General features: G+C 40.9%; 35 protein-coding genes, 3 long non-coding RNA genes and 1 other non-coding gene across 81 annotated transcripts; 16 read left to right on the plus strand and 23 right to left on the minus strand.

The window, feature by feature from the left end:
• Positions 1-3756: 3756 nt before the first annotated feature.
• On the minus strand, positions 3757-3829 carry Trnak-uuu (transfer RNA lysine (anticodon UUU)). The gene has a single exon. It is a non-coding gene; the product is annotated as a tRNA-Lys (tRNA).
• A 4137-nt stretch (positions 3830-7966) lies between these two features.
• On the plus strand, positions 7967-10316 carry LOC135500854 (uncharacterized). The gene is made up of 3 exons (XR_010449523.1): positions 7967-8054; positions 9002-9058; positions 9924-10316. It is a non-coding gene; the product is annotated as an uncharacterized LOC135500854 (long non-coding RNA).
• Positions 10317-11643: 1327 nt separating this feature from the next.
• Positions 11644-98098, minus strand: LOC135482717 (uncharacterized). Its single transcript, XM_064763015.1, has 109 exons — positions 98034-98098; positions 95637-95723; positions 94969-95190; positions 90633-90656; positions 90223-90456; positions 89677-89697; positions 88179-88430; positions 87668-87892; positions 86981-86995; positions 86448-86675; positions 85868-85891; positions 85364-85591; positions 84872-84892; positions 84179-84415; positions 83863-83880; positions 83264-83494; positions 82897-82911; positions 81348-81572; positions 80831-80854; positions 80008-80235; positions 79418-79663; positions 78738-78755; positions 71284-71508; positions 70626-70646; positions 69989-70216; positions 69149-69169; positions 68414-68644; positions 67974-67997; positions 66557-66805; positions 65878-65895; positions 64997-65248; positions 64339-64563; positions 63975-63998; positions 63455-63682; positions 63066-63086; positions 62535-62765; positions 61870-61887; positions 61297-61527; positions 60777-60797; positions 60240-60464; positions 59617-59640; positions 58949-59182; positions 58446-58463; positions 57789-58013; positions 57032-57274; positions 56440-56460; positions 55907-56131; positions 55511-55531; positions 54868-55089; positions 54515-54535; positions 54072-54302; positions 53583-53603; positions 52955-53179; positions 52410-52430; positions 51329-51567; positions 50543-50693; positions 49929-50079; positions 49209-49501; positions 48768-48950; positions 47993-48227; positions 47326-47651; positions 45999-46040; positions 45466-45531; positions 44933-44974; positions 44532-44603; positions 44299-44367; positions 43931-43999; positions 43731-43799; positions 43347-43415; positions 42677-42724; positions 42477-42533; positions 41805-41873; positions 40874-40945; positions 34961-35014; positions 34386-34451; positions 34215-34280; positions 33939-33995; positions 33342-33416; positions 32684-32758; positions 32143-32217; positions 31778-31855; positions 31176-31250; positions 30285-30383; positions 29946-30026; positions 29282-29356; positions 28584-28664; positions 27739-27819; positions 27230-27304; positions 26509-26658; positions 25258-25332; positions 24653-24736; positions 24217-24306; positions 22996-23079; positions 22453-22536; positions 22082-22144; positions 21545-21610; positions 21103-21189; positions 20502-20579; positions 19950-20018; positions 19595-19675; positions 18272-18361; positions 16898-16978; positions 16423-16503; positions 15940-16011; positions 15026-15073; positions 14526-14594; positions 13899-13967; positions 13241-13369; positions 11644-12685 (listed from the first exon to the last, which is right to left on the minus strand). Exons 2-109 carry the CDS (start codon positions 95698-95700, stop codon positions 12567-12569), a joined length of 12249 nt encoding a protein of 4082 aa, XP_064619085.1. The 5' UTR covers positions 95701-95723; positions 98034-98098; the 3' UTR covers positions 11644-12566.
• Positions 98099-103131: 5033 nt separating this feature from the next.
• LOC135483721 (potassium voltage-gated channel protein Shaw-like) lies at positions 103132-110413 on the plus strand. 3 transcript variants are annotated; one of them, XR_010446370.1, is made up of 4 exons: positions 103132-103194; positions 106843-107480; positions 107856-109454; positions 110337-110413. XR_010446370.1 is itself a non-coding variant. In XM_064764724.1 (3 exons), the coding sequence occupies exons 2-3, from the start codon at positions 106869-106871 to the stop codon at positions 109122-109124; spliced, it is 1881 nt and encodes a 626-aa protein (XP_064620794.1). In that variant the 5' UTR covers positions 103132-103194; positions 106843-106868; the 3' UTR covers positions 109125-109814. The 3 variants fall into 3 exon arrangements, 1 of the variants encoding a protein (XP_064620794.1); XR_010446371.1 differs by lacking the exon at positions 103132-103194 and adding an exon at positions 104938-104988; XM_064764724.1 differs by lacking the exon at positions 110337-110413 and having other exon boundaries at positions 107856-109814.
• Positions 110414-114168: 3755 nt separating this feature from the next.
• Positions 114169-136986, minus strand: LOC135482727 (uncharacterized). 5 transcript variants are annotated; one of them, XM_064763042.1, is made up of 6 exons: positions 122309-122833; positions 121913-122001; positions 120489-121322; positions 118174-119618; positions 117355-117601; positions 114169-116324 (listed from the first exon to the last, which is right to left on the minus strand). In XM_064763042.1, exons 3-6 carry the CDS (start codon positions 121191-121193, stop codon positions 115884-115886), a joined length of 2838 nt encoding a protein of 945 aa, XP_064619112.1. In that variant the 5' UTR covers positions 121194-121322; positions 121913-122001; positions 122309-122833; the 3' UTR covers positions 114169-115883. The 5 variants fall into 5 exon arrangements, with proteins under 5 accessions (XP_064619112.1, XP_064619114.1, XP_064619113.1 ...); XM_064763044.1 differs by lacking the exons at positions 121913-122001; positions 122309-122833 and adding an exon at positions 136711-136986; XM_064763043.1 differs by lacking the exons at positions 121913-122001; positions 122309-122833 and adding an exon at positions 123740-123837.
• Positions 124019-157648, plus strand: LOC135482725 (dual serine/threonine and tyrosine protein kinase-like). Of its 6 annotated transcripts, none has more exons than XM_064763035.1 (5): positions 124019-124093; positions 146561-147506; positions 149343-150799; positions 151665-151911; positions 152342-157648. In XM_064763035.1, the coding sequence occupies exons 2-5, from the start codon at positions 146607-146609 to the stop codon at positions 152837-152839; spliced, it is 3102 nt and encodes a 1033-aa protein (XP_064619105.1). In that variant the 5' UTR covers positions 124019-124093; positions 146561-146606; the 3' UTR covers positions 152840-157648. The 6 variants fall into 6 exon arrangements, with proteins under 6 accessions (XP_064619105.1, XP_064619108.1, XP_064619106.1 ...); XM_064763038.1 differs by lacking the exon at positions 124019-124093 and adding an exon at positions 124120-124251; XM_064763036.1 differs by lacking the exon at positions 124019-124093 and adding an exon at positions 136583-136647.
• On the minus strand, positions 126679-136461 carry LOC135482718 (uncharacterized). 5 transcript variants are annotated; one of them, XM_064763016.1, is made up of 5 exons: positions 136304-136461; positions 133222-134192; positions 131087-132504; positions 130470-130707; positions 126679-127688 (listed from the first exon to the last, which is right to left on the minus strand). In XM_064763016.1, the coding sequence occupies exons 2-5, from the start codon at positions 134068-134070 to the stop codon at positions 127233-127235; spliced, it is 2961 nt and encodes a 986-aa protein (XP_064619086.1). In that variant the 5' UTR covers positions 134071-134192; positions 136304-136461; the 3' UTR covers positions 126679-127232. The 5 variants fall into 5 exon arrangements, with proteins under 5 accessions (XP_064619086.1, XP_064619090.1, XP_064619088.1 ...); XM_064763020.1 differs by lacking the exon at positions 136304-136461 and adding an exon at positions 134374-134401; XM_064763018.1 differs by lacking the exon at positions 136304-136461 and adding an exon at positions 134305-134355.
• Positions 157649-160891: 3243 nt separating the features above from the next.
• LOC135482729 (uncharacterized) lies at positions 160892-224371 on the minus strand. 2 transcript variants are annotated; one of them, XR_010446269.1, is made up of 3 exons: positions 224135-224371; positions 164390-165118; positions 160892-162454 (listed from the first exon to the last, which is right to left on the minus strand). It is a non-coding gene; the product is annotated as an uncharacterized LOC135482729 (long non-coding RNA). The 2 variants fall into 2 exon arrangements; XR_010446268.1 differs by having other exon boundaries at positions 163991-165118.
• Positions 224372-254561: 30190 nt separating this feature from the next.
• Positions 254562-669036, plus strand: LOC135482724 (integrator complex subunit 3-like). The gene is made up of 27 exons (XM_064763033.1): positions 254562-254721; positions 255328-255411; positions 256027-256110; positions 256642-256755; positions 256993-257077; positions 257424-257490; positions 257804-257945; positions 258367-258496; positions 259010-259107; positions 259766-259957; positions 260696-260783; positions 261567-261646; positions 262482-262665; positions 266111-266281; positions 266924-267126; positions 267580-267683; positions 268068-268112; positions 268485-268698; positions 268948-269076; positions 269719-269794; positions 270103-270265; positions 271545-271715; positions 271999-272096; positions 273359-273434; positions 273650-273803; positions 274210-275941; positions 669026-669036. Exons 1-26 carry the CDS (start codon positions 254641-254643, stop codon positions 274282-274284), a joined length of 3108 nt encoding a protein of 1035 aa, XP_064619103.1. The 5' UTR covers positions 254562-254640; the 3' UTR covers positions 274285-275941; positions 669026-669036.
• LOC135482719 (protein unc-13 homolog B-like) lies at positions 290301-510794 on the minus strand. Of its 2 annotated transcripts, XM_064763021.1 has the most exons (39): positions 510654-510794; positions 510378-510407; positions 501446-501484; positions 494532-494631; positions 475059-475176; positions 473983-474106; positions 451300-451370; positions 447334-447379; positions 438850-439198; positions 436292-436327; positions 432324-432386; positions 430496-431021; positions 399865-399974; positions 398198-398260; positions 352006-352096; positions 337849-337926; positions 337182-337401; positions 336849-336969; positions 335460-335566; positions 332497-332638; positions 332168-332209; positions 325945-326072; positions 321346-321461; positions 320637-320797; positions 320061-320211; positions 319494-319652; positions 317828-318093; positions 317126-317338; positions 316545-316641; positions 316228-316371; positions 314677-314754; positions 312946-313112; positions 312162-312323; positions 311708-311834; positions 310934-310999; positions 301124-301355; positions 300012-300122; positions 299378-299537; positions 290301-298898 (listed from the first exon to the last, which is right to left on the minus strand). In XM_064763021.1, the coding sequence occupies exons 1-39, from the start codon at positions 510673-510675 to the stop codon at positions 298610-298612; spliced, it is 5325 nt and encodes a 1774-aa protein (XP_064619091.1). In that variant the 5' UTR covers positions 510676-510794; the 3' UTR covers positions 290301-298609. The 2 variants fall into 2 exon arrangements, with proteins under 2 accessions (XP_064619091.1, XP_064619092.1); XM_064763022.1 differs by lacking the exons at positions 398198-398260; positions 399865-399974; positions 430496-431021; ... (9 more) ...; positions 510378-510407; positions 510654-510794 and adding an exon at positions 357675-359144 and having other exon boundaries at positions 310904-310999.
• On the minus strand, positions 526545-549185 carry LOC135482721 (long-chain-fatty-acid--CoA ligase ACSBG2-like). 4 transcript variants are annotated; one of them, XM_064763023.1, is made up of 17 exons: positions 549028-549185; positions 545772-545960; positions 540693-540784; positions 539835-539990; positions 538116-538201; positions 537285-537373; positions 536008-536215; positions 535634-535783; positions 534991-535152; positions 534366-534547; positions 533734-533748; positions 532826-533013; positions 532503-532612; positions 532091-532241; positions 531621-531760; positions 530773-531016; positions 526545-530453 (listed from the first exon to the last, which is right to left on the minus strand). In XM_064763023.1, the coding sequence occupies exons 2-17, from the start codon at positions 545930-545932 to the stop codon at positions 530380-530382; spliced, it is 2208 nt and encodes a 735-aa protein (XP_064619093.1). In that variant the 5' UTR covers positions 545933-545960; positions 549028-549185; the 3' UTR covers positions 526545-530379. The 4 variants fall into 4 exon arrangements, with proteins under 4 accessions (XP_064619093.1, XP_064619094.1, XP_064619097.1 ...); XM_064763024.1 differs by lacking the exon at positions 533734-533748; XM_064763027.1 differs by lacking the exons at positions 545772-545960; positions 549028-549185 and adding an exon at positions 542099-542370.
• LOC135482722 (probable E3 ubiquitin-protein ligase HERC1) lies at positions 551965-595379 on the minus strand. Its single transcript, XM_064763028.1, has 73 exons — positions 595291-595379; positions 593483-594220; positions 593103-593302; positions 592647-592745; positions 591800-592000; positions 591044-591452; positions 590558-590701; positions 590106-590378; positions 589547-589718; positions 588861-588995; positions 588525-588690; positions 588292-588417; positions 587684-587857; positions 587160-587318; positions 586624-586756; positions 586175-586366; positions 585315-585536; positions 584975-585148; positions 584672-584786; positions 584300-584535; positions 583847-584047; positions 583555-583652; positions 583175-583226; positions 582680-582951; positions 582002-582226; positions 581461-581581; positions 580833-581073; positions 580203-580393; positions 577036-577203; positions 576508-576608; positions 576046-576360; positions 575312-575551; positions 575068-575151; positions 574426-574702; positions 574033-574178; positions 573469-573632; positions 572865-573224; positions 571967-572613; positions 571303-571537; positions 570715-570872; positions 570244-570520; positions 569775-569947; positions 569289-569482; positions 569063-569171; positions 568201-568446; positions 567882-568073; positions 567266-567476; positions 566613-566901; positions 566251-566434; positions 565678-565975; positions 565254-565456; positions 564571-564774; positions 564306-564464; positions 564023-564188; positions 563592-563697; positions 562750-562935; positions 562120-562218; positions 561559-561732; positions 561141-561273; positions 560657-560808; positions 560189-560380; positions 559750-559888; positions 559172-559353; positions 558620-558775; positions 558155-558380; positions 557793-558037; positions 557290-557520; positions 556860-557029; positions 556451-556616; positions 555881-556210; positions 555435-555587; positions 554655-554960; positions 551965-554046 (listed from the first exon to the last, which is right to left on the minus strand). Exons 1-73 carry the CDS (start codon positions 595352-595354, stop codon positions 553861-553863), a joined length of 14865 nt encoding a protein of 4954 aa, XP_064619098.1. The 5' UTR covers positions 595355-595379; the 3' UTR covers positions 551965-553860.
• On the minus strand, positions 596011-606965 carry LOC135482723 (proline dehydrogenase 1, mitochondrial-like). 4 transcript variants are annotated; one of them, XM_064763029.1, is made up of 13 exons: positions 606785-606965; positions 605701-605909; positions 605206-605252; positions 604445-604465; positions 602389-602535; positions 601945-602009; positions 600298-600497; positions 599872-599953; positions 599225-599311; positions 598626-598772; positions 597936-598216; positions 597361-597449; positions 596011-597013 (listed from the first exon to the last, which is right to left on the minus strand). In XM_064763029.1, the coding sequence occupies exons 1-13, from the start codon at positions 606845-606847 to the stop codon at positions 596799-596801; spliced, it is 1653 nt and encodes a 550-aa protein (XP_064619099.1). In that variant the 5' UTR covers positions 606848-606965; the 3' UTR covers positions 596011-596798. The 4 variants fall into 4 exon arrangements, with proteins under 4 accessions (XP_064619099.1, XP_064619100.1, XP_064619101.1 ...); XM_064763030.1 differs by lacking the exon at positions 604445-604465; XM_064763031.1 differs by lacking the exon at positions 606785-606965 and having other exon boundaries at positions 605697-605851.
• On the plus strand, positions 613646-619517 carry LOC135483722 (uncharacterized). 3 transcript variants are annotated; one of them, XM_064764726.1, is made up of 6 exons: positions 613646-613674; positions 613768-613863; positions 614807-615491; positions 615933-615974; positions 618184-618288; positions 618539-619517. In XM_064764726.1, the coding sequence occupies exons 3-6, from the start codon at positions 614956-614958 to the stop codon at positions 619407-619409; spliced, it is 1554 nt and encodes a 517-aa protein (XP_064620796.1). In that variant the 5' UTR covers positions 613646-613674; positions 613768-613863; positions 614807-614955; the 3' UTR covers positions 619410-619517. The 3 variants fall into 3 exon arrangements, with proteins under 3 accessions (XP_064620796.1, XP_064620795.1, XP_064620797.1); XM_064764725.1 differs by lacking the exon at positions 615933-615974 and adding an exon at positions 617722-617772; XM_064764727.1 differs by lacking the exon at positions 615933-615974.
• On the minus strand, positions 629590-665041 carry LOC135483723 (sodium/potassium/calcium exchanger 2-like). 3 transcript variants are annotated; one of them, XM_064764728.1, is made up of 10 exons: positions 664953-665041; positions 661190-662111; positions 653560-653601; positions 650480-650585; positions 648275-648798; positions 639741-639851; positions 638145-638282; positions 635254-635373; positions 632086-632222; positions 629590-630066 (listed from the first exon to the last, which is right to left on the minus strand). In XM_064764728.1, the coding sequence occupies exons 2-10, from the start codon at positions 661994-661996 to the stop codon at positions 629808-629810; spliced, it is 2244 nt and encodes a 747-aa protein (XP_064620798.1). In that variant the 5' UTR covers positions 661997-662111; positions 664953-665041; the 3' UTR covers positions 629590-629807. The 3 variants fall into 3 exon arrangements, with proteins under 3 accessions (XP_064620798.1, XP_064620799.1, XP_064620800.1); XM_064764729.1 differs by lacking the exon at positions 653560-653601; XM_064764730.1 differs by lacking the exon at positions 639741-639851.
• LOC135482728 (integrator complex subunit 14-like) lies at positions 665288-669566 on the plus strand. The gene is made up of 9 exons (XM_064763046.1): positions 665288-665375; positions 665858-666025; positions 666183-666353; positions 666638-667053; positions 667228-667364; positions 667640-667769; positions 667956-668035; positions 668372-668607; positions 668855-669566. Exons 2-9 carry the CDS (start codon positions 665864-665866, stop codon positions 669077-669079), a joined length of 1557 nt encoding a protein of 518 aa, XP_064619116.1. The 5' UTR covers positions 665288-665375; positions 665858-665863; the 3' UTR covers positions 669080-669566.
• Positions 669567-670729: 1163 nt separating this feature from the next.
• LOC135483725 (trichohyalin-like) lies at positions 670730-677599 on the plus strand. Its single transcript, XM_064764731.1, has 7 exons — positions 670730-670831; positions 673248-673655; positions 673953-674084; positions 674488-674646; positions 675612-675727; positions 676074-676179; positions 676352-677599. Exons 2-7 carry the CDS (start codon positions 673395-673397, stop codon positions 676550-676552), a joined length of 975 nt encoding a protein of 324 aa, XP_064620801.1. The 5' UTR covers positions 670730-670831; positions 673248-673394; the 3' UTR covers positions 676553-677599.
• A 1344-nt stretch (positions 677600-678943) lies between these two features.
• LOC135482987 (calpain-A-like) lies at positions 678944-686676 on the minus strand. The gene is made up of 11 exons (XM_064763473.1): positions 686437-686676; positions 684912-685058; positions 684490-684621; positions 684000-684193; positions 683610-683859; positions 683390-683478; positions 683000-683172; positions 682651-682767; positions 680584-680714; positions 680059-680267; positions 678944-679823 (listed from the first exon to the last, which is right to left on the minus strand). Exons 1-11 carry the CDS (start codon positions 686674-686676, stop codon positions 679814-679816), a joined length of 1692 nt encoding a protein of 563 aa, XP_064619543.1. The 3' UTR covers positions 678944-679813.
• A 413-nt stretch (positions 686677-687089) lies between these two features.
• On the minus strand, positions 687090-690714 carry LOC135482732 (tubulin delta chain-like). The gene is made up of 5 exons (XM_064763048.1): positions 690622-690714; positions 689585-689772; positions 688741-689346; positions 688358-688522; positions 687090-687901 (listed from the first exon to the last, which is right to left on the minus strand). The coding sequence occupies exons 2-5, from the start codon at positions 689757-689759 to the stop codon at positions 687501-687503; spliced, it is 1347 nt and encodes a 448-aa protein (XP_064619118.1). The 5' UTR covers positions 689760-689772; positions 690622-690714; the 3' UTR covers positions 687090-687500.
• Positions 690715-690721: 7 nt separating this feature from the next.
• LOC135482730 (phosphatidylinositol 3-kinase catalytic subunit type 3-like) lies at positions 690722-701071 on the plus strand. Its single transcript, XM_064763047.1, has 19 exons — positions 690722-690934; positions 691593-691781; positions 692371-692514; positions 693161-693284; positions 693738-693920; positions 695131-695202; positions 695632-695829; positions 695971-696156; positions 696493-696659; positions 696885-697032; positions 697212-697379; positions 697498-697614; positions 697867-698004; positions 698251-698379; positions 698663-698882; positions 699214-699288; positions 699408-699576; positions 699882-700098; positions 700486-701071. The coding sequence occupies exons 1-19, from the start codon at positions 690858-690860 to the stop codon at positions 700498-700500; spliced, it is 2736 nt and encodes a 911-aa protein (XP_064619117.1). The 5' UTR covers positions 690722-690857; the 3' UTR covers positions 700501-701071.
• Positions 701072-702085: 1014 nt separating this feature from the next.
• On the minus strand, positions 702086-706217 carry LOC135482734 (uncharacterized). 2 transcript variants are annotated; one of them, XM_064763055.1, is made up of 8 exons: positions 706159-706217; positions 705871-706071; positions 704544-704645; positions 703938-704097; positions 703575-703731; positions 703160-703234; positions 702780-702845; positions 702086-702473 (listed from the first exon to the last, which is right to left on the minus strand). In XM_064763055.1, the coding sequence occupies exons 3-8, from the start codon at positions 704626-704628 to the stop codon at positions 702366-702368; spliced, it is 651 nt and encodes a 216-aa protein (XP_064619125.1). In that variant the 5' UTR covers positions 704629-704645; positions 705871-706071; positions 706159-706217; the 3' UTR covers positions 702086-702365. The 2 variants fall into 2 exon arrangements, with proteins under 2 accessions (XP_064619125.1, XP_064619124.1); XM_064763054.1 differs by lacking the exons at positions 705871-706071; positions 706159-706217 and adding an exon at positions 705117-705206.
• On the plus strand, positions 705452-718684 carry LOC135482733 (NADPH--cytochrome P450 reductase-like). Of its 4 annotated transcripts, none has more exons than XM_064763050.1 (14): positions 705452-705662; positions 708836-709024; positions 709508-709562; positions 710199-710327; positions 710770-710919; positions 712159-712283; positions 713482-713670; positions 714025-714141; positions 714411-714529; positions 714820-715001; positions 715378-715527; positions 715852-716116; positions 716392-716620; positions 716975-718684. In XM_064763050.1, the coding sequence occupies exons 2-14, from the start codon at positions 708849-708851 to the stop codon at positions 717117-717119; spliced, it is 2031 nt and encodes a 676-aa protein (XP_064619120.1). In that variant the 5' UTR covers positions 705452-705662; positions 708836-708848; the 3' UTR covers positions 717120-718684. The 4 variants fall into 4 exon arrangements, with proteins under 4 accessions (XP_064619120.1, XP_064619119.1, XP_064619123.1 ...); XM_064763049.1 differs by lacking the exon at positions 705452-705662 and adding an exon at positions 706360-706619; XM_064763053.1 differs by lacking the exon at positions 705452-705662 and adding an exon at positions 706360-706539.
• Positions 718685-723552: 4868 nt separating this feature from the next.
• LOC135483726 (corrinoid adenosyltransferase MMAB-like) lies at positions 723553-726888 on the minus strand. Of its 2 annotated transcripts, XM_064764734.1 has the most exons (8): positions 726741-726871; positions 726154-726227; positions 725621-725764; positions 725115-725172; positions 724854-724926; positions 724537-724699; positions 724390-724449; positions 723553-724059 (listed from the first exon to the last, which is right to left on the minus strand). In XM_064764734.1, the coding sequence occupies exons 2-8, from the start codon at positions 726219-726221 to the stop codon at positions 723963-723965; spliced, it is 663 nt and encodes a 220-aa protein (XP_064620804.1). In that variant the 5' UTR covers positions 726222-726227; positions 726741-726871; the 3' UTR covers positions 723553-723962. The 2 variants fall into 2 exon arrangements, with proteins under 2 accessions (XP_064620804.1, XP_064620802.1); XM_064764732.1 differs by lacking the exon at positions 726154-726227 and having other exon boundaries at positions 726741-726888.
• Positions 726889-727101: 213 nt separating this feature from the next.
• Positions 727102-738409, minus strand: LOC135482735 (ubiquilin-1-like). Its single transcript, XM_064763056.1, has 14 exons — positions 738305-738409; positions 737495-737650; positions 737230-737277; positions 735446-735574; positions 733899-734024; positions 733449-733577; positions 733073-733190; positions 732776-732931; positions 732193-732416; positions 731875-731990; positions 731271-731532; positions 730981-731068; positions 730271-730346; positions 727102-728928 (listed from the first exon to the last, which is right to left on the minus strand). Exons 1-14 carry the CDS (start codon positions 738407-738409, stop codon positions 728910-728912), a joined length of 1752 nt encoding a protein of 583 aa, XP_064619126.1. The 3' UTR covers positions 727102-728909.
• A 46-nt stretch (positions 738410-738455) lies between these two features.
• On the plus strand, positions 738456-741411 carry LOC135483727 (tRNA N(3)-methylcytidine methyltransferase METTL6-like). The gene is made up of 6 exons (XM_064764735.1): positions 738456-738537; positions 739024-739358; positions 739564-739695; positions 739897-740067; positions 740416-740557; positions 740946-741411. Exons 2-6 carry the CDS (start codon positions 739047-739049, stop codon positions 741101-741103), a joined length of 915 nt encoding a protein of 304 aa, XP_064620805.1. The 5' UTR covers positions 738456-738537; positions 739024-739046; the 3' UTR covers positions 741104-741411.
• Positions 741412-741717: 306 nt separating this feature from the next.
• LOC135482736 (fructose-1,6-bisphosphatase 1-like) lies at positions 741718-746687 on the minus strand. Of its 2 annotated transcripts, XM_064763057.1 has the most exons (8): positions 746405-746687; positions 745828-745990; positions 745199-745216; positions 744111-744203; positions 743687-743827; positions 743227-743364; positions 742825-742944; positions 741718-742466 (listed from the first exon to the last, which is right to left on the minus strand). In XM_064763057.1, exons 1-8 carry the CDS (start codon positions 746575-746577, stop codon positions 742275-742277), a joined length of 1038 nt encoding a protein of 345 aa, XP_064619127.1. In that variant the 5' UTR covers positions 746578-746687; the 3' UTR covers positions 741718-742274. The 2 variants fall into 2 exon arrangements, with proteins under 2 accessions (XP_064619127.1, XP_064619128.1); XM_064763058.1 differs by lacking the exon at positions 745199-745216 and having other exon boundaries at positions 741719-742466.
• Positions 746688-747170: 483 nt separating this feature from the next.
• Positions 747171-751936, plus strand: LOC135483728 (uncharacterized). 3 transcript variants are annotated; one of them, XM_064764736.1, is made up of 10 exons: positions 747171-747259; positions 747691-747761; positions 747922-747973; positions 748240-748298; positions 748494-748576; positions 748893-748966; positions 749283-749353; positions 749677-749783; positions 749932-750091; positions 750297-751935. In XM_064764736.1, the coding sequence occupies exons 2-10, from the start codon at positions 747701-747703 to the stop codon at positions 750461-750463; spliced, it is 834 nt and encodes a 277-aa protein (XP_064620806.1). In that variant the 5' UTR covers positions 747171-747259; positions 747691-747700; the 3' UTR covers positions 750464-751935. The 3 variants fall into 3 exon arrangements, with proteins under 3 accessions (XP_064620806.1, XP_064620808.1, XP_064620807.1); XM_064764738.1 differs by having other exon boundaries at positions 747186-747281; positions 750297-751936; XM_064764737.1 differs by lacking the exon at positions 747171-747259 and adding an exon at positions 747422-747485 and having other exon boundaries at positions 750297-751936.
• Positions 751937-752497: 561 nt separating this feature from the next.
• On the minus strand, positions 752498-757017 carry LOC135483729 (sorbitol dehydrogenase-like). The gene is made up of 9 exons (XM_064764739.1): positions 756902-757017; positions 756254-756287; positions 755696-755860; positions 755206-755365; positions 754986-755104; positions 754693-754758; positions 753968-754143; positions 753415-753536; positions 752498-753013 (listed from the first exon to the last, which is right to left on the minus strand). The coding sequence occupies exons 1-9, from the start codon at positions 756959-756961 to the stop codon at positions 752851-752853; spliced, it is 1065 nt and encodes a 354-aa protein (XP_064620809.1). The 5' UTR covers positions 756962-757017; the 3' UTR covers positions 752498-752850.
• Positions 757018-783438: 26421 nt separating this feature from the next.
• On the plus strand, positions 783439-856502 carry LOC135482737 (semaphorin-1A-like). Of its 5 annotated transcripts, XM_064763059.1 has the most exons (18): positions 783439-783520; positions 808778-808942; positions 837435-837537; positions 838061-838106; positions 838481-838654; positions 839542-839644; positions 840272-840376; positions 840735-840823; positions 841338-841479; positions 841760-841853; positions 842105-842377; positions 842615-842697; positions 842930-843212; positions 843746-843825; positions 844404-844478; positions 845734-845820; positions 847524-847571; positions 849015-856502. In XM_064763059.1, the coding sequence occupies exons 2-18, from the start codon at positions 808792-808794 to the stop codon at positions 849347-849349; spliced, it is 2271 nt and encodes a 756-aa protein (XP_064619129.1). In that variant the 5' UTR covers positions 783439-783520; positions 808778-808791; the 3' UTR covers positions 849350-856502. The 5 variants fall into 5 exon arrangements, with proteins under 5 accessions (XP_064619129.1, XP_064619130.1, XP_064619132.1 ...); XM_064763060.1 differs by lacking the exon at positions 847524-847571; XM_064763062.1 differs by lacking the exon at positions 845734-845820.
• A 6562-nt stretch (positions 856503-863064) lies between these two features.
• Positions 863065-867010, minus strand: LOC135483730 (COMM domain-containing protein 10-like). Its single transcript, XM_064764740.1, has 7 exons — positions 866982-867010; positions 866486-866576; positions 866060-866170; positions 865542-865613; positions 865118-865201; positions 864482-864592; positions 863065-863970 (listed from the first exon to the last, which is right to left on the minus strand). Exons 1-7 carry the CDS (start codon positions 867008-867010, stop codon positions 863872-863874), a joined length of 597 nt encoding a protein of 198 aa, XP_064620810.1. The 3' UTR covers positions 863065-863871.
• Positions 867011-867080: 70 nt separating this feature from the next.
• Positions 867081-869332, plus strand: LOC135483731 (GPN-loop GTPase 2-like). The gene is made up of 4 exons (XM_064764741.1): positions 867081-867179; positions 867611-868278; positions 868536-868634; positions 868879-869332. The coding sequence occupies exons 2-4, from the start codon at positions 867667-867669 to the stop codon at positions 869101-869103; spliced, it is 936 nt and encodes a 311-aa protein (XP_064620811.1). The 5' UTR covers positions 867081-867179; positions 867611-867666; the 3' UTR covers positions 869104-869332.
• A 484-nt stretch (positions 869333-869816) lies between these two features.
• Positions 869817-889655, minus strand: LOC135482739 (poly(A) RNA polymerase gld-2 homolog A-like). Of its 2 annotated transcripts, XM_064763064.1 has the most exons (13): positions 889535-889655; positions 884519-885589; positions 881260-881485; positions 879813-879927; positions 879310-879401; positions 878146-878209; positions 877709-877775; positions 877358-877434; positions 877039-877167; positions 876647-876693; positions 876236-876369; positions 875806-875918; positions 869817-875358 (listed from the first exon to the last, which is right to left on the minus strand). In XM_064763064.1, the coding sequence occupies exons 2-13, from the start codon at positions 885487-885489 to the stop codon at positions 875219-875221; spliced, it is 2175 nt and encodes a 724-aa protein (XP_064619134.1). In that variant the 5' UTR covers positions 885490-885589; positions 889535-889655; the 3' UTR covers positions 869817-875218. The 2 variants fall into 2 exon arrangements, with proteins under 2 accessions (XP_064619134.1, XP_064619135.1); XM_064763065.1 differs by lacking the exons at positions 884519-885589; positions 889535-889655 and adding an exon at positions 882310-882622.
• A 95-nt stretch (positions 889656-889750) lies between these two features.
• LOC135482740 (regulator of nonsense transcripts 1-like) lies at positions 889751-908498 on the plus strand. Of its 2 annotated transcripts, none has more exons than XM_064763066.1 (20): positions 889751-890071; positions 890578-890714; positions 893536-893625; positions 894837-895040; positions 895949-896087; positions 896197-896443; positions 896832-896930; positions 897202-897316; positions 897630-897837; positions 898027-898262; positions 898615-898729; positions 898890-899033; positions 899255-899468; positions 899944-900218; positions 900377-900519; positions 900704-900878; positions 901176-901434; positions 901734-901870; positions 902127-902234; positions 902543-908498. In XM_064763066.1, exons 1-20 carry the CDS (start codon positions 889886-889888, stop codon positions 902672-902674), a joined length of 3363 nt encoding a protein of 1120 aa, XP_064619136.1. In that variant the 5' UTR covers positions 889751-889885; the 3' UTR covers positions 902675-908498. The 2 variants fall into 2 exon arrangements, with proteins under 2 accessions (XP_064619136.1, XP_064619137.1); XM_064763067.1 differs by having other exon boundaries at positions 897208-897316.
• Positions 908499-911623: 3125 nt separating this feature from the next.
• LOC135499444 (uncharacterized) lies at positions 911624-912835 on the plus strand. The gene is made up of 3 exons (XR_010449296.1): positions 911624-911738; positions 912022-912342; positions 912584-912835. It is a non-coding gene; the product is annotated as an uncharacterized LOC135499444 (long non-coding RNA).
• An 8448-nt stretch (positions 912836-921283) lies between these two features.
• LOC135482741 (ubiquitin-like modifier-activating enzyme 6) lies at positions 921284-933785 on the minus strand. The gene is made up of 30 exons (XM_064763068.1): positions 933718-933785; positions 933082-933208; positions 932715-932809; positions 932388-932416; positions 932034-932128; positions 931779-931890; positions 931500-931580; positions 931136-931258; positions 930831-930954; positions 930284-930393; positions 929795-930001; positions 929402-929545; positions 929153-929220; positions 928947-929025; positions 928568-928723; positions 928321-928369; positions 927819-927954; positions 927357-927462; positions 926948-927037; positions 926646-926726; positions 926049-926177; positions 925783-925834; positions 925513-925576; positions 925133-925274; positions 924781-924901; positions 923260-923339; positions 922930-923043; positions 922537-922752; positions 922158-922252; positions 921284-921955 (listed from the first exon to the last, which is right to left on the minus strand). Exons 2-30 carry the CDS (start codon positions 933117-933119, stop codon positions 921835-921837), a joined length of 3057 nt encoding a protein of 1018 aa, XP_064619138.1. The 5' UTR covers positions 933120-933208; positions 933718-933785; the 3' UTR covers positions 921284-921834.
• A 127-nt stretch (positions 933786-933912) lies between these two features.
• On the plus strand, positions 933913-964891 carry LOC135482742 (microtubule-associated protein futsch-like). The gene is made up of 3 exons (XM_064763069.1): positions 933913-934063; positions 952578-952676; positions 954181-964891. The coding sequence occupies exons 1-3, from the start codon at positions 933913-933915 to the stop codon at positions 958452-958454; spliced, it is 4524 nt and encodes a 1507-aa protein (XP_064619139.1). The 3' UTR covers positions 958455-964891.
• A 2626-nt stretch (positions 964892-967517) lies between these two features.
• LOC135483732 (uncharacterized) lies at positions 967518-971131 on the minus strand. Its single transcript, XM_064764743.1, has 5 exons — positions 970753-971131; positions 969917-970028; positions 969162-969245; positions 968682-968956; positions 967518-968401 (listed from the first exon to the last, which is right to left on the minus strand). The coding sequence occupies exons 1-5, from the start codon at positions 970805-970807 to the stop codon at positions 968172-968174; spliced, it is 756 nt and encodes a 251-aa protein (XP_064620813.1). The 5' UTR covers positions 970808-971131; the 3' UTR covers positions 967518-968171.
• An 861-nt stretch (positions 971132-971992) lies between these two features.
• LOC135482744 (uncharacterized) lies at positions 971993-1016721 on the minus strand. 2 transcript variants are annotated; one of them, XM_064763071.1, is made up of 10 exons: positions 1016322-1016721; positions 985893-986080; positions 984184-984933; positions 983525-983705; positions 982298-982465; positions 980005-980226; positions 978622-978756; positions 977399-977528; positions 977004-977084; positions 971993-976409 (listed from the first exon to the last, which is right to left on the minus strand). In XM_064763071.1, the coding sequence occupies exons 1-10, from the start codon at positions 1016366-1016368 to the stop codon at positions 976317-976319; spliced, it is 1995 nt and encodes a 664-aa protein (XP_064619141.1). In that variant the 5' UTR covers positions 1016369-1016721; the 3' UTR covers positions 971993-976316. The 2 variants fall into 2 exon arrangements, with proteins under 2 accessions (XP_064619141.1, XP_064619140.1); XM_064763070.1 differs by lacking the exon at positions 1016322-1016721 and adding an exon at positions 997227-997364.
• Positions 1016722-1021941: 5220 nt separating this feature from the next.
• Positions 1021942-1029967, minus strand: LOC135483733 (uncharacterized). The gene is made up of 15 exons (XM_064764744.1): positions 1029730-1029967; positions 1029306-1029409; positions 1028528-1028713; positions 1028147-1028255; positions 1027515-1027628; positions 1027258-1027384; positions 1026818-1026889; positions 1026303-1026432; positions 1025919-1026080; positions 1025600-1025802; positions 1025281-1025416; positions 1024686-1024914; positions 1024237-1024397; positions 1023851-1024006; positions 1021942-1023664 (listed from the first exon to the last, which is right to left on the minus strand). The coding sequence occupies exons 1-15, from the start codon at positions 1029926-1029928 to the stop codon at positions 1022513-1022515; spliced, it is 3240 nt and encodes a 1079-aa protein (XP_064620814.1). The 5' UTR covers positions 1029929-1029967; the 3' UTR covers positions 1021942-1022512.
• Positions 1029968-1031104: the final 1137 nt, after the last annotated feature.

A 1031104-nucleotide genomic window follows, 5' to 3' on the forward strand; every position in this document is an offset into this window, starting at 1 on the left:
GACACGGGATCGCTGGCCGTGATACCAGGATTGATACGGCTCATCTACTCATATGATAGTATCTAAATATCACTGGAAGCGGCGCCTAATTCCGACTGCTAGTGCGCCACTTGTGTCCAAGTCATGCCAGCCGTAGCTTGATTAAGCTTGCGCATTTTCAAAATTTAGGTTTGCGCAAAAAGGTACACATCATCCGCGCATGTCCTTGCTGATTTCATCGATGAACTCCCAATTGGTTGAACACGATTTGACCACTCGGTAAGATTTAGCGGGATATCGCATATGTTTTTATACATGCTGTAAATTTGAGCCGAGTCGTTCAATAGACTCGGATTTGACCACGTGTCGACACAGCTAGATCTACGCCGCGGTATCAATATGGAATAGTCGAATCGCCAACGCGAACGCCTATCCCATTCTTCGACCTCCCGATTACGATGTCGAACAATGGGATAGGCGTTCGCGTTCGCGTTGGTGTTTCGAGGGATTTGCGAAAACTCGCTAGGCGACAACTCCCCGAATTGGCGACAACTCTGAAAACAGGTGTCCTTACCTGGCTAAGAATTTGAAGCGTGGGCCTGATTTCGCGGTACTGTACGTCGGGTTTACTGATTATCTCATTGACTTCACATTGTTACCGTATAAACCACAACGAAACACTGACCTAGGGTCACCTTCCCAAATAGCATTATCCTATCATGTTAACTAATGAACTGCATACTAAAGTAACAGATGATCACGTTAATTCTGTCAAATCTGATGAGCCAAATGAGACACTAATTGATGAGACCACGCGACACACCAGCCCACTTATCTTGGCGGCCTTCGTAACGGCCAACGCATGTTGGCGAGTTGTTGTTCATGAAAAGTGCAACGAATATCTGATAAAACTAATAATAGTGTCTGGTCATTTACAGGTCGTATGTCATGGATGTGAAAACAATCCAATTTGCTCGCAGACTATCTAATTCGTTCGTATCTGGCAGATACTCTGCTTGCGATCCTTTCGTAAATCTGAATGCCGGTGTGATGCTGGAAATAGAACAGGTATAAGGCTATATACACCCGAGTCGTGGCCTTTGACTTGGGAACACCCGTGACCGCAGACCCTTATAGCATTAGGGCTTTGGTCGGGCCGTAACCTTCTAATCTACACGCCGCGGACATGATTACTATGACGGTACGATTATACATCAATGCTACTTCTTGTTTCCCATCATTCTCCATGGACCTGTATTTTTGAATTTGAAACGAGTAGTGAAAGACTTGTTGAATAAGATGTTATAAGTTGATCATACCTATGATTTAATTGTAATTGTAGGAAATTGAAGACTTCATGAATTGGTCGTTAGAAAGGAAATTGCTCTCGACGAGCCGTTAAAGCCAGTTAAAATGGCAAAATCAGTACGCAGATTGGTTTCTAAGAGCAGGATACAAGGATACTGGAAGTGCATGCGGAAGAATTCCGTCATTAGGGCTTTATGTATACAGTATAGGCCTCGCGGAATATGGAGTTTGTCAGACAGTGTGAGCGCGAGGGGTTTTGCTGTTCAACGCGCTATTTTAGGTAACGGGAACATAGTGCCGCTTTTGGAATACAAGGTTCTGATCTTTGCATCCGGATCTCGAAATACTTGGCCTGCTGTGGACAATCATTGATTTACCAGATGTACATACTGATGACCAAATATAGCTGGGCGGCGAATGCCCTTAGTGAGTTGTTTCTGTCTCATCACAGTCTATACTTGCATTCGAAGCGCCATGGACTGATATATTCTGCTTTATTTTCAACACTTCATGCACTGCTTGAGTAGGTTAAGCGAATGATATCAGTCTCCGAGATCAAACGCCCAGACCACGGCAGGCGATCAATGCCCTGTGATAGGAACACGCTCCGATATTGACAACTCCTAATTGCTTCCTGACGAGAGTGGTGTGATCCTTGGTCCGCTGTATCTGTCATCGGTTGTGTCTATCAAGTCATGTTTTTTGACAGAAGCGTTGCAATGGGGGAACACGATCTCCGTTCAGGCATAACATGCTGTTGAGGGATACAGCGGGTTGATCAGAGTAAATTAGTCACGAACTTTGCGTTAACATATAAGTGGCGTTACATGAAAGTCAATCAGCCGTATGTCATACACCAGTAAGAAAACTGCAACAAGCCCAAAGATGAACATCTCTACCCGCTCACTGATCTTATGCCGCTCAGGAACTGCCGTGACCTTTAAAGATTGTTAACTCTATCTCATACAAGATTTTATTTCCCCAATAATCCACTTTTATTTCCGATGATTGTGTACATTTGTAGCCTTATGACATTGTCATTCTCATCGACCTTCAAGAGAATTCACACCATTTGTCAGAGAAAATCAAATTGTTTTTCATGATACGTTCAGTTTGACCCTAAACTTCATCCGTATCAAATACTGGATTTGTACTAAAAATTGCGATAGACTATAAATCTAATTTTCTGGTTTTTGGAAGAAACAGTAGAAAAGAAATTGAGGTAATAAGTGGCTTATCTTTTTGAGAGACTTGTGATCCAAGGCATTCTGGCGGTGTCACTCTTTGCACACACACACAAAGTGATAGCCTTCGCGTTCAAGGGTTTTAACATAGCTAGTACGTAAAAAGCTCTATGGGTCAAGATGCTGGATCCGTAGACCAGATAACAAATTGCACCACAGCCATGGCTATGACTCTATCCTGATCGATCATTGGGTTTTCCTAAGCTGATCATTTCATTGAATTGGACAAAGTGGCGTGGAACGATTTTTTATGCAGTTCTACATGATATATGGACATTGCAATAACCCTCTGAAACTGTGCGTACAAAGATTTACTTCCTCGTGATACAGAAAATAATTTCTTTAACGAGTGTTTATAGTGCATTACACATGTTTGCACCCACTTAAGGGAGTCTCGAAGACATATCTTTACTTTGAAACTGAATTATAGTAAAATATGTTAAACAACTGGAGTGCTCATTTTAAGTCTTTTCTTGAAAGAACATGCTAATACAATGTACGTGTGAAAAAAATTATCTAAAAAAAATGTGTTTTCCTGTTTGACGGAACTATACCTACTACAGCTTTCACTTTGCATCGTTTTCACAAATTGTCAATTTTTGTGCACAATTTCCGTCCGTTTTTTTTGGCCGATTCTATCTCGAATTTTTTTTGCCACTTTGCACATGTCACTCTTGACTTATTCGTATTAAAAGGCTTTGCGGATTGTCAGTATTGAACCGCATCAAATGTCACCTCGGGGCATCATGCTGATCAATGAAAATCTCGTTGGTCATATCCTAGTGACATCTCACGCTCAATAACGGATATATAAATGAATAAAATTTGCGCCATTCTTCCAATTGCTGAAATGTTCAAAGGGGTCATCTCAAGATAGACTAAAGCAAAAAAGCTGGACAAATTCTTGTTTCTTTGAAGAGCCACTTCCTCTCTCCCTCAAATGGAATAAACAAATGTCGAATTTCAGCTGCAACAAATGACAGGCCACAGATCTTACATTTTTTCCGTCCTTTTCTTCCTGTGTGAAGGCATTTGAAGCAACCTGAATGCGCATCGTTCAGTGTTATCACTAGAAATTGTCATAAATGCATACCGAAACGTGGTTCAGAAGTAACATAGTTCAAAAAGATGATCTGCAACTGACAACCTTTGAAAGTTACTCAGCTCCGATAATTAACGCTCCAACAAGGATTCATGAATAAAAAAATTAAGAAAAAAGTTTTTCCACCCGCGTGGGGGCTCGAACCCCAGACCCTCAGGTTAAAAGCCTGATGCTCTACCGACTGAGCTACACGGGCAGCTATGCATATACACCCCACAAACATCAATAGATACATACAAAGTACATGTAGGCCTATGTATTAGTTATTCACGATTGCATTGTATTGACCTTTGAATAAGACCTGGCACACGTTTTACAGGCGGGATTGAACTATGCATATGACGTGATTATCGTACAAAATACTGTAGATACAGAAATAAGTGGCCGTCTCGAAAAATCAGAAAAGCCACAGATATTTATTCATACAATAAGACAAAGCCAATTTAGGCTACATAAATGTCACACTGCCTTACTACCATATGAAGAAAATCTAGGCCTTTTCTGACGGATTTCAACAGCGGCCACTCACTCTTAAATGTGTACAGGACATAACCGCGTGATAGGCCAATTCATGAGGACTTTCAAGCCTACCAAATACCCAAGAAGGGTAACCAAGAAATGTGTTTTTTCATGCAGATTATGGCAGATTTTTAGACAGACGAAAAACAGAAGATTTGCTTACGGCATTTTGACATTCAAAATAATAACCCCCTCCCCAAACAAAAAAGGAATTTCTGACTTCAATGATGCAAGTACATGTACTTTGAGAAGATCCCTATGTTAAATTTACCTTGAGTGTCCTACTTGACAATGAAAATATTTCAGAGGATAAAGGTTTGCATCCGTAAACATTCGGGTCACGTTACACTTCAGGCCAAACTTTATTGCAAACTGCGGCGAGCCACTTATCAACTCGGCCTTCGAGAAAAAATCGGGTTGGTGACCGAATATTGGCGAATTGACGGAATGAACGGATGTGGAACGTGACGAAATCATCGCCAAACGTTTTCTATTTTGAGGGGAGTAGTGGCGGGAGTAGCCGGACCGATACTAGTGGGCACCTGTTCCATAGAGGTATACGGTATACTACACTATACGCGAACAATGGCTTCACAAAGGGTGCATGACCATGAAACTATTGTTCGCGTATAGTATAGTATAGGGTATAGCTCTATGGAATGGTAGGTGATAAAGTATGGAATTAGTGAAACCTTGGAAACACTGATAAACCTTGGAAACACTCCTTAAAATGCATAAAAACATGAAATAATGCCATTCGAACCTAACGTGGTTACGAATCAACATTTGGAGCTTATTCTTACATGATCAGATCGGAATTTTATGGTAATTTAGAAATCTGTCGCATATCCGATTCAATAGTCTATATTTTAGAACAACCCAGTTGTACCTCGCCTCCAGTGTACAGTACTGATCTCCCAAATATGGGAAGACACGCCCACCACACACCCATAATATGGACCAATACCATCCATGCAATGTAATTCAGGTTATCGCATCCGATCCGTGCGTACAGACAGCGTACAGACAGCGTACAGGTCATGAGGTGCATCATCAGCCATGCTGCCATGGCCATGGCCATGTCTTGCTTTTCGATCAGACGAGTTGCTTGGGAAGTTGGGGGCCTGTCATGCATTATGCATGGATAGGTTGACGACTATGTCTAGGCCTAATTGTCTATGATTGACTGATATTTTATAACAAACGATGAATAAAAGAAGCCTAGTCATGTATGTTTATTACCGAAGTTTGCGGATGAAAATTTCCTTCACCTTGAGCGATTTCTTACATCTTCCAGTACGCATCGAGGGATGCAGAGATCTTTGTGACGTCACCAGTTCTAAGCGGTTTTTTATTCACGTGTGTGTTTGTCCTATGATCTCGTGCATCTCGTACCGAGCATAATACTTTATCGTCTATGGAATACAAAACAATCATAAAAACTAATTTTTGCTTCCATTGAAGAGAAATAAAATATTTTAACGACCACAGCGCGTTGCCAATTGATGACGTCATCCTCCACATAAAAAATGTTGGCTTCTGAACTAACTGGCAAATTGCTATCAATAAAGTCAGCTGGGACGAGACTGTCAGTTGGGAGGGTATAAATCGTGGAAGGAACGCACCCGATTTCCCCCGCTATTTGCACAGTGATTCCATGGTTTACATTGAATATTACAAGGTTTATCAGTGTTTCCAAGGTTTCACTAATTCCATACTTTATCAACTAAAGGTGCCTTAGCGTTCAGAGCGCAGTTCTGGCATGCATTTATCATGTGAACATGAATTTTGTATATAGTCACGGTGTACCAACGCTTTGTGCCAACTGACGGACGAAAATCTCTGGGGCCCTCTCAACAGAGACCATGTCATCTCCCGCTAGTCCTTCCCCGAACTGGAAAAAATCTGAGCAGTTTTTGCATACTTTGTTTTTATTCCATCTTTCTTAGCATAGCATATATAATATTTCAGAATGCCTTTGCCATAGCGTAACATTTTAGAGTGTTTCCGTAACTGAGTTTTCCCCCTCCGCATCGTTTGGGAGTACTAAAAGGCAGATTGAAACACTTTTTTTCTCGGCTTACTGGACTTTGCGCAATATTTCGCCAAAAAAGCATTCTACGCAACGGTCCCTAGGTGACTTTTCCTATTCATAATACACAGCCTGTCCATCCTAGATCGTGGTTACATGGGGAGTAATCGTTGTAAAATCAGGCCAAACGCTTAGACAGTTAACCCGGGTACCACTATGTTTACGATGCGAACAAGCCGTGTAAGTCATTATCAGCATTTTGTTCATTGAACATTTGCGGGTACAGCGTCACAGGGAGCAGCATTGAACGGTAAACAGGTTCACATCATATTCAGACAACGGCTTGTAACGGCCATACAGGAAATGATTCGTATCATAAACCGACGATCAAAACCATTCGCTTGCTGAGAGTATACATTACGCGCATACATTACATTCAGACATTTGAGCTTCCAAGCTTTGAGAAATAACAGGTCATGTGCGAATTTGGCATGTAATTTTGGTGATTTACGTGAGTACATTTTCAACCCCGAAAAGTGTGAAGTGAAGTTATGCTTTTATTTAGTAAAAATCGGTAGGCATGTCCAACAAGACATGTGTCTCAGCTGCCTGGGTGGATGTGGGTCATCACTCACTGGTGACTGACACCATGTATCGAACTTGACGTACCGGGGTAAAACATAATGGTCGCTCCCCCATTTCGCTCGTTTCGTTTCGTTGCGCAAAGTCCAGTAAGCCTTTTTTCTCACCCTAAATGGAAAAGCATCTCTCAGCTCTCTCTCTCTCTCGTAAGAAGTCCCTAAAATATGGGAATAAACCCACAGTCGTTTCTGTAAACATTTCTTTGAAGAGAGATAAAGGCAAGTTCAGTCGCACGCTATCGGCGGCGTGCTATATATCGGGTAACGCAAAAAAGCCGTGGAAGGCAGTATACGTTTTTAATACTCAGTACAAAGAAAATGCAGGTTTTGTTGTTGATATATTCTTTGTCAACGAAAGATCAACAAAAGGAGACATTGTTATTTATATTTCAATAATATCAGTCTACTAAAGCATACTTAATTCAACCTTCTACAATTTGGGAATTTGCATGCAGTATTACGGACAAACAAAGCGGGGATTTATTTTTGATATGATTCGTATTTTCAAAACTAATCCCAAGAAAATATCACAGGACGGTTTAATCTAAGAACTTCATTGTGAACTAATAACGCTGGGCGGTTCTTGCTTGCGAACACGTAGCAGTATAATGCTTGGCAGTATATACTTGGAATATCACGATAAAGCTATAGTCAATGTGTTGCATTGCTGGCAATAGGACTACTGGCTGTAGACAATTTTATATCAACAATTCAACAAAGGGAAGTTGATAGACAGACCTACGCTACATGGGTAGATAGCAGGGACAATAGTTTGTTATATGAAAAAAAGATCCAATTCAATTGTTAACACGCATACAATGGATAATATCAAACACATTACTATCCAAATTATTGTTATTAGCTTGACATTACGACAAATCCGCTTTAATCTCGCTGAAAAGGGCGTTATACTGCGTTGCTTCTGTCGCTGACAGCAAATTAACGAAAAGTTCAAGGTCTCACCAACGATAATTGTTTAGACTTGTTTTGTCGCAGTTTTCAAATTACCCAAGATAAACGTATTGCAGGTCGAGGCCGATTTTCTCTGAATGAAATCACGGGGGCGCTCGTCGACAGAGGTTTCATCGCGGAGGAAGAGACAGCAGTCACGGAAGAAGAGCTACGGACTATGTTTGAAATGTTTGATAAAACTGGGGGAGGGACTATCGACAATAAAGACCTTAGAAGCCTCATCCCTTGCTTGGGGGACCATATCACAGAAGACCAAAGTAGGTTTGGCCGTCTGATAAGGTGTACGCCGTTCGTAATAACTGGTGGCCAGGAAAATAGAAATGCAGTTATACACAATGACGGCTTGTGTGTTTCTATTTTCCTGAGCAACCTGAATAAGAAAAGAGCGTACCTGTTTGGAACACGATTCCAGTTGAATTCTACGTTTTTGAAATGGTATTTTGGCTCGTAAAATAAACCAAAGTCATGGTATGACACGAAAGATGTGATTATTAGTGCATAAAGTTTTGGTACTATTCTGACAAGATGTGAAAACATTCAGAGAACATTTATTTAATTCATTAGATTTCTAAACCCATTTTTGATAATTTCACAACACCTGTTGTAACGTTATCTATTTCATTTCATAATTTTTGTTCAATTCTTTTCATTTACTTTATGCATTCCTATGATGTCTATTATACAGGCCTATTATGTACACTTGTTGTTTCCGAGTTATTTTTCTTTGCTCGTATTCTACATCACATAGCCTTTATTGTCTCACCATCAGATTCATGCTAAAAACAAACACACGGAACAAAAGCAACTTGTTTCCTTTTATCGCTTGCTGACGGTTTTAGATTCAAACATAATTTTTAAAATCTACCGCTTTCAGAAAATTAACGTCCTAAAGGATCTAGATTTGTCTCTTTGCAAAGTAAAGACACCTACCCTTTGAAATGCATCTTTAAAAGTACTTTAAGAACCGGTGTTACTGTTGGAAAAGTCTTTTAAATAAGTACTACTATGTGACGTTACTCTCTGTTTTATTGACGGTAATTATACATGTATACCTGAATTCGATATATAATAGGGACGTACATTCATTCCCGCGGGGGGGGGGCATAGACTGCTATACCAGTGTTCACTTTATTTGACTGATAAACTTTTGAGAGATATTTTGAATTTGTCTGTCACTGAGAGTTCTGCTCATGTTTTTTTTCAGTTGGCGAAATGATATCAGATCTTGACTTAAACGGTGATGGGGAAATTAGCTGTGAAGGTAGGCAAGGATAATTCATCTTTGGGCAGCGGTAGCGCAGTGGAAGAGAGGCGGTCTCATGATGAAGAGCGTCCGCGTGGGTTGGCCGTGTTCGTTCCCTTATACTGCTCGGGTTCAAGCAGGCGCTTTCTGGTTGCTCCTTGAAACTCCTGTGGACACCGGGGTAATAGTAATTAGTATGGTATCCCAAAAGCGCTTCGAACAAGGAAACCTGGAAAAGTGCTATGTAAAAACTCAATATCAGTATTATCAATATTCTCAAGTAATATATTTTATCTATACCTATGCTTTGAACCACTAACGGGCAATGACTATCTCGGGGTGGCAATTTACATGTTGCTATAAATTATCAGCAAGTTTCTTCCAAAATACCACTGACCTAGAGGTTTATCTACAAAGGTTCACCAATGAGTATACGCAGCAACGTCCCATAATATCTTTTGTGCACATATCACCTCTCGAATCCCGAATGAACGACACCCCGTCCCAAAATCTCAGTTGTCTCAAATAGAAAGGTGAAAATGATGCAATATTTTCAAGCATTGATTGCAGCACGGACGTCTGAGAAATAACGGGTTTTTTTCGTTTGAAAAACACAAAAATGCACTCTGGGGAAATTTGTTGAAAAATTTTAATTTTTTTTTGTTTGAGTCGAGGGCCATGTTCGCGTTTGCCGAAAAGCAATCATAGATGTTTTTTCAGTAGCTCAAAAAGTTTTACTGCCAAGAGTGTAGACGGTTATTATTACACTAATTGTCTCAAGCGAGCAATGCAGTTCTCGTTACCGAATACATGTAGTGGTTAAAGCTGGATCATACTTCTTTTTATTACATGTAGCTATTCTCCTTTTCTATTCTACTATCAGAGTTACTGGCGTCTATGAGAAGAGAATGTCAAAGCAACAGTGAAAAACAGTAGAGAACGTCAAGGCAATCTCGTTCGTATCGTGTATAACTCTGGCAGGGACACCGGTTGTTGACTATGCAAACCACATGAGATTTCTATTTCCCTTTCAAAGATATCATAATATCTGAAATCGAATACATGTATTGTCGAGTAATTCCAAGATAGATTCCATTAGTACTAGTATTCCGCAATATTATGTTAAATCACTCGATCACTCAAAAATATCACTTTATTATTCATCCGCAAATAACTTGATGTTAACAAACGCCACGTGTTCGCATTACCATCCCCATGTATAGTTTTATAGTCACTTCTTTTTATTGCATCAAATCGACAAGATCGTACTAATAATAGGAAATATGTATGATATAAGCTTACATGTACTCTGTTGTGTTGTATGAAATGAAAAAAATTGATACATGAAAGGCTTTTGGGGCAGTCGGTCTATTTTTATTTCGGAATTATAATAGACAGGTCAGTTGGCAGAACACCATGGGATTACTCATGTTTCCTGTATCGATATTTTCTGCGACGTCAACACTTTAGACTATTAGGACAAATTGATTAACTTGAACACATCAGGAAGAACAGACCGCGGGTATGACGACCTTCAAAGAAATTTGGACAAACTGGATATCTTAGAACAGCTCCCATGACCACACATGATACTCGACCTTACCGACTTCAAAGGATTCTGTTAAATTACAATAATGACGGTACAATGCCACTGTCAACAGTTTTCCGTTTCTCCATTACCCTAAATGTCGCTTTTGGCCTCAAAGGACCTAATGTAATGCGAATTGGGGCATAAGCTAATTTCGGATCAACACTGATCACTTAGTAATGAAATTACAAAGGTCGAGAGTTTTATATCATTATCAATGCAAACCACAGTAGGGTCTTGCACGAAATCACAGGACGTTTTACAAAATGAAACTAATTTGTTTCTCCTTCATACTAACCTTGTTGGAGTCCACATTGTCGCCATCTCTCCTAATCTCGTTGTAACTTAGGAACTCCTCAGATCGAGTGCGCATCGGGCAGGATAGTTTTTCGTAAGCGTGAAGTAAATGTATATAACTGAGGTCATCTTATGTTTGTTGATCTGAATCAACGAACTGAAGAAGGCGGGTGTATACTGGTACATGTAAGTCCGCAATTCTCCGAATCGCCAACGCGAATGCCTGTCCAATTGTTCGACATCGCGATAAGGAGCTCGAACACCGGGATGGGCGTTCGCATTGGCGTTTCGGGGGCTTTGACCAGCTCCCTATCAACACCAACGCAAGTAGTGAAGCGGAACCTCTTTAACAACAATAGGGCCGTTTTACACGTGACCAAACTAATCTAGATCAATCTGGATCGGTCTCTCGATCGATCTGGAAAGGTCTAAAATGTTCTGCCGTATCAACGCACGCCAATGATATCTGTCTGGTCTGGTCTGGTCTGGCTTAACGTAGCTCGATGTGGTCTAAATAGTGGATCCTCTTATATTTGTCAACTTTTTTTGCGTCTGGTTCCTGAGAATACACCATTCATGGCATCGTGATTGATGTGATCTCATATGGCCCTATGCTAAAAGAATACACGCTTTCAATTGAAGACGCCCTTGAAAGATGTGTGTGAAATTACACCACAGCTTAACAAAAGTTAAAAACAAAAACCACGAGATAGAGGTAGACGTTTCAAATGTTTATTTGAATTCGGATAACAATTTTTAAAAACGCTTCGTGCGATTTTTATAACAGTATCCACAACCCAATAGAGGAACAAAACGGAAGAGGCAGAATGTTGCAATTTAGATTAGTATATCACAGAGTAAAAGTACTTGAGTTTCAACTTAGTGTAAGCAATTCTAGCATCAATCAAATGTTAATTTGCAATAGTTTCAGTTTTTTCATTCTGTGGTGACATCGAAAAATTGGAACATTTTCAATCATGGATCATTGGCATTGGTGAATAAGATTTGAACGACTTCAGTGAGGTTTCGCCATTCCGTCTGAGAAGCGCTACACCCACAACGGTTTCTATTCCCGTTTCCTTCATCGAAAATACAAAAAAAGGGTTTCGAATACCAACAGTAATATTGACATATATGCACGCATTAGCAATCAAGTTGTTGGCGTTGTTCGACCTGTTTCATCATTCTCTCTCGGTTAACAGACAACATTTACATTGTTTTTAGTGAATGTATCGTGTATTAATGGGTACAGTGCACACATTTCCCATCCAGAAAGTTATTCTAAAAAACGGAAGGGCCATCAGGTACCGATGCTTGATTCACGAAATCCGGTTACGAGATCGAGAAACCTGCCCAAAAATTGACGTCATTCACATATTAAGTCGGTCATTTTCAATCAATGGGTCGGTCCTTGGAACGAGATAGCGAAACCTAACTTAATCGATAAACCACAAATAATTGAAACATCGGCAAAAACTACATGAACGTACATATCAGGAACAAAAACTGATTGCTTTTCCCAAAAAGCAATCAAACCTGAATTTATCTGAAGTTTAGAGCAGTGTGACAAGACTTGTATTTGAGCTCGTGGAAAACAGTCACAACAACCCAAGATAGAATAACATGCATGCAAGTACCAAGCTACTCTGTCAGTGTGTACTGCACGTAGTTTTCTTCTATTTCACACGAACACTTGTCGCCGTACTGACACTTGAACACTGTACCAGGCTTGTGGCATGTGCCGTTGCTGCCCGGACACGCTGCAATATAAGAGGAGTTGGTAAGTGTTACTTAATGTACTTAAAATCAAGTGGTTTTAAAACTTTGTTTTTGTGGATTTGTAAAGCGCTGGATATGCCTGAACATAATGAGCTTGTACTGTAAATTATCGTCTGAAAACTCAGTGTAAAGAACTATAATTGCGCCCAATTTAGTTCCAGAGGTTACATTTGATAATTTATCTGCAGAAAACTCTTTTTAGTTTTTTCTGCTAAATTCAGTTGTGCTCAATCAACTGCTGAAATCACTTATCGTTTAAAGTGAGCTGATCTGATCTCTGCATTATGGTTGCATTGGACCTCAAAAGGCCAATTATACATGATTATGAGTAGTAACACAAATGAAAATGAAATAATAATCAAACACCACTGGCAATAATAAGGATGATTGTTGTGGTTACCTAGGCCTTTAGTGGAAATAAGGGTTAAGGGGTATCGAAAAGCTAAAAACAACTAGTCCGAAGAGCAATTTATGCTGGAGAGAGAGGCATAGACAGCTTAATATATTTTTTTCGATATTCTTTCCAGTTTACTTACTTTGGGCAATGGTCTTGGGCCCTGATAACATGCACTTATATGTTGCACACTGTTCCTTATCTTCGTAGGTCTCGCCGAATTTGAAGAAATGCTGGTCGTCGGCAGTCGAGCAGACAATCAAAAAGTTCGCTGCAAATAGAAGTTTGATTAAGTTAGAATAATGTTCACAATGTTTTTAACCATCGTTTGACGCCCGTTTTTCTATCTTGACCACCAAGGTTTTTGCATTTCATCAAGATTACATGTTTACCCCGTCTACATGTGATTCAGGACGCCGTTTGTCATGATGGTGCTGATCCAAGTTGCTGGCGGCCTAAATGTTCTCAGAGGAGCGAAGGGCTTTTGAGTAATAACTTAAGTTAATAAATTCAATTTCAGCGCAGAAAATGTCGCGTGTGCGGAGATGTGTCGAGATGGTAAATATATAGTACATGTAGTAACTAGACAAAAAGTCAACGGTCTTGCATTGTCGTCTCAGCGTGATCATCCCAATCATCATTCAGCATTGTGTTTCTTCGTACGAATACTCATAAAAAAAATAGTTTTGAAAAACAGTTTACATTCTTTCATTCCAGGAGTATTAGGTGATGATGACAAGCTATCTTCTTGTTGACTTGTCCAGGTTGACTAGAAACAAATGTCGGGCGTGTTCCCTTACCGTAGTTTTGATAACACACTTTTTCCCCCTTGTACTCGCCCTCTATGTAACCATCATCGCACTTGCCAGCTGGTACGACCGAAAAAAAACATGATCATAATATGAAATGAATGACAAAGACAATGGGAATAAGACACTGATCGGAAAACATCTTGTTTAAATGAAACTCAAAGTTTGACTTTTTCTCTTTGACCGCTTGAAATAAGTGTCGCGGAATGCCTTGGTTACCCCACCAAAGAAGCGGAATGAATCATAGTATTTGCAATTCAAAGAACTGCATTCAGTGAATAGTAGTTTCATGTCTTGGCCTACATAACAGCTTCAATTCACTTTTTATCTTATGAAATTTGGTTGAGTACGAAGCACCATCTTTGCTAGTCCAAACCATGATACTTTTACAGGTATGTGTAGATATTAAATCGCAGTTCATCCAATTTCCTATAGTGACGTCATCGCAAGAAGATGAAAAACAATGTGAGCCATCTGAATAACATGGGGTTAACATTTCCTAATTGATAATTGCTAGTAGTTAACTTCCGCATCCATTTACATTTTGTTCTCCAATTCATGCCGTGAAATTACAGCACGGTTTGTTTCGTGTATTGTCAAGTTCAAAGAAAAACTTACAGAATTTCCTAAAACACATTTTCTCTCCGTTGTAATAGCCTTCATCATAGTCAGCAGGACATTTCGTTTCTAAAAATAAAGATTGAATAATATAAGTAAGAATTGGGAATAAAAATAAATGGTACATGTAGACCCACCGGATAAAGTTTGGGTGCAATACAATGTATTGGTACATGTATCCTTTTATTTGGCAGCGCCAACAAGTCGACTTGATATCTGCCCCTAAACGTCCATGAGTATATTCCTGCATAATATCAAAAGCTATCGATCGTTTTTTAATTAAGTGTAATAAAGACTACAATATCGTGATGGTTAGTATATACGTTGTAATAATATCATGACCGCACCAGTATGTGACGCACGCACCAGGGTCACCAAAGCTTAACTAAATACTAAATCGTTACTTTATTGCATTATTTTACGGCGAGGTCAAGATATGTTTTCCATAAAAGGGTTATTTGAGTTTTAACCAAGGATGAGAACAGAAAACCATTTCTTACCTACGCACAAGCCGTTCTTCAAATAATATCGGGGCGGACACGTGAATTCTGTAATATAATCAGATACATTATAAGCGTGTGTTATTACTGTAGAAAATGCAATAAGTGGCCACTGCGCTACCAGAATTTGAGCAACTAGAAACTGAACACAACGAAGAAACATCAGTTCATTTTATTGGGCTTGACCATCTACCGTAAGGATAAAAGAACTTTTTTTATTTTGCGGGTTGGCCACTTAATTTCCTTCATGCACATGTAGTAGTGCACCTTTATCAAATGACAGGGTTAAGTGAGGGCACCTTTTCTTCTTGTGTGATTGCGCATTCAATAAACAACAGGGTGGTGTAAGTGCATATTTCCTTCATGTGTTATTGCGCCTTCAATAAACAACAGGGTGGTGTGAGTGCATCTTTCATTCGTGTGTTATTACGCCTTCAATAAACAACAGGGTGGTGTAAGAGCATACTTCCTTCATGTGTTATTGCGCATTCAATAAACAACATGGTGGTGTGAGTACATTTTTCATTTGTGTTTTATTGCGCCTTCATTAAACAACATGGTGGTGTAAATGCATATTTCCTTCATGTGTTATTGCGCCTTCAATAAACAACAGGGTGGTGTGAGTGCAACTTTTATCCGTGTGTTATTGCGCCTTCAATAAACAACAGGGTGGTGTGAGTGCATATTTCCTTCATGTGTTATTGCGCCTTCAATAAACAACAGGGTGGTGTAAGTGCATATTTTCTTCATGTGTTATTGCGCATTCAATAAACAACAGGGTGGTGTGAGTGCACCTTTCTTATGACATGGTTGTGTTCACATTTCCTTCATGTAGTGCACCTTTTCTTAGCATCCAGTAGCGCACCTTAATCTAGCGACATGTCGGCGTGAGATTCTAATAGAAGGCCGCTTACCGGATTTCTCGTAGCAGACCAAGTGTCCATGGAAACCAGACCTTATGTAATCTGCTGGACATTGCCCTCCGACTGAAAATGGACAAGTATAAATCAAACAAAAACGCTTCGTGTACCAAAATAGACAAAATCTTTAGATCTCCAGACTTTCTTTCTTTGGTTAATATCAGATTTTGTAAGAATCCATATTGCTCTTGGCAAAAGCAAGTCCTGGACCAATGTTTGTCTCGATGATCGAAAGGGCAGAACACCGGTTTGTCTCCAAAATCTGCTCAGAACATGTTTTTCGCCGACGTCTAGGAAAGTTATCACCATAAGGACCACCATGGGATGACGCGATGGGCTGCCCATGGAGAAAGTGGGCCCGTAGCCTCTCTCATCACTAATACGGTCATATGCTTTGAATATGTTTTAAAATAAGAAACGCAATCACTGATGGAATGCATAGGAAGGACTCGAAACAATACGTCACAAATTTCTTACAGGCATATAGCAGGCAGTATTGCTTGTTATGAATTTCAGCGGTCAGCGTATCTTTGGGACATCCAATCAAACCTGCACCACCTGCAAATGATAAAGAAAGTAAAGTTAATCTTATATCGGTTAGATCCGATTTTAGTTCTTTAGTGAAATACTGTATCAGTAAGCCGACTACGCGCCATCTTACACGAATCTAGTTTCGAATATGCCTGGAATTTTGGAATTTGGTAAGAGTTGCACTGCTTCTTATAAAGAATGGCACTGTTTAACAATAGACCAAATCAATATGTTTCGGTCTTTTTATACTTGACTCGACTCTGAATGTGTTTTTATATTAACAGGGGTAGTTTTGTTCACTTATCTATAGTTTGGTTCAAGATATTCTTCTAGAAACGGAATCATCGTCGCATCTCTCGAGAACAGATTCTGCATGTATTCACTTTGTAGCGGGGAATTCTTAAAGAACAGAGCAACCTACCAGGTCCTGCCCCGACGTAACAGTGATCCTTCCCGCCGACGGATATTTCTTTGGAGCCCTTTGGACACTCCTCATTTTCAACTAAACGTAAATATAGATATAATCAACAGTTTTAAAGGTAAATGGCGTAATGCTGTAAAAGGGTCAATTTCATGTCCATTTGTAATTTTCTGACAGTAATATTTTGAACTTGACATTTTATTTTGACCAATATTACCATGAAATGCTTGCGTTTTCCAGCAAAAAAGAATTCTTGGGATTTATATTTTGCAAATCAAGGTCACTCGTAAAATCTGTAAAACCATTTAGATAAATATTACACAAAATATGAACCATAATTCGAATGTTTCACAGGAGTAATGTTTCCTTTGTTCTCATGCGACTGTGACATGACCCAGAAGTATTAAGGTAGCAGGAAAGGGTGGGCGTTGGTGGTTTCTAAGTGTGATGGGGGTATAGTGGTGTCTGTTGACTGTGCTTTAGAGAGACTAGGCATGATGCCAGTCTCCCTTAAAGCACAGTCAACAGACATGTGGTTTCGGTCTTTCATTGTAACAATGCGAAAATGTAAGCAATATTGGTTAGGTCCGTCATAACATAGAGTGATTCAACCACTCTCTTGATTACAGCGGCCGCCTCAGCGCCACTACGCGGGGCTTAGTGGTATCAGGCTAAGTAGCTTCGCGCGATATGCATCATTCTGGGAAAACTCAATGTGGAAGTATGCTCATTAGCATAGTCTATTCTTAGCTCCAGTTCGAGGTAATCTTGCGCAGTGTTTCTTCGGCCAAGATACAAGTGGTGGAAAACGTCTAGGTCTAGTACAATGAACGCCTGGCTTGCGCCAGACTAATAAGTGAAGAAGGTCTGGCTGCGCGAGACTACTGTGATAAAAAAAGGCCATTGCAGAGACTCTGTGACGTAAGCATATACTTTTTACAATTAAAAATGCTCTCAAAAGACGATAAGGAATGATTATTTGTTAACATTTCCTGAACTATATACCTTCTAATTATCACTTCACATAAATAGGTCGGCGTTAGGTCGCGTGCTTTTCTTTCCTCGTGACAATATACAGCAAAATAGTTACAACCCCATAATCGCGCAATAAGTCCATGATGAGATCACGGTGACCCGTTATAAATGTTTCGCCAGCTTAGATATTTTGCCGCTACGCGGTGCGTTGGGTCCTTGCATCGAGGAAGCGTGTGATAACATGACTGTGCCAAGACAAAAGTGGACGCTACGACCCGCAGCATATTCGAACTGGCGGCATTTCCACAGTCATGGAAAGATATTGGGTAATTCCTAATGACATCACTCTTTTAAAATGATACATGAGAGAATCTACCCAGCACTACTAGCTGCTCTTACCAAAGCTCTCAAAACAGAACGTGATTCCTCCGTATACCTCTTTCTCTGATCCTTTCGGACACGCGATTGCTCCGAGTTTTATATGTGTGTCTATCGATAGAAAAAGAAAAATACCATTAGAATGTATTTTTATCAACATCACAGTTACTCTATATAAAAAGACAAGGTTGATTGAACAAATATTACAGCTTCTGACAAAACTGAACTCAAAAAGGTTTGTTTATTTTTTAAGTCAGTTCCACCGATTTGGCTCAGCCCGTTACACACGAGGGACTTCTCACCAACTTAGTTGGAATTTTAATTCATAACAGGAATCCAGACCAGGTAACTGATACTTTGCCCGATTAGTTGGAGTTGCTGGCTGCACTACCGACTTGTTCTATTTCTCAACGACATCTTTTGTTTATATAAGGATTTTTTTGTTTATATAAGGAGTGTGGGGGAGAAATTTCCCCGTGTGATTCAGTCAACAACATAGTTGGGCCATATTTTGACTCTTTATCTTAGCCTTGACCAAGGTTTTGGAATAACAGGAATCCAGACCAGGTAACTGATACTTTGCCCGATTAGTTGGAGTTGCTGGCTGCACTACCGACTTGTTCTATTTCTCAACGACATCTTTTGTTTATATAAGGATTTTTTTGTTTATATAAGGAGTGTGGGGAGAAATTTCCCCGTGTGATTCAGTCAACAACATAGTTGGGCCATATTTTGACTCTTTATCTTAGCCTTGACCAAGGTTTTGGCCTAAATATAGTGCAGGACCTAAATATTGCTGGGATTATGTCTTTCGTGTGAGTGGGTGAACGACTCCCAACTTCCAGTCACCTGTGCACCTGTTCTTAATTTTAAAACCAACTAAGTTGATGAGAAGGGCCTATCTTACATTTAACCGACACATAGGTAGGTGGCCTACAAATCGACCGCATGAGTAGGACGGGTGCTTTCTTTGCCTTCTCACACTCTTTAAAATTTATTAGTAAATGAACATATCTGGCATGTCTGGTAGTTGCTATTGCACCAACTGTGAAATTGATAAAAATAGCAGTGATACTAACCATTAAGTACCATTTAAATGGTTAAGAATTACTATTTCAAGAGTTAAAACAAATAATTATTACAGTCGGTGCAATACGAACTAGATAGTAGTAAAAAATTACTATCAAATAGTTATTTTTACCAATCAATTTTAGTAACGAGATGGTTGTGTCAAACACTAGGCCATCGGGATCACGGTCCACTTCCAGCACATTATGGTGTACGTTAGGTTACAAAGGACATTGACTTTTTTGTTTCTTCGTCTTCCAACTGGCACGCACTCACCCTTTGCATAGTCAATGACGCAGTACTTTTCATCATCGAATTCCATCTCGGTGGTACCTTCCTCGCATTTGCCAGTAAAAACTGTAATGAACAATATAGCGACGTTTGATTATTTACAGAATCATGCGTTAAAGTAACTTGACATTGCATTTACGGTGAAAACACAATAAATGTGCGGCAAGAAAATCTCTGAAATGCATATACCACTCACTTCTCAATACACTGCTAATAAGCAGAACACGTTAACTTGATGTCGTCATCTGGCAATTTTTCTACGTCAACCTAAATGAACATGAAAACGACAACACTAAAACTACGTGAAATAGACATATAACGTATAGTTTAATCAACTTACGAATAACACAGAAAGGAATTCCTCCATAGACCTTGCCATCACTTCCCGCAGGGCATCCAATGGATGGCACTTAAAAAAGAGAATATAACAGCTGATTACATTCAGTTGCATCCAAAGAAGTAACTGAGAAGTAACAGAAAACCACAGAAGGATATTTGCCCTTCAAACAAAATTTGTGAAAAAAACACAGAGGCTCCTTATGCTGTGGCGGTAAAAGGTGATTGTGATTGTGTAGATTTGGCTGAAGAAGCTGGTGGTGTAGAAATGTGACGAGTGGTAAAAAGCGTATAGTGCCCTAGTGGACCGGAGTTGAATGCGAGTTCAACAGAGTTGATTGCATTAGCCGGTTGGCCAGTGCGGTAGATGCGCAAGTCACGCAGGCTCCTGTCCGCCGACACGACATACATTGGTCCACGGCTTAGTCACCTTCCACGAACGTGAAGCCACGGTCTTTAGCCCGGAAGGCCTGGGTCTGGAACTCTGGACTTGTCGTTTGTTAGGCGGTCACGATAACCATTAACCAATCGCGAAACAAAAAACATATTTGAATACCTTTTCCAGGATTCATGATACAGATTAACTCTCCTCTGTACTGCAATTGATTGAGACCATGAGAACAACCACCCCTTCCTGAAACATCAAGTTAAAGGCAACTTTATGAAGCTGTTTATTTGTGTGTTTAGTACATGAAAACAAAAATTCCCTGGCGAAAGGTTGGCTTGAAATAACCCAAAAAGTACCTCGACCCACCATTTTGAGCACTTTCTGAAATCTTCTCGTGTCCGTTTTTTTGTGATCAATTAATTTATTGTGATGATTGAATTCAATGCAAAATTACAAATACTGCTTTTGAAGTCTGAACGGTAATTTGAAACATTAAAAGTATTTTCTATTATTGATTATATCATACACGTATATTATATGCCGAGCATCCACAGAGAAAGCTGGGCGTAGCTTACTTTTTCGTCTGGGGTAGAGGGGAAAAGCCTCTCGGGTGGGGGCAAATTGACCCTTTTTTGAACTTGTCGGCCAAAATCATTGGTCAGACTACGTGTGTTGGTTGCTCCTGGACCTCCCTGCCCCCCCCCCCTTGCTAGCTACGCCAATTGAAATGTACGACGTGGCTATCGCGTTTTCTTTGAAAGAGTTTTACCTGCTGGCAAGACACAGTACACCTGTAGTCCGACTTTCATTTTTTCCATTGAAGGATCTGGACAATAAATTCCAGCTGGTAGTAGGTCTGGAAAATGATTATACACCTATTATTCAGATCATGCACCATCTCCAAAATAATTGTGATACCTTTTTTTGGGGTAAATACAACATTAAATTGTAAGAAAAATTGGAAGGTGGGATCAGCATTTTCTTTAAAAAAATTGCGAAACATGGATTATGAGGGCGATGCAATTTGAAAAGGTTAGCATCGTGCTAATTGCAGTGGATATTAGACAGGGGGTAATCACGCTAATTGCTGTGGATATTAGACATGTAAAGTTGGGGTGATTAGGTTAATTGCCATAGACGGACTATAAGCAAGAACCGACACATTTTTTTCTCTGTTAGAAATCAAAATATCATGGGTTGTAAGTACTTACCTTTAACGCACATTTTCTGGCCTGCTATAGAGTAAATTTTGAATCCTGACGGACACTTGCCATTCACTGAAATGAGCCGATATAAATTGATATCAAACGGAAAATCTGTGAAAAAACCGTATAATTTCCAATTGCATTAAACAAAGCTATTTAGTGAAGAGACTTGAGACCTCTTTGGATTTCTTGCTCCCTCTTCTACCTGAACCCTTTTTTCCAATGATTTGACCCCTTTCTGAGACTTGATTCAGTGGCCTGTGATACACTGTACATGTACATGCATGACTGGCATTTCCAAATAAAGGATGACAATTATCGAAAACCCCGCAATAATGGTATATGATCAGCAACTAAAATATTAGAACTAACATAACAGTTTAAAATAGATGACTTTGCCCGATAGCCAGCTTGGAGGTTCATGCGAATTCAAATCACCAAATTTAAAAACTTAAATGATTTTCGGAGAATATAGATAATATTCCCTCATCACGCATGATAAGCACAGAATTATGAAACTGCGCCATGACAAACAGGCATTACCTGGAGCTGGAGCACACACGTCTATTCCAAAGAATGAGAATTCCGAGATGCCCGGCTTGCATGCTGTAACATAGAAATAACGGGTGTTTTAGTAAGGGGAACTTAAGGTTATGATTGGTTGAAATCATTCTGGTTTGACTTCTTGGTAACATATTCCTGGGGGGGGGGGGGGGGGTCAAGGAAATTGCATATTTATACCTTTTCACTCTTACACAAAGTACAAATGTAGCAATGGGAGTGAGGCTTACATTCTGAACAATGGATGACCTTCTGATGCCTAGCTCTGAACTAAAACAACTGAATGAATTTATTTAAGAAAATCAGCAGATCAGTGCATAACGAAGTAGTGGTAAAGGGAGAGAGATGCTTACGTGATTGATAGACGCAGAAGACATCATTTCCGAATACCATTTTCGTCATTCCCTTTGGACAATGGGCTTGCATTTGTTGAGGTACTGAAATATTTCAATTAAGAATTTCTATGGTAACATTTACCTTTACTCCTGAAATTGTTTATGAAAAAAATAATAAGATAAACACTGTTGTTAGATATAGATGTGTTTGCTTTAACATGAGACGTTTTATCTTGTAGTCGTCAGATTTTGTGAGACGATGAAATGAGCGTAACCTGCTAATCGTTAAACAAGTTAAAATTTCACTGAAGAAGTACCAGCAGCAAGCAAAATTGACATAGTGTGTCAGCGTTATCAAGTCGCTTGGGGAGCGCCTGTACAATAGACCTGCCTAAACTAACTTAAGCCCGTCGACATGATATTTTCCACCACGCTACGCGTACTTAATTGAACTAGCTTGGCTAGATTCTACAAAATTGACCAGCAAAATCAGCATGATCTATTCTTCCAAATCATCTCGGTAGTATCCTAAATCGTTCCATATATATAGGACATTTTTACCTGGTCCAGGAGCCTTGATACATCCAGATTTGCCGCCCGGGAAGGTGAATGACACGGTCTTGAGCGGGCAGTTACCATCTTTTTCTGCATCAGAAAGTTCAGCATCACAGTCAGTGGAATAATACATGTAGCAGAAAATGAGTACGGGGATACATGTACGCTTAAAGGGGTACACCGTCCGTAATTACTGGTTATCCAGGAAAATAGAAAATGCAGTTGTACACAATGCATAGTGCAATTATCATGCATACAACTTTGCTGAAAACTTGGTGTGCTTATATGATATTTGTAAGTCTGTCTACACATTGAAAGTGTTAACATTTATATTCATTCAAGTATTTACACAGCTGGAAGTTTTTAAATTCAATTACAAATAATTTCAGATTTCTATCGAACGGCACAGGCCTGGAGACCAAAGCAATACATACATTACAGTTCCTATAAAATGATAACAAAGCCAAAAACGATGGATAAGTCTTGTTCAACTATTGCTGATGATGGTTTCTAAAGAATCATCATCTGTATTAGTTTTCGATCCTTGGCTTTGGCTCCGAATCTAAAACAATTAGATGCGATTATTTTGCACTTCAGTTCAGTTGAACATGAAAGAGCGGCCCGAATGTAGCAAATGGCGTAGTGACAGTTACTCTCAATGGGGAGATATATACAATTTACATGGCCCCTCTACAAACACAGGCAGCTTTGATGTACATGTATTAAGATGGGGTATTCGAAAAAGCTGGATCACTGGACTGCTTGAATTACTGGATTGTGACTCATGGATCACCACCGCCTGGACGGATTGCCGAATTCTCAAATCCTTAACGATTCCAACCATGTGCTTCAAGTGCACGCACTGGCACTGCCAACATGGATTTTCAAGTCTCCGATTCTTCAGCAGATAAATCGCCGGGCTATAGCTAGTACCAGAGGTTCTACAAAGATGGTTTCTATTGCAGCTGAAGAACTCCTTAGTCAATGTGTGAATGATTATGTACTCGAGTCATGGCATTCGATTAGACAATTATGATAATGACAGCACGAGGCAGCGTATTGAAACATGCACTCTAGGCCTACCGGTAGGCTACACTACAGTACAGCATGTGCCAGCTACAGTCCAGGCGGTGGTGACCCATGAGTCACAATCCGGTGAATCCAGCACTCCAGTGATAAGGCATTTTCGAATAAGCATTTGCTGGTGAAAGAGGCCATAGTACTTACCTGTTGGACTTATACAGAATGCTCTATTGCCGAACATGCGCTCTGTGGTTCCATGCTTGCATACTGTTTTAATGGGACTTGGGTTCGGTCCTAAAGGAGAGGAAAAGGGAGTTGCTTATTGCATCACATATAAAAACAAAAGTTGCCTTTTGCACTAATTGAGCTTGATAAGATATCAAAAAGAAAGCCATTGACGTCATGCCTCTGAATGATGGGAATGCTTGCCCCGTTCGATCAGTGAGTGCGTGTTTTACGAGATTTGAAATGATCGATGACCGGCCCAGAATCTTATTAGCACATATGCTGGAAATGCAAATGATACCAACTCGATTAAATTTGGTTATTCCCTTGTGACCTCTTTCCTTTTGCGAGGCAACTTTTTTTCTTCGAAAGATAAGTATGCAAATCATAGTTCGTCAAAAATGTCTTCACCTACCAGGTCCATGTGGAACTGTCAAACAGAATACCATTCCGTCCCACTTAATGGTCGTTTGGCCGGCAGCGCACGTTCTACCTGTAACTGTAACGAAATATACTATGCCATTCTGTTATGCTGATAAAGAAAAATAAAGCTGTAATTATTCAAAAGTTTCTCCGATTCAAGACCGGTTCTGAATATTTATTTCGAGCTCGATATCATACATGGTTGTCAATGCTTTTCAAGTGACTTTCCGATGGTCATAACGTTATGTTCCGATATGGCCTTTTGAATAGATTTCGTAAGGAAAAATCAACTGCTCTTAGATTGGCGGAACAAGAGTATATAACAAATGCACTTTTACACTATTGTCGGTACACTTTCCTTTCAATTATATAACGGTCAGTAGATATTCGGCATAACTGCACTTGCCTAAGCCTGCTGCCTTGGCATCGTTGGGACGACTGATCCACTTACCATACCGGCCTGGCCTGCCCCTGGGCAGACTTAGATTCAAGAGATAAATATTTTCGACTGACTTGCTTAAATGACAACAGAGTATTCAACTGGAGTTTAATTTTAGGCACAAACTGGAGTATGTATATATACACTTAATGACTTACCCTTTGTCTCAATACAGACTTCGTGTCTACGTATCTTCTCCTTCTTCTGGCCTGCAGGACAAGCTTGGTTTGGTACTGTAACAAAGATGTGACGACATCTCGAGTTGCATTCATATCATTATATGCGAATTGCTACTTCATTAATAAAATTCAAGCACCAACTCTGTTTTTAAAAATGCGATAAAAGCACGCACTACTAGGTAAGACCTCACACTAGCTAATTCTGCGGGGCCATATTTACAGGGTGATAATATTTAAAAGTTGAAAATCGGAAGAGCAGAATACGTAGTCGCTCCATCTTCTTGAAGAAAAAATCGTTAGTCAACTTGACCCATATCAAACGAAGCGATCTGTAGCTGCGCTTACACCACGAAATATTGGTGGACCAATTGCACTTACACCACCACATTGCCGCGACAAATTGGTTCGGCAATCCATTGCCGATACAAATTGCCGAGCGAATTTGTCCCACCAAGCTTGATGGTCCAAATTCGCCCGGCTTGTTAAAAGCTCGGCTTTGTCGTGGTGTACGCGCAAATGGATCGGCAATTAGCTAGTTTGATGGTTCGGCTCCAGGCGGCGCTTTCGAAATGGCGCTTTCTGCGCATGCAATTTATTGTTTGCGTGCCATCTGTAGCCGGATTTTATAACTAGCTGCAGCGCTGGTGTAAACGCTTGGTGGATTTTCGATGGTGCGGCATTGGTTCCCGAACCAAGATTGGTGGTCCATTTTCAGGTGGTGTAAGTGCGGCTAATAGCAGAAAGCAGAAAGCGCCATTTCGAAAGCGCCGCCTGGAGCCGAACCATCTAACTAGCTAATTGCCGATCCATTTGCGCTTACACCACGACAAAGCCGAACTTTTAACAAGCCGGGCGAATTTGGACCATCAAGCTTGGTGGGACAAATTCGCTCGGCAATTTGTATCGGCAATGGATTGCCGAACCAATTTGTCGCGGCAATGTGGTGGTGTAAGTGCAATTGGTCCACCAATATTTCGTGGTGTAAGCGCAACTAATGACTCGAATGCTCCAATATCCAGAAAAGATTATTTTTGACGAGCTGGCTAATCATTTATTGTCTTCCCGATCTTGATTTGCGCGATATAGGTATCAACAAAATTGGACTGAAATTAGCTTCTGATTTTCATAACTGCTCCCAATGTTTAATTGACTTCTGGTTAAAATTTTCTTGTTAGGTTTGATAGGAACAACAAGAAATGGGTTTAAACCTGTTGAATGAAAATGCATTACCTGCAGCATTGAAACAGAAAGTGTGACCATTCCATACCAATCGGATCTTTCCTGCTGGGCAAGATCCTGGCTTCGGCCTTGCCAAAGGCAAACAGTATGCCCTGTAATTCCATACGATTCTCCAGTTTCCTTTGGGGCATTTTCCAGCAACTGAAAGCAAGAGAAGTGTATTCTTAACCCTAATCACCCAGTGCCAGATCCATTTAGGAAACAGATGGCGAGAGCATAATGCATGCAGTCTTGTGAAAATGTTGGCTTTATTAACAGACTGAAGACAACTGAGAAACTGAGAAAAACCTCATTAACTGACTGACAAAAATTGCATGAAACCTCAGAATGTGTGAACTGAAAGGATTGCAAACTGGGAACCACCACTCTGTACTCTCGGTCACAGTCAAGATGTTCTGAGCCACCTTGAGAATAGCATAGGGCCTATACGTATCTAAGCGCGAGTCTTACAAAAAAAAATCAAAAAACATAAAAAACCTTTTCTGCAGTTCCTCCTGCAGCTATGAAAGTTGCTCGTGCTGACAACGATGTACAAGATGTTTCACAAAACATGTGCCACGGAAAGTACATCATGCTCAGTTTGTGCCACTGTGTATCATATTTAAAGACATGCAATCCTGGAAATCGAACATCTAAAATACCCGACACCATTATCCTGGTGATAATACTACACTATTTTCTGTTCTATCATACATGCTCTAATACCGCTTACCTGGCGGCTTGATACATGTATCGCGGTTACGCATTTTGACCCTTTCTGCACCTTTCGGACATGGCTTGGCGGGACCTGCAAGTAAATGCAACCTTTAATGACTCCTGCATGTCTGGAAGCGAATTCGCGTTACCGATCCATTTGGCACAATGCAACATGCGTTTGAGTAACCTGGAGGCTTAGGTTGGAAATCTTTGAAGGGGTGCAACACCATTTGGGCACCACAAAATACTTATACATGAGACAACACAACATTTCGCACACATGCATTTCGACTCAAAGCCTGAATAAAATCCAAACAAGAATAAAAGGTCTTTTATTAAAACTAAGGTAAAAACAACTGTCGGCGGAATGAGACAAAATGCTTTTGCTCTGCTCGGCCTTCAAACTGGGCGAACACGTTCTCACTTTATAGTATTTGAACCATACAACATCAAGTTTATTAGGGTCGATTAGTTTGTTATCAGATTTGGTGATTTTTGTTCTGTGCGTATACTTGTTTTACCAACCTGGTGCATGGGCACAGAATGACGTGTCTCCGATTGTGATCTTCATCATGCCTTTAGGACATGTAAGTGGTGGTTCTGGTTCTGAAAAAAGAGATAGTAGCACGTTACACTATAATCAAGCTGCTCGCCGTCACAATATATATTACATGCACGAAGACATGCACAACACTCGATAATAAGACGTAGTCCTGGGCCGGAACTTTAATGGTCCAGAGAACACGATATTTTGGCACTGAGTGAGGCTAGTCAGGCTTTGAACGAAAGTAGTATCACGGCACGTCCCGTAGCGAGTTGCTAATAGTGTACCAGCAAGCGTTTTGATAAACTTGCCAAGGAATCTTTTAAAAATATCTGAATACAGGTTGTTTGCACTATCTTATTCGCAATTTGTTATAATCTATTAGTTACTGGTTTATTCATAATGATAATATCCTATTCCATTCCCGTTCCAGTCGGGCTTTGAACGGAAGTAGGAACAAGGCACGTCCCGTAGCGAGTTGCTAATAGTGTACCTACTAACAAGCGTTTTGATAAACTTGCCAAAGAAGTTTTTTTAAAGACCTGAATACAAGTCTTCTCTGCACTATTTCATGCACAATTTGTTATAATCTATTAGTTACTGGTTTATTCATAATAATGATATCCTATTCCATTCCCGTTCCGGTGGGGCATGCAATCGCAAGTGGGTGCATGGCTGTGAAAAAGACAAACATTGCAAAAAATCAGGTACCAAAACAACTATTCGCCCGATCACCGAATTAGTTTTCTGTTTATTTAAGTTTTTTATCGTTTTCATTTAAGAATAATGCTCATTTTTGAAGAGGCAATTTGATATCACAACATACTTGGACCTGGTACCCTGAGACAGTATTTCCTTCCTGCTGCAATGACGGCGGACCTTCCTCTTGGGCAGGATCCAGACTTCCCTATTGAAAAAAAGAAGTTTTTCAAAGAAAAAAGGTTACTGGGATATTTCTAGCGCACGTCCAATATTTTCCTCATGGTTCAGTCCGTAGCATAATTTGACTATGAAGAGATTGCCTCTAAATCCCGCCAGATACCAGGGCTGCTTACACGGGACCAAACCAAACCAAACCAGACTATTTTTCAGTATACATCGAATCAGACCAGACCAGAGTGGATCACATTCGTGTGCTTTTACACGACAGACTAATCGAGACCGATCCAGATCGATCCAGATCAGTTTGGTCCCGTGTAATTGGCCTTAATGTATACCCAGCTCAAAAATGTTCTCGTCTATAATTGGTAAATTCTTTTAAAAAATATCATTTTGGCGGACTGCGTAATTTTTTTTCAGATTTTATCTAAAAAAAATCACGAATTCCAAAATCGAGTCCCCTCCTTGCATTGATCATTATCTCCGCTTCCTCTAGATGGTGAATTCGAAAGAGGCCCCTCAAACTAAAAAGAAAAATTGCTAGAAGTCTAACATCTCGTTCGATAAGAAACAGTACCTCAGCCGACCAATTTGATTATGCAACATCATAACATGACATTTCGACATTGCAGTAGAAGATCTTACCTGGCATTCTCGCGCAAAGATGAATTGTTCCAAGACTGATAAATTTAGTGCCTTTCGGGCATTTCTGCTCTGCATCTACAAACGTAAACATTAATGCTCCGTTTAGGTAAGTCACATTGGGGGTTAATTGCTAAAGCGTCGCGTAAACGACCGAGTTTTCCCTTCGACCTGGCATCATCGTAGGTTCAAGGGAATTGTTCCAGCGTTTCCGCAGCGCTTACCTAAGACTACCATAAATCTAACCATGACCCAGACTGTAAATGTGGTACATTGTACATTTCGTCGATAATTTTTTGGTGTTAACCACCTGACCGATCATAAGTAGGTGTTACCAAAGATATAATGCCTTTGCCGTTGGTAAAACTATCGTAAGTTAAGATGGTGACATCTAAAGAATTATCATTTTCTCTTCCGTTATCTTGTTACAATATACAACGCAATTGAGATAGGTATGCCAACTTGTTGACTGATGTGCAGTATCATTGCCAATCATTGGTCGTCGGCTCCTTAATTGGCCAGGGCAGTAAAAGATCGTTAACTCATACTGGATGAACTTTTATCATTCTACTATATACATGTAATTCCGTATAAACTTTTCATTTTTAAAAATTTGATCGCGCAGTTAAATGGCCTGTTCTGTGTTGTTCTGGTGGGAATTCCTTACTTGGCTTTTTGATGCAGAAAACACGACCCATCCAGTTAATTCGGATCGTTCCGGCTGTGCATTTCTCCTCAACTACTGGTTCTGTAAAATAAAGTGTTCAATATTATTACCCCAGGTTGCACAGAAGTTGTTCGTCAGTTCTCCACGTTTCATATCAGAATAGATTTACCCAATAAACCACACTGATGAACAAGACACAAAATAAAGGCATCGCTGGAGCTGTTAGACCAGGATCTGTCTGAAAACGTGTCTTCCACGGGTTGTAAATTGTGTAAGTACATTAGATAACTACTACAAAATAAGTCCTTCAGCTGATAGTTGACAAATGAAGATACTTACTGACAGGTTTGGTGGGCTTCTTAGCCGGTCCTCGAACGCAGAATGTCTTTGAGCCAAGTTTTAATAGTATGGTTCCAGCAGCGCACTTTCCGGCTGCAGCTGAAAGTGGTAAACATAATTATATCACTCAAAACTGATTATTGATTGAGGTGAACATAAGACATTCAAAACTGACCTATGCATTGTGGTAAACATGAGTCTTATATTCAAATTGTAACCTTATTGTAGGTCCTACTACAGAGTGGCCCCGAATTTTTTTCCCTTGCATAATAGAATTCTATTGTGTATCCATTATGTGAGGGAAAATAATTCTGGGCCATCCCGTAGTACGCAATTTTTTCCACATGGAGGATATTTTGAAATCACCTCTCGTTCTAGCCATTCCATTTGTAAAATGCTGAAAATAATTGGCATGGCAATTTGCAAGGCATTTCTAACATTTTCTTCATTGTGTTGCGTAATATCCACGCTAAAATGCACAACACATAGAAAACACCATTTACAGACTCCAGGTGGGAGCATAAGCGACGTACATGTAGCCGAGCATTTCATACTGCGCTCAGTTTATATTGATACACTGAAACTGTGAACGTATTCTTAATGCACAGGGGAAGTTTTGAAATGATGGGTTATTGCCGTATATTGATAAAATGAAAGGGACTACTTAAAACTACTTGGTGACTTTATACCAAAGGCTTTTGTAAATGATAACTAATTAAGTGTTGATCATGAGTGCATCGAAACTTGTTTCAGTCTTAATAGCAGTCGATCAGCCTGTGCATATCTTGCTGTTTGTTTAATGTTTTGAGTGTGATTTATGTCCACTTATTTTTCTGTACAAATCAAGTTTTATTCCGTAATTAACCTGATTTGATTAAAGTCGATACTTACGTGGTTTCATCGCACAGACTTTGTTCTTACCAACTTTCACCTTAATTTTGCCCTCGGGACAAGCCACATTTGGAGCTAAAAAGACGCAGAACACCCAATGATTTTAGTAACTGTCAAATTCGGTTTATGTATATGACCATCTTTCAACTACTGATGAGGAGAATGACAAAAAAAGCTAAAATACGCTGTTTTGGCTCTAAAATGTTCAAATGTTCTATGATTATACACAAAGCGTTCTCACATGATTACATTGCTAAGTGCCGTATTATCAAAATAAATCATTTGCAACACTTTAACTTCATGAGTAGTCAAAGTCATTTTTGCTAATTTCGATTCATTATGGGGAAAATCTACCCAATATTTTTCACATGTTTTAAGATATGCTTATGCCCTACATTATGACGTACACTTCCAAAGCGGCCTAAGTCGCACAATAAGACACAGCTTTTAAATGATACTCTATTTTCAATAACCTTTTTTTGGGGTGTGTGCACATAAGAACTGAACTCATGACAATGGACCTGGTGAATCAATAAAAAGGCAGAAATGAACTAAACAGTACACACTGAACCCTTGACGACAGTGGTGCATTGTATACTTACGTGGTATGTGGAAGCAGAATGTCTTTCTATTCCATACGATCCTGGCCAAACCAGCAGGGCAATTGCCTGGTGTAGGAACTATGAATAGATGTAAATATCATCATATTTAAACAACATTAAAAACGTATACCTTGACAAAATGCCTTTCCCACAGACTGTAGACCATACAAAACATACGAGTATGTATGCAGCAGTGAATTACATCTTACTACACACGATTCTTTTTGACAATGCTTTGAGGACTTTGAACCAATTCGGCAGAAGTCAGAACAAACTTTCAAAACATTGTACCTTGTTCACATGCGCATTTGTAAGTAACAAAGGTAACAAGCCCTGACGCATCACATCGTAATCTGTCACCTTACCTGGGCCTCTAAGACACCACACTTTGCCCCGATATTTGATCTTATATGTTCCTCTTGGACATTCCTTCTTTTCATCTGAAAATATTGTAAAATAAATATCGGCAGACTTATCAATCTGTCGGATATATCGGCCGCCGGCTTTTCAATCAGTTCTATTAAGTTATGAGTTCTGATTGATAAGGTCTCGATGAAACAGGAACCTTCATATAATTAGGCATGTTGCTTAACTCTGCCTTAAAGTTCAGTTTTGATTACATAAAAGAACCTTCGATATTTTCTCTTAACGACGCCAGACACCTCTTTGATATCATAGAGAGGCGTTTTAAAGCATTTGTCCAAAACTACTCGTATCATTGGAGCTCTGCCATTAGAGTCACTTTGCCCAACGAAAATACCCATAAGGAAGGGTCGTCTGGGTAGACAAACCCGAGGGCAGGTATATCACGTTGAAATTGAGATTATGGAATAAATATTTGCCCTTGAAAGGTTCAGAGATCCATCCAACTGGCTTACCATAGAATTCATCTGACGGGGTACTTACTTGGCAGTCTAACGCAGATCTTTCTGCCCATAAATGTCTCCTGCTTTGTTCCTGCAGGGCATTTCTCACCAGGTGCTGAAAAGGGTATTGCGTCATTGTATTAAAGTGAACAGTTGTTTTAAACTCGACGAGAAAAAATGCCTTCAATATCGAATACCGGTATATATAGAACATTTCGCATCCATCATGTAGCTAATTATTTATCTTGCACCGATGTATCTCAGGGTTATACTGTGGTTGGTCAATTGCCTTTCTTGGTCAACCGAGTTTAAATTGAGAGGAACAATGCTGTTTTAACCTGAGCCATTCTTCGTAATGATGGTCAATATACTTATTATACTATATACTTATTAAAATAAGCTAATATATTGACTACCATTAATAGGAGTGGCCCTGATCATTGAGTGGGAAGGGTTCTGCCAACTTGCTTATCATTTTTTTATTAATGATGGACAGACGTTTTGTGTTTCCAAATAACAAAGGGGGAGCTAGACACCATGCATATTCAATAGGGAAACTCAGCGAAACATAACACTCTTGTTTTCTAGCAATCACTAACATAGACGAAAACACTTGAAAGAAACCACTCGAACTGACGTCACCTGCCATCACTAATCAGGAAAGAAGAAGAAAGGTGTTCTCAAGCAAGTTGACTTACGCGGGCCTCTTATACAGTAGACGTGTCCGGCCCATGTCACTCGAATAGTTCCGGTGGCACATGCATGGCCACGGGCTGGAAAATACAACCATCGCAATATGAAATATGCCCGTTAGAAGTTTTCATATTAAATTAAGTAAATTTAGCTCCCACTCCCCAGTTGAGAGTTAGTCACACTTTTGTTGTTTATGTAATGTTCGGGGTTCTTGGTTAGAGAGGCCATGTTTAAAGATGACGATCATGCAATTATATTAGTAAGTTTTTGCAATCCCCGAAATGCCGCCACCGACGCCTGTCCCATTGTTCGACCTTCAAATCAGGAGCTCGAACAATGGGATAGGCGTTCGCGTTGGCATTTCGGGGCTTTCTGAAACCTGTCCAATGTTTATTCCCCGAAAGCTTTGACAAGCGCTGTTGTCTTTGGTAGGTACTTAGCCATAGGCTCGTCCCTCGTGAACTTGTGGACGTGTTATTTTTACACATGTAACTCGAATGACGTAATAACGCTAACACTGGCTACAGCAGAGTCCACCTTATGCTTGCTGTTCAATAACAGTAACGTGCACGGCAAAGCCACAATAGGCGAATGATTCTTACGGACAATCCTGTTGCAAGTCATTCCTTCTTTCTGGTATCCAGTGGGACACACGAATTCTGAAAAAAGCAACGATTTGATCACCATACACGACTTAGAGAATTACTTACAGTTTTAACAACCATTACTTACTCAAAATCATGAGTGAGGTTACAACATTCAATTGAGTAGGGGGTTATTGTTTTGTTATTTATTGAAGCTTCCTAAAGCTCGGGATCATCTTTGTGAGTCTCAAAAAGGATGGAATTACCAGACAATTGAGCTAATGCATCGATTACCTGGCCGGGTACACACGCTGTGACCTCCAGCCTTGCCTTCGACTGTTCCTTGGGGGCACTTGGGACCTACACAACAAAAATAAGAACAAAAAACATAATCAAAAATTGCAAATTTTATCAGATAAAAATTCGGTATAATTGACGTACATGTAGTATTATTTTAGCATTTACCTGTCTTTGAGCAGATACTATGACATTTGAGAGAAACAACGATAGTTCCCTTAGGACACGTGTGCTCTGAAAAAGAACATATATCGGTAGTTTTGATTGTGCGTTACGCTTTAGTGTTAGATAATAACATAGAAGGTCAAAATTGTTGTGTTACCAATTTGTAGATGGATTTACTTTTGGCGTGAAAGAGCTCACTGTGATAACGCATGGCGTTAATTTATTAGTTTATTTGTTAAGTAGATAAAGGTGAACGGATTTTTGTTAAGGTAAAGCGCCGCATTTTTGCGCCGCCTTAATTTTATGATTCGCGAAAATTCCAAAGAAAAATCTGGTGTCCGCGACTTTTGTTTTGGCGGATTACGAAAAATTCTTTCAAGAAATCGTGATTTTATTTTCTCGATATCATTGACAGTTCACAGTAGTATACACTTACTATCTCGCCGGAGACCAATGATATAGTCAGTGCATATCTTACACGGTTGGTAAGTTTAATCATTGAAAATTGTGAAACTCTCTTTTTAATAAACGCACTACATATGTAATTTTAGTGGCCGAAGGTAATCTAATTGACTAACCATCTTTGACGCATCTGTAGTAAACCTGGACGTGACCAGGAGGACACTTGAATGCTGAAATGAAGAATTGTGCTGATTAGTAATAACCAGTGTGAATGTAGTTGAATGAACGTACTATATTATCGTTAGTATACCATGCCCTTATCGCTAACAACTCTGTCAAATGAAAGTTTTGTCACGTGAGAGTCAACACCTTGGGTGCTAAATGACGGAGATCTTCGTCATGAATTTAAACTTCACGCCAGTGACGACAAAAGCAATCTTCCCTCGACTATATTGTCTAATACCGATTCCACAGAGATCGCACGACTTATTATAAACGGCGTATTGAGAAATCGCGAAATCGCGAGATGAGTGATCAATACTTTCTGCCACAAGTTTTTCTACTTCCCTGGACCATGACAATCGCCGTTTCTATTCCTGCTGGCCACTTCTCCATTCAATGATAGTAAGGCCGAAGACCAACACAAAGGCTACATGTAACTGCATGTTCACCACAAGAGTTTTTGCATCGTATTAAGATATACTCCGGCTATTAAAGGGCGTATAATACCATGATGTTCTTTTTACGTTACGCCTGGCGGCACAAGTCACCATACACTTGATTGACCAATAATGCAGGTCATGCACCTGGTGAACATCTGGTCATCCCTAAAAATAGCGCTGGGTTAGTCTGAACATAATTAGGTTAAATTCCACATCACGCAGTGGAGTCTATTTCAATGGGCCAATCAAAGAAGGGTAACTCCCTACTACTGCTTCGGTCTCATGAATGTTCGCCATTTGATGCGCCACATCTGCAGTACATTCTGTGGCGCATGGTTCTCTCACCGATGTTGGCATCTCGCGATATAGAATTGAATGCAATGGCGATAAATCACGCGTTTCGCTTTCGGTCGCACTTTTCAGTGGATGAAGCAGTCGAATTGGTGGCAGATTCGGACTTGGATTTGAGTGATTTAGATGACGGTAGTGATGAAGAAGACGAACAGGTTCGTAATGATGTTTCAGACAACGATTTTGATCCGGATTGACTTAAGGACAGACGAAACAACACAGGAAGTTTCAGGTAGAAAGCTTCACTATTTCCCTTTTCTCTATTAAGTCTTTGTAAAACGGTAAAAAGGGGCGTAACCTCAGCAAACGGGCGAAAATGGGAAAAAACGCTCAGCACCCGAGGTGTTTTTAAAAATATCAACTATGTATTTTTGTTGTCCATTCGAGTCCGTCACAGAAACGTTTTGTTATAGTTTGAACCTACACTGACCAAATCGAAAACTGTGGTGGTCGTGTAGTCGAATGAACCATCGACGTATATTGGCTGAGACAATCGGATTTACGCCATATATACGTCGATGCAAGGTTATCAGAAATACCGCGTAGATGAAAGCACGTGGAAGGTATTTGCATATCAAAGAACCCGGAAAAACTATGTGCAAATTTTATAAAAAGTATGTATCTACGTGTATCTACGTAATTTACCAAATTAATATATTCTTTATGTAGCTGTACAGTGTTTATATGCACCAAATTCGAAATCAACTAAGAAATAAAGTCATATTTGGGCATTATTGACGAGAAAATCGCAAAGCCGGTGTGGCGGGGATAGTAGTCCTAGGGCTGATAGTCCGTGTAACAATAGCCCGCATTGCTGAATGTTTTGGTTAGGCACACTATTGTTCGCGTATAGTATAGTATAGGGTATAGCTCTATGGAATAGGTGCCTTAGGGTTAGCGGTAGAATAGATCATGCTGCTTAATTGGTCAAATACAATGCTACCGGACTATGACTCCAGGGGGACTATATCCGCTGTCACACCGGCATCTTCCACCCTCAATATTATTGTCACGTGCAGTTATCCATCTCCTCACCAGAGAGTCGTGAGGTGACCGATAACGATTAAATAAAAACAAAAATTACATAAAATTTCTCAATAGGGTCATTCCATTGGTGATTGATAATATTCTTATGTAATTTCATCCAGAAGTATTAAGGTAGCAGGAAGGGTTGGGCGTTTGTGGTTTCTGAGTCTGAGGGGGTTGGTGTCTGTTGACTGTGCTTTAAGAGAGACTATGCATGGCGTCAGTCTCTCTTAAAGCACAGTCAACAGGCATTTGGTCTCAGTATTTGGGTTTTGATTGCCATGACTGTACCCCTGTAAAAGTCAGAGGAGGAGAAGTTTGGAATGATGAAAGCATTGAAGAAGAAGAAATGTTATTATTGAGGAAAGCAAAATTTATTATGAGACGAGAAGGCAGTGTCCTGACTTGATTATTTTGAAAATGGCAGTCTGAACACATTAAAAGGTGGAACATGGCATTTTATCGACTTTGAAGTGTTCCGCAGTTAAAGGGAGACTATAGGCAGCAGCTAGGTAGGCAAGATAAAGTCATACAAATTTGCCAATAGGAGACAGTCATATCTCTAGGCATGGCACCAGTCTCTCTTAAAGCACAGTCAAGAGGCATTTGGTCTTAGTATTTGGGTAAGTAGAGAATCAAGGCAGCTCAGAGAGCAATGATTGAACGATGCTGTGGACAAGTCCAAGGATACTGCATCAGTCACGACCAACTTCTCATCAGAAAGCGTCACCACCAGCATATTCAATGTTCAGTTCCAACCTGTACCAGTCCAATGCACGCCTGTCATGGTCAGCAGTGGTCAGCTTAGCGCGATATGGAACATTCTTCCGAAACTCAAGCGAGGGAAGTCTGCTCATTAGCCTATCTCGCGCACTGCTCCTTCTTGTCAAACATCGTAGTGAAATCGTGGTACAGTGGGGCGTCCTCGAGGATTGCAGCTGGTCGGACAGACGTGAGGTGGAATGTGGGCGGCTGCACTTCTTCGTTGATGTGCGATGGCAGATAGCACAGTTGTTGCGTTGCATGACAGCTGAAAGTGAATGTGATATCATAGAACTGAGGCGTTTGCAATGAGACTATAGGTGAAGTAGAAGCAAGGAGTGAAATGGGCCATCTTCCAGTGACTAATATACAGAGTAAGGGCACTGGGTGTTGTTAGATTCAGCATTGAATGTATTCCTCGTACAAGCGTGAATAGTGTGGACATACAGTGAGAGGTGAGAGACCCCTATTGACTACTTCTTGTAACTTTATCTTGGATATTATATTAGTATTGAACTTCTAGCCATGGAATATGAAGAAATTGAAGTTGTAGGCATGGAATATGAAAAATTATTCAACGGTGAAAGACATAATTCCATGAGGCTTTGCCGTGATCGCAAAGGACGCGACGCGATTGGTTCACATGCTAATGAGGTATGATAATGATAATTACCTCTATAATGCTACTTGGATAGCGACTGTGTTGTTGATTGCAACAGTGGTCTATGTCAATGTGTGCCTGTAATGTCAATGAAGTATGATGAGGTGATGACGATAGTGCAATTATTAAATATTGGCAAGAGATCATACTACAACATAGGTCTTGTTTTTGACAGATGACTGTGCGACATTCCCATTGGGTCTTGTTAGAGTCAGCGCTGCATGTATTCCTTGTACAAGCTTGAATAGTTGTGACGACTTTGAGGGGTGAGAGACCCCTATCGGCTACTTCGGCTAACTTTATCTTGCCTACCTAGCTGCTAGCAATAGTGCCCCTTTATCAAGACTGAAACCCACTGTGCGGGGCTAAGAAATTACCTTTATAATCCTAGTTGGATAACCACTAGATGATTTGAAGAGTGCTCTGTGGATGTGTGCCTGTAATGTCAATGAAAGTATGATGAGGTGATGACGATAGTGGAATGACGAAATACTGGAAAGAGACCTATTCCTAGAAGAACATATGTCCTGTTTTGACTAGGTGGCGCATTTTAGAATCAGCAGTGAGCACTGTGTGTAACATGGTGGAGGCAGCGGAGATAATAACTGTGTCGAAAGTATTGTTATAGGGCTTTCCCTAGGCCCATGGGGTTAAATTTACAATCCACGATTGAAAAGACGTAGTTTGATCGCTTTTAACTATAAATCCATTGAACAGTTCTGTTCCTTTAGTCAACCGATGACCTTTTGTTGGGCCATGATCGGGGATTGTAAACTGTAAATGTATTATGGACTGGGAGACGGGGGAAACACAAGTGAAATAGACCAAAACAAGTGATTTTGGGGCTTTGGTTTAGACGCATGCCCCACATGCGCCATGCGGGATTATACGGTTCATGTGAACTTGTTGACATCTACATGATCTAGTGCTGTTATTGGTCATGGTACATGGTAGGCCTAATCATCATGGCTATATGTTTCAGGAAAAGCTCGGAGTAAAATGAACTGCCGATGAATAATGATGTTGTTCATGTTTACCATGTTTGCTAGTACATAGCCATAGGGTATGCACTGGCCAGTGCACTTTCTGCACGTCGTCATGGTCATGTACGTGATACCTTGCATATTTTGTTTTTTGAATGCGCATGCTTTTTGGGCAAAATCACTTGTACCAACACTAATGAATAATGTCTTCTTATCCCTATGACTCCATACACAGTGAGGGCATTGTCCCATTCCCATCAAATGGTAACTTATTGTACCGTATTAGGGTGGAAGTTGGGGAGCAGATACCTACCGTTGCACGTCTGTCATAATCAGCAGTGATGAGCTTAGCGCGATATGGAACATTCTTCAGAAACTCAAGCGAGGGAAGTCTGCTCATTAGCATATCTCGCGCACTGCTCCTTCTTGTCAAACATCGTAGTGAAATCGTAATGGAAAACGTCTGGCTTTGCGCCAGACGTTGAGACTAATAAGTGAAGAACTAATAGGTAAAGAACTTCTACTTGCGCGAGACTGCTCTGATAAAATTATCATTGCAGAGACTACGGTGACGTACACTTATATTTTTTACAATCAAAAATGCCCTCAAAAGACGACATGGAGTGATTATTTTATTGATATTTCCTACTATATACCTTCCAATTATCACTTTATACAAATAGATCGGCGTTAGGTCGCATGCTTTTCTTTCCTGGTGACACTATAAAGCAAAATAGTTGCAACCCCGTAAATGCGCTATAAGTCCAATAATAAGTGACGGTGACCCGTTATAAATGTTTCGCCAGCTTCGCTTTTTTGCCGCTACGCGGCGCGTTGGGCCCTTGCGTCAAGATAAGAAAATAAATCTTGATGCTCTTTTTTCGTCACGGTAATTGAAGAGGTTAAAAAGTGCGCCATTTTGCACAAAATGGCGCCGTTGTTGTCAGCGGTTTACACATGTAACATGCAATGACATGTTTTCGCGAGGAGATGTAATCTCTAAGCCTATTTTTTGACTGTCTGAAACGAGCCGTCTCCGAAATCAAATTGGTTTCAAAACGGCCTCCAAATTCACTTGAGATTTTAACTAATTTCCGTCTATCGATTTGGCTTTAAAATATGTTTTTCATCAACCGATAAGGGTACTTGTTAACATGGTAGTGTTTTAAGAGCAATTCATGTTATGGTTTAAGCGCATGCACTGTGTTTATTACGTACTCGATACGAATACGTTTTTTCTGAGTAATGGCCGCTGATGAGAGAGTTAAGACGGTAAAAGAAAGCTTCTTTGAAGTATTTTTTTAGTTTTATCGTCTTAAGTTTTAAGACTAGTGGTCGTGGATGTGAGGGGTGAGGAGTGAGGGTTGAGGGTTGAGCAGTACTAAACAGAAATAATCTGACCACAAACGACTAACTCAACCTGAAATTTTTTAACTAAAATACCAAATAAGATCAATAGATGGCACTATACAAACATCACCAGATATGTTGCATGTACAATACATTATAAACAATGTCGTAAAATAAGAAGCAACAGTGCTCCGTGCATAACAAGAACAACAGAAGTAATTGATACAAAAGCTAGAATGAGAAGCAACACTTTTTATATAAGCTAACTGAATGAGCAGCATTTTGATTACTTACGACTTGTGTATTTGTAGCAAACCTTTTTACCCCCGAAAATGGCTTCGACTGAACCTTTTGGACATGGGTAAGCTGCAAAAGGAATTGAAGCCACATGTAAAACCGAAGGCTGGGTATATTAGGCAAGCCGCTCGCCGAACAGGCATCATTTTTTGCCCTGTTTGGGGAACCGCTTGCCGATCAGCAGTGAAAATCATCCCAGTTTGGTAAGCCGGTGTAAAATGAATGGACGTCCTAGGAATGCAGGACCCCATACAATAGCTGTGTATTGTCAACGAATGTTTGTATGGTTTGGTTAGCTACAGCTACATAATCTTAAACAAAGAAACTCGGCGACTCTATTCATTTTAACAAAAGGACCGGACTTAGATTCCGGGGGACTTGCATTTCTTTTACACCGGGCTTGCGAAGTAGTCTCTTCCGAAAAGGAATTGATGAGTATTGCAACACTTAGCAGATCATGGTAAAGGAGACACAGCAGTAATGTACATGTACAAACAAATGGCATACTGCATGCCAGTGCCCTGCATTCTAACTAAAAAGCTAGAACTCTGACGCGGTGGTTATTAAAATGTATCAGTTTTGCTTTACAACGCGATCAGATATGGTAGACCCTCCTTATACCGTGTTGGAGGGGTATAGATATGCGCCGCCTACAATTCACCCCTTAAAATGAATTATAAGTATGTTCTCTAATGTTTCCTCTGTGTCTTCATTTCCTTCCAAGGTAAGTAGTTTGTCTGGTTATCACTTTCTCGTACGGGAAAAACTGAGAAAAGGAAACCCGCCAAATATTGAGGGGAAACACTCAGAAGGGGACACTCAAAACGTTGCACCGAAGTAAAAATAATGTTAAATTTCGATTAAAATCCTCTTATCTTCCGATACTGAATCGCCGGCGGGAGGGGGGTCAACCGGAGAGATTACTAACCTGCATTCTTGATGCAAACATGGGCAAATCCGATCTTGCCCACTGTAGTACCGGCTGGACATGACTGAGCTGAAAGTGTAATAAGGAAATAAAATTTAGACATTTACACTGTAATATAAAGCACTTGAAGACATATTAGGTACGTCACATTCAGAAAATAATCGTCGGTATTATAAATCTTATTAGCATAACGAAGTAATTTTAATTGGAAGTTAAATATCTTGGAGCAGCGCCACCAATTGGCAACCCAAATACAATATTTCTGATCCAGTATGTGGTTTTCATTTGGGCCAAATACCCCCCCTTTCTTCTATATCTTAAAAATTACAATCAGAATCAATTTAATAACCTATATGTACATCAAAAATTGGCAACCTGATAGCCGCGCAATGTAAACCAATGCTGGTTGCACGTAATGGACTTAATCCACCTGCTTCCCGACACGTTCCCCCGGCCGTGAGTTTTTCTCTTAGTACGGTCGCAGAGATACAAAGATTTTAGTCCAGTAGCCCATAGTTTCCGCCAAGTTCATGCATCATTCCCATACGAGTCCCGTATTGTATGGGAAAGATGAGGCGGGAACCTGTATGGAGAAGGTGGATCATATCCATTAGATGGGTTATGGGTGTAATCATATGATGGGCAGCTCAGTGAGAAATCTACAATACTAACCTCGGATATGTTTGCACCGATTTTTCTCTCTGACATAGTGGTCTGGACATTTGACAACTGAAAAGACGCATATACATTATTCGAAAAAATTAAAGATTGAATTCAGAATTGACAGACACTCCTAGAAAGCATACCATGCAGTTATATTAGCAATAACAAATTTCTGTTGCTTACAAAGTTATTTTGACACATTCACTTACAGTTGCATTTTCTTTCTTCCGCAGCCCTTGTGTAGCCAATGGGACATCCTAAAATCAAGACAGGATAATTTATAATTTGTAATTTGTAATTTATTTGGCCAACATAATAATTAAAGTACATGTATGAGATTTTTAACAGTGGAAATAACGGCCAGGGACACAGCCAAGATCAACAGTTAGATCGCTTACGGCTGTGCCCATGCTGAAATAAAATAGATTTAAGAGAAATGACAAACCAACATAAAAAGTACCTCTGGGTAAGAACCTGTATGGAACAGCTAGATACACAAAAGGGTTAGCATGAAATTTACTCGAATTGTAATGTTTTTTATATTAAAAATCAGGAATGAGCACATACATAAACTCGTTGCATTCCTATGATATCGATAAAATACAATATGAGAAAGAAAACAGTTGGACCAAAAGAGAACAAGATTCTGTAAAATATTTGATTTCCTAAGAAAAGTCAGTAAATTTGGTCAAGTTTAAATCCAAATTAAGTTGAAAGTTTCGGAGAATTCTCAGTTTTGAGTAGTTCAACCGTACTTGGCATCAACGCTCGATATCAACAATTGATTGCGGGAAGAGATGAACCGGGATATTGTTATCTTATGAAAAATATGGCCATAATCTAAGGACTTTAACTCACCATTCATTTTATGTTACTTACCTCGTCCTTTGTAGCAATATTTCTTTCCATAAATTTTAGCCAGTATAGTTCCCTCAGGACAGGCCGCAGCTGGAATAGAATAGCCAGCAAGATAACAGTATAACAATATACAAAACAAAGTAAACAATATCCTACCAAACCTTCAGCATTTCATGCCAGTTTAGGTATATCGACCCCCATACAGATGTTTCGTGGGGGTCGATGTCATCAAGATTTGCCCTGATAACCGTTTGATAAGACAGTAGAACAATCGAAATTTAGCCCAGGTCCGAGCAAGCTTTGTCTAAAGACAATAGACCGTGTATTGCGCTATGCCTGAATTATTTAAACTGTAAGGTATGGGGGAAAACCGTGAGGAACTTATTTAAGTGAAAATATACTTACGATGAGGCCTGTAGCATACCCTTTTCTCATCGTGGAAGTATTCCACTGAACCACGAGGACAGCCACCACCTTGAAAAAGAGAAACGCGATCAAATCTTTCTTGAAAAATTGATTAATTATCCGTTCTGGACACTTAAATTGGCTGCTACAAAAAGATTGATGAATGAAAGTTGTGTTTGGCAGAATGGTCCTCTACTTACTTGTTGGGACTTGGCAAACCCGTTTACCATTGACTGTAGCCACCTTCGACCCGGCTGGACAATTAGGTTCTAAAACAGAAAAAACAACACAATCAAACGATCATCAAAGGAGCTTAGTTGAAACCTTATAATGTGACGCCTAATTTTTCGTGATAGCTGCATTTTTACTTTACCCCGAAATGCTGTCACGAATTTAAGCTTTTTGGATTTGGCCAACGGCCTACGTAGCTATTTCATGCCTGGTTACAGCGGTTAACATATCGCCATGTGTAAATATGTCATTTTCTCACTGCATATTTTGTAAACTTTGAATTGATTGTATAGTGGCAGCAACATCCGAGGTCAAAATACAGTGTTTGAATTCTTACCATGAGGCTTCGCGCAGACCTTTTTACCATTGAGTGTAATCTCGTTGTACCCATGAGGACAATTTTTGCCTGAAAATAGAAAGCGTGTACATTTGATTGATAATATGTCAAAGACTTCTCAATTGAATTCTTATGTTTACAAGCTCGCACGTAATCAATTAGTAAAATAAATCACTAATACTTGGACAAATTCATAATTGTGAATCTCTTTGAAATAAATCCTTTAGTTTTACCTTGGTTCGGCCAACATGATATGACCTCGTTGTTGACAACGAGGGCAATGTAGCCTCCTGGACATGCGCGATCTGAAAGAAAATATTCTAATTCATTTTTGTATTGGTTATCGTCAATTGGTGGATCGTTGCTAGTATTCTGAAAAAAATCTCCAATCTTTCAAGCATGAAGCAAGCCATGTCAATCTTTTAAACTCAGTGACGAACGTTTACTGCGTCATTTTGATACCAGTAGGTCAAAAGAGGAAACGGAGCTTCCACACAAATTAATTCCATGAACACAGTTTCAAACACACATGTAATTTGTAAGTGCATACAGAAAATGCCAATCAATGATGCCGATCTTGATTTGAATGCGTCAACCTTTGTACTTAAAAATTGATTCAGGAAAAGTGACTCACATGTGCATTTTCCTTTAGTGAATATGAATCCAACTGGGCATTCTGAAAAAAATTAAGATAGCGTTTCATTAATTTTTAAATTAATCAAAAATTTTTTTAGATACAACGTTATACGATTCAAATTAATCAAAAATGTTTTTAGATACAACGTTATACGATTTAAATCAATCAAAAATGTTTTTAGATACAACGTTATACGATTCAGCAACACATATGTATTAAACAGTCGGAGGATATCATTGTGTGGCCCAATAATGTTGCGGCAAGAAAATTTCAAGATGCAACCGATTCGTGGTATTTTAAGAACTCTATGTATGATTCTTTAACCTTAATTGGCACTGTTACATTGGTTTAAAATGATGAAAGCAACATTAAGGTTTTAGGATCGATAGCCTTTGCCACGCCGATTTTATTTTTGTAAAAGCCCCCTTTTGACAGAATATGTTATCTCGTGCCAGATAAGTTGTTGAAGTCCTGCTACCATTTTCTAAGCCATTTTCTTCATATTTGTGACCAATCATGCATCTACCTACTTCTCTTTTTGCAAGACATCCTTGTTCCGTCTTGAACTTGTTCGTATCCTTCAGGACAAGCCGCAACTGAAGAAAAAAACAAATTCCATTCAACGAAAATACGTTCATCCATGATCGTTAAAGATTTTTGCTTTTGTGAGGTTTGTTACAATGGCTTTAGTGAATCGAAAGTCCTTCCTGAAAGTCGTCAGGAACCAATATGACACAGGGACTCTCTCAATGAGGTCGAAATTTGCAATAACTTGGATAACATAGATTCTCAGAAGATTTCTAGTAAAGCTGGCATGCATGCGGCCAAGTTAGAAAACACAAACGTAAATGAGAATATGTTCAATCTTTTCTAGAATCGTGTATGCACTTGTGTTTCCTTTTTACAAACTTGTACTACACTAGGTTCGAATCTTTATATAACATGCTTTCACTGCTCAGTTTTCAAGACTTGCAACCTCGTGTTGTACTTTACTCGGTAACAATACTGTGGGAGAATCAATGAGTATCAATTGATAATTTCAAAGCATTTCTAATGTACTTACATTCACACTTTAAGTTACGCACCCTGAAGCCAATTGGGCAGTCTGAAAAACAAAATATCACGCAATAAAAAATTGTGCAAAAAACTTAATGCGGAGGTCAATGTAGGTCTTCTACGTTTCAGCTAACTCTGTCAAGCCTACCAGGTGCATTGGTTTAAAATTTTGGTAGGGTGACACACGGCAAACCCAGGTCGCAAATTCGAATAAGATTCATCAGATTCTTCAGATTCTTCTAGTTAAGATCTTATTTCGTGTACATGTGTTTGTGCAATCGCTATAAAATCTTGAAAAAGTCTTAGAATCTTTTAAGAATCTTGTAACGAATATACACGCACATGAACACGAAACCCAATAAGATCTTAACTAAAAAAAATAAGGAAGTGACTACTTGGCAAGCCCGGCTTACCAAACAGCGACTTTTTCTTGTCCTGAATGGAGAGCCGAACTCATTAATATTAAAGTAAAGTCTCCAGCTCGCCAAACAGGGTAGATTTTTTACCTGTTTGGCAAGCCCGGCTGGCCGAACAGGGTGGCTTTTTAGTGCTGTTTGGCAAGCGGCTCTCCAAACAGGACAAAAAAAGATGCCTGTTCGGCGAGCGGCTTGCCAAATAGACCCGGCCTAAAAATAAAATCTTATACGGTTTTTCGACATGTAAGGTTGTTGCAGGACAACTATAAAGGCTGAACGACACAATCCAAGCTAGGGAAACTTTGTGTAGTTATCCTGAAAATGACGTGTGCGCTTACACTAAGTACGGTTAATGAATGTAATAGCTACAGTTATACACTAAGTTTTCCTACACACGCATTGCATCCGCATTGGTCATTTACGGAAGTAGTTCCTTCGTCGGGGGAAACATCAATGTACTATGTGAGAAGATAGGGACCGATAGGGACAACCTTATTAGAAGGGGTAACAAAGTTGGTGATATCGAAACGAATGACATAGGCAGCGTGATCAGGGATCTTACACTGATGAGAGACAGGGGTGACTATCTTTGATAGAGATGAGCTGTCAGATGCTATTACGCATCTAGCATGCGAATGATAAGTTGACCTTTGCCCCCCCCCCCGCGGCAGAGGATCCATGAGAATTTTTCTTTCATAAATAGACTTTGACACATGTATTTTGTTTTTACGTTCTTGTCTTGTTCAATGCACCTTTTCTTGTAAGCGCACAATGCACAATACTGTAAAATGTACAAGAGTACGATAAATAAACTATACGCAGAAAATCGTCAAATCGGACAGACTGTAAGCCTTTGTTTGACAAACTCTATAAGATGCAATTATCAAAGGTACCGGTGGACTTATCGCCTGTCCTTACCGCATGTCTTAGCCAAAACGCTCTTAATTTTGCTGGAAAGATCACTGAACGAGCTTGCTCGAATGACATTCTCCTTTCCATTTGCCATTAGCTCCAACTCTTGTTCATTGATACGATGTCCGATGCCAACAGCGATGATTCGTTGAGTAAGTGCCCTCAGATCATCAGATACCTTGCCAACACTTTTATGGTCAGTTGCCTTTCCGTCGGTGAGCACTATGACCATGCTCTTAACGCCATTGCCTCGTCGGCCGTGGGTGCTGGTAAGAGCTTGGACTCTGGTCAAATAAAGTGCCTTTGCTGTGTAGGTAGCGCCAGGGACATGTCTGAAAGATGACAAAACCTTTCATTTTATTTCAATTGTCGTTGTGGCTAATATTTTGATAAAACAAGTCATAGGTATTTCGAACTCCTTTCGCGGGGAGATGTCGACTTGGAAGAATAGAGACCGATGATATGTATGGGTGTTGGTCCCAAGGTAAATTTGACGCATTTAATTCAACCAGTAGCCTAACCTCTGATGATCCAACAAGCGAGGTATTCAGTCTGGTCTACCCCGCACCTTGTGGAATGCGTCCTAAGGTAACTGTGGTCTTTTTTCTTGTTAGCTACCACGAACTGGGGTATCTAACATTAGAACATAATGTTTTATTAGAACAACACTCACGGTATGTCCACGATGGCTTTCTGGAGTGTAGCAAAGTTCTTGTACTGGTTCAGCCTGATCACCTCCGTTGCACCTGTTGAGTATCTCACGACACCAACCTGAACATGATTGGGCCCTATCTTTCCGAGAGATGCCACAAGATTAGCCATGAATGCCTTCATCTTCTTGAAGTCAGTGACGCCAGCACTGCTGTCGACCACGAATACGATATCGATCTTTTTCAAACATGGCGGGCCTAGAAAAAGAAGAAATGTGTTTAATCAAAAGAATGACATTTTGGTACCGTATGGTTATGAAACGATTTGAAGAAAATTTTGGGTTTGCCTTCTTATTAATACAGGAAGAGTTCCTCTTAGATGAGAACTCGTGTTTTGGTCAATACTCGATTGCGTGAAGAGGCATGCATAATGGAATGCAACAAGAAGGTAAATTTTGATTAACTTGGTGAATATAATACATTGGGTAGTAAAGGTCCTTGGCTATCATGCATCCATTAAGTGTTGTCCAGTTTGTCATGTATAAAGAGAGGAGATTGAGATCAGGGACGTATCACGGATCCGTATACGGATACGGATAGAAATGTACGCATAATTCGTACTCTTTCTATAGTTTTATCCGTACGCATCCTTGATAAGTCGCTGTTCTCAACCTCCTTAATAATGGGCTTTTCGGCGGCTAATAAGGATACTGTTTGCAGAAATCAGCGGTTGTTTGGTAAGCCTGGCTCGCCAAATAAAATCACTTCATCCATGAAATTAATTGTCAAGAGACTCACCTGGTTTTGCCTTACAGTTCGACAGCGGTATACACTTAGTTCCAGACAGAACGTAGCCAGATTTGCACTCGCAGCCTTCCACTGGTGGCTTGTTACAAATGAAGTTGCCAACTGGATTCGCGCATGTATTGGGACAGGAGTTGGCATTCTGTGAATAGCGTTGCCCGGGTCCACATTTCTTGGCTTTAATAAAAAGAAGGAACTGGATTTGCCGAAATTTGAAGATATGGAAATTATTGCACGGACGCCATATTGAAAACCCTGATTAAGACAAGCTATACCAATCTTTAATTGGTGCGTGAACTTTTTACAAAGCATGGTCTGATGCAATGCCTACGATTTGTAATTCAATTTGTGATGGGTACGTAGAGGATTTAGCCAAGGAATTTCATCATCAAATATCGACTGGCATTATAAGACAAATTAATTCAGCAGACTTACGGCAAAAGTCTGTTGTCCTCCATTTTTTTACTCGGTATCCCCTGTTAGTACATTTATTGGCGAAAGCAGCCAAAGCCGCACAGGACTGTTCCTTAGCTAGGGCGACATTTCCACCAAGCGCACACACGTCATAACGACAACCATGAAACTGTTTCATATGCCCAACTTTGTTGCTTCTAACACAGGCGCCAAAAGGTCCGTTGGTATCCTTTATGTAACCGCAGTATTTGTTGGTGGCGACCTCGGTCTTCAGCGGTTCGAAACATTTAATGACAGGTGCTGGTTTCTTGCAGCTGAAGAGGGAATACAGCTAGGTATGCAACATACAATTTCATGTGCTAACGACAAGAAGTGTGGGCAGTTCCCTTGAATCGCGCTCCCCTTTAGGTTTAGATTTATTCATCGACTTTGGATATGCATCTCTAAGTTATTGAAGACAAACGCACTATCAAAAAATAAATTGATTAAGATTATTTACAATTAGATCTACTTCGCGTTTCTAAAGTCGTGATGATGTTATATTCTACTACCAACCTCATTCAATGAAGTCATCGATCAAGCATTGAATATGTTGAAGGGTTGGACGACCGTCATCATATTTACTAAGCATTCACGGCATTTTTACTTTCTTAAAATGAATAAGTTTTATAACAGTGAACGATAGAAGGTGTTTTAGGTAGAGACAAGGTCTACCTCACTTCCTCGACGAGCCACACTCACTTCTTAGACGGCATATCTGAATCATCAGCCACTTGATAGCTGTTACCAATCTCGTTGGCGTCGTGGGTAGGCTTGCCTTCCTTGGTCACCCAATCGTCATTCTTGCCGTTGCAGTTACCACAGATGCCGTTCATCTTGCCGCGGAAAGTACCTAGAATCAAATGGGTAAATGTCGTTTTTTACCAGCTCATGAACCGAAGCGTACGATTTAGGGGGATACCTGTAACGATTTAATGTTCAAAATCCCATATGGGACTCATGAAATGGAAGTGGAACACAAATCTAAAACTTTTATGGTTAATTTTAAAAACGAGATTTGGGACACCCGTAAAACCCAACCCATGAACACCCGTTGTCCGATGTAGCATTCGAAAATGTCTACTGGCCCCATTGTATTCTGATGGGTTGCCGGACAGGGGTGTAAATGTAGTGTTGGGTTCTATTGAGGCCATGACATGTAGGAGACCTTTCCCTAGACATTTTATCATACAGACACAATTCAAATTTTACATCAAAACGCTCCGTCATCAGAAAGTTGCCATATAAATACAATATAAATTCCTCATGGAAAGCTGAAAGGTCATTTCCGATCTTTATTTGGTCAGATGACTTACCATCTACAGTCGCAGAAGCCATGTAGTCTCCATTGTATCTGATGCTAATTTTACAATCCTTGGCAGTGGCCGTCATATATCCACCAGAATAAGTTACGTCGAAGTGACCGAACTTGTTCAAGGCAGGCATGGAAATACGTTCGCCGTCGGCCTGAAAATAGTTTAACACACAAGTATTATACGAGTGAATATTCTTGTGCAAGAATGTGATCAAGAGCCATCTTTCCATTTCGAGAATGCTTCAGACTGGTATATTGGCCAAGTGACCTTTAATGAATTCACACTATAGGCCTGGTCGTTCACTATCTTTAATTTTAACTTGGCTGTATCTCTTTCATTTATGCCAGGTACCCGTGACGTTAAGTTGAATTTTACGCCATGAGTCCAAATTAATTTGAACAACCAGACCCAGACCTGTAGAAGGGTATGCAGTTGTCACAACACTGTGTTACTTGGTAAATTGAAGAGAAAAAAAATATTCGACAACCTTGTGACACGCGTGTCTTCTATCATGAAAAATAGTATGACAATTAGGAGGAAAAAAACAAGTGGGTCGGATTCGCGAATATTTTGTTGCGTATACGCTGCATTTCTATCTTAAACTGGTTTAAAGATACTACTAGCACCAAAGTATTCCGACCTGTCTGAAAGCGATGGCTTATCAGACGCTTCTGCATCACTTATATGAAGTCATCAGAGCCCGCCAATCACTCGTGTCGTTAATTCTACTGATGCGTGAATACCATTTACTTTCAACAAAGAACAAAGGTAAACCATTAGACTCACGAATGCTATCCTGCCTCTCTGAAGTCTGATGACATGTCCAAACATCTTCAAGTCAACGCTTCTGACATATGAAACAGCGTGGTTGCCACGGTATTCCTGCTTCGTCTCGATCTTGAAAGCGCACTTATCTTTTTGATCAAGGGACTTAGCCGCCGTGTACTTGCATATACCCTGGAAGTTGATTTTCTGGTGGTCGAATGTGTAGTAGTGTGGGTCTCCTTGGAACCTACACTTGCAAGCTGTTAAATAGTGAATGAGGAGGTTCATTTTATTAATATAAGCTCAAAAAGGCTATGGTCCGGTCATTGAAAACAAGAGAGCCTTAAATTTTGCCTTCTGACCTTCAGTAAAGCTACCCTTCCCAATGCTCTTGCACATCACATTAGTTTCAGGCATAAAGTGTCTAACTTGTTTTGAGAAGCAGTCCCGGTTGTGTATGTGACATTTTCGATTTAAAACACCGTGCATGTCGTGGCATATCATTGAAATTATTGATAAGATAACGTTTTGTTTAATGACCACGTTATTGACTCAATGCACATCCTATCTTTTACATGCATTTGTCATTTTCCGCTTCGAATTCCTTCGGGTGTATTATAAACCTCTTTTTCATCTGATTGAACAGAGTTCTAATTAAAATGTTCATATAACTGTCGGCTAACGATAAATTGTGATTTATTAAATTACGCCAAAAAAATAATTTGTACTAATAGGGCCGTTTAGACGACAGAAAAAAGGCCCGATGAGATCCGATCGAATCCCAATGCGGTCTAAATTTCCCTGGTGTAAACGCAAACCGATCGGGTCTCATGTGGTCCCATCGGGTCTTCAAGTGGTCCACCTCTTTTGCTGGTTCCACCGGGGCTAACCCGGATGCATCCGGATCAAATTTGGTCGTCTAAACGCGATTGGGCCTAATGCGGTGTCATCTGGACTAATTTTTTTACCTACACGCATGCATATTGGATATGTTACTTCGGCAATACTTCCTTTCATTATAAACACGTGTATTTTCGCGGGAATTAATGTCGTTTTGATTGTACTAATTAGTCAAAATTGTCTCTTGTAATATACTACTTACGCACGGGTGGAATGCACGCCTCTGAAACGAAATGAACAACATTTTTTTTCAGGAATGATTTTATGACCAAAATCCATCATCCCCTTAGAATTAAGGAGCATGTCATTGAAAGCCAGTATGTTGCTTACTCAAACCACGAGTGTTTTAAACCCTTGAACCCAGCTATAAATCATTGGATGAACTGAATCATTAAGACCATATCTTGCACTGAAGGTTTCACGTAAATCTACAATCGGCCTTTCAGTGCAAATCTGAGATAAAAGCCTTTACTGGTCTTAGGGCCCTTCGACTGAACGGTTACAAAAAATCAAAAGTTCTGCAAAGCTATCTAATTTCTCGCCAGAGTTAGACTGGGAACCAATAATTATTGCCTAAGTACAGTAGTGGCTCGCTGTGATTGATGGCATGAAAGCAACGACGCTCTATCAATGTAATACTTCAACTCTAATTTATTTCTTTAAAACCAGAAAGGCTACAGTTTCTGAGACCAGTTTTGGACTACATGTATATGCCAGCTTATTTTTCGAGTATCATTTGACACTTACTCTCTTTTGTAAACATCCAGAAGTTGGGGTTGGTTTTGCTGGACACTTGATTTGGTTGACACACGTAACGCTTCAGATAGCAATTCTTCAGGTAATAGACGGCAGAGTAACAGTCATCTCTCGCATTACACTCGGCGAGACACGTGTCCATGTGTATATCTGTGAACGTGATGAGGGCGTGTCCGGCGCAGTTGCCGATTTGTTTGGTGTATGCGCACTTGTGACCTGTCAAAGGAAAGGATTGCCATGAGCAAAATCGTTCATGGCGTGCCGTAAATCATCAAACTTTCGAGGGATTCGGGACAGAGATTTCGTGAATAACCTCTTTTCGTGAAACTCGTGAAGAATATTTTTTGTTTTATTGGATAAGCCCAAAGAATTGTCATTATTTGCCAAATCAAGCCCAATGAATAAATATGATTACGTACAAGCTACATTGCCGTTGCCATCGCCAATATAACGGCATTGTCGTTAACCGGAGACCAACGACAGTTGGCAGTTTACCGAGGATTAAATTTACCAACATTATACTTAGTTATTATGGTAAAGGCAAAAGCAAAGCCGCGTTATTGTTTGCTAATATCATCTGAAATCAAGTCCTGCAACAGCCCATACAAAATAAACTTGCCTGGTACGGTGCTGCACTCATCTGCAAATCATAAAAATAAAGGGAATAAACATGAGTCGGGCATCTTACTCATACAAGTCATAAAAGTCATGCTAGTAGTAAGGAAATAATAGAAAACTAACAACGAGCTTCAAGATGATAAGCTGAATGTAATTTCACTAATGACTTATTTATTCAAATGAAAGTAACACGTGACAAATTGTGCCAAGATGACATCATTCCGGATCCATAATTGAAGAGGTCGACATCATTATGGTTGTTGGTGTCCTCGGCAACATGAGAGTGAGTAAAGTCAAACACCTCACTATATGAACTTGAGCTTTCGTCCCAGAACACACAATCAAAGTTGGTCCGAAGTGCACAGTACGCATACTAACCTCAACATTAGTCATGTTATTGATTTTACTGAGCGATAATATGTTTTAAAAACCAGCAACGCCTTTAAACAAATGGCTGCACAGCATATACGATTGTGGGATGCGTGCTTACCTGTTCTGACACCAACACTGTAGTCTGTTGATGACCTCAGTGATATTTCGTTCTGGTTACAGAGGTTGTTCTTCAGAAGACATTGCTTTGCCGACTTGGAATACATGATGCTCACGCAGTCCATTCGGTTTGAACACTCAATCTGGCAAGCCTGCAGGCTCAGCTTGTGGTATGTCTTGAAGTTGTACCGATTGCAGTAGCCCGCAACTGTCTTAAACTTGCAAAGGTTACCTGAATGACATTTTTAAATGAAACATGTAGAAAAACTGTATTAAAACTTCCAAATCTTATTAGGACATTTCATAAACATTTATCTATATTTCCTACTTCTTGAACAAATGAACACGTCATTAAATTGAATTAAATTAAATTATCCAGTAGTGGTAATTTTGATGTAGCCAACAGCAGGACTAGAAAATTCGTATGACAACTTTCTGACCTACCTTTGACACGACCACATGTAGCTTTAGGAGAAAAAGAAGAGGAATGAAATCGTTTAAGTAATAACGAATAGACAAAAGCAACCACGCATTTCCTAACTCATGCATTAATAAAAACAAATTAAAACCTGTCCCCCGAATCAACTCTCTATCTGATAAAAATTACTCCTGCCGAAATCATAGCAATGTAACCCCGTGAAAGAGCTTTAAGGAGTGATGAGGCTTAAGCTTAGAGCAGGTAGCATGGTAGAGGGATCAGACGATTTATGTTGACATTATTTGACATTGACTTTATATTTGTCTGAGGCATTTGCTGTTTGCCGCATTAACCATGTTAACGGCTCCACTTTACTTACTTGCTCTGTTGTACTGCTTGTTGGTAATCTGCTTACTGGCCAATTGATTCTCCTTGCAGATGTAATTCTTCATGTAGCAGTAGGGCCAGGTATAGTAGAAACTTTGGCAGTTATATCGTGAAGTACATTCAGCCATGCAAGCTTCTATTGTAACAGAAGTGAGTCGTTTGATATCATGGCCGTTGCAAGCCCCATTAACCGTTTCGAACTTACACACCTTCGCTGAAAGAAGATCAACAGTAATTGCATGAGAATTGGTTTTCTATATCTTGTCAACTCACAAAAAGTTCAAACCCCTACCTACCAATATATTGGGCATGCCACCTGGAATTCGATTGATCCCATTGCCACCGTCAAACTTATTTCGCTCCCTCGTTTGGTAACTGGGATTCGCAGTTTACCGGGTTGGTGGGTAGGTTCAACAATGTTTCAACCGAGTGCCTCCCCGAGACGAGATAACCAAGCAACGATCCAGGTTGAATTGATCGATACATAAGGACATGTGTGTCTATATCGATCAGCCAAGGCTGCACCTTCATTTGGCCAACGGCCCTCCACTGTTACAACCAACAAGTAGATAGCTTTATTTGTATCAATGTTTCGATCATTTGCTTGGTGTCTTCCTGTTGTCTTCAATACTTACATGGTGATTTATGGCATGGCACTGCAAAACGTGAGATCATGCATTAGAACTGAGACAAAGTTCGGAGAACAATATCAACGTCGCACGATCGATGCCGGATTCAATTGGATACGAGGACTGTTTTTTTCGCCTTCCTCATCACTTGATGCGGAATACACCTGAAGACGATTTTGCTACAATAGGAACTATGCATCAGTAATTAAGCATAATTTGGCACTGATTAGCCAGGTTTTGGCGCAGCTTGTTGAGTGATCACCATACGGACTACTTGAGTGTCAGTGTGTGCGCGCAACAAGTTTACAAATTATCGTGTCGTCATCAAATATCTATATATAGGCAATCATTTCATGCTTCCTTGAAGATTATGTCTTGAACCAAAAGCATTCGTCTACTTACTCTCCTTTCTGAACTGTCTGTACTGCATTAAGGACGTGTATTTGAGCTGCTTTTTACTGCAGTCGTAGTTCTTAATCCAGCAGTTCCTCGAGCGGTATTGGAAGCTGCGACAGGCCTTTGAGGTGGCGCACTGTGCCTTGCAGGTGCGGAAAGCCACGTCCGTGAGCTTAAGAATATCATGGCCGACGCAATCTCCTTGTCTTTCAGTGTAGCTGCAGACCTTACCTGAAAAAAACCCACAATTTAGGGATTAATCAGATCACACGACACTTTGAAACTGACATAGCATCGCCCTTAGCAAGTTGGGCGCAAAAAATATTTCTTGGCAGAATACTAAACACCGGTGGGCCGGGTCCAATGTTACATAAACCGTCATAAATATAATCCAACTTATATGTATATTATGATGTGTTTTTTGTAGTTTGTTTTAATTTCATAAGTCGGGTCTTAAAGTGTGTTTAGGTATTATGACATCATTTACAAAATATATACTTTTCATTAAAGAATCGTATCAAAGGCTGGTGATATTTTACCTTCGTTCGCTGCACATGTGCCTAAAAATGGGAAAATTTGTTGATTATAAAATTGAGTCAGAATTCATAGTCATATAAACCTCGTCTCCTACAACGGAATGATCTCATGATATGCATTAGATCATTAGTTTTTCATACACGTTTCACTTTAATTGCTCAGTTGCTTTGTCGAGCAACCTCCAGTAATTATCAGCAACAAAATTATTGCTTTTTTTATCACTGGGATTGATATTTTGTCGCAGGTTACAGAAATGTATGGTTCCTGTCACAAAAACCTGCATTGGCCCCAGCGAATGGCTAATTTCGATCGCTTGCAATAAATGTCTCACGTCGCTAGAGCGAAAATTTCTCATTTCCTTGAAGCTCAAACATATTTTACCAGCTGGCATAAAGCAGACTCAACTTCGAGGTCATTTACTCCATCTGTTCGAAGTCGTACAGTTATACATACCAAGTAATTCTGAACGCTGCAAGAGACATCACTCTGAGCAGTATTCTTTAACAACAAAATTAAAGCTAAATGGATTTCTTTTCACCTGTGTTAGGAAGCTAATGGATTTTCAAACCTGTGAGCACACATGTAAATACGTACTTGATTTTGTGAACTGCTGCATATATCTATAACCCTTGTAAGCAAGTTCTGTTGTTGAGCACACATAGGTTTTCAGATAACAATTGGGCCTCTGAAAGTATGCGCTCAGACAGTCCTCTCGTCTCGAGCACGCCATCTTGCATGTTGGCAAATAGACAGCGGGAAGTGTGGCAAGGGCATGTCCTCGGCATTGGCCGAATTGTCTGGTGAATGGGCAAACAGGACCAAGTCCTCGTTTGCAAGCTGAAATGATGAAATTGGTCTGACTCCTTCAGAATACCTGCTTTGATACAATGTAGTATAAATCATTTTAAGTTCAATCCCTTTTTACCGAAAATTCTCCGACTAAAGCAAATAAAGGTGTTCTCAGACTGTTCTTTTTAAGGTTTTGTAACCTTAAATCAATACTCTACACAAAACGAAATTGTCGTACAAGAAACGGCTATTAGTATATTTTCCAACTATTGAAATACACATATCTAACAATTTCGCGGAAGTTGTGACATTGAGGCGAACTGAGGTTATATTATAGGTAATGACCATACAGCACACGTCAAATGCAGCTGTGTCCGGCTTGTATCTGGTGAACTGGTTAATGCAGCAATCTTTATCCACAACTCAACATCAGCATTTCTTGGTCACCTGCTTCTAGCTGAGCTAATTTTGTGTTTCTGATCATTTGTCAGTTTATCTAATGTATTGTGATAAAAACATTTAAACTCCAGTCGAAAAATAAAGACGGGTTGTATAGACTTACATTTCTTGTAGTACTGATTGTAGTTCAAGTCCCCTTTGTTCCTGAGTTGTGTCGGAGTACAATCATAGTTCTTGATGTAGCAAATCCTGGTGAAGTACTGGAACCCAAGGCAGTCGTGATCGTTGTTACACTGTGTTCGGCATGTGTCAAGGTCAACCTTGGCCATGGTCTTGATATTATGACCTGGACATTCGTTATGTTCCAGAGAGTAATCGCAGACTTTGCCTGAAAAAAAATGATTGGTTGCAAAAATAATCAAATCTAGAATTGAATTATTACCCAAGCGATCCGTATATAGACGAGTACACTATGTGAAACGAAACCAGGAAAGGTTTTGTACATAACTACAGATATATTAAAATGTGTTTTCTAAATTCGTCCTTTTCCATACATGTCCTGGTTTTGTTGCTCAATTAACAAAGATCATTGTAAAAACGCCAGAGCAAGCAGAGTTATGTAACACACTTTGAAATAGGCCATTTGAAAATCACTTTTGATTTTAGCTGTTGAATATTTAAGTGACGATTTAACACTCAAATACGGATACATCAAGAAACGCAAAACGCAAAATCTTCAACAGAAATTTTCATATTTCCAGTGTGAATGTGCTGTCGGTGGTATTTATTTCTTCTATATCTATCTTGTGGTTAGACTTACCCAGCATATTGCAGTTGTCTGAAAATGAATACCGTACAGGTAAATAAAGCAGTTTGTAAACAAAATCAGTATGCAAAATATGTAACTTATATTGAGTCATTCTAACTGAATTTATCTTAATTCGCTCTGCAACTTTTGTACTGACATGCTTCAATCAGTTATCTTACATATAATGTTCTTTTACAAATGGTTTCAAGTGTTAGGTATTACGTGTGGTACTGCTCAGCAAATGCATGGCACACAACAGGGAGATATCAAGATAACTGGCCATTTTGAATTATATTGCCTATCAAAATAAGATCTTTAGTTTTGACTAATTTCTTTTTACTTTATTAGTCATAGATATGAAATCATGAGATTGTCGATGCGTGCTGAGATTGTTATTACTGCGACATTGACATGCGTTAAGAAGATCTCTCATCTGCGGTAGTTGCAGCGACCATGATCGCTGGTCGCAGCGATTTAAATCACCCGTCTGGGCGTTTTAGATGAAGCTTACTTACTAGGCTTGACGGTCTGGGTATAATACCTGTTCGTCTTATAAATAAGTTGTTGGGTCGAGCAGATGTAGTTCTTTAGGTAGCAAGTACTCGATGGTTCATACCACAGGAAGCTCCAGCAGTCGACCCGGTAGCTGCATTCGATTTCACAAGCGGCTTGTGACAAACCACCATATGTTGCAATGGCATGTCCGCTACAGGTGCCCTGTTCGGTTTTGAAGCCACTGCATCCTTTGGCTACAAGAAAGTAAATTAATGCTCTGTCGATAATACTAAGTATGGATTAGAGAATAATGTTTAACTAGCTATTGGTTAGAAAGACTAACACTTTGTTCTAATTTTGAATATAGGGGCTTTTGTAATTAGATTAGCTCTAATTCATTAACAATTGAACTTATCGGATGGCTTCGGCCTGAATTATCTTATTACAACCACATACAAAATGCGTTAATTGAGCTCATTAACAATACATTTTTTGGAAAAATAAAAAAGGCTGAGTGCATATCTACTTGATCAATTAAGAAAATAGAGGAATCTGCATTATTGACACTAAAAGGTTACATCGCAAATCGCCATCACTTCTTACAAACGCATCAATGAATTGATTTAACTTATGTTTCATAAAAAGAAACAGAAGTCTTGTGCTTCATTTATTTCAACCGAAAACTTACTCGGAGGCCTTCCGCAGTTCTTGTCTGAAACAGCAAAAATGTGTGATAAATAACCAGCAAGAAGAAGAAAAATCGAGTGCCCCAACCGTAACGATAATACTGTATGTACTATCAAGTTAGCATTGTGGATTGTAGCAAAATACATTAGGGCCGTTTAGACGACGCGAAAAAATCCGGATGCGTCCCGAATCCGGATTAATTTTTCGTCGTGTAAACGCAAAAAGATCCGGATCAATGTGGTTGCATCCGGACTAAAAAGGTACCATCGCCTTGGGTGGTTTTAATCCGGATTCATCCAGATTCGATCCGAATGCGGTATTTTCGCCTGTCGTCTAAACGGCCCTAATGTGTCAGTAAATCATTCTCCGTTTCAGTTGACCCAAGTTTCCATTCGAAATTGAAACTCATTTTTGTTTTATAAGGGTCGTTGTTGATAAAACTATTTACTTTTTTTCCCGATAGTACAAGTGATATTGTCCGTGGTAACGTAATCAATGAGTTAACCGATTTTCAAATAATGTATAGCTGCAAGGGGCATCAGCGTGGAATGCGTCACGACTGCCAAGAGTTGGAGGAACTGTGTCTCCTGACTCACTCTGTAACTGACTGTGTGATATACTCACTGTCCTTCACATAATCCTTATACAGCCTGTTGCCCTTGTAAAGAAGCGTAGCCTGTGGACAAACGTAGTTTTTCAGCCAGCAAGTATTGCTCCTGTATTGAAGCGACAAACAGTCCGTCCTTGCGGAACATTCGGCCTGGCACGTCTCCAGTGTAATGCCAGAGAAACTTTTGATATCGTGACCATTGCAGAGACCGTAACGTCTTGTGAACTTGCATACTGCAGCTAAAACACATGATGAGAGTAAGGATTGATAAGTGGTAGTTAGTGTGAAAGTATCTAAAAGTCTATCTGGAACACTTAGTCCCAATAGATGTTTTTTTCGATTAATGACAAAAAAATTAAATCGTCAGTGCAAAGCTGGCAAGCTGCGAATTTGTAGTCCGCCGGCCACAATATGTGGCGACTGGCATGTGATTGTTTTGCGATATGGCGTCTCCAATGAACTTTGACTGGGATATTTTGGCGATGTATTTCTGTGGCAGAGAGTGTGTTGACTTGACATGAATTTCAGTAATGAAACACTGCTATACTTACGAACTGGTAGCTTGCACGAGGCTGAAATGAAACAAAAATATCACTTATGTATGTAATACAGGACAAGTTCTTATTTTATGACGCTTTAGATTTTGGTACGACATGATTGTATAGTTTCACCCGTTTAAGATGATTTCCAAATAGTACAAAAACGAGAGATGCACATAGTTATTCAATGCCATATGTGGACAGACCTATAATACAAGTAAGTTGGCGACATCAAGGTTTCCGATGATAATAACGTCATGTTCCGGGATTCATGATGAGCCTATATAATGGGACGTCTTGGCAGGACCCCCCTTTTTCTACCTCACATTGGTTCAACGCTTCTGGAATAGCAGGAAGTGCGACTTGACCATAAGTTCCAAACAGATCATATTCTGATCTTCAGCAGGTTAAAATGCAATTTCTAATAGACAAGGCCAGGTGGTCTGGGACTTATGTAAAGGATAGATTGCGACGGTGACATGTCATCAGACAACCGCAGCTGATATGTACAATTATTTCAATCGATATATACCTGTCTTCCTAAACTGGTTGTAATAACGGTTGCCTTTATACGAGAGCTCAGCATCCGTACAGATATGGTCCTTGAGCCAACACCTAGTGTCGCGGTACTGAAGACTTTTGCACTCCGCCATCTTGGAACATTGCATTTCACACGTCCTGAGGGATACTGCCGTGAACGCCTGGATGTTACGCATATTTTTGTTGCAGTCACCGTGTACACGATTGAACTGGCAGACATGAGCTTTGAAAAAAAGGTTATGTTATAATCAAAGACCTCGAGTGTAAGAGTTAAACACTGTATAGTTGAGTGGTTGATGGGTGAACGTACATGTGCTGATGAAATGCACGTTATTCTGTTGGAGAATACTATTTAGCACCAAAACCTTCAAGCAGGATATGAAGATGTACAAAATGCGATTTATTAAAAATAATTCCAAAATCGTATACAACATGTAGCAGACCCATGTGCCACATTTCATTCAGGGTCGCTCTGATACCGAAGACGTATTGAAAAAGGGCAATATTTGAGTGTGACGGTACTTCCAAATACAGACCATGTCACAAGCCCGAGCAGTAATCTTACCTTTGGCTTTGGGACACTCTGAAATGAGAGGAACGTAATGACTAAAAACGTACTTCTGCAAAAACGTTCATCTTTCGACCGCAAATTGGACCTTTTTCCACTGTGCCGCTCTACTACGTGCAGATTATCATCATTTTTTCCAACGAGAATTTTCTTCAAAGCAGTCGGTGGACCATATGTACAAAATTTAAATATTTCATCATGCACTGGATTCTGAGTATTCACCATAAGCCCCGTGGTGTCTTCAGCTTGGAGCGGGTGTACGTGGCACTGTGTCAATCAACTCATCTTAGACCAAATTTTAAAGGTCAAACAACAGGCTCGGGGAAGGGGGACCGCCAAGCGAGTCCTATGCACCAGTTTAGGATATTATTATCAACCAGTGCTTTTGGCTCTTCTTTAATTTTGCACCACCTAACATTATTGTGTTATGCTTGAATTTGTGTGAAATGTATAGCTGTTCATTGCGTTGGTTACACAATGATGTTGCTCGTACATGTATGTAAAACACATGATGATAGGGAGTTTTCGCAAAGTTTCCGAAGCGACCACGTGAACGCCTATCCCATTGTTCGACTTATCCGGAAGTCAAACAATGAAATGGGCGTTCACGTTGGCGTTTCGGGGGATTCGCAAAAACTCCCTTTTCGTGACCAGGGCCGTACCTGTGTTTTTCTTTCTGTAATTATGGTAGTTCTGGTTGCCTTTCTGAGTCATCTGCGCATCAGTGCAGTCATAATTCTGGATCCAGCAGGTGCCCACCTTAAACTGGAATCCCAAGCAATCCCGATTGTTGCTGCACTGAGTTTTACACGTGTCGAGGTCAACCTTGGTCAATGTCTGTATCACGTGACCGGAACAGAGGGCATTTCTGTGGATGTATTCACAGATAAATCCTGAAAAATATCATTATGTTTAATATTTAGTACTCGTTAGTAGGCCTTCCTTGACAGTGCTATGTGGTATGATTCTTAATGGTGTTTTTAAAATAAATCTTTATAAAGGACCGTTGCAATCAAAACCATATTTCTGAGCACAAATCTCGTTTCGACTTCAAAATTCACCGCTGAATATTTCCAACGTTTCCCATGCCCTTCCACACACGCGATTACAAAGTCAACTTATGACTGGTAGATACAGCGCGTCTAGTTTAAGGTAAATTACACAAGCGTGAGGTTAAATTATGATTTAGTTACCTATCCTTGGTCCGCATGAATCTGAAAAAAAGGTAAAAACGGGGAAGTTAGAGTAAAAGAAAGTAAAAGAACAATCATTTTGTTTGATATCAAATATTGTTTGCCGATATTGACAGATTGAATACAATTTACGAATTCTAACCACTCCCAGTTTTTGTTTTAATCATTTTACATGACTGTATGAAACAAAATCTGCTGACTGGACGCATCTAGCTTGTTTTGCTGACAACAGGCAAAGAACAGGTGTGTCAATTGATATCTTTCTCTGATGGCTTTTAAGTTTATAAATACAATTCCGCTCTGTACTTTGGAAGTCAGAGTGTTCTACCTTCGCAAAATTTTTTAAGGAGTAGGAGGGACTATCACAATTACTAGAAAGCGTCACTTACTAGGTTTTCTGTAATTCGAAGCTCCTACCACCCCTCTCTGTGAAAACTGGTTGGCCGCGCAGTCGAAATTCTTGAGATAACAAATTCTGGTGTAAGTATACTGGAAGCTGAGGCAGGAAATTTGTTGGGTACATTCTGTCTTACAGAATTCGAGAGAGACGGCAGAGTACGTCCTGTAGTTGTGACCATTACAGTTAGCTTGGGTGAATTCAAATTCGCAATACTTATCTGGAGACAAAGAATAGGAATTATTGATAACATAACTAATATCATAGACATGCACACTGGTTGGATCACAATATGTGATATGGTGATAATGACACCTGGCCGAAAGGCCATCTGCTGCGGCCTTCGGAAAACTTAACAACATAGCAAATTTAACAAAGATTGACATAAGGTATAACACCAGAGGAAAAATACTGGGAGGCTGCTGCAAGTCGCAAGCTTCCTCCAGCTAACCAGATCCCGGGCGGGGCCCGCGGTTTGACGTTACTTATTAGCAACCCGTTGGTTCACTCACTTGGTGGGACGGAACAACGTCGGTCTAAAATAGAAAAAGTGAAAATACAGTTATAAGGTCCTTATCAATTACGAATCTGGGAAGAGAAACGACATTTTGCTATGGCCAACACGCGTGGTATTTCAAACATAAAGCAGTAACATAGTGAACTATTTATGAATTAAATCCATTCAATTATCATTTATAAACGTCATGAATTCAATCTATGAGAATAAAATAATCATGCGTTGGGACTCCACTCTTGAAAGGACCTCCACTGCATCCTTAGAGCAACTGATCATGATAACAGTTGGATACAACTTCATGTATCTCACTAACCAATTCACACATGGTCATCGGTTATCATTGTTTAAAGCGTACTTACCATTCTTGGTATACTGCTTATAAAGCCTATTTCCTTTGTATTGTAGTTTGCTGTCGTCACAGGCGTAGTTCTGAAGCCAACAATAGATGGAGCGGAACTGGAACCCATGACAATTGTGCATTCTTGAACACTCGGCTTTACAACTCTCTAGGTGGACGTAGGTCAGAGTCTGGATGACGCGACCGGGGCAGTTACCGTATCTGATGCTGTAGCTACATTTTGTTCCTGTTGGTCAAATGAAATGGCATATTTACCGAGGCTTGAGAATTTAGCCAACACCTAGTACAGCAATGAAAATACTTAAGTAAAGTGATGAAAATAGAAATATATATCCCATTAAGATATCGCACTTTAGAACCAAATCTGTTTCTAATGTACAGCCTAGCGCGTATGAATATCAACACCTACTCCATACGACATCTCCAAAACTAAACGGGATTTCATATCATGGATGATGAATCATTATTATTCCAAAATAATGCATCTATCTACCGTGTGACAACGTTAACTACCCATCACTGCACTTGTCGCATTGTTTGTAAAGTGTTTCTCGAAACTTGGCCCCGGACAAACGTCCCAATGTTGGATTTGGTTTATGGAAATATTCTGCTGTAAATCGACGTATCTACATGTAATGCATGCACTTAATTGCCCTTACCTTTTGTGCACTGCCCTGTCTTGACAAAATTATTCTGAAGTTTATTTCCTACACCCGTCATCTCCGAGGGACGGCACTTATAATCACTCAGCCAGCAAACGTTCTGTCTCATTTGGAAGTTTTTACATTCTCCTCGTTGGCTGCACTCCTGCATACAGGTTTCGGGGCTGACGTTCGTCAAGGTGGCAATGCGCCAGTTGTACGAATAGGCACCGCAGGTTCCGTAGGAGCGACGGAATTGACACTTAACATCTGAAAATAAATCAGCTTGATTGATCACCTGAAGGGAACTGGAACCGCCGAGCGATTTATTCAACTTTTCGGCTTTCACCGCCCGAGAAAGTCAAACTTCCAACTTCATATTCGAGTTCAGATTTGTAGCTCCGCCCCCAGTGCCCGAGCATGCGCAGTTCATTTTGTTATTATTGAGAATCATGTGAGAATCACGTGAGTCATGCGATCTTTCATTCATGAGTTTTCGTAGTAAATTCCATAGTAGTGACGTCACTCAATGATTGACAGCTAGGCGCCATGTTTCATTCATGCCTCGTTCTGATCACCCGATACGCGGGAACTGCAAACGAGGTCATACGAACTGGCTTGGCGGTTTTAGTTCCCTTTAATACACTTGAAAGCTTTGATCAATCGCCGGATTCGACGGAGAAGTTTATTATCGGATGCATCTCTTATATTTATACTCCAGACATATTTAACTTCGGCAGAGTACTCTGAAGGAATTTTTCTAAATTCGTGTAGTTTGAAGAAAACTGCAACTCTGTGAAGCATATTCGCTAAGTATGAGTATGGATTCAGAATTTCGAAAAGGAAAGATTGATAGATAGATCTTTAATGATATGAGTACTCAATGACATCTGACTTACCAGATCCTCTCCTACAATCTGAAGAAGAAAAAAACATGTTAAATTTAAGAGTAAAATGATTATACAGTTTAGACAAACTCTTGGGAATAGGCTTTATAAGCAGTATACCAAGAATGGTTAGTATAATTTAAACAATGATAACCGATGACCATGTGTGAAAAAGGTGTCCACAGGCATCAGCTGGCCAGTTTAAGCTACATGTACACGAAGTCGCCAATAGGGAATCTCTCCCATCACTGCTCGCTTTTGTACGGGGATATATCAATACTGTATCAATTTAAGCACGACGAAGTCCACTCATATTGCATATTCGTCACCTGCAGATGACCATTTTGACCTTCTGGGTCCTAGCTCTCCTTAATATACTGGACTTACTGGTGGGGTTTTACCATTGAAATAACGTTTTCGCTTGTGATACGGAGGTAAAACACATTGGAGTCTGGCGATTAAATATGATGACTTGATAGGAAGTTTCGTTCGTCATGCTGAAGAAGGTTTTTTCCACAATTCAAACATACAGCTCGACATATATTGCAACTGTTGCTATGGTTTTATGACTGAACAGTTTACGATATGATACAGACTCTGTTCTCATAGCTTGCCATGACTCCACAAAAAAGGTCAGATCGGGCAGTTCTTCAACACAAAATCATATAATCGATGTAGATGTATTCCTTACCTTCTTTGATATAGTTGTCATAATTTGCGTTTCCTTTGTATACCAACTGGTTCGCTTTACAAGCGTAGTTCTGCAACCAGCAAACCTGATCAGACCATCGGTAGGAGAACCCAACACAGTCGACCTTCAGGTTGCACGCAGTCTTACAGGTCTCTGGTTCGATCTTCGAAATAGTTTGTATGACATGCCCGGAACAGAGAGCCTTCTTCGTTGCAGCATAGGCGCAAACTTGACTTGGATAGTCCCTCGCTGGAAATGATATAACCCTCATAATACGCCGTCGAAGAAATTCATTACTTAGTACAGTGTAACCTCCATAAGCGGAAACCCCTCTATTAAGGACAGTTTAGGTCCCAAATAGGTCGTTTCCATTCAATTTGACCTCTCTAATCAGGACACCTATACTAAAGACAGTCCCGAGGGTGTCATGGAGAGTTCTACTGTATAATTCAGAAATTGTTAATGTTTCTTTAAAAAGTAACCTTCTTTACATCTAAATCTTCAAATGTTTTATAGCAACTGACCGCCTTGTTCACGGCTATTGACAATTTGGAGTTTAGTGGTAAAACCATCTATAAATACAGTTACAGTTTCAAGGAGATGTCTCAATTTCTTCCGAGTATGACAACTGGTACACCATTGCTGCGAACATGTTTATTTGTTACGGGTAATAAATCTCCCCGTTTTAATATGACTATGTTCATTTGGTGGTTCATCCAGTGGTGCATAGCAAGAGTTGTTAGGTCGGACTCTTACAATTTCATATATTTTGTATTGATCAGATTATATTTGGTAAACTCAACAACCGAATTGAGTGATTGCAACAGTAGAAGATAGATGTTCTGTTTAGATAGGATTTGAAGAATTGATGTCCAGGGCCTGTTTATTGTTCGAAACAATTAAGCCACCCACTCGACGTTATTTTTAAGTTGGCATCTAATGGGCTTAACTCAAGGAGACAAAGCCAAGGCAACGTCAATCCCAAGTAATGGACATAACTTGTTTTCCATGACTTGGGCCGGTGTAACATCTGTGGTTGTTTCCCATGTGTCAGTGTTTCCAAACAATAGGCAGCTAGAGAGACCACGACTTTTCAATAGGGGGGATACACAGAAAAACTTGTCAATCAATTTTTGAGCGTTCCCAAACAATGAGGGGAAATACTCAAAAACAGAAACACTCAAAAACATTACACCGGCTCATGCGGCATCAACATAACGGTTGATGACCAATAAGGCATGAGACAACGATATTCTTCATCAATAATCCCAGTCGAAGAGTGATCAATGCCCCGTCTCGAACCCGCTATTGTAAAGGTGAAAATTCGTTGGACTTAGAAAATATGTCAAATTAGGTCTGGATCAGACGGCGAGGTATGCACGAAACTACTGTATTATCGTTGCATGGCAGTACTTACAGAGTGGTATTATCTTGCAAGAGGCTGAAACCGAAGTAATATTGTTAGATGACATTTTGGACTATCACAAAATAATGGTGCATGATTACAATTGATATTTGAAGATACATAATATGGCTGTCTTTATGTCAAATATTTCTCGTACTGCGATAACCAAGCTGATTGAACCGAGGAATGTATCAAAATGGTTGGTAACTCTGACGTTAGCGTGACGAAAGACACGGCTGTGCATTTCAAGGCGGAAACGTTGTTTATAACACCAACAAATTCTCTAGTCGGGAAAAGTAATAATATCTGTATTTCTGCTGTTGACGCATAAAATAAATCAGAAAATGAAATTTCTTGACAGAGAAACAGTGTGCGCGAAGCAAAAAACAACCAAAAGGAATGATGTGAGCCATCCTTCAAGGACACCCTGTGAAGGTTTTCTTTCTACTTACTTGACTTGACGTTTTGATTGTAGAGAGCATTAGTCTTGTATAAGAGCTGGTTAGGCTTGCATATATAGTTCTTCAGGTAGCAGTGATTGGCCCGATCATTGTGGAAGAAACTGAGGCAGTCGATTCGCCGGGAACAATCGGTCCTACACGCATCCAAGGATAAGTAGTAGTGGACCCTGATGTCATGACCGCTACAGAATCCTTTTTCAGTGGTGAACTGACACACATCGCCTAAGAAGAAAAATTGGATACAAGCTGTTTATATGTGAAAAGGACTTTAATTTCCTTCCTTGAGCTTCATTTGGTTCGTAATATTTGCCATTAAATTACAATGTACGTTGAAATTAAGTCAATCATTCAAATAGATTAATAAGTCCCTTATAATAATCCATGAAACCGAAGAAAATACATTCATAAAAACATTTTTCAGTGATAATTTCAATGGGATTTCTGGACATTACCAGTAGAGATGTTGCTGATACGCATAACGACAAAAGCTAAAAAATACGATTAAGCTTGAGTTATTTGGAGAAGACAGTGGGCCCAAGGAGCATACTTAAAGTGGGACCTCTCTTAGCGGACATCTCTCAATACACTACTGTTGTGGCCTAAAATTGGTTGTTTCCATTAAACTTGACCTCTCTAATTAGGATTGCGGACACTTTTCCAGGGCAGGACTTCCAGGACCGAAGGTGTCCTTCAAAGAGAGGTTCTCCAACTCTTATTTGTACTTACTTGGTGGTGTACCACAGCTCACTGCAAATAAGAGCAATTAAATTGAGTGTGCATAATTCAAAGATAATGACCTTACAAGTTCCAAATACATTAGCGGTGACACCCGAGAGCGTATGATCGAATCAGTTTTTAAAACAATCACAACAAATGCACTATCATGTACGGGCTGCCTGGTAAACGTAGTTACAAATGCAACCTTGCGTAAGGAATCGGCAGAGGCGCACAATGACTTGGGACGAGGATGGTGTACGGGGGCAGGGCGATCGTCCTTACCGGAAGTGTGGCATGATCAAAGAGGACATACTAAAATGTCAAGCTGTGGTAAAAAGATGGCTGTGATAGGTGAAATTGGATCTAATCCTCAATCTCAGGTAGATTTTGAAGAGGCAGGTCAATCCAGAGCAATACATGTGACTGTGCTTTTTGATAGTATATTTACAAAACTGTCACACTGGCCCAATTGGAACTTGTATTTTAGTAGGTCCAGATCAGTGAGCGGGCGTCAATCTTAGTAAACGGTTTACACATAAGTCGTTTTTGTCTTCTCTTGCAATTTGTTTTGTAGTCTTATAAAATGTTATCATTACGTTTGTAAATGTTTCTTCATGAGACACATCAACGTTGTAAATGGTCAAAATACCGAAGGGGTACCGAATGTACAAGGAATGTATACGATCGCCAAATAGATCGAGGAAGCTGGCCTGAAGAGTATACCGTAAAGTTTGACAACAACTTCCAAAGAGCGTTTTTGTTTTTTGTTTTAGATGAGTGGACTAGCCATCCTTCTACTACATCTAATCCATGGACATGCCCGTTATTTTTTTAACTGTATATACTTACAACTTTTCTTGTCATACTGTTTGTACAGTCTGTTTCCCTTGTAAAGGAGCTGGGCATCCGTGCACGCGTAGTTCTTCAACCAACACGTTCTCGTCCTGTACTGAACCCCAAGGCATAGCTTTTGTACGGAACACTGGTCCAAGCAGGCACTGAGTGAGATATCGCTGTAGCTTCTGATGTCACGGCCATTACACAATCCGTAGCGTAAGTTAAACGCACATACCGGGCCTATGTAAGACAGAACATATAATTAGGGTCGCCCGTCAAAATTCGCCTGAAAAACTTCAGTTTCTGAATATCAATAGCACCTAGATACAACTTTTGGGAAGCGCCAAGAGTGACTACGAATTAAAAAATGTTTCAAAACATTTGTGGAAACGCATCAACGAGGTGATGAAGGCGCAGAATAGCAAACGCAGGGCATCTATAAGAATGAAATATAATATAAGTTGATGTCTGATTTACAAATCGGCGGATGTTAGTTCTCTTCCTCGTATCTATCCTAAACCCTACATACAGTTCTTGTCCACACTAACCTTTACATTAATCAAACATTCAGTAAAACCATTCAAACTTTATGATATATCTTAACCTAAACTTTGTTACCCTCATCTGGAAAAAAACATGGGTGATTTACCTCTATCTATCTTGCATTTTCCTGTAAAAGAAAAAAGGCAATTCATTTAGAGAGGTTTTAATGTGTTAAATTCAACAGCAATAATTGATAGCAAGATATATAAAACTGTAAAATATTTATACATTTGTGCTTAGATGAAGCAAACGGTCCACTTCTGCGTAAAAAATTTAGTACCGATCCCGATCGCTAGCCTAGTGTTTACAGGCGTCCGCTTCTTGAACGCAAGGTCGAAGGACCCAAGTCCCGTTGGTCCTCTTTGTGGCCGGTTGGCAGCCTTTAGCTAGTAATACATAGGGTACGACCAACTTTATCATCAGGCGCCTGGCATTGGAGATAAATGAAAGACTTTGGCAGTAAAAAGTGTCGTATAAGCCAAATCTGGCTAGCCCTTTCAGTAGGAGTGATGACACCAGAATAAACTATTTTACTTATATATACATTCAGTATGAAGTTACACATCTTTGTCAGGGCATCGTGCCATTCAAGATTAACTTTTTGAAACAGCCAAACAGCTTAAGAGATATGATGTCTTGAAGTGATTTATACCTAAGCAAGTCATAATCTTTTGGTGGACTAATTACAGTCACTGAAAGGATATAAAATAGGTAGGCGCACCCTGTAACAATTCCCAAATAATTCAACCACTAGACATGTGTACCTGTTTTCCTGTATTGGTTATAGTATCTGTTTCCCTTGTATCTTAACTGACTGTCAGTACACTTGATACTCTTCAGCCAACAAGTTGTTACCCTGTACTGGAATGATTTGCAGTTTGCCATCTGTGAGCATTCCATCTTGCAAGTTGCCAGTGCAACTAGAGTGAGGGTCTTTATTGTCCCTTGGACGCAGTCACCAGTTGCCAACTCGAATACGCAGGGATCGCCTGAAGAAACGAACGGGTTTGAATTATTTGATAATCACTTACTCTGTTGCCACTGCTGAACGGATGGTGAAAGATGCTTGAACTTGAAATTCAAGTCAAGGAAGTTAATATAAATATAGACCTCTACTGGGCTGTCACCATAACCATCATTATCACAATTTATGTATGTATTTGTCTTATTTCTCTTGTTAATTGTTGACCATATTTAGTTTATTTTCTTCTGTATCTAAAGTTCAGGGACAATGATACAGGTCGTCCCCGTGAATACCGGTATCGGGTGCCATTTTGAAGAGGCCTCTTGGGGTGCCATATATTGCATGTATTATAATTGGCTATTTATACTCAATGAACAGTGTTATTTAAATGTTATTGTATGCACAGATCGTCACAGTCATTGGCTAAATATATGTAAGCCACACCAGCGGGTATTTCGAATGTTTTGTTAATAGTCGATGTTACAGGGCGGTATGGGAAGCGGCGCTTTGCAGATTGTACATTACGTCACAATAAATGCGGGACCAGGGCCTATTTAGTCCTTGTGGACCTCCGAAATGCATGGTCCTACTTTCATAATACAGAAAGGTTAGACTACCGGTATTCACAAGGACATCCCGTAATTTGCTTCGGCCCTGCTTTCATTTAATACTTTTCTTGGTCAATAAGGGCATATATATAGAAAGATGCAAAAGAAAACGAAATCAAGACGTTAGAACCACGTTAGAAAATATTTTTAACATGATAGTCCTTATTTAGATAGCGTATTTTATGTCGTCCATATTCTACCCAGGTCAGACTTTTGCATGTGTTTTCCATTCGCACACACCCGAGGAAGAAATAATCTATTTATAATAGAAAACTCTTAGCTAGTTTGCTTAGCTACACCTAGGCGGCGCCCCTATACAGCCTTTGCCTCGTGTGAGCCGCCATCACCAGTACTTCTTCATCGGCACACTGTTGCACACTGTTCTGAGTTTCCTTACCACGTTTTCGTCCGATTTCGGCCGATTCCGAGTTAAAGAAGGACTGCCCAGGACACATCCGGGAGGTTTACTTTCTCAAGGAGACGGGTGAGATCGTTCTTTTACAATCCCCCTCGATTTCCGCTTTTGGAGCGTGTTTTTTCCTGCCGTCTCCAAGAAATGTTTTCTCCTTTCTCCCGGGCTGTTGGTCACGTAACCCGTTCGTACTATAGCACTTTGTGGTTTTTCCCATAGAAATTTGTCATAATGGTATCATTATTGTCGCCTTTTCTCTCTTCTCTGGGTGTTCCACCCTTTGTTTTGGACCTCCCGCCCTTCAGGGCGGGTTTTCGTGGTCCTTTTACCGGTGTGTCGGGGATTCATAGTCCCCGGCCCAGTTCTTCCCCGTGTCGGGGTGCGGGTAGTTCCGCCCCCTTTGGGCCAGACCCTTCCGCCCCCGGGATGCCTTCCTCTTCTCCCGGCACTGCCGGTAAGAAGACGAAGAAGGTGAGGAGAGGGGCGCGGCCCTCAAAGGGAAGGGGGTCTCTGACCCTCTCTCCCTCGCCCTCCCACGGACCCCCGCTTAGCGGCGAAGTCCACGGGGATCTGGGGTGGGGTTTCGACCCCTCTCGACCCCTCCCCCAGGCCGGGCACCCCCTTTTTGGGGTGTGCCCCCTGGGGAGGCCTTGGGTTTGAGTGTTGGTGACCCTTGTTCAGGGACACTCCCCAGGGCTAGCCCTGCCCCCTTTCCAGGGGGCACGGCCCCGGTTGGGACTCTGGACGTTTTACGTCCCGATCCCCCGCCGACGCTCCCACCTGTCATGGGTTGGTGAGCAGTGTCGTCCGCTGTGAGCCGCCTGTTGTTTCAGGCGTGCTCCCCCGTCCCCCTCCGGGGTTTGTGACGGGGTTGCGGCCGCTGTCCTCGCCGGCGGCAACTGGCACTGCCAGCGCCACGGTTGAGTCAACGACTGCTCCGAGGATCCGCCACCCCTTTGCTTTGGCGCGGGCTCGTCCGACCGACCCTCTCTCTGTGAGTCGGTCGTCTCTTCGGACGTCCCCTGGCGGGGCAAGACCGGTTTTCACTTTCCCCTCTTTGCCGCCGTTCACCGCACCCGGAGGTGTCCTGCCCGGCGTGGGTAGGGGGTCGGTGATCGAGCACTATTCACGGGCAAGGGGCCCTGGTGCCCCCCCCCCGTTTTGGGTGCCGTCAGACCGTCCATTTCCCCGGTCCGACCCCACCCTGCTCTGTCGGGTTTGTCGGGGTCGACGGGTATGGCTGCCTATCAGGCATGCCCCCCTCCCCCTCCTGTGTCTGCCCCACTTGTCCTCTCCCGACGGTCAACCCTGCCCTCGGTAAGGTGCCGTTCGACTTGTTCGGCGACACCTCCGAGCAGGAGTCGGATGCGGTCCCTGACCAGGCTTTTCAAGAATTGCCCGCGTCTCCGGCCCTGATTAGAGCCTCCACATGGTTGGATACAGCTCTCAGGGATACAGCGCCATCTTGCGGGAGTCACCAGCGCGCCCTGGTCTCGACGCTCCTGTCTACGGGACCGGGTGCCTGGACTCAGGCTGGGAAGCGATTCACGACCGCCTCCCCTCCGAGCCTGTCCTACAGACCCGATTATTATCGGGTCTCACCGTCAGGAACCGACCCGGTTTCACTGTCGCCCCTCAAGGACGACATCCAACTTTCCAGTTTGGTACCCTCTAAAGTCCTCTCTTCTTCGGCCTTAAAGGATGCGAAGAATGATGAGGCCCTGGCTAAAGAGACCCAGGCGGTGTTGTCTTACGCCGACCTGACTCTTTGTGCTCTGACCAGGTCCTTAGCCACAGATGCCTCGGAGGCCCAGCGTGTTCTCGCGATGTCCCTCCAGCAATCCCTGCAGCATGCCAGTGATCTGACTGCTAAGCAGGCGGCTAACGGCGTGCTAAAACGCCATGATCTGCTCATTGAGGGGTTGAGCACGGTCAGATCCCAGTTTCTGTGGGGGGGCATTAAGGACCGCTCCATTGAGTGGCCCTTTTTTGTTCCACGACTCCCTGCCTGACACCATGGGTGCTCAGGCACAGTCGGATCTCCTGATGGAGTCAGTTTCGACTCCCCAGGCCGCCCCGGCCCACGTTCCTATTCGCAGGCCGCGGGCAGGGGACGACAGGCGGGGTCTTGACGCCCCCGAAGTTCGTCGGCTCCTCGTGGGCCCTCGTCCTCGCGTGGCTCCTCCTGCTTTCGTCCCCAAGGGCAGGCAGAAGCTGCGGCTCCCTCTCGCCGCTCCAATAAGCGCCACCGCTCCTCAGGCAGGGGCGGGAGCGGCGGGCAGCCCAAGCGTCCCTTCCAAGAGAAGGGTCGCAGGGGCAAGCGCAAGGGACTTTTTAGTCCTTCCTCCTGCACCTTCAGGTGGCGCCCCCACAGTTGGCGTCGTGGGTGGCAGACTGCGACACTTCGCAGCCTTTTGGGACCGGTGGTGTCAAAAAGACTCCCCTGTGCCGGATATGCTCCGACATGGTGTCAGATTGGACTTTTCCAGTCCCCCCCCCCCCCATGACGTTGACTCCCACCCCGGTGTCCCTGCCAGTAGACCCCGTCAGGGCGCTTGCCCTTCGATCGGAGGTCCTGTTTCTTCTCGAGAAGCCGGCAGTGAAGCTAGTGGACAACCATTCCTCCCCGGGCTTTTACAGCCACGTCTTCTTGGTCCCCAAAAAGTCGGGGAAGTGGAGACTGGTCATCGACCTGTCCAGCTTGAATCGGTTCCTCCGGGTTCCCAGCTTCAAGATGGAGACAACCAGGTCAGTAGCGGTCGCGGTGCAGCCCAACGATTGGGCTATCTCTCTGGACCTTCAGGACGCGTACCTACACGTCCCGGTCCATCCAGAGTTTCAGCCCTTCTTCCGTTTCTTCTTCGAAGGAAAGGTTTATCAGTTTCAGGACCTTTCTTTCAGCCTGGCTTCCGCTCCGCTGATTTCCACAACAGTCGTAAAGGCGTTTGCTGCACCTTTTCAGACCATGGGCTTAAAGCTCCATTGCTATCTCGACGACTGGCTGCTACGGCGCCAGGCTCAACGTCGTCTGGGAAAGCAGGCAATGTTTCTGCTCGTCACAACCAGACAGGCAGGGTGGCTTTTAAATTGGGACAAATCCGAGCTGAACGCAGCTCATGATTACGTCTTCGTGGGGGTGCGATTTCGCACACGAGAGTTTCTTTCGCTGCTGGGCCTTCTCAATTCGGCGGCGGACCAGGTTCCTTTCGGCCGCCTGTATATGCGCTCACTCCAGCGCCTCCTGCTGACGAGTTGGCGTCCATTCACGGACTCCCTCGACCAGCGGATTTTTATCCTGGGGTCCCTTCTGGGGAGGTGTGGAGTTTCTTGGGTTCGGAGACAGAGCTCCTCCACGGAGTGCAGCTCAGCCTCCGTCACCTCAGATGTCCCTGTTCACGGACGCCTCCCTTTATGGTGGGGACGCCCATTTGAACGAAGGGGACCTGACCACCAAGGGCACGTGGTCAGATTAGGATGTGCGTCCCTCGATCAATATCCTCGAGATGCAGGCTGTCATCCTGGCCGTGAGGGCCTTCACATCTCATCTGAGGGGTCACAGGGTTTCTCTTTTTTCCGACAATTCGACAGTTGTCACTTATATTCGGAGACGGGTGGGGACGAGATCCGACACATCACTTGGGAGCTCCTGCAGCTTTGTCGCCGCTTGGATATCCAGCTCCTCCCCCGTCACATCCCCGGCAAGAGGAATATCTTGGCCGACGCCCTTTCCAGGTCGGACCGTCTGATCCAGACAGAGTGGACCCTCCATCGCGAGGTGGTCTCTCGCCTGGGGGCCCTGTGCTCCGGTTGTGGACTTGTTCGCGACTCGGTTGAACAAGAGGTTCCCCCTGTACTACTCACCCCTCCCGGACGAGGAGGCCTTGGGAGTGGACAGCCTGTCGGCCTCCTGGGACGGCCTCAATGCTTATGCATACCCGCCAACCCCTCTATTGCTACCGGTACTCAACAAGGTGGCCAGTTCACGGGTCATACTTTGTCTGATAGCACCGTGCTGGCCGAACCAGGCCTGGTTCCCGGTTCTGCTGGAGCTGCTGACGGATCATCTGATTTATCACCGGATCGACCGGGTCTATCATCAAGACCCTTCTTTTTACAGGCTTCACGCCTGGAGGCTGTCTGGTATTTCCTCCGAGAGAGAGGCTTTTCGGAAGACGTTATCCGTAAAGTCGCCCAACCTCAGAGACAGTCTACCCTTGATTCATACGATAGCAAGTGGGCTGTCTTTCGAGACCGGTGTCCGGAGCACGGAGTTTCTCCGGTCACTCCTTCTCTTCCCAACTTCCTCGACTTCTTGAATTTTCTATTCTCGGTCCGGAAGTTTTCGGTTCAGGGAGTGAAAGTTTATCGCTCCGCCGTTTCGGTCACCTTAAAGCTGACTGAATCGTGGCAACCGTCTTGGGATGACGCTGTTTCATCTTTGCTTGGCAATATGTCTTTGGAGCTTCCTCACTCCATTCAGCTCTCCCCCAAGTGGGACCTCTCGGTGGTCTTAAGGGCTCTCATGAAATTTCCATTTGAGCCCATGCATCAGGCAGATTTTTAACATCTGACCTTTAAGACCGTTTTCCTGGTGGCTTTGGCCACGGCACAGCGGTCTGAGCTCCATGCTTTAGCCTTTGATAAATTGGCTTTCACTGAGAGGGGCGCGGTCCTAGAATTTGTCCCAGGCTTTCTGGCTAAAAACCAGGCGCCGGTTTTTATCCCCTCGTTATCCACTACGGTCTCTAGAGACCTTCCGGACAGAAGTCTCTGTCCTGTTCGGGCATTGAAGTTCTATTCTAATAAGACTAAGGAGCCTGCTGTTCGCCTAGGCAGGAAGCGCCTCTTTTTGTCTTATAGAGAGGGGTTCACTAGGGAGATAGCTTTAGCCACAGTTGCCAGATGGTTGGTGGCCACCATCCGGATGGCTTATTCTATGACACTCGTTTCTCCAGAGCTTTGTCGCCTGGGCGCCATTACGGCCCACGAGATTCGGGCCATCTCTACTTCGTGGGCCGAGTATAAGGGAGTGGCGCTGAACGAGGTTTTAGATGCGGCTACGTGGAGTTCTCACTCTACCTTCTCCCAGTATTATATGCGCGATTGTTCCACGTTGGCAGACAGTATGCTGTCTCTTGGTCCAGTTGTCGCTGCTCAGCACGTGGTCTAGGTGTTTCCCTGCCTAGACCACTCGTCGATTTTCTCTCCTGCTGGCTGTCTTGTCCTCCCTCCTTTTTAAGGGGGGGGGGGGGGGTTGTTTCATAGACTGTCGCCGGGTCTTCGGGCCTGCGCGTTCGCCCCGTCCAGCTGTCCTAGGGTTCAGCCTCCTAGGACTTTTGAGAGTTAGTCAGTGAGGCTGCTCCATGTTATTTTGGGGCGCGCTCACCTTCTTTAAAAAAAATAAATAAAAAATTTCCACATTGTGTCTCTTGACGATATGTGCTGAGCTTATTCCGTGTTGAGTTGGTTTTGTCCCCGTCTAGGAGGGGATGGGTTTCCCAGTTATGCTTCCCTTTGTTTTCAAAGGGCCTGTTGTCCTCTAGCCCGGGTTTTCCCCAAGCATTCTTTCTCTGGGTCCCCTGGTCTCACCTGTTGGGTTCTGCTGCGCAGCTTTGGAGACAGTTCACTTCACTACATGGTAAGTCACCGTTTACCCTCCTTCCTTTGGTTGTTGGTATTCGATGCAAAAGTCTGACCTGGGTAGAGTATGAACGACATAAAATTTCCATTTCCTGTGGAAATGTCATTTTATTAGTTCATACCTACCCAGGTCAGACTACCCGCCCTGCCTGTCCCCACAGCAACGGGACTTACTCGGTGCGCTCGAGTAATAAGTACTAGTGATGGCGGCTCACACGAGGCAGAGGCTGTATAGGGGCGCCGCCTAGGTGTAGCTAAGCGAAATAGCTAAGAGTTTTCTATTATAAATAGATTATTTCTTCCTCGGGTGTGTCCGAATGGAGTACACATGCAAAAGTCTGACCTGGGTAGGTATGAACTAATAAAATGACATTTCCACAGGAAATGGAAACTTTTCACCCTATGTGAGCCGATTTCCGAATGGATTTCGGTATCACGGCATGCAATATAACAGCAACGGGTAATTACACAGCAGGGAATTGTGTTGTAGCGAAAAAAACATTTTTTTCTTCTAAACCTGAACCTTTTTACCATCACCTCACCCAAACACCGTCTTTTGAATGCGATCCTATACCCGTACAGTTGTCTACTCACTCGTCGCTGCCGAGCACTCTGAAAAAAAATCATCGAAGTATTTTAGATATACCATTCATGACAGTACTTACATCATCTGTTTATTCTTTAAAAATTCTCTGTATTAACGAGAATGAATAAAGACTTGTCTGTATAAATTCTTTTTATCAATTGTCACCGACATGATCTCCGGGGTTATCATTCATCTAGATTTTCTGGTCAAGGGTGGCAATTAATGTCAAAGATAACCAATTCAAGAGAAAGTAGGCAGGTTTAGCAACCATATACCACTCCGCAGAAGAATGACAGTCATGTGACGTCACCCAATTCTTGTGCAAATTTCATGACGTGTCACTAGCTATTTCGTGAATCGTTTTTATAGGAAGGTTTCGCAAGCCAACGAAGAGCCACAAACGACGAACATGACGAATTTCGAAGTATTTTATGTATTTATTCCAGCGATTTCACCGATTCCTCTTGCTACTTCGTTTTAATGAGGACTCACGCGTGTCACGTAATGATTTAGCACATAACTTGCAGAAGTGACCGCTTATCTTCGTATATTCTTCGTACTTTGTCGTTTATACGGATTCGTATATACTAGTATATGCCTGATAAACCACATTCACGTCATCTACAGTAGTTCAATTTAGTTGGTAACGGTTGCAAAACCAGCCTACAACACTAACAAATAGATTTACCTTTCTTCGTGTAGAGGTGGTAGTTGCCGTCGTTTTTGTGAGTAAGCTGGTTTTCCTTACAATCATAGTTCTTCAACCAGCAGTTGCCAATCCGGTATTGGAACGCTTCACAGTCCCTATTGTTACTGCACTGTGTCTCACAAGTCTTGAGGCTGATTTTTGGTATGTACTGGATTTGATGGCCAGCACAATCAGCATGGCGTAGGGAGTACTTGCAGACACGCCCAAGGCTTGGGGTGCAGCTGACTGCAAAGAGAATGGCCTAGCATGAGAGTAAACCAAAGCGACAGCGAGAACCTAAAAAAGCATGCATTTGGCTTTCAAGGGTTTTTGCCGACTCCGACAGGATGCTGTTAGCTAAATCCATATCGGGCATGAGACTAAATTGGAAGTGATGACAGTACGTCCTAATTATTTTCAGATGGTTGCTTTAGATATATCTCCATGTTTCTTTGAGAGTAACTTCGACTTTGTAAGTAGATAAGCACGTAATGGGGAAGTTTTTTTCTACATATCATTATCATTATTCTAAGACAAATATATTATAGCATTTGGGGTTGTAGACCAGTAATAATACCTTAGTCACTCACCAGGTTTCACGAAGTTTGCGCTAAGTGGATTCCCCTTTATTGCCAGTTGAGCATCCGTACAGATGTAGTTCTTGAGATAACAGTTACGGGCATAGTTGTAGTAGAAAGCCAGGCAGTCAATTCGATTCGTACAAGCGGTTTTGCAGAACTGCAGTGAGACACCTGCGTAACTTTTGATGTCGTGTCCATTACAGTTACCATAGGTCTTGGGAAAGTCACAAGACTTCGCTGAGAAAAGAATATCATAAAGGTTGGGTGATTCTGACAACGTCTGTATTGGTGATTTTTTTTTAGTCACAAAGTTCGTGTTAACATTTAAAGTATGATGATGAAGTAAAAATAACGTGGCTATTACCTTAATTTACCACATTATAATGTATGTATCTGACTGTCATTTAATGACAGGTGTTTCCATTATTCAACAAACGTGTATTTCGTTGGCTGTGTGAATGTTCCGAACTACTTCATGTTCCTTCAACAATAGGCCTCGCTGAAGATAATGATCATTGTTGTAATGGAGGACGGTCCATGGGATGGTGATGAGACATAAGGGATCGTAATATTTCTGTATGTGTTGCAAGGAATGCGATTCTATGGTATTTGTAAATACCACAGATTTCAATATTTCGTTTTCTCACAAATTGATTTGTCGACGTCTAAGTCACAACCAGAATGCAGAGATAAGTTCACTTTAAAGCAAGATGGTCAACTACAAGTTATTTTCTCATTATCTTCTATTTACCACATGTTAGACTACCGGTATTCGAATTATTTCATGATCTTATGTCTTATTATTTATTTCTTTTCTTTTCTCTTCTCTTACCTGGAGAGGCCGAACAGTCAAGATCTGGAAGAGAATACAACAGTATGAATATCGGATTTGATGCAAGGCATGTTCATGTTCATTTTTAAGCGTCATGCAATGCTGTTAACATCTGTGTTTTATACTTTCTGAAATATATAATAAAATCTACCAAGTAATCAATCATTGTGGCATATTTTAGGAGTTGCTTGAGAATTTTTGGTTCACAAGAGCCGGGTATTTGCACCAATTCCGGGTTCGTTCTTGAAATCGGACTCGGTCCCATTGACGTGGTAGCAAGCAGTTATCATCACTTGGCTATTCGTCTTCTTGCGAATGGGATGAGTATTTCGCAAATATAGTCCATTCTTTGATTCACTTGGCAAAGTATATGCTGAGCTTTAATCAACCTAGGACATTAAAATTGTTATTGCAATAATCAAGTAGAATATAGCCTTTTAGCTAAAGCTTGTAACTGAGAGGTCAAGATTTATTCATTCTGAAAAATGGGTCATTCTGAAAAATGTAGACATCCTACCACGCTTAGTGTACTGCTTGTAGAGTCGTTGTCCCGAGTACTGGAGCTGCTTGTCAGTACAGACATAGTTCTGGAGCCAGCATATCTTGGAACGGTACTGGAAGCCGAGGCAGTGGCGAATGGCCGAACACTCAGTGAAGCAATCCTCAAGGGTAGTCGTAGTAAGAGTCTTGATGACATGACCGGGACAGTTGCCATACTTCAAACCAAAGGAGCACTTGGCACCTGAAAAGGCAGTTAGTTGGCGTGAAACACCAAGGTGAAGTATTTCGTAAATGGGATTGCTATCATAAACGCCAACAATACCTTTCAACAAAACAAAACAGCAATGATATACCCATTACATGTCATTTGTTTTCATTTCTAAATGTCCCACACAGAAACATTAATTTCTTTCTCTCAGGTACCAGTAAATACAGGGTGTTAAAAAATACGTTTACTTTTTAAAATCTTAATAAAAAAATGTTTAAACAATGATATGACACACCTTTGGATGATAATTTTGTCAGAAAACACCTGCATGAACCGGTCAAATGGTTATTACGTGACAAGCCATCCGATTTATAATAATAATAATAAAATTGTTATTTATATGGCGCAACTTTCCAGGATTAGTCCTGTTCAAGTGCGCCCTCCCGTCGAGTTGTTGTATTGACTATAGAGTTCTGTTTTTATCTGTCCCCTGAATGCATTGTAAGTATTGTTTCTAATGTTACTGTTTACATGTTATTTTATTTAACCAGGGCAGGATTGTCAGTAAACAACAAATAGACAGTGCCATGCAATATGAAGTGAAGATATTGCCTAAGTCACCCATCACCCAAAAGTCTTGCAATACGACAAAGGACGTAATTTCCATGATATTCACGTTGACAAGATGCCATATTCTGCTGAGCAACGAATTTTTGTAGTGATTTCATTTTTTTCAAATAATTCAAACACTAAGAGCACTTTCCAGAGAATATGGGATACATAATTGCATTTCAAGGCAACTGGTCCGGAATTATGTCAAAAAATTCCGTACGGAACAGCGCCATCTTCAGGGAGAAGCTGAACTCGACCTCCCATGCCGTCTTGTCCAGAATGCGACGTTGCAATGCATTCGGAGGTCGCCAGATGGAAAGCTATCGATTTTAAACTGTGAGTTGAAAATCTGCTGTTTCAGAAATTGCCTATCTTTTTCAGAGGTCCATTGCGTAACAACAACTTATCACAACGATACACATCATATCCCAGAAAAATGCTCATAGCCTCTAGTTTGAAGGGCACTTTACTGGGACTTCTTTCGAGATAGCCTATACCTGTAATGCATTTGCTGTACTAAATGGGGCTAGCAGTGGTTTCCTCCGACTGGTGTGAAATTAACTATTGGCCGAGCCCGAAACTATAGCCACTTAATCACAGACGCACTACCATTCTTAGGGTTTGGTATAAAGAAGTCAGCAGGTGGGAGGAGATGGATGAATCTTTTCATAGCCACAACATCTGATGTTTTGGCAGGGTACAATCGCCAACTGCCAATATAGTAGATATTTAGTTAATACCTTACCTTGGCCGCAGTCGCCTGTGAAAAGAAAAAAACAGAATAACATGAGAAAATGACTACATCATGACATATCACATTGAACAAAATAAATTTCTTTCAAAGCTCAATAAGGGACATAGAATACTAACTTAAAAAGCCGCCGAAGTTGATGGTGCATGATACTAGTAGAACGGTTGTCCACGGACACTCTAGCCAGGGGAAATTCAAAACTGTTACACCGGTACGAAAACCATGAATAAAGGGAAACCAAGGACATACAGTTGATTTCAATAACATCGGGGATCAACTGATGCACCTTATTTTTTACTGAAGTACTTACAGTGAAATAAGTTAGATTAAATGTGTTCTTTTTTGAAATAAGGAAACTAACCTTGCTTGGTAAATGTCTTGTAGTATCTATTCCCTGTTCTCCCTTTCCAATACTCCTTCGTTGGGCAATTGTAATCCTTCAGCCGACAACCAGTGTTGTAATAGACAAAGTTTTTGCATGAACCACGCATTTCACATTCCATTTCGCACGTGGCTAAGGACACGGAACTCAGGATGAGAATGTCGTGGCCTTGGCAGTCATGGAAAGAGAGCTTATACTTGCAGGAGACACCTGGAAAGTAACGATAATCAGTGTACAAAAATGGGCTTTGCTAATGCTAATAGAAATTAAGAGTATTGCCAAGAGAGAACTGCACATCATTTCTTAAAGAGGTGAATTATATGCACAGTTCGGGGACTTGTTTGTGTATGGTTCAGTTGTTGATATTTTCCTCGTATAAGCCTGAATAGTTTTGATGTACGGTGAGATAGGAGAGACCCCTACGGGTGACTTTGTGTAACTTTATCTTGCCTACCTGGCTACTGCCTATAGTCTCCCTTTAAGGCTTGGTGTTTCAGTTGTATTTTGTAACACTTTTAAAAGAAAACTGCAACTAAGGTTCACTTGATATTAAGCGGGTGCTAAATTTAAAATCTTACCTGTTCCCTTTTTGCAACCTGCAAAACAATAGAAATATATCAAATATTATGTAAAGAACAATATTATACTGACCGATGAAGGGAGTGGTCCGCCAGCTCATAAATTGAAGAGGAGGAGAATTTGATAGCAAATGTGTTTGATTGATCTAATTATCCCTTGAGGAAGATCGACGAAGAGGACCTTTGTACATGTCATGTCTGTAAGAACGGAGAAGGACAAAACCTCAGCAACAAGTTGGTTTGGGCTATTGAAATTTAAACTCGGGTGTATTTTAACATTAAATGCATTGTGGACTTTCAAACAAAGCGCCCCTACCATCTTCCTTTGTGTAGTAAGTGTAATCCGGAAGGTTCTTGTAGATCATCTGTGCATATGTGCAGGCGTAGTTCTGCAGCCAACAGATCTGGTCGCTGTGCCGGTAGGAGAAGCTCAGGCAGTCCACTTTATTGTTACACTCAGTCTGACAAGTTTCGACCTCAACCTTGGAGATTGTTTGTATCACGTGACCTGCGCAGTGAGCCGGATGGTTTTTTTTATATTTGCAGATCTTCTCTAAAAAAAGAAAGGGAAACACCCATTGATTGGTCAATTCGAAATAATATAGGACATGCACCTATAGTGAACGTATGATCATTCCGTATAATAGCGCTGTGATAGTCTGGCCATCCTCCAAGATCCTAAAAGAACAGCTCCACGAACGGGCGTTTCATGTATAGTAAATACATTACAGAGCCGAGGCCTCCGCAAAAGCGTAAATTGCGTATGGCTGAAATTCCTGACTTTTTCGAGGCCGCAGATAGGGTCGATATACAGCGTTGCGGATGCGAAACCTAATTCAATGGGCTAGGATTTAGCATGAAAAGTTAATGTAAACTTTTTTCAACAACCCAAAATGTAGGTAATTTGCAAGCGCAGCCTGATCTGCTATCATCTAACATTAATAGATGCCGCCAACTTCCTGCCTGAATTATTTCGTTAACAATAGACATGTGTTGATATTGTACTCACCGGTCCTCGGGAAACAACCCACTGAAAGATTGATATGAGAATATAATGACAACGACTTCAAAAGATAGCCTACGAATATGCGATTTTGCTATTCCGAGCATGAGAAATTATATTGCACGGAGGCAAAAAATCATCTTTGTAACTCGTAATTCGTAAGTTAATGTAGAACTTCACGAATGCGTACCCCCCCCCCCCCCTCCCCCACCACCACCACCACCATCCCCCTCTATTATTATAGTACATTGTAGACATGTATATAGGCGATCTCAAAATGCAACTAACATATTGTTTGTAGTTGCAGGATGTATATAAATACATCCGAAAGGTAGTTCTTACTTAAATTATAGGTCATATTCTTTAACATGTCCTCAGCATTGCGATTGTTCATCTCGATTTCCCAAGAAACTTGAGGAGACGAAAATAAACGCTGTCAAAGGTCAAACATAGGAAAATGGATTTACCATGTGCTGACACTATTCGAACTGATCTTACCGGGCTTTATGTACTGAGAAGTTGCAAGATTCGTCTTTCCGGCCAGTTGCTTCTCCGAACAGATGTAGTTCTTCAGGTAGCAGTACCGGGCGGAGTTATAATGGAAACTGATACAGTCTGGCAGATTGGAGCACTCTTTCTCACAGAAGTCAATGGTAACTGCAGCGTAGCTCTTGATGTCATGACCATTACAGTTGCCGTATTCAAATTTGAATTTGCAGTGCCCCTCTACAAGGAAAAAATGACGTCAAGTGACGACACACAACTCAAACGGCCCTTCTGATAATTCTGCAATCAGTTACTCGATTAGTGAAAGTGAAATCTAGGCGTTAAACAGACTAACTGTTGTATGTTCAGACTGTAGCACTATTGTTGAAAAGCTACTTCATGTGTTTGAAATACTCATTGTCAGTGATCGATCACCTCGTACATCTGGGAAATGTTCACTATAATGGCACTAAAGGAAGTGCTAGGACACTTCTCATTAACGGTTTTCCCGCTTACCTGGTGGAACTGAGCATGTGCGGTCTGAAAAAGATGAAATTCAAATGCCAAGTCCAGGGAAGGTAAGAGAGACTTCTTTGTATTTGTAAGGCATTTACGAGGATCTGACGACCTTTCTAACCATGAACCTGGCTTCAACAAGAGGATCAAATATACTGACATCGATTCATGTTACATCAAGAACAGACGGTTGTATGAAAAACCCATCGTAGTGGAATGATTTGTGAGTTCGCAATTAAAAATAATAATTACAAAAAAAGGAAAGAAAAACATGGCCAGAAAGTTCTGAGAGGTTCTGTGGGGCAAAAGCCCCGATAGGCGTGAACAAGTAAAGCGAAGATACATGTAGACTAAAAAACTTCCCTCAGCGTGTCAATGGTTACTCTTAAACGGATTGAATTTTGGTGGTTCGTGTCCTTTTTTCCTTAATGAACAGTATTGCAATGTGACAACTTCTATGGCCCAGTTGCGACAACAATAGATGAATTTATTAAGTGAATATATTGATTGGAGTAAATGGAAAAATTTGAATGTGCCATCTTGAATTGTGTAAAATCTCACAACGTTTTGTTTTACTCACCGTTCTTAGTGTAGTACTTGTAGTATTTGTTTCCTTTATATAGAAGATTTTTCGCGGTACAAACAGTGCTCTGAAGCCAGCACGTATTCGTCCGGTAGTTGAAGCCGACGCATCGCCGAAGCAAGCTGCACTCCGTCTCGCAAGCGCTGAGTGTCGCACGTGATATCGTTTTCAAAGCGGTTCCACGACTACAATATGCATACTGCTTCGTGAAAGAGCACTTTTTACCTGATGAAAAAAATATAGTGTTGTAGTCATTTGCTACTTTGAGTAATGTGGTACTATGTATTAAATCATCATTAAATTTAATTGACTTCATTTTATTGCGCACACCAAGAAATTTTGTTTAGTTTTACGATAGTTAAAATCCAGCGATACTGCCACACATCGAATTATGAGGTTACATGCATGATACATATGATAGTTTGGATAGGAAATGGTATCAAACGTATATACGAGATGGCCCAATTGGGATTTGGGGTATTCTTTGAACTACTCCCTAAAAACTCATGACATAAGTAAAATTCACTTACCCGAATTGCATGATGCTGAAGTTGGAGAAAATATTGTTAAGATGGGTTCGCAACTTCAGCTTTTTGCCTAAATAAGAACTTTTTGAAAACCCCCCCCCCCCCCTCCCTTATAAATTCCCACCAATTCGTGACATATTCACATCCACATATCATGAAGACCGTAAAAAATTTAAAAAATCTATTCTTTGATAGTTTGTTGATCACCGAGCCAACTTTATGGAAATCGCACATCATTACCCAGTAGGCCTACCAGAAATAAGTTGAGGAAAAGTTTATATGTGTCCAGATGGTGATGATACGATTTACAATATCGAGGCATGTGTCAAATACGTCAGTTGTGGGACAAAACATGTGACACTGGATTATTAAATTCATGCATAATATTTTTTTATGACTCTTACCAGCATAAGTATGCCACTTACAAAAATGCATATTGCATTTCAGCAAATAATCAAGTTTCATGATTGTGTGGAAGATGAAAATTAATGGGAGAAAAAATAATAAAACAGCTAGTCCTCGATGTTGTTCTCCAGTCACAGACTCAGGCATTGTGAAAAACATTATTTAACAGAAGAATACATATTTCTCCCATTTAATATCATATGTAATATAGGCCTACATGCATGGTAGTTTCATGTAATGAATCATCGCAATCATTTTTTTCCACTGTTTGTCAAAAATACACACCCGGTTTATTGAACTGGTTGTACGCCTGCTGATTCGTGTATTTTAACTCTTTGGTCGTACATTGCTTGCTCTTGAGCCAACACTTTTTGGAGAACCATAGTAAACTCTTGCAGGCTGGGCGCAGGGTGCATTCCATCTCGCATGCGGCGAGTGATGTGCCACTAAAGGCCACCAAGTTGTATCCGAGACAGTTGCCAGTTTGTCGTGAGAATGCGCATTTTACAGCTGCAACAGATTAAAGAAGGGAATGAAAAATTGACAAATCTGTTAAGATTTATCGAAAAACCGGGAAGGCTTTGCCAGAATCGGATATTGTTTTATGACTTTTTCTATCAAATTATATGGATACATGAATATATTCCCTTTTTAGATGATACGACAAGAATTAACATCCAATTATTAGTGATGCACTCACAAATGTGTTAAAAAGCACCCCTTAAAAAACTTTTCCCGTTTATAAAACTCCCTAATGTCTCCGTCAGCCAATATTATAATAGTTGCTTTTACTAACGGGATCCTTTTTGACAAGCTCCCTTTGTGTAGTGGTTGTAGATGACGTTTCCCTTGTACACCAGTTGGGCCTCCGAGCAGGCATGATTCTGGATCCAGCAAATTTCACCAGTGGTTTGGTAGGAAATGCCGAAGCAGTCAACTTTGTTGTCGCATTGAGCCTGGCAGGCCTGGATAGATATTTTGGTCAGTGTCTGTATAACGTGACCAGAGCAAAATGCTGCTGCTCTTTCAGAATACTGGCACGTAAACCCTTAAAATCAAACAAGAATGTCCACGTTAGACTTGGGATATATTACTGGCTTAAAGCGTGAATAAAACGTAACCAATTGATCAGGTCATCCGACGGAAATTTATATAACGCGTGATAAAGTTATGGGCCCGGTTGTTGAAAACAAATTTCGTCACTCACGCTGGCGTTATCTCCTTCAGTTAAGACATTATACTTAACGCCTAGTTGAGTTAACGCAAGCGTTAGTGATAACACTTGTTTTGAACAACCGGGCGCAGATGACAAATATAATGTGAGTTGGTGATGTCACAGAATTTTAGCCATGTCACTATTTATAAACATCCTATGACACCTCCGTCATTATTTATCGCACGACAATAAAACATTCACACTCATGATACACATGTTTACGGTGGCCCATAGAGGACATGCGTTTATTTTCAATATAATAGAAAATTTTTCTTTTTACAATGCGTTTTTTTTCTCTCGAATTACAACCGCCGTCGGATTTATTTCTCACCGCCGAAAAAATAATTTCCACCGCCGGGTAAAAAATAATAATTCCCACCACCGCGGTGGAAATTAATATCCACCGCGGTGGAAATAATATCCACCCGGTGTCAATAACGAATTAGCTCCCGCGGTGGATATTAATATCCACCGCGGTGGAAATTAATATCCACCGCGGTGGAAATTAATATCCACCGCGGTGGAAATAATATCCACCCGGTGTCAATAACGAATTAGCTCCCGCGGTGGATATTATTTCCACCGCGCTGGATATTAATTTCCACCGCGGTCGATATTAATTTCCACCGCGGTCGATATTAATTTCCACCGCGGTCGATATTAATTTCCACCACGGTGGTGGGAATTATTATTTTTTACCCGGCGGTGGAAATTATTTTTTCGGCGGTGAGAAATAAATCCGACGGCGGTTGTAATTCGAGAGAAAAAAAACGCATTGTAAAAAAAAATATTTCTATTATATTGAAAATAAACGCATGTCCTCTATGGGCCACCGTACATGTTACTTAAAAACGTGTCGCCTGTATAAACTAGCTGAATCGAAAGTGCTTGAGTTGCGCTTTGATCGAGATAATCAGGTCTTTTGTGATCAGAAAATGTACGAAAAATTCAAAAAATGACTATAATTTACAACAGCTGGTCACATTTCCAATGGGCTAACTCTCCAGCTCAATTCTAACTCGCAAATTTGGGAGCAAATCATTATAATATTCAAAACTTTTAGTATAGCATACGTTACCTGGGTAAGCGGGACAATTCTCTGAAATGCATAAAATGTGAAATGATAAGGAAAAAAAGTCGATTAACCTAAAACATTGCTGATCGGAGGTTTTTTCCTGCTTAGCTGCTTACTGCCATATGTGGTTACTTATGCTCCAGATACACAGAATGTTATAAACGTGCATATGTTCACGGACATGATGCTTCTTCAAATCCATATACATGTACTTTAAAAGCTGTATTAATACTTCTGAATGTGCGTTTTGTCACGAAAATAGTGTAGGACGGAATTCCTGCTTCGATGTTGTCCATTCTCATAACATAATTATTTCAGCGAAATAGCAGACGTTGGGCAAGGTAGACCTGATTTTCTCAATCGCCATTCTGGGTGTCGGAATCTTTTCTAACCAAATGATGTGCGGCAGCCATTTTTTGAAAAAGTAGCTGGTTACTTATGCCTGGTGCAACAAGCGGGCTATAGTTGTGACGCCACGCCTTAACTGGAAATAAGTAATCAAACTGGCAACATGTAACTGTCTTGGCTGATTCTCAGACAAATACTTACTGGCTTTCGCATATTGGTTGGTATTGGCCGCGCCCTTGCTGGCAAGCTGCGCATCAGTACAGATGTAGTTCTTCAAGTAGCAGTATTGGATGTTGGGTGTGTAGTGAAAACTGTAGCAGTCCAACCGATTTGAGCATTCAATCTCGCAACCCACCAGTGACATATGGACGTGCACTTTGATATCGTGGCCATTACAGTTACCCGATTGCTTATTGTACTGGCACCGGGACGTAACTGTAGAAGAAAGAAAGTTGTCTAAGAATTCCGTCTTGTTATATGCATTTGCAGTGTGAATTAACATGAATAATTTTCTAAGTTAAGAAAAAGTTAGGCTGGCCTTTTAAAAGAAACATTTCTGGCCTTTCTGAAGTTCGACGTTTTGGTATCTATATATTCTTGGACATACTTACTTGCTGATCCGGTGCACCCAGCAGCTATGCACAAAAAAGAAAGAACCATGTGTCATTACATTTTCCAAAGCAGACAACATTCAAGCAAACGGAGACAAGACCACCACAGATTTTTTAAGCCTTTTAGCAGTTAAGTTGTCAATGTTTGACCGCGATGCATCAATTACTGCGTGGAGTTGTGAATCTGAAATTTGGATATGAAATTCAGGACAGTCGGGCAAGTAACTGGTAAAATTTAAACTAGTAGTTGACCGCGGAAATTTTTAGATAATCGGACAAATTGGAGAGACGTTGATATTTCCACTCTTTTCACGAAACTGGCAGAAAAATCATTAAAAACGCCCCCTATATTGCCAAATTATCATCAAATAATTTATTTTCATCTGTAGACTTGTCACAGCATATGCCTTTTCAATACCTCTCCAAATATGCACTTGACAGTTAAAAACATACTCGCGTCTGATTGATTGGTCTGGATCCTTCAACCTATGAATATTCATTCTAAAATACCTTGGTACCGTAAAGTCAACTTTTAAATGGAAAATGCATAAGCCTCGTTTTGAGAGTGGAGTGTTTTGGACACGCAACCAAGATGCTCTACCAAAGTTCCCTCGGGTTGCACTAAAATGTGGAACCATGCACACAGCTCACTTCAGAAGTTTGAGGCTCTCAAAACACTGCTTCAAACACAAATCAGCCAAGGAAGCATCAACCACCCTAAGTTTTTTAATGAGCACTACACATATTTGCTGAGAAAAACGCTCCAAATAGCCCATTTGCGCGGATTTTAGCGTCACTTGAGCGAGCCGATCCGGACTTCCTATACGGGCTGCCGTAACATAATGTAAACAACGGCGCTACCGGCGCTCCGGGCAGGCGATGGATGGAATTTGCCAAATTCGCACATATTCAAGTTATTTCGTGGCCTATCTTTTTAAGTTTGAGGTATTTTAGAATAGAAATTGAACCCTCGGCTTCGGACCTTGGTTGAGTTACCAAGACACTCTCGGGTGGAGCTAAAATTTCGTCCAAACCCTCCCCTGTCGGCTCGGGTTTGGACTGTATTTTAGCTCCACCCTCGAGTGTCTTGGTAACGCAACCAAGGTCCTCCGCCTCGGGTTCAATTCCTTAAATGGTGGTCTCGTCTCATAATCTCTCTACCAGTATTGGTGACCATTGGTGCACCTGGCGTGCACCAATGCATGCAGCAAGAATACGCATGCGCAGAAAAAAATGCCGTTATATGGCGATATACTAAACATCTCTAAGTTTTAACTGTAATGTATAGAACTATACTATTGCTAACATTAAGGTGAATATTTCCTGTGAACAGTAGATAACACCGACAAAATCTGCATGAAGTCACAACCATCGATTATCAGCTAATAAAAACGTTTTGTAGTGTACAGACAAACAAATTGAATAACATTCATTTTCGAACTTTGCCTGCGTGTGATAATAGAAAAATTGAACTATTTCTTAGCATGCCAAATAAAACTCTATCATGATCCGAATTGTTGGTACCAATGCATTTATTTGAAGGTTTAAAAAGCCTGATTTACACATAATGCTAGAAATTGTCTAATGTAGCGTTTTGCATAAAAACGCCTCATATAAATAATAAAACAGACAGCTTTTATATACACTGTAGGGCGCCATTTCTATGGAGAACAGATTAAATGGACGTCCGTATGGGCGGTTATTTCCGCATAAATGGAGGTTGTCTCAAATAGACATTTTATGTCGTGTTGTGACTCATATAGACGTTTGCTGGCGCTCGTTTTAACGGAGACGTACCGGAAATAAACATATTGTGTCGTATCTCAAATAGACATACACTCAATTAGAAGTTTGGTGGCGCTCGTATCTCAAATAGACATATATTGTCGTGTTTTCAGCTTTTTAGCTCACCTCTTAGCAGAGGTGAGCTTATCCCATACCGTGGCGTCCGTCGTCCGTCGTCGTCGTCGTCGTCGTCGTCGTCCGTCGTCCGTTAGCAGGGCACGTTTCGTAACTGTTAGAGCTATTGAGTTGAAACTTAGTACACATGTACCCTTATGTAATGACACCTTGGAGACCAAGTTTCGGTCCGATTCGTTTCATGGTTTGGCCACCAGGGGGCCAAACGTTAAAAGTGAAAATATGCAATATCTCCCTTAATAGTAGTCGGGAAATTTTGAAAAAAATATGGTGGGTACTTCTAGCAAAGGTGCATCATATATCCTCCGGGTTTTTGATTTGACCTCCTTTTCAAGGTCACAGAGGTCAAAGTTTGCTGATTCACTGAACAGTAGCATGTTTCCTATCTATTTTAGCTAGAAGGTTTTAAACCAGTGTGGACATGCATCTGGGGATTCTCTATTCCACCCCTAAAATTTCGGCCGTTCGGACATCAAATATGGCCGCCAGGCAGCCATCTTGAAAAATAAACACAGTACTATTACTCCGAAACTAATGATCGGATTGCAACCAAATTTGATCTGGATGTATATCTATGTACTCTCTACTAAATCCTTGATTTTTTATCAAATGTGATAGCCAATATGGGTACCAGGCGGGCATCTTGAAAAATTCTTAGTTTGGCCACCCGGGGGCCAAATTTAATGTCCAAAGTTAAAATGTTTGATTGCTCGTTTAATAGTGGTCTGATTTTCATAACATTTTTATGGTAGGTACTCCTAGCAAGGATACATCACATATCATACGGGTTTTTGATTTGACCTACTTTTCAAGGTCACAGAGGTCAAATGGTGTAAATTGGCCGTTAGGATGTAACGATGGCACGTTTCTAAACTGCAATGACTATTGATCCCAAATTTGATACACATTTACCCCTTAGTCAGGTGATCTCAGGGATCGAAGTTTGGTCCAATATGATTCACCACTTGACCACCAGGGGGCAAAATCCAAAAACCTTAAAAATGTGATTATTCCTTAACTTCTTGCCCGATTGCCACCAATTTGATATCATGGGTACATCTAACCGCCATACAGTATATGTCACACAGGTTTTTAATTTGACCTTCTTGTCAAGGTCACAGAGGTCAAATGGCGTAAATTGGCTGTCAGGCCGTAACTATGGCACGTTTCTTAACTGCAATGACTATTGATCACAAATTAAGTACACATGTACCCCTTGGTCAGGTGATCTCAGGTACTGAAGTTTGGTGCGATCTGATTTGCCGTTTGGCCTCCAGGGAGAGGGGGCCCAATCCTAAATTCTTTAAAATGCCATTATTCTTAGTAATTACTTGCCCGATTGGTACCAATTTTATATCATAGGTACATCTAATTCTAACAACCATTCAATGTGTCACCCGGGTCTTCTTTGATTTGACCTACTTTTCAAGGTCACAGAGGTCGAATGTACTGTAAATTGGCCATTTTGGGGAAATTGTAATTGCTTGGACCTACATCAAACCTAACACTACATTACACAAAACCATGATCTTTATCCATCTTTCCTCTACATGAGGTGAGCACAATGGCCCTGGCCATTTCATTGTTAATAACTCGAATAGACGTTTGGTGGCGCTTTTCCGCAAAAATTGAGGTTCCCAAAGTAGACGTTGTGTGGCGCTGGAATCAATTTTAACGACGGCAACAGCGATATTGACATTATCATTGCGGTAAGCGGCGGCGTTATTGCATGTATTGCATGTACATTTGATGTACTTATGTATTGTCAGGAAATGCAGACAGCTAATACACTGACAATCCAATTACAATTAAAATGAAATGATATTAAGTCTCGATTTACCTTAGATACGCGCGCAAATAGCCATGTGCACTGCTTAGAGCAATAACAACAATATCGTCGTGGCAGATAAACCAATTCCAAACTTGCTCCAGAATTGCCGCGCGCCAGCGCCACACAACGTCTCTATGGGGAACTTCCGTTTTTGCGGAAAGGCGACACCAAACGTCTATTTGAGTTATTAACAAAAAGTTGAAAACACGACAATATATGTTTATTTGAGATACGAGCGCCACCAAACGTCTATTTTAGTGTATGTCTATTTGAGATACGACACAATATGTTTATTTCAGGTACGTCTCCGTTAAAACGAGCGCCACCAAACGTCTATTCGAGTCATAACACAACATAAAATGTATATTTGAGACAACCTCTATTTTTGCTGAAATAACCGCCCATACGTCCGGACCACACTGGAAACAAATTGTTTGAGTTGTTGGGCGAAAGACCTGGTGAAACGAACTGCGTTACATCGCAAAGATAAATTTCACATAAGCATCAACGTTTTGTATAAAGCTTTTCATCCGTGATTGGCCGGGTAAGTTTTTACACTATTCGACTAAGAAACATTCATCTTACGTATTTTTGTGAACATTCTGTACGTCTGGTAAGTCTTGTACAGGTATCTGCTCGGAGATTCCGCTTTCTTCTTCAGATAGCACAGTCTGGTTCTGTATTGGAAGCTCAGGCACTTTGGGTTTATATCACACTCGTGCTTACAGCCATCGAGGGAGATGTCGCTGAAGCTTTTGATGTTGTAGCCTGAGAGTAAGCCAGTCGCCTCGGTATACGAACATGATGCTGAAAAGGATGGTATGGCTTATCAAACATCGAACAATTCTGTGGGAATGATAAGATGCGCATGATAAAGAGCATTTTATTTTACCCCCAAAATGTTGTGGCGAATGACAAACTTTTTATCTGGCCCCATCCTATTTGTCCATTTCAACTGTAGTTATATCGACGTAACTATATACTTTATTGGCATTTCGATGCTGTTTTTCTTTCAATTTTGCTTTTTTTAGATACCGTTTCCATAGCACTGGTAGGTACCACACCAAAGAAGGCGCCAATACAGATGTTGTTTACTGCCCTGCATCTCATTCAGCAGTGAGATATTCCACAGGTGTTTCGATTAATAGTTAGTCTGTAAGTTTATTGCACGTGAATCCTCGATTTTAATTCATTATTTTTCCTGATATTTTATTTCTTCAATGAATAGATAATCAGGTGCGGGAGGGACTTACCATCTGTCAGGCGAATATAGGCAAATAAGGCCACCACCAGGTGAGCGAGGAAGTACTTCATCATCCCAGTCCACCCTGGGGAAGAACCTGGGAATAACATCAACTGTGTATTATTTTGCATAACAATATCAGCTGCCTAGCCCCTTCGACTAATGCCAGTTCGCCTAATTGCCAATATGTTTAATTCAAAATTCTACTTATTGCCATGTGCCAATTCGCCGAATACCATTTCACTTAGTTTATGCTTGATCCACATTCTTTCTCGTTTCTGTTGGACACCATTCTAAGATTTTGATTTGCAAATTTTTTGAACATTTGTAATGAAAACTGACGCACAGATTTTTTATCACTGTGCCGGATATTGTGCTTCAGGAATTCTTTTCGATGACCTGACGATCACATTAAGTGTAGGACTGACTATGCTCTGGATTTGTGCAAAGAACGATCCGAACTTAGCATCAAATTATGCCTTTCTGGCAAAGTTGTGTACACTGCGTGTCGAACCAACCGAAAAATCCTGCGAACAATGTGACAGCGTCTACACGGACCCTCAAGTTAACTTTTTTTGTCAATGCACTGCCTTTAGCAGTAACAGGGACCGGTTTTGGGAAAGCATTGAGCAAAAATGCGACGTTAATGTTAGTAGCGAACTGTGGAATATGATGGACAGTGATTTGGTCGAAACGTTGCTGGGGAGGCAAACAGATAGCCTCGATTTTGACGAAATGTCACAAGTTCTGGGTGTTACTGCCGCCACCTGGCGGCCGTGAGGAAATGTTTAAGGCGAAATAGTTCAGAGACACCTTTACTTTAATTTCTTGATTTGTCTCGTGCAATTTTGATTTGTTGCTTGCTGTAAATAACTATACATTACTGTTGTTCTGTAATCTTCTAGGAGGAAATAAAGAAATATATATATATATTGATTAATCATTATGAGAATGTTTCATGTATTATAAAATATCATTACACCATTGTTTTTATACAAATTTTCATGTTCACTTCTTTTACCTGGGCGGCAAAGAAAAAGTTCGCCCATCAGTAGAATCGGGGGGATGTGATCATGGAAAACAAGCCTGCCGAGCTATAGGCCTAATCCACAATACACATTTTTTGATCGTAGGGGGATATATATATACATGGGGTATTTTTACCTGGGGGGATTTTACCCTATATTCGCCCTGGCTAGGGTCAGACCATGGGCATGCTAGTTCGTGGCCAGGACGGCCCTGCGCACTGCTAGTGATTGGCCGACAATACCCACTTAGCCTAATTAAAAGCCCCACAACGAAATACTGAACTTTTTTCCTTTTGTCTGCCGAGTGCAACCATAGGGGCAAGGCCAAACTAAAAAGGTCAAAAGGTCAAAAGGTCACAAACCCTTGACATTGTCATATACACCCATGCCATGGACCTCCAGCAAAACTGATATACCCCTGCTAACACCCCTTCTCATTGAGGGGTGTTAGCATGGGTTCATGTGCCTAATTCGGCCGCCTGCAAACAACACCTACTCCTAAACCTGTTCATGCAGGAGACTGCCTGGATTTATAATGACCCCTGCAGACACCCCTGCAAACACCTCTGCAAATACCCCCGACTTATATTTGGGGTAGGTGCGTTGACATTAAGGGATTGTTTTAGACGAAATGGCAAATTGTATTAGGTGCAATTTACATTATCGTGGAAACCCAAGAAATAGAATTCAATTTTCCAAAGATAAAAACTAACTTTCTTAGTGGACGACGAGAGTTTCAGACTTACAATGCAAGGCTTTGCCGCAGTCACTTCGAATTTTTTAGCCACGGCAACACCTTGTCTATGAAGAAATACATGTTTTCCCCGTAGCTTAACCGTGTCTATAGACTGATAGTCGATGTCAATATTGCTTAAATGCTATGATTTGGGATTCTTACTAGCTCCAACATTAGAAACGGCCATGTTTTATTTCAACATCAAATCTGTCCCGATCGAATACTTGCCAGTTCTGACGAGCAACATATCATTGTAGTTTGCGCTAACAAACATTTTGTCTTCCTTACGTTATGTGGTGTATATGCGGTGGCTGGGAAAGGACATCACATGATTTTTTTTTCAAAATGACATTTTTTTTTTCAGGAATATCTCGATCGATGGACTTGTTATCTCGAGCTCGAGATAAATAACTCGGGTGATCGAGAGAGAAATTTATCTCGAGCGCTCGAGATAAGTCCATCGGTCGAGATATTTTCTGAAAGAAAATTTTCATGTTGAAAAAAAAATCATGAGATGTCCTTTCCCAGCCACCGTATTACGGTGGCTGGGTGTATATGCAGTAGCCAAAACTGATAATGAACATGAAATGAAATTTTTTAAATAATGTAATCGGGTGTTAAAAGAAATAAGGCAAAACCTTACCTTTTTGGAGCTGAAACACAAGTACAACTCAACAGGAGAAGCTCCCGTGAAAGTGAGAATAGTCGTCAACATTCCTAATCAATCAAAATGAATATTTAAATTGTATTGGGCTGACATGTGTTCCACTGTCGTATGCATTCATTAGTTTGACTACCTTGAAACATTGGGAATTTGTATATGAATAGACGACTGCACTGTGGCGCTATTTATTCTTTAAAAAAGGGGATGTCGAGGTTGGGTACACCAGTACCCAGCAGCCCAAGGAGGAAAACAGAAGTTCACACGGTGCGCGGTGCGGTAAAAACCAGAGAACTCATCGTAACCTCTTCTGCGGGGTAAAAGAAATCCACTTGCAAAATTCTTGTTTTACATGATTTTTTCGCGATTCCTGTACATTTCTGTGTACATTCATGTACATCAATTGTATATCTTTTCAAATTTCGTTTTTTGCCAAAAGACATCATAACATTTAATTTGTTACTTCTATGAAGTCTCGGACTGAACGCACCTACTCGAAGATTTCCTTAAGAAAAGGATTTCGGTATTTCAGGAATTTTTTTTTCCGATTTTAGTCAAACTTCAACAGATAAACTACCTCTAGATAACACCCTGATGTACTTTGAACATGTGACACAAATAGTAAAGAAAAAAGAAGAAAAAGGGAAGACAACTGCGAAACATGTGCCGCTTGATATGAAACTACATTGTATTAATTACTGTGGAACTGTGAATCTGTGAAACTACAGTATGGGACGATCAAAACTGTATGAAACTATGAAACCTTAACCTCATGCTGCTAGATTCAAGGTTCACAAAAGTTTCCTAAAATGCTGAATTAAATACGAGGAGTTACGAATTTTAATTCTATAAAGTGCGTTGTTTTTGAATTTTCACTTACATGGAAAGACCGAATTGAAAGAGGAGCATTTATGATGTGTTGGGTTTACAATGTTATCAGTAAATTATTAATCTTTGAAATGAACATTCGTCATTCGTCATTCGACATGTGTGTTTCATGAGAATGCCTTTCCATTTTGACACCTGTCATCTAGTGATGGAAGGTCAATGAAAGTTTAAGGAGTGTCCTCCAAACTGTCAAGGAATCCATACAAAAAACGCAGGTCAAAAATCCTACGACGAATTTCATCATATTATTGTGATCTTATAGTCTGGGTTGAAATCAATCAAATGCGGCTGATAGCAAATTGTCAGATTTTTTTTCTAGTCCTACATTAGAACAGGAAAGTGATTGCATATGTTTTCGTTATTTAATCCGACATTTAAAAAACCCTTGCTAAAAGATTTTTTATTTCGAACTGTTTTTGAAAAAGTGCTCGCTGGAATGAAAGAGCACAACATTTTAAGATCTTTGATACTTTTATCAGAGTTTAACAAGCAATGTCAGAGATATAGCAGATTCAATGCAATTTATTGCAGCGTCTTGCATGCGTCTTGGGAAAAGAATCACACGAAATACGGGGTTAGAAAACGTGTATATATTGGGTCTTTATCGAGTCTTCATTGTACAAGTAAACTGATCTAAAAAGACAAAGCAGAAAGATTGCCAAACTCAGATCAATTGAGCCACAAATCAACAATAGTAGTTTACTCGTGGCTCAAATAATCTCCTTTTCAAGAGTTTCTCGCTATATCAAAGCCTCAAATCCCGGTCTCCGACACGGAACGTCTCAAGTCTTCAAAAATCCTTTGGACTTCGCGCGTACATGTCGCGTGTAGCATATGGACAGTTCACAAGAGGAGGCCTCATCCAGATTCCACTTACACTTAATCAAATGGGGCCAACCCAGTCTGGGTAGTTGTAAAACAAGAAACACAGAAACGAAACAGAAACACAGAAACGCAGAAACGAAACGCAGAAACGAAAATCAAACGGGTTTTCATAAAAGTTGGAATCAAGCGGCACGCCGATACTTTCCTTGCCCAATCCGTTGTTATTGTCGTTTAAAAGTAAAATCTGAGGTTGGTGGGTTGCGGCCAGCCGGAATGCAATAGAGTTGTTGAGGGGATACATGGAGCAACTTGGGGGGGGGGAGGGGGCGGCACGATATGTGAAGTCTTTTGAGGTGGTGGTGTAGTACTTTGGTAGGTTCGATTCGATTCCTACAGCATATTATTTTAAATGAAGGTGCAGTGCAACATCTTGCCTTGTAGTGTTCAATTTACATGAAGTACCAGGATCATCCTACAAATCCCGTCTGATGCAGCACTAAATGCAAGGTACGGTATCAGTACATGGGTGAATCATTTCGACGTTATGTGAGACGTGAGAGACCAATTTTGGCGACTAGAATAGAGTAAAGTGGGGGGGGGGGGGGGCGGGCACTAGACTTGGACTTGGAGTAACTCAATCTTGCCTGCCCAGCTGCTGCCTTTAAATAGTCCCTTTAAATATATGTTTATGTTAATGAGGTTGCAGTAGGGAAGTTCAGCCTAGTGTCGTGCACAGGCCATGGAATGTACAAAAGAACAGGACTCGCTATTCGAAGGACTATTTTCTATTTACGCCGTGTAGTACATACATGTAGTGTATTGGCACGATCAAGGCCGGATGCTGCCAATCTGCGCACACGTTGATGAGGCTAAAAGGGGTATTGGGAAATGAGCATTCCTCCTTCCATTCCGACTGAATACCGGTTTTAGTTACACCCGCGTTCGCGGCCACAACCATGGCAACAAGATGGAGTTTGCAGACCAGAATTCGCCACAAGACTGGTTTCTGCGTTTCGTTTCTGTGTTTCTGTGTTTCTGTTTCGTTTCTGTGTTTCTTGTTTTACAACTACCCACCCAGTCTAGACAAAATGGCATGCATTATGGTTTGCCATATACCAACGATAGGACACATCTCCTGTATGCTCTACGTGGTGCATGGCGCGCACTGACTGTCTGTAAAGAGCAAAAATGCACTTCTGCTTGCTCGATTCTTACGAATTTTACGCCAAAATTCGGATAATTTTGTTTGTTATCATTCAAACAAGAACTAAGTCTTTTTAAAGAGAAGTTCGAAGTAGAAAAAGTACTTTGTGAGGTTTTTTTAAGAATGGCCCATTACATATACCACAAAGCATATGCAATCACATTTCTGCAATAATTGATGATAAAGCAAAATCTCCGCCAATATTTATGCTGAAAACCTCTTTGGCATGTTTGAGGTTGATGCATCATGTAGTTTGCGAGTTATCGTACATGTATGAAGTAGGTGTAGATTTTGATATGAGCTCCATATTCATGACATTGTGTGTTAGCGCCGTAGTTTTCATCGTGGACGACATTTTTCCGTCAGGAGGTTTGTTAGGCGCACTGTCTAAATAAGAGGCAATGTCTGACATTTCAGAACTCAATTATTACTTCAAACATGACACATTACATTTTTAAGTGGTGAGCCTTTGTGATTTTAAAAATCGGAAATATGCCAAAATGCACTAATATGAGCCGGCTAGACAGTGGGTGGGGTCAATTGTAAATTGTAAGTGTTAGTGAAATTTGCATTTGACAATTGAGTTAACCCAGAGTTTAATCTGAAGTTAACACCTTTTTTGGCTTCGGAAGTAGTGTGTGGCCATAAATTCATCTAGTACACATCACCCCTAGTCACCCCTTCTACACTCAGTTATAGGGGGGGGATGTAAAAAAAATTGACGATAAAAGATACACTCAATAATACATACTTCATACTTCGTCGGTCCTAGCTCTTAGTATAGCTTGCGAAACCGGCCTGTTTTCTGTGGACAATAACGTATCAAAATAGAGGAGTAAACCGTTCATGTGTGAGGCCTTAACAGATTTCTACTAAAGGACGCTCTTGAAAAAAATTATTTTGGGAAGGCGGATGTATTTTGATATGTATTTTGCCCCCCCCCCCCCCCCAAGCACTTTCGAACACGAAGCAAACACTGATCAAATCGATTTGATGTATTATCTTAGGGTATTGTAATTTTTAAAGGTCACCCGGGGGCTAAATATCCGTCTGTTTCCTGCCATTAGTTAATTTCTATCAAAAACAAATATAAACATTCAGATTTATTGACGTTTTATGATTAATAAACGATCTAATCTTACAAGACAAAAGTCCTTGTTACTACTTTGTTTGTTCAAAATACAATATAATTTATGTCAAGTGAGCCCAACTCTTAAATAGATATAATTACATGTGGGTGAAAGTATTACTCTGTACGCATATTGCCATTATGTTTTACTTTTTAGATTAAGTTGACCGTAAGTAAAACCCAACCGATTAATAACTGATTTAATTCATAAGATTACATGGATCAGCAGAAACTCTAGTTTTTGGTCCATGCCAGTTATTCCCAGTGTGGGCTTGTAGAAAGCATTTTCGCCAGCAGCAAAGATCTTGCATCGAGGTGTCGTTCGATTCTCATGCAACCACTTCGGATGATAGCTGAGCAGGGTTGTGTAAGTATCTAATTAATTTCTCAATTACATTTAGCTCATCATTGTATCATCAGTTGGAGTCCAAATTATATCGTTGTAAGATGTGAAGTTGTATGTATTAAGCCAATTAAATCTAAAATATCCTGAATATTGAACTGATTTTTAGAAAACGAGAACGACCAAAATAGCTGAATAAGGATCAAATATAATCTCTCCGCTCGTAGAAGGTAACCATATTAATGTTTGTTTTTTCTGCTTCGAACCTTCTTTGGTCATTACCTTAGGCCTTGCTGAACGATACCTCTGCATTTTACATACTTAAGGCTGAAACTGAGTGGCTCCTACTGAGAACAGTTACACCTAATCATGTTACTCTCTTGTCAAGGTTTAAATCGGTCTTATCAGGATTTATAATAATGACGCCTTTGGTCGAAAGAATTTTCCATCTTATATCTATACGGCGTTGTTAAACGTTAGTGAAATCCGCTTGGTAGCTTAAATTTAGACAAAACTCACTTGAGCATAAATAACAATGAACGTATAATATTGACTGCGAGAAAAGGTATATAGCAGAATGTAAATCAGCCGATATTGGCGTCAAGGCGTTATTTCATGCTTTGGGCATTAGATATGTTTAAAAATCGGATGCGATTGGTGTTGAAGCAGTTGTTGGCTCTGGTAGACAGTTAAAGGAAGCTGAAGAATTAAGATCACTTTTACAGCAATAATTTTAGAGCATGGAGAATTTAAGGTAAGTTCGACAATTATGATTACATACGTATTTCTTTCTTTACGCCATCCTTCATATTTCTGACCACTTCGATTTTTATCAACTTTGTAAGTGGGGGATTTTTACCGCGTACCGCTGCGTCCATCGGAGTTTCAAAATTAGAGTAAGCAGCAAGCTTAAACTGAATAATACATGTGAACACCTCGTGGTATGATGTAACTGAGGCAATGCTGCAGTATCTTTAAGAACAGTTCATGATCAATCTATCTCGACCTATGTGGACTGCGTATATCGTTCAAGCAACGCACGCTGAAATTTAAAGAAAAAGTTATATCATCAAATTTCTTAGAATTGGTTTGGAGCACTGTTAGTGGGAGCAATCGGCTTAGTGTTACCAGGCTTGTTACTCTAAGGAGTAAGCAATCGAAGGCTTGACCGTGGGGCTGATATCTGTATGGAAAGGTTCAAGGTATGAAGGAGATGGATCGATTCTCCAGAGCGGATATGGTATTCAGACATATTCTCTCTGCCAGTATTAGCTTCCATTTTGCACAAACCACACCGCACATTATAGGCCTACATTGCGATCGCGTAGTGTAATCAAACTGAAAATGGACACGACCACAGATTCGTGCAGCCGTTGGTGATAAAAGATCAAAAACGAGTGGCGTATAGAATAAAGCTTTGTCAATCAAAATGTTTTGATATATTATTTTAACCAGGTCACAAACTTTCTGTTGACTAAAACCCCTGAAAGTCTTACAGTAACGTAATTACTGAGACCCCAATTTCAGATAATGCTTGTGAAATGAAGAAAAAAACCACACACGCACACGCACGCACGCCCACACACACACAAAACTACGAAAGTAAAGTGGTTATCAAATCGAAATATTTGTTTTCAGTTTTTATGTCATTTTTATTCTAGCCATTCAAAGGTTTCTGCTTTGTTTTTTAAGCATGAACATGCTCTCCGAATCGAAGCGAATGATATTTACGAGAAAAATAAGATAATATCTTATATTATGCTTCATAATATAAAGAAAAGGACCCTTTCGGTCATGAGATGATTGATACGCGATTGCTATGACCGTGCTGACACTACCACAATTCAGGAGCTGACCCTAAAATGTTTTTCAAAGATACCATGAATCTAAGCAAAGTCTGTGGTTTGAATGCGACTCAACACGGTTGGAAAGAATAAAAACGCCAACTGTGTGTGGTTTCCAAACCATGCATTCACCCAACTTCTGTGGTATGGAAATAGTTCGTGTATGTTTTCCTGGTTTGGTAATAAACTGATGGTATGATAAGTAAAAATGCTGGTATGAAAACAAAATAATTGCTCCCAAAAAGTACTCAATTGGATGAAATAAGTCCTGATATGTAGTTTTATCGTTTGAAACAATGAGATTATTTCAAAAATAATTTACAAATTAATAAATTAATAATTAAATAATTAAATTTCCACATGGCGCATGCATCATAGTGATTGAGGTTAATATGAGGGAACGTCAGGCAACAAACAATTATTCCACCAAAGTTTCTATCCATGCTCGTGGTACTACTGGTTAGTGTTCGGACAGATCTGTTGGATAGTTATGAACTCGAAACATTATCTTGACCTCGACGTGACCTATGATGCTTCTCCGCACTTTCTGTTTGGCAAGCGTTGTTTACCTCAAAGTAGTCTGCATGATAAAACAAGGTAGATATTAGCAACTCGCCGCATTGATGATGCATCAGTTCAGTCTAAATAGCAAACAAGAAGGATACATCAGCTCTCATGGCCTACAGCAACGGCTATTGCTCCAGGTAGGTCGAAATCCGCAAAAGCTTTTTCAATGACGGTCGAACTTTAGGTCTCTGCAATAATGGTCAGAACTAATCATTATTAAAAGGCCAGAGCTTCCTCTTTTCGTAAATTTTTGGACAAAGCTGAGATGAACATTAAACAACAAAAACCTCAGTATCGTTGGTCAAAGAAATATACGTCGGTTATTTGAATAAAAATGTCATATTCTGGTCTGTTTAAATGCGGCATCTGGCGCCCCTGGTTGTAACAATTTGTCTCAGTACGAGGGCATCACTACTGGCGGCCATGTTGAATACCTGTACTAGTGAAGGGGCAGAAAATCGAAGAAAACCATCGACTTATCATACCGAATAAGTCATAAATATTTGGGAACAACAAATTAAGCCGTTTGTCGGTTATTTAATACTTTGTGTTTTCACAAAGTGACGCCACCAAAAGGACGAAGTGTCAGTCGAAAGGCGCTGAAAATCAATCCCTTCCAAGGTATTTGGGTGGGTATGACATGATCATAAAGTTTCATACTTAGCTGCAAAAGTGTTCGGATTTGAGCACTTTTAATGTCTAGTTGCTGAAATTCAAGATTGCTGCTGGCGATCATGTTGAGTTGGTGACAGGGCTGAAATCGAAAGGAAACTTTCCCTAATCGTACTTAATAAGAGTCACCCACTCAAATGTTGGACCATTCAACCAAACCTTTTGTCAGTTATTGAAGTTTTGTTTTTCACCAGTTCTGAATTGTCGATTCAAAACACGCCCAAAGGCAATATCATTTGAGGTATTGGGTGGTGGATAGTATGTCATAACGTTTTACCGCTGCAGAGTTGCTCCATTTGGAGCGCCCCTAACCTCGGGGCATTCACTGGAGACATATCTCCCGGCTGGATCAGCAATGTTCAAAATTGTGGAGCCGGGAAAACGCTCCACAACTTGAACCCGAACGAACGTAATATTACATAAAATATTGCCTTAAAACAAAATATCAGGTATTAAAAATTCATCACAAACCAAGGCTCAGATATTTTATTTATTTTCTGGAGGTACATGTTTATTTACATGATTAATATATTCGTAATTGAGTCAATCCACTAGCTTCACATGACTTCCTACCTCTTCAGGCAAACATATCTCGTCCGTCTGCCTCTTCTCAAAGAATTTCATTGCCCACGTTTTCGGGAGGGGGCAATCCATTACTACCACCTCCCTCAGTTCTCTTTTTATTTCCCGAAGGTGGTGCAATCGATTCGCACTTAGCACAGCCGAAATTACCGCTACTACTTCTGTAACGCCGCCGTGGAATTTTCTAGTACACCTTGGGATTTTTACTTTTCATTACACGTAATCGTTTGGCCATCTGTTTTTTGTACATACACTTTGCCTTAGTTTTTACTCGAAGCATGAAATAGTTCCAGCGAGTTGTAAATGTTTTGATACGACCATCAGCTCCACAAAGGATTCCCGAGCAAAAGACAGGTTTTTCAAAACTTATTTCATTGTCGTTTTGGGGTGAAATAATAATAATAATAATATTGAATTCTTACATAGCGCGTTTTTCCAGGTATCCCTTCTTTTGGCAAGCCATAGTATTACCACCGTATCCAAGGTAATCATTCTGAGGTTTCAAGGAGCAACCAGAAGGCGCTCACTTGAACTCGACCAGTAGGGAAATCAAGCAGTGACACGGCCGGGAGTCGAATCCACGACCTCGTGATCACGAGGCCGACGCTCTTCCACTGCGATAGGCCTACCGCTGCCCCTAACAAAGATTCAAGTACATCTTTTTTGTTTTTAGACCAGAACTTTATTGTGATATGATGGTCACTGGCTTTACTTCGTAATCCTATTATTCGTTTAAGGTTCAGCCTGCGGCTAACCCGCCACGATGATTTCGACAACAATGGTAACCAACATAAATGTCAAGCAAACAAGGAAGGTTAAAGATGCAAGAAAGGTCAATGTAGATAGAAATAAAATGCCAGAAGAAAAGAAAAGGACGGGGTCATACCTAAGTGATAGTCCCCCACCCGGATATATGGAGAACATGGATACGCCAATCATACTCAACGTTGGTGGTCGCAGGTTCGAGACCATGATGTCGACGTTGCAGAATGTCCCAAATACGCGGTTGGCAAACTTGGATAAAAGTGCCTTCTGGCGACCGGATAAGAATGAATACTTCTTTGATCGTCATTCGGAAGTCTTCGAGGCCGTTTTGAATTATTACAGAGTAGGAGAGTTGCACATACCGTTAGGTCTCTGCGGGCCTATTGTAAAACGAGAGCTAGATTTCTGGGGGATCGTGGACCAGGATATCGAGATGTGTTGCCAGCTGACGTACGCTTCCTACCAGTCGCAGAAAGATAATCTCCTGAAGTTCGACAAGGAGAGACACCTAGAGGAGGACAAGGTATTGAACCCGAACGGCCGCTGGTCGAGTATTCGGCCAGTTGTCTGGACGTTTCTCAACAATCCGAGGACATCCAGAGCTGCTATGGTAAGTTGCCTAAAAAAGGACGTTCAACTCAAGGCTATTCCTGGGCATAAGTCGGAATAAGCTGGAATGTGTTTAAGGCTGGGGTATTACATAGAGCTGCACGGTATAGGGATATGCCTTCCAAAAAATGGTGTCACAGAGAATGCATGGCCATATACCGTGTACCCTATGCTAACCAGATGTAGACGTTTGGAAATTTCCAAGGATAGAATGTCCGGGGAATAGAACAAAAGAATATTTGAGCTTTTGACGGTAATAAAGGCCTCCATAGAGTTTTACAATCCCCTTATTCCATTGGACCATCATACACTTCTTGAACAAGTTGACACAGACAAATTCTCTCCTTAGATCTTTAACTTCCTTTTCCCTCTTCAGGCGTATGCTGTGATTTCGACCATCATGATCATCATTTCCGTCTTATCGCTCATACTCGCGAGTCATCACACCTTCCGCATCGAAATGTCGGACGAGGACTGGGCTGTATACCACAAGGTTAGCTTGGATGACTTCTTGCAAGACAAGCACGGGTTGAAACGAGATCGAATCCGAAACCATGCAACTTCAAATGCGGCTGACACACCAACGTCGAATGCCACCACATCTGGCAGGCGTAAACGGGCTGTGAAAGGCGATAATGCAGCAAATGACAACACAGTAACGACTAATACGACCGAGTCCGCATCTCCGACAAATGATGATCTGCCCCCGCCTCCCGGTAAAGGAAGGGCCGACATAATGACTGCATTCCTCAAAGCAAAAGCCGAGGAAGAGTTGGAAAAACAATACGAAACGTCCGAAGATCTTTCTATCCCGCATCCATGTTTTGACTATATCAATATAGTTTGCATAGCATTCTTTACGTTGGAGTACATAGTGCGGTTCATTTTTTCACCACGGAAATGTCGCTTTCTGATTGCCCCAATGAACGTCATTGATATTTTGTCCGTTTTGCCCTTCTATGTCATGGAGATTATACTCCTGGTTGATCCGACTGAGAAGTACAAGGATTCAGTCCTTGACATCATCACAGCATTCCAGGTCATCAGGGTGTTTCGTGTCTTTCGAATGATGCAGCACTTCAATGGCATGATGGTTCTCATGTACACAATGAAAGTCAGCTTTAAGGAGATTTTACTAACTTTCGTATTCGTGTGCATGGGAATTCTTATTTTTGGCTCTCTCATGTACTATGTTGACTCCAAAGAAACATACAAGAGTATTCCATTATCGTTCTGGTGGGCCGTCGTCACCATGACCACAGTCGGCTACGGCGATATGTATCCCAAGACAGAAATGGGCTACGTTGTTGGTGCACTATGCGCAATGTCTGGAGTAGTCGTCATCGCGTTGACCGTACCCATTGTCGTCAACAACTTCATGTTGTTTTATCAGCATGCTGCGTCCACTCCTGATATCAACAGCACTGGCCGTAACACCGAGAAAACACATGTGAAGAAGGTTAAAAATGATGTCTATCTTGCTGCGGCTAAAAGGATGCTTGCTTTGGAGACTGATGAAATGTCTGAAGATAATCTTTCCCGCAAGCTTCCAGTGTTGTCGGAATCGCGTTGTGGCTCAAAAACGGGTGTCAATGGTCAGATTGAGTACGGCCGTAATTCGAGTTCAACTGCTTGGGCTGAATAAAGGAAATACAGCATATGTAATCAGTTAAAAAGGGGCTCCAGGCAGGAAGTAGAAGGGTCCAAATCGTGGTCTCCAGGCGACCACTACGCATTGTTTCGGAACTGGGTCTGGTTCCCGGGTCTGGTTTAACTTATAAGTATTCCTCATACGAGCATGAAGAGTGCTGATCGATAGTAGAGCCGCCTTTGGCTACTTGGTGAAACTTGATTTGGCCCACCTGGTTCGTGCCTAATCTCCCTTTAACACTTTGCTTTGAGCAGCAAATAAGATTGCGACGTAAACATAATGTTGGAGCCAGAATTTCCCTTACTAAACAATTCTATGACCGGAGCGTTTTGTTTTAAAATCATCAGCTATTGTGAGAAATGACTACCGTAAGATATGTAGTTTCGTTTCGGGACATAACGCCAGAAGTGTCCAGTTTCTCAATATCAATTGGCTCCTCATGCCCGATGCAATAGTCCAGGTTCACCTGTCTCTGTGCACTTCATATGTTACAGCAGTCAACACAAAGGAACCAAAGCTTGAACGTGACGTATAGTGAAGCAGAAAATAAATAATTACTTCTCTCGCTATTTCGCAATTTCATCCAACCAGCTTCCTACGTAATTTCTCGTTGTAACGTGATATATTTACGTCTTGATGAAGAAGTGAACGTCAAATACTGAATAGAGTCATTTCGTTCTCTTTCTGCCCCAAGTATGAATTTATTTTCAGCACGTGTACACGTATTTGAATTTTCAAATTCAATTACAAGTTGTGGATATTCAAAGAACAGCGTATGCCTTTAAAACCGTGGACGTGTAGAAAATGATGCAGCGCGTGCTCAATATTGGCAAAAGTAATAAATGCTTAGGCCTACACCGTGTTGTAAGAAATAATGCTTAAGTTGTTCTGGTGAGGAGTGGCTTTTACACAAGAAGAAGTTGCCGGGTCTGGCCCGGATGTTATTTTTAGTTTTGGTACCATGTACGACCTAGCATAACCCGAAAGGAAAGAGGAGGGGTATGGTATGGATTAAAATTCAGACTGACCTTAAGCATGGCGATGACAAAATGTCCGGATTAATTTAGTGTAACGTTTTCCGACTCCGGCGACTTAAATGCAGTTGTGCGATGAAGCATTTCCTAAATCGGCTAGAACTGCTTCTATCGTTTCTGCCGCCCAATCTTTTCATTTTCTAGGAAGCTAATGTATTTTTGGTCCGATAAGGCTGACGAGGAACATTCAGATCCAATTTGAAGGAGAACAAAACAAAGCAGTAGTTGTAGTGTTTATTTCAAAGTATATAATGATGGTTTCGGCGACAAAAATAAACCACGATCACGAGGGATTCTTTCCTTACTTAAAAACTCAGTAACAGTCTTCACAATCATGAAGATCGCTTAAAACAATCGTCCACACCAACGTGTTTTTTTTCTAAGAACGCCCGAATTTTTTTTTGAGAGGAGGTTTAGAAAGCATGGCACATGGAGCGTTTATCGTCTTTATTGTAGACCACGTTCTTCATTAAAGGACACTCCAACACAGTTCCTGCGCAGACAAACACGGTTACATTGCGAATTCGTTTCACTCTGAGCCTGTAAAGCAGTTGACGTCGAGCAAGTGTCGCATGACGAAATGATTTCTGGATATTTCTTTCCTGAACTTGAAATTGTGTAGACTGGACATCTGAAGAAAAAGACGGAAGTTGAAAAGAAAAGCAATCGACGCGGTTCACATTATACCACATATATATCGCTCAACTTTCACCGACTGCAGTACTGAGATGATCCGGCATAGTTCCTCTGTTAACCAATATATACACAGCTCTTGACGCAATGAGTCACGTTTTTCCATTAGCCAGCAAGATATGTGTATATTTATCACGTTTATGTACGTTTATATATATATTACAGGATTATTACCTTCAATTGACGACTGACTTGCCCCTGTAGAAAATTGACAGTTGGCATATGAAAGCAAAATCTCCACATTGCACTCCAATCGCAACAAGAAAGGTTCAGATGCACTCCGAGAACGAGAACGAGGTGTTTACCTTTTTGCACGCTACGACATCAGTTCTCGAGGGTTTCCCTCACGGCGGCAGGTGAACTCGCTCGTGAAAACGTCTTAAACCCTCAGAAGTCGTAAGTGAATTCCGTGTTGGTTTAATTCTTTTTTAGATACATTTTTCATAATTATACCGAGACACAAATATACATGTACCAGACTTTGTTAGACACTGTTTGACTGGCCGAATAAAAGCGAAAAAGGCTGAACGAATCGACCTTTCCAGCAGTACACTTTTTGCTCTATTCAATACATCGCGTTGCAGTAGTTTAAATTTGTTTAAGGACCAATACTAGTACCTCTTCTCTTCTTCACAAAAAGTCGCTTTCCTTGCTCCCTTGTGTGTCTCGCACGACTTGCCATTGTACATACGGTCTTGGCATAACATCGCCCAAAAATCGCCGCCTTCCAGAGAGCGGCAACACATCCGGGGACTTGGCTACACCAATTTCGACATTTCTCGCGAGATGTGGCATATTCCTTCATTATCAGCTCATCTCCACTACAGCTGTATCCTTGGTAAGCTTTAAACGCCTTACGTCTTGATGCAGCTGAAGTAGTAAGTTTGCTCTTTGTAATGGCGTGACTGTGTAAAATCTAAAGCATTTCAAAAGAACTGGTCAAACACGCAGAGGTAAGTGTCAGCGGGATAATGTTTGACAGGGCTTTTTAACCATCCGTGCAATTCATATCACCGTGTTGTCGAAACTTAAATGACACAATGCTACTGACACCAACAATAAAATGTGTGATAAGATCTAGCTTAAAGCGCCGCGCGAAGGAGCGATTTGAGAGACCTGCAATACAACATGACTGATGTGGTTTGAACGCGGCCGCCGATTGGTTTTAGAACTTATCTGGACTGGAGGTATTGGTTGTCCAACCTTTCGATTGAGAAGTCCGTCTCTTAACAGCCCCCGGGAGGTGGCGCTAAAATGTAAGCTTGCGAGGTTTTGGCGATTAGACAATAATGAACTGGTTGAATGCACTGCATATGCACTATGTTAAACATGATGGTATGCAGAGGTGAAAACACCAGAGGGTTTTGATCTAACTATGGCACTTTATCACAAACAAGATTGGTTCAGAAGTGGAGACCTCATGCTGCACCCGAGTCATCGCATATATGTATACATAAATGTAGATAATATACATATACATGTAGAGAGCGAATTGTGTCTTTGGCGATTTCGACCAGACCAACGTTGACTCGGACCCACCATTGATTTCGAACCTTAAGATGAAGATTTACCTGGGTTGTTTCTCTTGAGAAACAGATGACTATTCACATACGCACATTTACTGCTCGCAACACACGTCCGCGCCAATCGACACTGACCAGTACCCCTTTGAACCATCCACTGGAAAGCACGACACAGGTTATTATCAGTACATAGTTTCGTACACTGTTCCACAGTCGCTTTGCTTAAAGAGCGAAAATCCATACCAGTATTGACGCTACAATCAGCATCTTCATAGAACTTATAGCCATTTCTGTCCGCGTAGGCACTGTACAAATCTGCTTCCTTCCACGTTTCAAAGTTAGAAGACGCCATTTTAAGTTCGTACATAATTATAATGATGCATTTGACGAAAGCCGATCGGATCCCATGCATACCGCAGTCTGCCGAGAATTAACCTGCCTTCAAATCGTAAGTTAGTCAGTTTGCTGCTGATGACCAATCCCCTTGGCCAGTTAATTACTATAAACAATTTCATGTTAAATTGCCGTCAACATACCAACACGATTGGTCCGTTCACCAAATGGCATGTATATATTAGTCAGTTGACGAAACTTGCTTGGTCAAATCTCCATCAAGGGTTGACCAACCTGCCTGGCACCATCGACCAACATTCTCATTCAAATTCAGAATAGCGACCGCTACAGACTTTCAGCGGACAGGCAAGGATCCTCGAGTTGTCGTCGATTCGAAGAATTTTTACCCTTTGCACCGGCTTCACTTTCGCTAGAAGCAGTTCAGTGGAGCCCTGAAATCTTTTGGTCGTGGTTATGTCTTAAGCATGTTCAGTGGCCTACAAAATTGATATACATGTGTATGACATTGTATACAATTATGACGACTTGGCCATTTATGTTGAGTTGTCGATTTAAATCGCTGCAACATGCAATTATCATTGCTGGGATAATAAATATTCTATTTGATTTCCCGTGCAATGGCGTGATAGTTGGAATTCTTTGTCTAAGAGGGGTTTTAGAACCTCATTAAAATACCATTTCCTTATAAGCCTAATAATCACTACTAAACGAGGTCAACCTTTTGAGTCCATGTCTTTGTGACAGAAATCAAGCAACAACCCTCCAATATCAGCAATATCCATTGAATAGAAGCCGAATTCCTTTGCAAAAGTCTCCTATTGTGAAAACTTCGTACCGAGTGCTAGCGAAGATGCTGTATTATTGCTTCCAAATTCTTAGTCTTTATGAATTTATGGTTAAATCAACTACGCGTTGAACAGATTGAACCTGATTGCATGGTCACCATATGACAAATTTTCTTAGTCTAATTTAGCATAACGAAATTACTTACAGAGATCAAAGGGATTCCGGCAGTGAGCGTTCTAATACAATTTCCTTCTATGCAAATAAAAATATCCCGCTTACTTTTATTTAATAGTTACAAGTACATCGTTTACATGTACATTTAGCTGGTTTTAGAAGTATCTTTCTTTTAAATGAACGATCATCGTTCATCAGCAACGAATATACGAATCCAATATAATATTGTCATTGACAGGACACTTTGTATATTGCTACAGGTCGACCAAGTCGAATAGAAAGTTCCTTGCAGAAAATATCATCTTTTATACTCAAATAAGTATTATGAACTAATGTAGAAAACACTACGACGACGGCTAGAGATCCGCCTTGACTGACCCTGTAACCTCCGATTGTCGGCAGCAATTCCCATTACTCTCCTATTCTTCTTGTTCGAAATTAATAAGTCGAATAGAAAGTTCCTTGCAGAAAATATCATCTTTTATACTCACATAAGTATTATGAACTAATGTAGAAAACACTACGACGACGCCGAGAGATCCGCCTTCACTGACCCTGTAACCTCTGATTGTCAGCAGCAATAATTCACATTACTCTCTTATTCTTCTTGCTCGAAATTAACAACGCATGATGGAAGATACATATCGTTTTGTATCAATAATATTTGACTTTTTGTCTTTTCTGTTCATTGTTGTACTTCAGAGGCCTCGAGCGTTGTCTTTGTGTCGTCCACTCAATGTGTCATGAAGTTCAATTGATTTTTGAGAAAAATTTGACAATAAGCTGAACGTTGTTTGATTTTGTTGGGTTGGCTGATGCATGCATTTAACAAAGGGTGCAGACCCTGTCTGTAGCACCGTGGTGAATGCGGGTATTCGAATATTTCTTCAGTATGGGAGCGTACGAAGTCAAGGGAAGAAGTGGCGCATCGTGGTCCGTACATTTAATGCCAGTGACTACGCCTTTACTAATGAAGTAATCACAGCGATCGCGGAAGTAAAAAACGACAAATACATTGTTCCTTTTTTGGCTCACCGGTACGGTGAGTCTATACAACACTGCAGTGTCTGTTGTCCGTCGTCGTCCCGTCGTCGTCGTCGTCGTCCTCCGTATCTTATTTCAAAAACAGTGGCGCGTTTCTTAACCGATAGGGCTATGGAATCGAAACTTTGTATGCATGACCCCCTAGGTCAGATGACCTTTGACACTGAATTTCGGTCCGGTCTGATATTTGACTTGGCCACCAGGGTGCCAAAACTGAATACATAAATATTGTGATATCTCACTTATTAGTGATTTGTTTTTGATGAAATTTTTTATGGTTGGTACTCCTAACAAGGATATATCACATATTGTACGTGTTTTTGATTTGGCCTACTTTTCAAGGTCACAGAGGTCAAATGGCATAAATTTGCCGTTTGAGCGTAACTGTGGCACGTTTCTTAACTGGTAGGGCTATGAGCTTGGAAGTTTTTATGCATTACCCCCTAGGTCAGATGACCTCTGACAGCCAATTTTGGTCTGATCTGATGCTTGACTTGGCCACCAGGGGCCAAAACTGAAAACACAAAAAGGATGATATCACACTTATCAATGATTTGTTTTGATGAAATGTTCATGGTATTTACTCCCAGCCAGGATACATCACATATCTTAGAGGTTTACAGTATCAAAATGGAGCAAATCAAGATGTCTTTTGTTCCAAATATCATTGACGGTGAATCATTTACTCTTCGGGGTTACAAAAGATTTTATGCAATGCAAATTTGACATGCGACACCCAAAATGTTGTATATGTGATTGTATTGTAGTGGTTGCAATGAAATAATAATTCATTCCCATCCCATTAGTTAAAATGTCTGACTATGCTCATTCCCGAATATTCTTTTCCAATTCAATGATAATAGCATGTACAAATGTATAGAGCTAGTATTAAGAGTTATAAACATTGAGTTGATCAATTTTTTTCTCTCGATAAATTTGCCACCAATATCAATCCTGTCAGCGGGAAATCATTTGCAGTGCACTTTGCCAATGCAATGCTTTGCGTTATTGTGCATTTGGCATGTTTGGATGCGTGGTGTTGCATGAATGATGTAAGAACTAATCAGAGTGCCAATAAGTTCAGAACTGCTGGCCATATACGAACTCCGGCCATACACATGTCGGGTTAAGCGGTATGCAATCATTCAGCTCAAGATGATTTTCAGCATTGCTTTCTGCAGTTCACCGATCTCCAATCGTTCATCGCATTCCGTGATGTTTCTAGACAGGAGCGCCTGCACATTGTCCAATAACTGTGCCTCAGCGTACGTCGCATTTTGACGGGCATCTGAACGATTAAATGATTCGTAAATCTGAATGTCAACAGTTCGCAATCTGTGTATGACTGATGAGTTAATCACGTTGATGTCGTTCGAGTCAGCGAACTTTGGTCTGATGAACTGGCCCATGGCGAGCCACCAGATGAGGATTGCGCAGCTGTATGTGTCATACGTCTTCCGCGAGTTATGCTCTATGCCTAGGATGACCTCCGGGGCCCAATGGAATGGCGGCTTGCCGTCTGGCTCGGGATATGGTGCATCTGACTTCCATTTCAGGAGGTTCAGCACGGGCATACCATTATTCATCTGCAAACAAAACACAAACCAGGCATGAGAGTTTTCCGGTAATTTCCGGAAATCCGGTTATGAAGTATCCAAAAAGTTGGGTCCCGAGATTCGCGCAGATCTGCAATAAAAATTAGGGGGGGGGGGGTAGAGGTGTTGACCTGAACTGAAGAGCCAGCCACAAAACTTTCCGCCCGGCATCAAAATTGTCCGCATTATTCCCGCCAAAGCCAGAGCTAAACCCATCGAATCACCACGCGCCTTGGCATTCCCAAGTAGCCGTCAGTCTCTGAATCAACCGTGTGACTCGGCCTAGACAGTGCTGTACCGCCAATGGAACGCATGTGCAAGAGACTAAAATATTGATCGATGTCGTGTGCTGTCTAAAAATAGCGCTGACCTCATCTTCACCGTACAAACAGCCAACGAACTGACGAAACTTGGGGAATCCCCTCACAGCGCAAGGCACTGTTCGAAATGGCGCCATGAACACTTACAGCTAGTTGGGTGAATAATGGTGAATTTTAAAAAGAAACCACGCATGAAATCTTTCTGGGGAGGACCCCCACACAATAAACAGAGCAGAATAACTCTGTAATTTGCCAGAAATTACTCCCAATGCATTTGAAATTTGAAGTTCTTCAGCGAGTAAGGCACCCCCTTGAACCCTCCCCATCAGAACAATTTTCAGGTTGTGACCTCTCAGCTCACTCTCATGCCTGACAAACATTTAGCCCATAGGCCGCGTTATGATCGCATGACGCGTAATGTAAACCTAGTTTATTTTGCAGCAGCCGCCAGGCCACCATTAGTCCAAATGGAAGATTGCCGTTATTACACGATCACACCGTATTCCCAAATACATTTACCATTGGACAAAACGACCTCATCACCAAACCAAACGGTGTTGCTGAAAAATAATTGATCAGCGTGCGGCAATTGCCCAACTGTAACAAGTGGGTGTTGAAAAATAGCTGCTTCACAAGCTCAAAGTCTTTTTTGTTCTTAGGTCTTTCAGTTTCTATTTATGTACATATACAATTGAACGTACCAGGACATTGTTGGGTCGAAGGTCCGTAACCCTGAAGCCTCTGTCTGCCAGGAAATCGCAGGCCTTCACTATGCTGTGGGCTATCACAAGACGCTCTCGGAGGGGCGCGCGGGTTGCAGGGATTGCGTTGCACAGCATGAGGAACAGATTACCCTCCATGAAGGGGACAATGGCGTGGAGGACCCCAGTCATATCATAATGGACATCGAGGACTTGAAGAACATTCTTGTGATTAAGTTGAAGTAATCTGAAAAGAAGACATTCCAAGGTATCATCATAGGCATAAGTTTTGATTGTGATCGTAGAAGATATTTGTTTAAATATTTTCCGAAGCTACAGGAGACGACCCTCTTCCTCGCTGCTCGATGCCTGATGTGGAACTAAACGCACCGTAAACCAAATCTTTCCTGTCGCTGCGAACTGCGACATAGCTGTAGTATGACAGCACGATGTTTGATTGCAATTTAACCAGGCGGTGGCCGCGCTTTCCAATCACTATTGTCATATTATTGTCATATTAATGGAGCAGGTCGCAGAGAAAGAAAAAACACTCGTTTACATCCTACAGAGTTCTGAGTATAGCGTACCAGGGCCGTAGCCGAGCTGACATCACATTGGAAGTCATGAAGGGTTTAGTTCGGTTGCAGCACAAACGATGAGAGCTTTGAATTTTCTGGAGTAGATTTCATTGGGGTTACGACTGAGGAAACGGATTTACATTGCATTGTTAAATGAAGTTAAAAAGTAGTAAATACCATGACCTAATTCGAAAAAGTTACTTTCTGTCTCCTTGATTCTGTCTTCATCGTTAAAACATACCTTGAATAGTTGACAAGTTTGGCGAACTTCTCATGTTGTTCTGTGTCGTCGCCCTTGACGCGTCTGGCAGCAGCCTTCGTTCCACCGTACCGACACTCGAACACCAAGTTTCGACCATTCCCAACCACCAAACAGTCCAACATCTGCACATTCTTTTCCCCGAGGTTAATTTCACTCTTGAGAGCCCATAGTTTGCATATCGTCGACGAGAAAGCGGGAATGAGTTCGAGTAGGTTTCTCTGCTCAGAAAGTCTGCTGTGATGGATGATTTCTATGTGTTGAAGGATGTCCACAAAACGCTGGTGTGCCTCTGTGACCTGGCTGGACAACTGATCGCAGATGGCATTGCCGAACTCTTCGACGTTTATCATATCCAGGAGTCTCCTAATCGTGCTCTTGCACCAGTTTTCGTGCGCCACGGTGCGCGGTGCCTGGAAGTGCTCGTAGGCGAAATCTTCAAAGGCAAAGTAGATACGATTATGGAGAGTCTTCCTGAGGATATCTTTACTAAATGATTTGGAGGATGGCGCTGTTAGAACGATCTGGTAACATGACTCTAACTGCGACCGGAGATCACCAATGCCGTTAAGGTTACGACAGTCTTCAAGCAGTCCACAGATCTGGGTCTTCACCTCCTTTTCAATGGTTTCAAGTAACCCAGACACAGCACCTTTACCAGTGATCTCGTCACTGACTGTGTTCAGCAGGAACACAGAGAGCTGTTCTCTGTATTGCTTGGTCTTAGAACATGACCAGGTTTTGCCTGAGCAGTCTGAATCATGATAGAGTTGTAGATTCCCACCCTTTGTGACAATGTACTCCTTTCGAGTATCAATAATCATCCGAATAGATTCATACAGGTGATGCCTTTGATCCTTAATGTAAGATGTAATTTTTTCGACAACGCTTCCTTCGATTTTCTGGCTCTCCTTCATCTTCGCGCTGAATTCCTTCCAAGCCCGTTGAGTTAGGAACTTATCAGACACGATGAAATCAAATGTCCGCGTAGCAAATGCATATAGAGTCGACACGGTGTTCTTCAGATGCTGATCCACACAATCCTGAAAATGGAGAATCATGTGCGCGACCAGCCTGTGAAATTCATTGACGAATTTCTCGTTTTCGTGTGATATTGGTTTACTATGTCGTGACTTCCGAGTCGTTGTACAAGAAAGCTGAAAGAAATGGTCACATTTTTTTATATCTTGGCCCTCGCAGATTTGGCCTTTCGTCTTCAGTTTTCGAAACACCACTTCTCCCGCCGAGAGTTTTGCCGCTTTGGGGGCTTCATCCGTTTGGTCCCTGTCTCCGTCGTCGCTTTCATATTCGTCGTCCGATGCGCGGTCAAAATTGCGTGCCATTGCGTTCCTTTCGCATTTGTTGCAGGCGAAAAGTATCTTCATATCCGGGGCCTTGTTTCTGATGAAGTTCAAAAACTTGTCGTCCTGGAATAGAGAGTATCATCTTGAGCAAAGTAGATTTGAGACTACGTTATTGTTGGTATACATACAGGGTGATCTAGAAAAAACGCAACCGGATACTTCAGCTACCAGAGGGTTAAAACCATTGATACCAGTGGATGGGCAATCTTTCTAGAAGAAGAATGATACCAAGATCGACCGATTCTGTTCAGTAGTTCTTGTAGTAGAGACGTCTTTTGTGAAACAAGGTTGGAGTCTTTTGGCCAGGTTCAATGCAGAAAAACAAATGCTTCTGTTGTAGGTTACAGATATATCGTTGGTGTGCTGAGGCCCGGCCAGGCTAACACGACCTTTACTCAGTTGCAAATGGTCACTAGGAACCTTGTCAACATTTTCACATATCAGTATTATTACCTAACATTTAATCCAGCTACTTACTAAGTTCAATTTACCGGCACAGTTCGATTTTCCTCTGCGCGAAAGAAGCCTGTCTGTGCTTCACAAAATACGCTCAAAAACAAAAACTACTGAGCCAAATCGGGCGATCTTTCATCTCCTAGAAAGATTCCCAATCCACTGATATCAATGGTTTTAGCCCCCTGGTAGTGGAACTATCCGGTTGCGTTTTTTCTGGACCACCTTGTATACTTTCAAAAGAAGGTGCAAAGAATGATTGGGTTTCCTGCGGCAGTTTATTCATGAAAATGGTAATCCGTCCCAGAGGGAAAGAAATATATCAGACATACTACCGGCATTGGCTTTCAGTCCCTACTTCACGGTGCATATTACAAAGCAAATAAAAAAGCCATCAAGTAAGTTGAATCAGAATAGTTTCAATACAAAGATGTCATGGCTCTTATGAAACACACTGTGTACATCAGCAAACTGACTTACTTGGTGTCTCTCTGAGGGATTGGCATCGATGACATAGATCAGGACCTGCAGCACCCCATCTAGGCATTCCTGCACAATTTTATCCAGAGTCTCGTTCTCACTCATCCCTGGCGTATCGACGATCTGTATCCCAGACCTGAGCAGATCCGACCTGATCCCAATTTCAACAGTCTCCTCGGGCACCATATCCTGACAACAACCCACCGATGAACGACATTTGATTTCTCCCTTCAATTTCGTCCTCAATTTTGTTCCTGATACGCCTTCTTGCTGCTTCTCTCCTTTCGGTTCACCAGTCTTTTCGTACAACTGGTAATAGTTCTCCTCGCTGTATTTGATCCTAACTATCCTAGACGTGCAAGGGAGTTCCTCGACAGGGACGAGTGAACTCTCGAGTATTTCATTGATAAGCGAGGACTTCCCACTGTTTACCTGACCGCTGACTAGAATAATGGGATCACGTTTTAGAAGTTTAATTGGCATCACTTGTTCCTCTTCGGATCTTATCCTTATCGTAACAGGATCAGCTTCGCCTAATAAATTGTATATCTTTCCGGACAACTCGGAGACGCCCTTGTAACTTCCTATGAGATTGTCTCGGTAACCTTTAAACCGTATCAAAGCAGCCTTGAGATCCGTGAGTAAACTTGGTTTAAAACGGTCAAGGTATTCAGCCCGACGAAAGGAACAAGTTTTCGAAGCCATCTTGACTCAACGGGAAATGCCGGCTGATTTATTGTGGGTTTTTTTCAACGGAAAGGAGTACTTTTTCCCTGCGTGACTTCTACAGGTATCCTGATTGTCTTATTTCTGTTTCATCTACTTCCTTTCATTCTGCAATTAAACAAACACGGTACATGTAGGTTAAATCAAAAATGTATGAGAAAAAATACCTAACTCCAGATTAACCAAAACGTTGCGGCATAGCATCGTAAGACCTTTTTTACCGATGAACATGACTGTACAGATGAACAAAACAAGACATCCGTCATCTCCAAACACTCTCTGAATAATTGAAATGCAAGGCATTTTCAAACAGTGCTAAATGATGTAAACACATTTTACTAATTGCCAACTTGCGGTGCATGGATTCTATTATGGCTATCATAGAATCTATAATGGGACCCGAGTGTAAAGCGTGGTTTGTGAGATAGGCCTTATAGATCCAGCCACGGGCCCATCAAAGATTCTTTGGAAACTTTTGCCAGTGTATTTACATCGAATAATTGGCCAATTGAATATCATGGCCATAAGCCAATAAATCAATAATTAAGTTCGTGTTCGTGTTATAACGTAACTGGTGATATTATCTAGCTTGGTGTTATCGCAGAAATGATTAGACTGTTCTACATATATGAGAGTTTACTTCCTTTGTGAAAACATTTCAACAAGCTTATTAGGGGCCGTTAATTGAGTATACGTACCCAGAACGTTCCGATCTTTCACTACTGCACCCTCACACTATCACCCGTGTGCACATACGTTCACTAGAACCACGACATGACACCGTCTCCTGGTTTGGATTGATATAAGATGGCGTTTTTGATCTCAATATTGTTCGATTTCAATGAGAAAGCAATTGAATTGATAAAGAACAAGATTGAAGAGGTCAACCAATCGGGTCACTCAAATCAAGAACATGATTGTGCAGAACGTGTTCGAACAACGATGCATATCTTCTGCATGGAATATATATAATTTATCTATATTTCATGATTTCCCGACATCAAAACTATTTTTTGTTATTGGTGTCATCATGGTGTATAATGTAACCAGTATTTTAAAGCGAGAATGGCCAACTCACTCCGAACAGTACTTACATGTAAGCAAAAGACATCAATTAGCTTTTGACATGACCAGTATGCGTGTCCGTGAATATTCGATCATAAATCAAATTAGAGACTGTTTATCACAAAAAACCGCCTACACTACCAAATATGGAATTGTACAAACAGTACAGAGGCTGTCCCTGTCATATCACAACCAAATTTTCATAGGGTATTTGCCACATTCATTGAAAATGTGAGGTCCATAGCAAATAGTCTACATGTATTGTGAAATTGACGGCCGATTCAAAATTTCATGTGAACAAAATAAAATTACTAACATGAAACTACTTAGTGAAAGATTAGGCATCATGGATATAGATGTAAAATTTTCTCTCCCCATACTAATAGTACAAGTTTATTTTTGCTGGTATTAAACGTTCTTTTTTGGCAACACAAATTTCACTTCACCGTGGGCACAACAATCATGATTTTACTTTCTCTTTTGAAAGTTTTGTTTATTCGAGAATATTTAGCTACTAGCCTGAGATGTTTAGTCAATGGAGGAATAACCAATGCGATTCATGGATGAGCAATACCCGTATCTAAATCGCAGTTCCCTTTGACAAAGTTTCCTTGTGGTACTTAAGTTTAATTTCAATTTATTTTGGGGGTTTATAGTGGACGTCAAAATTTTTAAAGATCCACATATTTTAAGGAAAAATACGTCCATACCACGAGCTTAAAGAATATTATCCGCCTCTAACAATAGATGCTCATAATCTTAGGTCTACTTCTGAAAGGCCTGTGATGAAAAGGGATAATAGAGATGTAAATCTGATAGCGAGACAGAAAGGGACGATGTATAAAGCCCTTTTGGGATTGAGGGATCCGTGGCTGATATTTTTTTCTGACGGACATTTTTCTGAAAAAATCTAGCTTGGCTTATTTGAAAAAGATAACGATGCATGATGCATGATGCATGATGCATGATGCATGATGCATGATGCATGAAAAATGGGATACATGTCTAGATGCAGAACCTGAAGACACATGTATCAACATTCATCCAGCAATACATGTACACGGTATAGAGAAGAAAATGTCAAAAACTGCCTGAATGTAAACGAATGCATACAAAAAGACTGAGTCCCATAACTATGGTTATTGAAAATCTTTTTGGGGCCCGAAAAGTAGTTTTGAATAATGCATTATTTAGCTTTGAGAAATCAACTCACGCGATCAGCTTATTGAAAATCTTTTGGGGCCTGAAAAGTAGTCTTCAGTCTTGAATAATGCATTCTTTAACTTTGAGAAATCAGCTCACGTGATCCTTTATTTCTGAAGAAATCTGTAGATGGATGCATGTAGGTCATCGCAACTGTAAAAGGGATAGTTGGAGTGGCAGTCCGGTTCTACTGCATCTTCGTCATGAGGCGATGAAATAAAGGAAGTGTATACATGTAATTATAGCATTTCACCTACCTCCAAACAAAACCCTGGGCTTGTTCATGACATTGTTTGTTATGTCAGTGTTATGTTTTTTATGTCCAGATAGGAAAATATCTTGGAACATTTCAAAGCTAACTTTCCCCAGTTCTATTTTTGTCAAAGTCAAGACGATCTTACGACGAATCTGATTGGCCCAACTGGCTTTAAATGTGACAAGGAAGTAAAATATTTGTCACGTATGTCCGGTTCGTACGAGCTGATTATGTTTGTACAACATGTATCATGATACATAGGCCGACGGTATGAATGAGAGGGAAAAGTCCATTTGAATAGCCGATTATCTGGCTTTCTAGAGCGTTGTGAATGGCTTATATTCATCAAAATGAGGTAAGTTCATCTTTCTATGAATCCTTATTGATCATAGAATCTACCGAAGTTTCTTCAGTTTCAATTTTTTTTCAGAATGAGTTCTTCCTTAAGCTGACTTCCCGATTTTCTTAATTACACTTATGTATTTAATTAGGCCTTCCATTTAATTATCACAGGTAAGTTTGTTACGTTCTGTAGCCTTATCAATTGAAACTTGCCGATAGGCAAGGTTTTCTCCATAATCCATCTGTCGTCTGTTCACGTTCACATGTATGTTAGTGGAGGGAGATTTTTTTTCCGGGACGCCGGGATTGCCCAAAAATTCTTCTTCTCCTTCTGCTGCGTACAACCTGCCTAAAACTAGAACTTCAGTCCTGCATGTGACGGAGATGAAGCGGCTTGTCGTTTCGAGGTTTGCAGGCCAGAATTTCTGTCGTAAATCCTGGTGCAGGGGACGGTCTTGTAAGATGTGGTCTGGTGTCTGCACTGCTATCTGGCTACCCGAAAATGGCTATCGCGGGATTCGGGATAGAGGAAACTATCGTCGGGAACATTGGGGCCCTACGATCGGGAAAAAAACGGGATTTGCAGAAAATGACCAACGGGAAGCGGGATTTTCTCTTAAACAATCTATCGGGATGACCAGAACGCTTCCAAATGAGCCCTTAAAGATCATTAGACCCAAATTGTTTCTATAACGACCCTTAAAGCATGATGTGATATATTTGTAGACCAGTATTCACTATCCCAGAAGAAACAGGCGCGGGTCCAGGGGAGTTGAGGGTCGCACGTCAACTGACGCAATCCTATAATTGATGTCCGTGATGCTTGGAAATCGCATAAACTACATGCCTTCTAAATTTTTTAAGTTTTCTGGTTGAAATCGCACTGCATCAAACCACTTTCTAAAATTTCAAAATTTTCTCGGGCATGCCCTGGCCACGCACGCCCGAAACGGTCGCCAGCGGATGCAACTTGCACGGATAACCCTATCCGCAGAATATCCGGAGAAGGGCATATTTTTTACCCAAAATACGAAGTTACATGCACCTTTGGACAAAAGCTACTGTCAGCAAGTGCATTTTTAGCGGCCAAAAATTGCAACCGGGAAGTGGGATGACATTTTTTATAACGGGATTTTGGGATAGGAACCCCCTTCACCGCCCTCCTAGCGGACGACTGAGGATCCCACTTATAGGGACTACTTCGGTCTGGGTATCACCATCTTCAAAGCCGACTGGAAAAATGTCCATCAGAAAACCAAGCGGCGCCACCAGATAATGAGTCTGGGATCATTTGGACCAATCAATTCGTTCAATGTACATGCTGTCGTAACTGTTAGTGCCAGTTCCGAGACTTCTGACATCCATTTCGTCATCATACTTATTACCAGGGGAGGGACGTGGCTGGTTCACAGGGCTTACTGGACTTTGCGCAATATTTCGCCAAAAAAGTATTCTACGCAACGGTCCCTAGGTGACTTTTCCTATTCATAATACACAGCCTGTCCATCCTAGATCGTGGTTACATGGGGAGTAATCGTTGTAAAATTAGGCCAAACGCAAAGACAGTTAACCCGGGTACCACTATGTTTACGATGCGAACAAGCCGTGTAAGTTATTATCAGCATTTTTTTCATTGAAAATTTGCGGGTACAGCGTCAAAGGGAGCAGCATTGAACGGTAAACAGATTCACATCATATTCAGACAACGGCTTGTAACGGCCATACAGGAAACGATTCGTATAAAAAACGGACGATCACAACTATTCGCTTGCTGAGAGTATACATTACGCGCATACATTACATTCAGACATTTGAGCTTCCAAGCTTTGAGAAAAATAACAGGTCATGTGCGAATTTGGCATGTAATTTTGGTAATTTACGTGAGTCCAGACCTCAAGCGGTTACGGGTACACACTACATTTATTATCAAATTGCTAATGCATTAAAAAGTTGAATTGGTCAAGTTCAGCGCCCAATAGATTTTCCCAGACGTGCCGATGAAAATCAATTTCCGGCAGATAATACAGCCCGGGGTTAGATCTTCAAACCATAGAAATTTTGTTGTGGGCTGACCGTGATAATTACCAGGCTGGGGGTCTGAAGTTTTGGGGGTCATTTTCGACCATTTGTGACCGGTGAATCGACTTTTCAGCCAACGAGGGGTTAATTTGGCCATTGGGACCACAAAACTTAGGCTCCTAAACTGAAACGTCGTCATCGTTTTCTTCTAATGGAAAGGAAATTCATGATTTTGATTTTTAAAAACACTTATTTATAATGGAAAACACATCCATACTGGTGACTGACACCATGTATCGAACTTGACGTACCGGGGGTAAAACATAATGGTCGCTCCCCCATTTCGCTCGTTTCGTTTCGTTGCGCAAAGTCCAGTAAGCCGGTTCACAGCGTCCAGAGTGTACACTTACCAGGCTGTATACACTATGACATTGCGCAAGTGGGCAGCTAGATATTACTGTGTATGCTGGACTAGCTCCTACACCTTGTGCGTGACTTTGATAGCGTGTTATACAGTAATGTCCTGTCAAGTGCCGGGGGGAGGGGGATACTAATGGGTAAGCCTATATGTACTATTAAGTGACAGTTCTATCCGAAGCCATTTTTGGATCTCTAGACCCGATCGCGAACACGGAGGTAAATTCGAACAACTTGGGAACGGCTAAGCGTTGTTATTGCAAAAGGACAAACTAAGATAAAAAAGCTGTTTGAGATATAAGTCGAATCTTTTGAGTTTTTTCATACAACTCCTAATCACCGGATTCTCCACGAATGCTATTTTCGTCGCGTGTTCAGTGTTTTAAACACGAACACGTACAGTATAAGCCGTGTATCACTACTACAAAAACCTTGGTGGGCAAGATTTAGATCCATTTGATCAGACTCCTTTCGCTAAAGTACTAAAGAAACTGCTACATCGTATGAGTCCGATAGTTAAACAACTACTTATTGGAAATCCTGATAGAACTCGGCTGATATAATACATGTATATATTGAAAAGTGTTTTTTTCGCGTCCGTCAAGTTTTTATTTTCAACCACGTTAATTTTTTAACGCTGCAAAGAATCTTGCAGGCTAACACGATGAAATTTCGAGGATCATCAATGATCTAACGTATGTGATTTTTAAACTAGACTACATTCTTGTGTACAGATCTTCCAAATATTCATGAAGCTCACTGATAGTCATTCTTTGACTACTTTCAAGCACAATGTTTCGCTGAACCAAGCTTGTCAGACCAATCTGTTCCATTCCCGACTGCAGGCTGTTCAGTTGTCTTTTGATCTCCTCCAGTAATTCACGTTGGACCCTATATGTATTGCTGAGTATCGTATTTTGAATGTCACCTATGGATTTCTTTTGAGCAAAAGATGGCCGAATGAACTTCCCGATAGAGAGGAGCCAAATGAGTATAACGCAGCTGTACGTATCGTAGGTGCTACATGTAGGCTGGTTGGTCGTTTGGTGATTATCATCATTGTTGATCGCTTCTGGAGCGAAGTGGAAAGGCGGCTCATCATCTGGCTCAGGGTATGGGGTGTCAAGAGATTTCGATTTAGTCAGATCAATCTTTGGTTGCCATTGTCGTAGCTGGAATTGAAGGGTGGCTAGATATTGAATATCGTATTACACAGTACGGTATGTATTCGTTCAAATACAAGAAGATTTTGATTTAGAAAAGTGTTTTCCGGAGCAACTGGTAAGCAGATAGATCTATCCCTTTGTAGAGTATATTCATTTCTCAAAGTGGTATTTCTTTCCATCTGAACTACCACCGCTGCTGCAATGATTTATCAAACTACAGGGTGTATCAGAAAAAATTAGACTGTCGAAAAAATCATCATAAAATTAACATAGGGAGGAGTTTCGAAAAACTGGCTACACCCCTTTGTAGAGGGTGTGATTTTGCATCGAATTATACCAGTGTCATCGTTAACACTTTACGTTACAATGAGCATGGACAATTTGAATTTTGAAAAATTAAAGTCCTTTGCGCACGGGAATGTGAGGGTTAAAATTGGATGTGTCAAAGTGAATGAAAAGTTTAGATGGAGTTTTACTCGCGTGCCAAAGCGTTTTTGAAATAATTAACCCTTTCACCCTCTAATCCTGAAACAAAACTATCTCATTTCTGAGTGTAGATCTTCATCACGGAGTCAAGAAACTTAAACTGTTTTACATGTACTGACTGTTAGGTTTACATGAATGTAAGGGTACACCGTCATTGTTCGGCTGAGGAAGATCACTTAAAAGAAAAAATAACCAAATTGTACAGTAGCCCATTGGCATTTTTAACAAAGCATTCACAATGTACATGTACATGTAAATGTACAATGAATTAAACTGTCAAATCACACAATTCTCCTTACAAAGTTCTCGTACTTTCTGGAATTTCCTGTCATGGTGCAATGGGACAATCAAAAGTTCCTTAGTCCTCCACGTGGGCACCGTTTCTTTGAACGCAGATTTGTGCCCTTTGCAACATGTGCCCAACAGCACGCCTTATCACCGCTCCGTCTTCCCTTAAGATCTCAACTTCGGCTGTGATCCTTCTCTCAAGATCATCCAGGTTGGCAGGGGGTGTGACATAAACCTTTGATTTAAGGTGGCCCCACAGGAAGTAGTCGAGTGGTGTAAGGTCGGGAGACCGCGGAGGCCATTCCACTGGTCTGTTCAACGCAACAACTCTGTCTCCGAACAGTTCTGTCAGCCGCTCGGTAACAACCCTCCGTCTGTGGGGTGGCGCGCCATCCTGCGCCCACCAAGCGCGCCGGAATTCGATGGCATCACTTCCTTGTGGCCTAAACCTGTGCATTCTGTTGATAGCGGGAACCACACGTTCATTGATCATTTGGAGGTAGTTCTCGCCATTCAGGTTTTGGCGAAAGAAGAGAGGTCCGACGATGGCTCTGTTGCCGACTAAGCCAATCCAGACCGTTACCTTGTGCCGGGCGTCATTGCGCTCGTATGCAAAATCAAGTGGTTGCTCTCCCCTCGGGCGATATTCCCTTACGTTATGGCTGTTCACAAAAGCATTCATGGCGAAGCCAGACTCATCTCCGATGATAAAGTCATCGAGGAAACGTTGCCGCTGTCCAAGCAACCACTGGCAGAATCGTAGGCGACGTGCCAAATCGCCGGGAAGAAGTTGATGCCTCTTAATCATTTGGAACGGGTGGAATCGCAGGTCAAGGCGCGTGATACGATTGAGTGTGGTTGACGACATGCCAAGACCGTTCCTTCTGCAGCTGATGGTCTCCTCTCTCTCTTGTCCGACATGGTGTTCGTCGAGGAGGGTCCTCACTGCTTCAATGTTGGCTGGAGTACGTGCCGTCCTTCGTCGGCCCGACCTCTCTTTGTTGAGATTGTGGCTGGTTCCAGAAGTACGGTACTTATTGACGTTATTGAAGACAGTGGCACGACTTGGAACTCTCACATTTGGAAATTGACGTTGGAACTGCTCAAGAACAGTAGGGACACTTTTGGTTTGGAGATATTCAGTAACCAGAAAAGACCTCTGATGAGGGGTGTACTGTGGCCTGACCATTTTGCATCCATACCACAGGACACAAGCCAAACAGTGAGGACAAAATGCACAGATGCTCACAGATTTATGGCCAGGAATTACGTTAGGCCTATTATCTAACCAACATAAGGTAGCTATTTGAAGAAAATATGAAATTGACAAGATAGGACTTATGGTAATTATGGTCACAACCACTTCATGCCATTGTGTTAACCCCTTGATGAAGATCTACACTCAGAAATGAGATAGTTTTGTTTCAGGATTAAAGGGTTAATTATTTCAAAAACGCTTTGGCATGCGAGTAAAACTCCATCAAAATTTTTCATTCACTTTAACAGATCCAATTTTAACCCTCACATTCCCGTGCGCAAAGGACTTTAATTTTTCAAAATTCAAATTGTCCATGCTCATTGGAACGTAAAGTGTTAACGATGACACTGGTATAATACGATGCAGAATCACACCTTCTACAAAGGGGTGTAGCCAGTTTTTCAAAACTCCTCCCTATGTTCATTTTATGATGATTTTTTCGACAGTCTAATTTTTTCTGATACACCCTGTAGAGCTGGGGAACTGAAACAGTTGACTGCATTGCCAAGTTGTGTGTGTAGATACTTGCCGTGTGCCTGCATCTATTTCACCATTCGCAAGGAGTAAGGGAATCTTAAATTAGCCTTTTGATCAGCGCAACAATAAGAGTGAAACCACAATTCTTACAAAGCGAGGGCCCAGTGGTGGACGAAAGCCTTTGCCTGCCGTGCAATACTCCACTAGCGTCATACAACCATCCTACATGTACCAACCAACCAAGGATTATATGATGAGAGTGAACGAGTCAAACCTACCAGAATATTACTTGGGCGTAGATCATTCGCTCGGAAGCCTCTCTCTGCAAGATAGACGCACGCCCCCACGATATCCTTGGCCATTAACATCCGAACCTTCAGGGACTGTTTCATTTGGTGATATAGGCCGTAGAACAGGTTTGACTGGCAGAAAGGCAGGGTGACTCTTAAGCAGCCATCGCAATCGCGCTGGAGGTCAAACGAGGTGATGAGATGGTCGTGTTGAATCTGCAGCATCCTGAAATGAATAAACATGCATGTACATGTATAGGTCAATCGTGTACTAGTAAAGTGGTTGGCAACACTGTTTGGTTGACTTCAGAAGCAGGTGGTCCTGTAATAAATTGTACCCTGCAGGAAAGTCAACTTTCCAATGTGTTATTTGCTGCTGGGAGAAGTTTTGCCAATTTCAAGAATCACATTGACATGATGGAAATAAGGAAACTGAAAAAAAACTCAAAATAAAAATTCAGTGCCGGTATCTTTCCTTTTGGATTGAAAGGCTATGCTCTGTCCAATATTGTCAGCCTGGTACAGGTAGTATTTTGCCAAGATACTTTACCATTGTTAACGGTGCACGGAAAGGAACGCAACATGTAGTTGGACTCGATACCCACCTTCCACAGTTGAGGAGGACAGCCAACTCCTGGACACCCTCTTCGTAACCAACTGCCTCTACCTTCAACTTCTTCTCCACATGCTGCCTTGGAGCTACACCGAACACGTACACCTCATTCCTGTGGCCGGACTTAATTTCAATCAAACCAGGGAGATAGGAGTTACTCCGCAATATCTCAACCTCGGCAATCAGTACCTTAAGGTTGCATATCTCTTTGGAGAAAAGTGGAATAAACTTCTTATATCCGGACTGCTTAAACTTTCTGTTGGAGTGTGCCTTTTCAATGGTTTCAACAATTTGCTGGAAGCGGTTGTGTGATTGTGCAAGCTGTTCAAACAACTGCTGAGCTACATTCGACCCCAGGGCCTTTTCGTCTATGTGCTTAAGAAAACGACGAACTAGTAACTGTCGCAGTTTCTCTTGGCGTTTTAAGCCCAACGCTGGATTAAAATGTTGAAGGATCTTGTCTAGAATGGCTCTCAAAGTCAACGATAGGGACTTTTTGCACATATCTTGGCAGAAGTCCACACCACCACTTGAAAGCAACTCGAACCTGAAGCAACTTTTTAGCTGAGGGACAAGGTCACCTACGCCAGGTAAACGCTCGCACTCCTCCAGCAATGCGTGGATCCGGTCGACGATTTTACCCTGGATGAAAGTCCGGATTTCGTGGAAGGCGCTACCGTTGACGATTTCCTCGTATATGACGCTTTGTAACACAGTAGCTAGCCTGGCCCTTTGCTTCTCACTAGAGGACTCTGCGTCCAGGGTTTCTAGAGATGTCCCAAAGATTCTTCTGTTGACGGTGCTTACTATGGTGTCTTGTCTTTCTTTGATGCTTTGCTTTAAGGACATGTTCAGCTGCCGGCACTGCTCATCAATGAATTCATGTAGCTCTTCATAAGCACGTTCCTCTTTCCCTCGAACATCTGTTAACTTTTTTAAAAGACTTTCCCAGATTGGCTGATTGAGGAACTTCACGTAGAGGAAATAGTCAAAGACTCTTGTAGCGAAAGCATAAAGGGATGTAAGCGCGTTGTTCAAACTCTCGTAGACACATTCATCAAAATTTTTAATCAAAGCGTTGATCAGCTGTAAGAACTCCAGCATGAATTCGTCTTCCATATTATCATTCAGCCGTGCTTTTCGGATTTTCTTGCAAGAGACCTTAAAGTACTTGTCATCATGATCACTTCCGTTAAGTTCTGAGTCTACTTTCTTCATGCCAAGAAGTCGTTCGTATACCTCCTCCCCCTTAGACATACTCCGGAACCGCGCCGCTGGTTGTCCTTCTTCTTCATCCTCCGAGAAGGCATCCCTCTGCTGCGCTGATTTGCTTTCTTCGCACTTGTTGCAGACGTAAACGATGTTCATTTTCGGGTACTTAACTGTGATGGTCTCAATGAAGTCTTCATCCTGCAAGAAAACGATCAATTAGAAGGTACTTTGAACGATTGAAAGTTTCCGACGATACAGATATTGAAAGATTCTGATCAGACAATTAGCACAGTTACTTCAAAGTGGGACTTAAGAAGGCAGGAGCTGTCTGGTTCAATCAGAGCAGCTTGAGGTAACTAAAATGTATGCATGCATGAATAGGACCGAGAATGTACTGCGAGATACACTCTTAAAGATAAAGGTCTTTGAGCATTTGGAAAACCCGTTAAGGGGCTTTCAGTCAACACAGATAAGCACCCCGTAGAGGTTTTTCAAGGAAACTTAAAACCCTTTGAAGTTTTTCACAAGTTCAAAAACCTGTAGGGGTTTTTAATTTCTCCATTTCTCTGAAAAACCTCTTGGGGGTCAGTGCATATTCGTCTTGGCGGAAAAACCCTAGAAGTTTCTAAAAAGTCAAACAAATTATCTTTAAGAGTGCAGTAGGCTGCTGGGTAAAACATAATCTGGCCCCCCTGGCTATCGCTTTTACACGTATAGTTTCCCTTCAGAGATGCACTGAGCAACAATTTGTCAAGATCTCGAATTGAAAAAAAGACGAAAGCCATGGCCAACGTCACCTCGGTGAAAGACAAAGGTGTTATGCACTGACCTCTGACAAGGACGAAACAAGTAGTTGAGGTGCAAATGTTGTGTGTTCTACCAACTGCAGAGGCAAAAGAACTGTGCTGTGCTCACCAGTTTGGTCAACGACCTGTTGCCGTCAATTACGTATATGAGGACCTGCAACACACCATCCAGGGACTGTTGAACGACCGCATCCAGTGCCTCATTCTCATTGGTTCCAGGCGTGTCATAGATCTGGATGCCAAACTCAAGGATGGGATTGTCCAGACCAATTTCGACGGTGCACTCAACAGCCTCAGACTCCCGGGTCCTACTCTCCAACTGTACGTCCTTCTTGAGTTTCTTTGCGTTGAAATCCACTTTCTCGGTTTTCGGGGTTCCGTCTGCGTTGAACACTTGGTAGTAGTCCGTTTTGCTGTATTTTAACCTTGTAAGCATCGCGGTACAAGGCGTTTTCTCAACTGGCACACAAGTTCTTTCAAGAATCTCGTTCACTAAAGAAGATTTGCCACAGTTAACTTGTCCACTTACTATGATAATCGGGTCCTTATTTACAAACCCCTCCACTGAAACCATTTCTTCTATCATTCTTTCTCTGAGCCATGTTGTCAATTTATCACCCATGCCTAAAACCTTATACAATTCGTTGACATTGTCAATAGTATTTCTGTAGCTTTTTTCCAACTCTTTGCGAAAGGTACTGTACTTCTGTAAAGCTTCCTTGAGATTTCTCAACGCATCTCCATGCCTTGCTTTGATTGCACTTCTCTTACGTCGTGAACGAATTTGGCTATCACTTTTTCCAGCGCCGTCTGCCTCCATTGGTTGTTTTTCTCCCAAGGGATGAAGCGATCCGAAACGGGCAAACCCAGGACTCAAACAACCCGGGCTTGATAGGTCGGAACTATCACTCTTCGAGCTGGTAGAAGAGATCTTCCTCGTGGGACTCGCGGGGTCCATCGCGATCGTTGGCAACGGATATAGTCCTTCTTTGTAGGCAATCGTACGGCTCTCCTCCACCGATGTTCTACTCTCTACTCCAATGCTTCATGTGTAGATGTAGGCATGCCCGACAGCAGCGTCTGAAAACGAGATTGTTTTGGAATACTATACCAAATCAGCAGGATAATTGCGAAATATGATTATGAATAATTGCAAACAAATGGAAGATGAACACCACGAGTCGGCACAAGCCTATCTAAAATATCCATATCAGACATCATTTCAGTTTGATCTCGTTTAATCTTTAATTTAGAATGACACCTGTGCTGGGAAATGAAAACCTGTCTTTATCTGGCAGTTTACGTGAATGCCAGTTGCACGGTAATCAGGTCAAGTATTATGATTATCATAATATATATCAAGAGAGGGCCAATGTACCGTGATGACTGTACATCGGTCACTAAAGAAAATGGCGGCTCGCCAAATATACCCGGCCTACTTTTTAATCATAAGTGATTGTGCCGTATTTGGCAGCATGACATGGATTTGATATAAAACCGATAGGAATTTCGGAGTTTATGAGTTTGCTTTATATTTACGGTGGCATGTAAGGAACACATGTATATTTGTATTGTACATTTAAAGGTAATTTATTGATTCTTTTTAAAAATCATACTTTCTGTTTCTTCAACCGTGTATTTTGGGCTGACAAGAATGGTATTTTGGGCCTTCCCATTATGTGAGGCTAGCTAATCCCAGGCTTTACTTTGAAAATTACCCTATCTCCATCATGGATATTCCTGATAGTGCTACTGTTATCCTCTGGCATGGCGGGGGAGGGGGAGACTCCACTTTATTTATTCTGAGAAAGTTAAGAGGGCAGGCAAATCCCCCCCCCCCCCCCCCCACTTGCTCCACAGAAGTCTTATCTAATTGATATAATTGCCAGCTATAGGCCTACGTTAAATACCGAGTTTATTCCCTTCGCTTCTCAAAAACTTTAAAATTCTTCGAATGTGCCATATGCCTAATATGCTACTGTATAATTTTTAAAATGACTGGTGACTGGTTACAGGCGGAATATCCACACTGGATATCTTAGCATCGCCTCGAAACAAGATTTTGGGGGATCAGGAAGGTGAACATTTATGGTCATGGTGGGGCGGGGTCGCTGGATAGGCCATAATTTTGTTTCTGGATATTTCTAATTTATATACTTGGCACATGCGAAGATGGGTATTACAAAATTATAATGCACAGTCATCCCAGAGATTTCATATACAGTGCACTCATCACGATATCATTGCCCTGGTGATGATGTACTCATTGGAAATGAGTAGATCAATTCGTGAATGTTAATCTTCTGATAGCACAAATGATAACACGAAAAGATGACATATATATTTTGAAGTGTATCAAAACATAATAATGTGCTTGACATGTTGGTAATGTCAGAGCGGTAAAGGTAAACAATCCTATCAAATTGAGCCCGACCACTCTGATGACGATAACGATATCGACGTGATAATTTCTTTTCTTTTGTAGACATCAAAAAGTCAAGTTGAATTTTAACTGATGACATAATAAGGCATTAAAGACATACTTGTATTTGTTCTTGTACTGATTCATTGCGTTTATGACAAGCAACAATGTGGTATGAAAATCCCAATGAAATCGGTCTCGTTCCCAACCTTATTATCATCATGCCGATCTACCGTCGTTTTGCGTATACATGTATATCCATCCTGAAAGGATGAGACTTCAGGACACACTCCTTGTGATGTGAAAGTAGTGTGATGAGGCGGTATATCCTACAAAGTACTTGAATATTATCGCTGCTTTGGAGAATGACTTTAGGATTACTGCCGGTAAGTCGGCCGCATGCAATATGACACGCGCGCCGCTGGCAGCAGTGCAAATCATGGCGGCGATCGCTACATGCAGGGGCGTAGCTAGCCGGGGCCAAAGAGGATTGGGCGGGTCAGTATGTAATTGTTGCGGGAAATCTATTCCCAACTCTAGTAGGGTAAATCGATTGGGATTATAGTTCCTCTATCTAAGAGTTCCCTGCATGCTTCTGTCCCTGTCTACCTGCCGGCTCTCAGTCGGTCCGCACGGCTGGGGAGGGAGAATGTGACACGTTCGTTAGTGCCGAGTGTTGGCCTGAGGCTCAGGATGCCAAGCTGGTTGCAAATCGGGGTTATATATCATTACAACAGATATAATATAGGCATGCACGTAAAAAGCTTACCTTTTTCTGCTAGGCTCGCGATCGGTCATGGATTTCTGGTCTGTGTCACGCAACATTCATGAATAAGGGAAGCCAGAAAGAACTCCTGACTTTTCAAAACTTTATCGCCGAAATTGGGCCAATCAAGTAGGTTGAAATCATACCGTGCATTCATCATAACATCAATAGCCCTGATGGTTGAGACCTACTTCTCATATATAAGTATAGACCTGCCCAGAATAATCAATGATATTCATCACCATATGACACGATAGGAGTATCAGATTGATTCGGGCTTCACATGACATGGCCTACTATAAATAGAAAAACGCCATATATCCACCACACGAATTGGACAGTTTAAGGTAAAGTAAGTGTCTAAATGTATGTAGTTCTGTCCAAAGTTTTTTGTCCATCTAATCCATTACCCTAAAAATCAGCCTGAGGAGTCCGGAGTTCGACTGCGGTCGAAAGGATCATCGCTGTTTCGTATTGTGTATATTTAACGCTGTTGACCCTTTGTACATGTTTGGGCTAGACTCCCTGGGCAGCCGATCGTGTCATCCTAATTTGGGGTGAGGAACGAGGCCGGTCCACTGCGTCCGGAGTGTAGTTTGGGCACTTCCCAGGAACTACATTGTTAGCTCGGTTTATAGGCACCTTGGGTCGAATCGAATGCAAATTTTCGGAGACAAGAAAGAACATTTCTGGTCACACTATTGGAGTATTGCTAATGGAACATAACAGCACTGCTCCCTTTGAATTTCCAGGTACGATTCATGAATGTTAAAAAGTCGGCTGAAAAGAACAGCGAGTAATAACTCGAAGGGGTGCCTGAGGGGGTAAAAACCATGCTCGGGGTCTAACCGACCCGAGAATGAGGCAGTGTTGGACTCAAGTGATAACGAATGAAAGTAGGTTGTGACCTTGGAAAGGAGAATATAACCCTATGCCTTTTCACTGAAAAGCTAGGCTACCTGAAAGGTCTGAATAGTGCAACCAAATTTTGGGTCCAATAGAATTTTCACCACGAAAAGCTTCACAACTCTTGTACATGTACTTATAGTATTCATGTGGTACTCTCACCGAGGTTGGCATCTCCTGATCTCGCGTTCCGCATCTCGCGGTTTATAATAAGCCCATGTGTGTTACCGAGGTTCTGTAATGAAACGGAGAGAAAAACGTATTTGTTTGGACGTAAATTGGGTTTAAAATCTTAATTTATTCGAAACTTGCGGACAGCCTACCGCGCATGCGCAAGCAACAGAGCAAACCACGACGTCACCGCGCCATGCTATCCGACATTAACATAAAATTTGTGTCCCCCCAATACTTTGCCACTACCTCACATTCTCCCCCCGTTAAAATAATGTCTTCCACGACATTAGTTCACTCCTAGATAATAACTGACCAAGAAAGATTAAATCTAAACATGCAACTACACAGGCATTGTACAAAATATGGTTATACCCCAACGGTAAAATTACTCTAAGCAATATACATTACCGAATTACAGTAGAGGATACCTGTACTCCTCTTTCTGGCGGAAAAGACAAACTAAAGAAATGGCCAATCTCCTCAGCAAATATCTCATAAATCCCGCTTTATTTTGTACAACTTGTCATTCGACATCAGAGGCGCTTGGTCAATATTCTCCATAAGATCATCATCCTTCATAGTCCAGACACTTGCCATTACAATCTGAAAAATACTAAGTTAAAATTGTTAAGCTGAAAAACAAACAGTTTTAAACCATTAACATTCCGTCTCAATAAAATTATTTACACAATTCCTCAGTCTCCTATATTCGTGTTTTCACTAAACATATTCCGGAAGAGGATACTGTACGAATACGGGATATCCTCCCCATGGCACTGGCCAACCTCCCATCTGTTGAACAGGAGCCCCATGCATCACTGGAAACGCCCTTGGATGAACCGAAGGATTCCCTAAAGTATCATATGTCAAAGTCTGTGGAGGTCTTGTTTGCCGTCTCGGTCGTTCCACAGGCTCATCAGTAGATGATTCTCTTGATTGCTCATCACTTAGTGACTTCGTTTGATCGGACCCAAAGTGTTCGATGCTGGACTCATCAGATTGCTCCCTTGCATCCTCTAAATGATCCAGTTGTGATCCTGCTCCTAGTCCACTGTTCGATCTATTGTCAGTAGTTGACTGCGCTTGGTCCCTTGTTTCTGGAATTATATCCTCACTTTGAAACCCTGGTACCAATCCACTTTCAGAACTGTCATCATCACTATCAGAGTCGGAAACTCTTAACTCGGACTGCAGATCTGGTGGTCTGCGTTGATTGTGCTTCCTTCGCGTCGAAAGTCGCTTGATTGGAGGGCCTTCGAACGGCAGTTCATCACATTGTAATAACAAATTCCGATGAAGAATCCTGGTACGGCCTGCCCCCTTTTCTGGTTTCACCTCGTAGACTGGAGTATCCTGAGATAGACGTCTGGTGACGATATGGATATCCTTTTCCCAAAACGACCTAATTTTCCCAGGACCTCCTCTTTCGCTAAGATTCCTTACAAGTACCCTATCTCCCTTCTTTAAGATCGTACTCCTTAGATGTTTGTCATAATTCTTCTTCTGTTTATCTTTTGACTTCTTGATGTTCTCTTTAGCGATGTCATAGGCCTCTTTCATCTGGCTTGTCCACTTCTCTACCGTGTTCAACCCGTCATCCTGATCACATCCAAATACTATATCAACTGGAAGTCTCGGGGATCTTCCAAACAATAGGCGGAAAGGCGACAATCCTGTGGAATCGTTCCTGGTGCAGTTATACGCATGAACCAACTTGTCAACATGACTTTTCCAGTCTTTCTTGTGCTCTTCACCCAACGTCCTCAACATTCCCAGAATAGTTCTGTTCATTCGCTCGCAAGTTCCATTCCCAGATGGGTGATAGGGTGTTGTTGTACTCCTACCAATTCCACACCTCTTCTGCAGTTGATGGAACAAATGATTTTCAAATTCTCTCCCCTGATCATGATGGAGCTTTCCTGGAAAACCAAAACGTGGAATGAAGTCATTGAAAATCTTATCGGCTGCGGTCTTACCGGACTTATTCTTCGTTGGGTAAACTTGCGCAAAACGGGTGAAATGATCCACCAGCACTAACAGATATTCATAACCTCCCTTTGAGCGTTCGAGATGTACATAATCGATTGCGATCAACTCAAATGGTTGTGTCGTCTCTATTGGTTTCAGTTCTGCCCTCCTGGTTACCGTAGGCTTCTTATCTTTTAAACAAGGACATCGCTTTCTGACATATCTAGTTACATCTTCCACCATACCGGGCCAATAGAATCGTTCTTGAGCGAGAGCGGTCACTCGATCCGGTCCCATGTGTCCCATGTCTTTGTGTAACATCTCATAGATCATCTCGTGATAGTCTCTTGGAAGGCAGATTTGCGAAATTTCTCGGGAATCTGGTAATTTACAGGTGCGGCGCAAAATTCCATCTGGATCCAAATGTAGTTTATCCCAGCTTCTGACCCAGGTTCCCAACTTCCTACGCAATTTTCCTGGGTATGTCCCAAGCTCCTCCTTTCTTGGTTTATCACCCCTTTCAACCCATCGCTTCAACACTCCAATTTCAGAGTCCCTGTCTTGGGTTTGTGCGAGTTCTTTGGCAGGTATCACCTCCACTTGATTAAACTCCCAAACATCTTCCATCTCCTTCGCAACTTCCATCGGATTAGCTGATAACACTTCAATCCATCCAAAACCTGCTTCACCACCTTCACCAGTCAACGCTTTCCCTATGCTTCCAAGCTGCTCTGGTCCTGCAGTTTCCGTACAGCCTCGCATATACACTTCAAAATCTAAAGGTTGCCTACTCAGCACGTCAGCATCGGTATTGTCTTTCCCTGGCTTATAGTGTAGTGAGAAATTGAAATCTGCAAGCTCCCCCACCCAGCGATGGCGCGTTGCATCCAACTTGGCAGACGTCAATATATAAGTCAACGGAGTATTATCAGTATAGACGTCGAAGTGTGGTGCGTAGTATAGAAAGTCCCGAAACCTTTCTACAACCGCCCATTTTAGTGCTAGAAATTCTAACTTTCCTGAATGCAAATGATATTGCTTCTCCGCTGGACTCAATGATCGAGATCCGTAAGCTATCACCCTCAAGTTGCCATCTTCTTGCCTCTGGTACAGAATAGCTCCTAATCCCTCAGCACTTGCATCCGTATGGAGAACAAAAGGTTTCTCGTAATCTGGATAAGCCATCACCGGAGTAACCGTCAGACAGTCAATCAACTCATCTAAAGTGCGACGATGCTCCTCCTTCCATTCTATCCGTTCACGCGACGACTTCTGCCCTCCCTTTGGTTTCCTACTCGTCTTCTTCTGTCCACCTTTGGGTTTCTTCGCATTCCCAGAATCAACTTCACTAAGGAGATCATACAAACTTCTCGCCCGCCTGCTGAAATCTGGAATAAACTTCCGATAATAGCCAAGCAGTCCCATCAGTTGTCTCACCTCGCCTACTGTTTTCGGCTCTTTCTCCTTTAGTGCAACCACAGGCTCGATGTCTGCAGGATCCATCCTGTAACCATTTTCTGAAACTAGATTACCCAAAAATCTGACCTCCGATTTGAACAACAGACACTTTTTGGGCTTCACCTTGATACCTTTGCTCGCTAGCCGTCTCAACACCGCTCGGACATCCTCCAGATGTTGTTCAAATGTCTTACTGAAAATAAGACAGTCATCTAAATACGGTATACAACACTTATCACGCAGGTCTACTAACGTTTCCTCCATAAAGTTTTGGAAACAGCCTGGAGCCCCGGATACGCCAAAGGGAATTCTTGACCACTCATACAAACCCCATGGCGTTGTGAACGCAGTATATGGCCGGCAACTTTCCTTGACGAATCCCTGATGGTAGGCCTTGGATTGATCAATAACCGAAAAGTATCTGTTACCAATCAAAGTTTGAATCTCATGTTCTATCCGTGGCATTGGCACTTGAGGAACAAAGCTCTTTTGATTGATAGCTCTATAATCAATGCACAGGCGAAGCGAGTTGTCCTTTTTACGGACACAAACCATCGGACTAGAGTAACTGGATTTGCTCTTTTGTATCCACTTACGGTTCAATAGATCAGTGACGTAATCCTTGACCTCTTGGTAGAGTGGTGGTGGCATCGCCCGGAAAGGTTGTGAAACTGGAATATTGTCTTTCAACTTGATGTCCAACTCCAAACTTGGGGCACAACCAATGTCATCATCGTCTCTAGCGAACGCATGACATTCCTCTCTAAGCATCTTCCTTACTTTGGTCATCTGCTCTGGATTCAACATATTTTCATCCAGACCCACATCTGGATCCCATAAATCAGACTCATCAGACTTACCAGCAGTACTTACCTGTTGTGCTCCAATCACCTGTCCACCACTGACCTGTCTTCCAAACTCCATCAGCGTTTCACCTTCTTGAGGAGGTACCACGGTAATGAGAGACCTGACAGACTCCAAACGACCCACTATCAGCCCTCGATAAAGGTTGACGTCATGATCTGAAAGATTGCTGAATGGGAGAGTTACAGCACAGCTAGCACCCCTCTGTACCTTAACTAGCGCCTGATGTATCTTAATCGCCCCATCCCAGTGGTCATAACCCTCATTTGAGAACACTGCCTGGTGATTGGATGACTCTGCTCCTACTCGCGTGAAGCACCGAACCTTTACCGTTTTCCCTTTTGGAATTACAACATTTTGTTTGCCTATCTTTACCAGACCTAACACACTCTTTTGTTCATCTTCCAACACGGACAAAACAGAGGAAACTTTTGTATTTTCAACCGTTGGAAACACAGATGAAATGCCAGTGTCGTTCAACCAATGGGCTATGATGTTGTACCCCAAGATGGGTGGATCGAGTTCAAACTCCGTAACCAGAAATGGTACCCCTGCAGTGCATTGACCGCCAGGTGGACAAATTTTCAACTCCACATACCCCCGAAACCGGATGTCATCACCACTAGCTGACCTGACACGTAGCTTTTCATCAACCAGTTCTGAAATAGGTCTTATGTCCTTGTCTGGAAACCGTTCACGGAGCCAATTCAGTCCAACCAAGCTCACTTGTGCCCCAGTGTCCCAAAGCATGTCCTCACGTTGTCCTTCAACCAGAAACGAAACATGACACTTTTCTCCAATAAGCTTTACCAATCGCTTTTGGCTTTTAGGAGTCAGTCCATTACCCTTTTCCGTGGATTCCTGCACCGGCTGCGCCGCAACAACCCGTTCAACTGTCTGGATTGTCTGACACAACTTCTTATGTTCATCCCAACCCTGCTTTTGACATTGGCGGTCACAATAGAGAATTTGCCCATGACACCCCGAACACCTTTTCAAATCTACATTAACAGCGGAACATGTTCTACAGCTTGGTACATGTGTTGATGAGAGGGTCTCTTTTGGATTGATCACTGGCCCCCTTCCCTCAGTGATCCCTTCTCGTTTCCCGACCTTTCACTCCTACGTGGACAGTGACTTCTGTAGTGTTCGTCTGAACCGCATTCATAACAATGAAAACATCTGTGGTTCCCATCTCTCACGCATTTCGGGCACTTCATTTGTCGTTTTCGCTGTTGAGGTCGGTTGCTCTCATTTGCTCTCTGCTCTTCGGATGAGTTCACGCCAACGTCTCTGCTGGTCCCCGTCTTTACCGCCTGTCTCAGCTCATTCATCTCAACTCTCAAGGTCTTCAGTTGTTCGAGCACGGCACTAGTCTCAGTCAATGCAGGTTGCGTAGACACCGCTTTCACCTTGACGGTCCTCTTGGCCTGGATTTCTGCCTGACGTCTGGTGATGTCATTCACAGCTGCAATTAACGCCTCATCGGAGTCCCCTTCAAGATGACGCTGAAGCTCCACCCGGAGAAGGTCATCAGATAAACCAGTGCAGACAGATTGGCGAAATTGCTGCTCTAACAAACTGGTATCGAACGTTTTGGTGGAATCTTCTCTGGAAGCAAAGATGATCTTCTGCCTCATTGCCAGGGCCCTGTAGAGAAAGTCCTGAGGAGACTCTTTCGCTCCTTGGTTTAATGAACAGAGCTCCTGATACATCTGAGTGGCTGACTTCTCCCGATAGAATCCTCTTATAACAGTCTGCGCTCGAGCCAGAGTCAACTGTTCGATCCCCTCTAAATATTCTCTCAACCGACACGTCGGCTCGATTGCCCGGACAACACCATCTAAAATGTCCATCTCTGAGTAGCCCCGTTTTCGGCCAGCTTCTACCTGACGGAGAACCTTAGGTAACTCAAGCAATTCGCTCGCTCCCCGATGTTATTTGACAATTTAAAGTTCTGCGAGTGATAGATCACATTTTTAACGGGCATGGCTGCGGCTGAATCAGCTGGCTTTGATTCCGCTACAGTTACCTCCGTCGTCTTCCCTGTTGATATAGTTGTGCTGCCTAGGTCAGCTGTCGACGTCGACGTCAAGGCCTCGGTTAGAAATTCCAACAGCTCCGGCAGCCGTTCAACCCCGAGGTCTTCAGCCGTCTTTGACTTTCGTACCTCATCTTCGAACAGCGATAGCATGTCTTCCACATCTAACCCACTCGCCTGTGACTTGCCAAAACAGCTATCCACAGCCTTCATCAACTGGTCTGCACTTGCTCTATACATCAGCCTCCTCAAGGCCAACAGCACCTTCGTCCTTTCTCTTTCCGCCATGGTTCTTTCTTCGGTTTACTTTCAATTATATTTTCCCGGCTGAGCCCCCAAAATTGTTACCGAGGTTCTGTAATGAAACGGAGAGAAAAACGTATTTGTTTGGACGTAAATTGGGTTTAAAATCTTAATTTATTCGAAACTTGCGGACAGCCTACCGCGCATGCGCAAGCAACAGAGCAAACCACGACGTCACCGCGCCATGCTATCCGACATTAACATAAAATTTGTGTCCCCCCAATACTTTGCCACTACCTCACATGTGCAGTATCAAAAACACGTTACTTCAAACAGTATATATTCGTGAAGGTGTCATAGGTGGTCAATTATTAAAGCTCGACTATTGGTTAAATTTTCATCAAAGGAGATTCACCGCTGGGTCTAAGACCCCAGTGGCCCATGTACCTGTTGAAGATGATCTGAATTGGTTGAAAACCATTGTTCCTTAAAATTGTTTTTGCGGACCTATAGTACATGTATATGCAATCATTTAAACCCAGAAGTATTAAGGTAGCAGGAAGGGTTGGGCGTTTGTGGTTTCCGAGTCTGAGGGTGTTGGTGTCTGTTGACTGTGCTTTAAGAGAGACTAGGCATGGCGCCAGTCTCTCTTAAAGCACAGTCAACAGGCATTTGGTCTCAGTATTTGGGTAAGTACAGAATCAAGGCAGCTTAGAGAGCAATGATTGAACGATGCTGTGGACAAGTCCAAGGATACTGCATCAGTCACGACCAACTTCTCATCAGAAAGCGTCACCACCAGCATATTCAATGTTCAGTTCCAACCTGTACCAGTCCAATGCACGTCTGTCATGGTCAGCAGTGGTCAGCTTAGCGCGATATGGAACATTCTTCCGAAACTCAAGCGAGGGAAGTCTGCTCATTAGCATATCTCGCGCACTGCTCCTTTTTGTCAAATATCGTATAGTGAAATCGTAATGGAAAACGTCTGGCTTTGCGCCAGACATTAAGACTAATAAGTGAAGAACTAATAGGTAAAGAACTTCTACTTGCGCGAGACTGCTGTGATAAAATTATCATTGCAGAGACTCCGGTGACGTACACATATATTTTTTACAATCAAAAATGCCCTCAAAAGTGACATGGAATGATTATTTTATTGATATTTCCTACTTTATACCTTCCGATTATCACTTTATACAAATAGATCGGCGTTAGGTCGCATGCTTTTCTTTCCTGGTGACACTATAAAGCAAAATAGTTGCAACCCCGTAAATGCGCTATAAGTCCAATAATTAGTGACGGTGACCCGTTATAAATGTTTTGCCAGCTTCGCTTTTTTGCCGCTACGCGGCGCGTTGGGCCCTTGCGTCAAGGTACACTTTTATAGTTTTAAGTGTAATAGTACCTCCAATCGTAGGGTGGAAAACGTTGCTGTCGAAACTAATTGCTTTGGACCTGTACTTGGTCTCGCCTGGTCGAAGACGGAGTTGCTCCCTAGGCCAATAAAATCCAATTAGATGCTGACCGTCATCTTGACCCGCAATGATCTCGATAGTGGTGACGCAAACGCACGAGAGTCAGGATGCTAACCAATGCTCATCCCAGAGCTGGAATACTCATGAGAATAAAACCATCTAAAAAGTCTATAGAATGTAGATCCATCAACTTAAAAGTACGATTTGAAGTTTAACTAAGAGTAGTTGGTAGTTCGTGTTTGTGTATCACTATTTTTGATGATCCAAATGCGTTGCCGTAGACTTATTAGAGGAATCCCTGTAATGACGTCAGAATGGGGGTTTCCGAACACATGAAAAGTTTAAGAAGTTTATGATCGGGTTGGCTAAAGTGTTTATTCGGTTTTTGCGCGAAATATTGCAGAATAGATATTGTAAGACGATTTTCTACTACATCTTTATCATAATGGTGCAATCAAATTGTCTACTGGTGTTTATGTCACGCGTCTTGTGGTGGGGTTCCCCGACATGTCATGTCTTGTATGTGCTAGTCACAGTGTATAGTAGTGCATTATGTACGTGCATAACTTACTTCCGGGTTTGACTTTTCTTGCTGTGCGGTTTTACCACTTCCTCATCTTTTTCTAATCCATGACACGTAGATGAAATATTGAGGCACTACCGGTATGCTTATGATGATATCCTGCACATAATCTGATCTTGGATGTGTGGGGCCGACGGCTACAGTTCAAGTCACAATTGACATCCCTTCTCGGCTTCTGCATCTCGTAATTAAGCCACAACTTACACGAAACCTGTGCGCTGAAATGCCCGCAGGTCTAGTTTCACGCTAGGTAGTGCGAAGGTTGCGTGAAATTTTTGCATATCAAGGGATGTCGATTGTGATTTGGACTGTAGGTGTTCCCAGAAGGACTTGTCCGTGGTGCACCGTGAACGAGCAGTATTGAGGGTCCCAGTATTGACACTGTCAAAAGTTATTGCACTTTTATGACAACGGTTTTGGAAACTGACACAGGCACCGAGAAAACCTCCGGTCAATCTCCAAGAGATTTTAGAAGACCCAACCTAACTTGAGCATGGGAATTTGTTTTGAGGCTTAATAATGTGTTGAATTCCTTCTTTTTACAGACGGACAGGCTCCTTTTGATGCTCTTCACTGAAGCTGTTGGTAGTGATGACCAGTCATGGAACAGACCCTTGTGAGCCACAGCCACCTGATTTCAGTAAATTAGAGTTGCTTTCTCTCAGCGGTGTTGATCTCTATTCCAGTGGAACATTCGAAGGTGATCCAGCAACTCAAGGTGCTCAAGATACTTCCCGTTCAGACGGCCAACAAATACCTCTAGTTGTTGCTGACGTGACCGAGAGTGATATGGCTCTTAAACATAAAAAGGCCCATCTCCACAGAGAGATGTCAGAGGAAATGGTGGAGGGTATTGACTTGGACAATCTTCGTCAGTGCCTCGAGACATTCAAACAGAATAGAAACGTCCTGGAAGAATGCTATGATAAAACTAACAGACAGTTTGAAGACTTGAGAAAAGTTCTCAGCATAAATGACGACGCTGCAACGAAAATTCTGTTTATGTCTGACGATGATAAGAAATCTGTGAAACAAATTTTGAACAAGAATCCTGTGATATTAGTTGTTGGGCAAACTAACTGTGGTAAGACGTCGCTTATTAATGAAATACTTCAGCGGTCCTATCTTCCGACCTCCGAGTTTCCTTGCACTGCCCGCCTTGTACGGACGAGGTATAGCGAGGAAGGGTACATCAAGATCAAAAATGAGAAGGGTGATACTCTAAAGGAGGTCGAGATTGATGGCAAGCTGAAACGTGTTCCAAGGCAGTACATCGTATTGGAAGGTGAAGCAAGGGAATTGAAGGAAACAGTAGAGCAGACTGTGGAGGTTGGCATCGATGATCCTCTACTACGCTGCGGGGTTGAAATCATTGACGCACCTGGCACATGTGAGAACGAGGCTCTTGACAACATCGTACAGGAGTGTCTGGATGGTGTCCTACAGGTGGTGCTGTATGTCATTGATGGGAATACATCTCTCAGAAGGCCGGTAATTATTTCGCATTTTAGATACAGGAAAGTCTGTCAGGAACTGTTACTTTTTAGCTCACCTCTTAGCAGAGGTGAGCTTATCCCATACCGTGGCGTCCGTCGTCCGTCGTCGTCGTCCGTCGTCCGTTAGCAGGGCACGTTTCGTAACTGTTAGAGCTATTGAGTTGAAACTTTGTACACATGTACCCTTATGTAATGACACCTTGGAGACTAAGTTTCAATCCGATTCGTTTCATGGTTTGGCCACCAGGGGGCCAAACGTTAAAAGTGAAAATATGCAATATCTCCCTTAATAGTAGTCGGGAAATTTTGAAAAAAATATGGTAGGTACTTCTAGCAAAGGTGCATCATATATCCTCCGGGTTTTTGATTTGACCTCCTTTTCAAGGTCACAGAGGTCAAATGGTGTAAATTGGCCGTTAGGATGTAACGATGGCACGTTTCTAAACTGCAATGACTATTGATACCAAATTTGGTACACATTTACCCCTTAGTCAGGTGATCTCAGGGACCGAAGTTTGGTCCAATATGATTCACCACTTGACCACCAGGGGGCAAAATCCAAAAACCTTAAAAATGTGATTATTCCTTAACTTCTTGCCCGATTGCCACCAATTTGATATCATGGGTACATCTAACCACCATACAGTATACGTCACACAGGTTTTTAATTTGACCTTCTTGTCAAGGTCACAGAGGTCAAATGGCGTAAATTCGCTGTCAGGCCGTAACTATGGCACGTTTCTTAACTGCAATGACTATTGATCACAAATTAAGTACACATGTACCCCTTGGTCAGGTGATCTCAGGTACCGAAGTTTGGTGCGATCTGATTTGCCGTTTGGCCTCCAGGGAGGGGGCCAAATCCTAAATTCTTCAAAATGCCATTATTCCTAGTAATGACTTGCCCGATTGGCACCAATTTTATATCATAGGTACATCTAATTCTAACAACCATTCAATGTGTCACCCAGGTCTTCTTTGATTTGACCTACTTTTCAAGGTCACAGAGGTCGAATGTACTGTAAATTGGCCATTTTGGGGAAATTGTAATTGCTTGGACCTACATCAAACCTAACACTACATGACACAATACCATGCTCTTTATCCATCTTTCCTCCACATGAGGTGAGCACAATGGCCCTGGCCATTTCATTTATGGCAACTCCCAAGTTTTTGTGATTTACTCCACTACAAATGGCATAGATGACATGCCTGACTGAATTTGCAGTAGTTTAAGGAATTGATACCTCACTGTAGACCAAAACTTCAGCAGAGCCGAGGTTTTGGCCAACTTTTTAGCTCCACCCCCACGGTTTTGATCAGACAATCAATACCGACAGTGAGGTATCAATTTCTATTCTAAAATATCTCAAATCAAACAACGAAAAATGTGGTTTTTAAATTATATTGACAGCTTCCACATTTTGCACCAACCCAAGCGGTTATGGTTGTCTGACCATAACGCTGAATTTCAAACGAGTCTTCGTTTGCGCATGGTGCATTTTACACTGTAAACAGGTTAAAGTGCGGTTCGGTCTTAATCCAGGTATTTTAGAATTGATATCACGCCACTACAGGAAAAAATTATTGAGTGGGTTAAGTCCTGGTCCTGTACCTCGGAGTATTTTATGAACAGTAATCACCAGGTTGACCTTCAATCACAATGAATGTCGGTTTTATAACTGATGTTAATGTCAGAAGAATGTGAAACAGTCTGCCAAATGAACCATCAGGAATTTTGGAGAACTTTCTTCCCCTGGCACTGTCCTGAGTCAAAGTTGTCATTCCAAAAGCAAAATCTTAACTTAAAAGGATCATTTTTCATTTTCAGGATGTTGCATTCCTGTATCGGTTGAAGAGAATGGCGCCAAATATGAGGATCATCTACGTTTGTAACAAGGTCGAAGAAGACGAACGTGCCAACAAGTTCGATCAGCCGTCCGATTGTGAGTCTGATGACGAGGACGCATTAAACCCAGATGTGGGCGTACCCGAATACACTAGAGACAAAGGACAGCTGGCATTTTTTCGGTTACAGAAGACTGGTATTATCGACCAGGAGGAAACAATGAAGACGTGTGCGCACTTCCATCCAATTTCTTGCTCGCAATTGCGAATCGCTCGCCGAAAACACAAGGCGACAATGCATGGTGACAGAAACCCATATTTGGCGAACTTTCGTAAACTTCTTGCTTGTTTGATGGAGTACTTTCAGGTGTGTGTTAATAAACACCTTCTGCAGGCCACAAAAAGGTTATTGACCGTGCAGAAAAGGACGTTTGATTTCTTCATTGCGGATAAGTTTTTAAATGTGCCACGGATCGAGCAGCTTCCTGCGGTGATAAAGAAGATTCTGAAAGAGGAACTTGAGCATTACAATGAGATGAAACAGCATATAGATACGCAGCAGATGGAGATGTTCAACATAATTACCAAGTATTTGCATGATTCTGTGGAGCGGACTCAGATTATTCATGATGCTGGCGAGATTGCCTTCGCACCGATCAAAATAGGTGACGAAGTGCACAGAAACTATGTCATCAACGAATGTCGGAAGCAAGTACGAGATTTTGTCTTGATGAAGGTAACAAAAGACATTGAGAGAAAGATACGTAACGTGAAAGATGCAATTAGTCGTAAATTTGGGGAGAGTTTCCAACTGAATGTGATGCAGTTGCAGGACATTGGGCCGATTTCCGACATCTTACAGGAACAGCTCGATGGTAACTACATGCTCACGTTCGACTCTGGTAGTCCAGTTGACATTGCGATCGATACTGGGGTCGTGAAGGAGGGAATTGGCCAACGGGCCTTGAATGCTTTCGAGAATGTCAAAGCCAATATGAGAGGTATCTATCTTGATGGTGCTTGGAAGGAAGACACAGCAAAAGCGGTGCTAAGAAGCGTCGATGCAACAAAGCTAGCCGCATCGATTTGTTCCAGAATTCATTTGCAGGTGAACAAGGGTCATGAGAATTTCACCATAGCAATGCGACAGATAAACTGTCTGTATAGTGTGCGTCAGCGCCAGACTAAGAGTGAACAACAGAAACTGCTAGAACAAGTCCCTGAATTTGCGTCGAATATTTGTTTAACTGAAGCGCTTCAGTCCTCAATTGCGTCTGGGCCTTTGAAATTGGAGGGAAGATTTGGGGAAGGTTCGAGAGCAGTGGTTTACGGTTGTTCGTACCAAACTGAGAGTTCCAGTTCCAGAAAAAACATTGCTGCCAAGGTTTTCAAGCGGGAACAAATTCCTACGGATTTTGCAACTGTCTACAATTATCTCAGGTAAAATTTTATGATTGAATGATTCATTTATGATATTTCATTGATCACATCTTCTTTAGATCCTCTTAATATTGATACGACAATTGTGGGTGAATTTAAGTTCCAGAATTATTTACCTGGACAATATTTGCTACATCTTCACCTGATAGCATCAGTCCGTTTGATAGCTGGTACATAGTACATGCAGATGGCAAGACCAGAAATGATGATGCCATTGGTGAACATTTCGTCAAGGTAAATGACTTTGGATCTAACTCAACATTAACCAGAGGCAAGGTACATTTATGTGACCTACTCCTGCAAAATTCAGCACTTTAGGCCAAAAACAGACTTCCGGCAAACAGACAATTTTTGCTTGCAGGATATTTTCGTGAGTGGGTCATGCTGGCTAAAATGTTCTGCTGGCTGCTAAAATCTTGCTTTTCAGCTGAAATGCCATGTCACTGTTGCCCTTTTTTACACAGGGCCTTGCATTAAGCTTGGCTCTATGATGGTCTCGGCTCAGTAAACCAAACGAACAGGTGATAAAAGAGATCGCCTATACACCCGGCGCAATCAGCAGGTATCAGAATTACACCTAACAAAGACAAATTCCACATTTCTTGAATAGCTTGTGCCTAAAAAATGCCCATCTTTGTGTGCTGTAGGCTTAATTACTCAACACATTGAGACCTGTAGTGTTGACGCTGGATTTGAGTTGGACAATCACACTACAGCGCTGAAATTAACTAGATAGTTTTAATTTCATAAGAAACAAATTTTGTGAAGGTATTTGGCGTGACAAATGCAGGATTTGCTCAGGACGTTGTTTTCCAATGAGATCTTGGTAATTTTAAGTGTTCATTGATTGAAATTTCCATTGCAGACTTCTCCCAAAGGCAAACCACTTCCTTCGACCACATGGGGTTGGATTCACATGTGGCAACAAATTCACAGTACTACTTCCAAAAATTGATACAAATCTGTTCGCTGAACTTGCAAAAGATTCACCCATGCGGGACCGATTGTCTATCTATGACCGTGTCAGTTTGGCTGTGGACATTGCCTCTGCTTGCAGTCATGCAGCAAATAATGGCTTTAGACTGACTGATCTCAGGCCAAACAACATTACCGTAAGTACTGGTCAGTAAGTAAGTAAGTATGCTGGTCAGATTTCCTAGAAAATTTCGTCCAGATGAATTTTGTTTCCCTGATCTAACACGCCACGAGCTGACTAGAAAGTAAAGTTACTTTTTCAACATATTTGTGACATTGAATACGATGTCAAATCACGTTACGTGAGAAAAAATAACGCTGCACATGCGAAGCTACCTCTGCAAAGGGACAAATTGTGACGTCATTCTTGATGGACTGTCATTTGTATCTCAAAACTGGTCAATTTACGGTATGCATAACAGCTTATGTCACATTTTTTCGTCCCCGGGCATTCCATGTATGACGTCACATAGCCCGAGTTCACCCGCCATACTTTATCAAGTCTCTGATTATTTAATTACGGTGACGTTTTTCGTGAGATAGACTAACTCGTTTGATTTTCTTCAGTTGCTCCATCTCAAGGGACATCACTCTGGTCGTCCTCTCATCAAGATGCACGTGATAAAGTGGAAGGAAGAAGACCTCCCGTATCCCGACGGTCGACCGCCGTTCCATTTCGCTCCCGAGGCATACTGCAAGGGGAAAGCGTCGCCCAAACTGAAAAACCCTAACAAGAAATATGACGCGTACAGCATGGCGATTATTACCTGGCTACTTGTCATCGGTAAGTTTATCCGGCCGCGGTTTGCGATGCAAGACAATGAAACAGTCAAGAATTACGTGCAGAATAACACGGAGGAAGTAGCACAAGAGCTACTGCAAACAATCTTTGAACTTGACGATCCGAGCGTGAAAGAAAATCGAAAGTGCATGCAGTTGATTCAAGACATCTTGGAGAGGTTTATTGTCGGGGCCGACAACCGAGGTGGCATTCATAACCTGCATGGTACTTTGAAGGACTTCATTGATAAGACACAGTTTGAGTTCGAGGAGCGTCTTGTCTGAATAACATATGAAAAGTGGAAACTGATGTCATTGGTTTTCATGTGAACAGAACAATGTTAAATATTATATATATAAATATCTTGTTTCTTAAAAGTGAGATGTGTTTTGGTCTAAAGCGGGGTATCTATAGACAAATACTTCGTCCCCAAAAGCGGCGAAGTGCGAGGTGCCTATTGCAAAAATGATTGGTTGACGAAACAATGGCCTTTTTGGTTGGCTAGCCTTGTGACGTCAAACTATTTTTACACCGAGGAGTTTTCCTGTTTTTCATAATGGTTTAAGCTTAAATGCATTTGGGCTGGAATTCCTGACTTTTTTCGAGTTAGCACATAGGCTCGATGTGCAGCGTAGCGGATCGAGACGATATAATGGGCTAGGGTACCTATTACCCCCCGTCTGCCCAAATAGATTACTACAGCCCCGCAAACCTGGTCTTTCCGACATTCATACTTTTTTATCTAACATTTGTCTAAAGACGACAAAAGTCGCCCCTCTAACAATTTATTTGAACATACAGTAGAACCTCTCTATTAGGGATACCCACAGGACCAACAAGTACTGTCCTTAATAGAGAGGTGTCCTGATTAGAGAGGTCAAATTGAATGGAAACCACCAATTTGGGACCAAAACTTTGAGAGGGTGTCCTTGATAGGGAGGTGTCCACTAAGGAAGTTCTACTCCACATGTATTGTGAACTGAAAGTGGGTGGCGCTGGTTTTGAAATAAAACTCTTTGTTAAGAATGTGTGTCACATGTACTCTGCCGTGGCAGAAGTGTTTATACATGTAGTGTCTGGCTTATGATTTCAGAGGTTAGTATGTGACACTTCCATGTAGAATTGATAAAAACTACACGTTGTTATCAATAACGTCAATTGATTCTTGGGTGTCCCAGCTAGATATCTGATTAGGTGGGCAGAATAGGTCACAGCCAAAGGAAGGCTTGGTGTGCAATGCCCTGCTTTAAAGGGACAACTTGGGCATGAGTTCTCCAAACGGATAATTTAAAAATCCTTGCACTGCAATAAACAATGCACTAGAAGGGGGTGTAACCGTAGGCCTGCCTGAAATTCACAAGCCATGTCCAAGGCCACCTCGCTACACAGGTGAAAATCCTTATTAAGAGAGCAGCATTAGTGCGATACTACCAGTGGCAGGGCATGGTGTCAAGCAGGAGAATTAACCTGGCCAGGTAAACACTACACCCAAGTTGTCCCTTTAAGTGGAAATGCATCGTAGCCACTTGTGACAAGAGGCAGGGTGAAAGGAAAGAATTGAGTCTGCATCCCACTTTAACTCTCTTGCTAAAAACACTTTTCTTGCTTATATATAGATTATCCAAGAATGAGAGTCCCCCGACTTATTTTAGCCAAATATTTGGCTGTACCATTTAATTGCATCAAGACTCATCACCACATAAGCCTTTCACGTGTGTTATCAAGCACAATGTCTATTTTATTATGTCCCGAACAATGGTCTTGCAACGTGAAAGGCTTATGTGGGGGTTGAAGTTGAAACTCTTCAGAGTAAGGAGTAGACTAAAGCATTGGAAAGGAAATGAAAAATGAGAAGGTACACTTTCAATGAAACGTACCTTCTGTTAAAAGTCCGACGCAGATCAGTACATGTAAGCTAGATTCAGCCTGATCAACATGTGAACAATAGGGCCCACCATAGGGTTCCTTTCAGAAAATTGAGTAAGACTAGACACATCCTGTGTTCAGGCTCTTTTTACTCCTACATTGTATAACAAATGTTTGAAATATCGAGAGGCAGAATATATTGAAAACAACTGGTGCCAGGATGGACCAGATGATGTTTCAATTGCTTTGACTGACTAAGGCGCACGAAGGCCATTGCACTACTCGTAAAAACATAACAAAATTCCCATTGGAATCTGTTGAGGTTTTAGGTTTCGAATTGATACATCCCAGAAAGAGCCAACATTTGGGGCAGCTAAAGTAATAATGATACTTGAACATGATCTTACGATACTTGTGATATGTGTATCATTGAGGTAAAATCATGAATTTAGATAGGTTTTATATTTAGTTAGCTTTTATATTGCGAAGGGACTGTTCACCTCGGGGGAATTTCCCTGATTACCCTGACATCAGAGAGATTTTATTTTTTATTGATGTATCTTGGCTGGGAATACCTACCATAAAAATTTCATCAAAAACAAATCACTGATAAGTGAGATATCACACTTTTTGTGTTTTCAGTTTTGGCCCCCTGGTGGCCAAGTCAAGAATCAGATCAGACCAAAATTTGCTGTCGGAGATCATCTGACCTAGGGGGTCATGCATAAAAACTTCAAAGCTCATAGCCCTACCAGTTAAGAAACGTGCCACAGTTACACTCAAACTGCAAATTTACGCCTTTGACCTCTGTGACCTTGAAAAGTAGGTCAAATAAAAAACACGTATGATATGTTCAAAATCAAATCTTCGTTATGCCATATTTTTTCTGACCCGTTCATCCAAGGTATCATACCGGCATGTTTCCAGATCATAAGTGAACAGTTCTTCCAGACAATACAAATCAGTCTGCAAAACGGGTCAAAGTCCCCGAGGTAAACAGCCCCTTTATCACTTAGTGATTTTTTTATTGCCATTTAGAAGGAGATTTGTACATTTCATATTAGGCCATGGGAATAATCAATCATGTTTACCGTCCACCTCCCGCATGGGTTCTGAACGAACATGAAATATTTTCATTATTTTTTTTTAAATCTATTTTTTTTATTGTTGCCATCATTTTTTTACTTAAATAATCTTTCCAGTGGTTCATCTTTACCTTAAATGATTGAAAAACACAATAAAAACTTGGCAGGGTAGGCTCTTCATCATAATAATGAAATTTTTTCAATGCCTCATGTTGATGACCGACCTGATTCCCATTTACTGGAACTTGCTGAATCGCGTGGTTTGACCAGTAAATCAGACTGTAAACCGATAATGAATAATGAAAAATGAAAAAAAGCCTCATCATCTTTTTAAATCTCTCGGACGGTAAACAGGATTAATCATTCCCATGGCCTTACATGTATGTCTATTGTTGAGATGGTTTCTGATTTATTCAAACAGCACTACAGGATGACACATAGGACAATCAGAATCATGAATGTCTCATCCTATGGTAATTTCATTTTCTGATCATAATGTTGCTGTAACAACTGCCATCTATGGAACAAGAGAATAAAAAGAATTTGTTATGATTCGATTGCCAAAGAGGCAGCAGCCAACCTCTGCGAAAAGGGGTGCAGCACTTGCACTATCCTTGTTGTTCTTGTTAAGATGGACGCCTGTACCACGCCCATCCGGATATACACCAGTATGGGTGAAAACTCTCCCACATTGATGGAGCCCATGCGGATATTACGTTCTAGTCAAAGTAAAGATGTTCAGAACTGCTTAAAAATGTCACCTATATCCATTCATTTATTTCTTTGTGTCATTTTCCATTGATAATGTCATTTATCCTTTGCTCCTTCCAATCCGTTAATGAGTTCTTATCCTCTATTTATATATTTGACAAAAATGCATTTTGTGGCCTATGGTAATGTACCAATGAACGTACTTCATAGTCCTAAATCAACAGGCCCTGCGAGCCCAATGACCAATGTTGTAATGGAAAGACCTATATAACAAATTTCATTATCGTTGCAGTGTTGCATGGAAAGAGATTTCATGGTGTTAATTTATTATTTCCATTCCTCCTAAATTGGTCTTCTAAGGACAATAATGCAGGGATGAAGTTCACTTTAACTTCAGAAATATTGTGTGCAACAAGCAGGGAATGAGCCAATTTCAGCAGCTTTGCTGATCTTTGAGCAGGGCTGCAAGGATAGACCTTTCCTTTAAAGACGGTTTATAAAAATCAAAATTAGAGACGAAATGCAACGATGCACTCCAGTCTCGGGAATTGCCATATTTGAATAACAGTATGAAATGAGCTAAAGTAGATGGCCGATTTGTAGAAGATGAGTTTCAAGCTAGACAAAGATGTTGCTCTTTAATTTGCACGGTTAGATTTCTATTCCTCTCAACAGTGAGGTTAGTACTAAAAGGGTTTAAACAGTCTTGTGCTTACACAGTAAAGTGTAACTTGCAGCACTCTTAGAAACGAGCTTTTGAAAACGAAACCTAATGGTTTTTTGGCCAACACAAATCTAGACCCCGTAGAGGTTTTTTCAGCTGGTTGATAACCCGCAGACGTTTTCATATACTTACAAAACTATTTTTAACCAAAAAAACTACGTGATGCATTATTTGTGTTCAGACCGGCCTGACGCTTTCCCAATATAGCGTTGTAGCGAATCGAAGCCTATTTTAATGGGCTAATTTGTGTTGGGCGGTAGGGTGAGTTACCATGGATGGATTGAGAAGGGAAGACACTGTTGATGTTATCATTTTCATGTCTTTCATATATTTTTATCTTCGTAACACCTATAGTATCTTCTTTTACGATACCCTACGACGTGAGGAAAAGTGTGTGTTTAAGATGTGTTATAGTTACAAATTTTGAATTGGGGATGAAGTATATTTTTACCATATATTCCATTCATCAGAAAAAAATGTGTATTCACAATTATTTACATTCTTACTGTTTTCTTTACGTGCAAAACTGTGTGTCAGTGTGCATTGTACGATATGTTTTTGAGTTAATTGAGTATTTTCATGAGCAAAAATATGTGTAAACATGGTAAAGATATGTTTTGAATAAAGAATTAGTGATCATATTTTCACAATGCTTCGAATTTGATTCGCCAATAGTATATAATGCAATTAAGTTAGTATATTATTCAATAAAGTCTATAAACTTCAAAACCATGTTGTCAGTATTTTGTTGGGTTAACGGTCCCTCCTAGGGAGGTGGAGTTCCAAGGCTTTCACTTTCTTCGGAGACCTTTCTCTAGGTTGACGACGTCGGCTGTCGGCCTACTTCCATAACAAGGTCAGGATCAAATTAGTCTCTGTCATGTAAAATGTCGGAACGAGTTTACAATCCCCGATCACACCCCAAAAAAAGGTCATCGGTTGACTAACCAAGCACCACTGTTCAATGGATTTAGGCCTATAGTTGAATGCGATCAAACTACGTCATTTCCGATCGGGGATTCTAAAGTTTAGCCAAAATGTCTTTCAGATAGATCTGGCCTATATTGGCTGACCTCTTGTCGCTGAACTGTATAATAGTGTGATCACAAATAGTAATGTTACGCAGCACAGGGCTAGAACGATATGAAAAACATTCACTGATGGGCCCCATGGATAGGTTATTATCAAAAAACATATTTTACACTCTGATCCAGTCATAGATTCTATGGTTGCCCATGGTAGATCCATTGAAAGGGGATCCCATCCAAGTACACAGGCAAAAGTGTCCATGCATGGAAAGAAATCAACAAGGCATATTTCACGTTCAAAGCCCATTTATTAATTTATTTCGCAATTCAACTCCTATTTTCTTAAAACAGATGTAGCAAAGAGAGAGTAAAGCGAGGTTGACTAGTATCATTACGACACTTAAGAACTTCGGATCCCGTCCCGGATATGCCGTTTCCGCATAACTGATCAAGATTACTAATTAGGCATTTTAGCTCCAAAATTCAGCATCTTTACTCTCCTCTCTGTATACACAAGTGACATGTACGAACAGACACCAGTAGGAAGCTTTTTCCGAGTTCTTAACGGTTTCTCTAACTTTTTCCTGATTTATCTGACGAAAGTCAGACATTGTCGGATTTCTACAAAACCTGTGAAAAATACTAAGGCTTCCCAAAATGAGCATTAGAGATCAAGGGGTTAATGAGGTGACCGTATTGAATGAGCTAATTAATATTCACACTGAGGGTCACTCTGAGTGTTTGGCTCATAGGCTTTTGATCTTTATTGCCCTATTTTGGGAAGCCCTGATATTTTTCACCGGATTTTTAGAAATCAGACCTTTCAGGGAAAAGTCGGACTTTTGTCGGATAAATCAGGCAAAAGTTAGAGAAACCGTTAAGAAGTCGGAAAACGTCTCCTACTAGTGACGATAATATTCTAAAGTCTATTCGGAAAAACTTCATCTGCGTCATTAAATCTGTAATAAGTTGGACTTGTGACATTGCGCTTGGAAGAAGTTCTCGGACCTTCTTTTTATACCATTCCAACTTATGTTTGAATTTTCATGGACTTTATCTTGCGACTGGCAATGACTTGAATTAAGTTGGTATATATGGGTATGTATGTCTGAGTAAGAATTTGGAAGCTTCCATTTTTAAAACCTTGATTTTCAAGGGTGGGGTTATTTTGTGTTCGGGTGTTACAATCAGCATGTATTGGATTGGATTTCATAAAATTCAGTCTTCGCGCAATGGTGACATTCCTCAGCTTGGCCATGCAGTGATGTAAACATTCACCTGCACATTATGTCCATGAGTGTGGCCATGCATCATCTTGTTGATTATCTACATGTATAGTCCAGTCAAGTTTGGTGGCATTAAAATGTTTGTGTCATCACCTATCACAATAACTTGCTGTAGCCGTATTCAACGTGTGAGAGATGCGATAAAACTGCAACCAATACGAGGAAATTTCCGTAAGTTTTTATGGATTTGCACTTAACCCCGATGTTTTATATTCCTCGGGCACAAATACTAGTTATTCCACTTTCTGATGCAACATTTTTGGTGGATAACTGAAGAATTTGTATCAATTTGGACAAAACTGGCAATATGAAGTACCAGTTATTTCAATTTACATGCACTATTAGAAAAAAATACGAATAAAATAAGTGGTAATTACCGGTAAATGTAATGAAATGTAGAAATAAGTAGGATTTTATACCCCTTTCTCATGTCACGCGGATGGGAGTTCAAGTTAAGTTAGTTTTTCTGGGATAATCTTTTTGTTAATGGCCAATTCTGCGGGATTCAACTTAAGTTGCTGGGATTTTTTCGTAATCTGACTTATTTCAACTTCTTTTTAATCTCCAAAATAAGCTAAATTAATTACCGGTAAATGTTAAATGCAAGTTCTGTTCCATCATGTAATAGCATTTGCTTTGCGACCAAACATGATTTTTTTTTTTCATTTTACTAACGATGGTAACGGATCTAAAAAACATCGTTTGTATTGGCGTACATCGACCTCATTGAGATTCAAGGCAGGTTAGATTGTATGTCGATCTTCTCATGCCTACATGTATAGTAGGAATGCAAAGTACTCTGAAACCAAATAAAGCCTACGCACCCCCCCCCCCCCCCGTTTGGCTAAAATACATAAACGTAACTTGAAAGAAATCCAACTAACGTTAGTAGTTTCTGGTGCAGAGCCCGAATCGATACGGACATAACATTTACGAATGGACATCCACTACTTCCATTTCAATATAAAACTGTTGGTTATTTACAATACCTAGTTCTATCGTCCATTCGATACATAGTGTTGAAACATTTTCCTTCTGCAATTTTTATCAAAGAACTGACGCCCAACTTGCTATTTCCAGAGGATAAGCCGAGCTACATTATTAAAGGGAGGCTATAGGCAGTAGGAGTCAGGTAGGTCGCCAGGCATCGCAAGTCATTGAATTTAATCATGCTTGCATTATTGAATATAATCATCGCTGAGTCAAACACAACCCAGGCCCCTAACTTTGTATATACTAGTCACTCGATGACCAACCACTAGTAGGAGGCTTTCTCCGACTTCTTAACGGTTCCTCTGACTTTTTCCTGATTTATCCGACAAAAGTCTGACATTGTCCGACTTTTCCTGAAGGGTCGGAGGTATATGCTGAATGGAGTTAGTGAGGTGCGAGCCAAACACTCATAGTGACCCTAAGTGTGACTACTAATTAGCTCACTCAATTAGGTCACCTCATTAAGCCCATTCAACGTACGCCTTTGATCTTTAACGCCCTTTTGAGAACCCCTCGTATTTTTCACAGATTTTCTAGAAATGCGACCTTCCAGAGATCGGACTTTTGTCGGACAAATCAGGAAAACGTTACTTAGAGAAAACGTTAAGAAGTCGGAAAAAGCCTCCTACTGGTGAACGACCCCTAGCTCCTGGCTATAGTTCCCATTTAAGAGACAACTATAGCCTTATTAACCGATATCTAATTTTGATAGCCATTACGAAAGTAGGCCTACAGTAGATCTATACCTACAGGTATTAAAATGGTTCAGTGCGAAGTGCTCCCATGGCGACATCTTAGAGAAGCATGGTTCAGTGTAAATGTCTCTATGGTGACATCGACTAGAAACATGGTTCAATGTGTAGCGCTTCCATTAAGATATCTTATAGAAGCATGGTTCAGTGTTAAGTGCTTTAATCCATAGTGACACCTGATAGAAGCATGGCTCCTCTATGAAGTGCTTTAATGTCGACATAAGCATGGTTCAATGTGAAGCGCTTCCATGAAGATAGCTAATAGAAGCATGATTCAATGTGGAGTTCTTCCATGGTGCTATCTAAGCATGGTTCAATGTGAAATGCTTCCATGGTGCTATCTGATAGAAGCTAGGCTCAATATGAAGTGCTTCCATTGTAACATATAATAGAAGCTAGGTTTACTAACAGCTGGAGTTACAATAACAAACTGATTAAATATAGGCGAACATATGATCCTGAAAATGTTCTTCTGGTAGAAGCATTTTTGTCAACTTGAAGGAAAGTTTCTCTAACACTAAGTTACATCCACTATGCGAGTCGTTAAATCTTTGTACAAGTAACTAAACAAATTGACAGAATCATATATATATGTACAGCCAGCAGTGTATGACCGGTAATACACTGCTGGTACAGCGTATAAAAGGTTATCACATTCTCAATATTACATATACCATTAGCCTCCGATGCAGGTTAGAAATTATGCAATATTGCACCTTCGTGGAAGGATGGGTAAATCATTGCTGTTTACCGCCAAATACAGATAAACAACCCCTTCAAGATTTGTTTAATGTCGTTTTACCGTTACTGAGAAGTAAATGCCGAATGGTCCTTTAAGCGTTTCCAAGCGTCTACACCCAAGAATTCATAAACGCAGTGGTGCAAACTCTGACACCCAAACCACTTAGACTCGGCTCAGACGCTCATAAGTCCGTTTCTGGCTCCGGAGGTGGTTGGTCCACTCGAGGGACCATGACAAATCACAGTCAGTTGGTGCGCCTTTAGACGATCCGAATGAGTCGGGTTGGTCCCGTGTCAACGGCTTTATTGCTCTGTTGCTCTCAGGGAGTCTCATTTCTTCGTCCCTATTCTGCCTATCGGAATGGTGATGCTAGTTTGCCGGACAGCAGTCAGCCCGAGGGTTCCTGTTGGCCGCTCTCATCGCTTATAAATGTTTGCAGGGTCGTGACCTCGGGGATCGAGATGGAAGATAGTTCTGGGAAGCTCGATTAGGAATTAGAGGGAATGCATAAATATGTGGGGTGGGGTCTGTTGGGAGGAAACGTCCATGCTTTGATGGAGATCCATGCAGTGGTCTTCAGCAGTCTAGGTTGAGCATTGTGTCCGTGGTGGGACCTTTTGCGTAGTCAGTCCGTCGTGATCACGGGGTCTCTGAATGGCCGATGCGGTCGCGGCTCCGATACGGGGCTTTCAACAGGCGTCTCGTCGAAAGGCTGCAACGAAATTGAGAGCAAGGAAACTATAAATTAGGTTACATTATTCTTTTTTTTAAACTTTCCTCTGGTATGTCTGGTGTTTCAGTATGTGACATTATCTGTAGATGGAGTTGTTGTCCATTCACTCAGAAATGTCTTTTATTGATAGCGTTGAAAATATTTTATCACGAAGGAAAAGTTCGATCACAAGCCAGACGGAGAGTTGAATTCGAATGGAGTCTTTTTATACAGTGGAATCACCCTTAGCCGACACGTCTCTATTTCAGATGCCATTTCTATTAAGGACACTAGTTTTGGTACCAAATCGGTTGTTTCCCGTTAATCTCAAATCAGTACACCTCTCTATTAAGGACAACACTTTTCAGTCCCAATTGGGTGTCCGTAATGGAGAGATTCTACTGGATGATGATTAATGCGATAAGACTCCCTAGACCAAACCATTGACATGTTCAACCGATGTACTCATGTACCATCACACAGACATCTAATTTGAGAGAGCTCATCAAATGTAACCGGTGTGAAAGTAAAGGTAGTACCCCAGAGAACTAGTCCTTGCTCGATTAGTTGGAAGGGCATGGCTAGATCGAGAGACGAGTAAAGCCTACTGTGTTCTTTCAGTAGAATATCATATTTTTCTCCGGACTTTCTCCGCATGGGTCTAATATCCCTTTCGCATCGGTGATAGAGTTTAGTAACAGCTCAAGTTTACTGATATATTACACGACATCGTATATCACTAAAGCTTTGTATAAACACGTCTAGAGACACTAAACAGATACGTAAGAGCAATACACACTATGATACTCTTACAGTTACAACTCTAAATCACTGATTTTTCTACTGCAGTGCAACTAACATTAAAAATGAGTGAAATAAGGTGATCTAGGAAAAATCAGAGGGGCTAATGGGCATCAATACTGTAGACCGCCAAAATTTCGCTTTCATTTTAATTTTGCGGATTTTGCGAATGATATTGATTCGCGAAAAAAAAACTTCAAAAATGTATTTTCGACTGGAAAAAAAACAGAATAATTTCCTGGTCGGCTTTTTTCTTAGACATGCTCTTGAAATATAATAACTGGCCGCTTAATTTGTCAGATTTACAGTATGATAATAAATTTTGATCGATGTAATCGTTTCGTAAACAGACATGAAAGCATAGAAAATCGCTCTCCGCTGCACTTCTACTAGGAAGATGGTTACTCTTGGCGGCCATCTTGAATGTGATTTCTGCGGCTAATTTTGTCAAGTTTTTTGACCGACATAGTAATTGAAAATGTTCTCTTGTTTCTGTCGCTTTTTTGTGCTTATTGATTAAGTGTAATCACAGCATAAATCAGTAGTTAGGTTGATGGGTAACGTAAATTAGATTGGTTAGTCTCAGCACGCAATATTCCAATTATATCTTCTGAAAATGATGCAACAAAGCATATTCTATAGAAGTGTACCTTGTCAATATTGGTGCTTCTCTCATGGTAAGATCAATAAGTTATGGCGGCTAGACACATGCAATTAAAAAATGCCGTGACATACCTATGGGGAAACGCCAATTTATAGATCCAATACACATGTAAGAGATTGTGCATGACACTTGCCGACTCCAAGTCATAATAGCGACTATACTCCAATCCAACGTCCACATTTTGGGTCTCATTTGGACGCTTTAGAAAACGTTTGGTGTAAATAGGAAGGAAAACGAAAATGCAAAATGATTGAAAACGACTGTCCACAAGCAGGGAAAGAATAGTGAACATAAAGAACTGGTCACTGGCAAAACGTAAGAAAACTCCACGTGGAGGAAAACTACGTGATTCCTATGTGAAAGAATAAAGTACGTGTGCTACAGTTAACAGGACAGCCATACTCATAGCAAGCGGAAAGGATCCTCTAAATTTTACGTAATCCAGGAACCTTAGCGTAAAAATGCCTTGCCTTTGGTGGGTCCACGCAAGTCTGAAAGAACGCTGATATATCGCCGCAAAACACCAGTACCATATCCAGAAGGTGTATGAAAGTAAATAGCGTGTTCTGCAAGTCTTGTGAAAGCGCATAAGCAGCTAATCCGAATACTGACCAGTAAATTAATGTCCCGTTCAAATAAGCGAAAAATGCATTCAATCGTTTGTTCCACTTGTTGGGATCCTTGTAGCACCGCGCGCCTATTAATCCTGAAATGAACGCCAGAGGCCCACCCCAGAACCCGGCGCAAACAAAATGTAATGTCGTCTCCACAGAGAAGTTTAGAACCCCGTTCATGACAAGGCCTAATCCTACAACAATCTGTGAAGCGGCACATCGCCTAACTCGCCGCAGTAGCCGATTTCGTTCTAACTCTTCAAATTCCTCGTCCTGGCCCGGGACGCTGAGCAAAGGATTCGGACAACTATACGCAGCACAACTGCTCGGTTTGCATTGGACATACTGTTCCGCAGTTCTTTGGATGTTGTTCAAGCTGAGGTGCGAGTTCCGTTTCAGGGAGTTAAGTCGTGCGTTTATTGAAAGTGCGTTCGGTGAGAGATGATTGTTCTTCAAGCCGGCATCATCCGGGTGCAGGCGGGCTGAGTAGCCGGACTGCATTCCTGTGTGCCTTGGCGTGGCTAGTATGGAGATGCGATTGTCGGCCGCCTTTGCTCGGGAGTTTGATTCTTCCATTGGTTATCCCTGTAAAATATGAAAATGTGAAATGTGTTTTAGTGTCCTCGCTTTTAACATGCTTAAGTGACAGACGTTACCTGACGACAAAACGGGGCAAACGTATGCTTTTGAGCCAATGCGCCCGAAAAACAAACTATTGCACTGTGACTATAGGTTTCAAGTTGTTTTGAAGTTTAACATGTCGATGCGCCATAGAGTCATTGAACTATTATACATTTTGAAAAAGGGTTTGGAATCGAGGTCAAACAAAATAGTTGTTGGCCTCAATGTATCCTCGGGAATTCAAGCCGCCGACTAGTCAAACCATTCTCTGGAGTGCTCGAACACCTGGAATCAGTGAGTACTTCAGCTTGAAAAGTTCGGGTGAAGGGGTTTTCTTCATGATAATATTCATAATGGTATAAGATGAAGGTATAAGAGGGCCGGCGAATCTAGGAACTGGAAGAAGAGGGAGCGTGCACTGCATTTCCAATTCTCATCAAAATTCCTGGATAGGTGTGTTCAAAAATTTCATGAGTGGTCAATTTTAAAACGTTTGCATCAATTAGGAGCCGTGCGTCTGGTGCACCCGCTTTGATCCGCGCCAGATAAACGTACATGAATGAATAATAATAAGAAATATTTTCAAAAAAAAACACGAAAAAATAGATTCGCCGAGTTCGAACCCATCACCATCCAATCCACAGTGCAACCGTCTAACCGCCGAGGCCATCAAGGCTTAAATGATAGACCGGGGTTTTCGTTGCTCAAGTCGTCACCATATTATGTAAAAAGCGCCATAATTGTGACGAGGTAACGCTGGCGGAAGAGTAATTGGGTACAAATAGTTCCAACTAATCGTATAACTCAATATTGCGACAGATTTTTCTTGATATATCGTATTTATATAGCTCGGTGATATAATAGATAATGTTCGCAGTTGATTTAAATGTTTGAATGGCTTTCTGAAAATCCTTTTTAGAAGCGAGGTCAACAGGGTCAAAAGAAATAGTTTTTGGCGCCAAAGATGTCAGCAATGGGGGATTTGAATTTAGATTCGAGTCGATTCTTTTGGAGTCGGAAGTGCGCATGCATACGGCAATCGTATTTATATAGCTCCGTGCACGTGATTTGAAGGGACAATTTGGGTTTGGGATTTAGGTGACCAGGCAGATGATATGTAATTTAAATCTATCCGCCTGCTCATCACTGTAGTTACAAACTAAATGCTCATCACTAATAATGAATTTTGCGTGTAATGTGAGACGGGTTTGACATGACTTGCAAATCTTAGATTTTTAGGCAAACGTACAGATACATTCCGTTTTGGTGAGATCGTTTTCGGCAGTTGGATGATATGTCAATAATTCTCTCAGCTCCTTGAGAAGTCACGGTCCTACTTGAAGCTATTTTGCATGAAAAACAGCCTATCTCATGCCAAAGTTGTTCCTTCAACAAAGAATGTTTGTAGCTGATTTTATTGTTTGAATGGCCATTTTGAAAAAGGATTTGGAGTCGAGGTCAAACAAAATAGTTGTTGGCCTCAATGTACCCTCGGGAATTCAAGCCGCCGACTAGTCAAACCATTCTCTGGAGTGCTCGAACACCTGGAATCAGTGTGTACTTCAGCTTGAAAAGTTCGGGTGAAGGGGTTTTCTTCATGCATATATTCATAATGTTATAAGATGAAGGTATAAGAGGGCCGGCGAATCTAGGAACTGGAAGAAGAGGGAGCGTGCACTGCATTTCCAAGTCTCATCAAAATTCCTGGACAGGTGTGTTCCAAAATTTCATGAGTGGTCAATTTAAAAAAGTTTACATCAATTAGGAGCCGTGCGTCTGGTGCACCCGCTTTGATCCGCGCCAGATAAACGTACATGAATGAATAATAATAAGAAATATTTTTAAAAAAAACACGAAAAAATAGATTCGCCGAGTTCGAACCCATGACCATCCAATCCACAGTGCAACCGTCTAATCGCCGAGGCCATCAAGGCTGTAATGATAGACCGGGGTTTTCGTTGCTCAAGTCGTCACCATGTAAAAAGCGCCATGATTGTGACGAGGTAACGCTGGCGGAAGAGTAATTGGGTACAAATAGTTCCAACTAATCGTATAACTCAATATTGCGACAGATTTTTCTTGATACATGTATATCGTTTTTATATAGCTCTGTGATATAATAGATAATGTTCGCAGTTGATTTTAATGTTTGAATGGCTTTCTGAAAAATCTTTTTAGAAGCGAGGTCAACAGGGTCAAAAGAAATAGTTTTTGGCGCCAAAGATGTCAGCAATGGGGGATTTGAAGTTAGATTCGAGTCGATTCTCTTGGAGTCGGAAGTGTGCATGCATACGGCAATCGTATTTATATAGCTCCGTGCACGTGATTTGAAGGGACTATTTGGGTGTGGGATTTAGGTGACCAGGCAGATGATATGTAATTTAAATCTATCCGCCTGCTCATCACTGTAGTTACAAACTAAATGCTCATCACTATAATAATGAATTTAGCGTGTAATGTGAGACGGGTTTGACATGACTTGCAAATCTTAGATTTTTAGGCAAACGTACAGTTACATTCCGTTTGGGTGAGATCTTTTTGGCAGTTGGATGATATGTCAATAATTCTCTCAGCTCCTTGAGAAGTCACGGTCCTACTTGAAGCTATTTTGCATGAAAAACAGCCTATCTCATGCCAAAGTTGTCCCTTCAACAAAGAATGTTTATAGCTGATTTTATTGTTTGAATGGCCATTTTGAAAAAGGGTTTGGAATCGAGGTCAAACAAAATAGTTGTTGGCCTCAATGTACCCTCGGGAATTCAAGCCGCCGACTAGCCAAACCATTCTCTGGAGTGCTCGAACACCTGGAATCAGTGTGTACTTCAGCTTGAAAAGTTCGGGTGAAGGGGTTTTCTTCATGATAATATTCATAATGGTATAAGATGAAGGTATAAGAGGGCCGGCGAATCTAGGAACTGGAAGAAGAGGGAGCGTGCACTGCATTTCCAATTCTCATCAAAATTCCTGGACAGGTGTGTTCCAAAATTTCATGAGTGGTCAATTTAAAAAAGTTTACATCAATTAGGAGCCGTGCGTCTGGTGCACCCGCTTTGATCCGCGCCAGATAAACGTACATGAATGAATAATAATAAGAAATATTTTCAAAAAAAAACACGAAAAAATAGATTCGCCGAGTTCGAACCCATGACCATCCAATCCACAGTGCAACCGTCTAACCGCCGAGGCCATCAAGGCTTTAATGATAGACCGGGGTTTTCGTTGCTCAAGTCTTCACCATATTATGTAAAAAGCGCCATGATTGTGACGAGGTAACGCTGGCGGAAGAGTAATTGGGTACAAATAGTTCCAACTAATCGTATAACTCAATATTGCGACAGATTTTTCTTGATATATCGTTTTTATATAGCTCGGTGATATGATAGATAATGTTCGCAGTTGATTTTAATGTTTGAATGGCTTTCTGAAAAATCTTTTTAGAAGCGAGGTCAACAGGGTCAAATAGTTTTTGGCGCCAAAGATGTCAGCAATGGGGGATTTGAAGTTAGATTCGAGTCGATTCTTTTGGAGTCGGAAGTGCGCATGCATACGGCAATCGTATTTATATAGCTCCGTGCACGTGATTTGAAGGGACACTATGGGTGTGGGATTTAGGTGACCAGGAAGATGATATGTAATTTGAATCTATCCGCCTGCTCATCACTGTAGTTACAAACTAAATGCTCATCACTAATAATGAATTTAGCGTGTAATGTGAGACGGGTTTGATATGACTTTCAAATCTTAGATTTTTAGGCAAACGTACAGTTACATTCCGTTTGGTGAGATCTTTTTGGCAGTTGGATGATGTGTCAATAATTCTCTCAGCTCCTTGAGAAGACACGGTCCTATCCGTGTCCGCACTTTCTAGTAAATAACATCGTACTCCTTGTAAAAGAAATTCACACAAAAATACTTTAGGTGGTAACATTTTGCACTCGTCATCACCCAGATGCTTTTGTCCGTTTTCACTGCATTCTGCAATTGTCATTGACCTGTTGATATGGTTGTACCGATCGTGGATCTGAAAATATCATTCCTTTACCGAAGTCTGAAGAATTGGTTTTAAAACTTTCATAGCTAAGCGATAACTATTTTAAAGTGAGTTGTGATCGTAGAAGAATTGAAGAACAGTTGGTAATCGAAAAACATTGCTTCACTGGATCGAAGCTCAAAATTCAAATTTGAATCGGCAACCAAGGAAGCTTCAAAATATTCAGAAACTGGTTGTCATAGAAACGACTGCTGGAACAAATGGTTCCACCATCCGTTTCCCTAATGAGAATAAATAAAGTCAACACTTTGGAAGGAGACTTGCATACAAATCGACTTGGATACCAGGCACGAACTTCTATCAGATTTATACATGGCTGTGTCGGTAGATTTAGAGGAAATTGCATTGATATTATGTCTTCCCTTGAATCAGTGAAGGTTTGATCTCTTTGACCATTTCGAAAAACGATCCGCAAGCAATTTACATGTGGCCGCATCTTTTGTTTGTTACAAAAGACCACAAAAGCTTATTTCAATCTCCATCATCTGACTCGTCAGAGCTACAGTGTTTGGTTCCATGTGTAAAGCGATTGCGATCACTAAAAATTATTCCACGATCCGTTGCCTAATAAGAGAATTCAAAATTTTAGAAGAAGACTTGCCTACAAATCGACATGGATGCTAGGCAAGCATTTCTATCAGTTATAAACAAGGTTGTGTCGGCAGATTTAGAGGAAATCGCATTAATATCATGTCCTCGTTTGAATCAATAAAGCGTTTGATCTCCTTGTCCATTTCGAAAATCGATGAAGCAGTTTATCAGAGGCTGTCAGAGTTCTCCACAGGGTTTTCTCTATAAGTAGGGTGCATGGTACCCTTGATGTTCAAGAAACTTTGCGAGTGCAAGTGCGGCACAAGGAAAGATGTGCCTTCCTTTGAATCAATGGAATATCTTTGTGAGTTTGATCTGACTTATTCATTTTGAAGGTCGATGACTAAGAGCAGTTTACATGTGGTCGCATGGCTGTGTCCAGAAAAGATATTCGTGATTTTGCATCTTTTTGCTTTAATCGTGGCAAGATCACGCAAGCCTCTTTCAATCTCCATCTTCCATCTCGAGTTTGTTGCTATAGACAGAGGTACTACCGCTTTTCATGCGGTTATGTTTATAATTATATCACAATCAAGAACTCGATATGGGATGTTTCTAACAGGAAAGCACTTGGCCGAGTCTTCATCAGGAATGGGAATCCCATGAATATAACCCATGTTTGCGGCCCGATCTGTTGACAGCATTAAACATCGGATTGCTTTTCTGACAGTGATTGTGCAGAATATCAAACAATGCTTCACCAGTGCGCTCGTTCATCGCATTTACATGAAATCGACCCACTCTGACACCAAAGGCCACCGCTTGCTATCCAGTAAGCATCATTGTTTTCTCACTGGCTGCAATCTTGTTATTTCTGGCGCAATATCGTGATACGACAAAGGCATCGGAAAAGAGGAAGGATGGACAATCGATATTGCACTCTAGTAGGATACGACCACAAGAACAACCCCATCCAGTGCGCCAATAATGTTGATGGTGTCCATACGGATTTCGTTTTTGCCTCCGTTAAGATATGTTTAAAGCAGTTCGAACGTCATCAATCGGGCTACTAACTCAGGCTCTTTACATTTAATTGAACCGTATGCCGTGGTGCACTTACATGTCAATATGTCAGGGCAATAAGACCTTCAACTTGATAGAACCAAGCAAGAGATTATGACCTATGTTAAATGGTCTCTTGATATAACCTGAGAACCTATATACATCTGAGTATTCCGACCACGAGTATTCCTCCTAGCCATAATGCAATATCCGCAGGAGTATAATATATTTGGGTATAGAGTAATACGCAACCTTTCTCAGCCAAGTCAGTTTCCATAGATACTGGCATTTGTAAAATATCTTGGATACGTTGGCGAAATAGCATGTCTGTTGAGCCGAAATGGTCAATGGTAAGCTGGATGGATGTCGAACAGAACTCAAGGTAAAATTGACTTCTTCCCTAAGCTGAATTACTTTATTCGAAATTGATGCGTGATCACAGTGAAAAATACATTTTGTATCTTTGAATTAGGTAAGAGACAGCGAGCAGCCACTATCTTGTGATCTTGGGAAAAGCTGATGTTGAACTTGGAAAGAATGGTTGAGACCATGAGTAATGTGGAGCATTGCACTGATGCTTCGAATTCAAAAAGTCTCAAATAAGCTGTGACACAAGCCTTACTCCTTCCCTGAGATGTGCTAACATCTCAGGAAAGGACTACATCTCAAATATCTCAGTATAAAATTAATAAAGACAAGTCTTACGATAAAAATGGCGACCCAAATATTGAACCCGTGCCTCATATATATTAGGTTCACTGACATCTTATGTAACAGATGAAGTCATAAGCTTTTCGTGAATGGTTCCTTTCGATTTGATTGACAATTTGAGGGATGACTTCCAAAACATGAATATTCGGCCACCTCCCAGATATTAAGTCAAATGTAGATGTAGAGCTGGAAAGAGAGGCAGCAAGAGTCATCCCGTTTACGAGGCTCTTCATGTCCCTCAATCAATCGACATGGCTTTGAGAAACAACCCGAAGAGCTCCTTACTCTAACTGCCTAAGCTCTGCTCTGCATATATGAAGCCATAAAGCGCATGAATGAGTATAAGTTGTTCATCAATAAGGCTTATCTGGTATGACAACAATCAGATACGTTGTCGTTAACAGACACAGTGGAAGGCAATTTGCTGTGCGGAAGGGATCTGTGCAGTGTATCTTGAGACATGCTATAATCTTCAAGGAGGGATCTATCGTTTTCCGCAATAATTGTGCTATACTTAATTTTTGACCCGTTGGTAACCTCGTTCAACCATGCACTTCCACAGCGCTCTTTACAGAGCCCGGTGCATGGGTGCCACCATTTTGCCTGGGACGAATAAAGGGACTCGACAAAACCGTCCCAAAAGTCACTTACTCTTGCGAAATTCGTATCGAAACATCACTTATATATCGACATTCTTACATCAAAGTGCTCCTACATGTTTGTACACATAAAACTCTACTCTGATGTCTGCAGGAGAACTAATTAACGAGAATCAAAACATGCTGCATATTTTTTCACCGCTGCAATGCACAAGCGCAGCTTCGACGCCAAATCCATCTCATTTTCACTCGCAAAGTCGAATTTGGTCGAAGGCACTGCATGAAGGCTCAAAATCAATAGCCTCTGCACTAATCATTTCTCTTCGAAAAACTATGTAAGCTTTGGACGGATCTATACCTGGGCACTCCCACTGAAGGGCTATCACGCAAGCGATCACTAATGACGGACATGGACCTAAAGGTCCTTCAGTCTAGATCATAATTTTTCCTCATTCGACCAATTACATGTAGCAAGTAGTCACTTGAAGCAAACAAGTAATCAATGATACCACTGACTTATATACAATACAATAGTATACTATTCGTACAGGTCCGTGATACTACATGTATCACAAAGTTCTCGACTTCTTTATGAGGTCATGAAGCTTAGAAACTGCGTTGATGCAAATCTGATGATCGATGTGGTCTGTTGTCGACCATCTCAAGAGGCACTTATTAAATTCTTATCAAATACTCGCGTTAATCGGAGCGTACATGTCGCATCCGATTACGTCGGCTGGAATAAATCAAAAATACAATATTCAATTCATTAGTCTCGGGTTACTCGCGCCAATGCTTAAACATTTTCTTTAGTATTACCAGCCACACGCAAGTTAATCGGAAAGCGAGGTCCTACTATTCTGCCATGCGTCGATTAGGACTCAAATTAGGCAGAATCACTACGGTACCGCAGAAAGGAAGCCACCATTCAGGTAAAACACATAAAATTGGCTCTTTTAATTGAAAATCTACACCTCGGGGAAGTTGCGATCGTGACTGGAAGAGAGTGGCTGAGTTGGTACTGCAATTAGGTTGAAGAGGCGCCCCGGGTGTGGAGAAATTAACAGTCGATTCCTGACAAAAAGGTGAATTGACATTGCTGATTTATTGTCACACGAGGATGGGTGGTCAAAGGTTGTTCAGGTGAACCAAGAAGTACATTTTGCAATTAAGACTAAGAATGTGGAAGCCATACTACAGCATCTTACACTCTAGGAAAGATAGGTTTTTTAAGTGATCAGAACCTTTCAGGGTTTTTAAGGCAACGCAGATATGCACACTACAGAGGTATTCTAGAGCAACGAAAAACCAATAAAAGGTTTTGAGTTTGTGAAAAACCTCAATACATTTAGGTTTTTCATTTCTCTTGAAAAACCTCTTTGTTGGCTGAAAAACCCTAAAAGGCTTTTCACGCGCTCAAAAACCTTATTTTTAAGAGTGTATACAGCACGACGTACCAAATAACGCGTGCTCCTGTCCCCTCTCTCGAAAGAACTTTTCCATGAACGGAATGCCCTCTAATAAGTACCGGAGACAGACATTGCCCACTTAGAGGACATGTGAACACCTAATTGGTCCAAACAACCTCATTATCTGCACTGGAAAGCAATGTTCTCAAGTGATTCATCTGTTGGCACCATAACCGTTTGAGGAGCTTGGCTCCAATTCCAGAACAGGCATCATTAGTCTCTAACGACCACATTAAAGGCACTTCACATAGTGTTATGACCAACATCAATGGTATTCGACATACCCTTTCCAATATCAGATTTCTGAATTTGTACTAATTCTACTTTATCGTAACCGATTGAAACCGACATTTCATTAAGTACTCATTTCATTACTCTGCAGTCGTGCTGAAAGGGCGGATGTCGTCCTGGGTGCCGACAAAATGGTACCCAGGTTCGAGATCGACTGGACAATAAGCACCCTGGGTGCCATTACACTAGACAAACAGCACCCAGCTTCTTTTTGCCTGGCTTACGGATCTTAGGGACGACGTTTCTTGCAATCTCGTTTTATCTCGCGCCGTGGTACTTGCGGCATTAGCAGTGCTCGAAATAAAAAGAACAGACATAAACAGAAAAAAACGCCTAGGCCTATAGGTCATTGAAAGCACATTTCGGATATATCCCTCCTATACACCTTTTCTGAATAAATCATCCAAAATGTGCTTTCAAAGACCTTTAGGCATAAACACGTTTTTTTCTGTTTATCTGTTCTTTTTATTTCGCGCACTGCTAATGCCACAAGTACCACGGCGCGAGATAAAACGACATTGCAAGACACGTCCTCGTCCCTAAGATCCGTAAGCCGGGCAAAAAGAAGTTGGGTGATATTTGTCTAGTGTAATGGCACCCAGGGTGCTTATTGTCCAGTCGATCTCGAACCTGGGTACCATTTGTCGGCACCCAGGACGACATCCACCCTTTCAGCTGCAGTCGTCTATATAGTTACGACAGACGATTACATGTATATATCTAATGAGAAGTTTATTCAAATCGGCTACAATAATAAAGTGGAATTTATACAAACCTTTTAGAACCAGGCTTTGGACAAGATTTTGCCGAAAACAGGAAGTTTCTCTTGTCTAAAGCACGGACACTAGAATACACTAGGGTATGTGTCTAAAGTAAGGAAGTTCGGCCTCTACAAAGGACACGTATGTTGGGAATTATTTTTGAATGTGTAAGGAGAGGCGATATCAAACCCCAGTTCCGTCTGTTTAGTCCAGGAATAATGCATGCTAATGCGCTGTCGTCTCGTGAGAGAGTTGCGAGAACTTGCTTTGGGTGGAACCCATTACCATGGCATTGTCAGCGAAGCCATCAGCAACAGATTGCCACCTCGTTTGGTGAGGATAGTGATCAGAGGACCACCATGGGAATAGCTGCTAATCCATAGTTTGACTGTAGCCATCAATACGGGGAGACCAATGACCAGAAAGAGTCCATTGGGAATATCTCGGACGGGGTTGATGGTGTTGATATGAATAAGAGGCGAGGATCATGCACTGGTGAGACAAGGATTGGGAGAATCATCTATACACTATTGCAACGAGAAAACTGAGTAACCTGATTCTTGCCAATGTGAACTTTGGAACAAGGCTCAGCATCATCACTACCACTAGCCCCCTAACCGCCATTATCTATCGAAACGCATAGAAGGAAAAAAATCAGTGGTTGTGTACAAGAACGTTTCGTTCCATCAAGCTTCTTCATGTGTCCTAGTAGTATCATCAAACTCGTCCTGAACGTCGTCCTTTTCTTCGATTCGGAGCTTGAGAAAACTAAAAGTGGCATTTTCGAAACATGTTGAATTTCAGTCTTGATTCTAAACATGTTGAATTTCAGTCTTGATTCAATCTATGGTTAAGCAACCAGTTGTCACTATGGACACCGCCATCAGTTCATCAATTTCATAATTGACACCTACCATAAAAATATTACCTAATGCCATTATATTGTGTACGTGATGGACTATTTATGACAAGATAATATCAAATGCATCACCACACCTGGTGCATCGCCACCTGATAGGACCTGAGAGAATGTTGCTCCGGCCTCGTACTTCGTCACTCGTGAGGATTCCGAAACCTTCTTTTTAAGCTTACCGTGCATTGCAATCATATTGTCACAAACTGTGTTCCAGAAAGGCTGCTTTGTCGCCCCCGTCGTCTCTTGGGCGTATATAACTTGGTTGCGTATCGGATCATAACAACTCACAGGGCCCCCCGGGATCCCGCCTCGGTGGTACTGTATACCATGGGAGAGATTGCTTGTCGAGATGTCTCGTTAAGTTCTAATCTAACATCTATGCGCCTTCATTATGATTGCTTAGTCTGTCTAGGCCAGGTAAAAAGAGACTGTTGTTTCTCGTCCCCTCGACAAAATAGTTTTTTTAATTTCTTGCCGCCGCCCGAAAAATTTCGCGCTTTTTTCAACATTTTGCTGCAATGTTTACCTTTTTACATCAGACCACATATGCGTAGCCCGTGCTGACAGCATTTCCGTGATAAAAGGAACCATTAACCAGTTATGCAGTGTAACCCCTCTCCCCCCCCCCCCTCCCACGGACCTGTGTGATGACGCCGAGTCCAAGACGCATACACGCCATATGACATAAGCATAAAATATAAATGTCCCTACCACCACGACGTATCAACTCTATAATTAATTTTGTATGAAAATCGCCTCAAGAACATACTTCCACCTAACTCACCCTGACTAATCAGTATTCCGACGAGCCGCGTCTAACACCCGCGTCTAACTCTTGGATGACATTTTCTTCGTGATACGATTTCGCCACATGGCTGTTCGGAATTGCCTAAACTGGCATCCTGATTCTCGTGCGTTTGTGTCACCACTATTGGAATCTATTAGTGAATGATTTAGCGATCTCAAAACATTGCGGGTCAAGATGCTAAACTGGGTCCAACACAAAGCCTCTATTCCCAGGGGTCGATGCGCTCCCCCACTTCCGGTGCTCTTATTGACCCCTGGGAACTTCTGTGCAGCCACTTTGAATTGCTAATCAAGTAGTCGCCCTTGATATAGAAGTTGGGCTGTAGTAGTTCCAACACAAACATGACAAGGCGACTTGGTCATCGTGGTCGCCACTTTCGCCATAGGTATCGCCTGGCTACAATGTCTGTTTCTACATGGTGGAATGTTCCGCTTTCGCGTCTAGTCTCAGAACCTGCGCAAGATTAACAACAGCGAAATCAAAATTGGCATCTTAGAATGTCATATTTTTCATCTTGGGTGCTCTTGCTAATTAAAGCTTGTGACTGTTTACGCTGTACTTTGATGTTTCAAATTAATTTACCATCACTTAATACCTACGGGTACTATAGCACTTCGCCAGACCATCAAATAAGGCTTGTGGTGAAAGAAAACATGCATTCCCGCTTAAGAGAACACACTTTTAATATCGAAGACAAAATGATTTGCTTTGTTCTGCAAAAGCTTAATTGGGTTGTTCAGCAATTTCACAAGCATCACGACTGAATCAACTTTTTCATAAGATGACTGTCTATATAAGGATATAAAACGTATTACCCAACCTTTGATGATAAATTTCTCATAACATGAGCATAAGCTGAAACGAATTTAGCGGCAGATGACATTTCTGAAGACAGTCCTGACCTTTCGGTACGTTACAGTTACAATTCTCAGTTTGGCTGATTAAAGCCATTAAAGGTGTATCTTTGTGCATCAATGTGTATCATTTTGCTCTTAGCGTGAACTGTTACTGTCAACGGGATTTTGATCATTTGGATTTGTCAGGGGAAGAAAAGAAGGCATTCAAAACAATGCCTCTGTCACTTGCCCCTCTCCCTCTAGATAACGCCCTGTTACCATGGTTATAGAAGAAGAACGGAAGAGATTGCTAACATCTATATAACATGATTACAACATACACTCTTACATTGCTCTTGTTGTGTGTATTCCGTTCCAAGAAGTAAATCCAAAATACATCATTGCTAGATAGACTGATAGTCGCGAACCGTTGCCTAGTGCTTACGTTATATAGAGTAGGGTATACTGAATGGAACTACCTTAACGTGGATAATTAATTACACATTCAGGCCGCCTGTCCCCCACCGTGTAGTCCGTAAAGTGTTGATGGTCTGCCGATGAGCTAATCTTGGTGGCACATCCTGTCCTCGCAATGCCGCAATGATGACACGGAGTAAGTCAATACATCTGAGAATATTTCAATGCCTTATATGACTTTTTGGTCGATTGTGTCGTTCTTGGTTCAGTTTCAGCTTTTATTCTATTAGCTAGCTTTTAGTTGGAGATTGTTTAGAGATTCTGATTAAGTTTGATGTATTTTCAGGAGCAAAAAAGCACTGTCATGGTGGAAGTTAGACAAAACTGATTAATTTTTACGATTCTACATGACACAAACCGGATTCATTTGATACGGTAAAGGTAACATTGGCTTTAGTGTTGGATATGATGTGTTTGCAATAACCAATGCTAAAATGCTAGGCCCTATCGCTACATACTTGGTCGGGGGGGGGGGGGGGCAAATCTTTTCTTTTGTCCTCTATTCTTCTAAAAATCTATGAAATGTGGTTTCCCTAGTGAGATTTGCCCCTGCCATTTCATGGCCCCAGAGCAACGGCCCTTGCTGAATTCGTGTTAAATATTCTGACCTGGTCTGACCTTAGTCCCCGCCTGAAAGGTGACTGTCTACGTGTAGCGCAGAAAATCTCTCTACGCCGCTGGCTCCCGTCCGATGTCCACCTGCACTGCATACAAAGTTACACCTGTCACCAAACTCTGACAGAATTGGTATTAATAAATTGGATCTTGAATAATCTCTCGCTGTCCACTACAGTTGAATAATTGTGGCATTGTGGCCAGGGAGGAAAGGGGTAACTACATGCACTATATAGGTTCGGGACCTGCTCATCGAATGCAGATGGCATGTGGCGCTCGCGGGCGTCTCAAGAAGACCTGCTGACAGAATGTCAGATGCCATCATGCTGGCCTGTGGCTTCAGACTTGCAAGATGACCTGCTCATAGAATGTCAGATGCCATCATTCTGGCCTGGGGCTTCAGACTTGCAAGATGACCTGCTCATAGAATGTCAGATGCCATCATTCTGGCCTGGGGCTTCAGACTTGCAAGATGACCTGCTCATAGAATGTCAGATGCCATCATTCTGGCCTGGGGCTTCAGACTTGCAAGATGACCTACTCATAGAATGTCAGATGCCATCATGCTTGCCTGTGGCTTCAGACTTGCAAGATGACCTGCTCATAGCATGTCAGATGCCACCATGCTTGCCTGTGGCATTAGACTTGCAAGATGACCTACTCATAGAATGTCAGATGCCATCATGCTTGCCTGTGGCTTCAGACTTGCAAGATGACCTGCTCATAGCATGTCAGATGCCACCATGCTTGCCTGTGGCATTAGACTTGCAAGATAACCTGCTCATAGAATGTCATATGTCATCATGCTGCATGGCCTGGGGCATCCGAATCGCGAGATGACCTGCTCATAGAATGCCAGATGCCATAATCAATGCTCGGGATTAGACGTGCAAGAAGATCTGCTTTTAGCATGTCAGATGCCATCATGCACGGGCGTCAAACTTGCAAGAGGACCTACGCGCTGCTCATACATGTAGAATGATCAGACGCCTTGGCGCTCTCTGGCTTCAGACAACAAGAGTTCAAGCTAAAGCAAACAGCTTCCTATTGACATGGCAATTACTTCACTCCCGGTGCGAGTTTACGACACATTATTCATCTCATGGGTCACAATATCAATATACAGCCCGCCTGGTCTAATCCATGATTTGCCTGCGAATCATGGTGTAAAACACCCCCGTAGAGTTGATTCGCATACTTTAATGGAAGAACGCGGTACTGTGGCATGCGATTTCATGCAAACGGTCATGCTTTTTACAAACTCGATGATATGATCAGTGAATGATTATCTTCATTTGCGTATTGGGTATTGATCGTTCCGGATTTAGACTCGGGTTAAAAGAAACAGCTGTCGGGGGGACAATTAATTACTGGAAGGGAAGCCGGCATTGGTGTGTCATTGATTTTCTGCACGGTCGTTATTTTTTGATCAAATGCGCTGCTGCCGCTGCCATATTGTATTGGACATGCACTGTCCGTTTCGTTTCACATCTCCCCGCAGACAGCAAATATTTCAGAGTCATTAATGCTTCAGACACGCGGGTCGTCGAATGCCTGAACTTTATTGAGATTGGAGACAAACAGGGAAGGCCAACCACTAACCTGCGCCAGTATCAAATTATGAGAGGTCCCAGTAAATAACCATGCCACTGTATGTCTGACTCAATATGTCATTCGTGGACGTCTCATTTTTCCATTGATTCCTTTACCCATGCTGACTGACCATTTTCTAGCCGACCAAAATCAGTCCTTCGGTAAATCACATCTTGACCCTCAAAGTATTGACATTGCTCAGCTTTAAGACAACGCGTAAGGGCGGAGGCTACGGATGCAATACCGCTGGAAATTCAGTATGGTAGATCATATAGACTGATGAATGGCCGTCTGTAGATGATGATTTTACATCAGCCCTTGATTGATTAAGAGAAGTGGTTTTGCCTTTTTCATAAATTTTGTTCAGGCCCTACTTTATGGAATTGGACTTTAGCCTTCAATAATCATCCTATATGTCCGTTCCTCGAGTTTTGTCGTGACGGCTTGATCCTACATGTTTTGTGTCTACTTCCACTTCGTCCTCCGCTCAAGAGTAGTCAGCCAGACCGCATTCTTGGAGGGCGTGGCGTAGGAAGGGTTCTTCTTATAGTCAGGGGCAACATGAGCATCGTGAAGAGTTTGCCACACAACATTCGGTCTGTGACTGATTATTATTCCTTCAATTTAAACTCAAGTCTCGAATTGCATGTGCAATGATGTGATTTATTACGGGAACTGCGAACCTTTAGAAAAATGCTATCAATTCTGGTAGTCGCTGCAGAAAATGATCCGAGGATAAATTGATGTGAAGTGCCATAATTAGCTGACTGCCGTATGCGTTTTTTCTAGACAGATCGCTGAAAATTCAAGACTTTTATAATGCTTTCCTAATTGTTCCTATGTGATCACAGATTGATCTGTCATTGATATGAACCCCTAGCCATAATGTTCATAACTGTCATTAGAAATCACACTCCATCATACTTCGAAACGCTGCTTCCCTCCAGACTTTTCCCCCTTAAGGTCCCTCCTTAAGGCCCGCCAATTTGCAGTGCCTTCGGGAAAGAAAGCGCTCCAGAATACCCACCTGCTAAGTAATTAGAGCGCTTTACAAGTGCCAAGATTGATTGATTGATACTCGCTTTACCAAGAATTGATAAAGACTAGTCTTTATACATTCTTGATATAACGGAAGTGTTATCAGCGCGGGCTGCGCATGTCAGGTCAGATGTAAAACTTTGTAATGAAGTGGTGGAATATAACTTTTTTAATGGGTGGACAGCTTCGAGAAACAAGTTTTTGTTTTACTAGCCCTTCGGCCCCAATATCATCGAGGATGGTAGATGGTAGCCGCTATGAGGGGAATTCTTTCCACATGATCAAACTTTTCTATTATAAGCTTTCAATATCAGGTCATTGGTATCGATAGCCATGCCCCTATTCCAATGTAAAAGGCACCTTTTCAATAAAGGGAGAATAGATTGGTTGGACAAGTTTGAAATAAGGGGGAACAGGAACGTCTAATTCTGGCGTAGTATTATACAACGTACAGGTTTAGGCATAGAAATACGTAGTTATTCACCCATTGAAATTAAAAGTACCTCCGATGATGAAATTTCTTCAACAGCTAAGTGAAGCGATGTGAAAACCTCAGGTCATCGAATTAATCCCCAAGGCCGCGTCTACCTTGGGCAAGGCAATGGGATATTTCAATCAAGGCACAACGTCTACATGACCATGTCCTAATCATAAAGATAGTAATCAGTCTGACAGCGCGAGGTATCACCACCAACCAGCAACCATTCATCATTGGTTATCGCACAGGGCGTATCAAAGGCGTCCCCACAAGTTCAGAGTTTGCTCGCCACGACAAACTTGCTTTGTAGGTGGTCACCTTATTCTTAACCAACGTTTCTTGGAAGTCATATAATTATCAAAATCTAGTTGTGCAAGGTCATCGTGCCATCACTTTCAGATCAGCTTTCTTGGAAAAAGGAGACGTTTTACTTCTTGAATTGAAGAGGTCAGTGTTTTCTACTGACTTTTTAATCATCATGGTTGCTTTAAGCTAAAAGAAAGCATCACTTCAAGTGCAATGTACCAAGTTTAGAAACATTCGACAAGTTCGCCATCGCCCCTCAGCCTAGGCTCCGATGTGTTACGCTCCGCTCGGCTGTACATCCTAGCGGGAAGGGCCGGCCCAGTCTATCTGCCCCTGCGTATTTTCGCCGACAGTCATTTTCCTGAAAGTACCTGACACCCATCTTTCTACGGTGGCCTGTAAGACTGATAAAGTGCATGAACATATTATCAAGGAAAGAAGCTTTCTACGCTAGGGCAGGCTTTACAGATTGAAGAACCTCAACGGCAACAATATTTTTGTTAGGTAAAGATTCAATTTGCAATTTGGCCTAAAATAGGTCTTGTTACCATGGTTTCCCTTTCAAATTATTCCCATTTGAAACAAGGCGGAAAATCGATTGTTCGGTTGAGACACGGCCACATCCCGAGCATAAAACAATCAGACGGTCATCTGCATTAACAAGATTGATCTCCTCCGGTCAAATTGAGACGAAAAGAACCCCAATCTCATTCCGCGAGGTTCTTTCTCTTTCGTTTCCGCGTCTGTGGCCAAGAAAATATGTGGCCAGGAAATTCCAGCGCACCTCAATACAACAGAACTCTATTCCATGTATCTTAGTTCCGGTACGTCAAATCCCCGCTCTCTTCGCAGGCAGACCCGCTGGGTTTGGCAACCCGAACGTCGACTATAAATGTGTTGTATCGATGATAGTTTGTTCAACAGCCTCTTGATTCTTCGTGGTACTAAGTATAAAAGCTAATTCACAAGTGTCATGTAAATTGATGAATTCGCGCAGGTCTTGATGTCCCCGCAGACCTTCGTACTTCGAACGCACGTCATCGTTCGTAATGGTACCGATTACGAAGCCTACTTTACGTCGACTATAGTCCATTCGTAAATGTTATGTCCGCATCGTTTTGGGCTGCTAATCGGGTTTTCTTTGTAGTTTGGTTTTCATTGGCCTTCACCCCAAAACCAAACAGGATTTTGTCATTTTAGTAACCTTGGTAACGAAATTAACTTTTTTGTAAAATGCATTTGTGTACATTGGTGTAGGCCTAGTGCATGGAGTTTTGACATTTTCTGCTCTGTACTGTTTATTTTTCTATCAATCTTGATGAAATGTTCAGGCTATTATTTTTTGTGTCCATCTACTCATTAGCCAAGGATGAATGAGATATATCCAGAAACAAAATATGGCCTAGGCAGGGGACCCTCCAAATGACCATTGGACTTTGCTGAGGAAATTTGTTTATTGCTGCACTGAAGCACAAAAAGTCCTGTTCGGTTTTGAGTCAAGGATCAGTAAAAACCAAATTTCAAAGAAATCCGACCAGTTAGTTCGCCCTCCAAACCCCCAAACGATGCGGACATATTATTTACGAATGGACTTTTAGTGTGCACCAAATGCCTCGTTTGTCCTACTGGCAGTCATCGAAGTTCATCTTTACCACCTCCAGCGAAATTCAGATCAGCTTTGGACAACACACAATGATTTCCATTATATTAGAGTGTCCTTTGAACATGATCACAACTGCCCGACAATAAACGGAAATCATTGGAGGAAAAGGCCAACTCTAAATGAGGAAATGATTGGAGGAGGGTCCTGCAGCGCGAGCCTTGAAGCTCATCTCAGAGAGGATGTCACGCCGTGAAAGCTCCGCGGTTCTGCTCTGGATATTGACGGATAATAAGTAGAGAGGTGGTTAAAATGCATTCACCACTTTCCCAGTCAGTATTAGCCAATCAGAAGACGTCTTTAGGGCTTGGTCAGCGCTGAAAGCAGTCGCCATTATTGAGTAGTTGGCTTCCGGGAGAACCATGGAGCTGATTGAGGAAAGTGGTGATTTGGAGGCGCCTCTCAAATCAAACGCTGTCCTTCAAAACACAATTTAGTGATATATTTTTGAAAGTATTAGGGCAGCTGCTGCAGACCTACCAGGCCCGTTTCTAGTGATTGGAGGGACGACTAGACATGTGAGGTCGGGGCGAAATGGAATTTCATTCGCCAATTAAAAGTAATAAAGTACATTTTGTAAATAAATTTAACATGAAATTTATTCCCACGTGAGCACCTAACGGTACACATCAGAATTCCTTACCAATTGGTCGATTCGAAAATAAACACATGATTTTCAATTACGGTCGTTGCTGAAAATAGCGCTGGGATCGTCGATCCAGTCTTCGAACAGCTCTTTTTAAAAACAGCTCCACGCACGGGCGTTACATTGCAAAATACAGTCGAGGCTTCGGCCTGCAAAGTAGACCAGAGTGTGATTTCATCAGTAGGAAGTCAACAACACCATGATGCATTCCGGACATCATGATCCAGCTGACGTAATTGTCAGATTTCAGCAGGTTCGGCGGTCTACAGATGATGATCACTGCTATTCCTATTCATGTAATTGGTAATATTCTTCAGACATCACGGTTCTGTTGCTTTATATCGACATACCAGTCGTGACTGAGACTACGTATCATCCAATAAGGCAAATAAGTCACCAGAGTGTCATCAATGAACAAAAAGACTTGAATATCTCAGAGTGAGACACTCGACTCCATATGAATCAAAGTGTTGCGCTTTTGAAAAAAGTTTATTTGAGGGTAGATGACATTCTTCTAGGAATGTTTGTAGAATCATCAAATGCTTGTGAGACATTTCCACTTATAAAGTCCTGATTCCGCTAAATCATTTTCCCGCTGCGGTCCTCGACACTGTCTCTAGCCATCATTATTTCTTTTTTAAAATACACGTGGGTCCAGCTGTTGCTACAGTAGTAGGTTAAGGCCCTGAATAAATCTGGCCAACCAGTTCTCCAAATCCCGAATTTGGAGATAGCGAGTATCAAGATACAGTAGAACAGAAAATATAATTTTCACGAATGCAGAACGATGGATATTCGCGGCGGAGTATTTTTGCGAGTCAAGGCAATGTTTTTGAAAAAAAAATAAATTTTGTCTATATTTTGAAATAGAGCTCTTATCTTAAAGTATAGGCACTGTAGTGCAGATGTCTAACAGTAGATTCAATCCAGTATCAACACGACTCATTGTGTCATGAGTAATTAAGAGATGGGTATTAATCAGACCAAGGTCTTTCAATAATCTAGATATGGCAGATTGACAAGAAATATCGAAAGTGATGTTTCTCCTTTCTCGGTCGTGTTGTGAGACGACAAACTGCGGGGAACGTATCCGGCCTTTGGGAAGTAATGTAATTTGCCATGATTGCTACTGTTTGTTGGGTTAGAATACTAATCAGACGGGCATTAATTAGACCAAGGTCTTTCAATAATCTAGATATGTCAGATTTACCAGAGATATCGAAAGTGATGTTTCTCCTTTCCCGGTCGTGTTGTGAGACGACAAACTGCGGGGAACGTTTCCGGCCTTTGGGAAGTAATGTAATTTGCCATGATTACTACTGTTTGTTGGGTTAGAATACTGATCAGGTCTCGTGTGTCATTGAATACTTACCATTATCACTAGCGTCATCAGCTCATAAGCTAGACTAATGTCTGTCGTTTTGGTCCTTATTCCCTGGAGCTCCGTGGCCGGAGGCCGAGCTGGCGTTACCGACAAAATACAGGGCTTGCTGAGACAGGCCGGGTGATCATAACCAACTTTTGAATTGAGAACGGTATAATATTGTGAGACAACCAATATTTAGGTCGACATATAGTGAGGTATCATTTTCTCAGAATTAAACATTGAAATGTACACTAAGTATATGTAGTCTTGAATCTTGAAAAGAATTGGAAACGGTTTCGTTCAATCACAGAACACAAACGGTATTAGAGGGTTTAGGTTGAAATTCTGTAAATATGTGGTCAAGTCTCAAATCTATGATGCGTTTGCACCTACATGTATGTAAGGCATCATTACCCGATTTCTGTCCCCGTTACAGATGCTATGGTGCAGAAAACATGTCTGTACTACAAGTAAACAACGGGCTTTATGAATAATAACCAACCTTCTCTTTTACAAACTATGTTGAAGCATTTGCTCGTCCTCGAGTGAATGAAACAAGGGGAAATGCTAGGAAATTTAAGAGCTGTAAGTTACAAGTCAAAGAAAATCCACACAGAAACTATAACAGTATTAACAGTAACCTGGTGACGGGGCTGTAATATATATAAAGCATAGATCATGCTTTAGTACTTCTTATCTCTGCCTTACGTCTGTCTGTTCACACGCGATATTTTACATGAAGCAATTTCCCCGCTATTATAATGTTAACGGCAAACCGACATGCCGTTCACAGATTTGCTTGATATGCGCAGTAGCCTATTTACATTATCCTTTATGGAAATTGAAATGGTTCGTAGTGAGTGAGGATTATGGGGCAAGAATGTTTACCGTCCAATCGATACAGCGACGTACTGCCAAGGAAATTGCCCTAATATTTCAACACTTTCAGGTCGTTTCTTTGAGAGTGGCTATAATTTCTCAATGCAGTTCAAGTGGGTTTCTACGATGGACGTCACATGATTTTTTTCTAACATGAAAACAAATCCTGCAATATCTCGATCGATCGAGATCTCGGGCGATCGAGATAAGCCGATCGCCTGAGATATCTCGAACGCCCGGACAGCGTCTATCAAAGGTAGTTGGAAAACGCTAGATTTTGGATTGTTGATTGAATTCAGGCGATGCAACCCAATGATGCTGCATGTTAATCCAGCATCAAGCGCTCAGAGTCCGAAATCCAGCTTGTACCAGAGCCTTTTAAATAAATGTCAATGCGCCAAGCCTTTTCTTCTCCGTAACCGCAATCTGACGCAACATGTTGAAGTATCCATTCGCCAAAACATGTAACTCGGGAAATATATCGCATGCCTTTCATATTTTGTCTTCGCTAATTTCTCCTCATTCCATTAGGACTAATCCAGCTTCAGGAGTTGGCTAATGAAAATGGTCCATTCACCCACTCTTGCGACAATTCATATTCCGTTGTGACCAATATAGAAGTTTTTATTGATGAGTATGAGAAGCTTAGGTGACGACGACGCCATAAACCAGTATCTGCAAGCTAGGTAATTGCAGAGATCATCCGTGGATACAAAGTTTCCTGAATGATATTTATGTACTTAGGCTGATTAAAAACTTGGGATTTACTCACAGTAAACCACCTTCGGGTAGTTCTTGCTGTTGCTGTTCTGCAAATCTTTTCAGTCCTTATAGTGACGCTGTTTCGTGGTGTAAGGATTGAACGTGTGGCGTACTGCTGATGAGGGCACATTCATTTCATGAACAGGAAATGTATGCGGTTCAAACGTTATGGTGGGTTTTTTTATGTTGCTCCAAAAACATTTCTGCCAAATACTACCTCGTTAAAGGCAATTTTGATGACGTCTTCGAAGGTATAACATACATAGTTAGCACATTGTGTCAATAGTCTGGATGTATCCTGACCATTTCTGTCCTCTTAACTCAAAAACGCCAACGGTCTGGGCCTCATGTGGACCGAAATCAACATGTGGGCATGCGCAGTAAAGCACCTTTGTTGCAATGAAACCACCTGAGGCGCCCCTATTCTCATTGATATATCCCCATTTGACCGTAGTAGGTTAAATTGTATTTCGTAGTGTAAATGGGCGCAATCTTAGAATGAGACTACACAGAGGAAGGATATGATCGAATTGGAAGATGTGTTTTTTAGTCATCTCGTGACGACCGAATTGAGACTATCAATTGGGGCACCTAAACTTAAGCCTATTTTCCCCTTTAAAAGAAAATGAACATGACCGTATTTGATATTCGAAACCAATTAACCTCTCCTATGGCCATCCCAAGCTGCATTAACCCCGACTTCTATCATCATCCAGATTCCCTTCGATCCAACCAATCACCGTTAATGGAACCCATCTGAGACCAGTTGTTCCTCTGAATGTATCCCGGGATCATAACATGCCATAAACGTATGACGGATAAGTGTATAAATGTGTTTCACAGGTGATTTACGAGTACGAGTATAGTCGAGACAATTACTGGTATCGGCTGATGACCATTGTGGTAATTTACGATTGGCTGTCATCAGAATCTGACTGCAGTTTGTGGTTTGATAACGCGAGGAACGCTCTAACGGTCACAAGTAGTACCCTTAGACAAACAGATGTAAGTAACACTGTTTGCAATCGTGGTCAGTATAAACTGCAATCATCAATTCCGAGCAATACTATATTTATATATACCCGGAGCCTAAAGCAAGGTGGCTATTAAACAACACTGACAAGTACAGTGAAAACGATAACAATAACAAAAACCTAACCTACTCTTACAACCACAAACATGATCAAAAAGCGCTGACCAAAAAAGTAGGGAAAAGGAGAACCTGCGAAGAACCTTATTTGCTTATCAACGCCCTTCTGACGAAAGACTTCCAAGGACGAAACCCCAACTCTCGGTTGTAGATAGTGACTAAACAAAAAGATGCATGGTCCCTTCATTAAAAGTGTCAATTAAAAGGCATATGATTTTCCTAAAAAAGGAATGTCCGCATCTTTAACGTTTTTGGTTTTTTTCGGCGAAAGAGGAATCCTTTGAGACTTCCAACCACGAGATAACCAACATGACAGAATATCCGTTGAGGTAATTACGACACGTACATCTACCACCGTACACACCGCAGCGATAACTACCCCCAGCAAGAAACCGCACGGGGGACGACCATCAGCCTCAGTTGTCAACTCTAGCCGCCCCAACTAATTGTTCGCAAGTGTGAGGCCACCCGGTCGAAAGGTCTAATGATCGAGGAGCTGGTAAGCCTAAGGAAGAGTTCACAACATAGGCAAGTCTCTTGGGGGAAGATGTGGCGAACTTTCTGCGACGGTCAAGCGAACGTGATATACCCAACGTGATAAATGTGAATGGCCTGGGTGTGTCATCAGTTGCCGACACATTCTTACATTACATTACTGACAGGGCTGGGGGCAGCTTGACCCTCAAGTTGTGGATCCACTCCGCCGCCCTGGAAAGGGGAGGTCAAGGAGGATTTGGCCCCTAACCCATTCTGAACCTCTGATGGTTAGGAAGGGTTTAAGGGCCAAATCGTCGACTTGGACAGACCTCGGATTAGTTTGGAAGGCTATCAAACAGCCAGAAATGTTCATACGTTAGTCATAAGAGAATTTATTTATGAATATTTTTGTATCGGTCCAAAATTATATTTGCACAGGTTTAGGGTAAACATTTCTGACACATCTAGAGTTTGGCGTCCATCAGAGTTACTTCAGGGGGAAACACGGTTGGAAGAAGTGTTTTAATTAAGAGTTCCTACATGTATATCAAATAATTACGCCAGCAATGTAAAAGGTCATTTCCAAAAGTGTTTCAGCAAGCCGTTAATACTATCACTAGTGGGAGGCTTTTTCCAACTTATTAACGGTTTCTCTAACTTTTCCCTGATTTATCCGAGGTTTTCTCCGACATTGTCCGACTTTTCCCCGACTTTGCCCAAAAGGTCGGATTTCCATAAAACGTGTGATAAAAACTAGGTCTTCCCAAAGTAGGCCATGGAAGATCAAAGGCCTCAATTGAATGGGGTTTATGAGGTGTGATGCAAACACCCAGAGTAACCCCAAGTGTGAATACTAATTAGCTTCTCTCCTTGAACCCTTTTCATGTCACACATGAGTGCATCTGGGTTGAGCCACTCGATGCAAGGGAGACTTTTACGAAAATGTGCCTATTTTGATAGCATAAAGAAAACAAAGACTCATATGAATTAAAGATATTTTTGATGTACTGACTGTGTAATTTACCAAGTATTTACAGTATATATTTGCATCATATCATGAATAAATAACCAATGGTTATTTATTCATGATGATACAGACCAATACCGACATGTATGTTGAATACCAAAAAACAGTTGTTTACTTTTTTTAAATTCTTGAACTGTACAACATGATCGTATCTATTTTCAAAATAGATTTTATCAATGATTTCACTTCTAGTTCAGAAATAATGTCATTTCCTACATGATTTGATGAAATAAACTGCATAACATTTAATTGCAAAGAATTAAATTTCTAGCCATTAATTTGAAACTTTCAAATTAAATTGCAAAAATAAGCCATTTCTGTATACAAAGTCTCCCCTGCTTAAACATGGAGTGGCCCAAGCCAGATGCACTCATGTGTGACATGCAAAGGGTCCAAAGGGGAGGAAGTATTTAGTATTCACACCTAGGGTCACTCTGGGTGTTTGCATCACACCCCATTAACCCCATTTAACAAAGGATCTTCCATGGCCTACTTTGGGAGGACCTAGTTTTTTTCACAGGTTTAATGGAAGTCCGACCTTTTGGACAAAGTCGGGGAAAAGTCGGACAATGTCGGAAAAATGTCGGATAAATCAGGAAAAAGTTAGAGAAACCGTTTTTTTGTCGGTAAAAGCCTCCCACTAGTGTATAATCTCATTTTAGTTTATAGACATCAGAGATAAATGCAAGAGAACACTCCATATTAGAAAATATTTCGAGCAAAACATTTCCCTTTTTGCTTAATTTCGAATCATATAACGGCCAAAAGGATGTGTAAATCAGGCGAGAGAAGTCCGAAACTGTCTGCAACATACATCACAGTGCAAAAGCATTAACGTCTCGCCCGCTTTGCTTTCCGTATACGTCTTTGTGTCATGTCTTAGTAAACAGCTTTGATGTTCGTAGAAGCGTAATATACGGGAAACGTGATCAAATCGCGGAAACATGTAAGAATTTTTTTAACTCCGCAACCTAAATATTGACTGAACATGGACGTTGATTGAATCACTTGTGCGACATGGAATTATCTGCAGGAATCAATCGGACAAGACACCAAAAAGATAAGAAAGCAATTTCTTTTGCATGAATCAGATTTGATTGGACACTTAAATAATGATCTCGTATTCATAGTATTGGACAGTTTGTGCCTCGATTTATAGTTGTGGTTTAAAATAATGACAAGGAGATTATCTAGGGGTGTTACACAGTCGTATTAAAAGTATTGGAAATATTTGAGACTATAGTATATTTCGCGAGAAAATGGCTTATGGCTTTTGTGATTTTAGAGAAAAAATGCAACAGTTGAAGAAAATGTATTGTAACCCGCCAAATTGTCGGGAATTTGTTAACTGGCTGTCGCGGTTTTTACGAATAATAGGGCCGTTTAGACGACGCGAAAAAATCCGGATGCGTCCCGAATCTGGATTAATTTTTCGTCGTGTAAACGCAAAAAGATCCGGATCAATGTGGTTGCATCCGGACTAAAAAGGTACCATCGCCTTGGGTGGTTTTAATCCGGATTCATCCAGATTCGATCCGAATGCGGTCTTTTCGCCTGTCGTCTAAACGGCCCTTATATTAGTTTGCGAAAATAAAAAAGCGTGAAAAGTTTACTTCTCCAGAAATTATCGTAAATCCGAAAAGCGAATAGGTACGAATTTTTTCAGGCTTACAGTATTTTCATTTTATCTGAAACTTCAAAGTCCAAAAGTCCAAAATTATCTAAAATTTTTTACTTTTCTTGAATTAGAGAGAGCAAGAAAAAGCCACTTTACTCGAAATATTGATCGACTTTCTCGTGAAACTGGCTCTAAAAGGATGATCAAATATAACTCGTTTCTGCCATTTTTGATGAAGCTGTCGTTAACGAACTGCATTATGATTTAATGAAACTTCAAAGTCAATCAGGGCTTTTGGCCCTTAGCACTCGTTGCAAAGCTTACCTGTACCGTCGAAAATCAAGTAAGTAACTAAAATATGTTTTCGTACATCGATGCATTGATTTTACACTTACTGTGACAAAACCGAGTGTCAAGTTCAGCCATGGTTCTGGCATATCAAAAGGTAGTGTTATGACCGACAGCGACGAGCTGCGTACGGTCGGACGTACCTTGCCCGTTCTCAGTTACTGCCAACAACATCAAAGTGGATTTGAAGGGCAATGCACTCGAGATGAATGGAATTTCCATTAAAGGCGCGTCCGATGCCCTCCAAGTCGGACCCTGGGCTCTTCTAGTCATCGGGGATTTATCATCATCGGTAGTTATAGCAATCCTTTTGGTAACACAGTGAAGTGGCAACCTGAATCGACATCATTTTAGTTGGAACAAGGTTTCGTATTTTCATTTCTGGGGTTGGCCAGAAATTAATGGTGAAGAATACATGAGGATTAAAGTAATGTATGATTGAATAACCTGCAATGGGAAAAATCTGGTGATATAAGTCATTGGTAAGTTGTTGTCTATTGGATATCTGTCTATTAAGACATAAAGTAGACATCATCCGGCTGTTGTCCAATAAACATCTGGTAGACTAGATATCAACGGGTTGGACTTAACAATTTTCCTGATTTTTTTAGTGTGTTTAATTTTTTCCTCATAATCAAAACAACATTTGAAAACTTTTTTGAACGATGTAATACACTGTATTTGTGGAGGAATCCATACTCTAGCCTTGTTTCATGACAACACCCAAAAGACTGATGTTTGCTTTTGATCGGCTTAATAGATCAGCCAATCGGCTGAACAACCGGCCAAGCCCCACTTTGATTAACCATTATAAGCAATCTAAAATGAAATATGTTGCAACTGGTATTTGATGTAGATTCGATCAAATCCGTTATCCCAGACATCTGGACTATGGATTTCTGTTTACGCATTCTATATAAAACCGTGATTGAAATCATGTTGAAAATGTTGGAAGTCGCAAACAAGAGTTCAGTCTTATTGACATTGGAGGTCCAAATCAAGGGCACTGCTCTGATAATTTGGGGAAGCACTACAAGGTCACAGTTTAGATCAATCGGGAAACTATAGTCCTACGATCTACATACAAATTGATATGCCCGTCGGACGTTAAGTTATGATACTATCATATCTATCTGTACATCTATTAATGGAGAATGATTGGCAGATTCTTCTTAGCATGTCTAGCCTGGATGCTTGAACCCTGGGAAATCATCTTCAGCTTTTGTAAAAGTTGACATTTACCACAAAATCCCTGAACATTATCCGCAGTTGGAGGGATGGCATTTCCCTCGTGACATTCAGGAGTAGAGAACGCTTATAAAGGTCGCGGAGAAAACTTGAAAAGAGATGATAAAAAGAGGATTGCTGTTTAAAAGGCAGTAATATGGAGCTACAGAAAATGCCAGAGCTGAATTGCAGAGCGATAGGGATGGTGACAAAGCGCTGAAATCCGTTGAAGGATATGATAATAACCGATAGATATGTCAAAAATTGTATGAAACCAGGCAAAAATTCTTTAAATGATTCTCGTCCCTGCCCGCCTCCGACGGGCGCCTCTTGAAAGAAGAAACTCTTTTCAGTTCTGAGATGTTTTCTCTAATATTTTCAAGTTTTACAAGTCTAGTTCAGAAGGCTCATTGCCTTAAAAGCTTCAAATAACAACTACATTTGTTTTTTCAATATCAGTTCGGCAAACGTCAAAATTCGGCAGCGATGCCGTTCGAGGAATCCCCCGTTGTTGTTAACGGCAACTGTTGCTTTATACGGCATCCCTCGGATGCCTCACGCGGCATTCCTCAGCTTCGGGATAACTTCGGGGCCGAGCGCTGCCGATCGGGGGTTCCATTATAGATTAATAGGGGGCAGCTGGTATTGATCTAAATATTTACCCAAGGAAATGTAAGTCTATCCACGCATTTTTGAAAATTCTCAATTTTCAGAATGGCCTCCACTGAAATGTGGCGTCAGACCAACTGATGGAGGATCAATTCTAATACACTTACTCAAATACAGCTAATTAATACGACCTGTCCCATGTCCCCGAATCTCCTCAAATCGATCAAAAAAAATAATATGGTGTAAAAAAACGGGAAAATTACAATGACTTGTGTGTAAAATATGTGTTTTTTAATTCATTTCAGCAGTGACCAAAAAAAACGGAATTAATCGAACGATGCTCACATGATTTTCAATGCTGTGGTGTCAATTTTCACCGGAGGTGTCACTTTACGGCAACGGTTGCCTCAGACGACATCGCTGCCGAATTTTGATGTTTGCCGAAGTGATATGGTGCTTTATATGAAATAAACAGGTTTTTCTTGTGCCTCCCCAAAATTTAGTTCCGCTAACTGAAAAGAAGCCGGAAAACAGTTATTCACGAACTCGTGAATGACAAGAGTTAGTGGGTTATTCTCTGATTTCTTGTAACATATTGTGTGAGCTTTAAGTAAGAATGACAATTCGTAAGAATCATTAGTGATAGGGCATATTTGGTGACCATCAAGGGTGGCATTGATGCTAAACAAAAATTGAAGAAAAAACATGCCCCCGCCTAAATTTAGGACAGTGTTGCAATTTTACCTGCATGGCCTAAACAGTGAACTTAGATGAGAGTCAGTATGCTATCAACAACGAGGATTTGCTCTTTTAGGATTATGTGACAATACTGCTCCCATAACTCACTTAAAGGTCGTATCGCTGAGTTGAAGCAGTGGCATTGGGTAGAACTTTGAACTGGTTCATCCAAAAGTAAGGAAGGAGTGCTAGCTGACATAATGGCTGGTATTTTAGAATGTTCCTTTATTTTGGCCAAAGGTTAACTTTTGCTAAGGTCTCCTTTCGGAAGGTGTCCCTTCCATAAGGTACACATTTTGGTTTTCGTTTTTAGAACCGACTTTATGCAATTCCTTTGTAAAGGTACACCTTTAATGAAAGGTCCACTTTTTGAGGACATTTTGTAAGTGTTCCTTACGAAAGGCGTAACTTTAACCGATTATCTCATCAGTGCACAATGGGAATGATGCAACAGATGTTTGCCAAGCAGTGTTCTGTCGTCTGCTAGTGGCACTAGGCCCAGTAGTAGTAAAATGGCGATGTAGTCAACACAGGGAAAAGGCGCATCAGTGAAAAAGACACGCAGAATATCTTCGGAGCTAGAGAAGAATTTGGTAGCAACGATACTGGTCAAGGAGAAGTCCATCCTGGATGTCAAACAAAATACATCGAAGGCGAAAAGGGCAAAGTCCCAAGCGTGGGACCGCATCGCCGCAGCTTTTAACTCGCAGAAGGGGATACAGCCTGCTGATGTTAAAACCCTCAAAAAGGTCTGGGATAATCTGAAGACGAAGGCTAAGAAGGATGTGAGCATGGAAAAGAAAGATCGAAGGCAGACAGGTGGCGGCACTATCGATCCAGACGCAACAGCAGATGACACGTCCCACATGGTGGCCTCACCCTGCAGCGATGTGCTGGATCCACTGGACAATGATTTTGATGATGACGTTGGTCACCATAAACAAGGTACGTTACACGTTCAGTATCAGATACATGTATCTTTATTTTTGCAATCTATTACAGCTCTCTACAAACATTTCTCCAAATGTGGTACGTTTCATCACTACTTGATCGAGAATGTTTAAATTGATACACCTTGTTAAACATTTCAGATGCAAATGTCTTATTGATGGAGCCTTCAACATCCGAAGGAAATGCCAATGTAGAAGAACTGGAGTATTCACCATTAAGTGTCGTAATTGACAGCCCCACCCCATCCTTGACAACACCTCAACCTAAGCCGGCAGCCTCAGAGCCAAAGAAAGGAGGGAAAACCACATCAAAACGTCCAAACACATCTGAATCGATGCCTTCATCAGAACATTCCAGCACTAGTATGTCAGCTGTTGACAGGGCACTCATGATGCAACAAACGGAACATGACATGCACATTAAACATCTGAGGCAGAATATGGCATTTGAAGAGGATGAACACGAGGAACGTATGAAACTGTTGAAAATGCAACAGGACTTTGTCCAAAAGTTACAGGACAGAATTAATTCTCCTGCTTCCAGTGGTTCAAATGAATCCAGTTATTCTTTGTACCAAATGTACTCTCTCAGATGAATTAACCACTGGTAAATGTCATCTGAACAGCGAGGTGTACTGTCAGTGAACCACTGATAAAATCTGATAACTACAGAAAATATTGTTTAAGGAATTAATACCGAGCTGGCGGTCATTGGTTGTATAATCAAGACCGCTCGGGTAGACCGAAAATGCAGTCCAAAACCCGAGGCGCTTCGCCGAGGGTTTTGGACGTAATTTGAGGTCTACCCGAGCGGTCTTGATTATACAACCAATGACCGCCAGCGAGGTATTAATTTCTATTCTAAAAGGTTTCAAAATTAAACAAATTAAATACGATTTGAAAGGTATATATGTTCCGTTTTCGTCAAAGAATGATCCAGCCTGGTGTCCGGAACTCCGCCATATTATTGCTCGTGAAGACGACGTCACGCAGCAAGGGAATTCCCAGTCTGCTAGCTCGATTTCTACCATTTCCTCGTCTTTGACCTCTTCTGAATCCTGACTGACGACCTCGAAAGAGTCCTCGGGTATCCTCCCTACTTCACAAATCCCAATATATCGGGGAATACTTCAAAATCTCGTGTTCTTGACATTGTTTTGTGGGGCTGAGTCGTTGCTTCTTGGTGAAAATAATTCGTCTGCTAAAATTCAGAATTTTATACCTACCCAGGCGGTCATTGGTTACGATACCAAGACCGCTCCGATCAAAACGAGGCGTAATGTATTTTGTATTAGAAACAATGATATACTGTGACTAAGGCCTTTTAGAATGTACAATTGTCTGTCTCACTGCATTACCAAGTGCATCGTCATTTAGCTGAAGCTCATCCTCATCATCGTCATCTTCATCACGCTCAAAGTCAGGATCCCCTATGTCCCTGGCAAAATTGTGCAGGACAGCGGTTGCAACTATTATCTTCGTTGCTGTGGAGATTTTGCAGCGTATCCCGAATTTCAAACAAGGGAACCGCTTCTTCCAGATTCCAAATGTACGTTCAACCGTTGAACGGGTTCTAACATGTGCCTGATGGTAGCGTATTTCTGCTTGACCAACTGGGTTGCGGAAAGGTGACATCAAAAATGGTCGACACGGGTATCCCTAATCACCGAGCAGTAAACCTGATAGTTCGTTATTTTCAAATCTGTTGAAAATCAAGCTGTTGTCGAAGACGCGCGAGTCGTGGGTGGAACCTGGCCATCTGGCAACAACATTTATGAAACGGAGGTCGGCATCACAAATGCCTTGCACGTTTAATGACATGAAGCTCTTTCTGCAACGATATATTTCCTTATTCTCCACAGGCGGGGGTTGAATTTGTACGTGGACACCATCTACACAGCTGATTACGTACGGAAATTCAGCAATATCTTTGAATTTGCGCTGCATGGCTCTTGCAGCCTCCTGTTCTGAAATCCTAATGAACTGTTGTCGTTTCCTTGCGATGGCGTTTGAAACTTTCACAACAATTATTGAAAGTGAAGGTTGGGAAATATCGGTCAAATCCCCAGCAACAATTTGAAAATTTCCTGTGGCATAAAATCAAAGCGCTGCTTTCACCTGAATTTCCGGTGGGATTGGGTTTCCACGATTGTCAATTGGCTCGGGTAAATTGTCGCGAAACATATCGAGAATTTGCCTGAATCCTTCCCTGGCAAAACGGTAACGTTTTCGGAATTGTTCATCATTCCTTCGTACATCTGGATCCACATAAATAGTGTGACGAATCCTTGGAATTCGTGGGCGAGCAGCAATCTGCAGCCTCTCTATATTCTGGACCCTCCGTATGTAGTCTCCCATGCTGATAGTTTGAACGTCGCGAGCAAAATGACAGAGCTGGTAGTCTACACCAAGCTAAAGGGAGACTCAAAGGTTGGTCTCGACCAACCTTAGGAATAAAGGAATTCCTTAGCCAAAATAAAGGTCAACTTTTAGATAAGGAACATTTTAAAAACCATGCGTACCTTACGAAAGGGAGAGAGAAAAGGTCAACTTTTTGATGCAAAGAAAGGTTCATTCTAAAATCGCGAAAGGGTGACTTTACATGAGAACAATAGGCTAAAGGTGTACCTTTAGACTAAAGGAACATTCTAAAATACCAGCCAATGTGTCAGCTCGTCTCTGTCTTGTAAGGTACCACTCAAGTTGAAGATATTCACTCTGCTGATGGGTTTCGCTCAACCTGTCATTCTCTGGATAAAACCCTGGTTTCACTATTTATAATACAGCTACTCCTACCCAGACGGACCCAGGAGAGAGGGAGGTCATCTCGCCGACGTAAATATCACCCAGGCTAATGGGTTTGCAAAATTTATTAGAAAATACCAGAAAACAGTAATTTAATGAATCTAGTTGGCCAGTTGGCAGTTGGTTACACAATCTATCCTGTTAGATGATCGGCCACATTGTTGCCATGACCGCATACAAGCTAGCCTACACCCATGGAAATGAATCGTAGTTATCCGGGAAAATTTTTGTTTAGGGTCGTGAGTCGAAAAAATTATGAGATTCCCCACTTTTGATAATCTGACTAAATGCGCACAAGATGTTTTATTTTTTAACTATGTAACTTCATGAAATTTGTGGCATTTTTTGTGTTTATTTATTTGGCGAACCCAGTTGCCAAGCCCTCTCTGTTAGATGCGCTTCTCTTCCTCCGAGGTGTGGTAAGACATTTACTTAACGACGATTTTGAAGAATTGCCATGGCTACCATCGGAAACAGAATTATATTTGGTATATATAGGCAAAAATAAGGCTCGGAAATAATACTAGTTACCATAAAACCATAACGAACGTTATCAAACTGCTGGTTTCGTCAATTGGATACAATATCTTTTATTCAAAGCCTCTTCCAATTTTCCATTACCATATCAGATATTTTGATCCAAGGCATTGAGTGATGTAAAACGAAAACAATGCTCCGTTCTAACCGAGATTGCAATTCAGGCAACATAGCCCATCCATCAATCTGCTGCTATATACCAACCAAGCGCGAGATCGCTCTCTGTTGCGCTGAACTTGTCATTTAAAATGATTAAAAAGACATTTCTTGGAGCAGCTTACGTTTTATTGCAACCAAATGTTAGCTTTGGATTGTTCGTGAAGATTATCTCCTTGAGCTGCATGATATAACGTGGTGGTACATTGGAAGGGCTTTGAACTTTGTACTTTCAACTGAAAATTAAACATGTCTGTTGCAACGGGGACAGGTATAAGCCAATCCTGACACCTACTCCGCCTCTCGATATTTCAATATTTTATATATGACGTTTAGAGTATCAAAAACATAATGACAGGATGGTATAAGCATGTACATCACCTCAAATCGACATCGGAGAGTGTGTGACTAACAGACATTAGTTGGTCAATGGACCTATTTTTTATACTATGTTCCGTTTAGGGGTATCTGTACAGAAGGTCTATGTCTTACATGTATTTGTACAGGCCCACAATATTACCCTGGCTCATTTTCATATATTCGAGATGAGGGCATCCAAAAGTCATCTTTTAATTACGATAAATCCAAGTCATCGTCACGTAATCAATACACATGATTTCACATTCACCCAGCCTTCTGTTACGAAAGCTTTTCAAATCTCACATCGCACAGCCTTCCTCGTCATTTTCGGTGCAGGAACCAACTCTGAGCAACCTCCGGAAATCAGGACACGACTGCATAATCAAGGTATATCATTCCCAATCATCAGCACATCGGTTCAATAGCTTTCCCAATAATTTGCACCGTTAATCTTACCTGAGGCTTCAACACTGGATAAAGATATCGATGATCGCACGCATCTTGGCGGTGTATCGACAATGCATTGACCCGTGTGCTATAAATAAAGACAGATTAAGCCGCTTCGTGACAACTTAGACAGGTTATCGTACCTGTCGATGTGAGACCACTTTTTGCTCCATCTTCGTACAGATCTCCTCTATAAAAGTTAATCAGGTTTCATTTCACCGACGGAAGCATCCAATTGCATTTCATTAATCCGTTGGCTACAGATAAAAATTCAGCCACCTTCGTCACTATGTAGGCCACTTATACCGTAAGAACTTGATAAAATCATCCCAGGATTCGTCTGCTCATTAGGCCAACACCAGTCGAGCTATTTCGTCAGGGGTTACACTAAGGTCATCTCATACCCAAAATTGGTATCTTGGTTTTCAACTTGAGGCGTTTTGATATATATTAGATCAGTTTACATCCATTTAATAGTTGATTTACAAACGGGGTCTTTTCTCTGGTTCTTACTGTGTAAATTAGTCACCCGATGATGGCCAATTTAACCCCCCTCCTACTACCTTTAGTCCTCTTAGTGTTACTTTGGCAAGGTAACAGTCTTCTGCTTTACGGCCGCCTGTCAGCAAATTAACGCAGGTGCACGAGCGGCGTCGATGTCAACAGAACTCTCGGTATGAACGTGGCTAATCAAGTCTGAATTCGCAAACATCGAATGATATTGACATGAATGTGTGCAACAGCTCAAACCCATCAAATCAGCGTGTTCTGACAAAATTAGTCAAAGCTTGCGGCGACACCTCCGTCTCCAATTTCTAATAACGTGCCTGTCATTGGGTTGATGATCAGTACACAGTGATAAGTAAAGCACCCTCCGTCACTCCTGATAATATTCCCCGTCAAGAGGGAAGAAAACAAGAACTCGGCTTTCGTTATTGCAAGGCAATTTGTCTCGACATATGAGAAAATCTTAATTTCCGGGTTGATTCCGAGTCATTTTATTACTTTTATTAGGATGTCCTGCACAGAGTTGTGATTGTCGGACTAAATTTCGTTTGGAATCCAGCCATTAGAGGGAAATCATATGCCCCTAAAGAATAATTTGTGAAATATATTGCCTGATATTACCGATCTCGATGGCCTAGTGATTAAGGTGTCCGCCTCGTGAATGGAATGTTGAAGTTTCGAGGTCCGCTGGTAACCTCTTTCCGATGCGGCCGGTTGGTTAGCCGCCAGCTAGTTAAATATATGGTACAAACTGCCTTCTCGCCAAGCGCCTGGCATTAGACATAGGAGTTTGTAAGTAAAGAGTGTCTCATAATTCAAAAGCTGGCTGGCCAATACTGAATGTTATCGCAGTCATTTACCTCTTTATTCTCGAATAGCTCAAGAGTTCATCTACAAACTTTAATAAAGTGTAATTATGCTCATAACAATTAGATATAGACTTATTAGTCGATTCTTGATCGATGACCGATATTTGGTTGTGAAAAAAAATTAATGAAATCAGGAGGATTTTTTTTCTGCGGAACGTTCTCTTCTCACCGAAGGGCGAAAGAGAACATTTTAATAAATGAACCGTCTTGTAACAGACAGTTTGCAAAAATTTCGACAATCCCTCTGCTGCACAAGCTTAGGACAATACCGCGTACTCTAGAATGACGCACCGCATCAAAAGATACACCAAAATATCCGAAACCTTTAATTTGTTCCATTAGAAATGTTTATTGATTCCCCAGTAGCCGTAAGGCAGATGTCAGAATTTCGCACTCGTTATCGGGTTTGTTAGCATTCGCTCCATGACAGATTTCCGCCAGAGAAACTGCTCCACGACCCACAATTTTCCGATCCACCCCCTTGCCTTAAATTTCTTATAATGAGCTGATTTCATTTGTCGGGGGAAACACACAGGAAATAATGTATTTGAATAACTTGAACTTGAAGCGATTTGTAACAGTTTTGTATATACAGACTAGTAAACCGTTGGCTAGGTCAAAGGGAAGAGGCCATGTTACTCTTCTGAGGTTGTATTTTTACGGCCGCGTAACGACAGCCAATCGACCGTTTGGAAGACCGCGCAATCCCAAATACCCTGTTCTCGCTGCGATTTTCATATATATGATGTGATGTAATATATTAAGCAAACCATGATCCCAATTATAATTCCCTGTTCTCTCTCCCATTTTCATATGAAGATGTATATAAAGTGATTTTGTTAGCAAACCATAATTCCAATTTTTCCTATTAGCTCTGTCATTTTCATGAAGTGATGAACAAGAAATCATTTTTTCCATTTGTTACGGAGTGTTCATGATCAACTCTGACAATAAGGAAATGGTGAGCCACTACCGGGCAATCGGTGCATTTCGTGGTACTACGTTGATGCTAACAAAACACTCCGACCTTCTCGTCACCCTTCGATTTGCGCGTCTACAAAATCACAACCAACAGACCGCTCCCGTGCCCCGCCTCCCGTCCCATGACAGTACGACCCCATGCTCTGAATTGCAACCAATTCTGATCAATGATAAACTGCCATCATGGGAACTGTCACAAAGTCATGATAGCATATAGCTACCCTGTAATGGATATATCAAGCGCTTTCCACGGCCAAATATTGTCATTGTGACTGTTGACGTGACCTCGCCAACATTCAGGTTCGTGCAAAAACTTGTTTGACAATGGTTGTTATGTGAGGAGATTGTGGGCGACGAGGTGGTTCCTTCCTCTCCATCCACCTCCCCTCCCGGTAATGTGAAACGTCCGCAGCCATTAGCAAAGGTGGCATTAGCCAATATTTGTGATTGCAACAGTTCTCGGTCTCGGCCATTTGTAACTGTTGTCAGATGGAATAAAGAGACTCCCAGTTCGTCAAATTCATCGGCAGATCAGGAGGGATTAAACGCTGTTACCTAAAACCCGCCGGCGCCAATTACAGACTGATGGTGCAAACCCGATACGGATAGAGAACATATCTAATGTTTGCGGAGACAACACTGACACCCAACACCTAATCGGCCGGTCCCTTTCCAAACCAAATCCTATACCGCCCCTATGGTCAACGGCCGCAAGTGGATTGTCGCCGCGATGGAGCTCGACTTTCAGATAGGTATACCTTCAATCGTTGAATTATAGTCGTATGGCTTTCGCCAACAGGTTGTGTCTGACAAAGGATAGGAAAGCCATACCATCTAATTCCCGGATCAGCTCTTCTCCGAATAACTCCAACATCAACAAGAGAAAGACATTTCCAACACTGCTACCCGAAACCTCTCCATTTGCCCTGGCCCCAGACCAATGTAACTGATACTGCTATAAACCGCAATCCGCAGATGAGGAGTTCGTAGCCTGATGAAAGCCACAACGGAATTGAGTCAGTCATTCTTGTCGTCGCGCGTGAATGGCACGTCAGGATAATTCTAAAACAACTGGGTTTAGAATGAAACGCACATTACAGTGTAAATCACTATGCGCCAACGAAGCCTCGCTTGGGTTGGTGTAAAAATGTGGAAGACCCTCGCGGTTTGCGTGAGACAACCAATTCTCCATTTCGGTATCAATTCCTTAAGCTCAACACCCGTATTCTAAGACAATGCCGATCCCGCAACCCCTCTCCCTCCGGCCCTGTTTTGAGACAAATGCTTCTGCTCCTGTAAAGTACCGCCGTCGAGGGATTGACCCTGATGCGATCTTAATGATAGTATAGCCACACCGGAATCGAGCCAGTCTATCGGATTGGTACCATCAATATCAAGTGAATGATTACGTGAGGAACTTATCAATCATAGTCGTATGGCCTTTAGCCACCCATTGTCTGCTTTGGAAATCACATAATTGCGGAATTGAGGCAGCCTACCAGACCCGTGCCCTTAATATCAACCCCTCGGGTCTACTCTTCTCCTAACAGCTTTGCTCAATGGCTCAATTACAAATACAGTCATCTAGTTCTAATTGCTTCAACATCAATATCAACTGCCAACATCGACTACAAATACAATCATTTTCTTCTGATTGCTTAAACAACAACGCCAGCTACAAAGACAAAACTCAAAACCCCTTATGACCCCACAGGCAAACCAATCCAAGACCAATATTTTACTAAGGATTCTGTGTGTGGTTTACCAGCCAGAGGTGTGTTGCCTGATGATATGATATCAGTCAGGTAAAGGCTTCCGTCATCAGAATAAAAGACAACGCTGGCAACCAAAACCGAACCCGCCGGCTTATACTGTGACCCTGCGGTTAGCTACAAGAGATAACATGGTAATGATAGGACAGCCACACCGGAACCGAGCCAGTCTAGATCAGATCGGGGATGCTATCAATATCAGGTGAATGGTTTCGTGAGAAACCTGTAAAGCGTAGTTGCATGACATTTGGCTGGTTGTTTGCGCCATCAAATAACAGGAACTGAACGAGCGTGATAGCCATCTGATGCATACACTACAGGAAAGCACCTATATGCAGTACATGTACGCACTGCATTGAGAGTGCATCGGGCGTCGTATTAAACCAATGTTACTGTCAGCCATCGCAAGTTGCGCGTATGTAATTATCGTTGTTATGCATGTGCATTTGCCTGTACATCTGATGTAGATTCAAGTGTCTCTACACATAAACAAAAAAATATACTATGTGTTCTATCGCTGAATTAGTTTTTGACAGCTTTTAACAGCCACTTGAAAGTTCATCGTGGGTGTCACTTTCAACCCACCAATCACTTTACCCCTCTTCCTCTTCTAGATCTTTAGCTACTTAGAGTTTTCGATTTTTATTAATCAATATAATTAAGTAGTTCCATCAAGTTCTAATTGAGACATGTCCACTTGTAAGATCATTTCCTTACCGATAACAGTTATATTTTGACAACTCTTTGGGCCAATTTCCATCTATTTTGCCATCGGCCTAAAGGATTTAAATTTGTATTCGTTTTCTTCCCAATATCAATATCAAAACTTTATAAGCAATCGTGCCGTTTCAAGCATTTGTGAACTCATGAAATGCGCTTTTGAATAAGCGCGTAAACAATTCTACGTCGTCTGGGGAAGTTGGTATTGGAAAACGGTCTGGTTCTATTGGCAATTGACCAGATATCAATAATATGAATAACAGAAGTGCTGTCAGTGAATGCCCCTAAGCTAGTAGGCTAACGAAGGATGATACAGAAATGGATACGATTCTTGGTATAAAAGGACGACCAAATAAATCATATTTGCCTGATTTGAGGCCATGTCAGGCAAGTTGATTTGTACGCCACAGCTGTTCTGCTACGGCCTGGCTGTGTGAGTGATTGGGTTAGCAAAGGGACAGAGGATTGAGCATTGATGTTGACTGAAATGGTTGATGCTGCCATGGTTTATGACTCCTGTAACTTTTAAGGTTACTAAACATGTCTGTGTGTGAGTGATTGCGTTAGCAGAAGGCCAGAGTATTGAGTATCGATATATATTGATTGAAATGGTTTATGACTACTGGAACGTTCAACGTTACTCACCATGATTGCGTCAAATAACACTTTCGGACCTTCTACCAAAATCCCTTCTACCAATTATTTCATAAGGAAAGGGACGGTGCTTTCTAAGCGGATAATTATTATTGAATGCTGTCGATTGGCTAATAAGAGCCCCCAGTTGAAATTGTCAAAAAAAACATGTACATTAGGCAGCGGCAGCATCAAATGACTAATGCAATCAACAACAAAGAACTTCAGAGGAAACTTGGTACGCATGGCAAGATCTGGATTTCTGAAATTTAGATTCGTTGAATTTCATATTAGTTATCTTTTGATAAGAAAATTAACGGAAGGATACAGTGGAGAAGCGTTTTGGTATTCATAGATATGCCAATTGTATCCATACTCCTAGTTATATTCTCATAAGGTAATCGTAAACATTTTTGGGAAAGTATTAAATTAAATCCAACGTTGGACGAAAATGAATCAATCGTATCTGCCGAGTAAATCACTGTTTAAAAAAAATATATATATGTTTATTTCGTAAATGAATAGACTGCATTTACACTAGTGGATATATTGGAAAGTTAAAGCGGCTCAGAGTATGTATAACAAAAACTTGGGTAATAAACCTTATAACCTAATGGATTGTATCACCATACATGTAATCAACGAACAGTTGCAAATGTTGCATTGCTTACACAGTGGATGGCAAATCCCGTTCTTGATCGCGTTTTGTTCTAAATGTAGTAACAGATGCTTTAAAGAACCTCGTGTCAAGCTCAGCTGTGTTGTCAACTCCGTATTAAACAACTAATTTATCTGGGGTTAGCGTAATCCCTTTGATTGCTCAGCAGCGGGGATTTTACGAACGTTTCAGGCCGCTCGATCGCACACAAGACTTACCTTTTCGCTCGTCAAACCCAATTAGCAACACCTTATTTCCTCAAGCAATACGATATGATAAGACTAACGGCTCTTCGTTGATTAGCGTGTCTCAGTGGGGGCAATGAGCTGAAAATGACTTTTCAAAACATCGAGATGTGTTCGAGGCTGTTTTTTATCATTAATCATTGCTTCCATTTTAGGGATTCAAAGTCACTTTTTGACAACGACGTATTTTTTTCACTTGACATTGTGTTGCCCTGCAAAACTATCTCAGTTTTTCTGCATGCAAAAGCGAAAGACGAAGGTTCTTAACGTAAACTGATTGTTGAATACTGCAGAATTTTTTGCTTGGTCCAGCATATTGCGCCATACGGGTTGCATATTGCTTGTTGCATTTTGTAATTGGTTGGCCTGTTCATAACTGAATTGGTTGGTAGGTAAGAAAGTGTTTGGTTCATCAACAATTCACACAGGAGGCGTGGCATATCAATGAATTTGTTCGCTGCTCGCCCAGTTGAACCTAAAGAACGTCATCCCGTGCTCAACGCCAACATGTCATTGTGTGGACAGCCCTGTTTTTATTACCAAACGAATATTCCCAAAAGTATTTCCAAAGCAAGACAAACAACAGATGATAAATATATTCTGACTTATCGCTTGGATGATAGCTTCTGGCCCATGAAATTGAATATGGCCCTACCCGAAACAAGATGCCACTGGGATGTCATCTGAAAGCCAAATGCCATATGACAGGGTTTGGGAGAAAGAAAAAAAACGTATTGCGTTTTTAACGGCAGACAGAGTAATATACTTTTTTATATTTATGGGCTTAGCAGACGACGCAATGTTACTATACTTCATTATTGAGATGTTTGATTAAGAAATTAATTACTGATGTTAGATAATCTAATGCAAAGTCATGATGCTTCATATAGTGTTATCTCTAGTATCGTATTTATAGTGCGGTAATATAAGGATCGCCTACATGTACGCTGTTCGACTCAATAGCATTCCGCGAAGTTACTATTTATAGCTCACAAGGTCATTTGCATAAGATATTGATGACGTTTTAGTCACGTGACAGTCGGACAGCGACACTTATTTCTACGCATTTGAGCTTATTTCAAAGTCAATTATCTTGACCCTGCATTGTTTTTAGCATGAATGATACCATAGAGTCAGAGAGAGAAATATTCAGAACAATTATGTAGTATTTCCAACACTAAGCTAACTGCCCTAGTTAGAAAGCCTGAATCCATTACGAAACCGCATGTTGTCCGACATTGTCTGTAATTCAGCGATGGGGAAATAGAGGGCAGCAGCTGCAGTGACGTCATCTTCGCGCAATGCTATAGACGACGGATGCTGCTCTCCGGCACCAATAACAATTGAAATGCTTAGCAACAGGCCTACAAGGAAATATGATTGTAACATGACTCCATAGCAGGATGGTGTGGAAAGGAAACCTACGAATATGTAGGGCAAATCCAAAATCGTATGATCTTCATTGTTGCGAATGGTATACGTCTTTTCTTACTCTATCGATGGTACTCAATCTGAAGAAATTCTGCTGATTGATTTAACTTGCTACAGTCTACAATCTGCTTCATAGTCACATTCGTGCCGTGTATTCTGGATCTGTGTCACCAAGAGGAGAAAATGACACTTACTTGTGACCCGGTCACCTCATAACAGTAAGAACACGTTATTGACACTTGGTGAGTATTCTACGAAAGCTATAACTAGGGTAAGAGTTCATACTGTGTGGGCAAGGCTACAAACAGAAGGATAGAGATTCTTAATCAATATGACCAGTGAGAGATGTTTTTTTCATCGTATTTTTTCAATCCTCTTTGATATAAGGCGTGGTAAAGCAATGTGATGCTGTAAAACGCCATGCCGATTTATCGGCGATGGGCGTCAATCTTATAGTCTCGGGATACCGATGCACAACGCCGATAGATCGGTATATTAACCGCCACAATTTCTGAAAAAAGTCCTTCAAGGTTTTTTTTTGGGCGAGTCGGGTTGAACGACTAGTCCCATTTCTTGAACCCACGACTCTTATCACTATGCCATCGATCTTATCTGATCATATCTCTTTATATATCAAATTGCAAGGGGCATCAAACCTTTCAGAAACGTGGAAAGCGAGATGCTGTTGTTAACCGCGACATTTTCGCGCCTTTTCTTTCGATATTTGCTTTTTTGTAAACACGATTTTTATTTTGGCAAAATTTCTTATGAGTTTTCCAATGAAAAATAATTTTCGCGACATCTAAATGTATTTTTGCGAATAACGGAAATACGCGAGAGAAAAAAGCTAGCGGCTAAAATTTTGTGATTTACAGTTTTTGCTGCAAACCGACACAGTCTCAGTATTCGAAAGTCAACCTTGTTTGCTATTTTTGGCATTTATTCCACCGATATACCTTAAAGGGCTGGGGCCATACGGTGCAGGCTTCTGTTTTCTTATGTGAAATTTGAGTACGCTTCGCCAATATTCAGGTTCAATAAATCAGAATATACATCAGTCTTCACCAGTGTTTATTAGATGATGTGTCCCCAAACGTAATGGTTACCGATAATAGAACATATTATCTCGATTTAAATAAAAAAGAGTGATAATGCACGCCGAAGGAATTTCATCACGTTTTTTCAATGAGTGCATTACGATTGCTGAAAATTGACAAATCAAATTAAAGCATCGTGAAACCGGCAAGGCATTTAACTGATAATGGTATTTATTAAAAGCCAAGAAGTACTCTATAAGAAGCTTAATGGAGCGTCGAGAGCCTGAGATGCCGACAATAGTATGCTGCTCACGTTCTGATAATCACTGGTGTCATCGGGGAACTATTACATGTATCTTCTCTAATCGGGCTAAATTACAGGTATCCATCATCGGGGACTGCGAGCGACAGATACAATTATATTTTTTTTGCGTGGATAGTTATCATCAATCCTTTGGAAATGAGAGCCCTAATTTCTGCAGACTACATACGTTTCAGATGAATCCATCCAAGGCTCTCCTCTACAGAAGCGTTTCGCACGGGCCTTTGAAACTTCACGCTGCGTTAGTAACGTACAAAAACCTGGAATAGACTGTTTTCTCGGCGTAGAAGTTAGAATTGTCCGGGGGAAAAATGCATTCTATCATGCGCTTATATATCTGAGCTATCGACCGTCAAGGCCTCTCTAGAAGTATCTACGAAATTTCGTAACAATACAATAGGCCCGGACATTTCTTCCAAGGGGACATTTTCTTCTTCAAAAACAGCCAACCACTTCAACCCAAAGACCGAATGTCACATGCACGTATATTATGAATGAAATGGCCAGGGCCATTGTGCTCACCTCTTGTGAAGGGAAGATGGATGAAGCATTAAGTTAGGGATCTGTAGCTAAAGCAGTGACAAAACGTGCCGTCATTGTAAAATGGCGGTGCAATAGGAAAACTTTTACCTCTGTGACCTTGAGAAGTAGGTCAAATCAAAAACCCACATTTATGAAATGTATCCTTACTAGGAGTACCTACCATAAAAATGTTATGAAAATCAGACCACTATTAAACGAGCAATCAAACATTTTAACTTCGGACATTAAATTTGGGCCCCGGGTGGCCAAACTAAGAATTTTTCAAGATGCCCGCCTGGCACCCATATTGGCTATCACATTTGATAAAAAATCAAGGATTTAGTAGAGAGTACATGTACATAGATATACATCCAGATCAAATTTGGTTGCAATCCGATCATTAGTTTCGGAGTAATAGTACTGTGTTTATTTTTCAAGATGGCTGCCTGGCGGCCATATTTGATGTCCGAACGGCCGAAATTTTAGGGGTGGAATAGAGAATCTCCAGATACATGTCCACACTGGTTTAAAACCTTCTAGCTAAAATAGATAGGAAACATGCTACTGTTCAGTGAATCAGCAAACTTTGACCTCTGTGACCTTGAAAAGGAGGTCAAATCAAAAACCCGGAGGATATATGATGCACCTTTGCTAGAAGTACCTGCCATATTTTTTTCAAAATTTCCTGACTACTATTAAGGGAGATATTGCATATTTTCACTTTTAACGTTTGGCCCCCTGGTGGCCAAACCATGAAACGAATCGGACCGAAACTTGGTCTCCAAGGTGTCATTACATAAGGGTACATGTGTACCAAGTTTCAACTCAATAGCTCTAACAGTTCCGAAACGTGCCCTGCTAACGGACGACGGACGACGACGACGACGACGACGGACGACGGACGCCACGGTATGGGATAAGCTCACCTCTGCTAAAAGGTGAGCTAAAAACCACGGTTCGCATATGATTTCTGGCTGCCGAATTTCATTTTCATGAACAATAAGTAAGAAATTATATTCATAGTTTGCACTCTAACTTTCAAATCTGGCAGATTCAGTCAATTTACATGTGCCACGTCATCTTATCTATCCTTATCTCATATGATAATTTTCCTTCAAAGTAAACGTCATACGTAGTGCGTCATTGTCATGTTAATCACGTCTTAAATCTGAAGCAAAAAGAAATCAATGGTTGCTTTTCTTCCTAAAAGATGAAAGGAAATGGATTAGCTCTATCTTTTAATGAGTTTAGCAGAAGGCATTAATCTACAGACGCCATAATGTTCAGATTCACCCCAACATTTTCTTTCTCGTTTTCCTATTTACATTTTAATGTAAATAGGAATATCTGAATACAGTCTGCGGAAAATAGATTTAAAAGCCGTATAACTACATCCCGCTAGAACTTTGGTTCCTGTTGAGCAAATTGAACAGCGTGGCATCCCCTGTTTATTTTTTTATAACTAACAGAGAGAAGGCAAACTATGAAAATGTTATCTTTTTCAGGATAAATAACAACAAAGGTACAGAGAGAAGGCAAACTATGAAAATGTTATCTTTTTCAGGATAAATAACAACAAAGGTACAGACAGAAGGCAAACTATGAAAATGTTATCTTTTTCAGGATAAATAACAACAAAGGTACATGTATATACGGCTCGCTTATAAGTTTTTTTTATAACATTAACAGCTGCCTGATTAGGAGTGTGTCTTATTACACACGTTGTCAAAGGGAATGTACATTTGAACTTTACCCTTTCGATGAAGTCTCAGTAGAAAACTGCACACGACGCTGATACCAGCAGTTCCAATGTGACCATCACTTATACAGGAAACTGTGGTCCATATGACAATACATGTACATGTATATCTTATTGTACGTGCAATCATGTATCTTGCCATAGTTGGAACTATTAAGTTAATGGAAACAAAATTCGCCCAGGGGAAAACTGCATCATGTCTCATTAAGTGATGGTTAACTGAACCTGATAGAAGAAATGTGCGCGAGAATAAGTCTGAATGTCATTTCTGCTAAGATAATAGCCTATGACATTTTAGCTAGAATACAGACCGACAAAAGGACACACGTCATGGTAACTTTTCATAAAGGTTATAGCTTTACCAGCAACTCAATTCTATGTCTGTGTAGACTTCCATGGAAGGAGGCAATTGACGCCCCCGAGGAAACTCTTAGAGCGAGTCGTATGCGTTTCGGCCGGGAATCGAACCCGCTATCTTACATTCCACTTTTTTTTCAATGCTTGAAACTAAGCCAGGAGGTAATGTAAGCACTACACATGTATACCATTTCTACAAAGGCTATCCTTTCTCTTCTAATATGAAATCTAATTACAGCGTCTTGCCTTTATCTTGTTATGCAGCGGCCAGAATCGTATTACTGATTTACGTTCATGTCAACCAAGGGAGATATATCTTGTCAATGAGTAAACACCCGTACCGTCGGCAGATAAAGACCATTGTGTTTCGGTTTTGTTTTTAGTACACGATGGGTTTGCCAATTTTCTTTGCTGACCAAGCTTCGGACTGTTTGTCGAAATATCAGACGAGTGTTCAGGCCAGAGACCTCTATTAGCCAGCGTGTACATTCTGTGTACATTTTAATGAACATAGGTTGGTGAAAAAAGTACACCAAGGGTGCTTTAATTCCCACCAAATTTTATATGTGTTATGAAGAGGCTTTTATCAAAATAATAGTAAAAATTCAAAACATTCCAATACCGATTGCCTGAGAAAAATTGATTTGTGTACAGGATTGCCATCAAATCGTCACTCGCGGACTGATAATTATGGGCCAATTAGAATGCAAGTTCTAAACTGGCCACTGACACAACATTTCCTAAAATTAATTATCAAAAAGTATATCCCTGTTATGGCCTGGCTCTGTAGATTAAGAATCCACCAAAGATTGAAGAATAAATCCACTTTCACCCATCACAGTCATGTATTTACCACAGCTTCACAGTTCAGTACGGACTATACTTCCGCCTGTGGATGAATACATGTCTCTGCCCTTCATATCCGAATCATATCAGCAGCTCGGAGAGGAAAGTAATCCATATCGTCGGGCAGCTAAACCCCATTTTGACCGAACCTGGAAGTGCGGTTCCTTGTTTTGTTATGATTGGTTGTTATAGCCTGGGATGTCCCTTTATAGAATCCACCGGTTATATTTCATTTTGCAATTCCCGAACATTCCAATAAAGCCATGTACATGTAATTAGTCTAAATGGATTCATTGTCCCTAAACACCTAGAAACATGATTTATTTGTCGTCCCATATCAATTATCGGTAGCAAATAATATGATTTGGCGGGCAATTTGGGGCCATTTTGAATTTCTCGAAGTGCCAAAGTGAACTGAGTTCTGCCGGTGGAGCCAATAATGAGACACACAGGGTTTTAAAAGTCAACCATATGAAATATGGAGCGGGTTGTAGCCGCAATAAGTGATTGGGAGGCAATGTTAGACGCCATCTTGGATTTCTCGAAATGCCCATGGAAGAAACTGAGGAACACCCATGTGTATTGGATTTTAAACATCAACCATACATGTAAAAGCAATGACCAGATTTCCTTGCTCACCAAAATTATGCCCGACTGATAACACGCCTTGGCAGTTCCCACTTTACCGCTGAATATCATGCCGATGAGAATTCCGATTAATCAAAAAGCAGAAATCCACGATTTCACGATTAAACTACTCAATCATTTCAATCCATCATGGCTCTCAGCGAGCTCGTCAACTAAAGTCGTTATAGATTGGTTCCGATCGTGTAATAGAGAGCTGCATTTGAATTCTGTTTATTTTATTACTTCTAACCAAACATGAGCAGTAAGCGCCAAACATGCCAAATTGGCCTGGTGTTACCGCCAGTCACTCTCTAAATAAGGAAGAGGGAAATTCACTCTTTAAGAGTTAATTTAGTGCTCGCTCTTCTTATAGAGCGGAAAGCACGAAAGAGTGAAACTTACTTTTATGTCTAGATTATCTTTACATTCTGCTTTAATCTTTTTCAGTGTGTTTATTAGTTTCAGCTCACCTGAAAGTGTGTTCCACGTTAATCACGTCAATTACGGTCATAATCATTAAATGGGAAAATATAATCAAAGTTTCACTCGTCGGTTTTTTCAAAGAGGGATAACTTAATGAAACGCATTTCACTTTATTCATAGAGCACGCAAAGTGCAATATCCTTTGTGAATATTTGAGAGCAAATACATTATTTCCTTGTACCCCTAGGTCGATCGAGTAGTCAGGGGAAATTATTGTTTAAAATTGGTCTTTTGATATTTTCCAGGTCACTTGAGAGCAAGATTTCCAATTTTACTCGGAAATCCAATTCTGGGGCTGGGGAATCTATGACCATAGCGATGGACAGAACTGTCACAGTTTGTCTGATGGTTTGTATACTAAATAAATCAGTACTAGGGTCATCAGAGGTCAAAAGATCACCATTTTTAGTGATTGCTTCAAATCTTGCGCCTGACATTATAAATAGATTGAATGGGAAATATATGCTGTAAGCAGCCTGAAATACCCTTATACGATATTATACGATACTTGTATCTGTCCATGACAATAATATTTAGGGTTTGACGCAAAACTTGTTGAATATCACATCGATAAAACACGCTCATTAATAGATCTCCAACTGTCACCGAAATAGCCTGTGATATGTAGCAGGTTTTAGAAAATTAACTTCTGACAGCGCAACGGACGGTAAATATAATCACCAAGGTTATGATTTCGATGCAAATATTGGACAGAAACCGACATAAGCCCAACATTTCCGACTGCATGTTATTGACATTTGTGTTCAATCCATCAATTAACGCTAGCGCTGCATGCATGGTTTGCGTCATGATGACAAGTTATTTGAAGATGCGCTATCTACATCTTGTACTTCGCATATACTTATATCAATCCCAGAATCCGTCTTATCCGCGAAATCCGTTTCATTCGCAGTATCCGCCTTATCCGCAGAATGCGTCCTATCTGCAGAAATGACATAAATCCGTAATCGTGCCGCGTGTCTTTGTCTCCCTATATAAAATGTTACTTTGTTCAATAAAACAAAAGGATGACAGATCATTGATGTTTATATAGGATTAAATAGTTCATAAGAGAAAATCTATATAGATATGTCGAGATTTTGCAAGATTGAATGAAAGACACGTTATTTGTAATAATTTAGGACTCAAACAGATCCTTCTTCGTGCTTTAGCAACAAACAACACATATACGTGAAGGTATGTAGTCAAAAAGTTACGCAATTTAAATTTTAATACTACATTGTACAGCACGAAAAAAAATTATTATAGGCTATATGCTACTGATAATATTGGAACCGAGGTACATAAAATCTTAAAATCCAATAGGATTTTGCCGTGAGGAAGATATTAGTATCGTAGCACTGTTCCAGTGAGGAAAAATGATGTCAAAACGTCCAATCAGTAGTCAATATAGAATGAAGGAAACTAGCTTATCCCCATTTTGACAAGATTCCTTAAAAATCCGAAAAAATTCGTAGAATCCCGGGAAAGGAAACTTTCTTTGATCTTCCGACGTTGGTACTTCTTTCGATAAAACAAGGAATGAAAGTCAGTTATTGGTACAGTTAAAACTATAGTATACAACATTTCTCATTTGGAAAATTATCAAAAGTATCAAAAAGTCAAAAGGCCAAAGGTCATAATCAATCCTTTGACAGTAGATGACAGAAGTGGCCGCTATATCGATTTGATTATATACTGTGATTTGGACAATCAATCAATCAGTTCGTATTGGTTCCAAGATTGGCGACTAGGAAATCTGAATAATTCAGGAGATAATATTCTGATTGTGAATATATCCGCTGATGGACATCACCAAGGACACTGCCGCAATCAGAGCCCAGAATCCCTGACCAATTAACTGATGTACTTTGATTATGTCAAAACAAAACAATTTTAAATTCGGTTACTTATTTGATATCCGTGTATATGATCGATCGTATTTACAATGTAGTTTATCGCACAAGACCATGCCGTTTTTACGAGATGGTGTGCCTGTACGCGAAATCATATCGACTGGAGAAACTGTGGAGGGAAAAAAAGATTCAGCCTAAACCATATGTTATATTAAGAATTGATAACGACTACCTACTGGCACATAGCCTGGTTGATCGCACCTTTTTTGGCCGTATTCTGTCATGACCAACCATTTCGTCGACCGTCCTGAGAGCCACAGTACTGTTAACCGACCGACTCACAACGGAGGAACTTACGGTGGCTGGGAAAGGACATGGTGATTTTTTTTTTTCAATGACGAAGTTTTTTTAATCTCAGGCGCCTGACTTGGTAAATCAGGCGCCTGACTTAGTAACTCAGGCGCCTGAGATAAAAAGAAAACTTCGTCATTCGTAAGTCAGGCACCTGAGATACTATAAGTCATGCAGGCACCTGAGAAAAAAAAACCTTCGTCATTGAAAAAAATCACCATGTCCTTTCCCAGCCACAGTAGGAACTTTCTCTACATGTTGCAAAATTTTGAATTGACAAAACATGCCTTAAAATTCCATCCTTTGGACGGTGCCTGTCATGTGCTTAGCAAGATATGCCGTAATTGCTAGTTTAGTTGAGTTTGTGTGTTCTTGACAGAGTTGACATTTATTCACACTGATTTGCATTTCATTGTACAGGATAACTCACAATAAGCCAGAGTTACAGACGTGTTTGGATATTTCTATCCAAAATCTCTTAAGAAAGCAATGAATTCTAATCGCCTGACTAGAAGAATACATAAAATGCCATCGGAAATTAATGGATTTCGCATGCAGAAACATAAATCTCTAAACCACTTTCTATAAATGGGTTTAACTATGCAATGACATTTGTGATTGTCAACTCTTTCTGTTTGTGACCACCACTGAAAATCGTGACAACCATCACGATTCGTCAAAGTTTTAAAAAAATTAAAAGCATGGTAAATTTTGTGTGGTTGCGCTGAACGAAATTAATCAAATAAACTAGTCGGAAGAAAAACGAGGAAGAAACGTCTACTGAATTTAGTGGTACATGTACACCCAGACAATCGTAAAATATACTACACTTGAAGAGATTTGTGTGAAAGTGGTCGGATATGAAACAAACATCGCCATTCAGGAGATTGTGTAACTTCTTACCATGTAGAAGTTACAGTTCTATTGAAAACAGCAATAAAAAGCTATCATTGAAGTCACATTTCAAACCTTGGCAATCTTCGTATCCAATGTTCCGTGCTGATATTAAAAATGATAAACTTAAGTTCCCTTGGTAAACTGATCGAATAGGGATTTTCTCAACATTCATCACATATAGCATGCGGCCTTCACTTGCCGACAGCTTTTTCTCCCAATAAAACATAAGTGGTGGAAGATTATTATCTTCGTCGCCTTTACGGAATCGGATCGCAATATTTGAAATAAATCTTTTATTTTTCATTTCATGCATATTTAAACGAAGTAGACCGAGGGCGCTCAAACTGAAGAGGTTGGGTGTACGTTCCGCTGAAAAGATTTCCCCGATCGATCCGTCAAAAAGAATGACCATTTTGCCAAAGCACAGATGTAGAGCTATCCGTGGTCACAGCGACTTTAAGCAAGAGGGAAACGAAGGCACACTTATCTACGACTATTTGTTAAGGGGCAAAATAGCCGAAGAAAACTGTAAGATACAGTTTTGAACACAGACAACAGGATTTATCTACATTTATAAGAACCCTCCATTTGAGCTGATAATGGTATACGACTTTTATACGTCGACGGCATGTTTGGTGGGGCGTACACCGAGAGGACTGATCTTAATGATATCTGTCTCTACTCCGAAGAGGGGTCAGCACTCCCTTCATCATATTGAAACAAATGTTAGGTCAGTCTGCCCGGACGCGAAACTATACATGTACCACGGAAACTATGCTGCCTTTGGACAATCGCATATTTTGCCTCACAGTGGCACATCACAAGTCATCACTGATAGTCACGTTTTCCGTGAGAATTGTTTTGGGACGGGTACCCGCCCTTAAAGCGTCTCACGAACGCCGCATCAAAAAGGCATATTTCCCACCAGATTTGTGAGAGACTAATCATCGCTTCTGCCAAACTGCCGCCAATTCATCACAATTGAACGGGATCCCGATGGCGGCAATGTGAAGTTCTCAACGAAGCTTGGCGCGATTGCGGAGCTCATGGGGCTATTGCCAATAAAACACGGCTACCGAGACAGCTTTTATCACCCGGAATAATCAGCTGAATTAACATAGAGATTACAAACAAATCTTCGTATTATCTACAGAAACATTACATTACACACAAGGTCACCATCGCTTAGATGAAGCTATCATTTTCTGCTCGTTCACCAAACGTCATTACGCGATGGCTTATTTTATTAGGTCATCCATAACATTCGCGCTATACCGTACTGATAACGTCAAATCAATTGGCTGAAAATTTTATGTTACAGCATCATTCGCATTAAACACAAGGCCATCATCATTGACCGTTCCGACTAGGCGATCATTTTCTGTTCGTTCACCAACAAACGTCCTGACAGGATGGCTTATTTTATCAACCCATCCATAACATTTGCGCTATGCCACTTTGATAACGTCAATAATATTGGCTGGAAAAAACCCTGTATAAGTTACAGCATCTTTCGAATTAAACACAAGGCCATCATGATTGACCGTTCCGAGGAGGCGATCATATTCTGCTTGTTCACTAACAAACGTCATGACGAGATGGCTTATTTTATCAAGCCATCCATAACATTTGCGCTATGCCATTTTGATAACGTCAATAATATTTGCTGGAAAAAAGCCTGTATAAGTTACAGCATCATTTGAATTAAACACAAGGCCATCATCATTGACCGTTCCGACGAGGCGATCATATTCTGCTTGTTCACCAACAACGTCATGGCGGGACGGCTTATTTTATCAAACCATCCATAACATTCGCGCTATGCCATTTTGATAACGTCAATAATATTTGCTGGAAAAAAACCTGTATAAGTACAGCAACATTCGAATTAAACATAAGGTCATCACTATTGACCGGTTAGATGAAGCCATCATTACTCCTTTTTATCATCACATTATATTGACAGGGTACCTTATTATCATCAATAGCAATTGGGACGCCGTATATCTTTGATGACCACCATACAATGTAGTTTGGCTGCTGTGGCGTGATGGGCCGGTTATCACCACTGCGCAGTGGGTATTAAGAAATAGCAATATGAGGCACGAGCTCGGGGAAACACTATTATAGATCATCTGTCATTCTTTTTCGCACATTCTATCAACCACGGCTTTCCAAATTACGTATTTTTTTCCAAAAAAGGCTGTCCAGGCTATGTTCTTAATGGGTTACGTTATCCAACAGGAAATTGCGACTACTGTAAGCGGTTATATTTTCGCGGGCGTTTATAATCGCGAATTTCTCGAATAACCCCAATTCGCGAAAAGAAAAACACGAAAAATTAGTTTTTTTCTATTGGAAACCGAAAGAATAGCCATCAGGCGAAATAAAAACGTCGTTTTTTAGGAATTTTCGCGAATTCCAAAAAAAGATAGGCGCAAACGTTTTTAGGTTCGCTCGGTATATTAAAAAAAATTTACAAAGATATACATGTTCTGTTGGGTATTTTATTTCGTATTTCTTTAAAAGCAATTATTTTGTTATGAAATAAATGTACATGTACTGGTATAAAATCATTAGACAGATTCTGGTTTGCCGCGTCGTCGTACATCGGCTAAAATGAAGTCCTAATAATGTATCAACTTTGAATATCAAACATCTTTCGGTAATAAATCCTTCTGCTCTACGTGTGAAAAGATTCGAAATCGTGAACTCCGAGTATTACGAGGCAAGTCCAGTTTCCGAGCATCTCGTATTCTTGAGTTAAGAGTCCCCCGATCGCGTACGTCTGGAAGTAAACATGCTGCCTTGTTTTATAAACGCAGGTTAGTTCTTATTTGGCTAGGGTATTCGGATCTAGAGATCTTTGGGAACAGATGGTCCAAATTTCATATCAAAACCTCCATCCAGCAAGCCGCCGTAAGCAAAAAGATTTTTTTGAGTTGTTTGCTTATTTTCCGGTCTCTTGCGTGTATTTGCCATGTGAGCAGAGCTAACATGGTGCGTGGCCTTGGAAACTGTCCACGATCATGACGATAGGCCCAGTATGCAATAGTGGGAGCCTTTTTTTACCGACTTATTAACGGTTTCTCTAACTTTTTTCTGATTTATCCGACATTTCTCCGACATTGTCCGACTTTTCCCCGACTTTTTCCTGATTTATCCGACATTTCTCCGAGATTGTCCGACTTTTCCCGGCTTCGTCCAAAACGTCGGACAATGTCGGAGAATCGTCGGATGAATCAGGAAAAAGTTAGAGAAACCGTTAATTAGTCGGATAAAGCCTCCCACTAGTGATTTCTAGAACCTAAAGCAAATACGCGTATTTGCTTATTTAATACAAACTGCAGTACCGTTACATGCCCGGAGAAAGACGTTTTTGCGGAGGAACGACTCGGAATTCAGGAGAACAAGATGCACGCGGACCAAAGACTTTCATCGTGATGCTCGGTATAATGATTTAGATTCTCCAGGGTGGATCCTACCCACAAAAACTGAGTGTATGTTTTGTAAATCGTGCTGATGAGATTTACACGTTCCTTTCGTCACTATTGCCACTCTTCCAAAATGGCGGCTAGGATAGCCATCTTCATAGTTCCATTAAAACCTTATGCTTAAATCAACATAATTTAAGCCGTGTGGCCTTGTGGCCCAGAAATTGGGTCTTTGCTTTGACACAAATGTATCTCAGGGCACATCTCCCGGCAGTAAACGTACAAAAAAGGAATTAAACTTGTCCGAAATGAACCGGCGGTGGGTTCCGTCTTCAATCGACATCATGATATACGCAGTGATCGATATTTAGAAAAAGCGACGCGGAGGCCTCGGGTTTGACAGCTGATCATTTCTCATCATCATCTCACCACAAGTTCAATAAAAAATATTTAATACGATGTGATCTACATCATATTACGATGCAATTTAAATATATGTTTAAAAAGTCACTTTTTGGCCTCAAGACGGATTGTGGCTTTGTGTTTATTTAAACTCGGCTGATAATTGGAGAATTTCTTGCATGCAACGTTAACAAATTTCTGGATTTATTTCTGGAACGAAACGGACTTAGGGAATTTGAACCTCCATCATCATCCTCCACCCATTCAGTGGACTTTTATCAGCATGGATATTTTGAACCCGAGCCCTCAAAATATTCTGGGGAACCTTGTGCACTCAGATAGTGATATTGCAACAAACTGCTCTAGGCTGACTAAAGCCGTCCACCAATTCATTTTTTCAGAAATCGCCAACGAAATAGGTGAATTTGCTTGAATGGTCACTTTGTTACCATCAACATGACATTCTTCCTCAAAACAGAAGCCACTCAATCATTTAGCCATGAGGGAATACATTCCACTGAAGCAGTCAAGTGCATTAAATGTTCTTTTGAAGTCGAAACACAACTGCGGAATGCATGGCTTTGACACCCATGTTGGTGGTTTTTAAGCTTCATGCAAATTTTGGATATCATCTTGGCCGCGACAGAGTTTTTTAAAACAGAACATGGTACCTTCGGCTGCCGAAAATCTCCATCTACATGTAGCATTATCAAAACGACGATCAGAATCGATTAATCAAGTGACCATCTTTCCTGACTAACTAGGTGTATCATGCCAAGTTATGCTCCATGATTCAGAACAATTCAGAGCAGAAACCGAACTAAAAGTCTGTGTAGAGATAGCGACCAATTGGCATTCTTCGAAAGATTGGCAGCTACCAGAACACAATTTTTGATTCGGTGGAGCAGTCAAAAAAGTTCCCTCAGAAGAAAGTTTCCGTCCCAACTATACGGCGACGGATAAAGGTATGAGGCTCTACCTTTAAATAGAGTTTATGACCGTCAAAATCGCGTAGTGTCCTAGGTCATTACATATAAACTTTTACACCAGCAGCGATAAATGTACGGAAATAATGCATTGATCGTGTAGCTAATTCCATTTGGCTATGGTGATGAAGACAGTTAGAATCCCCTCTTCTCCCCGCTGGCAACTGCAACTCATGTTGCCGATTCTTCGCCAGCAGTCACCAATACCGCTGCCATTGATGGCTAAACAGGAATGAGAGATTCAATCGAGGCAACGAATTATTCGAGATGTCTGAATATAGCTCTTGGGTGATGGGACTAAAATTGGACAATGAATAATTCGAGGAGCAGATCTGATCGTTGGCAGTTTTTGCAATTACAAGCAAGCTGGTAAGAATATCCACCAGCAATATAGTAACTGCTTTTCGATCTCTTTCGAAGGACGGTCATGAGCAGCATGTACCAATGTTTGAAGTAGTAAGGCTTGTTCTCAGAGGCCGTGTCGTCTTTTGATTTATCCCCTTTAAAGGGAGACTGGGGACTGGTGCTTTCATGCAGCCGCCTATACGTGTCTCTACTACCTCACACAGCCATGACAGCCAGCGCACAAAGGATGGTTTTAGTGTTGGTGTCATGAACGTATCGGAAATTATGATCGCCAGAATACTGTCGGACAAACATCTTAGGCAGGGCATCTATAGACTGTTTCACAGGGGAAGGTCATTTCTCCTGTTCAGCGGGCTCATTCATGGTTCCTCAGAGTACTAAAAGGCACGTGGAACCCGGTATATCTTTTGCAGCTTTTCACCTGTTACCTTACCGCACCGCATCGAGACAGAAAGGGTGGAGCGATAAACGTTAAGCCAAAGCGCCTCGGGTTTGGGCGGGGCTGTCTAGATTTCATTATACAGAGACACAACAGTGGCGTGATAAGTTCAGTTCTACTGCACCTAAAATTTGGCACGCTGTTCGCACAAATCATTTTAAAAACTCTTCGAGCGTTCCCTCGAATTAACACAGCACGTGGAATTCGATAGCGCGAGACCACTACCACCAAAACGAGGCACTATTTAAATGCTGGCATTGGAATCAAAGTATGTTAGAATGTTACTTTACTACAACCTCGAATTTGTCATCGGATAATATGTCCACGTGAATGATACAATACCCATTTTTCAGCCTAATATTTATTTGGCCAGCAATCTGCCAACATCAACACTCCACCGTCAGAAGAATGCGCTGTGACGAACCTGTTAGAACCAAATTATGCCAGAATTGTCTTGATAGTCTTTCGAATAACATAATCAGTATTCTTGCCAACTGTTCGTTTCACTTGGGAATATCATTGTATCTTGTTGAGCGAGATTGCCGCACCATCTGATCCATAAGAGATGATTAAAGCTGCATGTTCTGCAATAGTTGGTGAAAATTGGCTGCTGCAAGATTCAGGGAATATTTAAACAAACCCTTACATTTTTGCTGTTTTTTGTGCATCAAATCCCGTAAGCTTGACAATTTTTTATACGGAGTGGCAAAAAACAGTAATGGTTTGCCCGTTTGTTTGCACTGTTCTTGTCTTTTGTACCAATTTATAAATGGGAGTAGGAGTTTTAAAAATTAGATAATTTTATCAAACTTTGGAAAATAAACCCAGATGTTCTCTTCGATCGTGTTTTTGTGTGCATCGAATTACAATTGACTCTTCTTTAATCAGACTCGTAATCTAACGGATCACCTTTTCCCTGGACTGATTATTTTCCCTTCCTCCGCCTTGCTATAGGAAATTTTAAAAGAAATTGTTATTTAAGCTTTGGGAAGTGAACCCCGATGTTTCGTTCGCCTTGTTCGCGGTGTCAGTACATGTATTGGAGGAATCCTGCGTGCTACATTTTTACTCTCTAACGGGCCGGGCGAAGTGATTACCGGTCTGCATTCATTTCGTTCCGCCACATAGAGAGGACATGTAGGTAGGGTTCCAGAGTCTCACGTACCATGGCCTTCCACATGCTTCTCTACCTTGCATGGTTCACCATTTGCAGTATATACTTTAACTCGAATTTTCCAAATTAATTTCAATTTATCTTATCAGTAATACGTTCTTTGGTTTGCTTCTTGTCTTCTGCTTTAACAAAGGGCATTAACCTAGGCTCATATATCTTAGACTAATGACCATACAATGACTCCATTATCGTAAATCGAGAGTGTGTCACGAGGGACACAGAGGCGTGCAGTGTATATAATCATAGAAATTACATTTAAAGAGAAAACTTTTCGTACTGTAGTATCTGTGACTGCTGATAGGGAGATTACAGACAAGAGCCAGGTGGGGTCAGATAACGGTTTAACGAATTTCCCGATAGGTGTGTTTTATCTATTGATCAGGCTTCATCTTGGCCTCACCACCTCGGACTAGACCTTCAGGCCGGCGAAACTGCGTCGCACGATCTTTGACAAAGCGGCGAAAGATTACATGGATGACCCTGGCTGTAAGAATGTTTATTACGAGGCACGGACATGTATTAGCATATGAAATGTTCAGCTAGTAAATACTTACTTTCATTGGGTCATCCTGTATTTAACCACCGACTCTAGTGTTGATACCAATTATCATTATTATTATTGTTTATTTCGTAAAGCAGTATACAATTTTAAATACAAACAGAAGTAGTGCATTCGTGCAATTGGTGCGACGGCGACAGAAATTACAATCCGATGGATTTAAAGAGATCAAAATGAACACACATGATAATGATAAGAATGAAGAGGATGGGTCACAAAGTGTGATATTTAGAAGTTTAGTCTATACATAGCATGTCAATGATAGTAGATATTTCCTCCTGAGAAATTAATTCATCCCCAAAGTCCCTCATAGATAAAAGTTATGTTATTTGTTGTCCCCCACGATCTAAGTCGATGTCATCAAAGGCTGGTACTGGTATTTGGGTATTTAACACACAAAAGGAATAAAGTCATATACATGTATATCAATCATCAACACTTACCGCCCCATCTTGATTGCGTTGGTTTTTCCTTCGACAGAATATCACCTTCGACTCATTTCCTTTGTTATCCTTTATGTCGAGATAATGCAACCGCTCTCCTATTACTAGTAGAATTATCCCCAATCTAACTTCGCTTAACTGTCACGCAGATTAATCCGATCCCCTCCATATAATCCAATAATAATTCGAGGTGGCATCAGTTTTTGTCAGCAGGAGCAAGAACTATTTATAGGTCGACCTTCCTCCGAGAAGCTGCGTCGGTTGAGTGCCGAATCCTCGGCCGCTATCCCGCCGCGAAACAACGCTCCACAGTCAAGTCGACGACTGGCGCCGAATAAGTCCCGCAAATATGGCCCAAATTAGATTTCCGTATGTCTTTGAACCAATATTCGGCGGATGCAAATTCCCTGTCCCTGCGGGCTTGCACAATCTCACAGATCTGAAGGCAGTTCGCCTCGAGTGTTTAACTCCATGACGATAAAAACCTTGCCGGTAGATTCTGTATCAGGACGTGTGATGGGGATTAATTGTTAACAGTGAATTTCTGAGTAGCGGGACGACATGGTATATGCTGCCAGTGTCTTTGGCATCTGTCAAAATGGGACTCTGAACGACGCAATTAATATAGCTTTTCTTCTAACGGTTGTTGCCAGTTGTATTAGTGGATGTGGCAAAGAAAATGTCATGGGACACATAAAAATACATCGTATTGCGTTCCTTTGGCGTTTGTCGCTATAAGTACAACGGTTGTTGCACTGAATTGAAAGGCGATTCAAGTTATTTTCAAAAGTCTATGAACTCGGCGATACACAGAGCACTCTTGTCGTGCTGATTGTAGTTATTCTTGAATCAGCTCAGCATTCGTGGCAGAGTCTGGCAGGTGACCTAAATATGATTGACCTAATCACGAAATGCTCTATCATATGTATACATGTATACGCAAATCTATACGTGGTGTCGCCAACTGAAGAAATGACGATTTTGGAAATGCTTATTTTAGACAAACTTATGCCACAGTCAGGTTTTTCCGAAAAATGTAATCTTTAAGAAGGCCATCGACATAATATTTAAACCGTTAGTGCCTAACGTACACATACATGTGCACATGTGCACATGTGCACATGTGCACATGTACACATACACATACACATACATGTATGTGTACGCTTGTTTAATAGCAAATACTACGTATATGATTAAACTTCATTTTCGTTCCATGTTTATCCGAAACGCCATGGTAACCTTCCCCTCATTAGCCTAACAAGTGTGTCAGGACGCCACTAACAGAGTATTTATTTCACAGCCAATACTGTCGTCAACATAAATCGATACTAGACTGTTTCACAAACGCGTACATGTAATTATAAAAACATGATCATAAAGAAAAGATAGTCGGACCTAAAAACGGCGAACTACCGTATTTCGATAATTTTAATTAAAACGGTTCGTTGCTGACTACAGGTGTGCTGGTAATATCTCTACGATGAAGATCTATGGGCATCTGTACCGCTTCGTGTTAGCATTGAGGCTACTCCTATACTCCGTTGTAGACTGTTATGCAAATATGCTAGTTTCAGCGCATTTGCTAGCATAATGCGCTACGGCCACAAGAAATATTAGTACTATGAACACGTGCGACGTACTGAGGCCCTTCATATTGAAGCCTTCGAACGAATTATTTACCGATAAATAATCACCTTCATGCCTGCCGAAAACGACACACACCCAGCCCCACGCAAAAAAAGATATCAAATGTTCGTCTTATAGAAATGGTCATATTTCATATAGTTATTATCATTTGTAGTTATTTCCCGTTGCGCTCCTGTCGATGTTGTCAATATGTACGCCTTTAAAAAATAAATGCAGCAGCCCACACATGTGCAGCTACCATGTGTTCGAGCACAAAGCAATATTCACATCCAAGAATAAGACCAAAACTATCAGAGCTCGCTCGGCATATGTTTTTTGGTAAAACCCCGATTCCATGTCGACGTTGGAGCAAATCATCAAATATTTTTTAACAAATGTTCACGAAGTAAGTTGTCATTAACTTGCAGTATGACTTTTAAAAACAAAGATTTGTTACTGTCACCAACCCTAGCTCAAAACTATCCCTTGAAGTTCATCGTTTGATTTTTGATCATTATCGCTTCAAATAAAAATTTCAAAGAAGACATTCTATACATTCGTCACAACAAAGGATAGTGCCTGATTCAAAGCCGTTGTAAACGAATTTTGACCAGAGGCAGTAGACTGAGCATGAAGATTGATCAAATGAGTGGTTGGTCGACACGACCGCCTGGAAACGAAGGATGGAAGGATGCCAGTGCTAGCCAGACAAAGACAGCCCATCCTCTGCCTACCTGCGCATAACTCCTCAAAGCCACACTCGGTCAACGCCATTAGAGGTAACTATCGCCCAGCCCTCCAAACAGCTCACTCACCATGGTGTACGTTCCACCTTGAGTTGCCGTATGCAAAATTGTAACAAAAAATCAAATAAATGAAGAAAAAAAATGTTCAATATGATTCCAGGTTTCATTTGCAGATGTTATGTGCCATTTACCCCTAATTAATTACTATGTGATTAAGAAGATGATCTCAACGTTCTCGCCAACATTGGTTGTGATTGTCGGGTCCTCCGACAGTGTAAACGATTCCCCCAAACAGATTAACTACCACCAGCCGCAGTGGTTAGATTTAGGGACGAGGCTGGTCCACTACGTCCGGAGTGTAGGTACAAGAGGATGTCATACTGAATCTGATTTCTTTCAATTCAATGTTGTTGTTAGGCGAATGAAGAGTCAGGTTAAAGTCGTTGCCACTATGGTTATGCACGTTTTCTGTAACTGTGTAAAAAGCAAAGTAGGTCACGTCATGATCTCAGGCCACGTGCTTCCACCTGCCAGCGGTCATTGCGTCATCCACTCATACGGAATCGTGACGGAGTTCATATACCCCGATCATGGCGTCGACCTCGTCACAACCAGCTGTTGCGTAGTCCTACTCAGTCCCGAATATAGTCCTAATCGACCATTCCTACGGAGCATGATTCTTTGGGTCACTTCCCCGCCCAGACACGAAAGTTTTGAAGAACAGAAATCTGCCTTTGATTGGTCATATGCAGTAGTAATTAATAGAATCTGTTGTTCCATGCTAGTTCATCTAGCTCTACAGCTAATTCAACGTGCTGCCCATTTATGACGTCAGTAGCCACTCTATTGCCATTCCAAACCAACTCGCCCGCACGTCCCTGGTATCAAGTCCCTCGTCGGACAGAACTATCGGAAGGGACGACGTTCAGGTGTTGGTCCTACTTAAAAACAATTGATTTCGTCTCTTGGCTTGGCCGCCATTTCGCCCGCAACAGCATACGGTCTTTGCGTCTTCTCGGAATTTCTTCACTGGCAATATGTAAATATAGGTATTAAACGCATAGTTACAATATTCGATTACTTCTGACAAGGTTACGGTGAACCTCCGCCAGGCGACAATCTGCGGAGTGTTTGATCCGGTGTAGTACCTCCAGAATATACTCCTGGTTTTCACTGGGAGATTCAGAACAAGGAATGTGAACGAGAGTACTAACAGCATTCGGACGACTTGATTGTTTGTTGATGAGTTTTTGTCTGTCGTCATTTCCTGTCGACGCCGTTGGCTCATCTTCAGAACCACAATGATACCAATGTTGCTGATAAAAATGACCAACAGGGGGATATAAGAGCGGACGACTGAAATGAAATGGTCGAAAATGTCAGCGATGTCGGTGTCGAAATAAAAGGGGCAGAGCCACCCGACTAGCCTGGGTTGGTACACATACGAGAAAGTGACCGGCAAAAGAATTAACAACAATACAACGAACAGGCAACCGACGAAAAGCTTCGCGTTTTTGACGCTGCACCATGACTTAGCTTTCAGTGGAAAGGACAGCGCAAACAGACGATCGAGGGACATGGTTTGGAGTATAACTGATGACGACAACGAGCCGAAATGGCCCCAGAAGAAAAACTGGACACAGATCCATTTGAAATTATCTGAATTTCTAATCGCCTGGTTGTAAATTGATATCAAGGTTCGTTGAACTACGTAGCAGCAGAGAAACATGCTGTCTGAGAAGGACATGGCCTTCATGTAGATGCATGTCGATTGGTGTTTATAACTAGGTAGAGAGAGGATCCGAAACGAAATGGCGTTTCCGACGACACCGAGGAAAGCTATCAGCGGTTGGAGGTACACTTCCAAGATGGCCACCGCTGAGAGGAGAATGGCAGCTCCTCGAGGGGCCAGGGCTGTTGTGACGGTGGTTGTTGTGATTGAGTCGGAAATATTCAATATAGTGGCTGAAAACATGTTTGGCAGAAATATTTCTTATACTAGCTGGTATCAGAAAATATGACAAATTGAAGGTAATTGTTCACTACCCTGCAATTCTACCTCGGCATTGCAACTTACTTGTAACTTAATTAGGCGGGAGATTTCTGTGACGCGTATTGTATACGTAATCGTAAACGTTAATTTGCTTAACGTCTTTATTGCCACGATATACGACTTTGAAACATTGAATGTCTGTCACCTGATGAAGTCCGCGAAAGAGTCTATCGAGGGCAAAATAAAGGCAAATCATTATGAATTCTTGACACCATGAAAGGATTTTAATCGTCACCGTTATCGGAAAGTAACGGCTGCGTGCCACAATTTCTCCATTAGGAATTACGAATGTCTTTCACATCGAATAAAATTGCCAATATTTTCAAAAATCATCGACGTTTGACCAAACAAAATGCAACATAAACTGAAATATATCATAATAAAGGTGTTACAGTATATCATATTGCGTTTTGAAATGAAATTTAGCCCGCTGTCGATACCAGCAAAATCTTGCAAACTTCTAAATTCTAATTCTAATCTGGCCAAAATCACCGTTATGCTCAAAGCCACGTAACATAATACGCTGTGAGGCCAGCTTTGATATGCAAGTGAAAGAAGTTAAAAGCTGCTCGAATATCCGAACTGCAGCGTGTATAATACACATACACACTATTTTCAATTCTTAAACACCTTTTTTTCAGTGATTATAAAATACGTGAGGGTGTACGATAGAATCTGATGGGTTTCCCCAATGATCTTTGTGGTGAAGCTCGGTTTTTTTCGACCAATGGCACTCTAGCTCGGTTGCTTCAGCCGACGGATCAGAAAATCCGCCCAAATTTCTCTAGTTGTATTTTTTCCCCGATGAGCATTTTCCGTTCATTTTCCTGATGCGATTATTCCGGTGGCTCTCATCGCGATGATCGTCCTATTGGGTTGCACCGTTTTCTCTGCACAATCTGATCATTGCGCGATAAGTGCTTTTTGCAGCGTTCCCGTCAATCACATTAGGGCGTTAAAATAGCATACTAGACTTATTAATTGGTGTTCCCAAACCCCAAATCGTGCCATCAAATACGCGAACACGATATCAACTGATGACGGATTAAGGGATGTACTTCAAGAGACATAAATACCGTAGCTGAAAACCTTACGATAAGAATGCTTCTTTCCCTTGGTACCCTTTTTTCCTGCGGACTCTCCCCCATCATACATCTCCATTCTCTATTATGAACTGACCCTCGACGCCCCTGACCCCCTGAATTATGAAACCTTTAGTTTTCCCCGTCGAAAAAAACAACTTCTTCGCCAAAATAATTGATAGTCATAGAGTGATATCGGTGTTCTCGATCAATAGGCACTCTAGTTCGATTGCTTCAGCCGACAGATCAGACAAGCCGCCCAAATTGCTATAGTGGTATTTTTTCCCAATGAGCATTTTCCGTTCATTTTCCTAATGCGATTATTCCGGTGGCTCTCATCGCGATCATCGTCCTATTGGATTGAGCCAATTCCTCTGGACAATCTGATCAATGTATAATTGCTATTTTGCAGCGTTCCTGTTAATCACGTTGGGGAAGGCACTTTCGTTCTTAGTTGGTTATGAGGCAATGCTGTTTTTGGCAGCCTTTCCATTGAACAGATGAAAAGGAGCGTACGGAAAGGCGAAAGGAAACCTGGAGGATTCCCACGGAAAAGGAAGTTACGGAGAGGGAATTTCAACTGGAGTAAGCAAGCCAACAAACAAGGATGGAGGACCTTTGCGGAAGGCGCCTTCTCTACTGCCCTGTCGGTCACCAAAGGGTCCTGAATAAGTTAAAAGCAGGCGAAGAAGCAAGTTTATAAGCCATGAAGTCACAAAATATAATCGAGAGGACTTAACAAATAAATAATTTCTTTGACCTTCGAAAACAGAAATCCACAACAAGCAAATACCAACTTCTACTTATAGCCTCAGATCCCCGGGAAATGCATATTTTACCCTTAAATTCTTGTTCACTCTGGGTGGTGATGGGTCTGTGCGCACCCTTCCCAAATTTCTTGATCCGCCACTGGTTAATCTCAATGTTACCCTCTAGTATGAATCTTGACAATCGCAATGGAAGTGCGAATTTCGTGAAAAATCTTAGTCACATAAAAATACATGACACTACGCCAAAAAAAAATATATACTTAGTTACATGTATAGGCTATACTGTTTCTGTATTTATACTTTATTTGGCCAAGTGTCAAGATGCCTCTGTTTGATGTTGACGATACAGTATCAACTACATCAAACGATGACATCTTCCGAAGGCTAAACATAAGGATGAAAAAGGCCCGGAGATTTATATCCAGAGCGTTTCTAAGGTAACTACTAGACGTATATGTACACATGATATGTATTTCATATTACCATCTAAAAGCGGATAGCCAGTGATATTGGAAAAGCTTAAAAATGCCAACTTCTGACAACTCCTTTGCCAACACTTGAAGATTCGATGTCAACATGTTTGGACAACTTTCCTTTCGTGTTGTGGACAGAACTTGTTTCTCAACCAGTCTTCCTCAATTCAGTGCTCGGCTCACGGTACATGTACATACATGTCACTTAACGCTAGGCTTTTATCTTTTCAAATATCGTTAGCCTCTAGCATAATTGCCTAACTCATATTAATTTTGAAGGTTTTGAGAAAAATTAAAGAAAACCATTTTTTTAGACAATGCTTAGGAAATTTTTATTCGAACTTTAACAAAAACTTATAACAAATGTCTCAACATTTTAAAAACCATTAAATAAGTAAACAATGCTTTAATAACACAGGAAAGTGACATAGACATAAAATTTTCACATTTTGACCAAAATATGACTCAGGCAATTATGATATGAGGCTAACGATATTACTACATTCTTTCACTGTGTCTTCTCTTTGTTTTAAATCAACTCTCTGGTCTTTTACACTTTATTTCTCTCACACTTTCTAATGTTAAAACATGGTTTGCGCGTCATGTACAGCACTATACCTGACGGAAAGGATTTGTTAAAGAGCCAGAATAATTCCGGCTGCTTTAACTGAGATGACACAGTATCCGTTGGCATTTACCATTCAGCCATTCGCCCAAGCAAACTTGTCATTCCGGGTCTTTCAATTGGCCACACACAATATCTAGTTGCATTCATCATTCAGCCGTCCGACCAAGCAAACACACCATGTAAACATGATGGATTTGAACCGCGTCAATCTTTGACCCTTTGGTAAACAGTAATACGTTCTCCGCTCATGCAAACACTATCACATGCAATCAATAAAGCTGGGAGCACAAAAAATATACCTGTCGACGAGGTAGTGCTATCGTGCACGACTTGATTTCTGACTGTTATACATGTAGATTGATGATAACGTTAGACTAAATACACCTTGCACCGCGGACCAAGCCCTTTCCTTCCTAAAAATAACTTTAAAAATATAATTCGTAGGTCTCGGTTCTCGCATATTTACCTTGAACATATTGATTATGATCATCCAGAGTAAACCAGGCGTTGAAATATTTTCTCAGGATGGATTTTGATAGGCAAAAATGAAATGTTCATGTAAGTTTCTTATTAAGCGCCTTCATGCTGTAAGTTTGGAGTTTTCCTCAGTGAAAACTTGCATGATGGTACACATGCGGATTAGCTGATCTTCATATTTCAGGTCTATTTGTATCATGTTGGTATCGGCTACTGGCTTACCATCGGATCTACGTCTCTACATTACACTTGCAAGTACAACAGTGAACATAGCACAAAATGACGCAGTGCCCCAGGTGTACAGTCATGCAATCTTAAAAATAAAGGGTTTTATGCCATTTAAGGGATTCTTGTACTTACAAATAAATGTACCCCCTGAAAGGTTTTCATGAAAAAAGGAGGAACCCAAAAATGTTTTTGAGATTTTCAAAAACCTTAAGATTTTCTGTTCCTTGAAAAGGTGGGCATGTGGCCGATAACATTTTTTATAAGCTAAAAATACTTCATTTTTTAAGACTGCGGATGTCATACTGAATGCCTGCCATAACATTCTTAAATAAGTTAACTTTTTACCACTGTTCAGAGAAAAATATGTTAAGAAAAGGTCATTGCATTGAATGACCTTTTATGCTGCTATCTAACCAAGTCACGCGTTCGACATTAGCGTCAGTCTCGGCAAACAGCTTGGTGATAAGTCATCGTCTCACGCAAACACTGGTGATCATCAATAAAACCTGGTGAGCCTTAGATAACGTCTTACCTTAAGTGATCCTGTATCTATGATTAGAATCCGCAACCCGCGATGTAAACAACTGTAATCATTTCCGTTGCCATGGTTTTTTAGTGCACGTGGCCATCGCTGTTATTTATGTGTCCATTATTACACAATCATCACAATTATTCACAAGGTAATGAAATAATCATGATTACGATATCCTTCAAATGTCAAAAAGTAATCCTTTAAATCGATATCTCCGCAAATCAAATCACCACTACCGGCGTTAACTCCAAATCTTGGATGAAGAGGTAGATAACGTTTCCAGACTCCGTTACAACTGTGCGACGCAACAGGTTTCATTCGGCGTAACCAGAAACGTCATTACCGGACACCGTACTACAGTTTCGTGATGACCCTTGCTCAAGCTTAATCGCGCCACAGCGCAAACATGGGCGCAGAATGTTTGACGTCCTTCGTAAGCTGGTAAACACTCATGGGAGGAAGGCGCTAAGACGACTAGTCACATGTTGGCTCCCAGTGAAACCTACGCCAACGCGATGTATATTCTGAGGACGAGATGACAGTATTGCCCTTTCCAAAGCCAGTATGAGCTCCCCTGACATTTTCGCATTTTTACTGGGGTATGAAATATACTGTCATCTTGGTAAGGGCAATACGAAGGAGCCATCTCTAGGGTGGCGGTGATTCCTTCCTTCTCCTTTGATCAGGTCAATCAATAATGGATTTCTTTCAGGTTCGTTCTACTACTTTACGGAAGGGTAAGCAGTCAATTACTCGGGTGTCAACCCGTCGATATCAATTTACATCTTGGACAAAAATCAAGGCTGGTAGTCTTTCAACAGACAAGAACGGTGTGTTTTTCGTAGCATTTTTACTCATTTTCTGTGTCTTGTAGATCTCCAAAAAGTGATTCGGCAGAAACCCTTCAAAGGAGGTCTGTCTCTAGACACGGCTAACGACTATACATGTAACATGTACATGTACTATTATCGGAGTATTGAAAGACTCTGTTATTAGTTTATTCATAAATGTCTTTTCCGCATCGTTTGGGAATCTTGGGCGGGATCTATATACTGGTTGGGCTTTTTTTAGTTGATTTTTATCAAATGGTAATTTTGGGGATCACCAGGTTAGGCCATATTTTGTTTCTGGGTATTTCTAATTCATACTTGGCACATGCGTAGATGTACACGGAAAACTATAACTTGCCGCACCGTCTGCTTGGGAACTAGTCTGACGTAAGTTCCTGTCTTTATCTCCAGGCACTCTCCCTTTGAGGCGTGGCGCCGTTCGTTAAACATTTGAAATTTGTATTTGAATTTCCAATCGCGCAAATACGTATACTGAATATAAATTTCAGTATTGCCGTTGTGTTGACAGGTATTATACAAATACTGATAATGCCAAGTTTCAGCCAATTCGTCTGCTTGATAACTGCACTACGGCATTATGCACAACTGGCATTTCTATTTTCCTGGACCACCAGTAATTACGAACGACGTACACCTTTAAGGTACCAGTATTTTGTAGATTTTTCACATGCATATAATGCCATGCCAGTCATTAACGCACAATAACTAAATCAAAATGAACATAACGGATGTTTGACAAGTAATGCATTTATTTATTAGAATGTCTGCAACTTTCTATTTTAATTTTGAAAATAATGATTCATAACATGAATTCTCGGCAGAGCTGCACAAGAAATTTGTAGGTGATCGTCAAAGTGAATCACGATCCTGAGGGTGACAAAAATCATATTTCCCTCGAATTATGATATTGGCGAAATAATTTGCACCTGATAGAGCTAATGACTTGCTATTTCCCGCAGATGATAACCTGCTAAAAGTGCTAGCCGGGGGCTCCACAACTGTGCAACTGAACCAGGAATTTCAGCAGGTAATTCTCTAGTTTTAGGCACTGGTTTGCGGCAGACGAGACGAGTAGTTTACGTGTTTCCTTGTTCATCAGTTTCCATAGTAACCACTGGATACATCACCAGACCGGTCTGCTTGAGTAAATGCAACAGCCTCCGCGTGGACCAGGCAACCAGATTCTGCAACTGACAAGCTATGTAATTCAGAGTGACGATTTGCATCACTCAATTTGTATGGAGAGATGTTTCATAATTATGTTACATAAAACATAAGGCAGGCATATGGCCCTTGCATATGGCCGTAGCTTGACGTAAGGTGCATCGATAGAATAATACGATTTAATTTAGACAGGCAGTTGAAGAATATCAATATTTTCTAATACAATTTCTATTTTTATCTATTTCATGCTAAGAGCTCACAAAAACTCTATCACTGAAAGAAAAATTTAAACTGCACTCTTAGAAATAAACTTATTTGAGCTTTTCGACAACTTTCAAACGTTTTTCGGCCATCACGAATAATATGGAGCAGTATAGTTTTTTTAGCAAAACAAAGAACCGCTCATGGTTTTTAAGATCAATGAAAACCTTTAAGGGTTTTCAACTTTGCTGAAAAAACTACTTGGCGCATATTTTTGTTGGTCAAAAGCCATTTAGGTTTTTCAAAGGCTAGAAAATCTTAATTTCTAAGAGTACGTAACGGAAAGACACCAAGATGAATTCCGCAAAATCTTTATTCATTTGCGATCATATTATGCATCCGTCAAAACACAGATTCAGAAATAAACTATGAGTCAACGGCTTTACAAGGAAGAATGTGACTGCATGGCTTTTTGTACGATCAGCGACGAAGTGCGAAGGTCACTGGCGTCATCAATTAGTCAATGTGCTTATTCATTTCAGGGAGACTCGAAAATCATCTCAAATATAGTTGCACCTGGAATCAATGATTTCTTAAATCGTTGATAACGAGCATAATATACATGTACATGTACTTCGAATGTAGTTGGTAAAAACTAGAATCAGACTTTTCCAACTACCGTTGGAGAACTTGCTCCAATCTGCTGTAAAAATTTAGAGCGACCTCTAATGTCGGTTTTGTTGAAAAGGCGGGTGGTGGCAGTATACTCCAGCTTTGATTTTAGAAGTAGTTTATTTGGTGCGAATGCGTGGATTGCTGGCATCAACCTATCTTGCCTCTGCTTTGATTGGCTTGCCCCCTTTGCTTTGTCTTTATTGGCGGTAAAAACTGTCATTACATTGAAGGATCTACTGCACATGTATATCATGACAGAGCTCAGCTCGAGAGATGCAGCCGCTCACAATCGGACTTGGACGCAGGTCTGTGTACATGTACGTCCAAATGAATTGCAAGAGCTGCCATCTGAAATATTCTAGAGGAACCAGATCTAAGGCGTTCCAACGACATACATGTATTACTGTATTGGCATTATACCAATTCGGTATATCAGAGTCTTTCAATAATTTCTTTCAATAAATTTATCGAAAGACTCTCGTATATGTACAAGAAATTTTTGTTATCCGCCAAAATAAAAATTGTGAAATTTTGCAGTTCACAGTACGTTGTACATGTATATCATACAGAACAGTTTGTTGCTAAAAATTATGTGTTGGGTCTGAAAAGTCATTATGGGTATTTTGGTGTATTTTGGTACTATCAAGAATTCATACAGACTAGTCTTTATTTTTATTTACTATTCTATATTAATTCAAAAAAATAACCCAAGGATTTCCCTATGATCGAGCCATGATACTTTCTTAGGAGCGCAGAAACTTTTCTAAAAACGTACGTGTGTGGTCCCAAATCCAAAATTCATTTCACAATAAAAGAGATGACGCATGTTCAAAAAGGGTATATGACCTACTAAATGGGTGATGTAAAGATTATGACTACATACCCAGGCAACTTGAACGACAATCAAATTTTGAACGAACGAAGCTGGATTTTATAAACTTTCCGAACTTTTCAAACGTATCAAAATCGGAAATTCAATCTCGGCTTCAAAGGGGCTTCTGATGATAAGCTCCCCACAATTTGACCTGATTTCTGCAGATCAGTCACAGCCCGCTTCAAGGCATTAAATTCCCGTTACAATAAATCCTTTCATTGTGTTATTTTGTTCTATAAATCAATACAAAAACAAATACATTGATCCGTTTTAATATCGACATTCCTGATAGTTTTTTCTGCATCGCAATTCTTCGAGTACAAAAATCCTCCGAGTGTTGCGCCGACTGTTGGAGCAAAAAATGTATTCAATAATGTATTTTGTATTGGTATTTCGATCGGATAACCCCCGGGAAATGCTTTTTTGTATTAATGTTACATGTAGCTTCAGTTCACAATACAATTAAACAAGGAACTTATTTTACGGCGGAAATGATGCAGGTTACCGCCAAAAATCTGAGTCGATGACGGATATCAACTCGGACAACGTTCTTCCCCTTGCTCAAAACATGTTTTTCTTGCAGTAATTTCTGCCAGTTGTCTCTTGGAAATGCTCCATGTCTGACCTAATAATCGGGTACCTTTATTTTCGATGTTCTAGTTAAAGCTGAACAGTCTACCTCAAAGAAGCCACTGCCAGGTTTTAAAAAGCCTAGCGGTCAGCTGCCATCTAGTCTATCATATCTGAGGGCGTTTAAAACATGGCGGATGACCGCTGTGCTTTCGGGTATGCTTCTTTAAACCTGGCAATGGCTTCTTTTATGGAGACAGTTTGGCTTTAAACTTGTTCTTCTAAAGAAAGAAATGTCCAGGCAAGTTGGTACAGTTATAGCCTCTGTGTGCATTATGGTGTGTACCGTCAACTGTTTTCTACACTGTAGCGGCTATGATTTTACTTGGGCTTTTTATTGAACCACTTTACCTTACATGAACACGACACATCACTAGTAGGATGCTTTTTCCGACTTCTCAACAGTTTCTCTAACTTTTCCTGATTTATCCAACGAAAGTCCGACATTGTCCGACTTTTCCCTGAAAAGTGGGATTTCTAGAAAACTTGTGAAAATGAGGTGACCTAATTGAGTGAGCCAATTAGTATTCACACTAAAGGGTCACTCTGAGTGTTTGGCTCACACCTTATTAACCCCATTCAACATAGGCCTATGATCTTTATTGCCATATTTTGGGAGGACCTGGTATTTTTCACCAGTTTTATAGAAATCCTACCTTTCAGGGAAAAGTCGGACAATGCGGACTGTTGTCGGATAAATCAGGAAAAGGTGAGAGAAAAAGCCTCCTACTATAGTGCATAATGTTATCATCGGATTTTTTCCTCTGCGCCCGAGTTAAAATAAATTGCTGTTAAACTGCGTGTTGCCTGAAACCGGGCCCCTGAATATCCCAGTAAGTTATCATCGTTAACTTGTTTTCCCGTCCATAATTCAACATTACCCATCCATTTCAAAGTACATCAGAGTCAACACCTATTGTGATTGACAAAATATATACCTCCTGGTTATCTTGGTGAGAACTGCAGCCTTTTCAAAGTACAAAAGAGTCACCGCGTTATTGTTATTGACGAAATGAATACCTCCTGGTTATATCTCGGTTAGAACCGCGACGTAAACATTATGAAGAAAGTATATAGCCATCGCTGTCGGTTATGCAACATTTTTCTTCTATTCCATCAACAATTCGCTGTGAATATCCATGGAGACGAAATGGGATTTGTCATTATGCTCATCTTTCCTGAGGCATTTTGTCATAAAGGGCTTTGTTTATCAAACCTGGTAACCATGCAGGAATACGAATTTCCTAAAACCATAGTTTCGTATTCTAAAACTGTGGGTGTTATTAACCCAGGCCAACCAACCTACAAAATACCTTGAAATAGCTGATAATCTATTATACATTTTTGACAATTTTTGATACGAAACTTTAGGAAAACTTCAAGTTTTGAATCTGCAATGGTTTGGGAAATAAGCCAAACATTGAAATGTTCTGTAATGTTAGTACAAGTTAGCCGGTAAACATATTATAGCCTGTATGAACAGACTAATACATTTGCCCTTTGTTTCGCTTTTTCTGTTGGTTTAAATTCGATGGCGTGTGGCAAATTAGTTTGCCTTTTGTTTATCGATGTTTGTATTGGTTTAACTTCGAAGAGACATGTGGCCATTATCAAGCTTGTCTTTTGCTAATTGTTGTGTTTTTTAATGTTAGTTTTATTTCGAAGAGAGGCCATCTAAGTTTGTCATTTCTGTCTTTGTTTATGTTGGAAAGGTTTAACTTCGAAGTAATATGTGGCAAATTAATTTTTCCTTTTGCTTATCTTGGTGATCTTGGTTTAACTTTTATCGGCAAGTCAAGGTTCCCTTTGTCAATTTTTTGTTTATGTTACTGCAGTTGATTACTGCAGTAGTAGTGTCATCAATTATTTACTTTTAAAATCAATGCTTTGCGTAAGGAAAGAAATTTTACCGATTTCCGATCAATTGGCTCAATATAATTATGGTCATCTAATGATAAACAACAACGGTTTTCAATATCCTGTAACCAGTTCACGAAATAGGCAAAAAACCGGTCGAATTGAAAATAAAACGCCCGTGAAAATTTTGCAGTTGACAGTATAACCTTTTCACTTTCACAGAGTTTTATCGTGAACGTCGCTGTTCTCAACCTTCCTATAGTCTACGAGTGTGACTGACATGCAATGTCGAAATACATGTACTTGTACAAGGAACACTATCAACACTCGTGGACTTACAGTGTAAAGGACTTAAAGAATTATATTGCTTGAATTATACATGTATATTCATTTCGTACAGTAACAGCTGTATTTCACTGTTGAGTGTATTTCACTGAAGTTTGAAATTCGGTAGAGTAGGCCTATATAAATTAAGCGAGATATCGAAGTACATGTATTTTGATTTCGGCTCTTGCCGATCTTTTGAGCATCATACATGTACATGTAGTCTGTACATTTGATGCACGTTTCTTCAATGAGAGTTCTGTTAACTACATGTATAATCATCATGGTTTAAAATCTTCCTAACGGATCCAAGTTCGACTCTGTTTGAGCATGCAAATGACGTGATGGGTTCGATCAAAATTAATATTGAAAGAGGAAGGAGGACCCTTTTCACGAGAACGTGACCGAATTCTCGATTGTCACTAAAGCCCTGAGATAACATCTCTTTCACCAAATCAAGACGTAAAATTAACAAACCATCTAATTCGCTTTATAATCAGGATGTTGTTAATAAATATTTATTCTCCCGAAAATCCTGATTTTGTGAATCATGTGACAAAAACCTGCGCAAATACCATACAAATAACTGGTAAATGGTATACAACATATCATGTTGAAAATAGAAATCTGTAACTAAAGACCTTTTGTAAGGTATCGATTTACACTGTGCCCTGATGATACGAATCTTGCAACAGCATTAAGTAGGCCAATGATTATTCTCTCACTGGGTGCGAGCTTAAGCCTTTCATTGGCAAAGGCCTTTCACCGGTTCAGCGGAAACTGCCAGAGTGCTTCAAGACGACGTCACGACATAATGCGATGTTTCGGGGAGAAGAGGACACGAATTTCGCTGATACCGCACAGTCTCCGATAATTCAAGACTTTTAGATGTATAAAAACGAGAAAAAAACAATGTAGACTATAATTCGAGGATTGTTTTTCGTAGAATTAGATAAGGATGCAGATTTTGACTTTGTCACTTTTTGCTATCTTCTTCGCATGTTGGAATGTATTTCCTACTGCGAACCATTCTTAGGAGACAATCGAAATTTCGTCACTATTTGAAGGTAAGTCGAGAAACTGGCAATATGTTTGGGTCTTGGGAAGGCTTCGAATTATCAAAACAATTTTCGACAATTCGAAGTGACAAGTATGGTCTTTGGGCTTATAGGCGAGGGCAACGGCGTCAGGGGAGCGAACAACCCCTTTCTGTGAGAAACTGGTTGAATTTAAACGTACTTTTTTATTAAAAATACGACCCCCTCCACTTGAATCCTGGTTACGCCTCTGTTTCGCGTTCAGTAAAATTCAGAAAGTTCAGAAAATTGCGAAAACATATTTTGATAGAAAAAACCGAAAGAAATTTCGTATTCCTCCAAAACTGGAATGTCTGGCTACAGACGTCGGTGACCAAAATAAAAATCGTATTGGAGTGATTGTTTTTATTGGTACAGCAATTTATGCCGTAATTTCGTTAGTAAATTTATTATACCAGAGATGGTGTCCTATACATGTAATCAATTTACGTAATTAACACCAACTTTGTAGTAAATGCTCTCGACGCATTTCAGTGTTGCTACAAATTTGTCTGTATTGTCGCAGTATCTGGCTAAAAGATATAATAACGGCACAAACACGCCGCGATACATCGTAACTCTTACTTTTGTACATTTCTATATCATTTTTATGTTATGTACATTTCTATATTATATCGTCAGCCTCATAAAATAAATGCCGTTATTTTTTGCTAAATTGATATTTTCGCCTAAGTCAGCTGTTTACCATAGAGTCACCTGTGGTAAAAGTGCTTAACGCAATGTCTCATCTCCTGGTGTGTAGGAATGTCAATGGAATAGTTGCCGAAGTCAAGCTGGGGACTTAGGCAGATTTACCTTATGCCTAAATCAAAGAAATGCAGTTTTACATCAAGCTACATGGCCGCCAGAAACAGCACACTCAAGAAAAAACCTCGCAATTAATGCACTTATTTCTGTCTTCAGTTAACTCTCAAATGGTAAGTTGGAAAAGATACTACAATAACTTTGAGGTGGATGTAAAACCCACAGGCTGGACTTTTTGATATGCCTAAGTCATGGCTTTCTCAAATCAAATTGCCTAAGTCCGATGTAAAACTGCCTAAGTCGCATTTGAATATTTGTCAAGCTGCCTAAGTCAATTTGACCCGTTATGTATTTAAACACCAGTAAGACATACAATCAATGTCATGTTTTTAAATATTATTCTTGGTTAGTTGCAAAAAAAATTTAAATAGTTAGGAAATGAATAAGTTTTTTCCATTTTTCTCAAAAGTATTACTTGGGCAATTATTTCATGAGGGTGACGATATGTTTAATTCAAATCAATCTCAATGTAACTTATTCCATGGTATGGCTTCAGGCTGGAACTATAGGCCTATAATATATTACATCTTTTGCAGCTCAACGAGATCGAATAAATCGAAAATGACTCGATTTATAGGCGACTAATTCACTTTTTTTTGATGTGACAATTCTTCAAAAGGTTAATTATTCAAAAATGTGAATTATACAAAAAAAATATATAGGCTTATTAGCACATGTGTGATAGAAATCTATTATTTTATAGTTGCCGAGCTGTTTAGTTAAGGAAGTGTTTGATGCTTTATTTCGCTTTATTTCACTGACTTATCGATACGGAATGATGACATGTTGACGAAGACGTTAGAAACTAAAGTCGAGCAAAAGTACGATATTTGAATTGCATGTCGGCTAAAAAAAGTCATCAATTGAACATTCATACCCGTTCATACACTCATACCCGGGTTCGTAATAGAATTGTGGCTCGTGTCGAAAAAAAAACATTTCCAAATTTCTGAAAGGCCTGACCATTTTGATCCTCCCAAAGTCTGAAATTTCAAGATTCAATTGGGGAGAGGGAAGTCGGGTGAATTTTAGACGTTTTCTTAACTTTTACCATCGATTCCTTTCTCCTTCTTCTTCTTCCTCTTCTTCTTTTTCTTCTTCTTCCTTTCAAAGATCTGTCGTGTCATCAAGGTCTGGTCTAATTCTCCATCATGCGACATTGACTTTAAATAGTCGTTCGAGAAGTCGGGGAAATTTTCAAAAAAGGCATCGATAAAGTACATGTCTTACTTCGTCGTTCGTAGCTCTTCGTAAGGTTTGCGAAACCTGCCTGCGAATTATATATTTACAAATTTTTAATATTTTTTTTTTATGTTGAGTCGGCCTACTTCGTGTTACTAACAAGTTGCAGCAGGGACATTTAGGCAGAAAGCACAGTGTTTGCCTGAGGAAATTTTACTTTTGGGTTGTGCAGCATATACATACACACCCCGAGCATCTAAAAAGAAAATCCGTCATTTCCAATACTTTGCATAAATGATAAATATTCACTGCATAATCGATTTTTTTTCGGTTCAAGGCATTGTGATCTGGGCAAAAATGCTGCAACATGCATCATGGAAAGGTGTTTTTATTCGTCGTGTTATTCGCAACGAGAAAACATTGTATCGTACCTACACAGTAACACTTAATGTATATAGAACAATCGGTGGTAGAAATGGGTGGAAGGCAAACTTTACATACATATTCTTACTGGCGGGTATACCTTTTTATCATGCTTCCAGAAAAAAACAATATGGTTAGTTTCCGTCACATTCATTTCTACCGAGTTTCGTCACGCCAAAAGAGTGCGCAACCTCTCTAATAAGACTTCCGCTGCGCATAAAAATACTAGTTCCACCGGGAAAAAAAAGATTGAAATGAAAGACATTTCTGGCCATGTACCTTGTTCCTATCTCTGGTATCGCCCTACATGTAGGAGCGAGTAACCATGATATCGGGGCCGCTCCGAAGGATGGTTCAAATCGGTGCCTAGATTTTTCGAAGCAGGTCAATTTCATGATTTGTGTTCTTCCAACTTTGCAATGGTTGCCAGTTGCCCCAAAGAGCACTGCTTGATAGATCTTAATGGGCATTTTAGGTTGTAAATGCGTGCGTACCCGGTTAGACGCCAGTATGGCCGGTGCGCTCCGTCTTCGGTCAGGTTTTATATCGGAGTTTCCGTCTCCTAGTCTGGTTGCCATAACCCGGCTGAAGAGCCCAGACTACCCGGTTACTCCTAGGTGACCAGTCACATGTGTGTCTAGTTACCTGGGAGACATAGTTTCCGCTAGGCAATGCTAGGAGAAAGCTTGTCGGCCGTTGACCCTATGACGAGCTCATCCGCCCTGAGTGACTAGTAACCTTGATTTCTAGTCACCCACCTGAAACAGGTGGCACTGGATAGATCTTAATAAAATACATATATTACATGTATATAACTCACGCAATATGTTTTCATCCTTAAACTGATTTCTCCTTCGTCTTTTTTACTTACAGTATGCTGATTGGACCCAAAAGAGGAAAAGGATGAATGCACAGCACGCAGCCGGTCATCCCCCGCTAATCAGGGGCGTCCGCCCCACCGCCTTCAAACCGAACGCCGTACCACGATCACTCCGCAAGCGCCGCAACCGAGTTCCCATCACCATCAAAACAGGAGCAATGCAAATGTTCATCAGCGTCGTCACGGCATGCACACTGACAGCCATCATGGCGTATTCTAAAGCTCTGAAACTTTACGCAGGAATCTGCTTCCTTGGCTGTGGCTTTTATTTCCTAGCCGGTGTGGCAGGGCTTAAAGTCACCAGTCGTAAAGCGATGTGGGAGAGGATGAGCGTGATACTGTGTGTATTGAATCTCTGCCTTTTCTACATGGGAATGGGGGTTTTCGGGATGGTAGGATTCCACGGAGACAGAAATGGTAAATATTCTGAATGGTTAATGTTCTGCCACGGAACGAACGTTGTGATGGCAATTGTCGGTTTCTTAGCTGCCATGGGGCAAATAACGCTGGATGATGGTTCAAGGAGGAAGTTGACGTTTATGTTGAGAAAGAAAGAAGTTGTAACAACGGAAGGAGCCGACATGGAAGAGGACTTGCAGTCGCAGAAGAGGTTGATCGGCGGCTCGCCTGATGCGGGCGGGAAGGTCGTGTGCAAGGGTAGGTCGGGCTGGGGCAAAAAACCTCAAACCGCAGTAGATCTGCTTGACAGCGCCCCAACCACCCCAGCGCAAATCAAGGTCAACCTGGAGGAAGAAAAGCAACTAGCTTGTTCGCTCCCAGGAGTCATGACTGAGGAAAAGATTACCACGATTACTACTTTCAATATCGTCAAGAGGCAAACGACTCAGCATAATATAAAAACTGTTGCCCAGGCAAAGATCAGCGCGGACAAAATCGTGAAAGATCACAACAATAAAAAGCAAACTGAGGCGCACCTTACAGAAAAACAAAATATGTCGGCTGTGGTAGAAGCGCAACTTGAGGCAAGCAAAAACAGTAAGAACGTTAATGCTGCTAAACAGGACATGTCTTTAGTGGTGCAGGCAAAGGTTGAGGCAAATAAAAATGTAAAAGATCAGACAAACGTTAGTGAGAAGAATAATAAAAACGAGAGGCAGCACATGCCAGCTATTGTAGATGCCGTAGGTGAACAGAAACTTCGGAAGGAACAATTACATGCGGGTGTGAACCAGAAAATGCCGAACGTGGTCCTAGCGAGTGAACAAAAACAGACGAAGGGATGTGATTTTTCGAAACTGGATACCAGTATGCCAGCCGTTGTGCACGCCGTCAGCGGACAGAAACAGAACAAGGGACAGGCTTCTGCAAAAGGAGATACCAGTTTGCCAGCCGTTGTGCACGCCGTCAGCGGACAGAAACAGAACAAGGGACAGGCTTCTGCGAAAGGAGATACCAGTTTGCCAGCCGTTGTGCACGCCGTCAGCGGACAGAAACAGAACAAGGGACAGGCTTCTGCGAAAGGCGATACCAGTATGCCAGCCGTTGTGCACGCCGTCAGCGGACAGAAACAGAACAAGGGACAGGCTTCTGCGAAAGGCGATACCAGTATGCCAGCCGTTGTGCACGCCGTCAGCGGACAGAAACAGAACAAGGGACAGGCTTCTGCGAAAGGAGATACCAGTATGCCAGCCGTTGTGCACGTCGTCAGCGGACAGAAACAGAACAAGGGACAGGCTTCCGCGAAAGGAGATACCAGTATGCCAGCCGTTGTGCACGCCGTCAGCGGACAGAGACAGAACAAGGGACAGGCTTCCGCGAAAGGAGATACCAGTATGCCACCCGTGGGTCAACCCGTCGTGGAACAAAAACAAAACAAGGGACAGGTTTCTGCGAAGCATCAGGATATGCCGGGTGTTGTGCACGCCACGAACGCACGGAAGGAGCAGGGGAATATGAATGTTGCAGCCAATGCTGACAACCGTAATGGCAAAGGTGTCTTGGCAATTGAAGCCAAGAAGGAGACGCCACCACCTTCGTATTCGAGTGTAAAACAGGTTACGGAGCGAGTGGTTGGTGATAACATTGCAATGAAGGATATGGGGCCTGGCAAACAAGATCCCAAGTGCGTTGGACAAGATTCAAACGATCGAAGACGAGGTATGAAAAGCCCCAAGCAAGATTCAAAGTGTTTGGCGATTGCTTCTCCAAGACTGAAGGACAGGAAGATATATCCCATCGATGACCAAGAAGAGGAAAGGATGAACCAGCACAACCAGTCAAAGGGGGAGGTGCTACATAAAAAAAGCCAGTCTAAAGAAGCAACAAAGCTGTATCAACAAGATGGCGGACACAAAACACACTCCGATCATCAAGCGGCTTCGGGGATTGAACAGAGAAAGGGAAATGATCTTCCGTTGGAGGTTGAGGAAAGTAAGGATGATGGCATACCGCTGCACAGACGGTTGGGCTTCGAAAAGCCGTTGAAGTCATCGGCCATAATTGAAAGCGTCATCGATATGTTTGATCAGGCGAGCAAGCTGCCGGCTATGCGTGATCTACAGCCGCCGAGGAAGATGAGGACATCCGAACATCAACATCAACATCAGCAACAACAACAACACTTACAGCAGACGACAGAGTTGCGTCGGAGTCACAGCCCACACCTCCAGAAGGGGTATAGTGATCCTTCTCCAGCAACGGAACTGGAGAAACTGAACGCACAACGGCCAAGGCCGCGCCGGGGCGGGTCCTTATCCAGTGCCGGGACTTCGTCACCGACTCCATCGGCTAGCTCCGGGGACAGCGACAGAAAGAAGCTTCTAAACAAGCCTGAATGCACTGTGTCTTATTCCACACAGTCGCATCTCCACATGCATCACCATGAAGGTGGTTCACCAAGAAGATCACCAGGACCTGGTGGAGAATACGGCTTCCAAGCTGCCGCTCGCCGCGGACTCAAACGGGACAAGTTCTCAATGGACCTACCTCGTGAACGCAGGATCCCCGCTTTTGCGAAAAGGAGGTGCAACTCTGCCGATGACACCGCGCCGCTACAGCGAGATATGTCACGGCCTGCGGTCACCGTCACGGTAGATAACGATGGAATAAAACAACTCCTTGCCTTGAAAAATCATTTCGCACAGCGATTTTACTAAAAAAATCCAAATGAAGTTGGCATGGTTCAAAATATTCTAAGAACTGTATGTTTAACAACTGGTGCAATCGTCTTGCATTATTATGTTTATTTTGGCAACGAATCGGCATTCATGTGCTTTACACAATGTAACTATAGACAATTATATTCCTGTCTGCGTGTTGTTGATGACAAAGCTTAAGCCATTAGTGGAAAGGTGTACATGCATGTACGACTTTGTCTCGGGACGAAAAGCACCTAATCGAGCATTGTCAGTCAGTGTGATCGGTCACGTGGTGTTTAAAATGATGATGTCTCGATCGGCGTCGCGGTGGACAAATTTCGATTTTGCGGCATCAATCAAAGGTCTGGAGGTCGTTTCTGTGAAAATCAAATGTAATTACATACACGAGGAACACCCAAAGATGTTACACCGAGTTGGACATGAATGCAAGTTGTCTAGAACGTAAATAATTCCGAATATTGGTCTAAACCGTAAATCAAACAATCACACGCAATATATAATGGTATAGACCATTAATCAATCAATCGTTTTCTGTAAATAATGGTCTGGACCATAATTCAGCAAATCAGAATACAGTCATGGTAGTATTGACCATAATCAACCTGTCACTGCATGGCCTGGAAAAATATGGCCATCATTATTGGGAAGGCATCGATTGGTTGATGAACGGTCATAACATCCATTCCTGCATTCTGATTGGCTGAATTATTTTCTTCGTCGTTATTCCTCCTGTATCCTGACTGGTCCTGACGTTCTAGGCCATTATTCATGCGTCGTGATTTATTGAGTTGTGGTCATATACCAGAGTCCGATTGGCGCGAATTCTGGTCTGGACCGAAAATTGATTAATGGTCTAGACCGTAATTCCTCGCCGGTAATTGGTTGATTTACGGTCTAGACCATTAATCGGAATTGATTGACGGTCTAATCCTGATCAGCATTTCTGTCCAACCCGGCCTACTCCAGGTATATGCAGAGCTGCGTGAAAGGCTTAAAGTCGCTTGAGATGTATTCTTTCTGTGATATTTAGACGTTTCATAAAATAATCTTCCGTGTTTAATACGTGTCTGTGAGAGTAAGAATACTGATATTTTGGTGCTAAATGTATAAATGTAAGGCATAAAATGTACAGAGGCCATCTTAAACGGGTCGGCCGTGTCACCAGTTGTGGCCAGCGGGAGATGTCCGCAGTCAGCATTGGCGCGAGCGACGTCCTTTATTTTGGTGGCGTATGAATTTAGGACTATTTTGGAAGAGTTTCCGATGCAACTAGAAACCGTTTTTCAGGTAACTGGTAGGATGTTTTGATCATCTGAAAAAGGTACCATGAAAAATTCTTGTGACAAAGTGCTGTTTGTAATTCCGTTTTTTAGGTGATATGAGGTCAGGATCCCAGACAAGAAACTTCCAGCGGGGGACAAATCGTGGGTTGTGTGACGTAAGGGGTGATACCTATTTTAGAAATACAAAGATCGGTGCATATGTATGTGATCAGATTTTAGTTCCTCCTCACCACCTACTCATCTATTCAAATATCTTATGTGACACGATATAAAAACATGATTATAGTCGTGAATGTTATTTCCGCATCGTTTGGGCGCGAACATGTAGTCGGTTTTCTTTGAAGTGTGCTTTTTTAATATTCTTTCTTGGGTTCAAAACCAAACAGTTTATTTTTTCAAAACCAAACGACATTTTGTTCCTGGGTGATTCTCATTCATGCACTGACATGAGTAGATGGACACAAAAATATAATAATCTTAGAATTTAACCCAGATTGGTTGAGAAATAAACCGTATACAGAGCTGAAATGCACTACGTCAATGTACACAAATACATACAAATACATTCGTTGCCATGGTTTCTGAAGTCCAAAAAATCGCTTTTGGTTTTAAGAACCCTGGATCGATAAAAACCAACCAAATTTCAAAGAAAGCCGACTGGTCCAGTGGTTCGCGTTCCAGAGCCCAAAACGATGCGGACATATCATTTTCGAATGGACTACAGTCATGATGTTCAAGGGTTCAATAAAGTACATTGTACACATGCTTACTGTTGAAGGGTTATGTGGTGATAAGTCTGCACAATAAGGCACCTGTACATGCTCATAATATTTATTGGCCAATCGTTTTAATTGCATATATATTTTCCAATTAAGATTATATCTATACCAACTTTGATATGTTCCCTTTCTTCAAACTGTTGTTTTATTCAGACTTTATTAAACGAGGGCAAGGCAACAAGGCCGGGCGTCAAATTAAATACGATGAGGTGGATGGATCTGGTCGATACACTGTACTATAAATGCCAAGTTTCAGCAAATTTGCGTGCATAATGACTGCATTAGGGTAATGTTTATTTCTATTTTCCTTGGATACAAGAAAAAAGGGAGTGCAGAGGGTTTTATATGTGAGAGACAGCCTAAAAAGAGAGAACATAACACGTGTTGTGAACTTTTCGTATGTAAAAGGGCTGTTGTCATACCATCCTCTTGCAAACAGGGCCTACAACACGACTTCTCCTTACACATGTTAGTATGCATCTAGTAAAATGACCTGATATTGTCAGAATGTTGTCACACCAACTTTGACGAATAATAAATTCTATTGGATATCCATGAGCCATTGTTAAACAAACTATGCCTAGGTGTTTCAACGCATCACCTAGTGACAAAAGAAAGAAAGACACTTTTTGAAAAATTTCCGATAAAGCGTGGTTTTAGCTTTTGCTTTGTCCCGTCGCCATGGTGATATCCATAAAGAAATAGTTTAATATTCAAAATCAAAGTGTTAAAATTGTTAATTGGGAAACCGCTGATGGGCCTCGATCACATAGAAATAAAAAAACACAAGGTCCCACTCCAAGGATGAGTCAGTTTGAAACGAACACGACCTTGGGTTTTTTAATTTGTTTCGCAACCTTTACGAAGAGCTACAAACAACGAATTATACGAAAGTACGAAAGAAAATTGTTCGTGTATGTAAAAGTATTTTATCGCAGACTCTTTCTATAAAAATTTCCTTGAGTCATCGAACAACTAAGTATAAAATGTGGTTGAGGAGAGGACTGCAAGACACGACAGACCTTGTTGTCTTTCGCAGGATGCGAAACCTGCCTATTCTTATCATTATTATTATTGTTATTGTTGTTGTTATTAGGGCCGTTTACACGGAACTAAACTGATCTAGATCGATCCGGATCTGGTTGGTCTGCCGTGTAAACGCGCACGAATGTGTCTGGTCCGCTTCGATGTACAATCTCGGTCAGAAATTATTAACCACCGGATATTTGTAAATTACTCCGTGTTCCCCCAATATTTTTTCACCAATTTTTGATGCATGGTAGTTTGATTATATGTCCATCATTTGGCATATGACTGATTTACTGTTAATGAGACTTCCTTCAATAATGTAGCCTGGGGAAATCAGGGGTTGATGTTTGAGAAGCGAACATTGACCCCTGATTTCCTTTGGGTGCCATCAACTTAATGTCATTTTGGCTTCAATATGTTGTACAATAAGATGACATGATATCAATCAATAAAGTGTGTATTTTTATTAATATTTGACGTGTTATTTAATTTCATTCATGACTGTGTTATTGTCCAATATTTCTGAATCTATACAGAGTAAGGAAAAAACTACACACTTTTTAAATACTTCTGTGTTTTCTTGTGTTGCAAATCAATATATTAGGGAGTTTTCGCGCAAAGCCCCGAAACCTCCTCGTAAACCCCAATCTCAGGAGGTCGAACAATGAGAATGGCGTTCAACGCTGGCGTTTTTGGGACTTTGGGAAAACTCTCTAATATCTTTCCAAATATACCCGACTTTATTCATGACTGCTCAGGAGGGCATTTAAGGGTGCAGGTCTGTAATCTGATTTGCGCCAAAATGACCATTTTATGCGCTGTACTCTGCAGCTCGGAGAAACATCTGTGGCTTTTCTTCACATTTTGATGTTTCCTGTTTCCATACAATAGAACAGCTAAAGAGGCTATGAAGGGGTAAGGCAGGGGCGTAACTTTTGACACCCCCACCCCACCCCCCCCCCCCCCCCCCCTCCAGTAATTGAGAATAAAAAATTAGCCGAATCGGGATTAAAGAATGTGAAGAAAGCTAACTGCACAACCTGCTCGTAGCTTTATGAAGACAGACGCGGTTCCAAGATGGCAGCACCGTATACACACATATTTTCCACAAATTGTCGATCGATGCCAACAAACTAAAAACTGCTTCAAATTCTTATAATCAAAGTTTATGAAAAATGTATTAGATGTACAATTTGCAAAAATCTGAAATTAAAATTGAATAAAATTGATTGATTTTTCAATTGAAGATACGATAACAATTAACTTTGAAAATAATATCACCCAAGTAAATGATGCATATCCGGCGTTTAAGAACCTCAAAGGATGTTGTGCATGTCGACGACACAGCGGTATTGCTTTTACTTCCCTAAATATTTTAGGGCCTCATTGTGCTTACCGTCATATAGATATAATTGATTTTTGTACGGGGTGTCAGAACCGGCTCCCCACTAATGAAAGCAAAGTAGTAAGCTGTCTAATGTATCCAAGCTTATCAGACATCCAGGCGCCCAGTGTGCATCTACTTGGAAATAATAAGATTCACACATTCATGAGTGTACTGTACAATAAAAGCGAATCAAATATTACATAATATCTTAGAGTAACTACTCTTAGATAATATCAGCACCTTCATGTAACTAAAAGGTACGGGAAAGAGAAACTGACAACCGATTCCCTTGCATTAGGGAGGTTGAGAGCAGGGACTTATGATCCTTATACGTTTTTAACGGATAGAAATGTACACAAAATTCGCCCTCTTTCTACAGGAGTTAACCTCTCTATTGTACTGGAAGTTCCTCATTGCAATTATGCAAAGCACCCGGCGAATCACCTGTGTGTCTCAGTCGGCTTGTCTGAGAATAGTCACTTTCAGCATCCTGAGATCAGGCCTTTTTACTCCTACGTCTCATATAAAAATATCGACAGGAGGGAGGAGTATATTTGAAACCACTGATTATGCCATGATGGTTTTCAAGCTCGTCAATATATATGTGCTGGTGAAGTGTTGACGACCCGAGATTCCAAATAGCCCTAAACTATGCGGTGATGATTGACAAGCAGGTCATCCCATTTCTTGATCTACGCAGACGACGACAAGCGATCCACGGGTGGTACAGACGTGTCTGATGGGCTCAGGCCGGAGCCCCCGCACACAGATTATAAGGGGCCAGTAAGCCTGATGATGAGTTAAGAATCGTCTGAGAGAGTTATTCGGAGAGCCAGCCATTGCATTGAATCGTCCCGTCGAGTGGCTGCCCAAGCTCCCCGGATTTGACCCCGATATATTTTAACTCGGGAACAAATTGACAGACGTTGAGGTGAAATCGCTTTCGTGCGGTAGCAGCACCATACTAAAACCCATAACTTGTATTTTGCGCAAAGTGTCAGCTAGCGCTCGTGTCACATCCATCATGTAATTCTGGCTGAATTTTATTTCAAATGATCTATTAACACCATGCTTCGACCATGTCTTCTTCTGACAAGTTCCACTAACTGATAAAACCTGCTTGTTGGTTGTGATAATGAAACCGTTCCTTAGGAAATACCTCTTGACGCCCACCCTGTGTCGACTCGCGGGACAGTCCATTGCGTCGTCTGCACTGCACCTAAATGGATCTCTATTCATATGGTGAGGGACGAGGGCGGTCCACTGACTGCGTCCGGGGTGTAACCTTGTGGCGTGCGACTACTCATTGGACGTAGGACCTGATCTCTAATTAAGTATATATATATGGTCAAACTTTTGGTACGAGCTTTTTAATCATGTACTATTTTATATTTGTTGAACTTTTATGTATCTATTGTACTTGTCATTGTTCTCCTGTTTGGAGGTTTAAATAAATAAATAAATAAAAATATAGCCAACTGCACAACCTGCTCGCTGCTTCATTGACGACAGACGGTTAGGTCTATCTGTTGTTCTTAGATGGCAGCACTATACAAACACATTTTTTTCCGCTGTTGATCAGGGGTTGGAATGTAGCGATGCCAACATCATAAAATTTGCTTCATAAATTAAATTTACCTTACGAAAAGTGTATTTAAGGTTTGATTTGCAAAAATCTGAAATTAAAATTTAATAACATTGGTTTATTATATAACTGAAGATACGATAATACTTAACATTGGAAATAATCACACCCACGTTAATGATGCATATGACGCAAATAAGACCATCCAATGATATTAACGAAGCGGACACTGCGGTTGTTGTACGGACTTCCCTGTTTATTTCAGGGTCTTATTGTGCTTACCGTATATATTATAGATAAATTGATTTTTGCACGGGGTGTCACAAACGGCTCCCCTGATATTGCCAAAATAAAGTAGTAAGCTGTCTAATCTGTCTAAACCTGTGTAGTGTAGCTTATCCCTGCTCATCATGCATCCATGGCCAGGCTCCTATAGTGTGCATCTGTTTTGGTAATAAGTGAACCTCCACAAAAATAATGACGTACATTTTAATTCACACATTTATGTGTTGTAAAATAAAAGTGAACAAAACATGACATAATATCGGCACCTAAATAATTTTTAGCATGAATAAGTTTCTTCAGTGAAACTCTTAGTCAGCAGAGCCTGTCCATATTTATTTGGTAGGTTTTCTGAGCAGTCCCCAGGGAAATATAAGACCATGAGGATCAATTAGGTGGGGTCCCTTTGGCTTGGACATTCTATCCAAGGACCATTTAAAACGTCTGCACCTGAATACCTTTCTCGTTAGTTGATCAACGGAGATTTGCAACGCTTGAAAGTTCGGGATATTTTATTGTATTTATCAGGGGAGCCGGTTTTGACCCCCCATGTAAAAAGTACTGCAAATAATTATATATCGACAGGTAAGCACATGGTCCTGAAATTATACAGGTGAGCTTATGCGATGTACCGCGCGTCGTCGTATTCCTATTTGATGAGTGGCGAATTTAATCCTGATTTATTTGAATCATTGACTTGGTTGCTATTATTAGCATATATGAGTCTTAGTGCTGCTGAAATGGAATAATTCAAAAGTCAGATTCATTAAAAATGTTTGATTTAGTGTATGTTATATACAAACAAATTTCTAATAGGCTTTAAATAATCTTATGTGTTTAAATGAATATCTCTGCATATCGATCTGAGCAGTTCATGTGGACCATCTCAATAGCGATAATTTACGGGTTTGAAAACAAATGCATGGGGAAGAGCATGGATATGATGAATAATGCGCGCAGGGGTTGAGGGGTTGCGTGAGGCACACATAGAAAAAATTATTCCACAAAAGTACAGGTCACTGAGCGAGACAAGCTTTTGTTATAGCGCGTTTTAAATAACCCGCCTTTTCCGATTAATTTTATTCACACAACAAGGGGTTAAAAATCGCTTTTGCAAGCGCCATCTATCAACATAGTTTGGTGTGCGATTTGGTTTATTAGCGCGTAATAACACTTAATATAGTTCTTCAGATATTCGAGAAATAAGCGACATTTGATACAAGTGTCGCCCAGTCAATCATGTTTAATCGTTACTTTATTTATGACTTGTATTTTTTGAATGTCGATAATGACAATATTATTCAGAATTTAGATAATCATATAATGGGAGTGAACTACTTTCATGCCGGATTGCGCTACCCAATTTAATGCGCCAATATGGCAGCACCCATGCTTTGAGGAAGTGCTGCGCTTGTTGTCATCCAAAATTACCTATTTCTAGGCCCCGAGGCCGCCTGATTTGATGGTCATGGATCAGAATAAACAAAATCCTTCTCGCGTTCTGAGTAATTCCGTTCTAGACGCGAAGGATGAGCTAGACGAGGTAAAAACAGTGGATCATTTTATGCATTGACAAAGCTACACAAATGATGCCTACATTGAAGATTGGACCAGTCCACTTTCTATTGTAGGGGTGTTGGTTGGCCCAATTGGTTCATTCAGAAGAAATCATGAATGTTGTGCTATTAGGTAGCTTGTGTGATTATTGTTGCTCATGTTTTATATTCCTGGACTTGTTAAATGAAATTAGTGGATCCGTCGTCATGTGGCTAACTGAAAGGAATCGATTGATCGGTTGATTGAAGGGACGATGGTCACGGGATGAAGTCGCCTCTCATTGAATTCGTCATTGGCTTCGAGATGGGTGCCTAAATTTTGCGGCGAAAGAGTGGCCAAACTTTACTCGGCTGAGTTATGGGGTCAGGATCTTTTTAGTTCCGGCATGATGTTGGAAACATCTAACTCTCAAAGGTTGTTCTGGGCGGAGGAATGGCCGAACTTGGCTAATTTGTTGGGTAAGGTAAGGTGGTGCAATTACATGTATAGCCTCAGTACAGTTGTAGCCTCAGTGTGCATTAATGTGAAAGTATGATTACAGTCTTTGACTTTATCCTTTTCATAATAGTTACTCCTTGTTATGTTATTTCAGCGCCTTGAAAGATGCTACAAATCTGTTATGTCAATGGTCGCGAGGCTGTCTGATAGAGAAGCCAATGATGTCTTGAATGCCCACGTAAGTATTCGTAGAGTTGCCGATGAACTACATTTAAATCATTTTCACACATTTCAATGTCAACTGAAATAATTGGTACAAAGTCCCGCGCTTTTAACTATAGTTAAAACCTCTCTATCAAGGACACCCTTGGGACTGACCAATGCAGTCCTTAATGGAGAGGTGTCCTGAAGAGAGTGGTCAGTTAAAATGGAAATGACAGGTTTGGGACCAGAACCAGTGTCCTTATTAGAGAGGGTGTCCTTAACAGAGAGGTATCTGCTTTAGAGAGGTTGGACTGTACTAAAGGGTCCCAAGCTGAAGCAGGGTCGACAGAAAACTCCCAGGCTGAGGCTGCTGGTGTGAAAAAGCAAGATTTTAACCACCCAACACACCGGGGAAATGCCAATTATAAAAGGCTATTTTAGCTTCTTCATCGCATACATAAAGAATCTGTTCGAAAAAACAAGTTTCTGGGTCGTTCCGTGTTTTTTCGAGTTTTTGAAGTCATTGCAAACTTTATCAGAATTTTAGTCCCTGGATCTTCGAGATTAGGAAAATGTGACTTGGTCAATGCAGAAAAAAAACAATGCCTAGTGTGTCGCCTGATGAATATTTCTACTATTTCACTTTCAGGCCAGCAAAGGTTCTCCACAACATGAAGAAATCCAGTTAGGACTGTTTTTCTCAATTTTGGTTGACCCGAAAACAGCCCAAAGAGTAGGTGTCTTCAGGGTGTCTTTAGGTTAAGGATAGGGTCCTTGGGATGATGAGGTGCACTTAAATCACTCATGTGACCTGCGTCTGGTTCTTGAAAACAAGTTGGTCACTAACTTGACGCCATTTAAAACTTTAGTTTTGACGCAACTTAAAACTTTAAAGTTTAAATTCTAATGGGCTTAAGAGAAGAAGATAACATCAAGATGACACCCGCATTAGTGACTTTAACTTGCCATTCCGGAAGAAAATTACGATAACTATGGCTAAGTTGACAGTATCCCAGATCTGTAAACCAAACCATTTCATTTCAAAACCTGCAAAATCCTATTGAACGTCATGTTATTTGAGACGTCCAATTTTTTTCATGTGGAGGAGTAGAAAAGTGGCGATAACTCGAAACGAGCTGAGTTGATTTAGTGGCTGAATAATCGACTCTGAACTCATCAAGTATTCTGTCATCTTCTATCCCTTTGTTGCTCACTTTGTTACAAATAAGGCAGTTTATACTTCAATGTTTCCGTTATTTTTCAGTGTTACCGTGATTTGACGTTAGTCAGCCGTGATAGTTTGAATACAGTTCTGACGAAAACCAATCAAATAATACACGAGAAGTGGTTGAAGCTTCGGGATGTTCCGCGCGGACAGGTATGACATCAGATAATGATACAATAAAAATAAGATTTGAAAATTTCTATTTATCGTAACATATCACCTACGTGACTGTCGCGTTCTTCGCCAGCCTAATGAGAAATATTTCCGAAATCCGCAACGCTGCGAAAATTTGAAGGCTTGCAGTAGTTGAAACTTACTTAGACTGTGCGTTCCTGAATTGCCTCAACATGAATGTGGAAATTTTATGAAAGAATACCCCTTCTTCTTCAGATTGTTTGGTTTTGTAAGGAAATGGTCAAAAGTAACGTCACTGGTGTTGAGAGTGTGTGTCTGTCACTCCTAAAACAAATGGCAGGTAGGTAACAGAGGGCATAGTTAAATGAGGGTTAACTCCGATCAGGCCTTTAAATCAGTGGTCAAAGCCGAGCCATGTACGGTAACACCACACACCATGGCACAACATTTTTTGGTGGTGGAAGCAACTTGTTCCCAAACAGAATATGGCTGTGTCAAATAAGGCTGAACAATTTTCCTCCTGTGTGACCTAGTTGAGTAAATGGGTCAAATGATGCAAAAAGCTGTGGACATAGAGTACTTGAGTGTCTGTATTTGCCAGGGAAAGTAAATGATCAGATAAGTTGTAGTCAAATAGATAATAAATAATTGATTGAAGAATGTATTTATTACTCTCTCTTTTTTAGGTGGTGACGTGTCGCAGAAAAATATTTGGTTAGTGGAGAGCATGCTGGATCTTTTTATTGAAAACAAGTAAGTAGGCCTAGCATGGCATTACTTCTGCAGTGAGATAATGAGTTTTGGGGCTTAAAAGCAATCATCAGAGCCAGTCGAGGGACGTAAGTGGTCACTCGGGAGCACATAAACTCTTGCAAAAAAAATTTGCACGAACAATCCAGCACTCCCCTGGTCCAACCTACAAATGACTTACGTCACTCCCAGCAATCTCCTGTAAGAAACCCCATGGGAGTGTACTGATGGCCCCGTACATATTTCTCCTGATGAGCCGTTAGGTAGGTGTCCGCTAAGGGAGGTTCCTCTGTAGTATAACTCCTCCTACTTTCAGGTCCTGGGTAGACAAGCATTCAGCTGTGATGGCCATGGCTGTGTACACATATCTCCGACTTATACTGGATCACGGCAACCCCACGTTGTCGGCACTACGACAGAGAGAGGTTGAGTTCTGTACTCTCTGTATGAGAGAAAAGGTGAGACAATACGATATGATACTGTGTCGCGCTTAAAGGGGCGTTTCCGTGGTAGCACCACGCCCAAAGCACCACTTCCCAAATCATCGGTCGAAGACTGGAATTAAATTGTCCGTTGAGTTTCGTCTTAGGTTTGGACATCAGTTTGAGTTGACGTTTATTCCAAAGGTACAGGCCGAACCCTGAAATGCTGCGGTTACTGTACCTCGATTGAATTGGTGACGTTCTGACCACACTGACACACAACCTTGACATTGTTTGAACAATCTAACCTAAGAAGGACCACCAGGAGGGTAGGCCCTGTAAAACCAGAGGTGGCACACCTCGCCGCATTGACAATCTTCTGACCTCACACGATTTAGATGGCAGCCTCTATGGACCAGTGTGGGTTTTGAAACCTGGACAACTTTTACATTTTCAGTTTCCCGAATGCATGTTGATTGGTCGCGACTTAGTCCGGTTGTTACAGTACGTCGCAAGGATTCCTGAATTTGAGAGCATCTGGAGAGATATGCTGCAGAATCCTACCAATTTGTCACCAACATTCACAGGTAACATTTTAACCCTTTTACTGTGCGCGACGTGCATAGCATGTCATGAACATGGTCCCATATCGTGCTGCTGTTGTGCACAGTATGTCATACCCTTCTAAAATATCAATTCACTAGCACTTGGTCGCACCCTCTCTAAACACGCCAAACACACTCGGTGATGAGTAGTTTTGTCCCAGTAGTATAGATGGCGACACTTTTGAATAGTTTTCGACTGTTCCGATAAAAGTAAGCTCCACCTTTCATCATTAGCATCAACAGTCAGCACCTGGTGGCAACCCCAAAAAAATGGCTGCCACAGCTAAAGAGTTAAGATTTGCAAGTTTCATGATGTTAGAGAGGGGAAAACCAACATCAAAAGTCCCCACCTAGGTCGAATTGCTGTGTTGACGAAACATGGCTGTTGGCCAGGAAGCAGCCTGAAAATCATCTTATTTTGTCCTTAGAATTTTATCCGTGATCACTTTGACAATGCCCACTGCTGATTTTTAATCTCCTCAAACAAACTTTCAGGCATAGCGCAGCTGATGCTTCTCCGAACACCTAAAAAGTTCTTTGCAAGTCGTCTGACCCCAGATATGGAGAATAAGTTAACGTGGTTGATGAATCGGGTAAGTGAATAGTAATGTAGGACCATGAGATATCCGGTTGAGGTCTGTAGTACAGTAGAACCTCTCTATTAAGGACACCCTCGGGACAAACAGGTACTTTCCTTAATAAAGGGGTGACCTGATTAGAGAGGTCAAATGGAATGGAAACAACCACCCTGGGCCTAAAACTAGTGTCCTTAATGGAGAGGGTGTCTTTGATAGTGAGGTGTCCGCTAAGGGAGGTTCCACTGTACTATATTTCTGATTCAGAAGTTCAGATTATGGAGCCACCTCTAAAATATGACCTGCTCATGCAGAAAGTAGACCTTTGTCACATGTAGAGAGCATTGGGATCAATAGTGAAAACGAAGTAAGACAGTGGAGAGAGAAAATTTCTTCAGGAAAATGATTGTATAAGTCATATCAACTTCCTAAGTTGTTTTAAAGCTGTCTGGAGTATATTGCAACTGCGTAAAATGTACCACCTGGAGCAATGCTTTTGATTTCTGTCATCCTGCTGTCTTGTGAATGAGACGGTATCAAGAACTCCATTTTGCCAAAAGTGATGCTGTGCGGGTTCTTTCACGCACCCCATCCATCGTCTGTCTGTTGTCATTTTCACCTCCTAATATGACCAAAACAGTCGAACTTTTCAGTAAAAACATCTTTCTTGTTCCAGGTGAAGTTTGGTCAGCAAAAACGCTACCAGGATTGGTTTCAGCGGCAATACTTATCGACTCCCGAGAGTCAGTCGTTACGCTGTGATCTTATCCGTTATATCTGTGCCGTCATACATCCATCCAATGAAATTCTCTGCAGCGATGTCATACCACGGTGGGCAGTGATTGGGTGGTTACTTACAACTTGTACAGTGAGTATGATAAAATAGTCTCAACCTCAATGCCCATTTACTTGGAGCTTGAATGTAGTCGGTGAACAAGTTTCTTTTTCAATTATTCGTTAAAATTATTAGATTTCTTATGATCATCCAATGAGGACTTAAATTCAATGATAGACAGTATTCGAGTTCAAGTGCGCACATCCAGTCTTCTCCACACATGGCCTCATCTTCAAAGAGCTTCCCAAATGACATCATTGACAATCTTCAATAAAGCTGTGGTAATTCTTGTCAAGTTTCTCTTGAAAGAGGGAGAGCTTCTTCGGGTAAGAAGGGGAGGCTAAAATTTTGAGATTCCTCTAGTGGTGTTTGGTATGTTTTGTAATTGCTCCAGTAGCCATCGGTGGTTAAACCCTGACCATTCTCACTGATTGCAGATTTGTTATTGGTCATAGGTGAAAATGGGTTTATACTCACTGCAGTCCTACTGTTCCTGCTCCTATCCTTTGGGCCGGCCCGTGTTGCTTGTCTCCTTGACTTCCTACCCTTGGTATAAAGTTTACTCCTCCAGAGCATATATTAGTTGTCTACTTGACTCCATTACACAAACTGAACTGACCAACTAGCAAAGTCCACCTGTTGGTCCCCTGTAAAACTACACTAGTCTCACCACCTGGACTCAGGTGGTACTACTAAAATTAACTGAATATGTTCCAATAACAATAGGTACCAATGTTTTTGGTATCCTAACTTCCCCACTTTGTCTTTCAGTCTAATGTAGCTGCATCAAATGCCAAGTTGTCTCTATTTTACGATTGGTTGTTCTTTGAAAAGGATAAAGACAGTATAATGAACATAGGTAGGTAGAAACCTGAGATATCACTAACTGTAATAAACCACTTAATTTTTGTGGGCACTTAAAAGGGTAACTCGTGTCAAATTTCACCATATAATGTTTTAGCTGTTTTTGACAAATGACTACGTCACTTTCTCATAAATCGGTAAGGTTTTCGAATCGAAATGCATATTTTCTAGAAATTGATGGTTTAATCCCGCCCGGACGGCTCGCTTCGATGCCGTTTTCGTTGATGACATCACAACATGAAAATTTTCGCGGTCGCGGTGGTTTTATAATAAATTTTATAATAAATCTAATCAAAAATGGAAAATTTGAGCTTTACATTTGTGATCAGCAATTAAAAACGGATGTATTTCCGCAAAGTTGTAAATCACATCATAGTATCACTTTAAGATTTGTTCAGGGCCATGAGAGTTAAGGGGCTTAAACAGTATATCTACAAGTTGTCAGAATAACTGGCAGACTCTGTCCCTGACATTTTTGTGTCTCACGAGTACCAGTACTTTATCTTGAACAGTTTTATCAATAGTACAGCAAAAATCCTAACTGATCTGTGTTCCAGCGTATTTTGAATGACGTTTTATTCACGGACATGAATGTAAAGGGGCAAGTTGTAAGATACTGGCAGACTGTATCCATGACGTTTTGGTGTCACATGAGCATCAATATCATATCTCGCTACTGTGTTTAATCAGATTGAACAATATAAAATCGATCCCGACTTATCTGTGTCCCAGGGTATTTTGAAGGATTTCTTGACATTTTTTGCATCTGAAATTTCAGAACCAGCAATACTAGTGATGTACCACTCAATGCGACCCCATCCAGCCATCACAGCAACACTACTTGATTTCATGTGTCGGGTAAGTGTTTAGTTTCAGGTCAGGTCAGGCAGGCTACCTACGGGTTACCTGGTTATCACTGATAGCCTCTGAGCCAGTTCACCTGATCAGGTCAGTCTCAGGTCAGGTCAGAACAGGTGATACCAGACCACATGCAGGATTGCCTACAGGTTTTGACTGCTTGCCACTGGTATCCTGTAAGCTAGTGCCACTTGTTTCAGGGGGGAGACTGGCCTCCTTAGACCTGGTCGGCAACCAGTCTAGGAGAGGGAAAACTCTGACATAACACCCGGGCAGTAAATGCCAAGGAAGTCTGATGAGGAGTCATCAGGACCCTACGCACATACGACAAAATTGTTAAAACTAATAAGCAGGCAGCTTTTAGGAAAGGTTTTATGAATACAGTGGAACCTCCCTTAGCGGACACCTCTCTATTAAGGACACTAGTCTTGGTCCCAAATTGGTTATTTCCATTCAATTTGACCTCTCTAATCAGGACGCCTCTCTATTAAGGACGGCACTTGTCAGTCCCGACGGTGTCCTTAATAGAGAGGTTCTACTGTAATTGGCAATTTTTGTCCTGCCAGAACATACAGAAAACATCAGTATGGATTTAAACTTGTGTTCCTCCTGTCACTTTCTGCATCTAAAACATCAATCACTTTACAGTTAAATCTTTAAACTATTACATGTTAGATAGCAATTCGAAGAAAGTGACTTGCTGCAGGCCACATGCGAACAAATCAATGTTAGAATAAGCCAGCGCCCGACCAAAAGCAACATATTGTGACTTTGCCCTAAATTATGCCAAGTTATGATTCAGTCCAAGGATTACCTTCGCATTCTACGTTTCCAGATCATGCCAAACTTTTACCCAACCCTCGCTTCGACGGTACGATCGGGAATCTTCAGCGCCCTGCGGAGCATACTAGAAAAACGGGTGTTACAGTCCCTCTCTCCTCTATTTGACAACCCGAAATTGGATCGAGAGCTGCGGTCGATGCTTCGGGAGAATTTTACCGAGTTCTGCTCGCAAGAAGGTAAGCTGGCTGCAACTTAAACTACAGTTTCATTGATTAAAAATACTTTCACTGGACTAAGGATGATGAGAAAATAGGTCAACAATAAGATTTCTAAAGTTAAGCGTTAAAACGCTTAACTTTAGAAATCTTATTACAGTGCTGGTACGATGACTAGTGTTGTAGTGAAAACTTGTTGTGTTTAGAAATGAGTTGGCTAGTATTAAAAGTGGTGCGACTTTGTGGTTGTTTCAGAACGAGTTTGGCAGTGAAAGGGTTTATGACAAAGTTGATAAGGCGAGACTTTTTTTATTTGTTGGTGCTCGGATCCGCCGACCTCCCGATGTCCGAAATAAGAAAAAAAATAAAAATTTTATATCTAGCCAGTCTCGGATCCGCCGATTCAAACATTACCGATTTTACAAAAAAAAAAAAAAATTTATTTTAGGCCAGAGTCCTCTATTAAAACATGTGTACATTACGTGTACATTGTTGTGCATAGGTTTTGGTAAAAAAAGTACTCATTGGACCAATCAATCTGCACAAAATTTTATATGTGTCAAGAAGAACCCTTTGCCAATAGCATAATAAAGTTTTAAAAAATTCCAATACCGATTGCCTGAGAAAAAAAGATTTCCGTACACCATATCCATCAAAACGTCACTGGCGCATTGATATGGCCCTGTCAAAGTACAAGTTCTAAACTGACCAGTGAGACCACATTTTCTTAAATATATTATCAAAAAGCATATTTCTGTGATGGCCTGACTCTGTAGATTAAGAATCAACCACAGATTGAGAATTAATTCCACTTTGGTCCATCCCAGCCATGTATTTACCACAACTTCACATTTTGATAAGCTCTATGTGACTGTGCCACACTTCCGGTCGTGGATGAATACAGGTCTCTGCCCTAGTAGAGAGCCAGTGTTGGCCCCAGGTCAAATGTTCTGCTGTTTTCAGATTCCCCTAGATGTCCACATTACTGTGCAAAAGGAATTTTTGAATTATATTGAATTGTAAAATTTTTATTCGAGTTCATCTTCTTGCTATGTCCGGCCTCAAATTCTATGTTGAAGTGATGTGGGCGTGGCAAATACCCAACATGTAATATTTCTGTTAAAAATTATTAAATCCTACTAAGCACTGTTAGTTTGAAATAAAGGATATATACATTATTAGAAAAAAGAGTTTTTGAGTTCATATGGTCATTGCTGGATGTCCCAGGGCCAGGTTTCTAAGTTTGGGCAGTTACCATGACAACGGATTATAGAAATTGTAGAATCTCTACAACACTGAGTCTGAATTTTCAAAAAGTCACAATTCCAGATTACTTCAGATTCACACTTGCCTACCTATCAAGTTTAAACTTCATATGGCCAGTAAAGAGCATGTGTGGCCAATTCAAAGTGAACCCCTTTGACCCTGAGAAACCTCCTTTTCTCACATTCTCAACTTGAAAGATCGGAGGACACATGTGTAGGCCTACCAAATGTTTGTTTTTCATTAGGATATGACTTTTGTTATGGCTAAGGTATTTGTTTATCTAAGCAGCTCATCAGTACAGAGAAGCACAATGATGAACCATCCCAATATCCTCAAGCTTCAACTAAGTATGCCCTGGGGGTCACTTTACATGTGGACTCCACAGAGTAAACTTCAACTCAAGATGCCTATAACTAAGCAAAAAGCCAAGCCGTGGATTTCAAGTTGGTCACTCTTACCACTCGCCCTACAGCAGGACAATGCCTCCAGAGAAAACCGATGGTAGCTGGTCTCGTTTCACTTCAGTAATGAGGATTACAACAATTAATGTTGTGCGTGAGCGATCGGATGGCATCATCTTTGCACCGACGGTCGAGAACACAGTCAGCCCACTGAGGATACTTCGCCGGAGGGGACAGGATGCTACAAAGGACAATACGGATGTTATACTAACTGAGGATACTAACATTGTTGACTATACCCAGTCCATAATATACAGTTTACACTACTCGACTTCAGATCAAGTTCGCTGTTCTGGTTTATTTTGAGTTTTAAGGTCTGAATCCATGATTGCGGCTGAAAAGGGTTAATATGTACAATAATGCCATAAGTATTGGTTCAACTACAAGAAAAAGGGATGAAAAGGACGTGCAGAATAGAGAAAATAAGATAAAATGTGTGTGCAAGCGTCAAATTTTTCATACTTGGTCAACCATTTTGACTACTAGGCCAGAGTCCTCTATTAAAACATGTGTACATTACGTGTACATTGTTGTGCATAGGTTTTGGTAAAAAAAGTACTCATTGGACCAATCAATCTGCACAAAATTTTATATGTGTCAAGAAGAACCCTTTGCCAATAGCATAATAAAGTTTTAAAAAATTCCAATACCGATTGCCTGAGAAAAAAAGATTTCCGTACACCATATCCATCAAAACGTCACTGGCGCATTGATATGGCCCTGTCAAAGTACAAGTTCTAAACTGACCAGTGAGACCACATTTTCTTAAATATATTATCAAAAAGCATATTTCTGTGATGGCCTGACTCTGTAGATTAAGAATCAACCACAGATTGAGAATTAATTCCACTTTGGTCCATCCCAGCCATGTATTTACCACAACTTCACATTTTGATAAGCTCTATGTGACTGTGCCACACTTCCGGTCGTGGATGAATACAGGTCTCTGCCCTTTATTTTGAGCTCCTCCGACGCCCGACAGTAACTTAAAAGATCAAAACTATTTTTTTCAAAATCAAAATTCAACATGATTGAATTAAAATTAGCTTCGTCGGATTGATCATTCGAATCGAAAGTGCGAATGCCAGACCAGCTCTGCCAGACCTAGACTGGTTCTTGTCCTTTCCTAATGCATCCACAGTAGATATATGACGAGAACCAGTCTATTGTTATGAGTCTGGCTGCTGACTGTTCAATGTGTGAAAATGCACTACTTTTTTTAGGAAAAAAAATTATTTTTATCCTTCCCTCCGACTTTGAGAAATCCTATCAATTTTTCGAGACCATGAAATCTTTGGAAAAAAACATTTTTTTTTGTTTTTGTTTTTCGTCCTCCTCAAAAATAAATTCCTCCAAAAATCCGAGCACCAACTAATAAAAAAAGTCTCGCCTAAATTGGAAAATACGAGCATTTGAGTTTTACATTACAAAGTTAGATCGCCTGTAATTTTGTATGGTTTGATTCTGAAATATACAAACTTGAATTGACTATAATCACGCATTGTTTCATTCTGAAATCTACAAACATTTAGTTGACTATAATTGAGCATGGTTTCATTCTGAAATAAACATACTTGAGATTGGCTAAAATCAAGCATGGTTTCATTCTGAAATCTAAAATCTTGAGATTGCCAATACTCAAGCACGGTTTCATTCTGAAATCTACAAGCTTGATATTTGACTATAATCAAGCTTGGTTTTAATCTGAAATATACATCAACATTCCATTGTGTTTTCAGTGAAAGAAGAAGCGCCAAACGACAAAGATATGTTGGTGAAGAACATGATGGTCGTCATGGAGGAGGAGCCGAATAATCATATCGCCATGACGATGGGCATGTCAGACGGCAACAGTATATCAGATGCTGCATTTAGCGATGAAGAGGAGGAGGTGGTACCCGTCAGCAATGGTAAGAAACCAATTCTATTAAAGGGACAACTTGGGCATGACGTATGTTGGGTTTTCATGCAAAGATGGCTTCCGGCTGTGCCATGACTCCACCAAACAGAATCATTTAAAAATAACTGTGTACGAGAAGGGATGTTACCTAAAATTTCCAAGCGTTGTCCAAAAATATCCTTGCAAAACAACTGAAAATTGTTATCAGAGATCAGTGTTTGTGTGATGCGCATGATGGTGATGAGACACGTTAGTCGTTATTATCCTGGCTATCTGAATCTCACGCTCATGTTGTCCCTTTAAATACTCATTGCTCCACTGAGAGCCTCTGCTGGCAAGAGTTTTCCTTCACCGTCTTTTGTGTGTGGATATCTCCTCAAGTTCATGCCTCACTTGTCCAGTAGTCCGGGAAGTCACTCTCCAGGTCCAGTCAGCAGCTGTTCCTCGGTCTTCCCCATGGGTATCAGATTTGAGAGGTGATGCTGGCTAAGGGTTTCCTGAGTGCATACCTAATCCAACTCAAGCATCAACAGAGCAGTTTTTGGTGAAGTGATTGTTTAACCATTCCAGTTTCTTTTGCTTTTCCACACTCGCAAAAATATTCCTCCGGCTCTGACGCGAAAATTGAAACTATGAACCTCTCGTTTAACAGCTGTAGCAGAAAAACCAAAGACCATTGCAGACTTTAAGCCAATCAAACCACCTGAGCCTTACCAGACGATAAATGTGTCGGACTACATCGAGCAGCTAGACGGTGATCTACGGAATTGTCTTGAACAACTACGTCTTGAAACCAGCAACGAGGCCCGGTGTGAGGTCATGGACAAGTCTTTTATTCCTGAAGTTATACAAGACGTAAGTACATGTGTTTGGAGAAAAAGTACATGTGTTTGGAGAAAAAGTACATGTGTTTGGAGAAAAAGTACATGTGTTTGGGGAAAAAGTACATGCATTTGGAGAAAAAGTACATGTGTTTGGAGAAAAAGTACATGCGTTTGGAGAAAAAGTACATGCGTTTGGAGAAAAAGTACATGCGTTTGGAGAAAAAGTACATGCGTTGGGGGAAAAAGTACATGTGTTTGGAGAAAAAGTACATGTGTTTGGAGAAAAAGTACATGTGTTTGGAGAAAAAGAATTTGCAGCTTTTCAAACCATTTTGAGAAAATCGAACCAATCAGTGACAAGACTGTGATGTTCCATTTCCTGGGTGGCGCATTAGCCGATTGGATCAAAGCTTTCAATCACGTCATTTGATAAATATGATGTCAATCATTTTCAAGCAAATTAACAAATTGCTCTCTATTGTAGGAACTTTTTGACCTCGACACAGCTGAACTGGTGGCTACCTGTTTATGTAATATCATGGCGGATCAATTCAATAAAAATCTTTTTCCGAATGATTTTGACGAAGAGTAAGTTATTGATATCGTCCAGAATTTTAAAGACTTTTTATCTCTATTGAATAAGAAACTGTTTTACTTAACAATACCGTTTTACTTGCTCTTCTGCAATGTGAAGCCATTTTGAAACTGGAGGTGGCATACCTGTCTAAAAGTCTCACTATTCCCTCTTGCTGGCAATCAACTCTTAGTTTCCCAGCCACGGCACATGAACTAAGAAAATTCTGTCTCCGAATTGGTGAGGGCAAGCTCGGGGGATCTTCAAGGAGACATTTCTGATGTAATTTTGAACTGTCGAGTGTGCAAATATGCCTAAAAAAATTATTTTAAGAACTATTTTGGCAGGCCAGGAAATCCTTTCCAGTTTTGCTAACTTTTTCTTTCCTTTCCCTTCAGGTCCGTAGCAGACTCCATAGGGACCCCATTGTTTGTGTTATTTTGGTAAGTTGTGTGTCCTCAGTCCAAGCTCTTATTTTGCTAAGTTCTCTGTGTATCACTGTAGTTTCAATTTTATGCCAAATTAGGTCGAGATATATTGACCTGGGGGAAGTTGAGTTAAAATTAACCTGAGCATAAATAGCGCAGATCAAGGGGATTTTTGTTCCATTGTATTATGCTCTGGCTAGACACTCGGATAACATTGCATGAACAAAGGAATCGTCTTTTCAATAATCATGCAAATTTGACCAAGGGCAGTGCGGGGCCAGAAATAAGTCCCAGAAACCAATACTGGCACACCCAATGACACAAGTTTGCTTTGTTGTTATTAACCCCACGAATTCAGTTGCTAAGAATTTCTTTTTATGATTTCAGGAATCTTAGTTCAACACACGAAGATGACCCTAGTCGGCAGCCACTACTACTTTTACTTGGAGAAATGTATAAAAAACAGCCCCGGGTTGGTTACCATCTTTTATATTTCCTGAAAGTCAGGAAGGTGAATGACGAAAAGATGTTAACCTACCGTGATTTCTGTAAAAGTTTGGAGTCCAAGGATCTCGAATCCTGCTTGATAACAGATCTAAAGGTTTGTTTTGTTTTCTTTGTTCACTGCTGTTCTTAGTTGATGCCGTTTATGGCCCAGCAAGTTTGAATTAGCATTTTTTAGTGTAAGCAGTTACTATAGGAACGTCATTCCCTTTGTCAAAACATTCTTTTAGTCAGAATCAGTCCGGTCTCCATAGACATCAATCTGGGTTTTCAAGGAAACCAGAAAGGCACTCACCAGAACTGTGATGTGTTACATGTCTTTAGTTTGATTTTATTTTGATTCCAGCTGTGCCAAGAAGACGATGTAAGACTGTTTACATATCTTTTACCGGACGTCTACACACAGTTCCCGAACATTGCCATAGGAAATACAGATCTGCTCTATCTCATTGTCTCTAGTATAGATGGCACACAGGTAAGACCGCTTAAGCTGCGATGTATGTTTGCCTATCTGTTACAGTCTACCCTCTCTATCAGGACACCCTTGAGATGTCTGGCTTTAGTGGTGTCCTGATTACCAGGGTCTTGAAGAAATGACCTGGAACCAACATGACTAGTATCCTCGGCTGCTAACAGATAAAAGAATGCAAAATGTAGAGTTTTCAACCAATTCACTAAGACTCATTTGTATTTTGGTCCAGAGTGTTGTGATGCACGTTGCGATGTTGTAATGCAATGTACTACAACACATTACAAAATGCATGTTACTTGATCGCCTTAAAGGGGGACTATAGGCAGGAGCAGAGGGGCTAATTTGGCCATCTTCAAGTGACTAATAGTAATATACAAAGTAAGAGCCTTGGGTCATGTCAGATTCAGCGCTGAATATATTCCTCATACAAGCGTGAATCATTTCGACGTACTGTGAGATGTGAGAGACGCCTATTGGCAACTTTGTGTAATTTTATCTTGCCTGCCTAGCTGCTGCTTATATTTTCCCATTAAAGGACGCCGTTTATGAATGAACTAAATAATATCGAGGACCGCCGCGTAGTAAAGTGGTTCAAGGGTGTTCGAGTGAAAATCGATTTTTACCTTCACTTTCCATTCGTTGCAGTTGCAAGATCTGATATGCCAGATCCTTCAGGGTCATCTTGTGATGTTCAGGAAAGATTCCTTCCTAGCTGTTCTAAGTAAGTTGACACAGTCGATGCGTTTTAGAACAAAATAATGCATTTGATCAATTCAGAAATTCACCCTTGTCTGAGATGGGGTTTGTAGACTTGTATCCCCAAATGGCCTAAACAACTTGCATGCAGCAGGGGGTCACGGAAGATCCCTGGCCTGCTTTTAGAAGGATGAATAAGGGGACCTCCCTTGGTTCCACATTGACTGTTGAGATCGATCCAGTGAACTTGTGACTGCTAGCCAAGAGTGCAGAGCCACTAGCTCCTGTTGTAAAAAAAAACAAAACTTATGTACTCATTTTATCACGTTTCAGATGCCAGTTTAGAGTGGGAAACTTTAGAGCAATACTTCCTGTGGCAGCTAATAGGGTCTCACAACATTCCAGTCGAACACATTTTGCCCATACTGCCCAAGCTAGAGTTCTCAGCGCATGCGGAGGCTCTGGCATGCATACTTATCCAGCTAAAACAGGAGTGGTGAGTTAACATGAACATTCTTTTTGATACCTGCACACAATAACATTAAAACCTTGGGTGGCTAAAGACGTAGATCTAAGTCTTTATGCCTGACCATTTGGTGCCCACCGACGTAGGTCTACGTCAACGAACTGTGGGTCTCATTGACTGTGGCAATCACAATGTAAAATACACAGATTCTATCTGATTGGCTAATTCTGAACCAAAGGAATTTTCTTTCCTTACTTCAGCATTCTCTGTGCATGTTTGAGACCAGGTGAGGGTTGCGAGTGCTCTGGGTGATAGGGAAAATTGAAATTTCTATGAAAGTTTGTCCTTATACCAACTCCATGAATGAGTGCTAACTTTTTTGTTTTGGTGTTAGAATTGAAAAAACAAAACAAAACAGACAGTGCCTAGTGTGGAGCCCTGGTAAAGTGTAGGGGTGGCAGGGCATTCAGGCTGTGCCTGGACACGTGCGGTTCATAGTGTGGAGCCCTTGTAAGGTGTAGGGGTGGCATGGCATTCAGGCTGCACCTGGACACTTGTAATGCCTAGTGTGGAGCCCTTGTAAGGTGTAGGGGTGGCATGGCATTCAGGCTGCGCCTGGACACGTGCGGTTCCAAGTGTGGAGCCCTTGTAAGGTGTAGGGGTGGCATGGCATTCAGGCTGCGCCTGGACACGTGCGGTTCCTAGTGTGGAGCCCTTGTAAGGTGTAGGGGTGGCATGGCATTCAGGCTGTGCCTCGACACGTGCGGTTCCTAGTGTGGAGCCCTTGTAAGGTGTAGGGGTGGCATGGCATTCAGGCTGCGCCTGGACACGTGCGGTTCCTAGTGTGGAGCCCTTGTAAGGTGTAGGGGTGGCACGGCATTAAGGCTGCGCCTGGACATGTGCGGTTCCTAGTGTGGAGCCCTTGTAAGGTGTAGGGGTGGCATGGCATTCAGGCTGTGCCTGGACACGTGCGGTTCCTAGTGTGGAGCCCTTGTAAGGTGTAGGGGTGGCATGGCATTCAGGCTGTGCCTGGACACGTGTAATGCCTAGTGTGGAGCCCTTGTAAGGTGTAGGGGTGGCACGGCATTAAGGCTGCACCTGGACACGTGCTGTTCCTAGTGTGGAGCCCTTGTAAGGTGTAGGGGTGGCAGGGCATTCAGGCTGCACCATGACACGTATAATGCCTAATGTGGAGCCCTGGTAAGGTGTGGTGGCATGGCACGCAGTTATAATCCCTTGGGGGGCCTTTTGGTTAGCAAAATTTAATTTCATTGTGTGTGTTTCAAAATGCCATCCGTTTCATTTGCAGCCCCACAGCAGAACTGGTACGGTGCATACTATGCCGAGAATCAAAAAAGCTTGACTTCTTCGCTGTGTCGATACTAAAATACTGGGCGCAGGAATACGAGGATCGGTTGGCAGACTTGATCTTATCTCAGGTTCAGAAAAATACAACAACATCAAACAGAAAAAGACAAAGGTTAGTGGTTTAATTATTGTCAGTAAAATCTCTTCATTTCCCTCTTAGTTTTTAAGTTTAGAATGTTCTGCATCAAGACCTGGGACCACGAAAAAACATGATTTACACCAGTATTGGGATAACTTTGACAAGTGATGAATGGCTAACATATTTTGGTCTCTGCATAATCTGAATCTCAAAAAAAGCTGTTTTTGAGTGGGCTAAGAACAACACGTATTTTAGAAACAAGACAACTACTTCCCTTGAAATGATTTGAAAATATTTCCCGTCGTCTTTATTCCAGAACGCAATCGATACCGAATAATAAGAAAGAGAATCCGTCTGTGGAGCAGATCCTGTCTCATCTGGACCACATGAGGCAGACGTGTAGGAATATATCATGTAAGTGTACCCAAGAATAAATGGATATCTTTGTTTACAAAATGACGTCATTATAGACCCCACATACAACAAATGTGGGGTCTATATTGAGATTACTAGGAGAAGGTACTAGGCTTCTGCATTCTTCCCAGGTTATATTATGGAGGTAGTCAAGCAAAACTGCTATTTCAACTGAAAAACTGTCACCCCTGTCCCATCAAACTACACTCGATCTGGTGCACCTGGCAAAGACTATTTCGAAATTTGGATAATTTTGATGACTTTGAAGCGTTTTTATGCGCCGATTTTCTGATTTGCTTTCAAATCTCCGGCACGATTCTGTCAATCACACGTATATTAGCATAAGCTCCGCCCCGTAATGGTGATGTCATATCCTCATGCATCATGGCGGCGGTATCTCTTTGCCGAAGTGGCGAGCTGTCGAGTATTTTGAGCAAAGAACGACGGTTGACATGGTTGAATGAAGGAATGAAAGAAAGGAATAGCCTTAAATGCTTATCGATGATCCATCCTGCCCATCTGAAAAGGTTAGGGTGCTGTTTAAATGTTACTGAGCGTGTGATTTTGAGAAAGCGCGAGCGTGTTTGTCCGGAAATAGATCATCCGCGAAACAGAATAGACTTCACTCCTCCATACGTGTACTGTGTGGGCCCGTGGGGGCTATCAAATTTGCTGACAAGCAAATTTCAAATTTCTAGTTACCATTGGCTGCGCACCAATACTCGTATCTCAACAGCGGGGATGACGTGACGTAACAATATCAACTTCCACGATCGTTGTTGGTTTCACTTGGATACGAGGAGTTGTTCTCCCCTTTGTCGAGACTTGCATGATATTTTAGAATAAAACTTGTCGAAACCTATTAGTATTAACATTTAGGGGCTGTCGGGTGATTTGTTCGCTTGAGATTTTCAGTTCATTGTAGTTATTCGCCAAGCAGCGCTGCACAGGGAATTTTCATTTTTGTCTCAATCTTAGGGAGACTGGCCTCCATTGCCCTGGTAGGCAACCAGGTTAGGAGAGAGAACTGTGAAATCCAACTGGGCACTTTGGAATCATCAGACTTGGGGAGAGACACTCCGAAATATGTCCGAGGCTGATTACACTTGCCCTACCAGCCTCTAATTGGTGCTCACACAACAGCCTTATACCCATCTCATTCAAAAAGTAAAGTGAATTACCCAAGGCCATGAGCGATAATAGTGGCAGCTTTTTTCATTGCGGGGTGGCTATTATATAATCGTAAATATCCTTTTTTGCAGTTTTAACAAATGAATCCATGCAACAAGCACTGCAATTGAGTCAAGCTTGCATCAGTGATGAATTGAAGAAAAGCAAGTAAGTACGTGGGGATGCTTGAAATATGCACCTTGACCCTCAATGTATTGACATTGCTCAGCTTCAAAGGTTAATTTCAATTAAAATTACCTTGTCCTTGATAGAGAGGTTTTGTGTACTTATAGAGAGGTGTCCTCTAAGGGAGGTTCAACTGTATTTTGTTGCGCGTCAAATGAATATTTGACTAAAACTCAGATGAATTGTTTTGTTACCAGGTTCAGTGATCTGTTGGCGTTTGCGGAAGACTTGGAGGACATGAAGACAACTAGGGTGCTACGAGGGGGACGCAAGGCCACGGTCACCAGTCCCAAGGCGGGGAAAGTCAAGAAAATGGTGGAAGATTCAGATACCGAATCGGAAAGTAGTGATGTAAGTTTTGGGTTTTCTGTGGCGGACACTTTTCTTATTTAGACGTGTAGCTGACTGGATGTCCAAAAAAAAGGTTTTGACTGGTGAAATTTGCCCTGGCGTTGATATTGCTCAGTTTATTTTGTTATCTTGCTACCAACAGGATGCTTAGCTGTAAGTTTACATATGCATAGAACAATAGAAAAGAAGCATTTCCACTGTGGCGTTTACCCTTCAGTAAGAAGAAAAGACCCATTGCAACTGCAAATCTGTTACAGAACTAAATTGCGGGATCCGCAAAAATTATGTGGGATCCTTCAAAATCTAAATTTGTGAGAGGCTAGCTAGCAGAAGCCCTGCTAAACAGTTTCTTTAAATTGTCAACATCAGGTTCTTGTGTAATTGACAAAGTCCATTTCTATTTCAGAATGAAGAAATAGTTCGCCAGAAAAACAAAAAGAGAAAAACTGTTCCGAGTGCATTAGACAATGACAGTGATTGAAATACGATGGAATAGAGATAGATGTGTTCAGATTATGTTCAGATTCAAGGCAGCTAGATATTTGGAGTGATTCATTTCCGGATACTGAGATGGGACGTAACTATCACCCAGTGAAAAAGTGTCAGTTCATTTCCGGATACTGAGATGGGACGTAACTGTTACCCAGTGAAAAAGTGTCAGTTCATTTCCGGATACTGAGATGGGACGTAACTGTTACCCAGTGAAAAAGTGTCAGTTCATTTCCGGATACTGAGATGGGACGTAACTGTTACCCAGTGAAAAAGTGTCAGTTCATTTCCGGATACTGAGATGGGACGTAACTATCACCCAGTGAAAAAGTGTCAGTTCATTTCCGGATACTGAGATGGGACGTAACTATCACCCAGTGAGAAAGTGTCAGTTCATTATTTGAACTGTACGGTTAGGACGACTGTTTCTCGGGATGTGTGACAGCTATGCCTATGACAGGACTGGCCAGACCCGTCTGTAGAAATATGGAAAAATGTCTCAACCTGGAAGTACGTTGGATATAGTTTCTAGGACTTGAAACTCCAGGAATAAATCACAGCTACTTGTGTGTTTGGCTTTGCCCCCTTTGATTTAACGGACTGGAGTCAAGGTGTTGTAATAAAACGATGTGAAGTTTTGATTTGGACCATAGTTTCTCAGACTTTTAACTTATAAATTCACCAAAAAAACATGTAAAGAGAACAACTGCTTCGAACAGCACTGTTCCCCTGTCGACGATAACCTTGGATTACCGAAGGGGAAATTGTCCATATGAAGATTTTCTTTTCAAAACGATATAAATACAGATTTGTCCCATGGAGAAAATTCAGTGTACTTGAAAATTGCCACAGAAGTAAGTCCCAGTTCCTCTGTGTCTTGTGTACTTTCATGAAATTAAAATTGCTAAGTTTGTCTTTAAAAGAAGGACAATTCACCTACCCTACATGTACTTCTGCCAAGATTGCCTTTGCTCTTCAGAACTTGGCATTTGGTCTTTCTAATTCTTCAGCATGTGCTAATGACTGTTCGATTAATTGATTCCCATGTAAACTTTAGTTTTGTATGCCACAGTCATTGCGATATATCATGATCATCTCCAGGACTGGTGTGCAAGTTTGGTACTTTTCATGAATGCATCACATTTTGATATTCAAGCTTTTCATTCTGCATACTTATCAAGGTCACTGGGGTCGCAATTCTTTCCAATGCCAATGGGCATGCTTATATTATGAGGACATCCCACGAAAAGATTTGAAGTGTTTCATTCCTTTGCAAGAATGGTATGAAATCGGAAAAATGGTTCCTTGTCTCTGGCCAATAGGTAGGCATATGCTGGTTCAAGAGGTGTTCAAATAACGGTCGAAGAAAATTCTTGTTTTTTTCGGGGGAGGGGGATCAGTGAGAGAGGGGAGGGGGTTATGGAAATTCATAATTTTTCATGAATTAGTGAATAAAATCAAATAGAATGGGGCTGCATCAGCGTCTTCAGAACTGTCGTGTTGGATTCCTCAGACTTTCTTTAATAGATCAATCAACTTGATCCCGTTGAACGTTGACTGTGATGAGAAAGTAGTTGGCCTTTCTATGAATTTGTGTAATAAAGACATTGACTTGGACTGTACATTGTATATATCAGACAATGAAATACGTTTTGTATACCAGTGTTGTGCTGTTGTGTGATTTCCAGTCAGTCGGTTGGCCCAGGTCTCTGTTACCTATTTTTGTCAAGAACAACTTGAAGTAGACAGTGGGCTGTTGTGACCTCGATCATCCTGTCAGTAAGATGCTGGAAGTGCCAGGCCGAATTTTGTATGGTTGGGACTGCATGAAGTAGAAAGTGGGTGGTTGTAACAATGTCTACCAACCAGCATTTCGCAAACCGAGTGAGGGAGTCGCAACCAAACGGAATTGGGCATGGCACTTCAATGGTCTTGCAGACAGATAGAATTCAGCCTGGCACTTCCACCATTTTACCAACAGGATGATCGAGGTGAGACAGTCCCAACCATACAGAATTCGGCCTGACACTTCCACCATCTTACTGACAAGATGATTGAGGTGAGGCAGTCCCAACCAGAATTCAGCCTGGCACCTCCAGCATCTTACCAACAGGATGATCGAGGTGAGACAGTCCCAACCATACAGAATTCGGCCTGACACTTCCACCATCTTACTGACAAGATGATTGAGGTGAGACAGTCCCAACCAGACAGAATTCGGCCTCCTGGCACCTCGAGCATCTTACTAACAGGATGATTAAGGTGAGACAGTCCCAACAGGACAGAATTCGGCCTGTTGGCACCTCCAGCATCTTACTAACAGGATGATCGAGGTAAGACAGTCCCAACAGGACAGAATTCGGCCTCCTGGCACCTCCAGCATCTTACCAACAGGATGATCGAGGTGAGACAGTCCCAACAGGACAGAATTCGGCCTCCTGACACCTCCAGCATCTTACTTACAGGATGATTGAGGTGAGGCAGTCCCAACAGGACAGAATTCGGCCTCCTGGCACCTCCAGCATCTTACTAACAGGATGATCGAGGTGAGACAGTCCCAACAGGACAGAATTCGGCCTGTTGGCACCTCCAGCATCTTACTTACAGGATGATTGAGGTGAGGCAGTCCCAACAGGACAGAATTCGGCCTCCTGGCACATCCAGCATCTTACTAACAGGATGATCGAGGTGAGACAGTCCCAACAGGACAGAATTCGGCCTGTTGGCACCTCCAGCATCTTACTTACAGGATGATTGAGGTGAGGCAGTACCAACAGGACAGAATTCGGCCTCCTGGCACCTCCAGCATCTTACTAACAGGATGATCGAGGTGAGACAGTCCCAACAGGACAGAATTCGGCCTGTTGGCACCTCCAGCATCTTACTAACAGGATGGTCGAGGTGAGACAGTCCCAACAGGACAGAATTCGGCCTCATGGCACCTCCAGCATCTTACTAACAGGATAGTCGAGGTGAGACAGTCCCAACCAGACAGAATTTGGCCTCCTGGCACCTCCAGCATCTTACTAACAGAATGATTGAGGTGAGGCAGTCCCAACAGGCAGAATTCGGCCTCCTGGCACCTCCACCATCTAACTAACAGGATGATCGAGGTGAGACAGTCCCAAAAGGACAGAATTCGGCCTCCTGGCACCTCCAGCATCTTACTGACAAGATGATTGAGGTGAGACATTCCCAACCAGACAGAATTCAGCCTGGCACCTCCAGCATCTTACTAACAGGATGATCGAGGTGAGACAGTCCCAACCAGACAGAATTCGGCCTCCTGGCACCTCGAGCATCTTACTGACAGGATGATTGAGGTGAGACAGTCCCAACAGGACAGAATTCGGCCTCCTGGCACCTCCAGCATCTTACTAACGGGATGATCGAGGTGAGACAGTCCCAACCAGACAGAATTCGGCCTCCTGGCACCTCGAGCATCTTACTGACAGGATGATTGAGGTGAGACTGTCCCAACAGGACTGAATTCGGCCTGTTGGCACCTCCAGCATCTTACTAACAGGATGGTCGAGGTGAGACAGTCCCAACCAGACAGAATTCGGCCTGTTGGCACCTCCAGCAATCTTACTAACAGGATGATTGAGGTGAAACAGTCCCAACAGGACAGAATTCAGCCTCCTGGCACCTCCAGCATCTTATTTATTTATAAAACTTATATATCCAACAGACGTCAATATGTTGATTTCTCTGGTTACACCCCCGACCATGCTGTCATTAAAACGGGTGTACCCCAAGGGTCGATCTTAGAGCCTCTCCTTTTTACCATTTACATCAATGATCTAAACAAAGCAAGTAAATTCTTCAATTTTATAATGTTTGCGGACGATACAACTTCACTTAGCGAATTACATTCTTTCTCTACCAAGGTAAACCACATATTAAACACCGAGCTATTAAACATAGCAAACTGGTTAAAAGCAAATCAATTATCTTTAAATATCTCAAAAACTAAATTTATGATCTTTGAACGAACACACAAAATTTTTAATGGCATCCTAGATTTACAAATTGAAGGCACGAAACTTGAATGTGTTGAATCGTTTAACTTCCTTGGATTACTTATAAATAAGGATCTTACTTGGACTTCACATATAAATCATATTTCAAAAAAAATATCAAGGGCAACCGGCATTATCAATTATTTAAAACATTTTATTTCACAGAAAATTCTAATAACGATTTACCACTCTCTTATCTCTGCTCATCTCAACTATCAAATATCATCTTGGGGCTATGATCACAACGAAATTTTAAAATTACAAAAGAAAGCTATTCGTGCATTACTCTCAGTCATCCTATTAGTCACACTGACCCTTTATTCATAAAGCTGAAACTACTCAAACTACCGGACTTACACAAATTAATTGAAATAAAATTTCTCTATAGATTTTTAAAAAAGGATTTACCAGTGTACTTCATGCACAATTTTTTCTCATTTAACAGTGATGTTCATAACTATCCCACAAGAGTTAATGATAAATTTAAAATACCAAATGTAAGACACGAATATGCCAAAATGACACCACGATACAGTTTAACTAAATTATATAATTCTCTCTCAAAACCAACTCTAAACAAACTCCACTCAAATTTTAGCTTAAAATCCTTTTCAACATACTACAAAAATGAAATTTTGGGTTCCTATAATAATAAAAAGTGCTAAATTCGCAACTGCTATGTTTGCGACATTCGTTAAACTTTTTTCGTCTTATAACTGTTATTACTCACTCCTTCACTGTAAAATAGAACTGTCTTGTAAATTAAATTGTAAATCCTGTATATAATAATTAACATTGTACTACATGTAATTCATAAGGGAGCAGGCATTAAGCGGCCAATCTGGTCTTGTTCTGCTCCCGACCACAATCAATATTATGTATTTCATTAATGCACCTTGTAAATTTTGTTGGTCGAATAAATATTCATATTCATATTCATATTCATATTAACAAGATGATCGAGGTGAGACAGTCCCAACCAGACAGAATTCGGCCTTGCACCTCCACTGTCTTGCCGAAGTCCAGACCGCATCTTGCCCTGCACCTCCACCATCTCACCAGCACTGACAGAATGCAAACATGATGAGAACTGGTGAACAGCAAGAATTGGACCCAGTCGAGCCTATCACTATCTTGCAAAGAGGGTGAGAGAGGTGAGACTGCAGGACACACCGAATCGGCCACGGCACCTCCACCGCCTCTCAAAAACTAAGAGGAAACAGAACGAGGTGAGACAGTCACAAGAAGTCAGAATTGGGCCTAATAGCATCTACATCGACTGGCAAATACGGCAAGAGAGGTGAGACAGTCACAACCAGTCAGAATCAGGTTTGGCATTTCCACCGTCTTGCAAGCCGGGTGAGAGCTATAACCGTCAGACTCTTACCGAATGGGCATGCCATCTTCATCGTCTTGCAAAGAGGGCGGGAGAGCTGAGAGGGAAGCTGTCCGAAACGGGCCTGGCACCTCCAACGTCTCGCCAGCCGGCCAGCAGAGGTGAGACAGTCACAACCTGACAGAATACAGCCCGTCTTGCTAACGAGGCGAGACAATTGGAGCCAGGCTGTTCCTCCACCGTCCTTCAGGGGCGAGGGAGGTGAGACAGTCACCTCCACCGTCCTGCACACAGGATAGGCATGGTGAGACTGTCACAACTAGACAGAATCGGGCCTGGCACTTCCATTGTCTTGACAGCCGGGGGAGAGAGCTGAGACAGCTAGAACCAGGCTGAAACGGGCCTGGCATATCCACAGTCTTGGAAACCGGGCAATAGAGCTAAGACAGCCAGAACCAGTCTTAAACGTGCCTGGTATCTCCACCGTCTTGCCGAAAGCGGGAGAAGTGAGAGAGACGGAGCCAGACCGAATCGAGCCTGGCACCTCCACCGTCTTGCAAACTAATAAGCGTCGTGAGACAGTCACATCGAGATGGAATCAAGCCATCCGCCTCTGTCGTCTTGCAAACGGACCGCGAGAGGTGGACGGTTACAACCAGACAGAATTAAGTCTTGCCCCTCCACCCCTCTACTCTTGCGAACAGGAAGAGCGAGGTGAGAACGTCACCACCTCACCGCATTCGGTCTGGTACCTCCACCGTCTTACAAACAGGATAAGCGTGGTGAGACAGACATAGCCTGACAGAATACAACCTGGAACCTTTATCGCCTTGTAAGCAGGATGAAAGCCAACCGTCAGACTAGGACCGAAATGGCCATGTCACCTCCATCGTCTAGCCAACAGGGCGAGAGAGCTGAGACAGAATCGGACCTGGCACAACCAACGTCTCAAAAGCCCGCCGAGAGAGATGAGGCAGTCACAACCAGACCTAATCGGGGCTGGCACTTTCACCATTTCAAACTGGATGGGTAAGGTCAGAGAAAGACAAAACCTGACAAAATACAGCCTGGCATCTTCACCGCCTTGTTAAACAGGAACGGAGCCAACCGTCAGACACGGACCGAATCGGGCATGACACCTCCATATTGTCTAGTCATCAGGGCGGGAGAGGTGAGACAGAACTAATCCGGAACTGGCCTGACCCCTACAACGTCTTGCCAGCAGGCCAAGAGAGGTGAGACAGTTACAGCGATACCGAATTAAGCCTGGCACCTCCACCGTCTTGCAAACGTGGCGAGACAGGCGAGACGATTCGAGCCAAGCTCTTCCTTCACCGTCCTTCAGGGGCGAGGGAGGTGGGACAGTCACTTTCACCCTCCTGCAAACAGGAAAGGCGTGGTGAGACTCACAACTAGACAGAATATGGCCTGGCACAACCAACGTCTCAAAAGCCCGCCGAGAGAGATGAGGCAGTCACAACCAGACCTAATTGGGCCTGGAGTCTTCACCATTTCAAAAACTGGATGGGTAAAGTCAGGGACAGTCAAAACCTGACAGAATACAGCCCGGCATCTGCACCGCCTGGTTAACTTTAACGGAGCCAACCGTCAGACACGGGCCGAATCGGGCCTAGCACCTCCATTGTCTAGTCATCAGGGCGGGAGGGGTGAGACAGAACCAATCCGTGCCAGGCCCGGTTCTGTCTGAGCTCTCTCGCCCTGTTGACAAGACGATGGAGGTACCAGGCCCAATTCTGTCTAGCTATGACAGTCTAACCATGCATGTGCTATTTTCAGGACGGTGGAGGTGACTTTCTCACCTCCATCGCCCATGAAGAACGATGGAGGAACAGCCTGGCTCCAATCGCCTCGCCTCGCTCGCCCCGTTTGCAAGACGGTGAAGGTGCCAGGCTTAATTCGTTATTGCTGTGACTGTCTCACCTCTCCCGGCCGACTGGCGAGATGTTGTAGGTGTCAGACCGATTTCGGATTTGTTCTGTCTCACCTCTCCCGCCCTGATGCTCAAACAATGGGGATGACGTGCCCGATTCGGTCCGTATCTGACGGTTAGCTCCGTTCCTGTTAACAAGGCGGTGAAGATGCCGGGCTGTATTCTGTCAGGTTGTGACTGCCACTGACCTCGCCAATCCAGCTGTTGAAATGTTCAAGGTGCCAGGCCCGATTGGGTCTGGTTGTGACTGCCTCATCTCTCTCGTCGGGCTTACGAAACGTTGGTTGTGCCAAGCCCGGTGTAATGTTTTTGAGTGTTTCTGTTTTTGAGTGTTTCCCCTCATTGTTTGGGAACGCTCAAAAATAGATTGACAAGTTTTTCTGTGTATCCCCCCTATTGAAAAGTCATGGTCTCTCTAGCTGCCTATTGTTTGGAAACACTGACACATGGGAAACAATCACAGATGTTACACCGGTTCTGTGTCAGCTCTCTTGCCCTGTTGACTAGATGATGGAGGTGCCAGGCCCAATTCTGTCTAGTTTCATCACGCCTATCCTGTGTGCAGGGCGTGGAGGTGACTGTCTCACCTCCCTCGCCCCTGAACGACGGTGGAGGAACAGCCTGGCTCCAATCATCTCGCCTCTCTCGCTTTGTTTGCAAGACGGTGGAGGTGCCAGGCTTACTTCGATATCGCTGTAACTGTCTCACCTCTCCCGGCCGGCTGGCAAGACTTTGTAGGTGTCAGGTCAGTTCCGGATTGGTTCTGTCTCACTTCTCCCGCCCTGATGACTAGATAGTGGAGGTGACATACCGATTCGATCCGTATCTGACGGTTAGCTCCGTTCTTGTTAACAGGACGGTGGAGGTGCCAGGCTCGATTCGGTCTGGCTCCGTCTCTCTCACTTGGCAAGACGATGGAGGTCGATAGAGCTGAGACAGCCAGAACCAGTTTAAAACGTGCCTGGTATCTCAGGCCTAATCAGGCCTGGCACCTTCACCAATTCAAAAACTGGATGGGCGAGGTAAAAGACGGTCACAACCTGACCGAATACAGCCCGGCATCTTCACCACCTTGTAAACAATAACGGAGTAAACCGTCATGCACGGACCGAATCGGGCATGTCACCTCCACTGTCTGGTCATCAGGGCGGGAGAGGTGAGACAGAACCAATCCGGAATTGGCCTGACACCTACAACGTCTCGCTAACCGGCCGAGAGAGGTGAGGCAGTTACAGCGATACCGAATTAACCCTGGCACCTCCACCGTCATGCAAACGGGGCGAGAGAGGCGAGACGATTCGAGCCGGGCTGTTCCTCCACCGTCCTTCATGGGCGAGGGAGGGGAGACAGTCACCTCCACCCTCCTACAAACAGGAAAGGCGTAGTGAGATTGTCACAACTAGACAGAATCGGGCCTGGCACCTCCGTCGTTTAGTCAACAGGGCGAGAGAGCTGACACAGAACCGGGCTTGGCACAATCAACGTCTCGCAAGCGGGCCGAGAGAGATGAGGCAGTCACAACCAGACCTAATCGGGCCTGACACCTTCACAATTTCAAAATGGTTAGGCGAGGTCAGAGACAGTCACAACCTGACAGAATGCAGCCCGGCATCTTCACCACCTTGATAACAGTAACGGAGTAAACCGTCATGCACGGACCGAATCGGGCATGTCACCTCCACTGTCTAGTCATCAGGGCGGGAGAGGTGAGACAGAACCAATCCGGACTTGGCCTGACACCTAAAACGTCTTGCCAGTCGGCCGAGAGAGGTGAGACAGTTACAGCACCTCCACCGTCTTGCAGACAGAGGCGAGACGATTGGAGCCAGGCTGTCCCTCGACCGTTCTCCAGGGGCGAGGGAGGTGAGACAGTCAAGTTGTGCCAAGAGTCATAACCTGACAGAATACAGCCCAGCATCTTCACCGCTTTGTTAACAGGAACGGAGCTAACCGTCAGACACGGACCGAATCGAGCATGTCACCTCCACTGTCTAGTCATCAGGGCGGGAGGGGTGAGACAGAACCAATCCGGAACTGGCCTTACACCCACAACGTCTTGCACGTCGGCCGAGAGAGGTGAGACAGTTACAGCGATACCGAACTGAACCTGACACCTCCACCGTCTTGCAAAGGGGCGAGTGAGGCGAGACGATTGGAGCCAGGCTGTTCCTCCACCGTCCTTCAGGGGCGAGGGAGGTGAGACAGTCACCTCCACCGTCCAGCAAACAGCACATGCATAGTAAGACTGTCACAACTAGACAGAATCGAGCCTTGCACCTCCATCGTCTAGTAAACAGTGCAAGAGAGCTATGACAGAACCAGGCCTGGCACAACCAACGTCTTGCAAGCCCGTCGAGAGAGATGAGGCAGTCACAACCAGACCTAATCGGGCCTGGCTCCTTCAACATTTCAAAAACTGGATGGTCGAGGTCAGCGACAGTCACAACCTGACAGACTACAGCCCGGCATCTTCACCGCCTTGTTAACAGGAATGGACCTAACCGTCATACACGGACCGAATCGGGCCTGGCACCTCCATCGTCTAGTCAACAGGGAGAGAGAGCTGAGACAGAACTGGGCCTGACACAAACCAACGTCTCTCAAGCCCGCCGAGAGAAATGAGGCAGTCACAACCAGACCTAATTGGGCCTGGCACCTTCTTTATTTCAAAAACTGGATGGGGAGGTCAGTGACAGTTACAACCTGACAGTATACAGCCCGGCATCTTCACCGCCTTGGTAACAGGAACGGAGCCAACCGTCAGACACGGACCGAATCAGGCATGACACCTCCATATTGTCTAATCATCAGGGCGGGAGAGGTGAGACAGAACCAATCCGGAACTGGCCTGACACCTACAACGTCTCGCCAGCCGGCCGAGAGAAGTGAGACAGTTACAGCGATACCGAATTAAGCCTGGCACCTCCACCGTCTTGCAAAGGGGGCGAGAGAGGCGAGACGATTGGAGCCAGGCTGTTCCTCCACTGTACTTCAGGGGCGAGGGAGGTGAAAACGTCACCTCGACCGTCCTGCACACAGAATAGGCGTGGTGAGACTGTCACAACTAGACAGAATAGAGCCTGGCATCTGTATCGTCTTGTCAACAGTGCGAGAGAGCTGAGACAGAACCGTAGCTGCCACAACCAACGCCTCGCAAGCCTGCCGTGAGAGATGAAGCAGTCACAACCATAACTAATCGGGCTTGGCACCTACACAATTTCACAAAATGGATGGGCAAGGTCAGAGACAGTCACAACATGACAGAATGCAGCCCGCCATCTTCACCGCATTGTTAACTGGAACGGAGCTAACCGTCAAACACGGACCGAATCGGGCATATCACCTGGGTGATATGAATAAAGACTAGCAAATGCTTTTACTTCAGTTTTGTACAGAATGGCCTAGTGTAAATGTACATGGAGATTTAGATAAAAGCATTTCCTAGTCTTTATTCATACCACCCAATGCCTCGCAAGTCCGCCGAGAGAGATGAGACAGTCACAACAAGACCTTATCGGGCCTGGCACCTTCACCAATTCAAAAACTGGATGGGCGAGGTCAGAGACAGTCACAACCTGACTGAATACAGCCCGGCATCTTCACCGCCTTGTTAACAGGAACGGACCTAACCGTCATGCACGGACCGAATCGGGCATGTCACCTCCACTGTCTAGTCATCAGGGCGGGAGAGGTGAGACAGAACCAATCCGGACTTGGCCTGACACCTAAAACGTCTTGCCAGTCGGCCGAGAGAGGTGAGACAGTTACAGCGATACCGAATTAAGCCTGACACCTCCACTGTCTTGCAAATGGGCAAGAGAGGCGAGACGATTGGAGCCAGGCTGTTCCTCCACTGTCCTTCAGGGCCGAAGGAGGTGAGACAGTCACCCCCACCCTCCTGCACACAGGATAGGCGTGGTGAGACTGTCACAACTAGACAGAATCGGGTCTGGCACCTCCATCATCCAGTCAACAGGGCGAGAAAGCCGAGTCAGAACCGGGCCTGGCACAACCAACGCCTCGCAAGCCAGTCAAGAGAGATGAGGCAGTCACAACCAGACCTAATCGGGCCTGGCACCTTCACCATTTCAAAAACTTGATGGGCGAGGTCAGAGACAGTCACAACCTGACAGAATACAGCCCAGCATCTTCACCGCCTTGTTAACAGGAATGGACCTAACCGTCATACACGGACCGAATCGGGCATGTCACCTCCATTGTCAAGTCATAAGGGCGGGACAGAACCAATCCGGAACTGGCCTGACACCTACAACGTCTCGCCAGCCGGCCTAGAGAGGTGAGGCAGTTACAGCGATACCGAATTATGCCTGGCACCTCCACCGTCATGCGAACGGGGCGAGAGAGGCGAGACGATTGGCTGTTCCTCCACCGTCCTTCAGGGGCGAGGGAGGTGAGACTGTCACCCCCACCCTCCTGCACACAGGATAGGCGTGGTGAGACTGTCACAACTAGACAGAATAGGGCCTGGCACCTCCATCGTCTAGTCAACAGGGAGAGAGAGAGCTGAGACAGATCTGGGCCTGACATAACCAACGTCTCCCAAGCCCGACGAAAGAGATGAGGCAGTCACAACGAGACCGAATCGGGCCTGGCACCTTTACCATTTCAAAAACTTGATGGGCGAGGTTAGAGACAGTCACAACCTGACAGAATACAGCCCGGAATCGTCACCGCCTTGTTAACAGGAACGGACCTAACCGTCATACATGGACCGAATCGGGCATGTCACCTCCGCTGTCTATTCATCAGGGCGGGAGAGGTGAAACAGAACCAATCCGGAACTGGCCTGACACTTACAACGTCTTGCCAGTAGGCCGAGAGAGGTGAAATAGTTACAGCGATACCGAATTAAGCCTTGCACCTCCACCGTCTTGCAAAGGGGCGAGAGAAGCGAGACGATTGGAATGAGGCTGTTCCTCCACCGTCCTTCTGGGGCGAGGGAGGTGAGAAAGTCACCTCCACCGTCCTGCACACAGGATAGGCGTGGTGAGACTGTTACAACTAGACAGAATACGGTCTAGAACCTCCATCGTCTAGTCAACAGGGCGAGAGAGCTGAGACAGAACGGGGCCTGGCACAACCAACGCCTCGCAAGCCCGCCGAGAGAGATGAGGCAGTCACAACCAGACCTAATCGGACCTGGCACCTTCACCATTTAAAAAACAGGATGGGCGAGGTCAGAGACAGTCAGAACCAGACGGAATCGAGCCTGGCACCTCCACCTTCTTGTTAACAAGAATGGAGCTAACCGTCAGACACGGACCGAATCGGGCATGTCACCTCCACTGTCTAGTCATCAGGGCGGGAGAGGTGAGACAGAACCAATCCGAAGCTGCTCGTTGGGTGATATGAATAAAGAATAGCAAATGCTTTTATGTAAAACTCCATGTACAATTACACTAGGCCTTTCTGTACAAAATTGAAGTAAAAGCATTTGCTAGACTTTATTCATATGAGCCAGCCGGCCGAGAGAGGTGAGGCAGTTACAGTGATACCGAATTAAGCCTGGCACCTCCACCGTCTTGCAAACGGGGCGAGAGAGGCGAGACGATTGGAGCCAGGCTGTTCCTCCACCGTCCTTCAGGGGCGAGGGAGGTGAGACAGTCACCTCCACCCTCCTGCAAACAGCACATGCATGGTTAGACTGTCATAACTAGATAGAATAGGGCCTGGCACCTCCATCGTCTAGTCAACATGGCGAGAGAGCTCAGACGGAACCAGGCCTGGCACAACCAACGTCATGCAAGCCCACCGAGAGAGATGAGGCAGTCACAACCAGACCTAATCTGGGCTGGCACCTTCACCATTTCAAAAACTGGACGAGCGAGGTGAGACAGTCACAATCACAGCATTCGGCCTAGTACCTCCATCGTTTTGAAACAGGACAAGTAAGATCAGACAGTCACAACCAGACCAAAATTGGTCGGGCATCCCCAACGTCTTGCAAATAGTGTAGGCGAGGTAAGACAGTCACAGCCACATTGCATTCGGCCCTGTACCTCCGCCGAGTCGCCAACAGAACGAGATAGAGATGAGACGGAGAACAAGACTGGTCCGGCGCGACACCTCCACCGTCTCGCCATTAGTGTGTGGGTCAGAATTTGACCGAGAGTTGGGCCTGACACATCCACCATCTTACAAACAGGCTGAGTGATTGGGACAGTCAAAACCAGACCGAATCAAGCAGGGGACCTTCCCTGTCTCCATAGCAGAATGAGTGATGGTGAAGTTGTCAGGCCCGTCCAATTCTTGTTGTTCACCTCTCTCGTCATGTTTGAATCCTCTCAGTGTTGGCGAGACGGTTGAGGTGCAGGCCGAAATTGTCTGGCTCTGACTGTCCCAGCTTGCTCTTCTGTCTGGTTGTGTCTCCCGTTAGTAACACGGTGGATGTGCCAGGCCGAATTCCTACTGGTTTTGACTTCATCATCTCTCGCCCTCTGTTTGTAAGACAAGCAGGGCACCTTCCCTGTCTCGCTAGCCGGATGAGAGATGGTGAGGTCGTCATTCTGTTTGCAAGAGGGTGGAGGTACCAGGCCTAATTCGGTTTGGCTCTTACTGTCTCTCCTCTCTCGTCATCGTGTTTGCAAGACAGTGGCGATACCAGGCACGATTTCGTCTCCTGTTGACTATCTCATCAATCTCACCGAGTTGGCAAGTTGGTGGAGATGATTGTTCCAATTCGGTCTGATTCTGAGTGTCTTACCTCCAACACCCTGTTATAAGACGGTGGAGGTGCCAGGCCTGGTACTTCTAGTTTTATACTGTTCCATAACTCTTGCGGTGTTTGCAAGGCAGTGCAGTTGCCAGGCCGAATTCCTTCTGACATCCCCCATCATGTTTGCAAGACGATGGAGGTGCTAGGCTGGATTCGGTCCTGCTCCGTCTGTCTTACCTTTTCTCATTCTGTATGAATGATAGTGGTTGTCATGTTGGCAAGGCAGTGGAGGTGCCAGGTCAATTGAGGGCAGATTCTCGGGCTGGATTCGGTGTGGTTCTGACTGTCCAACCAATCTTGTCCTCTTTGCAAGACGGCGGAGCAGCCAGGCCCGTTTCGGTCCAAATCTGACAGTTCACCTCTCATAGCCTGTGTGCAAGAAGATGTTGGTGTATGTCTGATCCTTATGTTGTTGGCTGTCTAAATGTCTCACGGTGTTGACAAGACGGTCGAGTTGTCAGGCACAATACTGTCTGGCTGTGACTGTTTGCAATTGGGGAAGGTGCAAGGCTGGACTTGGTCTGGCTCTGGTGGTCCTGCCTATCTCATCCTTTTCCCCAAGGTAGTGGAGGTCCCAGGAGGATACATTTGGTTTTGACGGTCTCATCGCTCTCACACTTTTTGCAAGACAGTGGAGGTGCTAGGCCCAATTCTGCCTGGTTGCCAAGGTCTCACCTCTCCTTTCCTGTCTGCAAGATGGTGGAGAATCCAGACCTACTTCTGATTGGTTGCGATTGTCTCACCTCTCTCATCCTTTTGGCAAGATGGCGAAGGTGCTAGGTCCAATTCTGACTGGTTGTGACGGCCTCACCTTTCTTACCTGTTTGCAAGATGGTGGAGGTGCCAGGCATTTCGGTCATATTCTGACTGTCTCACCTTTCTTATCCTTTTCTCAAGACAATGGAGGTGCCAGATCCAATTCTGTCAGGTTGTGACTGTCTCACCTCACTCATGGTGGAGCTGCCAGGTCGAAATCGGTCAGATTCTGACTGTCTCGCCTTTCCTATCTTGTTCTCAAGACAATGGAGGTGCCAGATCCAATTCTGTCAGATTGTGACTGTCTCACTACACTCATGGTGGTGGTGCCAGGCCGAAATCGGTCAGATTCTGACTGTCTCGCCTTTCTTATCCTGTTTTCAAGACAATGGAGGTGCCATATCCAATTCTGTCAGGTTGTGACTGTCTCACCACACTCATGGTGGTGGTGCCAGGCCGAAATCGGTCAGATTCTGACTGTCTCGCCTTTCCTATCCTGTTCTCAAGACAATGGAGGTGCCAGATCCAATTCTGTCAGGTTGTGACTGTCTCACCACACTCATGGTGGTGGTACCAGGCCGTAATCAGTCAGATTCTGACTGTCTCGCCTTTCTTATCCTGTTCTCAAGACAATGGAGGTGCCATATCCAATTCTGTCAGGTTGTGACTGTTTCACCTCACTCATGGTGGAGGTGCCAGGCCGAACGCGGTCAGATTCTGACTGTCTCACCTTTCTTATCCTGTTCTCAAGACAATGGAGGTGCCATGTCCAATTCTGTAAGGTTGTGACTGTCTCACCTCACTCATGGTGGTGGTGCCAGGCCGAAATCAGTCAGATTCTGATTGTCTCGCCTTTCTTATCCTATTCTCAAGACAATGGAGGTGCCAGATCCAATTCTGTCAGGTTGTGACTGTCTCACCTCACTCATGGTGGAGGTGCCAGGCCAAAATCGGTCAGATTCTGATTGTCTCGCCTTCTTATTCTGTTTGCAAAATAGTGGAGGTGCCTGGTTTGATTCTGTCTGGCTCTGACCGCCTCACCTCCCTTTTCCTGTTAGCAAGACGATGGCAGCGTCAGACCCAATTCTGACTGGTTGTGACTGTCTCACCTCTCTCACCCTGTTTGCAAGATAGTAGAAGTGTCAGGCCCGATTTCCGATGGTTTCAACTGTCTCATCACTTCAAAAGAAATGCAGAAACAACATAATTAATCAATAAATAATATTTTTATTTCACCTTTTATGCAAATTAAACCAAGGTAAAAACTAAACCCAACCTACAGATTTCCAATATGTTCACTTAAATCATCTTATGTTACAAAACGACCGTTTCAAAATTTACTTAAAATAGTCCGACGGTTAGACAGGAGCCCACAGCATGACAGAATTATTAAGACAATTACATTACAGGGTGTCCCGAAATGAACTTACAGTTTTTATTAACAATCATTAAAGGAAGTCAACACGATGCCAACCTTGACTGGGAAAGTATTCTTTCGATCATTCACATAGCAACCTCCCTTACCTGACACCTCTCTTAGCAGGACACCTTCTCTATGATGGACACCTATTTTGGTCAGGAGTTGGTCATTTCAATTGAATTTGGCCTCTGTAATCCAGACACATCTTACCATTAACAGTACAAGTCGCTCTCAAAGGTGTCCTTATTAGAGAGGTTCCACTGTCGTTGGACATCTGGCTCTTCTGTCACACCTCAGGCCGTGAAGACACCGAAGGGGTTTTTGAAGTGTACTGTACCCCTGGCATGCACCCGGTATAGACTTGGTGGCCTAGATCCTAACTTGGCTTTGAAAAAGTGTCATTTTAAAATGGCCGGGTCTATTTGGCAAGCCGCTCGCCGAACATGCATCTTTTTTTGTCCTGTTTGGAGAGCCGCTTGCCAAACAGCACTAAAAAGCCACCCTGTTCGGCCAGCCGGGCTTGCCATACAGGTAAAAAATCTACCCTGTTTGGCGAGCTGGAGACTTTACTTTAATATTAATGAGTTCGGCTCTCCATTCAGGACAAGAAAAAGTCGCTGTTTGGTAAGCCGGGCTTGCCAAGTAGTCACTTCCTTTTAAAATAGCTAGCATTACCCAATCTTAGGGACGAGGTGTGCATTGCGTTGAGCACAGTGCTGCCATTTTGGTTGTTTGTCAGGAACAACCAACCAAGGAGTTTAATATAGGGATAAATAATATTTGATTTTGATAAAATCCACTTAGACTTGTTTTAGTCCTTTTGGGACACCCTGTACGAGTTCATACAAATTATTCCCTATGACGTTGTCAGTCACCTGTCTTCATCCACCACTAAAACCCTTTTAAATATTTTGTAAAATTAACAGTTGATGAGTTGAAATCTACATACATGTACAATCAAAGTTAAATAAAGAATAATCTTTATTCACTCTTGACACAATCCAATATTTTAATCACAAAATATTTGATTAGTACTATTTTTCCCATTTCAAGAATTAGTTAGTAAAATATGTGATTCTAAGGCAAGAGTTTGGAAGTTTTGTGAGTGAATCTACTAAGATCCAATTAATTTTCAAGGAGGATACCGGACCGCTACAGAATTATAGATGGGAAATTCAGCTGGTTGTTAAAAATACACATTTATGCTCATTTGTCCTGTTAAGTCGGTACATACTATATTGACATAATCATGAGAGAACTACTCATACATAAAATTGTATAATATTTGGCAATATTTTGACCATGTTAGAACCTTCACCATGACGACGCTGCTTTAGAGTAGACAGGCAGATTTGATTACAATTTTCCCTTTCTCAATGAGCCGGCCTTGTAAATATTATCCTGCTAGAATGGTGACAGATTTGTGCATCACATCAGCATTTTCTATTGTTAACTTTTTGCATTTTTTGTATTGTTAACTATGGTAGTTTGCACCAAAGGGTTAAATATCATGAACAAAACAAAATTCCGTGCGCCCTACTAGTCTGTCTGTGAATTTTTTCACAAATCATTTCCCACCAAAAAATTAAAGGAATGATGAAAGGATTATCCCAGCATAGTTTGCACTTAACTGAAAACCATTATGTAAGGGATACTATTAAGAAGGAGCCAAAGTAGATAAGCTCATATGCCAACAGGCCATTGGCCGTATCTTATGTTGATGAAGAAGCTACATGAAGTGGCAATATAGCTCTCTCCTATCTCACTGTGGTCATCAACACTAATTTCACGCTGGTACTAGGAATATATTACCGAGGTCCACAAGACCAAGACCCCCACTGCATATTAGTCACCAGTCCTGAAGATCTCATTAGACCCCTTAGCTCCTGCCTATAGTCCCGCTTTAATACTCAAGACCGCTTTTGAAACAGTATTCTAAATTGCATATGAATGGGGTTTTAAAATCCACCTGATACATGTAGGTCCAAATCTCACATTTTAACTAAATGTCGCAGTGATCATACATGTAGACCAGGGCAGTAATTATTGAGAGAATATAGATAAATATGGATTTCACTTCGGTTTTAGACACAAGGTATGATATTATATGAATTTTTTACAATTTTTGTGTTATTGACTAAGGCAACATGGAAAACAGCGCTGCTATTGCTACAGGGTGTTAAAAATTGTCTTGGCAGTTTTAAAGCTGAATAATGTTCCTTAAAAGCAATCTTTTGTGATGCAGTTCCCTGTGCGTAGTTCATGAAAAAGAACACGAGAAGCTATCTGGTGAAATACATGTCAAAAAGAACTCATTATCTATGTCACACAGGTAATTTTGGAAAGACGTCATAAATGATCATGAAATAGCATATTGTCATGAGAAAAAAAATCCTTTTTGAAGAAAATATTAAACTTGAAAGTTCCAAGACAATTTTTTAACACCCTGTACAATCATATTTTGATAGGATTGCTAAAAGGGATGACCATTCACTATATGCTGATTAATTCTATATATCCTATTAAGCATGACTTGAATGAAACTGCAGAGAGCGCCTGAACCATTTTTTAAGGAGGACGAAGGTTTTAATTTTTCAGAACAAGAAAGAAGTAAAAACTTCTGACACTTCTTATACACATAAATTCGATAAATTTGCCTAAAACTCTACGTTCCAAAGACTTTACACAGCCTGGCCACAAAACGAAAAGAAGTGTGAACTAACGGATACTGAAAATCAACCTTAAAAAAACAAAACCTGCAAAAAATACTTTTTGCTGTATAGTTGGGCTCCTGTTTCCATGGTAACCATTCGTTTCTCTAGAAATGACCTACATCACAAAAGAAACTTCACACTTACATGAATAGATCTTGAAAATCGCTCTTTTTAAGAAATAATGACCAATAAGGAAATATTCATCGCTAAATTAAGGTTTGTGTGACTCCATTCAAATCAGGGTGAATTCCGTTGCTGGGAATTTAAAAGACTCTACTGCTTATTAAATACTGCTCTGAGATGCTAGACAGCAAATGGTTGTTAGAAGGCCTGCTATGTGTTGGCTTCATATCCTGTATTATAGCAGCCGTGTGCAAAGGGGGGGGGCGTAAAGTGTACTGGACAGTACTCCTAAATGCACCTCAAATGCATTGTAGCATAGATTCGCATGAAGAATGTACAGTGCCTTGATTTTGCGGCAGCGGTCTTGATTTTTTGATTGAAATATAGGTGGCGTGATCGAGTTGTATCTGTGGTTTGTATATATAGAACTGAAATTAACACCACTGAGTTAGGTCTTTGATACAATGTACATTTCAATTCATATTTCTGAACGTGATTGAGATATGTTCAGGCTCTTTTGGCAAATGTCTGCAGTGACAACTGAGGTTAATTGAGCATTGATTATTTCAGAATCGCCAAATTTTTATTGGAGCCACACAAACCGATGTCAAGGCAGACACTTTTTGGATGAGACAGGCACCATAGTATGTACAAAAATGTATTAAACACACTAACTCCATACATTAGCCCATTTGCCACTTATATTGAATAATAGCATATAAAATTTTGAACACGTTAACATAACATACATCTTAATAGTTTCTCCTGATTTCGTGCAGTATGAAGAGTTACGATGCTGAAAGTGACATCTTCCTACAATAGTACAAATTACTCTACGATAGAAAAATACACCTGTAATTACCGTACATGCCATGGACCACGTAATATCCATCCAAAAAAATGTCTGCCAATTTTTGGACCTCGAGGCCACAAATATGCAGCGCCGAGTCCATTTGATTTCAATTGAAAACTACTATTTCTCTATTACACCAATCCGTAGAGTGAGCCCGACGAACGCGGGACATCACGTTAAGTATCAAAAATGGAAACGAACATCAAGACAATGAGAATAGTGGATAATGATCGGTAATTATGCAGTTAGTTTACACAATCTTCCTTAGAAAAGTGACATATTCGACATGAAAAAGTTGTCATGCGCTATTATTAAGCAAATGAAACAAGATAAGGGAAACTGAGTCACGTAGCGATAAAATGTACAATAGTCTAGTCTTTTCACTCTCTGCTGATGTGTTACTCTCTGTGCTGTCTTTAATACAACACAATAAGGAGCCTTGCATAAACCATGAAACAAAGATTTATATGTACAAAGACACTTCTCCTTGGAGGACTTTGAATCAACCCCACAGTCGGAAGAAGTCGAAACAAAATTTCCAGATTTTGTATCTGATTATGCATGCAGTCCAAATCGCAATTGACACCAAAAATGATTTTACGGAGAAATAGCACAAATGTTGTGCATTACACTAGTGTCAATGCATTGAAAAGCATTACAGCTAACCAAGATACTTATGCGCATACATAACCGGATATCACAAAGTCTGGAAATATTGTTCTAGTTACTGAAAACAATTGGGCTGACTTGAAGTCCCCGGAGAATTATCAAAAAAATTATGGTCTGGAGCCTGTTTCATTAGGCCTACATTGTATTGTACACTTATCATGATCAGCTGCAGATCCAGGGGCTAGAGCAATGACCTGTGCCTATAACCTTAGTTAGAAAACTTCACTTTCTCTGAGGTGACCCCTCACCTGGTCACCCTCTTTCTCCAAGATGCCTCCTCTTTCTCTGTAGTGCCCCTTCTTTCCTGAAGCTACCCCCTCACTAAGTCACCACTTTTTGTCAAAGGTGCACCCTCTTTCTCTGAGGTGCTCCCTCTTTCTCTGAGGTGCTCCCTCTTTCTCTGAGGGCCCCTCTGTGTCTGAGGTGCACCCTCTTTCTCTGAGGGCCACTCTTGTCTCTGAGGTGCACCATCTTTCTCTGAGGGCCCCTCTTTCTCTGAGGTGCACCCTCTTTCTCTGAGGGCCCCTCTGTCTCTGAGGTGCTCCCTCTGTCTCTGAGGTGCTCCCTCTGTCTCTGCAGTGCCCCCTCTGTCTTCAAAGTGCACCCTCTTTCTCTGATGGACCCTCTGTCTCTGAGGTGCAGCCTCTTTCTCCGAGGTGCTCCCTCCGTCTCCAAAGTGCACCCTCTTTCACATTATAGCATACATGTTAAAATCTAATGAAACCGGTTCCAGAATAATAATATACATATTTACCACAACTTTATCAAAAACTTTGGGTCAACCGATGACATATAATAATAATAAGAGAGCAATTAACATATTCTCCCGGGTCAAAATATCATGAAACAACGAAATTACCATTTACAAAGCGTTAAATAAAAGGGACATTAATCTTCCTCGAAGCCGTTAAGAATATTTCCAACCACCATATCACTGTTCCGAATCGGGATTTATTAACATTATTTTGGCACTCAGATCTGTGCATCACATGACTATTATATACAAACAAGACTTAAAGGGACAATGGCCGTAAATATTTATACCCGAATATTTACAGTTGCTGTACTTTTGCAGTGCATTTGTGTGCTGCTGTATCCAAAGAACAATTTGAAAGTTTGTCAATAAAACAAGATCGCAGTTTTGAGTTGCTGAGGATATCATTAACCTTATTTTTTATCCTTGAACCTGGGTGGAGTATCACAGTGGCTTGTGAAAAGGGATGTTAATTTTGACCAACACTGTACCATACCCATCTAAACGCAATACATGTAGCATTAACATTCCACAGAAATGCACTACAAGGTTCAGCTACTGTTGTTTAACTTCAATCTTTGCGAGAAACTTCATTACTATCGCCTTTAGCATCAGTCCAAGCTGCGAGGATCAACAAGGGAAAAAATAATACACAGGAAAAATCTGTTATCTATTAGACATCTTGTTAGACAGATGTAAAAAACACATTTTTGTTGTTCTTTCTTTTATCACAAAATTTTAAAAAAAAGATTTTTTGATGAAGTTCTGATGTCTAAAACTAGTTGAGGTCCAATAGGTACTATTTTAGAAGTTTGATGGACATCAATCAAATGTCTATAATGTGAAGTCTGTAATAGACATCACTGGATTTTCCCTGTACACACGTCAATCAACTTCAATCAATTTGAATGTATGAAATGCGGGAAACTGTCGAAGCGGAACAGTTTCCCCTGACCATTGCGGAACCAGTCATCAACTCGATGCATAACTGTCCACGTTTAAAATATTTTTTCAGATACTCAAGATCATAACCCGAGGACACGAACAGATCATTGACATTGTGCAGTTGGACCGGTTTGATGCAAACCAACAGGAGCGGAGAAAGCGGACTTATGTCATCATATTTCCAGGACTATACTTATTAAAGCTCACTAAAACCATTAAAAGATGGGTTATTGCTGTGACTTTAGTTTCTCTCCTGAATCTCCATCTGGAAAAAAATTCAAATCAGAACGACATTGTTAAGTTATTGCTATAGTAGCATTTAAATCCAACATGAATCTAAGGCATATTCGTATTTGTGAATCTGACAGTCAAGTACCCTGTCCCATAATGCATCAGTATTTTTTGTTTTAATTTGAAGGAGGAGCAACAGGAGTCGGGGACAGGACGGCACTAATGATAGTTCAAAGCTCCTCTGTAGGGGGCGCCACAGGTATGCAACACCTCTTGAACTCAAACAGTAAAGTTCATGTGCAGACTGATATCACAGGACTGCCCTCTATACAGGAGATCTGTAACCATGCATTACTAAGTGCCAGCCTGACACCAATTCGCCTAGCACCTCCTTTTAGGCAGACACCATTTTAGGAATTTAAAACATACAGCCAAGCTTTTAATTGCTTTTAAAATGAGTCTTAACGATGTTGCAATATATCCTACTTTACTGCTGCAACTGAACAAAAGGAAACAGAATTGCATCATTGTGTCCTACATGTATTTTACTAAAATGATCTAAATCTTGAACACATTGGAATCTAGTCTGAACTAGTTTAAACCCAGTAATTCCCGGCTCTACACTTGACTAAAATATACACATTGGTCTTACATTATGTAAATTTCGCAAATATAGACTTTAATGGCAATAGATTTCCATGTAATTAATAGTTTGACCTTGATTAAACAGCTATTAAACAGGAATGCATTTAACGACCCAGTATTTCAAATTCAGCCAGAACTGAATGACTATAATTCAGCGCCCAGTAAACAAAGGAGAAACTAAAGACCCGTATTTTAAAATAGTTCAGCTGTGACAGTTTGACAGATTTGGGCTGGCAATATTCAATGATTCAGACTTTCTTGACCTAGTAATTTATACTTTAGCTCAAAAACTACCAGTGGCCATCACTCAGGCCGAGTTTTAAGACCCAGTGATTCAAAATCATTAAAAACTTGCAATTTTTTTATATGACGTTTAAATGTTAGGAACCAGTAATAAAATAGTTTAGTTTTAAAACTAGAATGTCTAGGTCTGAGGTTTAGGACCAAATAAACCTAGCAATTACTTGGCCAGTCTGAATCGACAGAGATAGGACCTGACATGTAATTAGAAAGTTATCAATATCTCTCCTCGAATTAGCCATCACCATCTCTTATTTTTCGTTAGAGGAGACCTGATATTACCAGGTCCGAGGTCAGACGTGACAACAGAACATGGTCCCTTCAAACTTTATCATTCTCACCATGAATTAGTATCACAAAATGGGCAGAAACACCTGGAAAACATGCATCACATAACTTGCAACAGTGACATCGATATCTTCATTATATTACAAGGAAACTATATTACAAACAGTGTAAACATAGAAAACCGAACAGAAGAACACTTGCACTTTATTCGCCTAACAGAAGAATCACTAACTGCACTACATCGAGTTTATGTACAGGGTATTCGATGAGAAATCTACATGAGTCCCAGCTGTAGTCCATCCCAGTATTGTCAAGGCACCAGTTGAGATAAAAATACAAACACAGACACACGAGGCGTCACCGGTCATTCCACGTCGTGGCATCCTGACCTTTGACCTTACGCGTGTCTTGGACTGAGGTAAATTTCGTATACAGTTAAGGCATGCAAGTATTGACATCTCCGTCCTCGATAACACAGTTATTGTTCCGTCGTCGTGTTCCTCTATTTTGAAAATATCTACCAAGAAGTTGCATACGGAAAGATGAAGTCAAGCGCCCCCTACGTATCATTAACTCAGCTAACGACCTCTTCGACGTGGCGGCACTCGGACTTTAACTTTACAAATTCCTTTGCGACTTCGTCATTTGTCCGCTGGGACAGTATGCGCAATATCGTCCAACCCGTTTCATCGAGATGTACTCGCCTTCCCAGGGAGCACCAGCAGGCACATGATCCTTGTTCTCGAATATCGCGGAGTTGCATGATCGCGATTCCGATGAGGCGGTCCTCCCGCGCAAAGCAGTAGTCTTTGGCACAAATGTGAAGTTCGTATGCATCAGGGTCATCTTCGTTCCCAAGGATACTGAAAAACAACAACAACAACAACAAGTCAGACGGTGGAGAAATCAAATAAAAGTTTCATCAGGACAGTCTGGTCTTGAAGAAGCTTTTGCAACAGACCATATGGGGCAGCGGTAGTACAGTGGAAGAGAGTCGGCCTCATGATCAGGAGGTCGTGGGTTCGACTCTCGGCTGAGTCACTGCTTAGTTCCCCTACTGGTCAAGTTCAAGTGAGCACCCTCTGGTTGCTCCTTGAAACCACTGATTGATTTTTGTGGAGACCGGGTAATTTGATATCCCACAGCGCTTTAACAGTTTCATTACTGAGGATCGCTATATAAGTCTGTGACTTTCTTATATTATTATACATCTAATAGAATGTTTTGCCCGTGTGTCTGGAGAGGGGGTGTTGGGGGGTGTTAGTCTTGAAAAAAAAGTGTTCACTGCCAGAGTTGGGGCAAATCACCACCGCAATCCGCAGCCCCTGTACTCAATACTCACAAGTGGAATGTTTCATTGAACTTAGGCGACCAGTTATTACTCTTGGATTTGGTGGAGTTTTTCCGTTTCTTGTCGCTCAGATGTGGACCAATCATGTTGACCTCGATGAACGGCCGAAACATGCCCGTCGTCTGCCACCGGAGGTCATTCGCTGCGACAACTGAAACAACCCCAAGACGAAAAGCGTTAATGAATCCGTTGTCATTCCTTGACAGTGCAAAAGAGGCCGAAAGGCTGAACTCTGCACCCCTGTTTATAAAGACAATATCACTGTTTCCCTTACTTCTCTGTGCATTTGATTCGGCATTGTCACGTTAGCTCAACATCATCTACAGAGCCACTTCAAGTCGAGGTTCCAAGACACAAACAACGTTAAAGTGGGACTTTTACAACATAACCTATCACCCCTTGTCTAAAAAGCCTACTGAGGGCCCTTTTTACCCGTTTGTCCTGAAAAATGGACTCATCCATTGGCAATGGCGTACATGCCCTGCCCGGTCAAGGTGCTTGTTGGAAGTTACCAGCTAAAGGACAACTGCCAAGTCCTACACATCAAAACAAAGTTATCTTATACTTTCTTTCAGCCTTCTGAAGCAAAGACACAATTTTTCAAGGCTTCGATGCCCCAGCCTACCTTTGACTGTAACTTTATGCTCCCCTGTCCCAGGATGAGTAAAAAGGTCCACCTGTATGGACACCTCACCGACGTTCTCTTCTCCGCTTGGCTGGTCTGAAATACGATCATCTATAGCAATGATAATTAAAAGTGAAATTGAAAGTTAAACACTACTATACTCAATCAAGGACGGCTCTGCGCAAATCTACCGAGCACAATACGTGTTGACATAAAGCAGGCCTGACTCAGACCCCTCCATACAACTCCATTACCTGCCAAAATCGGCTCTTGATAAGGTCAAGTGGCCGAAAACAAATGCAAAGGACTGATTGCGGCAGCGGGATGCGGCACACACTTAATTATCATTACTCAATCTAGGGACACTTAATTAACCAATTTTTTCTTCTACGATGGGACTTGCCACTTTTATTCAAGGCCTGACGATATTACTGGTAGAAACGCAAACTCATGCTAACGGTTCTTGATTACATTGAATGAAAGGAAATGAATTTACAAAACAGAGTACAAATATTCCAAGTTAAGGTTTGGAAGTATTCAAGTAAACAAAGGAGTTTTCTGTGATTTTCCAGCGACAAATTTATCCCAAAGAAGAATGAGTCTGTTGGGAAGACACCATATTCAATTTCGTGCAACACTACGAGACAAAAAGATGCACAAAAGGAAAAGGATTTCCGAAAATTACTATAACAAAGATGGAAATTTGGAAACACAAAATGACTGTTTAAAAATGTGCATGATTTTATTACGATTTGAATCACGAGACAACAGTAAAACAAAATGTTAACGTTGATGTGACATCTCTTAATTTGCATCATTGGCGTGCCTCTGATGCGCTACCCAGTGTGTACATGTAGGTCATAAGTAAGCCGCGTGTAGGTCACGCGTAATATAGAGAATCATAGAGATAAGTGTGTCACTGGTGCGTCATTCGTGCCCAACTTCATGCATAGATAGCAAGAAGGATGTCAATTGTGACTTGGACTGTATTAAGTGAGTGTGGTGAATAAAAAAACAACAGTACAGTGATGTCAAGAAAAGTGAACGAAAATCTCCTTGCGTAAACAAAATACATCCAGACACTTAAGACTTTTTGGAATACCTGTACTTACCCTTACCCTGAGCGTTTTGAGTATTAACGAATGTCTTGATGAGAGTATCGGTGGTCTGTGTATACAGCGACAGGGCGTATCGCAAACTCTGTAACTCGGCGCTCTTGTCGAGAAACGTCTTCTTAAGGCCTTGTCCGCCGGCGTGATAGTATTGCTTGATTGTGTCTAAGGCCATATCTAACACAGCGCACTGTTTTGGTGACAAGTTCTTCTCCGCTTCTTTCGACATGTCCTGGAAAATGTAATATTCTTGTCAGTTTGAGATGCACAATAGGGTAACTTGATTACAAAATACTTTGATATTTCAACCTGGGAAGGTCATGCACTCCCGATGATATGTAATGAGCATGCATCCTTGTACCAAAAAATATGTGACGGAGTGTTTTTTCTGCTACGAAGCATCGTTTGACATGTATACTTTCCACAGCACCTTACTTCCACAGCAGCAGTCTCAATATGGATGGTGCAATCGAGTTAATACACAGGGTGTGTCGGAAATATGATTTTCCTGGTGAATGATACAACAAAGTATGTTTTGCACTAAAATGGTAAAGGAAACTTTTAAAATCTTAACTGATAGTGAATGAAGAGCTAAGTGATAATTTGCTGAATGCATAAGTATTATGCTTGAAGCCAGTTTTCATGATAAAATGTTACCAGTGAGTATAAATACACTGATTAGAATGAAATTATTGATATCTTATTGATATCTTCGGTGTTTTTTTGCTATTTTCGCAAACACCAGCATCAAACAAAAACTTGATCTAAATTGCTGGATTTCAGGACGCTTTAGAATAAGGTCAAGGTAAACTGACACAGGCAGGCTCCATGTGATTTGCATCACCAACATTCCGCCAGATAAACAAATGGATTAAACTGTAAGAACAAGTCTTTGGAGTCGAGAAGAACTGACAGTTACTTATGGAATCAACTGGCTTCAAGATCGCATGATAATAGTTCTAATCAATGAGAAAATCAATTTGATCAAAAGAAGATGGTTACTCGAAGGTCAGAAACAAAAAAAATATAGGTAAAATCGCACGACTGGTATCTGATAATTTTAGCTTGTTCCTCCTGAACATGTAACCAAGGATTGATAAGACTAGTCTTTATCAATTCTTGATGTAACTGATGAAATCTCATTGTTAAACATTACCAGGGGCATTGTTTTGAGGAAATGAGGAAGTGGACTTTTCATAAATCTCTGTAGGTGGCGCTTAGAATCACGTACCTTTTTACGGCCCAAAATTTTTTATATACAGTAAAACCAACAGCCGACAATTTAAATGACGTCACATGATGTCACACGGGACAAGCTCACAGAGCCAGGAAATTAAGCCATGACACGAGCACAAACACAGATGGATCTGTGAGAGATGATTGCTTTAATGGACCTTAATATTTTCATCGTGTTTGTTGTTTTTCTGGTGTAAAAATCAACCCCTATATGAGCTGTGAAAAGGTATGCGACTCCCTGCACCTCCTAGCCGATTTGTTGGGCCACTACACCACTGCTTGTAACAAACACTGAATATCGCCTTGCCAAAAAAGCTCTCCGATTCTAAACATGGACACAGGCAGGGACAGCAACAGTTTACAGACTGAGATAATTAACTTCCAATTCGTTGTCCAAAAACAAGGTGCATCCCACCAATATACTAAGAGAACTTGGCCTGGCTACGCAAAACAAGTTCTGTCACAAACTTCTTTTGAACCGCTCGGCCTGGGACAGACAGAAACACATAATCGTGATAATACTGGAACTATTTTGACAGAATTTTTAGATCGCATGACAGCATGCAAAGGACAATTAACAATAAAATACCCCAGTTTGACATTGTAAAGATATCATTAGTAGCTAAATATTGTGATTATAAAACTGAAAGTGTCTTTTTAAGAATTTGAATTTTCGAGAGAGAATAAGTTTAAGGAGATACAAAACTTTGTAAATAAGGTAAAACAAACATCACAGCACTTAAAATCAGTTTTTCCGAACTTTCCAAAATGAATCCCATTTCTCAAAGATCGATTTGTTAATGTTTCATGTCAGCCAATTTATATATAAACTGAGCTTTATTTTTCCATAGCAAAACCAGTGCTGTGATGTCATCAGCTCGAGTACCTGGAGGAAATCGTTCATGCCCGTGGGCATATTGGGCATGTTAGGCAGATGGGAATTGGACGCCATGCGACAGGGTGTGTTAGGCACTTGGTTGAATTGAGGCATGCTTCCGAACTTTCTCATGTTGTTCACCGATTGTGGCTGGTTAAACCCGGTCATACTACCGAACTTAGGCATTTCCAACTGAGAAGGGTAAAAAAAAACGACAACAAGTTTAGACAACACGTAAAAATATAACGCTAGTTGATCACATGAACGACTGGACACATTTTGGATTGGGTGAACTTTGAGAATCTCGGCATTCGAAGGCTTCCTCTAAAATGGGCACCAGTTATTGTTGTGATTGATTGACTTCCGCCCTCACAGAATTCAACGTCATGGACGAAGTCAACAATGCGTTCCTCTCTGTAATGTGTCGTGTTAAGTGCCTTGCCAAAGAAGACAAGCTAGCTACAATGTACTGTTAAAGAAATATTAACTCTACCCTACTTATTGTCAGTGATGCTCTACGAGCATAGGGTAGTGCCTCGCAATAGTTAAGTGCCTTGCAATAGAAGACAAACTATTAAACTGCTGTTAAAAGGATATTTGTTCTACACTATTTTGTCAGTGATGCTCAACAGAGAAGGGGCTAAGAGCCGAAAATTGCAAATATGACCAATTCTGACAAACGGATGGGAAGCCAAAATATCATGGGTCGGCAAAGTCCTTCCACAGTGTCTCAGTGATCAAAATATCTGGTAGCGAAAGAGTTGAATTGAACTTCATTTCATGAATATCCCGGTTTTTGCCAGAAGGGGTCATAAATACAAAACAATAAATTTCTAACTAACTCTAGCAGCCAACAATGCAACATTCCCCGACTGTGTAAGGTTCTCTTGTAAAACCTGAGCCAAAAAAAGAATAAAACACATAATAACATAATAAATAAACATAGCACCTCTACCATAAAATGAACGATAGTCGAAAGTACTGGAGTCAAGAAGAAATATCTTAAATAGTAACAAATAACATTTTAATAATGCTACAAACTGCAAAATTCATCACCCCATTTTGAACTTTTATGAAATTGTCATGAGTCTTATTTGGCATATCATGAAATTTCTTTCGCTTTTCCAAACAAAAGAATGTTATTTCCCATTATTGTCTTTGCCAACCAAGTTATTCATGAAATCCAAAAAATTTAAATGCCCGCAAAAATTTGGCAGTTTGTAGCAAAATGATTTCGCTGATGAACAAAAGGAAAACACATGATATCTGAAAGGTATCCAGTCAGAACGGCCCCTGGTCAAAACGGCCCCGCTTTAAATAGAGTCAAAACGGCCCCGAGTCAAAACGGCCCTGGGTCAAAACGGCCCTGGGTCAAAACGGCCCTTGGTAGTTTAGTGGTAGTAACCTATCTGAACTAGATAACTTTTTTTACTGCGTGCGTGTAACCAGTGGTAACGAGATAAGAAAGCAGATGTTATGCACTTTTAAAACTTAGAAGTTGCGTTATCTGGTTTTTGGCCTGTTCGCCCATATTATTGTTATTATTATTAATCTTCTCTACATTATTCTCTATATGTAGGGCTAATGTAGGTCTACACCATCGAACTTTATTCAGGTCCGTGATCACACAGAAAAATATAAGATCATTAATTAAGCAAGGGGAATTAATCAAGGCTACTTTTCGTGATATTTGCTGAGGTTCCTTTTACCTTTAACTTCTAGACATCTATTTTGTTCAATAATTTTACATCTGACCAAATACATATAGAGTGGAGAGGGGTCGCACTGTCTCTTTAATCTTGTGACTGAGCTCATTGTGAACAGTGATCACATGCCAAAGGTGATGCGAATTCACTGTCTCTTTGATATTGCGGCTAATTAGAGCTAATTGCGAACACAAATCACATGCCAAAGGTGATGCGAATTCACTGTCTCTTTGATATTGCGGCTAATTAGAGCTAATTGCGAACACTAATCACATGCCAAAGGTGATGCGAATTCACTGTCTCTTTGATCTTGCGGCTAATTAGAGCTGATTGCGAACACTAATCACATGCCAAAGGTGATGCGAATTCACTGTCTCTTTGATATTTCGATTAACAATAAAGGAACGATTACTAATTACAGACGGAACCTAATTCAAGAATGAGTACTGTTCATTTTATCATCTCGTCACGATGACTATATAAACCCCCAGAATTCTCAAGATCTTCATCAGTTTATTCCAAGACTTCATTGCTGCTACAACTCGACGCTACTTTCATCAACACCTTACTATGACAGAAGAGGATCCCTGCATCTCCTGCCGCAAGCAAGTGAAGAGACGACAACATGGCCTCCAGTGCGAAGGATGTGACCAGTGGCAACACCGAATCTGCAACACGGGTATAAGCCAGAAAGAGTACCGTGCCGCTGTCAAGCTGGGGAATGCGATCAGCTGGAGGTGCCAACGGTGTCAGGCAAGAAGTTACAGCCGCCTTAGTGTTGGGGAGCCCCAGGGCGAGAGCACACGATTGTCACTGCAAAACACTTCCACGTTACAGGTCATCATGAACGAATGGGCTGAAGATCATCAAGAAGTACTGGAAGACGACGAGCCACCACCAGACGTAGACGTAGACCACGGCATGCCAAGTGAAGCAGAGCTGCAGATGGTGGTCGACGAGTATATTGCCGAGCAGCACCAGGAAGAACAGAGCACCAGCAGTGACCCCACCCTCGGCGAATTTGATATCCCATCCGTCCTTCAAGAGTCTTCAATGCGAGAACCAGACCCATTGCCGTACGACAGAGCTGCAGCACCTGCACTGTACGAAATAATCTACAATGGCTCACAGAAAGGAAAAGAAAAGCTTGCCGACAGTCATGGTTACCTATACACAGTGAAGGCCACGAAGAGACAGAACGGGAACCGGACCTGGAGATGTAGCGTGCGTAACAAGAATGTCTGGTGCAAGGCCACGGTGCTCCAGAAAGGTTCCAACTTTATACGAGGCAGTCTACCCCACGTCCATCCCGGCAAGCTAGGGGCTGCCATTGCAACGAATGTGGCAATAGAGATCAAGAAGTCAGCAGCCAAAGAGATCTTCACGCCTGCTGCAGAAATTGTAAACCAGGTGTTCCTGAACAAAGACATACAGACGAGAACAGCGCCATTGGAAGCGCTTCAAAACCCCGTCAACTTGGCAAGAGCGGCGAATCGTTTCCGGCAGAAAATGCGCCCAGCTGAACCGAAAGACCTCGAATTCGATCTTGACGAAACGCACATTCCCGAAGACTTTTTGCGTAAAGACATTCGAGTAGACGGAAAGCGGCACATCATTTTCGCAACAACGCAGATGATCCAGTTGCTGACGGAGTCGAAAACTTGGTACATTGATGGTACATTCAAGGTCGTCAAGGAGCCCTTCACTCAACTGCTCAGCGTCCATGCTTTCGTTCGACAAGGTGACGACATGAAACAAGTCCCGCTTATGTTCGTCTTGATGTCAGGAAAACGAAAGAAGGACTACCGAAAAGTGTTGAAGTCAATCAAGCGCCTGACACCAGATCATTCCCTCAAGAAAATCGTCATTGACTTCGAGAGCGCGATGTGGAGAGCCATACCAACAGTGCTACCCGAGGTCAAGATACGAGGTTGTTCGTTCCACTGGGCCCAATGCATCTGGCGCAAGATTCAAGAGATCGGTCTGGCACCCGCATACCTCCACGATGACGTCACGCACCAACTCTGCAAAGAACTACTCGCTTTGCCTTACCTCCCCCACGAACACATTCGCCCACTCTTTGAAAAGCTGGCAAAACGTGCAACAACAGAAACCCTGGCGACGCTCGTGGACTACATTCGTAGAAACTGGATTGAGACGACACAATGGACCCCTAAAACGTGGAGTGTCTTCAACCAACCCGTTCGCACTAACAACGACTGCGAGGGTTGGCACGGTGCCCTGAATCGACACGCACGTCGGGGAAATATCACGTTCTACGTTTTGGTTAAGCTTCTCCACGAACAAGCAAGTCTCGTCGGGATCCAAGTCCGTCTTGTGCGTGCCGCCAAACTGAAACGTAGGCAACGAGCCCAATACCGCCAAATCGAGGGAAAACTCTTCGCAGTTTGGGAGGATTACATTAATGGAAAGAAGAACGCCCGACAGCTGCTCCGTACGTGTTCACATCTCGTTGCCCCAAGTACGTAAAACGGTCAAATGGAATGTGCTTTGAACTTTTTCATGCGCTTGCTCTAGACTCTGTCGTCTAAGTCATGGAATGATGGTTACATTTTGGTAATAAAAACATATTGTTTTAAGATAACAAGTGCATATCAACAAGTGTGATATGGTTTTATTCTCTGGCTGTATTTTATATGTTTTGATTTGATTTGATGAACTGTAACAGTGACGACTGTATGTAAATGTTATCATTACCGGTATAATTGATAATAAACTACTAAGTATGAGTTAAAACGAAACAGGTATTCCGTATTGATTTGTCTTCAATTTGACTATGAATGATGATGCAATTCATGACTGCATGCCGACTAACCGGCGGTTCATATAGATCCTAAAGTCTTCTCATTTCTTTCTCATTTAGAAGTATGGATATACGACGGTTGATCGGCATGCATGACTGTGGCCCAGACAAATTAAAAGCCCCTCGATCTACTAAGTACTTCTGAATAAACATTGCCAAGCATGCAAACAGTACTAAGAATGAATAAAGACTACAAATTCTTGAGGTCTAGATCACAGGATCGAAGTTCCCACCCCTAAAAATACTTATCCCTAAACCGCCTCAACTATACACTCAACTATACCCGCCCACTTCACACGATACCCTACACTCCGCCGCTATAGGTGCCCATTTGACCCAGGGCCGTTTCGACCCGGGGCCGTTTTGACTCGGGGCCGTTTTGACTCTATTAAAGCGGGGGCCGTTTTGACCAGGGGCCGTTCTGACTGGTAAGCATCTGAAAAACACAATATAGTAATCAGTATATCAGAACTAAAGATAATAGTCGACTGAAATAAAAACACATCCTGAAAAAAAGAGTCACATCATTTGGTTTAATAAACTGAACAGACAGTCGTAAAGGGTCATGCAAAGTAAAGAAATACATTGAGGAGGCTCACAGTAAACTGTAACAATTTTTTGGGCGTTTCAGATCTGATTACTTTAAGAGCACATGGTTGACCCTTTTAGCTACCTAGTTGACCTGCAGAGTGGTACATAAAATGACACTCCAAAAGCACCACTGGCCTGCACAGTGGTACATATAATTATAGTTTGTTTTTATATAGCCCTTGCACTGTACATCTACTGTCTCAAAGCGCTTTACAATCGCACACATTAATACTTAGCTATCCAGAAACCTTTCTGGAACCAAGGGCGGTCACAATTTAGCGCACGGAAGGACATTTCAGGCCTGTTGAGAGTTCAAAGTAGCACTGGCCGGGTAACGAACCCGGGACCTCCCGATCACAAGGCTGACGCTAAACCGTTGTGTCACCACGCTCCCAAATTTTTATGTTTCACTCAATATGCACTATATATAAGTGCCAGGGCTGCCATCTATGAATGATGTTTGAAACAAAGGCTGATTAAAGCTCTATAATTGTTACAGTGTGGATGGAAGGGCTATCTGGTATATTCGTCACCAAAACGTCTGGTAGCAAAAGGAATTGGAAAATCCCAGTCGCATAAGGGTTAACGCTCACAAAACGGATAGAACACCACACTTTTTAAGACAGGTACTGTAATCATAAGGAACATGCATGCCGACATCCAACGAGTCCAAGTCCATGAGAGACTGCATCACCAGTAGCAACAAGAAAGAGCGCCAATTCACAGCGAACCACACCGCTATATCATAAAGTAACATGAACGCCAGCAACAAAAGTCAAAATGTTTAAAAGAATTCACGTATTATTGTGTAATGTCAGGATTCCAGTGAAATTGGTAAAACCGGGTTATTCCCAAAGAAGGGTCAGGCCCAGAGAAATGCAAGTGGGTATCCTAACATTACACGAGTGAACATTTGACTTTTGCCCGAGACCACCTCCTACCCATTTGACTATCTCATGAACACTGCACTCTGACAGACTCTTTTTTGATGGGGATAACTGCAAAATAATTGGAACACAGGTTCATTTGTAATCCGAAGAAATTCCAAATAGACACACACACGAAACACTTTGAATGAAGACTTCAAATCGAACTCGAGAAGTGAACACCAAACTTAATCTCCGACATCTTAGAGTGAGATATTTGCAAACACTCCGAATTATTACCGTCTATCTGTTATCAAACGCTTTTGGAACGTTCCTTGAAAGCTAGAATTCTTAGCTAAAATAGCGAATGAGTCCTGCTTACAGGAGCTAATACTGCAAATCTTGTAAGAAAGCAACAAGAAAACCTTGTCCTTATTTTGGAAAAGATTCTCACAGATAACGTTCACCAACCATCACTTGACTCATATTTCACAGAATCCGACACAATGAACAACACACCAACAACAGGATGTCCAAGACTGAAAAGTTAGATCACCACAGGTTTATCTATACGTATTACAATTCCTTCCAACATTTAAAAGAGTGCTCTGTACTCATGTTAAAAATAGTTCTGAAAGTACGCCATTGATGGGCAGACTTACATCAAACCTCGGGCAACACACCAACAACAGGATGTCCAAGAATGAAAAGTTAGATCACCACAGGTTTATATATACGTATTACAATTCCTTCCAATATTTGAAAGAGTGCTCTGTACTCATGTTAAAAATAGTTCTGAAAGTACGTCGCTGATGGGCAGACTTACGTCAAATCTCGGGCAAAAATAAACATCAAGTCTTTGTTGCGATGTGCACAATCATTCTGAGAGCCAGGGCCCGGTTGTTAGAAAGCATGTTAGCTCATAACATCATGCTGACATGTTGTTACATTATGCACTGATGTACATGATACAACATGTCAACATGATGTTATAAGCTAACATGCTTTCTAACAACAGGGCCCAGGTAGTCCGGGATTCTCGTCACAAGTGCAGAGCCCTTAGCTTTGGGTCATCTTGACTCCTTGCCCTATATTTCTGACAATATGATCATCAAACCTTGCAAGCCTATTCAAACTTTCTGAAAAAATCAGACGCATCTCTTGTTTATTCTAGTGGTACAGTGTGGACTTGAAAAAGTAAAATGGAAAAAAAGAACAGAAAAAGCCAAAAAATATAACAGTATATTGTGCATGTCGGTCTTCACTACCCCCTCACCCCCCCCCAAAAAAATACATGCACACAAACACACGTGAATTATGCACAATGAGGACTGTCCCCGTTTCTCCACACAACCGAGGACATTTATAAACACCAACAACTGAAAAAACAGCCTATAGTGACTCGTCTATCCGTGCAACAAAGTAACAACAACAACAACAACATGAAAACAACTGAAAAAGACAACATAGTTAGTGCTAGGTGGGACATCCAAACATCAAAAGTGTTACGTCCACACTTGGATTCGACGACGGGTGCCCGTATGGATGCGATCCGACTCCAAACGTCACAACATCGACAAGCCGTCGTTTACAACGATCCACCTATGACAACAAGTTGCCTACACATTCGCATGGACGTGACGACAACTGATAAGTTACTGTTAGACGTGTGGTAGTCACCTGGATCATTGCGACGGGCATGTGACTTACATGGTTCAGGAATAACCGAGACATGTCCTCGATCTTGGCTTGAGCATTTCCTGGCAAAGGCAGCAACTGGATGGAGAGGGTTAAAGTGCGATGTCAGTTACTAAGGGCGTTGTTAGTTTGGGAAATGGGTGTTAGGCGTTAGAGTTAAAGTCTTGCCCTTGGCAATTTAACCCACTAGCTCTAAATGGTCAGATTTGGGATGGAAGTACATGTACATGTACGACGGAAGAAATATGGTCATAAGAAAGAAAGCTTGCAACAGGGCAAGTTACAATGTACAAGTTTGACTTTGAAAACTCCAAGCCCCTTTATTTTCACTGCCCTAAAACCCCTTTTTCAGATATCACTGGCACAAAATTCTGCTCATGGACATTGTATCACTAAATCACTTAGTGTCATGCCGCTGATATTCTCCATTTATGTTTTGACCCATTCACGAAAATATTCGACTCGCAAAAATAAGGGGGTTTGCAGTATACCGACAGGAACCTATGCTGGGCTGATACACCTGTCAGTTTTTGATTTGTGGTTACTTCCAAGAGTGATTCCTTGCAGCTGAGATGCAAGAACGGAAGAGTTGTAGTCTTACTGGCTATGGAGAACAGATTCTGCTGCCAACACAGTGTTGACCCCAAGTTGAAACTATCTGGTGTTGTGAATGATATTTCTAAATCCCTGTTTTTATGACATGTACAAGGAACTCCACCAAATCGTTTTTGTCACAGATTTAATCAACCCGAGGCGTATAAATATATGATCGACTCGTTATCTTACTTGTCGTGGATCTGATAAAGGTGGCAGCACCACTGTCTTTTCCATCGTGTGCATCACAATCTTCCATAACTCCTTCAATAATCGCTTCAGCACGGTCTTCTCGCACACTTGGGCAAACATTGACAAACTGGAAGTGGAAAGGTAAACAAATATTATTGAAAACAAGTCACAAATAGGCAAGATATTGCACTTTTTACTTTTTCAGTTTTGGCCCCCTGGTGGCCAAGTCTAGAATCATGTTGGTCCAAAAATTGGTGTCAGAGGTTATCTGACCTGGAGGGTCATGTGTACCAAGTTTCAAGTTGATAGCTTTAGCGGTTAAAAAACGTACCATGGTTACAATCAAACGGCCAATTTTAGCCATTTGACCTCTGTGACCTTAAAAATTAGTTCAAATCAAAAACCTGTCTTTCTACGTTGAGCCAAAAAGGGTATATAGTACATTAATACGCACCTTCCATCAAGAAGATCCATTAGTGGTCGCAGGATCATATCCGATTCCTGCTGGATGTTATTCCGTTGACTAGGCTGCGATAACGACACCTGTCCAGCACCTTTGACTTTCGATAACAGATTGGCCAACTCCTGTACGCTTTGCTGGATCTGAGGCTCCAAACTGAAACAATTGAGAAGAAAGTTTATGTCGAGTCACTTGTCTACTCTTGTTACTTCAACACCCCAAAGCTCTAGGGCTCTCTGGCTGAACTCTCTGGCAGCCGACTTTGTTGACAGCTGACTGTCTAGCATGAATCGCAAAAATTCTGAACGCAGAAGAAGAAATTTTAACACCCAGGAGAGGGGCAACTTATAATTACAAGTGTAGAGCATCCTTTCCTCGAGCCTTTGATAGGCTCCCTCCAACCTATTCAACAATCTCAAATTCCCACCCACATTTGGTGGCATATTTTTCATCCCCACCCCACTATTTCTGGTAGACATTCGCATACACAACCCCTTGTATTGTATTCAGGAACCTCCTGTAATGCTTTGTCTTCTTCAACATTTGGATTTTATGAGATGCGTACCGGACAGTCAGTCCACTTTCGGTAACAACGTTGGCTGCATTGCCATAGAGCCCAAGAGTTTTGTGGTCCAATGTGGCATCCTTTGGCCAGTATTCCTCTCTGATCTTCATAAACGAGCAAATCTAAATCACCTGGAGCTGGTCTGCATGGTCTCCAGTACCAAAGTCACATCGAGCAGATTCATCCTTCACCTATTCACTGAGATCCACTCACCTTTTTGCAAAGATCATACTGAGTTCGTCGAGAACGCCATTGAGTTTCTGTTGCAACTCCTTGAGTATATCAGCAGCTTCTGGTACCAGCTTCTCTCCACCCATTGCCTCGAACACCTTCTCCAACTGAACTCGCAGTTGCTGGATGTTGTTCATCAAGATGCAAGCCTGAAACGGAGACAAGTCTGTCAATAACAGAATGTATAAAATGACCCAGTAAGGCCCGGCTTCGTCACTAAAGCACTTGTGTGAACTTAACTTGGTATTAAGCCTATAATAGCTTAACCCTTTCAGCCCGCAAGCCGGTCCGCCACGATTGATTTCACAGCCGCAGACCGCATACTCACAGATTTTCAAATTCAAATTTCCCGCACTGTCACATGATGCATTCGCCTCAAATACACTTGTGGTGACTCGAGCAACATATGACAATGCGTCGACGATCTTTTCAATCGATTATAGTTGGATTGGTAGTTATCAGATGGCGCTGAAAATCTGTGATATCGTCTGCCGATTTTGAAAGTCGGATTTTCTGAAAATTCGCCTCGGTTTTCAAATCGAACTACGGGCTGAAAGAGTTAACTGAAAGAGATAAGACGCCAACTGCCAGCATTGGCTGGAGAAATTTTGTAATGCAGAAAACTGTACTGCACTGCCTATATTTTTACCCCCAGCCACCAAACAGTTTCCTGTACTATGCTTAAAAAGTTAATTAGTTGATTAATTAAAATGAATTTGTTATAATTAAATTATAAGATTCATTACAAACTAGCCAATTAACATGCACTATCCACATTGTATGCAAGGTCTTTTAAACCACCACCAAATTTTGTTAAAGTATGAAAGAAGATAACACTGCTATTTTAGTAGTTTAATGATTAAAGTTAGTCTCGATATTGTTGTGTGATATGATTCTAGCTATATAATCGATAACACAACGACTGTAAACCTAAGACCTCAGAAGGTTCAATCTGCTTCTGGTGGTGTCAGACTTCAGACCAAGAAATCAAGAATTCCTCCTCAGACGCACTAAGCTCTCTCTTTGTCAAGAATTTAGAATAGAGTACAGTTAGTTTTCTGGCTTCTTTTTTATGAAGTGACTAGGATAGTCTCGTTCTCCCATAATGTTAGATGCATACATGCAGTTAAACAAGGCGTTAAAAATTTTAGCCTCAAGTTAAGGTTATGCCAGTTCAGATGATATTGTTGACTTTTTACCTTTGCCTGTTTAACACTAGCAGGAATCAACATCCAAGATAAGTCCACCTGTTTATAAATACACCACATTCAATCTCAAATAAATAGGATGACAAATCTAAGTCTCGATTGAAATTTTTTAGTCATCCACAAAACAGTTCTTCCCTCGGTGCTTGGTGCAACTGCCTGAGTAATGAACCGCAATCTGCTTGCATGCAGCTTCGTACATTGAAGGCCTACAGTCCAAGTCACAATTTGCTTCCTTCCTCCTTCGCGTCAGTTACACTGACAGTAGGCACATGTTGCACGCCAATGCCGCACCAGTGACCTGCTTAGATGATTGTCACCTTTGGCAATGAAGCAATTAAACAATCAACTGACGATCAAATCAGAATCAGGTGGCTACTTTGAAAGGGCCTTTTACTTGAAGGACTATGAATCCCAATTCTGCAAAGAAGGACAGCACCATTGGCGATCATTGGTGTCAACTAAAAACTGCACTAATACGCACAAGAATCTCTGGCACTATACTCACCACTTTTTGCCGCCCCGTGTACTTGTCAAAGTCTCTAGACACAATGTCTGCGTACGCGAGTAATACTTTATTGACCGTCTGAAAAGAGAAACATCCTCAGTGAGAGACAGAATGGTAAAGGAAGACATCAATTGGCACATTATACAGTAGAACCTCTCTATTAAGGACACCTTCGGGACTGGCAAGTGCTGTCCTTTATAGAGGTGTCCTGATTAGAGAGGTCAAATTGAATAGAAACTACCAATTTGGGACCAAAACTGGTGACCCTAATAGAGAGGTGTCCGCTAAAGTTCCACTGTACTGTACAAAAGTCTCAAAGGACTTGACATTCATTCCCATGCCTAATTCAGAAACCCTTAAAGAAACCAAGGCCACACAGATAATGCGCAACTTTTGGCCTATTAAGGCCAGTTGAAAACTCCAAGTGGCACAGGCAAGACCTCCAACCCATGACCTCCCGATCGCAAGTCTTCCATTGCACCAACGCACTAGAAATGACGCACTAGAAATTAGTTCCCTGCTTAATGGATCCATCACCAAATACCATGCAGAAACGTCAAGTCACCTTGAAATCATCTTGCCCCGAACATGCAGGATAAGACTCTTTGAACAAGCTGGACTCACAACCCCAGAACTAGCACAGTCGACTCAGTCACAAATACTGAAATTCTCCTCCAAAAATTGTGGAGAAATCACAGGTGCATGAAGATACCAGAATCATAGCAAAAGAATCGCCCTCCATCAGTCAATTTTAGCTTACAAATCAATCATTTGTACAACTCTGATTTATACCCAGGTACTTCATAGGATTTGTGATGGCTGCGATTGATCGCTAACTGATTAGTTGGTTTTGATATCTTCATGAGCCTGTGACAACATGATGTAATAGAAATCTGTGTTGGCGGAGATGGAAAGAAATATACATCAATTTGCTTGGAGAATGTACACAAGCCTTTCAGTTGTTTCATTACATGCATGAGGAGAGTAAGAAATGTCAGTTGAGCCTTCAGTCAATACGTAACCAGAATGTTCATGCAAAAATTACTTATTTACCCTCTGAAAAAATGTAATAAAGTCATAATTTAAATCTTTTTACATGTTTTAAATGTTTTAATGTTTAAAGGTTCAAAAGTTCAGTCCAACTGACCTTGGGACCGACCTACAATGCATTTATGCATTACTGACCTAGATAAATGTAAACGTTTGCTGATAAGGCCAACACACAGACTGCAAGTTTTAAAATTTAAGACATCTTACAGAGCACTGGATGCATCTTAGATTGTTATCCATCCCAAGGGTAAGACCATGAATGTGTCTAAGACCACATTTCCTCCATAAATGTAACGAATCCCAAAGCAACATGCAATGGGAGGAGCATGAGAATGGACTCGCGTTCACAAGTATAATGTCTGTCTTTCTCATTGAAATGACAATGCCCTTTGGGGACCACTGATCAATTCCACTACTTAAAATTTAACACCATTCACATTTGGCCAACGTCTCACCCCTCACCCCCCTCCCTCTTTTACTCATGTTTTTCCTCATACTGACCTTTGCAAATCTCTTGAGGAAGTTATCCATAATCTCTGGATCGGGACATTCGAGTTTCTTGATGACATCAAAACACTGGTTCAGCTGTGTGAAGACATCAACGACGGACGTGGAGAACAGGGCATGCTCAGAACTCTTCTGGAACTGCAACGCAAAGAAACCAGTGATACCAGTGGTCCTTAGTGCCTCCTTTTATCTCGTCAAAATTGTTTACAGATGCCCAACTTCAAATTATACAATTTACCACTCTTTAACCACCGATTCTTGTACCCATCTATAAAAGCTAAGTTGTCTTTTTCCTCTTATTGCCCACTTACCCCATCCTTCTTGTCGCGATCATAAGCACCATGTAAATATTCCATTGAGACATCGTCATTCTCGTTCAGCCACTGCATCACAAATGGCTCAAACCACCTGAAAAATGCAGCAAAAACCGTAAGTGAAGCTAAGCATAATCTGTGTCTTAAAGGGGGACTATAGGCAGGAGCAGAGGGGCTAATTTGGCCATATTCAGGTACAGTAAGGGCCCTGGGTCATGTCAGACTCAGCACTAAATATATTCCTTGTACAAGCATGAATCATTTCGATGTACTGTGAGATGTTAGAGACCCCTAGTGGTGAATTCGTGTAACTTTATCTTGCCTGACTAGCTGCTGCCTATATTGTCCCTTTAAGCATGTTAAGTGGAAGGTTTTGACTTCCTTCAGAATGTCTGAAAAACAAAACTCCAAAGACTCTTTGGTAAAATAACAGGTCTTTCAGGCCTTCTTACTCCTTGAACATGACCATGGAAACAGGCATGGTCCCCCGATCTTCGAGGGTTGACGTATTCAGTCAAAGTCAGTCAAGACTAGGCCTCGCGCATCAAGAAGAAACCACTAATCTCGACCCGACTCACCTAGGGTATTCCGGCACCGTTTCCTTGTAAGGAGGAACGTCGTTAATATATTTATTGTAGAGCCACTTGATTTTGAAATGTAGATTCATGTACTCTGAACTTTTGCATAATCGTTCCTTTTCGTGTTCTTGAAGCGCGTAGCTCATGTCTTGCGAGAACAGGTTCCACAGTGATGAGGCACTCACTTGGCCTACATTTAATTCTTGGGGAAATCTGAAAAAAAGAACGCAATAACTTCCTAAGCAATGAGAATCCCCGCAATAATATCCTGGAATTACATCCTCGTCATGACTACCACAGCACCATAGGTTGAATTCATATTCCAATCTGCGGCTGCCACCAACAACAGATGACTTTGCAACACAGGCCGCCCCTGCGAAAACTCCATCAGGAGGTCATGCTGTTAGGCTTTGCTCCACTCGTTAATAGTGGAATTTGATAGCACTGTAACATGAGACATGGAGCATCTTGGCCCCTAATATGTTGACAGCGAATGTTGAATGTGCAGCTCCCACCAGCAACAGATGACTTTGCAACTAGCTGCCCCTGCGAAAACTACATTAGGAGGTCATGCTGTTGGGCTTTGCTCCACTCGTTCATACTGGAGGTTGATAGCTCTGTAACACTGGACATAAGGTTTCTTCCAAAGGATGCGTAAGGGATATTCACTATTTCCTTCGATAAAGCAATCCTTATACTTACTGATTTAATACTGGAGTGTAACTATTCTTATCCTCTTCGACCACCGAGACAATCAACGCAATCAACTTGTGCCAAAAGTCCAAACTCCTCATGTTCGGCCCCTCCATTTGGTCGGGGTGAGGCGTTTCATTTGGATCGGTTTGGAATTCTCTCTGATAGAGTTCATAGCAATTGTCAAACAAGAACTGATACGTGGACTTCATACAGGCTTTGACGCAGTCTTTTACGACGGTGCTTGCCCTTGGTGGTTGAGATAACTCCTGAACCTGAAACCGGAATGAGACGACGTTGTTAGGACTGGTCCGAGTATAACCAAAACTAATTTGGGTCGCTGCAACGAGTCTAAGTGGAGACTGCTGCACTGCGCCTCGGACCATGTGGATAAGGGACATGATGATGTTGATGATGATGAGGGTTGAAAATATGCCCTGTAGTGTTCAGCAGGATACACATGACACACTGGTGTTCAGTGTCATTCTAATTCCCCAATCACTCTGTGTCTTACTAATACCCTTATTACTCTTGGCTCAGCTGGGGAAGAAACGATCATTTCACAACTTTTTTGACTCCATGCTGTTTTTTTCCTCATTCAAGACAACGACATACTTAATATGAAACAACTTTTAATACAAAACAATCTTTATGCTCAGTTTAAATGGGAATCACAATATATTTGCGGGACGCATGGTGAATACTTGAAAGGGCATGAGTGTGAATAAATGGGGAAGATCAGGGGACAGGATTACACAGAAGTGACGAGAAATATTTCATTAAAATGAGCATTTACATCACGTGATATTTGGTATTCCCAGACCTGACTGGAAATATTTCATTAAAATGAGCATTTGCATCACATGATATTTGGTATTCCCAGACCTGACTGGAAATATTTCATTAAAATGAGCATTTGCATCACATGATATTTGGTATTCCCAGACCTGACTGGAAATATTTCATTAAAATGAGCATTTGCATCACATGATATTTGGTATTCTCAGACCTGACTGGAAATATTTCATTAAAATGAGCATTTGCATCTTGTGATATTTGATTTTTAACCCACAGCAAATGAATTTTCTTCAAATTTGACAGTGCACATAAGGGGATAATGTGGTTGGTTAGGACTATACTGAGTGATCGTACCGTATTGTTAAGCTTGTTAATGGAAGCAAGTAAATGTGTCTGTAACAAAAATATAATGATGGGCAACCCGTTATACTTAGTGACATGGCCCCGTTATAGTTGAGACATAGATAACACTTAGGCAAAATTAAAAACAAGTGAAAAGATATATTGCAGCTATCAAATTAAAGTTCACCTTTTCCTTCCATGTTTTACAACATCGGTTCATGTAGGGTTTTCCTGTCCTTCTCGGTGAACTAGGTCGTAAAAACAAATTGGTACCCCTGAAGTCAGAGGAGACCTCTCACATGTCTCAGTGCACGAATCATGGTGTCATTACAAATTGGTTCTTAAGGTCAGACATTATCCACATTCCAATGACACGAGTTCTGAAAACGACTCACGTTTTCAACCAATAGTGGGCGAGTTAACGCCAAATGAAACTTAAGTCAAATGAGTGACTTTACTTGTTTTGAACAACTGTCCCAAGTCGGAACCGATAGGTTCCGTCCAATAGGCCTACCCGGCTATAGTCGTTACTTACTTTCATCCTAAAGAATGTAATGCTAGTGAGAAGATCGACTGTTGACTTGAGATCCTGTAACCGAGCGGGATCAGATGCTGGGAATGTATTCCGGTAGACAGAAAGATCGATTCGAAGTGAGTTGTGTAGCTGATCCAACAATTTCACGAATTTCTCTTTCTGAAATTGGAAAAGAATCAAATTACTCACAAAGAAAAAGCTAAGTTATGTTTGGCATTTGCAAAAATTTCTAATAAATTTTCACAATTTTTATTTTCCTCAATATGTACTTATCAAATCTGCAAAATAAAATGCAAGAGAAAATATGACTGTTAGACATTCAGTATCAGAAAAGCAGCAGCTGATCAACATATTTCTTTCAATTTACATATCACATCTAGTAAGCTAGATCAGTGAAGGACATCTCGATCTAAGGCAGACATCCACTACATGTTCAATATGGTCAGTCAAATGCCTGCTACTGAAGTGTGAGGTGGTACAAAATCACTGAAGTCGGAATGGGTCATCACGCACAACGCAATAGAAAAAAATGTTTGACACAAAATAAAACGAATTACGAAAACTTACCCCAAAATTTGATGCAGCAAATCGGTCACTTGCTGACACCGCAGTCGAGGCAGTAGTGTGTGCATAGAAGGCGTTGATATTGGCTAGGAGGGTACTCATCACTGCAGGCACCCCGGGGGACATGTACTTAGTGGACAAACAAGAGAAATGCCTGGAAGACAAGCGGAATCAGAATCTACGATGAGACCATGCACACAGACAATATGGTCTACTCTGACGGCCAAAGCCAAAAATGGTGTTTACCAACAAAGCTCCAGGACACTCACCATCCAAAGTCAGGTCACACTGAAAAACTTTCCAGCAGGAAGTACAGTCCAAGTCACAATTGACATCAGTCCTGCTTCGCGTCAGTGACAAGCGAGTTGGGCGCCAATGATGCACCAGTGACGCATTTATCTTTCCATGTTTCGCGTACTACACACGACTTACACGCGACCTACATTCGGGTAGTGCATCAATGACGCGCCACTGACGCACCAATGACGGGATTTACGGGATGTAACTTGTGATTCGGACTGTATAAGCTCTGTGCTGCGTTAAAACAGTGAGAAGTCACTCAGATCGTACTATACTCACGTCATGGCTTGATAAATGGATTCAATGCCGTATCTCATGGCAAACTCGTCCACAATCTCTTGAGCTGGTTCTTCAAAGTACACTTTCCACCCTTCATCCCCCTTGGCGTCGGGCAACTTCACCTGACCTCCTGCTTGCTCACAGAGGTAATGGAACAAATTCTGAAAACAAGACGACAGGAAACTTAAAGCAGGACTATTGGCAGGCGATAGGGGTCAAATTAGTGGTCTGTGGATGACTAATATGAAGAGTTAGGGAACTGTGTTGCGTTTGTTTTAGTTAAATCATACCTCGTACAATGTGAAGGCAGGATGAGCTATTTTAACATGCCACTAGGGTTAGGCACCAATTGACTTTATTTGCCTAGTGACTCCATTTTTAGTCAGATGTAAAGTCCATCGCAAGCTAATGATGTTTCTCCCTTGGTGGATTATTTTGCTTGGCATATACGCCAGATACAAGGAACCTAAGTTTTATTTCTCATTCAAAGGTCAGTGAAGACCCAGGAAATTTACTTCCTTGAAAGCCACACCCATCCATCCAGAAAATCAAAACAATTCGTGGTTATCCCCCTAAGGATGAAACCAGGTCCCGATTTGTCGGTAGCCAGCAGTGTCAACCACAAGCTATGAGGCTCCTCCAATACCACTCGAAGAAACAGGACAGGCACGACCCTCGAAAAACGTTCAATTATCTAACCCAAGCTTACCTCATGAAGACAAGTATATTGGACATGGTAGGGGGCCACTTTTTCCTCGCCTTTGATTTCGACACTAATGTGGAGACGAATAGCACCAGACACGGCCGACTTGTCCGTCCTTTTTTCTGAAACCCGACCAAAACATCAGTATACGCATTCCGAATCGAAACAACTATATTTTCGCTGAAGAATTCACACCATCAAAACAGTAAAAGGAAGCAATTAATGATACAAATGAGACTTACGAGAACAGTTTTGCTGAAGGGATTAGACCACCCACCAGTAGATTTCTTCTATTGACTCTAAGCTATATTTCTCTGACACACCCTGTAGTCATACTTCTGACAAACACATTGAACAATCTTAAATTGACAAATTCAGACTCAACTCGAACCAAAACCAATCCGAATCCGAATGTGCTCATTGAAAAGTGTTTTGACAATCATACTTGTACATGAACTACATGTATACACCAATCTTACCTTTTGTCAACTACATGTATAATAAAACCAAATTGACCCGTGTTCTACAGACGTTTCTAAAATACACCAACCTTAAACCTAGACGCTAATCTTTAACCGAGACACAATATTTTTACCAATACCAGTGATTTTATTCGACAACAAATCTAACGTCTTCAGACCATCCACAGTAATCATGAAGGGAAAAAAAGCAGGTGAAGGGGTTAAAATAGATCCAGCGATACAGTTCTGGCCAAAAGTAACCAAACTTGCCAAATTTCTATGTACTTTGTGACCAAGACTCTTAAAAGTTTGGCAGTCTGTAGTTGACTTTCCTGCTTTTCCTCTCTTCATGTTATCTAATGAATCAACTTCTATAACAAAGAGTTTATCTTTCTACAACAACCAATTGTAAAGCAAGTTTCGCTTTGTTCAAAGTTACAAAATGTATTACTAAGTTCGTAGAGAAATCACATGAACACCGCCTTACCGACAGAATCACTGAATCTTGAAGAGATATTATCACTTGCAAATTTTATTCTAAAACACTTGCATGTAGCATTGTCCACAGGACAGTGAAACAAGAGGCCCAAGGGCCTGGCGCTCAGCTGAAATATATGAACATGGAAAGTACCCGATAGATCTCTTTCAACCTCAGTTTTGTCAATATATCAGGCAAACATACCAAAGTAAAAAGACTTTTAAATGGTGACAAATATGCCACTTATTAGTCAAATCTAAGTGCCTGAGCCAGGCTGACCTTGAAAAGTAGGTCAAATAGAAAGCCCATGTGATATCATGTAAAGGAGACTTATTGTACACCAACCATAAAATTCATGTCACTCTGGATACAGCAAAGGCTTTAAAATAGAAAAAAAAAACCAAGATGGCCGCCCACCAAATTATTCAAAAAAGTAAAGAAAATGTATTTACAAGTGAAAAAAGTAAAAATTAAAAAAAAAAAAAAATTGACCCGAAGTGGGATTTGAACCCACAACCTTCAGAGTCATACAAGAGCGGGAAATTCAAATCAAGCTTAAACTAGGTCAACACAGATTTTGGCTCAGTAACGCCAACTGGTAGTATCAATCAAAACTACTCTTAGTAGTTTCAAGACCTACATGCATGCGGTCCTTTTCAACTTTATTTCAAGCTTCAATCTGCTTGAATAAAGCGCCAAAAAATTGTTTTGTGATTTAGGCTTTTTGCCCCCTGGTGGCCAAACTGTTAATCCTGCCGGACCCACACTTGGTCTATTCAGGAGTCCTGAAGGGTCTAAATGGCTTATAGGGAAAATCTATCGCCTATCCGCCATAGTTTTGAAACGTGCCTGTTTAACGGACAGACAGACAGACAGACAGACAGACAGACAGACGGACATTCATTCTACCATTTACTCATATGAATAGCTCAGCTTGTCAGCTGAGCTAAAAAGGTGACACTTGATAGAAAATGGCAGATTTCTCACAGTCCATACAGGGTTGTTATAGATAGATAACCTCTTTTAAGTGAACATTAACAAACCCATGAATACATCAAAAGTCTATCAACTAGAACTCAGTATATTCACATGGGTTCAACAGCATTGCGTAACTTTGGCATTTTTTGTGAAATAGTACATTCTAATTGCTTAAACTTCCCATAAGGAAACACATCTGGGTATTGGGCATGAAAGGGGTCCATCTCCAGCACACCGGGAACGGGTCAAAGAAAAGAGATTCAGGAAACACAGGCAGGAAGAGGAATGATTGATCTCAAAATGCCATACTTTTCATGCATTCTCTTCATCGAACAGGCAATTTTATTTTCCTGACTTGTAATATTTCAGATGGAATGTCTACCCGTATATCATATGGATATAAGCTCCGCATCGCCTCTTAATCAGATTTCAAAGAATTAGTTATCTAATTTCGCAGACTTTTTAGATCTTGATCTATTTTCACTTTATTAGGTTTTACACAGGCATAGGAAATATATGTGGCTGATGACTAACATGTGGGACTGATTGAAGCTGTGGGATGTCCCTTGGCTACTGCAGTTACAGCATAAAGTTCATTACAATTATAATAGGGAAATAGTACATTACTATTATAATAGGGAAATAGTTCATTACTATTAATAGGGAAATAGTTCATTACTATTATAATAGGGAAATAGTACATTACTATTATAATAGGGAAATAGTACATTACTATTATAATTGGGCAATAGTTCATTACTATTATAATAGGGCAATAGTTCATTACTATTAATAGGGAAATAGTTCATTACTATTAATAGGGAAATAGTTCATTACTATTATAATAGGGAAATAGTACATTACTATTATAATAGGGAAATAGTTCATTACTATTAATAGGGAAATAGTTCATTACTATTAATAGGGAAATAGTTCATTACTATTATAATAGGGAAATAGTACATTACTATTATAATAGGGAAATAGTACATTACTATTATAATATGGAAATAGTTCATTACTATTAATAGGGAAATAGTTCATTACTAGTATAATAGGGAAATAGTACATTACTATTATAATAGGGAAATAGTTCATTACTATTAATAGGGAAATATTTTACCATCAGATTAACAACATTTTCCTGACCCCTTTCCTTTCATTTTAAGAAGTATTGCAAGGAGTCGAACAATGTCCAAGGTGATACAGGCTATATTCCTACCCCTCACCAAGGTACAAAAGAAGGTTTAAGATATGAAGCCCAACAGCTATTTGGAGAGAGAACATAGAACAAACAAAATAGGATAAGATGTGAAAGACAAGGTGAAATCATTACACCAACTGGGAGAAAATAGTAACATAACGTCTCATCTGAATTTCCTTTTAACTTGGTCCAATTCCATTACAATCACACACCACAACGCATTATTTTTAACCCCATATGTTCATTTATACCTTCCAAATATTTGCAAAAAGATCATTGTTAGAAAGCAGTCCACCGTGTAGGATGATAATTTTGCAACTTTATTAGGTGTAAAGAAAGTCCTGAGTTGACCATAAAAGGAGAAGCCATTCTCATTCGACACAGTTTTTGAGTAATTTCAGGATGCCTCAGAATTATAAACCCTGAATCTAAGTATAATTATTTTAGAATGCTATGAGTATTCATAAAATCTTAACTGGATTCAGGACTGTTAATCCATAACTTACCCAACTAAAAATCGAAGCAATATGCACCAAGAACAACAGTTTCTGATTCTGCACCAATTGTAGTTAGGCAAAATACTGACATGCATTTCAAAAGGATGGGTAAAATAAATACAGTCAGGTTTACATAAAGGAGTTTACACAAATGTAGCCATTCCCTGGGTATGATTATTAAAAGCTGCCCATATGATTTGGTATAATTTTGAAATTAACAATTATAGATTGACCTGATTCATTCATATTTTAAAGAGATACTCATCGGTGATAGTTAAGAAGAGGAATTATTTGAAAATATAAGACAAATAAATCCTGAGTTTTCAGAGGAAAAATCAAGCACATGCAGTAGCCAATGAGTATGAGATGCTGTGGAGAATAGTTACTGGTTGCTAGGTAACCATACAGGGTTGCTAAGCAATCCCTTGTTTCCTAGCAACCACAATTTTTTTTTCTTTTAGGACTGGATTTTGGACCAAGTTTAAGAAGATTTAAATAGATATCTAATTAAAACTGAAAATGGTGGCATCACAGTACCATAATGGTAATCATTTGAGCCATTAAAACTGAAAATGGTGTAAGGTCAGCGCCATAAAGTTAAGACTTTGGCTGATCACATGTATGTATAATAAGTGAAACACGTGTAAAAATTGAATCTACACAGCAATGTATGCAAATGTTGAAGATTTGCATATGGATGAAAGAAACATCAAAACTCATGCTTGTGCAAAGATGGTGCTGCCACCAACAGGGGTAATGTTGACCTACTGACCTAGATTGTACCATACATCCATTTCACCACTCAAAGTTCTCACTTCGATTATTGTTTGACCGAGAAAATCATCAGATTCTCGCGTCAATTTTGACTTTAATTTGGCCTTAATATCTTCATCTTCATCCCTGAAAGAAATGGGTTAATTTGACGAATGACGAAATATGAAAAGAATTATTGCTGAAAAGGAATGAACTCCAAGCAGATGGACCCACCTAAGTTGTACCAAACATCCATTTCACCACTAAGGGTGCGTACTTCAATTATCGTCTGTCCAAGAAAATCGTCAGACTCTCGTGTTAACCTTTGCCTTAACTTCGCTTTAAAATCATTGTCTTCATCCCTGGAAATATAATGGTTGCCAAGGTGACTGATGATCAACTATTGTTACTATGGCAACAACATGCACCAATGCTGATCACTAGGGGTTACAGTGGTGACCGAGTGCTGTTACTATGGGAATGCCATGCACTGAAGTTGGTCGCTAGGGGTTCCCTGGCAACCGAGCGTTGTTACTAAGGCAGCAGTTGTTACTAAGGCAGCAACATGCACTGAAGTTGATCACTAGGGATTACCACGATGACAACATATAGATAAATGTTTAAGATCAAAAGCAAGAAAGTTACCAAGTTTACAGTGAGGATATTGGGAAGTGGTCAGAATTATATCACCATACCGAGTATCAGAGCTTCTCCTGAAACCTGCTTCACTTGAAGATATTTACAGTGGACAAATGATCCAAGAAAGTGTACAAGATTGCATTAATCCTGAAAAGCCAGGATGCATTGAAATGAATTAGGAGAAGCTGAAACTTCACCCCTCGTACACAAGTGTTGTTGTTGCTGCAAATTACCCCCCCCCCCAAAAAAAAAATCAGATTTGGATGCGCAAGTCAGCTAAACAAGTAATTGAGTAATAATATTTCATAAGAATAATTGATTGAACAATTCGTTTTTTGTCAATTTTATGATTAATCTGAGATATTTGGTACAGACCTTGTTGCTCAATGGGCATTATTACTATTATTACTATTATTACTATTCTCATTAGGACTCGACACCATCGTTACTGCTAATTAGCAGTAAGTCCTCATGCTACTATTGCAAATGAAATTCACTGAAGGAGATAACATAGAGTAGAGCTGTTGCTGGCGCTTGTCCCTAATGCCGATTGAGCAATTGGGGCCAGGTCATAAATATCACTAATTCTGAAATACCAAGCACGTCTCGACAAGCAATGGGACTAGTCATTTATCAACTGGTAATTGGTAAGCAGCTCATTCATTTTTCATAACCAGTTAGAGACCACTCCTAATACCCGGCAACTGTAAAAACAACTTGGTTGCTATGACAACAATAAACATTTATCCACGGTCATCAGGCATCAACACTACTGCACTCGGACTACTGGACGAAGACTACTGAAGCGGGGAGATTTCACAAACTCCACAAAACGACATTAAGTATCAGAAACACACCATACGCAGTGTTAGTCATGCTTTGGAATCAGCTTGGGGGTCATCTACATGAGGTTTCAGTTAACTCCTACAAGCCTGAACAGGAATCGGCCAAGCATCTAAAACCTATAAATCATCATGCCAGTCTACGCATAGCATGGCAGAGGCATGCGAGGCATGCAAATTGATATCAAAATTAGACTTGGAAAGAGCAGGAAGGAAGAAAAAGATTTTGAGCAGGGGACGGGTATTTTTGGAGGGGGTTGGAGGAGAGAACCTTCAAGGTAACCAGTGGTTTACAAGCAGTGCCATCTCACAATTACAGACGATTATTCAATTTGTTTGGGGGAAATTCGGATAATATCGTAATATGGCAGATGATGAAGCGCGATGGAAACTCGTTGGAAAACATTTACTACAGGAATAGGGTATGGTGGGACTTGAATCAGAGCCATCACTCACAAGTTCAAAAACAATATTGTTTTTATTAATTCACTAATCCATTTGATGTTTTTCTGCCTTCAGAAAGTACATTTCACACTGGGAACATGGACATATCTGGGTCTAAAGTCCAAACTATTCTCAGAAGCTCAATCTGGCATCAATACTATATGCCTGAACTATCATGCTAAATACAAACCAACCAAACATAATTCTAAAACCAACTTTCATGACAACATCATAACATATTTCCTTTGGTAACTAACCAACAACATGGTAACTAGGTACAACCATCAGTAACTAGGGACAACCATGGGTAACTAGGGACCATTATTAGTAACTGTGGGCAACCACTGGTAACTAAGGACAACCAGTAGTAACTAGGGACAACCATAAGTAACTAAGGACTACCATTACTAGGTACATCATAACTAGGGACTACCATTACTAGGCACATCATATCTAAGGACAACCATTATAAGGTGACTGGAGGGCAACCTAAAATAGGACCACCGTATTAGGTAACCAAGCAACCGTTACTTCATCACTAGGGGCAACCATGGAAACCACCGTAGCTAGGACATTGGGTGATACTGTGGCGCCACTGTTACTCAGTCAGTGCTTGTGCGAGGTCAATAGGTGCACACTGGTTGTAAGACGCGAAGGTTGAAGACGTGAGAGGTAAGGAGGATCAGATGGTTAGATGGTTAGATATATCATTCATGATTACAACGCGTACACTTTGTGACAGAAGCACAAATTTGTTAGGTGGGTTCATAGCAGGAGATTGGTGAAAGCAGAAAAACCCTCATGAAGTTCAAGTTGGAATATTAACAGAAAAAATCACTTTACATATTAGTGACACACATGACACATTGACTTTTCAAAATGCTTCAGAACTAAGGTTGAATGTACAATACAATATTTGATGAACTGAAATAAATATTGATTAACCTTTGACAACTTAAATGATTTCTGAAACTGAAAAGTTTTAAGTTCTTTGGACTTGGAACCAGTTTTACTCTCATCTTTTTACAACTACCAAAATTGACAAGTTTCACTCGTCTTAAATCTACAAATGTACACTGGTCAAATACTGTTATAAATTGAGCCTATAATCAGTAAATGATTAAAATAAACTTGTAATGTACCTCATCTTCAATTAGAATACAGACTATGTTGAAATCATACTAAAAATTTATGAATTAGCCGGAGTGCCTACTTTCTTGAACTGAGAGGGTTGAAGATCATGATAAAGATGGAGTCAAGAGAAGAAGGGGTTAACATGACCGCAATTCTAACTTTTTCAAATAATTTCTGCTGACAATTGCAGACTTCAATGATATTTTCATATCCTTACGTAATGTATATTGACGCAATTGGAAATTTTGAATTCAATTGCAAATTTCAAATTTTTAATGAACGGTGTAGGCCTTTAATAGCCCAAACAGTGGCTAATGGGAATATTTTGACGTGAGTAGCTAGACGTTTGAAAATAACTCCAGAAGTTAGAATTCCAGTCCATGTATGTCATTCAATATAAGTAATCAGAAAATCATGCAAGGCACCGGTGAATGATGACATACTGCTGATAAGAGCAGAAAAACCCTTCAAAACGATATCAACTGAAATCCTTTAGAGTATTGAAAATGTTGCGTCAGAACCACATGGAGGGGGGGGGTGGATCGAATGAGGGCATCTGTGGTGACAGGCAGGCCTCGCCAATGGTAACCATAAAGGTCCTACCAAGCTTTTGATTGTTTTTAGTCATTGGCCATCAAATAATTTCAAAATTTGTGAAATGTTGCATAAACTGGTGCCTTTTTAGCAAATACAACAACAATATATCATGTCAAAAACCTGGAACTCATAAAATTGCATACAGTCCAAAATCACAATTGACATCTCTTAGTTCACGTCATTGGAACGTCATTGGAGAATCATCGACGCGCTACCCAGCGCGTAGGTTGAGCGTAATCTACACCACACTTAGAAAGATATTATCTCTTAAAGTGTGTCAATGGTGCATCATTGGCGCGCAACTCGCGCGTACATTGCGCGTAACTGACGCAAAGCAGGAAGGATGTCAATTGTGACTTCGACTGTAATGAGCATGGCATGAGCATGGCAAATAAACTCGCAAGAAAATTTAAATTCACTGTCGAATGTCTGTATCTTAGATATATCATACATAAATTCATGATTGGAAGGACTGATAATGGATATAGGAGTGGACTTATTAAGATAACATGAAAATCCAATACCAAAAATGTTTTATTAAACTTCACTTTTTGATGCGTTTGATCTTTATCAACATGTTATTGAGACTGGAGATGTTGTGTTGAAAAGAGAATTCACTGCCACATGCTCCAATGATAAATGTCTCTTATTTCATAACTCAAACTGTGGCTCATTGTCCTTTTTTGGAAAATGTCATGAATTGCAAAGTTGCTCCCAGGTATAGTCATCAAGTGGTTTAAATTTATCTGAGTGGTACCGTATTTTGCTGCGTATAAAACGCACCGGGGTATAAAGCGCACCCATTGAGTCCGTTGACAAAATCCAGACATAAGGCGCACCTACGTATAACACGCAGTACTTCTGAGATGCCCCCTGCCTATCTTTCCTTCGTAAAAGCCTCGCTTTGATGTTTTAACATCAAAGCGAGGCTTTAAAAATCATGGCGGCACACGATCAGCTGATTTATCGATTTGGATTTATCTCGCATCTACGCTCTGAATATTGCCGCTAAGGACCCTCAAAAACATTTATAGAAGTAACTGAAATGATAATGAGGATACTAATATGTATTGCGTACAGAACAGGCGAGTTAGCATCGGTGAACTATGCAAAGTGCATCGATATTCCCGATTTTTCTTTCGTGCAAAAATATAAAATGCGCCGACTTGGTTGCGAGCCAAAAAAGCCGTCAAAAGAAATGAGTTGATGGAAAAAAATCTTGTGATCATTCGGTGGCTTCCTAGGTCTAGGCCATAGATAACACGCACCTTCGTTTAACACGCACCCCCCGATTTTAGGGCTTTCTTGGGTCAAAAAGCTGCGCCTTATACGCAGCAAAATACGGTACATGAGTACGTGTATTTTCCATTGATGTATGATATACAACTCCAGATGGATAGTACTGAAACTTTTTTAATGACATTTTTTGAGTAGCTGGCATGAATTGAAGTAAAAACTAAGAAGAATTGTTAAAACACCAATATCTGAGATAAAATAAGTTTTGATGTAGAGGTTCCAGTTGTAGGTGTGCAGAGATGTTATAGTGTTCTAATGTAGAAGAATTAAGTATGTGTAAATGTGTATGGACTGTGTCGATATTATAAAAAGAAAACAGAAAATAAAGAATTAATTAAATTTTTTTTATGCAGTAATTTTTTGAACGACTGACAAATTCTTTCTTTTCGAAATAATGATTAAATAATGTTAATGATGAAACAAGGATAGATCTATTGTCTATGATGATGAAGATTAAATGAACTAAATGTAGGGAATGCTACCTTATCCTAAAGAACCCATGCATATGCAAAGAAATCTTGAAGGATTAGAACGAAATGTTTTCAAATGACCCCCTATCTCTCCTATATATCAAATTCTGCAGGTCACATGACGGAGTTTCTGTTTGCTATACGCACCGAGGGATCAAAATTATAATTTGCAATATCAGATTTCGAGATGTGAATAGTGATTGTGTACAAAGATACAAGTCAAATTGACGTGATTCGGTTTAGTTGCAATAGAATAGTGGCAATACACAGCACTCCAAGGTTTCTCATAGAAGGCGATGTTGTACAAGTTTGCATCAGTTTTGCCAAAAGGTTTGAAAAAAATTGAAAAAGTACTGAAAATTCACACTCGTCTCGCTTCACTCCCATTTACCGATTGTTTATAAGCCTCTGATTTGAATTGTTACTGAAAGAATGTTAAAAGGTGCATTTAACATTTGCTTAATATGAGTCTCTGATTGGAATCGTTACCGAAATAATGTTAAAATGCAACACTAGCACGAAGGGAAATATGTTGTGGGTTACGTCAAACTGAAGGTGTCAGTCACCAATATTCACCCAAAAAATATTGGAAAGAAATCTAATTTTAGTATTTTCTATCCAAAATTGTGTTCAGGTTTTGTGCATAGAATATTATGTTGCTGCTCATAAAATATAATGGAACTTTTCTGTGCTTGTGATGTTAAACAACCATAATTATACATATTTACTAACAGAAAATAAATTTCATGCTATGTTAGAGTAAAACTGTAAAACAAAAGACCTTTATAAACAAAATATCTTTGATTCAACATTTTTGATTGATACAGTCCCCGTCACAACATGACATCCTTGCGACTATCAAATTTTATGAAATTCTAAAAAAAGGTTCTGGCCATCTAAGCAAATTATCATTAAAACAATCAATTTTTGGACTGAGAAAACTGAACCTAGAGACTAATGTGTGACACGATGTGACGTTTTTGTGACTGATCTAATTAAGCCCATATTCGTGTTGACCTTGACCTCCCAACTTACCACACTCTGACTTTGATACGATCGGAGGAGTTATGGCATTCACTGAAACAGAGAGACAGCTCGTGAAATAACTCAACAAAACATTTTTTTTTAAGGGCAAATTTTACTGCATGCTGTTCCTAAACAGTAGAACCTCGATTATCCGACAACTCTCTAAGCAGGACACCCTCCCTATTATTGAGGACACCAATTTTAATTGAATAAGCCCTCTCAATAGAACCTTAGAAGTGATTTTTTGGAAAATATACTCTCAAAATTAATTGACTCTTGTCAACAAAAGCATGTTTCGGCATGAGTACGTTTTGACTCGGCATCCTTCAAACACTCACAAATAAAACTTTTCATTCCAGACAGGATTGAGGTCCTGTGGCACCGTCTTGGTCCTTTTCTTGGTCTTGCCGACCTGGACTGTCACATACGGGTCGCTAGTTCCCGTCTTGTCCTTCCCGATTAAACCCTGGGCACAGATGACTGAAATCGACACCATACACAACATTATCAGACAAGCATGAGACAACCAAACTTACAAAATATCGCAGATTTAATATTCTCATCCAAACGCAAGCAAATGTCCATTAAAATTTCAAAGGGTTGATTTAAACTGATGTTCATCCATATTATCATAATGATTGATCATTCTATCTAAACCCCTCACTAGGATAGTTTGTCACAACCTAACAATAAAAAACGTTTCGTGAACAGCGTCTTTTTGAACAGCGTCTTTTCATTGTCATTGAAATTCGAAGAATTTTAAGATTCGTCCAAATCTATTTCTGTTTTAACATCAATCATTTATAAAATACAAAAGATCAGTATTCACAATGCCACAATTATCTATACAACACCGGACAACATATATCGTAAATCCTGACCGACTCCCATAACAGAGGTTTACAATATAGCAACTAGGAACAGTACTTAACGCCACAGAATATCCCATATTGGAGTGGTTAAACTGAGTCATTCTCTGTTAGTTATGGAAGATACAAGGTCAGACAGCTTCATAGGATGATTAAGGAAGGGAACTACAACTATAAGTTTGAAAACAAACTAATTAGACACCAGGTTCATTGATGTCATTGGACAGGATGTAGCCATCGTGCAGTGGGCGCTAAATAAAAACAGTGAGCTAGTCAAGAGAACCATGACTTCCAAGATGTTAACATACTGTGAGTCAGGAAATATTCGTCGCAATATCATATTGCCAATTTTTTAAAATTCTAAGTTTGGTGTCCCTTTCATTTTTAGCATTTTCACAAATAATTCTCTTTTTCAAGACCACAAATTTTCACATACAGTCCAAGTCACAACTGACCTCCCTCCTGCCTCGCGTCAGAGACACGTAACGTAAGCCCGAGATGCACTCTAATGATGCAACAGTGACACGCTTATTTCTCTATGTGTCACGTGTATTATGCACGACCTACGCGATGGGTAGTGCGTCTTTTGATGCGCCAATGACACTATTTTTGGGATGTCAATTGTAATTTGGACTGTATATCTACCCAAACATTTCCGGGTTTACAGTATTTTCTCTAATACCATTGCTGGCACTTCCATCTGGACCGTATGGCTCTTGACTGAGTGTACAGTGGTATATTTTGTGACACAAAAAAAGGAGTGACATCTCTGGTAAGTGAAAGGGATTGGTGTAGTCAAACAAAATAATGAAAGTGCCAAACACTTCTTGAGAAAAAAATTACAATTTAAGAACGTTTTTTCATGAAGAATTTGAATTTGGGGCATGGGTCCACCCTTACCTGATTTTAAGAGGGGATGTTATATCCTTAAAAACAGGCAATAGGGTGTGTTTCAGGGATTAAGAAAAATGGGGACATTGGCTGCATGCCTCAGCAGACAGCAATTAAGTTATTATGCTGTAAGGAAAAAGACACTCTTTGCCAATTATACAGCGCCACCACTCAGACAGAAATGTAACTAAATATTGACATTAGCACACCACTATTAATCGAGTCGGTACCGGAAAGGTAGTTAGAAAAGAGTCCAAGGTATCTGCATAATCTTTGTATCAAGTTTTCAGTTTTGAATGCGATTCTAGATGAATGCATTAAGCCAATCACATCATTCATGAAGGAGGCAGAAGTTTAGGTAGCGACTGGCTTCGACCCGCGACTCCCTAGCCCCAGCAGGATGTACCAGTCCGGCAATCTAGTAATCAGACTTTGGTCCATTATCAGCTGGTGCTCTCACCTAGTACCACGCATCACAACTGGAGTGGAGGGATCCTTCAATAATGCCAAGAAGTCAAACTTAGTAGGATATTCGTCTCGTGTGTTGCCCCCTTGCAATCATGACAAGAGTGGTGCGATAATGTCAAAATCCGTGCTAAATTTCTCTCTACGAAAAGCCGCTGCATGGTTAGCAAAGAGTGTCTGCAACAGGGTTGCCATCTAACCTGTTATAGCGATTTTAGCGGACCATTTTGAGGTGCCATCAAGTACGCTCTGTTTGACTGCCTTCATATGACCGGAATGGCAGATTGAGTCAACAGCGAAAACTTGTCTGAAAAACGAACAGAGAAGCGAAAACGAAATAAAAACACAACGAAAAATAAACGATAGGTATGAACGAAATTGACGCATCAGATACAACGGGCTCGTTACAGATGACTGACTTTGGGATAAGCCACCGGTTAACTGTCATTCCAATAAGACAAAGTCACCATGACTAGGACTTTTGCCACGTAGAAGGAACAAATACAGACCTGCCATCCTACCTTCCTAATGGAAGGCTCCATGTATCCAATATTTACTTGATACAGCATTTTGTGCAATGTTTCATTGTGATTTTAATATCCAGCGGTCATATCTGCATATTTGGCAACATTTTGTCATCTGAAATTGCCTCTTTGTAGAAATACACCTTCAGATTCACACAAATGTAATGGGGTGCATTTGGCCAGCGGTGTTAAGTAGCCACCGTAAGATGTGCAAACAAGCCTTTGTTGCATACAACCACAATCACAGGTGGCAGCGACAAAAATTGCCTGTTTGCAGGGCAGTTAAACCCATCTTACAACACCACAAATCTGCAGACGGTCATCAACAAATCCTGCATTTTTTTGTATTTTGGAACAGAAATACAATTTCGTGCGTTTTCGACCAAAACATCTACTCGAAAAAGTTGTGTTTTTCTGAAACCATCTCGGAAGGAGGCAGGACTGCAAAAACATGCATCATCGACAAACACATCTCGTATCCCAAAGTCAACACATATAAAGCCACATTCTTCTGTAGTCGACACTCAAAGCAGACGAGGGCCGCCATCTCACCTGTTATGGCCAACTTAGCTGACCACTTCGACGTTCCATCGAGGACACTTTGTTTAACTGATTTCATATTGCCGGAGTGCTGTTTTTTGTCCACGCTAAAAACTTGCCTGTTGTTAACAGAATTGTTGGTTATGAACAAAGAAGATGCAATAATGCCAGAGTTAGCGATCAAAATATGTTTTTTTGAAGTTCAGTTATGGTTTTAAAACTAGCAAAGAATGCAACCCAACCCACACTTGGCTGATAGGAATCATCATCATCATATTGGTATGCAAACAAAACCTTTTTAGAAAAGTCCACATTAAGTCTTGAAGGGTTAAAGGAGGAGTTGCTGGTTACAATGCCTGGTCAGCACTATTGATATTGACAGTTTCTAAGCTTCTATATACCTGGCATCAAAGAAAAACATCTGCAAGTGTGTGTCAAATCTTGGAAGAATGTTCATGCAAATATTGCGATCAATCTCCGAACTGCCCCTATTCAAGACCTCAGTCACAATTCATAAGCGTCGGTCTGGCATTTTTATCACCCACGACTCCTCCTTTAAGTGCCAGGTCTGCCTCTGGGTATTAACTGTTTACCCATGCATTATCCAAGTCGCTTGTTCATCCGCCTAGTTAGCATATCTAATGGACGGTGGGACAGTCAACATCCGTCGACTCATTCTAATGAAGGTCTGTCTGAGTTTGTCTCGCTTTTGAAACATTTGCTCTATTTGACTAAGAAATTAACCGTATAACTAATTTTTAACTCTTTGACCGCCAGAACCAAAAATGATGTTTTTCCCCTAAGTACCAGGATGTCTTTTTTCCATCATTTAAATTTTTCAAATTAATAAGTAGAAAACATTCTTATATCACCACCACTACTCTCAAACCTTCCCTTTGAACCTCAAATAGACCAGTTTAGTTCCAGAATTGACCAAAAGGTGCCACACTACTTCCAATGATTGTCTGCTATTGGCTGAGTCATCCCCATTCAAGTTCTCAAGCAAAGACAGCAACAGCCAAAAAACACCAGATTGATTCGGGAGCCACCTAATTGTGTTTTAATGAACTAAAAGTCAAACGTATTTCTACGTCAGTGGCGGTCAACAGCCAACTTTAAGAAACGTACATTAACGGCAATGGTAGTCGAAGAGTTAAAACTAGTGCTCAATCGCATATTATTTAAGTCACCCTGTTGCAAATTGTCCTCTCAACTTTTTTACAAAAGTTGTCACAAAAAAACCAAACGTTTGAGAAGGTGAAGCACATTCTGTAAACAAGCAATCTGCCAAGACTAAACACAGCCCATCTACTTTAGATTTTAATCACACAACCCGCCATTGGTTTCTGATTTTCCATGAATATCGTTAAACCCCGCAGCCACATGATCTCGATCTGTTACCTGATCAATTCGAATATTTCCGGTTTGTTTCTCTCTCGGATCTTCATTCGGTCCTTCATAGCCATAATGATATTGTGAGTTTTATCCTCGGCACCATGCTTTGAGCTTTTCTCAGCAGCCCCTGAAAAGGTATACAAGTAGGTTATAATCACAGCAAATCACAAACACATGGCTTTTTTAAGCTGTGGCCATTCCGACCTTGCCTGACCCCAATTCGAGGCCAGTATCTGGATTCTAGCAAGGAACTCTTTTAACATGTTTAAGGTTTTCTAACCAAACAAGCTACTGACATCATTATATTTTTGGCGATGTTGGACGGAATACATCACTTACTCTGTAAGCAGTCAGCATTCAAGAGATCTTTACACTTTTCGTGACACTTCACACCGCACTCGGTACAGCGCACTCCCTGCCTTGCCAGACCCCACAGCAGACCCTCACACTCGAAGCAGTATGTCGGAGAGGTTGCTGTCCATATCACAAAGTTGTGGGGTGTGGTACTTGATATTGGATAGATAAGAGCCTGGAGAGTCTTTTTGTACACATGCATTTTCTGAAAAGTCAAATTTGATAACATTGGAGTACAGAACTTGACAAAAGATACTCTTAGTGAGTCAAATGAATTTTATTTACATTTTTGCTTTAAACAGGTCACCTTATCACATCAGGGCATTTGGTATAATTCTGGGTGAAAACCCCACAATGAAATCAGCAAACCAAAATCATGGACAATGGATAAGTAACAAGACACATTAGAAGTAAAAGTTAATATTTTTAAAGCGCTTTGCCAAGGAAACATTGCTCAAAGCGACATCCAACAGTCTTCTGGTGCAGTTATGGTGCAGCCAGCCACAATACAAAGGGCACATTGTTTTGTTCTGCATTAGGTATTTCCATTGAACATTACCACTGTTCTCAGGACACTTCACTATCAAGAACAGCGTTTGTTAGTCTCAAGGGTGTCCTAAACAGAGAGGTCTTACCCCTGTAGTACACTTACCAATTCCTCATCATTTAAGGACTGCCTGGCCACCATCGCTGAGGGGACACCGGCATTACGCTTGGACGCAGCCATGGTCTAAGAAAAAGAAACAAAATAGAAGATGAGGCAATACAAGTTCAAATGCAGCTGAATATGTTTGTAAGAAACTTACCTAACTTCCAAACTATTGGTGACTACATTCCCCATCACTTTTCCGAGTGGATAATTTTTTAAAAATTTGTTCAAATACTGATGCAGACTAAAATGACTTTGAAAGAGCTTATGACTTCTTGGTGTGGATTTCGTTTATGAAACTGCGATAGACTTTTATGTTGACAAGATATTACTGTAAGCCCCAACCTTTTTGTTTACAGTTCAAGCAAGTTGAACATTTTGTACATTTTGTTATAGGAACACTTCCACACAAAATATTTCTTCAATCAAGGAATAACTGATCTCATAGACAACTTTACAGTCCCAATCAAAATTAACCTTCATGGTGATATGCACGCAACCAGGCTTCAACAAGCATGCAGCCTACGCAGCACTTGATCGTAGGTTGTGCACAGCTTACGCAAAGCCGAGGGTATGTGAATTGTGACTGGGACTGTAAGAGAAAGTTTAAAACACACTTTAAACTAAAAATATTTGAAGATATTTCATTGAAGATTTTGAGATAAACAAATGATAAAGTTAACTCCTAAAACCACTCATCTCCTTATAATTCAAAGAAGTCACTCTTCTCAAACTCAACCACAACTTACTCTCTGTGAACATGACTCGACTATCATCTAAAATTTACATGACACCAGTTAGAAAATGAAATTCAAATCAACCAAGATAGCTTTTTGAAGCGTAAACACAGATCGTATCTTGGTTTGATCTTCAAACAGAACAAAAAACGGAATTCTGTTGATGAAGTTTCAAGGCAAATGATTCAAGATAAGTTTCAATTAAAAATGAAATCGATCGGCAGCGAAAATTAATTTGTTTCTAATCAGAATTTCACACGTCTTTCTTGTATACATCATGCAAAAATTGAGCCATGGAATTTCTCATAAATTGGAAGCAACATCATGATTTTGTCTCATTGGAGAAGACTCATTTCTTGTATTCTACCATAAAGAAATAAACCTAAAGGTATCACTACCATGTAATTTCTGGTCCAAACTTTCAGGTGCATTATATAGCACCCTTAACATTGTACCTATAACATTTACCACCTTGAGAAACTCAGAAATGGGACAAAGGAGCCCAAAATATAAGCACAGATCACACTAAAGCAAGCTTATACCTAATATGAGGACAAAAATGTTCTGGTTTCTGGTCAGATTCACTTCGAAATGGAAGACAATTTTAAGATAGCATTGTCTTTTAGAACCTTTGATAATCTTTAAACACATCTTATATACTCTGACCAAAAACTAGCCACATTTTTCGCCAAATAATAACAAAAGAATACACCTACTACCTATCACATATTTCATTCAGATAACTAAAGAACCAGGTAAATGACTTATTCCCTAAGCCCAGCTTGAGGGGTTCCACGAGTATCAAATTGGTAACCAGTTGGTAACCAGTTGTCCACACAATCATCTTACAAATTTCCCAGTGGTGACTACAGACATATTGAGGTAGTTCCAGTGGTGCACCAGGCTTCCCAGTGGTAACCAGTGGAGTGCTAGAGACAAGGAATGTACCAGTTGTGTCCCAGTGTTGAACAGTTGGGTTTCAGTAGTCCCAATCCACTGGGCTAGAGTGTAGAACTTTTGATTTCTCATTGATCACAACTTCAATACTCATTTGCTAAGTTATGTCAACATTCATGTCACTTTCAAGGTTCAAACAATAAAGGGTTTTTTCAGATGACCTTCAAAACACTTTCATCCCAAGATAATTTAATTTTCAACACTCAGCGACATGCAAGAGACTGCTATTTGGCCCTAGAATGCAGAGGTTAATCAGATTTCAACACGGTTCTAATATCATCTCAACTTAAAACTTCCCCATCGTTATAACATTGGTGCCTTATCGCTTTAACACCATACGCTGTGAAACAAATATAAAATTTCAACCAGTACTAACACCGAAAAGTTTATAGTGAAGTATCAAAACTAAAGCCTATACTGAATTATATAACTGAAGAACACCAATCTAAGTACGAGTACATCACGAAAATTATGAATATAAACATCAGTGTTGAGAAGTGAGAATTGACCCGAAACATGCTCTTGTCGGCCAAAACGAAGAAACAGCCTGAACTGAGCAGGCTTAATGCAAACTTTTGTAGACTTGACTTCAGACTTCAGACTCACACAGCTTTTGAATCTCAGGGTTTTGCACATCACATATTGTAAACCCAGAAATATTCACGTCCATTTTATTTCGCGCTTTTGTCAAATTACAACTTTAGCACACTTTCAATTCACAATTAGCATTTTTGACAACCACGCAACAGATGATAAGATGTTCTTCTTCGCTGCACTTTTCTTGTTTATCAGGTAACTCAAAAGCGCAAAAATAAAGGGCATGAGAATATTTCCGGGCCAACAGTATACTTCACTGTATACTAGAGACAAGTTAATGTGATACTTTCAGTGATGCATGATCATTGTTACACCATCATTTTTTCATATTTGACTTTTTTGTAGTATTTGTCGATTTTTTTGGTGAAATTATCATCGTGACACAATAGACACAACGATAGTTGAAAGAAAATGGTACTCACCAAGAGCTAGGCAGCTTTAAACTTTCTTATAAAGTGCTTTCAACATATATTTCATAATGTGCCACACTGCAACTCTTACATGTGAATTTCCACCATTAAATATCATGTGTTTTATGACTTGAATGTGATGTTTCTTGTGAATTGAACACAATGTGTTTTGTGAATTGAATACAGTGTGTTTTGTGAATTGAATATAAGTACCCCCATGTATATATTAGATACAATAAGTGTGAGTGGATGAATGTACTAAAATGTACTGAATATAGTATTTTGAGTGAGAATGTGTGTGCACCAATTGATTGAAGACAACTGAATGCATTTGCATGCACCAATCAGCTGAATAAAACTTGTGTGACTTGAATACACTAATGCATCGAAGACAACTTGTGTGAGTGAATGCAATTGAATGCACCCACGTATTGAATACAACTTGTGTGAATGAATGCAATTGAATGCACCCACATATTGAATACAACTTGTGTGAGTGAATGCAATTGAATCCTCCAATGTATTGAATACAATTTGTGTTAGTGAATACAGTTGAATGTATCAATTTATTGAATACAACTTGTGTGAGTGAATGCAATTGAATCCTCCAATGTATTGAATACAATTTGTGTTAGTGAACACAGTTGAATGTATCAATTTATTGAATACAACTTGTGTGAGTGAATGCAAATAAATCCTCCAATGTATTGAATACCATTTGTGTTAGTGAATACAGTTGAATGTATCAATTTATTGAATACAACTTGTGTGAGTGAATGCAAATAAATCCTCCAATGTATTGAATACCATTTGTGTTAGTGAATACAGTTGAATGTATCAATTTATTGAATACAACTTGTGTGAGTCAATGCAAGTAAATCCTCCGATGTATTGAATACAATTTGTGTTAGTGAATACAGTTGAATGTATCAATTTATTGAATACAACTTGTGTGAGTGAATGCAATTGAATGCATCAGAATACTACTAGTGTGAGTGAATGCACCAATTCATTGAATACAACTTGGCTGAGTGAACGAATTCATCGAATTCATCAAATGTCTTGAATACAACATTGGAAAAATCGAAAAAACATGAAGCATATGCAGTGAATGCCACATAGTCTGGTGAAGATCTGACACGAGAGGTTTTCAAGCATGTTTCAGGTCACAAAAAGCCTAACACTATAAAGTGGGACAAAAGTGTCTAGCCCCCAGAGAAAAATAAGCGACAAACTTGAATATAACTCAGTATAGTAGTGCTAAAGATATTTAGAAATAATGAAAACTGCTCAGAAAGCAGAGTGTCACTCTCCAAAGGCATGTCCCGTGAATGTATGCATTGTATACATGTAACACGCATGACTCTGCCTGCGGAGAGTAGCTTGATGCAAAGATAAAGGGGAGGTACCTTCATGACCTGTGTCAGTTGGGTGAATAAAGCAAGAAATCAGGCATTAGTGAGAGTCATTTATGGTTCGTCTTCAACGTTAAGACTAAAACCCCTGGAAGGAATTCTATTCATGCACCTGACGTATACCGGGTTTTTATTTCAATCCCTAATTGACACTTTAAGAACGAAATGAAGTATGAAATTTTCATCTACAGAAAAAATGAAGAAAACTGTTTAATGACATTACGGCATTGATGATAACTAATCAATAAAATGATTGATGAGAGTGAAAATAAATTTTAATCAATTTGTCTACGCTAAGAGTTGATGATTTGTCAGTTTGCACGGCACTTTTCAAAACCAAAGTTTAATTGTCAATTTAAATGATGATACAACTCAAGTAGGCTAAATGTCACAACTATAAGCATCAACTATTGCCTACTGAGTGATCTAAATTAAAGTATGAATAAAGATATTTTATACCCGTCTCAACTGTAAGCGCCCCCTATCCTACAAGAAGCAATCTAAAGACAGAACTACTACGGTTTACAATTTAGAAGCAAAAGTTTTAAAAACACGATTTATTTTACAGTATTGTGATACTAATCAAGGGGTACATGTACTAATCACCATTATTTATCACCTCATTTTCTCACATTTAAATCAACGGTTTCTTTCTAGGACTAACAAAGCGTTATAACCCCTAGCTAACACATGAACACAATACATTAAAAGGTTTTGGTGTGGGCCATTTTGTCAGAGGAAGAACTGTAGGGAATGATGGTGTAAAAAACTTCCATTAGTCCTGGTGGATGAGACAAGACATCAAAAATTGACTAGCCTAAGAACAATGTAGTAGCTAGGTTAATATTGCAAAGTAATGACATCATTTGTTTGGTATAGTACAGTAAGTTGACAGTTATTGTGTCGGAAAGTTCACGCATCAATTTTGGTATGTTGCATGTATGATGCACCTGAATGCAACTCTGTGTACACATCAGGAAATGTGTTGCCAAAATAAAGAATGTTAATGGAAATTATAGAAATATGTCTTCTTGTCAAATTGCTTTCATGGATATGAATTTCTAGAAATTTTGATTGAGAGCGTTACACAGAATCCTCCTATCATTTTCTTCAACACCATGGTTACCATCTGGGGTTTTGCTTGATATAACTGTGTTACAAATGCGCATAAAAAAGGGTTTATTTAGCTACTCAGGTAAAATGTTTAGTTCCTTACTTCCAAGGGTTTATGGTCTTTATGTTTTTGCAAGGGTTCTACAGTTAAATACGAGGGTAGTTCACTGTGAACAAATGTACTCTAGTTTCACAAATCTAAGACCAATTCTGAGTATTGGTCTGACCATAGTCGTGACATCCATGTTTTGCTGTTGAGTCGATATTTTTGTAATCATTGCAGTCTTAGATCAGTGAGACTAGAGTATATACAAGCTAAACTTCAAACAAGAGGATTCAACTGATGGATTGTTTAGTTATACAGGATGAACCAAAAACAAATTTGATCGAAATGACTTTTTTCCTGAGGATGATCCAATGACAAAAGAACAACAAAGAGGATTCGCCCCATTATGTAATATCAGGGAAGATTGTAGGTTTGTTTACAACAGACTAGTTGTGCATTTCATAATTTTTTTCAAATCAAATTTTTTTATGATTTCATTATATTTGAATTTACTATTGTAAAAGCTGACCATCATTGATAATTGATATGGATGTGACCACATTTTGTTGTGATGTAACAAGAAAGGTACGTACATGTTGGGCTAACTTATGAACATAAATGTTAGTACCTCTAACATCTCTCCCATAAAGTCCGCCAGATCACTCATTACAGGGCACTCAAAGACAACGTTTTACGCCGAGAAACACTCCAAAGTTATTTTTGAGACAGATATCTACTGCCGGCTCAGGAAAAAATCAAGTGGTACACCTTGTCAAGTGACATCTGGGGCTTGCGTCAGACATATTGTTACATGACAATCCTTTGTCATCGAAACCTACATGTAACATTTACTCCAACGCAAACTGAGGATGCAACGTCACAAGACATACCACTCGATTTTTTTCCTGACCCAGAAGTGCAACCATCCAAAAAACATGGCATTGGTACCGCGCTTGAGTTTAATCTTGCACCGGAATGGTAAGTCTCATATTAATTTTGTACCCTGCCAAATTTTCATGCCTACTTTTATATTTTTGTTAATCAAAAAAAACATTTTAAAATTTTGAATACAGGGAGTAGGCCTTAAAGGCGTTTTTCTTCAAAGTTGTCTTGAAGTACCGACATACGCCCCAACACTCGCCCAATGATTCACACACCGGTTAGTCGTGGTGGTTTCAGATCAATCACATAAACATATATGCTTGCTGCCTGGAAGCTCAATGTGACCTGACCAGTTCTATGCTAAAATGCCCGCTCCACAGGGTGTGACAAACATCCAAGATTGCCAAGAACTAGATGCTGGAAACTCAACCAGTGATGGCCCGATTCCACCACTGTTACCATCACAGATTTGCCGCTGTTACAGTGTTTATTGCAGGGCCGATAACTTGTCACAGTTACACCTGGGTGCATGGTAACAACAGACACTGGGTGATATGAATAAAGACTAGTAAATGCTTTTACTTCAGTTTTGAAGAGAAAGGCCTAGTGTAAATGTACATGGAGTTTTCAGCAAAAGCATTTGCTAGTCTTTATTCATATCACCCATAATGTCGGAACCAACTGATCAATGACAGTAGCCGAATTGACCATCAGCACCATTTCTGTTCTTGAGGGTTGACCCGGGCACCACCATTGCGACTAACACTTGAAACCCTTAAGCAATTAGAACTCAATCAAAACAATGTGAATGCCAATTTCATCAGTGCGTGTTCCTTGCTGAAAACAGACTTCCAGGTTTTTAATAGGCATTCAATTCATTTTGAAGAAGTTCTAATTGAGAATTTTCAGTTTAAGTCAAAATGGTAGAGCCTATGGTCAACACTTAACAATAACAATTTTTCATTTAGCAAGAACTGCCAAATGTGACCTGTCACAGCAAAACCAGGCAGATGTTTCTCTGAGCAGGGCAGGCTGTGACATGCAGCCTGGTTCCATTTCACTGTTGTCTACCTTTTGTGAAATCTCAGTACTCTTCCACTATCTCCTGGTGTCATCAACCTCATCTTCTTTGCGACATGTGCCTGGTTTTGCTGTTACAGGTCACACATACTGATTTTTCAGCAGGCATGAGAGGAACTTGGATTTTTGCCACACCCTGTTCATCTAAAAGCCTACAGTCAACTGCCTAATGTAATGTGAGACGTGATGTTTCAGATGACCGGAGTGTTAAGTTTTGCCTACTGTTTACTTTAGAAACGTCTTGCAATGATCAGAAAAGTCCAAATGAGTTAATGGAGTATCGACATCAAAAGGAATAGCCAATGTAACTGGTGTTGGCAAGCAACTTCAACTGCATCCTGATCATTGTAAGACATTTTCATGATGATTTGGGAGGCTGAAGGTGTAAACAGGTGTCTGAATGTGGGCAAATGAAGCCAGATCAATTGCATCTGTTGATATGTGACACGGAATGGCAATTGACCTCATCAGGACATGAGTACTTTTAACAGAGGTAAATATGGTATCTGCTTGGCTATCACTTGTCAAAACGTCTTCATGTCAATAGGTCCTCAGGTTATGATAGCCAAAACATCCTTGTATTAAGATTCTGTTCTACAACATTCAATCATCAAAAATCGTGTGAGGTTTATGTGATGACAACAGGCCTAAATTTGTTGTGAAACCATTCAGTGGTGTGACTACAAACAAATATTATTTATTTATAAAGGGTGGATCAAAAACGTAACAACTCATTTTTTCTCTCGCATAATACTTGGGAAGAAAAGAGTTGACTGGATGTTTAGATACCGGTGCCCCAACCTAAGCATTTTGGAAATGTAAAAAATCGAAAGTTGTCGCATTTTATGATACACCCTGTAGAGATTTATCTGCTTATGCTGAAATAATTACATTAACCAGCACATATTGCAACTAAATATGATAAAGGCATCAGAGTCGATTAATATAGGCGGGGAATCGTTGCCCAAGATGCAAAAGCAGCAACAATATTCAATTCAGGGATTATCGTTTATTGATTAATTAATTAATTAGTGTCAGATCTATTCCGAGTAATGAATACATTAGACAAACATGCATGCAGGGCAGACATTGAATAGTGTTGGTTTCTAACACGGAACTGGTCAAGCCCCATCCACGGCCGCCCCACCCCCTGTTGGTGACCAGTTCAGAATCGTCTCTAACTTGAGCAGCTACCACAAGGTGGTACTACAGGCACACCATCATATACTGACCGACAACACCACGTTCCAATATTGTATGGCTTTAGAGAAGCCCTTTCCTCCCTTTAGTGGCTGCAATCATAGAGTAAGCATATACACTCCCACAACTATTAACCCTTTGAGGACGCTGGGTGGCATCGGCAAAATTTCCAAAAATTTAAAATTCTGGTTAACTGTAACAGACATTGATACAACCTTAGTACAAACGTGTCCTTTCTTAACACTGAAATATCACTGGCCAATATTTCAGAGCAACAAAACCAAAGTCATCGCCATCTATCAAAATTGGCAGTAAACAGAACTAAGAAGAAGACCAGGCATTTTTCCAAGACGACTGTGGCCGCAGTTGGAACACCGCGACACAAGGCCATGTTTGGCCATGATCGCAACTGGCAGCGAAACGGTTAACACCAAGGTTTTTTTTAAGTAATTTTATTACCAGAAAACATCCTTCGAAGTCCGTAAAAATACAAGATTTCCACCAGTATTAAACTGGTTTCCAGTAACGTCAATACATTGATCACGTTCCGATATTTTTTCCAAATCCCTGCAGTCCTGTAAGGGTTAATAATTACATGTAGGCTACCCAATACAGTGGGTTCTATATTGTATACATCAGCCTTAAGATTCCCAATTGGTTAGGCAAATCATAAATTTCACAACATTCTCCATTTTCAAATATATCATCCCCAAGATTCCTAATTTATCGATAAGTCAAATATTTTACTTGGTTATGATTCCCGATGGAAATAGGCAAGCTTCTAATTAATTGGGTTCTCAATTATAGTCTAGGAATCTAAATTTGTTGGTCTATTCGCTCCTTTTTAACTCTTTTTTAGATACAAGCACATTAGTCTTGAGATTTCCAATTGTTAAGTCACTTATTTAGCAATAATTTGGCATATTTCAATATTCTATTATATACCATGCAACCTAACTTTATTAGCTAATCTATATACTTGGTTAATCAATGTTGTGTGGTACTATTGACCACAATAACAGAAAAAGTTATTACTTCATGCAATGGCACGTTACACCAAATGTGCTCTAGTTTCACCGATCTAGGATCACTTTATTAATTACTACTATAAATATCAGTACCAAGGTTATGCCAGAATATGACATCAAGGCCATTGGACAGCATGGTGTTGCCACCCCATTGCCTATCTAAATTGAACATTTCAAATGGAATCGAACAGCAATGTGGATAATTTCACTCATTTTTTGACAATTAGCAATGGTGTTATATCGGTGAAACTAGAGTATGTATAGGGTTTTGCCTACTGATGACCCCTTGTGGTAAACTCGAGCCAAGTTACCCAAAAAACTCATCAGATTTTTTCCTAGTTTTTATTTTTTATCACAACTAACGACCCAAAATATCCCTTGCATGTTTCATATCAAGTCTGTGCTGACCCATTAGTCTCGGCCCTAGCAAATTATGCTCGAAAAGTACTACCACAGGGAGTAGGATCTAATGGAAACTCGTTGCCCATTGGGGATTTAGATTACAAATCATCCGTCATTTTTGGTCTTGTAGAATACTAATCAAATACGTATCCATTCAGAGGAAAATGGGCCACGGGCCCCGGGCAGGGCATCCCTACACCACAGCAACATAGTGGGCCATTCTTTTTCTATCTGTACCGACAAGAATCGATAAAGACTAGTCTTTATAAATTCTTGATACCGAGTACAGCAGCAAAGGCACTATTCAGTTCATTTGCCCCTCAGTTACCAGCCAAAAAAATGTGCCGAGTGCTGTAACCGGTACAGTCCCAATCACATTTGACATCCGTCCCGATCCGCGTCAGTGACCCGCGACGTTTGGCGAGTTGTGTGCCAATGACGCACCAGTGATGTGCTTATCTCTCTATGTTTTGCATAAATTACGCTAGACCTACGCGCTGGGTAGCGCGCACTGACACGCCAATGATACGATTTACGGTACATGTATGTCATTTGTGATTTGGACTGTAAATTAATTTGATTCACCACCATGAAAACTAATAGCAGAACCAACATCATAACATATAACATTGCTTATGACCCCAAAATTCTTTTAAAGCAGTTGTTTTTTTTGGTTTTGCCAGCACAATTTACCCCAAATCAATGTCAGCATATATCTAAGTGGAAAATCTGTCAAACATTTGCTTTTAGACTTTAAATGGGTTTTAAATAATGAACTGCAGTGCACATGTTGTGTTCATCAACAGCAGTGGGTTAGATAGGAGCAAAATCTGAAAAGTTTGTCGCTTGCATTTCTGATCATTTTGCAGCAGGCTTTTGAATGCAATTATTATAAATAAACTATTTTGTTCAACCGTAAAATATTCTGAAGGGACCTTTTATAATGAATAGGTAAAGTGAAGTCTACCGCTATGTCAAATGTTGAAATTGTTGAGGATATTCATTTTTAAACAAGTTTGAACTGACATGGTTTATTCCATCTCCAAACGAAACAGAAAAGCTGTTTATAACCTTTCCATCCAAAAAGAGCATTTAACCCCTTACAGCAATAATAGTCCTTACAATTCCCATTTAGTGTAGGTTAAAATGGACAACAGTTATTGTTAAATTTGTTAAAGAAAGCAGCAAAGGTTTTATGCAGCTAAAAAAGGGCAGAGTAATGAAGGGGTTAAAAGTATCGCAGTATAGATTTTCTGCCCCAACTTGCCAATCAATTAGTCTTCTTAGCATTACAGTCTGGATTAGCCTTAGCCTCATCTAGCATCAAGTTAATTAAATCAGGTTTTATTGTTATGATATACAGTGCTATCATCAATCATGTGATGCTGTTCTTCAAATGACAACAAAAGGTTCCAACGCCACAGTGATTAAGACTAGCGGAATGACTAAATGGATGTTGAAAAAAATGATGCAGTTACAACAGTCTGGAATTCTTCCCTTACGCGAAATAACCTAATCATCTACAGTCCAAGTCACAATTGACATCCTTCTGCTTTGCAACAGTTACGCTCAAAGGTACGTGCGACCTACGCGCTGAGTAGCGCGTCAATGGCACGCCACTGACGCGAATTAAGGGATGTCAATTGTGATTTGGACAGTACACAAAAGTAGTGAATCCATGATTTATACTTTATCTTGGAGGAAACTTTGGCCCCGAAAGATCACCTACTCGGCTAGTAATAGTCGCCCTCTTTATTCAATGGGGACTGGTCTGACCAGGAACCAATCCTCTGGGGAAAGGCGCTGATATTTATCTCGAGTATCGATCCCGTCACCGCCGTCATAGCCTGAGGGTCACTAACCTCTGAGTACATAAGGTACTCGTAGCATTAGCTCGATGAGGTCAACCCATATCGAACCGGGTCACAAAAGCGCCAAGAAAACAAGTGATTAGTGTTGCCGAGACCTGCGATCATGATTTCCCGTACAACAAAATCTCTCATTTGCGGCGATTATCGCAGGTGCCTGAGACAAGACTCGGCAATTGCCGCGATCATTATTTTACGCCGCGATTACTTTTTTACCTACAGACGAGGGATTGCTTTATTGCTCATCACAGCAGTTATTGTCGCAGGTTGTGCAACAAAAATCTTTCGTTTGTAAGGCACTTTACCATGGCGCACATAAGGTCCTGTGAACCCTTCAGGGAAGACATTAGTACCCAATCCTTAAAAAAAGCAATGAAAGCGTTACTCTAGCTGTATTAAAGCTGGGATGGTGTATCAATTCGAGTTGGGTTAATAGCTGTAAGGCAGGTGTACCAACTGGGAATTGCTTCATCTTCTCTCGGCAATTTTTTATTGCCAGGAAATATTGGATTTACATGACTAGCATTAGAAATGAAAACCTTTCTTCTTTCATTCATTTGGCGTTAGCGTTGTGCGCAAACTAGTGTGGATTCCACGGTGATGACAGCACTGTAGTTTAACTGGGGCAACATGAAAGCAGGGCTATTGTTAGTTCAAATTTGAAATGTCATATTTGCAGCAGCAGTCATAATTTTTAATACAGTTTTGAAACAGACAACGTTTTTTTTAAGTGAACCTGAACGTTGAAACTATTTGTCTGATATAAACGATGAACTTGGCCATTACGACATAACCCTCGCCCACAAGTCTGAAAGACAGATTGATATTTCTTATCTCATATCAGATTTTAGTCATAATTACATAAAAACGGTTGCTTCTTTCGTTTAATACCGATTAAATGGATAGGCTGTGTTGGGATATCCAAAGCCATGACTGGCTGTGTCAGTTTTGCATTTTGCGGGGGAGGGGGGATCATCATAATCTCTAGTATACTCTGGACAGTTTTGCAGCTAAGACATGCTGGAATGGCTTAGCCTTCTTCCTAAAGAGAAATATCGGAAAACAGTATCGTTTTTCTATTTATACTCTGCCTATTGATCATCTAAGACATTTACCAAACAATTTTCAATAATTCAATTTTCAAGCCAAATTCGTCCTTCTGTTGTCATGAGTTTTTTTCTGCTAACTGAAATGTACCAGTTTTGACATGTTCGATAGATGAGAAATAATTGAAAATCCCACATAAATTTGCAAAAAGATTAATTGCATTCCTTTTTTTTCAAATGCGTCTTTTTTTGGGGTGTTTCGTCAGAACTGATAAATCAATGAGAAATACCAACTTCGTACTACTGGCCGACGAGTTCAAAACCCTATTTCTGACATTTCTGTTAATGAGCAACTTGACAATTTATCAAATTTATAACCCTCTAATTGTAACAGACCCTATGATAGAGAAATATACCCTCTTCATGTGATTTAAAAGCCTTTTTATCATCACTTCCAGTATTTATAACGGTTTATTTTTCCCAGAAAAATTCAAGCCAAAGTAAATACTGTTCTATTCGCCTGATTTGTATTCCCAGTATTTGAATTGATTTAAGGTAATAACATTACAGCCACAGATAACTAGAATAACATTTATCAGATTCATCCGAGTTTAATTTCCATCAGCGGCTGTACAGACGACAATATTGTCCACATGGGGGTTCATCAAACCTGGCGTACAGGTTCCACAACGTATGCGATGCATGTTCCAATAATGCACTCGTAATCACTTCAGATTTACAACATAAACTTGGATCTGAGGTTGACATATACATACCCAGGTTGTCAACCGACCATCAAGGCAAGCGCACTTAACCCTTACACTTTGTATGGCAGCAAGACTGGGGTATGTTGAGATGCCACATCTATTGGCTGGCAATGGGGAGGTCGACAGTGTTTCACTCACATTGGAAAATTAATTTCACAACTCAGATTCTTGAAACTCAAATTGTTAGTTTTGAAATTGTCAAAACCTATCAACATGACCATTAATTGGAAAGCTCTCAATGAGCACTCTCTGATAGTATCATTTCTGTCACAATAATTAAATGACTGCAGTAAACTTTTGATTTTTTAGATTTTTTCAGAAAAAAACTGAGTGCCAACTATACAGGGTTAGAGCAGCTTGCACCACCCACCAAGCCCTTATCACTCCACACAGCTTATCAACCAACCTGACACCACAACTCACCCAACAAGACGCCATACCTCAGTCGAGGGTCACACCTCCATGACGGTCCGTCGACCACCTGATACCCCACGACACCTTCCATTGCACATCTTAGGAGGACCGTTTTTACAAAATTGCCCCTAACACAGGTGGGAATCTTCTAAGGCGAAGGACAGAACTGAAAAGGTTGCTTATGAAAAGACAGCTTACCAGGTCGCTGACCAGCGGAATAGACTTCCGCCTCGGCTTAATCTCGGGCATACTGTCTATGCTCGTGTAAAACGGATTGTGCTCAGGGGGGCTGGAAATATATGAACAGAACGTGAGATTTTTTGTAAAAGATCTGCAAAGAATTACAGAATTACAGTAATACAGAAACACTTCACTTACATTTGGGCTTGCTAAATCATAACCGGACCTTTGAAGATATGTAGTTTTAAGAAAACCAAAAGAAACTATTTTTAAGCCAACAAATGAGTCAGAGCAAATATTTTGAAGAGGTAACTTCTGTTACCATGGTCTTCTCACAAGATCGCACACAGCAAAGTGCATGAGTAGATCAGTCATGCCCGCCATCTTGAAAGAGTGCATGCATGCACAATGTGTATGTCTTTTAAATGGAAGGCATGATCATTCTACTTATTTCATCCTGTCACCTAGTAAGTATTTATTCAATATATCTTATTCGTTTCCTAGCCAGGTCCTAATTTTATCAAGCCCTTCTGTTTTATGAAATATTTCTACTGGTGCAAAAAAAGACCTGAATGAAATGAAATGAAGGCATTATAACTGATTGAATTTGACAGAAAATTCATATCTCGTCACGGCAGAGTTTGTGCTGATGAGGTCCTGTGGAAGATCAACATACTCCGTTGAAGTAGATAACAATCTCATCTAGCAGGAACCTGGGAGAAGAGAAAGTTAACATTATTGATTGAAATGCATCAGATATAAGGTAAAGTGGTACAATTATAGTGTAGAAAACACCTGCAGTGCACATGAATGCATTCAGCTGATTTAATTGTACCAGGGCTAAAATTGTACCAACTTGCCTTCATGTAGTAAATGATGTATTGTGCAACAAGACATTATTCTGATGTGCCTTTGCAGTTATGTTGGTTACTTCTGACCAGCACTGTGATCTGTGCATGGCATGAAAACTTTGACAACAAGTTCAGTTACTGAAGACTTGGTGTGTAGCCTGAAAACATAACACTTGGAGAACCATGTTACAGGCTGCATCACACTGGACTCCAGAGTCCGACCAGTATTTTAATCTGTGATATGTGACAAGGCATGCCAACTTCGACACTTTTGGATACTGAAGACTTGATGTGTAGCCTGAAAAATAAACACATATGCTACCATGTCAGAGTCTGAATAACACATGATTCTGGAGCTACATCAAGCTTCCTTTCACCAGTACTGTAATGTAATGAAAAATATTAACCTAAGAATTCCTGTTGACTTGATCAAGGCAGGAGGGCGAAAAAGTAATGACTTTATTACTGACTTCAAAGATCTGCTCCAGACAACCCATTGACTGAATTTTGTCACATGCAAGAAAATCACTCATTGCATGCGACAATATTCAACTGCAGGACCAGACAGTGAGTTGTGAGGGGAAAATAACATTTTGCAAGATTGATTTTATTGTTTGTGGTGGAGTAATATTATTGTACATCAATATCTATAAATTTATTCTTCTAGTTTGTACCACAGTGTGGACTGCAAAGCGTTAAAGGCGTGTATTCACCAAAGATTTGCATGATGCAGTTTGTATCATCCACCCGTAATTCAAGTTTGAAACTGTGAAAATCCCCAAGTCAATTGCATTTAAACATTACAACTTAAAGACTGGCACGAAATTGCAGATGTTGGAATCCCTCTGTTACGTTGTGTGATATTGTATCGCCACGTTGTAAGAAGTTTGCGGGTAATATTGCCACTTTTTAATGGGAAATAACGTCATTATGTACAATGGCGCACAAATACAATATCGTGCAACGATACCCCAATTATACCTGCACTGAAACATCAATTGAACATCACTGCATCAACGCTGAAAAAAACTCTCTCCAAGATTGATCCACTAAGCTCATCCCCAAAGTCAACAAACGAGGGTGCACTTGTTATCGCCAGGTTCATCAAAAAACCTTCCTGATCAGAAAAAATATGAGACATTCGGAGTTAGTACGGACCATTGTAAAGTGTTCATCTCGAATTTGTGAAGCCATGGCATCAATGCTGCGCACTTCATAGTGACATTTTCAGACAGAAATTTGTGATTTCCTTAATCAGGGGGAATCTAACAGGTAAAGAGCATGTTACTTGTATGTGAGACCAGCCGACATCAATCCATCTCCCAGAAAACAAGCCATAACAGTAGGAGGCACTCCCACCCAGTTCACCCCGGTCAAAATAAGCTATAGGCAAACACAATGTCATCCGGCAACTACTTTGATTGGTGGTCATTGAGTGTTCCATGTTGCCGCAAGCAGCTCGGAGTCTGGTACACAATGATAAAGGACTTTAGGCAGACATAACTCAATCTTGCGATGACATCGTCAGACTATATGACAACTGTTTATTCTTTTACATGAATATGACATAAAAGCTCTAAGCTGATGAAACAGTTTCATATTCATTTTCCAAGCGCACGTCTTCCGTTGTAGCCCCAAGTAACAATCACTGAAGTGATGTTGGGATTCGCAAAATATTACACCAGATACGTAGCTACATAAAGCCTATAGGCGTTGGTTGGTAGTGATGATGGACCTTCCCAAAATATTACACCAGATCGCTACATAAATCCTAGCGGCGTTGGTTGGTAGTGATGATGGACCTTCCCAAAATATTACACCAGATCGCTACATAAAGCCTATAGGCGTTGGTTGGTAGTGATGATGGACCTTCCCAAAATATTACACCAGATCGCTACATAAAGCCTATAGGCGTTGGTTGGTAGTGATGATGGACCTTCCCAAAATATTACACCAGATCGCTACATAAAGCCTATAGGCGTTGGTTGGTAGTGATGATGGACCTTCCCAAAATATTACACCAGATCGCTACATAAAGCCTATAGGCGTTGGTTGGTAGTGATGATGGACCTTCTCAAAATATTACACCAGATCGCTACATAAATCCTAGCGGCGTTGGTTGGTAGTGATGATGGACCTTCTCAAAATATTACACCAGATCGCTACATAAAGCCCAGGCGTCTACCATGACTACAATGTCGAAGAGATTATCGCACCTCGGGATCTGGGTGGATTTCCGATAGAACGTTATTAAACCGAGTTAATGATTCCGTCGCCTGAAATAACAATCAGGCGATTTTCTCTTTGCCGTAACGAGATGACGATATTGAACTGGTTAGGTTATCAGCTCTGTGATGAGGAATTCCCTCGATGTAACACAACAGCTGATCTTAAAAGTTAATGTACCACGGACCGTTCGCTCACAAGCCAGCAGCATCACCAGAATGTGTTATAGGCCTAATAATATCTTCACTGGATCTGGTTGTTGCCAAATAGCAGATTTACTGTAAACCCAGAATTATTTGTGGCCAGATTATTTGGCAGTTTTGTGAAATTGCAATTTTGAGGGGGTCATCTCAAAGTTACCTGACCTTTCATTGCAATTATCTATATGCGAACCAAGCCTCAATATATAACTTCATACCAGTCGGGAGGTGGCCATTCTGAGTCAAAACAAACCTTAAAGAACATGTGGTATGCAACCACCTAGCCTTTGGTTTGCAACTTGTTTGCCGTGGCCCTCAATAGGCCCTTTTCCAGATATGCCGGTACCACCTAGGGTCGGACCAACAAACCATCTTTAAAATAGATCTTCACGGTCAATGACGCCAGACAATGCCTCTCGAGCCACTGTCTGGCGTCTTTTACCGTGTAGATCTATTGTAAAGATGATTTGATGGTCCGACCCTAGGTGGTACCGGCGTATCTGGAAAAGGGCCTATGGCTTCCTCCGCCTGGTCTGACGTTGTTCATGAACTAACCTCTCTATATTGTGTTTACGTTTGATTCTCTTCTTTTTCGCTTTAATCTCTTCACCTAAGAAATGTCGACTGAAGATTTCATAAGACATTTTGAACGTCAACAGATTCGAAATCACCACGAAGTAACCTAAATATTCCAGTGACTTCAATGAGAAGCTTTCAATCTGCAATGAACTGGATTGGTCCTTCTCATATCTAGGCCTACATGTTCTTGTACAGATAAAGTTCAAACTAAAACAGGTCCAGACAATGCATCACCCTTTTGAAATACCTGTAACATAAATGCGTACCTACTAAATATATGTTCTAGGCCTGGCATTTGTTGTTTGAATGACTTGGAAATGACAAGTTGCAAAAATAAACATGTCTTATTATTGATTATGAATGTATCTTTGACCGTAAAGGGAATGTGCAAGTGTTCATTTCAACCGGCCACAAGATAAGTTATACATCCAGCATTAGAATTGAATAGCAGTCACAAGCTCAAGGAGGACCTGCTAACCTAAACGCCAATCATGTTATTGAATTTTGGCCAAACAGAACCCCCCCATGAATGGCATCTCAAAATGTCCGACCCCTATCAGGACAAAGCCAGAGCATTTAAGGTCATAAAGACGTCAATCATTAGTTTCTTTCTGACACACCATAATATGAATTGAAGAAAAACATTAGAGACTTCGAGCATTGCATCAATTTTTTATAGGATTGATTTAATGTCTCAATACATTGACAGGGTGCGACCATCAATCATATTTCTTTTTGACAAGTTTCGGGCAACTCGGTTTACTGAGGCAAAGTGCACACTGCATATATGCAAATGATTGGGAAGACTGGCATATGCTGGCATTGCCGCGTAAACAGATTATACAGGGTGAAGAAAAAGAAATGTCACAGAAGAATTGCAAGTTGTCATCATCATCACCATTATTTGGTTTATGCCAATTCCTAATAAAAACAACTATTTTCTCCAAATTGTCAGCAAGAATGTCATATTCTGGTGCATAAAGCTGGGTTTACATAGAATTCAGAGCTCTGAATTTACATAGAATTTATATACCATGTCACTTTACACCCTAATGTCAGTAATTTCTGTTCAATAGTAGTCATGTAGGTTTCTCTAGAGGACTCTTTCCTCTGCTCAGTGCTGACCTACTCTGTCAGCACTGCTGACCTACTCTGTCAGCACTGATGACCTACTTTGCCAGCACGGATGACCTACTTTGTCAGCTCTATGACCTACTTTGTCATCACTGGATCAGTCTCCACGCACTTAAGTCTATTAACAAACATGCCCACGACAAGTGAAATGTGACAAGTACATGTTAAATCGCATGTAAACCAAGCACAATAGACCTAGTGATGTCTTCCATATCAAAATTTATGATGCGTCTGAAAAAAAGAAAGAATATCAACATTGATGAGACATTTAAAAGTGATCAGTCGAACAGGCGTGGCATTTTATTCCTGTGGTCATTTAATTTTCATGACTCCAAGCAGGTGCCACCTTTTTTCTGCTGTTTTCTTTAATTAGACTATTAAGAACATCCCTGTAACAGATGGGAAATGCAAGTTAGTTTATCGAGAATACCAAGTGTGTCATCTTTTCATGCTGGGATCATGACTCGGAGAATCAATTTTAAAGATGTTGAGGCCAGTTAGCCCTAAAAATTATTACCAATGAAAAACTACAATTCTGAATGTCCCATATTCCAATTTATCCCCTTGGTGTCTCAAGTCTAACCCGATCATGAAAAGATGCTGAGGGAGATATATAGGGTTTCCAGAAGCAGATGTTTCAATACTTGCCAAGATTCTGCTTCACACAACACTTACAATACCTCTCTATTTCACTTACACATATCCCGAGTCTCTGTGCTTCCTGACCTTGCCCCACTTGGAAGGCGAATCTTTCGACTCTTCTGTTGTGGAGTCGAAAGACTGCACGCTCTGCTTGAGCAGGGCCCAGCGAGCCAGTCGCACACTCGGCTTCTTTGGACTTGATTCATCCGCCGAATCCGTTGGTTTGGAAGGTGAACCATCATCTGCTAATTTTGTGGAATTCTTTGACGGAGAGTCGACAATCGACTCCACAGATGAACTCTGCCCCGATAAGAATGACCGAAGATTTCTCCTTGCAATTGGTGTGATTGGTTTCGAAGGTACTTCAGGAACAGCATCAGGCCTTAGCTCATTCAAGGACTCAACACCTGCATCATCTGCAGTAGGAGTTCCGGCTTGTTCCGGTTCCAAACCATTTACTTTTTCCTCAGTTTCCTCAGCCTGGTCATCTCCACACACAATCTCCTCCCCTTCCACTGCTGGATTCATTTCAATTGTTTCTTTCGAAGCGATAGTCTGTGACGATTCCGACTCTTTGACGGTCTCGACTGATTTGATGGTTTGTTTTGACGGAGACGTATGCAAGGACGTCTCACTCTGTTTGTAATCAGATGTTGAACTGAGGGAGCTCATAGTGGGCCTCCTTGATGGTGAAACAGAAGCGGAATCTGATGAAGACATACTTAGAGTCGATAAGGAACGGCCGATAGCCCGTATGGAAGTCGCAGCAAATTTAGTTAGGTACCACGGTATGGATTCAATCGATGTTATAGCACGTTTCAGTGGCGAACTCTCCACAGACTCGGAACGGGAGTGAGCGGGGGTGCTCTTTGCAGGCGACCCTGGCAAGGATTTTGATGACGAATCTGAGCTGTGTGGAGGCGATTCTGATTTAAGGGAAGTTTGTTGTGGTAATACTGGTGAATCATGCGGCAATACTGGCGAATCTGGTGAAGAATCGTCCACTACAGATTGACCCACAATATGCATTTGTTGAAGCAACTTCAGCTTCTTTGGGGAATTGGCATTAAGAGGCGAGCCACCCATATTCTCATATGAAGATAAGCTTTCTATAGAAGGAAACTTCGGGAGAGAGTCCGACTGGGGGGAATCTAATCTTACAGACGGTTCGGCCTCCGGTTCTATTTCAGCCTGCTTTGAGGCAGTTTCGGCCTCCGGTTCTGTCTCAGCCTGCTTTGAGGCAGTTTCAGACTCGTCATCTTTCTCATTCAGTAGCTCAGAGGAAGCAGTGGTTTCTTTATCAGCAGGGATTGATTCAATAGATGACAAAAAGTCAACAGGAGACTCTGGCACCTGTTCGAACGGGTTGTGCCTGGGTGGGAACCAGTTCATATGATCAGGAGTGCCCGAACCATTCTCAACAGTTTCCACGGTAGGGGTATCAGGTCTATCACATACAATTTCTCCAGAGCGCCTTCGTCCATTTGCAAATGACTCGGGCACTTCTTCTGACGAGCCAGCTGATGAGCGCCTCCTACGAACAGTGGCAACTGGTTCAGCCACATGCTCCGAGGCGTCTAAAACATTTGATGCAGAGCATCTCCTTCGAACAGTTGGGACTGATTCAGCTTGTTGTTCTGAAGAGCAACATACTACTTCACCAGACAGCCGCCTAACTTCTCCTGGCCGCCGCCCAACAGAGGCACAGGAATCATTTCCATCGTCAGACATGGCAAACACATTCTCCTCAGAGTTTCTACGGATGACGGAAAAAGAATCATAGCCACGCTCACTAAAACCCTGCGCAGTCTCTTCCAAGCAAGGCCCATCACTAAAAGTTTCAGCCGCTTCGTCAGGGGAACGAGAATTCAATTTGAACTGTTCGTACACGATAGTACCCAATTCTAGAGAATTTCTGGAACTATTTGCATGACGTAATTTCTCAGCACTTAGCCAGCTTTTGTCACCGAGACCTAGAACATCGCTCTGCAGACCTATATTCTCATCTATATTACAACACTTTCCATCACTTCGTATAGTCCTGTGTTCACGTGGCAAAGTCCTAGTCCCCCATTCTACTGATGCGCAAGGCAAGCCTATATCCTCATAAGAATAGAATTTCTTTCCTTTATTTCGTAAAGGTCTAGTTCTGAATTCAGCAGGATCATTGGGCAAACCTATATTCTCATTGGAATAAAACTGCCGTCCTCTATTTTGCAAAGTTCTGGCTCCATATATGTCTGGATTTGCATATAAATCTCTTCCCAACGTCCTCCCCCTAACATCACTCGGCAGACCTAAGTCTTCATTTGCATAAAATCCTTTGCCGTCTGCACCATCTGGCGAGTCTGACGTAGGGGGAGAATCTGACGTCAGTGCAGTCTCCCTGATTGGTAAAGATTCTAACCACGACGCTGTATCTTTGCACGCAGATGCAAATTTAGGTTCTAAATATATCACATCTTGGTCATAGAGGGCAGACGCCTCGGCCGACACAGCATGAGTGACAGCTCTCTGGCCGCTGTCACCAGCCGTCCTGGGAATCCTCCCATCCATTTTATCACCATTCATATCCTAACTTATCACAATGAAGGCTATCATAGCACGCTACAAGAGGAACATTCTTAATGTACATTTCTACTCTATTTTCATCCAAGAGTTACCTGACCCTATCACCAAGGTCTGCAATGCCTCAATCAAGCGCCTTTTAGCTTCACAGTCACATTTTGCTCTTGAAGTTTGCCCACGAATATCAATGTCTCCACGCTGGCATTAACTCCTATATCACAGTCACATTGAACCTTGTTCATATTTCATTCCGAGCCACCTTGATCACAGCTCATGTTTTATTCCCAGTCACATTATGACCTTGACCCATGTTAATTTTTTATACCAAGTCACATTATGACCTTGACCCGAGTTCATGTTTTATTCCCAGTCACATTATGACCTTCACCCTAGCTCATGTTTTATTCTTAGTCATATAACGACCTTGATCCTTGTTCATATTATATTGAGTCACATTATGACCTTGACCCGTGTTGATATTTCATCCACAGTCACATTATGACCTTGCCCTTGTCAAATCACCTGCAATAACAATATTTCACTTTGTTAAACTGAATTAAGAATCCTGGGCCCCTGATCATTTTCATAGCTAGTTCTGGAAAGTTTTAAAATTTTGCACTTCTATTGGATTCTTTTGCTGAATAAATGATATCGAACGGAAATGTCAATCTAGCTACAAGTGCCACGTTAGTACAAAAGGGTTTGAATCTAAAATTGAATAAATCGTTCAATCATTTTCATTTTTAGAGATGAATGGTGTCATGAGTTTGAGGAACTATTGAAAATGCCCAGGGTTACAGAATTCGGCGGCTGTGTCTACAAGCCCACATTGAACTGACAATGGCTGCCAGATAAAGATAACCTTTGTAGCATGCAGTATTTTACCACCGGAACAATTTAACGCTGAATCTAATTTTCCAAAGCCCCTTAGCTATTTCATGAATATTGATATGAGAAATCGACAATAATCCTTCCAACGCTGAACACTCCCTACTCCTCCATCAAAAACCACATTTCAGAAACATTGCAATATTTATAACGTATCCGCCCAAAATTTTGATAACTCCATGAATTATTAATCGATAAAATGATGCTAATCCTTTGCGTAATAAGCACTCTATCTGAGCCAAATGATCGCTTACGACCAACCGCATCCAGCATCCCAATCCGTGTCATTCATCATCCATGGGAGTCTGCACCTAATCATATTCCAAAAACAGGCGTCCTTAATCATATATATATGCAAATTATAATCCACATACACTCGAATGAATCGGTATACAATCAGTCCTTTGTCGGCGAGTCATATCCCAAATTATTGCCAATCGCCCCCAAAGGCTCTTAATATCCCTATCCGGACAAACACAGCCGTTTATTCTGCGCTCTTCGGTACGATCTCATATACATGCTCTTCTAGTTCCCATAGATCTATCACTGAAACCGTGATGACCATCCGAGATAAAACGGACAATGTTGCAGACAGCTTAGCTTGGCTTAGCAATTGAAATGCGACAGCTTTTCATACGTAAAATATATTGCTTATCCGGGGGTCAAGTTTCTATATATATCCAAGGATGTCTCTTGACTGTTAGTTTTGTATGAACATGAAAACAGATCACCGATGGACTGGTCAGAACAGGAAATTGACAACAAATCCAGATTGGGAACCTAAAGGACAATTGATTTCAGCACAATAGCTGCTTAGAGGACAACGATGAGAACTCTCAGGGTCGATTGCTGATTTTCTCAAGAAAGGTGACTGATGAAGATGGCTACCATCCAAGTACTCCGAATGCAACCTTGATCCAGATGACTCTATACATCTATAACATTTACAGCCATATTACATAGAATATACTGCAGCCAACCAAGTCAAGATTACATAGAATTTGTTGCACACATCCAAGATTACATAGAATGTATTGCAAATAACCAAGATTACATAGGATATGCTGCATACAACCAAGATTATGTCGAATATATCGTACACAACCAAAATGACTTCATGAGACTTGGAACTGAGACTATACTCTACCCTTCCAATGTGAATGACATGTTTATCATGTTAATCAAGAAAACACGGAACTCACAGGCAGAGATGGTGGAGCGGACCAAGTACAAAATCTAATCGAAACCATGCATAATTGGTCCATTGGAACTGCTAAGAAACAGCCAAGAATAGCTGCGGTAAAAGCCACACTCTGTGATACAAATGAGCCTTTTAGAACCGACTGCAAAAAAACAAACAAAACAAGGCAAGGCGCCTCTGAAACCTTTCACCACAACTCGAGTCCATGATACATGATATGCTTTTAACTGCAGACGCCTTTGATCAAATCCCACTTCATGAAATTTTCCATTTCCTTTTTTCAAAAACACTTGCAGAATCCATTTTTACACCTATTCATGAAACCCGGCACGCAAGCGCCGACAAATCAATAATCGAGAGTTTGATGTATTTGTTTCCACATAGCATTCAACTTCTTCCTACTCGATAAAATACGGGATAAAATACCAGTATGGCCTTTTCCCCGGCGACAAGTTTGCAGTAAAATGCTTTCCAGCAATTATTCAAATCATGAACGAAATCAATGCCGGGTAATTCTGATTTGCAAACGTCTCCAGTGAAGCTGTATATCGGTTGAAGTAATCCATGACCAGGTTGAATGTACTCTTTTTCGCATTTTCTCCTTGACAAGATCGCTGCATATGCCGATAATTTGAATCACCACTTGAACGAATTGACTGGCGCGCGATTTATATCTATATACACAAGCCGGAATGAGACGTTCCCAGTACGCTATTAATACTTTGCCACCCATTACAGGAAGGCAAACTGAGTATCTGAGGCAGCCTCAATGCAGGCTGTCATGGCTGACATTGAGGTACATATATGAGGAGCTTTTACACTTCTAATCCAGGCGGAATTGGCATGATAGTGTCATGCAGCCACACCCTCAACATCCAAAGTGATTGCCATGTTATAGTGATATGCACTGGGTTTGATTGCACACACATTTATTACAATCCACTCGGCCGATGCAAACACAAAGTCATAAATTGACATCATTTAAAAAAAACATTTACCAAAAATTGACAAATGAGGCAAGTGAAGGAAGCTGAGTCACGTTTTCTTCTTTAATTTCGCCAAAGATTCAGGGAAAATTTCAACTGTCGTTTGGCAATCACTTCTGCAAAAGTAGAATAAACACAGACACTTTCAAATGCACCGAGCGAGCCTAGACAGTATATATTTGTCGAGACCATCCGTTATTAAAAATACAATGTATACCACGCTTGATTAGTACAAGTACCAATATTGGCTTCAACATGTATGATATCAAATTCATGTATATCATTGTTCATCAGTCTCAATGTAGGTGGGCCTCCCTCACCTATTCCTTTTGTCAAAACTATAGCCAAGCAACGCAATTATGTACACTACCGGTATGCTAGGCACACCTTTTTTTAGCATGATAGCAGTATCATTTTGACATTTACTGGGTTTTATTTGACTAACGTTAGATACAAGGCCTGGATAAAGGCCTATACCTCCCTCAGGCATATGCCTACAACAGTATAGAGTTACAGACTCGCATAACCGCCAACATCTCCTGGTCCTCAATTCCATTGAAAGCCAACATATACGAGATACCAGCACTTTGGATTCTATTGCTGAAGCATCATTGCTATACAACTGGCTCTCACTCTTAATTCCACTCGTCTTGAAGAAATCAGGGGCAAATGATTATGAGACTTGAGACTTATATAGCGCTAAATCCAACTGGTTTCAGTCGCTCAAAGCGCTTCACATTATTACACCTAGCTATTGGTCTGTACATTCTTGGTTCAAGCTCTACTCTCTGGGAGTATTACAGGTCCGAGCTGCAGCTATACAGTGCTCAGGACTAACATTCATAGTGTGCCAACTCTGCCAGCTAGGTACCCATTTACTCCTGGGTGGAGAGAAGCAAGTAGGGTTAAGTGCTCAAGTGCCCTTCCGAGAATCGAACCCACGACCTCCTGATTATGAGCCCAGTGCTCTAACCACTACGCCACTGATCGCCAATGTTCGCTTCTTCGGCCCTGCACACAAACCCCTCAGATATTCGCCCTCCTAAATGTTCCATATGGGTTTCTATCCCAAAAACCCCAACCATTTTGGTGTCTATCGCGGCCTCTCCAAAAAATCCCATCCCCAAAAATATCGCAGAACTTTTTATTGGAAATGAGGCATTATCCATTCAATGAACTTAACATGGTCAAAAATCTCCATTTCATACCACAACCTACCAACAATTCAATACAGTATGTAGCGAAAAGTATAAAATATTTAAAGCAGCATTATCGATGCAGTGACCATGGAGGTCAACATAAGAGGCTGGCAGTACCCTCAACTATACAGCCACCCTACTTTGCTTCATTGTCGCAAACCACTATAATACACTGGATGAAGTACATTAGTGAGCCTCTTATGAAACCAAAATACTTAATTATCCTTTGATAATGGTGAGTAAATTGTATCGTGGCGGAACAAATGTAACCAAAGTGGGTGTGCCTATCGACCAGTTTTGCTGAGAGTGGTCATAACACTGAGCACAATGAGTCATTTTGTTTGAAATTCAATACATGGTCATGGACATTACTTCTATTTTTCCTGCTTTATCTGATGTCATAGATATATTAAGTGATATTTGGTACATAATGCATCATACTATAAACAGTACATTGTATTCAATAGTTCCAATAAGATATTTGACTTCCCTTTCGGAAACATTTTACAACCACTTTAATGTATTATTCTGTTTAGAATTTCCAATATAGCCTGTCTGTCCTTAGCTAACAAGGGCAGAACCATTCTTTCCAAGGGCATTTGCTATTGTGACATCACCATTTGCTTTCTTACATGTTTTTCTATTACGCTCCTCGAACTACAGGTCTTAGTTTTGGTCTAGACTTTCGATACGTGAAATGTGAGAATCCAGGATCTCAGAAGATAACTGCTAGTTTCAATGTAAGACATGTTAACTCATAAACTGCCACCTAGAAGCATAAAACAGACTTATTTCCAAATATAAATTCACAAAAGCATCATTTAGTTCATCGGTAAATATGACAATATATATACTCAACGTAAACTTCCATTCTAACCCGAGTACAGAATATCCGCACTCAGAATACTAATAAATAACAAAACAGAAACCATAGGAATTAAGAAACACAAATCATAGGCAGAAATGTCAAATATTTTTCCCAACATGATCAGATATGAATTTCAATGGGAATTATTTTCTGAGAAATAGCAGACCCACTGTATCGTTGTAAATTTCACACTCTGTGCTGCTCTGGGAGAGAATCTGATTTTTTCAAAAAAGCTGTTAGTGTCTCTGCATGCGTATGTATAGCACGGAGACCGTAAAGAGGTACGCCGTTCATAATTGCTGGTGGTCCAGGAAAATAGAAATGCAGTTATACACAATGCCGTAGTGCAGTTATCATGCATGCAATTCTGCTGAAACTTGGTATGTATAGTATTTATTTATCTGTCGACACAACGACAATATTGAAATTTATATTCAGTTTGTGTTTACGCAATTAAAACTTTCAAATTCAATTACAAATTTCTAATTTTCACCGAACGGCATTTAGCTTTAAGAGTTACCAGCAACCCACATCGTTCCAAGATAATCCTGTGCGTAGGACGATTATTGTTGATAAAATATTCATGATCATTTATCAGACAGTTCTTCTTAATCACCCGACCAAGAACATAGAACGGGATCATATTACCAAGTCAACAGGTAACGCAAACTTGGACGATGTTTGAAAATATTTCAATATCGACATTTCGAAACTGGAAAATTATTTTTTGGTAGTATTGGCATTCCATGAAAATGTATACTTTTCCAATATGAACTTTCGATGAGAGATAATGGTGAAAATAGCCAAAGACCTGCAGCAAATGGCCGATTTTGTAGCAATGTGCAACCTGAGGTTTATAAAATGGTTATGAAAATCAGAATGCAGAAGAAAAAGGAGAAGTGTGAACTTTCACAGCTGACACAAGTATCACAGGCAAAACAACATTCTGCAAAAACCTTGCCAAAGATTAAGATTTCAACTGAGTATATTATTCAAGCCAGATTCCGTCAATGGTCAGGTAGCGTGGCCACTCGCAAATCACACGTATTGTTCCCCCATCACTAATACAACCTAACTCAATTGTTCTCACAGCTCCCAGTGGTCATGTCCTACAGGTATCCCGCCAACATATAGCATTACTTTTATCATAATTCAATATGGCCGAAAATCCCGCGTCATTAACGATGTTATTCCGTAAGAAACCTGACAACCTGCGGGAGGGGTCAATCAGCGAGAAAACCTATGTCGTATTGCCGGAATTAGCATTCAAACTCCCTCGGGGTATACCGAAAGTACCGGAAACATGGCAATATGGAAATAGCAAAATGACTGACTTTTTGCATGAATGGACAATATTCGATTTGGCCTACCTGTTTTGGCTGATCTATGACCACCCATTGGTCAATCAGTAGGAAAAATTCCCTTGCATTTGGTTGAGTTACATCTACCTTTTTACAACCAGCTTTTCTTGGTCATTCTGAAAGCTTTTGGAGATTTGGGAAGTTCAAATTTCTCGATATCAGCGATAGACGTGTTCCGCTCAAAAAACAAATATTGGCCAAGTTCTTGTAGAAGCAATGAACAGCCAATTCAAGAAAACTAAATATCATTTCTTAACAATTTCACCCCAAGGTGGCTGAAATTGCACAAAGATTTGGCATAGGAAGGAGCAGCTTTGGACTAGTGACTTGGGCTCTTGGTAAGTGGTCAAGAGGTCCCTGATTCAAACCTGTCAGTCGGTGTGAGACTCCAGGCAGGTCTCTTTGTCTAAGTTGCTTTACTCCACCGAGGTATTTGTACAGGTACAGATCAGAGATTCTCAGGTTGTAACTTTGATTGAGCAGCTTATCAGAGTTATACGGAAGGGATAATCCAGGGTTCAAGTGAGAAGTCTGATGATTAACTCGGCCATAGTCGGTATATGGCTTTGAAACCCCAACTTTATGTAAATCTCTTTGTGTGTGATTTCAACCAAAGTAAGGCCAGAGTGGGTGACAATGTGATATCGTTACTCTAGGTCTCCTTTGACAATCACATCTGATCATGACAGATTGGCAAAGTTTGGTTGCCCTGTGAGAATATTGGTCATTGCTCGCCTCGGCAGATGCCATTCCCAGCCAAAATTAGCAACTTTCTATCTCCAAATGAAAAGGATAATGGGTGCTAATGGGAGAAATGGGGGATCCTGATGTTCACGGCAGAACACGTTGAATGCATTATCTAGCGTGATGCATGGGGGACAGCCCTCACCACCCCGGACGTAACCGGACCACAATCACATTTCCAATACGTACAGAAAAGTCAACGATTTTATATATCAGTGATGACAGCAACCAAATGGAATTAACCATAGTCCTGCTATACTGAATTCCCATGGCAGGACCGTTAATGATTACAATTCAAATAAGGGATTTGTGTTTGATCAATCTACGCCAGCCACGGCTCTATCATTCCAAGCGCGGCCATGTCCGATCGGTTGAACAGAGTCTCGCGCTCGTCCGCTAATTCATCATTCTAAATTTGGCCGTGCCCCATCTGTAAGACCGAGTCTTATCTTCAAATAGGGATCAACATTGTTCTTATCCAAGAGAAGTTTCATGCGCAGTTAGGTTCGTTCAATAACAACTCTCGCAAGAAATCATTCAAACATGGTAATACAGTCTTATCGTCAAAGCTTACAAATCGTTACAATCTACCAACGTCGAGAAGCAGACGACAAGTCATCTGTGACGTCCACACATCCCATAATACTCAGAACACGGTGGTTTATGCATCACTGATCTCGCATGGTAGTCAAAGGAAATATGGAACCAAGAAATATAGATCCCAAGCGTCTAATTTTGTTTGCATCGACGAATGAGACCATGCTATGATCATCCAAATAGAAAAGCAACCACAGCTCACGGATTTTATCACAATTTGGCCGATTGCCTCATAATGTATCGACAATGCAAATAGGGAGCTCCCAAGAGGGCCATCCCTTTAGATACTGTCAGTTGCACTACCGTTGTTATCCATTGCTCGTCTACTATCAGACGTCCATGAGTTCCCTAATGCTGCACTTTGATATTTCACCTTGACAGCAGATATGGGGTTAGTATCAGACTTCAAGCTAAAGCTGATGTCACTTTGAAAAGTTTCATCTAGGCAGCTAGTACATCGTAGCTATGAAACCGAAGTTTAAACTATTTTACTGCATAAAAAGTTTAGGAACATACCTAAGCTTTCGAATCTGTTTAGAACCTTCTGGAGCTTACCTTTATATACATGTTTTCCACAGAAGCCATGCATGTATTTCCCCACTTTTGTTTGAACATCAATGTCAATGAGGAATCATTCTATTTCGAAACCCCACCCGAGGTGATAACCTTAAAATATTTAAATTTCAAACACATTTTTTCTCTACAAATAACCAATTAGCCTCACTGGTATCCCAAATTGCCTTTAGTTATTTACAACCACAAATGAACAGCTATTTGGCCCCAGGATATTTAAAACATTAGCCGCACTTACACCACCTGAAAATGGACCACCAATCTTGGTTCGGGAACCAATGCCGCACCATCGAAAATCCACCAAGCGCTTACACCAGCGCTGCAGCTAGTTATAAAATCCGGCTACAGATGGCGCGCAAACAATAAGCAGAACGCGGAAAGCCTTGGCAGAAAGCGCCATTTCGAAAGCGCCGCCTGGAGCCGAACCATCTAACTAGCTAATTGCCGAACCATTTGCGCGTACACCACGACAAAGCCGAGCTTTTAACAAGCCGGGCGAATTTGGACCATCAAGCTTGGTGGGACAAATTCGCTCGGCAATTTGTATCGGCAATGGATTGCCGAACCAATTTGTCGCGGCAATGTGGTGGTGTAAGTGCAATTGGTCCACCAATATTTCGTGGTGTAAGCGCAGCTATACTCAGCGCCTGTCAGCACCAGATTAAAAGATCAGAGGCAAGCACAGACCATAAAGGATGTTCTCCAGCAACTCTCGGGGGTTCACACATTTTCGTAAGCCAGGCTCAAGCGGAAATTTGACTTAACATTCCTCAAGTTGCCACTCCTATGAGCTATCTAAAAAAATAACACCTCCATGGTGACCTTCACATAAACCAATGAGACAGTTTTTCATCAAAGTTCAAGTTAATTATTAACGAAGTTCACAGACCCACCGGAGGCAGATGTATCATATCTATAGCATTACTAGGTGTTCCTGAATATATCTGACATTTTTATAATCTAATATAGCCATGATATAACAAAGATAACAATTTAATTGACATCCTAGCACGTTTCGAAAAGTATGGTCACACTGGTTAAACTATCAATGTGTTATGCAACCATAATGAAACTTTCATCAGATTTATCATACTAGAAGTAAGAAATTAACATCATTTTCATTATGAAATGACAGAAATCAAAAGTGTTAAACAAAGTTTGAACCACCTTAGACACAGCTTATGGGAAAACCAATCACCAAAATCAAAAGTGTCGAAATGCATTTTGGTACACCTAGTATATCTATCCGTAGACAAAGACAGCTTAACCTAAAACCAAAGATCAAAATCAGGAGTGTCAAATACATTCTGGAACACCTACATGTAGTACATCTATATCCACACACAGCTGAGGGTAAAACCACTTATGAAAACCAAAAGTGTTAAATTTATTCGAGAACACCCAGTACATCCATATCCAGACACAGCTCACGGGAACCAATGATCGATTGTTGGTTATGTACCACAGTCTCAATATTACAATGGAAAACTAACAGAAACGTTTAATGAATGCTGAATTATCTATCTCTTCTACTTGAGGGACTTTTATGTTATCTCATCCAAGAGGCCAGCTATTACAGTCAGATTTGTTGTGTTATCGAACCCTCGGCAACTCCAGGATTAACCATCTTGCTACCAATAGTATTCTGCTTACAGAGGTGTCCACTAAGGGGAGGTTCCTCTGTATACATCCTTGGCAAGGAGTTGCAGACTGTTTTTTGACGTGGATGGGGAACATTTTAGTCTTGTTAAAAGGGTTAAGAAAGGGTTCAAGCGAGAGTGTTTTGTCCTTTGCAAGGAGTTGTTGAATGTTCCTTGAGGTGGATTGGGGAAATTTTGGTCTTGTTTAGTCTTCAACCAAATTGCACAAGCAATGGTTTCCAAACACTTCCTTGAACTACAGTCGAACCTCCCTTAGTGGACACCTCAGATAGCAGGACAACCTCTCTATAAGCGACAGGGATTTTGTCCCAAATAGGTCATGTCTATACAATTCAGCCTCTGTAATCCGTACCTCTCTATAAGGACAGTATTATTATGCCAGTCCCAAGGATATCCTTTATAGAGAGGTTCTACTCTTGTAGCAACTTCTTCAAAAGTGGCTGCAGTTTGATAACACCGTGCTGAGTTATGGCTCTCTAACAACAGCATTACCACCGCATTACTTTAACTGCCAAGTGTACAGCTAGTGCCTTAATTCATTAGCTATCAGCCGGAATATTCATGGCCCCATGCAGGAAGTTACGCTTGAAAAGAAATTCATTACGAAACTATAACTTATCCGATCGTAATGAAAAATCCATATTAAGTGCTGTAGAAGAGGGCGCGGAATCGAGCGTGAGATCTTTCCTATGAAATTTACGATCTAAATCGATGAAGAGGTTGAAAAATTGTCGGATTAAGGTTATTGCACAACAGAGATCTGCCTGCAGGATCATCTGCTCGTGTTACGACTAAAAATGTCCCATGCCATATGATGTGCTTGGAAAAGAACTACTTTCACACCATTGGAAAATTTGGGGGTGGCACATGAGGTATGCCCCTTTACTTTTCGTTGGAGAGCAGCGATTTTTCAGGGCACTCTTGACAAGAATCATGTAGCCATTTCTACTTTTTGCACTCATATGCCTGGTAAACATATTTTTTAGGTCTGCCTGACCCTCTTCTTGGGAGAGACTCCCAAATTTGAATTTACCATCTCACCCAGTAATGGCATTGTAATGTCATTGTTATGGCAAAGAATCTAGTTTTACGAAACAACGTCAGGAAGATGGCAACCACAACATTCAGTTATCTATCATAAAGCTTTTGCTAAAGCATTCCGCAAACTAGCACTTTTTGTTGCTGCAACCTGCAACATAGCGATGATGACGCGACAATTGTTCTGATCGAATTAGCCACCTTCCAATCACAATCATCATGTTGTGATGGTTACAATGCAGATTACAGCGCCCAAGATCGCTCCTCGAGGACACTTTACCCCTACAATGATCACCAGCAACTCTTTCTTATTTCAATGTGACATCTATCACAGAATACCCCCAAAGCCACCTCAAGGCAGGCATGCGGAGGAAGAACAGGTCGATAAGTTCGAAAAAACAATATTGCCAGAAACAGATAGCGAGCTATTCATTTCTGATATTGCTTTTATCAATTCAAACAGAAAAGTCTGAAGACTACGAAAGAGCGAGACGCGACAATTATTTTTGCAACAAACTTTTCATACCACGAAGTCGCAAAACGTCAACTAGAGACCAGAAATTGAGGGAAAAAATTCGAGAGAGAGCAACGCCGCGGACTGGAGTTGATTAATTGTAATGTCCCGTTCCTCCAGCTATTCATATTTGCTGGCTTTTTTCCGGGCTATCTCAATTGACCAGCTTCATTCAGACAACACAGCTGTGGGGAAGCCATTTCGACCAGACCTCTGACAATATGCCCTCTGATAAATTGGAAAATACCAGTACAGCTCGTTCCCAATCAATCTATTACAAAGAAATTGATTTCGAAATGTCACTCATCTGAATGTTTTTCGCATTCAAGTTTCATCATTTTGCCATTTTGCCTTGGTTTGCAATGAAGGAATGCAGCCAGTCACGGAAGAATTTAGAGCTGTGGAATTGCAATGCTAAACAGACCCACCATAACTTGAACCTTATACATGTTATAACAATATAACTAAGTTTTCATAATTATGGTACAAATCCCATATACTCAATCCTGCAGCCCAAAACTATCATTTTTCCTTGACCGAATAATTTTAAAAGTAAAAACCAAAACTACCAGTCCACGCTGCATAGAATCTATGTCAAGTGACACATCTCCGAAAGGCAACGATTATCCAATTTTTGACAAACGGACAAGTCAAACTCCACATTAAGCAACTCCCAGACCGGTAATTATTTTAGAGGGTAAGTAAGTGCTTTGATGGTTGGCCAATGTCTTGCCGATATACACAGCCATAGCAGCGCATAGGAAGAGGCGAATTTTTGATTAGAGCCGTACTTATTGAAAGCGTAAAGCATGATGGTATGCCTAAGTACAATAGAACCTCTGTAGTAAGGACACCACTTGGACTGACAAATACTATCCTTAATAGAGAGGAGTTCTCATTACAGAGGTCAGATAGCAATGATCTATTTGGGACCAACTTCCCTGTCTCTAATAGGGAGGATGTCCTGCCAACAGAGGTGTCTTCTAAGTGAGGTTCCACTATGTTGAAATGAGCATTGGCAGGGAAAAATATTCAAGCCACAGAGATTTTATTGTGGGTGTCTTATAGATATGCCATGCTGGCAAATGAAATAATCATGAGATCTTTTACAAAAGTGCAGATGATTTCTAACACGTCTTGTTTAGATTTGAAATCTGCTTAAAACAGCCAAGTTATATCTTGCGTCATTAGAAAACAAATTTTCAACTGCAGCCAAACTGGTACTCATTATAATCCCAATAATGATAGATTATTCCAACAAAAACTCTCCATTGAGCCCAACACCAATTCAAGCTGTTTTAGAATTAGCAACAGACACCAGGTTCTCACACATCCAATTATAAGAAAGCATCTCTCGCCGGCAGTCTTCAACGATATTCCGATATATAGATTACACACAAAAAGTGCAAACCAGTTCAATTTCGGTAAATCTCGTCCAAAATCTGAATGTTCATTTTATCATCGCATCTTATTGGAAACCAATGCAGTCCCGTACAGCCATTTACCATTATTGATGGTTTTTATACAGCCAAGCAAATATTCTGTTCCTCTTGTGTCTATCGTGGCCGGCCGGTCATCGAAAAGACGCCCTGCTGGTATCTTAAAAGGAGAAGCAATCATGGCAGACGGATGTTCAGCAGGATCTGTGGTCATTTATTTAACACTTTCATGACTAAGGCAAACTTCCAAACACTGATGATTGGACGAAAATACCCAAGCCTCAAATCTTGTGCACTCAAACTACATTGCTTCACTTGACCAAGGAATACAAATCGGTACCAGTCTTGCCTAAGAGAAAATTATCTATGACAGAATAGCATGCCATCCAGGGGAAATGATACTCCGAACAGCTCAATGCTACAAAATCTTGGATACTGGTGAGCTGTTCCCACTCAGGCCATAGCCCAGCAGACTATCTAAAAGTGTCCTGGCATGAATTCCAATGTTGACACTGATGCAATTCTTGCTAGAGAGGACATGGACCAACTTGTTGGGTTCAATCCAAACGATGACTCAAAACAAGTATGACACATTCCCTTAGTCAAACGGAATGACTACACTCATACCCCAAGTAAATCACTGATTTTGATAATTGCTGTGGCCAGTTTGAAGTCACAGCTTCCCTTTAGAACAACACAATGGTTCCACTGTGACTGTAGTTCAGGAGCTAGCAAAGATTTAATCATCATTGCGAGTACAAAACAATCGCAGCCTGGAATTAGTAGATATACGATCAGAACCTCCAACTTTGCAAGTCCTGGGAGTGCTAGCAGTTGGCACTGTTCACAATCCCACCAAAATTGGTTTTATAACAAAACTTTGAATGCAACAACCAAATTGATGTCAAAGCAATCCTTGTTATTGACAAAATCGACTTGAAGCATGGTTAATTGTCCATCATGGTGACAGTTGCGAGCGGGAATACTTTATATACAGCTAGTTCTTTAGCGGGTATGTGGTAATTCAATTACCTACTGGAAATGGCAACTGTGGTGGGAAGACACCCTTGAGGAAGGCACACACACACACAGAAAAGGGCTGAATTCACTGAGGATGGATCGGAGAAGTGTCACTTTCATTATTGACTTATCCTCCATACATAAGGTGAATGTCACCTGTGTCTAAACCTTTAGCAAAATAAGTCAGGATTGTTCTTTTTTCAGTGCAACTTCATGTTTTTTTCATTGCAAGTAGAACGCAAATCCTGGGACGAAACTCGTTCCGGTTTTAACATGAGCTCAGCAATAAATACCCTCATTATGACATTTCAGGAGCGAAATTTATAAGTTTATAGACAGGTACAGAACAGTAATCGACCCGGTTGTCAGTCCTCGACAAGTGGCTTTTTTCAGAGAATAGGAATACTGCAGACCACTCTATTTCAAAGCCCTAGATGTCAAGGACGACATCATTTTCTGATTTTTGTTCCATTTACTTCTGCCAATAGGTACATTTTTTATTAACAAAACCAGTAACTTGTACATCTTCTAATGCTCCTAAAGTTCACGACCGTACCAGCTCTAGCAAAACTATCAGCCTCACAAAAATGAAGGGGTATACATTTAACAATAACTTGGCTGAGTCTATATGCACTCTTGTAAGATATTGTCAGGCCTATTGGCCGTTTCTAAGCAATGGATAGCAACAAGATGTGACTACATTCAAGGACTCTTGCACTATTCTACAAATGCCCAGGTACTAGAAACGAGGAACAGACTAAGACATGCTTCGAACATGAACCATTCTGTTTCACTCAGAAGATTTAGAGCTGGTGGCAAGCTGACGAATCTGAACTTTAGAGAAATAAACTGCACTCAACTTTTAAGTCCGAAAAGTGCAAGAAAACCTGCGCTTAATCTAAAAATATGATGACAACATCCTTTAGCTGAACCACTCTCTTTTTGCATATCCAATTAATAATCTCAGAAAACTTACAAAGGTAATCCATTAAGAAAAGCAGTATATCCTTTTGCTACAACACCTTGAAACAGGTAGCCAAACCCTTTCACAAAGATAAGACTCCAGTTTGAAGTACAAATAAAAAGTCAAAACACAAAAAATCCTTCAGCTCAAACCACTCGAGACACAGAAGACAAACTCTTTCAAAAAGACGCAACCCTGATTTGAAGCACAAATGAAAAGTCGAAAAAATAAAACCTCCTTTAGCTAAAAAGCCTTATCAGATCACGGTAGCCCGGCCACTTCCATTCTCCACATGCATATTCCCTGATAGCGTTTCTCCTCTGGGAGACACCATGTACGACTATAGCATCTGAGCGGAATAACGAAGACCCCGACAGTGGTTATCATAGGGACACAATGTCGATTCATCTACCATGGCTACAGTGGCTGTGCAATCTTAGGGCTGGTTACTCGATCCAGGGTTTGATCTACTGTCTCAATTAAAAAGACAAGGCTCTGATCACTGCGGGATTACGATAATCACGCCTCTTAAATCAAAGATGTGTATCCAATTTAAGCTAGTCCTTGGAGTAATACCAGAATTAAAATCTAAATCGATGTGACAAGATACCAGTTTGAACTTGATGAGACGTAATCCCAAGCGAAACCACAAAAGAGGGAGAGAAATTCCATTTCTATTTTTAGAGAAGTTACATGTCGCCCCCACAAAGTCACATGTACCTGGCCCTTGTCCATGCGTACATACACGACTCTTCTCCATCTACATTTACATCTTCAAGGGATATCAAAGCCAATTTGCAAGATCTCCAAATGGAGCAACTTGACCACAGAATACAACAGACACTTCCTATAGATATTCCAAACAGAAGGAACCAAACAACAATCAACAAAAAGACCCCTCATCCATACGGATTAAATCGGGAACAGAATTCCGCCGCAGAATATTACAGCCATTTAGCATCACTGCCCTACTCCGAAGGAACTAATCACCAAAAATAGCATCCCTGTGCAGCCGTGAAACTAAACTCTTCTGCGCCACAGCACTTGTGTTGTGAATCACCACAAACAGGAGGATCTCCACTTGTGTGAAACAGAACTCCTCCTCATCGCTGCCATTTAATGTCGGTGTCCTGGTCTCGTTATCGTAATCACTGACTGAGTATCACTCTCGATCGAGGTAAAAATACACGATAATCAATCAATTGCATACATAATCCTCATCAGCAGCACTGGCACCCGAACTCCAACACGGCTGCGTCTAGAAATGCGCTCAGTCCAAGTCGGTAGCGCGGCTTTCTCATAGCACCAGTCCACCAATGTACGCCACTCGCTGATCAATAAGTAATCCGGAACAGACCCGAGCAGTGAAAGCGAGCGCGTAACAAATCACCCTCTCGATACAGCGATATCCATTCTATGCCGTCAAAATCGCTCCCCGGTAGATTTTCATTCCTGATATCTTTGTGGAGGGAACCTGGGGCCATCCTTGAAGGCGTTACTCACCAATTACCGCCCTACCAGATTACCAGTCAGGCTGTTAAGACATATAGGTCTGTCCTGCAGAGGGCCGGCCTGGACACGGTCCTGATAAACAAACCACGACGCAATGTATTGCCTATACACAATGAAGATTTACAACCCATGGTATTTCGGAGTGAAGATATTGCAGACAGCTTCAGCAAATAACATACAACTTATGTTTTTTTTGTACCACAGACAATTTAGTTTTTAGTGTCCAGGCAACAGGAGCTTAAAAGCATCTTGTAGATTTTATGGTCGGTTCAATTACTTAGGAATTTGACAATTTAAGCGATGCTCTTCATGATATGTTGGATTTTGCATGTATCATGGCTTATAGGCAACAAAAAATCGTAATTTTGTACTAGGACATTCCATGCCCTCACCCCAAGGCAATGTCAACCACTCAACAAGCAAGCCCCACACTGACATGGAGCCAATGGGCTTCGAACCAGATAATAAATCTTAAGCATCAGCGGTTTCGTTCTTAATCATGCAACCGCACACCGATGCCATGATTTATTGAATGTCCTTGGTGGGTTGATTGCTTGGCCACTTAAAAGTATTGATAGCTGAGCAGCGAGCTTAGATTACTAGTTGGTCTATCATCTTTATAGTTCATTATTTTTGCGGGAATTTTTCATTTTCTATGTTGTAGCAACAAAAATAAGGTTCACGTTCAGCTTTCCAGGCAGTCCTCATTGCAATATTGCAATCTGCAGAGGAGGGTGGTCTTCACAGGACTGTGCCATTTTGCCCACACAAGTAGGCCATTATCAAAATTTGCTCCAATGTCGAATTTTGGAGAATTAATTCATCATAAAAGCCGCCACAAATTAGGAGTCAGAGAATGATTTATTATAGAGCACCCAATCAGAGGACTTGTCAGACATACAACTGATCCTTGTCACGCCGAGTTTCATCTCACAGAAAAACTCTCGACTTGCACTCGTGACAATTTTCCAATCAAGCAAAATCTTTGTGTCAGATTTATCGATAAATCAAGAATGGCAAAGTTAACTGTGTCCTATGTAATCAAGATAGGGATCAAGCTACAAGGTCATATTCGTTGGCTTGTGTCTGTAAACGATGTCAGAGTTAACCACTTTCGGGGCTATGGTCGGGTTCCATGTTCCAAACAAACTCTCGACTCATTCTCATCTCAATTTTCAAATCCAGTTTTATCCAATTTATCGGTAAATCAAACTGCGTCCAGGCAAATCAAGATAACGACCTAACTACAAGGTCAAATTATAGGCTGGTATGACAAACCCTAAAATAGCATGGTTACGCATGCACTAGTAATTAACGATGAAGGTCAAATTTATTGACAACAGCCTTCAAGCTACGACCTGCCACACACATGGCTTATTCATATCCAATAATTCATATCCAAAACATTCTCCATAATTCAACTGTTGTGCAGCTAATGCAAGCAGGACGACTGTGTAGGTGAATTACTGCCATTAAGATTCAAAGGGAAGAGTCAACATTGCCCCATGGTTCCACGACTGGTGAGTTCAAAACCCCCATTGATGCAAAATACGCTGCAGGGGGTAGTGGTTGGTGGCTTTTAGGACTATTATATTGGCGTAGAACGAGTACCAAATTCTTACCACCAATTACACTAGTGACGGTATCCTCATACAAGGTGAATACTAACGTCGTTCTCTCCAACGATAAACGTCCCTCCGTACATGGAGACGGGGAAACATGGCAATCTGTTCTATTGCGACGCTGAGTGCCACTAACATTCAACAACTTACCCATAATTGAGTTGGTGCGGAAAGCAAGACATTAATAACCTCGCAGTAGAAACGTGCCGAGATATTTCACGCCTCTGGCTCTCAACTGACTTTCTTCACCGTGTAAACATTGATATGCCTCACGCAGAAACCCACGAGAGTTCAGCCATTAACTGACTTTTCTTCTAATCCTTGGAATTGGTTAATGTGAGATTTTTGCCTGCCCCATCTAATCCTGAGTAGCTTGTCTTTTTGTGGGCAGTGAAAATGAGCCAAACTACTTAAGGCCAGCTGAGCGCGATGGCCATGGAAAGACATCCATATCATTGCAGGCATGCACGTAAAGAGATTACCTGGTGTTTGATTATAATTTCCTTTTGTCTAAAATTGCTGATTTGAGGACAAATTCGCAACCAGGGATAAGTTCAAAGGGCTATCTTTACAAAGGATGTTCGCATGAGAAATCTAGATCAGTAAACACTTCAACCGCTTTTTACCAAATGCGTTATATTGTCATATTGCCACAATTTTCCCGAAGATTACACAACGATGTGTACATTTTTATCGTCAACTTTCAGTTTCAATCCTGTTGCTCGACAGTAATGTTAGGAAAACACTCCACAACTCCCCCCCCCAAGAAGCTGAAAAGTTACACAATTCTAAAAACACTTTCCCATAAGAAAATAAGCTATTTTTCCCGCCTACAGAATAGCCGGCAAAACGATCCATAATCTGGCATCATGCTTGACCGATGGGTGACAATCGTGACTCTGGTGTCCCTTAAGGTCAGCGCATCCGAGCTCGTCGAATGCGTTTATATAGATTTATCAAAATCATCAGATAGAATCATCCGCCTTCCAGAGATTTCCCCAGAGATTCGAAACGAACTCTATAGGGTACATGAGGACCATGTGCAGCGGTGCACAATATTAGTTAAGGAAGTCAAGTCTCCTCCACTCCATATATATACACATCTCACCAAATCACTGCCGCAACATGCGGAAGGGCTAGATAAATATTTGTCTAGATATTAATACCGCAAAACCAGTCCCACACATATGAGTTCTGTTATAGGAGTGTGTGCCGGATGCTCTACGACTATGATGAGTATGAGTGCCGCGGGAAAACAGACAGATTCTCTCGTACACTATGAATGACGTGTTTTTATCTCAGGCCAAATGCTGTTTATTTCTTGGTTTACAGGATAGCCGACTTTGAATTCTGGTTCTTCAAAGTTATAACATTGCCGGGAGAAATAAAATTTGGATTTTGACATTTTTTATCCTCATCCCAACAATGTTGTTTTCTTTATTGGAGAGGTTCTGAAAAGTGCTTTGTAACAAGATACCACTTACATATGTCTCAATTTCATTTTTATTTCAATTGCCAGTGTGCAACTTACTACTCCTGTGAACCAAGAAATATAGAACATGTGGCCTCATTGCACTCTTCTGCATAATAGATGCCTTTTTGCTTTGGGAGTAGAATTGAGAGTATATAGTTCCCTAAATAAAACAAAGCAAGGATTGATTTTGTCAACAAGTCGTTGAAATCTTTTCTCGGTTGAAATGAAATGCTTCTAGGAGAGGCTCCGACATTTGCTCTTATTTACATGGCATCCACACGTATCTATTCCTAAATTTAAAGGATGTACATTTTAAATAAAATATACCACACTTAAAGAAAAAAAGCCATGCCAGCCAACAAGTTTGTTAATGCTACATGAGCACATTCAATTTGTAGCCAATTTTTTTCACCTAAATTGAGAGTCAGTTTGGAATGACAAATATAAGCTATTACAGCATGTATAATTGAGTCAGGAGAACAATTAAAGCACCTAACTTCTTTCAAGTGCTATCCACCATGTCATACAGCAGTATGACCATAACATTTCCTGCACAAGAACAACCCCACCCCCAACCCCTCCCAACTAGAAAACTACTCGCAACTAATCAATGTCAAATTCCGCCTCAAGGAGTTAAATACAAGCATCGCTATCTTTCATACATGTGGAGCAGCAACCCCGAACCTCTTCCATTCAACACAAGAGGACTAGAACATCCCCTTCCCAACAACAAATCACCCGAGAAGGAGTCTAAGATGTTGCCAGCACAATCCACAGCCGCTCACAAGTAGGAGCTATATGGCATTCATTTATGGCAACAATGTGGAACCCATCATCAATATCTCATACATCTTCAAGTGTCGGCCTCGATTGTATAGATTCTATCAGACTTTTGTGAAACGGCCTGAAGCATTGAAATGATCGCGAGGAATCCAAGTATGGCAATCTGGCGCACAGAGGAACGAAGTTGAAATCATCCCACATCGATTTCAGTTCTACGAAGAGAAATAGCGATATAGCAATCACTCAATATTCTGTCATAGGTGACAGCCTGAGATTGATAAATTAGGGCCATCATACCAGTATCGCGTTGAGACATCGCCATGGGTATATCATCTTATATCTTGAAAGTGTTCGTCCCGCGTCTGGTGCACAAGTTTGGCTCTGGATGGGAAGTTGGTTGGATGAGGCCAGGGAGCCAATCAGCCAACAGGGCCAACAACCAGTCCGTCTGGTGCACAAGTTTGGCTCTGGATGGGAAGTTGGTTGGATGAGGCCAGGGAGCCAATCAGCCAACAGGGCCAACAACCAGTCCGTCTGGTGCACAAGTTTGGCTCTGGATGGGAAGTTGGTTGGATGAGGCCAGGGAGCCAAACAGCCAACAGGGCCAACAAGTCAGTCCGTCTGGTGCACAAGTTTGGCTCTGGATGGGAAATGGTTGGATGAGGTCAGGGAGCCAATCAGCCAGCAGGGCCAACAAGTCAGTCCGTCTGGTGCACAAGTTTGGCTCTGGATGGGAAGTTCGTTGGGTGAGGCCAGGGAGCCAATCAGCCAATGAATCAGTCCATCTGGTGGACAAGTTTGGCTTTGGATGGGAAGTTGGTTGGATGAGGCCAGGGAGCCAATCAGCCAACAAGGCCAACAAGTCAGGCCGTCTGGTGCACAAGTTTGGCTCTGGATGGGAAATGGTTGGATGAGGCCAGGGAGCCAATCAGCCAATGAATCAGTCCATCTGGTGGACAAGTTTGGCTTTGGATGGGAAGTTGGTTGGATGAGGCCAGGGAGCCAATCAGCCAACAAGGCCAACAAGTCAGTCCGTCTGATGCACAAGTTTGGCTCTGGATGGGAAATGGTTGGATGAGGTCAGGGAGCCAAACAGCCAGCAGGGCAAACAAGTCAGTCCGTCTGGTGCACAAGTTTGGCTCTGGATGGGAAGTTGGTTGGATGAGGTCAGGGAGCCAAACAGCCAGCAGGGCAAACAAGTCAGTCCGTCTGGTGCACAAGTTTGGCTCTGGATGGGAAGTTGGTTGGATGAGATCAGGGAGCCAATCAGCCAGCAGGGCCAACAAATCAGTCATTCATGACTTGTTACGAGCATGTATGGACGATTGTTGCTAATTAGGACAAAATGGCTGCAAAGGGTGGGTAGGGGATCCCACACAGCCGAGTCATAAATAAATGATACTGCTAGGAAATTGCTGGAAGTGATTGGGTGGATTTGACAATGTACAATATAGGAATATAGGCAGACAGTTTGATCCACAACTAAATTTATCCAGGGAATCATGCAAACACTTCGTTATTGTGATGTCTGGCAGAGCAGGCCAGCCCCAATTCTGTGGTTATCATAACATCAGTGTCATGTTTTGGCTACATCAATAGTCTGGCATCTGGTAGGCGATGAGACATGTACTGGATTGGGTCAATTTTCCACAGACATTGCCGCTTTCGTTCATGGCCAGACAACAGTGCTTGCACTGGCAAAAAATATCGTTTTTGGAACCATAAACCTCCGATTACCTGACAAATCAGGTATTGCATGGTATCACTGATGACATTAGCTGACGTTAGCCAAAAAAACATTTTTGATCAGAAAAACCGAAAGACATTTTGTAATCCCCAAAATCAAACTCACGAATCAAAATAAAGAGGCATGAGCATTTTGCGGTTTGAAGAAAGGATGTGTGGGATTGGGTCAATAACACTTTGCGGTCATCATTAACGAAAACAGAAAGTTATTAAAAGACCACCTGCCGGCATTTTCTCATTTGTGGCAAGACCAATGTCTGGCATGCCGGTGTTGGCTTAACGTCTGCAGAGCAGACGTAAAGAGTATGATTAAGAGTTCTGCCATCGAAGTATTGTATAACGACACAATAACGCTGTGGACATTTTTCATTTTTTATATCCAAAGTCAACCATCGATCTAAAGACAAGTAGGCGGAAAGGTCAGACGTTGGCCAGAGATCAACATCATCCGATCAGATGAATTACGGGCTGCCATAATGGAGAGATCTCGATGCATTTTCCCATTTCTCATTCCATGAGTTGCCAATCTGGTATAAACAGTTTCTGATTCCACTGATTTGGGATCGTTCGTACCATTGGGAATCAATAGGGCTCACGCAACTTGACAAAGCATTTTTTTTTAAATCTTAATTTCACACGCACTCATGAACTTCCTGCCTGTCTCTCCACTTGGCAGCTTCAGGTCGGAAGTTTCCGCTTGTCAAGGATATTGGCAGCACCAGAAACAGACGTCCTGTGTCCTTTTTTCGGGGTTCCAACATCAGGAATATATTTATCAAGATCCGATGAACCTTTTTTGATGTCATGTAAATCATTTTGTTAAACCAGCTAATTCTCTGTTGTCATTTTTTGGTCTTTGATGAACGGAAATCATCAATGGTATATTCCCAACTGAATGACAATTACGAATCAAATCCATTAAACAGACGTCGTTGCTCCGTTGCCTCAGTTCTTTGTATTCTCAGAGGGATTCATGTCTGATTTCCCAAAGTTACCATCAATACTGATACAAGCATGAAAAATACAAACAGAGCTTCGTTTTCTAAAACAGCGAAATTCCGAGCATTCTATCAACTTTGGTTTATGGTAATGCAGCAAAAATCCCTACTTTATCATGTTTATAAATTTTTGAATGCAGCAGTTAAGTCTGCTGGGCCATTCCACGGCCGATAAGCTCATCAGACCGGAGTTTATTTCAGAGTCTGAATTGTAGCATTACATAAAGTGTTTTCACAAAGTGCCCCCTGGTGGCCAGACCAGGAATCGATCAAGTCAAACTTCCAAGGAAACAATGTCTACTGACATGGAATGCATATAACTAAGGTATGTAAGATTTTCGTCAATGCGATCTGCAATCATGATCGGTTGCAACAAAAATTCCTATTTGCGGTGATCATCACAGATGCCTACACCAAGAATCTGTGATCTGTAGGGCGTTACAGGAACGATCAAAATGAGTGAAAGCAATGCTCTGGTGACTTCTCCTTGTGTGGACTTGAGAATGACTTCTGGGAAAGCGTAGAGTGGTTCCAGTGTCTTGTCCCAGACAAGCTCGCCTTTAGACTTAGGAGAGTTGACATGGACTCTGCTGTACTATGTCGATCAAACCATTCTCGTAAATCTCGATGTCCCACTCCGTAACGTCGGCCTCTCTGTCAGTGGTAATGCAATCTTGCACTAATTTAGCCGCCAAAATTTGGCACCGGGAAATCGAATTGCTATTGGTTTTAAGATGAGGTGTCGAGGGAATAGATGAGAGAATCTCCAAACTGTTTACTAATCATACCCTAATGTAAACCGCTAAAAATTTGCGTGCCTCTTTATTTTGCACTAAAACTTTGCTAACCTTTATTTCTGCGTAAAAATTCCAGGGAAATTTTATAAACATTTGTTTTACAATGTTCATTTTTGCAAATTTAGGTCCACACAATATTGGCGGTTGACATTATTATTTTTGGACTAACTGCAACTCAACGCTTTGAGAACTACTGCAACCTTTGTTATTTGTTTTAGGGAAATGGTCTGGATAGAAATATTTATCACCTAACGTCCCCCACCCCGCCCCTCCGTCCTCCTGATTTCCTATTTGACTAATACCAATACTGCTGCCTCGAAACAACTTAACAACCATCGCGAGTTTGGCCCGAGACAATGTATTTTGCTTATTCCTAATCACTGTACAGTTTAAACAGATTTGAACCAACAACCTACTGATACAAACTCAAGGGCTTAAAAGTGATGAACGCAATCTCGAACACACCATTTCTATTCAATCTGACGGCTAAAGATTGCATCGAGATAACATTTCAATTTTTGTATTCGTTCTTCAAAAATTTATTAGAAATCTTGAAAAGGGCATTATTCTCTGTCAAGATCAAACATCATTCATCAATTCTTGATAATACAGCAGAACCTCTGTATTAAGGACTCTCTTTGGACTGACAAAAGCCGTCCCTAATAGGGAGGTGTCATGAGTACAGAGGTGCATTGAATTGTATAGAAACAACCAATTTGGGACCAACACCACTGTCCCTAGTAGAGAGGCGGTCCCAAAAGAGGTGTCCACTAAAGGAGGTTCGGCTGTATTTTGCAATTTTTCGCTTCATAAATCTTCCTTGACGTTGGTCTCCTGATTAGGAGAAATCCCCAATGAAAAGGAACGCAACAGTCTGAATTGATATTTTAACAAATCCAAACTATCAGTTTCGTTACTGAAACACCAAATTCATCTCTCTCCAAAATGACAGGTCATTCATCTTCAGCTACAGCCTTGAGAAAAATATTAATCAATATGCCTCAAATAACAACCGTAATGTTATTCGCTATCCTTATTAATGTTAGACAAATCACATCAACATAATATGACCTGAGGCAAAAAGCTATCAATGGTTTCCCAGCTGACTCCTACTCTGCAACGATCTACTTTCCAGAAGCTCCCTCGTTCTTTATTGTCAATGACCCTCATCAATCTTAGTACAAATTATCCGAGCAACCAAAAAGACATCCAATACCAACCAAGATGGACTTTTCCCCTCACTACGCCATATGTCAGTACTCTGAAACATCTGAAATCGTTATCTGGCAAAATGCAGCCAATTTCATTGAAGATCTTTCACAAACCCATCCCCCATGCCCCATCGCAATCGAAATCACATGACATAAGCTGCCCGCCGCCAAGACGAATCCCATTATGTACAGCAGTGTCATCTATCATTTGAAAATCAACATCTCATGCCGTGAACAGAATGGGATCGCTACATAAAGTTCTAGCGCGCTATTAGCATGGGCCCGTTACGACGCTCCAAACCACATGCTAATGGATGACTGCTGCTACGGCAGGGAAAGTGCAAGCAGTGCTATCGATGTGGCAAGGTCACGCTAGCAGGCAAGGTCACTGTAATGTAAAAGCATCTTGTACATACGTCTGTATATCACCAAATAAGGAAAGTCCCATGTATAGTGATGAGATAGAAGACATGATAAGATGAGGAATTGAATGCATGAAATCTTACATCACATTTCTAGCTATTTCCAGCTTTTTTAAAGAATGATATATCATTCAAGATTGTAGGACCGGTTGCCACGAGTACAGTATTGTCCACAGACAGAAAAGGGTAGGTTGAGTAGTCATTTTGAGATGACAGGATCGACTCAAATTGGCCAAGATGTTTTGAAATGACACCCATTTTTTTAGCAGGATTCAGGAGGGGCAAAACTGTGTTTGGATTTTCCCAAATTGCCTCTCGGGAATTGGGATGGGGCCATTTTTATCAACAAGGCGTTAGGACAGATACACCAACTTTCCCCCTTTAAAAGATCATCTCCACAATCTAGAATCCCCAGGTTTTCGACATCATTACTCTCTCCACCATCAAATGGAAATAAAAACTGATGCCAGATTTGGATCTGAGCTGAATACAAATGAGTTGTTGGTTCTGTAGCTGGCAAGGCACGGGTGTCGTCAACTGCAGCAACGAGGAGGACCGTGCAGCATAGATAACGGGGTAGGCAATTAACCAAAGGGGTAACGTGTTTTTCTCTGGAGTCATGTCACGGATTGCAGCTTCAACAGCTCATAGGGCACAAGTGATAAAGGGATGTCAACTGCAGTAGGGTGACCCAACAAGCAGGTCACAGATTGCTGCTTCGTCAGCACGTAGGCACAAGTGATGAAGGGATGTCAACTGCAGTAGGGTGACCCAACAAACAAGGAGAGCAGTTCTACAGGGTTGGCCATCGCCCAAAGCGATTTGGCACCATCCTCAACAGTCAGATCTAGAGATCTGAACTGATACAAATGGAATGTTCCTGTGACAGAGTAGGCAGAAGATGTCACTGCTACGACAGGGATGATAGCTAAGTCATACTCTGCAGTGATGTCAATTGAAGTGTCATAGGCTGACATTCAAGGACAAGCAGCAGAGATAATACAGCAGGGCATCGCCAAACGGGATAACGCAACATTCGAAATACTCCAATCAGAGGACCTGAAACGAATACGAAGCAACAGTTACTGCTTGGGCATGCGTCATGTCAATAGCATTAAGCCACAAGGGAACGCATAATGAAGATAAGCTAGAATAATGGCAGAGTTTAATTGGGTCAGCTATTGAGCAAAGGGATTTTTCCATAATTCATCAGAAATGAACTGAATTCAAGCCAAATATGCCCTTGGTGACCACTTTCGGCAACAACACCAAAACATTCAAACAATTGCAGAATGCATTCATAATGACTAAAGTCGATTCCATGAACGCAGTTACATAAGTAACAAACTAACGGACTCAATTAGGTTATGTTTTATGCAGAGTATCAAACTAGTCCAAGGCACCCTGCCGCCCACAATAACCCAAGACCATTGTCCACATTCAGAATTATGCCCGCAATCAATAAGCTAAAAGCGCGGTAGGAATTCTGGCTTCAAGAACAAAACGAGAAAGTCAAATATTATCACGTGGGTGTTTTTGTTTCTGTATCAATCAGAAATAATTAATGCCAATAGTAACATGGTTGTTCAGACGTAACAAACCGTAAGATAAATGTCAATGTTTAGTCTTTTGTGAGTCCGTGTGTATTCTCAGTTCATGTTTGCTTGTGAGAAATGCACACAAGTTTATGTACGTGAACAAGTAATGTACAATGTACATCCATGTGACCCAACCATGTCAAAAGCACTTTAGCCATAACAGTGTTGATGGGGGAAAAGATTTTACTCTGTGCACTAGGATTGTCCAAACATTACGATCAGATTTTTATGAGCTGCACAGCCTTCTGTGGAAAATCATTGAAATTGACCAAGAAAAAGCCCTAAGGCTGAAACGTATCTTCGAAGTTGACCAAAATCGACTAAGTTGGAAGACTTGGCTGCGCCGGTGGATTAGATTCCTAAACCCTCTCAATCAAAGAACACTCGACTTAACTATCTCATGAACCATGATAAATTGACACCATTTTACCAGCGCTCCTACAACTTCTGATTAAACTTTTGATTAAGAGGTGATGCCCTCGTCTAATGGCCATCATCAGAGAGTGACCATTGATTACTAATCAATTTCTCAATTAATTGATTGCCTTGAGGTATTCCCCATGCTCGTTACGGCGAACGCCATGATGCTCTTTCAAGTGGTACGCTATCAAAGGCAGACACTTTAAAAATATGTAAGTGTTGGTCTTGGTGTTCTCTCAAGGCCACATCGGCTTATTACCGAGGCATGAAAACACCAATTACCTTGAGTTTTGGCCAAAAAAACAACTAGCCTGTAGAGTGCCCGAAAACGAGCGATTTAAAATCGCCATGACCAGCAATTTAAATCGCATGCGATGATAATCGCTCCTTTGCAGTTGCACTGACCAACAACTCAATATCAAATCCAGCGATTACTGGTTTTCCCGCAGACAAGTGATTCTTTTGTTGAGAAATTATAATCTGAGGAAGCTGCGATTAGAATCACTCGCTTGCGCAGCAGTTTACAGCCTTTATAAAACAATCATGGCATGAGTACGCCCTATGATCGATTTCTTAAGCCTGTGTGATCAGTTCCAGACTAGTCAGAGAGCAGATGATATGTGATACATGATACAGTACTCCAGTACTCCAGCCAAGGCCAAGAAAGAGTGCTAGACATCGAAAGTGCTAACTACCTTGTAAGGGTTGTAGGGTACAAGCTGCACAGCCGACTGCTGAGCTGTGATCTTCAATTCCCTCTCAAGAATCACAAGAGATATAAAACTACCCTTCTGGTTCTAAAATACCCTTTAGGTGACTGTGATTATCATCACCGGATGCCATTGGCCTATGACACCTACGGAGATATTGAAGTGCCCGGTCTCTTCTAGCGGGCATGTCAGGAGAATCCCGAAGGAGCGTGGGTCAACACCTCAAGCGATGACGCATTCCAAAGAGTGGTAACACATTTGAACAGCTTTCAGGTGGAAAATCTGCTAACACCCTGTGAAAGTGTTCAGTAATCAAAAGCAAACTACTCCATTAAGCCGTGTATCAGCAAAACTGGATAAGGCAAGCGACAGCCAGGAGTAATGGTCGGTCACATAGGTTACCTGAGGTTACATTTGTGCATTACTAACTGATCGGACATCAGATCCATCCCAGACAATAGGTTTAGACTATTCCAGGCAACTGGCTGACCCCTCGGGTTTCAAAATGACATTGGCGTAAGGGAACTCTGACCCATAACAGCTTACACTGCCGTTTTGATGGGACCAGTCTTGTATACATGCCATATACAAACCAGTGGTGACAGCCATAACTAATAGGCCAGACTAGGCACTTTACAAAAATTGGCCAAACCTCGTATATCAGCAGAGTTTTATCACTCAAGTGCGAAGAGCCATGTTTTGCAGCATGAAACACAGAAGTAAGGATATCGGTACATATAAAAGGACCAGAGTCGTGTTGACATAAGTTGACCAAGCCGTGATGACAACACCAGGTGTTTCATGTTCATGTTCCACGAAATCTGATACAAGCCATCAACAACCAGGGCCTAAATCACCAGAGCCTGCCCTGTGAATCGGCTCCAAACAGTTGTGTTATCACTTGTGCAATCTTTGATATATCTTCCAGAAGACAAATGTCTGTCAACCCCCTGTAGGCATAAGTAGTCCAGTGAGCAACACCCCAAACTACCAGCACAGGACTTTCTGTAAAGCCACTGCATCCATGACGGCATACGAGTATGGTCTTACAGCCAGACTCATCTTCCGCAATCCCACCCCAGATCCGCCATTCTGTATGCATGATCAGACCCGGCCTAATGTCACATTGTATGTATATGTCTATTATTGACTAGCCTTCCTCAAAGTTGTAGCATGGCACGTTGGAGCGTACTCTTCTGATTTATTCATGTCCAGTGGAAGACAGAGGAGTTTCGTCATAATCTTGATTCCATATGCGGAACGCCTCAACTGCCAGGGTGTTGCTACAATGATCTTGGCGGTATTCCAGGATGTGTGGGGAGTTGGTTATCACCAGCATATACCCGTGGCGCGGGCTGTTCGAGGTATAAAAATCGGATTGAGTGGGTGCTGGTATGTTGTGGGTTTGGTGTAAATGGGGTGCTGGTTTGTGAGTAAAATCTCCGGGCGTTATCTATATTTACGTCAATGGCGACAGTGGTATGTCTCCAGTGTCGTTGTTGTTGCTAACAGTAAACTATGATGCGGCCTTACTGGAATCCCCTACTTACTTATACTTCTAACAACAACAACAAACAACTACTGGAACTACCAACTACTGTACATGATGTGATCATGAAAACTGGACTACAAAATGCATGATATTGTCGCAATGACTTTATTCAAAGTACTCAAACATACCTATTAACCTCCCTTGTGTAAAACTACATCATGTCAGTTGATAATGGATGACAGTAGAGGTAAAACCAGGCTTATTAAGGTGTTCAATGCTAAGTGCAACTCGTCAATTATAATAGTGATGGTACTGGGCTAATAATCTGACAGCTTGTGATATTTGTTTGGCCCGGATGACCCCCCGGTTTCGTGGGTTTCTTGGCCAAAGACCATCACTTTTGTGACTTGGAAATTCTACCCAGGTGGTTTTGCTGTTATAAAAGTACCAGTAGATGGTAAAGTGAAAGGCTGTCATCTAGCAGCCATCCTTGCATACCAGGGTCACATTTGCAGACCAGGGACACATTTGCAGACCAGGGTCGTCCTACATGTGTCACTGAACATGTTGAAGGTGGTAATCACTAAGAGGAACTGACCGGAAGCCTATATTACAAACCGCTTCATTCTCTTTAGATAAAAGCCTCCTTATTAAGTCAGCATGTCTTGAAGACAGACGACCGTTACTGCAAACATTGCTTCTGAACAACCAAGTTCAATATTTGAATTTTGGAAAATATTGACAGACATTTTGAGGTAAGTGTATTACATTTTTGATTTGACTACAAGTTGGCTAAAATTCCCCCAAAGGTAAGCAAACAATTTTTTTTTTTCACATGTTGGTGTATTTTTAGCCTGACAGAGGACAAAAGAGGGCGCTATTGGAATTAGAAAGTTTTACTAAGTCCTCACCATGCGTTAATCAACGGATGCTGAGTCTGTAACCAACAGCTTCACCTTACTTGTCCCCAGACAGGAACGAAACATGTCAACGAAGACACAGCCTAAGTCTTATCGTGAATATCCTAGCTTATTAAAGCATGCCGAAGTCTTGTCTAACTGACAACTTATGTACTCTCACCAAACACGGCGGAAGCGCCAAGAAAGATCAAGGAGTACATGCCTAGAATATTTTCCTCAGATAAGAGCCAAGCGATGGGATAACAGAGTGTTGCAATGGATAAGACCAATTTTCAAATCAAAGCTTGCTTCATCTCTCTGGGGTCATAGTTTCAAATCTATCACTTCAGGCATTAAGTACAAATTTGTCATTTGCAACGAAACTCTTCTTCTATTTGTCTGAAGTGTTGGGCCAGGTCATCAAGGGACCGTCTATAAACTTATATGTGCTTCACGATCCTAACAATGTTAGGGGAAGGTGGTTTCAAATCAGTACAAATTAAGCGGTTGCGACAAAAGTCTTCATCTATTTGTCTGAAGTATCGGCTCTCTTGAGACAGGTCAGGTAGTAGGATGGACTTTAAACATCAAAGTGATTACAATCCTAACAATAATGCGGGTAGAGAGGGTAAAGGGCTTGCTGAAATGTGGGTCTTTTTTAGTAAAACATTGGTCCATTAGGCTAAGTATCCAAAGACTGTTGCCCTACTTGTTTTTTTCTTGTTCCATGATCCCTTGAAACCTTGAGATGCTCACCTGCAAAATAAACCTTTGGTTGGCTTAAAATAATGGATATTCCTATTGGTTGTACCGGGGAGGGGGGGGCATGCTACAGAGACAAAGAAAACAGTACCACAAGTCCACAATGGAATAGCGTAAGGATAAACAGCTTTAAAGTTTTGGTATACTGGGCAATGCGTTTTGCGTTAAGGCTCGTGGAGGGGGAGGGGTCAAACTGAATGCTAACATTGCATGACTGTGAAACACACTGATGTTTCTGAACAAACCCCAAGAAGACTGTGTGTAATACTGCAATCTGTTGGTTTTTATCAAATATGAAGACCAATATATTACGATAAAACACAATAGCGGGACTGGTTTGTCCCGCACGGTCCAAGTTACCAAACAGAGTAGATTATTTATTTTATATTCATATCTCGTTATTAGTTTAGCGCAAGAATGGCAGCGGCCGCAATTCCATTGCACATAAGACGCTTTGAATATTTGATATACGCTTACATTACTTATCCCAATAAGCTTGGTCGGCGGGAGAATGAGATGCTGATTAAGTGTCGGGACTCGCCCCCTGGGGTGCCGGTCAGCTGATAGAAGCAGTGCTATGATATCATTAACCATCTGATGAATGCTGACAATTGAAAACACAACCAAATGCCATGGTACAGACATTGGTGTTTGTGACTCAAAAGCAAACATCATTCTCCAGCAAGCTGTTACTATGGAAATGACAGACAGAAAATCTCTCTCCAACTCTTAACAAAACATAACAGCATCATCCGAGCAGATAAACTATCAAAACAAATATGCTGCTGCCATAAAATCGTTCCCACAAAAAACTCTTCCAGCATGGCTTGATATAAAACTGACTAAGTAAGCACTTTATTGTTCAATGGCACAATGGTCCATATTCATCTTTAGATGGCAAATGCAGTGTATGAAATGGCAGAACAACAGCTTATAAACTGCCTCCAGGAAAAATATTTCATCACTAACGCAATGGCTGGGTAAATTGGTCCAGCCTCGTAGGAATACTGAATAGGACAAGAGTCATTCTTTCAAAGAACTGCATCAACATGATGTAGAAATGGACAAAGCTGCAACAACATGGGAGCTTATGTCACATGTATTTGAGTTCTTGGTAACCATTCAATATGATACAATGACATGTCGCTTCCGCCATGTAAAATGGACTAAAATGTGACCCGCTCTACCAAAACTAGGCGCTTGTCGCATCTGAACTTGACAGGTTGATACGGACTTGTTGTTCATTTCCCTATTGTAGACCTTTTGTTGAATGTGACCAAATCAGTTTGTAATAGATTTCACAAAAGGTCAACAATAGGGAAATGAACAACAAGTCCGTATCAACCTGTCAAGTTCAGATGCGACAAGCGCCTAGTTTTGATAGAGCGGGTCACAAATCACCTCAGCTAGATCATTTAGTACGAACGTGCTTGTCTTATATCGACAACTAGACAATTTAAGTGCACCATAGACGAGCGATTTTCTTCACTTCAACTGTAATCATGATTGCATGCAACAAAACTCTCTCTCGCTAGCTGTCATCATCACAGCCGCCTGAGACAAGAAGCCACAATTGCCACAACCCACGCTCGATATCGAACCCAGTGATTACCGGTATTACCCACAGATCAGATCGGAGGAGACCACTTCAGACACACTACATTTCCGAATTCCTTTTTCCCAATATTGCCTGACAATAATCTGCCTCCTCATAACGCCAATCTAACCTCCTCAAATGGGAGATAACAAGTTGAATTTTCCCCACAAGTTTTCAGGTCGTCGATACAAGGTGGAGACCCTATCAGGTCATAGAGTTGTCTTGTAAATTGTGCTAACCCTTTCGCTAGAGACCGTTTTAGTCACTAAGATACCGGAAAGACCTTGTCAACCTGTTATATTTTTGTTTCCCATCCACGCCACATAACAGTGTAAAAGCATGTAGGATACAAAGGGACACCCTAAACTAAGAGCCAAGAGCCAAGAGCCAATACTCTATTCAAGAGCCAAGTGCTGTCAGGAAAGTCACAATCAAAGGGGAAATATAGGCAAATGAATATAATTATTATCTTTGGGAGACCGAGGCCCACAGGCGCTAATGAATAAAGTTGTTTTGTAACCGTTTATGATATTGTAAGACATCGCTGCCAGGATAGGGGTTGTCTGCAGCCTGGATTGTTATCGTACTATCGTTATGCCGTCTGTACAATACGGTGTACATTGTGCCTGCACTTCATACACTCTGTACAATCACACGTGTTTGTCATTCGGGCCGCCGAAAATGGATCCGGATGGGGATGTTTACAATTTCATTTCCTGTGAAATCTCAAAGATCACATGACCTGCTATCGCGTATTGGATATAACATTGACCAGTAGGACCGTGTAGATGGCGCAGTGATAGACAAGTACGTACACCTATCTGTACCGTAAAAAAAAGGGTGATCGTGGCTCTCGGCTCTTGGCTCTTAGTTTAGGGTATCCCGGAAACAAAAGGTTACAGGCATCATTTGAAGATGGCAGCACTTTGGCTGATAAATCGACTGAAGAGGAAGAAGTGCAGCATAAGCTTATCGCTCTGCAAATCAGTGATGCAGATCAAGGATAGCAAAAGGCTTAATAATGACATCATCTCTAATGAAAGGCACAGTCACATTTGGCTGATGAGACACTCTTTTAATACCAAACACCTGACATGTATAAGAAATATCAGGTTACCCCAACAAGATGCATTTCATTTGAACATTTTTTATCAATAGAGCATGATTAGAAGCCAAAGTCACTGAATTTTTAACTCTTTCTATCATTTTCTATTTCTCTCATCGCTATTGGACTACCAAGTAACATACTCAGTCATCATTAAAGAAAGATCCATTAACATGTATAAGAAATATCAGGTTATCCAACAAGATGCATTTCATTTGAACATTTTTTATCAATAGAGCATGATTAGAAGCCAAAGACACTGAATTTTTAACTCTTTCTATCTTTTTTTTATTTCTCGCGTCGCAATTGGACTACCAAATAACATACTCAGTCATCATTAAAGAAAGATCCATTAAAAAGCTATATCCTACAAAAGGGAAGCAGGCTTGGATGTCTGGGGAATGAAACACATTATTGCCCAATTCTACTCTGATTAGGTCTTTATCATTTCCATTATCGGAGAAAAAGACAAATGAGGTAAATACCCAATTCCATTTGACAGATTGTGCCAAGCCTTTTTCTAAGAAGACTTCAGGGCTTTGATCAACTATGAATTACAAGGTGATCCGACTAGATGCGGTTAAAGACAAGAAACGATCTGTTTTTAAAAATAGTTTAGATTGGATTCTGATGTAGCTAGTATGGATCTACGGCCCATTTAGACTCCGTATCTTAGCCTATTGCTTCCGGGCAACACAGAGGTGAAGCTTGCAGTCAATATTGATGGAGAAGCCTAGTTTGAGTAACATATTAGCAAGACAAGATAATGGATAGTGCAATCAATACATGTAATGTAGATACAGTAGGACCCCGCCATAAAGGACACCCTAGGGACTGACAAGTGCTGTCCTTAATAGAGAGATGTTCTCATTAGAGAGGTCAAATTGAATGGAAACAACCACTTTGGGACCAAAACAAGTGTCCTTAAAAGAGAGGGTGTCTGCTATGGGAGGTTCTACTGTACTTTATGATGCAAAAGGAAGTATTTTTAACCAGCGTAAAATACCTAAATGGAAAAAATCATATTATTATGCATGTTTAAGAAATCCTGCAATAAAAGGATTAAAGGTAGTCAAAAGGCAGGTGACAGGTGGGCCAAATTAAGTTACCTGAAGGTGCAAATAGGTGTCACTACTATCTTACAGTACACTGGCACCTATTCACACCTGTACAAGAAATATTTTAATCACCAAGTCAAATTAGACAGAGTTTATTAACTATGTATCTTAATCACCTCAAGACTACCAACTTGACTTCAAGCTCCTGCTTATAGTCCCCTTTAAGAACAATGGTTCTAATTGCCGTAATTAAAAAACACAGATTTCACTGAATGCTACAAAATGTTGCAGTTGTCCGAACATTATTTAGGCGGTCAGAGGGAATTGATATGTAAATATTCAAAACATGCAAATCGCAAAGGATAGTTCTTTCAATCACAAATCAACTAGATTGATGACAATTAGAGAGCAAGTACAAAGAGTGAAATGAAAGAGAGAAAAAAATGCCAGAAGAATTAGTACAAAAATTTATCACAGTTCTATTCAAATATATTTATTCGTCATCTAATCCAGTTTTTACAAGTGCTGCCACCCTTGTACAACCTCAAGAACTAAATCTCCACTCGTCTAATTACAACTTTCAGTTACAGGGGCAAAGAGTCTTAATGATTCTTAACTACCGAGTTACAAATTCATCGCCTCCTGGTGTCCTTTAAAAAGACACTTAACTCTTTCCCGTAGATCACACTGATCCATGATAATGAAGATCTTGGAAAAGACAAAAGATGGAGACACTGAGGCAAAGAAATGACGGTCAATTCTGCAGCGTTGTCATGGATATAGCAGGTTTTATAAATCCATACAGTAGTGCGCGGGAAAGTAGGCAGATGGCAGTAATAGCATTCTCAAACTAGTTCTAAATGACGTAGGGGTATCGTTATACTGGTTGTAATTGAGGTGGTGGTATTGTTATACTGGTTGTAATTGATCGTTATACTGGTTGTAATTGTGGTGGTGGTATAGTTATACCAGTTGTTATAGAGGTGGTGGTATCATTATACCGGTTGTAATTGTTGTGGTGGTATTGTTATACTGGTTGTAATTGATTGTTATACTGGTTGTAATGGATCCTTATACTGATTGTAATGAAGGTGGGAGTATAGTTATACTAGTTGTAATAGTGGTGGTGGTATCGTCATACTGATAGTTATTTTCTTTACTGAATTATTACGTTTTCATTCCGTAGTTAATCAAAACTGATAATTACGGAAGCCCATATCTCTCACTAATCACAGGGCGTAGGTGCTTATTTACTTTTATTATAGGATATAAAATTTCTGAGCGACATTCTTTTTCTGTATTCAATCAGCGCACTGATGAACTTCTTGTTTACGACAATATGGTAGGCTGCTGACAAATCTGAGAATGCATCCAGAATAAGATACTGTGTTAACTCATATCATGTGTTTGACAATGCTACACACTGAAAGATCTGGAGGTGACAAGCCTTACGGCTTACAACCTTTGCAATAGCACTCTCAAATTTTAATTTAATTTAATTTTAATTGCACTGTTCCGGCATGTAATAGATGAACTGACTACATGGTTTATTTGCCAAGGTTCAGACGAACGAAGTAGAAAACCTAAGAACCAGTTACACATCATGGACAACACATTGCTAATTACTTCAGCGCCCTTTTCTAATTTCACCACATTTAACATCAAATACAACAAGGACGTTTAAAGAGAGATCGGCTTCAATGTAAACACCCCAACAAAAGTATAAGTTCCCCCGTTGAATTATTGATCATATTTTCTAAAGTATCCACCGCAATGCGATGAAAATGTCAGGATATCACAACTGTGGTCTTTGAAGTTTGTCTGATATTGCTGCTTGTAGAGGCTTTTGTTATTTTTCAACCCAGCTCTTTTTTCCATTTCTTTGAGCTTCATTCAGGCAAACATGCAGCAACATGAGTCATTCTGTCCTTTTCACCAATTAAGCCTAAGACCATAGTGGTAATATCCTAAACTTTTCATCACGCTGCTAAAGATACTTTAAAGAAAATATGGTCAATCATTCAGGGAGTACTTACTTTAGTTGCGGTGTTTAGATGCAAATCATTCATTCTAAGATATTTTTACAGAAACCTGAAAAAGATGAACAACTTAGCAGCTAAATATAGTCTAGTCAAAATAAATGATACCTCAACATTTTTCAGAAGTAAACAAAGAGCTTTCTTTTATAAATTGGAACAACATCTTTCAAAATGACACGAATTTCAATGTCTTCCCTCAGAGGACGGCAAACAATCTTTGAATTCTGCAACTTTTCTCAATTCTACGAAAACAAGAGATTTGATTTCAGCAACTTAGCTTACATGTAAATTATGGAAAATGACCGTTTGCTGAAATTATGGAGAAAGAGCTTGCCATGGACTTCAGCAACATCGCTCGAATTATGGCAAGAGAGCTTTCCAGTATTTTTTCTCAAATGTTAAGCAAAAGAGCTTTGAGTTTAGGTAATGTCTCCCAAATTGAAGTAAAAACACACATTTGAATAGTTTTCTAATCGCCTTTTTCTTCATTTACTCCTGAACTGACACGTTCTACAAACGAAAAAAAAGTCTCCTCGCTATAGTTCTCCTAGAAATCAAAAGGAAGCCGGAAGTGATCAATGAAAGAGATTGTGATGAATTAGTAAATCATGAGTGCGGTTACGTTCGAAAATAGTGGAATGAAATTAAAATGAATGTCTAAAACAATCAAACTCTATTAAGCAGCCTCAGCTGACAAGTACACAGCTCTTACTTTTTCAGCAGCGCCCAATAGCTGGCTATGCCTTTGACTGTTGCCCTGTTGCCAATTTTCAGACTGTAAAAGGAAAGGGGGATATACAAAGAAGGGCGACGGTCACTCATCGTTTACAAAACAAGCGAAGAATTTGAAAGCTGACAACATCATTGGCTGAAATTCAATGTGAAATATACAGGAGTGAAGACAAAGATGTACAATGATATTCAGCACATGAAGCAAGAGGAAGACATAATATCTGCGAACGACAATCCTTGAAGATCGATTTTTCTTCTAATATCAAGAAATCACTTTCACGCACCATCATAACCTAACAGGGTGACTCCAAATAAAAGTTTGCACTGGATTTATCGCTGATAGGAAAATATTTGAGCTGCACTATTTTGAAACACCCTGTTGTCACTTATTTATTCCATTTCACTTTACATAGTCAGTTTATCCTCTGTAACTTTGGGCATATCTGGTGGAACACGCCAGCATAATTCAAATAACAGTGAATGTCTGGAAAATGTCCTCAGGGGTACATCTATGGGAATCAATTATAAACTGGGTTTGTCGCTTAAGAAATTTGAATTGAACCAACAAAATGTCGAGCCAAGAGAGAAGTTATTTACAAATTTGCTCACATAACTATAGGGATGGGAAAGTTCTGTAGATCATATCCCAAAGGATAATAACACAGTCATGTTCTAATTTATAGACACAACAACAGGGAAAAGATCTGATTTTATCATTTGTTAGGAGAACCTATTTGCATGCTGACAGCACAGCATATTATTTGACAAGGATGCCTAATTTGCATGCTGACATCAGAGCATATCATTTTACATGGAGGCCTAATTTGCATACTGACAGCAGAGCATATATCATTTGAATCGGAGACCTAATTTGCCTGCTGACAGCAAAGGCTGTTATTTGATTTGAAGGTGTAATTTGCATGCTGACAACAGAGCATATCATTTTACATGGATGCCTAATTTGCATACTGACAACAAAGCTTATAATTTTTTGATACAAAGGTCTGATTTGCATGCTGACAGCAGAGGCTATCATTTGATTTGGAGGCCTAGTTTGCATGCTGACAGCAGAGGCTATCATTTGATTTGGAGGCCTAGTTTGCATGCTGACAGCAGAGGCTATCATTTGATTTGGAGGCCTAGTTTGCATGCTGACAGCAGAGGCTATCATTTGATTTGGAGGCCTAATTTGCATGCTGACCGCAAATGTATCATTTGATTCAGTGGCCTAATTTGCATGCTGACAACAAAGCTTATAACTTGATACAAAGGTCTAATTTGCACGCTGACAGCAGGGGCTTTCATTTGATTTGGAGGCTTAATTTGCATGCTGACAGCAAGTGTTACATTTGAAACAGAGGCCTCATTTGCATGCTGACAGCAGAGCTTATCATGCTCAGCAGTCTCGTTTGAATATTGACCTCTAGTATATGTGTTAGCCTCATGGCACAAAATATGGGGCATACCATGCCTTCCTGACAACATGACAATTAGGCTCAAATGATAAAATCCCAGATACGATCCTGACTCAAGACTCATTTAGAAGTAACCAAATTTCGTCCTGGTTACTTTTGCTAAGCTTATAAGTGCCTATGTGAGAAAGCATCTCCATCAAAGTGTCTGAATGCACACGAAAAAAAAACTTACCCTCCGTTGGCATGACTGGACCAGGAGTACTTGTCCCTCCCGTCCTCCGGGAGGTCACCCACTACGTCACCATTCTCGAGAAGTGAGGCTTTGTCATAGGCCAGTCGTTCCTGAAATGACACCAGATGACTTCTTGATCATTTTGCGATTAATTAGACATAACAGATTTTTAAATGAAGCTAGATATATGTATGTTCCACCTGAAAAATAACGTCTTTGAATCTCGGTCATAACACAGAATATCTCTGGAATAAGTATGCATGTACGCCTTCTTTGAGTGATTTCTTCATGGTATGCTTGAATACGATAACATTCATTGGTTTATAACTCTCAGAATTTTTCTAGTTTTCAAATTTTTCTTCCAACAACCTCAGACTCGAAAGAGTCAAGTCAATAAAACTGCTGATTCGTGACAACAATGTCTGATCTATGAAAAGTGCCTCAAATTAGATGCAACAGCAGAAAAATGTCACATTAAGCACAATAGATTGAGTATCTCAATCACATTGTTCCATGTGATTTTCATGAAAAATGTGCCAACTGGGGAAAATAAGTTGTGATGTTGGTTTATCCAGGCTTGATTATGTTAGGTTTTTTCTTATTGGCACTGGCCAATCTGGTACACTGGTCCCCTGATACTGAGATCGAACTCGATGAATAGGAGTCTAGCTTCACACACACACAACAAAACGAGGCTTGGAGGCAAAACAAGGAAAACTAGGTCAGGAGGCAGCAATGCAAAATGGAATTTGCTGAGCTCAATGGCCATGGTTGTAATGGAAAGACACAACAAGTTATCTTTTATCATTTATACTGGGTAGCACAAAACGAGATTCCAAGATATTTAATTCTTAATTCCATTTTTTCCAAATTGTACCTTTGAGGACAACGACACAACTCGAATGCAGTTATAAGTTTACTTTAACATCCCTTCAAGTGAATTTAGACTTATTCGGAGATTTATACCAAACTTTAATTCAAAGGGCCCCGGAAGAAAGATAAGACACCTCCTGTGACATTTGAAATTGAAACGAAACTAGAGGATGAATGGCATCAATAATCAAATACATTTACAGCAATGGAGGTAACCAAGGCCAAGAAGACATTAGAATCATCACCAAAACACAATCTTGACTTAAACCCTGCGAGCATGAACCATCATCCCCGACCATTAAATGACAGGTTAATTTGATCGCTGGAACTTCTCCCGGGAAGCAGAATGCCTCCATTTCAATTAGAAGAACTATCTTCTAAATTGGTTGTTACCTCTCGTTTCCTCCTGGAATACGCAGTTTTAACCAGGGTTCACCATTAGAAGACTTTTAAATTTAATGAGGCTGGGGAGATAGTGCAAACTAAATTGAAAACTGAGTGGGTAATGGTAGACCCTTTTATAAATGTGATGGTTGGTAAAATTTTAAGGATATCGACTTGGTTGTGGCAGTGTGGGTATGACAATGATAGCACACCAAGCAGCTCAAACCAGGTAAACCCAGGCCTAACAGAGGACAACTTACATCAGCTTTGTCACTTTCCTCCAAGAGTCATCGACCACTATCTCATCATGACAGAACATTTAAAGCTTTGTTACTTTTCTTTCCAAATTAGGCATAATGCACCACAAACAAGATATTTCTGTTTCAGAAACTGGCGATGATCAGATGCGACAAGAGTCTCCCATCTTTGCGATCATCCCAGGTAACTTCACTAAGAACAGGTCATGACTGCAACCAGTGATTGTTAATAGCCCTATAAACAATTTTGGGCAGTTGTAATGTAAGTAGGAGGAAACTGGAGACCCCGGAAGAAACCTACGCTGTCGACAAGAGTCCCATTTCTATCACATGAGTGTCCTGGGACCGACCGGGAATCAAACCTGGGACCTCAGAGGTGAAGGCGCTGATGTTTCCACTGCACCAATATGACTTTTGGTCGCTCATCACAGCATTGATTATCACAGAAACACTCTCATAAACATATCTCGTTTGCCCCTTTGAAGTGGCCTCATTGATCACATGCTTGACAAGATTACACATTCTCACCACGAGTTTTTCCTAAAAGATGAATCATATCTCGTCCCGTTTAATGGCCTTCAGCCTGAATGAGCGAGATATCTCACCGGTGATGAGAATCGTCAAATGGATGTGTTTCTTAGAGGCGTGAGCACTAAGTGTACTCCTAATTCTAACGACACCATCGGAAGGTAATTAGTATGCCTCGTCAAGTGGGTGTCGGTTTTGCTTTCATTGGGAGGGGTGCTTAGTAAACAATGGTAAAAAAAACATCAAGGAGACCAATCCATAAACCGAGACAAGATATAAGTTAAAGCAGACATGCAAGCATAAAACCCCAGTGGCCAAGTTGGAAAACAGGAACCTGACCATCAAACTGCTTTTGCAAGATGATAGACCTTTGTTGACTGTGGTCTCACTTGACTGAACAAACAACAGGTTCATTTTGATGAGACTAGTCACAAAGATGCTCTTGTGAAAAGAGAGGAACAAAATAGTCTTAACAGGTTCAATCCAGGACCTTGTTTGCACTTTATAATTTGGCTGTCGGGAGTTTTATGGCTGCATCTCAGCTTTGATGATGAATTCAAGGATAGTTAGAGTGGGGAGGAAAAGTGCCACGTATTTTCAATCACACAGAAGTCGGATGTTGGACAATACAAAATCCAGTAAAATCCAAATTTTTGGCATAACACGATAGTCAGTTGACTTAATGTCAGATCTAATTATCATCACGTGACATTTAGTCTGATATTTTATCCACAAATGATGGTTAAGCTACAATATTTGGATTATATATTTTAATCTCTACTTGTCATGGAACTTCAAACTTTCAAAAGGATAAGTTGAAGAATTTCTTTCAAATTGCTGAAATTGAAGATATTATCATGGTACTTCATAATAAACCTTACATTCAAACTTGAATTTTTATCTCGATGCATACCTTTGATGGTACTGGTAAGAGTACCGTAACTGGAATCCCAGGATCATAAACTTTTTCCGCCAAGAATTCTCGATCGCATTCACACTCTGAATTTAACATATTCTGCTGAAGCTCTCGCTGAGATAACTCATCACTTAGCCCGGACCAAGTACGGTGAAGCGACATATTTGGCGTCAACAGATTCTGGTCTTGCTGTTGCTGTTGTTCATTTTGCTCTCGGTGTTTTCGGCGGTACGTCGACCGTCTTTTTCTGACGAGCGGGTGAAGCCATGGAAGGCATGGCAGCCAATGACTGTTACTACTATAAGTGATACCCATTGTCGAAACGTCAAACTATCACGTAAGATAATATCAGAACACTTCTCAAACCACTTTATCACAGTTTCTGCCGAGGTAGTCAGCATGTACTTAAGAATAAGTTCAGTTAAATTCTAGAAAGGCTTCAGTCCGTGTGCAATTCTATCACAGAAATCTCTACACAAAATAGTCCTCTTCGTGGACACTCAACCTTTAACAAATAGTTACAAAATATATCTATTTCCCAGTTTCTACACACACAAATTTCTTCGAAATTTTTACAACTGCATGTCTGTTTCCTCAAAGCACCTCAGATCTCGTCCTCAAAGGATATCATGTTATTTACACTTTGTGCTACACCGCTACAGTTTGTGACATCATTAGAATTACGCCCTCACACTTTCATTAGGAAACACGATCGCATATCACAGTATATCCACGCATGCAAGTTTGAAAGCTATCTCAAAAGAGTTAATGTCATGCACAGTGGCATCGCATGTTACAACAAATACTCTGATAAGTAAAGTTAGCTCCCAGAAGGTAATCCAAGAGTAGCTTCAAACTTAAGCATTCTACAGGAGCATTTTTTAAAAGCCAAGCATCACAATATATCAACTCCTGCCGATAAACGGCTACTAAGTTCAAAGCGAATTCCTTTCTATTTTGTCATCCGAATCCCTTATTGTCAATCTAAGACATTTTTTTAACAGCTGATTCCTTATTGTACGACAGTACAGTTGATAGATCTAACCTGGATCACATATGACAGTTCAAAGGATTGTAGCACAGCATTAACGCTATTCCATCACCCAAAGATTGTTTGCAATGCCCTGCAACAAGAATCGGTGACTGCAGGACCTGTAACCAATATCGAACACAGTGATAACCGGCTTTACCCGCAGACAAGAGACCTTTTTGTCACACATTGCAGCAATTATTGTCGCAGGTCACAATGATTTGAACCATTGTTTCAGGCGGAGCGCCAAGTCATAATCCGTGAATTCAACACATCATGAGCACATGCTGGAAAAAAACAAATTGTCGATTTCTGCACAACCCGTTTGTTTGCACAGTTCTGAGCAATACGCAACGATCCTTTATCAAAACATGATCCAGCAGGAGAATTCAGAAACGGCTTTGATGATATAGATCTGAAGTCAGAAAAATGTCAACACGTCAAAAGACAAGGCAGAAAATCCAGTAATCCAGATATTGCACATGATTTCCTTTGCTAAATCGTGTTTCAATGATATTGCAACCCATTGACTGTCAGGCGATAATGATTCCTCTATTCAAGACTACCAGACTCTAATCTATTTGCCAGTACCTATAAACTCCCAAGGGCTTTATCAGCTCAGGGGAATTTGTTTTCCAAGGCAGACGCACTCAACCCATGTCATGATAACATTCAGATACAACTAGGGAAATCCAAAGAAATAAAGATGTGACTTGGAGAACCAATTTCAATTCAGTAACTTCCTTCTATGTCTTGACAATCGGACCCAATGGGGTGATATGAATAAAGTCTAGCAAATGCTTTTACTTCAATTTTGTACAGAAAGGCCTAGTGTATATGTACATGAAGTTTTAGATAAAAGCATTTGCTAGTCTTTATTCATATCATTGGGTGATATGAATAAAGACTAGCAAATGCTTTTACTCCGGTTTTGTACAGGAAGGCCTAGTGTAAATGTACATGGAGATTTAGATAAAAGCATTTGCTAGTCTTTATTCATATCACCCAATGTGTTTCTATCATCAGACACTACCTATGTCATGATGACAGGGATACTACTCAATCAAGATGTGACTTGGAGAACCAATTTCTATTCAGTAACTTCCTAAACATCCTGACAATCAGATCAACTGAATGATGAGAAGTTAAGACAATCAACAAACACGACTCAGTACACAGCCTGAATTTCTAACACTCTGGACTAGAATGACATCCAAATGATGTCACAGTGACGTTTGACAGGACACGAAGAGGGCTGAAAACCAGATATTTGGAAATGGGAGTGAACTGCCAGGCACATACTGTAAATCAAAATACAATCAGTGACATCTGAATTAAAGGAAATTCCCACAAGTGTTTGGCCAGAGTCTGTTCACACACATACATCAATGACTACAAGTAATAGAGGACAATACTAATATCCGGGTGACAATCAACCATTTCCTAACAAATTAGATGAGATGCCAGTGTACATCTGTAGGGCAGTCCAAAATCTCTGGAGATGTGTGCTTTATTTCACAATATAAAGTAAGGGAAGGTAATTATATCCCCTACGGGTAACAGAACTTCACCACCATCACAACCAGTTGCGAAACTTCAGAGCCTAGTGGTTAAAGATTGCCAGAGAATCCAAAATTGTATCTCTGGATACTATAGTGTGGCTTTCAAGGACATGAATTCCTTTCTCTTAACAAAACCACATATGATGGTTTGTCTCATTTGACTAAAAGGTGTGGTCCCGTGTACCCGAGTGCCTCTGCCAAGCCAGGGTAAGTAAAAGAGCCCACAAAGGTGGACAGTAGCCTAAAGTGGACTCCATACCTCCGGCAAAAGTCCAATTAAGCTATGAGCCAAGTCGTTAATGATAATGACGATAAAAGTTTCGAAAAAATTGTCGGTCCGACAGTCATTTCCTGCCAACAATAGAAATTGATATAATAGTCTTCAAGATAATTGGCCGATTCCCTACGCTAACAGCATGAATAATTAACAACAAGCTCCACCTGTAGCAACAAGTCGATACCAGGCCACCGAGTACGATGAAATGTTATGGAGTACAACAAACTTTATAGATTTTGCAGTGTCGTGTCTGTTCACCCAATACTCAATCCTTCATCAGCAAAGTGCCAAATCAACCATTGTTACTGAAGCTGTCACTTTCTTGTTATCATAGACAAGTTTTATACATCTTTGACTGTTTTTTTCACAATATGACACAAAGCAGTCATAGATAGCATTCTTTTCTTGTCTGATACCAGAAATATCTTTTTTATTTTGCCGTATATCATTTTTCCGATACTGATATCCCTAAACATTGCGACATCTAAGCATAACTTCCTTTGAGGAAGTTACTTGGGACTCTTAATAAGTAACCCTACAAAGGAGGAATATGCCCTCAGCCATCCTCATGCACATTGCACTGGATTTATCACATTAGGAAAGGCCTTTGAGGCCCCAATTGTATTACTTTCGTCTGCTGTCCAACCAGGCTTGCAAGGCCAAAAAAGCCTTCTCGATTCAAGAGCGAACACTTCAGCCTTAAACGGGCGCTAATCGGCTGTGTACACATTTATGACAAATGGTGAGGCGAGGACATTAGGTTGATGTTGTATTAGTGGTATCGGATGGAGAGTTGGCCGACACTCAATACAGCGCCAACTTGATCACACAATGACGAAGAAGACAAGAAATTGTGTTCAGCACCGGGGAACTGCGTAGGTATACAGGAGGGTGGCTTTTCTTCAAATATGACAAAGCAAAACACCGGTACTTTTGCAGTATTTGTCAATTTTCAGAAAGTAAACTCAAGAGGTGACGTCTTTCGAGGAGTGGAGACAAGACTTAAAGCAAGTCTAGGCAAAGCCTCAAGCACATTCTGTCCACAGACAACTTCCTGCTCAAACCAAAATGTCGCCAAAAGACCGTCATTACGATATGTTAGCTTATAATTAGAAACAGGTTTGGTAAAAATCTACCCACTTACGACCACTGCTCCGAGCAGAAATTGTTATGCTTGACAGACACGTCCACCCACTCATCCACCCATGCATTAGTAACCCAAAGCTAAAATTAGCCAAGATCTAATGTTTTTTTGTCATAACGGCAAAATATTCTTTCCACAATCACCTCGCCTAACCAAGCTTGCAACCTACCAAGCAACAGGGACATCAAGCATCGCGAGCATTGCAAGAGACTGATGATGCACACATGGCCAAGCTGGCAATATCCAGGATGACCCTCATGGATTTGAATATTGTGTTTTTCAAAACCAGCAGCCAATAATTGCTGCCTATAATTTACATCTGGACCAAAGATTTCCCAATGGAGAAGGATGCTGGTGTGATTCCCTCCCTCCTCCTCCAATAGAAAGTAACTGACAGCGGATTGCCTTGGAGCAAACCCTCAAAATCATACATTTTGTATCATTACGAAGAAATCCAATTCAATCTGCGATAAATTTTTAAAACAAGATGTTACGGCACATAATAAAATTTAATGATAACGATACGAAAAGCTTAATCAGTGATATGCTAATTAAGCCAGTTATCTCATGCAATTTTCTGACTGATTTCTCAACTAAATATCTTAACTTCTTGAAAACTCATAAGCCAAATCAAGAGCAGAGGCCTGAACAGGGTGTGCTGAAATTCATGTTGAAGATATAACAGTGAAATGAAAAGTAAAGCAATCTCACAATCGTACATCGGCGATAAAGTTATCATAGGTATCTGATGTACTCCAAATAGAAGCCAATGAAAAGCTTTCAATGATAAAGATGGAATAAAAAGATTGCTAAGATTGGATTGCCTTAAGATGTGATGATTGCATCTGAGAAATACGAGTCTTTTGCCAGTATCTGAAGAAACCATACACTGCTTATTAACTCTAACTGGGTCTCGGAATTGGACATGCCAATGATAGCCAAGCTTTTTTCTTGAGGATGAGATGCAAATGAAGCAATGTGGTCAAAGTTTGGGAACATTTGACATTTCTGTCAATGCTACCATCAAGGACAGTATGGAAGCTTGCAGAAGTACCAAAAAATGCAAGACGGGTTTAAATTGTCATGATGTAGTTAGCCAGTTTTTGACTTGACTGACCATCATCAGCAAAGCTCAATTTCATTGTGTGTCTCTGAGAGCATCTCCTGTCCTCTATTTCAATGATATAATAAATCAATGGTATAACAAAATTCACTTGTTGACAACTACCATCATGAGGATCTTTTACGACCCAAAATGATGGAATAGTACATTTAATTCCCAGTCTCAAGTGCACAATTAATGGAGCGATTCTAATGGCTGTCTGCATTATATCCAGATAATTTGATATCAAAGTGATTTGGAACCACTGGTCAACAGCGGAGCCAATCCCAGAAGCAACATCAGGATAGGAAATACAGAAAAATGACAAGTTGCTGAAATTACTGTCAAATATTTGACCCATCATGGAGAAAGCTATTTCTGCATGGGACTTGCAAGATTGGCTGATTGCCTGCACCTATGAAGACAATCAAGGTATAGGCTGTGGTCATGGCCATCCTTTTCCTATAGGAAGGAACGTTTATAAAGTGTTGATGGTCTTGGTCAGTTCTTGTCCATCAATAAAAGTTTGTGCCTACAAGGGAAGCATGGTTGCACACTGACACAAGTCCTGAAGGTCTTCTTCCCAAAGGCCATCCGGGAATGGAACCTGCTACCGGAGGATGCTGTCAACTGCATCTCATTCCATGCAGCAGTTGCAGCCCGCCAAGCACCAGTCCCGTGCATGCAACATTGCAAGAAATAGCAAGAAATAAGAAATGTACATTGACACAAAACTTTCCACGAGCACCTTCTGCTTGTCAGTTACCAGTGTACACCACACCAATTTCATCACCGACCAAACCTTTAAGACCTCAACATGCTGAGACGTATATATTTATAACATTTTTGTAAACATCCGAACAATGATGAGAGAAACTTATATACGGAGAAAAAGAAGAAGAAGAGATTGCAAAATCCCTTGAGTAAGAACTAAATCCTGTTATTCAGGTTGGTTATTGAGACAAGATGCAATACATATTGGAATCATGCATCAGTTATTTCCAATAATTCCAATACAAAGGCTCAGGCAAACCAATAGAAACTGCCAGTAGGTTTATCTTCATAAAAGAAACATATTCAATAGGATTTTGCTAGAGATGGTCCCTGCTGGTGTATGACAACATCAGGATCAAAGGACACCGCCAAAGATAAGGCTATGTACAGATATGTTCAATACATTCCCAACAAACGCTCAAAAAGAAAATCATTGACGAAGATACGAAACACTGCTTGGGAAAAAGTATGTCTTTGTGTTGGTTTTCTCTCAGTAAATACCTTTAAGCTTGGCAAAACACGACCCCACTTTTTCACAGAGGGAGATTTGAACGTAAGATGTATTGATCACACATTGCTCAGGTCACATGATCATAATTCGAGCAATCGAGCAAATGCATGATTCTTGTTTAAGCCGAAATCAACCTCGGGCCTTGCAGTTGCCAGTTTTTATGAGCAGCAACCCCTGTCAACAATTGCGGGGTGGCATGCTGGTAAGAGTGAAGGACTTCTGACCGAAAGGTTGTGGGTTCAGATCCTCTCTGAGCCACTTTGTTCTTTCTGTTAGAGTTCGATGGTTCTTTAAGTAGCTGCTCCTTAACATCCTCCAGAGCACTCAGAGATGCCGGAAGCACTTTGAGCAAAGAAAAGCCCCATAGAAATGTCCAAATTTAATGCTTTATTTTCAAAAAAACTCTTCTTGTGAACAGAATTATGCAAGAAGACCCCTCTCCATCATCTCTCAACGGCTTTACCAAGAACATGAAAAAGATGCTAAGCTCTTAGCTCAGCTTCCTTCTCCTGGTAAGCTGCTTATTATGAGGGAGATGTCTCGTTAGTTTTACTCAGCACTACTCACCGTTTCGGGTTACTCCACCCTCCTAATAATCTGCCGCTTTGTTGACTAGTGCTGTAATGATATCATGGCATTGTTTGTTGTGTCATGTGAGATGTTAGTTAATAGATTTTTAGTGACACGGTCACTTGATAAAAGCGATATTTACTCTCAAGCAGTGCAAACGCATAGAATGAGACTGCATCACTTTTTTGTCCATTTCACGTCACAAATGACAACACAGACAAAGTATGTAGGCTATTTTGTCTTGTTCCGACAACAAAGATGCACGGCTTGAAGCAGACGACATTTATATTGGGCAGGCCTTTGTAATAATATACCAGGAGATAGAAAATATTCGCAAATATCTGAAAGTGATGTACTTGCTTTGTACGAAAGCATGCACAACTTTCAAGGATGTACTGTAGTAAGATTAGCAAGACAGCCAGCTACTTCAAGAACCTTTCTTAATAGAGAAACACTCCCAGTCCATTCTGTTGTAATAATTTTGACATTTTCTCAACTTTTTCTCGTAACTTTATCCAATAAAGAGCACATGCATGTACATGGTGCAGCCACTGACCATGTATGATTCTGATGCCCCCCCCCGCACCATCATAACAATAATTGAAAATGTTGCCTGCTGAAATGAGCTTGTTCGTTGAATACGGAATGACCTTCCATTGCCAACGGCTTATTGTCACCGTAACGTAGCCGAGGTGGTCAACATCACATTGGCATGATTGATAGATCGATAACCCTGAAAGGTTTGATAGCTGTATCATGTCCAACGGTGCCAGATCACATCATAAGGTAAAATTATACGAATCCACTGGACCAAGTATATCATTTCAACATGTTTTTACTGATTGGCACATTTCCCAATGTGTGTATGGGAAAGTGACATAATGCACTGGGCAAAATAAACCCTGTATCCCCCCCCCACCCCCAATATGGCAGTACTCTCCACAAGGCCTTTGGTCAGAACAGCCCACCCTACCTTGGCTGCTTACCACCCTACCTTGGAAAAGCACCCTACCTTTCTCTAGAATTTTGTGAAGGGTCTCTATTGGGCTATCCCACCTTAATTGCTGGCCTTCCTTGTGTGGCACACTGGCAAAACTGTAAGGCAAGGGTAGCACCCTACCTAGAGAAAAGCCTGAGGAGAACTCTGATAACGGGTCACCATTAACATTTTCTAATCGTCAACTTTCTCTCAAACAGAAAAATATGCAGGCAACAATACTGTTGGTGTGACTGTCTCTCAGTGCAGTCTGGGATGCGCTTGACGATATGAGAATCAACGGATCCAAAATGGTGACCAGTGTTAACAGTCACGGAATGATGTAGTTACGCCACTGTACATGAGTCTAAGGGGACCAAGATGGGGAGAAGATTGATGGATATATGGGATACGTTTCATTACAATGATCATATCTTATCATGCATATTCGCAGATAATCACTGGATGACTGAGCACTCACAGACCCAAATTGAGACAGATCTTACCCGTCAAATAGACTTAATGCCATATTTGTCTCGGAGGGTGCTCGGTGAAAATTACCGTGGAATACAGACAGGGCCATTGAAACTATGTGACAGTCAAGAACAACTGGGTCAAGGTCTTAAAGAGTTGGGGATTTTCATATCTATTCAGGAATAACTATATACAATCTAAAGTCACAGCATCGAAAAGTTCTAAAAACGTTCTCTCCAATGACAGCCGGATGCAATAGACAATCAATCAGGGAGTCCATCCTTCATTGATGAAGCAGTATATGTTGTCCATCAATGCAAAAACTGTAACAATTGTAAAATGATGTATATTTTGCCAAGTGTCAGCATGGCTAGATCTATTTATTTCAGTGGAACTCCCTGGTCTAGCAATGCTGCAGTATCTCCATGACATAGTCGAATGGGGTGTTTCAAGGGGGTTGATACCCAAATTGGCGGCAAGTCACCATTCGGGGTCCTTGTTTGCTGAAAACTGCAGTGGCGCACTACTAGCTGTATGAGGTGTCGACTCACAGAGATATCAGAGAGATTTTTCTCACAGCACCCAATATGACCACTCCCCAACCAGCAATATTGAGCGAGCAACATGAATAAGTGGCTTCACAGTGGCTGCATAGAGCACACAATAAATGCTGAATTAGTTTTTGGTTGATAACCAAGAATGGTCCATTGCCCTCTGCATATAATTTAAAAGTTGTCAAAACATTCCCTAATGCTGTTTTTTCAAATGTTTGAGAGCATTTCCGGTATGACATGTTGGCTTCCCATGGCTCAAAATATAATCAATCCAACTATAGTCAATGCAGATTTATCAATGTAATAGTTTTCATATATGCAAAGGATTAACTCGATCGATTTTTAAATTTGGGTTATTCGGTACACGTATCCTTCCAAAAGTGTATGTTGCACAAGCAAGCAATGTAGGGCAACAGCTGGTAGACATGGAAGGTCGTTTGACCTCTGTGACCTTGAAAAGTGGGTCGAATCAGTTGACATGTGATTAAGCCTAATTTGATACACCCACCATAAAGATTTGAAAGCAAACTTGAAAGTAATCCGACCAGTAGTTTGTGATCCAAAGCCCCAAGTGATGTGGAGAAAGTATTTACAAATGCACTATAGCCTTTACAATAAGATGACATATGTAATAGACAAACCAGTAAATCTTTCCCAACGTAACTCAAAATTAATAATGCACTACACTGTAATTCAAATCAGGCTTTGTAACCGGTGTTTCTGACATCTCACTCGATCGAAATTGTACCCCAGGGGTATAGAATCAGTCACAGACTGAAGACCATTACTCTCCCATTGACTGGTGTGTGGAGAAGATTCTGAGACTGGGGATGTGGCTCCAATGGATACCAAATCTAATAAGAAAAGTAATAGCAAATGTGAATAGTCTAGACTTGTGAAGACAGATAATAGACTTTGAACTGGAAAACCCAAATGAAGTAGCATTATCCACCAGAATAAAACTTGAGGAAAATCTGCTCAGACCAAAATTTGCATAAATCAGAGTACCACTCTATCCAGTCATCTCTTTGCATAAAACAATAGTCACGAATCAGTGTCACCTCTTTTCATGTGACCAACAACTACCTGTTTACGACCACAAAGTCACTTCAGTCCAGCCACAGCGGACCCTCTAACGAGCCAATCACTACGCCGGACCGTCTAAACACAACAATATTATTCCTGCTTTCATTCACCATCACAGCAGCCACATGCAGTTTCATTAATGACATTGATTGCAATACCCTTGGTTGTTTTTGCACTGATTCTGGCTAAGCCGGGGCGAATGAGAATCATTCTCACTATTGCATTGAAAGATCCAGGCAAATCGACTCTCGAGCTAAGCCACTGTTGATTGGGATACCCAGTCCCTTGTTTACCCTTCATAGTTTCTGAGTCATTATTGATGGCTCATGAGATACTTTTTCATGATTGCATTGAATGATGATGGCAATCCAGTGAACCAGCTCAGAAGCTCAGCCAGCTTAACTGCATCACCATTGTTCACAGATAGCCCTTTTTGTGCTGTTGATCTAGGCCATCACTGCCGATGATAGATAGATTTCTTTCAATCAGACTGACGGATCAAGTCAAAGAAGTTTCTGAGCTGAGGCATAGTTGTTTGAAGACACCGAGCTTTGGAGCCTGGTGATGTATCATAATTGCTAAGGCATAGGAAAATGTCTAGGCCGGATGTTCGAGAGACCTTTTTTAGGAACTTTTATTAAAAGGGAACGACCCATTGCATGATGCAATTTGTGATGAGTAAAAGACACAAAATGGCTCAAAGTGAGTTGAAGTAACTTAGGAGACAAGAGTGAATCCAAGAGTGTGAAAAAAATAGGATGCATCAGAGAAAGAGATTCTTTATCAAGATTTTGCCATAAGAGGGGAGCACCCATTGAATCATCCCTGGGAACCATGACTGAGTCTGGTAATCTGAAATGTCCTGGAACTAGGCAAGACATGTTTGTATTTTTTGGCATTTACAGACCATAGTCAATGATAGCCTGGCTGACTAGAAGTAGCAAATCATGTAACATACTCCAATATAGCAGGCCTTTGGATATAATATACACTCAAACAAAGCCGTGCTGAAATTTGATGTCACACACGAGCATGTGCCAATCACAAAGTCATGCCCAATTAACAGAACCCTGAACTCCGATTGAGTGTATTAATTTAGGACGGATACAAAAAGCTTCTGTGGGAGGATATCATATTATGAAAACTCGGCATAACTAATATGACAAACTCGTTAATTCTGTTGATTCAACCGTTCACAGAACCAGTTGGTCTCAAAGCGTAATGCAACATTTATTTCCATAGTTCATTTTGTGACAAAAAATTACTTCACGTGGAGAGACATTCCCACACTTTAGTTACATTTATGTATTCATATCAATTTTGCTTTTATGCAAACACGAGGCAATTTAACTAGAAGCCGCACCTTGTTTTAAATGACGAAGCAAGGTGTATAATTTCATGTGAAAATCATCAGTTTGCCCAACAAAGTCTTGGCAGAATTGGACCAAAACTTCTTTTGCTTTTTTTTTCGTTGAACATGCACTGGGTCCTACATTTCCTGTCCTTTGACCCGATAAGCCTGATTTGTGTACCGAGACGATATGTGATGCCAGGGATGGCCGATCTATGATGCCAGGGATGGCCGATCGTCTAGCCTGAAGCAAGTCCCAGTGTAATTATATTGTTAATAGAAAATCAGTACCCAGATCAATAGGCCTCTCTCATGGGAATAATCTAATGGTATCTTCCGGAGAACAACCTCTCAGGTGTGATGGCCCGGATGCATATCTGATCCAAACAGATTAACGGGGAGTCTGCCTACTCAGTTGGAGAAACGATTTCCTAACTGTACACAGGGAGGGGGAGTGATCTGGTGATTGGCGGAAATTTAAGTCTTGAAACAACGGGTAATTGAGCAATGCAATAAAATTGGGCATTGCCCCTCCCCCTGAAGCAAGAGCAAGATGCATCAAACTGACAGTCTTATGACAGCTGCCGTCCATATACTGCATGAAAGCTTCAGCTAAAACAGCCGAGATCTATCTTTACACTTTCCAAGATTCTGACAGATTAGAACCGATTTTAAATGTCATCTTCAATCATGCATTTTGTCTGAAGTCCAATACGGCTGCCAATTTCAAAATTGCCATTCAATGACAGCAGTCACAAATCAAATGATTTATGAAACAAGCCATTGTGGCATGGATTAGTCTGTAGGAAAAGTGATATAAATATTACATCAAAGGAGACAATTAGCTGATGACAAGGGTATCAAGTTGTAAGATGATCAATGTTATTACCAGGGGAAGCTAAGTACGATTCGATTTGCGTATACAGCGTATTGATGATGAGCTTAAAAGTTCTGCCGAGACAGAAATCTAATGGTACATGTACCGATATCTCGGCCGGATTTGGAATTTTTTTGACATTGTTATGGAAACACTGAAATTTCACCATTTTTCCAGGGATGACAACCCATGAGACATGGACACATGGAACGCGTTGCAACACCTGAATCAATCCTACCCAGACCACACTCTTCATCAACCAACACTATCGATATCTATTATCCCAATGCTATCGATGACATTTCAACCAAGAACATACGCAGATTGACAAATATATGAGAAATTTGATATATTTTAATATAAAAAATGCGCCAAAATCCTAATTCTATGTATCTGTGAGAGATTCCTAGAGTGATTTTTTAGCACTTTTCTATCAGCCAACACGTAGCAGTGATAATCCTTGCAGAATCATTCACATTCCAGTAATGAACGATTTAAATTTAATTTCCGTCGCATCAAAATTTTCATCCAAATGAACTATTAAGACCATCTACGGTTTTAATGTCCCCAAGAAATTAAACTTCCTGAGATCGAAATCCTTTTCTTCCATTAAGAAATGAACCTTGTCTTCCATCCAGAAATGATAAAAATCCTTCATTGAATCGATCACTAAATTTGACACACTCAATTATAATTCACTTAACGACTATCGAATATCCTATATCCGTTCGTCCAATCCTGTCACCTCGGCTCGTCAACACTAATCAGTGGTTAAAGAATTGAACAGTTTCTCCCAAAGCAGCCATCATTAGTCGATCAATAGTCAACCATATGGCTTGGTAGAAAACAAGAACCGGTCTACCTGTTGGCTCCCGGGTTGATGTGCTATTCCCAATCAATGTTTGCTGTTCTTGGCATTGCGCACACCTGCTACGCGACAGGGGATTATATATCACAAAGTTATTGGAGACAATTTCCCAGATTACTTATCACAGAATGGAGTCAATTTTCCAGATTATTTATCACAGAGTTATTGGAGACAATTTCCCAGATTATTTCTTTCTCAAACTCAAGCAATTAACTACAGAAGGGATTATTTCCTGAGGTCCATCAACAAAGTTTGCCTGGACAGTCACAATAAGGGGAATCGAACATATACAATATAGGAGGAGACCTACAGAGCTGTTGGAGGTACTCTGCACCAAATAAATTGTGGCACATGAGACAGGATCTCCCAGACAGGGCCAACAATTAGAAGCTGTCACGAGACAAGAATAGAATGAATTGACAAAGCAGCATGATGTCTGTCATGTATCGGCAGTCTGATCCGCCGTCCATCGTGTCCGCTGACCACCATAATTGCATTCATGTATGCCGATAATTGGCTAGATATCAGACATACTTGCCGATAACTGGCTTGATTACTAACATAACACATGTCCAACTTGGCCGATATCATGATCAGCATTCTCTTCCTCATCATACATAGAAAGTAGAGGACAATCTGAGTCAGTCCCATAATGACAGGACCGGCTAGAATCTGGAGTCACACTTCGTGCTTGGAGATAGTCAGGGTTGGATCCAGGAGCCAGAAACAGAGGGGGCGTGTGCACTCATTTGAATTCCTGGTGTGTTCCAAAATTTCATAGATTTTCATGAAATAGGAGGCCCCCACACCCCTTGGATCTGCACCTGATAGTAGAGCCACCAATCAGCAACATTGTGTAAATTAACCTCCAGCCTATAGTCTCACTTTAAGACAACAAAGGATAGGGCTTCAAATTGCCCCACTGCTGTACGCCAACTCTCTTGTAGCCGAACCTTTCCTTAGGAAAAGGCTTCTCATTTCTGGGCTGTTTCCCGGCATAATCCACCCAAGAATCAACCATCAGCAACTTTCAATCTTCTGCTGACGGAATTGATCCAGACGTGCAATGAAGTGATGCAGAGGCTGCCAAGACCAATATGTTTCAATCGTTCTTGAAGGAGCAACCGTCTGACAACAAACGTTATCTCAATTTAACGCCAGCCTACATGAAGTCAGTCAGAATCATCCATGTCGACTGCCAAAATTGGATGGACAGGTGGTTTGTCAAGGAAGATAGATATGGGAGTGGGCTGTCAGAGTTGTGCAGTTGAAACACTGGTGCCTGTCACCCCCGAGGTCAGGTACAGGAAGAACCGTAACCATAGAAATTTAAACCCAAGGCTATCCAACCTGATCAAAGGACTCATGAGCACCAGCATAAACAACTTTCATTGCAACTGCAATCTACTTCATCTGCCTCTTCCATATCTACAACATCCAAGATAGATCACTTATTGGTATTATCAGTGCCTGGCAGATCAAGGGGTCGATTTGTGATCGGATTCCAAGATACCTCAGCATCTCAGAAGTATGCAACACGGACAAGTTTGCGATGAGATCCATGTTCTTGATTGGATTCCTATAGCAATGTGTCACAAAATATCATTGCAAAATTCCTGTTGATTGTCATCAGACATTTATTGGACATTATTAGACATCATAACATTATTGAGGAGAAAAATGATTTTCTTCACCTTGGGTCAAGGTCGCACGGTTGAACTCAGTTCACTGCGAAAATCGTAACAGAACCTACAGTCCAAGTCACAACTGACACTGCTAAAGCCCTGATTTAAAGTGCTTTTCTCTGTCAATTTGCTCTTGGCCTAATGTTAAAGGATTAGCTACATGTGGCAAGGAAAGTACCCTCTTCTTCTTCAGCGTTCGCTCTGCACTTGGAGGTGATTTTCTCTGGGGAGTATTCCTCCTCCAAGGTGGGATAAGGGGAAATGACTAACACCAATCACTAAAGTAGAGTTCTAGAGCGGGAGAAAGGGAGCCAGCTGACGATGCACACTGACTGGATAGTCCAACAAAGCTTGGAGGATTCCCCACACTCTGCTGGCTAGATCAATCGGCCAAGACCAAGAGCAATATCGGTGGAGATATAAGCAGATTGACTGAGGTGGGCAGCACAATCCGGATCTTATCAGGAATCGAGGAACTTGTCAATATGAGATGAGGATGATCGCATCATGTCCCCCCAATCAACAAGATGGCCAACTCGAATGAAGAGCTTCCCTTCAGGAGATAGAAGCCGTCTGCCTACAGGCGAAGGTGGCTTTATCATATACCGAATGGGAGAGATGGACCATCAAATCTGGGACAAGCTAAAAACCATATTGGCACATTCAGCAGGAATGGAAAGTCCACATGTTCAACCTGGAGAATCGATTCCCCAGATTGGTGAGAATCTTCTGAAGGCTTCCAACTTACCGAGCAGCCAGCCCTGGATAGTGCTGCTTGAGGCCGGGGAAAATTGCCGCCTCACAAGAAAAACAGTCTGGGGAATTGATTCTCCAGGGTGAGAATCTGACAAGGGGACACACCACAGATGACAGTACAAATATAAAGAGACTCGCACACCAAGAAACGTGACTTCACCAAGGTGTTATGGACTAACTAATTGAATATTTGCTTGCACCAAAGAATGTTGCCAACTGGAAATTATATCAATGTGACAATTTGATATAAGATGTCTTTGTCAATGTTATCAACACTGGGGACAACAACTTACTGTTGTCGCTTCACCATCAACCACACCAAATTCGCAAGTTGAAATGGGCTACACTGACAGAAAAGGCATTTTTGGTCAGCATGTTTTGATGGTGATCATGGCTAAATTTTTACCATCAATTCTAATGATATTACCAATGGTCTCAAATTCACCTAAACCATCGAAATGTCTCGCACTTCTCCATGGAAAGACCAATTTATTGATTGTGGCATCCTCAAAGCAAGGCTGCCATACCATCTGCCTCTGCATCCATTCCATCAACTCCATTTCTATCAAGAGCTGTCATTAACCCTGATCCCAGTGGATTCAACTCAAATACATCACTTTACTCATTCCAATATGATGTGAAGACATGTGATTTCAACTCTTTGTCGGTTGAGCAGCATAAGTGCTTTTCACACAATTTTGTTTTTTCTATTAAATTTGTTCAGTAACAATTTAAACTTGAGAGAGTTGGAGGCAATCGACAAAGAGGACGCTCATGATGCAGAGAGTGCTGGAGTTGCAACAGAGTTGATTACGCAAATGGCTCAGGACCGTAATGCTTGGTGAGATGTGGTGGCACAATCGATATAGAAATAAGTAACAGTTTGTGATTGAGGTTTTTTACAGTATAAACTATACCCTAGCAATGGTAATAAACTACAGCCTACCCATTGTAAAAACATCAGATGGAAGCACCCTATAAGTGCAAGATGTGGAGAAATCATTGGGGTTTGGCAGGAGTTTGAAGACCACTCTATGACCCCTTTGACGGCTGTCAAAAGGTCATTTGGAAAGTGATCAAGAAGTCCCATCAGATCAACAGATTTTATCACTTTAGATATCAGTTTAACCATGATAACTACAAATCATTGTTGGATATGGTCACCGATTTGTAATGAAAATTGACCTGGCTTATGAACTACCTACATATGATCCATGGAGAATGCAAGTGTACCAAAGTGCCTTGCCCAAGGCCACCCTGTGGCAGGTCAGAATTGGTATTGGACTTAACGTCAGAGAGCTAGAACAAAACCACTAAATCATCACCTGAACACATTGCTGCAAAATACATTGATTTCTTGCCAAAAACTGTCCTGAATCGGCTCCAAAGCTGTAAACACATCAAAACAACCATGAATAATTAAAGCATAATTACCTCATACTAAGAACAGGAAGGAGGAGTCATAACAGGACCCAGTTGTTTGCCCGATCATGGTCTTCCACCTATAATCAATTACACCCAATTGTAAACTAACAGTACTTTCCAGGACGCTTGCAACACAGTATTGATTCTTTGCATACACTTTACACAGTGCCTTGTTTTGGTGCCAGCGGTCAAGATTTTTTTGTCAAGTTGCAAGTGCTGTGTTGGATTTGATGGAATGAAGCCACAGCCTGAGTTTTTTCATTCTGTTTTGTGAGGACAACTCACTAAATTTAAGGTGGGACCAAATTGAATTTTACTAGGTACCTGTAATCAAAATAAATTGAGGAGTGCCTATTTTTTGCTATTTTTTCAAAATCAAGCATGTTTTAAGTTTGTATTCGCCTCCCAAATCGCCAAAATCGCTAAAATGGGATGATCACGAAAGTTACCCAGTCACGCGTATGATGCACCTTGGGGACGTTTAGTTTTCACCAGTACTTTCCCCGGTGTGCTGAAAATATTATGCAGACCAGAATCTGAATACCAACCAAACGAGGAGAGTTTTTTAAAAATATTTTTTGTTGTCATCTGAGATATCATCATACACCGACAGCGTGGTTTGATATTCATAACATGGGGCCTCCCCAATTGAGGTGTGCTTGATACAGGACAATATTATGGGCCGTGAAAACCGCAAAAAATCTGTACATGTTTTTGTAAGCGGTCGTCGCTCGCGCAAACTTGTCTTGCATGTTTTTGTGAAAGAGGACGTCGGCGAACGCGGTCGTATAAAAAAACAGACGTTGGGTGGCGCTCGCGCAAACTTCCCTCACATGTTTTTGTGAAAGAGGACGTCGGCGAACGCGGTCGTATATCATGCCACTGGTCTAGGATGACCCGTCTCGAGCGCCACCCAACGTCTGTTTTTTTATACGACCGTGTTCGCTGACGTCCTCTTTCACAAAAACATGTGAGGGAAGTTTGCGCGAGCGCCACCCAACGTCTGTTTTGATATACGACCGCGTTCTCCGACGTCCTCTTTCACAAAAACATGCAAGGGAAGTTTGCGCGAGCGCCACCCAACGTCTGTTTTGATATACGACCGCGTTGTCCGACGTCCTCTTTCACAAAAACATGCAAGACAAGTTTGCGCGAGCGACGACCGCTTACAAAAACATGTACAGATTTTTTGCGGTTTTCACGGCCCATACAATATGCACATCATGAACATCCGTGATATAAACAAATTGAGATGACCCAATTACATGTCCAAATAATTATCATTGTGTTTACATTTCTGGTCAACCTACATATGAAGAGGTCAGATGCAAAAACCTCTGAATGCCAGTCCGAAATGATTTGATATAATTACGGCAAAGTGCTGTAAGGTTGTAGTGTTACTACCCCAAATCCGAATGACTCTGAATGCCGAATCATTTCAATGCAAAACTCACAAGATCTTATCAAAAGTCGAACGGTGGAACCTCCCTTTAGAAGACACCTCTCTCTAAAGGACACTGCTTTTGATATCAAATTGGTCCTTTCCATTCAATTTACCTCTATAATCAGGACATTCTCTATTAAGAACAGCAGTAGCAGTCCCAAAAGGGTGTCGTTAGTAGAGAGGTTCGACTGTTTTTTTACTTTCAGTGCAAAATCACCAAAGTCACAACAGAAAATTGATGTTTACTCAAACATGTCAAAAAGGAACTGAAGTGGACTTTTTTGCATCATAACTTGTCATATGCACTAAATACCCTGGCCAAATGCCTACTTGAACCAAATGAATAATGCCCATCCTTTTGATGCAAAAACCTTATTCATAACGAATACAAAATTGCACAGCAATAGACTATAAGTCAGATGAAAGAGTCATAATCATTTTCGAGAAAAAAACCCTGCTCACACCATATTTGCCAATCAAAAACAAAGTCAGCAAAACAATTGAACTCCGTGTAATCAAACACTTGAAAATAAATGTCTCCTACCAAAGCTAGGCCAGACTAACAGGAGTTCCTTCTCACGTCATATTGATTTTTGAAACTGTTTTTAGATAACAGAGATATCTAGAAAATCAACCGGCCTGTCAACAATGTCAACTTGTAAATATCGAAATATCGACCAAATTCTTCGGTTATTAGCATGTAGGTTTATCAGGAAAGGACATAAATACCCTAGTTTCACTTGTCTAAGACTTCTTCATTAAATACTAATACACCAGTACAAACACCAAACCAGAACATGACGTCAGGACCATTGGAAAACTTGGTGACACGAACCCATTATCGTCCAAATAAAATATTTCAGGATCCGACAACTATGTGCTTACTTCCACCGATTTCTTTACAATCAAAAAACGGATTGATGAAACTAGAGGAAACGCCGAACAGGCTTTTTCAATGCCAGTTGGATTACTGTATTTTGACAGCAAAGCCACTGTCTAGTGTCTCAAGATTGTGTCAAATGTCATTTAATGACACCTCGATTCAGGCTGTTGCTGAGGTCACAGATGGGAATGGCAGTGCGCCCGACACCTTGAAGGCAGACATGAGGCTGATGATAGTGTGGGCTAAAGAGTTCACCATTATAGATAGTGAGACTGACACAAACAGATATGGGTCTGAAGCCCTGGAGACCTAAGGGCAGCATGCAAGCGGCAAGTTAAAAAAACTCTGGCATAGTAGTTAGAGTCTCTGGCTCCTCGGAGCTTGACTCGGAGGGATCACAGCTGTTTCATCTTTGTGTCCTTTGAACAAGGCACTTAACCCGACTTGCTTCTCTCAACCCAGAACCAAACAGTGCATAGCGAGATATGAATGCCAGTCCGGAGTAGCTGCAGCTTGGATGCTAAGAGAGTGGAGCTTTGAATGGGAAGCACTTTGAGTGATGAAACTGCATTAGATTGAGCACTATAGAAGTCTGATCATTGTTATCATCTTAAAGAGGTATGTGTCTCAAAGCAATAAAAGTAACATACATTGTACTTTCCAAGCTTTCTATCTCAGAAATGGTTGAAAAAAACTAGTTCAAATTGATTGATTTTTTATCAATCAAAACCTGAACTATAAATAACTTCATTGACCGGCAGACAAAATAAAGGGTATTATCAGCGTAAACAAAGTGCTTATTCAGCAACGGACAACAACATTACATATATCAATGCCATGTTTACAAACTTTATCGAGTTTGATACACGAAACTAATAACATTGACATAACTTGAAAAAACTTTCAGAAGGATTACCATTGCACCAAATGGTTAAAACATTATTGGTCCAGACCGGTATACCTCCACGGTGTATAATTCCAATATGTCAACCATGAAACCGTTCGGTGCGGCTGCTGATGTCATGACACTGCCGATCAATGAAGGAACCATCACAAAACAAATGGCGTGCCATCTGCGTGCGAGAAACTGAACTAATCGATAAGAAGAAGCCCAGACGTCGTTGGACACGGCAAGGAGAGGTTTTGAGTTACCGGTTCTAAGGCTCATCAATACCTGCTATGGCAAAAGTAGGCATTTTTTGCTAAGAGAGGAGGAAGAAAAAGGGAAACTTTTTTGTAACATAATTCAGATAAGGCGGCGATATTGATGGCTTTCTCCTTGAGTAACTAATCTTTTGATGTATTTTCCACATTATACAAACTTGGATTTATAAGGTGAGTTATGATTCACAAAAGAAATTCAAATGAAGGAGAAGACCTAATAACACCTTCTTACCTGCTCATCAGAAGAATCAGAAAAACTCCTCCCCGAACGAATATTATTCCACCAAGCGAACATACTGCGTGATATAGTTTTCGATTGGTTATGAAACGCTTATGAATAGAGTTGTCCTGTATAAAATGGTCTTATAGTCAGATGGAGATTTTTTTATAATGATGATCTGCCTAATTTGCAATTGTTCTGCTGACACAAAAGAAGACCACAATTGTACAGTATGATATCTAGGTCAGATTGATACTCCAATCACCAATTTAGTACATGTAATCAATGACCGGATAAAAATAGATCTTGCATTCTATACTTCTATGTCCCTTCACCTAAAGTCTATTCACAAAAAAGTCACTAGTATTTTTGGTGATTTCATACAAAAAAAGCAGTAGTTGAACAAAACGCTCATCAGAAACTAAAGGCTTCTCTTGCGTGCAGTGCCATTTTTTGTCAAATCGACTAAAGATTGAGAGAAAGCATCAGCAATCTTATTCTCCCTGGCAGCCATTTTTTATCTTTGGTGGCCATCTTTGATTTCAGGTAACTCTGAAAACCTTCAATGGGAGTCCAATATACTATGATTTCTGTCACATTGGAGAGAGCCATAAAGAGGGGATCTGTCTACTACATGTTGAGAATGGCATTCACCAGATGACAATAAGTTACATAACTTAATTAGAGCCACCATTTTCGTATTTATCGAAAAGTTGATTTACTCCATCCTACAGATATGGTATCAGATGAGACCACTTGAACTATCTTTGCATACCCCAAGGACTAATTAAGCTCCCCGATCTTGAACCTCTGTGACCTCAAATGCCGGGTGAAATAAGGACACAAGAATGTGGCGATTCCGGTCATAAAGGGTCAAGTACAAGTGAAATAAAAAATGTCCTATCTCTCAACTTAACACGGTTGCATGCAGATCACATTAGCATCAGGTAGTAAAAAATGACGCGTTTCATCTCTTCTGTCTTCTAATCTGCGCTTTTATCTTAATTTTGCAATTTCTGGATTTTTCAGTGAGTGCCAACCAATGTATTCTAAACTTCAACATCCGGCCACACAGAAAAGATACACAACACTTTCAGGAAGTAGTTGTCCAGTGGACATGACTGTCCACTTCGAGTGGCACTCAACGGATATCTCTGCACATGAACTTACAAGATGGGTGACCTCAAGCCCCGAGGGACCTTAGAAATTGCATCACGAACTTCAGAGACCTCATTAAACATTTCAACTTCGCACAGTTCATCTGAGATAGAACTTTCAAGTGACACTTTCTTCACAACATAACTGGTCATCTAAGGTCAATACCTGCTTAGAAATAAAGGTGTTTGAGCTTTTGAATCTTTTTTTGGCAAACACAAATACGCACACCTTAGGTTCCATATCCATTGGCTGTTCCCTTGTGAACTTGTGGCGTTTCCATAGGTTGTTCCCTAGTACAACAAGTGGGAACATCCAAATAGCTAAACAATGGTTTATTTTGTGCTTGGCATGTCCACAAGCAAACAAGGAACAAGAAAATTCCCCACAGGTGTACGGTCCATGTATTGCAGTCTTAGACCTTTTTCAGGGAAATGAAAACCCCAAAAGGTTTTTAAGGAATTAAAAAAAAAGAAAAAATGTCCTGGAAAATAAAAGAATATAACTGTTTTGTCATATTTGTTACCTGTACCAGAACCAAACAAGTGAGAAAAATAAAATCTTACCTTCTTCCGCCTCACCTCGTCAAGAAACGTCACTTTAAAATCCGTCTGATTTTTAACCTCCCTGAAGTTATTAAAACTCTTGACCCTACGAACGGGCCTAATCACACGGTCACTATAATCACTGTCACTCAAATCAATCGCCGAATCGCAAGAGATAACGTCCCCGTCAGGATGTAACACAAGTTTGGGACAACTTTCCGCTGACTGAATAACATTTGGAACGAACAAATGCGTGTTTGTTTTTACGGGAAATAAAGTGACTTGAAGCGGTGCGAATAATCCAGCAAGGAGTCCGTGTTCCGGCTCCGTGGTTGGAGATGGTGGCGTATATTTAGCCCACATGTTTAAAAGTTTATCTTGTCCGCTAACTATTTAAATTTCAGCTGAATAAGTGTAAATCCAGATTTGCTCCTATTAAATTCTGCTCAATCCAAAATCTACTCCCTATTTAAATCCAACTTTTAGTCAAATACGCTGCGCAGATGAGTCAACTGTCATGTCATCACGACAGAACGATTGTTTGCCGTCCTGTCGCTTTGCGCATCACCTGTAGGTGTATAGCTATCACTCTTGAGAACCACCTGTTCGGAAACGAACGGGAGGAAATCGACGAGAGGAGAAGATATCGCCCACTGAGAGAAGAAGGCAAGAACACTATCACAATCTTAACGCCTTTGGAAAACAACTTCTCAGACTACCACAATTTGAATTGCAAATGTCACGTATTCTAGCAAGTGTCAATTAACTAGATTACCTTCACGAAATGAAATGAATAAATTGGTGACTTTTTTAAAACCAAAAGCCGACTGAACCAGCATTTGAAAGACTCTGAGAAAGAACCAACAAAATCTAATTAGATCTTGATGAATTTCAATTCGAGATGAAAACCAACGCAACAGGGAAGGAAAATTGTTTTCGTGTTTTAAATTGGCCAAAGAAATGCTTATCGTGTGCCTGGCAAACTAATACTCCATGCAGTAACTTCGAATGTCATTGCAAATCACATGTAAGGAGTTTGCACCCTGGAGTGTTGCTCATATCAACATGATCATCATACCAATGTAGGTGTGAGAAAACTAGTTTTGTGACAAAACATCTAATCCAATGTTTGCCTTACGCATCATGGGCAAAAAACATTGTAAACTTTCAGAAAACAACTGACATAGTGGGAGAGTGCGTAAAATTTCTCACCAAAATCCGAAATTTCTTATATGTTTCAATACAGAAATGGTGAACTTTACAAATATCATCTCCAATACATTTGAAACAGGTGTAAAATGATCGAGCTCGACCCCACAAAAACATACTCATGCACTGTTAAGATTGGCCACAGACACCAATATGTCTCGAACATTACATAAGAACATATCCACAAAGCAGCATCCCTGAATTTGACAGAGGAGCAATCTGGTATATTTATCCAAATAAGTTGAACTCACAGAACATGCTAATTAGTTTAGCGAATAAGTCTCCTCAAGAAAGTTTTTAGAACAGCACCTTTTTTTTCAGAGATATCTAATTCCAATGTCCCGCAGTCCAATTTATAGGTCTATACGAACATCATGTAGACAGCGTTCTTTTTTTAAACGTAAATAGCCGGACAAATTATGATTGTAAACTCGTCCGTTTACTCCCAATTAACAATTCATTATCATTTACTGCTTAATACATTTTGCTCATGTTATAAACCGCACTATACAATTACCATTTGATGATTTCATTAATATCGAGGCACCACAGACATGACAGACGAATTATGACAAAATAGATATAATTATCAATAAACGACACACCGCAATTCAATGAGGAAAAAGTGTTAAGTGGGGGTTGCTCATCGGAATGATGTGCAAAATATGAACTGACCAATCCTCATACATTAACTAGGAACTTGGTCATTCCCAACACATCACACAACAACAAGCCATCAACAAAACTATTATCACCCGGGGGGGGGGGGGGGGGCAAGCGGATTTAGCCCCAGCAGGAATCACTCAAAACACATCGAAGCTAGTTCAAATGGAACTCTAAGGTGCATCATTGCGATTGAAATTTTAAACTTTCACAAACGGTGCAAAACAAGCTTTGTGTCCTTCAGTGCATCTAATGCTAAACTGAACATATTTATTTACAATCCGCTTACATGTCAATTGATGTTTATGACAATCTGAGAGAACGGCACTAAACGTTTCAGCACAAGAGAATATAATCCAACAAACGGTTATTCCTAGAGGCGGATCCAGGAGCAGAAAAAGAGGGCGTGCACAGCATTACTCATTTTATTTCTGATGTGTACAAAAGTTTCAAGGGTAAAATTCAAAGATGTTCATGGTTCAGGGGAAGGGGGCGTGCATATGGGGTCTGTCCTTGGATCTGTGCCTGATTCAAGCAGGTGTACAGTGTCAAAGGGATGGCTGCTGTGAACAATTTTGGCTTGGTTGAATGATGTCTAAACTAACACCATTTCAGAAATTCCGCCACATGTTAATGCCCATCTCGAAACCATTGCTACACGCCCACTGGTATCAATAACAGCTGTGGAATCGGTATTTCAAGAACTACGGCATGGGGTATAAGAGCTACAATTTAGGTGTGCGTGAATACATCCTCCCTGTTTACTGCTACGGTACCTAAGAGGCGGCCACAACAAAGTTGGGAAGATGTGCCAGCGATGCATACCAAGAGCCGAAAGTGAACCCAGAAGAAAACCTGAAGTAACCGTCTACGTTACCAAGAATGACCAAAGACCAATCTAGACTTCTTCTTGACCTTACCAACCTGATAAATGTAGTCTAAAAAGATGAAAATCCATTGGCATATTCCATTTGAATGATGTAGCCAGATGAGATCAGGAAATAGATCCAAGTGACTGGTTAACGTATTGTTCCTGTCAAAGAATAGTTTGACTAACAACCTACGACAAAACTCTCAAAATATTCCCATGGTTTAGTCCGTGTGCTGGCTTTCATTTACACCTCCACAGAGCATGGGTGACTGTTTCGAATTAGAAGAGGAATTATTAATAATAGAAGCCAATAGGTTGATACCAACATCACTGGATCCACTCACAATCAGAGAATACCAGTTGATAGCAGAGTAAACATGGAGTTGTTGCTGCAATAATATTACAAGTCTGTCCATGAATGGGATGGCTGGATAATTAGAGTCCCCAACCTCGATAGTTTGAGGCTTGGCAACAACTAGCATGCATAAATAGCTCCCTGAACAAATCGAGCCGGCCTGCGTCAAAAAATTGAAATTTGTCACTGAATTTCGTCACTGAAACTTCCTTTTGATTACTTGGAACTTGGATATATCCAAATAAACCCTTGCAAAATCCTTGAACACAAAAAACCAAGATATTCATCCGTCTCCCCGACAAAATATTTCATGAGAAACAACGTCGTATTTCATCCATCTAAATCAAGTTACAGGTAAAGTCAATTCCAGGTAAGTTGAAATTTCCTTAAATGTCCTTGTCAAAAGCAGTCAATACAATGCCAGGACAGAGCAGGGAATAAGTTAATACTCCCCAAGAAACCCCACGAAAACATCTTTTTACTCAAGGAAGCAAACAAATGAAGTTAACCAAATATCCTACACGCAATCAGCCCACCATTTGACGTGGCTGACATTTAGAATCAAACATTGAAGCTGTGTGACAAAAACAAAACTTCTTCAAGAGAAAATCTCCACCCACTATAACCATTAAAATACAATGACAGACAACTTCTTCGTAGGGGCCATTTAAGTGCGGTCAAAGGCATCGACCAATGCAAAGAATTCTTTATCATACTTCATCAATCCTAGAGAAAGGACACAACTCTTCTACAGGCAGGTTCAAACACTGTGTTGCTGTGTTACAGTTGACATCTGACATATTCGTGTAGATCAACTAACTGGGGTTTGTTAGCATTATTCAGATGAGAACTTGAAAATTTTAAAGTTCCAATCCAAATTTAAAGAAACGACACGAAATTGCAAACCGCACCGTCAAAATAATTTACCACAGAAGTTCAGACAGATGAAATCCTTTTGTGTCACTGAAGTCCAACGATTGACATCTGAAATATTTGTGCAGAAGAACTAACCTGGGCTTGATAGCATTATCGGATGTGAACCCGAAGACTACAAATTTCGCATCCAAATTTTGAAGAAACGACACGGAACTGCTTGCAGCAGAGTTAGAACCATTTGCAACCGTGAAGTCCTGGCCGTTGAAAGCCTCCTGTCACCAACGACAACGTCGATACAGTTGACAGAAATCTGATGTACATCTGATGTATTTGTGTTGAACAAAACCTGGGTTCGTTTGCATCATTCAAGTGAGACACCCAAAGTTTTCTAATCCAAATTTAATTTTAAAGAAGTAACAGCCGCAGAGTCAAAATCCTGTGTTTCTGATATCAAGATTGTTGATGAAATCCCCCTGTGACACCGATGTCCGACAGTTGACGTCTGATGTATCTGCTTGGAATAACTGACCGAGGACTGTTATCTCCATCAAGATAAGCCCTGAGAACTCGCAACCTGTCCATGAAGAGGACCAACACCCACAGGACAAACACCGGAGACATGTAAACACTAGAATCTGATGAACTTTACGGCCTATCATCGAGCATCATATAATATGAAAAGAGAGGCATCCCATAACTCATGTGTGATAATTTTTATCGGGTTGAAGTATTTTGCATGTCTTGACGAGGACGCAATATGATTGAGGTGAAATTAATGCAGGTCACCGCAACTAGGAACAATAGTTCTGGAGAAATTGAAAATTCCTGAAAATGTAATAAAATTGAAGCAGTTGTAGGTGACAATGTCCGTGACTATCGTGTACAACACTGCAATTTTTGTTGCACAACTTTTGAAAAACTGCAGCGTATGCGCAAGGCATATAAGGCTGCAACAAAAATTGCAGGTATCAGGCCCGATCAGATATCTGACAAAAATTCACCCAACCTTGAAGGGGGGACTACTGGCAGGAGATAGGGGGTCAAATTGGTAGTCTTCAAGAGCCTGAAATGCTCAGCTAGGGGACTGGGTCATATTTGATTCAGCAATACATATATTTCTCATACAAGCGCAAGTAGTTTTACTGTACTGCAAGACAAGAGAAACCCCTATTGGTGACTGGATGTAACTTAATCTGACCCCCCTGGCTCCTGCCTTTATTAGCCCTTTAATGGATAATCCCCTTGGCAAGAAAACAAAATTCCTACCTCGCTGAGCTGTGCCCGCACTTTGTTGAATGCTTCAATCCATCGGATCCTGGCTGGGGAGGGAACGTCAAAGTCTGTTGCTCGCTCGTAGATGTCTAACATAACATTGTCGGAGTACTCCATGTGAGGAGAGGGTGGCTGGTCACCATATTCATGTAATGGTTCACTATTATTATACCGCAAGTCACTATAGCCCCGTATTGACCCTACTTCATAGTCCGGTATAGACCCTCGCAAAGACCCCTCACCGTATTCTCCCTCGGCATAGTCTTGTAAGGGATACCCGTAAGCATCTCGAATTGGCCCGTCATGATAGTCCCGTATACCTTCGTTGTATGGATCGTCATAACCTGGCACGCCACCGTAATTCCGCAAGTCTTCCGGATAGCCTGGCATATTTTCATAGTTGGGAGTATCAAAGTCCTGTAATTGGTCACCGTTAAAGTCTCTGTTAATCGGACCGTCGCTGTAGTCCTGCGTGCTCTGCCGACTCATATTCACGGACGAAGCTATGCTGCCTAAAGGGCTGAAGTTAAAACGCGAAAGTGTGAGCTGAAATATCAAGTTAGACTTCAGAGGGGGCAGCTTGGTAAAGTTGTTTTTCAAGTTCTGGACTATCATCATGTGTTCTACACCCACTGCCGACACATAACGTGCGACCATAGGAAAGTCACTTTACATCAATTGCAACATTCTTCGAATGTGATGTTAAACTGAAAGTCCCCGTCCATGCATGGGGTGTACACAGGGGCAAGAAAAAAGACACATGACTAGCCTGTGATTGATTTCTCCACCCATGCCAAAGACGGGCTCTTTCTGTGAATGGCGCGCAATGTCATGGTGTCCAATCACCAAATTTTCACGTCTTGTTATTTTGTGGTTTGCAAAATTTGTTGTAAGATATTTTATTTATTTCGTTCCAGTCAAAAATTATAATATCATTTTGGGGATTTCTATTTTTGGGTTTCAAGGTTGTTATGGGAAGTAAAACTGCTTGCTCGTGAGTGCTCTGATGAGCTTGTCAAAGTAAGTCGTAAAATTTTCCCAAATTTCATCAACGCAATTTCCACAAATGCAATGTTCAACATGTTGAACTAAAAAGTGTGACTTTAATTTCCGAATTAAATTTCAGCAGCAAAAATGGAATTTAGTCTACATCTACTGCCAACTAAAAATGAGCAGATTTGCCGATTTTTAGCACAGCGAACATTTCACATCAGGTTGAGTCTAACGTTGGTTCCAAAACAAGTTTGCCAATGTCATCTGTATATATTGTCTGTATAATAATGTACATGTTACACAACCATTTTGCCGTGAAACAAATTTCAGTCGCTAAGCAACCAAGTACAACAAACCTATCCTCATTTAATGGCGGTGATTAGGTCATGATTTATCGGATGAAATTGTTTTTAAGGAAAATAAAGATTTATAGGAGATTTACGCAATGCATGAAACAGCTGATGACTGGTTAGTTTCATTTTGCAAACAATCTTTCTGAACACGAGAATCACTGCATGCAACATATTTTCTAGCGTTACAAAATTTGCAAAAAAATTATTTCAAGTAAAGCCGACAGGATGAGCCTTCTTACTCTAAACTAATGTAGAAAATGTGTAGAAATTTAGTAAGTTTATTCACTCCAGAAGACCACGTTCATGGTATACAGAAATTACAAAGATGGTGATGAGGTGCTGCTATCTCTGAGGCAATGTGAACACCAATTCAACCAGCGTTGAAAATTCCACTTCTTAAAGGGAAAGTTGGAGAATTCCTGTACGTGCTCCTTTAATAAGAGGGCCACCACCTACAGACAGCCGCACAAACCTACCTATAGTCTTGAGTACTCTGCCGACTCATGTTATGTAATGATGATATCCGACTCCCGAGTGGACTGAAATGGAATAAAAGGGATGAGCAAATATTTGTAAATAGTCATCAATATGTGGATGAACCAGCTATGTTTATTTCCTGCTTTCAACTCATCTAAACTTGCCTTTTGACCTTCTGCAAATCATTATAAACTATACCTAAATCTGCAAATGGACCTGTGCCACTAATTGCCAACTACCCATCACTACTGCAAATGTTTAACTTGACTCATTTATGTTGGGTTAAACTACCAACGTCTACATGTACAGCTTGTACTCAAAAAGCTCTAAAAAAACCTAGAAAAAAACTGGAAATTATCAGTGGAAAAATCTCTAGCTCAACCACTTGACACAAGTTGTCCTGAACTAGTTATCTGAAAAGGAATTTGGTACAAGCAAGCAAACAACATTTTGTGAAATATTTGCGAAGAATATAGATAAAGAATTGCACTTAATATTGTAAATGGGCAAATTCGAGTGATTTGGCAAGAATTTCTAACAAATAGGAGGCTCATGCGCTGAAAAAAATGGTCCACCATAAAATATGTCATGCTTCTATAAATGTCCTACATTCAGAACACCTAAAAATAGAAAAAATTAAAAGGTATCATTTACAAACAATACAACAAATGATGAAATACATATGTACTGGTACATCCAATTCCATAATGTATCCAAAAGAATTTACAATAGAATTTATCCCAAACTTTGTCTTTATAGAGGTCCTTCACATGATGTCACCAAATTTTAGAGGCTTTACAACTTGTCGATGAAATTCAGGGACATATTCCCTCTAATGTCATTTGCCGTCATTGAAGAACCTCCATAGTCGTAAAAAATTGACCCACTGCGATAAAAGATTACATTTGAGTTGTCTAAGAAAGCTACAACAAATATTTTACAAACAGCAAACTTCAAAATGCTTCCAGCAAAATCCTTATCAGTGCTTGGATCCCCTGTGGAATGTGGCACTTGACAAACTCCATCGTCATACCACCCATAGATAAAATGCCTAGCATCGATGGTTACGGGGATGTGCTCCGGAAACAAGGACAGACCGACGGACGGACATTGCATGGCATCAAAATACCCCTCAAGCCTTAATCATGCTGATGCGCTTAGGCAAAAAACCAATTCTCAAATAAGGATTTTGCTGTGGTGCATTGTACAACTTCTGAAATCAAACAATCCTAAAGTTTGAATGAGACAGGAACACAACACAAAGTTTGGCAATAAGATTTTTCAAGTCGTATTCTTTTCTCTTATACATTTCAGGCTCAGGTGTGTATCACTTGGCTTGAGCCCCATTCGTTGTCAAGAAATTCTAGTTTTAGCAGGGAAAATCTGCTCTATGAAATACATGACCACTGGAACTAAGAAAGAAATTTGACAACCACTCAGATCACACGCAAAAAGGAAAATAACAAATTATTTTACATTGGGATGGGATGCTCCCACTTCAGAGAATCAAAATCCTAGACTCCTAGTATCAAAAGGTTCTAAGCAACTCGTGATCCTGAGTTCTGAGACTCTGGATCAAGCCAGGTCATCATGATGAAATAGTGAAGACAGGGCTGAAATTGAAAGGAACCTTTTTCTTATCCTACCCAAATGCCTTGAAATTCTTGTAGCACCTCACCAACCGTTTGTCAGTTATTCAGCTTTTTTCACTTCTTGCATGTTTGGGTAACATGATCATAAAGATTCATCGCAGCAGCTGCAAGTTAGAGCACTCCCAACATGTAGACATGGACGACGCAAAAAGCAACCAAGAAAACAATGCCGCCAACTCAACTTCGTTGAGCATGTACATAATGAGAACAGAATTAGGTTTTCAGGAGGGAGCAGGTTTTCCAGACAAGGCTCATGAAACTCATAAGTCACGAACACGAGATGATCAGAACCTGGACTTGCCTCGTAATGCTCAGGATTTTGAATCTCTAGGGTGCGAATGAGAACGGAACTACAAATGAAACCCATTTAGTATGCCATCTAGATACATACACATCGGGTAGACCGTGACCTGATTCGGTTGGGGTATTGTCCCAGTCTCGGAAGTAGCTAGAAAACAAAACCGCAGTTGCCAAGAAATTCGTTCATAGCAGATGAAAACAGAGCAAATATACCAGATATTTGAAAATACAGGGCTGTAGCCAGAGAAGGGGAAAGGGTAGGGGCGGGGCGGGGCGGGGCGGGCGACTAATGCCTCTCCAAGGACAAAAAATTACAAAACATGCAGATTTTGGCTGTTTTCAGACTGATGTAGAATAAAAGTTGTATTTTGCCCCCTCCCCACCTTCATGACCAAAAATCTAGCTACGGCCTGAAATACTAGGATACTGAGCATGATAACTTGATTCATTGTCGAAAGTTAGATGAGGTCATTATCTATGGTCTAGACCCGTTGGTGGGCCTCGGCGTTAAATACTGTAAAGTCTGTCAGAAACCACTGCAAGGTCCAAGGTCCCACTGCAAGGTCCCACCTCAAAGGGACTGGTGACCAATCAGTAATAAAGAAGTGCCTTAACATGTACATAGTATATAGATACTCTAGTTTCACTGACCTAAGACCGCTTCATTAAATTACTACGCAATTGACACAAAGGTCAAGCTGGAACATGACGCATTGACCATTGGTGTTGTCAACCCATTGGTTGTCGAACATTTAATTAGCATCGAACGACAATGTGCATATAATATCTCTCGAAGATTCAGAAACTGTCTTAGATCGGTGAGACTATGGAACGCCGTAAATCTCTATGCTAAAGGACCATCTCATAATACACTGTTTGAAAATATTCAACTGCCATAGTTTAACACAGAATCCCCCTCCCCTCCCACAAAAGAAATTAAGACAACTCCTCCCTCAAAAACTAAATACATCCGTGCTCCTTAAGCTCGCAAATGTACACCCTCTTTCAAAAATCACGAAAATATTAATCTAATGAAAATGAAGGGCTTTAGTGTCTTGAGATGGTTCCTAAACAATCGAAAAAACATGTGAATCATTTAAAATAAACCGCTGTTGAAAACTCTCTGCTAACATCGAGCTTGACAACACTGACATCCGACAGACCATACATACATATCAGGCAATTCAGGCGCGTTCTCCTTCATAGGGGTGTCATCCCAGCTCTCGCGGAAGTAGCTAGAAATAAGATAGGTCACCAGATAGAACAACAGACAATTCACCACAAGCCGACGACATGGTAACACCTCTTGCTAGTCCAAACGTCTTTTCCCGTCTTTTGACCACGTTAGTCCAAAAATGGAAGTTTTTGTCTTTTTTGAAGACGAATTTTGGCACACCCTGTTTCAATAGACATGGCCTTAATATGCTTTGGCAAGCTTTCTTTTTGGAGGGACATGACAATTTACTCCCATTTCCCCAAAAAAATTCTCATTCTCGATTTGATTCATGAGGCATTTATAAGGCATTTATCCTTAAGACCCAAACAAGTGGCAGAGAAGTGAATCCTTCCCAGTCAAGCCTTCTCTTTGTGGATTTGAGGAGTGACCTTGAAAATACATCAATGTCACTAGCATCTAGGATTCATTGCCCCAAAAATGCAAAATGTGTGGAGACAGAAAGCCCAGGTGTGTATTCAGCAAGAGAATGGTCATCTGACATCAATCTGACCAAAGGAGATTCATTATTTTTCTCACTGGTGCAGATTAAACTGATAAATAGAAGAATCAGGCAAAATTGATTACAAGCCATTTTGGAGCCACTGGAATGATACTTTAGACTTTTGTATAAACTATCCATCACCATTTTTAAACTAGCAGGTCCCTTTAACTCGAAAATAACAAGATGTCGGACTAACACTATTTGGACTAGCAGGTTTTCCAGCTTGCTTGAGCCGAGACTAGCAGTGCCAACCGACAACAGGGCGATAAAGCAGAGTGGAACTTAGATCATACATACATCTGATGCCCCTCGTCCCACCTTCCGGGGTAGTAACTAAAAACATGAGAGGTGCTGATCAGGAATTAGGCAAATCGGAATTCTAAACATGTCAGAAAGTTCAACAGAATCACGATACAATGATACAGCCTACTATGACATATGACCTGTGGATTGCAAAAGCACTTTCTTTATACATTCGAGTTTTTTTCAAACAACCTGGGACCCGAGAAAATGTTGGCGGTTCACAATTTGCTTCTCAAAAATCGTTCTACAAGTAGCTCAAGACCTATTAGGATTGCATTTTAGCACTACCATTTTTACATTCAAGTTTTTTCACACAAACTGGAACCCATAGATAACGTAAAAGTCACAATTTGCTTTAGAAGAATACATGTCAACGGCTGCAATTAGTGGCCACTCTTCTACTGGCTGTTAACAGCAGCAGTTTGACATGTGCTCTTCTACCGGCCTCTAACTGCAGCAGTTTGACATGTACTCTTCTACCGGCCTCTAACTGCAGCAGTTTGAAATGTACTCTTCTACCGGCCGCTAACTGCAGCAGTTTGACATGTATTCTTCTACTGGCTGCTAACTGCAGTTTGCCATGTACTCTTCCACCGACCACTAACTGCAGCAGTTTGACATGTACTCTTCTACTGGCCACTAACTGCAAAAGTTCGACATGTACACTTCTACTGGCCACTAACTGCAGCAGTTTGACATGTACTCTTCTACTGGCCGCTAACTGCAGTTTGACATGTACTCTTCTACTGGCCGCTAACTGCAGCAGTTTGACATGTACTCTTCTACTGGCCGCTAACTGCAGCAGTTTGACATGTACACTTCTACTGGCCACTAACTGCAGCAGTTTGACATGTACTCTTCTACTGGCCGCTAACTGCAGCAGTTTGACATGTACTCTTCTACTGGCCACTAACTGCAAAAGTTCGACATGTAAACTTCTACTGGCCACTAATGGCAATAGTTTGTCATGTACTCTTCTACTGGCCACTAACTGCAGCAGTTTGACATGTACTCTTCTACTGGCTGCAAACTGCAGTACTCTTCTACTGCGTTTTGATTTTGACGTCATGTAAAATTCTTGGGAAAACTGCCTGACTTGGAACTCGATAACCAAATACACCTCACTGAATAAAATTATCAGCATTTTTACATCGTATTAAAGCAGCCCAAGGATAAAAATGTAATGTACCTGGAATGCTAAACAATATTCTCAAATTCCCATCAATTTATTACATGCTTCATTCCACAGTTTCAGCTAATCCTTTAATTGCTATGCTTGCAATTTGAACCAAGTTAAAAACTGCAAAATTGCTATGAAAACATGTAAGTTTAGAGTACAATACTGATTTATAAACATGAATAACAGTCATCTAATTATGGTCAACATAACACATTGATGGATAAGAACTCAAAAGATACTTTTTATCTTCATTAAGTGCTTTGCCTGCACATCTTTGGACTCTGGATTGCAAACTACTGGTCAGATTTCTTTTAAATTTAGTTCTTATTGATATATGCTTTGCGACCAAACATAGTTTTGTTATTTAAGATTAAACCAATCCAGAGCCCAAAATGATTGCACAGAAACAAGTATGTATAAAGATATACATACTTGACGAAACAAATAGCCACACAGATATAAATGTAACACATGCAAACAAACTCTGAATATTTGCAAAAAATAACCCATGCAAAACTCAGATCTCGGAACCGTCTTTTTTCAAAATGGACCATGCAAAACATTGCTGATGACAAAAACATTTGAGCTTTAAAATCCGATAAGCATGATAGATACAAACACATCAAATCAAAGTGCACGGCCAGTAAGGTGATGTGTTACAATTATAGCCCAAGTACAATTAAAGTACGCACTGATGCACACCGAGGATATAATTGTAATAGGGCTATAATCATGATAATTGTACCACCTTACCTAATAAATGAAAATAGAAAATTGTAAATTAAGTTCTTTGCTTGAGAATTTGAAAATGAGCTTTCAATTGAATCAAAAGTCGAAAAGGAACATTTCTCGTGCAAAGGATAGGTTTGGTAAAGAACCTACTCTTCTTCATCAAGGTGATTCTGCTCCTCATAAGAGTTTCTATACGGATCCCTGCAAGTGGGGAGACGGAATAAGGATGGGACGAGAACAGGAATAAAGGTGTGGGTTGATAGGTATATCTTAACACTTTTACATTTGAACTCCCAGGAATGTATAACATTTTTAAAAAAATTCAATTCGAAAAGATTTTGACCCCTCTTAATTTGGGCGCACACTCCGTTACGTTAGGTGTGTATTTAGAGTGACTGAGAGATCATATAGCCTCTGCCTAATAAGGAAACTTGTACAGTAGAACCTCTGTATTAAGGACACCCTCGGGGCTGACAATTGCTTTCCTTAATAGAGAGGTGTCTGATTAGAGAGGTCAAATCGAATGGAAAATACCACTTTGGGACCAAAACTAGTGTCCTTACTGGAGAGGTTGTCCTAAATAGAGAGGTGTCTGCTAAAGAAGGTTCCACAGAAAAAGATGCTGCAACTAGATACCCACCTATCCACCATGAAAGACTGTGGTCTACTGTTGGGTCGACTGTTATAATACAATGGCTCCGAGTCAGTGTCACTTCGTTGTTGATGATATGGACTGTCTTGGTAATAATCGCCGTCCCTCTCATACCCCCGTTCATTGCACCCTCCTCCCCTGTCATAACCGCGATCGAAAGACGTGCCGCGATCAAATGAGGACCTTTCGTACCGGTAACCGTCTTGACTCTCGCGGCTGTCTTCGCGTTTTTGGCGATATGGATGTTCGCTGCGCGGGAACTGGTGAGCTGAGCTGTTGTGTTGGTGGTGGAGGGGAAAGTTGACGTCAGACGTGTAGTCGCTGTCTTCGGACATACCTAGAATGAGATTAGGAGAATATTTAGTTCATACACAGAGGTGGCCTTCTGTTGACCTCAGAGTCAAATCAAATATGGCGACCTATATGTTACTGTGTCTTGCTATTTTGCGTTGATACATTATCACTTCCATATTACATACATAATGACACCCTGACGTCGTCAAGACGTCGTGACACTGGGTCCAACAACTGCAGCTCTCAGACAGTCACTGAATGTTTTCCCATTTAGTTGCAGTCATGCAGGCACAGTGGCTTCACCAATTTGCCACATCAACCTCAATACTCCTACATCATCCGTCAATGATTTGACAACGACATAATCAAGTGGCTGTGCCATTACTTTTCAAAACATCTTTAAAGGGACACACCTTGAAGTTTGATAGCAATGATGATAACCTCACCAAGAGTAGGAAAGCGAGATTACTCCATCACCCGACAAAATTTAAATATGCATAGCACTTTTCTAGACAGAAGACACCAGCCCAAAATGAAAGAAATATATTAGTTGTAAACTCTACTCACACAAAATTGTCAGAAATAGAAAATTACTCTCCATCTATTACTTTAGCAAATTATGTTTGAAAAGCTAAATTTAACAGATCACCTGTATACTAGCATTGGGTAGTTTTGGCAGCCGGTGCTTTTGAAAGCCAAGTGAATATTCTGTATACCGCATATATAATAGCGGAGGGAGTATGAATAAAGTAATGCGGTAACTCGCAGAGATAGTGTTGAAGATAGCAGAGATGTTGTCGAAGATATAGCATCATCCCAAAAGCTACCTTGTACCTAACCTCTGCAGCTAAAGATGTAGAAAAAAACTTCTACCAATTTTACTCCAGTCACCTGATAACCATTATAAACTGAAACCGTAAGAAGTTTGTGCCATTTCCAAGGCTACAAATGGAGAAACTTTTCATAATGCATACCATACTTTGGCTAGATGGTGATCTTGACGAATATAAGAAACGTGTATTTAACTACGCAATGACATCACACTGTTAAATGCTTCATGAACTCAAGCAAATCATCTACCCTATAAGCATAACAGACTACAAATCTAAGAAAAATCGAGCTATCAAGGATTTCAACTTCATCAGTTTCTCAATCAAACATGAGAAAGGAAAGAAAATCTTGCCAACCACTGACTTTAACTTGCCTATCAAGAAGCTTTCCTGCATGATGGCTCAAAGATACCGTCATCTCAGTCATACACTCCTGCTGCAGATCATTCAGTGCTGATAACCTCAATAAGTTTCAGGATTGTTCTTCATATTGTTAGTAGACGGCGATAGCACATGGGAAATCCAAGTGTGGATTCAACTCATACTAGATTCGTCAGCCCAAGCAGGACGCAGTGATTCACCAAACATTTACCACTTCACCATGAGCCCCCCAGAATACAATTTGCACATTTTCTTCTATATCAGACTTGTAAGATACCAATTTTCTTGACTTAACAATGGGATCCAAAAGTCTAGTGAGGCAAAGCTTACCAATGCATGATATCCACAGAGTATGACTACATCCATTATGTACAAGACATCAATTGCACAATATATCATGCTGATTAATCTTGAAAAGTAATACAAAAAATAAATGATTTGAGCCAATGAATAGGGTGGGTAAGAAGATGCTAGGTACACTCCCTTTGCAGTGACAAGCGCCCTACAGAGGAGCGATTTAAATTGTATCTACCAGTGATTAAATCGCAAACAACAATAATTGCTTGTTTACCATGGTAATTGTAGGTCGATTTACACTGGTAGACAGGCAAAGACAGTGCAAGTAGAGTGTAGGTGATTAGGAAATTTGGGGACTATGATTTCTGAATCAACATAGCTCATTGAACCATCAAGCAGGGAGAGGATCGGAAACAGAAAATCATTTTCACACTTTGAAATATTTCGAGTCAAAAAGTGCCAGCAAAAGGTGAGCCATCCATTTTTTACGCCGCTGTAAATTATCCAATGACGTTGCAATATATCTTTGGAAGCAAATATCAAAGGAACACGAAAAAATCATCCACTTTCAAATCAATATTTTCAAAGTGTTGACAATTTTTTCTTTGGAAGCAAATATCAAAATAACACGAAAATATCATCCACTTTCAAATCAATATTTTCAAAGTGCTGATTATTTGCTTCAGCGTTGGACAATATGGGATACAGGAGACACGTTAATGACATTGCATGTTCCCAGCCCATCTCTGTCATTTATTCAAAGAGAGGTCTGGTAACGGACATGTTGCATTTACATTGTGTACAAGCGTACAGTGCTATACATGCCTGAGGAAGATTCCACAGATTACAGTCCAAGTCAGAAATGACATCAGTCCGGCCTTGCAGCATATGCGCGAGTTGCGCGCCAGTGACACCCTTTTCTCTTCCACCTACGCACCAATGATGCAATTCACTCGATATCAATTGTGATTTGGACTGTATCTTATGTTAAACAGGGTACGTCTGTACCACTTGGGACACAATTTTGTATCAGCTATACACTAGTGGCATTAGAATACACACTTTCAACACTGATCAATGAAGAATGTTGCCAATGGACCATTCTTCCTATCTGTATAGCACTGTATGCTTGTGATGCACTTGTCCTTTTTTAATTCCTCTGATTGCAGGAATCTAGGTTTTGGGAGTAATCGTGTTGTTCTTTTGAGTAAATATGATATCCATTTGTTCAACGTTTAGAAAATCTGCATTACAACATCTATCATTCCTGCAATCGAAGAGATTTAAAAAGCAACATATTGCCATGTGAGAGGCGATTGATGAACTTAACGAGAAATTCACCTCTGAAAAGATCTTTGCCAACATGTACATTGGTAAGCTGGAAATGCTATTGTATGCCTTACCCCTATTTGTTTTAGTGGTCACTCGCTGTACCACCTACGGGCCAAGCAAGGCATACATTGGCATTCCCAGCAGGCCATTACGAAAACCTGGTTCTAAAGAGGGACTACTGGCAGGAGCTAGGGGGTCCAATTGCTTGCGGATTTTGCAAATAACCACAATCAACGAAAACAAAAATTGGAAAAATAATGTTTTTTGATTGGAAAAATGAAAGACTTTCAAATAGAAATCATGAATTTTTTTATTTTTTTATTTCTTACGAAGTTGCAAAGAAATTGCGGTTTTAGGGGACAAGTTGGTGGGTAACTTTTCAAAACGGCAAGTCGTTGCATCCATGAACCAAGTGAGGCAGCACCCAGCAGTGAAGACGAAACTACTTACATCGTGGACTATCACTAAGATTATCAGACACAAGGTATCGCCCTAGTAAAAACCATGATAAACACATGAATAAGTTGGTCACTTCTGTACATTTGTATAAGATTCAGATGAATAAGTTGGTCACTTCTGTACATTTGTATAAGATTCAGATGAATAAGTTGGTCACTTCTGTACCTTTGAATAAGATTCAGATGAATAAGTTGGTCACTTCTGTACATTCGAATAAGATTCAGATGAACCTGATGAATAAATTGGTCACTTCCGTACATCTCTACAAGATTCAGATGAATAAGTTGGTCATTTCTGTACATTTGAATAAGATTCATTCAGATGAATAAGTTGGTCACTTCCGTACATTTGAATAAGATTCATTGAGATGAATAAGTTGGTCACTTCCGTACATTTGAATAAGATTCCAATGAATAAGTTGGTCACTTCCGTACATCTGAATAAGATTCAGATGAATAAGTTGGTCATTTCTGTACATTTGAATAAGATTCATTCAGATGAATAAGTTGGTCACTTCCGTACATTTGAATAAAATTCAGATGAATAAGTTGATCACATCCACAATGACTTTAAACTAAAACTCTACGTCCTTAAAATCAAATCTAAGGAATTTTGTGCATTGCTTTTGTGAGAATTATGAATAAGTTTTTGAGTTTTTGGCAAAACTTTTTCTGCCCCGACACAAAACTCCCTTCCTCTAACCCTGGCAGATACCGTAGAGAAAAAAACCTGACATTAAATACCGAGATGGTTTCAAGGAAAGATTCTACAAATTTCTAATATCTATTGCGTTATACTGTAGAATAAACTCAACTTTAATTGTGCATTAAAACAATTTTTTAACACATAATTAGAAGCAAGGCATGCAGTTATTACAAAACACTTGTATTGAATTCTACAACATGTATACACCATATGTCAGTATTCCAAACATTTCATTGATACAACATTTTGAGAGATTTCAGTCAAATATTAAATTTTTCAACCAACATCAATATATTCTAACAGTCATATATTCATATATCTTTTAGCTCTCAATGCAAATAAACTTTGCACTGTGGTATCACTATAATAGTGAGAAACACAAAGAATAACGTATTTTTTTCTTTAACTTTCATTTAATATACCAGTACCAACAAATATTGAAAACCAAAAACTGCAGAACACTAACATCAAACCAGGTCCCTGAGAGGAGGTGCAGCTATATTTTGCAAGAAACTGGAAGCCTGATGATAACTCCACTTAGATTTCACTTTTCCCTTTTTTTTAAATTCGGATTCAGAGAGGTTAACATCTGTACATCACACAGATAGAACTAATAATGATTTACACACAGACACATTCGCTCACCAGATGTCCACAGATCAAGTTAGAAACAAGTTCACCAATTCCAAGATGGCCGCCATAATCCAAAATGGCAGTCAAGTCATCAATAATATGTTTAAAGTTGGGGTTTGTTGCTTGAAGCTGGAGTTTATGGACTCATACCAACTATGGTAGAGTTATCTGGCCTCACATTTTGACGCCGGCCTGTCCTGATAGCTTTCAGTCAAACTTAGATGAGCTACAAGTCAGAAATGCTCAGGTTGTAGTGCGGATTGAGCAAATCAACACCACAATCTGAGTATTTCTGGTACCCAATTCCGGTACCCATGTAATTCCACACCTGGCTGGATTGAGGCAAGTAAGACAGAGAGATCTGCCTCAACCTCATGCCAACTGTTGGGAATCGAACTAGATCCCACTATACTGCTAGCCAAGAGTCTGAGCTACAAGTCTATTGTGGTCAAAATCAATATTAAAGTTCAGCTCAAAACTCAGGATATATGTTACACTGAGGGTAACTGAAATTTTGGACTTGGGGCAAGTGTGTCTGTGCAACGAACACTATACTTGAACAATGATTGTACCATGACGGTGGGTACCTACCTCGACCAGCTGATGAAACAACGTCAAGAAGAAAGAACAGAAGCCGGTGTCAGTCCAATATCATTCATTATACCTCTTTCACTGGTGACGGACAAAACCTGATCAAATTGTGGGCTACAAGTAGTGTTGCCAGTGACCCTATTTCAAAATGACCATTTAGATCTCGTACTAGATTTAAAAACTTGATGAAAAGCCATCTTAATCAAAATATACTATACTGATGTAAAGCAGCACATATGAGATAACTTCACGCAGTGACATCACTTGGGCATCTATTTTGAACTCCTTGACCCTGCGGATGAATTAGGAGCATGCAATGTCCAGATAACGTTGCCACACTTCACTAATGCATTATTGCGCTGACAAAAACGTGCGCCGCATAGGTCAGTGACGAATATTTCATGTCTAGGTGGCTTTTTTCTGCTATGATGGCATCTGTACCGCCCCCACACGTGGATTTTCAAAGATGGTCACAAATCACTTAACACTAGCTGGATCATAAGCATGATGAAAACCTTTCAGAGATACTGACAGGGCACTGAGCAACGTCCAAAGGGTCATAGAGTTAATACGGGAGGGCCAGCACATACAGTATACCAACACCACTAAGATACTCTGGACAAATAGCTAGTAAGTATTTGGGGTGCATCCTAAAAGCCAGTCCACACTCAACTCATGAGAGGTACCGTATTTTGCAGAGGTAATATTTCTTGCTGCATGCACGATTCCCGATATACGACACACCCGGCTCCATGCTTGTTTTACTTGGGTTAACAAATATGATAAGTTAGTTTTTGAGGCCTCCATCAAAGTTTCATAATACCATTGCAAGCAGACGCAGCCACAAGAAGAAACAATCACTTATGGTTGTGACAGACTGCATGTTCAGCCTGAGGGACGTGAAATTGAGAGCTCAATAGCCCCCCACAGTGTCAGGGGGGGGGGGGGGGGTTTGTGGGGGGGGCTATGGAGCTCTTAATTTCAGGTGCTTATGGTTCAGCTCCAAAAGGATTAGCAAGGCAAGGTTTGCAAGTCAGACTATCAATGACAGAAATTCATTAGAATTCATGATATTACAGCGAGGTGTTGTATAACACAGTATTCGTAATTGAGAAACGATGAGACCCAAATATTTCTACAAAATCCAAGACGTTTTGCTCTAGATTTTGTGATGCATCCAATATAATAGTCATAGCATTCTGGTAGATCTTCAGCTCAAAAGGACTAGAGTTAATACCATCAACATAGGAAATAGATCGTTTTTTCCACTTTAAGTTGGCCAGAAATCTGTCTGCATTTCTATTTGAAACATACACAAATCTCAGGTCAACTGAAACGGAGAGCCAATACTGGGGGAGATGACGTTACCAATGATATAAAATACCTACCACAACCTGAGGCAACAGAATGGGAATGATATGTTGTGAGAAACGCAATTTTTCAAAGTTTCTGAGATAATAACTTTGCACTTCATCCAATGGCTCAAAGTGTCTTTAACCGTTTCTATGACGATCCCATTTTACACAAAGGCTTGATATAAGCCTTCTAGATATCTAAGTAATGCTATAACAATAGGGGCAATTTTTGGATGGTGTTGGGATTGTTGGATGTAAATGTCATCTTCACTTGCCCTGGTGACTGGGTCATGTCTTCTTGGCTGCAAAACTTCACAAGAATGGAAACATAGGCTGTGGCAGTTCCTAAAAGTTCTTGCTCTGCCTAAGTTTCATAAGGATGTTATTTGAAGACAGAGGCAGTTCCTGAATAACTTTTTATACTCAACAGAATGGAAACTAAACTGAGGCAGTTCCCAAAAGTTTCCTTTATACTTAGCCTAAGTTTCTTTAACTCTTTTTATATCCCAGCCTAAGTCAACGAGGACTGAGGCAGAACCTGAAAAGTCTATTGCACACCCTACATTTAAGTTCCTTCAACTGTTTTTATACCTAGCCTAAGTTTCATTAGAATGGTAAATGACGACTGAGGCAGTTCCTTAAAGTTCTTTTTATACTGTGTACTGACTATGCCATTGAGGGTTTAAGAAGTTTGAAAGTGAGGTACTGTTGACTGAAAAAGTAATTCCAAACTTCAGAGCAAGGCCTACACCTGAACAAGTTTGAAAAGGTCATTCTGTTTGGGTCACCCAACTAATTATAACAGTAGGAGATATTTCGAAAAAGTAACTTTTGGAAAAGGCCCAAGGCAAAGAATGACAGTTGAGACATACAGTTACCATGGCAACACATTTATCAGATAATGTCAGAAGAAACATATGCCTAGGAAAACAATAGCTGGATCATGTATCCTGTCTTTTTGCTCTTTTACAAATCTTATCATGATACGAGTTGACAACCAGATTGGACCAAAAATGCTAGGAATTCATACGACTTTTTGCTCACGATCTGTTTCAGACAAACCTGACAAAAGAAACGAGCGTCCATATCTGGTCGTCAATCCACTGAGTCACATGACTCTGACTAGATTTAACGATAGTTTTATCTTGGATGCAAAAATTAATGGCCACAAGAACGTTAATTTTAATGAGGAGAAAGGACATGAAAGATGTTTGTATCTGCGATGTTCTTTTCCAAGTTGTTGTGATTAGCAGCAGATTCAATGGATAATGCCTTCAAAGGCAGCCGTGGGGATTTTCTGACTAGTTAAAGGCAACCTATCAAGAAACGCTTATAAAGCTACGATGTCTTGAACAACCTGGTCAAAACCTTACAGCAGCATAAGTTTTCAGTGAGTTTCTAGAACCCCACGGGTAGCTTATCATGTGAGGTGGCAGTTGAATACTGTCACGTAACTTTTAGGATTCCAGACAATGAACAACATACATATACAGGTCATCTCCAAACCACTAAGCTCTGCTAGTTTAAATAAGGAGTCTGGACTGACTCGTGCTTGGGCCTCTTTAAGGAGCATCTTTCGCCTGTGGTATACTTACATTGGGAATATGTAGCCCGCCTGTGCTGTTCTTTAATCTGCATAATCTGGGAAGAAAAACAAAACGCCATTAGTCAAATGAGAAAATGTGATGCACAAAGAATGTGTTGACAGAATCAAGAAAGCATTGTTATTTTCCAGGGATGTACAGTAAAAGGGGAACCAATATTGAAGGCATGCTCCAGGGTGCTAACAGAACAATAAAAGACACCAGTTTAGTCTAAAACTTCATCAGTTCTATTCTTTCGACCTATATTCAAGAAATCTCCCTTTAAGGCAACATTTTTCCACCTCAAGGGTGACTTGAACTGCTGTGACATGCGACAATTATTGTTGCAGCAAGCAATAAAATATCGCTTGTCTGCAGGTAAAACCGGTCCACATTGAAAGGGTTACTGTCGAAAAGAATGTACTTTTAAATCAGGAAGTCTTTGAGCAATAATATCAATATCCGCCACTTAAAAAACTGACCCGAAGGAAAAGATGACTGCACTCAGTAATTTCTTAAGTAATGGGAGGACATCACGAGTACAGGAAGAGGATGAGTTCATTTTTCTTCCTGGATGGTTATCTTCTTGACAAATTATCTCGAGGCGAAGTGTGATCTTCTAAGATTAATGATGCCCTTCTCGGAAATTATAAACTACATATAATTGTGAACATTGATAAAATGTTACTTTGAAGCCTACTCCGCGAGGCTAAAACTTAATTTTGGAACTCAAAGGAGATTTCAAGACCTTGCGGGAACCACATCAGCCCTGAGGATGTCACTGTCGACAATGACGAAACTGTCAACTTACTGTGCTTCAACACATAGAAACAGTAAAGAAATACATCTGGACTCCTGCAGTAAACTTTGTAGGATAAAGACAGCTGAACTGGTAGGATAAAGACAGCTGAAGTCATCACCGATATCGATGTTAACGTAATGGAGAAAAGATCCAGCCATGAGCCGAGGTGAACGCAACATGCGTGTAGGAATCTTGGCCGGTGATGAACTGGGTCTGCCTGGGGATGTGACACTAACTCCAGGCAATGACAATCAGCGCCGACCGCTGAGGGAATTAATTGTCAAAGTCGTTCCATCAGAAAGACAATGACGAGTCCTTAACTAATTGATCGAATGCGACGGACGATTAACCCTCGGATTGTCTTATTGAACAAACGAATACAAATCTGACATTGAATGTCGACTGAAGCCGACTTTGGTATTCTCACTAGTGCTCTCTGGTACATGTAATGCTTATCAACAACAACACAGACCACAACAACATCAATGCATCACACACTTAGTTCGTGAGACTAAAAGTTCCAACTTGTCCATTTGTGGCGCTATCCTAAATATGGGAGTTTGCTGCCAAGTTAAAAGGTTCGTGCATTAAAGTTTTACTATTGTGCCATGTATGACAGTGCATTTGTGATAATTCAGAGACTAAAACCATTTTCTGTTTAAAGTACACTCAAACTCTGTGAGAGACACCATCGAATTTTCAAATCGGAAAAACTTAGGAAGTACATTCTTTTGAATACAACACCTACATGTATTACAATCAATTAAATAGAAAAAAAATAACGAAAAATGAAAAATTAAACTGATATAATAAACCACAGTCAAAATAAAACCATGCCAGATACAACAAATTGGTACTGAAATACAAAACTAGAAAACATCTATTAACAAGAATACACGAGACTAATCTTAGAGATTCGTGCGATAACGGCCAATTTGAACTAAATCAAAGAAAACATTTTACAGGGCGTTAAAAAATAGTCTTGGTAGTTTTAAAGTTGAATAATGTTTTCAAAAAGCAATATCATTCAATGCAGTACTAGTAATAACCTTTCCTATTGCTCATAAATAAAATATTTAACTATGAAACTACCAAGACTCTTTTTTAACACCCTGAAGCTTTGCAAATAAGGAAATATATTTCCACCCACACTAGTTCCAAGACTGATGCATAATACTTTATACATTCATACACAAATGACTGAGTTTTAGTTCTAGCAGCACTCTAACAAATGGGAATGACATTTCAAAGATTCAAAATCAGAAGGAGTATCTGCACCACATTTCCCGAGGGCATTTCTTGAATCTCCAAATGATCTCCAAATGTAATCCTACCTCAACCCGAGCCAAACCAAGGAATGCCCTCAGGAAATGTGGTTCTGCTTCTCCACAGTGAAAATGCCAAAATATTACAAAATCTTTGGAATGCCAAAATGCTTTTATTTGTGCAAGCAACAATATGACACATGAAGACCAAAATTTGGCTTAACATTGCTTGCAAGGAAGTGTAGAGGAACTTAGAACAACTGCTTTGACTGACATAGTCACAGAGCAGTGGCACTTCAAAAAAATTCCTTCACTGATTTTCACTCGTTGCTTAACTGGCTTTTAAAGCATACATACATAAGTTACTGCAATAGCTTTCTTACTAATTGCCAAACTGGTTTTACTAGTTGCTTTCATGTAACTGGTTTTCTAGCTTTCTCTTTTTCACCTGTTACTGAAACGGTTTTTAAGAGTTGTTGCTAAACCACCTGTTGTATAAAATTGTTGCCACAGTTGAACTTGATTTTTAGCATTTGTGGTCAGAATCTTAAATCTACCATAACTAGAACTAACACCCTGCACTACTGCAGCATAAAATGCACAGCCATGTTGGATCTTGTAAACGTGAGAGACTCATGACATCTAATTACGCCAGTCATCCTTACCTTGACAGAGCCCTAGTATTTGGAAGAACGAAAAGATGAGGATGATTACATAACGGTTTGACATAGGGTTCCCTAATACATTTGATGATATTCCCACCACAAAACACAAAATATGAACAATATTATGCTAACACCACATAGGACGAGTTACTGTAGCTTGAACTAAGTAAGACCTTTCCAACTACAAGCAGCTTTGTTGGGCCACCAAGCTGAACCAAGCGGCACCAGAAGGGAGAGCCCGGGGGGGGGGGGGGGGGGGACACTAGGCTGCACCAGGAGGCACCAGACAGCTGACACCAGTTACCACTCTCCTTGGGAATGTTCACAACAACTGTCGGATTCCCGAAGGAGTCCCTTTATCAAATGTGTCCCCATCTCCTTGACACTAAATAAATCTGGCTATCAGTAAATCATGACTGAAGCAGACACGTCTCGCAGGCCAGACGGTCTAAGACGTTAATTCAACATAGACTGAATAATTCACTGAGAAGTCGAGGGACTGTTGAATATTAGATCACCGCCACAGCCAATTCTGCAGTCGGAAGAGTCAAAGCTAAGAACTGCGGACTGTGCAGACTGTGCTGACTGCAATTATGGGTGAAAAATTTGTGGATTCAACACCTAGATATCTTTGTACTGCCGCAATTATCCTCTTCACCATCTTGCCCCCTCCCCACCCACATGCAGGTAGAGTACTGACTACCCCATTCTCAACCTCCAACACAGGGCTCAAACTTCATACTTCAAGGTTAAAAACAGCAGCTGAAGGCAGATCTGGTGGGTAAGCTTGGGGGGGATAACATCTAAATATCTGACTTCCCACAGGTGCATCTGGGGGGGGGGGGGGCATTTTCGTGACGCTTCAACTTTGAGGGCCATCCTTGCAGCCTTGAATAGTCCACTGGGGTTCTACTATCAACTTGACTGATAATCACCTAGCAGATGTGATGACATTACACCCACATGCTTTAGAGCTACTCCATCATTCTCCAGTCTCATCAGCAGTTCTCTGTACTAAATGACTCTCCAATAGCATCAGACATTACCACACCGTAACCGAGACCCATCATAGTGACAATTGCTGTGAAGAACTTTCCGGTACACACCCTGGTCAGTCAAAATCGCTATATAAAAACTGCCATTGCTTCCAGAAAGGTGGGATTTGAGAACTTGGGACTTGGGGGAAATAAGGTGACAAAGGTCTTGGATTGATGAACAAACTTGGGGTTGGGCCTGCTCAACATACCTCCTGTTCCATGATGTCGTTGAGCCGTTCAAGTTTGCTTTGGAGTTCCGCCGCTTCTGCCTCTGGAAGATCTGTAAAGAAATGGATAGAAATCATAAAGAAAACGGTCAAAGTGTGTGCTTTCATCATGTTCATGAAGAAAAAAATGTCTGAATCATCTGAAAAGAAACATCCTGGCTACCTGGTCATCTTCACTCGGTAAATACAGATTTTCACAGTCAGCACGAGACTTTAGGCTGGTCTCTTTGTCTGACTTGCTTTACTCCACCCAGATGTACGTACAATGTATGAATACCGGCAAAAGTCATGTACTGGTACTGGTCAGAAATGCTCCGGTTTTAGCACTGAATGAGCAGCTCAATTGAGTTCTACTTAAAGGTTACAGGATACACCGGACCGGGTTAAAGTGTGAAGTCAGATGACACCTATACTGCGGTTGATACCAAATAAAAATCCTAAGTTTAACTTTTTAACTTTTGTGGTGATAGATGAAATGTGCTAAAAGGCCTCAGAAATAATGTTTACAACCTTCACGACACACCCTGACCTTTTGAAGATATTTTGAGATCTGTACCCGAAAAAAATAAAACCAATCAACGAATTTTTTCCACACCTGTAACCATCCTAATCTAGTTGCTAATATCATTAATTGATTTATCTCTTAATTAGCCAATCCAATTAATGAAAAGAATGTAAAGGTTAGATAGTGCTTCAGGATTAAAGACCCATTTGCCAAGAAAGAACTTTTCGTGCCGTGCGGTTCAAGTCTAATTTAAACCAGTTGGCTTTGATGCTGAACCATTTCACATAATAAGGGAATAGGCCTATTCGGTTGACCTGTGGGGCCATAAAACGTTCTCACTTGAACAGTCGTCAAGTGGTGACTGTCGGTTATGTCACATCAGTTTTCGAAGTTACCGCACTCTCTCATGGCTGCAAAATCACCAATAAGCAAGGAGCTCAAAAGCAGAGTCGACTTAACATATATTTGGTAAAAATCATCAGCACCAAAGGCAAAATCTCTTCTTTTTCTACCATGGTGTTAAGCTGGGAAAACCACGTTCTTCTCATAGCAATGTTTCCATCGGGAAAATGATAAAGCAAATGATTTTGCATTACACGTTAAAACAATAAGATTTAGAGGCAGGCTTTGCTATCAAAACCAATAAAAGACTCCAAAACTGCCATTGCGTTTTAACCACTTAACCACAGGATGTTCCTAGGTGTTATTCGACTGACTTCGGCTCTCTATATCGTCATTCACAGCATTGATGTATTAGTTCACGTACACAGCGTCATGACGTCATTGGATACGGTACACAGCGTCATGACGTCATTGGATGCGGTACACAGCATCATGACGTCATTGGACACGGTACACAGCGTCATGACATCATTGGATACGGTACACATCGTCATGACGTCATTGGATACGGTACACAGCATCATGACGTCATTGGACACGGTACACAGCGTCATGACGTCATCGGATATGGTACACAGCGTCATGACGTCATTGGACACGGTACACAGCGTCATGATGTCATTGGACACGGTACACAGCAGCATGATGTCATTGGAAATGGTCCACAGTATCATGACATCACTGGACACAGTACACAGCGTCATGATGTCATTGGACTGGTACTTCCGGCCATCGGAACATGCATCATGACCTGGACCAAAACAACGCTTCGTTGATAGTCAGCAGAAACACAACAAGCAAATCTTTCTCACTTTGGAAATTGTGCTGGCAATGATGAAAGCAATGCTCTCATCTCCATAAACTCTGACAGTTAAAGGGCAATATGAATCAAAGCAGCGTTAATGGGAAGGGTAGACGGGAGGATTTCCCGTCTTCAGAGAGTTAAGAAGTGTACTATTCCTGTAAACAATTAAGCCCTCTTCGTCATCGTAATAGTCTAAATGAGCTAAGTATGACTAGGAACTTCATCAAATCATCCTTTTGTGCCTCGCCTTTGATGTTCGTTGTCATGTAGGTGGCTATTATCTTTTAACAATCGTTAAACTGAGTCATTAGTTATGCTAATGATGAGCAAGTTAACATCGTGATTTTCTACTTTGTAGGCGGATGCTTGTCTATCTGGAATCAAAAGCCTCCATATTGAGGGAAATGGGTATTATTTGTCAGTCCAGCAAACTCCGGGATGTACCCGAATCTATTTGTAGTCACTGAGTTTGAGCATACCCCAATATGTATTCTAGAGAGCATCTCCTAAAAGCAGCCGACGATGATGATGATGATGATGATGACGATGATTCGGTTATATTATGTTGTAGTTACAATGCACAAAACAATGATTTAATCCTCCATACCCAGTTTGTACCTTTCCTAGGAAAACTTGAAGTAACATAAACCCCATTTCAAAATGGCCGATATATTGCGTGGCAACCATCTTGGAAGCAAGGTGGTATGGTTCTGTAAACATGTACAGTAGAACCTCCCTCAGCGGACACCTCTGCCAGGCGGACACCTCTACATTACGGACACGTCCGGCCAGTCCCGATTTTTTTCTAAGTCATTTCCAATAACAAAAACCTCTGTACGGCGGACACCTCTCTATTCCGAATTGCGGACACGGTGATAGCCAATTTTTGGTCCAATTCCCTCCCAATTACGGACAGTAGGCAAAAACAATGGTTTACCGCGTGCGCTTGGAGAGTCAAGTAGGCCCGACAGGTGTGATATTTGCGTAATTAATCAACGTAATTACCCCATGGCATTGTGTTTTTGTATCCTAATTAAGCCGCGGCATTTGTTTACTCATCTTTTCAACTACATGTAATCACATAGGCCTATTGCATGTATTGTGTCAACGGACACTCATAAATCCACGCGGCTTTGTCAGTGTTGCGGCGAATATGCGTTAGTAGAGAAATTAGAAAAAATTAATTATTAATCAAAGGTGGCTGATGGACAGAAATTATGGGGTTTTTTCACACATTATGACATGTCGAGGAGATTTCGCAATACAAGGGGCACCTTTTACTAGAGAGATTATTCACGCTCTGAGTTCCAAAGTAGCTCACGTCATTCAACGCAACATCACAAGCAAATACCGATCATCCAACAGGTTTAAAGTTTCTACGCTAGATGTCGACACAGAGAAAACCAAGACCTGCAAGGCGGGAACTTCAAATCCACCTATCGGACGATTTGGCATAACCTCTCTAGTGCGGACACCTCTCTATTGTGGACACCTTGGCCCAGTCCCATGGGTGTCCGCAATAGAGAGGTTGTACTGTACTTTTAAATCTGCAGTACTTTCTGTAAATAATATTACAACATATAATGACTGAACATGGCTATAGGGATATTTGTATATATATTCGGACTGATCCTGGAATGGGTATACTCCAGAAGTCCTGCCAAATAAATATCCACAGCTAAAAAAGATGCTTCTTCTAATTGATAGCTGATTTCCTCCAACCTCATAGATATTCAAATGGCATGTCCGCTCAGTTGTGACATCCCCAAATGGAGGTTTATCTCAACATTTGGGCTGTTGCGCCTCCCTAAATGAATTGCCAACCGACATGAATGGTGTTTACACTGTCCAAAGATAAAGTTTACCGAGTTCAATCCATCCGCTTCAGTCCCTAATCACCAGACTCAGTAATTCTATCTCTGCCCATCAAAGGGAAGTGGAATAACAGTTAATTGAGTATGCTGTCAGAAAGACCTCGAGGGAATATGCCATCCTAAAGGCTAGATGATAGACTTCCAATGGTTGGGCTTGCAGGGGCTAAACTGAAAGCTTTGTTACTGCCATGTTTCTTTCTGTTAGCTCGCTCCTAAACATATAGCATGTTCAATTGAATCATACTTTGGCTGCAATAGTGCAAGGTAATTGCAAGTACAACATGATCCTTAGAGCTAATACTCAAACTCTGGTTGCAAAATAAAATTTGGCACTAATATTTTGAAAGACAAAGTATGATAAAAACAGAGACGCAAGCTTGACAAGATTCGACGTCTGTGCTCCCCAGCCCCAACCAACCCTTCACTCTAACCATTCTTCCACTCTTTATCCCACCATCATATTTAAACACAGACAGCAGCATCAGTCTAGACCTTCACAGCAATATCAGTAGAGTCAATGGTCCAGTCACTGTAGCCTACTTAAGATTAATACCACCATGTCCCAGTCCAACTGATTAGATTCCATCAGACGTCATTGGTATGCAGACGTCAGATTGGCCATATTACCCACCATGTTGCCACTCGACTGCCCGGACAAACAGCCATGTTCCCTACCACCATGCCACTTTTTCACCTTCATCAATCCCGTACTGCAACCACCAATTTTATACTCGGGCATGTTCCAGCTTATGAACCGGAATCCATCCACATTCTCTGTAGTGCTTCTTCACAATCGGTTCCTGCAACAAAGCCATCACTTTATTCCGAAAGCCCTGGACCCAGTCTCACACCAATATCGGCCAGCACAGAGGGTTTTTTCTCCAGTCGTTATTTCCACATGTAATTGGTATGCCGGCCATTCGACATTGGGATTAGTTTCTGCAGTTACCATGTCCGCTTAAGAATGCGTGATGACCATTTTTCGCCTCATTCAGTATTTCGTCAACATTTCAAGTTTTTTCACATCGTGCGTTGGTTCAAATCGGTTCTGTTCTGCACTGGCTTTCCCCAAAGGTTGTTGGTTCAGAAAGTACACGCAGTGATATTGGAAAAATCTGTATTAGATCCTTTATCGAAGCAGCAGTGCAATAAATGGTACCCGGTAATTCTAATATCTGAGGAAGCATTATTAATTCTTGTTGGCAACATTCACGTGACGTGGGTACATTAACCCCTTTGCTGTTGAAGAAGTAAACTTGTTTTGGTGGCAAAGCAACAGTGTCAAAGGTACCTTTTGTCATCATTTACTTGCGATCTTCTCTTCAGACAGTGATCTCACTTGGTTTCAGCTCAACAAATGCTCAAGGAGAATCCGCCCCCCCCCCCCTCCCTAATTTGCCTGATATTTATGCTCACGCTGAAATTGATCAAAGCAAATCAGCCTCAAAATTTAGAACCCCATTGACAAGAGTTTAGGTTGCATGAGTGGGATCACCCAGTCGTCCAAATCTATGACCCAAAATCTTACACCTTACTCATTACATGTTTGACACTAAAGGGGTTAATTCATGCTGGACGGGAACCAAATTCATCCTAAGCTTCCCGATTCAAAATGTCGCAACAAATCAAATACAGCGTCCTTTTCAATCATTCATTTTGTCGTCAAGCCAGGTTTCCGTCACCGAAGACAACACAAGTGTTGCGAGCACCTGTTTGCTAAAACCAAGCCTTATGGGGGTCTGATATTGAGGGAATTCTCCCTGGGGCTGCATAGTAATTGTATTGGTCCTTAACTTGATTACTTCCGTGCGTGGCAGGCTAGTTTCATCGAGACAGCGGCAGAGCGACAGATTATGTCTTCGGTGGAGACCTCCGGTTTGCCCAAAGGGTTATCGGTCAGAGAGGAGGGCTACTGTGACTTAAAGGTTGGGTTTTGCAATCATTGTAAAGGCTCCCGAACTGGATGTATTTGTTTTAGGCCAAAACCGAGGCACCTCGTCGAGGCTTTCGGCAAAATTACAGCTTCACCCAAGTAGTGTTTGGTGAGACAACATATTAATACTGATAGAAAGGTATCAATTTCTTTTCCAAAATACCTAAACCTAACATCAAAATAAGATTTTAGCTGCATCCATACTTTGCACCACCCAAAAGCTGTTGTGGTTGCCTCACTGTAACCGTGCCTGACCATAACCATGCCTCATCATAACCGCTTGGGCATAACTGCTGCTGTTAAAACAAGGCACAGTGCATCATACACTGTAAACAGTGGTACACTGTAACCAAGTGTTTTAGAACAAACGCCACTAAGAGCCGAAGCGATACAAACTCTTACTCAGACAATGAACAAAACAGGCCAGGACTATAAAGGAACCACACAAAATATATACCACTCAGCGTGACATTTTCCACAAGGCAAAATGGCAAATTGTTCATTAGCATCGTTCCTCTACCGTCAATTGCTTGCGCTAATGCCAACCGATCACAAGAATGGTGATGAGGAGATAAATCACAGCAGTCTGCCGTTGTTTCGACTTTAAGAAGACGACAGCCACTTTAATGGGGGGGATTGGCGAAAGATTACTGAGAAGAGTGTTATGGAATCTACCACTCATTGCCAATTATGACTTGATTTTTTCTCATTCAGAGTGATGGGGCTGACCGCCAGAACCCAGGACGCATTGAACCCGCTCCGGGTGGGGGGTATCGGGAAACGTAGAACACACCCTGTGAATTTTTAGTCGAGGTCCAAGAAGTTTGGTGACAAGTGACTGGCCAATGGATAGGGGACGTGACAAGATAAAGGTCAAGCCAGCCTATTTATACCGATGTTCGTATCACAGGCTTTCACGACCAAATCGCTCACGATACCAAGATTGACATGACAAGCGAGAGTAAACAAACAGATTAGAGCAAAAGGTCAATGAAGAATATCTACTGAAGCATATGTTGAATGATTGCGCACAATTCTCTCCAAAGTCCTTTCTATTTTATTCCTGCCAATCGTGCCATGACACTGAAAAAGGCGAGGGTTGATCAACATCGCATTGACATCAGATAGCTGCATCATGACGCAAAAGGCTATCTGCCTAATAAGAACGTTGACAAAGAACTGCTTGGTGCACAAACTGAAAATATTGCTTTAATCAACAGGTTTCCTAATCACCAAAACATGAAACTGTGCAGCATTATTTAACAGTGAGTGCTTAACAATTATCTACCATAAACATGATAAAAAGCCCATTGGAATAAGACGAGAAGCAGGAGAGATGTAATAGATTTGTGGAGAGGCATTCACTGTGAAAACTAATGACCAGTGTGAGCAGCGGCAAGAAGGGGATGAAGATGGATGGACAAGCACAAGGCTGCAAGAAAGGCAGAGTCTGGGCAGAGAATTTGTTTATTTTTCAGCTGATGGCTAAGGGGAAGCAATCGGTCTCACAGCGTTGGCAATTCTTCTGTAGTCAATACCAAATTTTTGGTGCTTTACCATAAGCGGATGACTAACATGTTGATTCACCAACTAACCTATTTGACTCCTCTAACTTGATCATGTGACCTTCTCCCGAGTAGAAAATGGTGTGTCCGACACCAGTACCATTTTAATTGACACTCTGCATCCGGATCATTATATCGGTTCAATTGCCAGATATCGATTGGATTTTTCCTAATCAGACCCTTATCAATTATTCAAGATCATTAACACTATGATAGGATGTGAATGAGTGAGGTTTACTCAAGCGACTATCCTCTGGCTACAGTGTGACTTTTTTAACAGTCATATTTGTATATGCTGAGAGCAAAAGAGGCAGGGCCAAAGAGAGAAATGGATGCAGCAGCAAAAGAGGAAAGAACAAAGCAGCAAAAAAGAAAAACTGGACACAGCAGCAAGAGAGAAATGGACACAGCAGCAAGAGAGGAAAGGACACAGCAGCAAGAGAGGAAAGGACACAGCAGCAAGAGAGAAATGGACACAGCAGCAAGAGAGAAATGGACACAGCAGCAAGAGAGAAATGGACACAGCAGCAAGAGAGGAAAGGACAAAGCAGCAAGAGAGAAATGGGCACAGCAGCAAAAGAGGCAAGGACTTAGTAGCAAAAGAGGTAAGGACACAGCAGCAAGAGAGGAAAGGACACAGCAGCAAGAGAGAAATGGACACAGCAGCAAGAGAGGAAAGGACACAGCAGCAAGAGAGAAATGGACACAGCAGCAAGAGAGAAATGGGCACAGCAGCAAGAGAGGAAAGGACACAGCAGCAAGAGAGAAATGGGCACAGCAGCAAGAGAGAAATGGACACAGCAGCAAGAGAGGAAAGGACACAGCAGCAAGAGAGAAATGGACACAGCAGCAAGAGAGAAATGGGCACAGCAGCAAGAGAGAAATGGGCACAGCAGCAAGAGAGGAAAGGACACAGCAGCAAGAGAGAAATGGACACAGCAGCAAGAGAGAAATGGACACAGCAGCAAGAGAGGAAAGGACACAGCAGCAAGAGAGAAATGGACACAGCAGCAAGAGAGAAATGGGCACAGCAGCAAGAGAGAAATGGACACAGCAGCAAGAGAGAAATGGACACAGCAGCAAGAGAGGAAAGGACACAGCAGCAAGAGAGAAATGGACACAGCAGCAAGAGAGAAATGGGCACAGCAGCAAGAGAGGAAAGGACACAGCAGCAAGAGCGAAATGGGCACAGCAGCAAAAGAGGCAAGGACACAGCAGCAAGAGAGGTAAGGACACAGTAGCAGAAAAGGTAAGGACACAGTAGCAGAAGTGGTAAGGACACAGCAGCAGAAGAGGTAAGGACACAGCAGCAGAAGAGGTAAGGACACAGTATCAAAAGAGGTAAGGACACAGCAGCAGAAGAGGTAAGGACACAGTAGCAAAAGAGGTAAGGACACAGCAGCAGAAGAGGTAAGGACACAGCAGCAAAAGAGGTAAGGACACAGTAGCAAAAGAGGTAAGGACACAGCAGCTGAAGAGGTAAGGACACAGCAGCAGAAGAGGTAAGGACACAGCAGCAAAAGAGGTAAGGACACAGTAGCAAAAGAGGTTAGGACACAGCAGCAAAAGAGGCAAGGACACAGCAGCAAGAGGGGCAAGGACAGCAGAGGTGGTTCTGATACTGTCTGTCTGTAATTTCAATGATTCTTCTTTCCATTCGCTCCCTTACAGTCACTACTATGTACCATTGAAGTCGCTTTCTCCTGCTTGCACTCTGTCCCTGTTAAACAATGATTCTCAAACATACCCAGCTACCAATGGGAATACGGCACCAGAGGCACAAAGCAATAATGGCTTTTGAGCTCTTGAAAAACCTTTCAAGGTTTTTAACCCAACACAAATATACACCCCTCAGCAGTTTTTCAGCAAAATGAAAAACTCTTATTGCCTTTTGAGAATCTCCAAAACCTTTATTTCTAAAAGTGCAGAGCAGCTTGAGTCATGAAATTGACACCCACATCAAAAAGTGTATGTGAATGATAATAGCAGTCAGTCTGGCCAATTTATCTCCATTCCTAGAACACGAGGAGAGAATATCGCTATATCTTGATAAGTCAAGTGTATTTGACATGTTTTGCTGACGGAGCGAGGTGACTTGATTACTGAGCCGCCTGTCAGATTCAGATGACTACGCTGGATTATGTTAAGTGGTGGCAAGGCGTTCGGTAAGCCAGCAGGAGTGACCCTCCATTAACGCCGATATTCGGAATGATGTACTTGGTGGTGGTTGCAGGAAGTGAGATGTACTCTAAATTCACTGATGTAAGACCGCTTTGATAATTACTACGAAATTGACAAAGGCCAAGTAAAAACATGACAACATGACCATAGGACAGCTAATTGTTACACCATCCCATTGTCTAACCATATTGAACATCCTGAATGGCATCAACCGATTATGTGCATAATATCATCTATTTCTTGATTATTCAGAAACGGCCAGAGCACGTGAAAACAAAGACCTTCGATTATTCTGCCGATCATCCAGTTCTTTTACTTTTCCGATGAGATATTTACCTCAACAAAGATCGCTCATCCATCAACCTTTTCATCGAGCACATCAAGCATCCCGCAGCCCCAGGCAAAAATTACCTCCGACGACGAGATTGACGTCATCGACGATGCTCTCTCTGCATCAGTTCCAGGCACGTTCCGCTCATTTGAAGCAAATGGACCTGATGAACCATCAGGTGTTGTATCTATTATATCGTTTGTGATATAACATCTATCCGGGATCCAGGTTGCAAGCCGTAATGGTGCCTAGATTATACAATCTAGGATCACATTTGTAGTATTCATTTTTCAAGGTAGGGCCTACTCTTGTTGGATTTTTTCAAAGAAATTTTACTCTGGCTATTCAAGAATCATAATGATAATGTTATCATAGTCATATTTCATCTTCATGGAGAACCACAGATTCACTAGCGAACAGCACTTTTATCAACATGGCAAATTTTCAAGAGGTAAAGCGACCTGATATTCATTCAGTACGTTTAGTACATAACCGTTTTTTCTTTACATTGCTATATCTCTGGTAACAAAGTTTTGGTACAATGCTTGGCAAGCTTCCTGTTTTTACTTCTAACATACCCAATGTCAAAAGTCTGATTTCTGATGGAATTCTTGCCAAATTAGCAATCAGTAGTCAGATGTCGATAACTCTAAAGCAACAGTGACCTCACCAGAATCTTGTCATGAAAACACCAAAACCACTGCCACAGAAGCACTGCAGTGTCAGTTCAGTTTCTTGGTAACAACCCCCCAGACCTGGAAAGCTGGACTTTTCTTTCTCTCGTCATGCTGGAGTGCTGTAGCCAATCAATGCTTGTTTTGTGTCATTGTCGGCAGACATCTGTGGCGTGACAATCTCAATCTCCGACTACGAGGAACGACGTCCGAACTCTGCGACGGAGATGGTTAAACACACCTAAGAATCAAGTGGCTCTTCCAAAACCATTTCAAAACCAGCCAATGATTGATATCAGCAATATTAGTTGGCTGACTGTAGTGGAGAAAACTGCCAGCATCACTGAACACTGAGCAGCAACCACATTTAATCTAGTAATTCTCTCTCGATAAACGATAATTTATTTCATAAATGTCTACCGCAGTAAGCTATATATCTTTGTTATTGCTCATAAAAGCTCAAATTTCGTTCATTTCCAACCTGTAATGCAATGACCGTAATGAAGCTAATGAGGTACAGGTAGTGAATAAACCATGGACCACAAACCGAGTCACTGCTCAACAGTATGCGACCTGTTCTAGCAAAAGTATAGGCACCTGTCAAATACGGAGAAGCAGGGAAAAGGGGAAAAGTGAGAGAGAAAAAACAAATTTTTCAACATTTTCTTTCTTTATGAATGCCTAAGCCATATAAACTTTCTAAGTCTTTCCCAAAATTACAACATGGACGAATGATGTGTTTTGAAGTCCACATTTACACAATTCTGAAGCGAATGCTGAGTGTCGTATATCATTTTAAAGGTTATTTTATGGACAATCGGCCCACGCCAATAACTCTATCTGTTGACCCCAAGGGCCTGACTTCACCAAAGCAGTTTACATAAAGTGGTCAGTTGTTTACATAGACTCAGTGCAAGTTACTGTAGCTTGTATGATAGCGGGGCAATGTTGTTTATTATATCACCAAGTCGTGATTTTCAACGAAAATGAGGTGAAACCATGAGATGACTTCCAAGAAGATGTTGCCATATAAGTGGGGAAGTCACTAATAAAAATATGAAAGTCTTGATTTTCTGTGATTACGAATTATTTCTTGGAACCCAAATACTCATTGCAGTACCATACTGCACAAACCATGCTTAATCCAAGCGTGTGTCTTTAAGTATCATCGAAAACTATTCAATACTAATGACCTTATTCAATCGACAAGTTTCCTAATCAGCCCCAACAGGAAAATCAACTCGAAGACCTCTTGAATGGTTATGGCCATCAGCTAGGATTCTGCCGGGGACGTAACTACCCATTCACTAAATGACAAGATGCAATAACTCACAGGAGGAGTGGAAATTGAGGATGGCACTCCAGTCATCATCATTACAGACATCTTATGTTCTAAGGTCAATGGCCAACCATAAAATATCCTAAGAACAGCTAGGCTAAATATTATCAAATGAATATCTGACATGGTAAGGGTCAGAACACGTGGCATGTGACCATGTAGTCTTCCATTTGCTGCTGGTTTGTTGCGGCATTCAATGGCTTCCTCCAACTGGTACGAAGTTATATATGGATTGAAAGAAATAGCCAGGGTCCATTTTGCCCACCAGTGTCCATGATATTTTGCCTGTCTCTTGACCTACTAACATCTGAGCAGTACGAGACATGGACCTAGACTTGGTAAACAAGTGTCTATGTATGTGAAGATGTATGTGCTGTAGGGTTTGAAGGCTCTAGGACAATTACTGACAAAATGTAGCAGCTTTAAAGAAGTACTAGAGTTGACCTCTCGACGGCTTTAAAAGTAGGTCACAGTCAAAATGTAAAAGGGTATGGACCATAATTCTAGAACTTGACCTGATTAGACTGACAAGACAAGAGCCACCTCTAACCTCGGAGGGTTAAACTGCATTATTAACTCCCGCAATTATAAAAAGATGAAATGACATTATTAATGGTACTGCGGGGAAACTGCATGGCAACATAGAGGTTTTTTTTCAGATTTAACAAGATGCAACTTTCCCTGGGGTGTGCCTCTAAATCTTGTTCATGATTATCATTCTCGGGTTTAATCTAATTTATCTGTTCTGATTGGTCGTAATCTTATAGTCAGGAAAGGTAACACGAATTGGATTCAGTTCCGAGTTCAACATGATTAACGCACGTACAGAGGTTCCTCAACCCCAGTGATCATCACCTAAAATAAAGACAGGTATTTCTTAATTCTTACAGTAATGAGTGTCACTTTCTTTCAAGAGCATACTAAGAACAGTGAAATTTTAGACAAGCTTCTAGTTGGCATACTTACTAATTTTCAACTAGCAGTAGACTAAATATCGTGGTTGCTGCCAGATTCTAATGGTTAAAGCATTACAGATGAAATGCTCACACTTTTAAAGTCTTCGCTTGACACGAGACATGTTTGGCCTGGAGAAGTGATGTCGACATTGCACCAAGCACTTGCATATGACATCACATAAATATCGCAGACAAAGCTGGTCGTCCCATCTCATCATGCTGCCACCGCTGTGACAATCGAGTACTACTTTACAAACACCAAAGCAAATATAGCTACTACGTTTCAATGAAATTACGATAGATTTTCTTAAGACTCCCATGTTTTACTCGAGAGATATTAATAACACTACACAAGATGAAGAAAATGCTCGAGCAAATCTATCCAATGAAAACTTTTACGAGATAAAATCCTGCCACCTCTGAATACGAGAAACGCAATCGACATCATTCTACATCGAGACCAACATAAGCCACCATGTTAAATCAAGACAATCTTTTATAGTCCTGGGAATAGATAGTCATATTTTTTGATATAATATAGAGATGAGACATATCCCTCGGTGGATTTGAAAATGATGGTCTAGCACTTTTGAGAACATTAAAGAAGATCACTGAAATGGAGTGAGCCAGCTGATAGTGATGAGCTGAAGGTGCTTTGGTTGTGTATTGACCCTTTCAGGCCTGCGACAACCTTTTCCTCGGACTAGACGTTTCTGACTACCATACTGCAAATCATAAAATTTTAGCGAATTTGTTCATTTTTATTTGGTGATGGACTACTATCAGCACTGGCCTCTTGTGATCTTTAGTGCAGGCAATGCTGATATGGTTTCTATCACGAATTTATAAAGACTAGTCGTTATTAATTCCCGATTATATGGGTGTTCTTAACTCCGATGATAGAGGAAACATAAGAGTTCAACCTTACCATTTATACTGGCAATAACGTCCTCCTGAGACATATGCCATCATGACACCCAAGGTCATGTCTTCTATTCCTTCATCACCCCCAACCCATATCAGCCCCTCCCCCCCACCCCCACAACTCCACCGGAAAAGTTGTGTGAACCGTATGAGGAGCTACGAAACCCTTGGAGTATATTCAAGCTGTTCAGATGTGGGTGTCTAATCCTACCATAAACAAGAGGCCCAAGGGCCTGGCGCTCAGCTGAGTTAATATCATTAATATCTTCCCGGTGTTAAGTTCATTATGCATGAAAATGGCATGCTCCATGGTATTTGATATCCTTTTGCGTTCACTACGGTACCAATGTTTTTGGTTGACATAATTATGCCACTGTTCATTCCTCAATCCTGACCATAATTCGGGTGAAATCATCGTATGAAAATATTTACCGAAACATGAAGTTTATGCCATGAATGAGGACACTCATTGTCATAGCCTCGTTTACAAGTACGAAGTATTTTCCCGCGAATATTCAAAACTGCTTGGCTCCTTGCCAGTTAAATAACATGTGACTATACACAAAATAGAAAACTTTGATGGAAATTGTAAATCATTTTTTTATCTATCAGGGGAAACAAGCTGATGATGATCAAATAAATCATTCATGAGAAATCGTTTGCATGACGAAGTTAATGCTAAACCTTTTCTTGTGCTCTACTGCGCCACCGTAGTTTTCTATTTAGACCAGCGATGACGTCATTTCTGGTGATTTCCCACGTTGTCCAATGAGCGCTTTTTAAAATGTGCCATTTGGTATTGTACAGTATGCAATGTATTTTTTCAGCGCTGCCAGTTGCCGAACAGAATGCCGTAGCTCCCTCAATTTCCCATCAATTTTTATGGGAGTGACATTATTGTATTGCTTAGAATGTCTACTTTTTACTCATGAAAGAATCGTAGAACTAAAACTTAATAGGCGAACAGAATCATGCCGTTTCACTGCACATACTGTGGGAATTCTCCACTTCAAAATACATCGGCGATGTCATCGCGAACAGAGCATGCACTTCCGATATCGTTTTCACAGAAATGTGGCCAAATTTTCAAGAACTAATTTCTGAAAGCAGTCCCTAAAGACCTTATGACTACCACTGAAACGAACTGGTGATAATATCGCCTACCAGACTACTTTTTAAGCAGAAAATTGGGTACTTGAGTGTCATTGAGCTCCAAGCCTAAACAACATGCCACCATTTTGTCTCCGCTTCGGTATTTCGTAGGCCGCTTATAATGCACCTTCTCAATTAAAACCAACATAATAAGGCCTTACATCGTTGATTGAATAGGAACACCACACAGAACACAATAAAGTGGGGGTACAATCGATTACGAAGCTGAAGTGAACAGTGATTTATTCCTGGCGCTACTGCTTTTGTTGTGTGGCTGCCATGTTTTGAGAACTGGCAAATAGGAGACTTCATTGATGGCTGACGTCATCGGGCGGGAATTTGAATCGGCAGAAATAATTAAAAGGCAGGTAGCGCCCTCTCCTGTAAAAATTTTGAACTTTTTCTCAATAAAATAGATTTTCAAGAATTTTATCTTAATATTAGAGCATATTTCGACTAATTCTGCTGCTCCTAGGCTGATATAGGCCAGTTTCCTTCATGCACTCTCGATCGCAGGAAGTAGGTCGAATGGCGACAAATTTTGTTTTGAAAGTAGAGTTTGACCAGAAGTATCCAGAAATGCAAAATTGAAGTCTCTAGGTCTTACGGTTACAAAATGTGCACCATGGGTTTAACGGATGGACGGATGGATGGATGGATGGATGGACAGACGGACGCCACTGAACAACTTATTTGACAAGCTCGGCTGACTTAGTCAGCTGAGCTAACAATATGAAACTCTGTTCCTTTCCTATATTGAATTGGGCTATCAAAATGAAACAATGGAAATATGATAAGGTGTTTTGCATGGGCTTTTTAAAAACATGTAAATAAGGCTGCTATATTTAACCCTGTGACGATCGATTTGAGCTCGAAATAGAGGGACCCCACACACCCAATAATCATGATAATACATGTTCTAAAACGAGAAAATATTGACCACACACTTCAAATGATGAAAAGGTCACATCTCTTTCCGTTTATTTTTATAACCACAAAATAGGTATATCAACTTAAAGGAAGGTAAACTCGTAAATAAGTGGTAAAAATAGAAACTGGTATTGGTAGGAGGAAATTATAACCCAAGGAGGAAACCTATTGTTACACTTTTGAGAGAGTCATCTTCTATCATTTTATTAGGAAGAAGGCTGAACCTACCACCTCGGAGGTCACCTGTAGGCCAAATTTCATTTTCCCAGCAAAAGTCTTTTTCCCCCAAAATACAAAATTACTTGTAAGATGAGAGCAACCGGTAATGCAATTTCAACGGGATTCAGGATTTGGCCGAAATCACGAGCAGGAAGTGATATGTGATTTGAGACAGGTACCCCCTATTACCCCACTTAGTTACGAACATCAATCTCATCCACTGCGCTGACTTGTTCGTACAGTTTAGCTAGCTCATCTGACATGAAGCCGAAACTGCTTACATTTAGTCCCAATACTGACAGTGATCAAGTACTATTGGAAAACCCGGAACTACTCGGTACTTTTCAATACTGATTGCGGCAAACTGTGATCACTCATCCCACTGCAGGCTAAGTCTCATTTCTTCCCGTAAATCAAAACTCCACCACTGCTCCAAGCCCTTAAACACCAAATAACGAAACCTTAAATATTTGTAACAGCAGTGGATCATGTCAATGAGATATTTTGAACCTGACTGCGTGAGATATCGTGGTAAAGCCTTCCTGAGTCATGCCAGGGAGTGCCATGCACTTATGATGGATATCGGGACTTCTATCCAATTGACCATTTGACTCGATGCCTGATAACTTTTGGCAAGATGTTGACGATGTTTTCAAATAACATGAGCTAACTTTTGCAACAGGTTGGCGAATCAACATGTCACGCAGGTTTTCTTTAGCAAAATGAGTTTGTTTGAGTCACAAGTCACCATTCTTCATATTTGGCGCTAACATTGTAGCCGATAGGGGAAGATAAATAAGTTGGTGTATCAGGAGCACACAGAATACAGATTTCCTGGCTTCCCGAATTTTCCCGGAATAGCTCTAAAATATAGGTGTTTATGGCGAGAATCCAAACAATTCTTTTGGTCCATGAGAATGATGTGGCAATAACATGGTGTCTGACGTTTCTGTTACGCCTAGTCGCAGTAGTGCTCAGTGGAAAGGGATGCATGATTTCTTGGTTGGAGCTGCTCCAGCAGAGTAATAAAAGAAAGGAAAGGAAAGGAAAGGAAAGGAAAGGAAAGGAAAGGAAAGGAAAGGAAAGGAAAGGAAAGGAAAGGAAAGGAAAGGGAGGCAGAGTAAAGTATCGTATAGTTTATTTGAAACATATTCTAATGAAATGGCCAGGGCCATTGTGCTCACCTCATGTGGAGGAAAGATGGATAAAGAGCATGGTATTGTGTCATGTAGTGTTAGGTTTGATGTAGGTCCAAGCAATTATAATTTCCCCAAATTGGCCAATTTACAGTACATTCGACCTCTGTGACCTTGAAAAGTAGGTCAAATCAAAGAAGACCCGGGTGACACATTGAATGGTTGTTAGAATTAGATGTACCTATGATATAAAATTGGTGCCAATCGGGCAAGTCATTACTAGGAATAATGGCATTTTGAAGAATTTAGGATTTGGCCCCCTCCCTGGAGGCCAAACGGCAAATCAGATCGCACCAAACTTCGGTACCTGAGATCACCTGACCAAGTGGTACACGTGTACTTAATTTGTGATCAATAGTCATTGCAGTTAAGAAACGTGCCATAGTTACGGCCTGACGGCGAATTTACGCCATTTGACCTCTGTGACCTTGACAAGAAGGTCAAATTAAAAACCTGTGTGACATATACTGTATGGTGGTTAGATGTACCCATGATATCAAATTGGTGGCAATCGGGCAAGAAGTTAACCCTTTAGCTACTATGGATCCTACAATTTTCTACCTGCTGCTCACTGAAGTTTTAAAGCCAAATCATGATTTTGACTGGGTCAAGAACTTTTGAAAAAAGAGATACAAAAAGTTGTATTTCATGCACTACAAGTGTTATTTATTTGGTAGAATACATACATATCTACACGATTTTAGGCAATTTTAGTTGAATTAACCCTCCACGAACCAGAATTAACACACATTCTTCGAATCTAAAATTTCAGCACAAACACCTCTTTTTATGGATAGAAATGACCAAAAATGTCAATGTATCACCACAGAATGTCATATATTGATGGGTTACTGGCAAAACATATCGATCTTCCACTAATAACTTGCTATTTATGCACTTTTACTGACTTTTTTTAGGTGATAAACACGCACAGTGTATAAGCATGTACAATACATGTAAGACTACTGTAGTGACCAAGCGGTATCATGCATCGTCTTTCGGCCTATATTACGCCCTGTGATCGTACTTCATGAATGTCCACACCATCATATTCCAATTGTCCAGTCTCCTAACAATCTTTTGAAAGTAGTTAGATGAAAATCTGTCCAGTTTTGGTTCCACAATGACCCAATTTATGTCACGAAATTTTCGATCATAATCCAACATGGCGGCATTTTCACCAAAGTTCAAGATGTTCATTCAAAGCTATTTTTCTCTATGAAAATACATTGTAGCACACCTAGAAACGAGTTTTAAATGAATTATAAGGTAGGCAACCATGTCCCCATGGTGTTATTAGTGATTTATGTGCATTGGTACAGGCGCAGTGGTAGATTTAAACAGGGGCGGCTACGGGCGGATCAGTGAGGAGCCGGGCGGGCGGCTACGGGCGGATCAGTAGCTAAAGGGTTAAGGAATAATCACATTTTTAAGGTTTTTGGATTTTGCCCCCTGGTGGTCAAGTGGTGAATCATATTGGACCAAACTTCGGTCCCTGAGATCACCTGACTAAGGGGTAAATGTGTACCAAATTTGGTATCAATAGTCATTGCAGTTTAGAAACGTGCCATTGTTACATCCTAACGGCCAATTTACACCATTTGACCTCTGTGACCTTGAAAAGGAGGTCAAATCAAAAACCCGGAGGATATATGATGCACCTTTGCTAGAAGTACCTACCATATTTTTTTTTAAAATTTCCCGACTACTATTAAGGGAGATATTGCATATTTTCACTTTTAACATTTGGCCCCCTGGTGGCCAAACCATGAAACGAATCGGACCGAAACTTGGTCTCCAAGGTGTCATTACATAAGGGTACATGTGCACCAAGTTTCAACTCAATAGCTCAAACAGTTACGAAACGTGCCCTGCTAACGGACGACGGACGACGACGGACGACGACGACGACGACGACGACGACGACGACGACGACGACGACGGACACGGACGACGGACGCCACGGTATGGGATAAGCTCACCTCTGCTAAGAGGTGAGCTAAAAACAAATTGCAATAATACAATCCAGCTGGCATGGAAACAATCACACAGGACATGATCTTTCTTTTAATGGCAGGCCTGAAGATCATCTTCTGTTAAAAGATGAATGCCAGGAAAGATGATTTGTAATAAAGAGAAGGATAACTTAACACCAGAATAAGTATGATGTTCAGATTTAAGTCCAAGTCATCTTATTCTCAAGAATATCAATATAAATGCTGTGATCACCAAACTAACTGGTGGACTGAATAATACTGTAAATAATCTATTTTGACCAAAATTTCTGGTAATTAATTAGCTATAATGATTATAATAACTATTCAGGGAGACTAAGCTGTTCACTACAGCTTCTTGGTCCTACTTTCGAGATCTTCATATGCAAAGAGCTTGACATTCAATCTTCCATCTCGAAGTTGATTGCTAAGTCGGATGGCTTCAAGAGAGAAGTGTAATGTACTAGTGGAACATTGTTTGAAATCTTTTAACCCGGACTAGTGAAGACCATGCACTACTACAACTAAGAAAGTCTTGCAATCATAACTGGTATAACTATTAATAGACATGTAATTTACATGTACAAGCATTTATATTACAACTCATCCCTGCTTGGGGTCTTCACTAGTTTCGTCCATAATTTTGTTATATGGGCCCATGCAGTCTGCCCTGGAGCTCATCAGCAGGTTGGCACACCACTAGAACTTGAGCCAACAAGAACAGAAATAAATAAGAACAAAACTATAATGAAACAATATGGTTAGTAGAAAATTTAGACTGTAACCAAAATTGACAAGGACAAGATCCTGATGTGAGATTATGAATTCCTCTTGTCAAATGTGGTGGTTGTGACAAGGACGTCCATATATGTGTTCTTGAACACTGGGCAAAACAACAAGAACATCATTGCACCTTGACGATGCAGTGATCCTGATGGGAGGCATTGTGTTAGTTATGCATCCAAGACCATGATGACAGATTGTGACTTGGTCTCTTCAAATGTGGTGGTTGTGACAAGGACGTCACATCCATATGTGTTCTTGAACACAGGGCAAAACAACAAGAACATCATTGCATGCATCCAAGACTATGATGACAGATTGTGACTTGGTCTCTTCAAATGAGTTGGTTGTGACAAGGACGTCACATCCATATGTGTTCTTGAACACTGGGCAAAACAACAAGAACATCTTTGCACCTTGACGATGCAGTGATCATGTTGGGAGGCATTGTGTTAGTTATGGATCCAAGACCATGATGACAGATTGTGACTTGGTCTCTTCAAATGTGGTGGTTGTGACAAATTCAATTTCTCCCTGGATTTGCCCTTGGTAACCTAGTCAGAGTGACCAAAACACTTCCTGACATTGTCCTTGCTGATTATTTGAGACAAAGAAGTTGGTCGAAATCACTATCAGGAAGCAGATATGGGATTTTTAATATGTGATTTGAGACATGTACCCTCTAATTTCCCCTCTTAATTTCGAATATCCATGTCGACTGCACTACTCTGTCAGAGGCAGCTGACTTGTTCGTACAGTTTAGCTAGTTCATCTGACGTGATGCCGGAACTGCTAAGATCTGTCCAATACTGACGGTGATCAAGTACTGTTGGAAAACCCAGAACTACTCGGTACTTTTCAATACTGATTGCGGCAAACTGTGATCACTCATCCCACTGCCGGCAAAGTCTCATTTCTTCCCGTAAATCAAAACTCCACAACTGCTTGAACCATTATGACGAGCCCTTAAACACCGAATAACGAGACCTTAAATATTTGTAACAGCAGTGGATCATGTCAATGAGGTATTTCGAACCTGACTGCGTGAGATATCGTGGTAATGCCTTTCTGAGTAAGGCCAGGGAGTGCCATGCACTTATGATGGATGTTGGGACTCCGTTCCAAATGACCGTTTGACTCAACGCTTCGTGACTTTTGGTGAGATGTTGACGATGTTTTTGAATAACATCAGCTAACTTTTACAACAGGTTGGCGAATCTGGGAATACCCAACAATCAAAATGTCACAGGTTTTCTTTAGCAAAATGATTTTGTTTGAGTCAGAAATGTTGCCATTCTTCATATTTGGCACAAATATTGTCGGCGATAGGGGAAGATAAATAGGATGCTGCATCGGGAGCATGCAGAATCCTGAAATTCTGGCTTCCCGAATTTGGTTGGAGCTGCTCTAGCCGTTTTAAAAGAAAGGAAAGGGAGGCAGAGTGAAGTATCGTATAGTTTATTTGAAACATATTCTAAAAACAAATTGCAATAATGGAACCCAGTTGGCATGGAAACAATCACACCAGACATGATCTTTATTTTAATGGCAGGCCTGAAGATCTTCTTCTGTCAAAAGATGAATGCCAGGAAAGGTGATTTGTGATAAAGAGAAGGAATGACACCAGAACCAGTATGATGTTCAGATTTAAATCCAAGTCATCTCATTATTCTCAAGAATATCAATATAAATGCTGTGATCACCAAACTAACTGGTGGGCTGAATAATACTGTACATGATCTATGGTAGTTAATTAGCTATAATGATTATAATAACTAATCAGGGAGACTAAGCTGTTCACTAAAGCTTCTTGGTCCTTCTTTCAAGATCTTCATATGGTAAGAGCTTGATGATCAATCTTCCATCTCGAAGTTGATTGCTATGTCGGATGGCTTCATCAAACAGTGTAAATCTACTAGTGGAACATTGTTTGAAATCTTTTAACCCGGACTAGTGAAGACCATGCACTACTACAACTAAGAAACGCTGGCAATCAGAACTGGTATAACTATTAATGTACATGTTATGTACATGTACAAGCATTTATATTACAACTCATCCCTGCTTGTGGTCTTCACTAGTTTCGTCCATAATTTTGTTATATGGGCCCATGCAGTCTGCCCTGGAGCTCATCAGCAGGTTGGCACACCACTAGAACTTGAGCCAACAAGAACAGATTGAAGTTAAAAAGAACAAAACTAATGAAACAAAAATGGTTAGCAGAGAAGTAAGACTGTAACCAAAATTGGCAAGGACAAGATTCTGATGTGAGATTATGAATTCCTCTTGTCAAATGTGGTGACAGGGACATCCATATATGTGATCTTGAACACTGGGCAAAACAACAAGAACATCATTGCACCTTGACAATGCAGTGATCCTGTTGGGAGGCATTGTGTTAGTTATGCATCCAAGATGCAAACCTGTTACCTACTGTGTCAAGAGGTACCCCTGGACAGCACCTGTCATTAATACCATTTATCCATTTACAGGGTCAGTAGACAGTTCAAGCTAATCTAATGCAAGTTATTTGCTTCGATCTAATTGATTGTTCCCACAGGGCTAGACAGGGTAGTGAATGTAGACAAAATGGTCGAGGAGATATGAAAGTAGGTGTGACAATCCTTGAAAATGCGGAACCCTTGTGTTTGGCGATGGTACGAGGCGAGACTATGCGACTGGCCAATTGAAGCTTTCACACTTCTAGTTTGTCAATGAAGTCCTGCCTTCATCAACACAGGCTTTCAGTTACATAGGTCAGTTTAAGACTCGTATTTCAGCCCTGAAGGAGCAGGCATGGGGTTTATCTAATGCTATAATCAAGTATCTTTAATCCATACTTTCTATAACATATAACTGTTCACAAAAACATTTATTAGTATCTCACGAAAGCTGGACTCACCATAAGGTAGCTCGAATCTTGCATCGATGAGGACACTGTGGCCGGTCGGGGCTTGCGTGCCGATGATGTCACCATTGCGCATGATCAACTCGCTGTCCAACGATAACCATTTTCCCTCACCCTCCTGGAAAGTTGAAACAAAATGACAATCACTTAAATGTTGTACAGTACAACCTCTCTATTGCGGACACCCATGGGACTGGGCCAAGGTGTCCGCAATAGAGAGGTGTCCGCACTAGAGAGGTTATGCCAAATCGTCCGATAAGTGGATTTGAAGTTCCCGCCTTGCAGGTCTTGGTTTTCTCTGTGTCGACATCTAGCGTAGAAACTTTAAACCTGTTGGCTGATCGGTATTTGCTTGTGATGTTGCGTTGAATGACGTGAGCTACTTTGGAACTCAGAGCGTGAATAATCTCTCTAGTAAAAGGTGCCCCTTGTATTGCAAAATCTCCTCGAAATGTCATAATGTGTGAAAAAACACCATAATTTCTGTCCATCAGCCACCTTTGATTAATGATTAATTTTTTCTTATTTCTCTACTAACGCATATTCGCCGCAACACTGACAAAACCGCGTGGATTTATGAGTGTCCGTTGACACAATACATGTAATAGGCCTATGTGATTAGTTGAAAAGATGAGTAAACAAATGCCGCGGCTTAATTAGGATACAAAAACACAATGGCATGGGGTAATTACGTTGATTAATTACGCAAATATCACACCTGTCGGGCCTACTTGACTCTCCAAGCGCACGCGGGAAACCATTGTTTTTGCCTACTGTCCGTAATTGGGAGGGAATTGGACCAAAAATTGGCTATCACCGTGTCCGCAATTCGGAATAGAGAGGTGTCCGCCGTACAGAGGTTTTTGTTATTGGAAATGACTTAGAAAAAAATCGGGACTGGCCGGACGTGTCCGTAATGTAGAGGTGTCCGCCTGGCAGAGGTGTCCGCTGAGGGAGGTTCTACTGTACTGTGTTTAAGTCTGATATTTTTGAGTAGATTTGTATACCGAGATTAAAACTAGCACATCCCAAAGGATATGAAAGACCATTTTCCGTCAGTCTTGACCTACCTGGTTCGAATGGTGTATGCCCATGAGCGGCAACCAATGTGTGCCCAGTAATTTGTCCCATAGCATGCCCTTATTCCACAGTTCCACCTGTAATCCAGAATCCAGCCGCATGGTTTCACTGTAAAGATAGAGAGTGAAATGTAATTAATCGTGAAAAATATCACAATTAGTTATAAATCTGAAAAGAAAGAAAATTGATAAATTCGACAGTAGGTTTTCTGAAAAAACAAAACATATAGATGAGGTCATGTTCTGGCTTGGTCTTCGAGTCAATTCCATAGTTCTGACAGAAGGGGGGTCTTAGGTCAGTGAAACTAAAGTATTTAGCTGAGTTGTACACAAGGCTCTCAAGTGCTCTTCTCAAGATACTAGACTTTTCCTTAGCAAATATTTTCACAAAGGCCACTTTGGATTGTTATCTAAACAATTTGCTTAACTTTGCCAGCAGTAGTGATCTTCAGATCAACATTTTTAATAACATTTTTTAATTCTTATACTGCGTGGAAAATAGATATGGCAATTTATCGGAAGAAAGAGTATCAAGTATCAAACCATGTTGAGTTGAGTGGCATTTTATATTATAGATTCTAGATATTCAAGCAAAGATAACTGGAACATACATTCCATGTAAATCTGGTTCCATCCTTATTGCATCATGGCTGCCCACTCAGTTGATAACTATACACCCCTCTGGCTTCAGCCAAAACCCAAAGACTTAACATTTTTCAGGTTAACAGAATTATTCTTACACTGAAAGCACACTGAAGCAACATTTTGAAACTAGAGGCATTTCTGATTCATGAACGCAGAAATATCTTTGAATATTTCAAGCTAAATGGTTGGATTTGACAATTTGAGGAGTACTGAGCATGCCACCGGAATCGCGAATCTAATCGGATTGACAGATCAAGAGATAGGTATTGCTGGGAGCAATGATTCACAAATTATATCACATTTTGATATTTCATAAAGTACAAATGTACTTCCATACCTCACTGGAAATATTTCGCTTCAGAAGCATCTCCATATACTGGAAACTAGGAGATGTTTGCCCGATTTAAAAAACACTTCCCTGAATGAGAGGCTCAGAGTACATATGTATCATATATATTCCATTCCTACCAGATACAACTATGCTTTACATGTACATGTAAACTTCCTGTTATATTTATGTACGAATCTGATGTCATTGCATTTTTAGTTGTCTATTTTGTAAAGCGCATAATTTTGATACCATGTTTGTTTACTTGAATAACTGGGTTTTATGTTCAGTTAAAAATGAAGATATTCTAAATGTACCCTAGAGCAACAATTCAGACATTTTTGTCTCGCCATGACAAACGATTAACAAACATTCCAATGTTTTCACAAACTCTACTGAATCGTGTAAATATTTAAATGAAATTAATCAAACATATCATAATTTCAGCAAGCAGTTGGATTAAAATACTTTGTAAAAGGCGTGTGGATTTTTTCCAACAAACATGAACGAAGCAGTACATGTGAATAAACAGTATGAAGATTCACAGTGTCCTGGAAACTGCTCAGATTTACAAATGTGAACTTATTCCTGCCTTAGGTGTTACCAGACTATTCAAAACTCCACATTTTAAAACGCGTTTCAAGACAAGTTTAAGCTTGCAGATAAGATCATGCTTTTCTCTCTCCCAGACGCTTCACAAGCCATATTCGCTACAGCTACTTTCCTGATGAAGAATGCAGATCACATGAAGGTTTTTGTCATTCCTCTGATGATATTCCGGTCACAATCGTTGTGACAATACATCTTGTATAATGTATCGTCCTTGGGGTGTCACGCCTGTCTCCTGTGAGATCGACTGCTCTGATTTACAGGTGCACCATCGCCAATACTGATGAGCAAAATATGCTGAGAAAAGTCCAAGTGTGACAACTGAGATGATCCTTTTTTCGTTTGCTACCGCTATACAAATGATGTTATGCTAATCATAGTTTGCATTCCACCAGTGCTGTTGTAACTCAGCTCAAAAAGCAATTAGCAAACAAGCTAACTCAATCAAATTAAAATGCAACATCAAAGTAACATGATCTTAAATTATGTAAGACTCGAGCTGAGCGTACATATCTGACGGCATTGTTTTTTTGCCGAGGAACCATTTGATGTAACAGTAGTTACAACCAAAGACCAACGGCCTCAGCCCCCCCTGGGCGTTTAATTGGAGACCACACACTCAATGACAACATGGTAGTTCAAACAACTCGTTGGATTGAACTGTTGTAGAACGCATAGAAGAAGAACTCAAGGTAAGCTAATCCATCAAGAAGAGATTCAACTAAAAAGATGCTATTCACAGGAATGCCATCACAAGAAGCTACCTTAAATTATTGATAAACCTCACATATATAACTCAAAGTATAGTATTACATGCCACGCAAACGACCGGTTTACATTACAGCAACCTGCAATAATTATTGCATGCAACAAAAAATGCTCATATGCGGTGGTCATCGTGTGGGCTGTGACAAGAATTGGTGATCGCAACTAACAAGGGGGTTAACACTTGAAATTGCCAAGACAAAAGGGCACGAACTCCTTTAAAAGTAACAGTACGAGACAAAGGTATGCCCCTTGCCCTCATTTCCATTCTTCGTCCCCCGACGGAAGTCCGACAAGTGTTCAACCCAGCAATCCAGGGAAGCCGCAGCCAAGAACGATCAATCGGATATCACTGATCAGCCTAATGAAGCATACTTATACCTAAGGCGATCATTGTGAGGGAAGTCAGAGATCATACATGTATGGTATCACTACACAGCAGACCAACGATATAACTGTTTGTCCCTATTTTCATTTGGGTCTTTTGCATGAAATAGTTGTTGGCACTTCTTCTTGGGAAATTCATCAGTTAGGAAATATCTGAGACTTCTTCCTCTGTGTTCAACTGATTAAACTTTTACATTGTTCATTTTTAGGATGTGGCAGGGTGACATAAGCTCTGTTATTGTTTCCCATAGTTTTTCTTGGAAAGTTGTAGGCCCTTGCCAGATTTCCTCTCAGTTGGTGATCAGAGGTCACATCTTCCAGGATGAGTTCTGGTGTTTGGTTGGAGAAGCCACATTCACAGATAGTAGAGTCATGCAGGCCCGAAGAGTGAGTTGATATCATGCATCTCAAGTCAAATCTCGTGAAAAATAATGCCGACAAGATTGCAACCGTTCAACAGTACACTCAATTCCATAGAGACTTTTCCAAGTCTGGTAGTTAGACGAAGAGGCAAGTATAGTCTATGCTTGGAAAAGGCCTAATGCCCACCCAGAACGCAACCAATATGAGTCACAAGGGGAAGTTCTCCATCATACCATCAGGGGAACATTCCAAATGGACCTTTCTGAGTCGATTGAGAAATACTTGAAACTGTCCGCATCAGAAGGGGACCCTTAACTTTCCCCCTTAGTACTGTTCAACTGGAAAGTCCAAAGCTCATGAGAAACGGCGTAATTTCTGGCAAGAGTGCATCCAATCTAAGTCACTGGAAGACTTTCTGTTCCACCCTCGGGAGACATTCCATTCAATATTGATAGACAGTTTTCAATTTACGTGGTAGAGTGTTTAGTCGTTTGATGAAATGATCACCACCAATAGTGACAAGGGGGATATGGTAAAAGCATGGCCAAGGGCAACTTTCTCAGCTAATGAGATATGAAATTGGGGAACACGCGCATAATTGACCAATACAAAAACAGCGAGGTTGAAGAGCCAAAGAAGGTTAACTCTTCCTTTTTGTCTTCAGAGCCACTTCTGGAGACATCCTAGCCTACCATCAATAGGGCCTGGGTTGCATACCTCCCCAGCTAAGCATGGCCAAGGGCTGCTATCAGAGCCGAGATATTAAAATGGTGAGGAGACTCTTCAATCTCTACTTCTGAGTTGTTAAAGAAAAAGTTTTTCAATCTTTTAAGAAGCGTTGTTATTCTTGGCATGGATAGGGCTTGGCATGAAATAAGAATAAGGTGACTAAACATATAACCTGCAACAAGTAAATAAAGACGCTTTTGCAACAGAAATGTCAAAGATTTCTAGGTGTGCTATTCCAGGCGTTTTGTTTCTAACATGGTAGATGATATAAGAAAGGCATCAAAATTCACAAAGAGGCCTATCCTGTGTCATCAACGATGGGATCTTAGTGACTTATTTGACCTTTAGATACAAAGTTCAAGGAAGAATGGCATCCCGGCACCTAAGATTGATGTTGTTTACATTTGGGACAAGAGAAAAGGCCAGCTGATTGAACGAACCCAAGATGACGTCAACTGATCAATCACTGGGCCAATATCTATATGAAGTGGTCACAGTTTTGCTTTCCTGATATAAAGGATTGATTTTATAATCTATCCCAGCTAATATACAAGGTCAGATAGCCTAAGAAAGGCTTAAAAATCAGAAACAAAGTCTCGAACCAAAGCTACAATGACGAAGCAACAAAGGATGACGTCAAACAAACAATATGAATATCGAATCTTCATCGGACGGTCAAGAATACGCATTATAGGTGTAAGATCTCACCCAGATGATACGTTAAATTGTTTGGGACGGTATCTAAGGTGCGAATACCTCACTCAGATCTATATCATAATACTATAAGGCGGCTCGCTAAAGTGCCATTTGGGGGTCGTGTTTCGTCTCGAAATTTTGCACGTTTGCAGGTGATATGTTATCCTGATGCAACGTCATGTTTATTTTCGGAAATTTACTTCAGCGGAGCAGTAATGAGGGATTTTTAATCGGACTCGGTCAATTCTCCTTATCACTCACGGAAGCCAAGCCATTGCTGTTCAGTTATGCAGGGGATTAATGAATCACCTGCACTCCCTGTGGGGTGACTAACACTACCTGTTGAACGGCTGGCTGTAGGGGGATGATTGGAACAGCCTGTACACGTGTTGACCTGCTGAACCAAGGTTAATGTTATTTTCAATCCACGATTGTAGGTCACCTGATCTTCGAGATTTCGCGGGAAAGAAATTGTAAACAAACGCATGTGTGCAGTTCAAATGTAAACAAAAATGTATTTTGATACTTTTGGTTGCTGGACTTGGGTTTTCCCGCAGTAAGGAGCTGGGGTCAAATTGATGGTCTATCGTATATTGGTACTGTACTAGCCAGAGCTAGCCCTTGATTATGAAGGGATTTTCAAATTAAGGTTACAATGGTATGTTTATGTGCTCACCACCACAGCTTTCAAAATTTGATGTATCTGAAGAGGCACTCTGAACTTGGCATGGCCTTATCAAGGAGCTGCTCACGGTGCTGAACTTCTAGCTTGCCTGTCGACTAAGTGCCTTGCCCGAGATCATGCTACATGTAGGAGGAGCACGCATTTTAAAGTTTTAGTAGTGATAGTGCAATTGGTCCGAGCCATTTGGAGGCCGACATGTGAAGACCTATCTGGGTTCTCCTTCATCTCCGTATAAAAAGGGGCATATTGCTGACTAAGGAACGAGGTATATTCACATTGCCTCACCATCTCATTCGGACCAATTGATTTACTTTTATATGCACGCATACATCACGCCATTTCAGGGTCCGAGTCTGTGGACAAATGGTTGGTTTAATTTGTCTCTTCGATATTGCACCTTTGATATTGCATTATATTTTCATTGCAATTCAATCTATTCAAGGTATAGCCCATTTGAACCTGCCTGCGCCACGGGTACAATGCTAGTATGTGAGATCATTTGGGACAGCATCTAACATGTCCAAGGTGATAATATCTCACTTGGGTATGACATTTAAGATGTTCAAGGCATCCAAGGTGACGCCCACTGTCTATCAACGATGCTGACAGTTTGGAACAAAGTCACGCTGACGGAACCAACGAAGATAAAATCAAGCAAGCAATCACATGAATAACTGCAAGGAATCTTTATCAAATAGTCACGACTATGCTTCTGAAGGGTTACTATCTCACTTCGAATATGTCAAATCTTTGAGATTTGCATCAAAACGATTAAGAAGAAACCGACATGCATCTTTTGTCACCACTCGCAATCTCAGTAACGTATGTGACCTTTTATGTGCAACTTAGCTTCTTCATTTCAAAGAGATACCAAGTCAATATACCGCAGTGTCAATGTCTTGCCCCGATCGATGCATCCAGAGATTGGGTCTGATGGTGGAATGGAGCAACATGTCAAACACCAAACTGAATCAATTCATCACAGTGACGTCAACGCTGCACCCATGAAATGAGCATACCGAAAACGCTCAATGCTGTTGATATTTTGGAGCAGGCGAAAAACAATTTGGTACCAGTGCACTGCATCATATCTCACGTATTTTAAAGAGAGAAAGTCTCACATCCCATGGAATGAGTCAGAGCCTAACTAAACTAACTTCAAAACGGTAGTATAACTGGCATTTTTATTTCATATTCATGATAGGCCGTTGTCAGTTTGGGTGAATCACACGAGTAATTCATTCCTCGCCCACTAACAATTCATTATGTATCAACTCTGCGACATGCATGCCACGTGAAAATTCCTTTAATGTTTGCTCGAAGTTGATTTCGATCAACATGTCATGTACCGCTCGCAAAAGTGCATTCCACATGCGAGAGTGGAGGATTTCTGATGTGGCTCTAAATAAGAAATTGGCAACTTTTCAAACTGTGATCTTCTTATCACCTTTTGTGTCCTTAAAATTCTCAAAGTCATTGACAGTGGAACTTGTCAACACCCAGAACATGGGCATTTTATTTTCACATCACAAAAAAATCGTTTATTTCGAAAAACAACAAGGTTTCGTAATCCGACAAAATAAAAGTATGAAGTTTTTTTCTTCAGAAATCTGAATCGCCAAAGTAAAAAGGGCATGAAATTTATATTTTGATTGCAATTTATAGTTTATCGTAATCATCTTTATAGAAACATTGGTTTAAACCTGCATGGGAATCTATAAACTGTCACAGATGCCCCTCTCCCAGGTGACAAGGTCCTCTCCCTCCACTGACTTCTACCACCACATCGAGTTATGTAAGTGACTTTCTTAACAGCTTCCCCTTTGTCTCTCGCCATTGTTTCATTAACTTTCTCACCCTTGAACGCTGCGAGCAAACCGTGTGGACAAACACAACACAATCTGCTCAGCCTAGCAAACGCAATTTGTTGATACTGTCCATCCAAGTCATTTCACACATGTTGATTCATCTTCATGGATCATTCACGAGACGAAGCATGAAAAAACACGTCCATTACCATGTCGAATACCAAGTTACATCCTTTGACTTGGTTGCAGCTTCTGTTTGAAGTCAGGTGACTCCCATAGAAGTGGTTCAGGTTAAGAATGATTAGACCGGTGAGCCACAATTTTGCTACTTTAGTATACAGTAAAGAAAGCAAAGGCATTTCGAAAAACTTTGAATTGTGAAAAAAATCTTTAAAAAGTTTGACTCAATTTTAAAAGTCTGAATTACAACTCTTAAGGACCCAAACAATTCTCCCCCTCCATCAGACTTACCATATAGCACACACCAACACATTATTTAGACGAACATGACCGTCCATCTCAAAATCAATAGCAAAGATCCATTGGTTCTGCCGGTAGGTCAATAAAACATTGTCGATGCAAGCGAGAATGAATTAACCATTGACATATAACATACAGTCGGGAGGAGTGTATGATGCTGCTTATCAACTGGGAGTGCTGCGCCAATAAAATGATTGCCTGATAGCTGCAGCAAGAGTCAGCCATTTTATTGCTTCTACGAGATTTAATACGAAAAAATAAGTTGCGTGTTCGATTACTACTTACACGACAGAAGTACCTTCATAGATTCTATGATGGCCTATGGGAGATCCATTGATGGAGATTCCATCATAGATTCAATGAGATGCGTCCCATATAAATGGCAAGCACAAGTACAAACCCATGAAACTGGCTCATTTATTCAGGAGCAGGTAAAAATGACTTCTCATTAGGCATTGAGAGACCCACCTGGAGGGATGTATTGCCTATTGAGGCAGGGAGAGCCTGGTTGATATGGAAGTCAGGTAATTCTCATAATCGTCGCTTAATTCTGATGACCACTTTACTTATTTCCGTGTTCCTCATAAGCTGTCCATATCGCTAACATTGGTAATGGTACTCCATCACCAGTCACCATCAGGATTTGAGAGTTTCATGCTCAATGGTTGCTTTTAGTCTAAATGGAAATGTGATTGAAAACAGGCAAAGAAAAATCAAATTGTACATCAAATTGTACATCAAATTTTGCAGGATTAACCAACACATGGTTCAGGTGATGATACCTCAAAATAGCAGTAATGGCTTTAGACAAAAGCAAGTCATTACCACAAATTGAATTTCAGACTCAGAAAATGTTTTTGGAATCCTGATGACACATGCACCATGATTTGGTACTCTTTCTATGTATACGACAAGTACAGTGCCCACTGGGGGCGACCAATGCAGTATTGTCAGCAGCAACTGGCCATAATCAGATTTGCCAAAACACTTATTGTACATCCATCAGCCTTCCCAAAACCCCAACCTTACATTGATCGTCGATGCACGCAGATTTCCTAAAACCCTAATCTTTCATACACAGAGTAAAAACAGCTGTATGATTCAGATTCACAGAAATAATCGTGCATTGGGATATCATCACTTTTTACCACATACACTTAAGCACGTTATTTCCTCAATTATATCAATTTAGAAGTGATGGTTTGACCTGATGGTGATCAATGGTTAGTTCTAATGGGACCAATACACATACTACAAAATTAGATCACAGAATCATAATTATATGAATCTGCTGTAAGCTTAATACGAGCGTTGTATTGGAATATGAAATAATACCAGTAGCATGAGTCATACTCTGGCATTAGTTTTCGTTTGGTTTTGGAAAAAAAGCCAAAATGTTCTATGCCAGATAGTTTTGGCAATATCACTGTCAGAGTGGTCTAAGCCCAATGCAACCATCCTTTTTTTTTCCTTACAGGGGTTTTGTTCCCCTAAAGCCATGCTCGTTCTACCAAGCTTGGACCACTGAGGACATTCGTTAAATCTAACACGGCACCATATGGTTTGACAGACATTGCTGCAAGCCATGTCGTAACCAATGATTCATTCTATTCCAATGTACACACATGTACACACACATCACACAGTAACAAGAACATCCTGGCTAGCCCACGATGAATCCATAGGGTGGCCTTCGCAGCTAGGCACACATAATCAAAAAGTCATTCAAAAAGTTATCATCGCCGAAATGATGTAAATCCAGATCGGATCCACAGGTAATTGGGCTGCACCCAAGAGCCTTGCAAGATGACCTTACCAAGGACATGGACCATGGATTAAGCCATACTATACCATTGCAATGATGGTAAATGACATTCCTTTTTTGCCTAAATGTTGTTCACCAAGATGGGACTCATAGGTAATTTGCTGCAGCGCACAGGGGAATGGAGAGATTACCTCACCAAGGACACAGTCCATCGCCGTGAATTGAATTATAGGCAGGACTTGACTACAAACCATTTGTTATATTTATGCTCAGGAGATGAAAATACCAGATCTTACAGCTTTCCCAAGATGCACTTAAAGTGCCTTTTACCATATTCTCAGAGGAACGAGCAACCCGAATCCTTCAAGAGAATGTCAGAAATGTTGAACTATTCGGAAATAACTTGTCACACGCTGTCACGCAGCAAGCATAGTAGGAGACTTGATGTCAGAAGGACTGCACTAACTGTAGTTCTTTCTGTCAACCCCTTGACATAACACTTTCCGAAACGACAATGCTTCAGCACAACTGACAGTTTTTGTCCACAGACTCGGCTGATTTGTTCTTGCAACCTTTTGATCAAAGGATCCAGACTAGTTGATTTGTAGCAAACTTGTCAACAGGTTTGATTAGCTGGGGTAGAAGTCGTCAACAGGTTTGATTAGAGGGAGATATTGTCAACTGGTTTGATTAGTGGGGGCAGAAATTGTCAACAGTTTGATTACGCATTATAGTTGAATACTTGCTTACAGGCCGACTGGGATGGTAGCTGTACTCATAACCTGATAACTAGGTTGTATACCAGGTTCAACCAAAACAAGACATTGCTCTTTCTTCCAATCCTTCGGCAAGATGCCCAAGTCCACAGTTAACTAAGACAAAGAAACCTCAAAAACTACCCAACAGCAGGAACAATGGATATTATTTTCCTCACAACATCCGAACTGAAGCCACAGTAAGCCTAACCCTGAGGTGTGGGGATGGTATTCCCTTACCTGAGTAGGTGGCTCATGGTACACTATATGGCTTCTCACTATACATAACAGAGGTAGCCTTAGGGCAACCCACACCAATGCTTTCTTAGTTGTTAAAGGAACAAACTTCAAATTCAACTTCAAACTTAAAGGTTTTTTAACCGAAGTTGGAGAAGCCAACTTTAGTACATCAGTCAACAGTTTCACACAACAGCAATGTCAGAAAAACATGGGTTATACCTCACAGCGCATCGGACATGGTCAAATCAAAATTTAGTGTAATCAACAATAAAGATGGCCACAGCAACAATGTTCGAACAAATGGCTTCGAAAAAGGCAGAGAAATGTGGCATCAGCGACAGTCCACTTGGGCTAGAAAAAGCTCATGTTCACAAGTTTTACATTCTCTATCAAGCATAAATGAAGACAAGACAGGTCAAGTCTAGACTTCATTACTTCTAGCTTCTATTGTTTCAACAGTTTCCTATTATAAAGACAGTAGCCTCAGACATGTATTTCTATCTGCCACTGGTCCTCACTGACTCTCACTCAACCCCATCACGTCTGATACGAAGATGGTATGACATCATGCCAATGCTACAGATACCCATAACACTCCCTTACTTATGACCGATCCTGCTAAAATATTGATGAATCTAGCTGCTACTTGTCTGTATGGTAAAAGCACGATTAGCTAATGTATAGAGGAGTAATGCTGGCTATCTATGACAGATTAAGTAAATGCTTCTGACAAGGGTCGATCACACAAATGACGATGCTGTGCCTGCTGCCAGCCTCAGAAATTGTAAAGAATTCATGACTTCTGTCAAAAGTTTCCTGACAAGGCACATGGCCACATTGCTATCAAAGGGAGTTCTCCTGACATGGAATGTTGCCATATTGCCATCAAAGGGAGTATCCTGACAAGGCATATTGTCACACTTCCATCCAAGGGAGTTCTCCTGACAAGGCATGTTGCCCCATTGCTATCAAAGGGATTTCTCCTGATTAGGCATGTTGCCACATTGCTATCAAAGGGAGTCCTCCTGACAAGGCATGTTGCAACATTCCTACCAAAGGGAGTTCTCCTGCCAGGGCTTGTTGCCTCATTGCTATCAAAGGGAGTTCTCCTGACAAGGCATGTTGCAATATTGCCGTCAAAGGGAGTTTCCTGACAAGGCATATTGTCACACTTCCATCCAAGGGAGTTCTCCTGACAATACATGTTGCCCCACTGCCATCAAAGAGAGTTCTTCTCACAAGAAACATTGCCACTTTGCTATCCAAGGGAGTTCTCCTGATGAGGAACATTGCCACATTGCTACTAAAGGGAGTCTCTACTGCTGAGAGAATCCCTTCAAAGAACATTCTCTAGTGCACATTCAATCCACTTGGTACATTGTTGTACAACCAAGTGGTAAGAAACCGACATCTTTCCGATGTGGAATTAAAAACACCATCATCTTGTCGCAAACCGGAGAAGGACTAATTTACAACAATTAGCCACAGGCTGGAGATGGAAATTACTGATGATGAATTTTTCCCATCATTGCGCTTTGCAATTTAAGAACAATCTGTGAGATTATTAAAAGTTCCCTAAGGGGGAGAAGCGAAGCTCTGGCAATTTTACCCCACAATAAAGACTTCGGGTGATTTCAATCATAGATTTCGAATTGGGAGAAGTGGAATACCGCCGAACCAAGTTTTTCACCAGATGAAACTAAGATGTTAAGAGCCCAGTTTCGACTGAATGATCAGTTTACATATTGACCCAAAAATAATAAATTTAAAATGTAGAGGTTCACATACTTGCTATGCAGTCATGACATGTGCTATGAAACTAGTTTTGACCTGTATGATTTTGAATCACCCTGATTTTTTCTGCCATAGATTTTTGTCCATATGGAATTTACAACATTTCAAACTTCGTCAGATTGACAAACCAAATGACTGATTTGAAGTTCACAGACATGTTGTGCACAAAATCATTACATAACCCAAAGAAACATTGGATTCAAGCATCAAAGGGTTAATTTTCATTCTATGTGATAAAAGATGTACTATTTTCACCTGCATTGATTTGATGCTCCAAGTGATCCACACCATTGGCTAGCGCTATGGGAACTCAAGAGGATATGGAGTGTGTAGGAGGAGAGATCAATAAATCTATTAATCTATTAATGTAGTTCATATTTCACATGACAGTGCTGTATACAGCCAATATCTATTACATATCACATACGGATCGGTATAACATTGTCATAAAGGGGATATTTTCGTGCATATTTTTGAAAATTGTGGCCACTCTTTTAGTTGTCCTTCATTGTGCATATTTCAAACAACGTCGCTGCATATACCCAATGCTGGACTCGTGACAAAAAGGTCATGGGTTCAAATCCTGTTGGAGACACATAGCTTAGTTTTTAGCTTAACTAAACAGGAGTGGACACCAATGTCAACTCAATAACACCCATCTGGCCCATTTGAAAGCTTGTCAAAAATTAGCAAAAATAACGACTGTATATATAGCGAATACAAAGAAACCTCTCTATTAAGGACTCCCTTGGGACTGAAACATCCTGTCCTTAACAGAGGGGTGTCCTGATTAGAGAGGTCAAATTGAATGGAAACAACCAATTTGTAAACCAAAACTAGTGGCCTAACTTGAACGGTTGTTCTTAATAGAGAGGTGTCCGTTATGGGAGGTTGCAATGTACTATCAGGACAATACAACATCCACCCTCATCATCATGACATCCTGTTTTCACATTAACATTCGTGACCAGGACATGAAAATATTATGTTTCATAGCAAACTCACGCATCATGACGTTTTGTTTTAACGTTTGTAACCGTGCATGAGGAAAATGACCCCGTCCACCTTTGCAGGGTGTGGCATAGCACGCATCTTAATCAATAATTATGTTTCATTGTCAGGATTATTGTTTATGGTATGCCCAGCTTGATCGGAAAGTGTAAACAGTTACATTTCCTTGCCTCTATATTGTCAATTTACGAAAATTTCTGAAAAAAATACAATTTCACAATTTCTTAAGGGATTCTCAAATCTAATTTTGGGACCCAAGAGGATTTTCATATAACAGTAATTGTGGATACAAAGAAATGTTTTGGTGGGTATTTGTGTACATCGGTGAAGTCCACTGACTTTGACCTTTTCCACTGTACAACTTCTTTCTAAAATTTTGATGAAATCTTTTTTCATGGCTCTCTTCAAATGTACCAAGTTTCATTAAGAAATACCCACTGCCAAAAATCAATCCCTGCCCAGACCTTCAAAATCATCAAAGGGTACCAATAAAGACCTGTCTTAGTAACTTGATTTACAAGTCTCAAACCCTGAAAGTGCATTTCGTCCCAAAATTAGTTTGAAGAAAAACTTTGAAGAAATCGGTCCAGTAGTTTTTGCACAGCAGCCCAAAGTGGACATTTACTTCTGAAAAGTCAATAGGTGGGATGAATATAAAATACCGTATTAATGTCAGATACTTGTAGCATGCTTTTTATGAATTACATATCAATGTGCGATGAAAACTTAAAAATCCATTTTTCGATATTTTTCACCTGGGAGTTGCCATAGCAACGACTAAACGGTATCATTTCTGTGGATGACGGGAATTAACCAATATTGAAGGTATTTCTTTTATTGAGATAAACATGCACTTATCTTGATGAACAAGGGAAAAGCACGCCAACACGATTGACCCCGTGCTAATGCTATCCTTTTAGCAGAATGGTATGAAAAATAATTTATTCCGTCTAGATATTTTATAGAAATAATAACAACTAGTTGTTTGTATTGACCGTGATCTACAGCATGTTCCCACGAGCAGTAGCAGACCCAACTGATTTCTCCAGACAGCAGTTATCAATACCAAGAGTTTTGCAACTTGGCAAATTTATCGAGAGGAAAATTTGTATTCTGAGGAGAGGCGAATTGAATTCATGATCAGCTTGTTTGAATTATAAAGCCAACAACCTCCCACTGACTCCATTTTAAGAATGCCTTGATTTTCTGTATATCAATTCCAAGTTAAATGCACGCCATGTACAGAGATTAAAGATTCAAGTGGCCCCGAGACGAATTCGATCGTATCTCGGCAGTTTTCAAACTGATTAGAAAACTGAGTCTCAAAACCAAATGTGGCATTCGAAAAAGACATGAATTATTTCCACAGTTTCTCAAATGAAGTAAATTCATTTGGAAAATTTCTGTCCCTGGATACTTTGATCCCGACTGACAATTTTCTACAAGAAATTTGTTTTACTCTTTCCAATTTTGAAATTCAGCTCATTGAGTTTTTTAAAACGTGTCATTAGATACATAACAATTTCGGACTGGATGAAGCTCGAGACAACATCATTAGTTTCTTAAAAGCCCAATGTCCTGGAAAATTCTTGTTAGGAATGTCCGTCACTGTGGAACAGAACAAAGATGCAAGCTAAACCACGCTCATAAAAACAGTTATCGGGTGACTTGTATTGATGGCACATGGCGTTTCCACAGTGCCAATTTTACGGCAACAAATAGCACGGCTTGCCATAAAAAAATCGCTGAACTCGCCTGAAAATTCAATAACCACAAACTATTTGTGAGATGCACTGTAAGGGTTATTCCTTATCTCCAATTACCAGGTGACGCACCAATCCTTTACCTCAATTTATAAAGAGACCAAACAATTCTCAATCAAAATGAATTTCAAAGACTGCACAAATACGTCAAGATTTTTTCGCAAGTGCAAAGTCAAATCACATTTTTCCAATAACTGCTGCAATCACTAGAGTTTTTGATTTGTGACATGAAAAATAATCTTTGAATCAAACGATCCCTGATGAAAAGCAGCATGGGAATCAAGTAAATTCTCATATTATAGGATGTTAACACTCAATATTTCTTTGACGAATCATGACTAATGTTGCTACTTTTATTCCATATTGATGAATTTGGCTTCAACTTCCCAATCAACCTTTTTAAATGTCAAATGCCACAATGTTGTTTTTGAAACAAATATCATAGTTAGCGGTCCAATAAACAATAGATTACCAACCTCTGTCAATTTCATCCACAAAATGTTCTGTATTGTACTAGTCCGGTAACTATTACTGCAACCTTTGGCAATCAAGTCTCTCAATCATTCTGATACACCCAATATACTAGCAACTCTGATTCATTCAGTCCTCGGCAATTTGTCAATAAAACATGAAGCAGGAGGATTGCTAACTTCTGACATATTCTATCAATAACCCATGAACTGCTAATGACAGACAATAGCTCACCATCATAGATAGGTACGATGTGTTTATATTTCTCGTGTGGCCGATTGCGCCAATGAGCTCAGCTAACTCGACGCTGTAATCTTGACAAAATGCCCAGCGGCCAATGGCATTCGGGGCCTTATCTGCTCGTTTTCTCCAATAAGCCTGTATCGATAGGAAAAGTGATAATCGATGGCGTATGGTCTGTGTGGCATACTGCCTGGTCTTGGATCACCGATATCGATCGGCTGTCCATTGCCACTGCAACCGTGAATATACCACGACAATGGCAGAGTGAAGCGTCAGCTGTATTTAGCCGATAACACTGACGGAAGCTCCGACTGCTTCTAATCTGTGACCATGACACTGTAATCATGGAGTGCATAGATAACACTATTGAGGGAAAGATCAGTAGTTTTTCATTGCCAATGGGGCTTCATTTTTGCCGCTATATAGCATCATAATCATGACATATCACAATCATGGACACCACAAAGAAGAACGAGGTCAGCTAGGTGGCAATGGTGACTTTGCTCAGCATCAGAGTAGTATCAGGAATCTTTTTGTGACACCTAACTGTCAGATATCACACTTTCCACCCCAGCTAAGCTTTTATTGCAAAAGCGTTGGCCCCGAGCAAACCTTCACTTCCGCTACCACACAAGCTCCAAGCAACTACCTAAGTGCCTGTGGTTATGGGTGAGTTCTCTTGGGTAACTTTTTATGTCACCACGCAGTCAGATCACAACTGTCCACCCCAGCTAAGCCTTCATTGGCAAAGCGTAGCCCCTGAGAAAACCTTCACTTTTACTGCCACGCAGGATCAAAGCAACTACTAAATCGTCTCTGGTCGTGGGTGACTCTTGGGTATCTTTTCATGACGCCATACGCTGTCAGGGTTCTGTCAGATACCACACTGTCCACCCCAGCTAAGCTTTCATTGCCAAAGCGTTGGCCCAGAGTAAAGCTTCACTTTCCCTGCCACACAAGATCCAGGCAACAAATACAAATATTGTCGCCATGGTAACCGGTGATATAGCCTGGACCACAGCGAGCATCTGAGTCGTAACAATCAATGTTGACATATCAGATACTGTTGCTTTTCTTGTTAGATTATGACACTAGATTGGCTTTTAAGGCCATTTCGCACTCGACAGCTTTTCTAGTGATTTTCTCAAAACATTGAAACAAAATAGGCAAAATCAAGCTGAGTAGGAATTAATATCAAACCTCACCAACTGACTAGCCATCAATCTCTCAATAGCTGCTGATTTTATATCACATAAGAGGACTTTTATGCCTGTGGTCAATCAATGAAGAAGAAATTCTAATTCAAACTTAGCGTAATCAAGATCCAGAACTGTTTCTGCTAAAAATGAAGCATCATATTCTATTGTTCCATAATATTGGCAAATGTTGTTGGAAATGGCCAATATTATTTATAAGTGCCTCCTTAATGGCCTTTTGAGTGGCAAAAAACTCATCAGAAGTCCCAAATTTTTGCATAAGGTAGGTGGTGAATCACCCAAGTGGCAAGGTGAATCAGAATGTGCCAAATGGTTCACCGCTCTGCACTCCGCAACAAGCCAACTCGTACGAATTTGAACCAAACTACATCAAAAAGCTGTGACTGAGTCACCGCCCATTAAATGTACTTGTCCAATATTCATGGCTTATGCCAAACAGGGAGATGAATTACATCTAATACAGTAACCTGTTTCTTTATGTCGAAATTTGCAAGTAATCAAATAAATTTTTCTTCTCTACCGGGAGATAGCTTGTAAGTTATAGCTGTCTGCCATCGAAAGAAACTGGCAGTCTTCAATCCCAGCTGAATTTGATTGATTGATTATCTGTTACTGGGGAGAATATTGTCGCTTTAGTGTTTGGACATGTTGTCTACTGGACATGAAGATTGAAATGTCCATCTGAAAAATCACTGGTTGAACACACTGCCATTAAATATCACATTCACTATGTTCTTTTTTCAAAGCCATCACTCATTCATAAGCCCTCGTGAAAGAAAAACTCGAAGGTAGGTTATAAACCAACAACTTCAGACTCTTGTTTTCAAATACAAAGTGAATAACCAGCAATTCCTGCAACTCCAGGGCTCAGTTGCTCAATCGTCATCAGAGACAATGCTCAACTAAACTTGTACATGATTTAGGTATCATCACCATAGTATATAGTAAGCATTAAGTCTTCAGCCAAAGTCACTGCTACACCCAATGGAGCAACTGGCCCTGAACTCTGCTCAAGCTTCCCCTGAAGCTAATCTTTCAGCCACTGGATAACTAGCATTACCTTGGATAATATGGTCAATGCAAAAATCGGCATAAATCACTTTTCTAATATCATCCTTTCCAGGCGGATTAAGGTCCTCTTCAATATGACCAACAAGATGATGATCTACGACCAGGAAATCATTGGCAATATTTGATAGCAAATAGATGATTATCAGCACGAAGCTCTCGAGCTTGGTTAACACTCAAATATCCTCGTATAATAAAGGAAGTACTTTTGATTACACCAGATTACCACAGTGGGAAATATTTCTATCAGGGGATGAGCCTTTTTTTAGATTCTCCATGGGGAAAACATGCTTATTCAATAAGGGCTAAAAGAGGCCTACTATTATATTGACCATATATCATCGTTTGAACATGTTGAGCTTGCTTGTGTGTAATAAGGATTATATAAACCGGGGGGGGGGGGGGGGGGCTCGGACAAGCCATTGTTTTAAAATAATTATGAAACTTGTATAGAGCTAATTTGAACATATTTCAGCTTTTTAAACAGCACTTCACAATATCAGCCCTATATATGGTAATGTAATGTAATGTAAATACCTAATTTATTTAGTACCCTTATCAGATGAATGTTTTCCGATTTTGAGCCCAGTGATGTAACTACTATGCCACTCATCTCTCCTCTCATTAGGAAGGAGAAAAGACATAATGTTTAAATTCAGGAAAACATTCAAACCCTGAAATATCATTCAAACGCCCCAAAGCCATGCAACAGATTCTATCATGATACAATAGAAAATGATTCATAGCAGCTTTCAGTATTCAAATGGCCATTAAAGGAAACATTGAGGATAGATGCCATGAGAACTAATGACTAGTTTTTAGTACAGTATGAATTTGAATAGATTCCTATTCAAGATTTTTCACTGTGTTCCTTGAGATTAAAGGCTTGCTTCAAAAATCAATGCAACACATAAAACCCAATGTTAATCACAAGTTAGATGGAAAGGTTTTTCTCAATTGTTTCTGGCTGACGACGCCCGAGGTGGAATCAGATAACTGAGGGCGGAGGCCTCGATGATACAGTATGAAGGAGACTGATGAGTAGTTCTCTTTTTTTATCTTAAAAACATATATGTTCGTCATCAAATGGAATCATCAAATAAAAATGTTTTCAAAGCAAATGGTTCGATTTTGACTACATGAATTCCAAGTAATCAAAAGCAGCTGAAAAAATAATCATTGTTGTGGTATATGAGACATATTTATTTGTGAGTTGGTAATCAAAATCACTGAAACAAAGTAGCATTCCCGTCCAACCTGGTGTCCAGGTTATTGAGGGTTGTACATTTCTTTGAACTTCCACCTGAATACCATCCAGAGGAAATCAGAGCTTCTTAATAGCACTTGCGTCCCTAGGTCACTGGTATGCGGTGACGGAGAGAGAGAGAGCACTTGAGCTAGATGCAAACGAGCGATTTTAGTTGCCGCGACCTGCGACGGAGCCATGATAACATGACGAGGGATAAAAATTGCATGTCTTAGAGACCTTATGGCGCTTTTAGATCACTGATCTCCTCAGGATGCCTAAAAGAAGTTGGTTGGTAATGTTTTCGTTTTAAATCCAAGTCCATCATTTTGGCACAAAAGGCGCGGACGAATTTTGAAAATACATGTATACTCGTTGATGAAAGGTCGTACTTACAACATGAAGTCCTGCTCCCAGCTTGGGCTGTTCCCTTTGACGGCAATCGTTGTCGATTTGACATTCTGTAGCTTTAATGTCGTGTATGTGTGGAATTTGTCTGCAAAGAGAATCATTGATAATACAAGTTAATAATGATAATGATAATACAGGGAAACCTCCAAGTCGATAGATCAATGGTTGAGCAGTGGACCATGCAACCATCCAAAGATCTGTGGTTCAAATCTTAGTCAACGCAACGTGATTTTTCTTCTAATACTTAAATCTCATTCATTGAATATATACATTTAAAAGCCCTTAAACATGCTAAGATATCTGAAATAGGACCATTTAATAATTGTTTTAGTTCATAGGTCAAGCCAGAGCGGTTTGGGTGAGACCACAGGCCCCTGAAGCCTCATTAGCGGGATTATCAGGCTAATAACAATGGGATGAGCCATGCAGGAGTACTTTCCTGGCTTATCCCATTGTTTAGCCCGATAATCCCGCTAACTAGGCTTCAGGCCTGTGGTGAGACCCGCCACTAAGGCATATTCTACATGTGACTAACACACACACTAGTTTACTGATGCAATGACAATCAGCCAACCTAACAGAAGGACAGGCATCATCACAACACCTAAATCTAACACCTCTAAAACACGTGTTAGTCTTGCGCAGACTTGCTCACTCCCCCAAGAAACTCTAAACTTAGAATGTCAAAACTTTGGAAGTTGTAATGTCAATTTCAGCATTCAACATTCAGAGGCAAAGATCCACAAGTATTATGATGCTGATATTCTGATGTTGATGATGATGAATATACAAAATCATAGTTTTTTTTGTGCCAAGATCCCAGAGTCAATGCATACGCAATCATTTTTGTTTATAAACCTTGCTGTGAAAACTGTGAAACCTGTCCACCGAAAAAAACAGTTTAGGTCTTGAACGCTAATTATTCCATCTGCAAAAATATCTGCGTGTTACGAAAAACAGTAATAGGCAAACAACCTTTCATTGCAAATACTGGCATCAATGGTTCCAATTTGCCCGCGAGCATCGCTAGTCTCCGACAGGCTTTAGGGAACTGAAAGAGTTAACGTTATGTGTGAATAAACCCAGGTGTCCTCTTCACCGGTTAGCGCAGCACAACTACTCGAGTTCAGCTCGCCTCCAAAAACAGAACGCCATCATTTATTTAACGGGAACCCCCAGTCAATGTGCAGCACCACTACAAATAGCATACATTGACCAATAGTTGGAAAAAAATCAATGGAAAATTCATTAGGTAGACAAATCAGGAACAAGTGGCCACCTTCTGTTTCCTGACATACGCATGATGCCTTAGATTTAGGGACAGGCAGATGGTTTAGTGAGATTAGATGGCATACGGTGGCGAAGATTTTAAAGAAGACTGTGGTGATAATTTCGGCAGTAGATTCTTAACCAAGTTGCCCCCTTCCGTTTCCAGACATGCAATTGATGCCTCAGATAAGACAAGCAGACTTTGATGGCAAAGAGTTTGAAGCAGACAGTGATAATGATTTTGGTAGAAGATTCTTAAAACAGGTTGCCACCTTCTGTTTCCTGTCATGAGACCTCAGATTAGACAAGCAGACGACTGCAAAGATTTTGAAGCAGGCGATGGTGATGATAGTGGCAAAAGAATCTTGACCATTGCCACCTTCTGTTTCCTGACATGCACACGATGCCTCAGAAAAGACAAGCAGACGTTGGTGAAGATTTTGAAGCAGACGGTGATAATGATATAATAGGCAGAAGATTCTTAAACAAGTTGCCACCTTCTGTTTCCTGACAAGCACATGATGCCTCGGATAAGATAAGCAGATATTGACAAAAAATTTGAAGCAGACAGTGGTGATGATTTAGGCAGAAGAATCATAAACAGGATGCCACCTTCTGTTTGCTGTCATAGGGATGATGCCTCAGATTAGACGGGAGACAGTGGCGAAGATCGGGGCTACGATAGCCGTCAAAACCTAGTTTGCAGTCAAGGTGCTTACTGAATTAGTCAGAGTGTATGGCTATTTCCCATTATGTGTACTATGCAGGATGATCCTTCCTATGTATCAGGCAATTTAAGGTTGAATTGTTTCTGCACATGAATGAGAATGAAGAGGCCCACCCAGGGGCAGAGACTATTGGATCTGGTTCAGTAGCAAAAGCGTTAAAAGAAGATTATCAAAGACGACAACTGCCTTTTCTGGCTAATATTTAGCGAAATGTCTGGCACGCGCCAAAGAACTAGTAATCCAATCAAGACCATATGTTGCGCAGAATACGAACTTTGCGCCATTAATCCAATTTCGATCTGTAAATGTTGTTATTCTACACTTAAGGGCGGGACATGTCAATTTGTTTATCACTGAATGGTATGGAGTCGGGTTGCCTTGACCCTGATTCTGTGCTGGTCCCTAGGTGGCGCTCGGGGTCACTAGGATATCGACCCAGTATCACTTACTGTCTCTTCAGAGAACCCCAGCAGCAGAACTATGAAAACAGAAGTACAGATTGTGAGCGAACCTCTCTAGTGGATGGTTAGAAACTGCTGCTTGATAATTTCTGAGGCTAGGGTTGCCTTGGCAGTGTATGCGTTTGGACGAGACCTCATCCTTAGATAGGAAACTGTTTTGTGATATCATCTCACATTTTCGTCGCCGCCTATACGGAGTGATTGTTTGATTGATCGTTACTTAACGCACATGAAAGGGAATTGCTTCCAGAAGGTGCGAACAATGACCTAATGAATTGTCAAGATAATTCCCAACTGAGTGACGATATTTCACCCCAGGGAGCATTCATTAACGCTCAAGGAATGATAATGACGTTTGTACCAGAGTGACGACCAGTGTCGTCTATGCGTCAAGAAAGTCAAGTGCTGATAAAAGACAGAGAGGCTGAGTTTTGGGGTGCAGACTTTAGGAGATAAATGGTACAAGTCCAGTCTGAAGTAACCTAGAGCTGGGAACTGTGAAAGACTCAAAACAGAACAACTGACCCCACGTTCTCACGTCACTTTCGAAACCTTCTTAGCTCAGGGGACATTTTTTCTATATTTCATGATCACCTCTGGGATCACCATTCTTTCTGATACTATCCAGGTTTCCAGCCTAAAGAAAACTACAGCCAAACATGCTCACTAGATAGAAGACACCAGGTGAAGTAACGACCATGCCAGTTTGGCATCACTCTATGTCGCAGATATGTCCATTGGGACACGTCAAGCATAAAAGTTTTAAGTCTCACACAAATATCAATGTGGATGTAAATCGTGTGACATACAAATCGCATTGACCTTTACTAGAAACCTTACCAACTTCACTAGTACCACCAATGGTGTATATGAAACACGGTTTGTTCAAAAGACCTCAACCTTCCACAAAGATGATATGCACATGAACATAAGGTTTTTCCACGACATTGTATGGATTTCGAAATATTTTCCCAGGGACTATATGAAGCTTTGGGACATGAGAGACCAAAGGCACAAAGATCAGGCATCAGGTGTCAAAGATACATAAGGATGTACATACATTGTGTGTACATGTCTGACATCGTATTTGAAATAATGGACTCGATTAATCACCATTAATAAAATCTCGACAATCATCTAAATTAATCAATGTCGGGTCAAGAGATATAGCCAGTGAATATGTACAGCACGTACTCATCCCCAAAGGCTGCGTAAATCATTTAAATCAGCTCACTGAGTCTGCACTGCATTTTGTTACTGCTGACTTTCCAACTGTATAATAACCCCATTTCAAGATTTTGATCCAAACTGAAAGCCGGGTCTGACCCTCTTGTCTTGTCCCGGTTAAGCCCACTAATTTATGGGTAAAAACTAGACCGGGTCAAATTTTGTATAGTAAACAAAATTTCTGGTCATTTCTTATTAGAGTGCAAATGCAAATACAACTCTTGATAATTTAGTCACTTCGATCAAAAACATTGACGACTTGATGCTTGCTTGATCATCTAATAGTAATAAAACAATTTATTGTAAAATTAAATTGTCAGCCAAAGCTTCCTGCACAAGTGAATGGTCATTCTTTCAATTTCACACTTGTAATGCTAATATACTGGCCATGACAGCTAACATCCAACACATCACACGCCAGGCATATAAGTTCCATAGATACAAAAGTATCGATTCCCTGACGAGCATTCTGATGGAGAATGGAGCAGTTCTGGGTCAGGAATAGCGAACCAATCATGCGCAAAAATCAATACAATCATCGCAAGTAAAGACACAGAGAGAGGTATTAGCACATGGTGGAGTACATCATTTATAACACACCGTATGGCAAGCATCCATAAAGACCAGGAGAGAGGGATTGGCACTCGTTGCTCCAGTTACTTTTCATCTATGTGCAGGGGAAATTCGAGACGCTGACATGCAGGGTATCCGCTAGAGGGTACATTTAGCGTACATTCAAAAATGTACTGATACGTACCCTAAAATTATTAAGCCGAAATGATTTTTTGGCATTCTGGCCGAGAAATGTGTTTAACCAGATGATATTCATGCATTAATGGCCGGAAATCACTGTCCGTTTCTTGGGCTATCCAATTTTATCTTAGAAGAATTCAGGACAAGCCTTGGATTGGTCGGGATTAAAGTTGAACGTACTTCTCGGAAATTGGGATGGGCCTTTTTTATAGTTTAAGCCGGAACACACTCATTGGAAATCGCAGGAAATCCTTGTTTAGTGCATGTAGCTCCCATGAGTCCCAACAGATTCGCAACCGGTCACTTTTTCACGGTTGAAATGGCTTTAAAAATCCAATTTTTAGAAGTTCGAAACTGCATCACAACTATAATAGTACAGATTGCAATTACTTCTTGTTTTTTTTAAGCCAATTGGTTCGAGCTAGACAGGCTTGGTGCCTGGGATATGATCAAACATCGGCTATAAGCTCCTCACTGTCAGCGAGACAGATGATTGCCCGGACTGGCTAAATCAGTGTAGTCTAGTACAGATATTTTGTACATCAGGTACAACCTTTGAAGACCCTTCGGTACCTTCCTCGGTCAAGTAAATTTTAAAATTTGGTGTAGGGCAAGCTTTGACATGCAGCGTTTCCTTCCACAGCTTACTTTTGACCTGCAGCACACATCTATCTTTCCCACCATTTTTTTTCTAAAAAATATTTTCTTTGAAAATTGGGTAAATGAGCCATCCTGAGATGTTTTGTGCACCTACAACCCACAACACTAGCTCCTAAATGCCTAAATTTACTGTAAGGTCCTCAACGTTTAGGGAGAGACACCCACCTTGAATCATAGAGGGGGACACTTTCCCATCCCCTCTCTTGAGGAGACCCTGCTGTTTCTCCAACCTCCATTTTAATTACCCTTCCACCACAGGAAACAACCTCCATGAACACAGTACAAAACGTTGATACACTTAGCATCCATTAGCCCTCAGATTCCCTTTCATTCCAACATCACAAACTTCCTTTGACGTTCTCACAGCCGTAGCTGAAATACATAGCAATGTGACTAGAGGTGCACTGATAAAGGGATAGACACGTAATTAAATGGTGAAACTGTAAACCCCATTATTTTTGCAAGCCTAATATTTCCCAATTTTTGTGAGAGAGGACTTAAGGGGTGGGTTTATAAAGTGATATGTATGTCAAGGTGACAAAGCAATTACCAGGTGTATAATTTTTCCAAAGTACAGGCTGTACAGGTGTCCATGCATCGCTGCAAAAGTTCTCCCAAGTTGCAATGTGACTCTGGAGGCGTGACCAATGAAACGTGGTAACAACATTTGTGTAATTTGATCTAACGTGACATTGGCAAGGTCTGAGTTAAGTTAAAGTCTGACAAAGCAGAGACCTGAGTCTCATACCTTTTGTGGGGTTGAACCAGCGACTTCTTCAGTGCTAGCTGAGAGTTCATGCATCTATAGACTACCACGGCTCCTGTACTGCATGGATGTCGAGCTGATGCGGGTAGGATCTCGTCACAAGTAGGAAATGCTGACACGTGCAAAGGACATGCTTTCTGTCCAGAAAATTAATCAAATACCAGTGAAGGGCATCGTGATAAGATATGCGAAGGATGCAACATTGGTGTAGACATGCAATGTTCTACTCAGGTGATCGGCAAGAAAGTGACTTTCACCTAACAGAAACAGAATTGTATAACAACGCGATGTGTGCACAGACACTGGAACAAATGCAAGTGATTACTACAGTGCAACTCCCTAAAGGAAGATTCATGCTGGTGTACATCAACTATTCTAATAGAGTCATCTAAGAATATCTGGATGCAGAGCGAGGATACACCACTATTTGAAATAACGGTTTATGAGTCTTTGAAAAAAGTTAATGGGTTTTGGCCAACACCAATATGGACCCCGTAGAGGTAAAATGGAACACCATTAGAGTTTTTTTTGGAATCTCAAAAACCTTAGGGATTTGTCATTATACCGAAAAACTTCTAAGGGGTGCATATCTGTGTTGGTTGAAAAACCCTAAAAATATTTTCAAAATTTCAAAAACCTTTAATTCTAAGAGTGCAGAGGGGTGTATGTGATGAAAACCATCTCCCTCCATATTTTCCTGAAACGGTAACTCTACATCCAAATATTTCACTATTCAAGAGTTCATAATTTAGAAACTGATGGTGATCGAATATGTACCAAAAGAAAAAATACAAACCACAACAATATTCAAGTCACACATTTCAGTAGTACCTCTGTATTGTAAAAGAACACGCTTGAAAATGGCAAAGTGCTGTCCTTAAGTGGGAGGTGTCATGATTACAGAGGTCAAGTTGTACAGAAATTATCCAATTGGTCAAGGAACCCAGTCTTTGGCCAGCTGTTTTTGAACTCATTTATACCATCAGTTTTTAAAGAGCTAAACCCTTACGATGACTCTGTAAGAAAATACTGTACCTTGCTGGGGCGTTCTGCCCCCACCAGCCAAGTCTGCCGCTAAAAATGACAAAAAGAGGAAACTGGTCAGATAGAAAGGACAGGACAAGGGTTAAAGAAAACCAACCAAGAAACACTTAGTATCTATAAAAAAGAGTTTTGAACAGCCCAGTCAAAATCCTCAGGAGGGATACCTTTCATTGATAAATCTTGTACTTACTGCTCGTACCAGATTCATTTTTTCATTTTTGTGAGAATTAATTAATTTAAAACGTAAGTAAAACTGTCATGAAACTCTCTGTCAATTAACTACCAGCACTAAAAAGATGGATTATAACGAAATTCACAGAGGGGTATATTAAATCAATTGATCATACAAAATGCTGCTGAGTGCATCTTTCTAATGAATATTCTGTCGGACTGCTTGGCTTCTTATTCACTACGATGATGGATTAACTACAACATCCATCTAAGCCGAGCCAACATGCTGTCATTTTCTTGGAAGGATGAAATGAATGAAATAAATCAGGGTCAATGACCGGAAAAGGTTGTGCCTTGCTTTAATTGTAACATCAATTTGGTTTATTGAGACTTTTTCAAATAGGTCAATTTGGGTCCAGCCACTCGGCACGGGCGTGAGAGAACTATAATATTTGAATATTTCCAATTATTCACCAGGTAACAAGAAAATTCACTTTGGGCAGATTCTGAACAAGAGGCCAAAGGGCTTGGTGTTCAGCTGACCATTGCCAGTACATCTTATTCCTACCATGAAGGCAGAACCTGTATGCCCTATATGAATTTTTTCGAGAGCTCTTATCCAACGAGTTCTCGTTATTCTGTCTTCTCAGCAAAATACGATGTGTGAATCATGTCATGAATAATAGAGGTTGCACACCATCCTGATGCCCAAGCTGACTCTGAGGTGATTCCCTTCCTGCCTATAACATCAACAGTTGGCGTGGGGTGTTTCCGTCCTCCTTGGTAAATTTGGTCGTAAAAATGATTTAACAGTCTTGGAGTCGTAGGTGACTTCCCACTTCCACTCAGTCATGTCAGTGCCTGATGCATATCATACTGCATGATTTTCTAAAGTCTACGTTATTCATCTGTTGTTGAGACAAAGCCGCTATGTCTTGACGTTACATCTAGCAGAAGCGTCACATCATATTTAAAAGTCGGTTAAGCTGGGTTGGGCGCAACATGCTTTTTATCAGGCCTACTCCTACTCCCACTCCTAGGTTATCTGAAGAGTGGTAGCAACCTCTCTACATAAGCCATTGAGTTGGATCCTGCTAAAGAAAAACAATGCCCTAAAGCGAGGGTGCATATCAAGTATCTTTTGAAGCCAGCTCCTACATTTTAGGATCATATTACAAAACTATTGAACTTGAAACCTAAGACATTGTTAGAAAGCAAAATGAGCCCTTACGGAACCTTCATAAAAGCTTTTTAAATGTTGGCATCAAAAGCTGCTTGTCGTACTTCCCACTCCAAAGTCAAGATTTATCTTAGCTTCTTCTGTTTTTTTAAACACATAAGAAAAAATGCACCAGCTCTAAGATTATGAATGACATTTCCCAAGCGGGCGTATGAATAGCATCTCATAATTCCCACGCGTATCATAAACCAGATAAGAGCCTGACCGCATCCCGGCCCACTGAGAAGAAATGCCCCAAGAAAAGTTGACGTTTGACGTACAAGGAAGAAAGGAAGTTTTCACCGCAATGGTAGTCTTGACAACAGAGCCTCGAAAGTTGTTTCATCCATCGCTGACCTGTACTGTAAACCTAGAAGTATTTGTGGCAATTTCATTTCACGGTTTCTTGAAATTGCAACTTTGGTGTCCCGTCACTTCAGCATTTGGACAATCATCTGACAGTTATTTCCATCACATTTTCTCATTCGCAGCTTACTTTCACAATTATCTGCGAAAGCAAAAAATGAACGGCACACAAACTTTGCCGGGATTACAGTACAAATTCTAACACAAACAACACAGATTCTATTCCACTGGTATCCACAACATTCTGTGAAAACCATGGAAACATTGACAGAATCCATGACAACTCGAAATAATGCTTTTGGTCATTAGATGCTGGTAAGCAACTTATCACGCCATATTACAGCCTTTTAAGGAAGGCTAAGATGATAATGTGATAACATGGCCGACTACTTGGTCATTTATCAGATTAGGAGAAAAAGGTCCATTTTGGTGATGAGAGAAGTCAGACAGGCCACCCACTCCTGTTCCGATGAACCTACTGGACTGTGACTAGGCAGCAACAACAAGTGCCAACTTGATACCCCACTCATGTCTAAAGTTCCCCATAGACAAGTGATTTTTACAACTGTGACAAGCAATAATCAACACAGCAACTAGTGATGATTTTCATTGACGGATCTTCGAAGCAATCAAGCCTTATAAATTCATTTACTTGGAACAAAATTTAAGTTAGACCAACCTTCCAACCGCTAACGAAAAACACTGGAGAAGTCACCTTAGAAACAACTCACAAACACGATTTCAATTCAGACAGATCAGTTGCGTACTTGTTCACCCTCACTCGCAAAGTGCCGTTAGCTCTACATCAGTTAGCCACGTTACTAGCCAATACGTATTGATTTTTGCAACGTATGGCTGCCTGCATACTCCCGCCTTGAAATCATATGAATGACAGTGCTAGCACATGTACATTATGCTAAGAAACATGAACTGGTTTATCCATTAGCTTTTAGCTGTAGCGGAGTAAATCAATCCACGGCTAGACAGGACATGAAATCTGCATTGGTCTTGTTATGGAGATGACCATAAGAAAGCAATCGCAATATCTCACTTGCATGACGTAGGGGAAGGAGAGGCCCTAAATTCGAAAGTGATCAATGGCTAGGTTAACGAGCATGTGATCTCTATGTATCAAAGATAAACTTGAATACCATAACCATGCTTATAATATTCCTTCTGTAGGTAGCCATGCCCTTGTCATTTAGAGACTACTGCGGATCTCCTTGAGCTTGTCTGCGCCTCCTGAGACTAATAAATGAGCTCCTCCAGAAGGGATCATGACCTTGTTCGCTCCTGCAGAGGCTAACAATTTATGACCTCCTCTATAGGTAGCAAATTACCTTCTATTCTATAGTAAATTACCTTGTTTTCTCCTCCCAGAGAGGACCACCTCCAATCCATAGGAACCCATGACCTTGTTTGCTCCTCCAGAGACAACCAAACGACCACCTCCAAAGGGAACCATGACCTTGTTTGCTCCTCCAGAGACAACCAAACAACCATCACCAAAGGGAACCATGACCTTGTTTGCTCCTCCAGAGACGGCCAAACAACCACCTCCAAAGGGAACCATGACCTTGTTTGCTCCTCCAGAGACAGCCAAACGACCACCTCCAAAGGGAACCATGACCTTGTTTGCTCCTCCAGAGACAACCAAACGACCACCTCCAAAGGGAACCATGACCTTGTTTGCTCCTCCAGAGACAGCCAAACGACCACCTCCAAAGGGAACCATGACCTTGTTTGCTCGTACAGAGACAGCCAAACAACCACCGCCAAAGGGAACCATGACCTTGTTTGCTCCTCCAGAGACAGCCAAACAACCACCTCCAAAGGGAACCATGACCTTGTAATGTTTGCTCCTCCAGAGACAGCCAAACAACCACCTCCAAAGGGAACCATGACCTTGTTTGCTCCTCCAGAGACGGCCAAACAACCACCTCCAAAGGGAACCATGACCTGGTTTGCTCCTCCAGAGACAGCCAAACGACCACCTCCAAAGGGAACCATGACCTTGTTTGCTCCTCCAGAGACAGCCAAACGACCACCTCCAGAGGGAACCATGACCTTGTTTGCTCCTCCAGAGACAGCCAAACGACCACCTCCAAAGGGAACCATGACCTTGTTTGCTTCCCCAGAGACTTACAAATGATCTCTCCAGCGAACAAACCTGTAATTGCCAGCTTCATATTGATCTCATCATCTGATGCGTGACTGCATATGAAGCAAATCAGGCAAATATTCTGACATGTACAATATGAGCAAGTGATGGATCCATATATTCAGAAGCTGCGTATATCAACTTGTTTGATAAACTTGACCCTTGCCTTAATGATGATGTACTGTAAACCTCAACATTTTCACACCTATTTATTATTGCAATTCGCGAAAATTTCGGAAAAAATGTCTGTAAGTCGTCAGTTACCTAACACTTGTTTTGTCAAATTGGGTTTAAACATAATGGCAAAAAGGTGCCATTTTGGCCACTGCAGAACCTCATGAAATAAGGAGTAAGTCACAAGCGATGTGGCAGTGTCACAGTGTCAAACCCACATTGCATCCATGGATTTACGCATCCAACACAACCACCATGTATCTCTTTCTGCAATAGGATGAAATAAGGAAGAGAGCTGGCGGTGTATATCATTTGAACCCACATTGCATGGATCTACGCATCACAACCCACAACCCATCTACGCATCACCTCTTCCCGCAATGGGGTGAATGCCCGCACGACGACCCTGCACAACACCAAACACGATCAGAGATCACTCCAGGTACACTAAGAGGGATCGCAATTTATTGATTCTTGGATGAGGTGATGCTAGTGATACATGACAGCACTGTACTATAGCATGTATAGCATGCTTGTGGTAATGCTGAAATATCACGGTTCCCTTTTTCAACACCAAGACTACTGACGGCAAATAGATGCTCACAGAAATTCAAGAGGAAACAATCCCACCTTCAAATTAAAAATCACCAAAAGGGGTTGATCCCAACAGGGCCATACATGTCACCAGAGGCTTCGTCAAGGGGGAGGGATAACCATATTGTCCCTAGTAAGTGTGATACTCGGCCAAAATCTTCATGAAAAGCATGTTTTTAGTGACTTCAGACCTGCTCCCTTACGTGCCATGAAGAATAGAGAGGATTTAATAGCTAACCAACGAACACCACCCTTACCACACGGCTCTGGGGCTCTGTGGTGAACTCCCTAGGACATGTAGGACGTACAGCAAACTTTGTTACCGAAAAGGGACCGACTGTCTAGCATGCATCTCAAAAATTCCTTAGGCAGAAGGAGTAGAAATACTAGAGCTGCTGGAGAAGAAAGATGAAGGCCAGTGTCCTTTCTGATTAAAATTAGTCAGACATGTTACCTCTCAGAATATCTAAATATTGCTTAATTGTCCAACACTCAACAAATAAATACAGTTCACCATACAGAAACCATCATTAATGCATAACTGGGACTTTACCTACAACTCGTCTCGCAAACAATTAATATCATACACTTTCCCACGCTATAATCTTCAACAAATGCTTCACCCAATATCACACGATCGTTGTCGATATTCACTTCCTGCGCATAAATTGTCTGATTCAGGAACGAGAATCACCATGGTAAAATGGATAAAGTTCATCAGAGCTTTGTTTATGTTTGTTTGTGAAATACTTATTTTAATTCAGAAGTTATGAAAACCAACAACTGACAATAAAATCCATGCAGTGCCATGCAATTTATTCCACTTTAACAAAGTATGGATAGAATTTTCAAACCCTCCACCAACAAATCACATAAAATTGCATACAATCTCACTCTATGCAATTACAACACAACAATCTCAGTACAGACGTTAGTGAAACAACAACTGTTGATATAATATATTGCTTCATCATCTCAAAAACAAGCCAACAACAAATCTGGAAGTATAAGGGAGGATCTTTCCAGTCATACACAACAATGTGAATAGTACAGAATAGCATCACATGACAATTAGACACTGTTCTTAAAAGTAACATCCCTTCACTAAATTGCAGTTGGATCGGAGAGACTTTTCAGATGCAGGTCAGCAGCAAAATGAAACAGGCGGTAGCCTTGAATCAAGTTTGATCCCGCATGCAAAACCAATAAGTTACGTAAGAAATGCATCACATACCACTTCCGAGAATGTGAAAGTAGGGGTGTCTCGAAATAATGCCAGGTCAGCAACAATGATTAGTTACAAAGTTCTTGTGTAGATGGCGCTATACCTGTGTAAATTAGCAAGTACAGACAAACCTCCCAACAAGTGTGTACATGTACGTTGACAGAAAACCAAAGTCGCTCCAGGAATTCTAGGAAGGTGCATGGTGCCACCCCAGCATAATCTTGAGACACTCCACCTTTAAAAGTGACACAAATGTTGCACCCGCCAAGAGATGTTGACTAACACGAGACGAAATCAACAAACATACGTGAAGAACCATCACCCCTTTACATCATAAAGTGACATCACTCCACTAGAGATCCGTCTAGGAACACGACTAAACTGATATAACTGTGACCATAGTGACCACTAACTCATGTCATGCAATACTGAGACATACCTCCTCCTCCACTTTCCCAGTTTGAAGGAACTGAAGATTAGAAAATGTGAAACAAACTTTAGACTATGTCATTATGTAAGTAACCAAACTTGAGACCCCAAACTTGTGAAAATAAAATGCTCCCAACCTTTCCGCATTTGTAGATGCATGCAGTGAATTAATTCTTTCAAAAGACTTTGCGGAAACGATTCAGCTATGATATAGTAGCAACCTGCTCTATTACATTCATAGTAATTTCACCATTTTCTAAACCATAACTCTGTAAATAATTCAGTTTGAAAAATGCCAGGCACACACTAACAGGACTACATGTAAATGATTTAGAATCATGAAACTTTTAAACAAAAACTTCACTAGATTATCGAATCCAAAAGCATGTTGAAGTTTGTTTCTGCTTCCGATATAATGACTCAGCTGCACTCAATCAGAAGTCCAATAATGTAACGCTATGTACATTTACACTGTGTAAAGCTATGTACATTTACAACCTGCCCGCACTGTGGGTAACACTGTGTAAAGCTATGTACATTTACAACCTGCCCGCACTGTGGGTACTTTGCTAGTCTTTCTACCAGAAGGTATAAATCCTCAGATAGGAAACAAGAAAATGCAACAAAACAATACTTCCTATACTTCTCTGAACTAACCCAATCAAGTATTTTATCAACATGTTCAAAGGGAGGAGAGGTCAAGAAGGTCTGCCATATTAGCCCTCAGGAAATGCAGGATATTTTCTATTACACTGTATGCAAGTCAAACATTTAAGCTGACAAAGTATATAAACATGATGCAAAAATTTATATCATTCAGCTTTAAAAACAATGAATGAATGATTTGTTTTGATTCATAATGATGTCATTGACTCTAATGTATACTCAATGAAATGTGTTATTTATGATAATAAAAGCCTCATTGATATTGTTGTGCATTCAGTATGCCACATGGCTAATCACAGTCTTTGATAATATACCAGCATCTACCACCAAACCTATCAGTAATTTAGTCATTCATGGTTGCAACATTTTGTAATCAATATTGCCACAGGACACCTGATTTTAGGGCTCATTTGAAAGATGTCTTGCTCATCATGAGCCAGGCACTTTAGCCACTTTGCCACTGGTCTTCCTGACACTTTCTACTAATCATTATATACTTGATTACTAATTATCAAAAGTCTATTCACAAAATTGGTGTTGGGAGATGTAGGAGGGTATCTTCTAATACATGTCCATCACCACATCACCCTCAAGAAGTGATAATTTATAGCACAAAAATACTTGGATCTTTGCACTGAAGACACCACTGCTAGACAGGGCAATCAAAGGACAAGACTTTTTGAAATATTTGCATAGCCAACACAACAAACCATTCCAGGCATGAAAGAATGCTATATGTAAAATCTACTTCATGCATCAGTATACATACAGTAGAACCTCTCTATTAAGGACACCCTCGGGACTGGCAAGTGCCGTCCTTAATAGAGATGTGTCCTGACTAGAGGTCAAACTAAATGGAAACAACCAATTTGGGAGCAAAACTAGTGTCCTTAATAGAGAGCTTGTCCTTAATAGAGAGGTGTCCGCTAAGGGGGTTCCACTGTAGTTGCAAATAACCCCTCAGGCTACTATAATCATTTATGCAACAGGTGACAATTTTCCATGACATATCAAATACCAAAACAGCGATAGCAAGGAGAGCCTAGAAATAACAGAAGATTTGTCACACAGCCAAGCAAGGCCTATTCAGCCAAGGGCCTATTGTGAACTTGATAAATATTTACAACTTTCACCACAATACCTGTAACGATCCTAAGTGGCATTTAGTAGCATTTTGTGATATTCTATTGATAGAGGCGTGTGCCTTTTATGATAGAACTCAAACGGCACAAATAGTATTGAGTAGAGTATGTAATTGAGAATGAAAGACATGATATTTTCTCCGTCAATCACCACTACCATCTATCTTCTCCACTACATTGGCAGATTTAGGGGCTGGCGTATCACATCCCCCCCCCACCTTATTTCGTTGAAGCAACAATTTCTAGCTGAAACCTGCTCTCTACAGGGTATCCTAGAATGAATGTTGCCCCTTCCCCCCATCGACACTAGACCATATACAGGGTCTGCTTCTGCTAGAGAATAGAAGGCTTCGAAGAAGACGAATTAGTGCCAAAACAAATCAAATGCGCACACTCAGAACACGTCAGAAGGCCTCAGCCGACTTCGGACAATGCCTAGAGACAAGGCGCTCCTTTGTTCAAGGTGAAACGCATCACTGGTCAGCGCCAAAACTAACTTCTTCGAATTCGTCTATGCTTGTCTGGTTACCGCTAGGGTACAAAAAGTTTAAATACAGATTCGCTGATCCGTCACCCCCAATGTACAAGTGATCACTAACTGAAGCACATTCTTTGACGAAGCCATTATATGGCGCAGTTGATTGTTTGGCCATTAACATTCTTTGACAAAGTCTTTATATGCTGCCGTTGATCGCTTGTCCACTACCCCCAATGAACTTCAGGCACAGCCCCCCCCTTTGATCGAAGCACACACACCACCAACTGCCCCAACTCACCTTGTGCACTATTTAGTCTTGCTTTTTTAACTGAAAAGAGAAAAGAGAAAATACGCTGTCAATTTCAACTCGACTAAAATACACAAGAGAGAAAACATTGGCAAAAGTTGACAGAACCTCATTTGGAAATGCTTACAAAATCACATACTACAGTAACAGTATACATTGTATACACATAACACAGTAGTGGTATAGCGCACAGTACATTTACACCACGCGACCACCGACCGATGTGTCAAGCGAAGGAAACGCGCTTGAAAAAACACTGCTACCTACCGCACACGCAAAGCAAAGACATTATTTCCTTGGTTATTGTATCCAAATTTACTCCGTACACATCACATGCTAGTAATCCAAATGAGTTGTGGTTTTAAATGGAAAGTATAAGCCGATGAAAATCCAGTTGTCAACTCGGCAATCCAGTAGTCGCCATTTTGCACATAGTCATTTAAACGATGACGTCACGTCATCACCGAGTTGACCTAATTAATTATTAATTCGGAATGAAATATGCCGAAAATAGCATTACGATCTGGGAAACCCCTTGGGCAGACGCAAAGATTATGTAAACACAAGTTTATAGTGCCTTTATCGGAGATTGGAACAATCAAAGATTGGAACACAATAAAGAAGTGTTATTTACACTGTCTTGTGGACAAAATGTCAAAAAAATCAATAAAAGTAGAGATAACCCAAAAACTGTTAAAAATTAACGAGGGGTGGGGGGGGGGGGGGGGGTGGTAATAAAACTATTGAACTCTGGCATAAAATTGTGTAAAACATCGCTCGAAATGATATTTAACGGCCAATTTTCATCTTGCAGACGACACAAATTCAACAGCGTCCCTCGCGGATTTCCCTGACACTCGTTAGCCGCGTTTCCATGGATACCAGAAAATAATTTATTTTGATTTTCACTGTTGCGTGTCATCTCCGATTGGAGTTGCAAGGGCGGGTTGTTCAAAATTTCACACGGCAGCTGGTGTAAATTTAGACTCGCAGTCCATTTCGTCATCGGGTGTCTACAAAACCAAGACCCAAGACCCAAGACCCAAGACCTACAAAACCAAGACCCAAGACCCAAGATGTTGATGGGTCTTGGTTTTGTAGGTCTTGGTTTTGTAGGTCTTGGGTCTTGGGTCTTGGTTTTGTAGACACCCACACGGGTGTCTACAAAACCAAGACCTACAAAACCAAGACCCAAGACCCAAGACCCAAGACCTACAAAACCAAGACCCCCATCTACAAAACCAAGACCTACAAAACCAAGACCCCCATCTACAAAACCAAGACCTACAAAACCAAGACCCCATATACATCTCTCCTTTTTTCAGCAGGAAGTTGCAATTTATCAATAAAACAGAAGCTCCTATATAAACAAGCTCTTTGATGCTTTGTACTCAGATTCTGTTCAGAACATTTAACACTGGTTAAGCTTTTCCAAGAAAATAAGGATCTCGGGGTAAGGATATAATACAAAAGCTAAAATACCTTAAATAGTCCTCTCGAGGGTATTCGTGATAATATAGCCTAGCTTTCTAAAGGGTTAGGGTGAATGAAAAAAAAAAGGAACAGTGTAATTACTTCTTGGGCAGGTACTATGGTACTAGGTACTAGTTTGGAGTAGGTTTGTTGATGGATCTTGGTTTTGTAGATCTTGGTTTTGTAGGTGGGGGGTCTTGGTTTTGTAGGTCTTGGGTCTTGGGTCTTGGTTTTGTAGACACCCACACAGCCGTCTACAAAACCAAGACCCAAGACCTACAAAACCAAGACCCATCAACATCTTGGGTCTTGGTTTTGTAGGTCTTGGGTCTTGGGTCTTGGGTCTTGGGTCTTGGTTTTGTAACCCTTTCGTCATCCTGGTCGTCCTTCCTCTATATGGTGAGGAACGAGGCCGATCAACTGCGTCCGGAGTGTAGTGGAAACTTCGAGTAAGAAAGGTACAGGTATGTCCCCTGGAATGAGAAGACCGTATGTTCCCTAGAAAAAGCGCCCTATGGAATGATGGCACACAAGTTGGTGTAACAAGAAAGGTATATCCACTGGGAAAAGTGTCTACGGAACACAAGGTGTATGTGCAAAGAAAGGTTAGACTCCCTCAGGGCAGCCCGTCGCGTTATCCTAATTTCGTACCGGGCGACAGGGCGAGGCGGGTCCAATGCGTTCGGAGTGTAAGAAAGGTATGTTCCCTGGAGAAAGTGTCCAAGGTACAAAAGCTGGTGTAAAGAAAGGTATGTTCCCTGGAGAAAGTGTCCAAGGTACACAAGCTGGTGTAAAGAAAGGTATGTTCCCTGGAGAAAGTATCCAAGGTACAAAAGCTGGTGTAATGAAAGGTATGCTCCCTGGAGAAAGTGTCCAAGGTACACAAGCTGGTGTAAAGAAAGGTATGTTCCCTGGAGAAAGTATCCATGGAGCACAAGCTGGTGTAAAGAAAGGTATGTTCCCTGGAGAAGAGGAAAAAGTGTCCAAGTTACACAAGCTGGTGTAAAGAGAGGTATGTTCCCTGGAGGAAGAGTACATTGTGTAAAAGCTGGCGGTGATGTGTCCTGGAGAAAGTTTTCATGGTACAGAAACTAGTGTACATTGGGATGTCGCATGGAAAATGTGCACAGGTTCATTCATAAAATTAGGTTAGCATACGTGTCTTCTGTTTTGTTCTGGCTACATGTATATTTCATGCAGCATCGTATTGTTACTATTTCAATCATGAAGCATTGCCTCACCCCTCCCGCACCACCCCCGCCCTGACCTAATATGGCCCTGCCATCAGGGAAAGAAGCCATTGTGGAAGTTGTTCAAAGTAAGGGGGATTGTATATACACACTCTTTCTATTTTTCAATAATAAAAAGTACGTGGTACGTCGAGCTGAACTGTGATCACTTTAGTTTGAGTCAGAGTGTGGTTATTCAGCATCCGAGGACCTGAGGCAAACGTGTACCCGCAGTTTCGACATCCAGTTCACGCGATCGCGAGGAAAATTAGTATATATTTGGATTACTGCCAGTGGATTGCTCACATGTTAGTTTGAGTCAATGCGGATCTAACGTTAGGTAGACGGATTGATGACCTGGCAGTGAAATGTCCGGGAACGGGTCATGAAGGCTGACTAATAATTGGTCCATTCGCCGCAATCTCTTGAAGGAATATGATCGTGTTGGCAGAGCGGTAATAAAGCCTCTTACAAAAAGTATTCAAAACGTTTGGACGTCTTCTATCCGATTCCATAGTAGGCTTCGGGGTGAAACCAAAAAGAGAACCAATGGAATATGTGCGGTCACGAAATCTCAGTCTCATGTCCGTTTGTCCATGAAAACACCCTGGCTGTGCCAGCGACCATCAAGCCTGAGCTTCAAGAGCTTTCTCTCGAGCTCGGCTCTTACCGAGGCAGACGACAGAGCCGTACGCTTAGCAGACGATCCATCACACTATTGATTTTATCTGATTTCTCCTCTCAACGCTTAATCATGTTCGATAAATTGAGTCGGGAGGCTAATCCCTGTATAAAAGAGACCGCCATTTACGTCATCAACAGTGCCATTTTGTCCGCCATAATCTATCGACGAGTAAATCTTGAAATTTCGAATAAGGAGTGGTGGTCGTTTCAGGTGCAAATATTTCGATCAAAATCTTGGTCGGGTGAATTCGTAAACACGGGAGGCCTCCACTTAAGAGTTTCCCGCTGCGTCGTGACGAAACAGCGCTCGGCACAAAAGGTAACGGCAAGCGAGTTTGTTAGGACATACTGGTGGAGTCGTGCTTGACAAAGTTTTATCAAGGTGGTGACTGCCGGAAGAATCGCATGCAGTGGAAGCCCATCCTCTCCCTGAGAAAATGCATCGACGCGCACTCCTCCTTAGAAATTATCAACAAACTCAATCAATCAAGGCGATCAACACCAGACAGAAACTTTGAGACTGGCATGGCCATTCAGAATAGCGACTGACACAATAACTTTTTGCGGGATTAACTGATTCGAGCCGTCGCTTTCAGTTCATTAGCATCGGGTTCGTATTGAACATGTCATAGCCTTTAAATCAGTGAAACCTATCAATCATTGTTAATCAATCAACCTTTGTCAGTTGAAATCCAAGGTTCCCTCCTGGGGCTTGTGAGGAATGAATATTGCATAACCTCATATCAAGGGCAGTTTTGAAAACTTCCAGGGCTGAGATATTCTTAGCAGTACGTAAATCTTTAGCCCCCCCCCCCCCCCGACACAAACGGCGACTTAAATCGCTGTGACTTGTGAAAAAATCTCTCGTTTGCGTTGGTCAGCACGTGTGCCTGTGACAAGAATCAGTAATCACAGGGACCTGCCTGGTCTCCCTTTAAAATGGGTGGAATGAACTAAAAATAATTAATCAGAATTATCTCTATTTTAGATTTCGTTGACGTCATAAAAAAACTTCACATTCTTCCTATCGAACCAAGGTTTCGTCCTGAGGCATTGATTGCAGTTAAAAACGATAGTCACAATACCAGTTCAAAGCGGTGCGAACACACAACGCCATCTTTACCGACGTCACTGCGGCCATGATATTTATTATTTTGTTATATTACACTGTTTTAATTAGTGACATCCGGACAGAGTCAGTAAGATGCCCTAAAGAATGACGATCACATACAGATGCATAAGGAATTAGGTTCTGTCGTCTCATCCTGACGTCAGCCGGATCTTCTGGTCAATGCGTTTATTCGCGTCCCTATTCTGAGCTCACCCCGTCATTAAATTAATAGCTAGTCTATCCTGTTGAATAGCCCGATGACACGAGCAGGGCTTACTCATTGACCGGTAAGCGTCCTGGCGTGTCGAACCGATATTATCTTGTCTTCGATCAATAACATTAGCTATCGAACGACGATGCTGACAGCTAGCGAAATATCATCGAACTGATGACTGCAGAGTCTGCAGCTGAGAATGGAACAAATATCTACACAGGATCGATACTCAGACCAAATCATAACACCCAAACAGTTACATTCATTAATGGGGCACACTGATTAATCATTAATACATTTAATTGGTTATTGCGATTCCAAGAAAGTATGTTCCGGGTGCGGTTCAAGATTGTTACCCGGTACTATACTAATAGACCTTTGGTGAAATCGTGCTAAGAAAACAAAGTCAGAAAGCATTCAGCGCCTTCTAGCGAATCATACAGTTTCCTTTAAAAAGCTTCCCATGGAGAATTTAGGTCCGTGATTGATATGACCATGTCGCCCCTCCTCGTCCGCCCAACGTGCTCCAAGATGACGTCCGTCTCAAACTCGGAAGTCACCAGTTTCATCCATGTACATGTATGCGTCCATATTAATTATCATGTTTGTCAGTGGAGTAAGCAAAATGTCACATGTATGGAGAAGGAGGGCGGCTCCTATAATGACGCCGGTAATCTTTTTGACGACTTTATGAAAATGGCACTGTCGCAGAGGAATAGTCACAGCGAACAAAAGAGTTGATACGGAGACATTAAACCCAGAACCCTTCTTTCAGTAAGCTGACTTGCCGGTCCGGCAGAAAAAAGAACCTAGTTTCCTTCCGATAAACAATCATGCCATCTCTGAATCGATTTAAACTATGTTCGAGTTCCAGTGGTAACGTAAAGATGTCGATACCAGAAGCATGGGAGAGGGCCACTTGCAACTTCGAATCGATTCTTCCCCTAACCTCGCCGTCCCCAGTAGCCCATCCAATATTGGAATGGGAAGAGGGCTTGCAAAGAACGATATATCATGAAGTAAACTCGAAACATAGGCAACACTTCACTGGTTACCGCTCGCCTGTAAGGTTGTGAACGTTCATTTGTCACTGTTGGTCGTTTCGTCTGAGTCTCACCCGGGGAGTCTCGCTATGAGACGCAGATTTATTGGAACCAATCTGTAATTGACCAAGACTAGCCAGGGCTATCGAACGGAGAGAATTTATATGCTGTTATTGGTCCCCGAAGACAGAACGACTAGACACAGCATCTCTGGTTCTGTGAACAATTGGTTAAAGGAAACATGTGTCGAAGCGCTCGTAAATGGGTAAGGCAGGAATGAAATTTTCATTTAGAAATCCAGTGGTATCTGCATGCTCGCCAACTTCCTGGAAATAACTCCTACCTCGACCCTCACTAACATGATAAAGAAGAGTCTTGTTTTTTAGCCTTCCTATCCATACACAGCCCAATGACCGTATGCTCCTGATTTTAACCGAAACAAGGGAGCAGACGTCTGCTTCTTGGCAAAAAATATATCATTATGGAATACGCTAGGCCCCAGTGTCTTTCTTGTTGCTAAACATGGCTAAGCAGGAATGAGCTAGTCTGAAAGTTCGGGGTGTTTAGCACCGGAACGAGAGGCAATGAAACGCCATAGCATGATTTATTTGAGTCAACAATGGTCCAGGAGGCGCTGAAAGAAGCAGACGAGATGTGCTAAGGATCTCATGTCAACACAGACTGCTCGCAAATACTGGGCACCATAGCTTATTAGTTTGGTTGCAACGTGGTGCTGATTCTGGTGTTGTCATGGTGGGCGTGAGATATAGCTCAAATTTATCACATCATGTCATGTTGCGATCATATACATGTCGTGTGCCGACCGTGATAGCAAGGAGATGTGTAAAAAATGAAAGATAACCAACATTTCAGCGTTGCCACCTTGGTGCTATGGCTATATTGTAAATAATGTTGGCCATCATGTGCGGTGACGTGTTACCCACAGACTTGACTCCTCCTTTCTATACTAGACTCCCGAGGGAGTTCATCAGTCATCTTAAACGTTGTCCCCGGGAGGAACAAGGCCGATCTTCAGTCTTCCTCCGGAGAGTACTTCCAACATGAAGGCCGGGCGGATCTTTTTTATTGCAAGAACCAAGATATAGTTTTCACTTTTGGTGGTTGGGGGCAACACTTTCTCTTGGCAAAACATCTCTTTTAAATTCAGTGAGGAGTTCAGATACGATATGAAGTAGCATTTGGCTCCTGACCAGCTTCATTCAACGCACTATATATACAACACTCCTTTAACGGCGTAATGTATCTCTAACCGAACTAATATAATGATGAATCTTGCATCACTTTTTGTCATCATGGAGTGGGTCGAATTTTTCAAGCGTCCTTTGAAGATAGTGTTTCTCGTGCAAAGTCAACATGTTTATGTTACAAACAAATAAGTTAGACGAAGAAGACTTCGTAGTTCTTTACTCTTTCATTAGTTAAGAGCAATGTTTGATCAACGATCACGCAAGATTCAAAACATCAACGTTAAGTAACTTGGCAGAATGTCGAATGATGCTTGTGAAATGTGTCATCAATAGGTCAATACAATCATATGTCAGCGAAAATGGGATCAGATGTAAATGGACAGAATTAATCATGTCGAGAGCATCAGAATGGCGACTGGTTGTTGGAGATGTTGAATCAGGTTCCAGAAATACGCGTAAATAGATCGTCCCCGGATTTAATGAGTTGACTTGCAATATCGTTAGAGATGATCTGCTGTCGGCCTGTCTGCGGGTCACGTATAAAGAGTATTTCACGGTAACAGCAGTGAAACACCTTTGGTCGTTGACTGGCAGTCCCGATATATTCAAACCGTTACCTTAATTTTCTTTGCCCTAACGAAGTGAAGAGGAGAAATATACAATCAATTTAAAGCAGACCACGTAAAAGTAGAGTTTGGTCGTTCCGTCTCCCTCAGATAGGCCTACGGTACGGAGATCTGTATTGCCCGTCGCAGCAAGAACTGTCGCAGATCGCAGCAACAACAATCGCTCGTTTGAGGGGCGCTTTACTGAAACTGCATGAAACCCCATGAAACAGGCTATCCGTTTGCACGAATTCATTGCATGAGGGGACGTGCTTTCATTTCTACCCATCTAGCTCGTAGTAGCCCATAGGCCTACTCAACTGTCCCGTAGGTACCGTGTTGTCTCGAATATCAAGGACCACAATCTACAATATTTCAGTTCTTTGATTTGCCGCTAGGGTACTGTCGCTGGATGTCAGCTTGCCGACCGGGTTGGAAGGAATAAAAATGACAGATTCCTTCTTCCCATTAAAAAAATCTCCTGTCCTGCGGAGGTACATAACTTCATAAAGAAAAACATGGGGGATGGAGATGAAGCGCGCGAAATTTCGAACAAGAAATGAAGGCGATTTCCTTGTCAAGAAGAGAGGGAGACTCCGGCGGGAGACTGCCCGATAAGCTGGAAAGAAAGAAGCGGATAAGCGAAGAATATCCTTGGGGGAAGCCTTCGATCAGTGGGAGACACAGCGACTTGAATGCGGCAACCTTTCTATGACGTGTGAGGCGCAGAGATCGATGAACTGTTTTAATTCCGTCAACGTCGGGCCGGGCAATCATGGCTAAAGTTACAGCAGCTCGAAACGCTTTGTGAGAGTCCCAGCTATGGCAAGCCAAAGCGGAATTTATTCAAGACTTTAGAATTACCATTCAAGAAGTTAAATATAAGTTCAAGAAGGAAATATATGTTCAAGACTAAAATATGTTCAACCTTGAATCAAATGTTTTCAACCTTGAATAAAATATGTTCAACCTTGAATAAAATATGTTCAACCTTGAATAAAATATGTCCAACCTTGAACAAAATATATTCAACCTTGAACAAAATATATTCAAGACTCACGTGACCATATTCAAGACGCACGTGACCACAAAATTGATGACGTAGAGCGTAGAATCTGTGGTACTTCTGATGCGTTCTGTTTCACGACATGATTGATTGCCTGTATAGCCTAAACACTCAAACATGTCAAAAGACAACGAGAATCCGATACAGTGGTGTCGGCCTTCAGAATGAAAGGTGAGAGGCATTGCGCATTTTGAACCTATAATTTGCCTGATATGTATGTGAAACATGTATCGACTCTGACATTCACTCGGCATCCATGTCATGATGTGTAGGATTACAGTACATGTCAGGTGTAGGCGGCTAGGTACGTGTACAACCATGTGTCAAAACCTCGTGCGAACAATTCGAGCTCCGAAACGCAACACAAGTACCATGGGTTCGGGAAAGTCCGGACGCGGGTTCGGGAAAGTCCGTAAAGCATCAAAACATGAGCAACTACGTCATTAATTTTGTGGTCACGTGCGTCTTGAATATGGTCACGTGAGTCTTGAATATATTTTGTTCAAGGTTGAATATATTTTGTTCAAGGTTGAACATATTTTATTCAAGGTTGAAAACATTTGATTCAAGGTTGAACATATTTTAGTCTTGAACATATATTTCCTTCTTGAACTTATATTTAACTTCTTGAATGGTAATTCTAAAGTCTTGAATAAATTCCGCTTTGGCTTGCCATACCCAGCAGTGCATTGCATATAATTATTTCAATGTATAACACAGATCGGCATCAACTGCCCGGCGCCGGCATGCATGCAGTCATAGAGTATTGCCGTCAAGATCAACAGGGGATCATTTTTATTATTGATATTGCTGTTAGTTTTTTTGGTTTGGTGATGGAGGAAACTCATTACATGATTTCCTGATGACCAAGATCTCATATAAAAAGAAAACGTTGCAACCAAGGTGTTTTAGAAGTATTTCTAATGTTTACAAGGCGATTGCGATTGGATGGTACCAAGCGAAACCCCCCCCCCCCCCCGAAATTTTGCTTTCAGAAATGTGGAACAGGAGGCGCGAACGCAGGCCGGGGTGCATATCATCAAACACAGGCGGCAAATAAAAATATCGCTCAACATACAAGTATGTTGATCAATCAAAAATGCCAAGTCTGTCAATTGTTTACAATCACAATATGAATAAATAACACCGTTTGTACAACTGGCAATGAAGTACTCTCACTGTAACATACGAGGAGGAATGGAGCAAGAACTAAAAAATTTCTTGGTAGAAGCAGGGAGATTTTAAACCAGAAAGCCCCCTGGTAGAATGAGAAAGCTCGAGTTGATACTTGAGACCCAGGGCTTGGTTACGCTGGCGTTAACTAAACCTGACGTTATCTCCACAGTTACATGTATAGGTCCAAGTTAAGTTAGCGAATTGGCATCACAGTCTTGCCAACTGGCATCGCGAACATTTTGTCCGGCTTTCCTTTTGATGATTTAGAGGAATTGGAATTATCCGCCGCAAAAGCTCTCAAGATGTTCTTCAGTGCTGACGGCCACCGCTCTTCTTGGGCTAATTCGTCTGAAAGCGGCCCTCCTCCAACCCATTGAAAATGTCACCAGCGCCGAGAAATGCGATCGGTTTGAGTTTTAATGACCCAGCATCTCACGTTCGGCTTACCAGGCATCGATATCTTGGTATACACATGTTCTGGTCCCACCATGGTGACACTCAGGACCGCGGAGCAGACGGGGACGCAGGCAATTAGGTCCTTTGGGACCAGCCCGTCGGGTGGATGGTTGAAACAGTATCAACACTGACAGAGACAGATTTTCGTCAAAGGAATATGTGGCGTATGGGAATTCGCCACATGTTCAAAGTTTCCCATAATTGTCAATTCTTTTTGCCACTCTCTGTTTCACAGTGACTAAGTTATCGATAAAGACCCGAAATAAATTGTGATTCACCAGTCGGGAGCATATCTAGCAACATGACCAAGAATCAGGAGATGAGGGTGACTGACAGTGAGCTTGATGGTATTATACTCTCGGGGCAGTCCATTTCGTCATTCTATTCAGTGTCTCATAGGGTGAGGTACGAGGTCGGTCCACTGCGTCCGGAGTATAGAATGATACACGTGCCTACAGCAAGGGGAAATTGCGTCTCGAGGACAAAAAGCTGTGACTGCTGATTCTGGTCAATCCTTGTTAAATGTACCAGTTTACATGACGATGTACTTTAGTGCCTTTAATGAATGTTGCAGCTAGCCTACTTCAATCGATAAGTATTGGTACTAATTACCGGCCAGCTTCGATAAATACGCAATCAGGACACGAGTAAGGTTCAGTAAGTGTTTGATCAGTTGGCTAATTATCGTTGGTGGTTTTATTGGTGTTCGATGGAAATACAGGACAGGCCCATTCAAGATGCTCAATAGATAAGGTCATGACCACGGGTGTCGTATAGGGGCTGGCTTCTCTCTAAAGAAACATTGCAAGGACATCATTCTGTAAGCATGAGAAGACAATCACAGTCCAGTTGCATATCATGATGCAATCAGGTCACATACTCTTGCATAATAAATTAGGGATCGATCTCTTGGGACCAACGTGATGAATGCATCATCATCACAGTAAATGTACTTTCATTGCAAACTGCGGATGGTAAATGCAGATGACTTCGGCTATTACGCATCCCAATGCATCGGCTGCAGTTTTTGTGGTGTTAATTTAGTCGGTGGGTCGCTCTGGGTCCCATTTACTTTGTGATAGTCATGATATGATATATTTTGGAGGCAGTTTTTGATCAGATTGCTATATACATGTATACATCTGTCTGCATAACCTTTTTCAGTGAATCATATAGAGCCAACTGAACCCCCAGTGCAGTGCAGCAGTAATTGACTTGGACCAGAATGTTAATGAATGACTCGGGCCTGAGAACATTGATCCCACACTGAACTTCCAGCAGTATTGCCTCCTTAGCCTCCGCAAAGCTGAGCAACGTCAGTACATTGAGGGTCAAGATGATTGATCCCATCCATAGCCGAGATCCATCCAAAGATCCAGTGAAGGCTCAAGACGATACCAAAGTCATTGGACAGAGTCTGGCTCAGTCCCAGTGGATCGTAATAGAACCAGTGACCGACCAGAGTATTATTGATTTATTCCATGCGGTATATATTGGAATGTAACATCTTAGTCATAAGGGGCATTCGTCATTCTACTGTTGCTTTGTGGAAATATCCGGTTAGTTCCGTCAATGAAAGTGTAAGTCAAGAATCCCTCTAAACTGGGAACAAGGCAGGAGTTTATAGGGGTATAATTGGTGGTCAGAGGCGCAGAATGGGAACTGGGTCCGCTCTGACTTGGGGAAAAGATTGATTATTGTAGAGCCGAATGTAATATGAGACAGTAGAGACATATATCGGCGACTTTGTTGCCCATCTGGTTCCTGGCTATATGCTCCCTTAATTTATAAACGTGACCCATTGTCTGGAGACGCTTGAAATAACCCGAAGGTTTGTCATAAAATAATGGTATAATAGATAATAAGAAGAAGAGGAATATCGAAAAAAGACACCGACTGAGATTCGGATCTAACCACTCTGGACGCAGTGAACTGGTCTCGTCCTGTCGCCATGAGGAGATCCACTTAGGATGACGCAATGGACTCTCTCGGGAGTCTATTGTGCAAGAGGGTTATTGAGGTGTGTAGGAAAGTAGAAAAGGCGCTCTGCATGCTGAGGGAGAAACACCTCCTTTGTTCATAATGAGATTAAGAGCAAGTTGTTTTCAAACGGATAGCCTCTCTGAAGGAACTTGGGAAGAAAGAAGTAAAAGTTGGTAAAAGAACGCCGAATTGGAAAGTTTGGTAATGAGAGCACTGGTAACAACACCTCTCAGAGTTTGACATTGCTTCGCCCGAAAATCTGCGCGCGTCAAAAAAGTCGGCGATACCGCTGGAAGTTCAGAATGTTGTATTGGAAGGAAACAAATAAGAACGGTGAAAAAGTTATATTGAAGTCAAAATACAGTTTACGGAAGCGTCCCCATCGTTCGGCAAATTTCGCGAATGCCTGTTGGTGTATGGCGCGTGCCAACCATATATGACGATATGTATTTCCAATTCTATAAAGAAGCGGCTACTTCGCCGGGCTTTCTCTAAACTAAAGTACATATTAACCACCCACAGTAACCTGGAAAATCATCTACAACGTATGATCTGAAGTCCAGTCAATATAATATTGTGAATGACTTTTGTATGCATATTGATCTTTCTTGAGCTGAACAATATTTCAGCAAGGTTTTCAATCATTGCATGGCGTCAAACCGGAAGCAGTTTAGCAAATCATCGTCTGCTTCCCAAACCACGTTGCCGTTGCCAGGTCGCGCTTGTATCCCACATTGTGTTATTAATTACAGCATAAACAAGAATGATTTGAGATTTTTGAAATAATAGTTTAAAACAAAGTATGGGCCAAACATACTTTAGTCCCACTTACCGCGCACACAGATCATCATGTTTTCCATTGCTGCCATGATTTGGCCGCCGGGTTACCCGTCGTCAGAAAGACCTGTATTCCATTACAAATCCAGAATGAACGGGACTAATCCAAAATTGAAAATATATTCCTTACAATCGCATGTTAAGAACTAAATCAACTTTTTTTTATTCGAACGTGCGTATAGGGTGACTGAAGGCACGGATGAAGCCACGCTGGCGCGGTAGGCAGTGTTGACTGCTTTCAGTTGTAGCAGACGATCGTCCAGCCCCATGATGTAACTGTACGATTGCCGCTGTAATATCGACCAGCGCTTGACACTGCTTGATGTTTTCCTCATGGGTCCACTATTAAAGTGCACATGTAACCGTTAGTCCAATGGTAATCGAATTAATCGTCTGCATGTACATGTATGTACAGAGGGCGAGGGCACCAAGAGAGTTAGGAACGGACGCAAAACTTGAGTCAACTTTTCCGTTGTTTAATTTACCACCATCATTTAGACCACACCAAAAATAGCTGATTGCTGCTGAAGTTCCCTTATCTAAAGTCACCAATTACGTGCCGTTTGGTTCATTATACTGGCAAATATTTACTGTTGCGACAGAAACTACATTATTTCTTGAAAAACTAAGTTTCGTCTGGCTATTTGTTCAATTAAAAGTATCAAGTTAGAAAGGACGGTTCATAGTCGAGGTAACAGTAGACTATGTCCTACCCAGCTACATGTAACATAAATTCCTTTTTCTTTCAGGCGATTACAATTGGCGTTCCACCCTCTCCCTGCGATCGCTGAAGGAGGGTGCCATATCGGAGACGACATTCTAATGAATACGTCATCCAAATTAGCATCAAATTACGTTGGGAGCAGCACCGTTCGTCGGAGGTGATCGTTTGTCTCTTACTGCAAAATCGATCAGGACTCGTACCGACTTTCTAGCTGTTGACACCATAACAAGACGTCCACGAAACTAAGGGCCTTCCTTTCGGAAATAAAGGTTCGGAACCTGAAGACCAAATACATGCAGCTTGACCATTCGGGGTATAATTATGTCATCCTCCAATATCCGAATCCTGGAGATTCTCGTGTCTCATGTTTTGGAGGAGAGTCTCTTCCAAGATGGGAATTCTTAAAGGAGATTCTCATGTCTAATATGAGAGGACTGTCTCCGTGAAGTTGGGAATCCTTCCTGAAGACACTCCTACACTCGTCTCTTGAAACGAGAGGACGTACAGTCTCCTATGGGCGGTTATAACCGCAAAAAGGGACAACCCAATGCGAAGACAAAGACACACAGTGAAGCAACAACTAACAACGTCGTGGCAGGGACAAAGAACCTCGTATCAGGGACAAATAACACTGTAGCAGGGACAAAGAACATGTGAGCGAGGTCTATGTTACGTAGCATAAACAACACAATACACAGCAGAGACAACAGTGTCAAGGACAATTAGTGCATTGCAAAGACAGCAGGGGGCGCTCGCGTGTCTCTGCTGCGTATTGTGTTGTTTATGCTACGTAACATAGACCTCGCTCACATGTTCTTTGTCTCTGCTACAGTATTCCTTGTCTCTGCTACAATGATCTTTGTCCTTGCTACAGTGTTCTTTGTCCCTGCCACGAGGTTCTTTGTCCCTGCCACGACGTTGTTAGGTGTCCTTGTCTTCGCTATGGGTTGTCCCTTTTTTGCGGTTATAACCGCCCATAGTCTCCTCCAAGGTGGTAATCCTTCCTGAAGGCACTTGTATCTAATCTGGGAAGACAAAGCTAGGACCCTCTGAGCGGGTGTGTCAGGCTGACACTGACCACGTTTCCTTTGCAAACTCCTCTTGAAGCATGACTCGTTGTTTGGTAATAAGATCTTGAAGCGATAGTTGAAGACTCATTGCTTTGTGTGGGTGTGTGCTCCATTGAAGTCTCTACCCCACCATTGGTCGTAGTGTATTTGTCTCTCCAAGACGAGCTCGAGCTTTACATCGTTCAACCGAATGAGGTTCATCGTCTTCGATGGTTTCCTCATGACAGGACCATTCATCTTTCCCTGAAATGGTTGGACTGGGTCAAGGAATTGTTATTGGATCTGATAATGTCATTATTGGCACACATTTTCGCTTAATTTGAATAAATCTATTAGGCATCCCTCTTTGTGAGGTGTTATATTAACCAGACCCCATGAAGCCTGTCTAATATACCCGAGGGACTTGCATGGTTGCTAGTTGTAACCTATGGTGAAGGCTATTAAGCCAGCGATGCTGCAGCTTGTATCTTTCTACCCATCCTAACATAAACAGTCATTTTCAGTATACATTGTACATTGTACGTACGGATACATTTCATGATTAATATCTGTGTCGCACGATAACCAAAGCATTGGACACTGTTGGCGCTGTCAACATGATAAATGATTTTTCTCCCGTACGAATATCAACAGATGCGTAGGAGGGTTTAGATTTTGGGATGTCGTTCAATCGTATGCGAGTTCGTCAGGACCCGAGGACAGTGCTTTTTGTTGTTGATATGCACGCACGGACAGTGTCGTTTCGGTCTCGCTTGTCACCTTGTTTCTGGAAGCTGAGCAGTGTAAATCAGTGAGGGTCAAGATGATTTAAATGGGGTCGGATCCGCTTTGTGTACTCGGGAACAGTGGGGCGGGCCAGGCCGATCTACAACTGAGATCACGATGACCAGCAAGGGCGGCGCCGCTGCCGCTGGCTCTTCTTCATGACTATTGGCTGCCTCCGAGTCGGAGTCTGATGGCAAATGGTTGGGAAATGAAACGATGCCCCGCCCCCCTGATGTCAGCCAAGCTCTTCTTGCAAGTGATGTCAGTTAGTTTTGGCGCTAATGGCTTATTTTGCAATACCTTCCTGGCGGCATGGTCATAATTACCCATTCGGGACCAAAAATCCTGTCCCCAATTGAGAGGGTAGGGTCTCCTTCTAGCAGAGGTGTTCGCAAATGAAGGTTTTATATACTTATACTCTTCTTGGTAAATCTGTTGGCAGTGCTGATAGCCAGATGAAACTGTCAAAACTGCAAATCTAATGCTATCAGACGTAAAGAAAACAAGCCAGTGCTAGTTTTACAAATAGTTTGCTATTTATTATCTCAATGAGTTTTTGATTACACCTACATAGCCTATTTATTTACAAAACTCATGCCTTACAAGAAAACCATTGTTTGCACATGAAACACAACCATGTTACAAGTTTGTATTCTAACATCAGCAGCTCTTCACCAAAAGCAGACAACCAGCTGTGTAGTCAAATACACCTCAGTGAAATGCGTCACACTTAACACCTTCAGCGCCGAACCACGTACGTGGCCCAAATCCCCCTCCCCTTTGAGCTGGTTATCGGAGTCTCATGGACTTCATGGCGTAGTTCAGAACTTTAAATGACTTCATGAAAGAACTATGCCATCGCCATCTTCAGGGCAAGGTAGCAACTGGAGACTTTCTTGTCTTTTCAGTTTCAACTTTGCCCTGAAGATGGCGATGGCGTAGTTCTTTCATGAAGTCCAGATCTAAGTGGTTCGGCGATGAAGGTGTTCAGTTGTGCACACTGGTCTTACCATTTAGTTGGACAACACAAAAAAACGAATTACCAAAAGGTTTATATATGCTTTTCATAAAGAGCTGCATATATACTAATATCACAAGTTACTCCTTTGGTAATTTACAATCCCTACAGTGCATGAAATCATGCAGTATGACCACGCCCTGCAAGGAGGAACAGAAGTTTATGTACAGCAAAATGCAAGGATGCATGGATGCATGGATGCTTGGATGCATGTACCATATATAGAACATTTTGACCTTTCTCTAACTTTAAGGCAAGAAACGGTATCACTACATCCAACACCCATAGCATGTATTCGATGATGGGTGGTTTGCCTCTGAATGTCTTAGGATTCAAGCCTGTTCATCAGGCTGAATCCAGCTATTACTGATTTGCGCCAGACTTTTAACCAGGAAATGAGGAGGGACATTTTCACCCCCTGAGAAAATGTAAAAAGTAGGCTAAATCATTGGCCGTGCGAAATTCCCTTTAATACTCTTGAATTGACTACATAAAATTGGTAATGAACAGCCTTGAACCTTAGCAAAGTGGAGAAGGTCAAGCTAAAATGGTGCAATTCAACAGAAAAACTTGTTAACGTATCAGTACAGTGCAGGGAATGTGTTTTATGGGACACCATGATTTTTTTTAATAGGTAATGTAGTCAAAAGGCATTGAACAGGCTTTTAATGAAAGTCTCTTGGACACGAAAAGTCAGGAACTGTGCACAAAATAATATTTTCAAATCAGAAGCATTTTTGATTCTAGCCCTTAAAAAGCCCAATTATGAATCTCCCGAAATAGTTTTTAGCACCAACTACAAGCTTTGAAAATAAAGGATTCTAGAGTAAGTTACTCTCCCGTCACCATTCGCCGAGGGAAAAATGTCAAAGAACGCGGAAATAATGTCAAAGAATGCAAAACAAATAACAAGCACAAGAAATAAATTGAAAACAAATCACAAAAACGAAATCAAGCAATTGAAGGTAATAAAGAACTAATCAAAATCTCCTTCAATGTCTTCTTGGATTATATACTCAATATTTTCATACGCAATGCTAAGAGGCGGAATAGTCCGAAGAAGATTTCATAGAATTTTCTCCTAAGTTGCGCTCATTTGTGGATTGTTTATTTGAAATGAGCAGCACATGCTCTTTTGGATAACAAACTAAGGATTGAGATTCCAAAGGACGCACCAACACGGTGTTCTCCACAAGGCCTTTTGTCAGGGCGGCGCACCCTACCGTGGAAGAGCCAACCTACCTTGCTCTAGAACTTTGTAAAGGGTTTCTACAGGGCCAACCAGCAACACATTGCTGGCAACACTACCTTGTGTTCCACACTGGCAAACTACCACCCTATCTTGAGAACTCTCAAACATCATCAGATTATCACGCAAGTCAACTGTCAAATATGTACAACATGTCACCATCTAATAATATACATGACGTCTGCAGATGTTATCATTTACACGTTTATCAATAAACATGATCATGAGATCTTTTCCTGCATTTTGTCATGGAGAGCACAATGCCACCTGCAGGCAAACTCAAACACTACGTGAAGTTCTAGGGTTCAGGGTGGCCGAGAATAATCTTCCCTCACACAATAGGATTCTATTGTGTATCCATTGTGTGAGGGAAGATAATTCTGGGCCACCCTGTAGAACTCTCATTTCATTGTTCTATTCTGTAATTATGTATGCCTACGACATATATTTGGTAGCACATGGACTGCTAGTTCTGTACAATTCTATTCATAAATAAATAAATTTCTCATATCAAAAAATAAATTTACAAGTGGCACATGGCCCATGCTACAGTTAAGAAAATATAATGGATTTTGGGGAGGGGGTTAGCTTCTATTTTAGGGCGTTATATTCAGACTTTAGAGTTATTTTATTATAATTACGGCCCCTCAGGTCTGGAAAGAGGCTTAACAACAAAGCCAAGAAAACCAAATGATGGAAATAACATCTTTGACATGGACATCTTTTGTATCACATGGAAGACAAATAAAGTAAAAGAATGTTCACTAATAAAAATGAATAAAGTACTTATTTCAATCAATTGGAAATGGCCCAAGTCTGACGCCAATATTAATGATGATGATGATGAGAATGATGATAAATAAACGACTATTGAACCCACGGTGCAAAAGGTTCAACTTAGCAGTCACGCATGGTAGGAGATGTGTGCAGTCTCGCATGGTAGATGTGTGAAGTCACGCATGGTAGATGTGGGCAGTGACTGTCACGCATGGTAGGTGTGTGCAGTCTCGCATGGTAGATGTGTGCAGTCACGCATGGTAGATGTGTGCAGTGACTGTCTCACATGGTAATATGACCAGTAACGCATGGTAAATGCGTGCTGTCACGCAGAGTAGATTCATGCAGTCACGCATGGTAGATGTGTGCAGTGACTGTCTCACATGGTAGGAGTGTGTTACAATTTCACTTGAACTCCAAGAACCAGAAAACTGAATATAAATTACAATGAAGCCATAAAAATGGGTGTAGATTTACAACATGGTCACTTACACTGAAATACCTGACATGGACCAGCAGAAGGCACGTTCACACAAAATTGATAGAAAACATGTTACTCTGGAAGTACCAAGGTTCTATACCACCTACAAATCGACAACAGTGCAATAGATTCTGAAGACATGATGATTTTAGGCAGACATCTTGGAGATATACACACAGATGATTACAATAGACATATCATATAAATCTGGACCAAATCAGCTGTACGCTTGATGCAAAAATTGACTTATCACATTCTGGCCTGTTTACAAAACGAAAGCTTGATGGCAAATGACCTTCAGTCTCTGAATTATACATGCATAATATGTAACACTTTGGAAGGATACTGATTTTTAAGCATGTTGGAAGGAAAACTTTATAATGGTTATCAAATGAATTTACCAAAAGATGCCATATGTAAATTTCACATGGAAACACAATTACATCTGCTGTAAACATTACTGATTATACTTTTGATAAATATTTCCCAAAACGAACATCTTTTTTGTGACTAGACTCTAGCCTTGTATTCTCGTTTCCTCATCCAGGCATTTCAATGTATTCAAAACCTGTTGAGTGGCAAGGTAGCGATCTGGATCATTGCAATGGAAGTATTCTGCAGAAACACCCAGTTATTCTCGCTTCGCAGTAGAAGGCTTGGAAGAATGACGCATATCTCAGCCAGCTGAACGTCACTCTTCTCAAACCTCTGAATAGAACCTGAGGTATATCCGAGTTACGGCTTTTCAAACCAGATTTGAGACGTTTAGCAAAGTTGAACCACCACATTGGCAAATATTTAGTCCTTTGGAATGTGTTTTATAATCACGCATAGAATGCTTCAATCGTGTCAGTATACATCTTGTTAACCACAGGTCTTTTCAGCTTCAAGGTTGGTCCTGCAAAACAGAAGAGAAAATGAAAACAAAGAGCAGACGACACCTGCAGAACAGAGGAAAACAAATGAGCTGTCAACAGAAACTGCTCCAATTTTACATGTTTTATTGCAAAAAAACAAGATCTGCCTTCTTTCCCATCCCAAAAAGACTCATAGGATGATCGAAGAATCACTTTCCTGCGACAAATGTTCAGGACCTAGGGTTTTCATCGTAAGCGAATGATTTACTCAATCACATAGCTGTGCTAAAATGCCCCAAGTGAAGAAGACAGCTTGTCAACAAATTGCCATCTGTGAGGCATTTCATAAGGAATGCTTACCCAATTCACCACCAGGTGTGGAGAAATCTTTCGGTAGAATAGACCACTTCTGGATCTTCTGAGCATTTGAGATCGCTTTCTTGTTGGCTCGGTCAACGCCCTTCTGTATCGCCTCCAAAACTTTCGCGTCTTTTTCCTCGACGATGTCTTGCAACCTAGTTGCCGAGCTTCCGACAGATCTGCACCAATCAACAGCGGCTGCTGTGAGTTTATTTGTAGGATAGGCGTCCCCATCAACCTCGGTCTAAAAAATATTATTTTTAGGTATGAAACAGGGTCTCTTCAAATTGCTGGTATGGCATCCATCCCCTTCCAGACTGTTGGAGCAGTTTCACAGTCGGGACCGAGGTTAAATTAGGACGATCACTAACAACAAAGCTGGCCCCCAGGGTAACTCCAATACCAAAATCAATACTCTTGTCATCGCCAAAGGTACTGCTGGTATTGACAAGAGATAAATAGCAAAACTTGCTTGGCTCTTATCAAAAGAATTTACAAAAGCAAAATGGCACAATAGATATTCTCATAATTAAAAACAATGTGCTTTAATCACGCTTTAAAGTGTGAACTCGGTTGACTAGTTGGTATGGATATTCATACAAAATGGCGGGTATGAAAATCCATCCCCTTCCAGACTGTTCCGGCACTCGGGTTCAATTGTGACAAAACAATGATAAAGGAATCTGCTCAGAAGGTCACTCAAATACCATTATGTTACATGTACTGTGTTTGACAATACACATTGCGAGTCAGGCTTGGCTCAATTATCAAAAGCGAATTAGCCAAATGGCAACATGAAAAATTCGAAAATGTACACAATTGAGAACGACTATCTAAAATAAACTTACCCTCACACACAATAAGATTGATAAGAACTTCTTCTTGTCGCCGACCAACATACAATTTCCAATAATGGGCAGCTCCTCCTTTACAACATCTTCGATTAAGACGGGAGCGATATTTTCCCCGCCCGCAGTGATAATCAGTTCTGAAAGAAAACATCAGAATGAATTGGACACTAGAAATCTCCCCAAGCAGACCAAGCTAGGTGGCGATTCTTCTTGCCATCGGAGATATGCAGCGTGGCCACATTAGACAGCAAAGTGATGATGGGCCGCAAAATGATTGTGTCAGGTCAGTGAAACACAGCTGATGTGCGCGTCAAACTTAGGCTAGGTCATTTGGTATATGATGTCACGGAGACCACTGCGATTGAACAGAGGCAACATCATACTTTTGGTGTGCATGGCTAACTTTTTGCTGTCCAATGACCTTGGAATGGAAGAATTCCAGACCATGCCCTTGAGACGAATCCTACCTTTGATTCTTCCAGTAATGAATAAGAAACCATCTTTATCTTTCTTGCCGACATCGCCAGTGTGCAGACGGCCCATCTCATCTAAGGTCTCCTTTGTCTTTTCTTCCATGTTCAAGTAACCCATGAAAACATGGCGGCCAGACATACAGATCTGCAGCAGAAAAACTCACCTGGTCAGATTCTTAAATCAAAACTCTGCTTCTAACAATATCTCAAAAACGTCTGTGCTTACAAGACAAAGAGTATTCTTCTTGTCACGAGTTTGAATTGCCCTGTTCGTAGACAGTAGAGATGTCACCTGTCGGCTGCTTTCTATCTATAGCCCGGTGATGTTGAGCAGATGATGCTAAATTGGTAACAACTTTTGTCAACAACTAAAGATGGATTTATGGAATTAGTTGTATAACCTCACCTCTCCGTTTCCATCCTTGTCAGCATCCGCCAATGAAGTGGTAAAACCGACCATGTCACGTCCACAACTAGCAATGCGATTTGCTCCAGGTAAGCAGGCTGTGTGAGGTCCTGAAAAAAACAGTTTCACCTTAAGCACATTTTCATCATTAATACTAAAGCGCTCTTCTAACAAGCGTGAATCATTTAGACATACTGTGAGAGACCCCTTTTGGCGACTTTGTGTAACTTTATCTTGCCTGCCTAGCTGCTGCCTATATTGTCCCTTTAAAGAGAGAGTTCTTTTTTCTCTGATTATGAATTTTGAAAGACATATTTATTTACCTGTGCTTTCGCTCATTCCATAGCCTTCCAGGAGGGGGAGATTAAGGGATAAGAAGTATTCCACTGTTTCCTTTGCGATTGGTGCGGCGCCACTGTACATGAATTTGCAACGATCCAAACCAAGTGCTTTCCGTGCTTTTTTGAAGACCATGGCATTTGCAACCGTCCAACCGAACGGTACCTGTCCACTGAAAAACGAAATGGGAATTTGAAAATTTGAGTCATTTTGAACCCATCAAGCAATGCTCATGACAACTGCTGACAAGCTGAGGGAAGATTCACACGTCAGTCATTTTTCGTAGGAACGCAGAGGTTTTTTTAAACCTTGTCTAAGTTTGTTGCAATAGTTATATGAATGTGAGGGAAACGTTAGTGAGAGTCCAAAACTTTAGAATTTCATTAACTAAACTTAGAAGTTATCATCTCCTTCATTGGCTGCCATATGCTGGTCGATAAATAAACTTCGGGTTCCGGTGATTAATCGACAATTCGCCAGCACGAGTATGGCGTTGATGAAAACTGATCATAAAGTATCAAAGCACACCAAGTAAAAGTGAAGTACATGCAAAGGTAATGTTTAGATAAAAAGACAAGCAGGAAAAAGAAATCATTATACAAGTGATAGAAAACAGGAAAGTTCTTTAATGATCAGACAGGACGCAATTGAGAGGCCTGAGACAAAGCAATAGCGAATCAGTGTTTTAAACTCATCCTTTCGATCAAAATACTTCCGTCAACATATTTTCGACAAGATATCAAATAAACACACTTTTGGCAGTACTTGGCAAAGCAGAGATAATGAACTCATGCACATCTAAGCAAAAGAAATATACACGAAAGCAACAAAAAGGTTTTTGAAGGCGTTGATAAACAATGTAAAAACATGCCCATGTTAAAAAGACCATTACCGCTTTTTCCTGCGACTGCAAGTCATAAGAAGTTGTACACGCTTTAGTCAAATCAGTATTGATCAAACAACACATAAATTGTGTATAGAAATGTCGGACTGGGCATGTATTATTCAACATTTTATGTGCTAGATTTGCAACCGAACTTGTCAACACCTGGAGACAACATTTCGCCCTAGATATCATTGGGTGGACTAGCGGCTTTTTCTTGACCGTCAAGGTAGGAGATGGAGATGCATGGTAGAGAGTATTTTGAAATCCAGTCCTTTTTTACAACCAATCGATGCATGTTTTTTTGCTTCATCCTACAATAATTTGACTAGATTGATTGTCCAAATCCCCCCCCCCCCCCCCACCCCCACCCCACCCAGCACAACTGGAAACCAGTCTTTCTTAGTATAGTTCTGTACTGACCAAAACTAAGGGTACTTTCCTCATTGACTTGGGTCACGAATAAACAGAGTTTGGTGTCATCACAATATTTCTTCAGGATGAGTAAATAAAGGTATCTATTCGTTGTGATTAGTATGTTACTTTTGTCAGCAAACAAAATTCAAATCTAGGTTGCAAAGTTATTTAACTATGTTACTATTTTGCAGAGAGAATATATCCTAAACAGTGATGATACATACCCATCTATCAGGGCCAGGTTCCCCTTTAGTCCAACTCCCTTTGCCCATGTGGCAACCTTGCGTTTAAAACCACTGATATTTTTCCCTGCAGCCTTCATCATCTCGGCCATCTTCTCCCATACCCTCGGCACACCAAGGAAACCAGTTGGTCGAACCTCCCTCAGGGTTTCTCCAAGAGTTCCCTACAAAGACGAAAGGTTGAAGGGTTGGATAGTTCGAAAATTAACACAATCAGAATAGGCAGTCAAAATTCACATGGCAGAAGCAGGGGGGCTAATTTGGCCATCTTCAGATACAGTAAGGGGCCTGGGTCATGTCAGATTCAGCACTAAATGTATTCCTCGTACAAGCATGAATCATTTTGACATACTGTGAGATGTGAGACACCCCTATTGGTGACTTTGTGTATGTTTATCTTGCCTGGCTAGCTGCTGCCTACATGTCCCTTTAAGCGAAGTCAATTCCTTTGGATAATCTCTCGCATTCACTGACTGTCAAACAAAACTGGTATGTAATTACCAAGATGCCAGTCCACATCATAATCTACTTCTGGTGTTCTCGAAACTGATGAGATTTATCAAAGAAAAGGCCACGGCCACTAAAAACATTACAAGAAATTCGGTACCTTGAGTGCATCTGCACGAGCAAAGTAAACAGAGCCAGCACACTCAATGGCAGAGTAGATGTCGATTAACTGTGCTGCGACGTGACTTAGGGGGAGGTAGCTGACGAGTACTTCTCGGTTCAGACCCAGCGTGGTAATCGATGACCTGGCAGTGAATGTTAACTGAAAGAAAGAGTCAACAATCAAGGGTTGAATTGAAATCATGCAAGTCTGCCACCTGTGACAGGCTGTGTCTGTGTGAATACTTGTCATCGGCATCTAATGGCAAGGTTTGGTTAATTACCCAGACTGGTGCCCAACTGTTGTGGGATGTGCAAACCCATAAGGAAGCTACATGTATGCAGCAAGTTCTATAGACAGAATGCCGGTCCCCAACCAAATTATACTCACATGCCTGGTGCCGGTCTGATCCCTTGTCCTGGTGCACCAGCTTGTGCCTGGAAGTTCCAAACATTCCAGGGAAGTCCCAGGCAAGAAACCAGACTGAACAGGACTATTAGATAACGGCGGAGGACATCATCTTTACTATGAGTCGCCCAATTGGAATCTACGCAATCTCACAATTTGTAAGTACACTCCTACACAAGATTACCAGATATTTTCACCAAAGACAAATTATGAATAGATTCTGATGGATACTTACATTGTCATGACTCAGCATGACTCCCTTGGGATTGCCCGTCGTACCAGACGTGTAAATGAGCGTTGCACATTTGTTGGGAGCCTGGGCACGAATGCGCTCTTCAAGAAGGCTGTCGTCGACATCTTCGGCCATTTCAATAAATTCTGACCACTGCAAAACAGGGAGAAAAAAACACTTGAGTATCGATTGAACAATCTCTATTTTATGTAAAAAAAGTCAGTCTGTGTTGCAAGGATTTTCATTGAATTGAAGTTCAATAGCTAATTGAAATAATATTGTATCGTGAACCCGGAAATGTTCACATTCGTTTTAATTTTGCATTTTTTGTCACCGGCAAAATACATGAAGATAAAACCCTGTATTCTGATACTCACAGTGTATACAAATGGTAACTTGGACTCTGGCTTGACGATTCCCTTATATTGAATGATGGCCTTGAGGTGTGGAAGGCGCTCTTTGATGGCTAAGATCTTTTGAAGTTGAATGTCATTCTCGGCGACAATGATGTTCGCCTTGCAATTGTCAGCGACGTAATGGCAGGCCTCGGGAGTGTTGGTTGTGTAGATGCCAGCAGCATAGCCACTGAAAACAAGAAATACTTCATATAGGTCATAGAATCAAAGAGTTTTGATAGTAACCCATTTGGAATAACATAGAGAAATCTCAATACTTAGATCAAAAACATCTGTTAAGGGATATATCTACCAGGTGCTGCTGTAGACCGCTAATCTTTTTCACTGTTTCATTTTTGCTATTCGAAACTTTCTCAAATGAAAGAAAATTTTGCAATATTTATTTTGCTTGAGAACGAAAGTTCTTTCGAAGTTATTCACAAAATCAGTGAAAATAAAATGTTGACAAAAACTTGGCTGTTCTCAGTCCAGTAATTGGTCGTATATTATTTTACTTGTGTAATATGTATTTAACGTGAATTACATTTTTTGGTTTTCAGTTCATAACAATGAAAAGACAGATAAACAAAATAGTTAAGAAAATGTGTCAAAAAGTAGGACTGAATGATAATTTGTAATCATAATTTCATTCAGTCTGGAAATATCTTTTCAAGGCCGTGGTACACATAGTGTTTTTATGACTAAATTAGTGTCTCGTCACAACAGTTATTTTTTCTTCTAAATGGCACATGTATATTAAAAATAAAATAAGTTCCAATACAAATAAACTAGTTCGATTGACTGTGTCTTGCAGTAAACAGTCATCGAAAAAATTAGAAAATAATGTCAAGTGGTGTTTGTGAATATCTCATCATGATCTATTAGTCTGGTCAGACAGATCTGAACCAGTCAGACTAACCTTGAAGTTGAAGTGAGACTGTTCATAGTCTAAACAACCCAGTCAAGTGTCGTGAAATGTGAAATTTTTGTAAGCATTTTAATTTCACTAATGCTCCAACAAACGCGAACTTAAAAAGCACAAGAAGTGACTGTCTACAATATACAGTGGAATCACTCTTAGCAGACACCTCTCTATTAAGGACACTAGTTTTGGTTCCAAAATGGTTGTTTCTATACACTCTGACCTCTCTAATCAGGACACCTCTCTATTCAAGGACTGCCAGTCTCAAGGTTGTCCTTAATAGGGAGGGAGGTTCTGATGTAATGGACAGGTCACTTATAAAAGTACCACTACTTACCCAGCAAATATTGCTCCCAAGTCGGAAAAGAACCATTCAGGAGAGTTGAACCCGATAATGCCCACTGCATGACATGGCTCAAGTCCAAGCTGGAAGAGTTAAATAGAAATCTTGAGCTACATATTACCAAGTATTGATTAAGACAAGTCTTTATTCATTCTTGATAGTACCAATACATAGAGAAGTAGTTGTAATTATAATCTAGGCCTACATCAAATTATCCTTCCATTCTTCCTGGACTTGTAAGAGAAAGAAAATCTACTTTCACTCAGTATTCACTCGCTATGTTTAAATCGAATCAAATTGAGTAATACTCTTGTTGTATACAAATGTGTCAGTAAACTGGTTTAAAACAATGACAATATCAATAGAAATGTCGCTTTTTATCAAATTTGAATTCAAAGCAAATCAATTCAGTTATCAGTATAATATCAAAGAGCTTTACAGACCAGACCCATGACCTTTATCAGCAGACATCTATTATGAAAGGCTTTTGATAATTTATACATAGGCATCAGGCCAGATGCTGGTTTACCACAGCAGGTGAAACTTCTGTTTATGATTACAAATACCAATGAATATTATGATTACCTGGTATTACCTGCACGCCACTGACCTTCCCTAAAGTAGCCTTAACAACGAACCCGGACAATCGCTGAACATCTGATAATTGGCAATCCAGCTTGTGACAAGTATCATAATACTAATAGCAGGGAATCTTCAAATTACACAATTGGCAATATGATCTTCCACGTTATTCGAAGACAACTAGTTTTGAACTGCTTTCTCAAAAGGTTTTTTCACGTTCACACGCAAGTCATCGTTTTTTACCTTGATGAAGCCCTTGGCGGTCCTAATGACACTGTCGTAATACTGTCCGTACGTCCATTTTACCCATCGTCCGTTGTTCTTCTCCGCTAAACGATGAGAGAATGAATTAAGTATAAATCAAAGAAGATACAATTCTGGCGATGCATGGACAGTTAAGTTTGTTTAACAAACCGAATGAAAACTACAGTACAACCTCTCTATTGCGGACACCCATGGGACTGGGCCAAGGTGTCCGCAATAGAGAGGTGTCCGCACTAGAGAGGTTATGCCAAATCGTCCCATAGGTGAATTTGAAGTTCCCGCCTTGCAGGTCTTGGTTTTCTCTGTGTCGACATCTAGCGTAGAAACTTTAAACCTGTTGGCTGATCAGTATTTGCTTGTGATGTTGCGTTGAATGACGTGAGCTACTTTGGAACTCAGAGCGTGAATAATCTCTCTAGTAAAAGGTGCCCCTTGTATTGCAAAATCTCCCCGACATGTCATAATGTGTGAAAAAACACCATAATTTCTGTCCATCAGCCACCTTTGATTAATAATTAATTTTTTCTAATTTCTCTACTAACGCATATTCGCCGCAACACTGACAAAACCGCGTGGATTTATGAGTGTCCGTTGACACAATACATGCAATAGGCCTATGTGATTAGTTGAAAAGATGAGTAAACAAATGCCACGGCTTAATTAGGATACAAAAACACAATGCCATGGGGTAATTACGTTGATTAATTACGCAAATATCACACCTGTCGGGCCTACTCGACTCTCCAAGCGCACGCGGGAAGCCATTGTTTTTGCCTACTGTCCGTAATTGGGAGGGAATTGGACCAAAAATTGGCTATCGCCCTGTCCGCAATTCGGAATAGAGAGGTGTCCGCCGTACAGAGGTTTTTGTTATTGGAAATGACTTAGAAAAAATCGGGACTGGCCGGACGTGTCCGTAATGTAGAGGTGTCCGCCTGGCAGAGGTGTCCGCTGAGGGAGGTTCTACTGTATTTAGCTGGTTTTGGTGCCGGCTTTGTTTCACATCCGCATATTACACAAAGTGAAAGCCTTTTGTACAGGAGCCTTCAACCAGCTAAATAGCATCTTTACAGTATTTTCTAGTGTCCATGCATTACACTGCATGTTCAACCTTATATGAAAATCATGCTCAGCTACCGCACTTCGAAACCGAATTTGTCATTCAGAATACCTCAGTCTCACAAAGCCGTAATAAGTGTTTATGCAGGGATATGAAGGGGTGCCAAGCAAGTTTTGGCGACTATATCATTCGAGATCGGGCAAACAGAGAAATTTTTCTTTGTTGACTTTGTCAAGGTCGGGCTTCAAAGAGTTAAAACCCAGTCACATATGAAAACATGGCAAATAAATAATTCTATTGACTCCTAATTCTATTTTGTAGCCCTGCGATTATATTACAACATGCATGCCATGTAAGCAGGTCAGCCATAATCCATGATAGTTTACGTCCCGTTAGCTAACCATAAGTCATAATGACATGAAATTCCGTCCAAATAACAAACCACAGCGCAGAGTTCTGCCCAAAATTCTCAGTAGTTGGCCAAGCATAGCGCTTCAGACTGTGTACACCTTTAAAGCACAGCTAAAGCTTATCACAGGGGGGGCCTACTCACCAACAACAACAGGGTTTCGACAAAAGTTTACAACAGTGGCAATTGTAGGCCTACATTTAAATTCTCCAGCTCTCATAAAACTCACCGACTGCTAATTGATCCGGGTACTTCTCCACAATTTCGGCAAATCTGGTCATGATTGTGACTGGCTTTGCCGAGGACACTCCTGTTTCAGTCATCTTAATTTTTACAGCTTCCTGGCCATTAGATGTAAATAACTTGGTGGCTGGGACGAGGGCATCTGAAATAATAAGCAATTCAAAATGTGCACAACATTTTAGGATAAATATATCTAAAGAAGATGAAATTCATGCACGGAAAACCAATTCATTCGTAGAACAGATCACCCAGTGGAATCACAGGGGTTTTCATTATGATGATGATAAGACCTCTTTAGTGCTAAATCACATGCAGTTTGCTCAAGGACACAGTTTATAACTCACTGAGCTGTACATGGCAAAATTTTGAAAATGCCATTATCAACAAATCTATATTTGTCATTTCGAAGTATTCACTGGGCGATTTCAATATTGTCATGGACTTGAAACAAATAAACCAGTCTTGGGGATTCACTTTGGGGCATGCACGACCAGGAAGTATCATTAGCATCCCGAGACACATAACATTGAAAAGACACACTTCTATGGCAAATGGAAGAGAAAGTGCATTTGTACAGAACGAAAATGCCTCAATCTGTTTCACGGGCCAGTTAAATATCATATTATTTTGATATATTGACTTATTTTTTCTGTCAGTCCTTTTCATCCAGGCCGAGCAACTCCAGGAGAGTGGTGCCTCAACCTTGCAACACTCAAAGGGGCCACAGCTGCAAGAACTGCAACGCATCATCCTAAGGTCCTTTTCCCCATCAGAATATACAGCGTACCTTACAACAATGTTCATGGTATGGGGGATTAGTTTTTTTAATAATCACGAAATGTACCTGGTCTGATGGCCATTATACGACGTCTGGTCTCCATAGCACTGACTTTCTTTTGGCCGTCGTCTTGAACAGCAACACTCACATCACCAACACTGAAGAAGAAAAGACAGACAAGATGAAAGACACATACTTTTGTAACTCAGAAAATGTTCCAGACTATTTTTAGGATAATGATACGTTTGATAAAAGAGGCCCTGTGGATCTTCCATAAAGGGATATTTCACAGCAGAAAGGGGTTCTTAGCATGATTTTGCGCAAGCATATCTTGCAGTGGCAGGATCTGGAGGCCAGGGGTCTTATAATCATTACCATAAGTGGATGGAACTGGAAATATGTCACAGGCATCTTGACCGCTAAGGTTTTTACATCCAGACACGAGAGTGCTGCAGAGAGACTGAAAAGCCTGAAATACCAGGTCCTAATAGGTTACTGCATAGCAGATTCTAAAAAACAAAACTGCATTCAGGCAATTGCCTGAAGAATCTCTAGCATGAATATCGCCCTTTCAAAATAAATGTTGGTACAGTCAGGATATGTATCAACAGGATACCAGATACCCAACCGAAAATAACACTCCAGTCCTACCTAAAGAAGTGAAAATAGTTCCTCAAACGTAGAAGATGCGAGTAAAAGTATGTCCACCAGCTTATTTGCCTTGCCAAGGTTTTCGACGGCAAGTTTTCAGACATGCTACCTGACGAGTCCTAGCCAAGTTATCACTAAGCCACGATAATACAACAATCTTATATTAGCCTTAAAAATATGAAATAACAGGAGTATACTTAAGTATTGTATAGACATTCATACATGTAGTTTGAATCAACGACCCCATAAGCAAGCCAATAAATAACATTACAATAGGCCTAGCATTTGGTTAATTCTCACTTCAAATCTGAAATCCTTCTTTGGGTAAATGCCAGATCTGACCTGGTTGAAATCCACTCGCAGTTAAAAATCCTTTTGCTACTAGCGACGTGTATGTACGTCATGTCCCACAGAGTTGGGTTGACGTGCATTTAGCATAAGTTCTAGTTTATGAATTCTTGATACTATTACTACTAGGCTGGGGCCTCTCTAACACGATAGGCACTGTAGGAACATCAGTTTGATCCAAATATATATATAGATAGCAGCTCTAGGATATTATATGGCTAGATAGATGTCATAACTGTTTAGTACTATCGACAGCTCAGCACTGGTTAGTGTTTATGTTACTGTTAGTGGTGAGTGTGGATACCCCGAACTTTAAAATGATCAGAATTTTGGAAAGGCATTGGCCAAAACCACATGACTACACTGTACACGTAACCAGTAGAAACTAAGCCATGTATTGAATTAAAAACAACTTTCGTTTCTGATTGGACTGAATATCCTTGTGCGAGCACGGTTAGCACTGTAGGACCCACCTATTCTTTCGACACGACTGGCCCATCCTAGACCATGATGTCCAAGATCCTTACGTAAAGAGATAGAGCTTCCTTGACGAAAACTGACCAATTTCTGCTACACAGTTCGTGGTCACCACTGGTCCCTACACAAAAATCCTATTCCTAATTATTCCAGGACTTAAAGCCAATAACTAAGCTGAATGGGACTGCAAAGCTTATAAGGGTTTAATTTTAAGCGACAACTTGTAATATCTTGCAATCCGTTCTAACAAAGCCAGGCCTATACCCTACATGTACCTGCTTTTCTAAGACAGTTACTTCATGTGGTACATCCGATATATGTAAGTAGTGTTAACGCCTATGTTAAGAAAACACTTCGGCTAAATGGGGTCAGAACATCAATTGATCACCAATATCAATACATGTATCAAAGCTCTGTTTACCATGTTTATCAAATCGATGCAGGTCACACTGCAATCATGACAATGCATGCCACTGGACGCTTCGGCGACTTTCATTTCCATTCACTATCACGATTATATTAAAAATTTATTGCTGTCACGGGATAGTAAACGAATAGTTAACGTCAAGTCATAAAATAGTCAAAAGAAATGATTTTGTCCGGCACTTTTGTAATATGTAGCTCAAGGAACTTTCACTCTCTTTCACTTGAAGCCAAGCAAAGAGCATGCATACAAATTCTTCTTCAGCGTCCATTCTCCACTTGGGGGTGTTATTCTCAATCTCAAGAAGAGTTTTCCTCCCCCAAAAGCGGAATGAGTATTTTTGTGTGCCACTACGTTTAGGCACGAATTGGGTTTATTGGCCAAGTGACTCTGTCTTTAGCCACAGGTAGAGTCCACCCAAGCTTCTCATGTTTCTCACAGACACTTGGTGGGATATTTTGCTTGCTTGCTCTGGCATAGACACCAGATACAATGAATCTCGACTTTACAAATGTAAGTCTCATTTGTGGGACAGTGAAGAGAAAGAAATTGAATTTCCTTGAAAGCCACGCCAGTTTATACTGGGTTCTCCCTGCGCCCTATTGTGTGGTAGCAAGCAGTGTCAACCAATAGGCTACGGGGCTTCTCAGGCATGCGAATGCAATGTGACATCACATTCCAGGAACTATCACTACGATGCCAGTTGAGTTCAAGATATTTCAGGATGTCTTATGACTTCAAAGAATAGGAGGAAACGGGGAGGGGTGGGCGGCGAGCTGACCTACCTACAAATACTATAAGTAAAACACAATTTTAAATTGCATCAATGAATTATAATTCATTGAATGATACTTTGCTTAATTAGGTTCTGATGTCGTTTTTTAAGATGTTTTTTGCAGCGTTCAGTGACAAAGTGCGAGCAGATGGTGATTCACCCACACCATCAGTGACAGCTGATATAAAACTGAAAGAATGAAAATCGGATGATGAATGAAATTGCCATCAACGATCCATGTACTGGCCCCATAAACTAAACCACTTACGATACTACATGTACCCAATCATCAGATATACACCTCACAAACAATTGTGACCCGTCAGCTAAACCAGGCACGTGTCCTCTCTGAACTTGGCAAGTTGAGACGGACTGTGTTTGCTCACTTCACTGTTGTCTGCCTTTTCTGAATTCTAAGCACATCAATTTCTTTCATGAACTCCTCGTTTTGCTGTGACGGGTCAAAATTGTGACATAACACAAATGTGCGGTTTTGCACTGTGGACTAAATCTGAGTAAACAAACCTGTCTTTACTTACTCTAATCACCATAAGTCAACATGAACATTGTAAAGGAACTAGGCCTATCTCTGTGGCAGACAATTCGGGTAAAAAAAACGAGGCCTTTGTAATGAAATAAGTCAGTGGGTTCAAAATTAGCCAAAGACACCGAGTTCATGAATCAACCAGTCAAGTCCACCATCAGAGCAAGGCAAAGCCCTCTGTCCGGTCAAAGATAGCCAGGCAACAAACATGGGGTGCTTGAAGTCTTACAACATAAGACAAAAATTAGGAATGGTAAAAATAGTTAGGGATTGCCAGTTTGTGTAATGTGAGTGTTTTGTTGTCCATTAGTTATGTCTGCTATAGGGTCTCACGAACCAATGCGGTCACAGAAGATGGCCTCATGCCTCCACTGCAAATGGAAATTAAGATCATGAATAAAAGGTACTTGGAAAACATGATAGGCTTATTCACATCCTTGGAAACAGCTCATATATCTGAATAACTATATTTCACGTGGAGGACAAAGTTGACCTCGTTCCTACTGGCAAGTGGGGCTAGTGAGACCTGGCAATATTTTAAAATTACTTGCGCCCAACAACTGTTGGGAAAAATATTAGAACTGTGAATATATTGAAACGGAATAGCAGGCCTATCCTTTGCCTTGATTGTTTAGTAACTGGTATATCACACATCGCCTTGCAGATGTTCGTCAGACTGACTAATTGCCCCCACCCTAAAATAGCTTTCTCAGTTAATCAGAAAATGGTCCGACAAAATTTGTTCCATCATTATTTTCAGCGACTTTAGGCAGAAGTGGTAACTTTATCAGTAGTGTAGGGTCATCTGGCAGTTCATGAACTATACCTATCAAGTCTAGAGCAAGAAAACAACTTCTGACTGTCTGAGCCTGATAGTGATATGAGACCAGACCAGACCTTGCTGGACCCTAGACCGGAGAGATTAACAAAAGCACGTTAATTAATACATACACAACATGCACTTCTTTTCTCCAAAATTTCAGAAAAAATAGACTGTTGACATTAAACTGATCTTGATTACGTCATATGATTTTGTGACAATCAAATTGACCTTCTTTTGTCCTTTGTGTCGAGCAAGAAATTGACCCCTGCCATGCCTGTCCTTGCTATGAGACCTGACGTTGACATCTTGAACTTTAACCTGCGAGATTAGTAACAGGATTAAAATTCTTATCGAAAAATTTCCAGACCAAACATAATACTATGAACTGTTTGTGTAACAATGATATACTCCAAATTAATCCCACTATCATTTGGTGACCCATGTTTTGAACATATGTTATTTAAAAAAGTGTAATTTGCCAAAATACCAACTTAAAAGTAACCGAGCAAACGATCATTTTCGTTGACCTAGAGCTGGAATGTGACCAGTAATAGTGTGAATTGTGTGCATAGTCTGGGCAACAGAAGGGAGATGTTTCCTGTAGGAAAATAACAGAACGTCATTATAGTATACACTGTAAAATCCCATGGGGTCTTTTTATTGGCTTATTTCGAATGAGCGAGGCGATACGATCTTATAATGGGGTAGATTTGTACGTCATTTGAATGAGGATCACTTTAAAGGACATTCCAACCATAACAAATTATTAGAGCATGTACATGTATACTGTCATATCAAAGTCCAGGCCACTCCACTTTTTCATTGTATCACCAACTTGATTTCACAGCAATTCTGACTAACTGGAATAACAAAAACTTTTAAATGCAGTTACCGGACTTTGTTGCCACACAGCACAAGCCTAAGGGGAAGTATTCTACTCATTAAAATTCAAGAGAATGATGTCTTTACTGAATGTGCTCATGATTATGAAATTAAATTAAATAGGATATGACGACGGACACTGCGGTATTGTATAGACTCACCTAGACGGTGAGCCAATCAACCAGGGCTGTTTTTGACAGCAAGCTTCTAAGGACTCTCACCTCGCCACAGCAGTGGTAGCTGCATCATTACTCTCCGTATTAAGATGCTCCTGAGAGTTAATCGCGACGGAGATCTCTCCCTCGATCGAAACGGCTTCTCCGTTCTTCTGGCCTGTTGGGTCTACAGTTGCACTGTGAACTGGGGCTATCACATCAGGCATAACGACGATCTGTGTTGGTCTACGTCAACTGAAAATGGAACACAAAATGATCATGTCAACCCCTAAAATCAATCATATATCATTAGTAGTACTAACAAATCTTGAATTTTCTTGTAAGAGATTAGTTTACGTACTGGAGACACATAAAGAAATATCTGATCAATTTGGCTGATTGATTTTTCTATGTTCTGAAGAGTCCATCTTATCATTTGTGCCAAGGTTGGTCGTTCATATCAGAATGTTCATTGATGCAATTTACTACTACTCTAGATTATTTACTTTACGTCAGCTGTGGCACGTATGACCGGTCATACATTGCCGACGTCAATCATGCCCCGATTATTGACAATACATGTAGCTCAAGATGTCATCAAAGATATTTTCATGTTTTAGGATCTGTAAATGTGAAAATATAAGGCACACCAACATTTCAGTGTCTGCCCCACATGTACAGAAGTTTAAATGGAATTGGTATACCATGCAGACAGCTCACAGTTAGCATGATTTTGTAAAAAAATGTTTTCACAGTTTGGACTTTTTTTATTGACGTGAAGCAAGGGATGTCAATTGTGATCTGGACTGTATATGATATCATGATGCCATGGTGAAAATGACTCAGGGAGGTCTTTATCATAATAATTTATTGATCATGGCAGCTCCTACAATGTTGGTGGTAGTGTCTGATGAGACAAGACCACTAATGAATATTCATAGGTTGGAGGGTCGAGACCTATCAATTAGACGAGTGCATGTTTTTAACTCTCAAGTACATATTTGGAGAGGTATTGAAAAAATATTTGTTGTGGCAAGTCTACAGATATAAAGAAATTATTTGATGAAAAAATTAATTTCGAATTTTGCTAATTGGGTAATAGGGGGTGTGTTTTGAGTTTTTTCTGCCAGTTGGCTGAAAAGAGTGGAAATATCAAAGTCTGTCTAATTTGTCGATTAAAAAAAAATTTCCGTGGTCAATCACCAATTTAAATCGCACCAGTTACTCGCAAGACTAACCCGTATATCAGTTTCACAACTTGACGCATTCTTTGATGCGTCGCGGTCAAACATTGACAATTTAACTTCTAAAAGGCTTAAAAAATCAATTGTGGTCTTGTCTCTGATATGTGTGAGCTCGACATGTTTAAGTCAAGGAATAAATTGCTGTACATGTCATGAGAAAGTCACTGGATCTATGCTATACAGCGAGTTGACAGGATGTATGACCCACCAAGAGTGATAAGACAGAAGGGAGTCGAGGGTCGGACACCCAGCCATTCACTGGTCACTACCAGTATATAATTATCATATTTATTAAATGATTAGCAAATTTGAACTCTTTGACTTTGTCCTTGCCCGTAAAAACAGTCTAGACAGATCACAATCTGCAAATGTCACAAATAAACTCAATGTCACAAATGAACTATGACATAATTGAGATCAAGAATAGAGACTGAAGTCGATTTTTTCTGAATGAGATGTTACAAGAGGTTCAGAGCTTTAAAACAAAAAATCAACTCCCTCCAACTCCAAGGTCCCAATCTTTAAATATAAAAACAAATGGATTGGAATGTAAGCTGTGTATGTCAGCACAAAAAAACCCAACAAAATTTGGACAGAACAACATCTAACAATTTTTTATCGCCTTAATTTTATTGTATTATGTCATTTAATGAACTGAAAAATACATCCTCCGCACAAATAACACCATGCTGAAAATAGATCATATGGGGTGATTCCAAACCAGGATACAACTAACTTATTAAAATTTAGTACTGCTGTACCTTACTTTTTTTCTTCTATTGATATTAGGGAAAACACGGTCCAACATGTCCAATGTGTCACCAGAGCAGGAACTGGATCACATTGTTACTCGAGTTAACTGGGCCAAACTAACATTGTTTCCTGAATCTCATGATTCAAAGGAACACTTAGCCTGAAGTAAAGTCCGACTAATGATATGCTTGTAGTTGGACTGGTCAACAAGATCAAACAAGCTTCCCAGCGCCGTTTCGTATTCTAAATTGGTGCAAATTCACCAATTGTAATTCTGATCAGCCTTTCCTTCCCCAAGACACAACCTCTCTCCTCCAAAACCAACCATTGTATTGTATATTCCTTACCCCACAACATATCACCAAGTTTTCAAAGACTTGTTACCCAACCCATGGTTTTCAGAGACAAGTTATTCTTACCCAAACCACAGTTACAACCTGTCTTCAAGTTTCAGAGACAAGTTCTCCTTACCCAACCCACAGTCAAAACTTGTCTTCAAGTTCTCAGAGACGAGTTCTCCTTACCCAACCCACAGTCACAACTTGTCTTCAAGTTCTCAGTGACAAGGTCTCCTAACCCAACCCTCAGTCACAACTTGTCTTCAGGTTCTCAGTGACAAGGTCTCCCGACCCAACCCACAGTCACAACCTGTCTTCAGGTTTTCAGAGACGAGTTCTCCTTACCCAACCCACAGTCACAACTTGTCTTCAGGTTTTCAGAGACAAGTTCTCCTTACCCAACCCACAGTCACAACTTGTCTTCAAGTTTTTACTTCAATTTTAGAGACAAGTTCTCCGTACCAAACTCCCAGTCACAACTTGTCTCCAGGTTTTTTGAATTTTTCGTCAACTGTCTTATTTCGATTTCAGAATCAGAACAGGCATGCACCTGCTGCATCCACCTAATTTGCCCCTGGATTTCCATCGACTTTATAATTGGCATTGAATGATCGATGGTTGGCCGGCCACGGAGACAATAACGCTGGAAGTTCAGTATAGGAGGACCCCACAACCTGGCTGCGCCCGCCCGGCCCTGGCCACACCCCGTTCTGTTGCTGCTCACCATCGTAGGTCACCGATGCATTGCGGACCACCACCAGCACAGGCTTTGGCCTGCTCCAGCACTAACTTCTCACATCAACAAAACCATGGATACCGCTAATAAAATAAAAGGCCTTCTCAGCTTTCTATCAATCAAATCAATCAATGACTGTGCGTGTGTACTGTAATGTGTACAAACCATGAATGAAAATGGCGCGGGTAAAAAACCGTTCAGTTGGTGAAGTAAATATCTTTAAAATACGGAGAAATCGTGAGCTAACCTACCTTTAGAAATAACAAGAATGATCTAAAAATATCAAAGTATCGTATCAATATCAGAGGATCAAGAAATTACGATTGTTCGACGCAAAATATGGGGTGATTCTGCAGATGCTGCCGATTAACAACGTAGTACACAAGTACGGATGGTTGGAACTGAGCCAATGGCAATGTGTGACGTCGTCATCCGCCACGTGGTTCAATTATTTAGGGGTCACTGTTACGTATTTGCTTCGATTCCATTCAATATTCTTGTACACAGTGTTCAAAGTCAATTTTAAGTGTATGTCTTATCATAAATACTATCAAAAAAGTTTAATGCTCTGTTTTTTGAGAGAAACCAGTTATTTTGGTGATGGGAATACACGATTGACGATGATAATTTATTCGGACGTCATTGGAGGTGTGCCCAATAGAGAAAAGGCTTTTGTCCCTGCCTTCTCCACAAACCAATCAAAATGCACATAAAATTAGCGGGAAGCATCACGTGGGAAAAAAATGAGTCATTCACGTGGCTCATTGTTTATGTTTATACTGTTTCATCAGCCAGGAAAGTGGGGTGATCTGAAATTATGTCAGCTAGCGCTTGATACAAATCAATTTTTATGTTATATATTATTGAACTTGGGTCATCAAAACCCAGGTCCTGTTTAACTCGAGGTCTCTATCCCGTATTTTATTGGTTATTATTATGATAATTATCTCATCCACAGATGTTTGGCATAAATCTATATAATAATACTGGAAGGGGGACGAATAAAGTCACACTTAGAGGTGTTGGATCGCCTTGAAATTTTGCATGAATGGTGGTGACACCTTGCCCTGATGCAACGTCTTGGTTTTGTTCAAAAATTTACTTCAGCGGAGCAGTAATGAGGGCTTTTTAATCGGACACTGTCTATTCTCCTTACCACCATTGCTGTTAAGTTATGCAGGGGCTTAATCAATTACCTGTACTCCCTGTGGGGTGAATAACATTACCTTTTGAACAGCTGGCTGTAGGGGATGATTGGAACAGCCGGTATACCTGCTGACCTGCTTGAACCCAGTTTAATGTTAATTTCAATCCACGATTGCAGGTCACCTGATTTTTGAGATTTCGCGGGAAATGAAATTGTAAACAAACACATGTGTGCAGTTCAAATGTAAACAAAAATTTATTTTTGGTACTTTTGGTTGCTGGACTTGGGTTTTCCCGCAGTCAGGAGCTGGGGTCAAATAGGTGGTCTATTGTTTATGGGTGCTGTTTTAGTCAGAGCTAGCCCTTGATTATGAAGGGATTTTCAAGTTAAGGTGACCATGGTCTGTTTATGTGCTCACCACAGCTTTCTATACTTGATGTATCTGAAGAGGCGCGCTGAACCTGACATGGCTCTATCAAAGAGCTGCTCATGCTGCTGAACTTTTAGCTTGCCTGTCGACTAAGTGCCTTGCCCGAGACATTGCTACATGTAGGAGCACGCATTTTAAAGTTACAGTAGTGATAGAACAATTGGTTCGAGCCATTTGGAAGCCGACATGTGAAGGCCTATCTGAGTTCTCCTTCTTCTTCTCTGTATAAAAAGGGGCATATTGCTGACTAAGGAACGAGGCATATTGACATTGCCTCATCATCTCTATCGGACCAATTGATAAACTTTGTTATGCACTCATACATCACGCCACAGCTTGGTCCGAGTCTGTGGACAAATGGTTTGTTTAATTTGTCTCTTCGATATATCCCCTTTGATATTGCATTAGATTTTCATCGCAATTCAATCTATTCATGATCAAGATATAGCCCATTTGAACCTGCCTGCGCCACGGGTATAATGCTAGTATATTATATATATATAACCAGAAAATACTGGGAGATCCATGCCATTGCAATGACCACCAAATTATTATGTCGGAATAATATGAGCAAATAAGGTTTCACATCCACCAAAAAAATTGCATGACAGGGTTGAATGATATTAGGAACCATTTGAAAGGAATGTCCCAATACCCAGCCCAGGCCCAAAATTCTAAGTCACAACCAGATTGGATTGTGACACCATTTGCAGCACATCCAGCCAGCATTGATATTGTTTACATCTAGTTTTGAAGACGATGTAACATCTAGTTTTGAAGACGATGTCACATCTAGTTTTGAAGACGATGTCACATCTAGTTTTGAAGACGCTTTCGCATCCAATTTTGAAGTTGTGACATGGCGTATCAGCAGACCCATCTCATAAGTTGTCATATCCATGATGTTCAATTATATTGTTAGGTTATGACACATCCAGTTATTTTAGTACTCAATGTGCCACATCCACCTTTCATCATTTAAAAAGTTACAACACAGACATTGTAACATCCAATTTTTTGGCTATTAATATGTCATGGAGGTTGTCACATCCAGAATTGGATGGACAAGACGAGTCTCAGAAAATGCAGGTGTCCCATCCAGCATTTGATTGATTGAAGGTAGTAAAGTCCAGCCACAACACTACCTCACATCCACCTTTAAAGGAGATATCATCAAGAGGCAACACAAAATGCATGTCACATCCACTTTTTGTATAATATTATTAGTTAAGTCACATCTCACAACAGTAATGATATTGCTCACCTGACATACCAAGATCTTTTCAATAGTTCTTGCAGGACATCCAGGCCTACCTGGGGTATCAATAGTTCTTGCAGGACATCCAAGCTTACCTGGGGTATCAATAGTCTTTCTGCACACTTATGGTGATGTAAATCCGACAGTGAGCTAGCATGTCGCAGGAGGGCCCTTGGTGAAAATGTCCTCCAACTCAGCTCAGGAGTTATCCCGGGAGTTATAAGGTGAAACTATAGTGAGTTCAGTTCTAGAGTTCATAAGATTGGCAAAATAGAATCACCACAAATTCACCATATAGAAGCAGAATTATTGTTGAATGATTGAATGAATAACACATGTAGTTCCATGTATAACATAAATATTTTATTAGCAAATTCACAACAAAGAGTTTTGACAGTAACGATGAGTGCAAACCAAGGAACATATTTGGCCATTTTGTTTTGCAGTTTTATGAAATTGCAAATTAGGCGCACTTTTAATATACACGTACATGTAGTAGTTTGAGAATATTGTAACTTAGATTTTATTTTCCCTGGTCACATATTTTCATGTCCATTTGTAAATGCAAACATTTCTGGATTTACAATAAACTCAAAGATTTACCATAACAGGTGAGCAACTAATTAACTAATGTTAATTCATTGCGAACAATACTGTCGGTTTTAGCCATATGTACTTTTGAAGTTTATATTTTGCAAGACAGGCTGAAATGCACTCAAATTTGGTGCAAATGTAACAACCAAAAAGTTCAGTCATTCAAAGTTATAAGGGCAAGTATTTAAATAAGAATTAAATAACTATTCTCTTTCGACCCTTTCATGCATTGGGGGCGAGGGGGCCGGCCTTTCATTTCTATTTTTCCATTGATGGTTAGTGTCAATACATTTCAAGAAGAAATACGTCCATGCCATGACTTCATGAGAAATACATCCACACCATGACCTAAGGAAATTTTGTTCCCCAATGCGCTTGCAACACACACTAGGATGAAGGAAACTCACCTAAGTCATCATGCATGCAACTTTGCTGACTTGGTGTACATGTATATACCATTGGTATAACTGTCTAAAAAAAGGCATTGTTGAAATTGACCAGTAAGTATTTATGCAACAGGAAATTTTCAAATTCAGTAACAAATTTCAAATATTTAACAAACGTTGTTGGCCTTTCAATTTCCTTCTAAATCCTAAATTTCCTTCTAAATCCCAAATTTCCTTCTAAATCCCAACCTACCACAAAGGTACTTACTTGGATACATAAATGAAAACTACTTCAATCAGATGAATGTAGTAATACATAACTATATTTTTGGCATATGGGACACTACCTCCCTTCCCCTTGCCCACCTCTGCTCTCTCTCATTAATTAATAGACCCATATTCTTATCTTGATGAAACTTCATATATTACTCTCTTACATATAAATAGGAATCAATAGCCTACTCGTTATTGACAATCATTCATTCACTCAAGAGATAACAAATAAAAACAATATCAAACATCCATAGGCAACAACTTCTTCAAATGTATTTTTCATACACACCTATACAATGTCACATCGACAAACATAACACACACACACACACACAATGAGATAAAAACAACGAAAAACAACACGTCAAATGATCCTTTTCTTAGTTCTGAAAGCTAAAGGCTAAAGTGTTCACATCAACTGTATATGTTGATGTAGCCATCCTGACAATATCAGGCCATCACACTCGATACATACTTACTCCCTCAATGAAACATGCGTAAGGAGAAGTTGAGTTGTAGGCGCTGTTTGCAATGCAAGAGGATATGTCGAGCTAGCTTAAATGATAACTCTCAATAAGAAAAGATAATTATACATAAATTATCACTCTTTCATAAAAAAGGCTCAAATTCAGCACCAGATTTTCAGACTTTGGTGGAAAATCGGAGATGACAATGAAATAAGTACATGTATATCAAAGATGCCCACCCTGTCCAAGAGAACAAGTGTCCACAAAAAAAGGGAAAAGAATTGCTTTGTTTTTTACAACATTTCAAACATGTACCGACATGAGTGGACAAAAAACATGTAAACAATGTCACTGTCCCTCCCATGTGGCGACTGTTCTGCTAATCCTATCTTCACCGTTTGAAAAAAGGCGATTTCTTCACAATTTGCAATTGCTTATCTGCAGCACAGGGGCCACCATTACTGTCAGCAGCAAAAAGGTATAATCTTATAATCTGATAAAGATTAGAAAATCCTAATAGAAGACTTCATCAATCATCATCATCTGACATTGGTCCGTTATCGATATTCCTAGTCAACATGTAGTTATCCATATCGATTGACCGACAGTTGTGTATGGCGTATCGTAACTTCTCGGCAAGAACATCCTGGGATGAGTACATGGGAAGACGCAGCTGGAAGAAGCACGTCTGGGCAGTGGGCAGGCCATCAGGCGACTGAAGGAGAAAATATGCTCTATGAATCTCTAGGACAGAAAAGGCACTGGCTGTTTTCTTTGTGGGGAAAGCCTGCGATTGAAATTCATTATGCCATGACATTGGTAGCATGAATTCCAAGGGACATGAGATGGTAGTAGAGGCAATACTATGACTTTAATATTTTGCTGGGTACTGAGCTGGGTCTGTCTCAAAGCACTATACAAAATCTGTCACTATTATACAGTAGGTTTCAACAGAGGTACTCTCGGAAATGCCGATACAGTTTGCATTTGAGCTGGACCGAGCAAGTGACCAGCCAGAGGTTCAATCCAATGGCTTTGGATCGACGCAGGAAATGGACACCTTAACTGCTACACAAAAATGCTCCCATGTAACAACAGAATAGAGAAGTGACCAGCCCAGCTTAACGTTGAGGCCCTTTGTTAGACACTGGGGCTTTTTATGAAACACAATTGTAAGAGCACATTTTGATTTTTTTTCGAGCCTCATTGATTTTCCTACAAAAATGAGATTGTTTTCCCTGCGGACAATGGGTGTGTCTGCGGGGACAGGAGACGCTGATTCCCCAGAGTGGTAACACACAATAACAAACCACCAAAACTCACCGAGTCGACCTTGATAATCTGAAAGCGTTGAGAGATGTCGGCAGGATTCGCCGGCAGACGTGAACGGCCAGACACGAATCGCATGAACAGGATGCGTTCATCGTTACTGAACGCCTCCAGCGTCGCCCAGAACCATCGCACCAACTGGTGACTCTCGTCCACTTCTCGATAACGAGAGACCTTCTTCAGCACAGGTATAGAAATCTCCGGTACGCCACAGACGAGCTGTTCGAGACGCTTGGCGGTGAGGAGTGAGAGGAGAGGAACTGGGACGATCCACGCCATTCCTTCACGTACAGCTGCAACCTGAAATGATGACGATGTACGTGTTTAGCTGTAAATTCTGAACGCACGATAGTAGTCTCCTGGAAGCATGATATTTTCTCCTTCTGAAATTTCAACCCTCTCACAACCAAGAATCTTGTGACACAGTCGATCTACCGCAGATTTGGTACTAACAAAAGAAACTCCTTTGTGAAGTAAGATGTTTTTGGTAACAATGAAAAGGAAATACCAATTCTGTGTCAAAGCCAGTGACCCCAATATAGGGGTGGTTACGACTTACAATTACATTCAGCGGGCAAGATATTATATGAACCTCTCTATTCAGGACACCCTCGCGACTGAAAATTCTTGCCTTTACATGTAGGTTGAGATTCTGATTAGAGAGGTTAAATTGAAAGGAAATAACCTTAGTAGCGAGGGTGTTCTTAATAGAGAGGTGTACGCTAAAGTGAGGTTCCTCTGTATACTTCCTGTCTATGGAAATCTGTCCCCTACCTGCAAGTCCATCTCGTGGAGCCTGTACTCAATCACCCGATCACAGTATTCCCTCCTGTTGTGGAATGTAAGAGGAATGGTTCGACCTCCAGGAACTATTGGCACTGACCTCCCATCTGAACTCTGACCTTCGAAACAATCCAATGGAATCACCTACAAAAGAACATTAAGGACACCCTTGGGACTGACCAATGTTGGCCTTATTAGAGAGGTATCCTGATTACAGAGGTCAAATGGTTGAGAAATGACCAATTTGAAACCAAAATCACTGTCCCTAATAGAGAGGATCTACTGCTAAGAGAGATGTCTGCTAAGGGAGGTTCAACTGCATAAATTTTGAAGATCTATTTCCATTTGCAAGTTTTTTATTGATCATTTCAGTTAAACCGGATCCAATCTTACAACCTCAAGATTTTATGCTGGTTGTAGTAAATATCATTTCCTACCTCATGGAAATTTGCCTCCGAGACTCCACTCTCAGCGATGTTCCGTATTCCTCGGAGACTCTGCATGTAGACGCAGTCGACCTCGTCCATGTCTTCCAAGGTCAAAGGCATCCCAGCCAACTGCTTCCAGACCGTGTGAGCCAAATGCAGGTCAAGAGGTTTCTTTGTTCTTACAGCAACACCAAATAAAATGCCGAGGAATTTGAACATGGTGAGGTACTCCTCCGAGGTGAGCGCCGGGTTCAGTTGGTATCTGTCCTTGTTGTATCCGGTTTCGTTGATGGCATTGGGCGTTGGGATGAGAAGGGGAGGTTCCCCGGCCTCCAGCTCCTGCATGAGAAGAATACAGGGTCAATTACGAAAGCCGATGTCTCACAAATCAAATATCTTGATTTGCAAGCCAAAAGTTCACTTTGAGCATCACCAGCACCAACATTTTGGAAATTGAGAAATCCGACATATTTAAGACTGCATGTAGGAGAATATCCCCGAGTTAAATGATGAATGACTTCACCACATCATCAGGAAACGGTGCTTAACTCTATCTTGACCACAGACGAAGTGTCTCACCTGACATATTTCTGTGATTGTGTCGTCAAACACTCCGCCTGCATCATCAGCCCCTTCCCCAATCAGTTTGACTTTCCAGGCTCTGGCAGGCAGGCGGAGATCAGACGCACTCAACTTGACCACTTGGCGGGCAATCTGGGCAAAGATGCTCTTGCACTTGCGTCCCCTGAAACAAGATCAGAAGTAATTAAGCCAGAGACAAAATAACTGGAATAGAATTATAACTCTCCAGATATATTCATTTATCAAGCTGTCCAAAATCTCAATAGTTAGCAAGGGCCATCTAGAACCCTGTTAGGGGAAATATCCCTTCAACTGTCGTCATTCTCAACATTTGACTCGGGATTGAATTCAAGTGTAAGTCATTCAAGTGAGTTATAATACTAAATCTTCAAGAAGACATCAATACCTTGTAGCCAGTCTCTTGACTGTGATCTGCGGTCCATAGTTCTTGCCCTGCACCATGGTCCTGCCAATAGCTCGGACCATGGGAAGGGTGTACACACGCGGTGCGAGGATATTCCTGAGGCGACCGGTCACAAGACCTGTGACACCTGAATTGTACTTCCCAAGATCCTCCTGAAAATAACAAACAGATCGATATAATGTACAAATCAGAGCTCATTACTTTGATGACAGAGGGGTCTCACATCTCACCCATCGAATTGACAAAAAGGACTGAAGTGCTGACGCTGCTTTAGTTTCATCTGCACTTTACTGAGGACAAAGTGACTTAATCAGCGTCAGAGACAAACGTCAGCATGAGCTAAATTTAGCGTTATCCCCTTCAGTTAATTTCATTTACAATAGGGAGACAGGAAGGGGTGTCTAGCACTGACCTGATGTGGAGAGAGATTCAAGAGCCTCCAAGACGCATACACAAGATCAGAGAAGTGGTACAGGAGTCTTAACCTCATACGTATCGAGTCAATACTGGTGCTCTTTAGAGCCGTGTACTGATAAGGAATGCCCGCGGGTCTACCGAGCTGAAGTGGAGTCGGAGCACCGGGCGTCCTCTGGATGGGCTGCGGTGCAGTCCAGGAAGCGCTGTGGGTTCTGCCAGCACAGATCTAACGGAAGAGGAAGATGGTAGATTAACCTTATTTGACATTTGAGTTACATTTCAAAAAGGACAACAGGATTTGTACAATGCTTCTGACCAAAGTTTGGCAACATAATTGACATAAACATGACTGGATAAGAGACAGATGAACTGGACACCATGTTATCAGTAGGAGAGCACTCAACTAAGGACAGCATATCAGCCCTATGGGTGTCCGTGTAGAGAGGTTCTACTTAATATATTTTACTGTTACTTGTGCAGAATGGGAGAAATACCAACCTGTTTGATATTTTTCCCCGATAACCCTGAGACAAGCTGTGGTTCACGGACGGCCCCAGTGTGGCCCAGTCCGAGCTGCCCATCACTGTTGCTACCCCAGGCATAGACGTCGCCATTGCTGGTCAAGGCCATGGTGTGCTCAGAACCAACTGCTATATCATCGATGAAGTAAGCTGATAGCGCAGGAACGACCTGGGGACGGCTGTGACCGCGGGCTCGGCTTTCTGGCTGACCAATCAGCCGATCTGAAAATCAAATAACAAACTCATTTTAAAGGAAACTCTTTATGATAATGGTTGTCATACTGGAACTGAAAGCCAAAAGATGACAGCCAAACGATGATCCAGTCACAGCTAGCTTACCTTGTCCCCAAGTATAGACTCTACCATCCTTTGACAAAGCCACAGAGAACTGAGTGCCACATCCAATCTTCCTCACACCAATTCCACACAGACTGTCAATCTTGGTCGGCTGGAATTTCGCAGTGGTGTTCCCAAGGCCTAGTTTGCCATAGTCGCCATCGCCAAATGCCCATACGGTGCTGCCGTCCGCTGTCTGACAGAGTGTGTGATTCAAGCCGCAGGCAACCTGGGAGGAAAAGATAACATATGAAGGAGTTTAGTAAGTCAAGTTTGATTAATTCTTGCTTCATGAAGGAATTATGCAACGATGAACCAGGAATTTGGTCCAGAGATTATGACGTCTGCTCCGATGGATCAAAATACTGATCTGATGATGCCATTTCGCAATGTACTAAATGCATCACAAAATGCAATGATGCCATAGAAAGCTGTAGCAAACCCTGGATTATCCTGTAGCAAACATACCTGTCCGATCTGGTAGCCATCCAGTGCCGTCACTCTCTCTGGTGTCTTCTTGTTTGACATCGAGCCCAACCCCAGTCGTCCATAGTCACCGTTTCCAAACGAGTACAAGCTGCCGTCTGCAGTGACTACAGCACTATGTTTGAATCCACAAGCCATCTGAAAGAGATGATTTCCAGACTGGCATCATTATATCGCACTCCGAGTGGATAGTCAGGTCACTGGCCTAGTCCCCAGTTTCCAGTCTCTTGCACAGTTTGATTTCGCTATTACTGTTTTGATCAAACCCAATTCCAACCTGCTGAAAGTTTTCACCTGTTTCCTGAACATCTATTGCAAAAAGTCTGGATATCTTTGGGGAAGGGGGATAAAATCCACACAATGCCTCTAAAATGCTTCTGTTTGGTCCAATTTTGAAAATTCAAAGATCAACAGAGAGTAGAGAGAGAGAGAGATCTTTCCATTCCAGCTCTCATACTTAGCATTTAGTAGCAGGATAAAGTCTGAAATCTGCCTAAAATCGGTAATTTGACATCGCTGAGATAAGTAGCTCACCTGGACCACTTCTTCTCCCTGGAGTGCCTCAATCTGGCGCGGTCGTCTCTGCCGGTCACTATTTGCGTGGCCTAGCTTGCCATAGTCTCCGTCCCCCCAGCTGAACACCTCGCCACTCTCGGACAAAGCCATGCTGTGTCCATCAGAGCCAACAGACGTCACAAGATCAGTTATCACAAATCCTGCAAGAAAAATACAGCCTTGAATATAGACTCCTAGAACCGAGTTATGAAAACAGCTTCAAAGTTGAAATCACTGCACTGTTATTGGTCCAAAATGAAACTACAGTGCACGTTTTTATCTTTTGGAAATTGCTGGGGTGGTGTCACTCATATTCATTTGATGAACTTCAAGGTGATTCATTCAATTTCTATTGCTAAAGTCAATGCCAAGTTAAGTGCTTTTTCACTGCTATTTTGTGAATTACGTCCAGTAGGAATGTGCAGTGCCATCTTCATCTGGGTTTGTAGGCTTGCCTGCCACTGACGACAAAATCTAGTGCTCTCTGAGCTCTCCAAGATCTTACGAAGCAAACCTGACAAATTCTGACCGAGTCCCATCTCAAAAGAAACCCTTACCTTGCAAGGATGATATCACAGTCAAAGAATGGAGGTCGTCTGAGTTGCCCTGGCCTAGGCGGCCGTAGCTGCCTTCTCCACACGCACACACTGTCCCATTGGCAAGTAAAACAAACGTGCAATTCTGACCACACACAATCTGAAAGCAGCAGAAAATGTAAGTCAGACAAACCCGAATGGGAACAACAAATCTGATATACCTAACTATGGGTAAAGTTTGAACATAGGCAGCAAAGCCTCATGAGATCTATTCCTAAAGTGCCCCAAAAACAAGTGATTTAGATTGCAGCTGCCTGTGATTATAATCGCTGCGATTATCGGACAGAAGGTTCTCTCGTCTGCGAATGAAATCGGTAATCGCTGGGTCTGACGTTGATTGCTGGTCATTGAGATCACCGATTCTTTTTCAAAATAGTGTATGAGAACTTGGCATCCATACCCGCTGTGAAGCCGACATCGAAGGAACCAAAATCGGCGTCAGACAGCTTCTGCCGCCCTCGCACATCTGTCCATGGCGGCCTCCACCCCACATGAATGCCTCGCACTTGCCACCCAACTGCCAGTCCTCAGGTCGCTGGCTCACCCACTGCATGATTTGTTCATCCATTGCACAGTCCCAGGCAGAATTATCCTGGAATTGGAAGAAATTGGCGCTAAGGAAATTATGGCGTAAGAGGATGGCATTTGCTCCATAGAAGGAAAACTCCAACACTGTACAAAATAAACAACTCGTTTAACCTTTCTGTCTCACTAGGTGTGTTCCCTACAATGACTCTGATCTTATCTGAGGCATATACTAGTGGAAGAGGGACCAGTGTAGCTACCACTGTCTACTTCTCCGTTGCAACAATATGAATATGTAAATGCAGCAGCAGAACCTGTCAGTTCAAAAAGCTCATGAAGTTACCTCGGGGCAGCGATCGTCTTCAGCATGTTCTTCCATATTTGGCACAGCAAAGGACTCTGGGAAGAGTTTACGTTTGTGAAGGGAGTCGGCAGATTTGATGGCGGTGGTGAAGATGTATAACCACTGCCATACAGGCACCAGAATCATCTCTTCTAAAATGAAGAAACAAAATGTGAAACAAATCCCCTTTTCAGGTGTTTACAGATCTCTCCCTGTTGGAGCAAATGATATGGGGACCTGCAACTGTGGAGCCAAATTATTAGGACAAAAACTGGTCAACTTGAGGGCTCAGTGTGAAGTTGGTGCCACTTTAGACAAGATGTGATGCTGTGGCAAACAGAGGCTATAATTTTTGACAAGGCAGGACAGCATCACCTACTCAACCACACCATTTAACCATTTCATTAGGAGATGCTTATTAGTGAAGTCATTAGGAAGCAATTAGGCAAAATAATGACAAAGACATGATCCAATATAAACTCACCATCAGGGGGCTTATGATGGGCTGGGAACTCTGGCTGACACAGCACCTTGTCTAACTCAAGTCCGACTGCCAAGGAGGCCAGGCACTGGAGATAGGGACTGTGGGTCAGCTGTTCACCATTCATCACATGTGGCTGGAAAAAACAGAAGAATCAAGCTATGTTAGAATTATTCGAAACCCACTACCTCATTAAAACTTCTTAAAACCCAGAAATCAAATCCCAGCCAAAGTACAGACCGGGTCCTTGTCCTGTCAGTGGTGGGTCCGTAGTAAGGTCAACTACAAAATCTTTTCGCTTGGTCAGCCTCAAAATAACGCATTTGCAATTAGTTTCACCAGCAATTAAAGGTGACTAGCGCTCTCCCATTTAAGACCTTTCGAGTTGAATGTACTAAAAATACTTTTTTCTACAACTTACTTTTTCATACTGATACTGTTCCTGTAAGAGCTGAGGTAGTCGCTGTAACAGGTATCGGAAGCTTGGCACCTTGTTCAGGCCCATGATCCCCTGAGACTTCAGCGCCTTCCTGCACGCTGCTAGCACCCGCTGTCTGCCGTAGTGCTCGGGGGTACAATGGATAATCACAATGTCCTGAAAGTTTTAAAGGAGGATTATAGGCAGGAGGAGGAGGTTTAAATTGGCCATCTTTGGGTGACTAATATGCACAGTAAGGGCACTGGCTCATGTCTGATTCACCACTTAATATGTTCCTCGTACAAGCATGAATAGTTATAACATACTGTAAGATGGGAGAGACCCCTATTGGCAACTTCCTGTAACTTTATTTTGCCTACCCAGCTACTGCCTATACAGGGTGGCCCAGAAATATTATCCCTGTACTGTGTCCCATGATTTTGAAACAGGTTATTGTACAACTTACATGTAAAATGTACAATACTCTGTTTCCAAATTATGTGACATAGGGAAAATAATTCTGGACCACCCTGTAGAGTACCTAAGTGTCAGTGATGAATTTACCTTAGTTTTGTTGAAGCATGCGGCCAGGCCGTGCTCTGCAAACCACGACAGACTGTTTACCGTTCCGGAATCACACACAGTCTGGATAATTGTTCGATCCTGTAACAGAGAACAGCTTTATAAGAACACACCAATTTGAGCCAATAGTAAAATAAATTCTTGCCCTGAACTGAGGTTCCTTTAGAACTATCAAGTGACTGACTGGTGCCACTCTGAAACCAATGGCAACACATCAACTGATACAATGTTGGCATACTGTAAACCCTTTTACTTTCACAGTCATAAATTTAGTGAAAATATAATTTTCCGTTTCCCAATGATTACATCATCAGATCAGTAACTTACCCAATGTCACATTGCATGGCATTACGTCTTCGCCACAGAAGCTGCACTGAATGTAATATCGCCGGGGCTAACTACTGGCCAATCAATTTGTCATAGAGAACAGAAAAACTCACTGTCTAATACACCTATGCTGACCTTTGTAATTTATTTGTTTGCCTACAAGTACCGTATCATGACAGAACTAGGTAATGCAGAGACAAATCTAAATGGTTTTGTGGTAGATTTGTTTGGGTGAGCATATCTTGGCATAGATGCCACATATTGTTTCTACTTGTATCTTCTCACCTGTATGGAAGCAATATTCACCCATCCCTTGGTACATCCAGAGGCGAGAAGCAGAGCATTGGGACTGAACGCTAGGTTTGTGATACAGGCTACGTGATTCCTACCCCTGAACACACACTTGTGGTTGGGACGTGTTCCCGACTCATCACGGCGGCACCCTTTCTGACTTTGGGACGACATCTGAAACTAAATAAGAATAGATGTTATCATATGAGAGCTGCATCTGTCCCCACATCATGTCCAGGGAACCCGTATGAGCCAGAGCTCAGTGGTTATAACGCCAGATGAATGATGAAGTAGTGGAACGATAAGAATAACGTCAAAGACTTTCGATACCAGAAAGACAGCTTCAGCTTCACTCCTTTTTGTAAACTTGTTAAAAGATTGGTAGAAAACCATCCGGCAATTCACATCGTAACCCCACTGATGAGCCTATGTGATGCAAAATAAATGAGGCGAAACGCGTCTGGAGGTCTATTTAAAAGCATATATGCTTTAAGGAACTGTACACAGTGCCGCCTGTTCCCATATTTTCATACCTAAAAGATTAGTAGAAGCCACAGTTGCTGAGGGATAAAAAACACAAGATAAGCCCAGAGCAACAGTCATGGTCACTATCTCTCTGCGGTGATCATGTGTAAGGTCACCTATGGAATTATAATCGTTTGGTTTATCGATGATGCAGCCTAAGAAAAAGCTTTGCTTCCTATCAGTTATTTCCAGTATTTACAAATGTCAAAAAGCCTACCTACCCTAACTTAGAACACAGCATAGGGCAACAAAAACACTAGAAACACTTATTGCTGTATCATATATAAAGGCCTACTAATTAATGAACTAACCTTTTTTGTTTCCTGCGGCATGTTTGGTGGTGTAAGTCTAGGTTTAGAGGCCTTAGAGCCAGGTTGTGGTATACACCAGACCACTACACTTCCATCGATACAACCCCTGGGAAGAAATTAACATATTTTGGAACACCAGACGATGAAGGTTTTTTTCTTTGGAAGAGGAAAATAGAATATTTACGCAAAGCCTTTGACTCTCTCCCTCCCCCTGTTTCAGGCATGCCACTATGGTTGGGCATCAATAGGGGTTAAAATATTGTATAGTGTATCTCTATTCATCTGAACCTCACTATCAATTTCACTGTGTGACTTCAGCTCTTGACCACAAGTCTAAGCGAAAATGCTTTCTTCAAGTAGCAGTATTGAATCAAATTTCAACATAAAATAATGAAGCTGGATCTTCACTCTGCCCAAACATCAAAACTCACGTAGCAAGCATGACTTTTGGGTTATCTCCTTTCCCCAGGACATTGCACCATTCCATGACAACCACAGGCACCCTGTGAGGAAGGCTATGCAGACATTTCCAACTCTCTTCAGCTTTCCCCCAGACCTTCAGGACTTCTTCACTGGCGCATGTAGCAAATACATGACCTGAAATAACATAGGAAAGAGTTGGTGTCAGGGGTCCTTGACTGAGCGGTTCTACTGTACAAATCAAAACTAAATTCCATAGAAGTGAAAACAAATTCAAACAATCTACATGCTTACCTGTTGGATCCCACTCCATGGCAGTGAGTGGACTTTCATGAGCCTGTATCAGAGTTGGCTCCTCGAATTCCTCCTTACTACAGATGGTTATCAGCCCATCAGCGAAGCCAGCAAGGAACCTCTTGTCTTCATCGAACCACTTGAGAAAGCTCACAGAAACTGGAATAAAAATAAATAAAAACATAGAATTTACTGTTATATGTCCTAATCTTTTTCCTTTAATATTTCATACAAACTTTTGTAATTATAGAACTTGTGGCCTTACCATCTTTTCTTGAGCAGTGTCCAAGCTCCTTCCGGTGATATGAAGAGATGTCCAGCACCTCAATGATGGCTATAGAGCCATCTAACCGTCCGACCAGGAGGCTGTCCGTCGAGAGCCCCAACCTGCCATCAAACAGACCTTTGTGTTGAGGCCATGATAAGGCTGTCACCCACTGGGGCTGGACGTCCAAATGACCATGGCCACCTGCAACAAAGATCATAAACTCAGCTGGGCATGCTTGTTACACCAGAAGCTTGAAAGAGGCCAGAAAATGGATCCCTGTCTTGATTCTGAACTGATTTTTTTGTGGAAGTTTGACAATATAACCTGAACTGCTGACTTAACAGAAGATACAAAATGTGGCTCTTCACTTGTCCTGTATGATTTGATTTGTCATTCTCACCAAAATACTTCCTAAAAGCTCAGACCAGTCAGTGCCAGAAAGAGGCCAGAAAATGGATCCCTGTCTTGATTCTGAACTGATTTTTTTGTGGAAGTTTGACAATATAACCTGAACTGCTGACTTAACAGAAGATACAAAATGTGGCTCTTCACTTGTCCTGTATGATTTGATTTGTCATTCTCACCAAAATACTTCCTAAAAGCTCAGACCAGTCAGTGCCAACTGGGTTAAGAGCGACCGAGGTTTATTATGAAAAGTAGTCAGGGAAATTTTAAGATACCTGAGGTAGCCCAGATGTTGATCAAGTGCTCCATAGATGCAGCGAGAAGTTTCCCCGAGGAGTTCCAGGTGACGTTACACAATGGCTGCCCATCTAGCTCTTCCCCTGCCATGTTCTCTCCTCTATTGAAGACGCACGTCTGCTGCAGGAACTGATGTGTCCTATTAGGCAGGTTCCATACCCTAACAGTGCCGTCATAACCGCTGAAAAATAATAATAACAATAGTTGTAATACAGTAGAATCTCTCTATTAAGGACACCCTAGCAACTGACATAAGGGATATGTCCTGATTACAGAGGTCAAATTGTAACTAGCTTTGAGATGTCAAGCCTGCTGAAGAAAATATCTAAGCTCTAGATTTCAGCTGGGAAAAGAACGGAGTACAAACTGGAATTGGTTCTAAATCAAGGAAAAAATGCTCACCTCGATGCTAGTAAGCTCTTCTTGTTACTCCATACACACCCAGATACTCGATTCTGATGTGCTTCCAACTTGGAGATATTGGATGGCATGATGTCGCCACCTAGGTCCACCAAACTCTCCTGGTTGTACAGACTGCCGGTGCCAGTCCCCTGCATGGCGAGGGTCTTGACCAGCTGTTGTGCTGCCCACTGTCTGTGGTGGGCAGGGAGGCGGGCCGATAGGACACATGCAGACAAGGCGTTGGCGATTTGGAGTGGTCCGTTGTAGGGGTCTGGGGCAGTGGGTGAGGAAGGGGAGCCTGTGATGACAAATAGGGAAAAAGAAGTTAAATTTACCTCGCACGGAATTATAAGGCAGCCTAATAGGGGAGGTCAGGCAACTGTAATAACTAGTAGAGCTTTCCAAAAAAATGTATGTATCCATGTGTTATACTGTAAATGTACCATCCATGATTTTGTGAAATGAAGAAAAAACTCTTGCAAAGAGAGACAGAAGAATGGAAGATATGTAAGTGAGTTGAGGTCCAAAAAATATCAAAAAACAACAAACTGACTGCAATCTAACAACATTTACCTAACACGCTTTCTGCCTTGGGGGTCGCATTCTGAGCAAGAAGTCCAACGAGAGCTTGAGTGACAGCAAAACTGGGCGACGACAGGGCCTTCAAGTCTGACGCACTATCCATGCTTGGTCGCTTCTTGGTTTTTGGGTCTTCTATTGTGGCCATGTTGATTCCCATGGCGGCAGACATCAGCTCCTAGAAAGAACAGAAAGGGGTAAACATAGAGCTAACATTCCAAATAGGGTCAACTCAACTAGATTCAATATTTCAGTCAAACATTGCCAGCCGACTCTCACAAATTAATCAATTATCTTTAAAAACATATCAATTTTTGGACCTTAAACAACACTGTCTGCGTGATAAGATAACTTACATGATTGCAAAGGTGAAGTAAAAGTTTCGATGCATTCTGATTGTTCTTGACTAACGCCCCAATGGCCATGCTCAGGTAGGTGAGACTGGACGAACTGCTTGCACCGCTCTTCAAGGTTGTAGAGCCAATGGCCTTCAAGCCCTCGATCAGGGATGTACTGAGCTGTCCCTCAGTGTTACAGGCGCCGCCCATCCTGCCCGCTGCGCACAGACACATCAGTTTCACAACCAGGCGGATATCGCCGAGACCGATTGATTCAAGACTTGAGGAGAGCTGGCATGCCATACCACTGAAATCGAAATAAGAAATAGAGAGTTAATTTCAAGCTGAACTGGTTTTGGTTTTCATCCCTGATTCTTGATGAGAATGATTTATAATGTTTTTAAACAGATTCTTAAAAAAACTAATCGAGATAATGCCATCAAACCTGTTATAGCCTGTCGGGAATTGCTTCTATACTGGCATTTAGCAGAAATTTATGAGAAAATTTTAAAATCCTCATATCATTTTGGCACATCATGAAATTCCTTGCAGCTTTTCGAATCAAGAAATACTTATGCACATTTCATTTCTATGATTCATGTTTACTTGTGAAATCCTCAAAAATGAAACGCCTGCAAAAATAACGTAGTTTACATCATTCTCAATCTCACCTAACAGACAGCAGGGATAGAGACTTCATAACCATGTTACGAGCAATCAGGATCTGCATGGCTGCCGTAGTCCTCCTCAGCGCCAACATCCTGTCCCGGACATTCACCAAAAGCGCTGCTTGTTCGCCAAGCGTCTTGGGGCAACACGGGCGCTCAGAGCGTTTCCCTGTCAACAAATGGACCAATTTTCGTCTTCCAGCTGACAATGGGGCTGATGTTTAAATGGGTATAGCATGCAGTTAGTTATGATGAATGAGCTACAATAGAGTATCGAGATAACACAAATGATGAAACCTGAACAGTTTGGCCCTCGGAAACGTAGCAAAATATTTTCCCACAAATTTTAAGTAAGACTTTCTAAAGTGGGGTCGAAAGGAAATGAGTACACTTGCCTCAAATGTACGACATACCAATCACAGGGAAGTTGGAATCCAAAACAAAATTTTATGCACAGGAATTAGTGAGCGTAAAAAAAACGTAAACTGCTGCTATTTTAGTGATACTTAAGTTACATCTCTGCGCTTTGACATATCAATGCCCTAGGTATGTGCCTGTATGTTGATCCGGTTGACAAATAATCGAACACCCTCTCTGACAATTCACTCGGTTTACTCACCACAAGCAGCTGCAGCCGGTTCTGGCATAATCGAGCTGACGGTGGTGCCTCCAAGAGGATCCTGGCCTTCAAAGTGAAGCGTATCAGGCAGTGGCTTCCTATCAGTGAGCCCAAGCGAGCTCATGATACTCTCAAATGGCTCAGAACCCAATGCCTTCTTGTCAAAATCCTCAGGCAGAATATCAACTTCATCTGGAATCAAAAGATTAAGTTATAGGACAAAGACCTGACCCACAACTGGTCTGATGGATCAAATAACTGGCCAACAAGCTAACTCAAGGGTTATGACACAGATCTAAGCATTATCTATATACTTTACCTTCGAACTGGCCATCTGGAGTGCCCAGTAAGTCAGGGGCATGCATCATCAGAGTCGATAGCGGCATGTTCTTATCACTGCTGTCTGTGTCGTGGCTAGAGGACATCTTCTCCTGGTACTGTATGAGGTATCTGTCACGACAGTCGCTACAGAGGAGATAGAATGGGTTCCCTGTACCACAGATCCCACCGAACCAGCCATCGACGTAGGAACCACTGCTGCGGTATCCCTGGCGACCACAGCTACCTACAAATATACAGAGTTATAAATTTTTTATTACTAGTCCACTGTATCCGTGGCCGCCATCAATCATACATTTAATACAAACCTTCTTTTCACAATTTGATTCCGAACAAAAATCGCTCACCAAGCTGTGTGTGAACGCGCAAAAGCTTTTGACTGAAGTGACAGGGTTCGAGACGTCGCATTGTGACGTCATGAAGTCAGCAGACCCATCCTGACGTCAGAGCCGTGATGCGATCAGGCTGTGTCGGGAGTGACGTCGCCCGTGACGCGCATGACGCGAAGGTAAAATTGCCGCGCGGGCAAGTTGAATAACGTTAGATAAAACCAATAAACGGCGTTATGATCGGATTGTTAGTTGGAAATCCAAAAATCGGGCTTCGTAAGGACATTTTCGGGACCCGTTAAATGCTACATGCAAAATCTGGGGTCGCTCAGCCATTCGGTCTGGGAGATATGAGCGCACAAACACACAAACTTTTCTCGAATTTAGTAAGGATTTTTCGACACCATGCTTATCCCGTAAGTTAAAGGCCTCTAGAGGTGAACGGACACTTTTGACAGTTTTTAAGTTGATGAAATAATGATAATGAACACTACAATAAAGCAAAGTGCCTACCTCCACAGCCTGGGTGATGCATTCTCATGTGTCGATTGAAGTTGGCCGTCTGGACATGACATAGTTCACACGTCACTGTACTCTCCTGCTCATCAATATCTATACCATACTGAAATTGAGGATAATGTAATCAGAAATCGTCATTTTAAACCAACTAATGAATTTGTAGTAAGATCAAAAGGCACTTTATCAATAGCAAAAATAATCACAGTCTCAGTCCTCTTACCAGCTGTTGTGATGATGGTGTAACAGGAAGACTGTTCCTCTCACCGCTGCTGTCCACGTTGAACAGGTCAATCATGCCCTCCTCATCCAGCAGGTCATCCTCGGCAAACATGCTATCATCATACACCTCGTGTTCAGCGTTCGTCTCCCCAGCATCCTCCTGGGTGCCCTCACGCAGCTCACGGTTCAAGAAATCTGAATAAAAGAAAATGAGAATTTGACACGGAATCCACACTGGCGAAGTGACAGAAAAATAGAGTTGTTATGATTGTGTTGCATGCTATGAGTCCCTTAGTGTGGAGTGGCCTTGTCACTTTTAAGTGATTTAGGGGACCAGCCATTTGAAAACTTACTTCCCCTTGAAATCATCTATGATCTGATGTCAGATTGCCTGGCATTGTCTGCCTGCCAGATGCGCGGGCAGACGGCACAGCGTCCCAAACTCTGGACAAAATTTTTCAGGAGACCAGCCCCTACAAACACTTACTTCCCCTTGAAATCATCCATGATCTGATGTCAGACAGAGGCAGCCTGCCTGGCATCGTCTGCCTGCTGGCAGCGCGGGCAGACGATGCGGTGTCCCAATCTTCATCTCGCTCGATCACCTCCAGGAAGCGGCCAACCCTGCGACCTTCTCGCTCACGTTCTGGCTCCTCACTTCTGAAGAGAAAAATTGATCAAATGTTTGTCAACATTCGTTTATAAAAAGAGATGGCGTGATCTCGTGTTGCCTGGCTCAGAATCTAAACATCATGGGTTTGATTCCAGACACTGACCCATAAAGATCTTTGTAATCTTGAGCAAGTCATTTTGCCATGACTACTATGTTCTTTGAATGAGACTTAAATCCGAGATTCCTGTCAGTGCAAGCAGTAGTCCTTTTCGGATGCAGCACTGTTTTTTTTGTTGCATGTCTAGTTTCTTTTCTCAAAATAGGTTTCTTTCACAAATATTACCTATCTCTATCCATTCTTTCCAGCAAAGCATTCTCCGGAGTCTGAGCAGGGGTAGTGTCTTCACTGTTTGACATCGGTCTAACAGGTTCATCAGCCTCTGGGTGCTCCAACATCCAGGTGGCCAATGAGTTGACACTCCGGGGGGTGATATCACCAGTTACCCCTGTTGACTGGATAGCCTTCTTGATATGATACAGAGAGAACCCCATTTCGAGCATAGGCTGAGCCACGGCTGGTGGTGGAGGTGAAGGAGATCGTGTCCTGGTTGGTAATGGTACTGAAACAGAGAGAAAAAAGACAGAAAGCTATAGTCTTGGCACATTTGGATTGGTTTTGGGTGTAATACAGACTGTAGAATTACATCCTTCATGTGGGAATCTGAACTTGGGGACTTCAGATCAAGGGCATATCAGATAGAGATAGAATCAGATAGAAAACTCATCGCCCCTTCATCAAAATGCCTATACTTACTCGAGGCCATAGAATATGATGCTAGCGTTCTTGACTTGGGTGTTGGCAGCGATGGCGGAGGCAGCATGGTGGATGTGTCTTCGGGGGAGGCAAGTGGTGGAGACTGTCTGGCTGGTCTGTCAAGCCGCGGTGGGAAGACTATATGACGCCCACTCCGCCTGTAATGATATCACAATGAAATTTAAAGGGCCGTCTGATCAAGTGAGTGGTCGTTATCACAGCCTCCTCATCAAAATTATTTTCTGCATTTTCTGCGTTTAATAGATTGTCTCTTTGGTGGTGCTGTAAGCATTGCGATTTATGGGTCAAACTGTTGGTGATACATCCTCTTTAACACTGAAGACAATTTTGTTGAAACCTTGAGCAGTAGTAGTTCCTTATAGCACTCCAAACTGAAAACTTATTTCCTCGAAAAGTACAGTTATAAGATCAAGCAAACCACACAAATGCCAAAGAAGATAATGGCTTGAGGATTTCTTTCATAAACAAATAGTTTGTTTCCCACAAAACAAGTAGTTTTGTTCATGGGAATTATTGTTTTGTCTCAATGAACAAGTTGGCCGAATTGCACGAACTTCCCAAACTCACCTGATAGGGACAGCCCTTCTCAAGGTGGGCATTGATGGCAGCAAAGAACTCAGCAGTCGTTGGCTCCTGGGTGTCCTCATCTGAGGCCTCTCCTCCCCTGCAGCAATGTCAAGCTCCTCATCTGACCGCTGGTCATTCAGGCGATCCTGTTGCAGATTGATGATATCAGTCTGGCTGGTGCTCGGGATATCTGCTGGCTTCCCTTCAATCCTCTTGGTCAGTTCATCAAGCCTCTCTGCAATTGAAGTCATGACTTTAACACTGTGGACTTTGTCCTGCTATTCAAGTTCTAAACTTTTTAAAGTTCAAGGGGGAATCTTAGAAAGACCCTGACCTAACCATGACCATCAACTTTTTTATTTTCCGCGATGTTAAGATTAAGATTGGCACAGTGGATCTGACAAGGAAGCAGACTGGCTAAGATCCATGCATGCCATCTGCATCTGGGTTGAATTTGCCCCATTCCAGTGATACAAGGCCGAACTTGCCAGTGTTAGGCAGCGTATTTGCGATTCATTGTCACATGTCTACTTTGTATCAGCGAGGGACTTGAATTCCAAGTATCTGTATCAAGTCTAGAACTACTGCTTCACCAGCAACTTAGGGAAAGTAACAGGTTGAGCAAAGTGTTCTGTTTAAGGAAATACACCAAATAAGGACTAACCTTGCTTCTCCTTCAGATCACCCTTTTCCTCAGCAGACGCCAAAACGGCCTTCTTCAGAAGCATCGCCTGCGCCCTCTCCAGCTCGCCCAAGGAAACGTCCCTCTTGATCGGCGAGGGCATCACAGCTCGTTTCACCATCTGCTTCATCACGATTCTGAGCACGTCGCGAATCTCTTCCTCACACAACTCATTCACCTCCGAAACCGGCGAGTCCTTCCTGTCTAGCGGCACCGACACTTTAACCTTTGGCACTAAGAGTAACTCGGCAAAGTGACTGCAGCTTATAAGCACGTCAAACGCTTTCAGAGCAGACAGTTGCAGACTTGTTATCTGTAGCATCTTGTACTCATAAACGTGTGACTTTTTCGATTTTTCTAACAGAGAAGATGAGCTGTCTATACTGAGACTGGTCTGATCACTGACGCAGCTCCCTTGACTGACTTGGCGGCTGATGTTCATGTGCCCATCCTGCAGATCTTCGTACGGTTTCAATTTCGTCCCCGGAACTTTGTGCTTCTTTGTGGTGTCTCTCTCGCACTGGAGAGCCGCCCCGATTTCCGACAGCATCTGATTGGTTAGCTGCTCAGCAGCGTTGATGACATCCTCAGCATTTGTACCCAAGTCGTCGCTATCCCTTTGCAGATGTCTGAAAGTTGAGGAGGAATTATGACAGATTACTACACCTGAACATTTTGGCAATGGGACAATTTGAGTTGTTTTCTCTTCAAATTGTGATCATAGTGCCAATTATTTTGGTCTGATAACTAACTACGCTTGTCTGAGAAGAAATATTTCTTTATCTTTACTTGGCCCAATACAAGTAAATGACGAATTTAAACACTTTTTAATGGAATGCATTACAACAAACACTTAAGAGTTTCTCAAACTGAAACCAACCTAGGTCGTTCCTCAGGTTCCAGTTGACTAGCCGGTGACATGGGATGGCTAGAGCACTCATTGTGACTCAAGACCTTCTGCAGCTTCTTATCAGCATTATGATCCTGCTCCTCATCCATTGCCATGGCGATATCAGAATCCAGATGAATTTCCAACATGGCGTCCTCGACTTCTTTCTGCTTCAGAGGTGACGGTGTTGGTTTATCTTCCATAGGACTGGAGGCTGGGAGCCCATCCTTCTCGTCGGATAGAAACGTCAGCTTCATCAGATTGTGGAGAAGTTCAGATGTCAGACCGTTTAGACGAGAAGTTTCAAAGCTCAGTGGATCGCAGGGTTCTATATGTGCTGTGGTTGTGTCACTGAAAAAGAATAATTTGATGCAAGTCAGTTACACAGAAGATATCAGCACGAGCCGGATAGGTCAGATAAAGTTACACTAAGTCACCGATAGGGGTCTCTCATCTCTCACAGTACATCAAAAGTATTCATGCTTGTATGAAGAATAAAGATTTTACTAAAGCAAACACAACCCATGCCCCGAACAGCGCATCTGAGTTGCCTGAACATAACCAATTTGACCTCTTGGCCTCTGTCTAAACTTACTTGACAGTCGCCTCTCCATCATCCCATTGGACCTTGACTGTGGTGGCACCATCTTTGGTGACCCCCAGTACCGTGCCCCTCCTTGATGTCTGCTTGTGTTTACAGATGCCTCCGATCCTTAGACCTCGGTCAACACCTCCTATCACACCTATCGCTGGCCACACCTAAAATATACATGAACATGAGCTTTTCAGAAATTTGTAATCTTTGATATATAGCCATGAATATGTTTTAACATTCTACCCAAGGCTCCTTAAAGCCCTCTCTGACCATGCCCCACCCTGACCTCCCAGCAGAAGACCAGAGAAATCACTTCTTTTCACTCTGTCACAAAACCGCTGCCCGCCCTTTTGGTCAAGATTGGATCCTTTCCGAGCCACCTTGTTCTTCCTACGCAGTGCAAATAGTCAGACGACTGTGTAACACATTTTGTAGATGCTTCTTTAAACAACCCCTGTAAATTGCTGAACATCAGCTCATAAGTTGAAGATATGTGTCCTCTTTATACAAGATGATACATAAGAGAGAAAGGAACTGAACCATTATTTTCATAAAGTGACTTACCAATTTGCACAGAGCATCGAGTCTCCTGTCATCAACGGCCTTTAGGATTTGTTTCTCCTTGAAGTCAAATGTTGCCGTCCTCTTCATCGATGTGAGATTCTGGCCATCCTGGCTGAGAAAGCTCGAGTCGAGTCGTCTGCTCGGGTCTAAAAATCAACCAAAGTGTGTTAATATTCTTAGCGTTTGAAAGAAAACTGAAGATTCGTGGAGGCAAATCCATTCGTAGAAGTTGATAATAGGCTAGCAGGTTGGAATAGGTAGGGTAAAGGGGTAAATTACACTTTACACACACATTTGCGTACAGGTAGAACTGGTGCCACCTGTGCCACCTGTACCACCTTCAAGTGGTCTAGAAAATGTAACAGAAAGGGTTAAAACGAAGAGTATATGCACCTTCGGATCTCTTCTCTTCCGATTCGTCCGTTTCTTGTCCCGTCGGCTCCGCCTCTGGACAGAACTGCCCGCTCATCAAGCTGACCAGATTCCCCACGTGCTGCAACCTCTCCACGATACACTCATTGACCGGGTCGAGCCAGCTGTCGTGTTTGTGGAGCAGGCGAATCAGGTGGATGGCTGATTCGACCATGACGGTAGAGCTTGGAGAACAAACAGGATCCCCTGCCAGGAGGTCGACAGACGTGCTACGGACTTGCATATCAGTGATTTTAACCTGAAAGCACATTGTACAATGTTGGAATACAATTATTTTTAAAGATAGGAACCCAAGTACATTAATATTTTGACTGTTTGAAAGAAAACTGAAAATTCGTGGAGGCCAATCCGTGATATTTTAGTTCCACGCTGGTTCATCCAGACACACAGTTTCACTTAATGCAAGGCATTTTAAATGGTATCACCATCAAATTAATTAATCAATACTTCAAAGCTTTCAAGGATTTTGCTGACTGTTTGAACCAAGCAAGTCTATCGAAATCTGGTTGGCGTTACATTAATTTCCAAAAAGTCACTTTACTCCTGCAAAGGCAATCAAGTCCCGACGGGACAAATAGGCAACATGTTCCGTGTCAATCTTACCTTCTCTCCAGGGTTGCTGCTATAGAACATGACACATGGATACAGCTCCGTGGCATCTATGTCTTCAAAGGCTAACTTTGGCTCCTACAAATCAAAGAAATATACTTTTCTCTCAACATCAATCAATTTTCCATACGGATATCAAATGGGTGATACTACTTATATTAAAGCACGCAAACAGACAACTTAATTTTTTACAGCAATCCCAATAATGCCCTCCTCCAAGATAAGGAACTTGACTCACCTCTCCGTTTTTACCAAAAGCTAGAGTCTTGCTATCCATATCCAGCACACACGTGATATAATCACCCTGGGTGAATCCAGGCAGTGTCAGAGACTGCTCGCCATTATGGTAGATGTTACCGCTATACGCTCGATACAGCCACATGTCGCCGGTAGTGCGGTGGCTGTAGTCTCGCACAGGCCATCGAGAGACGCCAATACACGTCCCTTCATTACCACGGTTCTCCTTCACAATCAGAAACTACAAGGAAAATACTTCAGGTTAGGAGACAGACATCATTTTCAACGTCTTCGCAAATGAACAAACCACACCCTGGGGCAAGCTTACTCTTGACAACAGAACAGTTGAGCCCTTGATGTGAAAACAAGTGGGGGTTGATCAGGGTGGCTTGGTTTTCTTCACTTTATATAGACACAATGACATCCATTTCAGTAAAACCTATGGAAAGTCCCAGTGCACAGGCCACATCAAAATTTTTCATTCCATTCTTTCGACCAACCCTCTCCCTACCCCATAATGAAAACACCGGAAGGGGAAGGGGTGGAATTATACTGCCAAATGTATTCATGTCAAATCGGCTCAAATCCTCATCAAGAAAAGCTTGGAAAAAACTCTCTTCCACTGCTGCTGCTATTTGAGAAGCCAAAAGACAAATGCAATAGAATAGCGGTACACATTTTGACCTTATGATATTGCTTTCTGAGAATAACTCAAAGTTAAATATCACAACTTACCTTCCATTGATAGCAGCCAGACGTGATCACAGTAGCACCAAGCCCATACCCCCTCCCTCCAGGACCATGGACCAAGGTATGGCCATTCTCCACAGAGCAGCAGAACATCTTATCGGGGTCAAACAGGGCCTCCTGCATGGCTATGCTGCAATCGTCTCGGTCATCCCTGATCCCTGCATGAGAACCTTTGGTCGATGTCAGCATCTGCAGCTTCAGGTCGAGGTCAGCCTCTTTTTCATACATCTTGAAATTTGCTACAGCTTTTGGTGCCGACCACATGCTTTCGCTCAAGATGTCAAAAAGTTGGCGAGATATCTGGAAAAAAAATGAACAAAGAATGAATAAAAAGTTTGAAAATCAATGTCTGCAGCTTCAAGACCAGAATAATTCTGAGCTGTGGCACAGAAGAAAAGCCCAATTCAAGTTAAATTTCCGGTTTCACTCATCAAAATTGTGACTTACCCATTGTTTCTGACCTCCGTCACAGGTAGATGTTGGTAGAATTTCCTCCAGAAGTCGGAGCACCAGCAGACGACTTCTTAAACTGCCTATCATTGGGATACCTGCAAGAGGACGAAAATCACAAGTTAAACCGTTTAGGACATCACAATAATCCTTTTCTAGCACTCATAAACGCCCTATTTCATCATGTATTTTGATGTTGTACAATACATCGCAAGAGCAGAATCAAGTATGTATGAGGACCTTTTTTTATCTTTATACAAAACTGGTAGAATGAACAAGATTTCATTTTGCATAAGCCATCAATGAGGCCACCCTCAAGAAGTCTGGAAAAACCTCGCACATACACTCCTCCAGGCAGAACTATAGCTTTTTATCAGATATTTTGGACTCTAAAATTACTGTTTGGGCCTTTAGTTGTCAAATTTCACTTTTAAAAGTCCCTTTAAGTACGTAGGGTGTCATTTCTGTGAGGGAAAACAAACAGTAAAGGGTATCGTGGATGAAATGAATAAAAATGTTACAGACCACTGATCGGGTCATGTCCTGCTATCGTCAGTAGTAACTGCATCCACTGCGGCGACGCCATCTTTTCCTGAACAGAACTATCACAGGCGACTTTTCGGAGGAAGACCATGAAATCTCCGAGGGCTATCTCGACGGTCTTGCTCTGTTTGCTCGCGAGTTTAAAATGACCTGAAATGTCGATTAAAATCCGTTAGATATTTAAAAATTCAGAACGAAGCATCATCTACTTCTTACACGGGTCTGTTGCAAGCCACTATGGTTGGACATTCACCAGGTGCCGCCTATACTCATTATTCCGAGTAAACAAAATGGCAGCCAATACTCAGAAACTAGAGCACACTGTACTCACATTTGCAATTTTTTATTTCCTTCGTAACTTTGCTACTTCCTGGCAGCAGATGCTAAGCTATAAGTCTGCATGTGCATAGAATTTAAAGTTGCATTATAGAGAAACTAGAATTGTCGGTTGAGTCTGCAGGCAGACTCTGGAGTCTCCGTCAACTGTGGGGTGCTTTGTTGAGGAAGTGGAGGAGGCAGTATGTTTTGGTTAAAAGTTTATTGGGAAAATAGATATATACATATATACATAGTTGGAGATTAAAAGTCGGGTTACTGGTTTGTAGACCTTGGTATGAGAATTGTCTTCGCTGGCAAGGTTTGCATTGGGTTTATGTTGCTGCTGTGTTAACGCTGTGTTGGGATCGGCGGGCAGAAAATGCATGCTGCATACCGTCTGCAGACTGGGGGTTTTCTCATGAGTCAATAGAATCTAAGGTCTGGAATTAGGGGACCATATCAGCAGTTGCTTTCAGCCAACTTCTGTATTAAAATTAAGATCTGGAATTAGGGGACCATCTTAACAGTTGCCATGTGATTTTCACACTAAAAAATAAGAGGCCATTTCAGGTATATGCCAAACGGTAGAACAAAGATTATCTAGGCCGTTGTGCAAACAGGCTTTGCGATACACCACGAGTTGGGGTGTAGGCCTAAATTCATTTTACTGTGAACCAAGTGCATCCACTGGCACGCTACATGTATGTGTGACTCGCACGGATTTAGCACGTAGGGCCTACATGATGCTAATCAGCTAGGATGTATATTGTGACCAGGACTGTAGTAATAAACATTTGCCTGAAAAAATTTTTATTTGGCCTAACAACACCTGTTTAGAATGTCAAAGAGGCCGGTATTTTCACTTAACATCAAGAGACAGGAGAACTGTCAAGGTGGGTGTTTGATATACAATGGTTTTCTGTTCCCTGGGTTTCTTCATTCTGTTATCTTTAATTATATTTACCCATATCATTCAGCACTTTTTATCATGAAATCCTGCCTTTAGGCGTTTTTACACGGTGCGGGTTCAAGCCGGATCGAGACTAGTTCAGGTACCAGCCGGTTCATTTTCCCTCGTGTAAAAGCGAACCTACCGTCCTGAACCCTCCTGGTCCGAGGCGGGTTCCGATCGCCGGTCTCGGGTCGGTGCAGGCCGGTGTAGGCCGGTGGAGGAGGGTTTATTTATGCGTGTAAAAGCGAACCGGCTCCGAGCCGGTTTGCACACGGTACTCGCGTGACGTCATTCGCGGGAATAGCTGCCGTGTTCCTGGCATGAAATTTTCCGCGGAAAGAAACTGCTGTGAAATCTTCAATTTATCGAGAGCAAGAGCTTTCTTTCCATACAAATGCTGTGTACCAAAGCAAAAACTCTGCATCTCACCGGCGCCATCGTGAACCATTTTGTATTATTTGTTGAAGGTTGTGATATTTTCGTAGCTCCACCGCCAGCAGGATTGATCAGCGCCACCAATTGACGATGTTAGTGACGAACCGGCCTGGAGCCGGATCGAGGCCAGATCGTCGAACCGTCCCCGTGTAAAAGCGAAATGAACCGTCCTGAACCGAACACGCCTCGTGACGGTTCAGGAGGGTTGTCTTGAACCAGCACCGTGTAAAAAGGCCTTTTGAAACGAACCCAACCTTGCCGGCCAATCAACCAGGCGCACGAGGCACCAGGCCGATACAATATACATGTTCTGTATCAAGTACGTCATCTGTTATGCACACCCAAAAAAATCTTCCTGCAAGATGATTCACAGGTAATTCAAATATAAGAAAACAAACTTTGAAAAAAAGTTGGCGCAAAGCAACTACTGATATGGTCCCCTAATTCCAAACCTTAGATTCTATTGACTCATGAGAAAACCCCCAGTCTGCAGACTGTATGCAGCATGCATTTTCTGCCCGCCGGTGTTGGGATAGCAGCGATGGTGATGTTGTGGTTCACATGTGCCTTAAACACTATTCTGCACATGCGACTTGCGCATGACCGGAACTTGATCGTCTTATCAACGCCGTCGCCTCGCTCCAAGGCCCTGCCTGTATTGACCACTATTGTTGCCGCGAAAATTTGTTTGTAGCAAGAATAACTTATAACAACAATGAATCATAAAATATTTCAATTTATGTCAAAGCAAGTGTGTTCCTGTAATCGTTGCTCTTAAGTACGAATTGATCAATTGCGGCCATTTTCAGTCCATTTCCACGGGCCACTTCCTGTCCAACATGGAAGCTATCGAAATTGGCAGGGAATATGGTCGCATAATACGTCTCATTTGGAGAATGTGCAATGGCGGAAATCGAAATTGGCAGGGAATATGGTCGCATAATACGTCTCGTTTGGAGATTGTGTAATGGCGGATCAAATTTTCACGACCCATCGCCAAACGGCTGTCTCGTCCCCTAAAATATGTCGTTATTGCTCGCTAAATAATTCTGAAAATTCGCACTGCACACCTTTGATGTTTCGATAAACAACTCATTATACTATTTGATTTACTTAATGTCCAGTTTTCCCTAAACTTCGCGAACACGAATCCACCTGGGTTCTCCAATCACTAATGATATACATAGTGCATTGCATACACCGTAGTCACATGGAACGGGGTTATAAATTGGGGGAATTTGCCTAGCTAAACCAAGAGTCTCCTTTCAACCCTACATACGTAGGTTGACGGAGACTAATAAGCTTTCAACTTTGCTACTTCTTGGCGGCAGATACTAAGCTATACGTTTGCATGTGCATAGAATTTAAAGTTGCATTAGAGAGAAATAAGCTTTCAAAATTCTAACTTGAACTTGTCGCCATGTGCAGAATATGTGTTACTTACTTTTTCCATCCTTTTTCCTCACTTCTTCTTGTTCTATCATCTCATCCTTGGTCTCGCCGACCGACATGCTGTTCGCCAACAGGGCATGATGGTTGGCCAGGCCAGAAGCCGCCACGAGATTCTGTAGCTGAGACCAGAGAAGATCCACCACTGATTGCACGACACCACTGCTCAACTTCTCCGCATAAGTACTGAAAATGAAAAGTATTTTTCAACAATGGCACATTTTATAAGACTTAATACTGATATGATTCCTTCCTTAATGGGCTGGTGCTATCTGATCCGATGAAGTCTGGGGGTGTATGATTCAGTCTAAAACATCTTGGTTACAATGCTTCAGCCCCTTATCACCAGCAATAATTAAAGGCCTACGCAGTCCACTAAAATTTGAAATAGTTTTCGAGATTTTGAGATTAGGTAAATATACACTGAACATTCAACATTGCTGCTCTGTACACCATTTTACTACATATACAAATTCGGATCAGTTTTCATCACAGTGACATGCCTGGAAACTGAATTGTCCTTAACTGTGCCACTAGTAAATACAATGTACACCAACGGCGTACCCCTTTAAAGAGAAGGATGAATGGGATGAAAAGAAGATGAGATGTGTACAAACTAACTCACCCAGCTGTCACAGACAAAATCTGTAGAAGCCTCAAGCTAGAAACTTGTAATATAGTTGGAAGCTTCGACTTGCCGTTGTTACCCAAGACCGGTGGTAATGTATGGATACAAAACGGCGGCGTCCCACAAAGTCGAGAAAGTAGGGGGAACATCCCGCAGGAGGCGGCTAAGGAGATGTCAACTGGCTGGTACTTCACACTCAGGGCAAATATAGTCACAAGGAGGAGTCGGTCCCTGGCACCTGAAAGATGAAAGTAAGGTGAGGTTTGGTGTCTAATAAATTGTTCACTCAAGATACTTTTGTTATCTCAGAATCTTCTTTGGAAGTTAAGGAGACCAAGTAAGTAAGTAAGTAAATAGTGTCTTGTATAGTGCCCATTAAAAGTGTCCTGCTCACAGGCCCTTTCACAAAAAGTACTCTTTAAAGAGCAGGGTTTTTAGCCCCGTCTTGAGTTGAAACTGGCCAGAGAACCATTCTCCTGCACTGAAAAGTTTATATGTGTATATATCCTTTCCCCTTCGTACTTCCAACGGTTTAATTTACAGAGTAAGGCCCTGGTATCTTCTCTTAAGTACAACATTAAATACATTAGAAGTATCCTCTCAGTATTAGGTTAGCAAGACTTACCTCGTCCAATGTCTTTGACTTGTTCCCACTCATTCAGGGCAGCAACGAAGAGCTCATAGACTCGGTGAACAACCAGCTGAATCTCTTGTTGAATCTTGTAGCTTGCGGCCGTCACTCCATCCTAGAACACATTGGAGAGAATGAAAGAAATGGACACAGGTATGACATCAAGTTTGTGGATTCATTTTCTATCACAACATGAGGACTTGGATTCTGGCTGTAAGAGCAACCAAAGCCCCCTTCTAGAACTAAATATTTTCATCTTTCATCATCGTTTAATACTGTACCCTGCAAAGCCAAAATACAGCAGGACCTCTCTTTTAAGGACACCTTTGGGACTAACAAAAGCTGTCCTTATATATTAATTGAGAGGTATCCTCATTACAGAGGTCAAATTCAATGGAAACAAACACTTTGGGACCAAAGCCAAAGGTAGTGTTCTATTAAAAGAGAAGTGTCTGGTAAGAAAGGTTCAACTGTCCTTTGTTTGAATCGTCATTAAATTATTTTTTATTGACGACCAAGCACGAAAGTCACAAACCTGATAGTGATGCAACATGGCATCATTCAGTGAGTCTGCGTGCATCACTCCCAGGCCAAAGCAACCAGCAAGAAACTGGACGTGTACAGAGTTGAGGAGAGTTGTTGAGGTGGCGACAGGAACGTTGGTGGTATAAGCTGCATCAGGTGCTGGTGAACATGAATCAGATTTTTCTTTCTCCGTCGAAAGAAGTTCTAATATTTGATTCAGCGCCTCTAGTCGTGACTGAAAATTAGATACAGACAATGCTTAGTTTAATTAAAATTTTATCAAACTCACAGAAAAATATTGAAGTTACGACTGACGTATATTTCCAGTGCTGAGGACCTTATCTTAGTCCTCAAAATAATGCTTATTTACTCTGCTATTCACAATGAACACCAAGATAGGAACATTGATTTCACAGACAATGCGCAATTATGTCAAAGTTGAATGAAAGTAATAACAGACCGCAGCCCCACTGAGTCCATGTGTCAGTCCCCTGTGCGAAAACTATAAAAGTTCAAGCTCACACACACAGAAATTTGATTGATAAATCTTCTTTCTCATTCTCAAGTGAACTAGTAAAACATTGATACTTTAACGTAAAAAAAAAACTGAACAGTGTTTTTCCTCCTGAAAAGTCAGTATGCTGGTTTGAAAATGTGCAGATTATGGCGGATACAACAAAGGACCTACCTCAGCCCTGAACTCTTGGTGTTCCATAGCAATAGCTATAAGTATTGGATCCGAAAACGTCGTCACGTCATCTTTTTCCTCCACTGGGTCCTCCTGGAGGAGAAAATCCTCAATCTCTCTGAAGATCTTCCGAAGATATTTAAACAGCTCTCGGTTGACGTTGCTTGTGCCTTTTGAACTGTGACCAACACGATGATGACGCCAGCGTAAGCGTCTTAACGTTTCTTTGACAGTTTGAAGCGAGCCAATTCTTTGATCGGTAGGTGAGGAACCTAAAAAGAGTTTCCAATGGAAGTTAAGAACATTTCAGATAGTTCTTAAACTCGTTCTGGGAAATTCTTGGAATATTTTAAATATTTGCTACCGATGAGTTTCTAGACCTTAGACAAGAATTTTCAGATGAATTATAAGACTCTTGCTACACTTTTTCATGCCCTGTGACTCTTTACAGTAAAAAATGTTTTCGTGAAAAGAGTGCAATTTCATTCTCCTTACCAAAGGCAGGTCCATTTCCTCCCACTGTTAAGTACATGCTACTGAGATTTTCCTGAAATGGAATTAAAATCTTACAAGTTGACGTTCATTCATATAGGGAGAAAGCCATTTTGTCATAAAACATACCGTACTTGAATATTGTACAGTATGGACAGGAAAGGAATATACGCTGGAAAGACATTTAGAGACTTTTTTACCTTATCCATTCCCTCTAAATCATTCCAACTAGGACTTTGCAGTGTAACAGCTCTTTGGTGCCAGAACCTTACCCTTACAGTTAAAATAGGCAAGTTAAAGAAGGCACTGAAGAGAGTGACGTGTATGGCTTGATAACGGTTTTGACTTGTGAGCAGATGTTCAGGATAAATTATGTAACTTACCAGATATCGCTGCCTTATTTGATCTTCCTGAGATTCAGGTTGATTCAACTCAGGGTGACTGCCTGAACGTCTCAGAGGTGATGTGTCAGTCGCAAGTTCTGAAGCGGAAAAAACAATGAACATGATGAAACACCGACTGGCTTTAGTCCTGATCTGAAGAGTCCGCTTTTGATGTTCCCAACATCATGACAGCCGTTACATCGAAATCAACAAAGGCTGACTTCATAGTTCAAAGTTTGGCCACTTCATCACCAGAGGCTCTCACCAGGAGAGGGGCAAATTCCTGACTTACCATCAGCAAGTGCATCTGAACTGAAGGATTCCTCCTTCAGCTTGCGATCGCTTGTTCTGAGTCCGATGATGCTGTCATCTTCGCCGGCTGAAAGGACTGTTTGAACTCCAGTAATGAGGAAAGCACATTTCCTGATGATAGATTTACATATGCACTCGAACGACCTCGTCACTACTTCGGGTTGGGGTTTTTCTGAAGTTTCTGGAAAGAGAAAGGAAGTTAGGGAAAGGGAAATAAAATATTTTGTTGGCAAGTGTAAACTTGAATAAAATATGAGGTCTATCATTGTCTATTATGCTTATTATCTCAATTTATCCCCATTTATTATTGCTACTTTCAAGTATGACTTTCACACAGCTGTTTGTGTTCAGCATACCAGTATCAATGCTGTGCTGGTACTCCATGGGGATAGGTAGTCTGATTTGCAAGGGTGGAACCAATAATTTTCCATACCTCCTTCTTCTTCGGGATTCTGACTTTCGCCTTCCCCCGGTTTTTCAGGCTTTGGCTTCTCCACAACCTCCTCCTCCTCGATCTCTTCTTCTTCATCATCTTCCTCAGCAAGCTGCTTTTTCTCAGGTTGTTTCTTCACGGGGGTACTTGGAGCAGACGACGGCCTCTTTGACAGAAGTTTGCTGCGAATCTTGTAGGCATTTCTATAGGCTTCAATCAAGGCACGACTGGGTTCACTGAAATGAGGAGAAAGATTGAAATGATATATTTTTTGATAATAACAATTGGTCTCTTGTTGGGTTGTATCTCCAATTATATTATTCATTTAACGAGCATTCTCCTTGAATTTGTTTCAAGACGAAATATACTTACAGAGGGTTTTCAAATGCCACGGTTACCAGTCCACAGTGTTTGATAATGCTTGCCAGAGCAAAGGCTGTGACCGTGTCCAGAATTGGATCATCATTAACATCACAGGAGTCCCAATCTGCAAGAAACAGAATATGTACCAGTACTAGAAAGTGAATTTTGTGTCAATTGATGTTATGTAACAGAAAGTTAACTTAAATTGTTTGTGGCCTTTTGGTTTCTAATTCCCTTTGGTTTAAAAGAATGTCATATGTCCCAGCTTAAGTTAATAAGTTAATGTTTATTTGTTACCGATAAAGTAGTTACCTCTATATACTGCCTGCTCTTGTAGGCCAATCCATACTGGGTGGGGCGACTCAGTTCCAACACTGAGGGCCATGTCAAGGAGCATCATGGAGTCTGCAGGCAGGGAAACATGGACACTGATATTCCTATCCTCCTCCCCTGTGGCGACATGCACAACATGACTAATCATGCTCTCTGAAAAAGAAAAGAAAATATTTAAAGCTGATCAAACCCACAAACTCCTGATTATGAGCCCAGTGCTCTAACCACTATACTACTCAGTCAACTGGTCTCCCTTGGTCCCACATAATGTTAACATTAAAAAAACTCTTTAATTTTTTTAGATGAATTTGATACTGACCTAAGTCATCCACAGGGTATTCCAATCCGCTATTGAGTAAGTGTGAGGAGAGCCAGGTACCGGTTACTCTCTCTTCCCGGGAGAGAGGTGGCCCAATTAGCATTCCACCCAGGCACCTTCCAATCAACAACGCGCAGGCACGCTCTGTATCCAGGAGCCAGGCCCACGTCTTGGAAGGGTGAGGACGTGGTAGTGAAGTGGCGTCAATGGATTCTGGGGTGGCTGAAAAGTAATGGTTGAGAAAGGCTGATTAGTTTATCACAAAAATTTAATAGCTCTTACTAATCAGAAACCTGCACTTTAATCAATCAACCAGGCAGTCTTGTGAGCATCTTGTAAGCAGCAGTCTTATGCCGAAGAGTTTTGTTCCTAGTCTTCAACCAAAGTTGCAAACATCACATCAATTTACACACAGCCAGTTGCCAGTGACGTCCGACAATGACGTCATACATGTACATGAATCTTCTGTTATTCACCTGACGAATCATCAAAATGTCCTGACGCCTGTTATAGTTGTTTTGCAAGGAAACATGCCATAACCTGCACAGGCAATGACAGCAAACAATCAAACTCACACCTATTTCGTGCTTCTCCAAAACTGCAACTGCTGGGAGGAGACAATTAACCCTATCTAACTGTGCTAGGAGCAGCGCAACTCGAGCAAGGGAGGTCACTTATCGTCTGTGGCAGTGACAAAAGAATCAAACTCACCATGTACAGGCCATTCCATTTCCTGCTCTTCCAACACTGCAGCTGCTGGGAGGAGACAATCAACCTAACTATTCTAGGAGAATGAGTAACTCGAGCAAGGGGGTCATGTATCGTGTGCACTGGCAAACACATAAGAGAATCAAACTCACCATGTACAGGCCATTCCATTTCCTGCTCTTCCAACACTGCAGCCGCTGGGAGGAGGCGATTGACCTTGTCTAACTGTGCTAGTAGCATGAGCAGCTCGGGCAAGAGGCCACGTATCGTGTGCACCGGCAGTAAGAGCAGCGAATGAATCATCTGAGAGAGCATCGCACCGGCTGGAGAAGTGTACAATATATCTGAAAATGTGAAAGAATGAAAATGTAAAAGTTTGTTTGTTATGGTGTCACCCAAAATGAAAGGGCCGGCCAGATTTGGCATAGGAGACAGTTTTTAGTTCCAAACTCTTACCTCTAATGCCAGGTGCTTGGCGAGAAGGCAGCTGTATTAGGCAAGCTGGGGCCTACCCAACCAGCCGCATCGCAAAGAGCTACTAAAGGGACTTGAACCTTTGATCTTCCATTTACAAGCGGATATCATTAGGAAATTGGCTCACCTCTCAGTTTTTCCCTAACAGTAGAATTCCTGGCATGTTCCTGCAACAACGTGATGCAGTGTTCTAAGATGTCTCCAGTGATCGGTAACATCAGCGAGAGGTGCTTGTGAAGAAGGGCAATCACACCATTTGTCTAGAAAAGTTAAGATAACAAAGATCAAATATTAGTGTAAAAAATATAAATGTCTTGCAGAGCACCTGTTTTAGGATTCCTGCTAACATGCACTTCACATCAGGACTTTCCAACTTCTTCTCAACTCAGCCATTGCTAAAGAGCCAGGTCATTGACGTGTTGGCGACAAGATGACTTCTTTTAATTGTATAACATCATTTTGGCTATCCTGGCTGTTGTTTTTTTTGGCACCAAGACTTCTGCCCCTTGAACAGCCAATTTGAATGCCCGATGTATTTCATATAATGGCAATATTTTGGCAGAGAAATTTGGTCAGTTTTGATGTATCATGATGGTGTCTATCAAGTACACTGTATTTCAAAAGATTCTAAATGTGATCTATGGACTCATTACAGGTTCTTACCAGGTTGGTTTGCTGGGCATTAACATGACAGTAAGCGAGGAGATGTTTCTGGAGGGATGCGAGCAGCTCGTGGAGGTGAATTGGTGGTCCATTGTCACCACTCACACCAACGCCTCTCTCCTTGTCGCTGTTCTTAATCAGTTCGTTAAACGCTTGTTCCTGAAAATTGGGGAAGATTTAGGATGAAATTTCAGAAAAGGATACATGTACAATTAACTGAAAAATAAAACTTTCTCTCAAAGTTTGATCAAACGATATTTTTGCATATGAATGTGTCCACTGCAGGTTACACATTTACTCAGTGTCGGATTATTTGCTTTCCATGTACAAGGTACAAGGTACAAGGAATATCGTTTCAAGTATCATTTGCAGAACAAAGAAATTGAAGTAAAGGCACTGGCCCAAGGTGCCACAAGAAAGGAATCAAACCCATGACATTTGGATCACAAGTCTTAATAACAGTGAGAATTACAATGCAAGTACCTTTGTTACCTGACATTTGGTTGTCACTGACATAAACTTACTGAATGGAATCCCAAGTTCTTCAAGATTGTCTTCATCAACACTTCAGCAAGATGCGTATCATTCATAGGGGATGGCGGTGCGATGCTGGCGTCAAGGGGAACGCCAAGTCCAAGTAGTGATGCTACATGACTGTTATCCTGAAGGCTTGTCAGGATGATGCCAAGCTGCATGCGCTACAAATCCAAATACGATTCTCGTTAGAAATAACTCATAAATTTGAGGTGCCTGGTCCGCAAAACTTCTGAGTTTTCGGGGGGACATTTTTAATCATAAATAAGAGGTAGGGGGTACCTTTGTGATGACCTGTCTAAAAATAACAAATGCCATTACGAGCAAAAGACGTTATGTCATCATGACATTATTGTTGATCAATTACAGAAAGTATGACATTATTTTTAATCTTGGCACAGCATTCCTAAGCGTTACTCTCCAAAACTTGTAATGCTTGACGCAGCAATAGGGGATTATCAGTGTATAACCTCTTAACCAGGTAAACTGCATAGTTGTATAACCTCTTAACCAGATAAACAGCGTATTTGAACCTGTCTCAATACCAAACCAGATACATCAATATGCCGAGGTTGAATGAGTAAATACTGTGTCTTACCTGACCCTTAGAGAGACTATCCCATCTATCAGGGCCTTGGGGTAGTAAGGAGTGAAGGAGTTCCATCCTCTCTCTCAGTGGTGGCAGCAAGAGTGGAGCACCAATTGACAATGTCTCACCAACAGCCTGCAAAAGGAACATGAAATGAAACATTGTAAAGAACTACCTGTAATTTTGAAAATTTATGTTATTGGTATTAGTTGATAACTGTTGCACTTTGAACTAAAGCCTACCTCTTGGACTGACTGCGGTGTGTTGGTGTCCATCAGCCGGAACAGGAGATTCCTGAGAGGCCTGGCTTGTTCTCCAAGGATCGTGCTGGCCACTCCGCCTGCCAGGGCAAGTGAAAGATGGGTGGAGAGGAGCTTCAGGCACAGGAGAACAAAGTGATGATGCGCACTGAAAGGAGAGAAAACTAACATTTGTGAGGTCAAAAGGAATCCATTTCTTTACTTTTTTAATGATTACACACGCAGGTATACATGTATGAGAAGAGTTATTTTAATGTACTTGAAATGATTTACAAGTTGGGTTGTTTTGAAAATTCACAGTATTAATGTCAAACCTACCATTTAGAAGGAAATGGTGCGGGTGGGTCGTCGTTGTCAAAACCATCACAGTATCTCTCCAGAAAGTGGCGTATCAACTGGAATGTACCTTCTTGGAGATCGACGCAGAAGGGACGATGCCAGGCTACCACATGCCTGAAAGAACCATTATGAGGTTAAAATCCAAGACGAAGACAGGGCTCCCCAAAAAGTTATTTTTCATGAATAATTTGGAGGAAAATTTTGCAAAAAGTAGGGTTTTGCTCCCCCCTCAGGGCCAAAGAGTTAGATACGGCCCTAGAAGGAAAGTATCCTGGTATACTACAGGCAATTAAACTGTTTGGTTTCAAGCAGAGTTCATGCATCTGTTTTGAGCAAAACATTTTGAACCCAATACAACTTTGTAAGCCAGCTGGTCATCATATATTACTGTACATGAAATATGGAACCATACTTATTAAGCCTTGTGTCCTATTTTAAACTGTCAGGGATAAACGCTGCAGTTTAGAGAAGTCATTCTTGCTCCCTAGGGCAGAGGCACTTTATATGCAGACAGCATTCATCTTTATAGAGATTTGGCTGAGTGCTAATAAAGAGTGGGTCTCAGCTTCCCTTTCTAAGAATGAGGATACAATGAATGAGGAATAAGTCGTAACCAAGAAGCTAATGGAATCCTTATTCCCACAGAAAAAGGGAGAAATCCTTACCTGTCAGTGGGTAGGGCAGTCCACGCCACACTGTGTGACGTACCGGCTGATATCTGATGAATGGTGATCCCCTCCAGACCTATCACTTTTTTTGGCCGCATGATAGGGCTCTGAGAATGACCCTGGCCACACTGGCCCATCACATTATTCCCCCAGGCAAACACTTCATTTTCTGGAAGAATAGAAAGTAGCATCTTCCTTAGTTCAGGTCATTCCCATAAAAGGAAGCATTGTGTTGCATGGACATGATGCAAAAAGAGGTATCAACATCAGTCTGAGACAATGCCACAACCAAAGCATTCTAACAGAAATCTGTGTTGTCGCAGGCAGAAAATTCAACTTTCAATTTTTACCCAGAAGTTACTAGTTTGCTTCAGATTTTAAGCTATAAGGCTGCCCAACAGTTCTCTATAAATTCATTCATAATCAATTGAAAAAGATCAGAGATCAGAGATATTATTGCCTGGGTATAAATGAATGGTCCACAAAACAATTCAACAGGTACTTCAGTTTTACTGGTATCTCGACAGTATAAAGATCTCCCAAACATTTTTCGTACCGTGGCTAAGTGCAAGGCAGTGACTGTCCCCGCACGATATGTCCAGGATTCTAGTAGCTTGCAGGTCTTCCACAAGGCGGGGCCGGAGAGCTGTCGATTCTGCTGACCCACACCCCAAGCAGGAGCCACAACCCCATGCATAGAGCTGGCCTGTAGAGGTCAGTGCAAGGGAAGACTGGCTCCCACAAACAACTTTCCTTATGTACAGGCCATTGAATGCTTCGATCATCTTTGGTTTGTAAACACGCTTTGTGTCACCATGGCCAAGTTTACCTGAAGAAAATAAATGGTGGGTGTCATTAGAATAGGAGCTGGGCTGAGCTGACTAAAAGTCAAGTTTGGCTTAAATAGTCTGATATCAACTGCGGTAAGCCTATTAAGAAGTGAGAACAACTATTTACTCTAACGGCAGAGAAAGAATTCATTACACATAGAATAATATCCCATCTTACCATTATCTCCTCCTCCGAACGACCACACAGTTCTTCCATCCTGAGATACAGCAAGGGTATGGGAGCTACCACAAGCCACCTGTCCCACGTTAGTTATATCCTTGACAAGGGTTGGAAGATTTTTACTGTTGCTGTCTCCATGCCCTAGGGATTAGAATAATGTTGTAAAGAGTCATCTAGTATTCAAGTACCAATGCCGTACCAAGATATTCTATGAAGCCTGCAAGCATCCCATTCAGCATGTTCAGGGCATTCTTATCATGACATCACCAGTTCACCAAAGGGTTTTCTCAAGGTAGGTTGGTACCCTGGATATCCAAGAAGTTTTGCCAGTGTTGTGCAATGGTGGCCCTATAAAAACCCTTTCCTAAATTCTAGTGCGAGGTAGCTTTTCTAAGGTAGGGTAGCAATCCTGAAAATCCCCGACCTTTGGCAAGTTGTTTGAAACCTTGCACACCTTGGCTTACTCTTTTTGCTTCAACTCACCTAATCTACCATAGTCGCCTTCTCCCCAAGTGTACAGCTCACCATCCTCAGTCACGGCTGCACTGTGGCGATAACCAGCAGAAATACACTTCACAACTTTTCCTTTCAAGGCGCCATTAACAAGCTTGGGGCATTTCTGAGTTGAGCTGTTCCCATGGCCGAGCTTCCCATAATCTCCGTCGCCCCAGCTGTAGACCTCACCGTCCATCGTCAAGGCTAACGTATGCCCATCCGATCCTTTAGACGAGGAGATTTTCTTCACCGAACTGTGGCAGTCAAAAGCGAGCTTCTTTGGCTGTGTTTGGTTATTTGAATCACCAAGTCCGAGGCGTCCATAGCTCCCTTTACCGCAGGCACCGACAGAGTTATCGCTCTGTATCACAAACGTACAGTATTGTCCCGACTCAACCTAAAAATTTTATGATCATGACATCATAAAGGCATTGTTAAGAGACTCTCAAATTCAGAGAACTACTCAAGACCTTGATTAGCCACAGCACTGGCTCAATACACGAGATGGAATTCAGACCACACTCCATTTTCATTTTAGAGACAATAATTATTGGTAAATTCAATTCACTCATTTAATTCTAGAGCAAGGTAGGCCGCCTCTTCCAAGGTAGGGTGGGACACCATCAGAAATGGCCTCATGGTGAATCCTGCATGTGATTATGATCCCGGTGCTCTAACCACTGTGCCACTGATCACCTCACACATGAAGTTTTTTCACACAGCAATGATTAAAAACAAAGTTACCTGCTGAGCATTTGCAAACGCTGTGGCAACTTTCGGAGTGATGAGTTTCTCCTGACTGCCTTCAGCCAACTGGTGGCTGCTGTTGCTTCCCCACACATAGATCTCACTGCTCTCGGTCAGTGCACCGCTGCCAGTCGTACTGTTCTTGTTCTCATCAGGGCAAACACAGCTCTTGGCATAGCCAGAGGCTAGGTGGCAGAGCTGGAAAGTAATCAAGCACTTCATATGATACGAGCGGTAAGATCAAAAATCACTATTGAACAGAAGAACTAGGATTGAAGGAAAGTACCGTACTGCTAAAAAGTTTTGGGGAAAAAATCACTATTGAACAGAAGAACTAGGATTGAAGGAAAGTACTGCTAAAAACTTTTGGGGAAAAAATCACTATTGAACAGAAGAACTAGGATTGAAGGAAAGTGCTGCTAAAAAGTTTTGGGGAAAAAATCACTATTGAACAGAAGAACTAGGATTGAAGGAAAGTACTGCTTAACCTTTTTTTGGGAAACATGTAGTTTGACTTTGTGGGTACTAGCAAACATGGGTAACTTAACTATCCTTAGAGAACTTGGGAAGTGATAGAAGGCCAGCCTTTTTGAAATCAATACATTCAAAGAACTTTGAGGCAGGCCAAAATTTCTTAATCATGGACATACAGAAGAACCTCTCTATAAAGGACACCCTTGGGACTGACAAGTGGTGTCCTTAATAGAGAGTTGTCCTGATTAGAGAGTTCAGATTGAATGGAGACTGCCATTTCGGGAGCAAAACTAGTGTCCTTAATAGAGAGTTTGACCTTAATAGAGTTGTCCGCTAAGGGAGGTTCCAGTGTATTATTACTATCACCTACCTCCTCCATAAGACACATCGCAGTATGATAAAGTGGGGTGAGGCCTTGCTCATCAATGCACAGGACTTTCTCACTGCAGCTCAGTTTATCGGACCCATTCTGAAATCAAAGGACGTTATAAGACATCAATTTATTGCCATAACAAACCATTAGTTGGCACTGCATACCCTGCAGTTTTGTCATGCAGTAACAGAGGGTTGACAGAGGGCTTCCTGTCAGTTCCATTTTTTTATGTAGGCCTATTGTTAACAGCACATTCAATGAAAGTCATGTAGGAACATAAAATGTAAGGTACCAATAAACCAACTTGGTTATCAATGCCTATTCCCAGCATAAATGTATCATCTCCTTTGACATTATTGTTTCACAGAGAATCATGGACTTCATTTTATCTTTGCAGCAACTAATTACAATCTGAAATATTGTGCATTTTCACTTTTATCGAGTATGACTTACAGCAGACTTCTTCATTTGCCTGAGGACATCCATAAAGAACTGATGATCAATGAGGCCAGGGCTTTCACCGTCAGCTGACGTCTTATCCACCTTACTGGCTGCGGCAGCAAACAGGGCCATCTCAATCCATTCAAGAAGATATCGCAAAGAACCTCGCTGAGCAGCTAATGCGAGGACAACTTCACATGATAATCTCTTACCTGAAAGGTATGAAAATAGTCACAAAACAGTTAAGTACAGTAAAACCTCATTATTAAGAATCCCCTTGGGACTGAAAAGTACTGTTCTTCATAAGGACAGAGTAGAAACGACTCATTTGAGACCAGAAAAGTGTCCCTAACAGTAACGGTGTCGTGCTAATAGAGGTGTCCACTACTCACCAACAACATCAGCTCCGGAACTCGGCAAAGTGGCTTTTCTGAGAAACTGTGTCACTTGATTCAGCGTCTCTAGGCCAAGCGGAGGCAGCTTGTTCTCATTCGACAGAGAAAGAGGGGCAAGGGACTTGATCACATCTGCTGCTGTTTGTATCACATGGTTACAGATACCGCTACATCCCAACGAGCTGCTAAGCTGCCAGTTCTGGTGCAGTAGAGAGAACAGCAAACTTAGACCAGTCTTGACACCGACTTCAATGAGGGCGTCGGTCCCAGTCTGGGAACGATCAGTCAAATTTTTCCCATCATCCAAGTTTTTGTTTCCATCTTGCAGTTGCTGGTGCTGTTTTAACTTATCCTGGTCGTGATATTTGTGGGAGACGGCGTAAAATATTCTCTGAAGGACCACAAGACGTTTCTGAAGGACTGCAGCAAACGGCGAATCGGAGCAGACAGCTTTGGCAAGATTCAACTGACTCGTCAATAAAGCACTGATGAAATGTTCCTGTTCTTCAACTGAGACAAAATCATGTTCAAAGTCAGGTAAAGCTGGCCCCCGTAGATAGAGCATCTGCTGCGGCATTGTCACCACCTCCTTGTTGAGTATGAGGCGGTCGTAGAGAGACAGGATGCCATCGTGGCTTGCGATGGCCTCGCAGTCTTCTGTGACCCATGACGCGTTGAGATGTTCCAACCATTTCAGTTTAACAGGAGGATTGCTTCCCATTGTTTGGGCTGTATCTGCAACAAGAAAATGAAATAGTCAGGTGGAATAAGGCCTTCTGATGCGTTCTGTCTGAGTGTGTGCATTTGTTTTTATTGGGCTCTGATCTAAATCATCTTTGACTTTGTCGAAAAGGTCTATTTATTTGTATAGTCACAACAGTAAACTTTCTCAACATGGTCAGTCAGCGCTGAGTTCTACATAGTTTGTAGCACAAGTTGTCCACTACAACTAGTACTGTACAGGATTTTTCAGGCCAAGGCCAGAGACGCCACAGACAACGACACCGTCACTGCATTCACCAGCCCCGGCCCCTTCCCCAGGCCTCAACTTGGGCCTGGCACGTGGCAGAGGCTCTGAGCTTTCGTATGTCCACGAGTATGTGTGTAATCCTGTGTGCAGACTATCACTATGACTAGGCCTCATATATTTAGGGTTCTCGCCAAGTCCCATCTCTCAGATCAGTACGTCAAAACTAATCATGCATGTACGAGGGATATATTTAGTGGTGGATCAAAATGACCTTGTGCCCTTTAATACTATGCATATAAGTCAAAAGATGGCCAATTTAAGTTAACCACCCTGCAACTGCCTATAGTCCCCCTTTAAAAAAAAGACAAAAAGAAAACATTAGCAAAAAAATATTTGTCATAATATAGCCGGAGTTTTCTCGTCTATTTTAAGGAATTTGCAGTAAATTATGGATTCTTATCGTGCACAATACGAGTATTGTCAAATTAAGTGTCCAACAAACCATGAAATATATTTTAGATAGGATATATTTGCAATGACATCTTTGCAAATTCTTCTGCAAAATTATTTCGTTGTTGTCGTCGAGGTAAACTCTGAAACGAACTCCGCATTAGCCGCTGTCTTCAACCGCACGGATTGTGCCAAGTTGTCTCCACGGGCTGTTGTTCCTGACATCTGAATTAATTATCTGTGCTCCTCATAAAAAATGTAGTTAGTTGGTATGCCAAAGGCACTGCCCATCTCCCTCAATACCATGCCCAAAGCTAGGCCCAAAGGCCCACCAGAACTAAGAGGACACACACTGATTGTGACATAAAAATGAACTCTTACTTACTTTGGTCTGACTGAGACAGCTTCTCAATCCCTCCAATCCTCTCACATGTAAAATTTGAAGGCATTTTTGAGCACAGTATTCAAACCTTCTACATGCGAATTCAGCTCCATCAGATTAAGTTTTGGTTCATTCCAACACCTAATTTACATCACAGCTGTCTGCCCTATATTTCCATGTTATACTCGATGCAAGAACAGTTGTTTGCAAGTTGAAAAAACAAGGGCTTGTTATTCAAGGCCCTTGTGTAGGATAGGTCGTAGGTATGGGCCTAGGTTCATACAGACCAGAACTGACGGCAAATGTTTGGCCTAGGCATGGAAGGCAAAACAAAGACAATAAGCAGTCAGCCAATTGAGTCATAAACCACATTGCCGACTGAATTCACAAGGAAAGTGGAAACATGGGTTTCCCAGTCTTCCCAAGTCTACAATTGTTGTATGAACTGGGATCATTCGGAGACACCAGGACTCTCAAACGACAATGTCAACCTACGGGAGTATCGCCAACGAGTTGGGGCTGTCGTACATCTTGGTCATAAACTCTCCACACAGTTCATTCATCATCCTTTCTATACCCCATTGGTCACAGGGTCGGGGAGCATCAAATGATTTGGTTGTCCCTCAACACAGTTATGCTCTTTACTTATAGGTTCTCAATGGGAAGAAGCCAGGTTCACACTGCCAACTCTAAAAGCCAAAGGAACAAATGAGGCAGTTTTTCTTCCATGAAAAAATCTATTTATTTACTTCAATACCATTATCACTTTCTATACATTGTCTTTATGTACATATCATTCTAAAATAGTCACACATGATAAGACTAACACACTTTTATTGTAATATCAGTATCACTGCAGAAAGTTTTAAAGTCTATCTCCACTGACATGTCAGACATAGTGCTCTCCATAATGCTAATTGCAAGAACTTGTTTGTTCTTGTCAACCATGAACTCCTTTGATTACCAGGGCCTCGTTGCTCCTATGGCATTCACAGACAAATGCCATCATTAGCTTAACTAAGCGTTATCTCCTTCAGTAATTTACAACAGAAGCGCAAGGACATGACGCCAACGTCACTTCTAACGACATGATTGGACATGATTGGAACTTAGGGTGCCAAAGATTATGGTAACATAGTTACATACAGGCATTCTATCACAAATTTTATACAGCTGTAAGATATCATTCAAATGACAAGACAGTCCATTGGACCCAAAATAGTATCACATTCCAATACAAGCTGATCAGAAACGACAGAATTCTAAATGCCTACCAAGTCAATGCAAGAAGGTTTTGATGTCATGGCAGCCCCCCCCCCCTAGAAAAGTTTTAGAAGTTATTTGTGTGCTCTGCAAAGAGCCAACACTTCTCCATCTTCTTCACATCTACGTGCATGAGTCCTGTTCCTGCTGGTCCCTCCTCTGGCAGAATATAAAGGAACATATCCTCCTTCCCCAAGTTTAGACCGACTCCCCCCCCCCCCCATCACGAAACCAGGGGTCTCTGAGCCTTAGATTGGAGGAGCTGGTGGATGACTTTCACAGGGGTCATAGAAAATCTGTCCTTTTAATAACCTGCGTTTGATTTCATTCCCAAGCAGACGGCGTTCTTTTTGTACTTTCTTGAGTATTCCTTTGTTTTCGTACGCCCGCCTTGAAAGGTACGGCACCACCTCATTCACAGGTCCAAACGGTACATACTTATAAACAGAGTATCCGGCTTGTCCTGAAAAACAAAACAAAAACATATGTCAAAACACAGTGAAAATTTCTAAGGACTTTCCACAAAATGCACCGTTGCGAGATTTTCATGACATCTATTAGGGGCAAAATAAGAAGAGGAAGAAACCAGATGAGATGGTTGAGCAAGGACCATTGATGTAAATAGACACCTGCAGAGGATGGAGACCAACCAATTAAGATGCTGACAGATGATCACACTGGTGACGACCTTGGACACAACATCGCAAAATGCAAGAAGGGGAAGAAGTGAGTGCACCAGATTTGTGGACTTGACTTCTAGTAAACTCTCCGCAAACACTATGACTGAAGCCTGGATTGAACCCTACTCACCCAGAGGGAAGCTCATCTGGTCACACATGCCATAGAGTTGTCCAAAGCAAAGAATTCGATCAGATGGCTTCACGTTATTCTGTCTCATCCTGAAGAAAAAAAAAATTAAATCAGAAGTTAAATACTTTGCAAGCAAGCCTGATCAGTGGTTCAGAACACAGCTTAGCAAGTGACTCATTGGCAAGCCAAAACTCTGTTACTTCTTCTTCAGCATTCCCTCTGTACTTGGAGGTGCTCCGGCTCCAAGGCGGGATGAGCATTTTTACTTGCCACTACAAGAGGAAGTTGGGCTGACTGGTGAGTCCATCGTGAGGTACTGTTTCTCACTAGGTGGGGTCTTCCGTTTGCCCTGGAGTCAACGCCAGGTGCCTGCAGCCTCAGTTTTATGTATTTTTCGAAGGATGAAGCAATTTAGGATTGATTCCTGCTCAAGGACACAAAGACAAAACGGCAGCGATCCTTGCAAGAGTCAAACCCCCGACCTCTTGATTAGGAGCCCAGCACTCTAACCACTATGCCACTGGTTTCCCAGAGTTATCACTGGTTATGGACATAAACCATGTCAATCAACTTACACTTCCAGAGTGTTTCTAACAGTGTTCTCATTATGACTAGCAATCATAACAGCAATCTCTCCCCGCGGTCTCTGGTTGATTTGCGTCATGACTTCATCTAATACCGATTCATACATCGCCGTGGTGTCTTCAAACGTGTCATTGATGGGGTCAGGGTATCCTAACGTTTCCGCTCTGAGACGCTCCTGGTCCATGTAAGCCCCTCGGACGAGTTTGGCACCGAAGTAGAAGTTTTCCCGCGCAGAGAGATTGAGGTCTACTCGAATTGCATTTAAGGCATCCTGGAAAGTGAAACAAGATTTTGATAAAACATGTCAAAGAGCAAGAATAAATAAGACCAGTCTTTAGGATGGTGGTGATTTAGATTGATCTACAGTTGGACATACGTACTGGTACACTGCAATGAACAAATGCTTTCCTGAATAGAGAGGTGTCCTGATTACAGAGGTCAAATTGAATGGAAATGACTTGAGTGACCTGATGACTGCCTACTCGGAGCGGACCTTTCGCTTGCCCTCGCATAGATACCATGTCCAAGGAATCTTAAATTTTACATCTTTTTCCAAAGAATATTAATTCAAACAGCTGATCCTATGGGCCGCCAGCTAAGATCACGTATGGACCACGACGCCATTGATGAAGATAATGATGTTGAAACAAAGTGAATTTTCAATACAGATCGGCACTCACCTTTAGATAACATTGATATGTGTTGAAAACAATAGCCTTTTCTTTGTTGTATTTCCTCATCATCTCCATGGTGAATCTACTGATGCTGGGCTGGAAGTACGTCTGCTCTGCATCGATCATCACCCGTACATCTTTGTCTTTTGCATGCTGAAATATTGAGGCGTTGCTCATGTATGAAATGCAATATAAGTTCCGAAAAGAACCTGGTTTACCTTATGTAAAACATCACGCCTATTCCAATAGGGTTGAAGCTGGCCTTGTATCTTGTACCAATTGAGATAACATTAGCCCCGAATCTACCAGTGTCAAGGCAGTCTTGTTGCATTTTCTTTGCAAATAAGGCACCTCAAGTTGAGTTACTATCTCTGTGTTATCTCCATCATTGAGCCCAGCAGACTAAACACCTAGTTAACATCTCATTTTGAAAAACCGGGTTCTGCTGGATTATACAGACAGGTCTTTTGAAACGTACACAAACGAAACCGTCCAACCCTTTGATCTTCCCGGTCCAAGACGTTTTATCTATCAGACTTCCCTTTGTTAGTAGGCTTTGAGTTGAGCCTTGAGTTTATAGTTTGAGCTGCCATCATAGTACATACCTGGACCACAGTGTTGATTCGATGTAACATGTTCTCCATCTGAACCATTTCTTCTTCTTTTAAACAACTGACGAAAGGTTTCCCCGTCTGAAAGAAGGTAGCATAATCTGAGTGAAGAAGGTGTGTTAAAACCCGATATTTTTTGCCAAGCATACAGAGATTAGAGTCGCCATCAGCATTTTCATCAGCAGTTTACAACTTCCCGCGTATGAGTGACCTGAATACCACCAATGGAAGCCCCTACAGTTGGTGTAAAGTCGCCCTTTCTTAAAGGGTGCGGCCTCGTATGACAGAAATAAGTCTTATGTCTCAAAATTCAACACGCTCATCTCAGTTGATCCTCTTCGTCTTAAAGGGGAAATTATAGGCAGAAGATAGGGGATAAATTGGTTATCTACACTTGACTAGTATGCACTGTGGGGGTATAGGTTGTGTGCAATTCAGTGATAATGATATTCCCCTCACAAGCATTAATATTTTTTACTGTGAGATAGGAGACCCTATTGGCGGCTTTGAGTAACTTAATCTGACCTAGGAAACTTCAACCTATAGTCTCCTTTTAAGGCAAGGGTGTTTGTCTCGGGGCTGTTCCATAATGAATATCGCATTTAAAATTCTTTAGGAACGTTGCTCCAGGACCTACCTACCTGAATATTTCTAACATTCAGCACTTTGGCAAGATTCATCATACTGTCAAGGATATTATGCCAATCAAGAAGATCTATTTCTCTGAAAAAGAGAAACAAATATAGATATAGACAGGAGGAGGCTATAGCCCAGTGGTTATTTTTCTCATGCTATGCAGTTTTTGCTAACCAGAAAAAATTCTTGCTACCCAGACCATCCTATATCCAATCCATCCTGCATCTTGTTGACCACACCACCGAAAATTCGTGTTAACCCGACCAACCAACATTCTTGTAATGTTAACCACACCAGTCAACATTGTTGTCAACCAGACCAACCAACAATCTTGTTAACCACACAAGCCAACATGCTTGTTTACCAGACCAACCAATATTCTTGTCTACCAGACCAGCCAGTCATGATTTTCATCCTCAGCAATATCTTACCCATCCTTCGTTGTATCCAACAAAGTGAACCACTTCTTTTTCTCTTCGGATTTCATCTTTATGCCGAGCTCATGCAACCGACTCATGAAAGACTCGAGGTTTATCGTCGGGTTGATAGGCTTTCCGTCAAGGGTGTTATCAGGTCCCGCTATCACATTGAACACTTGTCGCAGGTGGACTAACACCTCCGACATTTGTAACTGAAAGGAACAAACATGTTATATTTACAGTGGAACCTTTATTAGCGGACACCTCATGAAAAAGAAAACCCTCTCTATCAAGGACACTTGCTTTGTTCCCAAATTGGTCATTTCTATTCAATTTTACCTCTGTAATCGGGACATCTCTCTATCAAGGACAGTATTTTTCAGTCCCGCCTCATTAGAGGGGTTGTGATGTATTTCATATTGATTTTGTGCCTGGATGTCATTAAGACATGTGTCATACCAGGTGGGCACCATCACAGAAAGGCTAACATACATGTAGTGATGAATATGAGATATGTCAAAGCTGCTGTATTTGCAGGCATTTGCCAGCTATTTAACTCTGTCACCACTTTTACTTTTACCTTCGACCAATTGGCCTAAAAATAAACAAGTTTATATCATTGGAACCTCCCTTAGCAGACACCTCTCTTAAGGACACCCTCTGTATCAAGGACACTACTTTTGGTTCCATATTGGTTTTTCCCATTCAATTTCATGTTGGAGGTCTTTTCAAGGTTGTGAACTATTAATTACCAGTATTGTAGGCCATTGAATAAACAACCGTTTTTTTAATCAAAGGATGATCAGGGTTATGGAAACTTATCGGACATCAGACCTCATTCAATATCTGAATAATGAATTATGGAGATCAATTACAGGTGCCGTGAGGGTCACCTTAATGAAACAAAATCAGCTGTCTGGCTGATTTGGTGCTTCAATATGCTGGTTACCCACCTAAGGTGCCCATTACAATAGAAACAATCATTATGGAAGTGTCTGACCTCAAACATTACCTGTTCAATAATTGTCTGGGAATATTATCTTACTGTTTTATTCATAAGGCCTGTACAAACAGACTAAAGTACAAATACGAGAAATTTTAATATTTGGTACGGTGTGTTCATCATATCAACTCAGTGGAAACTCAACAGTTGTACAAAATGTGTTTACTGATAGTGATAAGAATTTGTACAGCAATATAGCGGTCCAATTTAACGAAACTGCGTGTGTGAAGTGTGTGAAGATGGAACAAATAGGCAAAGAGGGGGAATCCAGTGCATTCCAGGTCAAATGCATTGCGGGTCTGTGTGTCTTAAAGTGATACTATGATGTGATTTAAAACTTTGCGGAAATACGTCCGTTTTTAATTGTTGATCACAAATGTACAGCTCAAATTTTCCATTTTTGATTAGATTTATTATAAAATTGCTGAATGTAAACCACCGCGACCGCGAAAATGTTCATGTTGTGACGTCATCAACGAAAACGGTATCGAAGCGAGCCGTCCGGGCGGGATTAAACTATCAATTTCTAGAAAATGTGCATTTCGATTCGAAAACCTTACCGATTTATGAGAACGTGACGTAGTCATTTGTCAAAAACAGCTAAAACATTATATGGTGAAATTTGACACGAGTTACCCTTTAAGGTTTACACTTACCAGTAATTGTGGGCGCCCCAGCGCTGTCAATTTTACAGCTGCAAATCCGGTACGCATAGTTGAACCTGGTAAGGAGACAGTATAAATTGAAACATCTAAATGCCTAATACTTTATAAACTGCATACTGTACTTAAAGGTGAACTGCCACTTTTAACAGTTAAAGATACATTGTTAATTGTCATCCTCCACAGCATGGGCTATCCTCATCTTGACTTTCTCAATGGGTTGTGAGCTACAGCAGATTTGACTATTTGGAATCTACATATCTAGTACCGTACTGATCTAGAAGACATTTAGCTACCACAGTATCATTTTTTGCATGAACCATCAGATCTAAAATAAACTCAGACAGTCTGGCTACGGCATCAGGTGCTTAGTTCGATTGTGTGTGTCTTGCAAATATCGATTTATTGAAAACATATCAGTTTGTAGTTTGCACTTACCGGAAACAGCATCAATACATGAAAGGAATATGTCCATATTTTTATCACAGTGGGCCTCGTCTTCATAGAAGTACGTTCTTGCACTGACCACATTCTCACGACGATCGCCAAATTCTCGATGGGCACGGAATTTGACTTTGTCACCAACTGGAATTTTTTTTAAAAGACGTGTCAGAAATCATGCTACGACCTTCATTTCATTAAAGTGGAAAGTCATTTTAAGAGATCAATAAATCTGTTGTTTGACTTCGGGACGATTTGAAAAATTTGCGCTGGAGAATCAACTCCCAAACTTGCCACACATCAGGCAAGCATTCCAACACAATTTGCAGAACGGAACAGATCTAGAGTTGACATTCACCAATCAGAATTTGTTCAGACACCAGAGACCTCGGAGTTCAATACATAATACATTTTGTACCGTCACCATCATTATTCCATTCTTCAATAGATCCTATGCTTGGAGCCTGAACACACGTTCAGACTCGTCAGTGATGTTAGAGTTAAGATTATCACACCATCACCACCATTATCAGCTGTTCTTGCTTCTGTCAACAAAAATGTGCTTGTCTTTCCCAAGAAGTTCTTATCTGAACCAAATCAGTGTTCTTTTTTCTTATTTTTTGATCACACACATGAGAGGTGTGCATGGAGAGAATAGGACTGGCCAGGACTATCATTATTGGCTAACATCCAGAAGAAGTTCTTATCTGAACCAAATCAGTGTTCTTTTTTCTTATTTTTTGATCACACACATGAGAGGTGTGCATGGAGAAAATAGGACTGGCCAGGACTATCATTAATGGCTAACATCCAGTACATTTTTGGCAACCTATTATAACTCAATCATACAGCAAGAGGATTTGGCCTGAACTTTTCAAGTGGAAATCCATAACCCGAGTTCTCATTTAGAGACCAATGTAACAATACTACACATCTAACTAAATGTACTTTAAAACATGTTCTGGGAAAGACCAACCCTGAAACACTCTTGCAGTTATTCAGCAGTGCATGAAATCATGTCACCCTATCAGTGTGCTGAAGTGGACCATCCAAAAGCCTCCCTTTTACACTGCATAAGTGAAAAATCAGACGTGCAAAACTTCTACAGAAATGACAGTGGTTTGTGAGAAACTTATGGAGAGATTAGGCATAGCCTGATACATTGGAGTTCATGTTAAATTGACATGTACCTAGCTATTAATCTGTACATTGCAGTTTTTGGATTTATATTTCTGGTAATTGCTCGCTATGAACTTCATTTTTCAAAAACAGCAAGAAAAAAACACAAAGTAGTGCATTTTACGATTTTACCCTTGGTGTTTCAAGGCTCAGTTACACGCTACTGTTACTGTGAGTGTCAGAACAACTAGCCCATGATGTCGGAAAATGCTACCTCCTCTATTCAAGGTGTAGACTTAAATGAGAGCAATAGCTGATTTTTTTCTCTTAATATAAATCTCGAGAATAGGGCAGACAGAAATGTTGTGCAACAAGTGCGTTGCCTATGGCAAGGTAAGTATATATTACGGTACAGAGACCTAATATTATTATTACCGGTCAATCAAAGTTCAATACCAGCTAACAGCATGGAAAGTACACATGACATGATATACGTGTACATGTATGCAGATATTTCTTATTTTCCCCGTTGCTCTGCTCTGCTTTTAATTGGGCGTCCACATCCATCATACCCTATGAAACAATATGCTTATTCAATGAAGTTTGGCTTTAAAATCTTGATATTGATATAAAAGTAAACTTTAGCCTACGCATATGCATTTCTTCATTTCAAAGACACACCATCTGCCAGCCAAAACCTTGTTCTTTAACTTAAACATCAAGATGCAGAAATCAACAACAAACATGCACACACACTGCAACAAATGCCTCAAGACAGTTATATAACCAGGATAAAAGGTATGTTTGTTGACCCAAAGTTTATAAGTGACGTCCCATCACCCATTTGTTGCAAAAAAAGAGATGTTAGTCAGTTGGTTACAATCAGGAATACACAGTTTAGATACTTCAAATCTACATTTATCATCATACTTACCCTTAGTCTGAACCTGAGGAGCTAAATAAGCAAGGTTTATAATGTAAAGAATGCTGCAATGAAATGATTTCCGAAACCATCGAGATGAACCTTTTTGGAATAAGCAGAGGAGTTTACGATGTTGCATGTTTGCAGTGAAGTGCTCCATGTCACTTAATTTCGTAAGCGCTGCACGGTTTTAGTCGCTGCAACATGTCATATGGCCGAGCGTTGACAGCACAATGACGGACTGCAATTCAACCAATTTTAACCAATCAGCGACTGGAGTCCAACCACAATTGTCATGTTGCAGTGATTTTAAGGGTTAAATGTAAGTTACGCGCAAACAAAGTTCCGCGCAAACAAAGTTCCGCGGGCGCGTAACTTACATTTAACCCTTCTACTGTCTTTTTTTGACGCTCATCACAATTTGGCAGTTTAAGGTTAAGTAACTGGTCCAAAAAAGAAAAGGATCAACAAAAAAGCAAAGGCAAGGCACAAAATAAGCGGCATCCCATCATTACTCCCAATCGTAATAAAATAATTCTGCCAGGACTGACAATCTGCTGAAAGTCAAAGCAAGTTTCAAGTTCCAGCCAGAATCAACATACAAAAAAAGATGCTGTCACTGTCAGGCATGTCAAATATGCACTTTTATTCCAATGTCAACATACCATTCTAAATCACCAGCGCAAAAGTTGATAAGCAAGCATCAGAACATGACTCTGAAGCTTTGTGGGAGACAAATGTCATAAAGTCACATAAAATTTTTCGCATCTTACCTGGTGGTGGTGTGTCGCCTCCTACTTCTGCAGCCGACAAACATGATCTATAAAAAGGTAAAGTCATTATCTGGATAAAGGAACATAATGAAGAGCTTCCTCCAAGTACTTTAAATAACTGTGAAACGAGGGCTGCCACTTAGGTTGTGGTAATAATCAGTTTCACTGTCGTCGGAGACAATAGCACAACCAGTTTCATTGGAGACAAAAGGAAAAAACAGTTTGATGGGAGACAATAGGAAAATCAGTTTGATCAGTAACAACAGGACACCCAGTTTCATTGGAGACAACAGGACAACCAGTTTCATCGGAGACAATAGGACAACCAACCAGTTTCATTGGATAAAACGGGACAAGCAGTTGCATTGAAAAGACAATGGGCAACCAGTTTGATGAGATAAGTGTTCCCTTGATGAACCCCGCTAAGAAGACCCAATTACCCTAAATATATAAAGCTGACCTTGTATATTTTTGCAATTACATGTACGTACTTACTCCATTTCAGCATCTTGAGCCTGAGACCTGGACAAATCCTCTTCAGCGCTGTAGTCAAGTATAGACTTTACCCCAAAATGCTGCATCCTTGCAATCGCTGGTTTAATGTCATCTTGGTTTTCGCCGGCAACAAAGTGGCCAAAGAAGGTGGCCTTCATTGCCCAAGTAAAGATACGATTACCAAGTACCTTACGGGTCCAATCCATTATCTGAAAATTATCATTGACATAATATTAATAACAGTAACACAGCCTCCAGGCCAGGCCAACGCTTCTCAGGGGCTCTAGGTCGAGCCTATGAGTGTGGTGGATGGGGTTTCATTGGGTACATTGTCTTGTCGTTAGGGCAAGATGCATGTCTTCCGTGTTGATTTGCCTGTCGGGGATACCTTGGGCAGGAAACCTGTCTCGCAGTTACTGGTTGGCCTCAACATCATCATCCAATACTTTTCGGGTTACTGGGCTTAGGTGACCACTTGCAAAGTGGATGGCCTTGGCCAGGCTTTTACACGATTGGGCTTGTGGGAGACCCAGGACAACTTGCTTATCTTATGTAGATCTTGCCTGGCGTGATGAGGAGCTCCTGGGCAAATCATCTGTTATGTGTATTGATTGACCTGCTGACCTTTATAGTTTTTTTACTTTTATAGTGATTGGCCTGGTCAGAGCCAGACCTGGCCCTGGGGCAATTCGCTTATCTTTCATGTATGCACAGACTGGCGTGAGGGACAACCCTATAGGGTAATTCACCTCTTATGTATTGATTGGCCTGGTGAAGGACTTAGTAATAATACTTGTCTTCTGTAGTAATTGTACTGATTCGGGTGATATGGGTTCCACAGTGATTGTCCCAATGAGGGTCCTTGAGCAAGTCACTTGTCTGGAGCATGTATTGATTCTGCTAACGCCAACGGTAGAACTTTAGCCAGTCCCTTGATGACGACATCGTGGTGTTAAAAATTGGCATTAAAAAGTGGCGATGTATGTTAATGCACTATTTATCTGAATCTCACGACGTGGCGATACGATATCAATAATCATCTCTGAAAATGGAAAGGTTTGCATATTACATACTCAAGACTTACCTCCTTATTTCTGTTAACAATCCATTCTATGGAGCACAATCTAAGGACAAGGGAAGCCCTCATCAGTTCAAAGGTTGTCTTTGACTTGTATGCTTCCTCTGCACTTTCAAAAGCCAAGTCAATCTTGGAGTAAGCCTCACAATAAGGTTCGTTTTCGGTAGATTTTGCGTACGCCGATTTCAAATTTGTAGCTGCAGTAGTTGCTTTGTATCTTCTGAAACATGTTGACGCAAAAATCTTTCGATTCACAAGAGAAATCGAGGAAATATAAGGCTTCAAGCAAGGAGAACATAACTTGCTTAGCTTCGTGTACGACGCCATTTTCGACTGTTATGTATACATCGTACATGTGTGTATTGATGATGAATGAAATACTTGTGAACCAACCTCAATGCAGTAATTTTTAACTGTGTACGGGGAAATGATTGCTAATAGAAAGAGTAATCCTGGAACGAGTGTAAAAAAGGAGTATTCATTAATTTGTAAATATCTAGTGTATAATTTTCATATTCATTTGTAATTTTGAGCCAAAAAATATTTGAAGTACAAATATAATGCTAATTATGCTAATAATCATTTAATTTAATACAACTTAAGGCCATTTTAATCACCAAATCATGATAACATTAAAAATACAATGACTGCTCTTTATCATAATAAACTTCTCAAGTATGATTGGTTGGTTTTATGGGCCGTGGCCCTACGATCACAAAAGCACGTGGTATAGGTATTAGGGAGTTTCCGCAAATCCCTTGAAACGTCAACATGAACGCCTATCTCATTGTTTGATCTCCTGATGTTAATAATGAAGTTGAACAACAGGATAGGCATTCATTTCGACATTTCGGGGGCTGTGCGAAAACTCCCCATTAAACGACATGCTGGAGAGACAGCTTTTGCGTTTCAGGGATTTCTCAGACCCCAGTTTTAGAAGTCCAGATAATATGAAGGCTATGGCCATAAATCCCAGAATAATCAAAGAACTCGGATTGTTCTCCGGAGGGGTCTTAATTTGTATGTGGTTGTGCCTTTTTTGAGGACTGGTTAGGGTATACCCACAACAGATGGGTGGGAAACACTGAAAGAGGGGAACACTGAAAGAGGGGAAACACTGACAGATGTTAGACCTTTGTGTATAATGACAATGTTTGTTTAAATGACTGAGATAAACTTAGATAAAGACAGCAGGGTTGTTGGTGCTGTATCTGTGAGCTGGAATGGTTGTTGTTGGGCTGGGCCGGTCGTCTTATTCTGTTGTGAATAGGGAAACTATAAGGGAAACACTGAAATATGGGATACACTGACAGGCAAAGTATTCCCATTATTGATGGGTATTTTCCCCCTTATGCATATGTCTTACTGGTGGAGGCTTGTTTAGACCCTGGACGTACGATTGGCACACTCCAGATGAATAGACAGCGACAGTCAGGCAGACACCAGTTTCTATTCACTGGCGGCACGAGACTGTAGATGCGAATGGGCAAGTGGTGGAGGTTAGGGTGGGGTGGGGGAGGTCTTGGATCGACAAAATAGTCACATGTCAAGGGGTCTCCCATCCTGAACCTCAGACCAACACTCGGCACCAACGACCGAGCTCAGTATAACCTGTGCAATGGGAGGAGGATACGACGGACTCTGGATTTTCAAGGTCCTGGGGGGGGGGGGGGCTCATTAGTTGTATCGTCACTGGCCTGACCAGTATGCATGGCTCCATCTTGAGAGGTGGTGGTGGTGGTGGTGGTGGTGGTGGTGGCTCCATCTTGAGAGGTGTATCGTGATCGCTAAGGGGACCTTCTGATCTTCGTTGCTGGGGACCCCACGCACTCAAAGGCAATCTTGACACTAGAGGCGCTGATTTCGTTCCTTGATTTCGGCACTGGGGCGCGCTTGTGTGCGAGTTTGAAATCTATTCCAGGTGAAGGAGATACTCCTCGTCATGTAAAAAAATCGCTTCAGTGAAACTCATAATTTCCTTCATGTGTCAGTAAATGTCTGTATGGAATAATTTTTCAATAATAGAAAATTCAATCAAGTTGTATATTTATGTAGAAAATTGGACTAATTGCCCCTAGTTAGAATTGGCATGATTTCTTTCATTCAGAGGAAGAACCGAGTGCCTTTCTTTGCTTTTGAGGAAGAATTGGCATGATTTCTTTCATTCATAGGAAGAACCGAGTGCCCTTCTTTGCTTTTGAGGAAGAATTGGCATGATTTCTTTCATTCATAGGAAGAAGCGAGTGCCCTTCTTTGCTTTTGAGGAAGAATTGGCATGATTTCTTTCATTCATAGGAAGAACCGAGTGCCCTTCTTAGCTTTTGAGGAAGAATTGGCATGATTTCTTTCATTCATAGGAAGAACCGAGTGCCCTTCTTTGCTTTTGAGGAAGAATTGGCATGATTTCTTTCATTCATAGGAAGAAGCGAGTGCCCTTCTTTGCTTTTGAGGAAGAATTGGCATGATTTCTTTCATTCATAGGAAGAAGCGAGTGCCCTTCTTTGCTTTTGAGGAAGAATTGGCATGATTTCTTTCATTCATAGGAAGAAGCGAGTGCCCTTCTTTGCTTTTGAGGAAGAATTGGCATGATTACTTTCATTCATAGGAAGAACCGAGTGCCCTTCTATGCTTTTGAGGAAGAATTGGCATGATTTCTTTCATTCATAGGAAGAAGCGAGTGCCCTTCTTTGCTTTTGAGGAAGAATTGGCATGATTTCTTTCATTCATAGGAAGAAGCGAGTGCCCTTCTTTGCTTTTGAGGAAGAATTGGCATGATTTCTTTCATTCATGGGAAGAAGCGAGTGCCTTTCTTTGCTTTTGAGGAAGAATTGGCATGATTTCTTTCATTCATGGGAAGAAGCTAGACAGTGCCTTTCTTTGCTTTTGAGGAAGAATTGGCATGATTTCTTTCATTCATAGGAAGAAGCAAGTGCCTTTCTTTGCTTTTGAGGAAGAACTGGCATGATTTCTTTCATTCATAGGAAGAAGCGAGTGCCTTTCTTTGCTTTTGAGGAAGAATTGGCATAATTTCTTTCATTCATAGGAAGAAGCGAGTGCCTTTCTTTGCTTTTGAGGAAGAATTGGCATGATTTCTTTCATTCATAGGAAGAACCGAGTGCCTTTCTTTGCTTTTGAGGAAGAATTGGCATGATTTCTTTCATTCATAGGAAGAAGCGAGTGCCTTTCTTTGCTTTTGAGGAAGAATTGGCATGATTTCTTTCATTCATAGGAAGAATTGAGGAAGAATTGAGAATTTGAGGAAGAATTGGCATGATTTCTTTCATTCATAGGAAGAAGCGAGTGCCCTTCTTTGCTTTTGAGGAAGAATTGGCATGATTTCTTTCATTCATAGGAAGAAGCGAGTGCCCTTCTTTGCTTTTGAGGAAGAATTGGCATGATTTCTTTCATTCATAGGAAGAACCGAGTGCCCTTCTATGCTTTTGAGGAAGAATTGGCATGATTTCTTTCATTCATAGGAAGAACCGAGTGCCCTTCTTTGCTTTTGAGGAAGAATTGGCATGATTTCTTTCATTCATAGGAAGAACCGAGTGCCTTTCTTTGCCTTTGAGGAGTATGCACAAATGACTACGTCATGAAATACGCCGCCCTCCAAGACTGCTGATTGGTTCATTCAATGGTTTTTCGAAAATGTGAGTCGTTCCACAAAAGCGGCTTCACTTCTGTCGCCTGCCGTGAATTAAGCCGCGTCTCTTCCGTCCCACTCTGATATCAAGTTTTTATTAGATTTCGATTAATTAATCTACCTGCACCTAATTTCTGTCCTGCACCTCGTGCCTGTCCTCAGGCATCGGCGCAAGACATTGTCACAACCAGCAGGAAGACAAGCCTTCCGGATTGGAGAAACGGGAGCACGCATCGTAATTGGCTCAGGTACAGAGGCATTCGCGTGTGATCTAGGATTATGTTTTGGTCAGAACCCTACATCGACGGCCATATAGCGTGACAGGACATTGCTCAACAAACATGAAAATTTCATGTTTTTTTTTACTCGAAATATCAATATTTTATTCGAAAAAAAACCGATTGATATACATGTACATTAATAAAATCTTGGTGCCTGAGTATTATCTGCCTTTAGGTTATATCAAGCATAGATTATAAATGCTTGGTTATATTACTCAAGTATTTTCCGTTTGATGGCCACCAATTTCGTCCAGAATAATTTAGAACAATGCACTTATGGAAATTAGTTAAACAAAAGTTTTCTGTGCACAAGCGCCTAGTCACCTATGCTTCGCTTTGTAAATAAAAGCCCAAGGCCCATGATCGTAGGCTTATTTAGAGCTTGGCATTCTTCCACAAGTATTTTGTCTGTAAAGACTTGTATATGTATGGTATTTGCATAGTCTTTTACTGAGACATCATACTTTCATTGAGGGCATATTTTGATCATATCATTTTCATTCGCTTCATCAAGTTTCATTTGTCAGGCTAAAAGAAATCGAACAATTTTGTAAAAATTAACCGCACTGAGGCCGCAAATGAGACAACAGTTACGGGATAACGACTACGACACATTCAGGATGTCTTTTGGATAAACAACTTTCGAGAAGAAGAGGAAGAAGAGAAGATTGTTATTCTCCTGTAACTTGTTGAATGGTAAGTTCTCATCTCCCGCACATTATCCTGATCTTCAGACCTTTTCTCTTAGTTTCCTTCATGCAAACGAGGAATAAGCGCATGTGCGATATCTTCGTCAGCACACATGGAGCCCAGGAGTCAGTCCGACGAGGACACACCTGAGATACGTCTTTTTAAACTCAACCTAGTGAATTCTAATTCTCCTGTAACCCATTATTAGCAGCTTAGGGGGTAGGTCTTCATCTCCCGCGAACTATCCTGGCTTTCAAAATTCTGAATTCATTCCATGCGAGGCCAAGAGCAGGATGCGATATTTTCGTCATGTGAGCTCCGACGACGACACGCCGGGTCACGTCTTTTTGATAACCCAAAGAATTCTGATTCTCCTGTAATCTTGTATCCTTGTCATCTGTCATCCTGAACAACTGACCAACACTCCGCACGATCGAGAGGGTACGACTGACCCTGGATGTGACTTTAACAATACGTTTTCCGAGTCTCCTTCCCTTGTCAACTCCAGGGCGGATTGACATCCCTCAGCTTCCAGACAACGCGGGTATAGGAGGTTTTTTTATACGGAGGCAATACCGCTGGCAGTTCAGTATGACTCCGGGGTTTCTGTCAGCAGTCATACTAAAAGGAATTTCGGACATTCTTCTCGAGGAATTTTTGAACGATATCTTGAGAATTAATGGGTTTTCTCGATTTTGGTAAAATCTCTGTAAACCGGAATTCCCACGAAAAATCGTTCTATATCTTCCTATTGTCATTTTATTGTTATTTTATTTTCATTGGGGGTTTACTCTACTTTATGTCCATTAAGTACATCAGATATACTAGCAAGCATTAGATTTGGCCCTTTTAACCAAATTAGCCACTCGAGGGGACATAGGCCTAACACTGCGCAATGTGCCTAATAAAGTATGTCTAATGCGATTTTATTGGCCGAATTGATCTCGCATTGGGTTTTGTCGCGTAGCCCAAAGCAGAGAATAAAAACAACCGCCGAAACATGAAAATTGTTAATTACATTGCAGATAACGATTTTCATACAATGTAGAATATTTTGAACTTCCAGAGGTATTCCAGGATCGAAGATAGGATTTGTGAAAAAAAAAGGGGGAGGCAGTACATGGTCACGTTTCGTTGTATGTCTCTCGAATTGTCTGTGGAAAGGCTGAGTTATGAAGAACATCAAAGGAGGTTACACCAGTCCTCGTGAGCAATCAGCCGTCCTGTAACCCCCCGAACCCACTGCCTCGGGAGTGTTATGCACAATGATGGCAATTTCGCGTTAATTTTTTTTTATTTCGGCTAGAATTCAAGACCTTGGGCACCTGTTTTCCCTGTTTTCTTATTTTATTAAGGATTAGACCTTGGTAAAACGGTAGATTACTATATTTCTCTGTTTATCGTGGCCCTATATGCATAAGGGTTTACTTTAGACGAGACCACAGAAAAGCCTTTTTAAATTCTTTAATCCTATTTTCGGACAATTTAATCCTCGGTACCGCAAAAAGGTGATTATTTTAGCCTACGGTTTTCTGTCAAGTTGATATTCGGGATTTGAATGCAATTTTAAAATTATATCCCTACTTCTCAACGAAGTGACATTATGATGGACATTTATGAGGGATTGCTTGAAAGAGAAATGAGATCTACTTACAAACCCGCTTTCAAATCAATGAGAAACTTCAAGATTGTACCAGGGCAGGCTCAAGACCACAATAATGGGATAAGGTAATTGTCTACCAACCATTAAAAAAGGCACTCTTCGAAAAAATAGCCATGCTTACAAAAATGAACTTTTAATTTATTTACTTGTGGCTAAAGCCACGACATTTCACGGCATTACAAGTAATCAAGAATTCATGAAGTTGTCAATGAATACACAAATAAAAAATATGTAACAATTTTTTAAAATTTCTGTTAAAAGGTCTTCGTCAACATCGACCATAATGTGTTGTCATGCCAGCACAAGAATGTCCAAGCCACTAAAGTATGATACTGCTGGGACGAGATTATCAATTTGTTTGCAAACCATGAATATTTTATGGAGAAAGTTTCCGGACCAGGAGTTGATGTTTGTCGCGAGTGGTTGGTTGCCCGGGACAATTTTCACAACCGGGTGAGGTAATGGAGCAGGTGGGGGAATTACCCTTATATATTTATGATTTGCATTGGATTAATAAATGGACGAAGTATAACATTATTAATGGACGAAGAATAACATTTAGCTTCGTGTTTATAACGGGATTGATGTGTTAGACATTCTGGGGGTGATGTCGCTATTAGTTAGTGGACGATAGTATTAGTGTTTTGGAACTTAGAGGAGCCAGCACGTTACTCCAGGTTGGAACAGGGCGTTAAAGGGGAATTTCACCTAGTTTTTCAGTTCAATGAATAAGTTGTGGCAAGTAATTCATCTTTCTTGCCATTCTATCATTGTATCGGATTAACCCGCTTGGATAAGCACTTTATAGGTAAGTGATCTCGTTTTCTGAAACCCTGAACTAGCAGAGGATGAAGAGCCAGATAGCCTATTTCCCGACTGCAGCTAGCATTGTCCACACGTCGGGATCGGGGCGGCTTCGACGCGACGAATAGCGGGTATGTCTACGGATTCCCATCGCCCTCGATGTCGACCCGCTTTTAAAGTCAGTGTGTTGACGCATTGTCACCTTGACCCCCGATATTGAAGTTGCTAAGACAAGCAGTGATGTAGCAGCCGGGCTACTGTCATATAAACTGCTGCTGGGACATATCCTTACCATTCTCGAAGGATCTATGGAGATTGGGGCGGCACCGATGCGACGTATAAAGCGGGAATTCTGATGTCTACGGATACCCATCCTGAACTTAAAGCCAACACTCGCCACAAAAGGTCAAGCTTATGTAACGCGTGCGAGGGGAGGAGCATACGACATCAGACACTGGTATTCGAGGATGACGGATGCAGTGCACCGTGATTATCGATATAATTTCAGCACCGGATACTGAAAATATTATCCAATCTTGTGTTTGGCTATACTTACCAGCCAGATTCTTTGTTGATCAATATAGCATAAAGAAATCAATACATTTACACACACAGGTTGAATCTATGATTTGTTGAGATTGACCCAACTCGCATTTGATATCCGGTGCCATAATGCACAATGTCCAATTGTCACGCAACCTTCCATGTTTTTTTTTCGATCGGTATATCGTATTACATGTAGTTAGTTTCTGTCCACCCGGTTTTTCTTGTGCAAGAGTAGTGAGAATAGAAAATGAGTTTGGAGCCAAAGATCTTTAAATGAGGTCTATAGACAGGAGGGAGGCGGGTCAGATTACAATTGACACGAAGTCGCCGATAGGAGTCAACCCTATGTAGCTCCCCTTTAAGCATACGAATATTGTCAATGAACCTTTTTTTTCTTGCAGTTGGAAGTTCACCTTAGATATGTCATGCTTGATGCGGCGGTTGTATCCGAGTGTTACGAGGAAATCTTGACAGTATAGGGGTGATGGAAATGACAAAAAGGACCTTGTGAGTTCAAATTTAGCAAGTGAGAGAACCATCTTTGGATGGGATGGATAAACGTCAACAACACATAGACATAGACATAGACATAGTGTCGACGGAATCATTGCTGAATTTTCAAAGCGCAGACGACCGCGGAACTGACTTATACGAAAGGTTAGAGGAGAAATTCAATGGTACAAGTCAACCGGAGGGTTGCAACCCTCATTGCTCCTGTGCGACGAAGAAACTCCCAGGAAAGGTAATGGTTCAGCACGACCTGTCGTCACACGAGACCCCGTGCGTCTGCTCTCGCCTGGTGGACCCGAGTGACAGTCTGACGGGCTGGGACAGCCCACCCGCGGATAACTGCGGCTGCAAGCAGGCCAACGGAAACAAGAACAAAAAACCTTTGCCATATTCTAAGCTGTATCAGAAGGAACAGCCGGATGATTTTGTGTTCCAACATTACCGGGACTCCAAAAGATACATTGAGCAGTACCGCCTGTATCATACGAAAGGAACCATCAGACAAGAGACGGACGCGACGCCGGTCCTTGGTCACGATGCGCCGGATCCCTACTTACCAAAGTTACGAAGCATAAGGTGAGAGTAGTTTGCGTTCTCGAATACATTGCATCCTTCGAAAGTTTGCCCGGAACGACCTCGTAACGGGTCCACATGGTTGCACTCCTATAATACTCCTTCTCTTATTGTGTCCCATGATTGTGTCCGGGGCGTCTACCGAGATTTTATGGGGCTTATCACTGTAACTCACCTCGGGCGCTTCGAACGTTCCAAGAACCAGCTGAACGTAAGACCACGTCATTTTGCACTATTCGTTATTTACCTTTCTTTGCACTTGCACATCCGGCTTGCACTTCTGCCTGCATTACAGTGCCGATGGTCAGACGTATAAAGTCCCCTTCAGTGCTTTCGCTATGCTTTGGGAAAGATGCCCAGGATGTTACTTTTGACCAGTACACACCCCACTAATTTTCCACGCATGCTCCTCTGTTAGGACTAACTATTATTTTGTACAACTAGGGGTATAAATGCGGCGGACGCCAAAACCCTTGTTGACAAAAGGTGAGTATCAAAAAATTGAAAGTGTGGATTAGTTAAATATCCAATGCTATCCAACTTTATTCAGTGTAGCCTACTCGAGCTATGATAGCCGACTTTGCTTATATATTTCATGCTTGTTCGCCCATGTCATCTCGTTTTCATTTTCTTTACTTTCTGACTAACCATTCTGCCTTCAGCCAACATTATCAGCGCTTTCTCGCGGCGTGCATTTCATCATCTTCTTCCATATAGATACAACGTTAAATGTACGATGTAACCTCATCCAAGTGCAGTATTGGTCAGAATAACTTCTCCTTTCCCAGACACCCGGGGTAGCTCATTTTGCCATCCTTTTCATACTTTATCATATCAGGGGTGGGGCGAAGCCGGTCCCCTGCGGCTGGAGTGTTCCTTGCCAAGCGCAGCACGATGTCATCCACAGCGACGAATGGCATCAGTGCCAAACAGTCTCCGCTGCAATAAGTTCAGTTATTACTTCTGACCAGTACTGTTGTCCTCCTTTCTCACACTTTAACGTCGTCCAATGTTTTCAGTTTGATGTTTGACCGCATAGAGTTTCTAACAGCGCTTGCGCGTGCAACAGACAAGAGGTAGTTATTATATACACATTGAAACATATTTTTGACGTGTGTTTCACATTCTTCACGGGCACACAATTGGGATATTTCTTGTCTATTCGTCGTCAGCCCGTATCGTCAGCCCGTATTGATATCAAAATGCAAGCCAAATCTTCGGAAAGCTTTCAAATTGAGATAAACGGCGTTGTTTTAGATTAAAAATTTTTTTATTCGCTCTCGGTTCGGTCAAGAACATATTGCACACTAATCGATTCCAATCGAAATGGTTCTAAATAGCTTGCTAATTGAACGATATCTTGTTTGCATTTTCTGCAGTGCACATAAGAATTTCGTCAGTCATATTTGTTATCACCAATATTGTCGAAAGAAAATCGTGTTTGGCACATATGTTGCAATTGCTGTTCGTGTTTTTCGCACAAGTCTGTGTAGACTTAATGTTTTTCATGGTTTGTTGGTTTGTCGCATGCTATTTGATGGCGTGACACGGCCTGGGGAGCCGCATCTTAACCCGCAATGTTTTGAGATCGCTAAATCACTCGATAGTACTGACGCAAACGCATGAAGGTCAGGACGGGAGAGCCGGGGAACGTTGAACTCCAAGATGGAATAGTGATAACCAACAATTGATCCATAAACTCAGAACCATATTTCTTAGTCATGAAATCGTCATTTGACAGAACCCGCTGTTACATCTTTCAACGCTTTTACGGATGTTGTTTAATCCTACCATCGAGACGATGGCAGAATAGTGGGATAATGTCCGTTTCCACATGAATGTCCCCATATCTCGTAACAAGGCATTGTGCATGGTACGCAGCATAAAACGCTTATGTGGAGATAAGCATTAACGACGATCCCACACTGAGACCACTGCCATTTCCCAAATCACTTTTGATAGCGGGCGTAAATTAGACGGTTCAGCTTTAAATATCCTTAAGCCGGTGACAGACCAGACGCGTTAGCATTGCTGATCCGTGTCAATTCAAGAGGCAATAAGCAAATTCATGTGCAAACAGGTCGTTGCCTTATCCATCACTGTAATAGTCAAGTCCCTGTAACCGATCGCCTTAAAGCTGAACTGTATGAAAAGATGTCCGTATTAAAAAAGAATACGCATAACTGGTACCTCAAATTACATTACATTTAGCTTTGTTACTTTCATCATGCAGCACAGGCATCATGCCAGTCATAAGGACCGCAGCAGGATTCCTACTGAGCAGGTATAAGGCGAAACATTGGTCAGCACGAGTTTCAGCTTGACTGCAATTGCTCACTTTTCCTTTGTGCCGAATGAAATTAGTTTAACAATTTTGTCTTCCCTTGGTGCTACAGTTCTGTTGCTTACCGCAGCCCTTCACGGATATTTGCGAATTTAGCGAAAACGTGAAAACATTGCTAATTGACATTTGGGCAGAACTGTAGGATCCAAGGGGTGAGTTTGATTTTGGATGAAAAATGCAATCGGTTTCGTTGAGGATTGTCAGTTTTCACTGTTTTACAATTTATTTTCTTGTTAAGATATTAATCTTTAAGGCGTCTGACAGGAAGCTTGGAAGCAGTCTGTGGATTTTGATACATTGATCTGTAAACATGTTTCCTTCTTGGCTCACTTGCTCAAATATATATTTCAGAGCTCGTCTTCATAATGATTCCTTTATGGACTCGCGGTCCAAGTCGTTTAATGGCTTTGAAAAAAGGAACGCCTTTCAACCTATGGTATACAATGACGATAGAAGGTAAGCTTCCCTTTACGGCTGTGACTAGACTCCCGAGGCAACTCATTAGTCATCCTCGCATAATCTTCTCGGGGTAGGGTCGAGTCTGATGCACTACGTTCGGAGTGTAAAAGCTGTGACGCGTTCGAAATCGGCGCTCTGCCGCGCACTGTTCGAGCAACCGAAACCGGGATGAAAGCCCTACTCGCTCGTTACTTGTTTTATCATATTATATTTGACTAAATATCTACCTTTGGGGACTTTTTTGCAGACGACAAGCAGTCAATCTTTCTGGACACTCACACTTGACGTCACAAGATACCAGGTCCAATGGCAGCAACTCGGCAAGTTCTGGCGGGAGCGACGGTCAACCACGACCCAATACAACAAGTCGGTGCACGGAGGAAATAAACCTCGCACCAACCCGCGAAAAGCTGGCAGGAGAAAAGAAACAATATTCAGAAGTGCAATCATCATATATGGATTTACAAACTCCCAGGGCTTCCTTTCCATTGCCTGTGCGTATCGTGGAAGACTATTGCGGGGCAAGTGGCAGCAAAGCTAGGGCCACAAGTCCAAAACCCTTTAAAAGTAGTCACCAACATCAGCCGGCAGCGAGCAGTCTTTCTCCACGTACGAGCTACTCAAACTCACATTTACAAGAAACCATAGCCCTCATGCAGAAGTTCCCGGAAAACCAGACCAATGTTTCTAACATGATTCTCAGCGCTATATCGGACCCTGCGGTCTACCAACATTACTTAGCTAAGCTCAAAAAGGTGGATCACAGTCAGTCCGGTGCGTTTCTGGTGGGCAGTACTGTCTCCAGAACGGAGAAGCCGAAGCGAACTACTGCCCATCCGCCTTCTCTACCACATCCCCACAAGGACAAGAATCTCCAGGTCGGACTTTGCGAGCTGTACAGTTCTGGGAGTGGTCTTTATACAGGACCAGTTGCCCTTCATCAAAATGCCATAGAGAGAGAAAGACCAAGGGAGGTTCCAACGAGTCCCTTGAGTAAACTTGACGTCAGGGGTTGCCAATACCGAGGCAGTGCCACCAGAAAGTCCCTGAACGGACGACCGCGGCGGCCCGTGCCAAGCGGTAGTGTCAGAAGGACGGGGAGTACTGACAACGAGTAATTAAAACGACTGATTCGCATTCCCTTCCGAAAAAAACGGAAATTCTTTTGAGAGGATTTCAAGGGTTAATACTGTAGTTTGGCAGAAACGCCCTGCAGATGATGGTTGGCATCTTACCCTTATATTATCTTGTTTTATGCCATGAAAAATAAAATTTTAACTTATTTATAAAGTCTTCTTTCATTCTTGAATCTTTTATTAATGTCAACGACAATCAGGCAGGTTTCGTAATCTATCCGAACTATGAAGTCTGTGGGGTCATCAAGTCGTGTGCTAATTCATTTACCGATCTTTCATACTTATATAACGTTAGTTGTATATCTAGTTGAATGGAATGGTAAAAAAACGGCTTTGACTATATTACTCACTCCAAGGATCCTTGCTTGCACCAGGGGATTCACTGACCCTTCTTCTGCCTTCCGAAATCATAATGATGTCTCCTGCAGGAACCGCTCTTTACACGTTTTTGCCATGTGCTCAGGTCCGGGAGTACCAATCAGGCAGTCCGGGTTATGATGACCTTCCGCAAGGACCGGCCCATCCTGAACTTCAGACCAACACTCGGCACAAGCGACAGAAGCGGGCGAGTGGATGCGACTGACTCTGGTTCAGTTATCGAGGATGAGACCGGCCTTGCCCTTCCCTATGCCGGAGACTATTGATCAATGGACTGGTTTCCGCACTGACTCGCGAAGACTATTCATGAATGGTATAGATGGCACTACCAGAAGGCCTTTACCCAACTACTCCCAATTCTGAGGACAAAGTCACAACTCATCTGAATGGAAGACGTTATTACAACATGCACTGATTCACTTCGATTGTCACAGAAAATGTGCACAGTGTCCTTACCTTCTTTATTGAATGTGACAATTGTCCCCATTCTAAAGACAATGTCACAACTCGCTGTCTTTTCTCACAACATACGTCGCTTTGCTTTGAATGCCATTGAAAGGATGGATGGTGTCACTCCCAATCCTCATCAATGAATATGACGTTGTCACAACAGGTTAGCCACAACAACGTTCATGCTAACTGTATGATGAAGACATTGTCACAACCCATCCTCTTGAATAAAGACAAGTTTACGGCAGCCGTAATGGCAACAAGCTTCTTTATTGAATGTGACAATTGTCCCCATTCTAAAGACAATGTCACAACTCGTTGTCTCTTCTCACAACATATGTCGCTTTGCTTTGAATGCCATTGAAAGGATGGATGGTGTCACTCCCAATCCTCATCATTGAATATTCATGCTAACTGTAAGATGAAGATATTGTCACAACCCATCCTCTTGAATGTTTACGGCAGCCGTATTGAAGAGTGTCACAGCCTATCAGTTGCTCTAAAAATTTCTCCAATATGTCTACATTGAGGAAAAGCCAACCATAATAGTTGGTCTACAGATCCTCCTCCGATCCTGTTCGAAGACAGATATCGTGACGGAGGGTAGAATTAAACACTCTTGACTGTCGCAACCAACCCTCCCAAATGAAGACAATGGGTGATATGAATAAAGACTAGCAAATGCTTTTACTTCAGTTTTGTACAGAAAGGCCCAGTGTAAATGTACATGGAGATTGGCTGGTCCTTATTCATATCGCCTATTCTTCTGTGTTACTTTTCATATCAACACAAATCACAACCTAGGGTTTTTGTTATCCAAAAGTCCTCCCCCATGCCAAGCTTAAGTTGTCCAATCTTAGCAGCTCATTGATACCTCACTTGGCTAGGACTTGTGGATACCCAAAACAGCTTTTGCAATGTGCTTTGAAATGGACAAGGTCAGTGTAACCTGCAATCATTTACATATAACAAGAGGCCCAAGGCCTTGCACTCAACTGAAATACATTGGTCAGTGTAAACTGCATCCCTTTACATATAAAAACTTCCATATCAAGTAAGTGGCTGTGGTCAAAACGAACCATCAAAATGATCGAAATAAATCATCAATATGACTAAAATAAACCAATAAATGCAGTAGATATCCCTTTATTGATTCCAAATAGAGAAAGGTACACAGCTTGACTGTTTGCTCAGTAAGATTTTCTGTTTTTACAGTACCTACAAAGCATTCTACTACAATACAGTGTGTCAAGTGAGCACCACAACACCCAGATCTCACAGTGTGCTTCTTTAATGTCTACCCTGTGTCCAACAACAACTAAAGAACTTGCATTCAAATGCTCCTTATCCACTTTGAAATGTTTTCGGTAAAGGGAGACGAAATATAGGAGGAAGGTAGGTGTGACCAAGTTTCTCCAAGTTACCACCAGGGGTCTCTCCTATCTCACAATCAAACAAATTCCAGTCCCCCAACCGAGCATGATAGTCACCTGCTGAAGTCGACCAGAACAGCCCCCCTTTGAAGTGAATTTATCTCAACATTTTGATTGCGAATTTATCCTCAAATGAACTATTTCAGGACAACACTTACGTTATGAATACTAAAATCAAAGTGGCTATTCTTACGACTAGTCGTAACTTAGGATTTATGCGATTTCAGAGATTAAACTGAGGATCTAGGGAGATAAGACTAGTGTAAAGGAAGGGTTAGGGTTAGGGTTGGCGCTAGGAGTAAGTGTTAGGGTCAGGGTGAGCGTCAGGGTTAGGATTAAGGCCCAAAAAGGTGAAAATGATCGTCGTAAGAATAACCAGTAGTTTGTATGTAAAATGCATTAGGGATCGTTGTAAGAATAGCCGCGGCCTACTAAAATTTCTCATGCACAATTCTAAACTTTGAACTTTTCTTGGATATGGAGCATTTAGAATTCAAGCGCTTCCGGAAAACAGACAATATGAACAGGAACAGGAAACTTTGACAATCAAAACACACACACCACTCAGCAGACGAGAGTCGAAGGTCTGTGTCACTCTAAACCAGAAGATGGCATTCTAACCCGTCAAACAAATCGACACGTCATCTGCCTGCAAAATCTCTTCACACAGATTGACAGCCTTTGTACACTAGTTGTCATATTTCTCACATAAAATAAAGAGTTTTCGAGACAATTTAAGGGCATCCGATCTCCCACATACAAACTTAACGGATATCAGACTGAAATTTGTGTCAACAAATCAAAATGAAATACAACAATTAAGTACCATTACAACCATCTCTTAATTCAGATCACTGATCTTTATGTAACAAACAGTACACTTTCAGAAACAGTATTTTTGGCATTGTTAGGTTAAGGACTAAAGCAGTCGTGATACTATTAACCAGAGGACGGATAATCAAATCGACTCTGAAGGTATTTCATCACAGTCAAACAAATTGCATCACAAAGTGCTTGACACAATTGATGATGGCAACAAAAGCTGTCCTAACAGTCAAGACTTTTCACATGAACTCTGCATCATGTCTTCTTTCAATTTTCTTTTCTCTTTAAAGGGAGAATATATGCAGGAGTCATGAAGGTCAGATTAATGTAACTTTATCAAAGTTACCAATAGAGGTCTCTCCCATCGAAGACAACCAATCGACCCCCCTAGTGCCTGCCTATAGTCCTCCTTTGAAAGACAATATATGCACAAATCAAATGGCATGAGAAAGTCATATAATGAGATAAAATTACAAATTAATGCATGCATCACATTTTACATGTTGTTGCAGTTTACTTCTGTTTAAGGAAATGACACATAACTCTTACCAAACATCTTAAAGGAGGATTAGACTAATTGACTGCATTAATACAGTGGTGTCCTTAAAGTGTAAAAGCCAGTGCGTTGGTTTATATCATATATATCTGAATATTACCCCTGGGGGTATTAAGTTCTACATATTTTATAGAGTTTATCATAGAGACCTATGATAAATCAATCAATCAATTAATCAATCGGAAAACAATTATATAAATATCTAAACATCGGGCCTAAAACAAGACCAAAATTAAATTATTGGTAATTTTCAAACATTCCGTTGTGACAAAATTAGGCGAGTCTTTTTTCATTGGTTGGTGCTCGATATAGCTTCATTGACGGAACCCCAAACTAATTTGACCACAGCATTATGCTTAAAACTGGTAATTGCTAGACTTGATATTGATTGCCTCTTGCAGGTCGCAGTGATCAAACATTTATGTCGCAAGCACCTGCAATGACCAGTGTAGATGAGCAATTTTTGACACATGCGATAATGACTGTAGGTCGCAGCAATTTTACTTGCTTGTTTTCAGGGGCGCTTTTATTTAGAGATCAGCAGGTATGAAAGTTTAGGGAGAGTAAGACTAGGAATTTTAAATGCAGTTTTGACTAGATAATTTTAACACAGGATAATCATAAATAGTGAATAAAATGGTGTCCACCAGAAACCAACACAGTACACATGATTGGTGTATGTAATATGCATAACACCAAAATAAATGCTAAAAAAATGCTAATCACTTGTCTATCGGCTAACCGCATTCAACCACAATCGTCATGTTGTCATAGCTATGTCGCATATAGCATCAAATAGAATCACCCATTTCCCGACTCCTCAAATATACACACTTTGGCCCTTGAAGGTACTCTGAAGTTGGGACATCGAGGTGTGGTTTGAATGGTTCACCTAAAACCAACAGGTGGCACTAGCATCTATGAATAAAGGTGTAAAAATGAATTATTTAGACAATTTGGATTATAAGTAAGCATTAGCTTCTGCCCCCCTGGTGGTTGTGAGGCTAGCCATTTTATGCCAACTGACATAAGAATCCTGAACACCCTTGCTTACGCATACTCTAGCTTCACCAATTTAAGACCGGTTCTGAATATTTCAAGCTTGATATCATACACATGGTTGTTCCATGCCATGTCAAGATGCTTAATTTAGACTGACAATGGTGTTAAAACTGAGGTAAGAGACAAATACAAAAGTGGAATATAATCTCCATTCCTACTTAAAACAACACGAAAAAACAATAAGATTTTGACTAGAAATATCACACTGAGTTCACTGGTGCCAATATACCGGCCTTAAATAAAGTTTAAACCATTTAATATGTATCTTTAGACACTCACATACATGTATGTAGAAATAATATATAATCACAAGTACATACATGTGCCAATTTACACACAAATTGAAAATTATGATATATTATCGAGTATTTAGATTCTCCAGGATGCAGCGGGAAGTAGTTGGCTCCAAATACACCATCTAAGGAACAGGGTGAAAAATGGACCCAGAATTGGGATTCTCTGAGGCCGTGAGAAACGAATAGGCAAACATACCCCATTTTAGGTGCATTTGAACACAACTGATCCCATCGATTTATTTACAGTGTTTTCTAATTACATAATTACAGCTATTTACATTATAATTTACAGTTTCTCATCCAGAATGCGACGTCATTTTTACACTTTACATTAATTAGTCTTGCAAACTAATGCTCGTAATACCACTCTAAAATTGTGCAAAGATACATTATACATTTCAATATAACCTTCTCGGGAGTAATCAGCAATAACTTTTGTACCACTTCTCTTTCACATTAACAACAACATCCAAATGGAACAGTTTCTTTACCAACTCGTTCGACAGCAAACAATAATCTCATCACTATTGTCAGGAATTGCAACAAAATGACCAACTGACAATGTATTAAAGGACCAGGTGGATTATCCCTTCAATACGCTTGCTCTTCTCCCGTTTCACTAGTGAACTGCTTTCCTGAAAGTGTTTGAGATTTCTTTTCAATTTCATTTCAAAATTTAGAAAGGAGAAAACACGCACAACTCCTGGTGCGGAGTGGAAGGTTACTAGGCAGCCGATAGCTTCGTATAGAGCCGTTGATAACCCAATTGGTCCTTTAACCATGACAATTCAACTGCACTGTGCCTACGGAACAGACACAATGTTTGGCCACTTTGTTCCATGGCCTGCTGATTATAGTACCGACTCCGTTCAATTGTCTGCCGTTGCCGCTACTGATTTAAAGTCCTCATACAAGTATAGTAAACACAGCTTCAGCATTTAAACAATTCTCATCAAAAGCAACACTGTCTCATTTGCAGAGCATTTCAGAGACAGTCCAACCACAAAATTCATAAATTCTTAAAGTATTCTTGTTATCTCATAGAACACGTACATCATTTCACAGTATCACATTGTACATAAGATATTCTCAATGATATGTTCATGTTGTAATGTTTGATGAGCAATACTGAAGTCCATTTCTTCTCACCAGCCCTCGATGGGAGGATCTTTCTCACTGGACAGTTTGCTGTTGCGCCAAGATTTTAAATGCAAAACTGGCAAACTGGCGTGGCAAACTGACACGGCAAACTGACAAGGTTGTTCAAGTGGAATATGTCCTTTATTCATAATTGACATTTCATTAGCTCTTATCCTTTCAATTTGACAGTTATCAGGCTTTGAAACGAAAATACCTCATATCGAGAGCAGGTTAAAGAAAATTGACTCTAAATATAGTTCAGTTCAAATCTGCCAATATTCAGCTATAAATCAGGATTCCAGCCAAAACGTGAAGGCAAAGCTCAGAAATCAATAACCAAATATCTAAAGGCCTGGGAAAAAGATCAGAAAGATTTTATCAATAAAGCTATCTCATCTGTTATTTGTACAAAACTTATTTTAAATTCCGACAGTTTCTCCAATATTATGCTCAAAGTTATTTTGAATGAAATAGATTCATCCACCATTAAAGGTCAATATGATAGGAAGATTCAGGTGACCTGAATTCTGCATTTCACATCTCTGGTGTGCAGTTATGTCAAACTCAAACTTGCCTTTAGACCAGTCAAATGAAAGTATTTTTTGTCAACTGAGGAACAAAAAGTTCTTTTAACAGCAAACCTATCTTATTTAGTGGAATTTCACTTCACAGTTCAAATTTACCAAGTACAACGATATTCAAAAGGAACATCCAACATGTAAGCCTAGTCAAGTACACTTTCTCACTCTTTAGAGGTACTGGCTCTATATAATGTCTCAGAGGGGTTAAAACTGATTAGCGGTCTTACATCCCACGACCCAAAGCAACATCGGTCATTTTGATCAATATAGCAGTACGTGTATTATGATTACGTAGCATAGCACTGTTGAGAATTTGTTGTTATTAATTTTTGTGTGTTTTTTTGTTTCGTAATCGCCAATGGACCATATAAAATCGATATGGGAATTGGACAATTGGAAAGTACATACTGTGTATTAGTATAGACAGGTTCAAAGGGAGGCTAAACCTTTTTTTTGCTTAACGGTTTTTGGCCTAAACCCCCACCTAGGGTATAAAAGATCGAGATCACTCGAACCCAGGGCTCAAGAGTTGGGGGTTAAATGGATATTCTCAGTGTGAAAAAGTCCATGTCATAGGACAATGGTACATTTTTTGGGTTAGGGCCTCACAGGATATTACGAAACCATTATATTGACCAGTTTATGCAACATGCTCTTATAATATTCAGTGACCAGACTGTACATGTACATTCAAAAGGGCAACCACTCGGGCAAATCATGATATCAAGACATTGAACAATTTATTGGAGTTGTATTATAAAGTGTTCACAAAATCAAAACATCGACACAGCAATATCGTTGTCAGTCGTAAAAGTGGAAGGGCGAATTGATTTTTCAACAGCTGCACAGATGAAACTTCACATTGAAGTCCGCTAGTGCAAAAGATGGCGCTCCATACCTAAAAGCTGCTGGACGGTATCAGTAAATTCACTTAACAAAATGGTACACCACCGACAGACAACATAATTGGTACAATATCAAAGGATTTTTGAATTGGGTTAAATTCAACAAATTTGTCAATGAGGTTTAGTTTGAATTTCCCTCTGGGAACATAGCTGCTATAATTATTATAACAGGATTTTATAATAGTTATTTAAAGAAATTAGTCTTTTTTACATCTCAATTGTTGTATATAGCTTGGCAAGATCTTAGAAAAAGAGAAATGATTATGTATCAACATTTACACACCAGTTACTGCTTATGAGTTGGCGATATAGTTCTAATCATCATCACCAGGTGGAAGTACTACTTGACTAATTAGGCCTATCATCAATACCTGAATAATCAATATTATGATTTTTATTTTCGGTTGCCACGGCAACAAAATAATACATCCAATTTGGTGGCTAATGGGAAATTAACAATCAATAGCGTCAGAAAACAGCGTTATTCTGGACAAAAAGTGTTACCAGTTCCAAGACAACCTTGTCCCAAATGATTACGACGACAGTGCAGGAATCCTGAATGCTGAATAGCGCTGTGATGCTCACGCCCACATGGAGGTCTATTTGCATTCGAATGATCGCCAGGCGATGGCAGGCTCCATACAGAATCTAATATTTGTTTACGATATGGTCAAGCTAGTTAAGTAGTGCTTTCGCTTCCTTTTTGTTTGCAGTGTCTATGTCAACAAAGTCCCTCTCCAAAAAAGGAAATTGATTTAATTAAGAATCAATCATGTTGTTTTTAAAAACAAATTGGGCAACCCATGTCAATTTAAGTGTTTTGACATTTAATCATCATCTTGTATGTGATTTGGCCATTGTTAACTCTTTGAAGCCCGATCTAGACTTGAGTCGCCGAAGAACACCCTTCCCATTTCCCTGATCTTGACTGTAGTTTGCCACCCCTTCACTTACAACACTTTGGGAGGCTTTGTGAGACTGAGGTATTCCGAATGGCAACTCTGGTTATGTAATGCCGTAGCTAAGCTTGATTTTCATTTAGGGTTTTCCAGGGAGGAAATTTGAGCACTGCAGTGAGTCTTTCGGCATCAAATGTGGTGATGTAAACAACATTTTGTTTGGTAACTCGGGGATTTTGAGGTAGAATTTCTGTGGAAACTAGAGCTCCAAAGGGTTAATGAATGAAGATCAGACCCATCCTTTTTGTACAAAGAATTCATCATCATAGTTTTCGGCCAATTGTGTAAAGATGGGCTAAATTTCAATTTTGTTGTGCATATACTGGCAATTATCAAAAATATATATGGCAAACTTAAACTGGCAATTGTCAATAAATCAAAAAACGTCCAGAATCTTTTAGATGTGACAGCCATTAATTTTTACATTTTGCAGGTTTTTCTACATTATGAATATATGCATTCCAAATGCTCCAACCGCATATATAACATTATCAAGAAGAAACAAAGACTTAAGTCCTTGATATTAATCCTTGATATTATAGAGACTTTGAAAAAAAGTACAACTTTTTTTGGATATACAGAGTATTGACATCCATGTAGTATCTTCATTTAGTGCAGCATTGATATAAGGGGCATGAAATGCTTAAAACGTTTTGGAACCAACCTTAATCACCACATATATGTAAAAACAAAGATATTAAGAGATCACCAAGAGGTCCAGGTTGTCATTGTTGTCTCGTCAGGCAGCGATGTCATTAGCAGTGTCATGGAAGAGGCATTTTGAAAGCGGCATGCAGTTGTGACCCATCATCAAAATAATACACAAGTCACCATCTTTTTCTGAAAAAATTACACCCTTAACGTTTTCTTAGCACAAATCTTACAAATGAATCTCTGTAAGATTTGGTACTACTTGGAATGATGCCTAAATGACTTTGAGTCAAATTGACATGTTAATTGGTTGCATTTTTTGAGATACCCTGTACACTGATGCTTAAAATTACTTGCGAGTTTGTTTGAGTGATGGGTCACATTTCTGGCAAACACAACACAAAAAGACTGGCCTACCTAAAAAGGCATTTCAGTTCAACTTCACAAGAATCTACCCAAGACTTGAGTATTCCTAAGAATATGTGGGTGTTTCATGCAAACTTGAAATGAAATAAATTTTCAACATCCAAACATTCAAATTCATGCAATTGCTGCTGCTGCTAGTGATTCTTGTCCGAAAATACCGTCATAATCTTACTGCCGGTGAAAGCATGCAATACACAGAAACGAGCCTGTTTAGCATTACTGAGAATCGAATAACTTAAAAAAAACACCAATAATTTGCAAAAATGGTTTACTTAATTATGATTTTTTCTTATTGGATTTGGAAACTTAACTAATCAACATCTCATTGGAATTAGTCAGAAAGCAGTAAATTTGGGGAAAAGACTTCAATACTATCCAAGTAAAAGGATTCCATTCCATGCAATTGTCCTTTATGAACAATTGCATGGAATGGCAGCCATCTTGGAAGCCATCTTAAATTTCACCAGCCATCCCAAGATTATCTGAGCCGAGTGATGTGCCTACCCTTAGAGAAGGAGGGGCAAAACTTAAGATGGCTTCCGAGACCAACTGTTTCGGTTGATCAGTTTTTCTGAGACGTTTATTCCACCAAGACGTTTTCTTTAAGTAAGAAACCACCATTTGCTGCTGGCATCCATAACTTACTCGCTGAAGTCGATCAGCGTGCATTTTACCCAAGACTAGTACATTTCAATGTTGAGAAAGACTACCATGATTATTATATAGGACATGTCATCACCGATTTCAGAAACAGCAGACTAATGGTCAAGAATACAAAATAGAGAATGAACATAGAGATCCCGAGGAACTTGCTCATTTTCCATTTAAACACTGCAATTGCAGATATTACAAATATCAACATAAGGAAGAGTAGAGCCACTGAGCACACCATGCCTTTACTTTCGACATTGATATCTTCGGCGACGCCTGTCTGCGCCAACGTCACAATAGAATATATCAGCCATGGAAGCGGTAATCTGAAAAGAGAGCAATATATCAGAAACAGTCAGAGATTTGTCATCACTTTTTAGTTGTTGCTTTAAAAATTCTTGATTATAATTCAATACTGGTAACGGTATCAACATTTTTTCCAATGGAGAAATAATTTCACAACTTTTCTTTCTGTGAATTATTCATGCGAAGCTGCAAGATTAAAAAACCAATTTGGCTGTCTTACAGTGTCCAGTGACTATAAATTCTGACCAGTACCAGGCTCCTTGCCATATGGATTCCAGTGATGAGGAATCCCATTACAAGCAAAGAAGCACTGGGTATAACTAGGTTCATTAGAGTATTCATACGTTGCTATGGTAACTATAAGAAACTGTCTAGTTCGATTTACATTTTACCATCAAGTTGAAGTGCTATTTCACCAACTGGTGGTATTAATCAGTTCATTAATCATCCTTTGTAAATATGGAACAAAACGTATTTATTAGTGCCATTTTCTAGGCATCTTGACCCATCAAGGGTTAACATGGGATCAAGAGGCAAATGTAATCAGGGGCCTCGATAATTAGACATTTTCTCAACAAGGAGATAGGCCCCTTGAATCATCTGAGTGAGGGGCTTGGTGGTTATCTAATGATGATGACAATTTTCAAAGGCCTCAGTCACCAATACTGCACTATACTTGGCAATTTTTAAGGCCAGTTGAAAGTGTCGAGTGGCACTGAGCCTCGAACCCACAGCAAGTTTCATTAGCAAGTCGAATACTCTTTCACTTTGCCACCATACCTCCATGAGACCTTGAGTAGTAACATGAAGAAGATATTACGCGCGGTAAACCTTACAACACCATCCAATGACTTGCTACCATCCATAATGGGTTTCGAGAGTGCTCTCGCAATCCATATTTGCCCTATTCAAACTGGTAGCAGGAGGTCGAATTACCTGGAGGATTTCCCAGAACAGAGCCATCAATATATCTCTTCAATCAAGGCAGAAACGACCAGAGGCAAAATATGCAGCAGGGAGACTCAATGAGTAGGTAATGCAATGAGTCTTGATGAATAGGTCTAGGGGAAATATTGGCAGACTTAGCATGATACCCAATGATTTCCTTGGCAACCCGATGGACACATGCTGCAACACTGGCCTAACCCAACTCGGAGGTCAATCTTCTTTAGCTTAAAGATGACCTGACATTTTCAATGTTTTGTAATTATCATGATAATGATAAACAATACAGTAAAAACTGTCACTGCAAAAATCGCAGAACTTGTAATTCACGCCAGCCACCTTGAAGAATTTGAGTAACTTTGATAGGTTGAATGAGAGGTCACAATAACTTCAAAGGGAACAAAGGTGAGGATTTTCCTTTGACTTACATTTTCCACACCAAAAAAAAAAAATTTTACTCTCAACATCTTTTCATACAACCCCTTATGTATACCTCCATACTCACTAGATGGACATTTGGACTTCAGCAGATTTCTCGTCTCTCTATCACCGCTCTCTAGTGCCACCTTACTACTAGATAAAGAACTATGCCTGTGTAGCTCTACTTAGAACTTACTCTTGTCTGTGGCCAACACCAACCCAGCGGGTATCCCATTTAAGCAAGTTTTTTAAAAGTCATATGATCCGAAGAGGGATCGCACGTCAAGACGTCAAAATGATCGGCTAAGTTTCTCCATACATACTAGTATTATGGAAACTGTGTTCAGCGTTTGGTCAAAGGAAGCAGATTGGTTTGTAAACAGAGCTGAATCATGGTTAGCATTTGCATTGTATGACAAATTGGAATATTGCATGATAGGATCCGTCTGAGTTGTTGTTTGCTTCAGAGAAAAACAACCAAGAATTGGAAACACTGTGAGGTCCATCTGGTGAAGGTAGATTCTGTCGGGCAAGTAAAATGAATGGAGAGATCAGTGGCAGAGTGGGAGGGGCACCGGAATCATAACCAGGAGGTTGTGGGTTCGACTCGAGGAAGGATCACCACTGTTGTCTTTGCACCCTTAAGCAAGGCACTGAGCCCTACATGGACTTACCCAATTGTCACATCAAAGATGTTGCTACCGACCGAACTTGAGACAGCCATATCACCGAAGCCTTTTTTGGCAACTATCACACTGGTAATTAAGTCCGGGATGCTCGTACCAGCAGCTATGAACGTCAAACCCATGATCTGAAAAGAAAACACAAATGAAATTGTGAGAAAAAAAGTTAGAAAACCTCGAAAACTCATTCTAATAAAACTTAAGTCAGCTTATTATTGTGTCATCCATAAAGAAAGGACCAGCCTGACTTGGCTTAAGAGACGCTCTTTACTTCCAAATTCCCAATCTCTAATGCCAAGCACCTGACGAGAAGGCAGTTTGTACCCTGATATTTAACGAGCTGGATGACGGTGCTTTCAAACGTTTTTGCTGAAGCACGTCACTGCAATAATTTTCGGATTTACAATTACCGAGCAAAACAGCCAGATTAACCAATAGGCCAAGATTATTCATCAATTAATACGATGCTTATTTTGTCAAAGGTAATTAGCATTGGTAGTCAAACCCGATAGGCTATTAGTTCTAAAAGGTTTTCAAAAAAATTTCCCTGGGTTAGTGGAGTTGTACGCTTTCTGGAAATTCAAGGGTTACGATATTTGTGTCCATTGTATTTACTAGTGGCTCAGGAAAATAGAAATACACAATACAGTTGCAGTTATTATGCATGCAAATTTGCTAAAACTTGGTACTTGTCTATCTGTCTACACAACTGCATTGTTGAATTCTAAATTGAGTGCGTATTTACACAATTAGAAATTTTCAAATTCGACTTAAATTTTCAAATATTTGCACAAAAGGAGTAGACCTTTAAAAAGCACATATTAGCAATGTCAGGCAACAGTGACCATGTAAACAAGCCCTTCGCTGCTATATTGAGTGCGTATTAATACACAATTAGAAATTTTCAAATTCAAGTTAAATTTTCAAATATTTGCACAAAAGGAGTAGACCTTTAAAAAGCACATATTAGCAACAGCAAGCCCTTTGCTGCTAGCAGCTCTGAGTCGTAGGCAATTGCTGACCTGGAGTATAGCTAACAGCTAAATCCCATTATTGTGCTTCCGTCCTAATCATGTAAATGTCGTTAAAACATCATTAGCAATTCGATCTTTATTTATGCTCTTGTCTGACATGATTGCAAATTAAGATTACTCTTGTACGAGTTGTTATTTCATGTGAATTAAACATAAAATGGCGGAAAAAAATTAACAGGATTAACCCACCATGTTTTGAAAGATGCAACATTATAATCAGCAACAAGTGATTCCAGATAATTTTAATAATAAGCCGAGCAAAATTCCGACCAATCTGAAGTCTGGTAGAATATGCCCTTCTACCTTATCGAGCCGGTGTGGATCGTAAACCCAATTTTTAACCCATTACAATCGTTCCCACGCACTTTCTAACAACCATTCAAACCATTGTCTGTTTCACAAAGTTTCTGAGCTGCACTGATTTTTTTCTCCATTTTACGCACAGTACGCACCTTACAACTGGTTAACTTTGTGGAGCAGAAAATGCATTGAATGTCTGCGTTAGGATTTTCAAAATGCATATTGTAGAAAATTGAGTCCGATGTTTACACCAGTTTGTGCAAAAGTAAAGGGCGTAAAACGGGTTCTATCAAGAAGACCGAATGAAAACTTTAATTCATTTTTTAATTTACTGTAAAACTGTAAAAAAATTAATTCTGCAAAAAAGATTTATTCTACCACATATAAATGACTGAAAAACAATTTCAAGTCTTCAATCCTAAAAAGTTGTAGAAAGTTGATGTGAAGATACCATGTGCAGCAGACTGAGGGAAAGTCGAGTCAATTCGATTATCTGTTAATGAGAAAAACAACCTGGTAGGACTGAATTGATTTCACCGTCAACAATGTCAGCACGTCCTTGCATAAGTCACCCTGCAGCCTAATTAATGCAATCAATACTGAATCAATAGACATCAGGTAAAAAGTAGTGAGTAAATGTTCGTAAACATATCCGTATCGAATACTCTGCTCAATGAAGGATGTTAGTGATTCACCCTCCTTGCGCTGGACCAGAATTCTATATCAGGTGAAGTTGTTCCGTCCCTGCTTGAAGTGGTTGCTGTTGCCCGCCAAGTGCCCTTGGCTAGACCATTTCATTTTTAAACAACTTTTAGGCCCTCCATTGGTTAATTGCAACTGTCCCACCAGACATCTCTGCAAAGCGTGTTTTTCATGCATTTTTGGCATTCTGCCCCCCCCCCCCATGACCTACAACCAAAAAGTTAGGTATAACCCTGCAGCATGCTCCTCTGAAGATGCCAGGAAACTTTTTGCATCAAACTGTGTTCACCATGGGTTTCCACATCGGAGTAGAAATTGATCAGACTAATGTATTGGCCAGATCTCAAATCTAGATTAATGGCCACATTAATTGGCTAGCCAAGTAATCTATCCCAATTAGACTGATATTAAGAAGGTCGAATATTCTTTGGCTGGATTGGCAATAATAGCTGTTGACGATATATTGGATATCCACAGAAAATCTCTCGACCCCCGTCCGTAAGTGGGCAGTATTGAGTCTTGCCGCGGCATGAACTAATAGGAATCAATCACAATATTTCTGGCTCGTCCAGGGTGTGATATTGGACCATTGATTCCCGACAATAGAAAGCTGTCGATTTATTGCAAAACGGTACAGCATACAGTCCAAATCACAATAGATATCCGTTCGGCTTTGCATCAGTTACGCACAGCGTAGGTGTGTGCCAGTGGTGCGCCTGAGTGATAGGCTTATCGCTACATGTTTCGCGTAGGTTGCGAGTGTGATGCGCGACTTACTTGCGACGTATGCGCTGGGTAGTTAGTCAGTGTCATGCTTCTGAAGCGTGACTGATGCAATTCAATGGATGTCAATTATGATTTGGACAGTACTAGCAATCGGGGAACTTTCACACAACAGTTTCTTGTACATCAATGACTTATATGTCTATGTGTCTAACAATATAAAGGGCACCTTTGGGGAGTTCAAAGAAAATCTGCTCATAGCTGTTTTATTGCTCATTCAAGATGTGATAGGACCGCCGATGCCCGGTAAAATTGAGGTAAAGCACTTTCCACTGATCTGATTTGGTAAAAAGTGCTAAATAAGAGTCGCTGCCGTTACTTATTATGACACAGTACTTACATCATCTTCAATTCCTGCCGTCTTTCCCACCGTGTTTGCCCACCACACCATCAGGAAGGAGAACCCGCCAATCCACAATATCGAGCCGAGAAACGAGATAGGGAATAACTTCCGCATATGCTAAAATGAAATAAGGAAATATACATTAAAAAGATATATACTGTAATAGAACCTCTCTATTAAGGACACCCTTGGGACTGACGAGTGCTGTCCTTTATAGAGAGGTGTCCTGATTAAAGAGGTCAAATTGAATGGAACCAACCAATTTGGGACCAAACCTAGTGTCCTTAATTGAGAGGTTGTCCTTAATGGAGTGGTGTCCGCTAAGGGAGGTTCCACTGTAATGTCAAGGGCTTTGGTCTGATAAACTGAGTGTAGTCAGGTATATTATCATCTTGCCCATCAAGGTTTTCACATCTCCTTTAGTTTATATTTTCAGAATGACCTCATATAGAACATTGCTTAGGAAGTATCGCCCAGTGTGACGTCATAACCGGCATGTTAACGTCACCTAGAAATGATGAAGTCATGCCTAAAACCGAGACGATGTCACGTCATGCAAACATGAAAGAGTGACTTACATCTTGACATGCAAGTCACCTGCGCAATTGAACTGCATCAGATTTGTGAGGTACATATATTTGTCCTCAATATTCTTGTAGCGCATGACAGAGCTTGTCTTCCTGAAGGAGTATTCTGGATGTCTTCAACAAGAGCAATCTGACAGTGTATAACACAAGGCCTACTGTGAGATGTGAGAGACCCCTATTGGCGGCTTTGTGTAACTTTATCTGCTGCCTATATTTTCCCTTTAAGGTTTTATCCATTCATAACCAAGATCGATATGTAACCAGGTGCGTCCCTGCTCGATAAATTCAAAATAATTGAAGCAGACACTTCCCTTTTTTATTTTTCAAAACTGACCAATGAAAGGTCAGCAGTGGTCATCTTCTAATCACATAAACCATTAAAACTGTCAAGAACCTGTTCAAACCGTTCCAACTAATGGATTCAGAGTTTTAATTTCCTTTACGGATGTCACATCTGGCTAGATAAACAAACGATAGAGCAACCGCCGTTATAATCGATTTTCATAGTCAAACAGCCAGGGGCCATTGTGCTCACCGTAAAGATATTTGGTGGTTAAGAATTCATGCTGGTTTAAAGAAACATGCTATAGTATATAGTCAAATGGAAAGTTTATGCCGTTCAACCTCTATGACCTGGTGGCCAAATCGAGTATAAGATTGAACAGAAATTCGGCAGCAGAGGTTAACTTGTAGAAACTGCCATCTCGACTGTCCTGAATACATTCTACTCTTTAGTAAGCATTTAATTAAGTCAAGAATCAAATTGGACCGAAATTCATTGTCAGAGGTCACCTGACCTGAGGGGTCCTGCGTATACAAAGTTTCAAGTTCATAGGTCTAGCGGTTAAAAAACGTGCCACTGTTTTTGAAACAGGGTACAGACAATGACGACGGACGACGGACACTGCGGTGTTGTATAGACTCCCCTACGGTGAGCCAATAAAAGGTGAGCTGAATTTATCGTGATGGTCACAGGAAATAAGATATTCATCCTGGATGATAACATCCAATCAATATGGGTTGTCCTTTTAACTGCAATACTTTATTGACACGGTTCTCATCATTTTGTTTTCAAGAATCGTGTTAATGACCCTACACTTCCAAGCGATTTTAGATGAGTTAAACATGTTAAAGTGAAAGTGGTCTAGTTTAAGTACAGGCAGTCTTCTATTAGTCAAGTGCAAAGTCTTAGATTACTGGTAGTTCAAGTGCAAGCTGAGTCTTAGATAGTTCAAGTGCAAGCAGTCTCAGATTACTGACTCTGGCACAGGCTCTGGTACTTCACAGTGGAAGCAGTCTCAGATTACGGGTAGTTCAAGTGCAAGCAGTCTTAGGCTCTGGTACTTCACAGTGGAAGCAGTCGCAGATTACTGGTAGTTCAAGTGCAAGCTGAGTCTTAGATAGTTCAAGTGCGAGCAGTCTCAGATTACTGACTCTGGTACAGGCTCTGGTACTTCACAGTGGAAGCAGTCTCAGATTACTGGTAGTTCAAGTGCAAGCAGTCTTAGGCTCTGGTACTTCACAGTGGAAGCATGCAGTCTCAGATTACTGGTAGTTCAAGTGCATGCAGTCTTAGACTGCTGGTTCAAGTGCAAGCAGTCTTAGGCTCTGGTACTTCACAGTGGAAGCAGTCTCAGATTACGGGTAGTTCAAGTGCAAGCATGCAGTCTTAGACTCTGGTACTTCACAATGGAAGCAGTCTCAGATTACTGGTAGTTCAAGTGCAAGCAGTCTTAGACTCTGGTACTTCACAGTGGAAGCAGTCTCAGATTACTGGTAGTTCAAGTGCAAGCAGTTTGTGACTCTGGTACTTTACAGTGGAAGCAGTCTCAGATTACTGGTAGTTCAAGTGCAAGCAGTCTTAGGCTCTGGTACTTCACAGTGGAAGCAGTCTCAGATTACTGGTAGTTCAAGTGCAAGCATTCTTAGGCTCTGGTACTTCACAGTGGAAGCAGTCTCAGATTACTGGTAGTTCAAGTGCAAGCAGTCTAAGGCTCTGGTACTTTACAGTGGAAGCAGTCTCAGATTACTGGTAGTTCAAGTGCAAGCAGTCTAAGGCTCTGGTACTTCACAATGGAAGCAGTCTCAGATTACTGATAGTTCAAGTGCAAGCAGTAGGCTCTGGTACTTCACAGTGGAAGCAGTCTCAGATTACAGGTAGTTCAAGTGCAAGCAGTCTTAGGCTCTGGTACTTCACAGTGGAAGCAGTGTCAGATTACTGGTAGTTCAAGTGCAAGCAAACTTAGGCTGCTGGTTCAAGTTCATCGGGAACTAACCTACAGATAGACTTTGACGACTTACCGGTTTTCGAACATCAGGAAGTGTTAACCACAATGGAAAGAAAAGTGGAGCAAGTAAAATGTATGTGACACGCTTCTTCCATGTTTTTGGCCAACTCATATCAAGTGGTTCCTCGTCATCTGATAGATCTGGTGGTTTCTGAAGAACATGAGAAATGAGATGTTAAGAGCTTTCAGCTTTGAAATAAACGCAAATTTGGCCATCTTCAGGTGACTAGTGTATACAGTAGGGCCCTTGGTCATGTCAGACTTAGCACTAAATGTATATCCCTCATACAAGCGTGAATCATTTTGACCTACTGAGAGATGTGAGAGACCCCTACTGGCAACTTTGTGTAACTTTATCTTGCCTGCCTAGTATAAAGTTTCAAGTTCATAGCTCTGGCGGTTAAGAAACGTGCCACTGTTTTTGAAACAGCTAGGGTACAGACAATGACGACTAAATATGTTATTTAGTTGGAAATGTGGTGAGTTTTTTTCACGAACGCGTTATTTGAAAATGTCACTTCAGTTATTAGAAAAGTTAGTAAGCAACACTAAAGGTGAATTTTTGAGAATTTTGGGGAAAAAACCCATTTTAGGACGTTGGATATGCACCACAATCGAATGGCAGAAGTTTTCCTCAAAATATCCCCAGTTGGTGCTTATTTGTATTGACTCAAAAACCCTAAAAGTGAATACATCACTAATCTGAACTCATTACAATGAATACATGACTATTTTAAACTTGTTACAATGAATACATGACCATCACTAATTCGAACTTGTACGCAAAGCAAAATACAACCAAAATATTTGACTAAAGCACAATGTTTGTAATTATTTAACTGTCCACACCAGTGCAACAAGCAATCCGAATTTTTGTGCATTTATATGATGAACATGCCAAATATCAAAGCAGACGTGTACCGACATGATAGTGTTTTATGAATACACATTATGGACTGTAAATACAATGAATTCATTATGAGGGCTGTTTGAAAAATGGTCACATTATATAACAATTAAATTTAGGCACACTTCCCATTTCGGGAAATACTTCGAACGTGCTTTCTGGAGAGGAAGTAATTTACTAATTATGAATACAATTTATGATTTATGAATACATGTGAATGAAATCCTATATGGAATCAGACCTAAAGCCATAGTTTTTTAATGGATTTGTCAATTTTTTCCATCAAGTAATCCACTTTTTGAAATCCATTCTGGAAGGCAAAGGTTTATATTATTTGGACAAGCAAGTTACTCATCATGCGGGCAGGTTTGATAAAGCTATAGAATGTATAGATGGGGATTATAAGACCTGCAAAAGACCATTTGCTATTTATAAAATGACTTTTAAAAAAATAAACATTTAAAGAAAATCCTCTGGCTTTCGAACTTCAAATATCAAATAGAAAAGGATTATTGCAAAAAAACCTGTAAATGTGCAAGGATTTGAAATGAGGTAGAGTTGGCTTTTGTGAAATGTAAATATGATATTCATGTTCTGTGGTCTGACGGCTTCTGAAAAAACGGGGCATCCATTAAGTTCATGCACACAATCGACCGAAATAAGTGTGTATGATCTTATTGGACGTTCCCTCGTCATACTCACCCAAGATGGCCGCCGCATGGCCATGCGACCGACATACGGACTTCCCTTCGATAATGGCAAATGAAGGGAATGGAGAGAGGCTGCGGCAAAGGAAGAAAGGGCAGAGGGACCCTGCAGGAAAAAGGGGACAGTCAAGAGAAAAAAGAACAAACGAAATTGTAGGATATGACTTATGCTTAAAATTAGTTAGGATAACTCAAATTAATTGAACAAATCACCAATAAATGCTTTGTCCTGAATAAACTCTAGTTTCACTGACGTAAGACCTTTTCTGAAGCGATCGGCAGGAGTTGGAACAAAATGTTGTGAATTGCTGTAAGGTGAAGTGGTACAATTATATTTGTACATCCACATTGTTTTCTGCAGTGTACGGGCTATAATTGTATCACTTTACCTTATTCATTTCATCGAATCGAGTCAGGCAAATGCCTGCTTCTGCTAAACACTGCTTCTTCTCGCAAGACCAACAACACAATGGCCTAAGCATGCAATCCATTGTCTCATGGGAAATGTTCCTTCCTCTAAGTGTTTGACATGCAAAACTAGAGACATAAAAGATTTCTCTAATGACTATCGTTTGTAGCGTGACAAACATCATGCAGCAACGACAACAACAGTTCGACGTAGAAGACTGCGGACAACATAGAGATTTCGTATCAACATCTACAAAAAAAAGGATTGGCAGAACTTGCAACAGAATAAATGCCTGTTAATGGCTCATTTCATGTTTTGTAAGAGCTAATCAGAGGTAATTGCCAATGCGTGTTTAGTATTCTCTGTTAAGTGACAACGTGGTTGTCTCAACGATGGTTTTGATATACCACTGACGAAAGCATTAGACTGCAGTGTATTTATCACTGTATCATCTCATATCTCAAGTATGTCGTTAACCCTCTAGTTCCCGAAGTTGCTCGGTTTTCAAATTCACCCAAGGTAGGACATGCCCTAGGACAGGATAGGAGATGCCATCCGGTGTTTTTGGTGTTGGACATGGAATGCGGGAACACTGTTAACCAGGACAATAATACCTGGGACTTGGTCCATACCTACGTTTCCCAGAATCCATGTGTCCCAGTACCTATCTGTTCCAGTACCTATATGGTACTGGGACACATAAGTACCAGGATGTATTATAGGTACTGGGAAACATAGGCACGACCCCCTTTAGGACTCTCGAACTTTGATATTTGAAAAAGTTCTCGAATCTGGCCCAGAGCTTCAGCATTTAGAATTTCCTGTCGTCTTTATGTGGAGAAATCACTAATCAATAACGTATTGCGAGAAGTCTGGGCTACATTGGAAACATTAGCGTATGCTAAGGTTTAGTGGTTAGTTAGTTAGATGAGAAAATTTTATGAAAATCGATCACTGTGGCCCCGAAGCAATGACTGAATCGTTTCCTTAATGGATGTCATAAGCTACCGGTAAATGCTGTCAACATTTTTCAGGTTAATAGTGTTAAGTAGAAAAACACGTCCCGTTAAAATTTGCCGTCAGGGGGTCAACTAGCTGTTGTAAGTTGAAATGGACAAAGAATGCACTCGTTGACATGTTGATTCCCTCTGGACATGACAGGACGATCGAGTGACTTTCAGTGTTGGCCGCCATCTTTCCCATAGCGACATCATTATCAAACAAGATTTCATCAAACTCGCTGGGAAATCTCCAGACGTGAGGGTCATGTGATTGTCTTGTGTATGCTCTTACCCCGGAAAAGTTTTTTTGGCCTGCTCTGGTGACATTTCGAAGCACGGATCCAGAAACTTGGGAGAGGGAGAGATCCACCCGTCTCTCCCTTGGAATAAAATTGACATTTAAGTGTGTTTCCCAGGCATATGAGGGCCTAAATTAGAAGTACAATGTACTCACTTGCTTCTTGTGGAGAGGTGCTATGAAAAATCATTACTGTTGGCCAAAAGGGGGGCCAATTCTGATTTGCCACCCTCCAAGTCCCCAACCTCAACTCTAACTGGACCTAAATGAATGTCAACGAATAAAAATCTATCTCATCACTTATGATCAATCAATGGAATCCACGACTAGAGAACAGTTTGATTCAGGGTGAAACAGTACATCAGTTGTTGGGTGGTGGGTGGCTCTTTAAGGTTTTTTGCCTACATCTATGACAATTTAGCAGATGATTGGTGATTTCCTCCGAAAATGTTCGTGCTCAACAAAACGATTAACGTCAAATATATTATAATCAGACGTCCCAAGTTGACTTTCAGCGGACATTTGTAGTGGCTAATATCAACAGCAGAACGTTGTGTAAAGTGCTGATTATGACACTGACCAAATAGTCATTTCAGAAACACGCCAAACAAATGTTGACTTTTATATCCTAAGAGGGGTTTCCATCATTTCTAGTGACATTAGTCTGGGAACGGGAGCATGGTTGTATAGTGACAGGGGCAAATCTAGAATATTGGTAAGGGGGTTCATGATGTGATGACTAAAATTTCAAAAGGTAAGCTTTTTTGGGTGTCTGTGGCCAATAATTAGCATCTCAGAGAACAAATTGAACAATCATATATCGGAAAGAAAATTCTTCATCGAAAGTGCAGCAGCTGGAGCCCACACCCATCCTTGTGGAAGATCATATTTATTTGAATTACCTACTTAAAACAATGGCTATTGCCTACATAAAATGATGGCCACTAATGACGACAATGTTCCTCAGGCTACTGCCACCTCAGAGAGCAGATGTACCCAACGCCAAGAGCTTGTGAAAGCGTCAAAACCACAACAGTAAAATTTTTAATTTGATAGATGAGGAGTGTGTTGCTTCATTGCTATTTGCTTTTAAAACTGTACCGTAATTATTCAACTGAACAGTAAACAAAGGTGTGATTACATTTTGGTGTGCTGTTCTTCGAACTGAACAAAAAGTTTATAAAAAAATACTGGATCTATTGAATATAGTCCTTGATCTTCCACAAGCAGCCACCTTCCCTGAACTGAACCTGTTTTCATTTCATTAGATCCATAAGTTATCACCCAACATTCAATTATCGTCTTTCACAGACCTCATCAATCACATGCGGTTGGTCGGTAGTCCTCAGGTATGCGGGCGGACTCCTGCATTCTTGGGCTTCATTAGTATTCTTTGAAAGCGCTCGCTATTTAATCAAGCAACCAATTTTGTGCTTCATCAAAATTTCTTGGAATGTGTGCTGGGTAGGGAAACATCGTCACAGTTACCGAATCTGGGAGGTGAGAAAGAGCCAAAGAGTGGCCAAATTTATGTAAACCTTGTTCCCAATTAGAGTCATGGGTTAAAAGTTTCGAACAGATCTCCTGAGCAATGCAACCTGATGCATTTTCCTAAATGTCAACCTCTAGATTAGAGTTCTTTAGTACCTTCTCAGCAACAACTTGACGTATGACACTAAAATAGACCTTTTTTCTCATGAAAAATGGCTAAAATCTACACAATGAAGAAGCCCAGGTTAAAGATGAATCAATGAAATATATCGGTGATATTTCTGTCCAAGTCGTTTCAATTATTCAGTTTTATTGGAATTCAATGATTTTTATCAAAATGTCATGCCAAAAATAATTTCTAAAGCAGACGTCACTAAAGTTTTGAAATATATCATTCATTTCTAGATCTAGGAACGTTTTCTTGTTTACAGAGGGACCCTGGTAAGATGCATTTGTTTTGAATACAGCATGTGCATGCAACATGTACACATGGTGGCCAAAAATGCATACAGCCTTATTTTCTCAGTTTTGAAAACTATCTCAACGCAGCGTCCAGCTTTATGTGTTTATTGTTTGTCAATTTGTCTTGAGTTTAATTTTGATTTTGGTGCCTACACAACAAGTGCTAGCTGGCACTGACTTTTTTATATATACCCCAGTTTCACTGACCTAAGACCACTTCGATTGGTGAAACTAAAGTACGTGTATATGAACTGACAAAAGGAACCAAAAGATATATACATAAGGTAAAGTGATACAATTATAGCCCCGACAGTGTTGAAAAGGTCTGGTGGTACACATCAATGTACACTAAGGCTATAACTGTACCAGGGCTTTAATTCATTGTACCACCTTACCTTACCAATGAAAATGTTATCATCAAACATGACATCGGTACTTAGCGACTGTCATAGCCCAATCAGTAATTACCCCACCCCCTGCAGCTGTTTGCTCTCTTGTTCATGGGATGTCACCAAGAGGACCTAATGACATTACAAAAGGCTTTGATAAGGTCATGATGAGATCAACGATTGATTATACCTCATCAATAATTTACGCTGTAAAAAATTTAAAGCGATAACATTATGAAATAGTAATGTTCTTTCATAACGCCCTAGATACTGCTGTCATAAGGACAGCCAGAAAATTCGTTCGGCGGAGCTAGCAAAAAACTGGTTTTGCACCACCTTGGATGACGACCAGAAGATTCTTTTTTTAGACATGTAGAGTGAAACAGGTCAGACCAATGACTACATAGGGTCATATAAAAGTCTCAATTTAGCTGTAATCACAGTAACAGCAGTTCGTAGAAGGCGTCCCAGCTGGTAGGTCCAAGGGTACCACCATTTTGGCGAGAATATTAAATCCTAAAGCTATTACAATGAAGAACTCCTTCAAAATTAAGACAATTTATGCTCCTGTAAAAACTGGGAGGCTGCTCTCTGGAAAACAAAGAACATAGACTCCCACGCTTAAAACTGGCATTCACTTCGTTTTGAAAGTGTTCTAATTTCTTTGCGAGTTTCAACTTCTAACCAAAATGGTTGTAATGTACCTGTGGCACCTATGGAAGAAAATAGGGTTCAAACATGGGACACAGTGAAAAGCACTGTTTTGAACACCTATAATTTCAACACATACATGTAACAAGTACAGCAAAGTAACTTATCAACCATTAATGTACATGTACAGTATTGGTAGACTGAGAAGCGTTCGATATACACATTAATTTATTTAAAGAGGTACACCGTTCGTTATTGCTGGTGGTCCAGGAAAATAGAAATGCACTTATACACAATGTCGTAGTGCAATCACTATACATACAAATTTGCTGATATTTGTTACTGATAGCGCTTATATACATGTCTACACAACGGCGATGCTGAAATTTATATATAGTCTGCATCAACGCAATTGGAAATTTTCAAAATTCAATTTCAAATTTCAAATTTTTAATGAATCGTGTAGGCCTTTAAAGAGGATAGTGTACTATAAACGAGTCCGAACCTTAGAAGTTTGCTCGCTTGCTCGGGGTGAAGGATTCATGCACTAACACTGCTAAGTGAAAGATTGAGTGAAGTGTTTCTTCAAAGTGTTTCTAAAATGGTATCTGAAAGAAGATTAGGTAAACCTTATAGTTCGAAAAGCCAAAATATTATGCATTTTATGCCAAAAGAGTGACTATACATTTAACATGTTTAAGAAGAAAACACTAAGGTTTCTTGATGAGTTAAGTCTTTGAGGTGACTACATGGTAGACAACAGGGCTCCCAAGAAAGAATGAGACTAAAATTCCAGAGAGAAATTAGGCAGAATTTGTGTTAGAAACATTTGTGATAGAAACCAGGCAGAATTTGAGGTAGAACATTTTGAGATAGAAAGTTCTCTTCTTCTGTTTTATTGTCAGTTCACTAAGCTCTAAACAGTTCAAAACCCCTTCAGTGACCGAACTGACTTCCTTACAGCTTTTTCAAGTTGATGGTACAGTTAGTACAGACAGCAACTAAGACGTACAGAGACTTTAAGTTGACAATATTATAACACCTGGAAAACTAACAGTAGACGAAAAGCTGATTAGTTGGAAAACAAAGGTTAAAGTGTGTTGCTCACAAGCAACTAAATCAAAGGCAAATCAACAAACTTAATCAGCTCTCTTTGAATCAAATTGGCAGAATGTTTATCATGGGATAGACGCAGAAGCTGTAACTAGCTGTTTTTCTCTAGTGTTGCTAGACAGCAACAAAATGCACAAAAGTTGACGATGCTGATCGCAGAGATATGGCAAAAAATGTAAATTGTAAAAATGTTAATATCTGTGTCTTTCTCACGATAAACCATACGCTAATTTGACTTCAAATCAATGGCAACTGCTGCTTTGCACTGAGTTGCTGTCTTGTTGCCCTTGATTTAGTTGCTTGCCTCCAGCAGGCTTTAGAGAACAAAAAAACATTGAAAAGGAGCTTTGGGAGCCCTGCGATGGTGTGGAAATGTCGTCACGTACCCCTGGTGGTGTCTCGCTCAGCGATGAGGGGGTCTCCAGCAAAACCAGCGCTGGTGTCACCTGTTAAAAGATCTTCTTTATTAGTAACTAAGAAATCTTTTCGGTGCCTGAGAAAGTGTACATTTTACATCTAAGTCTATGATAACATTTTAGTGCATGCCCTATGTTATTTTTGAATCAGCCTGCAATCACTGTACATATGGTTGTCTCCTCAAAGGTTGCTGAAATAGGGGTGTCTGCATTACCCCGGCCTTGTAGGCTATCGCGCTGCTCTCAGCTAACACGTTTCATGAAAAAAGCAAGAGACCAAAAGCTAAAACTATTCTCCATGGAAAAGGACACTGAAAAGGTTCAAGAAATTAAATCAGCATAGAATGTGACAGATGAACGATGATTGAAAGATGGGTTGAAAGAAAGCTAGCTAAGAGGAAAGGAGAAAAGCTCACTCCAAGAGGGAAGGAGAAATGCTCATGCAAGGAAAACCCTAAATAATTTGTTTGTTGAAGTAACCCAAGACAAGACTTTTGTCACAGGACATGGAAATTTTGTCACCAGAAAAGAGATCCGTAGGTCAACAATTTAGTAGAAAGATATGGCTTAAAGGGAGACCATAGGCAGGAACCAGGTCAGTCAGATTAAGCTAAATTTTGTCACCAGAAAACAGATCCGTAGGTCAACAATTTAGAAGAAAGATATGGCTTAAAGGGAGACATAGGCAGGAACCAGGTCAGTCAGATTAAGCTACACAAAGTCGCTAATAGGGGTCACTCCTATCTCACAGTAGGCTGTTATCAAAACTGTTCAAGTTCAAGATATTTATCACCGAGTAAAACATGACCCAGACCCCTAACTGTGCATGTTAGTTACATGAAGACCTACAAATTGATCCCCTACATGTAGTTCCTGCTTACAGCTCCCCTTTAAGTGTTAGGAGGGATTGGGTTACTTAACGAGCAATTATTTAAGGCTGGCCCAATCTGTGTCCGTGTCCACAGCCAGTATTGATGGAACTACACATGACTACTACAGAAAATGTTAAATACTCTAGTTTTGCCGATCAAAGACCGTTTCTGTGAATAATCATGAAATGGATGATATGACGCACATGGTCATTTGATGTCAATTAGATGTCTTTTTGATGTAATTTTGTTCAACTTGGATAGAAAATGGGTTGGCAAGACCAAGTGGTAAGATGGTTAGGTGGTCATGGCACTGTGTTCCTGCTTTGGCCATTGTGTCCACTTTGCAGTAGTCAACTGAGTGGTCTTAGATCGGAGAAACTAGAGTTTTTCATGGTATGCATGTAAGAGCTTGAGATATCAAAATATTCTTGTATATGGTTTTAATGTTGGTGAGAGTGCAGCAAATGACGAACAGCTAAAATGTGACATGCTCTGGCAAAATTAGGCAGTCGGGGTCAGAGATAGGCACGGGCCGATTGTGCACAAAATTGCACTTAAAATGATCAAATTTGTCAGGCGCTTGAGAATTGATCAGATAGGCACTTCAGACACCAGATCTTCTCTTGCCAAAAAAACCTCATCTGAATATTAGTCACTCAATGAGAAAACCATTAGCAAAATCCCCTTATCTAATCTATTCCTCAACTCTAATTCAAGCAGCTTTTAAGAAACAACTTGGTAAGTTCTTTAAAAAAATCATTTTCCTGAAGAAAACATTTTTTTGAAAAGAATAAATATTCTCACTTTTTTCCATATGTGACAACGCCTCTTATTTTTCCCGGGGCACGTCACAAATAACAAGGCAGCTGACTCCACAAATACACACACACTGCAATCATCAAAAGCAATGGCCAGTGCAACACGGATGGTGATTATGTAACTTAAGCACGTTCCACCACCAAATGATTGAGTGATGACCGTTAACACATTCACATGCCCACAAGCCAGGCTAAAGTGTGTATGCAAACTGACATTAGTGTCTATATAGACTGTCCTTTTATCAAACACTGGGTGAAAGGCACTCAAGATTTCCATATGATGTATTGCTAAAATGCATTACTGACCACTTGTCCTGGATACCCATCCAAAAGGGACGGCCTTTAAACTTGTGAAATTGTTGATGACAATCAGCATATTCATGATATGATAAAAGGTGTAACCTCTTCCAGGCAAAATCTGGCTTAGCTAGTCACACAAATGTAAATTTAATGGTTCCAAGAAAAAAAACAACCAAAAAGAAGGATAGCACCAGTTACCTTGGTCATCCTTTAATACAAACCACAAGTACCAGAAAACTTGCTGCCAATATAACAAGAGTTATATTAGTAGCAATAAAACACTGATATTCTTTATAAAACGTTGCGTACCTTTCCGCCCTCTTCCAACGACTCCACTGACTTTGTATCTAACTTCTCCGATTTTTCATTAGTGGCACTCGACGGCGGTGTCTGATCCATTGTCGGCGTATCCTGTCTCACGATGTGCGGCTGCACGCGCCGGGGGACGGCTTTGGTCGTATTCTCCTGATCCCCCATCTCCTCCACGCATTCCAACATTGTAATCGTCGTCTGCCGACTCGACTGGCGCGACGTTGAATCTTGTGAATGCAAATCGCCGTTTGAAATGGCGGAAATTTTCCCGTTAGACATGCTATTTGTCACACTGTTTGTATCGCTCGTTATTTCCAAAACCTGCGTTCCTTCCACGTGATTTACCTGATCGAACTGGAAGCTTGGATTCTGGTACGAATTCGAAGAGTTCAGCTCCCCGCCCCCAGCAGTATTATTATTTTGATTCTGTTGCATTGTACTGTTGTGATTGTCAGCATTTATAGGGATCTTCTTCAGTGAGGCCACCGCTCGAAGCTGCAATGCTTTCTCATGGACACGTGCTGAAACAGAAAAAGTGTTTTGAATTGAGGGAATCTATTTCTTATAACCTGAGAACAGAATGTGACTGAGGACACTGTTTGGCTGCTTTTCGGCAAATTTAAATTGCTCCTTTGTGGGGCGTTTACATTTTCTGACATTTGGCGCATTTCAAAGAAGGCATCAAGAAGCAAGAAAGAAGAGACGATCGATGGAGATCGAAAATTTTCATAGATCAGATCAGAATGCCCCCTGGGTAATTATCTGGACGACAACAAGACAGTGTCATTACAAAAAGAAGAATTAAGTGACAGCCTACATGCTAATGAAATGTACACCTCCGTGGAGATCCACAGTGGCATTGTGTCCATGGAAACAACTAATAACAAGTGGTTCCTTGTTTCTTGTGAGGGTTGGTTAAGATCAAGGGGCATTCAGTAGGGATGGGAATACTAACACTTCAAGGTGTCATGGTCTAATTAATAGCTTGTCATCAGCGACGCATAACTCCACTCTGCCCAAAGTGAAGTCCACATTTGTGACTCGCTCTACCAAAACTAGGCGCTTGTCGCATCTGAACTCGACAGGTTGATACGGACTTGTTGTTCATTTCCCTATTGTAGACCTTTTGTAAAATCTATTACAAACTGATTTGGTCACATTTCACAAAAGGTCTACAATAGGGAAATGAACAACAAGTCCGTAACAACCTGTCAAGTTCAGATGCGACAAGTGCCTAGTTTTGGTAGAGCGGGTCACATTTTTTCCTTCAATGGTGTAGTATTAAGAAAGAGCCACTTATATATAACTGGGAGGCTGTGGGTGCAGACTACCCAGTTTGACTTCGTGGAGACCAATTGGGCAAGTCATCTTTTGAAGCAAAATAACGCCTTTCTCACTGAACCTTGATAAGGCGTTTGTGAAGATGTAGCTGTTTTTTTACTGATGAACATCAATAAACACCAAGCGACCATATTATTTACAAACTTTTTCGATAAACAGTCATTCATCACTTTCTTCTTAAACGGCAAAGTAGACGATGTTTTCTCCCGTCACCTAGCAACAAATTACTGGTCGTCCGTGTCACCAGCGAGCATTTCGTGAAACTTGATGACAAACCATTCAAGACCGCCCTCTTCCACCATAAAGTATTGCGTGGTCACCATGGCAATGAAAACATTATTGACGAATACTGATCGAAGGCGGTGAATTGATCGAAGTCGCAGCGTGCAGGACTTCATTAAAAAACCAACAAGCCAGTTTATCAATACCTGGGATCGATATCCTTGTTGGACGCTCCCGTCGCGGTGACAGGGATGCCGTTTCCTGACAATTGTCAACAGTCTTTGCTGATGAATCAGAGCATGCTATGTAGTCCATCTCAATATCAACATGTCTCAACATCAGCAGACTATAGAAGATTCTCGACCCATCCCTCGTTAACCCTTCAACGACCAATTGCTGCTGACGTTTACTACATGCACATTTTGAATTCGTAGAGGCCAATTGGGCAAGTCATTACGAATTTGTTTCGTGTGTATCTTTCAACAAACACAGAGCTGGACATAAGCATACATGTCACCTTCAAATACATAAAACTGGATACAACTGACTGTAAACTGAAAAGCGAGTTACTTCAGAACTAAAAGTTTTCAGTCGTTACTCATAATTTGTGAGTTTTGCAAAACCTAAATAATGTCTTACCATCAGTTAGAGGATCTATCGTGTGTATCATAAGTTGAAGGACGCCATGTCGAAACCGCCCACTTCCTGAGTGGAGAACTGGTAGACTACAACTTCGCTGAGGTCGCTGAAAAATTTAACAAAGAGAGTTAGGTTGGTATTGGTTTAAGGAAATGATACTGAGCCTCGTGACTGCAGTCCTTGGTTGCCTAATCATGACCGCTTGGGTTACTTGAAAATGCCTAAACCGGCGCAAACCAAGGGTTTTGGATGAAAAATAGACACCCGTCTTTCAATCTGACACTGTTATATGCCCAGAAGCATACTTCAAAATATACCCAAGAGCCCTTTGTTTCAACTCTGTTACTCAGACACAAAAACAAACTTGAAAATTGTGAAAATTTCAACTACTGTAATGCATTAACTATTGAAATCCAGCAGCAAATCTAACAATTAGTATACAATTTAGTGTTGCTTCCCGAATATTTCACGGTTGGTTATGAGTTTTCTCCTTGATTCGCATTTCAACCTTACGTGTCCTCATTAGAAGGCAGTGGAACTTCAGGACAGGGAAAGATGACTTAGAACATGATGATTTAATATAAAGTGATGATAATTTTCTCGAGTTAAATGAGGACAACAACTGTACATTCTGTATTGGCCGTGACAACAAAGTCACAACCTAGTCTCTACTATCCAACGTACAATGACATTTTTTTAACTATAACAGCGATGGATGCACATGGGAAGAACATTTAGTGAAAAAAATCATTATGTTAAAGTGGTCATAACTATGAAGAGTAGTACTACCATGGATCTGGTGATTAACAATTCTCCTGAACTGGGTATGTGGACCAGGAAAAAATTAATTTGGAGAATATTTGTCTAACCTCCCAGCCCCGGTGTCGCAACAGGCAGGTTTGTTAAAGAACAAAAATAGATTTTTTAAAACAATCTTTATTTGATAAATGAGCTATGTTCAGCAAAAGATAGATCTATCGAAAATCATTGTAACCTCTCCAGGCCATTTTCGTCAAAGCCATGGATCTTAGAATCATTATGATAGAAGTCGTTACGGAGACAATCGGAACACCATACAAGACTTCTGATATCATTGCTACTCTGTAATAAGAGATACCGGAGTTGCATAATCAACGATATTATCAACAACATGTGGTTGAAACGGTCACAACAACCACAAGGACAGTACCTGCGCCTTGGTCGCGCTTGTAAGAAAATCACGCCCAGAACTCAGAGGACACTGGTCAGAATCCATAGCAGCAAACATTTATCCGCTGGCTAGATACATTTTTGGCGGCGCTCAATTATCGAGACCACCCGTTCGGTCCTTGCCTCGACACCATGATAATTGGTCATGTAAAGACCCCATAACCACAGCTAATTACAAAGAGTGTGGCTTCATATTTGGCTGCTTCAACCAGAACTTTGCCACTCAACATGAAAACCATTCGACAAACAAAGACCATGGGTGATATGAATAAAGAGTAGTAAATGCTTTTATCTAAAACTCCATGTACATTTACACTTGGCCTTTCTATACAAAATTGAAGTAAAAGCATTTGCTAGCCTTTATTCATATCACCCAAGAGCATGACAGGTGGTAATAACACAGGTGAGGTCATTGCGAGGTCCTATATCATATTGTTAGTTAGATAATCCATGACAGCTTAACCATCTGCTGCACGAATGAGAAGAAGTTTTATGCAACAATCAAACCGACAATTTTCTAAGCAAGATAATCATATACCAGTCAAAAAGTTCTGTCCACGAAATCTCGTGCTAAGCCCTAAACAATGCAGTAGGATTTACAAAATTGGAAGCAGCATGTATTTTCTCAGTTTTCACTGTTTCTCGCTCTTGTGATACAAACAGGCTAATACCGTGGGAAAAGTCAACAAAAAAGTATGTGTTCAGCACACGATTCACTCTGTTCATGTGAACTGCGTTCATATAACTGACCAAGCAACTTAACCACTGTCCACTCGAGCAGCAATTCTAGCTCACTATCGTACATTCTTAATGACAGTGATAATTTGTGCTGATCCTTCCTATAATTCAGATCATTTCATGAAGGACACGACCTCCATTATTAGAAATGTAATCTGAGCAAAAGGATCAACTTGTTGTCAGAGCAATAAAATGGACGGATATTGCATGACAGGTCGCAGTGATCAGGCGTTTCACGGGGGTTTCCTCAAGTTAATTGCAAATGTGCCAGATGATGGTAATTTTATTCGTCTTTATATCCAGGGTCATCATTTTATTGGGTGTTGCTCTTTTTGTAACACCGAGTTCAAGGTAAGGAGAGAGCAGCCTTCGTGAGTAAACATGTTTGATGCGTATCAGAATTAAAATGGCTGTTTTGCTCATCCCTCACATGCAGTTTTGGTGAGACAACCCACACCTCCAGTTTGGCATCAATTCCTTAAACCATCAAAGGTATTTCAAAATCCTTATTTCTGAGAGTGTAGGAGGATAGTAGCCAATAGTGGACTCCATAATACCTCGAACAAAAATCCAATAACGTTACAACACGGGATATGATGATGATAAATGGTCAATACAATATCTGGAATTATTTGTTTAAATATCTCTTCCCTGTGTTAGCTCTTATTAGGCTAGAATGCGTATGCAATGAAGTTCATATTGATATTTCTACAACTGGTATTTCTCTATTTGTACAATTAAGGCGGGACAAAAAAGGAGCTAGGATTTATAGGGTATATACATGTATATAGGGTGGCTGAAGCTATAGAGGTGGTACATATATGTTACCTTACATGAAAATGATCATAAGTTACCAAAATTCTCAAATTTTCACCAGAAAGCAAATAAATAACAAACTTTCTGTCCAAATTTTGTCTTTACCAATTTATAAAGATGTTCCCACCAGTTAGTTGGAGGTCCATTCAAAATTAACTTTTTAAAGGATGAGATATGATAAAATAAATACAATTTTTCATAATCTATATACAGTGATGACAATGTTAATACCGATCACATTAATACCATTATCATTGTCATGACGATGTTCTTTCGATAATACGACACATTGATGGTGGTAAACATTTTATACTCACCCCACGATACACGTGACGTTCAATATGTGTGGGAGGTGTAGGCTTGAAATGGTGAGAGAGACTTGTTATGCAATTTTGAAAATAACAAAAAATGAACTAAATCGGACCAATTTATGTAAATTTTTATGAAGACCCCCAAATAAAAATAACTTATGTATAGTCACCAATACTTTTATTTTCTCCAAACAATATTTGTAAAAGTTTGTTGTTTTCTCTGAAAACTTTTACGAGCCTCAGGCGCCACAACTGATAGAGAGATGGGAGCTAGTGGCATCAAAATGTGGCTAATTCAATACGCTCTAAATTCAACTTAATTCCCATTTTGGTGTGATATGGGTCACATATTGCGTAATATTCATATAAACTGCGTTTTTATATTTGCGATCAAGAAGTTTCTTCCAGATAAAGCTTCTTATGCCCATAGCCTGGGACAATGAAATGACGATGAACTTGGATTAAGTTAACTGAGTGGTACTCGGGCCAAGCCTTGAACCCATGACCTTTCGATCACTAGTCCAAGCTTTTCCACTGTGCCACTCAGAGCTTCGAATTAGAAACAGTGTTTTGGAAAGAAATGAATACAGGTGTACAAGGGATGAAGAGCTACTTGACTCACCCCTTGCTCATCTGGAGAACCAGTAGCTGGCTGAAATATGTAAGAGATAGGATAGACAAGAGTAGAGATGAAGGAGTCGTGTTGATGATTAAGGACAGGGCATGAAAATGGAGGATAGTTAAAGTGATTTTACCAATTCAGCGATAGGAGGACGGGAAAGATTTTTTCTCATGAGAAAAGGCATTGGAGATAAGGATACCGACTGTGTCCCCCATTAGCACTGAACCATCAGAGGTACTCTGTCTGTTACCTCCTCTCATTGGTGTAACTGAGTTCGGGTCGGCGGAGTAGATCCAAAACTTGAGGGTCAAGATGCTCATTAGTGATGCTACCAAGAAAATATGGCTATACTGTTCTGTGCTATTACGCTATACATATCAGAGTCAATACGCAACCTCCCCCTCAGGACTTAATTTAGTGCCCCTGACAACTTTGTTGCAAATAAGCGTTAATTGGCCATTCAAGATGATGTCAGCATGACGCAACATTCTATCGAAATGTGAACTTTATGCATTATTATAAATATATATTGGTACGTATGACCTTGATAGCCTCCATTGAGACATTGTGGTCACGTTGACCTAGATATGAAAGAGGTGATCTAGATTTGAACTGATGACTTCATTAATAAAACAAAATGAGAAACTCACAGCAAAATCTGTGTTCGAAACTGATCGAAAAGTTAACGACACATAATGACAAACTTGAAACTGGCAAAAACAGCATTCTAAGTCGCCAGTTTTCCGTTACACTAGGCCCCATGCTGTTATTAGCGTTGACAATTAATAGTCTTCATCTATTGTTGGTAACATGATATGATACTCCTCTTGCTGGTATCCATGCTTTCCACCGGCTGCGCTAGAGGGTAATTTGAATTACCAAATATCCACTGGGGCGTGTAGTTGTACCATGGCCTTTTCTACCCAACGTCCTTCCCTTTCACATTATCAATTTTTTTAAATTTGATATTAGCATGTTCGGAAAGGTTATAATGAGGACAAACATCACTTTCAACTCATATTGAGCCGGGCGCTATGTGTTTATTACTTTGAATCTCATTTCTACCACCCTGGCTATTCATTGCGAAAAATCTATATCCAATCAAAACGGGCTAGCAGTAGGGTTCCTCCGTCGTATGATAAACCGAAGTGCTTTCCAGTGTAACGGGGAAAACGACATGCAGAACTAGCTCAATCCTGCATAGTTACTGTTACCAAGTGGTAATCAGTATTAATAAACACGCACGGAATTCTGTACCGGGCAGTGTTACGACGCCTCATAGCAATGTCCCAGACATCCTGTGGACCGGGCTTTAACAATATTGGCGATTCAATGTTGAATTCAGTTAATATTTTATGATTTAATTGATTCTATTGATTCTCAACGGGTATCTAAAGCGTGGAACAGTTCAGGTAATAGATCAGCGGTAGTTTTTTACCCTTTTCGAAACATGGGGAAAATTGCTTCAGGGTACGTTGACAAAATCAACACGGCTATTTTGGGCCGATGATTGATTGGTGATGTGACAAATTCTGTTGAACTTTTTATGAAACGGCAAAAAGTTCTATAGGATTGGTCGATGAAATAGAATACTTGATGACCTCTTTGAACTGTGAGATGCTGTATCAATGCCAAATTATCACAAGCGTTCTATTTTTGCGGATTTCGCGAATAGTCGCTATTCGAAAAAATTAAAACGCATGACTTGATGTCGCCAATCCATTGTCTGTCCAAAATACACACTTTGAGTGGCATCGAACGGCCATTGTGCATAATTTCACCCATCACTTGAATAATAAGAAATGGTCTTAGATCAGTGTAACTAGAGTATATTTGGTAGAACTACAGAATATCAGCAAAACTTATTTGCACAGATAATTATCTCTCCAAACCTGTGGAGTTCTGATTCTAAGTTTTCAGAAATATGACAAGAGCAACATTTCCAGAGAGAGTCATACCACACAATATGATGTACCAACAAAGATCGAGATATGATCTATGAGAAAAAAACTGTACAAATCTTCTTACCGAAAGTTTGATAAGTGGATATTCACGGTCGATATTGGGTATGTTGATCAGGGAAACAATTGAGCTCAATGTTGAATAATACCGAATATCCATTATTATTATGGCTGTCAGACCATTGGCAATGACGTCAATGGAATACATCATGCATGCAGGCTGTACTAGCAGAATGTCAACTTATATTTTCGAGCTAAAGTATGTATCCTCCAGGGTGCAATTTACTTTCGCAAAAAGGTCATTGCTGGGTCAGTTTCGAGGCCGAGTAGCCTGATGTAGGTATGACTTTGTTACAGACAACTAAAAAATGAATGCTGTTTGAAAACATAGTTCTAACATGTGATAGAACTCGTTTCAAGGAGTAAGTAGATCACATTTGGAAACATTTGAAATGCAGTTTACCTGTGAGACATCATCAGAAAAGACAACGACTGACCCAATTTCCCTGCCAAAATATCGCCATTATGAAATACAACAGGCAGTTGAGAGGCAAACATCTCAGCGTCAAAAGAAGACATCAGCCATGTTGGCAAAAATACGTCATATGATGTTGAATTCAAGAAAGGCATCACTGAGTCATCGATGGTCAGGCGCTTACAAAAACGGTTTTCCCCACTGCAATAGAGGTCAGTATGACCGAATTCACAAACGTCACACAATATAAAAATGGCGGCCTCTATGAACCAGATTGTTTTTTGGTAGGAATGGCCAGCTAAACATAAATGGGCCCATGATAGTAGCCATATGCTGGTGACAGTGGGGGCGAAGAGTAGCCTTTTCCCTTGTTTTGATGAAAAGTAAACACTCAAGACCTATCACTGGGTGTAGATAGTATTTAGGCAGACATTTCAGCAGCATTTATGTGGTCAGTTGAACAAAGTCACACCAAAAATGGAAGAATGCACATCGAAATTTTGCTTTGTACTAAAGATCAATTGCTGGTCAGATAAGGTTGCTTCCTTTCAGAGTGTGATTCATGGTTTAGCCGCCAGGGGGCTTTTTTGAAAACTTGTGCAATACCTCATTTACTCAGGGGATTGTCGCCTAATTTTCATTGCATGGGCTTTACTGAAGGTGGCTGTTTTGTTCTGTCAGTCTCATGATTCAGTTGCCCACAATCACCCCAATCCCGACTCGGCATGCACTGTACAGCATGCGGATACTATATTTTGACAGAAGCATCTCCGAGGTGACCTGATGAGTTGTCTCTTGCATATATCAGGTCATTGTGATCTAGCATTCCTGCATACTTGAATGTATCGATCATTTCTCGTTCTTTGTAGCTGAGCACATCTTTGGTTATTCTGCATTATAATCTTTGTACAATTTTTGCACAGAATCTAAGAATCCTTCCCTGAACAATCAATCATTGATCAATAAGTTCCCAATGTGTATCTAAATTCTAATTACTCGGAAGGCAAAGTTATTCTTGGATGAACACGGTCTTGCTCTAATGCAGTAATGAGTTGCAGTGAGCTAGTAATGTTCTTGTAACCTAATTACTAAGACCTTGGGGAGATATGCCAAGGTGATCAGTGATAGAGGTTGTGATCTTCTATTATGAAATGGGGCAACCCAAAACTTCCGAGCAGGTCCACTGTCACTTGTGTAATTTTTTTTCAATACCACACAGTTCGTAAAAACATATGCAAGAACAGGGATTGCAGACATGTCACATATGCCAGGTATTGCCAAATTTTTCCAGCAACTGGCATTTTCTGGCTCGCTCTGCCATTTAACCAAAATACCGCCAAACTCCAGCCCTGACATTTTCTGGAATTTCCAGCTATTTCCAATCTTCTGGCAAGGAAAAATCATTTGGAATTAGCTGGAAAATCCTGGCTTTTGCCGACAATTTCCAGTCGAATTTCGCAGGGGTTGGTCACTAAGGATGTCCACTAGCCCAATTAACTAAAACCACACTATGTTTTCGAGCAACTATATAATGTTGATAACAAAGACCCCGGCCATGCCATCAATAAATTCATTATTTACCATTGTGATATAAATGTCGAGGACACGCTAACAGGCAACTGTCAATATAATCATGATGGCTGCTATAGTAAGGTACTCTTTAAGTTTGATGCCGACTTTTAATGTGTTAGTGTTAGTTCATTGGTGATATGAATAAAGACTAGGAAATGCTTTTACTTAAAACTACACATACATTTACACTAGGCATTTCTGTACAAAATAGAAGTAAAAGCATTTACTAGTGTTTATTCATATCACCCATGGTCCCTATAATGCCAAGTTTATGTACATGTACAATCACTAGTCACTCGCACCAAAAAATTATTAGGAGGGAGCGCTATTTATTAATGGATTTCGTAGCATCCGTGAGGGCAATGCCCACGCATGGTTTTTATTGGTCATTTTCAAAGCAGATCACCCAACATGTATGACTAATAAGTTAATACAGGTGTATCAGACTGAATACCTCCATCTAATGATCAAATGCCAATCCACAGGAGTGTCCACAATTCAGCAAAGCCAGCTCTCAATTGAATATTTAAAAACGATTTTTGGAAAGCTTATGCATTGACAGAATCAAATTTCCACGGATCTTTGAACTAGAAAATTATAACCATGCACACAGTGACTGGAAAAAGTTTCCGACTATGGATAGTCATTAAATCAATGCACTAAACCAAAATCTCAGTGATATCCATCCCTGCAACAAATCTGGCGATCAAGACTGAGAGGTATAATGAGTCGGGTAATGGTCGAAATTTCTGCCTCATTTACCATTTCAATTATTGAATAGTGCAATGAAGCCTTACAGCGTCCCCATTCTAAAGATAAAATCAGGCCCTTCAATTGCATACGTTTGGTCACAACTTCTTCTATCTCTCACTGATATGGACGCTCTTTCCTCTAGGTAATTCAAGTAGATTGTTTCATCTAGTCATTTGCATTATATTGGTCAGAAAACTGTTGCCATTCATAATGTTTGTCATCCAGTTAGTTGTTGACAAAAGTCTGATCTGGGTCGTAAGGAAATTATATATCATACACGCAGCAGGATATCTCTCAATTTAATTCTTTCAATATCATAAGGATGACATGCTTTGCATTTCCAATAACAACAGGAAATCATGTCAGGCTCACCTTGGCCCTCAATTGAAGAAGAAAATACTACTGTTTTACAACCCACACCATCTACTGTCGTGAGACAAGACCACTAATGAATATTCATAGCCGGTTGGAGGGTCGAGGCCTATCAATTAGACGAGTGCATGTTTTTAACTCTCAAGTACATATTTGGAGAGGTATTGAAAAAATATTTGCTGTGGCAAGTCTACAGATATAAAGAAATTATTTGATGAAAAAATTAATTTCGAATTTTGCTAATTGGGTAATAGGGGGCGTGTTTTGAGTTTTTTCTGCCAGTTGGCTGAAAAGAGTGGAAATATCAAAGTCTGTCTAATTTGTCGATTAAAAAAAAATTTCCGTGGTCAATCACCATTTTAAATCGCACAAGTTACTCGCAAGACTAACCCGTATATCATATCCGAATTTCAGTTTCACTACTTGACGCATTCTTTGATGCGTCGCGGTCAAACATTGACAATTTAACTGCTAAAAGGCTTAAAAAATCAATTGTGGTCTTGTCTCTCGTGGAATAATATCATGGTGGGTACAGAGAGCTTTTATTCTAAGGATTTGAGGATTTGTGAGGATGAAATATGCCAGCCACTTTTAAACTTCATCAAGATCATAGAACATAGTGGCAACATTAGACGGATGATGATCTCTTCTGGCTAGACAACACGCCATTATCTGTATAATAGTTGTCAGATTAGCAGTCAATTCTTATTGATGTTTAGAACTCTTCTGACATATTTGAAAAAATTTAAGTTCTCTCCTGCCAAATGAACATTTCAGAAGTGGATCTTTGGAAACATGAATGGATAATCAGCAACTAGGTGAACTATATGATGGTGTTCACACTTTAGGGGCCAAACACATGGTCATACCTTGATTTCCCTGGGAAATCCACGCATAGAATAAGACCTACTTTAAAAATTGTTTTAAAAACCATGGATGCTGAAATACAAGAACACTTCCCTCCCCATCAAACACGTCAAAGGGTGCAATGTCCACTTCAAAGGACTTTGATAAAGTCCTATACGAAAATGTCAGTTTATCATCCTTTTCACCTTAAAGGGGTCGTAATAAATTCATGAACTTAAAAACCTTCCGACTGGATGGACATAGATATCAAAACCAATTTCTAGTATTACTTTTCAATCAATAATTCACATTCAATTCACCAATTGACCAGCATGCAGAACATTTACTAAACTGTTGCCATGGCTTTCACACTTTGTAGCCGCAATAAATTCATGAACTTAAAAAACCTTTCGACTGGACGGAAATAGATATCAGAACCAATTTCCAGTATCGCTTTTCAATCAATAATTCACATTCAATTCGCCAATTGACCAGCATGTGGAACATTTACTGAAAGCTTTAAGTGCCTAAGTACAGGATTAGCCATGGCAACCTGGTGGCCAGACCAGGAAATTAGCATTATTCTCCGATAGTTATAAATTCATATTTCTACCAATCATGCATGCACACAGATTGATACCCATATATATTGCCACTGATTGATATTACGACCCAATTCTACCACCATTGTATTTCCGTTGCTATGGGAGCTGAGCTTCAGTAACGATGGAATTGGTCAGATGGTAAGTCGACAGCACCATAGCAAACAAGTGATTTTTGCTGCTGCAGCTATGTGATTAATATGATTGCTGCTCTGTGCAATAAAAATATCTGTCTTTTGCAGGTAAAACCAATAATAGCTGGGTTTTATATTGATGGCAGGTCACTGTAACCAATTCCTGTAGCAGATACTTGCGATGACCACTATATAAACAAGTGATTATCATTGTACACAGTTGCCCTCTTGCCCCCCCCCCCCCGGCCACTAAATACGACCCTGCTAAGAGGGTGGAGACATAAATGAAATATACATACCTCATCAAGTATAAGATTCTCGGCACTATGCACTGAATTCACTTGGTTCTTCTTGCACAGGGTAAGGATTTTGGTTTTGACGAATACTTCCACAGTTCCGTTAAATTTCATAAAAAGCACATATAGAAAATAGAAAATTAACAGAGTTAATGCTTCCCACCACTTGATATAGTTGTCGTCAAAGAAAACCATTAGTAGTATCAGGTCAATGCTATAAAAGAAGACATCACGGAATAATGGCCACCAAGTCAATTCGAGCACATCTTTGCTGAAGATTGCACACATTCCAATCACAAATAAAATGTTGAAGACAGCAGAACCAACTATAGTACCAAGTCCAACTGCGTTATCCCGTGCAACGAAAACACTAATGACACTGGTGAACAGTTCGGGGGCGCTGCCACCAGCAGCCATGAAGGTCGCCCCAGCCACATCTTCGGAAAGTTTTAATTTCTCCGTGATTACGTTTAGCGAAGGAACGAAGAATTCATCACAGACTATAGCCAAGGCAACGAACATGTAGATCATTCCTACACAGTGTAAAATCACAGCTCCACTTTTCAATTGCTCCTCAGTGAAGAGATCTTGCGGATAGAGGCTAGTACTCTTGTTAGCTGTTGGCGTCGCGAGGAGTTTTCTGTGCAAAGCCCTTTCGTCTATTCCATGATAATATATACTGCTTTCGTCATTATGAAAGTTGAGATTTTCCTTCACAATGATGAACAGTAATCCACTTAAGACAACCCCAGCAAAGACGAACAGCCGGGGTGTCCGAGTTCTCTTTTTCATAAGACACCATCGTCTCATTTTGGCTTTGGTGGGTTCAGTTTACGATCTGATAAGTTTTGCCGTGAAAAGCTCTGGCTCCTGCGTTGAGGCCTCCGACATACCGATCTGGTTCCTGGAATGACAGCGTCATTATCTGAAAGTATAAATGGTGTCAAGGTTGGTCAGTTTTACTCACTTTTCTAATGACATTTTCAGACTTAAAGGACACATATCAAGAAACGGGTGAAAAATTGGAGTTTTGAACAACCCGGTAAAAATGTTAAGCGAGGATAGGTATATAATCATAAAGTCTTTAAAAGAGTTTCAAGGATCCCAGACAGGCACAGTTGTACTAACCATTATTTTATCCCATTAATAGCCTTACCATTTAGCATTTTCAAGATACAGTAGAACTCCTCTATAAAGGACACCCTCAGGACTGACAGGTGCTGTCCATGATAGAGAGGTGTAAAGTGGCCTTAATAGAGAGGTGTCGGCTAAGAGAGGTTCTACTATATATTACCTCAAACAATCTATATTCAGAATATATATCTATATCCAGAATTGGTCATTTCTATTCAACATGACCTTTGTAATCAGGACACCTTTCTATTAAGGACAGCAATTGTCACTCCCAAGGGTGTCCTTAATAGAGAGGTTCTACTGTACTAGTGGAACCTCCTTTAGAGAACACTGCAGTAAGCAGGATATCCTCTCTAGAAAGGACATTCCAGAATTGGTCATTTTACTTCAATATGACCTTTGTAATCAGAACACCTCTCTATGAAGAACAGCATTTGTCAGTCCTATGGATGTCCTCAATAGAGAGGTTCTACAAACGACCACATGTTATACTGCAAACCATGGTTTAGCCAGTCCTATATAATTTCCTATCAGGGGCAGCCTTGGCCCTCAACACCGTTCACTAAGCAAGAAATGAACTGATCAACGCAACTAATCAGTGATATTTTACACATGAATAGATTACATTTACCACAAGATCTTTCAGACAAACATGGAAAAAGCTAATTATCCATTAACTGATCTGCTGCGAGTTATCTATGTCATGTCTCCAGGATTTTCAAAGGGGGTTTGTTTGCTAAATGCGTTCACATTTAGTTTTCCAAGAGGTGTTATCCCTTAATAGAGGGGATTTTCCGCTTACTGAGGTGTCTGTTCTTTAAAGGGAAAATACACAGCATCACGCACTCCCTTGACTAATTCTAATCTTTTTGGAAAAAGCTATCAAACAGCTATTATGAAAGTATGGTTTTTTATACACCGTGTCATAATGAATGAAACCGGGTAACATTACCAGGCAGGGCGTCCATGCTGCTAACGGTAACAGTATATACTGAATTACCGAAAAAACCTTTACATAAAATATGAGAATGTCATTTGCATTGCTCAACATGATAAAACATTCATGATCAAAGCAGTCGGGCTGCAACTCCATGTTACATAGTGTTTAAATGGTCGCCACGAGTTATCAGGCATAGCATATTGATACTAATTGGAAAATAAATATTGTCACTTTCAAATAGTTTCGGGAGAGGAATATAAGAAAATATACATGTACAGTAGAACCTCCCTTAGCGAACACCTCTCTATTAAGGACACCCTCTCTATCAAGGACACTCTCTCTATTAAGGACACTAGTTTTGGTCCCAAATAGGTCGTTTCCATTCAATTTGACCTCTCTAATCCGGACACCGCTCTATTAAGGACAGCACTTGCCAGCCCCGAGGGTGTCCTTAATAGAGAGGTTCTACTGTATGTTACAACATGGACATTATACAGTAGAACCTCTCCATTAAGGACACTCTTGGGACCGACAAATGCTGTCCTTAATAGTGAGGTGTCCAGATTAGAGAGGACTAATTAATTGAATGGTAGCAACCAATTTGGGACCAGAACGAGTGTCCTTGATAAAGAGATTGTCCTTAATAGAGAGGTTGTCCTTAATAGAGAGGTGTCCGCTAAGGGAGATTCTATTATATATCAAGAATAAACCAAGACTAAGATGGAAGCCACACAGCACCTTATCCAGCACTAATCTAATCAGGTATACCAACAGGGTGTTTTAAACTAAGACAAATTTTCTCCTATTCAATGACTATCATGCACTTCTACATTTATTTTTGCCACTTGATTTTTGTTACAATTAAAATATATGCCTTAAATAGCTTAACTCATTTAGTAGTGCTTGATGAGCTGATAAGGAATTGAATGAGGTCCCAAACCCCTTTAGGGATAACTTGGGAGTGAGATTACCTTACCTAGTTTTCAGAGTTTTATATATGTGACATCAAACAAACAATATGTTAAGGATGCCCTTATTCAACTTCTGTTTCTTTGGACCAAATGACAGTTATATGTATATATCAGAGAGGTTATTGTAACTGGGTTCAAAGAGTTAAAACTCAACATCAGACCATGACACTAACTGAATAACCACCCCTCCCCAAACACCCAATTACTTTTATTATATTTTACTATCCCTTTGAGTTTTGACAATTGACCAAAAGTTATAATTGGGTCATGACTTGGGTCATATGCTGGGCTAAAAGCTCTACTAAAACGGACTAAAAGTTGGGCATATGTGTAAGAAATGTTTCAGACGGAAATCAAAAGTATTCAGTTAAACGGGCCCTACCAATGCCAAAAAGACACCCAAAAAAGGCGGGAAAACTGTTTGCGCGCGCCGAACTACCCAGGCGCACAAAAAACCGGGCGTTTGAAATCTAAGAGAACTTTGCAAGTATATTCTAGTGAAACTTTTAAAACATTTCATGCAATGAGATCGTTCGTCCTGGTTGGCACTTGTCTATCGATCTAAACTGTAGCCAGATTATTAGTGGGCTGGAGAGCGCAATGACAAAACGGCTAACTAACATCATGAAACATATCCTTATCCACATAAAAATCACTTGTATCCCTGGCAAATTATCCTAAAATAAAGAAAAACATTATCCGACAGCGGAATTTCACTCACCGAAAGAGAAATATGTGATCAAGTGTAACAGGGTTAAATTTATTGCTGACATGCGGTTCGTCGATGTGCGTATTGATACATCACAGAATGGTTGAAAGTGACTGGAGTGACTCAACCACTCTCTGCCTCCTCAGCGCCACTATGCGGGGCTCAATGGTACTAGGCTATAATCTACAGTTCATCAAATACCTTATATTTGGTTGCAAATATTCACACTGACTGTTATTCAATTGAGAGAAAAAGGAAAGTCCTCAGCTAGATATCTTTGATACATTTCACAGAGCAAAAGTGCTGCACTACTTTGTTTCTTTTCAGCGCCGTCTACCAGTAAATAATAGAACCAAAACCGGCGACAAAAATGAACGGTTTCGATCTTGATAGCTCACTTTCTTAGATTTGCCGTTCACTAAAAGCTAAACGAGGGTAAGACTTGATGAAGTAAATATCTATGCATAACCTGACATCTTGTCCACGGTCTTATTTTATGTAGAAAATTCGTTCAACGCTTTTTCGTCTGCACCGAAATGAACAACTCGATTTCCGGATGGTTAGCCTAATAACTGTCAAAATCCTTTGCCTTTTGATCGGAAATCTATTTTCAGACAAAAGCTTTGTGGATTGTTGAGTACCAATCAAAGATTTTGATCCTATTTGTGTTGCATATTTAGATCTGTTTGGGCCTCTGTACGCCCAAACAGGAGTGTTGCCTTGAGTTTATGAGTGACTGAAGAGTAGACTAGAGACAACTGCGGTGTGTCGTCCATGGCCATGCGTCATTCTTTCGATGCAACATAGATGTGGAAAGCTTCTCAGTTGCTCATTTGCTTTGAGTTGGAGAAAAAACAGTTTCTGCTACTTTGTCGTTGGGAGGCCTGTACCCCAAATTTTTTTTCTCTTCCTTCAAGGTCAAGATGCCAACAATAATTCTACTGGATGTGTCCCTGTCTATGTCGAGGATAGTGCCAATGCCTGAGAGCACTGAGGAGTATCAACGCAGACACTTGGCAGTTCATGGGCTAAACTCTCTTCTTGACTACATTGCACAAAATAATAAGTTGGAATTCTGTTCATTGGTGAGTATTTTCTATCTGTTGGTGATGGTAAAATACAACTGTCGAACTGAGCCACTTTTAACATCAACTATAGTGCATTTTGCTAAAGTATTATTGGGATCCACCATCTGATAATTCTTCAAACTCTATATCAATGATTATCTTCTTCCAATTTCAGGTTGTTTTCTCATCGTTATGGGAACAAACAGTAGCATTCACAAGAGACATCGAAAGTGTCAAAACTGCCCTGACCAAAGTTGAGGAGTATGATAAAACAAATGTGATGTCTGCATTGGCCGGGGTCAATTCTCTTGTAGTGGATGAATGGGGAGCGTCGACCCCTTGTCAGGTAACTTTAGCAAACTATTTCCGTATATCCAAATGAAGATAGTTTGTTTCTAATATTCTTACTGACCGAAACCAATTTGTAAATTGATACACCTGGGGCTATGGCAGGTCATGGCAGGCATAGCAATATTCCCTGGCTAGTCCTGATTTGATGGACAATGTACAGATAAATCCCTAAAAAATGACCTGGCCGGGTTCTAATCATCATATCAAAGATCTCCAGATTTCATTTACGTATTCGAGTATTTGTGTCAAGTTTAACTCGGATATCATTCTCCTACCTAGATTATCCTGGTGACTGACGGCTGCACTGGTTACGGCGCTGGATCAGTTCAACACGGCATTCAAGAGTTTGCTACCTTCGATTCTCGAGTTGTTGGAAAGGACGAGCACATCAGTCTGCATCGACGGACAGACTTTCCACTTCCTTTCCCATTCCCATCGAAAATTCAAATCGTCTGCTTGGCAAATCAAAACGACCCACTTTTGGTGACGGCGATTCCTCAGTATCAAAAACTAATCGATATCAATGGTGGTGGGGGTGAAGTTTACACTGTTGAAGGGAATCTCAGTTTGAAAAGTGTTCAACAGACTTTCATGAAAGTTGCAGAAGATAATTTTAAAGCTTTTCATGGACAGCTTCACTGCGGACAGTTGGAGTGCCGAGTACAGTTGTTTCCCCCTCCAGATTCATATATAAGGTAGGTCAAGTGTTTTATTTGAGCACTCTGGTCACTGCTTATACTTTAACTGGAGGATGATATTCCAAAGTCGCTTATCTCTGTGGGCCCTCAATGCCGTATGATTATCTACCAACTGTCATTGCCAATCTAAAATGCTTGCATTTATCTTTTTTTCGTGTCATTTCAATTCAGGAATGACAACTACCAATATCAAGACACCAAGATTTCGAACGAGATGGAAATATGTGGCTTCATTGACATTGCAGACGTTTCCAGTCCACCAGTCATATCCAGACATCTGGTTTTACCTGCTCCTATTGGTCTAAAAGGTAACACCCACACCTTTGTCGAAGGTAGCATATAAACTCCCACACCAGATGGTAGATCGTTCAAATATTACGGTAATGTTTATAGATCTATAATGGGTCTTTTCAATAACTGGGACCGTTGACAAAAACTCTATTGCTCATACAGTTTAAGAACGAATACTTTGTTCGCTGTATAAACAGTCAGCACTCAGGTAAATCTCTATTGGTCATCAGCCACTACTTGTGCATCTTTTTATTTTGACAAGTGTCAAAGCATATGATTTGTCTTCTCGCAGAAAACAATAAATCTGATGATAAAGACGTCATAGATGTTGATGAAGCCGATGATGGGAAGGCACCTTCATTTACTGTTTTACTCCATGGAAGTCTCAAAGTCGAGGGCATGGTGGCAATTGCACGAGTTGGGTAGGTCAGATGAGTACAAGAAGTACAGAAATATCGATGTCTTGACAGGGATTCAGACCACATGATCTACTGAATGAGCTATCGAGATTCTCTGATTTTTAGTGTGAGACAACTCAATGTCATCCTTTCTGAATCTTGCTAGAATGTACTTATTGATACTCAGAGATATTTCGTATATCTTTTCAGTGATAAGTGGTATGGCATGCTGTACTCCTTTGCCGACAGCAAAAAGAAATCGAATCTCATGTTGTCCATATTTGAACCAGGTGAGTACAGGAGAAATCAGCTTCCCTGTTGGAGTCTGTTTGTAGTATATATAATTTGCGGTTTTCTGCAGCATGCCGTATTCTGACAGTCGGGCAAGGATCACTGAACCACGGGCTGTCACCAAATGAGGCCTTTTGCCTGGACACCCACCAATTTGACTGCTATTTTGGCCAGGATGCTGACCACACTCTGGCTGTAACCTATGTCATTATATGTCTCAGTCTTGGACAGGATGTGGTATAACAGAGAAACATACTTTGAAAAGTTGCACCCACCCTAAACTGAGGCTATGATGATGATATACCTTCTGACACAAATTATTTTCTAACATACAGGGTTAGACGCCATCCCCTGGCTAGGAAAGTTCACCCACCTGGCACCAATATCAGACTTTTCTGATCCGCCTTATGGAGAAGACGATAACAAGACGCCGTTCCCAGTTCGCCAGGAAAGACGAAGTTATGCCACAAATTCGACAGTGTGGATTCGGGCGACTGGTTTACAGGCTGATGTGCAGAAGATACTCCGACACGGAAGAAAACTTCCCGAAAAACAACAGCATTTTTACAAAGTGAGAATAAATATGGCCTCCAATCACCTAGATGCAAAGGCCCAAACGACACCACGTGCCAATCTCGTCTTCATGTTTCGACTACTTTGGTTTGGTGTTGCCATCTACAGTGCAGCTTAGAACTGATGAGGCTGTTTAGAATATTACAACTATAACGAGATTGGGCTCGTTATGGGAGCTGTTAAATCATTAGTTCAATCAAGCAAAAACCTCTTAGTCATAGTTACGCTTTATTTCCTGTTTTCAGGAGCTGAATCGGTTACGGCGGATGGCCGTCAGTCTCGGTTTCATGGAGCTGCTCGATGCAATGGGTTCATTACTCGAGCGAGAATGTACGTTACTGCCAGGCTCTGCGCATCCCGATGCTGCGTTACAGCTGTCGCACGCAGCTAGCGTGATACGGAGTGAAACTAGTAAGGAGATCGGAAGCAACATTACGCCGCTAAGGACTAATTTCACATCAGATGACTGAGACACAGGATAAATGTTTTGCTATCGGACTTGGACTTCAAGCAACTCTTACCAATGTAAAATGTCAAAGGTGCTAGACATTTCAATGTTAAGTGTGGCACTGAGAAACCCTGATTAGCTAAGGATGACAGAGTTGCATTTTCAGATTGTGGTCTATTTCACGAGAACAGGAGTTGTATGAAATGCTATATTTCATCTGCAAAGTATGAAGAATCTAAATAATAGTTACTTTGCCAGAATCAGACAAAGTATGACCAAGTATGCAAGCCATTTAGAGCGAAATACTGACAACTTTCCTCAGCTAGGCTTTTTGCGTGCAGTGCCATTTTCTCGTGAAACAGCCTAAAGGTAATAACTGGATCATGGTGCTTGTTCAGTTGAAGTAGTAGATACATTTCTGCTAGTAATCATGACGTTTTTCAAATGGAAATTTTTACAGGGAATAGAATGGTCATGATTTTTGTTTTATTAATCCAAGAATAAAATTTGTAATGAAATGTAGAAGAATATGTTTTCTTTTTCTTTTGCTAATTTTTGTGAGGAAAATAGATCAGACATGATAGAAATCTTGTGGACCCAATAGGATTGTCATCATTATCATGGCCCTCACTCTTCAGAATGCAGAATTACATGATACAAACGAATCCTTGGTAAAACAGTCTTATGGTGGTAACTTGGGCTTCTGGGCAATGACAGAGAAGCCCCATTCTGAACCATTAGCGCAACTCGGTCCTCCTATGGTGTAACAGAGTCTGGGTCAGTGGGTGGATCCAAAAAAGCACACTCGGGATGCAGTGGACCGGCCTCATTCCTAACCCTAACAAGACCCAGTAATTAGGATGTTGCAACACCTGTCTGTCCTCCAATGTGATAGAGACATATATCTCCAGCCTGAATTTGATGTGGCATTCTTTCCTTCAGTTCATTATCATCTCGACCCCCAAGGCATTGATATCACCTCATTGTCACTCCCTGTCCTTAGCGGCAAGTACAAACTATTGCAACTGCATTAGAGTGAGAACGTTTGTCCTAGCAGCACACTGGCTGTGACAGAGCCTGATTGTGACATTCCTTCCATTCTGTCTTACTGGTGGGAGTGACACTGTTTCCCTGCTGTCCAACTATACCGTATCACTTCCTGTGGTCTGGCAGACTCAACATTTTTTAAAGACAAGTTATCTCAGATGGTCATTATCAAGAAAAGCTGGTCACAATCTGCAAGGGACAAAACACAAGACTGTTAGAGGTTTAAAAGTTCGAATTGGCCCAGGATAAAGGGTCCAAGGGAGGAAGTATTCTATAATGTGCTGTTAATATCTGATAAATGGAAATGCCATGATAACCATAATCCCCCACCAGATATTAGAGATGGACAGACAATAGAGAAGGACACTTTGTCCAGGTAGGACCTTTTTTGACTGATACACCAATGTAAATGTCCTTGAATGAAATGTCCTTAGATAGAATGTCCGAGGAACAAAATATTCTATTATGCGCTAGAGCTATTGAACTTCAATGGCCTCTATTAAGCAATATAATAAACCATAATCCGTCAGAATACAATGAACCGGACACTTTTTACATGGGGACATTTTCTACTTCCACACCGGCAGTAGTGGAATCGATCAAACCACGCAACCAACTGCGTCGATAAGGACGCCGATTCTTCTGTCATGTCTGTTTTCTTGTGGTGATTTATCTGATTTTTCACCGCAATCGTGGGTCAAAAGTGTTCATATTGTCGTTTTTGACGGTAAGTTAAGTTAAAAGGTGTATGCCGACACATTTCAGGCGTGGTGTTTTGTTTAAACCATTCGGGAAGCTGTGAAATTGTTCATTTTCACTGATCACTCCACTCTCAGCTCTGAGTCTGGCACTCTGACTCATCTCATGGCAGTCATGCACTCGTGCACTGACTAGGCTCACTAGGCCTACTCTCTCATCTTCTTTAACTCCATCATCAAGGACTAAGTTCTCTTGCTTGTCAGTCAACCATGTCAATAGACAATATTCCTCCGTTAGAGTGCAGCACGTGATGGGGTTGAGCTAACTTGAGTGCATGACGCCGCACACCTACCTGCACGCACAACCACAGGTACAGCCTGGTCACAGTGACAGGGAGTTTGGACGTTCCTTAATCACAGACATCATTCTTCTTGTCTCTACTCAACAATGCAAAATTTCCCTGCCATTGGACTGTTAAAAACACCATTTACTGCCACGGCTGGTGAGGTGTCTGCACCTCAGGCACTCTTATTCCACGGTTGAAGATTCTCAACGTGACGATAAATGACACTGACAGTGACAGTGATGATGTTCCAACGACATTGCTGACGTAGACATAAATCGAAGACAACAAAAATCAAGAGATTAGGATAAGACTAGAGTGGTGTATGCTTTAGATATCTGTGCTGTTTTGTATTTATTGATCACTTGAGCTTGTCAACAGATTTGAAGAGCTTTGACAATATTGGCTAGACATTGATTGTGTGCAGGCTGTCTTAGAAATGGGTTTTGTACACAGACATGACAGAAGACCCTGGCAGTGGCAGTTACTGGGTTACACCCCATTCAGAACTATTAGGATGAGTACTTTGTAGAAATCAAGGATGTTATTGACAATCCTCTGTGGCTATTGGTTGTTTCAATTTGTAATGAAATGCCATATCATAATTCTATGTACATGTTGTTTGACCAAATATCTAAATTTTCTCATAACATCGGAAAACATGAAGAGACAGGAAATATAAGATGGCCTGAGACAAATCAGTTGTGTAAAAGCTTTCTCTCTCAGGCCCTTCATTTCATGCTTGAAATTATGCCTCTTTCTCTTGTAATGAAAATCTATCTATTCGTTATTAGCTTAAATCATCTGCACTTCTAAAACTAAGTATAATAGAATTGAGTACATGTTGAATGAATGAGTACTAACTTAAAGTACAGGTATAATAGTATCGAGTACTTGTTGATAATTTCTATGACAAATTGATGCCCACCAATACCATTCATGGTGAGAACTTTTATTGGCAGAATGTTTCATTCATCCATTGTTGTCTAGACATTCAGATTTTAGTTTCACAAAACCAGACAAATACACTAGAACCTCTTGGGACTGAAAAGTGCTGTCATCCTTGATAGATGGGTGTCCTGATTAAAGAGGTCAAATTGAGCCCCATTTATAGTTGCAGTCTTTCACACCCCCCCCCCCTGTTTAATACTTTTTGAATTAGCGAATTATTTGGTTAATAATATAATCTACCAAAGTGCAATAAACTTGTGATATTTACTTTAATTAACAACTTGTTGTGTCAGAATTCAAGAAAATAACAATAGTATTAAACATGGGTATTGACACTTACAATTTGAGCATAAGGTACTTTCGTTTCACCGCAGGTCATAAATGAAGAGATTAGAACGCGCACACGATTTCAGAATTAGCCATATATCAGCACTCAGCTGGTTATTAAAATGCTTTTAGAACAGATTTAAGCATTACCCTAAATTTTTGTGGAGCTGTGCTTGGCCTGGGGGTAAAAAACATGCCAAACAAAAACCTTTGTAAATTTACCATCGAATGTTTAGAAATGTATGTTGACCAAATTACTATGTTTACCCGTCCATTCCTTGTGTTTAAGCCCCTGTTTTCAACTCAACCTTCAGTAAATTGACTATGGTGTACAATTTACAAGGAAATTTCAAACACAAACAGGACTGTTCGTCATTAACAGTTGGTGGGGTACCTTCCTGTAGTTTGACAAATTGAGAGATTCATATGGCTGGGACTACAGTCACTACTGTCGTGTGAGTCTATATCCTGGTGGTGACTTTTGTGCCATAAGTGTGAATTCAAATGAGTAGCCTTTTTGCTGCTTGATACTGTGGGGTTAAAGTATGAGTCGTTTCCATTCATTTATGATGTAATCAGGACACCTCTCTCTTAAGGATAGCATTTGTCAATCCTGAGGGTTTTTTTAAATAGAGAGAGGTTCTACTACATGTACTATCAACTCTAAACTACAAAGGGTTAAAGTATGTGAGTACCCGTAACCTCCATCACTCATGTATGTAGACCAGTCATTGGTGTCGTTCATCATGTGACAATTAGAAAGGTACATTGGATTGATTAATCATAAACCTGTCAATAAAAGCAATTCAATCTCTTATTTCAGGTAACTAGGTCCCTTAACGAGATAACATGTGAAGAAGGCATTCAGTGCCTTTCTTAATCACAAATACACAGAGCAGGCGCTCATGCAAACAACACAGTTATTTCACAAACGAAAACTATTCTGAAAGGAACTTGGATCAAATCAAGGATGTCGCAAACGAAAATGAAACCTACTCGCGCCCTTGGGTCTGTTCGGGCAGTCCAGACGATGGCCACAAGGCGGAACTCTTACACAAATGGCTCGAATCTTCCGGGAGTGTCCGGAAATGCCATGGCTGTGCCTCCTCCTAAGGAGAGGGAGGAGAGAAAGAGGTCTACACCAAACACTGGACCAGCCTCTTCGGCTCGCTCGGATACTAGCAGCCGATCTGATGAACTTGCCGATAAGAAGGAACTTAGAGATGCCTTGGTGAGTTTGTCATGATTTACAACATTTTCCCAACAGCAACCATTTAAATTGTCTTACATATATCACATGTGTGATTTGATGCGTCGTTTTGACAAGTCCTTGCTTGCATTAAAAATTTCCTAACTGAAAAATTCATTGGTCTCGAAAGTGAGCGTCTGCTCCTTTAAAAAATCTTTGGTCTCAGATGTTTTAACATCTTCTGCCTGCCTTTGAAATCAGCAGTCTTTAAACTCAGCATGCTGCCTTAAAAATCATTGGTCTCTGAAGTTATATGACATAACACAACTGTTTTTTTAGGCACGTGAGCGTAAACTCAAGGAGAAGTTATCGGCGCTTCAGAAGGTAATCGATGAACTGAGGGAAGAGGTCAAGAAGAAGGATGGAGCAATCGAAAGCCTTGAATTGTCTGTAGTGGAGCACAAACAAAAGGTACGTATAATTAGCCATTTTGGTTCCTATTTGTTTACACTATTTTGTTTTTGCTGGAGTAACGTGACTCAATGTAACCCAGTGTAAGATGCAGTAGTCTGCCAGGAAAAAAGATGATTCTTCTCTCTCCTAGTCCTACTGGCAATAGTCTCCTATGAGCACTTTGAATCAGCTTCATGATCTGCCCAGTTAAAAATTCCCAGATTTGGTATGTGGTTGATCATGCGTAGGAATGTGTCCATGGGGTTTCTTATTTGTGCCAATGCACAGCCAGATTCAAAGTTCGGGAAAAAAATTCCTACAAGCGAGTTGACATGCATTGCCACCAGAAACTGTCTTTCGTTTAATGAATTGGTCTGAAAAGTATCCGTAGATTGCTTTATTTACTTCACTTAATTTTCAGGCCCAAAACTTTGAGAAACTTTACGAGCAAGAGAAGGCAGATCACAAGGTAACCAAGAAACAAGTAGAAGAGGTCCGGGGCGACTTAAATGCCAAGATATCTTATATTGACACATTGGTCTCTGCTCATGAAACCAGGATGAGAGATCTCGAAACTAAGGTAAGAACATATTTAATATTCTTATGGCAATTTTTTCGATTTCTTTTTCGTTATATAACCTCTTTGTGAGCATTTAGTTGTGTGCCACTAATGTTAGGTACCACTGAGGTATCGGCATTCCAATAAGCGGTGCTAATTTTTGCAAGGGTATGCATCAAATATTGTCAATACTCAGATGAAATAGACTTTGCGTCTCGTCACAATAATGCAATAATCTGGTGATACTAGTCAGCGCTGGTGCCCAATTGAAACAGAGGCCTTGTGACTGTGTCATCAGCCAGGGAGATCGAGAGCATCCTCCCATAGCAGACCTTCGGGTCGTATTTGTTAGACTAGGCCCTATCCAGTCCATACCACTACTTGTACATGTTCAACAGGGCGCACTATAGCACTAATGTATCGAAAGTGCATTTTAATGAAAAACAAACTTGACAAAAATTTCGACACACTAGGTTCAACTATAGAGTGAACAGGTATTGTCTGCTCTTTTGTTTACTGTGTTGTTGACACAATTTAAACTCTGTTGATCAATTTAAATGTGTTTACTTACACACTTCAAATTACTATACGCCAATTATTTCATGCCATATTTGATAAACCTTTGTGATAACCTTGCCAGAGGACTTTCCAAGAATATTGCGTTGCTCAATGAATGGCTATATATCACTTGTCAGATTTCTGATCAAAATATCTGATATGAGGTACAATGCAATTGATGAAAACCTACAATAAGGACTTTGGGATATCACAACCACTAAAATGGCAGCATCGTCACTTCAGTATTAAGTTTTAGCTGAGAGCTGAATGGATGCTGACACATGTCTTTTCCCACAAATTACAACAATGATTAATTGCGATTCGTTGCAACTCTATTCATTTCAGCTGACTGAAACTACTTGAGTTAGAATGAATCACTCAGTGTGCAGTGGCATAAAGTGTTCAGTCTCAAGTTTTCTTCTTTTCAGATGGAGAGGAGGGTTAAAGAAGTCGCTGAAGAAAAAGACAAAGAGATCGCAATAAGAGATGAAAAGTTGGCAAGGATGAAGAAACAAATGGCAGATGCTTTGCAAGGGAATTCATGGTGAGTGTGGCTCGACGTTGCTGGGGAAGACCTGCGGGTAAAGGTAACAGGAGGTGCTAGAACTTGACCACACAATATTTAATCATTCAGCTGATCAGTATGATCAATTGTTGAAAGGCAATGTGCCTCTTCATTTTATCTGTTCAATTCTACAGCCAAAATGTAAATATGCTTAGCCTTATAAGAACTTGGGCCAGGATAAGTCTGTAGGGCATACGTTTGATTAAATTTAAAAAAATTAAAAAATCTGTAGGGCAGACAACTGACCTTTGTTGGCTAAGGAGATAGGAGTAATTTCTATCAACCCTATAAGCTTGGATTTAAAATGAATGTGGTTATTTTTCAGGGAGAGGCAACAACAGCTGGAAGAATTAACAAAGGAGTTATCTAGAATACAAGAAGAGGCCGATTCTTTAAGAATAAAGTTAAAAGCTTATAAAGGAAAAAACCAGGTGAGAGCTGTAGTTTTGAGTGTCTATGCCAGGGCAAGTAAAAGATCTCATGTAGGCTGACAGTGGCCTATAGTAATAATTCACCGAGCAAACAGTGAAATAACTGCCACACAATATCAATATTCCATTGTATCAACAACTGTTTTTCTACAAACTTTTCCTCTATTTCCAGAGTGGTTGCCCAAATTGTCAAGACATGTCGAGCAAACTGGAGAAATCGAATAAAATCGTCAAAGAAAAAGACAATGCAATTCGTGAACTGAAAGCCATTTCTATGCAGTTTGAGAAACAACTCGGGGCGTCAGATAAACTTTTGGAAGAGTTTGCTCAGTCAAAAGGCTACAAAGGACCAGGACGAGGGGTACCGAAATAGTTTCCATGACTTAAGTCGGTATAAAAGACTGTTAAACGTTGTAGTCAAAGACTATTTCATGGTGGTGGTATTCACAAGAAATAGATGAAATAGCGGTAGGCAGTTTTTGGATTCACTCCGGGGGGGGCAGAACTCGCTATTGTTGTTGTTGTTGTTGTTGTTGAGACAGATGCGGCCTTGCTGAACCCTGCAAACAGCCCTGCAAAAGTCCTAGTCAGTAGCCCCTTGCTGAAAACGGCGAGTAATGAGTATGTCTAAACTCTACTAATTCATATTTTTTATGCAAATTGATAAAAATTCCTGTTTTAGAAGTAAGCTTTGTACATTGCAGTAACTTGAAAAAACAGAACTACCCTGAGAAGGTTGTCCTTAGACCAGAAAAACTGGGCCGTGTGCAAGTTATCTCTGTTTGTGATCAGATTGGTCGAATGGAATAATGAAATTGTCATGAAATGGGCATTTTTGCCTCATGGATGTCGAACTAACCGGTGACAAAGAGAATATTTGAATGTATCTAAAGTACAGAAGTAATTTAGTTGGACTGATACTGCTGAACAACGTTAAGGTTGTTTTGACCATGTGTTTTTGGTGTTGTCGGTATAGTTTTTAACTTTTGATTTACAAATGCTCAATGCAGCCTATGGAAGGCAATCCGTCCATTCATATTACCGGTAGTGTTTTCTAGATTTCTTACTATTTTGTGGTCATTATTTTAATCCGTCCATGGAAAATGAAGCAGACAGACCAATTTGTGATTGTGTTTTGTTGTTTCCAGTACCTTGATTATTTAAAGGAGGAGAGGTGTAATTACTGACAGCCAATGCCCTCCCAAAAAAACCCTCAAGAGTAGCCATCAGTAAGTCACACAGTTTTTCTTTCTGTCTGAAGTTAATAGGGTAGTTAAATGAAAGTATGACTTTTGGTTGCAATCACAGTCATAAGTACAGCTACATGTAGCTTAAGGTGAAAATATTTTTGATTTGCCATATTGCCACTTTAATTGTGTAATATCTTTTTGTTTTTGTAAATAATAAACATGGTTCAAAGTTTGAATATCTTATTTGTTTCATTCTGTCTTTTACTGAGCGCAGCCCATAAGGAAGGACAAAACCAGTTAAGTTTGTCTGCAGGAAACCCATCAAAAAGTTCATTGGATCCAACACAGCTTATCATATGATAGGAAGATTCTCAAGGAAAAATCAATGCTCTATCAAAGTGTTTCGTCCCTCTCCCTAACCCGATCAGAAGTGCATTTTCGTGGGCAGTGGAAATGTACCATACTTCTTCCAGTCCCTTCATCAATAGGTCTACCTTGGCACATTGATTATTGTTGTAATGGAAAGACATAGAATAGTCCTCATCATTGCTGTGCCTTGCACGGAAAGAGATCCCATGTTGACCCATAAGTCTTTTGAGGACAAAGTCACAACCAGAAGAGAGTGACAAGAATGGTCCCTTTATGTATCATAGTGGCATTTGGTTGGGGAAAATATCGTTCTTGCTATTTATTGGTGATAGTTCAACTAACGGTCAGAGGTATTCAATCACTTCATGCTCGATTTACTATCCGCGACATTGATAATTATTTGACAAGAACGGAATTCATCCTGGTTTAACTGAGTGCTCTTATTGGACTACGGACACAATGCCACCTGTCGTCTCAAGTAAAATTGTTGCCTTACAGATTTTTTCTAATAATGGAGGCCCCCTGCGGTGAAGAGTATGAACTATGGAGTATATAAATATCCCGACTTCAGACACCAATGTTCACAAAAGGGATTATTCAGACACTGAGTTTACTTGTGGTTCAAAGAATTGGTGCTCGAGTATGCTGTTCAATGCTAGTCCATTCGTAGATCACAGATTTTATGGGTGCTATTTCCCCATGGTGGGTTTTGAACTGGAGTTGCCCCTCTCTTCCTTCATAGTTGTTGTCAACCAAGTAATCATTTGTCCCGAACTGCATACAAAAAATTGAGTTGAAAGCTGAGTGTCAACAAGGACATTCATAGCTCTATATACAATATTGGGAGGAAACCGGTGACCACAGCGAGAACTTTGTCGCTGTCAAGGATAGTCGCCCTCTCCATCAGATGAGTGTACCAGGACCGACCGGGAATCGAACCCGGGACCTCAAGGGTGACAGGCGCTGGTGTTACCACTGTGCCACTCTGACAGCCAAACTGCAGACATGTTGTTGAATATTACTCTGCTAGTCTTGCTACAGTTTTTAAAAAACGTTACTTAAAATGACAAGCAGACGACACATGACAATGTATATGTATAAGGGACATTGCATACGTACCAATAAAGGGGTCAAATACTAATCCATAACAAAAACATTTCAATAAAGAATGAAGGAACACACTTTTTGATACAATTTATCTTCTTTTTATTGTTGACCATTTCAATCCTGAACGACTGAAATAAGAAACACATAGGACACACGTTAAGGACATGGAAGATGGCATTGGGTTTTAGAGAATCATGAACATTTTCACAACCTCAATGTGACTTGCTTGATTGAGTCAGCCTAAGGAATGACCACCAGATATACAAATATGTTTAATAGTAAAATCATGGAAAACACATTTTAGTTTAACATAACTTGGTCAAAAGTAAAGTAGAACCTCTCTAATAACGACAAGCTCAGGACTACAAAGTACTGGCCTCAACAGAAGGGCGTCTGCTAAGGGAGGTTCCACTTTACACAGATAAGAAACTCTGATCTACATTATCACAGATTCATACAAAATGTATAAAAAAAAGATGGTGTTCATGTGCAAAAGCAGCCTACCAAGGAAATGTAAAGATATATCCCTAAATAGGACAAGACTGGCACGCTCTGGCACCTCCCCCCTCTCCCTCCTTGGTGCATACATACTTTATGGACGGCCCAAAGAAAAAACAAACCTGCAGCTGAATGCAAAGTATGTGTAGTCCCTTGTTGTTATATCTATATATCACAAGATCCCGACAAGGTTTTGTTTGATGTGACCACATCAGACTGTCCTGGTGGGGTTTATACATGACCAGGGGGGAATTACGTTATTTCCTCCTGACATAGCCCATTGGTTCCCCTAGAGTCTGTTCGCTAATACTATAATTATATCAAACACGGTTTTGGTGAGAGAGATGAACCATGTAAACATGATATTAGTCTTGAGCACTGGTCGAGCACCTTAGAATGGGCTTGTGTGACTAGGTGGTGTAGAGAGTCTACTTGGATCCAAATGCAGTTGTTGAGCGCTCAAAGTGTCTTCATATAGGACTGGAGAAAAAAAGAATACATTCAAAGATGGTTATCATAATGATTCGTTCAATTTTAATTTGAGATCAGCTAACATTTTGGCGACTCTTCTTGAAATCCACTTTTTCTCAGGCACAATCCAGGGCTGGTTGCGCAGTAAGTTGGAAGGCCTGCCTTGAATAAACAAGATTAAGATCAGACACTTGGTCAGTTATTGAACTGACTCACCAGTCACTGTCCTCAATCTTGAACCTACCTCAAATCAAAGTTTTCCTGACCAAAGACTCGAAGGATGAATGATCCCGTTTCTTGTGCACCAAATGTCGACGGGATGATGACGTAATAACCAGGATCAAGGTCAAATCGATTGCTAACTTCTCTGTAGTTGATGTAAACTCCTGATTTTCCCGAATCGTAATTATATCGGAAGTGACGTGGCGGTAGGCGCTGACTTGGGTCTTCTGTCTGGAAATGAAGGAAAAGTCAAATTCATGATTTCAAATATGAAAAGATACAGTCTACATAACCTTTATGTAAGCTGCATGCAACTTATGTGCACCCTACACACAGTATGATTGCTGTATGATTTGCATAACTTACGCAAAACCTTTTTTAGTGATATGCACACAATTAGTGTGTAAGCTGCACACAACACCTGAGCATAGGCTGTGCGCAGCTTAGGCCAATCTAAGGGCATGTCAATTGTGACTGGGACTGTAACATAGATACAACATAAATAATGATCAAATCAGGCCCATTTGTGTTGTCTGCTTTCAAGTACCTGATATAGAACGAATCCAATCTGTAGATATTCCATCTTCTGCCTGGACTCCCTGTGATCCTGCATCAATGCTATTACAACATTACACTTGCCCTCCATCTCTGGATCGTCAGTCCTCACGTCGAACTTGTCTGAAAAGAAATTGTGTTCGTAAAAATAAGGACCATGACTGCATTTAGTGGGGGAGGGGGCTAACTGACAAAGACATGTCTGAAAGTGTGTTTTCCATGCAGATTTCGGACGAAAGGTGATGTTCTGCCCTCTCCCTACCATAGAGCCTACCGCCTCAAGCATCTAGTTTGAGTACTGTACCGGTAATGTAAATCTGAGTTTTTTGGTACCCAAGTGTCTATTCTGGGGAAATAAATTAACATGTCACACAGGGGCATTATGTAACCTGCTATGGATGCAAACCCCCATGCAACAGCTACAGATAGCTTGAATGTTCTGAGTGTTATGAAGAAATCGCCCACGAAATCATGCCCGTTGGATCTACTTCCTACCTGGATGATTAAAGCAACGCTCCCCGAGGTTGTAGAGGTGATAAGGGCCATTGTCAATTCTTCGATGAAAAGTGGTGACGTGCCCGAGCAGATGAAAATTGCTCTAGTGTCACCCCTACTAAAAAAGCCGTCACTCGATCCTGAAATCTTACAAAACTATCGACCAGTTAGCAACTTATCCTTTTTGTCGAAGGTACTTGAACGTGTTATTGCAGCCCGGTTGAATACGTACATGGACACTCACAACCTTCACGATGCCTTCCAATCAGCCTACAAGGCTAAGCATAGTACTGAATCGGCATTACTGAGGGTCCAGAACGATATTCGCAACATGGTTGATAAACATGGTGCAGCTGTATTAATGTTACAAGATCTCAGTGCTGCGTTCGACACGGTCGACCACGAAGTTCTCCTCTCGCGTCTACAAAATCTCCTTGGTATCGACGGTATCCCGCTAAAGTGGTTTCGTTCATATCTGGCGGGGAGGACGCAACATGTGTGTATCAGCGGAAAGAGATCAGCGCCTCAAACACTCAATTATGGCGTACCACAGGGGTCAGTATTAGGCCCCATCCTTTTCCTGGTCTACATCCTGCCACTTGGTCCCCTTATCGATGGTTTTGGCACCCCTAGGCACGGATACGCGGATGACAATCAGTTGTATGTAGCACTTCCTGTCACTCAGGCCGCTTCAAGGATCATCGACCTCGAGATCTGTCTCGTTGATATTCATGACTGGCTTACTGTTAACAAGCTCAAAGGAAATCCTTCTAAAACAGAGATCGAACTCTTTGGCTCACAGAGAGTAATCGATTCACTGAACGTTAAATCACTTGTAGTCGCTGGCGGAGGTCACTCCGTCCAGTGGCCCTGTGCGGAACCTCGGAGTGTATTTTGATCAAACTCTTTCTATGGCATCACACATAAACTACATCGTCAAATCTGCAACTTACCACTTGCGCAATATTGGTCGCGCTCGCAAGCTCCTTACAACTGCAGCAACGAAAGAGCTAGTGCACTCACTGGTGATGTCTCGTTTGGACTACGGAAATAGTCTGTTAGCTGGGGTTAATGAGCAACTCCTGCACAAATTACAACTAGTGCAGAGCCGTGCAGCAAGAATAATTACAAGGACTCCACTACGTGAGCACATAACACCCGTTTTGAGAACTCTCCACTGGCTTCCGATACCATATCGTAGCGATTTCAAGGTTTTACTCATGGTGTTCAAAGCCAAAAACAACATGGCTCCATCATATATCTCGGACATCCTGCCATCGTATGTCCCAGGGCGATCCCTGAGATCGGATAACCAAGAGTTGTTGGTGGCTCCCAGGTATCGCCTTGAGACATTTGGTGGCAGAAGCTTTACAGTTTATGCCAGCAAATTATGGAACTCGCTGGACACTAACACCCGCAACAGCTCCACCGTCAGCGAGTTCAAAAGAAGATTAAAAACCAAACTATTTGAACAGTGTTTTTGTTAAGCGCAGCTGAGCAATTTTTCTAATTGGATTTTGCGCTATATAAATGCTATTTGTATGTATTGTATGTAATAACATACCTGCTTTTGTCAAATGCAAAAGGTATTGGGGATTCGTCGCAAATGAATCAACATCATTTCTGCATCCCCCTGCTGATAACCCACAGATCCATTTTCCTGGGGACGTTTTCACACACCCTGGAAGACAAAAAATATCTAGTAAAACAGTATCAACCAATACATAGGCCCTTTCGCAAAACAACACGAACAGATATCAGTATCTGAGTTTGTCTACTATGTCCCCAAATCTTGTTCCCAGGAATACGTTATAAGGCTAGATTGACCTTCGATTAAGAAAACTAATAAAGAGAGATCACACGTGATGCGGAATAAAAACAAGATAAACAAAACATCCATGACACCAACTCACCAACATTATCAGCCACTCCATCCCCGTCAAAGTCAGGGCCGACAGTACAGATCGTCACTTCTGAGAAATGTTTACAGAAATCCTTATAACTCATCCAGAACTCGCCGTCTGACTTTCTCTCAACCTGTAAGGCAGCCTTCGTATCTTGGTCGACCCAATTCCAATTAGAATCTCTAAAAAAAACAAATTTAAGTTTAGACGAGCGGAGAACTCACTGATTAGAAACTGTCAGCATCGTACGTACGACTCTCAGTCAGAGGAGACCACTTACTTGACCCCTAGCTCCTGCCCATATAGCCCATTATAAGAATACTGGTTTGTTTGACGCAACCTTCTTAGTAATATACTCCAGTATGTGATCTCACCACCTCACAGTTTTCTCAAACTTACGCATCACTCCAAGATCCTTTCCATTCTGTTGCATCGCCCCATGGATTCCTTATCCTAACTAACCGCTCTTCTCCCTTTTTATGGCGGATCTGAAAAGGAAGGGATCAAATGTTTGAACTTTCAAAACAAGGGATCAGTTGCTTCTACATGCAACAATGGTTAGGTTCCAATTTGCTTTACTGGCCTAGTGATTCAGTCACCTCTAAACTCTTTTCCTTACCCTCTTTATATCAGTGATAGAATAAGCGTGTCCTGCTACAAGTCCATTAGGATCAGCCTGATTGGCAGTCTTCCAGTTTCCCTTCTTCGAACAGGCGATAAAGCCTCCGTTTTTAAATGCGCGTTGTATTTGTCTGTACATGTTGTAGTCGACCGATGTCATTTCGTATCTCTCCGCTAGGCCGCCCGTCAGGTCAACTAAGGCGTCCATGGTCTGACCTCCACCTAGTGCTTCGTATGTATAATGGAGTCTGAAAAGTAAAAAATTGTCAAAACTGTATTCCAGTTAGAAGTTAAGAACTACATCAATGTTGTTACTTGTTATAATCATCTTTTCTTCAAACATGAACTGAAATTGTTCAGGTTCGGTTGAGAAAAAACAGGCTCTTACTTTGCATAAGCCTTTTCCAATAAGGAAATCCAAAATTCATTCGGATCAACACATCTTGCGAATATCAGCCTTCCATCTTGGGTAGGCAGACGATCATCTATCACAACTGTGACCCACTCTCCATACTGCCAGAATCGGAACTCCACAAGACCCTGGTAGTCGGGACCGTACAGCGGCTGGTTGGGTGGAATGATCTGAAATATGAAAGATTGGAGTTTGTGAAGCTTTCAAAAGATTTGCATCAATGACTCGACTTTTTCAATCCACACGAAGCTACTATTCATAACGTCATCAATGTCAGAATCTCAAACATTGATCCTTGGCAACATCGCCCTTGGTTTGCGCATCTATCAATGACATCATCTTTGATACGTGCTTACGTCAGTGAAGTTGTCATGACATCAGCGCCAAACTTGAGGTAGGACATTGTTAATCTTTGTTAATCTTTGCTTCATGCTATGTATGAAATGTCCCTCAAAGTGTCACCTACCCTATTCATGAACTGGACTTGTTGCGATACGACAGCACACGACGACAGGAACCAGCAATCACCCAGAATGCCTTGTTTGACATCGTTTCTTCCTGCTCCTCCAACCAAGAGGCTTGGTGCATCAACCATTTCCTGAAAAAAGTTATTTGAAATGGCAAAGTTCTAAGTTTGTCACAGTTGATCATACTTTTTCTTCGGGTTGGAACTTGATAGGCAACTTTGATTTCGCCTCGAAGAGGAAAACTGCCGAAAAAGAATAGAATTAAGGGGTAAAATTTCCACCCATAGATCTTGGTCATTCTTGACATCTTATCAAATTCAGAGCCAAATTGTTTTCATTTCAGTTTTTTCCCTCATTCTTGAATCCTGAAGCCATATTAGCTTAGGAAATAGAGAAAAGCATCATCAAGTCCACTATATACCTGTGGTCGTTTCCACAAGATGTCGCCATACTGGTCTTTGTCCTCAATCGTGCCCGAGAGAATGACGTCATCAGCTGGGAAGTCTGGATCGCAGTATAGCTCGCCCTGGACTAGGGAAGCACGGATCTTATCTGCCACAGCAGGACTCTGAAAAAATTGTCAAGAAGGGCATTTAGAACAAAATGTTACGAGGGGTATCAAAGTCTTGTAGGTCAAGATGGTCTTCTTATGCCCATATGAATCAATTTTTTGACCAAGCAAAACGATGAAACCCATGGCATTCTCATAACTGCATAGCTAACCTGCTAACAATATCTTAAGGCATGAAAAACAAGAAATAAACAGAAATTGCCTAACACCTAATGTGACCCTTACATTTTTCATAACATATCCACCAGACTGACATAACTGTAAATTCGCGGGTCACCCATTGCCTTTTGTTTCTTCACAAGAATCTCGTACACTGTTACAAATATCTAAGTCCACAAAAACTTACAGTTGAACAAAACAATAGAGGTTAAAGGGAGTCTATATACAGGTGGCAGGTAGGTGAGGTTAAGTTACATGGAGTCACCGATAGGGGTACCTCATTGAAATTACTTAGCCTTGGACAAGGGATATTTTTTTGCTGAATCAAACACAAAGAGCATCCTCTAACTGTACATGTATATATCAGCTCCTAAAGACGTCTAATTTGACCCCCGGCCCGGCATTATTTGAGACATTTCTCCTTTAATACGACAAGCAAAAAATAATTCTCTCACTAATTATTGATCTGAAAATATGTGCGTCGGGCCTCCACCTAGTCAAATGTAACCACCACGAAGAAACAAATTCATATTATATATACTATTTACTTCTGAATAATTAAACATATCGCTAGTTGACATGGTGCAAATATTGGCTATGCCCAAAGCATGTGGAATATAAATGTAATTGCCTATCTGTACAGTTATTCCAGTACTGTACTTTACACTATCTAAACCAAGATTTTTTTGCTCAATAAAAAGATATGCAAAGCCAGGTTAAGCCAGGCAGAGCTAGTTCTATCACAAACCAACAAGATCACACAGGAAAAACCTACATGTAGGTGAAACCAGAGAATAGTTTGTTTACAAAAGAGATGTTGTCTAGACTTCTATTTATAACAACTGTCATTAGAGTGGAACGTCCCTCAGAGGAACATTCTTCTATTCAGGACACCCTCTCTTTCAAGGACACTAATATTGGTCCTAAATTAGTTATTCCATTCAAACTGACCTCTCTAATCCGGCACCTTCCTAGGTTACCAATTGTCAGTCCTGAGGGTATCCTTAATAGAGAGGTTCTACTGTAGAATCCACTGTAGTAAGACTATCAAAAACAAAGTCTCACGGTCTAACTAGCTGTCACCTCATTGCCTCGTCCAGTTTTGCTGGTGACAAGTTGGAAAATTTTATAATTTTACAAATAAATACCCTTTGATATGTTATAAATGCCTCTTAGAATAAGCAGATTATGTTATATATGCAGAATTAATACTTACTACAACATTGGGGTGGAAATTCTCTGGCATTTTCTTATGTGTCACATCCGAGCTCAAGTCTTCGATATGAATCTCCGGTTTGAGATCAGGACTCCTATTCTGCACAACAACAATCTCATTATTATCATTGAGATCTTCCTTTCTTTCATTATTAGACGTCTTATCCTGCTGAGAGCCGTCCAGGCCTGCAAAAGGCCTAGCGTCTAGGCTGGTCGGTAGAGTGCTCCCCCCACAGCCCATCTCAATATGAATACAAATCAAGCAATAACTCAAAAGGTGACCGAATGTGAATAGGCCCAACGATCTATGTTAAGCTCACTTAGCGATTCAATAACACAGAGTGGGATAATAAAAGCCACAGTTATACCAGTTATACATGTGCATGGTTTGTTGTCGGGTAACCAGGTGTCCAAGTTTAAATGTTTATACAGTGCTGCCACCCAGACTAATGAGGTCAATATGAGTACTCAGGTTCACTGAACCATGAACAGCTTTGTATATACTGTGTCCATGCTAAACATATCATTCCTTTTGAGCCGTATCTGTTACACATAGGCCTAGTGTTACATGTAAAATAGGCCTTTGTACAGACACCCTACGACTGGCTTAATTGTGTTGACACAGTATACCAGTATACACAGGGTACATCAACATCTAAAAGTACTGTATATTACTTAAAAATTCAAAAATATGCCTCTATGTACCATTCCAAAATATGCCACTTAATGCCATTCAAACTTCTTTCAACAAATATACACTAAAATAAGTAGTTCAATTGCTATACACTTTTATTATGCAATAACTATAACATAAACTCCACATCATTTCTTAGAGTACATTTAAGGTAACATCCTCATACCAAACAAATTTACAGGTGTGAATGCAGGAGTCTTAAAAAATTCCAGAGGACCTGCACCTCCGTTTTTAAGGCAGTGACAACAGTAATTCTTTTGATGAAACTTTGCATCAGTTCATGTAATATCTATAAAACTCCATCCAGCAGAGTCGACAACGTATCCACTCACTCTAGCTCATGCTGCGGTGACAGCAAGGTGTCCACCTTATCATAAAGCCTGGTAACTTCTTATCACCTGTTCAAGACCAGCAAAGCTATCCACAAAGTCCTCTTCCGCCAATCCATGTTTCAAATACTGATGCACGTACGCTCTCGATGCGAACATTTGCCACGCCTTGCCAACAATGCCATCTAACGCCACCACAGGGCTCTGGCTATTACTAAGTAAAGCCGCTGACTTCTCGTAATTATGGAAGGGATGATCGTGTTGCCAGACAGCCAGGCACGAGTCTTTTGGTACCCAAGACGTGTAGAGTTTCTCCTCCCTGAATGGTGCAATGTTGGTGGTATTGATATCCTTGCCCCGTAGAACCAAGAGGTTGCTCACAGATTTATTGTGATGAGCAGCAAGTCCACCAGCGGAGTTCACCCGCACGTGCCAATCGATACCTGAAGAGAGAAAGATCATCATGAAAGGAATCAGTGAGCAAGTTTTTATCTGTGGTTACTCTAAACTTAGATGGTGTAATATCTAACACAGAGCAATATGGGCCCAGAAAATCTTGACTTTGTCTAATAATAATCAACAGCAGGTTACAAATTAGTCATAACCTTTGTGACAGAGCCATTTTTGGAATGGCACAATCAGAATCTGAGACACTGGGAAACAAGGCAATATCCTGAAATATGTTTCCCGTAATCATTTCTGTAAGCTTAAAGGATAGCTCTATTGGACAAAGAACCATCTGTTCTATTGTAATTACAACTTCTTGTTGCTTAGTAATTTCATAAAAACCTCAGTTAATGTAAGAGGCCTATGCTGGATCCAAAGATTTTGAAAGGGGTTGATGTCATTCAGTCTCAAAATCATTCAGTTTTTATCATAACTCTGCAAGACCTACGAACCTTCCTCCATGGCTGCATTTGCAATTAGCATCTGACGCAAATGTTTTAGCATGCCGTGCCATTGGAACACGGTGTATGCTATCGAAGCCTCAGACATCTGGGGAATGTTTCTCAGAGTGAGCAGCTTATACTCTGGGTGGGGGACCAGGTGTTCTAGGAGGCGACCTGCAAAAACGAGGAAGAGAGATAACTCGAAAGTCTAATACGCGTCTCTGAACACTTGACATTGGAGATGAAATCAAAAAGACAAATATTACAGCAAGGTGTCTGCCTTGATATCATAAAGCCTGGTAACTTCTTATCACCTGTTCAAGACCAGCAAGCTATCCACAAAGTCCCCTACCACCTATTATTTACAAATGATCAGGAAACTAACTACGAACCTAGTCTGTTTGATAATTGTCTCCCTCCACCATATAGCTGAACTGGCTGGAGGACACTTGCCAGCTGATGTGATATGACTCGGTTCATATCTCGAAACGAGATCTTCTTAATGTTCATGAGTTGCGAGCAGATCTTTTGAATTCCATCGTTCTCCATGACGAGAATGGCATCAGAGGACTGGTACAAATGCGACAAAGTCAAGACAGCGTTGTAGTTCTGTACGATCACTTCACCGGTGTTATAGGGCCAGACGACTTGATTCATGATGAACGAATTAGGATATTCGTCCCTCAGACACTGCGTCACGTACGCACCAACGCCAGAGCCGGTGCCGCCAGCCAAACTCATCAGGTTCAAAAACCCACCAAAATGGTCACACTTTTCAACTTCTCTTCGCACTAAGTTCATGACGCTGTCTCGGGCTTTAGGCCCATGCCCACAGAATCCGTTGGCCCAGTTGTTGCCCGAGCCCCTTTTTTGGCAGAACGACTGCTTCGGGTCATAGGTCCATTTGCCTGACTTCTTGGCATCCTGCATTGTCTGTGAAATGACCTTGGGCTCCATGTCAACCATCACCGCTCTAGCCTTAGGAACCTCGTCATCTTCTGAAAAAAAACGTTATGTTTGTTTCAATCAATTTCAATTGTGGACACCCTCGGGACTGACAAGCTCTGTCCTGAAGAGAGGTGTCCTGATTATAGAGTGAAAGAGATCAAATTAATTGAAAACAACCAATTTGGAACCAAAAATAGTGTCCGTAATAGAGAGGTGTCCGCTAAGAGAAGTTCCACTATACAGCAGATTGAGGCATATTTCACGGTAAATATCGATGAGAATAATTACCGGACTTTGTCGGTGAAACGTCAAAGAATGTCTCCAAGGTATCTTGCATGTAGTCTCTTTGGATATTCTTGGAAACATTTGGGTAAGAGGTATGGGCATCCTCCATCACAGTGTTGAAGAGCTGGCCACCGATCTGGTTGCCACACTGTCCAACTTGAATTGTCACAATAGACATTGTGGCAATTAATCTGAAAAAGAGATAAAATATACGATTTTCAAACCTCATAAACCAGTCACAATTAACACCAGCAGACCATCACGGTCTAACAGCAGGGTAGGCCTAATGAAGACATGGATGCTTTTGTCCCAAAAAAGCAGACAAAAAAAATCTCACTTATTTTCAGTAGGCCTAGTCATTTCATATGCGGTTGGGCCGACTGGGCGCCTACTTTTTTTCTAAAGACATAATATCGTCACATCATGTGTATTTTCATTAGGCCTAGTCATTTCATATGTGGTTGGGTCTCAAGATCATCTATCTCTCATATAACATAAAGGCCTGTGCGCCTACTTTTTTTCAGAAGACATTATATTGTCACATCATGCGTCTCATTACCATATACGTCACAACGTTAATTTCCAATAACCTTCTGGCAATAATACGGATGACGTTACGACGATGTGGCGATGATGTGGAGAACTTCCTCCATCTCTAGGAGAGTTCCAAAGTAAAAGAAAATCTTCAGGGACAACTTTGTACACATGTCTCATCAGAAAATGTCAACAGGGATAGGGATAGGCCAGGGACAACTTCGAAAGGACGATGCCATCTCATCTCATTCTATGGACTATGACCAGAATTCAGTGACGATATATGATATGAAGTAGTAGTTAATGACACTCGCCGCACCTGGGTCCCACAACCTTTACTTAATCTTAAAATCTTTGCCTCTCTGTTATAGAAAATTAGAGTTTATTGCTCAAAAACTCCAACCAAAGACAGTCACTCCAACTTCTGAGATGGTCCCCCTGCTGGTAAAGTGTGTTGAATCTGCATTACATATCAAATAATCGTCTCATCAAGTCGTAACAACTACCAATTTCAAATGCAATCGGTTCTTGGGAATGCCGTCAATGTCTAGAACTCATTCGCCGTGTTTTTACTGCACGTCAAGTTGTTCAAAATTCATATTTTGTGGAGAAAATCGAAATTTTTGGCTAAGTCGCGCGCACGTCAAGTTTAGAGGACATTGCGCGAGACTTGCTCTAAATGGTTATGATTTCCTTGTTTTGAGTTGAATTATCACCACTTTTCTCGTACGCTGGCTTCGATATGGCAGTTGAGACGTCTGCAGCTAGGTTCTACTATGTCTATAGTAGTGATCTGGATGTTAATGTGGAAATCAAAATGTAAGTATGGCCTGTTTGCCAGTTTTTGTTCTGCTCAAAATTTGACATTTTCTGATGAGACTTGTGTACAAAATGTACAGTGTACATTATGTACAGAGTAAGTACAGTGTTTCATTTTTGTATAGACTTCACCACCAATCAGTACAGTGCTTGTCATGTATATATTCAGGATGAATCCCAGCAATCAGGGAGGTTTTAATATACATTAAAGCTCTGCACGAGCAAGCAATTTAAAATCGCTGCATCCTGGGAGTGCAATTATGACCTAGGCCTAAGACATCATAGAACGACTAACAATATATAGCAAGAAGATCTGACGTCTGCAGGTAAAAGCGAACGGTAATTGATGGGATGGGTTTTATAAATATATTGTCAATGTCGTGTTGCTGCAATCACCGATTCTCGTCACAGGTACCTGTGGAGCTGGCCTCAGGAATTATTTATCGTGGGATAGGCATGTCAGACCAAAGCAGGCGGGTGTGAATGCCTACCACTCATTCAGAACGTGCTCCTGATCTTTCCAGCCAGTTATTATGTTTAGAAAAAGGCCCCATCCTGATTAGTGATAAGCACCTCGGGCAGAACCCCCACCCTCCAACCACACAGATCTTGATATAGAGTTTTTCAGTGGCCTATCAACTATAATTCTTTTTTAAAGTGGTACGCTTGAAGGAATGAGAGAGCGCCCGAAATACAAGGAGCTGATAAATGATCCCATGTTGAAGTACTCTGGCATCTACCAAGAAGGATGTGCAGACCTCTATGTCACTTGTCAAGTGTTTGAAGACCACAAGCCGTTGGCTCTACCAGTCAGGACCTCTTACAAAGCATTTAGTACCAGATGGAAGTAAGTTTTCTAAAACTTACATGAGAGTCTGTCTTTTTTCCATACAAGGTGTTGTACATGTTCTTGAGGCAAATATTCCTGAACATGATAAGAAGGCACTTGCCAACAGCAGGCCTTTGTATCATTCTGAAATACACTCAATCATAATGAGCAAGGCCATGCCGAAGTTGACCTTATTTGGAGAGTTGATTTGGCGTGTCCTCTTGAGCTATAAGTGTTGCTTCGTTAAGATGCCAAATGGCGGCATGTTCAGCCTTTGTGTCAAGACTGAATTAACCCAAACCTCCCTGGTTAAGTCTGTTAACCAAATGATGCATTGACTGTCACCAGGTAAGGTAAAGTGGTGCAGTTAAAGCAAGTGGTACAATTATAGCCACTTCAGTGTAGAAAACATCTGGTAGTATGCATTAATTCACACAGAGGCTATAATTGTACTTGGACTATTGTACAACCTTAGTTTCTGTGCTAAACCACTGACGAGTCAATTTCTTTCCTCAGCTGGCTCACACAGAGGCTATAATTGTACTTGGACTATTGTACAACCTTAGTTTCTGTGCTAAACCACTGACGAGTCAATTTCTTTCCTCAGCTGGAACGAGTGGTTAACACTGCCAATAAAGTACAGTGATTTGCCAAGGAATGCCCAACTTTCCCTGACAGTCTGGGACGTTTATGGAACTAGAGATGCAACACCGGTCGGAGGGACAACTATTCAAGTCTTTGGAAAGTATGGGTAGGTACACATTGTGACCTGGGTAAAGATTTCATCTTAAAAATTGCTGTGCTATCACTCACAAACAAGTTAGTGGTGAGTTTGTTTAACCTAGTACCTCAGTAGATGCACTAGGGATATATTTTGTGTCGCTTCTTACTAACAAGGTCCATATGCTTCCTTGAATAAGAGAACATTTTGAGTTGAGACAACTCTTCAGCTGAAACATTTACTTGATTGTCGAAGTCCTCTTATGAGACGTGTTCAATAAAATTGAAATGTGCATCACAGGAAAGATATGTATAAATGCAAGGGGAATCACATTTATTCCTGTTTTGAATCAATATCAAGGCATAGTGCTCATCCAATTTTAGGTACTTGTTCCAGAAGGGCCTACTTACTGTCACCTGTGCTCATGGATCTAGTCTCAAAAGTATTTATAAAATGTTTAACCCTAGAACTTTGAACTTGGAATGGTCAGTCATGTAATTTTACATGGCATCGAGTATTAACGTGCTGTGGTTCAGTCGATTGTTGATTGACCTTGTCTTCTTGAACATTTGAAATTCTGCTTTACGTTTCATTATCATATTGATTGACAGTGACCTGCTGTTTTTTAAACTATTTCGGAAATTGAATTCCGCAGTATCATTTTCCATTTCTTTAGGACCTTCCGACAGGGAATGCACGATTTGAGGGTATGGCCAAATGTTGAGGCTGATCCGTCACAACCCAGCACCACCCCTGGAAAGGCAGACAGAGACAAGGACCAGATGGCAAATTTAGCAAAGGTAAAACTCAATGAATTGCCTTATTCACTACCCTGGATTCGTTGTAGGAAATTTAACTTTTCTCCAGCTTGGCAGGGTTCCGAACAGGATTCGTTTTGGGGTATGTTTTGGGGGTATGTTTTGGGGGAGGGGTCAAAAAGTTGTCTTTTAAGATTTCAATTTTTTTCAAGGTAGACCTTAAGATGCATTTTCCAGCTGATTTTCATAACAAACTCAACAAGAATTCACATTTCTAGGTTTAAATGTCTAAATATCATCTGATATAACACATTTCTAGGTCAAAATGCAAAAAAATATAATTTTTTTTCTTCATTGAGGGTAAGTAAAACGTACCCAATTTACCCTCTAGTGGGGAGACCCTGCTTGGCCTTATTCTTCCTGTCTGTGTTTTCCTCATAAGACGCATTTCGTAGAGCAACTCATACAACTTATTTAAAATCTTTCTCTCTTCAGCTTACAAAGAAACATCGAAATGGACATATGCCAACAGTTGATTGGTTGGACAGACTGACGTTCCGGGAAATTGAGATGGTCAATGAGAAAGTCAAGCGAGACTCGAACTTTATGTATTTGATGGTTGAATTCCCACAAGTGATACTAGGAGAAACAGAATATGCTGTGGTTTACTTTGAAAAGGTAAGCAGGCTGACGATGCTTTTACTAGGCCTTGCCGAATATATTCTAATCCTTTGTCCTGTCCTAAATTACACTGCAGAAAAGCTATTTCTTGTCACTGCGATGTGCGATAGAAATCGGGTGTCTGCAGATAAATTTTAAAATTTCTTTTCACCACTATCTGGAGTGTCAATATCCTGAGGAAATCAGAGGTTAATGTTCGCTTCTCCTGCCCGTTTGTGTGCAGGGCCGGAGAAGCAATCATTAACCCCTGATTTCCTCAAATGTCCTCAAATGTCACAAGCACCTACAATGACCCCTTGTACACAAGCACTGGGATGGACATTCCTCGTTTGCGGTGTGCTGATGAATGTGAAACATCATTTCAATTTTATTGGCCTGACTGAATTCCCATGCCCGGGCCTATGCCCATGACTCATTTAGTTAATGATGATATGGTTGAAGAGTTTCTTCCGTGCCATGTGGCATTTACAATCTGCATATACCTGTTGTCTGCTAAATACATCTTTAAAGGCACAGTGCATCGCAATTAACAAACACCTATGACAGGACAGGGAATGTGTATAGGTCAGTTAGTGTAACTCACTTATTTTCCCCAAACTGCCAATTCATGCATTTGATTTAAATTTGTGATTTGTGTCTTTCGCACATCATTGCCCTAAAAATGGAAAATTTGGTGCTAAAACAGAATGTTTTAGTAGTGTATCTTTATTGATACAATTGTTCAGTTATTTAAGCAGAACAGTATGTCGGCAGACAGGTATTTAGATTATTACTTCAATTGCAGTATAATCGCCGATCATGCATTTTGGTGCATGCATTTGTTTTAGTAAGCATTGGATTTACCGTTTCAATTCTTGTTAGTTTTTTATGTCGTGAACAGGCTGAAAATGTAACTGGCATCGAGCAAGTTTGTTTCAGATAATTGCCTTGATCTTTCAGTTTGTTCTTGACTCATAAATCATGTGATTTTGACTTATTAGCACCCAACCACAACAGGCCTTATGGATGCGTCAATTTTGTGGTTTGATTGGGTTATTTCAAAACTTAATGCTTCTTTTCTATTGCATACAATTTGAGTGTGGATGTAAAAAAATTCAGACTGAATGTCACGAGGACATGTGTTCACAGCCAGTGCAATGCCTGTCATGAAATCGGGACATACAAAGATGCCAATACATGCAACTACATTCTCTTGTATACATTTCAGGATGGTGATGATGTTTACCAAATCCGGACTTACAATGACATTGTTACAGTCCCCGACCCTGAGATAGCTATGGTATGTTCACTCTATTCAATAGCTTGGATTACCGTCTATCTGTAATGGATTTTTTCTTCTATGCAATATGAGGTGTAGAGTTTATTTTCATGTGCCACAGGTGGTCTCTATGTGACTGGTATGTACAGTTTTGAAAATTGGACTTGTTCGATCTAAGTGATAAAAATAATCCTTGTAATGGACTAGCGGGAGTAATGCCTTCACACTGTGAGATAGCAAACATACCTATAAGTAACTTAATCTGGCTCCTACCTGTGTAGTCTCCGTTCAAAGTTTAAGGAAACCAATTTAAGTCTCAGGAAAAGTATTCATCATGGATATCAACCCCAAGGATGTCTTTTTTGATGTTTTTAAAATAGAGAGGTTCTGCATATCAGTATATGTATGTTATAAAGAATGTGTTAAACTCCAACTTTTGTTTTTATTCAGGAAAATCTTGTCGAGAGTAAACATCACAAACTCGCCAGAAGCCTACGAAGTGGTCCGGCCGATCGAGACCTGAAGCCAAATGCTGCCACCAGAGACCAGCTCAACCTTATTGTCAATTATCCACCAACTAAGACTTTGTTATCAGAAGATCAGGATCTAGTCTGGAAGTTTAGATTTTATCTCTCAAATCAGAAAAAGGTGAGATTATCCTTAGAATATCTTTCTGTCTTTTTGTGAAAGCACGTCCAGACAAAAAATCATGTTAATAACCTTGGTCTCTATCTATAAATATTTGAAATCCTATTCATCATATTCTCTGAATTCACTATCCCATTTCAGGCCCTGACAAAGTTTCTCAAATCTGTGAACTGGAACGTGCTGCAGGAGGCCAAGCAGGGTCTGGATTTACTGAGGAAGTGGAGCCCGATGGACGTGGATGATGCCCTCGAGTTATTGTCACCCACCTTCACTGACCCGTCGGTGAGGAAATATGCCGTGGCAAGGCTACAACAGGCAAATGATGAGGTAGGTACAATATGATTTCGAATATCCTGGCCAGGGTACTGAAACTCTGCAGTTCAAATATTTCTTTTTGTATGACCAACCCCTGCAATATAGCATAAACTATGCTGGGACGTGGGTTACTGTAACTAGACGAAAGTCAAGATGAGCTGCCCCACCTAGGTTAAAAATGATACCATCTGATTAGCTGAGTGTTCTCTCGAACCTCACTGGCAACACGATAGACTTGAAAAGACACTAATCTAAACTATTCTGAAGAGCAGTTTTAATAAGTTGAGCTACATGTATCTTAGGCAGAACTTCTTCGTTTGGTTTAAAAAAGACCCCATTGTTTTTCAGGATTTGTTACTGTACCTCCTCCAGCTTGTGCAAGCCCTCAAATACGAGAACTTCGATGAAATCAAGGCGGCTGCTGGCAGGGACTCCATACAGCCGGGCCCAACACAGCTTGGTGCGACGTTCTTGAATGAGAACATGACGTCGAGTTCATCGTCATTAGAAAGCAGGTAATGCCACATATCAATAATTTAGTTTAGGCATGAAGAAATGGTAGATGGTGAGGTTTGGGTTGGCAGGAGGTTGTAGGCCCTACTCTGCTTTACATGGATGTTTTTTATGTCTGCGTAACTTGAATGAATAGTTTTGCAATGAAACGCAATGTGAACCGTTTAATCGCAAAAAGTCTTGTTTAATTTTTCAAAGCTGTTTGATTCATTATTTTACCTCTCTAGGTCACCCGCTAGCAGCCAATCCCATTCGAAAGGCTCTTCCAGTACCGAGGAAGACGTGATGAGCCAGAGTGGCTCAGACAGCAAGGACAGCAGTCTTCAGAGCAAAGACAGCAGTCTTCAGAGTACAGACTCACAAAATGGAAATAACGTAAGATATTTGAGGCTTTTTTAATTAGCAAGTGAATCTGTTTACTTTTAGTCAAAATGTTTATCCAAGACTTGTGGACTGGACATTTTGTTTGGGCCTGTCAGTCTTAACTTTGAAAGCATGAAAACTTGGAGAGAAAAATCTCTAAAACTTTTAACTAGAAATTGCCTTATTTTCAGATGGACTTGGCCACATTCCTGATCCACCGAGCATGCCAGAATTCTGTCCTATGTAATTACTTTTTCTGGTACGTGTTGGTCGAGAGTGATGACCAGGAGTCGAAAGATAAGAAGGTGATCGAAATGTACAACACGGTGCTGCGAAGGTTTAGCCACGCGTTGATGAAGGTCAGTGGAGTCCGTTTTGTCTTTTACTGCTCAGTTTAAAAACATTTAGGACTGCGAAAATAAAGGAGTTTGCTGTATTATTTGCTAATTGCAATAGAACTCTTCCTCACATTTTCAGGGCGGTAAGGATTTCCGTTTGAGACGGTCACAGTTCGTAGGGCAGCAGAAGTTCATGGAGAGACTGATCAACTTGGTCAAGATGGTCGCAAGGGAGAGTGGCAATAGAAAGAAAAAAGTGAGTCAGTGTTTACCTTACTCACTACGGATAAGGATTGGCTGCAATGGCAATAACTTCTGTGCTGTCTGCACGAAGTCCCCAGACAAGAATTCGGGCCAAATGGTGAACACCACGTGATAAACTGTACAGCGGAAACAAGGCAGACGACAACTGAGTACATCTGACCAGCAGGATCGACTTTTTAAGGAGTGGATACAAAGGAGATGAAGACCCTACCTTCACCCATTCTTGTTTAATCCCCATTTACAGATAGAGAAGCTACAAGCCCTCTTAGCTGACCAGGAGGTAGTGCAGTACAACTTCGCCGGCTTTGAACCCCTGCTCTTACCCTTGGACCCCACTATCAAAATCAAAGCAATCATTCCAGAGCAAGCGACTCTTTTTAAGGTGAGTAGATTCCAATCACGAGGAGCCCCATAGCTCTGCTGGATACATCACCAGTTGGCCGCAGTTCATTCAGAGATAACCCCATGTTTGTTTCTTCAGATGTTATGGCAGGAATTCTAGGAACTAAAAGTCATGACTCTTCACGAAAACATGTGCCTCATACTAGTTATCTGAAGACCACTAATTTGACCCTCTACAATGTAGCTCCTACCCATTGGCCCCCTTTAAAACTGTGATGTTTTCCAGAGTAACATGATGCCTTGCCGGCTCACATTCAAAACAGTGGACGACACTGAATACATTGCAATATTCAAACATGGCGATGACATGCGACAAGACCAGCTTGTCCTGCAGATCATCACACTCATGGATCAGGTAAGCATCTTTTATCTTCATTTGGTCTCCCCAGTTTATGTTACAGCCACTACTGTCATCCGCCAAATCTTTGCAGTCGTTTTATTTTCACATATTTCGCAAACTATCTCTTAGAGTTGTTCTTCTCCAGGGAGAATTCCACCTCCAAGCTGGGTTGAGCATCTTTACGTGCCACTATGGTTAGGTGTCAGTTGGGTTCATTTTCCCAGTGACTCTGTCTTCAGCCAAAGATTAGAATTTGAATAGTTAGATATAAGGTTTTGATATCATGTCTCTTTTCCAGCTCTTACGCCGTGAGAACCTTGACCTGAAGTTGACCCCCTACAAGGTGCTAGCCACGAGCAGTAAAGATGGCTTAGTCCAGTATATTAGTTCAATCTCCATCGCAGAGGTCCTGACATCAGAAGGCTCAATACAAAACTTCTTCCGTAAACATTCCCCCAGTGAAAATGGACCGTATGGTATATCACCAGAAGTTATGGATAATTACATCAAAAGTTGTGGTACGTAAATTGACCATTTTAACCTTCGTTTGAAAACAGTGATACACGTCAGACTGGGGACTTGCAGTTTTAGGAATTATTACCACGTCAGAGGTCCTTGGTTTTCTAACCAAGACTGTCTGGGTAGACCAAAGGCACAGGACCAAACCCAAGGTGCCAACTGAGGGTTTTTGATTTGGCCTTGCCTCAGTCTATTTACTCTTCTTCTGCTTTCGATATCTGGTATTCGACTGTTGGCTATTTTGTCATGTCTTAAGCCATGTGATGGCCACAAATTGGGCTGTCTTTGTCAGCTTACCCTTAATCTATTCCCTCATTCTTTAAATTTCAGCTGGATACTGTGTGGTGACATACCTTCTCGGTGTTGGTGATCGTCATTTAGACAATCTTCTGCTGACAAAAGCAGGTAAATATACTAGATAAGGTCATTGTCAGTGCTCATAAGGATGTATGGGGTGATAGGCCAGATCAATACTGCCTCTAATTGAGTGCTGCTGACACTGAACTTAAAACTGTTGATTTCAGGTAAACTGTTTCACGTTGACTTTGGCTACATCCTTGGGCGGGACCCCAAACCGATGCCGCCCCCTATGAAGCTGAGTAAAGAGATGGTAGACGCCATGGGAGGAACAAACAGTGAACACTTCCATGATTTCAAGAAGTTATGCTATACTGCTTTTCTCCATTTGAGAAGGTTCGTGTTTCATAACAAATATTTTACTATATCTGCTGTTTGCATGGGTCCAACTTTTACATCTTTTTACACTTTGCCGGATAGCACTTCAAACTAAACCAATTCACTTGGTAGACTGGTGCAATGACATATGCTAAGGTTGACCTAAATATTTGTTTGTTGACATCCTGATGAAGTTTCCCACAACTCATTACAAAATGTGTGTTGTTACATCGATGCCTCGAATACAGCCATTGACCTGCGCCATTGACAAAAAACTTGTCCTGAACGAGTCGCTTGGTATCACTATCATTCCTAATTTTCAGATCCGCCAACCTTTTCCTGAACTTGTTCTCCCTGATGGTCGACGCCAATGTTCCCGACATTGCCCTCGAGCCCGACAAGACGGTGAAGAAGGTACAGGATAAGTTCCGTCTTGATCTCACGGACGAGGAAGCGGTCCACTTCATGCAGAGTCTTCTTGATGTCAGCGTGTCGGCCATGATGCCTGCATTGGTGGAACAGATGCACAAAATTGCACAGGTAAGAAGGTCTGACCATTTCCAATCACCACGTCTTTAGCCAGTTGGTTGTTGTGACGTACGACCGTAGTTGTTTTCCAATTTTCGACCCAAAGTCAATCAAACGCTGACCTATTTGGTAGTATACAGGACCTCAGGTTTGCCTGTGCAACCAAAAATATATGCCAATACATTGGCAGATTCAGAAATTTGTGCGAGTCCAGCCCAAACCAGAGAGCACAGAAGCTGTGATCTTGGAAACGAGGGGAGGCGCGGTTCCATTTGAAGCTCAGAAAGTGTCTTCCCCAAGGTTGCCCATGCAGCCAACCATAATCATACATCATATGCACGATCAAAGTACCTCAGTGGCTGTCACCAAGGTCTAATGATATTTTTCTTTTCATTTTAGTACTGGAGGAAATGAGGAGCCGTTGATCATGGGATCAAATTCTAAGGATATTGGTGCTATTGCCTGACTTTGTCAGCATCTGCTTGCGCTGTTGAGGACTTTTCTACATAACATTCTTTTGGCCGCAAAGTTTTGAATACTTGACTAGAAAAAGCAGGACGTTTTGGAAACGAACTTTTCACAATTGACAGTCTTTGTGAGTTGATCAAAGAATGATAGGGGATTGACTGTGTCATGAAATGTTTCTGGTCTTTCTAAAAGCATTTGTTCTTCTTCACTGGTGGATATATAGTGGATGGAAAATACTGTGTCGACTTAATTGAGCCAGTTTAGGGGTGCCTGAACAAAAAGGCCAGTTTTGCCTGTAATAGACCCACATGTGTGCCAGGCACGGTTCAACCAGCTTGAACATATCGACACAGTATGTAGACCTTCACAGTTGGTAAAATCATGTTTCAAGGTTGTGATGTATCATCTGGATGGAAGAACCTCAGCTGGGTTTTTTCATGTCAAATGTGATTTTCCACATACTATGAATGTAAATATTTGTCAGTATGTGCAATAAAGTACATTATTTATTACAATATGCCATGATTTCTTTAATACCCCTGAATTATTACAGCGTCAAATGTCCATTTATACTTCTTGGCTCATTTCATCCATCATCATGACTGAGTGTGATCAGGTATCAGCCTCCTGACTGGGACATCAAAGGTTAGAGACCTTACCCTGACTATTTTCATTTGGCATTAGAAAGGTCGATTTGAATTTCTTGGCTCATCAATTGTGATAACCTTAGGGTTACATGTAGGCATCAGCCTCCTTGCCTTAAAGATTCGAGACCTTGCCCTTTTAGGCTCATGACATCAATCATTGTAAACTAGTGGTTGGCATCTGCCTCCTGACCTGGATGTCAACGGTTGGAGACCTTGCCCTGACTATCTGTATTTGGCATTATAAACCTTTGCACCAAATGACCGACGTACAACACTGGTCCTGCATCCTGCGTGGTCGAGGGTATTTGAATACCATCAATGAAGACTTCTGCCCTCACTTCTGCTCAGAACCTGGATTGAAATGTCCCCACCTTATTTACACCAACACGCAGATAATACCAAGGTTTTTGACATAGCATAATATTCCATAAAGTGTTCTATTAAATTCCCTCATTGCAAATGCTCCACAGAAGTAAACTGCTGTGGAGTTTGAAAAGGGCAGCATATACTTCCTGTTCCTTTGAGAATGGGCATGGTTGAGCAGAAGATGACCCCAACCAGGGCTGGCTTAGATCGAGGCCTATGAAAAAATTCTCTTGTCAGCTGGTTTGATATTGCAACGGTGGGGCCTGCAGTATGGACAGAGAGTTGGTCAGTAAGACAAGGTTGTCTCCTACATTTTCTTGTGTGATCAAGTACCGTAGTCTGTGGCTCAGGTTTGGGCATGCATTTCAGCTTTCAGTAATAAAATTATACTGATCAAATAAACAACCCACAGGTTGTGCCTCTTTATCCCTTTGAGAACAACTGGGAAAGAGCTAAAATAATACTAAATCAGTTGATGACTCCTCAGAAAACATAAGAAAAACGAAACACACTCAGTATCGTAGAAATCAGTTTATTTATACAAATAAGCAGTGAAGATTTCAATCTTCAACTTACAAGTAAACCACAATTTCTCAAAGGGTTGTAATGTCGATGTTTATTTAGTTAATAAGGGCATCTCTCAAGTTCAAATAATTTGGCTCCGACTCTATGGTTAAATCCAAAAATTGAAGGAATAGTTCGCAGTTTTCAAATGGTATTCACTTCGTAACAGAGAATATCATCCTATATTAATCACAAAACAAACAGCACAAAATAATAATAATTCCTAAATTGTCTTTATAATCGTTTTTGTTTCCTTGGACGGCCAGTGTTAAATGGTGCTCTTGTGGAGTCTGTTATTGAAACGATCTGAAGTCCACTCATCTGGAGTCCTTTGATAGCTGGCTGAAAACCAATGATAAGAAACTGTGAAAAGGTAGTTTGATTAATCAATAAACCAATTTATTTTGCATGATTTGTTTGGAATGTATCAGTGGCATTGGAACCAAACATGCTGACAGAAATCTGGCTATAGGTGTTTCTGAATACTGATACTCAACTGGCTAATTAGCGCCGACACAATACCACTGCCTTGACTCAGATAACTTCTGGCAATGTCAAGTACCAAAGTTATTCTTCCTCAGTATTGTTCTGAAGTGCCAGAGTTTAATTGGGTGCAATGTGTATGGAAAAGAGATTATTTTTACATACCAGTCTTCCAGGGCCGTATTCCCTGGCAGCAACACGTAAAAACTTTAACCCTCTTTCAACTGCTCGCTGAAATATACAAGAAATATTATAAATCTGTACTGAAATAACCTAAAACATGCCTCCCAGGCCGACCGCCATGTTTCTTTGCCACAGGGATTCAGCCTGTGCTGGTGCCATTTGGATTTCTCCCCTGTCTGACGTCATGGAATTAGCCCCCTATTAGACACAAGTCGAGCAACTTGTCTCAGTTATTTGAGGAATCAAAGGTTATCCATCATGAGTTTAATGATTCCAACATGCATGCCTCACCAAGAAAACGTTTGCTGATGTCAACAAAAGACAACTGGTCAACTGGACAAATACAAAACATTTAAACTAACCTTTCCTATAGTTAAACCAACAGCTTGTCCTGCTATATTCGTACCCTTCCTAGCATTTCTGAATCCTTCAGCACCCTGGAAAGAGACCATGAATGTTAGAATTATAACAATCTGAATGACTGTAGTATTTGTAGCATTTCTGCTGCTGACCTGCCTCCTTATAAAGAACGGAGAGGAATACTGGCCAAAGGACACCACCCTTACCACAAAAAGTTGGAACTCTGTGGTGGAACTCTCTTAGTATCTAGGACAGCAAACTTCATTACCGAAAACAGACTGACTGTCTAGAATGCTTCACAAAAATTAACTCACAGCTATATTACAAACAGCACCACAGGTGTCACTGAAGACAGGAATTTGGGCCAGAATCAGTCGCCCTAAAAACAGTGCTCAAGATTAAGTTTATATAACTTACTGCAGACGATGAGGTGATGATGTCACCTTTAAAGTCTGTCAAGGCCACGATGGTGTTGTTCCGAGTAGCCTGAATATGAACAATTGGCAGCTCATCGTAGCGTGTGCCATCGATGACCATGGAATGGGTCTCCAGTGAGGGAAATGGTATACCCGACCTGGAAAAAGAGTAGGAGCAGACTTACAATTTATGTACATTGAGTAGTCTGATTAAAAGAAACAACTTTCAATAACATGATGGGGTGAAGTCGTTGACGCAGTGCCCTGCTGTTAGAGACACAATAGTTGTGATTTACCTTGATGGTGTCTAACAGGCTAACTGTATTTCGAAAGCTTTCCAAATGCAACAGACTCTTTAACTTACGCCATCATGCCTTCCAGCTTGATTTCAACCTCCTCAGAAGGCGTTTCCTCTTTGACCGTTTTAAGCGATGCACTAGTCACAGCTCTCTTGTCCACATCTTTGTCTAGGACAGACATCACTGATGTTTTATGAATTTGTCTAGCTTGATACAATGTTGCATCTGCAATTAAGATTAGTACCCTTGTACTATATTATGCATTAGAAATATACTCACCTCATATACATTTGAAAATTCCATAACATAATTAATATTTCCTAGCCTTTTTTCTTTGAAGTTTAAGGGAGGATAACTTTGTAACTGTCCTTAGCTTCACTTTATAAGCTATAAGGTGCTTCCCATAAAACATGGGAGAACAAAATAAAGTTCACAACATAACTTTTTAAAACTTGCATCCATTCGGAAAGGAAATTCACCATTAAATGAAATTAAAACTGCAACCGCTTTGATTGATTTATTATTCAGACAAACTTGGCTTGGACATCTTAACACGCAAGGCTCCGAGACCATAGTCTCTGCAAGGGAATACCAGTTATTACGGCATCTGGGAACTGGACTCGAGGTAAGATGCTCTTGCATAGTTTCCAAGTCACTTGAGATTAACTTACTGCACACACGATGGGAATGACAATATGATGGCTTGCACAGGCAAGTGTATGCCTGGCGAGCCACCACCGCCACATTTCTCATCATCTTCTTGAATCACGTCACTGAAAGGAAAGAACTAAACAGTAGAGAATGTCTGCTCATAGTGCTATTGAATAAGCACCTTTCATGGTCAGCTAAGCACATTTTTCACGACAACAAACAAGCTGCAAGGTCAAGGAACTGCCTCGCACAACCTAGCCTAGCCTGTGTCGCACACGCCGGCTGCCTCACAATGGCGCACACTGATCAGCAACGCCAATGGATATTGTTTAAGCGGATAACCAATAAAAGATGTCAAACGCTTTGCACACACCTGAACACAGCAGGGTAGTGTATAGTATAGTGGTTGTATACATAACATACATACAATGCATAGCGCATACAGCATAGGCTACATACAATACATACATGTACTTTTTTGCACAACACTTTCTGTATACAGAGCCTATGGTCAAACAAAATTAACTTCTTCACACCACACACAGTAAACATTACACTGAACATAGACAAAGATGGAGAGGATGTGAACTAACGAGTAATATAACAGCCAAAATTTGGAGATTTGTGGCTACAAAATCATGAAAAATTGATGGTACTTTAAGTAGCGCTGCACGAATTTCTAGCTGCAGACTCAACTAATCGATATTTTCAGCAAAATTTCTGATTCAAAGTTTAGCTCTTATTGATATACAATTGCATTTTTCGGAATCTTATTGGCGTGATGATTTACTATCTATAGTGACTTAGAATTCCTGAATACGGGGTCACTATTGAGCGATTTTAGTTTACCGACTCCGCTGTACCTGATGCATTATGTGAGTCTAACAATCAATTAAATTAACTAAAATAAATTACTACAAAGTATCCTCAGCTTCCCCCAATTCTCTTCAAAACGAATTAATAATTGTTTATTGTGTGATTGCTTGAGATGTTGCTTATGATGTAATCAGTAAATTGATATTGTTACGCAATCTACAATGACGTCATTATCAAGCAATGCTGGAGGAATCCCCTCAGATTTTGTAACCTTTCATGTTTTGAAATCATAACCAAAAGTTGATTAAACGTACCTTTTCAAAGTGAGTATCACAATAAAACCAATTTCTCCTCATTGATTATTATACTCTTTCAGTTATTGACTTGTTGTGATGAAAATTCTTTTGTTTGATTTTACGTATGCAGCAGTTTGTTTTGTGGTTTGATATATAATCAATGGGGAAATCCCCTTTACAATGCATTGTCCATAGTACATTTACATGTATGCATGCCTGTACAGACTGCACTTACTGTGGTTTGTATTCCCTACAAAAAGTGAATTCAATTAACTTGGCGCTTGGTCGACGCCACAGCATTGTTTTTGGTACTGGCTCCTCGATGACCTCATCTTGCACCATCCGAGGCAGGGCTGACGAAGTGACCCTTGGCGACCATGGGCCTCAGATTCGGAGCTAAGCGTGTGGGTTACTTCATTCAAGGGTGTTGTTGCTTCTAAAGCCCCTTCTTAAACGTCTTCTCTCTTGCCTAGTGTTTTTGTGGGCCTGTTTCAAGAGTGTCTTCGCTTCCGTGTCGTAAGACTGAGATGAGGCACTGGATTCTTCCTCCTGACACCTCTTCATTAAAAACAGCACTTGTCAGTCCCAAGGATGTCTTCAATAGAGATGTTCTACTGTATTCTTATTGGCCTAGCACAAGCATACATACCGATAGGCCTACTTTAATGACCTGATATATGTCATGGAAACACCAATTAGTCAATTGTATGATCGTCCTACTTTTTGAACTGTTGCACTAACCACCTGAAGTGCTGATGACACCAGTCATGACTTCATGCGTAAAACTGGCAGTATGACACCATGTGCTACTTGATAATTTCTCATATGATGTCATGGACTACTCTTTCTGATAATATGGACTGTTATCTTGTGCAATGCCAATGGGACTCTTATACCTAGCTTGGTGAGAACTGCTTGTTGTGTCCTCTCCTCAGTGTACAAATCAACTGGACTCAGAGCTTAGCGCTACAATAAAAGAATAATGTAAGTAACTAGTCTAGAATATAATCATTGTTACTTTCCCTAAATGATTGAAGACGTCTGCCAGCAAGAACCCGGTAAGCCACATATTCGGCAAAATTGAGTTGCTGCTGCAATTTTGTCTGTCTGACTGCCTTCTATCAACTCAAATAAAAAGCATTGCTCGAAAGAGTGTGATTTTCACCATGATTTTTTAAAATCAATGACACATGTGACATGAGAACAAAGTTATTGTCGTCAATTGTGTGACCCAGTAAGTGCACAAAATATTAATCTAAAATTTTGATTTTCTCAAAATGACCGTCATTTGGATTCTCGAGTTCTTGCACCAGATTGCAAATAATCTAATGTATCGGATGTATGGCAATCACTTGATATAATGCATTATTGTTAGTCTATTTAATGACCTGTCAGTTACTGGGTCAGCATTGCTTTGTTGAGTGACCTATACATCTGTATATATATGTGATGTGTCAGTCAAAAAGCCTTTGTTTTGAACAATTTATGATATCAAAAACGTCATTGGGCCTAAACGTATTTTAGATTCAACCAATCTATGATACTAATCTATGAATATGATACCAAAACAGATTCCATCTATGATACCATTCCTTCTCTATGATCTGTATTGCATGTCTTATAGGCCGACACCTTACATGCCTTACCAAGCCATGTTTTTGTTGGCATTATCCAATGCTCACAGTGTTAAGGATTATCATGAATTCTAGTCATGACCGCCACAAACCATTTACTCGGTGAACAACAATCGGTGAGTGCACAATTCTTGGTAAGAACTGAGACGATAGCTTGGGAACCCATAAACGCCGACAGGCAATATCGATTAGAGTGGAACCTCCCTTAGCAAACACTTCTCTATTAAGGGCATCATTTTTTAGGACTTTAATTTTGGTCCAAGATTGGTCATTTCAATTGAATTATCAGGGCACCTCTCAATTGACGACAGCATTTTCAGTCCTGATTAGAGTGTCCTTAGTAGAGAGGTTCTATCGTAAATCTAGTGGAGTCCTAAAAGGCTGGCTCTTGCGTGATGTGATTGTCGGTATCGTTGACGATATGAGGTGTAGTCTAGTGAAGAAGGTGTCAGACACTTTATCCCGAAATTGTGGGTTTATTACCCATATGATATGAAAATATGGGAACAGGCGGCACTGTGTACAGTTCCTTAAAGCATACCCATATGAACCACTTTGGCAAGTCAGTTCCATTGATGGCCTCACTCTTTTCAAGGGGGACTATGCATGAGCTACATGGGGGGTTCAAATTGGTAGTCTTCAGGTGGCTAGTGCAGTTACTGTTAGGGTTAGGGGGTGATTCAGCAATAATCAGTTGCCTCAAGATATACTGTGAGATAGATGTGTCAGTAGGACAGGCAGGACAAACAAGTTGCCCTAAATTGGTGTCTTCCTGATTGAAGCTGCCCCAATTTTGATACACCGAACAATTTCAAGTTTAGTTTAGTTCCCCTGCACATATTTTTAACTCTTCAATGGATGCTGCTATTTTTGTATGCAGGTATTGTCTCCCTCTTTATCATGCAGATCAACAAATTCTTACTCATTGTGTAATTGTGTAATGCTTTCCATTCCGAGAATGTGGCAACTTTCAGAAACCGGATTTAAACCGAAACAGTGTATCCTCGCTCTGACTAATGTCACTGATTTAACGTGTGAGAGTACTGTAGGACTAGGACTAGGAGTGACATTTATCACATAAATGGACGTCTTCAGAATTCGTGAAAAAAGGTTTTTCTTGAGAAACACAGTCATCTGACAGTGTTTTCTCCACAAATTAGCACTCTTTCACATAAGCGCTGACTGGGTGGAAAATTATCCTTTTTCAGTTGTGTATCTTTTACCTTTAGGGCAGATTCTGACATAGACATATCATCTTGTTGTCATAGTTTGCCTAGCCATTTCTTCCAAGTACCACCCTTGCTGAGAGATACACTCTTGACTGACTTCTGCTCTGACAAAAAGCCATTTCGTATCTGATTCTCCGGTGCAATAAGTGTCTTTTCCCTGGAGTGGATGCGAAATTTTGGTTATGTTGTCAGTGTGCCAGAGTCAAGGTGGGGCAGATGAGAGCTTATCCTATGACACTCGTGAAATATCGGTCTACTATTTAGAGTTACATGTAGGTGGTCAAGCGGAATGTATCTTATTTCTCCTTGATGACATTTCACTGCTTTCTCATTTCAGTTAATCCCTCGCCATGATCATCTTAGAGGCAGACGATGATTCCAAGGCCGCACCTCCTCCGACTGAGGAGCCGCTATTCGGTGCAGTTGACCTTATCATCTTGGGTTTACTCGCAGCTGTGGCAATTTATTGGTTTTTCCTCAGGAAAAAGAAAGATCAAGTACAAACTATAAAGAAATTGACAGTTGTGTAAGTACAAGATGTACCGTGGTGACCTTTTGTTAAGTGTATTTCATTCATTTCTTCAAAACTCTTTTCTGATTTTGCAAAAGTCAATACACAATACGTGGGTTATGAAATAGGTGCTCATTGTGATACTTTATTTTCGTAAGTCAGAGTTGAATTGAGATGTGGGAGTCACCAATGACATCATATTCATAAGTAAAGTTAGGTCAATTTACATGTACCCATGTACCATCATAACCTCGCTTCTTGTTTCTTGTGGAATATTTGATTTGGGGGGGGGGGGAAATCGTAAACCCCACTTGTGTATAGCGTCCTTGTTCCATGCAGTATCAGAATTCATGCCAGTAAATCGTGTAGCATTGGAGATGGTGCAACCCCCTCGAGGATTCTCTGCGCATGAAATTGAGAGAGACCCCCCCCTCAGGATTATCATGCCAACTAACCAACACCATTGACTTGATCCATTTGTTTTCTTTTATATTACAGTCCAACTGTTGGAAAAGTGGACGACACAAGTTTTGTCGGTAAAATGAAATCATCGGTAAGTTTGATGCAGATGCCATGCATACCTGTACTGACTACTTAAAGTACTGCACGACCTCTCTATTGCAGACACCCATGGGACTGGGCGTTGGTGTCCGTAATGTAGAGGTGTCCTTTATAGGGAGGTTATGCCATTATTGTCCAAAAAGTGGATTCATGTGTATGAACACAGGGGTCGTGAAGCCTACATATTCTATATTCCATTTAGTTTTTCCAAAAAGTGGATTCATGTGTATGAACACGGGGGTTGTGAAGCCTACATATTACATATTCCATTTAGTTTTTAAAAACTATTTGAAATAATTTGATGCCACTTATATGCGAACTTGAAATTACTATATTGTGATACCATATGGCATTTCTAGTGGAGGTAATATTGATATGCCAACATTGATATATGCAGGTAAACTACTAGTACATTTCTTATACAAGCACAAATGGTGCGATGTACTGTGAGATAGGAGAGACCCCTATTGGCAGCCTTGTGTAACTTAATCTGACCTATTTGGCACTGCATATAGTCTCCCTTTAAGAAGTCTGTTCAGCCTCTATATCTTGATATATTGCCATTCTGAACTTGCCATTTGGCTATGACGTCCATTCTAAGAAAATAGTCAAATTTCTACATTTTCAGGGGAAAAATGTCGTGGTATTTTATGGATCTCAGACAGGTACAGCAGAGGAGTATGCAGGGAGACTGGCTAAAGAAAGCCTCCGCTATGGCATGAAGGGTATGGTAGCAGACCCTGAAGAATGTGATATGGTACGTGATCAAGTTGAGGATTACGTTGGTTGTGTGTCTTTTCTCGGCCACGGTGCCATGTGATCGTCCACTGCGAAGGCCTAGCTCCACATTAGTGTGTCATGCTATGTTTACTCTGAAGTAATGGGTTTTGGGGATAACACAAGGCTTGTGTCGTATTACGCTTATTTGATACCGAACTGGAGTATTGGTTTCAATGTCTCACCGAATACTGCAAGTGTGGAGCTACAATGTAGGCCAAAATTGAGGTGGCAGTCAAGGTTTTGGGAAATATGACAGCCTCCCCTGAGGTGCTTTGGACACATATCAGCAGATACATCCCTCTCGCAAATCAGATCATAATCTTCGCGTGAATATTGCACGTCGGCTAGTAATGTGACATTGATTCACGGGTGTGTATTTTAGTGAGAATTACTTATCTGGGTTTCTTTTGTTGTTTCAGGAAGAGCTTCAACAAATTTCAGAAGTTGAGAATTCCCTGGCCATTTTCTGCATGGCAACGTACGGTGAAGGGGACCCGACAGACAATTCACAAGAATTCTACGATTGGTTACAAAGAGGAGACGCTGAATTAAATGGTCTCAATTATGCTGTAAGTTGATTTGGCATTCTATGGTTACGTTTGACCGGAAAGGGGCTCGTATCCGTGAAAGATATCTCTTGAATTCCTTCTTCAAAAATCGAGGTTGCTGAAATACGGCAGTAAAAAATAAACCGTGTCTGATCAGTTAACCTTTACACCCTCTATTCTTGAATGGACTCTTCTAATGCATTGCCTGGATAAGTCCATACAGGGCAATGAGGGTGAAAAGTTTAACGAAGGGCAGTCTCATTTTCTACATCTCATGCCTTTAAAGGGAGACTGTGGGTAGGTGAGAGGTAGATTAGATTATGTTCCAGATGTTGGCAAAAGCGTCTCTCCTATCTGACACTACATTGAAATCAAACATCTGGTGGAGATCTGCCTGAAGCTAAGTTGTACCACTTCAGTTCAAAATACCTTGCCCGTCAATTTAATTATTGACCTTACAGTAACTCAGAACAAGCTGTTGCCTGTCCTTGAGTGATTCAGTGTTGGTCAACTCAAAAACTGTGCCCATACTGTATACATTTTAGGAGAAAAAACTGTTGGTTATTTCTTGACACAATTATGTACAATACTGTTCATTAGTGGCCCATGGTTGAAATAAGTACCTGGTGATCGAATTTAGTTTTGATGACCCCAATCTACTTGCCTTTATGACTTGACATAAAAGTCAGATTAGATATTGAGCAAACAATATTTAGTAATTTTTTTGATGGGGACTGAAATGATGACCTGATTTACTGAAGTGATATTTTTAAGGCTAATCTTGCACTTGATAACAATATGTTGGTCTGTACTGGTACATGTCCAGGCTAAGAGACCGATGTTTGAAGTAAAGGTTTAATGCGTATAGTTAAATTCATTCGGCAAACACAATAATGCAGAGAATTAAAGTAAAAAAATAATGATAACTAGTATTGCTAGGGATACAGCCAAGATCAAGATTTAGATTGTTAGCGCATGTGTTTTCAATTAGCTAGCCTTCGACCCCTTCTAAGCCTTATCAATTTCCAAACTTATGCATACATGTATCTAGATGGGATACAAAATATTTTGTTAAAGGCCAGTGTCCCTAAAAGATTTTTTAAATGCTATTAAACCAATGGCCAAACACAATAATAGAAACGTTGCTCAAAAGGTAATTCAGAATCAGTGTTATATTTCGTGAGATATGATATTTTCTTTTTCATGGATTCTTCTTGCGCGAAAAATGTCTACACCTATTTCCCTTTCTGCTCGTTTCAGGTTTTTGCACTCGGTAATAAAACTTATGAACACTTCAACGCAATGGGAAAATATGTCGACACCCGGTTAGAAGAACTTGGTGCTACGCGTGTCCATGAATGTGGAATGGGGGATGATGACGGAAAGTAAGTCAGCCATTTTGTCTCATAGTCGCTCCCCTGCGTCCTTTGTCTTCGATTGCCCCAGGTAAACTTCGGGCATTCTTGTAACGAGGCATCTCAGTTCTACGTCTTATACAATTAAATTGTCAATCAAGGTTAGATAAAGTGACCTCAAGGTCACAATACAAACAGTATACAGAAGAACTTCCCTAAGGGAACACCTCTCCATTCAGGACACCCTCTCTAATAAGGACACTAGTTTTGGAGCCAGTCTGGTTGTTTCCATTCAATTTGTCCTCTTTAATAGGACACCTCTCAATTAAGGACAGCACTTGTCACTCCCAGTGTGTCCTCAATAGAGAGGTTTTCCTGTATGTCCGTATCATTACCCTTGGACCTCGGCACAATATCATCTCCCGTTTAAGGAATCGAACATGTGCCTGCTCACAATCTGGTTGAAGAAGGTTGCCTTTGCTTAACATCAGTAAATCTTCTCATTTATCTAATGGAGAGCTTTGGATCACTTCTGTACTTGAAGCTGTCTTATTCTTATCAGTATCTTTGATACATTAATGGGTCTGGTCATGGTGTACTAAGTGTGCAGTTTTAATTGATAGTGCAGTTTTTGGGGCTGATAACTTTTTACTGGGATACAGTTTATCAAAGATGAACCCATGATCTATTTTACTTAGAACAAAAAAGCTTATCATAAAATGATTTAGATATTTTTTTGTAAATAATTGATAAGAAGTTTGATTCAGTGTGGGCCCAGTTTGGCACAGTGCCAGTCACAATTGACATATCTAAATTTGCGTACGTTATGCACAATGGGATAACCTTGCGCACAGGTTGCACGAATGCTCCAACCATGACTCATTTATCCTTCGCATGAGCTACGCACAGCTTATTTACGCATTTTACACAGTAGCATTGTCATGTATTTATTCATGTGCCAAAACTTCACAACGATATTCGCACTACCAGTGTGTCAGCTGCACGCAGCTTATGCGGCACCAGAGTGAAAGGTTGTGTGCAGGTTATGCAAATTAGATGTCAATTATGACTGGGACTGTAGTATCAAATAATCTTAACGATTCTTTTTATGGTTGCTCACATCTTATATTTGTCTGATCTGTTCCCTGTCACTGTCAAAGGGGACCTCCACCCAAATATAGATTCTGCACTATTCAATCAGCCTCACCTCATAATCTTTTACTCACAGTATTGAAGAGGATTTCGTAACGTGGCGCGAGAAATTCTGGCCAGCTGTCTGTGAACAATACGGTGTGGAATTGACAGGCGAAGACATCAATATCCGCCAGTATAGCTTGACTACCCATGAGGACTTGCAAAAAGAGAAAGTGTTTAGCGGCGAGATTGCCCGGCTTGGATCATTCAGGACACAGAAACCGTAAGTGTTCTGTAATGTTGAGTGATATGAATAAAGAAGGGTTAACGCTTTTACTTCAGTTTTTATAGGAAGACCCAGTGTAAATGTACATTAAGTTTTAAATAAGCAGCCTCTTAAAAACAGTATCGTTCACCTTATCATCAAAGACTGCGGTCTGTTCAGCGGAGAACGACCTGGCTGAAGGATCAAAATGTTGAGAAAAAACTGTGGGGAAACGAGGAAGACCTAAAGGCCACATCCTTATTCCTGATTTCCACTGACTGAACAATTCAATGCTACCGTTGAATGCTAAGAAGAAAAAACAAGTTGTCTTGAAATAAAATTGTGATCAAAATGTATCTGATGTTTTTCTAGACCTTACGATGCCAAGAATCCCTACCTCGCCCCATTGGTCATCAACAGGGAACTACACAAGGGTGGCGGCAGATCTTGCATGCATATTGAATTCGATATCTCAGGCTCAAAAATAAGGTAAGGGCCTAATTGAACTGTGCAGCTCCTGAGACATTGAAAGGAAATGCATTTGCTGTGATGAACAAAGGCAGAACAGGAAGAGAAAATTGAGAAAAGGCTGGGTGCACTGCCCTACTGCAACTCTTTGGCTAAAAGACTAACAGTGGCTTTTTCTATTCCTATTGAATTGAACAGTAATTTAGATGCATTGTCAAAATGAGCAGTTACTTAAAGATGGTCGTGAATAAGGTTTAGGATTTGTAAGTCACTTGGTTTTCACTTTTCAGGTATGAAGCGGGTGACCATGTTGCAGTTTTCCCCATCAATGACCAGGAGTTGGTGGAGAACATCGGGAAGCGTCTCGGAGTCGATCTAGATGAAGTCTTTACTCTGACTAATGTTGATGGTAAGTTGTCTATTCAATCTTCCCTTAGTGTTCTCCAGAACATGGGATATCCTAAGTATTTTACAGTGCGTCTTGGATTTGTCAAAGTAAGTTCCAATCACTCTATAAGGTATGAAGCCTTAAATACCAACATTGTTTGCATGTATTTTCTTTTCTTGTGGCTTAGGTAAGTTCACATTGTTTACAATGGGTGCTGTTACAATAATATTTGAGATGTTAGCTTGACAAGAACTAAACAACTAACGCATACAGCCATTCTATTCATGCGAAAAGTGCATTCTGTTTTTCAGAGGAAGCGAGTAAAAAGCATCCGTTCCCGTGTCCATGCACGTACAGGACGGCCCTCTCTCATTACTTAGACATCACAAGCAATCCTAGAACCCACGTCCTCAAAGAACTATCCGACTATTGTGATGACCCGAAGGACAAAGAATTCCTACTGAAAATGGCAACATCGACGCAAGAAGGAAAGGTATGTTGATTTTCAGAGGAAGACAGATTTAGTGAGCTTTTGTTGTGTGAAACTATCTTAAGGCACCAAATTTGATTCTTGTCCTATACGGTACTTCATTTCACGAGAAAATGACACTTCATGCAAAAGAAGACTGTAAAATGCCTGGGGAAGGTTGTCGTGGTATTTCACGCTTGTTCTTGGTCAAGATTTGTCTGGCTTTGTAAGCATTTTTAGATATTTCAGACTTTGAAGTTTTAGGCGCAATGTAATATTTTGTTCGACTGCTGCATTTCTCTGTGAAATCACCAAATATCTATGAGCCAGTCTCTCATGAAATTGACTAACGGAATAACTTTTCATCTTAAATGAATGACTTTTCGTCTTTTATTTTTAGACTCTATATAATGAATGGATAGTAAAAGACTGTAGGAATATTGTAGCGGTGTTAGAAGACCTGCCGTCATTGAAACCTCCTCTCGACCATATATGTGAACTAATACCTCGGTTGCAGGCCCGGTATTATTCAATCTCTTCCTCCCCAAAAGTAAGTTTCAACATGGTTTTAAAAGGATCACTGAAGGCTCTGTACTTCCTGCGGGAGGGTCACTCACAAAGAAGGGTGAAGATTTCTAAAGCCACTTCTGCAGATCAGTTTCAATCCACACCTTTCTGGGACACCCCTGGGACTGACAAGTACTGTCTTTAAGAAAGAAGTGTCCTGATTAGGGAGGTCATATTAAATGGAAACAACCAATGAGAGTACAGAATTAGTGTCTTTAGTAGAGAGGGTGATCTTATTAGAGAGATGTCCGCTAAGGGAGGTTTCGCTGTACAGGTGTCTCTGTAAGACAAATGTATCTTCTTTCAGCTTTATCCCACCAGTATTCACGTCACTGCTGTGTTAGTCGAGTACAAGACACGGGTCGGCCGTCAAGCCAAAGGGGTCGCCACCAGTTGGCTCAAGTTGAAACAACCAGGAAACGATAAGAAGTACACGGTTCCAATCTTTGTAAGGCGGTCTCAGTTCCGCCTTCCGTACAAGCCTGCCACCCCTGTGATAATGGTTGGCCCTGGCACAGGCCTTGCTCCCTTCAGAGGATTTATTCAGGAGAGAGCTGTGGCTAAGAAGGATGGTGAGTGGTAATAAATTATGAGACTTGTAATGGGGAACAACGCTTACTTAAATAATTTTTGTGCGCTGCATCTTGTCTCTTATGAGAAACGAACCACTTTCTGGTAAACACGGAATGAATTCTTCGCAACGGTTCAAAAAGTTATCATGAACTCGTACTAAAAGATTGACTTTTTCATCACACTGCACAAAGGCAGACGAAAAGCACTCAGAATGCAGAAGAAGTTTTAACTCTGTTAGGTACCCATTTCACAGTGCCTTTTCTCCACTTTGCAGGCAAAGAAATTGGTGAGACAGTGCTCTACTTTGGCTGTCGAAAGAAAGCAGAGGATTTCATTTATCGAGAGGAATTGGAGAAGTACCATGAGGAAGGTGCCTTGAGTGAAATGAACCTGGCCTTCTCGCGTGATCAGGCGGAAAAGGTCTATGTACAACACTTGATGAAGAAGGATATGGAGAAATTATACAAGCTGTTTGAGGCGGGTGCCCATATCTATGTCTGCGGGTAGGTAGTATGAGCAAGAAAATTAGCTGTGCTAACACTTTCATGGCCACATCAACACCCCTCTTCAGATCCCCAGGGGACAAGCAGTACTGCCGAGGCTGTCAGAGTGGTGCAGCGGTAAGACAGGCTGTCACCTCGTTGGTCATGGATTCAACTCCTGGTCAGTGCACGTCTTAAAGTGACAGAGAGGGCAACTCTGTCTGACAGCGTAGGTTTTCTTCGGAGTGTTTTGTTTTCTCCTACATTTTGTTACAATAGCCCAATGTTGTTTATAGAGCTATCCTAGTTGGTGCTCAGATCTCAACTCTGCATTTCATGGCAGTACTAAAATAAGTTTGTTGATTTTTTTTTCAGTGATGCTCGTAACATGGCCAAAGATGTGCATCAAGTCGTTCAGGATGTTTTGGTTGAGTGTGGCGGAAAAACGACGGCGCAAGCGGAAAATTATATCAAGAAATTACAAAATAAAGGAAGGTACTCCTGTGATGTCTGGAGCTAAAAAATTGAGATTTGTAGGAATTGACTTTCACCTTATGTTGTATTGTAACACTGGGTGTTCTGTTCTGATCAACTTTTAAATCAATCAGTTGCAAGCCATTTGGTAGTATCACTATTGGAAATCATAAGTTTTACATGTATGTGGATTTTCAAGTTGATTTGCCAAATATGTGTACATTGGACCAGAGTCCAGCTAAAGTGCCCTCAAGTCAAAACGTCCCAAGGTTAGTGAGGGTCAAAACATCCTTGCTTTTACTTTTAAAAATCACTTCTAAGCCTGTACTGGAAGGTTTTCTTCAATTAAAATTGATGTTTTGGTTAAGGATAAAATGCTAGTGGTTGTTCATCAAAAACATATGGAATTTATGTAAAAGTCAAAATAGATCAATGAAAATTACATTATGTTTTATGGAAGGCTGTAGTTAAAACAGAATCTAACAACAAGGACATTTAACTATCATAACCAGAGGATGTTTCGCATGATCATGTTTTGACCAGTAATCCATTGAACAAGTGGTATGATTGTTTTAGGGCCTTCATATTGACATTTTCACTTGGACCATTTGAGGGGATTTGTATATTATGCATATAAGCCAGTATTTATATCAATCTTTCATTGGTTGAAACAAATGACGGTAATAATGATCATGAATAATTATAAGACTGTCTTTGTTACTTGCACATTCATAATTTATAAGATTATTTCTTAAAATGTGTTTTTATGCGACCAAATATAATCATATTTTATTCATTTGCTATTTTTACAGAAAAATGCTTTGGGGAAAATGATTGAAATGCAAGTGCTTAACCATGGTTTCATGAATTTTCTGAATACCTTTTGAATATGATATCAAGAACTTAATTGATGAAAAATTCCTCCCGATGGATTAAGCACTAATGGACCGAATACTCCTTCAAAATTTCCAATCAATGCCAAGATCCGCAGAAACCAGAAAATTTTACAGATTTTGTATACAGTTATCGTACAAGTGCAGTTCAGTTTCACTTCACATTTTGACCATTTGTATCCGGTTATGCATGTGCGTTGGTTACCATACCTGACTATAATGCTTTGTAATGTAAAAGGCTAGTGTAACGCATAATGTTTTCAGCCCCTTTGTTGTGGTTTTGGACAATACAGTGGTCATTCATGCGCATGTGTAATCGGATACAAATGTTCAAAGGCTTTGTTCCAACATCTGCCACCACAGCACTGACTCAAAGTCCTCAAAGAAGTACAATGTATTGTCATATCATATTAAAAATAATGATGCATACAAACAACTGAATGTACTACTCAAAGTTAGAATGTTAGAGGCCTGTCTGTAAATTTGCACTCTTGTCTTTGTCTGTTGTTCATCAATATGAAAGCACTGTACCGACTTCTTCAGCCAGGCTACACTAGATTTGATCGCAGAAAGTCTTGGACCAGTGTCTGATTCATCCAGTATGTTGGCACATTCATGAGAGTCCATACTATATAGAAGTCTGTTTGTGTGTATAGTATCTACTGTCCATTACATTATCAAAGTGTATTTTCAATAGGATAAAATAAATAAAATGTAAAGAACATAAATTGTTGACTTACTATTTATTGTGTTGAACGATCTAACAATTTCGGTGGATGTGTTAGTAAATTTTTATTAGCCAAAGGAAAACGGCGACTTAAAAGAAATGAAAAGGCCAGGGGCCATTGTGCTCACCAGCAATCCAAAGGTTTGTGGTTCGAGTCCCAGACAAGGCAACTTGATGTTGATCAAGTGTATGAGTCTTTCATTGTGATGCCACCTTGAATTGGGACCTGAAGACAATTTGGGGCCTTGACTGTTTCTGGCAGAGGAACAATCAGCCAAAGTCACAATTCTGTGGAAAAAGACTCAATCTCATGCATTGCCAAACTAAAGACAGTGTGAGGTTGTGGCCGTTGTTCTACTCAGTGAAAATTTAAAAACTACAATTTTCTCATGCTGGAGGTGTTTTGGAGAATACCTGTCTTGAAGATAAAGATAGATGGATGAATTGTGGATATATGGCACACTGCATCATTATAGTCCCTTGCAGTGTCATAATTTGACCAAAGTGGAGTATCACAATCCCTTGTAAACTGGCACAATCCCCTGTGTTGCCATCCTGAAGATGGCTAGGACTATTCTCCTATTCTTCACAGTAGTTCGGTTACATGCTCAAGGTCATGGTTGTTCCTCACAGACCTGGATATGCCACCCTGAAGACAGTTTTGAGGTCATGGTTGTTCTTTGCATAGCTGGAGAGGCGTCCTGTGGACAGTTCAGGGTCGTAGTTGTTCCTTGCAGAGCTGGAGATACCACCCTGAAGACAATTCGGGGTCATGGTTGTGCCTAGCTTGCAGTGCTGAAGATGCCCCTGAAGACAATTCAGGGTCATGGTTGTGCCTAGCTTGCAGTGCTGAAGATGCCCCTGAAGACAATTCAGGGTCATGATTGTACCTAGCTTGCAGAGCTTGAGATGCCCCTGAAGACAATTCGGGTCATGGTTGTACCTAGCTTGCAGTGCTGGAGATGCCCCTGAAGACAATTTGGGGTCATGGTTGTACCTAGCTTGCAGTGCTGAAGATGCCCCTGAAGACAACTCGGGGTCATGGTTGTACCTAGCTTGCAGTGCTGGAGATGCCCCTGAAGACAATTCGGGGTCATAGTTGTACCTAGCTTGCAGAGCTTGAGATGCCCCTTTGAAGACAGTTGGGGGTCATGGCTAATCCAAGCAGAGATAGTAGTACAAAGTCAAAATCTGATACCAAGTAAAGTGGAACTTCTGGAGTACAATGTATTGTCATTCCTTGTCATTTTGGGATCATATCTCTCTCTCTCCCTTGCAAGCGTACAATATCAAGATCTGTCGCAAGAGGGTTGATGTGATCCCTTGGACAATTGCACAATCCCCTGGATCGCCATCCTAAAGGTTGTTAAGGTGATTTGTCATCCATTGATCAAAGTCACAATGCCTCTACATTACTGGAGATCTACTTTAGACAGTTTGGGGTCATGGCTATAGCTTGCAAGTGTACAATGGCACAATCAGACACAAAGTGAAGTGGGACTGAAAATAGTCATTCCATGGAAAATCCCCTGTATTGCCATGCTGAAGACAGTTTCAGATCATGGGTGATATGAATAAAGACTAGCAAATGCTTTTATCTAAAACTCCATGTACATTTACACTAGGCATTTCTGTACAAAATTGAAGTAAAAGCATTTGCTAGTCTTTATTCATATCACCCATGTCTGTCCCTTAAGTATTGTCATCCTTTGGCAATGCCACAATGCTCTGAATTGCTGAAGTGAAGACACCAAAATCTAATTATCTGACCATAATGGATTTGCACATTGGCTGATACCCGGCATTGTTACATTGGAGACAGCTTTAACCAACGGCTGTTTCAGACCTCTGACAAGATACATTGCATAGGCATCAAAGTCACCATCACTTGCCTTGCAACTCAGAAGACGGCAGTCATGGCAGTTCCTTCAGTCGGGTTGACATGGTCGCAATCAGTTGCCTTGCCACTCTGAAGACAGTTAGCAGTCATGATGATTTCTAAGGCCAGGTTGGCGTAGTCACAACCACTTGCCTTGCAACCCTGAAGCCAGTTAGGAATCATGACTGTTCCTTCGACCGGGTTGACAAGATCACGATCACTTGCCTTGCCACTCTGAAGACAGTTAGCAGTCATGATGATATCTAAGGCCAGGTTGGCGTAGTCATAACCACTTGCCTTGCAACCCTGAAGCCATTCAGGAATCATGACTGTTCCTTCGGCTGGGTTGATATAGTCAGAATCACTTGCCTTGCCACTCTGAAAACAGTTAGCAGTCATGACGATTCCTTCCGCTGGGTTGACATGATCACAATCACCAGCCTTGCCACTCTGAAGACAGGAATGATGAGGCGTCTTTAGGCCGGGTTGAAATGATCACAATCACCTGCCTTGCCACACTGAAGACAGGAATGGTGATGCTTCTTTAGGCTGGGTTGATATGATCACAACCACCTGCCTAGCCACTCTGAAGACAGGAATGGTGATGCTTCTGTAGGCCGGGTTGACATGATCACAATCACCTGCCTAGCCACTCTGAAGACAGGAATGGTGATGCTTCTGTAGGCCGGGTTGATATGATCACAACCACCTGCCTAGCCACTCTGAAGACAGGAATGGTGATGCTTCTGTAGGCCGGGTTGACATGATCACAACAACCTGCCTAGCCACTCTGAAGACAGGAATGGTGATGCTTCTGTAGGCCGGTTGACATGATCACAATCACCAGCCTTGCCACACTGAAGACAGGAATGGTGATGCTTCTGTAGGCCGGGTTGACATGATCACAATCACCTGCCTAGCCACTCTGAAGACAGGAATGGTGATGCTTCTGTAGGCCGGGTTGACATGATCACAACCACCTGCCTAGCCACTCTGACGACAGGGGTGATGCTTCTGTAGACCGGGTTGACATGATCACAATCACCTGCCTAGCCACTCTGAAGACAGGAATGGTGATGCTTCTGTAGGCCGGTTGACATGATCACAACCACCTGCCTAGCCACTCTGAAGACAGGAATGGTGATGCTTCTGTAGGCCGGGTTGACATGATCACAACCACCTGCCTTGCCACACTGAAGACAGGAATGGTGATGCTTCTGTAGGCCGGGTTGACATGATCACAACCACCTGCCTTGCCACACTGAAGACAGGAATGGTGATGCTTCTTTAGGCTGGGTTGACATGATCACAATCACCAGCCTTGCCACACTGAAGACAGGAATGGTGAGGCTTCTTTAGGCCGGGTTGAAATGATCACAATCACCAGCCTTGCCACACTGAAGACAGGAATGGTGATGCTTCTGTAGGCCGGGTTGACATGATCACAATCACCAGCCTTGCCACACTGAAGACAGGAATGGTGAGGCTTCTTGAGGCCGGGTTGACATGATCACAATCACCAGCCTTGCCACACTGAAGACAGGAATGGTGATGCTTCCGTAGGCCGGGTTGACATGATCACAATCACCTGCCTAGCCACTCTGAAGACAGGAATGGTGATGCTTCTGTAGGCCGGGTTGACATGATCACAACCACCTGCCTTGCCACACTGAAGACAGGAATGGTGATGCTTCTTTAGGCTGGGTTGATATGATCACAATCACCAGCCTTGCCACTCTGAAGACAGGAATGGTGATGCTTCTTTAGGCTGGGTTGATATGATCACAATCACCTGCCTAGCCACTCTGAAGACAGGAATGGTGATGCTTCTATAGGCCGGGTTGACATGATCACAATCACCTGCCTTGCCACACTGAAGACAGGAATGGTGATGCTTCTGTAGGCCGGGTTGACATGATCACAATCACCTGCCTTGTCACACTGAAGACAGGAATGGTGATGCTTCTGTAGGCCGGGTTGACATGATCACAATCACCTGCCTAGCCACTCTGAAGACAGGAATGGTGATGCTTCTGTAGGCCGGGTTGACATGATCACAACCACCTGCCTAGCCACTCTGAAGACAGGAATGGTGATGCTTCTGTAGGCCGGGTTGACATGATCACAATCACCTGCCTTGCCACACTGAAGACAGGAATGGTGATGCTTCTTAAGGCGGGGTTGACATGATCACAACCACCTGCCTTGCCACACTGAAGACAGGAATGGTGATGCTTCTTAAGGCGGGGTTGACATGATCACAACCACCTGCCTTGCCACACTGAAGACAGGAATGGTGATGCTTCTTAAGGCGGGGTTGACATGATCACAACCACCTGCCTTGCCACACTGAAGACAGGAATGGTGATGCTTCTTAAGGCAGGGTTGACATGATCACAACCACCTGCCTTGCCACACTGAAGACAGGAATGGTGATGCTTCTTTAGGCTGGGTTGACATGATCACAATCACCAGCCTTGCCACTCTGAAGACAGGAATGGTGATGCTTCTTTAGGCCGGGTCGACATGATCACAATCACCAGCCTTGCCACTCTGAAGACAGGAATGGTGATGCTTCTTTAGGCTGGGTTGATATGATCACAATCACCTGCCTTGCCACTCTGAAGACAGGAATGGTGATGCTTCTGTAGGCCGGGTTGACATGATCACAATCACCTGCCTAGCCACTCTGAAGACAGGAATGGTGATGCTTCTTTAGGCCGGGTTGACATGATCACAATCACCAGCCTTGCCACTCTGAAGACAGGAATGGTGATGCTTCTTTAGGCTGGGTTGACATGATCACAATCACCTGCCTTGCCACTCTGAAGACAGTTGCAGGAGGACATGTAGGCAAACAATGACTTCAAATGAAACCATTTTTCACCGGCACGTCCTTATACTGTGTAACTCAAAGTCAACCGGAACAGAGCTGCGACCCGACCTGGGTGGTTTAAATCAAAAATATTGAAGTCCAAAATTCAACCTATAATCTTTATTTCAATATCATAGCATTATCAAAACATCACAGTTATAAGATGCCTCTTGTCCAAGCAAAAAGCTATGCAAAACAGTCCTTCCATAGTTATTCCATCATAATTTTCACTGTACTAAAAGGCATCTCTGTTAGTGTTAAGTGTTCAAGACTAATTGTATTTGGTACAGCAGGTAAACCACAGCTGTGAAGCCATCGAGTTCCCCTTTACCCTGCAGTCAATGATTTCTAGACTATGACCCTCAACATGATAGCATTTTATTTACAAGATCCAGTGCAGCATGCCAAAGCAATCTCTATAAAAATGGTCATATCAACATCACTATTGAAAATTTGCCAGAGTTTGAATTGTCCCTTGAAGTAATAATTTCATCAGAACTCCTCCACTTTCGATATCATGCATCCTCGGGGTGGATCCGTCTGTAAATCTTCTCCTCTTTTCCTTCAGTCATTGCAGCGAAGCGCGCAGCCGTAAATAAGAAATCGCTCAATCTGAAAATACAGATAAGATAACCGACCCATAATTGAAGTTCATACAGGCATCGTGAATAAATAACCAAGGAGTCGACACCAAACTGGAGGTATTGGTTGTCTTATTGCTAGGGTGGAGCTAAAATGTAGGCCAGAAACCGAGGAAGCCTCGAAGGTTTTGGGTAAAATGACAGAGTTTTAGACAACAATACCACAATGTGCAACAATGATAAGTTCAATGTTTCAATCAAGTCGTCTTGTGACAAACTGTTCAAACAATATGGCAATGTATTGTTTTGTTTTCTTCTTCAGTATTAATCTGCCCTGCTCATGCATTGATAAAAGTCTTACCTGTTGAGATACTTGGCAGGTTCTGGGTCCATAGACTCATCCCTCACCAATGGTACCACCCTGGTAGAATATAAGATAAAGAACATTTATAGGTGGACTGACACTTTTCACTGTTTTTAAATTGGGGGATATCTAAATTTAACATACTTTCTTTCTGCTCTCCTACATATGGTCCTTGCCAAGTGCAGAGTGGCACTCGCTTTGCCCCCGGAGGGAATGATGAAGTTTTTCAAGGGAGGAAGCTGTTCCGTATATTCATCTATCCAGTTCTCCAAATCTGTCACATTTTCGGAACTAAAAGTTGTCTTTCCTGTAAAATAAAATAGAACAATGAGAATTTCTCATAAAGCAACAAAATATTCTTGTGATTCCTTGAAAATATCACTGGTTCATCCAAAGGTACAATCAGGGTTATGCATGGTGACATAACTTTTTTTAAATGCTAAATTAAGAAACCAACTTACTAATATGAGCTGCCCTGGCGGAACTCTTTGGTGTGGCAACATTGGAAGAGACATCTTGTAGCACACACTGAACCTGAAAAATAGGTAAAGACTTTTGATATCCAGGAAGACAATAATGCTGGACTGTCTTTTGTGACAATGGAGTAGATTACTGAAAATCCTTTTTCTTCAAATCAGTTCTCATTTCATTTTACCACTGCACAAGTTAGGACAGCCATCAGAAAAATCTCCTGAAAGGAGTGCAGTGCACCTTAAACTTACTGTTTCCAAGCGATCCACCAATGGATGGCCGGCCTCAACACAAAATTCCTTTGCCAAACTGAAAATAGAAATACCATGATCAAAATTTAAAGCTCCCATTCTGACTCCTTTATAAAATTTACGGCAGCCTACACTTTCAAAGTTACTCATTCGGCTTGTGAAAGTAGTGGTGTCCTTCTGTACAGTGCATTCGACTGACCAGCCTATCAACTGAAGCACTTCTAAGCAACTGTTACTAGTATTGGTTTCCCCAGAGGCACTCGAGAGTATCAGTGGCAGCCGTCATTTCAGCTCTTGCCTGAGCTCAAAAGGATATCTTGTCTGTGGGTAATCACTGGGTTTGATTTTAGATCGCAGGTCGCTCGCACCTGCAATGACTACTGCAAACAAGCAATTTTGTTGCATGCGATCATGATGGCAGGACATAGCGGGCTGCTTGCAGGGCTCATCAAACATCAACATCATCATTTCATACCATATTGCAGGGTTCATTAAACATTTCATACCCTATCGCAGACGTCAACTCATCAGTCGAGCCGAGGGCGTCAAATATCACATCATCTTTGCTTCTTCTCTCTCCAGTAAAGGTGGCAGACGTCCCCTTATCACCGGTTCTTGTATAAATCTTTAAGCGGCATGCTGAAGTTGTGCTGAAAAACAACATTTTATTATGAATCACTGAATATTTATAAGTCCAGAAAGACACTTCATCAGACTACACTTGACAGTTTATACATTGTATATTACAAAAAACTTTTCCATTTCGTTTACCAAATCAACAACTGGCAAATTCATTGCACGCGCAAATTTGCATGTGTGGAGGCAATTGTTTTTCTGACATAGAGACCTCAATACGTGGTTGGAACAAGGTGTCCCTGGTCTGGAGCAATTCATAGCAGGCACACACCATGAATCCCTGCCCACTCCTTCAACTTTTCCCTATGATCCATGTTGTATGGGGGGTGGGGTATTATATAATTTTTAACATTATTCCCAAACATTTTTCTGCATGCCTGCAGATGTGATTTGATGTTCTTACCTCTCCTCTCCACTGCTTTCAGAGTCAGACCTTGACCTCTGAGTGACTAAATTCTTAGCAGTGGACATGGTGGACTGTAAATAACATAAAAGTTGCTCAAACTAGGTGACTGTGAGTGTGACCCTTTGCTACTCCAGGTGAAACGCAGGACTGGTCAGCACCAAGCAAACTTTGTCGAAATTGTCTTTTGCATCCCGGTACATACTCGGCCACACATACATTACCCCTTGATTACTCGATTTACTGCCCTACTGCCCATTGGCCTACTTATAGCTCTGTTGTTCGCTCAGTCACACTCACAGGGCCTTGTGAGGCAAAAAGTGCTAATTACATTACAAGAAATTCCACACCTCCTATCATATGTTGGGGTATGATAGGTGTGGTTTTTTAAATTTCTTGTAATAAGCACTCCCTGTGCTTCAGTAGCTACTACAGTACACCATCTACATGTTTAAAGTAATGTACATTCATGCATGCATGCATTAGCAAAGCATTGCTCTGTCATGTAATTGTCTTCACTGCAAAAACTGAAAAAGTGAGTTGTTTTACTTTCCGTTTACACACTACAAAGCAAATGACACGCGTACCTGAATGCAGAGACGTATTTCTGGTTACAAGCACGATGTAGAAATCTCCCAGATCTCAAAATTATGATCGAGAACATTCTAAAACAAAGCAATCATTGTAAATAAATCAACAAAATTGTCACATCAAGGTGGTGGTACTTCAGTCAGGTAGCCGTGATGTCAGTTACAAACATTGTTAACAGATGGCGCTGTAGGCATCCAGGCGTTTTGTCACAACCAGTCTCCTAGGTTGACGAGGGGCACACCCAATGGAGACTGCCATCATCATAACCATGTCTTTGAGGGCATTTTGGGGTCTGATTTTACATATTGTACCGGTTTAGTTCCAACAAAGATTGAAAAACAGGAGAATAACACAAAATTCTAATAATCAATGGTTTATTTTTGCCATTGGAATGAATACACTGATGAAAGCCGCAACGTCTTCAACAATAGCTGAACTCTAGGCCTATAAGGATTCAAAATTTCACAAACTCTCATGCACGATTAGAAGGACCAACTTATAACAGGGTGGTACCTAGAGGGAGCTGGGAGGGGGGGGGGCAAATGCCCCCAAGGGTCACCAAAAAATATGTTTTCCATACAGATTTTGGCCGATTTTCAGACTGATGGAGGACAAGAGGTGCTTTGCCCCACTCCTCATGTCCAAAAAGCCAGCAACAGTCCTGAATTAGATACAAAAATATGGCATATTTTGTTATTATGATTCACCAGAATATCTCACTAGAAACAATGCGAGTAAAATGCAACTGTTAACCGCCCCAGTGGTCCGAGATGTGCTTAGTTTTCAAAGGTATCACAATGATACGATGATAAAAACTTTGGCTGTTATTACACTCATCGTGACAGCGTATGACTGTGAATTTTGGAGGAATATGATACTCCTCAGTGATATATGTATTGCTATGTAATTTCACGAGCAAATCTGTGGAGGCCAATGTCAGAAGGACGGCCTCCCATTAAGTCCAACAATGTGTAAAAACCTTGATGAAAAGTGTTATGATGACTTCAGCACAATTTAAAAACACTTTTCCTCGAGTCAAAGTGTAAAATGGTCCTAACAAAGTTTAAACAGGCCTAAAAACGCATGAAATTTCACCCAAATGTGTAAGAGTAAGCAGCCCATGAGTATACACCTACAGAAATCATTATTGTCTTTGTTACAAGTCGAGATTCGTCTTCGTTTCCCCCTCATAAAAATCACCACAATTGCAGAAGGTAACAATGTCGGATACAGATAATCAAATCATATATCTAGTTCACAATGTAGTTAGTTTACATGAACTGGGCTGAATAACGAGACAACTCTAAGCAACTAATTAATGTAACATGTAAATGATGACATCGTAAACTGAACCCGTCTAAAGCGATGATCGTTATGACAGATGATGCCGGCTTTAAGTCAATAATATATATGAAAGGATCTACTATCCTAATCGTAGTACTTTTGCGTAAAATCTTTCGCTGAGTCCTTCATGCGAAGAAGTCATGAAAAAACCTTGCAAGGTTCTATCTGATTGGCTGATAACGGCTCAATGCCATTTTCATTAACCAATCACAGCGATGATTTCATAACTCCTTCTTAACCATTTTCTGGCTAATAGTACATGTATATACAATATTTTGTTGACAGGCCTGCTGAAGTTGGTGACAATATATAATAACATAAAGAGAAAAGGAGCAATATGACATTTTCACCTCAAATTAAATCACTTTAAAGGCCTACGTCGTTTGTGTAAATTGTATTCACTAGTTTCACAAGTAAATAAAAATAAACATTGCCGCTGAACAGGAACTAGATGTGTCAACATGATGAAAATTGACATATAGAGCATATCTATATCCAAACAGCAATGTTGAAATTTATATTCAGTGTGCATATACATAATTAAACAATCACAAATTCAATTTTAAATTTCAAATTTTGAACAAATGGCGTTGGCCTTTCACTTACTTATGAACAAAAGGCCGTTTAAAGCAGATGGATTAGATGAGTTATCCGATCGGATTTAGTGAAAGTTTAAAATAGAGTGCACATTGACACACTTACGACTATATATATATATTTTGATAGAAATTATACCGTTGATTAAACCTCTTCTTCTGGTACAACTGACATCGCCTTCATTTTCACATCTTTTCGCAACTTGAATCTTTGACGTTTGGTCTTCATGAATTTCCCGGAAATCTACAGAAAAAGTTGACACAAAAGTTTTAGAAGGCTCTCAATACAGTGCTACCAGAAAAACATCGAAGTGTAAAAAAGTGCATTCATTCAGGTCTACTTTTCAGAGTAATTTTACAACTCATTGGAAGCCTTAAGATGAGAATAGGCCCTTTCACACCATTACTACAGAAATACAAATTACGAGCAAAGGCCAACTCAAAAACGCACAATTAATGCGCACTTTAAACTTTGTACATGCGACTGGACCACAACTTAAGACACAAATTCCATTCAAAGATTGAGGAAATGGCTGCAGCTACAATTCTGTTCTGAACCTGAATATAGAAAGGATCTTGAATCCTACTGTGTTTAGCACACTCTTTATGAACACAAGGATTATGGTGTGAAAGGACCAATCCAACTGTCATGGACTATTCAAATATATCAGAGATGAAAACGCCCCTTCAGAAAAAGGTAGAGAATGTGCAGTAAACACAATTCTGCGCACTCGGGATACAAAAGTCTATCATATTTTTAAGAGCAGTTTGCACCTAAATCATGATTTTGAGGCCTTGGGTGTTATAATTGTTTTTTACAAAAGTGGATAAAACTGATGAGGGTAATTTTTAGAACGAGGACCACCCATGCTGGAAAAGGGCGAAATTCTGCCCAAAGGCGGCAAACTCTCATACCCGATATCAGAACCCATCTGTACAATACTACACTAATAGTTTTATGAGAAAATAACTAAATCAAAATGCAGTATTGACATCTAATGATTGTTCAAAAAAAATATTTATTTGAAAATCGGTTGGTCAAGAATCAGAAATGTCTCAAGGCTTGTACTTTGGAGGAGGATTTTATAAAGAACTCACAGGAAAATGATAAGTAAGAATACAGAAAAAAAGAAATTAAATATCATAATATTTAGCCAGGTTCAGTTCAGATAATGTTGATGAGGCTGAAAACGTTCCAGGCACAGTGAACAGAAACAGTCCAGTGTGAATTTGTACAGGGCGCCACAGAAAAAACATCCCAGTTCTATAAAACAATCCCTTGAATGTACCTACAACATATTACAAACAAGCAGCCGGCCTGCTACATACTGAGAAGGTCCATATTCATATGCAAGAAATCCTGTGCACTCTGACTCACATTCCTTAGTAGATATCACCCCAGATGATACACCTGTGTTGGGGCTTTTAATAGTTATGATATCGAACCTTTTTTTTTGTAACACCCTGTATAGAATTGGCACCAAACAGTCACAGTCTTAGTCCAGTGAATTTGAATGTCCTTCATCCGTGGATATAAATTACAGTGAATTTTACTAACACTTAAAGCATTACATGAAGCTTATCACCTTTGTTGATTTTGTTGTTGTATTTGTAAAAGTCTGTCTATTGCAGCATTCACATCACCCCATGTCGCCGTTAATGCTGGAAGACAAAAATATTGCGAATAAATTAACAGAAAGACAAAAGAATGGGACGAATATAGTTATAATGTCTTTAAAGTCAGTTTGAACAGACACATAGAATAGGATTTGGGCGTTTTTAAAACTTTTGGGATGGACATACTTTTGTCCATTTCAGCAGAACAGCTCAGCATTTGAAGTAATAGATTGGAGGTGACAGAATATTCATGTATTGGAATTCATCCCTCAATTTGTCAATCAAATCAGAATGACCCATTCACGAAAATGCTTATGACTTAATTAATCACATTTAAGAGGATATGCTGTGGTACAGATACAATACAAGGGCCTCCACCGGCCCCCATTGGTAAGTAATGTAATCGAAGGGTCTTTCTAAGAAATAAAATCCTTACACAGATCAAGATGTTACATAGGGATCTGGTGAATACAATGAAATGTGTAGGATTGCATCAGCTCATGAATTGATTTCTACCATGGCCTGCGTTGTCGAATGCTGGACAGAGTAAAAGCAAATGGCAAATCTTGATTGGTGGTGATAATGACTGTAGTGTCTTCGTTTTTAGATAAAGGGGGATTCATCTAGATCGACAGGCTGAAAATTAGGGTGTATAAATAAACAATCGGTAGACACTGACCTCTTATATTATCCTCTGTGTTTATGAATCCCATTGTCTCTAACTGCTGCAGCTGAGAGGCAAACTGCTGTTCCGGAGGTAGTGAACTCTGAATATCAAAATGAAGAAAAATGAGTTCTATGGAGTCATGACATCCATCATGGGTGTAACTCCTCCCAACTTGTACAGACAGACTACAAAGGTGACTCTTGACCGCTGCAGACTATTTTCTGTTTCAGTATTCAAATGGCACTACAATGACTGTTATGCCATGAGACACATTGATATTAAAACTTTGAAATATTGCTGACCTGTGGTGATTGTCCGGGTCCCCCCGTTCGGTTTCCAGCCATTGCCTGTAACATTGACGTCATCAGTGTGTTGAATTGTGAATCGGGCGCTCCAGACGGCGTTGATGACGACGTTGGCGTCGTTCCTGTTCCACTAGATGTAGTTGATGTCGTGGACTGAGTTGTTGCCGTGCCCGTGGACTGAGTGGTTGTCGTGCCAGAGCCAGTGCCTGTTGAGGGGGTTGATCGTGGGGGGACCGTCAGGCCAGATATACCTGTCATCCTGCAAAATGAAATTCAAAATGAGTGGACTTGGTGATACAGACACACTGGGAGAAAGAGACCAAAAGAACCCATCATCTCAATAAACATGTCATCACTGATTTGTAGCACTTAGCTTTTGATAGAACCTCTCAAGAAGTTAGAGACAGACGACAGCTGACTATGATAACAAGAACATGACAAGTGTTTTTATATTTCAACTGTATATGTAACCATGGAAGGTTGTAATAGATGAAACCCTAAATACCAGACACAAGTCAGAGCGCATCACTGTGGTCGAGAGGCTGATAGGGTTACAAAGACCTGATATGCCGAGACTTTGTGGATTCATTTATCTCCTTACCCGGTCACTAGTTCTGGTGCTTCACTCTGGAGGCGCTGCATGCCTTGCTGAATCTGCATGATGGCCTCGATGGCGGCTGGGTTGGACAACGTCCGCTGGATTGCCGGATTCTGCATCTAGAAATAGGGAATTTACATGGTTTCATGCTGGCTTATCTAATATTTGTGACAATGTGGGTCAACAAGCTGGAAATGCCTTATCAAAGGGTTATCAGGCCAAATCTTAATAATATTGACCCCCATGAAACGAAACAGCTTTCATTGGGGTCAATTGGCCTAAAGGGCATATAAATGTAATGCATTGTTTCAAAGCACTAACCTGCTGTAGAAGAACCGGTAACTGATCTGTTAGTTGAGACTGTAGAGCAGGATCGTTTGCAAACATTGGATTATTGCCGATAACCTGCCGGGCAAGGTCTGGGTTGTTACTGAGCGACTGGAGCATTGGCTGCATGTACGGAGCCTGGAACGCCTGGTTCATCAGTTGGGGGTCCTGGGCCATCTGCTGAAGGAGACTCTGCATTCCCGGCGTGTTAAACATGCCTGAAATAACGACGACTGATCTAAAGACAACATTTTCTAACGGGTCAAAAAATGGGCAAGGATTAGAACACCAGACCTTAGGTCCACAGATGCAAAATTGTTCACGTCATGGGCTATTTTAAAGTAAAATAGTTGCTTTTTATATCATTTTACATATTGAGTTTTTGGGGTGGTTGACGTATTCATCTCATCTAAAATCGAGCTAAAGGGGATTCTTGCCACAACAAGTAGTCCTCAAAATAAATGCCTAAACTCTCAACCCACCTTGGTGGGGGGAGTACTACCTGGAGAGTAACAAATCCAAGTATAGAGGAAAAGCTGAAGAGAAGAGGAAACAAGCTGTTAGCACTGGTACGTACCATGTGGCCCACCAGCACGGCTACTGGTATTAGTAGTAGTTGTACCTGTACTACTAGATGTTGATGATGACGAACCGCCTCCAGGAGCCCAAGGATTTGGCAATGGATCTGTGTTCTCACGACCTTGCTGCCCCGAATTTCCTCCTGTACCACTTCCTGAAAGATGGCGAGATGAAGAGCACTTAGCTGTTATCACTTAGATAAAAACAAGCTGCTCAGGTCAAGTACATTACAGAGATGAAATCCCAAAGAAAGAAACATAAGAAAGAGGCAGACGGCCAGCAGCGTCAAACTCACCATTATTAACGAGTGATGCAAAAGGATTCCCTCCCATGCTGTCCTGGGCAGCGCTCATCATTGGCTCTTGTATATCGTGATACATCCTCTGGAGAGCGTTGAAGCCGCCAGGAATCGACTGAAAACAAAAAGGGTAATTGAGTCAAAGATTGAAAATATGAGCTTGATTCATGACTATAATTATGGGGAGTGAGGTCACTGTCAGACTGCTTTTTTAGAGTGTCAAGGAGCACAAACTGCTGGTCCTGTTTCTGATTCGAGAAAATTGTAATAAATAGATCATGCGTGTCAGTAAAATGAAGTAGAAACACCTTCCCTTCACCTCCCCCCCTCCCTTGGGTCCGGCCCAGAAAATGTTTGAACAAAACTTAGTTACCTCGAGGTTACTCATGGCCCGGTCCTGACTCCTCATCAGCTCCGCCATCATTGACGGATTCTGCGCCATCTCCATCATCTGTCGCATCATGTCAGAGTTGTTCAACATGTGACCGATTTCAGGATTACGCTGCAAAAGATACTCAAACAGTCACTTTAAAGGCTAAAACGGAACCAAAACAGTCTGATAGTCTGCACATATACGTAAGAACTTCAAAAATATAAATCAAAATCTAGACTAGGTCCTCTCAATTCCAGGAAATATGTGCCGTTTAACAGTGTGTGCACTGACAGAATCCGATAACAGTAAGAGTTAGAAGTTGTGCGATTGCCAAGGTTGTCGGTAGGTTTCTTGATGTCCACAGATCACGATCCTTCGTCATTCGATTCGGAAGCGGATGCCTTACCACTATTATGACATAAAATAGTTTAAATAACAAATTATTCTTACCTCAGTTAGCTCTCTCATCTGTGGGTTACTCATAATGATTTCTCGCATGACGTCCGGGTTTTCCATTAACTGCTGAACAATAGGGTTGCTCATCATCTGTCGCACCATATCTGGGTTCTGCAACATCTGAAATAAAACACAAAATTCAAAGACAAACCATTGATGAGTGGTCGAAATTTTAAGTTTTTTTCTGTGTGGTTGTCAGAAGGGCAAGTGTTCTAAGATGCCTGCTTGTGGGTCAGAATTGGACAGTTGCCCTGCAAAAGGTTTTGGTAGAACTGAAGAGTTTTTTACGAGTATGTTGCCCACAGAACAACCTTTTTACAAAAGTAACTTGCCCGTCTGATCATTTGGTTGTCCAGGGCAAGCAGACAAGTGGGAAAATCAAACCCTGAAGTAGGTGTTTCCTTTACGTTTGCAGCTAAGCCTTGGTGGGGTGTAAAGTACAGTGGAACCCCGGTCGGCGACCACCTCAGTAACGCGACCACCCCGCGAACACGACCAAAATTCTCCGGTCCCGAATGGTTTTCTCTCTAATTCTCATTAACTGGCCCTCGCTAACACGACCACCCCGGTACCCAGACCGCGACCACCAGCTTGGTCGGTCCCAAACTGCAAATTAACCCCGCTAACGCGACCATGAGGCCTAATTGCCGTAATCAACCATGACCGCATCGTATCAATTGGCACCTTCTCGCAAATCCGTGTTGATAGTTAGCACCTCGAACACAATGACCATGGGAATCCATATGAAAATAAATGATGTGTAAGTGAGTTTGATCAAATGTAAGCGCAAATAAAATGAAGAATAAACTTTCTTTTCGACTCACGGTTTGTTTTTCATCATTTAGTATTAAATGATGTCAAGAGGCATGCACACGTAGTTTTTAGGACAAATAAATTATGTTGATTAGTAAGAGTACCGACACTCAAAGTAAAGAATGCTTACTACGTCGTAATATTGATAAAATACGTTTTTAAAAAGATGATTTAATCAGTACCAGTTCAAATTGGCTGAAGTTAAAGCAGGAAGACATCAGGAATAATTCTCAACATCTTCTCACATCACCTCTCTGTTAGCGGGAATATTAGCTTGACATCAAGAAGGGCAGCTGCCGATGGTGTGAATGACATGCTTGCTCTAATTAGCATGCTCAAGTTTTAATGTAATGTTTGGTCTAATTAGCTCTCGTCAGTTTATTTACTCATTTACATAAGTTGTAAATTAAACGCAAAACACTCAAGAAAATGATTTTTTATTCGTGATATACACACAAATTATCGAATCACCCGGTGGCGTAGTCATTAATGCATGTCAATGTACACACAGCATATCTGCTAGGACGATGTTTTGGCGGGAAAACCTACTTATGATTCTTAAATTCACTAACGCGACCACCCCGGTAACACGACCACTTCGGCTTAGTCCCTTGGGAGGTCGTGTTACCGGGGTTCCACTGTAATCTGTATTTCATAGCTAAAAATCAAGAATAGTAGTCAGCCAATCAATACAGCTGCCTGCCAGAGATTGAAAAGCAATGAAGTACCTCTCTCTGCATCCTTTCCTGCAAGTTTCCGAATTGTTGAGATCCTAGACCAAGACCCTGCAAGCCCTGCAGACCACCTAAACTGCCAAGACCGAATGGAGTCGCATCAACGTTTGGTCGCTGTTGTGACTAGAAATGAAGAGGTAAATCTGGGTAATAAAAGAATCAAGAGGGACTGCAAGGGTTGCTGGTGCCATAGTCAACAGTCGTTACTGTCCGCTATTCCCCATGGTCATTTCAGTAATTTTCCTGTGATTTTTAGACTAGAAGCCACTAAAGCCACAACGCCATGACTTCTAATTGCAATTCAACCAATCAGTGGCTTTATTCCAGGCAAACAACTATGGCGACGTCATCATGTTTTGTCCCAGGTTGTAGCGATAAAAATCGCTTGCTGGCAGGGCACAAGGCAAAACCAGACTCAAAAAAAATTTCAAGCACTATTCCACATTGCACTGTATAGCAAACATGACACCAGCCACGATTCGTTCACCTAAACCATTCTGGCACACAGTCTTATAGATCGGATCTATTCTTCGACCCCAGGCCAAATGTATCGAACGAACCAGTTCCACTTTTCTCAAGGCATACACTGCCACGCCAACGCTCATTTGAAATCAAACGACAAGCACACCATCGATGCTAGCTCTTGCTTTGTTATGATACATATCACAGCTTCAAAGTTGAAACAAATCAATACAATTCATTTATGTTATCTGATGAACTTTCTGGAACATTCCAACAAAACACATTTTCATGAAACGTACCGGTGACAAATGAATTATTGAATAAGTGAATGTTTCAGCACCCACACTAGACAAGCTGATGCTGGAGATAAGGCTGACCTTTCTCAAAGTTTAACCCTTCTCACCACTGCAACTGACGTGTAACAACTGATGACAACAAATGACATAATAATCTACAAACCATACAATTTGTCACTTATAACTGGGTTTAATCTGTCATCAAATGGAACGCCTGAGGGCAAACGTGTTTTTTACATAAATTTAAAAAAATGCCATTGTTTAGTTTTTTTATGGTTATTTGAAAAAGATAAAATCGTGTAAAGTACTCTATGCTAAGAAATGTCAGAAACACTTTGAAGGTGCTAATGTCTGGTATGCTACTCTGCTGAATGATATCAGAAATGAATTGAGTGTTGCTCACTTTGGAGTTGAGCAGCAAGTGACAAAAATTAAGCTGTAGCACTTACTCGCGCAAGCACCGTGCTAGTAATCACACTCGCTAATAATTCGAGATCAATGAATATACCTTATGATGACACACAGGTGTATCAACAAACATGTAATCAATATCAAGTGGAGTTCTTTTTGTTTATATTTTTTGTACATGCAGGAATGAGAGCACCATTTCAATTGATTCTACTTCCAGAAGAATCTTCAATAAACACCACCGAGGCTTTAACTGATTTGCGTTACAAAGGTCTGTAATTATGTAATCGTGTCATTGTTTTGATATTCCAGAACTTTCTTCTTGTTCTACACTGACCATGATTGATTCTTTGATAGGTTCATGAACAATTCTGTATCATTGCCTAGAGGTATAATGGTCATACAATGATACGTGCAGACAGAAAGGGGTATAAACACTCCCTTGTACCAACCATGGAGGATGTGCCACTGATGAGTAGGCAATTAGGGGGATATTCTTTCATTGAGTCGAGTCGGGGTGGGCAGCTCTACATAGCGCTTTTCCAAGGAACTTATGCTCAAAGTGCCAAGGCATTCCGGTACTACTCTAGGATGAATTGTTCTGTAACTTACCAAAGATGGCCCAGTTGTTGTACTTGACTGTGCAGCTTGTTCTTGCGCCTGTTAAAGACAGAATATAAGGCTCGTGAATGAGGAGTGGTAGGACCTAGAACTCAAATATGAAGAAACAGCACGGATGGAGAGTCTAAGTATAATGGTGTAGCTGCAAATACAAACAAGCCTATTATTTCTGGACGCATTAAAATTAGGGAAGGTTACGAAGACACTGGATCGTGACCTTTACACTACAGTGGTCCTGCAAAGTGGCGCTACTTACCCGATTGGCTGATTTGATAACCAAGTGAACGGTGAGACCATCTTTTATTCCGTGCTGCTTTAAAGATTCGTCATCTTTCAAGATTTTTCCGGCGAAGATCAGACAGAGCTGTTCAATGGGTGTGTCTTCAAACTTTGCAGAAATTATTGTCTTGAACTGAAAGAGAGAACAAATTCAACAATAGTAAACCATCTTCATATCCACGACCAAAGTTTTAATCTGTCCTAGTGCAACAGTCTCTTGTACCTTAACCTGTTGTTGTTGATCGGTGTGCCAGTGGGGTGGCATCGCATGAATTGAATGCCATGATGTAATGTTGGGCGATATTGCATCGCCACGTCGTGAGAAGAGACTGCGTTGTATCGCCACTATTTAATTGGAATGAACATCATGACGTAAATGGTGATACTACGGTACGCCGAAGTGGCAATAGGCCTATAGGGCCTAGGCCTACAATATCATTATATCGCGCAATGAACATTACATACAAAGTCAATGAGGGACATAACATTTATGAATTGAATGGACTATGCCTGTGGTTGGGGCACCGATGTGCAGGGGGGCACAGTGTACCATTCTTTGAGTACCTTGCATACGTGGTACACGTTACATAAATACAATACATACAAACATGCACTGCGCGCGTACATGTAGACAGTAGTGTATCGTAGTGTACATTTTGTAATGATGAATCTGCATGTTTTTAATTTGTCGACGTCATGACTGCGGAAGCGGCCATTAGTGACCGGTTTTCGTCATTAAGGATAGCACTGATCACTTTTATAGGGTTATATTAAGTAGCATATTTACCTCTCTTATCGTAGCATCCGCAGAAACGGACACATCCTGCTTTTCTTTGGGTGTTTTCACGATAATTGTGAATGATTTTCCAGACTGTTCTCCCACATCCGCCATTTTGCTGGTTATTAGGTGGTTCAACTTTTTCCTGATAGAGGGCAGCAAAAAATGCACATGGCATTGTTTACATATTGAGGCCTTCAGAAGCCCATCTAAAGTCACTGCAGGAGACTAATTTCAGCATTGTATGTAAATTTGATTGTGTCTGGCATGGATAACAATATTAGAAGATAAAGAAGAGTATTTACGTACAGAAATCAAAATCGCTCTTGTCCTCAAAATCCGATGACTTTGTGAGCCATCATCTCATTACCTTACATATAGTATACAGTGTATAAAATGTGTGCAACTGCAACACTGCTGTGTGTACATCATCATCATCATCATCATCATCATATAGTAAAGCTTACTTGTTACTAGTATAAAGATAAATATGCCAATCCTAAGGGTCGTCTATTACCAAGTTCTGAAGTAGATCGTGTATGTAAATTTAGACATACCAGTATACCTGGTAGTGACAAGCAAACTGCTTGTTGTCGTCAGCTGTTTGAAATATTGGGGAAAAGACCTTCTATTTTAAGCATCCATACATCTCCTTTGGTAGCCCTACATCATATCTTTGTAAACAGTATTGAAACAGTCAGTACTTTAACTTCTTCTTGTATTATCAGGTCTTCAACGATTCGCATCCCAAATGGAGGATAGAAGGGCTTGCTGTGACCTACGAACGGAGGATAAATCTGAGTTGGATGTCCCTGCTGGCCAAGGGTCCAGTAATAGCGGAACTCCTCATCAAGTGACTGGTCAGACAGCCAGAGAACTTACAACAGAAGAACAACAAACACTTTCAAGACAAGATAACAAATTGGTGTCTGAATTCAAACAGGACAAACTTGAAAAAGAAGCACAAAAGAACTGGGATTTGTTTTACAAGAGAAATACTACTAAGTTCTATAAAGATCGTCATTGGACGACGCGGGAATTTGAAGAGCTAAATTGTGAAAAGGTATGAAATAGTGTTGAGAGTCTGAGCTGACACACAGAGTCAGCTAACATAAAGTATGCCACTGATCAATTCCTAACCAACATGAAGAAGACTGATTACTGTTTACTTCATCACAACTTTTTGGATAAAAAGAGCTACATGTTTGTGCTTTATAGTGATTGACACTTATTTAAGGCAATCAATTTGTTAACTCCTTGACTTTCAGACCACAAATAGCCTGAAGATTTTGGAAGTTGGTTGTGGAGTTGGGAACTTCTTATTTCCACTCCTTGAAGAATACCCTGGAATCTATTTCTATGCTTGTGATTTCTCCCCAAGGGCTGTGCAGTTCGTTAAGGTAACTATTTTGCAAAGTTATAAGTGTTCTTTTTGCCGTGCAAAAATTCCTCTGAAGTCTATAGTATTTGTGGGCTTTGAATATGACACCCTTCCTTCCTATGGACCTATTTCAGCATGATTGCTCTTTTGATGAAATCGCTAGTGTTGCACAGAGAGAGACTGTGGCGTTTTGTTATAATTTCCATTCATCCTGCTTCAGGATAATGAACTGTACCAGGAAGACAGATGCACAGCTTTCCAGTGTGATATCACAAAAGATGACATAACTTCAAATGTTCCTGAAAATGGCCTTGACCTTGTCACCATGATATTCGTCCTCTCAGCTATACACCCAGAGAAAATGGTAGCAGCGTTGAAAAATTTAGCAAAGGTGAGCCAGTAACTTTGCTCTCTGTAACTCCGCAACTGACCAGAAGGTATGTAATGCAGAAACAGGACGGAATCTGTTCTATCAGAGCTGACGAGACTGAGGAATGGAGCAGAGCTCAAAGTCAACTTTTATAGGAACCTAATCCTTTCTTTACCTGTTAAAGGCAGTCAGTAGGCAGGAGTCAGGTTGGTTAGATAAATTTAGACAAAGTCCCCGATAGGGGTCTATCCTATCTCACAGTACATCGAAACCATGCTCAAATGAGGAATATCATTATTGCTGAATCAAATACAACCGGGTTATTTTGACATTTCTTGTCATAATATCAAATTATTCATCTTTATGTAGGTTCTTAAACCAGGTGGAAGTGTCCTGTTCCGAGACTATGGACTCCACGATTATGCCCAGTTAAGATTTGCTCCAGGACATAAGCTTCAGGACAATTTATATGTGCGACAGGATGGAACGAGAGCATATTACTTCTCTATCGGTAAGGATTGGTGATGCAAGTCAGTATTTGAGAAAAGTCAAAGTAGTCGCTTACCCAAGACCACATTCTTACTGTGGCTGGATCACTAGTCCAAAAGCTAAGGCACTATACCCAGCCTCCATTCTTGCTACATTTTGATTGTAAAGGACTTTTCGAAGAAGATGAAACAGAGCCAAAACAAATCAAATGTGCACTCAGAAGGCCCAAGCAGACTTCGGACAATGCCTTAAGCCATGGTGACCCTTTGTTCCAGGTGAAATGCATGACTGGTCAGCGCCAAAACAAACTTCTTCGAAAATGTCGATTCTTTCGTCCTCCCTCCTAGATGGACAAAATGTTGCCTTCAAATTATTCTCCTTTTGTGCTTAATATTCTTTAATGTTTTCAGAGACTCTCTCAGAATTGTTTATTAATGCTGGGTATAAAGTATTGGACTGTCATTATGTGCATCGCGACACAGTAAACAAAAAGGAAGGACTTAGTGTACCTCGTATATTTGTGCAAGGAAAGTTTCAAAGGATACCACAGGAGGATTCTCAAAGTTGATGAAAAACATTATTTTTAGGACAATATTTGCTAAAGAAATGCACTGTCTCTATATATTGGAATTGGGTGTATGCTGTATTCCAAGTCAATCTTCCTTCGCTATCTAAAGATGTAAAAGAGTATGTACTGGAGAGGTGCAGTAACTTAATAAATGAGATGATTTTTTCCACACAAGTTTTATTCTTTAATTGTTTGGTGTCCGAGAACCTCGAAAGGTCAGTTGCGACACAATGGGTCACAGATGGTTGCCGATACTTGCACATTCTTGATAATGTAGGTATCATCAAAGAGCATTGTAGACTACAGCAGTCGGCCCTGGATGTTCTATTGTCTCTGTATTTGAATTCAAGAGGAAGTAGTCGTATTCAAAGATTAGAATCACATCATATCCACTGTGGTGAATGGGGTACTGGTTGTATAACAGGAAGGAAGAGTCCATTGACAATGTTGTTTGTTGGCAGGTGCTCATACTATAAATACGGTAGAGATACAACTGTAGTAATAAATAGTATGAAGATGGTCAATGGACTTTATTGTATACATAAAGTACCCCATTGGCCAGGGTGTCTGTGGCACATGACATAAGCTGGCTCTAAAGCAGACAACAACACTAATTTTAACTAAATAAGTCACTAATCACCTTTATTGAGAAATAACTATCATAGACCGTAATTTTGGAACATTGTAACAGTTGGCTGCTGGGTACCGCAAGGAAGCCTGAAGAAAAGAGATATATTGCAACCATGGCAGTACTGAAATATACAAACAAGCTTACAAATTTAGACAACCCAGTACCACCATAAATATTTTAATTATAGTATCATGATTAGATTGATTATTAGTAGTGGTACTATTAGGATTATGGCACAACATGTACATTGTCATGTACTACAGTACTCCAACAGATAGTATAATTTATCAACACATGTTTAACATTATAGACAACCTTTTTCCGACGACAAAGTTATCAGTAGACGCCAAGATCATCAGATAGAATTTCTACTAAACTGCATTCTATACAATTCCTATTTGTTCTATCATAACCTCATTTAATCGAAATATAGCACTATTTTCGAAATTGCAACCTCCTCAATCAAATTCTCATATTCTGAGAAATATTTCAAGAAGTCCTTTGCATCACATCCCATTTAATTGTCCATAACCTTGTATCTCATGCCTGGCTGTGTTTCTTGTATAAATCTATTACATCTTGCACATCATCTTTGGATCCCAGGAAAATAGGCATTCGCTGGTGAATCGATTCCGGTTGGACGTCTAAAATGGGGATTTTTCCATTTGTTGCCATGCCACCTGCCTTCTCGATGATGAAGGCCATTGGGACGCATTCGTAGAGAAGACGGAGCTGGAGTGGAAATTTTTTATCAATAGCAACAAGAATTCATAAAGACTAAAAAATACTTCATCTTCACACTTACTGCAATTAGAGGGAGTAGATATCCATCTGAATATTTTGACTTTTTGGAACCTCATACTTCTTGATTGAATTTAAGTTAATTATCACTTATATTATTGGACTGATAGGCCAATATTCATAGGACTAAGATCGTCACATTTTTAGTTAATATCACTGTAACAACATCATGGTCTGTGAAAAATATCTGAAAACTATCACGTTTCACTTTTTCAGTGTTGATACCAGTACAACTGGCATAACAAAGTACACATGGGCTTATTTTGTAAATATTTAGAACCTGTCTTACCTTGCCATTAGGCGATTCCTTAGTAGCAGGGTACATAAATATCCCTCCGTACTTGAGTGTCCTATGTACGTCAGCTACCATGGAACCAATGTATCTGGCACCATAAGGTTTCTTACCCGGCTGAAATATGATATCAGAATAGTATCGATGACAACTGTAGATGATAAAGATCTTAATTCTTCCTATCAAATCGCTTCCTATCAAATCATGTTTTTACTTTCTTGGGAGTAACTTGCACAAAGCCATTCAAGACATGTCAGAACTTGTTCACTTACAAAGACATTTTTTTTAGCATTTTTTTACAACAGCTGTACTATAACAAGGTCATTCTGAGTCTTCACTGAAACCTGCTTCGTGACTGCCCATGCTCTGTTATAAATCATAAACTATTTTCATAATTACCCCAGGGTCTTTCTTAGAGTTGACATATTCTGCGACGGCTGGATCCCAAGCCTTGGCGTAACCTTCATTCAGGGAGTAGAGCTTGCCTCGTGACGGGATTCTAATGTTAGCATCTGTCAAGATGAACTCGCCAATAGACTGAAAAAGAACAAATGCATTCCTCAATCATCTTTTAAAATACTCAAAAAAACCACGGCTGGCGATTCTTGGCGGTGACTTGTTACTGGGTACTGGATTGTTGTGAGAGAAGCGTCATGTAAATTTTGTCTAAATTTGCACGTTATTTTGACACGCACCCTTGTGAAAGGGCCCCCTCTTGGTATGCCAAAACCATATTCTCCTTTCCAAAATTCTGTTGCTAATCATTTTTAAGCAAGCAAAAGCAGCATTGCTGTGTATAACTTCAACTTAAAGGCGAAGATGTCTTAGTTTTGTCATTGTCCACCTTTCCACTACTTACAGGATCGAGCATGAATCCATTCACCTCACAGCCAGTGGAGAGCACAACCATGGTGGCACTACCGTAGAGGGCATAGCCAGCCGTCACCAGCTGTCGACCTGTCTGAAGTGCATCTTTCTCAGTTGCTTGGCCATCTGAAGTCTAGAGAAATGAGAGAAAATATGGTTTGAATACGATAAATGTAAGATCAGTCAAAGGTAAACTCTTTCCAATACCCCATACTCCTCTGTGAGAGTGCAATACTTGGCGGGGTAGAACAGCTTCACACACGACATAGTTAAAATTCAGTGAAGCCTATTTGGCTATTGGGACAGAAAGTATGAAAAGGAGCATCAAATAGCAGTGGTTACAAAGGAATTTACCATGCGAAGTAGACATACTCACTGTAAAGCTTTGGGAGATCAATTTGAAGTTGGGGACGTACCTTTCTATAAATGCCAAAGATTGTACCGATCGACACTAGGCAGTCAATGTTGGATGAGCCATCAAGTGGATCAAAACAGACAATGTACTTGCCCTGAAATGGCAGAATGGAGCTTTAACTGTTGAGTCTTATTCCTTGACAGAGGTTGTTGTTATCTTTTTTAAAAGTAAAATACGAAAAGAAACAAACAATGAAGCAATCCCCATCAGTGGTCGAGATACATTTATATATACACCATCAAGTTGATAACAGTCACATAGTTGGAACTTAGACTCTGTTAACTTTCACCACAAAGTTAATAAAAAGGATACTCACTCTAGATAAAAGTAAATAAAGACAGCTCAATCTTATGCATGATTAACCAAATCCTCCTCCATAAAATCAGAAAGACTCTGATAAAATTAAGTCTAATTTAAATCATCACATCAAGACACTACTGGACACAACATGTTAACAAAGGGACGGTGTTGCATTATATTTGAAATGATAATAAAAGAGAAGGATAAATATGAATGGAAATGGAGTGACGGCCTTGTTCCCAATTGATACATGTATGAACAATCACCCCGGGTGAACACCTCAACCTGGAAATGAGGGCTTGGGTTATGATAGGGAAAGAAGATAAGTTGATAACTGTTTCATCATCAACTGAAAGCATCAACTCTTAGGTCAACTCGTATGACAAAAGAGAACAAATCATTATCAGTAAGTTTATTTTGGAAAAACTTGTTTATGGCCTCTATCCTGTGATGGCTATTAATTTTCCTAGACTGCCAATCTAAAGCCAAACTTCTGATGAAGAAAATACACTGTTGTATAACTGATGGTTCAATATCATGGTAATCTTGATCACATCATTGTATGCTGATTACAATTTGACCTTGATTGAATTACTAGTATTAATGAATGTCTGAACTTTATCTTATTGACCTTTCGCGGGGTCAAGAGTGCTTGTCCCCAAATATCAAGGTACATAACAAAGCAAAAACAACCATGTCCTAACAGAAACAGACCATAAACAAACTTCTCCAACCGTTCCATAAAATCTTAGTAAATACAGTACTATTTGTTAGTTTTTCAGGCCATACCTTATCTGTGCCACCATGCTGTAAAAAAATAAAGCTTTTACAAATGAACCATTCGAAAATGAGGGGCGATCTGGGGACATGACTTTGAGATGAAGTCCCTCTTCGTCTAGTACCATTAATCGTCGCCATATTGAAAGAAGAACAGTCTGCGTCACCACCACACAAAGATTGTGACGATTTCACGCAGGTGGCAGAGTGAATTTAACTAGATAGTTCTCCTCATGATAATCTGACGCTTTGTTTTCTCAGTATATCATGTTTACATAGCTCAGTATATTGATAATATTTGTTCCTGATTTTAATGTTTGAATAGCCTTTTTGAAAGAGTTTTTAGAATCGAGCTAAAAGGAAATACTTTTTGGCTCAAATGACGTCATCAAAAGTGGTTTGAACTAAAAATGGAGTTATTTCTCTTCAGGAGTTGAGTCTTATTTTCAAAAGCAAAGGACCAACACTAAACAAGGGACAATTGTGAGGTACCTCTACAGGTATATCAAAGCAATGCGATAAATAACTAAAGACACAATTAGACACAAGCAAAAAGCAAAGGTACAGCAACGACAAAATGTATGATTAATAATAACTTTCTGACTATTAGGACACTGTGCTCCAGCTCAAACGGTTCTTACTTGTTTGTCTAAGTCCACTACTATGGCATTTTCATTCTCCTCCGACACAAGAAGACAGGTAGTAAAGGATGACTTCAACATATTGATGAACATGTCATTGGCAAGGACGTCAAGCTTTTTCACCTCCTCCCCCTGGATGTTGACATCACCTGCCATGCCATACCTGAAACAATTATTGAGAACTAGCAAATTACCCGTGATGCGGGCAGGTTAAGTGGGCAATACCCTTGAATTGAATGAGCCGATGGATTTCACCGCAAAAGGCGCTTAACCATGCTAACAGGAAAGGGGCCAATTTGGTGGGTATTCCGCTATATCACCCGGAACCAATTAATTACAGGTGCCTGTGCTCATGCCATCCGACCAATCAGCAGGCCAAAAATCTGTTGTATATGGTTCATCCATCATTCATCAAACCAAATGTAGGCATAAACGTAACCCAATTCAAAGCGAGATAAAAAAATCCAGGTTGTATTCACATCACTGACACTATTTTACAATTGAGACGGTGCAATTAGGACAACTCTACACTACAGTACTTTAGTGATATACATTGTACACATGTACATGTACTTACAGGCGTGAAATGCCTGCTTTCCGCACAGCTGAGGACACCGCTTTGACCGCAGTCAAAATTGCATTCAATAACTGCGTCAAATCGCCTGTGGCTTTGGGATGTTTGCGTTGTTCTGCCAACACATATCTTGTCATTGTCATGCAGTCCGTGTCTATGGTACCCGAACTCGACATTTTGAATGATAAATCGAAGAAATTGGATGATGAATCGGAGTCTGAGCTCAGAACTCAGAATTGTTGTTGTGCGTGGCCGTGTCGATCAAGGTCACGTTTTTGGCCAATCACGGACGATGAAACAAGACACACCTCCGCAACTACACGAGCGCCATCTCCCGCTTTTCAATTATTACTGTAAAATCGGTCAGGGGCTGTCCCATACTCCTTCCGTCTTCGCTGCTTTGAAGAATGGGGCTGTCCCTCCTGGCATAATCAGTGGTTTTCAATATACTCCGCATGTCGATTTGAACATGACATGGGAGTAAAAAAAGCCTGATCTCAGGATGGGGACTGTCCTATTGAGTATTGTGACAGTAAGATCATGATCAGACAAACAATTCGCCCTAAATCCTCAACTGACTCGAACGTGTCGAAAACGCGCACTTTTCCCCTATCTCTCGGGCGCCGGGCCAAATGTCCAATTTACATGCACCCGCTGAAATTGTCACTTAGTCAGTAGGTCGAGTGAGGCAGACTTCGCTGCGATGATCGCCATTGACGACTTTTCCCGCCACTAAAAAACAGCGAAAACGGATACGGAAACAGTATTACATGAGCTTTGCGCATGCGTGTAACTATTTTCCTTAATTGGTGGAAAATATCTTTCTTATTTAGTGTTTTTTCACTTCTTTCTATCAATGTAAGCACATCTTATAGTTAAGGTAGCTAATTAATAAATAAAACTAGCAGAATAATGTTTTAAAAATTGATGTCGTTGTCGTACTCCCTCAGAAATGACATCTTTGCATAGTAGTTAGTAGATCTATGGGAAGCTATTTCTGCCATAATAAAAATGGGCGTGGCCAGATAATGAAGAAATCACAAAATATCATCACATAAAACGTGTATGATTCGGCGAAAGACAGGTTCCCGTTGCACTACTAAGACTATATTAGATTTCATTGTGTCGTTGTTAAGTGCAGATTCATTTTGTCTGGTCCCGTCATCGATCATCTCCAAGACAGTATGATATATATAAACTACCACTACCAGTAGGCTAGTCAACTTAATACTGACATAGCATGATTTAGTCTTCTTTGCTAGCTTTGTAATTCTGTAATTCCATTGCAGTCCAGGAACCATGGCTGATGAAGTGAAACTCGAGAGAGATACCACCACTTGTACAACTGTTCATCTTCATGGTAATTACTCAGTGGTTTATCATATGTTTTCAGTTTTTATTTTCACATCTGTCAGTGCATTGTGAAAATCGCAATTATAAAATGCTCACAATGATATCTTGGTTTACCGCATTCAGTAGTCTGTCATATTTCTTCATCTATTTTGTATTGAATCTTTCAGGTGCAACTGTAACTGATTGGCAGTGTAAAGGCAAGAAGCTCCTGTTCTTGAGGTATTATGATTTATACTGTTTCAAAAGCATTGAAAAAGATGTCTTTTTGCTCAAACATGGACTTGAGGACTGAGTGACAAGTAATCTGATGCCTCCACCCGTATCACCACAGATTTAATGTGAAATAATTGTTAACTAAAACTGGAGCTGAAAAACATGAATACTGTCTCGTCAGATGTTTTTAAACAACTTTTTATATTGATGTAGAAACTGGATGACATATGGAATGGGCTGAAATCCATTTCTTTTTAAACTTCATATTGCAGCCAAGATTCTGTTTTTGACAACAAAAAGGCAATAAGAGGAGGAATTCCACTAGTTTTTCGTAAGTTATCAATGCATCCTACACAATATTTCTTTGTGATCTTTCAAAAAGAAATCTTGTTGCCAAGGGTAAATTGGTATTAAGGTCACTCGTTACTGAAATAAAATGTGTAGCCGCAGACTAATCATTGTTGTGATGTTGATACTGTCTCAAATTTTGATGATGATAAATTCGTAATTTTGTATCTTTTTTTAGCAAACTTTGGTCCGTGGAGCCTTGGTCCTCAGCATGGCTTTGCTAGAATCAGTCGATGGAGCCTAGAGACAGGGCCTACAAAGGTTGGTACCTGCGATTGAGTTGAAAAGAGTCTATTGTGGTGTCTCCTCCATGGTTTGTGACTGGTTGTCTCTGGAGTTAATTGGTGTGACTTCGTAATCTTTTCCAAGGTTGTATCTATCTCCAAACCAAGGAGCTTATTGTGTTCCAACCTAGCATCTAGATCTGTTGATAATTCAGCCTATATGATTTTTGACTAGTTGTGTAAGCTCTGATTTCCTTGTGTTATTGACATTACGCTGCAGATTATTTGCAAGATATGATGATGATGATGATGATGATGATGATGATGATGACATGTATGACTCTTTCCTTCAGGACTCCAATGGTGATGTGACAGCTGTCTTCTCTCTGACTGACAATGATGATACTCGTAAGATGTGGAACCATAAGTAAGTTCTTAGTCTGACACTTGGATTAGATGGAGAATGAGGATGCAGACTTCTTATAAATTCCTGTAAATGTCGCCACGAGTCTGCTGTTTAAATACCCATGGGAACATCGAACCACAGTACCAACAGCTGATGGTGTTGTGTTGTCTGTTGTTAATTTCAAATGGCGTCACGCAGGTTTCAACACCACAAACCTAAAGCAAACCATTTAGCCTGTATTGGCAGACAGACGGACAATACTTCAAACAAACTTTTGGTATAAAATTTAGATTAGTCTGATTGTTTAGCTTGATTTATCTGACCTTGGTTTTTCTAGCTTCAAACTGATATACACAGTCGTGTTAAAGGAATTATCTTTGGAAACAAAGCTGCAAGTCGATAATACAGGTATGTGAGTCATGGACAGAAAGTGTCTCGATCCCCTTGTGCTTTTGGGTCTTCATTGATGATAATATTCAATTTAACCTGAAAGTTTCAAATCTAGCTGGGTCATTTGCCCCTGCCCCTGAACCTAACTGCAAGATAAAACAGCTAGGGCTGCCTCACTGCGATCAGATGTCTTAATGCAATGTACCCAACCGCTGAGCTTTTGTGTTCAAAACTTGTGCGAAAATTTATGCAATAATGCCGAAAAATCTGTTCCAATGAAAATATATTGACAATAGCGAGAGTAAACCAGAGGACAAAACCCAATTATTTCTTGATTACAGGACCAAGTAGTTTTGACTTCACTTGCCTTCTTCACACCTACTTCCAACTCCAAGATGTCACAAAGTCCACTGTAACTGGTCTGAAAGGACTTCGTTTTATAGACAAGGTATTTCAATAAAGATATGTTCAAACCAGCAAGTTAAACCTTTGAGAATTCCCTTGAAACTGTTAACACTTTCAATGCCATCAAAAATACTGCCCTTCCGGAAGACATTTGAACAACCTATGATAATCATCTCTGATGTTTTTTCCAGGTACAAGATGGAGCCACATGCGCGGAAACACGTGACCTGGTGATGGTGACAGAACACACGGATCGTGTGTACGAGGGGGCTGCATCCGACCATGTGTTGAATGGAGTTAGTGATGGAAGCGTGGACATCACTATCCAAAAGTCAAATCTTCCAGACACTGGTAAGTTTGGAGGGTCATTCTGTCCATCAGTTTTACTTAATCATTGAGTTATAAAGAACACCTGCTCTGGAGATCACTGTGTCAAGCGGGTTAGGGAAATCATAGAAGTGCCTTTCACACCTATAAACCAGCATTGGTACATTCAATTTGATCTGCTGTATGAAAACAAATGAATTCTGAAACTCACAAGACATTTTTCTTTCAGTTGTGTGGAATCCTTGGGATAAACTTGCAGCAAAGATGGGTGACTTTGGGGATACCGAATGGCCAAATATGTTGTGCGTGGAAGCTGGGCTGGTATCGGATAGACAGGTGTTACAGCAAGGGGAGAGCTTTTCTTGTTCTCAAACACTAACTGTTAGCAAATCATAGGATTGGACTTGCCGTTTGAAATATTGACAATGCTATGGTGATCAGAATGCAGATTAAATGGAAGGAGTACTATGACGAATTCAGCTTGCAACAGTGCACGTCTTCTTCAGGACAAAGTGTCGGTTGTAAGTGTCGACTCATTAAAATAAAAGGTGCCATATTACACCTGTAAACTCTGCTAAGAGCCATAACGGTCTTGTAATGGATTGTAGAATTGGAGTGGCAAACTGCTCCTGACCAGTTTTACGGTATTTGCTGAGATACAAATTAACAAGGTACTAAAAACTTTTAGTCTGGTTGCTGGTTGACTACATGATACTTGTAGACACTGTTGTGATTTTCAAGGGATGTGTTTCCTGTCACCTGATCTGGTACTGTTGTTATAGCCTACTGTAGTTGTCTTGTTAGTGTTGCCACATACATTGTATTTTGTGACAGCGCCTGACCAGTTTTACAGTATTTGTCGTGGTACAGATAAGCCAGGCACTGAAGATTTGGATTTTTTCAGTCTGGTTGCTGGAAGGCTACATAATACTTGGTTCACTGCTTTCTAAATGGATGCGTTTCAGTCATCTGATCTGGTACTGTTGATCTACTCTACTACAGCTGTCCTTGGTTCGTTAGTGTTACAATTTGCTTTGTATTTGGAATAGAAACTGTTCTTCTATTTTCCAGGATAGACTCTCAAAAGGGGGGGGGGGGTTGTCAAGCCCTTTTAAATTAGCAATGGAAATGTATTTATTGTTTTGAACAACTGGAATTTTGGCTGTGCTGAACCTGTTTTGACAGCTAAAGCAAGTCATTATCTCTATCAAATTCCTTTAGTTTGATACTGATTACATTCCAAAGGCATGAAAACCAATCAATCACAGGACCCACATTATGAAATTGGCTTAGGCGACAGTGGCGCTGTCTCGTGGCAGAAAATAGAACTGAAATCTTCGTCCAAAACTCTCAGTTCCACTTTATACTGCTAGATAGCACCACTTTAGTATGAAATGAGCATGTTTTTAGGCCTTTCGCATGAATAGATTTCGTGGTATTGCCAATGACATAAGACACGGGTGGGGCCCTTTAGCTGTATTTGCATGTACTAGTCTTGCAACTAACCTTGACAGATCTACTAGTTTTATTCATTTTCTTCATGTCTTGGACAAAGATTTTAAAAGTTTTGATGACGGTTGTGATGATGGACTGGAACCCAGGCCTACCTCCAAGCAATTGCGGTAAGATTTTTTTGGAGTTGAACCTACCTCAGCAAACACCTCTCTATTAAGAACACTATTTTTAGTCCCAAAGTTGTAGTTTCCATTAAATTTGACCTCTCTAATCAGAACACCTCTAGGACAGCACTTGTCAGTCCCAAGAGTGTCCTTGATAGAGCGGTTCTACTGTACTTCTTTATTTTTGTTCTTCAATCCATTGTTCTTCAATCCATTGTACTTGCCACTGCTAGGGACTCCAATACAGTCCCTTTCATCATTCCGATTGCCCTTCCTCTATGTACCGGGCGATAAGACAAGGCCTGTCCATTGCGTCTGGAGTGTAAATGGGGCATCTGAAGCTGATGATTAGAATTAAGCACTCAAAGCAAATGAATTTATTAGCCCTTCTACTGTATTAGAGGGGACTGAGGGCTTCACTTCCCTCCAAGGGACGATGTCACAACCTACTCAACACCAGCTTGAGCATGGGCCAACCAAAGGTTGTGACATTGTCCCTATCGACCTGTTTGCAGCATGGTGAACAGAGAGGGCTACTTATTTAGTATGTGGATTCTGGGGGGGGGTCAAGATTAAATTTCACCTTGGACATTGTCAGACAGCTAGGCCATAATCACAGGTTGTGACGTTGTCCCTGTGGCCTATACTACACTATTTCATACTCTGTGCAAATCTTCACGTCACACCCCAAAATGAATCCGAATCAGATTCATTAGTATCCATTACAGGTTGCTGATTTACGTGGTTTCTTCTGCAACTCTATTCTAACAATGTAACGCCATAAACACTAAAGGAAACAAAATGACACGTGCATAGTTTACAATTTTATTCTTAATTGAAATTTACAAAAAAAAACGATTTCCTGAGGATGGTTACTACCATGAATGTTTGGACTGCTGTGATGACGCTTCCGTCCCTGTTATATGATGATGCTGTTACTACCATGAATGTTTCGACAGCCCACTTCCACTTATTTCAGTTCACCAACTGGCACACAGAGATATTAAGCTGGCAAAGATAAACGGGTTTGCATCAAGTGTTTCAGCTGAGCGCCAGGCCCTTGGCCTCTTGTTCTTATCTGGTACTTGTAATACATCACCAATCAATTTCAATTACACCTCGTTTCATGAAAGTCCTTGGTAAGTTCATCTGGTGAATTTCACTTTATTTTGACTTGAAGCAATCGATGACAACTTTGATGGCGTTTCCAGCACCAGTTTTGGCAGTTTCAAATGCATCGTGGGACTTTTCCAATGGGAAGTGATGAGTGACGAGAGGTTTTACATTCACAGCTCCTGAGGAAATCATGTTGATGGCTGTTGGATAACTGGAAAAACAGAATGAACAACATTTGTTATATATAATGAACAACTAGGTCTCTGATGATTATGTAGAGAACATAGATTGTGTGATAGATTCGGAAACTTATGTTTTAAATAGTTTCATCTGTCTCGCTGACAGATATCATCAACAGTAGTGAGACCTAGAGTTATACAGCAATAAACACTACCACTCAGCACTCAAAACTATCAAAACACGCCAAAGTGGAAATCACTAGGCCAACTATCAAGCATAGCACCAACCAATTGTAGTATGTAATGAGGAAGAAGGAAACCAAAAGTATATCATGATCACATAAGACACATGTCTGAATGAAAAGCCGCCATCATTGGTGGAACCAAAATCAAAATGGTATGCTGAAAAAGAAGATGCAAGCTCGATTCTTACGTGTTTTTATATCTAAAGATGCCTCGAATGTCCACTTCCCTGCAGGCAGCATTCACAATGGGCAGTTTGACTTCTGGTGGACCTAACCCAACCAAGACGGCACATCCACCAGATTTTGTAGCCTAAAATATTACAAGGGAATGCTATGCTAGTTCTAGGTTAGGTATCCAGCGTTGAATGAATATAATCATTTACATAAAAATATTGGAAACGCCGTGACAGGACGAGTGGTCTCTAGCGAATACAGCGAAACCACTCTATTAAGGACACCCTTGTGACTGACAAGCACTTTCCTTTAAATAAGGAGGTATCCTGATTAGAGAGGTCAAATTGAATGGAAACAACCAATTGTTTCCAAAACGAGTGTACTTAATAGAGGGGGTGTCCTAATAAGAGAGGTGTTTGCTAAGAAAGGTTCGACTGTTCCACCAATTTAGGCCCTTTTTTGGGTGCTAAACTAGGAGCTTTTGCTAAACCTTCAATTTCTCATTGAAATGTTCCTCATACTGTCTGAAGTAGAAGTGACAATGGTGAATGGGATGGATGTACTCACATAGATAGCTAACTGAATACTGGACTCAGCACCACTACATTCTATAGTTATGTCTGGCATTTCTCCCATCACATCCTCCACTTCTTTAGCAAGAGCTTTGGCGTCTCGACTCTTGACGAGGATTGTGTGATCAGCACCCATCTTCTTTGCAGCCTCGAGACGACTTTCGGAAATGTCTGAAATCAAGTGAGATTGAAATATATATGCAGTGAAGCGCTGCAAATTGCCATGCTGGCAAAAATTGTAAATTTGAAGCCCTTGAACAATGTAAGCGTGCATAAGTACAGGTATACACCTTTCCAGAAATGGGGCGCTGAGTGTCCGAAATAGTGATGTCATAAGGGGAAACTAGGCCTTATGGTGGAGGGACAAAGGAGATAGTCATGGTTGACCAACACACTTGAATGCCTTTAATGACGGACAAGGGGGAAAAAGTTAGTTCAAATGCAAGCCACCAATTTCGGGAAGCATGTATATTTGGCTTGCAAAGAAAGTCCTTATCTCCCAACACTGTCTTGTTCTGTGAAATTCGGTTGAAAATAAAGGAATGAATGTTATTTTGGCCCAAGCAGTATCATGGGAGTAGGCCACATAGCAACATGCATAATTTGCATACAATTCTAACATAAGCGGATGAGACATTGCCAGAATTTAATAAACAGCCATGGCAATCTATTTCAGATAGTGTTGTGGATGATGCAAATAGCTTATAGTTCCCCACTTACCTGTCACACATACTTTAGATGCTCCCATAGCTTTAGCCGTGACCAGATTGACCAGACCGATAGCACCTGAAATAAGGGATTTGGAATAACTGTATCGTTAATGCATACACAGGACTAAAGCGCGGATACATTAATCCATTGAGATGACTGATTACAGTCCCAGGTTACAGACTTCAATTTCATTGCATCCAGCTGGCAATTCATGCCTTGGACTGTGTCTCAGTCATGTTCAATAAGATTGTAATTTTTGAATGAACTATTGTTGATGTGTTAATGATTCAATTGTCATTTACCCGATCCGCAGATGAGGACTGCACTCCCTAAAGTGACACCAGCCCTTCGGCAAGCATGGATACCAACTGACAGAGGCTCACAAAGGGCACCCTCTTCCATACTCACATTCTCAGGAAGCCTTAAATTTAATGAAAATAACCGTATTAGAGACAATGGCACATCAAAATTGGTCATAGACGGCAATTAACCAAGAATGACCATAACTGACAAGTTACTTACTTGAAACAGTAATTGGCAGCATGCACATGGTACCTCGCCAATGAGCCATGGACCGGGGGAGTAGCTAGGAACAGGATGTCAGGGCACAGGTTATAGACGCCAGTCCTGCAGAACTTGCATCGCCCGCAGCTTACACCAGGTTCAATGGCAACTCTATCACCTGGAAAGGCAATAGGGATGACAAAAAAGTCTAATGAGAGACCTTTGGCTACTGTGCATTTGGTGCCACCACTGTAAACTTCCTTTTTAAATGTTGAGCCATGGTCCCATTTGAATTTCAAACTGAAAAGACGGGTCTTGCATTGGACCTCCAGGCTCCAGCACAGTCCTGCCACCAGTGGCAATGAAGTCCCTCATTGGGCAAACTTGAACACCTAAACCTTCAGATTACACAGCCCCTGATCACAATCAGAAAAGTTGTCTCACCCATAGCTCTCATTCAAGTTTGGTTTGCACAGATTTCAAGGCTTTTGAATATAAGTACACTTACCCACTTTAAGGTGGGTTACACCTTCACCAACGACGGATACCGTGCCACTTGATTCATGTCCAAGAACCATTGGGGTGGTTAGGACAAAGTCACCAATTAGACCGTTGGTCCAGTAGTGCACATCAGAGCCACAGATGCCAACTGAATGCATCTCAATTTGAACCTCTGCAAGAAACCAAAATAACAATTTGTCAGTAGGCCCACAGTGAAACCTCACCACGCACACATCTCTCTATGAGGACATCCTCTCTATTAAGGTCACCATGTTTAGTCACATGTTGGTCGTTTCAATTGAATTTGACCTCTGCAATTTGGACACCTTTCAACTGAAGACAGTCCCAAGGGTGTCCTTGAAGGAGAGTTTCTTTTGTATACTTTTACTACCACAGAAGTATTTCTCTGAAGTTTATTTTCATTGGTTGTGAAAGTGAAACTCTCACTTCCTAATCGTTCAATGCTTGGCTTACATGTAGTTGACAAAGTCACAAAAGGGTTAAATCAATGTCTATGATACTGTATAATCATCTTTGTTCAAGAAAGTCAAAGAGTGCACTTTACCTCCTGGTCCAGGCATGGGAATCGTTCTTTCCTCCTGAAAATACGAAAGACCACAGGATTATATAAACCTGAGCCTGTTTCATTTTCAATTTGGTACCTTCATACCTTGTGCAAGGCCGTTTTAACTTTTGGGCCGAGGGGGCAATTGATAGGGGGAGTTGCCACTGACTACGACAGATAAAGGTTTGCGCTTTCTGTCATTTGCAGACAAAATGGTTGTTACATATCCTTCGGTTCTCTGGATATTATAGTTGCGTCCCCCCCCCCGTCTTTCCGAATGCATTAATTCAGTTTACGCGACGATGGGGGTAACCCAGATTGGATTGGATTGTATTGCTGGATCTCTGCCACTGTCCTTGTCCTTGGAAAGTGCTTTTTACAGGCGATATTTTAGTGAAAAGACCTGCACCGACCAGCAGCAAACTCCTACCACGCACAATTTATTGTTAGGACTTCACCGACACTGCGCACGTACAGTGTACAGTACTGCACGCCCATACTGGCCATAGCAGACAGCTGAAACACTGTATCTGTATACACATACAATACATGACATGCCGTACAGAAAAACAAAAACACTGCATTCGCTCCGATATTTGACGATGGCTGAGCTTGGACTTGAACAATTGCCGAGTCTATCTCACTAACCATTCTCATATCCATCGTCTTATGTAAGACACAGGACAGATTAACGTCAGTAGAAGTCATCCTGGCAGTTCAGATGCACTAAAAAGTGGGAGGACAGTTTTCACTTCCTTGTTAGTTTGCTCTTCTAACAACAGATGGCGATCCAAGCTAATTTCGATAAGGTTTGCGACCTTGAGCAAGACACTTTCATATCATCGAGATCATCATACGCTGCTGATGTCATGCTGATTCCCGGGTGCTGATTGGTACTAAAATTACATTTAGATTGATTCGGTCGATATTAATGCAAATACAGATAGATCAATGACACACACAATCTAGCCTAGGAATGATTTGACATTTCATCAGGATGAGAACTTGCCATGCTTGCGCTTCTGGGTACCTCGTTATGATCCCGGGGTTATGATTGAATGGAAGAGACTGGTGAAAGTGTCCATTGCCTTTATAGTAATTTTGGTACCATAGCATAGGGTGTGAAAGACAAATAAAGTTTTTGGGCATTTCGGGCCAATATTCCTGGGGCAATAGCAGCTTTTTACTATTGGCATCAATGTAATATCACCAGTTTTGACAACCTTAAGATTTTCGGATCGATGTCCTATTCATTTCTATTTTATCAAATTCTTGTTCATCATTGAGATGCTCCCTTGCGGCTGAAGCTGAAGACTGTCTGATGGTTAATCAGCAGCAACAACTGAGAAAAAAAACACGCGTACACGCCCATTTTCCACATGTTTTTAAATTTTTTTAATGAATTTTAACTTCGTACCCATAGTGACAGGTACACAGTTGGCACACGAAGTTGTAAAAGCTGCAGTTTCTGGTAGGGCTTGTGGTAAGCCTATGGGTAACGTTAGGTTTTTCTTGGTGTGCGTGTATGTCCTGCATTTTTCATTGCAAATGCAATGCACTGCATCACGGTTGTTACCATTGATTTATTCCATCATCACGCATCACATGCAAGGTTGCACTGCACTCATGCTCTTGCTTTGCTATGCTCACTCTAGTCCTCGGGCCAGACAGTAGAAGTATAAGACTCTGACTGAGAATGAGCATGATGAGATGTCCATCTCCAAGCAATATTCTCATTTTGTGGTAGGCCAAGGCCCACTGTAGTGATTTATATTAAGAAATAGAGGACCCTTGCTCACTTGATAGACTGTAAGTAGGCCTACACGGGGCCTATACAAAGAAAATCATCATTCTCCAGGGAATAAAGTAAAGCCAACAAATAACTAGGACTATAGCCTAAGGGACTAGAGCTCCAAGACCAGCGCATAAATAATGCATTGAGAGGCCATGTCCTTTCCACATGACTTGATATTGCGCTCCACTGTCCTTTATAGTACCATATTATTAGGGATTTATTAGGCCTACTGTCTTTTATACTTGTCTTGGGAGATACCATTTACCTAAGCCTTCAAATTAACTACATGAATGCATGCTCTGAACCATCTTGTAAACTCAAGAATGGGTCAGTTTCGAAATTAAAGACCAGAGAGTTTTATCCTCACAGTTTGTATTCTCATCAAAATAGATACCACTTTAGTCTTGTAGTATCTGATATCTACAGATCATTTGAAGACTCTGCTGTTTTAGGTAGGTACGCTCTGTTTCTGATGGTGCGTTACATTGCTTGTCTTGTTGTTATTTTGTAATAAAGTTCATAGTAAGGTATTCTGGAAGGTCCTCTTTGTTCTTGTTCAGTTTTTGTATCTGGCTCTGCTGTAACAGTTTTAATTGGAAATCCATATACTATTAACTATAACATTGCTTTGGCTGCCCAATGACATTGATCTACATCTATCTCGCCCAAAGACGTTGACCTATGACCAGTGACCATTTACAATGACAACTGGTCCAGTGTCATAGGTTACACATGATACCAATTCTTCACTCCACCGAAGTCCATGTATTAAATTTGACAACCTTACAAAGGAAATTGACATACAGGTATGAATTTTGCATACCCTGGATCCCCAGGGTCCCTGTATCACCTGGGCAGATGGACTATATGGTCCATATGCTCCTTGTACTCACCTGGATAATATTTATCAATTTTAAGAACAGATTTATTTTGCGAGAAACTCTCAATAACTGCATCCATCTGTCTGGGGAGATTGTTGACAAACATTTTCACTGAAATGGTTCTGTAGGCAGATTTGTTTGCTTTTTCTTGGCTGGACATGATATATTTGTAGGAAGCCTAAGGTTTTCTTGTTTTGAATTTTTTTCACTACATTTTTGTAAACTCATGATTGTGGCCTATTTCAGGCACAGGCGAACTGTAACAGTTAGAATATGGCGGTTGTCATGGCTCTTGAGATGCAGTGACCTGATTCTGTTTTTTGTTGTTGACGTTTTTGGCGGGAGATCTGGTCAAAGTTTCAGTGCAAAAAGTTCACCTATCAGTTTTCAGTGGCAAAGAGCACCTGCTTTTGTTTAGAATGTACTTCTTCAAACTATATTTGGTGGAAGACCTGTTTTATATTTGTGCTTTTATATTCTGACCCAAAATTGCCAGCAAGTAAGTTTGGGCAGTCTTCCAACCGTAATGTACAATATGTGATCCACTCCGGGATCTACCGAGAATACATAACAACTTTTCTTTTAAAAGAAGCAGTAACGCACTCAGACATAGCAGAACTGCAGAAGACCTGAATGCTAAACAACCTCTGTTGGATTCACTTGCATTGAAGCCTTGGTTTAATGGTGTGGCATGCAAAGGGTTGATATCATCAATGAGGGTCCTGTTTTCATAAGCGTTGCTGGTCTTGCTAGTTCATCTCGGAGCACATATCTGTGTCATCTCTGCATTCCCAGCAGCTTCCATTGCAAGAATACTCCTCATGTTTATAAATCGCCATGATCACGGAAACTCGTCTTATAAAAATAAGATACAGAACATGATATTTTAAGTCTAAGGGACTGTAGCTATTTAAGTATATGAAGCCAAAAAAGATGAAAATATGGTTTAGTCTCTTGGCAAACCCCCCCCCCCCCCCCCCCCCCAGCAAATGCTACTGTCCCTGAGCTGATGCTAAATCAACTTGGCCTCCATGGTGTCCTTTTCATGAATGTTTCCCAGTACCAGCAACAGTAGCTTTGCCAGAAAGGCTTTTCCAATCCGGTTCCAGCCTACTTGTAAGCTAACTCGGAAGGTTATCAATTCCAAAGAAGTGAGCATGACATCAGTTGTTGCTGTTGGCATACTTTCTTTGACTCATTTTACCGCTCAAAATGGCCAACTGCCTTTGAGGCAGGGATGTCAAATTTCTGATTTTAGGTGAATCTCAGACTTTTTCCTATTACTAAATTCTATAAATTTTAATGCCGGAATGAATAAAAATGTATCCAGAGCCTGCATCTTATTCATATTACCAGTAAATATCTCAATTATTGCCCTGCAGGCAAGCATCTGCTCTGTCCTGTCAGTTGGTGAGTGTCAACCAAAATATCTCGTTTTAAACAAGGGAAGTTTTTGTGATATTGTTTCATTGTCAATGTCATACTGTACGTGCCAAATTCGGGAAAAAAACTGATGTGGAATCAAAATTTGGTCAAATCAGTGCTTTTCCATTTGTGTCATGAGGTTAGTGGCTCAAGTAGTCATCGAAACTTCCTGTTTATTTCTTATTACGTTACAAGAAAAGGTGATACACTTGATAAAACAAAGGTTGCCAACCAAGCCTTGTATAATTCATCATTTGTGCATCTCAGTTTGTCATATTATAACTTATTGTCAAGCTGTACTTAACAGTGTAATTGAAAAAAGAGAAGACACTGACAAATAATAGTGTCCTTGTGTCTTTCATCTCTATATTTCTTCTTCTTGAAGTTGCAAAATATAGATCACAATTCTTTCAGTTTGTATATTGGCCTTGACATTATTTTTATAATAAATTATAAGTCCAACTGAATGAGTATTCATCAGGGCACCAACCTGACCAGCAACTGGACCCCACGCAGCTTGTTGTAACCCTCTGCTTGTAGTACAGCATACAAACACTTACTCAAATCTTGACTAAACACTTTATCTGTTTATACTACAGTTCACAAACTGGTGTTTGGCTAGACAAATTACTTATTGCTTGTTAATATTTGAAATGAATGAGACTTATTCTGATGGAGATGTAGATATGATGAGTGGTGCTGTTTTCATAGAAAGATACTGTCCTCAGTTAAAAATTAGGGGGGGTGTCCCCCACTACCCTCTATGTGTCACTCTCTTGGAACTTTTAAGACACTGTTGGTTATGATTCCGATTAGCAAAGTTAATCACTCAAAAATTGATATGAAACTTATCTTCAGGTTGTTTTAGCTGGAATGATGATCTGATACTTGTCGTATAGAGTTTCCATATTCAATAAATATGAAAACCGTTGCTATTAGTCAGGAAGGGGATAGATTATCATACATCGAAATTTGCTTGGGTATCCATACATCTGAGACAATATTTGACACGGTGCTTGCTCGATCTGGATAGAGACCGCAGTTCAGTTTAAAAGCAAAGTGTAAAAATGTGATTGATCAGTCCGAACTGACTTTTACTGAAATCACCTGAGGCTTGCATCTGGCAGTCCTTGGCCATTTCATCAAAAGACTGCAATTGCACTGTCATGACTGTATAATAAGCCATTTCCATTCAAAATTACTTGTGAGACAAGGCGTTTAGGGTTAATCTTTTGAATTCTAATTACTAACGCATTGAAGTTATGAAAATACAACACTTCACTTATGAGTTGGTAACCTAGACTATAGTCTTCCAACCTAAAAGTTCATAGATCAAGGTTATTAGATTAATTCAGCTAATTATCTGCAAACTAGTTTAAAAATGGATGATGACAACCTTGGCAACGGTTGTACAAAGTGCTGACATTTGAAACAATTATAATGCCACCAAGTGGCCAACACCTAAGAAAACCTTTCACAGAAATTTTCTTGCTCTTCGGTTATCCTTCAGTCGTCTATCACCAAAATGGCAGATGGATTTAGATTAGAAACCTTCAAAATTTAATTCAAAATCTTGAAATGACAAATCCATTAAGGTGAATCGATAACCTAAATTGAACCACATGATTCATCAAATTTGAGGTGAGTTCTTGCGGGTTTTCCACAAATTGATTCTGACCTTGAATGAAATCTTTAAAAAAAACCTCTAATTGCTTGCTTTAACCGTCTATTTGTTTGAGAAATCTTTCTGGGCTTCCAACTACTGCAAGCAGTGTGTTGGGCAGCCAGAAATTTCAAAGTGAGGTGGCTTTGAACTTGCTTTCATTGCCATTAACATGTTGCATAGTCATCCAGACACATCTATGTTTGGGTTTCTGAGGAAAATTGTTAGTTTCACTTCAGAATATCACTGAATGTGTACAGGATGAAAGTGACCATGAGATAGAACATGTTTCATTTCAACTTTTATCCATAAAATGTCTTTTGGGGGTCTTGATTATGTTTCCTTTGGCTAGATGATCGCCCCTTCCTCGGGGCTGACCGTGAAGTAGAAAGTGACTGGGAAGCCGACAGCATAACGCTGTTGGTCCTTTAAAGTGGCTTAAAAAGAACAAAGAAGCATTGATAGGCTTCCTAATCCTGCAGATGTCATGAGAATGCTGATCAGTGTACAGCTTGACATGAGGTCGGGCAGCATCACGGCTGCAGATTAGAGCGCGGTTCCTAAAGATGGTAATCCTAGTTGACAAGTCTACCATCACGCTGCCATTGTCGAATGACTGAATCAAATTACCGATGATCGTTTGGGAATGAGTGTCATCAGCTTTCATCACCTTGCAGCACTGTCACTCATGACGCAACGATGGATTAGCGTGAAGTGTCAATTTCGTGATGTCACTTGACACGCGACCTGTGATCGTCATCGTGGATTATGGGAATTAGCCAATTTTGATTGAGGTGTTTTTGATCTCCTGAGATGCCTCAGTAATGATGGCTTGTGAAATAAAATAGGCTTGATCAAGGATGAGTGTCTTCTGTTTTTGATGCAAGTCCTCGTGATTCGTGAAAAACGTCTATGATAATAGGATGCAGACTTAAGCCTTCTGATATAAAACCTTTCTCGATCATTACTCACTTTTGAAGACAAAGGGCTGATCTCTGCCAGTATTTCCTCTGAGTATTTTTACCGTGAATGACGGTATTTCAATGTCCTTTCAACCTAGGTCAGTAATGGAATTCTGAGTCTAACCATAATGATGTTGGTGAGATTAGCTGCTGATTTTCACAATTATCACAATTAGTATACTGTAAATCTTGAAATGTTCTTGAAGCTAAAAGCTTGCAAATTTGCTCATTTTCATTTGGAGGTAGACTGAATATTGTGTCTCCTGCCAAAATTAATGCTCATGGCATCAGAATTGACCTATTTCCTGGTTTACAGTGTGTCTCTCCTGAGACATAGAATGGTTTGAGGACACTCGGACCGTATCAGGAAGTGACAGCGGTTGGTCATCACAATGAAGCCCCCCATAGGATTACACAGCCTAATTTTTACATCTGTCAGTGTCCCATGGGAGTCATTGTCACCCTGAGGACACTCAAGCATATTGGCAACCGGCCGGGGTGACTCCTCGACGAGTCCCCAGGATCCATAACGGGGCAGAGGTGAAGCGCCATGCTAATTTTCCATGAATACGCAATGAGACCAAATCTAGGGATCTTGTACATTTGCGATCAAATTATATTTCTGTGTTCTTGATTTGAAGGTGATAATTTTTCAGTGTATTTGGCCATCAGATAAGCTTACTGAGGAAATGATTCGATTGCAAAATTTCTCATTTTCTGCCTGCCTATCGGGATATATTGCAAGATTGACAGTGCCGTTGTAATAAACAAGCGCTATAAAAATGAATTGCCCAGGGACAACGAGGCATTGTTGGTGACTCATGGGTGCATGTACTGCGAAGATGAATGAGATTAGTTAGGAAAATAGGTAAGACAATCAGAACAAACAAGACCATGAACGATCTTGTTGAAGCAAAATACTGGCATGCATCTTTTCCCAGCCATATCGGCATTTAGTGTAATATTTCATGAAATGGAGTGTAGTGAATTATCCTACTGCATTTTTTTGTGGCTGATTGATTACTAGAGCTTGGCCTTTGATTACCACCAGAAAATGAAATTACCAATGCACCAACCAGCTGTCAAAATGGTTTCAACAAGTAATGTTCAGCTAATTACGAAGATCGTGATTTAGTTAACTGGAAAAAATCCGTCTTTTGCGAAACAAGTTTGAGGTGGTGCACCTGAGTTCAGCTGTTCTTCTTCTGATAGCGCTGTTATTCTGCAAGGAGTTTTTCCTCCTCTTAGGTTAGATGAGCATTTTTGTGTGCCACTTTGGTTTGGCACCAATTATGGGTTTATCAGTCGAGTGCCTTTTTTTAAGCCAGAGATAATGTAGATTCCATTGCAAGATACTCCTGTTTCTCTCTTGGGGTATTATATTGCTTGCCCTGACAATGACAGCAGGAACAAGGAGCCTTGCTTTCACATCTCATTCAAAGGACGAGGTTCTGCTGTTGAGTTGAAATGCTTCATATGTCCTTTTCATAATAGTGTAATTGCTCTACCCATTTCGACTTTGTGTATAAAAAGCTGTTAATTGTCATTCTTCCCTTCCAGGATTCCATCTAATCATCGTGGTAATGTATTTTTCCACTTGATAATTTTCTTTTGCTGCAAAATCTGACAGATCTTTCTCTCCCTGTGAATCGGCATCTGATGGAGAACGCACAAAACTTGTGATTTTGTTTTAAATATTTTTTAAAAACCTGTTGGTGATCTAATCACATTATAGCATAGCTGATGGTTGTATTTCTCAGAAACAACTTCAGTCACCCGAGGGAAATTTGTCACTAGCTTAGACTGATTAGACATCTGGTGCCAAGGGATTTCCAATTTTGTTAACTGCCAAGAATTTTCCCACATCTTTCACAAAAATTTCTTTAATCAAAAACTTAAATTTTCATGATTTTCTTTTGGCAGATTACAACATTTCTTTGAGTTTTTCTACTCAACGTTTTATTTTTTACACAAATCCTCGTTATTCAGTTTGCAGTATTTTGCTCGTCGATATGTGCTGGTTGACCATATTTTGATGTTGGTTCCCCTGCCGCGTTTACTCCAGCATGGTGTCATCGCTGCTTCCCTGACAAGATTAATCATATCCACTCAAGCATGGAAAACACGATTACGACAAGCGATGCCATCGGATGAGATCGGCCACAATCATGCTGTGACTTATTGAACATTCATTATCATGCTGGGTTCGATGAATTGACAATTGTCTGCAGAAGATCATGCTGCTGATGTTGCGTGTTTCTTAGCCTTTCCCCGATGGGCTATCATTAAATTGCAAGTTCTTCATAATCGTGATGTTTCGTGCAAAAAACCTGCTGGAATGGGAGACCATCTTGCCCAAAGGGAAATTGCTTGGTTCTTCTGATTTTTCTGCTTGTCAGGTCTTAAGTGACAAATTGCACTGTATGACGCTTTAGCAATACAGCACTTTGTACTGTACAGGTACTTTTGACTACTCTAATTTCACCAATCTAAGACCGGTTGACTAAGAAATTGAAACAATGGCGCAGCTGAAGGCCAAGATAGAAGACTATCGGACAACTTGGTGTCACCAACCCTAGTCCATGTTCATCCAAATCTAACATGTTGAATATAGCCTTGACTGACCTTGTGCATAATGTCTAGCTTTAATTGAATATTCAGAACCAGTCTTATATAGTTGAAACTAGAGCACATTCATTCCCTTTCTGTAGATATCAAATAGAGCATAAAATGCGCCACTCGAGGCCATTTCAGGCCAGTTGAAAGTACCATAGGGGGTGCACTGGCTGAGCCTTCCGATCACACCTCAGACGCTCTTCTGTTTTGACACAATCTATTATATATAGACTGTTGTTGTCTGTGTTTGGAAGTGCATTTGTCGTAACTTATATTGGTATCAGCTGAAACACCCAACAGAGATGATGTTTCATAAAAGTTTGAGTTTAATTGTGGGGAAACATCATAAACTCAAAGTTACCCATCCCTAATATTCTCCTGGCAATTGGAAGTGACTTTAATCCAGTTTCTCCAAAAAAATCCTTTGGTAACCAATGGTATTTAAAAATAACCTTTTAAGAAGATGAAGTTCAATTTCATCAAAATACTTTCTAATCTTTGTCAACATTTTCTTCTTTCGACCGATTGGGAAGCAACCACCTGAATCCATGGTAGATGAGATTAGTTTCCAGAGGGGAATCTGCCAGATCAAGTTTAATCATCTTAACACGTGTCAGTTTGAAAAATGCTCAGAGCAGTTCCAACTAATCAAATTATGCTTCGAAACACGACTACCTGGTCACATGATATGAGGTGCGTGAACTGGAAACCACGATAATGTAAAAAAATGCCAACGAGTCGATTGAACTGGAGGTGAACACGCAAATCCTACAGTTTTTTTAAAGGCTTCATGAAGAAAATAGATCTGATAGTTGCTTTGATGCTCTGAAACTGAGGGTGTAATCTGATTATTTTTCTTCAGGTCGATATAAAGTGTCATCCTTCATGTAGGTGTTAAGGAAAATCTAAATCATGTAGAATTTTCTTTCATTTTTCTGAGGGAAAGGTAAAGGTCAAGAAGAGGAGATTTCAGTTTCAATAACAGCAGTGCTACCAAGATCATCTCACCGAGTATTAAAATCTTCCCCTCTAGTAAGATTTTAGGTAAAGATTTGGATGGATCTTTACCATAGGTGTAGAGGTCTTATTTCACATTCATGCATATAATCAAAAAGTCTTGATTTCTTCTTGTTCTTGATATACTTGGGTCTTAATTTGTCATCTCTTGTAACTCCTACCAATAAATCAGGATCAGGATCAGGATCATTTTTGTGTGCTTGATTTGAAACTTATTATTACAGAGAGTTAATTCTAAAGAGTTACTTAGAGTTCCCTTGTCCTACATGTAGGTTTGATATCTGGAAGAACATATTAGCAAACTATAGTTGATGCGAGTACTCACACAACCTCTAGCAAGGTGACAGTGTGTCGCCAGCCTAAGACACTGGATCAGTTGGGGGATTTATGCGCTAATTAACTACGATATTGATTAGAGAAGTTTAATTAGAGGTCATTGATAACATAAAGCGTGGGCTGAAGTTATATCATCCATTAAATTCTCTAATCTGCAGCAAATGAGATATGTGGTGTTTTTAGCCAAATCTTTGCAGGGACAGGGTTTTATTTTGTTTATTTCGCGAATAATCTGGATTAGGAAAACAGAAAACACATAGAAATCCATGTGCAAAGTGCAATATCAGTAGGCCTTCATTAGAATCAGACTCAGTTTCATGAATATTGATAGATACAGCAAAAGTTGGTTTCTTTTACCTAATTTTGATTTTGAAATTTGTAGTACACTTTTTTAACACCCTGTATAAAAGGGAGTGGCAAATGGCCTCTTGTGAGGGTATCAACATTTGGCTGGAACCGACATCATACGTTAATCAAATTAAAACTGAAATTGAAATTGAAATTGAATGAAAGAGATGACATTGGAATGTGTCTGCGCGTCATGGCTAATAATGCTTGGGGAAGGTTTTGTCCAGATATTTGTGCTTCATTGACACAACGCTGAAATTGACATGAGAATAAATCCTCCCATATGGTATGATTCACAAGTACCTCGGACCATTCATAAAAAATGCATAGGTTGACAAGTCATTTTGGCTTACTTATTTAGAGGCTCACTTGATTACACCCAATACTGGGAAGGGCCCTCGGTCAGAAGGGGAGAAATATAGTTGTATTCCATGACTCCAAAGAGTGCACTTCCAAGAAATTCTTCAATCGTCTTGTAGTTTTCTCTCTCTTCTTTATGGTAAGTTTCTGTTTGGAGCGAAAATCGTTGAAGTTGAACTCAACATTCATGATTAATTTCAAAGAGTGTTCGAACTTCTATAATCTGGTCACAGAAATCTCAGAAGAAGTAAAAAATATTCCGATAATGAGGCCCATTGGCTCCGATTTCAAAGGATAGTTTTAAACTCACCAGCCTATGAATAATGGAAATTTGGTGTCTGATATCTATATGAATAGTTGGAGATCTGCCATTGCCCTTCCCTACACTCTCGTATCCAATTTATTCTACTTGAGGCAAGACGGATGCTGGAATTACTTATTCCATACCTCTTCATTGCTGAATGGGAAACTGCACTGGGCGATGTCATAGACATCATGGTAAACTTACGCTGCCTGTGAAAAAGGCTCTTCAAAATGGCCGAAATTTATTTTCGCAAACCGTCTGTTGCACCTCCAAATCTTCATAGGTTGAAGGGGTGCACTTTTTTGTTGAGCCCGATAAAGTCAGTTGCTCTTTGCAGATGTTGCAGTGATGCATATACTTGTGTCGGTTGGAAACTTTCTGGTTGACAGAGCTACCGTTGTACCTTTCGAACTTGTGACTAATGTTGCACACCTCTGATTTTCACCAGTTCAGTCATAGAAATATCGATGATGCTCTTTATTTGCACATCCTAGATCAGTGACAAACTCCTACCTCTTCAAGACATCCAGACATTGTCTGGTCTCCCAATCTCTAAGGCAAACACATCAAAGTACCCCAAGCTCGGTGTAACTCACTTAGTAATATTGATCAACCATTTTCTGGAAGCTCACATTACTCATTCGATTCTCTCCGCCACTTAATTCAATTTTACCGATGTTTCGTGGCATGATCTTGCTGATGATATAATTGGAAAGGTAAATCAAAGAAAGTGCTCCATCTCATCGAATCATGTTTGTGGGTGGAAATGATCTTATATCCTCAGGTTTTTGCTATGATTATCACTTTTGAGGAATTGGAAAGTTTTTCCGATCAGATAATGTGATGGTAACTTAACAAGATTTGGTTTCAGTATGGTGACACTTTGGTGTAGGGATGGTCCATGAATATCAGTGTGTTTCACAATCTTGATAAGTACGATAACTCAAAGATCTGTGGTTAAGATCCCATTGAAGGCAACTTGATTTTTCTGTAGTATTTTCATTCTTTCGCGATGTTAACAGTGATAGGATTTAGTTTGACCCCCATCCACTCCCCGAGTCCTAACGAAGCACAACAACTGCCAGGTAGGCCTATGCAGAAGCTCTATTGCACTCATGTTACCTGAAAAGACAGTTCTAACAAGAACTTTACCCTCTCCCTGGAACATCGAAGTTTTATATGAACGATCCCTGCATCAGCATGAGCAACTCCAGCGAATAATTGTACTGAAATAAACTTGATTTCTTCAGAACTGCTGTTGTTAGTCTTACTTTCTGACCAACTCCACACCTCTCTGTTCCATAAACTCATGTTTGTGGTGGAAAAAAACTTATTTCCTTTAGTTAGCTTCGCTTGCAATATGTTGTAATGATCTTGGCACTTTTCCTTAGATGTTTTTCGCCATGAGATCATTGGATGCAAGGCAATTGGTAATTTGACTTTGAGATGGGGTGTTATTGAGACGAATGGAGCCAAACAGTCCATCAGCAGATTATGCCAAGTAATCACGTTGCCGGGATTCTCACGATTGTTTTTTCACGACATTTCATTTATTCATTTTCTCTTCAATTTTGGCTGGTAAGTAAAATCAGATTTGTCAGAACCAAGCTTTTGACGTCCAATGATGTGGTACGTTATCGCTTGGTGTCAGATTGCTTATTCAGTTTCGTTATTGACAGCGGGTGGATGTGATGAATCAAAAAGCAATATTCCATCAAAACATTATGTGAGTATGATTAGGCTGTTACACCTTTCCTTAGAACTGCTGTCAATATTGCCACTATTTTTGTTAGCAAGGGTGAAAAGAATTACATGTTACTGAAAAAGTTTTCTGATTTCTTTTTGTGGTTGTTATGTGTGATATCAATGGGTTCAAGAAAATATGTTATGGTAGGGTTTTTAGCTTCCCTGTGGGGAGCTTTTCTTGTTGTTGCAAATGAACCCTGGGGCACTTCACGACCTCAGCCAATCTCACCCTAGTGTGATTCAACCCTTTCTTGTAGTTTAGCGTGTTCTGTTGGAACCATGAATAGGGAATGGGACAAGGTTGTTTTCGCCTTCCACTTATCAGGAACCATGTGTAAGTTTCTTCCCAGCTTCTCACGACATCAGACATTTCCGTATGAATCTTTAATGAGACTCGTGAAAGAGGTGCTTCAGTCGTGACAATTTAAAGGTTATTCTTATGGTGCATGTTTTTCTTGTTGTCGTATCCCTTGGGGAAGTTTCCTGGGAGCAACACTGGAACTTCCAAGAATCGCTCCTTTTATAACGAATTTCATGATCTCTTCTTTATCTTGTATTTAATCTCGAGTCAATTGATTCCTTTCATCTGAGCATGACTGATTGAATGAGGGGTAATTAAAATTGTATTGGCAAATAAGTGAATTACGACTCGACTTAAAAACAGATTTGCGCTAACTTTCTTGTTTACTTCTTTTGAAGGTAAGAGTTGCTGATAAATGCTTTACTGGAAAACTAAGCACAATTATCCTTGCAAAGCACAGTTACACTTTATTGATCACACTCTATAGTCAGATTTTGGGTTTTCAAGAAAAAAGGATGCCTTTCGTCATTGTCCATTTTCTATAAAATTGCCGCAGGATTGATGAACTTACAATAGAACCTCTTTATAAAGGACACCCTCTGGGCTGACAAGTGCTGTCCTTTAATTTAGAGGTCTCCTAATTAGAGAGGTTAAATTGAATGGAAACAACCAATTTGGGACCAAAACTAGCGTCCTTGATAGAGAGGATGTCCTTGATAGAGAGGTGTGTCCGCTAAGGGAGGTTCAACTGTACTGATGTGAACATCTGTGTCGACAAATTTGGTAACATTTTGTAGTTGCCATGATGGCTATTATTTTAGTCATGATCCCCTCTGACTCATCTTGGCTCTCAAGGCAACATGATGTCGTTGAGTGCCAACTGTCAGGCATTCAACTCGAAGTTCCTTTTGGTTTGAGGAATTTTAATTATACAGCAGTTAATTCTAATAATTAATCAATTTCCCAAGCATCCTCACGCATGCTATCTTTTCAAAGACTAGAGAAGGGTCTGATTAGTAACTTGAGGGTTCAGCAGTATAGAATTTGAAAGCATGGTCGAGACTATGACCCATTCAGTCTCAAGACTGTGTTAGAGCCTGAATGGTAACTCCAGGGACCTGATGGGGTATCAAGAGACCATAGCCTATTCAGGGGGAGTTCCCTCCCACGGAACTTGTATCTCGAATCATGTATAAGTTAGCGCCAATAATCATTCTATTTTGAAGGTGTTGTCCTGGAAATCATTGCTTTGAGTAAGATAGAAAGGTGTAATTTGTAACTGCTTGGCAAGGGGTGTTTAAATTTCCGCACACAATTGAGATCACTGTGATGAAGTACCAGGCAGCTGGGGGATTGAAATTCGATGTTTTGGTGGTCGTTGATGTGAAAGATTGATGGGCCTCAGATTGTATGGTCTCTGGTTCCTCGAGCACACTCAAGGCACTGATTTACCATCTGCAAGTATTGAGCCTTTTTAATCAGGAACTTGCTGGGTCCCTTGGGGACTGCAAGTGACAGATTTGGTAGAAGAATAGTCCCTCCTGTGTTGTCCTTGACTGTTTAACATATCAGGCTGACTTGCGATTATAATCGCTATACCGTGTGTGACAAAAATATCTCATCTGCATGTAAAAACGATAATCACTTGTGTGATATTGATTGCAGGTCAGTGTCATCACCGATTTTTGTCACCTGTTTTTGCAGGTTGCTTTAGATGATAATTGGATTGGGGCTGATCACCTTGTCATTTGTGTCATGTTAAATGAACAATGAAATTACTGCAACATGCTTCTTTAGTTATTCATTTGAACCTTCCAATAAGTGCAACTGTGGATTACCAATCCACCTGCTGCCTTTCCAACCATCAAATTTTTATAATTGTTCAATTGACAGCTTTTCATCTGATGATAAGTGATTTCGAAGGTGCAGACATCTTCATAGGCTGCTGAAACCATGGCCACCACTTAAAGATATGGCACATCACAGTTACTGCAACATGCACTGTCATCATTATTCCTGGAAATCCTCCCACAGACCAAGTGCAAAGTGCAACATCAAATCGATATCCATCTGGTGTCTTTCCAAACACGGCATGTCGATATTGCCCAAGTATCCTTGCTAAATGGATGAGACAGGACGGACAGGTTACAAGATTTCGGGAAGCTGTTCGGCCCGGAATTCAATACCCACCAGAAAGTCAATGGTTGACGATGACCGCCATCTGCGCCCCAGCACAACCGTGATAAATCATTGAAAAGCAATGCATGATTTCGATTCCTTCCGTGAGAGCTAATTGAGGAAGGGATTTCTGATGGCCAGGATGCATTAACAACATCCTCAGGATTGTTTCCCGAAGGAGTTGACGATTTCCGTCTTAGAGCAGTGTTATTCTGCGCTGCAGCATCAACTGGGAATAGTGTAATGTAAATATCTGCATATGTTTGCTCTGAAAAGATTGTTCGATTGTTGTTTCCGTGATAGACAGTTTCATGAGACATTTGGATTTCTCAGATTTGCCTGATTTCTAACAAGTGATCTCTGTCTGCCCTGTCCCAGACCTGTCAATAATATTGACGTAAGTTGAGTAGAGTACATGATTGAACATTTTATATAATTGCTTAGTGGCCAAACTCTTCATCATCGTTGTGTTTGTTGTTGTTGGTGTTGATGTTGCAGTTCTCATCGTCATTATCACCATCTCCATCATCACAATTCCAATGAATAGACATCTCCTGCATTCGTTTTCTTTTTCTTTCATATGTATATTGTGCCATCCTCATTGCTAATCTTACGTTCAAAGTGAGCTTCTTCTATTTTTCAGTTCACCAACCTACATAGTATGGTAACTGGACCGTAAGTACATTCAAAATCATTTCATAAACTTGTGCAGGTAGGTTTTGCCATTTTCACTTTTTCGTAAGTGTTATATATGCAAGTTCCCATGTTGATCTGATTTAATGAGTGGAAAATGTCTAACTTTTCTGCATTTTCGTTAAAGTTTCAACACTTTATTCTGGTTTACCATTTCATGATATTCAATAGGCTATTGTAAAGGACAATTCATTGACAAATTATTGTATCCAAATGTGTCATGAAGCCATAAATTAGCCATCGGGCTATTAATTCCTTCCACTTTGTGAAAAACTTTTTGAACAGTTCACTGATTTTGTCGTAATTGCTTTCATCCTTTTCGAAGTGAGCATTTCTCCAGATGGTCTTTAGCTCACCTCTGGGGAGCTTATACGATACTGTGGCATCCGTCGTCCGTTAGTGGAGCATGTTTCGTCACCGCTAGGGCTAGATGGCTAAAACTTGGTGTGATGGTAGCTTTGGGCCATATGGTCAGACGTATTTTTCTTTTTTCGTGATATGACCTACCTTCTGGCCTCCAGGTGGTCATCTTGGAAATTGGTTTTTGCCTTTTTGAAGTTAATGGTTGTATGTATAGTGATGACATTTTTACGGTGGGTGTATCTAATAAGGTTCAATGACATATCAGCCGGGTTTTTGATTTGACCAACTTTTCAAGGTCACAGAGGTCAGAGTTCACTAAATCACCGGTAGGTGGCACATTTCGTTTCTATTTGAGCTAGAAGGTCTAAACTTGTGAGGACATACATCTAGGGACCCCCTATTCTACCCCAAAAATTTGTCCCGCTCGGATTCAAATGTGGCCGCAAAATTTGAACCCTTATATAGAGTATCTTTACTTAATATTCAGCACGTAACTAAAATTAATCGAAACCCTGTTGATTTTGTGTCTTCTGCAGCTCTTGTCCATTTGGTGTGGTCATTAGCTGGCCAAATTCCTTTGCATTGGTTCAGTTGCCCAGGCTGCAATTTTATGGACAAGTGACCAGGCCAGGCGACCCATTCTCATAAAGAATTATAATCATAGCAAATCACTTAGCATTTGTCACATCTCTCGGAATTTACGCTGAAATTCTCCAACTTGTCATCCATACAGCACCTCTTCCGGTCACATTGTTCACGATTATCACCATTAATCCGATCACAGTGTCCTAACAATTGTATATTCATTCTCATAACCACTCCCCTGATTTATAGTTTTGAGTGGCCAATTGTCCCTGCGGGGCAGAAATAGTGGCACGATTTGTTGGCCTTTGTCCAAGCCCAGCGGGTCAGCAATCCGTCTTCATTGGTCAGCCGATTGCTGTAATAGAAGGTATCCGGATGCTGGGATAGAATGGTGCACGCTCGTCTAGACTCCGGTGCGTGGTGTGAATCATGATGGTTGTGGTATTGTATTGGAATGGTAATGTTGTATTGCCTTATCGGAGGTGTTAGCCCCGAGATCACAAATTTTCAGATTCACCCGCAGAATCCTCCAATCAAGGTTACTGTGCTACTCAGGACTGACAGTTGTTGTTGTCTGTAGAGATGCATTCTGAGAAAATTGACCCTGAAACATAACCCCTCTTTTGCTGAAGTTCAAGATAGTGATGTTCAATTACAGTTAAATCTTGGATGCTTACTTAAAGGTGATGTACATCTGAACTTCAGCCAATGAGGGAAAATGTCTCTGAGGGTTTGTGCGCAGGGCTTGGGAAGTGAACGTTAGCCCCTGATTTCATCCGGGTGGTAGAGTTGTCATTATACTCAGGAGGGCCAGATTTTATATTACCAGCTGCTACATGCTCAATTTTGTTTTGGTAATCAGCTAGTGACTAGTCACATCCACTCGGGGGCACTCATTTTCCTCTTCAGGGCTGATAAGGAGGTAAGTTTTGATACCAGAAAGAAGAAAAAAACGAGGTTTTCTACACCCAACAGGCCTACAAGGCCTTCGACCTTATACGATGATGATGATGATGATGATGAGGTGAAGCGGCCCTGGTGAAACTAATCACTCGCAAATTCCGGTGTGTCATTGTGATGTTATTTGGTGACTCTGTTAGCTGGGTTTGTTAGCTTATTTCAGGTGATGTTGTGTGACGTCATTTATGTCATCAACAGTTGCCACTATGAACGAACACGAGCCAAAAAGGCACACGCCTTGCTGTGCCATCTACAGGGTTTTATCAAAAGCCAGCTATCTTTGACTGTCGAGTGAAATAATAGGGAGCACATGGAGGTGTTGCAATAACAACAAAAAACAAAAATTAAGAATCATCAACTTCGCCAATTCCTCTGACCGATGCTGTCTATTCCTGATCATGCCTGCGGTCCAATGATGGACTTTCTCGGTACACTTTATAAAGCTTGAGTCATTAGCTATGCATTAACATCCACGTGGCCAATTTTCCCATTAGTAAGCCATCCATCATGGCTCCATAGATGTTCATTACTGCATTGTTTGTGTAAAAATGTTTGCAACTTAGCATTACAACCAGGTTCTGTTTACTTGATAATATGCCCAATGGCATAGCCAGTAGCCTGTCAGACATTGTCAGTTATGATGAATTTACAAATACATCTCGAGCGTGATTAATGTAATGTTGAATGCCGTTCACCTTTGGCCAAACTTTGAGAAATGTTGGCAATACTCTCAGTTGTATTGGTGCATGCTTCTCTACATTCTCTAAGCCTCATACATCATGAACAGCAGTTTATGCAAGGCAGTAATCATCTCCCTATAACTGCAAATCTTATTAAAGTAGCACTGTCTACCTGATCAGCTATTCTATTAACTCATTTTATCTCAGTGCATCATGCAGTGCTTTCTTAAGCGAGCAGTGTCTATTTCTATATGCCACCATCTGCTGAGAAAGACTGCAGGGTCCAACCATCTACCGAGAAGAGACTGATTTTAAAATGTCATTGCAGCAATAAAGGATTGTCCACCACTTTTGCCATCTGCAGAGGAAGAGGCTGATTCTGCAGAGAAGCCATGCTTAAGTCGTCTCTTGTTATCTACTGGAGAAGAGATCCACCTAGCATTGTTGTGAAATTCCAGCTCTGCCCTGTCGTCACCTCTTGTCCGTCGTCCGTCGTCTGTCGGTCCGTCCGTCATCCGCCAACAATGGTGGCACGTTTGCTCACTGTTGAGTCTAGAAAGTTGAAACTTGTCCTAGACTCTTCAAATTTGATAAAGAGACACCTATTTGGCATCTGTACATATTAACAAAACCTCAGGTTAATGTGACCTACTTTTCAGGTGTAAGTAGGTCAGGTCATAAAACTCAATGTCGGTCATATATTAAGAAGCCTTCACTGTGTGATCTTCAAATGTGCATCATTGATTGATATAATCAAGCTTAACATAGTGCTTATAACATTTTGACATTGACCTAGTTTCCAAGGTCAGAAAGGTCAAACTCTAAAATGTCACTGAGTGAAGGTGGTACATTTCACTACTTTTGACACAGATTCTTCAAATTTTGTATGTAGACACTTACTGAACATCATTTCATTTCTGCCAGTGGGAATCCTTACTAAATTCGAGAAAAATTTTTTGTTTCTGTGTATGTTTGTTCGCAATTTTCTCCTTAACTGATGGATGAATCGACATCAAACTTGGTATGAAGTCGTTGATGGGCCATGGGAGTGTCCTAACAGAGCACGAAATTGGTTTTCGGCATAATTTCTGAAAAGATGACGATTTATGGATTTTCGGTGGTCAGATTGACTAATTTAATTTGCGTCATTCTACGTCCTGACGTGCGACTTCATCAGTGACGTCACATTTCCTCACGCAACAGTGATATGAAGCGATATCATTGACGTCAAATTATGTCAAAGGTGTCCATTCGTCTTCGCATTTTGCCGCCAAGGCTGCCAAGAGCCTAAATTGATCAATTTCATCTGAACAGGAGATTTTTCTCACGGAAAAAAGGTTTGTATGATGATGAAATACACAAACAAATATTGTTACTCAACAAAATTTCACTTAAGACAAAAATGCAGGGCCGTATGCAGGTTTGCCGTGCGACTTCATGACCAAGGCCTACTCCTAATCCTATGATAGATATCGGGATGCTGTGCATATGTATCTGTAGGCCCTATCTGTATCTGTATCTGTATCTGGTATGATTGGTCACGATTTGTTGATGACTCAGGCCTACTCTTATAATGCATGTTGATATGATTCATCACGATATGCTTCTCACTGAAAATATCCTTCTCTGTGAAGTCTATAGCGACCGTCGACTTCATGACTTCCCTCCTACCCAGAGACTAAACGATTCTTTTCAAATACTTGCTACAATGCTGGATTGTATGAAAATGTGTCTGTCCGCAAACGTATTACTCGCATAGAATCGGGTCTGGCCCTGGCTTGAACAATTATATCTGCAGGAAATTTGCCCCACAGAGAGTGACCTTCTGAAAAATTGCCGCCAGGAAATCACACAAGCAATTGACGGTCAGTTGACTAGTTATTCCAAATGACACAACAAGTTACCAGTAGCATTGTCATTCTCCTATGAATACTTGACTTCTTGATAACATAATTTCGACATATCAGCAAGAATGAACTTGTCCATTAACAGTTGAGCAGGCGGGGCACTTTGATTGATGATGGTACAGTTACAGAGAGACGTTTTCATGGTTTGATGATCTCCAATGAATTAAAGTGAGTTAACTCTTTTTAATGGGCAGAATTGCTATGATATTATTTGGATAATGATCTGTTAACTAAGTTTCCAACACCTTTGTGTACTTGTCATCCGTCGCATAACTGTGACCTTTCTTTGGAAAGCAGTTTCAACTTTTAGATGACCGATAAGCTCTGGAGTCAAGTGTGATGTTTCTTCAAATATGCCTTGATGGTCACTAGGCTAACTTTGTAGTTGTACACAAGCAGTCTAACCCTTTTAATTGTTGTAGGATAGTTGTCAGGGTAGCTGTTTTTTTAGGGGCCTGGGGGTAGAAGGTTCTTTGAGGGGCCCAAGTTTAGCCTTTGCTAAGCAAAGATAATCCTGATTTCACCGGAGCTTCATCTGGGCATTTGCCATTCCGACCAATCCTTCGCCTACTTGCTGTGGCCGTAGCTTGAAAGCAATAAGCCCTTCTTCCTGGTCTAATGGCAAATCCGGATGACTCCGGAACATGCTTTTAGCTCATACCCAGTCTATACAAGACACTCATTCCTAATGCTGTTTAGGTTTAATGTCTCTATCCAGATTATATCCTTGCCATCTCTATTCATCCTTCTCACTGTCAAACACAGCTTCAACAGGAAATGACTAGAGAGCAGAACTTGGGTCAGTAATTCCCACTCAATCATTGTACCAAATGGCATCTTTGTCAGATCCTAAAAATTGCGACTTTGACAGATCCTCGAAAAAATGGTGGACCAAAGTAACAGGTCTGAGAAAGCGAAAGTGTTTCCGAAATTCCATGTCTATTTTGGAGAATTTTCTGAAAATAAGAGAGGGGGTGGTCTGGTATTTTGCCCTTGTACCCTCACCTGAATGATGTTGGCGGATGCCTCTCTGTCATAGGCCTACTTTGGATGGTTAAGTCTTCTCCTTAAAAGGTGGACAATTACTTGAGTCGTAACCTTGGTAACCATCTTAACAGTTTTAAAGAAGATAATGTCAGGTTGACCTCAATCACTAGGGGGCACTTTATTCAAAGCGTGGCTTTAATCACAAACTGCACAATTTTCTTTAACTTGGACTTGAATTACTTAGCTGAAGAACCATTAGTGGGAATAAGTCTGCTTTGATGGCCTTTCATTGAAGAACTGCTTGACCACTCATGATCAGCAAGGAGAATTCCTGTTCACATTCAAACTTTTTCCTTATTTGAAAGAAGGTTTGTTGGACTATGCCAATTCTAATGACCAACAGTTGGTATTTTGATTTTAACAAATTTAGGTTATTTGTGAAATAATTATGTGAAAATAAATAGCCCACAGAAATTTTACGGTTTACCTAAAAAGCCAAGCTGATAGATTGTGGATTGTCTGTTCCCTACAGGGATCAACATTATAATACTCACTAACCTTGAGTCTTGATAAACAAGTTCCCGGGGATAAGACGTTTTGCTTGTGTCACCAATCATCCAACTGACTAACTTTCAAAATAGACATTAAATTTGCATAAAGCAATTAATAAGTAGTTTGTGTAGGATTAGGAAACATCTGCTTCTAATCTGGGTTTTAATTGATTTCAGATTTTTGTACATGACGAGAAAATCTCAAGATATTTCTCATAGAAAACCTATAAAAATGTCCTCTAGTGTAACAAGGCTTCTTTTAGGTGTCTCGACTGGATAAGAAGGCTGAAGAGTTAGGATGCATTGGTTGGGGAAGGTTGCTTTAGTGATGATAAATGTGAAATATTAAAGGGGGACGATAGGCTGGAGCTAGGGGGCAGGTCAGTGATATTCAAAGGCCTATAATATGCACAGTTAGGGCACTCGTGGTCCTGTTTGATTCAGCAATAAATATATTCCTCGTTCAAGTGCAAATACATGTTGCTTCGATGTTCAGTGAGGTAGGAGATCCTTGTCAGTGACTCATAACTTAATATATATATGTTTATTCGTACTACTTTCCGTTGTACAGATAACAAAAAATAAGGTGCAATAAGACAATACAGAGTTGGGTGCAAATACAAGTTTACGATAAGGCAAACAAAGTAAAAGGTAAGACTGAGAGTCGAACCCGAAAACCTCTCATTCTTGGAGATGATCCTGAATAAGTTACATTAGTATCTTGAACTATCACAATAAAACTAACACCAAAAACAATACTCCATCAAATCAACCTGTACACAAAAAGTTAATTATCATGTCTATTTCCTCTTTTGTGAGAATATGATTCCCTGCCTCCCGCATTTCAAGCAATTCCCTAACTTGGATGGCAACCCTATTATGCCCCAATCCCCTAATCTGATCTACCTAGCACCCGAATCTGCATAAAAAACATACTTTTGGAAGCATTGTCCCCCCTGCACCCACATTAATTATGTCCCTGTTGTGTCTTTAAGAGGTCTTTGCCAGAGTACATTTCATGTCAGAGCTACTCATCCTTTCTTACAATCACCGTCTTCCTTAGACCAAATAAAATCAATTAACTAATCCCAAAGGTGTAGCTAAGGCCGCAGACTTCATTTGTTGTCATAGTTACAACAATAATTCTCCATTTCTTCCGTTAAAACCTGCTACTTGTTCTCAATAAAGGAAGTGGTTTATTACAGAACATATATCACCCATTTCCTTAAGTGGTTTTTGTCTTGTACCCAATAATGGATTGTTGTTGTAAGATTGTTGAGTTTTTTGAAAACCAGGATAAAAGATTGATATTACCTAGAGTAAGGATATAGTTTGTGCCGTACCCCTGCCTCTATAAAGCATATGACCCAGTGACATATTTTGGTCATAGCTTGCTTCGAATTAGTCTGTTTGACTTGAAACTTGTCTTCGACTTGAAACCAAGAGATGAAAGTGAGTGAGTGAAAGCATTTTAGTGTACCTTCTATGTCTTAGAGGTGGGCTGGAACAGCAAGCTCCAACCCCCCCCCCCCCCCCCCCCAATCTCACCTTTGAAAACTTTGTTTAAACTTCGACAAAGAGCTCATCAGAGCAGCTTGTCCAGCAGGACAAACTTGATATATTGGCTGCATTTATATAGAATTTAACATCCGATTCCACACTTCGATTTACTTCTGGCCTTTGAACCAATGGTCCAGAATGTCACCCTAGTTGTGAACCCGGTTTGATTATCTCCAACACTGGGTCATGGAATCCTCTGGTGATCACAAAAATGTTTGGAATTCCGGAGAAAAAAAGTTAGTAATTAATGTACTAATTTGACGATGGTATGTTGATGAGTAAATATTACATAAAGCTGTCTGTATTAAGTGCTGAAATTGTGCATAAGTTTCCAATTCTTGCTATGGGACTGATGAATGAAAGCTGAATGAATTGGATGATGGCGTTACAAAATCGATAATGAAAGTTCCCTTGTTGGCTCAATGTCCAAGTTGGTAGAAATGGTAAAATGCCTCTTATTTGTTTCTCAGAATTCCTGCTGTGTGAGGAATTGACATTTCATTGTGGGTGCTATGAATAGGGAGAGAGAAACCAAACTGACATGCCGAGTTTTGCTTAGGCACTGCCACAAACAGGGGATACCGGTTGCAAGTTATGCCATCAGTCAGTCGGCTCTCTCCATTACTATTGGGAGGACTGCTGAGTCATCACTGTCATCACCAGTAAAGTGCTGGAGGTGACCACTAGCTTTCACCAGCTAACCCAATCCTCAAATAAAGGTCCGATTATCTGTTTTTGGTGAAATGTATAAAAGGATAACGGTAATCTTTTTCAATGTACGCGTGTAATCGTCACAAATTAAGGGTCATTATTACCCCACCATTGTAGTGTTGGTTTAAAAAATGCTGCGCAAATCTGAATTTCAATTGTGTTGGTGATGCTGAACGTTTCATTAGCACATCTAATTTTATCCAGTTGAATTGAAAAGAGTTTTTGAAATCATGCTCTGTGCTTTTGTAGATGTTATGTAAGTGGTATCTCCTAGAAATGGTGGCTGCCCTGCATTGACCAACGTACCCACGTTGCCTGATCAGAAATCATTTCAATTGCTGTTTTGGCTGAAGTTTCTTGGAAGTTATCAGACATATATCTTAATGTCTTTTGGACTCTGATTTAGGTTGTCTGGGGACCAACCATACAATAATGTCTCCCGGGATCGGAACACCAGTGTTTTCATTTCCTGTAGGTGGACAGGTTCCATCAGAATATTATGAGAGAGTCACTTGTTTCTATTAGACATATTTAGATTGATAAAACAAGCATTTCCGAAAGGATTCTGAGAATTCAGATAATACATAATGTTGGCTGAGAACACGAGTTGAATTGAGAATGCGTAGTAAAGTGTATTGTTCATAGGGACTGTTGTGACCTAATATCGCAATACAAAGACAGGACTGTATACATGTATGACAGATTTGATGTGTCTTCTTCTGTAAGACGTTTGATGTGACGTTCATTTATAAGCCTTTTTTTAGGTGAGCATGTCGACAACAATGTTGACGTCATATCAAAAGTAGGAATTGAAACCATTCGTGTCCATCTGGTGCTGCCCTCATGTGATTGAAGGGGTCCATTTATCACTAACCAAGATAGGAACCAGTCATATTATCATGATTATCGGAAAGCAATCTATATGGGGCCGAACTATATCCTAGAAATTTACCAGGATTGACAGTTCCATATTATTATATTATATTACAATGGACACAAGACATTAAGTACAATATCGGCTGTGAATAACAAATGATTTTCTCAAGGAGGGATGTGGATTAAGCATATGACCTTATATTTACCACACTTTAACACCGAAACATGGCCAGTGGCATGTGGCGCCCAGGCAATCTGTCACCAAGAGACAAAAGCTGAAAGATCAAAACTGTGATTCCAGATACCATTATAATCGTGGTTTACTACAAATATTAAGCTGATTAGTAAATAATACAATTTTACACGGCTTATTAGGGGACTCAAAGGGTTAATTTAACTAATTGTTGGCTCGTCTGCTCGGGTCATTCTGATGTATATATGCATCAAATTTTACCTGTGCTTGAAAATATTTGTTTGTGGCACGATTTACTTGTGACTATTGCTAAAAAAATTACTTTCTATACAAAACAGAATTGAGATGGTCATCCAATGACGGTCACCTTTGTCACTCTACTAAGGCGAATAATTATGCATCTCGAAATAAACTTTTGTTTGATCTTGATGAGGAAGTGATGTCTTTTTAGGCCAGTGGGTTAATAAATGTGGTTAATCGAGTTTATTAATACCAGCAATTGGTTTGTGATTAATTAGGTAATTAAACATGGGATTGGCCCACATTTTTGCGATCACTTCAACTGTCATATACCATCCCGTACCAGTTTTCTTTTCTGTCTCTTCTACAGTGTTGTCAGTGTTTTTTTCCTGGCCTTCTGTTTGTAGTTTGTTGAATCGATGCTTTCTGACCAATATTTTAGGACTTCAGTTATCCGTCTGCAGATATCGGGGTCGTATTCGGGGGGGGGGGGGTTTAAGAAGCACCTGCCCCCGGACATCTCCAAGAACGTCTTTTTCATGCCGATTTGCATAAAAAAGGCCCCCCCTTGAGAGCTTTTGCCGAGGACCAAAAAGTTTAATACTGCCAGTGTTAAGCTGACCTAACCATTGCATATAGTAATAGAAAGATGTACTGGCAAACTGCCCCTTTACAACCGATATGCAGAATATGCTCCCTGGATCATGGACACCTAGCTTATTTTCAGCCATGCTCTTCAGACTGGACCATAGTCAGGTTACTAAGGTAGACATAACACTCCAATGATAATACCTGCCTATTCACTCCTCACAAAGCACATTTCCCGCTCCACACACACCAGTAAATACGCTGACCTACTTAGCTCAATGCCTGATTAGAAAATCATGTGACTAAACTCTCAACCAATGATTGCCGAGCCTTTACTACAATGATTGTGTTGAGGTGGTAGAAGCTAGCCCGAGTGGGGTGAATTAGAAACTATTCAGTAATCATGAGAGCTGCAAAGCGAAGAGGACCTAGAAATTTTGGGTAAGTCATCGAATTCTGTGTCGGTAAACTATTCACGAGGAATGATTTCACATTAAGACGGACTAGCTGTGGATTTATTGTAAATTTGAAGAGCTGTGGAGTACGTGAGTAGAAGATTTTGCTGTTGTTAGGCTGTTGGTCTGCCGGTTGTCCAGGCAGGTTTCAAAGCAGCGCAACTCATGGTGCTTCTTTTGATAGAGAGAGCCCAGTTTTCAGGGATGTCGTGTTGTTTCGCGTGTCAACTCTGTGTTGTTCGATGTGACTATCAACCAGCAGCTTGCCATTAAAAAAGCGAGTAGTATTTTTATGTATTTATGTATTTATGCAGATTATCACCTGTATAGGAGTTGTTATTCATGTTATCATAGTAATACCTACATTTAATGTATATGTAATGGCTGATGCTATCTAAAACCCCATAGAAACTTACCAACTTGTTGGTTTAAAGTAAAACAGAGTCCTTAAAATGTAGCCCTTTATTAGTTTGTGTGAAGTTCTGCCCCTGTTCATGCAAAATCAACAGGATCGACAGGATATCAAATCGACAGGATATCATAAGAACATAAGATCCCATCAAATATCATTAGCAATACTTTTGCCAATTTTTTTAACTAGTTATTTCTGTAGCATTCAGAAACCTGGGAATATATGCATACATTATACAATACGCTATCTCTATAGTTGGAAACACTATGGTGCGATTTTGCTTCTTTGCAAGTGTTGTCTTCAGATTCAGAACTAGGATTGGTGGCTGTCAGTTTTTCAGGTCACTGCTCATTTTACCAGGCCCATAGCCAGCATTTTGCTGTTGGGAGGGGGGGGGGGGGGGTGTTTTGGCCTATATCGATCTTAAAATCGGCAAAAATATGCATGAAAAACCCAGCCCCCCCCATCTTCAGCCCTGTCTATATTGTGTTTATCAAACACTGTAAGTTGGCATCTTTTTTACTGTCATGTCCCGCACTGGGACCTAGCTGTTGACCCAAAAGATAAACTAGAAATTACAGTTGAGATATCTTTAGTGCGTTGGCTTTTATTTCTGTGTGGTTGGCCTACTTCCAAATCTCATGCTTAACCCTTGCTCATTTGAGACATGTTAGGTCAATTGCCTTTTCACAACACAGGCATGGTCCATCCTGGTCTTCCTGTTAACCTTGGACATCTGTGACCCTCCAATGTTAGAAAAATAGGGATGACATTAGGACCTACCACATGGATGCTTTTGTGCTCCTTTGTCTTTACATTACTTAACTGCCCAAGAGCTCATTAACTATCTATTGTAATGAACCACAGTTCCTGTGTTTTTGTCATGTTATTATATAGCTCGATTGTGGTCACTTTTAATTAGACGACAATTTTGACACAAATTAGGAACCTCCATTAACCCCTGATTCAGTTGTAGATTTACGAGACAAGTTCCCTGCAAAACTTGAAGGGTTAATTTTCATTCATCTCCCCGCCTATTATTCTCTGAATAGAATTTAGTGTATTCATACAAGAAAGCCATGCTTGCAAACGATATAACACTGTATGTACTGGCAAAGTTGAAAAATATTATGTTTCAAAATAGGAAAGTGGGCCATCTTTGAGTATAGCATATATAAAGCACACAAGGTCAAGACAGTTGAAGAAATTCAAAAGAGTTGGCGGAAAGCAAAGAATAACAAATTGTCTCCGTTTTATTGGCAAATGTAAGCTAACAAAAACACTGAAAAACAGATGAAAGTGATTGAGGCCAAGCATCCTGTCTTCCATCAGTTGCAGTTGTGAGACAGACATCTTTACTGACCCATTCTTGTCCTTCGTTATGAAAAGCACCAGTCTGGCTCCTTGCGTGCCCCATTAAACACATTTTGAATCGGAGGCACACCCCTTGGTGCTAATCATGTGGCTGGAGTGAGAAAGCTGTTCCATTTTTTATTGTTGCCAACTGCTTTTTTGAAAGAAACAAGTTTATTCACCCAGTGCCCAATGCCCAGTGCTTGGTCAACAGAATTTGCAAAGAGATAAAATGCACCCCTTGGTGAATTCCCCTCCAGTTCTGTCAAGTGAAAGCCTTTCCTTCTTGTTGTTGCAAAATGTTTGATTCGTCTTATTCTTTGCCTTTTGGGTAGAAGATTTTTGACTTGAATTTGGACGATTGACCTATGTCAAGTGGAATTACTGGGTTTTGCAGGTGGGCAGGGTTCCTATCCTGTCCTTGATCCTGACATGGTCAGTTGCTTTCCTAAACAATGCCAATATGGCATTCAGGGGGTTCCCTTGAAGGCCTACGCTGTTCGTTAAAAATTTGAAATTTGTAATCAAATTTGAAAGTTTTCAAATATAATATGTATTTATATAAATTGGTGACTTTTGTTGCCCCACCATAAACTGTTGCTGGCTCTTTCTTCCCACTCTCCTGTACATGGTTATCATTAGGAAAGTGCACGACTTGGTCTACATCTTCCATCTAGGCTGCTTCTGATTTGCTGGTGACAACACACTGCAGGTGTACACAGACTGGTGCTTTCTACACCTGTAGTCTGGTGGACAAGCCTTGAAGCCAGATGTCCAAGATACCATTTGCACTGTAACCATAGATATCAAAGGCTGGTGTAGAGACTTGTCCTTTGTTTTGCATTATCCAGGGTTCAAGATGTTTGACATGGCCTGATAAATATGGTGCTTGGCTATTTCTCCTAAAAACCGGGTTCAAGAAGTGGAGTAAAAACTTGTGTTCTCCATTAAAACCAGACTTGAGAAAGAAAGCATTGATAACCAGGCTAGTCTTGGCATCATTTCCAAAATATCAATACCAGTAAGGGCCCTTTATATGTAGGATTCTAAAAAACTTACAAGTGTGCCTTTGCCTATTTATTTCAAATTTTCAAGCTTCAAAATTTGTCTATTTGGGAGGGGGGTCAGGTTTGAAAGAGGGAGGCATTGGACCTGACAGAGAGCTGCTTTGGTTAATCTCATGGATTTACAGTGACTCGATTCTCATGGATTTTTATGGATTTTCAACTTACAAGTTCAAAGATGGGTGAAACTCTTGTATATGGATTAAAAGAGACAACAACAATGATTCTAGCTTCTATTTTGGATTTAGCCTATGTGTCTGCATCAACTCAAGATTAAATCACATGGGACTCCAAAAAAGATTTACATTGACTATCATGGATCTATGGAGACGAAACTCATGGATTTACATTTAGACTCTATTGTATTGGATTTAGACTTTTATCATAGATTTACAAAGATGGAGATTTATGACTTTGTGTTGTAGATTTACATGAAATCAATGTATTTTACATCAATAACACTTCTGCATAGATTTACCACGACTTCATCTTGGAATAACAAAGACTTTAAAGTATGACACTATTGTGGATTTACGAAGACTTAAGGATTTACATACATTAAGAGATTATTATGGATTTACAAAAACTTTATGTCAGGGATTTTGATCATCTTTAGGATACTTACATTGATGTGTGCAACAACTCTGCAAGGATTCTTGAACATATGATCGATCATTCAGTCATTGGAAGTGCGACTCAAACTTATATCTTGGAAGCAGAAATGGATTTACAATGACTTGATTCTCATGGATTTCGATAGGGATTTTCAATTTACGTACTGAAACTTTAATTAGATTTACAGGAACTCTTGAATAATTTTTTTGATGATTTTGTCAGTGGACTTGCTTACTATCGATTAAGTAACTTGGATTATAGTTTTAATTGAAATATTGGATATCCTGAATAAGACAGAACTTCCGAATGTGTTATGGATTTGTGAGTGGGAGTACTTGATGTAGGAAGGACCATTATGAATATTCATATAGAGGATTGTCAAGTGGTTTTTGTCCTAAAGTGGATAATTTCAAGTGGGTTTATGTCTAAAAAGACTCTTTGCCTTTGGTGACCAATATTGCAAAGGAAACCCCCGGAAATACAAAAGAGGCTGTAGTCTGGATGTTCATCAGGCAATGCCAGGCCTGTCCCCGAAGTGCATCACAGGATACAATTTTCTTGTTGTAAGAATCTGAGAAAGCTTTACACTTACAACCCAGTTCATTCCCTTAAAAAAGGTGTCAATCTTTCCCCTTGGCTTAAAAAGTCTCAAAATCGTTATTGTCGTTCACTTTCAGGCTGGGTCATCTAGAGAGTTTTGTCTGATTTCCAGGCCGTAATTAAACCTGATAAACGACAGAATTGATGTATCTTTGATAAGAAATGTTGGGATACCTGATTGTGCAACTTAATCGATTCTTGACATGTTTACATGTTGTTAGGATGTCACGGTCTTGGAAGCACCAAGCCCTTTTCCACAGAACTCGTGGCATTTAGGTCTACCCCTGGCAATTTGTCCATGTTGGCCTGGGATGTGCTTTGTTTCTGTCTGCTTTCAAGTAAATAATGATAGTGCTCATCCATGAAAAGGAACTTGGGTAATGGTAGCCCTTCTTCAGAATAATGCAGAGGCATGGGGTCGACTTGAAGATAGGTATGTCACCTATGCCATAAAATGGAGATATGCATGACCTGTGTCGTAGTTTAATACCATGTTTTAGGCAATGTAGGTCGGATTGGTTCGCTAGGCCTTATTTTAGCCCTGGCTGTTTTCTTGGCTTATATTCTTATGAATAGTTGAAGTCCAATTTACCATGGGTTAAGAAATACGTAGCGTATACATTGACACAGCGCAGAGAAGGCTTTTCTATGGTTTGTCCTACAAGAGGTGATTTGTTGGTAATTATTTCAACCAAGATTTGTCGGTGGTAAATTTACCGTGCATAAGTCATAATGTAAAGGCATCGTTGGGGGACTGATAGCACAACTTTAGGGGTTTATTGTGTTAAAAATAAGCCTCATTGCATTTTCATTACATTTTAATGCCAGTGCGATGTATGAGCCATTTTAATGGTTACAAGTTTGATCTCTTGATCCTAAAACTTAGCCAATTTATTCTTTGTTGAAAGAAAAACTATTGGATTGAATTTTCTGGTTGCCCGGCCATTTTATGGAGACCTTTGTCAGGATTTCCAACTTCCCTGCGTGCCTGGTTTTAAAACTAATCATAAAACGAGACGCTGTATTGGATCAGTGAGTTCTCTATCTCTTCGAAACTGGCTGCGCATAGGCACTAAGACCAAGCAACTTACTGATAACTACTCGTCAGTTTCTTGTGTGCTTTGAACCCAGGCTTCCACTATACAAGGAGATTGCAAGGATCACATATCATTCACTCCTTCTGGGCTGCAGGTAGAGGTTCTCATAGTCCAATGCCTTATGGCACTATACATTAGAATTCTACCTGGATGACTAGTCATCACTTGGTATAGGATCTACCAGAGGTCCAGCTACTAGGCACGCATTGGTGTTTTCTTATTCCAAGCTGGATCAAAATGTCTGCTGACATGCAAAGTGACCATAAGTCCTTGAAATCGTGCAGGTGTCTTCTACTTTGTCAAACCACATGATATTTCAACAACACATTGTTTGTTGTTTGTTTATGATCAACAAACTTCAAAATTGTACCTCAAGTCCTTTATTTGCCCATTTAGAACATAATATTGATTCAGTATGAAAGAACAAATGGCTGTTTACCCCCTGGAAGCCAGACAATATCTAAACCTAATTATTTATTTATTTCAGTGTACAAATTAATCAAACTTGTGTAAACACTCTTTTGACGCCTTTTGTGGTCTTGTTGACAAATCAGTCCGACTTCTCAAATACTGTTTGAGTTGACTCAACTCAAGAAATCTTGAGGTGGCCCACAACGTCACCTTCTGTATGCCTTCCCTGAAGAGGCCCTTTTATTTACTGTGTAAAGATTTCGATAACCAACTGGAAGAGTGCCATTGTCATGAATTCTGAAAAATTTTAACTGCCTCTGATTCTCAAGTGTCTTGTTACTTAACAGAAATATTTGGGGATTTTTTCCCGCCCTTTTGGTGAGTAAAGACAATATATTCTTGATTTGGGGGATATAACTAGATCACAGAAAAGGATGTGATTCAATTTGTGGATGTGTCATGTTCATAAGATGTGTTGCACTGACATCTACAGCGAAAAAGTCACCACATTCTCATATCCTTGGCTATGTTTTTGACACTTTTAAAGAAAGGTGTATGAAGATCACTGACTGATCTGACGCCAAAAATAGGATATGTGTTACACCTTTAAGTCAATATACCACGTGCCCTTCAACTAAAGATAGCGATAAGTTATTTTTAGGTGCATATTTTTCACACTTGTTGAGTTAAAAAACACGGTAGCTACCAGTACCTCTAAGATGTCAGCAAGATTTGACCCTATTTTGAGCAGACCTACACAGAAAAGTCAACTTGTCAGACTGCATTTTTAAGGCTGCCAAATACAACCCTTGAAGCGATGATTTTGCACAAATTGAAATGCTTTTCTCCCTCTGCCCTGTATATTTTTTTAAAGCCTCGACCGTGTTACCCTTCAATGGTTTGGATGTCGTGACTCAATCTCCCCCAAGGTTCCCTGCCAGGTTTAATTGAATTGATGTAAAAAATTGGGTTTTATTGAGGAAGTTCAGTCTTTCATGGTTTAACTCTCTGATTACAATGACCTGTACCTGGAGTTTATTTAGCAGCAATCTGAAGGACCTTAAAATTGAGGTATACCCTGCGGTAAAATTGCTGAAAAATCATTACTTGCCTGTTGGATAGTTGGACACAGGTGTATGTGATTAGTTGCTCAATCTATTAAACCTCCCCATTCAATTTGCTAGTCCAAGTTTTAATCACTCATCCATCAACAAGTGAGTAATTCCGCATCTGAATTTTCAAGGAGATATGTAACATCTTAAGTTGTGAAAGCTGATTAATTGATATTGTTTTCTTTAATTGAACAAACAGAAAGTAGAATATGCATGTGTCTTCCTTCAATTAAGTATAATTATCGGGCCCTACAATGCGTTTAGATTTGGTGACTTGTTTTATGTGGGGCCTATAGTGGACTCGTGATGTATTGCAATGGTTCCTTGTGTTGCAACACCTGCATGTGTCTGATGGGTCCGTCTTATGCAAGCGTCCATTATGCCCCACTGGTAATTACTGGACGACTGTCAAATGTGCTTTTGGTGAGACCCTTTCAACTAGAATAATTAGGCAGGGAGGTATTTAGTACTTGGGTATATATGGACCTACTGTATAATCAAGACGTATCACCATATATGTACGTTTTGTCGAAACACAAATACTGCAGACATGGATGGATAAGTCTTCCTGAAAAAAATGTTTTAAATGCTTCTAAATGGTGTTTGTGCGTCCACAGTACACTACATGCTCCAAGAATACAAGGTCCATTGCCTCTAGAAGAAACATTAGGAGATATACATTTATTATCGCCATTCCTGTTGTGGCGTCCTGCCGAATATCGTCCTAGTTTCATTTGAAATAACATCATGATGTAAATGGTAATAATTCGAACGGCATGGCGGTCATGTGTCTTCTGAAATTCTACATTTCAATCATTGTAAAATATGGTCACTTTGCTGAAAATTCGTTTTCCGCTTTCTGTGTTCTTGAATACTAGTATGCCTACAGAGGGCTAACCAACTCCCGTGAATCTTCAGTATTTAAAGATCATGGTTTATAAACTTGAATTATGTGTCATCCTGCCCACCTTTTTCCCAACCTATCATCGAGGAAGTCCTCATTTCTCGGAAAATCGTCTTTTCTTTGCCTGTTTATGTAAAACCTTAATTCAGGTATTGTCCTAACCTATTTTTGATATAGTTGCATTTATATCATAATGCGACTATACTGCGACTTGACCTGGTCCCTTTCTTACTCCATTATGTCCCAGTAGGTCTGCATATTTTTTAATACTTCTTTCTTTCCTCATCACAAAATGAGGAGCTAAATACAGTTGTTCTGGGTAGGAGCTACATGTACATCGTGTAGCAACCCACTTGTAAATGCGATGTAGCTGTTCACCATTTGGATTGATGATAGGTATAATTAGGCCTAAAGAGGCCTTTCAGTTTAATTCTAAATCTTGTGGGCATAAATTGGCCAAATTCTAATGGGTTTTAAAGGGGCAACATGACAAAGGTAATGCGACAAAGTTGGAATTGGTTCACTTCAAATGAATTTAGCGTCAGGCTAATGCTGTCACTGGACTATCTGATGGTCACAGATTTAGGTATACAAGAGCCCTCCAACTTTGTAATGGGGGGGGGTCCATATAGTTATGTAAAAGTCGGCTCTTAAGCGTGCTTATACTGTGTTGGCTTTCATGATGCAAAACTCTATAGTAACATCATCCAAGTGCAGAGCAAACGCTGAAGAAGAAGAACTCACCCTATGAGTAGGCCTGTTCTGTGGAAAAAATTTATAAAAATGAAAGTTGAAAACTTGAGAGTGAAGGACGTCTTTGATGTTCCTTGGTTAATTGATATATCATTAAAGGAAGTGGCCAATATAAGCAATTCATATGTCTGCGGTTAAAATGATTGTGATTGTCATTTGAATTAAAAGCGTCAATGTCATCTAAATCTTTTTAAAAATCGAGTATGAAGAGGTTTGACACACTGATCTATTAAATAATTTGTCTGTGTTCTAAACATGCTTTTTGGTCGGTCTCCGTAATTGCAATGTTATGCTGTCTGAAAATGTTTTGCATCGCTCAAATCTGACCTTACCAATTTTATACCAGTCCCTGACACTTTGATTGAAAGACTTGGTGTTGGTGGATCAGATTTGAGAGCTTTCCAGTCCATTCCTGTTTGCTATGATGTTCACTTCTTGGCACATCACTATATAATTTCCAGTATGTCTTGTGGAAAATGACCACCCACGTCGGACTTGATCACCAGTTTCTTACCACATAAACCATTGATCAGGGTGAAATCATTGGTTTCTCTTGGTAAGGGATGACACATGTCTGCTGTTAGGAAAAGTATTGACAAGGGATGCCACGATACTTGGCATGTGATTCAAATGATGATTTGAAGCAATTCATGGCATGCTGTTTTCTATACTAAATGGTCTTTAGTGTACACTGGAACGATTGTTGAATTGGCGCTGTACTCATTGCACCTGTTTAAAGTATGGTTGTGCAATATGATAGGTTTTCATGTTCGTCTGGTTAAATGCTCAGAGAGGGAGTTCCTCAGGGAGGAGTTATCTCACCAGCCTTATTCATTGTCTTTGTTGACAATCTATGTGAATGTGTACCAGCATATCGTTGACGTGCATTACCATTTACAAAATATATAGTAAGAGTCATGTCTAAAGGTAGATTGCAAGTATTCTGATACATTCCTGGACCAGGATCAAGGCAGGAACTTCCAAGTGATCTTAGAAACAAGATTACACAAAAAGTTTTTAGTAATGGCCAGGGCTGATTTATGCAGCTCCTCCCGTATGACGATGTTTACAATCTCTGCCAGACATGTTGCATCGTTCGCCTCTGTTTTGTTAAGACTGTCACCCTTACCTTCACGTAGCTATAAGCAAAATATGGGCTAGCAGTGGCTAGGCAACGAAATGAAACCTTGCAATGCCCTCAGCAGACAGAAACTATGATATCTGTCAGTGGCATGTTGGCATGTTCCCTGTTGATTACCAATGATTTCACTTAACATGCCTTCCCTTAGCTCCGCTACTCACCTAGCTCAACCAACTGTGAACTTCACAGGAATGCACAATGAGACATCAGGGTATACCTATTCTTTACCTTGTTGGAAGATACCAGTGACAGCGGGAAGCAGAGCAGTTTATGATACAGTAGCAGTTAGTGATATTTTGGACGTTTCTTTTGACTCTGGTCCAAAATTGTTTTAAGTTGATGCAAGCAGGACTTGGCTTATGCATGATATTATATGTATTGTCTGTGCCTTCTATTGCTAGTGGAAAGGCCAATGTGATACCAGTGAAGGTGCCAGGCAATGTGGTTTCTGATATAGTAGCTGTTAGTATTTGCAGAAAGGTCTTTGACTCCCGTCAAGATACTGCTACAGTTGCTACATTTTACTTAGAACGCAAACACTATGAACTCTGATTCGTTGTCTATGGAGCTGAGAAGAGAACAGTCTGTACTTTAAGAAGGCAGTAACCCAGAAGTGTCTATATATAAATCATTTTGCAATCTATGAACTTAATTATTATCATGCATTCCCATTACAAGAATCATTGAACTCTTCCGTTTTGCATCTTGGTTCTTTTGTGAAGTGTACTCGATGCAGATCAATTAGTAGATTATCTGTAATGTTGTAAACAAGTAGTATACTTTAGAATGAACACTGAATATTTTTGTTGGTTGTTACGAGTCTTTTTCACTCTTGGCCACAATATCTTAATAAGCGATCAGCGCTCAAGCTCGCCAGCTTTCCCATCTCATCTGTAGGAAGACCTCTTGAGGCGTACCATCCTTGTAATATGTTACATTTCAAGTACATTACTTCTGCCTTAGTGATTACCTCCTGTATGCTTTCACAATATGATTCAAATCTGTTAAATGAATTATGGCATATTTCTATTTGTATATGGTGTATCTGTTGTGACCCTTTCTTCGGTTATTCAGCGGTAAGTACGAAATCGGTATCCCCCTGTTCTGGGATTGTCGCCAATATTCACCACATTTGCTTGGGTTATCTTTCAATAAAGCATGTAGGGTGAAGCCTGCCCCCACAAGATTAGAGACCATGTGATTTTCTAATGACATCCTTGATGGTGGGGGGGGGGGGGGGGGTACAAGGATCTCATTGACCGCTGCCTCATTTATATCATTAGATATTGGGAATGGGATACAACTTAACTGGTTTATCAGTGCCTGTATGACCATGAAAGCTTCATGGTAGGACTTACCGTTACTTTCTTAAACTCGTTAAGCGACCCTCCTTTTGCCTTTGTTTTCTAATCAATCCAATAACTTATGTTTAAATTTGTATTGGTAATTAGTCTTAGAGTAAGATTTGTTACCTGCTTTTCGGATTTTTTCCATCACATTTTGCCTTTGCCTATAATTCTATAAGCCATTGATCCAAGAAAATTATGTGTTCTATAGAGAGTCTTGAACCCCTGGAAGGCTTTAAAACATGGTCATGGATTATGAGATTGAAATCTTTATAACTATTAGCCTGCCCAGGCCAAATAAGTTGACCCTAGGTCAACACAAACTGATATGGTTTTGCTTTTGCTGTCGTGAAGGAGTACAGCACTGTGCAAGTCCATTTGGCATTGAGGGACAATTGCCAGCCTGGTCATGTCTACACATAATGCGTTGGTTGTGATTTCATGAAAACTGAAAGCTTGTATACATTTCATTGAAAATATGATTATCATGCCCCAATACTTGCAAATGATTTCCGAAGATTTCATCATGTAAGTGGACTTAACATGATCAACAATGATGTAGTCTCAAGAAAAGTTACCCTTTTTCAATGGTTTGACTGTGTCAGTCTGAACCTCATGGTAAAGAACACAGAGAACAGGAAACGATGTTTCAATGAACCAATACTATGAAATCATCTCGTGCCAAATCGCTATGCTGTTGGCTCTATCTTGTCTCGTGTAAAGGTTTTCACTTGTTTGTCAAACTTTTTATAACTGTGTTCTTTGACAATCATCTTGGTGTCTTTGGCCATTGTAGTCGGCCATGTAGCGTGTCGGTGTCATTGTCGGTCTCTCAATGTCTGGTGGACATCTGTGTCAAGCACTTTGTCTAAGGACGCACTGAAAAAGTTTGAACGCTGCTTTGACCAATCCTTGAAGTTAAAAAGTTGTGTTGGTGTAAGAAGAAGAGTATTTCATGAGTTGTGGCATTGGTGTTGTCACTAAAGTCATGGCAATCTTGGCATGACTTGGCATCCTGTGCTATTGGTGTCCAGACAACGCTGGAAAGGTTAACATTGGTGCTGACACTACTGGTCACTATAGTCATGGCAATCTTGGTAAAATGATAAAGTAGTGCTGTTGTATGGTGGTGTTGACTTTCTTAAAGAAATGATGGCTTCTGGCATTTGTGGTGTGGTTGCCATCTCTTGAGGCCTTTTTACACGGTGCTGGTTCAAGACAACCCTCCTGAACCGTCACGAGGCGTGTTCGGTTCAGGACGGTTCATTTCGCTTTTACACGGGGACGGTTCGACGATCTGGCCTCGATCCGGCTCCAGGCCGGTTCGTCACTAACATCGTCAATTGGTGGCGCTGATCAATCCTGCTGGCGGTGGAGCTACGAAAATATCACAACCTTCAACAAATAATACAAAATGGTTCACGATGGCGCCGGTGAGATGCAGAGTTTTTGCTTTGGTACACAGCATTTGTATGGAAAGAAAGCTCTTGCTCTCGATAAATTGAAGATTTCACAGCAGTTTCTTTCCGCGGAAAATTTCATGCCAGGAACACGGCAGCTATTCCCGCGAATGACGTCACGCGAGTACCGTGTGCAAACCGGCTCGGAGCCGGTTCGCTTTTACACGCATAAATAAACCCTCCTCCACCGGCCTACACCGGCCTGCACCGACCCGAGACCGGCGATCGGAACCCGCCTCGGACCAGGAGGGTTCAGGACGGTAGGTTCGCTTTTACACGAGGGAAAATAAACCGGCTGGTACCTGAACTAGTCTCGATCCGGCTTGAACCCGCACCGTGTAAAAACGCCTTTGGTGCTGTTGGGTCCATTTATACAATTGTGGCATTTGTGTCCTTGTATTGAAGCTAGCTATCATTTAAAAAGCTTATATTCTGTGGCCTATGTAGATTTTAGCCTATACATACCGTCTATATATCAATATGGTATCAAGCCACTTTCACAGTATATCCCCATGGTCATTTTGTCTGAGACACAATGCGTCTGTGAGAAGATCGTCTGCCACCCTAAGTGTTTCCAAGAAGGAACTAAATCATGGCATTTAAAACTTTATTTAGAAACGTGGGATGTCTCCTTTGTCGTCCTATTCATTCTATTGGATATCTCTAAATCTTTGTACTGTCATCAATTCAAGATATCGTCTTTGCGTTTATGTGTTTGAGTTTCTGAAAAGGTAGGTTTTTAAAATTCCATTGCTTCAATTATATATGCACTGTAAATATAAATTGGTCAAATGACCAATTCAATCGTCAACTGACCAATTAGTTTGATCTCCTTGATTTACCAAGATCTGTCAACTGACAATTTGACTTGGCCAACTCAGCCTATCTTTCAGAAACTCAAATTCATATATGCAAGAAAAGACATGTCACAATAATGTAAAACTTTGTTTTACAGCTCAACCTTGCTCTGGCTACCTTTGACAAGACTGGTCAAGACCAAATTTCAGTTTACTCAGTCATGACAAATTTTAGTTTTTAGTAACCCATTTACTCCTATGCCCATCAGTCATGTGGCCAAAGATGACCAATCTGACTCGTCAGGGGACCAACCTGGATTGTCAAAATATCACCATAATATTAAGTACTCAAAAACATGGAACTTTGGCTAGTCGTTGTAGAAGTTTCCAATGTTGTCTTTTTCAGTCATATTGTGCATTTGATTCCTCCACCATTCAGATGGTTGGTATTTCAATTGCTCTTCCCTCAATTTGATATTGGAAAGTGCAATTCAATTGTATTGTCAAGCATGTGTCAAGTGGTTGGTTATAGATTTTCCAAGCCATTATTTCCGGCACTAGAGTTGACATTATATTTAGAAAAATCAATGATAATGAAAATTCTGATATGAATATGTGGTCCCCTCGCATTGATCATTATATTTTAAAGATATTTTGATGCCTGATTTTGGGTTGTGGTTAATCACGTTCAGATCTGATGTCATTGCTTGTGGACAAGTGTGAGAGACACAAAGAGGCTATAGAAGCACCCTGTGGGTGGGTGAAAGCTATCTGATTGTTGAATTTATTGTGTGATGTTAGATTTCCTGAGGATTTCGTTAGAATATGCTCAGTTGATGAATATAGATAAAGCAGAGGTAGGCCTCTGAGGAGGCATATCCCTTGTTCTTCATAAACATTATATGAATTATTGATTCCTTAAAGCGTCTTTAACTAGACAGATGCATTTCACTAACCATACCTTGTGCCAGTTTCTGCCTATTACATGTTCTGGTTATTGATAGATCTGACATCAGTCTTTATATAAACACTTGCCTAGACCCAAAAACCAATATTTTAAATACATTACAGCATTAGTTCTGTTCTATGGAAGGTTGTCAGTGCAGACAACTATAATTTCATTCTGGGAAGATCATCATTATGGTTGGAAGAGTGTGGTCATTTGCCAATCTAGCAAATACAGACGGGCAAATAGTAAAATTGATACGAACACGGAAGAGATGCCAAAGCAAATGAACCGATCCCAAATCCAAGGTCTGCAGTGACAGGTTCATTCATTCTAAGTCCAGAAGTGAGTAAATATGGTCTTGATACAAATGGCTCTGTATTCAGTTTATTCAGAATGACATGAATGAGAGCAAAAGGAAAGTAATAGCCCCCCCCCCCCTTCATATGATATTTCTCCAATGTTGGGGTAATCCTGTTCATACATGGACAGAATCGTAGCTACCATTTTGGAGAGGGTATCGTTGGCTCTGATACCTGTCATCTTTTCAGGGGGGGGGGGGGCATGGCAACACTTGAATCCTCACAGATACATTTGAAATAAAGGAATACTTTCGTAAATGTAATATAAAAGGTGTTGTCATCATTCTTACTTCATGTTACCAAAATTACCATTCTGACAGGGCAGTCAGACAGATGGTAATCAACAAGTCTGGTATGACAGCCTGTTTTTGACAACCTCCTATCAACATAGTGGGAGGCATCCTACTGTCACGTGATGAGTGTTTTGGTCAAGAGGGGACACTTGATGAGACTAGAGGACCACCCACAGAACATGCAAATGACAGCCTGACCAAACTTACACTTATATTAAGTATATTTAGTGTGACCTGATGTGACTGCGAAATATATATCCTTTGTTAGCTAGGAACTGTGTTTGGATCCAGGATGCCCACGTTCCAGGCCTGTTGTCAGTGGTTATTTGGCTTCCAGACTTTTAGATTGCCAAAGCTCTATCAGATTTCTGCCGGGAGGGGACTGGCCATGACCAGATGATCAGAGACCATGAGAGACGGTGCCATAGCGGGTCACTTGTCTTTACTCTTGTTCTTTCCTAATGGCCAGAGAGGGAACCCAAGACGACAGCAGAATAGCAACACTTGGGGTGGTCACATTCTGACCAGATTTGGGATGACGACAGGCCTGTTCACATCATGAAAAGGCAACGTATTCTGTACTAAAACAAAAATCGCTTTCTTTGACCATATGATCACACTCTTATTTCAATAATTTAAGCATTTCAACTGAATATGGCCTGATTCCTGCCTGACCACGGGCGATCTATAGATATGTAGACTCTAGTAACAGGTGTCTGTTGCATAGCCATTGGCCTTACTATGATAGGCCTTTCGTTAATTTGCATGCCGCCATTATCCTCAACATGGTGGAAACAGTAATTGATAATCATAGTCGATTAGTTTGATGGGATGTTAACTATCCCGTTAATATTGGCTGTGTCAACATTCAAGGAAATCGTGATGTAGATTACTGGTGGATGGTTGTTGAAGGAATTATAAGAGTGATTTCAATTTCAAAATCATGAGAGGAAAATGAAAATGGAGATGTTTTCCTTGTTTTGTGAGGTTGGTTAATCTTGTTCATATCAATTTTGTGTTAAATATGCCGGATGTGATTTCCTGTCCGACCGTCCATGGACCCAATGTGAATAAACCACTATGTTTAATTGTACATGCAATGGCGATTGTGACCTTGTAGGTCAAGATGTGTCCAATCAGATGAGGTATCCCCTTGTGACCTGGATGTTGAAGGTTTGAAACCAATGCACTTGTAAAAGTTTATTCCATTGTACCTGGTTGGTTAGTGATAAGAAAGATTGGAGCAAAATACCATCATGAGCAAGAATGGAACTGAAATGTCTAAAAATCCTAAATTTGACTGGGTTTCTCTTGATAATAGCAATGACAGTCTGAATGGATTTCACTTTCCTTCCCTCTGACACAGGATTGCCCTATAGTTGTAAAGAGCTGTACATGTACAAAACAAGACATCCCAAACTATTGTTTTGGCTAAAAATGCTTTTGGCAGTTCTGAGCTACAATGTTTATCGTTTCTTCTTGCACAAAATGCAATTCAGCTAATCTAGTTTAGATTTTTATCACATAAGATTCAAAGGTCCATATCCAAAGGTTTTATGTGAAGGAAGCTTTCTCTCATCCCCGATCTCCATCTGTAATCCCAGAAAGGATGGGAACAGCTTGAAGATTAAAATCTGTCAAAGGTCCAGAAATCATTCTGAAAATAAAGCATAATCTTGTTGATATTGGAATCCGTGTGTGTAGAGCAGCTTGCTTCTTGAATACCATCAACTCAATTGAAGCGAGTGGCACTTCTATCAATGCAGCTATTGAAGTTCCATATTCCGATAACTGTTTCTTTCCTCATGGTGCCTTCCTCGCGCCAGAGGGAATTCGGTGATGTTTGAATCGATTTTTGACAACTTTGTTACAGAAGACAGGCAAGTCTGTTTATATTTGAAACTCTGTGTGCAGAACTGCTCAAGTTTCACGCATTACTTTCACTTGCCCTTGAGCAAGATGGGTTTAACCTTGGGAAGGGTAACCATGCAGCTATTATTTTGTTCCCTTTCACTGACCAGTCATTGTTGTGTGCTCAGCCTCTAGTTACAGTAGACAGAGAGACCCGAGTTCAGCCTCTGGCCAAGGTGACAACACTACCATAACCCTTTTGTGGTTATTTAAGAAACTGTTAGAATCCAGTATATCTTACCAAAAGAATGATACGTAATTTTGTATGAATGAGGTTTGGCTTATGAGGTGTTTGATATATCTATGTTTATCAAGCGAGTGGACGATCTCTGTCAGATTGCAGAACATTTTCCCTTCAGTCAGTGGGTTGTAAACGGGATAGTAATGATATTTACATTGTCCAGCTTGGCAAAATTAGGAGTTCGCACTCATGCTTGGTGCCCTTTTACGGGTTTGAACTTCTTGCAAAAAAGTTTTGTCTTGTACTTTTATTTCCTTAAAAAACTGCCATTTACCAGCATAAAACTGTTGCCACTTTTAAATCCTTTGTCCCAGTTAAATCGCTTTGGGTTCTTTGTTGATACTGTTGATAAGTGGTTGATACGACCGCTTACGTAACTGTTGGCTCTTCAAACTTCTTCAGTTGAATGGGCCATTGTCTAAACCTGCAAAACAGACACTTTAGGAATGGGCTTACCCTGGTTATTAGGCGATGGACACTCGAAAATAACCCTGAATGGTGTCGGTGTGGAAAAAAATTAAATGGTTCCCTGAGGCGGTGTAGCGCTTCTTTTCTAAACTGATTGTATTGTTTGATTAACAATTGGAAAGGATTGGTTCAACTCCTAATGAACTCCCCTAACTTGTTCATCATGGCGGATTACGGGCCATATATTTGGCCAAATTATGTGTACCCCGTTTTATCATGACTTACAGCATGACTAGCGCTCCTTGACTTACATGTGTGCTTTTCTCTTCTTTTAGATTGGCGATGCTCTCTTCAGGGAAAACCTGTACTAATTTCATTCTTTACAGACAAGTCAACATTTCTTTGTCTTGAATGGTTCTGTTCACCACATTGTCTGCAAAATTGAGTCCCATCAGTTTAAGCTGTTCCAATGAATTTAGTGGCCCCAATGTGTCTGAGTATACCTGATCTCAACACACCTTGATGTCATGGGAAAGTCCTCTCTGAAATCGCTCAGAAATTGAATTTTCGAGAGAGAAAAAAGTCTAAAATGCCATGTCTGTTGGCAATGCATCAAGTCACCTACTGTTGCCTAAGTGTTGCAATAAGAACTATTGATGAATTAAATGGTTCAAACTAAATTTGTGTCAAGAGCATATTTTTTTGCCTAAATTTGTAACAGAGCTCTTTTACTGTAGAATATGGCAGATTGATGTGTAAAATTGTTCATGCATTCTTTTGACCCACAAGGTTTGTGTGCACCCAAACTTTTTGTGTACTTCGAATGCATTCCACTACAATTTCTGGAGAGGGTCGAGATTACGGTCATCACAGGTGCCTTATTGTTACAGGAATCGGTAATCCTTGTCAGATGCGATCAATATTGAAACAAGCGATTTCTAGTTTTACCCGCACCTGAGCTGTTTTTGACACAAATCGCAGCAAGCGCGATCGCAGGCCACAGCAACAAAAATCATTTGCAGGGCTCTTCTGTCTTCAATGCGTCCAAGTTGGTCTTGTTGGAAATAGTAAAAGAAATGTCCTCCTGTCTCCCGTGATCTTCCAGTGATGCCCAAACCAGTCTTTGTGGAACCAGTTTCCATGTTTCTTCTGATCCCCTGGCATGCAATTCAGCTTTCCAAGAAACGCCATTGCCAGATTTGACACAGGTGCAAGAACATGTCGGTAAATGTGGAAATATTTAATTGTTTGTCGGGAGGTTTTGCAAAAAGAAAGAAGTTACTCTAGTTTTACAAGATGTTCAGACCAAGCGCCGTTAGATAGAAGTGCAGATGTTTGTTTGTTGCCATTTGGTATGTAGAGGATACCAAGTTGTCTGTTGGTCATGACGTCATGTTTGCGTGACACTTAATGCATGAAGATAATGGTAAAAATGGTCAAATCTTGTCGTTTTTCTGTTCTCGAAACCCAATAATCTACGATCTACCATCCCTTACAAAATGTTTACTGAATCACTTGGCTATTTCTATTGGATATTTCTCAGTGCATTTGTCAATCCCCGATATGCAGAACAAGTGGAGCATAAACGAAATCGACCAAATTGCCAGCAGCAATTTTTGCTATAGAAAGCAAATCAAACAGATATTGCATTACCAAATTATTTTACTCCCTGGCAGGCTCAAATGACTAATTGTTCCAATTGTTGTCCCAATACTTCTCAAGGCAAGCCAAATCAAGTTCATCTGAGTCACACGTACCCTAGCCTCGAAATTCCCTGTAAGGGACCAATGGGTGTGGTTGATAAGAGTATGTTAGGCTGATATGAGAGCCGGCATCAAAGTTGACATAGGATAAGCATTGAGATACCTTTGGGGGAGATCTATTAGTTGATCTGTCGTCAGGTTTTCCCAGGAATCTGAACCGAAATAACAAAGGTAATTATAACCAGCATGACAAAGTGAGAGATACCAAATTTTGGAACCTGTTTGTCAGCTGTGTATGAGCAGTTTCTCACTTGTGTTCAAATTCATTTTGTTAGGTGACTCAATTTCCCATTTCAATTTGTTTAGTTTAATGCAATCTTCGGCATCTTGAAGTGATTTGAGTCAGCATGTGCATGAATTGAGCTGAATTGCGGCATGTTTTCAGTGGAAGTTGAAGGGGCTTGATATTTTGATTGAATCTGGAGTTAACTGGTGAATCACCGCGTATATCATCTGAGAAAATGCTCAGCTTGTACGTATAGTGCCAAATGAGGCTCTAATCTGAGTTCTTCTGAAAGATTTCGTGGTAGACCGGGGGTTTAAGTTTGAAGTCAGATGGAAACCCCTGCTGAAGTTGATAGTAGATTACAAACCCCCAACTTCAACTTTTATAAGATCACAAACACTCTCCTCGGCTTTCAGACTTAGTGACGTAGTTTGCGTGGCCTGCTAAAAAGGACTGCAGTGTGGGTGACTGGCTGAAAAGGACCGAACAGATCTCACGAAGTTGAAATGTGCTGTGAAGACCCTGCTCACACTCCGCCAGAATTGGAAGGTTCCCACCAGCTGAAATATGCATGATGCCATATAAAAATCCGATTTCGTGTTCATAGTCTTCCAAGAATAACTTTTGTGGGTATTAGTTCGGCTGTGGGGGTTTAATTGCTTTTGGCAAGTGCATTATGAATATCTTTATGATTTCTTTTGAAGGAACTGCCGTATTGGCGTGCCATGTGGTCTCTTTTCAATAATTGAACCTTTGATTTTCTCAGTTGCTGAAAGTGAAAGACGTGGGGAATGTAACGGAAGTTCAGTGGAATTGGCAATTGGTTGCAAAATATTTCATGAACGGTTCTGATTCATTGGTTCTGATGCATTTCCAGGTATTGATTTTGCAGGACATTGCATTTGGTGCAGGAAGGGTTTTTGTGTTGATCAGGTCTCAGCTTCAGCCTCAACATTCGGTACTTGACTTCTCGGACTATTTCTTCTGGCTCAGTTCTGTCCACACTCGTGAGTACTCAAAGGGAAGAGGACACTGTGAAACTTGGGTTCTGAATCCATCTTGCGAGTCATTTAAGGAGAGAAACTGAATCCAATGACTCAGATAAGAGGATGATAGTGCAGGTCTTGGATCAAACTATTGAATGTAGCAGATGCAGTGTGGTGTCACTCTAAGCTATCTGCATTGAAAACACTGCCAAAATTGGGCCTGATCTTAGGTTGAAGCGGTCCCAAGTGTTCCCATTCTTCTATAACTCTACCTGTGGTGATATTGTATCCGCTCGTTAAGCTCTATTTGAATTTTGTCGGCGACTGCGGAAGTAGTGCAGATCTGATTTCCTTGCCATTGACTTGCAGAATAGAAGCGGAAGAGGGCGAAGAATTGCGTTTAAATGAAGTTTTATTACCCATGTAATTATTCCTCCTATTTGGCATGCGAGGAAACAAAGTGCTGGGGAAGATATTGGGTAATAGCACCAGAGGGGAAGCAATTCCAGAGTAATATCCCGTTATGGTTGCGCAAATATCGCCAAGACTCACTTTGGCTTGTCTTCAAATGGGGAGTTTCCGGTTCCAAGTAATGTTTCTGTTTGTTCATTAAAGAGAGTCTGACTTGGAAAAGGGTGGTTATATATGATTACGTGATTATTATCTTCTGTAAGTAAGGAGTACCTTTGAGTAGCATATATTTCGATTCAAAGTCCTCAAGGAGTATTGGTCCTGTTTACTTGTCTCGCAAGGAATTCTGGTGCAATGAAAAGATCTCTTGTTGTCGGCAGGTTACCGATAGTTGCTGGGATTGACATTGATTGGAGTCGCAGCAATCAGCGATGCTTGTTGCATGCACTTGCAATAACCACAGCAGGTGTCATTTAAATCGCTTGTTTGCTGGGCTCTTTAGCATCAGAAGCACAGAAACATATTTATAACTTTCACTCTCAAAGGAACTCCTTTCCTTTCACCAGTCCTGCATCCTGATCGCTGTAACATTATCAATATACCAGTTTCAATTACATCCGTTAAGTGGTTAAAAGTCTCTGGTTAACCTTATATCAGTTGGTCTATGATCGGTATGAAAAATTCAGGCTAATCTGAACAGTGACACAGTGTCTAAGGCGTTAATGAGTACTATTGTGTCCTGGAGCTATTTCATATACCAAAGCTTGATATTCCATGCAGTTTTTCAAGCCGGAACTGATAAACCAGCTGCTACTGTGAATGAGACGATAAGAGAAAGAAATTAGATTGAATTTTTAAGAAGTGGGTGTTTAATGGCAATGGTCGGTGATAAATCATTCAGGATATAACTTGTTGCTGTCGTAAGAAAAATATTAATTTATCATTGATTTACTTCCAATGTACTTTCATTATCCTAAACGGGAAGGAAGGAATTTCACATTCTTTAGAAAACTGTTTTCATTCTGTCCTACTATCATAGCAACCATAAAACTGAAATATTTGTCACAGCAGCAGCAAAAGTAAGTATGGTGATCAAGGATGAGCCACTTCGAAATCGATCGAAATTCTAAACTCCGTGGATTACAGAGCAAGTCCAGGTTGCGGGTAATCTCGTGCTCTCCAGTGCGGTAGCCCATGATGGTTTCTTGTATTGACACAAAGATGTATGACACCTGTTTCTCAAAACATACAAAACAATTAATAAAATGCTTGTGATAATTTTTTAGGTTCGATACAACACATACACCTAAATCAGGTGCGGAGATTCATATGTCTCATCAACGTTTTGTAAGGTCTTGTATTTCTACGATGTATCACCAAAAATCAAATATTTGTGTCACTAGGGCCCACTGACAACTAGCTCAGATTTTGTATGATTTGTTTATGCCAAATCGCTGTCAACCAATCCCGAGGCATTGAACCAAAGCAATTGTCGGAACGGCTGAAAGATTCCCGCCTTATCTATTTTGCTATGGAAGCCTAAGGTATAATTATGTATCAATTGAAGACCCATCTTGCCTTGCTTGGAAGGAATGAGGGGTTGAAGTAAACTTAGCCTATATTAGATAACCAGGCCCTCTTGGACATATCTTATACATTCTTCCCCTGATTTACTTTAGGGGGTTACAAAGGCCTGGCGTGATTGTTGTTGGACTAAGTCCTGTTGGGTAGTTTAATGCCAACACTTGAGAAGGAAATAGGTGTCCGAGAATGTTTGCAAACGACCCGATTCTTTCTTTGATTATTTCGCTGTTACCAGATTGAAGGATTAGGGTATGTTTTACTGTTTTATTGTCACTGGAGATTATCTTAACCCATTCAGTTCAGGTTATAGTCGATATCACAAAATTTCGGATACTTTTGTTTGAAATGACGAGGATTTGTGAATTCAATGAAGAACTTTCCTATGTGCCAATATGGCTGACGTGTTGGATTTGGTCATGATTCCACAGATTCTAAATATTCTTTTGGAACCCGATTGATCGGCCATGCTTGTGTTTTTCTGGATATATAGTGGATGAAAACAACCTTTCAGGTTTTGGATAGTGCATGAGTTTATCGTTTACTAATTTTGTTATGTATTGATTCCGTTACCCAAATTCCTTTGATCTACAGCTGTAAACCATGAATTTTTTCGCGTCTGGGTGAATTTGCTCATTTTCAATTGGTGATGCCCCTATGATGACCTTCCCTAAACACATTTTATGAGTGTTTAGATTTTACCAGTATTTATTATAATAGTAATATAAACTGCAGATCAGTATGATATAATGTTATCACTCATAATGTAATGCATTCAGATTCTTCGTCATTCATGTTTCACTCATCTGGGCACACCGGTTAAAATGTGCTACAGTGACGTCCTTGATAAGAACCCAGTTCAAAATCAGTGAGGAAAGTTCAAAAAGTGAGGAAATCAGTGAGGAAAGTTCAGAAAGTGAGGAAATAAGCTCTCGATGCGTTCCTTCCTCGTGAGACTCAATTCATACCTTAGGTTCAGTTGTTATTGTTACTGCTCAGGACTTGATGTTTTAACTTGATTTTAACCTTTAAAAAAATAATTCACAATCTTGTAAAACCAGAACTCCAGTAGATCCTCTCTGTTGAGGACATCCTCAGGACTAACAAGAAACCCACAACAATTCACGACACAATAGCTTTTTTCCTTCACTAGCCTCAAACCCAAACCGATATTACTAAAACTAATCGTGTTTTGATCTCAAATGATGGAATGGTGTAGACAGTATCGAAATTTCCAATTATATCACTGTTCAAAGAAAAAGGAATTGTCTAAGTTGGGTTGTCTTTCCACTTTAAAGCTGCTTTGTGCTCATCATTATTGTCTTTCTATTTGGCACGAGTATTGTTCCTAAAGCAAATTATTGACAGAAGTACTTGATAAAGCTTTGTGAAAACAGCGCTGAAGCTCTCCCGGTAGTTATGATTATGGTGTAAATTGAGAGTCCGCAGCTCTGCCTCTTGTTTTGAAGTGGGCAAGGGTATCATTAACAGTGGTCATATCAATCACATTTTGTGGATCGATCATACCATATTTGTTTGAAGACGTTTAGACATCAGAATAAAGGAGTATCCCTAATGCTTATAGCCTAGGAGATTTGGACAACTGGAACTATGCAGTTCAACACTGGGACCCAATTTGCCGGAACTAGAACACCATTGACTTCCACTGATATCTCCAGCCTCCCACTGGAACACACATGGAAAGAAGTGGGGAAAAACTTTTGGATTGGACCTGCAACTGACTGGCCGCTGGGAACTTGCAGATGGAGGTCACCAAGTTGGTTAAAACTTTAAGAACACCACAATATGTCCGCATTCATGTACCACTACTGTAGAGTATTTTAGTAGCAGTATATACTCTCTATCATATCAACATGGAAAAAATGGTGGAATGCTAGTATTTTTGAACCTATTCTAAACACTTTTACACTCTTTAAGTGCTGCATGTGGAATTTCTTTTTCAAACACCTGTAAACCACCTACCAAGACATCGGTAGAGTTATCTTGTCGACAGATATGCCAGCAATACACCACTTATCTCATCTACCTTCACTTCATGCCTTCAACACGTTGTTGCGTTTTCATGGGGGCGGGAAAATCGTGTTTACCAGCGAAATCACAGGCACACATGAGCTTATTCTGTAAACCCTGACATTTTTGCAAGCAATTTATTGTCAAACATCTGAAGAAAGTGCATAAAGTTTAGCTGTTACGTTCTACCATTAAATTTCGGCGGCAGATGTGCTATTTAGTTTCAACCTGCCGCCAATGAAAATTAACAAATTTGCCAACTTTTAGCCTGTGAACATTCCAAGTACAACTCAATCTGATGAAAGGAAACCTGATAATCTACTCTAATGATATAGTAGTGCAATAGCGAAGTATATGAAACAGCTTCTCATATCTTAAAAAGTCTTATGTGAGTTATGAATGAATATGAGCAATCTTAAACTTGTCCAGCTCTGGTCTGTTCCTTGGCAGTCCAACACAGCCACAATCTGTTTTGTGTAAATTTTCTGCGTCCTTCACAATCTTGTAGGTTGTCTGTTGCACGCTGGCTCTAAAATTGTGTTAGTAATTGCGTATCAGATACCAAATTGAATCTTGTATAATGTGCATATGTGCAACATTAGGCAAGATCGCTGTAGACTTCTTTCTGTGAATTGGTAAATTCCTAAAAGCATCGCTAGCGATAATTTCATTAGGTCTCTATTCTACCGCACAGTTTAGCGGAAAACTTGCTCTGGAGGAAGAAAAAAATGTGTTACTGACAAAAGAAAATGTTTCTGTTTTCGTTTATGAATTCCCTATCACAATCAATTGCTGGCAGGGTGTTGTGTCAGTCAAATAAAAAAGGAATGCTGGCTGTTTTCTAGGATTCTGCCATTGGTCTATTATCTATGATTGTTTAAAATGTTTGTCTTCTGCTGCAGTCTTCTTTACAGTCGTTCCCACTCACTGGTTGTCATCTATGTTTCATTTAGGATTCTGACCCTTCTCATCCAGGTTCTTTAATGTTTTCTGACCATTTCTCCATCTTTTCTCTTCAGAGTCTAAATGAGCCATGATGTTGATGTCGAGGTGTGACCCGTACAGGGTGTGGTCATGGACTACACAGCTGACGGTTCTCATCTTCATCTTGGTCATCGAGTGCCCGAGAGATGCGTTCGGCTGGCATATGAGCTATATTCCAAATTCACATGTAACAGTAGATGGTAAGTATAGAATTCACTTATCAAGTATAGAATTCATGTACTGTAATCTGATAGATCATCTAGATTTTACCATCGCGTCAACTCTTATGAACCCTGAACTCCCTACTTGCATCAGTGGGTGGCCCGCAGGATGCAGAAATGCTGCAAAAAATTATACCCTTGGTTCAAATTTGTGCAATTATCAAACCAAAAAACTATACATCAACGTCTGCAGAGCACAGTCTGGCAGCCAGGTCCCAGTCACCCAAGACTTGGGATTGAAAGGGTTATGGTAATGGTGTGTTGACCAAGATTGTCTAGACAAGACTGGCTTGATTCGGGGGACCACATCTCATGCTAGTAATTGAAGAAAAAGACCAGAAACATCTGCTACCAATAAAAAACAAGTATTGTTAATCAAAAAGTCTTTTTCACTGTGGGTGTTATCGTTAACTACTAATTTAATTTGAATTTTTGTATTGTCTGCCTCATCAGGTAAGAAACTGACTTTCTTTAGTTGTGTGGGGGAGTTCCTCTACACATCCTATAGAACAAAAACCAAGATGTGATGGGCCATTTCTGTGTTCGATGTAATACTACTTCGGTTTACTGAAAGATAATACTTTTATAGGGTTAATTTCTTCTTTAAAACAAAAGTAAAAGTACTTTCTAAAGACATCCGCCTCTTCAAAGTTGAGTAGTTCACCCAATTATCAAATCCATTATAAACGGGTTACTTGATTGACTTTCTATACTAAAGGAAGATATATGGTGATCTAAATTATCTGATATTTTCTGGGTTCCCGCATTGGATTTCACTTGAGTTTCCTCTGTTATGACTTGGTATTGGCAAATAAATATGTATGGCTCAAGAGGCTTCTCAAAGAAGACAGAGAGCTGACTTCCTGGCTGAACTGAATAGACTTGTCGCCATAAAAATACATCTTGACACACAAGGCATTGAGATCACAACATTCTTTCAACCGCCTCTGAATTGGCCTGTTCATGATGCCAAAATATAAATATTTCTCATGTTTTATATGTCTTCAAATTATTTCTAGTGCATACAACTAATGACTGCCAATGAAATGTTGACCAGTCGTTTATCTAAAAGATATAGGCATGCTATGCTAGCACGCCATAGATCTGAAGGTGAACTATTTTCAGGAGCTCTCCAAAATAAGAAAAAATGCCAGTCCATTAAATCCTGCTGGGACCGAACCCCACAATCATGAAAGCTGATAAGATTTTTGTACCTCCCTGTAATGCATACAGGCCTTTGGTCATGACCAACAATTGGTTGAACACTTAGCCTTTTTACGGTGCGGTTGTCATCATGCATGAATCGGCAATAACCACCACTTAGCACGCTTTCAAGGGACAAGATAGGACGATCATCATTACAGGCCCCCTATATAGAAATATTCACTAATGCATTGATGGATGTACGTGTTACATGCATTGCAATATAGGACAGTGTTACGTAATCTTATGTTGCTGTGTCGTTCACAGTTTCTGTCCAACACACGTTGACAAATGAACAATACATCAATATCAACTGTGAATTCGATCTGATTGCGACCATTATTCTCTCATTGGGAATAAAGTGCAGTCTTGATTTCGTAAAGACCTCGGCGGCCGTTTGGTGCCTGCTCCTCCCCGTAGTTGTACACTGTGCTAAACTAGCCCGATTACCAATTTGTTGATATGAGTTTATTACTGATCAATTTGTAAACAACACCATGATTGGGTTGATCATGTTTTATAATCGGCCGTCAGAAAGGTCGGACTGTTTTGTCACGATCGGAACAGGATGTTGAAACTTTTGGAATCTGATGTGCCGAGAAGTTTAATTCATCTGAATGGAAGTGGGCATGACTTTTCAACCAAAATCTGCATTAAAACCATTCATGTGTGCGGGGGGGGGAGGATTTCCTAGGGATTTATTGTGGTTACCTCCTTCCTCGAAGGGTTAAATTCCATTCAGAAAGATCCTTGGTTAAAATGTCCTTATTGGCTGAGTATGGAGTGTGCAGAAGTGACACCACGCAATCCTGATTACCAATCAATTCCTCGTGGATCGGTGACTGATTTGATCTGTCAGCGGACATGATGGCTGATCAATCTCGATCCGACAATGTATGTGATTACTGTTGCATATCACAATGCATTGAGAAATGTACTTGCTCTTTGGTTTACCCTTTGAGGCCCTGGACGATTTAGAGAAAATTTAAGCAGAAGGTTGTGACGCGCCGCACTCAGAATCAACCTTTGGCTTAATGTACGTTGTCACTGCTTGTTGTACCAGGGAATGTGCAATGAAGACAATTGTAAAAACGAAATAAGTCTACAAATTCACAAGGAAGCAGCTTATGGATGTTCAGCCAGTGAAGATATGTTCCATCAACTTTAGATGTCTTGTTCGATCCTTTATCTGCTAGTGGATTGAATTCAATTGAATTTGAAAGCCACCCGTTCCAAGATCAATAGTTTCTAATTTGACTTCTCATTTCAAGTTATATGTTCCGTTAAATCATCAGATGAGAACTGCACACATTTACCGTCGGCGGTAATTCTCTTACTCAATTCTTCAACAGGATTGCAGCTGAGTCAATCCTATCTCCTTTCCTTCATCAGGAGCATAAGGTTGTTGAAACTGGATTCCAGGGAAGAAGCGTATTTTTCCGATAATGACCATTCAAAGATTTTTTGTTCGAATTTCAGGTCAAAATAAGTCTCTGAGGTATTTGATTGCCTCACACTGAAAACCCCTGAATTTTTTTGGAGTTTACTGCCAATATTCTCGACAATAAAAACAAACTCCTCAACCTAGTTGTGTACAATGAAAAAATATTTCACAATCCCTTTTATAGTATTCAGAGTGACCCAAATGAGTATTTGGGATAATGGTGATTTCACTGTACTTCGCTATTGTCTTTGTACATTTCATGTGGACACAGCATGTTGGTGTGGATGTATTCGTGGATTGAAACTGACTTGGGGGTGATTGGATATTGCGAATGCGTTGGAGGATCGCTCGGGTCACCATCCAATTTGAATCACTCGGATCAGGTATTCCCGCTAGAATTTCAATCAACAGGTCCAATCAGCGGGATGTCAACACACCAGCAGAAGGTAGTCCAAAATAAATTGGAACAGGTTAACCCTCAGCTGGTGTGGTGACATCCAGAGGGGCCCTGTTTCACTTTGGTTGCCATGTGCAGAATGTCAACAGTGGCAATATGGTAATTGTCTGAATTCATTTCATTTCAACCTAGGGGATGTTTTTCAAACAAAAGTACTTCAAAGTTGGTATTAAGGCTACGAGTGCCACCCTGTTGTGGTGACATAAGGAGGTCAGGGCCGAGGAGGACATCGCTCTGTGCCAGTATGAGGCACTGTCACTGAGCAAGGAGCTATTATCAGAAAAAACAGTTTGAAGTGACAAATAGCCTGCATGTCCTTTTAATTGCCGCATAAGTAGACAGTTACCTTAAACTTCATCCCATTTCAAGGGAAGGATCTAGGGTATGATTTGCTTTTTGCTTGTAATATGGGAATAAGATGTACTTGATATCTTCCTATTGGGCCAATTCTTCTGGTAGTTTAAAAGTGAGCTTGCTTTCTGTCATGAGTGAATAAACAAGATCTGTCGATTCTGTAGAATCATTTACCTTCGTGGAAACTGCACCAATATGCACACTGGCTTTGTGAAAATGCCAGAGAAGTATAAACTAGAACGAACTCAGCAGGGACCAGTCATATTTCCCTATATATGATTCATGATATTATCGTTAGCCGATGGATTAATTAGTCCCGTGTGAATGGCAGCACAAATTAATTGCTATTCCCAACATAAATATGGACCAATAACAAATCAAATCACCGCATAACATTTCTTTGTTGCGATAAAGACGCACATAGTCGTTGACACTTCTGTTTACGCTTTTACTACTGCTCAATCAATGGCGGATCCATAACTATTGATTGCGTTTGTGACTGATGAAGTTCAGATGGTGTCATAACCCAGATCGATAAGGTTGGCGAACATTCTTAATTCATTTATGTTCATCAGGATGTCGTGTGTGGGTTGAGAGCACTATAAGATCGGACATGGCTCCAATTTGGTTGACGTAATTCTGGCCTGTTCATGGGCTGCATATAGTCAAAGCTAAGGCCCTTGGATTGTTAATGGGTGAAGCCTATTTTGAAAAGGGACGAAATGACTAAATGAACTTTCCTCGCTGACAAATGTTAAGTCTCGTTGTGCTTCAAAATACTGCAGTTCTCTCTTCTACCTTCTTTCGATGACGTCAGCATCGCTGCTAACAGGTGGTTGATAGGCAGGACCATCATCATACTTCAGGTAAATCAAACCTTCATCTGAAACAGAGATAGCTCCGGAAAGTAAACAGTTTGGCTATCATTACCATTGCCATTCTCACATTATGCCATTTTAGAAGCCATTGATATTTGATTGGCTAATAAGAGGAACTAGTTTTCTCCTTAAAAAAGCACAGTTTTCCACTGGAAACTTTCAGGTTCAGACTTTGAGGTTATTCAAGAACACTGCTTTTGCTTATTCGATTGATTCTTTAAAACCACAATTATGATCACGACCATCAGTCTCTATGTAATTGCACTATCGCGTTATTGCCAATTTCCAGTACTTACTTGTGATATGTCAATTTCAGTGCGAACAACAATATTCTTGGTAAATGCAATGTCAAGTCAATTATCGACTTCTCTGAATTTGTTGCGTCTGTCTCGATGAAAATTTGCGTTAAACTCAGTATAGAGGTCTGTCCTGATTTCTCGCTATGAAAAAACCCCATTCCAAAATGTGACAGGCAATTTCAGCAAATCTCAACAGAATTTCTTGCTCCTCCTGAACCTGTGTGTCCAAAAAAGCGCAGCAGTACCAGTGTCTGGAAAAAGACCATCACCCCCCGAATAGGGATTTTATTTCATTCACTGAAACCTTTTCATTATTTTGTCATGGTTTCAGTATCGACTTTGATGTTTATGAATATTTTCGACAAAATGAAAAAATTTCACTAGCTGAATAAATCCTATTTTTCTTTTCAACATTGATACAGAGCGAGTACCCTGGATTTCTTGTGGGCTATGAATGTTGGTTTAATCCGGTGGAGGGGGGCTTCAGTTGTATCATATATTGGATGAAATAGTGAGTATTCAATGTCATGCTCTCTATATAGGAGTAAGATAGGGATTTTGATAAAATTGGGACCTTGATTGAGCCCCCATCAATAAATTCTTCAATATTACGTACGTTTTGACACTTCCCTACATGCAGACATGAGTCATCCGAATTCGTATTATCGAAATTTTCTGAATTGATGTAAAATGTGTTACCTCAGCATGTGATGGCTTTTATGTCATTTATGAAAGTATGTGGCCAATTGATATGTAACTTGATGTAACATTATGTGATCTGCAGCAAAGATTTTCATACACTATCTCATACATAATTATGTTGTATGCATCAGCCTGTTAGAAACTATTTGTTAACCCTCTCTCATGCAAGACAGTTAATATGAAAGTAAACTGTGGAAATGTTAAATGTTAGATGACATTTTTCTCCAAAATTATCTCACAAAGATTTCATAGTATTAGTATTGACTGGGTAGTATTGTTGGGTAAAGTATACTGGCAATGTTAGTTTTCTCCTACAATACTACTGTTCAAATATAAAAAAGTGAACAATAAACTATTGAATGAATGTGTCGTGTTTAATTTCAATAAAATACTTGTATCTAGATTGGAAAATATTATCAAACATTTTGACATGTCCAGACAGTTGTGTCATAATTTGACTATTCCAAGACATAATAATGAGTAACTTGACAAGATAACTATCTGATATAACGATCCTTCACTAGTCTCAAGTAAGGGTCTTAGTGATATCATTTAGACTCAATAGGCCTACTTACAAGACGGTGAGGGCACAGAGTAGGCATGTCGAAGTTTGTCACAACCAGGCCTTTCTTCCAAGTGAGATTTATCCATGCATTGAATCTGGCGTTAAAGGTCACAAAAACCCACACCAAAAACGCATATACAGTACTTCGTTTGTTCCCGGGGCAAAAGCCTAAATGTCAAACCCTACAATGCAGTAATAGTGATAAAGAAAAACTTATTGATATTTACGAGAATTTATTGTGAAGACATTCGGTTATTTCGTTTCAAATTATAGTACTTGTAGGCCTTTTCATAGAAAGACAGTAAGACTAGACCCTACCCTAAACCGATTATTTGCCCACATACACGGAATATTGGCACATTTCCCAATCACGTGGCCGGAGGCCCTTGCTCAGTGGAGCATTGACGTGATTGATCTAGTCAAACTAGCGACGCAAACAAGTATTGCTCGCCAGGGAAGGCTCCTATCTCAATATTGAACTTGTTGACGATTATTCGCTTGTAGATCAGAGTTTGGATTCTTGTCAAATCACTGATTTACAAAACGAAGGAATTGAAACAAATCACCTTCTCAATACGCTTACCATTTTTACTCGTGGAAATATTTGCCTGTTACCTTCCTGTTTGTCTTTCATGTTTACATACTTGTAGAGATGATCGCAGGGTAGTTGAGTAAGAAGTGGGAGCGTTCACCATTGCTTCCTTAATCAGTAGAAATGAAACTCGATTTCCTCTTCAATGGGCCGGAAAGAAGAAGTGAAACTTGACTCTTACAATGAGGCACAACTAATAACTGATTCAATTAAGATTACTTCTCCCATGGCTGATTAGATATCTAATGATTTAGATCATTACACTTGGCTAGTGATATCTCTGCTATAAAGGGGGGTAATTGAACCATTTAGCTGTCATCAAACCCATAAGTGATAAATGCAATCAGCAAATGAGCAAATGAGCAATGTCTGTCGCTGTGACGGAACCATGACAACTTCAATTCAACCAATCGGTGGCCACACACCAACCGCAATTGTCATGTAGTCATGGCTTTATGTCGCAGGTCACAGTGACAAAAATCACTCATTTGGTTGTGCTCCACAGACTAGAATTGTATGCCTTTACTTCTTCTTCTTCCATGTTCCAAGCTTTACTTCACTTGGGAAAGAAAGCACAGGCGGTGGATGAGCGCATCACAAGCCTACCCTGCTATACAGAAAGGAAGAACCGTACCAGTAGCATACCCTGCTATACTGACAGGAAGAACAGTGAAAGTGGCTATGTCATTTGTTATTTTGGGTGACAAGTGCACATTGTAATGCTGGTGGTGGCAGATAGAAATTTGAGTTTGTTGGTGACATGAACCATTGTCTCCTGGTGTGATGATGAGTTTCAGTGACCATGGTCAACCTGCCAGTATACTAAACCATCACAATGACAATTGATGACTTTCCATTGACATGAAAAATGTGGGACTATCATAACAATTACATTTAATTGTATTCCAGAGCATCACGTTGCATCACCCATATTTTCCAATTCTTCTCAGTGTACAGCTGATTTAGTATTCTACTCCTAGTTAAAACATTGCGTTTACCAATAAATAATATTGATATGATATTGATTTATAGTGAAAATATTTGCGAAGGCAACCACCACTGTTGAGTGTTGTATTATTTCTGTCTGGAGATTAGCGTAAAATGCAAGGGGGCGGGGACACTCCTTTAAAATGATTTGAAATTTCATTTTCAACATGCCCTGAAGCCATCTTATTGAATTGAACTTTGAAAAATAAGGTATCATCAGAGGCATGAAATTCAACCCCCACAGTTCTTTTTTCCAATTCAATATACAAACCAATCCCAAGTACAGACGACATAAAAATCTGTTGTTTCATACTGGCACATCTACCAACCATGGCCAACTGTCCAAGGTCATCTTTCATGACTATGTTATGGCTCTGAGAAGTTCAAGCTGTAAAAACCTTTTAGATTCTGTCCAGATCAATTCATACCTTGGACAAAGAATCGTTGTATCTTTTTAATGTTCGCTTCCTAAACATTGTCAAAACACACTGTTCATATTGAGCAACACCAACCAACCCAGGGCGTATTGTTTTCAAAGATTATCAATCGCTTGGGGAAGTTTTCATTGCTCCGATATGTCAGACCTCTCAGCATCAATATCAATCTACACCTTCAGTTCAAAATCGCTGTAGCCTGATGATGCTCCACACATAGTTTTACATCAGCAGATTACTCAAAGTACAACGTGTGCACTATAGCCTGGAGCATTATTGTCTTCGCAGATTACAGTGAACCGCTTGGGGTAGTATTCGCTGTTTCGATATTTCAGATACTGACGAGATTTAGTTATCGCTGCACATTTGTTTTCCGAGGTGGATATTGGAAATGATTTGATTTGTTCCTCTGTGTTTCACGCTCGATTAGATAACGTCTGTCGTGCGTTTTAGCGATAATGCTCCATTAGTTTTATTGGGATATGACAGGTTTGCCTAGTGTGGTTATTTTGCAATATCTGGAAGATATAAAAAGTTGTTTTGTTCGATGTTATCGCCTATTTATAGTGGTTTTCTGGTGATGATGTGGTTGATTTGTGCAGTGCACATTGGTGTCCTTGCCAAAGTGACATGCAATAGCATCTGACATCCTCGGACAAGCGCTCCTAGAATTCTGCGCCTCGGGCATCTCTGTGATATTTTAATTTCCTATTCAGATATTTCACATGAAATTCTTGAAATGATGTGAGACGGATATCAGGACAGACAGGTTCCCTAGCTGCAAGCCTTAATGCATCTAAATGCCGTAATTTCACCAAATATGTGGTCGTTTAGCACACTACAATCGATTTCGAGAGCTCTCCGCTGATGAGTGACCGTCACCAGCAATTGGTTGAGCAGCACTAGAAAATACACTAAAACTGAAGAGCATGTATGAGGTAATTCAGACTAAAAATTACAAATAATAACCAAGTACTTTGTAAAATTATATGAGGGCAATGGAAACCTGATCTGTACCAAGCGGTTTCGATCGATTAACACAGCACTGTTGTGGTTATTCTGTGGTCTAAGTAGCAGCTAGTGCTTCAATTTTGAAAATCCTCATCGAAATTAAACACGTTGGATGAGCGGATAATAGAATTTTCCGTAATGAAGGGCATGGTGACCAATCGGTTTGATTTTCAGAAGTACAATTGGAAATTCTTATTAATTAACTTTTTGATTAAGATGATTTAATTACAGAGAAAAGGAAGCAACTGCACTTGTGATGCAGGATTTTCAAGTTAATGAGATAAATCCAGGCAGAAAATTTTGGCCATGCGTTTGAGCCTCTCAATCAAAACTTTGTCAACAAATGTTCAACGCCACAGGGTTATTTGCTTTGAAGTACTGTCAGGTTCCGAGTTGAGGCATTATAAAAAGATGAAAAAACCTCTTCCAATTTAGGAATATTTCAGTTGTCTTGAGGTTCTGGGTTAAAAAGTTAAGTTTGTCTCAACAGGCATGCATTTAAAATGTACTTAAAATAGATTTAGACCATTAAAATGTATTCGGGCCTTGGATAAAGTTATTCTAAAACTTAAATGAAGCTTTTAATGGAATTCCCTCGAGTCAAATGGTTGTTGTAGATAATTGGGATGGCTTTAGAATTTGTATGAGGCAATCATGATGTTAAGCGCTAATCAAAGTTGTGGTAACACTGCTAATGAATTCAAAGTCACAGCTTTGAACTTCACGCTTTTAACTTCACGCTTTGAACTTCGTTTCATGCAGTATGTGTCAAAAGGCAAGGACAACTTTACAGGTAAGGTTTGTGTGTCCTTGTCCCGAAACCCTGAAAGATTTTTAATGCAGTTGACCTGCAAAACTTACTATATAAGTCTAGTCTCTGGTTCTATTAATTTGTTCGTATCTGTGGTACTATAAGTAGACATGATGCTGGCCAAGTCAGCAATGGCTATAGTATTCTGTGGTATGAAGGATTATCGTAAACGAGATCAACTTTAGCCTACAATTAAAACTACTATTGTTTAATTGATAACCATTCACAGTCGATCAGTCAGGGTATTGATAATTGACAGGTGTCAATCAAAGTATGGATTATCTGATAGCTTGCTGAGACAAGAATTGTCTGAATGGATAAGATTTCATGTTGACTGTTTCTTGAACAATTTTTCCTGACCGAGGTCAGCCTGTTGGTCAGGTGTGTTGATTTTGTGTAAAAAGCGCACCGCAAAAATAAGAAAATGTAGAAAAATGTGTTTGTCGTGAGTAGAGTTACCTAGTGTGAAATGTCAATGTGCAGACAGTACACATCCAACAAGACAGTCCCCTGATTTACAACAGAACTTCTGGCCTGCAAAAAACGGTAGGGAACACAGGAAGACCATGAACGGACAAGCCTCTCCATCTCCGCCACAGGACTGAAGATATCGAATAGGCAGACTGAACGCAGGAGAAGAAGAAGATGCCAGTATGAAAGAGTGGCGATTTTAATAGTTCCCTCTCCGACAAAAGGGGGTTAACTTGGCAAGGCCTCTATGGAATTGCAGGAGATATTTAGGAAGTGAATGGAGTCTTTCTTTTGGTATGTAGGCCTATGACTCAACGGTTCGTTTCGACTGACTTGGTGTCATCACATATCCTGGTGTTCAAACACATTCTTGACAAGGGAACGCTGACCTCACATTTGGGAGGGCAGATTGACCTTCTTTATCATATGTTATGTGTATTGATATTATTTGAAATAATAAAAACGCTTTTCTGTGATATTTCTTCAGTTGATTAGCCATGTTGGGAAAATTGTTGTCTAGCCCATGTGGGTGTATCTTTTCTTGCATGGCCTAGTTCATGATGGATTGTTACACTTGGTACCATACAGAGATCAAACCTCTTTTCAGGATGATGATGTACCCACGGGACAGAGTACAGAAGGGTCAACGTAGATGACGGCCAACGATATACTGCCTTAAAATCTCCTGAGTTTTAATAATTGAAACAATTATTGAAAGGAGCGTCGAAATGAGTTCGGTTTATAATCAGATGGACATAATTTTTGTATCAATTCAATTTCAAGTAGTCCTAAAGAGTGTTCTAGATCTGTCAAGTAAAATGCAAAAGATACATGGGTCCACTCCAAGCTTTCAATAAGTTCTTTTAGAATACACTTTCTAAAATTTTGGCACAGGTTTTGGGTGATAATTCAAACTTTTCGTACTATGTCATACTTGACCTCGGGCAAGGTGACCTGTCTGATTTGAACATGGTTAAGACTTGTATGTCAGGCTAGTCAAGACAGTGAAGTTGCCTTGCTTGAGAAGTCTTTCCATTGACTGACATATTCCTGTTCCTGGGAACCTTTTTTGGTGTTAAAGGGTTGTCACTCGCGATTCCAAAATGATATGCGAACTAACAGCATTGTCTTCAAATTGGCTTGATTTTTAATCTGGGACTTTTTGGTCTGTTGTCTGTGTTTTAAAATTCGTATCAATTTTGTTGCAGTGATTATCTCCTGTTCAAATCAAGCAGAGATTTAGACGATTGGATGACAAGGATCACCCCTCAGGCACAAACTCAGTGGTGAATGCCAAATCCCCATTACTGGTGTCCAGATAGTATGTTGATATTAGTAATGCAATAACAGGTCTGAAAGAACATAGGCCTCGCCTGAGGCTGCTTTCCTTATCTCAATGTACTTTTCTCAATATGATAATGCAAGTCATGTATATATTATATGGCGCTTTTGTGTTTCATACGCTATAGTAAACAAGGGCTTATTTTATTTGCTCCGTACTATCTTGTACTACCATTTGGCCATAATTCAACTACGTCTCGCATGACAATAATCAGGATATTTATCTTATGTATGTTAAAGGCCTGCGCTTTTCATAACAAAAATTTAAATTTGTAATTGAACTTGAATGATTTCAATTCCGTTAATATGTTCTGAATATAAATTTCAACGTTGCTGTTGTGTAGAGAGATATACAATTGCTATACAAACCAAGAAGTTTCAGCACAAAGTTGCATGTACGAAAACTGCACTGAGGCATTGTGTATAAATGCATTTCTTTTTTCCTGACCCATGATTAAATACAAAGGACATGGGCAAGTTTACTGGAGCCATGGCGCATAATAGGCCTAGGAAAATGAGAGCTCTTCTTTTCATGCGAGCAATTGTATTTGAAGTGCTGATATGGTCTCCTGAATAAAAACCATTTCTAAAGGCATTTTGCATGATTTACGATATCAGTCACTGCAAGGAGTAAATAGGGGTAGGTTTTGTCATTGACATCACCCCACTTACAGCCATGTACGTTTGTACGACTGTTGATATATGTCACTAGGTGGAATGATTTATTTGAGAGCCCCATTGAGTTTTTGTTAAAAAAACGAGGATTGTTTTGATAAAGCCTAAATAACGTAGAACTAAAATAATTTGGTGATCTGGAGGAGCTTTGGCACTGTATTTTGTTGTATCAAAGTGTTTTGAACCTAGAGGGCAGACTACTATTATCAGTGCAGAAAAAAGTTTCTTCTTTGACCCCCTATAATAGTCATTTGGGGGTTCCCCAGATAGACCATATTTTATTTCTGGATTCTGTTCTTTTAAACTTCATACAATAGTTGACTGACACAAAGAAAAAATTTGAACATCTGAACATTTCAACCAGATTGGTTAAGAAACAAACTGTACAGAGTGGAAAATGTTACACTTGGAACTCGCAATCCAACCTTTTCAGGGCAGGGGTATCTGTCAAGGGAAAGGCTCAGTACAAAAATGGTAGAAAACTGAACGTATTCTGCTCCAAACTTTCTCAATTATAGGGACCTCAGGCTAGCACGAGGGTGATACTTGCCGGCCTAGACCACTTCAGGTGATATCAACTATTGTCACCACAGGTACTTAAACTGGTCAGGTCGGCAAATAAATCCCAACACAACTACATGTAGTTGTTGGAGAAGGGCAAACTGATGTCCGTGAGAGGTGGTGCTGGGTCAGGATATCCAAATACTGATGTCTTCCGGGGTTGCTGCCCGGAAGTATTCAATGGGTCTGATGACCTGAGAGGTGGCAACTGGGTCTTGGTTGCCAATTCAATTCCAAGGATCAGTTTGCCTCCATCACCCACCAGGGTCATCAGTTGGCTAAATCCAGAGTACCCGATTCTCAGGGAAAACAGCCTTGACTTTCATCCCTCCCACCCCCTAATTTCTCACACTTCACAAGGGCATTGCTGATGTGAGTCAGTAATTCTACTGAAGAACACACACTTTTACAACAATATACATTTGAATTTCAAGTACTTGTGAAATAGTACCAACATTTTTGGGCACACAAGGACTTTTATTGAGTACCATCAAGTAATGCTCGTTGTAGCTGCATACACCCTGCATGCTGGTGACATTTTCAATCATCACACAAGGGCATTCTCTGTGGTCAGTAGAAAAGCATCAAATGAAGTGTTTTGCTGTAGCTTGTTTCTGCTGGTGACTTTTATGTGAAAAGAGTCAGATTACTTGTGCATTAGAGATAAACTTTGTCACTATAATGTTAGGCAGATAGCACATGGCCATCTCGAACTATAGCCGCAGTCTTTACTGTGGCAACCTCAGTCCCTGTACATGAACTTTCTCAGTTCTAGAGGACTTGGGACTTGAGTCACCCCTGCACCGATTTGGATATCTGATACTTTAACCAAACACTATTATCAGTATAGTAGACCTCAAGTGCTTGCTTGCTATATTTTAGATGTATGAACTCTCAATGAGTTTGGTAAATAAATTCAGACCTAGTAAACACGTTGTCTATGCATTTGTCTTATGTTTGTAATAGTTGTACACGATCTTGGGTTTAGGCGCTTTTCTGACTGGTTTTAGCATGCATTGACTATAAATGACTCAAGGTGATCAAATCAGTCATAAAACACTCATAAAGTTCTAAGAACAGATTTTTTTGATTTTCGTTGTCAATGACTCTCATTGGGTCAACACCGACTGCACTTTTATAGCTGAAGGGCACCAAGCTAAATGCACAAAAGTGTATATACCATTCAGGACCTTGACTGCTACCGTGTTTTACCCCCAAAAAGCATTCTTTTCAGAATCTCAGAAAGCTGGAGGGGTTTTTCATTTCAATGAATATTTCTAAGGAGTATTTTTTGTGTTGGCCAGAAAGCTTTAACGCTTCTCCAGCTGCTCAGAAACCTTTATTTCTAGAGTGTTGTGATCTCTGAGGAGAGCAAATATCTTGGACCCTCGACGTCTCCCAAAGATCATGCTTTGGTAGTGGCTGGTATTATCAGAATCTTAGCAATATTAGATTCCTAGTATTACACATTCCGGTTGATGCCATTCAATGAAATTGTCATCAGACTATTAATAAAATCAAACTCGCCCAGGTGGTATACGATTTTCCTTCACTTGCCTTTGTGATATTAATCAGGCTTGACCACTTCCTTTCACGATCTCATCAACCAATTTCGGCCATTGTTGATCCATTTGTGAGAGTCCTTTTACAGTCAATTCCCATAGCGCACGATGCTCAAGCAGAGTTGGCAGTCTTAGAAATTAATTGGTGAATGGACGAATGTGTGGAATCAGATCGGATCAGTTCGGTTGATGTGGCTTAGGATGAATGAATATCTAATGCGTCTCGGTCACCCAAAGGTTCTGTTATCACTTTATCTTTAAATCTAACTGATCCAAGGGATGATGGTAGCCTGAAGATACTAATGCCTGTGGTCAGCTGCGTTTTAGACCAATCGTCGTGATGCCATGGGTGTCTCGTGATGTTAGAACTGGTGAGTGAGCACCAGTTTCTTCCAAACCCGATCTGCCGAAGAAAAGATGCTTAATTTGACAAAGGAAACACACTCTCAAAACTCAGCAGCCTCCTGACCACTTGACCAATGAATGGTCAGCCTTTGAGGACAACCCCTTGCAGATAGGCCCTGATGAGGGATAGGATTTAAACAACACCTTTGCAGCGTTGCCAGCACTGGTCATTCACCGACAATCTGTTAACTTAAGATACCAATGCTTTTACCCATATACTATACGCTCTTCTTAACTCTACCGTATCCTCCAAGGCAAGAGTCACCCGCTTGACAATCAGAACTTACTGATGAAGGTAGTGGTTTGTCATTGTGATAAACTGGATGGTAAAGGGAATGGCCAAAGATCACCCTCGCATCAAACAAAAGAGGCAAATGATAAGTTTTGATACCTCGAAGGGAATCCTTTTCTGAATGATGACACCCTCAGGAAGTTAAGACACCATCTGGTAAAGACAGTAGTTGGACAAAGGAATAACTTAACAAGACAATGATATGGAAGAGGAACTACATCAAGGCGATTCTATGAAATTACCAGTTGGATAGCAAATGACTTGTGCCATGAGGCCGTCAATTATGATGATGATGATGAAAAGAAGCTTGGTGCCTTCCATCTGGTATCATGAGCAGGTATCAGGAAAAGGTCCATCTTTAACCGTAGATTGCATCTTTGCTTCTCAAGGGTTAACATACTCAGCACATGAGAATTATCGTTTAGATTATATTCCTTGAATGTTTAAGATGATAGATTGTAGACATTTTTGAATGCATTATACAAAGGCTCTCAGTGATGTGTATGTTGACTTACAAATCCATTTGCATCTTCAAACTTACTGCAATAGTCTTTAGAAAGAAGAAAAAAACGGAACTTGCCTGGATGAGTCAAAGTGAGACATTACTTTCTTATGAAAAAAAAACATGCAAAAGTTCAACAAGACTGTTTGCAGGCACAAAGAATTGATAAACACAATCATTGCAAGGATTAAGCACATTAGAGTTTCAATATCTTTAAACCGAGCAATGTTGTTTTGTCGTGTTAGTCTTGTTTTCAATGTTATACCTAGTTCTTACATCAAACCTAACTTTGCAGGTTGGTTATGCTCGTATGGCCTCTAGGTTCCATGTTCTTATTGTGTCAATAATCCAGGGTTTATTGTGTATGTTTTTGGGGCTGCACACAATCCGAAATGGCGCAAGTCTGTACTCGTCATGGCCCCTCGGCCTTGTTCAATTGTCGTGATAAATCGTTTCATATTACTATAACTCTTACACATTGGATTAAATTGCCCTGACCTACTTAATGAGATTTTGCAGAAAAAAATATCGAGACTAGATATGATTTTGTCGTCCCCTGCAGGATACAAAACCTTTTTACGTCGCTCCGAATATATTGATATGTCTCTTTATTACGGCCAATGAAAACAGCTATAAGCTTTCGTCAACAAACTGTTATTCTGCAGTGTTGGGACTACTAAAATGGCTCACTGATAGTTTGTTTGGTTACATTACTGATCTTTTTATTGAAGGCCCTTGGACATGTTTTATAGGTGTTGGCCTTTTGAGTAGTGTAAACTCATGTATTTTCATGTCACTAATTGTTGGCAAAACCATATAATGCATTTAATTTTTTTAATTTTTCAATAAAATTGGACTTCAGTCTTATATAATTTTCACACCGTGGACGATTTTGCTGAAGTACATGTACTTCATTGACTATTTGCATCTGTTATTTTAGCTGTCTACCCATCTTCCTTTTGATCAATGTTAACAAGTCCGGCAACTTTCGAAAAATGTTCCTTTAGCATTCATGTGGCTTTCCTCGCTGCCCCTGAAGATTTCTCGGATGGAAGTCATCAAAATTGCATCCAATCGCTCTTAGCATCTGTGTGGACCACAAATTTCTGTTGCATAATCTTTGAATGCAGTCAATTTGTCGAAAGGCACCTTCGACAAATTGTGCAGGTTACATCATCGAACTTGAATTCGTTGTTAGAATTTCTCAAAGCAACCTTCTCCAAAATAGATAAACCCGTTACGCTTGTCCTATTTTGGGAGATATTGGAATGGTTGCCAAATTATTTTCCTAGAGCAGTGGGCATTGGTTAAAATTCAAATCATTTTCTTGATGCGCAGTAGTCTTTAAAGAGGCCTGTGCAGTTTCCGCAACATACGGTACTGATTACTTATTGGATGGGTTTGAGTGTATGGTTTACCATAGTACTTCATTGAGCTAATTTACTTCGAAGCAATTGGGGCCAAATGATGGGGTCACGACTCCTCTTCCTGCATTGGGAGTACTCAGTCGGCATGCCGTGTCTTTGTCATAGACTTGGTCCAAGGGAAGAATACCTTGGGCCAAAGTTTCAACAGCGCTTGGCCCTTAGTACAGATTGCGAAGTAGGAAGAAGTACAAAAACCCTTGCAAGATGAGGGGGAAGATGAGATGGACCCTTAAATTAGCAAGGACCATGTGCCATGCCACCCTTCGACCATCCTGTCTCCCAGGCCTTGGAGTAACCAGACTACTCTAAGCCCATGTAGGTACCACCTCATACTTGTATACGAAGTGATAGTCAAGTCGGGTCTTCTTCTTCTTCTTCACGTTTTCTCTTTACTTGGAGGTGTTATTCTCCTTTGAGTATGCTTCCTCTAACAGGCGGGAAGAGTGTTTTACGTGCCACTACGTTAAGGTGCTAGTTGGGTCTATTTGCCTCATCTTTGGTGCTAATTGGGGTCGAGATGTTCTTCCCCTTCTACTCATAGTAAGCCTACATCGTGGTCAGGGTTAGCTTTTCAATCTAATCAAGAGGATGTTTTTTTAACTTGCGCAAAAACTAATGGGAAAATTATCGTGCTTCCTATGGTGAATTGATCTATTTTTGGCTGCCTGATAACAGCATGAAAAGCGTCCAAACTTTGGCTGATGGCCAATGGGGTATAAACATGTTTGTTAGCCCTGGCGATACCACAGAAATGGTTGAACTGCTGGGATGGGCGACCCAAGCCATGCAGTTAATGCCTTGGAATGGCCATGGCAAGTCTGTATGTACTCTACGGGCTCTCCCTCAACACTCTTTCTGTCTCGAAACTCACCCGGCTGTGATTTTTTACCGCTGCTCTTTTCATTAATAAAGAACATGAATAGCTTTCATTCAGTTACGATCTTCTCTGTGTGAATGAATCATTCACTAAAGGTTACTGGGCTGTTTGTCAGGCTCTTGGCATTGTCTCAATAACCGGCCTAATCCGGTGACATTTGACTACCGTTGAGTGATACTTGAAAAAGGCTTTTACGTTGACCTCCATTCTTGTGTTGATTACGTTGAATGGTTCCGGTTTTGCCTTTATCATCGCATGGCCAAGCTCAGCTGATTACTAAAATGGTTTACATATCCGTACTCTCAGTTGTAGCACAATACTGCAGAGGGCAACGTTAAAACAATTTGGCATGGGTAGGGGGTCATGATGGGCAGTAGGAGGCATATAAAGACACAAGTGAAATGCCATACATGATCACAAAGTAATCAATTATAGCGCTGTGAATTTGAAAGCTGTCATGCTACGTCAAGCCTTCCTAAACCGCATCAGACCATTAAGTTTTGAGGGGGAGGGACCTGTCCTGAAGTCATGTTATAAAAAAGGCCCCATGCTGTTTCCAAACCAACAATAATTTTGGCAAATCCAAGTGCAATTTTTGCCCCTCCTGAATCCTGCTTAAACATGGGTATCTATATCAATCATCCCAGCCAATTTTGATCTATCAATATCATAACATCCTGAAAAGGCAATTGCTCTGATTTTTAGCTCAGCTGACAAAGTCAGCGGAGCTAGTCAAATAGCTATTCGATTGGTGTCCGTCCTTCCACCCATCCTGCCATCCTTCCATCCATCCATCCATCTGTAGGCAAAGTTGGGCATTTTGTAATCATACAACCGAGGCACTTCAAATCTAGTCTTGCTTATAAACACCGCAGAAAATGTTGCTTACGGAAAAAAATTTGGGCGATTCGACTCAAATTCAGCTCCCCAGGGGGCAAAATGCGTAAATGAAAAAACAATTTTTTGACGCTCTATTCCAGCAGATAAAAGCTCGAAATAAAGTTGAAAAGGTCTTCATGATACAGAAGTTTTGATATAAAATAGATTAGTGTGGATTTATATCACCAGTTGGCGGTAGTGAGCAAAACTGTTGTTTGACCCCGGATGACCCCGCTTTAAATTTCCCGCCGGTTACCTGGAGTGCTATCATCAAGAAAATGGCGGTGACCTTTTTATTTCTACCGGAGCGATGATTTTGTAAGTGACAAATTTTCTTTTTTAAGCCTTTACGGAAACGTATTTTGGTACGAAACTTCACACGTTTATAGAAAAGATCAACGAGAATGTGTTCAAATGCCCTCATAACGATGAGTTCAACAGAATTTGGTCAAAACAACCTTCGAATGGAGTCAACTTTCTTTGCGAAATTGAAGCGACGACATCATTATTTATCGTAATTTATGCAGATCTGAGTCCAGCTGATGGGCGATGTTTTGATTTGTGTTCAAACTATTGGAAACTTCGGAAATTAGTTCTATTAGTTCTACTATTCCGTAGGAGTATATTATAGCCATTGATGTTGACAGCTAAAAGCACGAAAACTTTGTTCAGGTTTCTCGTCCAATCACGTGACCTCTCCAACACTCGATAATGCACTCTTTTCGTCCACGTTTTAGGCCAATCTTCGGCCTGAACATGAAATCTAATAAGCGCAGTACTTAAAGCAGATGTTTCTCTCGCCTTGAAAACATTCCTGGGTAAAATCCATTGAGATTAGCCGAGTTAATCCACTTTTTCCGTGCCTAAAATCTCTGCCGCTGAATTCTATAAATAGAAACTATTAACATCGCGGCAGTGTGGTTCCCATTGTGCGCCCTCCCACTTCACACCATGTCAGGAACTTTTACGGAGAGAGAGGGCGTGCGGTAAGAAGAATGGCCAAAATGACGTCACGTTTTCCTGGCAATGCCTCTTGCCAGACCAGTCAAGCATTGGGAAAGCATCTTTAATTCAGACAACGTTAGAACTCGAAAAACGAATATGTTAATTTGCAAAATTAAAAGCAGATTTCACCACTAACCAGCCAAATCGGAATACGACGGCACAAAATGTTCTCGCTTTCCTCCTGCTAAAAAACCTTGTTCCCGCACTCCTATTTTAATTTATCCCAAGGAATATGATATGATCTGTTTTCACTTTTTTGTAATTAAATGGTATTCATATAATGAGATCAATAGTAGTGTCCGTGTCAGATCCCATCATGGAGGTATAAATAGTTATTTATACCTCCATGATCCCATCGTTCAACTAGTCTTCTCTCCCCAGGTGCCTCACACGGACCTTCACGTACTCAAGACCAACTCTTACAATATCGCCCTCAAAACAACCCTGGAGTCATGAATTCACAGGTGCTCCTGTGAAATCTCAGTTCTAGTTTATTTATCAAACTTTATCGAGGGTTACCCGGTTATCGAATCGAATGGATGTGTCGATCGTCGGGGCGGATTGATATGTGGTTAGGTTGTGCGTCCAAGGCGATTACTAATAGGTCATTCAGTTAGTTTGAGAAAGATCATGATCATGAAGATGCGTGTTGTGTTATCATAACTGGAAAATAAGTTGAAGTTATTATTAGTACTACGATTCTTACATGAGTAAAAAGTAGACGTTTTAAGCAACACAATAATGTTACTCCCATTTTTAGCTCAGCTGACAAAGTCAGCGGAGCTAGTCAAATAGCTATTCGATTGGTGTCCGTCCTTCCATCCAGCCATGTTGGGCATTTTGTAACCATAGAACTGCGGCACTTCAAATATGGTTTTGTATGTTAACAGCGCAGGAAAGGATGCTTACAGAAAAGAAAATGTGCGATTCGACTCACATTCAGCTCCCCAGGTGGCAAAATGCGTAATTGAATAAACCATTTTTTGCCGCTCTATTCTTGCAGATAAAAGCTTGAAATAAACTTGAAGAGGTCTTCATGATATAGAAGTTTTCATATAAAATAGATTAGTGTCGATTTATATCACCAGTTGGCGGTAGTGAGAAAAACTGTTGTTTGACCCCGGATGACCCCGCTTTAAATTTCCCGCCGAGATTACCTGGAGAACTATCATCAAGAAAATGGCGGCGACCTTTTTATTTCTACCGGAGCGATGATTTGCAAGTGACAAATTTTCTTATTTAAGCCTTTACGGAAATGTATTTTGGTACGAAACTTCACACGTTTATAGAAAAGATCAACGAGAATGTGTTCAAATGCCCTCATAACGATGAGTTCAACGAAATTTGGTCAAAACAACCTTCGAATGGAGTCAACTTTCTTTGCGAAATTGAAGCGACGACCTCATTATTTATCGTAATTTATGCAGATCTGAGTCCAGCTGATGGGTGATGTTCTGATTTGTGTTCAAACTATTGGAAACTTCGGAAATTAGTTCTATTAATTCTACTATTCTGCAGGAGTATATTATAGCCATTGACAGCTAAAAGCACGAAAACTTTGTTGTTGATCGTCGGGGCGGATTGATATGTGGTTGTGCGTCCAAGGCGATTAGGTCATTCAGTTAGTTTGAGAAAGATCATGATCATAAAGATGCGTGTTGTGTTATCATAACCGGAAAATAAGTTGAAGTTATTATTAGTACTACGATTCTTACATGAGTAAAAAGTAGACGTTTTAAGCAACACAATAATGTTACTCCCGTAAAAAAACTGTCAATTCTCCTTACCACAGAAGCCAAGCCATCGCTGTTATAGTGTTAAGTTATGCAGGGGCTTAATCAATTACCTGCACTCCCTGTGGGGTGAATAACATTACCTTTTGAACAGCTGGCTGTAGGGGGATGATTGGAACAGCCGGTATGCGAAATTTTTTTCTGCAGGATACTTCTGCCACAGTGTACATCTGACAGCCAATCACAATTGGCGCGATCTTTGACGTCACACTGTTTATTTATGCATGATAATGCAAATACAATGGACGATACCGAGTCGCATGCCGAGTGCCACTTCAACTGTGAATGTGACAATAGTTCATTGTCTGACCCCAATTATGCACAACTCAAGGTTTGTGTCGTCGTGTTTAGGAATGAATTGCACAGATTCATTGTAAAATTGATGATATTATGCGTACAAAAGAGGCATCAGCTGATCTGATCGCTACATTGCAGTGCATGCATTGATTTGTGAAATTTTAAGGGGCAGTGTCACTGACAGTGTTGCCAATGTTGATAATTATTAAAGGGACAGTGTATCCGATGTCTCGCGATTTGTGAAATTTTAAGGGGCAGTGACACTGACAGTGTTGCCAATGTTGATAATTATTAAAGGGACAGTGTATCCGATGTCTGCTGTTGATTTTGGTAGTTTGAACATTGTTGAAGGGCCATTGTATAAAACACATTTTGACAAGCAAACAAAATAAATTGAATGGTGGCGTCACCTATGCATATACATGCAGCAGAACTAGTTACACGGTTGACAGATAAACATTCAACCTCGGCTATTTTGCCGAGCACAGTGCGCCTTTAACAGACAAGTCCAATAAATACAGTCCACTCGACAATGAAAATACATGTTAAGATACTGCAAATAAATATATTTTAGCTAATATACTCCTCTAACCATTTGCTAACTTGTTCTTTCCAAGATTATCAGAACACGTGGCATTGTTGACATTATTGCGCCATGTGGAAAGATGATGTCAACAAAGACACGTGCTTGCCTTGAATTCTGATTGGCTGTCAGGTGTACACTATGCCAGAAGTATCCTGCAGAAAAAAATTTCGCAGCCGGTATACCTGCTGACCTGCTGAACCCAGCTTAATGTTATTTTCAATCCACGATTGCAGGTCACCTGATTTTCTAGATTTCGCGGGAAATGAAATTGTAAACAAACGCATGTGTGCCTTGCATGTGTGCAGTTCAAATGTAAACAAAAATGTATTTTTGGTACTTTTGGTTGCTGGACTTGGGTTTTCCCGCAGTTAGGAGCTGGGGTCAAATTGGTGGTCAATTGTTTATGGGTGCTGTTTTAGTCAGAGGTAGCCCTTGATTATGAAATGAAGGGATTTTCAAATTAAGGTGACCATGGTCTTTTTATGTGCTCACCACAGCTTTCATTTTCAATACTTGATGGATATGAAGAGGCGTGCGGAACCTGACATGGCCTTACCAAGGAGCTCCTCACGGTGCTGAACTTCTAGCTTGTCTGTGGACTAAGTGCCTTTTTGACCGAGACATTGCTACATGTAGGAGGAGCACGCATTTTAAATTTATAGTAGTGATAGTACAGTTAGTTCGAGCCATTTGGATGCCGACATGTGAAGGCCTAGCTGGGTTCTCCTTCTTCTCCGTATAAAAAGGGGCATATTGCTGACTAAGGAACAAGGCATATTGACATTGCCTCATCATCTCTATCGGACCAATTGATATACTTTTATATGCACGCATACATCACGCCATTTCAGGGTCTGAGTCTGTGGACAATTGGTTTGATTAATTTGTCTCTTCGATATTGCTCCTTTATTGCATTAGATTTTCATCGCAATTCAATCTATTCAAGATGTAGCCAATTTAAACCTGTCTGCGCCAAGGATAGATCGACTCACTAGGGATACGCAGTAGAGCACAATGTCATGAAAAATGACCCTTTGTATTGTAAATTCCAACCACCTGCAGGACAGGTCAATTTCTCTCAATAAAATTAATTTTGTTGACTCCTGTAACCTTACCTTATTAAAAAAAAGACAGTGGTGTTAGTCCCAAACTGGTCATTTCTATTTATTTTGACCTCTGTTAAATCAGGATACCTCTCAATTACAGACAGAATTTGTATCCTTGTGCTGTACAACCCAGCCTGGACATACCGCAGTTGTCCATGGAGAAGTCTCATCCTCTCTGACACTTCTTTTCTGTAAAGCTACCGATACAACATACTGAACTAGGGATATATTCCGTTGCCTCCTGTAATATTTGCATACCATGGCTGATTAGTTTAATCATATTTCATCCAGCTGGCAGCTCTGCATTGGAAATTTTAGTGGTATAACGTGTTCTCTTGACCTTCAAACAGTAGTAAAAAGCCGATATTTACTACTTTACACCCTCAGTCCTATGTTATTAGGTCATCCAGCTGAGCGCCAGGCCCTTGGGCCTCTTGTTCAGTCAACCATCTGCCATCTGCTTCTTGCCTTGGGGGAGACTGTTGCCTGTCTTCCAGTCCTGATCTGGCCCATTGAGTGGACAGGTCCTGATGGATGATTGTGGTCCCTGTCTGGTTCTGTTGTCCCTCTTTCCCAGGGGTCTCCAGTCGGTCAATCTAGGACTCGGGGACATGCTCCTTACTCTTGTTTAAGGGTATGAATCAAAATGACCTCAGATCAACCCTTGTTATTGACATTCACAATGAAGTGATGGATGATGGTCGCTCCTGCAAAAAATGAAAAGTGGTATCGTTATTGATTAGCCACTCCTACTAGACATTTCTACATCATTTGCGGCATTGTGGTCATTGTGAATTGCATGATACCTTGTGGTAGGTTGCTTCATGTCATCAGTCCAAAATTTTAGTACGTTGGAGGGTGTGTCATGACTCTCTAGACCGAGTATCAGTCCAGCGTAGTGAAGCTTGGTCCTTCATTGAGGCCTGTTGACGAGTTTGATAAAAGGAGGTCTGTTTTAAGCCTGTTGATACTTGGTCAAATGTGTTCTGCATCCTGTTGGTCATATGTCAGTGATTTCAAAGAATGATTTACCTCTGATCTCGGTGAATAAAAAAGTGAATTAATGTAAGTTAAAGAACTTCACAATGTACAACATTCTCAATTCCCCAGCTCTGTCTTACCTGAAATCTTTCATTAGAACCCAGATGAGCAACCTGAGCAATTCAGACTGGGGTAGCCATTTCAAGACCTGAGTGGAGTATGCCATGTTAGGTAATGAGACCTGCCGATAAATCGGGGACCTCTTGACTGGTAGTCAGAGACTCGAGCCACTACACCACGGCAGCTCCGGAGCCACCGTGGATCCATTTTAGTAGGCCTAGAACCATTTTGATAAAAAAAGTTGTAGATCCTGATCTAGGTTCCTAAGATAAGGGGTGAGGAGACAATAACCTCATAAATTCCCATACATCCAAAATTTATAAATACTCCCAAAAAATCTAATTAGATATCCAATCAAGCTGATCTCGGTGTCAACTTTTATCTTGGTAATGATATTTTAGATTGTCAACGCTTTAGTGTGTCTGGACAATATGAAACTTCTGTGTTGGTTCTTTGGTGTCTCAACAAGTAGAAACATCTGATGAATGAGCTTGTCAGTAGAAACATCTGATGAATGAGCTGGCCAATAGAAAATCACTACATTCAATATGTCATAGAATTGTTTCACAGTTGCTGAATTCTTCTGTAATTTTTCGGGGTTTGCAACTCAAGTTGTTAAGAAATTCTGAGCGCTGTAAACTGATGAATTTTCGCAGGTTTTGAGAAGGATCTAAGTTGCAATGCCCAATTGAATTTCTTCATGACTAATGTATCATTACTTACAGTCCTTGCTTTACATTATTTTTGATGAAACGGTAATTGAGAATTAACCTGATTTGGCATGTTATTCGACCTTTTTGAGCAGCAGATGTAGGCCTCCGGGCCGATGGTGTTTACTCAAGAAGTAAAAAATGAATAATTAGCTGTTAGAGAGGCATGGAAAGCCATATGTGTAAAGTTTAGATGTAAATATGCACTGCTGATGCATAGAGATGGATGTGAATATATACCGAGTTGTATAATGTAGATTTTTAACACTCAGTAGTTGGATATAGGGAGATTGGCTTGAGGGTTGAGCAGTTGCCACAAACTAGGACAATAACCTCATCAATTCCCATTAGAATAGGTCCAATTTGATGTATTCTTGCCTGGTACCCATGTCGGAAAGGAATGTTCAATCTGCATGTCCACTTTTGTTACAAAACCGTCAGAAGTTTTCAATTTAGTAGGAAAAATTTACCTTAAGCAGGCTCAATTTTCGTTGTCATGTTCCACAATATCCCAATGACACTTTAATTTTAGGTACATTCGTTTTCTGTTGAAAATTACACCGAACACTATGAAATTGTCTCCTGGTGAGGTTCATATTAATCATAACCATACGACAGTTTTTGCCCATTGCCTTGATGAATCTATGCCTTCAATTGAGCCTGATGAACTCTATAAACTATTTCGTCTCTTTCAATCTTGATAATAAAGGGAGTTCGAACCTATTCTAGTAAAGGTCTTGAAGTGAACAACCTATTATCACGCATCCTATGAAAAAAGTTATCAAGTGCTTTCATGAACATAAAGAAGTATCTTACAATAATGTTGCTTCAGGCTTTTCTCGTTGTTCTGATGATCCTCTGTTGTCCAGTGAACTTGCCTGTACAAAGTTCTGTCACACCTTCCAAGGGAGCACCCACAGAATGCCATATCACTGAAGGAGAGGGGTGTCATCTCTAATAATGGGAAGACACCAGTTAGGCATGCAACAATGAACTTTTGTGTGTTTTATCAATTACGGCCAGCAATGAAAAACCAACTGAAATTGTCTCTTCTGGTAAAAATAGGAGTCACCTTTTTACCTCTTTGAGAAAATGGACCTGTTAGTAACCCCGTAGCACGCACAGAAGCACGCACAGCACCCACGAGGTATGATGTCAGGTAGCCAATGGTTTCGGATGACCATTTGGAAACTGATAGCATGGCCTTCAGCAACACTTGCTTACAATAACAACACAACCACTTGACCATTAGGTGTCACCTTCAAACCAGAAAGCCACGGGTTCCAGGCAACTAAATTGAAGCTATTTTAAGGCAGCTCCGGTTGCTCCTGGAAGTGGTAGATTGGCGCGTGTGTGCTGGCGTATCTGTCTCCGTATGAAAGTCAAATGGATGAGATTTAGATGTGCGCTTCAGAATGGTTCTACGACTTGGACTTGGCTTAGCCACAATGTAATGCTCTGTAGGCCTACTCAGGATATTGTTGCCCTTTTCACCAATATCTCTACCCCCTACCCCCACCCCCACACCAACGTTTGAAGCAAATATCAATGGAAGGTCATTCTTGGGTCACTTGTCTTCAAGATTGACCATGTGACACCAAGTCAATGCTAGTCTGTCTGCATGTGCATGACTGACCACTCACTATATAATGTGTTGTATGTCTTTCCTAATGGAATGGACAGTGGAATCAAGAGACTGTCTGGTCTTCCTTGAAAGTGTCCATATAAAATGGGTCTTCAAGAAATTACCTGTCAAAATGAACTGATAGGAGATAAACCAGCTTTTGTGAAATAGCTTTCAGTGGTTTTCCAGTCAATATAAATTTTCATCATTTTGAATGACTTTCTTGTAAATGGGCAACAAACAGCTTGACCAGTTCATGATACCCACGAGAAGTTTTGTCCTGTTTTGCGTTGTTTATCAAGAATACTAAAGGAATGTGTCAGCCTTTCTCTCCCTTGCTCAGTCAAATGAACTGGAAACATTCTTTTGGCCAAATCTACCCAAAGTAAAGTCAAATAGGCCTAAAACATTAAACTTTATAATGCGCCTAAACTTTGTAATAAAAATGTCCTTCAAAGAGCTATCTCTGAAAAATAGACAATTCAGATTAGATTCATTTAGTTGGTAGACATGACATTATTTGTTAAATTTTACTAACTTGCTTTTGATATCTTGAATTTTGGCCCCACCTGTCTAAAAGACGACTGAAATCTTTTCTCAAAATGACCTTCTGGAACTTCCTGCTTGCTTGCCTTGATCGTAACCACACCAGTGCTGTTCGGTGGCACTCTCATCAAAGTGTCTCACTCTCAATCTAAGGGTCGTGGGTTCAAACCTGGTCACCACTTTGTCCTTAGGTCAAGTTCTGTGTGTGCTGTGAGCAGTGCTAGTGCCAGTGTGGATACCAATTTTATAGCAGTGTAGTAAAGTGCTTTGAGACTGTTCTCTGTTGGCACAAAAGCTCCTTTAATCTTGAAGTGCTACTCCTGTGGATACCTATTTGATAGTAGTTTAGTAAAGTGCTTTGAGACTGCCCCTGTTAGTACTAAAGAAATGGATAAAACCAGCCATTATTACGCATGTACAGGACTATGAAGGGAGGAGGGAAGTAAAAAAAAAGCGACATCTTGGGGATGGGAGCATCTTAACCCTTGATTAGTTACGATGAGATAGAAGGCTAACGATCTTCCTTGCGCACAATCACTGGTATGGACTCTACAGGGTAACCCAGCACACAATCACTGGTATGGACTCTACAGGGTAACCCAGCACACAATCACTGGTATGAAACCCAGCAAATTGGCATTGCACAGGCTATCATCATATTCTGTTGTTTTCTCAGCTGTGTCCTGCAGATGTGCCCAAGATAGCCACTTCTATCAAAACAGGATCAAGTTACTGTCAGTGTGGCGGCCAGATGATTTGATTGAGAATTTTATAAAAATACTTGGTTTCATTCTGTGCCAGGAAACCTTCATGGCCAATCCAGGGTCGCCAGCATTGGGAAACAGTTTTGTCGATCATAATTTCTTTTAGGTAGCAATTCACGTTTTCTATAACATCGTTATGTGTTTTTATCCAAAGGAGAACTTGATTATTGCGGTTATTCTCAATATTGTCTCCTTTTCGTGTCTTTGCAGGTTTAAGTAGTTTAGAAGTGCAGACGTTTGAGGGTAACATAACATCACCAGATCACTTCAAATTATTATTAACGGATGGAAATTCAATCATAGTTGGTGCTAGGTAAGCAACAGTTGACATCTCAACTTAAGTCGTTGGAAGGGGAGATGTTTGGCATAGTGCATAGTTAGAGTGCCAGGCTCATTATTGGGAGATCTTGGGTCAGATTCTTGAAAGGATCATCCTTTAGTCCTTGAGCAAGACACTTGACCCTAAATTGCTACGTCCTTCAAATGAGACGTACAACCAAGACGAAGATGGAGTCATGAGGCCAATGAACCCAACTGGTGCTTTACCGTGGTGGCACACAAAACACTCGTCCCGCTTTGGGAGGAGGAATACTCCCCGAAGAATTTCACTTCCAAGTGCAGAGTGAATGCTGAAGAAGAAGAAGAGTAGCTTGAATAGGCATGGTGTTTTCCTAATGGCCTGTTGATGCAGATCAGCCCAGGTTGCTTCCTAACTTCCCTCTTTCTTTATCAGTTGATACCCCTAGAGACCCCTATTAGAATAAGGTGGCACTAAAATTGTTAAAATCCTCTTTTTGAAGCACCGTTCTTCTACATTGTTTTCCTTCTCTTTACAGGAACTATCTTTATAACATAAGTTTAATCACATTAAAACAAAATAAGGTAAATATGATGTTTTGATTACTTATAATTTGCAATCGCTATTGTTTAATAGTAATGTTCTTAGGACTAATCTGATGTTGCCAAAAGAGTGTAAGACCTCCGAGTATCAAATTTCTAAGAAATTAAATTTAGGTATTATTTCAGTAGCCTCGAGTACCCACCACCTGAAGGTGAGAAATTGGCCCTGGGGGTAAAATAGCCCCCCCCTCGGAAAATCTTATTTTGACCCGACCAGGCTATGACAACTTTAGCCCATGGAGTTATCTTCTTAACATATTTCGCCCTACTTTGGGCCTGTGTCATCCCATCTTACGGTACCCAAATTATCAGATCTGTTATGATGTTTATTCTGATGTTCCCTCTTGTATTTCCAGCGAATAGAATGGTATTCAAAAGCTAAATCAATACAGACATGTCGGTTACGAATGAAGACGACGCAGGAGTGTCAGAATTACATTCGAGTGGTCGCCAAAATGTCGCAGAACTACATCTATGTGTGTGGCACGCACGCGTTTGATCCGACGTGTCGAACATATCGAAGCCTTCCAGTAAGTGAAAATGGTCACCATAAACCGCCAAATTTTCATGGGTGGTTTTTTGGGTGAATTTGGCAAATCTTTTTTCTTCCCCTTTCTGGCAGCGTTATGGGACCATCTCAACATATCGAAGCCTTCCAGTAAGTGAAAATGGTCACCATTAACCGCCAAATTTTCATGGGTGGTTTTTTGGGTGAATTTGGCAAATCTTTTTTCTTCCCCTTTCTGGCAGCGTTATGGGACCATCTCAAGCATCTTTGACACAAGGCTCTTAGGTGGCAACGAACTGTAGGTCTTAGATCTGTGAAACTAGAGTCTGTTAAAGTTTTGCACAATCAGTTCAGTTCAAATTACTTCAGGCTCTTGTTCTGCAGCAGGTTCGTTTCAAAAGTCACTTGAGATAAGCTTGAATGAAACAGGGGACATTTCAATCAGGCATGAAATTGCTTCTGAAAAAACTGACGGTGATGACTGGTGCAGGTGACCTGGATGACAATATATTTTCTTTGTTGTCATCCAGTGCACTTCAGCCTAATCATAACTAGCGTCAACCCTCTCCTAGCTTTGAGTGTTTTCTGCATTTGATTGGACAACATCTTTGTCAAAATAACATGAGTGCTCAAAAAACATGAGGTAAAAATCTTTGTTTTCTCCAGTTACAACCATATCCTGGCCAGCTTCCAAATGATGGTTTTTGGCATTCAACCTGTCTTGAGATGGTTTCAAGAAGTAAGGCCAAAGGGAACAAATTCAGTGCTTATAGTAGGACTAATTGAGTGGAGATCTTAAAGATGAAATTTCAATATTTCATCTCTGTTCACCTCAGCTTCTAAGACAGTAAAAACAGCAGTATAAACTTTTAACCCCAACTTAACATGTCCCTTTATGTCTTTTAACAGGATGACTCTGTGCCAGGGTATTTATATGAAGATGAAAGTGAAGAAAAGGGAACAGCCCGATGTCCATATGATCCCTCTCTAAATAGTACATCATTATATACTGGTGAGTCAGAATTTCTCATATCTGTATCAACTCGCCATTGACATTTTGCAGGAAATTAACGGATTTAAAAGGATAGTTGGCGAGATGTATCGCATTATTAGTAAAACATCCCACACAGGTGGACATAGCTTGTAGTTGATATCATACCTTTGGCAAAATCCAAACAGGTTACTTCGCAGATAATGCCGATACTGATACAGTTGCAAGGGCCTGCTGTAGGGGGATGATTCAGTAACTGAAGAAGATGAGGCTGAAAGCCAGACATTGATTACGACAACATCTCGAGGTTCACATTTGTATAAAACAACTGTCTGAGTTCCTGAACAGCGGATGTAAATAACAGGTTCTTGCAGGGAAAAAGTTAGAAATATAGCTTTTTCCTCTGTCATGTTTTTCTAGTCGACGAAAGACACCACTTGGTGCTGTGTTGTTTTTTGTCACCAGTGACGACTCTTCAAGTTAATTAGTTCAAGATAACTGATCAGATATGCACATGTTTCAAGCCAATGGATCATGTCACAATACAACCTGAAGTCATTATAGTAAACTTTTTTCACCTGGATAGAAAACTTTTTTCATCTTTGCATCTGTTTTACGTCTTTTTCATAAAAACGTTCTACTTTTCAGATGGAACATTATACTCAGCCACATATGCGGACTTTTTGTCACGCGATGCTCTCATTTACACGGGATCAATACGAACAGAACAATATGATTCAAAATGGCTGAATGGTAAGTCAAGAGATATTTAAAGCGCTAATTGTTTATCAATTTTGAAAATATCGTCATTTTTGAAAATATAAAAACCGACATCCTGGTCTTAGTAGAGTAACAGCTGTTTATTTTTAAAAACTGTCTATCTCCACCCACACATAGGCTTTGTCCGACTTGTAATGTGTTTTTAGCATTAACCCTTTGCTGTTTGATGCCAAATTGAATACTTTTAATACACACCCTACAACAAGTCTTTACGAATTCTTGATATAACCCAACATGAGTAAAAAAATTTTTGTTTGCATGAAACTTTTGTGGAAAGAAATTGTCTCGACCAGTTACCGTAGATTGACTTTGTGATAATTACCCTTTTCAGATCCAAATTTTGTGAGTACGTATGAATACGGGGAGAAAATATACTACTTCTTCCGAGAGACAAGCGTGGAATACATCAACTGTGGGAAGGTATGTAATCATACGATGACTGTAAATGTAGTACCGGTTTACGGTACACTGCTGGTAATATGGATGGTTATTGCCTGATTACTGGTTCCTTACAGTAGGGGTACATAGGATTGGGAAAACTGGGTTGGTAAGCCAAATCAACCAGCAGAATAAAACAATCCTTAGTACTGCAACAGGTGAATCAAGGGGCAGTTAATTCAAGGAAATATTCAATGTGTCCAAGGCAAAACTGAAAATAAGACATCAAGTTGTCATCAGGACGATGAAAATGAATCGGGTTTTGCTCTGGAATTGTCGTCTGGTGAGATTTTCATGGAGGTGGCTTTTTTCTCTTTGAACAAACTATCCTACTCAATGGGACTGAATAGTTGCCAATGAGTTACCTTTTAGGGACACCAATAGTGTGAGAAAAGGGAATTGGGCCACGCTGAGTCCTACATCATTGAAAAACCGTGAAGTAGCTCGGCTCTTCTACTTGATATTGGAGTTAACTTCTTCGTCTTTCCGTTTGCAGGCAGTTTATTCACGGGTTGCTCAGATATGTAAGAAAGACAACGGTGGGAGAATGGTGTTACGGGACGTGTTTACGTCGTTTTTCAAGGCGCGGTTGAACTGCTCAATATCAGGAGAATTTCCGTTTTATTTTGATGAAATACGTGAGTAGCTTTTCATTCTGTTCAAATCTTTGGGTCTGACCTGATGCAGCAAAAAAGGCAGGTATAAAAGGACGTTTATTTTTAATGAAAGAGTGTGACCCAAATTTGAATGAAATTGTATTATGGTTACAAAAACTTCCCATTATACTATTAAGCATTTGCCAAATCTGCATGGAAAACTCATATTTCAGAGATCTCGGGGGGCAGTAACCTCCCTGCCCCCCCCCCCCCCCCCTACTTGAAGCATGGGTTGTAGAAAACCATGATTGTATTTTTTCAGAATCAACAACCGAGATTGGGAATGGCAACCTCGGTGCGACAAACCATAGTATCTATAGGAATGATATGATATATGGGGTCTTCAATACACCTGAGTAAGTCTTGTAGTGATGATGGAATGAGCCTGGGTTTTTAGCAGGCTGACAATGAAGCCTCTGCATTTGATGCATTATTGTGGAAGTGGAAAATGGAAAGAAGACACATCGTCAGTTGATGCCACCGTCAAGTGACTTAGTGATTGGGTGAGGGAGACCAGTGGCATAGTGGTTAGAGTGGTTCATCGTGCTTTAGTTCTCCTGTCTTTTCAACACTCTAAAAACTCATGTTCATTGTTTTTCTACTTCAGGAATAGCATAACAGGATCTGCGATATGTGCATACCGATTTTCAGACATTTTGAACATTTTCTCTGGCAATTTCAAAGAACAAATGTCTGCCACATCAGCATGGCTTCCAGCAGATTGGCCGTTCACGCGGTCACCACATCCGGCAAAAACCTGTTCGAACGATTCGAAACAGATACCCGATTTGAATTTGAATTTCGTCAAATCGCATGTCCTGATGAATGGTGCTGTGCAGGCCTTTGGAGGAAAACCTATTCTCGTTCAGACGAGTTTCACGTAAGTTGCTCTGTTCCATGAGACATTATAACCGTCTTTCGTTTTTGGGAAGGATGTGCTTTAAATACAGAATAAATTTATTTTAATGTTGCTCAATATCCCTTCCTACATCCCCCCTTTTGGAAAAGTTAGGGACTTAGATTTATAGAGCGAAACAAAGCCTTTCACCATACCGTTGAACCATTCCTCTTTTTACATTACTTCTCCTGTTCTAATGTTGTCCTCCTTCCTTTCCAGGTCGCGGTTTACACAGATAGCTGTAGACTGGCAGGTGCGAGCTGCCGACAGAAATTACTATGATGTCATGTTCATTGGCACTGGTAAGTCCGGAAAATGATTCATTGAAATTTTGATAGCTGACATAATGAATTGGCAGCTCTGCTAAGCTGTGGAGCACTGAGATTGTTGTCTTGACATAAATTTGACCCCTGCGAAAGAATTTGTCGTTTATTGTGACCCCTGTGAAATTTTTTCAAAATGATTTGACCCATTGGATGAAAACAAGGGCTTCCTTTATTATTGCATATAAACCTGAGTAATCTCTCCACACAGATGATGGCCGGGTACTCAAGGCAATCAACAAGGGCCAGAACCGAACCATTGACACCATCATCATCGAAGAGACGCAAGTATTCGATGACAAGGCAGCCGTTTTGAATCTACAGGTTTATAGAAATCGATGGAAGGGACAAGAAAAACTCGTGGTGATTTCGGGGAACCAGGTGCGGTCGATTCCACTTCATCGATGTCATGTGCATAAAACGTGTACGTCTTGTGTAGCGACGCAGGATCCTTACTGCTCATGGTCAGACGCTTGTGTCAATTCGTATGAAGGGTAGGTGTTTCTCGTTTAACTAATGTATTCAAGGCTGCGTTTATTGAGCATTTTTGCTTTGGGAAATCCATGAATTGTGTTAAGACTATTGTACTGTTCCCCTTATGATTACCTGGAGTTGCCGCTGTTCAGGACAAAAAAAACAGGTGACCATAGATGGCAAATTTTCCGCTGTGTCATTTTATGTCTGATTGAAGATAAGAAAGCAATACTGGCCAAAGGACACCACCCTGACCACAAAGTTTTGTGGTGGAACTCTTAAAGACGGCCGACTGTTACCGAAAATGGACCGACTGTCCAGTGTGCATCTCGTGAATTCTGAACGCAGAAGAAGACAATGTCTGATGTCACAGAGTGCAATACTGTTCAACTGACATTGTATCATCGTTTTGCCGCAATTGCCATGTACTAATTGACACGTACTCATTGACATGTAATAATTGTCATGTACTAATTAACATGTACTAATTGCCATCCAGTTTTGCATCGTGATGGCTTCTTAGCGTATCGTCTGATCTGTTTATTCCTTTTAGGTTGCAGAGCGTTGCGACGGGCAAGAGCAAACACTGTAAGGATCCACCGGTCATCCCAGAGTGGACCACAAAAAATTTAGGTGAGTACCGTAATCAGAATCTGGAGATCAATCGGAATATAATTTAGTTTTAATTCAGTGAAGGAATTTGTAAACCTGCGGTGGAGACAGGAATTGGTTTGGATTCTTGAGTCTGTGTAGCCAGGAAAATCTTTAGGTCGTATTTTATCGGGACGCCCTTTATGCTGTGCCTGCCTTTGCTGATCAAGGGCGCACAGGGTGTTCCAATAAAATGCAACCAAGAAATGTACCTGGTCTGCACATTTGCATGGTTGATAGTCCAATACCTTGCTTAAAGTAAATCTTTACTTCTGTGCTGAATGATCCTGCCCTCGGCATGTTTTTCTTGAGTTATATAAGAAAGTTTCATTACCTAGACCTTCATTTTCTTAAACGCCTATCTAGAAGTATTGAAGGGTTTCCTTTTTGTATGTCATTCATTGTCACTGTAAATTTTTGTAAAGCTTTCGATGGAATCTTTCGAATTTTGATCATCTTTAGAATCGCATCTCGTAGCTTCCTGAAGTAGGAGCTTAAATTTTCTTCGCCTGCATGTTTATTTAATTCTGTCCATTTTTCGCATTTTGTTTTTACCTCAGAAACGACGACGAAGCCAGAGGAAGTGACATGTCCCCCCTGCAAGTGTCCCCCCGTAGACGACATTAAACCTCCTGGTCAGTTTTTGATTTGCCCTCTTTATTTGTGTGATACTGAAAGCGAGTGTGGTTTTGAAATGTGTGATATTGTGTTGGACCAGTTTTTTAAAAGTATTAGTGCTAGCATTGTTGGAATATATTCTGTAACCAAAATGAAACACGCTTATTGAATAAAAAAATTATACGTAATTAGCCCAGACAAGCAGTTTGATTTTATCAACATCATCATTTCCTGTCATCTCACTAAAGTGATTTTGCAATAAGTGCCCACGTTTATGATCAGTGTATTTTCTAGTGGCACAAGTAAATAGAAGTAAACATTCCTGTAGTGGAGGAATTATGCACACAAGTTCAATGAAACTTTGCATTTGTATGAGTGTTTGTATAGCAGTATAAGCAACAGCTCTGTTGAAATTCAACTGGCCTGGAATGGCTTAGTGTAGTGCGCTATGTTGCTCCCTAGTTTCTACAGAAGATTTCGAGATAAGGCTTTGGGAAGGAGAATAAATCACTTCAATACAGTACAGCTGTACAGTATAAAGTGTTATTTTATGAGAACTCACATAGACCATGATCTGTGTTAGTTTAGCTTGAGACTGGGCACGTGAACCTTGCCTGTTGCTAAGATATTTTTCAAAAACTGTGTCTATGATTGACCGTATTTCAAAAGAACTTTGATAGTTTGCACACATAGCTTTGGCTTCTCACCCAAACCAACATCAGGAGACTTGACAAGTTTCTGTACATACACGAGTCTGTATATAGTTCTCCATAGCTCTACCACTCCGTTTTGGAGACAGGAGCTCTGCTATACTGCAAAAATCTTTGCTAAGCACGAGCATTATCTTCAGCAATAACATCTCTCTCCAGAAGTTCCTTCTCTGTGCACTAACTAACAGTTCAAACCCCGAAATGCTGGTTCCCAATTCTTTCACCATATTAAAGACTCTAGTTGACTATATAAAAGTGGCTGAACACAGATCTCCTATCGTTCTCTTCTTGAGCACCACAGGTAGAAGTTCTCATAGTGCATCAATCGACCCTTGTGCATTATGGTACTATGCAGCGGCAAGCTACCTGGACATTCAGCCATGGGGTTCAAATGTTAAAAGACAAATCTAAATCATGTGGAAATTTCACTATCTCCCCTTCCTTCTTTCTTTCTATAAATGTGAACTAAAGATGTGTTGTTGTAAATAAATGTCCTGTGCCTTTCCTAATTGTGTGGTATTACCGCTAATATTTCTCAACCCATTTGATTTCTTGATGACAGACATGCCCAATGACAATGAACTCCCAAGGGCTCACGTCCCACCTCCGTCTTCCAAAAAGAACAAAACGTTTACGCCGAACGTTATTGGTAAGGTCCAAGAGAACGCTCTTGTTTTTTGAGTCCCTGCAATGGCTGCGATGGAATCATGCGTAAACCTGATGTAGAGGTTGGAGGTTGATGCTTCAATTTTGTGCGTGTTGTCAGTTGTCACAAAACTTTTCGAAAATTACTTGACATGATATCCGTCCTCATGAACTCGTTTATTTTCCATGAGATTGAGATGTTGATTGAGACATGAAACCGAGCTTGACTGTACCTGAGTGCGGCTATGCGAGGGTAGGCTTAAGATCTCGCATACGTTTAGACGGCTGTGGACTAAAACCTTCATAAGTACTATAGTTTCACCGATCTAAGATCACTTCATTTTCAAAGTCAACTCAAAGGTTGATGACATACTGCCATGACCATTAGACGACTTGGTGTTGCCTTACCCTCAGTTTCAGTTAAACGCATCGAATGGCATTGAACCCCGATATGCATCGTATCTAGTAGGGCATGGCAAGAATATTAAGAAATGGTCTTAGATTAATGAATATATAGTATTATCCTCCAAAGTCTGAGTCACTTTGCCTTGATGCATATTTCCGACTATAGGTAAATGCCAGCTATGGGTGAATGCTGAGGATGAAAATTAGAAGTTTTGTGAAAAAATGACATTGGAGCATCAGCCTTGCCTCTCATCTGCCACTGACTGACGCCTTTCATTTCATTTATCGCATCCACATCAGCACATAACTCACCGTCGTTTAGCATGACACACATTCATCACCGCATGAAATGTACATCACTTTGATATTGGGCACTTTAATGGAACCCATTGCTGACGTAGGACTAAACGTCATTTCAAACATGGTGTTTAAAGTAGCACTGTGAACTCTTTGTTCAATATCTGCTTTAACTGAACATCACATCCATGATAATGGTGAGTTTTAAGCATCTGTGCCCTTTTCAAACTATTGAAGCTTTCATTGTCATTTGATAATGTATATTCTGGGTACCAAGCAAAAAAAATTAAAATTTCTTGGATGCCAGGTGTTTTTGCAGTTTCCAATGCCACGTGTTATTTCAGTACAGTTCCACTTAAAATTCCATTTACAAAATCCTTATTATGGCCAAAATCCTGGTACCCAGAATGATTATGTCACTTCGTTTGTTCTGTTTCATCAAAAGCGTATCACTTCAAAAGTAATAGGTTTTTGATTTCACCCACATTCTTTGTTCACTGTCTTCTCCACAGTTTGGAAACTTCTATACAACTTGTCCACTTCACTTTCTTTGTTCATGGCCAATTTTGATGTTACCAGCGAAAGCCCATTTTCATCTTTCTTTTTTTGAGACATTTGCTCTCAAAAGAATTGTCATTGTCATAATTTTTTTAAATCTTTTCACGGATATATCTGTTAATGAAACAAAGATCTCTTCTCCTCCCATTTCTCAAATTCAGCCAACCATCCAGCCACTATGATCAGAATGTTTCAAAATCAATTTAACAATCTCATCTCCAACTCTGTTATTCATCGATTCAATTTCATCCCTCATATTCAACCATCTAGCCAACTAACTCGAAATCATATTCGGTTGGGTCATTGTATAACGCTTTGCTCTGGTTGTGGGGAAAAGAATTTACAAACGATTTGCTGTTAATTGCATTCTGACGTATCATCAGCAGTGAACTAATTATTATGGCTTGTGGTTAGTTAGCTATTAATGATTTCTATTGTGACTTTTAGAAATGATTTTGCCTGCGCATGAGATTGAGAATCATGGAGAACGCAAAGGTAAAAACACCAGAAGGTGTTGCATGTTCGGTGTTATATTATTTATATTAATAAGGTTTACGTTGGGTGGGTGCATGTCTCGTGGGTTGGTTGCATGCATTATTTATTTCCTTTCCTTTCTTGGTCATGTTGTTGTCATCAATGTTGTTGTGACATACGGAGTTAAGGCTATCACCCCTACTCTAAGCAGTTGTATAGTGAGCTTAATCCTATTAGATTTGAAGTTTTGGGAAAAAGTCGCTTCTCTGAGGGGTGATAGGGGCAACTTCCGTACTAGTGTCACTTTCTTGCTGATGTTCGTGGAAAAACAACATCGCTTTCATTGTGAATAATTTTCCATTTTCATTTCTATGTACCGTGTAAATCACAAAAATTCGCACTAAACTATTAAAAAAGTACTTTAAAAAGCAAATTTTAATGCAACAAATTTATGTAGTTAGTTTTTAGCACCATCCCCTTTAATTTCGAAATAATGTCATTGCATTTATTAACAAGTTTGTGACATAAAAAGTTAATACCTTTGTTGATGTCCTAGCCCGTGATTTTGATAAATAACGAGTAACTGTATATATCTTCCATCAATTCTGTTACATTTGTGGGCCATTTGATATCAGTCAGTGTTAATCAGATGATTATGGAAATATCCAGGCAACTTTCCGGGTTGTGTGGGGACTGGTCATCATAGGTGATGATCTGGGTAATTGGGTGGCGCAATGCACTTTCCCGGTGCGATGCACTTTCCCTGTGGTGTTGGGTAGTGGTCATCAAAAGTGACGATCTGGGCAATTGGGCAGTGGGATACACTTTCCCGGTGATGTGGGGACAAGTAACCATTGATGATGATCCAGGCAATTGTGCTGACGCGCAGTGGGATACACTTCCGAGTGGTCTGGGAGAACTTTGTAATCATGGGTCGCATCACTTCCTTGGGTGGACATAATAAATCCTCCTTTCATAATCCTCACAACCGCATGCTTGTTGTTTAGTGTAAATGCTAAAGATTGTTCCACTTATAGACAATGAACTAAAGTTCGAGATCATGTTGTTCAAGTTGAATTACGTACAAGTTCAAAAATTGAGTCAGTTGACTATACCCTACTAGCAGAGCCTGCCAAACATGTGTGAAAACCGAAACCTGAACCTGACCAGTGAAGCTTTGGATTCTGAGTTTTGTGAAATCAGAAACCTGAACCTGACCAGTAAAGCTTTGGTCTCTGAGTTTGAGGCATTGGAAGTTCCTGGTTAATGAAAATGATAAATCTTGTTCGAAATTCCTACATGTATATTGTAATGCCTCAAGAACTTTTCAACCCCTGTAGCCAAGAGACTATGTTGTCGTATTAATGCTTTTCGTGTGAAAACTGACAGTATAAGGATTTTTATTTTGAATCCTTTTCATATCATCAGTAGGTGTCTTATTTGCTGTTTTCTTGTATTTTCCAGGTCCAGGTATTGGAGAAAGCATACAGGGCACAGATGCCCAGTACTCGGCCACCACGCTGGCTATTGCCTTGGCACTCTCCGTCGTTCTGGCATTGGTGCTTGGAATCATCGTAGGATATCGTATCGCAATGTGTCGGCGAACACGAAGCAACACGACATACTTGGACAAATATCAGAAAAGTGACCTTGAGCGAGAAACGCGCTTGAACCGCAATGAAAATTATATCACGTCACCTGCTCCACAAAAACAGTTAAACGTTGTTTTAAATGTGAAACCTAAAAACAACAGCGCAGACAATAAGGCGTTGCATAAGGTGAAAAAGGTTTACGTATAGCTCATGGTCACGTGTTTGAGACTATTTGTACAGAATATTGTATATTTGTATATAATACAAATGTGTAGAGAGTGATTATACCGACCTTGTGGAATACTACTTAATACTAAACTAATCCCCAACACTGCTGGCTAATCAACAACATAATCGGCACAGGTTATTGTGCACCTAATAAATCTCACGTTTTGAGTACGGAGACTAGACTCCCTGGGGAGCGATGGATGCTCCGAAAACTTGTGTTTTTGCCAAGGTTCGTGTGACTGTTTTGCGTGCAGAAAGGTGGAAATGACGCCAAAATTTGTGCCGCAGAATCGATAATGGCGTCATTTGAAAGCGAGGCTAAGGAGGAGGAATGCTGATTGATTCTTGGTGCAAGCATGGACTTGCCATTTGGGTAAGAACAGGATTATACCATCGGACGCATCAGATATTTCGTCATGTTTTTGCATGTTTGAATAATCCTACAAGTGGCATTGAAATGAATGCACTTATACAGTCTATAGAACATGTAGAATGACACTAGTTCTCACTTTCAAGGTCAGACCAAGTTGAGGAGTGGGTCTGAAGACTCCAGAGGCGCAAGATGGTGTTGAGACTTAAACAGGAATTCGTTAATTCTCATTGCCTAACACCTGGTGGGAGAGAACGGTACCAGATTCATGTCATTGTCACGCCATACCGTCGCCAAACTCGCATATGTCACTTTTCTCGCTCCAAAAAGACAATGATATAAGTTATTGCATTGACAGACATTCCGGACGATATGTGTGTATATAACCTGTATTGTTCATGGTGTAACATTGTGCTGGGTCACCTATCGATTCTTGTGTTCAATATGTTGAGATGTTAAGATATGTGATTAACCTGTCTTTGACTTACATTGTAACTTATGAGAAAAACCCATTACTTCTCCTTTGAAGTAACCATTCGTTTTGCTTTGAAGTAATTGGTTTTGCCCGAGGTTACTTCTGCTTTGAAGTAATGGGTTTTGGTTACTTCTGCTTTGAAAGTAACCATTCCTTCTGCTTTATAGTAATGGGTTTCGGCTACTTCTAATTTGAAGTAATGGGCTTTGGCTTATGAGAAAATAATTACTTCTTCTTTGAAGTGGTGGGTTTTGGCTTATAAAGGAATAGGATGTTGATATAACTGTTGGTATCTTTGCACCATCTTCTCTCCATTGGTCATTCTTTTCACATAAGTTACCTCTGACTCTGCATGTCTTTATATGGGAATAGATTTTTTGGGAAAATTTCAAATATGGGGTGGTTTTTTTGCCTGGAATTTGAGATGATGTGGGTTTCTTTCAATCTATCGTGATGTGCTGAAGTGTGCATGCTGAATATAGAGGGAGCTTGCTTTGCTGTCCTCTACTTCAGAAAAGTATCTTTGAACCACTTGACGTTAAACATGTAATATTCTGTAAGGCGGGCAGGGATTTTAAAACAAAATCTTGAGACTTGAAGTTATCAAATTTGCAATGTGGGCTTATTAGAGGATTCAGTTTAAAGATTCTTTGTGATTGGCCTCATCAAGTCGATTAACTGTATAGATAGGTGAACCAAACTTTTGATAAAGCTTTTCAAATCATGTTAAAGCTGGCTCAGACCGCTCAAGTTATTTCTGATTGTTCAAGAAAAAAACTGCCCCATCGACAGGTTGTGTATTGTAATATTTGTAAATCTTTTTGTAATTTTTATAGCCAGTTACCCAGCTACTTCTCAACTCATCTTCTAGTAAAAAGTCGACCTTGTTGAATTGCCCTTTTGTCATTTATAATAGCTGACCTCGTACACAGTTGAAAAGGACCAGGGGCACAGGGTTGATGTCTTATATTCATCTTCAGTCTTTTTCAATCAAATCTTCTCGAAACCAAAATACATAGGCACTTTATTTACATATAAGCTGCTGTACGGAATGCCTCACAGCATTCATGACTTTCTTTAATGTTCGTACGACTGCAGATGACATGAAATAGCTGTTTAATTGAGATTTTTCTTGAAAATTGATTCAGAGGAATAGTGTCGATTGCTCTTGATTTGTTTCCGATTGTTCCCATGGCTACAAGATATGTGCTAATGGTTTGCCAACGGTAGATCTGGATCTTTTTTATGTGAAAGTAGCTGTCTAGTACAGTTGGGAACAAACGAGACGGAGTCGTTTTCTTCATTATTGATTTTCAAGGTCGTATTCTGTCTCTTTCAAGGTCAAAGTTTTGGGTCTGTGTCTAATCTTTTCAACATTTTTAGGATGGGTTCAATTTTCGGAAAAATTTTCAGGATGCATCATGTAAATGCTCGCGAATCATCCTTTGACAATTTCGCATAATCTGATCTATGCAAATTGATTGATATTCAAATGATTAAGTCATTATTACATTGGTGACTTTCGTTATTCTTTTCTCCTTTTCAAGTATTGATCCCAGGTCGCTAAATTTATGAAAGTCTGATTGATTAAAATTTACGTGGTTTAGAGTTCTGGAATGTGAATTAAGCTGCGGTGGTCCCGAGCCTGTCTTTTACCATTGCAGGCAAAATTTCTCGTACTTCTGAAAGAGATAGATGTTGAAGATCCATAGAGGTTGAAAGTGATAGACAACTTTATCGAAAGCGATGTGCTTGTACTTAAGCTCACCTGTACATTTGTCTGTTGAGTCTTTTAAATTCTTTTGCATTGTCTAATGCGCCGGTAATGAGTTATCAATTTATACGGTAATGTGTATGTATGTTTGTAAATTCTGTACAGATCGATTTCAGTTACTTTTGGAGGTCATTAGAATGGTGCTTCCAGTTAATATTTTTGTGGGTTTTCAACTAGTTTACCTAATGTTGGTATCCATGTTGACCCTTTGACTGGCAGTTGCTGTTTTTTCCACTTAATAATATTTGGCAGCTGGGAAGGGTCATTGTAATGCTAGAATTTTGATTGCGCCACAGTGTGGCTATTTTATGTTTTGTATTATGCAAATGATTAAGTTGATTTCATCTTAGTTGGCCAAGTCATCTGTATATCTATTGGTAAGCGTGTACATGAATGTACAGGTGAGTTGTGAAACAAGCCAGGGTGAAATCCACTTGATATTTGCAATCGTCATTGCAGAATGTTTTAGTCTGCTTCTTTTCCAATGATCATACCAAATAAAAAAAGCGAGGGAATATTTTTGGAAAATGATTTGATGAGGAATGTGAGTTCAAGATGCTAGGCATTGAGAAAACGGGTTTCTTGGTTCTCCTTTCGAAGTGGGTCTTCAGGTTAATAGGGTGTTTGGCAGGTGCGTATGATTTGCTGTACGACATATCAGTAGCGATTTCACGTATCCCCATTACATCATACGTAAACTCGTTCAAGTATGTTGTGGAGGAAAAATAATTTTGATCTGCTAAATCTTGCTAGTGTCGAAATTGACTTGACATAATCATGGGAAGTTCATTTATTCATTAACCCTTATTTTACTGAGGTTACAAATTAATTGAGATTTTCATTTCAGATATTTTAGACAAAAGTATCAGCTGATAGATATAAACTATTGTAGGGTCAAATGTTTTTTTTCTCTGTGATCAAATCCTTTGTCCTCAGTTTGAAAGGGTTAAATATAATCATGTTCCATTGTATTTATTCCATATCACAGGTGCCCACTGAACATTTCAACGCCAGCTTGGTCATCATGAACAAATGGTCTGTTTTCGTATGCGCACAAATGCTAATTAATTATTATTATTCAACTATTTTGTAAGAAAAGTGAACTGAATGATGTCTGTCCTTATAAGAAAATCTTGGAACCATATTAGAAAGTTGTTTTGTCCCCGTAAGTGGGCACCTCGTTGGAGCTTTTGTCTTTGCATGCACTGGAATTATATCTGTCCATGTTGGTATATCACAGACTGTGCAGATGATGTCTTAAAGGTCCACCAGTTTGCTCCTTGAATTGAATATAGTGGGCCTTTAAGAGAGGTTGTTTACCCAGGTTTGAGTATATGTGTCATGGTTTTCACTCCAAAGTTAATCAGATATATAATTACATTCAAACGAATGTTCAGTTCTGATAACGTCGGAAGAAAATCGCAACATTTTCTACCTGGCCGATGGATTGACTGTATGATAAATACTCCTTAACAACATGGCTCACTTAAATTTACTGTGAGGTTATGTTTTTGCTCACTATTTTGCAGTTTGCCTTTAAAGACTGGTTGCATTTCATTTCAGTGAATATAAGTGTTTTGTTTGCTTTTGAAATTTTTTTTTGATGAGTGCATTTCAACAGAAGAATTTTCAGTTTGAACACGGTTATTTCAAGACCTTTCAAAAGTTTAAAGTGATCACCCTTTGCAACAAGAAAGGACTTTCGGGTTATTTTCAAACACAATCAGGTGTCAAAGAATGTAATTGTTTGGATTTTTTTCACATGAACACCATTAAGTCTTTTGACTTTAGTGTGTCAGCATCCTACTTAACTTAGGATCCAAAAATTATATTTCTGTAATTACCCTGTTTAAGTCAGAACTTCAATATAACTATCCAACCCTAATCTCATTTTCTGATTGCACATAGTGTTCCTCTTACCCCATCTAGACCTGCATCTCTTATCTAAGGTGTCCACGAATACTTTGGCTACTTGGTATCCACTGTACTAGGTGTCAAAATGAACATGATACACTTAAAAATTGAATCTATCAAATCTATGTTTCAGATCCTGATCAAATTCTAGTGTTATGTTGCTGAGACTTGTCCATTTTATGTGATGTAAGTCTGAGCAAGTAGAATGAGTGATCGACTCTTGAAAAATGTCTTTTTTTGCCTGGATACAGTGTTGCTTGGCTGACTGCCAAGACCATAGGCAACCTCAAAATCTGCCACTTTCAACTTGTCTGCCTTCAATGTCTATTTAACTTCAAAAGTGAGTTGTGTTTATTTTGACACCTAATATTTGTTGGTTTAAAGCAACACCAGGAGACAGAGGAATCCTAGTCTGTAGCCTTTTATAACCTTTGTTGTCCTGCACACATCCATTTTCTATAGGGCGACTCGGCTTATTTGTCTGTGTAACCTTGTCTCCAGGGACTTAACTCTGTCAGTAAATGTATTTGAAGTATAGCCATTAAACTTCCTGTTGGTGAGGTAACACAGTTTGATAATCTGGGTTGTCCTTCCACATGCACATATTTCTGACTAAGGGCCTAAGCCTTGTATAGAATTTGTAGTGATCTGTAGGATGTTTTTTTTTTGGTGACAATGCTGGTTGAAATGCACCAGTCTTTCCCAACGCACAAGTTTACCATTGAACTGTTCTGTATATGAACATAGTAGCCATCTGAACTGTTCATGTATATGAATGCACTAGCCGTCAAAACTGTTCATGTATACGTAAGGTAAGGTGGTACTGTTATATCCTCTGCATTGGTGTGTACAATCAGCTGTTTTCTACACTGTTGGGGCTATGATTGTACCCCTTTACCGTACCATGTACCACCGTCACATAATCAGCTACAGTTACTGTATGAAGCAAAGGTTGTGGTGGGTGACACCCCAGACACCCTCAGAGGACCGACGCCATTCATTTTCTTGTGGCTCAGGTGAATAGAAAATAAACAGTGCAGATTTTATGCATGCAAATTTGCTAAAACTTGGCATTAATAGTATTTGTGTATCAGTCTGCACGATGGTATTTTTAATATTTATGTTCAGTACTAATTTACACAATCAAAAATTTTCAAATTCTAATTCAATTTTCAAATTTTCAAATATTTTAACCAGTGGAGTAGGCCTTTAAGGACTGATACAGTTCCTTGAACATAAAACACTTGAATTGAATCCTCCTCCTTTGCTTCATCAGAATATCTTCTCTCAAAATAAATCATAACTTATTGTTCCAAAGTGTACAAATTCACTTTATTTCTTTTAAGAAGTCTGATATGCATATATCAATATCATGTCTATCTTTTGTATATGAACAAAGTCAGATCTTTCAATAAAATCTGAGATCATCTTTATTTTGGCAGTTCTCGCCATGATACCTGCTCAGTATGCGTACCAATCTAACGTCTGCTGAGGCTGTTTGATGACATTCTGAGCCTGTATTCTTGGCAGAATAATGCACTATTTAGAATAATGACCAGGTCTAATTCATGATAGTATAATGATAATAACTGATACAATGATGAGTGTGGGTTAATTTTGTTAAGCGGTGTAAATATTTACAAGCAGACAAATCAGGGACAGAAAGTTTGTTAATGTACTAGATGAGAGAGACCCCTATTGCCATCTTCGTGTAACATAATCTGACCTACCTGGCTCCTGGCTATAGAGTCCCTTTAAGAACACCAACACGTCTGCTCATTGCCAAGATAACACACTCATCACTGTCATCTGATATAAATATAACAACTTGGGTTTCAATTTAGGACGATCGTAACCCCTCTAACTGGCTGCAGAATGTCCAGTCAACTCTCGACATATAACTGCTGATACCAATACTTCTGTAATGTAACAATAACTGGGCAAGTTCATTCCAAAAAGTGTGTTTTCCAAAGTGTCCTTGTTTGTTGTGGCAGTTTTGTTCTCTGACTTTGTGTCTGGAGGTAAATTTTTGTTCAATTCTGTACATTTTGCAGGAGATGCCCCGCAATTGTCTTAAAAGTTGAGTTTAGATTCCGTTATTTTTACTGTAGAGAAATAAGTTTTCCCAAAAATGGGTCAGTTTATGGGGTATGGGGACAAATAGTAGGGACCCAAGTTCACTATGACTGCTAAAGTTACTAAAAATGTGGCATTGGATGACTTGAATTTGGGGACATCACCAGAAGGTGAAAAATTATTGGGTCAAAATCTACAGTATTCTTAATAGATTTATTTATAAATAAATATTTGATTTGATTAAAACTTATGTACAGTTAATCTGAAGCGTGCAATAAAATGTGTATTTTTATTGCCTTTCAGACACGTCTAGATCTGAATGTCATCAGAATCTTTAAGTTATGGATGTGGCCAAGGTTTCGTCTTGGCTACATGGCTACATTTAAAGATGCTGTGACCAATTGTTCCGTCTTTTTCTTTCTGTCCAAACCATTGTACAGTAACTGTATCTGTGTATAACAACTGTAGATGCTTTGTGTATCTCGTTAGTAGCTGGGATAAATGACTTATGATTTATAACAGACTTCCAGTTGTCCTTTCTTCTTTATTCATCATCGATTTGACTGATGCACTTACTGTCTTTTGAGGCACCCTGTAGCTTTTAATCTTTACACTGTATGTCTCACTCACCCTTTAAGAGAAATACCTACTGTCTATTGATAAACCCAGAACAGTATGGAGCCCTTAATTTTAGTTCTTTTGAGAAACCCTGAATGGCCAGCCCTTCATCCAGATCTCACCCTTTTTGAGGAACAATTACTGTCTTCTGAGAAACCCTGAATAGCCAACCCTTCACCAAGTGCATCTCTTGTTGGAGAACAACCTACTGTCTTTTGAGACACCCTGAACACCCAGCCCTTCATCCAATACAACTCAACCCTGATAGAGAACAACCTACTGTCTTTTGAGACACCCTGAACAGCCGGCCCTACGTCCAATACACCTCAACCCTGATAGAGAACAACCTACTGTCTTTTGAGACACCCTGAACAGCCAGTCCTTCATCCAATACACCTCAACCTTGATAGAGAACAACCTACTATCTTTTGAGACACCCTGAACAGCCGGCCCTTCATCCAATACACCTCAACCCTAATAGAGAACAACCTACTGTCGTTGAGACACCCTGAACAGCCGGCCCTACGTCCAATACACCTCAACCCTGATAGAGAACAACCTACTGTCTTTTGAGACACCCTGAACAGCCAGTCCTTCATCCAATACACCTCAACCTTGATAGAGAACAACCTACTATCTTTTGAGACACCCTGAACAGCCGGCCCTTCATCCAATACACCTCAACCCTAATAGAGAACAACCTACTGTCTTTTGAGACACCCTGAACAGCCAGTCCTTCATCCAATACACCTCAACCTTGATAGAGAACAACCTACTATCTTTTGAGACACCCTGAACAGCCGGCCCTTCATCCAATACACCTCAACCTCGATAGAGAACAACCTACTGTCTTTTGAGACACCCTGAACAGCCGGCCCTACGTCCAATACACCTCAACCTCGATAGAGAACAACCTACTGTCTTTTGAGACACCCTGAACAGCCGGCCCTACGTCCAATACACCTCAACCCTGTTAGAGAACAACCTACTATCTTTTGAGACACCCTGAACAGCCGGCCCTTCATCCAATACACCTCAACCTCGATAGAGAACAACCTACTGTCTTTTGAGACACCCTGAACAGCCGGCCCTACGTCCAATACACCTCAACCTCGATAGAGAACAACCTACTGTCTTTTGAGACATCCTGAACAGCCGGCCCTTCATCCAATACACCTCAACCTCGATAGAGAACAACCTACTGTCTTTTGAGACACCCTGAACAGCCGGCCCTTCATCCAATACACCTCAACCTCGATAGAGAACAACCTACTGTCTTTTGAGACACCCTGAACAGCCGGCCCTACGTCCAATACACCTCAACCTCGATAGAGAACAACCTACTGTCTTTTGAGACACCCTGAACAGCCGGCCCTACGTCCAATACACCTCAACCTTGATAGAAAACAACCTATTGTCTTTTGAGACACCCTGAACACCCAGCCCTTCATCCAATACACCTCAACCCTGATAGAGAACAACCTACTATCTTTTGAGACACCCTGAACAGCCGGCCCTTCATCCAATACACCTCAACCCTAATAGAGAACAACCTACTGTCTTTTGAGACACCCTGAACAGCCGGCCCTACGTCCAATACACCTCAACCCTGATAGAGAACAACCTACTGTCTTTTGAGACACCCTGAACAGCCAGTCCTTCATCCAATACACCTCAACCTTGATAGAGAACAACCTACTATCTTTTGAGACACCCTGAACAGCCGGCCCTTCATCCAATACACCTCAACCTCGATAGAGAACAACCTACTGTCTTTTGAGACACCCTGAACAGCCGGCCCTACGTCCAATACACCTCAACCTCGATAGAGAACAACCTACTGTCTTTTGAGACACCCTGAACAGCCGGCCCTACGTCCAATACACCTCAACCCTGTTAGAGAACAACCTACTATCTTTTGAGACACCCTGAACAGCCGGCCCTTCATCCAATACACCTCAACCTCGATAGAGAACAACCTACTGTCTTTTGAGACACCCTGAACAGCCGGCCCTACGTCCAATACACCTCAACCTCGATAGAGAACAACCTACTGTCTTTTGAGACATCCTGAACAGCCGGCCCTTCATCCAATACACCTCAACCTCGATAGAGAACAACCTACTGTCTTTTGAGACACCCTGAACAGCCGGCCCTTCATCCAATACACCTCAACCTCGATAGAGAACAACCTACTGTCTTTTGAGACACCCTGAACAGCCGGCCCTACGTCCAATACACCTCAACCTCGATAGAGAACAACCTACTGTCTTTTGAGACACCCTGAACAGCCGGCCCTACGTCCAATACACCTCAACCTTGATAGAAAACAACCTATTGTCTTTTGAGACACCCTGAACACCCAGCCCTTCATCCAATACACCTCAACCCTGATAGAGAACAACCTACTATCTTTTGAGACACCCTGAACAGCCGGCCCTTCATCCAATACACCTCAACCCTAATAGAGAACAACCTACTGTCTTTTGAGACACCCTGAACAGCCAGTCCTTCATCCAATACACCTCAACACTGATAGAGAACAACCTACTGTCTTTTGAGACACCATGAACAGCCAGTCCTTCATCCAATACACCTCAACACTGATAGAGAACAACCTACTGTCTTTTGAGACACCCTGAATAGCCAGCCCTTCATCCTGTACTTCTCCTGCTCCTTGTTTGGAGAACTTTGTCATTTGAGATACCCTGAATAGCCAGTCCTATTGAGGCACACTAAACAACCAGCCCTTTCTGCAGTGCATCACGCCCTTTCGAGCACAACCTACGGTCTTTTGAGACACCCTGAATAGCCCTTCATCAAGTTCATCTCGTCCTTCTGGTAACCTACTGTCCATTGATACACCCTGAATAGCCAACCCTTCATCCAGTACATATCACCCATGAAAAGACAGCAGGTTGTCCTCCATGTAGGTCGAGATAAGCTGGATGAAGGGCTAAGCCATTCAAGTATCTCGAAGAATAGTAGGTGGTGAGATGTACTGTATGAAGGCCTGGCTGTTCAGTGCGTCTCACAGGACAGTAGGTTGTTCTCCAACAAGGGCGAGATGTACTTGATGAAGAGTTAGCAGTTCAGGTTGTCTCAAAAGACAGGTGGTTGTTCTCTTAACAAGGGCAAGATGCACTGGGTGAACGACTGGCTATTCAGTGTGTCTCAAAGGACAGTAGGTTGAACTCCAACAAGGGCGTGATGTACTTCGTGAAGGGCTGACAGTTCAGTGCGCCTCACAGGACAGTAGGTTGTTCTCCAACAAGGGCGAGATGTACTTGATGAAGAGTTGGCAGTTCAGGGTGTCTCAAAAGACAGGTGGTTGTTCTCTTAACAAGGGCGAGATGTACTGGATGAAGGGTTGGTTATTCAAAGTACCTCAGAGGACAGTAGGATGTTCTCCAAGGCCTCAAAAGACAGAAGGTTGTCCTCTAGGATAGGGCTGATATTTACTGGATCAAGGAAAGGCTGTTCAGGATGTCTCAAAAGACAGTAGGGTGTTCTTTTGCAAAGGTGAGATGTACAGCTTGAAGGGAAGGTTATTCAGGGTGTCTCAAAAGACCGTAGGTTGTCCTCTGAAGGGCGAGATGCACTGCAGAAGAATGGGCTGGTTGTTTAGAGTGCCTCAAAAGGACAGTAGGTTGATCTCGGACAAGGGCGAGATGCAATGGGTGAACGGCTGGCATTTCAGTGTGTCTCAAGGAACAGTAGGTTGTACTCCAACAAGGGCGTGATGTACTTGATGAAGGGCAGGTTATTCAGGGTGTCTCAAAAGACCGTAGGTTGTCCTCGAAAGGGCCAGATGCAATGCAGAAAGGGCTGGTTGTTTAGTGTGCCTCAAAAGGACAGTAGGTTGATCTCGGACAAGGGCGAGATGCACTGGGTGAACGGCTGGCTATTCAGTGTTTCTCAAAGAACAGTGGGTTGTTCTCCAACAAGGGCGAGATGTACTTGGTGAATAACTGACAGTACAGTGCATCTCACAGGACAGTAGGTTGTTCTCCAACAAGGGCGTGATGTACTTGGTGAAGGGCTGATAGTTCAGTGCGTCTCACAGGACAGTAGGTTGATCTCCAACAAGGGCGAGATGTATTTGATGAAGAGTTGGCAGTTCAGGGTGTCTCAAAAGACAGGTGGTTGTTCTCTTAACAAGGGCGAGATGTACTGGATGAAGGGTTGGTTATTCAAAGTACCTCAGAGGACAGTAGGATGTTCTCCAAGGCCTCAAAAGACAGAAGGTTGTCCTCTAGGATAGGGCTGATATGTACTGGATCAAGGAAAGGCTGTTCAGGATATCTCAAAAGGCAGTAGGTTGTTCTTCTGCAAGGGTGAGATGTACAGTTTGAAGGGCTGGTTATTCAGGGTGTCTCAAAATACCGTAGGTTGTCCTCGAAAGGGCGAGATGCACTGCAGAAGAATGGGCTGGTTGTTTAGAGTGCCTCAAAAGGACAGCAGGTTGATCTCGGACAAGGGCGAGATGCACTGGGTGAACGGCTGGCATTTCAGTGTGTCTCAAAGAACAGTAGGTTGTATTCCAACAAGGGCCTGATATACTTGGTGAAGGGCTGACAGTTCAGTGCGTCTCACAGGACAGTAGGTTGTTCTCCACCAAGGGCGAGATGTACTTGATGAAGAGTTGCCAGTTTAGGGTGTCTCAAAAGACAGGTGGTTGTTCACTTAACAAGGGCGTGATGTTCTTGGTGAAGGGTTGGTTATTCAAGATCACTCAGAGGACAGTAGGATGTTCTCCAAGACCTCAAAAGACAGAAGGTTGTCCTCTAGGATAGGGAAAGGCTGTTTAGGATGTCTCAAAAGACAGTAGGCTGTTTTTCTGCAAGGGTGAGATGTACAGTTTGAAGGGCATGTTATTCAGGGTGTCTCAAAATACCGTAGGTTGTCCTCGAAAGGGCGAGATGCACTGAAGAAGAATGGGCTGGTTGTTTAGAGTGCCTCAAAAGGACAGTAGGTTGATCTCGGACAAGGGCGAGATGTACTGGGTGAACGGCTGACAGTTCAGTGTGTCCCAAAGAACAGTAGGTTGTATTCTAACAAGGGCCTGATGTGCTTGGTGAAGGGCTGACAGTTCAGTGCGTCTCACAGGACAGCAGGTTGTTCTCCAACAAGGGCGAGATGTACTTGATGAAGGGCAGGTTATTCAGGGTGTCTCAAAATACCGTAGGTTGTCCTCGAAAGGGCCAGATGCAATGCGGAATGCAAGGGCTGGTTGTTTAGTGTGCCTCAAAAGGACAGTAGGTTGATCTCTAGGATAGGGCTGATATGTACTGGATCAAGGAATGGCTATTCAGTGTCTCAAAGGACAGTAGGTTGTACTCCAACAAGGGCGAGATGTATTTGGTGAAGGGCTGACAGTTCAGTGCATCTCACAGGACAGTAGGTTGTTCTCCAACAAGGGCGAGATGTACTTGATGAAGAGTTGGCAGTTCAGGGTGTCTCAAAAGACAGGTGGTTGTTCTCTTAACAAGGGCGAGATGTACTGGATGAAGGGTTGGTTATTCAAGGCACCTCCGAGGACAGTAGGATGTTCTCCAAGGCCTCAAAAGACAGAAGGTTGTCCTCTAGGATAGGGCTGATATGTACTGGATCAAGGAATGGCTGTTCAGGATATCTCAAAAGACAGTAGGTTGTTCTTCTGCAAGGGTGAGATGTAGTTTGAAGGGCTGGCTATTCAGGGTGTCTCGAAAGAAAGGAGGTTGTCCTCGCACAAGGGCGAGACACACAAAGATGGGTAAAGCCAGGATGATCATGAAGAGCTAAAAATCTGTCTATGCAGGAGAGATGGGTACAGCCAGATTGATCATGAAGAGCTAAAGATCTGTCTTTGCAGGAGAGGCGTGGGCACAGCCAGACTGATCACAAAGAGCTACAGATCTCTCTTTGAAAGGAGAGAGACTGAACATGGAGAACTAAAAATCTCTCTTTGCAGGAGAGACATGGGCACAGCCAGACTGATCACGGAGAGCTAAAAATATGTAATTGGACTTGGGATATGGACACAACCAGACATATTACCATTAGCTCTAGATATGTCCTTGCAGATAGGACATGGGCACAACCAGACAGATTACCATTAGCTCTAAATATGTCCTTGTAGATAGGACATGGGCACAACCAGACAGATTACCATTAGCTCCAAATATGTCCTAGCAGATAGGACATGGGCACAACCAGACAGATTACCATTAGCTCTAGATATGTCCTAGCGGATAGGACATGGGCACAACCAGACAGATTACCATTTGCTCTAAATATGTCCTTGCAGGTAGGACATGGGCACAACCAGACAGATTACCAGTCTTTACAGTAAAAACAGAGGCGCAGCAAGACATATAACTGGGGCAAGGGGGGGGGGGGTTGTCAAGATGGTAGCTTAACACCAGCATTACAGTAAAATACCACCACTACATGTGTATTATTATAAACAAAGACGGATACATAACTTGAATCATTTTGATTTCATTATATTGTATACTTTGTATTTTGCATTGTGACCAACTTACAACAGACTGCAACTTGTTCAGTCAAGAGTTCTAGCACATATCGCCACAAAATTTTTGTTTCAACGTAAAATCATACACAAAATAATTTGTAGTTCATACCCCATTACTTCGAATTCTTAATCTTATGAAAACTTTGGAATGAACATGCTATCAGCACGGACCTATATACAAATACATTTGCTGGGAATGCTCCTCTTTATATTGCTGACTTCAATCACTTGTTGGGGAGAGGAGAACAAAAATTAGAATTGAAAAGTGTTTGAGCGGTTTTAACAAATGCTTACACTGGCAATCAAAGAAGTCTTGTCTCAATAATAATTTACCTTGACGATAGTCAGTTTTCAATTCAACACTAAATATATGATTATAATAAAAGCACCATAGCTATATTGGTAGAATCAAGAATTAATAAAGACTAGTCTTTATTAATTCTTGGTAGAATCAAGTCTTTCTTACAAACACTCGACAGGACAAAATAAATACTCCCTCTCTAAGGAATCAAGAAACTCGAATTAAATTTCCGGATTAACTTGCATCTGGTTTCACATGCGCATAAGTACCTTAGTTAGCTGTTATGCTCTTCAAGACATCCCTAGAATGATACACATGAGTTCTGCTATTTCCGCAAATCACTTTTAGTTTCGGTTGTTATAATTTGATTTGGAGAAGTAGTTTAGTATCAGTGTGCAGAGTTATCTCCAAAACTAAAGTCTACATCAATAATTGATAGGCACATATTCTGTTTTCCTAGCTCAAGTTATCAATCTGTGTTTGAATAGTCTCTAATTGATTGTAAAAGGCGTATAGTTCATCGTGGCTGAATTCCATTCGAATTTTCTCCTTTTCCTGAAAGAGAGATTCAACGTTTGATTAGAAAAGCCACTGACAACAGACAACATATTGTAGCTTTACTACAAGAGGGCTCATGGAGGTATGACCAGAAAGGTGTTTTCACATATGGCCCTCTTGTGGCAAGAAATGAAGTTGGATTGAAATCCAAAAGGCGTTAGGATCTAATACATTGAACAGACTGGGAGGAGATATCACTTTTGGACAGACTAACACACGGAACGACTGACACTCATACTGGCAGCAGACAATAATAATTATTATTTAATCAAAGTGAATAACTCTGAATGCAGTGGTCTCGAAATTATTTCAATCCCCTTTTTTGTTGGACAGGCTTATGCACACACCATCTCAAAATGAATACATTGAATACAGTATTCTCAATGAAATTTTCTCTTAGAGGGATGATTTTTCATTAAAATCACTGGTGGGAATACATAATCAGAATTTTAAGAGTGGATAGTGCCTTCTTTTTTGTAATGGGACAGGAGAACACTGGAATACCTACTCCTGATCTGTCATCTCTTACTCCTAATTCAAACTGGGCATTTGGCAGCTTCAGCCTGGACTTGGAAGCCTGTGCCATTTGTAGATTCAATCTCCAGTTGATATCTTCCAGCTGAACAAGATAAAAAGGAAAGAAACAATGAGAGATAAGCAAGAAATGGACGCAGTGACAACCAGTACATACTATTTCAATAATCGAAGGTAGACTAATGGTGCAGCAAAACTACCCCAGCAATAATGGGGTGAAAACACATGGCAAGGGCGTGAAAATCTTTTATCAACAGCAAAAGTGCTCGAGAAAATATGTTCGGAGAAAACAAAAAACTTTACAAAGATGGTTGGGACAAAATCAAGGTTTTATGACAATGCATTAGCCATTTTCCTTTGGAGGACTTCACAAAAATTGCTTTGAAATCTATTTTGAATCCCATTTTTGCCAAACCGACTGGTAAGACACTCTGATATGGTGTTCATCAGGCTTATCATGGCATAATCTGAAAGTGGATAGAAAGTGACATAATTCTTTCTTGTCAATGGTTGCTCAATACTACCTAGGGATGGCGAGTTAATACCTGATTTGGTGTGATGGATCAGATATGCCCCCAACTTGAGAAAATCCTTGTTTAAATCTACTTACTTGTTTTGGTGCTACTGTTCTCTGTCTTAGTTTTTCAATAATCCCTTTGGCATTTGTACTCCAGGCTTCTACAATGGCTTGAATCTGGAATATGAGAATTACTTTAATATACCATACTGACTTCAAAGCTTGAGAAAGGTCACAATACAGACTCAAAGGTTAATAAAACATGGTAGTCAACTCCATACAGTTCTACAGTTGATTGAATCTGGAATATTCAGAATAACTTCAATGAACAATATTGACTAAATGAACATGTTTGACTTCAAAGCTTGAATGAACAATACTGTCTCAAAAGCAATCAAAACTTTGTTTGATGAGGAAATTTTTATCACACATCTACTCTGTGACATAAAGCTTTCAAAAATCTTCCATCCATGCTTTCAACGCCCCCCAACATGGAATGCTTTGAACATGAACATACCTTGGACTCTGATAATTCCAGTTCTTTTAACTGTTGTGATAATACAGCAGGCTTAGCAGTGTGATAGGCAGCCTGGAACAGAGAAGGACATGAGATAACAGAGATATTCAGATTTTGATTCGAGACCTTTTTTCTCTCCTCATTGACATCATCGTTTTGTGGTCAAGGTGATTGTTCTTTTGTTTTTAGGCATGCCAGACATCGAAGACATACTGTTGCACAATACTATCTTCAAAATGCCAAACGTGTTCTCCATCTTGAACCAGAATATCAACTGTAAGACAGAGCAAGGGTTAATGGCCCCAATGGACCAGTCGCAGGTGAAAAGTGAACTATCAGGGCCAGACTAACCTTGCCCTTTTTCTTAGTTCACTCAACCCCTAGAAGAAACACAACACTATCCTGGATTCATTTGCCTGGTAAAGAGGATATTCTTTGCAACTATTCTCTCATATTCAAACTTCCTTTTCCAAAATCATCAGATAGTTGTGCCATTATTTCTTTATGTTCATAGTTACCTGATGAAGGAAAAATTCCAGTGTTTCTATGACTAGTCCCAATTCTTGGCTTCCGAGCCCAAAGGCTAATTGGAGCTTCTCCTCTTCTTCTTCACTGAATGCATGTTCATCCTGAAAGTGAAATACAAAGTAATCTTATGGTTTAAAAAAACCCAAGGATTTTTAATTTATACAAGTACATGTGCTATCAAGAAAGCAAAGAGGGCATCTTAGGTCTAAGTATCGGCCTTCTGATCCAAAAATCATGGGTGCAAAAACTCACACTGACATTTTATGACTGTGATCTTGGGCAAGCCACATCACTTTTATTGCCATATTCAATGACACTTAAAAGAAAGACTTCTTAATGTTGTGTGCCTACACGAACAAAGAACCCTAGCAACTGAAGTGAAAATCATGTGATCAATGGGCTAAAAATATCCTCACCTTCAGATGGAATTTTTGTAATATTCTCGAGATAATACGTGGGAACTTAGCATCATCAAGACTGTTGATCAGCGTCACAGCCTTCTTGATACTGGAAGTAGAATAAGGTCACATCTATTCTAAATCGGTAAATATCAATAACTGAATTACTACATTAGATATACAGCATTGAAGGCCAAAAAACACAACCAATATTATGAACACCCCGACTGTCACAGTACACAGACAGTGACGTCAGTGCCAATAACACGAGATTCTGCAACGGTTAACATATCAACGGTATTGTGCGAGGCCTGGCATTTTGGGACACCCTGTCTTTTTTCCATTTTTTGAGATTGGGGTTCATCGGAAAAGGGCCAATTGCTTCGTCCAGAAAAGTGCACCTATTGAATTGACACCATTAACGTATAAACCATATACAAGTGTACATAATTTATTAGTTTTAACAATATCGAAAGTAAGAATCACGAGAAAATCGCATTTTATCGACACAAACCTGGAAGTGACTGTGAACATCAACGCCATGTTTATTTTTGAGGTCACGATCGGCTCCACCAATCAAAAACGCGTAATTTGGTTTGCTCCGTACAACAAAGATGGCTGCGACCATGAAATCACTTCCCTGCAACTTTTTGTGTGTTTTTACCGTAGTTTTCTTCAAATAAAACCCATATGATGTGAAAAGATTGAGTTGGTAAGTAAGAGAACACTGTATACTAACTAACTGTACCCAAGAATGTCATTGACACATCATGTACATTTGTCATTTTCAATATTTCATCATCATCATCTTCTTATGCATGCAATGCAACACAGCCTGTGCTTACATCAATACAATACATGTTTACACTCGGCCTGTACACACTAGCTCTGGTGACACAGTCACAGTGTCAGTGAAGCATCAGCGCCAGTTTTCGAGTTGTGACATCTACTCAAGACATACAACATAACAACACACACGTTGTCGCTATTACCCGTTCATGATACTCACCAGTTCGTTACGAGTATGTTGCGTTCGTTCATCCTGCTGATTGAGATGATGAGATGAGGTGACATCGTCAAATTGAAAAATAATGAAACAAACAAACAAAACAAGCTAAATTTCTCCTGATGTTTATCTTTCAGATGCTAGTTTATAAGTGAAACTTCGACAAGATTCCTCTACTACTGCAAGTGCAAGGATGACTCTGTTTGGCCAAGTCGTAATCGGTCCTCCGGGCTCTGGAAAAACAACATATTGCACTGCCATGAAGCAGTTCTTCTCAACACTTGGTAGGAAGGTTGCCGTTATCAACATGGATCCCGCCAATGATACGCTTCCGTACGAATGTGCCATAGACATCTCGGTTCTCATCACTCTCAGCGACGTCATGGACAATTTAAAACTTGGCCCAAATGGCGGACTGATCTACTGTATGGAATATTTGGAGAAGAACTTGGACTGGCTGAAGGAAAAGATTGACAAATTGAAAGATCATTACCTCCTCTTTGACTTCCCAGGTCAGGTGGAACTATACACTCATCACGAGTCTGTGAAAAATATCGTTCAGAAGATGATAAAGTGGGACTTCCGATTAGCCGCTGTTCATCTTGTTGATTCACACTACTGTAGTGACCCTTCAAAATTCATCGCCATTCTTCTCACCTCTTTATCTACCATGTTACAAGTGGCTTTGCCGCATGTAAATGTGTTATCTAAAGCAGACTTAATTGAAAAGTACGGCAAACTTTCATTCAATTTGGATTTCTTCACGGAAGTATTAGATTTGGACTTCCTCTTGAACCATCTTCAGGTAAGCTTCCCTCCTTGATGGTAACAATTGAAGGGTCTTTTCAGAACATGGATGAAATCAATAACGATTAGTAAATGCTTCTCTTACACACTTTCTGTACAGTTCCACTAGGCCTTTCTGTACAAAACTGAAGTAAGTGCTTCATAGGGCAAATTGGGTTTGGTGTGTTGTTCCAAGTTATACCTAAAAACCACTGGAACCTATTCCAGCATCTGACAGGCACTTGATTTACTTATTGCATTCCTTGTTCATTTCAGGATGATCCATTCTTTTCCAAGTTTAAGAAGTTGAATGAAGCCATTTGTGGTGTGATTGAAGATTACAGCTTAGTGTCTTTCATCGCCTTAGACATAGAGGTAATTTCCTTTTTATTTCTATTTAAAGGGAGACGATAGACCGAAGCCAGGAAGGTCAGATTAACTTGCATAAAGTCGCCAATAGCAGTCTCTGATCTCCCAGTACATCAAACATAAGATGAGACAGCCAGCATTTGGGTTAAAAAGATGAAAAATTTAGAGGCTGATGTATTAGCTTTTAGACTTATACCATCTTTCTTGTTCTGAATAAAACTGTTAATGGGGTCTTCTATACTTTTTTCAGGACAAGGAAAGTGTGTTACGCATCGTGAAAACAGTGGACCAGGCTAACGGTTACATGTTCAATGACCTCGAGGAACGTAACTTACAGACTTTGATGTCTTGTGCTGTAGGAACGTCGGAATTCGAATACGACAAGATTCGTAATATTCAGGAAAAATACATGAGTAGTGAAGACAATGAACCTACAGGAGGTTCGGATAAAGATGACCAGATGGTGATGGACTGATGAAATGTGTAAATTTCAGTTTTCCGACAACATGCATTTAACCATGAAATGTTTGTGAAACTAAAAGTTGGTAATTTTTTTGCTTACAGTACATGTTATCAGTGATGCATTTAAGATGGCAGAATCTCAGATGTCCTGCACTTAAAAACAATCCTGGGATGAAAAAAAGAAAACATTGTACTCCTAATGCATCCAGCTGAATAATTAGTGTAATAGATTTTTGGATGGAATTCTGAATAAATATGTATATCTATTCAAAATGACAACAATAGTAGTTCTTGTGTCTGTAGATGGACTATATAATAAAATCTACCGGTAAGACCTGTCTCACATACAGTCACCTTTAGAAGCAACACAGATACATGATGAATGCTCATACCAGTGCCTGTCTCCGACTGCTCAAACTAGAGCCCGTCGCAGACTCCCCGACTGGAGTCCGTCTCCTGGTGCAATCAAAACTTCGACACCATTAGCCTCGGAGGTCCTGGGTTTGATTCCCAGTCTGTCCCAGCTCAGGTGCACCCTGTGAAACCCCAGCTTTCAGGTTATGAGCCCAATTCACAATAGTAGTGATCGCCATTGTACAGGTGCCGAATTATCTTCCAAAAGCCCTCTATTGTCAAAATTTAGTACTGAGGGCAGTAGTATTGCTTTCACCTTTATACAAGTAAGGAGCAAAATACAATAAAATATAATTTTAATCAATACACATAACTCTTTATTGATATTGTCTTTAAAGTGATGTACACTTCTATATATTTAATCCAATGTTATTTACAAAAATTAGATTGAACGATACTGCTTGATTCACCACAAGGGCAGGCTTGCACAATTACTACCAGTAGATATGAACTGAGACAATTTCTGCAAGGTAATACTAACAATCCGGCACTAATGATAATTGAACAGTACCTACTTAGGGCACTACAGATATACATCAAAAAATGTGCACAAATATAATAGAATGTTTGTGCGCATTTTTAGATACATCCGAGCATTGTCCTCTAAACAGAAATTAGTGCCAGCTCAAGACACTCCTCTTTTGTTGTGGAACTTTTATTACTGCTGACAGCAAGTCCTAACTTTAGCTACATCTTTGGTCACAGATTGATTAACACCGCACCAAAATTGTGACCAGGAGGGTCGAGTTAAATGTTGGTGTAAAGTAATTGCCCCAGCTGTGGCCTTTGGGTTGACGTTTAGCTCCTCTCAAGCTTAATTCGACTAACTGTGTATATTTTAATATATCTCAGCCCGCACCCCGCAACTATAGAAACAGCGAAACTGATTGCAGATAAACAAGTTACCATGGTAACTTAGAACGTAAACACACTGGTAACCATGGTAACATAGGAGATGCAGATAAACATAAACAAAACATCAATGAAATAAGAAAACATGAACGGAGTATTCTTACTGAAGACCGAGTCTGAAAATGTGGCAATTTACACGTTTGTTCAGTTTTACATACAGTCCTGGTCAAAATTGACATACTGTCTACTTTGCATAAGATGCGCACAACTCTGGTGTCACCTAAGCTAGCTGCATGCAGCAACTGTGATCAGGACTGCAAGAAGCAGTACCAGAATTTATTAGTTTGCAAAATTGGCACCCATATAATCTTGACTACAAGCAATAATAGGAGTTTGTTCAGAACAGCAATTTCACATTCTTGGCTTGGCGTTGAATTGACTGCTCTTGCTTCACCAACAGCCAACTTAGCACTTATATTTTTTAACTGACTTTAATTGACTTCATTCCTAACTTAACAAACTTGACAACATGATCAAACATAAATAACACAGACAAGGCACTATGTAGTACACCTCGCTATATCTCACCCCTCTAGGCTTTGAACCAGCAGTGACGGCTAACAGAAATAGCGCAATCTTGCACGGACTTCTACTCGTTTGAGACTTGGAGGAAACATGAACCAAGTCAAGGACAGGACAAAGAAGCACTGTAAACTTAAAGATATTAAAGGCAGACTATAGGCAGAAGCAGGCGATCAAACTGGTCATCTTTGGGCGACCAATATACGTGCATTTAGGGTACTGGGTAGGCTCTTGATATATTATGGTAGTGTTTGATTCAGCAATCAAAATATTCCTCGTCCAACCGCAAACAGTTTTGATGTACTGTGAGATAGGAGAGACCCCTATTGGCAACTTCATGTGACTGAATTTGACCAACTCCACTCCAGCCTATAGTCTCCCTTTAAGGCATTGAGACAGGATATAAGAGACAGCAACATTGTGATAACAGCCTAATATAGAGTGTCTTACTTGAAATACCAATGCTCATCTGCTAAACTTCCAACATTTTAACAAAATAAAAAGAGGGTTAAACAATTTCTGGACATCTGAAAGCATTAATCTCTCACTACCGGAACGTGATTTCAAGTGACAAATCTGAGCCATTCATGATATCAAAAAAATTCATATGGGGTTGTTGCTTTTCCCTCAAAGGACAAGTTATATGAATAAAAGTGTCATCTTGAAAACCACAGAGCCATCTATGAAACAGACAAATAACTATTATGTTGCACAAACTGCTAAGACATAATAATTCTGTGTGTGTTCAATAGGTGGCCACACTGGTATTTTGAGGGGCATTCAGGCATACAACTTGACCTATAAAGCTGGGTGTTGATTCAAAGGTCTTTTATGCAGTGGTCATCATGAACTCTGACCAGGACTCACCGTCAATTGAACATCAAATACTATCATGCACCATTGAATATGGAATTCATGATAAAAGTTACATCGTGAATGGCCCAATGATTGATATATCTACAGTTACTCGTAAAATTTTAGATTTTTCAGTGTTTTTGATCAGAGGTACATAGAATCATTTACAACACCTGTGCATTGGCTAAAAAACGTACTGTAGCAAAGGGCAAAATCAAGCATGTTCCTGTACAAAAGAAAACTGATTAACTGTCGTTTAAAAAACCTTCTCTTATGACAAATTCAGGACATGGCAAAAATGCCTAGCTATGAAATATCATGTATGTGGGGAAGTTCGGTGAAGTTGTTGTCTTTGGAATCATGATACCAGTATTATGATAAAGTTAACAGTAGGTAGGCCTAATGCGTACGCAGGTCCCCTCATTAGGAATACCCCATGCCTGTAAAAACATCGCCTCAGCTTCTTGCTGAAGGCCTCTGATGCAGAGATAATGCCGACTAAAAGGACTCACTAATAAGGAAAAAGACTCAAAAGATCAAAGCACTTATTAATATATTCATTGTCCCTGCAGATGCATCTGGCTAACAGAGGTGTCAGCTAAGGGCGGTCCTACTGTACTGAGCATTGTTGGAAAGTCAATTATCCCAAAAAGAAGAACACTTTTTGGGGGAGTTCGGTCAGCATGGCGAACCCGGATTCGGCTAAGAGACCCAATAACATGCCTATAGTAGTTGGTATCCTCTGCCCACCTATAGCAGTTGGGATGCTCTAACTTCCTATAGTAGTTGGAATGCTCTCACAATGTTTTAGACTACCTGAGGAAATGGACCAGACTCTTCTACATTTAAATCAATCGGCATGATATCCTTAATATTATGACAATAAAAATCCACATGAATATAAACAAGTGAGTCAAAGTTGAGGAATTTGATGCTGGTTAGCATAAGGGAAGTTCGGTGACTTTGTTGTTGGTATAGCAATTACTGTTACAGTCCCAGTTCACAAAAGCAGGCATCATCTTTAGAAACCACTAATTTTTGGATGTATTTGCTGCATGAAAAAACAGCCTCTAGGCCTGGAATTAACTTTTGTAATAATGCTTTGTAATCATTTCTATGAATTTGTTGGTTTACAGTAGTGAAGCTGGAAATACAGTAGAATCTCTCTATTTCCACATTTTATGCAAAGAAAATATTTCAATTAAGGAACGTTCACAATCATGAAATTCAATCACACTTTTCTTCTACTGTACAATGTAATGTATGCATCGTAACTGAATAAACAATAGCATTAACTGATACCTGAAAAACAATCAGCATATTCTGCACCAAGTAAAAACAAAATGGATCAGGCTCAAAGAATGCTTTTATTTTTATCAATTGGCGAAATATCAAGGCAGAGCCAACACCAAAAACTACCTAAAAACAGAAACTTGGCCTGTTGATAATTTCATTCGGTAGCCTGTTGAAGTCATCTTTTAAATGTGGTTAACCATAACTCATCTAGACTTTCATTCATGACTTTAGCACCAAGAAGCCATTAATGGACAACGGTTCCATTACAACACCCATTTTCTTCTTGTGATGAATTGTTTTTTGCTTCCTTGTCCGATGTAGAAATAATTGACCAGAGACCTCAAACCAACAAAAAAACCTCCTAGACCAAAAAAAAGTTTAAGGGAAACCCTACACCCTGATAGAGATCACAGATTATGGTACTCCAGAACTGAAAATTTGCTACTTTTTTACAATGTCTTCAAACTTCCCACTCCCTAATTGACCTCTTACATATTTTAAAAATCGGACAATACTGTCACAAATCGCTTCAACCCAACCAAATACATACATAATTTTATTGAAGCCTTTCTGGATACAGATGCAGAATTTGATCTTGGATTTCAGAGAAAATAAGACAAAGCAAAAGCCTGATGCCTATGGCAGTCAGGGCATCTACACATATTGTGCTTAAAACCAAAACTCAACAGATTTGGTTCTGCCCGAGGCAATTTTACAAGATGTATATATAAAGCAAACACCGCATCCATCTGAAAAATTTCTTGTTTACATTGCAGAATTACGATTAAAAAAAAAAATAATGCGTGTCTTTTTAATAATGCGTCACACTATGCTCTAAATATCCTGGGCTAAGTATCCTTCATGACTATAAGCTCCTTACAATGGAGAACAGCATTTTTTTTCTATACCAACCATCACAGTACACTGTAAACCCGGTGATACCTGTGGCCATTTGAAATTGCCACTTTCATGTACTTTTAATTTGGCGTTTTGACAACAATGTAACATATTTTCATTTAGATTTTCTTTTTTGTGACCGTATATAGTTGCGATTGTCTGTAAGCATGAAAATAAAAGTCGCACAAATATTTTCGGCTTTACTGTTAATTGCTACCGTACATGTACATATTCTATCATCCCAGAAGTGTTCAAATTATGCACAAATTATGCACCCTTGTGTGCAAATAGTGCACCTTTGTGTGCAAATTGTTCACTGTTGTGTGCACTGCTTTCACATATACACGTTAACGTCTGCTAGAAAATAGCACCAGATCCCTGTATAGTTCAGTTATAGTGATAAGATAATTCTCAGTGTTTTCGAACATTTTCAAGATGCCCTCGGATTCCTAAACATGTGCCCCAGCCTTCTTCCGCTTATCAGTTTATCTGCTCCTCTGCCCGATACAACCTGCTTTCAGTGTCTCCTCGCATTTCAGAAACCTCTCATCATGGATTTTTTTTACATGACTCCCCGAATGAACAGCATTTAAAGTTCCAATGCCTTTTACACTGCCTCTATGTCAAAGTTACATTTTCCAGAGTATCAAAATCTGAACCGCTTTCCACGTATCATGTCATTTTAAAATTTGATCACCAGAACTTCTAGGTAGTGTTCTAGAACCATGTCTTTTCTAAATCTGAACCCCAGAACTCTCAGGTTGTTTTCTAATACAGTTACTAGCTAATTTCTCCAGATTAAGTCTTGGCAATTTCCCCCAAGGTCCACCTAAATTTTTCCTTGTTGAATGTTCCATCAGATTGAAACTGACCACACAAGTCTCACATCTTCCCTAACCAGACTCGAATATCTCCTTTAGCACATGAAGAATAAGGACTATCAAAGCTCTGCACTTATTGCCCTGAAGAACTGAATAAACTTTGTCCTCAGTCATCTCCCTTCTCTCTGAAAATGCCTATCCTCCTCATTTCACATCGCAGTCAAACTGGAACCAAACTATTTCTTCCGAATTCAACTCATCACACTGGATAATCTGAAGATAATCCATCGCTGACGACTCTGATAATGTCCCAATTGGTTTTGTACACACAGCCGCATCTACTCTCGAAGTTTATCATCATAAAATACTGGATATTCACACGATTTCATCGTTATTTCACGAACCAATTCTTCAAAACGGATGATCAAACAGCGACATAATGTTCCTGGTTGAGTGGAGGCGCCTATGACTCACTTTGAAAACTTGTAGGATCCTCATGAATGTGTATTGATCGTAGACAGATCGTGAGGTGTTGCTAAGGTCGAATGGTTCTGAAAATGGACAATTTTATTTTAAGATTTTTGAACAGCTTGGGCTACCAGGCATTCGGGTCCTGATTTGTACCTCGGATTCTATTTCAGGAGAAACCGGAGAAGCTTGCAATAAACATTAACTCTAGCAAGACTGAGTCACTAGGGCTATAAACCCAATCAGTGCCTAACCGTAGTGGCACATAAAATACTTAACCTGCCTTAAGAGAAAGAATGACACCTCCAAATTCAGAGCAAAGGCTGAAGAAGGAGAAAGGTATTTCACTGTTCATCGCAACCATACTGGTCAAAGTACTCAGATCACTCTACTCATGTTTATTTGTAATATAGACAGTACTGCGAGAGGACAACCGGGGAACAATTACACGCCTGATGAGCACTAACACCACAATATCTCAATGCGAAACATGAACATAACGACAGACCCTGGAACTGTTGGGTGCTTACCTTCTATGCAGAGGAATTTCCACTGAGCTGCAGGCCCTTGGAATGACTGTCGTGCTATGATGCGTTTGGGCACCTTCGTCCCTAATCGGATCGATATGACATCATTTTCGAAGCTGAAATTGAGAGGTCACTCATTAGCCTTGGCATGCAAGGACCTAAAGCAGATAGGTAGAGCCTGAGAGCCCTGACAGGCAGTCTACCTAAGAGTAGAGAAGCTCCAAGCCTTACAACCAAAAATCGAAGACGCCACCTTTCACTTGAGTACACCGGGACCAGCTGGGAATCGAACTCAGGCATCCGAGGTGGCAGGTGTCAATGTTTCCAAGGAGTCAGTACTCCCATTACCCTAATTCTAATGTTATACATGAGAATACATAACAGAGGAGCTTCAAGAGCTGGCTGTGTGTCACAGAAATGTCTGTATACTTACTCAAACTTGCATGCGTAATATTCGAGGAAGCCTAGGAAGAGTTCTGCTAGCGTTTCCTTGTTCTTGGTCTGGAATTCTGGTAACGTTTCAGCAAGTGATAGTGTGCGTACATCTCGTTCAAAACTGTATTTGTCCTAGTAGAAAAACAAGGATAGTGGTGAATTGTGAATCAATTGGTGTGAAGCAAGTTGAGCTGACTGATGCCAGCTTCTAATCATAGTTGTACTTGTCCTAGTAGAAACAAGGATTGCAGCAAATCTTAAATCAATTGGCATGAAGTTGAACTGACTGATGCAAGCTTCTAATCACAGTTGTTTCAACCAGGCGACAACTTAAGCTTCTACCCGACTCTGTTGAAAAGAAGACGACTGGTTTGGAATCTGGGAATAGGAAGGCTGAAAACAAACTTACCGGTTCTAGTTTGTGGAGGGAGGGCAGTACTGGGGGATTACAACCACCTGAAAGAAGTAATGATAGGCATACACTTGGAGGCATGTGGTTGGAAAATTTTCAGAATTTCATAAAAGAACTTATAAAAACACATTCAACTCTTCAGATTGAAAGTAGATTGGAATGGGTTTGAATTTATGACCTCTTGTGCACTCTTACCACCAGAGTCAACCACTACACCACCATGCTGCTCTTAACATGAACATGTTAGGGATTCAGCAAACACTTCTCCACAGTTTCAAATTAATGTCAAGTAGAGTCCTTAATAGAGAATGCATCCTTAATAGAGAGGTGATAGCTATTAATGGAGTTTCCACTGTTTATGTAAATGACCACTAGAATGTAATACTTACATTGTAAGTAATGTAGGACCATCATACTTAATGAGTAACTGGATATCGTCATCTTTCTGGCGTCGTTGATATCATGAAACTGGGCCCAATGTTTCGTGAATAGCACCAGTGGTCGTACTCGCCAGTCCACTGAAAAGGTCAAAATGCAATATTGCAGGCTCAATGATGTGACATAGCAAAGGCCCAAGTTAGGGCCACAATGCCTAATGTCATGATGATTATGATGCGCTATTTTCCACGATTAATTTTCATCAATGCAACATTCAATCTAATTTGGCTATACCGTTTTAGTCATTGAGGGATTTAAAATCGGACTTACTTCTTGAATATGCTCCTAACAAGTGTGTGTTTCTGATACCAACTGAGTTGTTGACATTTAGATCACATTCTACATTGCTGAAAAGAAAACACTGAGCACTGTAAATGTGGAACTAGTTACTATAAAAGGCATACTGCACAAAGTATAGGTATTAGAAATAGGCATCACCCAATACTTTGACACCCAATTAAAGCTCAAATGATATAAATAAGAATTTTACAAACGCTTCTGACATAGATTAAAATTACGTGCCGTCAAGTTCTATGTGAAATCAGGAAATAGTATTTGAGTTATAAGCCAAAAGACGGAAAAGGTTTGTGAGGTGCCACGCACTCATCTTTGGGTACTTACGCAATTTTATCCCTAAACTTCAGTATAGGAACTCGTGCTCTGATTAGTTCCATTTGTTTGATGAACGCTGAAAATAAAGACAACTTTGGGATTTGAATATTATAAGAAATGCGCATTACTTTGTATCTCATGATATGCAGGCTAATACAGAATGCATTCAGCAACATAAGAAAACGAAGAATAAAGTTTCCTTTTGAACAATACTTTCATTGTACATGTATGTTGCCCAGGGCACAACAGTTTGAACAGTACTCCAAGAACATGGCCTTTGCCTTAGGCAAAATGATCATGCAAAAATTTCAATCCAGCGCCAGAGACTCAGGGTTGGCATGGTTGTGGCTCGATGGTTGTGCTGTTGACGAACAGGTATTGTAAAGTTCCTTCATTTGATATCTGCATGACTTTGCAAATGAAATCTTGTACATGTGTGGACTTACTGCATTTCTTAAGTGATTTCAGGAGCAGAGCCAAGATGTCTGTCGCTTCTTTTTTCTGGTCAATCTGGAAAAGGATTAAAAAAAATTTCATTGAAATCTAACTTCTTCTACAGTGTCTTATACTGTAAAACCGAATGCCGAATCCAGAAATCAACCAAGGGGTTCACATACTGTGCTAATGAGCTCCACTTGGTCATTTCAGGCCAGTTGAAAAGCACCGAAACTTGAAACCCAAAGGACTAGTCTTGATTTTCAGGAACAACGAAATATGACTCGGCTATTGTTACCACCTACTATAAACATGATAAACCAGTAGATATTTTATAATCCCACTTTCAGAATACCATGTTCAATTTGGGAACCTTATCAGCCATATTCGCTTCAAATAATCATTACTGAATTGATAATTTAAAGATCTTAAATACCACATTCTAATGCAATTGTTTGACTAAAATTCGGATAGTTACTGCCTCCAGTAACTTGGTTGAAAATACAGATTTCGCAAACTTAATTCCTATTATTTTGTTGGTTGCCTGGCGACGGCTTTCTAAATTTCTCACAATTATTGGTGAATCGCAGGGCAACTGGTAAAATATTTAGATTTTCTGACTTTTTTTGTATTAAAGTGGGAGAAAACAGCCGGCGATGAGATGTTTTAGTCATGAAATATGGCACTTGAACAACGAAGACAAATGTTATAAAAGATGACAGAGGAGCAAACAATCTAACTGCAGTACAACCTCTCTACAAGGACACCCCCGGGACTGACAAAAGCTGTCCATGACAGAGAGGAGTCCTGATTACAGAGGTCAAATTGTACAGAAACAACATCTTTGGGTCCAAAAATCATTTCTTTATTGAGAGAGTCTCCTGCTAACTAAGGTGTCCGCAAAGGGATGTTCCACTTCTTCACGTGACATTTGAGAATCAATCGGTGTCAATCAATGTCAATCAGCGTCATTATCGTAAATATCAAATAACCATATTTGGTCAATATATCAGCACCATTGATTATCTTGTCCATCCATCGACAAGTTTATGTTTAACCCCTACAGCTGCAAATTTATTCTGATATCAGCAGAGAAATAGGTTATTTACACTGACAAATTTTTGCACCTTTTAATTATAAGATTTGCGAAAACTTCTGAAAAAACCCATACTTACTGCTTTATGTGATAACATAAGGCACATGTCCAGATCACTGTAAACGCTACCAAAACCACTCATTGATGAGCCCACCATGTACAGACCACAATCTGAAATGTACAATGTAACAATATGTTTACTATACCCATAGGGACATTTACACAGGACCACACCGATCCATCGATCCGGATCGGTCTAAACCAAAACGAATATGATCTGGCCTGGTCCATTATGAGACTTACATCATTCATGATGTCGTGAGTGATGTGATGTGATCTGGCCTGGTTCGGTTTAGTCCCGTGTAAACTGCCCTAATATCTCTCAAACTTGGAAATTAGCACATCAAATTATTGTTTAGAAGATCTGTCCTGACAAATTCCTGCAACATACGACGTGTACTCAGTCACACCCATCCTCAACGCGTATGTGGCAGGGCTAACAAGTTTTATCTGCGATAATTCATCTTACACAGATACTCTTGCAGGATGGATAACTTAAACACCGGTCAGATTTGTACTCACAAGGAAAAATGCCCTTTGTGACCGTATATAATGCTTCTCTTAATCTCATTTTCTTCTGGTATGCTTCCTGAGTTTGTTGCTTGTCAAGGAAATGCTGCCATATGTGATTCGTGATCTGGAATGAAAAAGATACTGAGTTCGTGAAGTAAAACAATAGCAAATACGCAATTTTTTACTTGGCATATGCTTAATTCTACCCTAGCTGCTGAAATTTGATGCCTGGTTTTGCATAAGAGAATTTTAGCGATTGAGTCGTGTTCAGACGATACCCTCATGGCACATTATAATACTGATTTCAGATTGGCTGTTTTCAATTGAAGATCCAAATGCACATCACCACAAACATTCCCGAGTGCTCTGCCTGAACTTATTTGGGAAAGTATATTTGACCTACAACCCTTAATATCTGGCCTCAATATCTGGCCTGTCTGGTGTACAAATGTATCATTCTCACGTGAATTTACATAACATTAAACCGACCGCTACAATATTTCCAAAGAAGATCTCATCCCAAAATGTTAGTCGATTTGTTAGACTTTTTTCCCCACGCATATTTCAAATGATAGACCCAAAAGTAGATATTTGTTGAAGGAAACACTGTTGCTATACAAACATAATATTATACCAAACAGAACAGCTCCATGCCCAAGAGGCAAAATCAAAGTGCTGTGTCAGCTTATTTTTAAATGCAAACGCAAATTAAAGAGTTTTTATTGGAAAATGCATCAGGTTTTCTAAAATGCTAAGTATTAGCTAATAATCAATCAATCAATAACAATAATCAATCAAGTGATCGATAATTGCTCAATCAATACACTCAAGGCAATCACAACAACATCGCACTGATCCCCTACTGATTAAGAGATCCATTTCATACGAAATTATCACAAACACAACGCAAACACCTCTTCCTCCACAAAAATACACAATAGCCATGACTGTGTATCATTTTTCACAAAGTGATTAAGAGTCAAGTTTAAAGGGGAAACAAATGACTGTATTTGAACCCAGTGAAAGCCAAACAAGCACAAATTCATGCCAGAGGGGTTTGACTGAATCAAATGTCCATTCAGGCCACAGTCGATAATTTCTCTGCTTGTGTTTCTCGTTGTTTCACCATTTATGATTCACTTGGTATGATTCAAAGAAACAGGGTGGTGACAGATAACAAGAATACAAGTTGTTCACCTATTGATTATTCTATAAAAATTTCTTGGTACCAGAGGATGAATTAGATAGAAGCTGTGTTTCTGGCACACCCAGTGACATCATCACTGCAAGCTTATTCTTTTTATATTTCGAATTAACTGCAGGCAACAGCCTTTTTCAGACAACCTTACCAAATGTGCACTCACATACCGAGAATGTAAACTTTAGATCTCGTTTTTAAAAGCCCAAGCAGGACAACTTTAGAAAGTAGAAATGCTTGTACTAGCTCAACACTCACCTTTTGGTCTGGATGGGCGGCCACATGTGGAGGAGGCACCCGAACATCCTCAACTGGGTGTGTTTTCTTCACATCTCTGTTTTGGTAGTGATCGCGTGTGACATTGACCGCCAATAGATTGTTGCGATTGGGTCTAGAGTTGGGGACATGGTTGCCCTCGTCTCCACGGGAACGCTTTGCCGGTGATGGATCATCCCATTGTTCATAGTATTCATCATACTGGCGCCTGAAAGGAGATTGGAGGTTTCATTACTTGGAGAGAAAAATTGCCATAAAAAGGAACTACAGTGAAGCCTCCCTTAGCGAACACCTCTCTATTAAGGACAACCTCTCTATCAAGGACACTGGTTTTGGTCCCAAATTGGTTGTTTCCATTCAATTTGACCTCTCTTATCAGGACACCTCTCTATAAAGTACAGCACTTGTCAGTCCCAAGGGTGTCCCTAGTAGAGAGGTTCTACTGTATTCAAAAAACCTGAAAAGTACAAATGATGAAGTACATGTATGTTGGGCTGAGCTATGTATGGGCACGGTTGAAAAACTGTAAGCATGATGACCAAAAACGACATTCAGTCACTGGGCCAATATGGGGCCATGTTATTGTTAGAAACCAAAGTTATTCTTCTTCAGCGTTTGCTCTACACTTGGAGATGTTGTTCTCCAGGAAGCATTTCCCCTCCACATTCCTTCTGACAATTTGGACTCTTCATAAACCGCATAACAGACCAGATGAAATGGCCTTTCTGGGTGTAACACAGGATATCGTTCGGCACTAAGGGCAAAAATTGACAAAGTCAAACAATAACACCAACAAATAAACAACATAGTCAAATGGCGAAGGCTGTGAAATGTTTGTAATATAGATCAGGACTTCTGGACACACAAGAAATGAATTGGCCATTCTGTGGGTTACACGTGATATTGTAGGGCCAAAATAGACTAAGACAAACAACATCAACACAAAGAAATAGGCCTGAACAACAACGATTAATTCCAATTTTCACATGATAAACCAAGATTCCTGGATGCACAAGAAATCACGTAACAAACCTGATGATATGGCCATTTTGGGGGTAACACGTGACCTGTCGACATGGCATCGATGTGGGCATCAGCTTAAAGACCTCAACCTTCTTTACATCGAGGGGCAGGAACATCTGTGGCCGACGGCAGTAGCTACACTCATCATTTAACGAGCGACAACCATTCCATTGTAATCTCCCGATAAACTTATTGTTCCACCGATAACGGCATTCTACGTTCTGCGCGTAAATCAATTCTTTTGAATATTTAGCACGTATTTGTATACCATATAAAGCTAGGATTACATTCACGTTTGATCAATAGCAGGTATCTGGAGGTAATGAGGTACAGCGGCGATAATCGGTAAGATAGCAGTGAAACAATGCTTCAACCACGTGAATTATTCAAATCATAGCCGACGGCAATACTTTCAAGTGACGAGTATGATATTCTAAGAAGCGTATCCAGGGTTTCTAACGTTTCTAATTTTTCCTGCAGGCGTTGCAGAGTTCAAACAGCGAAGTTTAATTGGAGAGAACAATCGGACATTGATTGATCAGTTTAATATTCCATTACTTTTTTTTTCTTTTCCGCGATTCGAATCTACCGGTAATCAAGGGATCAAGAAAACAGAAATGCAGTCTACCCAGCCGGCCACTGCTCCTGCCAATGTTTCAGAATAAGAATATGAACATCAGAAAAACACCGGCTGAACCTAGGCAACACTCTCTCTCAGGTTTACTGATTGGACTTTCACTCCACCTTTAGGCCTTGCCCACACAAGCCTAAGCATGTCCCACAGTCAACCTCATAACAAAACTTCCCTCCAATCGGAATGACTTGCAACACATCTACATGTCAGCCCAAGAAGAAAACGTCCCTCACATTGGAACTTCCAGCAACACATCTATCATATCACTTATCAGCTTCAAAAACAAAACCTTTCTCTCACTGGAACTTCTGGCAAATTATACCTCCATGACTCTGTCTCTACATGATCAATAGAAATAAGAGGTTGCATCAGTGATTACTACAATTTGAAAAATATTATAATACTGTGTTGTATAATGACATAACCTACGCATCATTCGCCCAAGGAGGATTTTTTTAATAATGTGCAATAAAAGTTGAGATTTTCCAATCATCAATAATGAAAACTCATGATCAGAGGCACCTAGTAATAAGAAATAACATCACACATCGATAAATGCAAAATCAGCATTTCTCAAAATAACCACTGGCAAATAGACGAGAGAACCGAATAATATTGATTTTGCAAGCTGAAGTAGATGTACATGACAATGAATGAAGACTTTAGGGGAGTAAATCATTCATGTTCACTGCACCCATCCTTTTTGAAAAAATCTTTAAGTTAATAGAGTCCTCTCAATCAAGTCTTGCTTCAATCATGCAGTACAATCACTGTCAATTGAAACAATTCCCATTTACACATGAAGGCATGCCGGCGGCCGAGGGGTAAAAATAGTGCCAGAATTCAGTCTCACAGTCTCTTTTTGAAATTGGTATCCACAAAACAATTTGACCTAATCAAAATACTTGTGTACTACTACTGGACTTTTCTCTATCACTGGTGTACATTTTACTACAATCAAAGGGACTCGAAATACATGCATGGTGTCTTGCATTATCTTGGGTCCTGAAACGTAAGATCAGATCAAGTATTTTTTGTCTAGGTATCTTGCCTGGACTTGGAGCCTGAAACATGTGAAAAGTAAGAGCAGATCTAGATATCTTGCCCAAACTTGGGCCCTGAAAGGTAAGAGCAGATCAAGTATTTTTTGTCTAAGTATCTTGCCTGGACTAGGAGCCTGAAACATGTGAAGAGTAAGAGCAGATCTAGATATCTTGCCTGAACTTGGGCCCTGAAAAGGAAGAGCAGATCTACTATCCACATTCCCTTAATTGTCTTGAGCTCTGGAAGTAAGAGTAGATGAAGGTGTCTTGCCTGAACTTGGGTCCTCATAAGTAAGAGCAGGTCTAGGCATCTTGTCTGAACAAGGGTTGTCAAAAGTAAGAGCAGATCTACATTTTTGAATAGTCTTGAGCTCTGAAAGTGTTGAGCAGGTCAAGGTAGGTATCTTGCCAGAACTTGGGCCCTGATTATCAGGCCTTTCAATTTCATATACACCGTAATATACCTTGAACAATGTAATTTTTTGCCTATTTAACCCTGTGGATTACTGAACAGATCAATCACATTATCACATATACTTACTTCATTCCCTTCTTACTGCTCCTCAAATTATAAGCACTTGTACTGTTGATATTCTGACTGTAACTGTTGTCGATACCAGTATTGTAACTGTTACTGTACCCAGGATTGTAACTGCTGCTGTTACCAGTATTGTAACTGGTGCTTTTGCCAGTACTGTAGCTGTTACTGGTGGCGTTACCAGCACCTTGACTGTTATCGTTGCTGTAACTGGTCATCTGTGATGCTGCTGTCCCAGCCGAGCCGATACTGGAGGCGGGCGACGGGGTCCTGGATATTGACGATTCTCTCCTGGCAATGCTGCTACCAACAGTGGAAGCAGACGCAGAGGGTTGATGTAACGTGTGTGCTGCAAGGACAATCCTGCGTGGATGAACGTCTGCCGGTTGTTTTCGATTATCCTCGTCTGATTGTGGGATGGTGCTCCTTATGTTTGTTATTTTTCCGCGCTCGTCAGTGTCTTTCAGAAATGATTCAGCATGTGTCGACTGTCTGTGTACAGGTTGTGTTAATGTTGACGTCGGTATTTTCTGGCTTGTATCAGCAGAACCCTGTGAAAACTGATGCGATGAAATGGACCCGGCTGGAGGCTGCAGCTGCTGCGGCGGAGGAGAGTGAAATGAGTCCGAGTTAAGGAAGGAGTAAGATTCCTCGAGCTGTTGATTTCGTAGGTTGTTCAGAGTCTGAATGACCTGTTGTTGCTGGGCATGGAGAATCTGAACTGGCTGGCGGACGAACTGTGACAAACCCAGTAGTTGCTGCTGCAGTTGAGCTGTCTGGATCAATTGCTGAGGCTGGAAGAGGTTCTGGGGTGGTTGTTGCTCTACTAGCTGCCGCTGATTCTGCGCCGCAAGTACATTTCGAGTAATTATCTGCTGCACGATAGCAGCTGTGAGGGGATTGTTCATGATACAGATTAGGGCAGCCCGAAAGATCTCTCTTGTTGATAGTTGATGCCAGTGCAGAATGGCCATATAATATGATGCCGCACGGTGGTAACAGCAGACTAATCCATCTTGATGGGGACGTTACATCAGGATTAGACAGGTATCCCCGAATGAACCAGAAAGATTTCTGCAAAGAGAAAAACATGGAAATAATGAGTTCAGGAAGGTATACCATCTGTGAAACACGAGTATTTCATTCACCACAACCAGTGGATCAGGACTACTAGAACACCACCGGATAGGTGCTTTACCCAAGGGAAAAAGCAATAACTCATGGATTTGAAATGAATTAATCACCTCTGAATGCTACACATACGCTAAATTTATTGCAGCAAAGTTTAATGCAGCTAAATCTAAATTACAGAAATCAACCTGTTTTTAGGTTAGATTTTCCTACGCGTAGTTGTTCTGCGGTTGATGCTGGAGCCCGAGGGCAATGCCCACACCCACACCCTGTTAATTCATCTATTGTTACGATTACTGCACATGCAGAAGAGACAAAGAACATACTGGGAAGGGTGCAACAATGTCGGTGACGCTTCTGTTCTAAGCTCAATCGATGAATCAGACTTAATGAATTGTGATGAAAAATTAACCCTCAGGTCGAAAAGGCAATATTTTATCATGGCAATAATGACATATTTTGAGAGTAGTTGCTACGTTATGTTGTTTAGGACATGGTTTGTTCAATGCTGCTGCAAATCCATGCCATCGTCTGTCAAAAAGACGACGAGACGCTTTACATGTGGAGAACTCCCTCTATTAAATATTGAGTTGAAGAAGTTTGACATCTACACTGGATTTATTTGGAAGCCAATGCAGTTCTCAGTACGTTTTCTATCACCTCTGTGAAGTAATTCGACTGAGGATCCAGTACGCACCACATATGCTGATGTTAATTTTGAAAGAGCAATTTATCACTGCACCTCTCTCAGAGCTCTGCACCAATATCACAGGACATAAATGTAACTAGAATTTATAAAGACGAGTCTTTATTAGTTCTTGATTTAAGATCAATTTTTAATCACTTATAAATTCATGTAGATTACAAATAACCATTCGACACAACTTTTGCCCATTAGTGACTAACAAGAGATACAATAATGCGTTTCCCAGGTAAGGGTCCAGGATAAATATCGAGCATCACCAAACAATTTCATTTTTGATCAATAAAGACTATAGCACCATGCGATTGGCAGCCAAGACATTACAGGGATCACCTAGGAGATTAAGTCGTAAATGTACCATAAACCGATATCCATCAGCATCGGCAATATCATCATATCAGATTAGATCAAACAACAGAGTGCAACAATCACAAAAATTAAATTCATTTTCGAAAACAATACTAGGAAAAGAACACCAAAAGAAAACAACACTTACATGTCACAATGTCAAATCCATGAAATAATACTGAGAAAATAACATAACATTTTAACATTCCCAATTATGTATTGCATCCATGGGTACATTCATCAACTCAAAAACTAGAGTGCATGCCGTCGTGATGAGTGTGTAGGAGTGGGAAATGTATTCAGCCATGTAATGCGAGTTATCTAATTCCGAACAACGACTAATCACCTCGGGCTATATTTGGTGAGTATCGGGACAATGAAACCGAACAAACACCATTGCATCGTTTGATAATCAGGAATGGCCGCTGGCACTTTTAACTTTAGTCTGATTTTTAAAAACTTATAAACCGGGCGCAACAAACCTCCAGGAACAATGAAACGCTTTATCGTTTCATATAGAGTTGACAGCAATTTTCATAACATTCTATAACGTTTATGTGGCATTCATCAAACACGAAAGGGAAGAATATGAAACTGCTAATCAGCAACATATTTTCTAAACTGTATTTCATTGATTTATTGATGAGAGGAAATAAGGAAAAAAAATCAGAAAATATTAAACTAACTTTCGTGATTGTTTCACATTTTCTTTAAAAAGATACTTCCAAAGTTATGTCTTTTCTCATTGACTGCAGTTCTTCAGAGTGGCCAATTCTTATAAAGATGACATGCTTGCACAAAACTCTAAGCAGCCAAGTCCGGAAACACAAACACTCGACCAATCAAATGACAAACAATTCTTCCACTCACATGGTCTGTGATACATAATTTTTGAGTTGAAATCATACGTATACATGTATGTACCACTACGACTGGCCAGACTACCTCCATGTTAAACCCGTGATTTAATCACGGTGCTTATACAGAATATGATAAATCAATGCAGTGCTGTCATCTACATGTAATCCACTGAACTGGTAATTCCTTCAAATGATAAAAATGACATGTAAATGTGGTGATATTCTCACTAAGTTGAATCATCAACTAATTTAGCCTCGCCATTGAGAACCAGGAATAACTAATTTGATTGAAAAACAAGAAAAAGAATAAGAAAGAAGCAGTCAACTTCATTTAGGCTGGTGATTCTCTCAACCATTTAGATTTAGTTTACTATTGAATTGACGATTGTACATGAGCAAGTTACCAAACCTTTGCAGATAAAACTTGGTTGGTACTGATCAAATTCTATTGCGTAGAGGACCAACGGAGTTGACAAGGGCATTATTACCAAGCTGGTTGCTCAGCTGGCAAGTCACCTTCAACACAACAATATTAGTTTCCTCGGCGCAGCGATTATCTTTGTGCAGATTGATGCACAAGCAACAAGCTCCCAGGAGCACAGGGACATCATGATGCCATCATGTTATCCTCAATACCCTGACAAAGTACGTCAACACAGGCAATGACGTATTAATCGTTGTGCTAGAGGGGTGACGCAAAGTCCAACTCAAGTTGCGCAAAGTTTCCTATTCCAGGCCATATGCTTGCTGGTCTGCATCTGTGTTAGGAGTTGGGTGACTGCTCCTGGTGCCTTGTCCCAGTACTTACTCTTTACAAATCTGGCAGCAGTACTTAGAACTTTCTCCAAGTCCAAGGAAGCAGGGTTGCCTTGAAGCCCAGGCTGTTCTGATGAGTACTCCAGTACTGGGCGAACAAGGGTGGTGTTCATACTACATGGCCTCGACTTCGAGGCAGGCAATGAAAGGACATCACAAGACAACAGCAGGTTTGGGATTTTAGAAATCTTCTCCCATATTTTATCAGTCTCCCATTGTCTAAACCCGGTTCATAAGAATGCAGGAACGGACCAGAACGAACCAAAACGGGCCGGATCGGGCAGGAACGGAGTTAAAATTTGCCGAAACGGAGCTTCTAGTGGTTTTAAATGGCATCTATAGGCAAGATAGGGCCCCTGAATTATAAATTATGTTCATATAATGAAGATCAGACTTCTTTTCCATCGTGATATTGATGATATTGCCTGATTTGGTCGAGGCCGATTCCGGTAGCAGACAGCACTTATACTGCACAAGAACTGATGACGTCACTTCAGCTCTGTGTGAAAGTAAATTTAGTCCTCATTAAATTTAAATATTTAGGGGCTATCATGGAAAAGAAGTTTGATCTTCATTATATGAACATAATTTATAATTCAGGGGCCCTATCTTGCCTAGTATAGATGCCATTTAAAACCACTAAAAGCTCCGTTTCGGCAAATTTTAACTCCGTTCCGGCCCGATCCAGCCCGTTTTGGTCCGTTCCTGCTTTCTTACGCACCCGTCTAAAACGTACCGACACTCGTACATAGAGGCCCTTACACCAGGCAGAGGAAGCCACTGCTGGCCACAACAAACTAGCAGCAAACAAAAGACCGCATGGTCGCACACCACATGTTATTTTGTTCATTAATCATTGTGCCTATATTTAGGTTTGTTTGGGCCAGAAGTGGCTTTCTCCGCCTGCCTGGTGACAGTGGTGTGCTTTTGTTCATTGTACCTGTATTTAGGTTTGTTTGGGCCAGCAGTGGCTCCCTCCGCCTGGTCTTCTTTGTTCGTTGTGCCTATATTTAGGTTTGTTTGGTTAGCAGTGACTTTCTCCGCCTGGTATGAGGCCTGCCGTTATGGTCTGATAGGCCTATAGAATGAAAGTGGTCCAGATTGGAAAACAAAACACCTCATATTCGTGATGTATAAAACAAAATAACACAAACTGCTCACCACAAATGAACCTTATATACCAGATCTTCAGTCAGATACTTCTAATTCGGATTTAAAACGATAAAAACTGTGCAAAACGGGAAATATTAAGCTTTTTTCATGCAAATCTGTCTCCACCGAATTCGGCATGAGTGAACTACGTCATCAAATCATGCGGTGATTGTGTGGCGATTTAAATTCAGCAGAATTCGATGACGTATTTTACAAGGCCCTTGCCATGGCGTGTCGTTGCGAGAAAACGGAGACCACTGATTGAGGAATTTTCACCGAAATAACTAATGATCTATGCTCAATTTGTTAATCAAGTGTTGTGAATGTTAGTAGAGAAGTGTTAGAACACGCAGATGTAAGATGAGCAGTGTAGACACTTACGGGCCGACGGCAGATACCCTGACGTTTTTCGATCCCGAGGAAACGGAACTTCTCGGAGCCGACACGCAGGGGTCGGAATTTGATTACACCGATTTTACACTTCCGTCCCAAACCCAGTCGCAAACGCAGGCCTCCCAGCTTGATGCTGGGCAGAGTCAGAGTCAGGTAATTATAGGTTCAATAGCCTAATGTCCATGATGAGGCATGATGAGACCTTTTTGAAGAATACTAATACTGTAGGACTAGTATAGTAGGAGCCATGCCCATTATTATAGGCATACCGCCTTACTGGGTGATACCGTTACCGTAGCTGCCATGGGCATAAAAAATCAACTTCACACACTCAGAACATGTCAGAAGGCCTAAGCGGCTTTGGACAATGCCATAAGCCACGGTGACCCTTTGTTCCAGATAAAATGCATGACTGGTCAGCGCCCCTAGAAGTACAAACTTCTTCGAAAAGGTAGATTTGCTTAGGATCGAAACGACTGGACAAATCAGACGTGCACCGTGATCTCGCTCCGCCCAGCGTCCAGTGAGAATGATGACAATATACGGACTTATGCCTATGGCCCCCATGTCCTGGACACCAGTACAATGGTAGAGTCAAGCGCAGCACTGGAAGTGTGAACATTTTTAACACAAACATTTCTGAACATCAATATTTTCAGGTGAATGGTGCTGAACACCTTCCAAATGGGTTGGAATCTGAGCTACAGTCTGCAACTAAAGGCGTCGGGGAACTCACTTTTGAAGATGAAGAAGAAGACCAGTTCTATCTTAAGGATTTGCCGAAGCATGCATGCGCGTAAGTCTCACTGTGCACAGGGTCACATATTGTCGTGCTACTCAACTTCCCTGATCGTTGCAATGTACATGGGCTTACCTAAGGAATTTGAAAAGTAGTCTAAAAAAAGAGAACGCATGCAGTAAGTCAAGTGTAGGTTGCTCAATGTTGGAATCATATTTAATTAACAGGACATACATGTAGGTCGTGGTCATATAGTACATGTGTATGTTTTCCCTGAATTGAACTGATGGAAGTCGGGTGAAATTTGAGCTTGGTTGATACTTGGGACACGCAATTGGGAACTAGAAGCATGTATATTTGCTGATGTACATGTTGTGGCAACAAATTCATCACTTCCTCAAGGCGTACAGATCTTGGAAATATCCTTTCAAAATTTTCTATTGCATAAAATCCCAATTGGCTGTCTTCCCAGTGAAATCTAGCTTCGTTATTGATTGACCTCATTCATGTTATTCGACTGATTCCGTGAATCGCCAACCTAGAGTGTCGATTGATGTCATATATTGCACACCTGCGCTGCTGTTTGATAATCGAAACCATATTTGAAGTGCTGCTAATCACTAATCAGGATGCATGCTGGGCAGTTCAGAATCAGATCAATTTTAATAAACATACAATACACTGATCAAGTTGAGGTGTATTTATTATACACAATACACTGATCAAGTTGGCTTCATCTAGTCTATGATATTGATACTCATTTGTCAAAAGATAATCAGTGTATGAACTGACATCATGGAAATGCCATAAAGGCACCAACCCCGAAATATCTGCAACATGTACCATTGAGTGTGCGCCTCATCAGGCACTTTGGTGCAAGTGATGCTGGTGATAAGGAGGAAGCTTGAGGTGTGTAACATTGGAGTGGGTTTCATACAATAGGTGAATAGGTTTTAAAACACCACAGAATTCATCGTGGCCTCTTTCTCAAGAGAATGAAATTGTGTCATTTTGGCAATTTAAAGTAATGTGTCAGGTGCTTTATATTTAAAGTACACTTGCTATTGAAAAAGTAAAATCTGGCCACTTGTGATGTCTTTGTGTTTTGACACTAAATAAAAATTATCGAAAAATTCAAAACTTAAAAGTCAAATCTGGCCACTTGTGATGTCCTTGTGTTTTGACACTTAATAAAAATGATCGAAAAACTGCTATAAAAACCGTTCAGGTACATGTATTTGTGCGAATGTCTACAGGTCGGGTGTAAGCTGCAAATTTTTTATGTACAAGACGATCAAGGAATTCGTGAGATTATCATTAATATTATACTTAGACTAATTTTATATGAGTCCAGGAATAAAGAAGTCCTCAGTTATTCTTAATCTAATGGGTCTATTTGATTGACGATTTTTAAACTGCTTACAATTCACATGTTGGCCGATCTAAAGCAGTCAGACTATTTATTTCTGGAGTATTATATGGTGACATAAATCTTGGATATAAAACGCAGAAGTTTGTCATCCATTGTACATTACCATTAAATATCTATAAAATTAACATGATTTTGGATTGATAACGACATATAGAGTTTCCGTTTTGTGTGTCTGTGCCGCACATGGTGTTTAGTGTTATCTACTTGTAGGAATCTGAGAACATGGACACATGTTGGTATAAAAGATATTGATACGTTGCACTGCAATGATGATGTTCTGGTGTCGTGGATCAATATTGGAATGGGGGCAGGAGATTCTACATTACACATGACATGTTTCATGTTCTCAGAGGCTGTTGTTATGGTACCCGCTAAAATCGGAACAGGTATCATCATATCATGTATGTAAATCTAGCCACACTGAAGGGATTGCCTAGACTTCAAACAGTGTTTACAAATTCTACACGTTTTCCTCAATGGATTTTTGAAATTGTCATTTCTTGGGTGTGGAATACTTTCATATCAACACCCAACATAATCTTGTGTATATTGTTGTACAATCTGATATCTTATTTGCTGCTGGCAATGTCACCTGTTGCAGTATGCACTTGACGTGGCCACGAAGGCTCAGTGACCTTGAGTCTACACATATAGTATTAACCAAACTCAAAGTAAAAATGCAAATTTTGAAATAAATCATGCTGCCTGTGATGATGAATTGGATTAGAATGGTTGTATATGATGGAGGGTTTATGTCCATGTGTACAGTTGCGCATCTGTTGCAGTACATGATTGTGTACAACCTTAGACCTTGTCCTACTAACTATTGAACCATATGAATGGTCGATCCATACATAGGTTTTTGAAATTATAGTAATGTATACTGATAGTACACATGTCGTCAGGAGGCAATAACTTACCCTGATTCCACATAAATTACTTATCAAAAATGGTTTGTGACCTTTAGTTTTTATTGGGTCAATGTTGACTGTGTATCAATCAGTATGATACAAACAAGAATTATCAACAGTGGTGCCAATCGGTGATTAAGCTTTGGGGGCATAATGGGCAGAATCTTTGTCACCAATGTGGACCGTACATTCTGCAAAAGGCAGTTTCAATCAAAAAGAGGCATTTTCTGTCGTCTGCTCCTGATCCTTGAAACAAAAGAAATGGAGGTTTTATCACTTTTGGACAGTACAGAGGTACAAGAGTGAGGCAGAACATCTCGGAATAGGACCAAAGATTCCTGGTATTGACCTTTAGAGTCTTAACAGCAAGGTTAACGTTTCTTGTAAAACGTTTACAAAAAATGCACTGCCATCACTCAGTCAATTGCTGGGGATTGGCAGCCAATGTATACCCTTTCTGAATGAATGAATGAAATGAAACTCCACTTTTAAGTCAACCCAACTCATGTAATCTTTTATCATTATTTCGTTTCAGGTACTGTGGTATCCATGACCCGGCTTGTGTGGTGATGTGCAACTCCACCAAGAAGTGGTTCTGCAATGGGAGAGGAAACACGTCTGGAAGGTATGCCACATCTGTACTCGTTACGTTGTTTGCCGTTAAGCCTGTTTCCTTAGACGGCAAAGAAAGTTATGTGACAAAAACCTCAAGTGTTGTGCCACCAGCCAGTTTCTGTGTATCTTGGTGTAGTTGTGTCCATCCCTCAGTGTAATGTTTAAAATAGCCCACAAGTTACACTTAGTTTCTTCTTAAGTGCAATTTGCAGTATTAAGTCCATAGTAAAGTGCACTGTGTAATGCTCATTTTGGCATTCATTTTGCTTCTGGTGTAATGAGGATATGTGCCGTCATTTCAAGATCTCGTACATTTGGCATTGTCCCCAAGGGAAATTTGTGACTGACATTGATTTTAGAGTGGGTTATCGTCCAGTTAAAATCCCCCAGAGTGTCTGCTGAGTTGAGACAGTAATAGCCTAGAAGAATCGTGACGGCACAGGCTATACAAGAAGCTATTTGGACAGATGCGAGTTAATAGGGGTTACTTCAGGCCTACATTTAGGTGGCCGGCCAGAAAATGTTATCTCTGCAGTTTGAAACATTTCCTTTACCGCTGTCGTAATTGGAAATGTTAATGGGGATTCAAATATAGTTTCGTTTTCATCGGCTTACAGGACCCTTCATTGAAGTGACCTACATGTTCAAGTATACTGTTGTTCGGACTTTCACTAAAATTAAAGAGATAGTTTTTGTACCACATCTAACATAGATGTTGTGGTTTGAAACCACTTGTGTTTTCCAGTTCTGTGTTTTTACAAGTGGTAATCCCATTATTATGATTTTGTAGGTATGACGTATCTATTGACACAAACCTGTTTGCTCAATGAGGAAGTATTCATAGTCATTTTATTTCGTGGTTTTGTTGACTTTGTACAAAACCATTAAAATATAGGTCATAGTGTATACACTGCACACCCAAAATCCCTGACCTTCAGTTGTAATATCTCATAAACATAATGATTGTCCTAGTTAGTATTGTCATCAAAAATGGGACTGCCTTGCCACCCAAAATGCCTCAGTCATGTCAGGCCCAGGTGCTGGTCAAAGGAGTGAGAAGTTGATGAACAGTGCTGAATACATGGCATGTCTTAGTCTTAGTACTGGTTATAAAAAATGGAAATTCCTTGCCCCTCAAACTGCCTATCTATCATGTTACACAACTGCTTTTCATGTGAAGGCCTGGTGGGAAGTAATTTTCGGTTTCTGATCTCTCTTCAGTCATATTGTGAACCACCTGGTCCGTGCCAAAGCCAAGGAGGTTACCCTGCACAAGGAAGGCCCGCTGGGAGAGACTGTTCTAGAGTGTTACGCTTGTGGATGCAAGAACATCTTCTTGCTTGGCTTCATCCCAGCCAAGGCGGATTCTGTTGTAATGTTATTGTGCCGGCAACCTTGCGCTACTCGTACTGGTGACATGAATTGGTAAGTTCTGACATACAATGTTTATGCCCAAACTTCAAGTTTCATCATCAATTTTTACTTGTTGCTTGCAAAACAGAGGATGCTGCTTGTGATATGATTGATGTGCAGTTTGAATCAGTTGGTTGCTTAGCTGTTGCATCAGAAAAAGGGTGTTGCCATCCTCCTTACTTTTCTCCTTCTGTCGAGTCTTCATATGCAATTTCTAACTGCGTAGATGAGTCTATAAAAATCATTATGCATGTGTTTTGATGTGAGAAACATTCCGAGGGTTTTGTATCTTGTCCGTGCCTCATCAAAGTATATGGAAATGGAAATAAGAGCCTTGAGGGTTTTTAACCAAATACAGTAGTGTGCCTGTTGTTACTATTGTGCACAGTAGATTTGAATCATTGATGTGATTCTGGAAAACAGATAATCTGTAAATAGATATGTGATGTAAACATCTGAATCCATGGCCTCGCAGCATATTGATCAATGTATTTGGTACATGAGCCTTAGAAATAGGCCTGATTATTTAGGTCTAACTCTAATGCTCATTTTCCTGCAAAGCACTGTAGGAAATTGGAAACATTGTGCAGTGTCGTGTTATCGAGAACATAAAGATGAACTTTTTTGAACAAAGTTTTCTATGACTAAAAAACAAACGCAATGCACCACTATAAGAGGCCCTGCAGTCAAAGTCTGCAGGGCTATTACCACAGCAGACGACCAACTCATTAGTGCTGATGCTTATCCCGAGTGAGCCACTGGGAGTATCACTCCCCCTGGTCCATCACCAGTTAACTTCCCAGACAAGCTTGCTACCCATCTATACACCTGGGTGGGGACTAAGCAAGAAAGCTTAAGTGTCTTGCTTAAGGATACCAAGTGACCCTGTACATAATCACAATGTTTTGTTACCTTCTTAGGGATTCGGCCCAATGGCAACCCCTGATTCAAGATCGTCAGCTGCTTGCCTGGTTGGTGAAGGTTCCTTTAGAGCAGGAACAACTCCGTGCGAGACAGATTGCGGCCATGCAGATCAACAAGTTGGAGGAACTGTGGAAGGTAATCACCATCTTAGAAATCAAGCCCCCACCATCATGAAAACATTTGAGAAGAATCCGGATTTTTACCCTTTGCAACTCTGTCGTAACAAAATGCTGTTTATTTACAGGATAACCCGGAGGCAACGCTAGAAGACCTGGAGAAACCTGGCATTGATGAGGAACCCCAGCAAGTCCTACTGCGATACGAAGACGCTTACCAGTACCAGAATATCTTTGGGCCTCTCGTGAAATTAGAATCGGATTATGACAAGAAGTTGAAGGAATCGCAAACGCAAGATGGCATTCTTGTCAAGTGGGTTGTCGGCCTCAACAAGAAGAAGGTGGCGTTCTTCAATTTCCCGAAGGCAAATGAAGGTTGGTTTGTTTGCCAGAGTACTGCCTCTGTCAGCAAAAAACTGCATGACTGATAGCATTATTTTTAAAGGTGAAAATCCATGAATTCTGCATGGACATGTATATGTTCTCTGAAAAAGTCACAAAACAAGAAAGGGGAAGTTTCAAATTATCCTGGTTGATTATGGACATCACAATTACTCAGACATGTCAGAGGCAAGGGGTTCCAAGTGCCTGGTTTCTGAATAACACCCTTCAAATTAAGGGGTTTCAGTAGGCCGAAGGGACGGTCATACAATTTAGGGCCAAGATTTCAGTTGTTGTACTCCGCTTTAACTCTTATCTTGTAAAATGACAGGTGTGATAGGGTTGTTCCTTTTCTCGTAAATCGACAACTTTTTCTTTTCAGAAATGAAACTTATGCACGGTGACGAGCTGCGTTTGCGCTATCTTGGCGATGATCATAAACCCTGGTCTGGGGTCGGCCACGTTATCAAGATTCCTGACAGTATCTTTTTTCTACCAATATGAAATCATGGATCATTGTAGTTAATTTGGATATTTCAATCTAAAAAGCTGTATCAGTACACAGCTTAAAAATCTGCAGACAGTTCTTTCTTGTACTAACTACGCAATGCAGTTGTGATCTTCTTGGTTCTTGGGTTGCTCTGAATTTTTGCCTTTGCAGAAGGGATCGACTTTGTTGTAAAAATCCAAATCTTCCATTCTCGTGGTATTCTGTATGCGCCCAGTTGCCAATTGTTTTCCTTTACTAAGAGTGTCAGACTTGACCGATGAGGTCGCGGTGGAGATGCAAAATAGCGCTGACGCTCCAGCCGAATGCACCAAGAACTTTGTGGTCGACTTTGTTTGGAAAGCTACATCATTTGAAAGGTGAGTGAATTGTGTGTTTTGAGTTGTATCCAAATGTTGAAGGATATGGTTGGTAGACCAGTATGCCTGTCATGCACCAAGCGATTTTCACGAATGTGCTGTCAACGTGAACTTTAAAAATTGTGAATGCATTTTAATCATTGAAGTTACGCAGCAAAGAGGATATCTAGTCTACTGCCTATTGAAAATGATCAAACTTGCCAACTTTTAAGCTTTGGAACATTTCATGCATCATCATTGTAATCGTGAGAGATTACACTTGTATGGACTTGCCGAACTTCTGTGTTGAACATGGTTTATTATTTTCCAACAGGATGCAGTCTGCTTTGAAAACGTTTGCCGTCGATGATGCGTCTGTTTCGCCGTACATCTACCACAAATTGCTCGGTCACGAGGTAGAGGACGTCGTCCACAGATGCCAACTACCAAAGCGGTTCAATGCACCCGGATTACCCGAGCTGAATTCTTCGCAGAGATATGCTGTAAAAACCGTGTTGCAGAGACCTCTGAGTTTAATTCAGGTATAAAAAATTTCAGATACTGTCTTCTTTGGGCTCAAATTCAGTTGACTTCATAGACAGAATTGTTCTTCATTGCTTGTTTATATCTGAGTTGAGGGGTAAATATATATTGCTTGTTTTCTTGTGACAAAGACTTGCTTGTGATGGTTGAGATGAGTTGTTGATATATATTGTATTTTCCATCTGCAGGGGCCACCAGGCACTGGTAAAACCGTGACTTCGGCTGCCTTGGTTTATCACCTGACCAAGCAGATTAATGGCCAAGTCCTCGTGTGTGCGCCATCAAATATTGCTGTCGACCAACTCACAGAGAAGATTCATAAGACTGGGCTAAAGGTTGTGCGTCTGTGTGCCAAGAGCCGGGAGGCTATCGATTCACCTGTGGCGTATTTGGCGTTGCATAATCAGGTCATGAGTATGGAAGGGTAAGTTTAGTGGAAGTGTTGGTTATTCATGAGGATTACAAATACTTGTTTGAAGTCAAGCCTCTTGAGATCCGAGCATAATCCTTGGTTGTTCAGGAATTTGGGTGAAGTGCTGTGTGAATATCAAGACATCTTCGTTCAGTTCCTGGCCAGGCAAGTCCTCAGCTCCCTCTACTGTTTGAGGACTCGATGGGCCTTTCAAATCTCTGATTCTGGAGTCTTAAGTTAGGATGATAATCATCCCCAAGAAGTGAACATGAGCAAGAACATAATTGGAACTATAGTCCATTTCATGAGAAAATGCTTCATTATTGAAAAGGCTAGTTCTTTTTATCTTTGTTATCTTTTCCAGGTTTCAAGAGCTGAAGAAGCTGCAGCAGCTGAAGGATGAGACTGGTGAGCTGTCCTCTACTGATGAGAGACGGTACAGGTCTCTGAAGAAACAATGTGAAAAGGAACTCCTGCAGGTCAGCATTGAGTTTTCTTCAACAATGTTTTGATGATAGTTCACAAAAAGTTTGGATGAAAAGTAAGATAGGAGAGACCTCTATTGGCAACGTTGTATCACCTAATCTGACCGACCTGTCTTGATAGTCACCCTTTAACTTTCTCTCTTGTTGTTTTCAGAATGCTGATGTGATTTGCTGTACTTGTGTTGGTGCTGGGGACCCCCGTTTGGCCAAGATGAACTTCCGCTGCGTCCTGATAGACGAGAGTACGCAGGCGACGGAACCCGAATGCATGATTCCTGTAGTTCTTGGATGTAAACAGGTGAGTAGCTGATCTGTCCACTTTTTCTTCACTGCCACCAAATAGCCAACAGACGCTATTCCTCTGTATTAGTGCAGCACCATCAGGGGTCAAGCAACTGGACACGCTTGATGTAGAATAGCATCAAGATTTGGGTTGAGGAGTGAAAATACAATAGTACTATTACTACAGGATGAATTTTAACAGTTGCTGACTCTGTTTCTTTGTCTCTCTTTTTACAGCTAATTCTTGTGGGTGACCATTGCCAGCTCGGGCCAGTTGTGATGTGTAAAAAGGCGGCTAGAGCTGGACTTTCACAGTCCCTATTCGAGCGGTTGGTGGTTCTCGGCAGCAGGCCGATACGATTGCAGGTACAATACAGGATGCATCCATCCCTCAGTGCCTTCCCATCGAACATCTTCTATGAGGGTTCACTGCAGAATGGAGTCACTGCCAGTAAGTCGCTTCTAGCAATATATTTTTGTGATTGTCTATAAACAGGTTAAACACAATAATGAAAGGCACGTGAATATTTCCAGATTGACAGTGTGTCATTGATTGTATTGATTTGGATGAGATGGCAATCATGTCAGATACTGTAATCTATAATAAGTCGTAGGTGTGCATTCAAATTACAATGAACTTGCGTATTTTATTGATTTTTGTGCAATATGGTATTTTAGATATCCGTTGACAAGTGATGCGTTTGTTCTTGGTATATTTGATCTATGCTTGTTTGTTTATTGAGAAGAAATATATTGGTTTCAAAATAATTTGAGTTATTGAGTTGATATTGTGTGTGTTGGTTTGAAAACACCTTGTTGTTTCCATCAGGTCGTGGAACCTGTTTAAAAAGAAGAACCCTGATTGTCTGGGGAGAGGCATTGGCTTTTATTTTTTGGCATTGAATGATCTTTGTCTCTGTTTTCAGGTGATAGAACTCGCTCACACCTTGAATTCCCTTGGCCACAACCAGACAAGCCAATGTTTTTCTACGCCACCTCTGGACAGGAGGAGATAGCCAGCTCGGGAACGTCATACTTGAACAGGACGGAGGCGGCTAATGTCGAGAAGATCGTGACCAAACTGATTCAAGGCGGTGTGAAGCCGGAGCATATCGGCGTGATCACGCCGTACGAGGGACAGCGTGCATTCATTGTACAGTACATGCAGTACAGTGGAAAGATGAATTCCAAACTTTATCAGGTGGGTTAGCTTTAGTCCAGTCAGGCTACGAATTTTGCACTACTTCAACACGCTTTTGGTACATCCGATAGACAGTGTTATCTATGATAAGTGAATAGTGTTCAGTTTCTACTTAGCAAACTTCAAATTTATATTCAGTATTTACATTTCTCCTGCAGGAAATTGAAGTTGCGAGCGTGGACGCTTTCCAGGGCCGTGAGAAGGATTTCATCGTGCTGTCATGCGTGCGTGCCAATGAACACCAGGGTATTGGATTCTTGAATGACCCACGTCGTCTGAATGTGGCCTTGACAAGGGCAAGGTAGGTTTGATTGCAAGCTAAGAATGACAAGTCACTTGAAAATTCCCATGAAGTTAAGTTGGAAAGTTTTCAATCCTGAGCAAAAGTGCTTTTTTGCCTGCATGGCTTGCCAGCTCCTTCAAGATTTGGCTTCCATTCAATATCAAATCCATATGCCCTGTTAAAATATTTTCATCTTCTCAAGGTTTGGTATCGTAGTAGTTGGCAATCCGAAGGTGTTGTCGAAGCAGTCGCTGTGGAATCATCTGTTGAATCACTACAAGGAGAACAAGGTGTTGGTCGAGGGGCCTCTCAATAACCTCAAGGAGAGCATGATTCAGTTCAGCAAGCCAAGGAAACTCGTCAATGCCACTAACCCGGTAAGTTTTCATAGGAGACTTTCTAAGACTGGGCTTTGAACGGGCAGTAAATTCGGACATTGTTAACTTTTTGTGGCATATGCCATAGTGGGTTTTGGAAAATTTAAATACTGTCGGATTGATGTATATTCGGTATACTTGCTTATGGCTGTTCATCCTTCATGGTAGGTAGGGTTTGTCCACCTCTTTCTGCCTTTTGCAGGCTTGGATGTCTCGTCCCATATAAGCCCGATCTCACTCAACTCGGCCGTCATATTTTTGTTTTGTTCTGTATATTCGTAAATTGTTGACTTTCAGGGCGGTCGCTTCATGATAACAACCATGTATGATGCGAGGGAAGCTATGATACCTGGCAGCGTCTACGACCGAGGACACATGAACGGAGGTGGGGGACCAAACTTTAATCGAGCTGATCCGTTTGTACGTCACCACGACCAACTGAATTACATCGGGCAGAATCGCACCATGATGGCTAATAACGTACACCTGCCTGTCCCCGTTGGAATGTTCATGACACCACCGAATGGACCACCTTTCAACCAACCTCCTCCAAATGGTGAGTAATGTCCCGTTCTTTTTAATGATTATTCAGCAGACGCACAGTACTTTTGCTTGATTCCAATCCTAACAGTGTTGTAATATCGTTCAAAACTGGCTCCTTAGGTATCAGAAACTTGTAGGAGTCATGTGCTCTAGTTGACAACAGGATAATTGGACTGGAACCATTGATGCCAGTGCTACTGTTATTTTTAGATTGCATCCAATGAGCCACTCTTGGAGTCCGACCTCATTTGCAAATTATCAAATAATTTAGCTTTGCAGCGTGTCAGTGACACTTCTCACTTTTCTTTGCAGCTGGTATGAGGAGCATGCCAAAACAGACCCGTGGTAATACCAGGCGGCCTACCAAGCCGCCAAGGTACAGCAACATGCAGAACAGCCAGTCGCAGTTCACGCAGAACTCGCAATCTGTCAATAGCCAAGCCAGTCAGGTAGGTGCACCGATTCTTTCTCAATATTTTGACAACTGACAACACCTAAAGACCCGCTGCCACCAGAACAGTGCTTCATACACTGCAAATTACAGTGCTTCATACACTGTAAATAATGCTTAATTGTATCCAAGACTTTGTAGAATTACTCGTACAGAAAATATTTTCAGTGAGATTCAATAACAAAGCTAATGCGTCTGCCTCAATTTCTTATCCTTCAGAAGATCTGAGATAAATTGATGCGTTTCTATTTCAGGAAGGTACACAGCCTTACTCACAGGGCCCCCTGACTCAGGGTGGACTGTCTATGAGTCAGCCTTTCCAAATGAGCCAACCTGGACTATCTCAGGTTGAACTGTCACAGGTATGTTCAACGTTCCGATTGGGCGGACTTTGATTGGAACTCGAGTTGAATGCGAGTCCCTTGAGCCTATCTAGAAATTTTTTTAAAAATCTGTTAAACTCTGAGTTCACAGTCATCAACGTTTTCGTAAGTGAAGAAATCGTATGCATTTTTAAGCCTGCTAATGACCTCTGTAAAAAATGCTCTGACAAAATTTAGAACTTATCAGTGGGGTTTAGTAAAAGAGGGTTTATCAATATTATGCCAGAAAAAAGTAAAGCTTTTCTTGTTGAATTGCTAGCTTACCATTTCTCTTATTCTGACTCCAGGACAGCTACATAGGGGACGAATTCAAGTCCCAGGCTGATGTGCTACTATCCCAGGACTCAACGTACCAGGGCGACAGGGCATACATGCAGTCACAGCCATTGTCACAAGGCGGACAATTCTCACAGTACTAGTCGGCTGTCAGCCGGATCACACCAGCAATGGGAGTGACCTCACACACGAGAGCGCCCTCTAGAAGCGATCGATCAGAACCAATTCCTAGCATTGAGTAGGCGGGAGCCTATGCTCGGGTCGGATGGAGTTGGAAGTTCGCCCAGGAATGAGGGGCGCTCGGTTCTGACAGCAACAAGAGAAGATCTTTTGCTCTGTGAGAGGGCAGGTGGCTCCTCCAGCAGAGACGTCTATAGTGCTATTCCTAAGGTAGGAAGCATGAAAAATGGTGGCGCCATCTTATAGTCATCCCAGGAATCAGGACTGATGAGGTGATATCGACAGCGGATGGTGCAGGCAGGAGGAACGTGGCTTATCATGTGTGTACGTAATGTTGCACATAGCCACTTTTGCAGGATGAGAATCTCCAGCAAGGAAGCGTTTGCATGGAAGAAAGAAAACTGGATGTTTGCCCTCTTGACTTCTCACATGGAGTCAACTGGTCAAGTTCACTATAATGGTCGTTGAAAGTGCATGTATTGCGGAATTTAGGCTGGAGTTTGTGGGGTTGTAACCACAATTCAGTCAGGTCATCCTAAGATTATAATGCTGGTGTGACTGGGAGTGCATGTAAAGGATTTTTCTTTTTAACATTGTTAGGAATATTTGGAGCGTTTTCTGAATCTACTTCATCCTTGCTGAAACAACTGCAGGGAATCACATTTGCATGAATAATTTTATGATCTGATTGAATTGTGCGGTAAGATGAGATGGACGATAGATGGGACCAAAAGGATATAAAGAAGATTGGTTGAACATTTGGAAAGATATTGAGAGATATTTTGTGCAAAATTCTGTATTCTTTCGAGTCTAACAAGATATGGACATTATGGTATATTGTCTTAAACCAATTCGTTTGGTCTCTGATATTAAATCTAGGGCCGCTACAGAGTAGGAAATTCAGAGTGTGGCCTAATCTTTCAAACTAGCTGGATGACCTATTTAAAATCATTATAAACAAGTACAATTGCGAAATATTGATGAATATGGTTTTGGTCTGAATTAAGGTTGAAATTCAAGAATGAAAAAGGACTTATGATGTAAGAATTGGACTTTGAGGCCAGTTGTAAGCTCTGTTAATTTCCTATTCTGTAGCCAATCGCCTCTAGTTGGAAAGCGTTAAACTGGTTGTATGGAAAGTCCTGCATCGTGTGCTCTCTGCCCGCAGCATCGGAGCGTTGATATCCGTCAGGTGTTGGGAAAATACTTGGAAGGAAGTGGTAGCCGCCATTGGCATTGGACCTCGTCTGTTTGGAGGATGCCAAACAAAAGTCATAACGACTATTGAAATCATTAGTAATTATAGTTGTATTTAATCAAATTTCTATTTTAGTTTGCCATTGGATTGTTCTCCTCGCGGCGTTTGTTTCTATTTTGTAGAGCATTGTGTCAATTATGGCTTCAGTTCTAACTCGAATTTGCTTGAAATTCTTGCTGAGAGTGATTGAGTATTTTGTTCTGCAAGACATGAGAGGAGTGTTATATTGGGTGACAGGGGTTCCAGATCCGAAAAGAAATCGAACAGTACATGCAGTATGTAAATATGTACAAAAGCTGAATGATTACAAATTGAAAGGCAGTTCTCCAAAGAAATTCTTCAGTTTTTGAAACATTTGGTTTGCCAAATGACCACCTGTTGACTGATTCTAAAATGGTTGCGAAAGCTGATTTTCAGTGATAATTTTGTTGGTTTGTTAGAATTGAATTTAAAACTTGAATAAACAGTATGCATATTCTCTTCATCTTAAGAAATCTGGGGCCCGTATGGTGATGGTGTTATTTTATGACATGGTTCTGAAGATAAGGGTATGGTCAGATATATATAGGATATGTTCTATTGAAGTTATGTAATGTACACTGTACAAGTCTATCAATTTCATTGAATCTATGGAAAAGATGTGAAGACTGTATGCAAGATGCTATGAAATTCTCATAAATTCAGGGGCGGCTGTTGCATTGATAAAGAAATAAAAAAGTGGCCCAAGCTCTGAAATTGAGATTGTATCCTACAGGATGCATTTATTACTACTTGGTGACATTAGAGAATGATTTGATGGACTTGTATTGTTTGGTTACCTGTAATTCTCTTAAGTATTCTAGTGGTTGACAAGCTGTGTATGCATGAATGCTAGTGCACTTTTCAGTCTGAATCTGTTTGGCACTATTTGATTTCGAGAGATGAGTTGATTTCTTCATACTAAAAGAATTTGGCTGATTTATATAGTGAAATTTTCATGTATGAGGTGATGGCAAGGGAAACGCCTGCACCGTTTGTTAAAAAATTGAAATTTGAAATAGAATTTAAGATTTTTCTATCACCTAAATTCACATTAAATATAAATTTGATCATTGCTGTTGTATGGACCAATACAGATATACTTTTTGGTCGAGTTTCATAACATTTGACATGTCTGGTAATACTGTGCAGCACCAATGATTATTTCTACTGTTTGTACAGACTGAAACGTGAATGGCGTAGGCCTTTAAGGTGTTAACCTGTGATATCTGTACATCCAAGTTACAGTAAAGGAGAGATAGAAAGTTGCGACCTTTGGTTTTGGTGGTGGGTATTCAAAAGAATTGGAAGTTTTCTCAACATAGCCCTGTTCCATTGCGAGATAATTTTTTAGAAGACCTAGTCCCAGCACTTTAATAAGAAATACTCTAGTTTTACCAATCAAAGAATGGTTGATGAATTTCTGCGAAATTGGGACAAAGGCCAAGGCGGAACGCAAGGTCATGATCGTCAGATGACTTGGTGTCCCCAACCCATTGTCTATCCAAATTAAACATGTCAAATGGCATCGGCTAACTCTGTGAATATTATCTAGTTTTATATATTAGATATTAATAACGGTCTTAGATTGATGAATCTAGGGTATCTGCTTTGTTATTCATGTAACGTGTCTGCAGAGAATGTTGAGATAGTCCTCGGAATGCTCCTTGGATCTTTGTTGTGATATGAATAGTGAAATCAAACCTTTATTTTATTTGGCTTTTAACTAGTTTGCCTCATTTAAGGGGCTGGCATTAATGTTAGGCTTTTAGGAAGCTTATGCTGCTAAGTAATCCCGGTTGTTGTCATCTGGACTAAGTTTCTCTCAAAAAGTGGCTGTCAAGTTTAGGCAAGCAGGCAACAGACCAGTTGAAACTCGCGAATTACGAAACATAACATTCTAAAACACCTTGGTTACAATGTGCCCACTGTTTACAGTGTATAATGCACTGTGTCTCTTTTGGCAACCATAGCCACTTGGTCCTGAATATAGTCAAAAGCAGTTAAAACCAGATTTCGGTGTTTAATTTGAGGTGTTTTAGAATAGAAATTGATACCCCACCGTCGGTATTGATACCTCGCAATATAAGCTCGGTGTGGGCTGTCATTTCACCCAAAACCTTGGCTGCTGCCTAAGTTTTGGCCCATATTTTTGGTCCACACTTGCGGTGTTTAGTGAGACAACCAATACGTCCAGGTAGGTATCAATTTCTTAATCCTTGTAAACCGTGTTCATGTTACTGATAGAGGTATGACATCATTGTTGACCTTGGCGTCTGGCTGCATGCGACGTTTTGGTAGTTGGTAGGCTGATGACAAAAAATCCTCTGCATAATGCCCATGGATTGGTGTAAATTCTCTGGATTCTGATTATTAGCGTGATGGTTAACATATAGTATTAGCTGTACATTGTACCTTGTGGAAAGGCTGGTTTTACTGATATTCTCATATTCTAATTTTCTAACGCTTGACGAATAGTTGGAAGTAGTTTTGCACTTCTTGAATTTCTCACTCTAGATATTGTAATGAAACATGTAATTAGTGGCAGTTATGTTTATAATTACCAGATATTCGGCTCAAAAAACATCTGCACAGTTACAGTGTTCATTGTTAAAATTGTTGTTTTTAGTGCTTCCGAGCTCACTTTTTTTTCTCGTTTCAAAATCAAGAAGTCTGGCGTTGTCGGCCTGTTGAATATAATACGTATACTTCAAAAATTGAATTTAGTTCACTCGAGAGATGTTTGATTCAATGCAAAACAACTGTATGAAGTCAGTGAAAAAGTTAAACCAGATTTAGTCCAGTAAACCTGATGAAGTCTAGTAAACCAGATGAAGTTTAGTGAACTAGATAAAGTCTAGTGAACCAGATGAAGCTGGCAATGAAAAAAATCTAAATACTTCTCCAAATTTTACCTGCAAAAACGAGACTGTCTGATTCATTTTTGAATGATGAAAACACCTTTACCATTTTGACCAATTTTATACCAAACAATTTCGTCACAAAACCTTCAGTCGAGAATAATGGAATCACAGGCAGGGGTCATTTGCACAAAGGTCAGTGTGACCTACAAAGGTCAGTATGACCTGATTTTGAATGTAGGTCAAACACCCTGGGACATATTCTGTTTCTGGAGACCACTAGAAGCTATGCAGTCTATTATAGTTATAGACAAATTTGACTGAAGTCTTTTTATTGTGTACAGCCCAACTTTGTACTTTGATACTTTTACACAGCTTTCACTATATTTGATGAAATAAGAAAATCAGTAACCAATTTTATGTTAGCCCTATCCAAAAGCGTGCGTTGGGCATAAAAATGACCTTTCGTCTATTAGTTGGGGACATTCTCAGGTTCTTGCTCATGATATTGTGATAAAATTGCCCTTCATAAAAAAAGTTCAAGAAAAAAAAAAGTTCATTCGAGAGATTTAGAAAGTGTATAAAATTCCCATTTCATCTCATCTTGCTGAGAGAAATGAGCAAAACTGGGGCCACGGCTGACTGACAGCTTGATGAAATCAATTTCAAAACCAGGGGATTGGTGTAGATTTTTCCTAGATTTTTAAATGGCAGCAAGCACTTTCAACAGTTGAATTGAAATACTTTTTTGGAAAAACCATTCAAATTGTTTGAAGTTCTGAAATGTCACTGTTTTATCCTCCAATTTTTTGTGGCAGTGCTTGTGAGAGATTGAAGTGATTCACCAGGAGAATCCATTATAAACTGTGATGAATATCAAATGCTCAACTTACTTCATGTCCTTGAAAATTAGACGTTACTACGAATTTGGTTCTGTCCCATCAATGAGATTGTCTAAAGTCAAAATTGGCAATCGTGTAGTGCCTTTTCAACCTGTGGAATAAAGTTGGCTCTCATTCTAAACTTCAAAGGGACTTTTTATCAAGCACTTGCCTTGCGAATTTGGAACTGGAATTCGTGTCTGCTTTGGGCAGTGCAAAAGGAAAGGACAAAGGACACATCTGCAGTGTTAGTGTATTCAGAGATGACTCTTTGGCTGTTACTTTGATGAGATTGGCCATGTTTTTCTTCTGATGCTTGCAATCATTTGAGGCTTATTACTGACACAGGTTTCCACTCGACATTTTCTGCGTAAAATTCAGAATTGTTGTGCTGTAAATTTTAAATGCACTTCCCTGAACTTTGATTATTGCAGTGCCCTCCTAAAATACTCTCGTTGTTTGAAATACTGTAAACAGTCAAACTTTGCAGGCATTTTTTTGAAAATGTTCACGGATTTCATCAATATATCCTCAATTTGCAAGATAAACATTGCAGAAAAGTAGTTTTTGTTTGGAAATAAATTTTAATCTGTCTAAATAAAAACTGTGAAATATCATGTTTTTAGGAATTTCACGAACTGCAAAATTAAAGAGTTTACAGTAATTTCAACAAGGGCACATTGCCTTGTCATTCTGTTGCAGAGAATATTCAATTCTTCATTTCACTTTGTCCACCTGTTGCTGCTAATTATATGCTTTGTCAGTTAAATCAAAAATGACTTGTTTTTCATCCGTCTTGTCGCGAGGCACGCTCATATCACCGTCCCTTGCGTGAGTAGTTTTACCAGTCCATCAGCACATCTTGTCCTCGTTGTTGAACAACCTACCATTGATTGAGACCCTCAATAGTCCTAGCGAGCTCTACACTTACTACATCTTTTCCTATCAAGAGAACAGCCTGTCCTCATTGAGACACCCTGAATAGGGAACTCTACACCGAGGACATCTTGTCCTAGTTGGCGAACAACCTACCATCCTTTGAGACGCCCTGAATAGGGAGCTCTACACAAGGCCATCTTGTCCTAGTTGGCGAATAACTTGCCATCCTTTGAGACACCCTGAATAGGGAGCTTTACACCAAGTACATCTCGTCCTAGTTAGAGAACAACCTGTCCTCATTGAGACACCCTGAATAGGAAGCTCTACATCAAGGACATCTTGTCCTAGTTGCGAACAACCTACCATCCTTTGAGACACCCTGAATAGGAAGCTCTACACCAAGGACATTTTGTCCTAGTAAGCGAACAACCTACCATCCTTTGATAAACCCTGAGTAGGGAGCTCTACACCAAAGACATCTTGTCCTAGTTGGCGAACAACTTGTCATCCTTTGAGAGACCTTTAATAGGAAGCTCTACACCAAGGCCATCTTGTCCTAGTTGGCGAACAACCTACCATCCTTTGAGAGTACAGTGCAGTGAACAGTGTACATGCCATCCCAGGTATATGTGCGTCTCAAGGATGAAAGGTTATTTTCCGTCTTGGACAAGATATTTTGACCCTATTCAGGGTGTCTCAAAAGAAGGTAGGTTGTTCTCCAACGAGGACAAGATACTCTTGATGTGCAGCTCAAACGATGGCGGGTTGTTCACCTTCTCTGGCAACGTGTCCTTGATGTAGAGCGCCCTAGCCAGGGTGTCTAAAGCGATAGAAGTTTGTTCTCCAACCAGGACAATATATCCTTGATGTAGAGTAGAGCTCTTCCAACTAAAACAAGATGTAGAGCTCCCTATTCAGGGTGTCTCAATCGCTGGTAGGCTGTCCTCTAACTAAGACAATGGGTGATAGGAATAAAGACTAGCAAATACTTTTATCTGAAACTCCATAATACACTAGGCCTTTCTGTAAAAGTAAAAGCATTTCCTAGTCTTTATTCATATCATCCATTATGTCGTTGGTGTAGTGCTCCCTATTCAGGGTGTCTCAATGAGGACAGGTTGTTCTCTTACTAGGACAAGATGTACTTGGTGTAGAGCTCCCTATTCAGGGTGTCTCAATGAGGACAGGTTGTCCTCTTACTAGGACAAGATGTACTTGGTGTAGAGTTCCCTATTCAGGGTGTCTCAATGAGGACAGGTTGTTATCTTACTATGACAATATGTACTTGGTGTAGAGCTCCCTATTTAGGGTGTGGCAGAATCATGTACCTGGGACAGCACGATGACTCTTCTGTCTTTGTCAGAACTTCTCTCCCTAGTGCTCTTGAAGACAGGTTCAGCCCTTGAAAGCACTATGGGCTGTACCAGATATATCACATGCACACGTACTTGAGATAGCATAATTACCCTTCTGTTTTTGGTTGAACTTCTCCATGCAGTGAGACAACTATTGGCTGTATGAGGTACCTCCCACGTACGTGCATCCATGACCCCGGGACAAGGATGTCACAATCTAACCGACTGTCCCCCCCCCCCCCCCCCACTGAAAAATGTGCCAAGTTCAGTACTTGACCGAGATTCTGTTCTTCCCCAAGAACTTGCACTGGTTTTGATGACACTGTAGGTTCCTCAATTTTTCATGTCTCCGACTGATCCCACTAACATCATTTCGATTGCAGGAAAGCGAATTGTCCAAGGACAAAAGCACAATTAGTTTAAACCACACCCAACGATGAGGTCATCGCGATGACGTCGATAAATAGTTCCGGTCATGCGCAAGGAGGTTGCACAAAATCGTCTGCAACTTGGAAAATTCACTGAGCGGGGGCTTCAAAATTTCTCCGAAAAAAACTTCGATTTTATATTTCTTTCCGCAAGTAAATACTTTTTTTGGCGGTAAGTTGATAGATAATATATCATAGCTCAAACATACATCGATATTGACCCGTTTATTTCACTTTTGATGCAGTATTTCATGATTTTTGTGCAGGTGCGCAAAAAATTGTCATGGCGCCCACATTTTTGACAAATGGGCGTTTCATCTCCTCAAAAAAATGTCGATGGGAAGGTCAAGCATCGTGATCGAGTTGCCTGATTCAGATATTTGTGTTCTATGCGTATTTCTACGTCTGGTGAACTAGATTTTATAGATAGTTCGAGCGTTTTTTCGATTGAAAAATATGCACCAAAAATCATTGGCGTGATAAGGGAATACATTGTCTCACCTGTTGACCATGTGCTATGCGCTCCCTGTGCATCGTGCGTACATTTGTCCCGTGGTCTGAGCATTAGATGTGCGGAGGGGTTATTATTGACATTTAGTGCGAATTTAAGAGGGGTTGGTGAGATTTAGAGGGTAGCCCTCTGGCTAATTATTTCAAAATCATGAGGGAGAAATTCTAGATCTTATGTCCAGCCAGGGATAAGGCATGTAGGCCTAAGGTGGGAGTGAATTTTAGGAGGGGTGCCTCTCCCTTTTTTTAATGTTTGTGGAGAATACAGATCTTTCTGTCTGGCTTCCAAGATTAAAGACTTGGTCTTTTTATGCACTGAAATTGTGACAATGGTATAAAGTGGTAGTCGGTATGAAATTCCTTGGTTGTGCCTGGCAAAGACATAAGATTGTGTGTTGTGTCCAGAATTGGTCTTTTAAAGACAAAGTCACAACCATGATGCTTTTATGAGACAAGTTTTCATGATATCCGTAATGTCTCCTGATTGTGAAAGGACAGGGAGATGTACCACCATACAAACTAAAGAGAAGACAAGCTCTTTGGACACACCTGGATGGTCTGGTATTCGAGATGTATTTTGAGCATTTGTGCACAGGCACCTAACATTGCGGGGTTAAAGCTCAATAAGAGCCAAGGACTGTGGTAGAAAATTATATTGTCTAATTTCTTGTAATTTGCAAGGTCTGCTTTTTTTGCAGGATCGGGATTGAAAATGGCTTCCGAACACTGGAGAATCTGCATGGCTTAATACAAAGGCTCTAGCAATGATAGTTTGGCCGATCGATCTTCAACATGGAAAACTTTTAGTAGAGTGGAGACTGTAGCCAGGCATCTCAGGTGAGGTACAGTCACATTGTCACTGGTCACAGTCAAACCTTGAAAGTTGAATTAAAAATTTGTTGGTATGAACTTGACAAGTTTGAATAAGTTTGGTGGCCAGCTATACTATAGGCTGTATGCACGGGGACAGTAGGGGAAAATTGTCACAGGAAGTATGACAGCACCTGCAACATTCTCATAAGGGTGGGCTGAGTAGGGTACTTCGAATTATGAGGAGAATTTCCCCAGAATTGTTACAAATTGATGCATTATCTTTAACTGTTTGCCCCCTCTTTTTCAGCCTGGTTTCATATGGTAGTTTGGCTAACCATCATCTTCATTCTCAATCTTAAATGGACGGTCCTGTTCTTGTGAAGAATCCCATCGTCTGTCGTAATCCATCCCACCCACCCAAACTGAGGGACTTTGTCAAGACATATGGTTGAGGTTCCTATGAATTTTCAGGGCTTAGAGAGCATCAGTCAGATAGGGGCCTAGGCCCTAAAGCTATGCCCATCCTATGACTTGTGATGCTGAAAGCTTGACAACAGAGGGAAATGGTCTGAGGTTGTGCCAAGAGCCAGGAGACCGTGACTACAGCAGTCCAGCACCACATTCATTGGTAATTGAGAGGCCAGTAATAAATGATGACAACGAAATAAGAAGATGATCTATGAACAGGGATGATGGCAACTTGCCCTGCTGTGCCACATTGCTATAAAATGACCATCTCAGCTAGACCACCATACCATAAAAAATAGTGATCAATCAGCATGATGATGAATGCTTCAGGATATTGAAAAAATCAAGAATATCTTTGTGTTTTTGCCTACAAAAAACTAATTGTTTGGGTTCTTTTTCAGCCTGTTTACAAGATCATTGGGCATGGATGCCACGGAGGCTGTTGAAGAGGGAACAAGCACCACTACAGTAGAAAATCTGTCACCATGGCTGTCTCTGAGAGAACCAGTCCCACTACAGTAGAAATGCTTGTTTCAGGGTTTCGATCAGCGGGTGTGGATGTCAACGAGGCTGTCCAAGGGAGAACAGTAGCAGAAGACGGAACAGTTTAATTTGGCGTGGCTAAGTATCCATAGACCAACTGTAAAGCAAAGGGGTGGTGGAGACCTGCGTGTCTCCGAGGCATGAAGTTTCTTGTCAGTTTTTTTGTGACAGAGTTCATTCTGCTGTAATTTTGCAGTTTGACAAGTCATTGCCTCTGATCTAATGCAGTCGAGCTGCCAATATAGCGATGCCAGTCATTGCACTTGTTATAGTTGACATGACGTTATATTAAGCTGACTAAAGTTTTTAAACTGGCAGAAGACGAGGAGGAGGGCACTAAAACAGGATGCTTTGCCATGTATGTACCACGCAGCCACCTCAGCTAGGAAATCTTGCTTTGATATAATATCAACAACCAGTCAACGAAAGGATGGATGCTTCAGCATGTCAAAGTGACAGAGAATTTTGTGTCTAATGGCCAAGTTATAAAAAGATTTGAATTCTTTATCAGCCGAGTTTCAAGATTGGCGCTCCATGATGTCATATAGCCCCAGGGAAACAATTATACGATGCTCGGATATGCCTCATATCTCGCGTCGGGAAGGCCTGCTCGTGGCTTTCCTGGCGGCACTTGGCTCTTTAACGGAGTCTTGGCTCATGGCCCTTGGCTCTCAGATTAGGGTGTCCCCTTTCTGAGAGGCATACTAACATCCTTCTGGTATTCTAGCCACTCCAGTTTAGTGATGACTGTGGTGTAGCTTCGGTAGTGAAGTGCCAGTGACTTGTTTGTTTTCAGTTTTAAAAGCCATGCAATTTGTCACATTGAACTTTCCTGAGATGGGTGGACTGGGTTCACTGAATGTGATGAACTAATCAACTACACCTTTTTTTCAAATGTAATGAATGGTTAACATTTGGTGTAACTCCATATAACTGTCAGGTGATTGCGCTCTGAACTGGTGACACTCAGATTGGTCGGAAATTGTCATTACCGTCCATCCCTTTTCACAAAATTTGAGACCTGATTGCCCCTTTGTTAGCACCTAAGAGATGGTGACCTCAAAGGGGCAGGACGGTGGTTCTGCCTATTGCGAATGGATACCACAATCGGGCGAGTTGGGTGGAGGCTATTTGGAAACCATTGCACGATCCTGAATCTGCGGTGGGTTGGTACCCCACGCTACGTAAGGAGAAGGTTTCCTTGTAAAACTTGATTCACGTTAATAGGTGGTACTGAGAAAAGATGAGAAGATGCGAATTGCCGCACTCTGAATATGTCCGTTGATCAGCTAGTGCCAACCCGGTCACTGTCTCCTTGGTCACCATGCCTCGGTCAATGAGCAGACGAAGCACCCAATGGCTCCGTCAGGAGTACATCGTCAACTTCAGCCTGTAGTCAAACCGGTACGCACAAATATCTTAGCTGCTAGTGGTGGACGTTGAGCTTCTCATCGGGGTAATACAGTACCACTGTATATAATAACCCCATTTTTGGTTGGATTCATTTTCACTGAGGAGTGGTCAATAATGAGATTTTCAGGTCAGTCTGATTATCATCAGTTCAAAGAGTGACTACCTGAGAGTTATGTGGAGTTCCCCCTATGTGTTAACTTTTTCATTTCATTTGTAAATTAGCAGTGCTTGTTTCACATCACAATCATTGGCCCTGTCTTCTTTTTCAGCCTGGTTTCATATGATAGTTTGGCTAATCCTCATCTTCATTCTCAATCTTAAATGGACGGTCCTGTTCTTGTGAAGAATCCCATCGTCTGTCATATTCTATCCCATCCACCCAAACTGAGGGACTTTGTCAGGACATGGTTGAAGTTGCTACGAATCTTTAGGGCTTAGAGAGCATCAGTCAGATAGAGGCCTAGGCCCTACAGCTATGCCCATCCTATGACTTGTGATGCTGAAAGCTTAGCAACAGAGGGAAATAGTCTGAGGTTGTGCCAAGAGACAGAAGACCGTGACTACAACAGTCCAGCACCACATTCATTGGTAATTGAGAGGCCAGTAATAAATGATGACGACGAAATAAGGAGATGATCAGACGAACAGGGATGATGGCAACTTGCCCTGCTGTGCCACATTGCTATAAAATGACCATCTCAGCTGGATGATCTTACCATAAAAAAAATGGAGTGATCAGTCGGCATGATAATGAATGTTTCAGGATATTGAAAATAATCTGAATGTCACTATCATTATTTCAGCATTGGTTCAAACGGAAGGTCTTTGGATGGTTGGTACGCGGCACGTGCAAGACATGAACATGAAGGACATGATGAAGGACTTCAATGGCTACGAAAATAACTATATTCATTAGCCTATACCTTTTCTTTGGCTCGTGGCTTTCCTGGCGGCACTTGGCACTCATATTAGGGTGTCCCCTTTCTGAGAGGCAAACTAACATCCTTCTGGTATTCTAGCCATTCCAGTTTAGTGATGACTCTGGTGTAGCTTTGGTAGTGAAGTGACTTGTTTGTTTTCAGTTTTAAAAGCCATGCAATTTGTCACATTGAACTTTCCTGAGATGGGTGGACTGGGTTCACTGATTGTGATGAACTAATCAGCTACACTTTTTTTTCAAATGTAATGAATGGTTAACATTTGGTGTAACTCCATATAACTGTCAGGTGATTGCGCTCTGAACTGGTGACACTCAGATTGGTCGGAAATTGTCATTATCGTCCATCCCTTTTCACAAAATTTGAGACCTGATTGCCCCTTTGTTAGCACCTGAGAGATGGTGACCTCAAAGGGGCAGGACGGTGGTTCTGCCTATTGCGAATGGATACCACAATCGGGCGAGTTGGGTGGAGGCTATTTGGAAACCATTGCACGATCCTGAATCTGCGGTGGGTTGGTACCCCACGCTACGTAAGGAGAAGGTTTCCTTGTAAAACTTGATTCACGTTAATAGGTGGTACTGAGAAAAGATGAGAAGATGCGAATTGCCGCACTCTGAATATGTCCGTTGATCAGCTAGTGCCAACCCGGTCACTGTCTCCTTGGTCACCATGCCTCGGTCAATGAGCAGACGAAGCACCCAATGGCTCCGTCAGGAGTACATCGTCAACTTCAGCCTGTAGTCAAACCGGTACGCACAAATATCTTAGCTGCTAGTGGTGGACGTTGAGCTTCTCATCGGGGTAATACAGTACCACTGTATATAATGACCCCATTTTTGGTTGGATTCATTTTCACTGAGGAGTGGTCAATAATGAGATTTTCAAGTCAGTCTGATTATCATCAGTTCAGAGAGTGACTACCTGAGAGTTATGTGGAGTTCCCCCAATGTGTTAACTTTTTCATTTCATTTGTAAATTAGCAGTGCTTGTTTCACATCACAATCATTGGCCCTGTCTTCTTTTTCAGCCTGGTTTCATATGATAGTTTGGCTAATCCTCATCTTCATTCTCAATCTTAAATGGACGGTCCTGTTCTTGTGAAGAATCCCATCGTCTGTCGTATTCCATCCCATCCATCCAAACTGAGGGACTTTGTCAGGACATGGTTGAAGTTGCTACGAATCTTTAGGGCTTAGAGAGCATCAGTCAGATAGAGGCCTAGGCCCTACAGCTATGCCCATCCTATGACTTGTGATGCTGAAAGCTTGACAACAGAGGGAAATGGTCTGAGGTTGTGTCAAGAGCCAGAAGACCGTGACTACAACAGTCCAGCACCACATTCATTGGTAATTGAGAGGCCAGTAATAAATGATGACAACGAAATAAGGAGATGATCAGACGAACAGGGATGATGGCAACTTGCCCTGCTGTGCCACATTGCTATAAAATGACCATCTCAGCTGGATGATCTTACCATAAAAAATAGTGAACAGTTGGCATGAATATGAATGCTTCAGGATATTGAAAATGATCTGAGTGTGGCTATCATTATTTCAGCATTGGTTCAAACGGAAGGTCTTCGGATGGTTGGTACGCGGCACGTGCAAGACATGAGCATGAGAGACATGATGAAAGACTTCGATGGCAACAAAAATAATTATATTCATTAGCCTATACTTTTTCTTTGGGTCGTGGCTTTCCTGGCGGCAAATAGAAGGCCAGGAAACATTGAAATCCCGGAGAAAGACCATAAACGGCATTAACTGCAGAGTTATCACTGTTTTTCATTGTTGAGCACAATTTCAGCCGACGTGAGATGACTGTTATTTTGTGGTGCACTTGAGACGAGATATCAGGTTAAGATAAGATAAGGTTTTGTATCAGCCAGGTGTCTTCACCTTCAACCCAGATGAATATCTAGATGTGGAAAATTGAAGTTTGATAAATTATGCCGACCCTTTCATAACAATATAGATTTATGATTTAGAACAAAAAATCTGATGAAAATTGTGTTCCTTTCCAGCACCTCAACGTGATGATGATCGAGACGGTAAAAGAGCACAGCTGATTAAACATGGTATTGCACCGACTCCTACTGGTTAACAAGTCTGGGCTAGTATACACACTGAGGGTTGCAGGTCCCGACTACCATGGCCAACTTCTCACTGAGATTGCCTGACCCCAACACCATTTGGACTGGAGAGGACAGCAACAATGGAAGGAATCTATAAGAATGCAAGGTTGGTGGGGAGGTTGAACTTGTGTACGGTATGTGATTACATGTACTTGTATTAGGAAGCAACTCCACAGAACATACTAGAATGATCCCTAGGTCTTGTGTCTCTTCACCCCAGGCAAGATCAGGAATACCTCGCTGTATGTTGCTGAAACTTTGAACAGGTCATCCTTATTGGCATTGTTGCACAGAAAAAGATTCTGTGTTGTTTTGATATGATTCAGCCCATTCAACTGAGATGGGCTTTTGAGAACAATGTCTCAGCCGGTTTGCCGGAACAGGTTTATTTCAAATTGCCTACTAGTCAAAAAGGGTGAGTCTAGCATTTGATATGACAGTGAAATCTTGTGAACATCACAAACGAAGGATACACATCTGTTCATGTTGATGTGGTGCACTTCGGACGAAGTTCTCGGGTGTGGACCCAAGATTTGAAGGAAAGCACGGCTCGGCCATACAAGGATTGTATCTCTTTAGGGATATCCAGACAGTGAGCAAGATGGACTAAACCAAAACCTGTCCAAAATGAGATCATTGAATTGCATTTGAGAAAGAAAAGCAAGCCAAACTTGTGTTTTGTTTAACTCGTAATCTGAATTGTCGCTATCATTATTTCAGCATTGGTTCAAACGGAAGGTCTTCGGATGGTTGGTACGCGGCACGTGCAAGACATGAGCATGAAGGACATGATGAAGGACTTCGATGGCAACAAAAATAATTATATTCATTAGCCTTTACCTTTTCTTTGGCTCGTGGCTTTCCTGGCAGCACTTCCCCCTTAGATAATATTATGCTACCAAATGTTCTTGGCCAATAGCGTAACTCGATTCACATCATGTGATTTCAAGTCATCACATCGTATCGGATCCAAAAAAGCAATAACGGATCCAAAAAAATGTCGTAACGGATCCTAAAAGGTTTTTTTGTATATTTCATTAACAAATTGTTTCATTATTTTCCTTTGGATTGATTTCTTTGCCAAGACATTTGGTTGCATAATATAGCAAATAGTGGATGTTTAAGGTCGTCGTAATATGGAATTTTGCTGGACTCGGAAATGTCATGGCGGACTCGCAAAGCCTCGTCCGCCATGACATTTCTTCGTCCATCAAAATTCCATATCGGACTCCCAAACATCCACTATTTGTATAAGGGTGTCCCCTTTCTGAGAAAACTAACATCCTTCTGGTATTCTAGCCACTCCAGTTTAGTGATGAATCTGGTGTAGCTTAGGTTCATTCTCAATCTTTAATGGACGGTCCTGTTCTTGTGAAGAATCCCATCTTCTGTCGTATTCCATCCCATCCACCCAAACTGAGGGACTTTGTCAGGACATGGTTGAAGTTGCTACGAATCTTCAGGGCTTAGAGAGCATCAGTCAGATAGAGGCCTAGGCCCTACAGCTATGCCCATCCTATGACTTGTGATGCTGAAAGCTTGGCAACAGAGGGAAATGGTCTGAGGTTGTGTCAAGAGCCAGAAGACCGTGACTACAACAGTCTAGCACCACATTCATTGGTAATTGAGAGGCCAGTAATAAATGATGACGACGAAATAAGAAGATGATCAGACGAACAGGGATGATGGCAACTTGCCCTGCTGTGCCACATTGCTCTAAAATGACCATCTCAGCTAGACCATCTCAGCTTCTCATTGGGATAATACAGTAACACTGTGACCCCATTTTTTGTTGGATTCATTTTCACTGAGGAGTGGTCAATAATGAGATTTTCATGCCAGTCTGATTATCATCAGTTCAGAGAGTGACTACCTGAGAGTTATGTGGAGTTCCCCCAATGTGTTAACTTTTTCATTTCATTTGTAAATTAGCAGCTGCTTGTTTCACATCACAATCATTGGGCCTTTTGTACTTTGCAAGATTTGAAGCTGCAAGAAGAGGCACTGATTACTTATTGTAGTTGTGAAATTTGTTGTAAATTTGTGTTGCCTCTTTTGTCCTTGGGAAATGTGGGCGAGATAATCTCAGAAATTAGTCTCGGTCAGCGTACATAGACATTGTGAGCATGAAAGACATGATGAAGGACTTGGTCCTACAATCAGAGCTGAATTATCTGCCATCCGGATGAGAGGTTAACCTCTCAGTAAACCTGGAGACTGTTAATCCTCCTGGAGACGGGGAAAGAGTGTAGCTAGATTTATTGTAATAGTTAGTTCTAGGTCTAGGTTTCTTGTGCAAGGACACATATACTGATGTTAATCAACAGTGGTCTTTCTGAGAGTTCTGTGGAGTTCCCCCAATGTGTTAATTCTTTCATGCCAATTGTAAATAAGCAGTGCTTGTTTCACATCACAATCATTGGGCCTTTTGTCCTTAGCAAGATTTGAAGCTGCCAGAAAAAGCACTGATGACATATTACAGATTGTTAAATATTGTTAATTTATGTTGATTCTTTTGTCATTAGCAAATGTTGGTGACATTGGTTATCAGAAATTCGCATTAACTTGAGATTGTATCATCTGAGTGTCATCCAAGTTTCAACTTTGTAGTTCCAGCTCTGGATGAGATTTACAAAATTAGTGCCTTTGATTCATTTGTAGTTATTAGAATAGAAATTGTGAAATTTGTTGTCATTTGGAAATGAAATTATAAGGCCTCAGTTCCAGCCAAATGCTTTGCAAGGACAGCATTGTCTCTGCGTCCTGCTGGAGTAAACAGTCTGAGAAATAATTTCTTGGACTGGCTGGCGCTCCAGAGAAACTCTACCTAAAGAATACTTTTGAGTTTTGTTTTGCAATTTTTGATTTAGAATGCCTAAAGATTGTATGCTTCACTCCTGAATTGGTAAAGAAGAGATGTTTTAAATTTACTTGGCCATAGGCCTGATTATTTCAGCGGTCTGTACTCTACCAAAAATTCACCATGATGGGACAAATTCACAGCCTGTGACTGGAAGACGAGCTAAGTGCATGTATGTGGAATAGCCTGGCTGTTTGTGACGTCCCAACCATGTTTGACCTATTTAGTAATCTATGCCAGAAGTCCATGTTGCCTAGGACAATGTCACAACCTGTAAGGATACTCCAGGAGTGAAGTCCAAGAAATGCAGTGGACCTTGTGGACCTCCAGCTCCAGAAGTGATGCGACAGTGTCCCTGATGGACCTCAAGCTTATGAAGGGATGTGACAGTGTCTGGTGGAATTTCGTCTCCTGAAGTGATGTGACGGTATCTCGAGTGGACTTCCAGCTCCTGAAGTGATGTGACAGTGACCCTGGTGAACCTCCAACTCCTGAAGCAATGTGACAGGGTCTCTTGTGGACCTACAACTCCTAAAGTGATGTGACAGTGTCCCTGATGGTCTTCCAGCTGTTGAAGTGGAGCTTCCTATTCAGGGTGTCTCAAAGGATGGTAGGTTGTTCTCCAACAAGGACAAGTATCCTTGATGTAGGGCTCGCTGTTAAGGGTGTCTCAAGCGATAGCACACACTTCTCCAACCGAGACAAGGTGTCCTTCATGAGAGCCGACCCTATACTGGGTGTCTCAAGCGATGGTAGGTTGTCCTCTGACTAGGATAAGATGTCCTTAATGTAGAGTTCATCATTCAGGGTGTATCAAAAGACAGTAGGATGTTGCCCAGGACTAGTTATCCAACTTTGACAAAATATCCTGGGTGTTGAGCTCCCTATTCAGAATGTCTTGAGTGATAGCAGGCTATTCGCCAACTAGGACAAGATGTCCTTAATGTAGAGCTCCCTATTCAGGGTTTCTCGCACTATGGTCGGCTGTTGAGCACTCCAACTAGGACAAGATGCCATAGGGTTGGAGCTCCTTAATCAGGGAATCTCAAGCGATGGTAGGCTAAATGCGCGCACCTGGGACAACATCAAGACCCTTCTATCTTAGATAGAATTCTATCATGCTGTGCTCATGAAGACAGGCCAAACCAGACAACTGCCTTTCACGCATCCTGGTGGCTTCAATGTGAAAGAAGTGACACAAAGACTCGTATGACATTATACAATTCTACTCTATTATCCATGATCACTTTTCATTCCAGAGACATCGTAGAAATTGTACAAAATAATAACTTTTGACATGCATGAAGAGAGAAATTCGAATTCGATTCGATTCACGAAGACTACATGTGGATGGCACAGAGCCACATTTGCAGTATGAATTATTTTACTGTCAAGAGCAAATGAGATGCCCTTACTATGACTACGAGTGCAATATAACTAGAATGTAGCTCAAAATTCATTAAACCAAGATTTGATACCATTTTCAAAATTTCTTTTAAACTGCACAATTATATCCATTGGATCAACAACATAGCACATTATGATAGCAACATAAGCTTTCTCCATCAAAAGTTTCATTCCATACTATAGTCCATTCCGAAGTTCACTACTCGGTGTGAATTGGTCACGAATATTCACACACCAAAGAGGTATCTTACTGGTGGCCCTTGAATCTCCCCATTTAAGCTGTCTTCGAAGCTCACAATCTATGCGCCAGTTCTAATCGGTCCGAAACTCCGAGTATGAATTCTTTCCCAGTGTTCACACTCCAAGGAAGTATCGAACAGGCGGCCCTGGAATCTCCTCATTCGAGCCGTCTTCGAAGCTCACAATCAGATCGACATACTTCCGAGTTGCTTGACACTTGATCAGCTTCAGCATCCTGAAGATAGAAAGATTACTGATTAATCAAGAATAAACGCCGAAAGAAAAGAGACTTGTCAACAGTTTGATTCAAAGGTCATAAGACACTATAAATCCCATTCTCTAAGCAGACAGAAGGGTATTCTCTCTTTTAGTTCAAAATATGTGATATCCCAGTCTGTTACTTGCTGTCACAAAACTATACCAGCAGAACTACTTACGTTTGAGGTAGTCGTTTCTTATGTCCAGGCATAATGGGAACATAAATCATCTTGACACCATGGACCACCATGGCTGTGTCTAAACCAAACTTGGTCTGAAATATCGGGTTAAAAACATATTATGTCCGAGTGGTGGCGTGAATTAGACCAATGTTTAAATTGAACATCAATTTACACCTGTGTGGAGTAAGGCATGCAAGATAAAGAGAACTGTCTAGAGTCACATGCCGAAAGTGGGAATCGAGCCTAAGATCTCTTGACCGCCAGTCGAAGGTCCAAATCACTACACCACAGCAGCTCCTTAAAGTACAAGGACCAAGGACTTGAAGTAATATACGATACATGACGGCTGCAAAACTTAGCAATTGAAGTACTGTACCTTGAAATAATTTAAGAAATTCTGCAGCGTAAAGTCCTTGCTACCGTACACATCCCAATGGTCCCAGAGTGTGAACGTCAAGCCATCCTTTATCACAGACTTTTCAACAGCACCAGGTTCGGAGAACAGAATCACAGGCAATGCTAGATTCAGGAAACAATTCTTATACATCTCTAGTGGACATTTCTGTACCACCTTTATCAGTTCGACTGTCACCTGAAATAACATCGAAAATGTAAATGACTAAAGAGTGATGAATATTTCACGAGGATAGCTGAATGTGATCTGAAGAAAACTTTGTTGTGGAAAAAAGTTTTTCTTCCCTTTGCTCCATATGTCTACTTTTGCCAAAGCCGGTCAAAACGGCCAAACGATTAAGGCAAAAATGCTTACCAATCCTGCAACAGCAGCTGTAGTCGTTGCTATAGCAGGCACGATCCTCCCAGCTATCCGTTTGACCTTCAGTCTATCTGACTGCTCTATACTATACATCTCTGCCCTGGCATTCTGTAAAATGGAAGCAGTACATTCATCACAGCCTAATTATTGCCTCCTTACCAGAATTCGAGCATTTATAGTAGCCTACAATGTATTTGAATGTCAGTCTACACAACGGCATTGTTAATATTTAATTTTTATTACACATTACACAATTGGAAATTTTCAAATTTCTAACCAACTGAGTAGGCATTTAAGAGCTATTTGAGGAGTATGCAAACTTACTGCAGCAGCGGTGATGAAGTCTATGTGTCCATTACTGTCGTCATCCTTTTCAAACACTGCAGGTTTCATACCACTGATCACTAAAAACAGACACAAGCAACATAAAGGTGGAGAGATATTCGAACTGTAGCTAGTTTCAGAAGAATGAAATGGCCAGGGCCATTGTGCTCACCTCATGTGGAGGAAAGATGGATAAAGAGCATGGTCTTGTGTCATGTAGTGTTAGGTTTGATGTAGGTCCAAGCAATTACAATTTCCCCAAAATGGCCAATTTACAGTACATTCGACCTCTGTGACCTTGAAAAGTAGGTCAAATCAAAGAAGACCCGGGTGACACATTGAATGGTTGTTAGAATTAGATGTACCAATGATATAAAATTGGTGCCAATCGGGCAAGTCATTACTAGGAATAATGGCATTTTGAAGAATTTAGGATTTGGCCCCCTCCCTGGAGGCCAAACGGCAAATCAGATCGCACCAAACTTCGGTACCTGAGATCACCTGACCAAGGGGTACATGTGTACTTAATTTGTGATCAATAGTCATTGCAGTTAAGAAACGTGCCATAGTTACGGCCCGACGGCGAATTTACGCCATTTGACCTCTGTGACCTTGACAAGAAGGTCAAATTAAAAACCTGTGTGACATATACTGTATGGTGGTTAGATGTACCCATGATATCAAATTGGTGGCAATCGGGCAAGAAGTTAAGGAATAATCACATTTTTAAGGTTTTTGGATTTTGCCCCCTGGTGGTCAAGTGGTGAATCATATTGGACCAAACTTCGGTCCCTGAGATCACCTGACTAAGGGGTAAATGTGTACCAAATTTGGTATCAATAGTCATTGCAGTTTAGAAACGTGCCATCGTTACATCCTAACGGCCAATTTACACCATTTGACCTCTGTGACCTTGAAAAGGAGGTCAAATCAAAAACCCGGAGGATATATGATGCACCTTTGCTAGAAGTACCTACCATATTTTTTTCAAAATTTCCCGACTACTATTAAGGGAGATATTGCATATTTTCACTTTTAACGTTTGGCCCCCTGGTGGCCAAACCATGAAACGAATCGGACCGAAACTTGGTCTCCCAGGTGTCAATACATAAGGGTACATGTGTACCAAGTTTCAACTCAATAGCTCTAACAGTTACGAAACGTGCCCTGCTAACGGACGACGGACGACGACGACGACGACGACGACGACGACGACGACGACGACGACGGACGACGGACGCCACGGTATGGGATAAGCTCACCTCTGCTAAGAGGTGAGCTAAAAAGCTAGATTCAGTGGGACAAGCCCCTTCATTCTAATTTTTGACTGCAACTTGATCTTAATTTGTCTTTAGCCTGCCTGTACTATAAATCTTCAGTCCTATCTTATCTTGTTCATGAAGAAAACAACAGGCCAAGGTTTGAAGTCTGTGTTGTTGCTGTTACTTACTGAGCAGAGGCAGGAACTTTAACACATTTAGACCTCAGAGGTCCCAAAGAGAACTTTTTACAAAAACAAACCTGATTTTTTTCCACCCTGAAATGCCTTTGATATCCTGGCACTTGCCATCTTCAATTCATCACCGCTGTTACTATCATACTCATTGGCGGGCTTTGAAGCAGCTTCGTCCGTTTCAATTTTCTAGAAAGTTTGAAAGTGCACATGTTATAAAACTGGGTTTGATTTAGCTATAATTACATTCCTCTTAAAAGTGTAAATTGTTTCCAAGTACTGTGAGAATAGGAGAGACCCCTATTGGGGACTTTGTGTAACCCAATCTGAACTACCTGCCTCTAGTCTCCCTTTATTACACTACAAAACATTGGGTCAATAAGAAATGGATAATTTCAACATCTCAAAAACTTCACACACCTTACTGGAAGGAACAAACTTTGGAACTGGAATATTGTTTAGAATGGCAACAATTCGTTCATCTGCCATGTCTTCCTGCGTGTGCTGGACACCGTAAACACTGGCGTAGAGTTTTGCTCCACTCTTCACAAACAGCATGTGTCTGAAGGAGAGATTGGAACGCAATTAAATCTAAGACTACCTGCCTCACAATTCTGTTGTATTGGTGTGAATCCTGGTGATTACCCAACAAATGGAAAACAGCATCAATGCTTTTGTAGCCCCTGCTATCGGATCATGCTAAACATCAAGCAAACTGATCATGTTTTAAACCCAACGGTGTCTACTCAACGGTAAAATGACCCATTTTGTAAAAGACAGCATCTCTTTTTCATACTTACAATGGATTGGAAAAATTGAACAGAATTGGGTTTGGTGGGCGCTTTGGAGATTGCCAAAATAATGCTGAAAATAACATCAGACATGTAAAGAAGGGGCCAAAATAATGCAATAAATAACATCAGATATCAGAAGGGGATTTGCAACAAATGTAAGAATGTAGTTTAATGCAATTTCTAAAGCCGAATCTTGTAGGCAGGAGTCCGAGCCACTAGACCACAGCAGCTCCAACAATCACACATATTTAATGAAAATCGCCAAACAGTACTTACATCCATCAACTAACTTGGTATCTAATGGAAATACATGTACTAACTGCTTTGCCTGAAAAAACAAACACAAGGCATCAACTACTGGTTGACATTGACAACGAAATTTTCAAACAAGTGTCTACACCCCCTAGAAGTTTATTTTTGAGTCTCTACTTCATTACATCACTTTTATATCAAGTATAACGAGGGAAGAGGAGACCTTTTGCCGGAAACGCACTGCATCTGACAAGAATCCATGCTATATCAACGAAATATTACACACAAACCTTGTGATTGAAGTATTTTTCAAACTTGATCCTTGACAACGCTACACAGTCCTCCCATTTGCATGCCCTGTGCATTAACGTCTTGCTGACTTGAACAACACCTTCATAATTCTGACCACTGTCCAGTTTCTGAAATAGAAAATGCCAATTCCATTGCAGAAATGTCTTGTAGTGCCCTTCTTTAACAGATAACCAGCCTGGTTTGAACAGAACAGGCCGTCTGGTTTCAAAAGGTCTGGCATATGAACAGATTCCCTGGCATTTCAAATGTGACAAAGACACCGTTGTTATCACGGACAGCCATGCAAAGCCTGGACTATAGGGGATGGCCTGAACAACCTGAATGGTCACTGACAGTGACACTGAGTCATGCAATGCTTAGACTATAGGGAAGGGCCTGAACATCCTGGAATGTCATCATGCCCTACCGGCTCTGAATGGTCATACCTTCAGAAATATTATCTACTGTGAAAATTAGTACTGGTATTCAATGCAACATCTTTTTTCAACTGTGGGCAAACATAATGTGTACCCTGGTGCATGAACATCTACAGATCAAAATTCATCGAATATAAAAGCAAACAACTTCCAACTAACCTGTGCCACTTCAGAAGGATCAGAGTTGGCTGTCCAAAATTTATTGAAATATGCTGGTTTCTGTGAAAAGGCACTCTCGAACTGAAAAGAGGGCAACAATGATTGATGAAATCAAGAATTGTACAAGACAAAGAGTCTTTATTAATTCTTGATAAAATCTATGCGGAAACAGAGTTTTAGATTTCGTTGACAGCTGACTGAGGATCTCTTAACATTCTCATTGAGAATTAGACTTATTCGGCGTGATGTCATTTTTATCTAGTTTGTTACAGAGATTCTCCTGAGAAAAAACATCTTCTTACCTTATCTCTTGCCCATTGTATACAATGTTCTATTGTAGCAGGGAAAGACTTCAGGGTACAATAGGGCACATCTTCATCCGGGGGATCACGCTGTAAAACAATATTTTCGTTTTCAATCAGAAATAGAATGGTCTGTCATAGTAACTCAACCGACCAATCAAATAGATTTCACCCCCAATGACCATACATTTACCCAACTCAGCTTCTCATATGACATTTGAAATTTCTGAACTAGACAAGAGGCCTGACTTACACATGGACCTTGGCACCCATGGTCCCTGATTAGTGGGTGGTGTTAGGCAAGTTAGAGACACACACCAAACTAGGGTGAACCTTGTCCACAAGCTGATAGTTCGTGCCACTACTCCAGGGCACTTTGGACTATTTCAACCCCCAGTGGTTCACTCACCTGGCTGCTATAAGACTCAGTAAGATGAGGCACTATGACCTGCACGTGACCCTTGGCACCCATGGTCCCTGATTCTAACAGAGGCCGCTGATTGGAGACACATCGACTAGAAGTAAAAACATACAAGTCAGCTTTTGCATGTAGTCATCATGGATGTTAATCATCTTTAGAAGACATTATTCCATCCAAATTCAACTGCTGAAAGATGGGAGGTACCTTCCTCAAAGATACTTTGAAACAGCACTGTAGTTATAATCCAGCTGAGATAAGTCAGTTGAACAGAAACTAAAGCAATTTTTGGGCATAACTTAAGCAGTGTTACAAAGAAATAACGGACAGTGTCTACAATCTTCAAAGTAATAGCCTGATTATTAAGTACTCCACAGCCCTGTAAAACAGCTGTTTCATCTGCTTTTTGAGACTGCTCTGAAATTCCTCTGTTTTTATCAGAGAAACACGTACCTGTCCATATATCTCCTGGCCTCTAGATTGTCTAATGCATTGACCACAATATCCTGTTTCATAAAGAACTCATCATTGTACACTGTGTACTCAGTCTGTGGGCACACCTTGTGCTGTTGAGCTTCAAAATGTAGACCTGAAGTTACAAAACGGTGTTTTAGTGATGGTAGTGTCATTTTGAAAATAGAAGGTGTAGCCCGAAATCAGCAAATGAGATACCAGGAGAGATTCAAAATAACTGCGCCTCTATCAAAAATATTGCTTTTTAAAGATAAAGCTTGTCTGGTAGAACTATCAAAACACCCTAGTGATTCCCTACCTGCATGTTTCCCAAACAAGATATGGAAATATACAATTCCTAATCTCCTGAATTCCCCACAGCACAAGACACACCATACATGTGCTCTAAAAGTAGAGATGCCACTACCCTTTAATGGCATATGGCTCAGATTAACTCCTTCACTCAATTCCCCCACTTTTTTACCAATAAGAGGATACTTACCTGGGTTTATTTCTAAGGTGGAAGAAGCAGCAGTACTACTCTTTGGTTTCTGCAGAAAACAGAAATATAAATTCGTCACCTTCCATATTTTACATTTAAACCTCTTGTTGAAAACTGTGCAACAAATTGTGTTACATTACTAGACAAAACTATCATGCCCTAGTGACAGCCAGTGGTGGCCAGTCATGCCGATAGACCATGTTTTTATCATAAATGGTAAAAACCACTGGTAGTCCAATTAGATTACCTGTATATGACGTGGTCGAAACAAGAACTGTCGGTTCAGATTAGACTTTTCAATCAGATCATTGTCAGTTATCGTCACAAGACCATTGTCTCCCGACCCAATACCGAGGAGGGCGTAATTTTTCATCATCTCACATCCAATGGCACCACATCCAACCTGTAAGGTGAGAAACATAATGAGATGATACAATTTTCAAAAATGCTTTGAAGTAGACAATCCTTGTCCTTTGAAGGCTCCAAAGGCACAACAAACAAGAAAAAGAACTTTATGCATTTCTGCTATAAAGCAATATCTGAGGCGTTGGAGACCAACAAGGGCTTTATGACACCATGATTTACTGTGGGAAATAACTTAAACTAGGGTCGGGCAAGGTACCTACCATGAAGAGTCTAAGGTTTGCAAGGCTCTGGCACAGTTCCTCTCCTATACATACTCGTAAGGCATCATACCTTGTTTCCCTGGAAAATAGACACGTCATAAGTTGGATGGACAAGTTTAAATGTTAAGCCGAAATGCACAAAGTTTGACTACTCAGAATTTCACTTCGGTTTTCAAAAATTGATGTTTATGATCAAGCATACATACCTGGGTTGGAAGGAATAAATATCACAGTTGCTAACTCCACTGAGGATTTCAGATGCATCGATGTGTAACTGAAAGATAAACGAAGGAGTTTAGTGGAGAACTAGGCACATGGTCCAAGACGATCAGTATATTCACAATTTGAATCATGCCAGAACTGCCTAACTCTGTAGGGCCGCAAACTACAAGGTAGCAACTGACAAGAACATCGTTTTATGAATCCTCATCCTCAAAAAACTTAATAGTCCTTACCCACTGTTGAAGAGGGGTGAATTTCCCCGTCAAGGCTTTCAATGCCTCCTGGGCAACAATACCACCAAGGGCTGCCGTGAGTGGTGCAAACTGCCCTCTACTAGTGAAGGACATAAACCGTAACATCCTCTCATCAGCTTCGATCTGCAGAAGAAAAGTGACGCAAGATTTTTGCCATGATTTCATCTCAACAGACAAGTTGGTCCAAGTTCTATCCATCCGTGTTGAGAGAAAAATACACTTTTCAATTAATAGAAATGCATTGAGGCCAACCAGTTTCTGGTTGTGCAGTGCCCAAACTAACACTTTCTCCCAGACTCAGTTTTTGAGAAACTGTAGCTCAGGAATGTCGTCTGCTCAAGCCTGTGGCCAAATGAACTAACCGTGGCATACCTTATCTCTTTGCTGCTCATTCAACTCCTTTGATATTTGGATGAAGGACTTGGCATCCTGATTACACCATGCATTAGGAAGTCGCTTGTATCTCTCCCTGAATGTTTGCAGCGTCAGGAAGCTTAGATGGATGTTGGGTGGGGCATCAAACTTGGCAAGATCAGCTGTCGTCAGGGATGGAGATCTAACTTGCTCTTCCAGAGATTGCTGAAAAGGAAAAATTAACATTACTGTACTTTCAACTTTTCATGAGCAACTGATCAAGACGCAAAGAACACACCAGTTAACGTCTCTTAAAGGGGGATGTTAGGATGGAGCTTTGGGTAACCTAGTCTGACTTACCTGGCTCCTGCCTAGAGTCACCCTATAAGGAACTGTATTGCTTCAATTCCCTCTGCCCAATTGTCCTGGCATTTCAGATATCATGCCAACAGGCACTAACAATCAATTCCCTCTTAGACAAGTTTTTCTTAACAGAATTCAACTCACAAATGTAACTGTGTTAGCGACCTTTATTTGGGTAACAACTCCTCCATGCTGGTAGGCATCGTACTCATCACCGCTCGTATCACAGATGGAAAATGTTTCAGGTGTTAACACTGAAAGGGAAATGTTGAAACTTGGATAAGGTGACAAAAAGAATCTTAAAGTTTTGGGTTTATAGACCGATTTCAAACAACAGTGGAGGTTATCATCCAACTTTAACCTAAGTCTATCCTGAAACCTAGTAGACCTCAGATGAAGTTCTCAATCAACGCTACAACCCTAGTAGTCTAAGGTCCTAAGCCGTTTTTACCACTATCCATACACCTGTGTGGAGTAAGGCAAGTTAGGCAAAGACCTGCCTAGAGCCTCCACTGACTGTGGGGTTTGAACCGGGGACCTCTTGACTGCAAGCTGCAAATCCAAGCAACTACACCACAGCACCTCATGATATTGAGAGGGTTTAGTGGTTTGGTGCCTTTTACTGCTTTTATAAGAGTCTTCATTACAATATCAGGAGTCGGAATAAATAGAATCTAGGATACGTACTTACCCTTTACTACAGCAGTTCTTCCGTTCAAGACATCCATTCCATTCACCTCTCTGAATCTGACAGTGTCACCATCTTCAAAGCCATGCATGAAGTTCTCTATACATGTTACTACACCGGGATTTGCCTATGATGAAAGAAATAGCATCCTCATCAATGTCAATATATTTGCACATGTTTGTCTTCCAGAGAGTATATCTTCCATTCAGCTTGGAGAATTACAAGGAGGTAGGTACTCTTACATGTGTGTATAAATCTGACAGTAATCTGTTAGATTCTTTGTTACAAAATAATGATAATTTACATACCTTAGTTATATCAGAGATGAAGACTTCTTTTGGTTCCTCACCATTCTGGTCAAGGACTTCAAAATTATCACCAAAATCACAAAAAGCACTGCTGAATACGCCGTACACATCGGCGGCGATGAACTGAAATAGGACGGATAAAGCCACACAATATTATATAAAACTCCCACATTTTCTTGAAAGCCACGCCAGTTCATCAATAAAATCAAATACAATTCTGGGTTCTCCTGGGATCAAACCAAGGTCCTATTACACGGAAGCCAGCAGTGTTTACCGCAAGGTAACGAGGCTCAACAGCAGTATAATGAATGGTCATCTTCCTACTGATGACTGATTTGAGAACTTCTTACACCTTACTCCTTACCTTGATTGGCGGGTTCTGTGAGCGGCAAAAAGCATCAACTTTCAGCTGGAGGCTTAGGCTGGCTTCTGTCAAAATTACACACTGTAAATAAATGGTTACAGCATACATAAATGTTGAAGTTTCATGAATTTTCGGACAGTCAAGTCTTCAGTTAGGAGTTCTGGCCATCCCGAACCTGCATCAGGACCAATTACGACAGAGAACAGCATTCGTCTCCAGAACAGGACTGTCCATCTAAGATTGAGAATGCAGAAGAAGAAGAAGAAGACTCGCACAAACCTGAAATTCCTTCATGTAATCAAGACTTGAACTTTCGCTGAGAGGAGAAGTAAGTGTCTTCACAGAGACGTAGGGGTTGAGCTCAGCTATTTTTGCACAACTTGCATCAGCCCTAGAAATAGGAAAGAAAATATAAGTAGTCAAAACTACCATATATCTTGCGCAGTCAATAGCATGATTCATGTTTGTGATATATAAGATTGGAAATATTAAATCGTTGAACTTGAAATGAAAATGAAAAATACACTTTTGTACCTGTTTGTCTTATTCTTGACATCTTCTTCCTTCAAGAAGAACTGTGTCCCCAGGTCATGGTATGTGGCGGGACTGCTGTCTTGGATGACCAAGTTCTAAAAAACAGGATACTAGCAGATGATAACGAGCAGTGGCCTCCACTATAGAACCCAGGTATAACAAATGGTGACTCAAGCTTTTGCTTTTGGGGTTTTTAAGGCACAATCTATTTAGTAACTGTACTACTTACTGAATGCAGCTACTGCTAGAGGTTTGCATATGCCAAGATGAATTACCAAAGAACATTTCCACAGTAGCATTTTTAGTTTACTATAGGATTTTGGAGAAATTTACATTTCAATTCGAGGCACTTACCTTTATTCCAGCAAGAACAATATTTTTGGCTGAAACAAAAAAAGAAATAATGAAAAATTTTATCCACATTTCTTTGAATTTGCGAAAAACATGCGTCCGTCCTCGTAACTCACCAATACGACTTTGATCAGGAGCATTTTTTCACCACCATCATCATCTGTGGCTTCTTGATCCTTTCGGATATTTGCCTTACAGCAAAAAGAATTTAAATATAATTGGTGTCAAAGGTTCATTTTATTATCATGCTTATTGATATTTGTATTGTGGATTTGATACTCAGTACTCATTGCTTACTTGGGAGCAATAACCAGCCAGTAGCGCACTCACCTATCTCAACACCTAGACCGCCAAGTCCGTACAACAAGATATTAGACTTGGCCATCCTCTGCATAGCATTATCACCAAGGACATATCTCTGACGGCTGAAAATTGAAGAAAAAATACAAAAAGGGAATATTGGGTTTGTATAAGGTCACTGTAAAATTACCATGCGAGAGAAATTGCTTATGTCCACAGTTAGCAAGACAATGGTATATCTAAAGATTGTATCTTATTATGAATAATGAAACTTTAAAAGATAAATTTTGGTGGCGTTACGCTCAAAGGCCTTCCACAAAGTTGATCAAATATTTTCTCAGCAGGCTGCGAACTCCAGGGAAGTAAGGGTCTTGAGAGTTTGAATTCCGAAATGTACCTATAGAGGGCGTCATCTATCTCCACCTCGGCTGCCATGATGGAATCCAAGGTTTCAGAGTGATTGTTGTTGAGTTCTAAACGGGATCTCTTTGTCGGATACGTTTTGGGGCTGTGTGTGACAACTTCTGGAAAGAGAACGTTAAAGATTACGTGGGTCATACCCAGGTGGTAAAAGGGGACAAATTTTGCTTTGGTCGCCAACAAATACATCAAATAACGATGTGTTCGGACTCAGAGTGTGCGCATTTGATTTGATCGGGTTCTGATTCGTCTTCTTCGAAAAGACCCGTTGTCATGATGAAGTCATTAAAAAGGCCACCCGTGATATACTTTTAGCCCGAGACTACGAAGCACTATCATCATGGCAGGTAACATCCAGCAGGTCAATGCCAATGAGCAAAAGCATGATGATGATGATGATGTCATCTCTATTAGGCCTACTCTTAACTCTAAGTCATAACATATCATGATGATGATGTGCATTTTATAGGATTTTTCCAAAAATGATTTGTCAACAACATACTAGAGTCAAAGGCAGTCAGTGAGTATTACACAACTTTTTTTAAATGTTGGCTTAGGAAGGCCCTTTTTTAAGACAAGTAGTAGGATATCAGAAACAAAACGATAAACCTACTAAAAAGAAATAAAAAGCAGTTTGAAATAAATTTCTTGTCCAGTTCCAAAACCGGAAGTAAAGACCTGTCTTCATTGATTTAGAAGGGGTGAAGTCATTGGTCAAAAAATCCACGCCCACGGAAATCCAGCCAATCAATTTACTTGTTAGTTGTGACGGCTAGATGAGGTGACGTCACTTGGTCCGACAGTAAACATGGCGGACATGTCTGCTACCGAAATTAATGCCGCTCCTAACGGAGTGGAAAACGCTGAAATGCAAGGCTCTGGATGCGGTTTATTAGTCGTGGTGGGTGAACCATTCACCGAACCCCACAAGGAGTTAATTTTGGAGGAAATCACGAAAGGTAAAGTGCTCAAATTTAGCTTCAAAGTTATGTCTGAAACAGCCGGTTCTGGGACCGGCTTTTGTCAATGCAAATGCACTGTCTGCGATGATCTCATCGATTAATTCATACATTGTACACAATCGACAATGCATGATACACTGCAGCGCCTGGGCACTGGAAGGTTGGGTGTATTGATTCAAATGCATTTTCACTGCTAGATTGGTGGTAGCTTATTTATTGTCTTGCAGTTTCTTGTTTCTCAATTCTTTCTTTTTTTTCGCATATAAAAAGCAGGTGATCTTGTAACCATCCAGCATCAGCCATACCAATTACCATAACCATCCATAGTGTCCGGGTGGCGCCGTCGGTCACAATCACTGAATCAGTCACCACGTCAGGATGACCTTAGTAGTAGTTAAAGTGAAAGTGCAACAGCTTGAAATATAGCAATTTGCCTGTTGTCTCTTGGCTTGATCGGCGCCTTCTTGAGTGCCAGTAGGCCCTATAATTAGTGGAGCTCTGTTACAGTATGGTTATTCAATCAAACGTGATGCTGCACAACTTGAAAAGGTTGCACTTTTCTACCCCAAAAATTGTTGAAATTGGACTGGGTCTGGTATTGTCATGGACTTCATTGGGGAAAAAAACTTTAACCCAGCGTATTTTAAGCCTGACAGTACTGATGGTGGAAATCTATGTGACAACTACATCATGAGTATGACATGTGGTTGACCTACATGAAAAGTATCAAAAATGTATGAAGTGCAGATGAATGCTTTTCAATAATTTGACTCGGCCTGCATCTCTTGCCAATCCTTGGTTCTGCCATTCCCACTGATGATGAGGTCGGGATCATTATCATCATATCAAATGAATGAATACAATGTCCGCGGAATTAGGGATGATTTGATCATACTGGTAGTACAATTATCATGTGTCACTGACCAACTGCAGTTGATATATATCAATAATTTTGTTTGATTGTGAAAATAATTGTTCCATGGACACGCGTGCGGTGATGTAATATTACTATTTTGTTCATTCGGTCATGAACTGTTTGATGACTTTCATGTCCGGATGAGAAAGACTCATCTGTGATAGAAGATCGGTGATTGGACTTATCTGCCTTGCCTTACGCTGTTTGCCAAGATTAAGAGCTCTTCCGATGACAATTTTATCACTGTGGACAAGCACATTGCAATTATATGCAAACATATATGTACAGGTACCCTGCTATACCGACAGGAAGAACAGTCTACATGCAATGTTTAAATATGTCCTTTATTTAGGTTAAGACAAGTGCACATTTAGATGGTGTATAGATGATAAGAAATTGTCTGATGGTATTGAAACACCCTGTATAACAAAAAAGTGGTCAATTTACCCTCCTCCTGAGGTGTACAGCTTGTAGTATCAATGTTTGTACATCAAGCTATACACCTGAGGTGTATAGCTTGTACATCATGGTTATGGATCGTCATTGCAACCACAATATTCTCGGGTCATTGCCCTTATGCCTGGTAATGGTAGTGTGAATAGTGTTTGTTCCTTTGTTGTTGTGACATGACAGTGACCATCATAATAATGTTTCTTATTCATCTGGCTGAACGAGGTCTTCTTGCTTAGTCTGGTGCATGATCTAGTAATTTTGATTGACAAGTCACAATGACCCTGTGTCCACTGCATGAATTGCATTGCCCTCACATTAGAATGGTTTGATAGCCTTGCTGTCTAAAGAGTACACTTTATAGGAATGACGAATGTTTGATTTTACTTTTAGGCACAATGTACCTTGGCGCTGCATTTTAATTTTATTGTGAGGGTCAACTTACTTTGTCCATTTTGAACAACTCTGTAAGGTCATCTGCACAAAACCTTCCAATCCATACCAACATTTGATCATGTCGGAAATTTTATTCGTAGTTTATTGTGTTGAGAATTGTTGTTCGCCACCATCAGACATAGTGTCACTGCTATCTTTAGGGTGAGCATCACCAAATGACGTCCTCAGAAATGGTGGCTCATTCAGATTACTTAGTCTCTATGGCAAATCTACTAGTTGATGGATAGACGGCTGAAACCATGGCAACACGTCATTTGATTTCTACTGGCAAGACACTAGTAGATTTCAGAATATTGGTTACAGTTACTGTCAGAGTTAATGTTGGAATAGTCTTCATATGGTTCACTGCGTTAGGTGTGATTGAAATGAGGCTGTAGTGATACAAGCTTATGTACTTCAGAGCAGTGATCAAACCAGATTGTTTTCTTCACTCCTCTTCTTATGACATCAACACTGTTGCCAACATGCACATTGAGGTACATGTTGTAGTCTGTGCAATGAAGATGAAAAACTTGAAGTATATGTACCAACACTACAATGTCTCAGATACAATGGGGCTTTTTCTTCTTCTCTGCATTCGCTGGACAGCTGCTCCGATCTGTTGATAAATTCAGCTGTTCTTATCTTAGGAGCTGTCTCATGTCTCCATAAAGCTAAAAAGAGTGGCATTCAACCTATTTTTTGTCGGATAATAGTAGCAGATGTGTGGTGTGGGACAAAAAGTGTGATGAAAAGAATGCACAGTCAACTCCAGTTGCAATCTGTGGCTGGCCCTGACCTAAAAATGGAGGCCATGCGTTTTAAAATGTTGATCATTCAGCACTGTACATGCACATATGTATTCATTGCTCAGCAGCACATCCATCAAAAGCCTGTTTTCTTTTTTGCCTTTCTTTTCAGTTGTAACACGATTTATTCATGTAACTTGTAAACTCGTGTATGGACCATCCTTGTTTCCAGGATTCTGGCTGATGACTTGCCTTCCTATGCTCAGTGAATACCGGTATTTTACCTGATCACTTCACCTGCCCTGGTCAGGTGCAAGTAAACAGAGTCTGGAAATCTTTCAGTATTTGTGTAGTAAAGGGTGATTTTGAACCCATCACCTCGCCAAGTTTTCCTTTCCATCATTTCTTGACTTGTTGGAACACACGAAACAGAGCCCAGCCTGATGAGGTGAACACTAATGACTAAGGGTTTTTTAGGCAGGCTGTTTTGGCCTGATTGCCAGCGCTGCTTGCTGCTGCCCAATCATTGCTTTGGAATGAAAAGAATCATGTACTGGTTATTTACACTTTTACAGGACTAGCAAGTTAAATAGCAAACCCACTTAAGAGCGATTTTGTCCTTGGGTGTTGGAAAATGAGGAAGAAGAGTTAGGGCACGAATTCTGCTTTTTGGGAGGGGGGGGGGGGGCGCCAACTTCCATGGCAGCAGTGGCCTTGGTTAAATTGAATCCCTACTGGTACATGTGTGCCTATGATTGGCTACACAAACAATGTGTCCACTGGCACTGCCACACCCGCCAATCTTCTTTTCAGATGTTTGATTTGGCCGTTTTTATTGAAAAGCTGTACTCAATACTTTGCATGAAACTGCTGACATTTAAAAAATGTATGCCTTGATTTAGTTGAAATTTTCCTTTTGAAGTTGTTCTCAGTTTAGTTTGAATCGATGTCTGGAACATTGTGTGGCACTTGAAGTCATTTCAATTCAGCAAAGCCGGAAACTTAACCTAGATTTCTGAGACATTATCTATGTCAATATCAATGTCTTAAAAATGATCATTTGTCGCTTGAATTTCAAACAGTTGGTCGGTTGGAAATTCAGGGAAATGTTACTGATAGTCATGCATTTTGATATTTTTTAGATCGGGTACTTATCCTTGGTCTCAAAGTTTTAAGGACAGGATCACTGACTTGAATAAGTTAGATGAAATGCCTTCTTTGAATTATTACACTTTACAGTGGTAATAAAAAAAAGTAGTCCCCAGTTGACAATCGCTGTCATCCTAGCTGCTTCGTTTTTAGGTTGTAAAGTAATGTGACAGTTTTGCCTCAAGCTGCGGAAGCTAACTTCATTTTAAAGTGCTGTAATTGGCTCGCTCAATGAATCGACAAATTAGGCATGAAGATGACCTCAAGGCATTGTAATTTTATCAAACAGAAAATTTAGTGCCCTGTTGTTAGTTTTGAAACCGAAATGCAGTGGGTTTATCTCGTTGAGTCAGAAGCTTGTCACTGTTCCCATAGTTCATAAAAAAACATTTCAAGTACATTTTCCTTTTCTCGTAACGACCGGCATGAGCTTTCATCTCCGATTTAAACCAAAATTGCTCCAGCAGAAAATGTTGGGTCTAGTTGGCTGCTTCTGTAGTTTTGCTGTCATGACCTGGCAGATCCTGCTTGAAACAACCTTGAGCTGTTTGAATAATCAATACTGGCTCATAGATGTTTCCTTGGGATGTGCATTTGTCATGTTTGCAAGGAATGGATGGGATACCATGATAAATGTAATAGATATAGGCTACCTGGATCTGAAACTTGTCATGAAGCAAAGCAGGAAGTAGTCGGCTTCTGTGTGCAGGCTCAGAAGTGACGTGACAGGCAACCCGTCCGCTCATGACTGATTTGAGATTTGCATATGCAGTCAGTAAAAGTTGCTCATGGCAAGTTGGCCTACCTGTCCTGGAATGAAAGAGCACGTGAGAGATGGTTGACTATGTCAATTGGTCACCAAAACAACACAGCATCTATTAGCTTGATTTTGAGTCCATAGTTTTTGCCCTCAGGCTGTTGTTCTGGTTGGCCTTGGTTGGAATTGAAGAACCTGCACATATACCTCTGAATCTCGGCATCAGCTTGTGCAAATTCATGCCAGAGTTGCTTAGCAGATAAATGAGGGTTTCTGGCATACGCTGGCTCTATAATTAGCTGATGATGTATTCGCCTGCCAGCTTGGAAGGTGAGTCATTGGACCAACGCATCATTGCTCCTATCAGCGAAACCCGCAGGAAAATAAACTGTTTTCTCTGTTCAGTATTGATTCTGATAATTTGAAAATGGTGCCGATGGATGGGTTGCATTGATTGGAATGTGCCCAGTGGCCAGTGGCTGTATTCGTTCCCTTTTATCTAAAGTGCTCATCACCTGTTGTTTTTGGAACTGCATGCTATTGCTGTAGCCAGCAAGTGTCAACAGACATGTGATGTCAAACATGTACATGTAGCAACTGACTACATCAGATCTATAACAGATGATGAACGTGATTTCATAACAATAGTCTTATTCCATCACAAGAGTGGTGGTCGGGCCTATAAGGAAGTAGTTTAGTAAATTTTAGCAGCCCTCAAAAATGCGCTGTTGTAGAAATAATAAATTATTTAATGAATTATTTACTCCTACCATGGGCAACTTCCTCGTGAGTTGATTTTTAAAATGAAGTGCAATTCAGCGTAATGGATGTTGGGTACTTGGTCAGGAAGTGACTATAGAAATGTAACCTAATTATTTTGAATTATCTCTCATATTTCATGGCCAGTTTTCAGTACATGTTTGCTGTGAAGATAAGCATAAGTGTGAAGTGTTGTTATGACCAGCACTCCAACTACAATTTTTATTCGCCCTTATCGTCACAGCAAATAAGAAAATTATAGTATACAATCATGAAGTAAATCCCGTGGTTGCATAGTCTTTCAAATGTTATAGAATCTAACGTTCTCTGTCCGGCTTCCACTAGCCTGGCTGTTGCACCCTGAAGTTGTGTTTAATGAATATTGTTCATAGCGCGAATGTCAATCGATGTTCATAATGCAGTCATGGGAACCAGCAATGTCAGGCTAACTTATTGTCTGCGGCCACAAGGAATTCTAATGACATGAAGTTCTGACGCAGATTGTCCAGGATGATAATAAACCATAATAAACTGTATGGACCACAATGCCATATGCCATGTATGCTGAGAGTGCACAGAATAGAAGAATCATAATCGAGTGCACTCATTTGTACCCACAGTTATCGCTAATTAAAAGGAATTATTTTCTTCCGGTCACCAATCCTGTAGTGACCTTACAGTAACACTACATTTATTGTACATGTAACACAGGAAGTGCCCTATCTCATGGCCACATAATTTAGTGGCAAGACTTTGCCCCACACAAGAATGCAGTGGTTTGATACTTGTGATACATGTTTCGGTTACTTTTAGATTTGAGGTCCAAACGAAATGCCATTGGTTTGGTAAAGACAATTATGTTTGATCCACTTTTCCTCATCATGTTACCTGAACCACGTTGATTATGCCTTGTACCTTTCAGATGAAACCAAGCCTTGATCGAGTTTGAGACTGTCTCAGTTATAAATGGACATTTCATCCTTCGGTTCCATTCACAAATGAACATTGGACCATCCTGCAGATGAATACAGCTTGTTGACGGTCTTGCAAATCCCATCCCATTCCAAGCCATCCCGTTGCAATCTAGCGCAGTTTTGCCCTCCACATGATGCACTCTATACATAATGGAAGGCGATAGAAATCAATACAGTTGTCTGTTGCTTTCAGGCAAGACTATTGACTGGAAGTCGAATGAACTAGTATGCTCTCTTGAAATTGATTTCTGTGTCAGTTATTTCAGCGTGCTACACGCAGATGAAGTACCGGTATTTAAACTTCATAAATATGTTATAAAGAAGAACCATTCTATGACTGAAATTTACTCGTCAAAATTTCACTGGCAAACAGCCGCAATCACAACAGGGTGTGCTCGGTTTTTTACTGAAAGTGCATAGTTACACATTGGTATACATGCATGGAACGCCCCCATTCAAAAACTCAAACGGAAACATAAAAAAACTAATATTCGTTTTGCATTTCATGAAGTGCTGCCGTTAACGGCTTTAGTGGGGTTTTGGCCCACAGTCCTAAAAAGATTTCAAATATGAAAAGGAGTAAGTGTCTACTTGCTGGATAAGTGTCTACTTGTGGGTAAAATTGTGTTCAAGGGTACCACAAATTCATCAGGTTTGTGCAAATCAGTATAAAAATGAACTTTTGCCATTTTGACGGTTTTAAAATGTCGGTCAGGGGCCATTAAGGCCTCTGACTTGTCTGAGAGGGATCCAAATAAAAAAAGTGAGCAAAGACATAATTTTCGTCGCTTGGTACTGCACTGTAGACATAGGAAACGAGGCTTTTGCAAAATGTAACGCCTTGATTGATTGTCATCCCATGGGAGACCCAGTCCGGTCATTGATTTGAACTGTCTGGCGAAGGTTGTTGGCTGGATATCGGGCATACTACTTGTCTGAACAGTTGTTGCTCGGCCCTTTTCAGCATGATTCAAGCTGTCGGCTCTACGTAGATGTTCCACAAATCGGATTCAAAGTCTTGCCGAACTGCGTCAACAACTGCTTGTTCCTTTCCCGAAAACGGTTGCCTCAATTCCAACATTGTGCCACAGAGCCACAAGAAAGACTTCTACTGACGCATTGTAGACCAGCAGTGTTAATTCTGTGTTGCCTGGCATACTCCTGGTCTGAATCATGGTATGTCTGGAGGAAATGGAATTTCTTACAGCTTGAATGAAAAAATCCTTCCAGTTAAGAGATGTCATCAAGCCTCAGGTGATGTACTTCACCTGCCGTAGTTTGTATTACCTGCTATTGGAGAGGCAATATCCTTCATACTCAATACCAACACAGGAAAATGGCAGGGGCCAGCTCTTGGTTTGGACGGCAGCCGTTAGAGCCTACTCAATACCAGCAAAGGCAGACCGGGGCCAGCCCTGGTTGGCAGCCTGTGTTCTCAATACCAGCAGAGGCAGGCCGGGGCCAGCTCTGGTTGTCAGCCTGTGTTCTCAATACCTGCAGAGGCAGGCCAGGCCTAGCTCTTGGTTCGCAGCTGGTACACTCGTATAAGAGGGAGGCAGAGGCTTTTCATCCAAAAATGTCCAAAATCTGCATGAAAATTTTGCTTTTCAGAGAGGTCTGGGGGCAGAGCCCTGCCCTCTGCTAGAGTTAAAATATAACCCTGCGGTCTCTCCCGGTTGAGCTCTGTGTAGTTCTTTCCAAACTGCGCATCAAAGACTCAGTCATGGTGTGTTGAGAGGCTCCCTAGCAATTTACCATTCATCTCTGTTCATGTTACATGTGTAGCTGAGAATGCCAGCAGATTTACATTTCATCCTAAACCGCAATACCTGTGTTTGCCTCGCCTGATAGTCAATACCTAGACTTGAGTGAGATTCCTTCCAAAATAGCACATTACTCTTTGCATCTTTGATCAGTGTCCCAAGAGATGGAGAATTCTCTTCTCTGGTCCACTGGGACAAGTCTGAAGCTGCTAGACTGATTGAGTTAGTAATCTAATTGGTGCTTTCTCTTCATTCTGCTTAGATGAGTTGTGTTCTTGGTGGGAAATGTGTTGCGGATGTTAAGTGAAAGTTTTTAATTGAAGGCATTCGTTTTTGCCCAGGCAGTGACGGGTAGACTGCTCCTAAAATTTTCTGGTAAACTTTGTCTGGAATTGACTTTGCATTGTGATCAATTTTGGTTCTTTCAAAATGATTTAAAAATTACAGTGACAGTATGAGACAGTGTAGTGCACCATTACTTGTTTTATCAGAAACTCTGCTGGCTATCGCAAATTGTGATGATAGAATGAGAATATTCCAAAACCTTTGTGCCTCTTATCTAAATTGTATCCTGATTCATTTTCTCATCTTTATGAGGTGTCTTCTGTCTCATCTCCTTACCAGATAAAGCATCTTCGTATATTGTTTGCGTGTGCAATAATTCTCATCATATCAGTATGAGATCTTGTTCATTTCAATAAAACTTCTGGTGCAATTCTCATATAGACATGATGTACAATATACTTGGACTCGTATGTATGTCAAATCAATGTTCTTGTTGAACAGTTCTCGACTATTCATTCTGCCCATGGAGAAGAAAGCATTGAGCCTCTTGCTAAATCAAATTGCCCAGCCAGACTTTGCTTGGCTTCCTTTGATAATTGAGCCCTGGGGGTCACTTGAAAATGGTTTTACTTGTAGAGTTGGGCATCATGGCCAATGTAGTTTAAGTCTTTTCCTGCTTAGGTGATAAGTTGGCAAGAACAAAATTGGCTTTTGTCACATGATCTATGTGAAGGTCACCCTTTGGACTGGCAGATGCTGTCCTTGATGTAGAGGTGTCCTGATTATAGAGGTCAAATTGAATGCTCCTGACTAATTTTGGACCAAAATAAGTGCCCTGCTTACAAAGGCCTCTGCTGAGGGAAGTTCTACGGGTACATTATCATGCGTGTTGTAGGTTTTGTACTGGACAGCCCAACAGTAGTACAGTTGTTTCCTGATTTTCATTGATATGATTTCACAGCGTATACTTACGATCAATTTCAGGGCGGTTCATGTATAAAAGTTGATATTCTGTTAGTGCCATTGAACCTGATACTGTGATAGGCACGCCAGATTTCTCTCACAACAGAAAGAGTGGAGTGTGAAAAGCTTCACTGGGTGAAGTGTGAACGGCTGTTGAAACACACTCTAGACTACTCGATATCGTGGTTGTTTTTCAAACCGGTTGTGAAAAACAGTTTCCACTTGCTGGCTGTTGATGACTGTACATCGAGTGCATACCCATCCATAACATGCGCTGCTTCCCTTGCAAGTATTAGTCAGCCAACAGAGCCACCAAGGGAAAAGAGAGAGCATGCCTTGTGAATGAATAATCCCCGTAGTCGTGATGCATAATGCAGACAAAAGATTTTATCAAATGTATTTGGTATCAAATGTATTTGAATACTTGAATAAATGCTATAATTATGAAATTTGTGGCAGATCGGACAGTTTTGTCTGATTTGTTTTGCTGGCAAATAAATTAGCTTCTCTCTGCTGACCTTTATCATGTGTTGTTTGAAAAGATAAAATTCTCACATTATTTTAAAAATCTCGTAAAGTTCCATTCTGCTTGATTGACTGTTCATAAATTCGTCCTTATGCTTGTCATTATCATCATTGGCCTTTCTTGATTCAGGCTATGTTGGATCTACATGATTGAAAATCCATAACTTTTCCATTATGGGCCTCTCAAATCAATATTGTTGGGATATTGTTGATTATTGAATGAATGACTGCACCATCTGTGCCGTGACCCTGTTGACAATGCATTGACTGTGTGGTCAGATATGCTCTAGTTTCACTGATCTAAGACATTCTCTAATATCCAAGAAACGTGGAATATCATGCAGATGGTCTTTCGAAGCCAATCAAAATGTTCAATTTAAAAAGACAATGGGTTGGCTACACCAATTTGCCCAATGGTCATGACATGATGTTCAGGGCTTGGCTGTTGTGTCGATTTCATGGTGTGGTCTTATATGGATGAAACTAGAGTATCTCTTTCATCAACAGCTGCTGATAATATATGATCTAAAATATGAATGAGAGATTTGTATGTAGGATAATTTGATGAATAGCACTGTCTACATGTGACAATGGTTCTGATCTGATTATTGCTGAAAATGGTATTTGAATTGCCTACGCATTTAATCAGATATCTCAATCCATTATTTTAACAATCTGGCTTGGTATACATGTAACTGTATCGGCAAAGTTCATAGTTGAGAAGAGCAAAACAAAATTTCTCAATTTCTGTTATCCAAGACATTACTTCTTTTGTAATTGCTCCATTGGAAACATCTTCTCGACGTCAACAGTCTTATAGTACCTTTGCTGTGGGCGTCGTCACCGCTGAGGACATCATGCGTAATCTTCTTGTTCATCTTTCAGAAGGTTTCTTCCTAATGCCTCCTCTGTCATTTTCTTTATGAAAATCATATCTGCACGGCGCAGGAGTGCAGCTTTGGCATTTCATGATCTAAATGGATGCCGTGCTGATCAATTTGAGACAGTAAAATAGAGAAGTCTTCTCAGAAGATGACACTTTTTTCATAATCGACTGTTGGCTGGTCTGAGGACCTGATACAAACTCTCAACACGAACTGTGCGGTCATCAGGAATTGATCATGAAAAAGGTTTCACCTTCTCAATCTTATTGCGTGGCATTTTGTCGCGAAGCTATTTTTGCACATTTGTTGCATGGACATCTGAGGAAATGTGTGTTTGATTATTATGTTTTTCACATACACCCATTATGTCGTGGACATGCTTCCGTTTGGGATGCTCGCAGCATCAGTCCCCAAAAATTGTATCACGCCAACTGTGTTAGACTTGTTAAAAGTCCCAGCAGTAAATCTTTTAAGGACCTAAAATGTCACCATGGTTTGGGAAAAAGTGCCATCCTGAATCTCGTGGTCTTATACTTCTTTCAAATGTAGCCGGTGCCGATCTTGATAAGAAGCCAAAACCTTGGTGGTCAAGAATGGGTAGTGCTTGAGCTGTGGCGTTCAACAAGGAGTCGACATGCACTTACTGCCTTTTGCAAATCTTGCAAATGTATTGGTATTGCTGTTCTACATTGCAATTATTGATCTGTAAGACACTAGAATAGAAGCTTGCCAACTCTACTTCAAGCTTATATCATTCATGAAATGCTGGAATGAACATTGCTGATGGGCAGCGCAATCTTCCAATAAGTCCTGAGGCTGTTTCTGTTTTCTCTCATGAATGTCAATACATGATGTATTATTCTAAGTGCGCAGTAATCCTACGTGTAGGTCATAGGCCTACATTATCCTGGAAATTAATTTCTCTCCAACTATATCGAAGTAATATCAATTGTAAGGTCAATTTTTTTGTAATGAGAAACTTAGGTATGTCACTGTTGGGTGATGATTGACGGTTTCACTCGAAGCTTGGAAGCTGGTACTCGGTCCAAGAATTAACTCGTAAAGGGAGCTATGTGGTGATCAGATCACAAGACGTCAAAGTGTGGGGTTTACAATACATAGATGTGGCATCATATGAAGCACGCGGAATCACAAGGAGATGTTTTTGTCGGCATGGGTCTGCCTGGAATGTATCCACTATTGATAAGGTTCTTGTGATGCCACAATTCTGCAGACACCTGACTTAATACTTGTTGTGATCGTATGGCAAAATAATTTCGATCATTGTGGTCTTCATCTGGCTAGTGTAATGTGACTCTACTGGATGGCAATTTGACTCTGGTAGTGTTAGTGGGATTGGATGTAGCTCTGGTACAGTTACTGACTCTGCTGGGTGGAATGCATGTAGTATTGTGAGAAGGATGTCTTTTGATTGCCAAGATGGAGAGAAAGCTACATCGGTGCACTAGGTAGAGCGCGGTAGAGATAGTTCGACTTAGTGGAATTCTCTGCATATCTTGGCAGTAATCCATTGATGTGGCGCATTAGCTGTATGTTTCTTTAGCGAAACCTGTGTAGTTATTCTTATTAGTCACTGTCTATTATTATACCGTTCTTCCTAAATGTAATGTAAAGTTATCCAAGAAATTTCATGATAAAAAGCGATACATTGGTGTTTTTGTTCTCTGAGGAGCGATTTGTTCCTTATGCTGCTTTAAAACTAATAAAAGTGCCAGCACAGATCGAATCTATCTGTGGGTGTCCGGGAAAACATTTGGCTTGCAGGTTTTTTCCTTTGCCTGTTGCATGCAGTCATGAACGTTGAAAAAGGTGCCCATTTAGAGGTCTCTTCAGAAGTGCTGTTCGAGCAGTTGCAGCAAGACATCACATCTGGCTTGTAAGGTGAACAGGCATTGCCCTACTCGATACAGTTATAAACGGAAATGTCCAATCTGATCTTAATCTCAAAATCAATAGTCTTGGTTCCACTACAGGGTTTAGATCCGTTTCTATCGCATCCGCATCAGGTCCGAACTTAGCTTAGTCCGGACTAACGAATGTGGTGCAGTTCGACTACAGGATTGGTAAGTTAACAGGTACGGCTACAGGCGGCGCCACTCTATGCGCGTTAGGTGTTGTTTTGACAGAACCAACACTTCCGCTTATGCGCAATATGTTCACATTGACACGCCACCTGTAGCCGTACTTAGTAACTTGATCTTAATCCGGACTAATGCGGTTCCATTACAGGTAATTTCTGCTTTAGATCCGGGTCTATTCTAAGTTCGGCTTAAATCCGCTTGCCCTATCCGCACTTAATAAGACCGCTCTTAGTGAGAGCCGGACTTGTTTAATCCGGACTAGCTGTAATGGAATCACAACTAATTCGGATGTAGTCCGCACTTTCCTGTAGTGGAACCGCAACTAATGTTACAACAGCAACCTTTGGAGTTTAGTGCCCCACAATTAGTACCTGAGTTCATGATCACGTGCAAAAACATCTCGCGATTGCAATGGTCCATGCTGAATAGCAATTGGCAATGATGCAAAAACAATGAGCCCAAGGTTGTCACTGTATTGATCTGCCCATTCCACATTTATAGACCATTCTTTATTGAAACAACAACATGTACATATATTGGCCTGAAATATCATGGAGTCGATACTTAAACTAAACACCTGTTCAATCAGGCCAGAGCAGTTGTTACTGGATTCCAGAGTATAAATAGTGTATATCAAAAATTCATATTGCTGTTGGTCTGGGGTCAAGCATACTGTGCTTGTACTTATGTATAACGTTTTGTAATGCATTGCTGTTCAATCTCTTTCTGTCAAAGTCTTCCAGATTGCATTTGAAAATTAAAAATATATGTGAATTTTATAATATCGACCAGTTTGCTTGGGGACACTTTACAACTTTATGTGACGTTCCCAAGGGCTTTCTGCGATGTCTTAGTGCAATGACCATGCATTGGCTATTGCGTCGTTTCATGCTCTTGTAGCGTAAAAATGACGCATTGGGCAGAAATATTGGTCCATCATGGTTTAAATGGTTAAGTTAATTCAGGCGATCGAAACTTTTTCTCTAATCAAGGTCTGGGTTTCTTTCAAGATTGATCTTTGCACTGGAACTAATGGTGTAGTTTGAGGTTAGCTCGGGGTCAGACCATTCTGCGTGTGAAAATAAAACGTAACAGTGCAAGATTTAAAAGCCTATCATGGCTCTTTAGGCCTTGTCAATGTAGTCTTTTGGCCTTGTCAATGTATAGTCTGGATTCATAGCTGACCAGGTTTAAGGTAAACATTATGATCTTTGGAAAATATTTTTAAAGGGTGCACGATTACTTTGTTTGCTGTTCGCTCTCGGGATCGGGACAGCTCGACTGTTTTGTGGAATTCTGTTATCTTCCGGTTTAGCTTCTCAGCCAAACAAGTTCATCTGAGAGGTCTGTGTTTACAGCCTTACGCAATTTCCATGCACTTCGCCCAACTCTGAAGATAATTCATGCAGTACAGTGTTGTAAATCCTACATTGTCTATGATATTGTTGACGCTTCTGACATTGAGTACCATGAATGAATATCCTGAATCTTGTCACGATATTTTGTATGCTTTAGAACATCACATCCTGACAGCTTACAATACCACCACCACAGCTTGTCTTCCAGGAACCCTGCAGTTCTGCCTTTGTCAAAGATATTAGTATTATCGTTTGATAATAAATCATGTGATCAAGTTCTATTTTTGTCTAAACACTGAAGACTTCCTTTGACAAAGTTTAAACATCCGCTGCATGTGTACTTTTACAAGGTTTTGTCAATACGGATATTCAAATTTAAATTAAGGGATGTGTTATCTGGGAGCGCTGACTCAGGAAATGTCCAGTCTAGACGGATTGAGCTGCCAGCTACACTTGGTGCGTCTTATGTGATTAGTGATTAGTAATTGTCAGTTCCACACCATCCCTGCAATCCTCTTGAGAAATAATTACAGTTTTCGTCATATGTCATAGCAAATCCTCTAACCTAGTGTTTGGTCTAATAAAAGAGAGAAAAAAAGAGAAAACTTTTAATTTGTCTTCGAGTGGCAAAACTGGCATGGGATGAAGTGTTGCTGTTGTGCAGTTTGGAGTGCCCTTAAGGTGCATCATTTTGGCCTAACCCCCTTGGTGCTAACAGACGGATCGTGGTCATCAGCTTTGAATCCAGTGTTTCATTTGAACTTGTGTACGGACTGCATGGGAAATGGCGTTACCTTTACTGCAACTGCGAATTGCTTGAGTTGAAGCAATGTGTATATGAAAAGCCAAGATATATCATCCCCAAGGTGCCCCTTTAATGGGAATCCTTGAAGCAGAATCTCAACTGATGCACCGAATGTTGTTTTATTAATATCTCTGCCACAAGTGCCACTTATTGTTCTTAGCAGAGAATAATGGAAGTTTTTAATGAAATCGATAGTGTACCATCTGATGTTGGCCAAGTGGGTGTATTCTGCGTGTTATAAAGTGATTGTATGAATGATGGATCGCTCTCTTCGACAAGACAATCCAATTATCTGATCCCAGAAAGACAATACGGGCGTCCTCGGAGGGTGATTATTTCAGACACCATGTTGGCAGATAACCTTGGATTAGTTTTGCCATGACCTATGTTGTGAATGTCGCTGCCAGATGGGGTAAATCGGTAAATGTTCACTACCGTTTGATTATTCGTGATTTTGGAAGGTGAACACGAATATTAAACTTGTTGAAATTTCAACTGTAATGCATCAACCATTGAATTTGGGAGGAAACACAAAATTATGTCTAGACGCATGATAAAAAATGAGCTTTTGGCTCGGAAAATACAGTCCATCACCACTCTTTTATCTTGTTATTTGCTCGGCTGAGTACATAGTGTCCCATTGGAAGTTTCACTGGATTTGAAAGGTTGATGTTTCACGAAGGTATAGCCCTTTTTTCTGTGAATAAATGGACATTTGCTTGGTTTCTTTCCATCTTTCCTTCCTCGTCAGTAACTGTCATGAGAGATGTAACAGTATAGATCTGTCTAAATACGGAGGTGACTATTGTTAATCTGGTTGACAATGCCTCACATGACTTTCATTGCATTACTTTCTCTTCATTCTCCTAGCTAGCTTTAGGGATGACTGATTGTCATCATCAGCTACAGATACTTTTGTGATCTGGTATCGCACATTCAAATTGATACCATGGGCAAAATTACTTTCCACCTCCTGTTCGTTTCGAAATCTCCTGTGAACGGCAAAGACCGGACACAGCTTGTCAAAACCTTGGTAGAAGAAGATACTATCTTACAGACTATTACCATCTACGAATCGATCCCACAGGTGACTCAATTGTGGGCTTGATGTACCGAAAAAAGGAGCCTCCAATCCGATCGGAGCAGATTTCATTCCTGGAGCCCGGTCCCCGAACATCTGCTCAAAACTGCTGACTCAGCATGAATGATGGATGAATCTGAGGCGTTGATCAACAATGTTACGTCTGCTTCCGCATCAATTGCTCATCTTGATGAATCAAAGTGTACCATTTGCATTATTGATTGAGCAGGGGGATTATGTCATTATGATGAATAATGTATTTTGGTGGGAACCATTTAACTTGTTTAACAGCGCCTCGCAATATGGCACTGTCTTGTTATTTTCATAAATTTCAAACTTTCTGTGATGTGGGCTGTCATTCATGACAGTTATACCCTGAAGGGTTGGATGTTCCACTCCAGGTCAATGCAGTCAGTTCAGGAGTCTGAGGTTGTACAGGGTCTACCAGTCAGAAAACCACTAAATTGTTTATCCTCCTTTCGAGTACTCTGTGATGTTACCACCAAAAGTTGATTCTAAATAGTTCATTTGATTGCCGGATGAATATATGTTGTTGAAATTGCCATCTCATTCCAAAAGTTGTTTACTTTATTGCCTATACTGGTCATGTTCTCTCTCCTCAGCTGATAAAATTATGATGTAGACAGCCACTATAACCACCTGTCTGGTTGCCATGGAAAATGGATTTTTCTCGAGATGCTAGCTCCGTTGCCTAGACTTGGAATAGCGGCGCTGATACAGTGTGAAATGTATTGTGGTTGATTGGGTATAGGCTGGGTAACGCTTTCGTTGCGAAGCTCGATTCTCGAAATCGCTTGAACAGTGCTGTCATGATCAGCTTCAACTGGTAATTATAGCTCTGGTGTAGCTGTTTATGAATGAAACTGCTTGGGGCTTTGACGTTTCATCTAGTGCCAGCACTGCATGGCATCAAGGATGCTCTGAACCACAAAGCGCATGTCCACCAGCGGTATGACCTCTCTATTGAGGACACCTTTGCCTTCGGGACTGACAGGTACAGTCCTTAATAGAGAGGTCAAATACAATGGATACCACCAACTTTGGACCAACCAGTTCCGTTAAAATGGAGAGGCAGTCCTTATTTGAGAGGTGTCCACTGTGGGGAGGTTCCACTGTATCCGTGCAACATCAGAGGTGTTCAGTACAAGGAGTGTCCGCCTTCAAAGCAGCAACTGCAGAAAATCTCATCTTCTTCTATCCTGGTGAGACAATCGGGAACCAACTGAAAAAAGTCTATGTTAGAAAACCGGCTCACTCAACCAATGATGAGTGTGCTTTATTTTTAGGTTGCGGCTAATTCTACTCTGAAAGCACAATTCGCCAGATTATTGTCATGGCCACTAACAGATGGCTGAGGTCAGTTACAGCATGAGTCATCTCTGCCAACATTCTTCAAACCACCAGTGTCGAGCCCATAATCAATACTCGGTGGTTCCCCAGTCTATTGGTGTTGTCTCCGGTTCTATTGGGCAAATACGTGGTCATAAATGTGGGCGAATGGAGTGAATACATGTAATCAGACTGGAAATTGTAGTTGTACATCATGTCTTGCACTTGGTATGATATCTGTGTTTGCAGGAGATCCAGAAAATGTTTGCCAGTTTTCTCTTCTTCGAAGCCAGAATGCGGCCAACTGACCTTGCGGAGTAGGGCAAAAATCTCGGATCACTTAGCGTTTTCGGGTTTGATTTTCTTTGAAAAGTTGACAGTCCAGTTCTAAGGGTGGATCCCAAACCCTGCGCATGATAGGGAACCTCAGCTCAGGGTATGCCTCTACTGTCTGTATTTAAAATGTCTTGGCTTGAGAGTATTGTACATCACCCATCTCAACATTGCTGCTTCCATTCTTGAAGTCTTTGTCTGATGGCGACTCTGAAGTGTTATTTAAACATTGCAAACATAATATAATTTTCCACACATAAGTTGATATGCCTCATGATTAGATGATAGTGCCATGGTGAAGGTTAGGATGTGTTATGGTCATATAGCGCTGGGGAAATGTATTTGCAGGAATTTGAACAGAAGCCAAATATTCTGTTAAAAAGTGTTGCCAAACCCAGATGAACTTGATTAGTGGTTGTAATGGTACATTCCAGCCCATGCACAGCAGGGGCAAATCTGATCACATGCTTCGCTGCCGCGTATCATAGTAGAGTTGGTGTGAGCGAGTTATTGATTGGTTATACATGTAGCTTGTCCCGACTCTGCTGTTTCAGGCAAGAGAAACATGTCTGGCATTAAAAATTCATAGGCTGAATAGTTTTTTGGCATCAGGAGGGAGGTTTGGATGCTTTCTGTCATTTCCATTCTTTCACAGATTAGTTGAATGGTCGAGAACAAGGTACCTGAGCTGTTGTACAACACTTCCATTTTAGGAGAGTCTTGGTGTGTGGAAGGTGGCAGGTTGCAGTCACAAGAAATGCTTGTTACCACAAAATTTGTCTGGAAGTTAATATTTTGCAGCAAACGAATATGATGAAGAGTTTGTCTTGTTATTGCACTGCTTCTCATGTTCTGTCCCCTCTATCTTTGCAGGTTTCAAGTCATGGGATGACGCAGCGCATGGCTGTGATATCAACGCGGAGCTTGCTGCTGTGGCTGCAGCTGCAGCATCTGGAGAAGAAAGCCCAAATGGTAATTTTCAAGAGCGGGCTACATATGTTTCACAATGTCACTTTTCACCATCATGTTGTGTCGTGTCATATTTTTGAGCCAAATTCGGTTAATGCCATGCTTGTGACAAGTGAGAAGTTAAACGGTAATCCATTCAAATCATGCCAGATATCAAAAACAGATTGAGGGGGCTCACTCATTCATTTCTACTAACGATGACCATATGAGTATAAAATGCACTCAAGAAACCCCTCCGTTCAATATATTGTGACTTCCATAATCCTGAAATGAAGGCTATAAATAATCAGAGCTCAGCCTGTGTGGCTGGTAATCTCGTTGAAACTCGTCAAAGCTATTATGATGTGAAGAGTATGCATTGATTTGTATCCGAGTCGCTATTGAACGCATTGCTTTGAGAAAAAATCAGCTCGGTTTTCTTGATGATCAAGCTAGGAAGATGATTGCGCGGAGCCCACATTTTGAAATGTCACGGCTGATGACAACTTGAAGATTTTTCAATATCTGGGGAGTGTGGGATTACCTTTTAGTGCATGTCGATAAGCGCCACCCACATACATGTATGTAGTGGTGTGTGTATTGGTACGTGTAGTTGGTGAGGTTGAAGTTCCGTTACTGACATTTGAAATACATGTAATGTGAGTGTTGAAGTATCCTGCATCTAGTTTCCTCTGGTGAACATGGTAAAGCTTAATATTGGGTGATATGAATAAAGGCTAGCAAATGCTTTTACTTAAAACATCATGTACATTTACACCAGGTGTTCCTGTACAAAACTTAAGTAAAAGCATTTAATAGTCTTTATTCATATCGCCCATTGACTACAGATGTCTGTAGTATATGTATATCTGTCTACACTACGGCAGTGTTGAAATTTATATACAGTACGTAGGTACGCATTGGAGATTTTCAAATTCAATTACAAATTTCAAAATGACAACATGGGCCTTTAAAGACAATCTTTCACACATCGAGATGAGTTAAATTTGAGTACTTGGAAGGCGCAGGTGAAAATCATTGTGTGTTCCTCATTAACATTCCTGAATGCATAACACACTTGCATATGTGATTTATAACTTGGTTCAAAGCATAGCAGTCTAGACTGGCTATATTGTATATTTCATTAGTCTGCAACTTTTCATATTGCAGTGTGTATAAATTGCTTTCTATTATGCACAACTGACTGTCATATTTATACACATAATTTATTACCTTTGGCCAATGTTGTTCTATCATTGATGGGGAAGTGATGTTGCGATTTATACTATATCAGAAAAACTAAGACTGGGACATTATGATGTTGATGTACGTGCAGTCACACCATGTTTATAATGGACTAGTAAATATGTGTTGAATTGTTGCATCAAAGTTTGACAGATTCGTAACCCTAGTATGAATTCAAAACTTGGAGCATGAAATAACTACTGTTTGAATAGCTATTTCAGACTTGGTTTTGTTCTGTATCTGTTATACCTTTTGTAGCTAATTTCTTTCCTCATCTTTTCAGGGGAGCGTATCATCACCCACTCTGCCGACAACCTACAGACTGAGGTCCTGATCTATCCCACTGCCCAGACGCTGACAGGCCGTATCCGGTCCCTGCTCTCGGCGTCACTGAGACACAAGCACATCATCTACGCCGGCCATGCCATTCACGGCACCGGAGCATGGATACTGCAAGATGACATCTTCAACTTCAGCAACCTGGTCCAGGCCTGTCGCTCACCAGACGTCGAGCCCGGACTAACACAGAATGATTGCACCCTGTCGATTCATTGCCCTGGCGAGGGTGACTGGAGCACCACAGCCCTTACTAAAGAGTGCAAGAACATCAAGGCCGCAATAAACCCAGATGATCATCTCCCGGAACTAGCCGGAGTTATCCAGTTTACCGCCTATTTGTCAAGTTTCATCAAATGTCATGATGTCGGAGACTTACTACAGTCATCCGATGTGGTCGGGAATATCCGATTCAGCAAACCTACCCTCTACATATTCCCTGGTGGTGAGGGTGATTCATCTTTGTTTGGAATCAGCGGTTTCAATCTGCTGATTAATGGAGGCTACAGTAGGAAAGCTTGCTTCTGGGATTTTACTAGACATTTAGATAGGATTGATGCTGTCCTTCTAACGCATTTGAGTTCTGATAATATTTTCGGCATCAGCAGTGTTCTACAGAGAAAATCCTCTGAAAATGTCCACCCTGAAGTGGGATATGTGTATTATAATGCTGTTGAAAATGGCAAAACAAATGGTGACGATAAAGGTTTATTGGTCAATGTTTTGAATGAAGCTAACAAGATTGTTGATAACATGAAAAACATCGGTCACTCTCCTACCCCCTGTACTAGAACAAATTCTCCCGCCATCGCGCCTATTAATCTGTATCATAAGGTTGGCCATGGAAGTCTTGACATGTATATTCTGAATCCTGTACAAGATACCAAAGAGCTGAAGGATTTCCTCACCCAGTGGAGCAAAAATGTACGCAGCTTCTCGACTGTGAAGATGCCTCAACAGCTTCCTCTACCAGAGGTACTGTCCGTCTGCGCACTGCTGGTCTGGAAACCAGCCGCAGCCGACGAAAACATAACTAGAATCTTCTTCCCTGGTAATGCACCCCAACAGAAAATATTCGAAGGTCTTGACCGATTAAAAACGCTGGACTTTCTGAAGCATCCCAGTTGCTGTGATAATGATTTGCATGCCAAGGTAAGGAAGTCGAGCAGTGCTAGTAAGTCGGCCTCCAAGGCTGCAGTCGCTAAGGTTAAACCAGCTGCTGCCCCTGCCGCTGAGAAGAAAGCACCAAGCAAGTCTCCATCCCCTCCTAAGGCGGCCACTCCAGTGAAGGAAACTGCCAAGAAACCAGCCCCTCCCAAGAGTACTGCGACCGGGGAGAAGAAGAAGCCGAAGGGTTCAATCTCCTCTGCTTCCTCGGAACCCAAGAGTTCTCCCAGCATTACTCCTTCAGACACACCAGCTAGTTCAATACCCGAGACCAAAGATCCAGCTAAAGAGCCTCCAGCACCAGAACCTCTTATTCCTGACGTAGTTGCTGCTGAACCTAAGAAGGAAGAACCAGCTCCACCAGCTGAGCCAATAGTGCCACCACAAAACCTTATGGACATCTCCCCACAAGGCGAGCCAGCTCCCATCACTCCAAAGGAAGAGAGTCAACCTCTTCTGCCAGACTTGGCCCCCGTTGCTCCTGAACCAGTGAAGGCGGAGCCAGCTCCACTTAGTCCAGAACCAGTCAAGGCTGCTCCATTGAGCCCCGAACCAGTACAAGCTGCCCCATTAAGCCCAGAACCAGTACAAGCTGCTCCATTGAGCCCAGAACCTGTACAAGCTGCCCCATTGAGCCCAGAACCGGTAGAGGCAGCCCCACTGAGCCCTGAACCGGCCCAGGAGCCAGAGTTGATTTCAATGGTTCCAGAAACGGCACCAGAGTCTCCAAAAGATGTTCCACAGCCAGAAGCTGCCTGGGAGGAGCCACCCAAGCCAGCTCCAGTTGAAGAAGCTAAGCCTGTCGATTTGATCGAAGCTGAGGTAGCACAATCAGATGAATCTGCTCCTGCAGTATCAGATGAACCAGCAAAAGAGTCTGTTCCTGAGCCAGCAGTTGAACCTGTTATTCCGGAGGCATTGCCTGACCCTGCAAGAATAGATTTTGGCAGTTTCGAACCTGAGCCTGTAGAGATATTGCATGGAGCACCCAAACAAGAGCAGGAATTGGAGAAACATGAGTTTGAAGCAAGTGAAGTTACAAAGGAGAAAGCATCACTGGAAGAAATGGGTATTTATGATGGCATGGATGGACATGACCCACAGGAAAACATTGAAGATGTGGATATCGATGATAATCAGGCCGCACCTGAATCTCCAGAGTACCCTTTCATGACTCCTCAACAGTCGGTCGCTAAGGATAGCTTTGATGTTCCAGAGCCTATGCCAAGTCATGAACATCTTACAGAGGTACCCGAATCTGCACCGGTTGAGCCACAGCGCCCAGAGGAACTACCCATGCGACAGGAAGAGTCAATGCCCGCTGCAGATGCCATTGCTGATTTGTCACCAGAGCAGCACCAAGATGTTCAGAATGCCAATTTCTCACCAGAGGAGCTGGTTGCAGCTGATAAAAATGCTATGGAGGAGATGGGTATCTATGATGATGATGACGAAGCAAATGGCAATACCGATCAGGTGGATGCGAAACCAGACCTTCTGCAAGCTGCTGAAGGTGAGGAAGATGAAGGAGCACGAAGCAGAGAGTCCAGTGTCCCCTCCTCAGTGCCGTCAGATTCTCTGTCACGTGAAACGCCAGACACAGAGATCGAAATGACAGGCGAGAGCGAAGAGAGAGAAGGAAGTCCTGAGAGAAGGGAACCTTTTGTGGAGGATGAGCCAACTGTTGTTGGACCAACACCAACAGAACCAGAGGCCGCGTCTGCTCCAGACCTGATCCAAGGCGAATCTGGCAATGCTGCATTTGAGGGTGAAGATGATCTTCTTGGCGATGTCAGCGCTACTCCCCAACAACCAAATCTTCTAGATGACCCACAGGAAAACCTAATGGAACAACCTGCCATAGATAGTGATCCAACCTGTAATACTACTCAACCATCTAGTCAGCCATTATACGACAATTACGGTGCTCCCTCCGACCCTTTCACAGATAATTCTCCAGAAAATGACCAGCATACTCCAGAAAGTGATTTGATGACGCCACACAGCGACGTACCTTCCCCTAGTTCTAATCCTTTCAATGATAATGCACAAAGTGATTCCACATCACCCGATGCATCGAATCCATTCTTTGGTATTGAATCAAGTGAACCATTCCAACATCCAGTGGAGCCACTGCCATGCAATCCATTTGAAGGAATGCCAGAGGCACCAGCTGACGGAACAGCCGATGGTCAGCAAGGCATGGCCCCCTTTGACCCTCTCCAAGGATGGGGAGAACCTATGGGTCTACCTTCACCTCCACCTCCAGAGGAAGGAGGTGCAACTAACGCAGTGAACAGTGTGCCCAATGATAAGGCTGCTGACCCTAAAACTGCAACCAAGAAACCGGCGGCGAAGAAGCCGGATGCCGCCAAGAGTCGAGCAGCTGATGCAAAGAAAACTGGCGATAAGAAGAGTCCAGTCTCACCAACTAAGCCTTTGAAGAGAGGATCCCCTGCTCCAGCAGCTGCCAAACCTACGGCTAACGGCAAAGCAACGCGTGATGCTAAGGAAACAAAGGAAGTAACCAAGAGACCAGCCAGTGCAAGCGCGACTGCCACAAAGAAGACTCGCCCAGTCTCCGCCCCAGCACCCAAGGCTGAGGCCCCAGCCAAGAAGGCTCCTGCTAGTAAACCAGCATCTGCAAAGTCGCGTGCATCCTCGGCCTCTGCCCCTGCGGCCAAAGCTAAGCCGCTGACACCAGTAGTGCCGGTCTATGTTGACTTGACCTATGTTCCACATCATGGAAATGGTGCCTACTGCGACATGGATTTCTTCCGACGTGTGCGCGCAAGGTATTATGTAATCAGTAGTATAAATCCCCCAGCGAGCGTTTTCACGGCTTTGCTAGATGCCAAACAGACGTGGGAAGACGGCAGTCTAGAAGTCACAATCATACCAACATACGACAATGACACGTTGCGTCATTGGATGGGACTTCACCGAGATCAGCTTATGGATTTGAAAATAGACGTAGCGCCATCTGCCAGCAGGTGTACAATACAACTACAGGATCATGAGACGAGCTGCGCTGCATATAGGCTAGAATTTTGAATTCCATGTGTAAACTAGATTATTAATTTGTGGCATGGTCTGCTATGAACTTACTAAGTGATAATTATGTCTTTACGGACTGCTTACGATTTATTGTCAGAAAAATTTATGTAAAATAGTTGGAATTTTATGGTATTTACTCCATATTTGCGGGCACTGGCTTGCTAACTCTGGTGAGGCCAGTTTGCTCTTTTGCTCGTCTTGCGTATTTGATTTGAAGAATGGTTCTGGAACCTAAAAGGCAGAAGCACGAGATCGAGATTTGGTAGATACTGCTCGGAAGCACCATGTCGGACAAGGGACTTAGTTAGACATTGGCAGTGTCGACTGGTGAAAATAGTGCAGTGTAGGCCTCTGCCTGTGATCATGATAAAAGTTCAAATGACACTTGCTGTCAGACCATGGCAGATTGTCACTACATATGGAGTTCAACATGTTCAAGAATGCAAAAGAATGCCCCTAAGGTGTCCAGGTCAGTAATGCAGAGTATGAGTGATCATGACTCAGAGTGACGGACCTTGTGCTACAGACTGGTACGACTGGGTTAACCTTGAGCTGGCAAACAGTTGGGCCAAAGACTTGGTCATTCTAAGGGCTGCAAGTAGACTTAACAGTCGGTGACTTGGTCATGTTGCGTTAGTTGTCCCAATACAAATCTCCTTATCTGGGATAACGTCATGAGAAAGGCCATGGTGCCACCAAGTTACTTGGCCTGTGATAATTGACCTGGAGTGTCCTTCGTGATGTTGGGGTGTATGAACCATAGGGTCGAGAAGACCTAGGTATGCCGCGAATATCCTTCTATATCGTATTCGACTTGTAGTTAGATTAATTTATACAAATGTTCTCGAGATGGAATGATCATGCTTCATAGTGATCACAGTGAGAGAGAAGCTGCGTATATATAAATAGGTTCGCCAGATTCTTATCGATTTTGCTGCTTTTTGTTGACTGTGCACTGGTGTCTATTGTAAGCCTGGGTATTTTTGCATAACATATCTACAGATGCGAAATGTGTTTGAGAACGTACTGAGGAGCCTCTTATTAATGTGAAATTGAATTGCAATGCCAATGCCCGGCAACGGCCAGAGGTTCATTATGTTAGTGCCAATAACAGATAATTGTTTTGGAATGAGAGTGGGCAACGCTTACAATTTTTCCTTGTTCTGGTTTACATGTTGACTTCATCTGTTCAAGATGTTTGATTGAGTATTTTGGGGATTATTGTTAAAACCATAGTGGAGGTCCAACAGCATAAATCTGTTATGATGAAATCGGTGAGGCTGTGACGGGACTTGTTTACACTCTTAGTGTCTGGACTGGTCACATAAATACAATGTGTTTACTCATCTCATCATTGGAAACTTGTTAATGTCTGATAAATTAACAGGAAAAACATAAATAACAGATCACAGTGAAAAAATATCCTGACAGAGGAAGTGAATTTCCTAAATACTGAGGTACCTTTGAAAGTATGTTCTACAGGTGAGATGCAAGTGTTAGCACATTATTTATTCGGGGTTGGGAATTATAACAGATGTGCAGTGGAGATCTAAGCCATTAAACAATGTTAAAGGTTATTGATATGTAACTTTGCAATCAAAGGCGATTTATATGTAACTTGAAATTTGACTAAGTAGCCTAACTTGCTTACTGAACAGACTCACAGTTGTCGTTAATGCTTTTGTGTAGACCTTAATTTACAGTGTATATGAGTAGCCAGGAAACCTGTAGATGTGCACAAGTTTATTCAGATGTTGGCATGTGAGCCAAGTCGCACTTATGCCGGAATAGATGATTGCTCTGTATTGTAAATACTGGTACCCTCATCTTGTCCTTGAACCTTTCATCTGATTGTGAAATATTTGCAAGTTGGAAGTTGAAATGCCTTCATAGACGTCATCATCTTTAACAGCTGATTTCCCCATCACATATTTTGGGTCTTTAAACTCCACATGCCCTTTCCACTGGTAAATTTAGTTTGATTGGATTCCCTAAATATAAGAAGCGGGGTCTTTTTTAGTTTTTTTGTTTCTACATTTGTATTTTTGTAAAGGCCTGTTGCTATTTCCAGATCAAGGTAAATCAGCTGCTACATGCTGAGAGCAAAGTTGCCTGTTTGTTTATTTATTTTTTGTTACAGGGTCAAAAAGAAGCTCTCTCAAACGAGTACCCTAGTGATTCGTAGCCCCATCATAGGAAGAATTAAGCTAAATTAGTATTATGTCTTGAGAAAATTTCCACAAAAATTTAAATATGGGAAAATGATCTTTACATTTTAGCTCTCCATGCTCTGAATTATTTTGATTTCATGATCTGCCAAATGTATTATATATTGTTTGCTGATAAGATATCTGTACAGAAACTGCATGTGACATTTATACATGCTTAAACATTATACTAGACTTGCATGCCATGTAATACTGTATTGTAAGTTATTTCAGAAACTTATAGCTTAACAAGAACATTTCAATGCCATTAGATTGAGACATTTATGCGCAGGAGCAGTTGAGCTTAGTATTGAGACATTGAAATGATATCCAAATTGAGTTGCACATGAAAATGAATTAAAAAAAATCCTGTGTGAAAATAGTGTATGAAAGATGAACAAGGTCAGAAAACGATATACCGTTTGCAGTGATATAAGAAATGTACAAGTTAAAAGATCATACCTTTTGTGTTCCCAAGTACAGTGTTGATTTCACCTGTAGACTTAACATATGTGCATGTATGATTGTGTTCCATATATCTGGCATCAAAACCAGCTGGAATTTCAATATGGCTTTCGGGTGTATTTGCTTGATGTAGTGCAACAGTTGATAGCGTTGTGCAAGCGACATGGACGGGACCAAAGGGTCAAATGGTCCAGAATGAGCAGATTGAAATTATCATAAATGTATCGCTATAGACAGCTTCTCCTCCTGCTTGTAAGTTTTTAGTCCAGTCATTTTAGGGTTTGTCCCAATTTGACTGGACTATATTTCGGAACATTTTGACAGCACTACTACCACGCTATGCTTTTACACCAAATGACTGTTTATAACCATGGCCTTGGCTTGTGCTCTGATTAGATTTGTGCAACTTATTCATTTTGAGGGGATATATTCATATGTTAAGAAAGTTATTTCGAAATAGTGTTTCTACTCTGGCCTGAATTCTAAAACATTTCGTAACTCCTGTTCAAAACCGTCTTGGAATTTAAGTGGACTGTGTTGAGAAAAAAAATTGAGATTTTAGATGTTTTTTGTCCCTAACTGGCTACTCCCTAATTCATACACCCTGAGTGTAACTTGAACTGAATATGGTATTTTTGTTTTTGTCCAACGGCTCTGAATTGGATATGTTATATATTTGTACATTAATGTCTGTGCATGTGTGTTAGATGAGTAAAAGCTGGAAGAATCCAGTCATATAGTTAGTTATAGATGTGAGGAATTTAAGGGTTGTTTTTTTTTCGCGAGTAGGACCCAACCATGTGATTGGTATGCGCCCATGAGTTGGGCTGGAGGAACAAGAGTCCATTTTCTAGCAAATTGCAAATTATTTTTCCTTTATTGAGGCCATTTTGTATCATTGTTCATTTGTTTGTGAAGTTGGCACATCGAAGAAACAGGCAGGTGTGAGATCCCAAAACCAATTACTCCAAAGTTCTAAGTTAGAAATAATTGGTTTGGTAATTCTTAGGTCTGGATTTCAATCTCAATCTCAATGGAAATTGGGACCAAATGCTGTGTCTTCAAAGAGAGTGTGTCCTTAGTGGAGAGGTGTCCGCTTAGGGGGGGTTCCACTGTAAAATGCCTGTTTCTCTGACGTGTCAACTGTCATACAGGAGTTAGTGCATTGTCTAAAGCTCGAAGGAAAACTTCTCCTGTCTAAATTGTGCCCGCTTCCAGTTTTCTATTAGTTTTTATTATGCAATCATGATTGTGCTTTGTGTGTCTTGACTGAGGGGAATGATGATTTCTTCGGCGTGGAAAGGCAGTTGTTGGTGGACATCTAAACTAGTTCACATTGTGGTGTAATATGTGCTCTTAAGACTTTGTTTAAAATCAACCAGTTATTGATGCTTTCGTGAAAATTGAAAAAGTGAGTGTGGCCTCGCTCAAAAAGGATTGATAAATACTAACTTGTTTGTTTGTTTTCGAGATGTTGGTGGGAAATCCTTGGATTCCCTTTGTCAAGACCTGCTTTGAATGTTAATATCAAACTGCTGTTTTCGTTAATGTCTGACTGGAACAATTGTCGAATAGGCGATGTGATCTACCATACATGGGTATTGATCGTTCCTAGAAATGGAGATAATCGACGTAGTGAGATTACCTAGTAAATGTGTCCTGTTGTGTGTCGATTTCTGTTCGAATCACAAGTTCTAGCCCATTTTTTTGCAAGATGTTATTGTAACAAATATTTGATCCAACCTTTTTGATAGCAATCTGACATTTTTGATATGCTTGAAAAGGAAAAGTTTGGTGTATTTTTTTCCAGATTTGGATTACTAGTTTTCGCCTTTAGAATCGGAAATTCAGATGTATCAACCAGTGACAGCATTCAGATAGTGAAATTTTACCCAAATCCATCTAATGTCCCTCAAAACTGATGTAATCATGATACCAAGTGACTTGAAATAGATGACACTTATGCCTACAACGTTGAACAATAATGAATGTTACCTCACCTGCTAGTCTCTCTCTTGTGCTATATTTTTCTACAGAACTGTTTATCGTGACTAGTTGTGTCAAAGAGTTGCAATTTGTTTCCCTTCTTTATCTGTATCAAAAGGTGTCTACTTATACAATGGACTATTTCTACACTTTATGTTCTCGAAATGTGCAGGTTAGCTGGTGGCATCTTTGAGTCGAGCCTAAAACTATCAAAATTGATGTGTTTGGTATCCACATACTGTAAACTCTGTAATTGAGAATAAAATTAGCTGTAAATTATTGGTATCGACGGCCGTAACCCTGTAATTGAGCCTGAAAGTCACGGTGATTGTTTGGTATCAACAGCTGTAAACTCTGTAATTGAGCCTGAAAGTCATGGTAATTGTTTGGTATCAACCTACTGTAAACTCAGTAATTGAGCCTAAAATTAACTGTAATTGTTGTTTGGCTTCATCAGCTGTAAACTCTGTAATCGAGCCTAAAAGTAACGGTAATTGTTTGGTATCAACATACTGTATTCTCTGTAACGGAGCCTAAAATTATCAAAATTGATGCATTTGGTGTCAGCATACTTGAAAGTCAGCCATGTCCATTCAGTGTGACAATACCAACTTTTAAAGCCTCCCCTGGATTGATAAACTGTTGGCCATTTGTCTGTATCCTGTAAAATAAAGGGTTGGATTCAGTATCTCGTTACTGTTTGAGTGTATTTGTGACCATGACAACAAAGCGACTGTGAAATAATCAAGAACCGGTCTTATCTTCAAATAAGTATTGTTTGCCTGTGTCCGAAACTGTCGTAATGCCAATTTTGATTGTGGATTAGAATTAATTGGATAGATTAGAATACGACTTTGTAATGAATAGAACAACTCCATCTTAATTGAAAAATGAATCAAAGGGTGAAGGATGTTTGTCAAATTTTGTCACCAGATGGTGAACATGCTGTATGCTTTGGTCTTGTCCCAAAGAGATATAACCCTGTTCAGTAATAATGTGCTTTAAAGGTTTAGTATAGGCGGGAGCTAGAGGGCCACAGAGACAAGAAAAATCTGGACACATTTTCTTTTCTGCCTGTTGTTGTGTCAGTTCCCATAAGTTGGTAAGGTGGCGCCGCCATCTCTAAAGGAGCACTAGAGGCAGGAGATAGGGGGTCAAGTTGGTGGTTTCCAGGTGACTTATGGTATTCATGGTTAGGAAACCGTCTGTTTTGACCAGTGGCAGAAATATAAGAGGAGTGGTGCTGGTGCACTGACACTGTAGATACACCAATCGGCAAGCCGGTGAAAATTTGTCTCAATTGACTCCTACCTTTAGTGTCCCTTTAACACAATAGCTTCTTATATGATTACTGTAACCGTTGACAGTGCATGTAAGATGGTGATGTAAACTGGATTGCTAAAGTATCTGATTATCCTTGTTATCATATGCAGCCCACTGTACAGGATGTATCAAGATTATTGCAGTGAACAAATCTCGACTAATCACTAAGTAAGAGCTCGAGATGCGTCAGTTTGATATGTACAGTGTATGATTGGTTTGCTATAATGATTTCTCAATACTCTCATGGACGGGAGAGTCCTGTTCAGGCCACTTACAAGAAAATGTAGTTGCATTACTTTTGATACGCCCTGTATGCCCTATTTGGTCCCCTCTGTAGCTTGCTGTTTGACATCACAGTCGCAGTTGTTTTATGCAATGTCGCTCACTTGTATTCACGCATGATTAATTATAATACATAATAGTAATAAACTATGGTAAAGTGCTGTCACACAATTTTGAAAGTTTGTTTTATTTTATTTTGGCCAAATAACTGGATAACACTGCTGTATGGTATAAAAGTCGGGAGTCTGGTCTGCCGATGTCAACTACAGAACAGGTAACCGTCCGGCTTGACACTTTAACCTTCTTTACCCTTGACCTTGGAACTGAGATGAGCTGCTCAATCAATCAGTGTAACATATTATACAACCTGAGAACAATGGAATCTCGATCAAGGACACCCTCGGGACTGAGGTAATCCATCTATCTTCGAATATGTAATGAACTGTTTCCGGCAGTCTCTTTTAAATGTCCAGACTGGTAAGCCACCTCTCTTTAACCTGCATGTCTTCAACTATAGTAGTCAACTGGTTGTGAGTCTCTTTGAGATGCTTGAGCTATAGCAATCCATCTATCTTCGAATATGCAATAAACTGTCTTTGACAGTCCCTTTTAAATGACCAGACTGGCAAGCCATCTCTCTTTAACTTGTGTGTCTTCAACTGTAGTAATCAACTGGTTGTGACAGTCTCTTCGAATAGCCTGGGCTACAGCAATCCACCTGTCTTGATCAACTGTTTGTATGTGACCGAGTCTTTAAAATGCCCAGTCAGAAATCCATTTGTCTTCATATATGTGATACACTACTTGTAATCACAGTATGAGCTATCTGTCTTCAACCTCCTTTACACCTCTTTCTGTTTTATATTACCTTGGCTATCTGGCCTCAAAGTAAACCCCATCTCGCTCGTCTCAGCTGCTATCGTTATTTGCCATGTGGTCCTTGGCTGGCCACTGGTGACTGATTGTGACAGTCTTTTTTAAATGACCAAGCTAGCAAGCTATCTGTCTTCAACGTGTGTGTCTTCAACTTGTGATCCACTGGTCGTGACAGCCTCTTTGAATACCCAGGCTGTAGCAACTCATCTGTCTCCAAATTGTGACCAACTGGTTGTATGTGACAGTGTCTTATGAAACAACTTGGCCATCAGTACACCTATCTTCAATACATGTGTGTGATAGGTTGTGTGTGACAGTCTCAACTGCGCTAGAAAGACACCCGTCGTGAATATATGATCAGCTGATGATAGTTCAGCTGATGACAGTGACAGTTCTCTAAAGTGACCAGGCTGGCAAGTTATATATCTTCAATATGCGACCAACTGATTGTGACGGTCTCTCTAGACAATGCCAGAAAGCCACTCCTCTCCATATGTGATCAGTGTCTCATATATGCTCAAGCAAGCTACATCTTCAAGGATGTGACCAACGCGTGACGAAGGGTCTTTGTAAGATGATAAGTTGTCACACCCGCCGTTTTGGACGTTATCTATGCGTTTGGACACTTGAAGTGCTCAGGTGAGCTGTCATATATCGTCTTGGGTGTGACCAACGATTTGTAAAAGTATCGTTGACTGGGTAAGGCCAGCAGTCAGGGTCTCGGATGTGGCCGAAAAATTGTGAAAGGCACAGGCTCTAGCGATCCCGTCTTCGATGTGACCATGGAGGTATCTTATTTATACCTCCATGATGTGACTAACGAGTTGAGCAGTATTTGAAAGGAACCGGCTCCAGCGGTCCTGTCTTTGATGTGACCAACGAGATGAGGCAGTATCTTTGAAAGGCACCAGCTCCAGCTCCTTGAAAGTATCTTTGAAAGGCACAGGCTCTAGCGATCCCGTCTTTGATATGACCAACCAGTTGAGGCAAGCACAGGATCCAGCAGTCCCGTCTTCGATGCGACCATCATATAATACTCGGCTCATGCTAGCTGTCATGCGGTCTTAGATGTGACCAACGGATTGTGCTAGGACTCTGAAAGGCCCAGTCTAGTGGCACACGGAGTTGGATGTGATCAACGAGTTGTGACAGTATTTTCGAAAAGCTCAGCTGGCTGTCATACTATCTTGGATGCCGAGTGTGGACTATGCGTTTCCAGACCAGCATTAGGCCGCCTTCGAGGCGACCAACGAGTTGTGACACTCAAGTTAGTGTCACACCATCTAAGATGTGACCGACGAACAGTGAGAGTATCTTTGAAAGGCTCAGGTCAGCTGTCAGATCATACCGTCTTGGTTGTAACCAATGGATTAAGACAGTATCTTTGACCCTCTCTTAGTAGTGACCATTGCTTTTTGTCGGTATATTTTCAAAATGCTCAGGAAGGCTGTCATACTGCCTCGGATGCTAGAAACGCGTTTCGACAATGTCTTCGCCGACATGATTTATTTGTCAGGCGTTTTTGGATCCAAATAACGGACTCAGACATAATTTCATCTGCCCCCGTATTCTCCAGACGATGTTCAGACGATTGATCGCAAGGAAGCAGGCTTCGGCGTTGGCGGTTATGAGAACAACAATCGTTATTTAAAACCAGGAGTCAACTATATCACAACATACCGCTTAATTACCCAGACTCGTAGAGGTTTGTGGTACAAGTTGTGACACTTTCACATTCGCTTCAACCCGATGACCGAAGACATAGTCACAACAAACATCGAGTCGATTGTCTTCTATCTGGTGTCGCCACCTATACGTCCCGGTTTAAAGCATGCGCCACAGATTTGGGTAAAATTTCTCTGTTTTTCATGCGATTTAAACAATGATTAATATTCTTATTAATTAACATCCGAGGTGGGAATCATCAGTAGACATATCTAATACATTTATTGATAGCTTGCGGTGAAAAAATTACGATATGCTTTTGAGTACGGGTAGGCTATATAATATCATGGGGATGGACATTCAATCAAAGATTATCAGGTAGTTTATATATTATATTCACGATATGAAGGCGGGTTATGTGCAATAGGTAATTTTATAAATTTGGGGAAGGAGGGATGGAGAAAATGCATTATTTAAAGCTGAACTGCCTTCCTAATACATGACTGTATATAACTGTACAAAGAACGCCCGTCTGTTCGAATTGATGAGTCTCAGTGCTACATCACTGAATTGTTCATAATAGCGCAGGATATATATACCAGAGAGGTTTAGCAACTTCACTTTTAACGTCAGGAGTGACTTCATGGTGATGGAAAATACATGTACCATCTACGGCCATTTTGCTCTGGCTCATTGGGAGCACGCACATACTCATATGCGAATAGCGGGTAGTTTTAATACGAAGCCTCCCTATTTCATGAACACAAGAGGATTGACGGCAGCAAGAGCAAAGTACATTTCTATATGTAGCAATAGTTTATGTCTCCCAAAAGTTTCCTCATGAAGTAAAACAATTATAAATGGAATTTTAACATTTTTAAGAAGTTGAACTGACTGAAATGCATTGGGTTTACGTCTTGCAGCCAGAGCATTGTTTTGGACGGAGTCTCTCTTTCAAGTTTGTGCTGTTGTTTCCATGTGTCGTCTGCTTTGTTCCGTTCTCGTCTACTCTGTCCTCCTCTGATAGCTTGATGATGCGGGTGTCGCGTCCGCTCAGCGGCGCATCTGCATCAGGTTGGTCCGTGCTTGGTACGGAGAGGTCGGACTTTGATCGAACGTTGTATTTTCTCTCGAGAATGCCTAGGAAAGATAAAAATGTGAATACATAATACAAAAATATCGAGTGTACCGAAAACACGGACGTCACAGATGATTCTTTGGTCTTCTTATCATAACTGCATGGACGTTGTGCCTCAGTGTCTCAAGAAACGAAATTGTTCTGCGCCTGTCATTCGCCTTGACGTCAACGGCATATACTCATCTTCTAAACGTCTTCAGTACACATCGTCCAGTCATCCACCAGGACAAAAAGAATTATAATGAAAAATGTAAACGGCTAATGAAAAAATTGACCACTTACTTTTAAAAAGCACCTCAAATGCGGCTTCTATATTCTCAGCATCTTTGGCCGATGTTTCCATAAAATAAAGTCCATTTTTCTCCGCCAATTCCTTCCCTTCTTCCACCGTGACGTCACGCAGATGACGTAGATCACATTTATTGCCAACGAGTACGCAGGGAATGTCGTCTGCTGCAAAGTTCCTGATTTCCCGCAGCCACGTTTCGCAGTTCTCGAATGTCTTGTGTCTGCTGATGTCGTAGACAAGTAATGCTCCCTGGGCACCGCGGTAGTAGCTGAAGGAAAATATAACGCCATGAGAATTAAATGTGCCCCCTCTCCTGTAATAGTTGTCTCAACAACACCTTCGTGGTCAAAACGAAGCTATACATAATCCATTATAAAAATGAAACATTGAAACCAAGGTGGTTTAGAAGTTTCACCAACTGAGTGCGCTTTGCTGCGAACTTGGATGGGATCAATCCCCACTGAAATACGTACACTGCTGTAACAGCCTTGAACACCTCTTGCCCAGCTGTGTCCCACACCGACGCTTTGATCGTCTTGTCTTCGATTTTCACACTCCTGAAAGAAAAATGGTCGAGATGGAAGAATAAAGGAATAAGATGTTCGAGTCATTCCGTGAGAAAAAGGGTTTAGGCATAAAAAGAGCGGTTACGATATGCGGTTGGAGAGACCAATGAACCGTCAAATATCATCTCGATCCTCAATGTATAGACATTGCTCAGCTTCCAAACAACGCGCGTCAATATGGGTGTGGGCTACGGAGGCAATAGCCTACCGCTGGATGTTCTGTTGGTCAAATACGGTCGGGATACCTACAGTGGACGCGGAGGCTACTACAGACTGAGGCAATACCGCTGGAACATGCGCATATAATCGAATCGAGAAATGAATATCTGCATTCCGGAGGTACCCGTGTCTGCATGGACCAAGAGACTGATTTCAGTACATAAAATTTGTTTCTCAAATTACCACCACTCGTCTTTTTGTTTTTAACTATGTTAGGATGCCAGAATTTACAAAATTCTTCAAAGAGCGATTTAGTGCGCCTGTCAAGACTGATTGTTCAAGAATCATCGTTATCGTTGTTACGTTACATCGAGGGAAATTCCTTGGTGTTTCTTTCGATTCGTCCCAAATTGGACGGGCCAAAAGGGAAGCCAAAGTCACAACTAAAATGCAGGGATAAGTTCACTTTAACAGAAACCAGCGGCGACAAAGGAACAACCTACTTATTGGCGAACTCCACTCCTATGGTTGGTTTACTTCCCGCCACGAACCGGTTATCGGTGTATCTGAGGAGGATGTTGCTTTTGCCCACACCGGAATCACCTGTGAGGACCACTAACAAAAGAAGAAAAACGACATGAAACCATTTAATATGAGGTTAATACAAGGCTCTAATAGCTTTGGGCAGATATAGAGTTGGGCACTTCGTATACTTTCCGGCCTTGATAGCATACGGGAGTCCCGCCAAAAAATGTTTTAGGGTTTTTCATCATTTTTGGAGGGTCCCTCACTATACTAATACTAGTTAAGAAAGACTTCCAATTACCGAAGGGCAAAAATACGTGATTTTTTGGGTTAACGGAAGCCCTGATACGGCAAATTTTTATCCGCATCCTGTGTCGAACACTATCCAGAATGACACAAATTTCTAATTCCATATTTCTTTGAGCAATTAAGATCGATGATATTGTTAACTGTGTTAAAATTGATCTGTTTTTGTGTAAAGATGATGGTCACCTGTCGTTTATCAAGTGTGTCACCCACACATGTAGTCCACTTGACCTAGACTCCCGGGTCAGTCCATTTCGTCATCCTGATCGTGCTTCTTCCGGGACGAGGCCGGTCCACTGCGTCCGGAGTTTAACATGCATATGTCCTTGTTCATTTCAACTGTCAACTGATGTAAAGACTGGTGTCTTCTGATAGTCGAAAGCACAGGTGATAGCCCGATTAGGCGACAACTCGCAAATTGTGCACGGATTCTTGCCTGATTGGTTACTGAGCATCGAACGAAGGCCTTTAAGCTCCGGACGAGAGAAAGCATGCGTTCTGTACTTACATTTCAATATGAAGTCGTAATCATCGTCAAGGCAGTATCCCTTCTTGATTGACATGTTGCTTTAGGTTCTCGACGGATGCTTTGGGAAGAAGATGGCGTTACTCCTTCGGTCCAGACCGTCTCCTCAGCCGCGTGGTCTTCGTTTGAACAGTAGCGTTGACAGTTCTCCAGATAATTTCACTCAAAAATGAAATTGCGACAAGTTGGCTTCTCAGACCTATTTTAGGAAGTCCTTCAAAAGGCCGAAAACGTGGCTTCTTTATGACTCACAAGGTCTAAGAAGTGGGAACCCCACGAATTATTCACAGAACAAGAAATATAATTTCGAGTCCAATACCAAACAATGGGGCCTATGGCCGACTCATACGCCAAGCCTACAACCAGGCCTACTTTCTTATCTTAGACAGTGCATGATTCATGATTTTATTTGGGTCGATGGCGTGAACATGCTGACAATCCGACGATGGCGTATAGTCGCTCTAATTTGGCATCCACAGAAGGAAGTCGTGTCATGACCAATGCCAAAAATATTTGCTAATGCCAATCAAGGGACTGACTGCCCCCGGCCCGGAACGTGCTGAAACTGCCGTCAATGATGAAGTCAGCTTTTGATTGGGTACCATGTGAGGGTTACATCATAGAGTTGCATTGTACGACATAACATTATTATGATATCGAATCGACGTCCCGGTCGTTCGAAAAACGTTTTGTCACCAACCCTGGCATATCGAAGGAGATAACGCTTAATCAAGCTATCGCCAGCGTTAGTGACGAAACTTGTTTGGAACAATCGGGCCGCAGTTGGAGTAAATTATTAACTTAGGCTGGTGGGTTTCTGACCAAATATTGTGAAGACTGGGAGTGAGGCATGGAACTTTCCTCATGTTATGTCAACAGATTACTAGGGCAGGGTATATCTTAATGATGTGGTCTAAATAATGAGCAGACGACAAGCATAAACATTGATTTGATTGTATGGATATTTTTCACATTAACCTACTGAACTGCATCAATTAAGTATACACACCCGTGATGTCGGCCGACCGCTCAAGATAAGACCACATCGAAATCGAAATCGATTGTGAACACGACAACAATCTGCATTGAAAAAAATCCTGCCCATCCCGTCTCATGTTTTTAAAGGCCAACTCCAATGTAATGATGAGACGTCGAAACCTTGATGGTCACTCAAGATGGTTACGAGACAAAGAAAATGAGACTACATCTTTTACAAACTGTTGTGTTTATTAGATATATAAATAACATTACATTATTACTATAAAAGAACTACGCCACCGAAGTTGACTGTACAAACAACAGAATGGCCACCAGAAGATTACCCTTCAATCGCGCCCCTGGCGGCATAAAGAAGAGAGTCACTGGAACATAAGTTCGTAAATATAAATGTACAGTTGCTCGATCACGTGGGGCAATAACTCGGGATGACGTCACTACATAAACGATGACAAGTACAAAAAGTTTGTTGATCCAAAAATTACCATCGGGTCCTCAGAGTTTTTAATACAAAATAGAAAAATTGATACAAATTCTTTGAACGGTATATGGCCAATGCCTGTGTAATTGTTATTCCAACAAGTGCCAAATTAGAAAAAATACGACATTTCTGATGAAAAAGTTACGGACATCATAGACTTGTTCTGGGATTCTGTTGTCATGGTTTATTGTTTGACATTCTTAGTCTTGGTGCGCATCAAATGCGCTTAATGGGTGACTATAGGCTGGAGCTATTTCTGCCAATTAAAGGTGTATCTATACGACTTATACTATCTCGCAATACACGTGATCTAGTACGAAATTCGCGACTTCGCATGTTCGAGTTCCGAGTTCGTTGACAGAAATCGCTGACATCGCACCAATATCAAACCTAGGCACACAGGCCCTTAGTTCGAATCGTATAGCGCACCTTCAGACAAAGTGGCCTTCTCGTATCTTCGAATACAACCCTCAGAAAACCGAAAACGCCTGACCACACCCAAAACCAATGTCAAATGTTTGGTGCGACGCCGGCAGGTTTCGTTTTACGAACGACGAAGAACGAAGGTCTGTGGTGTCATCAATATTATCGCGAATTTAATTTTCGCTCTTCCTATCCTATGATAGGGTGCGTATTGTTAATGGTTTCAGGGGGATCTTTGAAGCTGCTCCTCGAAAACACGTTTTGTACACATGCATGTACCCTCGTGATTCGTCGTTCGTTTGTGTGGCGAAATATATTTTGTCTTGTTATAATTCATTATTCCGCATCTCTCAGATTTTCAATTATCGTGCAAATTGTTTTACAGCAGAAAGTTAAAAAAATAACAACCTCACAAAACTGCATTTCATTGTGTTCACTAACACTACATAACAATATTTGCCGACTACTCTCGCGTTCTGTCGAAAGGTGGCGTCCAGCTGGCCTTTTCAAGCAATGCTATTGCTACATGTACATCTGGCTTCAAGCGCCCTGCCCCTGTCTGTCATACCTCACCTAGTCAAACATACCGCCTCTTTAAAACAGCGAAGCTTAGTTGCTATTTGCCAAATCCATTGACTGACGCCATCTATTGGCAGAGAACGAAAGAAATCAGCCGCCTTTGAATGTGTACACCCATTGATATGAAAATAACGGCAATCTTTTCATATAGAAACAACCAATGAAGACAACACGTCTTTGACAATAGTAAGATACCCAGAGAGTTTTTAAGTACATAACATTACAAAAATACCATTCCTGAAACTGAGGTACAAACAATATTGGCACATCAAAATCTTAACCAAGATTCTAACACAGAAATATAACGTTGCATTGTATTTGCTTCGCTTTAATTCTGAATGTGTGGAAGCGCGAATTATGTCATACATTTGTATTTACAAAAGTCAGAAGCACAACCTCTTCGGGCCTTATATATCCGGCGCATTCTGTTACCTCTTTGTCTCATATTCCCTTCAAACGTTCCTATACAGCGGATTCGATTTTCGTGATAGTGAATAGTTCCCCAAAAGCAGTCAAACGGGATGATATGAACATTAAGTTTACCCTAACGGCAAAACTATCGTGCGAATCTGCTAAATCCCATGTAGGCTGTAGGCAAGAGAATGCCAACAATCTTTACGATAGTCTAACATGACCACCTCAGCTCTAAAATGCACGAGCTAAACCAGGCCGAAAACCAGGCAGTGGTTTGGGAAACTAGCTGTCAGGTACATCAATACACCGCCGGGGACATCGGTCCAAAATCAACGGAGCGCCTTTTGGGCAGCCAATCACCGTTAGAGTACATGTAGTCCAAGTCGTACATTAACCACACCCAAGGTTGTTTATGTATGTGAATAAACATCCGATCTGATTACAAGCGCTATGGAGTGCAGGCCTCATGATCTCACCTACGATCTTTTAACCTGCCTTTAAAAAAAACATTGATATCATCAAAAATATTCAAGGCGAGTTTTAATACATGTATCGTATTTTTGATATCGTACAACACTATACATCTATGCGTTAGAACATTTTAGTAACTTTAGCTCAAAAGCTTACAATGTTAATGTTTACTCTTCTCAATACATATGTGAAGGCAGTTCTTTTCACATATTGAACATAAAACTAATGAAAGCAATCGATAGAAGCTAAAACTCTTCAGAAGAGTAAAGACTTACATTGTACATGTACATCGACATCCAACACAAAATGCCCTTCAAAATGTTTAGCTGCAAATTTCATTTACGCGTTCTTCGATTTGTCAGTTAGGCGACGAAATGAGCCATTTTACAACATATAAACTTACATTTCAATGCACATTCTGAATGAACAGAGAAAAGAACTTATAAACCCACCACCAAGAGTGTGACAAATTAAACATCTTAATAAAACTAAGTGTACCAAAGTTTCAAACAGATAGCTTTTCAAGTTTTCATCACGAGACATAGTCACTTTCATCACATTCGTTTGACTCTAGCGCGGCTGCACATTAACGTAGAAAATGTCATTGATCACATAGAGTAGAAAAACGCACACAAAAATAATTCTCGGTACCCGATTCTCCTGGGTGACAAAACCACGTATACATGTGTATTTACAAACACCACAGATTATCCAATGCACAAAAACGCATGTGCATCTTTAAGCACTTTAATCACAGACAACAGCCAAAATTGCAACAACCAAGTTGCATTACATCACCCATTGCTGCAGTCAACAACGGAGTACTGCATCAATATAACCAAGAGTTGCATTCACGGTAACCATTCTGCATCACAAGCAGTGGTCCTCTTTGTAAAATCCTTTCCAAAACCATCTTCTCCGCCTGTCCATGTTATGCTTCAGTGAGTCAAAGCTGTGCCCGGTTTCTACCAATTTCCATCAAACAGGTGTATATCCGCAGACAAGGTGTCAACATGAAGCATTTTATGTTGATATATTCAACTTCCATATCAGATAATCTGAAAACTGCCATAAGGATCCCATCAGTGAGTTTCCTTCCTTTTACCCTTTTACCCTTGGTGCAATAGATTTGATCGAAAAAGATAATATTTTTACCCTTTTTGTAGCCGCCTTGCTTGCACTGGATACTTTGGCGTTACCATGGTGACTTAAATGCACACTACGTCTTCTGCACCTGACTACTAACTTGTAAGATGGAATTCAATGAAACATGGCAATAAACCTCTTCTCCGTCAACAAAAACTTTGACAAATCGATACCATCACACTCTGCCTTAAGTTAACACCATCACAGCTAAAAGGCACAACACTGCATAGTTCCATGCACGTCTCAGGAAAAATGCAATGTCAATTTGACATTTAATTTTGATAAAGAACAGTTGGATAAATCCAACCCACCAATTTGTCCATGTCTGGCAGCAAGCCATCGTGAAATGTTTCTTGTCATTCAAAACAATTCGTCAATTTAACATGAAAATGGATGCATCAGCCATTTTCATCTTCTAAACTATTGCACTGCTCCCTGCATTCTTTTGTCCTATTACTACACCCGTCTTACAGTCTGCATTCAACGCAGCCATCACAGCATTAAAGTCCTAACTTGGGCCATCCTTATCCTACTGAAATCGGCAATCTTTCGTGCTGCTTTATTTTTGCAATTCATGCTTCTTTAACGCCATCTTGGACTAACTTCAAAAATCGCCAATTCAGTTAGGGCAATGGGAAAACATGCTGTTACGCACCATTGATCTTTAAAACACTTCTCCATTGCATGATATGCATTTAAACATCATAACTGTATCCAAAGCCACTACAAATGGTAAATAACGATGACACTCGCAACCATTTCAGCTCTGTTTCGACATCCGAGTGTCATGCCCAAAATCCTTGGTACAATCCAGCCACATGTACCTACACTATCCTTTGCTAGTCCCCATGTCAACTCACCACAGCCGCTTTAGACGACTGGGCACGGGTAAACAGCCTCATCTCCTCTCATTACCGCGAGCCAACTCATTGAGCTCTTCCTTTGAGTTGTCCTATACCAACGTATTGCAACGTCGACTGAAGCCAGATCTCGGGGACTGCTCGGTCTAATTTCTCCAGTATACGGCCTGGTTACCTCAACGATATTTTATTGTTCCCGCCCTTGCCAGCGACCCTACCCGGTTCATCCGCTCAGGCTCAGATGAACTGTGGCGTTTGTGAAGAGCAGCCTGCAACGAAAGAACAATACATGTACTTTGTAAAAGTTAGCATTTTAAGGTTGCTTACGAAACTAAAGCTAAGTCTAAAACCGCAAAATCATAAGCAAAATTAATGTGCAAATGATTTCTTAAACTTTTCAAAGCTTTTTGGTGATTTCCCCGAATCCTCTTATAATATATATCAAAATACAAAGTACACCAATGGCAGCTGGCGTGCATAAAGCAGAAACCATCAGTTTACTTCCAGGCTCTCTCCCCAAGTAACTATCTTGTAAATTTTCATATCACATTCTGCTGCTGGGGTACCGTACGATAATAACACAAATTGGAAATACATTATACGGCACTTATCCTCAACGAAAGTCTATTACGGAAAATCATTTTGCAGCGTTCGTTGGAAATAAATGTAAAGCTTACATGTACGGGACCAGGTGCACATTTCAACCAGCCGGCATTCGCAGTAATCTTGGCTGCATACTTTTCAGGCTGGCTTACAGTTATCGTGGCTCAGTCAAATTTTTCGTTTTGACGCTGTTCAGCTTTTCTGTAACTGGAGTTCTCGGGAATTTGGACTGATGAAATGATATGTGATGGGTAACTTACATTGTCATTTAATTCCCTATTGATGTGAGAGAAATCTGGTCTGTATTTGGGCGTTTCCGACCAACAGTCTCTGATAAGGTTCTGAAATGTTAAAGAGCATGATGTGTACCACATATTCATCAACGAGTAGATACTGTTGCAGTGAAAAGAATTACTGAAGAGTATCAAAGCAGTGTCCCAAGTTGTTAACCTTACTTTTCAGAGTCAAACCAAATTTGAGGGGTGATATCAAAATGCGTGATAACATCTAAAATGTATACATGTAATAGGAATCAGGTCAGTCAAGTAAGCAAGAACTCAACAGCCTCAGAGAAACATCCAAGAAACGGCTGAAAACTAAAACACAAAAACATATAACGTCGTTCTTTTCAGGTGCAAGTGGTGTATAAACCTACCTTGATTTTCACTGAACATCTGAGGTGTTTCAGAGGCGTCCGTTTGCCTTTACAGACCCCGTATATGAGGGCTTGAGCGTGACAACCGTGGAACGGGAACTGTCCGCACATCAACTCATAGAGAACAGTACTGAAATGAAAAAAGACAAAATTTTACGTAAAAAAATAGTAATCAAATAGGTAGAGAAAACAAGATGGCTATAATACAACATTTTACGATGCATGTACATGTACATGCACAGAGGACCGTATGTGCTCAGCGGGACTGTTTTAAGAAAATCGATCAAACCAACACTATAGTAGGCAAACAAACCCCAAAGATAAAATAAACAGTTTAGAAAATTAAATTTTCGCATTCGGCCGCGAAGACAACAGGTGGATGTATAAGATATTGATTCGTGCCGGATTCACTGGGTCATTCTATCAGCAGTGGGTCGAAGCCAGGATGCCTCGTGGCGTAATTATAGCTAGTACGTCGGACATCAATCAATTTAAGGCGTGTCCCTGTTTGTGTATATAGTTGCTTAACCTAATGCGATACTGTACTGAACCGATTATGGTCGCCGGAATCTTTCATTTAAAAGATTCTGTGGTTCACCAACGCCAGAGTCGTACAATATATAATTATGATATTAATACGTTCGGATTCTGGGAGAGAAGAACTGGACACAAGCAGCCAGTAGGCCTGGGCCCGGCGAAAGAGACAAACGCCAGTGTTATTACCACAACTATGGCGTTGTCTTCTTCAATAAATATATTTTATAATAGTAACGTTAGGACGAACGCCAACGTGTCGACGATACTGCTATACACTGATGATTGAGCGACCCGGTGTGGCGGGGATAGTAGTCCTAGGGCTGATAGTCCGTGTAACAATAGCCCGCATTGCTAAATGTTTTGGTTAGGGTTAGCGGTACAATAGATCATGCTGCTTAATTGGTCAAATACAATGATACCAGACTATGACTCCAGGGGGACTATATCCGCTGTCACACCGGCCCTGTTAGTTGATAATTTTCGACCATTGGTCAATTCCTGCCCGTAAAAATGTTCATACGTGCTAATCAAAGGTCGTGGTAATAAATTCCTCATCATTTCCTTGGCCCTTTTACCAAGTCGATGTTTGGACGAAGTTCGGGCCGAGGTTTCTTGCAATCATGGCAAGGCGTTATCTATGCAGATCCCGTATGGTATTTTCCCGTATGGTGTGGTCTCAAACTTACCCAAATGCAAATATGTCGGTCGCCTTGATGAATGGTTGAACCTGGACGAGTCTTGGTGGTTCTATGTACATCGTTGACAAACATTCCGGTGCTATATACGTCAGGTGGCCGCGAGGGATACACCCATAGTCTTCTCTGGAATAAAAAATATGTGACGGTTAGATGACGTCAACATCGTCGTTATATGATGTATAGATACATTTATACATGTACATCCAGTAGGAAATATATACGACTTGAAAATGGCAACTGAAATTGACAATAATTTCCTCATCCTCAATCTCAGTTGCCCTTTTGATTTTTGAGCGGAATGTTTTAGTCTTGGCACTATTAAATTGATGAAGACTTCGTTCAATTATACACGTATCTGAGAAGGAGTAATCGACGAGGGGGAATTTTTATCCAGGCACTAACTAATGAAAATTTTGTTGAATTATATATATTTATGCCCGAGAAATAATGAGATCTCGTCTCGCTTTTAAACACGAATACAGTCCTTAGAAGTAGACTCGTCTGCCTATTTTCTGCTTCAGGGAACTATAGTTGTGTCTTTGATCATGATTTTAAATTACATATGTTTACATTGCTCATAATAGTTTTTAAAAAACAGAATTTTATAACATGTCTTTATCTCATGGTAAAAGATTGTCTCAGAGATAAAAGAAGTATCTTGATAACCGGGTTAGACGCCGGTATTTTTCTGAGAAAATTTCGATATTGTGTTCATTAATTGTTCCTATTTGTTTTGAAATACTTTCTTTGAAAGGCCTGGTTTGTTGTTTAAATTTTGAATGTGTCCAACTATGGAACCACGAGCAGAAGCCCTAGACAAACCAAGCCTATAGTGTCGGTTTGGAATTTTTTCTTGGTAGACGTAGACCTATTCTTACTTCCAGTAAAACAGATAATTTTATCAATATTTCAATGAAAGGAAAATTTGACTTTCAAATATTGTGAATTGAAGGAATATCATGCTGCACCCGCCTATGTACATAATGATGTACATCAGTGTATATTCACAGTGCTTTATTCCAATGTATGATAGATTCCACAGGTGTTACCAATCGATTTAAATGACGTCACCAATGACGTTCTCCCGATGCGTTGAAATGGTGTGGTTTTGCAAGAACACTGGTAGGCCTGGATCAATTTTGAAAAACATCGGCCATGTGCAAATAAAGCTTCGAAGAACATTAATCAATTCCTCTGTGAATAAGAACTTCATAATCGTTTCTATGAGGTCAGCGACCAGGGTTCGGTTGTTTGTAGAAATATCGCTGCATGCGATTCAAATCTCAGGGCAGAGAACCCGAAAGATTGATCGACCTCGTGTTGTCAAGAATAATCTTTATTGATATCTATCGTTGATATTACGTTTCTTACCTGTCATTTCTACTCTCGGCCATTCCATAGTCCATGAGGCAAATCTTCACCTTGGACTCCAAGAAGATGTTCTGTGAATTGAGGGTCCTCATCACGATACCCTTGGCATGGAGGTACCCGAGGGCCTGGGCGATCTGCCGAGTGATGTTGACCCGAGAGTGCTGGCCCATTCGCTCTCTTTTGATGTGGATTTGTTCGTAGAGAGATGCGCCATTCCGGACACTAAAAGCAGAAACAGAATGTTTAACATTTGCCATCGACTAAGAAAGGGTGAAAAGTAAGCCCAGATATGATGTAGTAAGCTCGAATCCTTTTTCAAATTGCACAGTTCTGGGGTGGTATGCATTAATACCTGCCATTTCAAGAAAACACGTTGTGTGTGACTTCCAAACGGTATGCATGGAGCCAACCTTGAAATGTTGAAGTATTTACTAGTTACGTACTATCAGCACGCACTCCATTTTATGCATGCCGATTGAAGTACATGTACATGTATTCACTTCTTTTGGGGTAAACGCCAGATGACTAAATGCTTGGTGCTTTTGAAATGTAAAATGTTCTACTTCAACGTTATGTTTACACACTGGTGGCCGTGAAAACAAAGTTCAGGTCCATGGATGTATACATGTATCATTCGTCGATGATGATGATTATCTTAGTGACAGGTTCCTCCTCTTGCAAATCTAGTTCAGATACCATATGCCGTGAACTCAGATAGAGCCTATTCTTATACGTGAAAGTGCGAAAAGTGTAGGTCCAGGAAGTATTAATAGACATCACGATTGATTATAGATGCACACATGGGATGTGGTCATGATTTTACATCGTGATGTCGTCAATGCCGTAGAAACGTCAGTCATCATAGGGGATGTTGTTGTTGTTTGTAAATCAGGGTAGTATTAACGGACATTGATGTCCACGCATCTGTTACCATGCTTATTGACATCCATGACGCAGACGAGAGGCTGTTTTTTTGTAAACATGTTTATTGTTATAACTGATAAGATATGACACATCCGCCACAGATTCATATTCATATTCGTATTTGAATTCGTATTCCAAAAACCTTTATTTTGAAGAGCACATGCGCGGACTGAACCACATAAATCTAGAATTTAGGTTTGAAGTCCACGCACATTCCATGACTATAAAGCGTTTCGCCGTCCGTACTTATTGCAAGCTTAGAAAAATTACAGTTGAACACAATTAGTCGTGTGGAGTAGTCATCATGCAAGCACATTTGCCGAATCTAGGTATTCATAGTATTTCATGATCACAACGGCACTATTGAAATTTGCTTTCAGTGCATGTACTGACGCAGTTAGAATTTTCAAATTCAATTTCAAATTACAATTTTTGATGAGTGGCGTATACGCCTTTAAAAGTACATTTCGTTCATAAAACTGCTACATATTCATAAAGCCGTGTACATGTATTTACAAACACGTAATGCGTTTATTGGCAGATTATGACAGTTTATTGAATAAATTCGACATTTCTAAATCTAATCGATTTTCCCAACAAGGCTATTTTTAGTTTCCGTTCATTCTGAACTAGAAACAGCTCCAGGCAGATACCAACTATACAAACAAATAGATTTCGCCTCCAATAAAAACATTCCCATCATCTGAATGACGAGATACAATGACGTCACGTCTCAAAATAGACCAGGGTGATTTACAAAATACAAACAATTCTGCGTTAATTTTAGATTACAAAAGGTTATTCTCGTGGTATTTGTTTAAAATATCCTTTTCCCTTATTCAATTAAAGAAGAGGTATCGAAATGATTATTTTGGTAATCAACATTGTCCTTGCTAGATGAAAAACTACTCCTTCATGATTTGACTAAATTGGACGATCATGTGGTATGATTGCCGATACATCTCCAATGCAATTCGCGAATGATTTACCTCAAGAAACCCCTTGTACACGTACCCTAGATCATTAATATTTTATGTCGGAAATCATGAGCCACTCATTGTGGAATCGGTACATTTTTATCATGGGCAAGGTCATGAAGGCAGGTGTGCATATTTCGCAACCCTCACGACGAGCTACCAGCGACGTAGTGTGTTAATAGAGAGGTCTCGCAACCCTTACGAGCACGTGCGAACGGCGAAGTACGAAGTATGTTTATAATTTACGACGACTTTTTTGTAAAGTTTTCGTCGTTCATGCCCATAAGAAACCAGTTTACTCATAGATGTTGATGAACTTTCGGTTGTCGGCGTCATGTGCGCGTCGGCATGAGGGATTTGAAATATGGTTTCAGTTTCTGTGTCAAACTCACCTAGTGATGACAGCTAGATGTGGCGGTTCTATACAGGCTCCCATGAATAAGGCTATATTCTCATGTCGGATCATACTCAGCTTGGCAATCTCTTCCCAGAAAGCTTGTACTTGATCGTCTTCAATGCCTTCGTAAGCGTGGATCATGACTTCCCCATGCCAGTGACCCCTGAAAGAAACCGCAACATATAAGGTAAGGTGATACAATTATAGCTCCGGTACAATTACTGCCCCCATCTGTAGTAACTACCTCGGTGGCAATCGTAGTTGAGGGAATAGCTCGACATTTATCGAAGGTAGTGGCCCATTTGAGCAGAATTCACACTATAACACATTAAAATCGGTCATAACGTTCATACATCCACTGAAAAGGAAGGGCTCATCTTCCGCTCTTGGAGTCAGGGATATATACCAACTGCAATATCGGCATCGTTATGGAAAGTATGTAAAGGGATCATATTATAAGCAATGTCGAGGTGACCCTTCTTTGCTTTGAAGGCGGAGGAAGCTGTTTACGGTATTGGAAAACGGATATATACTTATATTTCAAAGGCTCTAGGGGAAAAGGTTTCGGTAGGATGGTTCGCGTTTCATTTTTCAAAAGCTGCCTGTGATGTCAGCCAATTTACAAAGGAAATGAAGGCTGTTAGATACTGTCTTGTACTGCAATGTTGGGACCGAAACCACCGAATTGCTGAGTCGCAGTGTAGACTACATTCAGACTAATAACGAGTTGGGGGTTGTTATGTCCCACACTCTCTGAACCATTTTAATCAGACGTTCCAGTTAACAGCCAGCGCATGTGAGAAAAGGGCGTAGTAAGAATACCTAGTACACTTGGCAATACGTGTATGGAAGTAGATATTCATAGAACCGATAGAACACATATTACAATGATTTTTTCTTCTTCAACGCCAGCTGTTGAGATATTATACCAATGATAATTGATCTATATGATTTTATCAATTATCCCGGGCCTTTAAGTGATAGCTTACTTGATAGGGCCAGGCGACTACGGATGCAGCTACTGGCACTGAGCCATGGTCACCTACATTATTTGAAATACATTTACAACAAATACGTTTTTTTGCACTAGTTGATAACAATACTACTATGAAATGAAAGCTATGAAAACAACATATGCATATGTTGTGTTTTCGTCAACATGCCCATAAAACATGTGTTGCACGTTAGAAAATGTGACCAACAACATCTGTAAAAAACTTACTTATAAATGGCCCTATTTCTCCCCACCCTTACGCATTCTCCTATCCGGAGGTCATTGTAGGGAATACTGCATTCGCCGAGGCTTTCCCTGAGAGCTGCTTTGGGGTCTTTCTCTTTGTGTGGCGTGTCGGGCGTGGAGATGAATACTTCATCGAAGAGTGAGGCATCGAGATCGTCATCATCTTTATAAGGAAGAAGAAGAAGAGAATGATAATGATAATAACTGTCTTTATGCGTGATGTGGGCATAAACACAACTTTCAATAATGTATTTTTTTGGTGATTGAAGATTTCCTACTAAGGCGCGAAATAAGTAAGTGATCAATTATTAGTATGTTCTTTGTTAGCGTCTTACACAGGCTGTGAAAAGAAGCTTTATCATTATGATTCAGAACTATATCGTTACCGGTATAGTGCTTCAGGACTTCTTTCAATTCGAATATGGCCAAATGATTTGCATCATGAATAGATGACTAAATCATTAGTTCATATTGTTCTCTTTTTTTAAATATTGAAGCAGCGATCCATTAGTCCAGGTACAGGCAGTGTTCTGTTGATAATTTGCAAACGAATTCAATTATGAAAAAGTGCGCTCAGTAATGACTGACGCCACACAAACGAAAGTTCCTTATTCTAAAGACCCCTTGATAAGGCTGCTTACCTTGAGCAAAAAGTTTTCTTCCTGATGGTGGCCACGTTGCGCAGAGGGACTCCTGTGTCCCACGGCGTTTCTGGACGGGTAAAGTCTTAGTGGTTTTTGGCGGACAACTAAAAGTGTTCACCAATGCACCATGTACGGCGGCAGGAGACAGACTGAGATACTTCTCATTCGACTTCTGCCAATCAAACACATATTCCGGTACAAGGTTCCGAGAACCTTCGCCAAAACTAAAGAATTCTCGTTCTCGGTCATGTAAAATTTCACTATAAGAGGTGGAAGTGGAATAACTGGCTACACTACAAACTTCGTACGTCGAACTGATGGATGACTGCCTAGTCCGTTGATACCAAAATAAGTCTGTGTCTGTCGGAGAGACGCGCCGTTCATGATGGCCGTGATGGTCCCCTCCCCCGTCTGGTAAATAATGCGACTGGGAGAAGGAGAACCCTTGGAGGCTGTCGCACACCTCCTCGTATGAACAGTCGAATCGGGTGCTAGCCGCACCACTTGAGCACATGGAAACATTATCCGGGTGGTCCTTTCTCCTGGAAGCTATCCATTGACAGAATTTGTCGTATAGATTTGAGAATATATTGGCGGAGTCCGTGGACGATTTCGATTCTCGCGAGATATGACGTTTCCGTCGTCTGCTTGATGGGTGATGACAGTAGTGGCGACCGTCGTCCGGCACCACCACAACATTCGAGTTGACCTCGTTGGCCTGAAGTAATTTCGACCAGTGGTCGTCCCCTGAAATCAAACAAAAACCAATGAGAAAGATTCTAGAAAGGCTAAATAGCCATCTAATTACACCAGTCCTCCAAATAATCACCGGAACACGAGGAAATTGGTATGTCAGTGCTGGTCATTCCCGAATCCAGGAACGTTCCCAGTTTTTACTAAACAGATTCTCTAAACTGATTCAAAAACATCGGTGCTGGTGTTTTGGTTCCACGAAATACACATTTCATACCGGTGTCTTTTGAGAACTGCTTTTTAGGTATTTCTGCAGATAAATATTGCTCTTTGAAAGGGGTTAATGGCCATTTGCCGGGTCGCCGCGTACTAATTCTCAACCTGTCTTAAGCCTGTTTGCAATCTATTTACAATTCTTTTCAGCGGCTATCTCCGCAACGTAACCACCTGATCTCGCGCTAGCAAAGCCCTCTACCAAGGAACAAACATCCATCTCATCAGCAGACACGCAGATCAACGGGATTGCATCCCAGGCACGTCGCGCTAAGGTAACGCATTTGACATAGGCTGAGATGGTTTAGCCTCGTCTAATGGAAATTCCTGGGGTCGCTTCAGTCGACAGATGAGCCCACAGAGAAAGAAAGCGGTGAGACATTGGTCTTCTTTACCGTGTCGACCCTACCTTTTCTTTCCGCCCCTGGATAGACCTTTCTTACACAAATTGATATTTTTATCCAAGCTGATCATCTACCTGGCGTAACATTTGTTATGTTCACAGCGCCATTTTGTCAGTTAGAAGATGACGATGCTCTCTGAGCACAACACACATGAAAGATGTCTGCGCGACCAGAAGTACCAAATGGCTGCCAGAGGAAGTGGGGGAATCGCAGCCCTCTCATTCAGAAAGTGCTAGGACGACTACAATTTGCTCATTTCTCATGACTGTACCTTGGTGAACCAGCTTTGAGAGCAACTGATTGAATTACAACGTAGAAGACAACAATGCTGCTTACCAGTAATGGGAACCTTTTGGCACTGAGCATGAGCATGAATGGAAGATGTACGTTTGCATTTCTGGCTGGACGAACCGGCGCATTTCTTGTGACACTTGTATCTGCAATGTCGACATCTGTAGTACTTGAAGAACATAACCCTTTGACAGTAGCTGCATCTTCGTGGGGGCGATACGCTTTTGGACAAACTGTAAAGAGATGAAAGGAGATAGTCTTTTAAAAGAAGGACGATCGATGTAAAGAGGTTACACAGATTTCGCTCGTAGCTGTTTTAGGACCAAGTTGCTGCGTCGGAAAACGCTCCTTTAAAAACATTAAACTCGTCCGGAGTCTGATGATGAACCTTGTCCGAGTTGCCGGGTTCGAAGTTGTCGTGAGGCTGTCTTAAAATGAATCTTCAGAGAGGTGTTTTGCTATAAATGAACAGATGGAATTTATAGTAGTTACTTTAGGTTTACATCGCAATATCGTGCCGGCATTCAAGGAGGTCGAACTGCTCTCACCGAGGTATCTCACCCTGAGATCGATAAGTCCATATCTCAGCAGGTTGATGATCAGCCAATAAACTCATTGGGAACTCAAGGCAGGTTTTAATTACCGATTAAATTATTGGCCAAAACTAGGAGCGACAGCCACTCGGTTACGACAAATGACTCGGTGTCACTTTGGGCTGCGGGGGCGTCGCTGTATGTTGTTTTCATAACAAAGTTCATCAACAAATTCCACCATCTGTATGGTACATTTCGGTTGAATAATAATTTCATCACCTTCATCGGTGAACATGAACTGTCTACTGTACACTGTCACTGAGTTTCGTCATTCGCGTTTAAAGATTCATGTCATTTTTAATCAACGGCACATGCAGCCAAGCCTCATTACCAAGAGGTCTGTGCGTAGGCGGACAGAAACACGAACCTACGCCGCAATGATAAGCCTATCTAGGCCTGTATCGACCAGCATCAATCTATTAACAGCTGTCAGTACAAGTGAACTATTTAATTTATTCGAGTGCGTAGGTTTATACGATCTGCGAGGCATCAAAAAAATAAACGCGTATGGTGCAGAGTATATAGGGCCACCATGTACGTGAATGTAGATTGCTGCTGGTCCTGACTTCTGGCATGACTGTTAAGAAAGTGGTTAATTGCAGATGATAATGTCAACTCTTACGGAATCTGACCCTGATTTCTTGCGTGACTGATAAGAAAGAAGTCAATTGTGGATGACAAAGTCAAGTCTCTGACTTATGACTAATAAGAAAGTGGTTAATAGCGGATGACAATGCCAAGTCCAGAATCTGATGGCAGCTTACCCTGACTTCTGACATGATTTGTCAGAAAGTAGTTAATTGCGGATGATAAATGTCAAGCCCTACAGAATGCGATCGCGGCTGCCCCTTACTTCTAGCAAAACATGTAAAAAAGTGATGGGATGACAAAGAATTTCATTGCTGCTGACCCAGGTAAGAAAGAGGAAAGAAGGGACGACCTACTTTGGGTAGCTTAGACTGGTGTGAAGATCAACATCAAGGTATGCCGTGGAGAAGAACGGTGGTCCCATCTGACATGTGGTGTAATCCTAGTTAATATAATACGTTCAATTCCGTTTTATTCACAATTTGATTTTTTTAACCACACACAATGTGGTCCAGAATAGTGTGTATCCTCAGAGAAGGAACTGCCACTAATGTTACGATTCTGAATTTATCCTCAAAACGATAGATGGTTGGTACACTGATATTACTAAAAGTCCTTATTCTTTTTGAATGATTCGTTAGGGTCTACTTTATCCTTTAACATTATCCCGCCTTCTATATAAACTTATTAATAGGGAACAACGAAAGTGTATCCGAATAACTGTCTCCAGGCCAACATGAAAGTGATTCGGCCTTCTCCCACTGTAGGCCTATCAAATAAAAATAATTCAGGCGTCCCATGCTCGATACTCACTGGCATTTGGTTTGATGAAACAGTAATTGTATCTGCGAATGGTTATATATAAACTATATATAGAATTCCCGGAAAATCAAATTGAGTTGATGCTCAAGAGTTCAAATTTGAAAAGTTAGACACCTGTTGGAAGGGGACGACTTTGCGATGTGCGCATGCCTAAAATATCGAAATTGTCGTCTGCTTGAAGTTAAAGGTAAACATTCGAAAAACAGATCATGAAATACAACTCAGATTGTCACTCGGTGCAGCAATTAGCTGTTATCAGTAGCATTGCTCTGAAACGTCCAATACAAATTCGTTCATGTCGATTGTGCATGATACCAACTTTTTTCACTCTGGCACATTTGAATTACTGCAAATATCATGTTTTATTTCTGATTTATCAGCCGGTCACAAGTAAACAATGAACGATGACTTGACTTTTAAGTGTCCAGTTACCTTGTTTGCCATTACGTTCGACTACATCAATGAAAACGTAATAAAGCCTTACTGTTACAAAAAACAACTGAAAAGTCAATCATTATACACAACTACAATAGCTTTGTGGACAGTTTATTAACAAATCGCTAAAGGCCAAATAAATGCGATTAATCATCTTTTTTATCCTTGTGCGTAGGAAGCAATCTTAGTCCAGTCGCGGGTATCAAATTAATGTCGGTCGCAGGAGTAAATGCTGTTGGAACAAATGCCAAACGAATCAACCATAACCCAATCAACTATTACGTGTTTAGCATATATGTATAGATTTACTAAGACCGGTTGATAATTATCACGAAGTCGAAAAAGGACCAAGTCGGAATAGGAAGCCATGATCAGTGGACAGCATGGTGTTGCCGCTGAGCAAGTGTAATTTTTAATGGTGTTCCCACCTTTTTTTCACGTGCTGATGACCGTGTAAATTCAGCGAAGGCATGACGTACGTGACCAACATAGTCAAAGTACATGTCCATGACCGTCGTATTGATAGTGCTATCAGAAACAACACGTGACATGTTTAAATAATGTACATTGGTAAGCGGTACACATTTATTAAACATGTTACAAGATGCGAGTATGCCCGACATCCATATGGCTCCATGCAATATTTTCGTTGTCGCCACAACTGGTCCATAACTGAACATTACCATTTCGATACAGGCATATTCAGATTTTATCAGTCATTACACACGTTTCAGACATGTACAATGAAGGTCGCGTTTGGTGCAAGGTACCGGACGCCTCCCCCAAATAACGCCTGATGGTTCGTTTATGTTCATAGCGTCTTTCAATAAATGGTGCTGCTAAGGCTATAGGCGATGGTGCTGAATCACCACTAATTTTTCCGATCGAAAAAAAACTGGCAGGATGACCAAGTGATTGCCAATGACGAACGATTGACGGTGAATTTGACAGAGTTCAAATGAATCTGGTTGTGATGGGTATAGCTTCATTATCGAAATTGTATATCGATACAATTATGTGTATTAGTGATGGTTACATTTGTTTTGGTAATGAAACGATGAACCACGAAATGTCAAAACAAATTATGCGATAAGTACGGTGGCCCATTAGGGACATCATGTTTTTTTTTAGATTCAAATACGATTTTTTTTTCTCGAATTTTCTCCACGGAATTAAGTATTTTCTCCGCGGAAATAACATTTATCTCCACGGAAATAACATTTATCTCCACGGAATTAAGTATTTTCTCCGCGGAAATAACATTTATCTCCACGGAAATAAATACTTTTCTCCACGGAAATAACATTTATCTCCACGGAAATAAATACTTTTCTCCACGGAATTAAGTATTTTCTCCGCGGAAATAACATTTATCTCCACGGAAATAACATTTATCTCCACGGAATTAAGTATTTTCTCCGCGGAAATAACATTTATCTCCACGGAAATAAATACTTTTCTCCACGGAAATAACATTTATCTCCACGGAAATAACATTTATCTCCACGGAAATAAATACTTTTCTCCACGGAATTAAGTATTTTCTCCGCGGAAATAACATTTATCTCCACGGAAATAACATTTATCTCCACGGAATTAAGTATTTTCTCCGCGGAAATAACATTTATCTCCACGGAAATAAATACTTTTCCCCACGGAAATAACATTTATCTCCACGGAAATAAATACTTTTCTCCACGGAATTAAGTATTTTCTCCGCGGAAATAACATTTATCTCCACGGAAATAACATTTATCTCCACGGAATTAAGTATTTTCTCCGCGGAAATAACATTTATCTCCACGGAAATAAATACTTTTCTCCACGGAAATAACATTTATCTCCACGGAAATAACATTTATCTCCACGGAAATAAATACTTTTCTCCACGGAATTAAGTATTTTCTCCGCGGAAATAACATTTATCTCCACGGAATTAAGTATTTTCTCCGCGGAAATAACATTTATCTCCACGGAAATAAATACTTTTCTCCACGGAATTAAGTATTTTCTCCGCGGAAATAACATTTATCTCCACGGAATTAAGTATTTTCTCCGCGGAAATAACATTTATCTCCACGGAAATAAATACTTTTCTCCACGGAATTAAGTATTTTCTCCGCGGAAATAACATTTATCTCCACGGAATTAAGTATTTTCTCCGCGGAAATAACATTTATCTCCACGGAAATAAATACTTTTCTCCACGGAAATAACATTTATCTCCACGGAAATAAATACTTTTCTCCACGGAATTAAGTATTTTCTCCGCGGAAATAACATTTATCTCCACGGAAATAAATACTTTTCTCCACGGAAATAACATTTATCTCCACGGAAATAACATTTATCTCCACGGAATTAAGTATTTTCTCCGCGGAAATAACATTTATCTCCACGGAATTAAGTATTTTCTCCGCGGAAATAACATTTATCTCCACGGAATTAAGTATTTTCTCCGCGGAAATAACATTTATCTCCACGGAAATAAATACTTTTCTCCACGGAATTAAGTATTTTCTCCGCGGAAATAAATAATTGATTCCGCTGATATGATTGGTCCTGCATTTTAGAGGACGAGGTCAAGGTGAAACTATTAACCCTTAAACCCCAACCTTGCGGTAGGCTCGGGAACCAAGCTGTACAGGCGCTGCCCGCTGGAACACGAGGCCGCTTGTCAATCCCGTTTGACATTGTCAGATCTGACTATACGTGTATAGTGTTGGCATGAAGACTGTGGAAGATGTAAGTAACACGATGATTGTCAGATTTGATACGTTTTGAATCATAAAAATGCAGTTGGTAGCATCTTTGTAGAGTGGCCTAGTATCAGTGAAGAAAACGGTACGTGGAGACCCACTGCCGATGTTATGTATAGCTAGCTACTGCGCGCGATAGCTAGCTATACATAACATCGGCAGTGGGTCTCCACGTACCGTTTTCTTCACTGATACTAGGCCACTCTACAAAGATGCTACCAACTGCATTTTTATGATTCAAAACGTATCAAATCTGACAATCATCGTGTTACTTACATCTTCCACAGTCTTCATGCCAACACTATACACGTATAGTCAGATCTGACAATGTCAAACGGGATTGACAAGCGGCCTCGTGTTCCAGCGGGCAGCGCCTGTACAGCTTGGTTCCCGAGCCTACCGCAAGGTTGGGGTTTAAGGGTTAATAGTTTCACCTTGACCTCGTCCTCTAAAATGCAGGACCAATCATATCAGCGGAATCAATTATTTATTTCCGCGGAGAAAATACTTAATTCCGTGGAGAAAAGTATTTATTTCCGTGGAGATAAATGTTATTTCCGCGGAGAAAATACTTAATTCCGTGGAGATAAATGTTATTTCCGCGGAGAAAATACTTAATTCCGTGGAGATAAATGTTATTTCCGCGGAGAAAATACTTAATTCCGTGGAGATAAATGTTATTTCCGCGGAGAAAATACTTAATTCCGTGGAGAAAAGTATTTATTTCCGTGGAGATAAATGTTATTTCCGTGGAGATAAATGTTATTTCCGTGGAGAAAAGTATTTATTTCCGTGGAGATAAATGTTATTTCCGCGGAGAAAATACTTAATTCCGTGGAGATAAATGTTATTTCCGTGGAGATAAATGTTATTTCCGCGGAGAAAATACTTAATTCCGTGGAGAAAAGTATTTATTTCCGTGGAGATAAATGTTATTTCCGTGGAGAAAAGTATTTATTTCCGTGGAGATAAATGTTATTTCCGCGGAGAAAATACTTAATTCCGTGGAGAAAAGTATTTATTTCCGTGGAGATAAATGTTATTTCCGCGGAGAAAATACTTAATTCCGTGGAGAAAATTCGAGAAAAAAAAATCGTATTTGAATCTAAAAAAAAACATGATGTCCCTAATGGGCCACCGTAGATAAGAGCTATTTGTCATCGCGTTAACTACAGTCCCTTTTTTTGGTTGGATGAAAGGTCAATGTACTTAGCTAAACTACATTTTGAAGGCGCTGCATGTACGCACATTACAAATTTCACCGAGCTGAAATACATTTTGAGGGCACAACAAATACATTTCGCGATTCAATAAAACGCCCGCGAAAATTTGTCGATTTAAAGTGACCAGAAGTCCTTTGATCAAGGACAGACACTGAGTTACTATAAATGTATCTTATATAAATATATATATGAGATAAATATACGGAAATGTCAGAATACTCCAATCAGGTAAATTACCACTTATAAATAGACGCTGTATCTATTTATGATTGTATGTAATGGACATTGAGCTACTATGATCGACATCATCAACATCCGCGTCATCTCATAATGTCGAGGAGAAACGATTTATATACTTGCAAGATCAAATAATCAGAACCAAATGCCGGCCACGCGGGGGGGGGGGGGTTAGGTTACTATTACAAATTTTAATACACATTGGTTAAAATAGACAACTGTGGAAAAGAATTTTCGTAAGTACAAGTATTGTCATATATTGTTATGTCGTTGGTGATGAGGCACGGGAAAATATGGAGCAGGTGTTTTTAAAATAGAAATTAATACACATGTATACCTCACTGCCGGTATTGGTTTTCTCAGTTTGGTATCAATTCAGATCGTGTCTTATACAGCGTCAAATTAAATTAATGGAAATTGTATCTGAGCGGAGGGCACTTCTTCGCCCAGAACATGAAGGCCGTGTGAAGAAAATGGAATAAAAAGGTATCTTGCAGCCCCAGTACATTTTTTTTCTCATTGACCAATTTCGGCCAATTTCGGCCAATTTCAAGGCCAATTTCGGCATTCGACCCTGACCCATTTACAGATTCCTGGTTCCTTAACATTTTACTGAAATTGATAAGGTTTATCTTGACAACCAGTAAAGTGGATTTTTTATTTGTAAACGGATATCGAACCAATTGCGATTGCGGATACGGGAACATTGCGGAGGTTTTTGTGCTATTAAACGTTTGTCGATGGAATCACCTTGCACTGGGCAACACCGGTAACAGAAGGTACCGTGCACTGGCGAAGATCGGTCCGTTCACCCAGAGTCTTTCAATGAATTGGAAAACTCTGGTTCAACCAAGGACTTTCGTCGGAATGCACCCCGGGGTATATAACAATCAGGAAGGACCAAATCAATGATATCATTGAATTACAAAAGTTCATTTGATAGAGCTGAACCATAAATACATGTATAGAGCACTCTGAAATGAACAATCGAAATCACAAACTACATAAAATTGATTTCAATCTCAAGTAATTGCAAGTCGTATAGTAACTGCAGTGGGCAGTTTCAACACAACGAAAATGCCTTGCAATCATGCATATGAGATTGATATCGATCCACTCGATCGTATGTACATTACATACACGCATATTGTCCGGGAGCGATTTTCCCGTGATATCAATAGACCTACCATTTGTCATCACCGAAATGGTGTGGTTTCATTGGACATGCCTATTAAATGTCTTATTTAACATCTGTTGAACTGTATACATTATCTAAAGTCACGAATTTGGCGTTAGCTGAGTATTGTGTCAATTTTTGGCTTTGTCCGCTTTGGTTAAGCCAGTCGACTTTTGAGCGCCAACAAAGTGATAATAGAAACCCAACTGGCTATAGGGATTTTGATAGATTGGATGCATATCTTGCTAATTTGAACGATTATTATGCTTTTTTTCCCACAACTTCAACTTTTTTTGTATCAAAATGGCTGACAATAAAAAACAATGCTGTGTCATCGGCATGGTTTGGCGACTTTTGTCTATTTTACTCTATCCTTGGGCGAATTATGACATAAAAAATCGTCTCTATACGGTCTGTCACTGCAATGCGAATGCCCTTCATATATTACTGTATGTCGTTGATAGCATAAATAACCCACGTAAGGACCCTTATATACCGAGGAGTATTTTCAACACTAAATCAACTTAGTTTATATAACTATCAGATATTTATCATGACATGATGGTTCGAACTCCTGCACTAAGAAAGGACATTCAAATCGATAGACTCTCACCTCGTGATTATCATGTAATCAGACGGCACGACGATGCATCAGATCATATCACATTCAGTATAAAATAACTCTGCGTATAAACGCACAGAGAGGCCCGATAAATTATTAGCGAAAGGCCAATACCAAAATACGATAAGACAGCCCTGGTCAGTTCGACTCAAGGTCAGCCTTATTTTCGAAAGGTCTGAACAGACATAGGCCAGCGTATGTGCTTTGTAACAAATTGTTGTTATGCATAATTACTATCTATTGCTGACCAACACAAATATATACAGTCATGTAACTGGGTGCAGTGACCAGAGACACCATTAGACAACACAGAGTAATTTTGTCATCTGTTGTTTTTCAGGCCTATAGGAATAGTCAAAACAAAGTGGGCCTCACTGAGCCATGCACCCGAGCGTCAGAGCGGTGTTTAGGGAGACAATCAATACTGACAGCGGAGTATCAATCTCATTTCTAAACGCTTCAAACTTGATAGGCAGATCAACCCATGCATCTGCTTTCGACACATTTCATGCCAACCTAAGAGGTTATGGCTGTCTCACAACTTCTGTAATCAAAAGGAGGCTAATAAATAATCCATTATGAAAATGAAACATATCAACCAAGGTGTTTCAGAATATTATCACCATCTGATCGCCATTGGGCTGACTGTCTGATTCGGAAGCAGACGACATTATGATGACGTCATTAATGACAATGATTTTATGATGTGGAGAATACGATTGTCTAACATTGCTCTGGATCAATATATCATAACAGCCGGCTGATACATGTATATATATATAACACTGCAAGGTTGGAAAATAGCATTCTTCACTCGATGGTCTCAACTATCAAACATGGTGCATGGAGAGTGCAATAAACTCGTGATGTGAGATTGGAATTTGCCTGGCGTGCTCAAATGGCATTCTGAATGTTGCTATGTTACATGAATTCCTCAGAGATACAGGTTTTTGATACTCCTATACCTCTTATATGAAACATCGAGAGGCGGAGTAGGCCTATATTGAAAACAACTGGTGCCATGCAGGATGATAGATCGGGGCCTGTAAAACGTTTTTATGCAAGGTGCTCAAGTGCCATTTTTTCCCATTTTAGTAAAAGAGGAAAACAACAATGAGAGGCCAATGGAAAATCTGCATGTATTTGCTGCACTAAGAGAGATTTTAACATAAATTTCCGACTGCTATTCAGTTTTCAGACTGAATTCGGTCAAAGGACGGGTTTCCTCTACATCCGTGGCCACAGTGATATTTATCTTCACCCGTATGGAATATATTTGAAATTCTAACCTTGGCCGTAATATTAGCGTAACGGCGTGTGGGAAAGTTTCAATTTTTTTTAATTTTGAATTTTTAGCGAATGGCGTCGGCCTTTAAAGAAAGTCGGGCAAATTTCTACGAACCTTTTCACAAGTTCTAGCAAAACAATCCTTTTCGTGGTAACATCCATGTGTCTTTTGAACGGAAGATCCCTTTGGTCAATTATCCTCTATTGCAATATTGGTTCCGTTGGTGAATAGTCCTCTTATATAGTATCTAAATATATTTAATGTTGTTACTTGAAAATCATCTCGTGAAGTGGATTCCTTGGAACGATTTTCCTGGAGACATACGCGCCAAATGCTTGTCATTTTGTCATTGCTTTTAAAATAGACGTCTTGCTTTTATAGGAGGAATACTCCAGGGAACAAAATGTATATGTAACACGGGCACACAAACGAAAGAAACCATTAGTCAGAATATTCCTTTAACCTGGCCGTAAAATGGTAAACGAATGGCTCACCATGTGGCAAACCGATTGTAAGTGTGGCTAATAACACACGTAGACGTAGTTCGGCCCGTGTTTAGTAGCTTTGTCGCCCATGGCTGCCAAAAAACCGTGAATAACAGTAATCAGCTGGTCAGCAACGGGGTCTGATGAAGCCTGATAACAATACCATTGGCGACCAATATTTGATATAAGCGCATGCTTTGGAGCAAAAGTAACCTAGCCGATGTGGACTAGTGGCTCGGAATCTCGGCTATGGTCCAGTCCAGAGATCGTTTTGCTTCGAACCCCTCGGGTAAAGTAGCGCTGATTGAGCAGCTCCACATCTGAGTTTTCAAAATGGCCGGCGCTAAACTCGCGGATAACCTCTATAACTCGTTAACCTTGAGTTTCCGAAAAAATGTGGATTTTCAGATTTGATAATGGATGTGATTATGTGATCTTGCAGCTTTACATGTATACTATATATAATTATACCTAATGTACGCGAGTGAATATTTCCTTAAAGTACATACTGCAATCTGGTGAACGCATGAGTAGACTATCACAGATTCTTCGGAGAATATGATAAGGAAGGTTCCTTGGTTCAAGGATTCCACGTTCGTGATATCACAGGGACTATATTAGACAGGAGCCAGGTAGAGGTCAGAGTCCCCAGGGAGTTTCTCCCATCTGAGTAACAGTACAAGGAAACCTTTTACGCTTGTCCGATGAACACATTTGCTGCTTTAGGCAATAATAAAATGCAGCTGTATATGGGCGCAGTCCTTGCAGGCCTTGGCCTTCATATCAAAACTGTCGATGGGTAATTTCTTCCAACGAGCAGTTTCATGTCTTCAAACGAAAGTTCAGACACTATACTTTGTGACTTTTTATATCTCTCGCCACTTGTACTATATATATATATATATTTAAAAACCAGTGATCAGTATCACCATGACCATGAATAGTGCCTCCCCCACCTCCATTACAATATCTGGCACAATTATTGCACGCCAATTGCTTCACGATGTGCACTCCAATCGATATCCCATGGCTTCAGCGGCCGCGATCGATACCCGTGTTACGATAGGCCCGGGACATCATCGGAATACCAAGGAATATGTCGGGATAAAACAGAAAATAAGACAGATAAAGTGAAAAAATTCAATCCTACCTTTTCTCTAATTGATCCCCTGGGATATCATTAGGCCAGGTTGGCATTTTTGTATCCATATTGTGGTCTACATGATTGAATCGTTGGGATATCCGTAGAGTTAAGAAGTCCTATGCTCACGTTAGGACGAGGACGCAGCTGTCATGCGCACCGAGTGCATCAAAGCTTGATTCAGGTCATAGGCCCCTGGACCGGTATCAGATAGTCCGCAAGGGGGAAAGGGTATGAGTCAAATGATCTGAGTCATGGAAACGCGCCCGGAAACCGTATCACCCTGATGGCAAATTTCCAGCGGAATCTTGCCCAATCAATTTTCACATCCACGGAGAGTGGTATTGCGCTAAGGAAGGACGTAATGTATATCGAAGACAGGTTGTAAGGACTTGTCTCCCCAACCTCATATATGGGAATGGGACATCCCGTATGGCATAAGCATTGTTTCCCATGAAATACGGGCATTGTATATGTGCACAGCTGCTCAGCTTTCCACCAATCAAATTATTCCATTTCAGCGCTTAAGGCAAATGCTTAAACGGTCTCCTGGTCGTTTTGACGGGGCTTTGATCGGGCTCGTGGTCGGCGACACCGGCCGGGAGCGAGAGGGCTAATTGCTGCCACGTGTCGGTCCCAAAGGTTTTTCAGGTAATGCTAAGAATAACCCCTTTTGTATCCTTATTGCTCGCAAGGAAAAACAGTCGAGAAACAACAGACAGCTATAGGGAGACCCTGGATTAGGAGGAAACAGAGTAAAATATGTCAATCTGTCTTTCGGCGTTCCAAATAATGAGCCGGATAAATATTAAAAAAACGGAAACTCTTAAAAATGTTTACCGGTTCACCTTGACCATGGACCATCTTGATAAAATGTTGCTTATATATCATGTTCATGAAAGTTTGTGAGGTGTCTTATTCCTTCGCAAGAGACTGCGTTGGTCCTGGAAGTGGCACTATCTCAGGGAACCGGCGGCATCATTTACATCGGATAGTACATGTACTTGCACTAATTCACTAAAAGTTGTTTTTTTTCACATTATATGAGGTGGTCAGGCTGGAGACATTTGCGTCATATGCATGACCGGTCAGAAACATGGCTTTATCATGCAGTGAACTCTTTTTAAACTCAGTCTTATACCCTTGCTACCCTTGATGCGTTCTGGAGCTATTTGTGAAGTAACCATCTGTCGATCCAGCTGCAATCCGTACTTGTCTCGGGAGAAGGTAACTTTTGAACAGCGGGTTGTATTGGACTTATTAGTAAAGAGGAATCGCCCTTATAGCAGACACCTTAAGGACAGCCTCTGTCTTAAGAACAGTGCATTTAGTGCTCCCAAATTGGTCACTTCCATTGAAAACAACCTCTGTAATCATGACAACTCTCAATTAAGGACAGCATTTTTCCGCCGTAAAGTGAAGCATCTTTCAACTTCAGGGCCTTTCCCTCGGCACTTACTGAGTTTGCGTGGGGAGGAGCACATACGACTGACCCTGCAGGTATTCGAGGATGAGGGCGAAGCAGAGGTCGGGATATTCTTTGAGGGACCTTGCTTGACTATTCAGCAGATCATCATTAAACATAACCCGTATCATTAGGGTGTAAGGTCATTAGTCTGATCTGATTATCTACATGGAGGTGCACCTTGGTCAACCGGGGTCGGACCCTGGGAATGAAAACAGTGCCTGGAGACCGGGAATGAAAACAGTGCCTGGAGACCATTACCCAATTACGATCCCAGCAGTCACCCATCTGCCCTCCGCCACGCGTCTCACCCAAGTTGACAGAGTCGAAAAATAGCCGTTAATAGGTACCGCCTTAGCGCGCGTTTCATTCGGTTTTCTCAATGAAGCCATAAGGAATGAACATCTTTAAATATAGCATCATTAGCCAAACTTACCTTTCAGTAATATTTGATTTAAATATTGTCTTTGATATGGGCTGGGTTAATATAAAAGGCATCTTGATCATCCACTTGACGCACGGTTTGTCCTAAACGGTTCTGTATATTGGCCATTTTAAGCAGAAGCGAAGTGTTGTCGTGGATGAAGTCCAAGTGACGAGGCAGTGATGTGCCAAGCTAAAGGTGCATGTATGAGTAAGGGTTACTGTGGCTCATCCATACCTGCGTTGATGGAGAGCCAAGCGAGCACTAAGAGCTCTCTAAACTCCTGTGAAACGAGGGCAGTGATATCCACTTGGACACCCTGTACATTCGAGGAGAATATTCAATGTTTTATAGCTGCCTTACGAAATGTCAGGAGAATATGATATAAACGCCAAAGAAATGTCAGAATAATTTATCCTTTTGTAGGCCTTATACCCGCAATATCCGCATCAATACCGATCATATAAGGTTCCTATAACAACGACTTCCCAATGATTAACTGCCCGAAATGTTGCTGCGTTCTCCCTCAAGTTATTCACCGATAAATCTTAGCCACTGCAATATCGGTAGCCAAGAATGCTCTTTTTCTCAGAACCAGCTCGTCACCAAGTACATTTAGGAGTGATTCACTCTCGAATGCTCCAACAAGTACATTGTGAGTGATTTCGCCTGGGTTTCAGGGAAAGAACTCTCACCGGTGTCCATTACTATTAAAGAGGTTGGCACTATCCTTTGCCGAAGGAGAACATATTGGGACTAAAGAGCTCCACCTATAAAATCCTTCAGAAGGAAAGACAGTTCCATACATGTAGATTTATATTAGAACGCTATGGCAAAGTTGAGCGAAGGCCGTTGGCGATCTACATGGAACTGCCAGCACCGCGGGGTCTCGGGTTTGGAGGACGTCCGCCCTCGAAGTGCTCGACATCTTCTCCCACACCAGATTTATTTGGAAAGTAGAGCATCCTTGTATTTGGCTCTGGTGTTTTCTTCTGAAACAACATTGCCTCAAGCAAATTTCTAATAATCTTCTGAACCAGGAAGGAAATCAGCTTTTTTCAATTTTGTGTTCGTTTGAGAGTGTGATTCGCAGCGACCCCAAAACCTTGTGCTCTAAGCGACCAAATAAACCCTTAGCGGCCAAAAGTCGATTCACTATATGGATGGTCAAAAATCACCCCCAAAACATCAGACTCCAAAACCGTGATCCCACGGCGAGTAGTTTATGGTTTGCAGAACTATCATGGGTCTACTGGACCTCAGGTTATTAATTTCATCGGAGTATCTGGGAAAAAACTTTGAGTTGATTAATGTATTATAGTTTTGTGACTAGTGTGCATACAGAACCCTGTGCCGCCTTCGTCAGAAAGTTCGATTGCTTGCGGCATTTGCATGCAAGAGATTTTCACATCAACCCTATATAATTCGCACATTCACTGAACAAACTGTTCGAAATCAAATGGACCAAAGCTTCAAAAACTCATTTGATTTTCACAGCTTTCATTATGAAGATGAATGACTCTTTTCCAACTATCATGAGTATACGCAGATAACCTACATTTCAATTCTGAGGCCCTGTTATATCGAGTCCAGGGTAGTCACTATAGTCTCTATTGCAATATTTGTTCAGGCCTTGATTACAGGAAAACGTTTTGTTTGTCGTTCATCCGTTGTATAACACTCATGTGATGAAATTTCAAGAGAAAACAAAAGAGTATAGTCTCATCCGACCCGAGCCGCCAAACGCTGGCTCACCATGGAGTCAGAACTACACATGGGCACGTAATACGATGTAAAGCATTTAACTGCCAAAAACGTCTCTTTTTCCGAAATCGCTCTTTGGTTGCACTTGGTGTTCCCGGGCTCAAGTGCTAACGGAGCTACAAGCTGCTAACGACATAACCTGTTCTAAATGAGCCGCTATAGGATACATGTACATTTATATCATACCAATACAGTTTGGTAGCGGCTAACATGGATTTAATGTCATCTTCGTTGGTTATTATATCAGCCGATCTTAATGTTGCAGATGGCATATGGTCCGCTATAAGAATGAGCCCAATTTAGGACCGGATTACCACCTTCATTTTGGGAGGGCACTGCCAGATGGTCAACCTTTATCGTGATTGCCACAAGGATATCACCCGAAAACAATTGTTCGGTTCAGTCACGAGTTAATATCATGAAAGCTAACTGGATAACTAGGGTATAGTCAGATATTTGTTTGTTAAACATTGATGAAAATTCCCAACCTCGAAACCGAAGATCTATCTATTTATAATTCCACTGTGACTGTTCTAGTTGCGTTATCGATTTGTCGTATGTCGTTCTGGCAGACGGCCATAGCTATTTTTAGACCCGGGAGGGCTCGATCGATCTGTTCGGAGATGGCGATATTTGCAAAACCTGAAGGCAAATTGTACGGCGGGTTTGTATTTGAAGGGGACAGACAAGACTAGAAGGCAAATAAATGACTGGTGCATATGTAACCCGAGGATGTAACTATCTGACTGTCACTTTTTTTGTCAGAATGACGCTTATACAGTGCACAAACCGGGTGCCTCAAAAACAGGAGGTCTTTACTCTAAAAACTAATGGTTAGTGTGATCAAATTCCAGTGCGATGGCTGTGTCCTTGAGTGGGTTTAAGTGTATCTTCACTGCATCTCTGCGTCCATGTATATCCGAGCAGTGCCAGTGACTTGAAAATGCTGTGCAGAAATCTTCTTTATGTCTGCTTTGGCAAGCCATTCCGCCAATGAATAAATACTACCGGCCGGTAAATGCCTTTAACAGAAACTTATTACTTCTTTCGGTCTTTAGTTATACACTGTCAGTTAAGCAAATCTGGACTTCGTGAATGTTGCAATGAGTTCATCAGAACTGCAGATGATCCCAGCACCGGGCCGGAATCAATTACCTGGACAAATGGTTGATCAGATGATATTGATTTCAGGTCATCACAAGTTCACTGATGGAAAGGCACATTGTTTATTACCTTCGCTGGCCTCGGATCAAAATCCGATAACAAAGCTCATGATATGATATATGGATTTGATGGATGCGAGTCCAATGAAAGCAAGGGAAAAATGACAATCGTCTTTCTCTTCGCATCGTTTAATGCAGATGAAATCTGATAACTTGGATTGCTATACTTCATGAATCGAAACCTTTTTTTCAATTATGATTAAAACTCAGATTATTGACAGCTATTTCGCTCGACAAAATGCTCCAAGTCTGAGGTACACTTGGCTCATGTTTGGATATCAATCATCACTATCAACAACGGACACCAACTAATGTTCTTCTTTACATCGACAAGACAACACTTTTCTACACTACGCTAAATCATAGCTTCGCCTGTTGCGGAAATTATCAGTAACGTCGACTGACAAATGGAAAAACGAAAAAAAGGCGAACGATCGTCTTCATCAATCTGTTAGCTTGGATTGCTGCATTACCGAGCGACTAGGATTTGAGAAGCTCATCAGCGGCATTGCGGGGGCGAGGACTGGATAAGGACAATGTTCTCAATTGTTACGGCGTCTTGGCAATCCACTATACAAGCAATGTTGGTTGGTCTCCTTTACATGGTGTTTTGTATACCAATTTTTTTAATTCGGCTATTTCGGTTGCCTCTAATGCATAAACCAGCTCTCTATTATTTTAGTTCAGCCACTTTTTAAGCACGATATACATGCATGTATATTCAAATGCCTCTCTTGTCGTATCCTCAGCTGACCTAGTCGCTCCGGGTCATAGGAAAGAGTCATTTGATCGACAATCGATATCATAATATACTGAGATGCTGTTGGCGACCTAAGTGCTTCATGTAACAGCTGATGTATATCAGTCTTCGCCAGCTTCGAAGATGAGACCAGGCATTGACCCAATGACATAGATCTAGCTATGGCCATGGACACAGTTTTACGCTCCTTCGATCGAGATTCAAATGGGAGCCGAGTGACATCTATAAAATATCAAAGGTTCGCCGTGTTTTGCTGTGCATGTCCAAAGGCAAGGCCCGCCGGGAAGCAAGGGAATGCCAGTCCTGTCGCCATAATTCGTATCTCTAAAAAGCGTGCGACATTTACATGAGGCTCCCGATGCAGCCAGATTCTCGAAGGGGCGAGGGGAATACCAATACTATGCAATACCATGTAGTGCGTCAGGAGTGTAAAAGTACATCCACTCGACCTTCATGCCAGGGACATTAGCATTCAGTCATTTTCAAATTCTTTTAACCCACGACACATGTTACAAATATATAGAAAATCAATCGCCACATTTAGAAAATAAGTTACCACTTAGACTGTAAATCAAATTAAAATGTACTTGCACTTCTTCGAACTTTTCCTCGAACTGCAAATGCACTATGATAATGTCGAATTATAGGATAAGTGAATATGAAATATATTTTCTCGTCCGAACCAAGCGTGCATGAACTTAATCGCCGGAGGGGGATGCACCCTTTATTCTTGTATTTACAGATGGTCTGATAGACATCAAAGTCGACATATTTTAAGAAGAAATTTGTCCTGGTTACCTAAGAATATTATGTCCCCCACCAACACAAACTATAGAATGAAGGAAATCCCCTAAACAATGATTTAAGGAAATTTAACGTTTATCACAGAAGTCAGGGTAAACAGTCAGCACGGGATGCGCGCATGTGACGGCAAAATTTTAAAAAAAAGATTTTTCGGGCGGCGGCCAAAACCGGCGCGGCAGGCGGGGACAGGAAACAAATCTAATCTGTACTTGCTCTTACTATTACTTTTATATATCTCTGACGTGCAGAATAATCTGATATTTACCGGTTCCGATCGATTGTTAACCAATATCATAATGTGCGCTTTGCTCACAAGATGATTGGTATAATCGGGTAACCGGCAACAACTATCGTAAAATGCGTATATAGCCTGAAGCTATATTCTCATGGGCCATAGATTTGGAGTTGACTCCAAATAACGCGTACGATGCCAGAAAATGACAAAATGTGATAAATCCACACCGGTCCGAAAAAGGTATAGGACATTCTGTCATCCCACTTTCAGGGGACTCTCAGTGCATGCTTGTACCTCTCAGTCTTCTTCTTTTTCAGCGTTCGGGAAAAATCCTTACATTTAATACGCCTGAAGGACGCTTGGATCTCGGAGTCTTGTGTGTCAAGATGCTTTGAAGCCAAACGTGTTAAATCCCTTCCCGTCTATACAGTGTATATGTCAACTAGCAGACTACTCACACTTTAGCCAGCTATGTATACATCATAACAAAGTGATACCATGACTAATTAAGAAAATCCAGTTTTATACTCAGTACCATGCCAAATATACTAAAGTTTCAGTACATGTGCAATGCATTTACACAGACTTATCATGGTGAAATCGTGGACACTTTGTGCCTCATGCGCGACCCTGGATCTACTTTGATCTTGAAGATAGATGGAAAGAGTTTCCGGCGACACGTCGCATGCTCATCTCAAAGAAGGAAATATTGGGACAAGTATAGAAATATGAGATGTTTTTGGAAACAGGAACATACAAGGAAATAATGTCTCTGCAGGATGTAAAGAGATATATGAGAGGGCACCTTTTTGCAACTACATGTAGTCAATTCATAAAAAAGTGTCTTAAAAATGTACGAATGCTGCATCTGGAAAAAATTACTTTGGACAACTACCAGAGCTTAAAAAGAAATATCATCACCTATTTTTGTTCGCTCCCGGGCAATTTGTCCGCCAGCTCACTAGCCACATTCTGAACCATCAGGGTTACTCGGTCCGTTACCTCCTCTCATACGGATCCAAGGCTTTAGGGTCAAGACGACTAGCCATCACCATGAAGATTCCGGCGAGTTTATATTGTGCCCCGTTACCGGTACATTAATTTGAATCACAGAACCAAGAAAAAAATATATCTATTTTTGGTAATACCACATGTACGATTAAAGGCTGAATTATGCTGTACCATCTCCGCTCCCTTAAACCCCTTCTTTATGCTGGTGAAAGTAAACTTACCTGTAAGATAGAAGGAAACCGGAGACCCTGGAGGAAACCTACGCTGTCGAAGCCAGTTACCCTCTCTATCTACGGGACAGACCGCGGAATCGGGTGACAGGGTGACGGGCGCCCTTTGGAGTGGACGACTTGGTCATCTCCATAAACTGGCCAACTCCTCTAAGTGCTCCAAAGGTTCAAAGCATATTGTGATAAATCATTTTTATGGGTTTTCCTCCGACGACACATGTCGAAACATTAATATCGGAAAAGATGAAACCAGACCCAATAACAGCCATTTCATACTCTTCTACCGGTAATCACGTCAAAGCGACAAAGGGCTGGCTTGACTTTTCTGTGTAGAAAATCCATCTATGACGTCAATTTCGCGCAAATCCTTCTCCACGTTGCTGGAGCCTACGCATTCCTTTATTTTATTCAGTGTTTGGTCGCCGGATTTGAGAAGCATTGCCAAAAACGTGGGCGTTAAGAAGCTATACGCTGTGGTACGGTATCTAATTGAAGGGATGCTGAGATTGTTTTTTTATTCGTCTCTGAGATTGTTGACCTTTAGGTTGAACATGTTGAAAGAAGGATAGCGAGTGGATTGCGATTGGTTTAGCGACAACTTCGTTCCGGGCAGGAAATAACATGCATGCAATGTTATCCGTCCAAAAATTTTATAGCCGGTCTTTTTCAAAAATGAGTAATTCATGACACAAACTCCAACGTTAGAATGCTGATCGATTTTTTCTCGAACGAATCATTACATTAATTTGGAGGCGAATTATCTTGTACATGTAATAGCCCCCTATTGGCAGAATTTGGCATGACCCAGTGCAAGATGCCAGAGTATGGTATTGCGTTTACATTTTTAATAGCCTTTATTTATTCTTTGTACCAATGAATATTGACAATTCAGAACCATTCCGGATATTTCTGCAACTACACATTTAAAAACAAGTTTGCGGGGTGTTGCACCCGCGACGTGGTCGTGGAATTCATTAGCACGTTGCATTGATTACGAATGAACGTTAAATTAATCGTTTCATCAATATAATACGTGGGTAAAAAGTTATAAAGTCTGAAAAACATATCAGATTATGAATCAATGAAAATTGCTGAATATATGAATGGTTCAAAATACTAACTTACATGTTCATGATCAATGATATCAAATTCTGATGTTAGATAACTGTGTGAACCTGTGTAGGTGAGCCCACCTACATCCATTGGTCTCCAATCTAGACTGATCGATAATTGATTTCTCTATCAGCGGCGTTTTTTGTGGGAGTCGTTGAGACAAAGGTTAGCCCGCGTCTAGGAATCTCTTACACACTAAGAAATGAAGGTTTTGAGCTGGAAAATACATAATGCCGTTGTGCAGTTAAAATATGCACGCAAATTTGCTGAAACTTGGTATATTGTATTTGTGTACAAAGTATACTATATGTACATTTTCAAATTCGAGTTTAATTCTCAAATTTTAGAATAAACGGAGTTTTCCTTTAAGGAAAAGGAAGAGAAAACACTCAGTACCCCATGCAGGTAAGGCTCTAACAACCAAACAATTACCATCAACCAACGAGCAACCATATAAGCTACTATACATGAGAAGGTACAGAGAACACTTCTTATCATTCCTTATCAGAGTTTCGGGATAACCATCAAATCATTTCGAGCACTTGCCGAAATTAATTTCTCCTCTTCACTTCGTCTCAAGCCAATTTGCTTGAGATACTTGTGCGGCTAATATCACATCTACCTCAGAACAACTGGAACGCGCAGTATACGGTAGATTAGATACGTCATTTTTTTATACCCGAGTTTGGAAGTGTCTGATAACGGCGTTGTCGACGGGAAGTATACTAAATAGCTGTCATTTTGACACACTTTCAGTTTTTTTAAGAGATGTTTTCCATCCCTGTCATTTGTTTAATGATTTAGCTTTAAAGGGACAACTTTGGCATGAGATATGTTGGTTTTTCATACAAAAATGACTTCCAGCAAGACCCAGAAGTATTAGGGTAGCAGGAAGGGTTGGGCGTTTGTGGTTTCTGAGTCTGAGGGGGTTGGTGTCTGTTGACTGTGCTTTAAGAGAGACTAGGCATGGCGCCAGTCTCTCTTAAAGCACAGTCAACAGGCATTTGGTCTCAGTATTTGGGTTTTGATTGCCATGACTGTACCCCTGTAAAAGTCAGAGGAGGAGAAGTTTGGAATGATGAAAGCATTGAAGAAGAAGAAATGTTATTATATATTGAGGAAAGCAAAATTTATTATGAGACTAGAAGGCAGTGTCCTGACTTGATTATTTTGAAAATGGCAGTCTGAACACATTAAAAGGTGGAACATGGCATTTTATCGACTTTGAAGTGTTCCGCAGTTAAAGGGAGACTATAGGCAGCAGCTAGGTAGGCAAGATAAAGTCATACAAATTTGCCAATAGGGGTCAGTCATATCTCTAGGCATGGCGCCAGTCTCTCTTAAAGCACAGTCAACAGGCATTTGGTCTTAGTATTTGGGTACAGAATCAAGGCAGCTCAGAGAGCAATGATTGAACGATGCTGTGGACAAGTCCAAGGATACTGCATCAGTCACGACCAACTTCTCATCAGAAAGCGTCACCACCAGCATATTCAATGTTCAGTTCCAACCTGTACCAGTCCAATGCACGCCTGTCATGGTCAGCAGTGGTCAGCTTAGCGCGATGTGGAACATTCTTCCGAAACTCAAGCGAGGGAAGTCTGCTCATTAGCCTATCTCGCGCACTGCTCCTTCTTGTCAAACATCGTAGTGAAATCGTGGTACAGTGGGGCGTCCTCGAGGATTGCAGCTGGTCGGACAGACGTGAGGTGGAATGTGGGCGGCTGCACTTCTTCGTTGATGTGCGATGGCAGATAGCACAGTTGTTGCGTTGCATGACAGCTGAAAGTGAATGTGATATCATAGAACTGAGGCGTTTGCAATGAGACTATAGGTGAAGTAGAAGCAAGGAGTGAAATGGGCCATCTTCCAGTGACTAATATACAGAGTAAGGGCACTGGGTGTTGTTAGATTCAGCATTGAATGTATTCCTCGTACAAGCGTGAATAGTGTGGACATACAGTGAGAGGTGAGAGACCCCTATTGACTACTTCTTGTAACTTTATCTTGGATATTATATTAGTATTGAACTTCTAGCCATGGATTATGAAGAAATTGAAGTTGTAGGCATGGAATATGAAAAATTATTCAACGTTGAAAGACATTATTCCATGAGGCTTTGCCGTGATCGCAAAGGACGCGACACGATTGGTTCACATGCTAATGAGGTATGATAATGATAATTACCTCTATAATGCTACTTGGATAGCGACTGTGTCGTTGATTGCAACAGTGGTCTATGTCAATGTGTGCCTGTAATGTCAATGAAGTATGATGAGGTGATGACGATAGTGCAATTGACTAGGTGGCGCATTTTAGAATCAGCAGTGAGCACTGTGTGTAACATGGTGGAGGCAGCGGAGATAATAACTGTGTCGAAAGTATTGTTATAGGGCCTTCCCTAGGCCCATGGGGTTAAATTTACAATCCACGATTGAAAAGATGTAGTTTGATCGCATTCAACTATAAATCCATTGAACAGTTGTGTTCCTTGGCTTTAGTCAACCGATGACCTTTTGTTGGGCCATGATCGGGGATTGTAAACTGTAAATGTATTATGGACTGGGAGACGGGGGAAACACAAGTGAAATAGACCAAAACAAGTGATTTTGGGGCTTTGGTTTAGACGCATGCCCCACATGCGCCATGCGGGATTATGCGGGATTATACGGTTCATGTGAACTTGTTGACATCTACATGATCTAGTGCCGTTATTGGTCATGGTACATGGTAGGCCTAATCATCATGGCAATATGTTTCAGGAAAAGCTCGGAGTAAAATGAACTGCCGATGAATAATGATGTTGTTCATGTTTACCATGTTTACTATACATAGCCATAGGGTATGCACTGGCCAGTGCACTTTCTGCACGTCGTCATGGTCATGTTACATGTTAGTCATGTACGTGATACCTTGCATATTTTGTTTTTTGAATGCGCATGCTTTTTGGGCAAATTCACTTGTACCAACACTAATGAATAATGTCTTCTTATCCCTATGACTCCATACACAGTGAGGGCATTGTCCCATTCTCATCAAATGGTAACTTATTGTACCGTATTAGGGTGGAAGTTGGGGAGCAGATACCTACCGCTGCACGCCTGTCATAATCAGCAGTGATGAGCTTAGCGCGATATGGAACATTCTTCAGAAACTCAAGCGAGGGAAGTCTGCTCATTAGCATATCTCGCGCACTGCTCCTTATTGTCAAACATCGTAGTGAAATCGTAATGGAAAACGTCTGGCTTTGCGCCAGACGTTGAGACTAATAAGTGAAGAACTAGTAGGTAAAGAACTTCTACTTGCGCGAGACTGCTCTGATAAAATTATCATTGCAGAGACTACGGTGACGTACACATATATTTTTTACAATCAAAAATGCCCTCAAAAGACGACATGGAATGATTATTTTATTGATATTTCCTACTATATACCTTCCAATTATCACTTTATACAAATAGATCGGCGTTAGGTCGCATGCTTTTCTTTCCTGGTGACACTATAAAGCAAAATAGTTGCAACCCCGTAAATGCGCTATAAGTCCAATAATAAGTGACGGTGACCCGTTATAAATGTTTCGCCAGCTTCGCTTTTTTGCCGCTACGCGGCGCGTTGGGCCCTTGCGTCGAGATTTCTCCAAACAGGATAATTGAAAAGTCATTCACCCTGCAATTAACAATGCACTAGAATAGGCAGTAACCATAGGCCTGCCTGAAATTCACATGCCATGTCCAAAACTGCCTCGCAACACCGTCCAACTAATTGTCAGAACTCAGCATCTTTTGTGATACTACTGGTGGCGGCGAATGGTGGCAAGCATGCAGAGTCATTATCCTCCTGGCCAGGTAACTACCACGCCCAAGTTGTCCAAAGTTATCCCAAGTTATCATCTCAGAATTGCATCCTACTTGGAATACAATGCAACGTAGAACCTTGCTCACTACGTGGTCGCGCTGTTGCCAGAGACAAACAGGAAATTCAAGCCTTGTTCTCCAGGGTCCAGAGAAAGTTTTTTTCCTGTCATTTGCTAATCCTCCGTAAATCAGCGGAAGGTTGGTGTTCATTTAGCTGACTCGCGGTCAGGACTTCCGATGCTAATGTCAGCGTTTAATGCTTCTCCGGCCCTGCATAAGCGAACATTACCCTCGATTTCTCCAGAATGGTCAGCATCTGAAGTGAATACTATATACCGCGGACGTATTAGCAACGCGTTGCAGATTATATGACAGTGGTTACGTCTGGGCTGTCGTCTTGAAATGCTTTGTAGACAATGGTTGCAAAATTAAGATTTTCATAAGTCTATATAGAGCGTCACCTCAGCTCGTCTCTATAATTTGATAAAAGGGAGAATCCATTAACGTGTTCATATGTATACTGCACATGAATAGATCCATATTCATGATTATTTACCTTAAATGTTGCAAATTGAATCTTCATAATGGAGTGTACGCTGTAATGGAGTGTAGACAGGTAGGTTTCTATACACATAGTCGTTCTTACGTACATTGTACACTAAAGGGACAACTTGGGTATGAGATTTTGATTTTTTGTACTAAATTTGCTTCCAAAACGACCGTGACTTCTCAGGTGGTATGCAGGTCCTTTCATAGGGGCAGCGCATGGTGATAACACTCATGTATGTATGGGTGGGTTTCAAAAGTGTAGCTTTTCTGTCCTTTCTATGTATACTAAGTATACTGTATGTTTGCAATTGTAAATCCAATGGTTTTGACTAGTATTAAAATGTATCCATATGGAAAAGAAAAGAAAACTCTGCAGCCTGAGCGCCAAGAGATGATTTACCGCTTCGCATATCAAAGGCGCTACGTAGCGTACATGGATATGATGACATTTATCAATTCTCCAGTGTCATCTACTGAAAGGTTGGGTGTGATGTGTGATGTTATCAAAGAGAGTGTATACACTGGTAGTTATGAGACTCTCAGTGGTAGGGGCTTATCGGGCTGTATATATACTAGGACCTTCTTGGGAATTCAAACATCTCAGTGCGGCTTGCAACCTAAAAAAGCTTGGCGCGCACACTCAGGTTAAGACTGCGAAATCATGACGCAGATCGAGGTCCTTAGAATCGACACAATGCCACTGACGATCACAATACAAAACTTAATAAGCAGGTTTTGCATCCCTTACGAACGACGACGAAGGACCTCAGGTTTTGGACTCCACTATACGCCGACCCGGACTCGTTACACCCTGAGAGGAGGCATGCCGACTTAATACCGGCAGTGAATGTCAATCCTAAAGTCTCCTCCTTTTACCGACGATGGTATCTCGTGCGATACTCACGAGTGTAATGTTAGTGGTGTCGCGATATGGGACGTGGGACAGGAAGGGAATGCATGGAGACACCCAATAACAGCCGTTCTGTCGGCTGATCAGGGGGAGTCGGCTGATCAGGGGGTGTAGTAGGGGATATACCCCGCACATCGACGGTAGATCGGCATGGAAGGGAGGCTGTACAGCGCAGTAACTCGGATAATTCAGAGTGGAAGTTCTGTCAAGTTCTGCGCGAATTCATTTATGCACGACACTCGTATATAGCGTGGCGAATCAGGGAACTCTTTAAAAAGCGTCATCAGATCTATAAAATACATTGATTATACTCGTCATTCGTAGCGCGCTTCGTAAGGGTTACGAAACCTGCCTATTATCAATCAAGCTTTGACATTATAGATAAGTGCAAGGTTTACATAATTCTAGACTTTTAAGTTGCTTTTACTTAATGCATCATATATATCACCCAACAGCACCTATGAAAACCCATCAATAGCCTTATATCAGACTGAAGTAAAATGTATATGAATGAACTCAACGGAATGATACTGCCAATTCACAGATAAAGTGTTTTATAAAAACGCCCAGCATTTGAAAACGCTGAGTTTATATGTGTAATGAGCAGACGAGTGTTATTTAAGGATGAACTATAGAACAGACCCCGAGGGGCTGGACCAGGTATCGGTCTATCGATTCGGGATGAATACAGTATATTATCTGCGTGCGATATAGAGATACCAATGAAAATATGTCTTCGTAACATATAAATACGTATATCTTCAAAGTGAAGTGTCACAGTTCAAAAAAATGTCATAGCTCATCGGTCATTCCTCTCTTGCTGTACATCTGTATACGACGTATTATATGAGTAAAAAACCCAGAATCTGAAACGCCAGTAGGATGTTGCATAGCTTCCCCGGCCTTAGGTTCCACATTGACCCTCAGATCAAAATACTATTCCACTCACAAACTAGTATGCTATATGAACCTGAATGTGAACCAATGATATAGGTAATGATATTGTATGTCCTTTGTAAATGCAATGTCAACGTGATGACTTTCATAAGGTTTCTTCAGCAGCTTGAAGTAAATGGGGAACTGAATATAGACCTTCAACATGACCTCGATATCGAACAAGGGTTGCATTTATATGGCGGTGTTGACAAAGGAAATTTGATCTCATGGTTCACGTCGGCAACCTTGACCTGCACAGGAAATAAGTGAGGGTTTTCCATCAATTTTCAACTTATATTCAAAGCCATACTGGAAACTGATTCATTTCGCTTTCTAATACGCGAGACTTCCAAAAAATTGAGTACATGGATGGAGACGTATAAATCTAATTAATGGTTACAAGCATGGTACATTTTTTGTATGATTATGAGTGTCTCAATGTTAGCAGAGATGGATGCACACATGCACGTTCTGTATATACTGTATGCATTCTCTTAACCTGTGAGGACCCAAAGCCAGAAACACAGAGTCGCCTTGAGCAACCGATTACAGCATCATTTTCACCTCATCTCAAGCATTTCAGCATCTTGTTCCTCGGAAAGATCATCCACAACAAAGAGTGCCCTTTCTTTGTTACTGCGGTAAACACTGCGTTACCAAGGAAACGTAAAATCCCGGGGTCTCGGTATTTAAAGTCTACAGTATGATTTTATCAAGCGTAAGCATGCCAATAATATTTCAGACTCAAGGAGCGGTATGAAACGAATTTCATAGTACAGCAGGTCACCGGCCTTTGATTAAAAACCAATGCTAATCGTTGCTTTGGTTTTTAAATTCTCAGTCAGTGCTCTCTATAAAAAAGGAAAAGAGACTCAGACCCAAGTCTTTTGCTATGACTGCCTCGCGGAAACAGCGAGGGCAGATTCAGTTGGCAAAGGCTCCCCGCTCTCCAGGCGCGATCCCACACTCTAAAAAGTAAGTGTTTCTGGCTTTTCAAAACACTTTTACTAGTAGAGTTTTTCAGCCAACACAAATGTGCGCCTCTAGAGGTCTTTCAGAGAAATGAAAAGAGCTTATTTCCTTGAAAAACCTCAATGGGTGCATATCTGTGTTGGCTGAAAAACCCTAAAAGGTTTTCCAAATGTTCAATCATTTTTATATTTTAGAGTGCATGCGGCAATGAAAGCTGACGTAAAAACAAGACCCTAAGTTCCAGGTTTGTAGCACCTCAATCCTCAGACCCCAGCTCCCGATGACAGCATCATCAGTCTGCACACGAAGGTAAATCCGTTACATTGAAGCTAAACACTTTCCCGCCTTCCCGACAGGTTTCCCGGGGAAACGCGTGACAAACAGCTCTGGTTGTCTGTGTTTAGTTGCAATACTGATATGAACATGCAATTCATGGTATTCAAGGAAATTTCTTCGGGGTAAGGTAATAATTACTAGCTTTACAGCAAGAATGCTTCGATCTACCAGCTTACCATGCTCACAAGCAAGAATTATCAGCTTTACAGCATGAATGCTTCGATCTACCAGCTTACCATGCTCACAAGCAAGAATTATCAGCTTTACAGCATGAATGCTTTGATCTGCCTGCTTACTATGCTTACAAGCAAGAATTCTAAGCCTTACAGCAAGAATGTTTCTATATATTCAAGCTTATACCATGCTTACAAACAAGAACTATCAGCTTTACAGCAAGAATGCTTCGATCTACCAGCTTACCATGCTTACAAGCAAGAATAATTAGCTATACAGCAAGAATGCTTCGCTCTGCCAACTCAACATGCTAACAAGCAAGAACTATCAGCTTTACAGCAATTATGTTTCGTTCTGCCAGCCTATACCATGCTTACAAGCAAGAATTATCAGCTTTACAGCAAGAATGCTTCGCTCTGTCAGCTTACCATGCTTACAAGCGAGAATTATCAGCTTTACAGCAAGAATGCTTCGATCTGCCTGCTTACCATCTAAGAGTGCAGTGGATTTAAGTTGCAAAACGGATGCAAAACCTTTGCAGCACTGAAGCCTGGAACATATTGATAATAAAATCTAAAAAATGAAAAGATCACGCTCGATTACATGAAAACCACCAAATTTTCGCAGAGCCTCTTTGTTTGCTATTCGCGAAAATTTCTGAAAAAATCTAAACTTTCACGCCTTTTTGCGAATAAATTTATTCGCGAAATCCACAAATGTTGACGGTTTATAGAAGTTATTACAAGGCAAGCATCAAACTTGGGCCCCACTCTGGTTGTTCCAAACAAATTTTGTGACTAATGCTGGCGTTAACTTAACTTGGCGTTATCTCCTCTTCAGTTAGGTCCATTATATTTAACACCAAGTGAAGTTGATGCCAGCGTTAGTAACAAAACTTGTTTTGAACACCCGGGCCCTGGCAATGCTATTAACAGGTGCTTGATCACACGCTTTGTGGCATTTATCATGCATTGTGGATAAACTCTTTCCTCTACCCTTTTGTTAGATCCTTTATGATTTACATTGGTACAAAAAGCGAGGGATTTTCGATATCTGAACGAAACCTTTTATCATTGTTTTAGCACTCATATTTCTGGCATTTACTGTTGGTTATCACGCCTAATTACCGTTCTTAGAAATACGCGATATTTGATATCATAAGACAGTGACAGCTAAATATTGTCTCCTATGCCATTGTTGCTCATATCATTCTATAGCAGAAAGAAATTTCTGAAACCTGAACCGCTTATCTAAGACGCCTCGATTACAATGTAGTATACATCATACACGGTGCCTCATTCGGCGACAGCGGATTCGATTTTCCGATTGAAATAAGGAGCGTTGCACGTGTGGTGTTGGATTTGACGGAATGGAGCAATGGCCGAAGAGCGATTTCAGTACATGTTTTTTGTGGACAACTTATTAAATTTTAGGTCTGATAGAATTGAAACTAACACGGCACTGTTGGGTCTCTGTAATGATACCGAGACTGTCGGGTAGCGCTCAAATTTATTGCGCCCAAACCCTCGCATAGTCTCAATTTTGGTATAGAGACCCGTCAGTGAGGCCTTAATTCCTCGAAGGCCAGACCCCGTTTATTGAATGTTCTTGAGGATCAGATAAAAATAAACAATGCCATAGTGCAGTTATCATTCACGCAAATTCGATTAAATTTGGCATTCCTAGTATCTGTATATCAGTCTACCAATGGCATTGTTGAAGTTGATATTCAGTTCGTATTTTGACATTTGGACATTTTCAGCTTCAAGTTGCAGTTTTAAAACTTCTGGACAAACGGAGTATAGGCATTTGAGCATAAGAAGAAGACGAAGGTTGAGGACTGGTACTTTATATAACGGCAATGTTATAGTTCATAATTGTTTACGTGTAGTATATGTTGGTAATAATCAGGTATCAATCTTATGTAGTGTTGGTGTACGCCAGCGTTATAAAACTTGGCATTGTGTTGACATGTATGTGCCAGTGTACTTATTAGCGTTAGAATCGAATTTTAAATTTCAAACGGACAAACCTGGCGTTAATGGAAAAACTGGCGTTTATGTCATGAGACCGAGACTGAAACGCTTTGGTTGGATATCATGCCGGTGTAACAGTTTTAAATGACCAGGGATAGAGTGTCCTGGGAAGAAAGGATTCCATTATGGGCTTTTAATCTCTGCAGTACTGAAGTTATTGGGTCTCTAGTAGAACAATACCTTAATCCGTCTCAATACAATATAGGGAAGGACACTTTTTCCGGGGGACTTTAAAACTGCTATATATTGATATCATGATCTCGGAAAGACACACATTTGACAGTCATTTATGATGAAATGTCACCTACCACCAAGCCAATCGGTCAAATATCCCCCAGTTGCAGCATCCACTCATCCTAGGTTAAACCTGCTAGCTGCATCAAGGCATTGTCATTGAATCCTCGCAGTATATTAAAATCCATAATGTTTCGTACTAGCAGAGATAAATCCAGCATAGAACAAAGCGGCTAATCCTTGATGTAGCTCCATTATCCAATGCTATACGAACGCTACATGGGGAATGCTAAGCTGAAGTTAGCTGGAAATTTAAAGTCGGCTAGCCTCCGTCCCCCTGCAGAAACAGGTGGCTTATGTACATGGCTCTTTGAGGAGATTCGTTGCAGACACGAGCACAGCTAGCATCACCAATGCTATCGGTTTGAGAAAGACAAGCTAAGTCCTTCGCGAGCGTCAGAATCACCCGGCGTCGTTGTAATACGCAGTGTTCCTTTCAAGATACTATGGTAACAGGCCGTCATCACCACCGCGATCGCTGGCTTTTTCTCCAGGCGCTTTTGATGCTGCTAGCGTTTGCTAATGACGATACAGCTTAATTAGAACAGTTGTGTGGGAATCTCTTTAAGGGTCGTCTTGTAATTATACAATCTTTAGGCGTGGTAAGCTTTTTTTTTAAATATTCTTTAAAATAACTGTTTTTGAGCTTCTAAAGAATCTTTTAGGATTTTAAAGCCGGATGCAGATATGGGTTTTTTGGCGAAATGAAAACCTTTTGAGGTTTTCATAAGTTCAAAAACCTTCAGGGGTTTTAGTTTTCCTGAAAAACCCTCAAAGCTTTTTCAAAGTTAAAAAAATCCTTGGCCTTGCAGAAGCAAAAGAAAGATAGTTGTAAGAGGAATCGGTGAGAAATTTAACAGATTTGAATATTTCGTACTTCGTCGTTCATAGCTCTTCGTAATAAGGGTTGTGAAACTTGCCCACTGCAGTCTGTGTCCTATTCACCAACAACATGGTGCTAATATTTGGGTACTTTTACGTTGGTATCCATCTTTCAGTGCCCGTCTGCTACTTCATTCAATTTGTTACATATACGAATCAAATAAGAGATTAATTTTTCATATTGTACATGCCTTTGCTCACATGTGAAGAGAGTTAACCATCAAATCAATGTTGTCAATCGACTTTCGACTTTCCGTCCGTCAATTTTTTTGCAATTCATCGCATTTGACATGCTACTCGTGCATCGTACTTTAATAATTGGCTTGCAAGCTGCTGTGTCATTGTGTTTTTATCTATATGTCAAGAACGCCTGCGCAAGTACACTTTATCAAAGGGCCTGACAGTCAACTATACCAAACTGACTATACATGTAGGGCGCTTTCTTGATGCGGTCGTTGCGCTGTCGCGGGAAACCTATACCCTTATCCCCAGCTAGTATTTGGACGATAATTCGACTTACGCGTTTCATGTTGTTGATGGGACCAAATAACTGCAGGGCCTAGTTAGTTTCCCCCGACGGCGACTTTTATAGTAAACGCCCCGCCCCCATGCATGGATTGAGTCAGACCTAAATGCAACGGCCTTCGTCATCGCGAACCGGTAACGTCCCTCTCTCACGCTGCTTTGGAAAGGTCCCAACAAAATATTGCTCAGTGGAAATAGGGAAGGGTTTCGCGGCCCTATAATCGAATTGACCAGAATGAACTGATACATCTTTCTGAGCTTCCTCTAGGATAGTCGTGACCAGCTTCCGAAGACGTAGGTTCATTCATATTTCCCTGACGTCCTTTGTGTATCGTGGCTCTTGCCATATTTGGTGAAAATTTCGTAAAATTGTAGCTATGACGTCTTTATAGTACTATAGCTCTACTTTTGTGAATGGTTTCCAATAAAGCGACTGGAAACCGCGTAGATACCTAGATGGTCGCCATGCTACCAATGTCTTTCAACCAATAGGAATTACCTATTGACGTCACCGCCAAGACCGTGCCAGAAGTGTCCTTTTTCATTCGTTTTTACGATCAACTAACAACATATTGTGACGCTGACACCGTTTCCGTGACTTAGCCCTGGGTATGTTTCGACTAAAGTTACCCAAACCAATATTGCAAAGCAAAGAGATTTTCACTTTTTTGCTTGTGAACTGTGAAAAATCATTTTTGTAACGATGCATGATATCGTCAGCCTTGCTCATTGCATGGTTATACTCTCATTGAAAACCCGATTTAGTTCATCCTCTGAACATTTCCGGTACAATAATGCGTCGGCCTTTAATCGAATTGAGCGGAATATGATAAAACGTGATAAAATCATGTTTAATCCGTTGTTAATCTTCAATTTTAGGGAGAAGTATATAGCGGGAGAGAATACCACACCGACACTTAAACTATTCAGAAGCGGTCTTATCGGTGAAACTAGAGTATGTTCGACACCTGCTCGTCATCATTCGACTCCTGCAAATTGACCTAACGGCGGTGCCCAGGAATTCGATCGGCTTTGATGGGAGATTTGATCTGGGGTCAACAGAATGTTATAGGAAGAGGATTACTCAGGCCATTTCTGGTTGATTTTTATGAGATTGCCAACAGTAGATTAGTGCGTGGCGCAGACTTAGCAACCAACTGGTACTGACGGGTGACTAAGTGGGATGTAAATATATATACAGGTGTGAACGATGGCATTCATTGTTGAAAATTGTATCCAATGTAAATGCACATATTTGCACAATGAAATACAATCTAATCGGACATTTTCAAATTAAAATTAACTTTTTCTTTTTTTGGCGAACGGAGTCAGGCCTCTGAGACATTGTTTAACCATGAGCATGAGCATGATAGACTCAAAGAGGTGTCCCAGGCCATTTCGTTATCCAACTTGTCATTTCTCTTATAAAAGGCGAGGTACTGCGTCCGGAGTGTAGTTTCAGAAGGAGCGAAGTTTCCTCATCTAGAAGTGTCGTAATTAAATTCTCGCAATGCATTGCGTCTCTCAAAGCAGTCAAACTCAGAGCAATTTACTCAACGTGGTGCGTGCCTTTGAAGGAATGCTCATCTTGTGGAATTAGAGACGATTAGCTTGTTGTCTTCGAGTTAAGATTTCTCCAAGTCGTCACGAACGCAATAAAGGGCCCGAGGAAACGGGTAACTGATCCCGTTTCAATTAAAAGCTGGTAACGATGTGGTCGCAGGAAAGTGAAAGGAGTGACAAAGGCTGTAGACACACTCCGCGCGCGCGCATCAGTAATCCGCGTAGTGTGATGAGGCGGTCCAACTATAACATGTATAAACGGTAAATAGGGAGAACAGAGGGAAGAGATAAGATGAGCTCAATGGTTTATCGATAATTGCTCAAAATCGTATATCAATGTGGAAGTCCATGCCAATATCGGAGAAAGCGAGAACAAGGCGAAGTTTCATGTTACGCCAGTTTCAGTCACAACTTGGGCTAATTGTTGTCCGAGGAGAAAAGACGATCGCCGTGACCGTTTAACTAAAGGGCCCAGCTGATGGAAGGGTGAATTTCACGCTAGTCATCAACGAGTATTTAGGTCCGAGCCTTTACTCAAGATTCCCCCCTCCCCTGAAACCTGGTATAAACGTTTACACGACGGCATTGAAATTCCTATTCAGTACGTTACATAAACGCAATTGGAAATTTTCAAATTCAATTTCAAATTTTTAATGAACGGCAAAGGCTGCAAACCTATACTATTTAAGTCGTCGCAAAAGACCACCTCAGACTTTAATTTGCAGCTGCGTCTTCAACATGCCCGGATATCGAAGCAAAGTTTCGCGTTTCTCTTGGTAGACGCACCAGTTCTATACATGTAGTGCTTTCGATGCCGTTTGATAAAACAGAACATCCTTTACTGTGTAATGAAGCAGGGATTCAGCGCCATTTTCTGTTTGTCTTTCCTGCCTGCGTTCCTTTGTTGAAAAGGTCAGACGTGAAAAATAGAAATGTCAGTGTCGTCGAGATCCTTAGTGGAAACCTGGAGTGGAATATGATCATGTAATGAAAAACTGCCGCCATTACCGCATGGGGTTCCATTTAACGCCCACATTAAAATGAATTTAATTGTAAAGTACATTACACGCTTCGAAGTAGAATTATGTTGTGGAATAGTTGAAAGGGATCGATTTATTGCCACCTCATCACCATTGCGGCTTTGCGAAAACTCCCTAATCAACACTGGGACAACATAAGCCATTTTACATGTCTTTTATCATCAAGCTATGCTTTGGTTGCAATCCAGCAAAATGTACCATTGACCGAAAAAGATGTGGCCGCGGCTGATTAAAATGTCACTGTTCGAGTTCCTGATTCGGGACTGTGAATGAGGTCCTTGACATTTGTTAAGAAACAACGGAAGCGTTGTAGCAAACGCCAGAAAAAGAGGTAGGAACTCTAATTTTGAAACAAGTGGGCTTTTTCTTAGCTTAGAGATACATGTCTAGCTAATCAGATGAGATGATATGTAGTGTTACTTGTGTAGCCGAAGTTACGGCCGTGGAGGTCAACTGGGAATAATAGCGGGGTTCTTACTGAACAAATTGTTCACTCTCTGATGTCAGCGCTCCGGTATAACACGCAATAGTATTTTCAACCTCTTCACATCTACAGACCCTGCCATCAATGCTGCGAAGGCGTGCAACCAAGAAAGTATTTTTGTCAGGTAAAAATTTCTTGGTGTATATAATATACACTCTCCGTAATAGAGGTTTTGAGCTTTTAAAAGGTTTTTCGACCAACACCAATAATTATGCGTGCGCCTATTAGCGGGGTTTTATGGCAAAATGACGTTCTAAATAACCTTTAAGATAGTAGAACTCGCCATTGCATGCTTTAAGTCTGCAGTGGAAAATTTTACTGAATGCAAAGCATCAATTAACAAATGAGAACTTCTAGGAAAACGTTTCATTGACTTTACAGTCACTACTAATGGCTGCAACTATTGATCCCTCGAAAGTTCATGAAAACACACAAATTAAGAAGATGAGAGCAAACATGGGCGTTGGTATGTGGAATGTGTCTATAGTATTGGTATGTGGTATGTGGAAAGTGGTTTTAGAGATGGTATTCTGGACTATTCCCCATGCTATTCCCTTGACAATGTTGCTTCAGAAAGTCTACCAAAAGATGGTTGCAGCAAAAAAAACCAACTAATCCATATGGGCAGTGATGCCTGGATATGGATTGTAAAGAATATGGTTATATAAAGAATGAAAACACGGTGGTGAATAAAAATCATTGCAAAGCCTGGATGGAACAGTACATATCCATCACAGCTGTCTTTCGATTGTCCAACATAATGCATCTTATGGAATCTCGACTTTCATGGTGTTGAGTTGACCTTTCAGCTCGATTGCGTTCTGCTGTAGCCATTGCCATCTCTGGTCCAGTCTTCAAAATGAATTCTGAAGTACTTGGAATCCCCAGTAACTATTTCTAAGGAGGACTTCATTTGCCTCACTCTCAGTCAGAGGGTCTAGGTCTTGGTTAGCCCCATCCCCCTATTTTATGCAGTTTTTCACTGTTCTCCTGAAAAGTTGATAAAATTTCTGGGGTCCTTTCCTGATCAAAATAAAAACAAGACTAGACTTTGGAATTAAAATAGAGCAACACAGAATTTCTAAATGATAAAATCTTTAATTTTTGAGCAAATTTTCATTCATTTTAATATGATAACAATGGCACATTGTACAAAACGCCTGAGAATCATATCCTGCCACCTATAACTTTCATGGTGTACAAAAAATATACATGTAACTTAAATGGTTTCCAGTAAATAAATTGCTTGCATGTTTTTACCCATTGTTATTCAAAGTTGGGACTGGGAACTGGTACATGTACTTGTTGTCAAGGTACCTTAATATGAAGTGTTCAATTACATGGTGTCCAGGCACCTTATCGAATTCTATAAGGACATAGTGGCAGAAAACCTTTTTATGCACCTTATGAAATTGTCCAATTACATTGTATTTATTTACTTATTGTATGCACCTTACAAAATTGTTCAATTTTGCTCTGTTTATGCACCTTACAAAAAACTGTTCAATAACATTGTGACTATTCACCTTTCAGATTCTTCAATTACACTGTGTTATGCATCATATAAATTGTTCACTTACATGATTTCTGGAAACCTTATCAAATTGTTCAATTACATGGTGTCTTTGCACCGAGCACAACTGTTCAATTACAAAATGTCTAGCATGGACACCTCATCAACTCTTTAATTAAGACAAAACTTTGGAAGTATTCAGAATCCAGAAATAAGAGCTTTTTTCTTTCCTTTATTAGCAGATTTTGGCGTCGTTTTTACGGATGTACTGGAGGACTGTGAGAACATGTTCATCTCAGTGGCCTGACTGAATGTCAACATATCAGGATCAACGGAATCCATCGGGTCGTTAATATTTTCCGATGGTTGGTCACATAACGTTCGTGGCTGGGAAATACTTTCATGTATGTCCGATTCCGCTAGTGAGGAAAGCATTGCAGAACCAATGCTCAAGTTGTCAAATGACTCCCCAACTTTGCAAAACTCGTCATGCCTGTCTTTATGAGAAGGGTCTCCTGCCGGAGGTGAATGATCTAACTTGAGTGTCCCACATGCAGGTGATACAAATTCATCCCCTAGGATATGCCTTGAGGTGGTCTGTCCAGACTGAATAATTGTCGCCCCCTTTTGACTCGAATCAAAACTACTGCTGGCATCAATAGCAGACACCCAGTTTTGAATGTCACGATTCTTAGCTGAGCATTCATCTCCAGCGTCCGACTCATAATCAATGATACGTTTGATACTGCTCTCAATCCCCTGAGCCGTTCCAACGAAATTCGAAGACGACAATGACATATTACTCATCACTGACACAGCGTCAGATGACCGTGATCTCCTACAGCGACGTGGAGATTGTTGCAAAGAATCAAACCCGGCGATTCGTTCCTGTTTCCTCTTCGGAGATTTGTCGTACTCTAACAAACCCTTCATACTGTTCTCTAACTGAAAACTCATCCTCTGGAATGTTCCAATCCTCTTTTTCCGTTGTGTGCCACTGGCATAGGACTTTTGACTACTCCCGTTACTACGCACACTCCGATTACTGCTTATGGAATCTGAACCAGGAGTTCTAGAAGCACGACTAGCTAGTCCCCGAGAGACAGAAGTCCTTGAAACATGACTTGCTACACTTCCTGGATTTACAGGGGCCCCGGAGACATGACTGGCTATACTTCCACATGATTCTGGAGTCCCTGATACACGACTGGCCACACTTCTGGGAGATGCAAGTTGACGGGATGCAAGAGGGCTTAGTGGGAGTTTAAATTCCGCATTTTTATTTTCAGCCAGTTTTTGTCGCTTTTTTTCTTCCATTCTGTTCTTCTTCAATTCCACTGTCAGTTTGTCCTGTAATGAAAATGAAGAGTAAGTCACAGTACGACATAGCTTAACCAACACTTGAACAGGTGCATGTAGTTTATCAGTATGAAAGTGTTCGTCAATTCCGTTGAAGGAAGTTGTCGTTAGACCACTGTAATTCACTGACAGTTACTTTAAAGTTGCAGTGGGAGTCATAAATGATGCACAACGCACCCTTTCTTTGAGATGATCCTGTATCTCATCATCTTCGTTCCACTGCTTGAGCAGCAGCTGACTGTACGGATCGGTAAACTTTTCCACATCCAAGCCAACAACACTGTCATATAGCTTCTGATCGAATTCCCTCATGTTCATCAGACTAGCATTGCCCTAAAAGAGATGAGAGAAGATCAATACAGGGTGTCAAAAAATAGTCTCGACAGTTCCAGAGCTTGATACTTTCTTTAAATTTTTATTTCTAAATGAAATTTTTCATTGGAAACTAAAAGTGATAGGATTTATCATGAATATCACAAATCCTTGCTCAGTCAAAGGTGTCTCATTCACTCATGATTTCAGACTTTTCAGAAAATTATATTTCAAGCATATTGAGAACTAACCTTTTCAGAATAATCCTGCAATGGTTTGGTGATCTTTAAGTCTAGCCCACAGGCCAAACAGTAGTCATCTTCAGTAACCATAACATCAGCTTCTGGTCTTTTACTTGCTGCCTGGGTACACAGAAAACAACCGAGGTGGGGATAGGCGTTCTTGTTGATGGCTGGAAGAAATATTATAGTTCATTTTTTGCAAATATAAATCATGGAAGATCGTGAATGGTTTCGTGCAGCCTTTCTCAACTCTGTCCAACAAATCTCCTTTCCATGAATATACCAGGGCCGGGTTGTTCAAATGAAGTCACCTGTCAGATATGTATCTTTAACATCAATTTCTTTAAGTGGGATATTGTTACCTGTAAACATATCTGTGACATCAATCTCTCAAAGTGGGATATTGTTACCTGTAAACATATCTGTGACATCAATTTCTTTAAGTGGGATATTGTTACCTGTAAACATATCTGTGACATCAATTTCTCTATGTGGAATATTCTCAGTTCGTGTCTCCGCAGTCCTGTCATTAAGTTCTTGGAGCTGGGATGACCACTGCTGACAAGAGGTCCGCACCTCCGGAGCCAACTTGATGTCAATACTACCAGGGCCTGCACCACACGTGCGTTCATCACCTGGATGGCCAGGGCGGTAGTTCTGATAGAACAGGTCTCCACAAGCAGATAACTGGAAATTAAGTAGAATTGAGTAAAATGAAATGAAAAAGTTTTTTGAACTGTACACAGACACCACCTGGACCACAGACCAGTTAGATGCCATACCTTGACAAATCTTTGATGGTATCATTGAAAAGCATTGATGGGATAACTACTTGTTACTTGTTCAGAGTACGAGTATCCCTGAAAGTGGTCAGACAAGGGATCAAACCACAAAGCTAACCTGGGGAGAGCTAAGGTGCTCATGTTAATTACAAATGTCTATCATGCTAACTCACAACTCAGTCAATACCAATACAGGTATAGTTTCAATTAGGAGTTTAACGTAAGATAATTGCATCAATTGTCGTATTTAAGATATGACTGGGGTTCTTACCTGTAATGCGGTGAAGCCCTCTAGATTATTGAAAGGTATCCCACGCACTCCTATGATTGACGTCTTAGTTAGTCGGTGATCAAGGGCAACAGTGTTTGCACCACATCCACGAACACCAGGAAACTGGGCGAAATCACTGAAGAAATAGACAGGAGGCAAAGTACTTTAAAAATACATAAAAATGTTGCACTAGTTTGCCATAGGACTTGACAATGAAGGACAAATCCTCCTGGTTAACACCCTCATACTCAATTAGAGTTTCAATTATTGTTCTTGAAGTGGTGTATGATGTTACTTGGATATGAATAAGCTTACTTACTCTATGCAAGAGAGTCTCCAGGGTGGACCGAGTCCATGTGGCAGGGGTCGCTCACTATTACCGAGGGTGACAGGATAACAGAGCACATCTCTCGCATCCTGGCAACCCACGATGATGAGGTCTTCTTGTTGGTCTTGAGTGATGTTCGGGATAAATTGTAAATACTGTGGGGGCGTGCGAACACTTGGGCGCCACAACATCACCTGGAATTAAACAGGCAGTAGAGGAACGGTGGGCCATAACAAAATCTTCTCAAATTGACATCTTTTGAAAAGATGAGACAAAGTCAAGAGGAAGTGATACATATGTATTCACGTACCGGTACTTGTGGGAAGCGTTCGTCCATCAGCATCAGAGTGTAGTCGGTGGCAACTAAATGGTAGAATGTCTTCGCACAGGGAGATGATACCATTATTCTCTCCTTGGTGTACACTTTGGAGAACGGCAGAGCAAATATGTCCAAACTCTTAGACTTTGAGCACTGGAAATCAAACAAGATAACATCAATGTTTAAAACCAGCCAAATTTGCTCATTTTCAAATAGCAGTGGACTAAATACCGTGTTTGCTGCCGAAATTTAATGGTTACATCAGAACTGAAACTGTTGCACTTTTTAAGTCCAAGTTTGGCTGCTCACTTGTGGAAATGAAACCTTGTGAAACTTTGATAGTTTAAAGTATAAAACGTTTACTGTATTGCCTACCCTCATGTCAGCCATCTGGACTGACGTCCTATCCGTAAGAACAAATGACCTTGGTGTTGTCCCGTAGTAAGCTTGTAACCAAGGATCATTGCATGTGAACCGAGGAGCATGGTATTCTATCACAGATACGCTGAAACAGAAAAATCGGACAGTGAAAAATCCTGGCTGTCAATGGTTGAAATTATACTACATGTACCTCCAAACTTCGAGGACAGAGTGTCACCTTGGGATGGTCAGCACCATTGTATGAACAATACACTGAATAAGCCGTTGTCACCTGGTTTAGGGTTGAATATTGAGGGGATCAATTTCCTAGCTCTACCAAGTGTCCAGGCCAAATCCACTACATGGCTGGCTGGAGACTATAAGCTATAGTGACCTGGGTTGGGGTTGAAAATTGAGGGAACAATTCCTTGTTACGCCAAGAGTCTCTTGTTGAATCCCCTACATGGTTGGCAAAGACTAACTAGAACCGAAACAACATTCCCGGAAAACACAGACAATTTTCTACTTACCTCTTCTGGTCATTCATCAGGGACACTTTTCTTTCACTTGTGGCAACAAGGGCTTCACCAGGTATGTATGGGCTGAAAATGTACTTGGTCATGTTAGTGTAGGCCCTTCAAAACTTTGAACTAAATGTTCTGTCAAGAAAATCTGAGAAGTAATGCATTTCACCATGGAATTTCACCAGCAAACGCTATATTTAGCCTACTGTCAATTGATACTGAGCCAAATGGAGCTAACTTTTACAGTTGTTGACAGACGGTGCTGACAAGCCTCCCATCTTTTTGATCTGTTTTAGATTCCGGCCTAATCATACATGAACATGGCGCCCAGTTTTTCCCACAATCTGTCCTTTGAACCAGAGATGTTGTCCTTGTGACAAAGAGTTATCAATTTACAGTTAGAAGTGAATTTCAAGAGGAAAAGTTTGTCTCTAGTTCAAACTCACCTTGGGACAACTGATGAGAAGCGTTCCTCCGTCAAGCCACCAGCAACTTCTACGAGTTTGATTCCATCATCCTCACGTTCAACTTCGTAAAACATGCACTCATGAGCACTACGTAAACAAAGGAAATCTGGAAATAAAATTAGAACCAAATATTTTATTGTGTGAGCCCCTTTACGTTGTAACAAAAAATAACATCACTTTAGCCTTGGCGATGACAGAAATGCAACAAAATAAACAGACAAAATTCAAATGCAAACCTCTTCCCTGGCACCGTGAAGTTAGCATTCCACACAATGGAGACTTCAGATCCTCATCATGTAAAACAGGGCCCGCTTTGCAGGAATCTTGAAGGATCGACATATTTCTAACAGCTGGTTCACAGTTAAGGAAATCAACCTCAGCGAGATTAAGTAGAATCTCTGTATTAAAGACACCCTTGGGCAATTTGAATGATAGACGATTTTGCGACACGTATCTCAAACAAACTTGACATCATTTAGGAAAACAGCTGTAGCGCTCGGACTGGAAAGTTGCAGTACATCACGACCACCACCACTTTGAAGAGAATTGATTGCTACATCAGGATGGTGATCTTTTTTCTTCATCAATATCTTGCCCCTTTTAAGAGCTAGAGGCCTTCAAAGTCGACAAGTAATTCTCATCATCCTACTGCCAAGACGGGTCACTGTCAATGGCTGTGACTAGTTCGCTGTGGTTTGAATGCATCCTCGGCTCATTTGGTTGATTTCTGACCTGTCCACAGCATTTCTTGTAAATGACATAGTAGGTGCAAAGAGTACCCTGTCCCCTCCATAACACCTCTAGCGCTGAAGGTGTTAAGGATCCGTGGTTTATGATACAGGTCTTTGGGTTGCTTAGGAAAGGATACTTAAATGCGTTAGTTCTGGCCCGGATGGATAGAATACTGTCCCAGTGTCATTTCCATTGCTTGAAGGGGTATACCCTAAACAGCCACCACAATATTGAGAATTCACTCGCTGCAAAACACAAATTTACAAATCAGATATTCTTAATTTGATTGCAGACAGTAAAAGTGACTCACAAAATGCCTTGGGCAAGAAATAGGAAAGAAATACTGCAAGAGAAAAGCAGCTAAAGCCATCTCACAGACCTCTGAATAAAAACACTACATTGACAGGTTTAAAAAACATCACGTTTTCGGGGAAAGCATTGTATGACTCAAGTTCATAGAACTGCAGAAAAACAGTATTGTTAATCGTTCTCAAATCCAAAGAAACTTAAAACTAACTGGAAAATACTTGGCCTTTAAGAACGACTTCGATTTGATCAGCTCAAATACTGTCAAGAATCGATGACTAGGTTTTCCTCTGTTCTTCCAATACTTCCTAACGAAAGCATCAATACCACGAGAATCCAGTTCTTTCTCAATATCAACTGAATTTGCAATGCGAAAGGACTCTTTATCACGATTGCTCTGCAATGGCAAAAAATTCAATAAATATATACAGCAAGTAAAGATTAGACTAAAGGCAAAATCATTGTTAGATTTCTGACAATTGAGGGGTTTGAGCTCCTTTAATTTTGAAACTTATCACAGCAAAACACCCAATCTTAAATTGCTTTGTCCTTAAAATAAGCTGTCAAACCACGGCTTCTTTTGAGGCGTCATTGCCAAGGCAAGGAAACGACTCCATCAAGTGAGAAACATAAGAAGCTTGCAGTGGGCTCTACCACCAGTCAAAGATGGAGTCATTAGGCCAATAAACCCAACTGGCACCTAACCATAGCGGCATGTAAAAGATTGCTCATCCAGTCTCGGCGGTGGAATACTCCCTGGAGAATGAAAACACCCAATAAAGAGTGAACACTGAAGACATACATGACTGGCTCTGTAAAAAGGGTCCACAGGTGCCAACATTTTGAAAACAACTCATTACTATGGGATGATTCCTAACACAAAAACTGTCTTCTTCAAAACTATTGCCTTCCCCTTTTATTAAGTACAACATGTGGATTCTTTAGCCAAAGTCAATCACATATGTGCACATGGTGAATACGAAAATTACCTTATTAATCTTTTCGACCCTCTTGCCATAATCAACATCTCTGTGTAGCTGTCTTCTGAATGCTCGGATCTCATCACTACAAATGTCACGAAAGGGGAAAGGAACTGCAAAGGATGGAATACATGTCATTCACAACAATGTAAAGGTTGACAGCAAATTAAAGTTTTTTTTGTATGGTAGATTGCAGTTCACCAGGGAGGATGTACGGACAATCATCACCGGAAGACATTTTGACATCATTACTAGTAACAGTTTGGTAGACTTGTCTATTCCCACTAGCAACCGATGCCAGAATCAAGTTTGGATTGGTGCAATTTGATATAGCCTATGTGAACTTTTGCATCAACCTAAGACTTGACAGATGGAACACACAGACATTTTTTAAAGAGTGAAACTGGTTATACATTGCATGTTCGGAACTTACCCTCATTTGGTGGGATAAGGGGCAGTGATGGTGTCTTTGCACGAAGCCTCTCAACCTGACGCGACTTTTGGCTTTGCCATGATGACGAATCTTCATAAAATTCGGTGCCGCCCATATTGCTGTAATCAACGAATATGTCACGCATCTTTTCACACGGTGACACAGCGTCTGGATAATGGCGAGGAGGGAAATGCGTCATGATGAACTTGATTTCTCTAGGGGTAGAAATAGAAAACTATCTGCTATGAAATTTCACGAGGTCAAAAGTCAAAGACAGATATCCTAAAAATTACTTATTAAAGGCCAATTTTGTTTGGCGTAAAAAGATGGTGGTGTATATGACCGGAGCGTGCATTGGCTGTATATCGTGTACATATTGCATGGGTGGTGGGGTAAATGGAAAGATAGTCCCTCGAATCATAGTCATAGAGTCCTTCACAAATGCCTCGCACACTGCCTGTGCTCATCTGCATCTGGCATGGACATGGTTGGTCACTGATAATTCCAACATTTGTTTACAAATATAAATCAGTTTTACTCAGTTATTATAATAGGAAAGTTAACAAAACTTAAGATACAGATGCAGATGAACTAGCTTAATCAGGCTATTTGCATATATCGTGTTGAACTTGTCAAAAGAAGCAGCAGGCAGTGATTTTTAATGGACAAAATTTCACAAATTCGTGAAAATCAAATTACCGTAAACCGTTTTTTACGACACTAAAAATATCGCTTTTTCTAAATATTTCTGATTGACTGATATAAGAAAATAAACCAAAGTTTTCTGAGGTTGAAATAACTCTTTATTGTTGATGAAAAGTCTATTTTAAGTTATAATAGTACATGTATATGGTTTTGGTTACTGTCGCAATTTTAATGCAAATTGGTCTGATGCTATAGTGGGTTAGACTCCCGAGGCAGTCTATTGCGATCACTCTATCCACTGTGCCGGGCGACAGGACGAGGCCGGTTCAATGCGTCCGGGTAGTGTATAGAGGAGGTCGCAGGAAAGATTTCTACACTAGCTCTATCTTTTGAAATGACAACAAACGATACATTTGTTTGCTCTTGCAAAAAGATGTGTTGGGTCATCTATAAATGAATGCTTTCCTCAGTATGGATTGATATACCATGTAGTGGTCAATACGACCAGCCCAGAATTTCGTGAGGTGTGCTAAGATTCATCCTGACTCTCATGCGCTTGCGTCACCACTATCGGGATCCTCAATTGGATGATCTCAAAACATTGCGGGTCAAGATAGCTAAGATTTGGAGGTCATTCACAATCAAATACCCAAGATTGTTGTAATCAGAGAATTGATTGACCATTTACAATCATTTTGCGAAAACCTTGAAATTATCAAATTTGATTCTT

This window comes from Lineus longissimus, chromosome 2 (assembly GCF_910592395.1).
Source record: "Lineus longissimus chromosome 2, tnLinLong1.2, whole genome shotgun sequence".
Taxonomy (NCBI): Eukaryota; Metazoa; Nemertea; class Pilidiophora; order Heteronemertea; family Lineidae; genus Lineus; species Lineus longissimus.

Coding starts and splice junctions, on each gene's coding strand:
- LOC135482732 (XM_064763048.1), bottom strand. CDS start 689,759: ATGTCTATTGTGACAATTCAAGTTGGACAGTGTGGCAACCAGATCGGT. Junction 689,347..689,584: donor CGTTTCACCGACAAAGTCCG/GTAATTATTCTC, acceptor GTTTTTTTTCAG/AAGATGACGAGGTTCCTAAG. Junction 687,902..688,357: donor AAATGCAGCCATGGAGGAAG/GTTCGTAGGTCT, acceptor TTCTCTCTTCAG/GTATCGATTGGCACGTGCGG.
- LOC135483727 (XM_064764735.1), top strand. CDS start 739,047: ATGGAGGATAGAAGGGCTTGCTGTGACCTACGAACGGAGGATAAATCT. Junction 739,359..739,563: donor AAGAGCTAAATTGTGAAAAG/GTATGAAATAGT, acceptor CTTGACTTTCAG/ACCACAAATAGCCTGAAGAT. Junction 739,696..739,896: donor GGGCTGTGCAGTTCGTTAAG/GTAACTATTTTG, acceptor ATCCTGCTTCAG/GATAATGAACTGTACCAGGA.
- LOC135482740 (XM_064763066.1), top strand. CDS start 889,886: ATGAGCAGTGTAGACACTTACGGGCCGACGGCAGATACCCTGACGTTT. Junction 890,072..890,577: donor CTGGGCAGAGTCAGAGTCAG/GTAATTATAGGT, acceptor CAATATTTTCAG/GTGAATGGTGCTGAACACCT. Junction 900,879..901,175: donor TCGTCAATGCCACTAACCCG/GTAAGTTTTCAT, acceptor GTTGACTTTCAG/GGCGGTCGCTTCATGATAAC.
- LOC135483732 (XM_064764743.1), bottom strand. CDS start 970,807: ATGTCAATCAAGAAGGGATACTGCCTTGACGATGATTACGACTTCATA. Junction 969,246..969,916: donor GGAGTGGAGTTCGCCAATAA/GTAGGTTGTTCC, acceptor TTTTTCTTTCAG/GAGTGTGAAAATCGAAGACA. Junction 968,402..968,681: donor ATTTGAGGTGCTTTTTAAAA/GTAAGTGGTCAA, acceptor TATCTTTCCTAG/GCATTCTCGAGAGAAAATAC.
- LOC135482728 (XM_064763046.1), top strand. CDS start 665,864: ATGCCAACAATAATTCTACTGGATGTGTCCCTGTCTATGTCGAGGATA. Junction 666,026..666,182: donor AGTTGGAATTCTGTTCATTG/GTGAGTATTTTC, acceptor TTCCAATTTCAG/GTTGTTTTCTCATCGTTATG. Junction 667,365..667,639: donor TGCTCCTATTGGTCTAAAAG/GTAACACCCACA, acceptor GTCTTCTCGCAG/AAAACAATAAATCTGATGAT.
- LOC135482741 (XM_064763068.1), bottom strand. CDS start 933,119: ATGGCAGCCGAGGTGGAGATAGATGACGCCCTCTATAG. Junction 927,463..927,818: donor GCCAGGAGATATATGGACAG/GTACGTGTTTCT, acceptor TTTTACTTCTAG/TCGATGTGTCTCCAATCAGC. Junction 927,038..927,356: donor CTGAGTCTTATAGCAGCCAG/GTGAGTGAACCA, acceptor ATTGTTTTACAG/CGTGATCCCCCGGATGAAGA.
- LOC135482719 (XM_064763021.1), bottom strand. CDS start 510,675: ATGTCTTTGCTTTGCGTGTGCG. Junction 447,380..451,299: donor ACGACATCATGGAACAGGAG/GTATGTTGAGCA, acceptor TTTTCTTCCCAG/ATTATGCAGATTAAAGAACA. Junction 439,199..447,333: donor GCGGGCTACATATTCCCAAT/GTAAGTATACCA, acceptor ATCTCATTCTAG/GTATGTCCGAAGACAGCGAC.
- LOC135482718 (XM_064763016.1), bottom strand. CDS start 134,070: ATGGACCCCGCGAGTCCCACGAGGAAGATCTCTTCTACCAGCTCGAAG. Junction 132,505..133,221: donor ACAGGTCGTTGACCAAACTG/GTGAGCACAGCA, acceptor GTTTTCTTGCAG/GATGAAGACTTCATTGAGAC. Junction 127,689..130,469: donor TACGCCCAAGTAATATTCTG/GTAGGTTTGACT, acceptor CTTCAATTCCAG/CTACGACAATGGCAACCAAA.
- LOC135482737 (XM_064763059.1), top strand. CDS start 808,792: ATGATGTTGATGTCGAGGTGTGACCCGTACAGGGTGTGGTCATGGACT. Junction 840,377..840,734: donor TGATTCAAAATGGCTGAATG/GTAAGTCAAGAG, acceptor TACCCTTTTCAG/ATCCAAATTTTGTGAGTACG. Junction 845,821..847,523: donor GTTTACGCCGAACGTTATTG/GTAAGGTCCAAG, acceptor TGTGACTTTTAG/AAATGATTTTGCCTGCGCAT.
- LOC135483733 (XM_064764744.1), bottom strand. CDS start 1,029,928: ATGACGCATTTCCCTCCTCGCCATTATCCAGACGCTGTGTCACCGTGT. Junction 1,029,410..1,029,729: donor CCTTATCCCACCAAATGAGG/GTAAGTTCCGAA, acceptor CATCCTTTGCAG/TTCCTTTCCCCTTTCGTGAC. Junction 1,027,385..1,027,514: donor TTCACGGTGCCAGGGAAGAG/GTTTGCATTTGA, acceptor TTTTATTTCCAG/ATTTCCTTTGTTTACGTAGT.
- LOC135482730 (XM_064763047.1), top strand. CDS start 690,858: ATGGCAGTTGAGACGTCTGCAGCTAGGTTCTACTATGTCTATAGTAGT. Junction 696,157..696,492: donor TACAACAGGCAAATGATGAG/GTAGGTACAATA, acceptor ATTGTTTTTCAG/GATTTGTTACTGTACCTCCT. Junction 696,660..696,884: donor TCATCGTCATTAGAAAGCAG/GTAATGCCACAT, acceptor TTACCTCTCTAG/GTCACCCGCTAGCAGCCAAT.
- LOC135482733 (XM_064763050.1), top strand. CDS start 708,849: ATGATCATCTTAGAGGCAGACGATGATTCCAAGGCCGCACCTCCTCCG. Junction 709,025..709,507: donor ATAAAGAAATTGACAGTTGT/GTAAGTACAAGA, acceptor TTTATATTACAG/TCCAACTGTTGGAAAAGTGG. Junction 709,563..710,198: donor TCGGTAAAATGAAATCATCG/GTAAGTTTGATG, acceptor CTACATTTTCAG/GGGAAAAATGTCGTGGTATT.
- LOC135482725 (XM_064763035.1), top strand. CDS start 146,607: ATGACCAGTCATGGAACAGACCCTTGTGAGCCACAGCCACCTGATTTC. Junction 147,507..149,342: donor ATACATCTCTCAGAAGGCCG/GTAATTATTTCG, acceptor TTTCATTTTCAG/GATGTTGCATTCCTGTATCG. Junction 151,912..152,341: donor TCAGGCCAAACAACATTACC/GTAAGTACTGGT, acceptor GATTTTCTTCAG/TTGCTCCATCTCAAGGGACA.
- LOC135483723 (XM_064764728.1), bottom strand. CDS start 661,996: ATGAGACGATGGTGTCTTATGAAAAAGAGAACTCGGACACCCCGGCTG. Junction 639,852..648,274: donor CGTTGGAAGAGGGCGGAAAG/GTACGCAACGTT, acceptor TTTTTCCTGCAG/GGTCCCTCTGCCCTTTCTTC. Junction 630,067..632,085: donor ATCTTTGATGTGACAATTGG/GTAAGTCCATGT, acceptor CTCTCTTTTCAG/ATTACCGCTTCCATGGCTGA.
- LOC135483725 (XM_064764731.1), top strand. CDS start 673,395: ATGTCGCAAACGAAAATGAAACCTACTCGCGCCCTTGGGTCTGTTCGG. Junction 673,656..673,952: donor AGGAACTTAGAGATGCCTTG/GTGAGTTTGTCA, acceptor CTGTTTTTTTAG/GCACGTGAGCGTAAACTCAA. Junction 674,647..675,611: donor TGAGAGATCTCGAAACTAAG/GTAAGAACATAT, acceptor TCTTCTTTTCAG/ATGGAGAGGAGGGTTAAAGA.
- LOC135483722 (XM_064764725.1), top strand. CDS start 614,956: ATGGATAAACGTCAACAACACATAGACATAGACATAGACATAGTGTCG. Junction 615,492..617,721: donor CCAAAGTTACGAAGCATAAG/GTGAGAGTAGTT, acceptor TTCATCATGCAG/CACAGGCATCATGCCAGTCA. Junction 618,289..618,538: donor GTATACAATGACGATAGAAG/GTAAGCTTCCCT, acceptor ACTTTTTTGCAG/ACGACAAGCAGTCAATCTTT.
- LOC135482987 (XM_064763473.1), bottom strand. CDS start 686,676: ATGGGCTGTGGGGGGAGCACTCTACCGACCAGCCTAGACGCTAGGCCT. Junction 685,059..686,436: donor ATTTCCACCCCAATGTTGTA/GTAAGTATTAAT, acceptor CAATTTTTTCAG/AGTCCTGCTGTGGCAGATAA. Junction 683,479..683,609: donor CTATCACTGATATAAAGAGG/GTAAGGAAAAGA, acceptor CTTCCTTTTCAG/ATCCGCCATAAAAAGGGAGA.
- LOC135483728 (XM_064764736.1), top strand. CDS start 747,701: ATGGCTGATGAAGTGAAACTCGAGAGAGATACCACCACTTGTACAACT. Junction 748,577..748,892: donor TAGAGACAGGGCCTACAAAG/GTTGGTACCTGC, acceptor TCTTTCCTTCAG/GACTCCAATGGTGATGTGAC. Junction 750,092..750,296: donor GTCAAATCTTCCAGACACTG/GTAAGTTTGGAG, acceptor TTTTTCTTTCAG/TTGTGTGGAATCCTTGGGAT.
- LOC135483730 (XM_064764740.1), bottom strand. CDS start 867,010: ATGGCGTTGATGTTCACAGTCACTTCCAG. Junction 865,202..865,541: donor TGGAATTATCAGAGTCCAAG/GTATGTTCATGT, acceptor CTCATATTCCAG/ATTCAAGCCATTGTAGAAGC. Junction 863,971..864,481: donor TAAGAGATGACAGATCAGGA/GTAGGTATTCCA, acceptor TCTCTCTTTCAG/GAAAAGGAGAAAATTCGAAT.
- LOC135483721 (XM_064764724.1), top strand. CDS start 106,869: ATGATTTCGACAACAATGGTAACCAACATAAATGTCAAGCAAACAAGG. Junction 107,481..107,855: donor GGACATCCAGAGCTGCTATG/GTAAGTTGCCTA, acceptor TTCCCTCTTCAG/GCGTATGCTGTGATTTCGAC.
- LOC135482721 (XM_064763023.1), bottom strand. CDS start 545,932: ATGCCTGATGTGATAGCCCCAGTTCACAGTGCAACTGTAGACCCAACA. Junction 540,785..545,771: donor GCTACCACTGCTGTGGCGAG/GTGAGAGTCCTT, acceptor TTTCTTCTTCAG/TGTTGGTGATGTGAGTGTTG. Junction 531,017..531,620: donor CAATCTTATTGTGTGTGAGG/GTAAGTTTATTT, acceptor AATATTTTTTAG/ACCGAGGTTGATGGGGACGC.
- LOC135482723 (XM_064763029.1), bottom strand. CDS start 606,847: ATGAGGGCTTCCCTTGTCCTTAGATTGTGCTCCATAGAATGGATTGTT. Junction 604,466..605,205: donor AGGCGACACACCACCACCAG/GTAAGATGCGAA, acceptor TTGCTTATTTAG/CTCCTCAGGTTCAGACTAAG. Junction 599,312..599,871: donor TGAATGTTAGAAATATTCAG/GTAGGTAGGTCC, acceptor ACCTTCTTTCAG/ACGGGGAAACCTTTCGTCAG.
- LOC135482739 (XM_064763064.1), bottom strand. CDS start 885,489: ATGGCCATTCTGCACTGGCATCAACTATCAACAAGAGAGATCTTTCGG. Junction 879,402..879,812: donor CACAAAGGGCATTTTTCCTT/GTGAGTACAAAT, acceptor TGTACATTTCAG/ATTGTGGTCTGTACATGGTG. Junction 876,370..876,646: donor CCCTCCACAAACTAGAACCG/GTAAGTTTGTTT, acceptor TTTTTCTACTAG/GACAAATACAGTTTTGAACG.
- LOC135482717 (XM_064763015.1), bottom strand. CDS start 95,700: ATGATGAAGTACTTCCTCGCTCACCTGGTGGTGGCCTTATTTGCCTAT. Junction 45,532..45,998: donor GCGTAACTTAAAGTGTGAAT/GTAAGTACATTA, acceptor TTTTTTCTTCAG/TTGCGGCTTGTCCTGAAGGA. Junction 34,281..34,385: donor TAGTATCTGCTCAAAGACAG/GTAAATGCTAAA, acceptor TTTGTTGTGTAG/GTCCCAAGTGCCCCCAAGGA.
- LOC135483729 (XM_064764739.1), bottom strand. CDS start 756,961: ATGACTTCTACTGACGTTAATCTGTCCTGTGTCTTACATAAGACGATG. Junction 755,861..756,253: donor TCCCATGCCTGGACCAGGAG/GTAAAGTGCACT, acceptor GGTTTCTTGCAG/AGGTTCAAATTGAGATGCAT. Junction 754,144..754,692: donor ATCTAAAGTATGTGTGACAG/GTAAGTGGGGAA, acceptor ACTTGATTTCAG/ACATTTCCGAAAGTCGTCTC.
- LOC135482734 (XM_064763055.1), bottom strand. CDS start 704,628: ATGATGAGAAATGTGGCGGTGGTGGCTCGCCAGGCATACACTTGCCTG. Junction 703,235..703,574: donor TCATCACCTCATCGTCTGCA/GTAAGTTATATA, acceptor GTCTCTTTCCAG/GGTGCTGAAGGATTCAGAAA. Junction 702,846..703,159: donor TTGGTTTAACTATAGGAAAG/GTTAGTTTAAAT, acceptor TGTATATTTCAG/CGAGCAGTTGAAAGAGGGTT.
- LOC135483731 (XM_064764741.1), top strand. CDS start 867,667: ATGACTCTGTTTGGCCAAGTCGTAATCGGTCCTCCGGGCTCTGGAAAA. Junction 868,279..868,535: donor TCCTCTTGAACCATCTTCAG/GTAAGCTTCCCT, acceptor TGTTCATTTCAG/GATGATCCATTCTTTTCCAA. Junction 868,635..868,878: donor TCATCGCCTTAGACATAGAG/GTAATTTCCTTT, acceptor TACTTTTTTCAG/GACAAGGAAAGTGTGTTACG.
- LOC135482735 (XM_064763056.1), bottom strand. CDS start 738,409: ATGGCGGATGTGGGAGAACAGTCTGGAAAATCATTCACAATTATCGTG. Junction 733,191..733,448: donor GGGCCATGAGTAACCTCGAG/GTAACTAAGTTT, acceptor TTTTGTTTTCAG/TCGATTCCTGGCGGCTTCAA. Junction 731,069..731,270: donor GACCCGGACAATCACCACAG/GTCAGCAATATT, acceptor TTTGATATTCAG/AGTTCACTACCTCCGGAACA.
- LOC135483726 (XM_064764732.1), bottom strand. CDS start 726,817: ATGTTCTCGATCATAATTTTGAGATCTGGGAGATTTCTACATCGTGCT. Junction 725,765..726,740: donor AAATACGTCTCTGCATTCAG/GTACGCGTGTCA, acceptor GTTGTTTTTCAG/CACAACTTCAGCATGCCGCT. Junction 724,927..725,114: donor TGGTGGATCGCTTGGAAACA/GTAAGTTTAAGG, acceptor CCTATTTTTCAG/GTTCAGTGTGTGCTACAAGA.
- LOC135482722 (XM_064763028.1), bottom strand. CDS start 595,354: ATGCCTTCAAATTTTACATGTGAGAGGATTGGAGGGATTGAGAAGCTG. Junction 588,996..589,546: donor ACTGCCCTACCCACTGACAG/GTAAGGATTTCT, acceptor TGGTTCTTTCAG/GCATGTGGTAGCCTGGCATC. Junction 575,552..576,045: donor CTGGCTGCTATCAATGGAAG/GTAAGTTGTGAT, acceptor TTTTCCTTGTAG/TTTCTGATTGTGAAGGAGAA.
- LOC135482736 (XM_064763057.1), bottom strand. CDS start 746,577: ATGTCGAGTTCGGGTACCATAGACACGGACTGCATGACAATGACAAGA. Junction 745,991..746,404: donor AAAGCAGGCATTTCACGCCT/GTAAGTACATGT, acceptor TAATTGTTTCAG/GTATGGCATGGCAGGTGATG. Junction 742,945..743,226: donor ACTCTAAGAAAGACCCTGGG/GTAATTATGAAA, acceptor ATCATATTTCAG/CCGGGTAAGAAACCTTATGG.
- LOC135482724 (XM_064763033.1), top strand. CDS start 254,641: ATGGTCATGGATCAGAATAAACAAAATCCTTCTCGCGTTCTGAGTAAT. Junction 259,108..259,765: donor TAACGTGGTTGATGAATCGG/GTAAGTGAATAG, acceptor TTCTTGTTCCAG/GTGAAGTTTGGTCAGCAAAA. Junction 268,699..268,947: donor GCTTGATAACAGATCTAAAG/GTTTGTTTTGTT, acceptor TTTTGATTCCAG/CTGTGCCAAGAAGACGATGT.
- LOC135482727 (XM_064763044.1), bottom strand. CDS start 121,193: ATGGCTTCGAAAACTTGTTCCTTTCGTCGGGCTGAATACCTTGACCGT. Junction 117,602..118,173: donor AAACTTGTCAACTATTCAAG/GTATGTTTTAAC, acceptor TCTTCTTTTCAG/ATTACTTCAACTTAATCACA. Junction 116,325..117,354: donor TTCGACCCAACAATGTCCTG/GTACGTTCAATT, acceptor TTTTGTTTGCAG/ATGAATAATGGTATGCCCGT.
- LOC135482744 (XM_064763070.1), bottom strand. CDS start 997,285: ATGGATACAAAAATGCCAACCTGGCCTAATGATATCCCAGGGGATCAA. Junction 978,757..980,004: donor GCCGAGAGTAGAAATGACAG/GTAAGAAACGTA, acceptor TTTTTATTCCAG/AGAAGACTATGGGTGTATCC. Junction 977,085..977,398: donor GATGTTCAGTGAAAATCAAG/GTAGGTTTATAC, acceptor TTAACATTTCAG/AACCTTATCAGAGACTGTTG.
- LOC135482742 (XM_064763069.1), top strand. CDS start 933,913: ATGGCGGACATGTCTGCTACCGAAATTAATGCCGCTCCTAACGGAGTG. Junction 934,064..952,577: donor TTTGGAGGAAATCACGAAAG/GTAAAGTGCTCA, acceptor CTATCTTTGCAG/GTTTCAAGTCATGGGATGAC. Junction 952,677..954,180: donor TGGAGAAGAAAGCCCAAATG/GTAATTTTCAAG, acceptor TCATCTTTTCAG/GGGAGCGTATCATCACCCAC.